General features: G+C 41.9%; 4 protein-coding genes, 4 non-coding genes and 2 pseudogenes across 10 annotated transcripts; 6 read left to right on the top strand and 4 right to left on the bottom strand.

The window, feature by feature from the left end:
• Positions 1–3,303: 3,303 nt before the first annotated feature.
• Positions 3,304–78,431, top strand: LOC126152634 (protein wingless-like). The gene is made up of 3 exons (XM_049916019.1): positions 3,304–3,333; positions 12,724–12,916; positions 78,199–78,431. The coding sequence occupies exons 1-3, from the start codon at positions 3,304–3,306 to the stop codon at positions 78,429–78,431; spliced, it is 456 nt and encodes a 151-aa protein (XP_049771976.1).
• Positions 78,432–142,597: 64,166 nt separating this feature from the next.
• Positions 142,598–791,651, bottom strand: LOC126161549 (serine/threonine-protein kinase 26). 3 transcript variants are annotated; one of them, XM_049917484.1, is made up of 11 exons: positions 512,238–512,321; positions 474,105–474,342; positions 217,288–217,512; positions 169,307–169,472; positions 168,683–168,840; positions 166,825–167,010; positions 164,624–164,769; positions 161,544–161,745; positions 160,153–160,473; positions 156,877–157,079; positions 142,598–146,660 (listed from the first exon to the last, which is right to left on the bottom strand). In XM_049917484.1, the coding sequence occupies exons 2-11, from the start codon at positions 474,213–474,215 to the stop codon at positions 146,648–146,650; spliced, it is 1,731 nt and encodes a 576-aa protein (XP_049773441.1). In that variant the 5' UTR covers positions 474,216–474,342; positions 512,238–512,321; the 3' UTR covers positions 142,598–146,647. The 3 variants fall into 3 exon arrangements, with proteins under 3 accessions (XP_049773441.1, XP_049773440.1, XP_049773439.1); XM_049917483.1 differs by lacking the exons at positions 474,105–474,342; positions 512,238–512,321 and adding an exon at positions 791,475–791,651; XM_049917482.1 differs by lacking the exons at positions 474,105–474,342; positions 512,238–512,321 and adding an exon at positions 336,223–336,905.
• Positions 257,108–257,181, top strand: Trnat-ugu (transfer RNA threonine (anticodon UGU)). The gene has a single exon. It is a non-coding gene; the product is annotated as a tRNA-Thr (tRNA).
• Positions 293,057–293,174, bottom strand: LOC126163483 (5S ribosomal RNA; annotated as a pseudogene).
• Trnaq-uug (transfer RNA glutamine (anticodon UUG)) lies at positions 312,455–312,538 on the bottom strand. Its single transcript has one exon. It is a non-coding gene; the product is annotated as a tRNA-Gln (tRNA).
• On the top strand, positions 370,609–370,683 carry Trnas-uga (transfer RNA serine (anticodon UGA)). Its single transcript has one exon. It is a non-coding gene; the product is annotated as a tRNA-Ser (tRNA).
• On the top strand, positions 560,186–560,260 carry Trnas-cga (transfer RNA serine (anticodon CGA)). Its single transcript has one exon. It is a non-coding gene; the product is annotated as a tRNA-Ser (tRNA).
• Positions 697,686–697,805, bottom strand: LOC126163752 (5S ribosomal RNA; annotated as a pseudogene).
• Positions 791,652–922,391: 130,740 nt separating the features above from the next.
• On the top strand, positions 922,392–925,696 carry LOC126144654 (uncharacterized). Its single transcript, XM_049915503.1, has 3 exons — positions 922,392–923,706; positions 923,782–923,945; positions 925,236–925,696. The coding sequence occupies exons 1-3, from the start codon at positions 922,413–922,415 to the stop codon at positions 925,287–925,289; spliced, it is 1,512 nt and encodes a 503-aa protein (XP_049771460.1). The 5' UTR covers positions 922,392–922,412; the 3' UTR covers positions 925,290–925,696.
• A 73,151-nt stretch (positions 925,697–998,847) lies between these two features.
• LOC126144670 (PITH domain-containing protein GA19395) lies at positions 998,848–1,059,247 on the top strand. Its single transcript, XM_049915504.1, has 5 exons — positions 998,848–999,131; positions 1,003,463–1,003,506; positions 1,013,405–1,013,482; positions 1,047,182–1,047,286; positions 1,058,914–1,059,247. The coding sequence occupies exons 1-5, from the start codon at positions 998,943–998,945 to the stop codon at positions 1,059,122–1,059,124; spliced, it is 627 nt and encodes a 208-aa protein (XP_049771461.1). The 5' UTR covers positions 998,848–998,942; the 3' UTR covers positions 1,059,125–1,059,247.
• The last annotated feature ends 94,186 nt before the right edge of the window (positions 1,059,248–1,153,433 follow it).

Below are 1,153,433 nucleotides of genomic sequence, written 5' to 3' on the forward strand. Positions count from 1 at the left end.
AATCTAACTTAAACGTGCTTAAGCTAAGGACAACACACACATCCAGGCCCGAGGGAGGAATCGAACCTCCGACGGGGGGAGCCGCGCGGACCGTGACAAGGCTCCTGAAACCGGTCGGCTACCCAGCGCAGCGGGGCCGGTCTCTTGCCAGTGTCAATGTCGCTTGTCGCCCTCTACAGTTCCATAACCGTTATTTCCTGAAGTCCGCCGACCTCTGTGGACGAGCGGTTCTAGGCGCTTCAGTCCGGAACCACGCGGCTGCTACGGTCGCAGGTTCGAATCCTGCCTCGGGCATGTATGTGTGATGTCCTTAGGTTAGTTAGGTTTAAGTAGTTCTAAGTTCTAGGGGACTGATGACCTCAGAAATTAAGTCCCATGGTGCTCAGAGCAATTTGAACCATTTGAACTTCTATTTCCAATATCTTGCACCATTTTACATTGTCGAACGCTTCCGATTACAGTAATGTGTTGTCAGCAGCATGCTACCCGTTCCTGCAACTCGTTCCAGTGGACGGCGTTTCGTTGTTTGTGGACAGAAACATTAACTAGTAAACATATGTCTGAGACTGCAAAAGACATGAGAAATATACTATGTTTGTCCTGCTATGGGCTACATCAATTTCTGGATCTTCCTGGAAAGGCATAAGGGTGGGAGCAACAAAAGCTGTCCATTGGAACATTAAGGATGTTTACAAAGCGTATCACATTTTCTGTAGGAGGTGATATTAGTCAAAAGTAGAAGAAAAATTCCTACAGTTATATGTCCGGAAACCAGTACCTTTTGAGAATTAGATCATTTTACTTCTATGTTTAGCGTGTAGTATTCGGTGGTCCAGGACGTCCTACTATTACAGTTCGTTGCGTATCTCTAATGATTGTAATTTGCAGAACACTGGTGGTGGCACTGATATCAGTCATAGCAGTGGAACGATCTGATTCTTCAATCAGTTTGGGTTGTGTTCCCTGTGCACTGTGTTAGCAGAGCAAGGTCAATGTTTCCGTGCAGTGTGAACAAACTGTACTATAAACAGCGCAATGGAGGCCTGCAATTCCACGAAGGAAATGGCAGACATGATATTCTGTTACGGATTACCTGATGGCAGCAACCGCCAGGCCCGCCAGCTGTATAGCGAAGGACTCCGACCACGCGCCACTTCATCTGCAAGAATGTTCAGCAGGCCATTCCAGCGACTTATAGGGACTGCATCATTCGCAGCAAGGACAACGGATCGCGGTAGTTCTCGCGCTCTTCGCACGCTGGAGATGCAGGAGCAGGTACTGCGACATGTAGACCATGATCATGAAACAAGTGTGCGAAGAACTGGAGCTGCTGCGTGTATCACCCATGCTCTTGCGTGTTCACTTCTGCACTAGCAGTTCTTTCATCCCTGTAATATGCAACCCGTGTAAGACCTAGCCCTGCAGATCACCATGCCCGATTATAGTTCTGTCAGTGAGTTCTACAACATATTGCAGAAGATCAGCAGTTCACAGAGTGCAACTTATTGATAGATAAGGCTGGATTCAGAGAGACGGCATAATAATTTGTCACAATGCGCACGTGTGTGCAGATGGGAGTCCTCGAGCAATCATGGAGGCGAGACATCAGTTCAAATGTTCAAATGGCTCTGAGCACTATGGGACTCAACATCTTAGGTCATAAGTCCCCTAGAACTTAGAACTACTTAAACCTAACTAACCTAAGGACATCACACACACCCATGCCCGAGGCAGGATTCGAACCTGCGACCGTAGCAGTCCCGCGGTTCCGGACTGCAGCGCCAGAACCGCTAGACCACCGCGGCCGGCGAGACATCAGTATCGTTTCAGTATCAACGTATAGGTAGGAATTATTAGTGAAAGATTCAAATGGCCATACAATTTACCAAACAAATGAACAGCTGCTGTGTATCACCGATTTCAGCGCGATGAATTACCAGCGCTATTGGAGAACGCTACTCATACAGAAAGACAACGACAAGGCACCACCTTATTTTCCGTTGGCGTGGTTTCCCCGTTCACCGAACCTAAATCCGTTGGATTTCTAGCTATTGAAACATTTAAAGGCTTGAATGTGTACCGAAACGATCGACAATATGCAGACACCACAGGAGCGTGTGGCCAATGCATGTGACGCAATCCGAATGGAGCCGGGTTTATGTGAAGGAGAGCGTGATTCACTGCGGAGAAAGGGGAGGGGGGGGAGTATGTGTCAGGATCAATAGTAACGACCCGCAACACTCCCTATAGTGTCTACTTTTACGTAACCGACAGACATATTGTCCCATATCTCAACTGCTGTTGGTTTCCGGTAGTATGCTTAGAGGAACTTTTCTAGTTTTGACCAATACTGCCTGCTGAAGGAATACATGATATATTTTTTTTAAAAAAACGTGCTGTATTACAGGAGCGGACGTACGCTGCTGACCGATACGTTACTGAAATGGGAAAAGTTAGCTATCTCAAGGTAGGCATGAGAGTTCAAAACCGATAATGGCATAAAACAAAGCTCTTTAAAAAATTTTGCGGCTAGCTCCGTTCATCACTAACAATTCTTAACAGCCACAGAGTTTCATAAGATCCAGTGTGAATAAAATTTCCAAAATGCTCCACCTGAGAAGAGTGCAGAGCATGTGGTACGTTGGACCGTCGCATGGATACGAAAATGGTGTACAAGAGATGCCGTACCCAAGTGTGGGTTATCCGGGTTGTCGATTATCCGTACAAAGTCCGGCGGTTTTTGAAGGAATATAAAACGAAGCCTGCTGAGGTCATCAGTCCCCTAGACTTAGAACTACTTAAACCTAACTAACCTAAGGAGATCACACACATCCATGCCCGAGGCAGGATTCGAATCTGCGACCGTAACAGCAGCGCGACTCCAGATCGAAGCGCCTAGAACCGCTCGGCCACAGCGGTCGGCGAAGCCTTAGGTAATGTGTTGTAATTAGAACGATTATTATCATTTACAATACAATTTATTGTTGGATTACGAAAGCATGCGCGAGTGCTTAAATAGCTTGAGCAGCTAAGTGACGCGGATGTAGCGAAAAGTGTTCGGTAGAGGACGAGGGCGAATGCAAGGCGATCGAGGATTGTTGGCTGGGGAAAAGATTGGCAGCTGACTCTCAGCATAAACAAACATAATGTAACGCACGTGACAAGGCGAAAGGAACTGGTTTTGTTTGACTAAGTGATGGGCGATGAGCCACAGGAATCAACCACAAGCTTCAAGTATCCGGAAGTATCTGTCCGGGGCGAAGTGATGTATGCTGGAATGGCCACATAAATCGAGACAAAGGCATGTCAGGAAAGGGGGAGGGAGGGGAAGGGGTGAGTGGGAAGTGAGGCCAGACACAGATGGAGTACGCGAATGCTAAACAAGCGTAATACATGCGCGAAATAGATCACTTAAGCAGAGCTCACACGGGACATGTTTCTCGCCGCGAAGCAAGGCTATCGGCCGTACCTAACGCAAGAACCACACACTATGTTTACAGAAATGACGACTTGTCAAATACCTTTGTTAGATCTCTCAGTGAGCGTCGAAGATGAACGGAGAAAATCGCTAATAAAACTTTGAGGACGTCGGTGAACGGAACAACGAATTGTTGTTGCTGTTGTTACGGTCTTGTTGGTTTAATGTAGCTCCTTGCTACTCTATCCAGTGCAAGCCTCTTCATATCCGAATAATTACTACAACCTACATCATTTCGAACCACCTTACTGTATTCATCTCTTGGTCTCACTCTATGACTTTTACCCCCCACACTTCCCTCCCATACTAAATCAGTGATCCCTTGATGTCTCAGAATGTGTCCTATCAACTGAGCACTTCTACTCAGATTGTGCCGCAAATTTCTTGTCTCCCTCCTCATTAGTTACGTGATCTACACATCTAATCTTCAACATTCTTCTGTAGCATCACATTTCAAAAGCTTCTATTCTCTTCTTGTCTGTTTATTGTCCACGCTTCACTTCCATACAAGACTACACTAGAGACAAAATACCTTCATAAAAGGCCTTCTAACGCTTAACTCTGTATTCGACGTTAAAAAATTGCCGTTCTTCAGAAACGCTTTTCTTGCCATTGCCAGTCAGTCTACATTTTATGTCCTCTCTACGTCGCCCATCATCAGTTATTTTGTTGCCCAAATAGAAAAATTTATGTTCTACATTTAGTTCCTCGTTTCCTAATCTGATTTCATCAACGTTGCCTTATTTGATTCGACTACATTTCATTACAGTTGTTTTGCTTTTGTTGACGTTCATCTTATATCCTCACTTCAAGAAACTGTCCGTACAGTTCAGTTGCTCCTCCATGTCTTTTGCTGTCCCTGACAGAATTACAGCGTCATGGGAAAACCTCAAAGCTTTTATTTATTCTGCTTGAACTTTAATTCCTTCTCCAAATTTTTCTTTGATTTCCATTACTGCTTGCTCAATTTACTTATTGAATAACATCGGGGACAGGCTACAACCCCGTCTCATTTCCTTCTCGACCACTGCTTTCCTTGCATGCCCATAGATTCTACTGTCTTGTTTCTGTACAAGCTGTAAATAGCCTTTCGTTTCCTCTGTTTCAAAACCACTATTTTCAGAATTTCGAAGGTTCCATTCAACTCAGCATTGTCAAAAGCTTTCTCTATGCCTTCAAATGCTATAAACGTAGGCTTCCCTTTCCGTAACCCATCGTCTAACAGAAGTCGTAGGGTCAATATTGCCTCACGGCTATCTACGTTTCTCCGAAATTGAAACTGATCTTCCCCCAACGATAGCTTCCACCAGTTTTTCCATTTCTCTGTAATTCGGCTTGTATTTTTCAGCCATGTCTTATTAAACAGATAGTTCGGTAATTTTCTCACCAGTCAGCTACTGCTTTCTTTGCAATTGGAATTACTGCGTCCTTTTTGGTTCAAATGGCTCTGAGCACTATGGGACTTAACTTCTGAGGTCATCAGTCCCCTAGAACTACTTACACCTAACTAACCTAAGGACATCACACACATCCATGCCCGAGGCAGGATTCGAGCCTGCGACGGTAGCGGTCGCGCGGTTCCAGACTGTAGCGCCTAGAACCGCACGGCTACAGTCCTTTTTGAAGTGTGAAGGTATGTCACCTCCTGTCTCATACATCGTGCACACCATGTGGCACAGTTTTGTCATGGCTGCCTCTCTCAAGGATATCAGCGGTTCTCAGAGGATGTCGTATACTCTAGCGGTCTTGTTTCGACTTATATTTTTAGCATTCTGTCAAATTCTTATCGCAGTATCATGTCTCCTGTTTCATCTGCAACTATGTCCTCTTCATCTATGATACTCCCTTCAAGTTCTTTCCATTGTATAGTCCCTCTATATACTCCTTCCACCATTCGTCTTTCTCTTTGCTTAGTAAGGGCGTGGACGTAAGATCCACCTACCCACCAAAGTGGTGCGAGTGGAGGTGAAAAAGCAATGTATCCCACGACGTACGAATACCCATATTTTAGTCATCCAGTATTTGAGAACAAGAGCTCTTAGAGACTTGCAACAAACGTTCCACCTAACTTCAAACTTTCAAGAAAATTTTTCTCTCTGATGACCCATAAAGTAATGATGAACGGAAAAAAAGTTCATAGCTTACTACAGTTTTTCTGTTCATACAGTAAATCTGCCGCGTGAAGCATGACGTTTTAGCTTATTACTTCTTTACTATTAACTGTTTTCGCCACACATTTTAGACGGTATTCACATAACTGCTGAATGTACCAGAAAAATTACATCATTGTACGACGCATAGTTCAGAAGATATGACGCAACAAACATTGAGATCAGTGAAAAGCTGCCACATGACGCATGACGTTTCAATTTATTACTTCGTTACTACTATTTCTATTCACAACACATTTCGCAGACAGGAGGCACTGGATGTATCTGCCCAATTATATCAACGTATAGCACGTAGTTCAGGAAATACGACGTCATAAACATTGAGTTACGTGAAAATGAAACTCCAGGGTGAAATTCGGAAGAGATACACATGAAATAGTGTACAAACACGTGTGAAATACGTTAAATATATGTGAAATATATCTGACATGTACGTGCGCGGATAAAGCCATGAGTAAAAAGCTCATCCGAAACCCCTGGAACGATTTCAACCAAATTTGGTACACATATTAATTACGACCTGGATAGAAATACTTTGTAACTGAGTAACAACAACCAGCCTCCTATTGGGGTGGGCCTGTTAACGTGGAGATAAAAGGGTGAGATGGTCAGACAGCGAGGAGTAAGCAGAAGATGGACACACAGATGGAGGAGCAGGTGATAGGCAGAGAGGGGGAGGGGAACGTGGAGAGAGAGGAGGAGATGTACAGAGAAAAGATAGAGGTAGATATGGACAGAGGTAGAGGGGGGGGGGGGGGGAGATGAACAGAGAGTGGCGCAGAAGAAGATGGCCAGAGAGTCGCGGGGGGCGGGAGGAAGTGGGGAGAAAGAGGGAGTGAGAAGAGTGACAGAGACGGGGTGAAGGAGGAGATGGACAGAGAGCAGGGGAACAGCATGATGGATTAATAGAAGATTGGAATAAAAACATATCTGGGTAACGCCTGGTACTCAGCAAGTCCTTCATAAAACATTAAGTACGCAAACAATGAACAGTTCAAAGTCCAGGCCTTAATCCACTACACCACAGCTGACATTTGTTTCTCAACTCTTCGTCTTTGATCCTACGCTGCTCTGAATGACACATTATTAATTGAGATTTAATTATATTTAACAGATCATACCATGACGACACCTTTTTACAAATTTCAATGCGCTGTTGCCTTGAAACGACATATGTTCATATCACGCAATTCATAATACGAAAAGCAATAAGTAGGATAAGGCTTTAACCATCAGTAAGTCGTTTCTCGTCTTTTTAAAGCAACAAATCGTGCCAAAACCACGTTTCTTCGAAAGATCCTCAAAGTGCCGGTGCTTTCAAATAGCTTAAATTCACAGCACGTAAACTGTAAGATACAAAACCTCCTTCCATTGCGTCAACTGCAAACCTGCATAACCATAAACTCGAAAACTGACGATTATGTAAAGTGTATTTTGCAAATCATGTGATCAGCCGTCTGATGATGAACTTGTCAGCTAGAAACCGGTTATGGCGCTATTTAATTAAATAAATAGCAGTATTAATAGTGGCTGTTTGCTGTCTTCTTCTCTGTAAGAATCAACCTACATTAACGTAGTTGTGTATGTCTGGTTCTGGGTTTGCACACACAATCGCTGACCAGAGAAGTTGTGGTAGATTTTGGAGCCAGGGTCGGCAGTAACTGTCAGCTGTATGCCTCCCGCGGGCAGAAACGGGAACAGTCAGGAATGAGGTGCTAGCAGACGGCCAACGTTGTCTGTCGACAGAGGGATGCGGCGGACACAAGGAAGACGCATTGTGTGAGGATCCTGTAGCAGCTGGTAACGTCTTCTGCGGGTGACTCAAAGTATTGTTTGGTTGCGGAATCAAGTGGGATTTCTACTTAAAGTAATTTAATGATTGGCCGGCCGGTGTGGCCGAGCGGTTCTAGGCGCTTCAGTCTGGAACCACGTGACTGCTACGGTCGCAGGTTCGAATCCTGCCTCGGGCATGGATGTGTGTGATGTCCTTACGTTAGTTAGGTTTAAGTAGTTCTAAGTTCTAGGGGACTGATGACCTCAGAAGTTAAGTCCCATAGTGCTCAGAACCATTTTTGAATTTAATGATTGAAGCAGAAGAAATGAACTAAAATTTGTACTGCGGCCGGGACTTGAACCCGGGTCTTCTTACTTGAGACCCAGGTTCGAGTCTCGGCCGCAGCACACATTTTAGTTCATTTCTTCTGCTTCGATCATTATCGTAGATAAAGAAGAGACTTAAATTTTTCAGGTAAAAAACAATTATAAAGTAATTTACAAAAGATCAATGTTCGAATCGTTTTGGTCGCTGATAGTGAAAGGGCCGTTCAGGCTATGTGATGGTTGAATATCTCGGCAATTACAACTTAAATCTTAGGAATGTGCACCTAACTTATACAATTTTCATGTTAATTCAGTGTTCTAGAAAGTTTGCCGTGAGTAGTTCAGATAATCCGGTAGATGATTTCGTTTCACTGACCACAGGATGCAGTCAGGGATTCTGACGTAAACTAATCGCTTACCGATGCAGTGAATGATACAGTAGTGTTCTACGTAATGTGTATATGTGTTCAGCAAATCTGTTTCTGGGAATACGTAGTAAACTGTGGCTATTTTCTTAGTGTATTGAGCCATGCGTCGTAGCTATACTTTGATGCACTCCACACCAAATACGAGTAAATGTTTTTACAGGGTCTTCTTTCCTTTGTATACGACATGTGAGGTGTTTTGTTTGGCATTCTCTTGTAAATTACTGGTGTAATTGATTGATTTCGTGTTTTTCTTTCGCGTGATGAACTTTGTTTTGGGAGACTCAGTTAGACGCACTCAACATGAAATGAGTGGTTTCACGATGCCCTGTCTTTCTCTATAGGCAACGTCTAATATATGCTGTTTGCTGTTACTATATAGATTGTGGGGTGTTCCTTTGTCGGAAAATCCACACAGTCTCTTATAAGAGTCCCAGTATGATTCTAGGTTCTATAGTAACTTATATTCGAATTTACAGATGGGCTACCTGCCATAATGTTGAACGAGCGAAGCTGCTGTGTTTGCAGTAACCTTGTCATTATCCATGTCCATGTACTACCACAGCGAGTCATTTCTCGGACTCTCACAGTATAATTGAAAACCTGCTCAGACTCTTGTACTTCAACTTTTCCTTCCACATCTGGATCATGTAGTCGTTGTATGATTTATTGCATATTGCTTAATTGTTAGAAGGTACAGCTCTGTAAATGAGTGTGTTTCGTTGATTGAGTCCATATCCTAGTTTTTGAATATAATAAAAGGTAGGGAATATTAGACAACCATTCAGTAAATGTTATTACAATTTCCAATGTTTCATTTGTTACCCATTTCCTTTCAACCCATACCAGTAGTGGATGCCAACCACTGTTGTGGTCAAAATCGAAAGTCTCACAGCAGCCAACATACGTGACTTGGTTGCTTATGACTGAGGAAGAATCAAAGCTGTGGAATCATATGCAGGGCGACCTAGGAGAATGTCAATATTCAGGAGTATTACAGGATCGCTCATTTGAAGCAAAAAAAATTCATATACACATGTGCCCTGTTACGAATGGTTTCTGAGATAGAATACATTTAATACACATAGTTATTTATGGAACTGGAGGATTCACACGCATCTGGTCTGAATCATATTATTGACAAACAGAACACAATAAGTTGTAATGAGGAAGTCAAACAGTATCCAAAAGGTCGAGAATTTTAGTGACTTGGGACAGATCACAAAGCGAGTCCCACGGGGTTCAATTTTGGGTCCATTTCTATTCGTATGACAGGAAGACGTCACGAGAAAAGAATCTGAATGGAACGAGGTATGTTTAGCTAGAATAAAACGTCAAAGAAGTAGGGTGGGTAAGACACATACATACACGCCACTAGCCAAAAATCAAATATACATTAAACGAGTTCTAGCTTAGTAACCATTCGGAACAGAGCATAAATATGTCCATATGAAGTTCTTTTGTTTCAAATGAGCATTCCTTTCACATCCCTGAGTACTGACCATTCCTTCTGGGACATTGTCTGTAGATATGTCGCTGTTATCCTGTAGTATTGGTGTTTATCCACCTAAGCAAATTACGTAATATCTCTCCTTGCCAAAATTTGGTTACACTAACTAAACAATAAACTTATAATGTATTCACTAACCCAGCATCGGAAATGATTAAAAGAAATACCTGAGCGAATATTAATGACAGAATTATACATTCTTCTTTTCGCGACGCCACAAGTCACGAAAGACAGGGGAAGGTGCTCTTCATATCTACCGAAGGGGCTGAGCTACGTAGATTTACCAGGTGCTTGTAATTAAAGTGCAGATACCCATAGAAGTCCAGTGTTGGCTACAATTACCTTATGGCAGCGAAACTTGTAGATATTCTAATGCGTTAATGTGGAACCGATTTATGCTGGTAAAAGTTAGTTCCAAATTTGGTCACCAAGTGCAGATCTGGCGCTGTGAATGCAAGAAAGAAGTATAGAAATGTTTCCATACGTAACGGATTATGAACAGGACGTGGGCAGAAAAGGTCAAACAAGTGAGGAAGGCACAATGTTGAGTTGATTATAAAACGCCACTTAAACAGTTCGTCCAGTATGGGCGTGGAGCCATTGACGAGATTCTGCATACATAGAATGAGATCAACAGTTGCTCGCACCAGTTCCGGTGGAATCTGGACAACGTGTTTGTGTACACTGGTCTTCAGATCGGTTAGAGACCTAACGTGTCTCGGGTAAACACGTTCTTTTAGATATCCTCACAGCCGAAAGTCACATGAATTCATACCGGGTGATCTTACAGGCCATACATCTGGAAAACCTATGGAGATAATATTTTCTTGGAAGGTTGCATTAAGTAGATCTTTATGTCTTTCACTGGGCGAGTGATGTGATATGTTTCCACACAGCTGCGCTCTTCCAAAGCAAGACTTACATTCTATAGAACGAGATCTCGATGGTGTGCAGACGTCACGATACACCTGACAGGCCCTGTGAGTGAATTCTCTTCAAAGACGAATGGTGCGAGAATAAGGGTGCTTGTGAGTTCTGAGCACATAGTTACGTATGACGAGTGCAATGGCTCTTCATGCACGACCCACGGTTTAACAGTATCCCAAATTTGGCAGTTCTGTGTATCCACTGCACCCTGTAGTGAAAAATATGTCTCATCACTCCATAGAATATTACTCGGCCACATGTCATCAACTTTTATCCATGTCAGGAATCTAAGAGCAAATTCAGAACATTGCTGCGGATCAGGAGGTTTCAATTCGTGCACTGTCTGGATCTTGTACGGGCACCAGTGTAAAATATAATGCAAAAGTTTCCTTACTGTTGACAATGGGATGGACAATTTTCGTGACACTGCATTAGCACTGGCACTACCTGGAGCACCTGCTGCATGGTCAGTTACAGCAACAGCAATATCGTCAATAAGTTCCACTGGGATAGGACGCCGTCCTCTTCCAGGTGCCACACCAAGTTCACCAGTTGTAACATCCACGAGATAAATTTTACCTACAGTGCGACGAGAGGAAATTGTGCCTCTAACAGTTATAAACATAATCTATCCGACATATGAAAAAACAGTGAAATAAAACGATGATAAATATTAATTATTTATATAATATTTTATGATGTAATTGGACATATCTATATGTATCATACAAAGACAATGATAATTGTACATTCCTTTTATGATCTGCGTTTGTCTTCCTTTGTTTTTACCTTTTGTTGGTTGGCTTTTGTAGGTTGCGGACGCAAGACGCATATCAAACTGAAGTCTGTTAAGAAATTGTAATTATTTGTTAATTATTACTTGAGAACAGAGTTCATTATTATTATAAATATGAGTGAATAATTATTTGCAACTTTAATTCCTCTCTCAATAAGCATTATATATGTTAATTATTTCTTTACGCTGCAAGGAGCGCAGCCATTGATGATAGCGATTTGTATCGCGTTTTTATCTGTGTTTCTTACAAAAGTATCAAAGGTTTGCTCGTCGAAAATTAGTCTAAGTAGTGCACAATATGAAAGTAAAGTTTAATAAGCATTTCAAATACTTATCCTGTTCAAAGGAAATTTGCTCTAACAATAGAAAGTCTCTATCAATTGTCTGCCGCCATCTTAACAATTATCTCAGCGGCAAATTCAAATTACGCAATTCTGCAGACATAAATGCCGAAGGTAATAAAAATGTGTAAAAATAAACGTGCACCGGTGGTCCCGAACTCATTTTAATGAAAATAATTCGAATCAGGTTGGTTCTTTAAAAACAGTGCTCATAGCACGATCCATGTAACTAACTTTTCTTGCTGATGTATGGAGCAGAAATTAATTACGCACGAGTTCCGAAGAATATTGTTTCAGGTAACATACGTCAGTGTTGTGCGCGGCTGATATTCGGTGGTTTTAATTATCATTTTGCCGAAGATAACTGTTTCCGTCATAATCAATAGTTGTATAGAATCTGTTGTAAGAACTGTGATTTAGTGACACACAACTTACAAAGAACACTTTAACACAACGTTAACTTGGAGTTCTTTAGCAACTTGACCAAATCTTTAGCCGGGAGAAAAAATTATTTAGTAATTACTCACTGTAATGAAATAAGATTATCATTTTCATTTACAAATTAGTTAAATACCAAACCACTGAATAACACAGCGAACGCCACGCCGTCTTTTCGAATTTCGTGATCTTCTTCATTAAACTCTTTAATGGCATCGGGGCTCTCCCCAGACTTTTCAGTCGGCTATGCTCTCTCACCTCATTGCAACACTATAATTGCTGCCATTCCCATAAAACAGTTTCAGTAACAGAACACAGTCTCTCTTCACCATAGCTGTTCACTCACGTTATGGCTTGTCAAATGCTAGTGCGGTTGTCGTACCGTCGTATAAAGAGAGAACAGCGCCAGATTTGCTCCTGGTGGCGAAAATTGGAACTATTTTTTTTCCCATTAGCGTGTATATCAAGTTTCGCTGTCATACAATAGAGCTCGTTGATAGCTGCACGAGTTGAGGCCAGGTGCGCGTTCTCCTGCAGGTGGTGGCGGAGCAGCTGGAGGAGACGTGCCGCTGCCACGGCGTGTCGGGGTCCTGCGCGGCCAAGACGTGCTGGCGGCGGCTGGCGCCCTTCCCGCGCACCGCGGACGCGCTCCGGCGCCGCTACCTGTCGGCCCGGCTGCTGCTCGTCCCCAACTCGCACCGCGACCTGCGACGCGCCCACAGGACACTCGGTGAGCCGCCTCGCCTCGCCACACCTACCCTACCGCCACGGAGGATGCTAAGTTCACCCAACCTGGATATGATGTGACGTCATTATGACGTATATACGCTTTAGTCGATTAACACACCTATCGACTTTTACGAACGTTCGAGATTCTAAACTCTCGTCAGCTAGTGGTTTGTTTTGACACGTACCGAGCGAGGTGGCGCAGTGGTTAGCACACTGGACTCGCATTTGGGAGGACGATGGTTCAATCCCGTCTCCGGCCATCCTGATTTAGGTTTTCCGTGATTTCCCTAAATCGTTTCAGGCAAATGCCGCGATGGTTCCTTTGAAAGGGCACGGCCGATTTCCTTCCACATCCTTCCGTAACCCGAGCTTGCGCTCCGTCTCTAATGACCTCGTTGTCGACGGGACGTTAAACACTAATCACCACCACCTTGTTTTGACACGTTCGATTCTGATAACAGCTCAGTGTGGCAGCGTATATGTATTTCGCCAAAATAAAAGAGCTGGATATTAATAGAAATATTCCTGTCCGTGGCCTTGAAAACACCAGGGACAACACGTTTCGTAAAAAAGTGAAGTTTTCTTATGTCCAGACCAGATTAGATTGTGTGATTGTTGTATTGAATGTTTACGCCGAAAATAATATTTATTTATTATCAATATTTTAGTATGGTTTCATCGAATTGGTCTTGTCAGTACATATTAGATTGTAGCAGCATACTCTTGCTGACTTTTTTTTCTTAATTTATATAGCTGAAAGAGAACTCGTGCAAGTTTGTTAGTTAAGTAATTTATATGTCCATCCCAAGATAGTCTTTTATCAACCATAATTCCAAGTAATTTTACACTCGGACCGCAGAGACAGGTACCTTAGTGTCCAGTAATGACTGGTGTGTAGAATGATTGAATTTCGAACTTATTGGCCTGCAAGGTAATTCCCGTTTTAATACCAATCCAGCAGGTCAACATTCCTTTTCTCAGGTAGAGTTTCCACGTCTCCTTATGCGCTTCTAAAAGAAAAATATGAGGCATTGTTGAAGAAAAATCGTCGACCGGAAATGAAATACGAGGGGAAGTGGATTTCTCAATGTAATCTTAACGAAAGGTTAGTGTCTTGACGCATCTAAAGATTTTGGCTGCTGAGTGCTTCTTCTCACCGAGTACGAATAACCGACGCACTTCAGCTGGGTCAGAAGTACATCAATTTCTGCTTGAGATTCACAATAACCACGCAATTGCCCTTCGTCATCGATGCTGAACTCTTTTCAGCTTTTCTCTCATTAGTCTCTCGAATGCTGAACACATTATTAGAGACGAGCAACGAAAAACAACGCACAGGACACACACAGAGTACAATACACGATTTAAACGCAAAACACATTTAAACGAATGGCGCAGAGCACAGCGCTACCCTGTCACAACCTCTCGAAAGTTCACAAAAGTCGAATAGTCGATATACGGTTTCTATCGTTTTCGATGTAGCGTGATACGTCATAATGACGTCACATCGTATCCAAGTCCGGTGAACTTAGCATCCTCCTACCGCCACTGGCACAGCCATACTTGCTGCATTCAGTGGACAACTCTTAACGGTTTGCAACACTGTTGCCACCTTTCAACTTGTAAGATCCTAAATAGGTTTTGAAAACGGTTTACCCATAAAGGTAACTCCAGATATGCTCTGAATTAAAAGGTATGCCTTAACGTACAGCACAGATTGGCCAAGATTTCGACTCACAGGCCATGTCCTGGCACGTGTACCCTAGTTTTCACAAGGGAATGGTCCAATAAGACATGTCGAAATCTGCGCTGAAATTTTTTACACAGGAAGAAGACAATGAAAGAAATGCACTGTCAAAATTTTACCTGCTAAGAGGTATTGAAAATATTTAAAAAAAAAAAGAAAAGGCTGAAAATTGCCAAATTCGTAGTGCGCCAGGCGGCGGTAAAAATGTACGCCCCTGCCGGTGCTGTAGCAACTGCGCATAGGCAACTAGGCACTGCTTTTTGCAGTAATGGTAAGTATTGACAATACAGATAAAGCTGAATTAATATTTATTGTGCTTTCGTAAGGCATGCCTGCTAATAGTACCTTTTCTTTCTTCCAGTTTCACAGTAATGTGGAATCCAATAACGTTCTCAACTTAGCAGAGATGAAATATGAATAACGTGGTTTCGAGCCGAAATCACCTACTTCTCCTGAGGACGTACATATGTGTAATTTGTCAGCTGATTTCCTTGACATTCATTCGAATGATATAGACTTTTCGTTTGAAATTGTGGATACGTTAGAAGAAATATGAAATAATTGTGACGATTCCATGAATTGTGGTTCGGACGACGTCAGTTGTGCCAGTAACAGTTCTGAAGAAGAATAGCTCCCAATCCTAATAAAAACACGTACGCAGCGTCTTTCAGCGACAAAGAAAAGGCAGTAAAATAGTGGCTAAAGGAAGGAGGGAAAAAACGTTTGAAGTTACGCAGTGTGCAAAGGCGTTTTCGTTTCTTAAAATGGGAGCGTGAACTGTACAAAAGGAAGATTAAATTAAAAGAAGTAAGGAATATAAGCCAAACGGAAACCCAAAACCATCTGAATAAAAATTTAGAACTGCTCGTGGGAGGCTACGCACCGTTACCGATGGAGATCTACTAGACTGAACCCTCCGAATTGCATCTGCCATGAACACTGCTAATTTCCAGGCTTCCTCGATATGGCTACGCAGGTTTAAGAAATCTTACCGAATAGGAATTCACAAAAATGGTTCAAATGGCTCTAAGCACTATGGGAGTTAACATCTGAGGTCATCAGTCCCCTAGACTTAGAACTACTTAAACTTAACTAACTTAAGGACATCACACACACCCATGTCCGAGGCAGAAATCGAACCTGAGACCGTAGCAGCAGCGTGGTTCCGGACTGAAGAGCCTAGAACCGCTCGGCCACAACGGCCGGCGGAAGTCACAAAATTACCAAGTTTATCACGTAAACATGTAGAGCAGCTGCCTGTGATAAACAATGCTATAGAGGAATTCATAGCTGACGTAAAGACAAAACTTGCTGTTATACCCGCAACCGCTGTTTATAACGCTGATCAGTCAGGTTTCGTGAAAGTATTGCGTGCACACCACACTTTATCATTTCGGGGTGAAAAAAAGACGGAGTCGGTTGCCCAATCAATGAATGCACTGAATCATTCACATACGATAACGCCAGTGATAACTATGAGTGGTTTACTATTTCCCCAGCTGTAGATCTGTCTTCAAGAACCGCAAGGCAAACTAGAAAAAAAATGGTCTGTTTGGTTGCAAAAATCTTGTAATAGACGTATCAAAATCTGGAAAAATGAGAAAGAATAATCTTTAACATTCGTTCGAAACGTATTCCTACCAGCTGCAGAAACTAATTCATTGCTTTTGTTCGATTCATGGTCTGGACATAACGACGCCTCTGTTCTTGTGGAGGACGACGAAAAATCTGTAGATGTAATGTGGATTCCGCCTGGAACTACTAGTGCGATTCAACCTCTCAGTAAAGAATTATTTCGATAGTGGAAAGCATTTTTCAGGAAATTATCAGACAACATAATTTCCGATACCTCTCTGTCATTGCAAGTTTATGAGGGGAACAGTATTCTTAAGCTCCAGTCATTTGTGCATTACAGTTTTCTTCGCCACGCTTTACGAATTTGATCATGCAGCGCAATATGCAGGACGACGGCCGGTACCATTTCTGTCTCCATCCCGGTTGTTTCTAAATAAAACCAGTGATTACTGCTAAGTGCCTGAGTGCACCAACTTTTCCATTGTCCAGTGCGCCTGATGCAAGAAAAATGTTTTTCTTTTTTTGTCATTCAATAGACACTTCCCATTTTTGTGACGACTACAGGGAATAAACAAAGAACTGTTTCACGGATAGTCAAATGTACTCGTACAACACTCAAACATTATTGTAAGAAACGGCCTACAGGAACTGTTATAAAATGTAGAACTGCAAGACACATTTCATTTCAACAAATTACAAGTCCTCATTGATGGAAGTCGTCTCTGACATCAAACATGCCCTGATTTTATCTTCTTTGCTAGTCACTTTTATCAGAACAACGTGTGCAAGAATTGAACTGCCGATATGAAATTATTCAAAAGAATGTTTGTATAGTTTAAGCAAGGTTTTCACCGGGGCAAACAAGCTAACAAAAAAAAAATGGTTCAAATGGCTCTGAGCACTATGCGACTTAACTTCTGAGGTCATCAGTCGCCTAGAACTGAGAACTAATTAAACCTAACTAACCTAGGGACATCACACACATCCATGCCCGAGGCAGGATTCGAACCTGCGACCGTAGCGGTCACGCGGTTCCAGACTGAAGCGCCTTTAACCGCACGGCCACACCGGCCGGGTAACAAGCTAACAAGCACGAGCAAAAGAGAATTCTGTCTGGTGTACCCGGTAGGCCTCTTGCAGGTCTTTCAACTGGACGCCACTGCAGCTACTACGTGTCCCTAGGCTTCGCCAGTTGCGTAATCGGAAAATGGAGCCCTGCAGTTTAGATTGGAATCCGAACGACATGTCTTTCGTGACCTTTCCAACATCTGTGAGAAGTGAATGCACGGTTAAAAATCATACTGAAAAAGTTGTGTTCTGAACGGGGTTCGATCCCGCGCTCTCTACCGCGGGACTGCTACGGTCGCAGGTTCGAATCCTGCCTCGGGCATGGGTGTGTGTGATGTCCTTAGTTAGGTTTAAGTAGTTCTAAGTTCTAGGGGACTTATGACCTAAGATGTTGAGTCCCATAGTGCTCAGAGCCATTTTTGAACCGCGCTCTCTGGATCACGAAGCGCGCGTTTTGTCACTAGACCATTTTTGGTTTAAAAAAAATTACCATTAGACTTCACACGCCTAGTGGAAATGCTAGCTGTGTCACCTCTTGAGATGATGCTCGACGTCGGTAATCAGTGTTCTGTTTATAAATTTCCCCTCAATAGTAATGAGAAGCTAGGGAAAAATAGCAGCCGACATACAAGGAAAATTTTGGACCAGCACTAAGGAGAGATGGGAGACGCAATTCCATATAAAGTGCACGGTCTCCACGCATATCAGGCTTCCATACAAATTGAGACACTTAAATGATTCCTTCCCTGCGCCATTTTGCATACTCCATCAAGAACAGTGCGCTCGCCATGCAAAATAATCCTCACTAAATAGCAAAGTTTCGCATTGTGGCTCTAACAAAATAGAGTTGTAGTCTGTATGCCGACTATTAGCTCCAAAAACTAAAAACTAATAACACAGCGTTCATAAACGATGTTCGCTATCTCGTGTTCTCTTCCGTTCCCTCTAGTATAAACGATTCTACCAATATACAACCAATGGTAGTGAATTTTCTGCAAATACCCATTCACACGTGTTCGCTTCCATTCGCTCCATTGTAAACCAGGCTTTAGGCACTTAAAATTGGTGTCTGTGAACACTGGAAAATTCCACTACGCGGCGCTGTGTGAGCGATTCGCCGAGTCTCGCGCGGAAAAAAATGTGTAACATTTTTAAACAAAATATTTGCAGTGCCTCTTAGCAGCTCAAATTTTGGCAGTGCATTTCTTTGTCTTCTTCTTGTGTAAAAAAATTTCAGGGTAGATTTCGATATGCCTTATTAGAACATTCCCGTGTCAGGCTCGCTGCACACTTCCCCTACCGCCACGCCACGCTGTCTGAGCACTTAGAGGGGGGAGAGTGGGAAACGGTGAGTGCGCAACATTTAAAACGCACTGCAATCGCTCTGCCTAGGAGGTGATCTTATATTTCACATTTCTCAACAACACAGCTCACAAACAAAACAAATTTTCATTATTATTTAATTATTTTTGGCATGCTGAAGACATTATTTTATCTGGTACGAACTGTCGGCATACGGACATACGCAGAGAATTTCATAGATTTTCGCACTCAAGTTCCCACGTAATGGTGACTTGTTTAGTTTCATAATCGGAAGAACGTCTTTCACACAAATATTTTGATCGATCTATTGTAGAACTTTTAGAAGCGCATAAGGAGACGTGGAAACTCTACCTGAGAAAAGGAATGTTGACCTGCTGGATTGGTATTGAAACGGGAATTACCTTGCAGGCCAATAAGTTGCATCTGCATGTGCACAGGAGCACTTTCAACTGAAACGGCAAACGATATCGAAAACAACATTTCTGTTTTCTGGCTTACAATGTCCTCAAAACGTTTAGAAAAGTATCCTTGTTTTAATTCTTTCTTGGCCACAATTCTTCAACCCTCGCCTTTTTTTAACACTTGTGAGCTTAAGGAACTGGACTGTTTCTCTCAGAATTTGTCTATTCTATAATGTGATTTTCTTTTTAAATGTATCCCCATCAAATCAAAATAAGTTGCTTCTCGCATTGCAGTGTTTTATTGTGAGCCGTGTGCAGTCAAGTCCACTTAAAATGCGAGGTCTGCAATCCATTCTGGAAGTTCGGATTTTCGTTTCTGCACTTCTTTATCCTTCATAAATTCGATAATAGCGAGTTTTAAATCAAAAAATCGTACAAGGCAAGCCCCTTGATTTAACCAAAATACTTTGCAGCAATATACAAGTCTCCATACTTTTCGTTCAGTTTTATAGAAAACTGTTGCAACTGACAGTGGAATAAAGCGTGCATTTCTTCAAGTGTTGCATCCCTGCAAATTTGGTTCGAAATAATTCTTGATGTTCTGAACACTGAACCGCGTCTATCGATCGTTGCGATGTTTTGCTCTTCCATTGTCAACTAAACCTCTAAATTCTTTGTCTGTGGTATTATAGTCCATGTGTAGTTGTAAAGGGATTCACCGAAAGTAAACGTGTTCAGTGCCATTCCAACACAAAGGTGTTAAGTCCCCTTGTTCTTCATCAAGCGAACGCTGGCAGATTCCGTCCACCTGAATATGTTGCAATTGCAGTTGTTGCGGCAACTGACTGCCGATTCCCCGACTTTCGTCTTTGAAAAGGCTGGGGCTGCCCTTCATTAGAGCACAATTGGCGGCACCTTTCTGTACACAGAACTGCCACATCGCTGGGTAGGGCGGGCTGGTCTGGGTGATGTTCCTCTGTTGCCATCTGCCCCCCCGCCCCCCGCCCCCCCGCCCCGCCCCGCCCCGCCCCCCCGCCCCCCCCCGCCCGCCGCCCCCCGCCCCCCCGCCCGCCGCCCGCCGCCCCCCGCCCCCCGCCCGCCGCCCCCCGCCCCCCGCCCGCCGCCCGCCGCCCGCCGCCCGCCGCCCCCCCGCTCCCCGCCCCGCCCCGCCCCCGCCCCCGCCCCCGCACCCCCCCCCCCGCCCCCGCCCCCGCACCCCCCGCCTCCCCAGATCGCCAGATCACACGCCAGATTTTATCCCGTGGGGTTATGTTAAGGACAAAACTTATATATCCCCAGTGCCAACAACACTGCGAGAACTGCAGGAACGCATTACTGCTGCTCCGACGGGCATTGACGAAAATGTGCAGGTGAACGAATGGACGAAACTGGATTAGAGTTTGAAGACGTGCTCGGTGACCAAGAACGCACACATTGAACATTTGTAGAATGTACCGGAAATGTGTGAGTGTTCTTATAAGCTACAAAACTACAATCGTCCAGTATAACTGTGGGTTCTCTGATTGCTTTGGGAGATGGTGGAGTGGAGCTACAACATGTGAAATATTAGTTCAGTTTATTACAATAGTGATAAAAAGATTTTCTTAATTTTATACAATCCACTTCCATAGGAATGTGCTGAATATTTGTAACAGTCTTTGAATATCAAAGCATCACTTGGTGCACAATTCTTCTGTTGAATAAAATGCCTTTTCTCGAAGGCATTTGCGCTTGGTTTTTCCGAAAGAACTAAATGACATAGCAAATACTTTGCAGCTATATAAATAATAAAACTGTAAAACCCTCGTGTCCGTCGGTCTGTCTGTTTAATTGAACACGCTAATCTCTAAAACTACTAAACAAATTTTCATGGGGCTTTCAAGCGTAACTTGAACGCAGCTAGGAGCAACGTATAGGCTTTATTTCATCAAAATCGAATCACTGAAAGAAGATATCGTAATTTAAAGATTTAGGAGTTTGTTCAGTTTAGAAGCTCGAATGTTGATCTTAGTGACGGCGAGTACACCAAAGAACCAATACCTGGCGCCGTTAGTTTATTGACCTCAGTGACAAAAGCATTCTCGGAAGTTTACGGCAATGACAGAATTAAGCGCAGGTATATTATCTTTATAAACACAAACTAACACTGAATTTACTTGGCTAGCATTAACGGATTTACTGATTTCACTTTATGTATTAAAAACTTCACGAATTTTCTTTGCGTCTTTCGATAGATTTAATATATATTTGATTTCCTGGCTAGGAAAAAAGAATTTATTGGCAAAGTGATCCTGTAAGTGTTCCTTTTTTACCGACTGATTTATGGAACCATAAAAAGCGACGGTAAACAAAGGCCCACTTGTTACTTCAGTTGTGGAGCACGGGCATGTAGGTAATGTTAAATAATTGTAAATCCTTGTGTTGGTGGTGGTTTGTGTGTGTGTGTGTGTGTGTGTGTGTGTGTGTGTGTGTGTGTGTGCGTGTGTTGATTTTTTTGTCTGGCAGTTCGTTAATCCATCTGCTCTCTATGATGTGTCCTGGTGATGAACAGACTGTAGCACGATACTTTTGTTTTCCTTTGTGTGCACCAAGTTAGATTAGAATGAAGAGGGACGTAACTGTTGGTACTTTTACTTTTAGAAAGACAGTTGTGACACCACAAATGTTTCTCATTGCCTTTTCTTTCATCGGATTTTTCCCATAACATAGCTCCATGTATTAATTTGTTGTTGGAAAAAGGCACTGAGCAATAGCTTAACTCTGCCATTGTAATCAATTTCATTTAATAAATATGTATCACACGCTTGCTTTGCAGACGGATATTCGGTATGTCTCATGATGTGGTCACTGCCGAGTAACATAGCTCGATGAAACTTGGACCGTACATATGAGGGGCGATCAAAATTTTCCGTTTGAGGGACCACACTTTGTCTCCCAGGCGTCCCTAAACGGGGCAGGGAGGGGAGAGAAAGTTGAAGTGTTGCCAATACCTGCGTTCTGCACTAGCGCAGAACATCCACTTCCTGCTTCAGCTGTGTCTCTGGTTCCTCAAAAAATGGTTCAAATGGCTCTGAGCACTATGGGACTCAACTTCTGAGGTCATTAGTCCCCTACAACTTAGAACTAATTAAACCTAAATAACCTAAGGACATCACACACATCCATGCCCGAGGCAGGATTCGAACCTGCGACTGTAGCGGTCTCGCGGTTCCAGACTGCAGCGCCTAGAACCGCACGGCCACTTCGGCCGGCTCTGGTTCCTCCCAACGAGTCTAAATATTATAGTTAAGTTGGTACTACACCCCATTAACGAAGGACACTCACTGTCTACAAAGGAGGGAGTTCCAAACATTTGTATCTTCCCTCTTACAGACATACATACAGGATGAACGTCAATAAAACCGACAAACTGCAGGGACGAATTCCTGAATGTAAATGGAGGAAAAAAGGTCTATGAACATGTGTCCAGAAATGCATGGTTGCCATGGTAGATGACTCTGAAAGTTCCCCTGACCATGTGCCGTGTGTTCCTTGTGTGTTACAGGCCACGTGACTGACAGGGTACTGTACACTGCAGAATGGTCCGGTATTAATGTTGGGAAGAGACTGAGATTGTGTTTGTGTTTGTCCAGGCGTATGTTCATAGGACGTTTTTTCTTCCATTTCCATTTCCTTTGTCAGTTTTGTTTTTGTTCACCCTGTGTACATTGGTGAGGAAAGGAAAGAAGATGAAGCGGCATCAAAGAAAATTAAGTAAATGTACACAGTCACATCCTTCATTAGATGAGGCTAGGCAAATAGCTTCCTCAAGAAAAAAAATTAAAAAGTATGGAAGTGGGAAATCATTGACAATAAGTAATAGAACTAACTGCCACAGTTACTATGAAGTGGGACATAATGTCAGTGATGGGGCAATGGCACAATCAGGTCACTTTGTTAGTGCAGGCTGCATACATTCAGGGGCAAGTATAGATTCAGGGGGAAACCTGTTGTTCTCTTTTGACTGAAAGGTCCTTAACCTATTGTTCTGCTCTGTTGATTTTGACACCTTTGGGATAATCCATCCTCCTTAATCTATTGTTTGGTTAAGTGGTTTTCCATGCCACCTGCCCCCTCCTCCCACATCCTGCTGCTCCTCCCCCTCCTCCTCCCCCTCCTCCTCTCCCACCCCTTTGGGAACTCCTCCCACCGACAAAAGCAGGCTTTCCATATCAATTTGATTGACTCATTAATTAAATCACTCAATTAATTAACCCTCCCCCTCTGCGAAGCCCCCCCCCCAGCCTTCCCCCTCCCTCCCGCACTTGCAAATCGACGAAAAGAAGAGTAGGTTGATTGGCCGTTTGGTAGGTAATCGATTGCAGTGTAGGGAATGTTATCTATTTAAACAGTGTTTTGGATACAGGGCAATGTTTGGAATATAGTATTCATTTATTTAAAAAAATGCCAGGAAATTGACTGCAGTGTATGGAATATTGTTTATTTAAACCATTTATGGAATACAAGGAAGTGTGTGGAAAATAATTTATTTAAAGAATTTGTCTGGAAATTGATCGCTGTGTATGGAATATTTAAACTATTGTAGCACTTTTTCGTTCAAATTGTGTAAGAAAACACGTAATTACACTGACACAGCTCGCTCAAACATATCTGAAAAACTGTCTCACATCTCACCAACCGCTCAGGTTGCCCCGAGTCGGGGCGCGCCGGATAGACTTAGAAACACTAGCAGGCTGGCTGCACTGCTGTCAGCTGTCGGCTGCTGCACATCTACGTGAAGTACTGCACTAATCCCAAAACAAAAGCCTCAGATGGCGGCAAGCCTTTGATATTGATACCTGAGAAATTCTTGTCAAAATACATAGATTGGCTGACTAATTAATTAAGTCAGTACCTTTTGTGTGTTTTTCCTTGCTTCTTATTGGTGGATAAGAGGATGGGAATATTTAGCAGAATTCGATCTTGCAACCACCCAGTTTCCAAACCCTACAGGATTTGTTTTCCCTTGCCCACCATAAGTGGATCGTGACACAGTTAAGTCATTTGGTAGGAAGTCCATTATGTTGGGGTAGCTGAAAATTTTAAATTTCGGCTCAGTTGCTGCTATGTCCTTAAACAATTTGTGGGTGGAACTGGACAGGTGCATGCTCACAATACAACTATTGGAAAGAATAAATTCATCAATCGGAAATTTGATGTCACAAATTGGTTCTCTCTGCTACATTTGGAAGGAGGAAGGGCCTACTGTATGATAGGATGGTAACAACAACAACAACAAATAGCACTGTGTGATATTGAGAAGCAATAAACATGAAACATGTAAACCACGATCCGGTCTGTAGCAGTAGTTGTCGTGCCTAGATGTTGGAGATCGCTGAAACCCTTGCATGTCCCACACGCTAATGTCCTGAGATCCACATGCAGTGCGTCAATCTCTTTATGGCCACAACCGTAATCATGGACACGCATGTATGCCGGAGTGTACCACCTTCAGCTGTGGAGGGCATCCGGAGATGATTAGGTTGGTAGGAATTCGGATGTTATCAATACATCCAGCGCAAACACCCATCGCATTGAATCTTCTCGCACACGTCTGCTTCTGTCACCAATCACCCAACACACTATTTCACCAGCCCTCACTGCCATGGGCAAAATCAGACAGGTCGGCATATTCCTTACACCTAACCGCCTGTCGCAGGCTGAGCTAATCCACAACTTCTGGTCGCCAAAGCCTCATGGCCACTTCTGCTGACAGCCAAGGCACACAGGAAAATAAACGCCGCCAGCCGCTGTGCACTGTGGAACAAACAGCTGCAGCCTGGATGTATAGAGTAGTTCTAACAAATTCCACCCTGACATAGAGCCCCCCCCCCTGCCCTCCCCCCTCCCCCCCCCCCCCCCAGTTTAAGACATCCACTTTACCCTATCTGAGACAGTGATGCTGTTGGCCAAACATCTCGAATTTCCCAAATGAAATATAGATTTTTCCCTTTTATACATGTTATTGATGAACACAGAAGAAATTGGGGCATACACGCATTTCACATCGCTAAGATATTGTTACTTGTTGTGAAACTCCTCTAACAGTATGGCAAAGGCCATGTTTCATCTAAGCATACTCACATCAGATAGAAATAAATCTGTTCTAATCAGCTTAACATCTGTTAAGTCCTGCATCACAGGACTAGAATATTTAATTCATTTTGGCTCATGACAGAGTGCTAAGATCTACCTCTGTCAGAGGATGCCTCCTCACTTGAGAACTTTCTTAAAGTAACCAAATGGTTCGACACATACATAGTCTCTTAAGGTAACAGCATAAATAAATTGTAAATATCAGGTTTATACTACATATCACTTTATAAATTCGGCAATACGTCTGATTTTATTACGATGGTCATCTCTCCCTGTGTAGGTGGAAGATTGAAATTTCGTTAAAAGATATCGCCGCAACGAAAAACTGCCTGATTACCACTCCCACTCCTGAACCATATCTATAGTACCCTAAACATTGCTTCCACCCGCCAGGCAGCATGTCATTGATGTCAAATTGATATGCTAATTAAATTGATCTAGAGAGTCATTTTGCACAGCGAGTAATTTTTTCCACCAGTCGGAGTACACTCACGGGATAGCTTAAATGGGAATCCTTATAGGGGAGAAATGCTGTCTGTGATACGGAATCAAGTCTATCCATTCAACCACACACTTGCGTTAGACCCTATGTAGATGACTTTTAATGATTACAGCCACTGGAGAATCATATTCGTGTCACTCTCATATGCCAAAACGAGTCACCTGTTTCAAACATATCTGCTAAGGACTCCATACAGCAAAACTGCAGCGTGGCTTTTTAGACAGTCGCCCTGCATCTTGTAACTGTTCCTCATTCTCTCCCCTGTGCTCCCTGCAGCTTTGTCCATGTGATCGTTCCAATTTAAGTCAGAACTGAAAGGATATCATAGAGCGCTACATCCAAGACCTTCTGCGTCCCCTGGAAAACAGGGTGAGCTAAATTAATGCGACAGGACCATGTTTTGACCACTCGGTGGGAATGGGAACATTTTGTTGTAGCTCTGCCAACAGTGTACAATGTGTAAGGCTATTGCCAAACGAAGCTTTCTCCTGCCACACAAGGCAGCAGAAAAGACAGTATGAGCAATTACGGAAACTGGAAGAAGGACAAGGGTTTTGCTACTGCATTGCGGTGCATCTCCAAACTAGGTACAGGTACTGCCATCCGAAGGAAATCTATGTTTCTCAGAGTGCATTCATGTTTTTCACCCAAACATTCTCTCTATCCTCGTTATTGCGTACCATCCAACAAAGAAAAACTACACATTATAAAAACTCCACTGATGTCACTCGTTAGCCGGCCGGAGTGGCCGAGCGGCTCTAGGCGCTACAGTCTAGAACCGCGCGACCGCTACGGTCGCAGGTTCGAATCCTGCCTCGGGCATGGATGTGTGTGATGTCCTTAGGTTAGTTAGGTTTAAGTAGTTCTAAGTTCTAGGGGACTGATGACCTCAGATGTTAAGTCCCATAGTGCTCAGAGCCATTTGAACCACTTTTTTGTCACCCGTTAGAGACTCGATAAGGTTTTACCATATCTCTCTCTTCTGGTATATCGAAAACAAATACTGTCTCCGTGTTGACATTGACCATATGAGGCGATCCCATAAAATACACATGTATTGGTCCATTGGAGCAGTGGCCAGTGATCTAAGTCGCTTTGACAGACCAATGTAATCACCCGTACTGTAGGAGATTCATATCCCACAGACTATCAGTCACAAGAGGGGGTCCCTGTGTTGTTGTTTGATACATCGTTTTTTCTGCTGTAACACATTCAAGCAGTGTTTGACTGCAGCTTTGTACACTGCCATACATTTTGTTTTTCCACCACGACTTCGAAGTCTGTGTCACGTGCCAAACTGTCATTAACATGTCTCGATCCATTAGCTCTCACAGAAAGCTAGACTTCACACAGTGTAAATTAGACTGCTGCTGCTCTCACAACACACAGTTTGATTGAAACAAAAGACAGGGGCTGCGTTTCTTATTGACACAAATGTGGAAGACATCGCGACATATGGAAACTGGAATAATTTTGTGGCATTGTGAAGCATCTCCCAACAGCTACCTGATAATTGATGACCCCTACATTTAAACTCACATTTCACAGTGATGTGGTAGCAGAGGTCACAGAGTTCTATTTCGATTGATTCCTCATATTGCAGTCATGTATGTAATCACTGTTTCACGCAGGCCATCCCCAGAAAGTTCTGCTTCCACAAAGACTCTCTCTCCATCTCAAACAAGTGTCATCAGTAAATCATTATGTGGTAATCAATAACGTACCTGTGGATGGATGGGCAGCAAATAAAACACCGTCGATATGGGACAATGTACTGCAATAAGCACCTCAGCTGGAAGTGCGATCAGTTTTAGCAATTTTACCATTTTTTCCGCAATTTCAACACCGACCAGAGACACGACAGCATGCTTCCGAATTTTTGTATCACCGCTAAACCACCCCTCCACTAATTTGCGAGTACCATATAGTTGATTGAGAATTTAGATAGTTGACTGCGCAGCCGGCCGGTGAGGCCGAGCGGTTCTAGGCGCTTCAGTCTGGAACCGCACCGCTGCTACGGTCGCAGGTTTGAATCCTGCCTCGGGCATGGATGTGTGTGATGTCCTTAGGTTAGTTAGGTTTAAGTAGTTCTAAGTTCTAGGGGACTGATGACCTCAGATGTTAAGTCCCATAGTGCTCAGAGCCATTTGAACCTGACTGTGCCGTACCTCCATTCATGGTTAATTATCGAACAAAGTATACCAGACAGCATCCTACATCGATCCACATATTTATAGCACCTTGATCATAGTGCGTAATTTGCGATTACGATTGCCCATCTTTCCCTGTGTGGATGGAAGTCATAGATCATTTTGGCATTCTTAGGATAAAGTTAGAGATTGAAAGATCTCCCTGCAACACTGTCACCGGTTTAACTTGCAGCTGACCAGATGTAGGAGTCTACACTCGACGTCTCGTGAAGGAATAGAGCGAGCCGAGTTCATAACTCACGTTCAGCGAAGACTTCTCTGCACCAGTCTTACTCATGGCGCCCATTCAAATGCACAAGATCTCTCCAGATGCGCACATGCCCAGGAGGTTTGCTACCCTTATCGGTGTAGAGGAGAGTGTTGTGATGATATAACAGACGCTTATGAAGAAGAAACGTGTGGTTTATACATGATGGAGCTCCAGACGGACGGAGGTTGAAGCATTCTACGTAAATCAACTGCGTTATCAGTTCGAAAGTATTGTTCTAGTGTCTGGGGTCAGTACCAAGAATGTATTGATAAGAGAGAAATGATTTGGAACATAGACACATGCATTCTAAGGCTACATGTTTCTGCACTTAAAGCACGCTATAATGTTAAAGCCAGGTGGTTTCCGACCTATTAGCTGTGTGGAATCCAACGCTGTCAGTATTCCAGCGTGAGAAATATATTTCCAGCACATGACATACATTCTCCCTGTAAGTTTCTCTACGATAAACTATGGTGACAAACTACTCTGCACATCAAAGAAAACATCGATTCTTTGTACCACAAACACTACATAGAGTTCCAGAGGTTTATGACACCTGCTGTTTACAAAGTTCAAGCCCAATTACGGAAATTATGATACGCTCACAACAGTCATGTAAAATGATCGTTGGCAGCCGAAAATGCATACGAAGAAACAGTGACATCTTGCGAGGAAATAAAAACCACAATCAGTAGCCAGAAGAAATAACAGTCTTATCTCAGCACATCACCGCCGTTGGTAGCTTCGTCTTGCACACAGAAGCCATGGTCCGATGTTAGGTTGTATTGCTCATGCGCAGGATAATACTTCCGGTTCATCTTGACGCCACGTCTCTAGAATGCCTCGTCTTTCCACTATTAAGGTGTGTATATGTAGCATCAGTCTACTCTCACTCTCCAGAACACGCAATTTTGTTAATTATAGTCAGTAATCATCTCATGATACTTTTGTCTAATTTTATTTATTCTGAGTCAGTTCCTTTAATTTTACTACGTTTTCGCGATTTTACATATTTCATCGCATTTCCTTCCATTTTTACGTAAGGCACACCAATTTTTCGTGCTTATACTCGTACTAATTTTTCCTCGAATTTGACCGATTTTACGACATATTTATATTTTTCCACACTTTTCCATATGTATACGGTCATATTGCTCACTTAGCCATATGCTGTTTGATTTTCTACGAGAATATTTCAGCATCTTATACACCAGCCTACTAAAAAGTCCTCAGACTTGGCCTCTCACCGATGATCCACATGAATGCATTTTGGATTGAACGAACATGAAAAGTATAGTAACAGTCGCTTTGTAGCTATATGAAATTGAATACTCGATTTATGCACAAGATGCAACAGGGGAATACAGCATGTTCAATAAATCTTCGTTCGTCTAGAGGAGGGTACTGAAACAGGTTTCCATAGATGGGCCTGCTTCATCACACATGAGTTGGAAGTCCTTTGATGACGGTGGTATGGAGAGGTTTGCTTTTAACGATCTCAGGTAGATAGTGCTCCAAGTTAAATACAGAAGACTCGATTGTATATGATTCGAACGGAGGTTATGCGACTCAACTGATACGCCCCGAGAGAACAACGGAAAAAATTGTTAAATGCACGATAGATTGCCTACAGCGACATCTCCATGTCTCTTGAATGCATCATCAGTCTACCATTAAATCATACCTCGTTACAACCCCATCTCAACCGATCACTCCATCCACTCTCTGTCTTCCTTTAACGCAGATGCAATTCAGTTTAGAGTGTCTTTTCCAGGAAAGCATCAAAAACAGCAGTCAACTTGCATACTTTTAACGATCTCAGGTAGATAGTGCTCCAAGTTGTATACAGAAGACTCGATTGTATATGATTCGAATGGAGGTTATGCGACTCAACTGGTACGCCCCGAGAGAACAACGGAAAAAATTGTTAAATGCGCGATAGATTGCCTACAGCGACATCTCCATGTCTCTTGAATGCATCATCAGTCTACCATTAAATCATACCTCGTTACAACCCCATCTCAACCGATCACTCCATCCACTCTCTGTCTTCCTTTAACGCAGATGCAATTCAGTTTAGAGTGTCTTTTCCAGGAAAGCATCAAAAACAGCAGTCAACTTGCATACTTTTAACGATCTCAGGTAGATAGTGCTCTAAGTTGTATACAGAAGACTCGATTGTATATGATTCGAATGGAGGTTATGCGACTCAACTGGTACGCCCCGAGAGAACAACGGAAAAAATTGTTAAATGCGCGATAGATTGCCTACAGCGACATCTCCATGTCTCTTGAATGCATCATCAGTCTACCATTAAATCATACCTCGTTACAACCCCATCTCAACCGATCACTCCATCCACTCTCTGTCTTCCTTTAACGCAGATGCAATTCAGTTTAGAGTGTCTTTTCCAGGAAAGCATCAAAAACAGCAGTCAACTTGCATACTTTTAACGATCTCAGGTAGATAGTGCTCCAAGTTGTATACAGAAGACTCGATTGTATATGATTCGAATGGAGGTTATGCGACTCAACTGGTACGCCCCGAGAGAACAACGGAAAAAATTGTTAAATGCGCGATAGATTGCCTACAGCGACATCTCCATGTCTCTTGAATGCATCATCAGTCTACCATTAAATCATACCTCGTTACAACCCCATCTCAACCGATCACTCCATCCACTCTCTGTCATCCTTTAACGCAGATGCAACTCAGTTTAGAGTGTCTTTTCCAGGAAAGCATCAAAAACAGCAGTCAACTTGCATATATCACTATCACTTCAGTAGACATACAATAGACTGTTGGTAAAAAGGCTGTACAGCAACTTTTTGTGATGTATTTGTTGGCTGGCACCGCAAGGTTGTGATTGGTGGAGAATACAGTGAAGCACGTTTTAAATACTGTTTTTTAGGCTTCAAAACACCTAAACAGTGTCAAACACGCGGTCGATTCTGTAGTTGTATATTGCACTCCAAGCTGGTATTACAACGCTAAGGACACTTTATAAAAATCTATAAGGTGGGTGCCGATAACTTGAGGCTCCACGTGGGCTTATGATCCGACATATATAAATTTATTACTCTACATTTGGCGATCATCCACGATAAGACATTCTATTCCAACAGTCTTATCTCTGTCGACGAAAGATGACTGTTTCCCTGGTTCCCAGTACTTCCATGTCAACTTTTTCTCGTATGGCTCTGAGCACTATGGGACTCAACTGCTGAGGTCATTAGTCCCCTAGAACTTAGAACTAGATAAACCTAACTAACCTAAGGACATCACAAACATCCATGCCCGAGGCAGGATTCGAACCTGCGACCGTAGCGGTCTTGAGGTTCCAGACTGCAGCGCCTTTAACCGCACGGCCACTTCGGCCGGCTTTCTCGTATGCTTCTTATGGCTACGTACTCGTTTCCAAGTCAGCCTTTGTGACCGAGCGGTTCTAGGCGCTTCAGTCTGGAACCGCGCGACCGCTATGGTCGCAGGTTCGAATCCTGCCTCGGGCATGGATGTGTGTGATGTCCTTAGGTTAGTTAGGGGACTGATGACCTCAGATGTTAAGTCCAATAGTGTTTAGAGCCATTTGAACCATTTTTGAACTCGTTTCCATGTACAAGAATTTTCCCGCGCCACGCAGAAGACAGGCAAGTACTTCCTCAATTTCTCCCGCATTTTGGTGTATGTTTCCACCAATTTATACGTATCTTCCGTCATCTTTCGTAATTTTATCGATTTTATGCGTTTTTATGCGATCTTAACATTACTTCTCGCCACTAATTCTAAAATTGCTTGTAAATGTAGTACAGTTGTCAACACCTAGCGCCAATGCACCATTTTTTTCGGTCGGATGGTATAGTATAGCACTGTACTCAAATGCATCCAGTCACCTCCAACCACATATCCTACAGTTGCAGTACGTTTACTCTGTTTTCTGTATGTATGTGTATGTGCACGTGTTGCCGATGGCTCCCAAGACCCAGAGTAGACTTGAGTTAGAGCAGAATGCAGGTACTGACAACGGCTCCTACTTCCTGTCCCCTCCCCTCTCCTCCCCATCCCGGTTTAGGGATGCCTGGAAGACAGAGAGTGGTTCCTCAAACGGAAACATTTTAATTGCCCCTCATATGTATGGTCCAAGTTTCAATGAGCTATGTTACTTGACAGTGACACATAGTGAGAACATCAGTGCTCTTTGGCATCCATCAATTACAGTCATCAAACTCCTGAGTCACCAAAGTCTGTCAGCACACCAGCAGTCATGTACACTCATCATCAGCCAAACCATATATCAAATACAAACAAATATAAGTAAAATATTTCCTGGAAATGCAGACCTATGGCTCCCAGTAGTCAGGCTGTCAAAACCATCTCTGGAACACCCTGTGTCCACTATGATCAGTTCTCAAATGTGGCTTACACAAGTGAAACAAAAACACACATATCAAATGCAAACATGTCATGATTAAACATATCTTATGTCATCCCATCTAATCCTCCCAAAATGTTACCAAATCAGTAACTCATACAGATATTTCCACCTCCCGTGCCAAGAAAATTAATTCTCAGATGTAGATTCCTATATTTAAGAATCCGTACAATTATATTTATTCAAGTACATAAAGTAAACCACAAATATTCCTAAAGATTTGTATACCATTCTGTACACAAAATTAATGCTCAGAAGTATCTTACAGCCTACTCCTTTCTGCCATTTCCATGAACAATTAATTCAATCATAAGTGGCAAATAAACCTATTAATATCATTAAACGTTCACATGCATCTACTTACCCATCAATGCTCCTTCCCTCAGTTATCTTGTTACCACCTCACAACAAGCAAGTTAATTCTTTCCTATATGCATCTACACATATATTTATAATAGAAGGAAACATTCCACGAAGGAAAAATATACCTAAAAACAAAGATGATGTGACTTACCAAATGAAAGTGGTGGCAGGTCGACAGACACACAAACGAACACAAACATACACACAAAATTCAAGCTTTCGCAACAAATTGTTGCCTCATCAGGAAAGAGGGAAGGAGAGGGAAAGACGAAAGGATGTGGGTTTTAAGGGAGAGGGTAAGGAGTCATTCCAGTCCCGGGAGCGGAAAGACTTACCTTAGGGGGAAAAAAGGACGGGTATACACTCGCACACACACACATATCCATCCACACATATACAGACACAAGCAGACATATTTAAAGACCATTTAAATATGTCTACACATATATTTATAGAGACAAGTCAACCTCAACTTCTTCAGATGTACCCAATATGCACATACCATTATGCATAGCAGTTCATTTGACTCACTTTTGACTTATTACATTGTACCAACAAAGCTTCCTATATACCTATACCAGCTGTGCAAATTTATCACACAACATGTTCACTTAAATCTAATATATATAATGAAGTTTACTGACCTCCAAAACAATTGCATCCAACATAGCCAGTAACATGAATAAGCCCCCAAAATTATTATAAATACACAAATACATTAACATGAGAAGTTTGAGGATTATTATAATTGCACATACTCAGTACATTTCAACCACCACCTCCGTGAGGACTAACTTCTTCCATTTGTTTTGCAGTGTACACTCCTGTCAGCAATATTTTTGTGTCATTCTTGTTATCTCCTGCAATCTTTGCATAAAGACACTATTAATGAAGTACTTATCATTCAATCCTGTGTCTCTAGTACTTCTGACTGTGGCATAGTATTGGGGTACCTACAGTGGTGAACCTGTTATTGTGCATTTCTGTGTCATGCTGACTCTACAGTGATCATCACTGTTTGTTGTGAACAGTGTTTCCCACAGTCAGTGCTTCCTCGAAGTATGATACGTCAGATGTCATGTGCCAATCTCCGTATTCGAGCGCATTACAGAGTGTTGCTCCAACTATGTCGAACACTGCTTTCCATTATGCACTCACAGCCCCTCACGCCAACTTCACATACCCAAGTTGGGTTCCACCACCGACAGCAACTATTTCAGATGCTTCAGGTCACAGTGCAATGAATGCTCAGACTGACGAAGTGGTGATTGAACAGGATCCTGGCATCAGTATGCAAGCATCTACCCCTCCAAACCTGTGTCATTTTTTCAGCCCTCGGGCAATGCTGTCCCATCCACTCAGTTTGAGCATTCCAGACTCTTTCAAGATATAACAATCACAGCCATTCCTCTTGTGCCAATCTTGTCTTCTGCAGCATCCACATTTGTGCCCATGTCTACTGCATCTGCTGTGATGTGTGACAGCCCAAAATGCCCCCTCCCCCTCATCCCCCCACCCATTATAGCCAAACATTGGGCATTATACTGTTGTCGCACACAGCCCTTGCTCACTCGAGCATACTGCCCTCACCTAGTACACAATTTTATGTTCCAGTGCTGGATCAGGCTACAACCCCCCCCCCTTCCCTCTCCCCCCAGCCACTTTCCTAAGCTGCTTCCCCTCAACAAGGATAGCCCCCTCATATGATTCAACCTGGGGCACTCTATTCTGAAAGTAGCAGCATCACCAGTGATGACAATTCACAATTTGTATGCCTCATTGGACACTTACACTTGGACACTTACGCTCTGACCTTTAACTTATCAGCAATATAATCCAGACTCCACCTCCTCCCCCCAGATACCTCAGTGTGAGGCAGATTGTTTTTGAGCATCTTTCTCATTCACTGGAGGAAGCACTTCATGGCAAAAAAGTCATTTAATGACAAAATAATACACAATCCAGAGAATAAACACAAAGCAGTCTGGGATGCTATAGAAAAGGAAATGGGGAGAGGCAAACAAACGCAGAATGGCTCTGAGCACTATGCGACTTAACTTCTGAGGTCATCAGTCACCTAGAACTTAGAACTAATTAAACCTAACTAACCTAAGGACATCACACACATCCATGCCCGAGGCAGGATTCAAACCTGCGACCGTAGTGGTCGCTCGGCTCCAGACTGTAGTGCCTAGAACCGCACGGCCACTCCGGTCGGAAAAATGCAGAATAACATACTGCTAAGGGAGAGGGATAAAGTAATAAATGATCCATAGCACTTAGCAAACTATGTAAACAAGCATTTTTCAGGTATTGCAGAGAAGTTACAGCAAAAATTCTCACAAACAAATATAACGCCTGTAAATAATGTTGCAGTAAATAAAATGATGTTACTTCGAACCACAGAGAATGAAGTCAGTAAAACAATTCAAAAACTAAAAAATAAAAAGTCAGTAGGCTTAGATGAAGTACCATTGTGTACTGAAACAATGCATAGGGATTATACAAGGCCCCTTAACAAATATAACAAATGAATCCTTCACATCAGGGACATTTCCAGAGCAGTTAAAACAGGCAATAGTTGTACCTTTGCTTAAGAAAGGTAATGCAGAAGACATAGAAAATTACCAGCCCATTACCCTGCTGTCATTGTTTTCAAAAATAATAGAAGCAATTATGAAAGACAGATTAATGAATTACCTGAATAAATACAATCTTTTAAGCAAATCACAGTTTGGTTTCCAAAGTGGCAAAAATATGGAGTCAAGCATAGTAGAATTCACAAAAGTTGTACTTGATGCTCTTGATAAAGATGAGTGTGTCACAGGCATATTTTTGGATCTTTCTAAGTTGTTTGATACAGTTGACCATAAGATTCTATTAAATAAAAGCATTAGGAATAAGAGGGGTAGCTAATGACTGGTTTCGATCATACCTAACAGATAGGGTACAAAGAGTAGAGATAACACATACTTCAAATAGATCTAAACATTTAGTAAAATACTTATCAGAACCAAAATACATTAATATACAGGTTCCGCAAGGTAGCGTATTAAGACCAATACTGTTCCTGATATACATCAATGACTTTCCCAGTAGTGTTACTCATAGTGAAAAAATCCTCTTTGCTGATGACAGCAATATTATAGTCACTGAGAAAACAAGAGAACTGCTTGCTGAGAAAGCAAATGACACTCTCAAGGAAGTTTATGATTTCTCAGTAAGTAATAAAGTGACATTGAACATAATGAAAACCAATGCCATGAATTTCAGTTTGAAGAGGAAAAATGACAATGTTAAATTAAATGTAGATGGCACCTCTATAGACTGTGCAACAAATGCAAAATTTCTAGGAATGAATATTGATTCTCAGTTGAAGTGGTGTGAACACACAAAGGTACTTGCAAACAGAATGTCATCAGCATGTTATGCCCTTAGAATCCTACTATCAGTGTGCAACATGCAGTGTCTTTTAGTTACATATTATTCATATGTACACTCAATTCTTAGTTACGGCATTCTTTTTTTGGAACAAATACCAGTCAAGCTCATTGTAAAGATCTGTTCAGAACACATGGGATTTTAACTGCTCCATGTGAATACATTTACCAGTCAGTTGTACACATCAAAAATAAAATTGGTAATTACTGCACAAACAGCTCTGTCCATGACCATGCAACTAGAGATAGCTCAACTTACATTTACCAAGAAAAAATAAACATAAAACTCAAAACAGCATTTTCTACCAAGGAATAAAACTGCACAATAGATTAACAAAAGAGATTAAATAAATTGCAAAAATACACTTATTTAAAAAGGTGGCTAAAAAGTACCTGTTATGCAATGCATTTTATACATTGAAGGATTACTTAGCTAAAACAGAGAAGGGGTTTGATTAAAAATGTCATACAAATAAATAATAATAACAATAATGATTATAAAATATCCAACATTCCACATAACTCATTCACTTTATGTTTTCTTCCTTATTTTTTTCCTTTCTAGAAATACTTACCCCCAAGCTATGCATGGCACAATACTGACACCTCTTCTTCTTTCTGAGCTCAACATCTCACGCATTATGGAGGCATGCTGACTCACTTTTTTAGGATAGCAAATGGGAAGTTGTGGTACAGGAAATGGCCCAGAGATCACCAGTGTGTGTGTGTGTGTGTGTGTGTGTGTGTGTGTGTGTGTGTGTGTGTGTGCGTGTGTGTGTGTGTGTGTGTGTGTGTGTGTGTAGTGAGTGAAGTGTTATGAAACAATGTGTGTATAGTGTGTGCAGTGACTGATAGTGAGATAGGAGTGAATAATGTGGTATTACATTATTTAATAAGTTATTTGTAAAAATTTATTGTATACCAGGAGTAAATCTAATCTCTGCCTAGAAGTCTGTAAATATATGTGTATACAAATTAGCTTATTTTAAATTGATCTAAATTTGTAAATATATCTAAAAAGAAAGATGATGAGACTTACCAAACAAAAGCGCTGGCAGGTCGATAGACACACAAACAAACACAAACCTACACACAAAATTCTAGCTTTCGCAACCAACGGACAGTGTTTGTTGGTAATGAGGATCACCCTGTGGCTAAACATGCCTTGGTGCACGGCCAGCACATCTTGGCACAGTGTTACACCGTCCGGGTTATCTGGATACTTCCCACTAACACCAACCTGTCAGAACTCCAGAGATGGGAACTTGCCCATCAGCATATCCTCTCTTCTCGCTATCCGCCAGGCCTCAATCTCTGCTAATTTCTAATTTCAATTTGCCGCCGCTCATACCTCACCTGTCTTTCAACAACATCTTTGCCTCTGTACTTCCGCCTTGACTGACATCTCTGCCCAAACTCTTTGCCTTTACAAATGTCTGCTTGTGTCTGTGTATATGCGGATGGATATGTGTGTGTGTGTGTGCGAGTGTATACCTGTCCTTTTTTCCCCCTAAGGTAAGTCTTTCCACTCCCGGGATTGGAATGACTCCTTACCCTCTCCCTTAAAACCCAAATCCTTTCGTCTTTCCCTCTCCTTCCCTCTTTCTGACGAGGCAACCGTTGGTTGCGAAAGCTAGAATTTTGTGTGTATGTTTGTGTTTGTTTGTGTGTCTATCGACCTGCCAGTGCTTTTGTTTGGTAAGTCTCATCATCTTTCTTTTTAGATATATTTTTCCCACGTGGAATGTTTCCCTCTATTATATTCATAAATTTGTAAATACTTTGACATGTCCTATATCCTTGTAAAATGAGATCTACAGATGAATAAAGCTACTACTACTACTACTACTACTACTATACTTCATGTGGAACAAATTGGTGACAGGACACCCTCACAACTCTGGCATCATCTATTTGTCATTGTCAATCTCAATACCCTGTCAGCCGGCTGGGGTGGCCGAGCAGTTCTAAGCACTACAGTCTGGAACCGCGCGATCACTACAGTTGCAGGTTCGAATCCTGCCTCGGGCATGGGTGTGCGTGATGTCCTTAGGTTAGTTAGGTTCAAGTAATTCTAAGTTCTAGGGGACTGATGACCTCAGAAGTTAAGTTCCACAGTGCTCAGAGCCATATGAACCAATACCCTGTCAAACACAGTCTGGTGGCCCATTGGGATCATCAGGATTCCATACGACATCCACCTGTAGTTCTTACCTTTGTCTGCAGAACCCCTGAAACATACACTTCGACATGTGGATAGTGTGCATCTAGTTTGTCATGACTATAAGAAGGGATTCTACTTCCTATGTTGGCAGTCATGCTTTGGAAATGCCTACCCCTCCTCCTCACCCACCCAGAGTAGGTCATGTGGGATCTCGCACTTCACATGATGGCGCAATGCAGCTACCTACATGCAGACCAGCTGCACATCTCACATTTCCTGTCCCCTACTTCTCACCTTCTAGTCACAATGGCTTCCAGTGCAGTGTGGTGGCAGATGTCAGGACTTTACATCCTGCTCTCAACTCTGCTTACCCGCAGTGTTGGTTGCACTTGAAATTCAGGGATGCCGCTCATAACTGAAACCCTCCGTGTGCAGCAGGTGCCACGTCCCACACTTGTTCTCCAGGGCACCGCATTCAAAATCAGTCTTCATACAATGATCACCTTGCATCTGGATGCCTCTAAGTGCTTGACAGTTTAACCAATACATGCTTCCTGATTGACACCAGAGTGGATGCAAGCATTATCCCAACAGCTCTCACTCCATTGGCCATCCTGCCTTCATCTAAGCATTCTGTGCATCTAATAATTCAGATATCAAAGTCCACTGTGGAGGTGTGCCACAATTTCAGCTCACCCCCAATCTGCAGTTCCTATGGACCTTACACATGGCAGACTTCAAGACTCCTGTCCTCAGAGCTGCCTAATTTAAGCTATTTGGCTTCTCATAGGACATCCAGTCTGTTGCACTGTTGCATCATACTCCTGGCACAAGCGTACCAGACTCCTTAGCTCCACATGTCTCACTGCGACATGCTTGTCCACCCATCGTCCAAGTCTATACTTCTGACACCTCAACTCGCCACCTCCCTCGTCGTGCCTTACTCCAAAATTGTGACACTAAGGTCCTTCATGCTGGCAACAACATACTCTTCAGCTGATCATGGATGCTTCCGACAACCTGACATGTGCACTTTATGTGGTTGGTGCTCTTTACATTCTGATACCACCTGCTGCAACTTCGTCCGATGACACAAAAGCTGCCATCCTGCAGACTCGACAGGTCAGTTGGTTGGTTGGTTTGGGGAAGGAGACCAGACAGCGTGGTCATCGGTCTCATCGGATTAGGGAAGGATGGGGAAGGAAGTCGGCCGTGCCCTTTCAGAGGAACCATCCCGGTATTGGCCTGGAGTGATTTAGGGAAATCACAGAAAACCTAAATCAGAATGGCTGGACGCGGGATTGAACCGTCGCCCTCCCGAATGCGAGTCCAGTGTCTAACCACTGCGCCACCTCGCACGGTGACAGGTCAGTGACTTTTATTGTATCAGTGTTGCATGTTATGTCCTCATCCCCTCTTCACACCTCAGGGCGATTTCAAACAGTACTTGTCATAGGTTAATGACCACTGAAGGCTCTCCTGTCAGTTCGAAGGCAAGGTGACTGACAGCTAACAAACTGTGCCAAGTTAAGGCCGCTGTGCGTAAACTGTTAGACATGGGTACAGTCCTCTTCTAGTACTCATCTTCACTTATCCGCCTGGTCCCTAAAACAGATGGTACTTACAGGTTGTGCAGAGACTACTGCAAACTGAAGGCATGCCCAGTACCATTCCACACATCCAAGGCTTTGCAAAACAGCTGCATAGTGCACTTGTGTTTAACGTCATACTCTGCCACAAGGCTATCAAATCCCTATGCAAGCTGATGAGATCCCGAAAACGACAGTCATTACATCATTCAGCCCAACCAAATATTGTTTCGTACCCTACAGATTGAAAAAGGCCATCCAACTTATCAGAGCTTTATTAATTCAATACTTTTCCCGCTGTTATTCTGCTATGCCTATCTGGTCCGACATCCTTATCTTTTCCTCTTCCAATGATGTACATGAGAAACACCTACTGCATGTTTTACAAGTCCTTGCGAAATTAATCATGATAAAACTCAACTTCTCTGCATAGCATCACCTTCATTGGTCATGAAGTTACCACCAAGGGCATTCACCCGACTTCCAATCGTGTCGCCTTCACCTCTGACCTGCTGCTACCTGGGACCTAACATGATCTTCGCAGGTGATCTTTGCAGGCCGCCTCACTTCAAACCTCTCCCATGGACGCTTTAGCAGGCAAGCACACTCCCAGAACACAAAGAGTGAACTGTTCTGACGCAATGTTACAAACTTTTGGAAATCTCAAGGTCGTACTCTCCAATGCTATCACAATCATGCACTCCAATGCCGATGTGTGCATCTCTATTACCATGGATGCTAGTGACTCCTCTATTGGCGCCATTCTTCAGGAACATATAGATGGCATCTCACAGCCTCTTCGCTTCTTCTCCAAGAAAGCGTCTTCCTCCCAAAGCAAATGGTCTGCTTTTGACAGAGAGTGATACACCATTTATGAGGCAGTGAAATGCTTCTGAGAAGACACTGAAGGTCGTGAAGTTACCATCTTTATGGACCACTGCCCCCTTGCGGAGTCACTAAATAACCCTGCTACCGACATTCTCCCTCGTCGTTTTCAACATATGGACTTCATTTCTCAGTACACTACAGATGTCCATTACATCAAACGTCCTGAATATGTCGTCGTGGACTACATGTTGAGAATTCACTCCGTTACTTGGCCCCTTCATCTGTTTGCGCTGGCTCACTCGCAGCAACAAGACCCTGATGTACGGAATTGGTTACATGACTCGTCTACACTACTGAGCCAAAACATTATGACCACCTGTTTAATAACTTGTCTGTCTGCCTTTGAAACGAAATACATCAATGACTCTGGGTGTCAGAGATCCGACAGTTTGTTGGTAGGTTTGTGTAGGTATGTGGCATTAGACACCCATGAATAGGTCACGTACTTTGCACAAATAATGGGCCTCTGATCTGCGTGTGCAGTGATGGCGCCCGATAGCGACCCAGATGGGTTCCATAGGATTTACGTCAGGCGAATTTGGTCGCCGAGACATCAACGTGAGTTAAGTATAATGCCCCTCAGACCATTGTAGCACGGTTCTGGCTTCGAGACATGGACAGTTATACTACTGAAGGTGACATCACCATCGGGGAAGGCATCAAGCATTAAGGGATGCAGCTGTCAGTGTTCCTTCGATTACTACCATAGGTCCCATGCAAGCGCAAGAGAGTGTCTCCTATAGTATAATACTGCTCCCACCAGACTCCGTCTGTGGCACTCTACACGTTTCGAGCCGCCGTTCACCTTGGTAACAGTGTTTGTGGAGACGACCATAGATCTAGTGTAGCAAAAATGTGATTCAGCCGAAGAGCCTACAGGTTTCCATTGGTCGACAGTCGAATCCTGATGTCCCATGCCCAGTGCAGTCATAATTGACAGTGTCGTTGGGTCAATATGTGAACACGTAGGGCTAGCCTGCTGTGAAGCTCCGTGTTCAACAGTGTATGATGAGCTGTGTGCTGCAAAACACTTGTGCATTCACCAGCACTGTGTTCTTTTGGCAGAGATGCCACAAATCACTGTCTATCCTACTTTACAGAACAGACAAGCTTCCGAACCCCAATCTCTGTGAAGAGTCATCGATAACCAACAATTTAGTGCCTAGTGGTCATTTCAGAGTTCTTCTACCTCTTTCCATAAATGCTCGCGACAGCAGCATGTTGAACATTCGACCAGCTTCGCTGATTTCGAGATACTCGTTCAAAGGCTCTGCGTAATAATAATCTGTCCTTTGTCAAAATCTCTTATCTCAATGGATTTCCCGATCTACAGCCCATATTTCACTAGGATGGTCCCCCATCCATGTGTGCTCCACTTACACACTTTTGTTACCACGTCCCGTCCTCCCAACACCACCGGGTGGCATCCAATGTCGGGATGGCAGTGGTCATAATGTTTTGGATGATCAGTGTATATATCTGCCTGAATCAGCTTACTCCAGTGTTGTTTGACACTTCTACCTGCACACTATGTCCTGTAGTTTCTTCTGCCCTACGACGCAGTCTTCAATACCATTCACGACCTGGCCCTCCCAACATTAACGCCACCACACGCCTGCTTACTGAATGCTTTTGTTTCGTCGAACATCAAACGTGATTGCCGTGCTTGGGCACATGGGTGCATTCGCTGCCAAAGTAGCAAAGTCAGTCAAGATACGCTACCTCTTCTTCAACGTTTCGACATCCCAAAAGGACGTTTTTGCAGCGTACATCTTGACATAATTGATCCTCCCTAAGAAGATTTCAAACACATTCTTTTTATGATTGACCAGACTAGTAGGTGGGTGAAGGCTATCCCCCTTGCTGACATATCAGCCAACTCAGTAGCCCATGCCTTTGTTCACACCTGGCTTGCTCATTTTGGCTGCCCATCTTCAATCACCACAGATCAGCATCGGCAATTCAAGTTGCTCCTTTTTGCTAAGCTCTGTAATCTATGTGTCGCACTAATGGTCGGTAGGAAGCGTTGCCATTGGTCCTCTTGGGCATATGTAGCACCTTTGAACAGGATCCTTAGTCATCTTTAGCTGAGATGCAGTATGGCAAACTTTTGATCCTTCTCAAAGAGTATGCCGAGGACTCCAATCTTCTTCTCCCCTCTGGTCTACCTGCAGTAGTCAAGTGCATCCACTCACATATCTCACTCATTTGTGTGCCCCATACCCACACAGCACCACATACCTTCTTTCACAGTGACCTCACCATTTGCAGCTAAGTCACGCTCTGTGATGACTCTGTTCACTCGGCTTTGCAGCTCCCTTATTTGGGCCCTCGCGAGATACTATCATGCTCTAACAACACCTTTGATACCCTCCTCAACAGTAAGCCATAAATTGTATCCATGCACAGGTTAAAACAATCCTAGGCAATTGAAGACACCGCCATGTATAACCCATCATCCAACGAACCTACTCCATTTGAGTGTTACAACCCATTGTTAGATCAAAGTGCACTGATTCTTGCATCTTCTTCTGACCTCCCCCCCTATCTTTCTGTGCTACAGTGATTCCCTTAGTGTTGTGTTCGGAACAAATGGTTCTTGTGTGCTCATTCTAATGACTCATCTTTCACCAGCACCACTGAGTGTCACAATGATCTCCATTGATGTCTCGCCATTCACTCCCAAAGATCTTTTGATCCAGATCCACAATGATGTCCTCTTCATTCTTTATACTCCTCCCCACTTCTCTGATGACCCCAACACTACCCACGTTACCCTTCTCAAACACTACCTCCTCCCACAGATGAGGCCAACATTACTGCCTCATAGACTCCTCCAGGTAGCTTACCATTGCCATCCTTCTTCTCTCCACATCCTCAACCCTCTCCCCCTCCCCTCACATCCTTCATCCCATGCTGTTAGTCCCCTCTGCCTCTCTTTTTGGCACCAAAATTACTTGCTTTCTTCACCTCCTTCTTTCTCACAGAGAAGCAGTCCAGCCTCACCTTCCCTCCCATGACAGCTACACCACAGCTGGTCACACCAGCTCTTATCATTGGGAGCTTGTCCACAATCTCTGCTGGGCTCCGTACTACCAGGAGGGACTCTACAGTGGCAGTCAACTACCACCTCTGTAAGGGCTAACTCCTTTGATTATTTTGGAGTGAGTGCCCTTGTCTGCCATGTTTTTGTGTTGTTGTTGTTGTTGTTGTTATCCACCATGATCTTTGTATAAAGATGGGCACTAATAAAGCGTTTACCATTCAATAGTGTGTTTCTAGTGTTTACAACTATGGCATAGTACTGAAACACCACATGTACATTGAAATGAACAGAAATATACTTCAACATAACCATTATCTTTCTTTCTTTACACTTTTCAGTCTACTCTGCTTTTTTCCATCTTTATTCAGCTGCTTTCTACAATATCATCCTCATGTTTGCTTCCCATATATAGATTCTCTATGTATATCCCCTAGCTGCATATGCTTTTATAGCCTTGCACTAGTCCTCCAGCCAATCCTGCTTAGCCAATTTGTTCTTCTTGCCAAGTCATTTTTCAGAGATCAGTATTCCTCCAGTCAATCCTGCTTAGCCAATTTTTTCTTCTTGCCAAGTCGTTTTTCAGATATCTGTATTCCCTTTTCTCTCTTCATTTTCAGCATTTTCATATTTTCTTCTACCATCAAAATTCTACCAGGCAGCTTTCTCTTCTTTTACTACCCTCTCCCCTACTCTCCCTCCTCTCCTCTCCCCCCAACCATGTTCTCCTACTATTTTTCCTTTTCTTCCTTTAACTATCTGAATAATTTCCTTCGTCACATCATTCATTCTTTCAGTCTCTCCATTTTCTGAAATTGAAACTACAATAATAAATTAACAAATTTTAACACTGATATTGAGAAAATATCTTAGTATAGCATGAATCACCTGTTTTTTATGGTTGAGCCTGCCAGTATGGGCACTTATTTGAGTACAGATTCAGAAATTCATATTCCAGTTATTAAAGAAACTTGCTGCAGACAATTACATAACTTCTTATGTCATTCAGTTCTAAGTTATTCAAACATTACTGTACATCAGTAATATATAATCTTCAGTGTTCATTTGAAGCCTCCATTTGTCCATGAAGTGAAATAGTACAGTAAGCTTACTATGTTTTTCTTCTACAGAAGAAAACTTCCAAACCAGGTTCTCGGAAATATAGTGCAAAGGCCCATTATTGGAATAAAACCCCATGAAAAACATTATATGAAATTAATGCTGGACAAATTGCTCAGAGTGAAGCTACAAAAAAATACTACATTGGAAGACAAACCATTACCAACAAATTGAAAAACAAGCAAGGCTGTAAAGTTGGAAGGCCCTCTGCGATTACCAAATAGAACACTGTATTACTATCATTGACTTGGGTCTTCCAAAATCAACTGTATCTTGACTTCAGTAAAAGGCAAGTAGATAGCTTTGCAGATAAAATGCCTGCATAAGATGGGAGAAAGGTAGTTTTAGAGAGACACAGTTCTGCCCTGTGTCTCTCTAGTATTTCTAGGAACTTGCTGCTGTAAGTGATGATTTAATGAACACTTTTGCTGAAAAATACAATGATGAAGTTGGAGGTGTAACTGCTGAAAATGTTATCAGTTTTTAAAAAAAGTGGGTTTCATGACATAACAGTAACATATTTCAATATGCTAAGATAATTGAAAACACCTACAAATCACAGTTTACTGTCATGTTCTGTGGTAATGAAGCAGGAGAATTCCTTCCTCCATATCTTAGTTTCAAATACAAGCAGAAACGGGCTGACTGGATTTATATTTCACCTTCTGGAACATGAATGAATTCATCTGGCAGTGGATAGATGGAACAGTGTGTATTCAATGATTGGTTTCAAGCTCCCTTCCTCCCCTTCATCTTAAAGAATGATGGATGGAGAGTTATTATTGGTGATAATCTCACATCTCAATGAAAAATTTGGCTCTGTTTGAGCAAAATAGTACTAAGTTCATTTGCCTGCCATCGAATGCTAATCATCTTCTGCAGCCTCTAGATGTGGCATATTTTCTTCTCTACTGGAGAGATATTCTTTCTCATTGGAGGAAGACTCCAGAAAGAAAGAAGAAACAGTGTCTTCCAAAGGGTATATTTAGTGGCCTACTGGCAAAGGCCCTCTAGTTAAGTGAACAAATAGCTCCTACAAATCTAGTAAAAATGTTCGAGAAATGAAACTTCCTGACAGATTAAAACTGTGTGCCAGACTGAGACTCAAATTTGGGACCTTTGCCTTTCATGGGCAAATGCTCCACTGACTGAGCTACCCAACCATGACTCATGACCCATTCTCACAGCTTAACTCCACCAGCACCTCGTCTCCTACCTTCCATACATCACAGAAGCTCTTCTGTGAACCTTGCAAGACTAACACTCCTAGAAGAAAGGATATTGTGGAGACATGCCTTAGCCACATGCTGGTGGATGTTTCCAGAATGCAGATGGAAAATTTCATCCTGAAAACATTCCCCAGGCTGTGGTTAAGCCATGTCTCAATAATATCCTTTCTTCCAGGAGTGATAGTCTTACAAGGTTCTCAGAAGAGCTTCCGTGAAGTTTGGAAGGTAGGAAATGAGGTACTGGTGGAAGTAAATCTGTGAGGACACATCATGAGTCATGCTTGGGTAGCTCACTTGGTAGAGCAATTGTCTGTGAAAGGCAAAGGTCTTGAGTTCAAGCCTCGCTTCAGCACACAGTTTAAATCTACCAGGAAGTTTCATATCAGTGCACACTCCACTGCAGAGTGAAAATTTCATTCTGTTTGAGAAATGTTGACTATATCTTGTGAACTGTGATAGTCTTACAATGACTCCCTGATTATGCTAGAAATGAGTCTTCTGTGATGAGGAGTGTTGAAACTGAATCCTAGAAATATTCTAAGACAGTACGACAGTCAGCTCTGAATACGAAAGTTGCCAAACAGTGTAAGTTGCTTATAGAACCAAGTATGAGTGTATCTGAAGAAGATGTCAGAGAATTTTATGAGAACAGGGAACTAAATAGTAATACTCAAAACTGGAGACAAACATAAAAGTGAGAGGAGAAGAGAGTGAATCACATACAAGTTTATCTGCAGAAGATGGTAGAGAATTTTATGAGAATGAAGAACTAAGTAGTGACATCCAAAAATGGAGACAAACACAAAAGGTGAAAGAAGAGAATGAACTGATGGTTCATTGAACTCGGTATAACACAATCACAATCAGGACTGAAAATGAAAGGAGGTGCTGCAACGTTTAGAACTTTGTTTAAATTTATTTTGCCTACAGATGCTCCAGCAAGTTTCAGTGATGTAGCTGAATTAGATGTAAACAGCAATATGCATGTTCAAATGAAACTTGTAAACCTGTCATTGGAAGAGGACAAGGTTCTAAAAGAGTTATTATTAACTAATATGTTCAGTAAACTATTTATATTTGAAGAGAACTTTCATGTAAATGATTGTCATTTTGGAATATGAGGGTAAATGTTGTTCTGGAAAAGTCAGTGCAGTATAGGTACAAGGCAGCTCGGTAATATTCTGAATAACTTGCATGATTAAGAAAGAAAAACATTGGGTGTGGCCAGAAATGGAGGCTGAAATTTATTACTGCGAGGATATTGTAAATAAAAAGGTGCACTCTTCATATTAGTGATGAACTCCTGTGCACGTCAATGAAGATTTTAAAGGAATCTCTGTCCTCTACAGTATTAGAGAAAGTGTGTTGTTATGTTTATAGGAAAATTTGCACATTTTTATTTTTAATATATATTATTATGAATTAACAGTAATAAATGTGTTTTTTCTGTATTTATACTCCATTAATATAATAGCTTTCAGTGCCAGGTTGATACAAATATCTTGATACTTTGAAGTAAATCTGCAATACTGAACTAACTCTGTTTGTTTTGACTTCTTATTAACATTGGATTTGTTTTTGGTAGGTACCCAGATTGTTAAATATAGAGAAAATAACACGCTTTTAAGACTGCTCTATAGTTAATCTGAATGATAGCACAACTTTGGACAAGCATTAAAACTGAAACTAATACACATTTTTACTTTACCAACCACTCAGTAACAATAACTTAAACTTTTTATGATACCTGTTATGATATGTATTATATTGTGTGACGAGTATTTTCAAAAATATGGAAAAAAGGGCTACCAGTTGTCCCAGTGGACAAGCAGGATGTGCTTGTCAAGTTGTCCAACTTATTGTAAGGTTATATTTAAAAAGAAAGATGATGAGACTTACCAAACAAAAGCGCTGGCAGGTCGATAGACACACAAACAAACACAAACATACACACAAAAATCTAGCTTTCGCAACCAACGGTTGCCTCGTCAGGAAAGAGGGAAGGAGAAGGAAAGACAAAAGGATATGGGTTTTAAGGGAGAGGGTAAGGAGTCATTCCAATCCCGGGAGTGGAAAGACTTACCTTAGGGGGAAAAAAGGACAGGTATACACTCGCACACACACACACACATATCCATCCGCATATACACAGACACAAGCAGACCTGCTTGTGTCTGTGTATATGCGGATGGATATGTGTGTGTGTGTGCGAGTGTATACCTGTCCTTTTTTCCCCCTAAGGTAAGTCTTTCCGCTCCCGGGATTGGAATGACTCCTTACCCTCTCCCTTAAAACCCATATCCTTTTGTCTTTCCTTCTCCTTCCCTCTTTCCTGACGAGGCAACCGTTGGTTGCGAAAGCTAGATTTTTGTGTGTATGTTTGTGTTTGTTTGTGTGTCTATCGACCTGCCAGCGCTTTTGTTTGGTAAGTCTCATCATCTTTCTTTTTAAATATATTTTGCCCACGTGGAATGTTTCCCTCTATTATATTCATATCATTAATTTGAACCCAACAATCACGTTTGTTATTGTAAGGTTATTTTTATTTGCTTCATCGAGTCCTCATGGCCTTTAACCAACTTATTTACTGGGATGCAGACACAAGCATCAACAATCCACTCCCTGGAATGTGCCAGGATTCTGACCTTCACTGCATAAATAATTTCCTTCACATGCTCCCACAGACAGAAATCTAGTGGTCTTAAACTGAAGGAATGTGGTGACAACTCCACCAGACCACTATGACCTAGCTATCTTCAGAGAAACAAGATATTTAGATTATCCAGACAGCTGGCTCATTATTATGTGGGACCCCATTGTGCTGAAAAAAAGTTCGCAGCCCATCTTCATCTAGCAGCTATAGATAATGGTCTGCTGTTAGTGTACCCTGAATGAAGAATGGTCCACTAATATAAGAACTCCATATTTCAGGTCATTGTACCAACTATCTTTGATGTATCCATCCACTGAAGATTGACATCTGAAGAGTGTCTGTGATTCTGTTTATTTACCCCACCCCTTCATACAGAAATTAGTTTCATCCAAAAAGAGTATGTCACAGTAGAAACAATCATTTTCATCCAGTGTCTGTGTAACCCATTCTGATACAGAAATTAGTTTCATCCAAAAAGAGTATGTCACAGGAGAAACAATCATTTTCATCCAGTGTCTGTGTAACCCATTCTGCAAACTGAATTGTCATCAGTGGGATGTCGTAACATTTGGTTTTTGTAAGTATGCCATTTGTGTGTGGAAAAAACGGTCATTATTGATATACAGTTGACCCAGTTTTATGCATTCAGTACTGCTCTCTGCAATCATATTGAATGATGCCAGAAAAGTGACCAATGTTGCTTCATCTATAGCCATTTTCAATCAGCCAGCTTTTGGTTTCGTCTGTGACAGAGCCAGTTTCAGTTTCTTATAATTTTGTGAGAAGTTTCACTAACATACTGGGCATAGTGGGTGGTATGTCTGGGTGGTGTTAGTTGAAATTCTCTCCCCGGATATCATGATGATCTGAATACATTCGACTTATGTTAACACTATCAAAGCATTTGGCTTGTGTTAATGGTATCAGCTTTCATCTCACACGTAACGGAGAAAAAAACACTCATAACTCAAAAATTAATAATGTTATGTGCAAATGAAAGGCATCATTGTTTTGCTATTGTAGTTCTCCATAATTCTTTACTTAAATATCAATATGAATTTAAAAATTTAAGTTGTTGTGACAGAATGATCTGTAGTGTACCACAAAGTCTAGGTTGATTGGAAGGTGACAATTTGGTTATGTTCGGCAAAGCCAACGAATGCAAATATTAAATCTAAGTTGTGGTGACAGATCAATATGTAGTGCAGTCCAAAGCCTAACATAGGATAGAAGATATCAATCTGGTTGTGAGTTGGTGAAGCCAACATATGAGAGAATTAAATATAAGTTTTGGTGACAGACTGGCCTATAGTGTAGCCCAAGTGTTAAATTACTTATTATGTGTTTGTGTGTACTTACCCCTGCAAAATTTTGTTCTCAAAAAATTCAGTTTGATTGCACTCTAGCATCTAGTAAGTTTAGGTCAGCATTACATTAAATACATAATGTATCTCCTGTGATTAAAATGAAAACATCATAATGTCATTCATTATACATATCACCTGTTCTGTCTTCTTAACTTCCCATGACCATTGTGACAGGCGTTCCCAATATAAACTTCAAGGCTAGAATATGGACAGTCTCTCATAAAGTTTGATTATGGAGTCTGCATTATTTTATCCCTTCAGCATGCCAGGACCTAGTTTCAAGGGATTTAAAAAGAGTGGTGCAAGTAGCTAAAGGGTACTCAGAATTGTTCTAACTCATTATCTGCTCCATCATTTGATGTCATAGTAATATATAACCTCTACAGAGTGAAGTGTTGAGTTATGGCACTATTGCTACACCTGAAAGTGCTCCAGAAAGGTGACTTGAGCATCTGAAGAACAATACAAAAAACTGAGCATTGGTACTAAAAAATATGAGATCATTAATGTATTTCTGTTATCAGATAGTTTGGAGAACTATGTATGCTGCAAACAGTACGGTAAACACAGTGTTTCATTGGAAACAAACAAATATGTAGGACTTGCTTGTGAGTTAGAGTTGATACATAAATATTGTAAATGGAGGTTAGTTTTCCCCCAATTCCTCACAGCTGGATGGTACAGCAGGTACAGGTAAACTATATGACATAATTATTGTGTAAATATTACATTGATTTATGGGTTATGGTGCATATGTAAGGGCAGGGCACAGGAGTAAAGTTGTGTGCCGTGATGAGCCCCCTAAGTCCATGCTCAAAATTTGATAAATATGCCCTTGAAATAGGCTTATCTGCTAAAGATAGGGTCTTCTGCTAAACATTTAGCACAAGAACATATTAAAGGCACTGTTAAGGAACCTGTTGTCGAAAGTAATGACAGGTACTTGTTCATAGCTTTTGATGGGAGCTGGCAGAAGGGAGGCCACATGTCACTAAATGGTGTTGTTACTGCTACAAATGTTAATATAGGCAAGGTAGGTGATCCATTACTTTTCAACCAACACAGATAAAATATTTTTTAAAAAATGAAGAAGATTGTACAGCAAACTGTTATGGTTTAGATGGCTGTACTGAAGCTGCTGGAGGAAGAAATATTGACCAGCCCTTGTTACAGAACATCCTCAAAACTGTAATTTGAGCCTCAGATACACATATAAATTATTGTCAAACATTCAAATATTGCAGTTTGATACTAATTACTATGTGAATTACACAGCAGTTAATAAGGAAGTTCTGGTTAGAAGCCAAATAGAAAGCTCGTAACTACATGAGATTCAAGTATACTTAAAATCCAGACTCTGTAATTGGCAGGAATATTTTTTGTTAACACTGAAGCCAGTTATTAGCTAAATTCTTTAATGACTATCAATGTTCACTAGAATTTATATTTGCCTCATATTCTGTTCATGTTGTATGCACTATTTCATCAAAGTTTACTGTATAATAGATCAGCAATGAAAATACTTGCAACATTGTTTGTAGTTAAAGAGAAATTATGCAGTCCTTTGTTATAAATGTAAACATAAACAGATTTGTAGCCCTAGAAATTATTTTGAACTATGTGGCTACTATTAAACGAAGGCATATTTAATTTGTAACTCCAGCTTATGTTAGGAAAACAACAAAATGTATATTTTGCTTATAAATTAATCAAGCATAACTTGCATTGTTAATTTCTGTATGTTGTCTTCTTTAACACTTCTAAATTGTTTACTTCACAAACTGCCTATACATACCCACCAGGAAATAATATACCTAAATTAAGCTGTCACAGTTTATCTCTGCATATTAATTTTCTATTGTAATTTTGCAAAATTTGTGTCTTAATACTGTTGATTGTTACTAAAAGTATAAGTAGACATGCAACAGCATTGTAATTACACAGATTGTAACCAGTTACCTGTTGAAATCTCACATGCAAGTCCCAATGGGCAGGAGGGTCACACACAGAGGATGCATGTGCACTGTGAGAAAAATTCATCATACTGACCTGTGTCTGTGGTGGAACAGGTGTTGCTTTCTGTCTCGGATTTACATGTGTGCCCATTGTTGATGCCATAATGGTTGATGTCTCATTTGTGTGTGTCATGTGAGAAGATGCTAGCAGGCCAGTGTTCTCTGAAGGTGACTGTGTATACAGTGGCAAACTATTGATGGTGTCAGGTACACAATCTCCACTATCAATCTGCATAAGGACTCCTCAAGTCAGATCTGGGGAGAGATGAAAGTGATGGAGGAAATAATGCCCAAGACAGGTTGTTGGATATTAGTGACCAAAAACTGTCATGGAAATTTGTCATGCAGGTCAAGGTCTCTGATGTGTATGACTGTTCCATAAAGTCTGATAAGAGAATAGTTTGCAGCACATAGTTGGACAGTCAGTACAGTAAGCTCTGTTGCTGAGTTCTCCCTTTTTGATTTGATGAGTGATCTAGCATATAAATTCGACCACTGTCACATAGGACTAGGACAAAATTAGTTTAGCTCATGTCTTTTAACTGTAGGTGGCATCATTGTGTAATGTTCTCCTCAGATTGTTAACACAAAACTTAAATTTTGTTTGCCTGGGATTCATTGATGATTGAAAACAAAAGTTTCAAGCTTCACAAAATTTATTGACAAACTACACACTCCACAAGTAAACAAAACACTCGCTGACTGACTTTCTTGCAGCATTGCTTTATATAAAATTTTAACAATAAATCTCAAAATGACCCATTATTATTAATTTTGTACAATTTTGATGTTACAATTAAAATTTACAAAAAAACTGATGTTACAGCCGAATAAGATTAAAAATACAATATTGAATGACATAATTTTTTGTAGCAATACCTGTGGTTTTCCACAAGAAAATCAAACTGAACTTTAATTACAATAATGTCTCTTGTATTATTTTAGTTACGTAACTAATTACAATTTGGATTTGGTTACTAACATTCACTGGCAGTACAGAACTCGCGCTTTATCCAATTACATACATAAAATGCACAAATAAGGCCTCAAATTCTGGAAATTGAAAATTTATGTGATGTAAACAATTGGAGGGTTAATTAGAAATGTAATTACAAAGAATATTAATTACTGAGGAGGATGTAAAAATGGATAACAAATGAAAGTACATCACTTGGTAATAACATTTAAGCTGTTTTCTGTGTTAACTCATTCATCAAGGCAAGTTGTGGTAATTAAAGGCATTAGTTATTTATGCCAACATTTCCACACATTTAAGCTGTTTTCTGTGTTAACTCATTCATCAAGGCAAGTTGTGGTAATTAAAGGCGTTAGTTATTTATGCCAACATTTCCACAGCCTCTTAACATTTGTTGCTATATATTTATTACTTCAGTTTCTCAGTTGATGTTTGATATAGCATTTGTACATAATTTTGTTAACAACAACAATCTATTGACAATTGAAGGCTGTATCATTATGCACTCCACCCCCTTGCAGCCACTCTTACAAGTATTACTTGTATGAATGGCTGCTAAATACCCACACACAATCAAAAAAACTTTTTTTTTTTCTTAGCTGTCACTCCAGTCTCTGTTTCACATTGCACATCTTAAGGTATTGGCAGCTCACAATCATCAGTCCTTTTGCGCTGTCCATCTTGTGTCTGCAACCCCTCTTTTTTGAGCAGTCTCTACACTGCAATAGCACAGTCCACTATTAGTTTTACAGTTTTTTAATTTTTTACGTCCAGGTCAGGTAAGGATGTTGGATACGGTTCTCTAGATAGGAACAAGGATGAACTCATTACTCAAAGTATTTGTGCAGGTTACGATTAAGATCACATCAGGTATAAATATGTCAAAATCATTCACATATTATCCTATTCTATTAGCATATTTATAAACAAAATCACACAAAGATAATCATATCTAAACTATAAAGATTTAGCTATATACAGAGCCAATGAACAAAAATAAATTATATATGGATCCTTTCTTTTTTATTAATATTCCGTATATTCCACTATACAGTATATTTGGTCCCCCAGATCTCATTTAACTCTTTATCAAATCAAACATAAACTATCACCCTGTTCCTCATTACACAATCTTGTAATGATAAACTTTTCATAAAATGTCTTTTGTCACAGTGCAACTTGTCCATTTAGTAGTACGTGTACATCTTAGCATAGTCCATATGTACATCTCATAAGATCATGATGATGTCTGTAATTCTCAAAGCAGCACCCACAAATCAAGTACATGTTCTACAGAGTACAACTACAAAAATTGGTCAATCACTGCTGTAGGAAAGTCAGATTTAGTATACAGTTCACATTTTCAAATTATTCCTCAAATAATGTCACTCAAAATTCATATTACATACAGAAAACTTATACTACAGAGATTGGATAGTATTTACAGTAAGAGATAACTTCATTACAGGTTTAAAGATGAGTAAAAGATGTAGCACCAGAAAACAAAAAGAAGAAAATAGAATGCTACATAGCTCGGAGACCTAGTGCTCACCACACACTTGATACAAAGACGTGGTGTCCTGCTGAGGACTTTTATTACATCATCTTATTTTTTCTTGGTGTTTGCCACTTGCTTGTAAGGTTTCAGTTCAGTTATGCTACGTAAACCAAATAACCCTCCAGGCTTTGGATACACTAACCTGTATGCATTTGGTGTGGCAGAGACCGAATTTTGAATGGACCAATATAGATGTCACAGAATGTCTTTAATTCATTGCTTATAGCCTTGGATTTTTCATGTGTTTTCACCAAGACCAGATCATAGATTTTAAAATTTGTAGGTTTCAACTTCTTATCATGTTTGTTTTTCCTCAGTTTCCCCTGTTGTTCCATTACTTTTATGACTATTTCTTCTCTTTCCTGCAGACACATAACTTTACACACTGGGAATTCAATTAATTCATTGATCAGATTTGATAGTTTCTTGTGATACATTATTTCATATGGGCAAAACCCAGTAGACGAATGCTGTAAGCTGTTCAGTATATCTTCAAAGCTGTCTACATACTCTATCCAACTTACATGACTTTTGTTTCAATAAGTTCTAAATAATCTCCTTATTTCTCTCATGTAATGTGCATCTGGATTGCTTGATGGGTGATAAGCAGATATCAGAATATGGTTTATGTTCTCATCCTCAACAAATGTTGTCCAAAGTTTAGAAGTAAATTGTGCTCCATTGTCAGAAAGTATGCTCTTTGGTTTTCCTATCTTTGTGAAATAGTCTCTTCTAATTTTCAAAATGATTGTCTTACTTGTTGCTTTCTTTAACGGATATAGTAATGAATTTTGAAAAAGATCCACCATGACAAATAAGTAACAAAATTCTCCTTTAGCCCTAGGCAATCATCCATAAAGATCAACTGCTACAAGTTGTAGTTCTTTTGGCAAGTTGTTTTGCATATATCCTTTGCAGGTTTGATTACTAACTTTTACCCTCTGACACCTGCCACATGTAGATAATTGCTTCCTCACTCTCCTGGCAATGTTGTAAAATTATACATTTTCTTGTATCTTTTGGATACATTTCTGTGTCCCACAATGTCTGAAACTCTCATGTACATTCTTTATCAATACTTCAATATACTGCTCTGGCCAACCCAATCTCCAAGCATCACTGTCTGCACTGTATCATCTTAAAAGTATACCCTTGTGGACTTTATAATACTGCTCTACTTTCTCGTATCCTCTCTTACCCAGGTAACTTTTAACTAACTTCTAGTTGGAATCATGGTTCTGATATTTATGGATGTCATTACAAAATTTCCTGATTTCATTCTCATCTTTCACCCCTTTTAAATACATAATCTGAAATTCTCTTTCACACTCATCACTATTTTTTTTCACCTTGTCTTGCCATTGGCAATCTTGATAGAGCATCAGCAATTAGATTTTCTTCACCTTTTATATACTTTACTGTATAGTTGAACTGCTGGAGGAATAGTGCCCATCTGGTTATCCTGCTGTGATGCAAAGTACACTCTTGTATATAGATTAAAGCCTTATGGTCTGTGTATACTACTACTTGATGTCCTAATAAGTAATTCTTGAATTTGGTGAAAGCCCAATAGACTGGTAACAATTCTTTTTCAGTGACAGTATATGGCTTCTATTGTTTTTGCAAAGTTCTACTGTCAAAAGCTATTGATCTGTGCTCTATCACACCATTTACAATCTTTTCTTGGAACAAATGATCTCCCAGTCCGTAGTCACTGCTGTTGGTCATAATGCAAAATGGCTATGTAAGATCAGATCTGTATAACATTTTACACTTGCACATCTGTTTCTTGATGTTGTCGAATGCCTCCTGACAATCCTTGTCCCATACCCAGATGGTGTTCTTCTTCAACAAGTTATTCAAACATGGTGCATTTAAAGCTTGATTGCTGACAAACTTACAGTAGTAGCCACAAATTCCATAGAATGATTTAAATTGTTTCTTAGTCTCAGGCACAGGAAATTTTGCATTAGCTTCAAGTTTTCCTTCATCAGGTGAGATTCCTTCTTCTGAGATGGTATTGCCTAAAAATTTGAGTTGTTTAACCCCAAATTTGCACCTCTCTAGTTTTAATGACATGCCACCCTGTCTCAATCTGTAACACACTTCACCCATCAAACATAAATGTTCTCCCCAACTCTTTCCTGTTACCAGTATGTCATCAACATAAAGGACTAGTTTGCTTAACAGTTCTTTTCCTAGAACAAAATCCAAATCTCGGATAAATCCTGCAACTGATACATTAAGGCCAAATTTTGCAACACAATAGCAATAACATCTTCCTCCATACAAAAATGCGGTTTATTTCCTGGACTGAATCTCCAATGGTACCTGATGGAAATCTGCTATTAAGTCTAAACTAGACATATACTTCATATGTTCAAACTTATGTAATAACTTGTCTATGTTTTCAGGGTGATCAGTTTCCCTCTCGAGGTATTTGTTTAAATGTCCTGAATTGAGCACATGTCTTACTTTACCATCACATTTGGAAACTACCACCAACCAGTTATTGTATTCACTATTGCACCTTTCCATTATTTCCCAGTCTTCCACCTTTTGTAGTTCTTTCTCCACAGCTTTTCTTTTTCAGATGGGTACTCCATACGGTTTAATGAAAAATGGTTATTGAGGTTTTAGATTAAGACTACATTCATAGTTTCTCACTTTTCCAGGTTTCTCACTAAACACATCTTTGTATTCCCACAACAAATTACCTAATTGATCTGTCTGTTCTTTATCTAGACTCTCAGCTTCCTTTAGTTTGGTGGCCACCAATTCAGCATACTTGTCCTCACTGCATTATTCTTCATTGTCTTCCTCATTAAAGTCAATCTTTTCATTTACTAAAATCTCTCTTATAATCTGACAATTGTTCTCTAGGCATTTTTGGATGATTAGTTCAATCACATGTGTTACATCTGTCTTTGGGTTGGTAAGCTTTAACTTTTTGTTATTCCAGTCAAAATCTGCATTTACTCCTTGTATCCAATTCATTCTGAACAAAATATTTTCATTGAGGTCAGGGACTACAAAACATCCTTGGTTATACTGTACATCATTAATGGTAAAAAATATTAAGGCTTGTCTGTTTACAACTCTGCTGTGCCTACCAGTTGCTCCCTTAATTTTGCTTCCAATAACAGGATATTCTTCAAAGTCAGCACTATGTTTTATCTGGTCTCTAAATTTATCAGAAATGGCACAAACAAGACTACCTGTGTCTAAGAGCAAACTCCCTCATAATTTGCAATTTTTATATGTATATACAGGCAACCTAAAGCTTTTTCCTTCCTGCTTTCTTCATCTTCATGCAACAAATCATCCTCAATGTCTCTAAAGTCCAAGCCGTTTACATGAGTTTTGTCTGCACAATTTCTCTTACTTGTCTGTATTTTACTCAGAGCTACATCAGATGATTGCTTGTCGTCATGTCCCTCTGTTACACACTGTCTATTTTTCCCAGAACTGATCTCACTGTAAGCCTGCTGATTAGCTATATATTCCCAGTTGGAATGCAGTTCTTCACAAATAATCTTGATGACCCTTTTTACTCTGTCATTGTCACTATAAGCCTTGTAAGTATTCCATAATGTTTCTATCATCACACCTAATCATAATGGCTGTCCACATGTTCCCTGTCTGATGATACCTTTCTAGTTTCCATTGGCACAATCTGGTTCTCATATTCTTCACAAATACTACTTACATCATTATCTTCACCATTAATTAAATCTTCTTTCACCTCCATATACACCATGCCATCTAATTCTTCATCTCATTCATAATTACTACTGACACTTTCACTATCAATATTACCACACGTGCTATCATTTCCAGTACTTGACACTTCTACAACATCTTCATAATGATCACCAGAATTGTTGATAAGTACACTAGTACAAGTACCATCCCTTAAGTGCTTAACAGGTATAGATTCATCCACCATTAATTTACTTAATCCAAACTCAACATCTTCTTTGCAAACTTCTTCACCACACTGATTATATAGAATTGAGATAGTTTCTTCCTCTAACAGAACCTCTTCAACATTCTTACAAATGCTATTACTTCTATCTTCAACACTTTCATTCATAGTTTTCCAGAATTTCCTGTCAAACTGTAATTTTCTAATGTGATGTGTTCTTCTTACATTAGTTCTGTCATTTCCACCCCAATATCTTCAATTACTCTGTCTTATGTAATTATTTTTGATGTCTCTAGGCTGGTGGTGTCCAGCCTGATTTAGGTATTATTTCTGACCCCATACTGACAATCTCCCAATGAGGTGTCTGTCAGTTTAAATTGCCTTGTCTTGATTGGTGATTATCTAATTGTCTGTTACTATTCTCTTCTAATTATCTGTTACTATTCTCTCAAGGTCTCTCCCTGTTGTCATATCCTCTGTTCCCATTCCCATTACTATGGTTGATCCATCTATTATCACTCCTATTATAACCACTATTATCATAATAATTCCAATCCCAAAGAAAGCAGGTGTTGACAGATGTGAAAATTACTGAACTATGAGTTTAATATATCACAGCTGCAAAATACTAACGCGAATTCTTTACAGACGAATGGAAAAACTGGTAGAAGTGGCCCTCGGGGAAGATCAGTTTGGATTCCGTAGAAATATTGGACACGTGAGGCAATACTGACCTTAAGACTTATCTTAGAAAATAGATTAAGGAAAGGCAAACCTACGTTTCTAGCATTTGTAGACTTAGAGAAAGCTTTTGACAATGTTGACGGGAATACTCTCTTCCAAATTCTAAAGGTGTCAGGGGTAAAATACAGGGAGCAAAAGCCTATTTACAATTTGTACAGAAACCAGATGGCAGTTATAAGAGTCAAGGGACATGAAAGGGAAGCAGTGGTTGGGAAGGGAGTGAGACAGGGTTGTAGCCTCTCCCCAATGTTATTCAATCTGTATATTGAGCAAGCAGTAAAGGAAACAAAAGAAAAATTCGGAGTAGCTATTAAAATCCATGTAGAAGAAATAAAAACTTTGAGGTTCACTGGTGACATTGTAATTCTGTCAGAGACAGCAAAGGGCTTGGAAGAGCAGTTGAATGGAATGGACATGGTCTTGAAAGGAGGATATAAGATGAACATCAACAAAAGCAAAATGAGGATAATGGAATGTAGTCGAATTAAGTTGGGTGATGCTGAGGGAATTAGATTAGGAAATGAGACACTTAAAGTAGTAAAGGAGTTTTGCTATTTGGGGAGCAAACTAACTGATGATGGTCGAAGTAGAGAAGATATCAAATGTAGACTGGCAATGGCAAGGAAAGCGTTTCTGAAGAAGAGAAATTTGTTAACATCGAGTATAGATTTAAGTGTCAGAAAGTCGTTTCTGAAAGTATTTGTATGGAGTGTAGCCATGTATGGAAGTGAAACATGGACGATAAATAGTTTGGACAGGAAGAGAATAGAAGCTTTCAAAATGTGGTGCTACAGAAGAATGCTGAAGATTACATGGGTAAATCACATAACTAATGAGGAGGTATTGAATAGAATTGGGGAGAAGAGGAGTTTGTGGCACAACTTGTGAGAAGAAGGGACCGGTTGGTAGGACATGTTCTGAGGCATCAAGGGATCACAAATTTAGCATTGGAGGACAGCGTGGAGGGTAAAAATCGTAGAGGGAGACCAAGAGATGAATACACAAAGCAGATTCAGAAGGATGTAGGTTGCAGTAGGTACTGGGAGATGAAGAAACTTGCACAGGATAGGGTAGCATGGAGAGCTGCATCAAACCAGTCTCAGGACTGAAGACCACAACAACAACAACATTATCATTCTGATTTTCTTATCACTCCTGCCTTGGTTCCTGCTTTGATTCCACCCCCCAGATGGTTGATTGCCAAATCAGCCATTATTTAACCTCTCGTTTCTCTCAAAGGCTCTATCCAACTTATCTATATATCTCAAGAACTTATCTACAGAGTCATCTGGCCCATAAATCAACTCCCACTGTACTCTTTTTGGTAATCTCCTTTTTAAGGCATCTATTTGTATTAGTTCATCAAAAGGTTTGTCTAAGCGTACTAATTTCGGCAATTGGTTTTCACAAAAACACTTCAAGCTACCATCACCTTCCCTATACATATAACCATTCAAAAATCAAACAATGGAAAATCCAGGATGGAATGTACAAATACGAGGGAAGGAAAGTTGATACTCACCATATCACTGTCCGCCACTCCCACCATACTATCCTGGTGATGCTGATCACAGTGTAGTTTCAGCTCTCTCAGACTGCAGATGTATGTGCAAGTTGCGCTTGCATGTGTGTGTTTGTGTGCATGTGTTTATGTGTGTCTACTGCTGACAAAGGCCTTAATGGCTGAAAGCTATGATTGTGTGAACTTTTTATTGTGCCTGTCGCAGCTCAGCATCTCTCCTATATGGTGAGAAGCAACTCTCCTTTGACCATTCAAAAACTTACTTTTAATCCTAGCTTGCTCGTATTCTGACCAAAACTTATTTAACAACTTTCTTTCAGATTCATCACATGACATGGTAGATTTTACATTCCAATTGGCCCATGAGATTGCTTCACCATCCAAAAATCACTTAACAAATTTAATCTTAACATTTTCTGTCATGTCATTACTAAAATTGTCTTGACACTGCTGTAAAAAATCAATGGGATGCAATTTCCCATTTCCTGGAAAGCATTTTAAAGATACACCACCCCATACACAATTAATATTGCTGGCAAAATTTCTTTGAGCTACACCCTCTTGTAATTCTACAAATTTCTTACTTAAATTTACTGCATTATTGTTACACAAATCTATTTTTTCATCACACTTCAGTTCTACATTATTTATTTGATTGTAAATGTCTGTAAGTTTTAGCTCAGAGTTCCTTTTGTAAGCTTCTACTTTTTTTCTTCTTCTAAGATTCTCCTATTCTGAACAACCTCTATGTTAAGTTTAGAATTTTCTACTTCTACATGTTTGTCTAGTTCTTCAAATCTCTCCTCATTTTTGGACAACTCTTGAGTGAAATTAGTTTCTAATACATCAACCCATTCCTCCACTGCCCCTACACGAGAATTGAGTTCACCCTGTCCTGTCTCAACAGTAATTTTTAGTGTTGCCAAACACTCCTGGATTTCCCTTATCTGATTGATATTTTCAGTAACAGTATTCTTTAATTCCGCCATTTGTTCACTTAATTCCTGTCTTAACTGTTGATTTTGCTAACTCAACTGTCGACCTTGCTGACCAATATCCTGCATAATCTGTCCCATCTGTCCTTTCGTTTCTTTCATATGCTGCATTAAGAACATTAACAAATTACCTAGGCCTACTTTTCCCCTATGTAATTGGAGTACTCATGGAAAAATTCTCACTGGAACCCTCTCCACCAAAATTTTGATCTACACTTGGATTATTGCTGGACAATAGTTCACTGATACTTGATCCTAGGTCAAAAGTGTTTTCTACAGATTCACAGCCTACAGGTTTTTCCTCACTCATTTTTATATTTTCATTGTCACCCATAGTAAATTGCAAAATTAAAAACTTCCCACATGAATGGTTGTCACTGTCACAGAACTATAAAAAAAAAAAAAAAACTGTTACTCATCTGATGGTTGACAATACTGTCTGAGAATTTGGTCTTTTTATCCACACCAACTATTCCCATGTAGTAGCATCCATTCATTCTGTGCGTCCCTAACAATTTTTTCAAAACATGTTTTGCTTGGCAGTCATCTTATATTCACCTGGAACAGTCACTTGTTAAACATAGTTCCACATTTCAAACGTCAATCCCAGCTCAACTCCACCAAAAGTAACATTCCCCTCAGATTGTTAACGTGTAACTTAAATTTTGTTTGCATGGGATTCATTAATGATTGAAAACAAAAATTTCAAGCTTCACAAAATTTATTGACAATCAAACTACACACTCCACACATAAACAAAACACTCACTGACTGACTTTCTTGCAGCATTGCTTTATATAAAATTTTAACAATCTATTTCAAAATGACCCATTATTATTGATTTTGTACAATTTTGATGTTACAATTAAAATTTACAAAATGTAAAGAAACTGATGTTACAGCCAAATAAGGTATAAAATACAATATCAGATGACATAATTTTTTGTAGTAATATCGGTGGTTTTCCACAAGAAAATTAATCTGAACTTTAATTACAATAATGTCACTTGTATTATTTTAGTTACATAACTTATTACAGTTTGGATTTGGTTGCTAACATTCAGTGGCAGTACAGAACTCATGCTTTATCCAATTACATACATAAAATGCACAAATAAGGCCTCAAATTCTGGAAATCGATAAGCTGTGTGATGTAAACAATTGGAGGGTTAATTAGAAATGTAATTACACAGAATATTAATTACTGAGGAGGGCATAAAAATAGGTTACAAATGAAAATGCATTGCTTGGTAATAACTTTTAAGCTGTTTCTCAAGATAATGAGGTTTTCTGTGTTAACTCATTCATCAAGTGCAGTTGTGGTAATTAGAGGCATTAGTTATTTATGCCAACATTTCCACAGCCTCTTAACATTTGTTGCTATACATTTATTACTTCAATTTCTCAATTAGATATTTTATTTAGCATTTGTACATAATCTTGTTAATGACAACAATCTGTTGACAATTACAACAATATGCGTCCTTCCAGAATATTCTATATCTTTTCACAAAAATATTTAGTGTTTTAGCAAATTGGATAGGTCAATACCTATAAAGATACACATACAAGACCTTAGGAAGCACAGTGTTGTCCGATAACTACCCAGGTGCATATAAAAAGGGGGTATCAGTCACTTCATTATAATCTTGGGGAAGGCTGTATCATTATAATTGCTTGCTGTGAACTGGATTGTGAATAGTGTTTGGGTGATGACATGGTGAGGAGCAGTTGCATGCCTGGTCACTAACGTGAGTGTGGAACCAACACAGCTGTGGTTGTGGCAGCTTCCCTGTGTGCAGAATGTTATTGTTTGTCAAGGGCATGGTAGGCTATCTGGCCAAAGGTGCCCAGCCCCATTGGTGTAGTTTAGTGGTGTCACTCTCATGAGTGTATGGAGCCACTTAGTTCATATTGGCTACTACCAGCTGCTGGCAGCATGGCAGGCTAGCAGTATACTAATAGTAGTCATTGTTGTCTAGTACATTTACGTACTGTTGTTGCTGCATGACAGAAAAAAGGCTGTCAGTTAGAGCAAATCAGCATTCCATCATCTCTTGTTTGTGTGAGATCATTGCCACCTGTATTTGTGGCAGCAGTTTGAGGAACTTATAGCATTCAAAGCAAAATGTCTCATTTGAGAGACAGGGTGACAGATGTATGGAGATGTCTGCAAAGCTGAGATGGTGTTCTGTTGCCCAGCGTGTCCTCATAAATGACCTGTTGCAACTGTTGCTCTGGTGTCTTTTTCAGCTGGTGGAGCAGTACCTTTTTGGCAGTGTCAAAGTTGCCATCAGCCAGAGGTGCTCGTGTAACATCACCGATGATGTGGGCACGCTCCCTTATTTCTCTCAATGGGGTGTTATACATGGAAGTGTCATCAAAGATTCTGGGGCTTTGTAGGATGAAGTCAATAGTTGTGAAACTCATTGACATGCATTTTGGTTAGAATGTTGATAGTTGAGGATGAAAACTTTGTTGTATACATGATCCATAAAATTTTTTGTTGTTGATGTGCAGGTTTGCATGATCTGAGAGGGGGGCAGGGGGAGGGAGACAGTTGCAGATGAAACCCATGGGACCATGCACAGCGCAGATGGAAACCTAAAAATCTTCTCATATGGCTCTGCTGGCTGAGCACTGCTTGACATTAAGAATGAATCTAGCTGTGTTGCAGTCAACTCAGAAGTACAGGTAAAATCATGTGAGTTGCTGTTATGGAGACCTGGAATAGTTGGTGGAATACTGACTTGTTGCTGTGAGAGAGCATTGAAGTCATCACAAAAATCAATGAGGAGGTTGGAAGCCATTGCACATGTGCATCATTGTTGTAGTCCATAGTATGGAACAACTGCATATCACTTGCATGTTTCACATGTACTGAAGGTTGATCTGGTTAATGAGAAACATTGCACAAAGGATCATGACAATCAGTTTCTTGTACCTGTTATTCATGAGAGTCACAGTTATGTGATGGCTCCATTGTTCAAGTGAAGGCAATGAGGAGAAGTGCATTGATTAAGTTGTACTAGCATACCTGCTATTCATGAGAGTCACAGTTATGTGATGGCTCCATTGTTTAAGTGAAGGCTGTGAGGAGAAGTGCACTGATTAAGTTGTACCAGGTGCTGTTTGCTGTAGGGTCACTACTGGAGGATTCCTGGTCAGAATCCTTGTAGTGAAATGCAGAGAGCAAATGGCTGGAATTCATACACACTTTATTGCTTAACATGGAGATACAACAAGATCCATGTTCATAATACACTCCTGGAAATGGAAAAAAGAACACATTGACACCGGTGTGTCAGACCCACCATACTTGCTCCGGACACTGCGAGAGGGCTGTACAAGCAATGATCACACGCACGGCACAGCGGACACACAAGGAACCGCGGTGTTGGCCGTCGAATGGCGCTAGCTGCGCAGCATTTGTGCACCGCCGCCGTCAGTGTCAGCCAGTTTGCCGTGGCATACGGAGCTCCATCGCAGTCTTTAACACTGGTAGCATGCCGCGACAGCGTGGACGTGAACCGTATGTGCAGTTGACGGACTTTGAGCGAGGGCATATAGTGGGCATGCGGGAGGCCGGGTGGACGTACCGCCAAATTGCTCAACACGTGGGGCGTGAGGTCTCCACAGTACATCAATGTTGTCGCCCGTGGTCGGCGGAAGGTGCACGTGCCCGTCGACCTGGGACCGGACCGCAGCGACGCACGGATGCACGCCAAGACCGTAGGATCCTACGCAGTGCCGTAGGGGACCACACCGCCACTTCCCAGCAAATTAGGGACACTGTTGCTCCTGGGGTATCGGCGAGGACCATTCGCAACCATCTCCATGAAGCTGGGCTACGGTCCCACACACCGTTAGGCCGTCTTCCGCTCACGCCCCAACATCGTGCAGCCCGCCTCCAGTGGTGTCGCGACAGGCGTGAATGGAGGGACGAATGGAGACGTGTCGTCTTCAGCGATGAGAGTCGCTTCTGCCTTGGTGCCAATGATGGTCGTATGCGTGTTTGGCGCCGTGCAGGTGAGCGCCACAATCAGGACTGCATATGACCGAGGCACACAGGGCCAACACCCGGCATCATGGTGTGGGGAGCGATCTCCTACACTGGCCGTACACCACTGGTGATCGTCGAGGGGACACTGAATAGTGCACGGTACATCCAAACCGTCATCGAACCCATCGTTCTACCATTCCTAGACCGGCAAGGGAACTTGCTGTTCCAACAGGACAATGCACGTCCGCATGTATCCCGTGCCACCCAACGTGCTCTAGAAGGTGTAAGTCAACTACCCTGGCCAGCAAGATCTCCGGATCTGTCCCCCATTGAGCATGTTTGGGACTGGTTGAAGCGTCGTCTCACGCGGTCTGCACGTCCAGCACGAACGCTGGTCCAACTGAGGCGCCAGGTGGAAATGGCATGGCAAGCCATTCCACAGGACTACATCCAGCATCTCTACGATCGTCTCCATGGGAGAATAGCAGCCTGCATTGCTGCGAAAGGTGGATATACACTGTAATAGTGCCGACATTGTGCATGCTCTGTTGCCTGTGTCTATGTGCCTGTGGTTCTGTCAGTGTGATCATGTGATGTATCTGACCCCAGGAATGTGTCAATAAAGTTTCCCCTTCCTGGGACAATGAATTGACGGTGTTCTTATTTCAATTTCCAGGAGTGTACAATGGCATATAGCAGACTGTAAGTATCAGATATGCTTTTCTCATGGAGCTCAACCACTGACCAAAGAGTCTTATTATCTCACACTTTTCACAGTTTTCATCAGAAATTCAAATGTCACAGCAGTTGGCAACATGGGAAAAACAAATAGTGTGTGAGGGGGGAGGGGGGGGGGGGGTAAAACAACTGGTCACACGGTCAAAATAAACAGTGTGGCTCAACAGGTGGTTGACATCAAGTATGCTGAGGGTATCAACAGGACAGAAATGGCATGAGCAGCACTGAAATGGATATACAAACCATGACAACATGTAATAATACTGAGTCAGGTAAGAACATACAGATGTATTTGGTATTGGATAGTAGTTACACAGATCATGTTGTTAATAATGAAAACCATTTTTCTGGGTGTATTAACTTAAAAGAGCCTGTGAATGCAAAAATTGCTGATGATAAAGTTTTGCAAACTACAAAAATTGGGAATATAATTAGTTATTTTCCAGTTTATTATGAAATGATTTCAATTGAAATGACATGTGTATATTACACAGACATGGAGAGAAACTTGACTGACTTTTTTAAAGTGATAAAAAAACAAAATTGTTAGCTACAGGCAACAGCTCAAAATTTTTTGGGTAAGACTGTAAATTACTTGCAACTGCTTTGAAAGAAGATGAGCTGAACAAAATGACGTGCAGATTTTATTGAAGAGAGATTAATGTAAATAGTATGAGCAGTAAGGATAGTATGTCATAAGAGAAATGGCATCATACTCTTGGACATTTAAATTTTAACAATTTGAATATGTTGTGTAAACATCAGTTAGCAGATGGACTGCCAATAAATTTAGAATGAGACTTTACGAAGTGTAAAGTTTGTATCGAAAATGAATTGCCCAATTTGCCTTCCAAAATCAACCTGGCTCAGCTCACGGTTCTTGTGCAGAAAGATACTACCTCACTTTTGTTGATGATTGTTTTGTGGAATATGTTAATGAAACTGAAAATTTAAATGGTAAAACTACTAAGAAATTCAGAAGTCATGAATGGAAGAAATATTTAAATTCAGATATTTATCAGCTTATAAGGCAGAAAGAATCATTTTACAATACTATGAAAAGGATAGTTGCTACTCACCATGTAGTGGAGATGCTGGGCCACAGATAAGCACAACAAAAAAACTGTCACAAGTAAGGCTTTCGGCCATGTGTGTGTGTGTGTGTGTGTGTGTGTGTGTGTGTGTGTGTGTATGTCTATTGTTGACGAAGGCCTTCATGGTCAAAAGCTTTATTTGTGACAGTCTTTTTGTTGTGCCTATCTGCGACTCAGTATCTCCGCTGTAGCAACTATCCTTTTTATAATACTGTTACATTGTATCCTGGATTTTCCATTGAAAGAATCATTTTAAACGGGTGTCCTCCTTATGTACATGGATTGTATGAAACATCTGAAAGATAAAACATGTTGATCATGGGTATATTGATCATGGATATGTCATGATGCCTGTTATCTGAAGTAATAGTAATAGGATAAGTAGTTTGTGCAGCTGCTTATCTTAAAAACAGAACTTTAATTAGCACTATTGAAAGGAAAACTCCATATCTGATACTGTTTGGGAAGAAACCTAATGTTAAACATTTAAAATTGTATGGAATTAGGTTTTTGTACATGCACCAGAACGACAGAGAAAGTAAAAGATGGATTGCAAAGCAGATATTGGAATTTTAACAGGATACAGTGAAGTTGGATACAGAGTACTGATGAGCAATAAAGTTATCATTACCACACTTGTTGATATTGTGGAAGCAAGCATCAAGCGTATTGAAGTTTTAGGACTCTAATTTGGTGAGTGAACATTTTAGTGATTCTGAGTGCAAAAGCTTCAGACACTTGTAAAGCAAGATTATTTGTAAGGGCTTTCAACAAAGAGAAATTGTGGATGATATTTATTCACCAGTTGCTATAACACAAACACTGAAATTTTTGTTGTCACATTGTTATCAAAAGTGCTTAATTGTAGCACAAATGTATGTACATATTGCATTTCTAAATGCTAAAATTTTCTCAGAAATTTATGTAAAGCAACCTCCAGGATACGAGAACAAAACAGGCACTGTTTGTAAGATATTTAAGGCATTACATGGTTTCAGAGAAAGTCTTAGAGCTTGGTATGATTGTTTTGATGAGCTTTTAAAAAGTCTAGGTTTTAAAAGATGTAAATATGAAAGGAGTGAAAGAGGAAGCCACCTGGCAGAATTTTGCACGGAACATAATTTAGTCACCAATAGCGCTTCACGAAAGAAGGTTGTACAAGTGGAAGAGACCTTTAGACAACGGAAGGTTTCAGATTGATTATATAATTATAAGGCAGAGATTTAGGAACTAGATTTTAAATTGTAAGACATTTCCAGGGGCAGATGTGAACTCTGGCCACAATTTGCTGGTTATGTACATTAGATTAAAAGTGAAGAAACTGGAAAAAGGTAGGAAATTAAGGAGTTGGGACCCGGATAAGCTGAAAGAACCAGAGGTTGTTGACAGTTTCAGAGGGAGCATTAGACAATGGTTGACTAGAACAGGGGAAAGGTATACAGTAGAAGATGAATGAATAGCTTTAAGAGATGAAATAGTGAAGGCAGCAGAGAATCAAATAGGTAGAAAGATAAGGTCTTGGAGAAATCATTGGATAACACAGGAGATGTTTAATTTAAATGATGAAAGGAGAAAATATAAAAATGCACCAAATGAAGCAGGTGAAAGGGGAGCCAAACATCTAAAAATTAGAGTGACAGGGAGTGCAAAATGGTTAAGCAGGAATGGCTAGAGGACAATTGTAAGATTTAGAAGCATGCATCATTAGGGGAGAAGTAACAATGGATGAAAATGTTTGTATGGACACAGGACAGCAAGGTCTTTAGTGCCCATGTGGAAACAGTTTGTGATGAGTGTCAGTAAAATACACAAAACAGGTAACAAAAGCTGGAAAACAATGGTTGTACCCACACACAAGCATGGAATGAAGTGCTGCATCAGCAGTAAAACATTAATGACACAGGAAGAGAGTGGTATAAGGAGTTAAAACAATATAGCAGATGGATGTGGCTGCCTACCTTCAAGAAGAAAAAGAGGAACCAGCCACTCTGCAACACATTAAAACCTGTAGCCTAAAACTTTAGGCCAGAGTCCAGACACATCAGCTAAAATAGAGGGCATCAGCTAAAATAGAGGGCATATCCCCACCAATATTTGTTTCTGCCCTTGCATCATGGTATAAAATGCACTCCATTAAAATATGGCAGATAAAGATGTGCATGCCACAAGCATCACAAAACAAAGGATCCTCTTGCCATAGTAAAAAGCTATGTGTGAGAGGGCAGTGCCCAATTCAAAGATGCGTGTGGGTCACTTCATCCTACCTGAGCAACTGGCATGAGGAACACTACAGCTGGATTGTTGGCTTCGCCAGCCATTCCTCATCCCACAACTGCATGCACTTCCTGTTTAGTGCAGAAATAACAGCCTGCAAGGGAATAGGACACTGTGCCACATTCTGTCCTCTGCAGGCCTCCTGGGCAGCCCAATTGGCCTACTCATTGCCCCATATCCCTACATGACCTAGCACCCAGCCTCTGCACAGAGATTTGGTATGGGCTTTGTTCTGAATGCCCCAGTGGCCAACTGAATCCCTTCATGGTGCACCATGTCCAACATCTATAAATAAGACCCATACACCGTGCACCCATAATTGAGCCGAGGTCGCACAAATACCCTGTAAAACCAAAGCAGACAAGTCCAGTCAGCTCCCCATGTACTGTGGCTAAGACATTTTAAAATACTGAGGGCCTTAAGCAACTGTTTCCTCAGGTCCTTAAGATGTGGCAACCATATAACTGCAGTCAAATATGAGGCTCAGAAACCTCATTGTGTCTTTAAAATTAACAACAGTGGCCCTCACCCTCAACTCAGAAAAGTTTAAAATGGAATGAGAATGGCTAAAAAGAACACACATAGACTTCTTGGTTGAAAACTAAAAACCACTTTTCTGTGCCCATCCATCCAAATGTCGAAGAGTTAGTTGCAACTGATGTGTTGTTGTTGCAAGGCTGGACGAAGAGCAAAACACTGAGAAGTCATCCACAAACAAAGAACACTGGACAGGACTTTGCACTACTGATGTAATGCTATTAATAGCTATAGCAAAGACGGTTACACTTAAAACACTACCTGAGGGACACCATTCTCCTGCTCAAAGTGATCAGACAGGACGTCACCGACTTGGTATCAAAAATACTGTGGTGAGAGAAAGGACCAAATAAAAATGGGAAGACAACCACAAAAATCCCATTTATGAAGCTGTTCAAGGATAAGATTCCTCTAAGTACTATCATAGGCCTCCTTGATGTCAAAAAATATACTTGAAAGATTATGCTAGTGTGCAAAGCCTGTTATATTGCTGCCTCCGGGAGGCCAGGTTATCAAAGGTGGAGCAATATCTCCTGAACCCATGCTGAAAGTGACTAAGGAGTTGCCTGGATTCTAAGACTCAGACAAGGTGGCGGTTGACCTTCTGCTCCAAGGTTTTTCCCATGCAGCTAGTGAGGTAAGCACTACAATAACTACTCGGGCATTTTCGGTTTTTCCCAGGTTTTAAAAGAGGAATCAAAATGGCTTCACGCCAGGAGTCGGGAAAGTGACCCGATGCCCAAATGACATTAAAAAGTGCAAGGACGATATCATTGTTTCGTCTTGTGAGGTGCCGCAGCATACTATAATGGGTTCTGTCATGACTGGGGGATGCGTCACTAGCTGCAGACAATGCGGAATCCAGCTCCCACATAGAAAATGGGCAACTGTAATCTTCATCAGAGGTGGACCGGAAGTCCAAATGGCCCTGCTCAGCAACCACTCTTTGCCTGCTGAAAACCTGGATCCTAATTGGTGGTTGCAGTAACTGTGGCAAAATAGGCTGCCATCGCCTGGACGATGTCTCACAGATTGGTTTGGAGAGTTCCGTTCCCCATTACAGCAGCCATGGGGCTCCCTCTTCCTTTCCCAGAAATTCTCCTGAGGACCTCCCATACAACAGAATGGGATGATTAATGGTGTTCAGGAACTGCTGCTATGATCACTTCTTCCTGACTTGAATAATCTGGTGACACTTTGCCCTCACCCCCCAAAAGGCTGCAAGATTTTCCACAGTTGGCCAACGCATGAACCTGCACACAGCCGTAGGTCTAGTCCTTATTGCAGATGGCATTCATCACTCCACCAAGGGACAGGTAGCCTCTTCTGTTGTCCTGTGGACTGTGGAAGGGATATTGGTAATATGATCCACCCATATCTCAACATTAGCACAATGTTCAAACTGGGCTAGCATCCAATCTGCCCTACAGAGCACCCTTCGTGGCAGTCTCCTTTTGGGTTCCACCCTATCTGGCAAGTGGATCCAGACTGGGAAGTGATCACTGCCATGCAAGTCAGCAACAACTTCCCGTTGAGCCATGTGAGCAAGGGCTGAAGAGAAATGCGAGAGATCAATGGGAGAGAGTGACCCAGTTACAGTGCAGAAGTGCCTGCTCTGTCCCGTATTTAGCAAATATGCACATGACGATGTGAGAAGCCCCTCAACTGCTCTATCCCTGGGACAGGTAGTTGCAGATCCCCAAAGCACATTGTGTGCATTAAAATCACCACAGTGCATCAAGGGGTGGGGGAGGTATGTAAGAAGATCATTTAGAGCCTCTTCATTGAGCACATCATATGGCATAAGGTAAAGGCAACATATTGTCAATGGATGACACAATGGCACTGATATAGCAACTGCTTGTAAAGTCATTGTAAGGGAGAGAGGTGAGGAGCCGTAGTCGGTACTGATGAAAATACCTACTCCTCCTCTAGCTCTCTCCCCATTCAGATCTTCCTTTTTGTGGAGAAGATAGCCGCAAAGCTCAATGGTATATGACATATGGAAATTACTCTCCTGGAGACACAGACACAGTGGTCTACCCTGAGATAGTAGACACAGTTCCTCCACATGCATCCTGAACCCCTGCAAATTTCACTGAAGTATGGGATTCACTGTTCTAAGCAAAGAAGGGAAAGCAGAAAGGTGGGAGAAGTATATAGAGGGTCTATACAAGGGTGATGTGCTTGAGGACAATATTATAGAAATGGTAGAGAATGTAGATAAAGATGAAATGGGAGATATGATACTGCATGAAAAGTTTGACAGAGCACTGAAAGACCTCAGTTGAAACAAGGCCCCAGGAGTAGACAACATTCCATTAGAACTACTGACAGCCTTGGGAGAGCCAGGCCTAACAAAACTCTACCATCTGGTGAGCAAGATGTAAGAGACAGGCGAAATATCCTCAGACTTCAAGAAGAATATAATAATTCCAATCCCAAAGAAAGCAGGTGTTGACAGATGTGAAAATTACCAAACTATCAGTTTAATAAGCCACTGCTGCAAAATACTAACACGAATTCTTTACAGATGAATGGAAAAACTGGTAGAAGCCGACCTCGGGGAAGATCAGTTTGGATTCCGTAGAAATGTTGGAACACGTGAGGCAATACTGACCCTACGACTTATCTTAGAAAATAGATTAAGGAAAGGCAAACCTACGTTTATATCATTTGTAGACTTAGAGAAAGCTTTTGACAATGTTGACTGGAATATACTCTTTCAAATTCTGAAGGTGGCAGGGGTAAAATAAAGGGTGTGAAAGGCTATTTACAATTTGTACAGAAACCAGATGGCAGTTATAAGAGTCGAGGGGCATGAAAGGGAAGCAGTGGTTGGGAAGGGAGTGAGACAGGGTTGTAACCTCTCCCCGATGTTATTCAGTCTGTATATTGAGCAAACAGTAAAGGAAACAAAAGAAAAATTTGGAGTAGGAATTAAAATCCATGGAGAAGAAACAAACAGAGCACCCTTCGTGGCAGTCTCCTTTTGGGTTCCACCCTATCTGGCAAGTGGATCCAGACTGGGAAGTGATCACTGCCATGCAAGTCAGCAACAACTTCCCGTTGAGCCATGTGAGCAAGGGCTGAAGAGAAATGCGAGAGATCAATGGGAGAGAGTGACCCAGTTACAGTGCAGAAGTGCCTGCTCTGTCCCGTATTTAGCAAATATGCACATGACGATGTGAGAAGCCCCTCAACTGCTCTATCCCTGGGACAGGTAGTTGCAGATCCCCAAAGCACATTGTGTGCATTAAAATCACCACAGTGCATCAAGGGGTGGGGGAGGTATGTAAGAAGATCATTTAGAGCCTCTTCATTGAGCACATCATATGGCATAAGGTAAAGGCAACATATTGTCAATGGATGACACAATGGCACTGATATAGCAACTGCTTGTAAAGTCATTGTAAGGGAGAGAGGTGAGGAGCCGTAGTCGGTACTGATGAAAATACCTACTCCTCCTCTAGCTCTCTCCCCATTCAGACCTTCCTTTTTGTGGAGAAGATAGCCGCAAAGCTCAATGGTATATGACATATGGAAATTACTCTCCTGGAGACACAGACACAGTGGTCTACCCTGAGATAGTAGACACAGTTCCTCCACATGCATCCTGAACCCCTGCAAATTTCACTGAAGTATGGGATTCACTGTTCTAAGCAAAGAAGGGAAAGCAGAAAGGTGGGAGAAGTATATAGAGGGTCTATACAAGGGTGATGTGCTTGAGGACAATATTATAGAAATGGTAGAGAATGTAGATAAAGATGAAATGGGAGATATGATACTGCATGAAGAGTTTGACAGAGCACTGAAAGACCTCAGTTGAAACAAGGCCCCAGGAGTAGACAACATTCCATTAGAACTACTGACAGCCTTGGGAGAGCCAGGCCTAACAAAACTCTACCATCTGGTGAGCAAGATGTATGAGACAGGCGAAATATCCTCAGACTTCAAGAAGAATATAATAATTCCAATCCCAAAGAAAGCAGGTGTTGACAGATGTGAAAATTACCAAACTATCAGTTTAATAAGCCACTGCTGCAAAATACTAACACGAATTCTTTACAGATGAATGGAAAAACTGGTAGAAGCCGACCTCGGGGAAGATCAGTTTGGATTCCGTAGAAATGTTGGAACACGTGAGGCAATACTGACCCTACGACTTATCTTAGAAAATAGATTAAGGAAAGGCAAACCTACGTTTATATCATTTGTAGACTTAGAGAAAGCTTTTGACAATGTTGACTGGAATATACTCTTTCAAATTCTGAAGGTGGCAGGGGTAAAATAAAGGGTGTGAAAGGCTATTTACAATTTGTACAGAAACCAGATGGCAGTTATAAGAGTCGAGGGGCATGAAAGGGAAGCAGTGGTTGGGAAGGGAGTGAGACAGGGTTGTAACCTCTCCCCGATGTTATTCAGTCTGTATATTGAGCAAACAGTAAAGGAAACAAAAGAAAAATTTGGAGTAGGAATTAAAATCCATGGAGAAGAAACAAAAACTTTAAGATTCGCCGATGACATTGTAATTCTGTCAGAGACAGCAAAGGACCTGGAAGAGCAGCTGAACAGAATGGACATGGTCTTGAAAGGAGGGTATAAGATGAACATCAACAAAAGCAAAACGAGAATAATGGAATATAGTCGGATTAAATCAGGTGATGCTGAGGGAATTAGATTAGGAAATGAGATGCTTAAAGTAGTAAATGAGTTTTGCTATTTGGGGAGCAAAATAACTGACAATGGTCGAAGTAGAGAGGATATAAAATGTAGACTGGCAATGGCAAGGAAAGCGTTTCTGAAGAAGAGAAATTTGTTAACATCGAGTATAGATTTAAGTGTCAGGAAGTCGTTTCTGAAAGTATTTGTATGGAGTGCAGCTACCATGTATGGAAGTGAAACATGGATGATAAATAGTTTAGACAAGAAGAGAATAGAACCTCCAAAATGTGGTGCTACAGAAGAATGCTGAAGATTAGATGGGTAGATCACATAACAAATGAGGAGCTACTGAATAGAATTGGAGAGAAGAGAAATTTGTGGCACAACTTGACTAGAAGAAGGGATCGGTTGGTAGGGCATATTCTGAGGCATCAAGGAATCACCAATTTAGTATTTGAGGGCAGCGTGGAGGGTAAAAATTGCAGAGGGAGACCAAGAGATGAATACACTAAATAGATTCAGAAGGATGTAGGTTGCAGTAGGTACTGGGAGATGAAGAAGCTTGCACAGGATAGAGTAGCATGGAGAGCTGCATCAAACCAGTCTCTGGACTGAAGACCGCAACAACAACATGGGATTCATCTATCACTGGCATAGCACCTTCATCCTGTCTCTCCGCTGGGGTAGGGAAACTGCAGTGGGTGGAGTTTCTGTCGTGAGGTGAGATGACTGCCCCACACATACCTCATGCTCCATCAGCTCTGAGGAAGAGTCATATGAAACACCATGTAGAGTCACATTGACATGGTCAGATTGTTTAACACTTGATTTTACCTGCTCTTGTTGCTTTACTGTAGCTTTTTGCAGTTTTGTGGTCTTTTCTGGGGCTGGAGTAGGAGTGGTAATGGCCGTGCTTGGCTTTTGAACAGCCTCAGGTGTTGGAGGTGCCTGGGGCTCCCCCAAGTTGGCCTCTGTACCTTCGTCTGCTGTTAATGGGGGGAGGGGGGGGGGCTACAGGTGTTGGAACACTTGCTGCCTTGCAAGTGCACTGACATGTGCAGACGACAGTGCCAACACTCGCCACCTCCATTTGCGTAAAGGCATCAGCTTTCGGACTAGGCTTCTGAAGCATGGATGCAAAAAAAGTAGCAAATGTGGGATGCTGCATGGACTTGTAGAAATCAGATGGCAGTTATAAGAATGAAGAGACATAAAGAGGAAGCAATGATTGAGATGGGAATGAGACAGGGTTGTAGCCTGTCCCCGATTTTATTCAATATGTACACTGAGCAAGCAGTAAAGGAAAACAAAGAAATATTTGGAGTAGAAATTGAAGTTTAGGGAGAATAAATAAAAATGTTGGGGTTTGCCAATGACATTGCAATTCTGTCAAGAGACAGCAAAGGACTTGGAAGAGCAGTTGAACATAATGGACAGCGTCTTGAAAGATGGACACGAGATGAAAGTCAACAAAAGCAAAACAGGGATAATGGTATTTAGTTGAATTATATGATGTGACGTTTAGGGAATTAGATAAGGAAATAAGACACTTAAAGTAGTAGATGAGTTTTGCTATTTGGGCAGTAAAATAATTTATGGTGGTCAAAGAAGAGAGGATGGCAAAAAACACATTTCTGAAGAAAAGTTTGTTAACATTGAATATAGATTTAAGTGTTAATTGCTACAATGATACTCACTTTAAGTTTGCTTTGTAAGTACTGAAATATTTATATCAAACAAAAGGTTGAAGTTAAAATATAGAAAGACAGAAAATAGTGATCTCTTAAATTGTTTTGTAGACGTGGATTAGGCAGGTGATTGAGTAGATTGTAAATCTAGATCAGGCTATGTAACTAGATCATTTAGAAATGTAATATTTTGCAAATCTAAGAAACTGTTACGTTTTACTGAGTATGTAGCATTGTCAGAAGCTGTCACTGAGATTAGGTTAATTCTGGATATTTTGAATCTTTTTGATGCAAAGTGTGATGAACCTGTTAGAAGTATATGAAGGCAGTACATGAAGTCAGTATTGCCTGATATGGTAACTTTACTAAAAATTCAAAGTATATTCAGGTACACAACCATTTTGTAAATGACTGTTATATGAGCGGAGTTATACCCATATGTAAAATAGATCCAGAAAACAATGTAGCAGATACTTTTACCAAATCTTGGAACAAGGTTAAGTCTGTAAAACTTCGATACTTGTCAAATGTAATTTTATTGCAATAAAAATGTATGGAGGTAGGTCTGTTGGAATGTAGTATATTTATACATGTCAGCAATGTGCAGAAGTTTCTCAACAACGAGTGTACATAAGCATACTGCAGTCAACCAGTTCTAGGCCATAAATGTGTTAACAGAGTAAAGATATAAGTAGATTGTATTTATATTGGTGGTAATAAATATTCTCAACAATGTCCTTTTAAGAAAATAATTAAATGATGTTAAAAATTATTAAGTGATGTTAAAAATACACTTCTTTTTGTATGCTTACTATTGATCATCTTTATTAACTTCTCCACTTACTGAATAATGAGTATAAATGAAAGAATATTTACACAGAAATAATCAGAACTTGAAAAGTATCAATGCAAAACTAAAAGGAATTATAGGAATTAAAAAGTAAATTATGAATATAAAACACACCAATGTATCATGTTCTATATTATTTGTGTATGTCATATTCTCCTGTAGTACACAACAATGTTAGTGTGTTACAAACTGTGCTCACAGGCTGGTCTGGCAGGCAGCTGCAGCTGTTGTACCTGGATGAGACACCGCCATTGTGCAGCTGGACGCATGGGCGCCGCTGCTCGGATGCCGACAACTGTGCCATGCTGTGCTGTGGCCGTGGCTTCCACACCGTACGCAGGCCCCTAGCACACAAGTGCCGATGCCATTGGCTGCACGAGCGGCTGTTGTGTGACTGGTGCCGCCACAGCCGCACCTACTACTTCTGCGAGTAATCATCTATCACAATGGTGCATCTCCAAAAGTGTTTTGCGTGTGTGTGTGTGCCAAAAGCACCTGTGTCAAAATTTCTGTTCCACTGACTGAACCTCATTGTAAAGCCATTGTATGTGAAATCAGTGCCTCTCAATACAAAGAGGATGATCAATTAATGATCCATATCAGCATACCTTCTTTCATACCGTGTAAAGAATGAACAGTGCTGAGGCTTCAGATATCTTCTGATGGCTACACATTTAAATATTTGTCTGTTTCTTCCAAGTTGTAACAAACAGATAGTGATGCTATGTGGTACTGATTAAAATAAAATTCCTATTTCATGTGTAGACATATATTGCTCAGCAAAAGAGACATAAAATTAGCTCATTAATAACAAGTTTTAACAATATGAGATACCACATCAGCAGCTAACCAGTCACATAATGTGTGATGCAAATGTCAGCTGTATATCTAGCACATTGCATACTGATCTGGCTGTACAATTTTTGCACAGCCGAGTAATTCTCAGTGCCAGGGAATGACTGGACCAGGCATTATCCTATCAATCACATCTGTGTTACTTTCTGTGACTCTGCTCACTTGCAGCAGTTTATATGACCAAAAACAAAATAAAGAAAAGAGAGAGAAATCTGTGTTTACCAAGAAGGTGATCTTCAGTAATTATTAATTTATGAAAGGTGTACTGAAGCTGTGATAACTATAGATATGAAGAAATGAATAGAGCTGTCTTCCACGTGTAATCCAAAGATGGTCACAGTTTTTCATGTAGTGTTTGTCATCACTGAACTATAATAGTACCTACTCATAAGAAATCTGCAAACAAAAGTGTACACATTGTCTTTATTGAGAAACAGAAACATGCAACTTTTTATACTTCTTGGCAATGCTATGACACACTGTCACAGCTTCTATTCTAGATGTCCAGATTTTTCAGCTGACTCACTCCAATTTAAAGAAAGAGGACATTTATACTTTATTTCCTTGGTTTGTCTAGACAAAAGTATGCCATTTTCTACATTAATAAGGCTTATAACAATATTATGAAAAGGAAAGTTGCTACTCACCATATAGCGGAGATGCTGAGTTGCAGATGGGCACAACAAAAAGACTGTCACAAATAAGCTTTTGACCAGCAAAGCCTTCAAGGCCTTCATCAAAAATAGATCTCTCTCTCTCTCTCTCTCTCACACACACACACACACACACACACACACACTCTCTCTCTCTCTCTCTCTCTCTCTCTCTCTCTCTCTCTCTCTCTCATGTATTTTTTGATGAAAGCCTTGCTGGCCAAAAGCTTATTTGTGACAGTCTTTTTGTTGTGCCTATGTGCAACTCAGCATCTCTGCTATTTGGTGAATAGCAACTTTCCTTTTCATAAAACTGTTATGTTCCATCCTGGATTTTCCATTGATGAATTTTCTGACATAAATTTCCACAAAGACTGTAAAGGAAGATGACAAAAACTGATGAAATCAAGACTGTAGTTCCTGATTTTATATTTTACATTATTTGTTTATGATGAATTTCTGAAATGAAAGTAATAAACGTTATCACTTTTGCAGTGACTTTTATTTCTGTATATGCTTAATTGGAATGTTATGCAACCTCAGACTTAAAACATAAGGTCATGGAGCATTCTTGCAGGTAAGCACAAAAAAAGCATTATTTCAAAAGCTCATCATGTTTTGGTTTCTTTGTCATGTAATGTTGTTTACTTGTAGTTTGCCTCACAGGTGGGTTGTTGTCTGTTATCCTCCATTTAACTTATTTTTAGTACTACATGTACCTTTTCATTTATCTGATTTTGTATTCTAGGTAAAACATTGTAACTGTTATACAAAAATGTACTTGTGCATTTCTTTAGTGAATGTTCATTTTATATGACTTAGGATTCTTGTTCCAGTGCCACTTTCTAACGTCTCATTACACGGTAGAATGCTACCAAGCAAATAACCTGTAAATTGTGTTCTTATATGCCAAAGAATGTAACTGACATGTTAAATATGTTCTCTCATAAGAAAACTATACAATTATCAGTACACCAGCCTAGATGTCAGAACTAATAGTTTCTTCTTCGAGAAGGAGAGCGATCCCATGAACCTTGTTGCTGTGAGGGGTGGGGGGAATTCTGTGTGAAAGTAATTGGACTTACATGGGAATTAATTAAAGCTTTACCTCTTGTCTCACTGAGGTAGGATTCTTCATAGCATGAAATATTTGGATGTTCAGTAGTGCTAAGACTAAAAGACTAGAAAAATTTGTTAAAGGAAATTATTCCCATTTTTCATTATAAATGTCACAAACTTTTCATATGTTATTATTCACGTCTTATAACTGACTACACAATTCATATTTTATTTCCAATACTTGACTAATCCATACATTTTTCAGCCTGTCTTTTAACTTACCAATTTTGTTATTATTTTCTCTTAGCACAATTAATTACTGTATGTCCCTCAGCAAATATTCCATTCCCCTTCAATTCAATCCAAAGTTATCCCTCCCCATTATTTTTTATCCTAGTTCAGAATTTGTTTTTATAATATGTGAATACATTAACAGACAGAAGTTTAAAAAATGCAACTTGCCTTCATTTTCACATGACACAGTATAAGACATAGAATAAAGTTCCAGCACTTATTTTTCTGATATCTCATGAGCCGTTAAACACTCCAGTCATTGCCCATGATGTTCCAGCAATACCATTTAGAAAGAGACCCTTCAGAGATATGGAACAAAACAAGTTATACATTAGAGCAGGCAGAAGTTACCCCTGTTGTTGTATATTATGCTACTCAAACTGATAATCAAGGCAATTGCTGCTAGTTTACTTTACACATGAATGTACGCAAAAAAACAACTGTTTTGAAAACAAGCATTGATCATCTTTCTATACTACTTAGCTGTTGTTACCCAACATTCAGACAAAGCAATTTCTTTTTACACAAACCACTATTAACTGTCTATATATTGGCAAACTCAGTTCTTTCTGATACAAACATTAGAGGCCCAAACACACAACACTTAGTCAAAACAATGTGACATCCATATTGTATGCTGTTATTTTCAGTATTTTGCACTCCAAAACACCTTTGTGGCAAGATAATGTATTAATTTATCTGAAAACCATTAAAAATTGTTTATGGAAGTCCCAGGGTGGAAAATAGTGTGTGTGTGTGTGTGTGGTGGGGGGGGGGGGGGGATTCGATTTAGAAAAAGTGCTTTTTTGTCTGAAAACTTAAATGTTTAGCTTTTTTTTTTTTAATTGTGCCCATCTGTCACTCAGTGCCTCCTCTATGTGGTGAGTAGAAATCTATCCTCTTCATAAAAATACCACATTAATATGCAAAAAGTGTATACAATCCCAGCTGAACTTCACCATTTCTAACACTCCTGCTCTCACTGTTTTCAACTAGTGAAATGACAAGGATTTGAGCTGTAATTGCAATTTACTCTGAAACACTAAGTTTTTTGGATTTTTTAACGTTTTTCAAGAGCAGGAAGGGAAACGTAGTTTTTTCTTACAACTCTCATCATAACTGTCGACATAATCAATTCAACGATATATAACTTACATACAAACCAAGTTATGGAGATGTTGAGTTGCACACAGGCACAACAAAAAGACTGCTAAACAAGTAAGCTTTTGGTCAAAAGTAGTTCTTCTGAATCAGACAACAGACACACATACATTCACACAAATACAACTCAAACACCCTCATACCACAGTCTCTGGTTGGTCACAGCAGCCAGATGTAGTGGTCATATATATATATATATATATATATATATATATATATATATATATATATATGTGTGTGTGTGTGTGTGTGTGTGTGTGTGTGTGTGTGTGTGTGTGTGTGTGTGTGTGTGTGTGTGTCATCTGATTAAGAAGAAGGCCTTTCAGCTGAAAGCTTACTTGCTTAGCAGACTTTTTGTTGTCTGTATGCGACTCTGCAGCTCCACTATATGTTGAGTACCAACCTGTCCTATCCATAATATTGTCGTTATTCTTTCCTGGACTATCCATTGTTTAACTTACATACAAAGACAGTCAGAAAGATTTTCATAATAATTTGAATTAATATAAACTGACTTTATAGAATTATTTAATTACTCAAAACATTTTAGTTTTTATTGTAATTAGGAAAATTGATAAAACTTCCTATAAGGAGCAATCAAATGAAAATTTGACAGGTGAAAAAAAGTAAGTAAACTTTTTAATATTTCAAAATTAATCATCATAACTGCTGATACATTGACACCACTATGAGATTAGATGGTCAGTGTCTTCATGGAAAAATGTTTGTGGTAGTCTGTGGAACCATGAGAGTACCCAGACATGCTCTTCTTCATCCAAAGCAAGTCAACAGCCATGGATGTCTTTCTTCAGGGCAGAAGAAATATGGAAATAACAGGGGAAGACATCAGGACAATATGAAGGATGTGTAAGGGTGGGTGACTGGTTTCACTACACTTCAGTAGTTTAGATGGGAAGCCTCCATACAATGCCATTCTCTTCCTAAGTGATTTCCATATTTTTGCAGCCCTGAGGAAAGATATTAGTGGTTGTTGATTTTCTTCGGATGAAGAGGCGCTTGTCGGGGTACAATCATGGCTCCGTAGGCATCTGCAAACATTTTTCCATGACGACATTGACTGCTTTGTCTCACTGTGGGATAAATGTATTAATGGTTACAGAGATTACTTCTGAAATAATAAACAGTCTACTTACTCTCATCCATCTGTTTCATTTACATTTGACTACCCCTTATAATAGCTGGTCTTACGATCACACACACAGTTGTCTTGTATACACACTCTGCTTCAACAATTAATTGATTGTGGCTTGTCTGGATTTTACATAAAAAAATGATAAATTGAACTTGTCAAGGTTGTACTGCAACATAAAATGAAGAGGTCAATGTCTGATTAAATGAACTTCCATACCTTACATACATTAAACTAAATATTTAACTTTGGTGCCCATGATGTCTTTTACATATGACCAGAATTTCTTTGGATTTTGTTAGAGATTTTTCATTAAGCCATTGAAGGCTTCACACATTACCCTTTTGACAGCCAACATTTCATTTGGCATCTCTCTACATGTAGCCCAATGCTTTATTTTCCAACTATTATGCAGTACACATGATTCCTTTAGAAGTTTCACTGCCATACCAGGGAAGGTTCCTTTCATCATGAACTGTTCTACCACATACGTATCTATCCAGTTCTTGATAAACTATTCTTTTAAGCATTAGGCACTTGATAATTGGTCTGATGACTACAGAAATTAGATTGTCACTACTGCTTACTGTTAAAATTAACAGATTGGAGATTTTTACCAGTTTTTGACTGTCACTTGTGCACACCACTGAATATTTGTATAGAGGTATACACTATTCAACAAGATACTTCTGAGACATGAACTGGCTGTCTTTAGTTATAGTACAGCAGCTACTTTCTTTTGCAGAATCCATTCCATGTGTAATAGCTACCAGGCTACTTCCAAACAGTGCTAACCTGCTGTCTGCTTCTTTCAATTCTGTGTAACTACCATTTATCTATAGGATGTACAATGTGATTCACTGTATCAAAAAGGGCATTTCTGTCTATTATTAGTTTATTGTGAGTTTACTGAGTCAAAATGCACTTCTCATTGCTTCAGAGACTGGTATTATTTGTGTACCTGGAGAGGATCAAGTACAAAGCACTTCAACAAGTAATAACTTAGTGAACTTCCCTTACGCAACAATACAATATGTTTCTAGCACATTTTGTGTTTTTTGTCATTTTTATTATGACATCACCTTGACAACTGCCAAGCTGTGTGGCTTTATGAAGGCAGAGGGAGAGGGGGCTGATAAATGAATATGTATTAGAAAGTAATGAAGCAATTTATTTTGGAATAGGTTAAAAGTAATTTTTAATCTTTAATCAGCTTAGTTCTCTTTAACCCAATACTAATCTTACCATGTATACTGAGAAAGGCTGTCTCTCTTCCCTAGATGTATATCTCCAAACAAGAACAGAATCGCCCAGACATGGTGTCCACATCAACCAATGCATACCTACAGATGCTGTTACTGATCACAATGTGACAGCATGTTCAGGACACTAATTCACATCTCACAATGAGAGCACAAGTAACAAGATATGCCATCTGAGTTTAGTGTTCCATAGGAAAGGGTGCATATCAAGAAATGCACATAATTTTGACAGAATCTTCATGAAAGCAACTAAGTAAAGTGGAGAAGCCAAATGACACTTCATGAGAGTACACCGGCAAAAACCAGCCATGTATTACAATAGTACATTACCAAACGTTTCCTAGGCAATCAAGTTTAGGCAACTGCCTTTTTCATTCATAACAAACATTTTAAACTTTTCTAGACCATTACGTATCATATCCCTTACTGTAATAATGTTCATATCAAACATACAATCTGAATTGTTAAAGGACAGTGTAACACAGCAGCACTACATATTTGTCTTAAATTATGTGACAGCACAATACATTTTTGATACATGTGATATTAACTGAAATGGCAAGAGTATCTCAGCCAGGATACATCTTTCTACACTACTGGCCATTAAAATTGCTACACCAAGAAGAAAGGCAGATGATAAACAGGTATTCATTGTTGGACAAATATATTATACTAGAACTGACATGTGATTACATTTTCACGCAATTTGGGTGCATAGATCCTGAGAAATCAGTACCCAGAACAACCACCTCTCATCGTAATAACGGCCTCAATACACCTGAGCATTGAATAAAACAGAGCTTGGATGGCGTGTACAGGTACAGCTGCCCATCCAGCTTCAACACGATACCACAGTTCATCAAGAGTAGTGATTGGCGTATTGTGACGAGCCAGTTGCTCGGCCACCATTGACCAGATGTTTTCAATTGGTCAGAGATCTGGAGAATGTGCTGGCAACAGTTGAACATTACCTGTATCCAGAAAGACCCGTACACGACCTTCAAATTGCGGTCGTGCATTATCCTGCTGAAATGTAGGGTTTCACAGGGATTGAATGAAGGATAGAGCCATGGGTTGTAACACATCTGAAATGTAATGTCCACTGTTCAAAGTGTCGTCAATGGGAACAAGAGGTGACCAAGATGTGTAACCAATGGCACCCCATACCATCACGCCGGGTGATATGCCAGTATGGCGATGATGAATACACGCTTCTAATGTGTGTTCACCGCAATGTCACCAAACATGGATTCGACCATCATGATGCTGTAAACAGAACCTGGATTCATCTGAAAAAAATGACGTTTTGCCATTCATTCACCCAGGTTCATTGTTGAGTACACCATTGCAGGCACTCCTGTTTGTGATGCAGCGTCAAGGGTAACCGCAGCCATAGTCTCCGAGCTGATAGTCCATGCTGCTGCAAACGTCGTCGAACTGTTCGTGCAGATGGTTGTTGTCTTGCAAATGTCCCCATCTGTTGACTCAGGGATCGAGACGTGGCTGCATAATCCATTACAGCCATGTGGATAAGATGCCTGTCATCTCAACTGCTAGTGATATGAGGCCATTGGGATCCAGCACAGCGTTCCGTATTACCCTCCTGAACCCACTGATTCCATATTCTGCTAATAGTCATTGGATCTTGACCAGTGTGAGCAGCAATGTCGCGATACGATAAACCACAATCGCAATAGGCTACAATCCAACCTTTATCAAAGTCGGAAACATGATGGTATGCATTTCTCCTCCTTACACGAGGCATCACAACAACGTTTCACCAGGCAACGCCGGTCAACTGCTGTTTTTGTATGAGAAATCGGTTGGAAACTTTCCTCATGTCAGCACGTTATAGGTGTTACCATCAGCGCCAACCTTGTGGGAATGCTCTGAAAAGCTAATCATTTGCATATCGCAGCAAATCTACTAATGGTGTTCACTTGGTAGTTGCTGATACAAATTCTGTTTTTCAGTTGGGATCTACTGGCACATGTCAGATAGGTCTTACTTTCTTGACACCTTTGGTTGGCAAAATTTATCATACAACTAGAGAAAACTGAAATTTTGGCTGGTGGCTGATCGATTTTCCAGTATATCTTGGCAGTTTTAACAAACTGTCGGTTGCACATTTTCTTCTTTTCGCCTTAGTGACATAGAGTCATCAGATGAAATTTGAGTACTGATCATACATCTCTCAAAAATGTGACATTTTAATATGGCTTGTTATGCTCAAGTGTCAGGAAATGTGACATCGATGTATAAACATAGTGCTGAAATTTGTAGAAAGACATACGTTGTTATTTTGAATGATCGTCAATGCAAATCTTGGTTTAGTGTGCAAAGATCCCTGAAATCCTCTAGTTCCATCTAGCAGATGAGGAATCCATTGTTCTTAGCAACCCATTGGGCTTTCTGTTCATGTTTTTTTAATTCCTTTGACGGAATCTACACTAACAATACACATAAAAAATTTGTCACATATAACCTTGGCACCATAATTTTAATTTAAAATCACTTCTGAAAATATGCCTATACTTTTTGTCACAGCTCAGTTACAGGAGTTTCAATGACAGGTACTGTTTCAACAAGATGGTGCACCACCACACTGGGTTATTTGTTGGTCAGTTCTTGGGAAAAACGTTTCCAGACAAATATATCAATTTGAGACATGACATTAGTGGCAGAATTATATCAGCTGGAGATGCCTGTAACATGTGAAGTAGCCGTGTCTTCATGACCTTTGCATATGTAGTCACCATTTCACACGTCAACTGCTGTGGTTGCACGTGTGACCTTTGCATATGTAGTCACCATTACACACATCAACTGCCGTGGTTGCATGTGTTAGCTCTGTCCTCACTATACAGATATACAGTTATGGCACGAGTTGAGTGACTGTGCAGTGACAAATGAATAGTGTCAACTGCTAAGTTTGTATCCATCACTTGGAGCACTGTGTTTACATTTATTACTTACTCCTTGAAGTTGTAACTCTTTTACTTTATGTTTATTCTGTTCTTTTTTCTTGCTATTTATTGACAAGTCACCTATAACAATTGATTCATTCCCTTCTGTAATTTCACATTAATAAAAATGCTCAAGCCTGTTCTCAGTGTATGATTGAGCACTTAAGTGTGGGTAGCACTACATGATCTAATATTATCATCAGCTGTGACCTTGACATGATCAGTTCTTAGAAGACTGGTCTCACAATAATATTGACTACAGAATGGAACTGCCTGCAATATCATGACTGGTCATTCACCTCTCACTGTTTTTGCTGCATTATACAGTTCTCTGGTTTGCCCAGGTTGAGGCCAGCTTTCGCTATGCAGGAATTACAGTGGATGCGACTAAATTTGCATTGATAATGAGTCAGCTCAATTAATGCTACATTTCTGAAGTTCAGGATGTAATCACAGCTCCACCAGCAGAGAACACCCACAAAAGATTAAAGACTAAGCTTTTTCACACAGTTGCAGTGTCACAGGAAAACAGTATCAGACAAGCACTGACTCAGGAACACATAGGTAACAGAAAACCAGCCCAGTACCTGTGTCATCTCCACAGCAAGTTGGGCATCAGAACATTGCCTGACGGTCACCTCTGCACTCTATGATGCAGCCATCTGCCACCACAGGTAAAGGCAGTCATCATGTCACAGGTGTCTCCGCATCCAAGAAGCCATTAGTCTGAAACAACAGACAGATTAGTGCTCTGACAATGTCTGGTAGTGGTGTGGCCATGAACTTTCCCATCTCATATACAAATTATGATGCTCTGTCCTCCAAAGTTCATGCACTGAGCGCACAGACTGGCACATCAATGTTGCAAGGGGTTCCTAGTCACTACAGAGGATGTAGCCACAAGCGATTTAGGAGCCGTTCCTCGACTCAGTCCAAATCAGACACTGGTCCATCAACTTTCTGGTACCACAGAAGATTTGGAGAGCATGCTAAGAAGCACACTAGCCCCTGCACCTGCCCAAATGCAAGTGATAGTTGGTCACAGGCACCACCGACTGACCAACTACTTGCTGTTAAGTTTTTATTACCAACATAGTATCACACCAAAATAGACACGAGTCTGACCTTACTATCCAGCCCAGAGTGTAACTGCACTGTTACAAACCATCCACTGCATTTAGCTTGCCCACCACAAATAATTCAGCAATTGTGACATACGGCATGCAGCGTGAAGAGTTGAATGTGGGACTCTGCTGTCAATTCACATAGAGTTCACTGCAGCCAATGTGGCTGAAGCAGTCGTGGGTGTTGATTTCCTAGCTCACTGTCAGCTAGTGCTGGACATAGCAAATGCTCACCTAGTGGACAATGTTACCATGCTCATGTCCACTGGGTACCATTGTGATGCCAGAACGTATGGCATCAGTGTCACACAGGCTTTGGACAAGGAGGCCACACATTGCTGCATGAGTTCTCAACCTTAACAAGACCTCCAGACATGCCACAGCAAGTTTTGCATGATACATCCCACCATATAAAAACCACATATGGGCCACCTGTGTCTTAAGGGCTGAGAAGACTGGCTCTAGGATGCCTCATCATTGCTAAAGTGGTAATTGATGCGATGTTGTGAGAAGGTGTCACTTGACCTTCCAGCAGCCCAGGTGAGGAGCTTGGACTCTGTGTGGTGATTAAAGAATGCTCAATTCATGAACTCTGCCTGATTGCTACCTGGTGCCACTATTAAGAGAATATAACCATACGCTACACAGAGCCACTATATTCAGTGTTATTGACTGTGGAAAGGTGTATACCCAGTCTCCTGTGATAAAAGAGGACATTCTGATGATTGTGGTTATTATGCCATTTGGGTTGTAATAGAGCAAGTTTATGACCTTCAGCCTAAGTAATGCTGGACAAACTTGGCAGCAATTCATTGACTCTGTCTTGTATAGGCTGACCTTTTGTTTTTCCTATTTGAATGACATGTTAGTGTATTCATCATCCAGGGATCAACATAACTGGCACCTAAGAGAAGTTTTTAAGCATTTTGAAAAGTATGACATGGTGTAAAACATGACAAAATATGTATTTGGGTAACCTGAAGTTGAATTACTAGGTCATCAAATGTCTTCAGCAGGCTCATTACCACTCACTGAGAAGGTTGAAGCCATATTGCAGCTACCTAAGCTGCCTACAATACAAGAAATACGTTAATACTTAGGAATGCTCAGTTTTTACTGCTGCCACTGACTGCAGTACTGGCTGGTCTCAAGGTTAAGAACTGTTCTCATGCGCAGTGGACAGAGGAGATGAAAGTGCATTCTGAAGCAATCAATAAGGGCCTAGTGCAAGCAGTACTGCTGGTGCACCCCAAGCTTGAAGCTCCATTGGTATTAGTGGTGGATGTCACTCAATTAGCCATTGGTGCAGCCCTCCAACAATGGGTGAACAACATGTGGCAGCTGCTGGCTTATTTTTTGTGCAGGCTATCACCTTCCTAGGAAACAGAACCACATTTGATTGGGAACTTTTAGCCATATATCGAGTAATCAAATACTTCTGATTGCAGTTTGAGGCAAGAGAATTTATGATATACACCAACTACAAGGCCTTAACATACATTTTCAAGAAAGACAGCAAGATCTGCTACCTGTGGCAGTACAGCCAATTGGAATTCATTAGCTAGTTGACATGCCCAGTGAGGGCATGAAATTGTATTGGGAGGTGTCACATGGCAGATCATGCCATTGCATTTTGTAGGACAGTGTTCAAGATCTTACATAATCTTTGTCATCCTGGATTCTGGTCAACATTCAAGCAGTGCTTGATGTGACCAGGGACCAGGGACAAGAAGACACTTCCACGAGTGGACAAGAACTTGCCAGCATTGCCAACTTTGCAAAATCACCCACCACGTTCATTCCCCAATCTGAGAGTTCCCGGATGTTTCTTCACGCTTTGCCAATTTTCATCTTGATGTAGTGGGACCACTTCCTCTGTCGGAGAGTCATTGTCATATATTCACAATGATTAATAGATGTACATGATGGCCTGAGGCAGTACTGACAGACAACAGCTCCGCAGAAACACTAGCCACCTGTGACGTTCACCCTCTTTATTTCTTCGTTGATTGTCCTTGGTGTCAATGTACTGGCTGAAAAAATAGGGGGTGGAAGTGCTGTACTGTCTACTGTAAATGATGTAGCCGACAGATGCACTGTTGCATTTCACAGGCCTTTACTTTCTCTATTCACAACCCCCCTGGCCACCAATATTACACAGTTGTATGGCCAGTGCACTATTGTTTAACTTTCAATAAGCCTCATTAATAGATTGCAGGCAAACATCTACATACTGCTACAATAGTTTACTGTTGAACATCTACAAGCAGTAAAAACCTAACCACACTATGCACAGTCTTTCAAATAAATTGAGATATGTATTGAAAAGACACTGTCATTGTATTAACACATGGCCTAATTGTTTTACACTCATTTCATGGATGCATTGTTGTTGATCTAACCAATAAAAGTTCTTGTCTGAAACTTGGCCATGGACTGACTGTCCCGGGCCCAAAAATCGGGCCCTTGTATATCCTCACAATAACAGGTACTGAAACTACACATTGTTCGAAATTTATTTTACAGATATTACCATTGAAACTTAACTCATTAAATTAACATAATACATTAAAAAATTGGTTCTTTTTAACAGTTTCTTTTACTACAAGATTAGGCCAAATTATTTGTTTAAATCATGAAATTAACAAATATTGTTACACAAACAAGGCTTTTGACAAACGTGTTATTACTTTGGAATTAATTAAGGGCTGGCTTTGCTAACATGTTTTTGAATAGAGCCAAATATATCCTTTAAAAATACTATTAGTTGTTCCTCCAAATGTTACAATTAGTACAGAATTTATATTTGTTTATAAGTCAACAAGATAATTTAAGTTACGAAACAATTCACCCTATAGCAAAAGATACTAACTATGAATAGTTGAAATAAATTATAAAATCAATTACATGCATAAAACTAAGCACAAAATTAGATCTGGTGGTATATTCTTCAAAAATGAAGGCCGACCTTTCTCTTTTATAAAAATGCAGATTATACCCACATATGTTAATGGTAATTAGTTAAAAGTGAAAAAATGAATTTTAAGAGGGCATAAGGCAAAACAAGAGGGGAAGTAAAAAATATCCCAGCTTGCTTCATCACACACCAATTTCACATCGACCTGGCTGGTGAGGTTCGGCTGTCCATTCCGTATCACTACTAACACAGGTCGACAGTTTGAGTCAGACTTGTTCATGCAGTTGGTGAAGTTCTGTGGCTATGTCCATCATGAGATAACCAGTTACCATCTGACCAGCAATGGAATGGTGAATGTTGGCATCAGACATTGAAGGTTGTACTAATGTGCCATGAGATGTCTTAGGCATCTTCACTGCCCATAGTCGTGCTGGGCATATGAACCACATACAGACCAGATATAGAGTCCTCAGCAGCAGAATTTGTTTATTCCAAGACTTTGCACCTGCCAGAGAAGTAATTTGATGCCAGCATACTGTCAGAAATGGATGATGAACCAGAGTTCCCTTGAAAGTTACAGGAACATGTAACCACATCAGACCTAGAAAGACCTCCATGCATAGTTGTCCAGTAACTTCTGTGCACAATGAGCTCAATGGCTGTTCACATGTCATATTACATACAGACTGCATCAAGCCACCACTACAACCACCCTACATTGGACCCCACCGCATCCTGCAGGGAGACACACACACAGTGGTCATCAGAGTAAATGGAAAACAGGCCACTGTGTATCTTAGCAGAGTAAAGCCCACAAAGCCCACATACATTTTCAAGGGGGCACCACCCACCTTGTGGCCAAGAGATGTACACCAAGCACACGCATCATCCCGACTTCCAGCCCCACCGCCGCAGCAAATCACTGTAGAATCTAAGCGCACCACCCGCTCCAGGTGACATGTCCACTTCCTAGCCTGGTTCAGACAAAACACTCCACACACTGCTTTCACCAACAGGGCTCCTGTAATGACCACTACACACATTGATTGCCGTGGTTATGTGTGTTAGCTCTGTTTGTGCCATCCAGAGATGTAGCTGTGGTGCAAGTTGAGTGGCTGTGTGGTGACAAATAAATTGCTACCACTTGGAGAACTGTTTTAATGTTTAATACTAAGCCTTTGGCATTGTAACTCATTTACTTTATGTTTAGTCTGCCCTTTTTTGTTATATATTGACAAGGTGCATATAACAACTGAGTCTTTCTCTTATGTAATTTCACATTAATAACACTGTTCAACCCATTTCTAAGTGTGTGATTGAGCTCTTATTAAGTATGGGTAGCACTACATGATCTAATATTCCCTTCACACATGCTAAGCGTAGCTTGTTTCACTTGCATCAATTTACAGCCAAGTGAGATGGCACAGTGGTTAGCACACTGGACCACATTCAGAAAGACAATGGTTCAAACCTGCGTCCGGCAATCCAGATTTAGGTTTGCCATGATTTCCCTAAATCACTCCAGGCAAATGCCAAGATTTAAGGGTTATATCAATAATGCATCATTTTGATAAATCTTCGATGTGTCATTGTAACAAAATGGCATACTGCAAGTTATAATACAAAACAGTTAAATATGATAAAATCGATATGGTCTCTGCCACATTGAGCAGCACATCATTTTGACATCACTTCTGAGTTAGTAGTAGTCACTTGCCTTAAATGGAAGTGGTCTAATAATGCTGTTAATATATACTTTGGTGGAGAGGATCCATTGTGACTGATACATTCACTGGACATAGCCCCTCTCAACCTTTCTTTGTGTTTTTAGATTAGGGATAAAGAGTTCAGTTCAGCAGTTCCTGATGCACAAAACAGAATGGATACAATGTGTTGTAGAAATGATGACAGAAGAGATGTAGACAAAGACATGGAAAGAAATTGAGTATTTCCTAGACATTCTACAAGCAACTAATGGAGCACATGCGGAAGAGTAGCCATAAAAAAACTTTACGAGTTAAGCTACCATTTGCAACAAAACACATAGCTGTGTCTAGCATAGTTCCTAAGAAAGAAATTTTTGTAAGCACAGAAGTACTTTTGCCCTCTGTGTAAGTGAACAATGGTGATGAAGCACACTCCTGTTGTGCATCTGTTCAAATCAGCCTTCTTAATGCACTGGAAAAGCAAACTGCTTGTCATAATCACATGCGTAAAATCTCCAACAGAGCTGCACCTTATACTTTGCTGACAAGTCTCCACATTAAAACTGATAGTGGCAAATTCTTTCCCAGAAAAAAAAGAAAAACAAAATTCTGTTCCTAATATTCTTAATACCTCTCACAAAAACTGTGTTATTTAGTCTTACATTCAAATGAAAATATTCCAGTTTTGGCTGAGTGTAACATTACTGTGCTATGACTAAGGAAATATTTAACATATACAATGTCTTTGCTACACAAATTACGAGCAATATTTTTTCATTATGAGTAGTGGTTACAGCATTGTTTCACTCACCCCATCAGCTGCAATTTTCCAGGTACAGGATCATTTCTCAATGATATATAGTAGCTTTTACTGTCCCTAAGTAATTTGCATTTATTGTCCTTCCACTCACAAAGATTAACTTTACATTTCTCTCCCTTATTCAAGGACATTTTTCCATCTGTTTGTTACCACACATTCAGTGTGTCTCCCATGATGCTTCCATTTACAAAGCTATTCACTGCAGCAAGGAATTTTGTGGTTTGACAAGGGTACTAAAAATAACATGCAGTAGAAACAATGCAACCAGCAGAAGCAGGGTTTCAGATACAACACAATTTCACCTCTAACTCATTTTCAACATAAATGCCGGTTGCAACATTGTTCAGGCAAACAATTCAGTTGATAAATAGAAAATATTCATCATTCTTGTGCATACATTCGGGAGTATGTGTGGTTATGGGCATGAATGTGTGTGCTTTTTCTAGAGAAAGGGCAAGAGCTTGAAAGCTTGTGTAAATACTGTTCTCTGTTATGTCTTTCTAAGCAGCACACACAATCAGCTATAAGTAAATAACTCAGTAAAGTAGCGTAGTCTTGCCATCTTCCCAGTGCTTTGATTTTATCTCCAACTAGTGAGTCCAGCAATGCTTTGCAACTGCTAAATTGTATTGTAATTGGATAAACATCCTAATCTCCTACTCCCACCTCTCTCTGTCCATCTCCTCCTTTCCCCTCTCTATGATCTTTTCCTCCCTCCCCTCTCTGTCCATCTTCTCCCCCCCCCCCCCTCCTCTCTCTCTCTCTCTCTGTCTGACCTTGTGCCCCATTTACTGCTATTGAAAACACAGCCTTGATTGAGAATTAAAGTCACTCAAAATGAGTGAGCAAATTGGTTGGGATAATTGGTATACAGGCGATGAGAGAGACCTCTCCATCTACTGGATCTATGAGGACAGTAAGTTCAAAGACAGTATTTTGAATAGTTTTAATCTGTGAACAGGTAGGATTATGATTCAGAATCTGCAGTAATATGCTAATCATCAGTTGACAAACAATAAATACAACTTTTCTGTTAAAACCAACTGTGAGAAAGAATGCAAAATAGCACATTGTTGTTTATAGAATTTTTGTTTAAAATATTATACATAAGGGCAAAGAATATATGAGCGAGAAACAATTTTGTAATGGTTTAAATGCCCCACTGTCATAGTCATAACTACTGTGAGAAACAAAATTAAACAGCACACTTTCACAGAAAAGCATTTTCTTTTTCACAGTCAGTTTTAATAGAAAACCTTACACCATTTTTTAAAAATATATAGCTGTTGATTTCCATAACTCACTTGCCACTGTAAGAGCCATCTAGTGGCAGTTTGAAAACTGGGCAGGTCAGACTGCCCAGTATAATCTGTTCCATTTTGGGAAACATTGTAACTGTTTGTGTGGAAGTAGACTTCCCAGGTACTTTGTGCAAGCAGGTAAGCTAGTCAGCTGTTGTAAGCGGCCAGCAGGTAATCCAGGGATCTGCAGTGAGCATACATATGTCTCGTCCAGCCAAGGGCCACAGCTTGCAGACACCTTGTGCACTTGTTAGATATGCTGAAAAGCACCTGTAAAGAAATACAGAATAAAATTTTTGTGTATCAAAAAGACTGTCTTCCATCTAATTACTGTGAGTGGAAACAAGGGGAGTAAAGTGAGTATTCTCACATTACATGCTCAAAACTTAAATGTACTAACACAGGACCAGAGGCCTGCAAGTGAATTGTGTACATTTTTTGGTCCTCTGGACCCGATACAGTCAGCATGCAGAGTTGCGTGTGTGTTTGTTGCAGTATTTGTGATTGCATACAATATCACAAGACGATAACCATGTATGAGTTGCAAACAACCCGGTTTTGTCAGTAAGTGCTATCGAGTGTTCTGAGGCCTGTTTGGAACTTCAATAACAGCAGCCTAAGCATCAGTGACCAGAGACATTTTTCACTGACATTTAACATATTTCGAGCTCTACACATGAGAAGTACAGGCTCGGATGGTGCCATTATCATCTGTGATGTCACCTCCTGCTCTTGCTGAAACTTCATACCATCAGAGTCTGCAGCCCCTGACATGCCAGCTGCCAGCACCCATGATGCCGCTGCTGTTTCAGTTCATACTGTTCTGTATTGCCACTACAACCAGGTAAGTGCAACTGTTGGCTTTCTGTCATCCTCTGCCCATTCCCAAAATGGATTCCTGTGAGAGAACAAAATTAGTCAAACAGAGAGGGGCTGCAAAGGCCACTCTAGCATGCATAGGACCTTTTTCCAGAATGTAGATAGTGCTAGCATTAAAATACTAGATGCAAAACTAAACAGACTGACATGGATTCAGACTGACTTTGAATCATCTCAAGGTTGGCTGGAAATTGAAGATGAATCACAGCAAGAATAGGGAAGAACTCAGGGATTCATGGGACATGATTGAAATGACTGTCAAGGGTTTAATCAAGAGGTACGCTAAGTTACAGCCTATGGAAATGAATCCAACGAGCAGTGCCAGTACTTTAAAACTACCTGCCATTAATTTGCCAAATTTTGAAGGGGACTATCTTAAGTGGTCATCCTACAGAGATGCCTTTTTAAGTCTCATTATGAGACCTGAACACATTTTTGTGAGGTGAAGCAAGGAACCTTTTGCAGCATATACCTGTAACATCAAGAAATCTATCAGTTGCTTGAGGACTTACCATGCAGAGGTGTGATAATGCAAAAATAATTGCAGCCAGACATTCAAAGTCTTTGTTAGCTCTGCCTACAGCCTCCCATGGCATGGCAACCAATTATAGGCAATTAATCATGTGTATAGCCATTTGAAGGCCTTAGAAGCTGTTAAGCCTGATGTCCCACTTCATGAAGTGATTCTTTCTGATGCAATTTTGGCTGTTTTGCAACCCACATACTGAGTGGAAGGTAAAAATGTCTGGGTCCACATCACCACATTGAATCAACTGACAGATTTTTTGGAAAAAAAGTCAGGCTCTTGAGTGATCAGATTCAGGGATCCACAAGGAAATTCCAGTAACTCTAAATCAAACGAAGCCTTTAAGGAAGGCTCATCTGGCTAATGCTGATGCTGAAGGGGCATGTCAATTTTGCAATGAACCTCATGCTATCAGAAAATGCAAGCAGTTTCAAGCACTAAATATCGAAGAGTGATGGGTATTTATAACATGAAATAAGCTTTGTTTTTTGTGCATGTGCCCTGGTCACTTCTTGAGTAAATTCAAGGTTTCTCCTTGTAATACCTGTAAGGGAAGGCACAATATACTGCTCCACAAATCAGCTGATTCAAGGAATAGATGGAATGGTGAATCTGGAGAACACTCCTTGGTCCATCAGGCTACAAATGGGAAATGTAACACAAATTGTAATTCTTTGTTGATAACTACTGTTGTCAACATTAAAGACAGCATGAGTAGGCAGTGGTCTTGTAAGGGGCTACTAGATAGTGTGAGACAGTGTCCTTTATATCTAGGAGTGTGGCAGATAAATTAAAACTGAAAATAAATAAACAGCATTTCCTGTGAATGACAAAAAGAATGCCTTTGCAGTCTCAGTGTCTTATACCTGTAATCTAGACTTGGTGACTTTCATAACAGAACCACTTGTGCAATTGTTGAAAATGTCACCACTGACCTACCAGCAAGCTATATAGAAATAACAAGTTGGAATGTCCCCCCCTTGAGCTACTACTTGCTGATCCTGAGTTCAGCAAGCTTGCCACAGTAGATTTAATTCTTGGTGCTGAAGTTTTCTTCAGTGTTGTTTGCAGGGAAAGGCTGGAGAAACCAAATCATCCATCACTGATCGAAACTAAATTCAGGTGGATTTTGTTGGGTAGGATTCCTTCAGCTTATGCAACATGCCTCATTCTACAGTGACCTCGTGCTTTGTTAGAGGTGAAAATTTAGATGCCAAACTTCAAGAGTTTTGGGAGATAGAGGAATTGTCTACCAAAATCATGAATAATATATTAAAAACAAAGATTCCATGACTTACCAAACGGGAAAGCACTGGTAGATAGACACCAGTTGATTCCCCCTAAGGTAAGTCTTTCCGCTCCCGGGATTGGAATGACTCCTTACCCTCTCTCTTAAAACCCACATGCTTTCATCTTACCCTCTCCTTCCCTCTTTCCTGACAAAGCAACCGTTGGTTGCAAAAGCTTGAAATTTTGTGTGTGTGTTTGTGTGTTTATTGCATCTATCTACCAGCACTTTCCCATTTGGTAAGTCATGGAATCTTTGTTTTTAATATATTTTTCCTGTGTGGAATGTTTCTTTCTATTTTATTTATATCATAAAATCATGAGTAAGCTGGATAAAATGTGTGAGACTCACTTTCAGCACCACACAGCTCGAGATGAAGATGGAGGATTTGTGGTTTGACTGCCAGTGAAACCTGACTGTAAACCCTTAGTTGAATCGTGAGAACAGGACCCTTGGAGGCTGGAGCATCTTGAGAGGAGATTTAAGAGGCCACTGAACTTGAGGGGGGAATATGCTGCATTCATGCATGAGTATACTGAACTAGGACACATGGAGGTCTCTAATTCTCAGGATATTGTTGGTCCAAGCCTTTACCTTCCACACCATGCTGTCTTCAAGGAATGCAGCTCCACTACTAAGTTGAGGGTAATGTTTGATGGCTCTGCTGCCACTTCCAATGGAGTGTCTCTCAATAGTATATTGATGGTTGGTCCCATCATCCAGCCAGATTTATTTTCCATTATTATAAAATTTTGATTCTTTAATGTGACTCTGTCAGCTGACATAACAAAAATGTATTGCCAAGTGTCTCTCTTTCCTTATGATAGGAACTTCCAGAGAATTATCTGGCAGATGTCACTGTCTGGACCAATGCAAGAATATATATTGCCTACAGTCACTTATGGAACTGCTCCTGCTGCTTTTCTTGTGACTAGGTGTCTCCAACAGTTGGTCATAGAAAATCAAAACAGGTTTCCAGTGGCATCACAAGCACTGTTGTCTAGCTTATATGTGGATGACTTCTTAGATGAGTCAGCTACAGAAGCTGAAGCTCAGGAACTACAAACCCAGCTGACTCAACTACTTGCTTCTGGTGGAGTTTCCATTGAGGAAATGGTGTTTCAATGGTCACAAGGTTATGGAAAAAATTCCACTGCAGAACAGAAAAACCCCTTTGCCTTGTAAGCTTACTGGTGAAGAAACCATAAAAATGTTAGGAATATTATGGCACCCTGGCTCTGGTGCATTCCAGTTCCACGTGCAGCTGAAGTGTCATCGGTGCTCAAAGATTACCAAGTGTAATGTTCTGTCTACAACAGCATCTATTTTAGACCCACTAGGGCTATTCTTGCAGTGCTTGTGGCAACTAATCCTTGGTTGGGATGAAGTTCTCCCATCCAACCTAAATGATGAATGGAATGTCCTCTACATGCAACTACCTTCCCTAAATGGTAGTTTGATTGGAGGGAAGATTGTTCCCTGTCCTCAATGAGTTAAACTTGAAATTCATGATTTTTGTGATGCTTCACCGTTGGCATATGATGCTTCTGTATACATCAAATGTGTTCTTTCCAAAAACAAGGTTTTAGTTTCATTGGCTGGAGCAAAATGTTATGTAGCTCCTGTCAAACTGTAATCTCTTCCATGACTGGAATTATGTGGTGCTCTGCTTCTTGCTCAACTCACTCATAAGGTGGCCAATGCCTTGGACTTTGTAAACAACAGTGATATCTGTCTGTGGGCAGATTCCACAATAGTTCTCTGCTGGCTGCAACACAGTCCTAGTTACTGGAAAAATTTTGTTGCCAACGGAGTCTCTGACATTCAGGACATGAGTGCAGTTCCCAACAGACGACATGTCAAATCAGAAGACAATCTTGCTGATCACTTACCATGTGGCATTAATCCAGCACATTTGAAGTCACTTGTGCAGTGGTAGTCTGGCACTTCATGGCTATCCAACTATGACCTGGGCTACAGCACTTCTTGTCCTTCACTTGTGGTAGAAGATGCATCTGAAAGAAGGTGTGTGCAAGTATCTGTGGCTTCCATTATTAAGCTTGATGATGAATTGCCGTGTAAATACTCCTCATTCAAGAAAACCTTCAGGGTTTTGGCTTATGCATTGAGGTTTGCTAACAACAATAGCGTGTGGCAAGCATACAGGATAACTGGTCCCCTTACCCCACAAGAATGACAAAACGCCATCTAAAAGGCCTTTGTCACGGTTCAGCATGGCAAGTATGCTCGTGAGATCACTTTGTTAATGGTCAATTCTTCTATACCACATAACAGCAAATTACAAGATTTGCATCCATTTGTTGATGCAGAAGGTATTCTGCGAGTAGAAGGGAGGTTAATGAATGTTGATATAACATACCATGAGCAACATCTGATTATCATACCTCCTAAACATCACCTGAGAAAAATTCTCATCATCTATGAACATGAAAATCTGATGCATGCTGGGTCACAGCTTTTGCTGGAACATGTTGTGTAGGAGGTTTTGGATTTCCATTGGGTGCAATACCATCAAAGAAGTTATTGAGAAATGTTTAAAGTGCTTTAGATTCAAGTCACAGACTGCAGTCAAGTACCAGCATCTAGAGTAAACCAGTCTAATCCTTTCCAGCACTGTGGAGTGGATAGTGCAGGCCCTGTTACTGTGAAGCATGGTGGAAGACGGTGTAAGGTTACTACTGAGGGCTACATTGCCTTATTCATTTGAATGGCAACCAAAGCCATCCATCTAGAGTTAGTTAGCGACTTAGTAACCAGTCATTTCTGGCTGACCTCTGGAGATTGATTTCGAGAAGAGGAAAACCTTTGTAGGTGCACACAATTAACTTAAATGTTTTTTGTGCGATGATGCCACAGTTGAAGGTGAGGTGAACTTTTTGACCTCAGAGGGTATCAATTGGAATTTTACTCCATCTCGTGCCCCTCACTTTGGTGGACTGTGGAAAGCAGAAGTCAAATGTATGAAGTCACATCTCAAATGTGTCATTGGCAATACAGTACTGACTTTCGAAGAACTAACTATGGTATTAACTCAGATATAAGCGTGCCTAAATTTGAGGCCTATGTGTGCTCTCTCTGATCACATAGATTCTCCATCTGTTCTCACTCCTGGGCATTTCCTCATTGGACAGTCACTTTGTGCCCATCCCAAACCCTCCATCCTTGAGATTCCTGCCAACAGGTTGCACAGGTGGCAACTTGTACAGCAGCTGCATCAGTCCTTTTGGAGGAGGTGGTCCACTGAGTACATCCATCAACTCCAGCAATGCAGTAAATCGAAATCAGGAGCATGAAACCCCAGATAGGCAGTTATGTCCTGGTCAAGGAGAACAACTTGCCTCACTTGGTGTGAATTGTGTACAATAGCCTTTATCAGCCTGAATTTTTATTAGAGTATCAAGTAAAAATTTTGAGTAAATCACTCAAGAATTTTTTGAGAATTTTGCTAACATTGTTTCAAGTTTCACCTCCATCTACATCTACATACTTCCTCCACAAGCTACCATGTGGTGTGTGGCAGAGGACACCTTATATCAACACCAGTCATGTCCCTTTCCATTCACAAGTAAAGGAAGGGAAAAACAACTATCTATATGCCTCTACAGTGTGATATTATTGGATTTCAGACATTTTGCATATGAGAAAAGGATAGCCACCGAGCTGTAGTTTGCAGTGATACTAAGCATGACAACACGAGAGTAAAAAAAAAAAAAAACGAAATCTGTTTATAACGTTCGCCTACACCAAGACGCGCGGCCAGCGTTTAAAAGGTACTTTTAAATACTATGACTCGCTGGGCGCAGATATTTAAAATCATTGCCGCAGCGCTTGATAGCAAGAAGCTGCGAAACAGAAGAAAGAACAATTTATCATTTGTTAGGAAAATTCTAGAGTCTTTATAGTTAGTTGTACTTCTGGTCGCCGATATGTTAACATGTACTTCATTACCTTTGATGTTTGGTTGCCGACTTGTTAAGACGTGTTGTGTAGCACCGCTACAAGTTATATTTCTTTTGGTGTGAAAAACCACGTTATCACCAAGAAAACAAAAACGCTTTTGGAAACTTTGTGACGATAAAAAATACTTACGCGCACGCCAGGACATTTAATTTTTACAAAATACCACACATACAGAAGCAGCGATTGTTGGACTGCTCCATGTACGAGAAAAACATAAAAATGTAAGTTTTGTATACATTGTAAATTTGTTAATGTTTATAGTTTAACGCCTTTGTTCTTTACGAATATATTGAAGCTTCACTATACAGAAAATCTATGCTTATTCTTTTCTTTAAATCAACCACAAATAATGTTTATGTTTAAATGAACTTTGTTACAGGTTCGCTCTTTATCGCGGTGTCTCGATTGTATTTGGGAGACCATTAACGTGTTCAATTTCCGATCTGACAACTTTTCTTACAAAATTTCACTGTTTTGCATTCATTTCCAATTTTTTTATTATTCAAATAGGTCCCTTAGGTAATTTCATTGAAGAGTCTGATTGCGTGAAAGCAATCCGGGTTAAGAGGTCATTTGAGAAACTATTTTCACGCAATCAATCCGTACGTCTCCTAAACACAACCGAGAACCGACGCATCGTCGATCATTCATTAAATTTTCTCTTTTTCCAAGTCGTACCAAGAAACGGCCAAGGAGAACTGCCGTGAGTACGCAATCTAGTGTTAAAAGGTTGCATTCTTTATCTTGTCGGCAAACATTGCCATGAATTATCAACATCAATGTTATATTTGGTTAAATATGAAAAGCCAAGACAACAAAAAAAAAACCTTTTAACGCTAGATGTGGCGCCCGAACAGGGACTCGACTAAAAAACTAATTTGTTCTTTTTATTTTCATGCTACCATCTGGAGAAAATTGGAAGCCTAAAACAGTGATAAAAAAGGACGTATATGCAGAAAATCGCAGTAAGAATCCACAACAGCAATAAATAGCAGCGCGCAAGACAACTAATGTGAGTACGATTTTTCATTCCGTTTGAAGCTTTGCGTACCGAGCATTCAGTCGGCTCGTGACATTCACTCTCTACGCTTTTTTCCTTTTCCTCAAGCAATTTAATTTCCAAATTTCTGTTTCCTTTTGCTATTATATCCGCCTCTATCACATCATTTCGCTCACAATAGTTAGAAATAGTTAGCAAGAATTTCCATTGTTGTGCATTTTAGTAAATCACAATGGCCGCCAGTTTCAGTGCTCTATAAGTGTTTTTCATTTATTTTATCTCTCTCGTTGCCATATTGGCATTTTCGTGTGTCAGAGTTTCAATTGTTTATAACGCGCAAGCAATATCTGTGAAATCAGGACGCGAAATCCTTGGCGCACCTGACAAGTGAAAATCATAATTTAAAAAAAAAATTATCTTTTCTAGCTCTTGCAGTGTAGCTACTTTAAATTTACGATGGCTGATGAGCAACCAAGGCAACTTAGACCGCGCGCGGGTGTAAACAAACCTGAATCTCGTAGTGAGGGAACAACAGACGACGAAGCGACACGTGAGTTGTCGGCGCCACAGACCGCGTCGCAGTCACATGAATGCTCGCTGTCAGATATACTAAAACTGTTTGCTGATATGAAAACCAGTTTTGAAGCAAACATGGCACAGTTAAGAAACCAAAGTGACAATATTGAAACGCAAATCAGTCAGTTAACAAACCAAAGTGACAATATTGAAACGCAAATCAGTCAGTTGACAAACCAAAGTGACAATATTGAAACGCAAATCAGTCAGTTAGCAAACCAAAGTGACAGCAGGTTCAACAGTTTAGAATCAAGGGTAGAGGACACTCAAGTGCGAATGAACAATATAAATTCTGTTATTACCGACATCCAAGCACAAATCAAAAAATCGAATGACACCATGGAGGAAAAAATTAAAGCCATTACCACTGCTTACGCAAGCGAGCTAAACGCAACCGTACACGCAAAAATTGATAGTGTTCTTTCGATGGTGGAATCCGCCGAGACCAATATTGGTAGCAAGTTCATAGATATGCAGGCCCAAATAGATGTGTGTAAATCAACTGCGAGTGACTCTTTGAAACATTACAGTGATGTTTCAAAGAGAGTAAGCCAATTGACAGAAAGTGTCAACCACGTTGGCGAGCGAGTCGAAGACCTTGCTCAGCAAATATCCGATGTCAATATTGACAAAAAGATCGCAGATGTCAACACCGGTATAAGCAATACACTTAATAGGGAATTTGAAGAGTGGATGCAATCCAAAGAACAGTACATTGTCAGCAAGGTACACGCTGAACTAAAGGGTACGGTTAAATCTGCTACAGCAGAAATCTTAACCGCTCCCGGTACTTCTGGTGACACTTTAACCAGTGAATTAGGTGAAATCAGACGAGCATTTAGCCACGATCTTCCGGAATGGAAACGTCAGCTAAGCAATGATATAGATCAACTAAAACGACAAGTTACGGAATTGCAAGGTGACAATCAAAGTGAGTATTCGCTACCGCCAGAACACGATAATCGTCAATATCGCGAGTGTCAGGTACAATTCTCACCAACAGTAAATAATACGCGTTGCGAAACTTCTACGTCACGTAGTCATGCCGATCAACTAACATTCGTTGAACTAATGCGAGACGAGAGTGTGCTAAAACACCGAGTTTTTCAGCCATTTATACCTGAAAAACGAAATATACATCCCATAGTATTTCTAAAATCATTCACAGGTGCTTTTCCAGAATCATGGAACGACAGGCAGCGGATACAGTTCATCTTAGGCTATGTACACGGTGAAGGATCAATTTGGGGTACAGAAATAATAAACAAATGTCACACCTATGCAGATTTTGAAAAGCATTTTTTGAATAAATTCTGGAGTTCAGGTATACAACAAAGACTCCGAAAAGAGGTTTACAACGTCGAACCTTTCAACACCAAAGGAGGAGGTTTGAGACGTTATTTTGAAAAATATCTACGTAAAATTCAGTATTGGGACACGCCCATTTCAACCAAAGATGTAATTATGATCTTAAAGTCAAAACTTCCTGTGTCAATAAGAGAAAAACTAGTTAATGTGAGTGAAGAAGACCTAGAAGCCTTTCTTTCTGTTCTTGACAATTTGGATATGATCTATGAGGATGTGCGTGCGAGCGCGCGGAATAATTATAATAATGGACCGCCCGCTCCGCAGCAGCACATAACAAATTGCGTCAATGGAATGTCATACCAACATAACACGGGACAACCAAACGCTCAGCCTTACGGCAATCATAACAGTTTTAACCGCCGTAATGGAAAACAATATAACAAATATCCGCACCAGAATAGATACAATCCGATTTATCAAAACACACAGCAACAATACGGTAATTCACCGATAAATCATAACGGTAATTACCAGTACCAGAACAACAAGACGAATAATGGAAATCGTCACAAGGGAAAGAAATGGAACAATTATAACAATCCACCACAGTACAGTCAGCCGAGTCACTTCACTCCCTCTCAGCAAATAAATTTTTCACAGCCGAAAAATGCGACATTTTCTCACCAACCCAACCAACAGTTCAGGAACAATAGTCAGGACAATTCGTCGGATGCTTTTCCTGACACCGCCGGTTATAATAACCAAAGAAATCCGACTATTTTTTACACACAGGCGAACCAAGCACCAGATGCGATGTCAAATAACACGCAATCAACAGATGCACAAGTCGTATGGGATACGAACGCAAATTTTCGACCTGGTAGGTCGCAAAATACTAGTCAAATAAAAATAACTGACATTTCAGCTCCACCCCAGTCGGAAAACCATTAGCAGCTCCTTTAGGCCTCCACGGGGAAGCTGCGGAACCAATAAGCTCTCTTATCTTTAACCACTCACGCCAACCTAAGAAAAATGGCGCATGACAAACACATTAGCAAAGTCTTATCGTATCGTATAAATGAACGAGTGCTATTAAAGACCCACTTCAAACCATCTTTGATTCATTATAAGAATCGCAAGTGGCAGCACTTGTATGAAGGACCATATATTATCTTAAGAAAGCCGCACATTGGTTGCTATCTATTAGCTGACCCTGTATCTGGACGAATAAAAGGATTGTTTCATCACGCAGACTTGAAGAAATACCGAGTCAACCATTGAAAATATCTGTTAAGTTAAGCTGCTAAAAGAAAATATACACACACACACTATAAGTTGTCATACTATGTGTGAAGTACCAACGTATGTAAGAGTAATGCACAGGACTAACACCCTGTCGACCTGCCACAACAAGATAAGTAATTTATATGAGCACCTTAAGTAAAACACATTTATTGTAGGAGAGCAAGATTTGCCTTAGATGTAAGTTAGTTTTAAGTTAATTGAGCCATGAACGGCCGCAGCCGAAAGAGCTGACATATATTATAGTAGGGACGTGCTAAGTGCCACCTGCTATCACTAGTTTTAAGTATAGCAAAGCTCTCTCCTCTTGAATGAAAGAAATTAAAATGATCATTCAGACCAGAATGATTGCTCGTAGGTTAAAAAAAAATTATTAATGTCGCTTACTCTAATGAGGTAAATGTTATGTTATGCATAAGGAGTGTGTGACAACAAATTTTTTGAGACCACCTATGAAAAGCAGCAGGCAAAAAGCAGCATCTTAGCACATAAGAATCAAGTAAGTCAATACCGATCCAGGTAGTAGGAAAGAAGTGCGCAACTCAATTATTTTATTATAATACGGAGAAAACCGTATACTCTCATAACAATTATACGGCACAGTGCAGCTGAAATACAAAGATCATTTACAAATAAATTAGTTTAGTACTAGAAATATCTATTTCAGGTCCTCGAGCTACGACGATTTAAAAAAAAAAAACAATTTTACGATACATGGAACAGAAGATAGTTAACAGACACAGTTCACTGCTAATGCATGGTTTAAGTAATTTTAGATATGCATAGAAAATTGTTTAGAGAGCTGGATCAGACGACACTGAAACTACTGTATCGATTTAATTATACTATTTGTCATGAAAAACTAAGGTGATAATAATTTATGTTAAGCTCATCATATCATACGTCATTAACACTGTGTCTTCAAATTTCTTCACTCCATAAAAGTCTTTTGTGTTTTCCTCTAACCAGTATCCTTACCATCCTACCTTATCCAGTAGAGAAGTGAATTTTACGGGCTGGTTGCATGATTGATACATACAGGCTATACGAATGGATAGTCGTGACACATTGGTTGTCGACGGGCTATGCTTATTCTTCGCAAATTGCGAGTTCAATTAAGATTTGTTATGTGCAATTGCACGACAGGGAACACCAAGCTTCCCAATTTCCCAATGGTAGTTTGAACACGAACTGTTCATCACGTAAACGAAGCCACATTGACTATGTCTTCAAACTAACGACGTAATAGAGAGAAAATAAAAGAGCTGAACTTGCGAAAAGAGTAACTATTGTAAAAAGAAAAGAATAACAAGATTTCGAACAAAGTGTAAACCTAAAGTGCCTTGGAAGCACAAATTACGAACAAGAGACACGCTTTTCGTCAGGCCTTGTAGTCACAGAGACTAAATATTTCTTTGTAAATAATTTTTAGACATGATATGTATACTAAATGTTAACTGTACTTTGTAGTAATAATGCAGTCAGTAATAAATGGACACGTATATGCTGCTGCGTGTGAACCGACTATAGACAAGTAATTAATGGACACGTATAAAAGTGGTGCGTGTGAACCTTAACATGACGACCAAATAAATGTGAACACGAATTAATAATAACGTGTGAACTGAAAAGGTGATAACTCCAAGGGCACGTGTGAAATACCGCGTGTGAAGTAATGTTATAAGTACTTGTACCACGAAACCACGATGTAGAAAGCCGAAGAGTGAAAGTGAATAAGTGTTGTACTTACCACAAACGGTACTGTACGCCCTTCCACGGACACATTCTTCGAAACAGCTGCGGGAGTCGCCGCATCTGGCTGCTTCCGTAATCCAGAGTCGATGAAAAACTGTGTAAAAACTCACACCACGGCTAGTAGACACCTAACGCTCTGCTTCTCGCAGAATACTGCTGCTAGCGTTGTGGAACTGTCAAGTTATTATCACGTGATTGTGACCAACGGACGTAACACTGTGTACGCTGAGCGCTCAACAATCAATTTTTCTTTGAACAACGAGCGCGGATGCCAAATGTGTTTGAAATGCATTCAAAATAAAATATGATAAAGCAATGAATTAAGCACTCATGTACCTTGTGAAATTATAAAGACACTAATCGGAAGAGTCTTAAGCTCGATTTTCACAATTGCTACCGAATTCACTGACCAGGCCGAGTAATGACGAAAACGTGTCGAACCAAATAAAACCAGGAAAATAGATAACTATGAGAACTAAGCATTCCTAAGAGAATGAGACCTTATGTACATAAACAATTGTTATCCTTACCTAACCCAATTTTCTTTTAGACTAAGTTATTAGTAAGTAAGCACATTCTAATACAGATTTTTTTTCTGTATTTTTCATGTACGAAAACATAAATGGAAGCACGGACAAGTGTCAAGTGAAATAGAGACCGCCACCATACGGCTCAACATGTTGCAGAACCAGTCTTCCAGTTCCTGACCCACGACGTATTTCCAACGCAACATCACACCCCGACAACTAGTCCAACTTCCACAGTGAAAGTGATGCCCTACTTTTCCTCCACTGTGAAAGTGTAATCAATTTCCCCACTCAAGTGCAGTGCTATCATTTATACCCGAAGTTCTACCACTCCCAGTGCAACTCATACCTACCCAAGTGTAGTGAAACATTTTTTTTTTTGCAGGTCATAAAAGCCACAAATAAGTAAAGTGCTACGTATTTACTGCAAGAAATCTTCGACGAAACAACGACAAAAATATTCCTGTAGTATGTCACTGTAAAACAAGAATGTCAATTTTTTGTAACATATTTTTTCCACGAGTGCACACAGCACCCAGACTTCCTGCGAAGTCAAGTAATTTATTTCTTTGTTTTTTTTTATATTTATTATGCCATGTATAATGTATCTATGTATGTGTATCTTTGTCCTAATTTCATTATCTTTTACCGGGAAATGTACATTTGTTATCCTTGTACAATACATTAGAAAGAGCACAGTTCAATTGTCATGCAGTTACCCTATGGACAAATTACTATCGATTTCAGTCGTACGAATATACTTACCTGATACTCTGTATGTTAACCACTTTGCCTGATGTAGTGTGTAAAATCTATTGTAAAGAATTTTTGCAAGTAATACTAACTTGTTTCACGAAAGCAATAATATCACGACTACGCGTGAGTCGCGATGATCCTGACGGAGTCATCGCTCCTCACGCGGGAAGCAATGTGATATTATTGGATTTCAGACATTTTGCATATGAGAAAAGGATAGCCACCGAGCTGTAGTTTGCAGTGATACTAAGCATGACAACACGAGAGTAAAAAAAAAAAAAAAACGAAATCTGTTTATAACGTTCGCCTACACCAAGACGCGCGGCCAGCGTTTAAAAGGTACTTTTAAATACTATGACTCGCTGGGCGCAGATATTTAAAATCATTGCCGCAGCGCTTGATAGCAAGAAGCTGCGAAACAGAAGAAAGAACAATTTATCATTTGTTAGGAAAATTCTAGAGTCTTTATAGTTAGTTGTACTTCTGGTCGCCGATATGTTAACATGTACTTCATTACCTTTGATGTTTGGTTGCCGACTTGTTAAGACGTGTTGTGTAGCACCGCTACAAGTTATATTTCTTTTGGTGTGAAAAACCACGTTATCACCAAGAAAACAAAAACGCTTTTGGAAACTTTGTGACGATAAAAAATACTTACGCGCACGCCAGGACATTTAATTTTTACAAAATACCACACATACAGAAGCAGCGATTGTTGGACTGCTCCATGTACGAGAAAAACATAAAAATGTAAGTTTTGTATACATTGTAAATTTGTTAATGTTTATAGTTTAACGCCTTTGTTCTTTACGAATATATTGAAGCTTCACTATACAGAAAATCTATGCTTATTCTTTTCTTTAAATCAACCACAAATAATGTTTATGTTTAAATGAACTTTGTTACAGGTTCGCTCTTTATCGCGGTGTCTCGATTGTATTTGGGAGACCATTAACGTGTTCAATTTCCGATCTGACAACTTTTCTTACAAAATTTCACTGTTTTGCATTCATTTCCAATTTTTTTATTATTCAAATAGGTCCCTTAGGTAATTTCATTGAAGAGTCTGATTGCGTGAAAGCAATCCGGGTTAAGAGGTCATTTGAGAAACTATTTTCACGCAATCAATCCGTACGTCTCCTAAACACAACCGAGAACCGACGCATCGTCGATCATTCATTAAATTTTCTCTTTTTCCAAGTCGTACCAAGAAACGGCCAAGGAGAACTGCCGTGAGTACGCAATCTAGTGTTAAAAGGTTGCATTCTTTATCTTGTCGGCAAACATTGCCATGAATTATCAACATCAATGTTATATTTGGTTAAATATGAAAAGCCAAGACAACAAAAAAAAAACCTTTTAACGCTAGAACAGGAGCCCTAATTTCTCTTATCTTCATGGTCCTTATGTGAAATATATGTAGGTGGGAGTAAAATCCTTCTGCAATCATCTTCAAATCCAAGTTCTCTAAATTTTCTCAATAGTGTTCCTTGAAACAATGTTGCCTTCCCTGCTGGTATTCCCATTTGAATCCCTGAAGCATCTCTGTAAAACTTGTATGTTGATCAAACCTACCAGTAACAAATCTAATAGCCCACCTCTGAATTGCTTCAGTGTCTTCCTTTACTCTTTAATCAACATGACTGTGTCAAGCAGCACACTAATAATCCTGTACTCAAACACTATGGATTTGTTCTTCCTACTGAAGTGCATTAACTTACATTTTTCTACATTTAGAGCAAGCTGCCAGTGATCAAAGCAACTAGAAATTTTGCGTAAGTCATCTTGCATATTCCCACAGTCACCCAACAACAATGCCTTCCCAAACACCACAGCATCATCAACAAACAGCCGCAGTTTGCTGGTCACCCTGTCTGTCAGATCATTGACATATACAGAGAATAATAGTGGGCCTACCACACTTCCCCTAGGGGCACAACACCCAGTCCACGAGCAGAGAAAGCCTCCAATGCGGCTGGGAATCTAACATGGGCCCACTGCATGGTAGACAAGCACATAACCACTCAGCTAAGCAGGTGGACATGCATCAGGGCAATGTGTAAAAATTTGAAGGAAATCAGTCAGTAACTTTTGAGATTTTTGCTGATGATATATATAGCCTATGTCTGTCCAAATGTTTATCAGAGTATCGTGTGCAAATCTGAAATACGTTGGTCAAGAACTTTTCGAGATTTTTGCTAACAACATTACCCTATAACACAGTGTGGTCAGAAACAGTCTGATAAGCTTGTGAAGCTGTTGCAGGGGGGACTGTGCTGAGAAATGATTGTTAAGAAAAAATTTGGTACTTTGCACCATTTCTGAGTGATTTAGCATTGAAGTTACCCAATCAGGTTATTGCACATTCAAATTCAAGTGCATGCATGCACTAAAAGGCAGTAATGCACAGACATCTGTGGGTCTATGAGGAACCCTTGCTGAAATGCTCATTTCCAGTTAAAATGTGCCCTTTTTGGTGTTAAATCTAAGCTAGGTGGTCAAAAGCTGTGTTTGTTCAGTTTCAGGAAACAAGAAGAAGAATACATTTGTTGAGACCGCCTCTGGCAGGCTGCTTGAATTTGCACTTGTGACAACTTGATTGGCTAACTTCATTGCTTCATTGCTAAATAACTTGGAAATAGTGCAACATAGCATTTTTTTCTTAAAAATTTATTAGAGTATTGTGTAGAAATCTTAACCAAATCGGTCAAGGTCTTTCCTAGATTTTTGATAACAATGTTTCCCCTTATTAGAGAGTAATTGAATAATTTGAAGTAAATTTGCAAAGAACTTTTACAAGATTTTTGCTAACAAGGCTTCCCCTTTTTACACTATATACAAGGGGTATTCAGAAAGTAAGCTCTGATCAGCTGCAAAATGGAAACCACTGTGAAAATTAAAAATGTTTTATTTGCAACAGTTAGCTACAACTCCAGCTACTTATCTGCTTAGTTACCGCTCTGACTTAGACATTTGTCATAGTGTTGAACCAATTTTCTAGTACACTCATCACAATCATCACTTTCCAGCAATTCTCTACGCTGGTCTACAGCTTGTTATCTGTGCCAAAATATTGTCTTCGTAGCCAATGTTTCATGTGAGCAGAGGTGAAACTCAGAGAGAGCCAATTATGGGCTGTATTGTGGGTGATCAAACATTTCCCTTCAAAAATGCAGCAACTGAGAATTGTCTTGAAGAAGGAATTGCTTGACAGTTATGTTATATGGGCTGCACAGCTTCAGGTGAAATTTCACACCAGGCCCTCATACTTGGCAGGAGACACTATTTTCTAGGGTGCTTTACGTGTTTACTGTGCACTCAGAACTGAAAAGAGCGACTTGATATGATCAACAGGCATACTAGAAACACTGCCCAACACATCTGGGCCAACCTTCATTGGATTTTCACATCTGTTCCATTTCACAACTGATCAGAACTTACTTTCCAGTTTGCCCCCGTATGTACTAGCAACATGCCTTGGCTTCACATGGGTAGCACAAAGTATCTACAGGTGAATTATTTGTCTGGCATAGTGCTAATTTTGTTTGAGGGGCACTGCATAGAATTATGATTAAGAATCAGAGACCCAGTGAAGTGGCGCAGTGGTTAGCAAACTGGACTCGCATTCGGGAGGACGACGGCTCAATCTCGCATCCAGCCAACCTGATTTAGGTCTTCCATGATTTCCCTAAATCATTCCAGGCAAATGCTGAGATGGCTCCTTTGAAAGGGCACAGCTGACTTCCTTCCCCGCCCTTTCCTAATCCGATGAGACCGATGACCTCACTGTCTGGTCTCCTCCCCCAAACAACCCAACCCCAACTTAAGAATCAGAGAACAATTTTAGATAACTAAATATCATGACTATACCTAAAAACAAAGATGATGTGACTTACCAAATGAAAGTGCTGGCAGGTCGACAGACACACAAACAAACACAAACATACACACAAAATTCAAGCTTTCGCAACAAAATGTTGCCTCATCAGGAAAGAGGGAAGGAGAGGGAAAGACGAAAGGATGTGGGTTTTAAGGGAGAGGGTAAGGAGTCATTCCAGTCCCGGGAGCGGAAAGACTTACCTTAGGGGGAAAAAAGGACGGGTATACACTCGCGCACACACACATATCCATCCACACATATACAGACACAAGCAGACATATTTAAAGACAAAGAGTTTGGGCAGAGATGTCAGTCGAGGCAGAAGTGCAGAGGCAAAGATGTTGATGAATGACAGGTGAGATATGAGTGGCGGAAATTTGAAATTAGCGGAGATTGAGGCCTGCTGGATAACGGGAAGAGAGGATATATTGAAGAACAAGTTCCCATCTCCAGAGTTCGGATAGGTTGGTGTTAGTCGGAAGTATCCAGATAACCCGGACGGTGTAACACTGCGCCAAGATGTGCTGGTCGTGCACCAAGGCATGTTTAGCCACAGGGTGATCCTCATTACCAACAAACACTGTCTGCCTGTGTCCATTCATGCGAATGGACAGTTTGTTGCTGGTCATTCCCACATAGAATGCATCACAGTGTAGGCAGGTCAGTTGGTAGATCACGTGGGTGCTTTCACACGTGGCTCTGCCTTTGATTGTGTACACCTTCCGGGTTACAGGACTGGAGTAGGTGGTGGTGGGAGGGTGCATGGGACAGGTTTTACACCGGTGGCGGTTACAAGGGTAGGAGCCAGAGGGTAGGGAAGGTGGTTTGGGGATTTCATAGGGATGAACTAAGAGGTTACGAAGGTTAGGTGGACGGCGGAAAGACACTCTTGGTGGAGTGGGGAGGATTTCATGAAGGATGGATCTCATTTCAGGGCAGGATTTGAGGAAGTATCCCTGCTGGAGAGCCACATTCAGAATCTGATCCAGTCCCAGAAAGTATCCTGTCACAAGTGGGGCACTTTTGTGGTTCTTCTGTGAGAGGTTCTGGGTTTGAGAGGATGAGGAAGTGGCTCTGGTTATTTGCTTCTGTACCAGGTCGGGAGGGTAGTTGCGGGATGCGAAAGCTGTTGTCAGGTTGTTGGTGTAATGCTTCAGGGATTCCGGACTGGAGCAGATTCGTTTGCCACGAAGACCTAGGCCGTAGGGAAGGGACCGTTTGATGTGGAATGGGTGGCAGCTGTCGTAATGGAGGTACTGTTGCTTATTGGTGGGTTTGATATGGACGGACGTGTGAAGCTGGCCATTGGACAGGTGAAGGTCAACATCAAGGAAAGTGGCATGGGATTTGGAGTAGGACCAGGTGAATCTGATGGAACCAAAGGAGTTGAGGTTGGAGAGGAAATTCTGGAGTTCTTCTTCACTGTGAGTCCAGATCATGAAGATGTCATCAATAAATCTGTACCAAACTTTGGGTTGGCAGGCCTGGGTAACCAAGAAGGTTTCCTCTAAGCGACCCATGAATAGATTGGCGTACGAGGGGGCCATCCTGGTACCCATGGCTGTTCCCTTTAATTGTTGGTATGTCTGGTTTTCAAAAGTGAAGAAGTTGTGGGTCAGGATGAAGCTGGCTAAGGTAATGAGGAAAGATGTTTTAGGTAGGGTGGCAGGTGATCGGCGTGAAAGGAAGTGCTCCATCGCAGTGAGGCCCTGGACGTGCAGGATATTTGTGTATAAGGAAGTGGCATCAATGGTTACAAGGATGGTTTCTGGGGGTAACGGATTGGGTAAGGATTCCAGGCGTTCAAGAAAGTGGTTGGTGTCTTTGATGAAGGATGGGAGACTGCATGTAATGGGTTGAAGGTGTTGATCTACGTAGGCAGAGATACGTTCTGTGGGGGCTTGGTAACCAGCTACAATGGGGCGGCCGGGATGATTGGGTTTGTGAATTTTAGGAAGAAGGTAGAAGGTAGGGGTGCGGGGTGTCGGTGGGGTCAGGAGGTTGATGGAGTCAGGTGAAAGGTTTTGTAGGGGGCCTAAGGTTCTGAGGATTCCTTGAAGCTCTGCCTGGACATCAGGAATGGGATTACCTTGGCAAACTTTGTATGTGGTGTTGTCTGAAAGCTGATGCAGTCCCTCAGCCACATACTCCCGACGATCAAGTACCACGGTCGTGGAACCCTTGTCCGCCGGAAGAATGATGATGGGCCGGTCAGCCTTCAGATCACGGATAGCCTGGGGTTCAGCAGTGGTGATGTTGGGAGTAGGATTAAGGTTTTTTAAGAAGGATTGAAAGGCAAGGCTGGAAGTCAGAAATTCCTGGAAGGTTTGGAGAGGGTGATTTTGAGGAAGAGGAGGTGGGTCCCGCTGTGACGGAGGACGGAACTGTTCCAGGCAGGGTTCAATTTGGATAGTGTCTTGGGGAGTTGGATCATTAGGGGTAGGATTAGGATCATTTTTCTTTGTGGCAAAGTGATACTTCCAGCAGAGAGTACGAGTGTAGGACAGTAAATCTTTGATGAGGGCTGTTTGGTTGAATCTGGGAGTGGGGCTGAAGGTGAGGCCTTTGGATAGGACAGAGGTTTCGGATTGGGAGAGAGGTTTGGAGGAAAGGTTAACTACTGAATTAGGGTGTTGTGGTGCTTTCTAGTTCACCTTTATCTCTCCCCATATATTTCTATCTTTCTTTTTCATTTCAACCTCATGTTAAACTTTCCAACTTCTAATACCATGTCACCCTCACAACACCCCCACAATGACCCCATTAAGTTTTATTTACATTCCCTCCGCAAACATGCCTTCACCCTAGCCAGATTACGCTCACATATTTTATTTTCTCAGGCTTGTCTGAAATTTGGCATAACCCCCAAAGGCCTCACACTTAAAGTTCCCATCTCTGGCTGCAACCCTTCTTTCCATCAGTCCCTATACCAGTTCCAAACTGAACAATCCATTGCCCTCACCCACCTAATCCTTCACCTACACATCAACTCAGCCAATGAACACACCCGTCAACTCCTATCCTTAATAAAAGTCCTCAATCTTTCCTCTCCCACATCCACACCGGCTATTCAGAGCATCCTCCTACAGGCCAACCGCCAATTAGAACAGCATGCCACCCTTCACCTCCAAAAACTATCCAATCTCCTGGTTTCCCACCTCCGGAAAGGCAACTCACTCACCCTTCACAACCTTTCCAGCAAACCTCAACCACCTCTCATTGCACACAAACCCAGTCTCTCCCATCTACTCAATCTCCCACTTCCAGCTCCACTCCCTCCAAAACCTCAAAATTCCGATCAACACAATCTGGCACCACAACACCCTAATTCAGTAGTTAACCTTTCCTCCAAACCTCTCTCCCAATCCGAAACCTCTGTCCTATCCAAAGGCCTCACCTTCAGCCCCACTCCCAGATTCAACCAAACAGCCCTCGTCAAAGATTTACTGTCCTACACTCGTACTCTCTGCTGGAAGTATCACTTTGCCACAAAGAAAAATGATCCTAATCCTACCCCTAATGATCCAACTCCCCAAGACACTATCCAAATTGAACCCTGCCTGGAACAGTTCCGTCCTCCATCACAGCGGGACCCACCTCCTCTTCCTCAAAATCACCCTCTCCAAACCTTCCAGGAATTTCTGACTTCCAGCCTTGCCTCTCAAACCTTCTTAAAAAACCTTAATCCTACTCCCAACATCACCACTGCTGAACCCCAGGCTATTCGTGATCTGAAGGCTGACCGGTCCATCGTCATTCTTCCGGCGGACAAGGGTTCCACGACCGTGGTACTTGATCGTCAGGAGTATGTGGCTGAGGGACTGCATCAGCTTTCAGACAACACCACATACAAAGTTTGCCAAGGTAATCCCATTCCTGATGTCCAGGCAGAGCTTCAAGGAATCCTCAGAACCTTAGGCCCCCTACAAAACCTTTCACCTGACTCCATCAACCTCCTGACCCTACTGACACCCCGCACCCCTACCTTCTACCTTCTTCCTAAAATTCACAAACCCAATCATCCCGGCCGCCCCATTGTAGCTGGTTACCAAGCCCCCACAGAACGTATCTCTGCCTACGTAGATCAACACCCTCAACCCATTACATGCAGTCTCCCATCCTTCATCAAAGACACCAACCACTTTCTTGAACGCCTGGAATCCTTACCCAATCCGTTACCCCCAGAAACCATCCTTGTAACCATTGATGCCACTTCCTTATACACAAATATCCCGCACGTCCAGGGCCTCGCTGCGATGGAGCACTTCCTTTCACGCCGATCACCTGCCACCCTACCTAAAACATCTTTCCTCATTACCTTAGCCAGCTTCATCCTGACCCACAACTTCTTCACTTTTGAAAACCAGACATACCAACAATTAAAGGGAACAGCCATGGGTACCAGGATGGCCCCCTCGTACGCCAATCTATTCATGGGTCGCTTAGAGGAAGCCTTCTTGGTTACCCAGGCCTGCCAACCCAAAGTTTGGTACAGATTTATTGATGACATCTTCATGATCTGGACTCACAGTGAAGAAGAACTCCAGAATTTCCTCTCCAACCTCAACTCCTTTGGTTCCATCAGATTCACCTGGTCCTACTCCAAATCCCATGCCACTTTCCTTGATGTTGACCTTCACCTGTCCAATGGCCAGCTTCACACGTCCGTCCATATCAAACCCACCAATAAGCAACAGTACCTCCATTACGACAGCTGCCACCCATTCCACATCAAACGGTCCCTTCCCTACAGCCTAGGTCTTCGTGGCAAACGAATCTGCTCCAGTCCGGAATCCCTGAAGCATTACACCAACAACCTGACAACAGCTTTCGCATCCCGCAACTACCCTCCCGACCTGGTACAGAAGCAAATAACCAGAGCCACTTCCTCATCCTCTCAAACCCAGTACCTCTCACAGAAGAACCACAAAAGTGCCCCACTTGTGACAGGATACTTTCTGGGACTGGATCAGATTCTGAATGTGGCTCTCCAGCAGGGATACGACTTCCTCAAATCCTGCCCTGAAATGAGATCCATCCTTCATGAAATCCTCCCCACTCCACCAAGAGTGTCTTTCCGCCGTCCACCTAACCTTCGTAACCTCTTAGTTCATCCCTATGAAATCCCCAAACCACCTTCCCTACCCTCTGGCTCCTACCCTTGTAACCGCCACCGGTGTAAAACCTGTCCCATGCACCCTCCCACCACCACCTACTCCAGTCCTGTAACCCGGAAGGTGTACACAATCAAAGGCAGAGCCACGTGTGAAAGCACCCACGTGATCTACCAACTGACCTGCCTACACTGTGATGCATTCTATGTGGGAATGACCAGCAACAAACTGTCCATTCGCATGAATGGACACAGGCAGACAGTGTTTGTTGGTAATGAGGATCACCCTGTGGCTAAACATGCCTTGGTGCACGACCAGCACATCTTGGCGCAGTGTTACACCGTCCGGGTTATCTGGATACTTCCGACTAACACCAACCTATCCGAACTCTGGAGATGGGAACTTGTTCTTCAATATATCCTCTCTTCCCGTTATCCAGCAGGCCTCAATCTCCGCTAATTTCAAATTTCCGCCACTCATATCTCACCTGTCATTCATCAACATCTTTGCCTCTGCACTTCTGCCTCGACTGACATCTCTGCCCAAACTCTTTGTCTTTAAATATGTCTGCTTGTGTCTGTATATGTGTGGATGGATATGTGTGTGTGCGCGAGTGTATACCCGTCCTTTTTTCCCCCTAAGGTAAGTCTTTCCGCTCCCGGGACTGGAATGACTCCTTACCCTCTCCCTTAAAACCCACATCCTGTCGTCTTTCCCTCTCCTTCCCTCTTTCCTGATGAGGCAACATTTTGTTGCGAAAGCTTGAATTTTGTGTGTATGTTTGTGTTTGTTTGTGTGTCTGTCGACCTGCCAGCACTTTCATTTGGTAAGTCACATCATCTTTGTTTTTAGGTATATTTTTCCTTCGTGGAATGTTTCCTTCTATTATAAATATCATGACTTTCATACAAATTAAATCATTTAAGCAACACACACCATTTGCTGGTGTACTGCAGTGCTTACAGGTGTAAGCAGACTGACCGATCATATGCCACTAACAATGTAAGCCTTATGTCAAAGGCTATGAGGCTAGTCATTTGACAACAGGGTATTCATGCCAGTGGGCTGTGAATATGAAAATCTGTACAGTAGTTCACAAGAGTAGCTTTCACATACAGACAGAAAAATGTGGTGAGGGACTGTAATTCATCATAGTTCAGCAAATTTGCACAAAATGTTCATAAATTACATACATGAACCTTCCTCATGAATCAATGTATCTATTAGTGAAAACCTTATCAAGATCCCTATGGTAGTTCCTGCAATTAGCTTCCATATGTAAACAGAAAAGGGTGGCAGGTGACTTTAACTTATAACTTGTAAAGAAGGAGACTGTATGCGTATATGTATAGAGTCTTTCATGTAGCTCAGTGTTCTGGCATGTTTCAGTTGGATGTCACTTTGGTGAATTGTTTCTCCCTAGCCAGTTATCCAGCTGGGAAAAGGCAAATCTCCATATCAATGAGACACAATTTCAGGTTAAAAAAGAAAGACAAAGAAATTCATGGCCCAACCAGGATTTGTTTCCATGATGTTTCATTGCAAAGCAAGCACTTTACCATGAGACCATTGAGCCTGTCTACAACGGTACTCTTGAAAATGACACCTACAGTTTACCACAGAATCTGAACCACCTTCAGCTTCTAACAAATGAAAGATACACCTATTCACACATTCTGCTTCTATCCATCATTGAGAGGCATATCCTAGGTTAAAAGATACTGAAAAATCTGTAGTCCAATGGGGATTCAATCCTGTGAGTTTTTGGTTAACAGGCACACATTTTATCGCTCTATCTCCAGGACCAACTCGGATTCTGCTCAAGCTTTGCTGTTGTATGGAGTTTCTGCAGCTCCTGTACCATTAGAGACAATGCCATTGTTTCCACAGTGGTGGTGGACTTTAATACATTATAGTTCAGCCAATCTCCACTAAATATTTATAAAAAATGACCTTCCTTGTGAGTCAATCTATCTATAAGTGCTTATTGGAACATCAAGTAAAACTATGAAGTAAATTAGTCAAGACCTTTTCACGATTTTTGGTAACAATGTTAAACAACTTATTGTTATACAGCATATAGATTAGGTTTCCATAATCATCCTTGCAGAAGATTGCTCTCACTTAGCATCTTCCCTTCAGGTCTCTAGATATTTCATAGAACTTTTGCGTCTCATTGTTGTCCCTCGTTTTGTCCAACTGCTCTCTCTTACTCTTTTCATACTGCCTCTTCTTCATCCTGCACAACTTATGCACTCGTTTCCTCTTCTGTCTATACTTTTCCAATGGGAGTCTCATTTTCTTTGCAACATTCTTTGGCTCACTTCATTTCTGTCTTGGATTACTAGTGAACACTCCTGGTCAAACCATTTAACTATTCTTTTGTGTTCTACTCTCCTTGAAGCTACACTGATTGCTGTGTTTGGTATCTCCCATTTAGTTTCCAAATCCCCTTCCTTCCCTGTGTCTTTTAGTGTCTTAGAAATTTCTTCTAATTTCTTCTTGTACTCTTCCTGCTTTTCTTTAATTTTGGGAGTTTCTGCAATAGACTTATATTCACCTAGCATCCAACAGTCTGGAACACCTGATGGTCCGGCACAATGCCAGGTTTGGAACCAGTCGGAAGTGTCCACTATGTATCTGCTACTGTTACATGCAATTGGCATTGTTCAGAATCAATTAGAAGTGTGCAGACTTTATTCAGCTGATCTTCACTGTCACCACACACAGATTCAGTTCTTTTTTTTTTTTTATTGTGAGCGGATTTGCCATTTTTTCTTATGAACTAAGATCCACATTACAGTGGAGAATGTAAACATCAAAGTGACTTGTGGAAGTTTTATTGAAATTTAAGAAGTGACAATTTTCTCAACATCAAAATCTTCTTCAAGTTCTAAATCAGGAGAGAAACCTAAGCACGTAACTCTGACCATCAACCAGAAACTGGAAATCATCAAATGCCTGGTGAAAGGTGAGAATAAAAATATTTTGATGAATGAATTTAATATTGACTCATCAACCATTGGTGACATAAAAAAAACAAAATGGTGAACTTCATAAAATTTGCTTCACAATCAGTAACAGCTGGAAAACTGGCTTCCAGACAAAAAAACTGGAACAAGTAGATAGCATCCAGAATGAGGCTTTCACTCTGCAGTGGAGTGTGCACTGATATGAAACTAACTGGCAGATTAAAACTGTGTGCCAGACCGAGACTCGAACTCGGGACCTTTGCCTTTCGCAGACAAGTGCTCTACCAACTGAGCTATCCAAGCACGACTCACGCCCCGTCCTCACAGCTTTACTTCTGCCAGTACCTCGTCTCCTACCTTCCAAACTTTACACAAGCTCTCCTGCGTACCTTGCAGAACTAGTATTCCTGAAAGAAAGGATATTGCGGAGACATGGCTTAACCACAGCCTGGGGGATGTTTCCAGAATGAGATTTTCACTCTGCGGCAGAGTGTGCGCTGATATGAAACTAACTGGCAGATTAAAACTGTGTGCCGGACCGAGACTCGAACTCTGGACCTTTGCCTTTCGCGGGCAAGTGCTCTACCAATTGAGCTGCCCAAGCACTTGCCCCTCACGTCTAGCACTGAGGGTGACTTTGATGAGGCTGTGCCTTGTGGGAGTGATAGGTTTGATGTATTTGTGTTCGTAACTATACATAAACTGTTGTCAATTCTTTCAGCGCATTGTCACTGATTCCACTTAATGTCCCACTGCAGCTGATAGTAGTCATCCCCCTTTAATTTACAATTATACATGAACTGGAACTCAATATCACACAACACTGAATCGAGAAGCCTAAATAAAATGACAGTTCCAGTTGACAACTGAAAAGGCACACTGTTAAACTCATGTAAGTTCCAATGCATGGTAAATGCTGTGGCCACCTCAGATTCCTCTGCAGGGGCATCTGGTAATAAGCTTGATTCAAGTCCAGTACAATAAAATGCTGAGCTCCAGCAAAACTAGTAAAACAATGGGTAAGTCAGGTGAGGGTATGGACTCCAAAACTACCTTACAATTCGAAGCCCTGCAATCAACTACAGGTCTGAACCCACCTCCATTATTTTTTGCAACCAAATATATAGGAGAGGCATAATGGGAAGTAGAAGGGCAGATGATGTCCTCACACAACATGTTCCCAATTATCTCCCTCAACACCTTCATTTTTGGGAGTGACAGCCTGTAAGGTGATTGTCTAACTCCCAGTTCATCCAACAAGTGGATGTGATATTCTATTTTATTGATGACACCCCCAAAAACTGTTTCAACAAGTAGAGTAACTCTTGAGCTTCTTCCCTGGACAAGAGGTCCACATTGAAGCCACTATGAACACCCAATACAGAAGACATGCCCAAAAAATTAGCATGCCAATGAAAATGGAACTTTATTGAAGGGCAAAACTTAAAATAGAAAACCTCATGTGAATAGTCCAGAATTAACCAGTCTTTTTCACAAAATCACAACATAACAAAACATCAGTACTCATCTCCTCACTATAACATCTACAGGGGTCAAGGAAACTCTCTAGTTCTACAAAGGGCATTCAACCACCCTCTCAAAACTAACTGTTGACCATTAGCAGCAATGCAAGTCCTTATGACAGTGTGTAATTCAGGAAATTTACAAACTGATCGGACCTAATGTACCATTTGTGATATAATAGTGAAATACTACTCCCCGAGTCTAGTAATGCGCAAACTGGTTCATGATTTTTGCCTGCAGTTCTCTTGCCATCAGCTGCTCGTTTTTTCTGCCAAACTTGATGATCAGGAGCAAGGTGGCCTGGCTATCCACAGTGATAACAACATTCCTTAAAGTGGTTGACACTGCAAAAGGGAACATTCTTGGGAGCAGAAGCATCACTCAGCCTAAGAGAGTTCTCTTCTCACCCTCACCTCATGTCAGCTTGCATTATTCTTTCTATACTGCTGACTAAATGAGACCAAATGATCTGAATCATTATAAGTGGATGGCTTCTCCACAAACACAACATGAGGGCAGAGCTCTGACTTCATACCAGTACATAATCTTAATGTTATAGCCTTTAAATAAAATCAAACAACTCTTAAAATCTTTCAGTAGTGTCTGAAAAAATTTACACAAACTCATTGTAACACCCAACTGAACCTTAACTGGGCACATCTAAATCAATTTAAAAAATGTTTTCAGAAAAGACAAATACAGCAACTGTAATAAGAAATTTGAAGGTGAAACTTTTACAATATATTTGGAGCAACCTTCCAGTATTATATGTGGTTCACAGTGGGCAGCAGAACCCATGACATTCCACAAGCACAAAGCCATGTACCCCAAATTAACTACTTTTAAAACATACACAAGGCTCTTATTACAAACATAATAAAATTAACAAACACACTATAGCATGTCAACAAACAGCTGAACCTCAGACTCTGGGAATTAAATTTAGGGATTAGCTGTACCCCTTCCTCCAGTACCACTCTGTTTTACACTGTAAGAAAGGAAAAGTAAAAAATGTTCATGGTACCAGGTGATGTAACAGAGAGCGACAATAAGTTAATACAATTCTGCTTCATTTACGAGAAGTATAAAATTTTTGGAGCAAGGCACACACAACTGGTCTTAAATAAGCAATCTCGTTAATGCTTAAGAGAGCCTAGACTGGGCCAACTCCACACTGATGGCCATAAGAATAAAGGTGCAGCATTAAAATTCACACCAAAACTATACACTGGTCACAATGGCAAAATTTACTGCATGTAAGATAATAAGCAATCTCGTTAATGCTTAAGAGAGCCTAGACTGGGCCAACTCCACACTGATGGCCATAAGAACACAGGTGCAGCATTAAAATTCACACCAAAACTATACACTGGTCACAATGGCAAAATTTACTGCATGTAAGATTGTATGTCCTTGTCCATTCGTCTCAACAGAGTATCCATCCAATGAACAGCAAGCATGTAATTAGAAGGAAGTTTCACCCTGGGAGGCTGAACATTCTCAAACAAATCAAATTATTTAAATAGCAAGTTGCTAATTAACAGGTATTGGTTTCTCTCAGAGGTCCGCCTAATTAAACGCTTTATCCAAGCTAGTGCAACTTGCGAGGCACTCATCTGGTATAACATGTTGTAACTGCAGTTAGAACATAACCACTGTGCTGCTAAATATAAGCAACCACTCCAAAGATCCTATATGGTTAAATGATGATGGCATCCTCTTGGGTAAAATATTCCACAGGTAAAATAGTCCCCCATTCAGATCTCTGGGTGGGTACTACTCAGAAGGACGACGTTATCAGGAGAAAGAAAACTGGGATTCTATGGGTTGAACAGAGAAACATTAGAGCCCTTAATCAGGCAGATAGGTTAGAAAATTTCAAAAGGGAAATGGATAGGTTGAAGTTTGATATAGTGGAATTAGTGAAGTTCGGTGACAGGAGGAACAGGACTTCTGGTCAAGTGAATACAGGGTTATAAATACAAAATCAAATAGGGGCAATGCAGGGGTGGGCTTAATGATGAATAAGAAAATAGGAATGAGGGTAAACTGCTATGAACAGCATAGTGAACACATTATCATAGCCAAGATAAATACCAAGCCCCCACCTACCGCAGTACTATAAATTCACGTGCCAACTAGCTCCACTGATGATCAAGAGATTTAAGAAACATATCACAAGATAAAAGAAACTATTCAGATAGTTAAAAAAGATGAAAATTTAATTGTGATGGGGGACTGGAACTCTGTAGTATGGAAGGGAAAGGAAGGAAAAATAGTAGGTGAATATGGATTGGGGAAACCAATGAGAGAGGAAGCCTTCTGGTAGAATTTTGTACAGAGCACAATTTAATCACCACTAACACGGTTTAAGAATCATGAAAGAAGGTTGTGCACATGGAAGAGACCTGGACACATCAGAAGATTTCAGACTGATTATATAATGGTAAGACAGAGATTTAGGAACTAGATTTTAAATTGTAAGACCTTCCAAGGGCAGACGTGGACTCTGAGCAGAATTTGTTGGTTATGTACTGTAGATTAAAAGTGGAAAATTTGGAAAAGTTAGGAAATTAAGGAGACGAGACCTGGATAAGCCAAAATAGCCAGAGGCTGTTGAGAGTTTTGGAGGAAGCATTAGACAACAGTTGAGTAGAACAGGGGAAAGGAATACAGTAGAAGACAAATGAGTAGCTTTAAGAGATAAAATAGTGAAGGCAGCTGAGGATTAAATAGGTAAACAGACAAGGCCTAGTAGAAATCACTGAAGAACACAAGAGATATCGAATTTAATTTATTAAAGGAGAAAACATAAAAATGCACCAAATGAAGCAGGCAAAAGGGAATACAAATGTTTAAAAATTGAGATTGACAGGAAGTGCGAAGCAGGAATGGCTAGAGGACAAATGAAAGAATTTAGAAGCATATTTCTTTAGGGGAAAGGTAGATACTGCCTACAAGAAAATTAAAGAGTCCTTTGCGAAAAGAGAAGCAGCTACATAAATATCAAGAGCTCAGATGGGAAACCAGTACTAACAAAAGAAGGGAAAGCTGAAAAGTGCAAGGAGTATATACAAGGTTATACAAGGGAGATAAACTAGAAGATAAGGTTATAGAATAGGAAGTAGATGTAGATGAAAATAAAATGGGAGATACGATACTTCAAGAAGAATTTGACAGAGCTCTGAAAGATCTAAGTTGAAACAAGGCTCCGGGAGGAGATGATATTTTCTCATAACTATTGATAGCCTTGGGAGAGCCAGCCACAAGAAAACTCTTCCATCTGATGTGCAAGGTGTACGAGACCCTCATACTTTATGAAGAATGTAATCATTTCAATTCCAAAGAAAGCAGAAGCTGACAGGTGTGAAAATTACTGAACTATCAGTGCAATAAAACATGGTTGCAAAATACTAACATGAATATTTATGGAAGAATGGAAAAACTAGTAGAAGCCGACCTTGGGGAAGACCAGTTTGGATTCTGATGAAATGTAGGAACATGCAAGGACATACTGATCCTATGCGTCATTTCAGAAGATAAGTTAAGGAAAGGCGATCCTACATTTATAGCATTTGTAGACTTTGAGAAAGCTTTTAACAGCACTGGCTGGACTACTCTCTTTGAAATTCTGAAAGTAGCAGGAGTAAAATAAAAGGAGTGAAGGGCTATTTACAATCTGTACAGAAACCAGATGGCAGTTATAAGAGTCAAGGGGCATGAGGATACAGGGTTGTAGCTTATCCCCAATGTTATTAAGTCTGTATATTGAACAAGCTGTTAAGGGAATCAAAGAAATATTTGGAGTAGGAAACTAGACATTTAAGATGGTTGATGAGTTTTGCTAGATGGGCAGTAAATTAACTGATGATGGGTGAAGAAGGGAGGATGTAAAATGTAGACCGAGAATGGCAAGAAAAGGATTTCTGAGGAAGAGAAATTTGTTCACATCCAATATAGATTTAAATATCAGGAAATCTTTTCTGGAAGTATTTGTCTGGAGTATAGCCATGTACAGAAGTGAAACATGAATGATAAACAGTTTAGACAAAAAGAAAATAGAAGCATTTGAAATGGGGTGCTATAAAGAATGTTGAAGATTAGATAGATAGAGTATGTAACTAATGAGTAGGTATTGAATAGAATTTGGAGACAAGAAATTCGTGGCACAACCTAACCAAAAGAAGGGACTGGTTGAAAGGTACACATTCTGAGACATCAAGGGATCACCAATTTAATATTGGAGGGAATTGTGGGGGTTGAAAATCATAGAGGGAATACAGTATCCAGATGCAGAAGCATGTAGGTTGCAGTAGTTATTTGGACATGAAGAGGCTTGCACAGGATACAGTAACTTGGTGCGCTGCATCAAACCACCCTTAGGACTGAACACCACCACCACAACAACAACACCCATATTGGCTACTTTGAAGATCTTATAGGACAGTCTGTGGGGATCTATTCTGCACAGGTGACTAGAAAAGGCTAGTTATCTTCTTCTGATGATATCTGTGAGGTTCTCTTTGGTTTGGTAGGGTTGTCAATTGGGTTTGTAACAGCATCTTCCATCTAGTAGTACACTTGGTGCCACTAACTTTCATAGGAATGCCCTTTCTTGTGATTTGAGGACTCTTATTTGGTCTCCTTGATTAGGCACTGTGATACATAGAAGAGTGAAAGTCAGACTACTGTGTTATAGTGTCTTAGCTATTCATTGACAGATGTTTTGAGGTATGCATTTTTTTTTAGAGGTGGAGCCCCTCCACACCCACACCAGCATGATGGCCAACTCAAAAGGTCTACTGGCACCTCTGCATAAGGATGAGTTTTCAATAAAATGACATGTTTCAGGATGTGGGTACTGCGATATTTGCATATATCTGGTTAAGATTAACCATTTATACATGCTCATCTAGAGGTAGATTGGGTCAAAAGTCAAACAAAGGGTAGCTGTTTGAAGGAAAGAGGGAAAAAAGTACTAAGGCAAGAGCCACAGGGAAAAAACCTCTGTGATAGTTAGGTCGGGTAGTAAGAGCAGTAGTGGATGTCTTGCTGATTGCGATAGGTCATGCAAGGATGGGTTGAGTTAGAAGTGGGTATCATGCAAACGGATACCATGTCATGCCACATGTTCATCATAAGAGATCAGTCCATGACAGTGATGCACACCAGTGTGCTGCAGTTGGGGCTGAGAGAGACCCCTGCTGCACCGTGTCAGTGGTGACTTGGTGCTGGGGAAGGCCCAGGTTGCCCATCGGTGTCTGGTGGGCGAGCGACGAAGCCAAGCGCTCGTAGATGTGTGGTCATGTAGCGGCAACATTCCTCATTCATTGGCTGCACTGACAGGCTCAGTGAGGGCTGCAGTTGAGTCTTCCCTGTATAGCAGACGATATAGCCCATGCCCTTGAGCGTCCTGATCACTCTGGTAGCCAACTCGTCGATGCAGAGCTGCTCAGAACCGATGGACTTTGGCATTGTTTTGGTGGCTTCTGTCTTCTTCTTTGGTGTGTCCTTCCACTGGCTGCTTCATAAGGGGAGTGGCGGCAGGCATCTTCTCTTCGCCTAAGGCATCCGCACAGATGTCGTGCCCCATCTGCGAATGCAATTGCCGCAGTTGGCTGCATGCCTCCTCCATATCTGCAGTCAGGATGGCCTTAAAAGCTGCCCTGTCTGCGTCCATGGTGGCTTTGAAGGCCACAATTACTTCCTCCACTGCGGCTGCCAGCATGGCGTGCACTAGCGGTGCCTACTGTGCTACCACCGGTGGCCGGTCCCCCATACCACTCTCACTGGTGCAATATTCTGGCCGCCCTTGGGCAATGGGAGCTGTCTTCTCTCCTTTCAGTTGTGTCTTTGTTCAGCAGCACTTACGGTGCCATCGTCATGTCTTCTTGGTTCGCGCCTTGTCTCCAGTGTGGCCATCACTGGCGAAAGCCGGGCAGCCATGCCAGTTTGCTACATTTGTCCCGCAGCAGGCACAAGAAGCACTGTGGCTTAGGGTCCATGCCTAGGGGGAGACCTTTGGTGGTCACAGGAAGCCTAAGAGTTTCCTTAACCCAATGATATAGCTGCCATCCATTGCAGTTCCCACTACGACGATGTAAAGCAGCAGCCTCTTCCTCCAGTTGTGCAGCTTGGTAGTTGCACTCCAGAATTCAGCATGTGACAGTCCCTCTTGGACTGTCTTCTTATCAAAGGCAGCCCCCTGATCAGGGCCTTGGATTGCTTCTCACGCTGTTTTCTTCTCCGCAGTAGGTGGATCAACAATGTGGACGGCCACAGCGCTCTTCAGTGCACAGAGGTCGGCCACACTTGCTGCCTGCAGCTGGACAATGGCATCTGAGTCCAGGGACTCTATGCCTACTTCTTCCTCGCAGCAGTTGGCTGCTCTGTCCACAACCCTTTACTGCACTGAATATACAGAGGGGGGACAGGTGTATGATGTTCTTTGCATTTCCCTTCCACATTCCTGCTGGGTTGAGCAGTCGAAGTCTTCTTCTCTGCATCTGCCTTCTTCTTCTGCCCATTTCTGCCCATTCTGTGACACGAGGACAAGACAACTTTGCTGTGTCATAATAATGATACATGACAATTTGCTTAGTGTCACACCACAGTCCAAGCACAGCTTCACAGCTCTTCTTCTGGTCAAGCACATGTAGCACGCTTCACCAGTGATGCCCGCGCCTCCGCTGCCCAAGCACAACTTTGATCGAAAGGCCTGTTTTCCTTTCTATTAAGTACAGTGCTTGGAGTTGCTTAGAAGCATGTAGTTTTAGGAATAGGACTGCTTTCACTTCTTGATTTTTGTACTGTAAGTTTTAGAGAGTATAGTGTTTATATGTATATTTTTAGGTGTTGTTAATATTAGTGTCACATGCTGAAGAGGAGATTTGTTTTAAATGGACTATGTATGATAGTCACAAGTTATCTGGCTACACTAGATAGCTGAGTAATCTTTCGGTAGACTGAATGGTGAAAAGGTGATTTGTATGGTGTTTGGGAAGCAGTAGTGGATTAATGAAATTTTGTGGGTGGGGGTGGTTGGTTGGAAGAGAGAGAAGATCCAGGGGTCCTCCTATTGAAAGTCAATGGGGGAAAAATTTCACAAATGTTATTTTAAATTGTTTTGATACTTTAAAATATCAAAGCAGGACAAAAATATGCTTTATTTTAGACAAACATGTTTTAAATTTCTTGTTATATGTAGCATTCCTTTTTTTTTGTATAACTTCATTTATATAACTATTAACACACAACCATGAGCTCTATGAGTCTTTTGTCAACACAGAGCTGCTACACAAATTAAAGCAAATAAATTGAAATTAGAATAAAATACTCATAAAATTGTTGTTTTTAATTTGTTGACAGTTACATTTATGCCAGTTCAGTTTATGAAAGCATGTACTTAAATCTTTGAAATAGTATTGTTAAGTCTTGAATATAACTGCAAATAATTTTTATTTTCAAAACAATTATGATGATACACATTTTGAAAGAAACACAATATGAAAAAATGCAGTACCCATATTAATTATATTAGTAAAACAATGTATTTGAGACTAATACTTCCAAAAAATTACAGTGTAAACAGAATGCTACTAACCTAACTCAAAGCTTAGTTGAACTAAGTGGTTAAAATTTGGCATAGGCCTTGTTATCAAAAAACTTATTGTGTTTATATTTTTAATGTTAGTTCTCTACCCATATAGTATATATCTTTTGTGCTTCAACTGTATCAGCACCCGATTTGGCTTTTTCCAGTTTCTGTATAAAATTGTAAAAGTTATAAAACTGTAGTTTAAGTGTGTGAATGCTAATTCCTCTATCTTTTTACATCACAGTGGAACAGTGGGCATTACACTGAGGTGACATACATCATGGGATATCTCCTAACATTGTTTCCTACATCCTTTTGCCAGGTGTAGTGCAGCAGCTCGATGTGACATGGTCTCAACAAGTTGTTGGAAGTCCCCTATGTGCATGAACTGACTTCTCGATTATGTCTCATAAATGTTCGATGGGATTGATGTCAGGTGATATGGGTGGCCAAATCATTAGCTTGAACTTTCCAGAATGTTCTTCAAATCAAGCATAACCAATTATGGTCTGGTGACATGGTGCACTGTCATCCATAACCGTTCCATAATTGTTTGCTGCAAATGATCTCCAAGTAGCTGGACATAACCATTTCCAGTCGATGATCAGTTCAATTTGATCAGAGAATACAGTCCATTCCATGTAAACATAGGCCACACCATTATGGTCCCACCACCAGCTTGCACAGTGCATTGTTGACAACCTGGGTCCATGGCTTCATAGGCCATGCACCATACACGAACCCAACCATCAGCTCTTACTAACTGAAATCAAGACTCATCTCACCAGGCCACAGTTTTCTGGTTGTCTAGGGTCCGACTGATAGGGTCGTGAGCCCAGGAGCACCGTTGCAGTTGATGTACTGTTAGTAAAGGCACTCACATTGGTTGTCTGCTGCCATAGCCCATTGATGCCAAATTATGCCACACTTGAATACATTCATAGTACATCCCACACTGATTTCTGCAGTTATTTTATGCAGTGTTGCTTGTCTGCTAGCAGTGACAACTTTACACAGACACCACTGCTCTTGGTCATTAAGTGAAAGCCATCAGCCTCTGCATTATCTGTGGTGAGGTAATGCCTGAAATTTGGTATTCCCAACACACTCTTCACACTCTGGATCTCAGAATATTTACTTCCCTAATAATTTGTGAAATAGAATGTCCCATGCATGTAGCTCCAACTACCATTCTGTGTTCAAACTCTATTAATTCCTATAGTGCAGCCATAACATTGGAAACCTTTTCACATGATTTATCTGAGTATAAATGACAGCTCCAGCAATGCACTGTCCTTTTATACATTGCGTATTCAATACTACAGCCATCTGTACATGTGCATATCACTATCCCATGACTTTTGTAACCTCAGTGTATATTTTCTGTACTTAAGAATAATTATCTTTTCTATTCTTCTCAGTGTACCAGTCTGTAATTTCTTCTTTGTAAACAGTGCTATCTCTATGAATATACAACGAAGCAAGTTCTTTTATGCTATTTTGTCCACAATGGTTTCTCAACAATGTCATAAGGAGTTTCAGTGTCAAGTTAGAGCTTTCTGCTGTTGTTGGCTCAGGAAGAGAAGAAAGGAACAGCATTAAAGATCTAATTGAAGACTGCAAACACCCCATTACATAACCTGGCAGAATTGTTTTGTTTGCATCTTCCATCTCCATTCTGCCACCCACAGATTGAGCTCTGCCTTCAGATTACAAATACAGTCAATTTCATCTTCCCAATTACTTTGTATCCAGAGTTTCTGCATCCCTAATCACTGACTGCATGAATCTTATTGTAGAGGATAGATTTTTGTTAGAAATGTGTTGCAATTGTAGAGACTCAGAATATCTTAAGAGACTCTGTTTTCTAGATTGGTCTTTATTGCATCAAGAATAAGGATAAGGACAGTCATCCTAAATCATGCTTCCCATAATGTCTCCCAGTTTTCTGACTTACTTGTACAGCAAGTTGAATTCTACGACAACATTTCTCACTTTATTTTCTAAATTGTGAAAGTACTGGTCAAGGCCTCAGTAGGTTTGCTAACATCAATAGTCTCCAGAATGAAATTTTCTCTCTGCAGTGGAGTGTGCACTGATATGAAACTTCCTGGCAGCATACTCCACTGAAATGTTTGTACAATATGCAATCTACTTGAAACTAACTGGCAGATTAAAACTGTGTGCCATACCGAGACTCGAACCCAGGACTTTTGCCTTTCACGGGCAAGTGCTCTACCAACTGAGCTACCCAAATACAACTCACAACCCATCCTCATAGCTTCAATCCAGATGGTACCTCGTCTCCTACCTTCCAAACTTCACAGAAGCTCTTCTGCGAACTTTGCAGAACTAGTAGTCCTGGAAGAAAGGATATTGTGGAGACATGGCTCAGCCAAAGCCTTGGGGATGTTTCCAGAATGAGATTTTTACTCTGCAGCAGATGTCCCAAGACTGAGTCTCAGTCCAGCACAGTTTTATCTGCCAGGAAGTTTCATCAATAGTCTCCATCTGGAAAAATCTTCTGAGAGGTAATGTTTGGCTGAGCATGTCAGCAAGGCACACAAGAACTACTCTAAATTCTCTATTACTGACAGGATGTAAAAAAAAGAGTCTTAGCTGTTATGCTAGAAATGTCACTTGAAAAATGTGACCAATGCGAGATTTCCTCAGGCCTGATACGATTTTTTCAGTGTTCTTTTAGAAAAGATGCTACAGACAGATGCCTTCCCACCCACCTTGTTTTACACATGGAGAGTAGTTGGTTTCCTACATGCTTTATGAGTATAGTATTTCTTTTTGGTAAAGTTGTCAAAAAAGAAGCAACTTCTGTAATGGTCCTAATTGAGTTTTGCACAAATTGCACATCAGAACATGTAGAAGTACACATGTTTAAAGACTTATTGGAACAAGGGGCTTGCTCAGCATTATTAAATTCTTTCTTAATTGTAATGGCTGCTCCCACAACCTTGAAACTCGTAAGTCATGACAGAACATCCATCTCACACACTGAGCTTGTTTAACATAGTCACCTAATTTTACTTGTCATTCAGGGACCTTTATTCCCTTTGTCTGCTTTATCTGTGCCCAAACATTGGCATCTTTGCCACCTTCAAAAGACTCCTGTTGATTACTGCCACTTCCAGAAATCTGCAGGTAATGAAGCTGAAGAGCAGCTGACCTGATCATCTTCGACCTGTGATGTGTCACTCATTGGAGGCTCTAAATCCTCAATATGTTCATCCAGTCTGGAACCTAAAGAGCATCTGTAGAACTAATATCACAAATGTTTTGCATTTAACCCTTTTGCCATGTATGTACATCGCAGTTAGGGTGACCAAGTAGCTGTCAGCACAAATGAACACTTAGCTGGTTGTTCTATTACACTCCTGGAAATTGAAATAAGAACACCGTGAATTCATTGTCCCAGGAAGGGGAAACTTTATTGACACATTCCTGGGGTCAGATACATCACATGATCACACTGACAGAACCACAGGCACATAGACACAGGCAACAGAGCATGCACAATGTCGGCACTAGTACAGTGTATATCCACCTTTCGACAGCAATGCAGGCTGCTATTCTCCCATGGAGACGATCGTAGAGATGCTGGATGTAGTCCTGTGGAACGGCTTGCCATGCCATTTCCACCTGGCTCCTCAGTTGGACCAGCGTTCGTGCTGGACGTGCAGACCGCGTGAGACGACGCTTCATCCAGTCCCAAACATGCTCAATGGGGGACAGATCCGGAGATCTTGCTGGCCAGGGTAGTTGACTTACACCTTCTAGAGCACGTTGGGTGGCACGGGATACATGCGGACGTGCATTGTCCTGTTGGAACAGCAAGTTCCCTTGCCGGTCTAGTAATGGTAGAACGATGGGTTCGATGACGGTTTGGATGTACCGTGCACTATTCAGTGTCCCCTCGACGATCAGCAGTGGTGTACGGCCAGTGTAGGAGATCGCTCCCCACACCATGATGCCGGGTGTTGGCCCTGTGTGCCTCGGTCGTATGCAGTCCTGATTGTGGCGCTCACCTGCACGGCGCCAAACACGCATACGACCATCATTGGCACCAAGGCAGAAGCGACTCTCATCGCTGAAGACGACACGTCTCCATTCGTCCCTCCATTCACGCCTGTCGCGACACCACTGGAGGCGGGCTGCACGATGTTGGGGCGTGAGCGGAAGACGGCCTAACGGTGTGCGGGACCGTAGCCCAGCTTCATGGAGACAGTTGCGAATGGTCCTCGCCGATACCCCAGGAGCAACAGTGTCCCTAATTTGCTGGGAAGTGGCGGTGCGGTCCCCTACGGCACTGCGTAGGATCCTACGGTCTTGGCGTGCATCCGTGCGTCGCTGCGGTCCGGTCCCAGGTCAACGGCCACGTGCACTTCCGCCGACCATTGGCGACAACATCGATGTACTGTGGAGACCTCACACCCCACGTGTTGAGCAATTCGGCGGTACGTCCACCCGGCCTCCCGCATGCCCACTATATGCCCTCGCTCAAAGTCCGTCAACTGCACATACGGTTCACGTCCACGCTGTCGCGGCATGCTACCAGTGTTAAAGACTGCGATGGAGCTCCGTATGCCATGGCAAACTGACTGACACTGACGGCGGCGGTGCACAAATGCTGCGCAGCTAGCGCCATTCGACGGCCAACACCGCGGTTCCTGGTGTGTCCGCTGTGCCATGCGTGTGATCATTGCTTGTACAGCCCTCTCGCAGTGTCCGGAGCAAGTATGGTGGGTCTGACACACCGGTGTCAATGTGTTCTTTTTTCCATTTCCAGGAGTGTAGATGGCTACTGACCTACATGAATGCCCAAAGTTCACTACTAATGGCCAAGGACAGACCTCGCACTTTTTGAGAATATTACGCTTTCTATACAAAAATAACTGACTACTGAAGTTTCCTGTTTAGGATACAAAGTATACCAGGATGTAATTGCATTTCAAACTTTTAATTATAATTAAAATTGTTGCTAATCTGTTTACTCCAGGCCAGCTGTAAAAATGGTAATTATGTATATCCGATGAAACATCAACAGAATTAATCAAAGTGATCTATACTACGAAGTGAGCACCCCAGAAGCCGAAACCTGTTGCAATTGCAGGCTGCCTACCTAATGACTACAAGGAGCAAAAAATTTTTGATACTTTCTGTAATTACAAGCATAATTTATAAATTTAAGATGCTGTCATAGTCTACTCTTAAAGAGATATAACCTTATGGTAAAACTTGAACACTTCAAGGCAAGTATTACAGTTAGAAACAGTGCAGGTGTTGTGGGGCAGCATATCTCATGGCACACAAATACCCGGACTTCATCCATCCATTATTTGAGACTGAGTGCACCTGATGACTTCCAACTAAATATATACATAATTTCAAGTCTTTGCAAAACATTTCCTTGCTGAGATTCCCCACAAGATGATTAAAGGAAAAAAAGTTTATCACTTACTACATTTTCACTGTTCATGCAGTAAATCTTCAGCATCAAGCATGATGTCTTGATTTATTACTTTTTTACTATCAACTCTATTCACAACACAGTTTGCAGTCAATATGCACATCTACAACTGTATGTCTCTGCAAAAATTACATCACTGTATGGCACATACAGTTCAGGAGTTATGACATCAGACATTTAGATATGCGAAAACTAGCTTCTGCTTAAAATGGGGTACAAATTACCCACACTATACTCATCCAGTCTTTGATAGTTGTTCCCTCTGCCCTGCCCTTTAACCCACCAGAAATTGTATGTAGCCATTCTTGAGTAGTACTAGAGTGTTCACAATTCCCACTTTATCAGATCACAGGAAGATGTTGAAGTTGTTTAGAAGTACACGGCTAAATTTATTACTGGTCTTTTTGGGTAGAGCAAGGGTGCTGTGGTAATACTCCATACATGTATATTAACTGAAGTAGCTCTTTTTGCTGAAAATGCAAGCATTATTCTCAGTGCTACAGAAGGTAAACAGCACTTTCTTGGATGTTATAAACTGGTCATCTGCAAGTGGACATTCACTAAACATGGGTAAAACACATCACATACACTTCTTTACTGCAGTAAAACCTTAGTTCCTCCTCAACAATAACTCGTGGAAAAATCAACAAACAAAATTTATTTTACAAAACTGTTTGGTAAACATAATGATTTGAACTTGTGTTATCAAACTGCTACATTTAACTACTTTCCCACTGTGGGCAACAACATACTTATGCCTTCATGTCAAAAACAAGAATAATTCTATATGGTATCTATTCCATGATCTGTTGGAGACAGCTCTTTAGGTTGCAGAGAGAAATGACTAACTCACACTGCATTAATTCTCTTATGAAGCTGTTGCCAACAATCAGTCACAACATGCAAGAAAACAATTTCCACGGATATTCTACTATCACAGAAGGGAATGAAGCATGCAGTCATAAAAACCTTTCATCTTTTTCCCCATAACTTGCAAGTGTTTAAGTTCAAAAACACTCATTTCTCCTCCCTTCCCAAACAGCTAATATTTTTTCCCTGTTCACAAATGTTATGACAATTTTTTTCAGTATCACTTACAAAAGCCTCAATGTTTGGAAGATGCTCATAACTGAACCAATGTTATACTTTCACACTGACACAACTACCATGATGATTTAGCTGTACATTAAAGGATTCAGTGTACCATGGTATCGTATAACATAGAGCTGAAGAGTTTTATGACTTCTGGCCTTTCTCCCTCCCTCCTGTAAACTCTGGTCTCATTCCTAAAACTACATTAGCTCGATTCCATTCAAAAACATATTTTCAGGCCTTTAAAAGGATTTGGAAATACTCACCATCTTAAAAAATATTTTCTGTATGTCCATGGCTTTCTCTTCCTTTACAGTTTTGTTTTTAACTTTTTAACGGAAATATCTCAATAAAAACCTCCAGTACTTGCTAAATTGGCTTGCTGTCTTTGCCAACTCCTGCATGACATTCAAGAACTTTACTTCATCTGTTAACTAACTTTTATTTCCACAATTTTTTTAAAGTTTCAACAATATTATGAACAAGAGAGATTGCTACTCACCATAAATGTGACACAGTGAGTTTCAGACAAACCCAATGAAAAGACTGTTACACATTTACCTTTCAGCCATAGCCTTCTTCAGAAAAAAAATATTCACACAAACAAGCATACCCACACACATGACTGATATCTCCGGCCAGAATGCAACAGTACTGTGTCAAGCAGAAGGAGCAATCCAAATTGGGTTGGGGAAGGGGGAGGGATAGCAGGGATATGGGTGAGGCAAGAGGAGTCAGCACTGTCTGGCGGAGTGTGCAAGGAATAGGTGGCAGGACAAGGTTGCCAGGGGCAGCTTCGAGAGGCTGTGGGGGAGTGTGAGGGAAATGGGGAGCAGGAAAAAAAGTGGAGAAGAGAAGGGGAAAAGACTGGTGCATGCATTGGCAGACAGCAGCGCACAATGAGGTTGAGACGATGTGAATTCAGAGGTGGTGATAGGGCACAGAGGTTGGAAACTGTTGGGCGGAGGGTGTAGGTACAGTAGGTTAACATAGGTTGAGGCCAGGATAATGTCAGTAGCAAATTTCAGAAAAACTGGTGGTGGAGGAGAGAATCCAGATGGCCTGGGTTGTGAAGCATCATTGAAATCAAGCACATTATGTTCAGTTGCATGTTTTTGCACAGAATGGTCCACTTTGCTGTTGTCCACAGTTTGGAAGTGGCTACTCATCTGGTGGACAGCTGGTTGGTAGTCATACCGATATAAAATGCTAAGCAATCATTGCAGCAGAGCTGGTATATGTCATGGTTGCTTTCACAGGCAGCCAAGCCCTTATGGGCTATGATAAGCCTCTGATGGGACTGGAATACGAAGTGCTGAGTGGGTGCTTTGGGCAAGTCTTGCACCCAAGTCTTCCATGGGAATATGATCCCTGTGGCAAGGGGTTTGGATTGGGAGTCGCATAGGAATAGCTATGATGTTTTGGAGTTTGTGTGGTGACAGAATACCACTTTAGGGGGTGTGAGAAGGATCTTGGGTACATGTCCCTCATTTCAGGATATTATCGCAGATAAGCAAAGCCCTGACAAAGGATGCAGTTCAGTTGTTCAAGTCCAGACTGGTATTGGGTGATGAATGGGGCACTCTTTGAAGCTGGTTCTTGAGAACGGTGGGAGGATTAGGGTGTGTAGGGATACAGCACAGGAAATCTGTTTGCAGATTAGGTCTGTGACATAGTGCTTGTCTGTGAAGGCCTTTGTGATACCTTCAGCATACTGAGCAAGGGAGTTTTGTAACTCCTCGTATGACATCCTCAGGTGGCCATGGTCACACTATGCAGGGGGATTTTTTGGTGTGGAAGGAATGGCAACTGTTGAAGTGCAGGTACTGTTGGTGGTTGGCAGGTTTAATGTGGACAGAAATGTGGATGGAGCCATCCAACAGGAGGAGGTCAATATCCAGAAAGGTGGCAAGAGTGGTTGAGGAGGACCAGGTGAAGCAGTTTTTGAGAGAAGGTGTTGAAGTTGTGAAGGAATCAGGATGTATCCTGACCCTGAGTCCAGATCATAAAAAGGTCACCAATGAACCTGAACCAGTCTAAGGGTTTGGCAGACTAGGAAGGTTTCCTCTAGATGGCCCATAAACAGGCTGGAATAGGAGGGTTCCATGCAGTTGCCCATGGCTGTGTCACAGATTTGTTTGTATACTTTTCCATCAAAGGAGAAGTATCTGTGTGTCAGGATAAAGTAAGTGATGTTTATTATGATTGAGGTGATGGTTTAGAGTGTGAAGGATGGCGAGAGAGGTAGTGTTCAATAGCAGCAAGAACATGGGCATGAGGGATGTTGGCGTATAGGGAAGTGGTGTCAACAGTGACGAGTAGGAATCCAAGATATAAAGGGGTGGGGTTAGTGGAGAGTCGCTGAAGGAAGTGGTTAGTTACCTATGGTGTGGGAGGCTAGATTATAGGCTACTGGTTGGAGGTATTGCTCAATGAGGGTCGAAATTCTTTCAGCCGGGGCACAATAACCAGTTACAGTGGGGTGTCCAGGATTGTTGGATTTGTGGATTTTGGGGAGCACATACAGGTTGTCTTGTGAAAGTTGCCCAGGAAGGTTCTGTGAGTATAGCTGCATGGCCTCCACCACATCCACATCCATTGGCAGCTGCCACACCCAACTCTCAGACAATAATCTGACAGTAGTCGGCTGCAAGCACACTTCCCTGTGTTAAGCATAAACAATATTGCCATCTGATCATCAAACTTAAGCTTACCTTTATTTACAGCAGTTACTCAAAATGATGTCCCTCTGTGGTAAGAGCAGCCCGACATCTCCTGAACACATCAGCAAACACTTGATGAATTTCGGCCGCCAAAGTCTGGGAAATGACTAGCCAAACCCTGTCTTTCAACTCTTCAAGCATGTGGATACTGGTTGCTTACACCTTGTCTTTTAATATTCACCAATGATAAGAATCACACGGATTTAGATCTGGAGAACAGGGAGGTAAGTCAACCATCCTATCATCAAAAACAGTTTGTATTGCTTAACTGCATAAAACCCTCCTGCATCCACATCATGCAGAGGTTGTTGATGTAATTCACGAGGATTTCCGGAGCTCCAGTATCCATTGCTCTAATAATTTATGTACCCTGATAAATGTAGCCATGCTTTGTCAGAAAAAAGTATCTCAGGATCATCTTCCCCATCATAAAGAGACTGAGACATCCAGTTACAATAATGACATCAAGCAACAGTATCCGAGTTCCTCAGATGACGCATTACCATTATTCTGTATGGTTTCAGTTTCAGTTTGTGCACAGCTCTGCGAGCAGATGCTCTTGGCACACCAATCTGAAGTGCCAAATGGTGTAGAGATTTTCTCGAACTTCTTTTCAAGGCATCCCCTCTCTCGTCTAATTTATATTCAGTTAAGACACTAGGTTTTCTGGGCCTTCATTTCTGTAACACAGACCCAGACCTTCTGAGATTTTTTCCCTAATCTGCATATTTTTGAATCATTGGGAACATGCAGATTGGGAAATTTTCATATGGATTCAAGCTGACATTCCACATGATTCTGTTTTTACGTAGTTCAACACAAGAAAAACTTCCATACCCAATGGAAACTCAACAGGAAACTCAAAAGCAAACACCCAAACACTCAGTCACACAGTATAGAATACACATGCATGGTGTTGTTGTCCAAGGATCAGGCCTAACGACATACAAGCAGGGAAAGCGGCTGACTCAGAGCAGTTGCAATAGTACGTCTACTGACGATCTCTGAAGTGGTGAAACTTGACAAAAAAACTCAAAACAACAGTACACTCAGTCACACACTGTAGGGGACACGCAAAAAGTATTGTGTCCCAAGAACTACACTTAGTAAAAACCAGCAGACGCAGCAGCAACATCTGGCAAATGTGCTGCATGACCCGCGGACCCCTCTCAAGTGTCTTCTGTCAGACACCCTGTAGGAGGTGAGTGTACAGGGTGTCAGAAAGGTGAGGTTAGAAATAGATTCACGGGAGAGGTTTTAGGAAGGAGCTAAGGCTTTAAGCAGGCATTGGAGATTATGTTGGTTTCCTGGGATGGGATCACTCTGCCAGAGTTTATACATGGAGTAGTCAGACAATTGGCAGAGGCTTCCACCATGTGGTTAATGTGATTCACGACAGTGGTGGAACCTTTGTCTGCAGATAGGACGATTAGGTCAAGATTTGTTTTGAGGTTGTGTATGGTTGTCCTTTTTTCTGCGATAAGGTTGGTGTTCTCAGGATGGGACCTGTGGAAGGATGGTCAGGCCAAGATGGAGTAAGGATTTCATGGAAGGTTATCAGGGGATTGCTAGGTGGGAGGAGGGAAAGCTCAAAGTTGGATAATGGTATGAACTGGGAGAAGCAGGGTTCAATTTTGGGATTATGTTGTCTTTGGCTGGAGAGATTGGTGGCAAAGAAGTGTTTCCATAGCAGGGATTGGGAGGAGGAGAGTACGTCTTTGAGAAGTTCAACATGGTTAGATCTGGCTGTAGGGCTGAAAGTGAGGCCTGACATAGGACAAACTTCTGTAGGGCTGAAGATTTTGGTGGAAAGGTTAGCAACAGAGTTCTGTGATTGTTTCAGCTCTGAATATAGTGGAGTATTGGCAGGGAGTTTTGGGAGATGTAGCAAGTTGAAAAGTCAGCTACGCAGGGTCTAGGTGCTATGTGGAATTGACAGGAAGGAACTCTGGGGAAATGGGTAGGTTAGTGGTTGCTCTTCCAGATGCTGGAGTGCAAGGGATTCCATTTCTGAGATGTGATGCATGTAGTAGGGATTGCACACTAGCAGTATCTGCAAAGGGATCAGAATTGGTTCTGGGGATGCCTGCATCATGAAGATGTGTGTTTGCAGTACCAGACTTGTGAGAGACAGGGACTGGTAGTATCTGGAAAGATTAAGGTTATTGTGAAAGGAGGAGTGGAATCCACAGAAAGGAATTTTTATGGTGAGGCCATTGGGGGAGGGGGAATTCGATGGTTTAGATATCATTTAACGAACAGGGTGTGGGACTGGGTTTTAGCCAGGGACAGGGATACTTTTCTGAACTGATACAGAAAGATGGAACAGGATGGAACAGCAGTTCACTGTAGCAGGGATGGCATAGGGGAAATTTTAAATGACAAAGAAAATGAGCAAATGAATGTGTTGGAGGTTGTGAGGGGAGCTGAATAACAGAAAAGGACATGTAAAACTATTTATAGATAAACAAAAATACACACAATTACATAAAAATATGCAAAAAAGGCCACAAATACATAAAAATTCCCACAAATGCCCTAAAAACATACATGGGAAAAATGGATGGAACGGATGATGCATAGGATTATGCTGTCCCTGTCAGTGTGATTGCTGAGTGATGGTTCTAATATTTTTTAAAATATTGTGTTTAGTAGTCTCATTTTTCTATAAGACAGTACTTTCACATTTCTCTCATCCTTTCATACCATTTTCTTTAAATGTATTCTGCACCTAATGTTGGCTTGAATACCACATCATTTTAGTAGGCGTGGTGCTGATGGACATGGCATGCCCTTGCCTTCTTCCAACCTCTGAACTTGCTTACCCACCCGATTAAAGGTGGTCTACATTTAAATTCTGATTCAAAATTATAGGGCAACTCAGTATTTTTAACATATACAATAAATGCCAGAGATGAAAGACACAATAACTGACAACATACCATGGGAAAGACTGAGGATGGAATCAAAAACCTTAGGACTTGTAGCCTGACACCTATGTAACCACTAGGCTGCACAAAGCATTACACAAAATGAATAAATGCTATACATGTTGGTCATACACATAATTTATTATTTTTATTTATGTTTCTGTACAACCAGATCTTGTTTTCAAGATTACTTTGTGTTACATATTCACCTTAGTGTACAGAAATCACCCAGTAATGAACTTTACAGATGTTAAAATCCACAATCATGACAAATGCTACAAGTTTCTATCCATGTCTGAACTTCTCCTATGGAGAGAAACATAAACAATTAATCTTCAACAATAATTAGTGTACAAGTTTAACATTTAATATTAAAGCATCTGCCTTGAAGAAAAATCATAATTTGTATTTTAAAACGACTGACTGAATATTTTTCAGTTAAGTGCAAACTTGACAACAATACAGCATATGTTTTAGTACAGTGTGTCAAGTTCAGCTTTAATGTATGTACATGTTAAAGGAAAATATTAAGATGTTACTCTCAGGGGGGCCACAGGACATTACATAAGTTTGTAAACTTGCACTTTTATCACAGAAATTGCATAATTCCTTCATGTACATAAAGAACAATCACCATTATTCACTGCATTATACTGTTTTTTTCACAAACTGCATACACAATAAAATAATCAACATTATAATTACGTATTTACAAAATTACATTTCAGTGTCAACAGCTGCATGATTCACATTGTACACACATGCATGGAATCACTCATTGGCACTTTCCAAGGGCAGAATGTGGCTTATAATCAACTATCACATGTTCCTTCTTCAATAATACTGGAAAGTGGTCCATATCAAGCAATGCAGAGTTGGTCTTTAGCATATGCACTGATAAAGAGAGCCACTACCTTTAATCTGCTGTTTAAGATTCACACAAGCATTCAGACAGAACTGTTCAAACTCTCTCTCTCTCTCTCTTACACACACACACACACACACACACACACACACACACACACTGGCTATGAAGAGTTGACTTGTGGAATAACTGTCAGTAACATGTTTGTACTCTCCAATTTATGCTATTTTAATCATTTACATGCTGTGTAAACACACAGACTTTTTTTACACATAAAACATAACAGTATTCTGTGTAATAGTACAGGAGAAACTACACTAACAGAACTCTAATGCATCACGTAAGTATGAATAGACATATAACAACAATCCTCTTTTCCGTAAAATGAAAACAAAATTATTATCTGATAGTAAATCACATTTCTCAAGAATCTTCCATTAGTCTGCTAATAACTAACTGAATATGTGTAGTGACACGAATCAGCAAGACTCTCTTAAGCAGAAATCTATATTATCAAAACACTGATCTAGTTCCCACATTTCCACATCAAGATGATCAGCATTCAGTCTGTGGTCATACTAAACAAACATCTGGTGATTTCTCTAGATTATATTTACATCACCTAAAAAAATACAGTTTTGTGATAAGAAAAAAAATATGGACAAGTCTCCCTAATAGTCTGAATCTACATTTACATATTTACATTAATACATGGAAGAAAGGTCTCTCTCTCTCTCTCTCTCTCTCTCTCTCTCTCTACTCTAAACACACACAGAAAACTGACTGTTACAAAAAAAGTAAAGAAACTGAGTGTGGCAAAAAATTAACTATATTTTCTGTAAAGAGTGGGCATGAGCTTATGAGGCACCCTCCGAAATTCAGTGACATTGTATGACTGGTTTCCCATATATAGTTAATCAAGTCTACAATACCTTCCTTAGTTCCAAGATTTTTTTCCACTACTGGTAAATAGAAAATACTTACAAATAGAATTTAGTACAGTTGGAACAAGAAAACATCGAAATACCAAATTCGAAACAAAACTTTCTGGAAATTTAAAGTAGTCTAATAAAAATATTTACTGTACATAATAATCAACACACACAAAATTGCGAGTAATTTTTACTTAAAATGATGTGAGCAATACCCGAGGAGGTACAAATGCGTTCTGCAATTGGTCTCTCTCGTAACTAACATACATAGTTTTAAAATGTGGACACAAGTTACCATAAAGTCTTTACAGAGACATAATACTGCACAATACATAGGTTTCTGAAATTACAGATGAAGTTCCGAACAAAGAACAATCAACATTGCTTAAATTATTAATTTTCTTCCGTTTCTTATGCAACAGATTTACAGAGACATGCTCACTTCTGCAGCCACTCTGCAATGGGGGAAAAAGCATTCACATTCACACTAAAGTTGCTCTCATTACTCAAAGAAGAACCATCCAGCTAACAAACCAACAAGTCCCTTAGTGTTTCCTATTTATCAATCAAAACTTCATCTATGAGTTGTGTATTAGTCTTTCCTCATCTACTTGAACAATCCAACCCTATGTTTCCCACACTCTCTTTTACCAAAAATTGTTTGTTTGTAAACAGAAAACAGGAAGACAACATTATTTAAGAAAACTACTAAAGATAAGAAACTGTATTTAGAAATCATTACTATCAGTTTCTAGCTGGATAAGCTGTGGTGCACAGAAATGGCAGTCTACGATTTTGAGGAGTTCTCTTCTTTCCCAGCTTCAAAAATCACCTGTCTACTCATTCTATTGTCTCACTATGATATGTTTTACCACTGCATTAAATAAAAAAATTGGGTACTGATGAACAGATCAGCCATTTCTTAGTATTTCACACTAAATTATCCTCAAATAAATGTAAATTGGACTTATCACTTATAATAATGTGTTGATGGCAGGAACACTAACTACTTACACTGCTTTTGAAATTGAGGCACCCTTTCTCAGAAGATGAAGAGAACAAAAGACACAAGATGACACAAAGAGTGATAAATCAAGCACACACGACAAAGTTAAGCAAGCCACCCTTGTTGTTCTTTTTGCTCTGTCACATTTTCTGATTTCTCTCCTGAGAAGAGCATCTCAGTTTTCAAATTCCTGAGAGTGGATTGTCAGTAGTTTTATGCCCACCTCAACCTGAATATTACTTCAACTAATGGTAGCTTGGCTCAATTATTGACCTTTATTCTTAAGTTTTTTTGGTTTTGACATTCTAGCAATAACATGAACACTTCAAATTCTTATTCTTTACTTTCATTAGTTCATAAAATACACTATACATATATAACATCATGTAATATGCATTACGACTTTCTATTATTCTGCATACTACCAAGTTACACATCCATTACACTCGTTTTAGATGTCCAAAGCTCTGAGAATCTCAAAATTATATAAACATGGCTGTATTCTCTTGTTCAACTCTCACTGTAAATATTCTGAATATAATGTATGAATATTAATGACATTCTGCTGCAGACTGAACATTTTTAAATGTCTGTGTTGGTTATATTACATGCTTGCACAAGAATGAATGTCAAATATGCAAAGAAGAAAAACCTGCCAATCACTCTGATTCGAATCTCTTATTTTTCAATATGTGAAAAATATACTTGTCTCATATGTATCTCACTACATACCAATATTTACAAAGTTTTGCATCCAAAAACATGTGAAGCACACAAAATGAACACAGTGTTAATGCATGTTGAGCCAGTATCAAAAATAAACGTCTTTGCTCTCAAACACTGAAAGAAGTCAGAGATATCTGCTTTTAACTCACTCCTGCATTTTTTTAAAGCAGCAAGAAAGTTAATCAAACATATGATATAAAAAATTATAGACAGAAGCACAAAACTGGAAATGACCACGACAACTCGGTGCTTCTATATTCTTAGCTTCTTAGTCACATTCAAACCTACTACTGAATAGAATGTTTTGCTTTGACAGGCAAACTTATTTGGGTGATCACCGAAATAAATGCAATTTCAGAATAATTTTTCAAATTATTACATAAATTCTAAATTTTGATATTTCGATGTTTGCATCTGGATCAAGCACAAATTAATAGGTTTAATTTTAATACAAAGTCAAAATATAAATATTTATTTGTCTGTCTATTCATCATAAATAAATTCCATATTTTGAAACATGTAACTGATATTAAGGAACGTTTCTTTATACAAGATTCAATGGTATTTGTAGTAAAAACCATTTTGAGGACCTGAGTTGGATGAACAGCTGCAATGTGCAGCTTATCAGGCAGCCAACACATTTATGTGGAGTCCCTGCAACAGGAAGAAAAGACCTCATGTTACATTACTGACAAAATAAAATATACTGAAAAGTGCAGGAGGGAGGTTGGACCTATAGGAAGGATATAAAATTCATTTAAAATAAACTTCACCCAAAGAGACATAATATGGCCAAAAGTGTCAAATATTTACTAGCAGTGTGTATTTTTGCTGGTGCACTACAACATTTTTTCAAAGTTAACAACAAAGCTGAAAAGATTAAGAAATGAGAAAATAAGGAAGAGAATGCCTCCCACCTCCTGCTACTTTTCCTCTTACTGTCAAATCATAAAACTAGAATTATCAGTTACTATGACCAATCTCCTTTATAAATTGCTGATAACTGCTTGTAAATTTCAATGAATGTGCTCCATTAGCAGTATAATACCACAACAATAAATTATACTAACAAATCATAATTTACATTACATTCAAAATATAATGAGTGTCTGGAACTGCCAAAGAAAATAAAATGAACACATAAAAACCAATGCAAATTCATATATAACACTATGAAAAAGATAACATCTTCCTCAGTGTTCATAGCTGTGCCCTTACATTCGACACCATGTGGCATTCATAACTGAAATTGGATATTTATGACGAATGACTTAGTGACTGAGAGCTACTATACCAACATTTCATATGTAACACCTCAATCTGTAGGAGAAATTATGTTTAAAATTTAAGGACTGTTATTACCCAAAAGAACATTCTTTGTGGGACATCATTCACCAGTTCAAATCTTTATGATGTAACTTCACCAACAGAGCACCTAAAAATTCATTAACAGTGTGGACTATATGAATATAGGCAGCCAACCAAGAAAGTTCCATTGATGGAGCTGTACAAGTGTACTGTGCCTGCAAGTAGAGTTGCAAGCTTTATACGTACTACAATCAAATGCCACATAATTTTGTAGGAATACTTGTTGTACAGTTCTCTTAAAAGATAAGGTTGTTAATGGTGGCATTGCTTCTGTTGGAGCATGTTCTGTCTTTCCTTGGTTTAAGGACAGGGACCAAAATTGTTTCCCTCCACAATTTGGGTACTGTACAAGCATATTCTCTCTTTGGTACTGTACAGGCATATTCTCTCTTTCAGACTGAAGACTAGATTATTTAATAATATAAACTGTTATACATGGGACTTCATGATGTCACGACCTTCCAGCAAGCAGAAATTCCAGAGTGTGTTACACAGACACTACATAAAAACCACCAAGGCATATGAGGGGAAGCAAAGAAAGGGCCAAAATCATATTGGCCCTAAGCTACCCATCACCAATAGTCATCAAACTGAAACCTGAGCTTTTTCTTGCAATACGTTTCTGTGATTTCAAATTGGATCTGAGCACAATTTGGTTTCTGAAGTTACTGCATTTTACAGTTGGTGATTACACTTTTCGTGGCCTCAATCCGTCATTAGTATAAGAGATACAGAAATTTAGAAGTGGCTTCAATCCGTCATTAGTATCAGAGATTCAGAAATTTAAAAAATTCCTGGAGGTTAAAGTCTGACTTGGAGCCCAATGACATATTCTAATAACCAGTGCTTTCTGCTTTGGGATACTGTAACAATGTTTGCCACGCATAGCAGCACAGGCACTTCACTATTAAGATTGGATCAGCTTTCACCTGTAAGACGATTCATTCAGGAGTCTTCACTCAAGAAATACATGTATCCAACACACACAACAGTGTCTAACTTAGTCTAATTGTTTGGATTTCTTTTGAGTGGGGTGTGCTTTATTTAATAAACAACAGTCAACCTCACAAACATTGATTCAACATAGCTGTATCAACTTGAGCTACATGAAGTGACTCATGCTCATGAATCATCCCTGACTGTACTAAATCAAGAAGAGGGAAAGATGTGTGATGTGGCTGTTCCCTGCTGCAGGAGGAAGTACTGCTGTAAGTCACATTTTAAAAAGGTAGAACACTACCAACAAGAATTTATCTCTGAATAAATGACTTCTTAATCTCTCAGGTAAAAGTTTAAAAAAAAATGACTGAAGATACATCTGCTTCGGTATCTGTTCCACCACAACAATGTGTTTCTGCACCACTGCACAATGGCTGTTTCTATGCGTGATAACATCAAGTCATCAATGTTTTCTCTCTCTCTCTCTCTCTCTCTCTCTCTCTCTCTCTCTGTCCTGTGTGTGTGTGTGTGTGTGTGTGTGTGTGTGTGTGTGAGTGAGTGAGTGAGAGAGACCTCTAACAAGTGGTTATGATGTCTTGTTTTGTCACATCAGAGGAGAGGGTGTAACATGAGATATCTATTCACTTGATGAACCATTGTAAACTCACTGGAGTCATCTACAAAACCAATAAATACAACAATATGATAGTTGCACTAGTCAGTGAGGCCCTTTTGGTCTAGCTCGATCATATGAAAGTATTCTTGGAGTTCTAAAATATGCCATTAGCTAAAATTTTAAGTTATCATCGTAAGACAGAATCAATGGAAAACAGACAGTAACACGGGTGTAAAAGTCCAAACTGTGTGGGAAATGTAAAATAGCACCGGTCACAAGCATCAACACTCGATCAAAAAAGCACAATTCATCTAGTATTTTAACGTAGAAGATACTTTGATTTATGTAATACTTTACTACAGGAACATGAACTTAACACAGGAAATACAGCTCTCTATGCCTGAAATTTAGTGATATAAATCTGTAGTTCTTATTTAACTATCTAAACGTGAAACTCTCATGTACCTGCTCCAAATGCTTTTAAAGTTTTCTATCCAATAAGAAAAATGCACCTATTAATAAAGATTGTCTGTGCCCAACACAAACAATTTAGAATTCTGATTTGTTCAGCTAACATGTAATGTATGATACGGCGTATGCTGAAAGATCCGTTAACTTTATAGCCACCAGCTGATCACCCAGAGATGAGTTTAGCAGTGACTTTCAGCCACTAGTGTTGGTGTCATTGAGTACAATACCACACTGTGTGATGCTTTTACAAAGCTGTGTTGGTTTATTTGTGTGCAAATAAATGGTCATATAGCAAGAAGTGCACTAATCAAACAGAATTTTTATATCTGTAGAACGCCTACTAAATGACCTGGCAACAAAATTTTTGATTATGCAGGCTGTATCATGTGTTTTAAGCAATCAAAGATTAAAATCAGCCCAGGAGTCTCGTAACAAAAAGTGAGACGTAAGGACCGCCTGACATGTGAGAACACAGAATCTAAAAAAAGTTTCTCTTTTCATCCTGAGACTAGTAAAAAAGGAATCAACTTCAAAAATAAGTGATTGGTAATATTATCCAAACATCTTACCCAAGAGAAAGATACATCCTACATTCATTTTACACAGTTTGACTCCTGAACATGAAAAAGTAAATGCTCCAATAATTAAAACAGTAACTGATTCTCCTCAAAAAATAAAATTTAATTTTGACAAACACTATTATATTGGTACTTTTTCTATTCTTTCTATTCACAGTGAAACCAGTCATGTGGTCCACAAGCTAAGCTGCAACCACTGTGCTGCATTCTACACTCCTGGAAATTGAAATAAGAACACCGTGAATTCATTGTCCCAGGAAGGGGAAACTTTATTGACACATTCCTGGGGTCAGATACATCACATGATCACACTGACAGAACCACAGGCACATAGACACAGGCAACAGAGCCTGCACAATGTCGGCACTAGTACAGTGTGTATCCACCTTTCGCAGCAATGCAGGCTGCTATTCTCCCATGGAGACGATCGTAGAGATGCTGGATGTAGCCCTGTGGAACGGCTTGCCATGCCATTTCCACCTGGCGCCTCAGTTGGACCAGCGTTCGTGCTGGACGTGCAGACCGCGTGAGACGACGCTTCATCCAGTCCCAAACATGCTCAATGGGGGACAGATCCGGAGATCTTGCTGGCCAGGGTAGTTGACTTACACCTTCTAGAGCACGTTGGGTGGCTCGGGATACATGCGGACGTGCATTGTCCTGTTGGAACAGCAAGTTCCCTTGCCGGTCTAGGAATGGTAGAACGATGGGTTTGATGACGGTTTGGATGTACCGTGCACTATTCAGTGTCCCCTCGACAATCAGCAGTGGTGTACGGCTAGTGTAGGAGATCGCTCCCCACACCATGATGCCGGGTGTTGGCCCTGTGTGCCTCGGTCGTATGCAGTCCTGATTGTGGCGCTCACCTGCACGGCGCCAAACACGCATACGACCATCATTGGCACCAAGGCAGAAGCGACTCTCATCGCTGAAGACGACACGTCTCCATTCGTCCCTCCATTCACGCCTGTCGCGACACCACTGGAGGCGGGCTGCACGATGTTGGGGCGTGAGCGGAAGACGGCCTAACGGTGTGCGGGACCGTAGCCCAGCTTCATGGAGACGGTTGCGAATGGTCCTCGCCGATACCCCAGGAGCAACAGTGTCCCTAATTTGCTGGGAAGTGGCGGTGCGGTCCCCTATGGCACTGCGTAGGATCCTACGGTCTTGGCGTGCATCCGTGCGTCGCTGCGGTCCGGTCCCAGGTCGACGGGCACGTGCACTTCCGCTGACCACTGGCGACAACATCGATGTACTGTGGAGACCTCACGCCCCACGTGTTGAGCAATTCGGCGGTACGTCCACCCGGCCTCCCGCATGCCCACTATACGCCCTCGCTCAAAGTCTGTCAACTGCACATACGGTTCACGTCCACGCTGTCGCGGCATGCTACCAGTGTTAAAGACTGCGATGGAGCTCCGTACGCCACGGCAAACTGGCTGACACTGACGGCGGCGGTGCACAAATGCTGCGCAGCTAGCGCCATTCGACGGCCAACACCGCGGTTCCTGGTGTGTCCGCTGTGCCGTGCGTGTGATCATTGCTTGTACAGCCCTCTCGCAGTGTCCGGAGCAAGTATGGTGGGTCTGACACACCGGTGTCAATGTGTTCTTTTTTCCATTTCCAGGAGTGTATGTAGGCATGACAACCAACAAGCTGTCTGTCCACATGAATGGCCACTAACAAACTGCAGCCAAGAAACAAGTAGACCACACTGTTGCTGAACACACTACCAAACATAATCTCCTTCATTTCAATGACTGCTTCACAACCTGTGCCATATGGATCCTTCCCACCAACACCAGCTTTTCTGAATCGCGCAGATGGGAACTTTCCCTGCAATACATCCTACATTCCCGTAACCCTCCTGACCTCAACCTTTGTTATTATTATTTATTTATTTCTCTCTATTTCTCTCCTTCTCTGCTACTTCCCCCACCTCTCCCCACCTCTCCCCTCCCCGCCGCCCAACCTGCAGCACTTCACTGTCTGCCATCCCCACCATACATCCCTCCCCCTCCCTGCCCCAGGCTCCTCCTTTCCCCCACCCAGTCGCCACTCCAATAATACACTGCTGCTGCTGCTCACAGTGTGGTTTCAGTTGCCCGAGACTCCAGTCGTGAGTGTGAGTTGCGTTTGTGTGAGTGTGTGTGTCCGTATGTGTGTCTATTGTTGACAAAGGCCATTAGCCGTAAGCTTTTAAGTGTGAAAATCTTTTTGTTGTACCTATCTGCGACTCAGCATCTCCACTATAGGGTGAGCAGCAACTTCCCTTCTCATAATATTGTTACATTCCATCCTGGATTTTCCATCGTTTGATATTAACTACTTTACATTTAGTGATATCACAGTTTTTTTAAACATATACACAACTGAAAACATTTGCCTTAAACTGGTTAACTGAATCAATTACAGAAAAAGTGGCTCTACAACCATGCACTGTTGAAAGTTTTCAAAAGAAAGCATTGTGATAACTTCAAAGTTCTCTTCTGGGACATTATATCACTAATCCATCAACACTTAACTCTAGTGTCAAAGCAGCCACTCACAATCTATAATTGAAGACTGGTGATTAACTGCCTTCTTTAAAACACGAGACATTTGAAAATATCCTCAATTGCAGCTGGCATGGAAAACTGATTTTCCATTAAATTGTGAAGATATATTTGTATCCTTTCAAAATATCTACATGGCTGACACTTGCCATTCTACGTTTGGTCTTTGTCATCAGTATTAATACAGTTTCATCATTCTAATCATGTGTTTGAAACAGGAACCTAGGACTGTGACCACTGTCTTGCAAAGACCTGTGACCATTATATTACTCAGCCTAGTTTCAAGGTGCACACAAGGGTGTTTCAGTACGCCCTTCCCCTGCGAGTGAAGTATTTTCCCTTCCGTATTTCCCAAAAACTTGCTGATTTCATCACCAAAAATTACTTGTCTCTGATTAATGATACAATCTCTCAAATTCTTCTAACTTGGAATAGAGGTAGTAGTTATACATGGTGATTAGAACTGTTATTGGAATAGACTTCATTGGAAGTAGTGTGTTTTCATTTGACATAACATCTAGAAGCACAGCTACATAAGCAGGAAATAAACTATCATTTTAAGTATCCTCAGAGACTTTCGCGACTGCATACATGAATAAAATGTTCTCGGTTTTCCAGCCACGTCAATTCGAATAAATTCCTCGAGCTTTTGATGGCCATCTCCGTCATTTTAAGATTATATGTAACCCTCATCTTTGTGAAAACAAATCAAAATCGAATTTCAACATTCAGTAATATTCAGTTAATAATGTGAGTAAATCGCTGTCCTCTAATTCATGACATTTTAACATGAGAATGAGGTAAATGCCAAATTTCATTACATTTTGTGAGAAATTACTGTTTTTGTGTTATGTTTCTAAAAAGTGCCTATTTCACATTATTTTTATATAAAATTTTCCTGTCCCTATTCTAAGCAGTTACCTGTGGCTTTCTTCTAGTCCATTTATGCATGTTATTTTAATAAAAGAACTGAGTTATGGATGTTGCAATGGCAATGAGTCTATAAACAATATTTTGTAATAATATTGTGTAGTGGATAGAATCCAGCAGGTACACTTGCTGTGTTTAGCTTCAAAAGTTTGTATAGGTGTGTTTTCTAATATATACACTTGCATATGCAGGCATTCATTTTGTTTTGGAGTTCATTTTTGAACAACACATATTAAATTTTAATTGGCATGAGTGAGTTCTTGCATAATACTCATAATTTTCAAAGAAGTACAAAGGCTACACTTAAAGCAAGGTTAATTTGCCAAAAACACATAAAATATCTAGTACGTTGTACATGATCTTTCATGGTACTTTATAATATTTACAGTATGTTCCTCTGCTTTCTGAGACAAAATCCATGTCTTTTAGCAGTTATCATATGTATCTTTGGATTTGTAATCCCTAACTAGAATACTGTCATCTGTGAGTGAAATCATTCCTTAGGAGCCAGTTGTTTATAATCCTTAATGAATGCAAAAGTGAATGAAGGAAAAATTTCAGTCAGTTGATTAACCCAAAATCTATATAAAAAAGAGGATGGTTAAACTTCAACTATCTAAAAGATTCAATGAGGGCTTGGATTTTGGCTGCAGTATGCGCCTTCAGCATCAAAAAGCATCAGAACTTCTGAAGACAAAATACTACACTACTGTATTTATTTCGGACAGAACACTGGAAAATCATCAATGTCACTGTTTTGCTACAAAAGTCTGACATTAAGTTAACTATTAAAACACCCCATAATGTATTGATACTGTCATGGTATTTTGATTTGTGTTTCCCAGAAAAACACCTTTGAAAACCTCTGTAAGTTTGACTTAGGTAAGTTCACATTTTAATAATTCATACATGCACAATTGACATCAAAATCAGTAAAAAATTCTATGACAGATCATCTGTATCTATTATCAATTGTTCTCATCAAATAACAGATAATCACAGACATATGCTGTGTGTAGTGCTCTTCCTGTCCTTAAAAGCTCTCTCACTCACTTCAGAAGGAATAAATATTAGGGTTCAACATTCCATCAATGATTTTATGTCATCGGAGGCAGACCACATGTCCAACTGCACAAGAAGTTGGAAGGGGAGCCTTTCCCGAGGAGCCATCCCAGCATTTGCTTTGAACAATTTGGAAAAATGAGCGAAAACCCAAATCTCTACAACTGGACAGTGATTTGAACCCTGCTCTTCCCAAATGCAAGATCACTGCCTCAACCACTACGCCATCAAGCTTAGCATCTCGCAACTGATGTTCTCCGGAATAACTCCTTGTGGGCCATACACTTCACTGTGAATTAATGTTCACTATTGACTATCAGTATATTAAACTACTAGCTTACACTCTCTCTCTCTCTCTCTCTCCCCCCCCCCCCCCCCCCATAATTCCCATAATTCATAAGCGGTGTGCTGTATTTTAAAACAAATGCAAAACAAACAGTCATTCTTTTATATGCACTCATATCTGTAAGATATTCAGTACATCACTTAAATGTTTTTTCCCCTCTTCTGGATATATTTGTTACTGAACTTGATCTGATGAGAGAAATGAAGTAAAATACTTGGTACATTGACTCTGTGATGTAATGGAGTGGAGTGGAGTGGAGTGGAGTGGAACAGGAAAATGGAGGAGGGAAAGGGGAATTAAGAAAGTGGTTAGAAAAGGGTGAATTAGGTTTTAAACCTGTACTATCTTCACAAATTGTGTGTCCATTTCTTCTTAGACTTTCTTATGTCTCACTTACCTGCCACTTGTAAATTAATGCTAATTTTGGAAGTTTGTGCATGTATTTATATCTGATCTTTTGGTACTAAATTACACCTTACATTAGACCTAGTTATGGCCATTCTCCCACAGATTTATTTGACATATGGTCTCCTTATGTGTAAGCTCCAGTTTGTCACAGAAATTTTATTTCTGCACATTGAGGCCATCTGCATAACAAAGTACTGGGAAAGCCATGATTGTACAATATTCTTTTCAAGCCAAACCTAACATTTCAAATAGCAGAAAGCTAATGTATGTTACAAATTCAAATTTTCCATCACAGTGTCTTGCTTTCATATCAGATCTCTGCTACATGAAACTGAACATTTCAGTCTTAGTTTTAAAGATTTCAACATCAAATTGTTTCTCGAGATCATGGTCAATCTAGTGGTGTGCATTCATAAGTCAATTTTTTCATACAGAATTAAGCATATATGAGCAAAGGGAAAATTTCTGTTAGAATTATGATGGTGCTGGGCAATTTTCTTTTTTCCCAATACGTTGGAATAGTGAATATATAAAGTATCAGCTTCATCTGCAAATAGTTTCACATACATGACTTTTTGTAACACATACATGGCTTTTTGTACATCTCTCATTCAAAAGTATAACAGGAACAGAAACTACTGGATGGAGCAATACGTGAAATAAGGGAAAGACAACCAGTCACCTATAGCGGGTTGATGTGTGGAGCACAGTAACACGTAACAGAAAATACAATCACACCAGCTTTTTGGCACCAGCTATTTTTCCAGCAATAATACACACATTATCACACACAAGCACACGGATACCAAAAAGCATATTCATGTGCCACGACAAGAACTACTTTTAAGAAAGGTCCTTGCCTTGTAGTAATTCAAACTTCAAATGCCTCAGATTTTCAAATACCACAGCATCTATGAGGGCTACTTCATCTGCTGATTTCCGATCAAAAGGAAATGGAAAAATTAGTTTCTCAATAAACATCTGGACCATCAAAAATATGCAACTGATTTTGTGCACCTATCTGTTGCTGCTTATGAAATGCTGGCTCACTCTTCACACCAGATATAAAGCAAGAGTTAAGTGGGTGAAATCACTGTGCCCAAAAAAGGCGAATTTCATTACATATGCCAGAAATATTACGCATGCTTTCTCGCTGTATATATAAGGGAGTCATTGTAATGTTTTCCTATTAAAGAATGAAATACTAACTGACAAATACAATGGAAGTATTTTGAGCCAGAATAAAAATATATGAGAGAAGAGCCCTGGAATGAGAAATGAAGAACAGATAAACAAATAGTATCCTGCACCTGCCTTCAACCCATATACAAAGAAATTTGTAGCTGGAAAAAATTTTAAGCTTAATCAACAGATTATGGCATTAACAGTTTGTAGGCTGCAGATCTACTTGAATACATCAGGGATGGAATCTACTCACTGGAAACTTGCTGGACAATGCAGCGTGAACTAAAATGTGACTACATTTGACTCACCCCTAAATTAGAAAATATTTCTTAAACATAAATGTACACTACAAATAACAAAACAATTTATTTTCATATAAAACTATCTGGTACTATTAAAGAGTGGCAAATACCTTGTGATCTTATCCATTACACTTTTTATCCTGGTTTCCGTAACTGTTGGGAGAAGTTTCTGGACCATTTCTCGAATGAAAAGATCACTTATTCCTGGACTAGCTCTTTCTGCCAGTTCAAAAGCATTTTTAAGTTCTTCTATTGCGTCTGCCTTGTGTGGTGACTCAGGCCCACGAGAATTATAATGATGTCGTCTTTGTAACTGAAACAATGGTAACAGCTTAATGACCTCTATCTATTCAACTTACAGACAGTTTTAACAGAAATATAATCAGCATTTAAACAAGTTCCAATAAACAGCAAATGTGTAGCACACTTTCACTACAGCTGTGAATTTGTTACTTCATTTTAAAAAGCGAAATTATTTCATATAATAAAAAGAAACACAAAGGCCAGTGATAAGTGGACAAGCAAAATTTGAAGCATGGAAAGAAAATTTGAAGCATGGAAAGAAAATTTGAAGCATGGAAAGAAAATTTGAAGCATGGAAAGAAAAATAAAAACAGTGAACTACAAGAAAACATCAGCTAAGTATTTATTAACATATTACATCAAAACAGTCATTTCACACAGATATCAATGGGGCACTTCAAATTCTCTGCAACATTAATAGTAGAAGAATGGTATAATCAAACAATGGAAATTCCATCTAGCAATATCAGCAACTTAGGAGAAGACAGACACAATTAAAAGACACTTACACATAAGCTTTCAGCCACAGCCTTCATCAGAATAAGAGAAGCACACAAACAAGCACAACTCACGCACAGAAGTGCCAACTCTGGCAGCTCGGACGAGAACGCAACTATCACATGGAATGGCAGCAGCCATTTGAAGGGAGTGGGGAAGGGGAAGGGATAGCAGTGTACAGATGGGAGCAGGAGAAGTGCTGTCTGGCGGAGTGTGCAGGCTCTAGAATGCCAATAGGCGCAGTGTCAGCAGGTTGTGGGCTGGGAGGTGGGGAATACAGAGCAAAACAGGAGAGGAGGAAGGAAACATGGGCAAGTGTATTGGCAGAGGGTGGCAAACAAAATGGGAATGGGGAGGAGGTGATGGTTAGAGAGTGTGGGGACAGGATGTTAATGTACGTAGAGGCTGAGACAGGCATGGGATCAGAAAAGGCACTGTAAGGATAAGTCCCATCTGCGTAGTTCAGAAAAGCTGGTGGTGGAGGGAAGGATCCAGATGGCTTGGGTTGTGAAGCAGCCACTGAAACCAAGCATGTTATTTTCAGCTGCATGTTGTGTCACAGGGTGATCCACCTTGCTCTTGGCCTCAGTTTGGGGGTTGCCGTTCATCTTGGTGGACAGCTGGTTAGTAGTCATACCAATATAAAAAGCTGTGTAATGATTGCAGCAGAGCTGGTAAATGACATGGTTGCTTTCACAGGTAGCCTGGCCCCTGATGGGGTATGATAAACCTGTGACACGAGTGGAATATGAAGTGGTGGGTGGGTGGATTGGGTGGGTCTTGCACTTAGGTCTTCCACAGGAGTATGATCGCTGAGGCAAGGGGTTGGCATTGGGAGTGGCAGAAGGATGGACTGGGATGTTGTGGAGGTTGGGAGAGTGACAGAACATGACTTTAGCAGAGGTGGGAATGATCTCGGGTAGGATGTCACTCATTTCAGGGATGATGATAGGTAATCAAAGCCTTGGCGAAGGATGTGGTTCAGTTGTTCCAGACCAGGGTAGTTTTGGGTGACGTAAGAGGCACTCCTTTTGGACTGGCTCTTGGGAATGGTGGGAGGATTGGGGGTGTGAGGGGGAAATAGCATGGGAGATCTGTTTGCAGACTAGGTCTGGGGATAGTGCCTGTCTGTGAAGGCCTTGGTGCGACCCTCCACATACAAGGCGAGGGAGTTCTTGTCATTGCAGATATACCGTCCCCAGGTAGCCAACCTGTATGGGAAGGATTTTTTGGTGTGAAACGGACGAGAGCTGTCAAAATGCTGGCAATGTTGATGGTTGGTGGGTTTAATGTGGACAGAGGTGTGGATGGAGCCATCAGAGAGGAGTAGGAGGTCCACCTCTAGGAAGGTGGCACACCATGTTGAGGACGACCAGCTGAAGCAGACTGAAGAGAAAGTATCTATGTTCATGAACCATTGCACAATGGTAGCAACTGGGTTAAAACAGAAAGTGAGGAGTTGTCAAATAGGTTAAATTCAGACTAAAGCCAAAAGAGCAAAAACAAATGTCTAGTTCATTTCACAAACATTTAAAGGTATATGATGGTCCATTAAATTTTGGCGTGTACCCACATAAATTTCACTTCTTTATATTTAAGCTGTATATTGTTCAGCCATCTTCAGAGTGCGCTGAAAGACAGACTACAGCACTCATTCCATCCTCTTAAAGTAATCAACCTCGTCAGTGCATGTGCTGCTACAGATACAAAGGTGCCAGAGACATTGAGTGGCAGCAAAGAAGTACAATGTTCATTAATTATATCAATGACTGCACAGCAGATCCGTGCTGGGATATTGATGTATCAGTGAGCTGCACTGCAGGTTCACCTGCTTCTTACAGTCAAGTACTGCATTTACATAAGCATAAGATGACCTTGAGAAAAATTTATTTTTAAGATGTTCTGACTAATCAAAATTACAAACAATTTTACTGACATAAGTATTTGCCTAAAGCATTAGAATTATACCTATTTTAAACTTAGGAAATTTATTGATTGCCTAAATTTTGATCATACAAGAAGAAATAAAATAAAATGAAATGGTTTACATTAATCTTTATCTTCACTCCCCCCCCTACTAAACCTGTTGGTTGCATAACATTAGTTTTAAACATCACAATTATCCTAATAGAACAGTTGTGAAAATTATATCTTCATTGACACACACATTTCTCAGTTTCTTCTGAAAACATTGCAATATCTCAGCATTGTGGTTACAGTGGAACCTGAGGACGCAACTGTTTTTGCTGAATACATATCAGATTTTGCTTTCATACTGATGTCAGAATGTTGCAATGTTTCTTGCTTCCAAACATACAGTCTGCCTGTCGCTGTCTCATTGGCTGCACAGAACCAGCAGCTGACACACCTCCTTTCATTCCCGTTAACCTCAGATTGAGCATTGTCAGTACTGTTACAGAAAACATGTAAGTTGGCCACTGGCATCATCTAGACTTTTACTATCTTTTGCAGAAATCTGTACTATTGTTGTGCATTTGTCAAATTTTAAAGTCAATTCATATGGACTGAGGCAAACTGTCATTTGCTCATTAAAAATAATATATGTGAACTCCAATAAGCTGTACCTCTGAAATGAGAGGGTAGATAACACCGGAGAGGCATGGAGATCGAGGGTGTGGGTGGCCCGCCTTGCTGCCACCACTACTGCTTGTGTTACTGTTACTGTTACTATTGGCATTAGTGTTGACATCCCGTGGTCGTGGTTCCACCTCCACCCTGCGGACAGCCTTCTTGTCAGGCGTACTGCTATCTGTGGCGTGGTCTCCCCGATGGTCGAGAGGACTAGCTTCCTTGGAGCTTCTCTTGTCTCGACTATGCAAATCTTTGCTGTCCCTGTCCTTCCGGTTGTCTACTGGTACAGCTGGAGCAGCGGAATGTGGCCGTGACTGCAACATATTTCAATATTTTACTATTGCTGTACTCATTTAAATAACGAATAACATAAAGCAAGGTTTAAGAACAAAAAAATAGCAAATATCATTAACTGAGGCAGAGAAATAGATGAACTCTAAATATAATACGGTAACAGTTTTCAACATCAACATACATCACCTAAAACTATCGAATAATAGTGAATAACTTTCACTTCAGGAATGAGACTAGAAGATGACATATACTTGTGATCTTTTATACTATTATTCATTCCATACTGTAGTTAAACATGTTCCACTTTCACCCCCCTACGCTGATGAAAGAAAAAGGGAGTTATATTAGCACACTGGCAAGGTGTGGTGAGGTATATAAGTCTCCACCTGCTGCGGAGACCCACTTATGCTCTGGCATCATGGCTTGGTGGTGCCATGGAGGTCAAGGAGTACAGGGGGGCTGGCAAGAAGGAACAAATAAGGTTTCATTACGAGAACTTTAGTTATGTGCTGTCCTATAATGTAAATCAGGGGTATGTGAATATATGCGCTGGCACGAATGCAAATGAAGGAACAAATAAAGTTACATCATGAGAACTTTCAGTTGGTTATATGCTGTCCTGCAATATAAATTATGGGTAGTACATGATTATACCTTGTAATCTGTTATGAGCTACGAGGTAAGAGAGATCTGTTCACCCATTGTTGTAATTTGAGACATGCACGAAAAGTGTTACTGGGGCAATAAAGAAGAGTTATTGAAAAACAGTTTATATAATTTAGTAGTTTGGACAGACTGAAGCTCTCTTCCAGCACCTGCCCCACTGCAGAAGAAGAAGAAGAAGAAGAAGAAGAAGTCATACTTCACCGTCTCATGCCTCTGCTTAGCAGAACCACATAACCATAAAAGTAATCAATCTCAAGAACAGCAACCATATGTTACACTCTAATATGCAAAGATAAACTCAAAAGTCTACAGGAGTACGCATTTAAAAAGTAAACAACAACTTAGGTCACAAACTAGGTGCACAAACAATCACTAGTTTATTAAGTTGTAATAACACATTGTTTAACAAATGCACAATACTTACTGGTGCAGCTTTATCAGTCCGATAATGATTGAGATTTGAATCCTTAGGAGGTGATTTCGTCAGTGGTGGTCCTGAACCATTCTGCACTTTCTGAGGAATCTTGTGATTTGCCGGTTCATCAGCAGGAGGTTTAATGGAATGTGGTCCTTTGACAGTCATGATCCATGGCTCATCGAGGTCACTGTCCTGTTTCGATTCCTCCCTATTTTGAAAATCAAACAAACTGGTAATGAACAAGAACACAATATAAAACAAACATTACCTTAAACAGAGTATCCAATGTAGTGAACATATATACACAGGACTGATACGTAGTCTGTGAAATACAGTCACATGAATAGAGCCTGAACAGATGCTGCTCAAGGTCATATCACTATAATTTTATGGTCTAAAATACCCAAACTGTGTATTATTAACAGTACTGCATAGTGAAAGAAGTTGTAACACAAAGATCAGTTTTTTTAGTTTGTCAGGGGTGGGGCACTTTCAGTGATGTATGAGGTTTGCAGTGTTTTTCCAACATACTACTACTGACTTACACCAAAGAAATTAGGATTCACCAGATATCAATGAAGGACTTTACTCAATAGGAGGGGGAGTTATGGGGGTGGGGGATGCATACTAGTGTGTTTGGCTTCAAACACACGTGGGCAGCTTGGTTGAAAAAACTGTTTTCAGCACAATAAAACACGCTACCACTGAACATTCTTTGTACATCTACATACATACATACTCTGCAAGTCACTGTTTGGTGTATGGCAGAGGGTATCTTGTATCACTACTAATCATTTTCTTTCCTGTTCCAATCACAAAAATAGCGACTAAAAATGACTGTCTATCTGCCTCCATGTGAGCCCTAATATCTCTTATCTTATCCTCATGGTCCTTACAAAGAATGTACATTGGCAGCAGTAGTTCCTTCAATAAGCTTCAAATGCCGGTTCCCTAAATTTTCTCAATAGTGTTTTGTGAAAAGATCAGCTACTTGCCAAACCCCCCCCCCCCCCTGGATTCCCATTTCAGTTCTCAAAGAATCTCTGTAATACTTATCTATTAATCAAACCTACTGGTAACAAATCTAGTGGCTCCTCTGAATTGCTTTATGTCTTCCTTTAATCCTACCTAGTGGGGATCCGAAACACTCAAACACTGCTCAAGAATGAGTCACACTAGTATCCTATACACAGTCTCCTTTAAAGATAAGCTTCACTTTCCTAAAAATCTCTCAATAAACTGAAGTCAACCATTCATTGTCCCTACTATTGCCCTTACATTCTTGTTCAATTTCAAATTGCTTTGTAGCGAACCTAGATCGATGTGACTGTGCCAAGTAGCACACTACCAACGCTGTTGTATTTGAACATTATGGGGCTGTTTTTCTTACTAATCTGCATTAACTTACATTTCTCTACATTTAGAGGAAGCTGCCATTTACAAACCAACTAGATATTTTGTTTAAGTAATCTTGTACCCTCCTACAGTCCTGAACTATGACAACTTCCTGTACACCACAGAGTCAGTGGCAAACAGTTGCAGACATGGTCACCTTGTCCATCAGATCACTTATTTATAAAGAGAATAAGAGTGTTTCTATCACACTTCCCTGGGGCACTCAGGCTTGTCTCTGATAAATACTCGCTATTGAGGACAACGTACTGGGTTCTATTACGTAAGAAGTCTTCAAGCCACTCAGATATCTGGGAATCTATTCTGAATGCTTGGATCTTCGTTAACAGCCTGCAGTGGGCCACTGTGTCAAACGTTCTCTGAAATATAGGAATGTGGAATCTGCCTCTTGCCTTTTATACATAGTTTGCAGCATATCTTGTGAGAAAAGAAAAAGCTAAGTTTCACATGAGCAACGTTTTCCAGAATTAAAACACTGTCATACTCCCATCTTCTAAAAACTGGGCACCTGCAGAAGTCTCAGGCACAGGTTTAACCATAAGGATCTTTTCTTCACCTATCCCTTTTCAGTGTAAGCATTTTTCCACCACCCACTCATCTGGCTGTAGCCATCCCAAGTACACTGAATCTTGTCTTTAACAGTTACATCCTTTTTCCAAACCCGATGCTAATACCATTCTACCCTATCAAACCATGGTAACAATTCAGAAGTTTCCTACCTCCAACCTGGCTTCACTTTCCTTCCCATAATCCATTACCGTTAAGTTCAACATCACAGCTATGGAAAGGGCAGCTATCCACAACCTGAAAACTAGACCCGACCCTATCACTCTTCCTGCTGACAAAATCTCCAATATAGTGGCCATGAATTTTGCACTGACCATGTGGCTGCAGATTTCCATCATTTTTCTGATATATCCACTTAGAAATATTACCACTATGACCCATTCACAAATGTCCAACATGACTTCAAACAGCTCCTCAATACATTAGTTTCGTCATAAAACTTGTCATCCTCTTTTCATGACAACCCTTCTCTTCGTGAAGTAACTACTTCTTGATGCCTCGGGATGTGTCTTATCAACTGATCGCTTATTTTAGTCAAGTTGTTCCATAATTTATTTTCTCCCCAATTTTATTCAGTAACTCTTCGTTAGCTACCCCATTTACTCATCTTATCTTCAGCACTCTTCTGCAGTGCCACATTTCAAAAGCTTCTATTCTCTTCCTGTCTGTACTGCTTGTTGTCCATGAATCACTTCCATACAAATATACTCTCCAGATATATACCTTCGTAAAAGTAATCCTAACACTTAAATTTACATTTGATATTTACAAATTTCTCTTATTCTGGAACACTTTTCTCTCTGTTGCTAGCCAGCATATTGCGTTCTCTTTATTCTTGCTGTTGTCAGTTATATTTTTACCCAAACAACAAAACTAATCTACTACAAGAAGTGTTTTATTTCAAAATCTAGCACCCTTAGCTTCATTTGATGTAGTTTGACTATATTCCATTACTCTCAACTTACTTTTAGTTATGTTCATCATATAATCTCTTGAACTAACACAAGTTGTAAGTATTCATACATTAAAACAGCTGCTCAAAACTGTGGAAGAAAGAAATCACACAACATGAAAGCAAAAGCACTGTACATGGCAATGTTACTTACGAATCTGAATTTTCTGACTCAGTCTCACTCTCTTCACTTCTCTGGGACTTCCATTTTTTGTAGCGATCAATTAGGTCAATAAGATAAGAGTTCTTTTTAGCTTTCCTTATAAATGGGAATTTGAGTAGCTCCTTTGCTGTTGGCCTCTATAAAAAAATTTAAAAAATGTTATTATTCATATAAGCTCAGACTTTCGTATGTATGTTACAATACTTAAAGAAAACTACAACAAATTAAAGGCTACATGGGAAAATGACCAGACTTGAGAGAAATGACATCACATTCATTATAATTTTTCAAAACCGTATTATTTCAGTACGACTCTCGAGATACATTGTATCTGTGAGTGAGTTTTATGATTTGAAGTAAGTATGATACAGTCAATTCACTGTTTCGAGCCTATGGGAGGAGATGGAAGGGGGAAAAGGATCAGAAAGCGAAGTAGAACAACATAAATAACACTAAAAATGCAGTGAATGATGTATGAGGTCTGCTCAAAAAATTCCAGAACTTGGTCCACAAAATTTTTCTACACTTACCTTTTACTTAATGTGCATCGTCTCCTTTGAAGTACTTTCATTGATACACTGTTCCCAACACCGCTTCCAATTCCAGAAGCATTCCTGGTATGCCTCTTGGTGGATCGTGCGAAGCGACATCTGTGAATTTTCTTTTATTTTGTCTATCATTGCAAACCTTTGTCCTTTCAATGGGGTTTTCAACTTTGAAAATAAAAAAAGACAATCTGTAGGGGCCAGGTCTGGATGGTACAGAGGATGAGGCAGCACAGTGATTTCGTTTTTTGTGTAGTAATCAGACAGTATTAGGGATAAATGGGTGGGTGCGCTATCGTGATGCAAGAGCCATGAATTATTTTGCCACATTTCAGGCCATTTCCTTCTCACATTTGCTCACAGGCATCGCAACACATCTTGATAGTATCATCGATTAACCGTCTGTCCCTGTGGCCCGAATTCATGATGAACTAATCCTTCAAAGACAAACAAAACTATTAGCATGTCTTTGACATCTGACCTGACGAGCTTATTTTGGTCTTTGAGATCCTTTCCCACCCACTGTGAAGACTGAACCTTGATGTGAACATCATAACAGCAGACCCACGTCTCACCACCAATTATGATTCTCTTGAGGAACATCTTGTTCTTATTTGTGTGATCCAAAAACTCTTTACAGATTCAGATTGTGAGGCGAAGATCTTTCTGGTCTTGACTCATGACCCTTGGGATGAACTTGGCAGCAACACAATCCATTCCAAGATGCTGTGTCAGGACTTTATGATGATCCATCTGAAATGTTACATTCTTCTGCAATCTCTCAAACAGTCACTCCTCAATTGGGACACACAATTTCATTGATGTTACTGACATGAGTGTCATCAATAGGCATCGAAGGGCATCCTGAACAATGGTCATCTTTAACTTCCATTTGGCCATTTTTAAACCATGTGAACCACTCATAAAATCGAGTGTAGCTTAAGCTTACTGCATCATTTGGTGTGTCTCTGTAAAGGTTTTCTTGAGTTTCATGCAAAAATTAATGCAGACGCATTGCTCCTCTAACTCTGCCATCTATAAATTCTCAAACTGCACGACACAGACATACAACAATGAAACTTCTGGCAGTTACACATTAAACACAGCTGTGTGCAAGGATCCCAACAGAATTTTGCTACAACATACCACTGGGGTTACGAATATTCTGGAATGTTTTGAACAGACCTCATATATTTAGATATGCATATTCACAATTTTGTTACATGACAGCATGAGAGAGGTGAAAACAGAGGGAACTAAAAGTGGACGAGACACCTTTTTTCAACAAGAGGCTTTATTGCTCTCCTTTTTCTTTTAAAGCAATGTGGCAGGGACCTCCCAACAAATGATGCTTTACCAAGGGATGTCTATCTTCAAAGATCATTTTCACAGAATTTCTTACACTGTTAATTACTTTAAATTCCTTACAACCAAGGCATTTCCAAACAGTATTTCAAAGATATCTCCCTATAATACAGTTTTAAGCCACATATCACAGAAATAGTAATTCATTATGTCAAGGTTTTTTTTACATTTTTCATTCATGCATAACTGAGTCAGTCAGTCAGTCAAACCAACTTTCAGAAATATGAGTCACAAAATCGTACTATGCTTTACAAATAAATAAGGATGTTAAGGAATACTTACATTTTCTGGATCTTTGTTAAGGCATGCCTCTACAAATTCCTTGAACTGCTTGGTGTAGTTCCCTGTGAGCTGTGGTGGGTTGTTTTTGGGTATCAGAAACAACACTCTCATTGGATGTAGTTCAGAGTTTGGTGGTTCCCCTTTAGCAAGCTCAATTGCAGTAATGCCCAATGACCAGATATCAGCCTACAAGCAATAGGTATCCATTAGTTGTCAAATGCTTTTCACACTCTTATTTACAGTACATTGTCCACAAATAATTACTGATGACTTGCTCAAATCACAGAAGGAACACCCAGTATTGCAATTCAGACACATCACATTTAATTGAGATTGTTGGAGAAAAATATAAGAATGAGTAAAGACAACCATTCATTGCATAGCAGAGGCACTGAGCAGTAGCTAGCCACATGCAGAAGATGCTGCTGCATGCTGAAGTTCTTGTTTATGTAACCATCCACTATATGCCTCCATTAGATGTTGAGAGGCTGTTTCCATTGTTTATTTAACATCTACGACTTGAGCAGTCACAACATGGACTTTAATGAACTGTTGTTTTGCCAAGATTTAATTTTGAACAAGTTCTATTTGGTTTATGCCAATGCTGCGAATGCACATTTGAGGTGCGGTTCTCAGCTTGCTTATGACACAAACAACATTAATTAATAATCCACAACTTGAAAACTACTCCCGACCCCATCACTCTTCTTGCCGACATTGTGTATTGGCTTTCGGCTTTCTAGGCTGTCATCAGACAACTTGAAACTGAACAGACACAAAATCAGTGAGAACTAATAGCTATACAAAGATTGTCATTTTGAAAGGTATGTAACTATTTTACAACTTCATATTTATACAAAAAACAAAAGCATACTGAAATACACGAAAAGGATGAAACAAGGAAACCTTATATTACACTGTACTCGAATATTAAAAATATAAGTATTTATAAGGCCAAATCAGTACACCAAGCGAGTACTGTCACAGGCTACTATGTCAGATGGGCAAATATGACTGGTGAATGTGATGAACAGGTAAAAAAAAAGACCGGGGGGGGGGGGGGGGGGGGGGCAGAAACGGGGAAGGAGTCAATGGAATATCGTGTGGGGAGTAGGGGATAGTTATACTATTAAAACACCAGTTATTTTTGTCCGTATAACATAGTAGTCTGTGTCAGTACTCATGTGGTGTACTGTTTTGACCTTCATACTTGTGTACTTTTAACCTTTGAGCATGATGTAAAGTCAGGTTTATTTGCTCCTATCTTCTTAGTGTACGTCAACATGCTTGTGTTATTTGTATAGTTACATAGTTGTAACATGGTCACATTTCTTTAGAAATAACAATCTCTGTACAGCTATAAGCTCTCACTGATGTGTGGACAATCTGTTCACTCTTAAGTTGTTTGATGATGGTCTAAAAAGTTGAAAGTCAGTTCACAACTAAATATAAAATATATATTATTGTGGGATATTAACAGTGTGTGTTTCAATTTTTGATATGCCTATGATCCTCAAAATACTAACAAAACACTCTATAGATGAATAGAATATTCCTAGGATAATTCTTAACTGACAGTAACGACGTCATAATTAGTCAAATCTGTATTGGTCACCATACACATGATTAACAATCAGTCATGAATGGATGTGCTCCAAGGAATGTTAGCTTAAATTCTTATTCTCAAATGTACCTAAGTTCAAATGGGTTTTTGTTTCCTTCCTTTCTTAAGAGCTCTGTTCTGTTCATCAATGATAGCCCCATTGTAATTGCATTTAACATATAATTGTGCTCTTGAAAAAAGAAACTATAAATAAACTAACCGTGTTTTATGAAGACCAAAAACACTAAAATTTACCTTTGAGTCATATGCAGACTGTTTTATAACTTCCGGTGCCATCCAAAATGGTGTTCCGACAAATGTGTTCCTCTTGCTTGTGGTATTAGTCAGCTGACCAGCAACACCAAAGTCTGCGAGTTTCACATCACCCATCTCACTCAGTAAAACATTTGCAGCTGCAAATAATGTGAACAATATAGTAACAACTTTCTGTCCAATTAGTTTTCTATTACTAAATCTGTGTCTCGTGTCATTTCTGTATACAAAGTCAGTTTATTCTTAATGTGTATTTGATAATGGTATTATATTATACCTAATTTTGACTTAGAGTGTTAGACAAAGTGAACAGCAAATGTTACAAATCACAATGCCCCATTCCCTCTTAAACACAGAGAGTGGTCCTTCTCCCCCCCCCCCCCCTTTTTTCTGCAAAATGTGTACAGCTTTCTGCATCTTAAATCAGTTTCATTCTTGCATTTATAAAGAAATTTGCAAGTGGTAGGGCCTACATGTAACAAATTTATAACAGTGGGTAGGAAGGAATGGTTGAACTTATTGTACAACTGTTAGTAGTAGTAGTAGTAGTATTTTTAATAACAGACTCTGTTGCTACCTTCATTATATTTAACTGAGAAAGCATACCTTTTATGTCCCTATGAAGCTTCCGCTCACTGTGGAGGTAGTCAAGACCCTTGAGCACTTCACGTAGGATAATAGCAATATGCATCTCTTCAAAACTGCCTGCCTTCATTAGGTCCAAGGCAGAGCCACCCCCAAGATACTCCATAATAATCCATAGTTTTGTTCCCTGCACAAACAACAACAATAGTATCTTAAGGCAATATTGCACTAATAGTAACTGTAAAGACTTAATTTAGAAATCAAAGGCTAAAAATGGTTACTATTAGTTATCATAATGTGTGACGGCATGGCAAACCACAAAATATATTTTTTATTATGTTGTTAAAAATATATGAGCTTGCAGCAGCTAAGATATTTACTTGTTGAGTGAATTGCAATGTTCACTTTTTTATCACCTCAAAGTTAACAAACCACTTATGACAGCAACACTAAACTATACTGAATATTAAATGTGATTAAAACAGTCATGCTAGCATTTTATAGGTACTTAAAGTGGGCATGTGCTTGATTTTGAACAAACATACACACTAGCTAATAACTGCAAAACTTGCACTTGCCAATTTCTTTTTTCTTTTTAGTTCTTATACTGTCAAAGTGATGACTAGTATGTAATGAGTGAAAAAAAAAGAAACTGTAAAGTGATACATAAGTATGAAAAAAAAAAAACATTAATTTCAGACTTCTTATTGGTAATTGGGTTTAAATAAGACGGTATCATGTATCTATATTTTTATAATTCACACCATGTGCATGTCAGGATAGCATTTCCAGCACTATCAAGTAAAACCATACATGTACTTTCATTAAAATATCCTGTGGTGACCTACCGGTACAATGATTTCATTGTCTGTTATCTCCTCTTAAACAACTAATGGAAGAGACAGAAATAAAATGAAAGTGTATCTCCTGTTCTAAGTAATTTGTAATCCGAAGAATTTCATATAATTACAAATGTGCCAGGAGTCATCTACATCAGCACATATGATGAGGACCACATTCCAAAACAGAACATTTCACATCTAAACTCAAAGCAGGCTGGCATTTTCTTTTAGCTCTGCTTGTCTCTGAATCTCTTTCCTATTGACTAATATTACAGTTACAATACCAGGCTGCTACAGGGTGTTAAAATGAGTGCTTTCAATAATGCTTACTTTGCTGATGTATGTCACTGTTATCTTTATCCTGGAAATGTTATAACAAACATCTCCAGTTGCAATATTGCTGCTAATGTAGTGGGTAACATCAGTCTAAATCTCAAACTAGGGTTACGCATCACAGCACTATTCACTGTTCCAAACACAGATGATTTCACATGCTACAATTACATATGCACTCCACAAGGCATCTTACAGAGAGGAGAAGAGGATACTTCGCACACCACATTCATTACCAGCCTTTCCTGCTTCATCCATGAACAACAGGCAGCAACAGCAACTTTGCTAAGCCTCCCTATAATCTTGAATTTCTCCAAATTTAGCATCACCTTCACCTCGCAAGATGAATGTGGGAGTAGGAGAGTATGTGAGAAGTAACATATTACTCAAACCTCTTTGGTATGTACACTCTTGGAACTTCAATGGTTAATCACTCCCTAACACGTCAATGCCTCTCGTGTAGCACTGCAGTTGGGTGAAAACTTCCATGAAACTCTGACCCTTTTTAAACAACTCTGTGGCGAAAAGTACTGCTCTTCTTTATATCTCGTCTACCTCATCTTTTAAATGTACCTGATAAAACTATCGGTCTCATAAACACTGCTCAAGCATAAACTGAATGTGGGTTTTGTATGCAACTTCCTTTGTTGGTAGTTAATTGCAAATCCTTAGGATTCGTACAATGAAACTCAGGCTCCTGCATTTCTGACAATTAGACCTACATTTATTTAGTCATTTCATTTTAAAACACTCCAAATGCATACTCCAAAATATGTAATTGTTTTGATTCTTCCCACAACAGTTCTTTCATGTAACCATCCCATATTAGGGAAACTAATGTTGAATGTTCACTGACAGTGGCATGTTTAAAATATAGGTCATGTCAAAGGTGGGAATTTAGTGCACTCTACTACAGAAACTGTCTGCTTTAACAGTGTATTCTTGGGCCATCATTAATCTGAAATAATTATGTATAAAACAGTGACAATTGCATTTAGTGTTTGCAAAAATGATCTGTTTCAGACAAGTGCAAAAGGCAGGAATGTAGAATGATCTGTGGACAATTTCCATAGCTCTTGAAACCTCTATTATGCAAGCTTGAAGGTGACTATCCGGTAAGTATGGGAAGAGGGCAACCAAACAGTTGATTTTATACACTAAATTAATTAAATGCCAAGAATGGGTAAAGAAAAAGTTCAATTATATCGTAAACGAGGCTTACAATCTATTTAGCCGTCAATATACCAATGAAATGAAGACCGTGAGGACGATAGTCTAGTGCATACTATAACATATATGCAGCCAGTTCACGACGTACAGCAGCTATGAGAGAAGGAAAAGAAAACACTTCGCAACGTACCTATCTGTGTGTGTCACCTAGTTCGTATGTAAACTGGCGAGAAAAAAATAGTAATAGGGTAGCGTATAAACTCTTGTTACCTAAAAACCAACAGCGTCTTTCAGTTGTAAGGCCGATTCGGACATCGGTACCGTAACATACCAACCCCCCCCCTACATCTCGCTCTCCTTACATAACGTGAGAAAAGTGATCAAGGCGCTAGGAACTTTCGCTTCCATTGACTTCCTTGTTGCGCCAAGACTTGTACAGTATGATTTCACGACGCAGAATAAAATGTTGTTTGTCATGTCTGTTATACCCTTAATTAATACTCACTTCTGCAGGTGTTTCTACTGCAATGGATGTGCAAATTACTCGATTAAGGACCGTGATGTGTGTAATCATCCTTTTTCGATCGTATTAACATATTCAAAATCTTTGCTGCTTAGCAGAAACGGGGTAATACGTTCGCCATAATTAAATAATACGTAATATGAATGGTTTTTCTGCCTGGAGCGAAGAGCCTGTAAGTTAATTTCAGTCGTAGCTATGTCCCAAGACCGTACAACGCTTGACGAATACAGTTTTACGGCCTAATGTCTGAAACCAGGCAATGCCTGTTCAGTTACTCAAGACTTCACACAGCCTAAGCGTGTGAAACGCTAAGCTCCAATACGGTGTCCTAGTAAGAGTGAATCGTAGAATTAAGCGCTTAACTGCAACTTTCAAGTTGTCTTTTTTTTAAAAAATAATAATAAAAATAAAATAAATAAATAAAAGTTTCATTCACAGCGTACAAAAATTTGTTGGTATCCCTTTAGATTATAGCCAAGCACTGAAGAAGGGGAAAGAGACTGCCTCTATGCGGTGGCAATATTAAGTACCTCTGTAGCAGTTGTTTACACCGACGACATACAGCAGATCATGTACAGAAACAAAAACTTGTTGCACTCATTACCCAAAAAGCTTTGCTAGCTATCTTCTCCAAGCTTTTTAGAATTCTCTAAAAACTACAGCCGTAACGTATCAGTATGGAAATTTCTTCACGTTCCTTTATACCACGTAGTGGTTTTAATGTTTACTCTCAACATAATGAATGGCGAAACAGCTTCAAAAAACGAAGGATGTTGAACACCGGTTTTCCACAGAACAAGTAAAGAAAAAAATCATAAAATTGTTAATTTGTAATTATATCACACAAGAAATATTTATTGTCATAATTAAAACATTCTAAAATTCTTGAAATTCCCGGGACCGATATCTTGCCAGTATCGGTATCGATAACAGGCAAAACTCGTGGAGATTCTCGATTCCGGAAATGGATGAAATGTCTATAAAGGAAACAGAGCGCGAGTCCCATTCGCACCTGACCAGCCTTTAATTTCCAGTAACTAGCCCGAAACGACGCCTACACCTGACGATTGCAGTTTGTTGCTGAAAGGCGTCATGTCAATCATTAGAAATGAGAAGAAAAGTTAGGCGAGTGGAAGCAGTCACTTATCACGTTTTAATATCAATAACGAAGCAACCCACTTTCAATAGTGATGATTAGCGTTCAGTTACAAGTGTCAGTACACTATAACACAGCAGAATACAGACAGCTGAACATGATCTCAAACATTTTTGTTGGTTTCTATACCCAATGTGGGGAGAATGGGTATTTTCCCCTCTAGCAACTGTAGGATCGTTGTTTTCCTGCTGTGTCACTTCGGTGTTGGATGATACTTGTATTTTATTCTGGAAACACCAGACACTTTGCATCTGCTGTTAAGGCGGATTCTCCCGCTAAAGTACAGTTTATTTAAAATGTTTATTATTTCAGTGGCAAAACAAATAAATGTGCCTGGCACACGGTTATGATACTGCGCTGGCATTGGGCAAGTTGTAAAATATAGAATCCTTTTTATTCTGTTTTCCCGCCGATACTCCCTGCCCCATAAGAAATCCTTCCTACTTCGACAAAGTGGCGCATTACCCATTTACAAGTGAAATATTTGCGTCGGAGGAGGAGATATTAGCCGGTAAAGTGTTCCATTTCCAATGCACATTTCTCTATCGTTCCATCTTCGATAAAACTGAAAAGCAATCGGGGCGAGTTCAAGGACATTCTTCCACAAAAGCGCTATGTCATTTGGCCCTCCCCCTTTCCTTTCCTCCCTCACTGATTAGTTACCCTTCTTTGCGTTCTTAGTAAGACCTTTAACAGTAAATCTAAATCTAGTGCGGAAATGGGTTGTTTTCGTTACCAATTACGATACACCCTGTGGACAAACTTCGCACTAGGAGTGCCTCTGGCGCCCCTCTCAGCTTCTTGCCACAAGCGAATGCTTCAGTCGTCTGTGTCTTAAACCGGTCCTGACAGCGATTCATAAAAATTACAGACTTATAAGAAGAACGGTACATATTTAGATAGTTACAGGGCTATGAGGGACTAATCTGCTATGTAGCAACATAAGGCGCTTTGAGGCTCTGGCAGAAGCGCTAACATGGAGATTGGCCGGCCGCTGTGGCCGAGCGGTTCTAGGCGCTTCAGTCTGGAACCGCGCGATCGCTAGGGTCGCAGGTTCGAATCCTGCTTCGGGCACGGATGTGTGTGATGTCCTTAGGTTAGCTAGGTTTAAGTAGTTCTAAGTCTAGGGGACTGATGACATCAGATGTAAGTCCCATAGTGCTCAGAGCCATTTGAACCATGGAGATTATTGGGGTCCCGCAAAATGGTTAGGGGTTGTTCATACCATTAACACCGCAGCTACGGCCGCTATAAGCAACCACAGTGACATTTAAAGAAAACACGGAAAACCTAAATCGATCTTGCAGAACCACATTGAACACCACCTACTCCAGAATAAAAAGGAGGGGGTCAAATCCCCGTGTGGACTTCATCATTTAGGTTTAAGGTAGGAACTTCCTTCGGCACGCTCAGTATTAGAAGTGTCAATGATGTATGTATGCAGACTGAAGGGACGAATGAAATTTTTTGTACCAAGGCCGGGGTTCGCCTTGATCTCCATTTTAGTGCTCCTCCCAGAGCCTCAGGGCGCTTATGTTGCTGCAGAACAGTCTGAAACCCGGCCTTGGTACAAATTTTCATCCGTCGCTTCGGTCTGCACATGCACATCACAGATGTTTGAGACTTGAAAAGGCCTCTGGAATCACAAGTTTCATCTGAATGTTAATAGTAACAACAGTTACTGGGGGTAGGGAGGGTGTGGGGGGTCCATCGTTGAAGCCAACAGGGTTCTATATTTCTTTTCCGCTAATTCTAATTAAGAGGGAAAAATTCAGTTTATTCTTTAAAACAGAAATGAGTGATTCTTCGTAGTAGACGTAGTGGCCAAAGCTCAGATTACCTTAAGAGCTGAAAATGATTTTTGTCTTCTGATGTTCGACACGTACCCGGCACAGTAATGTCAATGGTGATCGCAAAGTGAAACTTTCGGACGAAAGAGCAGAGATTTCAAAGAAAAACGAGCCTTTCCAAAACCAAGACAGCGTCTACGGTAGAATAAGCAAAATCCTCGATCCAGCTCTAAATAGGGTTCTCTAAATGTCAAAACCAACATAGCGGTAAAAATTGGAGAAAGAAGGTACCTACAAATCAATCAAGCATATCCAGTTTTATATAACGGCCGTTGTTAAGCAGAATGCTGGGCACAAACTTGATGAAACGAATAGAATTTAGCGGATACCGGTAGGTAATAAGTGACCTCAATGGTTAATAGCTCTAAGTATCGCCTTTCTCTACAGTTGTTATAACCGTTATTCAGCACTTGGGGAAGGTAACTGCATGCGCGTTAAACACAATTAGTATCGTTTCTGCAATGATTGAGACAACAGAAAAAGACTACTAATGCTACTGTTTCTCACAATTTCAGAAACATGTAAGCACTTGTGCAGCACAAGTCTTCTAGTTAATTCCACTTCTTTAAAGATGAATGCCACGCCACTTTAAGATGTGACGTTCTGGCCGGAGCTCGATCCCCAACCTGCCCTAGAATTTTTACCGTCATTTATTGCTTTCACCTCAGGCAGTGGTTTGTTGAAGTGGAAGATGGCAAGCTGCACCGCGGTTAGGTGTTCACGTAAAACTATAGGTGCCCCTGTAGTTGGCTAAGTCAGTAGGTCCAAAAAGCGAAGGACCAAACAGAGTTGAAGGGAGCTTTACTGACTTCTTTTCCTAACGATTTCGTTTGTTTTGTCACGCGTCGTGATCACATACCTTCGATCCGTTATCTATGACCAAACACACTTTTAAGAAAGAAAGATACCACCACACATTCGTTTTTACTGTGATGTAGATTTCCTAACAAAGCCCATTTCCCCAAGAAACTGGATCCCATACTGCATAGCGCTACCAGTTTTACTGCGACCGGGTACCCATCTACTCCAAGAAGCCAAAACTTCAATATTTATTAAATATGGCATTCGCTAACTAGAACATCACACGAGAGAAACATAGATTGATTTTAAAGCTGCCTGAACTTTCACACCTGGCGCAAGACGGCAAAGCTGCTATTAGTTGTTGAATTAACTACTGACGGCACCCTCACTTATGCAGTAGTGTGTCACACACACTGATGAATGTCCGTATCGGTAGTTTGCGCGGTGAGTGCGACGGATTGCTAATCGTAGGGGCCCAGGTTCGATTGCCGGCAGGGTAGCAGATTTTCTCCGCTCTGGGACAGGATGTTGCGTTGCTCTTACATTCTTATCGTCATAAATGACATTCCACTGCAAAGATGGCAATATAGGCACGTCCCGAAACCCAATAAAATTAAAAAAATTACACTGATGAACGAAAACACTATGACCAACTGCTTAATAGCGTATTCCTTCACCTTTGGAACGCAAGACCGTAGTGATTTGCGTGTCGTGGTTTCGATGAATCCTTGGTTGGTTTCTGGAGGTATGAGGCACCAGATGTCTACGCACAAGTCACGCAATTGCTGTAAATTATGGGCTGGTAGTTTTCGGACACGAAGCTGGCGCCCGATAACGTCCCAGATCGGGCGAATTTGGTGGTCAAGACATCGACGAGAGTTCAGTAACATGGTCTTCCAATCTCTGTAGCACGATTCTAGCCATCCAACACAGACAATTATTCTGCTGGAAGACGGCATAGCCATCGGGGTAGACATCGAGCTTGAATGGATGCAGGTAGTCTTCAATATAGTTCCCACTGCCCACAATTGTCATGGTGCCTTCGACTACCGTTACAACTGCCATGGAACTCCATGGCATAATACAATACTACCGCGACTGGCCTTCGTCCGTGGCACGGTGCATTAGGTGACCAGGTGACACGTTTCCAATGATTCAAGGTCCAATATCGATCACCTCGTGCCCACTCGTAACTGACGATGTCACTGGATCAACATGGGAACACGCAGGGATCGTCTGCAGCAGAGTCCCATGTTCAAAAAAATGGTTCAAATGGCTCTGAGCACTATGGAACTTAGATCTACTTAAACCTAACTAACCTAAGGACATCACAAACATCCATGCCCGAGGCAGGATTCGAACCTGCGACCGTAGCGCCGGCCGAAGTGGCCGTGCGGTTAAAGGCGCTGCAGTCTGGAACCGCAAGACCGCTACGGTCGCAGGTTCGAATCCTGCCTCGGGCATGGATGTTTGTGATGTCCTTAGGTTAGTTAGGTTTAACTAGTTCTAAGTTCTAGGGGACTAATGACCTCAGCAGTTGAGGCCCATAGTGCTCAGAGCCATTTGAACCTTTTTTTGCGACCGTAGCAGTCGCGCGGTTCCGGACTGAGAGCCTAGAACCGTTAGACCACCGCGGCCGGCAGTCCCATGTTCAACAACGTGCGCTGAACAGGGTGCTCCGAAACAGTTGAGCCTGCACCAGTGTCGTACACTGACGTCAGATCTACGGTACAGGGCGGGTAAGCCTCCGACCCTCATGTTCTGCGATGAGGTGTGGACGTCCAACATCTTGTTGCTTACACGTGGTTTCACGGTCCTTCCACCACTTTTCATAGATGACAAGGACAGTAACAGGCGAACAGCCAATCATCTTCGCTTTTTCCGTAATGCTCGTTCCCAGAAGACGAACGAAAACAATCTGCCCTTTGTCAGATTCGCTTAGAACACTGGATTTCGCCATATTCGGGCCGTATCATTGCTTGAGTGATAACCCATTCGTCTCTGCTCTGCTTATATTCTTTCCTTAGCACGTCACGTGCCTGCAATGTCAACAGGCACCAACGAATCTCGCGGTGGGTAGTGATCATATTGTTCTCGATTTTTCCCCAATTTTATTGACTTTTGGTTCGTCTCTTAGACAGCCACCTCAAAAGACGATATGACAGTGTGTTTGAGGCGACTTCCATGTTTGAGGCGACTTTCGTGTCAGTAATGACGATACAAATCTATGGACGAACATAGTACCCAGTCCCCGACCACAGAAAATCTCCGACCCGGCCGGAAATCAATCCCGGGCCCCTTCCGTTAGTAATTTGGCGCGCTGACCCCGCAGCTACCGAGGCGGACTACTGTTGTTCTGGTTTCATCAGTGTACAGAGACACAGGAGCGTAAAGTCACTTTAAACTTTTTTTCCCTTCTTCATGACAAATCGGAAGCAGAGTCTATTAAGGGGATAGCGAGAACTCACAGATCAGTAAGAGTAAACAGATACTTGAAGTCTGCTTCTAACGAGCGCGTGTCCAACGTGTTACCATTTAGCGTCGAAGCGTAGCGAAATGGCTCTCGACCGGCGAGCTGACAGCGGATCCACGGCGTGGCAACCCTCGCCCACCACCCGTTTCGCAACGCTCACTGTGGAGAGAGAACGGCGTGGCACAGCTGTGGCGACATGCACAGTGGTTGTGCGGCTAACTCATGTTGCCCAATACTACGCCCTCGCACCCAGCCGCCACAGAAGCAAGAACCAGTGGACACACATATACCGCCGCACTCAGTGCTGGCATGCACCACCCCGCCGTACAAAAAATTATTTAAAAATCTCGTGGAACAGAAGTAAATGAAAGAAATTAAACGGGGACGCTGCCTCTTTTGTTGTTTTTGTTGTTGTTGTTGTTGTTGTTGTTGCGGAGGAGGAGGAGGAGGGAGGATGGGGGACTCCCATCTTCTGACGCTTTTGTTAGTGCCTGCCACTATCTCATATCCTGAGTCAATCTCTTCATCTCGAAGTAGCGCTTACAACCAATATCCTCAATTATTTGTCGTATACATTCCAGTCGCTGTCTTCCTCTACAACTTTTGTCCTCTAAGGATCTCTCTAGTACCATGAAAATTATTCCATGATGTCTTACCACACGTTCTACCATCCTGTCCCTTCTCCTTTCCTCGCCGATCTGCAAATTCGTGTCTTATCGGGTCACATTTCAAATGCACCGATTACTTTCTCTTTCGATTTTATCACAACTGCTTGAGAGGAACAGTTCAGAAATTTCTTTCACAAGTTGAATCTGTGTTTGGCTAGGTAAGCCATCTTTGCGCTATACGCGTCTTGCACCCTCCTTGCCCATCCGGGTCACTTTGTTTTTACGGTAGACGAATTCGTTCAGTTCGCCTACGACACGGTCCCCAAATTGTTATGCTGAGTTTGTCGCTGATCTCATGTACGCTGCTACTTAACATTTCGGCTTTGCTTTGTTTTCTCTCAATCCATATTATAAGTTCAGTAGAAAAATCACCCCACTCAACAGGCCCTGCAATTCTTCCTCAATTTCACGCAGAACAGCAATGTCAACAGTGAATCTTCTTACTGCTATCCTTTCCTCCTAAATTTTAATCCCTCGTCTGAGCTTTGTTCTTGATCTTCCATTTTTCTTCTCCCCTGTTGGTTCTTTGTCATATTGATCTTTCTATATAGCGTATACACTTTTCTGAGGTTTTCGAACATGTTGCACAACTTAACATTTTCGAACGCAGGTCTACGCCGAAAAATGCTACTTAGTGCTCTATACGCGTCATGATCAAGTGGCCGAGCGACGGAATACCATTTTCAATATAAGAGAGAGAAAGCAGCGTGCCAGGAACCACTTCGCGATCTACAGCTGGCTCATTTAGTGGTTACCGCTAAGGGCGCCGGCGATTTGGTACAGAGGTGTTTAGCCAGGCATCACTATCCCCAAATGAAGCGAGGCTCATCGGCGAGTACAAAGTCTACATCTAAAGCGGGTTCCATAAAGAAATGAACTTTTATGTTCATAACAACATAAAAATTTATCGATGAAATTAAGAAATTTACATATTATTGCACTGGCTGGATGTGATTATGTATCAAATATGATATTACTCGAATGCCCTCCACGACTCTATGCACACACTTTGGTTCTCTCCATGACTTTTCGGCAATCTTACACCTCTAGTTCTGAAATACTCGCTCAATCTCGGCCTTGAGTTCTCGAAGTGATCGCGGTTTGTTGGGACCACACAAGATTTCAAATGCCCGCACAGAAAGAAATCACATGGTGTCGAATCACAAGATCTGGGTGGCCAATCCACGTCACCATTGCAAGAAATAACCCAGCCAGGGAACTTCTCTCGAACAAGTCTACTGTTACAATTTATGTGGGACATATAGCGCCATCTTGTCGAAACTAAATCTCTTCAGCATTCACATGATACAGCTCAGACTACAAAAACTTCCTTACCATATTGTGGCAGCCTTCGCCGTCCACTGTTAATGCCTGCTCGACGATATTTTCGAAGTGGTAGAGCCTAATCACACCCTCAGCCTAAAGGACACACCTTACAATCACCCGTTGTGGATGTAATGGCGTCTCAATAATTAATCGAGGATTTCTGTGTCCAGATTCTGCAAGTCTGCTTGTTCAGAAAGGCATTCAACACAATAATTGTTTTGCAAGCACATAATCGGCAAGTGCTCGGCGCTTTTCGTGCTCGTTTCCCTTCAGTTCTTGTATCAGTTGGATTCTACAGGCCTACAGGTGCACATCTTCTATTAGAATTCGTTGCATGCAGGTTCTGGGAATACCAGTAAACCCAACAGTCTGGAAAATCGAGTTCCCATGTATAAGACAGCTTCATACGTCTAATTACTTTACACATGAAATAATGTGTCACATATTTGACGTTAACCATGTACGCGAGAAAAAGTATAGACAAGGTTTGAAATTAAGTTTAAAATTCGTTGTTAGTCACTAAGTGCCCTCATTCTCAAACACTGGATGAATAAAGTCCGGGTATTGCGCGCCGTAAGTAACGCTGCTTCAAGACACACATACAGTTTCTAAATGTAATATCTGTCTTACAATGTTAACTTTTAACATACGTTGATACCACTTCAGCATTTTAAATTTGTAAAGTCTCTCAGTAATTGCATGACATATTGAAAATTAAATTTTTGCTGGCACTGGAAACCGTTAGATAGGCAATCTGCAACCGGGATCGTGAACCATGACCAGAGTTAGATGTTTAGTAATATACAACCTATTGCGAGAACGTCAGTGAACAGTTTTCACCAAGCGTACCGTAACATTAACACGTTGTCTGTCTTCCTCAGAACGACTAACATCAGGACGCCCCGTCGGTTTATGTGCACAACTGAAACGTTTTTATCAAATTTAGCAGTTTTATCACAGTCTATTTATTCTGGGGATGAGGTTAAGAAAACATTCCAAGGAATCTGCGAACAGTCTCTGCACAACATTCACCACATCTGTAATAAGTTTGACCCGCAGTTAGAGGCGTCATGTCACGAATTCCGCGGACCCTCCCGTCGGAGGTTCGAGTCCGCCCTCGGGCATAGTTTTAGTTTTGTGTGTGTGTGTGTGTGTGTGTGTGTGTGTGTGTGTGTGTGTGTGTTTTGTCCTTAACGTAAGTTAGTTTAAGTAGTGTCTGAGTCTAGGGACAGATGACGTCAGCAATTTGGTCCCTTGGGAATTCACAAACATTTGAACATTTGTAAAAAGTTTACACTACGACAACAACGCTGTTCTGTCGTTAAGCGCATCATTACTAACTACAAAGAAAATAGATGAAAATCGTGCAACGTTCAGCCCTTCCAACTTACTAGACTAGAAATGTCGGACCTTTTAAAGGTTGCGTTCTTTATGGAACAACATTTATGTTTCGCAAAGCACTGCAAGACGCATGGTACAGTGTATGTTTATTCTACAGTACGTCACGGTTTCTTGGTATAACATTTACGGATGGGGCGTGGGAAGAATGATGCTCGTACACTGTTATTTTTCAGATTTTATGCCTACATGGGGTGCCTGAAGTAACTTCGTGTTTTCTACCTTTGAAAGCGGTTCTGAAAGCTTCTGTGAGATGTAAGCAATCTTTCTTCGAGTGTCGGCCAATTAACAAATTAAAGTTATCTTTTGTGTTTAAGGCTAGAAAAGTATCATGAACTGTGTCATGGCGAATTCATGTACAAGAAAATGAACAGCTAGTTATCATCAACGTTATCCTCGACCGAAGATTCCACATCAAAGATAGAGGTTGTAATGGATGAAGTAAATTCAAATGCTTTATAAGCTTAACAGTTCCAATCCGCCTCAGCAGTTCTTACGGCAGTTCATAATTGGCAACATTGTTTCTTCCTTGTCATTCCTGCTCGAACTGACAAGAGAGAATTCACTACCTCGGGTTTCATTCTGCTTCTCATTTTAGTTTTAATAATTTTCATCTGGCTAAAAAGTCTCTTGATGTCCACATTCGACCATGGTACACTAGGCAACCATACAGCATAAGAATCGAATGGGGATGTCTCTTTTCAAAATTTGATGGACACCACTGATAACACCGCATTGTCTGTGCCTATACCCTGCAGCTTGTTTAGATCTAATTTGCTATTCTTGAAGCGCCTCTCTTATAGCTGTTACAACAGACGATGCATTACAATGCTCGATGTCGCCTAATTTAAGTAAGAAATGTTGAAATGATCGCATTGGTTGCAGCAATGTAATAATTACTGTTATTCCTAAAAAATTTCACACTGATGTCTGTCGATTCATCTGTTGGAACGCTGTACATGCTGTCCCGATAGCTTGCCGCAGGTTTTCCACAAAACAGGACCTTAGTACAAGTTTCGTAACTGTACTAAACTTAGTTCTATGTATTTGAAGTTTTCTGGCAACATCACTGTCTGTGAACTTTCTCACTTCAGGGATAATATGACATGACCCCACAATGGTTGGAAAAAATAACGCAAGGGAACCTTCAGCTTGATTCACTTCTAGAGATTCTTTCACGGTTTTGAAACGTATTTTTGCCTTACGCTAGTGAATAGTGCTGCAGCTTTTTTTTCTGTCACAGTGGCTTGATACAGGGTGCGGTAGTCAAACTTGCACTACTTAATAGTGCGCGGAAGCGTTGGAAGTAGTGGGGCGAGTAACCAAGGTCCCACTGCGTTCCCCAACACAAAGCATTTCAGTAGCCATGGAGCAGTGGACTAAGCAACAACGGTCGTTTGCAGTGAAAGCGTTCTACCAAAGCGGTAGCTATGTAGCCGCTCAGCGTCGTTTCTGGGCGCATTTTCAAATTAATAGTAATCGGCCGGAGCCTTCGGTTAACTCAATAAAAACTTGGGTCGAAAATTTTGAAAACGTCAGTGAAACAACAAGGAAAAGAGGTGGCAGAGCAAAGACAGTGCGTACTCCCGAGAATGTGGAACCTGTAAGAATTATGTGGGAAGAAGCCCCCGGAGATCAGCGCTTAGGCAGAGTGTTTGCGCTTGGAATTTCTGACAAGACTGTCCAAAGGATTTGGAGGTTAGACTTAACATCACCACCCATACCCATGATGTATGCTGGATCAGCAACCCAGAGTATGGTATATGAGCATGTCGAATGTTGTCCGTATATACGGGATTTTTTGAAAATGTTTGGGCATTTGTTTACTAAGCTTAAACGTCAGAACACTTCAGGGTAAGTTTTTGCTACGAATTTCGATAGGTGCTGTGTTTCAGTACGCAACATGTACAATGCATCTGTTTCCCCGTAGCTGACATTGCTAGAGAATTACGTACGTATTTACACTTACTTTTGTACCTTACTATGTTAAACCAAATTAAAAAACTGAAATTTAATGAGTACTTATATCTCTAACTACATTTAATTTCATTACAAGTATCAAACATGTTGAATAAAATATGCAGTTAATATTACTGACGTACAAATGACAACTAAAATTCTTTACATTTTCAGTAGTGTAGATAACAGGCAGTCGAGATATATCTGGCATGGAGGAAATGGAAATATTTACCTATGGACAGGGGCATGTAGAATAACTATAATTGCCGGCCGGAGTGGCCGAGCGGTTCTAGGCGCTACAGTCTGGACCCGAGCGACCGCTACGGTCGCAGGTTCGAATGCTGCCTCGGGCATGGATGTGTGTGATGTCCTTAGGTTAGTTAGGTTTAAGTAGTTGTAAGTTCTAGGGGACTGATGACCTCAGAAGTTAAGTCCAATAGTGCTCAGAGCCAATAACTATAATTCAAGTTCAAGCAAACAGTTGTCCATGGAGAGAACGCGTATTTATCTAGGAGAACAGGTCCTATATGAGAGAGTGCAACTTCACAGTCGACTTAATGCTGTATCGAAGAAACTTAGCTCATTTTTTCATGGGACGAAACTTAATAATTCTATTGGAATTTGCGCAGCTGAATAAGTATTAAGGAGAAAAAAAGGACATTTTACTAATAACTATATTTGTACATTCAAGAACAAATAAAAATTTACAGCGAACACAACAGAATAATTAGCGCACACAAAGAATGTTAGACAATGTCAAAGAGGTCTATTTTACACAGTGCACTTTGCGCCGTCACACACGAAATACATTGTTCACACAATTCCAACACCCCTCCTTGAACTTATATTTTGTGTGTTGCTTCCACAAGATAAACCAAATAGTCCCACAATCTTCTCAAACTTCTCCCTTTCCAAGGGTTTGGTCAGAAGGTCAGCTAACATGTCTTCTGTGCACAGATAGTCCACGGCAATGTTCTGTCGCTCTATGTGGTCCCGAATGAAATGGTGCCGTATATCAATATGCTTTGTCCTAGCACTAGTAACATTTTTAGCTAGGTTTATGGCTCCCTTATTGTCACAGAAGATGGTTGTAGGTTCCTCAATTAAATTGGGTTCTATTTCACTTATTAATGTTCGTAGCCATAATGCTTCCTGTGTGGTGTAAGATAGTGCCATGTACTCGGCCTCTACGGTGCTCAGTGCAACAGTTTTTTTTTTTTTTTTTTCTTTTGACAGGACCATGATGTGAGGCCCCCCATTAATTTAAAACAGCAGCCAGTGGTGGAGTATCTGTCTCCCAATTCACTCCCCCAGTCCGCATCGCTATATCCCTCTAGTTTTGCGTTACCATCTCTATGGTATTTTGACTCCTAGTTTGAGGTTCCTCTTAGGTATCGGAATATCCTCTTTACAGCTTTCCAGTGCTTTTCCTTTGGGTCTCTGCAATATCTGCTCACTGCATTGGTGGCAAAAGCAATGTCTGGTCGTGACGTCTGAGACTCCCTACTGCTTCTAAATAAGGAACATTCTTGTCACATTCCACATCAGTCTCATTTACACTTAACTTCACTCCTACTTACATTGGAGTACTTATGGGTTTGCAATCACTCATGCCAAATTTCTTTAATATTTTTTCCGTGTATGATGATTGACTTATGCTCAATTCTTGTCTTTCTTCACCCTTAGTAATCTGCATACCTAAATAACGTTTGACTTCTCCCAAATCATGCACCTTAAACTTGGATTGCAGCTGTTTCTTGAAAATTCTCATTTGGCCTTCACTTTCAGTCAGGATAAAGAAATCGTCCACCCATATCGCCATTATTATCATTTCTTCTTTTCTCCCTTTATAGTACGAGGGTCGGTCAAAAAGTAATGCCTCCCATTTTTTTTCTACTTAAAGAAATTAAGTTAAGTGAAAAATTTGAATTTGGCGCCATTCCTCAAACCTTCTTCTGCAATCCACTGCAGTAGTAACTTTCTGTGTCAACAGGTGGCAGCACAGCAGAAGTTTGTAAGATGGCCGACATCGATGTTCGTTTGAGACAGCGTTGTGTGATTGAATTCTTGAATGCAGAAGGTGAAACGCCCATACGCATTCATGAAAGACTGAAGAAGGTGTATGGTGTTGTGACAGTGGATGTCAGCACTGTTAGACGATGGGTTCGTCGTTGTAAGGAAGCTGAAGGGCAAACACCGTTGACTGACGAAAAGCGGAGCGGCAGGCCGGTGAGTGCAGTGACTCCACACAACATTCAGCAAGTTGATGACATCATTCGTGGTGACCGTCGGGTGACTGCAGATGAAGTGTGTCGCATTATTTCTCTTAGTAAAAGCAGTGTGATCACGATTATTAAACAATTGGGGTACTCAAAAGTTTGTGCACGGTGGGTTCCAAGAATGTTAACCGATCAGAATAAAGAGGCAAGGAAAACAATAGCCTCCCAACACTTGCAGCGCTTCCGTTTGGATGGAGATGAGTTTCTGAAAAAAATTGTGACCGGGGACGAAACATGGGTGCATTTTTTTGAACCCGAATCAAAGAGGCAGTCAATGGAGTGGCGTCACACAAGCTCGCCGAGGAAGAAAAAATTCAAAACTGTGCGATCGGCAGGGAAAGTTATGGCAACAGTTTTCTGGGATACAGAGGGTGTGATTCTGGTTGATTTTTTGGAGCAGGGATGCACAATAAAATCTGTTCAATACGTCACAACCCTCAACAAACTTAAAGAACGTCTTCAGCGAGTTCGCCCAACAAAATCAATGGCAGATGTTCTTCTTTTGCATGACAATGCAAGACCACACACCAGTCGTCACACCTCTGACGAGATTGTCAAAATTGGATGGGAAGTTTTGCCTCATCCCCCATACAGCCCTGACCTGGCACCATCAGACTTCCATCTGTTCGGACCACTAAAAGAAGCTCATCGTGGGATTCATTTTGAAGATGAGGAGGCCGTCAAAACATCCGTGCGTCAATGGCTTAGGAAGCAGAGCTGTGATTTTTACCGTGCTGGGATGCATGCCCTTGTTCAAAGATGGACCAAAACTGTAGAGATGGGCGGAGATTACATTGAAAAATGACAAAATGATCCTCAATGTTGTGGTTTTCAACCTATGTAATTGCATTTAAATTTCCTGACAATTAAACGTAGAAAAAAAAATAGGAGGCATTACTTTTTGACTGACCCTCGTAAATGCTCGGATCTGCCTTGCATTGCTTCATATTCATATTTATTAGAGTACATGTATACATCGATTCCAGCAACGTCCACTTTGTTTAAGTCCATAAATAATTTTTCTCAAACGCCAAATCTTTTTACTTTCTGATCTGGTTTTTATGGCTTCCCTTGGTGGAATGTCATATATCTCCTCCTCCAATTTCACATTTAAATGTGCCGTTTTAACATCCATATGATGAATTATTAAATTTCGTTTTACTGCCAAGGCTAAAAGATATCTCAATGATGCATACTTGACTACAGGTGAAAAAGTTTCTTCGTAATCTACCCCTTGTTTTTGTGAATATCCTTTTACCACAAGTCTTGCTTTGTATTTTGGTGATGAGCTTTCAGGGTTCTTCAAATTGAATACCCATCTTGCCTGCAGTGGTTTCTTATCTCCTGGCATATCTACCCATTCAAAGGTTTCGTTCTGATATAAAGATTCTAATTCTCTCTTCATCGCTTCTTTCCATTCTTGAGAGTTTGGGCCACTCATTGCTTCTTCTGCTGTTCTTGGCTCATCATTAAAAGACTGTGCTGTATACATCTCAAAATCCGGATATTCCTTCGGTTTTGATACACGAGAAGAACGCCTTACATTGTTTTCTTCACTTTTTTCATCCTCTAACTCATTGTCATCATAAATTGTATCCATTTGTCCTTGGCTGTCGTCTCCCTCTTCTTCACTTTCTATTTCTTCACACAAGGTTTCACCTTCTGAACTAGGTGCAGTTGACTTAGTGGTTTTGCTCTCTTTTGAGTCCTTTCTATATTCAAAGAATATTACATCTCTACTTGTGACAATCTTTTTAGTCAATGGATCCATTAATCGGTAGCCCTTCGAATTTTCACAATAGCCTACAAAAATATACTTTTTAGCTTTCGGATCCCATTTTCCTCTTAGCTGTTTTGGAATATGTGCCATTGCATCACACCCAAAAACCCTTATATTGCTTAGACCAGGTTTCTTTCCTATCCATATCTCATAAGGGGTTCTACTCTTTAATGCTTTCGTAGGTGATCTATTGTTCAAATATACAGCTGTTGACACTGCCTCTGCCCAAAAATCTTTGGATAATTCAGCGTCAGTCATCATGCTTCTTGCTTTCTCAACAATGGTCCTATTAGCCCTCTCAGCAACCCCATTTTGAGATGGGCTGTACCTTATGATAGTTTGATGCCTGATTTTCTTTTCTGCCAGAAGTTTCTTCAATTTCTGGTTAATATATTCTCTTCCATTATCAGACCTGATGATCTTGATCTTCTTTCCCGTCCACCTTTCAACCACATTGCAATATTCCTCAAAGATATCTCTCACTTGGTCTTTAGAACTAAGAAAATAAACATGAGTATATCGTGAGTAATCATCAATAAACGTAAGAAAATAATTACTCCCACCAATGGATTCACACTCCATCGGGCCACATACATCTGTGTGGATTAACTGTAAGACTTCTGTGGATTTACTCTTACTAGTCTTGAAGGGTAACCTTGCTTGTTTTCCCTTTATACATGTCTCACAAAGATCCTTGGACACACTAAAATTCTGTATTCCCTTTACCATACCCTTTATTATAGACATACTCTTTCTATTTAGATGTCCAAGCCTCCGGTGTCATAAAAAACCTTCTGCTGAATATACTGAATCACTAACATTTTTATGTTTACTGTTAATGGTATCCAACTTAAAAATGCCCCTTTCGTTACTTCTGTAGCTATAACTTCACCACTTTCACTGATTACTCTTGCACCCTGCATGTCAAAAATGACTGTATTTCCTTTCTTGACAATTTTCCCTACAGACAGCAGGTTAGTTGCCACATTTTTCACATAATGAACATTGTGTGCTGTAACCATATCTGATTCACCATTTCCACTTACATGTAGATCTAGTTTCCCAGCCAGGTGACACTGGAGCTTGTTGCCATCAACAGTAGATATTCCCATATGAGTCTTATCTTTGATGTCATAAAGAAGTGATTTATCTTTAACAATATGCACAGATGCACCTGAGTCTAAAATCCATTCCATATCACGATTACTCATCCCACCAAAAGAATAAAAACATGAGAGTGCCTTACCTTTGCTATTGGTCCTTCTCTCTGGGCTATCAGTAACATACTTCTTTTGTTGAGTGTCTGATCTTGGGCTTACTTTTTCTTTGCACTGAGACGCAATACGTCCCATCTTCTGACATTTATAGCACCTCACCGATTTCTTTTTGTTTTTTGAGTAGAGAGCAGACGCACCTTCCTTCTCCAATGTACAACAGCTTGGAGCACTCTTTACGTCCTGCAGGATTTTCACCTTAACACTGTCGCCTGTGATTGGTATACCCGAGCTTTCAAGTCCCATAATCATAGGTGCATACCTTTCGGGCAGTCCTGCCAACAGCAATGTTCCTATCCATTCGTCAGCGATCTCGAATCTGATATTTCTCAGTCGGTTCGACGTGGTTATTATTTTGTTAACGCATTCGCCTACACTCTTACATTTGTCCAGACGAGTGGTAATTAACTCGCGTAATAATCCTACTTTTCTCGTAAGGCCACCATCCTCGAATGCACTTCGTAAATTGTCCCAGACTTCTTTCGCTGTACCAGCTTTTTCAACGTGAACATAATTCACCGAATCAATCAGTAATATCAATTTTGATTTTGCTTTCCTATCCTTACTTGAATAGGTCAGGGATTTTCTCTGCCTCGTGATGGCTGGGTGTTGTGTGCTGTCCTTAGGTTAGTTAGGTTTAAGTAGTTCTAAGTTCTAGGGGACTGATGACCATCGATGTTAAGTCCCATAGTGCTCAGAGCCATTTGAAGCCATCTTACTTGAATAATTCTGATCTGTGGATTTCATTGTCCCATCTACCACGTCCCATAGGTCGTCTAAACGTAAATACGCTTCTACTGCGAACTTCCAGGTTGCGTAGTTTTCGCGACCTATAAGTCTTTCAATCTGTGGAATTTGTGCCGCACTCATTCTTAACGGTAACTTGCTTTTTATTGCCGTAAAGAACACCGAAAAATAATTCGGAAAAAAATTGCGATCGTCTTGTAAGGATAACTCGCACTTCACGTAAATTGGAACTTCTACAATACTTTCTCCCTACTATTTTATTGATATACTTATTCCAAATGCAGCCTGGGCCCATAACCTATTGGAATTTGCGCAGCTGAATAAGTATTAAGGAGAAAAAAGGACATTTTACTAATAACTATATTTGTACATTCAAGAACAAATAAAAATTTACAGCGAACACAACAGAATAATTAGCGCACACAAAAAGTGTTAGACAATGCCAAAGAGGTCTATTTTACACAGTGCACTTTGCGCCGTCACACACGAAATATACTGTTCACACAATTCCAACAAATTCAACTGTTGCAATTGCAGAGAGAGACTTAACAGTTCATATAATTTCGGTTGTCGCTATGTTGCAGAGGAACGTAGCAGCGCATTTTCAACTGTTGTTGCGCTCAGCACTTCATTATTAGAAGGAACGAAATGTGAGTGGATATTTTTTAAATATATACTGGACTGGTGTGAGAAATAGAATTTCTGTGCCATGTGTAAAGAATTTATTTATCGTCAGTTGTAACTATAAAGATTCACTTGTTCTCAATACTATGCTAACATCAAAGGCAAGAGAGAATTAAGAAGTTTTGTGGTTCACAGGAAGATTGATTGTAATACGCTTAGGTTTTTTCACTTGGAAATATGGTAGCACTAACTCGGAGGCAGCCAAGTGACTAAGAAATTTATCCTTCTCGGTGCTTCAGTTCTGATAAACGATGGTGTGAAATTCGCAGTTGTAAAGACGTGCAATGAGCACTGGAGCTTGCGGTTTTATTGGGCTCGGTAACGGGTCGGTTGGCGCAGCTAGGGTAACGGTGCAGACAATGGCAGCAGGAGGACAGCCGCGTCCCGGTTTCGTGGAGGCGGCCTTGGCGGCCAAGGACGGTCGCAGTTGTCTGCCGCGGGGCCACGGGCCGCTATTCCACGTGTAAGGAGCGCACCATGCCTTTCTCGTGTCAACTCTGCGAATGCGCACGACGCTTCAAACAGCGCACAGAACGTGTGTATTTCGCATCTTTCGCCGGCAATAAATGACACGCGTAGAAACTTCCCGCCGGCCGCAGTGGCCGTGCGGTTCTAGGCGCTGCAGTCTGGAACCGCGAGATCGCTACGGTCGCAGGTTCGAATCCTGCCTCGGGCATGGATGTGTGTGATGTCCTTAGGTTAGTTAGGTTTAAGTAGTTCTAAGTTCTAGGGGACTGATGACCTCAGAAGTTGAGTCCCATAGTGCTCAGAGCCATTTGAACCAATTTAGAAACTTCCCGTCCTGTGTAGGAACCCTGTGCGCCATCGTCAGCCAGCGCCATCGAAATGTCTGCGAAGTTGTGTTTGTTCATTTCTGCTCATATGTCTGACGCTATGAAAGGTACAAAAAAGGCTAGGTTTTACTTCATACGTGTTCCGTCGGAAATAAATCATGCGTAGGTTCCTGTTCTTGGTGGGAATTTTAGATCCCATTTGACAGCAATACTTCGCTTCATCAATATATTGACGCAGTGGTATATGTATTCCATAACCTATCGGTCGGTAAAAAAAAGTAAGTTCATAGAACGCATTTTTCTATACGTACTGTCCCGAAAATTGTCTTAACAAAAACATGGCAACAAACGGACTAACAAAAGTCAAACAAGAAAGTTGCGTAAACTGAATTTTTAAATACAATCTTTGACAAGCAAATGCTAGAGAGTCACAACGAACTTCATTTCAAGTTTGTTGTCCAGGCACTTGCCTACAGACGCATTTTTTTGAAAACACCTTCTGAACAATTCCCAGCCGGCCGAAGTGGCCGTGCGGTTCTAGGCGCTACAATCTGGAGCCGAGCGACCGCTACGGTCGCAGGTTCGAATCCTGCCTCGGGCATGGATGTGTGTGATGTCCTTAGGTTAGTTAGGTTTAATTAGTTCTAAGTTATAGGCGACTGATGACCTCAGAAGTTAATTCGCATAGTGCTCACAGTCATTTGAACCATTTTTTGAACAATTCCCAAAGCATATCCGCTAACAAGTAAGGTGCTATTGTTGCCTGCATCCGTACCAATTAAACTACATGACAATGATGTGACTGATAATTCACAAGTTGTGAGTTCCTTTAACAACACTTTCTAAATGCAGCATCAAAATTATTTAAATAAAAAATTATTATTTAATGCTTACGCCCTACATTTTTCGTTTTAAATCCTTCAATTATTTTCATAGCAACTAAGACTCCATAGTCACAAATTTTCAGGCATATGCATATCTTTATATGGCTACGAGAAATTATTTTTTACCCCTTAGTCTGATGTAAAAACCTGTTATACTAAAAACTGATTGTTAATTAAAGAATTATTAAATTCTTAGAACTGTGGGTGGATGGAACGCTTTCTTGGAAGTACCACGTTCAAGGTCTTGTCCAGAAACTGAATGCTGCTATTTTCATGATAACAACAATCGTCACTATCTCTGACACTAATAAGAAGACATGTTTACTTTTCTTTTATTCACTGTACTATCTCGTATACTGTTATATTTTGGGTAACTATGTGGCCTCACCAAGAACATTCTTGGCCCAGAAATGGGCGGTCAGACTGACACGCGGCGTCAGCTCGCGAATTTCGTTTATGACATTGTTCAGGTGTCTGGAATCTCTGAACATTTGTCCCAAGTGCGATTTGTTGTTGACAGGACTGACTCATTCTGAAGAAATTGCAACACTCATTCAGTGAATACGGATAAACGCCATGCACTTCGATAGCGGATATTCACTATTCGGCAGGTTTCATTTTCAATAGACTTCCAACAGAACCGAACAAGTTGACTGATAAACCCCAAATATTCAAATCCAGGATAAAAGGTTTCCTTGACGCACACTCCCTCTATCCTACACGGGAGATAGTCGCAGCTGACATCTTTTCTCTGTAAGGTATTATTTTCTGGTATACTCTTTCACAATCTTTTGGATCGTATTAATTCTTTAATTGTTTACTTTATATGTTTTCTAATCAACATTTGGTAAACTATGTACTGATTCGTTCCATGGCCAAATAGCTTTGGCCCACTTAGTCCTACGGTTTCCGATAGATAAATAAAATATAGCGACCGTGGAGTAGCTAAAGTTTTAGCTGGTGTCGGGGCGAAGTTAGATACAATGGATACATTTAATTACAAAACGCCGTTACGTAAATGGAAGATTATTAGCGAGAGTCCCTCTGTTATATACACTAACTTTGTTTTTTCCTAATCAATGAAGAGATGGGTGATGACCATATCTTTGGATTCTGTTATCGCTTGTTCCAAAGTGCCAAATGTTATCAAATATTCTGTATCTGTACTTAAGAGCTTAATATGCATTACCAGTATGAAGCTGTGTCATTGCAAATTCAATCTAAGACAAAAAACGATGCAAGACGAAGGAATTATCCAAATGGGACGGTAATCGGTAGATGTGAATTACATGTACAGACAAACAAAATTATTAAAATTTCAGAAGAGTCGGTTGATTTATTCAAGAGAAAGAACTTCACAAATTGGGCAAATCAGTAACACGTTGGTTCACCTCTGGCCATTATGCAAGCAGTTATTCGGCTTGGCATTGATTGATAGAGTTGTTGGTCCCGAGGGATGTCGCGCCAAATTCTGTCCAATTGGTGCGTTAGATCGCCAAAATCCCGAGCTGGTTGGAGGTCCCAGCCTACCATTTGGCAAGCACGATGACAAGCCAGTAGAAACTCTCACCGTGTGAGTGCGGGCGTTATCTTGCTCAAGTTTACGCCCAGGATAGCTTGCCACGAAGGGAACAAAACGGGGCGCAAAACATCGTCGACGCACCATTGCCCTGTGCTGTAAGGGTGCTGCTGACGACATGGCACCCCAGACCGGTCACTACCTGTTGTCGGGCCTATGGCAGCCGACAGTCAGGTTGGCGTCTCCAGACACGTCTTTGGCTCGGAATCTCATTGAGAGGAGTAGAATTGTCTTCAATGATGAGCCCCTCTTCGAAATGAGACCCAATGACCAGTGAAGAGTTTATTACTCCGTGAGGGTGGGCCCGCATAATCATCTAGTTGCTGAATAACACCGAAGATTATATAGAGAGGACAAAAACTGTGAAAGTAGACAGACAGAAAGATTCTACGCTAAGATTTCCACTAACGCACCATACGGTACACGACGACCGAATACTGGACTGAAAAAAATCGATAGCATGGGGCTAGTGTATCTGGAGAGCAAACTGAGCAGGAAATTTCCACGACTGCCTGTGTGTTCGCCAGTGTACACGTCACGCTTTGTTTACCACCTTGAAGTAACCGGTACGATAGCTCGAGCGTTCAAGCTTCGTGTGACGGAAAATATAAAAAGTATCAGAGAAGGCAGTTCTCGACAACTCTGAAGGCTGTTATTGAGCAGCAGGTCATCAAAGACGCAGAAAGCAAACGAAATGAGTTTCTCGGTAAAGTCACGATGAGAAAGTGAATTAAACCTCGAATTGCGAAGGAAACGATAGATGTAGCTGTTGGAAAGCTGTGCTTTCCAGCCTGGTGCCGTCAGTTTTCAACGATACAGCAAAAGATACAAGTACACGACTATTACTGTGATAAGTAACATCCGCTTACTGATTTACAATGAGACGGTACCAATTGTTAAAACAATTATTCCTTGACTTTTCCAGGCTACAAGAGGTCATTATATACGGATTTCTGTAACTTTACCGAATGAAGGAAAATGGAATTGGTGTTTCTGGAGCACTTGTAATATTTGAAGAACTGTGTGTCCGTTACATATAAACGGTTAACACAGTAACTTTTTGTCTACCAAGACATTGAAGCAACCATCATTTATTTAATCGAACCACGTACATGTTTCACATTTCGATAGTTCTTAAAGGGGGTGTGGAATATCCTTATATAATGTTTGTTAATAATTGGAGTTTAAGATTTCACTGGAGTACCACATTTTCAAGCTATTTTTGTACGAAAAGTTTCACTCCAAACATAAGCCCGCGTTATATCACGCTATTCATTTCTCCAAGAACTACCGAAATAACAAACAAGTACCTGAACCTACTTTTAAAGAAATACGGTAATTGCTTCCATTTTCTTCTTCCTCCATGCAGAGCTAAGACAAAATGTCTCTGTCCAAGGACATATGAAATTCCAATTACTGATCACCCTTACCCACTAGCTTCCTTAAGCCCCCTTACCGGCAAGTTTGTATATCAGGATTTGCATGGAGCATCTCTTATCCTCCAGTCTGTCGGTGTGGTGTTTCCAGTTCTCTCTGTAGGCCTAAAAACGATATCTTCTCATTCATGCAAAAGACGTTCAATTTTTGCCGAACGTCTTCGCTTCTGACACTGGACAATCAGGACATATCTAAAGTATTACTCGGAAATCTCATCCCACGAAAGGATCCTTAACTGATTCTTTGCTGAGAGTACAATTCACATTTCCGCAGAGTAGGAAAGGAATTGAAATTACCTCGTAAATCGTAATGTTTCATGAAGAAATAGCCGGACAACAACCGTTAGGAAGAAACACACAAAAAGTGTTACAATTATACTGAACTTTCAACTCTCTTAAAGAAAGGCCAAAAATGAACTCACACTTGGGGACATGTACAAAAGTGTGCCTTTAATACGTGATTAAGGCAGCTGACAGATGTGCATCTATTCTCCGCAAGCTACCTTACGGTGAATACTACTTTCACTTTCCCTCTCTCCCTTCTGTTCCAGGCGCAAATGTTGCACGGGAAGGACGACTGCTGTGAACTCCGTACGAGATAGACTGTCTCTAAATTTTTTTCACCGTCTTCTTTGCGAGACATATGTACGAAGTAGCAATATTTTGACTACTGACTCTTCTGGGAACCTGCGCTCTCGGAATATCAACACTAAACCACACCGCGATGTATAACTCCTCTCCTGCAATGTCTACCACTGGAATTCGCCGATAATCTTCGTGACGTTTTCGAGTTACTAAACGAACATATGACGAAACGCGTGCTCTTCTTTGAGTCCGCTCTATTTTCGTCTATCAATTCCGTCTGGTAAGATCGACACGCAAGTCGCCGAGGTGGCGTCAACTAAAAAAAAAGACCGGTCTACCCTACGCAAGGCCCTAGTCACACGGCATTTATTTCATTTTTATATGATAAGAGCCCTAATAGAGGAGCAATGCTCAAAAATGAGTTAAATGAGGGTTTTATAAGCTATATTTTTTGGTAATGGATTACACTTTCTGAGGATTCTCCTAATGAATCTCAGCCTGGCATCTGCCTTACCTGCGATTAGTATTATGTGGTCGTTCCATTTTAAATCGCTCCGTACTCGTACTCACAGATATTGTATGGAAGTGACTGTCTACAGTGACTGTTCGGAAATCGTACATTCAACAACGGGACTTTCCGCTTATTTATACGCAATACGTTGTATACAGGCTGTCCCATAATAATGTATACACTCTCTTAAGCTGAATACCTCTTTGATTTAAACAGATAGAAATGAAAAGTTTTTGGTGTTGTCTACATTACGGCCTAACTTACGGGGTCTGCTTAAAGTGGCCTCCTCCTAGCGCAACGCATCGTCGACAACGACTTGGAACACAGCGATATACCAACTGTATAGTTTCTAATTGACTAGCATCGTAGGCTTGCTCAATTTGCTCCATTTGACCATACAATGGCTGTAGTTTTGCGGCGTGCACTGTGTTGGTGACAGTATCCCAAAAATAAGTCAAAAGGGATCAAATGCTGTGATCGAGATCGATACTCCATAACACTTCCTCTTCGTCCTACTCATCTCGAAGAGAAAATGTGACTGACAACTTCCCTCATATTAAGTTGAAAGTGTGATTCTGCCCATCATGAGAAAGTGACGATCTTCACGCCAAAAATGTCGTGAGGCCTGGAGTTATCAAGAACAATATTTCTGGTAAGAATCACCTGTGACAGTCCCTTCGAAGAAGTAAGATATCATTAGCTCTCAAGACGACATAGTACAGCAGACAGGTACTTCTGGCAGATTAAAAAATGTTTCTTCGGTTACGTATGGATCTACAGTAGCCCAGTAAATACAATTAAGGCTGTTAATTGTTTCGTTAAGTTCAAAAGTCGCTTCATCCGGCCAAAGAATTAGATTTTGGAAACATTCTCATCTTCGCACATGTTGATCAACCAGTTACAAAAATCAGTTAGAATATCGGAATCATCTTCGTTCAGGGCAAGGAGAAGCAGATGAATTTAATGCTTCCATCTCTCATTCCGCGAAATCCTGTGGACCAGTGGTTTTCTGATCGCAATCTCATGACAGCATGCCCCACATACTTTTTCGGGGCGTGTGTGTACGCCTGAGCACTGCATCAATCCTTTTGTTGTCTGTTGAACGACTCTCTCTTCTGCTACGCCTCTTCTCCACATCATGCATCAGAGCATCGACTACAAAAACGGTTCGGAGTCTTTTAATTGTTAACTGTGAAGGTGGTGATGTTCTTAATTCGTCTCTTCAACGTCGTCGAATCTCATCGACATTCTCTGTTTTCCAGTAATACTTTAGAATTCGCTTCTGTTCTTCAAACGATAACACCATATTTATTTCCAGTTCTGCAACAAATGGAAGCATTTCCAAGTTCTTCAACGTCTTCTGAATTATTACCCACAAAAAGTTATTTCTATCTGCTCTAATTAAAGAGAAATTCAGTTTCGAACAGTGTATACAATATTTTGGGAGACCCTGTACACAGGGTGATTAGCTTAGCTGTTCACCTCACATATTTCCGGAGCCGTTTAAGGTACCTTAATTCTGTTTTCATTCAGATCAATTTTGAGAAAGTCGTGACTACACGAGTATAGTCTCTTTCCATAGTTATATTAGTTACAAAGCTGTTAGCATCAACTATAGTAATATGTGCGGCTAGTATCGTAGCTCTAAAACAGACGAATTCAACGGTATTTCATACTTCAATTTGATATTTAAAAACTCAGAAATTATCTGCAGTTAACATGAAACTGATTGCTGTGTTATGTGGACGTTGGAGATTTCAAATCCAATAAGTAAGTACATCAGATCGAATGAGCAGGGAACTGTTTAGTGCACCCCCGCGAAATCGGTACAAACAGGGGCACAGAGCACACGGGGCTTTCATTCTGCCTGCATCGTTCAGGAGTGTCGAGTTCTAGTTAGTTTGAAAAAGTAAATGGCTTTCACCAACCACGAGAAACAAGATATTCTACTTCCCTGCGAAGACTGCAAAAGGAACGCGAAGGGAACAGCTTAACTGTACGCACCAAGATATCGCGACATACGGTCTTTAGCAACAATGACAACGCAGCAAATATGCAAAAAATCGCTGCTGCAAGGACTCTGGAATTATACGTATAAGAAACGAGCATGGATGTTGCTCGATTCTGATACAACAAGACGATAAGATCTTTCTTAAAAGAGTTATCTATATCGATGAAGCTAGCTTTACAAATCATGGAACGATGAATGGAAGAAATATTACTGGGCCGGTGACGAACCCACACTGGCTGAGCATGAGAGGCAGTGCAGTGTGAACGATGATGCGGGTTACTGGAATCTAAGTGGCTGGTTATCTTAGAATATAGGTTAAGGGAAGGCAAACACACGTTTACACCATTTGTAGACTTAGAGAAAGCTTTTGACAATGTTGACTGGAATATTCCGTTTGAAATTCTGAAAGTCGCAGGAATAATAATAAAACAGGGAATGCTATTTACAACATGTACAAAAACCAGAAGGCAATTATAAGAGTCGAAGAGCATTAAATGGAAGCTGCAGTTGAGATGGGAGTGAGACAGAGTTACAGTCTATCCCCGATGTTATTCAGTCTGTATATTGAGCAATTAGCAAAGGAAACAAAAGAAAAAATTGGAATAGGAATTAAAATTCAGGAAGAAGAAATAAAAACCATGAGGTTTGCCAATGACACTGTAATTCTGTCAGAGACAGCAAAGGCCCTGAAAGAGCAGCTGAACGGAATGGACAGTGCCTTGAAAGGAGGATATAAGGTGAACACCAGCAAAAGACAAGCAAGGATAATGGAATGTAGTCGAATTAAATTAGGTGATGCTGATTAGACTAATCAAGAGGAACTGAACAGAACTAAGGAGGAAAAAAATTGTGGCACAGCCTGACTAGAAGAAGGGATCGGTTGGTAGGACAAATTCTGAGATATCAAGGGATCACCACTTTAGAACTGGAGGGAAGCGTGGGGAGGTGAAAATCGTACAGGGGAGGCGAAGAGATGAACACAGTAAGCAGGTTCAGAAGGATGTATGTTGCAGGAGTTACTAAAGATGAAGAGGCTTGCACAGGATAGAGTAGCATGGAAAGCTGAATCAACCAGTCTTCAAAAAATGGTTCAAATGGCTCTGAGCACAAGGGACTTAACATCTGAGGTCATCAGTCCCCTAGAACTTAGAACTACTTAAACCTAACTAACCAGACTGTAGCGCCTAGACCCGCTCGGCCACTCCGGCCGGCCAACCAGTCTTCAGATTGAAGACGACGACGACGACGACGACGACGACGACGACGACGACGACGACAACTTCACTGAAAAATCTTAAAGGGTAGAAGATACATACAATTTCTTAGCAAAAGTGCTACGAGCTTTCCTATAAGTGTAGACACATGGAGGGTAGCAGCACGATGGGTGTCCGGCTGAATACCCGCTCACCCAGCTCTTTCCTGGTCGCTTGAGAGGAAGTTGAGGCGTTAGCGGATGGCGTGCACGTCGCTCGATATGACGCCTCTGGACTTGTTTACCTGCCGTAAACACAAATATAAAGTCTATGCACAGTTTCTGACGATCGAAGATGATTTAAAATGTCGCTCTTTTGGAGCATATGCAATGATATCAAAGGAATTTCCTCAGTCTGTCCTGAATTCTTTGCACCATCGACTGCAAACGTGTGCTGCAGTAGACAGTAGGAACTGCACAACAGCTTGATGACATGAACGGAATTTGAAGCGTGTGTTTATTACAATATTCTTCTTTCACTCCCTTTTTATTGCAGTTGCTGATGTAATTTTGTATTTTAAACGTGCTCTTTACGAACTCATGACACAAAATTATTATTTAATTACCTTTATGTTTCCATTCCCTGTTTTACAAATCCGTTCATTTGTTGACATGCACCTTTCATTCAAGGCTCTGGCAGGAAGAAGAGCAGAACTGTTACCGTAGTTAACAGGAGAATCATCCTTATATGCCAAGTCCTCTGACCTCCTTACCGATGACCTCAGCAGTTTGGTCCCACAGAACCTCACCTCTGCCCTCCAGTAGTTGTGTCAGTTCAACAATATGCAGGCATGTTCTATTTGTATTTCTTTTACATCAAACTTATCTGGAGTATTCCGCTTTGTGTCAAGCTGGAGCGCCTCAGCAGCCTGACGCTGCAGTTCTGTACAACACGAGCTTCAGCTGCATTAGACAGTAAGTGGTTTCATGTTCAAAACATATAGGCCCTACGTTCTAAATATTGTAGTCACGCCGAAACTACTAATTATATTTTGCAAAGCGAAAAAATGAAACGCCACTGAATTTGTCTCTCTTAGAACTACGATACTAGCATCAGAAATTGCTGTACTTCCTCTTGAAAGAGGCAAGTTGCTGCCGACATCTCTGCTATTAATACAGCTGTGAAAAGAAACTACAGATCATTTAGTGAGGAATTTTTTACAATTCATTTTGATGATAACAGGGTTACGACATTTTACATGTTTCGGGAAATATCTTGGGACGAAAATCTTAGCCGAATCTCCTGCATTCGTTGAGGGTTGAATAGCCAATCCCTGCACCAAGAGTCGGACCTATACAATCCGCTAAAATTTTCTAGCGTTACGACTTCTCTATCTTCACGAACAGCCTTGTCGAGCCTCCGACGGTACGTGCCAAGTCATTGCAGACTGCGTACACTTCAGGCCGGCAGCGCGCATTCGGAACGGGTAGTGTTAATCTAGCCCCGCCAGTGTTAGCCAAGCTCACCTACGGTCCGATTAAAATTTTATTTATTTATCTATTTATTCGTGTCAGAAGCATTTACGATGCATAAAATAATGTACAATATTTACATGTCTTGCGTATATATATTTACAAGACAATTATTTACACTTTTGCCGTCCAGAAGTTAGCGACCTCTACTGCATTTGGCGTTGCATGTAGCAGGTCTTTTGTTGTGCATGTGGCTGGACACTGGGTACACTGGAGCAGGTGGAAGGTCGTCTGCGTTGCTCCACACTCACAGAGAGGAGGCTCCTCTAGGAAACCCCATTTAGCCAGATTGCTCTTACATTTCGTGACACCCGAGCGTAGTCTGTTGAGGGATCTCCATGTACTCCAATTCTCTGTGTGGCCGGGTGGTAGTCTTTCGCTTGGTGTAATCCATCCAACAGTACTGGTAAGCTTTGCACGCCATAGTTCGATTCGGCATTGCTGTGGTGCCCCAACTAGAGCCTCGGTATATCTGAGGCTTTCTGGATTTTAGTCGTGGGTTTGCTGGTTGATAGCCATATAGGGGGGTGAGCTTCAGAAGTTTCTGATTTTTTTCTTCTCACTTTTTGCTGCTACCTCTCGGCGGATGTCGGGGGGTGCAATTCCCGCGAGGCTGTACAGTTTATCCAGAGGAGTAGGCTTCAGGCGCCCGGTGATGATACGACAAGTATCATTAAGAGCGATATCTACTGTTTTGGCATGGCAAGAATTGAACCACACCGGGCTTAAGTACTCTCCGGCAGAGTAATACAATGCAAGGGAAGAGGTTCTCACAGAGTTGGCGTGTGCTCCCCACGTTGTGCCTGTAGCTTTCTGATGATATTGTTCCTGGCTGCCACTTTTTGCTTGGTATTTAGGCAGTGTGTCTTTTATGTGTTAACGCACGGTCGAGGGTGACCCCTAGGTATTTGGGATACGTACATTGTTCTAGTGATGTTTCTTCCGAGGTGATTTTGAGGGCTCTGGCTGCCTGGCGGTGATGGAAAGCGCAAGTCTGTGTTTTTCCAGGATTTGGTCTCAACTGGTTTTCCCTGTAGCAAAGCTGACAGTTCTCTTAATGCTTTGCACAGATTCTCTTCAACATTTTCAAAGTAGCGGGCCTGGACGGTGATAGCACAATCATCTGCATAGATGAAGCTCTGTGTTCCTTCAGGTAGTGGTTGATCATTTGTATATACATGTTAAACAAAGCTGGAGCAAGCACACTTCCCTGGGATAATCCGTTTTTCTGTGATCTCCATCTGCTTCTCTTACCCTGGAATTCAACAGAAAATCTATTTTCAAGGATATTCCTTATGAAACAGGTTAGCTGTTACTTCATAGGTGACACGTAACACACTGGAGCTGGTTACCTCCAATCAACGCTCAACGTCACGACCAAACCGTATGCGTTGCCAAACTATCAACAATTGGTCAGTTCACTTCTAATATCTTATCATACATTCTTTCTTGTGTTTGGATCCCGAATCATTTCGTATGTCAGAACACATGACAACTACACCAAAAACCACACACATAAACACACACACACACACACACACACACACACACACACACACCCACACACACACACACACACACAAATGAAATACACACGCTAAACACTACTGGATACTTACACACAAGGCGCGATTCAGCATCATACACACAGTTATCAGAATCACACAGATCTTACATTAGATAAGCTTCGCACGGCATTGCGTCATGCCAAATTTTTTAAGGTTGCAATTCATCCTTCAGACTGGGCCACAACAATCATAAATACATCACCGTAACATCCTTGCGAGTAGGCCAGAAAAATCATAAATATATCACGGCACCGGAAAGTGAAACATGGACGATAAATAGTTTAGACAAGAAGAGTATAGAAGCATTCGAAATGTGGCGTTACAGAAGAATGCTGAAGATTAGTTGGGTAGATCTTAACTAAAGAGGAGGTATTGAACAGAATTGGGGAGAACAGGAACTTGTGGCACAACTTGATTAGAATAAGAGACCGGTCGGTAGGACATGTTCTGAGGCATCAAGGGATCACCAATTTAGAATTGGAGGGCAGCGTGGAGAGTAAAAATCGTAGAGGGAGATCAAGAGATGAATTCACTAAGTAGATTCAGAAGGATGTAGGTTACAGTTGTTAACTTGGAGATGAAGAAGCTTGCACTGGATAGAGTAGCATGGAGAGCTGCGCCAAACCAATCTCTGGGCTGAAGACAGCAACAACAGGAACAGAACTTTGTAGTGTGTAAAAGGTTGTAGGTTAGAATCTCATCATGTGTAGTGCATTTTTTAATTTCTAAATTTTAATTAAAGAGTTTGATTTATTTCTTATTTTCAATTAATTGGTTTAGATGTATTTTTTCCAATATTTTCTAATTCTTTGCCGCATTTTCATCATCGTATGCACTTTTTATTTTCTCTTATTTTTCTTTCTGTCATTCTTTTTTCGCCTGGAATCAGCCTGTGTCGCCTATAACATGCAACCAAGTGCCACCGAGGACTGCTCATCGGATGGTAACGTGGCACCTCCTGTAGCCAAATTGAGGATATTTTCAGGTACCAATAATAGCGAGATATTACAGTTTGTTTTTGGCGCTGAAACTGATTTTTCCTGTCTTGAGTTTGCTCGCACAGGGTAGCTTTAATCTCCATGAACAATATGATCGTAATTTTTGTTCTCCCGCCGTTTTCTAGGCTACACTGCACATCACGAGGTTATGGTTGCTGACGACGTAAGTGTTTAGATTTAGCGCTACAAAACGCGTCTTTTGCCGTAGTTCAGACATTGGCCGCTTAAAATAAGTTTTTTACAGAGCATGTTTTATTTCCAACATACACTATGTGATCAAAACATACGTTTTAGATATTAGGTGCATTGTGCTGCCACCTACTGCCAGGTACTCCATATCAGCGACGTCAATAGTTATTAGACATGGTGAGAAAGCAGAATGGGGCGCTCCGCGGAACTCACGGACTTCGAATGTAGTCAGTCACTTGTGTCATACGACTGTACGCGAGATTTCCACACTCCTAAACATCCCTAGGTCCACTGTTTCTGATGTTACAGTAAAGTGGAAATGTGGTAAGACACGTACAGCACAAAAGCGTACAGGCCGACCTCGTCTGTTGACTGACAGAGATCGCCGAGAGTTGAAGAGTGTCGTACTGTGTAATAGGCACACATGTCTCCTGATCATCACATAGGAATTCCTGACTGCATCAGGTTCCACTGCAAGTACAATGACAGTTAGGCGGGAGGTGAGAAAATTTGGATTTCATGGTTGAGCGGCTGTTCATAAGCCACACATCACGCCGGTAAATGGCAAACGACGCCTCGCTTGGTGTAAGGAGCGTAAACATTGGACGATTGAACAGTAGAAAAACGTTGTATGAGTGACGAATCACGGTACACAATGTGGCAATGCGATGGCAGGGTGTGGGTACGGCGAATGCCCGGTGAACGACTTCTGCCAGCGTGTGTAGTGCCAACAGCAAAATTCGGAGGCGGTGGTATTATGGTGTGGTCGTGTTTTTCATGGAGGGGGCTTGCACCCCTTGTTCTTTTGCGTGGCACCATCACAGCACAGACCTACATTGATGTTTTAAGAACCTCCTTGTTTCCCACTGTTGAAGAGCAATTCGGGGTGGTGATTTCACCTTTCAACACGATCGAGCACCTGTTCATAATGCACGGACTGGCAGAGTGGTTAGACGACAATAACATCCCTGTAATGGACTGGCCTGCACAGTTTACTGACCTGAATCCTAAAGAACACGTTTGGAATGTTTTGGAACACCGATTCCATGACAGGCCTCACCGACCGAAATCGATACCTCTCCTCAGAGCAGCACTCCGTGAAGAATGGGCTGCCATTCCCCAAGAAACCTTCCAGCACCTGATGGAACTTATGGCTGTGAGAGTGGAAGCTGTCAGCAAGAGTAAGGGTGGGCCAACACCATATTGAATTCCAGCATTACCAATGGAGGGCGCCACGAACTTTTTAAGTCATTTTCAGCCATGTGTCCGGATACTTTTGATCACATAGTGTACCACGCGGCGGTCCGCGTTACACATTAACAGCATTTGTGAAGTGAACCGCCATCTTTGAGTGTCACCTATAACCAAGCGGTACCGGCAGCCGACGTGGCAACACTTAGCGGCAAGTGACAGACGTCAACTATCAAGTAATTTTAATCAGACTACAAGTATCAATGCCGTTTGATGTGGAAACACCAAGTGCCAATATTCTTCACCGACATCAAAGAGCACAGTATCACGTGCGGTTGGCTTAGAAAGCTTCGGATTTGTCATACAGTGGTTATTCGCTTATACCGGGGATAGAAAAGCAGCAGCAGTGCATGTGGGGAACCAGTGGAGGAGAAGGGCTGTATACAATGACAGTGCGACCATGACATGAAATGGTCGCCACGTTGTCCACATGGCTGTAGCGAGCTGTACAGTTTTGTCCACGGCGTTGACTGGTAGTTGGAGCACTGCAATGAGTGTGTTCCTGTCTACATCGACTGTGCTACAACATGTGCTGTCAGTTGGACTGGTGATGACACGCGTCGCATTGCATCGGTTCCGTCTCTTCAGAATCCAAAACTGAATCAGTTTACACCTCAAACGTGCATACGCGCTGACATGACGAGAGAGGAAGTTTAAGAGTTTTCGGCAAGTCTCACGCCAACCTATACAACAGTTATGGCAGCATGGATGTTATGTAATGATTTCAATTTGGCAGTACGCTTTGTTGATAAGATGGGACAAAGCTCCGCGGAAGTAGTGACTTTATCATTCTTTGCTCTTTGTGTTTATCGGCAAGGATTTTCAGCGCCCTCTTTCATACAGTTCGAGTTATATGAGCTTTTCTGTGATAATCGTATAAGTGTTGGTGCGTCAGACACGGAGAAATTCATCAACCAGACCATGAGTCTTCAATCGTCGATCAGAACACAGTGTTGTTGCATGGTATCATTGGTCTGAGTATTGGACCCGCCACTCAGCTCTTCATGGTATACATCTGCAGGGCTAGTTTTGAAGCCTCTACGCCGTTGTTTTCGGAATCCATGAAGAGTTTTATAGAAGATATTTTCGTTGTCCAAAAACGTCATAATACGTTAGCATAAAAAACTTTTCCACAATTCTGCAACAGATTGACGTCAGCGATATGGGCCTATAACTACATCCATTTGTCTTACGACCCGCTCGAAAATGGGAACGAATTGCGCCTTTATCCAGTTGCTAGGTACCTTTCGTTGTTCCAGTGAGCTATGCTAAATTATTACTACAAGGAAAGGAAGTTCCTTCTCAAAATCTGTGTAGAATCTCACACGTACCTCTCTTGCCATTCTACTTTCATCACCGATATCCCCGTCTGAACCGTGGCAGCAGGAAGGGCTATAACTATATACAGGTGAATCAAAACTCCACCGATAAGCTTTCAAAGGTTGTTGAGATACCTTCTGAGTATTTTGATATAATGGATCCATGGCTGGTTATAGGGCTACTGCATTTCTTTTGCTTTCTTGTACCTATCAGCTTTGTATCTGTGTTGCACCGAATATAGTGCAGAACAGACCAAATGTCGATACTATGCGTTGTGTGTCTTGTTACATTTGCTCACGGTACCTGCTGTTGAGAACAGAAGTACCCACGTTACTCTTCGCCTACAAGCTTGCATTCAGTACTACTCGGTTCTGTCTTGGGTTTGTTTTTCCGGTAGTGTTGCCCGTTAACAATGATACACAGCTGTATGGATCGGTTTACTGATGAAGAGTTGGCCAGTACGTATTCGCGTACGGAGGTTCAATGAATGGAATGGAAGACTGGCACAATGAACGCTTTGCTGAGTTGGTCCCGCAACGACGGCAACCACATTACAATACCGTATTTCTTCAGAGGTTTGTTGTATTACCCTGTGTTGTGAGTCGTACGTTTTAGTTATTGAATGTTCCAGGCTTCATCACAGCTGTGAAGGTTATTTCCCTAGTAACAAAGATAAGTGCGGTATCAAACCGAATAAATAATAATTACATTATTAGACCATTACACCACAATACTAAGAGGGTATCCCGGAAGAACCTCTCGAAAGTTTGTCGGTGAAGCTCTGGTTTACCCTGTAGATGCTGGCCAGCCAGCAGCGGCAGAGGCAGTACAGCGTGACCTTGCAGTGGGCGACGGCGGGCCGGCGCGGCCTTGGGCTGCAGCCGGTCGCAACCGCTCGGTCTTCCTGCTCCACCGCCCCGGTCTGATGCAGCGCTGCGTGCCGTGCCGGAAGCTCGCGCAGTTTCCGGTTAGCTACTGCGACAAACGAGCCCGCAAAAATACCGCCCAGCGACGATTCAGCCACAGTTGCAGTGTAAACACGTATCTTGTTTGCACAACCCTGAATTACCGTTCGTGTATTAGAACAGCCCGAAATAGACAACAGTAAAGGAAAGCAGTGCTATCTGGTTTTGGGTACAAGGCCAGTGCGCTGCCACACATGCAAACAAATCGTGTACACAAAGCATGTAATGGACTCGTTAGGATAGAAATCTTCACCTATAAATACACACCGCAAGCCACCATCCACTGCAAATAAATATTGGCGACTTTATGGTTTATTCGAGAATTCAGCTGTGGGAATCTGACTGCATCCCTCTTTGTTTCATACGGTCTCTAGGGGAGATATACAATGGTGGCAACAGAATTGTCGCACAGGCTTTCTTGAATATCGGTTGTCCTAATTTGGCCACCAGGTTTCTGCAAGATTAACGTCGCTTTTCTTCCAACAGTTCCCACTTACGTTCCCAATGCATCATTGTTTCACTTTCGTATGAACTGTACCGACATGTCACAGTTGTAGCAGCGAATGTTTCAGTGTCTGCTGTCCTGTTTACTTGATAAGGACCCCTAATGCTGGAACAATATCCTAGAATTGGTCGCACTAGCGTCCTGTACGTGATTTCTTTCACAGATGCACGCCGCTTTCTTGGAACGTTTCACTTGCTTTGTCATGGACTTGTAATTCGATATTATGAGTTTTTCCCCATTTATTAAACGCATTATCTCTCAACATGATTTCTCCGTCGCTTCTTCGTGGAAAAACTTCATAATAATAAATGAGAAGTACAAAACTGTGGCTGTTATTTCGTTAACCGGTTTCCTACCAACGCACTACATACAGCATGTACAGGAAGAAACAATATCGCCGTATGTGGTAGCCGTGCGGTCTAGGGCGGGCGCCTTGTCACGGTTCGCGCGGCTGGCCCCGTCGGAGGTTCGAGTCCTCCCTCGGGCATGGGTGTGTGTGTTGTCGTTAGTTTAAGTTAAATTTTGAGGTGAGTAAGCTTAGGGATCGATGACCTCAGCAGTTTGCTCCCATAGGACTTACCACAAATTTCCAACATCAGTCAGTTCGTTTATTTTAGAGCGGTAAGCAAGGTGACACATCTACAGACATATTCCGCAAGAATATGCTCAAGAATTCTGCACCAAAAACTAAGAATATTGATAAGTAATTCTGCAATTTCTTTCTTTTATCATTCTTACGCACGGGAATCACATGCACTTTTTTGCCATTCTTTTCGAACTTCACACGGCGGGGCGGGGGGCGGATTCACCGTAAATGCAAGGTAAACATGGTGCTAATGCCGAAAAGCCCTCTGTGTGAAATCGAAGTACCACCTTTCTCCCATTCTCTCCAACCTAACTTTGTGACCCATCTGGTATAGCACATAACATTGACATACACAAATACATTGACATCTTTTACCCATGTTACCACTGTAATGCCACATTCATTAAGGGTGGCAGAATTTATTAAATAATTTAGCTGTTATCCCCGGCTGCGCTCGCATACGAAGTTTTGTTACGATGAGTGATGGGGAGTAACTAAGCTACTTTACGTGAAAATAATGTCAGCTGCCTTCACGTGTCTGCCTGTTCTGGTACGCATAGTTAGTGATGTGCCTCACCCCTCATCACCACTCAATTATCCCATTGCATGATGTGACGTCAGAAAACATGGACATTATGCAACAAATTCAATAATTTTGTAACATAGATTATATTCCCTGATGCGAAAAATGCTCCATTCCCTGCTTCGTACACTTAGAGGTCTTTTTTCTATGTTTTAACTTCCTAACGTAGCCCATGTTCTGGGATCAAGCAATCCTCGTACCAAATTCCATCGAAATCGTTTCAGCAGTTTAGTCGTGAAAACGTAGCAGGTAAAAGTTACTTTCGCATTTAACAATGGAAGCATGGACTAAAGTCGTCGAGGACTGTATAAGCATTGTGTTCATTAAGATGAATCTTATTACGTAGAACCCATCAATCAATAAAAGCATCTTCACAAATATGATGCAGTTCAAAAGTAAAAAAGTAAACAGCTTTTTCAAAGAGTATTCCCTACGTTGCGTTAAATTCTTCATACGAGATAAAAACTTTAAATTACGATATCTTTCTTCTGTGATCCATTTTCATTACATGAAGCCTATACGTTGCCCCCAAGCTACGCTCAAGTTATCTGTGAAAACCCCCCTGAAAATTCAAGTAGTTTTGGAAATTAACATTTTCAGACAGCCAGACACGACGATTTTACATTTTTATTGCTAGTATACAGGAAAATAATTAGTGCAATTAAAGCATAGGAACTCTTTGAAGCGAGAAACAACTTAGAAAATTGAATTCTTAATGAGTGTTTAATTGTTGTTATTAATTTTACGTGTGATACGAGGGTATACTAAATAGGTAATAATGACACATAAATACAAAGGAAACTTTCCATCAGTTTTGCGGGTCGTTATTCCATTTCACTAAGATGTTCGTAATTCTGACTAACAAGTAAGATGGTGTTTGCTGTTAAAAGTGAGCACGATTTGGGAACTTGAGTGGTGCCTCGCGCAAGGATACATCGGAGAGGTGGCTTAAAACATTTAGAAGATGTCAGGCAACATAACGGGTCTGCATAGCCTTCTCATATTGTCTGTACAAAGTAGTCCTCCTCTGGACAGTCGTCTGATTTCTCTGAGCGCCGAGATTTTGAACAGGATCTTAGTTTGCTGGATGATCTAAATGCAACACGCATCTTCCGCAGTTAATAGTCACCGTCCAGGACATAGGAATCTAGAACTCAGGTGCCGTGTTGCAGTGGTTTATGGTTCAAATGGCTCTGAGCACTATGGGACTTAACTACTGAGGTCATTAGTCCCCTAGAACTTAGAACTACTTAAACCTAACTAACCTAAGGACATCACACACATCCATGCCCGAGGCAGGATTCGAACCTGCGACCGTAGCGGACACGCGGTTCCAAACTGACGCGCTTAGAACCGCACGGCCACACCGGCCGGCTGCAGTGGTTTACTTGGGAGCTTATAGTCTCTGGTGTTCTGGAGAAGCTGCTGATTTCGTTGGGTAAGACAGTTTACATTCTCGTTGCATGCAATTCACGACCATCAGAGAAGTACGACGGAAACTCACAATTACGACCGCCCCTGGGCCACCGACGCCTCTATGCCATCGCTCTTCTACTGCCGTTTACCACCGTTGGGCAGAATCTCTCTCGACTGCCCGGAATTTCTGATAATTACCATATTTGCAGCACTGTCCCAATAATTCGTTGTGCGTGTATTTTCCTTCTCTTACTGACCGACGGCTGTCTACTGGTCCCCAAACTGTCGATAACTAACAATAATAGCACTTTTGCCAGCCACTGCTTTCTAATTAATTAAATGTATGAATCTTCTTGGAAATGTGTTAAAGAGTACAATATGTTTGTTAAACTGAACCTGCAGACGACTCTGATTTAAGCAGAGCTGTTCTATCGCCTCTTCTCCCTTAATTTTACTCCCGCTTGACAATGTCATATAGCGCGATGCGAATGCAAACAAAGACTACAGTAGGAGGAGAGTTTTATGCTTTCAGCAGCCGTCAGTTGGGTAGTTGGGTGTCTCTTTTCTAAGTCACGACGGCCAGTCACGCAGGACGCTGATTTGTTCCTATTCGTCCTGTCCACGGGGCTTCCGTAGGATGCGTCCAAATCAACTCCCGACCGCAGCCAGTGTCCGCCCAATCTTACCGCCGTGCTACACGCGTGACAAAGACTAATTACGCGACGTACTACTCTATAGGCTTCCTCAGAAACATTTCTTGGCGAAACCCGATTATTCCTGTACACTGCTACATATAAAGGGTCAAACGGGTTTAACTGCAGATATTTCTGCTGGTAACTGAGGACGATGTACTAACAACATTACATCAGTATTTAAATCATTTGCCGACTACTAATTATAGACATTACAAGTCGTATGTTTTTAGGTAGCTTATTTTCCCCTGGGCGGCAGGTCAGATGTTGACGTGTGGACGCAAAATGGTCGATCTATACTCACACGCGTAGTCCACTTACCGGTCCAGTATGACCTTGCGAAAAACATCAGGTCGTAAAGTTTGTCGTGTGTTTGTAAGAAGACTGCTCGACGCAGAGAAACAACAATCAACACACCGATGCGTGTGCGTATTAAGGTACCACATATAAAAACCATTTGCACTTATACCCGTTACATCCTATACACTCTAACGCTAAATAAGGCTAGCCAGCATCGCTTTCACCTGCGTGTGACGGTTAAAATTGTCGCCACCTACATGTACGTCATCAATGCCCTATAACAATGTAACTGCTTTCAATAGACTCTCAGATTAGATCACTTGATTTGGAAGCGAGCAACGCAAGCAGTCACTACACAGTCTGCGACCGGATTGTACCACCACCTCCTCCGTAAACAAAACGGGATAACAGTTTAAAGTTAAGAGAGACGAAGACAAAGACGAAAACGCCACAAGTTTCCACTGGAACACACAGAATTTTTAGTCTCTTATAAGAACAGGGCAAATGCGCCTCGTTATTATCAATCACTAGCTCCAGCTAGCTGATGCCTCCATGTTTTAGTATGAGATCTATGTCCACCTAGCACAAGTTAGCTCATTAAGTCTCCCCTTTCTCTCAAAAACCGCAATAGATTTATACTAATGAAACTTCCTGGCAATTAAAAGTGTGTGTCGAATCGAGACTCGAGCACGGGACCTATGCCTTTCGCGTGAAGTGCTCGGCGGAGGTAAGGCTGTGAGGAACGGTCGTGAGTTGTGCCTGGGCAGCTAGGTAGAGCACTTGCATGCAAAAGACAAAGGTCTGGAGTTCGTCTCGGTCCGGCACACAGTTTTAATCTGCCAGCAAGTTTCGTATCAGTACAGACTCTGCTGCAGAGTGAAAAACTCATTCTGCTGCTATACTGAACACTGAAGATCACTCGCTCTCGGCTTCATACAACCAACTCTTTTAAAATCCATCTCCGGCTCACAGGGTCCACGACATCCTTCCTAACCTCGATGCCGAGTGATTTGTTGATTTCGTGTGGTTCACACCGATCCATGAAATTGAAAGGGTAGCTTGATATGACTGGTAAATTTCAGTTAAAGAGTGAAACACTTTCGTTGCGCCTTCATGGTTGATTAGCTTGATTATACCAAGGATAGTACACAGAATTTCAACAATCTAAAGCTTACTGTGCACTGCTGACAGCCGCCTGAATTGGTCAGTGTGTCGACTGCGACTGCAAATGGGGAAAACCTAGTTTCGTGCTGTTATTTAAAATTCTCATTTGAAGAGCTGGACTGCCGCACGAATCAAAACTGCATGGGATCCAGTTCACACGAACTCTGCACAATCACTGAAGACCATGATCATTTACTTTTGGTTAATGAATTTAAACGACAGAAGACGAAACACTCTCCAATCGTCGAACTGAAATCACCACAAAGGAAACTAATGACAAAATCCATCACATCGTAAAGCAAGAGCGCCGATTCTTGAGATTTCTGAGACTGTGGACATCTCAACTGAGCGAGTGCGCAATATCTTTCACCGAGAATTGGCTATGAAGAAACTGTGTGCGAGGTGGGTGTCGGGATTGCTAACAGTCGAGCAAAGGCGCATCCTGCACAACATAGCAACACAATGTCTGGCGATGTTTAATTGCAATCCGCAAGACTTCTGCGCCGATTCATGAGTGTTGATGAAATTTGGATCAATCACTACACACCAAAGACAAAACGACAGACAAAACAATGAACAAAGGCTGGTGAAGGTGCACCGAAAAAGGCAGAGACCATTTTGTCAGCTGGTATGATGATGGGCACTGTTTTTTGGGATTCCCAGGGAATAATCCTCATTGATTACTTCGAAAAGGCAGAACCATAAGTGGACCCTATTATGCTTCACTGCTGGATCACTTGAAACCTGTGTTGACTGGATAGTGCACCATCCCACAAATCAGCGATAATAATAGCGAAAGCGCATGAAGTCGGCTTTGAATTAGTTCCTCATCCACCCCACTCATCAGACTTAGCCGCAAGTGATTTCTTGCTCTTCCCTAACTTGGAACTCTGGATCGCTGGGAAGAAATTTTCATCAAATGAGAAACTAATAGTTGCAGTCAACGAATACGTTGCCAAGTTACGAGAGAGAATTTTTCCGGCAGGATGAAAAAGCTGGAGGATCGCTGGGCTAAGTGTATGTCCCTCAAAGGAAACACGGCGAGAAGTAAGGTGAGCTGTACACGAAACAAACATTTTTCTTGCTTTTCTTACTGACTTCACACATCATCCTTGTGTTTAGCATATAGATCTTTCAGCTAATCAGAATCTGCAGCAAAACAAAGGCAATGTCACTGGCCATTTCCTGCTCCCGCTAGTTAAGATTCTACAAGTTGCTGCTTTAGAACTTCTACCACAACGGGTGTCGGAAAACAGCGGCAAACCTTTCAGCCAGCCATTCAGACTGCGGCGACAACTCGTTTGGGAGGATTAGGGAACGACTGGTCCATCACTCCTAAGTTGGAGAACACCATCCTCCCGCAGACACTGGCTCTGGTGGGCACAATAGCCATTCGGCGAGCGACACAGGCGCAGACCGGAAATGATACGTCACACCATTTTCACGACATCTCTCGGCAGTCGCTAAAGCCGTCGGCACACGGACCGTGGTGTCGAACGTTAACGTTGGGCGTCCCAAGTTCAACGTGGTGCTGAACGCTCAGGAACGGTGCGACTTGTGCATACAATACGTGGGCCCCAACGTGGATACGCGATCGCATCACACTCCAGCGGCAGTTTGAGGGATGTTTCTAGTTCGTAAATCACACTGTTTACTCAACGGGCGCGCGTAAAATTCCCACGTTAGCTCTATTAAAAATCACATTTCCTCCATCGTCCACGAAAAGTAAAGCACCATGTCCAATCAATAAGGACACAGGCTTATAAAAGTTCCATTACAAACAACGCGGTACAAATTTGGAATACTTCTCCGCATAAAATAAACATTATTTCATGGTTCAAATGGCTCTGAGCACTATGGGACTTAACATCTATGGTCATCAGTCCCCTAGAACTTAGAACTACTTAAACCTAAGTAACTTAAGGACAGCACACAACACCCAGTCATCACATTATTTCATCATTCCCACATTTCAGTAAAACCCCAAGGTCGGTCTTACTTGATCACTGTTCCTACCCAGTAGCAGAATCTTTGCAACATGTGAATTGCGAAGCGTAAAATAAAAAGGAGCAAAATATCTTTATATAAGTAGTGCAAGCTGTCCTGTAATTAAGCCAATCGAACAAAGTCACCCTCAAAAAAAGGTGAAATTATATTTACATAACATCAAATATTATAGCATATACTTACATTAAACTAATAATAAAGTATCAGAACTAAATAAAAACGCGAATGTTAGGGAAAAAAAGTTGGGAGAGTTAAGACGCGAACCACCGCCCCAACAAAGACATAATTGGACAGAGACGCTACTCATTACGCTAAACCAACAACAGGCTCCTATGTCTTAAAAATATTGTTACCCCTTGCTAAAAATATGAATCGCAGATAATTATGTTATTAACTGAAATTTAATACTAACAAATTGTAGGAAGAACAATGTTTTTTGTGGATCTTCAGTGTGTCGCTGCCTTCAAATAGCCTACTCTTATAATACGCTCGTTACAATAATTCTTTTGCCACGAATGTGATGTTTCTCATTATTTTATTGGAACGAATCACACAACTAACAACGGGTTTTCCAGTGATTCTCAATTTGCTGGTGCTCAGAAACTGCATATATACATATAGGCTTGAAATGAATGCCAATATGGCGCCTTACAACTCTGTACTGAAGGGAGGCGGAGTGCGTGTGACGTAGGTGGCGTTGTGCCATCTCATTGGTCAACGCTCAGACGCACGCTCAGAATATCTGACATGCCACATATTGCTCTGCACGTTCGGAAAGACTCCCGAACGTGCTACTCCACGCTGTGACGTCAGAAACTGGGCACGCTCAACGTTCGGATGCACGGTCCGTGTGCCGACGGCTTTAGTGAGGACCATGTTATAAAGACTGCTCATTGAAATTTCTATGAACTCACCGTGATGAAATACAAGAACCATGTGTTCAACTGAGGACGAAAGTCCGGGACGACTGATACAGGCTTGGCTTTTGGCGTAAGGACGTGAAAGACAAGACGGCTACAACAGTAAGTTAAGTTAATTGGGAGGGCAGCTCCTCGCTGGGCCGCCGCCGCTGCCGCCACGTTAATTGCACACGGGCAGCAAATTAACGCGCGAGCAAATAACCGGCTGGCTTGGCACGGAGCCGGGGCGACGCGACTGCCCTCCCTCCCTCCAACCCTCTGAAGTCCCAGCCGGCCACTGGCCACCTGCTACCGGCAGCCGCCGTTCTTTTTCCCTCTAGCACCACCCCGCAGTGTACGGCTTAACGAGCCGCACTAAAGTACGGCAGTTCTCCTGGCCCGATCAAAAAAGGGATAAGGCTCGCAAATTTGTGCCGTTTCGTATTGAATCTATTTAACGGCTCTGCCCCTTCGAGTGTTACTGAGCGTCCACGCGAATATTCCTCAGTTTTAATGTTACTGCTATATCGGGAAGAATCCATATACTTATGGCCGACGAAACGGCACAGAGCTTTACTATTACTTATTGCCCGATTTAGCACCAGTTATTCAGAGATACCCATCAAGTGTGACTTGTGACATGTTTTATAGGCTGCTTCCATAACTGTACGTTTAAACTACAATGCACTTCGGAGGCTTTGCTCCATCTGCAGATGAGATTTTTGGATGTTTGCTGAGCAGCACTGTTCTCAGCAGAACAACGGTGTTGAGTTTGCTGCACTCCTGGGCATCTGCATTGCTTTCTTGGTAGCCAAGTTGAAAACCAAAACTGTAAAATGCTAATCTGTCGTCGGAAATACGCAACGCCTTTGCACAGGACTGCAGAAATTTCTCAAACCATTGGTTTCCTAGGAACAATGAATGGTGCCGAGATAAAAGCAAAAACTGTCACCTAGTTATGCAGCGAAGACTCCGAATCGCCCTGTAGGTGAAAAATAAAGTTTAGTCATTTGTTGTGTTTGTTTATTTATTTATAGTGTAACTAATTTAATGGTTGCAAGGTCATACGCCACTACGCAGAAAAAAACGTACTTAACGTAGCAATGTCCTACTGTGCTTTCGATGGCATCTTAAACCACTCTTAATTCTGAAACCAAAAGTACACCATTCTCTCTGTGGTATCGGGATGACGTCAATAGCTCATATTGCTTATAACACGCTTTTTAATGTTGTGGGACAATATGCAAATTTCTTGATACACGTAAATCAAAGAGCCAACATAAAAATCTGAGATTTTTATTCAGTACGCCAGAGTAAAACGACGCGCGATAGCTTCGAAAAGAAACATATTAATGTACAAGACAGACATTCCTGGAGTCAACTTACAAGACATCTATTTTATCCGTATAGCTGATGTACTGAGATTGGGAAGGGCGCATAACGTATATTGCTATAAAAGAGAAGCAGGAAACTATATCGACATAAGACTGACTACGAGTACTTTGCTGAACAAGTTAAAAGAGGCGGATCACTAATTGTTGGTGCGTATTATTGGTGTTAGTAGCACCGTCTTATTTCGAAAGTGGTTGTCACGGACTCATTTGGTCACGTCATTGTTCTGAAACTCATACCAAAATGCAGACAGCATTGACACAGTGTTCGATTCCACCTACGGTCGCCATCTACAAAACAGATTAGTTTTATACCACGCAGGTCAGAGAGACTAACTGTAGGAACTAAATGTTCTTCGGACTCACACCAGCTTACTTACCTTGAGGTAGGAGCCGAAATACTTGGTGACGAAGGGACTGTCGCACTGCGACAGCACCATGATCTCCTGCTGAATGTCCTCGATCTCATCTTCGGCCTCTTCGAGGTCGATGATCTTAATAGCGACAACTTGCTGGGATCGGTTGTCAATCCCCTTGAACACCTCGCCGAACGAACCCTTTCCGATACGTTCCTGTTTTGTGAATATCAGCTCAGGGTCCACCTTCTGCAACAGAAGAAAAAAACGCAATTGGAAAAGCTGTCATATCAAGAAAGGTATATCACTAGTAATAAAATACGGCCAGCTAGTTTGTAACAACTGGTCCTCCATGTAGAGGTAGGGTTAACAATCCCAACTTTAATAGTAGACAACATCGTCAACTAAGTGGTATGCCAGTTACTACGTTACAAGTCAGAAGATGTCTACAGATGCCAGTTATTACGTAAAATATCAGAAGATGTCTACAAGCCTCCCAGCTGAGTTCTCTTCTTGATTAAAATTTAGATGCAATGTGCCACTTTGTCAATGCACATTTGAAATTAAAGAGACCGTTACAAACAGAAATCATAAAGCAAGATAGCATACGATAGAGGTCCTCATTAAAATCTTTAATGGAACATATACCTATCACGATGCGTTTCCGATATTATGTTACGTACAAAGTCTGAAGAGTTGCTAGAGCGTTACCTTTTTCCCAACAAGTCGATAAACACAATCCCAAAATAACTGCAATTCAATAACATATGGCAACAATGAGGAGACGAGAATTTCATCCAATGTGTATTTTTAGTAATGGGTCAAGATATGTAAGTGGTGTATCAATGGTAACGCAGTGGATGCTGGTGATAGCCCGCTCAAAACCATAAATATACGGAGATATATGGCGATACGACCTGATACTTCCAGCAATTAGCTACAGCTAAGCTTAAAATTCCTTGACAGAAATAATAAGCAATGTACGACGATACAAGTTCCCTTTCTTTTTTACTCCAATAATAACACACCCTACTGAAAATATAAAGAGTGCGATGCGACGAAGTTGTGGCACACAATTTATTTTTAGATGTTCTGACAATGTCATTTCCAGATATGCATTTATTTTACTAAAGAAAAATATTTTCTGCATTCTGACAATTATCTTGCATACAAAGACCCCCGCTTTTTGGTTACTGAAATTACGATTCCTTATTTACTCTGTTGGTTAGCTAAATACGAAATTCGTACATCCTTAGCAGTTGTCCCATTAGGTAAACTGAATTATGGAAGCGCATGTATTTCTTACGATCGCCACATAGTGTAACGGTTTTGTGTTGTCGGCATGCGGAAATGCAAGATTTCACAGCAAGAACAACACTGCGAGGAATATTCCTGACAATTAGAGATAAATTTGACCGACTGACAAAGAAATACTGTACGTATTTGGATACGGATGGGGAAGGAAGTCACTGGTGACATAGTAAAGAGTTTTTGTCTAAATGAGTTCAATAAACCACAGAATCCTTAATCACCTGCCCAGACAGAGATTAGAACGCACTATCTTGGGGAAGGGAATGCAGTGTCTATAACCAAAGGCTCACTCTTTCTATATACTGAGTAATGTTCCCGTTAGTATGTTCGTTTCTTGGCATTGCAGTGCATAGACACGTAAACAGCACATGTCAACTCCACACCAGGCAGTCTGGCGAAGATTTTCCACAGCCGCCAAAGCCCAGTGCGCCGCCGATGTGCATGGGTAAGCGATTCCGCGAAGCAGTTGCGAATAACTTTAAACGGCTGTCAAGCAAAAAATGAGTGACTGCTGACCGGATCGAAGTCCCCGAGTTGGCACGCGAGCTTTACCCACATTCTCTGAAGATGGAGTAATGGATCCCCCTCCTCCTCTCCATCCCCCCTCCTAATTAGTTGATTCTTGATACTTGAACATGGATGAGGTTCGAATTCGAGTTACTTAATAATAGGAAGCGATACCTTATAATAAAGCTCTTCTACCATATAAAAATAAACAGCAGTCAGATATCGTAAAGAATCCAAGAATAAGTACTTGTCAGTTTGCAAACAAACGAGTTACCGTAATAGCACAACGTCCACTACACTGCCTGAATTGTCAGCAGACGAGAGGAATCTATAAATTTAAACTCACATGTACAGGGTGGGGCACATAAAAGTGGCCCGAACGAGTGGATGCGAATGTACGTGAATTTGTGGGGAGGAAAAGATCTACAGTTACTTCCAACAGGATGGAACAACTGTCCATACAGCTGGCCGAACCTTGGAGCACATTTCCACAATCTTCACGTCTGACAGAGTTATTAGCAGAGATCAGTCTGGTCGCGGCCCTAGTTGGCCACCCTGGTCACCTGATCTATCAGTGTGCGAATACTCTGTGTGGGGGGCCCTGAAATTTAGGTGTACTGCGACAACCCTCATAGTCTTCAAGAACTACAGCAGATCATTTCGGATGGAAATGCAGCAATTCCAGTTCAATAACAATATTTCATGGGATTAGAGACCCGTTAGTACCACATCGTTCATACTGAAAGGGAAGAGAAGAAGATGCGCGGGTATATAGGTGTATCAACAACAAAGTTTAAACGTCTTTTGCGGCCACATTTAAAACTGCCAAAGACAAACAGACAAAAATACACGAGAAATTGTGATGCTTAATCAATAGCTAATGGTTCAAAAATAATTTTTCTCTGATACGAAGCAAAGCGGGAGAAATTAAAAGACATTTAGATGTAAGAGCTACTGGTAATGAAAATCAGTTAAGGGCGAGAGAACACAGTTAATCTTTAGTGCAAAAAGCGCTCCCTGTTAGATTCAGCGCTTTCCCAAGTACTTTTTTCGTGCACCGTTGGAACAGCGCATGTCACTGAGCATTAAGGCAGAGAGCTGACCAGCACTTTTCGGTATAATATTAAAGACGCGGAAAATTTAGATCGAACAGTATCACAAATCAAACGGCAGCCGTACTGCATAATGAAAGAACATCAGGTCCTAATAAGAATGGACTGCTGTTACTTCCAAGAAGAGAGCTTCAAATGGTTCAAATGGCTCTGAGCACTATGGGACTTAACTGCTAAGGTCATCAGTCCCCTAGAACTTAGAACTACTTAAACCTAACTAACCTAAGGACATCACACACATCCATGCCCGATGCAGGATTCGAACCTGCGACCGTAGCGGCCACGCGGTTCCAGACTGTAGCGCCTTTAACCGCTTGGCCACCACGGCCGGCAAGAAGAGAGCGGGTGCCAGTGTTATTCCAATAGCAATAACATACTTAGCATACTATGGCTAGAGGATTTTACTACAGTTTTACAAATGTAGCTGTTACGTGCCAAGAAACACTCCCACATGAAAACTCACGCCAAATACAAATACCTAATGTGATTCAAAATTACGGGCATTGAATGGAAGGCGACTCTAAATATCGAAACGTACATGCAGATTAGCGTTCAATTCAGGGACGTTTTCCACATTGTTGAGAGGGAGGGAGGGAGAGGGGAGGGGAGAGAGAGAGAGAGAGAGAGAGAGAGAGAGAGAGAGAGAGAGAGAGAGAGAGGGAGGGAGGGAGGGAGAGGGGGGAGAGAGAGAGAGAGAGGGGGGGAGGGAGGGAGAGGGGGAGAGAGAGAGGGGGGGAGGGAGGGAGGGGGAGGGGGAGAGAGAGAGAGAGAGAGAGAGAGAGAGAGAGAGAGAGAGAGAGAGAGAGAGAAATGGTTCAAATGGCTCTGAGCACTATGGGACTTAACATCTGAGGTCATTAGTCCCTTAGAACTTAGAACTACTTAAACCTAACTAATCTAAGGACATCACACACACCCATGCCCGAGGCAGGACTCGAACCTGCGAGCGTAGCGCCGTACGTACTCTAGCTCTCTTCGGAATGATATATCTATCTGTTTGGAGAAGCAGGATGCCGGTTTGCCACACCTGCCCCTCGCTGGGAATGTCGTTGTGTGACATGAACAAGTGATGCAAGCAGATCGAAATGGAAAGGCCTGTCAACATTTATTCGGAGAGGTCTAAGAAACTGTACTCTTTTTCCCTTACAAGAGAAATAGTGAACTACATTCTTCTGGCCTGTGTCTCATATTGTTTGTGCATCTCAGTGGGAAAAAGAAAGGTGGCACAAGAAGTAGAAGATCACTATGGGTCGGAAAGGCAAAAGAGAGTGTTTCGTAGGTGATGTTCCACTTGAGACTCGTTCGTGCAGTAGCCATCAATGTGCTATACGTTTTTCTTGATGGGGCTTCTTACACTATCAGATATACCTGGTGCTTCCTGTTAAGTACTTACTCTCATAAAATGTTATAAATCGAAGATCAGGATCTCTTCGTGTGATATTTGGTTTGGAATTACATCATGGCGATTTCGTTTAGTAGTCAAGACACTAATTTTCCTTTCTTTTTCTGCCACTACATTTGAATTTGATATGTCCTTGCGGGGGGCCATTGTGGCCGATTTGCTACGGCCTACCTGCGACGGCAGCAAGAAGTACTGGTATTGGCACACACGGCTTCGTAAGGTACTCACGTAGCGTGTAAAAATGTCGTATACGGCTCTGTTACGACAATTTCTTTTGAACGAATTACCGGCAATGGAATGCATTTTAGGTAGGTGGATGTTTGTGAATTGTATGCACCTTGCTTTTCGAGATATAAGAATCGAGTGGTGGATTCAATCGCTGCGCGACTGCTACGGTCGCAGGTTCGAATCCTGCCTCGGGCATGGATGTGTGTGATGTCCTTAGGTTGGTTAGGTTTACGTAGTTCTAAGTTCTAGGGGACTGATGACCTCAGCTGTTAAGTCCCATAGTGTTCAGAGCCATTTTGAACCATTTGATTCAATCGCCGCTGTTTCTTTGGAAGATGAACATTATGAACAAGTGTCACATCAGCAACAACAGCTGGTAACGTCTGGACAGTGAGCAATATTGTGGTGCAGGATGCGTGATTAAATACGTGTGACACAATTTACGCTATAAGTATGTAAGAAGCAAACGCACAATGTATTTTACATGTACGTAGAATTTCCTACGAGAAGACTGTGCAGGACGGGTGGCGCACGTTTTGTTTGTTGACCAAATCAATTGCGAGAACCCCGATTTGTTCCTGTCGGCTCGTCACAGTAAGGCAGAAAACAAGCGGCCTTCAAAAGCTGGAGGCGGAAGGTGGTGTGTGTGTGTGTGTGTGTGTGTGTGTGTGTGTGTGTGTGTGTGTGTGTGTGCGCGCGCGCGCGAAAGTGAAAGTCAATTTCATCGGCGGTATAGGTTGTTGACACAGGTGTTCATTTATTTTTTTAAACAAAATAATTTCTTCATGCTGATTACCCTTCGAAGTGTAAAAAACAGACTCGCGGATGATACGCAAACTCTTCTTGATCAAGTGCATGGAAAAATAAGCGAGAGACCTACAAAGGCATTTTGGTAATGCGAAAACAGTAAGCTTGGTACCGACAAATTTGGACTATTTTTAAAGTGTAGACTGTGTCTTGAGGCACAAACTGAGTGAGAACAGACACTTGTGTCCGGAAACGACACAGCAATGCGTCAAGAGTTATAAGGGGCCATCTCCTGCCACTAAGCTACCCTTTCGGCAGCAAACGTGAGTTGTAACGCTGGCGCCCCTGCAGTCACGCTCTTAGCGGTCGCTACGGTGGTGGTGTGACATGCGTGCACGAATCAGACACCACCTAACGTTCAGAACACCGTCACGGACAGCGCGAGGTGTTCGGCCTGCGTTCCGCCAGCGCTGCAATTGAAGTTTATTGCCTTAGAGGTACCGTAGCAACAAGCTTTTCCCCCGTAACCGCAGCGTCATTTGGTGGCGTATCCGGACACAGGTTCTATTCTCAATTTGTTCTTCAAGATACCATCTACATTAGAACCTGCCCCAGTTTGTCGTTATATTTTTTCTTCCACTCTGCATAAGCCTGTCTTCAAGATCAGAAATAAGGCAACGAGGTGTGGCTCTCAATTCTGAAATTCGCCTCTGCACAGGGACCACGTTATTTTGCGCCAGCTCTTCACTAGTACATCTTCAGTCAAAAGCAGTCTTCTGTTCATCAAAAATGTAACTTTGGGCTGTTAATAAAAAAAAATTTCCGACACGCTTCAGCAGAAGTAAACAAAGAGGTAATTGGTTCAACAGTCGGTCAATGGGCGAGGGGGGGAGAGGGGGAGGGAGGGAGGGAGAGGGAGAGGGAGAGGGAGAGGGAGAGGGAGAGAGAGAGAGAGAGAGAGAGAGATAGGTGGGAGCATGAAACACTGTTCAGGAAGCAGCGGCTTAGTGTTAATAATACAACAATGGAGACCGCGCAGCTGAATGAGTTTGAAACGTACATTTCGGGAACGCGCTCAGTAGTTCTGTTAGTTCATCGGCTGATCGCGATCTCCTCGCGTACCCTATTCCTATTTCACGGTTAATGCCACAGACGAGTTCAAAAACTCATTTCGGAACTTTCATGTACTTGGCCGATTTTGGAGTGATTAAGCACTACATTTCGAATTCCTAGCAGTGGCCGAAAGAGTAAAGTCTACGGCGCAAGCCAGTGATCGGACTATCGGACTGGGTGCACCCATCTATCAAAAAATGGTTGAAATGGATCTGAGCACTATGGGACTTATCATCTATGGTCATCAGTCCCCTAGAACTTAGAACTACTTAAACCTAACTAACCTTAGGAAATCACACAACACCCAGTCATCACACCCTTCCACCCACCGCGGCACTAGGAGGGGGATGGGCGATGAGTCACTCGCCCCAGCCGACCTTCTTCCCCCTGGAAAGATCGCCGTTACTCAATCTGACAGCAGCCCAAGTGGACCTGGTCCGTCCTGGACGGCCTCAAGCGAGAAGAAATCTCCGTACCTGACTGGGATTGAACGCAGACTTCCGGGGTCGTAGACTACAGATCTACTCACTAGACCGTTACATTTTGCGTAAGACATACGGCAGACTGATCACGACACCCACAAAACTCGGGGAATATGGCAACACTACCCTTGAATAAAAATGTGGATGTTGACAAGCCTGCCGGTCGTGGGTGATAGACACAGTGTCCTGTACAACAGTAGATTACCCCCTAGGAGGCGAACCACGACGTTGGCGCTGGCAGCGCTGTGTCGAGGAGCTGCGGCAGGAGGGGACGCGGAAGCGACAGGCGCGCCGGCTAGGGTTTCCCCCTCTCACGCCGACAAGTCGTCTCGGCTGCACCGAAAATACACCGCCGCACCATAGCGGTACGCACGCCGCCGGCCCGCTAATTGTATTATACAAACAGCATTATGCCGACAGTGCCTTCCCCATAACAGGATTGCTGGTAACCGGATTACTCACCAAGAACACGTGCAGGGCGTAGGGCCGCGTGGCACCAGCTACGACTGTGCCGTGCCTCATGGCGATGCGTGCACAGCACCGATATAAGCCCGACTGAAGACGACCACTAGAATTCGGCTAAAATTACGTGATTGTTGAAGTCTGTAACTTGCTGTTACAGTGTTGCCGCATCGGCTGCCGGCTACCGCTCGGTTACAGATGACAAACAAACATGGCGGTTCACTTCACAATAAGCTGTTAATATGTAACGTGGAGCAATGCTTCATGGCTGCCGTGAGGTATGTCAGAAATGCGAGGTCGACTGCTGATTTTGAGTGGCCAATGACTGAACTGCGGCAGACGACACGTTTAGTAGCCCTGTATTTAAACTCTTGTCCTGAGCTAACCACAACCTCGTGATGTGCAATGTATCCAAGAAAACGGCGGTCGCGGTCATCAATCTGCAGCAGAAGTAAAACCGCGATCGCTTTCTTCACGGCGATTAAAGCTAACCTTTAAGAGCAAAATCAATACAGAAAAAATTCAGTTTCAGCGCTAAATGCCAACTGTAATATCTCGCTATTGCTGGGTACCTGAAACAATCCTTACACTACCTACACGAGCTGCTGCGTTACCGATCGATGAGCTGTCCTCGTTGGATCTTGGTTGCAGATTAATGAAGTAATTTTAATGGTGTATAGTAACTACGGAAGTCACGAGCACGAACAGTATGAATATTTTTTGTTGTCTGCTAGGTACCAACTGGGTACTGGCCACTGGGTAGCATGTTAATCAGTTACACGTATCGTTTAAAGCTAATGGCTTCCGCAGTATACGGAATACTAACTTCATTACACGGATGAATCAAAACATAATGACAACCGCGCACCGCGAGACTGAATGGCGCCAAGTGGCGTTGCTGACACGTGACGCAGTAAGGAACTATGTATGTGGAGCAGACACGTAAAGGGGGATTATTCTAGCGACGTCACGACCTACAAATAGCGGAAACCACTGACATGCTGACACAATGGCAGACTTGTAACGCAGCGCCTGTGAATGGAAATGTCGGAAGCTGGTCGGCTGGTCGCACGCTGCTGTCGTGAGCATCTCAGCGAAGTGGCTGAAGAATCGTGAGACCACAATTAGGCGACAGGGTGTTGAACGTCCACATTTCACCATACGTCGTGGTAGTCGGGCACTTGCCCTATCTATAAATCAGGGTGGACAGTGATCTGTAGCAGGCCTAACGATGATTTACAATACTCGTACAGGCACAAGTGTCTCGGAGAAAACCGTTCAGCGCACGCTATTGAACAGGAGGGTCGGCAAAAGACTAACATTACCAGTTCCTACTTTGGCATCCGTAATTATGAGCGCGAAGAGCAAGGGATCATCGAGATCGGATCGTGGGTCAATGGAAACGTGTCGTCTGGTCAGATCTTTCACGTTCCCTATTATACGAGGTTGGTGGTCGTGTCCGGATACCCCGTCATCCAGGCGAAGCGCTGTTCAAAGAGCAGGCAGCCTGTCCGTGTCACAAGGCCAGAATCATGCTACAGTGGTTTCAGCAGCATGACAGTGAACTAACTTGAATGTCTTGGCCACCAAGTTAGATTGATCTGAAACATACAGAACACATCTGGGACGCTGACAACAAACCAACAAACCAACAACCAATAATTTATGGGAACTGAGTGACCTAGTACAGACAGCTGGTACCCCGTAAACGTACCAAACAATTGTCGAATCGATGCCCCGCAGAATCGCTGTTCTTTTGCGTTCCACAGGTGGAGCAGTATGAATCTCATCGTCTGCAGAAATAAATATTTCTTCACTGGAATTTTCTTCGCCAATTTCCAATATGAATGCTGTGAAACGTACAATAATCTGAAACTTATCTAGCCTCCAGTCTAACACTAACTGTACCTCTCCCTCTCTTCGACGTTCTGTGTCTACAGCTATAGCTTGCGAATCACTGTGATGTGTGTGGCAGCGTACTTTTTCTTGTACCATATTCTGTTTACTTCTCTTCCCATCCAGAGATGGAGCGTGAGAAAGATGACAGCTTGTACGCCTCTCCGTGAGTCACTGCTTGCCTTTCTAAGTGATCTCTATGGGGTAGATATTAGGCAATCCGGTCGCAGGTTCGAATCCTGCCTCGGGCGTGGATGTGTGTGATGTCCTTAGGTTAGTTAGGTTTAATTAGTTCTAAGTTCTAGGGGACTGATGACCTCAGCAGTTAAGTCCCATAGTGCTCAGAGCCATTTGAACCATTTGAAGGTTGATCTCACCACCACGCATTCGCATAGTGCATTGGAAACGCTCTTTCGTTTTTATGACCTGTAAACTGACTTACTCGGCTAGTAACGGGGATTCCTAAAGTTTGTCGTGGTTTCCTGTGAAACTTGGCATTTTTTACATATACAAATCATTACCACGAGACGAAAGAAGCGATACGTAGTACTAAAAATGTTTTGATCCGACTGGGCAGCGAACCGCGGATCTTTAGATTTGTTGCTTGAGTTTTACACTTTCAGTCACTGTTCTGACCAGTTTTTAATTATGTAGCCAATAATTCTTCAAATAAAAAGTGGGGACTTTATTTGCCTGTTCTGAGCCACATGGAATGTGTTTTCACATCTAAACGGAGCTATACTAATTGTATGGCAGAACGTGTGATCGAGCTATCTGCAACGTGTGAGGTGGTTTTGCGACGCATTCGCAAAACTAGCAGTCCTTCACTAATATCGTAACCACCGGGAACAGCATACTTTTACTCAATGGCAGTTTTTTTTTCTTAGTAAAAAACGAAGATGTGAAATGATAGTCACCGGTATGGGGTGCCTCACTTGCAGCCGCCTGAAGCAACCACGTATCCCTTTAAATGCAGTCCATATTTTTACAGATGGTTATTCTCAAGTTTCTGGGACGACATTAGGTATTAGAAACAATGTTGGCCAAGCAGTAAAAATATTTGTCACTATTCACTCTCATGAGCATAATCAGTTCTCTAAAGGAATGAACAGTCAAAAGAGAAGGGAAATGAAGCTGACTTGCATGAATCTGAATTTCTACGTCTTCTTGATTTAACTTCACGAGAACTGATGGATACTACTTCACCATATATTTTCACTGTTAAAAAAAGAACACTCTCATGCTAACACTCTGTAGTAGATAAGGTTTGTTATTTGAGCAACAACAAAAAATTGATGACAGTTGAAATAGAGAGCATAAAATGCAGACCGGCAACAGCAAGAATAACATTTCGGAAAAGACAAATTTGTTAGTAACGAATATATGCTTAAGTTCAAAAATGTCTCTGAGCACTATGGGACTTAACTTCTGAGGTCATCAGTCCCCTAGAACTTAGAACTACTTAAACCTAACGACATCACACACATCCATGCCCGAGGCAGGATTCGAACCTGCGACCGCCGCGGTCGCTCGGTTCCAGACTGTAGCGCCTAGAACCGCTAGGCCACCCCGGCCGGCTATTCTTAAGTGTTAGGAAGTTTTTTCTGGAGGTATTTGTCTGGAGAATATCCTTGTACAGAAGTGAAACGCAGATGATACACCGAACAGGAGAGAAGAGAACAGCAACTTTTGTAATGTGGTGCTACAGAAGAATGCAGAATAGATGGGTAGATAGAGTAATTAATGAAGAGGTACTGAACTGAACTGAGAAAAAAAAGATTATGGCAAATCTTGACTAAAACATGGGCTTGGTTAATAGGACGCATCTGACGCACGAACGAACCTCAATTTGGTAATGGAGTGAAGTCTGGGTGTTGAAAGTGCAGAGGGAGACCAAGTCTCGTCTACTGTAATCGGGTTTATATGGATATAGGTTGCAGTAGTTTTGCAGGGGTTCGCGGCGATAGCTGTGAGTTCAGCGCGGTAGCGTAGTGACCGAAGGAGCCAGGGGTGGACTACCTACCGGGTCGCTGTTTCTCCGCTCGGGAACTGCTGCGTTGTCCTTACCCTCGTATGGTCGTAACTGACAAGAAAATCGTCTCCTATACGCTCTCTTATCGTCTTTCTATTGCTGAGATGGATGAATGGGCACGACCCGAAAGCCAATAACTCTAAACAAACAAAAAGTTTTGCGGGGATCAAGAGACTTTCACAGCAGAGAGAATCGTGGACAGCTGAAGCAAACCAGTTTTTTGGCTATATAGCACAACGAAACAACATACCCTTGCTTTCCTCCAACCTTTCAACTGATTTCCCACAGCGACTTACACAGGGAATAAAATAATTACGGATCTTTAAATTTGTGTCAGATTAACACTCGTTTCAGCCGTGTTCTTACTTTTTTCGTTACTATAAGTCATCATTGTTCTGTATTTGCAAATAGGGGACATTTATGTATAGCTGCATCATCTCATATTCCGAGAACGAACTATTAAATACATGAAGCTCTACTTATAAGACCACATAAAGGACGAATACATTAGGACACGTTGCTGTTTGCTCTATATATTACCTTGAATGAGATGGTTTACTGACACGTTACGCTAACCCTTGTAGCGTACAAATCTGAATTAGTTACCCTGACTGTACATCGGGGTCATACTGACCCTCAATTATTTGCTGGTCAAACTGCATGAATACAGACTACTTTTACTGAAATTGGACTCTCATCTCCCAAACGCGTTTTATTTCACCTCTGCCACGCACTTCTTCATTCAATACTAATATAGGGCATACAAAACTCGAGAATAATTAAAATCTGTCACGGAAGCTTTTCAATGAGGAAATTTGAAGATGATCCGGATCTTAAGACATTATTTACAGCTTAATCAGATGAAGGCGCTATTCACTCCGTGAGCTGAAAATATTACACAAATATGTTTTGGTGTTCTCAATTATTCATAAATCCATTCATTCATTATTTCCACACTGTTGGAATATGAACTGCAATGTATCGGCAACTGACTGGCCTCTTCCATTACGGACAACTGTGTTGCAGCAATTACCACTCTTATCGTGGACGACTGTATTTGCTTCATCGCTGTCTGAAGATTCGGCAGACTCACCAGAATGGCCCTTCAAAATCTACACTACTGGCCATTAAAATTGCTACACCACGAAGATGACGTGCTACAGACGCCAAATTTAACAGACAGGAAGGAGATGCTGTGATATGCAAATGATTAGCTTTTCAGAGCATTCACACAAGGTTGGCACCGGTGGCAACACCTACAACGTGCTGACATGAGGAAAGTTTCCAACCGATTTCTCATACACAAACAGCAGTTGACTGGCGTTGCCTGGTGAAACGTTGTTGTGATGCCTCGTGTAAGGAGGAGAAATGCGTACCATAACGTTTCCGACTTTGATAAAGGTCGGATTGGAGCCTATCGCGATTGCGGTTTATCGTATCGCGACACTGCTTCTCGCGTTGGTCGAGATCCAATGACTGTTAACAGAATATGGACTCGGTGGGTTCAGGAGGGTAACATGGAACGTCGTGCTGGATCCCAACGGCCTCGTATCACTAGCTGTCGAGATGACAGGACAGGCATCTTATACGCATGGCTGTAACGAATCGTGCAGCCACGTCTCGATCCCTGAGTCATCAGATGGGGACGTTTGCAAGACAACAACCATCTGCCCGAACAGTTCGACGACGTTTGCAGCAGCATGGACTATCAGATCGGAGACCATGGCTGCGGTTACCCTTGACGCTGCATCACAGACAGGAGCGCCTGCGATGGTGTACTCAACGACGAACCTGGGTGAACGAATGGCAAAACGTCATTTTTTCGGATGAATCCAGGTTCTGTTTACAGCATCATGATGGTCGCATCCGTGTTTGGCGACATCGCGGTGAACGCAAATTGGAAGCGTGTATTCGTCATCGCCATACTGGCGTATCACCTGGCGTGATGGTATGGGATGCCATTGGTTACACGTCTCGGTCACCTGTTGTTCGCACTGACGGCACTTTGAATAGTGGACGTTACATTTCAGATGTGTTACGACCCGTGGCCCTACTCTTCATTCGATCCCTGCGAAACCCTACATTTCAGCAGGATAATGCACGACGGCATGTTGCAGGTCCAGTACGGGCCTTTCTGGGTACAGAAAATGTTCGACTGCTGTCCTGGCCAGCACATTCTCCAGATCTCTCACCAACTGAAAACGTCTGGTCAATGGTGGCTCGTCACATTACGCTAGTCACTACTCTTGATGAACTGTGGTATCGTGTTGAAACTGCACGGGCAGCTGTACCTGTACACTCCATCCAAGCTCTGTTTGACTCAATGCCCAGGCGTATCAAGGCCGTTATTACGGCCAGAGATGGTTGTTCTGGGTACTGATTTCTCAGGATCTATGCACCCAAATTGCGTGAAAATGTAATCACATGTCAGTTCTAGTATAATATATTTGTCCAATGAATACCCGTTTATGATCGGCATTTCTTCTTGGTGTAGCAATTTTAATGGCCAGTAATGTATTTTTGTCAAATGAATTAAACAACGATGTCTTACGACTTCGAACGTCCGTCGTCTACAAAGTCTCACTCAACGCTGACTTTACACACGTGGCAGCAGGTTGTGAGTGTGCGGTAGCGCTTGCACAGCAACAAACAAAAACCTCCAGGGTCAGACCGACCCTGGTGTACACCTCTAGGGTTCATGTGAAGTTACTGTCGAATCACCCGCCTTCAGCAACTAAATTCAAAATATGTAATTGCGGTTTCACAGAGTGGCAACAGACTTGTTTCGCCAACAGCGCAGAGCGGAGAAACGTGTGGCACTTGCCGACCGCAGGAACCAGACAGAAGTGGGTGTGAAAGTCGCGCGCGGTCCGACATACCGCCGAGGGCCAGCATCTTCTCGGCAGCCTGAGTACCAACCAGCGCCTAGGCAGGCGAGGCGCTTCCGACCCCAGCGCGGCACGCTGCGCCGCGATTCGGCGCGCTACTTCTTGCGCGCGGGCCTCGTCACGATTTCAGTTAAAGTTGCGGCAAAAACCGCTGTTTCCGCGGCCCCGCCTCTTCTTGTAATTACCACCTCCTTTCGCGGGTGTCGGTCATTCGAGAGGCGCGAGCGGCGGGCCGCAAGTGCGCTCGTTTCAACAGGTGAGAGCTCGAACCGAGGCTCACTAAAGCCCTAGAGACGCTCTAACAATTGTACGTCCGGAACCAGCTTTTGAGCCTGAGTGCACAAAAACTCAGGTTTGTGCTTTTCATCTCCTCAAGAGGTATGCACCGAGACGGATGCCCGGTCACATGGAGACGAATGCCGCTGGAGCGCTGTACCTATCTCACCATAATCGGGTGTTATCCTGGGCAGTGTCGTGGCGTATGAGGAGCACTGTGCCAACACCAACATGAAAATCAATGGCAGAAATAATCTCCTCCAGAAAATAATCAGGTCAAATTTGTATACAGAAAAGAAGAGCAGTGGCAGTTTGGTACTCCGGCGCTGAATACGCCTCCCCCATCTGGTACGAGTCCGCCCAGGTTAAATAAGTTAATTTCGTATCCAAAGGAACGTGCAAACCGATCACTCACTCCTACAGACAAGCTACGTCACCTGGCTGGAAGCTCTGCGTCAACAAATCCACGTGAGGCAAATGCCTACACAGTGACGAGTCCTCCACGTCTTTACAACACCCGCTATACGGGAATCCAAAGGCTGAAATCAAGAAATAATTTCCTCACAGCAATGGGCTATTACTAGCCCTAAATTCAACGTAAAGTACATATGTAGTCTGGAAATCACTAGCCAGATTAACGACGGAAAGAACAATGTCCAAAGCAAACGTCACAAAATGTAGATCACAGTACCGTCTGACCTGTGCAGCAGCGGTGAGATCCCGGAAGCCAAACGTATTCCTGCCCTGTCTGTCCCGCACACAGCAGCCTAGAAGACCTCAAATCAGCAAATCCTACTGCAACCGACGCTGCCCGCTCCTCGACTAAATTATTCTTACTAATACGCTGTGTTTTGTAATACTCATTCGTGTTAAAAACCCGGTAAGTTCGCTATTCTTCTGTTCCGTAACTCCTACTTCCCTTTCGTTCCCTGAACTCGTAATATGAAGCTTCTGACAGCATTAACAAAATTAAAGACAAATCAGAAACACGTACAAAGATACTCGCTGATATCACTCAGTAACTGCACAAATTACGTAACCGCAACTGATACTGGCAACTTTCTAACAACAACCTGAAAGGGATGATGCGCTTTTTTTGTTAATTTTCACGGAATGCTGTTCTGCTGAGACCTGAATCCGTGCACATGTTATCTGTAAATGATACGCAGCCTAATGTGAAAATCTATGATTCTCTAGGTGCTCTACAGGCCCTTTAACAAACACCTCCAGCAACAACAAAAACCATGTACATAACGTACAGGATATTTTTCTTCTGCTTCAACAGCATGGGGAACACGCTGTATTCAGCTGCGTAGCGTAGCACCCGCGGGTGGAGCGAATCGTGAACGTGGCGTAGCCGTCAATGAGGCGTGTTGATGGGACAAGAGTTGAACAATGTGTCATACTCCTAAATGCTGGCAACTCTCTTTTTTTGAGCCGGGTCATGCATAAATGCGAGAAAGAGTGGCTGCAGCTGGGGAACAACAAGCTGTGGACCGTGAAACGAATTATCCGTCTGTGGCATTCATCTTTTCCGTCACAATTGCAGGACCAAGTCTCCCTCATCCGTCTCCGTATATAGCCCATTAATTCATAAAATTTTCCTCCGGAAGTAGAAAGTATCCGCTTGTAGAGCCTCTGGCGTACCCATTTAGGTACGACAAAACAGGATAGACAAAAATATGGAAACATCAAACACAACGCATTACCATGCCTGAGATAGGTTAGGAAACTCCTTGGAATAACAATAGAGCTTCCATTAGCCTCGGAATGGCTAAATACTGGATTTGTATGGTTTTAAAGGCAATTTTGTATCATTCGTCGTGTAACATTGTTGCAAGTACAGGTAACGATGAGGGAGACGGATACCGATCACGCAGTCTTCTCTCCAAAGCAGACCACGAAGGTTCAACGATATCGAGATCTGGTGATTTTGGTGCCCAGAGGCGACGCGACAGTTCATCCTCGTGCACAAAAAAACCACTCCTTGATGACGAGAGTAGTGTAAACAGGGGTCCTCTTGTTTCGGGCCACAGCATCACCATTGGCGAATAAAAACCATGCCATGGGATGGACCTTTACATTGTGGTGTAAACTCCGTTAAAAATCTTGCAACCGACTCTCCTTGAGAATGGCTGAGAGGTTGTCAGTTGAAATATATGTGCACGAGTTAATAATATCTCGGATGTGCAACGCGCCACAATCTGAGTGACATGCTATGAACGTTTGCGAAGCTTCCAATTTTGCTAACTGATGAAGAGTTTTGTACTAGCAAAAAGACGTTGGTATTCTCACACTTTTGTTTGTGAGATACTGGTCGTATGGCTATCAGTACATTAAAAATCAAACGTTCACAGCCCTTCTCATGTGAATATGATTTGAAAAGTCTCTTCTTCACAGGTTTTTTTTAATTATTATTTTTTCCTTTGTCTACTGAACGCACAACTTAACAGAAACATCAGCCGCGCGGAATTAGCCGAGCGGTCTGAGGCGCTGCAGTGATGGACTGTGCGGCTGGTCCCGGCGGACGTTCGAAACATCAGATTTTCCTCCTTCACTATACGGACTCATCGAGTGGTGAGATCCTGGACTTGCATTCGGGAGAATTTTGGTTCTGAACCCCATCCGGTCATTCAGATTTAGGAACGTCGTGATTTCCCTAAAATCGCTTGAGGTATACGTAGCGACCATTCCTTCCAAAACGACATGGTCAACTTCCACCGAAATCCTTCTCCAATCCGAGTTTGTATTCTACCTCTCACTACTCGTCGTCCATGGGAGGTTAAACGCTGATCTTCCTACTTTCCTCTGTAACGACGATCCTTGCATCGTTAGGGAGCATTTCAAAATTATGTGCCAACTCTTAAATGACGAGAAAAATCGCTGTGAAACAATTTCACGTTGTTCATTTCGGTAGCATATGCTAAAAGTAATATATCGTCCGGTATCTCTTCAAATATCACACAGGGTGTGCAGTTTTTGAACGAGGTGCTAACGCCAGCACAGGCTCGTGGGTAAGTGCGCAAGTTTTCTCGCATTTGATATCGTAAACTAAAAGCCACAATTCCCTTGCTTTTCAATGCTGAATGATCTTTCCTGCACACAGTAAACCAGTTTGTCTTTGTAGAAGGAAAAGAACATCTCTTCACTACTGCGTACTTTAAGCAATGCGTCACGAACTGGTTCGGTTGCGTCAGCACGAAGGATATATTCCACTTACAGAAATACTCTTCCTTGTTCTTGATTTTCCACACTTACGATCTTAAAGCAATGAATCAAAGGTATACAACGATACAGAAATTAAGATTAAATTTTATAGTGTGTCGACAACATCCAAGAAAATCTGCGATAATGGGGAAAACGAGAAACTTGCAAAGCACCCAGAGTGCGGGTAACAAACGAAAAAAGAACGCTATCATGAAATACGATAACCAACATTTTTATGCGTACTGCATGACGACAACGGTATCGGCACAGTAACGAGGGCAGTGTATGATCAAAGCCTTTCAATGTTTGACAAATGCATGACGTGCCGAGTCCGTTCGGCACAAGTCTATGTTTACCTTCTTCACAGAACGCTGCTGCCTGTGTTGTCAACCATATAGTAATTATTACCAGAGCTAGTCATCGTTGTTGAATTTATGATCACCAAGGAACGTATTCAGGTGTAGAAAAAGATGGAAGTCGCTACGGATGAGGTAAGAGCCGTGTGAAGAGTGATCAAACTGCCTCCAGCCAAAGCCCGATAAGAATTGGGTCTTGTTCACAGTGTGACGTCGGGCACTGTTACGAGTGGACTCATGATACCGTTTGTGAGCTTTCCGCGGCGTTTATTATGTATTCCGCAACGCACTTTCATATGCGTCTCACAGTCAACAACTGATCTGATTGTTTCACCAGGCGCTAAAAAAATGCACATGAAGAAAGTTGTTTCTATCGCTTTAGCCTTTACTGGTTATGCTGTGCGCCTCCATTCCATTGGCTGTCTTTTCTACAGGAGGGTTTGATAAAAGTAATGTATCAAAGCTCGAGTGCACTACCTAAACATACTGTAAGTTTTTGGCACCTAATGAACACACAGTTATCGAAAAACTGTTTTTGAGAAACAGTTTCATGAAGAAGAGATTCTGGAGTTTGAGGAAAGTTTTTAGCAATTTGGGATACTGCAAACTTACATTTTCCCCACGTTTCGCCTTTCCGGTTCTGCACAGACCAATTCTTCACTAACCAAACATTGACGCCCACTTCGTTCGTCATGATACATTTGGTCATTTCCTTCGCTGAACTGTCGGACCCATCTCTCTACGGCTGAATCACTCGTCGCATTTTCTCCGTAAACTTCTCAAGTCTGTACATGAATGTCGACTGGTTTAGTGTTCTTCGCATTCAAGAAACGAACACAGATCTAATCTCACAAGCGACGAAATTTTCAATCAACTTCGCCATTCTAGACAGACATTATACAGCATAAAGAGGACACGGGGAACTGAAAGTAGTGTCTTCTCCTTCTCCGTGACCCAAAACAATAGCTCGCAAGCGCAAAACTGCGACTGTAGCCCTTCCGCGGAAGGAAATACGATGAGAATTTACTTTCTGGGTGTACCTCGTTATCTATCGTAGTTTCTGTAGCGCTCTCGGCAGATTTTAAAATTAAGCACAGGCGATGTTTCGTGACGTCTTGCGTTTATTGTCATGAGACGCACAGACTTAACACAGCAGAAGTAGTCGTGCATTTTGGTACTGTGGTATATAAGGCAGTTCTAGCTGCACCCATACTTAGTGTACGAGCATAATTTTCATCCGCCCTACTCCGATCGCTGATGACACGCGGAAAGACTGTGCTGCTTGTTACACGAGATACATGTTTGGTGAAATAGTCTGTTTCTCGACTAGTCTGCAACGGGGCACTCGGAATTTTGTTGACATGGTACAATTCTTTCTGTAACGTCTCACACATTCCTGTGACATTCTCAGGCTGAAAAAATAAACCCAAGAGGAAAGTGCAGTTTTTTAATATTTTCTCTCTCCTGTTAATCCAAACTGCCGAGAGTCGCAGGCAGATGAATATTGTTCAAAAACTGCTCGGACGAAGGTTTTGTAACCATTTATTTCGTATTGAATTACACTTAAATTCTTCCAGTAAATCAGTCTCTCACAGCTGCTTTACCTCACCAAGATTTATGTGCTCGTTCTACTTTAAATCGCTCCAGATAGGCACTCCCAGTTATGCTACCTGATCATAAGTATCCGGACACCTTTTAATAGGGATTAATAGTGGATGTGTCCACCCATCGCCTCAGTGACGGCTTTAACTCTGCTGTGGACACTTTCAATCAGGTGTCCGAATGTCCGTGGACAACGGCAGTCCATTCTTCCTCAAGAGCCGAAAACAGAGATGATAGTGGTGTTGTATGCTGGAGATGTCGACCAAAAATTGCTCCACTCAGTTCTGGCCAGGAATCTCGGCAGACCAGTCCATTTCAGGAGTCTTTCTGTTCACAAATCATTCTCTCACAGATGCTGTTTTATGTCAGAGTGCAATGTCATGGTGATAAACGATCATCGTCTCCAAACTGTTCCTTTGCAGTAACCAGTACATACATAATCCTTTAAAATGTGTTCACTCCTTCCGCAATTTGCTCTTTCTTTATCCCAACAAGGTGACCACACCCTAACCACGAAGAACACTCCTATACCAGAATGCCACCTCGTATGTACTGCTGGCACTACACATGATGACAGGTATCGGTCTCTAGACATTCGTCAAACCCAAACATATCCACCGAACTTCCACCACTACAAATCACTCGTTCCCAGTCATCCTCTGCCTAGTGACGACGCTCTTCATACCACCTCAAGCGTCGCTTAGCACCGCCCACAGAAATGTGTGGCTTATTAGGAGTAGCTCGACCAGTGTACCACATTCTTTTTAACTCCCTGCGCTCAATCAGTGTGAGACTGTTGGCAGCACTTTGAAACTCGCAAGTGACTTCTTACGTTGATTTCGTCCGATTTTTTACAACCACTATCCGCATTGCTCGATAACCCATGTCAGTCACTACATGACGTCTGCTTGGTCCTGGTTTAGCTGTGCTTGGTAATTCGCGTTTCCATTTCACAACATCACCAACAGTCGACTTGTGCAGCTTTAGAAGGGCTGAAATGTCCGCGACAGATCTGTTACTCAGGTGACATCCATTGGCAAAGCCCACGTTCGAAGTCAATGAGCTCTCCTGGGCGATCCATTCGGTTGCTACTGCGTTCCCTACCAACACAATACTCCCTGCCTCCTTTCTTAGTGTCCGTTCGCAGGTCTTTCATCTAATGGTCAATTCCGCATTACACAATGGTGTCCGGATACTTTCGATCAAATAGTGTGTTTAACTTTTGTGGTTAGTTCCAGTGACCGTACAGTCAAACAATATCGGATCTCTATCACTTTACCATTACGAAAGACGACTGGTTGCAGTAATTTCTGGAAACCTACATTTATTATTATTTAGAGTCAGCTGTCAGTGCTTGCAACAGGCATGATTACCTGCGAGACTCACAACAGGTTTCTAGCTATGTCGCCTCGTTGTACACAGTTGTATTGCCTGCGAATATCCTCTCAGGGGCTACAGACGTTATCCGTCAGGTCTTCCACGTAGGCTACAACACACCGTGAACAGCATGCGACTCAGAAATCTGCCTGTGCTGCTTTCTCGGCTAAAATGCAGCTCCTTCATTGTATACGCAATGCACTGGTTCCGAGTATGTTGTGCTTTTATTTACTTTTGTCTCCTTTGTACTGTTCCGATTTAGTGAAAAGCTGGAGCAGGCTCGCTGCTAATATCCGGAAACGTCGACTCGTGACCGTGGCGTGCCTCCTCTTTATTTTCCTCTTCTGTTTGCCCACTAGTCGTTCCACGTTTCAATGTTGGCTGCTGCTTTGCAGTGAAAGAATAATTTAGGAGCCTCCCTTTCTCGGGACCGCGACTGCGGCCAGCGCCTGCGCGCTTTGTTCGGCACTGGCCATTGTGTTCCGCCAACATACGCCACTAGCGCCATTTCGGTGGTTGTTCTCCAACCGATCGAACAAGACACAGCTCTGATTAATTCCTCTTTTTTCAACAGATACAAACGTATATCTATCACGAAACACAATAGCGCATAAAACTCTTCAGATTGCCGAGATAAACAAAATTGAAAGAGCTCACTTCAGAGAGAGTGTGAGAGAGAGGGATACGACGAGCGGGATAAGGTGTTGTAATCTACGGAGGTCTCATGCGATTACGTCGATTGTTCCACTCGTCAATACAGCCGGAAAATTCAATCAGCAACTACTTTAAGTTCTCTTTTTCGCGATACAAGGAATGGAAAAGAAATGCGTTAATCCGCTACTTCGTCACAGGTTTCATCCTAGTAGACTGCTCCCATCCAGAAGCTGTGTACGACTTCTTTAGCATTTTTCAATATCCGAAACTTTTATAACGACAGTATCCGTGCGCGACGAGTTTCCTTCCACTCTTCCAGTAGTGTTAACCATTAAAAACTTCAATCTCTAGAGAAAAAAAAATTACACACAAGAAAAATCAGAATGCGTTATTGTTTGGCTCTTAAATTTTCATCTATGGAGAACAGGTGCAGCACAAGCACTAGCGGATCTCTCTTTCCGCCTCCAAATGGCAGAAGTGTACAGTAAGCAGAAGCAATTTCGTGTATCCACATGCACTGGAATTGGATATATTCTTCCTCTCTTCAGCGCTTTGTCTGCTCCGAGTGTTCGATGGTGTTGCTGTAGCTCTTAGCGTATGGAAGACATTTTGAGGCCTGTGGTATCCTGTTTTAAGTAAGTGATTAGTTTCGTTGCTATATTTCAGTTATCTGTATTATATAAGGAAGGTACGGTACGACTCGGTCCAACCGTATACCTGTATTGCAGTACCGGCCATCCGATTGTCTTTCAGTGTCGGCCAGAAGCAATTTCAATTTTTAAATGATACTCTTGTTCTTCTTCTTCTTCTTCTTCTTCCTCTTCTTCTTCTTCTTCTTCTTCTTCTTCTTTCTATTCAAACAGCAATCGCGAAAAACGAGAAAAAACTAAGAGGAAATTGGAATGAAGAGTGAATGAAAATGGCTGTGGGCAGTGTTACGTCTAACAAAATGAATCCGAGGGAGGCAGCTAAATAGTTTTCAACAAGTAGAAAAGAAAAAGATGGTCACCCAGGGGAGAGATTAAAAGCAGAAAAAAATGAAGTCTGAAAAGAGTTGAAGAAAGCTGAACTTAAGGGTGCTCCAAAATAAAAAAAAGACGCCACGAGTGGTCATGGAAAGCCAATTACAAAATGGCGAAGAAAACTGGAATTTACTGGAAATAACTGGTCAACAGAATAGACTGAAAAGTGCATTGCGTGTTTGCAGTCATATGAAGAAGACTGGGTGTTGTGTACCGAATACAGAGGATGTGTGGATAAGGAGAATTCTTTGTATTTTATTTGCAATCTCTATAAAACAGCGAGTTAAACATTGGTGAACTGACTTAAAATAGTAAATTCCCATTCTTGTGTGTTCTATTAATATTTAGTAAGTATAAGTCCAGTGTATCATTAAGAACCAATATCATCAAAGAAAAGACAATTGCCGATCCTGCAAGGCACTTTCTACAAGCTTTGTAAATGAACTCTCTTACTTCCGATGTAATTAAGTACTATAAATAAAAAGGATTACAGTTTTCTGTTCATTGAATATGTCTCGAGGTAAGGGAACAGTATATTAATATTCCCATTAACCACCCCACTTACACAGTAAAGTCAAAAAGACTTACGCAGGTCGATACCGCACGATTCTCTCCTAATGGCTGCTACCTGACGTCGCCACAATACAACTACCGCGTATGCTAATCCCTTTCATGGTCTGGCCTCTTGCACGCAAATTGCTGAGTTTTGTTCTTCGTTATTTTTACATTTTTAATTTATGTTCTGCTGTTATTAAAATGAGCATTTTTGTTGAATCCTAGACTGCGCCGATTTGAGCGGCGACACCATGGTGTAGCTTGAATCCGCGGACAGCTGTTTAAATGACAAAGGGGCTGAAGAAACATGGCACACGCTATTAGTTGACAATCTTAAGAGTGGAATATATATTTCAAGAGAAGAGACAGGTTCTTTTATGCTTCGAATATAGTTTTAAATTCACTTAGAATTTAATGCTCAATAACACGCAATTTTCCAAATGATCAAACCTGTTACACGTTTCAGTGCGGACCTTTGCCTTTGAAGGGTCTTGTTATTACGGACTGAGTTAACCTGCAGCGCCAAACTGACAAAAGTAAACGTAATTCCACATATAACCGTTATACCCAGATTTTGAGGAGTGCCTGTGCATCGTACCCGGGTTAACGACCACTAAAAGGAAGTGTTTGTGTTTGAGTACCGATTCGGCCACAGTTAGAAACTTTCATTAAAGCTGCTGAGTGAGCCGGCCGCAGTGGCCAGGTGTTTAGTCCCATAGAGCTCAGATCCATCTGAACCTTTTTTTTCCTGAGTGAAAGTGCCCCTTAGATGCAGTAACATCTCAAACTATTACTGTGTATGTTTCATTCAGATTTCTGTACCAACAGTGAATAAATAACTATATGATACGTATTCAATGGCGAACATACAAAAACGGATATTCCCACAAATTTACGAAGTCAAACAACTGTTCCCAGAACCAGAAACTGCACTTTTTCTACCCTCCGGTCTTTGGTAATGCTATAATCATTCGGTGTCTGCAACAATGAACACTTTTTTCGATAAAAAGTCAAAAGGTTAAAGATACTGGTTCAAATGGCTCTGAGCACTATGGGACTTAACATCTGTGGTCATCAGTCCCCTAGAACTTAGAACTACTTAAACCTAACTAACCTAAGGACATCACACACATCCATGCCCGAGGCAGGATTCGAACCTGCGACCGTAGCAGTCGCGCGGTTCCGGACTGAGCGCCTCAACCGCGAGACCACCGCGGCCGGCTTAAAGATACTGAAAAGCTTATTTGGCCATAAAGTAAATAAAGTATGCCGCCTGGCTGTAAGCTGTGGCCTAGAACTCAATATGTTCTACGTTTATGAAACAAGTTTTATGCATTCGTTTTATGACCTTTCTGGAGACCTAAAATATCTGAGTAGCAACTGAGATGTTTTCCGCAAACACTGAAGTTTCGGAACTCATTTCGTTCTGCGCGTCCATGAGATCCAAAGGTCAATAGTTCACGACTCCCAACTTGAGACCGCGCTCCTTGACTTCCGAAAAGCATTCGATACAGTTTCGTATTGGCACCTACTGAGCAAAATACGAGCTCACGGAATATCAAACCCGCTTTGTAACTGGATACAGGACTTCGTAGTAGATGTAACTCAAGATATCGTTCTTAATGGGGCAAAATTGTTGAATGTAAAAGTAATATCGTGACAACGCTAAGGGAGTGTTGTGAGGCCGTCACTGTTCACGACAAAATTACACGATGAATCAATAAATGTTACGCAATATGCTAAAACAAGCGGAAAAACTCGTCACTGTTCGATTACACTCTCAGCGATTAATCTCTGGAAACATCAACAGAAGAAAATTGTCTAGGAGTAGGCGTTCGGTACGATTTGAAGTAGTATGACCACATGAAATTCGTTTTAGGAAAAGCAGATGGAAGGTTGAGATTCACTAGAAGAATCCTAAGCGAGTGTAATTCACCCCCGAAGGTAGTACCTCCCAAAACCCTCGTTCGCCCGATTTCTGGTTTTTGCTCGTCGGTATGAGACCCTTACTACGTGGGACTAATTTTAAAAGTAGAGTACGTCCAAATAAGAGCGGAGCGATTCATGATGAGATTGGTCACTAAGCGCAAAAGCATTCCGGCGATGCTCGGCGAACTCCTGCGTCAGTCGCTACAGCACAGGTGTCGGTGTACAAAGCAGAATTTCACTGTTAACATTCCGAGACGTACGTTCCAAGAAGAGAGAGGTGACTTCCATCCAAACACACATCTCGCGAAATGATCACGACGGGAATGGCAAGGAAATTCGACTTCGCACGGAGGCTCAAGCCGTCGGTATACGCGACGTGCACGCAGAGGGGAATCCGACGTCAGGAGCCACAGCGCCGTCGGCATACGGGAAGATTTGGTTAACGTGATTTTGCGCTCTCACTGGTCTCCAGAGACAGTTGGCTTTATCTGGCTCGCAAACAATACAGTTTGTTCACAAAATCGTCGTGTACGAAATTCCTACGTTGGCTCTATTAAAAATGCACATTTCCTCTCTTGTCCATACGCTAGTTGCGTTGTTCTCTCTGCGGTATGCACAAATAAAAACTTCAATATCCGTCAAAATTTAATAAGGCATTAAGGAAACAAACAAGTCCAGATAGTAAAGACATAGCTTATAAAATTTCACCAAATCTAACAAACTCACTCCTTACAGAGAACGCACTTATATTTACATAACATGAAGTATTAGAGAAATTATTTCTATTAATTTCGGAAGAAACTCCCACAATCTGGGAAAAAAAAGGATTAGATACGACAAGAATGGAACGCTCTATTGATCGAGGCGTTCCATAACGCGGTGTCTCTACGAAACTACACAAGGCTGCAGCTTCGTGATGATAAGCTTTGTATTTTCTGTTATACTCTTCTACAGGCTTTAATCACCGGAGTGTTATGGACTTTCATTTAATTATAACAAATCCCCCGACAAGAACGACACGTTTTTCACGAATCTGTAATGTGACGCTGCCTTAAAACGGCTTGCTCTCATTGCACGGGAGTTAAAACGCGATAATAATTAAATACGAAAATTCTTTGTTTCCCCGTCGTTCTGTACAACGAATCCTACGAATCTCGTTCGTTCTGAAGACTTTCAATATGTTGGTGATATGAAACAGCATATATTCATGGGGTGAATCGTATAACATAAAACCCACTTCTACTGAACACAACAAATACACTCCTGGAAATTGAAATAAGAACACCGTGAATTCATTGTCCCAGGAAGGGGAAACTTTATTGACACATTCCTGGGGTCAGATACATCACATGATCACACTGACAGAACCACAGGCACATAGACACAGGCAACAGAGCATGCACAATGTCGGCACTAGTACAGTGTATATCCACCTTTCGCAGCAATGCAGGCTGCTATTCTCCCATGGAGACGATCGTAGAAATGCTGGATGTAGTCCTGTGGAACGGCTTGCCATGCCATTTCCACCTGGCGCCTCAGTTGGACCAGCGTTCGTGCTGGACGTGCAGACCGCGTGAGACGACGCTTCATCCAGTCCCAAACATGCTCAATGGGGGACAGATCCGGAGATCTTGCTGGCCAGGGTAGTTGACTTACACCTTCTAGAGCACGTTGGGTGGCTCGGGATACATGCGGACGTGCATTGTCCTGTTGGAACAGCAAGTTCCCTTGCCGGTCTAGGAATGGTAGAACGATGGGTTCGATGACAGTTTGGATGTACCGTGCACTATTCAGTGTCCCCTCGACGATCAGCAGTGGTGTACGGTCAGTGTAGGAGATCGCTCCCCACACCATGATGCCGGGTGTTGGCCCTGTGTGCCTCGGTCGTATGCAGTCCTGATTGTGGCGCTCACCTGCACGGCGCCAAACACGCATACGACCATCATTGGCACCAAGGCAGAAGCGACTCTCATCGCTGAAGACGACACGTCTCCATTCGTCCCTCCATTCACACCTGTCGCGACACCACTGGAGGCGGGCTGCACGATGTTGGGGCGTGAGCGGAAGACTGCCTAACGGTGTGCGGGACCGTAGCCCAGCTTCATGGAGACGGTTGCGAATGGTCCTCGCCGATACCCCAGGAGCAACAGTGTCCCTAATTTGCTGGAAAGTGGCGGTGCGGTCCCCTACGGCACTGCGTAGGATCCTAAGGTCTTGGCGTGCATCCGTGCGTCGCTGCGGTCCGGTCCCAGGTCGACGGGCACGTGCACCTTCCGCCGACCACTGGCGACAACATCGATGTACTGTGGAGACCTCACGCCCCACGTGTTGAGCAATTCGGCGGTACGTCCACCCGGCCTCCCGCATGCCCACTATACGCCCTCGCTCAAAGTCCGTCAACTGCACATACGGTTCACGTCCACGCTGTCGCGGCATGCTACCAGTGTTAAAGACTGCGATGGAGCTCCGTATGCCACGGCAAACTGGCTGACACTGACGGCGGCGGTGCACAAATGCTGCGCAGCTAGCGCCATTCGACGGCCAACACCGCGGTTCCTGGTGTGTCCGCTGTGCCGTGCGTGTGATCATTGCTTGTACAGCCCTCTCGCAGTGTCCGGAGCAAGTATGGTGGGTCTGACACACCGGTGTCAATGTGTTCTTTTTTCCATTTCCAGGAGTGTAAAATATGCCGTCTTGCTTTCTGCGGGCCACAAGCTTTCTGCTTGTGACGTGGGGGGCGTTCTTGCTTCCTACTAGTTGTACTTTACGTGACACGTGGCCGAAATATCGCAGCACTTATTTTGTGCTTCGCTTGACGAAATGACTCCTCATCGTAAAATAGCAGGAAGCGACGTCACAAAACTCATAGACCTCCACATCAACGTTAACCATCTCGTCCTGTGTGCCGATGGCTTTGCCGACAGTAATTCTTCCCCAGCACCATCTGCGAGTGCAACAGGAACTGGCGAATTTATACAGGGTGTTACAAAAAGGTACGGCCAAACCTTCAGGAAATATTCTTCACACACAAAGAAAGAAAATATGTTATGTGGACATGTGTCCGGAAACGCTTACTTTCCATGTTAGAGCTCATTTTATTACTTCTCTTCAAATCACATTAATCATGGAATGGAAAAACACAGCAACAGAACGTTCCAGCGTGACTTCAAACACTTTGTTACAGGAAATGTTTAAAATGTCCTCCGTTAGCGAGGATACATGCATCCACCCTCCGTCGCTTGGAATCCCTAATGCGCTGATGCAGCCCTGGAGAATGGCGTATTGTACCACAGCCGTCCACAATACGAGCACGAAGAGTCTCTACATTTGGTACCGGTGTTGCGTAGACAAGAGCTTTCAAATGCTGCCCCCATAAATGAAAGTCCAGAGGGTTGAGGTCAGGAGGGCGTCGAGGCCATGAAATTGGTCCGCCTCTACCAATCCATCGGTCACCGAATCTGTTGTTGAGAAGCGTACGAACACTTCGACTGAAATGTGCAGGAGCTCCATCGTGCATGAACCACATGTTGTGTCGTACTTGTAAAGGCACATGTTCTAGCAGCACAGGTAGAGTATCCCGTATGAAATCATGATAACGTGCTCCATTGAGCTTAGGTGGAAGAACATGGGGCCCAATCGAGACATCACCAACAATGCCTGCCCAAACGTTCACAGAAAATCCGTGTTGATGACGTGATTGCACAATTGCGTGCGGATTCTCGTCAGCCCACACATGTTGATTGTGAAAATTTACGTTGGAATGAAGCCTCATCCGTAAAGAGAACATTTGTACTGAAATGAGGATTGACACTTTTTTGGATGAACCATTCGCAGAAGTGTACCCGTGGAGGCCAATCAGCTGCTGATAGTGCCTGCACACGCTGTACATGGTACGGAAACAACTGGTTCTCCCGTAGCACTCTCCATACAGTGACGTGGTCAACGTTACCTTGTACAGCAGCAACTTCTCTGACGCTGACATTAAGGTTATCGTCAACTGCACGAAGAATTGCCTCGTCCATTGCAGGTGTGCTCGTCGTTCTAGGTCTTCCCCAGTCGCGAGTCATAGGCTGGAATGTTCCGTGCTCCCTAAGACGCCGATCAATTGCTTCGAACGTCTTCCTGTCGGGATACCTTCGTTCTGGAAATCTGTCTCGATACAAACGCACCGCTCCACGGCTATTGCCCCGTGCTAATCCATACATCAAATGGGTATCTGCCAACTCCGCATTTGTAAACATTGCACTGACTGCAAAACCACGTTCGTGATGAACACTAACCTGTTGATGCTACGTACTGACGTGCTTGATGCTAGTACTGTAGAGCAATGAGTCGCATGTCAACACAAGCACCGAAGTCAACATTGCCTTCCTTCAATTGGGCCACCTGTCGGTGAATCGAGAAAGTACAGTACATACTGACGAAACTAAAATGAGCTCTAACATGGAAATTAAGCGTTTCCGGACACATGTCCACATAACATCTTTTCTTTATTTGTGTGTGAGGAATGTTTCCTGAAAGTTTGGCCGTACTTTTTTGTAACACCCTGTATTTGCGGCATAAGTACCCTCCGCCACATGGCATAACATGGCTTGTGGAGTGTAGTAGAATTTCGGTTGGTGGCGAAATAGGTTACATGGGATTTGCCTGAGAGAAACTGCACAATTTCTCTGCCTCGTAGCGGCCCAGACAGTAGCGACACACTGCTCCGCTACTGCGGCAGTCCTCGCCCCTCTAGACCTGTCTCGCGCCTACACGACGCGCCGCGCCACGCCACGCCAGCGCTGCCGCGCAGAGGGCTACTATACGGCGTGCCTGCCCGCTGACAACTCGCCAAACCGGCAAATCTCGAGTCCGCGCGAAACCGGCTGCACCGGGCTGTGCGGCGATACTGGCGCAAAACACGGCGTCGCGCACAGACTGGCTAGCGGTGCTTCCGGCAAGCGGCACACCGGAACACACCGGAGGTGTGCTCCGCACTCAGCACACTTCAGCTATCGCAATACTCACCACAGACATCTCAATTTCTCACCCATTTGTCACGACGCGATTCAGAGGCATGCGCACATCCTCAAGCGATAATCTTTCTTTCTTTCGCTACTGCCGTTATCCCGCATTGTTCGCAGGGTTAAGTACGGACTTGGCGTGGTTAATTTTAAAGGGTGGCCGGATGCCCTTCCTGCCGCCACCTCATACCCCGCGGGACGGAATTAGTGTACCCCATCTGTCTGCGTCAGTGTAAATCGTGAAATAGTGTGAATGCGTTGCAAATGCCTGCGAGTCGTGTAACTGAGGCGGGACGTGGGGACCAGCCCGGTGTTCACCTAGTAGGATGTGGAAAACCGCCTAAAAACCACATCCAGGCTGGCCGGCACAGCGACCGTCGCCGTTAATCCGCCGGGCGGATTCGATGCGGGGCCGGCGTGTCTACCCGAGTCCAGGAAGCAGCGCTTTAGCGCTCTCGACTACCCTGGCGGGCTCCTCAAGCGATAATAACTCTTCGAAAATGCAACCTTGCTCCAATTCAGCAAATTCGCCACATCTGTCCTCTAAGTCTAGGCCGAAAAGGTCTCCATCTACATCAGTTATGCAGACCACTTCGTTTTCTCTTCCCTCTGGAGAGGAGAGGGCTGGGGCAAATTCTTTCCGATAATGCGCACTGAAATTCATGGCATGTCATTATTGTAAACGGCTAACTCACGAACCCGTCGCAGGTACATTGAGATGCACTTATACAGATGGCGGTAGTATCGTGTACACAAAGTATAGAAGAACAGTGCATTGTCGGAGCCGTCATTTGTATTCAGGTGAATCACTTGAAAAGGTTTCCGAGTGATTATGGCCGCACGACGAGAATTAACAGAGTTTGAACACGGAATGGTAGTTGGAGCTGGATGCATGGGACATCCCATTTCCGAAATAGTTAGAGAATTCAATATTCCGAGATTCACAAAGTCAAGAGAGTGCCGGCAATAGCAAATTTCACGTATTACAAATGGTTCAAATGGCTCTTAGCACTACGGGACTCAACATCTGAGGTCATCAGTCCCCTAGAACTTAGAACTACTTATACCTAACTAACCTAAGGACATCACACACATCCATGCCCGAGGCAAGATTCGAACCTGCGACCATAGAGGTCGCGCGGTTCCAGACTGAAGCGCGTAGAATCGCTCGGCCACACCGGCCGGCTAACGCATTACATCTCACCACGGACAACGCAGTGGTCGACGGCCTTCACATAACGGCCGAGAGCAGCTTGTCAGTGCTAACAGACAATCAATACTGCACGAAATAACCGAAGAAATCAATATGGGACGTGCGGCGAACGTATCCGTTAGGACAGTGCCGCGACATTTGGCGTTAATGAGCTACGGCAGCAGATGATCCACACGAGTGGCTTCGCAGACAGCACGACATCGTCCGTAGCGTCTCTCCTAGGCTCATGACCATATCGGTTGGACCCTAGACGACTGAAACACCGTGATGTGGTCAAATGAATCCTCACAAGGCCTGAGTGCATCCCGCTTGTCAACAGTCCTCGTCAGACCGGATGGTCACCCATCTACATCACTCAACTACGGTGATCAGACGAGAACCGGTGTTACATTTGCGGCAAGGCCGTTGCCAAATATTTAAAACATTGAGACAATCTTTTACTTTTCTTTGTATTTTACGTAAGTGATTTTTTACGTATATTGTAAAAACACTTCTGCAGGGAACTGATCATGTTGAGTGAATAACTCTCTTCTACTACAGGAAAGACAAATTAATGATGTCACGGATAAGGCGGGATTTCTATGCAACTTTTCTTTTTCAAAGCTGAGACACGATTACACCGCATAGGTGAGTGATCAGGGGTGGACACACCTGGCAGCGCGATATCGGGCGAGGGGGAAAGCAAAAGTGGACTGTGGGAGAAGAGAAGAAGAAGGAAGACCCAGGAGAGGCGATCTGCGGCCGCAATGCGCCGCCAGAGCGCAAAAACCGGACGCGCCGGGAACGGTTTGAAGCCGGTGAGTTGGCGCGGCAGCCAAGGGGGTGGCGGCGGCTTTTTGCAGCCTCCCCTGGCTTCCAGTAAGGAGGGGTGCGGCAGGGCGGGCCATTAATCGTGCACCCATTGAGGCCTGTGGGAACGGTCTCACTGCGAGAGCGCGGCGCTGGGAACCGGAACAGGAACAGGAACACCACGCCGTGGACACCTGCCACCGGCCGCCGCTTCCTACAGGAGCTGCTCCACTCTGCACCGGGCAACCACGGCCGTGCCCAGGGGGTGGCAAGATAGGCCCCCGCAAGGGTGCAAACAAAAAGGAAGAAAGGCGGTTTAAGAATTAACCGGCACAGTTGCGTGAGTTCTGCTAGCGCTCGTATCCTACAAGAAGCCATTTCCTCGACTCGTGATTCGTAACACTAAACTCAAGAGGTGGTCTCTCAGAATGCGAAAACTATCGAACTAGCTCTCGAAGACCAGTTCAGGCGAAATGCTTCAATACTCCTCCTTAAATCGCCTACCCGGCTGCATTATTGCTTTCGTTGTTTATACACTCCTGGAAATGGAAAAAAGAACACATTGACACCGGTGTGTCAGACCCATCATACTTGCTCCGGACACTGCGAGAGGGCTGTACAAGCAATGATCACACGCACGGCACAGCGGACACACCAGGAACCGCGGTGTTGGCCGTCGAATGGCGCTAGCTGCGCAGCATTTGTGCACCGCCGCCGTCAGTGTCAGCCAGTTTGCCGTGGCATACGGAGCTCCATCGCAGTCTTTAACACTGGTAGCATGCCGCGACAGCGTGGACGTGAACCGTATGTGCAGTTGACGGACTTTGAGCGAGGGCGAATAGTGGGCATGCGGGAGGCCGGGTGGACGTACCGCCGAATTGCTCAACACGTGGGGCGTGAGGTCTCCACAGTACATCGATGTTGTCGCCAGTGGTCGGCGGAAGGGTGCACGTGCCCGTCGACCTGGGACCGGACCGCAGCGACGCACGGATGCACGCCAAGACCGTAGGATCCTACGCAGTGCCGTAGGGGACCGCACCGCCACTTCCCAGCAAATTAGGGACACTGTTGCTCCTGGGGCATCGGCGAGGACCATTCGCAACCGTCTCCATGAAGCTGGGCTACGGTCCCGCACACCGTTAGGCAGTCTTCCGCTCACGCCCCAACATCGTGCAGCCCGCCTCCAGTGGTGTCGCGACAGGCGTGAATGGAGGGACGAATGGAGACGTGTCGTCTTCAGCGATGAGAGTCGCTTCTGCCTTGGTGCCAATGATGGTCGTATGCGTGTTTGGCGCTGTGCAGGTGAGCGCCACAATCAGGACTGCATACGACCGAGGCACACAGGGCCAACACCCGGCATCATGGTGTGGGGAGCGATCTCCTACACTGGCCGTACACCACTGGTGATCGTCGAGAGGACACTGAATAGTGCACGGTACATCCAAACCGTCATCGAACCCATCGTTCTACCATTCCTAGACCGGCAAGGGAACTTGCTGTTCCAACAGGACAATGCACGTCCGCATGTATCCCGTGCCACCCAACGTGCTCTAGAAGGTGTAAGTCAACTACCCTGGCCAGCAAGATCTCCGGATCTGTCCCCCATTGAGCATGTTTGGGACTGGTTGAAGCGTCGTCTCACGCGGTCTGCACGTCCAGCACGAACGCTGGTCCAACTGAGGCGCCAGGTGGAAATGGCATGGCAAGCCGTTCCACAGGACTACATCCAGCATTTCTACGATCGTCTCCATGGGAGAATAGCAGCCTGCATTGCTGCGAAAGGTGGATATACACTGTACTAGTGCCGACATTGTGCATGCTCTGTTGCCTGTGTCTATGTGCCTGTGGTTCTGTCAGTGTGATCATGTGATGTATCTGACCCCAGGAATGTGTCAATAAAGTTTCCCCTTCCTGGGACAATGAATTCACGGTGTTCTTATTTCAATTTCCAGGAGTGTAGTTGACACGTGTTACTGATACATGCTGGGTCTCCTAGACCTCGTGAAATACGTACCTGTTTTCTTCAGTATACTACAAAATATGTTCGCAGGAACCTGTCAGTTTTAACGATACTACGTTTTGTGAAATTCCAGATTCAGATTTTCACTCTACAGCGGAGTGTGCTCTGGTATGAAACTTCCTGGCAGATTAAAACTGTGTGCCAGACCGAGACTCGAACTCGGGACCTTTGGCTCTCGCGGGCAAGTGCTCTATCATCTGAGCTACCCAAGCACGACTCACGACCCGTCCTCACAGTTTCAATTCTGCCAGTACCTCGTCTCCTACCTTCCAAACTTCACTGCAGCTCTTCTGCGAACCTTGTAGAACCAGCACTCCTGGAAGAAAGGATATTGCGGAGACATGGCTTAGCCACAGCCTGGGGATGTTTCCAGAATGAGATGACTAGGTACTGGCAGGATTGGAGCTGTGAGGACGGGTCGTGAGTCGTGCTTGGGTAGCTCAGATGGTAGAGCACTTGCCCATGAAAGGCAAAGGTCCCGAGCTCGAGTCTCGGTCCGGCACACAGTTTTAATCTGCAAGTAAGTTTTATAAAATTGTTTGTCGGTGGATGGAGGAAGATCAAGAAATAGACGAAGAAGACGACTTTTACAATATCCAGTGATCTCATGTCTGCTAGCTAACAAGGTGATCATTCAGAAGAGGATCTTCACATGTGTGATGTGGAACTTTCTGTTTCTAAACTAAAATACTTAAAGTATTAGTAAAATCAAATGCGTTCTGAGTGGTGATAAAAAATGTAGATCCCATCGTTGCGTTTCAGTTTTGCAGATTTTCTTTTTGTATCTATGACGGCAATTTTTATGTGCAAGTTTAAACCCTGGCATTTTGTTTTATGTGAAAATTTACATGCTTCACAGATACTAAAATTCAACAGAAAGTAAAATTCAATACCGTTAACAATTCGTTTGTGTGTATTACTTAAAAAAACCACACGAAAGCATCTGATGTGTCATAAAAGGTTAAAGGCCTGCAGGCTTTGGTTAGTACAGTAAAATCAACAAGGATTAGTTGATCACTTAAATAACTGTCAAAATAAATGTCATAAAATTAAAGTTAAAACTTTGAAATGATTTAGGCCTTAAATATCGCTTTAAACACAGGGGTCCCAGCGACCTCGCATCGTAATATAGATTACAGAGTAACCTCCTGAGTTAAGGGTTAAACTCACGCTATCGTCACATTGTCATTTCGTCTAAGTTGCGTAATAAAAACCCGACTACTACCTCAACAGACGTCGATGGCTAACATAGCTCATGTGGCAACAGTGCGCTTGGTTTGTACAGCTGTCGTCTAACGGCCGTCCAGGCTCAACAATCGAATTCATGCGATTAGTTCTCTATGGTTAGATTCTATTTTATAGGCGGTGCTGTGCTTGGTCACCGCTCGAAAGTTCGTGCAGTTGACGCCACAGCTCTAGAATGCTCGGGCTTCGCTCTAGCTTTTGATCGCCGAACGATCTAGCGACTTATGTTACACTATCTCCATGACTTGTCATTGCGATATTAATAATAAAAATAACCTTGAAACATGTACCGCAATATCTCATAGAGTGCAGGTCAGATGTGAACACAGTCACTGATACTTAAATAAAGAATCACAACACGATTTAATCTAATTGTACCGTTTTTGCTCGTCTTCTGATCTAGTGACGTCCGTTGGTACTATCTCTGTAGAGACCTGGCCTTTATTCTCGCGATTGCAGTTACAGTCAATTTAATACGATTTATTTCGTTTATTACCCATTCAGTTCCAAATTAGTTTTCTATCTTGTTTCATGTGAATGTTAGTATCCTCTTTTGAAGCTGATTAACATTTTCACACATTATTATAATATGTGAAAAGGGATCGAAATGTTGAGTAGCTACTCGGTAAATTATTATGGTTTCCAATAACTAAATAAAACACAGATTGGGTTCAGAATCGAGTAACAGCTTCGAAAGATTATTTTGGCTTTGACTGTTTGCTTTACATAGAAAAATCAACATAAATGTTTATATATGGTATCCGTAATTATTATATGATTCCTTTTTATAGAAATCAGTTCAAATACACCAATAGTTTGTACGGCGGTAGGATTTATTACCATTACCATTTCCAGCGGTGTTTCACTAAACTAAACTGCCAAACTTCAAGCAGAGCTACAATTTTTTCTTGTGGCAGTCTTTTAGTTTTGCGCCATCGCTTGCTCTCACGACGCGATGAGTCAAATGTGGTGCGCTTGTTGTAGCAACACTCAATACTGTAATCGAGCTTTGGGGCTTATCGCGAAATCTCGAGCTCGTTCGAGCGGGAGTTCGAAGGCTACTGATGTAGAGTTCTGCAACTGCAGATTGGAACGAGACGTGAGGTGGAGGAAGGGAGGAAGAAAAGAAAATCTTTGACACTGATGTATGTAAATAAACAAACACTGTATTCAAATGATCTTTGGGGCCTTTTTACCCCCCCCCCCTCCACCTGAGTCCGCGAATGGTGCTCATGGCTTTGCTGAGGTCTAGCGCAGTAGCCTGCTTTCGCGACCAGCCGCCCACGCAGTGCGAGTGTGACCTGGCGGTCAGGTGAGTCAGAGCGGCCAACGTGGAAGGTTTGACCAAACGCGACATCGCCGCCAAGGTGTGTCCCGGGTGCCTCTCCGCTGAATCACCGGAGCAGAGCCAGCAGCTGCGCCGTGGGCTCGTCCCCCAATTCTACTTGCCCTGCCACTCAGGTTATCTCAAAACACACGCTGCGCAGCGGTAGATAACGTACAATGCCGAGCTCGAAGTTTATCTGCAAACAACCGAGTAGTCTCGTCACCGTAACCGCCTGTTTTCTAGTCCACAACAAGTTTCAAGCTACAACAATTTTCATATGAAATTCTGCTACAATTCATTTTAAAGCACGTTACTAATATGTTCCACACGGTAACGACATTTATCTCTAATGTTCTGGAGGAAAACGGTTCAAATACTGCTCAGCCATTCATTATTCGGTTATTGGTTCAAATGGCTCTGAGCACTATGGGACTTAACTTCTAAGGTCATCAGTCCCCTAGAACTTAGAACTACTTAAACCTAACTAACCTAAGGACATCACACACATCCATGCCCGAGGCAGGATTCGAACCTGCGACCGTGGCGGTCACGCGGTTCCAGACTGTAGCGCCTAGAACCGCTTGGCCACCCCGGCCAGATTTTCCGGTTATTCATAGGTCCTCTAGATCAGGATGTTTGAAAAGGCTGCGGCCGATTTTCTGCCCTATTCTTGCCAAAATCATGCTCCTCTTCTTCGTCTCCACTGACTGCGTAAGGGACGAGACGTTTAGCCGACTGTACAGCAGACCGGAGAAAATGTAAATTAGATTGTTCTACTGATGCAGGTATCCAGGTCGGAGCGTGTGTGCCAGTCGCCTCCGCAGATTTTAGGTCTGCCAGTTCATTCTTCTTCCTGTCTGCTCATCATAAATGTAGTTAGTAATGTCTTTTGTGTCTGAGACAGTGTGTTTCCCAAGAATGGAACTCCTAAATGAAACACCACCAATAAGCAAGTCACTGAACTTTGTTTATAGGAAATAAAAAGTAAGGAGTACCAAGATAGAACAAAGTGAAAAACCTATTTACACAAAACTGGTGACGAAAGAAAAAATAACACTGACTGCGACCAACACGTTTTGTTTAGTTGAAGCCATGTTCATAAATGCCTTTGAAAGTCTCTGAGATGCAGAGGCGGGCAGTTTGTGTGTGCGCAACGTGATGGGGCTCTAATCTTCCTGCCTTTGTCGCTGACTTCTAAACAATTTCCTAACTAGGAGGAATATGAAAAAGTAGTGTCATTCGTAACAATTGCTAGCGGAATTCACCTATTTTGCTCAATTATTGTTTTCACTTTCCCTGCGAATTGTTGGCTTATAATTCTATCAAATACGACTGGAAACATTCACTAAATCAAGTTTAAAGCATACTCTATCACAACGCGTGTTTTCATTTTACTTTTAAATGAAGGCTGTGACCAGCCGTACGTCCGGGATGGCGGAACAGACCGGTAAGCAGAACCGCGTTCAAAGTTTACCCATTCACAGCGCGCTACAAATTAGTTTCGCAAAGGCAATTAGCCGAAAAGGCATATGAAATTATGTTGTGAGCAAAGGAGCGTAATGCCTCAAGCAAACACATAGACGCCGACGGCCGATTACAGTACCCCCACTGACGTCACCGTGGAGACACACACACACACACACACACACACACACACACACACACACACACACACACACACACACACACACACACACACACACACAGTTATATAGCCATTATCTCATGGGCAACATTTCAATTAAACTAACTTACCAGCCTCTCATTAAACAGCCCGACAGGACTAACTTTCGAGTTTCCTAAAGCCGCTACTTTAAATCGTCTTTCACGCGTCCTCATTTCAGCGTAAAGCCAGCAACCCAGGTCTTTACGATGGGACGAAAGCTCTGTTACTACTTGATTCAGTCCACGACCTGCTGCGTCAGCAAGTGGTTTTATCGTAATTAATATGCGAAAAACAGGCAGAAACGTGGTCGGATAGAAATAATGTCGACCGAAATAAAATAGAAAGTGAGGAACTTGCATGTAATTACAATGAAATGAACACCCTTAACTGCTTACAGGCGTTGACATACGTCAACTGGGACAGATGAAAACGTGTGCCCCGACCGGGACTCGAACCCGGGATCTCCTACTTACATGGCAGACGCTCTAACCATCTTTATTTTTTTTTCGTGGTTGATCGTTGTGGACGTCGCAAGACATCCTGTTAAAGCTCGGTGGTTGATCCTTCCACTCAATTTTTTTATTACAGAGGCCAACCGGCTCTCTGACCGAACACGCTGAGCGACCGTGCCGGCAGCTGAGCCACCGAGGACCCAGAGGATAGCGCGACTGTAGGGATTTATCTCTGGCACGCCTCCCGCGAAACCCACATTCTCAAACATATTGTCCCACACTACATTCGTGCTTCCCGAGCACGGGGTCCCGGGTTCGATTCCCGGCGGGGTCAGGGATTTTCACCTGCCTCGAGATGACTGGGTGTTTGTGTTGTCCTCATCATTTCATCATCATCCAGGAAAGTGGCGAAATTGGACTGAGCAAAGGTTGAGAAATTGTACGGGCGCTGATAACCACGCAGTTGAGCGCCCCACAAACCAAACATCATCATCATCACACTACATTCGTAGTGGCTCCGCCCATTATACTCATTACTCGCAGCGCGTTGCCGATTCCCGTAAGAGTTCGGGCACTTGTTGTGCATCCGCACAGAAGAAGAAGATGGTCAAGTGGCCGGTGAGCCTTAACTATATATATACTAAGATGGTATCTGTTCTTTCATTGTAATTTCATTCTAACGAGCTGCTTGGTAACTGATGGTATCTGTTCTTTCGGACATGTACTTTCGAAAGAACAGATACCATCTTAGTATATATACAGTTAAGGCTCACCGGCCACTTGGCCATCTTCTTCTTCTGTGCGAATGCACAAACAGTGCCCGAACTCTTACGGGAGTTGGCAACGCCCCGCGAGTAATGAGTATAATGGCCCCCACTACGAATGTAGTGCGGGACAATACGTTGAGAATGTGGGTTTCGCGGGAGGCGTGCCAGAGATAAATCCCTGCAGTCGCGATATCCTCTGTGTCCTCGGTGGCTCAGATGGATAGAGCGTCTGCCATGTAAGCAGGAGATCCCGGGTTCGAATCCCGGTCGGGGCGCACATTTTCATCTGTCCCCGCTGACGTATGTCAACGCCTGTAAGCAGTTAAGCGTGTTCATGTCATTGTAATTTCATTCTAGCGAGCTGCATGGTCACCGATGGTATCTGTTCTTAGTATATATAAACTTACATATATTGGCTACTTGGCTACATACTTTAATTGTATGTAGTAACTAAATGGTAAATCCCATCTAAACGACGTTATTTACTGAAATAACGTCATAACTGAGAAAATGTTTTGTCCATTTGGCTTTATTTTTTATTCATTTGGCTTTATTTTTATACGAATCAGAAGTATGTTTACGATGAGATGCAACGGACACCACCTTACCTGCATAATATAAGAAAGAAACTTCCGATGAAATTGACAAGAACCACATTTCTGTGAAGGTCGAGATTTCTGTCGTAACGTAAAATAACGAACGTTGTAAGGAAACGATACTCATAGTGAGAAATTACGCCTTTATATTAAAATTCCGTCACTCGCACGCAGGACACCCGAGCATATCGCCCGGTTTTGCCGCCTCTTGCTGGAGTGTCGCGTATACAGACATCGCTCGCTGTCGATCGCCGACCGCTTCTGGCGCTTACTAGGAAGCGGCTTAACATTTCACTACGCGCAGCCGACGCTACTCGCCGCCTTATGCTCAAATCACGGGCTTCAACGCGGGTCCATGTTCTAACTCGATTAACGCGGTTTGCCACATCCGGCATTACACTTGCTACGGGGTGATGTGTTACAACAACAGTGTCACTGTTGGCAAAATGGACCAGAGACATCTGAATGCACTGTCAGCGTTGTAGCTGGCCTTGAAATGCGAAGTCAGGAAATCTTGACTGACGCTTCATCCAAACAGCCGTCAGAGACTGCGCGTTCGTATCGACTGTTGTTCGCATCACCATCTAATATTCTGGCGATATGCCTCCTCCCGTCTGCTGCGACGCACACGTATTCCACAGTGCGGCACATTGCTGACGTGGCGCCAACGATGCGTCTGTACCACTGGACTCTTCGGCACACAGTGGCGTGCCGTCTGGCAGGGAATCGGGTATCCAGTGGAGGTAGAGCACCAGTGAGACACTAGGGCGGTGAAATACAACCTCTAGACTGCAATATTGCGCGCCGCATCGGCCGAACGCGGAGTTCGATGCTCAAGGGTGTCACTGGTTATCATTTACCATACACCTGCTGGTCCGCGGATTTTACTTATAGAGGCAGAAACTCCAGGGAAAATGCACACGCCACAGAGGAACCATTTTTGCGACCGATTCGAGGAGCTGTACCTCAAACCTGGAGAGTGAATTCTTGGCAGAGGGAGTGGGAAAAATGCAAAAAGTCCCGAAGGTTATAAGCATTCTTTCCCACCATCAAAGAGCGATTACGAATGAAACATGTCAATCCTAGTCCGGGCAGGTTTCATTTCTTAACCTGTGAAGGATCATGCGTCATTCATTTGCTGCGTGTCAACCTCGGTCAGGGGGCAGATTGTGGTGTGGAGAGAGATTCACCGCAGAACACGTACTTCTACAGTATGACCACTGCATGCGGGAAATACGACCTATCGCACTCACATGGCGACATATCACAATCACTTAGAGGCCAGACCTTGTGGACCGATCTCAGCTACTGTGCGGCACAATATGTAGAGCATCCATGAAGAGTACTTGCACAAGTAAAGGTAGGAACATAGAATAACGGATAAATTTTAATGACATGAATTAGATTGTAAGAGAAATGTAGAAATAAAGGACAGCACACGCTGCCGTGTTGAGTAACCTAGCTTTGATGTAGGATCACGTCATCTGAGGGCGAGAGGCTCAAAATATTGCTGAGGTCTTCGTCCTCGGACGGTGGGCAGTACTAGATCGGGCGATGGCTGTCCAGGATTGAGACCCTCTCGGGTACCTCCTCTTGAACAACATAAACTCTTCACTATCTTCCTGCCAGCCGGTGTGGCGAGCGGTTCTAGATGCTTCAGTTTGGAACCGCGCGACCGCTACGGTCGCAGGTCCGAATCCTGCCTCGGGCATGGATGTTTGTGATGTCCATAGGTTAGTTAGGTTCAAGTAGTTCTAAGTTCTAGGGGACTGATGACCTCAGAAGTTAAGTCCCATAGTGCTCAGAGCCATTTGAACTATCTTTCTAGTTTGCTATCTTCTTAATATATATATTATTAATTATAAGCCTTTCCAACTCTTAATAAGTTTTTAAGTTTACCGCTATTTAAACCTGCCACACTGATAAACTTTGTTAAAATAATATTAAGCTTCATATTACGTATATGTACCATTTAACATCTTAAAAACACAATCTGTTTTAGTAACTACATGTCAGCAAAATATAATATTAAAAATTCCAATTAAATGCGAATTCTCTCTTTCAAGTTGTAAGGAACGTCGAGGATCGTTATGCAGTGCAACAGACTTCCCTTATATACCGCTGCCGACATATTCGCTTAACATGTAACGGGTTTCGTCGGTCAAGGTATCATATAGCGGTATACACGTGCATAAAAATGGGGAGAAGCTGACTGAAGCACAGATTTCCAGAAATTTAATGGCTGTTTAATCCAACGCCACGAATTGTACAAGCTTTGTCGCAGAAGCTGTTGGTCCCACGTGTCTTACGAAATGAATTCGTACATTTCCAAGAGTTTTTCTACTTTTCTTTACATGAATGGTCAAAATTCAACGTATAATTATGAAATGTGGCTATTGCTGAGCAGTACCGATAACAATATTTTTGCCTGTTTTTGTAACTTCTGTCATAGATCAGCCGCTGTATCGACCTTTAGGGCTACTTTCGTCTACAGAGCTGCAACCGAACGAGTGTCTAAATTAGGTAAGTTCTTGATAGCTGGACTCGCGTTTGGAAGAAGCGGTGTTTCTCGCCTGGTCATCCTGATTTACGTCGTCCTTAGTTTCCCTACATCACTTTGGGAAAGCGCTAGGATGGCTCATTGAGCAACACTACAGGTGATTTCCTTTCTCACCTGGAGCTTTTTCTATATCTCTAATGATCCCGATATCGGCGGGACGTCTTACTGAATCGAAATAATAAACCCAAACCACGAATATATCGTCCGCTTTTTATCGACGATTGTTTATGTAGCCTTGTCCCACGACATGCTTGTAGTGAGGCTGAAAATGAATTGAGAGGATGTGTGCCGTGTGGCGTTACGCGGTGCGTCCTCGTTTCAAGCGGCACGCACGATTCGATTGCACCGCAACCGCTAACCGGGCCCACTACAGCCTCTACTACAGTGCATCAGACCACAACAGAACACAGTGGTTGTTTTTCATCACAGTCTGTCCTGTGTCGATCCCGGAGTCCTAAGCAGCTAGGCGAATATACTGCTGCTCGGAGTCACTGTGAATAAGTAGAGACTCTGCCGTAACACGGAATCATTCTCCACGTACTACGATTATACACAGCGGTAGGCGGTGATGCGTCTTACTCTTACTGAAGAGGTGATGGATAACTGCAATGCGGCTAACCTACCTTAAAGAAGCAGTAACGAAAAATACTTTTGAGGAGAGGTGCTTTACTTCTGAACTGGAGAAAGTTCCCTTGTATATCTCCACGGACGACAGTAGATCAAAGCATTTTATCTTCTCTGGAAGTCTCAGAAGGTAGAGCTGGCAGAGGCTGCAAGTAAGATGGGGTTGGACGTTTTAGCTGTTAGTGACACTCGGGTAAGGGCTGAGAAAGAAGAAGTAGTGGGAGAATACAAAGTCTACCTGTCAGGAGTCAAAGCAGGAATAGCACAATGGTGTGTAGGGCTTTACATCAGGAAAGAAATGGAACCCAGCGTAGTTGCAATAAAGTATGTAAACGAACGACTGATGTGGATAGATTTGACAGTGTCTAGCAAGAAAATTAGGATTGTGTCAGTATATTCGCATTGTGAAGGGACAGATCAAGATAAGATGGATAGTTTTTATGAGGCACTCAGTGATGTAGTTGTTAGAGTAAAGGACAAGGACAGTGTTCTGCTCATGAGTGATTTTAATGCTAGGATTGGAAATCGAACAGAAGGGTATGAAAAGGTTATGGGTAAATTTGGAGAGGATATGGAGGCCAATAGGAACGGGAAACAACTCTTGGATTTCTGTGCCAGTATGGGCTTAGTAATCACAAACTCCTTTTTTAAACATAAGAACATTCACCGGTATACTTGGAAAGGCAGGGGAACCAGATCTGTCATTGACTATATAATAACAGATCAGGAATTCAGGAAGGCTATGAGGGACACACGTGTACTCAGGGGATTCTTTGATGACACTGATCACTATTTAATCTGCAGTGAAATTGGTAGTGTGAGGCCGAAAGTGCAGGAGGTCAGGTCCATATGTAGAAGGATAAGAGTGGAGAAGCTTCAGGATAAGGAAATCAGGCACAAGTACATAACAGTGATCTCAGAAAGGTACCAGTTAGTTGAATGTAGTCAATTACAGTCATTGGAAAAGGAATGGACAAGGTACAGGGACACAGTATTAGAAGTGGCTAAAGAATGTCTTGGAATAGTAGTGTGTAAAGGTAGGATGAAGCAAACAGCTTTGTGGAATGACACAGTCAAGGCAGCCTGTAAAAGGAAAAAGAAGGCGTATCAAAAATGGCTACATACTAGAACTCAGGTAGACAGAGAAAGTTATGTTGAAGAAAGAAACAAAGCCAAACAGATAATTGCGGCATCCAAGAAGAAATTTTGGGAAGACTTTGGAAACAGGTTGGAGACTTTGGGTCAAGCTGCTGGAAAACCATTCTGGAGTGTAATTAGCAGTCTTGGAAAGGGAGGTAAGAAGGAAATGACAAGTATTTTGGACAGGTCAGGAAAACTGCTGGTGAATCCTGTTGATGCCTTGGGCAGATGGAGGGAATATTTTGAAGAGTTGCTCAATGTAGGTGAAAATACGATCAATGTTTCAGATTTCGATGTACAATGGGATAGGAATGATGATGGAAATAGGATCACATTTGAGGAAGTGGAGAAAATGGTCAATAGATTGCAGTGCAATAAAGCGGCTGGGGTGGATGAAATTAAGTCGGAACTCATCAAATACAGTGGAATGTCAGGTCTTAAATGGCTACACAGGATAATTGAAATGGCCTGGGAGTCGGGACAGGTTCCATCAGACTGGACAAAAGCAGTAACCACACCAATCTTTAAACATGGAAACAGAAAAGATTGTAACAACTACAGAGGTATCTCTTTAATCAGCGTTGTGGGTAAACTCTTCTCAGGTATTGTTGAAAGGAAAGTGCGAGTATTAGTTGAAGACCAATTGGATGAAAATCAGTGTGGGTTTAGGCCTCTTAGAGGTTGTCAGGACCAGATCTTTAGCTTACGGCAAATAATGGAGAAGTGTTATGAGTGGAACAGGGAATTGTATCTATGCTTTATAGATCTAGAAAAGGCATATGACCGGGTTCCTAGGAGGAAGTTATTGTCTGTTCTACGAGATTATGGAATAGGAGGCAAACTTTTGCAAGCAATTAAAGGTCTTTACATGGATAGTCAGGCAGCAGTTAGGGTTGACGGTAAATTGAGTTCATGGTTCAGAGTAGTTTCAGGGGTAAGACAAGGTTGCAACCTGTCTCCACTGTTGTTCATATTATTTATGGATCATATGTTGAAAACAATAGACTGGCTGGGTGAGATTAAGATATGTGAACAAAAAATAAGCAGTCTCGCTTATGCGGGTGACTTAGTTGTGATGGCAGATTCGATTGAAAGTTTGCAAAGTAATATTTCAGAGCTAGATCAGAAATGTAAGGACTATGGTATGAAGATTAGCATCTCCAAAACGAAAGTAATGTCAGTAGGAAAGAAATATAAACGGATTGAGTGCCAAATAGGAGGAACAAAGTTAGAACAGGTGAACGGTTTCAAGTACTTAGGATGCATATTCTCACAGGTTGGCAACATAGTGAAAGAACTGGAAGTGAGGTGTAGCAAAGCTAATGCAGTGAGCGCTCAGCTACGATCTACTCTCTTCTGCAAGAAGGAAGTCAGTACCAAGACTAAGTTATCTGTGCACCGTTCAATCTTTCGACCAACTTTGTTGTATGGGAGCGAAAGCTGGATGGATTCAGGTCACCTTATCAATAAGGTTGAGGTTACGGATATGAAAGTAGCTAGGATGATTGCAGGTACTAGTAGATGGGAACAATGACAGGAGGGTGTCCACAATGAGGAAATCAAAGAAAAACTGGGAATGAACTCTATAGATGTAGCAGTCAGGGCGAACAGGCTTAGATGGTGGGGTCATGTTACACGCATGGGAGAAGCAAGGTTACCCAAGAGACCCATGGGTTCAGCAGTAGAGGGTAGCAGGAGTCGGGGTAGACCAAGGAGAAGGTACCTGGACTCTGTTAAGAATGATTTTGAAGTAATAGGCTTAACATCAGAAGAGGCACCAATGTTAGCACTGAATAGGGGATCATGGAGGAATTTTATACGGGGGACTATGCTCCAGACTGAACGCTGAAAGGCATAATCAGTCTTAAATGATGATGATGATGATGGAAGTCTCAGACGCGACGCGATACTTGTCAGTACCGATAGTGAGACATCTTCAGTGCCCAACGATATAATGGGTGTCTGGTTGCTGTGCTTCATCAGTAACACATTACAAATTTCTACCGAAAAAACAGGCCCAAAATTCATCAGAAAACATGGAAACTTATCCAGTTTTTTTGTGTGTTTCCAAATTGCTGAAAGTGTTATACGAGAAAGTCCGTTGTCTGTCAAGCAGTTCGACTGATGTATACAAAAATTACTTCACATAGGGTAAACAATAAAACAGATGAGGATACCTACTACGTTTCAAATTCAGTACATGGTGTCGTTCTTGATAACAGAAACGTATCTTTAACTGGAAAACGACAACGAACAGTCAAAGAAAACTCGCTTCTGATGCATTAATATTAACATGTGGTGTAGCCGCAACTGAAACATCTCTCTCTCTCTCTCACTCTCTCTCTCTCTCTACCTGCAGTGATTCAGCTATATCACAATACTCACTATCGTTTAACGTTTCGAAAAGCTACACAAGTTTTTTTTCCTTTTTTTGGCAAGTCACTACAACTGACTACGTAATTGTTTGTGGTTCAGTGGTTAAGTGTCAGATTGAAGAGTTCGATGCCCTGTCAGTCGTAGGACGTTCTTCTAGCCCTTGTCGCTTCTTTCATCTCTGGCAATGACTAGCGAGTGTGAAAAATATACTACCTGACAATATGGTATCGCCTGGAAGTGGTCGGAAACTGCAGCAGTGTGGCTACGAGTATACAGATGACTGAAGGTAGCGGCGAAACTGTGGACAAACAGGGAAGTTCGGATCTCGCTTTTAGCTACCAGCGAGCTCGTGACCGGCTCAGGTGGTTGCGGGAACAAACTGTATACTCGCTAAAGGCAATAACACGCGAATCAGAACGCAGTGCGAAGCACAATTTGTCGTCTGCCAAACGTAGAATAGTCAAAGAGTAACGTCTACAGCATGACACTGGCACGTAGCAAATATTGAATGGCACGTGACGTATACTCGTCGTTTCATCCAATACTGGAGAGTAGGTGTCGCGCTCTGGCACTTAACGCCGTTACCCAGAAAAGCCATATGAACGCCTGATCGTGTGCGAATGCCGCGCACGGAAGGATCGCATGCTGTCGACTCGGACACTTCTAGCATCTCTGACTGACAATCCTAGTCGATATCTCTGTCGCAAGTTAACTGTTTTGTCTCCCTATGAGTGACTGAATACGACCGCATCGACACCCAACAGAACCAGAACCTGTGGTGCTGAAACCAAACGCACGCGGTTTCCAGAAGTTGAGCGCAGGTCTTACTCGAGGTCGATCGCAGGCGATTCACCGAGCGGGGCGGGGCGATCGACTTGGAAGAGGTGAGGACGGCATGGAGGCAATTTCCAGCCTGTGCTGAAGAGGCGCGGAAAGCGCGATGGGTTTCCGATTTCCTCGCTGGCGCAGTTGGGTGCGGAGCGAGGCGCAGCGCAACCGCCAATTGCTTTACTTCGCCATCAGCGGGTCGTAGCCAGAGAGGCTTCGCGAGTGGCGATGAGCTAGAAGCCTTCTCACACCCTCCATCTACGGCCGATACCGGCCACGATCCGGCGGTAACGCGACAGTATCGCCCAGTTACCGTCACTTCTGACCTCTCGTACTGAAGTACCTCGCATTTTCATGTAAACCTCTCTCTGTAGCATCAACTACAAATGCGGCAAAGAAACAGCTGTCTCAATGCGAACCCGCTCGCACTGCTGTAGATGGTGATGCTTCCTACTGAAAGAAACAACAAAGGAGTGTATGTGCGCGTGCACACACACACACACACACACACACACACACACACACAAAACCTCTCTCTCTCTCTGTCTGGCTCGTACACACGATCGAGCTCGGTCTGCCTTTTCAGGTAACACATCCTACTGCAACTTCAAATACAATGCAATATTGTCAATTATGGGGATGACAGTACCAACTTTAAGTACAGTGCTAACATTCATCGCGCGCGGTTACCCTAACAATGGCAATGAAATTTGTGTTCTACATAACAAACGTTATTATGTCACACTTTGATAAGAAGACGGAGAATTGAACTGTCATCCCGCCATTTAATTCAAATTCTTCAGAGACGAGCAAGTGCAGATACTTGCTTACGGCGATGACGCAGACACTTCCGCGAACTCTGAAGGCAATGAACAAACCATTCATGGAACTTGAACAAGCCGGTAGAATATGAGGTTGAATATAAACTAGTAGAAACCAAAATATATGCTGGTGGGAAAGCAAGTTAAGAGAACATGCCCTCTGGGCATATATACTTCTGAGAGAGTTTATCAGCTTAAATATCTAGGATCTACAGTCACCCAGTCAAATGACAGCTCTAATCAAATTAAAAAGAGATTAATAGCAGTGAACAGATCCTTCTTCGAATTAAAGTAACTATTTTCCTCAAGGCTTGATTCGAATCACCAAATAAACGATTTATAAAACACACTGAGATCACAAAAGTCATGGGATAGCGACATACACATATACAGAGGGCGACAGTATCGCGTACACAAGGTATAAAAGAACAGTGCATTGGGGGCTCTAAAATGGTTCAAATGGCTCTGAGCACTGTGGGACTCAACTGCTGAGGTCATTAGTCCCCTAGAACTTAGAACTAGTTAAACCTAACTAACCTAAGGACATCACACACATCCATGCCCGAGGCAGGATTCGAACCTGCGACCGCAGCGGTCTCGCGGTTCCAGACAGCAGCGCCAGAACCGCGCGGCCACTTCGGCCGGCCATTGGGGGCGCTGTAATTTTTGCTCAGGTGATTCATGTAAAAAATATATCCGATGTGATTATGGCCACACGACGGGAATCAACAGACTTTGAACGCGGAATGGAAGTTGGAGCTAGGCGCATGGGACATCCCTTTTTGGATATAGTTAGGGAATCAATATCCGATCCGGCCGCTGTGGCCGAGCGGTTCTAGGCGCTTCAGTCCTAAAACGCGCGACTGCTACGGTCGCAGGTTCGAATCCTGCCTTGGGCATGGATGGTTAGTTAGGTTTAAGTAGGTCTAAGTTGTAGGGGACTGTTGACCTCAAGATGTTAAGTCCCTTACTGCTCAGAGGCATCTGAACCATCAATATCCGAGATCCACAGTGCCAAGAGCGTGCGAAAATACCAAATTTCAGGCATTACCCATCACCACAAACAACGCAGTGGCCGATGGACTAAGTGTAACGACCGAGAGCAGCGGCGTTTTAGTAGAGTTGCCAATCGAAATAGACAAGCAACACTGCGTGAAATAATCGTAGAAATCAATGTGCAGCCTACAAGGAACGCATCCGTTTGGACAGTGCGGCGAAATGTGGCGTTAATGGGCTATGGCAGCAGACGACCGACCTGGGTGTCTTTGCTAGTAGTACGACATTGCCTGTAGTGCCTCTCTTGGGCTCCTGACCATATCGGTTGGACCCTAGACGACTGGAAAACCTTGGCCTGTTCTGATGAGTTCCAATTTCAGTTGGTAAGAACTGACGGCATCTCAACGGAATCATGGACCGAAGTTATCAACAAGGCACTGTGCTAGCTGGTGGTGGATCCATATTGTTGTGAGCTTTGTTTAGGCTGCATGGAATGGGCTAGGGCCTCTAGTCCAATTGAATCGATCACTGGATGGGAATGGTTATGTTCGCCTACTTGGAGACCGCTTACAGCCATTCCTGGACTTCATGTTCCCAAACAACAATGTCATGTCATCAGGCCACAATTGTTCGCAATTGGGTTAAAGAACATTCTGGACAATTCGAGTCAATCATTCGGCCATCCAAATTGCTCGACATGAATCCCATCGAACATTTACGGGCATTATCGAGAGGTCAATTCGTGCACAAAATCCTGCAGCAGCAACACTTTAGCAATTATGGAACCTTGGCATCGATCAGTATTTCTGCGCGGGATTTGTTGAGTTCATGTCACGTCGAGTTGCTGCATTAAGCTGGGCTAAAGGGGGTCTGACACGTTATTAGGAGGTATCCCATGAGTTTTGTCATCTGAATCTATAAGACCAGTAATTATATATGGCTTGGAAACTTAGTCATTTACATCAAAAGAGGCTGGAATGCTTGATTCCTTCGAGAAAAAAGTACTTCGAAGAATCGTTGGGCCAACGTGTGAAAGAGGAAGATGGTAGAGGAGGTATAATCACTAGATGAAAACTATACGTAAAGATCCACTAGTTAAAAAAATAACAAAATCAGACTGATTGAGATGGACACGGCACAAGGCACGCACAAGTGATACTTAAGTAGATAAAAGGATATTACATGGAAATCCAGAGGATCGAAAAGGACGTGGTCGACCGAGAACCAGATGGATAGTTAGAGTAGGCTACCCACAGAAAACGAGATGTAGGGTATATGGAAAGTTCGAGCGTTGGATCGTGATGACAGGCGGAGAATTACTTAAGAAGCCAATGTTCACTATGAACTGTAGAGACAAACAGGAGGAAGAAGACGAAGAACCGTTTTGTTCACGGAACGACTTGATTAGATGGCGCTATGAAAAGTTAAAATGAAGTCGACTAGAGCTCCGCGTCTCCTCGGGGTTTTGGCTAGCTTGGACGCCAGGTGAGGTCCGTAGCCGTGCTGAGCAGACACGAGAGAACGGCGGCAGCTTGTGGTGGCTGGTTGGCGGCTGGCAGCGTGCCGCGGCGCACAGGGCTAACGGGACAGCCGGCAGTGGACGGCCTAGCTGTAGCGAGCGGCGAGGCGACCCACCAGCCGCGGCGCAGCAGTTGCTTCGAGCAGCGCCAACCTCGCAGCTGCTGCCTTTCAGCTGTCAAACACTCGTTTATATCGTGCCACAAATTCTACGATCCTCCTCCGTTTCCATCGACCTATCGCACGGCTACCTGTATAGCATTTATCTCGCCCAAATTACAACTCGCAAACCAATAATGTTTCCGTTTTTTCCTATCTACATCTACACGATTACTGAACAATGCACACTCAAGTGTTTGGCAGAAGGCGCAGAGATCCACTTTCAGACTTATTTCGCGACTGTTCCGCTCCCGAAAAATCAACATCTCAATCTTTCCCATCGTGCTCCGATTTCTCGTATTTTATCACGATGGTTCAAAAATGATTCAAATGGCTCTGTGCACTATGGGACTTAACATCTGTGGTCATCAGTCCCCTAGAACTTAGAACTACTTAAACCTAACTAACCTAAGGACATACACACATCCATGCCCGAGGCAGGATTCGAACCTGCGACCGTAGTAGTCCCGCGGTTCCGGATATCACGATGGTCACTTCTCCCTAAGTACATGTGAGTCACAGACCTGTTTTGGCATCCCGAGGAGAAAGTTGGTGATCGAAATTTCGAGAATACATAGACCTCGCTGCAGTGTAACACGCCTATGTTTCAATGCTTGTCACTCCAAGTCACTTATCATATTTGTGACACTCTCTCTCTTATTTCGCGATAATAAAAAACTAGCTGCCCTCCATTCAACTTTTTCGATGTTGTGCTGACAAAGTCTCGACTGAACAAATCTGTTATCCAGTGCTCACTGTCGCCCGTCTCCTCCTAGATAACAGCACTATTCTGACGGCCAGTAATGCTTTTTTCATGTTCTTTTCCACATATTCTATATATGTGACAACAGTCTGGTCTACTACGCATATCATGTCGTTTCATGCAACTCTTCATGCTAGTCTCTCCTGTGCAAGTCCCACTCCATTTGAATCTGATTACTGTATTACAAGTCTCGCTCTTCTTCTACGAATTTACCCCCCCCCCCCCCAACACACACCTCAGTCACTCAGTCAGGTTGTGCCAGGAATTTCTTTTTTCCCCAGTTCCTTTCAACAACTTCCCCATTAGTTATTTCATCCACACCTATAATGCTCAGCATTCTTCTGTAAAACCGCATCTCAAAAGCTCCTATTCTCTTCATAAAAATAAATAAACTTGTGAGCTTTGATACGAACTGAACTTAAAATATTCTACCAAAAACGTTTCACACATTATTATAGTTTCTACATTTAAGTACTAAGCACACCTCTGATACAACTTCAGTATCCGACTCCATATAAATTTATTGTTTCTTCATGACCGCAATTTTCTGCATAATATCTGTATGAATATTGCGCTGTAACCGCCTATAAACGTCAACATGACGATTATACCAAATTCCACGAAATAAAATACGAAATTCGTTGTTGCTTTTGCTATCATTATCATTAATTTACAGCATAGTTGCAGCGTTCAACAACGTCTACAATGGACAGGATCAATGTAAGAATCTATGTTTGGACTGTAGATTAAAATAAAGCAATAAGTAAGAAGAAGAAGTAAGGGAACGAACGTGGAAGAACGCGAAGGACTAGAAAAACGTCAAGATGCGACACCTTTTGAATATGTACATCCACGTAAATACTCCACAAGCCACTGTACAGTACAAGCCAGAGGGTACATCGTCCCATAATTATATTTTTATTTTTATTCCATTCATGTACTGAGCCAAGGAAAACCGACTGGCTACTCGTATACAACTCTTCACGCCCCCTAATCTCTCTTGCCTTTTTCTCACGATCCCTAGACGTAAAAGATGACAGCGTAAAGGACGCACAGTCTTCTTGAAATGGACGTTCTCTAAATTTATCCGACAGAGTCTAGCGAGAATTATCTGGTCTTTCTTCCAAGGACTTTTACTTGTGCTACTCGAGCACTTCTGTGACACCTTCATGTGGTCTATAACGCCTACCTGATAAGGATTCCAAGCGCTGGAACAACATTCTGGAATTGGTCGCAGTTGCGGTCTCACGGTGAGACGCTCGTCAATAGATGACAGCCACTTGCAGCGGCCGGTTATGAAACCGGGTATTACGCTGGCCCGCCGTAGACGCGACTTTCACTTCCGGGATTACAGCTGGGAGGCAAGACGTAACGAGCGGAGCCCGCTGTCGCCGCTTCCGGCCCCTCGCTGCTGCAGGAGCTATCTTACAATGTAACACCTGGCAGCACGTGGGGCAAGGTGGAGCGACGGGATACGCGGCGGGCTGCTAGCACTCACTTCAGCTACACATCACGTACTACCCTCATGCACTCAAAAATTTTGTTCGGCAAGCCGAATTAATGTCACCGACAGCACTCTCTCGCTGAATACCTATCAGGTGGACTTATTTAAAATTAACACATGAGGGCTATTCGGAAAATAAGGAACTATTGCTCGCAAAATGGGAACCACAGTGAATATCCGATGAAGTTTTGCACAGATGTGTTGGGCAGTGTCTTCGGTATGCCCGTAGATAGCGTCACGTCGCTCTTCTCTGTTCTGAGCGAACAAGGAGAGCATGAAGATGCCTAGAAAACAGAACCTCCCGCCAAGTATGGGTGCCTGGCGAGAGATCTCGCCTGGTTTCATGCAAACCCACATAACATAACTGTCATGCAGTTCCTTCTTCGTGACAGTTCTCGGCCGCAGACTGCAGGGGAAATGAGGCTCCTGCAGCGTTTTCGATGGGAAGTGTTTCATCACCCACCATACAGCACCGACCTGGCCCCCTCTGATGTTCACGTCTGCTCAAATGAACCCCTGGCTATGAAGACAACATTATGGCACAGACAACGAGCTACAGTCCAATGTAGAAAATTGTCGGAACGCACAGACGGCTGCCTTCTATGACGAGGATATTGGTAAGCTGGTACAACGTAATGACAGATATCAAAGTCGGAGCGGCGACTATGTAGAGAAGTATCTGGAAGGTGTAGCTAACTGTTTCAAATAAAACAGTTTTGATTTTCACTGTGATTTCCATTTGGAGACCGATCGTTAATTACTTTCCGAACAGTCTTCGTAAAATACATGGTTTGTATGTATGATTTTTTGCGCAACATACACGTTGACTTTCAATGATGAAACGATGCAATACCAGTTCCGATTTATATTTCGCACTTCACCTTTCATTCACTCACATAAACAGAGATTGTGTTCTGGGACAGCGATGAGTGCAGTGCCAACACGATTCGGAAAACCAACTTCTTACCACTAAAAGACGGTGGCACAGGCCGTCCTGAAAACATTATGTATAATTCATCAATGTTACGTCAGTTTTACACAAACCCACCTGGTGATGTAGCTGTAATCATCAGAAACGCGCAGTGGAAAGACAAAGTGTCTGATTACAGTTACTTCTGAATTCAAATGACACAGTTGTCTCGGTTAGATCTATCTCAAAGTGTTTAAATTCCAAACTAAGTATATTGTAAAAATGACCGGCTGTGATTTGTTTCGTCTCGTTATTATTTGATAGCCACAGTGTTTACCACGCCCACTCAGAGAAAAGTATTTATTCCTTTCACTCGCTTAGTGAGTGAAAAAATGAATCTTAAAGACTAGCAAAGCGCCACCGATAAGAGTACTTCATCCACCGGAGTTGGTGAATAACTAATCTAAAAATCACGAGATATGTTACACTCTTTTACAAGTGTAACAGGTATCTCAAATCCTTACAAGTTACACAAACGCCTGTATTCGCTCGAAATGACGAGAACGTCAAGCAGTCAGAAGCATTAAATATTTAAAAGAAAACCACGGATGCGTCTAAATATCTCAAGTTAGTCATGTAACGCTGTCATTTTTTACCTTTACTCGTTTATTAATTTGCTGAAGATAATAAGACGACCACTTGGGATTACATATACAGTATCTGATCAAAAGTAGCAGGACACCCTATCTAATGCGGACATGACCATTAGATTTCATGTGAGACGGACACGCCAACAATAATACGCGGCTGCGAGTATATAGTGATACAGTGCAGAATCATTATCATCGGATTGAGTCGTTCCGGCAAGCTCAGTGACTTCGAACACGGTCAAATCATTTGATGTCACTTGAGTAACAAACCAATCACGGACATGCAAGCCGGCTAGGGTGGCCGAGCGGTTCTAGGCGCTACAGTCTGGAACCGCGCGACCGCTACGGTCGCAGGTTCGAATCCTGCCTCGGGCATGGATGTGTGTGATGTCCTTAGGTTAGTTAGGTTTAAGTAGTTCTAAGTTCTAGGGGACTGATGACCACAGCAGTTAAATCCCGTAGTGCTCAGAGCCATTTGAACCATTTTGAACGGACACGCAAATTTTTTAAAGCTGCCCAAGTCGACTAGAGGCGATGCAAAAATCGCGTGATATCAGCGGAAGGAATCGCTCATGAGTTCCAAAGTGCTTCCAGCAGACCAGTTACCAAAATGACTGCGTGAAGAGTTACAAAGAATAGGATACAATGGTCTCGAGCAGCTCCTCATAAGCCAAACATTACTGTAGTAGGTACCACACTGAGGCGACAAAAATCGTGGGATAGCTATGTGCACATACGAGTACACAAATGGCGGTAGTATCGCGTACACAAGGTATGAAAGGGCAGTGCATTGGCGGAGCTGTCATTTGCACTCAGGTGATTTATGTGAAAAGGTTTCCGACGTGATTATGGCCGCACAACTGAACGTGGAATGCTAGTTGGAACTACACACATGGAAAATACCATTTCGGAAATCGTTAGCGAACTGAATATTGCGAGATTCACAGTATCAAGTGTGCTGAGAATTCCAAATTTCAGGCACTGCCTCTCACCAAGGACAACGCAGTGGCCCACGGCCTTCACTTAACGACCGAGAACAGCGGGGTTTGCGTAGTTGTCAGTGCTGACAGACAAGTAACACTGCGTGAAATAACGGCAGACCACAATGTGGGACGTACGACGAACGTATCCGTTTGGACAGTGCGCCGAAATTTGGCGTTAATGGGCTATGGCAGCAGACGGCCAACACAAGCGCACCTGCAGCGCCTCTCCTGGGCTCGTGACTACATTCGTTGGAGCCTAGCCGACTGGAAAATCGTGACCTGGTCAAATGAGTGCCGATTTCAGTTGCTAAGAGTTCAGTATGGCGCAGACTCCACGAAGCCATGACTCAAGTCCTCAGCACGGCACTGTGCAAGTTGGTGTTGGTTCCACAATGGTGTGGACTTTGTTTACGTTACATGGAATGGACTGAGTCCTCTGGCCCAGCTGTATCGATCACTGACTGGAAATTGTTATGTTCGGCTACTTGGAGACCATTTGCAGCCATTCCTGGACTTCATATTCCGGAACAACAATATCATGTTACTGGCCCACAATTGTTCGCAATTGGTTAGCAGAACATTCTGGGCAATTCAAGCGAATTATTTGGCCACTCAGATTGCTGGACATGAATCCTGTCGTATATTTATGGGACATAACTGAGAGGTCAATTTGTGCGCAACATCCTGCACCGGGAACAGTTTCGCAATTTTGGACGGATGTAGAGATAGCATGGCTCAATAATTCTGCAAGGGACTTCCAACGACTTGTCGAGCGCACACCACGAAGAGTTGCTGCACTACTCCGGACAAAAGGAGGTCCGATACGATATTAATAGGTATCCCGTGACTTTAGTAACCTTAGTGTAAGTGACACTTGAGGTGGCGTAAAGAGTGATGCCACTGAACAGTGGTTGAATGGAAACGAGTGATCTGAGGTGATGAATCTCGCTACAGCTTGTGGTAATCCGATAGGAGCATCTGGTTTGACGAATGCCCTCAGAACTTTAATTGCCATCATGTGTAGTGTCCACAGTGCAATAGGAAGGAGGTGGTGTTATGGTATGCATGGTGGTGGTGGTGGTGGGGGAGGGGAGGGGGGAGATGTACTGACTAAATCCTTTAGTGTATCAAGCTGTTGAATTCGTCTAGAACAAAATAGTGGAATGCAATTAATAAACTACTCTGTGTGTCCCACGAGCCCGCAACTGTTTGACAGAAAGTAACGCAAAGGAAGTAATGATCAACGTCAGCGTGTCGTAAATTAGGTGCATCTAACGCGACAGGAACGGAATGAACTCGACCATCAAAAATGGCTCTGAGCACTATGGGACTTAACATCTATGGTCATCAGTCCCCTAGAACTTAGAACTACTTACACCTAACTAACCTAAGGACATCACACAACACCCAGTCATCACGAGGCAGAGAAAATCCCTGACCCCACCGGTAATCGAACCCGGGAACCCGGGCGTGGGAAGCGAGAACGCTATCGCACGACCACGAGCTGCGGACAACTCGACCATCGTGACGTCTGTTCTGCGTGAGGAAAACGGCCTCGGCGGGGCAGCGTCAGCGCTGCCGAAGATCTGCTGCGGGCTGACGTCAGCATGCCGAGAGGAGCAGCCTACAGCCTCTGGAAAAGGCGACGCCGTCAGCAAACACGCCACTCCAGCATCAGGCGGATGCTGCGCCAGCCACTCCCCCTCCCGCTCCACGGTTCAGCACGGTCGTGTTTGCAGGGGGTTGCGGGATAGGATGAGGCAACTGTTGCTCAACTCCACGGCGCCTGTGTAAAGATCAGCGTACAACACCTAATTCACGAGTCCGTTCACGTCTCCTCCCAGGCACAACACACCGCTGCTGTGCTCCCGTACACACGTGCCCTTCGTGATAACTGATTTACTCGATTCGAAAACTTAGCTAATGACCTGTACTATTACCGAGATGCACCACCACCAACCAGTTAGCTGATATTATTCTCAGAGGTACGCAAAGGCCTACTTTAGCAGTCATCGAATGATGGGTGTCGCCATCTATCAAAATATCGTTTTAGCTTACTGGTCTTTCGCGTTAAATGGATGCGTCTCAACATTAAAAATATCACGTAGTTGTCAGAAGACGAAAATCAAGAAAGAAAACTTACGACATTCAAGTGTACACCAGAACATCATTTTCTCCAACTCTGGGACTATACCCAGTTGCTGTCTGTGAGACAGCTATAGACCACAGTATGATAACCACGCTGCCACTTATTATTTTAAAACGTATCACACCTATGAATATTGATTGTGCCGTCTATCTCTACACTACACTAGTATGGAACGACACCGTACTACGAAAGAAAAATGGGAAAAAGTGCGCAAAATGAAAATGGATATTTCAGGAAATTTTCTGAATTGTCCCTTCACCGTGGTGCAGCCGTATACTATCCCACTATTTCTGCTCTTGAACTAGTGCTCCATGTCTTACACACTTGATACACATGCAACTACTTGCTTCTGGTTCCGTTACCGGTACATTGTGGGTAATAACTAAAGAGAGAACGAGAGAGAATAATTTTATTTGTTTCTGTCACAAAAATAATTAAATTCCCTACTCACCTTAGTTAGATGGTATTCTTAATGGCCTTTCTTCTAACATTTTCTCCCAGAAGTGAAATACGTAGTTGTAGTTGTCGACGTTATTTATGAAGCATGCAAAATCTTCTCGAAAGTTAATCATAACGCTTCAGTGTTATGATCTTAGAAACACACGTTATTAATAGGCAATGTGTATTATTTACGTGAATCAGTATGTTTGTAAATGGACGAACGACTTCTCTTCAACAAATAATGCTAAACGTAGCTTGTCACTCACTCATTCTGTAACAGTCGGGAGTATGTATAAAAAAATACCATATTACTGTGTCTAAGGTCGAGCATTTTCGTTGTAAATAACAATTTATTTTCGTTGTTTTTGCTCTAGGCTTCAGTTTGGAAATGCTGTGAATGTAGATAAACTGCGCGGTTTGACGGTTGAGTGATTAATATCTTCCACAAGAAGGAAAGTCATCTAAGGCAATACGTTATCCCCTTGTCGGACTCGCAAGGCACTAGACTACGGAATGTCACAGAATTCCACGTCCTCGCCCGTCCAGATTCACAGCCGTGGCGATCACATCTACCTGTGTCGAAGCATATACACTGATTTTTGACGAGAGTACAACAGCAAGACAGATACATACGACTGAAAAGAACACATCAGCTGCAAGAAATGATTTACATTAAAGAATTATACGTGGTCTATACGGGACTGTAGTATAGACTGAACCGCTGTGTAACTCAACCACGACGTAAAAATGTCGTAAAATGGAATCAAAGTGAGCTTGCTCATTCTCCCTAAAATACGGCATGTGGAGTTCACGGAAGTTGAGGTAGACACTCGGACTCTTTAAAACAGCATTCCTTGTGTTCAGGCTGCCCCCAATACATACGTAGCTGTAGTGATCGCAAGGCGGTCACCATTGTAGTATATACGACATGCGGTTACGCTGAAGCAAGTGTCAGCACATCAGGGACGGAGATAATGTGCCCAAGGGAGCCTGAGCAGTTTGCAGATATTGCTCGGCCCCCGTCTCTTCATCGCAGATTAACCCTTTTCTACCTTCTGGACCCTACTATATTAGCAACATTGTCTGTACCAGTAGAAATGTCACAGTATGGAAACAACTTCCCGACGAGCTGTCATTCTGCCCGTTTCTCACTCGTACACTGATGTCTCGACCATTGACTTGTGCGGACCCACTTTGTTTGACGCCTCTTCAGTACGAGTTTGGCGCTCCACTATTCCGAGCACAAAAGAGGAGGCTGTCTCAGACCATCGCGAACGCCACGCCTTTGCAGTACTGACTTATTACTGGTACACTCTAGTACACATTCCCCAAACGGGGGAGTTCATCCGCGTCCTTTCTTCTGATTGTTGCAACTTTCGTAAAATGGTATTTTATACTGTGGTGCCTGTCTTGCTGACAGAGTTCTGCTTTTAGCAAGGCAATCATAAATACATCCCCAAAAATTCCTGGACAAGGCAGCAATAAAGTCGTAGTCTGCCAATGCTCCTTTTTCCATTCCTGCCGAATCCCTTGACCTTCTGGGGCCGGGTACAATTGAAAACATCCGCAGCATTCCTCGTTCCACTGCAATTGCTGTCTGAGTAAAGAGATTTCACGACACGGGTGCGGTTTTTCATCTTAGGCCATATAATTGTTCATTTAATTCTTTTCATTGTTTCGATGGTGTGGGGCGCAATCAAATAAATCACCCCGCTGTTTCGTCAGCTACATAGCCCCTACAATACTGTCAAGCCCGAAACCACGTCATGGGCAGCCCGTGTTCGGTGTGAGGAGATTATTACGCCTGGAAACGGGTAGCAACCGCCTGCAGTGGTTTTTCGACAACCTGTTGAAATTTAAGAAACTGCGGGGAACGGAAGTGAATCGATAATAAACTGGGAAGAAGAGAGAATTTTGAACGATCATAAGTTTCCGCCACCGACAGAATAACGTATTATTTCTGACCAACAGCACAAAAATGGAAAGAAGCTTGTGTCCCGTAAGGTATATTAGAGAGAACACTAAACAGTCAACAAAGGACTGCGCAAATAAGAAGTCAGACATCTGTCCTGAAGTAACTCATCGTTGGTCTTCGAAATCTTTTGTCGCGTGCTAGACGCCAGGTCAGAACTGATCTTCGCCTACTGACAGTCCTCGACGGCGCAGAGCGACGTCAACTGGCCAGCAGCCAAGTACCAATAGCTAATGCATTTACAACCTCGGCGAGGCACACAATGGTAGCTGACGATACAATGAGGGGAGAGCATTCGCTTTCTACCAGGGCCAGCGGCTGCAACCTAGAGGAACATCTGTAGCGTGTACAGCATACCACCACATGCGACTTCATTCAGCGGCGCGCATGGAATACTAAACATACAATCTTCTGCCGAGAGCAAGCTGCTCTCCGAGATGTAGAAGGAAAATATTTAACCTCTCTTTTTCACAGAAAATACGGATTCCCAACGAATTTGTTTGTTTTAATGTAAGTTATTTCCTATTAACAACATTTATTTCATCTAAACATATCGACCGCTATATAAATCTGATCGTTACCAGTGACCAGCCGGGTAGCCGAGTTCACTGAAGAGCCGCTTTCGAAATACGGTGAGGCCTAACCCAGATCGACACCGTCGCGCGTACTGACGACGAGAGCTTGTGAGCCGATGAGCCTGTTTAGGTGGTTTCGCACATCCATTTAGGTAAATACGGAGCTGGTACCCACGTCCCGCCTCAGATATACGCTACGCAAACATTCAGAAACAGTTCTCACACTTGAATACAGATTTATTCGCAATGCAGACGGATGGGGAACACAGATTCCGCCTCGGTGGAAGTGGGGCAGCCAGGGGGGGCATCTCACCACCTACTGCCACAAACACCAGTCCTAGAATGGAGGCTTTCACGGCCGGTATTTGCCACACTGCTGACACTTGGACCATGACCTAAAGTCCATAATACAAATATCAGCAACATTGTCACTAACACTGCCTCAACCTATATGAGAATGTCGACCCCATAGAAGAAACGGGAGGAGGAGGTGGTGGAGGAGGAGGAGGAGTAGGAGGAGGAGGAGGAGGAAGAAGAAGGAGGAGGAGGAGATTGGTTTACCTTCAGGCTTCCTTTGTTTAGGAAATAATTACAATAATCACGACTGGAACGTGTCAATTTACAGAAATACCAGGGTGTAGAAATTTGTGGGGGTATGAAATCTAATTACGATATAGGCTCAGTCATACGTAACGCTGCTGATGGAGTTCGGTTCACTGGGAGGATCCAGAGAAAATACAATCATTCTACAAAGGAAATTACTTACGAAACACTCGTGGAATCCATGCCAGAATACTTCTGTAGTGTGTGGGGGCCACAGCAAGTAGCTCCATAGGGTGTTACTGAATTTATATAGAGATCGGCAATACAAATTGTAACAGACTTCATTGATCCACAAGAAACGTCGAGGAGATGATGAAAATCAGAAGTGATAGAAGACTGAAGACAAACCCAAATTATTTCGTAAAGCCCTACTTTGAACGTTTAAGAAATAACAAAGGCACTGCTTTTTCTTATTTATTCGGCAATACCAAACCCTCGACTCTCAATAAATACACTGAGGTGACAAAAGTCATGAAATACCTCCTAAAATCGCGTCAGACCTCCTTTTGCCCGGCGTAGTGCAGTAAGTAGATACGGCAAGGACTCAACACGACGTTGGAAGTCCCCCGTAGAAATACTGAGCCATGCTGCCCTCTATAGCCGTCCGTAACTGCGAAAGTGTTGCCGGTGCAGGATTGGATGGGATTCATGTTGGGCGATCTGGGCGGCGAAATCAGTCGCGAACAACTGTGGTCCAGTGGCTTGGCGCATTTTTATCCATAAAAATTCCATCGTTGTTTAGAAACGTGATGTCCTTTAATGGTTGAATATAGTCTCCAATTAGCCGAAAATAACCATTTCCAGTTAATGATGGGTTCAGTTCCACAGTTCCATGCTAACACAGCCCACTTCATTGTGGAGCCATCACATGCTTGCACAGTGCCTTATTGACAACTTAGGTTCATGGCTTCGTGCGGTCTGCGCCACACTCGAAACAAACTGAAATCGTGACTTATCTGACCAGACCACGGTTCTTCAGTCGTCTAGGGTCCAATCGAGATGGTCATGAGCCCAGGAGAAGCGCTGCAGATGATGTCGTGCTGTTAGCAAAGGCACTCGCGTCAGTCGTCTGCTGCCAAAGCCCATTAACGCCACATTTTACCGCACTGTCCTAACGGATATGTTCGTTATACGTCCCACATTGATTACTGTGGTTTTTTCACGCAGCGTTGCTTCTGTTTCAGCACTGACAACTCAACGCAAACGCCGCTGCTCTCGGTCGTTAAGAGAAGGCCGTCCGTGTTGAGAGATAATGCTTGAAATGCCGTCGGCCAATGCGTTGTCCATGGTGAGAGGTAACGCCTGAAATTTGATATTCCACACTCTGGAATCTCGGAATATTCCCTAACAATTTCGGAAATGGAAAGACCCATCCGTCTTGCTCCAACTATCAATCCGCGTTCAAAGTCTATTAATTCCCATCGTGCGGCCACAATCATGTCGGATACCTTTTCATATGAACCACCTGAGTACAAATGACAGCTCTTCCAATTCACTGTCCTTTTACACCTTGTATATGCGATACTACCGCCAACTGTACATGTGCATATCGGTATCTCACGACTTTTGTCACCTCTGAGTAAATGTTCCCAGACGGGTGAAGCTTGTGAACCGTGGACCACGAGATATGAAGTTTGGTCTGACCGTGATTCGCGCACGGATAGCCGAAGGTGAGTGCTCGCGTAAAACGGGACATCCGGATTCGAATCCCGGTGCGACACAAATTATCACTGTCGTCTACAGTCGATGGTCATTCACATTCGCAACTGTGAATACGTTTCTGTAAGTTAGACTACCGCGCGCACAGAGCTATTTAAGCAATCGCTCTTATTGCCCTTCACATGCAAATGGAAAGGGAAGAAGGCCTAATACGCAATTCACTGTAGTATCTAGTTTACGTGCGTAATGTGGATGTAGAGCGACACTACATAATTGGCGCTCAAAGCAGAGCGCAGCAAAGCGCAATGCAACAGGCGGCCGTGAAAAGTACCCACTACAACACGTTACGAAATATCTCGATGTACACGGGCACCCAGTGCGAGAAGTAGAGGAGAAAAGCGTGCAGAGCGGGGCTGCCCCTGCCCGGCGTCCTTGGCGGTGCCCGCGCAGCGCTGGGCGTGTCCGCGCCGCATCGCATCGCATAGTGAAAAGGCAAGGTGAGGCGAGCCAAGCCGTGGCCGGCGGTCGGCGGGCTTCCTCCCGGCACTGATTCACCGCCGCAAAAAGGCAGCCTGTTCACCGCACCTCTAACATAGGTCCGGGAGCCTCGCCTCCACCGCCTCCACATCATCTCATCGCTCCCATCCCATCAGCGATAGCAAGGAAGGACAATGTCGTTTCTACCGCACCATAAAATCGCTTCTTACGTGTACTCCGACTCGGCTGTGTTTCGTAGCACATACAGCTACTCCATTCGTTTAGTATTTCTATCAGCACCCCTAAGAGACTATTACTGGCACACCTGACTTGTTACCGAAGGAGAGTATCAGCTCTTGAGTCCATCGACGCCGTATCTTTAAATGAGACTGAAGTGTAGCGCTCCACTCAATACACACCTATGTTGCAATTTCGTAAGCAAACATAAAATTTCATAAATTAATTTTAGACCGAAAAATTTGTTGAATTTCGGCTTCCAACTCACCCATAACTTGAAAAGTATCGCATGTATCGTCTCAAACAGATGGAAGCTTAAAAAGAAAAAGATTTTCGCTCTGCAGCGGAGTGTGCACTGATATGAAACTTCCTGACAGATTAAAACTGTGTGCCAGACCGACACTCGAACTCGGGACCTTGCCTTTCGCGGGCAAGTGTTTTACCGTCTGAGCTACCCAAGCACGACTCACGCCACGGCTTTACTTCTGCCAGTACCTCGCCTCTTACCTTCCAAACTTCACAGAAGCTCTCGTCCCGTTCGGACCTCCCTACCTTAATAAAACCCGAAGTAGGTAATGTCAATCGAATCCCGGTCCTTTCACACCGAAGGCAGAAATACTACCCATTCGTCTACGGAGGCTGTCTGTTTATTTCAATAAAACACTATTCATTCATTTCCGATCGTTAGTTCTTCATTTCAAGACAGTTTAGCATCATTTAACATCTGTATTACTTTGACACTAATCGATTTGACCGTCCATAATCGGTCATTACGCAGGAATGTTTTCTTTCCACTTTCAAAAATGGGTCAAATGGCTCTGAGCGCTATGGGACTTAACATCTGAGGTCATCAGTCCCCTAGAATTTAGAACCACTTAAACCTAACTAACCTAAGGACATCACACACATCCATGCCCGGGGCAGAATTCGAAACTGCGACCGTAGACGTCTCACGGTTAGAGACTGAAGCGCCTAGAACCTCTCGGCCACATCTACCGGCGACAAAGTAAACCAACACGGCATAGTTTCACAATCACAAAATACAAAACATTGATTGTATCGCAAATTCATATAGGAAACCGGATAAACTTTTGTGGCATTCAACATTTTTTCTCGCCTTTCCACTTTCCTTGATTAACAGGGCTGTACACTGATTAACAGGTATATCTTATAAGTTTGAAAAGTCCAACTCACTTCAACACACTTATTGGGGTGTCAAATGTTGCACTCTTGTCGTAGAAGTTTAGCCAAAATATCGTAACTTGGACGTCAAATGAACACGGAATCCCGACGGCGGTAATGGTTGAGAGTAGACAGGGCGGAATGTAGAAAAGATACAGTAGAGCAGCGAGCGAGGCGGCTACGGCAATAGTCAGACACTCGACTCGATTTTCTGTAAGACGGTGGTTCAAGTCCCTGCCTTCCCATCCTGATACAGGTTTCCCGTTATTTCCCTTTATTGATAAAATCAAAAGCAGGATGGTTGCGGAAGGGCACGGGCTATTTCCTTAGCTATCCTTCCCCAATACGAGTTTGTGCTCCGTCTCTAATGACATCGTAGCCTTTATTCCTGTGTAAGGACGTACCAGGGGTTGGCGAAATAGGTCGCTACCACGGGATAAGGCACAGAAGGGGTAAAAAATAAGTTTAATATTAGCCACGAGAGGAACATGAGTTCTCCTATCCATTCCTATTTTCTGCCTGCGACAAGAAGGCAAGCTTCTGGCATAGTGTCATTTCGCGCAAGTAGCATCATAGAGTAACGACTCCTACAGAGTGGACGTCTATCGCTTACGTGGCAGAGTGAGGTGGGGTCACACAGCTGCCGCCTACACACCTCGAACATCTCCAACAATGGAGTTCTTGCCAGCTGTTAGGTTGGTCCATAAGTTCGTAGCGTTTTTCTTTAAGTTTGACAGATACACACAACAGAGACTTTAATCATCAATAATATATTCCCCATCACTATTTATAACAGCCTTACAACGCTGGAGTAACCTTCAGATTCTGCGACTGTAGAAATCATGTGGTTTTGAGGCGAAGAACTCGTCAAGCCTTGTTCGGAGCGCACTTTCATCTGGAAAGGAAGTGCCTTTGTTCGATATATACTGCGGAAAAACGTGAAAATCTGAGGGCGCAAGATCGGGTGAATAAGGAGAGTGCGGAATGACCTCCCAACCAAACTCCTGTATAGTGTTTCCTGACAGTCTGGCAGAATGCTACAATCGTGGAGTAGCAACATTTCAGGCAGTCTTCCTGGTCATCACTCTTAAATTGCGTCTGCAAGACGTTTCAATAATTGACAACAAATGTCAGCAGTGATCGTTACACATCTCGGGGAAGCAATTCGTAGTACGCCACACAGTCGCTGTTCCACCAGATGCATAACATTATCTTTTGTGGATGCGCTCAGGTCTTTGTAAGGGGAGTCGCTGGTTTGTTTGAGCTCAACCATTCCTTTCTTTTCCTTATGTTAGCACAAACACATCATTTCTCGTCACCAGTAATGATTCAGGATAGGAATGGTCGGTGCTGTTAACGAGTCAACTGATGACGAGCAAGCAGAGATGCACATATGGTCACCCGCAGATTATTATTATTTTTTTTTATATCTGCCAGTTTTCGAGTACACTGACACAGACCGATTGGCTGAATGAGTTTTAATGATCTTAATCAAGCCCCGAAGGTCATCCTTCATGTGGAGAGTCACTGGTGTCAAAGCGATCCTCTTTAAAACTAGAAATCAATTTTCTTGCCGCGCTGTAGCCAATGGCATTACCCCTATTCACGGAGTAAATGTTTCTAGCTCCCTCCGATGCTGTTCACGTACTGAACTCAAACAGAAGAATACGTCGGAAACGTTACTATTTCTCCACTTGGCACTCCCTTTTCTAGCGTCCGCCGGCCGTGGTGGCCGAGCGGTTGTAGACGCTTCAGTCTGGAACCAATCCTGCCTCGGGGATGGATGTGTGTGATGTCCTTAGGTTAGTTAGGTTTAAGTAGTTCTAAGTTCTAGGGACTGATGACCTCAGATGTTAAGTCCCATGGTGCTCAGAGCCATTTGAGCCATTTTTAAAGCGTCCACACCTCCACTCAAAGGACAATATGTAAACTCAAACTGCAAAAGTGAACCTCAAGTAAAGAATGACAAGCAATAAATAAATCCTTAGCAATCGGAATACCAACATAGAAATAAAAAACGCTACGAAGTTATACATAAACGTAATACTTCGGTATGGTGTTATTTTAGGATCTTAAAGGTCAGCAAGAGGGCGCTGATGCAAAGCCATCTGACCAAAGATTTTTGTCGATTTCTGACGAGTGAATACTAGAGCGAGACGCGCTTGTGGTGGAAGCCAGCACCGAAGTTGGACGGGATATGAAATTTTGCTGTCACCAAAATTTCAGCTGGTACGATTTGCTGGTTAAATTAAAAGTTAATAAGCTTCCTGTGGTTGTTTAGTAAAATTACGGAAGCAATAATGATTCACTTTTTATTAAGCTAACTTACAAAATCATTGAGTTTGTAAATGTGTGTAAAAAAAAATCTGAAAATATCGTTTTAAGGGAGGAGCCGCAGGTATGGGCCGCTTCACTGGTGCACAAAAGAACACGTGTACGTGGAAGCGCGGAATGGCCTGGTCCCTTCCTCCAGAGGCGGAGCATCGATACGGGAGATGCACGAGCGGCGGCGCCGATGCGACAGCGGGCCGGCGCAGCCAGACGAGAGCACCGGCCGCGGGCGGTGACAATGTCAGAGCCGGCCGTCGCATCCGACTCCCCGCATTGTCCCACGGCAGCGGGCCGTGAAATTGGACGGAACGCTCGTCCTGACACACAGCGCGAGCTAATCGGCCGAGCTCGCGCCACTGCCACTGCCGCTGCCGCTGCCTGCGGGTCGAGAGAAGCTAAACAGCAGCCGTGGCGCGCGCACATAATGGCGGCAGGCTTCCGCGTGCCAGTGGTGTGTCGCGGGACAATGACGTGCAATGATAACGCCGCCAGCGACGGCTTTTCGAACAATAGCTGCAAACTAATCAGAAGCCAGTACGACTGCACGGGAAATACGCAATTCAGAGTCTATGTACTGATTATTCTTTGTACAGTGCGCGTACAGTGAGATGTGGTCTCGTTTTTGACACCAGTGACGATACTGTGTCTAACGAATTATCCTGTAACAATATATACGCGTGAACTAAAAGCAGATAATAAAGTGGATTTTTTCATAGTGACGTTACTGAACACTTGGGTTAAGAATCATGATGAAAGAATATATTTTGGAAATGTTCCTAGAACGAATTTACATTCTGGAAACACTCCCCAGACTCTCCAGTTTCCTTCGTTCCAGTCAAGACTGCCCCGCACTGAGGTGACTAAACTCATGTGATACCTCCTAATTTGTGTCCTATTCCCTTTTGCCCGGCGTAGTGCATCAACTCGACGTAGCATCGACTCAATAAGTTGTTGGAAGTTCCCTGCAGAAATACTGAGCCATGCTTCCTCTATAGCCGTCCATAATTGTGGAAATGTTGTCGGCGCAGGATTCTGAGCACGAACTCACCTCTCGACTATTTCCAATAATTTTCGACGCGATTCATCGCGGGCGATCTGGGAGGGCAAATCATTCGCTCGAATTGTCCTGAATGATCTTCAAACCAAAGTCGAACAATTGTGGCCCGCTGACATAGCGCATTGCCATCCATACAAATTCCACCAATGTTTGAGAATAAATGGTCTCCAAGTATCCGAACATAACCATTTCCAGTCAATGGTCGGTTCAGTTGGACGAGAGGACCCAGACCATCCATTTTAAACACAGCCTACACCATTATGGAGCCACCACCAGCTTCCACAGTGCCTTGCTGACAACTTGGGTCTATGGTTTCGTGGGGTCTGCACCACACTCGAACCCTACCATCAGCTCTTACCAACGGAAATCTGGTCTCATCTGACAGGGTCGCGGTTTTCCAGTCATCTAGGGTCCAACCAATATAGCCATGAGCTCAGGAGAGGCATTGCACTTGGTGTTAGTAAAGGCACTCGTATCGGTCCTCTGCTGCCGTACCCCATTAACGCCATATTCGCCGCACTGTCCTAATGGATACGTTCCTTGTACATCCCACATTGATTTCTGCGGTTCTTTCATGCAGTGTTACTTGTGTATTAGCACTGACAATTCCATGTAAACGTTGCTCCTCTCGGTCGTTAAGTGAAGGCCGTCGGCCACGGTGTTGTCCGTGTTGAGAGGTAATGCCTAAAATGTGGTATTCTCTCACACTCTTGACACTATGGATTCCTGAATACTGAAATTAAATGTCCTATGCCACTATCTTCAGCTACTATTCCGCGCTAAAAGTCTGTTAACCACTTTTTGCTGTCTTAATCACGCCGTAAACCTTTTCACATAAATCACCTGAGTACAAATGACAGCTTCACCCATGAATTGCTCTTTTTTTATCTTGTGTACGCGATACTACCGCCATCTGTGCATATGCATATGGCTATTCTCTGACTTTCATCACTTCAGTGTAAAGCTGTCATCAGGTTCTATAATGGAGCCTATTACAATCTGATGACAGTTAAGTGCGACTGTGGAGAAATATAAAACATGGAACATCTTCTAACATGCTGAAATTATCCTGCTCATTGCTTGCTAGACGACCTCTGGCGAGACAAACCGGAGGCTTTAGACTTAGCCCAGTATTCGACAGAAAAATTGCCAGCTCTGGACATGAAGAACTAAAGTAAAAAGTACGAGTAAAGCTGTGGAAGCCGGTCGAGTGCCACATGTGGATAGCTCAGTCAGCACAGTACTCGCCCCGAGAGGCTAAGGTCCCAGGTTCGACTCCCGGTCCGCCAGTGCAAGTATTGCACATATTATTTTACGTAGCCTTTTGTAACGTTCAAATAAAAGACACTTTAGCATAAGGCTTGCTGTCGTTGAGATACTGAAAGACGTACAGTTTTTCAGGCAACAGTAATTTAGTTTTTTGGTTCTATGTTTCACTGTTTACCCTGAAAGAAAGTCAACATAACACACAGGATATCAACCCCCACTCCTTTTAAATTAAGAGAACAAAAATATATTAAACAAGCGAGCAAGTTTACGTTCTCCAGACAAAACCTCTATGTACGCGGTTATCCTCTCTATAACACCTTATGAAATAATGAAGATAGGAAGAGTCGAGGGACATGAAAGGGAAGCAGTGGTTGGGAAGGGAGTGAGACAGGGTTGTAGCCTCTCCCCGATGTTATTCAATCTGTATATTGAGCAAGCAGTAAACGAAACAAAAGAAAAATTCGGAGTAGGTATTAAAATCCATGGAGAAGAAATAAAAACCTTGAGGTTTGCCGATGACATTGTAATTCTGTCAGAGACAGCAAAGGACCTGGAAGAGCAGTTGAACGGAATGGACAGTGTCTTGAAAGGAGGATATAAGATGAACATCAACAAAAGCAAAACGAGGATAATGGAATGTAGTCGAATTAAGTCGGGTGATGCTGAGGGAATTAGATTAGGAAATGAGACACTTAAAGTAGTAAAGGAGTTTTGCTATTTGGGGAGCAAAATAACTGATGATGGTCGAAGTAGAGAGGATATAAAATGTAGACTGGCAATGGCAAGGAAAGCGTTTCTGAAGAAGAGAAATTTGTTAACATCGGGTATAGATTTAAGTGTCAGGAAGTCGTTTCTGAAAGTATTTGTATGGAGTGTAGCCATGTATGGAAGTGAAACATGGACGGTAAATAGTTTGGACAAGAAGAGAATAGAAGCTTTCGAAATGTGGTGCTACAGAAGAATGCTGAAGATTAGATGGGTAGATCACATAACTAATGAGGAAGTATTGAATAGGATTGGGGAGAAGAGAAGTTTGTGGCACAACTTGACCAGAAGAAGGGATCGGTTGGTAGGACATGTTCTGAGGCATCAAGGGATCACCAATTTAATATTGGAGGGCAGCGTGGAGGGTAAAAATCGTAGGGGGAGACCAAGAGATGAATACACTAAGCAGATTCAGAAGGATGTAGGTTGCAGTAGGTACTGGGAGATGAAGAAGCTTGCACAGGATAGAGTAGCATGGAGAGCTGCATCAAACCAGTCTCAGGACTGAAGACCACAACACCAACAACAGGAAGATTGGATGTAGTATCAGCTCGGATTGTGGCAAAATCAGTCGTGCCCTCTTGCAATAGAAACAACCCGGTATTCACCTTAAGTGATACAAGGAAGACCTCTGTTGCGCCAACTCGCTCGGTGATACTCTACAAGCGTCAAGATGTGCATGATCCCAATGCAGAAGAACTGTGTACAGAGCATAATCACTGACATTCCCAACCCATCCAGTCACTGGCAGGTCCTGGCCTTCAGAACTGAGTGAAGAGCTCTATCTGGTAAGCGCTCTGAGTAAACGAGTATACTGGATGTTGCAGGCCTAAAACCTCTTTTAACTGTTTCACATAACTTCCATACTTCATTGGTTTTTATCTTTCGCTGTTGAATAGAATAATACTGAAAAACAATTATCTCTGACGAAACTATCAGCGCTATCCGAGAAATCTTTCCAAAGTTTTAGACTTGAAGATGCAACAATCTACGGAAAAATGAAGTATGCACCACAATGACCTGCACAACACTATAACCAGAAAGAAAGGCTTCGACTGCTGAGTGTTCTGCGCTCATAGAACTCATGCAAACGTTGTGTTGTGCGTAGTGACGCCATCAACAAAGATGTGAAATAGGAGGAGAGTTATTTTAACAATCCTTTTACTTCACTCTTTTAAAGAAATATCAGCAGTTTTCGCTTGCAGTATCGTGTCTACGCGGAATGATTTACTGTGACGTAATTGCTATGGACCGAGGACGCATTGAGAATTCAATTAAAGTACAACTATCAGGTCGGTTCACATTTCGCAGAAACCGTAACTGAGACTTACAAGTGCTTTTGGGGCTTCCTCTTTCCTATCCTAACAATGTCCACTTGATTTGTCAAACTAAAGTGAATAACCACAATTCTATGCGAATAGAACAATGGAAGCCCATCAGCCATTGTAGAATACACCGTTACCGCTAGAGGAAACGACGTAAGCTATCACCTACAGCCACAGCAAATACACTCCTGGAAATTGAAATAAGAACATCGTGAATTCATTGTCACACGAAGGGGTAACTTTATTGACACATTCCTGGGGTCAGATACATCACATGATCACACTGACAGAACCACAGGCACATAGACACAGGCAACAGAGCATGCACAATGTCGGCACTAGTACAGTGTATATCCACCTTTCGCAGCAATGCAGGCTGCTATTCTCCCATGGAGACGATGGTAGAGATGCTGGATGTAGTCCTGTGGAACGGCTTGCCATGCCATTTCCACCTGGCGCCTCAGTTGGACCAGCGTTCGTGCTGGACGTGCAGACCGCGTGAGACGACGCTTCATCCAGTCCCAAACATGCTCAATGGGGGACAGATCCGGAGATCTTGCTGGCCAGGGTAGTTGACTTACACCTTCTAGAGCACGTTGGGTGGCTCGGGATACATGCGGACGTGCATTGTCCTGTTGGAACAGCAAGTTCCCTTGCCGGTCTAGGAATGGTAGAACGATGGGTTCGATGACGGTTTGGATGTACCGTGCACTATTCAGTGTCCCCTCGACGATCACCAGTGGTGTACGGCCAGTGTAGGAGATCGCTCCCCACACCATGATGCCGGGTGTTGGCCCTGTGTGCCTCGGTCGTATGCAGTCCTGATTGTGGCGCTCACCTGCACGGCGCCAAACACGCATACGACCATCATTGGCACCAAGGCAGAAGCGACTCTCATCGCTCAAGACGACACGTCTCCATTCGTCCCTCCATTCACGCCTGTCGCGACACCACTGGAGGCGGGCTGCACGATGTTGGGGCGTGAGCGGAAGACGGCCTAACGGTGTGCGGGACCGTAGCCCAGCTTCATGGAGACGGTTGCGAATGGTCCTCGCCGATACCCCAGGAGCAACAGTGTCCCTAATTTGCTGGGAAGTGGCGGTGCGGTCCCCTACGGCACTGCGTAGGATCCTACGGTCTTGGCGTGCATCCGTGCGTCGCTGCGGTCCGGTCCCAGGTCGACGGGCACGTGCACCTTCCGCCGACCACTGGCGACAACATCGATGTACTGTGGAGACCTCACGCCCCACGTGTTGAGCAATTCGGCGGTACGTCCACCCGGCCTCCCGCATGCCCACTATATGCCCTCGCTCAAAGTCCGTCAACTGCACATACGGTTCACGTCCACGCTGTCGCGGCATGCTACCAGTGTTAAAGACTGCGATGGAGCTCCGTATGCCACGGAAAGCTGGCTGACACTGACGGCGGCGGTGCACAAATGCTGCGCAGCTAGCGCCATTCGACGGCCAACACCGCGGTTCCTGGTGTGTCCGCTGTGCCGTGCGTGTGATCATTGCTTGTACAGCCCTCTCGCAGTGTCCGGAGCAAGTATGGTGGGTCTGACACACCGGTGTCAATGTGTTCTTTTTTCCATTTCCAGGAGTGTACTTGCTGCCTCCATTCAGTATTATCCATTACGCACACAGCAACCAAGTCCCAACGCTTCTTTGTGTTTAGAAGTCTGCTCACTCTTTAGCCGAAAGGCAAACTGTCCCTCGAGTACAGCATGGTATAAAATGCTCAAATATCTTTCTACAGGTCAGAGATCATGACGCGCAGAGGAATCAGGCAGACTTTAGGCTGAGTTAACTCGAAGTCAATCCACCACAGTAAAGATTCTAGGATGCGTTATTAGTTTGTCAAAAACGATCATATTCAATCTGTATCCAATAAGACGGGCAGCACATGTCTTTGTTATCGCACAAGTGTAAAAAATGTATACAAAAAGATGATCTGTATCGAGAAGCGGTCTGTTCGACAGCGACAATATTTAGACTTAACACTGCAGATGCTACATAATAACTCTATGAAGGGAACTCTTGTTCTAGCCAACTACATCGTCGTCCTCTAGTTCACTACAGCGAAAACGCGATCAGAGAAAGAGGTTTTCAGCTCCAGAAACGCTGACAGTATTGGCGCATAAACACGAAGAGGTTACAACAGGAGCTGTTGACAGCAAATGGCACATACTCTTCGAAACGTCATTTGGGAAAGACTCTCTCTTAATCTTCTTTTTCTTGTGCCTTTGTCAATAATCAGTGCAGGGTCGGCGTGGTTATTTACGGTTTCAGTTTAAGGGCTGGCCGGATACCATTCCTGTCGCCACCTGTTATCCCTCGTGATCGAATATGTGTACCTAAACTGTCTGCGTGCAGTGTGATTTACGTGGAAGTGATTACAAGTTTTCTAAATGTTTGCAAACCATCTGAGACGAGACATGGATACCAACCCTTTGTTCACCTAGTGGTATGTGAGGAAAACGCCTAAAAACCACATCCAGGCTGGCCAACACACCGGCCATCGTCGTTAATCCGTCGGACGGATTCTGTCTGGGTTCGGCGCATGTACCCGTCCCGGAAGCGGCGCTTTGGGCTCACGGCTATGCGAGAGGATAAGAGACTAACCCTTAATGCTGTAAGGAAATTGGAAGCTTACTATTTTATTATGTGTCAAAACGTTTTGAGTTGTCCACTGAACAGTAAATGGACCCTTTGAGTTTTCAACAAGTGGCGCGCATTGCAGACTCAGTTTCTGCAAAGGTTTGACCCTGAAAGCTACTGAGCTCGCTGCAGGTTGGTGTACCACGTCACACATTCTAAGAGCCTCATGTCACCTGCAAGGCAACGGGTGGCCAGTGATGTTTCAATCTGTGCCCCTTCCTCTTGTGTGTTCAACCAGTAAGTTAGTTTGCGGCACTACGCCGTTCCGCTCATCTGACCACATTTCCCCATATGTAGCACATCACACATCACTCACAATCTGCAGCCTGTATGACATACTTGGTCATCCCTTGCGATTCCTTTCCTCATCAGCTCATCTTTTTACGGTACTAATGACGTTTCATGACTTTAAATGTTTCTTACGACTTTGTTTGTTCTTCTTTGAACAGGTTTCTAAACAGATTTGGTTTACCAATCACGTTGCTGTGAAGTAAGTGACATACCCCACACCAGTACTAAAATTTTGGACCCACCATTTTTATTATTCGTAAATATTTTTACAATTATTTGCTAATACAACATTCAACTTGACAAAGATGATGTTTGTAACTTAATTATTTACAACGCGTTCGTCCGCATTTCCAATCGAAATAGAAGTGTGTCAGTGTCATTACATTTCTCATTGCATGAGTTTGGCAGGAGGAATTGCGAGTCAAATGAGCTTCCAATCGATTCGATAAAAAATAGAAAATAAAAAAAAAAGATAACAAATGTGACATTCTTAGGCGGAATGATTAGCTCGAAAACGTATCGCTTCCATATCAAACTAAAGCAACCCCCGTCCGAACTGGCCGCCGTTTCATCCTCAGCCCACAGGCGTTACTGGATGCGGATATGAAGGAGCATGTGGTCAGCACACCGCTCTCCCGACCGTATGTCAGTTTACGAGAGCGGAGCCGCTATTTCTCAATCAAGTAGCTCCTTCGTTTGCCTCACAAGGGCTGAGTAGTGCACCCCGCTTGCCAACAGCGCTCGGCAGACCGGACGGTCACCCGTCCAAGTGCTAGCCCAGCCCAACAGCGCTTAACTTTGGTGATCTGGCGGGAACCGGTGTTACCACTGCGGCAAGGCCGTTGGCCGCTCCCATATCAGGCAAAGACAAAACCTTTTCTATCATTTAAATTTGTATTGGATGTTGACATATTCATCTTTTTCAGTAAAGCTTTTCTTGTTCTTGGCTGTGTGCAGTTTATGTATCTGCCGTCGACATTTCTTTTGTTGTTCCAACAGCAATACTCTTGTGCTACTTTTAGATGAACAGTTATGGATGTTGAAATCCGACTGTGTATGAGAAATTAGAGAGATGAACTTTGGTACACAGCAGGCTTTTTAGATCATCACTTCGTGAAATTATTCATTTAATCATCGACTTTAACGAACCACCTAGTACAACTTTGTAACAGTCATGGCAAACGATGCCGAAAGCTGTTATTTGGTACAAACACTTGAGCAGATTAAATCAAATATCCCTTTCGACGATCTAACCCTTTTTTCATTACTCTAACTTTCAATTCAGAGAAGGGGGAGAAACACGAGATACGGCAATAAATGAATACCTTAAATTATTGCAGTGTTGCAGTGAACTGTAATGGTACGACGTTGTAAAACTTATAAACGTGAAGTATTCTGTAATGAAAACGACTCACTTGATTCCTAAAGTACAGAATGTACACAAAGAAGCGTATAATGATGTTTCTCTTTTGCCAAGTTGTTCGACTGTCAATTAGTTGCAGAGTTATATTAACAATTCTTTTACTTCATACTTCTGAAGAAATATCCGCAGTTTCCGCTTGCAGTTTCGATCTACGCGGTAACCGGCTGGCATATCGCCTGTATTTCTATAAGCCTTTGCGAGAGAATCTGACCGTATAAACTTGATGCTATCACGCTTTCCACAGTTGCTGGCGCACCTACAGGCGACTAATTATTTGCTCGTAACTTCAAAGGAAACGACACGATCTCATTCACAAAAAAATGCAAATACCTGATTGAGATTCCTTTGACAGACACATAAAACACAAACAGTACACGCCCAAACAATGTAATTGCACCTAGCAACAGGATATTGGCTGTCACTCACAACGGAGAGAGAAATTTTACATTTTGACTAATTATGTCAGCGCAGCGAAATTTCAAAAGGAAGAACGGACTGTGGGGGTGAAATAGTTCCTTGTATACTGAAGCTTCAATTTTATGAAACAGCAGAGGTTGGATGCTACTCGGTCGGTATTCGTTCACCGGGCTTCACCTTCCTTCGATTATGCTAGACTTTTGTTATGGTCACTTCTGTATTGCCTTCAACTCAGTACGGTTTCTCATTGTGAATTTTATTCCACAAACGAATTTTGGATGCACATGCGCACATAGATAGTTGGGAAAGTGCCAATTTATTCTTATGCTTGAGAGCACTGTAATGAAATATTCGAGATAGGCAGATCCCTTTGCATTTTTAGAGTGGAGTAATAACACGCTCTCCTTATCTTACATTTCTGCTCGTCAAAAGCGTCCTCTGCATTTATTCGAATAATACAGTCAGAATACGTGAGATCTAAGAAAGCTCTTGACGTATCTGACCTTTTCGGCCCCACTACAGAGGGAACTGTTGAGATGGCGTGTACACCATATTTTTGTAGTCTTAACCGTTCATTTATCTACTGGTCACATGGAACCTCTATATAAAAATACAGTTTGTGTGCTCTGGAGCGTGGAAGTATGAAAACGGATGGCATCAATGTTTCGTCAGATAGTGTATTGGCAGCGCTTGACTTGTGACGGTACAGGACGGTAAGTCGTAACGGTACCTCTGACGAAAAAAAGCGTTAAACAGACGCTTTAAGACGCCTAAATAAATAAAACAAACCTCCTGGAAGGCCACAGTACCGGAAGCTCCTTTTTTACACGTCAGGCATTACGTGTTGGTATAACAATTAGTTACGAAAACCATTAGTCATCAATTTGAGGTGGATGCATGGTCTTTGTCACCCCGCAGCTCACAAATCTTGAATTTACTGACAGCGTTCCGCCCAGAAAAACCATCACTTTGCCGTCCTGCTCAGCATACTGAACTATCCGTAAACGGAGTCCGTGCGACCCCTTTACACTGATACCTAATGGGCTGCATAGCTAACATGGATACCAAACACAATACGAAGAATCTTTGATGCCAGTGTTCTCAAATTCTGATACCCCTAAATGTATTTGTTGTATTACGTTTTCTGACATGTTCCATAACTACGAGTATGCCCTCATTTTTTTAATTCGGCAAAGAAAAGTGAATTTAATCTAATTCTCTAATTCAAACAAAAAAATTATTTTTTCATCGTATATAATACACAAATGAAACCACAATAAAATTTAACAAATTTGCACACGAATGTCAGGTGTGCCCTGACAGAAGCTGTAGAACTCTGCCAACTTTTATCTTACTATGCAAATTTAAAATAGTCTTTGAAATTATAATCAACAGCGATTTCAATCATAAGCTCTGACTTAATCAGTCTCTTTCTCTGAATAGTCCACTTGTTGTTCATAACAGCAAGAACTCTTTCGAAGCGTTGCCCAATGTTCTCGTGTTATGCGAGTCAACTGAAAAATAAATAACATAACGAGAGTACGTAAATATGAACGTGTCTATAATCCTCTTACCCTGCTCCTTGTACTTTGTTGTACCACAGTTGCTGATCGGTACGAGGCGAGCACCTCTATGAGTTGCTAGTATTGTACGAGAAACAAGGAAAGATTTCCCTGTCCACACAGGACCCCTCTAGGCATGCCAGTCTTTCTCCTCTCCAGGTATTCGTTTTAGACAAATCGTCTTTTCCGTAGAAGCACGAACTGAAAAAAAGCCACGTCGAGTATAGTATCGACTACTATACGAAAACGTTTCGAGATCTGCCAGTCAAGGAGCTTGAACTATCGACAGTACTTCACGGGATTAATATTTAAAACAGTGATCACTGACAAAACATAAGGGAGAAGCAAGAGGTCAAGAAGGGAGCAGGGAGGATTAAGAAAATGTTGTTATAAGACGGGAGATTCCGGGAAGTCGGGAGCGTCGGTCACCCTAGTACTGGCGGCAGGCAGCGACCACAGGAGAGAAGGCTGGCCGGCGGCCGGCGTTACTTGCGCGGTGCTGTAACTGCGGCCGAGCAGCGAGCGGTCGTGCGAGAAAGCGAAAGCCAGCCGGCCTGTGTGCCTGTGCTGTGCTGTGGCGCTGACCTTTCTGCGTCCTGAATGCCGGCTCTTGCCGCCGCCGCCGCCCACGCCTGTACCGCTGCCACACACTACACTACAACGCGAGAGCTTTCCGAGCCGCCACGGCCCAATTCAGCCCCACAGCTGGGCAACACTTCGCGTCCTTTAAAAAATGACTCGTCACACGGACTTCTGCGCTCGCGTTTTCTGAGCTGAACTCTTCCCCACTGCTCTGCGGCCACTGACACATTCGGTACCAGGACGCTGCACTCACCGCGCGTACAGCTGCTTGCAATTGACAGTGAAAACTGACCACCTTGTCTGCTTTTTAACGACATGCCGTTTCGACATACACGCTCTTCCAGTCGCTTTTATAACGGTTTGTTTCCGGGAGCGTTTCGCAGAGCTACACGTTGATCTTCAGTGGCAATTTTCTAGAACAACAGAGACTAAAACTGCCACTGAGGATGACGCTCTGCGAAACACGCCTGAAAACGATGAATGGTAACTATAAAAGCGACTGGTTTGGCGTTTACGCTGAAACAGTGCGTCGTTAAAAGCAGAAAAGATGGTCTGTAGATCGTTTCGTATGATGGATACGACTACGTTATCTCCACATTGGAACTGAGAATGCTGTTGTCTGTAGCAAAGAACTGTAAGGAAAGGCAAAAAGAGTTGGACGAAATTTCCATGTCTCGTAAGGGATGTTTTAAATGTGGTTATCTAAGATACGAATGGCAAGGAAACCGACAGTAACCCATTACAACATTCGTCGTGAACGTCTTGAGTATGTCACATCACTCCATTTAAGTACGCATGGGTAATATCTAGAAAACATAGTACATAGGAGGAAAGTGTAAAATGAGTGGTAGGGAAGCGAATGGAACGGTTGTGGCAAGTGCAATGCTCCTATGAAGGATACCGCACAAAACACTTTACTGTGATCAAATCTGAAATAATCCTCCAACGTTTGGAGTCTTTCATTTAAACACGACACCCGCATCGAACGAAATCAGAGAGCGCCGTTAGAATCGTCACAGGTCGGTATAGCCAACACTTAAGTGTGACAGACTCTTGTGGAACTTAAACGGGAATAGAAGAAATAGGAAATAAAGCCAGTTGTTCGTGTTAGTGTAGTTTCAGCTGCCTGGTCATTCGACACTCAAGTAATACAAATAAAGATTACAAATTCAGCCAGTTTCGGAATCAAACTTAACACCTGAAACTGCAAAAGGAGAAATCAGGATTTACAGTCCGGCCAACGTGGACATCGTTAGAAACGGAGCACACGTTCGGATGGTTTCAAGGATGAGGAAGGAACCATCCTAGCATTTGTCTGGAGCGATTTAGGGAAATCACAGAAAACCCACATCATGATGCTGGGACGCGGTTTTGAACAGTTGTCCTCTGGAATCCGAGTTCAGTGTGGGAACATTGCACCACCTCGCTGTAACTGAAACTGCAGTAAAACAAATAAAGGTTATTTCAGACAGATGTTGATCAAACGAAACTATGAATGGTAAATTTTTAAAAAAGCTATTCGATGAAGACTGACCGATAAAAGTACTGTCATCATTGTGTATCACGCGTAGCGAACATATGAGGAAGAAAAAACAACTAAGGGCGCGTACAGAGAAAGGTTTCAGCCAACTCCCTTCCTTCACTCAGTGAGTGAACGGAAGATGACTTGAATTCGCTAATGTTAGTACGTAATTCCCTCTTCCATCAGCTGTATAGTGGCTTGCAGAATACATATCTACATGTTTAATACAACGGAAATCTAGAAGTAATGCCAAATGATGTGCATAAAGTCATACGACGTATGAAAAAAGGACAGCAGTCAGGCGATGATTTTGTTTCAACAGCAATGATTTCACGTGGTGGAAAAAGATGCCAATCGAACTTCGAAAACTGTTTAGAGAATGACAGCGGAAGAACATAAACCACACGAGAACAATGCAGTGATGTGTCTACTTCACATGAAAGGGAACAGACACGACACAGAAAATAGTATCCGCCATTCAGCTTTCCGTAATGTACTATATATGTACCTATCAAAATTATTAGGCTGTGTGCCTGTGTGTGTTTGGGTATCAATACATCTACTAAACGCAAGATTAGTGATAGATCTATAGTTTTTTACTACAGCTGTAAAAGAAATGCAAATAGAATATTTCTTCAAAAAAAACTGTGTTACTATCACATATTCGATCACAGAAATGAATCCTTTTCGGTCCTGGTAAAAACATCAACAGTTTTATAGCGCTTTTGTGTCCCTTAATAATATCTTTACTTGTCTACAGAAACCTCATCCGTAGAAGCAGCTGTTGTACTTAGAGACAGGATTAGCGATCCCTCAATTAACGTTATAGTTGAAACTTCCTGGCAGATTAAAACTGTGTTGCGGACCGAGACTCGAATTCGGGACCTTCGCCTTTCGCGGGCAAGTGCTCTACCAACTGAGCTACCCAAGCACGACTCACGCCCCGTCGTCACAGCTTTACTTCTGCCAGTGCCTCGTCTCCTACCTTCCAAACTTTACAGAAGCCCTCCTGCGAATCTGGCAGAACTAGCACCCCTGAAAGAAAGGATATTGCGGAGACATGGCTTAGCCACAGCCTGGGGGACGTTTCCAGAATGAGATTTTCACTCTGCAGCGGAGTGTGCGCTGATATGAAACTTCCTGGCAGATTAAAACTGTGTGCCGGACCGAGACTCGAACTCGGGACCTTTGTCTTTCGCGGGCAAGTGCTCTACTAACTGAGCCACCCAAGCACGACTCACGCCCCGTCCTCACAGCTTTACTTCTGCCAGTAACTCGTCTCGTAGAACACTTGCCCGCGAAAGGCAAAGGTCCCGAGATCGAGTCTCGGTCCGGCACCCAGTTTTAATCTGCCAGGAAGTTTCATATCAGCGCACACTCCGCTGCAGAGTGAAAATCTGATTCTGGAAACGTTGTAGTTGTATTAACTGAGTTCTCCTCCGCGGCTGACTGATCATTAGTGAGTCACATTAAAGGGCCTAAGGTGCGCTTAACTCTAGACCGTGAGTTGTCCTAGCGGAACTACGCCATCTACGAGCACCTCTGAGTGTCTAAACGGAGGAGACACGTAGAATCACAGACATTTTAACACGGTATCATCATCAACAACAAAAACATTCTGAAGAGTAAATCGGAATATAACTGCACCTGAAGAAAAACGAGGATTCAAGTTTATTCAGGAAAAACAGCCACTATGAATTGGCACAACTACAAAACTTGCTATCGCGCGAAATTTGCCGATAAATTTCAGTACATTTTTACTTGAGGGACTATGAGACGTTAGTGCACTCGTATGTAAGTACTCCTCCGCTGGTAACGCTTCCCGCACAAATAGGATGCATGAGCCATAAGGTTGGAGTGACTTGCAATTTTTGTAGGCAGTGTCATTTCCAAAAATAACGCACAAGTAGGCGGGTGAAAGACTCTCCGCGTCGACATCTGTCATCATTCACAGAGTGCTCTTTAACACGCAACTGAAAAAGTGTGTTCTACAAAATATACATTCAGTTTTTTGTCAAAATGAAACGTGCTGTAGGTAATGAGGCATTTAAATATTTACTGGACACGAAATCTCCAGTGTCTTTGTTGAAAACATTTCTGACTGCGTACTTTATTTAACACTAGGCATACTCTTCTGAACGACGACCAGATTTATATCTGAACTTGGATCTTCGCAAATTTATTATGATTACCTAAAGTCACTTCTTGGACATAAGCACAAAAAATGAAAATCCCTTACCGAGCAATGAAGGCAGGGGATCGGATATAAAAGAGAGCCTACAACAGAACACGTAAGCAGTCTCGTCTCACCGCTGGAGCACACATTGGGCAGATCAGCCATCACACAAAATGAAACACGTTCACTTTAAACTAAGTGACGCTGCACAGGTTAAGTCACCAGGCCGACGTGACGTTACGCATCAGAAGTAATTTCGCAGTTCGGTACCGCGAGCAAATCAATGTTAATTCACTTTCTCCCACTTGCACACTCGTTGACCATGAAAGACCCGAGCCAAGACCCGTTGAGTCTTCAAAGCAGTGTGCGCGAAATAATACTTGAGGATCCGGTCGACTATCGTAACGTGACGTGACACAAGGGTTGTCACCGCGCCACGCGTCGACACCCTGACAAAGCAGTACCAACGGCTGCCTTCATGAGGCTGCGTCGTCAGCCGTTCCTTATGTTGGAAACACGTTAGAGGAGTGCGATTAACACGGCTGGCGATAGCTCGTCCCCGTAAGGTGCGCATTGCCTTCAACAAGCGGCGGCAAGGTTTAGTTTTTCCGTGTGCTGCGGCGGGCAGCTGGCCAAGCCAATAACCGGCGGGACACGCCCTGCCAGAAGGTCGCCTTCGCACACAAAAGGGCTCCCTCCCCACGTTCATCTGCAGAACACAACCGTTAGATGGCTACAGCCACTGCACGATGCATATTGTCTACATCACGGTATCTAATTCGTGCGAAATGAGACCCGTTTCTCGTAGGAACTGTGTGTTATATTTTCTTGACTTTATTAATAAAATCTGCTGACATTTTGGCACTTAAACATCACACGTTCATATTCAATAAAACAGTTTAAGTATTGGAAACTTTTAGAACTTGTTTGTGTACGATATGTTCTTGTACACTCCTGGAAATTGAAATAAGAACACCGTGAATTCATTGTCCCAGGAAGGGGAAACTTTATTGACACATTCCTGGGGTCAGATACATCACATGATCACACTGACAGAACCACAGGCACATAGACACAGGCAACAGAGCATGCACAATGTCGGCACTAGTACAGTGTATATCCACCTTTCGCAGCAATGCAGGCTGCTATTCTCCCATGGAGACGATCGTAGAGATGCTGGATGTAGTCCTGTGGAACGGCTTGCCATGCCATTTCCACCTGGCGCCTCAGTTGGACCAGCGTTCGTGCTGGACGTGCAGACCGCGTGAGACGACGCTTCATCCAGTCCCAAACATGCTCAATGGGGGACAGATCCGGAGATCTTGCTGGCCAGGGTAGTTGACTTACACCTTCTAGAGCACGTTGGGTGGCACGGGATACATGCGGACGTGCATTGTCCTGTTGGAACAGCAAGTTCCCTTGCCGGTCTAGGAATGGTAGAACGATGGGTTCGATGACGGTTTGGATGTACCGTGCACTATTCAGTGTCCCCTCGACGATCACCAGTGGTGTACGGCCAGTGTAGGAGATCGCTCCCCACACCATGATGCCGGGTGTTGGCCCTGTGTGCCTCGGTCGTATGCAGTCCTGATTGTGGCGCTCACCTGCACGGCGCCAAACACGCATACGACCATCATTGGCACCAAGGCAGAAGCGACTCTCATCGCTGAAGACGACACGTCTCCATTCGTCCCTCCATTCACGCCTGTCGCGACACCACTGGAGGCGGGCTGCACGATGTTGGGGCGTGAGCGGAAGACGGCCTAACGGTGTGCGGGACCGTAGCCCAGCTTCATGGAGACGGTTGCGAATGGTCCTCGCCGATACCCCAGGAGCAACAGTGTCCCTAATTTGCTGGGAAGTGGCGGTGCGGTCCCCTACGGCACTGCGTAGGATCCTACGGTCTTGGCGTGCATCCGTGCGTCGCTGCGGTCCGGTCCCAGGTCGACGGGCACGTGCACCTTCCGCCGACCACTGGCGACAACATCGATGTACTGTGGAGACCTCACGCCCCACGTGTTGAGCAATTCGGCGGTACGTCCACCCGGCCTCCCGCATGTCCACTATACGCCCTCGCTCAAAGTCCGTCAACTGCACATACGGTTCACGTCCACGCTGTCGCGGCATGCTACCAGTGTTAAAGACTGCGATGGAGCTCCGTATGCCACGGCAAACTGGCTGACACTGACGGCGGCGGTGCACAAATGCGGTTCCTGGTGTGTCCGCTGTGCCGTGCGTGTGATCATTGCTTGTACAGCCCTCTCGCAGTGTCCGGAGCAAGTATGGTGGGTCTGACACACCGGTGTCAATGTGTTCCTTTTTCCATTTCCAGGAGTGTAAATAGCAAAAGTAATCTTTTCATTGCACATAAGTTTAACTACATGACGATTCCATCACACTGATGGTCAATCTCAATAAAATACAGTTTTAGTTTTAATCTTTCCCCATCTATTAAATATGTCTTTCACAATTTGAAAATATTTCCAATTATTGATATAAAAGTAAATTGTATGTCAGTGTGAAAGTGATCGGCATCCGAAGACCAACCTCTTTGTGCACCACGCTTACTATTCATTGGTTCGAATGTGCTGACGCCGCATCTGTAAAGTGCTGTAATCAAAACTACAAGCGTTTGCATCAATATATGCCTCGCCAGAAAGAACTTAACGGGTCTGACTACAACCATGCAACGACAGTCCGTAAGTGAAGTTATAAAACGCAAAACGAAAATCACAGCCAAGAGGTATGAATTTTACAAATGTAATTTTTTATTAGGCAGTAGCATTGTTCACAGCCTTCATTCATTAGGCGAGAAATATTCCGGAAGATATCAGCAACATTCCACAAAAATGGTGCATCCTTAACGTCACGCAGTTTAGATTAAGCTTAGCAAGATAATGATCAACTGATGATGAGATGAGGCGCGAAACGCGTAGCCACATTTTTTATTTAGAAATAAAATGCACATAGCACGTAACAACAATGGTTTTGCGACTTGATAACGAGGTTTACACTTCGACATACTGTTTGCTTTATAGAATAACTTACTGTGTAGCCCAAAATATTTAACTTTTTAATAACGCATTTAGCTACAGCCATTCTGCTTAAATGAAATGACAGTGACTTCGTAGTAGACGATATTGATCAAACATCGCATCACTTAAAGAAGGCTTGTCCTACGCCTTATTCCATTTGCCATTTCGTGCAGTCCACTTAATCCGAGAACGAACTGTTTCTAAATGCAATGTTTATTTTTGACTGATATCTGAATAAAATCGTCTTCAAGACAACTGCCCTTAGCACTACATCATAGTCTGCCACATGACACATGTAGGTAGAAAAATATGAATATAGAAACTGGAATCCAGATGAAAATTTATTCACATAAATTTCAATACAGTAATTCATCTAGTAATTTTTTCGTGCATCCAATCAAGCCAAAAATAACTTAATGATGCCAATATCTGCAATGATCATTAGGCGGACTGCCCAAGAATTGAACTGAACACTCGTTTCTTGAAAAGTGTGCCGTTTCGAGCAGTTCCTTTTTCGCAAACATATTTACTTGCATGTGGCGTAACTACGACACTCAGCCTAATAATAGCAGAATGATGGACGGGTCACGGTTAGCTTTTCGTGAGTAATTACTCCTATTCTGATGCTGTGGTGGGAATTTGGCAACGTAGTATGGAACGAAACACTATCGTAGAGTGAACATTGCTGTTATACCCAATTGCTGCAAGAGCTATAGAGATTATGGCTTATAAACTGTAACATGCCACAATTCAAGTTCAAAAATTCAAAATAAATGTGTCTGACAGGCGGTTTCATTACAGCTAATTTCCTGAGACATTAACTGATTAATATGTAATTCGCCAATCTACTCTAAATAAGACGTAAATATTATTCTAGTATCTCACATTCTAGCTTATCGAGTAGATTAAATATCTAAGCGTAGTGATGTAAAGCGAGATGAAATGGAAAGAGAACATAAGGCAGGTTGTAGGAAGCTGAATGGTCGACTTCGGCTTACTGGAAGCATTCTAAGAAAGCGCAGGTCATCAATGAAGAAGACCGCGTAGAGAACACTTGTGCGATCCATTCATGAGTACTGCTCGACTGTTTGAGACTGCCACGAGGCCGGATTAAAGGAAGACAGCGAAGTAATTCAGAAACGTGCTCCAACATTTCTTACCGATAGGTTCGATGGATAGAAGCGTGTATCACAAGGGCAAAAATGGATACCGCCTATACGAAAATTGAAGAGGCTTTTGGAGAAAATAGAAGCAGCTGTATGAATATTAAGAGCTCAGATGCAAAACCAGTACTAGGCGAAGAAGGGGAAGTTGAAACGTGGAACGAATATACTGAGGAGCTATAGAAGGGAAACGAACTTTAAGGCAATGTTATAGAAAGGGAAGAGAAAGTAGATGAAGTGACGTGAGAAGGATACTGTGCGAAAGAATTTGACATAGCACTGAAAGGCTCCCGGAGTGGACGACATTCAGAATTACTGATATCCTTGGGAGATCCAGCCATGACAAAATTATTCTGTCTTGTGTGCACTATGCATGAGACCCATGGAATACCCCAGACTTCCAGATTAACGCAACAATTTCAATTCTAAAGAGAGCAGGTGCTGACAGATATGAATGTAACCGAATTATCAGTTTAACAAGCCATAATCGAAAAATACTGACACAAATTGCTTTCAGACGAATGGAGAAACTGATAAAAACAGGTAGGAAAGGCCATTTTTGGTTCCGAAAAACCTGAGGCAATACTGATCCGACAACTTATCTTAGAAGAGAGGTTAAAGAAAGGCAAACCTACGAACATAGCATTTGTAGACTTAGAAGTTTTGACAATGATGGTTGGAACACACACTTCAAAATTCTGAAGGTTGAAGGAGTAAAATACAGATAGCGAAAGGTTAGTTACATCTTGCACAGAAACCAGAAGGCAGTTGTACTCGTAAGAGTCGAAGAGCATGAAAGGGAGGCAGCAGTTGAGGTGGGAGTGAAACTGGGTTGAAGTCTACCTTCGATGTTATTCATTCTGTACAATGAGCAAGCAGTAAAGGAAGTATAAGAAACGTCTGGAGAAATAATTAATGTTCAGGGAGGCTAAAACAACGTTGAGGTTTGCCAACGACGTTGTAATTCTATCACTGACAGCAAAGTTCTTGGAAGTGCAGCCGCACAGAATGAATAGTGTCTTGAAAGGATGACGTAAGAAGAACATCAACAAAAGCAAAACAAAGATAATGGAATGCAATCGAATTAAATCAGCTGATTGAGATGGAATTAGGTTAGGAAATGCGGCACTGAAAGTAGTAGATTAGTTCTGTTAATTGGGCAGTAAAATTACTAATGATGGCCGAAGAGAGACGATCTAAATCGCAGGCTCGCAATGGTAAGAAAAACGTTTCGCAGCAAGATAAATTTGTTAAAATCGAATATAGATTTAAGTTTTAGCAAGTCTTCCCTGAAATTATTCGTATGGAGTGTAGCCTGAAGTTCAGACAAGAAGAGAACATAGGCCTTTGAGACGTTGTGCTACAGAAGAATGCTGAAGATTAGATGAGAGGAAGACTAAGAGATGAATACAGCAATAATGTTCAACTTATTGTACGCAGTCTTCGGAAAGTGTGCAACAAGTTCAATCAACACGCTATATTACGGAAATGCTTCGTCAACACAAATGAGAATCACTGGCAGGAAGACGTTCTTTCCGCGAAACACCACGCTTTACTGCTACAGAAAGCCTGTAAACCGTATGCTAACCCCCGCGAGAAACAAAACGACAGAAACGGCTGCACTGCAACAGAAAGAGGAGGGAGAATGTCACTCCCCCACCACTCCAGCGGAACTGCGGTGTGGCGCTTCCCCTTCCCCACCCCCCGGCAGCCATCACGTTTTCATTGGACTTCCACCTGTAACGCGGAAGGACACTCCGCCATGCTGTTGTGTGCTTTCCTGGAGGATATCCGCGTTAAAACTCAAATGGCGCACTAAAAAAAAAGTAGTCAGCCGTTCACACGGTACCCCCGGAGAAACGTTGCCATTTCGGCTCTGTAGAGTGGACAATATAGGCTTTCACACCGATCTTCAGCACGCACACGTATTTCAAAGTGTTTCTGATTTGTCGCTCTTACGCAACTTTGGCTATAAGTGGAATACGAGCGAGTTATCACTTAAGACAAACCTGCGAACTACGCTTAAAGGTATACTCTACAACTACTGTTCGTTCCTCCTGCAAGTACGTTAGTGTTACCAGGAAACAAAACATGTCCAACGCATAGATACTGACGACAATTCTAGTAACATATCAGCGACGCGTGTTTTTTGAAATATATTATTTTCATTTCCTAGACTCCTACCACGCAACACATCCACTCACTGCTGTACATTAGAAGAAGAACTAAGTTTTTCTTTGGCGCCTTATGCTTTGAATACATTATGTCATAGGAAATGTAATGGCGTTCTATCTTTTCTAATGTTTCGTGAGATAAAAGACATTGCAGTTATAAAATGGAAATCGAACAATTACAGCGTTGCGTGTAACTCACAACACTCAATCACTGTGGATTCGTTACACACGAGGAATTCATGGGTAAATAATATCACAGCCAGCCACTACGGAACCTGCAGACTACACGCACCAAAAATTTTTATTTTCCTGGATGTCTGCCTTCCAAGACTTCACAGTGCTATAATATCGAAACATGAAAATGGTACGATGTGCCTAGTTTTATTTTATTTATTATGTATTTATTTTCTTCACGGCACAGAGTTCAGGCAGTGTTACCGTTCGCAAAAGTTTACACGCATTAATATCTCATTTACAAGCTCTGAGCAACTGTATAACAACATTGACGGTTTATGGCTTCCCTGCCTTGTTTATACGATACAGCAACAAAACTATCTCTGGCATATTTGTACTAAAATGAAATGTGATCCACGTACAGGCTGTATAGAAATATACGTTAATACATTTTTAGTATTGAGTCAAAAAACAACTCTGTAAAAAGTCATGTGAACAGAAAAACATTGCCTTCACTCCTAAATATAATATTTGGGCGAAAAAAAATATTATTAACGGACAAGGGGAGCATTCTTTATGCGTTGATTTTACCCATAAGGATAGGAGGTTGTTAAAATATATGTTAAAGATCAAGCGCAACCGTGCCTCAAGATGCAAAAGCACTTAAATTGACGCATTTCGAAGGAATAAGCCTTTATCATAAGAATCATTGTACAAGAACCTTACAAATGAGACAAATAACATTTTTATCTTTACCGCTTTTCTAAGATTCTTGTACAATAATTCCGATCATCAAACGCGTATACTTTAGTACTTTTCCATTGTGAAAGGTGGAAGAACCTCCATCTCAATACTTATTTTTATGCTTTATAGGTGTGGCAACAAGATAGAAACGAAGGAAGGTATGACGGTTAGGGTTAATGTCCTGCCTACGACGAGATCATTACAGGACGGAGCACAACACTGGATTGGGGTGGAACTGGTGTTAAGTTTTTCAAAAATTTCACAGTTGATTGGTGCTTATACCTTCGAAAACTGTCTCTTATCACTCCACGGACGAGGGAATTTCGAAGTTGTAACTTCATTGCTTGAAGTGATGAAGCGAGTTACATGCATACGCTGCACGAGAATAGCACGCTAAGAGTACAGCCATTGGGGATCACAAAACAGGAATCATTTATACGGTTATGTAGGTAAAGATCCCAGTTATCACACACTGCAGCCTTTCACCTTGCTGGGCCATGGTTCGCGAGTAATTGATGAAAAAGTTTTGGAATTTCGCGTAATGCTCAATAGCATTAAAAAAACTTGCGATACGCACTATGTGATAAAGAGCGTCCGGACACCCCCAACAACATACGTTTATCATATTACGTGCACCTACTGCCAGGTACTCTGTATCAGCGACCTCAGTAGTCATTAGACATCGTGAGAGAGCAGAATGGGGCGCTCCGCCGAACTCTCGGACTTCGAACGTGGTCAGGTGATTGGGTGCCACTTGTGTTATACGTCTCTACGCGAGATTCCCACACTCCTAGACATCCCTAGGTCCACTGTTTCCCATGTGGTAGTGAAGTGGAAACGTGAAGGGACACGTACAGCACAAAAGAGTACAGGTCGACCTCGTCTGTTGACTGACAGACCTCCGACAGTTGAAGAGGGTCATAATGTGTAATAGGCAGACATCTATCCAGACCATCACACCGGAATTTCAAACTGCTTCAGGATCCACTGCAAGTACGACAGTTAGGCGGGAGATGAGAAAACTTGGATTTCATGGTCGAGTGGCTGCTCATAAGCCACATATCACGCCGGTAAATGACAAACGACGCCTCGCTTGGTGTAAGGAGCATAAACATTGGACGACTGAACAGTGGAATAACGTTGTGTGGAGTGACGAATCACGGTACACAATGTGGCGATCCGATGGCAGGATGTGGATATGGCGAATGCCCGGTGAACGTCATCTGCCAACGTGTGTAGCGCCAACAGCAAAATTCAGGGGTGGTGGTGTTATGGTGTGGTCGTGTTTTTCATGGAGGGGGGTTGCACCCCTTGTTCTTTTGCGAGGCATCATCACACCACAGACCTATATTGATGTTTTAAGCACCTTCTTGCTTCCCACTGTTGAAGAGCAATTCGGGGATGGCGATTGCATCTTTCAACACGATCGAGCACCTGTTCATAATGCAAGGACTTGGGCGGAGTGATTACACGATAATAATATCCCTGTAATGGACTGGCCTCCACAGAGTCCTGACCTGAATCCTATACAACACGTTTGGAACGTTTTGGAAAACCGATTCCGTGCCAGGCCTCCCCGATCGACATCGATACCTCTCCTCAATGCAGCACTCCGTGAAGAATAGGCTGCCATTCCCCAAGAAACCTTCCAGCACCTTATTGAACATATGCCTCCGAGAGTGGAACCTGTCATCAAGGCTAAGGGTGGGCCAACACCATATTGAATTCCAACATTACCGATGGCAGGCGCCACGAACTTTTAAGTCATTTTCAGCCAGGTGTCCGGATTCTTCTGATCACACAGTGTATAGCGTTTTTGCGTGGTTTAATGGATAAGATAACAGCTTCAATATAGGAAGTTGTGGGTTCGAATTATTTACCTTTAAATCATTATCGAAATGACTGCTCACCATTTTTATTCAATTAATTGATTTAAATGTAATTTTTTATTTCTATTCCTTCGTAACTTCAATCACATATCAACTTCTTCATTTGTTCTTATTTTTCCTCCTATCACTCTTTTTCCACTTTTTCGTTGTATTTTTGATTAATTTTGTGTCTTAATTTCGATTTAATTTCTTTTATCATCCTGTTTTTTCGTCCACATTATTGCGTTCATTATACCTATTTCTCATTTTGCTTTAATTTCGTTTTACTTATAAAACTTGTTTCTTTTAAATCTTCATCTGCGTTATTTTGTCCACAGCACAACTGGTATATGGATTGTGTTTTAAAATAATGTTTGTATGACAATTATCGTGCAAAATATTGCACATCTGGACCGAAACATACATTTTTCACACCACTGTACAGTCAATTCAAATATATTATTTCGTCTTGTGTTTTTTAAATCGTAGATCGGATTTTGCAAATAATTGATTATTGTAACAGATAAATAAAATTAAATTCATATTCACAAAAATTCCGATTGGAAAAAGAATGACATAAAGAGGAAATGAAACAAATGGAAAGTACATAGGGTGAGTAAAATGATGTGACAACAAAATAGAAATCAAAAATTAAATTTAAACCAATTAATTGAATAAAAATAATTATCAAAGTCATTTCAGTAAAGATTTAAAACTAAAAAAACTTTACTGCACCTGACGATATTCGAACCCATAACCACCTGCGTGTGACGCTATTATCCTATCTACTACACCACGCAAACAGTCTACGTATTACGGCTTTTTTAACGTTATTACGCTTCACGCAAAATTTCGAAATTCTTTTTCGTCAATTACTTGCAAACGAGGAATCAGCAGGGTGAACGGATGCGGGGTGTGATACTTGGACTCTTTACCTACATCACCGTATATTTGGTTTCAATCGTCGATCCTACCGCTGGGGACATCTCCCTTCTAAGATCGGCTGGACCGCTCAGTGTGGCAGTATGAGAGGTACGAGGGAAATGATAGGATGAATATGTTAACTCCTATCAGTATTCAACAGTATTTTCTGCTCTAAGTTAACTAGTCCTCTCTCTTAAACTGGGACAGAACACGGGGTGTCCGAATGTCATGGGACACCAAAGGGACACCAGTCAGTCGTCAACTGCTGAAGTCTCCGCGGTGCGTTAATCTCCGAACAGCCTGGTAGAAACGGCTTCCGGACCCCCCCACTTTCAAATTGGCGGCCATCTGACTTGCAGTAGACCGTATGGCCCTGTGAGATGACGTCACGTCTGTACGTCAAACATTTGTGATGTGGAGGTTTAAGTGTGTGGAAATCTTGTGTCTCGGATGCCGAAGATCCGTCCTTGTCACTGTTGACCTCGAAAACTGAAAGTCTTTTGCGTCTTCGGATATACTATGACCCAAGCGCCTTAAACTGATTATTAATCCACGTTCACAGTCGATTAACTCGTGAGGTGCTGCCATGTTCATTAAACATATATCTGTAACAGACTATTCAAATATAGTGTCTATTTAGCGCCATGCACCGAATCATTTAGTCACATCTGTGCGTCATATACAGCACTTCAAATAGCATAACCTTTCCCGTGGCTTTCGGATACTAAGTTTAACAATACAGACACCCTGTCCATGCTCTTTTAATTCAATATGTTCTGTATGATACGAAGGTACAGCTCCTATGAACGTCAATTCAGGGCTGAGTGAAATCGAGAAGCGTTTGGACGCTCGAAAGTCTGCGGCCATTTAGTTTCATTCCTTCGAGACGAACAACTTTACATTTAATAACTTTCTATATCAGTGTTTGAACTGTCTCACTGTGAATATTTGTACGCAGAGGAAACGTATTTTAGCAACAGTTAAACCGTGAATCAAGTGATTTTTGCTGGTGGTACCGACTCTGAAAATGGTTACCAGGCAGAAGACACTGACTATTTATAAAGTTTCCAATCTGATGACGAATCTTCAGGCATCCCACATAAGCACTGTGTGCCGTCCAAAGAGTTGGAAGAGTTCGTCCTATTGCTGACAACATTGTGGTTCATATTGCATCGGTGAAAGGCGCAAACACTGCTGGTCGGTCTTTGTTGCTGGATCCGTCTAGGCTTGAGAACGATGGTGCCTTCAGAGATCAGCTTACTGAAGGTTTGAGTCAATATGCAGCGAGAAATATTGACCTCAACAATACGACTACTTTCTGAGCCACTGCCAGCTTTGATCTCGTAATGGATAACATAGGTCATTTTTCTTCTAGTTTTATAGGTATAAATATCGCTATTCTCCTGAAATTACGATGGATTATTTACGACGAACTTTATTAGTGAATATAGTGAAGGTGTAGTTAAAATGCGTAACTTCTTGAAAAGATATCTAAAATGTAACTGAAGCTAAATCGTTTGAGCATTTCATTAATATGCTTCTTCCAGTTCATGCCATCATCAATATGCACACCCAAAATCCTGGAACGTAATTTGGCTTACTTGCCCAGAACAACAAAGAGACACTGTGGCATTGGTGATGACGTCTGAGTGGCTAGTTTCAGCGCAGTGCTGTACTAGGGTTACTTTGTAAATTATGATCACGATAATCTCCGACATTAAAACTTGGCCCCAGATCTCGGGATCTGCTTTCTTATGTGACCTGATTCTTTGTGTCTTGCTGTCATAAGACTTTCATCTTGATTCTACTTGTCCAGGCGATAGCTCCCTCAATATGACCGGACGAAAGACCGCAAAGAGTTGGATTGCGGTTTTGCCAATGGTTCTTCTTAAGGCCGGTATTACGCTATCAAATTTCTTTGTCAAAGTTGATACGTCAAATATTTTTGTCAAAGAAGTCTGATGGTGTAATAGGGCAATTTGTCAAATCTCGTCTGTCGTCAAATAAATTTCATCAAATCTAGGACCTCGCCGTACATTTAATCATAAAAGTCGTTTGTGTTCTGTTCACTGCAATGTGACATGTTACCACGAGGAGCGCTAGCATCTCTGCAGCTTTCTGTGATCTGTAGTGTTTTTATAAGCATTGCCGGCAAATACAACTGGTGTGCATCGACAAAATTAACAGAGATGCATGAAGCTGATGAGGCGCTTTACAACGTGAGGCACCCTGAATACAAAAATAGATTAAGAAGATTGGAGGCTTGGCTCTGAGCACTATGGGACTTAACTTCTGAGGTCATCAGTCCCCTACAACTTAGAACTAATTAAACCTAACTAACCTAAGGACATCACACACATCCATGCCCGAGGCAGGATTCGAACCTGCGACCGTAGCGGTCGCTCGGTTCAAGACTGTAGCGCCTAGAACCGCTCGGCCACCCGGGCCGGCAGATATAGCAGTTCTTAAGTGAGTATTGTCCTTTGTGATATGAGGATACACTTCACTTCACTGTGCACATACTTAAATGTATGCTCATCCATTCTTAAGTAATTTATGGGCGACTTGACGTCCTCCAGTACAAGCTCACGTAAGTTTTGTTGAATGCTTTTACCGTCTCGTCGTAAAACCCACGGCTTCGCCCAGGTACGTTTCCTTTTTCTCCCCAGCTTCTCTTCCACATGTGCACACAGTGCAATTGTGGCGCCCGCATCTCGTGGTCGTGCGGTAGCGTTCTCGCTTCCCACGCCCGGGTTCGATTCCCGGCGGGGTCAGGGATTTTCTCTGCCTCGTGATGGCTGGGTGTTGGGTGCTGTTCTTAGGTTAGTTAGGTTTAAGTAGTTCTAAGTTCTAGGGGACTGATGACCATAGATGTTAAGTCCCATAGTGCTCAGAGCCATTTGAACCATTTTGCAATTGTGGCACATGCAACTGCTGCGGTTAATAACAAGTTGTTGTTGTCAGCCATCTTGAACTTTGACGAAAAATATGATGACAGTGCAATACCCCTTTTTAGCGCCACGTCAAAAATCTTTGTCAAGTAAATTTGACGAATATTTCATCAAATCTTTGACAAAGAAATTTGATAGTGTAATACCGACCTAACGTGGTGTCGTTAATGTTGACGTTCAGCTGGGAGCCCACTTATTGAATAAGGCGGGCAGTTTCCCTGCTCTGGACAGCTGGTGTGAGGCGACAGCTGCTTTCTCCCGAGTCCCCGTCAACCGCAGCCGGTGACAGGCAGGGAGCGTGCGCGGCACAGACTGCACGTGAGGGCGCGACACGGCGACAGCTGGCGGTCGGCCATGGAATTCCGCGCTGCCCTTGGCCGGCGGCTGGCGCTGACTGCTGCTGCTTCAACAGCGCGTAGCACGCCAACGGCAAGCCATACACTGTTCATGCCAGGTTTAACTTGCAAGGAAGAACTGCGCTATGTATTCTCCCACGTTTGTTGTTACCTCATCGAAGTTGCCTTTCCGCACAACGTAAATCACACCCTGATGATTACAGTCTTGGACTTACGATTGACCTATTAGGGCTACAGTGCGTCTGTGATACAACCTCGTAGCTCGCACACATCCTTACCGGTTGATGTACATGTGATTCTAAAAACGATTTAACTTCAAATTACATTTCGCATAATCTGTAAGAACAATGAAATAACTTACCATTAAGCTCTGTATTTCTGAGGTAGCGATGGGTTTTTAGAAAAAACAAACTTTTCGAAGTCATTAATCACAGTCTGTTTGTCGCAGCTTTTTAACGGTTTTTCGCCACTATGTTTCATTGATGAGAGAGAGAGAGAGACAACATGCAAGTAAGCTTGTGTGAAGTTTGGAAACTAGGAGCGAGGTACTGGCAGAAGGGAAGCTGTGAACGCGGGTCGCGAGTTGTTCCTGTATATTAACTAAAACATAGGTTTGGTAACTTTCCTCTAACGGAAATCCGCTAAAATTGAGAGTTACTTGCATTTCTAGCCCTACAGACACTGATGATAAACTATTTTTACAATCAAATTACTGTACATGGGGGAGACTGCCAACTGTGTTAAAGAAATATTCGTCTATGACGCGGTGACGCTAGAGTTCTTAGACATCCACGCATGCGCTAAAACCATGAAGAACTTAACGGCATAATGCCAAGGTAAGTAGGAACTCAAGTAAAAAATTCTTCCAACCGAGGAAGTCATATAAGGCGATAGTCTTACTATAAAATCACGGTTGTAATTTCTTGCAAATTCGATGGCGCTGATGACAATGAAAGCTCCGGGAGAGTAACGGCTCCCCTGGTTGAAGCACCTCTCCTTGCCATTCACGCGGTTCTTCGATTCTTGCCTGTTACTGACACGATTCGCACTAAGCGCTACTGACATATTGAATCCCGCGTACCAGTTAACATGAGAAGCTGTTTTTGACAAGGCAATTACGGCGCAGCAGGTGCCCCTGTTGTCAAAGCCTTACCTAGTTTAAACAGGATGAAAGGATGGCGCTGAACGCTGCGAAAACTTTACAACACCTGTCTCCTACACTACATTCCGCTACCAGATTTGTAGGAAACTGAACCGACAGCCGCGCGTGGAGATACATCACAGATATACGGAACACTCGTTCCGTGATTATGTAATCACTAAGCAGTTTTAACTCGGGTTGGCTGAAGTACTTGCCACGTGATTACAGGGTCAGCACACGTAGCAGTCCATAGAGATCTCTACCGACGCTACACGATTTCGTCAGACGATCTTTATTGGAAACGGGATGGTCGACACTCGGCGTGCGCCGTGGCGCATAAGTAGTTGTTGTTAAGTCGGAAGTTACGGTTTAACATCAGTCGCCGACGAGGTAGTTAGGGACGGAAACAGAACACAAGCTCGGATTCGGTGATGCGTGTGCTAGCTACGACGCAATGTGCAGGTTTTTGTCGTCTTCTATGTAAGATGACCATAGGCGGGTGTTCTTCATTGAAGCTGAGTTAAAAGCTCAGTCACGTCGAGAAAGCCTGCGCGCGAACACAATTTTTTCCTTGCCGGCAATTTCGCCGTCGGGCGGTGGCGAAACACAAAGACTAGCAGGCAGCCTGTGTGGCAATAAAAACCGCCGGCGTAGCGCAGCCCAGCAAGGCACAGTACCGCACACCACCACGGACGGCTACTGCCGCTATACCCCGGCCAGGACACAAGCACGATACAAACGCTCACATTCTCTGTCCAGCAACACTTCCTGCTGACCAAGAAAATATTACTCGCCGCTGTAACACTTAACACTACCTCAGCCTCGACGACAGCGCGGCATTCTGGTCCGTTGTGAGTCGACGAGACGGCAAGCGGGCGTTTCACTGAAACAAACGCCACTCAAATTTTTACCTTAATGTGTAAGAGGTGAATCATGTGTATCAACCACTGTTCCAAGAAGTCGTATTCATAAACAGTATAAAAGCGCTAAAGCGCTCATTTTTCTAAGAAGTGAAAGCAAGGTTTGTGGGATTCGCAACAGACATCCCTGGTTTTACGTCGGTACAAAAGAAACGAGACCATTCGCATTATTAAGTAACTAAGGAATTGGACAGACATGTGGAAACACCGCGAGAAATGGATCCTTGAACACAAATGCAGATTCCCCCCAAGCCAACAGGTTGCGCTGTTGTATTTGACCGCGATCGATCAGCACTTGCGCCACGTCCTCAGCACGCTGCAAGTGTCAGTAATGAAATACAGTGTACAGTGTTGTGCTAAGAAATGTCGTATGACTGTGACATCAGTATCACAGAACGTCGAAAAAGTAGTGTCAGAGATTATTATAAACCTTCTCTTTTATGTGTTAACTTTTATGTCCATTCTGATTCGCCTGTTGCGATCCATATATATATATATATATAAACGAACCTATACGATAAATTAATGGATTAATGACCCATTTGAAAGCATAAAGTAATATTTTCAGCAGAAGGTCAGCATATGGCTCTGAGCACTATGGGATTCAACATATGAGGTCATCAGTCCCCTAAAACTTAGAACTACTTAAACCTAACTAACCTAAGGACAACACACACATCCATTCCCGAGGCAGGATTCGAACCTGCGACCGTAGCAGTCACGCGGTACCGGACTGAAGTGCCTAGAGCCGCACGGCCACCGCGGCCGGCGGTCAGCACATGTTCCCTATAAATTTCTTAGTTACGTAGGTGTGGCGTACTGGTGGCTTTTCCCGTAGAGCGAAAGTTTATGCCGGCGAAGCCTAGGGGTTATGACGTGCTACGATTAACAGCAAGTAGTGTCGCACACATTAACAACTTCAGAATATTTTCTATGCCTCCGCAACGAATCATTATTATTCTTGACTGTTGCTAACTCCCCATTGCTATGAATACTTTCACGTGTAATCGACGCAACTAATATCATCACGCCGAAAAGTGGCTGCGTGCGTGTAATGGAATAACCTCGCAGAATCGGCTATTAGTCGCCGTCAACAAGGAGAAGCGGGAAGCGGCCAGTACAGTAGCCGAAGTGTTTGTTGTTTCGAGAGGCATCATATCGAAGATTTATACTGCATGACAGGGAAAGCGGAAAATCATATCCGCTAAGTCACAACGCCAAGGAAATCGTGTCTTGAGTGATCGCGACAGACGGTCATTGAACAGGATTGTGACGAAAAACAGGGGACGACAGCTGCAAAAGTCACTGCAGAAGTGAATGTCGCACACACGAACCATATAAGGGAGCATCAGAAGCAGGGAATTGCGGGGTGAGCTGCAATTCCAAAACCACGCATCGCTGATGTAAATGTTCTTAACAGGAAGACGAGATGCCGAAACCATAAAACCTGGACTATCCAGCAGTGGAATAAAGTCACTTAGATGAGTCTGTTGCACACTGTTTCCAACTTCTGCCGAAGTTTATGTCCCCAGACTGGAATATGGCGGGGGTTAGATGATGATTTGGGCAGCCGCACCGTGGTAGTCTATGGGCCTCATGGCTTTTCTGCAACGTTGCATTACTGCCAAGGTTTACGTGACCATTTTGGCTGATCAGGTCCATCTCACGGTACATGGTTTGTTCTCCAATGGTAATGCTGTGTTGTAAGACGACAGAGCTTCTGTTCACACAGCTCGCATCGTCCACGAGTGGTTTTCCGAGCACGATGGTGAACTGTCGCACCTCCCCTAATCACTACAGTCACCAGATCTGAACATTATTGAGCCTGTGTGGTCTAATTTGGAGAGAAGATTGCGTTATCGCTATCCACCTCCATCATAGTTACCTGGACTTGCCACTATTTTGTAGGAATAATGGTATACGACCCCTTCAAAACTATACAGGACCTGTATTTATCCATCCCGAGACGATTGGAACTAGTTTTGAAAACTAAAGGATTTTCTACATCGTGTTAGGCGTAGTAATGACTTTTTGGTGTTCCCACATTTTTTTCCACCGTTCTGTACTTGTAGTGACGTAATTTGTGTGACATTATTGCCGACCCTCCGACTGTGTACCTCACCGTCACATGTTTCAACGAGATCGACCAACTAATCTGCTCCACTGGTCTATATGTTATTGCCTGTCGCAGAAGGCATAACCGGCGGAGCTCCTGCGGACTCTCACGAAAAATGCCATGCTAAAATCAGTGGAGCAGTGGAAGGAACGAATGTCGATGTGTGTTGATTGGCAATGACTCAAATGTGCCTTTCTTTGAGGGTATTTGAACATATTTCGTATGTTCAGTGTAAGCCTCATTACCTACATAGTGATAGGATACTGTCTAAGGAGACACAGTGACCGCCTAGTAAACAAAATTTTATTCTATTTTTGGAGCGTCAGATCATATGCATGTTATCACTGGTTTCGACTTCTTAGAAAGTCGCCATCATCAGGTGAGCTCCTTAAAAATAAACCAGGTGACGATAAATAATTGAAATCTACCTAGTACAGCAAACACGCATTTGAATACGATACATAGTAACTCGTCAAATGGACACGGAGAGCACTTCAGTGTAAGTACAACTGCATAGCCCAACAGAGCAGCTCAGATGTAAACGCATATGCTGCAGAATGATTGGCTTGTATCCCGCACACGTGCTCCTTCAATGGTCCAGACTCCTCTACGGCTAGCAACAATCTTCTGTTCAGTGCTGTCAGACGGCAGAAACAACTCGCATCAGAATACCGCAAAGTAGCAGCTACGAAAGCTTCCATGACGTCACTGGAAAAACCTATGAATATTTGATGTAGTGAAAATTTCGCCAAGGCTCACTCTAAGCTCGGATTTGGGGAACGAAATCCTTTCCCCTAATGAAGCCAATAAAGTGACTATTTCAGAACCCATTTAATTTTAAACTCTTCCGAAAATCCCAATGGATACTTTGTATGATCGACTGTGGCCATCTCGCAACTCCCAGAAAATAATTGCTCCTGTAACTACCCATTCATATTGGCATGGGTAACATACGTCACAACTCTGAAACAATTTAACGTAACGCCTAATCACCAAATGTTCCGATCTCTAAGGTAGAACTGGCGGCATTGACCTAAGAACATTGTTAGTTACGGCTGCAGTGGGGACAGGATCATCGAGTTCGGACCGTGTATCAATGGAAACGACTTGCATGGTCGGACGAATCTCGTTTCTTGTTACACCAGGTCGGTTGCTGTTTCTTGATGCATCGTCATCCAGGTGAACGGCTGCCTGAAACATGCACTGTCCTAAGAACCAGTCCAGTGGGGGCAGTATTACGCTATGACGTACATACACCTGCGCTTCCATGGACCAGTGGTAATAATCGAAGGCATCATGATAGCTACGGACTATCTGAACATAATTGCGGACGATTTGCAACTCTTCAGGCTTGATTTCTTCCCTGACAGTGGTGGCATCTTCCAGCAAGAGCACCATCCGTGTTACAAAGCCACAGTCATGCTACAGTGGTTTGGCAACCAAATTCGCCTGGTATCAAACTCAGGTAACACATGTGGGACGGTTTTTCCGCCAGGTGGCCCGTAATTTACTGGCATTGCTTGCCTTGTGAGTAGACATCCTCTCGAAAACTAGCAAGGATTTATCGAATCCATTCCACGCAAAATCGCTGCTGTGTTGCGTACCAAAGTAGGACCAATGCGATACTAAGGAAGTGGTCACAATACTTTGTCGTATCAGTGTACTAGCCTTATCCTCCCCACTTCACCCACATACGTGTATGTCACATATAATGCTCACATATCTTCATCACCCTCTGCCCCTCTCCTCCTCCTTGATCATACTCTTCATCGCTCTTTCTCCATACATCTCCTACTTGCCCCCTGTCAGCCCATCTCCTTCCCTCATCCTATCCACCTACTCCCATCCCAATCTTCCTATCCACTTCCTCCTGCCCCCTCTCCCTATCCACTTCCTCCTCCCCACCACTCCCTATTCATCTCCTATGACCCTCTCTAAATCAATTTTCTCCTCCACAATCTCTCCCTGTTCTTCTCACCTCAACCGTTTCTGTATCAATCTTCTTCTTCTTCTCCTCCTCCTCCTCCCTCCACTGATATAACTCCCGCATAACATACCTGTTGTGAGGAGCATCCTACACATTGGTGGAGAGGGGGGGGGGGGGGGTGCGCGCATCAAAATACTTTCTTTGCCCTGACATGCAGGCTGTCTGGCAAAGCAGGTCGATAAGGCAGGACAACTACTACAACACACACCATAATGCCAGGCAGCCTATACGTCAGGGGCTGAGAGGACACGCGTTCACCATATTTCCGCTCATATTAGAGCTAGGGACCCCACAGTACTGATACTCGTGAAGTATAGCGTTTATGCACCTAATTTGGCTGAAATCGATCCAGGAGTTTGGAGGAGAATCTGGACACACACACATACTTGCATGCTCCTTTATATGTGGCGTGGAGTGTCAACAACCTTCTGCAGTTGGCAGTCAACTTCATGGAGGAAATGGAAACAAAGGTGTTTTGGAGACGAGGTGCGTGAGGCGGCCAGGCCCAGCACAGCATAGCTCAGCAGCTGGCGGCGCAAACAGGTCGAGGACGGTGGCGGGCGGTGAGGAAAGCCGCTTCCTCCTGGCGGAGTGCATTCCACGGCTGCGACGCGACAAGTAACGGCGCCTCGCCGCGCCGCCAGCGGCCCCATTTAAATACGCTATACGCAGCCCGCCGCGCCTCTCGACGCTCACTGACTGCAGAACGTCCTCTACTCTAGCTGGCACCGCCCCGAGCATCTCCTCTACGGCTAGCCAAGAGTGAACTGCTATTTTCCGGCAAGCACGCAACAGCTACAATGACTGGACACAGTAATACATTGGTTACATGTGGTGGACAGTCAATTTTGGCGCAAAAAAGCACAGTTCCAATTCTACCACATACTGATGCTTGTTACGTACTGGAGGAGGATCTTGACATGTACAGAGTGCGTCCTCTAGGTGCCAGATGAAGGGTCCAACCGGACAGTGAAGTGGCAAGAATATAACGAAGAACCCGTGAACCAAGAGATCCAGGGAGTAGGAGTGGGGCCTTCTCCACTGTCTTGACTCGATCTCTGTTTACATTTACTTTGAGGCGGTTCCCTTATTTAGTATTTCCTATAAGTCCCTCTGCACCATCTCTAGTTCTCTTCGATCCCAACGTAATTAGAGAACTCGAGGATATAGTGTGTCTTCCAATCTTCCTTTCTTCGACTTCTTTTAAGTAGGTAGTTGAGACAACGCAGCTGAAAGCAACTCGCCTAGACAAGGAAACTGGAACAAAACGGGCAAGGCAAGAGGCTTCACGGCGACACACACAACGTTAAGTCTTACTCCTGTGTACAAGGGACTTTAATATTATTCATAAGCTTTCCAGGGAGAGAAATGCGAACACATCTAACGCAAATAGACCAAGCAAGAAAAGAAACAATTTGTAAAAAATAGAGAGAAACTCGTGATACCAACACAAGAGCGGCCTGTAAGGGGGATGAGACGGCGGAAGATAACGAAAATTTTAAATAGCTGTCTAGATGGAGCGGGAACAGGCTTTTTGTCTACAATGTAAAGTAAAATGAGTTTGCTACGCAAACTATAAATGTTCGGGAATGTTCAAACCACACTATTGCGGAGGTCACATGGGACCTTCTGCGGACACTGCCAGAACCATTAAATGCTCACAATCACCAAAAATGAATTCATTTAAATTAATAGTCATGTTACTTTCAATGCGAACATATGCGTCATCGAAAATTGTGGTGTAACCAACCACACCTTACACAGCCTAAACCATAATTCGCATTTGGGAGAAGTCTGTCTCCCTTGTACGATTTGAGTGGGTGTTGTGCTCAACAGAATCACTATTTTATTGCAGAAGCGGTTCATTCGCGGTAGTGGCTATTTCGCAACTGAAAATGCCAGGTAATTCTGGGTTCTACAAACTCCAATATCGGTGTACCATCAATTCAGACTGCTTTTTTTCCTCACATTACCAGTCAATGCCGAAGACTACCAAAAATGTAAATATAAGGAAGATACCATCCATCTGAATATTACTTGCCGGCCGCGGTGGTCTAGCGGTTCAACGCGCTCAGTCCGGAACCGCGCGACTGCTACGGTCGCAGGTTTGAATCCTGCCTCGGGCATGGATGTGTGTGATGTCCTTAGGTTAGTTAGGTTTAAGTAGTTATAAGTTCTAGGGGACTGATGACCACAGATGTGAAGTCCCATAGTGCTCAGAGCCATTTGAACCATTTTTTTTTAATATTACCTGCCTGACAACAAAACTGTAAGAATAAATGTCAAATTGTACTCTCTCAGAAGGCACCTGTTATAAAGTGGTAGAGTTACTATGTTTGGTGGTTAATGAAAACATTTTTTCGATACTTACGAGTTTTATTTCGTACGAAATTGTTTCTATTCCTCCACCCCATTCCTTCTATATGAGGCGTTCCCGTCAGTTCAGATCCCGAATACACTCTGCTACCATCACACTAAGTACAGTAAGTTGATCTGGAAACTTCAATTACATTCGACCTTGTCACGGATACACCACCTACGAGAAAACAAAACAAAACGTTACTTTCCCCTAGAGTTGCCACAAAAAATTACCGGAATTCCCATAAATGAAGCGGCTTGTTTTGATGGTAGCAGAGTGCCTGTTCTTGACAAAACCGAGACAGTAAAATAACTGGAATAAAAAAAATACGTCTAATGCCTTTTCGGTATTATTTTTACCATTTCAAATGAAATGTGACTGGTAATCAAGCCACAAAATGGGGTGTGTAATACATTTCGCCATGCCACAAGCGCTGCCAGGGAGCAGCAGCAGGCGTTCATAAAGTTCTAGCGTGTAGTTCGATTCAAAGTTGTATGGCATTCTCTTGATGCTAACTAGATCAATCCTACTCAAGTCTTCGACGTTGTACTCACGTCTCGATACACTAAATAAAATGCGTAATACACAACGAAAACAAGAAGAATATTACACTTGTATGGCTGCAGATTCTTCCAAACGATACGACTATGCGGCCAGGATAGCATGAGTACTTTAATTTTAATTAATTTTGTAAATAATTTTCAATAAATAATTTTCAAAAACAGTCGGTTTGAAGGCTTTACGCGCTGACTATGAGCCTAAGGCGAGGAAAGTAAATACGGCAGCTTATTGGCTCCACTGAATAGCCAGCACTTGCATCGCGACGTGGAGCCAAGAACGGAACTTTCGCTATCGCGCCAATGGGATCCGTGACACACACTAGAAGAAATTCCCACGACAGCAGTAATCGTCATCAAGTATTTAATCAGTACTCCTGTGAATGCCATCTCTTTCTAACTCAAGCGACCGCGTATCTCGTAATTTTCTGTCTACAGCGGTAGATCAACGCCTGTTGAGAAACCTTTTTCTATAATTTCGTTCGGCTCTACGGACTCTGCATGCTGCTGCACACCACATTAGTATGAAAGACTCTCTTATGAATAATATTCCACCATCTACCTTTTTTGCTTTTGTTCCTAAGATCCATTACGAAGTAGTAAAATGTTGGTTCATGGCCTTTGCACAAACTTTTCTTTGTATTTCGTTCGGCTCTCCGTCAGTACCTGCTACTGCACAATACATTAGTCTGCATCTTCCTCTAACAAGTAATGTTACAGCTTCGATAACCAACCATTAAGTATAACTACTGACAAATTCTAGCTTCAGTTTTATTTCGCTGACTTCTGGCGGCAAATAGTTTTAGTGTGTGCTAACGCGACTGTGCTGCACAACTGAGGCGTTAATAAGACGGTAAATGGTATCCTACAATTTGTTTCACAAGCTGCTTCTGTGGAACAACTCAATATCTTTACTAAGTCATAAATGCAATGAGCGCTATATACAGCACGTAGTATTCCCTCGGAACGTCTGCATTAACATTGACTTTTCAGTAGCATCGACTTATTTTCATTAAATCGTTCTCTGGTCTCAACTGCATGTGATAGCAAACAGAAGACTGCTTCCACTTGCCACCTGCCTCGCCCTAACGAAATATCCGACGCGTTGGGTCGAAAGCAATTTACAATCGGCGCGGCTATTCCGTTCTATTTCCGGCAGCATTCAACCAGTGTGTCGGCACAGCGAGCATAGACAGAGTACAGCATAGCACAGCAGATTCCCCATAACATTCGGGCGAGACGATCCACTCCATCAAACGCAGTGAAAAAGAGTCAGTGAAATAATTGAAGTACTTAGTTATACCCTTCGTAGCAACGTGGAATGAACACTCACCGAGCTACAGCTGTGAAAGAGGCAGATGCTAGGCAGACATTCGATGGGAAACATGGAAAGTGATGCTCTTGTACGAAATATACACGAGGCAGAGCTGTCATCCGTTACACTCTTGTTCAGTGCTCCGCTACATAGCTTTAAACAGGAGACGGAGAAGATTCAAAAGGGAGAGGCGTTTTCCAGCCGGAGCGACAGCCCACGGTTTCCTCAACGCTACCGGAAAATGCTTAACCAAATGCGTTGAAGACCCCTGAGAAGATTACTCTACTTCTGAAAAACTCAATTTCTCAATGGACTGAAGTAACAGCACTTAACGCATGTAAATCATACAATGACGACTACTATAAATTTTAGAGGAATTGAGGGTGATTCACACGAGTAATTATCCTCACGAACCGTCAACGAATGCAACAGGAAAGATGGCAACTGATACCGGAGTAAAGTGCACTCGCCACCAAATTCTGGATACTGTCTTGTGAAAGACAAATAATGATTTCCAGTGGGGTAGAAATGACACTCAGATCATGAAGATCGAACTATGCTACAGCCAATTTAATAATAGACGGCGGTAAAGAAAAAGTGCCTAGTTAAATAAACACGTATATGTTACCGTGTTTCGTGGTGGACTGGGATGGCACAATGACTTACATTATTGCACTGATTGCACCCTGCAGTTACACGCAGCCTCTCATTTGGGAACTCCAAGTGTGTTAAAAAGGCAGAAATTCATTCTCTAAAAAGGAAAGGAATTCACATCTGACGCGAAGAGAAATCAGCGGTGTTATGGTTTCATCGACGATGTTGTTCTATGGGCGTACTCTGGAGATTTGTATGGAATGTACAAATACTCAGTTGCTGGATACAAGGAAGCGCATTAACGTTAGTGCCACGTAGAGTTGCGCACTACCAAACCCTCAATTCGATAGTTTTGGTAGCATTGGTAGGGGAGAAAACATGAAGGTATAAGAGAGGAACTGGAACCAATTACTTATCTTTGTTTTTTTCTTTGCTTACATTTTTGACATAATTAAAGCCGCATATCGTTCAGTGTTAGTCCACTGCTTATTTTACATCCTTACAAAATACTAATTTCATTTTATAAATAAATAAATTAGTTGATCAAGAAACTTCTGCGTTTTTATGTAACCAAAACAATTACTTTTGATGCAAGTATAGTTTACATGCACAAACACAAAAAATTCTGTATAATTATTATTTTTATTTTGTACACAATACAACGTTCTTCATCATGAACAAAGGCAAGAGTTTCTTGTTATAACTGATACGTGCGAAAGTTGTTTAGGAATAACAGAAATATGTTTTGTATATGCTCAACTAAAAATTAAAGCGATGTTCGACATGTTTTTGTTTTCCTTTTCTGTACCTCTCTGTTTCACGTTGCAAACCAATAATTTTCGAAAGGAACCGACTGAACATTAACAATTTCAATTTTGCTATAAATACTGTTTATTTTAGGTAAGAGACAGGAGGATAACTACGTAGAAAGGAAATGTTACGTAGCACTCAGTTTCTAGACGATTCACCACTTCCGGTTTCTTAGGGGACCTAGCAAAACAAAGATCGCACACGCAAACAAAGCGATCGAAATGAGGTAGCGCCTAACAGGTATGCGACATACCTAACATATAGGCAACACGGTTAGAACAGACAAAAACTACCAGGAAAACTATCGTGTAGTCTACGCGTACTTACGATAGCTTACGGTAGTTTTTGCTACTCTAGTCCTAAGTATGCTATGTCGCACGGAAAGACGCCTTTGTGTGAGGTGAGCTAACCAGAGAATTAATAGAAATTTACATACTAGTCGCAGTACGTTATTCCGATCTACCGGCAGATTCTTTATAAATATTCTTTGTACTTATGATCAGAAGCCCTCGAGTTTCCACATAGGTGGTATTATTAAGATACCGCGATGTTTAGAAGAGTGTCATACACCATCAGCATCTCGCGCTGTACTTATGATGGTAAGCTCTCGAGTTCCCATGTAGGTGGTATAGTTGAGATACCACGATGTTTCGACGAGTGTCATAGTACCATCAAGATGTCGCGAAGTGAAGACACATTGTGGATGTCCCTGTATACCTCAGCACTTCGTCAGAAGATGATAATGTGGTACTCTTCGGAATGTCGCGGTTATCTCAACGCTGCCACCAGGCTGGAAGCCCGACAGCTTTTCGTAAGCGCCGGGGAAGTCTACATTCACACACTGTCTCTACTTTATTAGATTTTACACTTTTTGTTAACGGGTACTTGTAATGTTTCCGATCATGAGGATCTACCGTCGCTCACTGGGACAGTTCGGCGAATAATCCTAGACCAGAATGAGGCAAGAGATCTTCCATGAAGGCGGTCACATCCTGGCGCCTAGGTATGATGATATAAGGAAATCGAGATGGCTGCATGAAGGTCTGAATGAAATTCCACACTACCGTAAATTTGGTGACTTCTTTCATTGAGCCAACTTCAGCGTGCTTTGCTGTAACTCGTGGGACTACGTCTGCCTGTGTATTCACTGGCTTGATCCTTCAGGGACGGATGAGGAACACTGTCCACGACAGGCAAGCGTTCACATGCAGTTCGCAGTCACACACTAAGAGCTTTCATTTTTATACTTTCCACTTGCTGTGAATTTTTGTTTGTTAGAAACACCAGTCGCGAAACACTACAGTATATTTCCATAGAAAACGTTTAGCCACAGAAAAATTTCCTTTGCCTTTGGAAAAAAAAAACAACCACCATACACACACACTGAACTCAAAGACATTGAAAATAAAAGCAAGATAAAGAGATAAACATCACTGAAGGTTACGTATCTTCCTTAGTTCGTTTATATGACACAGAACACTACACTGCAAGGCAAACACGTTGCGTGCGTAAGCCTATTCGGCATCTCTCGTCCGTTTCATCACGAGGTCGCGGCATCATCTGGAAAGCAGCGCAGAATTATAAAGCCTCTGGTAGCCAGGTTGTCGTCAGATGGCAAGTCGGAGCGACGTTGGGACGTTGGCCCGTCTCACGCCACACGGGGCCGCCGGCCGAGACACCAGAGCCCAGGGCCTCGCAACGGTCGCCTAAGGAAATGCGTGCCACATCGTGCTGGCATGCGCCCACGGCCAACGAGGGCGCCGTGCGGCAAGGCTGGTCGGCCGCAGAGCACACACAAACTCCGTCTGTCCCACACTCGTCACCGTCTCCGCTCGGGTCCGTTCTGTGTATAAACGCCGTTGTGCATACTGGCGTCTGCATCAGACCAACTGTTTCTGTCACTAACCTGCCACTTTAACTACGATGACTTTTACAGTTGTAAAATAAAAATCCTAATATCATACCTTTCACTTTAAATTACGCCTTGAATTACACGTTACTTTTAGGGCAGTTATCAGAGCTGCTCTCTTCTTAGGGAACCAGCACTGCCCTGAAATTTATACTGCTAATTTTCTATTAGAAACGAAAAAAATTAACTGCAGATATAGTGCAACAAAAAAACTTCATTTCTATGAAGTCGAGAAAACACTTTTGAAATTATGAAACAGTCGTAGAAAAAATATGCATAAACGTAGAAACGCAATGCCTGTTTAATTCAGAACCTGATTATAAACAGTATTTCCAGTTACATGTCCAACTAGCCGGGCGTAGCTGCTTCGCGTGTCTACAGCGCGATTTTGTGAACGTCTCTAAAGCGACGCCTCTTCGATCTCTGTAGACGACTACTGTTTTCGGCTACAGCTGGTTCCGCTTCGCAGCTTAAAACTGCTAAAACGCCGCCAGGAGTCAGGGATATCCTCAAGTTGCCTCGACTGTAGGAGTGTCTTAGTAGTAAATAACAAATGTATTAGAACTTCATGTATAACGCGTCATTTTTTCACGGATCTCAATGTTTATGACGTCATATCTCTTGAAATGGATCTTATCCCCACAGCAACAGTAAGGGATATATGTACCAAGATTGGTTGAAATCGATCCAGGAGTTCAGGAGGACATATGGTACACACACTTTTTTATAATGTGCATGGGTTCTTTTTCTTTTTATGAGGACAGGACTGTCAGGCTGGCTGTTGCCTAACTTCGTTCTTTTCGCCCAAACGTCATCAGTCTGGGAGTGGGGCAAAGGCGTTCCCAACTGGAAATATCTGAAACGTGATTCCAGTTACGGCATAAATGTGACAAGGAAGAGAAACTTCCCGAAAAATCTCGGTCGAAACCTGTTGTCTGAACACGTATAATTTTTGAAACCTTGTTCAAAATATTGCTCTGTGACTTACTAATACGGAAATGTAAGTCGTCATCGAGCCGGACACTGGTTTCATCGCCACACTGCTGAACTAAGCATGGTCTTATTGCAAGTGGTATGCTCTCGCCGGCTTCCGACCTGAACTGATTTACTCAAACGATTATTAGGGGAGCTACAGTTTAACGTCAACTCCGAACCATGATGCAACTCGCTGCTATTTCTTATTAACAAGCTATTAGGATCAATCGAGGATTGAAATCCAGATCTCTGGATTTGTAAATTAAGCAATACTCCGGACTTAAGCAATTGGTGCGACAGAGTGATAACCATAAAAGTCGAATTCGCGTAATTCGGGGTCAAATTTTGCAACAATTGGTTCAAAGGGCTCTGAGCACTATGGGACTCAACTGCTGTGGTCATAAGTCCCCTAGAACTTAGAACTACTTAAACCTAACTAACCTAAGGACAGCACACAACACCCAGCCATCACGAGGCAGAGAAAATCCCCGACCCCGCCGGGAATCGAACCCGGGAACCCGGGCGTGGGAAGCGAGAACGCAACCGCACGACCACGAGATGCGGGCTCAAATTTTGCATATAGATACATAAAGATTATGTTCAACTGGGACCAGAGACAACAGAAAATAATATAATTTTGAAGAAAAATGTTCTTTTCCAGTTGCACCACGCACTTTCTTTGTCCACATCGTTGTGTGTGTGTGTGTGTGTGTGTGTGTGTGTGTGTGTGTGTGTCTCAAGCAACCTCGGAACATTAAGAGTGTTATTTGAAAGTACCAAATTGAACCCTTACTTTCTGTATTAATCAGTCGTTTCCCGCGTGCTTAATGCACACATACTCGAGACCAAGGTAATTATAAAGCGAAAGACACGAATTTGATTGCAGGAAATGCAGATACGTAAGGTGAAGTGTGTGCATATTTGGCGTCTCTTCAGCGCTGTGTGATGTGATGCATGGAAAGTGTGCGTAGTATGAACCAATATTGTATTTTTAATGGACCCTTGCCGTTTCATGTTGTTACGTAAACATTGTGACTTCACTAACTGAAAAGTGTCGCTGGATCCAACAACGCTGACTCACCTCATACTCATTTTCAGTCTTATGTTTGTCTCATTATCGTTGCTGATTCTGTGATCTATGGAAACTCTTGTGCTTTTATTTCCTGTGGTATAGATGCAATACATTCAATCCCTATTAGATTCTATGCCCAATTCGCAGCTAAGTTAGCCCCTCTGTTAACAATTAGCTAATACCTGGGTGTAACACTTAATAGCGACTTTAGGTGGAACCGTCACACTCGCTCAGCCGTGGGTAAAGCAGGCAGCAGACTTCTGCTTGTTGTTGTTGTGGTGGTCTTCAGTCCTGAGACTGGTTTGATGCAGCTCTCCATGCTACTCTATCCTGTGCAAGCTTCTTCATCTCCCCGTACCTACTGCAACCTACATCCTTCTGAATCTGCTTAGTGTATTCATCTCTTGGTCTCCCCCTACGATTTTTACCCTCCACGCTGCCCTCCAATACTAAATTGGTGATCCCTTGATGCCTCAGGACATGTCCTACCAACCGATCCCTTCTTCTGGTCAAGTTGTGCCACAAACTTCTCTTCTCCCCAATCCTATTCAATACTTCCTCATTAGTTATGTGGTCTACCCATCTAATCTTCAGCATTCTTCTGTAGCACCACATTTCGAAAGCTTCTATTCTCTTCTTGTCCAAACTATTTACCGTCCATGTTTCACTTCCATACATGGCTACACTCCATACAAATACTTTCAGAAATGACTTCCTGACACTTAAATCTATACTCGATGTTAACAAATTTCTCTTCTTTAGAAACGCTATCCTTGCCATTGCCAGTCTACATTTTATATCCTCTCCACTTCGCCCATCATCAGTTATTTTGCTCCCCAAATAGCAAAACTCCTTTACTACTTTAAGTGTCTCATTTCCTAATCTAATTCCCTCAGCATCACCCGACTTAATTCGACTACATTCCATTATCCTCGTCTTGCTTTTGTTGATGTTCATCTTATATCCTCCTTTCATGGTACAATACTAGCGAAATGCAATCAGTCTATAAAGGAGATTGCTTATAAATCTTTCGGGAAACCCATCCTGGAAGACTAATGGTCACAGGTTTGTCTGACACTGGCAGAGACTTGGAAGATAAACGCAAATTACCCGTAGAAAGTCTGCTAACGTAATTTCAAGAACTGGCTTTAAATGATGACTCCAGGAATATATGATAATCCCTATATGGGAACAAATAAGGACATTGTTCAGAAGATTAAATTGGAAGAGACTGGGTTGCAGTAAGAGATTATCTCGTTCATTCTACAGGTTAAGGCTTATTTTTCTGTTGATCTCGTACGCTCTTCAGACGCACACGGCATCCAACAAGTGAGATGATTGCACTTAAAAACAGGCCTGGATGTACTGCTGCTGTGATGTGCCTCGCGCTCAAGTTGCCTTGAGTGGGTGTGATCCCTCCTCTGTAGCCAGTATCTCTTATTATATCTTTAACTTTGCGTTTACTGCTGTTCAGGTTTAGAGGCTAGAAAACGAAAATCAACTCATCAATAAATCAACAATGACTGAGGTAACTATCAAATGCTTTTATTACATCATCTTTCTTCAGCACGGAATGGCGCAGCGTGTTACCCCAGACAGTAGATCACCGTCCATTTGACTCATTTTCCGCGTGCTAACTGTGTTGTGGAATATTCCTGGCCGCAGACAGTAGCTACAGCCCGCAACACCACCTACGACCTTGAGTTTCGTCGGTGAAAAATAAAACTACCCCTAACTGCCATCAGCAGATTCTTGAATTGACAGTAAGGCACGGCCGAGTGGCATGATATATTTTGACGTTTTTTGGAAGAAATGGGCAGCTCCCGATACTCATATGGCTCCCTGCAGGGTGGTAATACAGTGTAATGTCCTACAGGGCAAATGATAAGGTACAGGGAGATCTTCAGCAACAATAATTACAAAACAAGGTCCAGAAAACTATGAAACGCGACAGGTGTAGGGCTTACAAAAATTCTGGAGATGTTTAGGTGGCCACGATATTTAGCTCATTTTCGGGAGGAGAAGAGTTCGAATACTCATCTTGTCATACCGATTTACACTTCCAGTAATTTCTGAAAATTACTCCGGGGCTCAGCTACGAGACACTCTTCGAACAGGGCACAGACGATAGTTGCACCTATCCCTGTCCTGGTATATCCTCCTAATGATATCTAAGAAAATTTGACGCTCATCCCACCGAAGGCAATGAAAACCAAAATGTTTGGGCGACTTGTAATTAATATGGTGACTGAAACATAATATTGCAAGATCAGAACCAATCAAGCAAAGTTTAACCAAATTAGACAAGAGTACAAAAACTCGACTAACAGATAATATCATTAACTCAAACATTCTTTCTTATCCTCTTGAGTTTAATGGTTTTTAGACCATACAGTTTAAATCGTTACCAGAGAGTCCACACGAACACTGCAAAACGTACACGCAACTGACTGACCAAATACGTCCGAGGTCAATCCATCTTGTTGCACGAAGGACTAACCGCATTCCTGCAGAGTCAAACAGCTTACGGCCCTCCTAAAGACATATATGCTGTTCTCTCCAGTTATTTTCTTTACGGAAATGTGAACGAAATTACATACAGGCGAACCAGTCAGCTGAAAATTCTGAATATTTCTGGATAAAAATATGAAGACCTGCAGAAGCTGAGCGGGCTTTACGGTTCGAAGACGGAAAAGAGTATACTGTTGATTTCAGAATGCAACTGTTTAAGAATCCGTTAACGCTTACACCATCAGACACACAATACCGAGCAACAATAGGGTATTGTCGGTTATGTGGAAGAATCCCTTATCATAGGTCGGTAAACTGGTAACACACATCTTTCTTCATTATTTAAGACCAACTGGTGTTGAACAGTAGTGAAGCTTACAGCTGGGACGATGGTGAGGAGATGGCAGAAACAAGCAGTACGAATATTTTCCAGTGTTGATGGATGCACTTAGCTAACTCTGCTAGCTTCTGTGTGGCATGTGCTGGAACTGCCTTCCTTCACACCTTACCGTGCACTACATAATGGGCTCTTACTGGCCCTTCACGTCCGTGCATACTTATCTATGCCATACCTCCACTGACCAGGAAGGTAAAAGGTGCCAGACGTGGAGTCTTCTTCAGGATGACAACAGAAGCGTTGAAACTACGCTCCCTCTAACGAGTGAAACATACAAAGTACCCAATCACATTTGCCGTTTTCAGTAAATTTCCAGACAATCTCAAAAGCAATTAAACACTCTTGGCGTTATCGAGTTCTCTTAAGTATCGGAAAATACTCGCGTGATAAGATTAAATTCCATTTTCAGAAGTATGTACAAAGAAGTGCTATAAGAATATTGTTTGCCAGCCGAACAGTCCAATGAGAGGTATACAGGTATATTCCACTGGATTCGACAAGCCTTAAAAGAACAAGACTCCTAGCACTTCTTCAGATGGCAGGGTGACATTTTTCTCCACGTCTTCCGTGACTGAATAACCAGCAAAAAGATTGTGTCTTAGCAAAAGTGTCACATTATAACTAACGCAGTAGTATCCACTTTTAACAACCAGCGCACTAAACCAAAGAAAGCAGTTTCACTGAGAAGCATTAAAAGCAACATAAGCTCACTGTAATTAAATGAGGAAATTCATGGGGTCTTTCGAGGGCACATAGACGCACATGAAGTCCGATGAATAGACAGTAAGAAAGACTTAGTTTCCAACTACGTCGTATCGAAGATCCATACAAAGTGGCAGGAACACAAATGTGGGGCATTCCAGGACGGTTGTGGTGGCTGACAATCCTCAGAAGAGTGTTTTCACTACACGGGCAGTCTTCGTCTCGTTGTGCAACTGGTTGCGATGGTCGTTAGCTTTCACATATCCAGGTACAAGATAAACGGATTCAAATATAGGTATGCACTACACGAGGCACAATCACTTGTATCGGCGTGTAACATGTAGTTCATCTTTCGATAGAACATCAAGTTGCTTTCAGACTGGTAGAGGTATAGACTGTCAAGAATGACAACTAGCAGACGAAAAGAAGAGGGCAAGTGTACATTGTCGTTGCCTGTCAATGGAAGAGCTGCATTTCTCTTAAAAACTGCATATTCATTTTAAGCCAAAATATGTATCTTTTCGTCACTTGAACAAAATTCCAGGTTATGAAAAAAAAGAGCATCATGAAGGCTGCACATCTGGGATGAAACATGTTTGATATACAAAAACGAAGACACAAATAGCCAATTTGCAATGGTGGAGGTTATCAGCACTTGGTGTTAAGATAACCAGCTGACTGTAAACATAAAGACTTGCAATGTGAAGAGCGTAATTGGACGAAAAGGCCAGTTGTCGTTGGGCGCGATCGGCGATCACCGGAGCTAGTCATAATCTTCAAGTATCTACGAGATTCTGATCGGAACGGTTTAAGACTAAATGATTTCATAAATCTAAGCCTGAGGAAGGAAGGCAAATGCCACACTCGGATTTATTGGAACAATTCTGAAGATGTGTAATTCAGGCACGAAAGGGGTCGCTTATAAATCGAGTTCGTGAGAATAATCTCGGTCCGGAGAAAGAAGTAATGCTGAACGATTTGTCCCATGTTTGTTTAGTGAGCGTGACTGTGACGTACGACGGAAATGTTTAACTAACTGCAGTGGGCGACGTTATAAGAGGGATGGTATGCACTGCGGAAAGCTTGTAGTGGCAAACTTACGATGGCTGTAGTTCCGAAACGATTCAAGGGCCGTATTAATTCAACGAACGTGTATCTCGCGTTAAGGTCAAGACGCTACAATTGGATAAATTTGGACCCATATTTGTGGTTCCGTAGCTCAGTGTGAAAATACCGGACTAGAAATCTACAGATCCGACGTTCGATACCTGACGGTCCTATATTTGTCGTCATTTCTTTCACTTCTGGGGACGACAAGAACCACCGCGGTTCAGGGTCCACTTTCTGCTATTGGTCCATTGTAAATGGCTGGTGAAATCCGTTGAAAGCTCACATTATGTATATAAATGAACTACTAGATGTCAGAAGTCCCACGAGGCTTTTCGCGGATATTACTGTTGTATAGAAGTCACAACACTAGAAAATTGCAGCGAAATGCAGGAAGACCTGCAGTGGATCGACAGTTGGTGTAGGGATTGGCAGCTTACCCTCGACATACGCAAATGTAACGTACTGCGTAACAGATAGAAAACTGGTGACTGTATGATTACACAACACTGCAGAGCAATCACTGGGAACAGTTACTTTCATAAAATATTTAGGAGTATGCGTAGGGAACGATTTAAAGTGGAACCATCCCATAAAACTGAGCGCTGGCAAGGCAGAAGCAAGATAGATTCAATGGAAGAATCTTCAGAAAATGTATTCCTTCCACAAAGGAGCTAGCTTAAAAACCTTTTTTCGACCAAAACTTTAATACTGCTAGTCCGACTGGCATCGATGCAACATAAGATTGAAGGAGGAAATAGAGAATATTAGAAGAAGAGCAGCGCGTTTCGTTACAGGTTCATTTAGTAAAGGCGAAAGCGCGTCGCGGAGATGCTCAGTCAACTCCAGTGGCAGGCGCTGCAAGAGAGGCGTTCTGTATGACGGTGTGAAGGACAGATGGAAGATTAAAATTCTGTCGCCAGTGACGTCATTAGAGATGGTACACAAGCCCGGATCTTTTGTAGGATGGGGGTGCGGTCTACCGACCGCGTACTGAGAACGTTCGTTCCTAGAGTCAGTCAATATACAGGGTGTTCGTAAATTCCGGATTACAAACTAGAGGGTTTGTGGAGGGGATGGAGTACATAATACTTTGAACAGGGTACCATGGCGAGAAATGTAAACTAACGAAGTTATAGGCGCCGGCGATTTGAGTTATTCCGTGGTGACGTTACCAACTATCTAGGATGATGGAGAAAGATAAATGTATCAATCTGAAGTTAGGATACATGTACCGGAAACTAACGAGTCGAAATTTAGAAGAAAAAACCGTTCTGATACCTCTGACAGTGGAATACATGTACTGATACTGATGGTGGCAAGATTGGGTAAGGAATTTTCAGAGGTGATAGTATGGACCGAAATAAGGAAAAAATGTGCAGTAACCATGGGTTCTAAGATGCATACGTGAGGCGCTACGAACACTTATTCCTCTTCGCTACTGTGAAACACATCTCGTTCATTGAAAAAATGCGCATAGCTCTTTAAGTATGAATTTTAGAGCCCATGTATACTAGACTTTTCTCTTATTTTGGTCCATACTAACAGCTCTGAAAACTGCCTACCGTACAATCTTAGCAACATTACCGGTACATTTATTCCACTATCAAAGATATCAGAACAGCTTTCGATGATAAATGTTGAAGCGTTCGTTTCCGGTACAGGGACCCTTATCTCAAATTGAAAGTCAGCTTTCTCCATCATCCTAGATAGTTTGTAACATCATCAGGGAATTATCTTGTATATACATACATTTACAGGTTACGGGGCCTAAAAGTTTGACACTCTCCAGCGTCGTTGGATGACGTTTCTGGACATGGGTTCCTATTCAAAATAGCCTATTATGTATTCACTCTACAAGTATGTAACGGAAATTTCCGAACACTGTGTATATTGCTTCCTTCTTTGTGTGCATTGCGGAGTGTCCGTGAAGCTGAAGCGCTTCGAGTTCATACTTAGGCTCATCAACAGTCACTTCCTGAGAACCAGTCGCGACTGGAAAAGGAAAAGGGGGAACTGACATACACAAAGCACCCTCCGCCATAGGTCGAAAGGTGGCATGCGGAGTATAGCTGTGGATGTAGACCAAGTCTTGTGCATCACTGCGGTTTGGAACCAATCTTGGGGCTGATGACAGCCTCACTTACTTGCGCAGATGTACCGAGTCTTTCTTCCCGCGTAATATCCGTGTATGGAATCAGTTGGGGAGAGAGGTGGCAGGGGGTGGGTGGGAGGGGGATTATGACCCTCGCACAATATACACCCTCCGTCAGACATCGTACAATGGCTTGCGGAGCACAGAACTAGATGCAAGGCGCCCTAACCAGAGCACGCTGTGTGGGTGTCGCTCACCAAAGGTCCGCCTCCGGCGCCGGCGCCGTTCCTGTTGGGGGGCGGCAGCGGCGGGGCATGCGCGTGCTGCGACTGCCAGAAGCGCAGGTTGCCGCCTCCGCCGCCGCCGGACGGGCTCCACTGCTGCTGCCGACTAGACACTCCGTTGCTGCTGCCGTTAGACTCCGACGTGCCCCTCATTGTTGTGACGCGACCATCACTCTCGTCCACACCACACACTACCACGCCTGGCCTCCACTCCGAGTGGTCAGCTCCAAAGGGCCTACAGTCTTCCTATTTCTGTTTACAAGTATTTTCCTTTGCTAATCCTGCAGTATAAACGTTGACGGAACGGATAATAGGTTCCTTGTACACAGCTGCGTAATCGGCACCAGTAATGACCTCGCAAACCTTAGCACACTGGATCTATTGACCACATTCCGGCGATACTGTTAGTGTTGGACTGCCTCTGTAGCTGAATACTTTGTGGTGAAGTACATATGGAGGGCACTTCTACAGCAGAATCACCGTCATTTCACGCAGTTGTTAGTTTCGGTGTGGAGACCTACGAAAGAAACTGCCAGGTCCGCCTGGAGAATTACATTCTCGAAACACTGCGTCAGATTCACAGAAGAACAAACACGTACACACTGAGGGCACGCGCAAGCCCACAGCCGCGACCGCGAACCACGCTATCTGCAGACACGGCGCGCCGCTGACTGGCTGGCTGCTGGCGGCCCAGCTGTGGGTCAGCACCAGCCGTGACGTGCCGGCGCCGCCACTGCCCTCTGGCGGCCACGGCGCTACCTGCCGCGCTACCTGCCTGCCGTGCCCGCGAGCTGCCAACAGCTGCTCACAGCGCGATAAGCGTCGTCTCGCGCCGACCGCCTACGTCGTCGACGTGACTGCACTTCTCCATGTCCCACCTGATCAAATTCCACGCACATACGACGCCGATTCGAATCGGTTACTGGGAAAATGATAACTCATTCTACGAAACTGCTGATATCAGGGATAATATACCATCAGCTAAAAGTTATCTACAAGTTATAGGCACCAGACTGCACCGATAAGAGTCCAAGGACAAGAAAGGAAAGAAAAATACGTCTATTTAAAAAAAGATATAGAAATTTGCTTGACGCCTTCCTAAGAGACAGTCCTCTCTCCTTCCATCTGACTGTGCAAGCGTAGACCAAACGTGACTATAATTCAAAGAAACCGTCTCGACGGGAATTGAGACACATATGCCAAATAAATTAATAAGAGGTGGTACTCATCCCCGATGGTACACAAAACATGTCAGAATACTGCTGCAGAAGCAACGAAATTGCCAAATTTAAAAGAATGCAAAATCCCAAAAACTGACATAGTTTTACGTAAGTTCGTAATTTAGCCCATACTTCAGTGCGAGAGGCTTTTAATATTTTCCGACATTCTCGAAATCTGGCAGAAAACCCAAAGAGATTCTGGTCGTATGTATAGTACGCCAGGGGCACGACGTAATTAATACCTTCACCGCGCAATAACAATGGTGATATTACTGATGACACTCCCACTAAACCAAAGTTACTAAACACGGTTTTCCGAAATTCCTTCACAAAAGAAGATAAAGAAAATATTCCAGAATTCAAATCACGAACAACTGCCAACATGAGTAACTTAGACGTAGATATCCTCAGTGTAGCGAAACAGTTTAAAGCAATTAAAAGAACCAAGCCGCTGGTGCTGACTGTATACCAGTCAGGTTCCTTTCAGAGTATCCTGATACGATAGCTCTACAGTTAGCAGTCATATACAAGCGCTTACTCGTACAAAAATCCGTACCCAAAGACTGGAAAGTTGCATAAGTCACACCAATACCTAAGAAAGGAAACAGAGAAATCCGCTGAGTTACACACCTGTATCACAAACATCGATTTGCGATAGGCTTTTTGTACATATACTGTGTTCGAACATTATGTATTATCTCGAAGAAAATGATTTATTGACAAATAGCCAACGCGATTCAGAAAAATATCATTCTTGTGAAATGTGCGTAATTAGCTGTTTATTCTCACGAAGTAATATGTGAGCTTCTGAGAGGGGTTGTAAAATTGATTCCAAGTTTTTCCAAACGGCTTTTTACACCGTTCCTCACACACGACTTCTAGTCTAATTTCGTGCTTATGGAGTATCGTCTGAATGTAAGATTGAGTTCGTGATTTCCTGTCAAAGGTTACAATGTGCAATAACTGGCGGAAAGTCAACGAGTAAAAAGTAAGTAATATCAGGAGTTCCCCAAAGTAGTGTTATAGGTCCTCTGCTGTCCCTGATCTACATAACCGGTTCAAGAGATAATTTGAGCAGTCCCATAAGATTGTTTGCAGATGATGCTGACATTTATCGTCTTGTGAAGTCATCAGGTGACAAAAATGAACTGCAAAATGATTTAGACAAAATATCTGTATTGCGCGAAAAGGGAAAACTGACTCTAAATAATGAAATGTGTAAACTCATTCACATGATAAATAAAAGAAATTCGCTAAACTTCGGTTACATGATAAAGCACACAAATCTGAAGGCAGTAAATTCAACCGAATAGTAAGGGATTACAATTATGAATAACTTAAATTGGAGGGACTACAAAGATAATGTTTTGGACAAAGCAAACCAAACCCTAAGATGTATTGGGAGAACACGTAGAAAATGCAACAGATCCACTTAGGAGATTGTCTACACCACGCTTGTCCGTCCTCTTCTGGAGTACTACAATGCGGCGTGGGATCCGTAACAGATAGGCTTGACGGCAGACATCGAAAAAGTTCAACGAAGGGCATCTCGTTTTGTATTCCCGCGAAATAGGGGAGAGAGTGTCACGGATACGATATACGAATTGGGGGTGGCAATCGTTAAAACAAAGGCGTTTTTCGTTGTGGCAGGACCTTCTAGAAAAATTTCAACTTTCTCCTCAGAGTGTTAAAATATTTTGTTGGTGTCTAGGTACATAGGGAGAAATGATAATATCATACTGAAATACGAGAAATCAGAGCTCGCACGGAAAGGTTTAAATGCTCGTTTTTCCCGCGCGTTGCTCCCAGAGTGAAACGGTAGAGAAGTCGCTTGAAGGTGGTTGAATGAATCCTTTGCCAGGCACTTAATCGTGAACTGAAGAGTTATCATGTAGACATAGCTATCCCAAATAATTCAACATGCACGTTGATCAAGCTGTGGACGAAACCACGAACAAATTTGGATTGGGAACTGCAGTTCAGGAACAAGAAATAAAAACTTCGACGTTTCCTGATTTCACTGTAATTACGAGAGACAGAAAAGGACACAAAGCGCCTCGTCATTCGTCTTGGACTGTGCTTAGTAGCTTTTTTTAAACTTTTTTTTTTTACACTTCTGTACTCATTCTTGCACCTCGTTCCACAAACTGAACTTGCAGTACGCGTTTGACGCATCATAAGACACTGACCGCAGCTTTCTTTGTTGAACTTTCTCTGTCACTACCAGTATTTTTAGGAAATGTATTCGCAACTGCGAGTATGAACCACTATTGGCTGTATATTGGAATAACGACAGAGAAAATTTGTGCTGGACGGGAACGCCAACCCGGATTTCCCGCTTTACACGAACGGTCGCCTTAACCGCTTCGACTATCCGTGCACGAATCACAGCCAGACCCAATTTCCACATGTCGTCGTCCTTGTGTCACAACTGCACACGTACGTTATATATTCCCGTCCAGAAACACAATATTTATCGAGAATCTAGGACCTGGTATTGGGGAAGTAACACGAAATATTTTGTATTTCGACATAACTGTCATGAAGGAGTGACTGAATGACATTTAAAATCTTTATTCGACACCACAAACGGCCCTCAAGTCACAGTCACTATAACATGCAATGTTCCTGCGCATCGTACTTCTGAATAACACAGGCCCTGCTACTTCGTAACTGTATTTAGCTTGGTGCTTCCAATTTTTTATGTTTGGTAAATTTACAGGGATTACTACGTTCAAAGCTCAGGAATCAGCAGAAGGGAAACGCAACGTAGATAGCTATATTTCAGGGCATTTTTGAACACGTTTTTAACTATGGAAATCGCATTCCATGTTTTAAAGGAACAAATTAGTTACCGCTCAGTTCTCCGATAACTGATGTATATTTTTTACCATCTCGCCGTCTTTTTCTGTGTCGGTTATTAATATATTTTAGAATACCTGCTTGCCAACCAACCGTCTTCTAACAGTTCCCATGCAGTTCCCCATGCAGGAGGATCTGCAGCGAATTGACGCATGGTGCAGGGAATGGCAACTGAATCTCAATGTAGACAAGTGTAATGTGCTGCGAATACACAGAAAGATAGATCCTTTATCATTTAGCTACAAAATAGCAGGTCAGCAACTGGAAGCAGTTAATACCATAAATTATCTGGGAGTACGCATTAGGAGTGATTTAAAATGGAATGATCATATAATGTTGATTGTCGGTAAAGCAGATGCCAGACTGAGATTCATTGGAAGAATCCTAAGGAAATGCAATCCGAAAACAAAGGAAGCAGGTTACAGTACGCTTGTTCGCCCACTGCTTGAATACTGCTCAGCAGTGTGGGATCCGTACCAGATAGGGTTGATACAAGACATAGAGAAGATCCAACGGAGAGCAGCGCGCTTCGTTACAGGATCATTTAGTAATCGCGAAAGCGTTACGGAGATGATAGATAAACTCCAGTGGAAGACTCTGCAGGAGAGACGCTCAGTAGCTCGGTACGGGCTTTTGTCAAAGTTTCGAGAACATACCTTCACCGAAGAGTCAAGCAGTATATTGCTCCCTCCTACGTATATCTCGCGAAGAGACCATGAGGATAAAATCAGAGAGATTAGAGCCCACACAGAGGCATACCGACAATCCTTCTTTCCACGAACAATACGAGACTGGAATAAAAGGGAGAACCGATAGAGGTACTGAAGGTACCCTCCGCCACACACCGTCAGGTGGCTTGCGGAGTATGGATGTAGATGTAGATGTAGATGTTCTGCTGGATAGAGTTTCCCTTCGCATTTCCCCACGGTCTTTCTGATACATCAACATGACCTTCATATCCTCTATTAGAACACACACTAAATGGATTTTTCAATGGTAAAGGAATTATTTTCAATACCGTTAACTGCGTCTTCAAAAATCGGGACAGAGATAACGACAAACATCAAGCACCCCGTACTTAATCACTGCACAGTATGTGCCTGTGATCATCGGTTAAACCAGCTGTCAGCTGACATTTACGTGAACACTATGGTTATAATGTTTTCGATTAATCACAATAATCGGAAATAAATACATTTTAAATAAGACAAAAATACTGTCTTATGTGTTACAATTTTAACATAGACTAGGCGATTAACTAATTATCTCTGTCGATATTAACTGACTGGGTAATCGTGTAGAGACACAGAAAATCAAGTTTTTCATGATAACACGAACGCACAAAAGCCACGCGGATTTCTTATGACACAGCAAAGCGCTTTCCACAGCAGTCTGGTCTGACAATTACGAATTACGCAGCCGGGCGCAACGGCGGAGAACTTGCCGAGCCATGGCAGCGAGTTACGGCTTTGCAGCGAGAAACGTGTTACGTAACGATGAAATACTTTGAACTTACCTAACGCTGGAACGCCGAAATGCTGTGCAAGAGAAATCACGGCGTAGTTTCCCCCGGCGCGCTTCCTATAAAATGCCGAGGGGCTGTTCAAAGCAAAAGTCTTATCAAGTACGATTCGAACCTCTCTCTCGTAACATAGTACTGAGCTTTCAAATATTTTATTATCGCCTAGAAAATACAGTATTTACTATAAAAAAATTACGGAGCAGTAATTTTGGTCAAGTATCGTGCCAAAAGAAAGATTTTTGCTCATTAGAAAGGATAGTATGTATTACAATACTTCCTGACATTACGGTACCGGTAAGTCTAGACTTGCGACGCACGGAAGCACCTCACGTCTTGAGTTCAAAGCCCACAGGGAACTGAAGTTTACTAACAGATTAAAATTGCATACTTGAGCAAGATGCGAACCAAGGCCTTGTCCATTGGGGTGAAACGATCTTAGCGGCTGAGCTATCGAGGCGTGGTTCACGTCCCACGCTCACACGTTTCCTCTCCCAACATCTCTTTCCTACATTCTATTCCCCGTTCACGCACTTAAACCGACAAAACATAACATCTCCTTGCTTACGATTGCGTTTCTCAACAATTCTTTTAACTGTGTATTTTTTTCCTTAAAAATATCTGATAAATCTGTACAGTGACACTTAAAAGGCCAAGAGCAGAAGTAGTGCAGGTCTACCTGAGTCGGGAGATGATATTACGAAATGATTCCCAGTTACCTCTCTGTTGAAAACTGTCTGCATTTCCGTTACTTCTTGGTCTATTTTAAGGACCTTAAAGAACTTGGTGCACTTAACTGCTGAGTTCTTGTGCCTTGTGAATTGGTTATGGCCCCCAAATCCCGTCGACATAGTACCGAAATATTATGTCAGATTCGGGAGATGTTAGCTCTGGGTCCGAAATTAATGAGCATCTAATCCTCGTAATAGATTACTCTATTAACTGGATCACACTTCCATTTATAGTTTATTACGGACCTTGGGCAGCAACGGTCCCCTTACCCGCCCCAATTATGCTCCACCACAACACACCCGTCCCTCCACCCCCCCCCCCCCTCACCTCCACCCTTCCAGATAACTCACTGAAGGAAAAAAACTGAAGCTGGTTTTTCCTTGTAATATAATGCATATGACGATGTAGAAAAGTTGAAGTCCGTGTTTCTAGTAAGCATGCGTTATCTCTCCTTAATGAATATAGGACAAACAACTCTATTTCCCTGAGGACACTCGAGGAATAATATTAGGCGCAGTGTAAATTCGGCCGGCCGGTGTGGCCGAGCGGTTCTAGGCGCTTCAGTCTGGAACCGCGCGATCGCTCCGGTCGCAGGTTCGAATCCTGCCTCGGGCATGGATGTGTGTGATGTCTTTAGGTTAGTTAGGTTTAAGTAGTTCTAAGTTCTAGGGGACTGATGACGTCAGATGTTAAGTCCCATAGTGCTCAGAGCCATTTGCATTTTGTAAATTGGGCCGCACACAAAGCTACAACTTGGAAGAAGATTCAGCACTACAAAAATATAAAATGTTCACCACTTGGAATGAAAAAGAAACTTGCACTAACGCTTGCATTTCCAATTGTTGACTACAGAAGTCCTATACGCCAAGGACATTAAGGGTACTTCTGGTCCCATTATCCCCTCCCGGTTTCCCTGTTCTACTTGCGAATGGAGCTTGGAAAGAAAGACCATCGACAAACAAGAGCTGTAATTCGTGTTCTTTTCTCGTCGTGGCTACTTCGTGAGAAATAATATGTTTCCCTAGTCTTCATGGGATGGTATCGTAATTTCAGCAATAATTCTTTCGATGTTGCACAACGCCTGTCTTGTAGCATCTGCCAATGAAGTTTGTTGAACATCTGCATAACACTTCTCACGCTTACTAAACGATCCCATGGTCAGTCGTGTAGTTCTTAATTGGATGTTTCTCTCCCCCCCCCTCTCTCTCTTCCTGTCGCTTCCCGCCCCCTCCCCTCCCCTCCCCCTGTTAATACAACCTTCTAAAGGCCTCAGACTGATGAATACACTCAAGAATCGGTCGAATAAGTATTTTGCAAGGCACGCATCTCGTGGATGAATTACATTTGCTTACGATTCTTCCAATTAATCTCAGATTGGATCTGCTTTTTCTAAAATTAGTTTTCAGTGTTCACTGCATTCGTAATCTAACAGTAATGGATCTTATCGCCTGTTTATGCTCAATACGTCACATTTATTTACGTTCAAGATCAACTGCGAGTCCCTGGGTCAGTCAACGGTCCTCCGCAGTCTTTCTTGCATTTCATTATCGTCTTCTAGCGTTGCAATCTTTTTATAGACAATAGCTTTGTCTGTGATCCGTCTCTTGGAGTTTCCGACTTACCCACTAGATAACTCATACAGGGCGTACATAAAGTCCGGGAACACATTCAATCGTTTATTGCACAAGAACCAAACACTGTACAGATATCATATATGTCATTTTGAAGAGAAACCCTGAAAGTTTTTTTTTTCTTTCATGTATACCGCCACAGCGTAGTTTGTGAATTTGCCGATAGTCAGAACTAGTCGCACACATGGCGCGGAGCTTTCTGTGTGTTGGATTTCGACCAAAACAAGTGTGCTACAGCTGTTCAACGGATGTCTAGAACGAAGTGCGGTAAGAAGCCACCAACAAGGAAGGCCATTTACCACTGGCATAAAAAATTCGTTACGGCGGAGTACTTGTGCCCGGCAAAGAGAAGCGGACGTCCCAATGTGGGTGAAGAGAATGTGGAACGCGTACGAGGGACATTCATTAGGATACTCCTACTTGGACGTGTTGCAGCAATGGCTGATGCCTCAAATGCAATCGGACTCTCCGTTCATCTTTCAGCAGGATGGGACTCCACCCCATTTTCATCGTGAAGTTCGTGGGTACCTGAACATGGAGCTGCCGCATCGATGGATCGGCCGCCCTACAGAAGGGGACAGCTGGCCATGAAATGGCCTCCCCGATCACAATATCTCACTCAGTGTGACTTTTTTCTGTGGGGACACATTAAAGATCTGGTGTATGTACCGCCTCTACCACGTGATGTAGCAGAGCTCCGGGAGAGAATACGGGAAGCGATTGCCACAGTCGACGATGCCATGCTGAGACAGGTATGGCAAGAATTCGATTACCGTATTGACGTCTGCCGGGAACTCATGGTTCGCGTATCGAATGTTTGTAAAAGAAAACTTTCAGAGCTTCTCTTCAAAATGCGATATGTATGACATGTGTACAATGTTTAGTTCTTGTGCAATAAGTAATATTTATGTACACCCTGTACATTTTTAATAAATATTTATATGCGGTAAACAGTAGCGTTATTATAGCGCATCTTGGAGTATTCCTGGAATCACCTTCACATTCACCAATTTCGTCCCGTTAAGAATGACGCGTTGAGTTTCACCTGGCAGTAATTCGTAAATCCAGTCAGAAATCTAGTCCGATAATCGGGAAGTTCGCGTTTCGTTCATTACAAGACAATGAGGAAGTACGTCTAAAGGCTTTCGGAAGTCGAGGAACACGGTATCAAAGTGGGCGTCGTTGTCTATCGCGCTCTGCATTTCACTGAACAGAGCGAGCTCTTTTTCACAATATATCTTTTTACAGAATCCGTACTGATTTTTACAGAAGAAATTCTCGTTCTCCAAAAACGTCGTAATGTGTCGGTATAAGAGATGGAGCATACTTCTACCACAGATTGCCCTCACCGATACAGGCCTACAGTTATGTCTAACGACCCATCTTGAAAACGGAAATGACCAGACCCTTTTTCCAATCGTTTAGTACTCTACGTTACTCCAGCAACCTAGATAAATTGCTAGAAAGGGAGCAAGTCCTTTCGCATTATCTCTGTAGAGTCTCATGGTTACGTCATTCGGTCTATGTATCTTTCCAATGCTGACCGATTTTAGTAGGTTTTCTATTTCGCGGTCACTTACCTCACAACACTGTTTTACAATCTTATCGATGTGTACGGTCTTTCCCATATCCTTTACAGCTTAGATCTAAACTCTTACACAGGATGTAAAAAAACTACGTACACGAATTTGTAGTTATTTGAGAAGACTGTATCCAGAATTGTTTCGAGGCGAAAGGTTACCAAATGATGTCACCTTTCAAACGTTTAATGGCCTCCTCGTGAAACAGGATCTGACGGGAGACTGATACAGCTAGCAGTGTGCGAGCACTCCAGTTTGAGGAAGCTGTGTTACAGCACGAACACACGAACCATAGCCAAAGAACTAACTACATCCAACACCAATGTGTGGAACGTCCTGCATCACACGGGCATGCGTATATTAAAATATCAGATGTTACAAGACCTATCAGCTGATAATTTTAGCCAACGTGTGGAATTCTGCCAATGATATCTATACCAAATTGTAAACAAACCTGACTTCCAAATATGTATTTTGTTTACGTTGCCTTTACAAGGGAAGGCATATTCAACAGCCACGGAAGCCATGTCTGTGAGTCCTAAAATCTTTAGGGAACTCGTGTGTTTTACTATCAACAGGAATTTACCATAAATATGTGCGCAAGTGTTGTTCACGACCATCCGACTGGGCAGTATTCCCTGCCTAACACGTTCGGTGGAGGAAATTACCGTATCTTTCTATGTGAAGTAGGCCCGATATATTGGAGAAAGTCCCGCTAGCAGTCAAGAAACCGTTATGGTTCGTGCATGACGGCGTCCTACCACATTTTTCCATTGATGCCAGACAACATTTAGACAATGTTTTCCCCAGTTGTTGGATTGGGAAGGATGGGTCGCTTACCGGGCCCACCACGTTTTCCCGATCTCACTCCTGCAGAGTTCTTTTTGCGCGGGGGTGGGGACGAGAAGCGTTAGGGGTGTGGGCCACCGATAGCCACTCCGCCGAATTAGCGGTTGCCGTTTGACTGAAGCTGCAGCCATTATTCGTAAAACACATGGTTGTTCTGAGAGTGTTACATAATTATTAGCACGCAGATGCGATTGCGGATTATTGTAAATGTACGTCACTTTCAACAACATTTGTAAAACAATATTCTTCACACGACAGTTTGAACACCGTCTCCGGAGATCAACAGCGTCCAAAGCTGTAAGTAACCCGATTGGAGAAACGGTGCACATGTGATATTTATATCATCTGAAAAAATTGTTTCTTTTTTCCTCCTCTAAACAGTCCAACACCTTGTGTAGGTAGTTTTTTTACACCCCTTTATGAACAGCACGACAAACGATGGGTTTCGGGAGGCCAAAAATCTTTTCGTTCCACTGCATTACACTGCCACCTTCCGCGTATTCTTTTCAGTAGCAGTAACACGACTTTGATATCATCTTCCTTGCAATGACGGAGAGCTGTATGATATCGCTACCTTCAAAAAACAACGATTTCTACTCTTGTTTTTGCAATAAACTTACGAAATAAAAATTTAGTTCACAGAGTGGCAATGCATTATTTCTGAGGAAGTTGCACAGAAATTCTGTCTATCTAAAAAGGGAGATGTGTTCTCACGCCGCTGGTCGTCAAGAGGCAGCTGAAAAAAAAAATTCTTTTCTCTGTAGAAGAACGACAGCCGAGACTGTTTTACTATTCGCGACAGAACCATTCGAGAACTTTTTACGGCTACGTGCTGCTATCAGCCCCCGTTGGAGTTCAGCAGCAATATGGCCACAGGAAACGGGTGAAAGCCGTTCCAGGAAACGCCTACCTGATAATGGGCAGAGTTGAGTTGAGCTGAGTTCAGGGAAGGAAAGGTGACAGCAAAACGGCCGAGACAGCGGCTGCTGGCGATAGGCGCCTGCCTGCCCAGCTTATCAATCTAGCCCACGCCGTGCGGCGCCGCCGACTGCTGACACTTCCAAGTCGTAACCAATGGGTCTTACCGACCGCCGCGCTGGCACTGTGTGTGTGTGTGTGTGTGTGTGTGTGTGTGTGTGTGTGTGTGTGTGTGTGTGTGCGGTGTGTGCGTGTGTGTGGCACACAGCCTATTGTACTGTAAGCACTGGGGGTCGGAGACCTTTGAACATATGCGGGCAGGTCTCATTTCCATTCTAAAGATATAGCGCCCCACCATAAACGTAAAATGGCTGTGGGCCGGCGTTTCCCGGTGCCTCGCCAGTCACCAGTGACGAAATCACCACGGCAGTGGGCAAAAGTACACGTCGTACTGCGATATTAGCACCCCGAGAACACGCTTAACGATAACACGCAATTTCAACAGCGACTGCGTGTTATTCCTCACAGATAGGAAACGGAAAAGTATCTTCACTTCTGGGTAACCAGTATTTCGATCCCGATACCGATATTTCTTTACTTGATACCTCTCAACAGATTCTTTTACTCATACAGCAGGTATCGTATCGAATTTCTTCGAAACTATTAATTTAATTTTCATTATTTACCCAAAGGTTTGGCTGTATGACTCAGTTCCAGCATTTTCAACAAGCGAACGCGCGAGCACCAAAAGGTCAACAGCGGAACGACCGAGAGACTGTGCGAGGACACATGCGACGCTACACTAATCTTGGAAGTGTTTCGTTCCCAGTTCTTTCACTTGGAACCCCATTGTTCCCGTAATTCGAATTACTTGTTTCTCTTCGTAATGTTGTTTAAAGCGGTTCAACTGCAAGAATTACTAAATGAACAGACAGAATGACACTACTGAAACTGAAACTTCCCTTATTTCGATAAACTAGATAGTAATGAAATGAGTGTAAAAGCTGTTTAAAAGATTCGAAGTCTTCGGGGAATACTTCAAACTTGTGTGACATGACCGATGCATATAGCTTCACGGTTATGTATCAGTTCAGATATTTATTTCACAAATAAAAGCGGGCACTACAAACTTTTGCATGGAGGGTGAAAGTTCTGATATATGGGAGTGATTCACCGGTATAATTTTAGTTTACTGTTCAGTGTCGGCAGAAAGCTTTAAAAAAATGGTTCAAATGGCTCTAAACACTATGGGACTTAAAATCTGAGGTCATCAGTCCCCTAGACTTAGAACTACTTAAACCTAACTAACCTAAGGACATCACACACATCTATGCCCGAGGCAGGATTCGAATATGCGACCGTAGCGGCAGCTCGGTTCTGGACTGAAGCGCCTAGAACCGCTCGGCCACAAAGCTGGCAGAAAGCTTTCACACAGCCTCAAGACTTGGATAGCAGACACTAGGCGGGATCCCAGGGACGCGTGGGTTACTCCACCTGCCGAATTCTCTACTGGGGATTTCCTGGCAGAAATGTCTACGCGCGGCTGCAGGATCGCCTATGATCCGATGTGCCTACTTAAGTTGTGACAAGTGCCTTGTCTTCCTCGATGTCAACAGCAATAACGCCTTCAGCTTTCCTCACAATATGAAAAAATTCTCACTATCAACATAATAATTTGACCGACCAATCCAGTGTATTGTCCCAGCTACTGCTGATAGATAAAAAAAATAGTTTTTAGACAATCGAATTTTAAAAATTACGGCAATTTAAAAGCTCTCGTCGGAAATCATATCTTAGCAAGGTGGTCTACTATGATAAGCTGGATTTTGGGGAGATTTCACTTTAAATACTTTTACAGATTGCAAAGTCATGGTTTTTTTCAGTTCGTGTTACGCCCTTCTATTGTAAACGGGCACATTTTATACTGCTTTCCAAATAACGAGCCAGTGGTGGAAAAATGTCTGTATGTACCTAATCTTTCTATCAAAGACAAGTATCGATACCTCGAAGCATCGATTTATGAAGCCTATACTTTTTTACGATAGAGCCGGTCGGATAGCTAAGAGCGTTAATTTTGGGAAGTGTACCTTCCCCGGATCGAATCCGTCTCGCCCATTAACGACGAGGGCTGGTGAACCAGCCTGCCTGGATGTGGTTTTTGGGCTGTTTATCCCCCATCCAACTAGGTGAATATCACGCTAGTACCCACGTCCCGCTTCAGAGAGACGCTACATAAACGTTTAGAAAGCGCTCTCACTGTTCAACTCAAATTTATTCTCAATGTAGACGAATGTGGTACAAGAATATAGTCCCGTGAGGAGTGGTGGCATTACGAAGGAAGGGCATCGGGCCACCAATTCCGACGAACACTGCCAAAATCCATATAACAATGCCGACCCCGTAGCAGAAACGGTAAACGTAAAGTGCCCTCCGCCAAACACCGTTGGGTGACTTGCGGAGTATAAATGTAGATGTAGATGCAGAGGAAGAAGAAGATTCTTTTCTTTCGATACTATTGTAAGGATGACACGGCGTCCGTGGTTACAGGTATGATACGACTGGCCGGTGGCAAAAAGTCAGTCTCCACATAGAAAGGTATGCTATTGAATCTGCAGTCGACCCTAAGGATTACTTCTGTCATTTATCGCTTCTTTTACCTGTAGTATTTTGTTTATTAATATGGAAAATGTAATTCTGCATCGTGTTTAGGGGTAACGTTACACCGTAGTTCCTCCTATAACTGGCTGAGTAAGTCAGTCAGGTTGGAAAGGAAGGAAAGGAGATTGCGGTATAACAACCATTCAACGACGAGGTCGCTAGAGATGGAGCACAAGCTGGAATACAGCAAAGGGTGGAAGACCAAATCGGTCGTGCCCTTTCAAAGGAACTGCTAGGGCATTAGCCTTAAGCGATTTAAGGAAACCACGCGAAAGCATGTAATATCAATGGCCGAATGTTTCTTTTAGCCGTCGGCCTAAACAATACGAGTTCAGAGTCTTAACTACTGCGCTCCCTCGCTCGGTTACACAGGGGAAAAGTTTAGAATTTAGTTTACGGTATTGCATGTGGATCATAGCATTGCACGGAAGCGAATTATGGACTGTGGGAAAACCGGAAAAGAAGAGAATCGAAGCGTTTGAGATGTTGTGTTGTAGAAGACTGTAGAACATCAGGTGGACTGGTAAGATAAGAAATGCAGTAGCTCACCGCAGAATCGGCAAAGACAGAACCTGTGAAAAACAAGAAGGGACAGAATGATAGGACATGTATTAAGCCATCATGGAATAATGTCCATGGTACTTGAGGAAGCAGTAGAAGGAAAAACTATAGATGGAGACAGATATTTGAATGTAACCAACAAACAATTTAGGACGATGGGTGAAAGTGCTACTCTGAGAAGAAGAAACTGGCACGGGAGAATTCATACCGAGCCTGATGACCCAAAATAAATTGCTGTAATATCAGACAATCGGTAACGATGCGTCTTCCCTTCCTTCCCTTTCCAATCGAAAGCTTTTGGTGAACCTGTTCTTCCTCCTACAAGTTTCAAAATGGCTACCTCGGAAAAGAGCGCCGAGCGCTAGTGTGGTGCTGCATAGTCGGCTATATAGTCACAATATCGCGAACTGAAACCTTAGACGATATGTTTTTACTTAATGCCTATTTTTTTCTGTATCTCTCATTGGTCCGCTTCTCCCTCAGCCGATTCGTTTTTGTCGTAAGATTCCTTTTTCTTCTGCCATCTGCTTAAGCAAATTAGTTAGAGTTACATAATACTATTTCAAGCGTGTGTAGCCATTACCTGCTATGTAGAAACATGCATTTGCATCTAATAAAGTATCAGTATGTGTTCTGATGAGACTAAGGGCCCGACGATCTTATTAGGCAGGGTAAACACCTGACAAAGTAAACGAACAAGGCTTAGTTTCACAATCACAAAATACGAAACATTGATTGTATCGCAAATCCATGTAGGAGACGGGATAAACTTTTGTGGCATTCAACATTTTTATCGCCAGCCAGAAAGAGGACGACTTTTGGCATTAAATTTGCTAGAGTCCTTCAACCTTTCTCTTTTCCGATGAAATACTCTGAAGCACAGTAGGTAGCAAAAGAAACTATTCGTGCAGATTGATGATGGTAATGATAATGATTACGATGATAACTGAGGATTTGATCGCTGAACCAAGAAAATGACTTGTCAGATACTCTGTAACGTATTACAGTCTGCAGCCTAAAACCTTAGGCTGGTTTCCAGACAAACAGAGTTTCATAAGTTTTACCACACTCATCTCGTTGTAAGGTACAACGGAGGGTAGGCCCCCTCTTACATTTGCTTCAGTCCTCTCATCAAAAAATAAATTGCACTACGAACAAACGTGGCATACAATGATTTGTATGTCACAGGAAAAACGGGCTGGGGGAGTTACCTCGCTAGGTGTCACTTATTGTGTTAATGGACAATGGAGTGTTTGGAGTCAGGTCAGGGTGATTTCATCCACGTGCGCCACGGTCGGATAGTTGCCTTCATCAATTGCAGCTCGCTGTTTCCCATTCCCAGCCACTCCTCCTCTCACAGTAGCTTACCTCTGTGTGTCAATAACTAGATGGGCAATGGCACGTTTTCTTACGTGTCCTATATAAGCCTTCATGGCTGCTTGGTCTGTTTGCTGATTTCTCCAGATTCCCACATGCCCCGGTATACAGCAAAATGAGAATTAGAGCAGATGAAAAACATTTTGCTTGGTGACACATGTGCTCCAGTGGTTTCAAAATCGTACGCAGTTCTGCGCTAAATACAGTAAACGAGCTAGAGCGGCCAAATGTGAAGTCGTGGTCGGGGAAACCGAGTGAAGAACCATGGGAGTCCGCTTGTTACTATCCGTCAACGTTGTTTTTTTTTTTCTTATTAGCGACCATGGAGGAGAAAGGTCTATTGACACACAGTCAACACTGATTTAGAAAACATCGTTCTGATGAAACACAACTAGCTCTTTACTCACAGGAAATGTTGAGTAACAAGGTATTTCAAATAGATTCCGTATTTCTGGATTTCTGGAAGCCTTTTGACACTGTGCCACACAAGCGGCTTGTAGTGAAATTGCGTGCTTATTTGAGATTTGTGATATCCTGTCAGGGAGGTCACAGTTCGTAGTAATTGACGGAAAGTCACCGAGTAAAACAGAAGTGATTTCTGGCGTTCCCCAAGGTAATGCTATAGGCCCTCTGCTGTTCCTGATCTGTATAAATGATTTAGGAGACAATCCGAGCAGCCGTTTTAGGTTGTTTGCAGATGATTCTGTCGTTTATCGTCTAGGATACTGGTCAGAAGATGAAAACAAATTGCAAAACGATTTAGAAAAAGTATACAAATGGTGCGAAAATTTGCAATTGATCATAAATAATGAAAATTGTGAGGTGATCCACATGAATGCTAAAAGGAATCCCTTAAACTTCGGTTACACGAATCTATCAGTCAAATCTAAAGGCCGTAAATTCAACTAAATACCTAGGATGATGATGATGATGATTGATTTGTGGGGGCGCTTAACTGCGCGGTCATCAGCGCCCGTACGAAGTCCCACTTTTGACACAGTCTATTTTTTTACACAATCCCATCTACCCATTGTCACGAATGATGATGATGATGATGATGATGAGGACAACACAAACATCCAGTCCCCGGGCAGAAAAAATCCCCAAGCCGGCCGGTAATCGAACCAGGGACCCCGTGAGCCAGAGGCAGCAAAGCTATAAATACCTAGGAATTACAATTACGAACAACTTAAATTGGAAAGAACACACAGAAAATGTTGTGGGGAATGCAAACCAGAAACTGCGTTTTAGTGGCAGAACACTTAGAAAATGCAACAACTCTACTAAAGAGACTGCCTACACTATGCTTGTCCATCCTCTTTTAGAATATGCTGCGCGGTCTGGGATCCTTACCAGATATGATTAACGGGGTACAGAGAGAAAGTTCAGAGAAGAGCAACACACTTTGTATTATCGTGAAACAGGGGAGAGAAAGTCACTGAGATACAGGGTTTGGAGTGGACATCATTAAAACAAAGGCGATTTTCGTTGCGCCAGAATCTTGTCACGAACTTTCAATCACCAACTTTCTCCTCAGGGTGAGAAAATATTTTGTTGACGCCGGCGAACAAAGGAAGAAACGATCATCGAACCCTCTGCCAGGTACTTAAGTGTGATTTGCAGAGTATCCATATCGATGCAGATGTAGACGGACGATACGGACGGGGACTGCGGATACGTGGCGCTAGGTAGGAGTGTGGGTCAGCCGGGGAGCGTGCCGAGATGGTCCACGCAATTCGATAAGCACTGTGTTCCGGTGGCAACAGGAGACCCTGGGTTCGAGGTCCGATCCAGCACACATTTTTACTCGTCGCCGCTGATTCCGCCTAGGTCCCGATGCAGCTGACATCATTAACTCCTTCTCTTTCCTTTCATTTCTCCCTGTCCATCTTCAATTTAAAAAACAATAAGTAGTTGTTATTGTTGTAGTCTTCATTTCGAAGACTGGTTTGATGCAGCTCTCCTCACCAGTCTATTTGTGCAAGCCTCCTGCTCTTCAAATACCTGCGGCAACATATGTGCATCAATTCGAACCTGCCACACAAAATTAAAATTGTGGTGACAGCATAAAATGCTAAAAAAAAATCACAAAAAACTAAATCTGGAGTATATTCCTCCTGAAAATATGTTAAATGTAAAATTATTCTGGGTCTCACAGGAAGCCAAAGCAGAGATGAACAACTTTCAACTTTGGCTTAGAATTCTGAAATAAGGGAAACCCACATATGAGGCAGTCCCTCGCATGGATTCCATATGGCCTCGTTTCTCGCAGTCGACTGATGAAAAGTTGCTAAACTGCTGTGGCGATCAACGGTATGGTGCATACAGAGGAGTGCAGCGACTGTTTCACTGTTAACCAGCCCTGGATCTATGATATTTCCGAACCGGGGCAAAAGCCTGATAGCCAGCCCCCCCCCCCCCCCCCCCCAGCTCCTCGAGCGTTTGAGATAGGACGTCAAAAATTAAAAACAAGAATCGATTTTTCGAAAACGTGTTCATTTTGTAGCGCACATCTTTCTGTAGAGTTTGATATATAAAACATATATGTCCGCAGAAATGTAAGACATGTTATTTGGTCTTAGGTGTGTCAAAGTGCAGTGCCACGCCTCTCACACAGCATTCTTCTACCGCACGTCACTGTATTTTCCTCTGTGAAATTCTAACGTGTACATTTTGTAATGGAAGCCATCAAACCTATACTCACGACAGTGCAAATCAAAATGTCCTGCGGTGCCTCTCCTCCTCCCAGTCGGTCGGTTTGACATCCTACACCCCTTAAAAAAATCTCACACATAATGCTGGATGGGATTATTTCTGACAGGAAGAATAGGAACTCTTCAGAAAATTTGCACTCTTTAACGCCTATTGGCTAACAACTTTCTCTTTTTTGTGACATTAAATTAAATATAGGAAACATAAAACCAGTAAAGACAAGAGACAAGCAAGACAGTACACATTTCTTCAATCTTAGGTCCCCGCATTTTTTTTCTCTCTAATCTTGCTACAGCTTTACACGTCGTGCTTTCCTTTCTGCGAAAGAATCTATTACCTCATCGAAGTTCGTCAAACGTTTTGCTACATGAAAAATCAAAATGTCCTTGTCTAATACCGAAGAAGCTGTTAGTACGAATAGTATCAAAAACTGGCTTGGTTTCTCGATTTGATTGCGTCGATTTTGTCACAGTCTCTTAGATAAAACGAAATAGGTCTTCCTAATGTTGAACCAATTGTAACACGCGCCAAATAAGCGAGATTGTTTCGGCACAAATGGCCATTTTAATGTACCTCATTTACATAAATAACACGATAGTATATAATTCACAAAGTACGAATATCAAATGCCTACTAGACCTACTGTAAGCAAAAATTTTTATGTTGGGAAATAGTTTCACATTTCATACGTTCCGGTTTCTCAAGCATGAGATATAAAAGTAGTAACAAGAATTTTTTATATAAATTTGGAATCGTAATATGCTTCCATATAATCTGAGTGATGTCCCCGTTCCTTCTCCATCCTCGTTCTACCAAACAATCTTGTCATCACTAATTCTGTAACTATTCCTGCCATTGTCAAAACCCGAGCGAGGTGTCACAGTGGTTGGCGCACTGGACTCGCATTCTTGGAGGACGACGATTCAATCCCACGTCCGGCCATTCTGATTAGGTTTTCCGTGATTTCCCTAAATCGCTCCAGGCAAATGCCAGGATGGTTCTTTTAAAAAGGGCACGGCCGACTTCCTTCCCCGTCCTTCAATAATCCGACGAGACCGATGACCTCGCTGTTTGGTCTCTTCCCCCCAAACAATCTATCCATTCACTGTCAAAACTTATTCTCCGGTTAACATCACTAACCCATCCAGAATCACTGGTTCAGTTATCCCGCGTTTATTCTCCTGTTATGCGTCATTACGTATTAGTACACCGCGTTTTCCGCGCCATTCCGAGAAAGAATTAAGCGGCTGCTTACCTTTTATTCCCGTTAGTCGTTTATTTACACTCTGGTAGTATGAATCTTTGGATTTCGCTAATAATAACAACGCTTATCGTTCGCACACCCAATCAACCACATAAACAAATAGCGATTGGTATTCATCCGTTCGGGTTTATTCGGCTCAGCTCGTATAGCCCCGTCCCCTTTTGTCTGCAGGAAAGAATTTTATTTCTAGATGCGACGGAGATTCCCCTGGCAGAGATATCACGTACACTATGAACGCATTCAAAAATTAACTTATGATTCGTTCAGAAATCAACTTAGAATGTGTTTAAAAATGTTCGAATATATACTGGATTGCGTTTCAAAATCACACGAATAATCGATTGACCAACATGAGATGGATGCTAGCCGCTTTGTGAAAGAAGGTTTTTTTCTTCAAGAACATAAATTTGGCGCCCCCTGAAATTGTCGCTAGGAGCAGATACCCCTGTCTGCCCCTCCCCCCTAGATCCGGGACTGCTGTTAACAATGCTGCGAGGTATACAATCATGTTACACGGAATACTAGACGGCACTATGAGGCGCTCGCCAGCGAATCCATGAATAATGTCAATTGTTCGTGCGGAACAGTAGCGGAAACAGTGGGGCTAGTGAGGAAGGAGGGGAGTGCAGGAGGTGTGAGGGAGTGAGCAGGCGAGGTGAGGTGGTGAGCCAGCTGGTCGCGGTTACGCAACGCTGTTTCGCCCGCGGCAACAGGTGGCCGCCAGACGAGGCCTGCGGCTGCATGTGGCCGCTGCAACGAAGCGCCTGACGCTACACCCTCCCGCAATACACACATCCAACCTCTCTGACAACATATAGCAGAAGCTCAAACAATAATGGCGAAAATTACTACTGAGTCGGCGACGAATCTATGCTATTAAACCGGTTACCCGTCCCAGCCGCAACATGCCTATCTAACGGCTTCCAAGGGCAAGAAAAGTTTGCTTTTCAGTATTTCATGTAATATTAACCGAATTTAAATATTTAAAATGTTGTTGTAACCCACTAATTTAGACGTATAAGCTTACGTGAAACGTTCAACTGAATAAGTCAAGTATTAAAACTGTGTATGTGTCTTGAGGCAGCGTAAATCACAGCCCGCGAATTACCCAGTCTATATTAGTACAGTATTGAGAATGAGAGCACTAAGCGATTTCCAACAAACTTTAAACGTAATTTCACAAACGTTTTCCAAATTTTTTCCTGTTTTGATTTTGTCTCATTAGACTACGGGTGAATAATTCCAAAGTAATTAAATCGATATAAATAGTTTTGCGTATTTAACCATAAGGATTTTACATGTCAACGTCAAATATTTAACACAGCAGCTTATTTGTAAACTAATCAGACTTTTGAATCTGGTTTAAACATGGGAGCTCGAGTATTTAAAGAATAAGGAATTAAGGGGGTTACTGGTTACTGCTAAAACGGCTCCATTTTACACAAGGCACCGTATCAGCAAAGATCCAAGAACAAGTGTTACCTTGACAGGTTTTGCATTAACAGGAAATTTCCCTCTATATCGGTTGTACAGTAAGACCTCCTGCAGAGAAGCTCTGCAGCTTTTCCACAGTCCGCGCTGATTCGAAATCCCGTACTTAAGTACCACAGCAGAGCTAAACCTCGTACACATACCCCTACCGTCCATAAATAAATAAATGGAGAAGAACCTTGCAGAAAATTTATCCGAATAATTTCCCACAAGATCGATCTATAGTTACGGTTCGGAGAACTCTGCTGGGATAAGTAGCGCATTATGTCGATAGTGTGACACAACGACGAGGCAGATTTGAACTTCCAGCAATAGCATTCATCCCCACAACTGAAGTCTCAGCGCTACTGGAGGGATTCACTTATGAAAAAGGAATCTCGGAGAGCTCGGTTATAATACTATCAGACTGGCGGTCGATGCCGAAACTATTAATTATTACAGTAACAACAGAAGCAATTATCTTGCGTACCGCATCTTAGAAGCAATATAGTAACTTCAAGCCAGAATCGGGAGACTTCCTAAATTATTAATAAGGGCGCGTCTGTCCTGAAAGTATGGGATGAGATTATGCATCTGTGGTCCCTAATCCACCAAAACATCCCTGGAGTGAAAAAAAAATCAACTGTAGCAGAAACAGAGATGTGTCACAATGTGATTTAATCATGGTAGGTTCTGTCAGCATATCGACTCAGTACAGTCCCATTTCCCCACAATACCTGCGACTCTGAAGAAGACCTCAGCCATGTTTTTTTTCGGCTGCCCCCGCATGCAGCTAAAGACCATGAAATCACGTGTTAGTGATATACGACAACGGGACCTACACAACTCCTCCGTACAGAGTTATACTAAGATGAACAAGTGCCAAAATAATCATAATCAAATTCGATGATTGCGCAATACTTTTTTTACATTTGATTTTGTCGTGTTAAGTAGCTCTGTATTCTAGTGATAGTTGCAGATACCTCAATACGTCGGTTAAAATGCGTGTCGCCTGGCTGTAAGCTTTACGTCCACAGGAAAGTCAATTTTAAAACTAGTTCCGTGGCGAACACTGTGACGTTCCCAAATGAAAACGTATGGCGAGTCATCGCAAAGTACGCAACGAAACAGCCACCTATATCGTACACCATAAGAACTTAGTGATACTATTATTATGAAACCTATTTCCGTTACAAGCAATATTTCCGAAGATGTGGATGGCAATTGTGGGTCACGGATTTAGAGGAATTTTCGCACAGATTTTTTTCATTGGGAACAAAACTGACACCCATTACCGATTTTGCCTCAACATTCCGTAGTTTTTGATATCCCGTTGAAGGAAGGGAGATTAGGCTTTAATGTCCCGTCGAAGACGATATCATTACTAGCTGAGCATGTGCTAGGATTGTGAAAGTATACATGAGGAAATCGGTCTTGTCCTTTGCAACCATCGCGACATTTACCTTGAACCTAAATCCGAGTGTTCGGATTACCCACATGCGAGTCCAGTGTCTCACCACTTCGCCATCTCCCTTGGTGTCACATAGCAGATTCTTCCCATGTGAGCACTTTTTTCCACAAAATTATTAGCATTTTAATATTATAAAACAGTTTTCTTACATCCAGGAACATTCATAGCACATTAGAATTTTAACAAAATCTGCAAATAGCTATCATAATTTTGAATATGTTCTAACACAACTTCGCGAATTTCAATGAAAAACGCGCTACAATCTCCCAAAGGTACACGTTTCTGTCGCGTTGATATCATAAAGAAGATTCTTTGGTAGCTGAATACGGGCAGAAGTTGTGCTTCGAAATGTATAACTGTTAATAAAATATACCACCAAGACAGGAGACAGCCAATAATTTTTTCCGTTGGAAGATCTGCTCCACTCCAACTAAAAAAAAAAAAAAAAAAAGTCGTGTGACTAGGGCCTCCCGTCGTCTAGACCGTTCGCCGGGTGCAAGTCTTTCGATTTGACGCCACTTCGTCGACTTGCGCGTCGATGGGGATGAAATGATGATGATTAGGACAACAGAACACCCAGTCCCTGAGTGGAGAAAATCTCCGACCCAGTCGGGAATCGAACCCGGGCCCTTAGGATTGACATTCTGTCGCGCTGACCACTTAGCTACCGGGGGCGGACAACGTACTCATAATGAAGCATATTTCCAGGTATGCACCTCTAATCAAAATTTTAGATTTCTTTTCCATGTCGTTCAGTGCCAATACATGTCTTCTTCGAGCGCTGTACATTGTGATAGACTTTAATGTTGTACATCCGTAACTACATTCACTGGGTCCAAAATCTAATGTCGCTGGCAAGGCGCACCCTCGTCTCCACTCCCTATCGGTTAGCATCTTTTGACGACCACTATACTCATACCGTATTACACGGGTGTGAATGGCGTAACATTCCTTTCAAACAAGTTCGACGGATCGCGTTGCTACGCCAACGAAGGGGACAACTTCACTAACGGTGCGGTCGAGGGTGCGTCACGTCACGCAATGTCTACATGTCGACCCAACTCTCTGAACTGATTCCACACATCCAGCTGGCACTTACACTACTTCACACCCATAACTTACGTCAGTAGTGGACTGTCACACGACCGGCTGGTAGCATTTCAACACCATCTATATCGCTGCAAAGCGGTGAGCTTTCAAAGGAACGATTTGTATTAATCACTTGTCTATAACAAAGTATACTGCCTAGGTGCTTAGACCTGTACAGTCTCAAGGAGATCTCGTTTGCAGCTTCTGAATGCTCTGTGGAGTTCGTCACTATATGAAACAATCCATCCCAGACCTTCATTTTCATACCGTTCGATGCTACCCAAGTAACGCTATTCGCATTACAGACGTTTAAAACCACCCATAAGAGAAAGCATAAAGTTCCGGTATGTGTTCCACAATGTTTTGACGATTTCAGATTTGAATAACGCGCGCTAAAAAAACAAGACACAGCGACGGGACGCCCTCTATTAGTAGTGCGCAGTGTCAAGTTTCATCCGATATACAGATCAGTAAGCAACATCGTGCGTTTGTTGTGGAGTGCTATTTTCGTTACGGCGAATCTGGCCTGCACGTGCAACGTGCCTTTCGTAAACATTTCAAGATTCAGGTGCCATGTCCAATTCCTGCTCGTGGAAAAATATGTAATTGGGTAAGAAACGTTCGTGCAACTGCCAGTGCATCGAATCGTATGTGACCATGCCCTGGGAAAACCGACCGAACATCGAATGTGTACCCTTCAGTGTTCCAAAGTCCTAGAAAGCTAAGTCAGGGCTACAGGATGGATATGGTAGCACTGTTCGTGGTTAATGTGTTCACATGTGCCTCCTAACTGAAATTACTGCCTCTTGGATCACATCGACAGGATCGTACACTCACAGTTCCAAAACACAAGCATTACGATCTTACCGGAGAAAGCAGTTGCTCTGAATTATTTTCTTCTGTGGTGTGAATGACGCCACTCTATCGACTGTCTTTTTCTTTCGGCGTCAAAATGGTGAGATTTATGTTCCACCGTAGGACGGTGCGGAGTGCATCTTATACACGTTTTTGACAATCCAAGAGCGCGAATAACTGCATTCATACTTCCTTTGAATAACTGCATCCACACTTCCTTTGCCCACTGACAGCAGCATCGCCAACTGACGAGCTGTAAAGAGGCGATCCTCGCGAATGTGTACACCAGCACGACGCAACACGTCAGGGGTGACAGCCGCGGACGGTCTCCCAGCTCCCTGTAGATCACGGAGCTCCACTGCACCGTCTTCTGATGGCTTCACCCTCTGTGCCCAGCGACCAACTGTACATTTGTCGAAGTAAATGAGTATTTTTTATTTATCCGTAACCATTTTCCACGCAAAAACGAGAACAGGGATTTTATTGAATTACAGCGCCAACAACCAAGAATCAAAACAAATGTTTAAGACAAAATGTGCGTAGTTTTTTATGTACAATCTGATTCCGCAATAAAAAAGGGGGTCCCCATCTGAAATTTTAAAATTGCCTCCTGCCCCACCTCCAGGGAGTGGCGGGCTAATTTTAGCACCAGCAGATGTAGCCCTCGAATATAATAAACTTTGAATTCTACACATGTTTTCGTGTGAAGCTTATTTTCCGAGTTATTCTGGTTTGTCAACTTAAAATTTACACCCTGTACAACGTTCCGTATTCCCAACACTGTTGTCGGCTGACGGAGGTTGGGGGGAGGGGGATGGGGGGGCATTGGGGTATTACTTTCTGGTCGACTCTGGTATGAGTTGGTGTACGTGATGAATTAGTTATTAGATAGCACAAATATTAATTCACAGTTCCTCGTGTTCGAATTTTCCCAATTAGGCCACAACACGTTCGACTTCGTTACTTGAGTTTCGGTCGTTTCTGGACCCGTGTCCCCTATCTTAAATTGGTACATTTGCCGTCTTCCATGACCCCTGGGTACTTTTATAGTTATCACACAGAAAGGCAGTGAATTTTTGGGTTTACGACAGCAACGATACTGTGGGATGCGGCGCAGAGTGGAACTGGCTGGCGCGGCCGCAGTCGTGGGGTCCCCTGCATTGCGGCTGTGTCACGCGTCGCACGGGAAATTTCATTTGGGCCACGCCACGGCAACAGCCGCCCCGTCACGCCCCGCTCCACTCCTCCGCACTTCCTCGTTGCTGGGGAGCTGGGGTGCGCGAGCCGCCTGACTGTCCGCAAACGCTCGCTCCAAACGCTCCCAACTGCGGCCTTAACACACCGTGGGGTCACATGAGTGTTCGTAGCACTAGTTCGCCGTTTTGCAATTTAATAGGGCCGGCGATTTTACTTTCATTTTACCCTCAGCCGATAGGCTGACGCGCCTGCTGTTAGTATTGGGACAACGATGGTTCTGGAACACACTGCATTTTTGGCAGATGCATCCAATTAAATGAAACAAGTTCACTGTTACCAGTCACCGTTTTATTTATTTCCACGACGCGTTTCGAAGGATTAAACCTCCATCATTGGGTGGATTTACAAGTTCCTCCAAAAATCGTAACATAACACACACACAAATGTAATACTTACTAAAGTAAATCCACCCGATGATGGAGGTTCAAACCTTCGAAACGCGTCGTGGAAATAAATAAAACGGTGACTGGTAACAGTGAACTTGTTGTTTCATTTAATGTCAGTAACAGTAACGGTAAAGCCTAACCTAAAAATGTTCGCATTTAAAGATGTATCCAAGATGGCGGCGATGACGTCATCCAAGATGGCGGCGTGTAGACTTGGCAACAGCGCATAACGCCATCCAAGAAGGCGGATTCAGGTGGGAAGATAGGTCAATTGCGCGACCTCCACTACCCTAACCCCCTCCCCTTCCACAGGAATGGTGGGAAGTTCGAATTCCATAAGGATAATGCATCACACCACGGTTATCTCTACTAACCTAAGAAAATCACAGGAAGATAGGTCACTTGGACTACCTCCACTAACCTAAGTCACCCAAACACCACCTCATCCGAGGAACTGCTGGGAAGTTTGTTTTTTGATGGTAAAGAAAGGTCACTTGGGCTACCTCTACCAATCTAAGAAAATGGCAGGAAAGAAAGGGCACTTACACCACCTCCACTAACCTAAGTCACCCAACCGCCACCTCATCCTAGGAAATCGCGGGGAGAGGACTCAACCTGTGCTAGACATAAGTCTTTATTATTTTGCATGCACTATTTATTTAAACAATTTGATGCAGTACAGCCATCCAGTGTGTTGACCATGAGGTCTGGACTCCAACTGACCTAGTCCACAGTACCACCACCAGAGGGCACTCTCATCCACGACGTAATCCAAGATGGCGGCCATGACGTCAGCCGATGACGCAAGTACCGTTAACCATGATGGAGGGAAACAGTGTGTTCGCCAGGGGGTCTGGGCCTAGTACACAGTATCACCACCGGGGAGCAGTGTCATCCGATCTGTGAAGTAATCCAAGATGTTGGGGGGAAAATGGCGGGAACCAATAGGAATCCTTAATCCAGTCACATGTTAGATTTCAGCCAGTAGGATGGCAGTATCTGGTGACGTTATTGGCGGGGATATAGAGCCAGCTGGGCAGCTCTGGGACCCTAGTCTTTCTCAGTCAGTCAGCAGCAGCAGAAAAAGAAGAACCATGAAGCATCAACAGCAGTCGCAATCCAACATGGTCACGCATAACATGAGGAAGCAGAAAAGTAAGTAACCCATATTATGACACTTTCTATTACAACAGTGTATGATGACTGTGCATTATATGTGAAATCGGGTGACAACTGTGTTTATCTAAGGCATGCTTCAGTTATGAAGTAATGCGATCTGGATACTGCGCTACGTCTTGCATTGGAGAGACTGAACTGTTGGTTCATTACATAACAAACACAACTGGCTACCATGACACAGCACCCCATTTGATACACTGCCAGTTTCGGTGAAACGATTGTGCCAATTAATAATAGTTTGACTCTGAAGTGGTGGCTTGCGATATTTAGTTACGAGTTATCTCTGAACCGTAGAAGCGGATTTGGATTCATGAAACCATAAACAACATTACGCGCGCTCTGCACCCTTATGCGTTTCCGTAATGACTGTTGGAATAACTCATTCGCGCATGCCACCTAGCAGAAACGTCAGGAACTGTGTTAGGCGGGAGTAAAAGTTTAAAATATACTGCATTCAGCGCCGTATCAAACATATCTGTTAGTTTACTTACCCTTTTCATAATTAACGATACGGCCAGGAAGTATGGCGTCCATCTTATCACAGTTGTAAGATGTACATACGACGAGCTGTGTGACGTAGAGGTGAAACAGGCGATGGACCTTATCGTGATCATGTAGGCATTTTTAAGTACAGCATTCTTATTAGATTTTAAATATTCGCGGGATTCTATGTTTCGAGATGAATATAATTTTTAACCATCATAATCATTTTACGCTCGACAGGCATTTCATTTGCTGTAGATGCGAACAGTATGCATGCAATATTATGTTTTTACACAAGTGCATACAAATTGATAATGTGCTGTCGATATCGATATTCAAACACTTGTTTGTTTATCCTCTGTATAAGATGTCACAGATGATGGGCTATATGTTTGAATACTAATCCGGCACATAAATGAATTTCAAGTGCAGCTCAAGGTGTACAATAATATGTGCCTTATCAAATGTGTACATAGAAACAGTGGAGCACTCCATATACAGGATATTCTTTCAATAACACTTAGAAGGGAACATTCCCAGGTGTAAATAAACGATCTTGATGAAACTTGGCGGGTATGTAAAGAGGTCAAAATAACCCAATATACGTTTTTTCTTCTTTGACCAATTTCACTTTTACGAGGTAAAACAACACGAAAGGCAATTTGGCATATTAGGATTAGATGGAATTTCTTCGAAATCACGATATTTAAAAAATGTGTTTCATATAAAAGCTGAAATGTAATTAACGTTTTGGAACACTGTGTAATCAAATTTTGTAATAAATTGAAATCTTAAAAAATACTCCAACACTATCGATAAATTTTGAAAAATGAAAACTTTTGTTATAACATAAATTAAAGCAGCTTTGTCGCCACATCCATCCATGTGTAGTAAAGCTGGTTTCAGAAATACCATTTTGGGAAAATACGCTGTACGCAACGTGCTACCTGATTATTTTCAAGATACCTAATTGCAATATCTAAACGTTCATTATTATTCTAATTATTTGCTTTATTATTTTTGTTATATGTTAAAACTGCTATTTTACAGTTTACATTTTTATTTATTTATTTTTGAAGTTTGCCATTTCACATACGTGTATTTTGTTAATCGAAAATAACAAATAACTCATTATTATGACACAAAATCATTACAATAATGATCATCTGTAAAGAAGTGCTTAAAACTGTTTTTACACTGAGCACATAAAATGAACGAAATTCCTTCACATAATATACATAACGGGCAACACTATTTAAAACAAAATTCAGCAGGAATCACAAATTGTGGTAGGAGATCCTCTACATGCTGATTTGTATCAGGCATATTTCAGTAAACTGGAAAACCACAACGAAGAGAACTGATACTGCACTACTGACTGCAGCTTGATAATATTGTTTCTAAAGTGTAAATCGAAGTCATAACCGTTCAGCAGAAACGCATCTGAACATCACACAAAGTTCTTCCGACATCGAAAGCCATATGCGTCGAACGGCTGTATCTGTCCTGTTGAGCCTTTTGGGATCACCAATGAACAAGTTCTTTGACTTCAGGTACGACGCTCTGTACGGTTGTTTCGCATTGGCCACCCTACGAATCTAACAACAATTTAGATTTTCCTTAAGCACTGAGAAAGAAAAGTTCTGTCGAATGTATTCTGACCTGATGAGACTTTAGTTTACCAGATTTTGATGCCGTCGCAAGAACATTTGGGGCTTCAAAAAGAGATTCTCGAATTCTCGGTCGAAAATCTCTAAGTTTTCTTTAGAACTATAAAAATATATCTGTTTAATAAGATGGTTTCGAAGGTTTTCCCTCTAAAGCTAATATGCCAAATTATCTTTCGAGGTGTGTTTCACCCCTTAAATGTGAAATTGGACAAAAAAGGAAAAGTACATACTGCATTATTTTGATTCCACGTAACCGCCAAGTTTCATCAACATCGTTTATTTGCACTTGAGAATGTTCCCTTGTTAGTGGGAAATAGTAATGTGGGAAGTCCTCCCAAGCGGCAACACTTAACGGAGAATTGTTGTTGTCGGTAGAAGTGGGATCGACAATGAGAATGACCGCGCTGCAGTCGAAAGTCAATCGCACTGTACTCATGGCTAATGCTGAAGCCCCAACGTTTAAATGTTTGGGAGTTGCTTGGAGCTCGCAAAGTCTGGTAGTTGGGCTGGTAGTACTTCCCGGTTAAAGAGACGAGTCTTGGACCTTCTGGATGCAGATTCTTTGTGAAATGGAACGTTAGAGATCCACAAAGTTATTCTTCAATTACGGAAAGCTTATAAGAATTGTTAAGTCCATTCCTGTGCGCAAGAGTCGTGTTCTGATCTGTTTTTCTATTTTTTCTGATTATTGTAGAGGAGTATTGCGGTCCAGTGCACGCGCACACGTATGACTGTTGACCGGAGATCTTACATTTGATCGTAAGGTTACCGTTTAGGTCGTAACGGTGTTCACGGAATATAGGGGCTCGACTAGTTTTAAACAAAGCGAATAATTCGCATTTCGTTCAGTGGAAACAAAACGTGTTTGGATTTTGGTATGACTCTTGCCCTACTTAGCTCTGAAGCGTTCCTCTGTTTTGTCTTTATGGAGATTCCTTCCGAAGTTGCAAGGAATCAATCGCAGATGCGAGTTTTCCAGTTCATAGGTCAAATTATGGAATCTAATACACAGAGTAACTATAAAGACCATGAAACATTTCAAAATGTAACAAATGATACAATGTGTTAAAAAGATACTCTCAAAGTTTAGTTTTTTTTTCCTTTTTCTCACAACGTTTATAAATGTTCTGTGTCCAACCTTCGTCAAATGGGACATATCTAATAGGTCACCCATTTCTATCAGTTGACCTTTCACGAAAGTTGAGAAGTGGGTTCGTCACTGTAGTTCTTTTTTTCCGTCTTCTACAGACGTCGCAATTTGTCGTCATGACTTATGACTCGTAGAAGATGCAATTTTTGCTGCTTCACTCTCACTCGCTTACGAAAGATTTCCCACAATGATGGTGCTGTAGCTCTACAGGTAGACTTTGTGAGACTTCGGCAAAACCACATTCCTTACACGGTCCACTATCTGTTCTGACATGCCCGATCTTCCGGAACGTTTTGCATCGCAACCGTCCGCCTCGAATTTCTTGTATTACTCAAATACCATCTGGTAAACAGGTGGTGTATAGTAAAACTTGACATATAAAACTCTTTCCACACACACTACTGACTGGCAACGGGCAAATTCTAGCACACAAAATGCCTTCACTGTTTGATTCGCCGTCATTTTCAGCAACTACGGTCGGTGGCTCCCCTGCCAAGGCTAGCTCGCTGGAGCAACACTTAAATTTTTTTGAGAGTTTGTCTTTCACGTACTGTATCATTTGTTATGTTATCTTTCGTCATTTACTTATGATGATTTTTAAGATGTTTCATGGATTTCATAATTACCCTGTATTTGTGTACGGCAGGGGTTATATAACATTATTTTAACGTTGCCTCTAGAGTCAAAGCTAGGCTGGGATCATCGCCAAGTGTTTTAAAAGTATTAATTAGTAGTGGAAATAATTGAGCTGGATTCCTTGTAAATGTTCTCTTAAATCGTCAACGGTGCAACATACAGCATTATTTAGCTCACTAGGAGAGCCTGGCTTTCAGCCTTTGGACTCGCGACACTGCGCCGACTCCACAACAACGCAAAGAACAAGGGTACAAACGTTTCGTACCGGAGCAGCACTTTGGAGAAAAACGCAGTTCCAAAACCAGGCGAACAGTTAAATCTGTCTTCAAGACAAATTAAAACTGTTTGCCGAAGCGGCATTCGAAACCAGAACCTTGTCAATTGTTGATTATGCCCTTAACGACTAAGCCATCCGGTCACGTCTCACTGCCCGCCCCCACAGCTGTTTCAAAGCAACACACTCCGCTGCAGCGTGGAGTTGAACTGTTAGCAAGTGCTAACACACCCTTGGTTCGTCGACACATTCGAAGGGCTGCAACGGCTCAAGAATGCAAAGCAACATGTGACGCCTGAAATACACTGTCTGACAAAAAAATTTAAGCAGCTAGAAGGGGGGGGGGGGGTGAGGAAACGAAACAGAACTTCTCAGGTTGAGAGGTTTTGTGATCTTATTTCCGTGACTATAAAATCGATTCAAATTTTAAACAAATCGCTAGCATGAGCCCAGTTATTAGAGGAAAGTTGTACCTTCTCTGGCCTGCATGAATGCACTGGTTGGGTTGGGATGAGTGTCACAAGGCCAATGTATCCTCTTCTGAGGCAACCTGGTTCTCAACAGCTGTCATGTTCCTTCACATCCTGGAGACTGGCACTGGGGCAGGGTTGACGTCTGAGCTGCGAGCTGGTCACACAGCTGTTCTATCGGGCACATAACACCGCTGTATCTCTCTATAATATTGGAAGAATGGGACCTCTCTCTCCAGGCTGTCGCTATATTCCCCGACGACGGTCATCTGGGGCACTGCAAAATCCTGATTCATCACTGAACACAATGCGACGCAATTCCAAAGTGCGGCTGCTGCTAGTTCCGACGAACGGTGGGGCATAACACAGTATGTTTCAACGAGTCCATTACTTGTGCTCTGATACCGCAGATGTGCACAATATGGGGATGAACTGGAGTCTTGACAACGAGTATGCCAACCTTCAAGTTCCTATGCAGTCCAAAATTGGGCCACTGCTACATCTGAATGCCCCACAAACTCGGATATGGCACGATTCGATCAGCAGGCCAAGTGGAGACCCACAATTAAGTCCTTTTCAAACTCTGCCAGGTGCTGATAATGTTGTCTCAGACGTGTAGGAGGCACCTCTCTGTCCTTCGTAGTGATCACTCAACATCTTATGCTGTTCACGCCCATTATATCGTACCAGGCCTGGTAACAACACTAAACACGACCAGAACTAATGCACCCTGGTGACCGTTTTACTTACCACACACAACTGCAACTCTAATTATTTGCAACAAGATTGGAGAGCTCTCAGAAACGATTGCATGTGATGTGCTCTTTAACGGGATATGCTATTGCAGCGCTCTCTCGCAACAGTTGCCTCGGCGTCGGTTTTGGTTACCGTCATTTTGTCATAGACGTATACTTTAACGGCATACGAACAGTTTACTGTTTTGGTCGTTTCGGAAATGCTTACACCCTTGGCGATAAAGCCAACCATCTTGCCCTTATGGACATCAGATAAATCGCTCAGATTTACGTATTACGAAGACGACTGCTTAGTTTTCGACGAGCCCCGGAAATGCTTTATATACCCTCCGCAGATAGTGCTGCCGCCTCCCCTTGTGAGTGGTTATTGCATACTGACGTCGAATATAGGCCGTGGTCACATTAATGTAAGAAGATCGTGTATCAGCAGCAAATATATTACAGTTCATTGGTCCGATCCCGGACTCTTTCTGCTTGTGGTTTTATTATCATAGTATTTTTGACTTTCGAGCAGTGAGAAGGCTAACCTTGTCCCGCTTGTCAAAGTGCGGCTGGATATGCTTATTTATACTTATTTTGTATAAAAACAGCGGTGAGGATTCATCCGCGTCCTGCAATAAACGTTTACGATTAAATCTGTGGTGGCAGCATGTTGTGTCATTTGTCTCGCATCCCGTACATCGCCTAACGTGCGTGTATTCTGACCGCGACCGCAAGTATATCACGCGACGCCACAGAAGTTCCGATGCATGGACGAAAGGAACTTTCAGTAACGTTCCTAAAACGCTACGTTTCTAATAGCTCCTGGCAGCTCACATACAAAAAGCAGCATAGTTGTATTCCAGTACCACATCTCCTCACGTGCTCCTCTTGCACCGAATTGGTCCATGTTTGGGAACACGTTGAGAATATCCGATATTCTTTATTCTGGTGATCACGCTCTGAAGTGATCCGCAACCGGTAGTTCCAAGCCATGCCCCGTTGCAGGTGCTCCTGAAAGCTCGAATACAAAAACCAGCAAAATTGTGTTCGACTACATCTCCTTGCCTTGCTTCTTTCGGACAGAATTGGTCCACGTATGGGAGTTCGAGTCTCGGTCCGGCACACAGTTTTAATCTGCCACGAAGTTTCATATCAGCGCACACTCCGCTGCAGAGTGAAAATCTCATTCTGGAAACATCCCCCAGGCTGTGGCTAAGCCATGTCTCCGCAACATACTTTCTTTCAGGAGTGCTAGTTCTGCATGGTTCGCAGGCGAGCTTCTGTAAAGTCTGGAAGGTAGGAGACGAGGTACTGGCAGAAGTAAAGCTGTGAGGACGGGGCGTGAGTCGTGCTTGGGTAGCTCAGTTGGTAGAGCACTTGCCCGTGAAAGGCAAAGGTCCCGAGTTCGAGTCTCGGTCCGGCACACAGTTTTAAACTGCCAGGAAGTTTCATATCTGCGCACACTCCGCTGCAGAGTGAAAATCTCATTCTGGAAATATCCGATATTCTTTATGCAGGTGATCATGCTCTGAAGTGATCCGCGACCTGAAGTACCTAGCTACGCCCCCACTGCACGTGTCTGTCTCGTGTAGACCCCTTAGAGCAGACCCTTGTGCATCACCTGAACAGGCATAGCTTGCAAACGGCGTGCGGCCATGTGTAGCGACTTGCTGAGCTTCACGGCTGGCGAGGCGCCCCGCCCGGCCCGGCAGCAGCAAACAAGGTGTCTATAAATCAGGGCGGCTCCCGTCCCACCCCATCGCGTCACGTCATGTCACGTCACGTCACGGGCCAGATGGCGCAGCGTGACCCCGCGGTCACCCGCCCGAGGTCAACCCGCGCTCGCCTGGAACCGGCTCTGCGGCGTCCCCCCTGCCCCTTCCCGGAAGCACGCGCGCGCACACACAAAGCCGCAGCCACTGTGCTGCTGACACACTGTTCCGCATCTGAAAGCATCGCATTCCGGGAACAGGTTATGTCGCCTACAACTCTCCTGCCTCCTATCGTTACTGCACTGTGTATCAGCCGATAAAAACGAAGTATACATACGTAACGCCATTTCAGTCAACGGCGACACTATAATACAACATTAAAACACCCAATAACCCTGTAATGTATGTAAAACCTTGTTTTTGAAACTTCCTTCCACAAGAGTTGAACGGAATAAAGCAACTTTCATATTTCTCCTTCTTCCTGTTAGCTTGTACCATGTGCTTTAAGATATCTTTAGGCAGTTACTACAAATGATCTAATTTAATTCCGTTGTGCAGTTATGTTTGGTTCGGTGCAAAACTAGGAAATTATTGTTTCACATTGTCATTCATATTAAGCTTATGTTAAGCCTCTTTGACTAAAACGAATGACTATAAAACTCCTGAGAGATTATGAACGAGAGTTGTAGGCATTGGTAAGGAACTCTTTAGCATGGTGTATTATACTCTGATCTAAGTCAGAAGGCATTCGACAGATAGCGTGCTGGACTGCTCCCGCCAGAAACTCAAGAATGGAAGTCTGCTATGGTCGGCTACCATCGTGTTGCAAGCATTGAGCCCACATCTTCTCAAACAGAAAATTTCCCGGGAGAAAAAATTGTTTATTAAAAAAAAGTAACTCCAATCCTCATTAAAATTAATAACACGGATTTGACATGCATGAAAACGTTGTATAGATCTATATCATACGAGAACATTAGCATAATTTTTGAAGGAGGATTTCATACTTGTTACATGTTAAATAATAACAAAGTAGGAAAAAATACCATTTTCCCTAGTGTGATGTTTATGCTACATTACGGACCATGATTTATTATCTCGTATCAACTGCTTCCGCTGCTGTAGCTGTGCGAACCAGTACGAACGAGAGGTTACCCACTCCATACGTGCCGTGGCATATGAACAGGAAGCGTGGAAAAACTATGCGAGTGCTTCGTGCTTCCTTGTCCTAGAGCGTCGACAGACAGCAGGATATCCGTTACTGCATTTGACGCCAAGATTAAAAACATCTAGTATTGACACTTAATGTTTAAATGATTACGAAGCTATTATGACAATGCTGAAGATTTTGTCCACAATGATATCTATACAAGAACAACTTAATTTAGTCAAAATTCGACCTGCAAATATTAATAAAATAATTAATTTAATGTTACGGTTGATTGGCGGGCTTGACTGACGAATCACGAAAGCGCCCTGCGCGGATAGGGGTGAACAGTTACGGCAGCCTCCTACTGAGTCTAGCACTAGCTTTCATACACGCAAGGGTCTAGGGGAGAATCAAGTGAAATTTGCTAGAATTTACCTTGGCAGTTCATTATGACTTCGTAATGTTGAGAGTGTACGTCGACCTGAAAATTCCGCATGTAAAATAAAATAAATATATATAGATTCGGGGTAATAAAAGTTGGGAACAAATTTCGATGTGTCTGGAGGCACTTCAGAGACCTACGCCATACGTGAATTTCAGATTCTGTAGCACGGAGACATGAAAGCTGTTTTTCTACCACTGCAGAGTGTGAAGCACTCTGGCAGCTGACCGGAGACAGCACGTCGCGTGACAACGTCGAAACTTTCGACCTTGAAGGTCACATATCAACTATTCAAATCAGATTGCAGTGTGCGAACTTTTCTAACTTTGAACTGTGTCCTTAAGCTGTGATGAGTCTCTTGTATCTCGATAAACTCAGTGGCAGTGATTCGTGCAACGCTGCTGTGTTGGCGTCTGGCACTAGGAGTGAAGCGAGACTGAATCCGCAATGCGCAAAAACGTCAGGCTTTCCGCCATCCAAAACTGCGGAAAGGAAGGCTCGCAAGCGCAACGCGGAATGTGGCGTTTCCAACTGGCTAGCACCGCGTCTACAGGGCGTGATCGGAAAACGGCAGGCCGGCACACATCGTCTCGGATGGCGGAGTGCGCCTGCGCGCTCCGTTCGCTTTCTGGAAGAATGCAATCTGTTCCGGCAGATACCGCTGGCCAGCAGCTCCGTGCTCCCGCTAGCCCACGCTGCGCTCTCCACGTGCCTCACACGTGGCGCCACGAGCACACCAAGCAATGACTACAGTCTGGTCAAAAGTACTTTACCACTGACACCTATGACGGAAGTAATTGGGAAAAGGGGGGGAGAGGGGGCACAACACTTCCCGCCCCACATTGTGCTGAATTCTAAAGCAGCTTGCTGTCCTTCGTGTTCGTCTCACGTTGTGATTTTGTTTGTTGTTTTCAGTACTGCAGGAGTTTTAATTTTATTTGTCGTTAAAGTTATTTGTAGTGTGGTATTGAAAAATGTAAATAGAAAGTTCGTAGAAAGTTATGGGTGAAAATGTTCTGCGTCGTTCTCCTCGTCGGGAGATTGCCGTAAGAGATCAGTCGAGAGAAATGTTTTGCGCGTTAAGGGCCTACTTAGAGAACGAAAAATTTAATGCTCGCCCGACGCTCTCCTTTAACAATGTAATAGTTAGAAATACTACAACTCTGAAACGATTGTGAAAATTGGCAGGGAAATGTTCGAGAAATCAAAGGAAATTTCAAAAACGTCGAAGCTTGAAATTCTTTAGGAAAAAAAACCTTCTATGGATAAGCGAATTATCACTACAGAATCACTTGCTAAGGATGCGGTTCGTCGTCATATTTATGATCATTATCACAGAAAGGAAAATCCAACACTGTTATTGGTCGCCCTCAAGGACTCAGATCTTTTTCAAGGCAGTCAAACACAGTTTTTTTCTTTTTTTTCGTTACGTAACAACAGCGACAGGTAAAGTGACGTTTCAAACACGTCAGAGCGACGAAAGCGATGCCAATGGAGTTTTCTCATGGTCACCACAGAAATGAAGAATAGGCGAATTCATCCGTGTGTTTGAAGTGTGCAATCTACAACGGTAAGTACATACATAACAAAAGTATATTTTCCTAAGTGCTGAGCTTTTAATAAGAAGGCCTTACCAGCAACCAACTCCTAATGACGACTGTCTCAGGGATTCAGTCTATATCACACTAAATAAGCATTACTGTTTGCAACATAACTGCTGCAATAATGAAGTAATGTTTTTCGTTTGAGTAGGCAGATCATAAAAATTAATAAAAGGTTATTTATAAACTATCAATCCGTTTCTTGTAACAAAACCATATGGATGTCCGCTTTGAACTTGACGCGCAAACCGACACCAACGCGTCATATTTAACTGAAATCATCTCGTGTTAAAAAAAAACGCTGACAAAGTTTCCGTTTGGAATAGAACATTTTATGTACTCCTAAGACTTCATTCGCTTAATGTGTCCACCTATCTTCAATAACAAAAATGTTCCCGGCGTATCGAAACCTCGGTAACGTCGTCAGAAAATGCGTTTTCGCAAACTGTCCGTATAATGTCCTAATAATGTGTTTCCGTAAATGAAGCTTAGGTGAAACATATTGGAGGTCTTCTTGGCCACACTGATCCAAGTTCCATATTTATGAAGAGAATAGTTTGCCTGTTTGAGCGAGTTCGATGAAATGTAAGGGCAACTATGCTCCGCGCCTTCATGTGCTACTGCCGAAATGTCAGTCCTAAAATAATCTGAACAGACTATAAACCACATACTACAGATGGTAAGTGACTGCTGTTAACTGACAGTATGTCTGACGCGCTTCTTCCGGTTTTACTACAGGTCCTACTGTAGCAGGCAACGAGCACACCGCATGTCAGCCGGAATGGACGAAAGGGACGGGCAGCTGGCCTAAGCAGAACTGGTGAGCGGATGCACGGTTACCGAACTAGTGCAGCTGGTAACGCGATAAATCCGCATCTACACTCCGCAAGCCACATCACGGCTGTATCGAAGGGTACTTCTGGCTCCGACCACCCTCCCTCCCCTGTTCTCACTCATTGCCTGTCTAATTCGTGAATCACTTGTGGGAAAAATAATTGTCGGTATGACAATAATTTTCTCGTCGCGATCACTTCGCGAGGCGTAAGTGGAAAGTATTCACATGATGCCTCGTGAGCTCTCGTAATTTCCATAGAAATCTTTTCGTGATGCACAACGCTCTTAGTTGGGCATCCACAAAAAGTTCTCCTGCAGACTAAATGATCCTGTAACGAACTACAACGCTGTTTGTTGAATCTGTTAATCCTACTTTAATCCAGTCAATGAAGAAAAACCAGGGGAAAATTCGTATAGTCGCAAAATTTTTTGCTGTGGTAGGGGAGAGAGTAATAAATAACTTACTAAAAATCCTGACCAGTGAGGTGTGAACATGGGGGTTAACCCGCGGCTTCTATCGAAAATATTTCCCAGCACAAAATCAAACTACACTGAATTTCCTACAAAGAAACGTCCTACACCTTATTTTCTGAGACTAGTTCCCACGTTGCAGTACGAGGAAGAACAACAAATTATTAAAAATCATGTCAGTTGTAATTGTGGAATGTATTGGGTTAAGAACAAATATTAAATGTTTGTACAACATCAAACTTCAGTAGAACCGTATTAAAGGATAAACTGTATTGTGTGGGTGTAACACAGTGGAAAGGCAGAATGGAGGTTAGAAGTGTGTGGAAAGGTAGATGGCCGGATTGTGGCCATAAACTAACCTCCTTCATAGGCCTGCAAAATGAGGAAAGAGCACGTAATTCCCTATTTTACCTACCGCACTAGGTCGTAAAAAGAAACTGCAGAGTATTTTTAGCATGGTGCAGAAGAGTCAGCAACTCTAAAATGTAATTATGTTAACTTTCAGCCTACAGTTGCATAAGCAAAGAAACTTCACCTATGTTTCGGCTATAATAATGTAGCCTTCTTCAGAAATGTCACAATATAAAATTAAAACATGCTAGATATTGGCCTTGTCGAACTTAAGATTCTTGTTTTAAGAGCTCTATGTTTTTAAGTGTGTTGAGGCATGGGTCATTTGGTATGGTACATCCTTACGTATTACTTACTAACCCGTTAAATCTAATACTGTATACTGCTTATTACCCACGCCAATACCTGGCTACGACATACTGCCTTTTTGTTCTTATTAGCAGCTTCAGGTATTTCCCGATTATACACTGCATATTTAAAACACTAACCTATGTTCAATGCTGTTTCACAATTTGTTATACACCAAATGACGTATTTATATTTAAGAGCTTCATCAAATTTGCATATAACTCCACTGGCTATAATATCTTCATAATGATTTGTGGCGCTGCACGCACCTACGATCAATCCGTTACTTTATATGATCTTCTACTTATGTTAGTAGCTGGCTATGACATAAAGCCTACTGGTTTTCTTATGTATTAATTGCTCATCACATATTGTATATCTAACTGCTAACTTGTATGTGACAATTGTCCTTATTATCATTCACAGGTGCTAATTCTTAGCTAAGTTCCACATTTTCAGGCACTGTTGGACCTTAACTTAGTATCTTTTCTTATTAAAAGGTTCCTATACGCTGTATAATGTAATTTGCCTCTAACAGAATCGTTGGACGCCTAAGGTGACGGGGGGGGGGGGGGGTCGGCGAGCCCACAGGTATTAAATAAGTTTACTGACGAAAAATTACAACTTTCAAAATGGTTTATGTATTTTAACTAAGGCATCGGTTTATAAATGTTGTTAATTGTTATAAATATTGGATTGAGTGAATAAAAAATTGACATATTGCAATACAAAATACAGATGTGTTCATATACAATAGACTACTGTGAGTCCTCAACTTCAAGGCAAGACACACACTTCACATTTTTTTCTGAATGTGTGTACACACATGTTTATGACATTGTCCACAATACTGTTTTGGTTTACTTAGATTGTTGTACTTCTGCTTCTTTGTTTTGGCTTTTCTTACACAAATATGGCACCGACCTTTCCCTGCAGGAGACTGACGCGTTTCTGTTGTCACTTCTTTGATTTTCTTTTGTAGTCTCCATTGATTGAACAATTTGGTTAGATAACGCTCTTGCATTGACACTTCTTTCTTCTACCTGCAATTTCACTAGTTCCATCCCAACTTGCAGAAGATAAAGTTTCCGTTTGTTGTGTTTCTTTTCATTCCATCTTGGATGTTGCTGGATGTATATGGTGGTTGCATTGATAGCACAAATGTCGATGAGAGAGTAAAACACAGATAGAGGCCATCTCTTTGTTCCCCTCTTGCAGGTGTACATACGCGCCATTTGATCAATGGTATCAATCCACCTTTATTGGAATTATAATATGCATTTATCTCGGTTTTATTCTTCTCTCCTCCAACAGTGCCTTTATCTTGGTACACTGTTGCCAAATATCAGTAAGTTTTTACTTGGTTTCGTTTTTGCTGTGTAGGACACCAAAGTTACTGGAGGCCTACGTGTTGAGAACTGCACTAACTCACTGCAAGTTTACAAGATAAATAACAGCTGACTGACATCAACAATCACTTTCTCTGAAAGTAAATCGATTGTTGTGAATATCAAGAATACCAACCAACAAGAAACTAACTTGCATTGTTGTAGAGATGAGAAATACGAAATCCTACTAAGGGAAATTTTCTATAGCATGGAAGCCTAAGGGAAAGGGGGGGGGGTTGTTGGACCCATAATAAGTTAATTTATTTTTTCTTTCAAAGCAGGAATTTTCTATAAAATATATTAACACTAACGTTTCATAAAATAGCCAAGAAACAATAACTCAAAGGGAATATGTAGTATAAAAGTTACTTGAGCAAAAGCAGGGGACATAAAAAAATTGTGGGTTCAACGAACCCCCCCCCCCCCTCCTTAGGCGTCCTAGGGTTATTTTTACTTATGTATAGTACACTTGTTAAATGTCTTTTACCTTTTAAGGAATGGTAATTTCAGTGGCTTAGGGTTTTAATGCCATTAATAGTCGGAACTATTGTAATAAACTATTTTCCATATTAATCTCAGTTAACATTTTGTGGTTTTAAGTCAGTACTACTCCGCACGCGCATACTCGCGACCACCAGCTGAGCTCGCTGCGTCGCTGCCCGCGGCACCCAATTACGACTCAGCGGCCCACCTGTCTGGGCTGTTTGTGTGGCCTATCGGCAAAACATCAGTAGAAGTGACGCAGCATTATGACTATGTATTGTAGTACTAACATTTTAAGTTTGACAAGGCCAATATCTGGCATGTTTTAATTTTATATTGTGACATTTCTGAAGAAGGCTACATTATTATAGCCAAAACCTAGGTAAAGTTTCTTTGCTTATGCAACTGTAGGCTGAAAGTTAACATAACAACTACAGTGTCTCACAAAGTTATATTGACCCTTCCGTAGTTTGCCTTTATCAATCACTGGCGGCGAAGTGTGCACACAGGCCCAGAGGCGTTTTTTCTTCCCCGAAATGCGTTAACACTACATGGAATACAGATATGAATTACTAATACTCGTAATACAAGGCAAGAAACGCATATGGGCATGTTAGATGACCTTTGACTGTGGAGAGTGAAACGAGACATGAGCACGACATAGTGTTGTTTATTAACTTCTATGTTATTGCCCACGGCCGCACTACATCAGGAACAGTTTGGTGGAGGCGTCCAGTTGCCTCTCATGCGAGTCAATAGACGTCCGGCATTGCTGACAGCGAGAAGAGCAGGACCGAACGTGTCGTCACTGGAATGCCACTGTCAGCGATGTCTCCGGCTGCGACTGCGATGGCAAAGCAGTTGACAATTCTGCGGGGGCGGCCGTGACCTCCCTCCAGCGAGTGGGCGGCGCTCTGCTCTGGCAGCAGCTACTTTCGATACACTACTGCCAGAATCTACCAAAATCTTTCCACAGTGTTCTACAACACTAGAGGGAAATTGAATGTTATCCTGTACAGTAGCTGTAGCGTTCTTCCGTGGAAGACAACTTCCACTACCACAAGTGCTGCTTGCTTTTCAGTTTACAGACAAGCTTATACTTCCCAGTATATCCTGTCCATTTCTCATGAGAGTAGATGGTTCAAATGGATCTGAGCACTACGGGACTTAACATCTGAGGTCCTCAGTCCCCTAGAACTCAGAACTACTTAAACCTAACTAACCTAAGGACATCACACACATCCATGCCCGAGGCAGGATTCGAATCTGCGGCCGTACAGCCTAGAACCGCTCGGCCACCCCGACCGGCTTCATGTGAATAGACAAAATAACTTCAATCAGCTCGTGTTTACGTAGTGGCGTTATTTTCATTTTATCACATCAGTATTTATTTTTAGTGCTGCTTGTTTTTCAGTTAGAGACAAGACTATACTTCTCAGTACATCCTGTCCGTTTCTCATTTGGGTAGACAAAATAACTTCAATGAGCTCATGTTCATGTAGTGGCGTTATTTTCATTTTATCATGCCAGTATTTATTTGAACTTGTTAAATGAGCAATTATTTTCATGGTCTGAACATCTGGAGCTGTCAACTGTATACCACAATCAAAGGTCTGACTCGAGTGTAACATGCTGTCAATATGTATCTGACTGTTTACGGTATTTACTGTTTCCACTGATCTGTCACGAACAGTGTAACAAATTGCAGTGGCTCTGTTCACTTTTTTATACGAAATACGTTTGTTTACGTTCAAGGCCAACTGCCAGTCCCTGCACCGATCGTCGATCCCTTACAAGTCCTCCTGCATGTCGCTACAACAGTCTTCAGGTGTTGCCAGCTTCCTACAGGCAACAGTATCGCCCGCGAATATCATCACGCAGCCTCAAATGTTATCCATACATAATTAATGTAAACTGTAAAACGTAGCGACCGAATAACCTGTCGATTTTGTTCCGTTAAGGATATGCCGGGTTCTATCTGCAAGAAAGTCCTGTATCCATTCCGACACTAGTTAAGCTCGTATTTTGTTCATTACGTGACAGTGCGCAATACTATTGAATGCCTTCCGGAAATCAAGGAACACAGCATCAACCTGAGCGCCTTTGTCTACGGCGCTCCGTGCATCACGGACGAAGAGAGCGAGTTGAGCCTCGAATCATCTGTATTTGGCGAATCCATGTTGCTTTTTAAAAAGGGGATTTTCGTTCTCCGAGAACGTCACTATGAGTGAACGTAAAACATGTTACATAAATTTACAACAGAACGACGTCAGCGATACAGGCCTCTAATCGTCCACATCTGTTTGATGGCCTTCCTTGAAAACGGGAAAACTCAGCACTGAAAAAGGAAACAAAAAAAAACCGTCATTTGATAAAATACAGAATGACCTTTGTGTTGTAATATCCTTTACGTGTCACACAGAGCAACTATACTTAGAATTATAATATTGTCTTTAAAATCCGGATGCGGCTGGTCCCGGCGGAGGTTCGAGTCCTCCCTCGGGCATGGGTGTTTGTGTTTGTCCTTAGGATAATTTAGGTTATGTAGTGTGTAAGCTTAGAGACTGATGACCTTAGCAGTTAAGTCCCATAAGATTTCACACACATTTGAACTTTTTTTTTTTTAATCCGGAAAGGCTGAGATGGATGACAATAAAAAAAAATCTACGCCAACAAGAGGCCTACGAGCACAATTTGTATAATTATCCAGATTTCAGCGAAGGCCTGTTGTGGTCTAGGCTCATCGACACACGACCTAATGTGTCAGTTGTTTACAGGTGATTAACGGCGGTGCTCTTTGTCCTGATGCCAAATAGCAGCTTTCTACAGAGCAGTATCACAAACTAGGAATAACGTTGCATCCTAAGTGTCAGCTTACAGCGCCATCAACAGTCGCTGGCTGGAAGCGGGCCTACGCGTGAGGTACCGTTCGTTCGTAATGCCTCCCGTCTAACACCCTATCGTAGTGAAAGACTGCCCCTTATGCTGCAGTGAAAGGCTCAAGCGTAGATTGATGGCGAACAGTTGAACGTGAGAGTTCAATGTGATGTTGAACGCTCATAAACGATGCGACGTGTACTTAAACGTAGTATACGCGATCACAGCGCGCTCCAGCGGCAGTTGTCGGCTGTATCTGGGTCGCATATCATAATGTTTACGAATTCCTACATTACTTTTTTTAAAATGCACATATCCTCCCGTGCACAAAAGCTAGTCATGTTGTCCTGTCTGTAGTGTGCATAAATAAAAACTTCATGAACATGTTGTAAGGCAAAAAGGGAAGTACCAAGTCTAGTCAATACGGACAACGGCTTACAAAAGTTCCATAGTGCGACACACTTTTAAAATAGTTCAACATATAAGATAAAAATTAATTCATTATTCTCTTTTCAGTAAACCCCTAAGGTCAGTCTTACTTGATCACTTCTCATATTCAGTAGCAGAATCTTTACAATGTATAAAATAAAATTTGCTGGTGTTTAGAAATGGCTTGTACATATACAGCCTTCAACTGAAAGCCAAAAGGGTGTCTCGTGGCTCGGTACTGAAGACAGCTGGCGTCATGTGATGTACGTAGCGTTCTTCCATCTCATTGGTCTATGTTTAAGCGCACGTTCGGAATATGTAACATGCCAGATATTGTTCTGCACTATCGGAAAGCCTCCCCAACGTGCTTTTTCCACGCTATGAGGTCAGAAATCGACACTCTCGAAGCTCAGCGTTCGAATGCACGGTCCGTGTGAAGCCGAGTCAGAGGAGCAGCCGTTAGCAGGTTGACAACACAGAGCGGGGAGATAAGGCGTACAATGATGTGTCGGTTGAGTGAACAGTGAATAGGGAATAGCGCACAAGCGATCCTTATCAGAAGGGGGATTATGATTTAAGGTGAAAGAATTATATTGTAACATAGCTATCTTCTGCGAAAGTAAAAAATTACGAGAGCCGTTGAATGGAATGAACGATCTACTGAGCATTGAAAATGGATTGAGAATAATAAGTTTACTAGTATCACATACAAATGAAGCACAGCATGGAATTTAATCGTGAACTGTGGGAAAACCGGAAAGAAGAACATCTACGTGTTTGAGATGCGGTATTACAGAAGGATCCTGTAAACTTTCTTACCAAGGTAAGAAAAGTGAAGTTTTTCTGCATAATCGACGAGAAAAGAAATACGTGGAAAAACTAATTAGCTGAAAGGCGATGATAACAGCACATATGTAAAGAGATCAGGGAATAATTTACGCGGTAACAGAGTGAGCCGGAGAGATGAAAAAATGTAGGAATAGACAGAGACTGGAATAAGCACACTCAATAATTAGGGACATTGGGTGCAAGAGGTACTTTGACATGAAGAGATACAGACAGAGATCAGGTGAAAAGAAGTTTTCAGACGCATGAAGTGCTATTATAGCATTTTCATTTTGCATTTGATTGACTCTCGTACGAGGGCATAACAGACGGACCATAAACTTGGATTGGGAAAGGATTAGGAAGAAAATCGGATGTGCTTTTTGAAAGAAACCATCCCGACATTTGCCTTAATCGATTTCATGAAATCAATATAAAACCAAAGTGTGCCTGGCTGCACGGGGATTTGACCCGCTGTCCCGAATGCGAGTCTAGTGTCTCAGCTCAAGAGCTTTAAGTGTCCGTGCGACTGTCGCCTTAATAGTGTCATCTCTGGTTAATGGGAGAACGACTTCAAACATTCTGTGCAACGCACACGGTGTGGAAACGTATTAGTGTTTATTACCGCAGTCAGAAGGTCAAATCAGTGGAAATTTCCACAAATGTTTTCCAAATGAGATTTCGGAGGCCCGTCACGTAAGTAAACTTCCGCTCCGATCAGGGAGCCATTAATTGTTGAGCAAAAAGAAGATAACTGGACATGATTAGTTCATTCTAGAACAGCAACATGATTAGTTCATTCTAGAACAGCAATGCGTCTTATCGCTCACGAACAGCACAAAAGTATATTTCTCAGCTACGTCGTGAATCCTTCCCTGGTCTGGTGAGAAAGACACAGTTTTCACATGTATTCCTGTAGATTTCGTGGTCTCAACGAAGATAGTCCTTTTTATCTATTCTTTGTTTTTTCTCCTCGCTGAACGATTTTCAAGCCTTTGGTAACTGTGGGAGAGCTGTGAAGACTCAAGAGATCGTACACTGTAGCGACGCTAAGTAACTACGCTTGAGCGTTTGAAATTAGGTGACAATATACGAACGATTTTCGACGCGGATCAAATAAGACACAAACTCGCTAACATTGGTACGAAGAAACCTATACCACTCACTGTACAGTGGGTGAAGACGTTTCGGGCTTCGACTGAGCGTCAGGTTTCCGAGCTTCTATTGCGTGTCAGATTTCGGCCTTAATGTGAGTTTGTGCGGAACTGCAATGAGCGTGAATGCGGTGAGCTTTGGAAACGTTACATGGCGATTGCAAACGCTCCGATTTGTTCGAGTGAACAAAGGAACAAAGATGTGTGCGTAGTACACGGATTCAACCCCGGTACGCGAGTTTCACGGGCAGTGCGCTACCAGTTACGCCATCGAAGCACGCTTCACGGAAAAACTAAAAAAAAATCCTTGCTCGAATGCTGGCGCCGTTCACAGTTTCAGGTTCTCACGTAACATAATTGGACAAAATAGTCTACCTAGAATTAACTGCAAACACATTGCTGACTTCTTAAAGTCTAGACACACATTTGCGGCAAAGAAATACTTTATAAGACGCGTAACAAACAAGACGAACTGGAGCTCTCAATACTTTTATCCTGCAGTCACTCACGGCACTTTATTTATCAAGCATTTAAGTCAGTCGGACAATCACAAATAAACATATAGTTCAAAAATGGTTCAAATGGCTCTGAGTACTATGGGACTCAACATCTTAGGTCATAAGTCCCCTAGAACTTAGAACTACTTAAACCTAACTAACCTAAGGACATCACACACACCCATGCCCGAGGCAGGATTCGAACCTGCGACCGTAGCAGTCCCGCGGTTCCGGACTGTAGCGCCAGAACCGCTAGACCACCGCGGCCGGCATATAGTTCTGGTAAACAACTTCAAAGAAATATATAAGGGTAAACAACATGTGGTAGAGTGCGGACGTATAACAAGGTAATCAGTGGCGATCGTAAACTAACAAGAATTTCCACTTTCCGAGAGGCGAGGAGCAGATTGGGAAAAGCCCCACCTCCTCGCAGTCAAACAGCCTATGTCCGTGCTCTGTGCTCCTGGAAACTCAGAACTCATAATGGTCATATGGATCTCCGATCCCTTCTGGTGTTGTTAGGGTTGTACTCGAACCATGTTGTGGAGCATGATTAGTCTCTCCAATCCTTTGAAAATAAGACAAGAATACAACGAACTACGCACAATACAAAGCAAAGCGAAGTACAAACAGCATTCGGTAACTGCTAAAGCGTTGTTGCTAAAGTTGGCATTGCCGTAAAAGCGGCTGTTCTTCATGCCCGACTCTCAGCGGTATCCTACGCCACGATTATCCAAAACATGACCCGCCTAAAACTGCCACTTTGAAGTGTATGCACAACAGATTTATCACTGCCATGTCGCATGTGATATAGATCAGCAAGATTCACAGGTATGTGATATCCCTTTCTGGTTTGTTGATTTCACAATGAAGGCCTTACCAGTTGGAGTTCTGAAGATGGTATGCATCGGCTGTAAATTATCAAATAAAATACTCTGTTAAAGGACAACAGATCAGCTTTATCATTAAGTTTCCCATTCACTTCGATCTCTCGCTATTTGCTTCCACGGAAAAAAATGTTGCACTGCGTCTGTACGAACTAAAACTTAACGGGTATTTTTCAAGGTTTCATTCAATTCACTACTGATCGGTGACACTCGTTTTCATTCGAGAGTGGTTTACATGATTTCACACACTCAATCCGAAGCACCAGAGGGCTGCAATTGGCATTGTTTGACTGTAGGTGGTACAGTACACCTATCCGTCCTCCGACCAATGAGCTAAACTTATGCGGTGAGTTATACGGAAATCTGATACTTAACGTGGACTCTTAACCTTGATCCAACGTGGCACTTCTTACATACGCTATACAAATCACTGCCAGAGCTAAATGACATGGTTAGTGACAGGTCAAATCGCTGGTCCGAGTGGCTACTGAAGCCTGAACCTCTGAGTTTGTGGTCTGCGTCTCACACCGCGAAGCCACCAAGTCACGCACACTGTGCATACATCGGCCAGAACATTATGATCTCCGAGCTACTATCGATATAAAACCGTCCAGGCGACAGCAGCGTCACCTGCCGCGGAATGACTGCTAGTCATACATAAGCACGGTGCATGTAGTATCAGTGAGCGTGCTGTCCGTGTGTAGAATGGGGAAGACGCGCGGTCTATGTTAGTTCCACCGATGACAGATTGTTATCGCCCAGAAGCTCGGCAGGGGCATTTCGGACACTGCACGACTTGTCGGATGTTCGAGGAGTGCTGCGGTGTCTTCAACAGGCAGCGAAACCAAGGTAAAACCACATCAAGACGTCGTGGCGTTGGCAGGTCACCCCTCATTTCAAGATGTCGGATGTCGTAGGATGGGGTCACTGGTAAAACAGAACATGCGGAGGACAGTTGCGGTATTAATATCAGACTTAAATGCCGAGCAGAATACAAGTGTGAACACACATGCACCGAACACTCCTGACGATAGGCCTCCGCAGCCGACGACCATGCATGTGCCAATGTTAACATCACGACATCGGCAACTGCGACTGAAATGGACACGTGACGCTCGGCACTGGACGCTGGCGCAGTGGCAGAGCGTTGCATGGTCTGATGAAATCCGGTACCCTTTTCATGATGCCGATGGAAGGGCGCGAATCCGTTGTCTTCCAGGGAAACAGCTCCTTGACAACCGTGCTGTAGGTCGGAGACAAGGCGGCGGCGGCTCCATTATGCTCGAAAGAACTTTAACGTGGGCATCCATGGGTCCAGTGGAGCTCGTGCAAGGCACCACGACGGCCAAGAAATATCGCACAATGGTTGCAGACCACGTACACCCCTTCATGAAGATAATGTTTCCCTACGACAGGGGCATTTTTCAACACGATAATGCGCAATTTCAAAAGGCCAGGAGTGTGATGGAAAGGTTCGAGGAAAATAGTGGCGAGTTCCACTTGATGTCCTAGCGCCCCAACTCGCCGGATCTGAACCCGATCGATCACATCTGGGGTGGATTGAATGTGACGTCAGAACTCATCGCCCACTTCTCCGGAATTTATGGGAATTATGTGACGTGTGTGTGTGTGTGTGTGTGTGTGTGTGTGTGTGTGTGTGTGTGCAGATGTGGTGCCAAGTCCCTCAAGCGACCTACCGAGGCCTCATTGCTTCCACGCACGACGCGTCGCCGTTGTTATCCGTGCCAAATATGAACATATCGGCTATTAGGTAGGCGGTCATAATGTACTCGCTGGTGAGTGTATAAATGAATACACCAAAATTACGTTAGCGCCTTTAACAACGTAGGGCTCCCACCTCACGACATCTCCCTGGGTAGATATTTTTCAGGAAGGGCCATATTTTTTCGTTTAAAAGATGGAAACTGAAATTAAAGCCAGAGAAACGGCAGAGCAATAAAAAGTGCCTTGTCGGCAGCGACACGCCGAGCTGACATGGAGCATGATGTATCTCCGATGCCACTAAATGCTCACAAGAGGCGCGAAGACGGACAGAAGAGTTTGGGTGGCGGCCCGGTGGCCTGGTTCCAAGAACGGAGGGAGCGGACAGGAGCCCATATCGGCACAACTTACGACGCGGCCTAGAGTACATTAGGCCCAGGTTCCAGGCTGGAAGTGGGGCGGCCCGAGATAAATTATGAGCGCTCCTACCGCACTCGGCGCTGCCAACCTGAGGCGTTTAACCCCCCTCGTCTTTCAACATTTACGTCGAAAGACTTTGAACACTAGGGGACGAGCGACACGAACTTACCAACCTGCTGTCCTGAGCTACGTGCCATCAGCTGAACTCAGGTATATAGAAACACACAAAACACATTTGTAACTGAGAGTGAGGCAATGGGAGAAGTGGATTGGAACGGCAAAGGTTTCGAAATGACGAGCACGGACGGAAAGTTCGACGAAACGGAAACAGCCTCGCTGCGAACTTGCCTGAATGCCACGATAACCAGTTTAGTGGAAAGCCAAATAGTCTACAGGAATTTTAAACCATCAACTATTTGACAGTCACTACCGAATAAAAGTCTCCTCTAGACTTCCACAAACTGCAGTGTTCACCGATACCACTGCAGTACAGCTACAGAGTCTTGGAAAATGAGTTACAGTGATGTAGAGCCAGTTTACGATGGCGCTGAAAAAAATCCAAGAAATAAGCCGAAATTGAGGGGAAAGGCGACCAGAAGCAGCAACTGCGGTAAAAAAAACTGCCAAGAGAGGCTCTCACGCCACACACTGTCACTGTGTCAAAAAGAAGATTGGTGTTATCTGTTCTGCAATGCCATTTCCAGTCGCCCTGTTTTCTCATTTTTACGTTAAAACGGGTCGTTAAATCAGGTATCGCACTAGACTAATTTGGCACAGATCTATCGTATATGCATATGGAATTTCGCTTTAAAAAATCTTGTTTGTAACGAGAAACGAACCGACGTTTTCTGTTGACGACGGGCGTCGCACGGAACAAGTTGATACATTTGTTTGAGCTGAGTCCTCATACACATTGCAAAAACTAAATTGCAAGGGTATACCCAAACAGCAGAGGAAATTACGTGAGACGTCTCTTAGGATAGAGATTCTGTATAGAATGACAAGGAGACACTGAACGAAGCAACACAACTGACAAGCAAACGATCAACAAGTTATCTTGTAGATCATGAAATACTTTCAAAAGTCTAAAAGCAATATTTTAAATGACTAACGCGAAAACAGTCATCTTTTTTATGCAGGAATGAAACAGTTATCGTTTTTAAGCAGTTACAGTAAAATACACTCGTACCTAAAACAGCTGTTTTTGCTATTGCTCATATCACTATAAAATGCACCTGTTCTTCCAGATACAACAACGCTAACATTCTGGCAAAAAATTTACACTAGGTCACCTGAAAAATCTTTATTTCAACTGCATAAGTTCGTGAAGAATTGGACAGAAGATGCAGAACAGCGGAAGGGTTCATTCACGATTTCCATGAAACGAAGTACACAGCATCTTAGAATTTTGAGCAAAATAATTTCGAACATATTTGTGAGACTGTAGAAGCAAAGCGACTTATACAACGCCATCAAAGAAGAGTATATGGTTTCTTAAACGTCATGGAAAATGTGCAATTGTACAATACGCTGACAACTCATTTCATTCGACTTACGATTGATGAAGACCACCTCCGCTTGAACTATCATGGCTGTGTTCTTGAGACCGGTCTCGAAATTTTTCAAAGAACTATTGTTTTGTAACCAGAAGCAGATTGAAATTTCATTTTCGCAATTAAGACTTCACTGATCATCCGGTATCAACATAACAAGAAATACTCTTGAGAACTGAAAATCCCTGATCCCGATAAATGCACTTGCTTTACACACTTTGAGGTATCGAGTCCTAATGTCAGTCCGTTACCAGCTGTAATAATAGCCTCAGAGCCGTTTCCTGAGATTTAGGACGCCTAGTCAGCCCGCTGGGTTTCTTAACTACATGAATTCCCGTTATTCATAACTGAAAGATGAATTGCGAAAACATTACGCAGTAACAGAACGAACAAGTCACGTTATTATGGGGCAGAATTCGAAAGATGAGAATACCAATAATCAGGAGGAAGTTCGTATCACGCTTCTGCAGATGCTAAAAATGGAGTCATCTACTGGAAAGTAGCACGTATATGTGTTGACTAACAGCATTTTGTTTTCTTGGGAAAGGTATCTTCGAATCTGTAGTCAAGCAGAGGTGGGAGGCACTAGTGTAAGCAGAGGTGAGAGGCACTATTGTATCATTAACGGACTCTACGGGGCGGCTACAGAAACTGGGCCTCCATGCGGAATGCTAGTTGTCCTCTCATAAAACAACATGCATCTTGACCTAGAAGACGCTAAGGCTGAAACTGGCGACATCTTTTTCTGGAGAAGCTGTAATCTAGTATCCAGCTAATGTGCTGAGTCTATAGGTAATAGGAAGGAAATCAGACACCGCCTTAAACGCATACACGCCATAAAACACAGGTTACCAACATAGGCAGGTATCACCATTCATAGATCCCTCATCTTAGAGACTTAAAAACTTGAAGCAGAACGTCTACACGAGAAACTACACACTTCGTAAACCTGTCAGTTCCTCTTGGAGAGCAAGTCTTACAACCATGCGAACTCAAGCTCTTGCACTGTTCAAAAATGGTTCAAATGGCTCTGAGCACTATAGGACTTAACTGCTGAGGTCATCAGTCCCCTAGAACTTAGAACTACTTAAACCTAACTAACCTAAGGACATCATACACATCCATGCCCGAGGCGGGAATTGAACCTAAGACCGTAGCGGTCGCGCGGTTCCAGACTGTAGCGCCTAGAACCGCTCGGACACTCCGGCCGGCTCTTGCACTGTTACACTCTGTAATTTTCCTAGTCTGAGCTCTGTTCATCCTTTCCAAGAATGCTGTCATTTTACCCAACAACACTTGTGGTATTATCACGGGCTGTCTGAAACCTACCAAATTTGAAAAAAAAACTTTATCTCGCGGCGGGAATTGCTTCACCGAATATCTGAAGAGAAAATAGTCTGTACTAATACTGAATTTATTAAGTGCTTGATTAAGGAAGAGCTTTATGCACAATGAACAAGAGACTGCACAGTCATCACAGGAAGGCTGTTAAGGACGAATGGAAAGCAGCTAAGGGTAACACGAGCACGTGCTTTAAATCCACTAAAGAAATCGCTCCAGGACAAGAGTATGGTTGGAGAACCTTTAACAGACTGTGGACTGAAGTGGGCAGATCCAAAGACAATTATGTTAAATGGGGTATACTAGAAGATGCAGATGCTCTGTGTGTGCGGAAAAAAATGCAATGTACCATATTTTAATCTGGGTTAGAAATAGTGTGCCACGCGACAAGACGGACCTACTGCTAGCACGGACAATGCAGAAACGCCGACAGAATACTATCATAAGAAATTCAGCTCTTTTTTAACAAAAAAAAAATCTTGATGTTTCTGAGTGTGGAAATTGATCATCTGTACAATGATTTAATTTTGATCATATTTTATAAGGCGGAACGGTTCAGACACGTAATGAATAAACAAGCAAAAAGGATAGATTTTGAGACGGTCACGCCCACACTTTACTATGAAGTGCTCCTTGGGTTGAGAGTGGCTGAACTGTTGAGCCACCACCAAAGTGAGGAGCCGTATCCTGAGATCCACGGTTTCGTATAAGCCAGGATATCATTCGAAAAGGCACCTTACACGTCGTTCTCTATTATCCCCCAAAGCCGGAAAAACACTATGCACGCCGTACAATTTTACCAGCAAAGCCTATGTAATTGGTCAAAAGCTCTGAAAGGAAAGTAAGGGCGTTCCAATCCCGATTGGACCGTGTCCAGCAAGACTTCTGCACCGAATACAATATACGGAAAAGGAGCACACGGAGTTACATGCAACGTTACACTGTAACGAGAGGAAGGAGACCAAACAGAGACCCCGTCTATTCTGGAGCCCAGATGGGCCTCGACTTAAGCAGCAGAGTGACGACTGCCGACTGGGTAGTAGGCGAGACGAACACCAAGCAGCGAGCGCCCTTACAGAGCGCTACAGTTAGGCGGGCCATCACGCGCTGCCCACCGTTACGCAGCGCGCGCCGACTGCCTAAGCAGAAGCAGAGCCGGCAGCTGCTCGCCAGAGCCGCCCAACCGCCCCAAAGGATTTTCCAACTGCTTTCTGCCTCCCTCCCTCTCCCTCCCCCCCCCTCTCTCTCTCTCTCACGCACACACACACACACACACACACACACACACACACTACATTTAAGGGGGGTAGGACGTGAAACGGGCCGACTTGGAGCAGGAGAGGCACCACAGGACATTTTAATTTGCACTGTCTATACTTTTACAAATAAATTCATAAAACTTTGTCAGCATGACCAGGAAGGATTCAGGATTCACACTCATAGCAGAGGAAGTTCAAAAAATAACAAAACAATTTTTTTTACATGTGAAATTTCATCATTTTTTCACTTGATATTGGCTGAATTTGTTGTTGTAGGTACACTTTTCTTCATAAGTAAGAGAGATTCTTCGATGAATTTTGCACAGCATACAAACTCCAGAATTTCCCAAATCTGTAAAAATCTGTGGTAAAAATTGAGATAATTAACTATAAAATTCGAGTTTTCTCTAAACACGAAGTTAAAACGTAACAGCCCATTCATTTTTCCGTAGATTAAATAAATTCTAGAGTTTCATACACCTGCAAGTATGGTTTGTAAGCTGTGCAAAATTCATCGAATAATCTCTCTCACTTATGAAGAAAAGTGTACCTATAGCAACAAATGCAGCCAACAGTAAGTGAAAAAATCATGAATTTCACATTTAAAAAATATCATTTTTTCGTGGTTTTGAACTTCCACTGCTGAGAATGTGAATCCTGAATCCTTCCTGGTCATGCTGACAAAGTTTTATGAATTTATTTGTAAAAGTATAGACAGTGCAAATTAAAATGTCCTGTGGTGCCTCTCCTTCTCGAAGTCGGCCCGTTTGACGTCCTACCCCCCTTAAGTGGGATCCCACACAAGGTTTCACGTAAACTAAATTCCCAATACCGCTTCTGGTTCTTGTGGCCTAATGGATATTAAGAACCCATCGATACTTGCGTAAATCGAATATAATATGTAAACGATATACATTTGGAACTACTGCATTCAATGAGAAAATAAAAATTTTGAATCTAATTAACAAGAAATCTAAATAATTAAATTTTATAAAGTTATTTACAACATAGAATTTCATTAAATTTGTTATATTTACGAACAGAATGTGTAACTTCAGTAAGAACAGTTTCGTTGCCAGCATTGTAAATGGTTAGATTCAGTGCCTACTATTGTAACCTCTGTGACCCCTCTCGCTTAGAGGGAAGAGACGAAAAGAGTCAAGACATGTTTGTGCAGTCGTAGCACCAAGATGGAATTTTATAGCTGCTGTGACTAGATGGAAATTATATTACTGTGAAAGTTATGATTACTGTGAACCAACTGTTTGAGTGTTAAAGAAATGTAGAAAGTAATATTAATGACCTTTAATTATTTAATACAAAATTCACCCATTGAGATATTACGCTTTTGCAAGGTCCCAGATTCTTTGTACAGGAACAACTGGAAAAAACAGTTACAGCCCGAAAGAGACAAAGAAGCCAGCATACAACCAGATAAGTACCAGACCGGTAAGTTATCAATGTGGACAGAACTACAATTTTTACGGAAAATAACGAATATCTGTAAAATTGATACGTCAATGAAAATATAACTGCTTTTGAAAGCGCGTGTTACAATCGTCACATAAACAATATCGATTTTGGAAAAAACGGGTGTTACTCTTGGACTTCAGAATCCACAATCGCTTTTCACTCTATGTAAACTAAATGTGGATATTACGCAAAATGACAAGAAGAAGCTGGACGAAAAAAAAAAACAAAAAAAAAAAACAAAAAAAACACAACCTGGATGTCTTAAGGAAAATGGGAAAGAGAACAATAAAATTTATTTAACATAATCTTAACACTCTTGAAGGAAACAGCTCGCAAAGAAATGAAAAAGACGACCTAGGAAGAAGTACTTGGAAGACATCGAGGAAAGGAGAGGATGTGACAAAGAAATGGAACTGAAACGAACAACCAACGACTGAAGATACTGGTTGCATCGCAAGGCATTAGCCTTTAGAACATGTATGTATCCAAACAATCTACGGCCTTGTATTCGCTTTTTGAAATGTATACTTATGTTCAGGGGGAAAAAAATACAGAACACCTTGACTAGAGATAGGACGTTCATATTCACATGACATGTACATTAGGAAGTCCGGCAGAAATGATTAGCATTTGAACTATGATGGACCTCGGGTTCAAGGTCAACATCGATATCGCAGCCCAGCACCATCTACCGCTAAAATGTGCCTGCGGCTCTCGGTGTCGCTATAAACCGAAGGTAATGGATCACTGTGACTCGAGCAGAAGCGCAGAATGCACTGCAAACGTATGCGCGAATCGTACCGGCAAATCAGTGAGTTTGAAAGAGGGCGCATTATGGGCCTGAGACAATGTGATGCATCCATCCGGGAAATTGCTGCTCGTGTGGGACTAAGTGTTCCGGCAGTGCAACGGGTGTGTGCAAACAAGATGAGATGGGCCAGGTCGCAGCACTAATCCCCCCTCCCCCCCCCCCCTCACCCACGAGAAGACTGACACCTCATTCGAATGCCACTGCAGGATAGATCTGCGTCCTTCTCGGCTCTGACGCAACAGTGGAATACATCATACACTATCAAGGGTGACAGTCCGTCGCCGTTTATTACGGCATGGGTTACGTGCGCGTCGTCCAATTTTCCATCTACCTTTGACGAAGCTGCAGAAGCATGACAGACCACAATGGTGTATGGAACGTCACTTGGGACTGGCATCAGATAGTGTTTTCGGACGAATCCAGGTTGCTTTTGTTTGAAAATGACGGCCGCATTTTGGTTCACCACAGACAGGGCGAGCGGCATCACAGCGTCTACATTCGCACTAGACATACAGCGCCAACTCAAGGCCTTATGGTGTGGACCGCTATTGGGTACAACCAAAAATCATAGCTGGTGCGTGTTCAGGGCACTGTGACCAGTGTGACCTAAGTGAATGTCATCCTGCGACCCGCAGCCATACCCTTTTCTGCACAACACACCAGATGCCATTTTTCAGCAAGACAATGCACGACCACATGTTGCACGAACACGTGCCTTAATGGTTTAACAGGATGTCAGCCTTATGCCTTAGCGCGCCAGATTACCAGACTAGTCGCCAACAGAGAATGTGTGAGATATGGTGAAACAACGGGTGCAGCGCCGTGACCCGGTGCCAACCACAACAAATAAACTTTAGAACCAGGCGAATGCAGCACGGATGGCTATACCACAAGTCGTCATTCGCGCCTTACAGGCGTCGACGCCACCATGCGTGGAACAAGTCATTAGGGCCCACGGCGGTCCCCGTGCTTACTAGGCAACAGGACACATGCTGTACCGAGGTGACTGAAATGCTAATCATTTCCGCAGACCATATCCTGTGAATATGAACGTCCTATATCTAGTCGTTCAAGGTGTTCTGTTTTTTTTTTCTTGAACATGAGTTTAGTTATTGTAGATGAAGCAAATTCGTGTACAGTGAAGACAAAAAAGAAGTACTGTCCGGGATATTTCCTTTATTTAAGAGACGAAAAGTTTAGTTTTATGAGGTAGGAGTGGATACATAGTTGCTGATCTATTTGCTGAGTTAGCAAAATCAAACTGCTTCACAACTACTATATATCCTTCGCAGCTGGCTAACTTATAATTCGACCTACCCACTCTCACTTTTGGCGGCAAACGCTTTCAGTCAATGATTGGTAACAAAATTTCGCTAATACTAATAACACTGGAATAGAAATGCGTCTTTACTCATTTGGAAGTTGTCTAGCCATTCCAAGTCTTCTAAAATGTTGCAGCACCACAATATTCCACCAGGAATCACTTCCCACTAGTTGCCACTACGCTGGTTGACTAGTGTGTGAAATAAAACAGTTTCCCACGCATTAATTGGGATAGGTAACCTTTTAAGATAAATGTGCGTAAACAATCTCCACTTCCTCTTTTAGAGATCACTAACATCGACATTTAAAACGCACACTCCTTTTAATTAAAATCTCAATACTTATAATCTCACTACATCGTACGGACGAAATCGGGACAGCTGATTTACAGTCGCTACTCGCGGAAAAAAACGGCACTTGAACGGGATAGAAAACTGATTCATGTCTAACATGTAAACACGACTTCGCCTTCTGCAATTTGTGTCATGTGTAAACGTGGTGACTGTAACTTTTCATTCCAGAAAGTATACAAACTAATACAGCGATGCTTTATTGGAGCATTTCTACTGGGAAACAACTAAATATCACTCTTATTCAATCACACTTTAGGATACTGCCAAGCGGTGATTATCAGCAAAAACATGGAATCACAGCATTCAAAACGTAACAGCGCTAGCAAAGCTGATAGGGCTGTCGTAAAGTGATGCAATGCATAAGACGCTGGACTTCCATTCCGAAGGAGTGGCAATAAATGGTTTATTGCATAAGCAGACGACTGTTTTGCCCTCCTCCCCCCCCCCCCCCCCGGTTCAATGCAAAATTGTCATCCGTCTCGACGTTAAGCAGTCGATCCCCATGTCGTCCCATTCGCAAATGAAGTCGAAGCACGAAAATGGCTGGCTGGCTGGCTGGCTGGCTGGCTGCCTGCCTGCCTGCCTGTCTACCTACCTACCTTCCTTCCTTCCTTCCTTCAAAACCGACTATATCCTAACCTTTACAGTGCTAACGTTAAATATACATTGGGAATAATAAAATTTCTACACATTTTATTTGAAATACTTCTCCCTAAATTTACTGAACGGCAATCTTGTCAATTTTAGTTCCTGGGCAACAGGACGTGGCCCAAGGCAGATTTATGTGATTGACGTTTCGTCTCCTAATGCAGGAAACATTAACAGAGTCTTTACGGATTTAGATAGCAGTTTCACACATAAACACGGAAAGCCGAACTGTTTATACGTATCGTCGCAGCGATCTGGCAGTGACGTCATTAGATCCCTCTTGATATAGCGGAGTCGCGCCGGCGTGTGTTGTATGGCTTCTAGTAGAGGAGAAGAGGCGCTGCTTGCTTTATTTAGCACTAAGTCCTACAACTTGTCTAATTTGAATCGTTATTCTTTTCTGTATAAGTGGTTCTTGTGTTTCGGTATTTTTCTGGTGTCTCTGTACATCCTAGCAAAGTAACGACTGGTTCTTGATAAAATCATATAGTCCAGTGAATCTATGTAAATTATTGAACTACAATTCTGTGCATGCGACAAATCGACGAGGTTGGATGAGCGCGAGATGGCGCGTCAGACCTAGCCCTTCACGTATCCGTATGAAGTATTCGCTACTAGATGTCCCCTCAGACCTCGCTGTTCACATATCCACATTAATTGCTCGCTATGCGACGGCGCATACTGGATCAGCGCAGACGTTATGCTACAGACATCACCGCTCATTGTGGCACATTTCTGGTCACTGCTGCATCCGGAGTAGTGAAGCTTGAGCAGAACGCGGAACAAAAGAAAAAAAAAATTATTTGCTCGAACGGCGTTAGCTTTCATAAGCAGCAGGTGTGCCAACTCGTGAGTGGACTCGCTGTACGCGTTGTGCTACCTCAACAGGACGTGGGAGAGGAGGCAGCTGGTGAGTCGTATTGTATTCAGCAGAATAATACCGATTCCGGAGGAGACAATAATGTACGCAGAACGAATCGCGAAACGACGTTCGAGGAGCGATATCGGCGAAGCTGCGCGCCTACTGCGGGAAGGAGCAGCGGTGTAGTAGTCGAGGCAGGGCGAGCGCCCCCCTCCCCCTCCCAGCGACCGTCATTTCATTCCTCATTTGCGCCGACAGTATGAAGGGTTGGTGGAGAGCGGCGCTACGGTTAGTGGTAGGGGGCTGATGGGAACGGTGGCAGCAAGGGATGGAGGGTCGATATTTCGGCGGAATTACTTTTCGCGTCGACAGAATTCGTCCTGTCGGCTGGCCTGCCAGCGTTATGCGCAGAGATAATCACGGAGCGCCAACCCCACCCTCCGCTTTTAGCTTGGCCGCGGAATTTTCGCCCCACACTCTCTGCTATTCTTCATTATCTTCCTTCTCTGTCGTCTTCGTCGTTGCAGCGGCACAGTGGAGGAAAAATGTAAACGTCAATGGACGGACGGATGGACGGGAGCGAATAAATAGAGTCTTCCCAACTCCCTGCGGTCTCCGACGGCAGAATAAAGTTCTGCCAGTCGCCTCTTTCACTTTTCTTGCGGCCCACCCACTGCACAGGGAGGAAGAAAAAAAAATGGGCGGCAGGAGCGATCGACGCCCCCAACTGTTGACTAACCCTCGGAAGCTCGTAAAATAATTAAGCGGAGCCCTTCTATTCTCTTGACAGGAGAGGAAGAGTGCCCGACTTGTTTGGCAGATGGCCTAATGTGAGTTGTTGAGATCTCGTTTAGGCAACCTCCCCGATAATGGAGGCTGGCGCCTGGATCTTCTTGTGAAATCAGAGCAAGTTACCTCTATCAATCCTTGTCTGGGGAAGTGAATTCAGCGACGAGAGGGTGTCACAACGTACAGGGGGATTTGCAAAACGTAAATTGGCAAATATGAAGGAGAAATTTGGAAAAGGAATTGGAGTTCTGGGAGAAGAAATAAAAACTCTTGAAGTTTGCCGAAGTGTTTCTACATGAGAGAAGTTTGTTAATGTCGAATATAAATTTAAGTGTTCGTAAGTCTTATCGCAAGATATTTATCTGGAATGTAGACTTTTATAAATGTGTAAACAGACAAGAGGAAATAAAATCTTTTGAAATGTGGTGCTACAGAAGAATGCTGAAGATCAAATGGGGTAAATAGGACAACCAATGGACAGGTACAGAATCGAATTGAGCAGAAGAGAGATTTATGGAATAATTTAAGTAGAGGAAGATACATGTTGACAACACACATTCTGAGTCATCAAGAAATGGTTACTTTAGTAATAGTAGAAATAAGCGTGCGGGGCAAAAATTGGTAGAGTGAGACCCAGAATGGACTACAGTAAGTAGCTACAAACTGATGTAGGTTGCCGTCGTTATGGGGAGGTGGAGAGACTTGAACATGGTAGATAAACGTGTACTGCTGTATCAAGACAATCCCCAGACAGAAGACCAAAGAACAACAACCGGAAGATGGCGAGTCCGCTGCGTGAGTGCGGAAATCTGACAGCTCTTACCTCCACATCGTTATTTTAATGTCACTGGACAGAGGAAATTAGCGCAGTCCCTCGGCAAGGTTTCCCCGTAATTCAATCTCCAGAAAAACAATTTCCAATTATAGATCACAACGTAATTCAAGTAGTCAATGACGTACGTATCAGCACACGCTTGCTGGCCGTAATCTCTGACACGCCAATACTGCTAAATCTGCGGCACCTACTGGTTATCATACTTTCTTGAATGACACAAAGTTACAAGCTAATGCAGACCTATGTTACTGACTGAAGTTGTATGAAGAACGTACAACCTTCATATCCATCAACAGATAACGAAAACAAGCTTTTAGTGTAGAACAGCAACAGTGGAAAAAAAACTCAAAGGAAACCTGAATTCATAACAGGACATACGACTGATTACAAGAAGGAATACGTAACTCTATGTTACTGAGTACAAAGAACTATAATTAACGCGTGATTGTAACGAAACAATTTATTCGTGTTACAAACAAACCAAGACATTTAGGAAACGTGAGATCATCGTGAAAGATTACAGGATAGAAAGTAACTTCTACAACTGACCACAAAGCTAAAATACGCTACTGGCCATTAAAATTGCTAAACCAAGGAAAAATGCAGATGATAAACGGGTATTCATTGGACAAATATATTATACTAGAACTGACATGTGATTACATTTTCACGCAATTTGGGTGCATAGATCCTGAGAAATCAGTACCCAGAACAACGATCTCTGGCCGTAATAACGGCCTTCATACGCCTGGGCATTGAGTCAAACAGAGCTTGGATGGCGTGTACAGGTACAGCTGCCCATGCAGCTTCAACACGATACCACAGTTCATCAAGAGTAGTGACTGGCGTATTGTCACGAGCCACCATTGACCAGACGTTTTCAATTGGTGACAGATCTGGAGAATGTGCTGGCCAGGGCAGCAATCGAACATTTTCTGTATACAGAAAGGCCCGTACAGGACCTGCAACATGCGGTCGTGCATTGTCCTGCTGAAATGTAGGGTTTCGCAGGGATCGAATGAAGGGTAGAGCCACGCGTCGTAACACATCTGAAATGAAACGTCCACTGTTCAAAGTCCCGTCAATGCGAACAAGAGGTGACCGAGACGTGTAACCAATGCCACCCCAAACCATCACGCCGGGTGATACGCCAGTATGGCGAAGACGAATACACGCTTCCAATGTGCTTTCACCGCGATGTCGCTAAACACGGATGTGACCATCAAAAACATGATGCTGTAAACAGAACCTGGATTCATCCGAAAAAATGACGTTTTGCCATTCGTGCACCCAGGTTCGTCGTTCAGCACACCATCGCAGGCGCTCCTGTCTATGATGCAGCGTCCATGCGGCTGCAAACGTCGTCGAACTGTTGGTGCATATGGTTGTTGTTTTGCAAACGTCCCCATCTGTTGACTCATGGATCGAGACGTGGCTGCACGATTCTTTACAGCCATACGGATAAGATGCCTGCTAGTGATACGAGGCCGTTGAGATCCAGCACGGCGTTCCGTATTACCCTCCTGAACCCACCGATTCCATATTCTGCTAACAGTCATTGGATCTCGACCAACACGAGCAGCAATGTCACGATACGATAAACGGCAATCGCGATAGGCTGCAATCCGACCTTTATAAAAGTCGGAAACGTGATGGTACGCATTTCTCCTCCTTACACGAGGCATCACAACAACGTTTCACCAGACAACGCCGGTCAACTGCTGTTTGTGTATGAGAAATCGGTTGGAAACTTTCCTCATGTCAGCACGTTGTAGGTGTCGCCACCGGCGCCAACCTTGTGTGAATGTTCTGAAAAGCTAATCATTTGCATATCACAGCATCTTCTACCTGTCGGTTAAATTTCGCGTTTGTAGCACGTCATCTTCGGGGTGTAGCAGTTTTAGTGGCCAGTAGTGTACTACATATGACGATAGGACAACGTAATGGCAGTTAAATATTATAAGATACACGCGGAAGTCGCTAAATCAAATGAGAGAAATTTACAAGCTTTATTTTCATGTTCGAACAGTCACTAATTTACCCAAACACATAGGATGTCATAAACGACTTCAGAAGTATTTATACATAACAAAGAAATATAACAAAAATCGTGTTATTAGTTTTCGCGGGAGTATATAATCGTCTGCCATCTGAGGCGTTATTTCCAGATTACTTCGATATTACTCTACAGATTGAGAACCTGGGTACACCAGTGAAAAGAAGTAGAACAACCGAGGGCTACGATAATATCCTCTTTCCAGTGATATTAGAAAGACGTTGAGTTGGTACGACCTATTAGTTTCATAACTCTGTCACTAAGAAACCTACAATGTGAAGGAAAAAATAAGCATACTTAAGAAAACTGTTGTAGTTTTCATTCCGAAGATTGGTATGTAGCATCTGTCCTGTGCAATGTCTAAATAACCACTGCGACCTACATCTACAACACCTTACTGTAGTCCATTCTTATTGTAACTACAATTTTCAACACGCACACTTCTATCACAATTTAACTATTTCTTAATGTCTCTGGATGTGACCTGTCAAAAAAGAGAGTTCAAATGGCTCTGAGCGCTATGGGACTTAACTTCTGAGGTCATCAGTCCCCTAGAACTTAAAGCAACTTAAACCTAACTAACCTAAGGACATCACACACATCCAGGCCCGAGGCAGGATTCGAACCTGCGACCGTAGCGGTCACGCGGTTCCAGACTGTAGCGCCTAGAACCGCACGGCCACCCCGGCCGGCACCTGTCAACATATCCCTTCTTGTACTCAAGTTACGCCACAAATATCTTTACTCGCCATTCTATGCAGTAAATGTTCATTCGCTACCGGATTATAATACGCACCGCCCTACTACGGAAACAACCGATATTCCGTATTAGTCCAGTCTGTTGTGTGTCCCATACACTTGAGGAATATTCATGTATTTCCGCACCAGTAGTTTATAAAAATTCTCTTTGGTACGTAACCTGCAATCTTCTAGTATCTCATCAGTGAATCGTAGCCTGGCTTCATCGGTAACTGATTGTGAGTCTATGAGGTTGCTCCACTTCGATGTTACTAGCAAATATTTGTATGAAGTGAATAGCTCTGGTTATGTCACTGATCTGGTTCTCGACGGCGTCACGCTTTTACGTTTCGTGAAGTGCAGAACTTTGCACTTGTTAGTACCCGGTGTTTGGACCAGCCCGATATTTTGTCGAGATCTAACTGGATATTACTACAATTTTAATAGAAAATAATTTTTTCGTAGATATTTCAGTCGTTCGTGAAAAGTTTCAGATTGTAAAATCTGTTAAGCCATTACTTTGTGACATGAACAACAACGGCCTTATTGCACTCTCCTACAGCACATCATATATTAATCAGTGTCTGTAAATTATGCGATCTAATCGCAAACCTGGTTACATATCGCACAGAAAAATATTTTGCTTTAGTACGCGTCAACAGAACACTGAATCAAAAGCTTTTTGAAATTCTTGTCAAGACAGTGTTAGTCGAGTCTCACATGGTCGATGTTTTCGGAATCCGTGCTGATTTCCAAGGACAGTTTCTTTCGTTCCAGGTATGTCATAATGTTCGATATAAAAATACGCACTTCTGCAGAGAAATGAATCCGTAAACGGCTATGCACAACGTTGATGGCCAAACTGATACGTCGATCTTTGCACGAAGTCATTACGCATCGTTCTGATTCCGCCAAATTTTCTTTTGGGAGGGCTCATTTCATGAATGATGTTAAAAGAAAGCGCTATCGGTGTATTTACCTGCATCCGACCACACCATGTATTTCCAGACTGTAACCAATACATCGGCGTCTACGCCGCGAACAAACAGATCTCATTCACTGGAAGCTATTGAGTCTGTTTACTATTTGCCTTAGCTCCACACTCACGCTAGTCACAAGTCTCAAACACTGTGTTACGTAACTGTGGTGACTGTCGTTTGTAATCCAAAACAACAGCATTGCTCGAGACAAGGCCGTGTCGCGCTTCTCTGCAAATGCATAACAGGTATGACAACATTTTTATTTTTTAACACGGACTTGTTCAATTGCACTTTGTATTCTGGAGGGAATCGTAAATATGTGAGAAACAGAATCCTGTGAACATTAAATGCAGCGTCCTGCTACTATGAAAAACAACACTAGAGCGGTCAGTAGACAATCACACTTGTTTTTTAATTTCAGACAAATACTACAAATACACGACATACGAAAGGTATACCATTTACGCACTAGACATACCCACAAGCGAAATTTTCCATAAATAATTTCATTTAATAACCCTTATTCTTCTTCTGAAAATCTGACTTAACAAAAATGTTCTATCTGCCTAGTATCAAGCATAGACCATGCGCGCAGGGCCACTCTAATAAAAGATGAGTTGTTAGCATGGGAAGTTGCCGTCGAACTGCAGTAAATCAAAGCGACGTCATTCGATCATTCCACATGCTATCGTGAAACACAAAAAACACAGGTGGTCTGTGTCGTCGTGAGCATCCGCGGTCAACATCACCCTCTTATGAACTGGTACTGTGGTGTTTTTAATAATAAAAAAAATGCTAATAATTTACATGTCACTGCACGACCGATAAAAATTGAATAAATATTTGAAATAAAAGCTTGAGGTCTGAATTTTTCTGATGACTTCATTCTTTTGCTATGAACGCAAGTTGCAGACTATGCGAGGATGAAGATACAACTTCCTTAAAACACAAAATTCCTCTCTCTCAGCGGCAGTGTTCGTACGATAAGAGAGACGTCATAAGCATTTAAATACAGAACAAGTGGTCTTGATCAAGCTGCTAAATGAGAACAGGATTAATCTTTTAATTTTCATTTATTATCACAAATTGACGTTGCAGTTTAAATATGTTTGAAGGCTCAAGTATTGAGCCAACGATCAAGTTACTGATGTTATTCTATGAAACAAAATTGCAGAATTCGCACCTCTCTCTCTCTCTCTCTCTCTCTCTTTCTCTCTCTCTCTCTCTCTCTCTCTCTCTCTCTCTCTCTCTCTCTCTCTCTCTCCCTCAACCGAATAATGAATTGCAAAGAAGTGCCGGGACATAGTCTGGCAGATTTTTGGCGTCATGATTCGCACTGTTAAGTAAATAGATATAATTTCATACCAAAAAAATTAGTAATAAAATTTCACTATACTGCATAAAATTATGCACATCGAAATGGATACCAGGGTACACCGAGAAGAACACTGATGAATCTCGCGCTTACAAGCAACTGGGAGAGCAGTGCCGACCCAGAGAGTATACAACGGTCTCCAGGTGACTAATCTGGCCTCCAGGCATGTATTATGAACAACAGTTCAAACCCCTGGTACCTGGAATGGAACCAACCTCACTGGCGTTGAGTTCTACTCAGCGGCGAGAGTTCAGTTTTCCCTGACGTCCGATGACAGTCGTAAGGGAGCGTGGCGGCGGCCAGATACCAATGAACATGAAGAGCGTGCACGCACACCCACGGGTTAAACAGGGAAGTGGCGGAGTCAAGTGAAAGGAAGAAGATTTTCCAATCTATCGTTCGATCGTTACTACACATTTCCACCATGGTTTCATCTTTCAAGAAGACAACAGATGACGACTCCGCGCCCTCTCCTCCAGGAGGAACGCTTTCCATAGATTGGATGACTTCAGGAGGTTCGCCGTCGAAGAGCAGCAGAGGTTAGAGAAGTGACGCCTTGACCACGTAGTGGGCAGCGAGCCAGGGAAGATACAAGCAAGTTACAGAGAACGGACTGCAGCAATAAGACGATATGTCACTCAGCAGCAGGTTGTGATTGCACAATTGAGCAGAAACATGAACTTCTGAACGGACTGCCTTTATTTTGGTTATTGTTTTTCTTTCATTTCAAAAGAGATTTCATATAGCTTCCTAAGACTTATTCTCTGATTTTTACCACCGCCTAGATCTAAGCCCACATTCGTTTGCAATTGGTACAAATCATCTTTGAGCATTTCGGTAAAAATGTATACACCACTATAAGCCATCCCAGCGATGCTCTGCAACGTCGGCTACTTCCTCCCAACATGTCTATTTTTGTCTCTAAGAATCAAGTGAATTTTGTGAATAAATCTGTCTAGATCGCTCAATATATCTCTTTATTTATTACGTCATTTGAATTACTGACATCATCAGATCAGAACTTGTAAAACAAAGTTCAGCCTATTGAATAAATAAAACCTAAGCCTACTGATACGGACACCGAATTCCTTTTGACAAATTCTAAGTTTTGACCTGATGATGTTAATAGCCGAAACCACGTTTTCAGTAAAGACATATGGCAAGCGACTCGCTCAGGAAATTTATTTCCTTCATTAATAAGAAATAAATGTCCTTCCACCATTTACATTCAACGTCTATACCAATGATCAACCATTTCTGGCGAGCACAAGTTGGCTGCTAATTTTTTTTGTTATTTTTTTAAAATTTTTTCTTCCCACTTTGAGTCACAGCTCCATTCAAAAATTTTTAACGCATCTGTGACAAACTGAAAAAAAGAATTGTAAGTCAAGCTGATGGTCTCCGGTCCTATGTTATGTTGGAAATTCATAAGCAAGTAGTTTCCTTTATGCCGATGGTCTGGCGTTATTGGGTCACGAGAAGTCTTTTGAACGTTTTGAAACCCACTAGACAGACGCAATGATATAAGTGCCTATTACTCTCACAATCAGCTTCTGTTAAACCCAGCTGTGTTCGTTACACCTTAAGTACAACCAGGAATGTCGCAAACTTAATATCGAATGGCAAGCGACGTAATGGGCAAATACGGCACATCAATAATAAAAAAAATGGTGCAAATGGCTCTGAGCACTATGGGACTCAACTGCTGTGGTCATAAGTCCCCTAGAACTTAGAACTACTTAAACCTAACTAACCTAAGGACAGCACACAACACCCAGCCATCACGAGGCAGAGAAAATCCCTGACCCCGCCGGGAATCGAACCCGGGAACCCGGGCGTGGGAAGCGAGAACGCTACCGCACGACCACGAGATGCGGGCCATCAATAATATCTGAGGGGTTAGTGTGGATCGCACTCTGGCTTATGCTGCGGCTCTTCCATTAGTTTTTCAAGGTCCCCCCCCCCCCCCCGCCCCCCTCCGATAGAGGCAGAGAGTATAATATCACAAAACAAAGGTGACTCCGATACGTTCCATTAAAGGGTATGGCTTTCTCATTTGCGCAGTCTAGGAATCTAAAAAGTTCTTCTGTGATTCTGGCAATTGTTTTGGTTATACAGAAACTACTCGCACGATCTATTTTTACAGTCCCCTACTTCTGATTACACTGACGAGATCTAACGAAGGCTGTAACGTAATCTACATAGTCTTCATTCCACCAATACAATTGTTTCTAAATGATTGTGCAGTGATTAGTAATTTTGGAGTGCCATACGGAGCCCTTTAGGGTACACATGACACATCGTCCACTCTATCCTCCCATCGCGCCTCTTGTGCTTAGCTCGTATCTCCGTGGCTGGTACAGAAGGGTAATAGAAAGAAAGAAAGACGAGAGAAAGAGAGAGAATTTCGAAACAGTCATATTTTTTGTACTACCGAGGTCTTTTTTCTATATGTATAATAAATAATAAACGTGTTTCACTGTTTCACAACTGAATACTCTTTTCTCTTTGCCACTTGTAGAGCGGCTAAACGAATAGCGCCGGCAGACTGGGAACCCGCGATAACCTTGACGGTGGCCCCGCCCGGCGCAGTCGGCGCTGCACGAGGGGACGGGAACAAACAAGGCGGCTGCTATCGCCCGCAACAGGTCGCCAGCCCAGCGCACTGCACCACGCTACGCTCTGGGTGCCTGCGCTGCTGGGGACAGGAGGCTACGCCGACATTCGACCTAGTGGTGTTCTACACTTGACTAGACCATTTAAAAAAGGCATACATGTGTCTGACGAATAAGTGCTGAATCACGCACTTCGCTAAAAAAAAAAAAATACGCATTCAATAGCCTCTTATCCGGTGGTTCTCATCCTTTCTGACACAATTACCCCATGAACGACGATAGATGCCACTTAATTTCCCCAGAGAAGTACAGCCCATAACCACACTTCCATTAAAATAAGTCTGTGATTGAGGGATACCCATTTCATTGGCCGGGTGCGGAATTACTGGCTCGTACACAACATGTCACATGCTCATGCGATCGGTAGCTAAGTGTGCACCAACAAAAAGAGGTATCTACAGACAGTTGTCACCGTCCTCATAGCTACTGGGTAGGATAGTGCTGGGGCTGCAGCTGCTGTAGGTGATTTCATTCACACAAATGCCGCAAAGTAACCAATTATTTCGCGAAGAAATAAAAAAAAAATGCTCTAAGTGTGACGCTGAGATCTGCCACCAGAGCACATTTTCTGGCCACATAAAGTACACTACTGGCCATTAAAATTGCTACACTAAGAAGAAATGCAGATAATAAACGGGTATTCATTGGACAAATATATTATACTAGAACTGACATGTGATTACATTTTCACGCAATTTGGGTGCATAGATCCAGAGAAATCAGTACCCAGAACAACCATCTCTGGCCGTAATAACGGCCTTCATACGCCTGGGCATTGAGTCAAACAGAGCTTGGATGGCGTGTACAGGTACAGCTGCCCATGCAGCTTCAACACGATACCACAGTTCATCAAGAGTAGTGACTGGCGTATTGTCACGAGCCACCATTGACCAGACGTTTTCAATTGGTGACAGATCTGGAGAATGTGCTGGCCAGGCCAGCAATCGAACATTTTCTGTATACAGAAAGGCCCGTACAGGACCTGCAACATGCGGTCGTGCATTATCCTGCTGAAATGTAGGGTTTCGCAGGGATCGAATGAAGGGTAGAGCCACCCGTCGTAACACATCTGAAATGAAACGTCCACTGTTCAAAGTCCCGTCAATGCGAACAAGAGGTGACCGAGACGTGTAACCAATGCCACCCCAAACCATCACGCCGGGTGATACGCCAGTATGGCGAAGACGAATACACGCTTCCAATGTGCTTTCACCGCGATGTCGCTAAACACGGATGTGACCATCAAAAACATGATGCTGTAAACAGAACCTGGATTCATCCGAAAAAATGACGTTTTGCCATTCGTGCACCCAGGTTCGTCGTTCAGCACACCATCGCAGGCGCTCCTGTCTATGATGCAGCGTCAAGGGTAACCGCAGCCATGGTCTCCGAGCTGATAGTCCATGCGGCTGCAAACGTCGTCGAACTGTTCGTGCAAAAGGTTGTTGTTTTGCCAACGTCCCCATCTGTTGACTCAGGGATCGAGCCGTGGCTGCACGATCCGTTACACCCATGCGAATAAGATGCCTGTCATCTAGACTGCTAGTGATACGAGGCCGTTGGGATCCAGCACGGCGTTCCGTATTACCCTACTGAACCCACCGATTCCATATTCTGCTAACAGTCATTGGATCTCGACCAACGCGAGCAGCAATGTCGCGATATGATAAACCGCAATCGCGATAGGCTGCAATCCGACCTTTATCAAAGTCGGAAACGTGATGGTACGCATTTCTCCTCCTTACACGAGGCATCACAACAACGTTTCACCAGACAACGCCGGTCAACTGCTGTTTGTGTATGAGAAATCGGTTGGAAACTTTCCCCATGTCAGCACGTTGTAGGTGTCGCCACCGGCGCCAACCTTGTGTGAATGCTCTGAAAAGCTAATCATTTGCATATCACATCATCATCTTCCTGTCGGTTAAATTTCGCGTCTGTACGCACGTCATCTTCGTGGTGTAGCAACTTTAATGGGCAGAGGTATTACTTTGCCTCACTCCATCACTGAAATTTGCTTACAGAGAGAAGAAGTCCTACAATTCTAGCCCAGCTCACTTGAGGACGGCATAAACCTTGAGAAAAATCAGGTGATTAGGGAGAGCGTCTAGAAATGCAAATTAATGAAAGGTGAGGAAGATAATACTTTACACATTGCGCGATTATGTTTTCGTTACCTCTACTCAACACTCCTAAGTGAATTTGTGACAGTGTATTGACGTTTCACGTGAAGTAAGCGCCGTGTACACACGACAGAATGCAGCGATAACGAATGAAAATAGTTAAGAACATAAGACACAAATGAACAAAAACAGTGTCATAAACGGTACAAAATCATGCTTAGATATCGCTTTCATCATTTTCATATTTCTCTAAGAGTACCACGACAGGCTCATAACCATTATTGGTGATTCTGCGTCACTTACATTTCTGTCTGCGAGAGTCTAAAATTTCTGCTCAGTGGTCAAAAGTCGAAGCTACAAACGCTAACCCGAGATTGTAACGATGTATATTCAGTAGCGCGATGCATCACGTCGTGTTGAACTTGAATTTATGAACTATCAATTTATATTCACGATAAAGATTTTACATCAATTTCTGCTCCAGATGGACTACTATGATTCTCACATTCCCGTCTCATGTCTGAAAGAAAATCTGAAATCCATTCTGTATGACGATAAGTAACAAACATTGGTAACACCTGAATTTTTCCAGCTGAGATCGAGCACATATTTACCACCCGATCTCAGAGAATTGGCGAGCACTGCAACAGAACAATGCGAATGCTGAACAAGACGGTGATCTTGTTACAGCTCAGCGAACTTGAAATACGATGCTATGCAGGCGACTTCTCATCGACAGCCACTGCGCAGAACAGGTAACTGTGCCGCTAGAGCGAAAATCTGATGAGTGATCAACTGTGCGGAACATAGCTGTGTTCTGTCCAATCGGCTGCATCACGACACTAACGAAACGATCCGCCGATAGACGGATGGGATGCAGCTGGCTAGCGCTCCGCTGCCACCGGCGTGAAAGGGGACACCGGTAGAACGTGTTTAATTCACCATCATGTCGATGAAGTTTCTTTAACCGTAGTCCCGAAGTTCCTAGAATCATACGTTCAACAGCATTTGCTAAAGTTCCTACCGCCCATCAATCGGTCAATAGGGATTAATAACGCGATACCGCGCCGATAGACAAATGATGTTCTCAACATGGCGAAGATACGAGCCTCAAAACCGAACAATGGTTGACATCATTACCAGCATGAAACAATTACTATAAAGAAAAATCAGCAGATTACTATCATCTCCTCCACGGGAATAGCGGGTTCTGGCCGCGGATATTCATGTTATTAACTCTTTCAATCAGATTACAAAGCTGAATAATAAAGACAACAGTGGGAAAGGAGAGATTAACATAGAGAACGTAGATGATGTAACTATGGAACTGTTGTGTGTGTGTGTGTGTGTGTGTGTGAGAGAGAGAGAGAGAGAGAGAGAGAGAGAGAATTCTAATAACACATTCGTTAGCTTCACATACTCTTAAACTACGACGTTTCTACCAAGAAATTTAAGAAATACGTGTACGGGCAATTCACTTACGAGCTACAATTGCAAAGAATTCTCCCCACTTTAATAACATCATACTTTACACAACATGAAACCGAAGTGTGCAGTCACAATTATCACTATTGTACTATAAACTACTACTGCCAACACTGGCCTCCAAACCATGGCTACATGAGCGTGTAAAAGTGGGATATGCTGTTTTCTTTTTACGATCGGAAAATCAGTTTTTATTTTTTTAAATGATGAAGGGTCTTCTCTCTTCTGTCTTATCTTAGTCAACTTCCTACGGTTTGCCAGTTCTATCTGTGGTTTAAGAACCATGTTGGAATTTTTGTTGACAGCAGATAGGCCAGGCTGTGTACATGCAACTTTCCTGGCTGGAGTGTTGCCGGCCTAATCGCAGGCCCGTCCACGTCAGCACGCTCTCACGCAAGCAGCTGAAAAGTACTCTGGTACACATAGCTTGTAATTTCTACAATTTCTTGCAATTTTCGAACCACTTAGGTTCCACGTGACTATTATCCTAAATTCAGCTGTGAAAATTTAAAATACACATTATCTGATCAAAAGTATACGGACACTTACTGCCCACCCTCAGCCTTCATGACGACTCGAACTCTTCTGGGAACCTTTTCAATGAAATATCTGAATGTCTGTGGTGCAATGGCAGCCCATTCCTCCTCAAGAGGCGAAACCAGAGGAGGTAATGATGTAGGCTGCTGGAGTCTGGAGTGAAGTCGCCGCTCTACCTCGTTCCATGTCGGAACTCGGGGCACGCCAGCTCGTTTCAGATATGTTACTGTCCATGGAAAAACTTGTAGATGCCAATCTCGGGGAATATCATTTCGGATTCCGGAGAAATGTGGGGACACGTGAAGCGATACTCACCCTGCGACTTATATTGGATGACACTGATAAAAGGCAAATTTAGGTTTGTAGCGTTTATAAATTTAGAACGATTTTTGACAATACTGACTGGACACACACTTTAAAATTCTGAAGGTAGAAGGGGCAAAATATATGGAGCGAAAGGATATTTACAACTTGTACAGAAGCCATACGGTACATTCAGCAAGCAGTAAACGAAATCAAAGAAAGCTTTGGAGAACGAATTGAAGTTCATAAAAAGTTTTCTGTTTGCCGATGACTTGGAAGAGCAGTTAAACGGAATGGACAGTGTCTTGAAAGGTGGGTACAAGATGAACATTACCAAAACGAAAATAAGGATAATGCAATGTAGTCGAATTAAATCAGGCGATGCTGAGACAATTAGGTTAGGAAACGACACACTAAAAGTAGTAGGACAAAACAACATCCAGTCCCTCCCCGAGCGGAGAAAATCTCCGACCCGTCCGGGAATCGAACCCGGGCCCGCCAACCTCCCAGCTATGATGGGCAGATATTTTGGCAGTAAAACAACATGATGGCCGAAACTGGCTGGACATAAAACGTAGACTGGAAATGACAAGTTAAGCGTTTCTGAAGAACAGAAATTTCTTAACATCAACTATAGATTTAAGTGTTACGAAGTCTTTTCTGGAGTTATTTGTCTGGAGTACAGCGCTGCATAGAAGTGTAAAGTGGACGATAAACAGATCAGTAACAAATAGAACAGAAGCCTTTCAAATACGATGTTACAGAAGAACGCTGTAGATTACATGGGTAGATCATATAAATAATGATACTGAGTACAATCGGGGAGAAAAGGAGTCTGTAGCGTAAGTTGGCTAAAAGAAGGGATCGGTTGATTTGTGGGAGGGCGTCAAACAGCTAGGTCATCGGTCACATCGGATTAGGGAAGGAAGTCGGCCGTGCCCTTTCAAAGGAACCATCCTGGCATTTGCCTAAAGCGCTTTAGCGAACGCACGGAAGAGTTAAAACACGATGGCCGGACGCGGATTTGAACCGTCGTTCTCCCGAATGCGAGTGCAGAGTGATAACCACTGCACCACCTCGCTCGGTGGATCTGTTGATAGGACACATTCTGAGACATACAGGATAAGAGTAAATTAGCATTGGATTGAAATGTAGTGGGAGGGGAAGTAAAAGATGTAGACGAAGACCACCACGAGATGGATATAGTAAGCAGGTTCAATAGTTATTTGGAGATGAAGATGCTGGCACAGGATAGAGTAGCGTGGAGAGCTGCATCGAACCAGTCTACGGACTGAAGACAAAGACGACGACGACGACGACGAGAACGACACATTGTCCACAGACCATTGCCTCACTAATGCTGCTTTATGACAGGGTGCGTGATACAATTATGGTTTCCGAGTTGTTCCCCTACTGCACGCAGCACACAATGCTGTAAATTTTACAGTGTAAAATGTGTTCACATCTGACCGCGTGTAAAGTTTTCTTAAGCACAATGAGGGGACGACACTCTAACCACGAAAGACCCACCGATACGGTAACACCGCCTCCTCCGTACTGCACTGTTGGCACAACACATGAATGCAGGTGAGGTTCTCCACGCATTCGCCAAATACAAACCCGTCTATCAGATTACCACAGGGTACAGCATGATTCATCACTACGAATCACTCGTTTTCCGTCAACCACTGTCCAATGGAGATGCTCTATGCACCACCTCGAGCGTCGCGTAGCACTGATGTTTGGCTTATGAGGAGCTGCTCGACCACTGTACCCCCCCCCCTTTTTTTTTAACTCCCTACGCACAGCCACTGTGACAGCTGGTAGCTGTTTGAACTCGGAAATAATTCCTTCCACTGTGTTCCTGTAATTTTTACAACCACCCTCGGCAAAGCTCGACGGACCGCATCCATCAGTATTTGAGGTTTACATGGCCGCGGTTTAGCTGTGGTTGTTCCTTCACGTTTCGACTTCACAGTCGCATCACCAACAGTCGACCTAGGCCGCTTTACAGAGATTCAAATGTCCTCGATGGATCTGTTACAGGGGTGACATCCATTGACAGTTCCACGTTCAAGGCCACCGAGGTCCCCTGACCGACCCATTCTGCTTCTCTATAACCACAACACTCTCAGCCTCCTTTTATATGGCGCGTACGCCTCTCGTGACATCTAGTGGTCAAATAAGGGTTTCAGGTACTTCTCATAGGGCATTGTAAGTAAACATTCTACTGTCTTTCTATCGACCCTATGAACTCTCCCGAATTCATGTACGACAATGATTTACCACTGCTCTACATCGATAGATGGCTGAGCGAAAGATTTTCGATGAAATAAATGAAAGGTATTCGCATCTGCGAATACGAACAACTGTCAGCTGTATAAGGGAATGAAGACAATGAAAATTTGTGCCCGACCGGGACTCGAACCCAGATTTCCCCCTTTACGCGCGCATCACGTTAACCACTTCGGCTATCCATATGCAACTCCAGGCCACATCCAAACTTCTATATACCGTCGTTCCTGCGTCACAACATGTACTCGCGCGCGCACACACACACACACACACACACACACACACACACACACACACACACACACTATGTAATTCACGTACAGGGCAGGACATTTTAATTGAAAGTCGCTGCCTGGTTTCAGCGGATAAATACGATATTGCAGTGTCTGTGCTGTTAAGAAGAATGCTGCAATGTTCTTTCGGAAATGCATGCCTGTATTTCAGAACGTCTGTGGTCTCTGCAGTGTCCTTTCCTGCGACATGCATACGTGACTCGCTGATACCAAGCAGCGACTTTCAATTAAAATTTTCAGTTAATATGTCCGTCCCTGTACGGGAATTACATAATGTTTGTACAAGTTGTGACGCAGGAATGACGACACATCGAAGTTTGGGACTGGCCGTGAGTCGTGCACGGATAGATTTCGTGTATTTCAAAATGGCTATAGTCGGTGCAGTGACTGTTCCTTCAGACATGCATGCGTGTCCGAAGGAACCTTGCATCATTCTTCTTAACAACACCGGCACTGCAATATCATATGATTCTCAATGAACCTGGGTCAGGAAATAGGTTAATTCTGTGAAGTAAAACCTAATAGGAATTTCGTTTCGGACTGGTACTTCGACATATCTAAATATAGTCAACTGCGTTTAACATCGCGAGTGTTTATAAACGCAACCGTTATTCGATAGGGTGGCATTGCGGAAAGTCCAGAATGGGTTGGCCGGCGCGCAGAGTTGGTAAGCGGGCCACCATTGAGGCGGTCCTTTGCTCGCGCGCAGGCAGAAGCTGCCAAAATATTTGTGGTAACGCGCGGGACGGAGCATGTCATTCTCAATGGAGAGAAGTCTTCCGAAGTAAGAGTGGTTTCAGGTGTGCCGCAGGGGAGTGTCGTAGGATCGTTGCTATTCACATACACATAAATGACCTTGTGGATAACATTGGAAGTTCACTGAGGCTTTTTGCGGATGATGCTGTGGTATATCTAGAGGTTGTAACAATGGAAAATTGTACTGAAATACAGGAGGATCTGCAGTGAATTGACGCATGGTGCACGAAATGGCAATTGAATCTCAATGAAGACACGTGTAATGTGCTGCGAATACACAGAAAGAAAGATCCTTTATCATTTAGCTATAATATAGCAGGTCAGCAACTGGAAGCAGTTAATTCCAGAAGTTATCTGGGAGTAGGCATTAGGAGTGATTTAAAATGGAATGATCATATAAAGTTGATCGTCGGTAAAGTAGAAGCCAGACTGAGATTCATTGGAAGAATCCGAAGGAAATGCAATCCGCAAACAAATGAAGTAGGTTACAGTACACTTGTTCGCCCACTGCTTGAATACTGCGCACCAGTACCAGATAGGGTTGATAGAAGTGATAGAGAGGATCCAACGGAGAGCAGCGCGCTTCGTTACAGGATCACTTAGTAATCGCGAAAGCGTTATGGAGATGATAGATAAACTCCAGTGGAAGACTCTGCAAGAGAGACGCTCAGTAGCTCGGCACGGGCTTTTGTTGAAGTTTCGAGAACCTACCTTCACCGAAGAGTCAAGCAGTATATTGCTCCCTCCCACGTGTATCTCACGAAGAGGCCATGATGATAAAATAAGAGGGATTACAGCCCACACAGAGGCATACCGACAATCTTTCTTTCCACGAACAATACGAGACTGGAATAGAAGTGAGAACCGAAAGAGGTACTCAAAGTACCCTCCACCACACACCGTCGGTTGGCTTGCGCAGTATGGATGTAGATGTAGACAGCAGCGAGGTCTTGGGCGCCCTGCCACGGTTCGCGTGGCTTCCCCCAACGGAGATTCGACTCCTTCCTCGGGCGTGTGTGTGTGTGTGTGTGTGTTTTATCCCTTGAGTAAGTTTACTAATGTGTAAGCCTAGGGACCGATGATCTCAGTTTGGTCCTATAGGAACTTACTACAAATTTCCAAATGGTTCGAATGGCTCTAAGCACTATAGGACTTAACGTCTGAGGTCATCAGACCCCTAGACTTAGAACTACTTAAACCTAACTAACCTAAGGACATCGCACACATCCATGCCCGAGGCAGGATTCGAACCTGCGACTGCAGCAGCGGCGCGGTTCCGGACTGAAGCGCCTAGAACCGCTCGGTCACAGCGGCCGGCTACAAATTTCCAATTTGTGGCGCTCGCCAAATGTGGTGGACGCGGCGCGTGCTGACAGGCTTGGTGGCGTGGCAGTGTCGCTGGAAGCAGCGGCAGCGGGCGCGATGGTCCGTGACGGCTGTGGCACTACACTGCGGCGCGCCCGTCGTTACGGCGCGCCAGATTTTATCCGCCTCCGCCGCGCCACGCCGTTTCGTTCCGGCGGAAGACCAGACCAGATCAACACACGGCGCTCCTAACAAGCCCGACCTTGGAGCTGAGTTCCGTCTACCTGGAGGCAAAGTGCGCCGCGCCTTGTAATTACGATAATGTTAAGCGGGCGCACGCATGTCGGCGCAGGCTTCTGAAGGCACGGCGTAATAACTTGGCACGATTCTCCGGAATCGAATCGAAAACACAATCGAAGAGCGTGCGCTCTCTCTCTCTCTCTCTCTCTCTCTCTCTCTCTCTCACACACACACACACACACACACACACACACACACACAGAGAGAGAGAGAGAGAGAGAGAGAGAGAGAGAGTGATCAAAGTGGTGCACGTGTGCTTTACTCAAAAACCCGCAGCGAAAGAAGTCAATTGAGATAGAAACTGACAAGAGAGTGTACCTTTTATAAATGTATCTCACGAACGTTATTAACCATCAAAAAGCTGCTGCAAGGAAATTATTTTTAGTGTCGAGACGGTTTTCGATCAAAAGATCATTTTTAGTCGACCTACACGCATACAGTCAAACATATAACTAAACAGAGTCTGAAGATAACGACTAGCCACAACCGAAAAATTTGTGCTCAACTGCCACTCCAACCTGGATTTTCTGCTTTTCGCAAACAGACGACCTTACGATTCGGCTATCTGAGAATGCGACCAGTCGCGACTTGAACTTTCGTTGTCACAGCTCCCGATAATACGGAAATCTGGGTTCGAAATTCGTGTAGCACAAATTTTCAATAGTCTCGACATATTCATTATATTGCAGGCCAAAACATCTTAAATGATAAGCGTACTGGAAACTAGGCAAGACGAAGGCTAAAAATGTTTCTTTCACGTTTATTGTTCCGTGTAGAGATTACACTCTATTTAAGTGGAAAAATGAACAGCCACAAAGTAAGAATCTGGGGAGGTGGGGCTACAGAGGCACTGGCAAAAAAAAATTGTCCTGAGCACTATGGGACTTAACTGCTATGGTCATCAGTCCCCTAGAACTTAGAATTGCTTAAACCTAACTAACCTAAGGACATCACACACATCATGCCCGAGGCAGGATTCGAACCTGCGACCGTAGCGGTAGCGCCTAGAACCGCACGGCCACTCCGGCCGGCAGACACTGGCAAGTGTGTGTGTGTGTGTGTGTGTGTGTGTGTGTGTGTGTGTGTCATCACAAAATTAGTGACCGACTCAGCTACAATGGATCTGAATTAAACTTCACGTGCGTCAGAGCAGGAGCTAAGCACTGAGAATGGCCACATGTAGTGGAAAGCATAGATCGAGGTTACATCAAGCGAGCATTGATCAAAAGCCTTAGCGTTTTTCAAAGTACGACCTTTCGGCGAATGTCACACTTATCGAGTATAACACTGCCTCTCGGCTGAAATCCCTTGAATTTTTCATCAACAGTATACGCATTTCCCCCTTTGCTTACTGGATGCAACAATTGGTGGTGAACGCCACATCAAAAGGACGACGACCTGTTGGATGTACACAGACACCTGCAGATTACTGCCTGTGCTGCTATGTGAAGAATTTGGTGTATTGCAAAATTGTGACGACAGTGGAAGACCCCGCGACTTGCATTTTAATCGAGTTTCGAAATTGTTCAGAATTGTCGAAATTTTTGATCAACACCGACGGTCTTCTTTGAAGGTTGACAGTTTCCTTTTAAAAAATTAAGTTACAGATGTCCAGTCGTCACGATATTGACAAGGTAAATGCAATACGAGACACTCACCGAATAACGGCTAGAGTGGCCGTCACGAAATTACACACATCAAGGTCACATCCGCTCTCTGCAGTCCGCTGGTGCTAAGCGTAGTGATTCGCCCGCCTCACTGTTAACAGTGCATTGGGTCAGCGTCAGGTGAATGTTCTGTGCTTCCGTGCAATGTTGTGTGTTCACGTGTGGTTTCAGTCTTCCACGGGACGTGTGTTTGGTAGTGAGCAAAACGCAGGAACTAGAGCCCATATGTAGGGCTAGTTGGTGTGCGTAAAGGGCGAAAAGACATATGAAAGCAATCTCAAATGGTCTTATCGAACTTACTGAAGATCTTTTTACTGATCTGACCAACACTGAAGAAGCCAAGGATAATAATAAGTTTTGCTCAATTTTATAAACGACACCAAATCTTACAGGATTCGCTGATCGATTGTATTCCATATCAGATTGACATACGTAAAAAAAAATCTTCTGACTCGGAGACATCTGTTCTTTGCCTACTCCGCTCACTCTGTTTTTGAATCAGAAAGTATAATGATGGGCAAAATTTTTTAATGGCATGTCGTGGCATTGCAATAGCAAGAACGAAGTTTTGTGTAAAATGCACTTCTTGCGTGCTGAAGACAACAGTCTTGTTTACTTCGACAAAACTTGTGTTTCACGAAACCACACACTCCAAAACAAATTCTGCTCCATTTCAACGGAAATATTGGCCTGAAAGAAGCTACAGTTACCTTTGTATAGCGTATGACGACGATGTGGGTGATGGTTGCAGTGATGAAGAATCAGGAACTAAAATGCAGGCGGTGTCGCGGAGTAGCCGCGAGGTCTAGCCGCCTTGTCACGGTTCGCGCGGCTCCCTCCGTCGGAGGCCGAGTCCTCCCTCGGGCATGGGTGTGTGTGTTGTCCTTAGCCTAAGTTAGTTTAAGTTACATTAAGTAGAGTGTGCGCCTACGGACCGATAACCTCAGCAGTTCAGTCCCATAGGAACTTACCACAAATTTTCAAAATTTCCTGGCGTTGGCACATAAATACTCGCGCGCTGTCCCACGCGGTGTCTTTCGTAAAAAAAATAGTGTCCATACGTGGCACGACAGCATAATGGTGTCTCAGATGTTATCAAAATTAATGTCATTGTTTTCCTAACAACGTTCTTGAAAGTTTTTGGTTCAAATGGCTCTGAGCACTATGGGACTTAACATCTGAGGTCATCAGTCCCCTAGAACTTAGAACTACTTAAACCAAACTAACCTAAGGACACCACACACATCCATGCCCGAGGCAGGATTGGAACCTGCGACCGTAGCAGTCGCGCGGTTCCGGTCTGAAGCGCCTAGAACCGCTCGGCCACTCCGGCCGGCCTTGAAAGTTTTTAACAGAATGTAAATTCATCAGCGACGACATTCTCGTTACCTTGGCGGGACAGATGCACAACTGTTATGGTATTTCATTTTTTATGTCTAAATGTTTTTATGCCTTCACGATAAAATATGTATCACGTGCGTCTACAAACTTTCAGAATGTTCATATAATATTTTCAGGTCAAATATGTCAGTGGTTTTGTTTTCTTCTACGGGTTGAAGGAGAAAAAAATTTTTCAAGTTTTTTGTAACGTTAGTTTTTGTTTGTTTGTTTATTATTTATTTTCGTAGAATCTGGCAAGAATTTTCGTTTGGAAAGTACTCAATCATATTCCTGACAACAAATAAAGATGTATAATATTTCTTTCGGAATTTTTACTAACATCTAAAATTAACACTAAATGCTGTATGACGGTGAGATGACCTTGAGGTGCCTATTTTCGTGACGACCGCTATAGCGATATTATTTCACTTTCTTTACAACCTTGATGTTTAGGAGCGGCTATGTGCCGATCCTGCTTAGTTATATAAAAAGATCTGTTTCATGAATTTTAACAAAGTAGCCGTGCTGGTCCAGCGGGTAGAGAACTGGATGCCGGCCATCCAGGTGCCCGGTTTAATCCTGAATAGGGGTAGGGAATTTTTATCGTTCCAGTCCCTCCAGGCCCATTCAGCCTGGTATCAAGTTATTACCGATGATCTTTGCCGGCGGTAAAAGGCGGCCGGGAGCCATCTTCTCCATTCCTCGTGCCACAGCGAAGAAAGTCCGTACCCTACCTACAGTCGGGTCACGGGCTTGCGCCAAGGAGTTTTCTGTACCTTTTCTCTATTTTATCAAAACTTTATCGCCTTGAGCCTGCATGTAATGTGCCACAGACGCATATGGCTTTCATAACAGTAATAAAATCTTTTAATACTGTCATGATAATTTTCTTACATCAATGCTTAATGCAGTGCTTTTCCTTTATTTTCGGAGGAGGGGTCATGACACCATGTCGCTCCCCCCCCCCCCCCCCCCTCCAACAAAAAATCATAAATCCGCGCCTGAGTAGTACAGGGAGTTGTGACACTCAACTAAAGAGGCAGACTTCATACCCCGAGAACTTGGTAAAGGAATTGTCAAACCTATCTTTCTCTCTAGCTAAGGTGGAAACAATGGAAGCCCGGCAGTAATACCGATCGCTAGAAATCTTCCGGTAAGTCGGTGACGATCACGACGACTGTTCCTTTGAGGAAAATTGTTGACCCTTCCCGGAAGCGGACAGCCAGCTCACTGCCTCTAGGAAAACTGGAGCGCCAGTGATAAAGCGACCAACAGGTAGGCAGCCGCTGCGAAAAACGGCAGGCCGCGGCGGCGGCGGGTCTGGGCAGGTGTTTTTGAGCGGCGGTCATTCGCCCCGAGGGAGGCGGCGGACAGCGGAAAAACGGAAGGCGGCGGCGAGCTTTCACCTCAGCAGATAGCCGGCGCCCAGCTCGCCACCTCACCTCCACCCACCCACCTACCTGCGCTGTGTCCGGCGGCGCTGTGGGGCGGGGCCAAGCTCGTATCGGCGGCGGTACTCACCTGCAACACGACACAGAAAGCTCGTTAGCTGGCAGCCGGTACAGGCGCGGCGCGGCGCTATCGCGCAATACTCGCACTTCCGCAACCCAAACGTCCTCGTCCCACGACTCCGTACCTAGCTGTGTCTACATCAACATCAAACGTGCAAACAATAATTAATGATTCAGAACAAAATAATTAAAGCATGTATTCAGACACTGTACAGGCCAAATACTGAAAATTAATTACTCACAACCAAAAATTCAGTAGCAAGCAGATCAAAGTCAGCACACCCAAAACATACAAACATAAATCCATTCCGTTACCAGAGTCTAATGGAATAGAAATTATTGCGTCATCCCGATCGTTGACACAGCAACAACAATTTTAACTATCTCCGGTACAGGCAGTGCTGTAACGAAATAATAGAGTACTGTATATTTCAATCACAATGCTGAAGATTAAATCACAGCATGTTTCAGCAAGATAACATGCGATTCCAAAAGACTATTTATTCTACTTGAATGAAAATAGACGCTTGCCGTGAATTAATTTCCGCATTCAAACTAGAAGTTTACTTGGCCCGTTCATGTGGTTGCTGGAAGTGATCCCCTTGGTGCCGTTCGTTCTTTACCAACTGAGAGTCGAGCCGAGATGGTGATTCAACCGGTACTATACGAGGGTCGTTCCGAAAGTAATGCCACCTATTTCTATTCATATACATTGCAGGAGTTACACAAATCACAACAGCACAGCTAAATAGTGTTTCAGCTACACACTGTCATTTTTCCATATAGTCGCCGCCATTCATTGTGCACTTTTGCCACCGATGAAACAGAGCCTGCATGCCGCGCTTGTAAAAATCGGAATCAGCTGAGACAAACCACTTCCTTACAACTTCGACAATAGCATTCGAGTCTTGAAAATTTTCGCCACGTAGTCCATCTTTCAGAGGCCCAATGAGATGGAAGTCTGATGGCGTTAAATAGGGATTGTATGGTGGATGTGGTAAGACAGTCCAACCGAATTTTGCAATGAGTTTCGTGATCGCAAAACTGGTGTGGGGCCTGGCGTTATCATGTTGCAGGTGAAAGTTGGTCTTCTTCTCTGGCCTTACCGGGGAAATTCGGGCTTTCAGCTTAGACAGTGTCGTCTTATAAGTGTGCTGAATTTACAGTTTCTGCAGGCTCCAGGATATACAAAAGAACCACACCTTGGCTATGCCAGATGACTGTGAACATCACTTTGCCTGCAGACGTCTGTGTCTTGAATTTCTTCCTTGACGGGGGAATTCGCATGTCACAATTTCATTGACTGTCTTTTTGGATTTCGGTTCATCGTGGTGACACAACGTCTCATCTCCGGTGACGATGCTATTCAGAAAATCGTCACTTTTAGCTTCGTATTGGTACAGCAGCTGCACACAAATTTCCATTCAACGAGCTTTTTGTTCTTCAGTGTGCAATTCGCACGCCGATTATGGCGTACGTCATCACCAGCCAATGGCAAACTCTTCACAAGAGCTGTATGCAATTTGGACAGTAAGTACATAAGGTGCTGAAACATTATGAACCATAAAGCAAGTAGTCATTTACGCTAAAATAATATCAGCAAACTTACCAAAGAACAGAAGAAGCAGTGTAGTCTATTGACACTGGTGTGAAAGACAAAACATATCGTTCTTACAATGTTCTGTCGATAAAACGAATAAAGAGATTGGTAATTACATGCATATAGATGTTATATAAATAATGAGAGGTAAAAATATATTAAAAGATACAACCATTAACACATACACACGCTGTGTATATTTATTTAATAGTCAGTGTCCTCTGGTAGGAATTTCGAAACGACGCCGTTGCCTAGACAACGTGAAGGTTGAGATGGCCGCCATGATATCATAGAATTGTGTACTCAAAAAAGGACGACGTTGTCATGGTAACGTAACGGCCGAAGTGGCAGTCGAGAAACTCAAGAAGTACGCCTGGGAGGAGGAGGAGATTAGTGTTTAACGTCCCGTCGACAACGAGGTCATTAGAGACGGAGCGCAAGCTCGGGTGAGGAAAGGATGGGGAAGGAAATCGGTCGTGCCCTTTCACAGGAACCATCCCGGCATTTGCCTGAAGCGATTTAGGGAAATCACGGAAAACCTAAATCAGGATGGCTGGAGACGGGATTGAACCGTCGTCCTCCCGAATGCGAGTCCAGTGTGCTAACCACTGCGCCACCTCGCTCGGTGTACGCCTGGGGACGCCGACTACGATCAAGGTGTCGCATCAGGGCGATATCATCAAAGACGTTTGTACCGACGACTCATAAATACACGCTGTAGAAAGGTTACTTAGTATTTTCCAGCGTCATTATTGAGACCAAATACCGTGGTAAACAACCACGATAGCAGCTATTGTTGTCGAGGTGCCATAGTGACAGTGGCAGCTCTGCGTGGACGTTTTCATGGCTGGGCTTCTAAAAACTTGAATACATATAAGACATCATGTCGTTAGTAACATGATGATAAAAGGCTAAATAGGTCTTAACACCATTAGAATACATTACTGTTATTGTATTAATTTACAGGAATGGAAATACAAAACATTAAACAGATAGATATTTGCGAGTACATTTTAATTAGATGGATCCAAAGTACATTATAAAATGAATACTATGTGAAATACGTTCACGTTGTCGTGGCAGCGGCGTCGTTTTAAATTCCTACCAGAGGGCACTGCCTATTAAATAAACACTGCGTGTATATATGTCAATGGTTGTTTCTTTTAATATATTTTACCTCTAATTATCTATTTATGTAATACGCATCTGCATGTAATTACCAGTCTCTTCTTTATTCGTTTCATCGACAAAACATTGTAAGAACGATGTATGTATTTCATACCAGTGTCAATAGATTGCACTGTTGCATTCTGTTCTTTTGTATGTTTGTTCATTTTATTTTAACATAAATGCTTGATAATGTTTTAATATCTTATGTACTCGTATGTGGGCTACGCGAACTTACTGTGCAAATTGCTTACAGCTCTTGTGAAGTGTTTGCCATTGGCTGGTGATGGCGTACGCCATAATCGGCGCGCGAACTGCACACTAACGCGTGGCTCCAGAGCCATCAGTCAGTGTACGATTGAGATTATCAGGAAAAATCTGAGGAGCCGCCAGCACCAGCGATAGGGGTAAACGCTATAGCCTTTCCCTATTTTTTAACGCCGTATACAATAGTACTGTCTGTAATTTTTACAACAGCTTTTCAGAATCTTATTTAAGGCCATATGCAATAGTACAGTTTGTAACTTTGCTGTTCCTACCCTTGCAGGGCAAAAAGCTCTGAAGATGGCTTGTAGATAACCCAAAACCGACAGTTCATGTTTAAATATACACTCCTGGAAATGGAAAAAATTACACATTGACACCGGTGTGTCAGACCCACCATACTTGCTCCGGACACTGTGAGAGGGCTGTACAAGCAATGATCACACGCACGGCACAGCGGACACACCAGGAACCGCGGTGTTGGCCGTCGAATGGCGCTAGCTGCGCAGCATTTGTGCACCGCCGCCGTCAGTGTCAGCCAGTTTGCCGTGGCATACGGAGCTCCATCGCAGTCTTTAACACTGGTAGCATGCCGCGACAGCGTGGACGTGAACCGTATGTGCAGTTGACGGACTTTGAGCGAGGGCGTATAGTGGGCATGCGGGAGGCCGGGTGGACGTACCGCCGAATTGCTCAACACGTGGGGCGTGAGGTCTCCACCGTACATCGATGTTGTCGCCAGTGGTCGGCGGAAGGTGCACGTGCCCGTCGACGTGGGACCGGACCGCAGCGACGCACGGATGCACGCCAAGACCGTAGGATCCTACGCAGTGCCGTAGGGGACCGCACCGCCACTTCCCAGCAAATTAGGGACACTGTTGCTCCTGGGGTATCGGCGAGGACCATTCGCAACCGTCTCCATGAAGCTGGGCTACGGTCCCGGACACCGTTAGGCCGTCTTCCGCTCACGCCCCAACATCGTGCAGCCCGCCTCCAGTGGTGTCGCGACAGGCGTGAATGGAGGGACGAATGGAGACGTGTCGTCTTCAGCGATGAGAGTCGCTTCTGCCTTGGTGCCAATGATGATCGTATGCGTGTTTGGCGCCGTGCAGGTGAGCGCCACAATCAGGACTGCATACGACCGAGGCACACAGGGCCAACACCCGGCATCATGGTGTGGGGAGCGATCTCCTACACTGGCCGTACACCACTGGTGATCGTCGAGGGGACACTGAATAGTGCACGGTACATCCAAACCGTCATCGAACCCATCGTTCTACCATTCCTAGACCGGCAAGGGAACTTGCTGTTCCAACAGGACAATGCACGTCCGCATGTATCCCGTGCCACCCAACGTGCTCTAGAAGGTGTAAGTCAACTACCCTGGCCAGCAAGATCTCCGGATCTGTCCCCCATTGAGCATGTTTGGGACTGGATGAAGCGTCGTCTCACGCGGTCTGCACGTCCAGCACGAACGCTGGTCCAACTGAGGCGCCAGGTGGAAATGGCATGGCAAGCCGTTCCACAGGACTACATCCAGCATCTCTACGATCGTCTCCATGGGAGAATAGCAGCCTGCATTGCTGCGAAAGGTGGATATACACTGTACTAGTGCCGACATTGTGCATGCTCTGTTGCCTGTGTCTATGTGCCTGTGGTTCTGTCAGTGTGATCATGTGATGTATCTGACCCCAGGAATGTGTCAATAAAGTTTCCCCTTCCTGGGACAATGAATTGACGGTGTTCTTATTTCAATTTCCAGGAGTGTAGACTAAGGTCTCTGCTCTCCATGGGCTATGTTACTAGTCGCTAGATGTTTATCGGGTGTCTCGTGGAGGTCAATAAAACTTTGAAGCTAAAACTAAATTTTAGAAATACCCCAAAATCGTATATGCGTCTATACAAATGATATAACCATGTAAAATGGGATGGTTCTTAAGAAAATACAAACCTTTGATCCTATGCGTATCTTAAAATTCACCTCAAGATTCTGTCTTCATTCATGTAGAAGGGTTAATATTATTAAATCGAATGAATGGTTTTCAAACACTATGTATTATGAGGAAAAGACAGATACTTATTTGCGGAAATTACCACAACGGTACGTACATTCATTGTTTCTTAAAACGCGAGGTCTTTGTGTTTCATCTTTCAAAGGATTTAAAGCAAAAGCGCCGATTAACGACGGAAAAACTGATAACGTAGGAAAACTTTAAAATATTCCATAGTTCATGCCGGAGTCGTGTTTATAGATTACAAATGAAGTTTAGTGTTAAGAAATTCGCATTCAGCCATATCTACATTCACTAGGGAGAATCAAATTCATTTCATGATTAACTGCAGGTGGTGGCCGTCTGTGTTTTTGGCCACAAAAGAAAATTACATTATTTACAACTCTTCACAGTAAAGCAGTACATCTGACACTAAATTCATGATTAACATTTTTCATAATTGGTGGGGTAAAGGGGGTTCTAGGACAGTTTCAATTTATTCAAGATGGTGGACCCTCCACCAATTCTCTCCCTGGTGTAGATGTAACATCGTACTGACAACATCACCATGTGACATCATAGGTTTTCCCCATCCTGTCCCCTCATCTCCCCCCCCCCACTTCCTTTCTCCTCCCTCAATTGGAATTTGGCAGGCAAAATCGCTCAGAGTGATCTGAGCTGTTGGCGTGAAGGGCACAGAGTAGTTTATTTTCTTTATTTTGGGCATTATACAGTTGGAAAATTTTCCTTATTTCACCATTTTTGGGGTTAAAATTGGAAGTAAATTCAAAGTTTTGGCTGTGAACAGAACTGGCAATTACCCTACGGCCTAAGTGTGTGACATAGTTCGCAATACCACTTGAAATTCAAATTTTTGGCGGAAATAGTCGTCTGTACCCTAATTGCAGATCATCAACCAAATAATACAATACACAGCACCACAACTGGTGCTATCCCGACGGAAAATGTTACAAAATTTTTTGGAAGATGTCCTGCTTTAACTACACAGTGAAACTGATGGTACACCTCACATATCGCGAAAAAATGGGTAGTTAAAAACATCATCACAGGTAGAAATATTCACAGGAAACTGAACTGGCGTCAACCACAAACATAGAAACTGACGGTAACGCTGCATCCCATCAGGTGATCGTGACGTCAGGAATGTGAGGTGAGTGTAGTAGCTCCCCGGAACCAGTCAGTGAAAGGATCATGGTGCGTCGACAGCAGCAGCAGCAGCCGAGATCATTCAGCCCCCCCCCCCCCCACCAAAAAAAGGGAAGCAGAAGAGTTAAGTACTAATTACAACTCTTTGCTATTGCTATTGCTATTGCTTGTTCTATATCTAGCTCCATTTCTTGGTCCCACATGTAACGGTTCTTCTTCTTCTTTGTTCAGTGGTCTCCAGCATATCTGGACCTGCAGAGGTGACCTCCAGTTTGTCTGGACTGTAAGCGGCCTCCAGTGTGTCAAGACCTGTACAAGTGACCTCTAGCTTGTCGGGACCAGGAGCGGCCTCCAGCGTGCCCAGATCTGCAGCAACTGCCAACATGTTGAATAGTGCAGTGTACCTTGTCAGCAACTTGGAGCAGGGCAATGATCTGCTATTGCTTGTTCCGCTCATCGATGAAGACACCCAGCCTGTCCCTGACTCGCGGAAGTGTACTGGGGGTCTCATGCGGCATGGTGCAGATCAGTATTGGGCTCCGACATACTCATCAACCCAGAACATTCTGGAGGAACTGCAAGGACAGAGTGTAGATGTGGTGGATAGGAAGATACCGACTGCTCCCTGTGCACTATCGCTTTTCAGTTTCATGTATAATTTAAAGTTAGTGGATCAAAGTGTCTGAATATAGGTATAGAAGCAGCAGATAGTGACTGGTGTGTTATGACAAAGATCGAAAATGTAAGGAAGAGTGGTAAAGTGTGGTTTACCGAGCTTGAATGGGAGGATTACCCTACATCAATGCTCAGATGACGAGAGAGTATAACCCATCTCTGTCTCCCTTACTGTGCTGGTCGGTTGCTATCTACCACATCAATGTACAATGCCGCAGTGCTCAGGGTGAAATCTCGAGACTGATCCATTTATTTCCAACACCCTACTGTAGCGAACTTATTTAGATTAAGGATTTTGATATCTCTTATGTCAGAGAGAGTGGCGATGGCTAACGTATGTTCGAGCTGTGTACAATGACGTTATGCACTATCTCTCTATGTGTAGTGTACGTGAAGATGGTTTAGAACAGTGCTTTAGCTGATGTATCAACGCAGTGCCAAAGTCGACTCCTACAGTTATGGAGTCCATACACGCTAAATTTATAGATGAACTACCCAAGTTTTGTGACGCTCCCTTCCCACGACGCGGAGACGGCCCTGACAACTAGAACAGCTCTTCCATCCCAACGTAGCGGTCACAGCCCCTCGACGCACCACATTCTGGCGCCCAATGGCATACATGAGACCATCCTGACACTCGAAGAACGACTCTTTCGCCAATCTGTAGCGGTCTTCGCATCTTCGGCCTGTACATTTTGGCACGATATGCGACCGTACATCTTGCTGCACCGCTTCATTTTACTGACAGCAGTGGGACTGGCACAGTTGCTACGATTATTGGCAGTGGAATAAGTAGCAGCACCTGCTTACTGAAACTGCTAATGAGGTCCTTGTTTCTGTCTTTCCTGGTTTTGTGTCCACACTTTTTCCCTTTCTGTCTAGAATATGCTGGGAACTAAGGCGAGCTGGGAAGCTATAGACAAGTGTGAGCAGGTTGTGTAAATGTCGCACAAGTGCAGACGTGATTTTTTTGTTGTCGTGAGTCCAAGGGTCTATAAGGGTAGACATGTGGTTTGATGTCCACAGAGTAACGAGATGTGTGCGGTGCTTTTTCCATATAGATAGTTGTAAACTGTGGGAGAGAGGTCAATGGTCAGCGAAGTGAAGGGTCGTAATAAATCGGCTGGCTGCTCTGGAGGACGGCGTAGGCGACGTGCTTCTGGATCGGCGGCTGGACTGCATCTCGGTTCAGCTACAGAATCTAACTCTGGGGCGGGGACCGAACTACTGTTGCTGCCGCTGGTTCTATGGCGAAGACCGAACTGAATGACTGCGGCAGTGCGTCGACATACTGCAGCGGCGATGGAACATGGCATGGCCTACTCCTGGGCGCTTGACCAGGTGAAAGCATGTCGTGCCTCCTACTGGCAACGAAAACACACCTATAGGTGACGCGGGCTCCGTTCGCCGCAGCGGCGGCTGCCATTGTTTCCTGTGACGACAACTGACTGCTGCTGTTGTCCTGGACTGTTGTGTTTGATTCTCAAATGAAGCGACGCCCGGAAGCCTCACTTTGTTGCAGTTGCCATGTGGACAATTGTGTTCGTTTCTAGATGACACAGCGCCGAAACGCCCGCAATTCGCCAGTCCATGAAAACTGTGTCGCTGGCGGGCTATGTGCCCGTATACAGCACTACGAGGGGCATTTGAAAAGTCCGTGCAAAAATAAAAACTACTTACGTGTTTGGGGTAAACCTTTTTTTATTTTTCGATACAGTCTGCTTTTAGACTTACACACTTCGTCCAACGCTGCTCTAATTTGTTGATCCTTACGAATAATAGGAATTGCCCAAGTCTGCAAAATACCTATTAGTTGCTGCAATCACCTCCTCGTTTGAATAAAATCTTTGTCCGAGGGAGCCAAGTCTGGAGAATAGGGGGGATGTGAAACGAGTTGGAATCCTATTTCAGTTAATTTTGCGACCATAACCGCTAAGGTGTGTGCTGGTACATTGTCGTGATGGAAAAAGACTCTTTTGCAGTCCAATCGCCGGAGTTTTTTTTTTTTTTCAGCTCGGTTTTCAAACGGTCCTATAACGATGAATAATGTACACCTGTAATAGTTTTACCCTTTTCCAGATTGTCGACGAGGATTATCCCTTACGAATCCCAAAAGACAGTCGCCATAACCTTTCCGGCCGAAGGAATGGTCTTCGCCTTTTTGGTGCAGATTCTCCCTTGGTAACCCATTGTTTAGATTGTTGTTCGGTCTCAGGATTATAGTAATGTATCCATGTTTCATCCACGGTGACGAAATGACGCTTAAAGTCCTGCGGATTCTTCCTGAACAGCTGCAAACCATCCTTGCAACACTTCACACGATTCCGTTTTTGGTCAAGCGTGAGTAATCGCGGAACCCATATTGCGGATAGCTTTCTCATGTCCAAATGTTTATGCAAAATATTATGCACCAGCTCATTCGAGAGGCCCACAGCACTAGCAATCTCACGCACCGTAACTCTTCTGTCATCCATCACCATATCATGGATTTTATCGATGATTTCTGGAATCGTAACCTCCACAGGGCGTCCAAAACGTTCAGCATCACTTGTGCCCATATGGCCACTCCGAAAATTTTGAAACCACTTATAAACTGTTCTAATCTAAGGTGCAGAGTCACCGTAATGTTTATTAAGCTTCTCTTTAGTCTCCTGAGGCGTTTTGCCTTTCATAAGGTAATGTTTAATCAACACACGAAATTCTTTCTCGTCCATTTTTTGACAATCACTCGACTTCCTTGATTCACATGAATGCCAAAGAAATAGACCAATACGGCTGAAACTTGGTGCGCGTTCTTTCCAAAGATGCTACTATCTAAACATGACCTCGATACGCGCCGATGGTGCCTTCTGTCGGACTCTGCACGGACTTTTCAAACGCCCTTCGTATATTCTTCATACACTGAACAAACATATTTAATATCCAATGCATAAATTATCTCTCTTTCCCTAAAACTCCACTGAACGCTAAGAGCACGGCAGGGTTTCAATTTCGCCACAACAAATGAACTGTTTACTATCATGATGAGAAACACCAATTTTCAGCTGGGCTACAGTATGAAGCCCGTATCCTCCTGACTGAAAATTAACTTGGCGCATCACATGTAAAACATATCTGCAATGCCATAAAGACACGTCAGATAATCATCAACAATGAGAGTCCTTTCGCCCGCACACTGCACGCCTCAGGATAGCATCTTTGTCATCAGCTAGGGATGGGAACCATGTCGCGGAACTTGTTGGTCTGGATACAATAACAAATAGCTGCGTTCGTCAAGCAAATTATTTTGATACGCCAAGCATAACTATAAGACATATCCGACACCAGAATAATCTGATGCAGTTGAAAAATCCATTCCGTCGATACCAGCGCGAGTAAGCCACCGAAATTCTATAATAAGCTGAAACTGTTGCATGGCGAACCCGAATACACTGTTGACATCGAAGTCCGGGATGTAGCTTGAATATATGGTGTTGAACAATTCAGTCCTTTTCTACTGGTCGAAAGCGCTAATAACATCAACATTAAATAAACGCGAATGAGGCTGTTTTTATAGTAAAGACGTAGCAACCACTGCAGTTTCATAGAAAGTATTAAACATTCGTCTATTGGATGAGATTATGCCTAAGAGTTCTTCATGTTGTTATACTATTTTATTTGGCGCATGAAGACAAGGGAACTAACAGCGTCATACCACCTGAACTGCAGTCCCAAGTAAGGACTACCGATATGTCCTACATGGACGCATGGTTGAAGAAGACTGACAACGGGAATGGGAGGAAACAACACGACACAAAGGCACAGAGAACACAACAGTTCACCTGTCGGTCTCTTATTCCACGAAATCTCATGCAATGCTGATGCTTATGCACCGCGCCTGTGCAACAGACACAGTTGTTTCCGTAAATACCTTCACAGGCTGCACATCGTAGAGACATCTTTCTGCTCTTGCGGAGAAGAGGACGCAGAGCACTTTTTCTTTGGTTTTCCCAGTCTCGATGAAAGTACTATAATCATTTTACAAGAGCTTGTGAAGCTTGGCCATCCGTTGGCAACCTGTGTGGCGGCTTTGTTAGCAACACCGGACCAAACACTTTTCCACGCAATATACAGATTCACTGTTGACGCAGATATTCACACCGAAGACTAACACACCACTGACAATGGACTGTACGGAAGTGTTCTATAACGTATGAGTTTACCACGATTATGCGACATTGGTTTATCTGAAACTATGTAAATTTTGTCTACCAACAAATATTATAAGACAAATTTTCTGTCAATACCTGTATATTTTATGTAAGTATGAAGTGAATATAGCCAAAGGCCTTTCCGCAGTGGTCACATCGTTTCCGGTCAGATCACCGAAGTTAAGCGACGTAGGGCGTGTCTAGCACTTTGATGAGAGACCGTCCGGTCTGTCGAGAGCTGCTGGCAGTTGGGGTGCAGTCAGCCCTTGTGAGACCAATTAAGGAGCTATCTGATTGAGAAGTAGCGGTTCCGATTGCCAAAACTGACAACGGCCGGGAAAGGGGTGTGCATCCAGTGACACCTATCAGCTGAGGAGACACGGTGGACGGTCGATAGCGTTGGACCTTCCAAGATCTTTTCGGACGGATTTTAGTTTATGTGGTGAACACATGGTAAAAGCTAAAAGACAATAATTTCATTTAAAAAAACTGTGTAAACCTGATTGGTGGCGGCTGGCTGGCAAGAGGAGCCGTGTGTACCAGACGGCGATCCACCGCTTCCTTCCTTCCACAGGCGGCCGCCAGGGCCTGGCGGAACAAAGCGGCCACTCGGTCACTGCGCGCTCCTGATTTGCGGTCCCCGCCTCTCGGTGCTCACGCCCCGCCATTCTCTGCATCAACACAACCCATTCTGCCGCTATTACCATAAAGCACGTAGCTGTAACTTGCCAAAACACCTCCACAAGACGCTAGTATACCGAGAATTAAAACACACTCCAAGCAGGAGCCTAGTTAGCAGTCACTTGAAAGAAGGGCGTAAATTCCATTGTCGGATACTTTTGACAACGAGGCCGTTACATAGGACAAGAATTAGAGGACTATTGCCGTTTCTCAACTCTACACCATCTCTCTACATTATGTATACGTGGCGAGAAACACCCCATGTGAGTTCCACGTATGCCATTTCGCGGCGCATCGATGGTGATTTTCAGTAATTCCTTCTCATATGTTGCTGTTCTGACGTTGCGTTGGTCGTCGATGTCATACCTGTTTGCCGCAAATGTTCCAGTTCCGTACAAACGTCGGTGTTTTAGAGTTGAACATCCGATGACCTCAATTGTGTGTCTGGATTTGTAACTCCACACGGACAGCGTATTGTCCTTGCGGTGCTGTCCGCGGGGCAAGACACGAGACTATTTGCCATTTAGGCGTAAGTGTACTTCTCTAACTGGGAAATGCCACTCCGTCAAGCACGCATCTTCTTCTCGTGTGGATCTACAGTCCATTGTAGACCTTTGCTTCGTCAACGATTTTCCGCCGGATGTCCCCGATTTCGCGGTACTGCATTCCAATTCCCTTATCCTATCTTTTGCAGGTCTCCTTCGACACTGTCCGTCCACCAGGTTCTCGGTTGGCCGCAGCGTCTTTACCTTTCTGGACAGTATCTCTTTTGGTACCTCTCTATCAACCAACCGTGTCATATTTCCAGCCCACCCCAGTCTTGCTCACTTCACTATTTTTCTGATAGGTCGCTCTTTATATATGATATAAAGTCATTGTCATACCATCTCCACCATCCTCATTGGCAGCAGTCGATTATTATACGGAGTACTTGCCTCTCAAAACCCATCCAGGACGCTGGTATCGCTTACTATTAATGACTCAAGTTTCTAGGGCATATGTGAGCACTAGTCTTTTAAAGGTTTTATAGATGATTAATTTAGGATTGTCGGATATGAATCTAGAAGAAAGTTCTGTTGGCGTAAAACAAGCTCTACTGGCTACCACTGCCCATTGTTTAATCTCGCACTAGGTATCAACGTTGTAAATCACCAGGTATTTAAACTACTCAACCTTCTAAAATTAACAACGAGATACAGTTACTGACTATAAAATCACAGATACGGCCGCAACGGTCTGCTCTGCGCGTAACCACACTGTCGTTCCGACGTAGCTAAGCTTAGTTGGCATTGTTAACTTGTTGCTGACTGCACGCCAGTAGTCTGTGTGAGAGTGCGTCCGCGTACTAATTTCTATACATTTTGGTCCGCGGTTACAACTACGTCGTGCGGTTGGAGGGCCGCACCATACAAACAACGTACAGTTGTTAGTAAGTGCAGTGTATTACTGTGACATGGAAACAGTACCATAAAAACGCGTTACTCAGTTTAGAAAAGAGCATTCTAATAAATAAGATGAATAAAAAGTGACGGATTGTTGTTGTTCTTGTCATCTTCAGTCGGAAGATTGTATTACCATACTGCAGAATATATGTTAGAAATTATTGTTATTTCTATTACGACATAATTATTATTAGACATTAATGTCATCCAGACATATTTATATAGGAGGACTAATTTAGCCCATAGCTCCTGAGGCAGCTGAAAACCCATCAAGCGCGAAAATTATGATTTAGGCATACATGGAGAGCGAACAAAATCATGTTTTGGTAACCACCAGATGTTGGGGCGCGGGGGAGGTGGGAGTTACCCGTGCTAAGTGCCAGCATGGCACAATGCCTGCCTGTCACTATCGCCTTGCACCTACAAAGAACACGGCAAAGGCTACTGGTGGGCTACGCCTGTTAACCCGACACCAATAATCCCACAGGCCTTTGAGATGCCTAGTAAGACGCTACTGCATCCAGTTATGGCGCATGCGGTAGCAGTCCGGGGTAACGCAAACGAGAGCATATCGAATATCTAGTCTGGGTACAAACTAAAGCTCTCAAATACGCCGTTCACTCCCTTATAAGATTTCCCATGGGTGGAACTCTATTAGGTAGTCGGATATCTTCCTCAGGGTAAGGTTCGGGCATCTGCCAGAAATGTCGGAGAAGCGACACGTCGCCAACCGGGCCACTTGGGTGCAACGAAACAAAATTGGCTACGCCTGACGCGAGATGAACACGTTGACACAGAAACTACTTTTCTCCGTTGCACACCCACAAAGAGGGGAAGTTATTAGAGAGGAAGAGAAAGTAAAGGCAAACCTTTGCAAATAGAGGAGGTTGAGAATTTCTGTAAAGATACCTTCTGTAGATGCTTCGAAGATGTGGACGTCTAAGCGAGCCGACCGAACTAGGACATCTAATTTCTTTCTTTTTGTATCTCAGCTTTTAGTTTTCGAGCACCGCGTAGCATTCAGTAGGTTTTATTGTTACTTTTTTTTTAATTCCATACTCGATATATTTACGAATCATTAGCCACTATCTACCTACAATCTGCAAAACACGAACTACGAAAATGTAAAGTGACATCACATCAAAGGAATAGTACAAGATGGCCGACAGCCTTCGACGATATTACTGCGATGGAGATATTAACGTTATTATTATTCAAAACTCTATTTACGATATCAGATTATTACAGGAGCCTAAAGTTACTTAAGTCAGTTACCGAGCATAATATACCTACGAGGAATCGCGCCCCATTCTGAAAGAGCGCAAGACCTTGACATATGTAATTAAATTCCCGCACTCCACGATCGACTTTTAAATTTCTGGGGTCCTTCCCCGAATCGTGAAGAAGTTCCTCATTGTTAACAGTTTGCATTTGTAAAGCAGTAGAGTTCCGACGACGACGATACACAACTTTAAGCCATTCTCTACAGCAATTCTTTTAGCGAATACTCTCCTTGTAAAGAAAGAGAGGTCAGAACTACAAGGGTAACGTATGATTTTGCCTTTATGTTGTTGGGAAATAACGTCTAGGAGTCCTCAAGGACAGGGCCAGCCAAAGGCCTTAACAAGTCAGAAATGTAACACATGTTGTCCTAATTACTGGATTTGCCTACTACTGGATGTCCTCTGCTATCCCCATCTAAATTGGATACACCACCACGTTTAAATTCGTTGAACCAATATCTCACTGTTGTCACTGTCGCTGAAAGATTACAATAAACAGCGTCCTATTTTCCCTTTAATCTCGCTGCATGTTAACCCGGCCAAAAGCAAACGGCCAATCACTGAACGATACTTCAGTTTGCTTTATCTCCGCGAAAACTAAGAAGTACAACTAACTAAAACGGCTGTCAACTCGGAAGCGACAAATGAACCAGTGTCCTGCTACTTTTATTATAGGCTAACAGATGGCGCCAAACGATTGTAACGCCAACTTGTGTAAGCAATGACATCTGACACACACACGGGCGCTTACTGATTCGCATTCACGTACACTTACCGCATTCGGAAAATGTGACAGGTACCGCACTATTAGATCTTGATCAGGTAATGGCCTCTTTTTCACTGGTTCAACGTGAAGGTTGGGGGGGGGGGGGGGGCCACAAGGAGCAAAACCAATAGGAGATTCGCAAAGCACGGGGAGCAAACCCAAAAGAAGCACGAGGAGCAAATGATAGGAGCAGCGGAACGCTGGCAAGAGTTGGTCGTGCAGTGGTCAGAAGCCGCCTCGAAGATCAAGGCGAGGGCGGGCAGGCAAGCTGGCCGCTCGGCACGGCAAGTTTGCCGTCTGCCGCCGCGGCAGCGGCCTCGCCCCACAGCAGGAATTTCATTAGAGTGGCCGCTATTATCCGCTGCGGGAGTCGTGGAAATTGAATTCCCACAGAAGCAGCTGCAGGTGCCGCGCCCTGCTATCTCTCCCCCCGCCCCCAACACACACACACACACACACACACACACACACACACACACACACACACACACACACACACCACAGAAAGAGAGAGAAGAGGGAGAGAGGGAGGGAGGGAGAGTTCCGCACGCTGAATTGATGGAAACGACGATGGTAGACCTCAAGGTCTGTTCCGGCTGTGGGAGCTCAGATAAACAGGGAATCTGCATGTAAAGAGGCGGCGTCAAGACTCGTTTCCTTGCAGAACAGATTTCAAAAAGTTATCCGAGGACCCAGAGAAGATAATCTGTAACGAACCCTTTAAGGGAGGAAAATACACTACCAAGTGACTAAAAGTTGCCGAGCTGCGAAAGGCCACGCGCGAGAGGAGGGGACGGAGAAGGAAGAGTTTGGCGTCGCCTCCCCTGACGTAACGGCGGACTTCCTGCTGATAACAAGGGCCCAGCGCTAGACGAAGAGAGAACGGAAGAGCAAAGTCGGTTTCTGCCTTCCAGAAATTGCTGCGTTCGCACGCTCCCTGCTGCACCAATTCTCGCTGAGTGAGGACTCCATTCGTGTCTTGTTCAGTTCTCTGAAACCTGACAGCAATAACCTTCCTATCTTCTCGCGAAATTTCTGGGCCTGTTTTTAACACATGAAGCGTGACGTCATCAATGTGGAGCATAGGAGCGATCCAATAATCGTCGAGATGTCCTTTGTTCCTCTTGAGAGGCCCTCTGTTCCTATCTTTGACGCGGAATACAATAACGTAGTCCGCTGCAGTTAATGTCTACTATCTTCAGGCATCTGTGCTTAACAGTGGCAGCGCTGACAAATTTTTAATGTGCAGTTAAATTACGTTGGCATATTGGAGAACCAAGACGTGAAGATGCTTAACACCTACTGAAACCAGACACCACCTACTTACACTATTACGGGTTGCAAGGCTGGAATAAAAATGTTTTCAAGAAATTGTAACACATTCGTCCAACGAAAATAATTTTTCGGCAACATCAACATGCAACGCAGAATGCTTCCACAGGCAACCGTATAAAGAGGCACTGGACATCTTTATGTCCAACCGGAGTACAGCACATCTTATACAGTGGCATCCCCTGTGTGCTTAATATCAATAGGATCATGTGACAGGACTTCTTTTCCAGATGATTCGAACATCCAGTAGCTATGTTGCTACGGTCTTCCTGATCCCTAAACTCATTTTTGGCGAATGAATGCATATCTGATCTTAGGTTCTTTTTTCTATCACGTGCAGTTGTCACAATGTGACCTCGTTGTAAATTTGGAAGAGACATATTATGAAGTGATCAAAAGTACTCTCCGTTATACTGGTGTCTCAGCGGCCCTGATAGCGTTTCTCCATTACTCTGTTGTCTTCACGAAAGCGCTCTTCTTCTTCCTCATACATATCACCCAAGCCGGCCAGTGTGGCCGAGCGGTTCTGGGCGCTACAGTCTGGAACCGCGCGACCCCTACGGTCGCAGGTTCGAATCCTGCCTCGGGTATGGGCGTGTGTGATGTCCTTAGGTTAGTTAGGTTTAAGTAGTTCTAAGTTCTAGGGGACTGATGACCTCAGATGTTAAGTCCCATAGTGCTCAGAGCCATATCACCCAAATTTGGAGGGAAAAACTCAAGGAGACTGTTCAAAAAGTGAAACTTCATTCTCATCAAACATTTTCTGAACATTTCCAGCTTATTGGCGACAACATAAATATAATACGGACTCTTTTTGTTGCCTGAAAAGTCAATAAGAACTTCCGCGAATCGCACCCAAGACTTCCCGTTACCGACGGTCATTTTCCAAATGTCAGGTCCAACAAACACGTTTTCTTTCAATTTCGCTTCGGATGGGTAAGAAAACCTGTCGCAGAGATAAATGAAACATTCTCTACAACATCAGAACACACAATTTATAGGTGCGCTTTTCTTTTTGACCATTTTCTGGTATGTTCAACAGACACACATTATGCAACTTATTCTGTACTCAAGACTTATCACGAAGTTCATTTTCACAGTATGGGAAGATTAGTTTATTTGTGCAATCTGTAAAGTTTCTCTGACGTTTTTCATCAAAAACTCACCATGAACGTAACAAAAAATAAATAATATCACTAAATAATGAATCTTTAAACGTCATATGCGTAAAACAAGCAGGGTGGTGACGTGTTTTTTGCTATATTAGGATTCAGCACACTAAAAACGAGAAAAATAAAACACTACTATATTTCAAAAAATTTCTTCATTGGACTGCGCAAGATTGACAGTGACTCCTGTCGTCAATACACTGCTGTCCACGGCAGGCGATTCACGTTGTGACAATTTTCCCCGAATCCAGGTACGAGGAGCTACTAGACTGAGAAGTAGCGGCTCCGGTCTCGTAAACTGACATACAACCGGGAGAACTGTGCGCTGACCACATGCCTGTTCATATCCGCATCCATTGACGCCTGTGGGCTGAGGATAATACGGCGACCGGGCAGTACCGTTGGACCTCCATGGCCTGTTCGGACGGAATTTAGTTTAGTCTTTTTTTTTTTTTTAAGTACTGAACAAGCAGCCATTACACTGTGGCACGAAGAGAGTCCGGTGATAAGAGCGTGGCGTGCGTCGAGCACCCACCACTTAGCCGCGAATCAACACGACTCTTCTCCACCCTGTGTGCTCCACTGTGCCGCCGAACCATTCTCTCTCTCTCATATATCCCAATCGCAGTAGCCGTCTCTAGTTCAGTTAGATCAGCAAGTATTAGTTACATTGCTCGGGAATAAAAGAAAATACAGAAACACTTACACAGCACATAAACAGTAGCGTCAACCGGAACGTAGGATGCATGAAATAAATCATCATCCTCATTCTTAAGGCCTAGAGGTCTATTGTTCTCCTCTCCCATAGAGTTTCTTATTTGGTATGAAATATCTGGAGTTTATAGTCATAAAATCCATGAAATTCATTGGAAATTATAAAAGAGATAGTGATATCGGTAATAATGGTTATCGAAAGATACAATTTGGATATGTTAAACAGCAAGCGAATGTCAATCTGATAAACGTTAGAACAGAGCACCTGAGAAACTTGAAATTAATCACTTGAAAAAACACTCCTGGAAATTGAAATAAGAACACCGTCAATTCATTGTCCCAGGAAGGGGAAACTTTATTGACACATTCCTGGGGTCAGATACATCACATGATCACACTGACAGAACCACAGGCACATAGACACAGGCAACAGAGCATGCACAATGTCGGCACTAGTACAGTGTATATCCACCTTTCGCAGCAATGCAGGCTGCTATTCTCCCATGGAGACGATCGTAGAGATGCTGGATGTAGTCCTGTGGAACGGCTTGCCATGCCATTTCCACCTGGCGCCTCAGTTGGACCAGCGTTCGTGCTGGACGTGCAGACCGCGTGAGACGACGCTTCATCCAGTCCCAAACATGCTCAATGGGGGACAGATCCGGAGATCCTGCTGGCCAGGGTAGTTGACTTACACCTTCTAGAGCACGTTGGGTGGCACGGGATACATGCGGACGTGCATTGTCCTGTTGGAACAGCAAGTTCCCTTGCCGGTCTAGGAATGGTAGAACGATGGGTTCGATGACGGTTTGGATGTATCGTGCACTATTCAGTGTCCCCTCGACGATCACCAGTGGTGTACGGCCAGTGTAGGAGATCGCTCCCCACACCATGATGCCGGGTGTTGGCCCTGTGTGCCTCGGTCGTATGCAGTCCTGATTGTGGCGCTCACCTGCACGGCGCCAAACACGCATACGACCATCATTGGCACCAAGGCAGAAGCGACTCTCATCGCTGAAGACGACACGTCTCCATTCGTCCCTCCATTCACGCCTGTCGCGACACCACTGGAGGCGGGCTGCACGATGTTGGGGCGTGAGCGGAAGACGGCCTAACGGTGTGCGGGACCGTAGCCCAGCTTCATGGAGACGGTTGCGAATGGTCCTCGCCGATACCCCAGGAGCAACAGTGTCCCTAATTTGCTGGGAAGTGGCGGTGCGGTCCCCTACGGCACTGCGTAGGATCCTACGGTCTTGGCGTGCATCCGTGCGTCGCTGCGGTCCGGTCCCACGTCGACGGGCACGTGCACCTTCCGCCGACCACTGGCGACAACATCGATGTACTGTGGAGACCTCACGCCCCACGTGTTGAGCAATTCGGCGGTACGTCCACCCGGCCTCCCGCATGACCACTATACGCCCTCACTCAAAGTCCGTCAACTGCACATACGGTTCACGTCCACGCTGTCGCGGCATGCTACCAGTGTTAAAGACTGCGATGGAGCTCCGTATGCCACGGCAAACTGGCTGACACTGACGGCGGCGGTGCACAAATGCTGCGCAGCTAGCGCCATTCGACGGCCAACACCGCGGTTCCTGGTGTGTCCGCTGTGCCGTGCGTGTGATCATTGCTTGTACAGCCCTCTCACAGTGTCCGGAGCAAGTATGGTGGGTCTGACACACCGGTGTCAATGTGTTCTTTTTTCCATTTCCAGGAGTGTAATTTTAAAACCATACACATTTTTATTAGTATTTACTGAACTGAACTACTAGCCGGCCGGAGTGGCCGGGCGGTTCTAGGCGCTACAGTCGGGAATCGCGCGACCTCTACGGTCGCAGGTTCGAATCCTGTCTCGGGCATGGATGTGTGTGATGTCCTTAGGTTAGTTAGGTTTAAGTAGTTCTAAGTTCTAGGGGACTGATGATCTCCGAAGTTGAGTCCCATAGTGCTCAGAGCCATTTGAACTACTAACATAGGCGTAGAGCGAGAGATTTTTTTAAACAATAATTTTGTTTAAACATTGCCAAACAACAATGGCCGTTGAGTGTTCAGAGCGACGGCAACTAGAAAGACATATCGCCTAACAGTACCAGCTGCTGAAAGATCTACGTCAATATCTTAGCTCCACGAGCGGACTGTATGTACGCTAGCAGTATCACCCCCCCCCCCCTCCGCCTGTTATTCTCTTCATGGGTGATACGAGGAGAGGTAGGTGGTCGGTACGCTTCAGATTCTTTTATCACTGCGCGAGATGTATGGTGGAGGAAGTACTTTTTGTGACTCATTCCGGAACCGGGGTTCGCGCTAGTTGGGCTCTCTGTGATGCACACCGTCTCTCTTGTAAAGTTGCGAGCACAGGGAGGGACGAGGAAAGCCCAGTTCACGCACTACCTCTGTGACGGAGGTACCTTGCGTCGAGTACCTTGTTACTTCCGTGACACAAGCCGACTAAACAATTCCGTGACGAATCGTGCAGCTCTCTCTCTCTCTCTCTCTCTCTCTCTCTCTCTCTCTTCCGTTAACCTAAATTCATAAGTTTCGAAACTGACGAACTGCACTCAAGTTTTGACTGGGCGAGGATTTTGTAAGCGACCTATTTCATGCGTGGTACTATCAGCATTGCGAAGCACGCCAACTACTGTAAATATATATCCCCATTCAGAACTATGTACCTAGCTCTGTCTGCTAGGAAGCTTTCCATAAAGTCCAGTATCTATTCAGCTATTCTGGATGCTCATATTCTGTTAACTATGTAATGGTGCGGTCCATGCACGTAACTAAGGCGTGGGAACCACGCAGGCGTTACTCACTAATCGTTCAGATAAGTGTGGACATCGAGAACGTTGCAAACATGGTACGGACGCTCATGTATTCATTCTACTACGATAGAAATGCGAAATAATGGCGTACTTCAAAGCCTGACGTGCCGCGCGGTAATAACGACACGTGTTTTTACGAAACGTTACTTATACTGAGGTGACAAAAGTCATGGGATACATTCTAATACCATGTCGGACCTCCTTTTGGCCTGCGTAGTGCAGGCCAAAAGGAGGATTCCCTGCAGAAATACTGAGCCATGCTGCCTATAAAGCCGTCCATAATTGCGGAAGTGTTGCCGGTGCAAGATTTTGTGCACGAACTGAGCCCTCGATTATGTCCCATAAATGGTCGATGGAATTCATGTCATACAATCTGGGTGGCCAATCATTCCCTCGAATTGTCCAGAATGTCCTTCAAACAAACTGCGAAAAATTGTGGCCCGGTGACATGTTGTTTGGGAGTGTCCAGGAATGGCTGAAAATGGTCTCTAAGTAGCCGAACATAACCATTTACAGTCAATGATCGGTTCAGCTGAACAGGAGGATGCAGTCCATTCCCCGTAAATAAACAGCATTACGGAGCCACGACAAGCTTGCACAGTGCCTTGTTGACAACTTCGGCTCATGGCTTCGTGGGGTCCGCTCCACACACGAACCCTACCATCAGTTCGTACCAACTGAAATCAGGACTCTTCTGGCCAGGCCACGGTTTTCCAGTCGCTTAGGTTTAAACCGATATGGTCACGAGCCCCCAAAAGACGCTGCAAGCGATGTCGTGCTCATAGAAAAGGCTCTCGCGTCAGTCGTCTGCTGCCAGAGCCCATTAACACCAAGTTCCGCCGCACTGTCCTACCGGATGCGTTCGTTGTACGCCCCACATTAATTTCTGCGGTTATTTCAGGCAGTGTTGCTTGTCTGTTAGCACTGACAACTCTACGGGAACGCCGCTCCTCTCGGTCGTTAAGAGAAGGCCACCCGTCACTCCGTTGTCCGTGATGAGTGGTAATGCCCGAAATTTGGTTTTCTCGGTGTACTCTTGACACTGTGGATCTCGGAATATTGAATTCGATTACAATTTCCGAAGTGGAATGTGCTACGCCTTTAGCTCCAACTACCATTCCGCATTCGGAGTCTGTTGATTCCCATAGTGCGATCATAACCATGTCTGCAATCTTTGCACATGAATCAGATGAGTACAAATTGCAGCTCTGCCAATGCACTGCTCTTTTATATCTTGTGTACATATCGTACCATGATGTTGGCACCTCTGTGTAATAGCAAAGGGCTGTTGTGTTGGTGCAGATAACGCGACGATTTTTTTATATTTTTTTTTACGTTTTCAATACTTTGTCTACGAAAACATGGTAACACATTGATGTAAACTGATTGCATTATTTCTTGATTGTGTGATATCAATGAATTAATTCCATATTCTTACAGTTCATTTTTTCTATTTTTCCATAATATTTTTTTGTTTCCTATTTTTCATCTTAGTTTGTTTAGACTTTCTAGGTTCGAATATTGAGACACATGATTTAACTGATGAGGTCGTAAATATGAAGAGAGACATGAGTATTGAAATACATAGTACTTGCACTTGAAAGTCGGATATACTGTTTCTTGAGATACTGTCATTTTGTTATTGCAAGTGGTTGCAGTTAATTCATTATAGGTACAAACGAAAGGGGGCAATGAAACAAGCGAGTAAAGCCACTAAATTTAAGTCCGGAATTGAATGGTTTCTCCGATACGAAAATTACGACAGAGTACATAAACACCTTATAACAGAGCCTCGAGGATCTAAACTGTAGATATGCACTTGAGGACAAATACAGTACAACAAGTGTTCCACATGGCCACTGTTCACGTGACGGAGTGCTGCAGCATATCTTGTCTTCAATGCCTGTACATTTTCAAAATACCAACGCGTGTTCAGAATGCAATGACAACGAGGCCGTCCCCAGAGTTCATCAAAAAAATTGTTCAAATGGCTCTGAGCACTATGGGACTCAACATCTGTGGTCATCAGTCCCCTAGAACTTAGAACTACTTAAACCTAACTAACCTAAGGACATCACACACATCCATGCCCGAGGCAGGATTCGAACCTGCGACCGTAGCGGTCACGCGGTTCCAGACTGTCGCGCCTAGAACCGCACGGCCACATCGGCCGGCCCAGAGTTTATCGACGCTATATGAAGTATACCAATTCTTTTAAGTATCCCCACAGATAAACATACAACATATTCAACGGACCTACGACCGACACGTTTGTTGTCGAAGATCAGTGCTGCGTATTCCCCAACATGAAAGTGTGCCGGTGCACTATCATGCATGTACCACATACGCATCCTTTCACCACAGGGAACATCCTCCGAACGTACATTAACAGTGTCGTAACACTGGCATGACTGTTTAGTGCGTACGTCGTATCTGGATCTATGTTATTAGCATTATTTGCTTGTTTCATTGTCCTCTACTTGCCCCTCCCGTTTGTGCCTACAATAATGTGTACTTAGAGAATTTTTCATCACGCTGTATGAAAAACAATGTTGAGTTAATATGACATAAAATAATAAATGGATTTATGTAACTATTTCTGTTAAATAAACGAGGGTTAATTGTCTTAACGTAAGTGAACACCAACAGAGAGAATTTGCGTAAGAGGAAATATAATCGAAAAGTGAGGTGACGGCTGAATTGCGGTCAAGGTTCGCGACTTTTAAGCACCTATCGTGGCATAAAAACCACCTATTTATCTATCTGGAAGTACAGGCACGCGCATGCGGCCGCTGGTGGAAGCTGACGGCTCGCAGTGGCAGTGCCATCGCTAGGGGTGCGATCGATCACCGGGCTCTGGGCTGTGCCTCTGCCTCTGGCGAGACCCACCGCGGTGGGCCACCTCACCTCTCCTTGCCCGCCGGCTATATTTGGCCCTCTGCTGGCGGACGGACGCCCGATAAAACAGCGCCCACACGCGAACGTTCGCGACCCCTGACATACGGCCGGCGAACGCCGCTCGGCAGAAATGCACCGCTGCAGCGGTGGTCGACGCTAAATCCTGCCAACCACAGTGCTCGCACTACATGGCACTCGTATATATAGGGCCTTCAGAAACAGTCTGAAAACCTTGTCAGGGTGTTGCAGGGGAGTTTGTGATGAGAAATAACTGTTAAGAAAAAAAATCGATTCGTTGGGCCGTTTCCGAGTTATTTAGCACTATAGCTAGTCACTCAGGTCGTTCCGCGCGCAAATTCAAGCAGTTGCACGTGCTAAAATGTGTAAAATGTGGTGACGCTCACACATCTGTGGGTGCACGAGTTACGACTTGTTCAAATGTTGATTACAAGCTAAAATTTTCCTGTTTCGGAAGTGATAATTGTTAAGCTAGGTGAGCAAAAGCTACATCTGTTCGGTTTGAGGAAACCAAACGAAGAACAAGCTAGACGACACTGGTCCTGGTACGGTGCTTGAATTTGTGCACGCAACAACCTGAGTGGCTAACACCAATGCTAGATAAATCGAAGCAACCTACCAGTTTTTTTCACGACAGTCTGTTTTAAGCACAATAAATATATTAATAGCGCCTTGCATAAGGTGGAATTCCTTACACAATTTTTCAAAATTTCTTTCCAAGTCTGGAAATCTAAAAGGGCTACAGTACCGAGAAGACCGTCTATTCCCAACGTTGCTGCAATTAGGCGCGGCAAGCTACAAGATGGTAGTATATTCACAAGCTTAACAGTATGTAATCAGATAGGGCATTTTCGACATCGATATTGAGATAAATAATAAATAAAAAGCATTAATACCGTACAGAATAAGAAAAAAAGAAAAAAAACCGCTTAACGACTATGACAGATTACGGGGACACGATTAAGTGAATGAAAATGATATGCAGTTTACTGTTTTCCCTCACGAATACATTTTATGTGGGTTCCTGGCCATGTCGGTATCCCTGCGAACGAAGCTGCAGATGCCGCGGCCAAGGCTGCGGTCTTCCAGCCTCGGACAGCTTCTTGTTGTGTGCCTTCATCTGATTTTAGCAGGGTCATTTGTCAGAGCATTTTATCACTGTAGCATGCCGATTGGTCTACACTTACTGAAAACAAGCTTCGGGCCTTGAAACCTCTCACCACGGCTTGGACGAACTCTTCACGCCCCTCTCGGCGGGAGGAGGTCGTTTTGGCCCGGTTACGGATAGGACACTGCCAGTTCAGTTACTTCAGGCGAGTGGAGTTCTTTTTGAAGAGAAAGTTTTCATCAGAAATATTAATTGTGAAACTCTACACGTCATAATTTCATGCAGATTTCTTTACTACTTTTCGGAACGTTACTTACTATGTTTAAACAAATTTCGGGCTTGCGGGTGGTCGTTGTTTGATTCACCCCACGATATTTCGTCTGGGCATCTGCCAGTCATCTTCCGGTAAGCCATCGAAGACTGACGAAGACTTTCTCCGTTTCTCAGTTTACAGCGCGCTGCGAGTATTCCGCGCATACGTCAAAATCAAGTTGACAGACGTACCACACTTCCCGGTGGCAGCGCCCTCGCTTGTGGCACCGCGGAACTTGGCGCACTCTTATCGTCTTCGATTAGAACAAATCAAGAAGAAGAAGAAGAAGAAGAAGATGATGATGTTGGGTTCCACGTACTGTCCAACCGGTCGCCATTATCGCGGTTCATCAGATTTTCCGTCAGGCGTATTTCCATGGATTCTTTAATAATAGAGACCCAAAAAGATGTTGCTGTTGTCAGAATAACAGTTCTATCACACTCCACTGAACGTCCAGTGGAACCACAGTGTGCTGCAACAGCGGATTTGCTTGGTTGCAAAAGGTGAGTGCTACGTCGATGTTCAGTGCCGCACTCTTGCACAGTGCGTGTGGTCTGTCCTATGTAAGCCACACCACACTGACAAGGTACTTCTTAAATTCCTTGACATCATCCGAGCTTGTACTCAATCTCTAATGACCTCGATGTTAACCCAAGAATGACGTCTTCATTTCCACTGGCAACTATGGCGATGAAGATAGTTATCCGAAACGCTTCTGGAAAAAACTAAGGATAAAAGTAACGGTTAGACGTGTAATTTCATAACAGTATTCGCCTTAAACGATTCTTACAAGGGGACCTCCCCATCGCAACCCCCTCAGATTTAGTTATATGTTGGCACAGTGGATAGGCCTTGAAAAACTGAACACAGATCAATAGAGAAAATAGGAAGAAGTTGTGTGGAACTATGAAAAAAATAAGCAAAATATACAAACTGAGTAGTCCGTGCGCAAGATATGCAACATCAAGAATTGTGTGACCTCAGGAGCGCCGTGGTCCCGTGGTTAGCGTGAGCAGCTGCGGAACGAGAGGTACTTGGTTCAAATCTTCCCTCGAGTGAAAAGTTTACTTTTTTATTTTCGCAAAGTTATGATCTGTCCTTTCGTTCATTGACGTCTCTGTTCACTGTAATAACTTTAGTGTCTGTGTTTTACGACCGCACCGAAAACATTTGATCGCAAGGTCATAGGTCAACCGATTCCTCCACAGGTAAACACGTCTGATATATTCTATACGACACTGGTGACGGCATGTGCGTCACATGACAGGAAAATGTTGTCGACCCACCTAACTTGTACACTTGGCGAATGGGTAAAAAGATTCTTCTACTTTGCCCGATTTAGGTTTTCTTCTGGATGTGATAATCACTCCCAAAAAAGTGATGAAAACATAAGAGTTGGTCAGATAATAATAGTCTGAAAATAAAAAATTAAACTTTTCACTCGAGGGAATATTTGAACCAAGGACCTCTCGTTACGCAAGCTGCTCACGCTAACCACGGGACCACGGCGTTCCTGAGCTCACACTATTCTTGATGTGCTTATCTTGCCATGGACTATTCAGTTTGTATATTTTGCTTATTTTTTCATAGTTCCACACAACTTCTTCCTGTTTTCTCGATTGATCTGTGTTCAGTTTTTCAAGGCCTGTCCACTGTGCCAACTTATAACTAAATCTGAGGGGGGTGCGATGGGGAGGTTCCCTTGTTAGATACACGGAGAACGTAAATCGGATTGTCCAGACGGAGGTTTGTGTGGTATCGATAGCTACGATGCCACGGCGTAGGTGCAAGTTGTTAGATTGGCACTAGGACACAGACACCGACGACAGCGCCCTCTAGCCGGTGCTGTGCAGCTCTACGAGCGCCGCTCCAGATTCAGTCAATTTTGATTCCGAGTAGATGACCACAGATTCAGCCCGTTTTGATTCCGAGTAGACGACCACAGATTCAGCCCATTTTGATTCCGAGTAGACGACCACAGATTCAGCCCATTTTGATTCCGAGTAGACGACCACAGATTCAGCCCATTTTGATTCCGAGTAGACGACCAAGCAACATTGTTTCTATTTCATAGTGGGCGAGCCACTACAGATTTTGCCTTTGTACCTTCTAGCCGATGTCTGATTGATGTACGGCTTCGCACCTACGTGCTCATCTCAGCCAAAGTTACGTAAGCCTAGTGTAATCCTAATTCCTCCTATAGTAAAGGTGATTTAAAATTTAAACGCAGTACCGAAGCATTTCACATTTTCCTGCTCCTACTCTCTTCCTACATTCGGCCTACCCTTCAGTTTTCAGGAGCAGACCCACTCGCCGCCTTTCAGGCGGGATTCCAAAGTTTGAACTCCAGAAGTCTGCAGCGAACTAAGATCCTTTGCTGGTTGCTCTCCGAAGACGCGTGAAAATCCAAGCGATTCGACGCTGGACATGGGTCTGGAATTGTTTCAGGGTAGATATTACCTCTGTCAGTGTAACATGCTCTATGTATGAAATAGCTTCACCATCTCGAGGATGCCATTGTTTTAATGGGTTCTTTAATTTCTCAGTTCCACAACTGGTAGTATATGCGACGGACTGCATTGACTATTACAAGAATTCTAAATCTACATTTCGTCATCTCTGAGCCAGACGCAGTCAACTTGGCACTAAAAACTGTGCAATGTGTAATACTTCACCATCAAGACATAATAAATAAATAAATAAATATTAAAAATACAGCAACGGAAACATTCCATGTATCGACACTTCTTATTTGAATGATATTTTCGACATTTGACTGTAGAACTTCTTTATTTTATATTTCTATCATGTTTTCAGCCTTAAGGCTTAATTTACATGTTCACTACTGTATCGATGTTCATTCTGTGGCTCAATTGTTTTTATGTTTTTTTTGTTTTTTTTTTTTTTAATACTGATTTTGTACTTATCTACACGCGAGACGCCCAGTTCAACGGATCTTGAAGATGACTTCGCTTAACGAAGACTAATTACACCCAACATTATTGTACTTGATAATGGCTTAAGGCTGAAATCATGATATTAACACAGAATAAAGAAGTTGTATAGTTGAATGTCGGAAATGCCATTTAAACATTATTGCATGACTGGGCAAAAAATATGAAAATATTATCACTTCAGCTCTTTTTTTCGTGTGACAAATGTGTGTCAAAATTTTTTGTTCCTCCCTCCTCATCCTTCAGTCGGTCACAGGCTGTCTTGTCCACGGTAGTTCTTTAGGCTGCATATAATGCGGTATTTTTGATTGTCGCACTATAACGTAGGAATCTTACGTTCCTCAAAAATATTTATAGCTTTCCATGGATAGTCCTTGTAACATATCGAAGGTTCTGCGACTTTTGCAAAAAAATAGTTCAAATGGCTCTGAGCACTATGGGACTCAACTGCTGAGCTCTGAGCACTATGGGACTCAACTGCTGAGGTAATAAGTCCCCTAGAACTTAGAACTACTTAAACCTAACTAAACTAAGGACAGCACACACGTCCATGCCCAAGGCAGGATTCGAACCTGCGACCATAGTGATCGCGCGGTTCCAGACTGTAGCGCCTAGAACCGCTAGGCCACTTCAGCCGGCCCGAATTTTGCAAAAATGGTTCAAATGGCTCTAAGCACTATGGGACTCAACTGCTGTGGTCATAAGTCCCCTAGAACTTAGAACTACTTAAACCTAACTAACCTAAGGACATCACACACATCCATGCCCGAGGCAGGATTCGAATCTGCGACCGTAGCGGTCGTGCGGTTCCAGACTGTAGCGCCTTTAACCGCTCGGCCACTCCGGCCGGCCCGACTTTTGCAACCCGTCTATTATGCCCATGTCTGTCTGTAGCTTCTCTTCTTTCTGCACCGAATACCGGAAGCTTTGAACATTCTTCATCATGTGACCTTCGACATTTATCAGGAATAAATTGCGGAAAACCACGAAACACCTTAGTAAATTTAGCCCGACAACTAAAAGACATTCTCCACGGAGAAATCCCCGCATCAGAAGTCGTTCGATAATGATTTATAATATCGAAATTAAACTGCAAGCAGTCTTAGATACAAAGGAATGTTACTATCGAGAAAAGAAGATTCAGTGCCAACATAGAGGCCAAAAGCGGGCACACCAGTGGAATCGGTACCATTATTTCCATTTCACGTTCATGCAGAAATGATAGCGGAGAGAGAAAACTGGCTCAGACGCGTCTGCGGGCTCTGTTGTCAAAGCGCAACAGATGGCAGCAGTCGCTAATAATAGACGTGCGGCAGCGGGGCGGGGCGGGAATGAGGATGGCACAGGACAGTAGGGTAAAGACAATGGCAGCGCGCCGGCCGCGCCCACAGACAGGGAAAGCGTGCCGGCGCAGGCTGAAGCATGCGACAGCCGCGAAAGCCTTTGCCGGCCAACAAACACGGGCGCGCAGTCGCGGGTGCTGACTACGCGGCGTGCGACTCTGAATACGCCTGCGTCAACGCCGGCTGGGTATGTCAGCGCGGACACTTCAACAGCACACAGTATTCATGCTACGCAGCGCAAAGTATTCCACGGAAAACAGCGGCCGAGTTCCTTTATCTATAGCAGCGCGGTCTAAGGCTTCCCGCGTCGGTGGTTGGAGTCCTCCCTCGTGCATGGGTATGTATTGTTCTTAGTTTAAGTTAGATTCAGTAGTGTGTAAGCTTAGGGACCGATGACCTCAGCAGTTTGGTCCCATAAGAACTTACCACAAATTTCCAAATTTTCCTTTACTCATAACGTGTGACGAACGACAGAGGCATCCTTCCAGCCTACAGTTTACCATTTGTCTGCAAATCAGTGCCTTTGTGCTTTTCGCGCCATATACGTTGTCACAAAACACGTTTTTCGTTTGGTTTCCTACGACCAAACAAGAGAGCAATACAAAAGCTGGACATGGGACTGTGGTAAGGATCGAAACCGAGCCAAAGGCTGAGCAGTCTCGAGCACTATCATCTACACTAAGAACAACTGATACAGTGTATCTGGCGGGCAACTTGAACCTGCGCGCGAAATGGGCTGATTGGCTAGCTTCAATGCTAATTAACTCGGAAACAGCGCAACCATCAAATTTTGTTGTTAACAAATATTTCTCAGCACAACCTACCCTGCAAAATCTTTGTAAGATTTATGACTGTTTCTGACCACCCTATAAAAATGGCTCTGACCACTATGCGACTTAACTTCTGAGGTCATCAGTCGCCTAGAACTTAGAACTAATTAAACCTAACTAACCTAAGGACATCACACACATCCATGCCCGAGGCAGTATTCGAACCTGCGACCGTAGCGGTCGCTCGGTTCCAGACTGAAGCGCCTAGAGCAGCACGGCCACTCCGGCCGGCACCACCCTATAAATATACTGTACACTGAAATGACAAAAGTCATGTTATAGCGATATGCATATATACACATGGCGGTAGTATCACGCACACAAGGTATAAACGGGCAGTGCAATGGCGGAGCTATCATTTGCACACAGGCGATTCGCGTGAAAAGGTTCCCAATATGATTAGGGCCGCACATGGGAATTCTTAAATTTTTAAAGCCGAATGGTAGTTGGAACTAGACGCATGGAACATTCCATTTAAGCAATCGTAGGGAACTCATATTCCGAGATCCCCAGTGTCAAAAGCGTGCAGAGGGCACCAAATTTCTGGCAGTACCTCTCACCACAGACAACGCAGTGGCCGACGGCCTTCACTAAAAACCGAGAACAGCGACATTGTAAGTGTTAACAGACAAGCAACACCGCGCGAAACAACCGAAGAATTCAATATGGGACGTACGACGAACGTATCCGTTAGGACAATGTGGCGAAATTTGACGTTAATGGGCTATGGCAGCAGACGACCGACGCGAGTGCCTTTGATAATAGCACTCGATCGCCTGCAGCGTCTCTCCTGGGCTATTGACCCTATCTGTTGGACACTAGACGACTGGAAAACCATGGCCTGGTCGGATGAGTCCCGATTTCAGTTGGTAAGAGCTAATAGTAGACACCACGATGTCATGGCCCCAATCCGTAAACAAGGCACAGTGCAAACTGGTGGTGGATCCATAATGGTCTGAGCTGTGTTTAAATAACATAGCCGCGTGGTCTCGGGCGCCTTGCCACGGTTCGCGCGGCTCCCCCCGTTGAAGGTTCGAGTCCCCCCTCGGGCATGGGTGTGTGTGTTGTCCTCAGCGTAAGTTAGTCTACTTACATTAAGTAGTGTGTAAGCCTAGGGACCGATGACCTCAGCAGTTTGGTCCCATAAGAACTCACCACAAATTTCCAATAAACGTAAATTATATCTAACTAACATTTAAAGAGTGAATAAACTATCCTGATGAAGGCCACGTATAAAGTGTCCGCGACGTTGGTCTTCAGAACACATGACCACGGGCTGAAATATCTGAATGAAATTGTACTTAAGATAACATTGGCCACCGAGGCCTACCACGCAAATCATCAGTTTGTAGATAATCAACGTTACACGTATTCAGGCCTTTTTTCGCATCGTCTGTGTAATAATGTGGACGAAAATATAAAATTACGAAAAGGAAGAAATTAAATCGAAATAAATACATAACAAAATATACAAGGGCAAAAACTGCAAATGAAAACAAAATAAAAGGAAATATAAAGTAGAGCAAATAAAACGTGAATACAGTGATCAAAATGATACAGCAAAGGATAAGAAAAGAAAAAAAATATCTAAACCAATTAATTAAATACAGATAACAAGCTCAAGGTTTAAATAATGACAGGTTTCGAACACTGAACGTGGAGCGTATTAGTTAACTAGCTTTACCACTGGGCTACAGTGCCAGTTCCGAATGAGCGCTATTTTAGACTCAAATGTGACCCTTAAAGGATTTCTGAAATTCTGTTTTGTCGATTACGCGCAAACGAAGGTGCACCACGGCCAATGGCTGCAGGATATGACACCTGCCACTCAAACCCACACCACACCCTACCCAGAGGGACCACTAAGTTCGTGTCAACTACAACGTGGTCTACGGTTCTCTTTGTAGAGTAATAGCCGTATTATGCCAACTGAAGGTGGGTGAAAACCGGAAAAGCATTCTGTCGTATTTTTTATATAAAAAGTGACTTTTATTTGTTGAAGCAATTCCGGTATAGAAGGCGGCAGACTCCCAGAGGTTCACAGACACTGTTTTCCTGTGTGCGTGCGGTGAGAGGTGCATTGTGACCGCGGCCTGCAGGTGTGTTGTGTGCCCGGGGCCCGCGTATCGGTCGCCATAACGCCGTTTATCAGCGCTGCGCAGCGATAACGGCCTAAGCGTTTCCGGCGCCGCCAATGCAGCCGCGGCAGTGCCGCCAACCGCGCTGCTTACAGCTCGTTCGTCCGGAAACGCTTCCCCGCGTCAGCACCCTGCCATTTTTCTGCAGGCGCGGCATCCAAAGTATACTGACGCTTCTGTGATGTCCTATTCTGTAGAAGCCTTGCACTTTACGCAAGTAGTCCGCAGAATACCGCGCTTCTTGACGACGTATATTGGAAAGACATTGCGGAGGTCCCCCCTGCTGTCTTGGCCCGCCTGGTGGCAGGGTACGCTGATTGGTTGGATTCACTGTCTCCATTTTGTTCAATCGTGGGCCGTGTCTGGACGAAGGTTTACTACCTTCAGGTCGTTGTGCGGATTATCAGCCCAACGCTGTCTTGGTCGTCCCTTGGATCTCTTTCCCATGACCTCCACTGTGTATACTACCTTTGAAATGGCATCGCTTTTCGCGCGCAGCCCATATCCAAACCATTGCAGGTGGCTGCCCCGCATTTTCTTCTGAACTGGTGCGACCCCGCAACGTTTCCTGATAGTGATAGTCACCTTCGAAATGTGGTCCGGTAGAGTGCTGTCACTTGTCCATCTAAATATCTTAGTCTCCATGACTCCCCCTCCCCCATCGTCGTTCTACATCTCCTGCAGCTAGCCAAGACTCTTTGCCGTAAAGAGCTACAGAACAGATGACAGTCCGATAGATATTTGACATCAGATGGTCCTTAATCCGACAATCGCAGGTGACGCCTTCGTCCAGGCTGCCTGCGTCCTTGCGTTGACCTCGTCTGTAACCTGGTCATCGCTAGATATTGTAGAACCGAGATACTTAAATTTTGATAGTCTCAGTAGATCTTCTCTGTCAACGTTGATCGTCCCAACTTCTCTCACCCCCACAGCTGTAACGTGCAAAAATCCCATTCCTTGAAAAATATGGTGAGAGTCTTATCTGAGGTTAGCGGTGTACGCAGGACGATTGGTCCGGCGACCCGCTCGTCGGAAGGGTATAACGTATTTTATTTTTAGTCATTTTACTAGATTTCAGTATTTCTGACTGCTGATCGAGTCCTGAGATGTTTGCGCGAGTAATTCAAACATTACTGTTGTCATTTTCGTTCTACACGCTGACTATTAGAAGTTATAAAAGCTGCCATTTATGATAGTGACTTCTGTGGCAGGTATTGCTCAGACACTACTTCAGCATTAGCATTTAGTGAATCGATCAGATTATACATACAGGGTGGTCAGAAACAGTCTGAAAAATTTGCAAGGGTGATGAAGTGCAGGCTGGGGTGAGAAATAACCGTTAAGAAAAAAATTCGATACGTTGTGCCGTTTCCGAGAAAATTCAAGAAGACTGCGAGATACAATCAATATCAGCTGTTTTCATAGAGTAGATGACAGCGCACGAGAGTGCTCAGCCTTTGGCTCAGGTTCGATCCTCACCACCGTTCCACATAAAATTTTTGTCTCTCTTTTGTTCGCTTTTTGGAAACAAAACGAAGAATACCTCTAGTGACGCCGTCTTTAGCGGGCCGCTTGAATTTGTGCGCGCAACGACCTGACTGGCTAACTGCAGTGCTGAATAAATCGGAAACGGCGCAACGTATCGGATTTTTTTTCCCTTAACAATTACTTCTCATTTATATGACTGTTCTCTCGGACATGTCCGAGAGACCCTGCAGTTCGTTAGAATGAAATTGCAATTAAATCAGTACAATGAAATGAATACCCTTAGCTGCATACAGGCGTTGATAAACGTCAACGGGGACAGTTGAAAATGAGTGCCCCGACCGGGACTCGAATCCGGGATCTCCTGCTCACACGGCAGACGCTCTAACCATTTGAGCCACCGAGGACGCAGAGGATAGTGCGACTGCAGGGACTTACCTCTGGCACGCCTCCCGTGAGATCCACATTCCCAACTTATTGTAATGTTGTGGAGTTTCTTCTCGTAATGGTTTCCACAACTCACAATCAAATTATCACCTTCCTACCCAATCCAGGACTGGATCTACGCTTTAAAGCATCCAATCATCACAACATTCATTCCAAGAAGTACTAAAATAGACTTTTATCTACAAAAATTTAATAAATAGATTTTGGCGCGCGAAATATATCGCCTGTTCTCTGGTCATCTAAAACTACCCTCCCACTGGCTAGGAGTGTAAGTGATGTATTTCTGCATCAATACGCAAATAGGCGCCTAGGCCACGTGCCCCAGCCGCCATACTCTACTTACGCAAATGGCCTTGGACCCGCGAATTCCAGGGCTCCACTTTAAAGCACTCTGGACAGCACGGTCCGAGATACTTAACACTGGTGGGCGATTCCACTCACTGACTGGGTGTTCATCCTCTGGCTGGGGACAAAGTAAGACCATCATCGATACAACGATGAATCACTCTCCAGTTTCACGATGAGGGAGTCTTAAAAGCAGACATACTTTTCAACACTGGGTGCAACTTCTGTTGGTAGTTTTTGACGAAATCAATCAAAATCAGCATTGTACACATTGCTTGTTGTCCTTTTATTAAGACAATAAAGTTATGCGGCGCCTTGTGTGCTTCATGCACACGCTGGTGTGAGCTCTTAAGAATATAGCGACTGCGCGGTGGCGTCTGCACAAGCCGGGCCCCTACCCCTGCGCCGCCGTATATCATCGGCGCGTCCGTTAATGCGGCGGCCCTGTATGTATATAACGAGCCACTGTCCTGCCATTCGGCCCGCTGCAAGCGAGGGGTGTGGATGTGCGGGGAGGGGAGGAAGCATTGTTCTCGACCCTCCACCCCATTCATCCACTAACCTGGTGCTCGCGCCGCGACAACAAAAGGTTGCCAGGCCCTAGATGAACAGGTGCCTTTAATAGGCTTCTACTGATGGTGTTTCCGCGCTGGAAAATCTCGTCAGCTACGCTTGGCATATAATACAAAACGGTGTAAATTTACTTATGGAGGAATGCTGACGTCAGAGAAGAACTGGGAGTGACAAGCTTAAATGAACAGATTAAAGAATATAGGAACAACTGGAAGGACCATGTCACTAGAAAGGAAGACGACAGAATACCAAAATAATATTAATGATGTTTTATTACCCAGTCAGCAGAAGATCTTTAGGAAGACTTAAGAAAAGGTGGAGAGACCAATAATTTCAACTAAAAGAGCGTAACAGGGAAATCCCTAGGACATGCATAAAAGGAGGAGGAGCAGGAGGAGGAGAAGGAAAGAACACGGTGGAAAAATCAAAATTGCCCAAAATTTATTTTAAACCATTATTAAACTCACTCCTTTGTAGGAACGTTTTATATTTCACAAGAAAACAAATGACAGCGGTTGATCTACCACAATATACGAAATCTACTTTACGCTTCGTAAATCTAAAATATCCATAATTATGTTTTTTATTCAACGTGAGAATAGCGGCAGTACTGAAGAAATACAAACAACAAAAAGATAACCTATAATCAGCACGTCTCCTCATTGGTATACGTTAAATCCTTGCATGATTTCTGAAAGTGTCACACCCAGCGTAACCTACTGTACGAGCCAACTGCACCAAGTAATACAGAGTACAAATTCGTTGTATGATTACAGCGTTTGATTTCGGCCTCTGCACTCTTTCTGCTCCGATGTTTACTAAAACACACTCACCGCTGCCTATAACTCGTCTGGCATTACTTTGCCGGTAGTTAGGGAGGGCCCTGGTGTTTGTTAAACACGGTTATCACGCCAATTTCGAAATATCGCACGAATGTAAGTCGGAATAATAAACATATTACTTATCAATACTGCTTCTTACCGAGCACTGAAGGCAATCTCTTATTCTGTAGTGTTTCTTAAGTTCTTAAATTGTGGTTTCGTCCACGGTATGTGTATGTTTTGTTGCCATATTAGTAGAACTTACTCCCTATCAGCTAGATGGGACAGCATCTGTGTCCTATTCATTTCCTCTGTCATTACTTTCCAGTTCAACCTGTCTGACAAGTCTCATATTAAAACATAATGACGCCAACCTCCGTTCAAATTATTATTATTTTTTTTTTTTTACTACAGGTATGTTACCCAGTGGAAACGGTTGGAAGGTAATAGTGGAGAAGAAAACCTCATTTCTTTTAAAATCCGTCCATCAAGTACACAAGCTAAACTTAATCTGCGTTAACAATTTCTAAATGTTTTCACTTGGTCATGTCTTACTCAAGATACTGGTTTTATCAACCACGACAGTGTACTTTCATTTCTTGAACTTAATGATACGCAGAAATGTATGAGCCATTTCCCAGCTCTGTGGACAACAACAGAAAATTGCTCACATTGCGATTAAAACTGCGAGGTAATGAAAAGACTAATGGTCTCCAGACGACTTTCACAATGCTAAAAAACGTGCTGGAAAGTAGAACCGAATCCACAGTAGCACACTTTACAAAATCAGACAAGATGACCAAGAAACTGCCATACAGATCACACCTACAAAAAAAATGACATAGCAAAATGTATTTTTATTCTTTCGGTTAAGGACAGTTAACGGCAAAGTTTAAGTCGCTAAGTTCGATTTACGTTATTCATTTGCTCTACTGCCTTCTTCAAGCTCTTCTGTTTAGGAAATCATTCTGTTTCTTACCTTTGTTTCTATATCTTGTTCAGTCTTCGATTTATTGCTTCTTTATGTCTATCTCTTGTAGGTCTTCTGCATTTTTCCAAGCCACTTAGATTCCTTTAATTTTTCAAAATGTTGAATAAGTTTTCTTGTCGGTCGGCTAGGAAACAAACTATCGACGTGTTCATGAAACCTTGGTCTTATTTTTCCATGTCATCTAATTTTTCTAACTCTGTTTACCTATTAACTTAAATATTTTTACAATTGTTTCTTGATATCTTCAGCGCAATCTTTCTTTGCTTTTTCCTGATTTCCTTATTTTCTGTCATGATCGCGAAATGAGTTTTCCTGTACGCATGGGAATTCCGGCTGACATGCAGTATTAGATGTATCTTCATGAAGCATTATGAAACTGGAAGAGAAGCATCCTCACAAAACATCACAAATGAAATCAACATTTTACAAAACGAAGTCTTCGAAAAACGCATTGCTTTGTAGTTTGCAGAGTACAGGAAACAGAAATGTCTTTAGAATGAACTTGACGACAATGTGTCATGAAGACCATTTTCCTTTACATATTGAAAGGTAACAACACTAACAATAAATAGTATACATGTATCACCACGTGCAATATAATGGGGAAAATAATGCTAGTGCAGTGTGAGTGGAACAACACTGATGATAAATAGTGTACATGTATCACCACGCGTAATGTAATCGGCAAAAAAAATGTTAGCGCAGTGATAGTGTTATTTACGAAAGCGATATTCAACCGTCGTTAAGAGAGCAACACAACGAGTTTAAATGCAAATGTGACTAAGTTATGGTTTAGGTAATTTCATCGGCTTTGTTGAAGCACAATCCGCCCCAGCTCGTGTACCATCTTACTGATCTTCTTCAAACACAGAGTTTATTTTATACTCTTTTTTCCTCTCTTTTTATTGCGTTACAGCCACATAGTTCCATCTCTATTAATAGCGTGTCTCCATTTTGCCCTGCCGCGTAGAATTATTCTTCAACCTCCAGTTCACATTTTTGTAAAAATATTCTCGTCTTTATCATCTTTTTGTTATTCCCTGTCTGTTTTCTTCCAGTTGTTCTACTATAACACAATTCTGACATTCCTCCGTTATCCATTCTACACTGTACATATAATATACTGTGTAAGCCCTAACTGCATAGAATAGGGTACAGCGTACTAATATTAGCGGTTGTCAGTCTGACCTATTTCTTTCCGTGTATGGAGTGAGGAAGAGTTGTTGTCTATACGCCTCTGTATGCACACTAATCTCTCCATTCGTAGTATCAAGATCCCGACACGAGACGTGTACGGTGTTCGCATAGTCTTGTTCGAATACAGGTTCTCTAAATATACGCAGCAGGGTCAACTACGCCGTCTTTCTTCCAAAGGATTACGATTTCACAACTTTCTCCATGCACTTGCGTTACACTTTCGTGTGGACTATATCGATTTTTTTATGATCGTATCTGGGAGTAAGGATTCTTTAGACGTCTCCTGTCATGCCCACTTCATGAAGAGTCCAAACACTGGAACTGTACTCTAGAAATGGTCGTACTAGCGCCTCGTATGCAATGTCCTTTACAGATGCATTGCGTTTTCCCAGAAACCTCCCAACAAAAAATCTATGTCCACCATTCACCTTCCATAATACTGATACTAACGCTTGTTGGTGAGACACCTAGGTATACGTGCTCCAAACGCTCGGCATTAATCGAATGCAATTGAGTTCCTTCTCTCTGCTGCAGGCATTGTCTCGCATTTACCAACATTTAAAGGAAGTTCTTAACCATTACAACAAATAGAAATTTTGCCTTTTCTTTCTGTATTTCCTTATGGCCGGCCGATGACGGTACTTTACTATAGACAATAGCACCGTCAGCGAACCGTCTGATAGTGCTGTTGATCCAATCTTTTTATGTATTTTGAACCCTCATTAGCAGGACCTATTATGTTTCCCCCACACAAAAATTAGAACTATTGACCTTTCAACAAAGCATTTGCATATTTGCATGCAAAAGCGTTGTTAAGACATCTGGAACCATTGAAGTACGAGGAGATGTACACACTACGCGAGACGCTGCGTCTTTTGTTTTGCTTCCTTGCTGATAAAATGTTTTCTACATGGCATTTCCAAGACGTTACGATTACTCTTACACAAGGCAGAATAATAGTCACTATGGAAGCTTGTAGTTAGTGCTTCATTTGCTGCGTGCGCTGGGAATGAAAATGGCTCCCTATGTCACATTTTGAACCAATCACGACAGAGTGCTGTTCTCACTGCCAAACAAACATCTCGCCTGATGATGTACACTGCTCAACAACTTGGGGAAAGCATCCTATAATACAAATTCGAAAAGAAACTGTACCGTATTTATATATCTGCAACCCCGCTGAATCCAATCCTCCACTAAATTGTCGTGCAGGGCAAATTACGTAAGACCTACATGAGCGTAGATGCACACCGTTGGTCACTATTTGTCACTGTTATTTTGTTCGGTTCTTTCGGGAGTTACTTCTACATTCCCGCTGTAGCTGCTGTACAACTTCGATAAACGGGTCCACAAATATGCAAATGTCCTACAAGAAAATACAAACCCCGGAGACTTTAAACGTGCAGCATGATTAGCAGCAGACGTCCAACATAATCGTTTGCGCTTGCAATTTTCAGGACGTATACTGAAGCGGAACAAGATGTTAAAGTGGGATGATGAGGTATGACAGGCGAGGGTGCACAGTGAGAACTAAAACACGGAAGTTGAGGCGGACTGCACTGGTGATGAATAAACGGCTGGGCGGCGGCTTGGCGAAGCCACCACAATCGCTTTCAACAGTCGTACTCGTTTTTATGGACTATCAAAGGTTAGGCCAGTAAAACGGGAAGCTATTATTATTCCTCGAGGAATGGGAAGAGCAGGAAGTGCCCTGACCCAGAAAGGAAGCGCTATAAAACGAACACGGACGGTGTATAAAAAGGTAACGTACTTCCGATCGCTTCTGTTGGCGGCTCTCTTTTCTTGATGTTATCCAGAACACCAGATGGCGTCTGATGAAACAGCTACTTCCGGGCGAACTCTTCTTCATAAATCATACGGTAAACCACACATCAAACAGCGCACAAGGGATAAAGGAAGCATTCCCTTGCCTAATGTGGAAGGGAGAGTCCGCCATTTCTTGAAACCATGAGACGACTCACAAACTTGGTTCTGTCTCAGTTCTCACGACGCATACTGGAAACCTGACAGTAAGACGGGCCTCTTAAGTTGTTACAGAGTGACACTTTGATGTTGCTGCAGTAAGACGACAAGAAGTCTTGCACATTCGAGGGAGGAAAACTGAATTTCCAATACGTATCCAGCAATGTTAACATTCTTGAGTTTTCTGCCTCTTAGGGAAGAACAATCACTAACGAGCTTGTCTATAGTAGCAACGAGTAGTATTTGAAACTTTCTGTCTATTAGTATATAAACAGGAACAAATTCTGTTTTGCATTTTTCTCCTATTGTGGTTAAGGTATTTGCTTGTGTGTAGTCGAAAGAGTTATTATCACATCACTCGTCTCTGACAGAGCACGATAGAGCTCAGGATCCACAAGTTACAGGAAAGGCATAACTTATAAAGTGGTAGGATGCACTCATTGATTTGCAAAGATACACAGCCACTGAAAGATATCTCTCATAATAATGTTAAACAATTGGGCAAATAAATTATTTAAAACTGAATTCTGAAGTCTGTGCACGTTTATTCACTTCTTACGATTCACAACTTATCCTGTAAGTTCCAAAAGCTCCTATTCTAAGCGTCCTAGGAGACTTTCTCCTTATCACTCTGTTACAGGTAACTTTGTAGACCTCACCCGACGACAAGAATATTGTCGTCAACGTCCTGACTACACTACGCAGGCCACGTCTTCATGCAACCCGGGGAACAGACCTGTGCTGGGTCGCGACATACAGGTGTATCATTTGCTCAAGGTATTTTTACGTCCTGTTTACATATTCAACGAACCACTAATTTTTTCATTCGTTGTTAGCGGAGGTTATGTAAAAAGAAACTTGGCTGCACATACACAAAGCGACAAATTGTCAAAAATGAATGTGCACTCAAGTTTGTTTCGACCTCAACGTCCGCTAAAAACGACCAAAAATTCAGTGGTTTGTAGAATATGTCCAGAAGCGGTAAAACACAGGAGTAAATTGTATACTAGTTTTATAAGGAAATACAGTGATGTATAAGTACCATAAATGCACCCATATTTCCAGATTGACTACAGAGGATCCTTTATAAACAAAAGTGAACGCGTCAGAATATTCTTTAATTTCAGTAAGCTTGGTACAGAAAAACCAATAGCAATTCATTACAACAGTTTCTGCGGGATGGACTTGCAAACAAATATATTAGGTTAAAAAGATTTCAAGCTTTACTAATATAGTTGCTTCTTCAAAATCTACAATGAGATTATAAAAGTGATGGGACACTTACTAGTAAGATGACAGCCTTCTTCCCGGTGTATTGCAGCAACTGGACGTGGCACGGACTCTACAATTCGTTGGAAGAATCTGCAGAAATATTGTGCCATGCTGCCTCTACAGCCATCCATAACTGTCGGAGCATGATTGTGTACACATACTGATCACACGACTATATTCCATAAATGTTCGGGCGGTCAGGGTGACCCAGTCACACGGCGCATTCTCATCCATAAAAGTTCTATCCAGGTTTGGAAACATGAAATCCTTGAAAGGCTGAAAATGGTCTCCAAGTAGCTAAACATAGCCATTTACAGTCAATGATCGGTTCAGTTGGACCAGAGGGCTCAATCCATTCACACGTTATGGAACCACCAACAGCTTTCACAGTACCTTACTGCCGACTTGGGTCCATGGCTTTGTAAAAGTTCGCGTCACATTTGAACCCAATCATCAGTCCTTACGAAGTGAAAGCGGGATTCGTCTACCAGGCCACGGTTTTCCGGTCATCTAGGGTCAAACAGATACGGTCACGATGCCACGAGAAGCGCTGCAGGCGATGTCCTGCTGTTAGCAAAGGCACTCGTGTCGGTCATCTGTTGCCATTGACGCCACATTTCGCCGCACTGTCCTAACTGATACGTTCGTGGTACGTCCCACATTGATTTCTACGGTTTATTCCACGCAGAGCTGCTAGTCTTTTAGCAATGGCAACTCTACGCAAACGCTGCTGCTCTCGGTCATTAAGTGAAGGCCGTAAGCCACTGCGTTGTCCGTGTAAGTGAAGGCCGTAAGCCACTGCGTTGTCCGTGTTGAGAGTTAATGGCTGGAATGTGGTATTCTCGTCACAATCTTCACACTGTGGATCGTGCAATACTGAATTCCCTAACCAGGTCGAAAATGGAATGCCCCATGCGTCTAGCTCCAACTACCATCCGCGTTCAAAGTCTGTTAATTTCCGTCCTGCGTCCATAATCTTGTCGGAAAACTTTTCACATGAATCATCAGCTCCGCCAGTGCACTGTCCTTTTATACCTTCCGTGCGTGACACTACCACGGTCTGTATATGTGCATACCGCTATACCATGATTTGTCACCTCAGTGTATGAGTCCGCTACTGCATTCGAAGGTACCCCCCCCCCCCCCCTCCCGCCGCCGCGTGCTTGGTCGACGTCTTCCTCCACACAAAAGGATATCGGGGAGACCAGGAATGCTAGGATAGCGAACCACAAGAATTCTGAACAGGGTCGTAAATACCGTCGATGGAGAACGGCCAATTCGGTGCACCGGTCCGCGACGAATGGAAGCGCGGGCCACATGTGTGTGGCGCGGCCGCCCCATAACGCGCAATTACTCGCCGCCTAATGAGAACCGGTGGCTAATGAAGCCAGGCCTCCCGCCGACTTGGGCAGACGCTGGCCGCAGCAAGACACTCCCAATAATGAGAGCCGCGGCAGAGCCAGAGCCAGGGGCTCCGGCTGAGGCTGCTAATTGTAATCAGCCCTGTCCCGCCACCGCAATGTCTCCGGGGGTCGGCCCGTTGTTAGATCGGAGCACAACTGCTGGCCGGGCACGTGACGGCCTGCGCCGGCACAGGTACCCTTTCAAAGTCACAGCCAGTCTAGAGCGGAGGTGTACGCATTCCCCTTTTAACTTGCCCATGCTTCCATGTTCTCAGACAGGCAGGCTGCTTTACTCCCCTCCAAGCAAGCTATGCCTAACCCAAGTAGGCTACACAAGTCTTGCTTACCTTCCCGTCTTTCTGCTGTGCTACGCTATTTAGCAGTTTATCCTGTACACTTTCGTTGTAGTGTTACGATTAAGTTTCTGATACTGATGAAAATACCCGAGTATCACAAGACGAGCCTCAATGAAACATATAGGTTGTTGAAAAAAAAAGTATCGAATACTTTGAGAGGCGTAGTACTCGCTGAAACAAGAAAAGTAAGTCCCATTAACATGGGTCCGGAAACGCATACTTTCTATAATAAACATGTGTTTACAGATAGTGTTCAACGTTGCGTCCATTCATGACGATGCACCCCTCTGCCCTACGGCCTAAGGAATAACGCACTCTATGAAGTATACCCGGCTGATGGTGTACTGCTGGCACGAACAGAAGACCTGTAGTGTCCGCACATCGTTGACTGGCATGACGTATACAAATTCCGTCAAGTGGCCTCATAACCAAAACTCTATGGGATTGAGGTCTCGGGACCAATCCAGTGGTCCTAAACTCTGTGTCAGGTGTTCATGTACATCGTGAAGAACGTGTGCTGGTGCGCCATCATGCACGAACCACATTTGAATTCGTCGCTGCAATGCCACAGCCTTGAGCGAGGCAGGCAATACATCAATGAGAAAGCCCAGATAATGCGCCCCTAGTTAACCTTGAATGGCCCTATTACTCTATTGCCAAGTACGCCTGCCCATATGTTGAGTGAGAATCGTTGTTGATGCCCCCTTTCCTGAATTGCTAGGGGATTCACATCTGCCCATCATACATGTTGGTTATGGAAATTCACATCATCTCCTCTTGTGAACCCTGCCTCATCGGTAAATAAAATCTTGGATGTTAGCAGTGGATCTGCAAAACAGTTCTGCAACAGCCATTGACAGAACCACCGTCTGTCATCATGGTCCTGTGGTCTTAGGGCCTGAACGCGCTGTACATGATACGGGTACAACAATTGTTCACGAAGGACCCGCCCCATATAAGAGTGTGAGAGACACGCCTCCTGCTGCTGCTAGTCGTCGCACGCTGGTCCCAGGGGTTTCTTCCACTGAACGTAGCACACGCTCCTCTAAGTCAGGCATGCGGATTGTGCGGGGCCTTCCCCCGAGGTCCAAGGGTACCTGTGTCCCTCAGACGCTGGACTTGTCAGGGGGCACTCTGCTCTGTGGATATTTTTCAGCGTACGGGGCAAGGCTCGCAGGCTACGTCCATTTGCTAAACCGTGGTAGAATATGACATTCGCCATTTCACTTGTGGAGTAATATCACATTTGCGATTTCACTTGTCAAGTAGTAGGCTTCCATTGCTAACAAGTGGGGGAAGAGACAAAATGTAGATGTACCACATCATTTGTACGTCAAAAACAGCGTAGTAACAGTAAACGCCGGCCGCGGTGGCCGAGCGGTTCTAGGCGCTTCAGTCCGGAACCGCGCGAACGTACCCAGGGTGGACAGTACTTTTACAGTTGTGTAGCACATGCTGGATGCTGGCAAAGTTCCGCTATAACAGAGCAAATGTATACAGATTGTGTAACAGTGTGTGATATGATGTACCAACTGGCTATCAAAATGGAAGCAGACAGATGGACACTAACAGAAAAAAGCCGCCCATACTGTCGCAAGCCAGCATCCAGAATTATGCTAGAAATAGTGATGTAACTTCCAGAAAACCACCTGAAGATGAACCTGAAAAGGTTCGAAAACCGATTCATGGAATAATACATAACTATTCGAAAAAGTGACAGGTTTCAGTTTTATGTATTTACAGGACTAACAAAAGCAAGGTATTTTGTTGGCACACAATATATTTTCTGTTTTTATATCAAACGTAAAGGACACTAGCTACAATGAACGAAAGAAGAAAACTTTGAAGCAAAAAGAGTCCACCCGTTCCTCCAGGGCCGTCAAAGACTGTAAAGAAGGTGAAAAACCTGGAGATCATTTACCGCGTGACGACGCAGAAATCAAAGTGAATTATGAGGCGCCAGATCCCGAGTGGGGAAGAAGATGCCTTGGTCTTTGTTCTCGGAGCAGGAGAGAGCGGCACAAAGGGCGCGACAGACGCCGGCTGGGCGCCAGGCGCTGCGGCCGCACTGTATGAGGCGCGCCCCCTGCCGTCAGGTAGCCGCGGTGACGGCTGTCCGATACCGTCTGCGGGGAGCGCGGACAAAGGCGCCGACAGTGGCAAAGCGCTGCAGTCCGCAGGCTAAAGTAGCTGTCGGCGGGCCACGGCGCGTGTGCGAGGCGAGATATCGAACGAGGCGGCCCTCCCGTTTCCACTCTCTTTTCTCCAGCGACCGAATCATCGCAAGCTGAGGTGGCTGACGAGAACACGAGAGTGCTGCAGCAATCATTCACTGCCAGCATCCTCTGCCCGCAAATGAGCTCACAAGCCTCTTCTTCTCTTTCACATAAGACCCAGAGATGGATTTGCCAAACTGCACGACTGTCCCATATCCTTGGCATCTCGTTCAGATAGACTAGTTCCTGTTTCCGTTCTGAAATGATGAAATAATGTAACCTGAACATATGTCAGAGCTTGTTAAGACGAGGTTTCGGAGGAGCAGTCATTTGTTTCAAATTTTGATTAGGACAGGCTTCTCTTCCCTTTTTTGGTCTGACCACATAGATAGTCGAGTTTTGGAAACACGATTTTTGCTTCCGGTGAGACAAGAAAAGGCGTGTTTCCGGTTTCTGATGTTGCAATGATGATCGACACGTCCGGATATATTTAAACAACTGCTAAGTGTGTTTTCGATGTGCGCGGGTGGAATTCTGATCAGTGTCAGTCATACCCCAATTTTCGTGAGGTAGTGTTCAGGCTAATTGTGAGCTCGTTGAATCTTTAGCTAACTCCAGACGGACGTGACAAATTTTAACTTTCGCAAATAAACATTTATTTCTGCGGAAATTTGGAAGTGTTTTGATTATGATCTAACTTTCGATCTACATAGCTTCTAACTTTTTTTCCCCGTGTTCCTCAGTGTAGTTTTCTGTGGGCGTTGCAAGGATCAGTTTTGCACGACGTATTTACGGTTGCCGTTGGCAATCTCTCGGAATCTTTCTAAATGCAATTACACTGACACAGGTAGGTTATCGTTAGTATTGGAGCAGTTACAATCCTAACCCTGTCTGAGTTTTAATGAGTGAGAATTCTTGAAACCATCTTCCCTATTGTTTTGTCTCCTACTGTTTGAAGTCTACACTTCAATTTTGAAACGTATAGAATTTTCTAAGCACAGCTAAAAATGAACTGCCTAGTGAATCAGGTGATGCTGACAGAATTAGATTATGAAATGAGACGATAAAAGTAGTAAATGAGGTCTGCTATTTGGGCAGCAAAATAACTGATGACAGGAGCAGGAACGATGTAAAGTGCTGATTGACAACAATAATAAAACCATTTGTGAAAAACGGAAATTTGTTGATGTTACAGACAGGAGGTTTGTCCATCAAATGAAAGGGTCCTCTCCGCAAAGCAAAGCATTTGATGGGTAGGGCCGTTTAAAATATTTAATGGTCACGTTCGAGAAAAAACGCCACAGAACAGTTTAACAGTGATACCCACATCATTTCGCTGTAGTACAAAACTTTTCAAACACCTGAAACCACGCGGTTCTCTTTTTCATCCATATCAACGTACTGTTTGCGAGATGTGTTCCATATTTCAGAGTATCCTGTTCGATAAAAAATTATACATGTAAACTGTCTGCATCCGTGACTGACGTTAACTGCTGTGAACACGTAGTACGCACTGCCCGATTCCCTCACAAAGACTGATGCTTAGCGGAGATCGGCGAGATCGCTGCCAAGCACAAATGACAGGCGAGCACAGTTCTCTCGCCGCGTTCTCGCGGCGTGGTTACAGCTTCACTCCCGTAGTGTGTAAGGCTTCATTGTTATACATGTATCAGATGTGATCAAAAAGTAATGGGAATTTTTGTTTTGTTAAAGAATCTTTATTTATTCATCATTATCATCAACTTTGTCCCCTTCAAAGTAATCCCCCTCAGATATAATACACTTTTGCGAGCAATTTTTCCAATTCTGGAACCATTTCTGGAACTCACTTTTCGCTAGGGTCTTCAGTTCCTTCGGCTATTGTTTTAATCTCATCAATGGTGGCAAAACTACGTCACTTCATGATTCTCTTCAGGCCCGGGAATAGGGTGAAGTAGCAGGGGACTATGTTCGGCGATGTTAGTGGCTGAGACAACATAACGATTTTGCTTTTAGCAAAAAAACAACAAAGAAGCACTGAGAATTGAGCGGGAGCATCATCGTGATGCAGTTACCACGAGTGGTTTTGCCACAATCAAGGTCGTTTCCTTCACGCAAACGGCGCGTAACTTCCAGGTAGTATTCCTTATGACTATACGACCTTAAGATGTACTATCCCATTGTAATCGAAGAAAACAGTGAGAAGAGCCTTCACATGTGATCGAACTTGTCGACTTTTTTTTCGGTCTTGGCTCATCAGACAGTTTCCATTGGAAATAATGCGCCTGTATTTCGACATCATACCTGTACACCCACATTTTGTCACCTATTATAACTTTCTTCAGAAGTTCTGGATCTTTGTCGACTTCATTCAGCATTTCCTGAGCGATGTCCACGTGATGTCCGTTTTGGTTGAAATTCATCAATGTTTGAACAAACCTTGCTGCTACAGGTTTCATGTCCAAAACATCCGAAAACATCGTTTGGCGTGAGCCAAACGACATGCCGACATAATCAGCAACCACTCTGATGGTTATCCGGCGATTTTCCAGAACCATTTGCTTTATATCTTCCACACTGCTGTCAGTAAATGACTGCCAGGGCATCTAAAGCGGTTATCGTCTTCAACGTCTTCTTGACCCTCTTTGAAACATTTATACTACACGTAAACTCTTGTCTTACTTAAAGTGAAATTTCTTTTATACTAAAACAATCTCCACCACATAAAGATGTTTATTTACTTACTGGTGACTAGTTTCGACCACTGTTCTGCTAATCATCAGAGAGCTTACTCCATGGGTGTGCTGAAGCTGGCGAGGAACACGCGCCACTCTAGGAAGCATATAACCACTGCGCAAAACTGCTGATGATGACCGGAACTGAAACCAGTCGCCAGTAAATATAAATCCTTGTGTGTTTGGGACTACTTTTAATAATAAAAATTTCAACATATCTTATAACCGCTGATATCCCAATAGAAACAAGGTAAACTGTTTCAAAAAAACAGTCAACAATAAAATAGATATTCAAGACAGCTGAAAATGCAAACGTATATCAGTAACATGAGTACCAATAAAATAAAATTGTGAGCCATGTTGGGCTCATGTTAATGCGTTGGTTTAAACCTTGGTTCCTATTCTGTGTTTGGTTTCCCGTGGTTACTGCAATTATCCTGTTGTTCGCTCTCTCTGTGAGAGGCAGCAGCGGTGTGTATCGATATTCGCACCTTGTACTATCTTTGGTCTGGAGCATATAGTTTCCGGCTGTTTTGTTTGCGAGGAGTCGGTCGGCTGGCGTGGAGCAGCGAGGAAATCTCCGCGGGGCGTGGTTTGGCCGGGCCCGCTGGCGGTCTCTGCGCAGTGTCGGAGTGTGTGGGGCTGTTCCCATCGCTACGAGGCCCGTGGCTCACCGATCCTGGATACGAAAGTTGAGATCGGATTTAATTTATCAGCAAGTCAAGACTGTTCACATTGTGCCGTCTGGTTCTCGTTGCTGGGACATTCCTACGAGCAACAAGGAGTGTGTTCGAGTTGGCGAAGGTTTAGCCAGTGTCCGGTGGAGTCTAACTGTATTTGGTTATTTGCAATTGAAGTGCACCAGCGGAATTTTCTGCCTTGTGGCCGTTAACGTTCCGGTTACCTGCTCTGGCCGTTGACGTAAATTCAGTCAGTGTCCTTTCCTCATTATGTTGTCGCTGTCCAGCAAGGTGTGTAGTTTGACAGCTTAATGTATGCTTGGTTTGGGCGTCCATGAATTTTACGTTTTGCATTGAACTTCCGGCTGTGAGCTGGTCGAGTGGAGCACACGTTACCTTGTCGATGTGTCCGTTCACTTTCTGTTGGCTGTGTTGTCGTCGGATCGAGAATGATTGGGCCAACTGCCTGTCTCACCTACGTATGTGAAGTGCTGGCCGGCCCCCTGAAACTTTTGAGCGCATGCACTACCTTTTCTTATTTTCTGTTGTGTGTATTGGTATGGCTCATAGCCGATGGTTTTGAATTAAATTTGAATTGCTTTTAGTGGTGTTTTAAGTCATGGGCCTTCAGCCGTTTTACAAATTAAAGTTCCTTGCTTGTTAAGTATTAAATTGTTTGGGGCCTTCGGCCTAATTGAAGATAAGGCCTTCTGCCTTGTGTTTTTTTATTTAATTTTACCTTGAGTCTTAAGGTCGTCGGCCTTCAGCCGTCTTTAAATTAAGGTTGTTGCTTTTCAAGTGTTAGATTTTTGGGCCTTCAGCCAAATTATAGAACTTACTTAACGTGAGGCCTTCTGCCTTCTAAATATTCTTTTTGGCGTCTGAATTTAGACTTAATGGCTTTTAGTCTTTTAAAAAAAAAATTAAAGTGGTTGTGCCCGTAAGGCACAAGATAATGTGGCGTATTTAACCCATAACTAAGTTCAAGAATTTATACTGTAATGTTTGGTCAAATAAATAAAGTTATATGTGTTCGAGTGTAACTGACAGCCGCTCATTTTGGCCCCTTTCCACAATTCCAACTACCTGTCCTGTCCTGCGGGTTTAGCAGGGCGTTTCAAATTGTAAGTCAGATGTATAAAGCCCAAGAAATTAAAAAAAAAAAACTTTACTTTTTGATCACACCCAGTATTGCTAAAATGCGCGAGTAAATGACGTTGCGCGCTTGCGATAATAAATTGCTCTTATGCATTGAGCCCTTCCACTACACCTCGCACTACGTTGTGATGTAGTTAACAGCGATGTAGCCGTGGGATTGTGCCAAAGTGCCTGTTCCTCAGCATGAACTGGAGTGAGGGAACTGTCTGCCGAGTGAACAGCGAATAAAGGGAACGAGAGCCAAGCACACGCCTTCGCCATGCCGATACAGTACTGTCGTTGGGTTCATCAGGCATGTCTTCTAAGGTCTTGTTCCACCGATGGCCTGACAGTGTCGTGGGGCTGTGCAAACGACATTCGCGTTCGAACGGGTTCCCGACACCCCACAGCGTTCGGTACAGTATCGAGTTTGTTCGATCAATCATGTGACATATGACTCGTGAAGCGCGAATGCAAGAGATATGCAAGAAATACCGAGCGGGCTAGCGCAGTGTCTAGCACAATGGACTCGCATTAGGGAGGACAACGGTTCAAATCCGCGTCCGGCCATCCCGATTTAGGTTTCCCACGATTTCCAAAAACCGCTTAGGGCGAATGCCGGGATGTTTCCTTTTAAACGGAACGGCCGATTTTCTTCTCCATCTTTTCCTAAACCGAGCTTGTGCTCCGTCTCTAACGACCTCGTTGTCGACTGGACGTTAAACACCAATCTCCTCCCTTACGCAAGAAACTATGAACTAGGCCTACACTACGTTATGGCTCTGCTTAAAATTTTACACGTTGGTGAAACACTGCACGAAATAGCGTTCACCCTACAACTGCAGCCGGCCAGGTTGGCGGAGCGGTTCTAGGCGCTTCAGTCTGGAACCGCACGACCGCTACGGCCGCAGGTTCGAATCCTGCCTCGGGCATGGTTGTGTGTGATGTTCTTAGGTTAGTTAGGTTTAAGTAGTTCTAAGTTCTATGGGACTGATGACCTCAAAAGTTAAGTCCCATAGTGCTCAGAGCCATTTGAACCTACAACTGCACGAACTCTTACAGTGACTGAACAAACTTACGAGTTCTTGTACGTTATGGGTACGTGTGGATACGAAAAAAAGTGCTGATTTTTAAGTAAAGGTAAAAAACGAACGATAATGTTGTCTTACAAAAAATATAATTTGACTGAACCCAGGACAATATTTTTTTTTGTTTATGAGAGGCCGTAATGATGTACCAATAAGGTCACAAATGACAGCTCTATCCCTGTTCACGTATTAAAATAATATGTACAACAGTTAACAAAATGTTGATTTTTGACACAAGACGGCAACATTCAGATGAAACAATTCAGAAAATTCATCAATAATCAAGTGCCGAACGAACGAAGTACCGTGTGATCAAAAAGTCAGTATAAATTTGAAAACTTAATAAACCACGGAATAATGTAGATAGAGAGGTAAAAATTGACACACACACTTGGAATGACATGGGGTTTTATTAGAACAAAAAAAAAAAAAAAATAAAGTTCACAAAATGTCCAACAGATGGCACTGGACAGCAAAACTGCTACCGTGACGGGTGAGAGGTACGCCGATACGTTACAGAATCGAATCATCCCCAGCCTGGCTGATACACATGCTGGAACGTATGATGTTTATGCAGGATCGCGCTCCACCCCATATTGCTAGACGCATGAAAAATCTCTTGCGCGCGTCGTTTGGTGATGATCGTGTGCTCAGCCGCCACTTTCGTCATGCTTGGCCTCCCTGGTCCCCAGACCCCTGTCCGTGCGATTATTGGCTTTGGGGTTACCTGAATCGTTATCGTTGTGGTCTTCAGTCCTGAGACTGGTTTGATGCAGCTCTCCATGCTACTCTATCCTGTGCAAGCTGCTTCATTTCCCAGTACCTACTGCAACCGACATCCTTCTGAATCTGCTTAGTGTATTCATCTCTTGGTCTCCCCCTACGATTTTTACCCTCCACGCTGCCCTCCAATACTAAATTGGTGATTCCTTGATGCCTCAGAACATGTCCTACCAACCGATCCCTTCTTCTGGTCAAGTTGTGCCACAAACTTCTCTTCTCCCCAATCCTACTCAATACTTCCTCATTAGTTATGTGATCTACCCGTCTAATCTTCAGCATTCTTCTGTAGCACCACATTTCGAAAGCTTCTATTCTCTTCTTGTCCAAACTATTTACCGTCCATGTTTCACTTCCATACATGGCTACACTCCATACAAATACTTTCAGAAACGACTTCCTGACACTTAAATCTATACCCGATGTTAACAAATTTCTCTTCTTCAGAAACGCTTTCCTTGCCATTGCCAGTCTACCTTTTATATCCTCTCTACTTCGACCATCATCAGTTATTTTGCTCCCCAAATAGCAAAACTCCTTTACTACTTTAAGTGTCTCATTTCCTAATCTAATTCCCTCAACATCACTCGACTTAATTCGACTACATTCCATTATCCTCGTTTTGCTTTTGTTGATGTTCATCTTATATCCTCCTTTCAAGACACCATCCATTCCGTTCAACTGCTCTTCCAAGTCCTTTGCTGTCTCTGACAGAATTACAATGTCATCGGCGAACCTCAACGTTTTTATTTCTTCTCCATGGATTTTAATACCTACTCCGAATTTTTCTTTTGTTTCCTTTACTGCTTGCTCAATACACAGATTGAATGACATCGGGGAGAGGCTACAACCCTGTCTTACTCCCTTCCCAACCACTGCTTCCCTTTCATGTCCCTCGACTCTTATAACTGCCATCTGGTTTCTGTACAAATTGTAAATAGCCTTTCGCTCCCTGTATTTTACCCCTGCCACCTTTAGAATTTGAAAGAGAGTATTCCAGTCAACATTGTCAAAAGCTTTCTCTAAGTCTACAAATGCTACAAACGTAGGTTTGCCTTTCCTTAATCTTTCTTCTAAGATAAGTCGTAAGGTCAGTATTGCCTCACGTGTTCCAGTATTTCTACGGAATCCAAACTGATCTTCCCCGAGGTCGGCTTCTACTAATTTTCCCATTCGTCTGTAAAGAATTCGTGTTAGTATTTTGCAGCTGTGGCTTATTAAACTGATTGTTCGGTAATTTTCATATCTGTCAACACCTGCTTTCTTTGGGATTGGAATTATTATATTCTTCTTGAAGTCTGAGGGTATTTCGCCTGTTTCATACATCTTGCTCACCAGATGGTAGAGTTTTGTCATGACTGCCTCTCCCAAGGCCGTCAGTAGTTCAAATGGAATGTTGTCTACTCCCGGAGCCTTGTTTCGACTCAGGTCTTTCAGTGCTCTGTCAAACTCTTCACGCAGTATCTTATCTCCCATTTCGTCTTCATCTACATCCTCTTCCATTTCCATAATATTGTCCTCAAGTACATCGCCCTTGTATAAATCCTCTATATACTCCTTCCATCTTTCTGCTTTCCCTTCTTTACTTAGAACTGGGTTTCCATCTGAGCTCTTGATGTTCATACAAGTGGTTCTCTTATCGCCAAAGGTCTCTTTAATTTTCCTGTAGGCAGTATCTATCTTACCCCTACTGAGATATTATTAAAATCCATAGTGCATTAACAACGCTAAAAGAAAGGTCGCTGTGATAGTACCAAACACAGTCACTAGATTGCACGCCGATCAAAAGATCGAACAGAACCAGAGATTGTCCGGACTGCAACGATAACTGTTCGAACAGTTTGAGTCGCAGTCTGGCAGTGCTGAAGCGGTACTCACCAGAGCGGAGGCGGTTACGGCCGCGGCCGGGTTGTTGTTGTTGGCGTTGGCGCCGGCAGTGGCGGTGGCGCCGAGGCCGCGCTGCTGCGGCTTGTCCGTGTGCAGGACCATGTTCCTGAGGGCGAGCAGCAGCGCCGCCAGACGCCGCCTGCACGACCGCGCGCGCCCCCTGCCCCCGCGGCCTCGCCGGCTGCCCACCGCGGACCGACCACCTGCTGCCTTCCCGACTGCCGTCGCCCTACCCAACAGCCCGCGCTCACTGCAAATCTCCACCTGCTCCGCTACAGCTCTAGCGCTACGATCCACTTCCTACACTCAGACCGTACTACCAGAATTAGAAAAGGTGACACGCTTTCAAATAAGACAGAGAGGATCGCATGGGAACAACACAAACGTCTCCGTAGCAGCGGCAACTAACATGAAATGACTAGTCAGCGGTGAAGCACAAGTAATGCTAGTGACGAAACGGAGCACTGTCAACGATGAGGCGCCAACTGTGCCGTTTAGAGCACTAGGAGAATTCGGTCTCTGCGCATGTACGAGGATAACAATATGACCTCTATCCAAAGTAAACTTCAGCGAACACACCATAACGGCAACACATCGATTCGTGTGATTATGGCATTGGTATATAAAATATGTGTCGTACATCTGAAGCGCAACACCTGAATACGATCGAACAGCAACGAAGCCAGAGAACACATGTGTTCTGACAGTCCCTATCAAGCAAAGCCCAATTCACCTACATGTTTACTATGGAATACAAGATACTTGCAGGGCAACCGAAGCAGATAACCAAATGGTTCAAATGGCTCTGAGCACTATGCGACTTAATTTCTCAGGTCATCAGTCCCCTAGAACTTGAAACTACTTAAACCTAACTAACCTAAGGACATCACACACATCCATGCCCGAGGCAGGGTTCGAACCTGCGACCGTAGCGGTCGCGCGGTTCCACATTGTAGCGCCTAGAACCGCTCGGCCACCCCGACCTCTAGCGGTTCTAGGAGCTCAGTCCGGAACCGCGCGACTGCTAAGGTCGCAGGTTCGAATCCTGCCTCGGGCATGGATGTGTGTGATGTCCTTAGGTTAGTTAGGTTTAAGTAGTTCTAAGTTCTAGGGGACTCATGACTACAGATGTTAAGTCCCATAGTGCTCAGAGCCATTTGAACCACCCCGGCCGGCGGAGATAACCAAGAAGCCTTCACGGTCGAAGAGCATTTACAGGTCACAAGTATCGGAAAAACAAATGAATTTAGGTAATTATGGACGTGTTCATCAGTGCGACTTCCAGCAACTTCCCTTTCAAAGAACCGGAGCTACTATATATTGAGTGATATAGCCACAATGTAACGCATCCACCACCTATCTTCATTATTATTATTATTATTATTATTATTATTATTGTTATTATTATTATTATTATTATTATTATTATTATTATTATCATTAGCGAATTCTCCTGATAAATGGAAGACGTTAAGCAAATAACTCAGCCAACGTTTTTTAGGTTCCTCTTGTTCCAATACGCTTTCATTCTTTCCGAAAGGGCTTATTTACGTTGTTTTGACCACTTTGGTCTGTATAGTTTCTGTTTTGATTGCTCTGATGTACTACACAATCACGATATTGTTGCACTTGGTCTCCCGCGGCCACTATCGGAAACAGTTACGGTGGTGAAATAGAAAACGCATCGTACTGTCAGTGCTTTCAGGTCAGCTGTGCATATACTGTCAAGTGCTTCAGCGTGTCGTTGAGAAATATCACGATAAAAACGGAGGGAAAGCTGTCCGAAGCGGTCTCACTGCCAGGTGCAATAATGTTGTGGTAGACTTAACAGCTGCCCATTTATCTACTTGCGTCTGAAGATGTCTCTTTCTAAAATGTCGGTTGGTCTTAAGTCTGAGTTTTTGAGTTCCCTTCCGGATTTCGTTCAACTAAGATGGTCAGATCTTAAATGATGTTACATAATCCACTATCCCTTTTTTTTCAGCTGCAAATCTTCCAATGTGTGTGAATTCCTAAGGGACCAAACTGCTTAGGTCATCGGGCCCTAGACTTACAAACTACTTAAACTTCATTCGTCTTTTCTTAATGTCAGTTTCGACGTTTCAAATCATTTCTATTGTTTTGTTTGATTCTAGCTTGTAACCGTCATGGCTTGCTCGAACAAATTTCCTAAAGATCTTTCGCTCTTCTTTTTTGATTTCTTCAACTGTCACTGTTTCTCTTGCATTGACGACTTCTTACTTTATGACTGTGTTTAGTGGCGAATTATGGTCTGTCTTGACATTTATTTTTTTGTTGCAGAAGTTTTGGACTAATCTCAATTATTTTTTTACTTTTTAGAGACGATTTAGCTGTGAGATCTTTGTCACGGCCTGTCTTTGCACATAAGAATTCAGCTTTCTCAAATTATCATTAAATTAATAATAATTACTATTGTTAATCCATGACGACGATACAACCACATTAACTTGCGATCAGCCGCGCGGCTCCCGCCGTCGGAGGTTCGAGTCCTCTCTCGAGCGTGTGTGTGTGTGTGTGTGTGTGTGTGTGAGATGTGCGGGGAAAAAATTACGGAGTAAAAATACATAGGACGCGCCGGGCTTGTTTGATGTTGTTGAGGTCGTTTCATTGGTGCATCATACGGGACTTTCCATCGCTCTCCACGATATTTCGCTCCACGGATGGAACGGCGCATTTCCTTCACTCTGGGAATTAAAATACGTATGTAAATCTTGAATCATTGCAGCAAAATGTACAAAGAAAGAGATACGATAATGTAAATGCCGTACGGCATTATTAACTATGATATTCCACAGTGCGGGTTTAGCCGCCTCTCGGAAAGGGTGTTCTTCCTCCGCGCACACTGTGCATTTGCCCTGCGGAAACGTGAGAGTTGCACCGTATGTTTATTTGTAGGTGAGTGAAGAGGAGGCGTGTATAGCGTAATGTTAGGTTTGTGTTGTATGATGAGGGTGAGAGAAGGCTGAGGGTGAAACCCGGTGCCGGCACATAAACCATTCCTCTCAAATAGCACCAAAGTGGAGGCCGACATCCAACGAACGGATTACCTTCTCACTTCGAGAGAGACTGCGGCGAGGTTTGGTATTTAATCCAGGACATTGGTGCAAAGATTAGCGATCAGGAAATTTGCGCTGCCAACTCCCTCCTCCTCTTGTCGGCAAAATACTGCGAATGAACATGTCAATAACCACCAGGAATCGAAAAGGCTTACCTCAGAGTCGAGCACACCCGCACAGCAACCTCGGTTACGGAGTCGGGTGACAAGCAACCTCGGTTACGGAGTCGGGTGACAAGATAATATTGGGACCGTAGGTATACATAAATCAGCATTCGTTTCAAGTTTCCACACTTGCCCACAGTCGAAGGGACAAATACTCAGAAAACAATGCTTTGACCGAGCGCAGAGCGAATAAAATTTTCATAAGTCTAGCGTCCTTCACCGTGAACGTAGTTTCGACCCACAGAACCTGCGTCAGTACTGGGGCCTTCGCTTCGAACTAATGCGGCGACGGGGTCAAGCAGACGTAACGACAATATTGTGAAATCAGAGGCCATAGCGGATACTGGCATTCGGAACAGATGCGCAAGTGGTAGTATATGCGACAAACTATGAGAAACTGGACAAAGCGGTTAGTTCTGTGCTTTCGAGTTCATCTTTGGTGCATAATCGGGACGTTATTGTACCAGACTCACTGGCCCCATCTCTTTCTTCATCTTACGTGCCTTACGTGAAAGTAGTATTTTTTTCTTTTTCGTCAATATGCTTACTACTTGGTTTGTTGAGAATGCTTTAAAAAGTTCCCGTAATGTACAAATAGCTCATAACACAACGTTACGCTATGTGCTATTGAAACGTACGAAAATATACAGACTTTATTTCAAGATATTTTACGAAAACGGTTGCCAATTCAGATGACAGTTAAATGCACTCGATTATGGAACGTAGAGCACTGTATGTTTCGTCATTTTCCAACGCCCCTCTCGCCCTCTTCCATGTTTCTTCTTCTTTTTGTTTTTTTTCTCTAGACGCCAAAGACAACCTTGCACAACTTCAAGACGCAGACAACAATCAATATGCCGGCTAATCGCAGAAACTTGTAAGTCGCTCTGTCAACTCCTAGTGCAATATCCTAATCTGTGTAGCGAAAGAAATTTCCCTCTGACAGCTCTCACGAACCTTTGACTTCATTAACACTACCATCGGCTTAGCAAAAATACTGATTATGCCACTACCTCTCTCCTATGTCGTCATATCTTTTCTTTATGGAGTGTGCACCCAACCATATATGGCAGACCTGGAGGAGTAGCGAAAACAGGAGTGAGGTACTGGCAGACTGGGAGCTTTAAGGCCAGGTTCTGAGTCTTGGATAGTTCAGTGGTGAGAGCACTGGCCTCTATAAGGCCTAGTTCTGAGTTCGAGTCCGTAACCGCGATACCACTGAAAAAGCTAGGAAAGTTCACAAACGTTCAGTTTGCGTCATCGTGGCGTGGCATAGTGGTTGTGAAATAAATATGAATCACCACAGCATGCTCCATTTATCAGATAATGTTTCTTTAGCCGATTAACGGTATTACAGACCGCTCAGGCCTCTTGAAACAGGGTAATCCGCTCCTGTTCGCATTGTTTCTTTTATGACGATACAATTTACTGTAACATTTGAAACTTCCTGGCAGATTAAAACTGTGTGTCGGACCGGCACATGGTTTTAATCCGCCAGGAAGTTTCATATCAGCGCACACTCCGTCGCAGAGTGAAAATTTCATTCTGATAACATAACCCAGGCTGGAGTTAAGCCAAGCCTCCGCAATATCCTTTCTTCCAGGAGTACTAGTCTTGCAAGATTCGCAGGACAGCTTCTCTGAAGTCGGAAAGGTAGGAGACGAGGTACTGACGGAAGTAAGGCTGTGAGGACGGGTCGTGAGTCGTCTTTGAGTAGCTCTGTCGACCAGAACATTTGCCCGCGAAAGGCGAAGCTCCTGAGTTCCGGCACACATTCTTAATCTCTAGAAGTTTCATATCAGTGCACATTCCGCTGCAGACCGAAAATTTCATTCTACTGCACTTTTTGATCTTTAATTGCTTTAAGCTTCTCTACCTAAAACGTACGAACAATGAAAGCTGTAAAACTTGTTGCAAAACTCTATAATATTTTAACAGAGCACATAAAAAACCACTTTTGGTCTGCTGTTTCCAGCTGCGCCTTACTAAGAAACTAAATCTGCCATTACTCCCGGACGGAATATGTGTACCTCGTCTGTCCGCGTTTAGTGTTATCCCGTGTGTGGAAGAGTAGGAATGTTTTCGGAATGTTTGCGAAAAGTGTAACTGAGGCGGCACGTGGGTGTCATGCTGACAATCCCATGTCTTAATCCGCCGAACGGATTCGATCCGGGACCGGTGCGCTCCCCGAATCCCGGAAGCGGAGTGCTAACGCGCGCGGCCATCCGGGCTGGTGTCTGAGAAACTGTGTACTGGCACAACCAGCACAGATTTGGGAAACACCGTTCTTGCGATACACAACTGCCTCTTTATTCACAATAAGTAATGTGTGCTATCGACTGGGGCTCTCAAGCCGTGTCCGTACTTCTATACTTTCAGAAGGATTTTGATACCGTGCCTCATAAGCGGCTTCTAATCAGATAGTGTATCGTCTCAACAGTGCGATTGGATTGGGAATTTCGTGTCAGAAAGATCACAGTTCGTAGTAATCGAAGGGAAGTCATCAAATGAAACTGGTGTTATATCTGCGGTTCCCCAAGATAGCGGAAGAGGTCTTCTGCTCCACTCATCAGCGTAAACTATTTAGGATTCAGTTTGAGTACCCATGTTAGAATGTTTGCATGATACCGTCGCTTACCACCTACTATAGTCATCTGACGATTGAAACGAATTACAAAACAATTAGGGAAGATATCTGCATGGCTGGAAAAGTAGTAACTGAACCTCAGCAACAAAAATCGTGATGTTATCCACATGTCAACTAAAATAACTGCGTTAAATCATATTAATTTGAACCAAATACTGCGTTTTGCTGGCGAATGCTTACACGATGGGCGACTTACCTGGTAATAAATTGCTAATTTAAATCACAGACGTAATTCAACATCCACAAGGGATATACTGAAACTTAGCAGATGCAACAAATTTTCTAAAAAGACTGCCTATACTATATTTTTTCCTCCCCTTTTGAGTATTGGTGCGCGGCATGGGATCCTTACCCGATAGTATTAACTGAGAACATAGAAAAACTTCAAGTATTACCCCAAAATAGCGGAAAGATTGTCACGGATACGATATGCGGGTTCGGGAAGCAATCACTAAAACAAAAGGGTTTTGGTTGTGGCGAAATATTTCCACGTAATTTCGATCAACTTTCCCCTCCATATACCAGAATATTTTGTTGACTCTAAATTATACACAGAGAAATAACCTTTGTAATAAATCAAGAGAAATCACAGCTCGCACATAAAGATTTCGAAGTTCATTTTTCCCTAGTGCTACTGGAGAGTAAAACAGTAGAGAAATAGTTTGAAAGTCGTTGTACGAGTATGAACCGTCTGCCGAATACATACGCGCGAACTGCTGAGTAGTCACGCAGATATAGAAGGACATGGCTGATCCCTTCCTCCTCAAATGCCCAAACCGGTTTTATATCCTGCCACTGATCAATCAATCGTCGCGCAAGGAAAAGACTTCTCCTTATTTCCTACAGCAGTAATGACGTAGACAGGCGACTCAAGACACCTGCAACAGAGAATTATGTTCTGTGTTGTTTACATGTCAAGCAACATGGATTCAAGAACTGGAGCACTGGTACCAATAGTGTTGCTCTCGTAATTAATCTCAGATGAGTAATACACGACTAGTCCAAATTAAAGCGACGGCATTACAGAAAAACGGAACTGCCGAAGTTCCGCACGCGATCTGTTCTCCGGCAGCTGGTTCACTCGGGCACGAAGTTGGGCTAATGGAGGAAAGTTAGTGGTGTACATTTGTGCATAATTTAAAGCTCTACTCACGCGTCGAGTGGAATTTATAACGAGCTTGCAGTTCACAAGCGAAAAAAGTTTCAGAACAGAAGGAAAAAGGATTTTAAATACGGAAAGTTTTATAACGCGATCACTTTTATCGCGACATTTACGATAACCGAATGAAAAACACAGCTCAAAACCCGAGCTTTTTCAACTCGGTCAATCAAAATTAAATTTGTAGTTACGACATGCTTTGTTACAGCGCAATACACTTCGTGTAACTTTGTGTCCGGCACTGGCATAACTCTCACACGATTATGAGGTAGTTAACTGTATTTACTTGTTTCGATGGCTGAAAATTTCAACCAGTATACGGCGTATCATATTTTTCTTTACTTCACACACAAGTAATTCGGATAACAAGATGCACGCAGTCTTTTACTGGTATTCCAGGGAGGCGGCGAAAACTTGAAACAGAGGCAGGTAGCCTAACAGTATCGGTGAAAACTTAGATTTAACGCTTTAGTTCTGTAGACACTACCGAGCGAGATGGCACAGTGGTTAGCACACTGGACTCGCATTTGAGAAGATGACGGTTCAAACCCGCGTCCGGCCATCCTGATTTAGGTTTTCCGTGATTTCCCTAAATCAGTTCAGGCAAATGACGTGATGGTTACTTTGAAAGAGCATAGCCGATTTCCTTCGCCAGCCTTCCCTAATCCGAGCTTGTGCTCCGTCTCTCATGACCTCGTTGTCGACGCGACGTTAAACACTGATCTCCTCCTTATCTGTAGATACTTGTGTGATTGCCCAAGAAGTACACTAAATGGAGATGCGAAGGGAACGAGGAAGAGGAAGACCAACGGATAGATGGCTGAATGGTGTGGAAGAGTGCGCAGAGAAAAAAAAGAGAAAAAAAGATGAGGTGAGTAGTGGACCAGAGTGAACATAGAAAAGATGGCCGGAAAAGAGGACTAGATGGCGAGACTTATGTTCCAAACAGACTCAGCCTGGCGCTGAAAACCGTTCAATATGATGATGATGATGATGATGCAATATGCTGTTATACTGAGATGCATTATATGGAGTGCTGTTTCTTATGTGTTGGATATGAGCAAATGTCACACGATACTTATTTCAAATGTAAACACTTTGTTGGCCGTAAGTCATATGCGTGTTTATTTATTTAAACTCACAATAGGAGAGAATAAAAAACAGAAAGAGCTCACTGATTCCCACTATCGTAATTCACGGTAATGCGTTTCGGAGTGTCTGGTCAGTCCTCGAGCGACGCATTAATAAACGAACTCAAAAAAAACAAGATACACACGACTTTTACGCAACTTGTGTATGGAGCTAAGGACCCGAATCACATTGTGGCGAATTTAAAATGTGATAAATAATGGCTATTTATGGTTTCTCCTTCTCCTTTATCATCAAGTAAAGTAACACTTGTGACTCATTCTTGCTATAGAATCACTTTTTACATCTACAGTTACACTCCGCAAGCGACCTTACGATATACGGCTGTGGGTATTGTGCGTACCACTACACTTCCCCTCTTCCTGTTCCCGTCGCGAATGGTTCGCAGGAAAGACTACTGTTGGTATGCCTCCGTTTGAGCTCTAATCTTTCTAATTTTACCTTCATGGTCTTCCCGCGAGATATACGTAGTAGGAGGCAGTACACGAATTTATTCTTCTACGAATGTAAGCTCTCCGAACTTTAACAGTAAACCACACCACGATGCAAAGCGCCTATCTTGCAGCGCCTATCGCTGGATTTGGCTGAGCGTCTCAGTGCCGCTTTCGATGCTTTCCTTTGGATAATTTCCTCTATTAACACTACTTCGTATGGATCCCATACTGACTAGCCGTATTCAAGTATTGGTCCAAGGAGAGATTTGTAAGCTACCTCCTTTGTGGGTGGAGATTTTCTGAGGATTCTTTCAATGAAATTCAGTCTGACATAAGCCTTACCTGGGACTTTCCACTAGAAAACATCCCGTACGCATACTCCTAGTTTTTTTGTGGGAGTGACTGTTCCTAGTGAATGTACTGAGATCGTGTAATCATACAATAATGGATCTTTCTGGCGATTTAAGCGCAATACGTTACATTTTTCTTATGTTGAGAGCCAATTGCCAATCCCTGAACCAAGCGTCGATTACCTGTAGGTCTTCCTGCAATTCGTTGCAATAATTTCCTTGCGTAGCGACTTCTGTGGATACACAGCATCATTCCCAAAAGGTTTTATGGAATTTCCGACGTTATTCATTACATCATTTAGCATATCTTGTGAAAAATAATGGTCCTATAACAGTCGCTTGCGGTACGCCCAAAATTACTTTTACGTCTGGGGATTTTTCTCCGTTGAGAATGACATGTTGGTTTTGTTTGATAGAAGCATTTCATCCCAAACACACACGTATGCTCGTATTTTTTCATCAGGCATCAATGCCTCGAAGCTGTTACGTTTTGATAAGTTTTAACCACGTTTCCACTTATGATTTCCGATCACTATTCCTAGAGGTTTTCCCCACAGGGTATGTGGGTATAACATTGCTGCGAGAACGGAGTCGACAGAACATCTCGGATTAGCCTGCTACAACGCTTACATTGGAAAGGAATTAAATTCACTAATTCACGAAATGGATGGATCTATGGGTTCTATGAAAATGCAATGACATGAAAAGATATCAGAGCAAACCATTCAGATAAGCTGAACCTGCAAGTAATGATAATGTCGCTTGGAAATTAAAAATGGAAACGGTGCGTTGAATCATTGCCTTCATCTTTCGTTAGTGCCCCATGTAGTCCTGTCCACGCAAAATTTCAGTCTGGCGTAGACTAGCACCTGCCGTAGAATGTCGCGCGAAAAGTAAAAGCGTGGATGCCTTGGACGACAGGTCTAATGAGTCACAACTAGAGCCAGTCGCAGGGTTTTTAGTCAGATTTATTGACGAAATTTTACTTTCAAATTTATTTAACGCTTGTCTTATTCCTCTCTTTATGCTCATTTTCGCTTTGTTCACTTCTGTTTAACAGGTACTTTTCTTGAATCTGACATGAAGCTGCCTTTGTTTACGTAAGTTTCCTAACACGCCTATTAAACCACGGCAGGTCTTAAAAAAGGTTCTTGCGTAATGCTCGAGTGCCTTTCACATTCATTCTACAGCTATTAACAGGCTATCCAACATAGGATGTGCCATGTTCGCATGATATGAGGTATACAGGGTGAACATTAATAAAACCGAAAAACTGCAGGGACTGATTCCTGATTGGGAAGGGAGGAAAAAAGGTCATAGGAATACATGCCCGGAAATGCATCGCTGCCACTGTAGATAGCGCTGACGAATGAAAGTTCCTCTTGACGACGTGCCTTGTCTGTAGCCCACAGATGACGATTACGCAGACTGATGATGTCAGTTCTGGTAAAACTTGCTTTGTCGGTAAAGAAGACTGATGACATATATCCCATAATTACAATAGTCTGGTGCAAAAACCATCGACAAAATCCTTCCCGTGGAGGGAAATCCGCTGCTGTTAACCCTTGCACTCGTTGCAGGTGATAGGGATAACAGCGTTTGTCATGCATGATACACATAACCGTACTTTCTCTTGCACCATGTTCGCGGGCTACTTGCCTGGAGCTTGTACTCTGGTTCTTCTTAATATACTGTAGAACACGGTCCTCCAAATCTCGTGTACAAACAGTCCGCCACATCCCTGCAGGTTCGTCTGCCTGAAAGGTCCCATGATCATGCAAACGCCCTAAAAGGACTTGAAATGTTGTGTGATATCAGGGCACTTGTTATATATAGCCGTGCTGCCTCGCGACCGTTTCCATTTGCTTGACCGTACACAAGCACCATCTAGGCCTTTTTCACTACATGAATACCGGACAATTATACTGCTTAGAGTACGGTGCGTCAATCACACAGCCTACAACACACAAGGAAGCCATGGTCAGAGGAACTTTGATTCGTTAACGCCATCTACCGTGGCAACGATGCACTTCCGGACACATGTCCATAGGATATTTTTTCCTCCATTTTCAGTTAGGAATCCGTCCCTGCAATTTATCATTTTTATTAATGTTCACCCTGTATATATGGTTTTGGAAGCCCTACATTATCTTCCACACTGCATACCAGACTTATTTATTTCGTTAGAGCTGTTCTAGGCGCTTCAGTTCGGAACCGCGTGACCGCTACGGTCGCAAATTCGAATCCTGCCTCGGGCATGGATGTGTGTGATGTCCTTAGGTTAGTTAGGTTTAAGTAGTTCTAAGTTCTAGGGGACTGATGACCTCAGAGCCATTTTTTTCGTTGGAGCAAACGAAGTACATTGCAAACCATATTTAAGTGGCAGTCTCTCGATCTTCCCGGAAATGGCGCCAGCGTATGGAGGGTACGCGATTCTAGGTTATTCTCCCTTGGTGTTGCCTCCAAATCTCTCTCGCTAAGCCTTCAAAGAGCTGCTTATCGATAACCACCACTTTACGCCACAATTCCTTACCGAAGGACTGTTTCTATGGAAATAAAAATCGCACAATGAGACAAAAACGCACGCACGCTTCTCCACGCTGCAGGTGTCGGGAGCTTTTACCGCGCAGGCAAAATGCCGGTCGTTAATTCTGCTGTCCGGGCCATTACGGCTGCCCCCAGAGACGACACATTCTTTCGTGGAGCTTATCCGTGCGGGAGGGCGGCCATTAAAATGTTTTCCCAAGTTCAGCGCCGCCCTTCCCAGCGCAGTTTAACGAGCCCCCGCTCCCCTCCGTTGTCTCTGTCATCACGAGTCCCCGGGCTTTATTTACTGCAGTTCCAGCTTGCCGCCACCTGTTAACGCGCTGAAAGAACTGACGTCTCGTACTGTCGTACAACAAGCCAGACAGTGCGAAAAGATGAGATGATACACGAATGTATTTTTGTACCACTCTTCGGGGAAAAGAAGAAAATGGCCACAGAGAAATTACACACACCGCGGACCTGATGTTTACATAAGACGAACTCCTTTCAACACACCAAACGAGCGAGAGGAGAATTAAATGGGCTGCTAATGGAGAGCATCGGCTGTCATTTAAATAGTAAATACAGCACTCCACAGGCGACGCCGAGCTTACATTAACCCATGTGTGAGAAGATGAGCACGGCTAACAAATAATCGAATGGTTAACACTTTTGTTAGTGTCAGTGTTAATTGTCTGATGACAAGGCAGAGCACTGCTGCGGTTTCAAAAGCTTCCATGAAGCTAATATCTCCATTTACAAAAAAATGATTTTTACATGAAGACAGCTACCTAAGAGCTGGTAGAAGACGTGGATAGTAATTCAACTTCAGATGAACCTAACTGATATGTTTATCCTTGTTTTACTAAGTCAACGTGAAGGAAAGCGACACTCTTCCACTCTCGTGGATGCACTGACTTCTTGGTCCCCCTTTTTTGACCATTTATGACGGGGCGTGTGACATTATAATGTAGCAAAAAATATTCTCGAAGGTAGGTCTGAACACCACACCCTTTTTTAAAGCATAGTCGTACTTTATGTGCTCTCTCCCTTCCTCCTGACTATGAATTGACTAACCCCATCACTTGTAGAGGGCGGAGCTCTACAAATTAATGTGGGCTCAGAACCACTATGTACAAGTCAGCGCCAGAAAGAACGATCATGGGGTAAATCTTGTAGCGGCGTTTAAATGACTTCAAATTTATGAATGTGTATGAGGAAGTCCCCGTTTGCACAAAAGCCACGACGTATAGCGAGGCATATCAGTGCACTATGATTTGTTGGACTACTTACCGATCAAAGAAGCCATGAAATTCTCTAAGGCGAGTAAGATGGTTGTTATCGGATTTCACTTACACATCTCTACGATTTATAGCATCATGCATTTTCTCAAAACAAGAAAAGAAAGGGGAGGGGAAAGTACGAACGCGCAACTCTAAGGCATACATGTATCATCTTTTTCCCGATAAAGCAGTAAAATCGGTAAGACTGCACTTCATCCGTTAAGAAGAAAAATAAAGTTCAACCAGGATCAAAGGCAAGGTCTCGGGACACGATAAAAACACAGCTGTTACGAATCCACAACTTGGCTGAAAACCATAGTGCTTTAATAGGTCTAGTCCTACTGGAATGAATGTGAAACAAGAAGCATTAAGTATCACTCCAGTTTTCAGAAATAAAAAGAACTATCAGGCAAAAGTCTACATGCCAGAAAAATAATACGTTTCATTCTATGCGAGAAGCTGGAGTATCAGCTACTGGATACGATTACTCAAGATATGATACTTTCCAGTTTACGATCTGGGTTTCAGTTCTAGAAAAGGAAGGAAAGAAAATTTTAATGTTCCGTTGACGACGAAGGCATCACTGACGAAGCACAATTTCAGACTTTAGAAGAATGGGAAAGGAAATCCGTCGTGCCCTTTCGAAGAAACCATTTGTCCTAAGTGATCTTGGGAAAACAAAGGAAAACCTAAATCTGGAAGTATGTAAGGGATTTCAGACGCCGTCCTCGTGATTGCAAGTCACAGTGTATTACCACTGCGTCACCTATGTCGCTGTATCCGTTCGAGATTAATTCTGTCGCAGGTTCGAATCTTGCCTGGGGCATGGACGTGTGTGATGTCGTTAGGTTAGTTAGGTTTAAGTAGTTCTAAGTTCTAGGGGACTGATGACCACAGATGTTAAGTCCCATAATGGTCAGAGCCATTTGAACCAAGACGAATTCTTCCAGCGTCCTCCAGTAGGCTTTCTCTGTAATCGTCAGTCAGAAACTGCCGCCGACAGCGGCGCTTTCTAGAATAACGGCGATGACTCTGAAGACGCCAAGAACTGACACAGTTCACCTGCTGAACAATCTGTCTGAAAAATTCACTACTAACCGAAAATGGGTTCGTCTATATGAAGAAGCAGCACTCTAAAGCAGTTAGCTTCACAGATAGGCTATACTTAAAAACAATTTGGGAGTAAATGACTGACTGACATTTTCCTTTTATTCTCTAAGTATTAAAGCTTTTTTGTAATTCTTGCACATTTCGAATACTACTGCCACACACAGGAAAAGGCGTTACTCGGCGGTGCCTAAGACTTGGTTAATCTTTCCCGTATCTTTAACAGCTGTTTCTTGGCTTAGTCTCTTCGGTGAGAACGAGATTTTCTGTGCTCGAGACCACCCTCCCACTGCAGCTGACATTTGCCATGAAAACTGTGAACATGAACGACTAACCTAAAATAAACAATGACAACAATTTTAAATTCAGGGAAAATACTTACTGTTTAGGTATCTAAAAATACTCTGCCACGGAAGAAAAAAATACACAGTTACTCTAATTGTGAATCAGTACCTAGGATCGGTACCGGGACAGCAATAGAATCGTTCCACAGTCAGCCAGTTCTCTAATTTTTCTCAGTTGTGTGTCGCGAAAACAAGTCGTCTTCCCTTAAGGAAATTCCATTTAAGTTCACGAAGCTTCTCCGTAATAGTTGCGTGTTGATCGCTAACAAACCTAGGAACACGCCTCTCAACTGCTTGGAAGACTTTCTCCAATACTACCTGATGGAGATCGCAAACACCCGAGCAGTATTTGACAATGGCTCGCGCTAATGTTCTATACGCTGTCTCCTTTATATATGAGCAGTGCCGCCTGAAAGTCTGCTACTAATCACATCAAATATGAAAGCAACTATTACACGGTCTATGCCTTCAACTGAATGAGTCTCTACAAAGTGCATTTTGTGACAGGTGGCACATAGCAGTAATGTCACACTGCAATGTTCAAAAATACTGTTTTATTGAACGCCACAGGTTGAATTTCTGACGCGGCCACTACAGTAAGATTTCTCTGGAGCAACGAATGCGTTGCGTACGCCTGTATTCCGCAACCGACGACTTGCAGAAGTTCATCGGTGTATGCATTTTGAATACGGATCGGGTGCATCAAAACCAAACACCAACGCACTTCGATGCAATGGTACCGTAGTGCATATGCCGCGTCGAAAGCGACTAAAATCCGTCAGAACGGTCGAAAATCAGTCTGTTGCAGCAGGCGTTACAATCTTCACGCCGCAGATCCCCGTCAAGACGCTGTCTGTCCGCAGCAGTGACAGTATCCAGAGGTTCATAACATCGAATCCGGGAAGACAGGAAATTGAAATCAATTCTTCCGAGACTCAGCTCGTTGAAAGACGGTGATAGTGATCACCGTCCACAGATTTATCAAGAGGGATCTGCCAAGTTGGAAGACGACCCTTAGTTTGTACTGTGCGTTGGGTGGACTTATGAGACCACATCCTGTTTCGTCGCATACACAAACATAATTGAGATCACTGGCGTGATTTGAATCCGAAGGCGGTAGCTGAATATGATGATGAAAAGACTCTGTCTCATAGTCCGAGATGTTTATGTACCAAGGAGTCATTCTTTGATGATAGCGTCAATGGTGAAAACTGCCCGAAGCTCACTGGGGACACCTACCACTAGAGAGAGGCCGATTTAATACCAGCACCTCCCACTCATTGTTCTCGGTCGTGTGGAGAATGACACAGTCGCTGGCTTTCTGAAACCATCGATTACTATGAATGAAGTCGTGTTTGGTCTCCCTGAACCCGGTATATCCAGTACGGCGCCAGGCCCATAGAAGTGTTCACTTAAAAGAGCACAGTCTTCCGCTTTTGTTCATATGTGGCGTTTACGCCACACCACTGCTCACATTATTAAACTTTGTTGCTGTGTTTTAATGCAATGTATAGGAAGATTTTGCTATGGGAGGCTAGCGAGTAGGTAGGATCAAAAGGCAGACACGCCAGATGGTCACATAGGCTGAGAACGGGCGGCGAACAAGAGCCGTATCTTACTGGAGCAGAGAGACAATGGGGATTCACCTACAACGCTGGCGCCAAGTAGAGAATCTTTTATTATTTATGTTTACTGTTTAAATTTTAATATACAGCTTCAACCGTGCTGATGACGTTACGTGCACTGACAACTTGTTAATAATAATTTCAATATTACTCTGTTCATCAGGAAATGATAATTACAAATCTTACTGATGGAAAGAATGGACCAATTACAAGTCGCCCTGAGGAGCACCGAACAGCTTAGATAGTTTACAACCGGGTATTTCTGAGGAGGTAAAATGTGATCTCATGTAAAGACGGAACAGTTTGTTGAGGAATTGCCTCGGATGACGTACTTGTGCGATGTTGTGTCAATTCAAGTCAGTCTACGATTGTTTTCAAGGTAGAAACACGTGAACTAGTGTGTTACGTGCAACTCCACACAAAGACGGAAGTAATTGTTATAGTACCTTGGAAAAGATATTTATGCGCTCTCATCTTGATGCTAACACCATGTGAAGCATTTTTGTGACTTTTGCGGTGTTCGGGAACTAACGATTAATGGCCAGGAAATTTGTTTTAAGTATTAAAGATAGACTGGCTCTAGAAACCGTTTTACTAATTTTGCGATTAATAAAACAAAATTTCTTGGCACGATTCCAATTATGCTTAGCGTCTAAACCTACTCACTTGTCACATTGTTACGCATTATTTATGGCACAAGCGTTAGAGCTCGCGACCTGCAGAGAAGAAACCAAGGGGGACAACAGCTACGGGACATCTTTAGAAGACGCGAGGTAAGCAAGTTGCCTCCAGTTGTGCTAGGGAAAGCGATCGCAGACATTTCTTGCTAACATCCATCGTTTTTGTTATTTCCGGCACATCTTTAAGATCGGAAGTTTCCTTTACTTTAACCCACCGAGTAGCTTACGGGGTGTGAAATCCGTGTTTACTGCGAGACTACATTTTACGACCGACTCAAATATTTGTTAAGCATATTCGAGACGGACACTGAGATGAATTGGTCGTTAAACTTCCGATTTCTGAGTACAGGTGTGCGTACGGCATTCGCTGCTCCAGAGGAATTCTATTAATCGCCGTTTCTGAAATTCAACTTGCAGCTTTTAAGAAGGCAGTACTTTAGAACAGTACAGTACGACACTTCCGCTACATCTGATGTGAGAAAACGCGCTCCTGCTAGACTTTTAGGCGACCCAACCTGTGGCATATTGCTTGTGCTCTTAAGCCCTGTCCTTTCATCTTTCAGCACTGCAGTTGTTTCGTCTCCCAGCAGCCACGCAGCACGCTGCGAGGCAATCGCGCCGCGGCCGGCCGGCCTGCCTTCCTGCCTTTACGCCGGCCCTACAGCGGTAGTTGGGTCCCCCTGAAGGGCCTCGCTCCTTAGGACGGGTCATTTGCATGCACGGCCGCTCCCCACGCCGCGCTACGCCGCGCGAGAGAGCAGGGGGCCGCGTAAATAAGGCGCCGGCACGAGAGCCCTGCGGCCCTTTGTGTTGCGCCCTTTGACGGAGCCGTTACCCCCAGCAAACCAGATCTTGCTGCCGTCGCATTTACCGCTACTCGGAGGACTAACTCGGAGAGTGACAAAGACTTTGCCACGACACATGAAAATTGTCCGTTAAAACCTTTCACAACAAAACCTTGCACAACATTTGTGTGCAAGCGCACGAATACGTAATTATTAGAGACTTTGTGTACTTCTTTCGAAAACAGAGTTTTAGCTTGGGAAGGTAAAGGCACCTGAGTGAAGGTATTGACGTCGTGCATCATAATGGAAGCAAATATTTTTACAACAGTAACTTTCAAAAGTATAGTTTAAAAAATGTTCAAATGTGTGTGAAATCTTATGGGACTTAACTGCTAAGGTCATCAGTCCCTAAGCCTACACACTATTTAATCTAAATTATCCTAAGGACAAACACACACACACACCCATGCCCGAGGGAGGACTCGAACCTCCGCCGGGACCAGCCGCACAGTCCATGACTGCAGCGCCTTAGACCGCTCGGCTAAACCCGCGCGGCTATAGTTAAAAACAAGATAGAAAGATATCAACGATAACATTCCTATTTTCTGTGAAAGTGAAGAAGAATTACAGCACCTATTGAATAGAACGAACAGTCTACTGGGCACAGAATATGGAGTGAGAATAAACTAAAGAAGGGCGAAAGCAGTAAGGAACAGCAGAAATGAGATTTATGTCAAAGGAACTGCACAACTGGAACCTCGTAGTGGACCAAGTGAAGTGTTTCTGCTGCCTTGGAAGCAAAATAACTCATTATAGATGAAGTAAAGAGGACATAAGAAGCTGAATATCACAAAAGAAGAAGGCATTCATCGTCAAAGTAATTATACTGGTATTAAACATAGCTGCTGACAAGAGAAAGAAATGTCTGTGAGGTTCATCTGGAGGACAGATGTGATAAAATCGAAGAAAGAGAATCAAGCGTTTGAGACATGGACGATAAGATAAAAAATGAGAAAGTTCTCAACAGAATCGGAGAGTGAAGATACCTGCATAAAGCAATCCACCTAATCGGGAGGAGTAGCTAAATATAGTCCAACACGCTCCCGAGTGATATTCTACATTGCTGCTGTTCAAGAAACACTTTGAGTCATGTCTTTAAAGTCCGTGAATTATGAATCCTAGGACTATAACCACTAGTATGTCCAATCTGATGGGTTATATTATACAATCATTTGAAATCGGCTTCATCGCCAAACTACGCAGTAATGAAATAAGTGGTATTTTAATGCATTCAATAGCAGGCAGTCCAACAATATGCTATCATTCTGCAACAACAGTGGGTGAAATCAGTGAGGGAAAAAAGTGAGACGCATTATACGCCTAGCGTTTGCTGAGCAGCAATAAGATTCTTCTTTCTGATTACATTGCACTGAATAGTTCGTATATATTAGGCAAGTCTTCCTGAAGAACCAGATGAAAAAATAAGGGTAAGAGCCCATCATTTCAAAACAGAAAAAGAATATCAATGTTCACAAAACCGCTTTACTTATGGAAAGAATGAGGGAGTTAGTGGGCGAATTGTAGGAATATCCATTCTGTTCACCAAGTTTTGTAGCAATTATTCTTCTCCACACTTCTCCGTTCCCTCTAAGTTTCTTCACTTCCTCATATTAGCTTGAGGCTACAGCGTCTCTGATCTGACTGGAATATTGCACTCTACGTCTTCCTCTTCCTCTCTTGTCTTGAATTACCCCTTCCACTGCATTAACCAGAGAACTATCTTGCAGGTAGAGCTGGTGAATTAACTGATGTCTTTTTTTCTGTACTGTTGGCAGCAGAGGCCTTTTTTTTACCCTTTCTTCTTACAATTCCTTCATTTGTGAACTGTAAGCTTTTCTGTCTATGAGATTATTTCGATGCTCCTCCTGCACCACATCTGAAAAGTCTCCAGATGTCTCTTGTCGCATGGAGTACTAGTCCACGCTCCCGACACAACTCTTAATAATTTTTTTTCTCTTCATTTAGATTCCCTGACGTAAGCAGCATTTTTTTCCGGTAATAGGGTGGCTTCGTTTGTGCTTTGTGTCGCCCGGACATTTGCCATCTGAGGTGAAAGGTACTGGTTCGACCGAGTTGCACATCATCAACTCTAATGGTCTATTGTGATATTTTGGCGTTTGCATGTCGTAACTACGTCTTACTTTGCAAGAATGTTCATGTTACTCTTCGGGGATGCACATAGAAAGTGGCTTGGCTTCCAATGATTCAGATGCGAGGAAGAACTTCAAGACGCTGTGAAGGAGTGGCTGCACTCTAAGGCAGCATAAATTTATGCAGCGGTAGTTTCTCAACTCGTGAACAAATCCGGTAAATGGTTACATCTCAATGGTGATTACGTTGAAGGAAGTTCAAAGGTGTAGTTTAGCGATTTTTAAAATGCACCGTTTTTTCTTACTATTCCAGTATTTTACATCTAGCGTAACGCATGTTACTTTCCAGATAAGAGCTCGTAACACTGGTGTAGTAAGCTAATATAACCACCTGAGCTGGGGATGCCCGACAGAGGTTTCTAAAAACAGGGATTTCTCCCTTATTTGCGGTACCCATTTGCAGTCACCATCCGTGAGGGGTCGTAAACGGAACTAGAGCCGTCGCCAGGGCGGGATGAGAGTCCGTGTCACACTGGCCAGCCCTGGCCTGCCCTGTCCCATGCTGCAGTGGTGGTTGCGGCTGCCCGTGGCAGGCACGGCTTGCCGCAATCAGCCCGAGCGGCAATTACAAGCGCCTGCCTGCACGCGACGCGATGAGACGGACGACTGCAGGGGAACGAACGACCAGGCGAGGCCGGGGCAAACACTATACTCTGCTGTGAAACGTCACACACACCATCTCATTAGAACAAGGAACCAGCAAAAGACCAGAATACGACACATAAAGAAATGACTGGTGGGGTGCCAAAAACATCCTGTACTGCACTGCGACGTAACTGGTCACTATTCTAGCATCTTTCCCCTAAGGCGCTGCATCAAGGGAGCGTTCCATGTGCCTGGAAAAAGGGGCAGGTTGTTCCAATCAATAACAAAGACTGCAAAACAGGTGTGCAGTAATATAGCCTTAAATGACTACTGACGGTTTCTTGGTGAACTATGGAAGATATATTACGCCCGTGTATGGCAACTTTTACGGAGACGGACCTTGTTCCCTGCAGAGATCAACACGGTTTTTTCAGATATCATTCCTGTGAAACCAGTCTGTTCTATTCATTCGTGAAATCCACAAGGGAGTACATTGCGTGGTCAGGTTGATGCCGCGATCCTCGACTGAAGAAAGCCTGCGATACATTCCCACATCGTTGCCTACAAAACAACACAATCACACGGAAGATCCGAGAGGATTACCAAATGGTTCAAACGGCTCTAACCACTATTGGACTTAACATCTGACATCATCAGTCCCCTAGACTTAGAATTACTTAAACCTAAGGACATCACACACGTCCATCCCCGATGCAGGATTCGAACCTGCGACCGTAACAGCAGCGCGGTTCCAGACTGAAGCGCCTAGAACCCCTCGGCCACAGCGGTCGGCAGAGGACTATCGATTGCACAAGACATTTAATACTGAGCAAAACTTAGTTGGTGTTTCTGGAACTGGAGGCACAGACAGAGCAAAGATAGCGACTGGCGTGAAAGGATCGCTGCTGTTCACGGTGCATGCACATGACTTGGCGGAAATCTAGCCCTCTTAGGATACTCGCAGACGACTAAATTCTGTATGTACAGGAGGCAGCTCTAGAACCTTGTTACGAAATGCAAAAAGACCTACGTACCGTCGGTGTGTGATACATATATTGGCACCTCAGCCTACACTTACACAAATTCAATACGCTGATGAGGACAGATTTGATGCAGATCTCCACGCCAAATCAGCCGGCCGATGTGGCCTGCGGTTCTAAGCGCTTCAGTTTGGAACCGCGTGACCGCTACGGTCGCAGGTTCGAATCCTCCCTCGGGCATGGATGTGTGTGAAGTCCTTAGGTTAGTTAGGTTTAAGTAGTTCTAAGTTCTAGGGGACTGATGACCTCAGTAGTTAAGTCCCATAGTGCTCAGAACCATTTGAACCATTTTTCCACGCCAATCTAACCTGTGCGAGGGTTTTCATATCTGCATTACTACTGCAACGGCTACAGTGCAACCTAAATACATTTGCTCTTGCTTTCTGAATTCAACCCTTTATCTTCTGACGACCTTAACGTCTCAGAATGTATCCTATCAACCGCTCTCTTCCTTTAGTCAAATGGTACCATTAGTTTCCTTCTCGCAATTCTACGCAGTTCCTCCTCATTAGTTACATCACCTACCCATCTAATCTTCAGCATTCATCTTGTAGCACCACATTTCAAAGCCTTCTATTCTCTCCTTTTCTGAGCTGGTTATCGTCCACGTTTCATTTCCGTACAAGACTACGCTCTATACAAATATCTCCAGAAGAAGAGTTCCCTAATACTTAAATTTAGCTCCCGAAATAGAAGTTTTATTGCTCAGGTCGCATTTGATACATATCCCGATTACCAGTTTCAGAAAAGTTATGTTGCCTCTTCAGATCATCAGAAAAGTGAATTACAAAGCATCTACGTCTGGCACATTGCCATCTGGCCACTGAAAATGTAAAGGCTTTATAATTCACGTATCTGATGATCTGAAGATGGCAATATAACTTTGATAAATACGGACAATAAAACTTTTATTTTGGACGCTTTTTTACTTGGATATAGAGGTCGCTCTCCTTCTAACGACGTCAGGTAATTTCAAATCTATCTTCCTCAGAAATGCTTTTCCTGCTATTTCCAGTCTGCACTTGACATCCCATCTACTTCTGCCATCCTACGTTATTTTACTGCACACGTAACAGAACTCATCGAGTACTTTCAGTTCTCAGTTCCTAATCTAATTCTATAACAGTTCTACTCAATTACCCTTGTTTTTCTTTCGTCAATAATCACCTTAAAATCTCTTTTCAAGTAACTATCCATTCTGTTCAACTGCTCCTCTAAGTCACATCGACAAATCGCTAAGTTTTTATTTCTTCTCCCTGAAGCTTTAACTACATTTCCAAATTTCTTCATTGGTTTGCTTTAAGGCGTCCTCAATGTACAGATTGAATAACACTGGGAGTCCGCAGCTCGTGGTCGTGCGGTAGCGTTCTCGCTTCCTGCGCCCGGGTTCGATTCCCGGCGGGGTCAGGGATTTTCTCTGCCTCGTGATGAATGGGTGTTGTGTGATGTCCTTAGGTTAGTTAGGTTTAAGTAGTTCTACGTTCTAGGGGACTGATGACCATAGATGTTAAGTCCCATAGTGCTCAGAGCCATTTGAACCATTAACACTGGGACAGGCTACGATGGCGGGGTCAGCGCTGCCGCATGTGTTCCTGCATTTCTTGGGAACCCAACCTGATCCGCCCTCAAGTCGGATTCTGTAAGTTTTTCCATTCTTTTGTAAACAATTCGAGCTAATATTTTCCAACCATGAGTAATTAAACTGATGGACCGGTAATACCTACCTGTCTACGGAAAATAAAATTTTATATTTTTCTTGAAGTCACATGGTATTTCACCTGGCGAAGGCATGTATCAGTCTCACATTTATTGGAAGAATACTAAGAAAATATAATTCACAAGCGAAAGAAGTCGCTTACAAAAGCCTTATTCGATCAACTATTCAGTGCCGTTCCCCAGTGTGAGAGAGGGAGGGGGGAGGGGGGAGAGGGGAGGGGAGAGGGGAGGGGAGAGAGAGAGAGAGAGAGAGAGAGAGAGAGAGAGAGAGAGAGAGAGATTAATGAAGAGCTGCACGATTCGCCCCGGATTTGCTTATGCTTATAGCCAGCTTGAGAGTGCCACGACAGAGACGCTCAATAAAGTTCAGTGTGAGAGACAAAAAGAAACGTGTACGGCATTAGTTCAAAATCCCCAGAGTCCATCTTCCAAGCCTGGTCCCGGAAAACACTACTTCCTCCATCATATATGAACGCGACCCTAAAACGAGAGAGTTTCGGACTAATACAGAAGGGTACTGAAGTCTTTGTTCCCGTGTAGTATAAATGAATGATGTGGGGGGGGGGGGGGAGGCAGGGGGAGGGGGACTGTGTATGATACTGGTACACTGAGTACACTTCGCTACACAGAATGGATATAGACGTAGTAGGAGAGTACACTCTAATACTTACGGCAAAATTAAACCATGTGGCGTCGTCCACTTTCATACACGCAAACATTTGTGAAAACAGACAAACCCAGCAAAAAATACGCGAATTAATTCGATATCGGAAGATGTACATAGTACCAAACCATAAAAAATAAGTAAATAAAAAATAAAATTGTAGAAATGGTGTACTCGTAATCTCGAAATTGTCAAATTAGGTAGAAAAAAGAAGCAGGTGCTAGTTTGCTTCATCGACAACACTGGGTGCAATATCGGAATCTTTATTGGAAGGGAACAAAATGATCGCTCTCCAGGAAATTGTTTGCCCCACCGTAACATTACGGTTAGTGTAAGACATGCTGCTACGATAGTGACAGAGGAAGACAGTGAACTGAGGAGGACTGAATTCAGCGACGAGTGGACACGACCACGCGATGTAACCGCAGTACGGACGACCGCTATATTGTACGCGTGACTACAACGCACATTAGGAGCTTTGTCCACCCTGTTTGCTTGACCCTGACGTACTGAAAGAGCGTAGACATGTACTCTCTGACTGTTTGAAACCGTCTACTGTGTGGCATACTGGAGGCTTCCATTGTGAGAGAACCACAAAATTACGAGGCTGCCACCAAGGGTTCCTGTCGGTGTCAGCAGGTACCCAGAAACCTCATCCTTGGACTATGTCACTTGCTGACGATGTGTTTCTCACCGACAGAACCCGCCTGAATGTCAAAAATGGGACACTGAGCTGGAAGAATCACATACGCAACAGCAACTCGAAGCTCTTATATTGCACAGCATGGCGAGACGTCCCCACTTGCTCCAGCACGAGTTAATGATGGGTGACTGAAATGGCGCCTAGTCCTCGATAAATAAAACATCCAATCATCTACGGAAATAATTTACATACATATCAACCGCCCAATACTTTTATACAACTCCGAATGTTAGGCAGTAGCACATGAACAGAAATATATGCTTCATAGAATGGAAGTGGAAATGTTGCACTGGTCCATGTGTGCCACTGTCTGGAGCTTAAGAAAAACGAGCATTTAAGGAAAGGGGCGCGAGTGATATCACTCATCAACAAATGAAGATAAGCATCCCTTAGGTGGACACGTTGCCCGAAGCGTCGACAACTCCATGGCAAAAAGGGTCCTCCATTACAAACCACGCGGAGTCAGACCGCGTGGCCGTCTTATGAAGCGTTCGTTAAAGAACATCAAGGAGGGCACGCAAGTGACAGGCCTCAAACATACCGAATGACTCGACAGATAGTTGTGTCGGAAAGAAATCAAGCAGGCAGTCCTTGCATCAACGCAGGTCACTAGCTAGGTAATCCGAATAATGTGTCACTGTTTCCTACAGTGATGCCTCAGTGAGAACGGTCTAGTCTACTAGAATGTTGAGAGGCACACCGGACAAAAGGATAAATTTGATTGTATGGGGTGCTATTTGATACAACATGTGTTCTCTGATCAGATGTATTGAGGACAATCTGCACAGCAGCCGCTAATCATCGATGTTTTAGCGACCTACGTATTGCCCCTCTTTCAGGGAGCACCGCATGTCGTATCTCCACAGGACAATGCCAAGCCACAAGTGACGAGGGAAATGCAAGTGTTCTTTGAAGGACGACGAATATCACTGGAAATATAAACATCAAAAACGCCTGCTGATCAGCAATTTGTTCGCCACACACCTTTTTGGACTCTGATCCAAACTACGTGCACGAAGACCCCCCAAGAGCACATGGAGGCCCTAATTTACATCACGTAACGACACGAAGCACACAATTCTCGAAGCCGGAATTTGAACAACATCTTTGGCATGAAGGTCATTTCAGTCATACGCTTCATTCCTGCTGCCGCAATTACACCGCAGCCCACAAAGCACAAAACCAACTAGCTTCTTGACAATAGCAGCACCCTGCATGGCGACGTGGAGACGCCGTAAGATATTGATGGGCCACGAGGCTGGTCCACTGGCGCGCGTTTGGATGACCCCTGGTGGCCTGGCGGGCCTCCAGAGAATATGAGACACGCCAAAATGTCGCGGCTTGCGAAAGGCCGGCAGCAGGCGAACAAAGCCACGGCGGGAAGAATGCCTGTCGTCCTTGGCCGGTGTGCGTCACAGCCGCAGTAGTAGAAATACAGACTGACGCGCGCTTATCGGAACAATATATACCTGTACTACTTACCAAGGGTTGAGGTTTATTTTACCGTGCTTTAAAAATTGCTCTATACACCTTACAGTAATACAGCATCAGTGTGTACGTGCAAACACTGACATTTTCCCTTTGATGTCCGAAGTTACACCCGCTACAGGGCTCTTGGTAGTAGACAATGGTTTGAAACCTAAACGACGCCACACTTAAAGTGGAAATTCCAAGTACAACGGGGAAAAAAGGAGGAGGAGGAGGAGGAGGAGAAGAGAGGCGAGAGAGAGAGAGGGGGGGGGGGGGGGAGAGAGAGAGATAACTACAGGTAATATTCACCTCGTCGATACTAGATAATTTGATAATTTCGAACTACATAGTCGAATTAACTGAGTTCCTAAAAACCTGCTACAACGCGTGATTCATTCGTAGCCATCAGCCCCAAAAACAAAAATGCAAATGTTTAATGCTGCGGAAGTCGGATGGAGAGAGATGCGACAAGTATTAAATGCCAGCAGAGAATCTTAGACTATCCAAGCTGTCTTTTCGCACCTATTCGTATGGTCAGAACCCAACGACGCTCCGTATCTGATGACTAACGAGGCGTAACTCGCAGTCTGTGACGCATTTCACTCAACAAGAACACTCTTCGCGGTACTCGTTGCTTCGTTCATATTAGCATGTATGGAATGTCGCTTCGATACGTGTTTCATAAGGACCTTCCCCGTGTCCACAGTGCCATCGATCATTGCAGATCTATATTGTAAAAAAGAGAATGAACTATTAAACTCTGGGAGAGCAGCCTAACGCACATTCAACGGCAGTGCGTTGCTATGGGGAACCCACTCGACAATTTTCCACATACTTCCAAGTCAATGAAGGTGACAAGGAACTAGAAACCAACGTACGTACAGGCACTGTTATGTTCTTCACAATCCAACAGGGCTTTAACCCAACCCGAGCTCACAATTTGTCGCTGTTCGGTGGATGTTCGTGTTTGCTCATGCTATTCACTTTCGAAGGAAACGTCGACTGTTTAACAAGTACTTTACGACTCGCTCATATGCTCTGTTTATAAGCCAGACCGATACTGCTGTGTTGATATCTACATACAACGGTTAAATTTTTCTGGATAAATTTCATCAATATCATTTTCGATTAACATATACAAGATAATGTACTAAAACTATTGATACCTAGCATGTAAGCCACTTTCAGAACCACTGGTCCGTTCGAAAATATTCAACTTACGTCATATTAAATGCCAGTGTTTCATATGCAACGCATCTCCACGCTTTCGATGACTGGTTACTATCATAAATATCCTGTTATTTCAAAATGTCGCAAACTCGCGTTAACACTGGATCACGCCAAAACCGAAAACCACTTGAGTGCATTTGTTTAAAACTATAGTACAATAAATAAAAGTACCGTTATAAAATAATTTCCATACTGATAACACTTTATATACAGTGGCAAATATAGAAAAGTGCTTAAAAACGTTTGGTGAAGCACATTGTTTCCGTTTGCCACGAATGTATCGCCAAATCATGGAGCAAGGTGGTACAGAGGTCAAGGCGCTGGTTTCGTGTTTGGAATTTGCGGGGAACACAAAAGCCTGTTTGACCATCCTGATCCAGATGTAAGCTGCTCAAGATTTCCCTAAATCGAATACGAGGAATGGCGGAGTAGGTGCTTTGAAAGGACAGGGCAAGTTTTCATTCCTATCCTTATGCTATCAGGGCTAGAACTTGGTCTGTCATTACCTCGTCGTCAACAGGGCGTTAAATCCTAATTACTTCTCCCTCTTTTTCCAAAAAGAGTAGTTTTTTATCTGCTTGGTGTTCATCACCAGGAAATGTTGGAAATAGGTGTTATTTTGATGGAAAGTTTACTTAAAGAAGGAATATATTAGTTTTCACTGCGCACGGAACACAAACAATAAAAAACGTTAATGAAACAAACTGTTGAGAAGCAAATCGATACACGCAAGTAAAAACAGAAGTACAATGATTTAATACAGGTCAGTAAACAGAAGAATACACTGACTGGAAAAAAATTCCAGCACCAAGAAGGATTTGTGCGAGATGAACTACAGTTGGTAGCTGTGTTTCTACATCTGAAAGATGCCGTCTATTCAAACACCAGTCGCACAACAATGGCGCTTGTAGTGCCACTATTAGGATACAAATCAGGTTTGTTTCAAAGACACGCTCTAACGGTTGTGAGCGTTATTTAGCTTTCAACTGCACGTGATGAGTCAAGAATGCCTTTAAGGCGACAAAGACGCCATTATCCACATCTCGCTCAGTATGATCGAAGTTATGTAATAGATTACGAGATGCTGGATGTTCCTTCCGCGATATTACAGACTTGGCAGGAAAATCGCCATTGTTCATGATTGCTAGCAGTGGTGATCACAGGAAAGTACAGTCACAAGAGAACCGGGCTCCGGACGGACACGTGGCACTACCGAGAGGGAAGCCCTTCGTGTTCGACGTATGGCTATGGCGCATCCTACTGCGTCTGCAGAAACAATTCTAACATCAGTTGATACCACAATGACACAATCAACTGTTACAAATCGGTTACTTCAAGGACAACTCTGAGCCAGACGCCCGGTAGCGTGCTTTGCCTTGTCACCAAACCACCGCCGTTTGCAGCTTCAGTGATGTCAAGCGAGAGCTCATTGAGGGCACTGTGGAGATCGGTTGTGTTTTCTGATGCAAGCTAGTTCTGCCTCTGTGCCGGTGATGACCGTGTGTTGGTTAGAAGGACGCCAGTTGAGCCTGTAATCAATTTGTCTGCGTGCTACACACACTGACCTACACCTGCAGTTATGGTCTGGGGGTGCGATTTCGCATGAGAGACGCAGTCTAGTGATTATCCTATGCACCTTGACTGCAAATTTGTAAGTAAGTCTGGTGATTCGACCTGTTGTGCTGCCATTTGAGAACAGTATTCCCGGGGGTGTTTTCCAACAGGATAACTCTCGTCCGCATACTGATGTTGGAACCCAACATGCTCTACAGAGTGTCGACATGTTGCCTCGGCCTTCTCGATCATCGAATCTGTTCCCAATCGAGCACGTATGGGACATCATCGGTCAACTCCAAGTGACGATATCCATCAACGTTTTTCTTTCATTCTTGCGAGTTGCTATTCCACTGAATAAACAGATGAAAGAGCGGAAGAGCACTATTGCCTCAAGAACGAATTATTTTGCTTTCAGAAAAATCGACTACATCGAAATTCAGGAAACGTTTAAAACTGTCGGTTAGCACAGATACACGGAAAGAAGCCTAGATCGATGGGATGATCAGGAGTATCCGTCTGTTGGAAAAAAAGGAAGAACTGCTTTACTGGAGCACGCCTTACGTCCTTTTGGAGAGAATCGGCAGAAAACCTGAATCTACCATCTACAAAAGGGTTGGAGTTTCGTTCTCCCGTATGCGAATCCAGTGGCTAAATCATCGAACACCTCACGTGGTACTTAGTCACTTACTTACTGATTTTAACATAAGAATGGGAAAAGTTACTATTTAACAATCCTTCGACGACGCTGCCGCTAGAGAAAGCAGAAGGACGAATCAGGGGAAGGTCAGGGAGGGAAATACGACATGTTCTTCCCAAAGGAATCATTCCGAAATTTGTCTTAATCAGTTTAGAGTGCCACGGAAGACCTAAATCTGGATGGAATGTCGGGGATTCGAATCGTCGTCCTCCCGAAGGCGAGTCCAGTGATTTGACCACTGCACCATCCTCGTTCTGTGTAAGATTATCAGAAATTTACCTCATAATGTGTAAATCACACTACACTGACAATGGCCTTTGTTAACTACAAGCAGAGGGTACTGCGAACAAATTTAGAATTTCTACTGATGGCACAAAAGCGAACAACCGAAAAACTATCACAAAAGCGAACAACCGAAGAACTATCATTTTCTTTTATCTAACAATATATGTCGCATGTATGATGCAGTTTTCATCGCGCTTTTTCCGTTTACTAAGGTGATCATCCACAAAAGAACAAAGCACAATTCGCGCTGAGCGGCAAAACGTAACGATCGTAATATCTTGTACGCGCGAGAGGTGAAGGTAAAACCAATGCTAGTTAATGTGGCACACAACAACGACAATGGCGAAAAGTCGGTCTCGAAACGCATACTGGTCCGAAATTAATGACTCGGAATTACAGAAACAACACTATGAGATTACCAAAACGTTTTTGCTGTAAAAACACAAGTCACTAAAACTAACGCCATCATAAAAACGAATCACTACAACTATAGCTTGCCATTAAGGTGCTACCGAATACTATTATCTACACACACTAGTTGGGAGCTCACCCGCTGTAACTGTTAATGGATATTACGAATCTGTAACAGGTTCACAACAACATCCCCGAAGCGTGCGGCGAATGAGAAGGTCGAGGCTGCGATCAGAACTGCCAATGAATTAAAAAATTCAGGCCACAAACCGTAATATGCAGTCGCCGATCGCTCATGACAGTAAACAAACAAACACCAACTATACGCACATCGTCACATTAAATGTTGACGGATCACGTAACTACAGACAAAATTTAATGGATACTTGCTGGAAACCCACAGCCAGAGAAAAGTAGAACAGACTGTGCAGAAATACGGCAAGCTTTCGAGTCTCTTCACGTATTCAGAGCTCTCCGTCCTACACGAAACTCATAGGACATGCACATAACCTTTTACTCCTTTTCTGTCCTGCTAGCTGCGCGGTGTAGCCGCGCGGTCTACGCGCCTTACCACGGTTCACGCGGCTCCCCTCGTCGGTGGTTCGAGTCCTCCCTCGGGCATGGTTGTGTGTGTGCGTGTGTGTGTGTGTGTGTGTGTGTGTGTGTGTGTGTGTTGTCCTTAGCGTAAGTAAGTTTAAGTTAGATTAAGCTGTGTGTAAGCCCAGGGACCGATGACCACAGCTGTTTGGTCCCATACGAACTTACCACAAATTTCCAAATTTCTGTCCTGCGAGTCCGTTATGGCTGACGTAGTGCCACTTCAGCTGATACAATAAGGATATTATAGCTGTTTACGCACCATTCCCTTTCCAAATGTTCCTTGGTCTCCTCCACAGTTTTATCAAGGTACATACTGTATAGCACTTTGTATAGATTACAGCCCTGTCTCACTGCCTTCTCAACTATTACTTCCCTTTAAAGCCCTTGGACTCTTTGTAATTGCACTCTGGTTTCTGTATAAGTTTTAAGTAACTTTTCGTTCCCAATATTTTACTCCTACTGCCTTCAAAATTTCAAAGAGTGGATTCCAGTCAACACTGTCAAAAGTTTTCTCCAAATCTACAAATGCAATAAATGTAAGTTTGCTTTTCTTCGACCACTTTCAAGATGAGTTCTAGGGTCTGTATTGCCTCGCGTGTTCCAATATTTCTCCGGAACAGAAACTGATCTCCAAGGAGAGCTTCTATCAGTTGTTCCACTCTTCTGTAAATAATTCGTGCCAGTATCTTACGACTTCGTTGAACATATTTGTAGTGACATGCAGGTCCTAAAATGTGGTGGGTCGACTGTATTGCGTCTGTTACAATAGTTATGTAGATAGCATTTTCACAATATTACACTGACGTAGTTAAACTGGAGAACTGGCAACTAACATATGTGGTGCTATCAGAAAAAGTGATAAAATGCGTTCTTCAGCGATTTTAAAACAATGATTTGGGGGGAAACAAACGAGGAAAATTATACTTGTGCATGACTTCGGCTTGGTTTTCACTGGCTTGCGGACAACAGATAGCCTGTAGTTTGCTTAAGGAAACAAACAGAAACGAGCTGTGGATGGAGGCAGAGGTGGCCAGTGAAGTGCTCGCATGTGTGATCCAGAGCGCGACCTATGGAGTGGGCGTGGCCGAAGTGGCAGGCAGTATCGGTCAATAAGAAACTTTCCCTCACGAACCAAATGTGTACAATTCACTGTTCGCCTACACCCGGACGTCACGATACAAGAGTAACGTGCACGGTTTCTAATATGAAGCTAGCAAATAGTATGACGCAATCAGTTTCATATTTCAACAAGACTGTGGTGCGTCAACTAAATGAAGTCATGTTGGCGAAGAGATGTCAATACTTACAAATGACCATACATAAGTGTCCTTAACATAAGCATAAAGTGAGATCATTGTGGTGAGGAAATTCTGTAGAAGAAACAGAAATATAAGATCTAAAACGTTTAGGTTTCACTAGATATCTGTACTGTTAAAATTTTGTAACAAAACCCGCATGTATTTTATTTAATAAGCTGTATTGACGGCAATAAACTAGTTGATCAGATAATTTTTCTGCAACAAGAGGCACTGGAGATGTGAAAAGACGCAACAAATCAAGTGAATTTAGCAATATCAAGTTAAATCTAAAGCTGTAAATCTCTCCAAGTATAAATGGTAGCAGAGTAGAATAATAGTTACAATCCTCCGTGATAAAATTTATAACTGCATTTTATGTGGGAAAACAGAGGAAAGTGCGACAGTGCAGACATTTCAAATCGATAGCAAAGGGTACTGTTGAACAGAAGAATTCAATACTTGTGGCAATACATTATGTCAAATATCGACAAAGTACTTCGGAAACACTTTTATGTCTCCTCTCCTCACATTTTCAATATTCAGCTATAGCATGAAAATTCTGAAGTTTCGATCTTCATCTTCTCTTAACTATTTATGCTCACTTTATAGGTTTATAAACCTGCAAATTGGTCTATGGCGTTAATAAGCGAACAAGCCAAATGGCCTGCCTTCCTACATCCTTCTGAAACTGAGCAACTGATTCGTTCGTCTCTATTGATCCATTTCACACTTCCTTCTCCCACTCGCTCTCCCTCCCTCCAACACACTTTCTCCACACAATGTCTTCTCCGAACGATGCACCACAATGGTAAGATACTACACTCGCATTCGGAAGGGTGCCGGTTGAAATCCCCGTCCGGAGAACCTGATTTAGGATTTCCGAAGTTCCGCTAAATCACTCCAGCAAATGCCGGGACGTTGTTCTGAAAAAGGCACAGCCGATACAGTGGTCCGTACTTCAGAAGTATCTAATAACCTCTCATCGCCGACGCGACAGGGCGTTAAACCCTAACTTGCCTTCCTTCTCACTGTCTTCAAATTGTACAGTGCAGTGTAATCCACACGAAAGCGACCGCCTTGTTGCTGAATAACGCAAGATTCTTTCGTAAGATCCAGCAGTATCTAAAGAGACCCCATACGAAACACCTTCTCTCGAGTCGTGACGCACGCCCCGTCCCTAAACATCTTGCACAATGTTTATTCGTTGCGGTGCGGCACCAACGTTAATCAAGAACTTATTAATTAACTAATTAGGTCAAACAATTAAGTGGCATAATGAAGCAGTTAACGATCAGCAAAGCTACCGTGACATTAAAGGGCCGGTCGTTAATGTCGTTTACGCTGAGTTACTGTGGAAGTTTAGCAGCTTTGGCGGAGGAACGTCGCACAGCTTCTGGGAAATATTCATTTACGCTAGGCTATTTATCTTGCTGGTCCTTCAGAATCTGCATAAACCCGTGGCTCTGAAGTTTACCATTCCATCGCCTGCAATGCCGTCGAGTGTTTCGTCCCAGAGAATAATTACAGATAAAATATATAACTACCTTGGGTACTATATCGGCTAATTTAAGGACGGCTTGTTACTGAATGTTATTACTGTAAAACAGTATCGAAATAATACTAGTGATGAGCGAATGGTGCCAAGGGCAGAACATATTTGTAAGACAAAAGATCACTTGCTCTTCAAAATCAGAAAGTACTAACACTACGGAAACAATATCTGCGAACAAAATCGTCCACTGTCCTAGCGTCTTCGCAAAGCTATCAACAGTATAAACACCTACGTTTCGCAAACGTATTATAAGTAATATGGTGACGTAATGTTAGCCAGAAGTACACTCCGCAAGTTCTTTTTCAAATTCCTGAAATCTGCTTGTGTGAAAGAGAAACGTAACCACATAGGTTAGAAAAGATACTTTATTCTGAAGTTTTTTATTATCGGGACCCATTCTGTTCATGTTAAAGTTACTGAACAGAATCTGCATGAATTGCACTATCCAGAAAGAATGATCTTGCCAGGGTAAAGAAAAGTTTTCAATAGGGACGACAGATATCACTTTACCTCATTTTTCCTAACATCTCAAACTTCCATTATCCCTATTTTCATCTACAATTTCTGAATACAAGTGATCTCCCGCGTAGTACATGGGAACAGCATCACTGGGGGGAACGGGGCCGATGTTCCGAAACCGAAGCCGTAACATCAGTGACACACAAAGTTTGAGTCATGCCTGGAGGCTGGTCTCGATGACAAGGAAATCCAGTTTCGAGTCTCGGTATGGCACAATTTTTCAGTTGCCATTATATAGGATGTCCCAGAAAGAATGGTCAATATTCAGGGATATAACAAGAACGAGCATCAGAAGCAAAAAAGACAAGTAAACGTGGGCTCTAAATTGCATATCTTAAGAGCTATGAGATCTTGTTCAGCAGAAAAGATGTGATTCACAGTAGCGAAGATGAACAAGTTTTCATACCTTAGTATGCTCGTTAAAGCAAATGTTTACTGGCCTTTTTTCTTCTTTTGTGCCATATTACCAAATCTCAAAATATTGAAAGCAGAGGGCTTGCAGTAGAAGCGATTTATTTACAGTATCGAAGAGGAAGAAGTGTTCACAGCTCTTAACATTGCATTTTAGAGCCCACGTTTACTAAACTTTTTTGCTTCGAATGATGGTCCCTTTTATATCCCTAAATATTTACTACTACTCCTACAACACCAAGTATATTAATTATCATGAACGTTCAGCCTATCTGAACGGTTTGCACTGATACCATTACATGTCATAACATCTTCACTGATTTCATTGCATCGATCCAGTCATTTCTTTTTAGACAACTTAATTAATTCCTAGTTTCCTGAAGAGGTTTTACACTTGAAGTTACAGTCCCCGGTGAAAGTTTTGTCGATAAAACGGAGAGAATCAAAGGGAAGGTAACGCCGACAAAAAGGACTACCCAAGGCATTTCCAATCTCCGAATAGCAAGCACAGTGCATTTCGGATCAACGGACTGTACGCAAGCAAATCCAATCGTCCCGTCATCATTAACGAAAAGACATACATTCATTTCTTTTTAGACAACTTAATTAATTCCTAGCTTCCTGAAGAGGTTTTACACTTGCAGTTACAGTGCCCGGTGAAAGATTTGTCGATAAAATGGAGAGAGTGAAAGGGAAGGTAACGCCGACAAAAAGGACTACCCAAGGCATTTCCAATCTTCGAACAGCAAGCACAGTGAATTTTGGATCAACGCACTATACACAAGCAAAGCCAGTCGTCCCGCCCTCATTAACGAACAGACATACGATGACAGCCAGAGTATCTCAATTTTGCAACGTCATATGGCATACGAAGCATCGTGTATCGAACATACATGATTTTCAAATATCACTGCAAAGTAAAGAGGCAAGAGACAAGAAACTTGCTAGTCCAGCGAATTTGTCCACGTCCAAAAACTAAATTTGGTTGTAAGTTAGTCGGCTGAAAGGTTTCAGTTTCAGTGATAATTTCAGTTTGTCGGGAAGACAGAAATTTTTCAAACCGTAGACTTTTTTAACTTCTTATAATTCTGTGAAAATTTATACGACGTGTTCAATGAATATGGATGTTACCGACGTTTTTGTCGTCTATAAAACGTAAAGCAGTTTTTTAAACATTTTGGTGTTTTGTTAATGTCGTATACGTTTCAAATTTTCAAAAATAAATTAAAATCCAAAGCTTTCACGCGAGACCAAATTTATCGATGGTGAGGACATCACTACCTTCATTAACTTCGACAGAAAACTATTTGATAAGTGACAGTAATGAATACGCTTTCCTCGGTACGCCTCAATCTACGCAACACTGTTATCATCCTATGGAAGGACTACAGAAATAGGTAGAAGACAGTTACATCGTTCTCAGTATGCACTGAGGAAATTTTCACGCTTCCTTTTTCGGACAGTAGTGCCACACGTTAATGGATTTGATTGGGATTAAAACGATGGAGGCACTCGTCATGGACGGACGCCTTATTACACTCAGGCCTACATTGCGGAGCCCCGGCGCCAAAAGATCGCGCAGTTTATAGTACCGGCTGCTTGGTCGATAACAGTTGGCCCGACCTCCGACGTTGACGGCGGAATCCTTGAACTTGAGGGCGGTTCGATCGAAGCAGCACTTACTTTGCGTTTCATTCACCGAGACTTCACATTGCATGGAACTGCACCATCGTAAGAAAGATCCACACGCCACCTAGTAGACGATTGAAGGGGGATATCGACAAGTTTTGAATAATATGTTGCAACAAAATGCAGCCAGCTGAATAGGTTACTTAAACAAGATAACCCTGCAAAACGAATGGCCGACCGTGTATGATGGACACCATGGCGAACTGTGGGAAACTGTTACAGATTTATAACGAACGTTGAAAAAAATAGAGATTAAAATTAGAAATAAGGTCAATTCGCGACACGTTATTGCTTAGTTTGCCGAAAGTGAAGAAACAAATCGGGGTTTCTAATAGATTCCTGGATGCGAGACAATGTTAGATTTCAGCGCAGTTCAATTTCTTGTGTAACAGATTCCGTCTCTTTCAGAACGAGACGAGCCGTATACTTCAACGATGACCAGCGAGCTTAAGTCATTATTACGGATTAAACAAAATAAAAGTCGCGGCTGTTTTCAAACACCGTATTTGTGACAACGACTTGTGAAAGCATATTTACAGATAACGCTAACAAAAAATATGGGAGTTAACCATAATTATATTTAGACAGTTCTGAACTGAGTAATATCTGAGAGATGTGATATGACAACTTTTGATCGAAGAGATTTTCGTTGGGCAGCACGAAGAGGATGAGTCACGCAAAACGAAATACCCGCAATGTTGCAGTTGGCTGCATTCTCAGTTTCTGGTCAAACAATGACATTGGAATCGACTCAGCAATCAGTGAATCACAAATCATTTTCTGAATTGAAGCAGTATCAATCCCAGATTTATTGGAAGAATACTAAGAAAATATAATTCACAAGCGAAAGAAGTCGCTTACAAAGCCTTATTCGATCAACTTTTCAGTACTGTTCCCCAGTGTGAGACTCCTAGCAAGATGTATTCACGAGAGAGAGCGATATTAATGAAGAGTTGCACGATTCGCCCCGGATTTGCTTATAGTCAGCTTGAGAGTGCCACGACAGAGACGCTCAAAAAATTTGAGTGTGAGAGACAAGAAGAAACGTGTACGGCATTAGTTCAAAATCCCCAGAGTCCATCTTCCAAGCCTGGTCCCGGAAAACACTACTTCCTCCATCATATATGAACGCGACCCTAAAACGAGAGAGTTTCGGAATAATACAGAAGGGTACTGAAGTCTTTGTTCCCGTGTAGTATAAATACATGGTGCGAGGGGGGGGGGCAGGGGGAGGGAGACTGTGTATGATACTGGTACACTGAGTACACTTCGCTACACAGAATGGATATAGACGTAGTAGGAGACTACACTCTAATACTTACGGCAAAATTAAACCATGTGGCGTCGTCCACTTTCATACACGCATCCATTTGTGAAAACAGACAAACCCAGCAAAAAATACGCGAATTAATCCGATATCGGAAGATGTACATAGTACCAAACCATAAAAAGTAAGTAAATAAAACATAAAATTGCAGAGATGGTGTACTCGTAAGCACGAAGTTGCCAAATTGGGTAGAAACGAAGAAGCAGGTGCTAGTTTGCTTCATCGACAACACTGGGTGAAATATCGAAGAGGGTGAGTCACGAGAAACGAAATACCCGCAACGTTCCAGTTGGCTGCATTCTCATTTTCTGTTCAAACAATGACATTGGAATCGACTCAGCAATCAGTGAACCACAAATCATTTTCTGAATTGAAGCAGTCGTAGTCGTAGTCACGGACAGCGAAATCTGGGCAGTCTGGACTGAATCTTATTCTGAGGCAAACGGCAGATGACATTTAAATTAAGCCGCCAAGATTCGCATCGCAATCGAGTGAGATCAAGCACCACCTGAACCATCTCGTTTAACATATGGAAAATTTGAAACAAACCCCAGGGAGTGGGATCCATCCTCTCGCAGTTAAGCATCGGAATAAACGACACTGCCGTTCTCGTCAGATGGGGAAAAACAGCGATATACGATCGAGGGAAGTGAATGGCGAGCAGAGCGACCAGCAGAGAGCCTGCTTATTGACGAGGAAAGTAAAAGGGCGCTGGTCGCGACGCCAGCCAAAGGGGGTGGCGCCGATCTATTCTGGCGAAGGTCAGCAGAAGCGCATGCGAGTGTCATCAGGAGGCGAGGCGAGAAGTGAGCGAGGCTAGGCGGCGGTACCTGGGCCCGCTGGCAGCGCGGCGGACCTGCCCCAAGAGGCGCTCTGTTGGCGGACACGTGCCCGTGCGGCTCTCGCGACCGCCCGCGCTAACTTGCCGGCTCTGCCGCTGGCGGACGTCGACTAGGCGCGCCCCCGACCGGCTAGCAACAAGCGAGACGGCGGAGCAGCGCGGCGCGGCGGACGCCTCTCGCGCCCCCGTATTGATTGGGGTGGCGGGCGCCGGCGCCGGCGCCTGCGCGCTGGACCAGCACGTGGCAGACACGTCCTCCCCCGACACGCCCACGACCCTGAAAACTGGACGCCGGCGCCGCCGTGATGCTGGCTGGACGCGACGGCGCCGCGCCGCTCGCCCTTACGCAAACACGCACCCACACATACATACACACGCACACAATGCCGACGGAGGTCAATGCCTCGCTCCTCGGGCGACGGCCGCTGTCTGCCGCGTAAGATGAACACAAAGCCTCTGTTAAATAAAGCACTCAAAAAATCTGCGAGCTCTACATCTATACTTCGCAAGTCACTTAAGAGTGCGTGGCAGAGGATACATCGTGCTTATATTAGCGACTCCCTGTCCTATTCCATGCCCGTATTAAGCGAGGGAGAATAACTTTCGATATGCCTCTGTAGTTGCCTCAATGTGTCTAATTCCATTATCACGATCACTATGCGATAAATTCGAACAAGGCAGCATAGCAGTCGCACAGCCTTTGTTCGAAACTGTTGAATGGTGCGTGGCGGTGGGTACCCTGTACCATTACTATTCCATTTCCTTTCCTGTCCCACTTGCAAATAGAGGGAGGGAAAAAAACACTATCTATACATCTCCGTATGAGGCCTAATTTTTCCTATCTTAGTTTCGTCATCCCTACGCGAAATCTACTTTGGCGGCAGTATGATCGTTCAGCTTCAAATGCCAGTTCTCTAAATTTTCTCAATAGCGTTCCTCGAAAAGAATGTCGCCTTTTCCTCCAAGGACTCCCATTCGAGTTCCCGAACGATCCCTGTAACTCTTGCGTGTTGTTCGAACCTACCAGTAGCCCGTTCCGAACTGCTTCGATGTATCCCTTCAACCCGACCTGGTGCACATCGGAAACATTCGAACGGTGCTTAACAACGGGTCGCACTAGCGTCCTACATTCTGTTTCATTTACAGTTCAACGACATTTTTCTAAAATTTTCCCAATAAACCGAAGTCGACCATTGGCCTTCCCTGCCACAATCCTCACACGCTCGTTCCTTTTCATATTTCTTTCCAGCGTTATGCCCAAACACGGACAGACATGACAGTACATTTATAGACGTCGCAGTGTCAAGCACGAAACTACTATTAAATGTTCTGTCCGAACATAACGGGTCTGTTTGTCCCACTCATCCGCATTAACTTACAATTTTCTACCATTAGAGCCAACTACCATTCATAACAACAACTAAAAATTTTCTCTCGTCATCCCCTATCAACGCAGAGCCAAGCATGTTCAACACCTTCCCGCGCACCACAGCATCAGCAGCAAATAGCCGCACATTGCGACTCACCCTCTCTGCCAGATCATTTACGTATATAGAAAATAATAGCGGTCCTATCACTCCCCCCCGGGGGCACTCCTGACGATACCCTCGTCTCTAATGAATACTCGCCGTCGAGGATAACATACTGGGTTCAATAACTTAAGAAGTCTTCGAGCCACTCACATATCTGAGAACCTATTCCGTGTGCTCGTACCTACGTGACAGTCTGTAGTGACATACCGTGTCTAATGCTTTTCGGAAATCTAAAAATATGGGATCTGCCTGTTTCCTTTCATCCATAGTGGGAAAAGGGCAAGCTGAGTTTCACACGAGCGATGCTTTCTAAAACCGTGCGGATTTGTAGACATAAGCTTTTTGGTATGTAGGAAATTTATTGTAGTCGAACTGCGAATATGTTGTAGAATTCCGCAGCAAGCTGTATTGGTCTGTAAACGTTTGTACAATGAAGCTCTCAGGACTCACTGCCCATCCCTTGTTTCCACTCAAAGGACAATACAGAAAACAAGGTATTTGACACTTAAAATCATCTTCATTTTAAAAAAATGCAAGATGTACAACGTATTTGCTTATCCGGAGCTTTCCAGGCAGACACACACGCCCTCTGACTGCGGTACCTTGGAACTGTCTGCCCTGAACAAAAGGACAGATAGGCGCACACAGATACATTTGGAAATTTCCAAAGAGGTGGAAGATTGTACTGAAAACATTGACTCACACAACTGCAAAGCCTGCGCTTGAAGTCACTACAAATGGTAAAAGTGAATGAGAGAACTCCGGTGTCTTCCTGAAAAATATGTTCTCTAAATTTACCCAACATGATTTCGCGAGAACTACGTCGTCTTTTTTCCAGGGATCCCCATTCAATTTCCTCCAGAATTTTTGTTGCCTTTCGTATGGGCTACACCACCCTGTTGCAATATTAACAGCGCGTCCTCGAATATGTTCCATTTCTTTTGTCGTGTCTTCTTAACAACGACTCCAAGCTCTGGAACTATGCTCTAGAATTAGTCACAATAAAGTCTTTCGTGCGATTTCCACTGCAGATGACCCATACAATATTTTCCCAGAACCATACCAACAAATCTAAGCCGTGCATTAGCCATCCCTAATACTGATTTTACGTGAACCTTTCACTATATATCGCTTCTTAGCGTCATTCCTACATACTTTAACTTACATCCTGTGACGTGTCCCACATGTTCATGAAGTGTCCCACTAATATTGAAATCAGATACTATCAGCACTTTTCTCTGTTTTACAGGCATTTTATTGCATATGTCCACATTTAAAGTTTCCATTCATTATACAAAAAGTAAACATTTTACACATCAATCAGCATTTCTTTATGATGCGATATGATAAAAACCCTGCGAGCGTTCGCTCACGTTATATAGAGGTTCAAGTAATATTCAGGGTAGCCAAAAAGAGTTCTTCAGACCACAGCTGAACGATCCGCTGGTGCCTAACTACATCCGATGGCTCTTCTGTGTCCGACCATTACTTTGAACTTCAATGAGTGTGTCAGGGATATTAAGCTATTTGTGTTGTCTGCCTTCCTTCACAAAACATTGGGAGGGAGACTTCAGCATGTTGCAGAGTGGTTGAGTCATCCATTATTATTATTATTATTATTATTATTATTATTATTATTATTATTATTATTAACAGATCACGTAACCATAGTAATCTTCTTAAATGTTTTATCCTGCAATTCGATACGAATTTTATCAGCAGATATAGTGCATTGTTTTTTTCTGTGTTCGGTGCCATTTTTATAACATTCCTTAGGTAAGTGTTTATTTTAAATTTTGTTTATTGTGTTCGTTTGTTGTTCCCATTTGGTTTTATGTCCTGTTGTTTCAATCGATTTCGCCCTACATCCGATTCTATTAATTCTTCCCCCCCCCCCCCCCCCCCCCCGCTGCCACCACCACTACTGTCACAATCTCCTCATCTACCACAATACTTCCGTCCTGAAGAGATTTAGCTGCAGATAGTAATTACGCCCCGATCAGTGAAGTAAAGATTTACTACGAGCACCTCAACAACTTTCTACAGCAGTCAAATTGTTTAGGGTCACTAGCTCCGTTCTCACCAGCGAGACAAAATTTGTTTCCCTAAAGTACAGTATTAACGACTTATGTCCTGTGCTTACTGTACCCAGATTATCTAAAATATCCGAACTCTAAGACAGATATCATTCACTGCGATCACTCTCCTCACGGATTCAAAACTACTTCCTTGCAATATTTATGGAGTCTCAGAATGGAAAGGCTCGGAATAATAGTCCAGGGACTCACAAAAAAGTAAAACTATTTACTGAATGAAGGTTGGTTTGAAAAAAATACAGTGCATCGTCCTATTCACAGTGGTTCGCCTTTCCCTTCCTTCAGCAGAAAGGACTTATACAACTTGTTTGAAGGCGACCTACAGTTTAACTTGGCATTCAAATCACAACAGGAAGACAAAATCAAACATTTCAATTTCCATGGCGATAATATAATTTATTTCCACTTTATCAAACCTGATCCTAGCGGTTCTGGCGCTGCAGTCCGGAACCGCGGGACTGCTACGGTCGCAGGTTCGAATCCTGCCTCGGGCATGGGTGTGTGTGATGTCCTTAGGTTAGTTAGGTTTAAGTAGTTCTAAAGTTCTAGGGGACTTATGACCTAAGATGTTGAGTCCCATAGTGCTCAGAGCCCAAGAAGACCCATCAATTTTGGGAGTCCAAATAACACATTAAGATCTTCATGTGATTACATAATAATTGGCCTTTACGTCAGTAGTAGCCATTCTCATTGGTCCTGCCCTTCATCATAATAGGTCATATTTCGGCCGACTTCTGCCATAACAGACCACACTTCGGCCAACTTATGTCAAAAATACATATACTTGTGGCGTGTTTAAGGACACGAGGATAAAAACATGAAAATGCTGCTCACATGACAATGTTTCAGGTGGTACTGTTACAATTAAACATTACAATTAGTGCTAAGCTTTAGCAGGACTATAGTTCAATAGATAAGCAACATAACACACTTGTCGGTTCCTTGGTCTAAGACACTGTTGCGCGGAGCCGACAAAACGGTCTCGATCCAAAAAGGGCGGTTTCCGACGTAATTAACATGGAACACGTAATCACACTATTCAGTAAGAATATAAACTCAATCTGGTTCATCATGCCGAAAGTAACGTGCTCCAACAGCAATGAAGTTGCGAAGTTTTGTTGGTAATTTTGAAGAGAAGTTCTTCATCAATGACGGGGAAATATTATTTTGTAAACTATGTGAAGTGAAAGTTAGTGCAGAAAAGCGCTTCAATGAGTAACAACGGTGTAACACCACCAAATATAGTAGCTGTGTGAAAAGAAGTGCTGAAAATGACAGCAGAGAAACGGTGTTAATTGAGCAGTAAGGTCCATCTTCAATAGTGCAATCATTCTTCATAGACGTGTATAGATGATAGTGTCTTGCAACATCCAATTGTAGAGCTGAAGAATCCATGCTGCAGACAGTTCTTTGAGAAGTATACAGCACATCCAGTTTCAGATGAATCTACACTGGGAAAGAACTATTTAGCACCGTGGTACGAGGAGCAGATCAACAAAATAGGAATTACATATATTTGACAATGCGGCAGTTGGGGGGGGATCTGAAAGTTGAAAAATCACGTTACACAAGTTAGATAGTATTTCTTTTTATTACTATTTCGACATTGTGGTGTCAAACGATCGGTGTATGCTGGGACATCAGCACAACATGTTGTATGTTTTAATTGTGTGTTATTTTATTTGTGACATGCAGATGTTACCACCCACGTTATGTTTTATGCAACTTCAATTGCAACAAGCATGTACAATTAATAATGTTACAAGATCGGATAATGACAGCGAAGACCTGTCGAAACTGGTCATAGTAATAAAAAGAATTGCTAGTGATGTTGGCTAACTCGATTTTTTTAAGAATAGAGTACGAAATAGTATTGGTGAAAAAAAGGTCCGGGTGTATATACACAAAACGATCGATGTGGGTGGGCGTTATGGAGGAGGAGGAGGAGGTTAGTGTTTAACGTCCCGTCGACAACGAGGTCATTAGAGACGGAGCGCAAGCTCGGGCTAGGGAAGGATGGGGAAGGAAATCGGCCGTGCCCTTTCAAAGGAACCATCCCGGCATTTGCCTGAAACGATTTAGGGAAATCACGGAAAACCTAAATCAGGATGGCTGGAGACGGGACTGAACCGTCGTCCTCCCGAATGCGAGTCCACTGTGCTAACCACTGCGCGCACCTCGCTCGGTGTGGGCGTTATGTTGCAAATGTTGTTGTTGGAGTTGTAACAGTTGACGAGTCGGGAGAAATGTTCCTCCTGACATGTGAAGCTCTCGAGAGAGGAAACAACTCTGACAACTGCCATTTTGTTTGACAACTCTATGAACCTATGTGGCAGGACGGTGTGAACAGAGACAACATTTTGCTTTTAGTAACACATCGTGCGACATACATGGCTAAAGCAGCCAAAGGGCTTCAGATTCTCTACACAGTATGGCTTACGTCACTAGAGTTCCAGAGAGATGCGATTAAATTACCCTGATGTGGACAAATTAATTTCTTGTCGCAATAAAATCTATATGAAAGCTCCACTACGGATGCAGAAATTCAAATAACAAGCACTTCCATTGCCCCTTCCCCCTCAGTCTGTTCTGAGACAATGGGGTTCTTCACTTAATGCTGGTGAATATTACTGCACCAACTACAAGAAATAAAGACGGTATATTGTGAGCTTGATACTACCTTGTCTGGAAATCGGCGTACCTGAAAGCCAACTTTTCAGTGGTATCAAAAGCCATCACACGACTGGAAGCTACTGGTATCTAGCTGTGTGACGCTCTTGATACTGTACAATAAGTGCATAATGAGTTGTGTAGAGCTTTCACTCATGGTTCAAATGGCTCTGAGCACTATGCGACTTAACTTCTGAGGCCAGTCGCCTAGAACTTAGAACTAATTAAACCCAACTCACCTAAGGACATCACATTCATGTCCGAGGCAGTTCGAACCTGCGACCGTAGCGGTCACGCGGTTCCAGACTGTAGCGCCCAGAACCGCACGGCCACTCCGGCCGGCTTTTACTCATGTGGCTGACAAAGTAAACAACAAATTGCGAGAGTGTTCACCAGCGGTATCCTGGATATTCTTCAATGTGCAAAACTAACGACAGTGTTTCTGGGAACGCCAAAACTGAACCACACACCAACCGCGACAATGGAGCTCGTTATGCGCCGTTTTAGCGCAGGCACATTTACCAGCAAGTTACTCTTAGTAAGCTAGCCCGGCCGGCCGCACGGTCTAACACGCTGCTTCCCGAGCGGAAAGGCGTGCCGGTCCCCAGCACGAATTCGCCCGACGGATTAATGTCGAGGTCCGGTGTGCCGGCCACCCAGTGGTTGGTTTTTAAAGCGGTTTCCCATTTACCTCGACGAATGCGGGCTGGTTCCCCTTATTCCGCCTCAGTTACACTATGTAGGCGATTGCTGCGCAAACACTGTCTCCACGTACGCATACACCAAGTGAAATTTTCTAACCGCCCACCAGTTCCACAGCAGCAGTAAAAAGGTAGGGAAGAAACTTTACTTCATAACAAAGCAGAATTACAGCAAGTTAAAAAATTTTAAATACCTGGGGGAAATTTTGGAACCCACTGGACTACAAAAAAAAAATCTCAAGAAACTCGAGCACAGAAACTAAAGAGAACCTACGGCCGAACACACCAACTTTACAACAAAAAGTGCATGTCCATGCGTGCAAAAATCAGGCACTACAGCACTGTCATTAAACCCGCGGTGCAATACGCAGCAGAAACCTCGTCACTCCATAACAAGATGCTTCTACCAAAAGAAGAACGAAAGATCATTAGGAAAATCCTTGGACCACAGAAAACTGAAGCTGGGTATAGACTGCAAACCAACAAAACTACAGAGCAAATTTCAAATATTGCCGCTGACATCAGAAAAAGATGCCTTAAATTCTATGGACACGTACACAGGCTCCCTGAGTATACACTCATAACCACTGAAAATCTTACAGGTAAGACATGGGCCGAACAAGTACGAACAGACCTCACTGCTCAACTCACCATTCAGGACACTGCAGACCGTAACATCTACAGAAGCAAAATAGATAAGTGGGAAGTTCAGCCAGAGACAAGAGCCAAAAAGACCGGTACAAAGTGCATGGATGAAAGGAAGAAAGCCATGAGCGAGGAAATGAAGGTCTCATGGAAAAACCGCAGGAAGAACTGTAGAAGCTTCACGTGATCCACAAAGGTTCTACTACGTGTACAATAATAATAATAATAATAATAATAATAATAATAATAATAATAATAATAATAATACAACTCAACCAATTACTAAAGATAACAGAAGTATTCAGCAATGATATAAATATGGCTTTTGGAACAGACAAATGTAAGAAAAATAGCATAGTCAAGGGCAAACACACTAAACAAGAAGATTACATATTGGATAACCACAGCGACTGCATAGAAGCGATGGAAAAAACAGATGCCTATAAATACCTAGGATACAGACAAAAAATAGGAATAGATAATACAAATATTAAAGAAGAACTAAAAGAAAAATATAGACAGAGACTAACAAAAATACTGAAAACAGAATTGACAGCAAGAAACAAGACAAAAGCTATAAATACTTACGCTATACCAGTATTGACCTACTCATTTGGAGTAGTGAAATGGAGTGACACAGACCTAGAAGCACTCAATACACTTACACGATCACAATGCCACAAATATAGAATACATCACATACATTCAGCAACAGAAAGATTCACATTAAGCAGAAAGGAAGGTGGAAGGGGATTTATAGATATAAAAAACCTACATTATGGACAGGTAGACAATTTAAGAAAATTCTTTCTAGAACGAGCAGAAACTAGCAAAATACACAAAGCAATCACTCATATAAATACATCAGCTACACCATTGCAATTTCATAACCACTTCTACAACCCTTTAGATCACATAATATCAACAGATACAAAGAAAGTAAATTGGAAAAAGAAAACACTACACGGCAAGCACCCGTATCATCTGACACAGCCACACATCGATCAAGACGCATCGAACACATGGCTAAGGAAAGGCAATATATACAGTGAGACGGAAGGATTCATGATCGCAATACAGGATCAAACAATAAACACCAGATATTACAGCAAGCATATTATTAAAGATCCCAACACCACAACAGATAAATGCAGACTTTGCAAACAACAAATAGAAACAGTAGATCACATCACAAGCGGATGTACAATACTAGCAAATACAGAATACCCCAGAAGACATGACAATGTAGCAAAAATAATACATCAACAGCTTGCCTTACAACATAAACTTATAAAACAACACGTTCCCACATACAAGTACACACCACAAAATGTACTGGAGAATGATGAATACAAATTATACTGGAACAGAACGATTATAACAGATAAAACAACACCACATAACAAACCTGACATCATACTCACCAATAAAAAGAAGAAATTAACACAACTAATTGAAATATCCATACCCAACACAACAAATATACAGAAGAAAACAGGGGAAAAAATTGAAAAATACATCCAACTGGCTGAGGAAGTCAAGGACATGTGGCATCAGGATAAAGTCGACATTATCCCAATTATACTATCAACTACAGGAGTCATACCTCACAATATTCACCAGTACATCAATGCAATACAGCTACATCCAAACATATATATACAATTACAAAAATCTGTAATTATTGATACTTGTTCAATTACCCGAAAGTTCCTAAATGCAATATAACATATACCATACAGTTACAAGGAAGTCACGCTTGACCGAGGTCCGCGTCACGTTCCATTTTTAACCAGACTTAAATCCGAGGAAAAAAAGTCAATAATAATACAACTTTTAATTTGTCAACATTTTATGAAAAAACAATGAAAATGTTTTCAAAACACATACCGCCTACCGCCCACAATGAAATGGACGCCCACAAGTGGGCAGCAGGACCAGGGTGACTATCGCTGCTTTAGATTTACTGTATTTATACGAGGGTTTGAACTTTAACAGTGGCAACTATTTATTTACAGCTCGTACAAAATAGAAACGAACTTCAAAGTTTTACTGATCTTCAAAGTAGTCACCAGCATTGTGTATAACCCGCTGCCAGTGATGTGGAAGTCGCAAGATACTCTTAGCAGTGCCAGTTGTGTTGACAGATCGAGCGGCGCGGTCTATTGCCTGACGAATTTGTAGCGGTTCTGAAGCGAATGCCGTGCAGTGTTTCCATTAGTTTAGAAATCGAGTTGAACTCATGAGGGCTTAAGTCAGGGGAGTGCAGTAGGTGGTACAGCACTTAGCAGCCCCATCAGTCAAACAAATCAGTAACAGCTTGCACTGTACGTGCTTGAGCATTGTCCTGCTAAATGATGGTCAGGTCCCGCAGAAAGTGTCATCACTTCTGTCTCTATGCTGTTCATTTTTGGAACACAACCTACGACCAGCATAGAGACAGACGTGATGACACTTTCTGCAAGGCCTGACCATCATTTTGCAGGACAATGCTCAAGGACATACAGTGCAAGCTGTTACTGATTTGTTTGACTGATGGGGCTGCTAAGTGCTATACCACCTACTGCACTCCCCTAACTTAAGCCCTTGAGTTCAACTCGAATATACATTTACGAGCAGTTATCGCAAATTATAACAACAGCTCTCTACACTGGCTATTGATGACGTTATGCAGGAGGTAGTGGGCGAATATTTCGCTATAATACCACGAACGACTGAGCTCCATCCACAAGAAGAGGTACCTAGCAGTGGGAGCGACTTTTGAAACCAAATATACGGTGCTGTAGGGTACGGCCCCAGGTATCACACCCTTCAGCCATTCACCCTGGTGGGCCCTCGGTTGCGAGTCACTGACAAAAAATTTTGCGGAATTTTGCGTGGTGCTCAACAGCGTTGAAAAATAGTATTACTAACCGGTACTATGGTTGTGTGGCGCAGTGGATAGGGTAACGGCTTCATACGCAGGAGGTTTCAGTTTCAAAGCTCTTCAGGAAAAGTATATTTTTTTATTTTTAAATTTTTGTCCAGTTGACAATGATCATTCGTTTAATTCAGTTAATTGTTTTAAATGTAATTTTTTATTTCTATTGCTTTGCCACGTCATTTTAATCACCATTTGTTTCACTTTTTCTTTATATCATTCTTTTTCGAATCGGAATTTTTCTGAATGTGAATTTAATTATATTTACCTATTATAACATTCAAGTTTTTGAACATTTTGATCTATGATTTAAAAAATAAAACACGAAGTAATCTATTTACATTGACTGTGCAATGATGTGAAAGATGTATTTTTCGTTGCCAAGTGTGCAATTTTTTTTCGTATGTAGGCGTCAAACAAACATTTAAAACATAGCCTAAATTCCTATTGTACTATGGACAAAATAACGTAGATGAAAATTTAAATGAAAGACGTGTTTAAAAGTAAAACGAAATTCGAGGAAAATGAGAAATAACGCAGTAACCTGGACGAAAAAACACGATGACGAAACAAAATAAATTAAATCGAAATTAACACACAAAACTAATTAAAAACACATCAACAAAGATCTCATGTGGAAATAAATGCGAGGAAGAAGAACGAGAGCAAATGAAGTTGATATTAAGATTAAAATGATATAAGAAAGGAATGGAAATAAAGAATTACATTCAAATCGATTAATCAAATAAAAATGTTCGATAAGGATTTAAAACTTTAAAAACTTATTGTACATAACGAAATTCAGAGCCATCTCCCCTATATGTGAAACTACTATCCGATCCATTACACCACGCAACCAGACTACGTCATAACTTTGTTAACGCTCTTGAGTGTCACACAAAATTCCTAATTATTTTTTCGTCAGTTACTCGTAAATGAAGGCCCACCAGGGTGGATGGCTGCAGTGTATGATACCTGTGGTTATGAATCAAGCTGTACCCTGTGGCAATCCGATGGAAGGGACTGGGTTTGACGAATGGCCGGAGAACGTTACCTGCCGTCACATGTAGTGCCAATAGTGAAGTACACAGGAGGTGGTTTTAAGTTATGAGGTTATTTTTCGTAGTCAGGGTGTAGTCCCCTTGCTGCGCTTAAGAAAACGCAAAATACAGAAGAATATGAACACACTTTACAGAACTGTATACTGTGTACAGCAGAGGAACAGTTCGGAGACGATGACCGATTGTATCAGCAAGACAGTGCACCCCGTCATAAACCATCCTCTTCGAGACAATAGGCGGTGGACAGCTACCTTCCTGAAATAGATTGGCCGACCTAGTGTCTTGACCTGAAGTCAATGGAACATCTCTGAGATGAGTTTGAACGTCGACTTCGCTCCAGATCCCAGGTTTCAACATAACTAACTTCTCTGCTTTCGGCTTTTGATAAAGAGTGGACTGACAGGAATATAGACACCTCATTAAAAGTGACCCCAGCGGAGTTCAAGCCGTCATAAAATTGAAGGGAGAGCGAGAGCACAATCCATATTATTATACACTACTACGTGTCCGGATACTTTTGATCAGACGGTGTACCTCCATGCACATGGCACAATGACAATTATCTGACTAGCTGCTATATTTTATATTGGTTTAAGTTTTTGTCTTCCATCGTATTATATTACAACCATTATTAAAACCAAATTAAGAAGTTTGGTTATGATTGCAGTGAATGTAGGTATCTTAGGTAACCCTTGTTACATAACTACGATACTATAAAATGGTGTAGCTTCATCCTTTATATTGCTACGCACATTTCACTTCTATTTTTGTCTTTGTGACAGATGTACCTGAACCACATACGCACATGAATTACAAAGATGATAACTACAAATACCTGACAGACCTTCACATACACTATGTGATAAAAAGTGGCGACCTCCAACGGTAATGCGGGAAATCAATATGGTGTTGGCCCACCCTTAGCCTTGATGACAGTTTCCACTCTCGCAGGCATACGTTCAACCAGGCGCTGGAAAGTTTCTTGAGGAATGGCAGCATTCTTCACGGAGTGCTGCACTGAGGAGAGGTATCGGTGTCGGTCGGGGAGGCCTGGCACGAAGTCGGCGTTCCAAAACATCCCAAAGGTGTTCTATAGGATGCAGATCAGGACTCTGTGCAGGCCAATCCATTAGAGGGATGTTATTGTCGAGTAACCACCCCGCCACAGGCCGTGCATTATGAACAGGTGCTCGATCGTGTTGAAAGATGCAATCGCCATCCCCGAATTGCTCTTCAACAGTGGGAAGCAAGAAGGTGCTTAAAACATCAATGTAGGCCTTTTTGTGCAGTGATAGTGCCACGCAAAACAACAAAGGGTGCAAGCCCCCTCAATGCAAAACACTACCACATCATAACAACACCGCCTCCGAATTTTACTGTTGGCTCTACAGGCACTGGCAGATGACGTTCACCGGGTATTCGCCATACCCGCACCCTACCATCGGATCGCCACATTGTGCACCGTGATTCATCACTCCACACAACGTTTTTCCACAGTTCAGTAGTCCAATATTTACACACCTTACACCAAGCGAGGCGTCGTTTGGCATTTACCGGGGTCATGTGTGGCTTATGAGCAGCCGCTCGACCATAAAACCCAAGTTTTCTCACCTCCCGCCTGTCATAATACTTGCAGTGGATCGTGATGCAGTTTGGAATTCCTGTGTGATGGTCTGGATAGATGTCTGCCTATTATACATTACGACCCTCTTCAAGTGTCAGCGGTCTCTGTCAGTCAACAGACGAGGTCGGCCTGTACGCTTTTGTGCTGTACGTGTCCATTCATGTTTCCACTTCACTATCACATCGGAAAAAGTGGACTTAGGGTTGTTTAGGAGTGCGGAAATGTCGCGTAAAGACGTATGACCCAAGTGACACCCTGTCACCTGACCACGTTCGCTCTCTCACGATGTCTAATGTCTACTGAGGTCGCTGATATGACGTACCTGGCAGCACAATGCATCTAATATGAAAAACATGTTTTTGGGGATATCCGGATACTGTTGATCACAGTGTAACCGCGGTGCTTTTAATGATTTCTCAGCTAACGGTGTGGGAGGGGGGTAAGGGTTGCACGTCCGATGTTTTAGTTAATCTGGTTAATTTACTTACATATTTCTCTCATGTATGATGTTGTCGAATGCTCCCCCCCCCCCCCCCCCCCCCCCCGGTGACGAAATTGGTGTACCCAATCTGTGTGTGTCTAGTGTTACTCCATGTGAAAGGGAGAGAATATTTTCGAACCAAGCACTGAGGCAGAGCGTGGTTCCAGCCCAGTATTCTCCTAGTGCGATGTGGAAAACCGCCGGTACACTGGTCCTCGTCGTTGATGCGCCGAGCCGGTTCGATCCGAGACAGGTATATTTCGCCGTCCCGGAAGCAACGTTCTAACGAAACCGGCAAATAAAATTAAAAAAGAAGTGATCTAGAATAGGTTTTGTTCGTAGAATTATAAAATAAAGTCACTGTTATCTCCTGCGATGTAATAGCGGCTATCTGTAAAAGTGTGAGTGCGGTGTAGGGGCTCCAACCGCAGGCTGAGAACGGCGAAGATCCTCTCGACGATGTTACATATCCACGTGCGGCCCCACGCGCACCTGGCTTAACAGATAACAGCGACGACGTGGCGCACCCCTTAGAGCGATCATACGTCAACGTCCGGGACGCTGCTAATGGAGAATGATACGAGCGCCCCCGCGACCAACCCCTCTACAGCCCGGAGGTGCACCTCACTCCTGACACACGACAAATGATTCGCGATTCCTCTCAGGTTCGCATCCGATTTCAATCACGACAGTACTCAGCCATCATGCGGCGTCGGCGCATACAGGATGAGGGAAATAAAAGTGGCCCGGAGGAGCGGGTACGATTGAACGCGAGTGTATGCGTATAATCACACTTCGTAACTTGCACACCACGTGTACGCTCGCCACGTGATGCACACCGGTTCGGAGCGTACTGCAGGCTGTGCCAGTCCGAGTGGAGCAGTGCAAAGAGGACGATGGTACTCACAATGGAGCAGCGAGTGTTCGTTGTGAAAAGTTGTGTCACAAGGAAATCATGGGAAAGGTGTGGTCGTTGTTTGCCGAGAAGTTTAACGATGTCTAAGTCCTCATAGTCTTCAAGAACTGAAGCAGAACATTTCGGATGAGATTGCAGCAGTTTCAGCAATCCAGCTTCGATCCGCCTTCAGCAACTTTCTGACCAGAGCCCAAAAGTGCCAAGAGCTGACTGGCGGTCACTTTCAACATCTGCTATAGTCAGGTCAGTATGGTATTTCCTTTCCTCTACTATGTTTATTTGTACCCGGAACTCTGCCCTCTTTCATTTGCACCACCCTGTATTATTCTTTAGTATCGCGATCCATCTTCCTGGTTTCTCTGACGGCCGTTGCGACAAGCTTTGGCGTGCAGTTACGCCCGGCGCCTCTGCAATTACCCACAAGAGCTGACGTCAACAGCAAGCTGCCGACTAACGAGTAGAATCGGGCGTTTTCGTAACTGCGATAGTTTCCCCAGAATGTCGGTTTAACGATGAGCCAATACTGGGTGCCTCAAAACAAAGTTTATATTTGATGTGCCAAAATAAAACAGAGGTTGAAGTCTATCGATAAAATCTTTATTTATTATTGAAATACATAGTTTAGGAATTTATTTCTTAAAAACAACGTTATTTAAATGCAATTCAGCACGACTACGTCATTCATTTAAATGATGAACAAAATTCTGCATGACGCCTCGCCATGTAGACACAGGGATGGCTGCCACTTCGCTATGGATATTTTCTTTCAAGGCGGATTATTGACATACGCTTTAGATTTGACATATCATTATAAGAAAAAAATCTGGACTGCGTGGCGGCCAATTTATGTCATCCCACTTGGAGATCAACTCGCCAGGGAAAACTTCACGAACTCGAATTATAGACACATTGGACGTGTGTGTTGTGGCTCCGTCTTGCTGAAACCGTGTTCTTTCGTTATAACCGGGATAGTTTTGTAATTCAACTACCAGAATATAATTTAACACCGTCACACAATATTCCGAATTCATCGTAACTGCACAACCGCTCCCGTCCTCGGAAAAGTACGGGCCAATTACTCGTCGAGCCGACATCGCAGCCCATACAGTAACTTTAGGCGAGTGAAGAGTTTCTCACGCTTCCGTTTAGTATTCGCTGCAATTCAGTAGCGGCAATTTTGCTTACTGACGGGACCATCCAGGTGATAATGAGCCTCGTCACAAAACAAGATGCTGTTAAGCGAAGGGCATTCAGTCACATCACTGACGAACTGCAGCCTATGTCTGCATCCTGAGGCTTTAATTCTTGCACTAATTGAATTTTGTTAGGATGCAGTTTAAGGTCTTTTTTCAGAATTCGGTGCAGTGACGATCTACTCACATTTAAACAGCTTGCACTCTCACGAATGGAGAGGTTATGGTCGGAACGAACAAGTCGATTTACACTCTCCACGGAGTCGCTCGTTCTTGATTACTTCGTCGCACGGATTTCGGTTTGGCCAGTGCTGAAAGGATCTCCTCAAATATTCTGACCCATTTCCAGATAAGGGGAATACTTCGAGCATCATTTACACGATCACTGCAAAATTTCCTCCGTGCTACAGTCCCCTAATCACCGTTTTTGTAAAATTCTCGCACACAGAACACGCAGTCCGCTTCCGAGAAGCCTCCACATCGACTGAATCCCTAAAGGCCAAGCAAGCGATGGACGTTAACTCCCACTCTCCTCTGGTTTGTTGCGCATGTGCAGAGAGCTCTTCAAATATAAACTTTCTTTTGAGACACCCTGTATATCTTAAAAATTATTTCAGAAGAAAACAAAAACGAATAATCGATTAGTTAAAGAATTAAGTTATTTTTTTTTACATGTAAGTGGATATCACATAAGGCGCATAAGATTATTTACTGACTGACTTGCTCATAAAATGTTACATGTCGTTTGCTCTGCGCATGCAATAATTTCGGATAGCATTTGCACACTTTATTTTCGGGTTCACACACTTTTTCCTTCTATAGATCCGTAAAATGAGTCTCCTAAGCGAATACGACCAATTTATTTATTTAACAATCTTCAGCTATAGTTTGCTACTGCAATTTGGTAGGTACTCTATCTGCAACACAAATGTGTAAATTCGAAGCGAAACTTTCACTCATGACACGACAGCGCTTCTAAGTGTTCAGCATGTTTTTAAGAATATATTGTGTCATCGGATAAAGTTACTTTGAGTACAACTACTGGTTGCGCTCAGTTAAAACTTACAATGTAAGAATCGCGTATGAACCTCTAGCTACATAGTTATGTTATTTTCCTACACGTTTATCAGACTGAACGAATGTTAGGACGCGAAGATTTCGGATGAGTTATACCCTGGTTCGCTTTCACAAGATACACCTGCAAAATCAGGCTAACTACGTGGGAGAAAATTTCTCTAATCGTGCTAAATAACACATTCTAAAATTAACAATTCCGTAAATATTGAACTAAAGGTCAATATTTAAAATGCCTGTGGATTCTCACTCTCGGTTCCTTCACTTGAGCTCGGATTCCTTCACTTGATCGCGATGACGAATAATGAGGAGAGTCCTTATCACCTCCCGCACCAGTAAGGATGTACGAGTATCTGTGTCTGTTGGTTCTTAGTAGAATATCTCCCTCTAGCTCTCGCCATGTCTACTAACGAAGCGTAATGGCGCTTATAAATAGCTACTGGTATTTAGAGGGAGAGTAATTCTTTCGCATTACAAAGTTACGTCGCAGCCTTACTCAAAAAAAGAAACGAGGGAGGTGCTATTTGTCATTCTCGTCCGTCGATGAAGATTAAGAAGCACAACGTAAGGTTTCGAACATTATTTTCTGTGTTGTTTCACGATGCGAATAAGGCACACTCTTGTCACCTAGGGCTCCAGCAGTCACACACAAGCTCGTTAACAGCACAAGTTTCGTAGGCGCGCTGTAGCATGTCGGTGTCGCTGAGGGATGAGCGTTACCGAACTGTCGTATGGATCTTCCTCTTGCCAGTATTTGTGTATATTAACGCGAAAACTCCGATAACTTCCTCGTTGAGAACGAGCTGCTAACACGTACAATGTAAGCCGTCAGCTCTACAGCTTTTGGTGGGAAAGCGATATAACGTATATTTCCCTCACGTCGGAGACGGGAGCCGTCGCTAACTGTGTTTAACTTGTTGCGTCTGCCGGTGCCAAATATTGCCGCTTTACACGAGAAGTTAACGTGATAATTATTTGTTCCCATAAAACAGATTATCAGTATTCACTACTGCAGCACTCAGTGAAGCTAGCCGAAAGCGAATATTAACCGCGCGCAATAGCTTCCCACTTTGAACGGTGTGTGCTGCCCCTACCCCCCCCCCCCCGTCCCCCTCCCCAACCCCTACCCACGTAGACCAGGCTCGCAGGGCAGGCAGAAAATGAAAGAAACATACAAGTGCCTGTGTTCTGTACCTGTATGAAATCAGAAGCGGGCCACGGGGGTAACGACCGCTTAAGTGATTGTATAATGGAAACTGCCCGGCCATTTAGCTGAGTGATCACAGCGTCTGACTCCCATGCAGGGGGCCACGGTTCAATTCCTGGTGGGGTCGGAGGATTTCCCTGCTCGGTGACGGGGTATTGTATTGTTGTCGTCATCGTCGTCATCATCATCATCATCATCATCATCATCATCATCATCATCCCATCATCATCGACACACAAGTCGCCAATGCGGCAACTCGGTGGCCGAAATTCCCAAGGTCGGGACTCCCGCCCATCAATGCCACACCACCATTTCAGTTCACTCCGTAATGGAAACTGAATCCTTGTTGCTTTTAATTGTAAATTAATACCGTGTAAAGTTACCAGAAGAGTACTGCCAGTTAACTATGGCTAGAACTGATCGAAAACAAGTCCTTATCTCACCTCCAGCGATCCTTGCAAGTCTACCAACCTCATCAAGAAGTAAGAAGTTATTGTGCGCGCTTAATATTGCTCCCAATATCGTCTACGTCACGAATAGTTTGACGTGTCTTGCGCAGGACAAAAGAAGTATAGAAACAGCAGCAACATCATAGAAATAACACATCATTTATATGACATGTGACATCGTCAGTTACGCACTAGGCAGCGTAACGAAGCTTCTGTAAATATTTAGTATTTGCTGAACGATAATCTCGAAGTACAATTTGGCACTACAGTGAAAGCAAATACACCGACCCGTACGGATGGCTATGTACGTTAGCAGGCCGCTTCCGGGATTCGGGCAGGCAGACGGGTCCTTGATCGAATCCGTCCAGTGGATTAAGAAACATGCATATGGTTTTTAGGTGATTTCTCAAATCCGATTAGGTGAATACCGGGCTGGCAGTCACGTCTCGCCTCAGTTACACGATTCAAAGACACTTAGAAAACGTTCACAAGGGACAATACGACACGCAGATTGTTGGGATAGAGGAATTCCGTCGGGAGGAGAGCGGCGGCGGCGGCGGCGGCGGCGGCGGCGGCGGCGGCGACAGGGAGGACATACCACCACCCTTTACCACTAACACTGCCAAATCCAGATTACCAGATTAACATGCCGATACTTTGAAGACCCGAGATAGGACCAGAAAAAAGAAAGGCTGAAAGTAAACACTCAAAATAAGCCGTTTCTTTAAGGTACATTCCCGCTTCCTCCGAAAAGTACAGGGTTATTACAAATGATCGAAGCGATTTCACAGCTCTACAATAACTTTATTATTTGAGATATTTTCACAATGCTTTGCACACACACACACACACACACACACACACACACACACACACACACAAAAACTCAAAACGTTTTTTTAGGCATTCACAAATGTTCGATATGTACCCCTTTAGTGATTCGGCAGACATCAAGCCGATAATCAAGTTCCTCCCACCCTCGGTGCAGCATGTGCCCATCAATGAGTTGATGCGAGCTCGCAGTTCTGGCACGTTTCTTGGTAGAGGAGGTTTAAACACTGAATCTTTCACATAACCCCACAGAAAGAAATCGCATGGGGTTAAGTCGGGAGAGCGTGGAGGCCATGACATGAATTGCTGATCATGATCTCCACCACGACCGATCCATCGGTTTTCCAATCTCCTGTTTAAGAAATGCCAAACATCAAGTGCGGTGGAGCACCATCCTGTTGAAAGATGAAGTCGGCGCTGTCGGTCTCCACTTGTTGCATGAGCCAATTTTCCAGCATGTCCAGATACAGTGTCCTGTAACGTTTTTTTTTTTTTTTTCGCAGAAGAAAAAGGGGCCGTAAACTTTAAACCGTGAGATTGCACAAAACACGTTAACTTTTGGTGAATTGCGAATTTGCTGCACGAATGCGTGAGGATTCTCTACCGCCCAGATTCACACATTGTGTCTGTTCACTTCACCATTAAGAAAAAATGTTGCTTCATCACTGAAAACAAGTTTCGCACTGAACGCATCCTCTTCCATGAGCTGTTGCAACCGCGCCGAAAATTCAAAGCGTTTGACTTTGTCATCAGGTGTCAGGGCTTGTAGCAATTGTAAACGGTAAGGCTTCTGCTTTAGCCTTTCCCGTAAGATTTTCCAAACCGTCGGCTGTGGTACGTTTAGCTCCCTGCTTGCTTTATTCGTCGACTTCCGCGGGCTACGCGTGAAACTTGCCCGCACGCGTTCAACCGTTTCTTCGCTCACTGCAGGCCGACCCGTTGATTTCTCCTTACAGAGGCATCCAGAAGCTTTAAACTGCGCATACCATCGCCGAATGGAGTTAGCAGTTGGTGGATCTTTGTTGAACTTCGTCCTGAAGTGTCGTTGCACTGTTATGACTGACTGATGTGAGTGCATTTCAAGCACGACATACGCTTTCTCGGCTCCTGTCGCCATTTTGTCTCACTGCGCTCTCGAACGCTCTGGCGGCAGAAACCTGAAGGGCGGCTTGAGCCGAACAAAACTTTATGAGTTTTTCTACGTATTGTAGTGTGTCGTGACCATATGTCAATGAATGGAGCTACAGTGAATTTATGAAATCGCTTCAATCATTTGTAATAGCCCTGTACAAAGTCGAGTCCTTACCTACTCTTGTCTAATCCAAATTTTTGGCGCTAATGACCTCATTGTCTATGGGACGTTAAATTAATATATTCCTTTTAAGTAGAATTTTATGATGATTCCGGGTGGATGTGAACCCTTATGTCGTCGTTCTAAGCCAATAACGTCCCGACCGTAAAACAAAAGCCATTATAAAATTCAACTGATGTTACAGCGGACTGACAAACTACTCTTGTCCTTTTTTTCGTGATAACATAAGGAGAAAATATTTACTTGAGGACGATTAACACTGAACAGCTACTAGGTGCGATGGTAACTTTCCGCTGTTCGTATATTTTCGAATTGTGGCATCCTGATGTATTGTTCATAGCTGTTTTAGAACAGGAAAGTACCTGCGTTGTTATTCTATAATACAATTACAAGGAACTGAAACACATTCTCCTATATATAAATGCGGAACTGTGCGTTCAGCACTGTTGTGCTTCTCACGCGCAAACATGTGAACCAAACGTGAAACCGAAATAATTAGAACACTGGGGTGACAAAAGTCATGGAGTGCCTCCCTTTATCATGTCGGACATTTTGCCCGGCGCAGCGCAGCAATTCGATGTGGCATGGACTCAACAAGTCTTTGAAGTCGTCCGCAGAAATATTGAGCCATGCTGCCTCTATAGCCGTCCAGAAATGCGAAAATGTCGCGAGAACAGGATTTTGTGCAGGAACTGACTTCTCGATTACTTTTCATTAATGTTCGATGCAACTCTTACAGCGCGATCTGGGTGGTCAAATCATTCGCTCGAATCGTCCAGAATGTTCTTCAAACTAATTGCGAACAACCGTGGCCCTGTGACACGGCGCATTGTCATCCATAAAAGTTCTGTCTCTGTATGGGAGCATAAAGCCCATTAATGGCTGCAAATGCTCTCCAAGTAGCCGGACATAACCATTTCAAGATAACGTTCGGTTCAGTTGGACCAGGCAACCCAGTCCATTCATGTAAGCACAGCACACAAACACAAGTGTGGAGCCACCACCAGCTACCACACTGCCTATCGATAACTTGGGTCCACTGTTTCGTGGGATCTGCGCCACACACAAACCCCATCATCAGCTATTAATGACTAAAATCGGGACTCATCTGACCAGGCCATGGTTTTCCAGTCGTCTAGGATCCATCAGATATGGTCACGAGCCCAGGAGAGGTGCTGCAGGCGATGAAGTGCTGTTAGCAAAGCCACTCGCGTCGACTGCATGCTGCCACAGCTCATTCGCTACACTGTCCTAACTGATTCGTTAGTCGTACATCCCACATTGATTTCTACGGTTTATTTCACGCAGCGCTCCTTGTCTGCTACCACTGACAACTCTACGCAAACGCCGCTGCTCTTGGTCAATAAGTGAAGGCCGGTGTCCGTCTCGACAGTTTATGACTGTAATGTGCTATTCTCGGCACACTTTTGACACTGTGGATCGTGGAAACTGAATTTCCCAACTATTTCGGAAATGTAATGTCCCATGCGTCTAGCTCCAACTATCACCCGCTTCAAAGTTTGTTGAATCCCGACGTGCAGCCATAATCACGTCGGAAATCTTTTCACCTGTATCACCTGAGTACAAATGAGAGCTCAGCCAGTACACTGACCTTTTATGTCCAGAGTACGCGATACTACCATTACCTTTTTATGTGCTTATCGCTACCCCATGACTTTTGTTACCTCAGTGGGCCGGCCGGTGTGGCCGTGCGGTTCTAGGCGCTTCAGTCTGGAACCGCGTGACCGCTACGGTCGCAGGTTCGAATCCTGCCTCGGGCATGGATGTGTGTGATGTCCTTAGTTTAGTTAGGTTTAAGTACTTCTAAGTTCTAGGGGACTGATGACCACAGATGTTAAGTCCCATAGTGCTCAGAGCCATTTGAACCATTTGTTACCTCAGTGTATTTGTCGCTACGCCCGCCTCCAACATTGTAAGTATGATTGATTGGGATCTCCATGTAATGAGGGAAAGAAGGAAGCGATATTAGTGTTTCCAGTAGACGATATGTTCATTAGAAACGGAGCACAACCTCGTGTTGTGGGCAAAGATGCAGACATGTCTTTGCGAAGGAACCGTCGTGGCATTTTCCTTAAATGATTTGCGGAAACCACGAAAAATCTGCATTTGAATGGCCGCTCGGTGGACTAATCCCACGGTTCTTCTTAATGCGAGTTCAGCTGTGGCTTTTCTATCAGAAACGACACGTCTCTTTCCGAGGATTTTATTAATAGCTATTGGACTGACTCAGCTCGCCTTCTGCGCAAGCAAGCGAGTCATTTAAAAGTCGCGCGCAGCACGAGCTACCGCTGCCAGTGCCTGGGGTAACAGATGACCCGTGTGGGAATGTACGTTGAAAGACGCATGTGCTGATCGTAAATGACGCAGCATTTAAGAAACGTTAACAATTTAGAAACCCAAAACTCATTGCAAATCTCTGTTATCATAAAAACTCGCCATAGTGTTATATATATGCAATTTAGTAATAGGTGGACACTGTATTGTGCCGATCACCCACAATTGTTTATGAAGATGCACAAAGTTCGAAGTTAAAACAACTTCCGTCTTACTGCAGTGGAGAGCTATTGAACGTAGGATACAAAGTAGTCGTATTGTGGCCGACACAAGAAACGAAAGTGTTAATTACATGTTCAGTTTTAGACAGTTCAGTTTGTAGTATACATATGCGTAAATTTAAGCGAAGAAATACGTAGGTTAGTTTGCTGATATTATGATGCCGATTTCATATATTTTGTGATTGTTCACCGACACTGAACTGCCTTCAGTACTAAAAACTAGACTGCATAAAAGTGTGGTACCTAAAAAAGTGCCGTATATTATGTATGGCAGCATAACATCTATATAATAGAAGTTTAAAAGTCGCAAGAGGTTACGGAACAACGAGACAGACACCGCACGGTAGGTGATCAGAAACAGAACAATGCTGCAGCTTCAGTGAAAAATGTCGACAAGTACGCGAAATAACACGAGCTGACTTACTGTTCCCTGAGTTATGTCGGTGGACAATAGGTAAAACACTGACACTGACGGTCAGAATATCAAGGAACGGTAGAAGAAGTGTGTAATCTTAATAGGTACCAGAACATTTAAATATGGTATCCAACAAACAGGCACAGGATAGTACCGGTGGAGTTCAGTGTTTGAGAAACTTCGACAGCACGGTTGGTGCTATGTGCTGAGGTTTTAAACCCGTCTTGCATGTTGCGTGATGTAGAAAAGTTAAACAAAACTGAAATTTGCTTCCGTCCAGAGTCGTTTATACAAAACAATATTAAGTTTTATAAAACAAAAACCCTGCACCATTGTTCGATCTACTGGTACTACGGCATCAAAGTGACCGTACACACCGAAATGTACAATAGTAACTTCAACTCGGACATCAGCTACAATCTCCGTTCAGCATGGATGCGCAGTCTCGATGCTGGAAGATTACGAAGAAATTCACCTGTCTGCTTTCGTTCCAACGGGCGACAAAAGCATCTGGCACGGCAGACATCGACACGATCTCTAGCAGCATGGCGACCGTCAGTTGTTCGTGACGAAAACGATGGAACTTCGCTTCTAATCCGACGTAGCACACATACCGAGAATGTTCTACAAATACAATAATGTGGTGTTTAAGATTTGGCTTTCTAAAGATGAAATAAAACGTTGAATGATTCACGCTAGTTGCACAAGATTTAGAGACCATTTTGAACTAGACAACGGGCCACTTACACTCCGATTCTTTGATTCTGTCTTCGCTACGGTGAAGATGAAACGTTCAATAAATTATGTCTAAAACATCAGGCAATAAAAAAAATGCGTATTACGCCGATAAACAGCTTTTGTGGTACGATTGCATAATGCTCAAACACTAAATGGTGACACATGAAACGAACACAAATATTTCTCAGAATTCTGCACAATCACACACAACGTGGCACGCAGTAGCAGAAATCAGCTTGAAATCGTTGGTAAAGGTATTTCCTTGTACGAATACCTTTCGCAAACTCCGCGCTGGGCAATGTAGTTTTTGGAATCAGTAAAGAGCGGAATGTTAGATAAAAAACACGTGACATTTTATCTTAGAGAACCAAACCAACACTAAACTGTCTCAACTACCGGCACGTGCTCAGTCATTGCAGCATTAAGTATGAAGACTACACAACTAAGCTTCCTAAGCTCGTACACAATTCGTTAATTGCTTCGGTTAGCAGCATAAAAACAAGTGATATCTTTGTTTACTGACTAACTTCCGATTATGTTCAAAGCTTGCCAGTATTCAAAAAAGTGCACCACAAAACGAGTTTTTTCTTTTTCCACGAAAAATGACATGCTATTATGGTGATTGGTATATTGGAAACGTTGACACAATTAGTGCGCCTGCTCATGTAATGATACACTTACCACATACATCCATTGCCTACTAAAATATGGGGAAAATCGGGATGCCTCTGATGATAACAAATGCTGAAATTATTACTCGAATAAAATTTGGAGCCTGCAGCGACTGTGGGCACAACCAAATTATGAAGCTGTCTTCCGTAACAGCGCTCGCGAAAGCGCGTATTGCGCCTACCACATAGCCTACGCGGCAAGCAGTTGGCTGCTAACGGGAGGCCGATACGCACAGGCGACGCGTCTTCTAACCAAAATGATAGCCAAGAAAGAAGTGTTAAGAGGATCTGGAGACGAGTCGACTAAGGGAGTGACACTTCGTGCCGATACATCATCAGACATATGCAAAAGGGAACGCTCTGTTATGAGAATGGATTGTGGACAGACGGCGCTGCACCTCCCTAAACAATGGTAGCGTTGGTGACACGCTTGCTAGGTTAAAGTTCGACCCCTCTTATAATTTGTAATATTATCGCCACGGAAGTCCGTGAGAGGTGACACAGCAGATAGAGCACTTGACTTGCATTCGGCAAAACGGTGGTTCAAATCCCCACCGGGCCTTACAGATAAAGTATTCCGTGTTTTTCTTAAATCGCTTAAGGTACGGTTAATTTGAGAGGACAAGGCTGATTCTCCTCCCTCAATCCGAGATAGTGCTACGTCTCTAACGAAATCATCGTCAACTTTGTGTTAAACCCTAACTTCTTTGATTCTGTCTTCGCTATGATGAAGATCAAACGCTCAATACATTGTGTCAATGGCAATAAAAAAATTGCGCAATACAGCGATAAACAGTTATTGTGGTAATTTGTAAAATCATTGAAAAGCAAAGGAAGCAAAGTCGTGAAATGTCTTCGATCGGTTCAGAGGAGCAGACTTCATGCTGACGAACAACGCATTCTTAGCCGGAGCGAAAGGTTCAACTATGTTTCAGTCATCTACATGAGAACAGCGGTGGCCGAATAGCAAGTGAGGAGGAGGAGGAGGAGGAGGAGGAGGAGGAGGAGGAGGAAGGAGGGAAGCGGAGAAACACTGCCAAGCAAGACATGTGTGGAACCACTGTGCCAACGAAAACACTAACGAGACGAAATTTAGTTCAAAATAAAGCAGTTTTCTTGTAGAAATCGTTTTTCCCAAGTTCTCAAGTTTTTCATTCATTTACGTACGCCACATCTACAACCACCCAATTGTTGTGACTGGTTCTCAGCTGTCGATAGCAAGTTATTCGGTCGAAAAGTGAACTGCTACGCTAAGCTTTCTTTAAAAGAGAAAGATCGTAAAATCTCATCTTTGGAATTAACCCAAATACTCTAAAAAGATTGTCTGAGATAGGAAAACGACTACTATGAATTTCTTAAGAGAAGTGACTTTTCCTTTAAATAAACACTTTTGTTACGTTATTAGCAATAGCTAAATTCACCAATTTGGGCATACTCAACCAGCTTCTTTGGTACTTGAGCACCTTACCCAACACAGCGCAAGGTACTGGTCCATGATAGACGTATTTTCGCCTTTTATTCACGTGTGTCCTCCTCTTCGGTTCCTTTACATTACACTCTCCATACACCTACTGATTACAATTATTTCTGCGATTTTTCCCTATATTTATGGAAAACATCGTGTTCACATTTACGTCCACGGCATAGTTTAACATTACTGCGCAAAAGACGTGGCACGGTCGTTGGCTCGGTTGGGCAAGTTGCCGTGCGATATCACAGTCATAAATATCACATGTAACAAAATCTGTGATTTCAGACGATAATGAGAAAGATAAGAACGCATCAGGGGAAAGTGCTGTCCAATACGTCCTTCATTTCGAGATAAAATGGACGAAGTGCTTGTCGGCGATAGCCAACGAAAGCAATCCGTCGAAAGAAAGGCGCTGTAGACCAGCTAAAGGACTGAAACGCTGACACACAAGACTCCGCCGTTCATACTCTAAGATACTCCCCACGAGTATTAAAGCGAAAATTGGAGAGGGCCGAGAGCAGCCTAGTTCTATGCGACGCAACCAGTTCTGTCCAGTAGTGCGTTAACGGTATACTTGAATCAATTCGCCAGATTACACGTCTTCAAAAAACTGTTACGCAATAAGAGTGAGCGACTTTCTCTATTCTAGTGCCGTAACCATCTTAACGCTTCTTTATTAAATTCAAACATTTTCTTTAAAAAGTACCAATCTTTTTTTTACGAGGAGCGTATTGTATCACATTTCCTGAAAAGCAGATTGTCCAGAACCGTTCCATAGAATTTTAGCGAAAATCGCAAGTGACAAATGTAGCCTGAGGCGTTATCTTAGCTTTTGGCCAAAACAAAACAAAATACGGATTTCTTGATTTGTTCTCAGTTTAATATATGTTAAATTTAATACAATCTGAGACTACTAAAGTAACATTTTTTTCTTTGCCTGCCTGAATAGATGTGCGCTACGAAAGCACCAAAAGTACTCTCACAACTGTTCCCAGAATTCGTCTTCCATTCATTCACAACGGTTAAACAAAACACCTAAGATCCTACTAGTATTCATCCACCGGTGACCAGATAATAAAAGGAAAGTTATAGTTCACAACTGTTTCTTTTAAATATCGCATCCCCTGTGTCATACTCTCTTAGGAAATCTTGATAGCTTTCAATTTTCTGTGGAGGTGCGGGACAGGGGGGAGGGAGGGGAGAGAGACAGACGCATCTGGCCGTAAAACAAAGAGAGACAATGCGCGCGCATGTATGTTAAACTGGAGGATTATCGCTTTGTCTTGTGACGCGTGGGCTGCCGGCATTGGCCCTTTATCTGTTGCTGCGGGATGTCCTTAATCTCCAGCAGTCGGTTTAATTAAATTGTGAATGATATTGGTCTCTTACAGGATCCGACGGAACAAATTACGTTTATTAATTTCCCCGCGGCACTGGCCTCCTCGCAGAGGCCTCGCGGCTGCGACACCGCCTGCGGTTTTTATTATACACGCAGCGCGCCGCGGCACGGCAACGTGTTTTCTGGTTTCGCTCGATACAGCGCACGCAACTTTCCGCCGCATCAATCCGATGCCGCACGGCAGACAGCTGCTACGAGGTAGTTCTCATTCGAGCGTCGCGAATATTTGTATGCAAATGTAAAATACTAGGCTAAAATAATGATTCTGCTTCCACGACAGTCGTATACTTGGGCCTCGCTCGAAATTTCACAGGTATGGCACAATGATGTACTGTACACGTTGATAAAAATAAAATTTCCACGGTATGTTGTCAGATTAAATGGTTCGTGTCTTAAAGATTGTAGTTTTACTGTATTCACTGGCGACACTGCTTCTGATGTCTGCCTTATAAGCGCTGGTGAACCACAAGGTCCCCTTTTGGGTTCAAATGGCTTTGAGCACTATGGGACTTAACTTCTGAGGTCATCAGTCCCCTAGAACTTAGAACTACTTAAACCTAACTAACCTACGGACAGCACACACATCCATGGCCGAGGCAGGATTCGAACCTGCGACCGTAGCGGTCACGCGGTTCCAGACTATAGCGCCTAGAACCACTCGGCCACCCCGGCCGGCTCCCATTTTGGGACCTACACTGTTTAACATGTACTTGTCTAACATTACAGACTACACTCAGTAAACATAGCTTCCTGTATCGCACCGACAACAATGTACTGAACATTCAGGACAAACCCCAATGAGCTCTGCTACTGCTTTAAAATTAGTTTACGGAACAGCAACTCAAAATATATGTAGGAAAAAGACAAGCTAAGTTCTATGCAAGAAAAAGACAGGATTTACATACGCCACTGCTGTTATTCGATGAAAGCATTCCTTGGACTCACTTTGCCAAATATCTTGGAGTTCTCTGGATCAACGTCTTACCCATAAGAAACACATAACCGACGTAGCAAACAATTCAAGCAGTGTATTAGCTGCCTTACGTCCTTTACTAGACAGAAAGTCGTCCCTAAATAGGGAAAACAGTTTTCTCCTTTACAAGTCTATAACGCAAGCAGTCATGTTGTGTTCCTACCCCATATGGCATCATGCAGCGTCTACATATCTAAACATGCTTCAAGTTGTAAAATGTTTCAGACGAGATCCGTTCCATACCTGAAAGCTGTTACACCAAAATTCCTTACTCAACCGACACATTCATTCATATAGTATTCACGTCTGATAACAATGACCAGCACAAACAAATGCATCCTACACTGGCGCTGTTACCATGCCAGTAATATACCAACTGAAGCTGACACAACGTACAATGTCAAAACCATCGTTCTCACAAATCCAGGCACGTTACAGGTCAACATCATTGTCAATACTGTTTGTAACACCTTTAATTGTAATTACAATATTCTAAACAGTAAATAATATTCGCTCTTTTTATACTAACTACGTATGTACTCCAATACCAATGCACAAGGATGAGTGTAAACCCGCCACTACTTACAATTTAATTATGACATAGCCCTTGTAACACACAACCTGAATCCGTGGTTACATACTCTATTGCACGTTGTCACGTTGTAGGATTTTTACTGCCTCCATGGTAAATGCTTTGCCCTATTATTGTGATGTTTGGCTAGTGACATGAAATGTTTATGTAGATGGGTATAAGGACTCTTGGGTCCCAATCCTATAAATAATAATTGATATTACGCTAATAATTCTGTACACCGATGGCGAAGAGGGCTACGTACCCAAAATGCTGTCATGTCGGCACCAAAACAAATGTTTTACCTCGAATGTCGTGGAACTAATATCAGCTATTCGCAATCAAAAATGCTTACGATTTTCTCATCGAGTTGTTTTGCGCAGAGATATTCCATAAAATTGCATGGAACTACAAATCTCACCTATTCGGTTCTTTCGACAGAAAATATCCGATCCGAAATGTTTGCGGCCTAAGCAGCAAACTCGACTTCAGCACATTGTTTCAATTCAAGCACCCAGTTCATTATCAGTGTCCTATTGTGAAGAAGTGAGTAAAAACTAAAGTTTTGTAGCATGAATGGCTGGGAGACTCCGAAGTATAGTAGACTGTAGTGTGTGTGTGTGTGTGTGTGTGTGTGTGTGTGTGTGTGTGTGTGTGTGTGTGTGTTGGAGATAATGAGAGAAGGGAGAGGTTGAAACCCGGTACAGGCACATAGCCTCCTCCTCTCGAAGAGCACCAAAGGGGGCGCCAAATTTTACGTCCTCATCCGACAGACTGATCACCCCATCAACAGTGTCGCATGTCCTAACTTCACTTCACGAGAACTGCGGAGAGGTATGGAATCTAATATAGGGCATTGGCGCAAAGACTGGTGGTCAGGGGCTTTACACTATCATCCCTCCTCTTCCCTCTGCCGTAAAGACAAAGGGAATATCGTTAACAACACACAGCATACCCAGATGGTCACTCACCCAAGTACTGGACACGTCCGCCACGGTATTCGATCGCGCCTATGTGGATAATCAACAGGCACCCGTCGATTTGTTCGTGAAGTTCACACTTTGATTATAGTTGTTGTATGGAGGGCACTGTTGGAACAAAAACTGCACCGCTGTCATAAACAAGTGTGCAAACAAATGATTTTTAATCCGAGGTCAGTTCTGTCAGTGAATAATCCAAAACAGAATTGCAGTGCCGAACTAGTCACTGTATTGTTCCCAAGTGAGGTCTATTTCAGCTGTGACGGTGTCTTCAGCTCCTACAAAGCACGTGATCGACTAACAGAACATCATTGGTTTGTCTACTTCAGTTGCAAGTAATATTATATTAACCGTTTGTGGGTTAAGTCTGTGTGCAAGTGAATAAATGCAAATTTCATTTCGCCAGACGGTTTCGCGTTAATTTATTGATATGTCTTCGGTGCCAGAAATACATACACATTCTCACTTAAGTGCAGCTGAGAAGTATATAGCTCAATATTTGATTTAGAAGTGCTGCATTTAAGTGAGGATGTGTATGTATTTCTGGTCACTGAGGTTGATTCAGTAAATTAAAGTGAAATGCATCTGACAAGACGAAATGGTCATTTACTCAGTTGCACTTACATAGACTTGAAGTAAAAATTTTTTAATATGATAAGAAGTCCTTATTTGCTGGCGCCCCGACTGAATGCTAAAGGTTACGTAGCGTTTGTTATAGCTGCGCTGTTGTTGGAGAATCTACATCTGGTTGTCCAACAGAGGATGTAGTTCTAACATGACGTGACTTAATATCCGTTCATCCGTAGATTTTATATGTACTTGAATCAACGAACTCTGTAACTTAGATGGCCTTGTTTGCATATATCGTAGTAAGTTTAATTTTGATATCATAATCTCGTTCAGCGCCGAGTACTTCACAGGTTGTTCTCAGACTGAAATGTTCTCTCTTATTAAACTAAAAACTGCGAAGAAAAGAACGCGGTTTAAATGTTGTTAGAAGCTTTTATACATAAGGCATCCAGTAAAATGAATGTCGTCTTTTGCTCGTAATTTCGTCAACGGCCGTGCCAATGTCGACACATTAGTTCCTGTTAAATCATCGAAGTTAAACCAATCTTCTGTACGAACAATTCACTGTCGAGATCCTTGACCAGCTATCTGTGGCTTATCGATCCAGTTTCTAATAAGTTACTGGCTACAGCGAAAGAATTCCTTTCAATTAAGATGACGCCTGTTGCGAAACATTTTTTCTTTTCATTTGTTCGGGGGGGGGGGGGGGGTTCGAATCCTGCCTCGGGCATGGATGTGTGTGATGTCCTTAGGTTAGTTAGGGTTAAGTAGTTCTAAGTTCTAGGGGACTGATGACCTCAGATGTTAAGTCCCATAGTGCTCAGAGCCATTTGAACCATTTTTCATTTGTTCGGTTTTACGGGCACCAGTATCTGCTGCACCATACATTGGAGGCATGACTAAGTTCCTACAATAAGTAGATAATTTTCCATTTTCGACCACCAGTCATTAACTATTAACTATAAACAATGGTTAGCTCCAACGTGCACACGTCACACGTCACGTGCCACCTACTTGGTTCCGGCTGACAGTTCTTCGTTGCGGAAGTCTGGCCGTTTACAAACATGTGCCTCATATGCACGACTCACTCAAGACCTCATACCACCTGAAATATTCATTTTTCCAACGACTGAATCCTTATCTCAGAATACTCAGCTAAGAGTCTTTTATTGTCTGCACAATTTTGACCCATTGTGTGTACAAACAGACTGATAATGTTTCAGCTCTTATCAAAAGACAACGTCCTTTCAAGTTGGAAAGTTTGTATTCAGTTTGAATACAAACTCAATCTGGTTCAACATGCCGAAAATAAAATGCTCCAACAGGAATGAAGTTGAAAAGTTTAGTTCGTGAGCTTGGAGAGAGAGTTTTCAGCACTGACAGAAACATTATTTTACGAGGGTTGACTGAAAAGTAATGCCTCCACCTTCGTAACTCTTCAAAGTTGGCAGCACTGGATTCCGGCAGGTACTGGCTTGTTCCGTAGCCTCTTCTCTACAGCTCCAGTTGGCGGGAAGCCATAGCATTGAGCGGTTGTGTTGTTACAGTGTAAAGTATGGAAGTCTGCGCAGACGCTCGGTCAATGCTATTTAAACAACGTGCAGTCATTGAGTTCTTGACTACAGAAGGTGTCACCCCAAAGGAGATTCAGCAGAGAATGAAAGCAGTTGATGGTGATTGTGTTGATGTGAGTACTGTGCGTCGTTGGGCGAGTAAGTTTAAAGATGTTGAGGCGGGAACATCTGACCTGCGTGAAAACAAAGAGTTGGACGTCCTGTGACAGCAACCACCGAGTTTCACCAGCAAAATGTTGACATGTTGATTCAGGACGATCGTCGTATCACTCAGAGAGAAACTGCAACCACCATCGGCATTTCACAAGAACGTGTGGGTCACGTTATTGCTTTGTTTGGCTATCGGAAGATGTACGATGGGTACCCCGATGCTGACTTCTGAAATTAAAGCGCACAGACTTGAAACTTGCCAGGAACTCCTCTCGCGTTACGAGAATGAAGGTGACGCCTTTCTCCACTCAATTGTGACAGGATACGAAACGTGGTGCTTCTGATGAAGACGTCGAAAGAACTGTGAGACTGTAGTTGCGGAAACAGTGTCGACTTCTTCCGTGACGGCTTCAGAAAACTTGTTCGTCGTTGGCAGAAATGTATCCAATTGGCTGGTGATTATGTGGAAAAGTGAATACTGGTAATTCCAGATCACATTCTAAGGATTATTTCTGCGTTTGATTTATTAAAATATCCCCATCTAAACCCAATTAACGAAGGTGGAGGCATTACTTTTCATTCAACCCTGGTATTAACTATTTGGCGTCACAGTTCGTGCAGAAAAGCGCTTTAACTTGCAACAACACTGTAATACTGTCAAACACGGCAGTTTTCTGAAGATAAATACTGAAAATGATTGCAGACAGACGCGTTATTGGAGCAGACAGGTCCATCTTCAACCATGCAATCACTCTCCAAGGACTTTTGCGTTATGTTGGTGTCTTGCAGTGTCCCGTCCGAGAAAATGTAGATTCACGCTTCAGACAGTTCCGAATAAATCTACGTTGAAAAAGAACTACGAGATGATGCTCAAAAACATACGAATTAATTTTGCTGATCAAAAGGTCCGTGTGTCCATAGATGAAACCACCGTTGTGAGCGGGCGTTATGTTGCAAATGTATTTGTCGGTGTTCTAAAAAATGTTCTTCCTAACATGCGAAACTGTAGAGAGAGTAAACAAATCGACAACTGCTATTTTGTTTGACAATTCTACGTATCTACTGTGGCAGGATGGCGTGAACACAGACAACATTTTCCTGCTTGTAACAGATAGTGCTTCAAATATGGCTAAAACTGCCACGAGGCTTCAGATTCTGTTCCCCAGTATGGTGTGTGACTTACCTTCCACATACGCGAGACAGAGTTGGAGAAGAGGTGCTATTAAATTATCCTGATGTGGACAAATTAATTTCCTGTCACAAGAAAATCTATGTGAATCTCCACTACGGGTGCAGAAATTCTGGGAACAAACACTTCCACTGCCCCTCCCCCCTCAGCCTTTTCTGACACAATGGGTTTCTTGGCTTAATGCTGATGGGTATTACTGCACCAACTTCACAAACGTAAAGACATAAAATTGTGAGCCTGATAGCGACAAACCAAGTGCTGTCAAAACTGTGATAGGGGTCTTTCTAGGTACCTTGTCTGGAAACTTGATGTACATGAAAGTCAACTTTTCAGTGGTATCAAAAGTCATCAGACGACTGGAAGCTGCTGGTATTTAACTGTGTGAAGCCCTTGATATTGTGCAATATGTGTATAACGAGTTGGGTCGAACACGTTGTCATCTGGCTGACAAAGTGAACAAAAAATTGCAAAGTATTCTCCAGCGGGAGCCTTCATATTCCACAATGTGCAAAACCAATGACCAAAGCTTGCCTGCAGTGATCTTGCCACCTTCAAATGTGCTTCTGTAACGTCCTGTTATGAGGACAGGAGCTTCCACAGGAACAGAACTATTCTCGCGGATAACAGTACATCTCTGAAAAAGAAAGACTGAAAATGCACCTTCTGATCCAGTGCAACTTTACAGAAACTGAAGATTTTTAGGACGTGTTAATTAATTTGAAATACTTAACATGTGGTGTGTAGTAGTAAAAACATGGTTTTATTGTTTGGATAGGTGTTATTGTTTACAATGTACTGCATGTTTTTTTCAGACACAGGAAACTTTTAAAATATAAGTGCTAGCCAGTTTCAAATGCTGCGAAAAGTAAGTACTATACTAAATTTTTTTCAGAACTGAATTATGTATTATATACGGTACATAAAAAATCAACACGAATATTTTAAAATAAAGTCTAATTTTACTTTTAAAGCTATATTTATATAAGTTTTAGATAATAAATGGTTACACATTTCGCTCTTTTTAAGGGGTTTATAATCGATGAGCATTTTTAGATGTACCTGTATAGTTTGGCATTGTCTAAGGGATTTTTAAATTTTACAACAAAGACTTTTACGTCAAAACTTGGCAGATACGCGTTTCTGGAGTGCTGATATCACAATGAAAATCCTTCGCTAACCAACTGATGCCCGGACGATGATTTGCTTCGATTTGTACATTGTCGGATTAAATACATTATTGAAAAGACTGTAGGCGAAGATTACAATAAAGTTTTTTATTCATTTCAGTGTCTTAGCTTTTCCAAGAATAATTAACTAATGGCTATCACGAAAATATATTTATTAAGACACACATACACACACACACACACACACACACACACACACACACACACACACAAACAAATTACGAGGGCGTGCTGGAAAGCAACGCCTCCGATTTTAGTGTGAACACCCTTAAATATTGCTAAATAGAACTATCTTCATTGACAGTCAACGTCTCCTTTTTTCATGTCATATTCATTTCTCAATACTGTCACCATGGCAACGAACACATTTCTGCCAACGAAAGACCAGTTTATTGAAACCGTCAGTGGAGACTCTTTGATCTTGACGAAGCAACCACCTCACCTCCGCCTCCACTGCTTCATCACCATCAAAGTGAAGTCCTCGTAGGTCTTCTTTAAATTTTTGAAACATGAAAATCGGATGGGGGCCAAGTCGGTACTCTTTGAAGAACAACCCATGAGAGTGACCCCAGGGCGTCGGATTGTTGCAGATGTCGCAGCGCTCGTGTGTCGTTTGGCATTGCCATGATGAAACAGAGGGTGCTCGACTGCTAGTGATACGAGGCCGTTGGGATCCAGCACGGAGTTCCGTATTACCCTCCTGAACCCACCGATTCCATATTCTGCTAACAGTCATTGGATCTCGACCAACGCGAGCAGCAATGTCACGATACGATAAACCGCAATCGCGATAGGCTACAATCCGACCTTTATCAAAGTCGGAAACGTGATGGTACGCATTTCTCCTCCTTACACGATGCATCACAACACCGTTTCACCAGGCAACGCCGGTCAGCTGCTATTTGTGTATGAGTAACCGGTTGGAAACTTTCCTCATGTCAGCACGTTGTAGGTGTCGCCAGCGGCGCCAACCTTGTGTGAATGCTCTGAAAAGCTACTCATTTGCATATCACAGCATCTTCTTCCTGTCGGTTAAATTTCGCGTCTGTAGCACGTCATCTTCGTGGTGTAGCAATTTTAATGGCCAGTAGTGTACTTAAAAACTGTGGCGCACAAACTGCACGAAAAGTATAAGATAAGATTCGGTTATCGGCGATTATTAACAGTTTCATACCGACAAATACAACCAAGAGAAAAAGCAACTGCTGATTATTGGATGAAGTGTGAACAACTAAACCGGTAAAATGAACGGAGCAAGCGAATAGAAAGGTACATTAAATGGACAACACGGAACAGGCAGCAAATCTCCAAGGACGAGACAAAGAACACTTAGCAACGGCAATGCCTGGCGCTCGTCAAGTCGTGACTCACGAGGCCGTTGCTGCAGACGAGCAGGAAGGAACGCCTTCAGAGGATTATTACTGACTGACGCATCGTCCCGTTCGCGTTACGGGATTGGCTGCGTGTTTCCTAACTCTTACGCACCGCACATTAATCCTGACGCCGTTTAAACAGCTCCGCAGCTACTACTTCAGAATTCTCACCATGCGAGGCTTTGTTACCATCTTCCGCCGGTAACTATGGCGTTACCGATTACTATACCATCACTACAACACACTGTTAGTCGTTCTGTTCGACATCAACATCGTAAATCAGTGCATTATAGGCGAACTTGAAAATCTTACATGTACTACGTAACAGGATGCTGTTGTATAGCAACAACATAAACTTGCGGGCGTATTTCATTTCGATAGCTGAGCCTAAGTGCTTGAATGTAAAGCCATGAAAAGCTTTGAAAACTGCTGCAAATAAAGCAAATAAAGCAGGTGCGTGAAAAATTAGTATGAAAATTGCATGTGCGCTCCAAATAAAGATACTATGTCAACGTTATATGGTGGTAAACACGCAACGTTCTCACAACATAAGGGAAAGAAATTGACTCCACTGGCTCACAGTGGGGCATTTAGTTTGTGCTCTTTCTTCAAATATTCTTCTACGTGTTTATATTCCGCAAACTACATATAGCGTGTACATTACGTATGCGACGGAGAGTTAGGCCTACATCACACACAATTCTCCGCCATTTCCTCCAAACCATTACCAAATGACGAGCGGAAAGAACCTTACTTGATTAGCCTTCTCGTAAGCTCCACTTCTCATTTCACCCTCAAGGTTATTTCGTATGATACACGAACGGAACAGTAACGTTACACTCTTGCCTGACCCTTCTTTGAGGTTGTCCTTTCAGAATCTTAACAATAAGCCTTGCGGCGCCTTCACTTGTGTCGTGAAGAATTCGCGCAGTCTAATGAACCCACGATGAAATGCGCAGCTGTTCTTTGGATCTCCTCTGTCTTCTTTATTGATCATACGTCGTAAGGGTCACTTCCAGACAAAAAACACTCTGGAATTTATGTCGAATGAACGTTCTGTAACACAGTTCCTTAGGATACTTCCAGGAATCTCAGAGTGACTGTTTCCTGTAATTATCTTCGTGTAGACGTTACCTTTGAACTGCCCCAGACGCATATTCCTTCATTTTTTACAGTTGTAACTGTTTGCAGTTATTCGTCGTCAATGGTTCAATCTAATAAAAATTCACCATTGCGACTGATTTCACGCAATACGTTAGATTCCTTATGTTTAAGGTCAGTTGCCAATTTCTGCATGAAGTGTTGATTCTCCGCAGCTCCACTTGCAATTGTCCAACACTTTCTCGTGTTGCGACTTGCCTATATTATACAGGATAGAGAAAAAGTGTGTCACGAAATTTTAATCCTGGACAGCTGATGCCAGTAGGAACCAAAATTACTCATGCTGTGCAGGTCGACAACGCACAATTTTTAAACTACGGAAACTTGGCGCCACGCGCTCCCATTGGGTGTGGGATTGCCCTGTTGCCAGATGCTCTGGACAAGCATGACCGCGAATGCTTTGCCTGCTGGAGATCGCGATGTATCCAATGCGGCCCGCACGGTCGGTGGTAGCGCGCCAGCCTTCCACTCTGGGTGCGAATCCGCCGGGGTCCCGACACATTCATTGTAGTTCCATGATAAAGCGTACCGGGAACTAACCCGTCAACAGCTGTTCATTCGCGTACAAAAAGTCTTTTACAAACTGTGTCGGCCTTGAAAATGGCTAACGAGCCTGTTTCGCCAAGTCGCCGGTGAACTGCTGTAAACTTTTGCGGGTGTGGGTGGCGTCTTGCTGGGACCGATCATCATACAGCCGTCGAGGTTCATGCACATTACCGCTGCCTAGACCATAAATAAAACCCATATCTCGTTGTTCTTCAAACAAATACTGTGCCGCCATGCTTACTGTATGACTAAATCGGACGTGACGCGTGTGCGCCCCGCAGCGAATCTTACGTGTGACTGCCTCTGACGTGAAGTGGAGACAAACAGCAACGCAAATTCGACACGTGTGCGTATCACGTTGGGAGGGGGGGGGGGGGTGAGGGACTTTCGTATGTGTCCATCAACCGACGAACGGCAATGGGGCAATCCCACGGCCAATCGGAGCCCGTGGCGCCAAATTTCCGTAGTTTAAAAATGGTGCGTTGTCGACCTACACAACATTAGTTATTTTGGTTCCTACTGACATCAGCTATCCAGGATCAAAATCTCGTGACACAATTTTTCTCACCTTGTATACGAGGGGATTTGAAAAAGTAAGTTACACATTGTTATGGTTGTCACGGAGCCGTTCGCGAACCGCTGTGCGAACGACCTCATCGTCGAATAATCTGAGATGGCTGCGAATCAGTTCCTCGATTGCCTGGACTTTGTCGTCTGTGGTCTGTGGTCGATGTAGACGGCCTTCGTACCCGACCAGCGTCACCCACATCTGTGCGGCCTTGGTGAAATTTTTGGCACCATTTCACTACGGCTGGACGCGACACTGCATTTGGTCCATACACCGCCAGAATTTCACGGTGAATCTGTCCGATTTAGGCGTTTTGTCTATAAGAATCGCAGTGTCTCATACATTTCAACTTTGGAGTACGTTTCCAGCTGCGACGCTACTTCACACGAGACTGTTAGGCACCGCAGCAGAAACCAACAAGCGCCACTCTTGTTGTGCAGTTGTCTTGGTGTGGGACGACAGATGTAACTTACCGCTCAGACAATTGTAAAGCCTCGTTTCGACATTACCCACCAGACTATTTACATATGTAGTGAGTAATTCGTCCTCCAGTACCCTCCTGAGCCACACTCGATGGTACTTCCCTATTAGATTTCTCCCCATTGAGAAAGACGTAACGCGTTTTTTTGGCTAGGATCTCTTCAATTCCTTCATGAAGCTTGTCCAATACAAGAGTGAACTCACGAAGAATAAACGGGTATCAACTTGGTTACCATTGTCTGCTGCCTCCTGGATATCACGAACGCACCAAGCGAGCCGCCGAGGTTCACTTCATCTATACCTGGACAAAAAAACATCTTTATCTCTGCGTACGAGATTTTCGATCTCTAAACAGGTCATAATGCACGGACGTAAAACGCTCTCCCTAATTCTAGGAACTACTTAATATTCTAGATTTGCATTTTCCGACATTGACCACAACGTGGCATTTACAGTGCAGTGCATGAGGAAGCAGGCGCCAGAGGGAGACCCGGGAAGCGGCGGCTGCAGGCAGATTCCACGGCTCCGGCGGCTGCTGTCTGTCTGGCTGGTCCTGTCGCTTTCTAACTGCGCCGGAAGGGAAGCGGAGAAGTGGTACCGCGCCGTCCACGATGAATGAAACTTTCCATTTCCTGCGGCGCAAAAACATCTTTCTTCCTGTCCCTGGTAGGTCGAGTCGTTCTTGCGCGCCGCATACTATCCACAGATCTCGGCAAGGCGGTGTGGAGGCCCAGGAATGCCATCAAGCTCAAGATTTAACTGCTGCCAGCTTTCATCGAGCGCGCAAGCTTCTGTGACCCGAGACTCACCTCAGGTGCAATGACGTTTGTCGTAACGAATGAAGCAGCGCGCCTACTCTGACATGGACTAATTCGGGATGAACATCATAAAACCCCCATCCTGTCACTCTAGTTTGGGGTTTCCATTGGTTCCCTAAACCAGCTTCACGTGAAAACTGGAATGGTTCATTCAGTATGGCCATGGCCAGTTTATTCCTCACTCTCACACAAATAGGATACTGTTTTTATATCCCCACGCCTTCTGGCCTCACCAACTTTCATTTTCACTTATGTATACACCTACCATTTCCGGAAGCTACAACCAGAGCAGAGGTTCTCGCTCGACGTACGTCAGAATGGGGACAGAGTTTAGGTTTTGGTGGAGAACAGTAGCTTACGCTGCCACAATAAAGTAAATTACATTCAATGGATTGATTAAGTGGGGAGCAAATCACGAATTGCAAGTTCAGAATTTCTGAACGATTTTCAACGATATCTTTTCGTCTCATTCAGTCTCCATCATCTTCGCACACTCAGTTTCTTCAGCGAATTTAACTGTACAGAGCTTCGAATAAACTAGGACGATATCACGGTAAACAACCGACAAGGCGAACTGAATATCCGACCGGAGTGGCAGCATCGTTGTGTATACATCCTGAGGGGGAGGGACGGAGGGAGGAAGGGGGGGAGGGAGAAGGGGAGGGGGGACGGGGGGAGGGGGAGGGGAGAGACAGAGACAGAAAGAGAAAGAGAGAGAGAGAGAGAGAATGGCGGCGGGGAGGGGTTCCGCGTTCCGTCGCAAAGATCGTCAGGGGCGGAACCCGTGCACAGCTCTATTGTGCCCACGGTGATCCCAGCGACCGGCAGGCCCACCGTCACTCAACCTTATCCCCCAGTTTGGTTCTCGCGACCATTGTGCTTGAAGCCTATGGCCCTGTCACCTCCTCGAACAGAAATAAACTGTTAATGGTTTCCATTCTCACAGGCAGTGCTTTGTCGTGAACAGCGGCAAAAATTATCATCCACAACTTTCTCCTCCACACTTCTAAACTACACAAGTTGCAGCGCTCTAATAGTATGCTGAAACTCAACAGCATATTACGTTGGAAATTTAATATATTTACTCCTTACCATAAATATAAAAATTAAAACATTACAGCCTTTAAACTTAAATCCATGTTCTTCAGCGGAAGCTGTTTAGCGCAGAGGAAGATAAGGAGCCGGCTCTGAATACAAATTCAAATCCTATTACGACCTGTTTGCTTAACGACATCGTCACGTATGGACAGACTGTGTACGTGACGGTCACTGCGTCTACTTAGGACCTAGCAAACCAACGGCAATTCCGAACAGCGACAAAGAGGTAAATTTGACACAGTAAGGGCCATTCTCAAGATGATAGGTGAACCACCGTGGGGTGGGAGTTCCCATAATCACAACGCTTTCTATAAAGGCGAGTACCTGAAGGTTGGTTAATCAAGACCAAGACTGACCAATGTTCCGAATCAAGTAAAATATCAGTAAGCGCATCGTCCGCTTTCCCTTCGATTGCTTCAATGGACTGAAATCTTGGCCCTTTTAACACAGATTTGACCTTGGGGAATAGATAAAAGTCACATGGCGTTAGATCAGGCGAATAAGGGTGAGTGGTCTAACACTGCGATGCTGTACTTAACTACAAACCTCTTTACAAATAATGAGGTATGAGCCTGTACGTTGTCTTGATGGTTAACACAATTTGGATAGGTTTTTTTCCCCTCATTTTCTCATAGGGTCGAGCAAGAACCTCAACGTAGTAATGCTGATCAATAGTTTCAACTGCAGGAGCCCAGTGATGTTACACAATTGCATTAATCGAATGATAACTGCTTGTACGTAATTTATTTATGTAATGACCTGTTTCCTAGCCTATAAGGCATATTATCAGGTTAGATCATCTTCAGTAATAACCGATCGGCTGCTGTCGGCAGAGCAGCCAAAAGGTTATTATTCAAGATGTTTACATATGGCTGCGGTTGTCCCACATACATGATAGTGTCTAATTCATGAATGTCGGATAAAACAGTCATCATCGCTTTGAATCTTGATTTGCTCATTCGAGATCTTTTCGCTCACGATGAAGTTGGGCCCTTCAAATGCATGGACTGGTGATTAGTTTCTGTATCATAAGTCCAAAATCATGATTCGTTACATGTTATCACTCTTTCCAAGAAATTACGATCATTTTTAGTGGTTTTCAAAGTGTCAGTACAAACATTTTCACTAGCTTCTTTTTGTTAGATCGTGAGAATTTTCGGCACCAGTTTCGTACACAATTTTCTGGTTATGTGAAATTTACCTTACGCATTCTTTGTCAGTTCCCATAGTTTCATCAATTGATCGAAAACTCAATCGACGGTCAGATCGAATAACATTAGCTACTTTTTCAACATTTTGATCCGTTTTTGATGTTGAACAGCGTCCCGGGCGTGAGTCATTTTCAACGTCTTCTCAGCCATCTTGGAAACGTCTTAACCACTCAAAAACGCGTGTACGTGATATATAGTTTCGCCACACATTTCATTTAGTAAAAGATATGTTCCAGAAGCAGTTTTTCCAAGCTTCATGTGAAACTTCATGACAATTCTTTCCTCTATTAGGCCTATTAATTTCATCATTTTTCCGGCAAAACAAAATAACAGCTCTTACACAAACGAAGATCACGGCCACGATGGTTTGTCTACAGATACCAGCGATGCCGCATTCGACTGAGAAAGCTCCACAGGTCTTGGTCATTCATCCTTGGCGCATGCGTACTTACTTGTGGCAGCATCAGTCCCGTTATTTTATAAACATCCCTCGTATTGTGGCCAACGTCGAAGTATGTTCAGTAAGCAAATAACCACCTCCTTTTTATCACCTACAACTCCTATACAAGGTAAAACACACATTCCGCTTATTTCCAAGTACCTGATATTTGCAACAATATCTAGTGATTAGATGAAAATCGTAGATAAAACGGCAGGCTGTGCTTGAACTGTGAGCCAAGCAGCCCATGTTATGGACTGCCAGTATCTAATCGCAAGGCTCAAGTGTCCTAAATGCGCTGCACGGGAAACTGGTTATTTCTCTCTTCCGTTTAAACTTACGCATTCCGAAAGCAAGCAAACATGAGACACAAATATCAGACATTTACTGGTCTTCGATTACATGAAATTTGTTGATAGCTAATACGCGTAAGTTGTGGCCACATTTCGCATACAGTAAATTCAAAAGTGGAAGTATCTCTGTATACGATCTGCAGGGTACATAACTAAGTTCCATGCTCGATCTACTGCATCTCAATATCTTGTAAAACGAGTCAAGTCCAATACTTGTCAAACCATATAAGGTTCCCATTACACTACTGCAAAGACGAGTGAAAGCAAATACTGCGAGAGGGTTCATTATACAGGGTGTCCCAGCTATCTTGTCCACCCAAAATATCTCTGGAACAATAACAGCTATTGGAAAACGACTTTCACCGGTATCAATGTAGGGCTGGGGCCCATGAATGTACATATTTGGAAACATTCTAAAACGAAAGCATATGTGTTTTTTAACACAAACTTATGTTTTCTATATTTTTTCTTCAGCAATCCATAGCATGACAAACCACATACACAATGGCGTTGATTGCGTCGCAATATTCCCATTGCATCCCGAGATATTAAGACGCGGAAGTTGACGCTTGAAACACCCGACATGCGCTGCTAGCGCACGTCCTGAGGCTCAGGCATGAACCCCATGCTGCCCGTAATCGCGATGTGATTGACATGCGTAATCACACTTCCATACTTATCAAGAGGTCCGAAACGAATAATACGGTCTGCTGCCATCCTGCTGCGATTACGGGCAGCAATGGGGTTCACGCCTGAGCCTCAGGACGTGCGCTAGCAGCGCATGTCGGGTGTTTCAAGCGTCAACTTCGCGTCTCAATATCTCGGGATGTAACGGGAATATTGCGATGCAATCAACGCCATTGTGTACGTGCTTTGTCATGCTATGGATTGCTGAAGAAAAAATATAGGAGGTTCATTTAAAAAACATAAGTTTGTGTTAAAAAACACATATGCTTTCGTTTTAGAATGTTTCCAAATATGTACATTCATGGTATTGTTCCAGAGATATTTTAGGTGGACAAGATAGCTGGGACACCCTGTATAAAGCTGTAGTTCACACAAGCTCGCTGACCTTTCCGTACTGGTGCCTATAGGCGGCTCAACGCCTCGGCCTTCCTATGTATAAAGACTCCACCCTCACGCAACAATAAATGCAGTTGGAGAACCTGGAACTATTCTATAAGTGAAACTGACACTCAGCCCTTAATGATGCTGTTAGATAAACAGATCCAAATGTCAAGTTGCTTGTTGGTTATCGTACGAAAATGAGTATGTATAATGAAGGCCACAGCGTCTAAAGTGCCTAGTTCGTAGAGAGAGAGAGAGACATGGCGAAGGCTATGCCGCTACATACTGCGTTGTAGAGTTTATTTAGAAGGACACACACCAGTTGAAAGATAGCACATTGAGAATCACGTAAAAACAGTTCCAATTCCTTCCTGCATTTTCCGATTAGACTTGCATAGTCCGCATGGCGTCTGGTAAATACGTATTCGAAAACACATGGGCCATGACGTCCACAAAGATCACTGTCTTACAACATGTAACGTCAAATATGCATCAAAGTATGTGTGTTTGAAATGTTAAATATGAATAGAATCACGGTGAAAGTGTGTGATCGTCATCAGTAAACAGTCTAATTTGAAAAGTTAGTTTTCAGGATGAATGTACGGGACGGATGTACACGTTCCGCACAATCGCCAAGTGAACGAAATACAGCCTTGTGTAATGAAGGACCAGCTACGCGACTGGATTCAGGACTTTCTTTTGCCTGAAATTCAATGCCTGATTTTAAGCGGGGAGCGCCTATTATTTTCCACATCTGAAAACGGTCTGGTAGACAGCATTCGAAGCTCGTTGAGGCTGTTAGCAGAAGATGCTGCTGTCTATAGAAAGACTGCAAACCCAGAAGACTACAGAGAAACGCAGGATGACTTATACAGACTCGAAGACTGATGTAAGGACTCACCGTTGACTCTCAACTTTTAGGAACGTAATGCAACGATTGTAAACGTCCAAAAGAATATTGCTGTACGTTTACTTTTGGTAATGGGACTGGAAACGGTGCTTACGTTAAAAGTTCTACTAGGTTCGAGGAGTATGCGTCTCGGTATAGAGTACTGCATGTCAGTCTGGGAACTTTTTCGGGTCTGATAAAAAGGAAAAAGAATGGTGCATACAAGAACGGTCCGCTTCGTCACGGTTTTTTTTTTCTTGTTTTGGAGAATATCATATGACCAAAATTCTTGCCAAATTCGAACGGCGTAAACTACAAGCGAGATAATTTGCATTATGGAGAGGTTTACTATTACACTTACGAGGTGTACGTTCCACGGAACGTCGTGCAACACGTACTTCCTTTCACTTACATCTCGGGAAAAGGAAAAAATCAGTGACGTTCGAGCTCGTCCGGACTCTCGACGAGGCGTTCTTCCCGCGAGCAACTGGCGAATGGGACTGGTAAGTCATGAATACTAAGAAACAGCGCATCCGCTGAATCCTTCGTCAGACACAATGAGGTGACTTGCGGAGTACTGTTGTAGACATCGATTTTTACAAATAGAGTTGCGTATTGGGAACTGATCTGGGTTCGCCAATCTGATGTTACCCGCGCCAACGATGGAATATCTGCACAGCGTAGTGAAATCACGGGCGCAGCCCATCTCCTGGACCACGACGACGGCGGCAGGGAAACTTCCCCTCGAGAACAAGCGAAAGAAGGGTAGGATGAGGGGCATCTCGTGGCACCGCCATTACTTCTCTGACGGAGGCTTTCTGGGTAGGGCTGCCTATTATTACAGGCGGGTGAAACCTCAGTAGGTCAGAGGTAGAGGAGAGGAAAAATGCCGTGCTGCCAGTAACGTAGCGGCCAGCACAAAGAGCAGGCAGCTGTGCCGCGCCGGCGGCAGGGCGCTTAAATGGAAGCGGAAGGGCGACCCAGTTGGGCCGATCGGCAGGTGTGGCCCGTGGCGAGACAATGCTCCCGTAATGACACCGGAAGGGCTCCCACGTCACCCGCGTCACCGCGCAGGCACGCGAGCCGCGCTTCCACCTGCCGCTCCACTACTGAGGAAACGTCACTACGCTTGTGCGCAACAACGGACGACGCAACACCAGCAAGCCATCCGAAACACATTCTGTCATGCAGTTAGCGATAACGCCATCATCGACGGGGCACGATCTCTTCAGACCATACTTACAGGTGTATGAAACTCTAGAATTTTCCAAATCTATTAAAAACTGTGGTAAAAATTGAGATAATTAACTACAAAATTTGATTTTGTAAGTTTAAAACGTAACAGCTCATTCATTTTTTCATAAATTAAATAGATTCTAGAGTTTCAGACACCTGTAAGTATGGTTTGTAAGCTGTGCAAAATTCATCGAACTGTCTCTCTTACTTATGAAGAAAAGTGTACCTATAGCAACAAATGCAGCCAATAGTAAGTGAAAAAATGATGAAATTTCACACGTAAAAAAAATTATTTTGTTATGTTTTTGAACTTCCGCTGCTACGAATGTGAATCCTGAATCATTCCTGGTCATGCTGACAAAGTTTTATGAATTTACTTGTAAAGGTATAGACAGTGAAAATTAAAATGTCCTCTGGTGCCTCTCCTGCTCCAAGTCAGCCCGTTTAGTGATTTACCGAAAACCAAATTCTGGATGACCGGGTATGTATTTGAACCGCAATCCAGTCTGCTTAGCACTATTCACCTCGCTCGCCCTCCCGGAAAGAAAGGGCGAACTGTTGAATGCAATGTCGGTAGATTATACTATTCGTTGTTCTCTGTGAGAAAACACCTCAGATCAATTTGAAACGCACTGCAGAAAAAACATACGCTCTGGAACAGCAACACGTAGACACTGATGTCAAAATGCGAAAAACGGGAGGCACTTTTACGAAATATCCCTTATAATAGGTGCACGTCACACTGCGCTCAATCTGCAAGTTATACGTCAGTCATGAACCCAAAGAAATACATAATAACATTATTATAGCCACCTTGGGTCGCCAGTACAGATCGCTCCAAGCTTTAAAATATACCCCGCGGATTAGCTGCATAGAGAGATATACACTAATGAGCCAAGAAGTGACTTCGTTAGCAGCGTGTTGATGTATCTTTAGAACGCAATACAGCAGCTATTCTGCGTGGAATGGATTCGAAAGTCGTTGCTAGATTTCCGGAAGTACGTAGCACCAATTGTCTTGCACACGTCAGACGACTGCCTTGAATTACGGACAGGAAGTTTGTAGGCGCGGAGTTGGCGCCCAACAAGGTCCCAGGTGTTTTCCAACGGGTGAATTTGTTGGCCAAAACATCAACGTGCGTTCACCACAATGACCCTCGAAACACTACAGTACGATTCTAGTATAGTGGAAAGGGTAGCTTTCCCTCTGGAAGACGCCATCGCCGCTGCGGAGAACATCAGGCTTGGCAATTGACTCTAAATAATGAAAAGAGTGAAGTCATCCACATGAGCGCTAAAAGGAATTCGTTGAACGAAGTTTCATATCAGCGCACACTCCGCTGCAGAGTGAAAACCTCATTCTGGAAACAACCCCTAGGCTGTGGCTAAGCCATGTCTCCGCAATATCGTTTCTTTCAGGAGTGCTAGTTCTGCACAGTTCGCAGGAGAGCTTCTGTAAAATTTGGAAGGTAGGAGACGAGGTACTGGCAGAAGTAAAGCTGTGAGGAGTGGGCGTGAGTCGTGCTTGGGTAGCTCAGATGGTAGAGCATTTGCCCTCGAAAGGCAAAGGTCCCGAGTTCGAGTCTCGGTCCGGCACACAGTTTTAATCTGCCAGGAAGTTTCGAATCCGTTGAACTTCGGTTACACGACAAATCGGTCAAATCTAACGGTTGTCAATTCCACTAAATACCTAGGAATTACAATTACGAACGACTTAAATTGGAAAGAACACAGAGAAAATGTTGAGGGGAAGGTGAACCAAAGACTGCGATTTACTGGCAGAGCACTTACAAGATACAACACATCTACTAAAGAGACCGCCTACACTACGCTTGTCCGTCCTCTTTTGGAGTACTGATGCGTGGTGTGGGGTCCTTACCAGATAGGATTAACAGAGTACATCGAGAAAGTTCAAAGAAGAGCAGCACGTTTTGTACTATCGAAAAATAGGGAAGAGAGTGTCACGGGCATGATACAAGTTTTGGGGTGGACGCCATTAAAACAAAGGCGTTTCTCGTTGCGGCGGGATCTTATCACGAAATTTCAATCACCAATTTTCTCGCTCGGAATGCGAAAATATTTTGTTGACGCCGACGTACATCGGGAGAAACATTCTCATAATAAAATAAGGGAAATCAGAGCTCGCATGATAAAATATAGCTGTTCGTTTTTCCCGCACGGTTTTACGGAGTGGAATAATAGGGAATTACTGATAATCCTATGATTCCGAGCTCACTTGCAGTCATAGTTGACGACGTCATTGCGTCAACGTGGGAACACATAGGGGTTATATGTACAATATGTACAACAATGTGAGCTGAATCCTGTCCTCTGAAACACTAATGGCTGCACCAGCATCGTAATCTGTCATTAGATCTGCGACACCTCTGAAACACTAATGGCTGCACCAGCATTTTAATCTGTCATTAGGCCTGTGACACCTCGCCGTCTATCCTTCTCCACAAAGGGGGCAAGCCTCCGACCTCCACGCTGAGGAAAGGTTTGCAAGTGGTAGAGAAATAGGAGCAGTAGGCCACGATTAATGATGATAAGGCAAAAGAAAGCGGCTGTCTCACAAAAAAAGGAGAGGAGAAAGAAGGTAAATGGGAGAAGATCAGAGCATTGGCTTACATACTTTCCTTACCCCCTGATGTGACCTCAGCGCCACCAGGTTACATTCGATCTTGAGGCTGCATTCGATGTGGCAGTGCACAGTAGTCATAATGTTTTGGTTTATCACTGTATTTCGATCTGCTCGTAAAAGATTAAAGCAGAGAGCGCTAGTATACGAGACAGTGCGGCGAGCCAATGTCGAATTATGTGGAGTAAAGTGATCGAGAGAACCAACTAATAAGTGACTGATCGTGCATGGTGGAGTCGACGGGGTAGTGTCATATTACCATACACGTTCTGTCTCTGTATACCTCAAATGTGCAGAATAAAATATAAATATTTTAAAAAATCTCAACGCCTGCTTAACCACCATAGTGCTTCTGCAGCTATTATTGTTATTTTTAGGCAGTATAGTACACCAAACAACGGCAGACGCCACAGGAACACAACATACGAATAGTTAAAATACTAAAACGCGAGGTCCACAGATAACTTTCCTAAAGGGGCGATAAGGAGAAATGAATATAATCTGACTACAAAAATAAAGCAATGCCGCAGTCGATGTGTATTGAAGACACATGGAGCGTTAAGAACTGGAGACAGTGCAGAAAAAAATTGACACACACACACACACACACAGAGAGAGAGAGAGAGAGAGAGAGAGAGAGAGAGAGAGAAATTAAATCACGAGACGCATTTTCTTACAAGAACAAGCACACTACAAAACAGACATTTTTATCTACATCTACATTTATACTCCGCAAGCCACCCAACGGTGTGTGGCGGAGGGCACTTTACGTCAACGGTGTGTGGCGCAGGGCACTTTACGTGCCACTGCCATTAGCTCTCTTTTCTGTTCCAGTCGCGTATGGTTCGCGGGAAGAACGACTGCCGGAAAGCCTCCGTGCGCGCACGAATCTCTCTAATTTTACATTCGTGATCTCCTCGGGAGGTATAAGTAGGGGGAAGCAATATATTCGATTCCTCATCCAGAAAAGCACCCTCTCGAAACCTGGACAGCAAGCTACACCGCGATGCAGAGCGCCTCACTTGCAGAGTCTGCCACTTGAGTTAGCTAAACATCTCCGTAACGCTATCACGCTTACCAAATAACCCTGTGACGAAACGCTCCGCTCTTCGTTGGATCTTCTCTATCTCCTCCGTCAACCCCATCTTGTACGGATCCCACACTGATGAGAAATACTCAAGTAGAGGTCGAACGAGTGTTTTTTAAGCCAAAAAAATGGCTCTGAGCACCACGGGACCCAACCGCTGCGGTCACAAGTCCCCCAGAACCTAGAACCACCCAAACCCAACCGACCCAAGGACAGCACACAACACCCAGCCATCACGAGGCAGAGAAAATCCCTGACCCCGCCGGGAATCGAACCCGGCAACCCGGGCGGACTTTGTAAGCCACATGGACTACATTGGCTCAAATGGCTCCGAGCACCATGCGACCCAACCTCCGAGGCCATCAGTCGCCCAGAGCCTAGAACCAACCAAACCCAACCAACCCAAGGACACCACACACATCCACGCCCGACGCAGGACCCGAACCCGCGACCGCAGCGGTCGCCCGGCTCCAGACCGCAGCGCCCAGAACCGCACGGCCACTCCGGCCGGCTGGACTACATTTTCTAAGGACTCTCCCAATGAATCTCAATCTGGTACCCGCCTTACCAACAATTAATTTTATATGATCATTCCCCTTCAAATCGTTCCGCACGCATACTCCCAGATATTTTACAGAAGTAACTGCTACCTGTGTTTTTTCCGCTATCATATAATCATACAATCTACATCTACATCTACATCTACATTTATACTCCGCAAGCCACCCAACGGTGTGTGGCGGAGGGCACTTTACGTGCCACTGTCATTATCTCCCTTTCCTGTTCCAGTCGCGTATGGTTCGCGGGAAGAACGACTGTCTGAAAGGCTCTGTGCGCGCTCTAATCTCTCTAATTTTACATTCGTGATCTCCTCGGGAGGTATAAGTAGGGGGAAGCAATATATTCGATACCTCATCCAGAAACGCACCCTCTCGAAACCTGGCGAGCAAGCTACACCGCGATGCAGAGCGCCTCTCTTGCAGGGTCTGCCACTTGAGTTTGTTAAACATCTCCGTAACGCTATCACGGTTACCAAATAATCCTGTGACGAAACGCGCCGCTCTTCTTTGGATCTTCTCTATCTCCACCGTCAACCCGATCTGGTACGGATCCCACACTGATGAGCAATACTCAAGTATAGGTCGAACGAGTGTTTTGTAAGCCACCTCCTTTGTTGATGGACTACATTTTCTAAGGACTCTCCCAATGAATCTCAACCTGGTACCCGCCTTACCAACAATTAATTTTATATGATCATTCCACTTCAAATCGTTCCGCACGCATACTCCCAGATATTTTACAGAAGTAACTGCTACCAGTGTTTGTTCCGCTATCATATAATCATACAATAAAGGATCCTTCTTTCTATGTATTCGCAATACATTACATTTGTCTATGTTAAGGGTCAGTTGCCACTCCCTGCACCAAGTGCCTATCCGCTGCAGATCTTCCTGCATTTCGCTACAATTTTCTAATGCTGCAACTTCTCTGTATACTACAGCATCATCCGCGAAAAGCCGCATGGAACTTCCGACACTATCTACTAGGTCATTTATATATATTGTGAAAAGCAATGGTCCCATAACACTCCCCTGTGGCACGCCAGAGGTTACTTTAACGTCTGTAGATGTCTCTCCATTGAGAACAACATGCTGTGTTCTGTTTGCTAAAAACTCTTCAATCCAGCCACACAGCTGGTCTGATATTCCGTAGGCTCTTACTTTGTTTATCAGGCGACAGTGCGGAACTGTATCGAACGCCTTCCGGAAGTCAAGGAAAATGGCATCTACCTGGGAGCCTGTATCTAATATTTTCTGGGTCTCATGAACAAATAAAGCGAGTTGGGTTTCACACGATCGCTGTTTCCGGAATCCATGTTGATTCCTACATAGTAGATTCTGAGTTTCCAAAAACGACATGATACTCGAGCAAAAGACATGTTCTAAAATTCTACAACAGATCGACGTCAGAGAGATAGGTCTATAGTTTTGCGCATCTGCTCGACGACCCTTCTTGAAGACTGGGACTACCTGTGCTCTTTTCCAATCATTTGGAACCTTCTGTTCCTCTAGAGACTTGCGTTACACGGCTGTTAGAAGGGGGGGCAAGTTCTTTCGCGTACTCTGTGTAGAATCGAATTGGTATCCCGTCAGGTCCAGTGGACTTTCCTCTGTTGAGTGATTCCAGTTGCTTTTCTATTCCTTGGACACTTATTTCAATGTCAGCCATTTTTTCGTTGGTGCGAGGATTTAGAGAAGGAACTGCAGTGCGGTCTTCCTCTGTGAAACAGCTTTGGAAAAAGGTGTTTAGTATTTCAGTTTTACGCTTGTCATCCTCTGTTTCAATGCCATCATCATCCCGGAGTGTCTGGACATGATGTTTCGAGCCACTTACTGATTTAACGTAAGACCAGAACTTCCTAGGATTTTCTGTCAAGTCGGTACCTAGTATTTTACTTTCGAATTCACTGAACGCTTCACGCATAGCCCTCCTTACGCTAACTTTGACATCGTTTAGCTTCTGTTTGTCTGAGAGGTTTTGGCTGCGTTTAAACTTGGAGTGAAGCTCTCTTTGCTTTCGCAGTAGTTTCCTAACTTTGTTGTTGTACCACGGTGGGTTTTTCCCGTCCCTCACAGTTTTGCTCGGCACGTACCTGTCTAAAACGCATTTTACGATTGCCTTGAACTTTTTCCATAAACACTCAACATTGTCAGTGTCGGAACAGAAATTTTCGTTTTGATCTGTTAGGTAGTCTGAAATCTGCCTTCTATTACTCTTGCTAAACAGATAAACCTTCCTCCCTTTTTTTTATATTCCTATTAACTTCCATATTCAGGGATGCTGCAACGGCCTTATGATCACTGATTCCCTGTTCTGCACTTACAGAGTCGAAAAGTTCGGGTCTGTTTGTTATCAGTAGGTCCAAGATGTTATCTCCACGAGTCGTTTCTCTGTTTAATTGCTCGAGGTAATTTTCGGATAGTGCACTCAGTATAATGTCACTCGATGCTCTGTCCCTACCACCCGTCCTAAACATCTGAGTGTCCCAGTCTATATCTGGTAAATTGAAATCTCCACCTAAGACCATAACATGCTGAGAAAATTTATGTGAAATGTATTCCAAATTTTCTCTCAGTTGTTCTGCCACTAATGCTGCTGAGTCGGGGGGTCGGTAAAAGGAGCCAATTATTAACCTAGCTCGGTTGTTGAGTGTAACCTCCACCCATAATAATTCACAGGAACTATCCACTTCTACTTCACTACAGGATAAACTACTACTAACAGCGACGAACACACCACCACCGGTTGCATGCAATCTATCCTTTCTAAACACCGTCTGTGCCTTTGTAAAAATTTCGGCAGAATTTATCTCTGGCTTCAGCCAGCTTTCTGTACCTATAACGATTTCAGCTTCGGTGCTTTCTATCAGCGCTTGAAGTTCCGGTACTTTACCAACGCAGCTTCGACAGTTTACAATTACAATACCGATTGCTGCTTGGTCCCCGCATGTCCTGACTTTGCCCCGCACCCGTTGAGGCTGTTGCCCTTTCTGCACTTGCCCGAGGCCATCTAACCTAAAAAACCGCCCAGCCCACGCCACACAACCCCTGCTACCCGTGTAGCCGCTTGTTGCGTGTAGTGGACTCCTGACCTATCCAGCGGAACCCGAAACCCCACCACCCTATGGCGCAAGTCGAGGAATCTGCAGCCCACATGGTCGCAGAACCGTCTCAACCTCTGATTCAGACCCTCCACTCGGCTCTGTACCAAAGGTCCGCAGTCAGTCCTGTCGACGATGCTGCAGATGGTGAGCTCTGCTTTCATCCCGCTAGCGAGACTGGCAGTCTTCACCAAATCAGATAGCCGCCGGAAGCCAGAGAGGATTTCCTCCGATCCATAGCGACACACATCATTGGTGCCGACATGAGCGACCACCTGCAGATGGGTGCACCCTGTACCCTTCATGGCATCCGGAAGGACCCTTTCCACATCTGGAATGACTCCCCCCGGTATGCACACGGAGTGCACTTTGGTTTTCTTCCCCTCCCTTGCTGCCATATCCCTAAGGGGCCCCATTACGCGCCTGACGTTGGAGCTCCCAACTACCAGTAAGCCCACCCTCTGCGACTGCCCGGATCTTGCAGACTGAGGGGCAACCTCTGGAACAGGACAAGCAGCCATGTCAGGCTGAAGATCAGTATCAGCCTGAGACAGAGCCCGAAACCGGTTCGTCAGACAAACTGGAGAGGCCTTCCGTTCAGCCCTCCGGAATGTCTTTCGCCCCCTGCCACACCTTGGGACGACCTCCCACTCTACCACAGGTGAGGGAGCAGCCTCAATGCGGGCAGTATCCCGGGCAACCACAGTCGTAGTCCGATCGGGGGATGCGTGAGACGAGCTGGCCGTCCCCGACAAACCCCCATCCGGACCCCCACAGTGATGCCCATTGGCAACAGCCTCAAGCTGTGTGACCGAAGCCAACACTGCCTGAAGCTGGGAGCGAAGGGATGCCAACTCAGCCTGCATCCGAACACAGCAGTTGCAGTCCCTATCCATGCTAAAAACTTGTGCAAAGAACGTCTGAACTAATCTACAGAGAGCGCAAACAAAACGACACAAAATTGAAGCGGTTATTAAAATACAAGATTGCCTAGTAAATGCAGTAATGCTGCCACTTGTGCACTGCTGACACACTGCTCGGCGGCGGAAGGAGACTACGCGATTTAACACTATTCGAGTACTAAAACGTGATGCTACAACTCTCAAATACTATAATACGCCCGAAATTTATGAATTAAACAATGCAAGTACCAAAAACACGCAAAGAAATTAAGAATTAAACTATGTAACAAATGAGTGAGCTAGGAGTATACGACTTGCTGCTGCAGCTGCTTATCCAACGGCGGCAGGGAGCACACTGACTGTGACCAACCGACACTGGCCGTTCAAAACAAAAACAGATGACAGACGACTACGCGAATTTACACTATTCAGGTACTAAAACGCGATGCTACAACTCTCAAATACTATAATACGCCCGAAATTTATGAATTAAACAATGCAAGTACCAAAAACACGCAAAGAAATTAAGAATTAAACTATGTAACAAATGAGTGAGCTAGGAGTATACGACTTGCTGCTGCAGCTGCTTATCCAACGGCGGCAGGGAGCACACTGACTGTGACCAACCGACACTGGCCGTTCAAAACAAAAACAGATGACAGACGACTACGCGAATTTACACTATTCAGGTACTAAAACGCGATGCTACAACTCTCAAATACTATAATACGCCCGAAATTTATGAATTAAACAATGCAAGTACCAAAAACACGCAAAGAAATTAAGAATTAAACTATGTAACAAATGAGTGGGCTAGGAGTATACGACTTGCTGCTGCAGCTGCTTATCCAACGGCGGCAGGGAGCACACTATAATTCGATCACTTCACGTCGCAGCTGCCTTTCAACTCTGTATCTCCCATAACCAGAATAAAAATTACTTACAACTCCTGTTTACCATATTGTTGAGATTTAAAGGCGTGTAGCTTACATTAGTACTCTAAAAACATTCCACGACTATCACCGAAAATACGATATACTGAATTATAATTTCTGAATCTCATTGGAAAAAAAAAGTTCAAATGGCTCTGAGCACTATGGGACTCAACTTCTGAGGTCATTAGTCCCCTAGAACTTAGAACTAGTTAAACCTAACTAACCTAAGGACATCACACACATCCATGCCCGAGGTAGGATTCGAACCTGCGACCGTAGCGGTCACGCGGTTCCAGACCGCAGCGCCTAGAACCGCACGGCCACTTCGGCCGGCCTGTCAATCCTTGAGCTTCCTCTGTAACAGCTGTTACAACAAATATTATATGATCAATAAATTAGTTACTCTTTGAACTTCCTCTTTAACAGCTGTTACAATGGGAGAGTGGTCAAAAGGGAACCTTAGGAGGTGCTTCCGAACATTAGTTTTTCTGTAAAGGAAAAGAATCTTTGCTCCAACGGCATGTGATTTACGTGGATAAGAAGTAGAATCATTCATTATTTGGTTAGCTGCCGCTGGCACAGCGCGAGCGTTAAGTAATATTTGTCACCTTCGACTGAATCGGTTGACAACAGTTCCAAACTCACAAACGACGAAGATCGTTATGTAACCATAGAAATTATTTGTACATATGCTGCCATCAAAATGTCGACATCAGCAGAGAAAAAAAAGTGAGAGTCTTGTTTGAATTCTTGGAATAACTTAACAGTTACTTCGGTTGATCGTTCACTTAAGTACTGATATTCCACTTGTAACTAAACTACTTTTAAAGTAGCCACGACTTCACGCAGCTGGTGACGACAATAACCTTGGCTGCGTGCTGCATACTGCATAAATAACATTGAGAAGGCTAAGTTGACCCACTCAGAACAAAAAAGGAGGCGTGCTGTCCTTTATTGTTGTGGCACGACAATGGCCGACCGCAAGACAACGCATCAGCAAGCCAACTCTTCGATGTTACGAACTTATATAGAATAACCTTGGTTTCGAAGAGGAGGCGATGCGTCGGCTACTCTACTGTCCAGCTTAGGCTGATAACGTTTCACGTCCCTTGAAGGAATTGCAGGGCACAATAATGACATGGTTCGAACGTTGTTTGCAGAGAGAAATGGAAAACTGGTGCACGTTTAGAGCAAATGTCTTAATGGCCAAGATGATTTTGTTGAAAACAGTCAAAACAGGTATGCAATACGCCCTTAACTGATATTTATACTTCATTTAAGTTCCTGACCTATCGGAAATAAGACTGTAGCCATCATAACAAATCTAGTTTCCACAGGATTATTGCAGTTCACAGTATCAAAGAAAGAACTGTCTCATCGACAGAAAGCATAACTACTTTCTTGTTCCAATCTGGAGTAGATACCCTAATCTTATTTCGCCTCGCCACTGCCTTGTATCCTTTTCTCCCGTCGACCTATAATAATTAAATAGCTGCAAAAGACGTTCTCTCACCCTTACCACTTATTACTCTCTCTTCTGCTACTGTCGTCGTGACTTTACCTTGTCATGTGACCAAGCTCAGTTCTCGCAACGGTCGGCAAACGCATCTGACAACGTCGTGGGAATACCGATTGGTACGTCCGAGTGCTGTGCGCAGTTCGATGCCAACTGAGCTATCGCCGTGGCTTAGCCACTGGACTGTCATTCGGCAGTATGACGTTTCAAATTCCTGTCCGGCAAACCAGATTTACGGTCCCTTGCATCACTTAAGACGAATGCCGGATTGGTTCCTTTTGTGTGTGTGTGTGTGTGTGTGTGTGTGTGTGTGTGTGTGTAGTTTTCTGAACTTCGTTTACGTTTTTACTCGCAGTTCTCATTTTAGAGACTGTACTATCTTCCTCAACACAAGTCTCATTACATTTTCGTACAGACGCTAAAGACCTTGCTGTCGTGCGCCCACAAAACCTTATCATCATCATCATCATCATCATCATCGTTCTTATAGATGTTTTCCTTTAGCGACCTCGGTCACGAGGCGCCTGGTGTGCTCTATAAACCGCTTGACGTTCGCCACAGTTTGGTCGATTAAATGCGGAACTTATCTATCGGCTGCTTAAGGAATTTGAGGTTATGCGTCACACCACATCACATGATTCGCGCGAATTTCGATTCAATGCCCTGTACAGAGCGATAAGTGATATATCACTTGTCAGATATAATGGAACGCTATCGTATTACCTGAATGCGAATCAACAGCTGTTACTCTTTATTATTTGGATGAAATTACGGTGAAAAAGACTAAAAACTTAAACAGGCGATCTTACAATGGTTGGTCTCGCCAGTAACAGCGCACACAAAGGAAAAGGGTTTCCCACTGGGGTAATTATTTAATATAAATAACCGAAAACGGAGTTTTCTTCTTACATGGACCATGGCGCAATACCCACTAAAAAAAAGAACTGGGTAGGTGCGAGTAGGACTCACGAACTAAAGGATTTGTACAAAATAATTAAGTGTACAAATAGTTCATCCATTACGGGAATCGAGAATCTCTTAAGATTTCTGGCAGTTATCGATGTTGATAACGACAAAAATCGGTCCTAGGGATTCCAAGACGTTCGAGAATGTTTAATTTCACGTTTGACGTCGGATAACAAACAACAAAAGAAATATATTTTTTCGTGCGGTGTAATTGCAAATTTTCTTTACTTGTACCGTGAAACCTTGATTCTTGCCAAATTCCTGAATTCTATGTCAAAGGAAAGTATGCAAGAGGCTTTAATGACAATAATGAGCGAGTTCGGGAACGTCAAAATACGACATACATGGCTGTAACTTTTGATTGCACTGACTTAGAAGTTCCCTTTTCTACACCACCAAGGGACTTTAAGATCTTAGAATGTGACATAATTTTCAACTTGATACGTCTACCCATTTCTGAGAAAACAAAGCGACGTATTAGGATTCCGTTTTAACCGATTGAGGTCCGGAACTCCAAAAATCACCAAGAACACCAATGTCAGGCGCGAAAGTCTGCACCGTATGATATCGAAATTCTGATACAACCTTATCCACATTCTTACAAGAAAACCTCTTGGAAATTTCACAGAAGATTTTATAAAACGCAATAATCACACGCGACAAATAAGAAACACGTGTGAAGAGTATCATTAACGTATAACTGAATAACAGATAGACACAACATGATTTTTCCTTGAAAGCTGTGTAAAGGAGTGCATGTAATGAGTCACAGTGGAAAAATATTATTTACGTAGTGTAAAAATACCAGAATAATTTACCATGTCGGTCTAAAGAGAAAGTATCTATAAAAATTCAACTAGAGGTCACTTTCTAAAAATAAGGAACGCTATTTTACTGAACGAATGAGTTTTGGATTTCTTTATGTGCCTGGAAAGTACCAAGCCGGACCGTGGTTCGGGATTCATGTTTAACCTTAGAACCGCCATAACTGGTGGCGGGATAAACAGACTCTGCCCCTAAGAAAGACAAGAGCTTGCCACCTCAAATGGAACCAAGTAACTGTCTAGATGGAAACAAGTCTTCAAGTTCTTTTACTCCATGATTACAACAGAACCGTTGCCGTTATTTCTGAACGGTGATGTACGGGTAATGCGATCCGTTGCTAAATATTGTGGAAGCCAACGATGAAAAACTTACAAGAATAATTTCCTTATTGGCTTACACTGAGCTTAGTTACTCAGTATTAGATTCAGAGTTTCAATAGCGAAGTTTACAAGCACGTTCAGTTCGATTCGTCGTACCAATTACTTACTCGATCTCCGTAGTCATTTCGGTCTGTGGCAGGGCAGTTGAAAGAGGTGGCGGGTCTAGGACGGAAAACATCCCTCACCTCTTAAATTCACTCGAGCACATCGTACCAGTCCTAATGAGGTAGGGGGGAGATAAAGCACCAGTGACCACGGAAAGGTCAGGGGGCGAACAAAACGGTGTTCGCGGCTCTAGCAATGTGGAAACACACACGCCCCCCCCCCCCCCACACACACACAGAGAGAAAGAGAGAGAGAGAGAGAGAGAGAGAGAGAGAGGAAAACATAAGACAAAGAGCGCTGCTTCATGTGCAAGTAGGTGAACACTGCTGTTGATCTGTCCGCAAAGGTAGTCTGTCAAAGCCAGTGTCCTTATTTCGCACTAAATGTCCATTAAAAATGAAAGACTGCAACCTAGGAAGAACAGAAGGCATTATTTAACTACATACAAATGCTGTAAGTAAACAAGCAATTGAACTTTACTTGGAACTGGTGACGACCACACTAAAAACACTACAGATCTCGGAATTGTAAAGACGTAACTAAATTTTACGTTAGTTGTACATGTTACTTTCCGAGGAGAAGTTACTGTATGTAAATTACGAACACCCTTTACGAGACGAGCACCACTCGCACTTTCTAAAATGCAAGGAATACACAGAAAGTAGTTCAACAATCAAGCAAACGCATTGCCGTTAGTTTTAATACTCTAAGATCCAAACGACGATGGAAAATCAAGTTGTGGCACATGCAAAATACACTACTGTCCAAAATTAAAGCAACATGCGGAAATTTTGGAAGATTGCGTTTATTTTGACACAAAACAGGTGATAGTAAAATAAAAACAATATAAAGAAAACAAACTGTAAACAACCGCAACATGCAAAACGGTAGACAAAAAAGTTCTTAATTTTTTCCACCTTAACAGATTTGTACACACATTCCGACAACTGTTTAATGTGCTCAGCATGGAGTGTGACCATCTCTGGGAGCAATACAGGTATGACAACGGCAGGGCATGCTGTGAATGATGTCATCAGTCTCAGGCAGAGGCAATGTCGCCCATTCTTCCCCGCAACTCTTAAGAGAATGGTCGGTGGAGTCGACGTGATGCAATCCGTCTCCCTAGTGAATCGCAGACATCCTCTATGGGACTGAAATCGGGAGAGCGAGCACGCCACGCCATGCGTGCAACATCTTTCGTTTTCAAGAGAACATCAATCACCTGTGCTCTATGACGTCGAGCATTATCTTCCATCAATACGAAGTCTGGGCCCACAGCACCTCGCAACAGGCGCACATGAGGTCCCAAGATCTCATCACGTTGCCCGCCAGAAGTTAAACCTTTATGAGTCACCCGAACGATTTCATGACGAGCCCACACAGTTAGGGACCCTCCCACAATGTGTGGGTCCAGAAATCGTGTTCCATGTTCCCTTCAGATGTGAATCCGTCGAGAATCACTCTCCATACGAAATCGGGACTCATCTGTGAAAAGAACATTGGCCCACTGTTCGACCGTTCAGTGGGATGTTGACGGCTTCACTCTAGAGTCTAGACGTTCCCTCCTGTGAAGAATCGTAAGAAGTACAACATACAGTACGCCCCCGACAACAAAGGCCACTCTGCTGCAGCCTTCTGCATACCGCTTGCCTCGACACAACACGTCCAGTGGAAGCTGAGAGATCAGATGCCAGTTCCCGTGCAGTACTAAGGCAGTACCGTTGTGCCCTTACAGCCACAGAACGGTCCCCTCTTTCTGATGTTACACGTGGTTGGCCCTGCCCTGGTCTTCACGATACAGTTTCGCTTCTATAAAACGTCGCCACATCCGAGAAACAACAGAACGATTCACATTAAGCTATCGGAACACATCATTTCGCTACTGTCCTGCTTCCATTCTTCCTATGGCCTCCAACGACGAGAGTCTGGTAGGGGTCTAATCTGTGCCATACTGTACCGTGTGTGATTGTGATGATGTTTGGTTTGTGGGGCGCTCAACTGCGTGGTTATCAGCGCCCGTACAATTACCCAATCTTCGCTCAGTCCAATTTCGGCACTTTCCTGGATGATGATGAAATGATGAGGACAACACAAACACCCAGTCATCTCGAGGCAGGTGAAAATCCCTGACCCCGCCGGGAATCGAACCCGGGACCCCGTGCTCGGGAAGCGAGAACGCTACCGCGAGCGGCGGACAGTGTGTGTGTGATTGTGTACACATTGACTGTGCATGTGTGACTACCCGGCAAAAACAACCCTGTTTGATAGGTGCCCTGACGTCATCGTTGGTGTTGTTGTCAGTTGACTGGAATGTCATCTACCGTGCAGAACACGATCGTATCGACATCTGTTGACAGTGTATATGATTATATCGTGAATTAGATACAGGACGGGGAAATAGCGGTTTGTTGCTTTGATTTTGGACACCAGTGTAGTACTGAGTCCTTCCACGTGTGTCCTGTCTCCACTTATTGCCGTCGATTATACTCTTGCAGTATCTGCGGCACACTTTGCCTAATGCACTCCATCGATATGTGATTGTTTTACTGGTACATGGGAAACAGAGAGTGGAACTCTGCGTGATCTATCGAGATAAGCTGTGAATTTCACGGAGACACACAACAGAAAATTATTGCTGTAAATAAGAAATAATACTTCTGTCTTAAAAAAAGCAAACAACAACTATTTCATCTAAGAAAGATACATAGAACTCTTACTACATTTCCACGAATTAACAAACATATCTAGGACCTGAGATGACCCATCTCATCAGCTTTGAAATCGCGCTAACTTCAACACGTGTCATACGCCATACGGGTGGTCTGACGAAAAATGTCACTCACACCTATTTTGTGGGAAATTCTATCCTCTTTACTTTCATAAATAAACAAATTCGCCAAAATCTGCGTCGTTCGCTTCGCGTAAGCGAAAAACCCAAAGAAAGTCCCATTTTCGTGTTTTTTATCATTGTTAAGCATTTCCGGGACGAAATTTTGGTGGAACTTGGAAAATTCGGATGCAGCACCTTCGAAACGTTCCAGAAAACTTGTCAAAACAACTTTTACAAAACTTTCTGCGATTTGGCCTTTCTTAGCACTATTTGACTGCTGTTTCGCCCGAGGTGTTGCGTTCATCATCTCGTGATGTGAACAAAACACTTGAATTGGAAAAAAATCACCGCTACCGGCTTCTTCAACTGGGACTTTCACTCGGTTATCAAGACAAAAATTCAGTTGCCTTGTCAATCCTGCTATCAGTATGAAACTACTGGATGGTTTTCCAGTTTTACTATTGTATTCAACATTACCTTTAAGCTAAGTTATACGCATCGTTTCATCATCGAATAATAAAGCCGTTAGGTATAATCACTAGGCGGTGATACTTCTTTTTTGAAAGTCGGGTCCTGATTCCTGATCTCGCCCATCATGATGGACTAACATACTCTACTCTCAACAGTATTAAGTTCGAAGAAGTGATTATCTAGTTCTATTCAAGATGGCGTATAAAAACAAGGAAAATTGGAGTTTAACGTCCCGTCGACAGACTGAGCACAATCTCTGGCTGGGGAAGCAAATCGGCCGTACCCTTTTCAAAGGAATCATTCCGGCATTTTAGGGAAATTACGGAAAACCTAAATCTGGATGGGTGGACGAGATTTTGAATCGTCGTCCTTTCGAATGCGAGTCCAATGTGCTAATCAGTGTGCCACCACGTTCAATAAACATACATTAGAGAAAAAAAGTGTCTCGAATTTTGATTGTGGTGCGTAAGTGTTAAAGACAGTTGAATTGAATTCTATCAGGATGAAAACAAAGACTTGAGAATGATATCAGTCAAAACAGTTCACAATCGCATACCCCGTATTGAAATGAGTATGTCGTTAATTTCATTTCGTGTCATTTCATCTTTACTGATTTCGGGGCCATTGAGTTGAGTCATTTCATTTTAGAGAATCTAATTCACTTGGTAGGCCTATGTATATATTGATATAATTATATATTCGTTGTGGCTGCGACATGGTCCGCCTCCGACTTCGTTCCCAAAGTGCTGCTATTCCCTCATATTCCGTACGGGGAGCCAGTGGTAGTAGTGTTGGGAAATCAGTAGCAACAAAAGTTTGAATCATGTCTGGGAACGTGCTCAGAGTGCTAGTAGTGTTGGGAAATCAGTAGCAACAAAAGTTTGAATCATGTGTGTGAACGTGCTCAGATGGCCCGAAGGTTTGGGAGACCACTCGCGAACAAGTAGCGGCCTGGTAAAAATTTTCATTTGTCACGACATATTCATTACATTTGTTTAACACAGAATAATGATAAAAACGTGAAGGCCGTGTACTTGTAAGTGGGGACGATTATTTATGTGGGTTTGGCGAGGTTCAAATCCTCGTAGGCAGTTCTTATATAGGTTTCCGCCATACGGGGTGCACATTAAAACTATAGGTTTCCCTGTAGCAGTCTGGCTAAGTCAGTAAGTCCTATAAATGTAAGAGAGCTTGCATCTCAGAACCGCCATAACTGTGGGACCGTTGACTTTTTATTTCACAAGCAAGGAAACGGGCACCGATCAGCCAATCAATTTCTGTGTAAAGCGAATTGGTATTTCTCACAATTAATTTTACAGGAATATTTCGAAAAAATATTCTTTTGTGAAGATACTCTGTTCAACCTAAGTACGTAGTTCTGTGTTCTGCTTAGTTTATTCGTGAAGCGAACGAGTGTTTCATAAAACACGCAAAAGTGCTACGCGCAATTGTCAGGGTTTAAACCTCCGTCCATATCAAAGCAACTAAAAATAGGACCTTAGTTTAAGTTGGACAAAAATGGTGAAAGGAATCTGTCCTGTTCAAGGAAGCGTTGCAGCATTTGATATACTCATTTTGGGAAATTGTCGAATAATGCTAATATAACTGTACGGGATTTGATCGTGTTCCTTCGATTACATAAGCTTGTTTTGACTACCAAACTGCAAAGGCAAAACAAAACAAGTAGGAAAATTTACATGCTCAGTAAACAAGAGAAAGAGACAGTAGTGTTATATTTCTAGGAGAAACTCGGAACATTTATCTCTGGGCATGAGTACGTAAAAGAGCTGTGGCCCACGTCTGAAGATACGCATGTTACCTAGCTGAACAGATCATGACGGGACAGACTTACATGTTATACAGTCTTTGTAAAGAAGCTTTTAAAGGAACGACGATTCCTGCGCTGAAGGTCTAAAATAAAGCACACAGCTATGAACAGAGAAATGCGAAGCACAACGCTGTACATAGAGAAATGTCAAATAAAATGCGTTTGGCTGTCAAAAGATTAATGCGTGTAACGTTCAACGACTGTTGTAGTAGATACTTATCCAAAGACCTCTAATAGAATCCGAAAAAATTCTAGTAACATCTAAAGGCTATCTGTGGCAACGAAGTTAGTGTACAGACACACGTGCATGAAAAAGGACCTGAAACTGAGAGTAGCAAAGCAAAAGCATATATACTCTACTGAGAATTCAAATTTTCCTTATAAAGCACGTTTACAGAGTACTTCCCTAGTTTAAATTCTGCGCCACTGCAAAGACGAATGATAGATATTAGTGCCAGTGGCGTTGAGAAAATTGCCGTAATCGAACACATCATCGGGGTCAGATGGAATCCCTATCAGAGTCCAAAATCTGCGGCTGAGTCATCTCCCGTTTAACCATAATAAACCGAAGATCTCACTAACAAGAAACTTTACGCTTACGAGAAGCGTAGCACAAGTGATCCATTCAGCTACCTCCATTATCCTTGACAAACAACTGTTTTTGAGTTTTAGAACATATTATGAGCTCAAATATGATAAGAATCTCAAACAGAATGACCTCCAATATGCCAACCGCACTGATTCCGATAATGTCTAGCATCAGAAGACCAACTCGCACTTTATCATTTGAAACTGCGCAGTATTCTCGATTTCCGAAAAGCATCTGACTCAATATCACATCTATCCTTATTATCAAAAGTACAATCGTACGGGGTATCAAGCTAAATTTGTGAATGGACTGAGAACTTTTTGGTAGGGAGTACGCAGCATGTTATCTTGCATGGAGAGTCATCGACAGATGTAGCCGTAACTTCGGGTGTGCCCCAGGGGACTGTGTTGGGAGCCTTGCTGTTTATGATGTATATTAATGACCTTGCCAACGATATTTGCAAATGATGTAGTTACTTATAATGAAGTACTGTCTGAAAAACATTGAACAGATATTTAGTAGTATTTTTAGTAATATTTCAAAGTGGTGACGAGATTGGCAGCTCGTTGTAAATTTTCAGAAATTGTGCAAGTCACAAAACGCAAAAACGCAGTATACTATGACAACAGCAACAATGGAATCAGATCAACACACCAGCACAATTCTAAGGATATTAAATGGAATTATCACATAAGCTCAGTCGTAGGTTAGCAGGTGGCAAACTTCGGTTCATGGGCAGGGTACTGGGAAAATTTAATGCGTCCACAACGCAGATTGTTTCAAAAACAGTCGTGCGACCGATCCTATGATTCTAATGGAGTGTGTGGGACCCGTATCAAGTACAACTAAGAGATGGAATTCAAAGATTTCAGAGAAGGGTAGTACGAATGGTAATACGTTTATTTGGCTCACGGTGAAGCATCACGGAAATGCTGAAAAACTCGAATTGACAGACGCTTGACGATATACGCCTACTATTCTGCGGAAGCTTGCTTTCAAATTTCCAAGAACAACAATAAACTGAGGAAGCTAGGAATATACCGCTCCCTTACAGACTACAAAAACAAGATTAGACTGACTATAGTACGCACTGAAGCAGTCATTCTTCCCAAGCACCATACGCGAATGAAACGGTAAAAGAAAATTCTAACAGGTGTCATGCATTTTAAAAAATGGTTTTCAGAGTATGGATGTGGATGTAAATGTAAAATTATCGCGCAACAGCAGAAAGCAGACTGCCACAAAAAAATACCGCGTTTGGAACAGCAAATGACCGTTTTCCATATATCATATATATACATCCAAGATTACTTGCAGATCAAGTTCCGACAGTGTAATCTGCGAGACACGACACAAACAGACGGTGCAGCTGTAGACAGAGAGAACTTCTCGAGAGAACTACTGCAACTGACAGCTGAACCGGATGACGTAACATCAATTACATGCTTGACCTGAGAACGAACTACAAGACATCCTTGAGAGAGGAGACCGTGTGGGTGGGCTGCCCTGCCGCCTGAGGACGAATCGATGGCGGCGGCCACAGCATCGCGAGCGCCTCTGCAATTCCGTCTCATCCGCCATTCTCACCGCAGGCAACTTCTGTCAATATCGTCACCGCACAGTTCCATTCACTTGCGTTGCATCGGTCACCTTTCCTTCCATCGTACGCCGTACGTGAGGGCGTGATCTCAGGGCAATGCAACAGGTGCTACGCTCTTACTGTCGGCGGGGCTTTTCATGTACAAGGTGGCGCAGTGAACTTGTCCACCTCCCCTTTTAAAGTGAATGCAATATTTCGACTTCTGAAATATTAGCATTCTTCTGTCATCTTTTTGGTTCATTTCATCAGTGAAGTTAGACGTTTCTTTTTGCGGTCTGCAGAACGACTTTCTCAATAGGAGAAAGAATTGGAATTGTGGCAGCATACGTGAAAACAGGTTCGATTAAGGAAACTCGCGAAAGTTTCGGGGTCACGTATCTGAATAGAGAACTACCAGCAAAGAGAGCAATACAGAGTATGTACAAAAACTGACGCGCCTATGGATCTATGCAAAATGTAGAACTACGAAGAGTTCCTTCAGTTCGTACACCAGAAGTTATTGCAGACAATAGCCGAAGAATTATTCAGAGCTCAAAGACGTTTACCGCGTAAACTGGCCCAACAGGCACATATAAGTAGGAGGAGTTACCAGCGGATATTGGATAGTGTTAATCTGAAGCCGTATCGTGTGACGGTTGTGCAGCAATTACTGGAGGACGACAGTCAAAAATGTGTAGATTACTGCACGTGGCTTCTGAAGAACACAACGATAGTTTGTTAGAGCCCTTCTATTACTTAATGAGTCATGAAGCATGGTTTCATCTTTCCGATCATGTGAATTCTCAGAACACGAGGTACTGGACAACAGAAAACCATAACATTGTGAGTCAGCAACAACTCCATGATGAAAAAGTCGGTGTTTGGTGTGATGTAACAGGAACTCGCTTCATTGGACCGATATTTTTTGACACGACCCTCAACACGGTTGCATAAAAGGAAATTTTTGATACATTTTGTGTTCAACTCACTGAACGTGAAAGACGATAATGCTTCTTCCAGCAAGCTGGGGCAACATGCCACACGCCTAAGGTATCCCTGGAACGATTCCATTATGTCTTCACTGAGGAACGAACTGTCAGCAAACATATATGGCCACTATGTTCGCCGGATTTAACATCTGATTGTCTTCCTGTAGGGACTCTTGAAGTGGAAGGTCTGCGAAAGAAATCCACACACGACACAGTAATGAAAGACATCAGCCGTGAATTGCCGCCATCCATATCCGAACTTTATCCCGAGTGTATCTGAATATGCTAAGACGTGCACAGCTATGAATAGATGTTTCAGGCGGTCACTTTCAACATGTTCTATAAATGTACTGTTTACTGTATTTTTCATTGTAAATACATGTAAGTCTATTTTAGCACTTCGTTTCTGTAATTTCACTGTATTTCCCTTACACGGGTTACTTTTATCTGCGCCCCCTGTTCACGGAGAACGTTTACACTGAAACTGAATGCAAACGTAAACAGACACGAAAAGGCACGAGGGCCGTGGTGCTTCGATAACATAGCCAGTTTCGCTGTTGTGGTAAGCAATGAAAAACAAACCTTCCGTCGCAGTACGAAACCTTGCTCATATCTGTCCGGAATGACGACTCTGAGACGAAGAGTGAGTCGGAGCCCTATCCAAAAACTCGCTGAGGTTGATCAAGATGGTTTGATTCGTATTTTATACGTTTATGTTAATTCATTGTACTCGCTGCTGACAATACAGTTTCATGTCCTCTTCGGCCCTGGGCTCGAAATTACTACACAAAGAATAATACAACTAAATTTGTTTTTGGAGAAGATCCACCTTGAGCAAAACACAACTTTTTTTTCTTTTCTGCTATTAGCCAGAGATATGTTGTTGAAGTTTCAGCCTCATCAGTGCGCTTTTATTTCTTTTCTATTAAACGGTTGAAATGCCCTTTTCTACTTGTAGATACATAATTTCGATTTTTTAAAAAAGTGTTTACAAATCTGTAAAGTTTGTATATATTAACATGCTGTGGTGATATGAAGTCAGCGTTCTCTTAGAAAAGAAAACATGAAAATATGTGATCAATCAACGGCTGCATTCCATTTTTTCTGCGGCGCTACAATCAGCAAAATAGGCAGAGTCCTGGGAAGACGACGTATAAGATATATTATCCGACTTCCTAAGAAGATAAAACAGCACTATCTAACTTTCACTGTCACTATTTAAAAACCGAGCTGGTGAAAGAATGGAGTGCCGTACCGCTGGAAGTCCTTACAAACCTTGTGGCCAGCATGCGTGCACGTTGCAGAGCACGCACTGCTGTCCGCGGTGGTCATACATCCTATTACGAACTATTTCCCGCTTTTTGTCTTTGAATAAAAGTGTCATTTCTGTTCGCCTCATGACGCATTTCTTTCACTTCTATCTGTATTATGCTGTAACAGTTCTTCCTATGTATGATCCAAGTTTCATCGAGCTATGTTACTTGGCATGAGAAAGCTACCTTCGTCCGCAAGTTTTTACCACAAGTGTACATCCTCACTGCGTGACAAGGGAGGCACTCATAAAGTGAGAAAGAAGCGAAATGAAACTTCATGCGATGGAGGGTATGTGGTGCCATTTCTGTGATTGCAATATCGAGTGCAATTTAAAAGGAATTTGGCAGTATGAGCACACTTGTCAGCAAGACGTTACATCCCCTCTGGCCTGGATGCACGCACTGATGCGGTTGCGACGGGCGTCATAAAGCCGCTGTTTTCCCTCATGAGGCAAGCTGGCCCACAAATGCTGTAAATGGTCCTCGATATCGAGGACAGGCCAGAGCCAACATCCAAGCTGGTCTCACACATGTTCTGTTAGGGACAGATATGGTGATCTTGCTAGCTACATCACGCAGACAGTTCATAGAGGCACGTTCCAAGGCAGGAAGAGGATTACCCTATCGAAAAACGGCGCCGCGATACTGTCGCATGAGAGGTAGCGTTTGAGGACGGAGGATGCCCGTGACGTAACTTTATGCTGTCAGCCTTCTCTCAATCACTGACAGCTGTCAGCTGAAGCTGTTCCCGATGTCTCCCTACACAATGACACCAGGAGAAACACCGTAGTGCCTCTTCAAAACACTGGAAGAATGGGAGCTCTTTTCTGGCCGCAGGCATAATCGCCAATGATAATCTGAGGTACTGCAAAACCGGGATTCATCGCTGAACACCGGATTCATTGCTGAACACAATGCGACGCCATTCATCACGACATTACTCTGGATTCAGCCGTTTGTGTTTTGGTGCTAACAGCAGCCTACGCATGGGACGGCAATTCCCCAACCCGGCTGCTGCTAGCTACGATCAATGATGCAGGATGACACAGAATGTTGCAGAGTCTGTTATTAGTCCTCGGATGGCAAGCGCTGATGTGAAGGGGTTACGATGTGCTTGGTGCACAATACCCGATCCTGCCTTGAGGTGGTCGGACGTTTTCGACCGGAACCATGAAGAGGAGTTCCCGACCTCACGTTCATATGCAGTCCAACAGCGGGTCACTGGATATTCCACGATTTGACCAGCTGGCCATGTGGAGTCCTACAATAAGACCCCTTCCAAACTCCGACATGGGCTGATAATTTTGTACCACGCGTGTACCTGGAGCCACTGTCCTTCACAGGATCACTCAACATCTGACATTGTCGACGGCCCTAGCAGGCCTTGTAACAACATTAATGCCCTCTTGTGGCCGATATATCTGTCACAAAGAATTGTAACTCTGTAATCATTTATATACCCGCCGGTACGGTGTAAGTGGCTGAAGTTACGCTGACATCCGACCATGTCTTCTGAGTCCTTTACTTTTTCTTTCTGGCACATATATACAGGGTGTTACAAAGAGGTACGGCCAAATTTTCAGGAAATATTCCTCACACACAAATAAAGAAAAGATGTTATGTCCGGAAACGCTTAATTTCCATGTTAGAGCTCATTTTAGTTTCGTCGTCCACCAACGCTCAATGGAGCACGTTATCATGATTTCATACGGGATACTCTACCTGTGCTGTTAGAAAATGTGCCTTTACAAGTACGACACAACATGTGGTTCATGCGCGATGGAGCTCCTGCATATCATTTCAGTCGAAGTGTTCGTACGCTTCTCAACAACAGATTCGGTGACCGATGGATTGGTAGAGGCGGACCAATTCCATGGCCTCCACGCTCTCCTGACCTCAACTCTCTTGACCTTCATTTATGGTGGCATTTGAAAGCTCTCGTCTACGCAACCCCGGTACCAAATGTAGAGACTATTCGTGCTCGTATTGTGGACGGCTGTGATACAATACGCCATTCGCCAGGGCTGCATCAGCGCATCAGGGATTCCATGCGACGGAGGGTGGATGCATGTATCCTCGCTAACGAAGGACATTTTGAACATTTCCTGTAACAAAGTGGTTGAAGTCACGCTGGTACGTTCTGTTGCTGTGTGTTTCCATTTCATGATTAATGTGATTTGAAGAGAAGTAATAAAATGGGCTCTAACATGGAAAGTAAGCGTTTCCGGACACATGTCCACATAACATATTTTCTTTCTTTGTGTGTGAGGAATGTTTCCTGAAAGTTCGGCCGTACCTTTTTGTAACACCCTGTATATATATATGACGTAGCCCTATGAGGATGCTCGTATACGACGGCACTACTGTGAACAATGGAGTGCATAATGAGATAATTTCTAATGAAACTCAGACAGACTTGCAAAAGATCAATATCAGCTGCAAAGATTGGAAGTTGTGTCTATACACAAATGAATATAATGTAATGCATGTAGGTAGGCGAAAAGATCCCCATCGTTTGCCTAAATGACCGGCGATAGTTACAAGAATCTGTCACAATCTCAAAGTACCCAGGAGTCTGAGTCTGCTACATGGAAAGACCATGAAAACGAGGCTTGGAGACAACAGATACAAGTTTCGGATTTAGTGGGAGAATCTTAAGTGTAAAATCAGGCAGGAAAGATGCTGCGTACAAAAAAACTTCGTTCGATCATTTCCTGAGTACTGTTCATTGATTAGGAATCCTCGTGAAGTTAACGCTAACGCGAGAGATAGAAAAGCTGCACGATTCGTGAGAGTATCGCACAGACAAACAACACATTGCAGTTGTAGACGTCGCAACAAAGAATTCGTAAATCGCCGAGAGCCTGAAACACACAATATAAGTATGGATTATGTCCAGAAAGATACTGCTTCCTCTAACGTACATCTCGCATAATGACTACAACGCTAAAATAGAGAAATTGGCGCTTATATAGAGGGAGACCGACCAATCTTTCAGTCCGCGTACCATTCGTGAAGGTGGCAGAAAATTGATGCTGGTATACTGTGTGCCTCCCTCCCCATGAACCATGGACCTTGCCGTTGGTGGGGAGGCTTGCGTGCCTCAGCGATACAGATAGCCGTACCGTAGGTACAACCACAACGGAGGGATATCTGTTGAGAGGCCAGACAAACGTGTGGTTCCTGAAGAGGGGCAGAAGCCTTTTCAGTAGTTGCAAGGGCAACAGTCTGGATGGTTGACTGATCTGGCCTTGTAACAATAACCAAAACGGCCTTGCTGTGCTGGTACTGCGAACGGCTGAAAGCAAGGGGAAACTACGGCCGTAATTTTTCCCGAGGGTATGCAGCTTTACTGTATGATTAAATGATGATGGCGTCCTCTTGGGTAAAATATTCCGGAGGTAAAATAGTCCCCCATTCGGATCTCCGAGCGGGGACTACTCAAGAGGATGTCGTTATCAGTAGAAAGAAAACTGGCGTTCTACGGATCGGAGCGTGGAATGTCAGATCCCTTAATCGGGCAGGTAGGTTAGAAAATTTAAAAAGGGAAATGGACAGGTTAAAGTTAGATATAGTGGGAATTAGTGAAGTTCGGTGGCAGGAGGAACAAGACTTCTGGTCAGGTGACTACAGGGTTATAAACACAAAATCAAAGAGGGGTAATGCAGGAGTAGGTTTAATAATGAATAGGAATGCGGGTAAGCTACTACAAACAGCATAGTGAACGCATTATTGTGGCCAAGATAGATACGAAGCCCACACCTACTACAGTAGTACAAGTTTATATGCCAACTAGCTCTGCAAATGACGAAGAAATTGAAGAAATGTATGATGAAATAAAAGAAATTATTCAGATAGTGAAGGGAGACGAAAATTTAATAGTCATGGGTGACTGGAATTCGAGTGTAGGAAAAGGGAGAGAAGGAAACGTAGTAGGTGAATATGGATTGGGGCTAAGAAATGAAAGAGGAAGCCGCCTGATAGAATTTTGCACAGAGCACAACTTAATCATAGCTAACACTTGGTTTAAGAATCATGATAGAAGGTTGTATACATGGAAGAATCCTAGAGATACTAAAAGGAATCAGATAGATTATACACACCTGGAAATTGAAATAAGAACACCGTGAATTCATTGTCCCAGGAAGGGGAAACTTTATTGACACATTCCTGGGGTCAGATACATCACATGATCACACTGACAGAACCACAGGCACATAGACACAGGCAACAGAGCATGCACAATGTCGCCACTAGTACAGTGTATATCCACCTTTCGCAGCAATGCAGGCTGCTATTCTCCCATGGAGACGATCGTAGAGATGCTGGATGTAGTCCTGTGGAACGGCTTGCCATGCCATTTCCACCTGGCGCCTCAGTTGGACCAGCGTTCGTGCTGGACGTGTAGGCCGCGTGAGACGACGCTTCATCCAGTCCCAAACATGCTCAATGGGGGACAGATCCGGAGATCTTGCTGGCCAGGGTAGTTGACTTACACCTTCTAGAGCACGTTGGGTGGCACGGGATACATGCGGACGTGCATTGTCCTGTTGGAACTGCAAGTTCCCTTGCCGGTCTAGGAATGGTAGAACGATGGGTTCGATGACGGTTTGGATGTACCGTGCACTATTCAGTGTCCCCTCGACGATCACCAGTGGTGTACGGCCAGTGTAGGAGATCGCTCCCCACACCATGATGCCGGGTGTTGGCCCTGTGTGCCTCGGTCGTATGCAGTCCTGATTGTGGCGCTCACCTGCACGGCGCCAAACACGCATACGACCATCATTGGCACCAAGGCAGAAGCGACTCTCATCGCTGAAGACGACACGTCTCCATTCGCCCCTCCATTCACGCCTGTCGCGACACCACTGGAGGCGGGCTGCACGATGTTGGGGCGTGAGCGGAAGACGGCCTAACGGTGTGCGGGACCGTAGGCCAGCTTCATGGAGACGGTTGCGAATGGTCCTCGCCGATACCCCAGGAGCAACAGTGTCCCTAATGTGCTGGGAAGTGGCGGTGCGGTCCCCTACGGCACTGCGTAGGATCCTACGGTCTTGGCGTGCATCCGTGCGTCGCTGCGGTCCGGTCCCAGGTCAACGGGCACGTGCACCTTCCGCCGACCACTGGCGACAACATCGATGTACTGTGGAGACCTCACGCCCCACGTGTTGAGCAATTCGGCGGTACGTCCACCCGGCCTCCCGCATGCCCACTATACGCCCTCGCTCAAAGTCCGTCAACTGCACATACGGTTCACGTCCACGCTGTCGCGGCATGCTACCAGTGTTAAAGACTGCGATGGAGCTCCGTATGCCACGGCAAACTGGCTGACACTGACGGCGGCGGTGCACAAATGCTGCGCAGCTAGCGCCATTCGACGGCCAACACCGCGGTTCCTGGTGTGTCCGCTGTGCCGTGCGTGTGATCATTGCTTGTACAGCCCTCTCGCAGTGTCCGGAGCAAGTATGGTGGGTCTGACACACCGGTGTCAATGTGTTCTTTTTTCCATTTCCAGGAGTGTATAATGGTAAGACAGAGATTTAGGAACCAGGTTTTAAATTGTAAGACATTTCCAGGGGCAGATGTGGACTCTGACCACAATCTATTGGTTATGAGCTGTAGATTACAACTGAAGAAACTGCAAAAAGGTGGGAATTTAAGGAGATGGGACCTGGATAAACTGAAAGAACCAGAGGTTGTACAGAGTTTCAGGGAGAGCATAAGGGAACAATTGACAGAAATACAGTAGAAGAAGAATGGGTAGCTTTAAGGGATGAAGTAGTGAAGGCAGCAGAGGATCAAGTAGGTAAAAAGACGAGAGCTAGTAGAAATCCTTGGGTAACAAAAGAAATATTGAATTTAATTGATGAAAGGAGAAAATATAAAAATGCAGTAAATGAAGCAGGCAAAAACGAATACAAACGTCTCAAAAATGAGATCGACAGGAAGTGCAAAATGGCTAAGCAGGGATGGCTAGAGGACAAATGTAAGGATGTAGAGGCTTATCTCACTAGGGGTAAGATAGATACTGCCTACAGTAAAATTAAAAAGACCTTCGGAGATAAGAGAACCACTTGTATGAACATCAAGAGCTCAGATGGAAACCCAGTTCTAAGCAAAGAAGGGAAAGCAGGAAGGTGGAAGGAGTATATAGAGAGTCTATACAAGGGCGATGCACTTGAGGACAATATTATGGAAATGGAAGAGGATGTACGTGAAGATGAAATGGGAGATACGATACTGCGTGAAGAGTTTGACAGAGCACTGAAAGACCTGAGTCGAAACAAGGCCCCTGGAGTAGACAACATTCCATTGGAACTACTGACGGCCTTGGGAGAGCCAGTCCCGACAAAACTCTACCATCTGGTGAGCAAGATGTATGAAACAGGCGAAATACCCTCAGACTTCAAGAAGAATATAATAATTCCAATCCCAAAGTAAGTAGGTATTGACAGATGTGAAAATTACCGAACAATCAGTTTAATAAGCCACAGCTGCAAAGTACTAACACGAATTCTTTACAGGCGAATGGAAAAACTAGTAGAAGCCGACTTCGGGGAAGATCAGTTTGGATTCCGTAGAAATACTGGAACACGTGAAGCAATACTGACCTTACGACTTATCTTAGAAGAAAGATTAAGGAAAGGCAAACCTAAGTTTCTAGCATTTGTAGACTTAGAGAAAGCTTTTGACAATGTTGACTGGAATACTCTCTTTCAAATTCTAAAGGTGGCAGGAGTAAAATACAGGGAGCGAAAGGCTATTTACAATTTGTACAGAAACCAGATGGCAGTTATAAGAGTCGAGGGACATGAAAGGGAAGCAGTGGTTGGGAAGGGAGTAAGACAGGGTTGTAGCCTCTCCCCGATGTTATTCAATCTGTATATTGAGCAAGCAGTAAAGGAAACAAAAGAAAAATTTGGAGTAGGTATTAAAATCCATGGAGAAGAAATAAAAACTTTGAGGTTCGCCGATGACATTGTAATTCTGTCAGAGACAGCAAAGGACTGGGAAGAGCAGTTGAACGGAATAGATGGTGTCTTGAAGGGAGGGTATAAGATTAACATCAACAAAAGCAAAACGAGGATAATGGAATGTAGTCGAATTAAGTCGGGTGATGCTGAGGGAATTAGATTAGGAAATGAGACACTTAAAGTAGTAAAGGAGTTTTGCTATTTGGGGAGCAAAATAACTGATGATGGTCGAAGTAGAGAGGATATAAAATGTAGACTGGCAATGGCAAAAAAAGCGTTTCTGAAGAAGAGAAATTTGTTAACATCGAGTATAGATTTAAGTGTCAGTAAGTCATTTCTGAAAGTATTTGTATGGAGTGTAGCCATGTATGGAAGTGAAACATGGACGGTAAATAGTTTGGACAAGAAGAGAATATAAGCTTTTGAAATGTGGTGCTACAGAAGAATGCTGAAGATTAGATGGGTAGATCACATAACTAATGCGGAAGTATTGAATAGGATTGGGGAGAAGAGAAGTTTGTGGCACAACTTGACTAGAAGAAGGGATCGGTTGGTAGGACATGTTCTGAGGCATCAAGGGATCACCAATTTAGTATTGGGGGGGGGGGCAGCGTGGAGGGTAAAAATCGTAGAGGGAGAGCAAGAGATGAATACACTAAGCAGATTCAGAAGGATGTAGGTTGTAATAGGTACTGGGAGATGAAGAAGCTTGCACAGGATAGAGTAGCATGCATCAAACCAGTCTCAGGACTGAAGACCACAACAACAACAACTGTGTGCCTCTGCCATGCGCCGTATGGCGTATGACGTACAGATGTACAAGTTGATTTAGATGAAAGTGTCATTAATGAACAGTACAACGACGCACCATGGGCTGTCTTAAAAACTCTAGTACCATGAGATTGGCGGACAACTTCGACGGCTGCCACCGTCTTAGCAACGAGGCTCACTTACAAGTGAGGAGTCTCGTAAACGGCGCTCTATGGACCGACGAGTCGCTCTCCTCTCTCTCTCTCCTCTCCTCTCCTCTCCTCTCCTCTCCTCTCCTCTCCTCTCCTCTCCTCTCCTCTCCTCTCCTCTCCTCTCCTCTCCTCTCCTCTCCTCTCCTCTCCTCTCCTCTCCTCTCCCCTCCTCCCCCCACCCAATCACAAGGGCAGAACGTTTGTATATGACTCGGCGCAGCCTTCAGGAAGGTAACGTATTTATTACTTCAGACAGATATTAATTTCCTTGGCTATTTCAGAACCTATTTAAAATATATGAAATTCTTCGTAGCCCATCTCACTACTTTTATAAAGAACTTACCTCAGTTTATTACGTTTAGTCAAACAATTGTTCATACATATTGTTTTGGTCACAAAATAACATACGAATGTCACCCACACTAACCACCGTTTAATTCTAAGCCACTCAACATCAGGAACCACAATGTCCTCCTTTCAGCATTTGTAATCAACTTTCTTCCTCACTGTATCGGCTGAACATGGTGTGAGCAACAAAGATACTGGTGTACGCATGTTTCTCTCATCGATAGAAAAATGTAGGGTAATACAAAAAAGAAAGATTATCATTACACGCACAACAATAATATTAAGCAGTACTTACTACACAATCACAAAATCGGTATCAATAACGATCTATACATTCAAAGTGATACGGTGTTGGCAAGATTCACAACCAGTAACTACGGTAACTGAAGTACCAAGTCGGATGAATTACTTCATAACAAGCTGGTGGACTGAAGGGTTGATAATTCCAAGACACTTAGCAAACAATATGGATCAACTTTCGAAACTTACTGAAGAACATATTCCAAAAAGTTTTGGGTTGGCGCGATTTCAATGTTCGATGCAAATATGGGGTCTTCACTGTCTACGTAAATGAAATCAACACCGACTGATCTCTGTGGGTAGTCACCCTTGGCGTTTACACGTTTCTGCACTTACATTCCGTAAAGTTTCTTGTTTAATGCAAAGCTTTCAGCTGGACATTTCTTTAGCAATTTCTTTATCTTGCGATTCATATGTTCATTATTATTGTTTCTGATAACAATATAAAAATGACTCATTGCTACTTAACAAACAGAGAAGGGTCTACGAGACATTGAGCAGACGTTTCAGATTACTGAGATTAAATCCAGCGCACTGTGGCGAGATCCGGTGTTCACGATTCATACGTCAAAAACTCTCCTCCCCTAGACGGACAATTTCTTATACAACTAGCGCCATCAGGATTCGAATTCACAACATACGGATCTGGTTCCAAACCACAGGCGCGCGCTGGCAACCTCTGCGGCTAAATATACGGGATGCAATCGCCCTGGAACAACGACGATATTTTGACTAGTATGAAGTAGTTCAGTCGACATGCACTTCCCAGTTACATAGAAGGCACGAAATAGTACGAGTCAAAGTCTCACACGGATAAACGTTGAAACGGACAAGCGTTGAAAAACTTCGAAAACCCACAGTAACACTACCAGAATATCTATGACTAGCGGCTACAGCTGATCTAAGAAACGTACATTAAATTAATTTGACGAACTCGGCGGTTTCAGCTAATGCAGTTGGCACTGGTGGTCCCAGAGAAGAGGTAATTTTAATTCTGCCATTGCACAGCACGCAGTCGATTTGATAATGGAACCGAAACACTAATGATCAACCAATAGCTGTTGCTCATGAATACTAACTCGCAATGCCTGCTACCTTCCACACGGGAATATGCGGCAAGACGACCCAAATGATGAAATTTTCCTGCAATGAAATCATCATATCTGCGAACAGGCTCCTGTTGAGTTTTAGCCAACAGCGCTGCATTTTGGATGGAAACACGCATAAAAATGTAATCTTGAGACTTTCTACTCTGCTTCTTTTCATCAACTTATATTTCCTACGTTTTAGCCCGTCCGAGGTATATTAAGCGTTTCAAACACGAATTTGGACGGAGAGGTCCAAGTCTGAAGGTGATATTATAAAGACAGTATCTTTTTATCTTCTGCCTTTGGGATTAATTCGGACCTACTAATGCTTCTGACTTCGGAACGTGATAAAGCCAAGTGTGTTTTTGGCCTTTTTTATTTTATTTTCCTACAACTTCATCTGTTCGCATTAAGTCACGGTACAGCACACTTTGTAACGTATATAGTGTACCAGTACTATTTTCCACCTCCCTATTCCATTCGTCGCTGAAGCGACTGTTGGCAGACGGTAGCATACGTCCTAATTCCTACAATATCTTACTGCACGGTCGCCACGCGAGATGTAAATTGAGGAAAGAAATATGGTCCCTGACTCGTCTTACAACTGTAACAGGAATTTTAGGAGCAAACCTTAGCATGAGGCCCATTCCCAATCTCATGGCGTTCCACACTGAAACTTTTTGAGTATATCTCCAAGAGACGATCATGTACATGAAGAGACTAACATCGCAAAATTCTGGGCATTCTGAAGAAATTCTCGCACACCACGCCGTAAAAATCGATTATTAATTTCCTCAAACTACCTGATCGTGTTAGACACAATGGCCGGCTTCACGGGTAAAACGCATGAATGTTCTACAGCGAAGAATGAAATAGTAATTTACGCCAAAAGCAATGTTCAACATTAGAAAAGTAAAACTAAAAATGAGCACTGTTTAATTTTTGGAAGAAGTAATTACTGTTATTTTTCAAATATATTTTTCAACTTTCGGATATGCAATAACACTCACTGAACATGGCATAGAAGAACAAAAACTTGATTAGATGAATGAATATGGAAAAATTTAATTCTGGAAAATAAGGAGCATTTATTTCCTGTCAATACATGGTGAATATAACGTTATGATCTCAGTTCTAAAAGTTTCGTGGAATTTGTCAGCCTACTATATCAAAGGTCGCAGGTTAAATCCTTGACCAGGGATTAGTTTAAAGTTTTCATCTGTCACTTATCGCTTTTTTCGTCAGCGGTTATAATTTGGTGAAGTAATAATAATAAAAATAATTCAGTGTGGCTCACAGGTCTGCAAGACGTCAAGCTGCACAGCGGTTCGGAATTCACTTTAATCTGTACGTCTACAAATAACCCGAAAGCTTACAAAGTTCAAAGATCAGAGGAAGACGAGGGCATGTTACCTCCAATAGGAACCATACATCCTAACGGACTGGGGTGCTGAAACAAAACTTAGACTTCAGGCTGATGTACTCTTTATCTTTACTCAAAAACGTCAAACATCTACTACACAGTGCAATATACAGGATACACGCTTCCCCTTGCCGCCTCTGAATAAAGATACTTGGCTCATGGAAGCAATCGTGGCAATCCTGGAATCTTTGACCTTGTGACTTGCAATCCAAATGCAGTAAAATATTCATTTCACAACAGACGTAGTCCATTTACAAAAGTTTGCCAAGTATAGCTCAGGCAATACGTTAGGAATTTTTTCTGAAGGCACTTCTCTGGAATACAGCCTTGTACAGAAGTGAAACGTGGGCAACAAGCAGTTTAGAGAAGAAGAGTAACTAATCTCTCGAAATGGGAGTTTCAGTGAAATGGCGAAGATTAGATAGGTAGATCTAATTACTAATAAGAAGGCACTAAATCTAAGTAGAGAAAAAAGAAATTGATGATAACCTGATTAAAGGAAGAGATCGGTTGATAAGGACACATGCTGAGGCATCAAGGACTAGTCAATCTTGTAATGGAAGGAAGTGTGGGGGCGGTAAAAAAGGGCATCCGCAATAATTTATCCAAGGAGGCGCAAGATTCCTATAAAGCCATTTTAACTGATTAGTTGGGTTTGAGAACGTGTTGTGCACAAGAAATAAATTCGACAGGAAGTACACAAAGCTTAAGTGTATCTTAAACGTTTGACAGTTATCCAGCGTCCCGCCGGAAGTTCGAGTCCTCCCTCGGGCATGGGTGCGTGTGTTGTTCTTAGCATAAGTTAGTTTAAGTAGTGTGTAAGTCTAGGGACTGATGACCTAAGCAGTTTAGCCCCTTAGGAATTTACATACATTTGAACTTTTTTTGAACAGTTACCCTGTCAATATGTTTTTGAAGGTATTGTTGTTACACCTTAACGTAAGCACATTTCTTTACCAAACCCGAAGTACACTTTTTTATATTATTAATACACATATGGATGAAGAAACGATTCGAAAACAACCATCAAACTGGTCGGTAGAATGAACTCTAGACAACCTAGGATTGAATCGAAATGTGTCTCGTCTCCCTGATACGATACGTTATAGTGTACCCGTGGCACCTAGACTGCAGAACTCACAAGCCTATGACTCGATGTTGCACTGGGTTGCAGCCTATTAGGTGTAAGACAATATACGTTGTTGCAAAAAGTCCACACACCTTTTTCACCATTTTTCCTCTCTTCCAGTGTAGAAATTTGTATTTCTTCTGCATTTGGACCCCCTTCTACAGTATAGCTTGAGTGTATTTCTTCTCACTCTACTGCAATCCATCTACCGTGCAAATCTGATTCTGGTCTAGACAAGGCTTGCTTGGCTGGACAAACGCAGGCGTAATGTCAGGATTAAGATCTGCAGGAGGCGAAAGGGCTGTTGCTGTTATAACTGTGGACGGGTGTCGGGGAAGTATGCTTCAGCAATGTTTCTACTGCTCTGGGTGTTGAAGCTGCTCCTTTCTATAGTTCATTAAGGAAGCAATACAGAAAGACCAAGTACTCCTTTTCGGAAATGTTATGTACAGGTTCACATGCTCGAATATTGCAGAACAACGACGAACTGCCGCCACGACAGGAACAACTGTATAATTTCCCGTGAACAACCTGACAACCGAACACTGCACTGTTTACTACAGCCACAGTGTTTACCCTGCCGTTCGGTAATACTAAATATGCGATTAAGCATGATCAGAAACAATCATTTCTAGACATACGTGAGAGTTCTGAAATTAATGAAAGATCTACCACTGATCCCATGGGACGGGCGCCTATGAAGGGGACAATGGCTCGAAAGCAGTAACCACGTTCAAAGGGATGCAGATTGCAGTAGTTATGCAGAGATGAAGATGCTTGCACAGGATAATTTAGTGTGGACAGCTGCATCAAACATACCTATTTTACAAAAGCGCACTCGAAATGAGCACAACACAAACGTTGAGCGGCCGCAGTATCAAGCTGAGGCCAGCAGTAAGATAAAGTGCGTCTCCCGGTGGGAGGGAAACCACATGCGGGCGCTCCGTTGCCCGGAGCAGCGGTCACGGGCGAGACTCTGCAAAGGCCAGAATCACACAAAGAAGAAAAGAAGAGGCGTGAAGAGCAGAGTACTGCGGAAGACGACACCGCGCTCCGCGCACCAGGCGGAACGCCTCACGCGTCCAGCCACAGACACCCCTCTGCCAAACATCCACACATTCCAAGTCGAATTTCTGTAACTTCGTGACCCGACCATGAAGGCAGGCAGCCGTGCCATACTCTGAAAACGGAGTCATTTCGATGTGATATGGAGACGTCCGCGGTCAGCACACCGTTCTCCCCGCTCCCTGATCCTTAGCAGAAGCGACTCCTCTTGCAAGTAACATCTCAGTTAACATATCGAGTCAGCCCCCCCCCCCCCCCCGCTCCCACCGAAGAAAAACGTCCCCTGTAGTGCCGGGATCTACATCCAGGCCCTACACATAACACGTCTACATGCCGGCCGTTCAGTCGCACGCATATCATCTGTACATGAAATTAATTCTAGCGTACGTCACCGCACTTTGAACGACGTAATGCACAGTCATAAGCAATCGAATTAGAGATAGTTATCGTACTGTAGAGAGAAAGTTCCTGCCACAATGACTAATGGAAAAAGTTCGGCGTGTCACGTGACTCTCTCAGCGAAATCGGTGTTTACAATCTGTGGGGTTTGCAGCCTACTCGTCATTTTATCTTTACACGATATTTGAACAATCTTTATGTTACCGTCATCTGTCGGACGCAGATTTTGTTACTCACTGTTGTAGTTCTCACACCTAGCCGAAATCAGTATTACAAGATAGCGATGAGCGAATACTTGTTCAGAAATCCTTCGAACAGCCAGAAACAGATATCCACCCAGCTCTCGCGTGCGACTAGAGATACAAACACGGCTCGCTGGCTGGGTGCCGCTGTAATGCGAAGCCTTTCTTACCGCAATCCCGGCCCTGGCAACCGGCCACTGCAATATGCGCATTCTGCGCCTAAGGCACGGACCGGTCCACGGAGGCACAAATAAAATTAGGGTCATCCCTCCCCCCGCTCCCCCACCCCAAAACCCAATATCGCGGATGCGCCGCTGTCTCGGCTTAAGCCGTCAACGCCAAAACCCATACCCGGAGAACCGCAATAAGCGCCTGATTTACGAGCCGATACGCGCGCAGTAAACCTGCTATCCGATGGTTTTCGCTCGCACGCCGTTCCTGCTCCACTCGGCGTGACTGTCACTGCAACGTGATGGCCCCAAGTAAACTCTCACCCCTCGATCGTCAGAGTGTTTAGGAAAATAACGCTACCAAAATGACCACAAACAATCATGGACCGTTTCTGCGAGAAACAACGTGTCTTGAATATCTTACCATTTGGTCGTCGAACGGCGCTTTTAGTACATGACAATCACCTGATAACTGCGCAACTTCACTCACAAGAAGTTCACTCAAAGCACTTATTGCCCACGCTACTTTTCCTGTACAAGAAGAAAAACATTAAAGTTTTACGTCCCGTCGACGACTAGGGAACGATATACCACGTACAAGTTTCAAATTGACCAGACCTGGGAAGGAAGTCGGCCGTGGACTTCTCGAAAGCACCACTCTTGTGTCCCCCTGAAACGATTTACGGAAATTCAGTCAAGCCCAAAGCTGGCAGGGGATTTGAACCACAGTCCTTAGAATGCGAGTCCAGTAGCTCAATCAATACGCCATTCGGTATTTGGAAGGACACTTTTTATGATAACCGTTTGGATGTTTTATTAATAAAGTCGTCTAAAGCGTTTAGTATATTTCTTCATTTATTACGTAGTTGGGCTACTATCACCATCAGATCAAAACTCAGAAACTGTAAAACAGCGTTCAATGTTACTATCTATAAAACTTGTGCCTCACCCATAGACAGAGTTTTTATTACTACTGAAACGGAAAGTTGTTTAACAATTGCTTAGTTTTGATCAGCTGATGAAGTGTGTTGTTCTGGTGTTTAGTCCGAAGGCTGGTTTGATGCAGATCTCCATTCTTCCCTATCTTGTGGAAGCCTCTTCATCTCTTTATACCTTCTTTCCCCCAACACAGTTCCTTCCAACAACAAGCTGACCAACCCTTGATAGCTCAGCGTATGTTCTGCCAACCGATCCTTTCTTTTAGTCAAGTTGTGCCATACATTTACTTCTCCCCTATTCGATTCAGCACCACTTCATTAGTTACGTGATCTACCCATCCAATCTTCAGCATTCTTCTGTAATATCACATTTCAAAAGCTTCTATTCTCTTCTTGTCTAAACAGTTTATCGTCATGTTTCACTTCCAACCGTAGCTACACTCCAGAAAAATACCTTCAGAAAATACTTTCTAACATTTAAATTTACACTCGATGTTACGAAATTTCTCTTATTCAGAAATGCTTTTGTTGCTGTTTTAGTCTGTATTTTATATCCTCTCTGCTGCGGCCATCACCAGTTATTTTGTTGCCCAAATCGCAAAACTCCTCTGTTACGTTTAGCGTCTCACATCCTAATTTTATTAGCACTGCCTGATTTAATGCGTCTAAACTACATTGTTTTTGTTTTGCTTTTCTTGATGTTCATCTTTTACCTCTTCTCAAAACACTTTCAACACCATTCAACTTCGCTTTCTAGGCCTTTGCAGTCTGACAGAATTACAATGACATTAGAAAAACTTCAATTTTTTATTTACTTTCCTCGTATGTTAATTCCCTTGCCAAATATCTGGATTCCTTCACAGGTTGCTCAAGGTAGAAATTAAATAGCACTGGGTATAGACTACAGTCCTGTCTCAGTCCCTTCTCAAAAACGGCTTCCCTTTCATGTCCTTCGACTCTTCATAACAGCACTTTGGTTTAAGTACAGACTGTCTCCCAGTCAACACTGTCAAAAGCATTTTCTAGATCTACAAAAGCTATAAAAGTGGTTTGCCTTTCTTCGACCTGTTTTTCACGATAAGTGGTGGGGTCAGTACTGCCTCGCGTGTTCCTACATTTCTCGAGAACCCAAACTGATTTTCCCCGAGGTGAATTTCAAGTAGATTTTCCATTCATCAGTATATAATTGGTGCCCGTACTGATAGTGTGGTAATATTGACACCTGTAAACACCTGTCTGCTTTGTAATTGGATCTGTTATATTTTTCCTTGCTGCCTGACAGTACTACTCCTGTCTCATAAATCTTACATACTAGGGCGACAGCTTTCTCATGACTCGCTGTTCCAAGAATCTCAATAATCCTGAGGGAATATCGTCTACTTCATGGGCCTTGTTTCCACTTGGTCTTTCAGTGCTCGTCAAATTGTTCTCGCTGTATCATCTCTCCCATTTCATCTTTACCTACTTCCTCTTCCTATAATATCGTCCTCAAGTTTGTTTCCCTTTCATGAACGTTGCAAATACGAAAATATACTGATCGATTATCACCTCCCGAGCCGTCCTGTTGATATGAAGGTAAAAAATCAGACGTATTCAGAAGGATGCTTGCTTGCGATCCCGTCTGCGGTCCGGACATAGTGCTGCTGATCTCTGAAAACTGGCGCTGAAATTTACCGAAAAAGTTAATCCTTTGGGTCTGAACGTAAAGCGAAAACGACATAAACGACCGTTAAAAAGATAGAGCAACTTATGTTTTATTTTTAATAAAGCTACAGAAGCGCCCCACAAGCCACCAAGCCTACACAGTCACTTGTCGAATTTCTTAATAAGCAAGCATGTGAACTCTTTACTCATCAGCAAGCGGACGTAGGCGGCTTGGAGGGACAAATATTACCAAATACACTATATTATTAACTTGTATGACAAACAGCGTACCAAATATCATATTCAGAATATGGCACAGGCAAAAAGGGAGATATTACACGATATAGACGGCTTTATTCATATTTATATCACAATGATCGCAGACTCTTTCAGGAAATTTGTTTCCTGGGACGCGTAAGCTTCAGAGGCAAAGAGGTATCCATAAGTAGTTACATATTACGCATCGTTTCAAATATGAACCCAGTGTGGAAAAGTGGGATAGATTTACTACAGCATAAGTGACACAGTCAAAAGCGCGGGCAAAGCTGTTATCGTCTGCACCGAATGTTTAACATAGACAAAATGTTATGTAGCTGCTGAGAAGGTTGAGGAAAAGTGATCTAAACGTTTCGTGATTAGAAAGAAATCTTTAAGAAAAATACTAGTATTAATTATATAGGCCTACAGATTACATTCTTTGCAGTTTCATATATCATTTGTCGCTAATGTCTAGTGTGAGAATATCAGGGTGCAAAACTGATAAGTGATTTCCCTGGCCGAAGTTTTTCCTGTAGCTGCAGTAGCTTCGAGACAGTGCACGGTTATACGGTGACGCTGTATGAAGACACGAAACATGAATGAGGAGCCAAACACGTCTAGGCTTCTCCATGTTCAACAAACTATGGGCGCTGCAGCTGCTAGAGTTCATTTTGTAAGCAGCGTACCGGAGATTCTTTTTCTCCGCTTCAGTTTTCCTCAGTTTAGTGGCGACACAGGTGGGCGTATATTATTTACGGTAAAATAAGATTTCCGTGTTGTGTGACCAGTGTTTCAATCCATCTGTCGACAGCGATTCAACTTTACACTTACCCTTTCAACCGCAGCATGGCCTAACAGCTCCCGCAAACGAACAAATGTCAATGTTGTCCTTTCTCACGGGCCAACGGTGATTTAGTGTTGCTGCAGTCTCTTACCTGAAACAGAAAACAAAAATACAAAAATTTCACCCAAATGCTATTTCCGATTACACATATTATGAGAAACGGGAAACTACAAGTGTCCTTCGATCGCCTCCAGAAATCCAGCTTCTCGTACCTGCTGCCGACAACTATTAGCACTTTCGTTCTTATGGACTTTTTTTTCTTGTATGAAGCAGTATATGGTCTTCTGCCACGTCACAGGAAAAAATGCAACTTTTCTTCACGTTACGAACACTTCTCTTTTTGATAAAGTAAAAATCATATGCTGTGCCTTCAGAATAAACAAGACACGACTCAATTATGTTTCCAGTCAACACCTGGACGGCTTTTTTTTTCCTTTTTTTTTTCTTTTTTTTTTGCGGCATAAACTTGAGCGCCACCATTACATTTCTACGGTTTTATCAACAAACGCATAAATATTTACTGGCATAAAATTCTCAGGACTTTCATCACGGCATCGCAGTGCGCGAAAAATAACACGAAATGTTCACCCGTGCTGAAACATTGATTGAATTATATCCGTGAGGCGTTATACAATCCTGTTTGTCTTTTTTTTTTTGCGTTTCCGTGTCTTGAAATAACGCGATTATACAGCACACAACAGAATAACAACTACGATCGCTCCATATTTTCAAAATGTACGTAATATTTATTTAATTATTTGAAATTTAGCAAACGCTCTGACGGGTTCCGCGATAAAGGACCGTCGGTGGAAATTGTCGTTTATGTATAACTTTCCAGTGTATCGAGCTAAATAATATTTATTTGATTCATTTGTGCTTTTTCACTCTATACCAAGGTGTTATTTGAAATTCGTTTCATCTTGTTAAAATATTCATCTCTATTTTCAACTGATATTAAATATTGCGACCAGTCTGCCACAGAGACTTGTAGTAATACTGTTAAACAACAATAATCCTTCAAAAAATTCATTCTGAGCCCTTAAGTACTACTTCCTCTGTTTGTATTTCATTACTTAATTTTTTTAAATACCACTCGATGGCAGAACTGATGGTTAAATAGGTTCGACAAAAATTTCATTGTTGTTTATGTCTCACTATACACTCTACACCGCCCGTTTCAAGACATATGGAATTAAATAATATCTACAAACGGGACCACATTCAACACAACAATGTAAATGATACCACGTTAAAACTGAAACAGCCCTTACCTGAGATGGCCTTATGTTTAGAAACTCCAATCCAACATGCACATACTGGAATTGAAACCTAAGATGCCTGACAGATTCATTCTCGTTTCGAGAAATTCTCGTGCTATAATCCGACAGCCGGTAAACCAGCTGTCAACTTCTTATTCTCTTATTTCCAATGTAACAACAGCGATCCAAGTGCCAAATGTCCATTGTTTCATGTAACGTCGGATAGCTGGACTTGAAGTACACCGATTATGGGGCTAGCTTTCAATATAGCTCCAATGAAAAAGCACCGAATGTTAAACTGAATTAGTCACCGAGAAAAAAGCTTTCCTGAAAAAGAAGTGTAATGAAGACTCGTTATCGAATGCTAAACAGAATCAGGAAACGTGACACAAAGCAAACGTAAATTAACCTACACAAAGGATGTTTCGGCTTCCTCAGAATCTTTCATGGATGTGACTCTTTTCTACAAGAAAGAAATGCGTACTGCAAAGAAAATCCAGAATTCCTTTGACAAAATTTCTTATTTATTTTTCTAAATGCCAGTCAAAAAAAAAGTTCAAATGTGTGTGAAATCTTATGGGACTTAACTGCTAAGGTCATCAGTCCCTAAGCTTACATACTACTTAACCTAAATTATCCTAAGGACAAACACACACACCCATGCCCGAGGGAGGACTCGAACCTCCGCCGGGACCAGCCACACAGTCCAAGACTGCAGCGCCAAGCCCGCTCGGTTAATCGCCCGCGGCTAAATGCCAGTCAGTCTTGAAGGGGATAAAGACATGAGAATACGAAAAAAAAGCGGCAGTAAATGATTAGAATGATGGCGACAGACTTTGAGACTCTTCATGGCGGCCAAACATTTTGCCACAAAGGGGCACAAAGTGGAATAAGACTTCGATTTGTTGGGGCAATTGTGGGGAAATGGCGCGTCTTTGCAAAGAAAACTGCATTCTACAATATTCTGCGGTACTTACTATCATCATCATTATCGTCATAATCAATGTGTCTCTTAACTATGGATGTGGAACGGATTTAGCCGCCTAACACAGAATTAACGGAGCATCTGTGTGCATGGCATTATAAAACCACCGAAAATTCCGGATAAGATACATGTCAATTCACAATGGGGTGAAATAGAATTTACGTAGCTAGTTGGGGGATCATCAATAAAGATTAATAAATGCAAATGTTTGAATGAGTTGACTTAGCGCTCTGTACGTTCAAACCCATTCCCGGGAAAAGTCGGTAATCGTATGTTATATGGCAAGCAGACAACTATGTGTACTGAGCAATAAATCCCAATCGATTTGCAATAGGAGTCTGAAGCATACACTGTGTTCAAACATTATGAATTACCTCGTAGAAAACAATCAATTGACACATGGTCAACGCTGATTCAGAAAATATTTTTAAAAAATGAGTTGATCGTGTGGCATTGTGGGCCGGGAGGCCCCGTCCGGGGTAGTTCGGCCGTCGATTGGAAGTCTTTATTTCACACGACGCCACATTGGGCGACTTGCTTGCCCGACCGCGATTCGAACCTCTGGCCAGCTGCATGCTAGGCAAGAACGCTACCACTCAGCTAAGCAGGCGGACTCAAAAAATATAGTTATTGTGATACACAGCTCGATCCTTCTTCACACGAAGTAATGAGTGCTATCGACGTGGACCCCCTATTTGACTCCATATTTCCAGAAGGATTTTGACGTTGATCCTTACTAGAGGATTCTAATCAAACAGCGTGCCTACAGAGTGTCGTAGCAGTTGTGAGACTGGATTCGCACTTGCCCGTCAGGGAAGTCATACCTGTTTGTACCAGTAAACGGAAAGACATCCAGTAAAACGGAAAGTCAACGAGTACAACGGAAGTGATGTCTGGGCTTCCCCAAGAAAGTGCAATATCCCCTTCTGTTCCTAATTTATATAAATGATTTATGAGACAAAGCGAACAAAGCTATTAGATTGTTTGCAGATGATGTCGTGTACCGTCTAACGAAATCATCAGAAAAACAAAACCATCTACGAAAGTTTTACACAAGATATCTGTTCCGTTGAAAAGCGGCATTTGACTCAAAAATAAAAAAAAGAGTGCTATCATCCACACGAGTACTAAAAGGAATTCACTGATTTCGGTTACACGATAAATCACACATATTTAAAGGATTTTGATCCAACTAAATACCTTGGGATTAAAATTACGAATAACTTAAATTGGTACGATCACATAGAAAATGTGGGGAAGGCGAGCCAGACGTGTGTTACTGGCACAATGCTTAGAAGATGCAATTAGTCTACTAAAGAGACGGACTGCATTACCCTTGTCCTTCCTCTTATCGAGTACTGCTGCGCATTTTCGGATCCTAACTAGATAGGATTGTCAGGGGACATCGAAAAAATTCAAAGTAGTATTACGAAAATAATAATGAGAGTTTCTCATCTCTGAGACAGGAAGAACAGACACCAGACTGCGTTAGTGTTGTTTGTGTTTTTACCAGGCCTGGTAAAGTACAGGGTGGTTATAATTAAACTTTCGCTACTCGAGAGGACCGCCATGAAAAACGAGTAGAGCTGTATAAGTAAGTGTAGATGACGGTAGTTGTCAGTTAAGATCTTAGCAGCGTTACGTGTGCATTAGGTGTGTTGCATACTTATTGGGTGTTACCTCATTTCGATCGCTTTTTTGAGCATGCTGAAAGTGTCTTACTAGACCCCTCAGGAAAGGGAAGCGCTGAACTGTCTAGAAACTGAGCGAGGATATATAAGAAATTGCGTAACCAACGGAACATTTTTGATTTACATAGTTGTCCTCCTGCACGTTACTTAAAAATAAACAGCATTTGTAGCAAAATTGAAATTGTTAGTGTTTAATTCAGTTTTTATTCGAAACTGTTGATTTGTAACGACAAAAAAGGGACGTTGTAGTAAAATAAAAACACAATACAAATGTATCACATAGCCCTAAAAAGCGCCATTTCACCAAAAAACCGTTATAATTAAATAAACGCAAAGTGAAAACATATCTCCTCACCTTATCCAGACCCATGTTGACTATCTGCAGCTGTAATGCACACTGATGCCTGTGTTTCAGCCCTGCGTAGCCGAAGCATTACTGACGCCTAACGGTAGTCATCAAACGAATACTACAAAAACGGAAATCCTGCAGCACACAGTCTCATTGGTTGATTTGAAGGAGGGGACCAAACAGTGAGGTTATCGGTCCCATCGGATTAGGGAAGGATGGGGAAGGAAGTTGGCCGTGCCCTTTCATCCCGGCATTGGCCTGAAGCGATTTAGGGAAATCATGGAAAACCTATCAGGATGGCCGGACGCGGGTTTGAACCGTTGTCCGCCCCAATTGCGAGTCCAGCGTGTTAACCACTGCGCCACCTCGCTCTATGATATTGGGTACCCCGACGGTAAAAAAGTTTCCCGTCTTCACTAGCTCAGGTAGCGAAAGTTTAATTATTACATCCTGTATATAACGGGCGCAAATAGCGTCAGGTGTTCACTGAACACTGTGAACGACACGGAGGTGCTGCCTACTCGAGCAGGAGAGCGTTATCAGCACCTGACAAAGTTTGAAAGAGGCTCACTGTTGGTCTCCGTTTTCACTGGCAGGTCGAATCGTGCAATGTCCAGATTTGTAGGGCTTTGCATTCGGTCGTGACAGTGGCCCTTTGTTGGACTGCATGGGAACGTGAGCTCAGGCATATTTCTCGTCAAGGTTCCGGTGGACCACATCCTACCGCCACAAGAGAGAATTCCCTTACTGGGCACCAAGTACATCGTAATTCCTTCATATCTGCATTTACCATCCGAGATTAACTAATAACACCTGCAACATCCTAAGACATCTCGCACCACTGGTTGGAAGTTTGCAGCCGTCTCTAAACATAACACAAATGGCTGCGATTGGAGTGTACCCTGACTGGGAAGCATGGACTGCTGACGGAAGGCATCGCACTGTATTCAGCTAAGAATTGCGGTTCAACACTACCCCCGATGAACATAGTCGGCGAGTACGACGGCGACCTGGGGAGATGTCATGTTCTTCCACGGTTCTGGAGGCACAATGGTGTTATTTCTGGCGTCATGGTGTGGGGAGCCATCTGGTATGACATCAGACCATGGCACTGAACACAATGGTACGTCACGACATCCTGCGTCCTCGTTTGTTACCTCTCATAGGACAGAATTGTGGCTTCATTTTCAACAGCACATATCTCTATGAACTGTCTGCCTGATACTGAGGTACTCCAGTTGCCAGCAAGCTATCCAGATATGGAACCAACTCCAACGTCAATTTTGAACCAGTGCCAGTATCAATGACCAGTTACAGCAGTTGTGGTCCAGTTTGCCACAGGAGAGGATGCAACGAATTTGTGTCACCCTTCCCAACCGAATCGTTGCATTAATCCAGGTCACGGGAGTGCAGCATTATCCTGTTAAGCCGGCTCGTGTTGCCAAGTTCTTTGTAAATTTGACTCCATTTTGTAATCAACGAAATAACATCACCTACCCTCATACCTTTTCCCCCTCTTTTTTTCTTTATTGATGTTCTCGACTGTGCATTACAAAACTATCGCCAGCATAGGTACATGCGTCTTTATAAGCCAAAGGCACAAACAGATAGTGAATACCTAAAAATAGTGACGATCGTTATTCATTAGCGTCTCTGTTTTATTCTCGACACTGAAAGAGATTGCAAATGCTACGACTGTCGTGCACAGCGACTCGTGAAAGAGTACTCGACCACCAGGAGCTCTTCTGAGAAGCTGCAAGCTCAGACGCCAGGCAAGACACGGTCAGACAGGGAATGTGGCCAGTCGGTTTCGCGTCACCGCAACCCGGACCTCTGGCCTCGCGCCATTACCTGCGACGCCGTTCGCCCACCGCTCACAAAGGGTTATATTTGTCACTGCCGCTCCCGACCAGCACGTATAAAAACATCATTAACGGACGGGCCCTCCCCTCAGACACCTTGGGCGTGCTTCAAAAGCAGGAATTCCCGTACATCGCATTATAACGGTGTCTGCACCGTTTTACGAGGCTAGGCCCTGGCTCTGCGGACATCGAGGTAGACGAGCTTCTGCATATTATTAGGGCAGCCGTTTGCAATTAAATCATGACGAAACGTTTAGGTCAACACACACAGTTTTACAACCTATTAGTTTCTGAGCAATTGAAGAATTAGTGATTTTGACTGTTTGCAAATGCACTTAAAAAGGAAAGATCCGGAGGAAGTGGAAGAGGAGATTAGTGTTTAACGTCTCGTCGACATCGAGGTCATTAGGGATGGAGCACAAGCTTGTATTACGGAAGGATGGAGAAGGAAAACGGCCGTGCCCTTTCAAAGGACCATCTCGGCATTTGCCTTATGCAATTTAGGGAAATCACGGAAAACCTAAATCAGGACAGCCGGATGCGGGTTTGAACCGTCGTCCACCCCAATGCGAGTCCAGTGTACTAACCACTGCGAGGAAAGACCTTGCTAACTGGCACAATGTTTAAGTGGTATACGGTCTGCATTAGATAACAGTTAACTTCCGTGTGCGTGTTAAGTTTGAAATTCTTTTCTGGCAATATTTTACTCTTTGGCAAGAGAATGAATGCAGTTACGAAAATTATACATTGCTATTTTAAATAAAATAAATTTTAAATGAACATCGTCGACGGTTTCTCGAAGACTGACTCATTTCCTTTTGTTGTGGTAAGCCTTGAAAGTGCATTGGCTGTTTTCATGATAGAAGCAGGTACAGTAGTCAGATGCTTTGTATCTAGCTCCCTGAATGAATGTCAGTTTACTGCACGCATTTTATATTAGATACTCAGGTACGAGTATGAACACACTTTTCTTGGAAGTTGTTTTGCACGTACACTATTCCTATGATAACACTGTGTGAAATATTGGGCTGGTAACTGCTTATGCAGAAGTCCACAAAATTTTATGGCACTACAGCGATGACACACATGTTGAGGTGTTTCAGGAAGTGTGTGACTATTCTAAAACTTCATACTTATGTTTTAAAGTTGTCGAAAGAAAGAAACATCACATCGATACAAGTCACGCAAGCTGAACATTTTTCCTACGTTTTGCCTAAAATAACAATGTATAAATTTCGCAAGAGCTTTCGTTCTCTTGCCAAAGAGTAAAAACTATTGACAGAAGTGCGATTTGAAACGCACGGAAGCTGACTACAATCTGATAATACGCTATATACCACTTGGCCAATGCGCCAGTTAACAAGGGCTTATTTCCTCAAGGGCAGGCGCAAAGGATCAAAATAAGTAATTATTCTTTCATTTCTCGGTAATAACGAGTTTGTGGGTACAATATGCATGAAAAATTTTTCACTGCTGTAATGAATTCAACCTGAGGCGTTTCCTGCGTCATGAAATTAGAACACTTTCACGTCTGTAACGAATTCAACCTGATCAGAAACGTTTCTTGCGTCATGAAATTAGAATACTTTTTTTTCGAAAATGCAAATGTAGTGGCCTTAAATCCTTCTATAGAAATTACTTTCAAGTTACCCCCAACTAGAATTCAGCTTGCAGGATCTGGTCTCTCGTTATTAATTATTTATTTCGTTGTACGATCAACTATACAGACTGTGTTCCAACTGGACTCCCGTAATTGCACGATGTTGACAACATTCGTGCACATTAAAACCAATGACGCACACACACACTGGAACAATCTATTCCATGTCAAACTACTCCATCCATTCTAAACTGTTAACCGGAACTCCTGTCGTCCACTAGCCTCTAGCTTACCTTAAGGGCTCAAATGACCATACTCCGCAAGCGAAATGTACTCCCGGGGTGCCGAACCCATCTCGTATTATGGTCTGATTTCAATCTACATACACCCAACTCGAGTACGCAAAGCCCTGGAATCATTATTTAAAAGTGGCGATCGACTCTTGTTACATTACCTGCAGAAGTTGTATCTTGTTATCAGGAATATTAGTTATTTACGAATCGTTTATTTAATTCAGTTGCGTCAAGCCAGCGTCGTGTATGAGTATATATACCCTGTTGGGAAAAACCCTTGTCCTGCACTCGTAGCCTTGTTTTCACTGCATGAATTTCACTCTCTTCAACGTGTCCACATAGAGAATACTAAAGTTGCTCAAACAGATGAAAGACGAAGGGTGCAAGTCTTGGGCTATCGGATGGATGGGGCAATGATGATCATCACAGTTTGGCGATGTGTTACCGGATTCTGAGACTTGGGTGTGGACATGCACTGTCGTTTTGGAGCAATATTTCTTTTCCATTCATGTCAGATCGACACGCGTCCGATACGGTTCTTGAGTTTTTTCATAGTCTTTACATATGGCTCTGAATTAATGGCTGATCCTTTTGGCAACACATCCACGAAAACGAGAGTATCAGTTTCTCAAAAGACTCTCATCACGACTTTTGGCAGAAGAGGCAGCTCCCTCTAATTTCTTCATTTTTGTGATTGCTGATGGTGTCACTCTAGTGACTACTTTTTTCCGGCTCAAGTGATACACCGAGGTTTCGTCAGCTGTTACGATCCGTGACTGAAAGGCATCTCCATTGGCCTGAAACTGCTGCAACAGTTCACATGAAATGACTGCTCTGAATCTAGTGGTCTCTTGTGAACATTCGTAGAACCCATCTTAAGCATACTTTTGAATACCAGAGAGTCTCGAAATCATTGCACTTCCAAAGCTCGCCGATAGCTGTAGGGCAAGTGTCGAGTTGTGATGCGCCGGTACGCACGGATACTGGCATCCGCGCGGGTCACTGAAGACCTGGCCAGAAAGAACGCGGTCTGCGGTCACGGCCTGCGACCTTGAGCCGCAGCGGCCAGGCTGCGTCGATGAAATACTCATTAGTAAATCGTGTCGGTCATATAACGAGAAGCTTTAACGCGGCGGCCACCAGCCCTCTGCGACGGCCGGCGCCAGGCCGTTTTAAAATACAGATTTGCCGCCGCGGTCGGCGGCTGAGCTCCTAAAGGCGCATTTTTTGCTCTGTTCTCACACTGACGGCTGCTTCAGCATCGGCGGGAACCACATCTGTCGTATCGGTGAGCGCTGAGCCCACACTGTGGAAATTGCGCAAACAGAAAAAATTATCGGAGAGGTGACGAAGCACGATACAGGCAGTGGAGATTATAACATTTTGAAGAAGGGTGAAGCATGGTGGGATATAGCTGCTAAACTGTCCCAATATAGTGAATATTTTCGCAAAAATTGTAATGCAACAATATGTTTCATAAAATTTAGTGAAGGAATAGTATTGTATTAAGTATTGGAAATCAGTTAACGCACATTACAACCTAAAGTATCTGGAAGATATACTTTAAATATGCAATAAGACCAAAACAGAAAGCAGCGTGTACTAGAAAATCGAAAGAGACAGAACCGCCACCTTTGTAGAAATCGGAATTCATGTAGCCCAGTTATGCGGTTCATTTAAATGGAAGTTTATGTGGCTCATTTAAATGAAAATTAACTGTCTAGCCCTACGTGATATTACTAATGACGAAAAGAATGCTTGCTTCTAACATTAACAACCGAAGATGTTACTCCACACCGTTGTTTTGTAATACAGTTTAAAGCAATACCTTCGATTCTACGAGAAGTATATTTGGCACACTTTTGCCGACGCATCAAAAATTATTGTTTGCTTAAAATTTTCAGTCAGTAAACAGTTAACCTACTGAGTTATCAGTAGGTAACACAAGAATAAAAATTAAATCTTCGATATAGTTTCGCAGGGGTGTTGCGAGGTTCTCTTTCTCTTAAAGTTATTCAAATGTAACTCGTCAGTAGACTACGAATCTGCCTATTACCGAAAATGCGACATAGCTTGGCCCGCAGTTAAATTCATTATAAGATACTGGAGAGTATGTCTCCGTGGCTACGGCAGACTCAGTTTGTTAAGTGTTGACACATATCAGATCATTTCTTCTGAAGTTATGAAAATCATTCCAAGTTTTAGTACACACACTTGCATTACTGTTGAAAACTGCAGAATGTTTTACCTGAGGTGAAAATGCGACTGTCCGCTGTTGTTTGTTGTCATGTGTACGGTTCAAATGGCTGTAAGGGCTATAGGACTTAACACAAGAGATCATCAGTCCCCTAGAACTTACAACTACTTAAACCTAACTAACCTAAGGACATCACACACATTCATGCCCGAGGCAGGATTCGAACCTGCGACCGTAGCAGCAGCGCGGTTCCGGGCTGAACCACCTAGAACCGCTCGGCGACAACGGCCGGCCACGTTTACGGGGAAAACACTATTTGATAATAAGAAAAATAATAACTGGCATGCGTACAATGGAACTCAGTTTCTGCGCATCCTGACGCGTTAACTCTCTTTACCTATTGCCCAGTAGTACTCCTGTCAACTGAAACTTTGCGACACGTACAGAAGAAATATCAAATCTGAGCTACGTAAGAGGACGCCTACCCTATTTTAGTGGTTACTGTGTTCAGAGTTTGATGAGCGGGCACTGCCAAGAGCGTAAACTGTGGGCGCCGAAAGCGGTAGGTGTACCGTTTCGTAACAGTTTCCCGACACGAGAAAGCCGACTGACAGCCCAGGCCGGCCTGGACGGAAACACATTCCGAGTGGAATGTAACGCTGTCGACACCAGCCGGCCGGACAGCGCTGATGGGCTCCGAGCTCGTCCCGCCAGTGCACTCTGCGCGCTGGCACACCTCACTGCTATATCGCCAGCCTCTACACCGTCCAGCCTCTGTTGGGCCACTTCATAATGCCGAATGACGTATTTGTCCAAAGGACAAAAACTGTGACCAAATTTGTGATAGAATGATGGATCAGTTTCAAATGGCACAATGCAATCATTGAAACCACCTACAGTTTCATTACATGACAGTTTCGCCACCAATAATTAGAAGAGAAATGGCATGTATATAATTTCAGTAATACCTTACAACAGAAGTTTGTCCTTGAAAACTGAAAGGCGGAGCAGAGGTGACAAATATCTAGAAGAAAGATCTCGGGCATAATTGACGGAGCTATCAGCAACTGGTTACAAAACTGCAGAACAATTTAGAAGTTCAACAGACCCTAATAATAACTTAGCTAGAACAAACAGGACCTTCTCTAGTATAACCGTAATAGATTACGGAAACAGCGATCATGAGAAACCCGTCTTAGACTCTCCACCACTGTAGGAATAAATCTGGCTGAAGGTAAGCAGGCGGATTCTATCTACATGTTCTTCCTGTTTTCGAGTGAGTATTGGATCGACGCTTTCTTCTTCTTCTTCTTTACTTTCAAGGAATTTTGGATCATATGTCTCTTTCTACATCTTCCGATACCACTTCGAGTCATTGGCTTGTATTACTAAGTTTGATGTTCTGCCCTTTATCATCCCACATGAATGCTCTTTCCTGTTTGTCTAGCCATATTTTGTTTTATCGCAGACGTTAAAAATTTAAACTCTTCTCTGACTACATTGTTTCGTACCTCATACAGAAATGTGTATCGTTCGATTGATCCAAGGAGTTCCATCCCTATTTCCTCCATATGACATTCGTCCTCTTTGGTTATTATTCGTATTTCGTTTCCATAAAGAAATTCGTGAACAGTCACAACCTTGCAGAATTTTAGTTGTGCTTCCATTCTTGTTTCCCCTTGTTGACTCCGTGTAATTGCTCTGCACACAGCGTCTCTTTGGGCTTCCTCAGCTGAGGAGTTGCTATGTTATGTATTCAAATCATCCGATGACGACTTGGTAATAAGTCTAAATCGGTAACGATACCACTTTAGTGGCCTGAGGCTGAAATACATAATAAAAATATTCACTTTTTTATGTTTATCATGGTCATAGCAATAACCAACATCGTTGTCTATTTAGGCTAAAATGAGGAACTTAATCCGCGGGATTATTGTCAATAGATATATGTGATAGACATGGGGAATACGAGGGTCACTCCAAAAGAAATGAACATTATTTATTTTTAAATCCATCTTTTATTCTACATGTTTGAAAGTTTTACAGTGTGTAGGCACATCCTTTAGGAACAATATTTTCATGTCTCCACATAATGTCCATCCTTCCCAAATGTCTTACGCCATCCTGGAACCAGCGTCTGTAAACCCGCACGGTAAAATTCTGGACCAACTTGTTGGAGCCACTGTTTGGCAGCGTGCACAAGGGAGTCACCATCTTCAAACCTTGTTCCACGAAGAGTGTCTTTCAGTTTCCCAAAGAGATGATAGTCACATGGGGCCAGGTCAGGACTGTAAGGCAGGTGTTTCAGTGTTGTCCATCCGAGTTTTGTGATCGTTACCATGGTTTTTTTGACTGACATGTGGCCGTGCATTGTCGTGCAACAGCAAAACATCCTGCTTTTGCCGATGCGTCGAACACGACTCAGTCGAGCTTTAAGTTTCTTCAGTGTCGTCACATATGCATCAGAATTCATGGTGGTTCCACTTGGTATGATGTCCACAAGCAAGAGTCCTTCGGAATCTAAAAACACCGTAGCCATAACTTTTCCAGCATATGGTATGGTTTTGAATTTTTTTTCTTTTCTTGGGTGAATTTGCATGATGCCACACCACTGATTGCCTCTTCGTCTCTGGTGAAAATGATGGAGCCATGTTTCATCACCTGTCACAATTCTTCCAAGAAATTCATCTCCACCATTCTCGCACTGTTCCAAAAGTGCGCTGCATACGGTTTTTCTTGTTTCTTTGTGAGCCACTGTCAACATCCTGTGAACCCACCTGGCACAAACCCTTTTTAACGCCAACTCTTTCAATATTCTGCAAACACTTCCTTCCCCTATCCCAACGTAGCGTGACAATTCGTTCACTGTGATGCGTCTGTCAGCAGTCACCAATTCGTTAACTCTCTGCACATTGTCTGGAGTGTGTGCAGTACGAGGCCTGCCGCTGCGAGGACAATCCTCAGTATTGCCGTGCCCGCTTTCATCATGTAACCTGCTTGCCCATCGACTAACTGTATTGCGATCGACAGCAGATCTCCATACACCTTTTTCAACCTCTTGTGGATCTTTCTCACTGTCTCGTTTCCACGACACAGGAATTCTATGACAGCACGTTGCTTCTGACGAACGTCAAGTGTTGCAGCCATCTTGAAGACATGCTGTGACGGCGCCACTCACGGGAACAGGTTGAACTAAGTTTGAAAACAAGCGGGAAGTATAAATCTACACACTGTAAAACTTTCACACATAGAGAATGAAAACTGTATTTTTACAAAAATAGTGTGCATTTCTTTTGGAGTGACCCTCATAGTTCCTTTAGCTTTGTTTTTCCGAGATTAGTATATTGTGTCAGAATAGATGTGATTCACTTTATGAGTAGCAAACTGCTGCCTGTATCCAACGTAGTCTACAATTAAAAGATCGTTTACAAAAATAAGCACCTATAATACCCTGTTTCGTCTATGCTTACACCCGTGTGTTTAAATCACTTTTCCTCCTAAGGCTTCGTCTAACTATGAGACGACCACGTCAGATCGGTATTACTGAAGGTGAATGAAAGACTTCGATTTGCTGAACTGGTTCTCCGTAAAATGCAATACATCTGAAATGGAAATCGCATACAAAATGCTAGTGCAAACTCTGTTGGGTAAAATATGTGAACCTGTATTCGAGAAAGACAGTACGACCAAATGCTTCCATGCTCGTATTGCCTCGCTCAGGACTCATGAGAATAAAATACACACATTCGGGCGTACAGAGCCATATAGATAGGCATTTTTCTATCGCTCAATGCTCAATGGAGTCGTGCAGGAAATCACTATTACTAGTACGAGCTGTATTTCACAATGCACTGAAAGTAGCTTGTTGAGTGTATACGTACATATAGGTATGTTAAAAACGATAGGTGAAAGGCTACATGCCTATTTGACACTTCAGGCGTAATTAATTGTTCACCACTTGATTTTGGGACGTAAATCACTATTCCGGTATTATATAATTTCCTAATATTGTTTGTAATGTGTTTCGGATATTCTCGTTCCTCCTACAACAATTCTGTTCTTCAACAAGTTCCGTTTTGTTCTATATCTCTATAATGCTTTATATTTGTTAGTATAATGTGCACCTATTGTTCAGTACACCTCTGTAATTGGCTATATGGCATCTTTGTAAAGATAGTATTACTTCTTCTATTTCTCATGTTTCTGGTTGTCGTCCTTGATAGCAACAAATATTACAGAAATCGGCAAGTCTTTTTAGTGCTATAATCCGTCATATAATTCAATTGTGACATTGTCTGTGGACCTAGCCCCACACGTTCTATAAAAAATTCTTACTCTACTTCTGTTTATTCATTATAACCTAGCTTTACGTAATGTCTTTCAAAATTCTCTCTTCAATAACACCCATTTGGACCTGTTTTTACTAAGTACTTCATAATTTTGGGTTGGGTTGTTTTTGAGGGAGGAGACCAGACAGTGAGGTCATCGGTCTCATCGGATTAGGGAAGGACAGGGAAGGAAGTCGGCCGTGCCCCTTCAGAGGAACCATCCCGGCATTTGCCTGGAGCGATTTAGGGAAATCATGGAAAACCTAAATCAGGATGGCCGGACGCGGGACTGAAACGCCGTCCTCCCAAATGCGGGTCCAGTGTGCTAACCACTGCGCACTTCATAATTTTATACGCCGTCGAAACACATCGTTACCTATATTTTTAATGAATCTGTCTCAGCTCTCTCTCTCTTCAAACGACAGTGTTACGCTACATTCTTGCTATTCTTCAAATCACATTTCAGATCTTTCTGTTTGGACTTTTAAAGAAAGTAAATAAGCTGATTTCAAATGCTTCAAATGGCTCTGAGCACTATGGGACTTAACATCTGAGGTCATCAGTCCCCTAGAACTTAGAACTACTTAAACCTAACTAACCTAAGGACATCACACACATCCGAGCCCGAGGCAGGATTCGAACCTGCGACCGTAACAGTCGCGCGGTTCCGGACTGAAGCGCCTAGAACCGCTCGGCCACCACGGCCGGAAAGCTGATTTCTTTTTGTGTAATCAATGCTATGTTTTCTAGTCTTAAATCTGTCTTCCTTTTGTTGTTCCAAGAAGTTCTGAAGCTGCTTTTTTACGTATACACTGCTTAATGTTATTCCACTCTGTTTCAATCTCTGACTCTCAGTTTATTGTGTAAGCCAGCTCTGATACAATAGCCGTATACGCTCCTCTTATGTTAATTAAATTAATGTTGTCCATTTCCTTTTACACACCACCAGCGGTACACCAATTTTATTCGAAACTTCTTTCAACAAATCTTTCCTTTTGTATCTGCACGACTCGTGAGTTGCTATTGTCGAAAGAAATACAGCAGACGACACGGCAAATGCGCATGCGCAAGTCACACAACTCTTTCGTGTTTCTGCTCACTGAACATAACTACAACCTCAAGACAAACTTACCTCAACTAGTTGTTCAGATTCGCGACTTCAAGCAGCTGTTGACAACAGTTGAAAACTAAGTCAAACTTCGAGTTGAAAACAGTTGTCAACCGAATTTGTTGGAGTTGGTTTTCAGTGTGAAGGTATCTTTAGACGAAAGACCCGTGCCCAAAATATCTCTCAGCAATTGTGGATGCTACCGTTGAATAAACAATTACATCCAAGTCACCTACAAAATGACGCCATTCTTCTTATATTCACGCACAGCAATGATTATCTCTGAATGCTGATGATACACGAAACGACGCCTTTAGCACTGATAAGCCGATTAGAATTATTTTCTATTGTCTTACATGGTATTTTGAACCCTATTTTTATACTACGACTACTAACATTTTAGACTGTAGACTTTCCGTGTCAAAGTTGGGGTTGTCATGCTAAACTGGTCGTCAATAACTTGTGATATGTACACTTCATACGACAAGATAAATAATAATTGCATCAGGGCATATCACTGACCATTCTACCATATTCCATGCACAGGTGAAACCCTAGCACCCTAAATGTATTCGGCGAAATTAAATGTAGCCTTTGCCAAGAGCTTTACAATCATTTGTACAGGATACGTGGATTCAGTAATGTGGACATTCGATATCATTTCTCTAGTTAGTTATTTCTCTTGTGCTTGGTCTTCAAGCCGAAGACTGGTTGTATGCAGCTCTCCATAACGGTCTATCCCATGCAAATCTCTTCATCTCTGAATAACTACTCCACACTACATCCATTTGAACCTGCTTACTGTATTCAAGCCATGGTCTCCCTCTACAACTACATCCCTCCAAGAACAAATAAACGATTACTTGATGGCTTAGAATGTGCTCTATTAATCGATCTCTTCTTTTAGTTTTTCTCCCCCATTCGACTGAGTACCATCTCATTAGTTACTCGATCTACCTTCTGATCTTCGATCATTCATCTGTAGGCCCACTTTTGAAAAGCTCATCTTATTATTGCGTAAACTGTTTACATACAAATACCTTCAAAAAATATTTCCTAATACTTAAAATTCTTATAACCCCTTCTAGATAATTTCCAATCCGTCACAACTGCTCTTCCAAGTCCTCTTCCGTCCTCACAAAAATTGAATGTCTTCAACAAATCAGAAAGGTTTTATTTATTACTACTTTAACTTGATTGCCGGCCGGAGTGGCCAAGCGGTTCTAGGCGCTACAGTCCGGAACCGGGCGACCTTTACGGTCGCAGGTTCGAATACTGCCTCGGGCATGGATGTGTGTGTTGTCCTTAGGTTAGTTAGGTTTAAGTAGTTCTAAGTTCTAGGGGGCTGATGACCACAGATGTTAAGTCCCATAATGCTCAGAGCCATTTGAACCCTTTTTAACTTGATTCCTCATACTTTCCGTAATTCATGAAAACCAACACAAACGTTTCATACGCACAGACAGTAGCTCCCTCCAACCCACCAATGCATAAAGATGTGTTTCCCTCGAACCGCTGCTCCGTGCAAGAACACTACTATGAACATTAACGTTAACCAGAGTAGGACAGAACTGAGGATACAATTTCGCATACAGTAAGTCTCATGAACACAAAAGCATCGATGAAATAACGATTGTAGCACAAGTCACGACGGTACTGACCTGCACTGAGTAAGCTATATGTGACAGGCAGTAAGGCGTTTCTTTAGTTAAGAACGAAGTCGATGATAGGCAACCAAGAGTTTTATTATTCAGCTTCCGCCAGCGGTAGGAGATAGAGGCTGCCCACATCCGGCACTGTCAGTCTGCGAGTTGTTTGTATGCTTTCCCACAAAGGACAAACAGCAGCAGTCGACGCGAATGGCGAAAACAGCGTGGCTATTCCTGTCTTTATTCTGGTAGGCTGCGATACACTAGCACGGGCAGCAGTGGTAGCGATACGTGTCTGCAGCCGCTTGTGACAGTTGTAGGTGAGAGGAGGGGGAAGGGAAAGGCGAGAACGGTGTCTGAACGTAACGTCTACCGAGGCCACAGGCGTCACTTGCACCACGTTTAACGCGGCCCAACTTGCAGAAGACGAAAATCGAATTTTGGGAAGAAGTTTCCGTTGTCATGTTTGTACAGGCTGCTTATAAATTCGTTACACAAACGTAACATTTAATAGTGAAATAGCTAAATAACATACACAAATGTTTCATACAGCACTGAGTGCAGCGAATCTGCAAGTTTTATTTACAAATGTCCGTTATGCCTTTCTTTTGTAACAATACAAAAGCGAATTCTTGACAGACGAATGGAAAAACTAGTAGAATCCGACCTCGGGGAAGATAAGTTTGGATTCCGTAGAAATATCGGAACACGTGAAGCAATACTGACCCTACGACTTATTTTAGAAGCTAGATTAAGGAAAGGCAAACCTACGTTTCTAGCATTTGTAGACTTAGAGAAAGCTTTTGACAATGTTGACTGGAATAGTCTCTTTCAAATTCTGAAGGTGGCAGGGGTAAAGTACAGGGAGGGAAAGGCTATTTACAATTTGTACAGAAACCAGATGGCAGTTATAAGAGTCAAGGGGCATGAACGGGAAGCAGTGGTTGGGAAGGGAGTGAGACAGGGTTGTAGCCTCTCCCCGATGTTATTCAATCTGTATATTAAGCATGCAGTAAACGAAACAAAAGAAAAATTCGGAGTAGGTATTAAAATCCATGGAGAAGAAATAAAAACTTTGAGGTTCGCCGATGACATTGTAATTCTATCAGAGACAGCAAAGGACTTGGAAGAGCAGCTGAACGGAATGGACAGTGTCTTGAAAGGAGGATATAAGATGAACATCAACAAAAGCAAAACGAGGATAGTGGAATGTAGTCGAATTAAGTCGGGTGACGCTGAGGGAAATAGATTAGGAAATGAGACACTTAAAGTAGTAAAGGAGTTTTGCTATTTGGGGAGCAAAATAACTGATGATGGTCGAAGTAGAGAGGATATAAAATGTAGACTGGCAATGGCAAGGAAAGCGTTCCTGAAGAAGAGAAATTTGTTAACATCGAGTATTGATTTAGGTGTCAGGAAGTCATTTCTGAAAGTATTTGTATGGAGTGTCGCCATGTATGGAAGTGAAGGAAACAAAAGAAATAAAAACTAGTTTGGACAAGAAGAGAATAGAAGCTTTCGAAATGTGATGCTACAGAAGAATGCTGAAGATTATATGGGTAGATCACATAACTAATGAGGAGGCATTGAATAGGATCGGGGAGAAGTTTGTGGCACAACTTGACTAGAGGAAGGGATCGGTTGGTAGGACATGTTCTGAGGCATCAAGGGATCACCAATTTAGAATTGGAGGGCAGCGTGGAGGGTAAAAATCGTAGAGGGAGACCAAAAGATGAATACACTAAGCAGATTCAGAAGGATGTAGGTTGCAGTAGGTACTGGGAGATGAAGAAGCTTGCACAGGATAGAGTAGCATGGAGAGCTGCATCAAACCAGTCTCAGGACTGAAGACAACAACAACAACAACAACAACAACAACAACAACAAAAGCCCAAACTGTTATTCCCAGTGAAGCAAGTTTCGTGTAGGGTGGTAACTGCTCGCTTATCCGTTGACGCAGCTCGTCGATGTTTGCCAGAAGCGGAGGAACAAACACACTATCTTTAATGCAACCCCACACACAGAAGTCAGTATGGGCGCAATCAAGTGATCGTGGTGGTCAAGATATTGTTCCAACGAGTCCAATGCAAGACGGTACATTCCTACGGAGATGATAATGCGGTGGTATGCCATTTGCTGGAAAATAAATTCTGTGCCAGTATTCTTGTTTGCCGCGCGGGATAGCAGCGCGGTCTTGGGCGCCTTGTCACGGTCCGTGCCCCCCCCCCCCCCCCCCAACCCCTCGTCGGAGGTTCGAGTCTTCCCTCGGGCGTGTGTGTGTGTGTGTGTGTGTGTGTGTGTGTGTGTGTGTGTTGTCCATAGCGTAAGTTAGTATAAGTAAGATTAAGTAGTGTGTAGGCTTAGGGACAGATGACCTCAGCAGTTTGGTCCCGCAAGACCTTACCACAAATTTCCAAATTTTCGTATCCTGTTATAATTGAGGCATTAGATTACCGCAGATGTGGAAGGTGACTTCGTCTCTGAACACAATTTTATTTTAAAAAAATCATCTTCACTCTGCATTGTGTTAAACATTTATTCATAAACCTGAGCTGCTTTTCTTTGTCACTTGCTCTTAAAACTTGCGACAGTTCTAATCCGCAGAGTTTGAACAACAGGAGTTTCCGTAATACTTTCCACACTGTAACACAACACATATTCAATTCCAAACTGGCACGTTTCGTTGATTTACCCGGACAACGAATGTAAGACTGCCGAACTTGTTAAACTGTGCGTCAGACTGCTGGCCGACTCCAAACCGGCGTCCTATGTTATGCACAGCAAGTTTCCGTGAAACGATTGTTCCAGTTAATAACAGTTTGTCTTTGAGGTGATGGCTTGCAATATTTAGTCCTGAATTATCTCTGAACTGCAGTAGCGGAATTGCAAACGCTGTGCATCGTTATACTACTTCATGACGACTGTTCATGTAACTCATTAGCACGTGCCACCTAGCGGGAACGTTGGAGGGAACACTGTTGGGCGGGAATAAAACTTGAAAATATACTACATTCATTGCTGAATCAAACTTTTCTGTGAGTTATTTACCAGTTCCAAAACTAAAAGTTACTTTTGTACAGCTAATTTATTAACATCCTATATGTTGGGCTTGAATCTATTCTCCTAGCCCGATAAAATGTCGGGTTTCTGACCGTTAGTTGTTTTACACTGTGAGGTAATTAGTACATTCGTAATGTTTTTAATAAATAGTAAGTACGATTTCCTTAAGGATGTCAGCATCCTCGTAGGTGGTAGTGACGGTGCTCGCGTGGGAGTTGGTGTAGTAGTAGTAGTAGTAGGAGGAGGAGGAGGATGATATTATACAAAAGGAGATGATTAAAAAATCTTATCCATGCACATTAATGTACTACAAATTGTATTATTAACTTATCTAAATTAAGCACGCAGTGGAAAAAAAGATGCGAAGTGATCATTTGTGGAAGGTTATCGTAATCCATGTACTGTAGGCTTGCAATGAGGAAAGAATCATCCATACTCCTGCGCACAGCATTAGTAAATATTTTGTTACTAGTCACTGATAATTTAAATGAGCGATGTGGCGCAGTGGTTAGGATACTGTATTCGCATTCAAGACAGTGGCGGTTCAAATTCCCGCCCGGCCATCCAGATTTAGGTTTTCCCTTAATCGCTCCAGGCAAGTGTCGGGATGGTTTCTTTGTAAAGGGCAAGGCTGATTTCTTTTCCCGTCCTTCGCTAATCTGAATCTTCCTTAGTTTTTTAGTCACAGACCATGTACGAAAGCCTTTATCGCCAAAAGTGTATGACAACTTAAATAATCGGAAGTCCAGATTGGAATATCAAGAACATTAGGGACGGATAGATTGCTGCTCACCGTAAAGAATCCGGTCGGAGCTGCCGGTGGTAGTGGTCATGTGTGCGTGAGATGTGCTAGCTTGTGTGTGTGTGTGTGTGTGTGTGTGTGTGTGAGTGTGTGTGTGTGTGTGTGTGTGTTTTCTTTGCTGAAAAAATTTTTGGCCGAAAGCTATAATATATAACAGTCTTTATTTTTGTGCCTGCCTGCAGCTCAACAATTTACAGATTAGTCAGCTACATGAATACTGGGTTGTTGGTAATTAGTTCGATTTTTCTTATATAGCAAATATATCTTCACTTATGACCCACTTTTCATCTAACACAGATAAAATGTGTTTTTCCTCAATTAAATAAAAGAAGTCAATAACTTCCTGCTCGGCCGAGAACTCCTTTTTCTTCACTAGACATAAAACTGCTTCGTTCGTATTAGCCAACACCTAAAAAAAGAACAAAAAAAGTAGGAACCAGAAAATTAAGGAACCGGTTAAGCGGGGACTGTATGTCAACACAGCAGAAGAATCGACACTGAAGTGTTCACATGCCCATCCAGAAGCAGTGTTGGGAAAAAGGTTTATGAAAACTGGATTTAGGAGCCCCTAATAAACGTAGTAACTGATACCTTAAGCAGATGCTTCATGTAAATATAGCACTCTTCTCTAGAGCACAATATAAGGTGATTGTGGCCGTGTTTCTGGTGGAAGCAGCTAGTAGCTGGATAAATATTCATATACGTCGACTTCACAACTCAAACGGACAACAATCCAGACTGTACGAGCTCTGCTACTGGGAAATACTGTTGCTATTTCGCTCGTTCAACACTGAAACATGTGAAGGATAAATGCAGATATTACAAAAATTAACGCATTAAATACACTGTTGAGTCAAGTATTACGACTGTATGCTTAACTGAGTGGCGGTCCACTTTGGGAACGCGATACAGCAGCGGTTCTGTGTTGCATGGGTTTGACAAGTCTTTGTAGGTTTCCGGAAGTTTGCTGCACCAGATGTGTTCGCACAGGTTACGCATCTAAATTTTCGCAAGTGGTTTACGGGCGCGGAGCTGGCACCCGAGAGCATCTCAGGTAGAGCACGATTCTGGCCTTTTGACAGCAACAGATCATGCTGGCAGACACCATCGCCCTCAGGGAAGACACACAGGATGAAAGGATGCAGGTGGTTCCCAATAATTTTCTCGAAGTCCACAGCTTTCATGGCGCCTTCGATTACTATTACAGGTTCCATGGAAGTACAGGTCTGCCCACAGCATAAAATACTGCCCTGACTGCGTCAGTGGCCTGGTGCGTGCCCTATCCAGACACGACGATCGATCTGGTCTAACAAGAAACGTTAGTCATCCAACAACGTGAGACGTTTTCATTGATCAACGGTTCAATCTCGATGACGAGTGTGCTCACTACGATCGTAACTAAGGATGACGTCGGATCGATTTGGGAACACACAGGGACCTCGTACTAACGAGCCCCACATTCCACAATGTGGACCGAAAAGTTTACTCCGAACAACCATTGCCTGCACCAGCACTGTTTATGGATGACGAGAAGCAAAATCTAAGTGGACAACATATTTCCTGGAAAAGAGTAATTTGTGAAAAATTGAAAAGAGTAATTTGTGAAAAATTTTGACTGACACACGGTCGTTACGTCAATGTTTCCATTTTCTCATTTAGGCAGTCTGGTGGTATTTTACTTGGCGACAGTGAAACTGAACAGATTACTGGATACGTATTAAAGAACATAGCTGTACCATAACTGCAGCTCAAAATTGTAGCTGAAACGGCTTGGACTGAATAATGAGTCACTCTGGGAGGAAGACTACGGCTAAACGTCTCTTCGACATCCAGGTTATTAGAGTCGGGGTACACGCTCGGTTTGAATACGAATGAATAATGAAATCAACGCTGTGCTTCTGAAAGGAACTATATACACTATGTGATCAAAAGTATCCGGACACCTGACTGAAAATGATTTACAAGTTCGTGGCGCCCTCCATCGGTAATGCTGGAAATCAATATGGTGTTGGCCCACCTTAGCCTTGATGGCAGCTTCCACTCTCGCAGGCATACGTTCAATCAGGTGCAGGAAGGTTTCTTGGGGAACAGCAGTCCATTCCTCACGAAGTGCTGCGTGAGGAGAGGTATCGATGTCGGTCGGTGAGGCCTGGCACGAAGTCGGCGTTCCAAAACATCCCAAAGGTGTTCTATAGGACTCAGATCAGGACTCTGTGCAGGCCAGTCCATTAGAGGGATGTTACTGTCGTGTAACCTCTCCGCCACATGCCGTGCGTTATGAACAGGTGCTCGATCGTGTTGAAACATGCGATCGCCATCCCCGAATTGCTCTTCAACATTGGGAAGCAAGAAGGAGCTTAAAATATCAATGTAGGCCTGTGCTGTAATAATGCCACGCAAAACAACAAGAGGTGCAAGTCCCCTCAATGAAAAACACGACCACACCATAACACCACTGCCACCGAATTTTACTGTTGGCGCCGGCCGGAGTAGTCGAGCGGTTCTAGGCGCTACAGTATGGAACCGTGCGACCGCTACGGGCGCAGGTTCGAATCCTGCCTCGGGCATGGGTGTGTGTGATGCCCTTAGGTTAGTTAGGTTTCAGTAGTTCTAAGTTCTAGGGAACTGATGACCTGAGAACTTAAGTCCCATAGTGCTCAGAGCCATTTGAATCATTTTTTTTAACTGTTGGTACTAAACACGCTGGCGATGACATTCATCGGACATTCGCCATACCCATACTCTGCCATCGGATCGCCACATTGTGTACAGTGATTCGTCACACCACACAACGTTTTTCCACAGTTCAGTCATCCAATGTTTACGCTCCTTCACAAAACGAGGCGTCGTTTGTCATTTACCGGCGTGACGTGTGGCTTATGAGCAGCCAAGTTCTGTCACCTCCCGCCTAACTGTCATAGTACTTGCAGTGGATCCTGATGCAATTTGGAATTCCTGTGTGATGATCTGGATAGATGTCTGCCTATTATACATTACGACCCTCTTCAATTGTCAGCGGTCTCTGTCAGTCAACAGACGAGGTCGGCCGGTACGCTTCTGTGCTGTACGTGTCCCTTCACGTTTCCACTTCACTATCACATCGGAATGGACCTAGGGATGTTTAGGAGTCTGGAAATCTCGCGTACAGACGTATGACCCAAATGACACCCAGTCACCTGGCCACGTTCGAAGTCCGTGAGTTTCGCGGAGCACCCCACTCTGCTTTCTCACGATGTCTATTGACTACTGAGGTCGTTGATATGGAGTACCTGGCAGTAGGTGGCAGCATAATGCACCTAATACGAAAAACGTATATGTTTGGGAATGTCCGGATACTTTTGATCACATAGTGTTAATATAAGACCTCATCAACGTAGGGAAGTTACAGTAAACCTAAATTTAGATGTGAACTCTGCTCCTCTCGAATCCGAGTGCAGTGCCTTAAACACTACACTAACTCTATCGGTCTGTCACTACGGCAAAGTTGAGCTGTCAGAAGGTGTTTCCTGCCACCTGTACTTTCGTGGATATCAGTCTTGTCACTATAAATGTTGCTGGTTTGCATGGCAATCACTGTTTTAGTATTGCAATATTACATAATGATAACCGGTTTTGTTCGACTATATTTCTCCTGCCTGGCTGTTTTCATGAAGTTTCTCTTGAATGTGTTTATGGTTTGTTTACAAAATTTGGAGATACATACTGGCACACTGAAGCTCTGTGTTGGTGACTGAGGCGAGACGGATGGCTCAAGTGACAGATTTTGCGTTAAAATCCAATGTTCCGATTTCTAATATACTTCCGCCCCATAGTTTTAATTTATCACAGAGATTCATCGTCACGTCCTGCTTGATATACGAACACATGTGGAAGTAAGGCAACATAATTTACAACTCAAAACTGCTCTTCGAAGTAAAAAAAAAAAAAAAAAAAAATGCGGGTATACACGCGAGAACTATGCGCCGAAAGATCGTAGCACCTAGTTACAACGCAGTTTCTTGAAACACTCTACACGCCAGAGAAGTTTTAAATCTCGCCTCACGCTCCACGTTTACTAATTGTGTTGTAATTACGATTTTATGGTCTGACGTGTGTACAACGTTGTATGACACGCCACACGGTATGATGCCATGATTGTTGTTTGGAAGATAAGAACATATTTATGGACAAATTCACTCGATAATGGCCACGTAGCCAATCCGGAAATTAGTGATTTAAATAAATACTGTTGCAGGGAGACGTACATTCTTGGCGAAAAGAAAGGTGTCTTTCAGGAAACAGTAAATCTACGTTTATAATGTTAGAAGGCTGGCTAGTTTCACGCCCCATTAGATATTTATCACTAGCGAACCTAAATGACACTGCACAAGGTTGGAAGAAGGAAATGGGGTGTAGTCTATTTGAAGGAGTCCTTTACATATTCGATGGGAAACCTAAATCGCGATAGACGGAGGAGGATTTGTAGCCCCATCCTATCAGTCTATTGCAAAAAGCGCCGCTTTATTGGCAATATATCTCTGCAAAGCGATCGCTATTCTGCAGAGCTATGTTTGTTCCTGTTGACAGGTGCGTATGCATATCGGTAGCATTCCGCAACCTCCATTAGACTGAGCGATGCCTATATTATTCCGCAGCATCAATCACTGGCGATAATGGAAAACTCGACCGCAGCGCCTCCGAACAGATAGAATGGAAACCGCACAGAATAACGATCCGAGAGTAGCAATCGTTAACACGCTAGAGCAGGGCTTCACAACATCGTGCTCGCGGAGCAAGCTGTGAACAGCAAGGCGCGAGCACGGAGCAGCGCGAGCACGCTACCCCCACTACCGGACCGGAGCGGAGAGTGGGGAGAGTCACGTGGGGCACACAACAGCTGCCGCCAGTCAATGTAAATCCACGGCCACCTGCAGGGATATCACTCACGAATTATTACTGTGACAAATGAAACAAATAAAGGAGAATGTAAACGCGCCACATAATTTTATTAGCTTAGTGTATGTCTCTACATTCGTATTAATTTGTGAACTGTTACACAATAAAAGATGTCACTGAAGTGTGGGATTCTCTGTTATCTTGTACTTTCTGCCCTTTACAATTGCGTCTATGTTCGGAGTAATTGTTCTTGTGCATCGTAGGCGCAGCGTGCAGTTTAAATTTCGATCAGACAATGCGTTTCTCAGGCGCGTCTTGTTACATTTCATTGCAGAGAACAGTTATTCACAAACATACATGGAACCGAACATTCATATTATTGTAGCCGCCAGTTTGTGCAAATGAGGAAATCTATCCTGAGGGAAGTGTCTGTAAAATTCCAAAATGTTTTTCTTGTTCTGAAATTTGTCTCCGTATTCTCTGTCGCACTGCAGGTCAAAAATTTCTAGCTGCAGCTCAGGACGAATCTCTTCAATATTCGCTGAATATGGAGAGGAGAACAGATCAGAATCACTGTCTAGTGCTGTCAGATCTTGAAAGCGTTGATCAAATTCTTTCTTAAGGGCAACTAAACTATTGTCAGATCTTGAAAGCGTTGATCAAATTCTTCCTTAAGGGCAACTAAACTATGTGAATAACGTTCACAGTCTTTGTGAACATCTTGCATGGGTGATAATTTAGGAAAATGAGCTAGATTTCCTGTTTCCAGCTGACTCACCCAAAGTGTCAATTTCATTTTAAAAGCTCGTATTCGATCTATGAAATGAGTAATTAGCAGATCTTTACCTTGTAGTGAAATGTTCAAAGCATTCAAGATGGCTAGTTAAATCTGCTAAGAACGCGAGATCACATTTCCATGAAGGCTCTTTCAATTCAGGAACACACATGAACATATTTATCTCATCTAATAGGCAAAAATTCGATTTAATAATTCGCCACGACTAAGCCAGCGGACCTCGCTGTAATAAGGCAGGCTACCATACTGGCTTTCTACATCCTCAAGAAAGCTTTTAAATTGTCTGTGTTGTAGCCCACGCTTCCTTAATTAATTGGTTGTACAAACAACAACACTCATCACATTTTTTAGAGTGATACTCTTTGCACATAAGTTTTCCTGGTGGATCACACAGTGAACGCCTCTTATTTCATTCGGCACGGTCAGTTTTTGCATTTTCTCCTTCAACAGCTCAACGAACCCTAATTTTTTCCCTGTCATCGCTGGTGCACCGTCTGTAGACACTGAAACTAAAGAATTCCACGACAATCCTATATTTTCAACACTTTCTTCAACACTACTTAAAGTATCACCTCCGGTTTAGTGTTCTTCATGGCTACCACATCGAGGAGCTCCTTCCTCACCCGAAGATCTCTATTAACACCTCTAATAAATATGGAAAGCTGCGCTGTTCCAGTGATATCAACACTTTCGTCCAGAGGTAGGGAATACGCCATAAAATCTTTATAGATATTTGCAAGCTGGCTCTGGACGTCGTCTGCCATGTCCTGTATGCGACGCATAATGGTCATGTCAGATAATGGCACAATCCGAAACTGTTCAACTTGAGACGGACACAAATGTTCCGCTGCAACTACCAAACATCTTTTATTAAATCGCCATCAGTGAAGGGGCGCAGGGATTTTGCTAAAAACAAAGCAATTTTGTAGCTCACTCTGAGAGCTGCCTCAGTTGATTTTTCTTCGTCATCCAGATCTTCTTCGGATAGCTTCCTTTTAAGTTTAATAACTTTCTGTGCACGATCTGGTCCATCACATTTTCCACTACCGTAGTCTTTCGCGTGGTACGACATATAATGTCACTGCAAATTACATTTCCTAAAAGAATTCAGCGTTTTGTGACATACTAAACATTTTGCAACACCATCTTTTTCTGTAAACAGATACAATTCCTCCCAATGGGGGTTGAACTGCGAAAGCATGGTTGGGGTTACACAACGGCGACTTGACACGATTCTTAACCAGCGAAGTGATTGTTAGAGCTGATCATAGTACTTTTAACGTTACACTGTCAGCGCGAATTCAATAGGCACGCTGCGGTCCGATTCATACGTGCGCGCGCATTTCCCTTCCCTCCCTGCCCCGCTACCTTGCACCTGCTCGCGAGCACGTGCCTGAGCAGACGCGAGTACTCGCGCTCAAAACCGGCCAGTTGTTAAGCCCTGCGCTAGAGGTTGTTTGCGAAGCAAGTCGCGTATTTTATTATACAATGTAAGAAAAACGATGTTGTTATAGTATAAACAAGATCTGATGCACGATCTACGATTGCTGCATAGGGTTAATATCATTTGATGCACGACCCACGATTGCTGCATAGTGTTAACTCTTACCCACATACACATTTATTCGGAAATAGTAAAATTACCAATCGCGAAGGCTCTGTCATGCATGTGCAGTACTTTTCTTATTAGCTACAGGTTTTTCTTAAGTACTGCTTTTTTCAACAACAATTTGATATGGATACGACAGGGCAGTATGTTACGTCATATCAGTTTTTAAAGAAAGACGAAATGGTTTACTCGATCATTTCGGTAGCGATACACAAGGGGGAAAAGTTCTCTTGGGTAGCTTGCTATTTCCAGCTTTAGTCATGTTTTGTTGAAGCTATTGCCCAGCAGTTATTTATTTTCTATGTTTGGAATGTGACACGGGTTAAAACAAATACCATCTTGGTACACACTTTACTCACGTCCAGTGCTTATGCTGCGTACTGTATGTCACCTCTTATATTCGATATCAGCACTGCAACGCTGGAGAGAAAAAAATGGCTCTCTTGCTACAAGAAACATTTTAGTGTGCGTTAGACATCATCTGGCCGGCCAATAGCTACGTTGAACGCTTTTCGTGTCTTTGACAGGAAGGAAGACACCTTTTAAAAAAAGAAAGAGAACAATAGTTTTATACACTAATCTTTCCTCTTTGTCCAAATGCCAAGGAGACCATCAGCATGTAAGTGTAGTTAATTATATACGTACATCTAATGCGATAGACTATCGGTACGTGTCAGACGAAGGGCACACACTCCAGTACACAGCAAAATGCTGCGAAGGAAAGAGAAATGAAATCCTAGTTGAACTACATTTCTTAACCAGTTTGGATTTATAGCCAGAAAGATCACCGAAAATTCCTTACTCTAATATACGTGGGCGTTCAACAAGTAATGCGACACATTTTTTTTCTCGGCCATTTTCGGCTGAAAAAGAAGGCGGAATTGATTGAAGGACATTGGAAAATACTATCGCTTGATCTTCTATAATTTCATGAAGTTCCGATAGGTGGCGGCGCTATACGTAGCCTTCAAACTAGCGTCTGTGACAGAGGTGCGTTCCAAGCAGAGAGCTGTCACTGAGTTTCTTTCAGCGGAAAACCAGAGGATCGCAGATATTCATAGGCGCTTGCAGAACGACTACAGAGACTTTGCAATGAGCAAAAGCATGTTGAGTCGTTGGCGAGGCGTCTGCCATCATCGCAACGAGGTCGCACAAACCTGTCCGACCTCCCGCGTGCCGGATCTCTCATCTTCTGAGTACCATCTGTCTCGCCCAATGAAGGATGCACTCCGCAGGAAGTGGTACGTGGGTGATGGAAGCTGCAACAAGACGTTGGCTCCGACGTCGACCAGTAGAGTGGTACCATGCGGGTATACAGGCCCTTCCAGGAAGGTGATTTAAGACTGTCGCACTGAAAGGCGATTATCTTGAAAAACAGGGTTTTGTAGCCAAAAGAGTGGGGAATATCACGGTGTACTGGAATCCTGAATAGAACCAAACTGCTTTCAGAAATAAAATATGTTGCATTACTTACTGAATGCCCCTCGTAATTATGATGATGATGATAACTAATCTATAGTTACTTTGTTGATGAAACAATTAACGATCCTGTATTTTGGATTCATTATCACTCGTTCTCAGTCACTCACTCCCCCCTCCCCTCTCTCTAACACACACACACACACACACACACACACACACACACACACACACACACAACAATACAATCCTGCATGCTACATGTTCAAAGAACAAGACTATCCAAATGAGGTATAGCTTTTGAAACCCATACGCTTTAACGAGAATTAAACAAAAACCGAACGCTCGAATGATACCAACAAAATCAGAAACAATACGCTGTATGTATGTCAAATTTAGTAACAATTTATGCGCTGTGCGACGTAGCAAGACTGACCATCACTTTACCCAACATATATGACCTTTAGACTTGTTGTAATACATTTGGTAAATAACTTTTTCCACCATATCAACACTCAGTAACTGAAGAACCTATTTTTAAGCATTTTGGATATGCTGCACATCTCTAGCTTTTAACTGAATACCAGTGTTCTCGCTGAGCGACAGGACTGGACCTGTAACTTTTTGAGAGTGAGGCCAAAGTAGTAAAGTTAAGACTCGTAGTAATTGTGCCAATAACTGTTTATAAATGTTCACACGTCAGAGATTTATACATTTTTGATCACTTTGGCTATGACAGGGCACGATTATTTTTTCAAACAACACGTCTCGTACTTTTGTTATCACAGTGCCAATGAGCTGCAGCATGCTACAAGGACAACATACGCCCTGATTTTTTAGACAGCTCAAGATAAGAAACAAAGAGAAGTAGTGTGAGATCAGTGTGGTTGTGCTCCGTCACGAAGCAAGTTGTGTTCCATTGGTTTAGTCACATCATCAGCTTGCACGCATGTATTTCCATTCAAGTAAATCAATTCGAGCCACCCCACAACCACCCCTCTCACAGAGCACTATTACCTAAAAGCGTAGTGAGTCAGATAACTGGCGGCTAAACATGATACTCACTTAAAATGCAAGCATCTATCTCACCGCCACGACAAAATCGTATGTAGAAGCCGAAGCGTCTACTTGTGTATGCGTCTGTATCCCTCTTAGAACGCAGTATTTTATGCCATGGTTACGATGAAGGCATGGTATCAATAACATTCAATGAATCTTGAACTTGTTCGTACATCACATGGGACAATTTATACGAAATATGAGTTGTAATGCGTACTACCTGCATAAAACTTGGTTTTCCATTCACCAATATATATCAATGTATAACCAAAAAGCTTGGACGAAATGCTACTCTCTTGCCTAACCAGCCTAGTTGTAAAGCGGGCATCAATCCGAAGATTGGTCCTGTTGGAGGTCGTATGCCGCTAACTTGGAACGCTGGGTCGAGGAATAATTTTATAATCAAACAGGTTCTTCTAAACACAGCACAAATCGCCAATTTTGCCTTATATTCTAAATGAGTGCTTTGGTCTAAAAATAAGGCTCACTGTTCTTGAAGAGTATCTCATAACAGCGTACTATAATAATGGAACGTAAGGTCAGCATAAAATCTATATCAAGCCCCGTATCTCGTTTGTAGTTGGAATGACTGTCATGTACGGCTTACGCCAGCAGTTGACTGTATGCTACAAACATAAGATGAAACATATACGCTTGACAACTCCTTCTACTCAATAGAAGCGTAAAAAAAGTAGTTTTACACTGTCACTGATAATATGTGCTATAATTGTAAAAATGATTAGTTTTACATCATTGAGGGAGGTCGCAATTACGACCCAAGAATAAAAACAAAGCTGCAAATATAATTAGTATTTTCAGCTTCGACCTGCCGCAGTGCGGATGGTGATACCAGCGTGTGAAGCATCGAAGGTGAGCAAATGATATAAACTGTGCGTCATGTTATGATAAGGCATTACCGAGCTTATAACCAACTCACAGATCTTTCAATTCGTAATGTGTCATACATGGGTACAGGGAACACCACTGAAAGTTCCTACATAACAGAATCTGCATGTATTACTTCTGCGTCAATCTATACCGTGATGGCAGTATTCATGTTACGCGCTACAATAATGACTGCAATCAAGCACTCTGGCCTGCCCTCTTGGGTGATATTTAGAACGCCGCTGGGAACAGTGTACTATCTCGATCACTAAATACTGAGAGCAATCAGTTTTTGAGCATAATGTAGCTCCCAATCTTTATGTGACTATGGATTCCAAATTTCAGCAAAACCAGTCTCAGACATGCGTGAAGAAGGGTGGCCACACCGTTTTCGAAGGAAATGGGGCACCCTATACTCCAGGCCTGGGGATTCATCTGACATACTGACCATCTAAAACAAAAACAGGTATATGGTGGGACGGTATTCCTCCATAATCCTGCAGCAATCACAGCTGATGCGTTTTGGGCTGTCACGCGAATCGCGTGGAGGGAATTCCTCAGGAATAGATCTAGGTGTTCCCTGATTCCATGTTGCGACGTTACACTGATGTCCGTGGGGGAAGGGAAGAGGGCTTCAAGACGATACTCAATTCTCATCGGGTATCACGTACAGTTCTGTTTCAAAATTGCACATAATCCGTCGTATGGCGGTTGTTTTAATCGAAAGTATCTTTCTTGGTGTCGCAGGCGTCTCGTCACAGGCACTGGTGGAGCAAACCGTGCAATAAAATCTGCGAAGTAGTAAATAAACTATTTGATTCCATGGAATACGTAATTACATTTGACGTAAACCATGTTTATCAGTTAGTATCTGCGTACCAAATTTGTGCTCACAGAAAACGCATCGTGTTACCACGTCACTACGTATAATACAATGGTGCCAAAATCCGTACTTCTCTGTGAAACCTTTATTTCTGCAGTGAGGTACGTAAGATCTGATGAGATCCTACTGACGGAGTCTTTTTAACATGACGACAAAAAACAAGTAATACATCGGTAGCAAAGACCCTCGTGCACATATTTATATCATGCTGGTTAACAAACATAAAGCATTCTTATACACGCGACAGTAAAACCAGTCGGATAAACTGAACTCTTCGTATGTGGCCGGCCAGGGTGGCCGAGTGGTTGTAGGCGCTACAGTCTGGAACCGCGCGACCGCTACGGTCGCAGGTTCGAATCCTGCCTCGGGCATGGGTGTGTGTGATGTCCTTAGGTTAGTTAGGTTTAAGTAGTTCTAAGTTCTAGGGGACTGATGACCTCAGATGTTAAGTCCCATAGTGCTCAGAACCATTTGAACCATTTTTTTTCTTCATATGTGGAGCAGTCACTTAAACAAACTTGTCTTCCTGGAAACTAAGTGGTTTATAAGATTTAACGGCGATTAGGAAGTAAAAGAATGAATACCACGGAAATTTTCCAACACTGGCACTTACAAATATTCTATATGAAATAAAAAAAACTTGTTTTGCTGTAGTACAGAAAGAAACTACGCAACCTGTGAATGCGATTCGTAATCCAGAAAACATACTAACCGAGCGGGGTGGCGCAGTGGTTAGACACTGGACTCGCATTCGGGAGGACGACGGTTCAATCCCGCGTCCGGCCATCCTGATTTAGGTTTTCCGTGATTTCCCTAAATCACTCCAGCCAAATGCCGGGATGGTTCCTCTGAAAGGGCACGGCCGACTTCCTTCCCAATCCTTCCCTAATCCGATGAGACCGATGACCACGCTGTCTGGTCTCCTTCCCCAAACCAACCAACCAACCAAAACATAACGAATAAAAAAGGGGAGTAGTTGTCAAAAACAACATGAACAAATACATTTGAAAGAGTAGCGTAGAAAACAAAACAGGGTAAACACGTGACCAAGAAGAAAGGAAGATTTAGAGTTTGACGTCCCGCCAACAGAGAGGTCAGTCATCACAGGCCGAGCACAAGCTCAGATTACGAAAGGATGGGGAAGGAAATCGGCCGTGTTTTTTTTCAAAGAAACCATCCCAGCCTGGAGAGATTTAGGGATATCACGGAAAACCTACATCAGGATGGTCGGACGTGGTTTGGAACCATCGTCCTTTCGAATGCGAGTTCATTGCGGTAGTAACTGCGCCACCTCACTCGGAACTGACGACGAGTAACAGTAGACACGCTAACCTCAGAAAGCACTGCCGACTTTTAGAACAAACACGAAATTTTCCGGTTTTGCAGTTGTATGAAGGAACGACATACGAAACACCCCCCCCCCCCCCAAAAAAAGACGAATAATAACTCACAATATTTCTGCTAAAACAATTTGAATACAATCCCTCATACAAAACGAAAGTTACAGGCTTTTTACTGGTATCAGAAATAACTGAGGAGAGCTGTGCAGTATAATTCAGCATTGATCGCAAGCTTCACCAGCGCTGCACGACAGTTCCTGGAAATATCCACGCGTGTTTACGAAAGCTACTTGAACCTAGTTTTCCGTTGAGTAGAAGAATAGCTCGCGTACAGTTCTCACAAACATGAAACACGAACCAAAACTTATTGCTTCGCCAGGAGTGAGTTTACGACTTTATTTTTCAAAAATCGCAACAGTGAGCGTAATTTATTTGTCAGCGGGAACGCGGAAACAAAAATACGGTAGTCATAAAGGCTTATGCAATGTCAAATGTGCAGACATCCAGAGAGCACAAGTTTTCTTTTTCCATTTAAGTCGAATACTACGCTCACACTTTACTTACCTCAAATTACATCAAAAGTTTACCAAATAATCCTAAAACGGGCAATACAAACAAGTCTCCTGCAAACGTCTACTGATCAAATTTCGTCATCTAGCTCGTAAAAACGTTTAGTAGATGTGACTGACACTCTGTCTTGAAGGGTCACAAACAAAACTTCGTACATATGCCCCATTAATTTCACATTTCCCTACCATCAGAGCTTCCACACAACACATTTCGAAAAGAAAAATATGGCGCAACCACAACTTTGTAGCATTTACGATGAGTTTTATGAATGTTTATTGGCACTATATAAGAGGAAAACTGAATTCGAGAAATAATATGCAGAATCAGTACAAATGTGCGCTACAAAGTTCTCAGTTGGTAATATCTGAAAGTAATGCAAGAAATGAGCAGTTTTCTGCTGTAGACGAATAATTGATTTTGTACGAAATGCGAGACGTTTTATCCGCAGGATGAGGCTGCTTCAAAACAATGAAGCAGATATTACAATGTCATTTGCATTCTGACATTGCGGCCTTTATAAGCGTCCTTACGTCTAAAAAGGTGATCTCAATTTTATCGTTCTACGCAACAAACAGATTACTGCACTGTCATTATTATTATTATTATTATTATTATTATTATTATTATTATTATTATAGGGAAACAAACACAACGCTTACAATATACACTGAAGAGCCAAAGAAACTGCTACACCTGCCTAATTTCGTGTAGGGTGCCCGAGAGCACGCAGTAGTGCCGCAACACGACGTGGCAGGGGCTCGACTAATGTCTGTAGTAGTACTTGGGGGTGGGGGGGGGGGGGGGGGGGGGTGACACTATGAATCCTGCAGGGCAATACATAAATCCGTTAAAGTACGAGGGATGGAGATCTCATCTGAACAACACGTTTCAAGGCATCCCAGGTATACTGAATAATGTTCATGTCCGGGAAGTTGATTTGAGGGCAAGCGGAAGTGATTAACTCAGAAGAGTGTTCCTAGAGCCACTCTGTAGCAATTCTGGACGTGTGGTGTGTCGCTGCATTGTCCTGCTGGAATTGCCTAAGTCCGTGGGAATGAACAGTGGACATGGATGGATGCGGGTGATCAGACGGGATGCTTACGTACGCGTCACCTGCCAGAGTCGTGTCTAGACATATCAGGGGTTCCATATCACTCCCAACTGCACACGCCTTCACCAGCTTGAACAGTACCCTGCTGACACGTAGGGTCCATGGATTCATGAGGTTATCTCCACACCCGTACACGTCCATCCGCTCGATACAATTTGAAACAAGACTCGTCCGACCAAGCAACATATTTCCAGTCATCAACAGTTCAATGTCGGTGGTGACGGGCCCAGGCGAGGCGTAAACCTTTATGTCGTACAGTCATCAAAGGTAACGAATGGGCCTTCGGCTCCGAAAGCACATATCTATTATGTTTCGTTGAATAGTTTGCACGCTAACAGTTGCTTATGGCCCAGCATTGAAATCTGCAGCAATTTGCGAAAGGGTTGCACTTCTGTCACGTTGAACGATTCTCGTCAATCGTCGTTGGTTCCGTCCATACGGGATCTTTTTCCGGCGGCAGTGATGTCGGAGATTTGATGTTTTAGCTGATTCCTGATCAGAACTCGTGAAATGGTCGTACGGGAAAAACCCACTTCATCTCTACCTCGGAGATGCTGTGTCCCATCGTTCGTGCGCCGACTATAAGACCACGTTTAAACCCACTTAAATCCTGATAACTTGTCCTTGGAGCAGCAGTAACCGAACTAACAACTGCGCCAGACATATGTAGTCTTAAGTACGCGCTGCTGATCGTAGCACCGTATTCTGCCAGTCAACATATCTCTGTATTTGAATACGCATGCCTTTATCAGTTTCTTTGTCGCTTCAGTGCATTTATAAGTGAAATTATACTTTTTTTAAAATTTTTATTTCACTTGAACTCTATGTAGATGGTAGAGGAATACAGGGTGTATCAAGAAGAATCACCCGATTTTAAAAAATCAGAGATGATATGTTATTTGAGAAATGTGTCTGAACAACGTACCGTTGGAAAGAGCAAGCTCTCGAGTTTTACATGGTTCCTGCTAGGTAGCAGCAGTGAGCGGCCACTTCAGTTCTAATAAAAATGGTGTCGGGACAACAGAAAGCGTTTTGTTTCCTACGTTTTGCGCAGTGGGGGTCAGTAAAAACTGTTCAGCGTGACTTTCGTACTAGGTATGGTGTGGATCCTCCTACAGCAGAGCATTAGACGATGGCATGAACAATTCCGAGAAACAGGTTGTTCGTGTAAAGGCAAATCGCCGGGCTGTCTCTGAGTGTCTGACAGACGTCGAACGCATCCGCCATAATTTCACAAGGAGTCGGCAGAAATCAGTTCGCCGTGCAGCTCGACATCTCAATATGCCCCCGATGTTCGTCTGGCGCGTGTTGCTTCGACGTTTACACATGTAACCATACAAAATTCAGCTGCTGCAAGCTGTTCGTGATGGTGACAAACAACAACGTGTGGAGTTCTGTAATTTCGTTCTTGGCAAGACGGAAGATGACAGTTTTCTTCTACGTTTAGTGTTTAGTGACGAGGCAACATTCCATTTAAATGGAAAGGTGAACCCTTATAATGTGATAATATAGGGGAACGGAACAACCACATGAAGTTGTACAACATGAGAGGGCCTCTTCAAAATTTAATGAGTTTTGTGCAGTTTCACGGGAAAAGGTATATGGTCCATTTCTCTATGCCGAGCACTATTACTGGAAGCAATATCGCGATATGCTTGAGAATTTTCATTTTCCACAGTTGGAGGCTAATTCGAACGACTTCATTTACCAACAGAATGGCGCACCGCCACACTGGCATCTGGAAGTGCGGGAATTTTTAAATCGAAGGATTACTGAACGACTGATCGGTCGCTCTGGACCAAATTATTCAGCCTTACATTACTGACCTCAAAGGCCACCGGGGCTGACTATATGTTATTATTTCTTGTGGAGGTTTATCAAACACTCTGTTTATGTGCCTCCGTTACCAACAACAATGAATGAACTGAGACATCGCACAACAGCAGCTGTGGAAGCTGTAACTCACGACATGCTCGCTGCAGTGCGGGAACAATTTGAATACTGCATTGACATATGCCGTGCATCTCACGGGAGGCATATTGAACACCTATGAAAACGAATTAAAAAACTTATTGAATTTACTGTTCATCAAAAAACAAAATTTAACAGTTTCAGAAATACAGAGTGCCAAATCGGATGATTCTTTTTGATACATCGTGTATACAACTGCAGAAGTTAACATAATGTAACCAGATGATTTTTTAAAGAAAAAATATCAAAAAATATCAAAACCTTACAATATAAAATGTCAAAATCACAATAACAGTGACAATATTAGTAACAATTGTAATTTATTCATTTTGCGAAACACCAAAGATCAATAATGGGGAAGGTAATGACAATGACCTACTGAAAGGACCCATACCAATTGCCTGGAATTACTTCGAAAACGATGGTAAATCCAAATCAGGATGGCTCGAGTAAACAAACACGAATCTTGGTCAGAGTTTTATTCTACTTTTCGACTGATATCAATGAGATAAAATTACCGTACACACGGACTTAAACGTATTTATGTCCCGAATAGCAACAGGTTTCGGTATGGGATTACAAATCTGTACTTTACTACAAAAAGCGTCATTTTTTGTGAAACCTTACTTAAACGTATTTATGTCCCGAATAGCAACAGGTTTCGGTATGGGATTACAAATCTGTACTTTACTACAAAAAGCGTCATTTTTTGTGAAACCTTACTGAAAGTTTTTGTTAGAGTGTGTTGTACTCATTTTTAAGTAATATTCAAATATGCAAAAGGCGACGGGGGCGACGTATATCTTTTGAAACTGTATTTTCTCCAATTAATTAATAATTATAGAAGACCAATAGTGACAGTGGTAAGTAAGAGAATCCGATATCGAGGCCTTAGGTCAGGCCTACAGACTGGAAACTGATGGCACTACGTCGCTAACAAGAACTCGAATATTGTCGGCTTCTGTTCAGGAGAGGAAGACACCAGGTAAGTTGCACTTCAAGATATGACGACGCAGACACCGCTAAACGTGTAAATACTGCAAAGACGAAGTAGAAGAGGCAGAAAAAGTGGGAAAAGGGAAGTCAGTTGAACGGCAGATATGCAAAAGTTGAACTGTGACAGAATGGGAAACAAAAATCCATAAAGAGCTAGGACGGCCTGAAAAAGGGCAGGAGGGAAAACTATGAAGATGGGGTAGTGATATTGGTATGCTGTCGGAGAAGAAGAGGATTTCTCACAAGAGATACCGAGAGGAGTGCTATCAATAACTCTTTGTTCCTGAATGAGATGATATTTTAGACTGTACAATGCCAGAGTTGTTTTGTCGAAGTAGAGGAAGAGATGGGGTACATCTGCGTTCTTCGTAAGCACGGCTAGGACGCTGGGTCTAACAGTTTTGCTAGGATCATATGCGCCTGACGCGTGGTCCGGCGAATGCAACAAGAGACCTTTAAACTAACATCACAGCTCAAATTCCGACGTGGTGCATGCCGTACAGGACCCAGTGGCGGACGCCTGTCCTCGTCAATCATGGAGCGAAATGCCCAAAACACGAGCAGTGGAGCGATGCGAGTGTGAGCAGGTTAACAGGCAACACAACGGGCCACGGCTTCTTGCAACACTGTAGCGGCGTTCAAATTCTTGCAAAACTGAGCGCTAATGCAGTGCGTCATGCTTTACACGCGAATAAAACATTTGTCTTGTTCCCTTATTGCCCAAGCTCGATAAAAATATTTTTGCTTTCCCACAGCTCTAACGACTCCGGAACGTCCGAAAATGCAGTTTATCCAACATAAAACGAACAAGATTATTAACGCGAGATAATACTTATATCTGGCTTGCTGTTTATAGTTTGACAGGCAGTGATTAATAGCTAGGTGTCATGTTCTCAACAGCCATTTGCAAGAGTTCTTGGATACAACGAACGCTGGTGACGGAGACTAGCACCGATTCGGTAAAGCCACGAAGAAATTAACATGGATACCGTGGTGGAGATTTTGGGAGTACTACCAGTGTGTCTCATGTAGAGGCAAAAGACAAACACAATATAAGTTAGCATATTTGATAGAGTAACACAGAAAACAAAAAAGGGCACTCGTGACCAAGAAGGAAGGAAGAAACAACAATTTATTTCTTGAACAAAAATAACTTCAAAAGTTCACCACGGGCTCCACGTATTATTCACAGACCCTGCAGTTCTAAACGTGCAGACAGACCGAACCTTGATGTACCCTAATGCAACTGAGAACTAAGAAAACACAAGGAAAGATCACCTTCAGCTTCAGTTATGTAATTTCTGGAGCTTGTTTTCCGCTTCTTTGTAGCTCTTTCATATCTTTTCTTTCGGCTGATCTTTTAAACAAAATAATGGAAGAAAAGCTAAATACACTGATAGTTGCAGGTGAGAGGTGTTAAAGAAGAATGCCGCCGTAAGAAATTAATTCCCATAAACATAACTGCTGAGTTTCACATGTACATAAAGAACGCACTGCCAAACAAATGATTGCAATGAGACAGGAATATACAAACATTCGTGACAGAGGTGCTGTTGTTAAACCTTTTATAAGCCAGGCAAGCGCTAACAAGGGAGTATAGTAGTGCAAGCAGTGACTATTACGAATTCCCGCAACTGAAAACGAGTGAGATGATCACCGAGCCACCATTTACATTTGCCCGTACCGCATAGCGTGCTCTGGAAACACCGGACATTATTTGTGTAGAAGCTACGACAAGTCGCTTTGTGATGTTTTTAAAACTTTTCCTTCTGCCATCTGCTGGTTTCGAGCCACTATGGGCAGGCTAATCCTCAGCAGACCGCGGTTATTTACAGGCAATTTATGTTTTGAGTAGTATGCTGTTACTTGCTGGAACTGTGGCGCTGATCAAAATAGTATGATTTACGTGAATTCTACCGAATCATACACATAAACGGAAGATAGCGATATTATTTGTTTTGGAACTAGTCATATAATGTAACAAGTTCTAAGTATGGCACTTTAAAAGGATCAGATGTACAGCAGTATTGAAAATGTAGCACGTATTTGCTTTTGGTTAAAAATATAGCGTATTTTAAGGTGCAGAACCAAATCAAACAATCGTGGCCAACGCCCTGAAAACACAGTGAACCATGATTTAATTAGTATCAACCAGTTTCGACATCGTAGTGCTTTACTATGCATGGACCTATTGGAAGAGATAGGCTGCCGAAAGATAACCGAGGCTGCATAACAAATCCAATATTATGGATTCTCCTTCTCTGTCAGTATCTGCTTTCAGTATTAACCCAATGGCGTCGGTCTATCAATAACAGCTGGACCCGATAACTCCACTGCTCTGAAAAGGGCGCTGGGCAGATCTGTGGAGTTACTTTGTGATCTTAATATGGGCTATTGATTTTGCGCATCGGAATTCTAACTCTGCCATCTCTGTACCTATACAACCTCAGGGGGTTTGTTGTTGACCATACTGACTCACTTTCAATGCGAACATTTTAGGTTAAGTACTTACGAAGTGCATGTGGTGATGAACGTGGCGTAACACGACAGAAGAAACAGCGACCACTGGTGACATTGCCAAAGGTTACCCCAACGTCGTAAACACAGCATATACGACTACGTGTCGTGTTAATTCACATAAATACACCTGATGCTGGAGGCTTAAATCTGGGAACCGTGTGAAATACAATAAAGTGTGAGTACAAACAGTAAACTCCCTTTTACAATTCATGTTAATATTGACTCCTTCAGGAGATATTGAACCACTCATTCAGCAAACTCTAGTAGGAAGAACGATACACCCTTGTTCAGAAAGCACTAGTAACAATGATGCAATTTATTCGGCAAGTTTTATTTTCAAAGAACCGAAGAGACAAACTTTTAAGTCCTCAAATCTTAGGCTGAATGGTTTAATTGAGTGATACTGCTTCTTTCTGTACAGGAATTCCTCGCAATAGTTGATGGTTTTTGTACATATCGTTTTATTTATTCGTATATTCTCTCAGTATGTTTCGTGTTTTATTAATTATCTAGGTTCTTTTGTTAGTTAACTTTCATTTTAGCATTCTGTAAACTATATACTGAATCGCTGCACGAACAAGAAACTTTGGTTCGCATGATCCAACAGAACGTGATGAATAAATAAATAAAATACAAAGTGGAGATGAAGTTTGTTTTTTAGAGATGGATCACGTGATGCACCGCTTGCCGGGCTGTGGTATCGGTTTATGATAGAGTCTACAAGTAGCAGAGTTGCCGTAGTGACAACGGCAGCGATGTTTTCTTTTCCAGGAAGGCAGTCAGCCAGTCGCACACACGATACACCGCGAGAAGCGTGACACGTGGAGCGCCGACTTCCAGGAGTGCGAGGGAGGGAGGGAGAGCCAGCCTTGGATGGATCCGCGAGCGCGCATTCCTCAGCCTCGGTCCTCAGCCCGGCCACTGACGCAGACACCTCCCTCCGCGTTGCGCAACGCCCTGCGACCTTCCGCCACGCATCTGCGGCCCGCCGGCGGTTCGCGCTTTCGCAGTTCCTCCGGTGCGGTGAGCGCGCCGCGGCGAAATCCGCTGACAGCCTGGAGAGCAGTTCTTCGTCTAGCCGCGCCAAACCGAGAGAAACCACACGTAACCCCAACACGGGCAGCGGGAGAGCGATACAACAGCAGATGTCACGCAACGATGGACACTGAGCGGCCTCCAACAGCAGAAAATGGCTCTGAGCAGTGTGGGACTTAACATCTGAGGTCATCAGTCCCCTAGAACTTAGAACTACTTAAACCTAACTAACCTAAGGACATCACACACATCCATGCCCGAGGCAGGATTGGAACCTGCGACCGTAGCGGTCGCCCGGTTCCAGACTGTAGCGCCTAGAACCGCTCGGTCACTCCGGCCGGCTCCAACAGCAGAGCTAGATGGATTACTGCAATTTCTCTTTCCATTACATACATAATTTTGTAACATGTGGCAGAAATTAATGTTCTAATTACAGCAGCTTAATCTTGCTGATTTATCGCTACCAAGTTTGTTGTTGTACATCAATACGAAGACAAGTTTTATGCACCTCTATTCTGCCTTGCACAACTCTTTTGATCCTCTCATAACTACTATACACTTATCCATTTAATCTCAGTACTGTCTTCACGCTTTGGTCTCCCGGCTTTGGTCTCCAGGAAGGACACTAAAATGCAAATCCAATTCAGAGTACAGCAAAGCTACTGCCAACCTGATATTTCGTTTGGAAATCTTTACGTTGGCTTGGCTCTCAGGCATTCCTCTGGCTAGCTCCGACGGCAGAATAAGTCAATCAACCAAATATGGAGAGAAGATAAGAGTTTAACAGCCTGTCTACGGTGGAATCAGTAGAGGGAGGAGTAAAGGTTCGGATCGAACAAGAGTAAGGTAAGATATCTGGCGTGTCCTTTTCAAAGGAACCATACCGTCATTCACCTTATATCGGGATAGTCGAAAAGCGATTCGAACCCCGCTCCTTGAGAGCACTGCCTTTACCACTGCGCCACTCGCTCGACAGCCAAATATGTGGTAGAAAGCGAGAGAAGAGTATGTAGTTGAAAGCAGTGGACGAATAACGGCGAAGCTTGTCATTTTCTACGTGGTTCCCTCTATCAAATGTATGGTCGGTGGCGGACAGTCCCGAACGATTTTGCAGCTCTTGCCAAAATAACAAAAAAAGCAACGTAGCGCTAGAAAGGTCATGCGAGATAATAAATCAGCAACAGCTCCGAATGAACAGCTCCACGGTTACGAGTCTACACTGTAATGACGATGTCATACACAAGACATTGGTCGAATTTATATCTATGCAATGAATTCAGAACGCGACACTCAGTCCAAAACCAATACCGCTGAAGTGTGAACCCAATCAGTCAATATCCACATGAGTATTAAGTCCATTATTCTGCCAGTGTATCCCACCTGTAGTGTAATGCACATTCTGTAATAACAAATACACCATCGTTTTGAAGATGCACTAGGCCTAACCGACTGGCTTCAGATCCAAACATTGGCGTATCTTGTGTTTGTCGTAACTTCGATTTAGTTCGACCTAAGGCGTGGTGCTAGTATTTTGAGATCACTTCTGATTTGGTCACAATCCCAAAACATAAAAATATGCCTAAATGTCTTTTAGAATTAAGTAAATTGTCTGCGAACACGAATGACGGACAATAACACAATGGATTTCGGCAATTATCGTCAATTTAAAAGTAAAACTGATAAAAAAGATACTTAATAATACACCATATCTGGGAGTTACGTCTGCAGTCTCCAAAAGTATTTTAAATTGAATAACGGAGGTAAAACACATTAATAACAGACTAATGACAATTCCTCTTAAATGCGCAAATAAAGCATAAACTACCGGGAGATCAAAATATCAGTATAAATTTGAAAATTTAATAAACCACGGAATAATGTAGATAGAGAGGTAAAAATTGACATACATGCTTGGAATGACATGGGGTTTTATTAGAACAAAAAAAGACACCCCATATTGCTAGACGCGTGAAAGATCTCTTGCGCGCGTCGTTTGGTGATGATCGTGTCCTCGGCCGCCACTTTCGTCATGCTTGGCCTCCCAGGTCCCCAGACCTCAGTCTGTGCGATTATTGGCTTTGGGGTTACCTGAAGTCACAAGTGTATCGTGATCGACCGACATCTCTAGGGATGCTGAAAAACAACATCCGACGCCAATGGCTCACCATAACTCCGGAAATGCTTTACAGTGCTGTTCACAACATTATTCCTCGATTACAGCTATTGTTGAGGAATGATGGTGGACATATTGAGCATTTCCTGTAAAGAACATCATCTTTGCTTTGTCTCACTTTGTTATGCTAATTATTGCTATTCTGATCAGATGAAGCGCCATCTGGCGGACATTTTTTGAACGTTTGTATTTTTTTTTGGTTCTAATAAAACCCCATGTCATTCCAAGCATGTGTGTCAATTTGTACCTCTCTATCAACATTATTCCGTGATTTATTCAGTTTTCAAATTTATACTGACTTTTTGATCACCCGGTATAATTAATGCGCATATGTCAATCAACGAGGGTAACCGTAAAAAACCTGAAGAAGTTGATGAAGCTTGGGAAACGTTAGAGAGCATCATCTCGAAAATTCCCTCAAACCATGTTAAAATTTTAATAGGTGATTTTAATGCTCAATTAGGTAAAGAGAAAAAATATACGAAAATGGTGGGTGGATTTCCTGCGCATAAATGGACAAACCAAAAAAGCCAAAGACTTGTTGAAACGTGCAAAAATTTTAACCTTAAAATCATGTCAACACATTTTAAAAAGAACCCCTCTAAACAAAAAACATGACGGAAACCCAATACATTTATTGGCGAATTTCAAATCGATCATGTACCAATTTCATACGCTAACTACAAAGAAATTTTAAATGTCCAAATTAGGAAAGGGGCTAATATTGATTCTCAGCATTATTTAAGGCAAATAAAGGTAAAACTTCCACCTCAAAAACTCGTCAAAACAAAAAATGTTATCCCAAAATTTGACACCGCCAAAATAATCCCAACTCTAACAAGCGAGCCTGACAAAAAACAATCCAACAATTGCCAAGGCCTAAAAGAAAAGTTCATCAAAACAGCACAAAATTTAATTCCGCTTCGAAAGAAACAAAAACACCCTTAGTGGAACGCGGATTGTGAAACGGCAGTTGAGTCTAGACAAGTGGCATTCAAAAATTGGAATAGTAACAAAACCGAAAATACGTACAACACCTTTCTAAATGTAACAAAAGAAAAATTAATCCGACAGACTAATAGAAACTACGAAAGTGCCCACCTTTTAGAAATCGAAAAAGACTTCCAAAAGAACGATGCAAGAAACTTTTACAAAACATTCCAAACAAAGCTTACCGGTTACCAACCTCAAAGTCTTTGCTTCAAATATGAAAGTGGCACTTTGACTCTTAACAACCAGGAAAATTGTAACGTCCTTCCTAATTATTTTGAAAAACTATTTAACTGTCCAGAACCAGCAAATAAATTCCAATCATAGCAAACTAATAACACCAAACCTAACTCTAAAAGAACCTGACGAAATCGAAATAACTAAACAAATTAAAAGACTTAAAACCATAAAGCATCCGGAGAAGACTGTATAACTGCAGAACTACTAAAATCAGCTGGCCCTAACACTATAAAAGAGATCACTCAACTAATAGGACATATCTGACAAATTGAGAAAATACCTGAGGATTGGCAAACTGCACTACTTCATTCATTGCATAAAAGAGAGGATAGAATCGATGGTAATAATTACCGAGAAATGTCTCTTTCCGGTCACATACAAAATTCTCTCGAATGTCTACTTGACCGAGCCCAAGAACAGTTAGAACCTAAAATTCGTGAATACCAAGCAGGCTCTACACCAAACAGGTGCTGTCCGGAACAAATTCTTAATTTAAAATTAATCCTTAGGCACCAAAGGATTGCTAGTAACATTACTGGATGTACATTTGTGGATTTTAAAAAGGGCTACGACTCAGTTGGTCGTGAATCTTTTCCAAATTGTAAAGAAACAAGGGCTAGATAATAGAACTATAACACTGATTAAGGGAGCGTTAAACGACTCTAGTTCTAAAGTTGAATTCATGGGATAAATTTCTGAACCATTTGATATAAAGACTGTTGTTAGACACGGAGATGGACTCTCCCCATTACTGTTCACTTGTGTTTTGAAAGCAATTACAGAACGGCTAGAGCAAAAGTCGAGTCAAAATATAGATCAATCAATCAAATTACGTAGAAGTAATATTAGATTGCCTCGCCTTTGCAGATGAACTGGAAATTTTAACTAGGGATTTTACCACAGCTCAAAAACTAATTTAAATTCTTAAAGAAGTTGTGGAAAAATTAGGACATCACGTGTCGTTCACGGAAGATACGACACGCAACAATCAAGCACGAAAAGGGTTTCTCAATTTAAGTACTGGGGGAAATTATATAAGAAAACGCTCTGAAAAAAGCTGCAAACGAAGTTCGCTGTCAAAAAATGGCAACTGCATTCTGATTAACACAAAATATTTATAATAAAAAAAATCACTTTCTAAATTCAGTAAACTTAGGCATTACAGCACTGCATTCAAACCTGAATGTCACTATGGAGCAGAAACTTTAATTTTACATACAAAGAGGGATACTGAGGAAATTAAAAAGAACGAATGATAAGGAAAATATTAGGCCCCAAAATTACTGATGGAGAAACTTATAGGCTGAGAAATAATAATGAAATAAAAGAATACACAGACATACATGATGAATTGAGAAAACGAAGCCTTTTAAGTTTTATGGGCACATTAAAAGAATGGCAACCATTAGGTTGACAAAACAAATAGTAGAATTCTACGATAACGAAATAAGGCCAAAACTGAGCCAATTAAATGGGTCGCTGCGATTAAGGAAGATCTTAAAGCTGCCGATATAACTCAGGCAGACGTTACAGACAAAAAAACATTCAGACAAAAGATATTTGATTAGAAAGTTGGTCGGAGGGAAATTAGAAAACGGACTGGAACATAGTGTTCTGATGAAAGAAAGAGACTTCATTCTGAAAGGATGACACAAATTTGCACACAATGGAAGGCAAAACATCAAAAGCGACACTGATTGATTGTAGCTCGCGTGGTCCTATTGGGCCCATACGTGAATAATAATAATAATAATAATAATAATAATAATAAATAGAGAAATGTTAAAATGCAGGCTTATGCTTCAGGTGTTTCCCCATTTGAGTACAACGCGCACAAAATTCTTCATACGAAACTATCAGGAAGGTCCATCTTTGCGATGTTAGGCAGGCACGCCACATTGGTTTGAATGTGGAGGAGGAGGAGGTTTGTGTTTAACGTTCCGTCGACAACGAGGACATTAGAGACAGAGCACAAGCTCAGATTAGGGAAGGATGCCGAAGGAAATCGGCCATGCCCTTTCTAAGGGACCATCCCCGCGCCGGACGTGGATTTGAACTGTCGTCCTCCCGAATGCGAGTCCAGTGTGCTAACCACTGCTCCACCTCGCTCGATAGGCTTGAATGTGTGTTATGTCGTCGATGTGAATTTATGCACTTTGTAGTTCTGTGGTAGGTTCGTACTGATAACACTATCTGGCCGCCCGTGATGATTTTTCCCAGGAAAGAATGGTCTGCGTTTTGAATTTCAATGAAGTCCCGGCAGGCGTCTAAGCGCTGTTGTTCTCGTTGAGGAGTGCAGCTGTGTGGAACAAAATTTGCACACTCTTTTCGCTCTTTCAAAACATTTTGTAGAATGTCGTGAATACTTGATTTAGAAATGTTGCTCCACTGTCATCTGTGACACAACGTTGACACACTATGGTTGCACGTAGACTTCTGAACACTAGCTGCTCACAACTGACTGAGCGAATTCACATCTCTTGCTTACAGCATTTAATTGAAGCTGCCACCGCAGTTATTGCCCTAGCGTTGCTTATACGCCAGGAAAAAATCAGTTTCGGAGCTTTCTGGACGACAGTGTATATACCAATAACTCTGCAGGGCAGCTAGGCGCACAAGCGTTAGCATTGTGACGGAAGCGTTAATGAATGCGTTTAGCCCATTAAGCACCCTCTTTCAACATGTGCGCATGTCTTTTCAGCGCTGACGAAATCGAGCTGACCTGCTTTCACCTAAGTAAAAGACTGATGTCAAATGTCGGTACGATACTATCATCAAGACAGTTTCATTCTCCATAGTTTTCATCAAAATTATCTCATCTCGGTGTGAAGGTGGTGAAACATTTAATGTGTCCGCAAGACACTCACTGTGACCCTGTCTCATTTTAATTTATTGTAAACAGTAATTGGAAAGTAAAGATCACTGCACCTCATATCTACCTGTTCTTACGCTTCACCATAAAAAAAGCTTTTCAAATAGTGTGTGATTTTATCACATCACAGTTATCTCTAGCAACAGACATAAAACCGGTTTTGGTTGGTCAGGAACTAAACTACTCTACGTCACAAATAAACATGAAAAGCACTTACGAATTGTAGGCTAGCCAGCTCACAACATCTACTGCGTTATACATTGGTAACTGCAAAATATGCTCCCAATAACACCAAAAGAAGGAGAATAGGCTGCATCCTGACCCTAAATAGTACCACTTGTTCGTGCGCACATGCTCTATGCTTAAGGTGTAATAACAAAGCTGCAAGCCTTACATATGGTTACAACTGTCAGTAAGATAGACTGAAGTATATTAACGCAATTTAAATTCAGTATAATATTAAATAAACGCAAAACAGTACCTGTTGCACGGAATGTGTTTATTCATGACCGATTAGATCGACTACGGTGATCGCCAAGTGATAAAAAAGACCCACAAGATAAACACAGTAAATGTCTTATTACAAGTACAAACATCACATTATTGCTATTACATACACTGAAGCGTCAAAGAAACTAGTGTAGCCATGGGTATTCAGATACAGAAATATGTAAAGGGGCAGCATACGGCGCTGCGGTCGGCAAGGCCTACATAAGTCAATAAGTGTCTGGCGCAGTTGTTAGATCGGTTACTGCTGCCACAATGGCAGGTTATCAGGATTTAAGTGAGTTTGAACGTGGTGTTATAGTCGGCGCACGGGCGATAGGACACAGCATCTCCGAGGTAGAGATAAAGTGGGTTTTTTCCGTATGATCATTTCACGAGTTTATAGTAAATATCAGGAACCCGCTAAAACATCAAATCTCCGACATCGCTGCTGCCGGAAAAAGATCCTGCAAGGACGGAACCAACGACGACTGACGAGAATCGTTCAACGTGACAGAAGTGAAACCCTTTCGCAAATTGCTGCAGATTTCAATCCTGGGCCATCAACAACTGTCAGCGTGCGAACCATTCAACGAAACATCACTGATATGAGCTTTCGGAGCCGAAGGCCCACTAGTGTACCCTTGAATGCACGACACGAAGCTTTACGCCTCTCCTGGACGCGTCAAAACCGACATTGAACTGTTGATGACTGGAAACATGTTGCCTGGTCGGACGAGTCTCATTTCAGATTGTATCGCGTGGAAGGACGTGTACGGGTATGGAGATAACCGCATGAATCAACGGACCCTACGTGTCAGCAGGGGGCTGTTCAAGCTGGTGGAGGCTCTGTAATAGTGTGGGGCGTGTGCAGTTGGAGTGACATGGGACCCCTGATATGTCTGGACACGACTCTGGCCAACACCGACTCAAAGGAAGGCCTCGGCGCTTGTTCGTGACGTCACGTCAGCTAGGCACAGCGAACGCCAGGTCTGTTGCAGGCATACTCATAATGGTGGTGTCTCCCTCTCTGACACAGGAAAATGTGAAACTATTGGCGGTAATTGACCAACACACATTGTTCTGGGAGATTTCTGCAATCAATTAATTGTGCAATTCATTACACTTCTTAACAAATAGTGTACTCCTGAACTTACATTTCCACCTATTTTAAGGATTGACATACAACAACAACGTCATGGTCCAGCAGCAAATGAATTCGTGCTTCTTTACCTTATTTGTAAATCTGAGGAAGTTGCGTTTGTACTGGGTTGCTTTTACAAAAAACTGTGAACATATTGGTGCTCTTCTTTAGGTATCTTGGTTGACTATGGGGCGAGGAGCACTGAATGTTGATGAAATATCTTGCGATTGTACACGTTTGGGGATGGGGTGGGGAACAGAGGAAGAGGCAAAAGAGAGATACTTGTTTTATGAAATAAAATTTTTTATCTTATAAAGTTTCTCTTTTCAGTTGCAAAAGGGGAATATTTATCTTCTCTAATGTGCATGTTTAAAAAAGTTTAAGCTCAGCAGTATTTTCGATATATGAAGCTATTTTGCTTCCTGTTTAGAATTCATTTCGTTGAAAACGACTGTAATCTAATGACTGGCAACAGTTGGACATTTACACATGGAAGTTGGTTCGCATTTCCAGTGACGATGTCAAACGAAAATAAATAAATAAATAAAAGAAACGAGTTCATTGTAACGGGGTTGGGGTAAGTTTCGATAACAAAATGGATCAAGTAAATATAGTTACTTGAATGTAAAATTTCCGAAGCTTGCAATGGGGCAAAGCATCTTCTCATATTGATCTACGTTTGTTTCGACAGGATTCAGTAATACAGAATTATGATCTTCATTTGTAGCTTTAGGATAGTAAGAAAATCTTTCATCTAAATAAAACTGCAGAATCCAAAACAATACCAAACATTTTGTCCAAAAATAAGAGATTTATAGTGATAAGCACGCCCAGGTGTTTCTGCCTGCAACAGACCTGGCGTTCGCCGTGCCTAGCTGACGTGACGTCACCAACAAGCGCCGAGGCCTTCCTTTGAGTCGGTGTTGCTCTGGCAGGTGACGCGTACGCAAGCACCCCGCCTGATCACCCGCATCCATTCATGTCCACTGTTCATTCCCACGGACTTGGGCGATTCCAGCAAGACACTGCGACACACCACACGTTCAGAATTGCTACAGAGTGGCTCTTCTGAGTTTAAACACTTCCACTGGCCACCAAACTCCTGAGACATGAACATTATTGTGCGTACGTGGGATGCCTTGAAACGTGTCCTCGTACTCTTCGCGATTCATGGTGTAAATTCCCTCCGCACTACTTCAAACATTAGTCGAGTCCACGCACTTCTGCGTGCTCGCGGGGGCCCCAGGCAGGTATACCAGTTTCTTTGGCTCCTCAGTGTGTATCAGCTTAAAGACACTGACGAGTCACTTCTCAGCGTGACGTAGATCTTGTCGTCATTTTATATTTTTGACGATGGCCGTAGTGTGTCGATACTGTCAGTCAATAACTGTCGTAAATAAATTACTTGCATGCAACTGTTAATACAAATTTCGATGTCATGATAGAATAATAAATAATCTATAATCTATAACAGTTACTTGGAAGTTTCGTTTAGAGCGCCATGCATTGCAGATTAAACCTGCAAGTGTTCCTCAGAGGTCAATACACATACAATGGTGTATGAAAAAAATGGAGTCTTGCAGACGTTTTGGATCCATGCGTTTCAACGCATATCTGACGAAATAATGGAATTAATGGATTCGCCTTGATGAAAAAACTTTCTCATCCTTAACCTAGTTTCAGCGATAGCTCGGCATCACAGGAGGTTTTTTATTCTTTTACTTTCCTTATTCCACGTATGTCATTACTTTGATAATCTGTTGTGCTTTCCTCATGCACTATGTCAGGTGTTGGCTTCGATTTACTAGGTGACTGCTATGATCTTTCTGCTTGAAAGAGCGGTTAACCAAGCCTGTCTGCTGGTCGACTTTTATGTTGCTGTGAATGTCACTGATAAATACTGTTTTACTGAAGGCCACAGTAAACAAAGCCAGCACATGACATGCTCTGCGAGGAAAGTACAACAATCCATCGAAGTAGTGACATGCAGGTATAAAAAAAGTAGAAGAATTAAAAAAACCAACACTGACGAAGCGAATTATCGCCGAGACTTGTTTGTGAATAATAAACGATGTGTTCGCATCAAGTCAGACAGAAAAATCACCTATTGTTTCTCTGCAGAAGAGGAACAGTCAGGAGCCGATGTCACGTGTACAATGATTTATGTGATATGGGATTAATTAAATATACTGAAATAAAATGATAAATAGCGATGAAACCAATGAAGACGCAATGACATGAAATGAAAACAATGTAAAACGTTCAGATGTTCTGAATCTGTAATGTAATGAATATGTGTAGCGACAGCGAAATTCAGGCAAGTCCCCTGTGGTCAGGTAAGCCACGGCCCCCCACAGACTCCGTTCCCCAGCGCTGCTATTCTCACATACTGCGTCGGAGAACCTCTAGTAGTAGTGTTCTGAAGTCGTAGGTAGAAACATCAGTGACAATGACAGTTTGAGTCGCTCGCATAGCCTAATGGTTTAGGCCGCAGCTTGTCATAAGCGGCAAATCCATTCGAGTCTCGGTCTGGCACAAATTTGCAATATGTAACTATATATTCATTTATGTCGTATGCTGTACATTAAAGGTATTTGTCAAAAAATAGGTCAAAATTTTGGGAAAGACCATAACAAAAGGGTAACCCAAAGCACAAGGAAGAAGCCATAACATCATTTTATAAACAGACAAGCATTGTGACTCAATACCAGCAGGATTTATTCAAAGAAAAAAAGTAAAGGAGTATAACAAGAGTGGGCATTATTTTTAATACACATATGAAGCACATAAAAGGATTGTTTAAAGCAATGGCTACGTAACAACTATTACTGTAAACACCATTCTCTCTGCTATTATTGCCGACAGACGAAGATAAATTGCAGATACCCATATTAACGTATTAAGTACGAACTGAAGATTCCTCCACATAAAACTAAGGTCATACGAATTGCACTGTTTATGGTAGAACAGTATCACAAGCCTGCTTGATCAGCTCCCTCCAGTGGTTGTCGTTTTTGGACGTCCGCTGTCTTAATTAAAATTGACCCGCTTGTATCGCTAAACGTGCAGCGCGATAGTATGCGAGACAGGGAAGATGAGCTAGGACCATACCGAATCCGAAGCGGTTTTCCACGCTCTTTTAGGCAACTGCCGCGCTGCTCCTGAATCTTCGCCTTATAAAATATGATACACAAACAGTCAGGTTAACTGACGAATGTGGCAGGACATCCAGCCACAAAATTAAAATAAATCTGTCAAATCATGAAAACTTAGAAAGACAAAATTCTTTGCGTGCTAAATCCGCTGACCGAGCCGAGTACTTCGTATCATTTTCCCCTCGTCCTATCCATATTCGCAGGGAACGTGCGACAGGGAAATGATCTCATATAGACTCGAAAATGAAGTGACGCCGCATCATATTGGCAGGAACAATCTTCACTGTTAAAAAAAGCCTTATATTCCAGAAGAGATAATTTACAATGTTTCAAGGTAAGAGTCACATCATCTGTGACAGTTCAAAGAAGTATGGCCTGATAAATAATCTCGCAAAATTTATACCACTTGTAGACTAACATACTTCTCTCTAGCAGTGCATGGGCTTTCATTAGCTCAGCACATGTAGTCACAGCGGTTTTCTGTTGCGTTCAACGGTGGTTTTATCCGACCAAAGAATATGATCTTTCAAACCTTCACTTTATTTTCAACTGCTGTTGAATTCATTTGCTGAGATCGCTCTCGTTCCACTGTGTTTGCTTTACCATTTATGAGCAGTCGAACAGTTTTTACTGGCAATCACTGAAACAGGTGTCGGGTGCTCTTGAAACTTCTGCACTTGACAATGAATCGGACGGAACGAGGGAGAACCCCTACAGTGGCAGACATCACGTCCCTCAATTTCTTGTTCTTGGGGCACATCATTAAAGACTGTAACATTCAGGGTCATGATTGTTGATGGGATCAGCACTGTCAACTCCTGAGCTGTAGCAGTTGATGTGGGTAGAAACTGAATACACAGACTGGACTGTGCAATCATATGCATCCAGCTCGAAGTGCAACGGTTGTTGGAAAACCACATTTAAACGCCTATGAGTTTATCACGTGAGTTGAAAATTTATATCTTTATTACATTGGATTATGACAATTAAATAAACTAAGACATTCACAGTCGTAAACGCCATATTGTATTCAACAGGCAGGGTTCCATTGCTTACCCCTTTACATGTTGCCACATTCCAGAAAAAACCGATGTTGTGCAATCATATACGTCCAGCTTGAAGTGCAACGGTTGTTGGAAAACCACCTTTAAACGCCTGTGAGTTGTACACGAGAGTTGAAAATTTATATCTTTATTACACTGGGTTCTGAAAATTAAATAAATTAAGACATTCACAGCCGGGCACGGCATTTTGACTTCAACATGCAGTGTTCCAGTGCTTAACCCCTTTTCACGTTTCCATATTCCAGAAAAAAACCGAAGTGTATTGGTGAATGAAGGAGGAGGACCTTTCTGGAAATTCAAGCACAGTAGCTTCACCTATGCCACAGCCTGTGAAGCCGTAGTAGATGCACAAATAACTACGTGTTAGGCCATGACTCTAAGGTAGGACAAATGGAAGCAATTATATCACTTTTTCGCAAATCAATCATTTAATGAGTAATACATGACAGGATTAAAACAACTACGACTGTTTTGGTTTCCAAAAATACCACAATGAGTTCGGAAGAAGCAAGCACTTGTGCAGTAGGACGAAGCTATAGGTACCGGCGGCAGTGTTGTCCAAGAAGCCAGATGCTGATTCCAGCACGAAAGTGGGCCCATTGTGCGCCAGGGTGGGAAACATGTTCCACAATGCTGGCAACAGGACATTTCGTCATTTTAATGGCTGCAACTCGGAACGGATGTACTGTCATCCAGTAGCGAAAACGACCGGTAGCACGGACCACGCTATGCACAGTTTTATACACAATCTTACAAGCTGAATGCTTTGTAGAAAAACGAGAAGTGTTCGCAATGGCACGTATGGGTGTACGTTAATGTTCGACGAACTAGACTCACAAACAACTTCAGTGTGGAAGGCTTGTCGATGAAACACTCAAAATCTGCCAGAGGTCTGCGTTATACTGGCGAGTGTATTACAAACCATTAAATAACACGATATGGTCGAAATGGGTGACTGAATCAGAGATGAGAATTTACTCGAACATTGCAGGGTTATTTTTTAATCCAAACCATTCTATTTATTCCTTGCCATGACGGAAAAGCGTAATGAGAGGAAAGCATTTCCAAGAGGGTGAAGAAGTTAAAAGTCAGCTTACAGCCTTACACTGAAGCTAGTAGTCACGCAGTTTTACATCAATGGAGGTACTGTCGATAATGGACTGTCAGATAAAATACTGCAGGTTCACAAAGTCTCTCCGCAGCGGTGACTCTCGTGTGTTTCGCCTTTCGGGGCGCTTTAAGATTGACAGCACTTTCAATGTTGCCAATACGTGTTCCGTGGACCTGAAGTGGTAGGGTGAGGGTAGCAATGTTGCCCATGTGTTGAAACTGTTAGCTGTGTTATCGTTTAGTTCTTATGAAAGCCGAGTGTAGTGAGAATGTTTACTATTGCAGAGAGCGTCCGACAAAATCAGTGAGGAGATTATCGAAAGAGGCTACAGTTTATCGTACGACAACACGTAAGGCCATAACGAAAGAACTGGTATACAATTACAGCTGTGCAACAATTACATTGCATGCACCATGCGAAACGAATAGCGTACTGTGAATGCTTTCATCGATTTGTTAACCGACATGGAGCTGGTATTTTAAATCGAACATTTTCAACTGATAAGTTCTGATTTCACCAATCTGACTACATTTATTACCAAAATTCACGAATTTAGTCATCCGAAAATCCACATGTTTTAAGAGAAAGGCAATTGTGCGTAGAGAAAATAGGAGTGTGGGTTGCCATAACGTGAACGCGAATTATAGGTCAGATCTTCATCCACACTATCGTCGCTTCCGAAGAGTATTGTTCCAGATAATTTATCCATTATTGCCCTGCTGAATGAAAATGATACCAATCGTGCATTTTTCCAACAAGACAACGCTACTGCTCATTCAGCACACCAGTCCCTGCGACCTTTAGATGAAATCTTTGGAGATAGAGTAATGCGGAAGGTCTCTGGCCCCCGACCTCACCGGATTTGTCTCCACTCTACTATTTCCTTTGGGATGCAGCTAAAACATTTGTGTATCCAAATAAACCGAAGACAATAGCTGAACTGACGACACCGATAATTGATCATTTTTATTCGATTACACGTGAAACACTGGTAACGGCAAAAAAAATGTAAACGTGTTGAACTATGCCTTCAAAGAAGAGGGAAACATTTCCAGCACCTACTGTGATATTGGTGAGTACAGTGTATAAAATTGTAATAAATATAAGTAATTTCACTGTTTTAACTGTAATAACGTCAAATCCCATCTCCCAACATAACTGCAGACACTTGCACTGAAATCCGGCCCCTAGATTACACAACGTCATGAACGTGCTGCCCACCGTGCGCGCATCGCACGGCGAGACATGCGGAGCTCGCCGCTACGGAGAGACTTTGCGGACGCACTGTATGGTAACTGAAGATCATTTGCATGAAATGTCAATACTCTCGTTAGCATCTGGCGAAGCAGCTAAGAATTCCTATTAAAAAGGAACCAGATCGTTGGGATGTGAACCATTGCGAGTCCTGTTCTTTTACACTAGCCATGACGAAGCGAGGGGAGAGCTTACGCTGCACGCTCCCTAAGCTGCCAAAGCCAGCCGCGGTGGTCGTGCGGTTCTGGCGCTGCAGTCCGGAACCGCGAGGCTGCTACGGTCGCAGGTTCGAATCCTGCCTCGGGCATGGGTGTGTGTGATGTCCTTAGGTTAGTTAGGTTTAAGTAGTTCTAAGTTCTAGGGGACTTATGACCTAAGATGTTGAGTCCCATAGTGCTCCGAGCCATTTGAACCTAAGCTGTCAAAACACCTTTGGTATGATAAATGTAATTGGAGAATTAATTTCAACACAAACTGAATTCATATCTGCTTGACAAAGCCTTCTGTTTCATAGAATAATTTATGAACGTATAGTAGCATATACAGCGTGTCCAGGAGGAATTGTCAGTCTTCAAGGATACGCCAGCAACGATTATTCAAAGCAAGGAAGTCTAATAAAAATGAGCTCCCTATGAAGTTTACAGCCCATGTTTACTACACTTTTTTGCTTCGAACTAGTACTCCTGCTGGGAATCGAAGCGCGCGCGCAGCAACATGTTGCGGTGTTTTCTGCTGAGAACATGTACTATAATTGGAAAGCTGACTCGTTCTACATACTAGCAAGAGGTCCACTATGATCCACGGAACATGAAATAACGAACTAACTTCCAAATAACAAGTCAACCATGAGAGCTACCACCAACACCTGTATCGAGTTAAGATGGTTTTATGCAACTCCGAAGAAGACCTCGACCATATTCCTTCGGATACCTCGCAGACCGTTGAAGACCACGGAATTACTGCAGAAGGTGGTGTTGCTGCGAAACGAAATATCAACTTACGCCAACTCTTACCAGCGAGAAACATTATAACACTAAACAGAGACTTATGTAACTTATTACAATAGTGTGTTAAACGTAGATATACAAAAAATTTCAGCTACATAAATCAGCAAGTGATGAACATGTGACAAAATAGTCATAGCAAACTATGATGTTTTCTATAATTGTTTTGCGTGTAATTTTTCAGGTCAAGATGTTCCGCACGTTACGACAATCCCATTTCGTGCCTCCAAAGGCACGTTACTTGTATGCCTGCATAAAACACACAATGGCTGGCTGTATGCAAGAAAAAATATGGCTCAACGTGTAAGCATCAATATTTTTTCGACAGGCAGTCCTTTCCTGAAACAAGATCTAGGCGATCCTTTCCTGAAACAAGATCTAGGCGACAGGAAAATTCGTAGAATAATGACAGAACTTCTTGTCAGCTCAACGGATGCCAAGACGAACGCATACTCAGCGAACTAGAAATACAGGGGTGCATGAAGTCCAGGAACACTTTCAATTATTTACTGCACAAGAACTAAACATTGTACAGATGTCATGCATATTGCATTTTGAAGAGAAACTCTGAAAGGTTTTTTTTTTACCAACATTCGATATGCGAACCGTGAGTGACCCAGCAGACGTCAATACGATAATTGAATTCTTGCCATACCCATCCCAGCATGGCTTCGTCGACTGTGGCAGTCGCTTCCCGTATTCTCTCCCGGAGTTCTGCTACATCACGCGGTAGAGGCGGCACATACACCAAGTCTTTAATGTGTCCCCACAGATGTGTATGAATATCTAAGGGACCAAACTGCTGAGGTCATCGGGCCCTAGACTTAGACACTACTTACACTAACTTATGCTAAGAACAACACACACACACACCCATGCCCGAGGGAGGACTCTAACCTCCGACGTGAGTGGCCGTGCAGTCAGTGACAAGGCGCCTCTACACGCGCGGCCACTCCGCGCGGCTGTCCCCACAAAAAAAGGTCACAAGGAGTGAGATCTGGTGATAGGGGAGGCCATTTCATGAAACAGCTGTCCCCTTCCGTAGCACGGCCGCTTGTCTTGTCGTCGTCGTCGTCGTCGTCGTCGTCATTGAGCTTCTGCATTAGCTCCAATATGAATGGTTTCATAGACAGCTTCTGTCGCAGGACTTCCCACACTATCATTGGAACCATTTCGAGTTCTCGGGATGCACGACGCACCGACTTCTTTGGACTCCTTATAAATGTCTCTCGTACGGGCTCCACATTTCACTTCACTCGCAATGGGATATCCGCTTCTCTTTGCCGGGCACAAGCACCCTGTCGTAACGAATTTGTTGTGCCAGTGGTAAATGGTAAATGGCCTTCCTTGTTGGTGTCTTCTTACCGTGCTTGGTTCTAAATATCCGCTGAACAGCTTTAGCACACTTGCTTCTGTCGAACTCCAACACACAGACAGTTCGCTCCGCACCTGAACTCGCCATGTTTGCGACTAGCGCCGACTATCGGCCAATTACCAAACTACGCTGTGGCGGTATACATGAAAAAAACTTTCAGGGTTTCTCTTCAAAATGACATGTGTATGATATCTGTTCAAAGTTTGGTTCTTGTGCAATAAAGATTTGAAAAGTGTTCCCGGACTTTATGTACATCCTGTATATTAATGTAATAGCCCCGGCAGCCTCGTATGATGCTGACAAAGTAGGAAGTTGTCAGGAAGGATCCTACGGAACAAAATGCGCTGAAGATCAGGCAAATTAATTAACTGGCTTTTCTGCTGTTGTGCGCTTCTGATCTTAACCGGCTGCTGAGCCTAGAACCTGACATTTGCGACTGAATCCTTAATATATGGCCCGCTTATGTCGTCAACACGGCCGCTGTATCAGCTACATTAGCAGAGCGTGAAAAACAAAAAATCCTAATCTAGTTTCGTACAGTGCCGTTGACAAGCCAGACAGTAGTCGACTATGGAAAACTAATGTCTATTCTTTCGCTAACAAATTATGGTGTACTAGACACGATACTGCGCCACAAGCGCCTCGAGATCCGAATCTTTTTCTTTCAAAGGCTGCACTATTACTAATTTATCCACTCCGGCACGATTCACCATGCAATCTGCTAATACCTTCATCACATTAGAATGTGACTGCTTGCTACTTCAGTCGATGCTTGACGCAGCTGAACAACTTTTTTACTTTTCCTCGCAGACAATTCTTAAGTTATCCAATAAACCACGCTATTAATTACAATCCTGGGGCGGTGTGGAACCCGAAAAAGAGCTCTTCGGTTTTCTGGTACAAAATTTTACCAATTGCGCCACCTTTCTCTTTCAGTTTGTAATTACACGAAGACTTCTACGGTTAAGACAGAACTAGCATCTCTGAGAGATAAGACGCGGTGAAGAACAGCCTTTATGAAGCCTGTTGCTAGACTCAGGATCGAAATTTCCACTCCCCAGTGCGTCAATAATTGATGTGTACACCGGATAGAGTAAACCTACATCCGGGCCGGGATTCGACTTCTGATCTGTAACTAACGAGATTGAGCGGCAGTGACAACTATGCTGCGACGCGTTAAGTTTCAGGTCATCAATCCTAAAACCACAGTGACGACACTCTGGACGGTCTTCAGTAATATAAGGGGCGTCCAAAAGAAACGAGCCGGAGGCATAATTACAGAAACCAGTACCTGTATGTTAGAAGTATTGACCCTGGCTATTGAGACACTAGTCCCACTGTGACACAAGGCGGTGAATGGCTGTCTCATAAAATTCCCGGGGCTGCGATGTTACCCAGTTCCGCACGTACAGCTGGACGTCGTCCAAGGTGAATCGTTTGCCCCTCAGAGCCTTTTTAAGGGGGTCCAAAAATGGCATAATCACAAAGAGAGAGGTCCGGACTGTATGGAGGGTGGCCGAGAACCTTCCATTTGAATTTCTGCAGGAGTGATGCGACTGTGTTGGCCGTATGAGGCTTTGCATTGTCGTGGAGCAGAATGATCCCACGGGTGAGATTGTCTGGTCGTTTTGATTTGATCGCTTGTGCGAAGGGCGGTCAAGGTTTGCGAGTAACGCTGTGCAGTCACTGTTGTCCCGTGCTGCACGAAGTGAATGAGAAGGGGGCCATTTTTGGTTCTCTTAAAAAGGCTCTGAGGGGCAAACGATTCACCTTGGACGACGACGTCCAGCTGTACGTGCGGAAATGATTAACATGGCAGGCCCGGGAATTTTATAAGACAGCCATTCACCGCCTAGGGTCACAGTGGGACAACTGTCTCAACAGTCAGGGTCAATACTTCTAACACACAGGTACTGGTGTCTGTAATTATGCCTCCGGCTCGTTTCTTTTTGAACGCCTCTTATACTAAGACACTCTATTAACACATGACTAATGTTTTTTTTTTCGATATTGCTTCAATTTATTTGGTCAATGCTGAAACGTTCGACTAATTTCGAAAGTCATCACTATGTCAGCATTAAAATAAGTAACCGAAAACAGTCTCAAACAGACATCCAATACAATATGAATGGAAGTATTCCTGAATGTACAATATAAAACCGTGAAGTGGATTTTTTTGCGCCCAGCGGCGAGGAATAACACTGGACTACGACGCCGCTACGGTCGCGGCAGTTTAGTGCTGCCGTAGTGTTTTGTGGGCTTTTACGGCGTGTGCGACTCTCACCAAGCACCCTGCTGGAAAGAGCTTTCCGCTATTTTATGTCTGCCTTTGCTAATGACATCGAGTCATCAAAACGTCAAACGTTAAAGTCAGTTATAAGACGTCTTCACATTTTTTATGTAGATGCGCACGGCGTGCGTTAACTGCGGGAGAGATATAATCTCATTAGGCATAGACTGATATTTAAATATTCCGTTGCCGCATCGCAATGGCAGGTATACGTGCACTTGAATCTCAAAACCGAGCTTGGAAGCTGGAAGTAGTGTCTTTCCAAGAACATGTGCGTCCACATATATGTAGCAACAGAATACGTACTATCAATACAATACAGTCAGCAGGAGAACTTCTAAATTTAACGAAGTTGTTTATAGAACAACTATGAAGTTCCGCTGAAATTCGAAAAAACCAACAACTGGAGTAACCACTTACACCTGGTACAAAAGTGAAACCTTTTGAAGTTACAAAGAGTGCAAACTCGTCGGATGAACAGGTATGTGATGCCGAAACACAGGAGATTGTTCGTATGTATCGTTTGCCATAATGTATAGTTGATATAATTCCTGTTGAAAAATTCTTCAGAGCGCAAAACAGCACACTCTCACATTAGGAGGGAGCTCTTCACATGAGATACTGAGACAGTTTGAGACTCCTCATGTGGCGTACGTCAGCCGGTGGCCGGATAAAATGACCGACAGACTCAAGCTGAGGATCAACTTATAGGGCGTTATAAACTCCTTAACTAGGATTCTTCACTATTTTCCCTTCAAACACTTTCGACTGGATGTGCAATACCAGCTGCTGGAGTCAGTCTCAAATACGCTTTTACAATCTTCACCGACTCGCCCAATAGTTATCTCAGCTGGCATTTTGTCAAGATAATGCACAACTCGATACAAGCGGCACCTGCTACTCCCAATATTCACATGACATTTAATTAAATTTAGTTACTTATAGATCATACAGACGAGAAACGTTGTGAGTACATGAGGCTATTGGGTGCGTTTGATGTCAAAGGAACTTTTCAGGTGGACATAGGATGTGCTACTTCAGCTTATTGCCATCTTTCAGACTTTCAGAATAGTGGCATCATTGGCATGAGATATATGGGAGCTTCATACCGACGAAAATAGACCATTGGTTGTAGTGCAATGACTATACAACGAGTGGTGACGTGGTGTACTAAAGAGACTAGGACGTGATCTACCGTAGGTCAGAAGAAGCAATGAGTCTCGCGATTCAAACCTCTTGAACTTCAGGGATAGTGTTTGTAGAGTCACGTCTCATACTGACGATAGTGACCATGATGGGCATCAGTCCCGAGTGGAATGGATGTTTAATGATTTAAGACTCATCATGTGACGAACACCACAAACTCTGATAAACATAGGAATGGTGCCTCAAGTGTAACACTTTCCATTTTCGTCAATGTACAGGGTGCAGTGTACCCTCAGCCACGCACCGTACGGTGGCTTGCGGAGTATGCATATAGATGTATCTGTACAATGCACGTTAAACTTAATAACGAGATTGGTAAAAGTGGTTCTTTTGGAATTCTCCTGCAGTTAAAATTTGTAAGGTTCCTATAGTTTTTCCAAACTTATTTAAAGTGAATAAGACTGATATATAAGTGAGGAATGTGTTCGTTTCCTTCAGCATCTTGCATGGAAGCACCAGATCAACATCAACGTCAGGTCTCGCAGCTCTCCAAAACAGGTCGCTCTGATGCGTGATTTCTAGCTTTACAGAATAATTTAACAAGGACTTCAAATAAAACACAATAGCTGTTGCTATGCTCTTAAGCAAGAATTTTTCACCATTCGCAATTGCAACTAGGCTATCTTAATAGCTAAATTCTTACAAATTAGTTGAAACTTTTCTGCTGCCTAATTACAATGGGCAAAACAACCCCCCGCTCCAGTGACCGCTACCTGACAGCAGAACCCCTCTTTCGTTATTCTGGTTTTATCTTGCCTTATCTTTGGGATTTCTAGCTGCCTCCTGCAGTGCCCCATGTTCCAGTTCATCCGTGTGAACCTCTTCCTCCTATTCTTCAGGCCACAAATCATATATCGATAAGGTAAATTCAGCTCATGATAACAAAATTGTCGCCTATCCTCCACTTTCTTATGAACATCCCCCTCCTCTTCCACCTTTAACTTTTCACACTTGCTAACTATGCCTGAAGGGCATATGTCTCTCCTCCTGTTCCGCCTTTTTTTCGGCTTTTTCGTCTTCCACTACCGTATCAGAGACTCGTTTAGCACCCTTTCTTTTGCCCACGGCAACCTCTAGCCACAATCTTCGCAAAACGTTCCCAGTCTGGCTGACATGACACACAGCCGCATCCTCACGTGTCGCGCCCCGCTCTCTGAGCCGGCAGTTCCAGTGACCCGCCAACATCGCCCACATGAGCCCGCCTCGGTGCTTAGTATATCCCGGAGGGAGTGGCCTGCAGTTTCATTTGCGCGCTCTCGCGCATCGTTTCATTTGTTGCCCCCCCTCCCCCCCCCCCCCCCGTTGGCACCAGTTACACAAGCCAGCTCCCGCCACGGTATTAAAATTTATAATTCGCGCAACTGCCGCCAGAGGCGCGTGCGCCGCAGCCCGCAGGCAGGGCAATCATTTCTGCAGCGGATTCTCGGTTTCTCCCGCGTGTACTCTGCTCCTATGCACAGGAGTTTGTTGGTTTTAAATCCTACATTACTGAAATTGGTTTGATGCAGCTCTCCACGATAGTCTACCCTTCACAGTCTATTCGCCTGTGTATAACTATTGCAAAATAAATTCTTTTGAACCTCCAGTCTGTATTCGAACCTCGGACTTCCTCTACAATTTCTCCTCCTTCCATTCCTTTCCTTTCACCACTAGTTAACCACTCCTTTATGACTCCGAGTGCGTCCTATCAACCAATCCCTTTTTCCTACAGTGTCCCCACGACAATGCTGACAATGAAACTCGCTACTTAAAAAGCTAGTAACGTTAGTAGCACGACGAGGCAACAATGACAATTTTCGATCGTCGCTGGAAAACATCGCACAGAAGACAAAAATAAAAAGGGGATTGGTGAAATCAGACCCAAATAATCTTAAGTGTAGAATTTTAGAAACAACATTGTTCTTAATCTATGTCAATGACATTTCATACAATGACAGGTATTGAGGAAAAAATCTGCCTGTTAGGTACTGACGACGTTATCACTTATGAAACGGCCAATCTGCTGACACAGAAAGCAAATTAAGCCCTATAAGATGTTTACGACTGGTCAACTTGGATTACTCTAATACTGAAGATAAAGCAAGAAATAGTATGCGTAACAAAATCTGCATCTCTGCTCCAAAAGAGAAAATAATTCTTTAACATTAAATGTAGACGGTAACTTCATAAATTTTATAGCAAACACAAAATGTTTAGGGATGAATGCTGACAGCAATCTAATGAGCAATGAACACAAAAATATACTAATAAAGAGAGTGACATCAGCATGCTATGCCCTCAGAAGAATCCTAACACACTGCTTTTTAAGTAAACGCAACTCCCGTATGCACTCAAACCTTAGCCCTGCAATCATATTTTAGGATCCAATGTACAGAAAAAGAATACGATTTTCGAATACACTAAATGGCTATTAGAATGATAATCTATAATTGCGGCTATTTATGCTTTATAGCAGTCCGCCTCCGCAGTTGAGTAATCAGCGCGTCTGACTGCCATGCAGAGGACCCGGGCTCGATTCCCGGTACTGCCAAGGGATTTTTCCTTAGTGGAACAATTTGAACTGGGTCCGCTCAGCCTTCAGATGCCAATTAAGGAGCTACTTGGATCAGAAGTAGCGGTTCCAAAGGTGTGGTAAGCCGACAACGGTCAGGAAAGCGATGTGCTAATACCATGTCCCTACTACAGAGGCGGCCGTTGGGCTGTAGATTAAAAGGGACGGCACGTCTGTCCATCAACCGCATACAACATTTTGTCTCTTCAGAACATTTCTTGAACAGGGAAAATATAGTATTTAGTGTATTAGCAAGTGACGTAATTTAAACCTTCATTTAAGGTGATGCTAAAGTATGAAAAATATGCACAAATATATAGTTTTTAATATTTTCTGCATATAAGAAATTAACTTAAGAAATAAAATTAAAACGACGTTCTTTACCTTAATTTATAGACTTATAGACGAACTCCATTCTCCTCTCCATCCTCTCAGCAAAGTGATGAATTACAAGCTCATTAAAATTATTCACATTCAAAAGTGTTCTTAAATAGAGCATATAATTAACGCACTCACTCTCTCTTCTTTCACTGTTTTTCTAGGGAAAGTATTCTTTTCAGTGCGGAAAAACACCGCTGGGTTTCCGCTGTTGACACTGGTATTGTACAAATAATTTGTAGGCGTTACATTGATTCCGGTAAAACAATTTCTGAATTATTCTCGTAGATACAATTCAGAACTGTTAAACCTACGTTTACAGTTTGGAAATCATTTTTACTGTATATGACAGTAATTCCGACAGCAGTTTACCTTCGTTTAAGTCAAATAATTTACCTGTGGTCTGAAACTCTTTGTCAGGGATTAATGGCGTGTGTGTTGGAAACCAACTGAGGTGGAATAATACAGTTGCTAAATACTAAACGCTCGGCACTGTTAGCTGTAACAAGGTCACAGACTTCCTTTGCAAACAGTTTTGCAGGAGTCTGTTTGGGCAGGCGCTTTCTTCATTTCTATTCCCGTTATACCAATGATGATCGAGATCACGAGTATTTCTCGTCATTTGTATCGCTGACCTGAAATTAGAGATATTCTTGAGAGCTTTCACACTGTCAACATCTCTACGTTCAGCTTATTAAACAAAATGTCTACGTTCAGCTTATTAAACAAAATGTCGCAGGGTAGCCTCACTGAAAAAATTCCAGCTAAACGAGGAACTCTTAGCCTTTGTTGAGAAGATTATGAAATGTCGTTTCATCAACTTCAACCGCAACGTAACCTTTCCGCGATCTTTCTTTAGAAATCAGCTGATGACAAAAGCTTAGAGTCCAGCAGCTCGTTCTGAATTGTTTTGAGTTCCAAATATACACGATTACTGGTTTTTTCAATACGCTCCTTCAACGAAGAACCCAGTTTTGCCACCAGATTGACAAAACCCAGAGAAATACCAGTTTTATCTGAAGTATCTGTTCCGCCATGTGCCCTTAGTGCATGTTCAAACTTCCTTTGTGCCCTTAGTGCAAGTTCAAACTTCCTGCAGAACTTGATACAGTCTATCAACTTGCTAAGTATCTAACGATTCTCAGAAACATCTTCATTAAAGTTCTTCATCCTCATTCCGTAAACTGTATCCAGTTGACGTCTTGTATCGACTTTGCCGAGCATAGCAAACTCGATGCTACAGTTTGTGTGTAGTTCACTCAATTTATGGTTGGTTGGTTTGGGGAAGGAGACCAGACAGCGTGGTCATCGGTCTCATCGGATTAGGGAAGGATTGGGAAGGAAGTCGGCCGTGCCCTTTCAGAGGAACCATCCCGGCATTTGCCTGGAGTGATTTAGGGAAATCACGGAAAACCTAAATCAGGATGGCTGGACGCGGGATTGAACCGCCGTCCTCCCGAATGCGAGTCCAGTGTCTAACCACTGCGCCACCCCGCTCGGTACTCAATTTATGGTTTTTAACTTTATCACCTACGTGGTGCAAGGACGCAACGTTCATTACCGGACACGTGTAACAGAAGAAAACTTTTCTTATTTGACATCCACGCAGCCAGTCCGTGCGTTTATTAAAAGCAGGAACCAATTTTCGACTAAAATTATTTTTGCTTTTGCACGTTTTCTGAGTCTGAATAATCATGACTTGGTGGTCCTACCGCATTCAGTTCCAACTTTTTCTCAATGTAAGATTTTCACTAAGAACAGTTTAATATTATTTAGTCTATTTACACCATTCATTCCATACAGGAAACCAAAACATCAGTCAGTCACTCGGTCGCACTTTCAAACAATCTGTTTCATAACAAAACAACTGTACTACAGTCCGTTTACAGTTACTTAACAGCTGACGTCTGTCACTTGCCGCTACAGTGTTGCTACAGAGTATGCTGGCGTCTGGCGTGTCCTCTGGAAGTGCTCCAAGAGAGACGCCTCATACAACGCGCGGTTTGTTCTCAAAATTGTTGTTTTTCCAGACACTACGGAGACGTTAGCAATTTAATCCGAGGTTGTGTTGCAATACCTAGTGATGGGGAACTTCATATATTCCCCCCCTCCCCCATCCCCTTTCCCCCACCACCCCTCCTCTGTATGTCGTTGAAATACTGGCGATGAAAATTTCCTCTACCAACACGATTCCAAGCGGATAATTAAAATGAAGGTTACTGATCTCCCTCTACTCGGCTGACTGAAATCTGACTTGCTGACTCTAGCGATAAGGAAGGTAACATACGGGCTAACAAACCTCGAGTGTAAAAACAAAAGCGGTCTCAAACCTAAATTATTTTTAATGCATGATTATGAACGTCACTATTTAGCAGGACTTTAATACTATTGCATAAGTTGACAATAATTACATTTTTTCCCCAAACAGCAGCAGTAACGGGTGACAATGTGGTGGAGGTTATAGCTTGATAAAGTATGATCATCATCTGTTCACAGTACACATACTTCGCACTCTGTACCATGTATCTTCTAGTAAAACTGAGCATACATCATATGTGCTTAAATATCTCATTAAAATCGTACGGCATTCCCGCGGTAGACTAGAAACTGCTTCATTAATCACTTCGCAACAAGAAACGAATTAAATGACAGGACAGCACAACACAACAGTAACTACATAGTGGCCACTGCACTGCAGTAGGGCATACACATTATTATTATTATTATTATTATTATTATTATTATTATTAGTGCTAGTGGTCAGGCACAAAACATTGACAACCCGAAGTCTTCCAATTTCTGCCAGTTCAGAAGTAAGGAGTCCCGCAATCAAGTGACTCATTAACAGTAGGCGTAAGTACAGTGTACACATTGTAATTGGCTAATCGTAAACGGGGATTCAGGATGTGGGTGAGGCAACTGCCGCCAGGGAGAGGAGTGGTGCATACGAAGCATGTTTTGTAATAAGTGTCCACCTTCTAAGTGCATCATCAGCTTTCTTTTCACAGGAGTAGTAGTAGGTAGCACTCGTTATGCACTGAAAATTGCTTCATTATTTTATTAAAAAAAAGTACTTTAGAAATAAGCAGTATCGATTATCTCACTGACTCATTAGTTCGGGATTTAATACAAAATCTACAACCACTAAATTGTTATCTTTCGTCATTTTAAAAATGCAAATATTCAAAGACAACTCTTTTTCGTTATGTAGTTACGTGCTAATGTGGATGATGGTGAGGGGAGGGAATAGATAATATCTAATTGCAAAGAAGGGTAATGGTCTTGGAAACCACTGGATGTATCGTTTTATGTCGGCCGGTAAGTAAATCTTAAAGCTGCAAAATAAGTTGTAGGTTTCGCTGCATCGGAGAGAGTGTTCTTAGTCAAGACCCTTACCGTCCGTAAACAGATATTTCACTATACTCTCCTACATACAGTCAAGTGAAAATGTCATCAACGATAACGAGCGTGATTACTGACAGTATACGCAGCAGAGGTTCCGTTTGCTTCGTCAGGACGATAAACTTCGTGTGATGAATCTTCTAGAGAGAGATTTGTATGTTACATATTGCCCCACATAGCTACATGGCGGTATGTAAACTTCGCACTTTTAACTCTGCGCTGGTGGACACTGAAATCTCTACAACCATAAGGAGTCCCTTGCCGCTGTCATGTAAAGATAAACACATCACATTAATAAGAATACGTACGAGGCGTGTTTTTTAAGTAAGGTCCGTTTGAGCATAAGTACACAACGAAAGGTTGTTTCAAAAAAGTAAATTTATGTTCAGAAAGTACATACTTCACTATTTTTCGACGTAGTTGCCAAGCTTGTTCAAACACGTATTATATCTCTCAACCAATTTTAAAATACCCTCTTCATAACAACTTGCCGCCTGTTCCGATAACCAAGAGTTCACTGCCGTTTTCACGTCGTCGTCGTCATCACTGTAACGGTTGCCACTGAGATGTTGCTTGAGGTGGAGGAACATATGGCAATCTCTCGGCGCAAGATCAGGACTGTAGGGTAGGTGGTCTAAAACTTCCCGGCCAAAACTGTCCAATAAATCGCGTGTCTGGCCTGCAGTGTGAGGTCTTGCATTGTCATGGAGAAGGACAATTCCCTTTGTCATCAGCCCCGTCTTTTGTTGTGAATAGCTCTGTGTAGCTTTCTCTGGGTTTCAGATGGTTCAGATGACTCTCAGCACTATGGGACTTCACTTCTGAGGTCATTAGTCCCCTAGAACTTAGAACTACTTAAACCTAACTAACCTAAGGACATCACACACATCCATGCCCGAGGCAGGATTCGAACCTGCGACAGTAGCGGTCACGCGGTTCCAGACTGTCGCGCCTAGAACCGCTCGGCCACAACGGCCGGCTCTCTGGGTTTGGCAGTATGCTTCTGGAATGATAGTGGTTCCTCTTTGCATAAAGCCGAACAACAAAACACCATGCCTATCCCAAAACATCGACGCCATGGTTTTGCGCTGGGATAGAGTCTGTTTGGCCTTCACCTTTACAGGCGAGTATGTGTCTCCATGCTATGTTGCTTCAAGTCGGGCGTGATATGCGAAACCCATGTTTCGTCTCCAGTTACGGTCTGACTCAAGAAGCCGTCACCTTCTTCGTGATAACGAGTCAAGAACTTCATTGCACACTCAAATCTTTGGTTTTTGTCGTCCTCTGTTAGGAGTTTCGGGACCCAACGGGAGCACAGTTTCCTAAACTTTAGGTATTCAGAAACAATGTTGTAAAGCACTGATCTCGACACGTCAGGAAATTCATTTGAGAGACCTGTTATTGTGAAACGCCTGTTCTCACGAATCCTCGCTTCAACTGAAGCCACCAAATCGTCTGTAATCAAAGAAGGGCGACCGGAGGGGTCCTCATCATGGACGTTGTCACGGTCATCTTTGAATTCTCGAACCCACTTACGCACTTTGCTTTCACTCATAACAATACCACCGTACACTACGCAAATATGTCTATGAATTTCTGCAGCACACATGTTTCTTGCTGACAAAAACCGTATCACTGAGCGAACCTCACACGCGGCGGGGAAATTGAGCACATTTGTTCCCGAGGCATGCCGGTATACACGACGCACGTTGCGCTATGCGCGCGAACTACTACTGTCTTCAACAAAACGGACCTTACTTAAAAAACACGCATCGTAAATGTTCAACAGCAAACAGCAATAACAAAGCACGACATAGTAAACCACGGTGCAGAAATGACAGTACAAGCTCGAAAGCTATTGCACGATTAACAGCTAATACGTGGTAGTTTCGTACTACAGCAGATTAGCAGTCACGGAATTCATTATACTGAACGTCCAACATATGCGAACATTCTGCATTGATATTTCATGTCGCCGCATCTTCATTGATTTCTTTTCATCGATTCAGTGCATTTTATTCATTTAGTACGTACTCTGTATCTGTAACCACAGTTAAAAGACAAAAATCAATTTCGTACGTCAAAATCAATAGAAGCCTCTTGTGAAATAAGTAACTCACGAAAATAAGGGCGGGAAGATTATGAAAATTTGTGGTACGTACTACGGGACCAAACTGCTGAGGTCATCGGTCCCTTGGCTTACACACTAATTAATGGAACTTAAACTAACTTACGCTAAGGACAACACACACACCCCACACCCATGCTCGAGGGAGGACTCGAACCTCCGACGGGGGGGGGAGCGGCGCGAGCCGCGACAAGGCGTAGCGTCCCAGACCGCACGGCTACCCCGCGCGGCACGGGAAGATTAGGGTTTCGCGACGAAGTCTTCACAAACGTGAAACACGCTCGGGCTGGGGAAGGAAATCGACCGTTTCCTTTTTCAAAGGAACCATCCTGGTACTTGCATTACGGGATTTACAGAAACCAGGGAAAACGAGGACTTGAACCGCGCCGGCCGGAGTGGTCAAGCGGTTAAAGGCGCTACAGTCTGGTACCGCGCGACTGCTACGGTCGCAGGTTCGAATCGTGCCTCGGGCATGGATGTGTGTGATGTCCTTAGGTTAGTTAGGTTTAAAGTAGTTCTAAGTTCTAGGGTACTGACGACCTTAGAAGTTAAGTCCCATAGTGCTCAGATCCATTTGAACCATTTGAACTTGAACCGCCTTCCTCAGGAATGCGAATCCAGTGTCTTACCATTGGGTCGCATCACTTCGCTCGGTGCCCATAGCTCCAACAAATGGCGCTCGACTAAGAACTGAAAACTGGTTGAACTGCGCCATCCACTCAACTCACTGAGATATCAGTCACAGTTGTTTTAATACTAATATAGTCAAAATAAGCAGAAATTGTCGTACCCATGGTGCCTGCAACGTATTAGTTTACGAATCCTGCAACAGATTGCAGCGTTACGAGCGCAACGGCGAGCGAAGCTGAGAGGCGAGGAGGAAAGGAAAAAAGGCTGCAGCCGAACGCCCCTACAGCGAGGGAGTCGGCTGATCACAGTTCGCTAACAATACTAATTACTTATACGTGTAGTGTGTGTTCATTCGAACATGTTCGAAAGAACAGACACCATTTGCTTCTGATCCCACAATCGTATATATGTTGTTGTTGTTGTGGTCTTCAGTTCCGGGACTGGTTTGATGCAGCTCTCCATGCTACTCTGTCCTGTGCAAGCTTCTTCATCTCCCAGTACCTACTGCAACCTACATCCTTCTGAATCTGCTTAGTGTATTCATCTCTTGGTCTCCCTCTACAATTTTTACCCTCCACGCTGCCCTCCAATACTGAATTGGTGATCCCTTGATGCCTCGGAACACGTCCTACCAGCCGATCCCTTCTTCTAATCAAGTTGTGCCACAAATTTCTCTTCTCCCCAATCCTATTCAATACTTCCTCATCAGTTATGTGGTCCACCCATCTAATCTTCAGCATTCTTCTGTAGCACCACATTTCGAAAGCTTCTATTCTCTTCTTGTCCAAACTATTTACCGTCCATGTTTCACTTCCATACATGGCTACACTCCACACAAATACTTTCAGAAATGACTTCCTGACACTTAAATCTATACTCGATGTTAACAAATTTCTCTTCTTCAGAAACGCTATCCTTGCCATTGCCAGTCTACATTTTATATCCTCTCTACTTCGACCATCATCAGTTATTTTGCTCCCCAAATAGCAAAACTCCTTTATTACTTTAAGTGTCTCATTTCCTAATCTAATACCCTCCACATCACGAGACTTAATTCGACTACATTCCATTATCCTCGTTTTGCTTTTGTTGATGTTCATCTTATATCCTCCCTTCAAGACACCATCCATTCCGTTCAACTGCTCTTCCAAGTCCTTTGCTGGCTCTGACAGAATTACAATGTCATCGGCGAACCTCAATGTTTTTATTTCTTCTCCATGGATTTTAATCCCTACTCCGAATTTTTCTTTTGTTTCGTTTACTGCTTGCTCAATATACAGATTGAATAACATCGGGGAGAGGCTACAACCCTGTCTTACTCCTTCCCAACCACTGTTTCCCTTTCATGTCCCTCGAATCTTATAACTGCCATCTGGTTTCTGTACAAATTGTAAATAGCCTTTCGCTCCCTGTATTTTACCCCTGCCACCATTAGAATTTGAAAGAGAGTATTCCAGTCAACATTGTCAAAAGCTTTCTCTAAGTCTACAAATGCTAGGAATGTAGGTTTGCCTTTCCTTAATCTTTCTTCTAAGATAAGTCGTAAGGTCAGTATTGCCTCACGTGTTCCAGTATTTCTACGGAATCCAAACTGATCTTCCCCGAGGTCGGCTTCTATCAGTTTTTCCATTCGTCTGTAAAGAATTCGCGTTAGTATTTTGCAGCTGTGGCTTATTGAACTGCTAGTTCGGTAATTTTCACATCTGTCATCACCTGCTTTCTTTGGGATTGGAATTATTATATTCTTCTTGACGTCTGAAGGTATTTCGCCTGTTTTATACATCTTGCTCACAAGATGGTAGAGGTTTGCCAGGATTGGCTCTCCCAAGGCCGTCAGTAGTTCCAATGGAATGTTGTCTACTCCGGGGGCCTTGTTTCGACTCAGGTCTTTCAGTGCTCTGTCAAACTCTTCACGCAGTATCGTATCTCCCATTTCATCTTCATCTACATCCTCTTTCATTTCCATAATATTGTCCTCAAGTGCATCGCCCTTGTATAGACCCTCTATATACTCCTTCCACCTTTCTGCTTTCCCTTCTTTGCTTAGAACTAGGTTTCCATCTGAGCTCTTGATGTTCATACAAGTGTTTCTCTTATCTCCAAAGGTCTCTTTAATTTTCCTGTAGGCAGTATCTGTCTTACCCCTAGTGAGATAAGCCTCTACATCCTTACATTTGTCCTCTAGCCATCCTTGCTTAGCCATTTTGCACTTCCTGTCGATCTCATTTTTGAGACGTTTGTATTCGTTTTTGCCTGCTTCATTTACTGCATTTTTATATTTTCTCCTTTCATCAATTAAATTCAATATTTCTTCTGTTACCCAAGGATTTCTACTAGCCCTCGTCTTTTTACCTACTTGATCCTCTGCTGCCTTAACTACTTCATCCCTCAAAGCTACCCATTCTTCTTCTACTCTATTTCTTTCCCCCATTCCTGTCAATTGTTCTCTTATGCTCTCCCTGAAACTCTGTACAACCTCTGGTTCTTTCAGTTTATCCAGGTCCCATCTCCTTAAATTCCCACCTTTTTGCAGTTTCTTCAGTTTTAATCTACAGGTCATAACCAATAGATTGTGGTCAGAGTCCACATCTGCCCCTGGAAATGTCTTACAATTTAAAACCTGGTTCGTAAATCTCTATCTTACCATTATATAATCCATCTGATACCTTTTAGTATCTCCAGGGTTCTTCCATGTATACAACCTTCTATCATGATTCTTAAACCAAGTGTTAGCTATGATTAAGTTGTGCTCTGTGCAAAATTCTACCAGGCGGCTTCCTCTTTCATTTCTTAGCCCCAATCCAAATTCACCTACTACATTTCCGTCTCTCCCTTTTCCTACACTCGAATTCCAGTCACCCATGACTATTAAATTTTCGTCTCCCTTCACTATCTTAATAATTTCTTTTATTTCATCATACATTTCTTCAATTTCTTCGTCATCTGCAGAGCTAGTTGGCATATAAACTTGTACTACTGTTGTAGGTGTGGGCTTCGTATCTATCTTGGCCACAATAATGCGTTCACTATGCTGTTTGTAGTAGCTTACCCGCATTCCTATTTTCCTAGTCATTATTAAACCTACTCCTGCATTACCCCTATTTGACTTAGTGTTTATAACCCTGTAGTCACCTGACCAGAAGTCTTGTTCCTCCTGCCACCGAACTTCACTAATTCCCACTATAACTAACTTTAACCTGTCCATTTCCCTTTTTAAATTTTGTTACCTACCTGCCCGATTAAGGGATCTGACATTCCACGCTCCGATCCGTAGAACGCCAGTTTTCTTTCTCCTGATAGCGACATCCTCTTGGGTAGTCCCCGCCCGGAGATCCGAATGGGGGACTATTTTACCTACGGAATATATTACCCAAGAGGACGCCATCATCATTTAATCATACAGTAAAGCTGCATGCCCTCGGGAAAAATTACGGCCGTAGTTTCCCCTTGCTTTCAGCCGTTCGCAGTACCAGCTCAGCAAGGCCGGTTTGGTTATTGTTACAAGGCCATATCAGCGAATCATCCAGACTGTTGCCCTTGCATCTACTGAAAAGGCTGCTGCCCCTCTTCAGGAACCACACGTTTGTCTGGCCTCTCAACAGATACCCCTCCGTTGTGGTTGTACCTACGGTACGGCTATCTGTATCGCTGAGGCACGCAAGCCTCCCCACCAACGGCAAGGTCCAGGGTTCATGTGGGGGGGGGGGGGGGGGGGGGGGGGAGATCGTATATATACACGACGAAATTGAAATACCGACATCAGCCACAATCGGAAAGTGAAATTAATTCAATGGCGAAAAGTAAAAATTTGTACCGGACCGGGACTCGTACCTGGATTTTCCTTTTTACACGAGCGGTCATCTTACCGGCTTCGGCTATCAGAGCACGTTTCACGTCCAATCCAAATTCCCAGCTTGTCCGAAAGAAACACACATATGAACATATGCACCTAGACGACAATTGAAAATCATTCAGTGCAGATTCACTCTTCGTCCGACCTCCTGTAGGAATGAGCGTGAGGCTGCGAGCAATGAGGGTAATGAACAGGGGACCTATGTATGTAGTATGCGACGTTTTGTATCCTGCCTGGAAGGCGGCGCGTGGGTCTGCTCCTGTAAACTGTAGGCGAATGTAGGAAGTGAGTAGGAGCAGGAAAAGATGAAATACTTCGGTATGCAATTAAAAGTGGTTTTACTTAACTTTGGCTGAGATGAGCACGTAGGTGCGAAGCTGTACATCGAGTTACAAAGTTGCAAGTAGTGGCTCCCCACTATGAAATAGGAACAAGGAACAATGTTGCTTGGTCGTCTGCTCGGCATCAAATGGGCTGAATCTGGAGCGGAACTCGTAGAGCTGCACAGCGCCGGCTAGAGGGCGCTGTCGTCGGTGTCGTAGTGCCAACCTACGAACTTGCACCTACGCCGTGGCATCGTTGCTATCGATACCACACGCCGAGTTGGGAATATGAGTTGGATGTGATGCGTACACGGGTAGCCGAAATACAGCGGGAAATCCGTGTTCGAGTCCCGGTCTGGCACAAATTTTCACTTGTCGCCATTGATTTACTTCAATGCTTGATTGCGGCTAATGTTGGAATTTCAGTTTCGTCAAATACCAACTGTGTTAGATTTACGTACAGTATTAGGAATCCTGTGGTGTTGGAATTGCTTTCCTTTTCGTACAGTTTGAAGGCCGTGCAAAGTGCTTAATACGCCAACGCACTATTAAGAGCTGTAAAAACATTCACTGGAACATCATTACAACACCAGCCACAAAGATGATATGATGCACTTATCTTCCGGTGAACGAGAGTGAATGCTGGCAGAACCTAAGGTGGCCATTAGGGAAAAGAGGAGAATCATTTGGTTACATCATGCCGGAAAAGACCGATGCCATCAAACAAAATTAATCCTATGGAAAAAACAGCTTTAGATTCATGACATGGAACATTTCCCAGAACCCACGGCAGCCATTTGTGGACCACACATGATTGACAAAGTTTCAAAAATCTAAACATTTCATCATACCATCTCAAAGAGAAACGAAGAGTTTTCGCGCTGAAGACCGACTTCGATTTATTTGTCAGACGGTCCTCGCTTTTGGCTGCTTATGTCCTCATTACCTCCCACTTGAGTTGATAGAGGTACAGAGTAGCAATGACCGGATTGTCCAATCCAGGAATTTACAAGGCTCTTATACACTATTACTCCAAGAGCAATATCCTCGATTGCGCAGACAGTTCTTTTTTTGTTTTATGAAGCTGAGAAAGCCGCGCCAACGTTTGGGTTTAACAGAGTTTAATCTGTGTAACACAATGTGTTTGTGTTACCAACCATAGTTACACATATATTCCATATCCCAAATTCGAAATGTGTGCAACTTCATGAACATCACAACTCTACGTTAAATAAATGCATGTAAAGCTTTTTACAGTTCTGCTCAGTGTATTATCACTGTGTAATGTACTTATTGAATTAAGTGTTACTGCTTTGGTAGAAAAATAAAAAAGTTGAAAGTAAACACTAGTGATAAAATCATCCTTACGCCCGCCACCTAGAAGTAGTCGCAATGTGTTGCAAACACGCCTTCTTAAGTTTGAAGCGTATTCAGTCTTCGGCATATAGCCGTCTCGCTCACCCCTGTTCGGAATAGCGCAATAGTGTGGGAAGCAGGAGCGCTGAGCAGTCTACATCTACATGGATGCTCTACAAATCACATTTAAGTGCCTGGCAGAGGGTTCATCGAACCACCTTCACAATTCTCTATTATTCCAATCTCGTACAGCGCGCGGAAAGAATGAACACCTATATCTTTCCATACGAGCTCTGATTTCCCTTATTTTATCGTGGTGATCGTTCCGCCCTATGTAGGTCGGTGTCAACAAAATATTTTCGCATTCGGAGGAGAAAGATGGTGATTGGAATTTCGTGAGAAGATTCCGTCGCAACGAAAAACGCCTTTCTTTTAATGATTTCCAGCCCAAATCCTGTATCATTTCTGTGTCCTGCCTTTCTTTGAAATTTTCGAGGTGCCCCTTCAGTCCTACCTGGTAAGGATCCCGCACCGCGCAGCAGTATTCTAAAAGAGGACGGACAAGCGTAGTGTAGGCAGTCTCCTTAGTAGGCTGTTACATTTTCTAAGTGTCCTGCCAATAAAACGCAGCCTTTGGTTAGCCTTCCCCACAACATTTTCTGTGGGTTCCTTCCAATTTAAGTTGTTCGTAATTGTAATACCTCGGTATTTAGTTGAATTTACGGCTTTTAGATTAGACTGATTTATCGTGTAACCGAAGTTTAACGAGTTCCTTTTCGCACTCATGTGGATGACCTCTCACTTTTCGTTATTTAAGGTCAACTGCCACTTTTCGCACCATTCAGATATTTTTTCTAAATCGTTTTTCAGTTTGTTTTGATCTTCTGATGACTTTATTACTCGATAAACGACAGCGTCATCTGCAAACAACCGAAGACGACTGCTCAGATTGTCTCCCAAATCGTTTATATAGATAATGAACAGCAAAGGGCCTATAACACTATCTTGGGGAACGCCTGAAATCACTTCTGTTTTACTCGATGGCTTTCCGTCAATTACTACGAACTGTGACCCCTCTGACAGGAAATCGCAAATCCAGTCACATAACTGAGACGATATTCCATATGCACGCAATTTCAATACGAGCCGATTGTGTGGTACAGTGTCAAAAGCCTTCCGGAAATCCAGGAATACGGAATCGATCTGAAATCCCTTGTCAATAGCACTCAGCACTTCCTGTGAAGAAAGAGCTGGCTGTGTTTCACAGGAACGATGTTTTCTAAACCCATGTTGACTGTGTGTCAATAGACCGTTTCCTTCGAGGTAATTCATAATGTTCGAACATAATATATGTTCTAAAATCCTGCTGCATATCGATGTTAACGATATGGGCCTGTAATTTAGTGGATTACTCCTACTACCTTTCTTGAATTTTGGTGTGACCTGAGCAACTTTCCAGTCTTTGGGTACGGATCTTTCCTCGATCGAACGGTTGTATATGATTGTTAAGTATGGAGCTAATGCATCACCATACTCCGAAAGGAACCTAATTGGTATACAGTCTGGACCAGAAGACTTAGGACGACGGTTCAATCCCGCGTCCGGCCATCCTGATTTAGGTTTTCCGTGATTTCCCTAAATCGCTCCAGGAATGCCGGGATGGTTCCTTTGAAAGGGCACGGCCGACTTCCTTCCCCGTCCTTCGCTAATCCAATGAGACAGATGACCCAGCTGTTTGGTCTCTTCCCCCCAACGAACCCAACCCCAACAAACCAGAAGACTTGCTTTTATTAAGTAATTTGAGTTGCTTCACTACTCCGAGGATATTTACTTCTACGTTACTCATGTTGGCAGCTGTTCTCAATTCGAATTCTGGAATATTTACTTCGTCTCAGGAGCGCGAGCACTCTTCATGAGCACAAATCTTTGCCTGACCTGTTCTAGATTACTAGACAATCTTTGCAACTTCGTCAACACATAATTTTATGTAGATTGTATAATATTTTTGTAGATTGTACACGTCCACCGCGGCGCTTGGGGCCACAGCACCAAGTTACGACACCTGAAGATGGGCGTATATGAGCCCGAAACCGGTAGTGTGTTAAATAAAAGAACCTTACAACTGTAGCGGTATTTTCAATCTCTGGCATAATGCACAGTTGCGGATGTTCCTCCGACAGGATTGTTTGTAGACAGAAAGAATTACATGCCACTATTGTTATCATTTTGTATTCCTAAATGTGTTCTAAAACACTTTTATTTCCAGAAAATGTGCAAGGAAACACTCTTGGCAGCAGAGATGGTGCCTGTACGGATTTAAGCTCTTCGAAGTATTATACGGAACAGAACGGGAAATCAACCCAAATGATACTTTGCACGTAAAAATCACAAAGATAAATTCCAATGACCCCAGTAGATGCGTAGAAGTGTAGGCAAATGTCCCCTCTTCATTAGCCACGCATAATAGATACAGAACTAAATAAGAAGGCAAAAAGCAGTTCGGTGCCTGCTACGAAAGGATTCCATTAGTAAAACGAAAGTGCTTAAGCGGGCGGGGCGGGGCGGCGCGTCAAGTCGTTCTGAGACTGCTGGGAGGAGGTGAACTAAGTGGGTGAGTAAAGAGCAGCAGTCAGTTGGTAAACCTGTTTAACGCCGCAATTAGGCTGCGGCCACTTGGCACAGCACTTAGCAAGTGGCCGGTGGCTGGCAAGGACGCACCTGCACCCCAGCGCTGCCAACTGAGGACCACCCCTATCTGCCCCGACGTGTCTTATTTACAGTTCCATCAGTCTATTCCTGTTTTGCTTGTCATCACCTGTTGGAAGACAAGCGCTACTACCGCTCCATCTCAAGATGTCCACAGTTTTCCAGAACAGATCGTTGCCTCGAAGAAACTTGAGTTCCGTTTTCACACGAGAGCAACTTGTACGAGCAACAGGTATCAAGGCGACTGAACTTTGGCTGAGATGTGTCGACCTGTCCACATGGGATAGCGCCGCGTGGGATTAGCAGAGCGGTCTAAGGCGCTGCAGTCATGGACTGTGCGGCTGGTGCCGGCGGAGGTTCGAGTCCTCCCTCGGGCACGGATGTGTGTGTTTGACCTTAGGGTAATTTAGGTTAAGTAGTGTGTAAGCTTAGGGACTGATGACCTTAGCAGTTAAGTCCCATAAGATTTAAAAAACATGGGATGGCAGTCAAGCAACTGATCGAAGCAATACACCAGGAGGCAACGATCATCCGAAACAAATTATCTGTTACGACACAGATGAAAACAATTTATGTACCTGAAGCAAGATTACTTCCACAGCTAGAGTTAGGACTGAAGAAAATACTTCAGTTTTGTTATAAAAAATTAAAAACAGCAGTTTTGCATTAGGCACGAGTCTGTCGTTTTGTAACGTTTCACACTAGTTAAAAAAAAAAAAAAAAAAGGTCGACGACAGGTTCAATAAATCTATAAACATCTGATGTGTAGAATCACACCAAAATTGACTAATCGCAAAGAATTCTAACATTTTGCGTTTGATGCTCTTTAGGCCGTACATTGCGCATATGAATGCAACTAATACTTGCAAATATCTCCCAAACTTATAAGAAATGCAATATCTCCCTTCGTTCACAAGTAAATTGGTTTACTAAATGGGAGCACGGCGCGCTGGACGAAATTTATGTTTACTACACTGATCAGCCAGAAAATTATGACCACCGACCTATTACAGACATTAACCCGTCCAGGCGATAGTAGTGTCACCTGGCGAGAAATGACTGCTGTCCAGACACACGCACGGTGCTTCTAGCATCAGTGCGCGCGTGCGCGTGCTGTCCGCGTGTACAATGGAGATGGCGCGCGATCTATCTGAGCTTGACCGCGGGCAGATTTTGATGGCGCGGAGGCTCGGCACTAGCGTTTCCGAATCTGCACGACTTACCGGGTGTTCATGGAGTTCTGTGGTGAGTGTACTGAACACATGGCGAAACCAAGGTGAAACCACTTCCAAACGTCTTGTGGTTGGGCGGCCCCCCTCATTACAAATGTCGGACGTCGTAAGCTGGACAGACTGGTAAAACTGGATAGGCGGCGAACTGTGTTTTAATGACTGCCACCCCAATTCACGTATCATATCCGTGGCGCTCTCCCTCTTATTTCGCGATAGTACCAAAAGAGCTGCCCTTCTTTGAACTTTTTCGATGTCCTCCGTCGACCCTACCTGATGCGGATCCCATACTGCACAGCAATATTGCAGAAGAGAATGTACAAGCGTACTGTACGAAATCTATTTAGTAGACTTGTGCATTTTCTCAGGGTTTTGCCAATAAATCGTAATCTTTGGTTTGCTTTATCCAATACATTATCTATGTGTTCGTATTCGTAATTGCAAACCCTAAGTATTTAGTTGAATTTACAGCCTTTAGATTTGTGTGAATATCGTGTAACCGAAATTCAGCGGATTTCTTTTGATAATCTTGTGGATTACTTCACTCTTTTCACTATTTAGAATCAACTGCTACTTTTCGCACCACAGACTTATCTTACCTAAACCGTTTTACAATTTGTTTTAATCATATGATGACTGTATATGACGGTAAATGACATCATCATCCGCAAATAACGTAAGAATGCTAGTTACACTGTCTACTCAATCGGTTGTGACTTTATGCAGATCAGGAACAGCAGAGGATCTACAACAATTCCTTGCGGAACACCAGATATTGTTTCTGTTTTCTCGATGACTTTCCGTCAATTACTACGAACACTGTCACCTTTCCGACAGGAAGTCACGAGTCCAGTCGCACCACAGAGTCGATAGTCACGCAATTTGATTACAGGTCGCTTGTGAGGAAGGTTTTCCAAAGCCTTCTGGAAAACTAAAAATATGGAATGATCCCCTACCTAATAGCCAATATGTCCATCTTTGGCACGGAAAACAGCGACGTCACGTCGTCGCATGGCAGTCGTAATTGCCGATGTCGTGGTGTTAACGTTGGCACATGCATAGGTCGTCGGCTGCGGAAGCCCATCGTTAAGAGTGTTCGGTGCACTGTGCGTTCGCACACACTTGTACCTCCGCCCAGTATTACAGTCTTATGTTAGGTCCGCCACAATTCACCGCCTGTCCAGTTTTACCAGTCTGTCCAGCCTACGACGTCCGAGGGGGTGGCCGCTCAACCCCACGACGTCTGGACGTGGTTTCATCTCAATTTTCCCGTATGTTGAAGACACTCACCACAGAACTCCTAGAATACCCGACAAGTCGTGCAGTTTCCGAAACCCTAGTGCCGAGCCTCCGCGCCATCAAAATCTGCCCGCGGTCAAACTTAGGTAGAGCGAGCACCTTCCCCATTCCACAAACGGACAGCATACTCACTGATACTACATCCACCGTGAGTGTGTCTTCCCTCGCCATGTGGCGCTGCTAATAGTCAAGACAAGTTTATATCGATAGTAGGTCGGTGGTCATGTGTTCTGGCTGATCAGTGTATGTTCGAGGACATTCCCTGATGCTTGTGCTGTACAGTCAGATACGTTCTAACCCAAAACAAGAAGCTGGGAACAGTCGGGTAATGCGCCAACAACGGAAGGTCGATTTAAAAAATACAGACCTGTATGAACTACATAAATGTAAAAATTTAGATACTCGTTAAGTGAAATGCAAGGATCGTTCAACGGGAAAATAACTATAAATAATATTTTCCCTGTGGTAAGTAAACCGTCGTGTAATAACGCTCGCGATTCACATGTTTTCGAGTGCAGTTGCGAAATCCCGACATATTCGACAGAGCGTGCAATTGCGAAATCCTCACATATTCGACAGATTCAAAGGTTAGATGTTCGATCACCAACTCCAATTTCTATCGAAACGAAACCATAAATTGGCAGTTATTACACTTGGCAGATTCCGCAAGTGAGATTTCGTTCTCGTCGGGATTCCGCTACAGCGAAGTGGCGTGAAAGTCTTTATCAAAAAGTCCACATTTTGTCATCCTTCACCTCTCTCTATCACTTCTTGCTCGTACTAAAGAATCACATTGGTAAATTATCGTACTCCTGGGAACCCGGCATTTCCTGAATATGTATGGGAATTGGATATACGCCCTATTCATCTCCCGTCCCCCTCTTTGTCCATCTCCTCCTCCTCCTCACCTTCTCTTTGTCCATCTCCTCCCTCCGCCTCTGTATGTCCATTTCCTTCATCCCTCTTTGAGCCTGAGACTTTTTTATTGTTGTTGCAAACGAAACCTTCAATGGGTACTGAAACCGCTTAAAACGAATGGCTGAATCAGTTGGGATAACTGATTTACAAGAGAGAGACCTCACCAGCTGCTGGATCTGTGGGAACAGTAGTTTCAGTGACACTAGTTCGCATAATTTTATTCTGAGAACGGGTAGGATTACAAAAGTTTCGGACGATTCAGACCCCGCAGTACTATTTTAATCATAAGTCAATAAGCAGTAAATGCAACTGTCATGAATTCTATTAAAACAGACAGCGCAGTCAATTTAACAGAAAACTTGTACATGGTTGTTTAATATATATGGCCTAAGTCGGACAGACTGTCTGTCAGAGCATCGTTTAAAAATCTGAAGTAAACCTCTCAAGAACATTTCGAGATTTATGGTAACAACGTTAAACAACGTCTTGTCTTTATAATATAGTTCTATCGATTATATGCATGTACCATCCACGAGGGAAAACAATATGATTTTCACTTGTGCAGTAATTGAATCAATCACTCAATCCATAAATGGCCTATACTTCCTAATGGAAGATTCAAGTAGACGCACGAAAGCACTTTGATTCAGAGTCTGATGCGCGAGCCCACTTGGCGTCCACAGGTATAGCAAGTGTATATTACCATGAAAGAGAGGTACGTCTTAGGCGCTTGTCTACAAGCTAAGTTGCTAAGCCAGGCGCCGTCTTGTAACTTGCTGTCGTCCTTGACGAGTTTTCTCTATCTGCTCCGGTCTTCAGCGAGCTCCTCCCATTTGTCACAGTCTATATTAAACGCTTCATACTCTTTAAAGCTCAATGCAGGTCTTCCAAGCAGTCTCTTAGCAAGTGCCTCGGGGAAGGCAGGAGCGGTCCATAAGATGTAAATGTCCTAGACACCAGAGGTGCAGTTCTGTAAGAGTGGTGGTGATACTCGGTAGCCTCGCAGTATTCAGGATCAGCTCTTTTGTTACATGGTCCCTCCATGTTATGCCAAGAATATTTCGGAAGGACCGCAGATGCAAGGTGTTCTTGTACAGCATATGATGTCCAAATCTCGGCGCCTTACAAGAGGCTGTTCAACACACATTCTTGACAGCGAACCGAGGTAGCAGAATTCAACAAAGAGCAATGCAATCTTATGGTGTGTACATCCGTTCATCCTGAGAAGAGTCGCTTCTTTTTCTTAGGCCTTTGTCGCTCATCAGCGCAGGGTCTGCACGATCATTAACGCATTTGGCGTGGTTAATGTAAGGAATGGACGGATGTCCATTCTGTCGCCACCCCGTTATGTCCCGGGACGGATCAGGTTTACCCAAAGTTTCTGCGGGTAATGTTACGCACGTGAAAGAGAGCGAAAGTTTTCTAAATGTTTATGAGTCGTGTAACTGAGGCGGGACGGGAGTACCGGCCCGGTATTCACCTAGCGGGATGTGAGAAACCGCCTAAAGTACATCCAGGCTGGCCAGCGCACCAACCTTCGTCGATAACCCGCCACATGGATTCGATCCAGGTCCTGCGCCCCTCCCCGTTCCGGAAGCGGCACTTTAATTTGCAGGGCTATCCACGCAGGTAGAGAAGAGCTTGCACGCAATAGCAGTTTTGTCCTTAATCGTGAAGGTGGCCTGTGTATGTGCTACGAATGCTGCATTGCCAGCAAATAAAAATTAAGTCCTCAAGATAGCGCCGTGATTTGAGTACGGTATCGAGATGGTGTAAGGTTTCCGTCAACCCTGACATGTAGACGGATTGCCAGGTTTGTTTCGCCGATAGCAACGTTGAGAAGTGCGATAAGAATATGCCGAAGAAGGATGTGCTGTCAATATAGCTCGGGCTGCTTCGCAAGGAACTGCACTGGACGATTCGCAGAGATCCATCATCTTAGGAGGAGCCGGCGCTCCCGGGCTACTGTTTATAAAGCTATTGGCAATATTACTTTCAGTACTGGAGCACCTAGTACTTCGAAGAATGAAGTAAAGACCAAAGGAGTTGGTGTATAGGCCGTTGTTGGCTGTCCTTGTGTGTTTGTTGGTGGGACCAGTATACTGCCTTCACGAGCTCCTCTTTGCGCAGCAAACCGATCAGGTGTGTAAAGAGGAGTTCGTGACGGCTGTGTTCTGGCCGCTACCTTGTTTGGTACAGTCTTTTCGCCACTTCTCAAAGTTACTGGACATGTGGGAGACTATGGTAACAGTCACGTGCTCTTCTATAGCACCTCCAACATTCACAAATTCTAGGACATCAATAACACCCTAATTATTACTTACTACTGCACGAAGCTTTCGTTGTATGTCAGTCAACCGATAAATGCTGATTAACAAGTGAAAAAAAAAGTTAAAAAAATATGCACCCTCATGAAAACTGAGTGAACTTTACTGGGGCATAAAGCCCGTAACAGAAATTTTGGGACTGATAATCGATCTTAACGAGACTGAATCAACAACGTACATTCTTCACGATGGTCTTAGGTTGCCGCAGCAACAAAGGTTGTGTGCAGCATAAAAGAGGATACAGTCAAGACATGCGAGATCTCTTTTCGTTTCTGAAGCTGTGATGCAACTTGATGAAATTTGCGACGAATTGTTAGGTAGACGTGAGTCATAAATAAACATGCTTCAAGCAAGGATAGTCTGTTTATAAACTAACAGAAAACAGCCGTGGCTTGACGGCCTTAGCCGCTATCTACCCTGAGTATTAATTTTCATGACACTCTTATCTTGCTTATCCTATCTCGGAAGCCAAAACATTATCTGCGCCGAAGCATTCGTGTGTCTTAATGTTCACAGCCGCTATCTTAATGGTCTGACGGATTCCTTTCCTGTATTCATCAGCTCTACGTGGCGCAATACGTCAACTTCTTAAGTAGCCAAGTTAGATCTCAAATCACTTGATATTCGATAACCTGCACACGAGCAGACAACGATGTACCCATTTTTCGACCTGTGAATGCAAAGAAAGTCTTCCAAGAAGAGAAATTCCATAGACTACTGTTGCAAATTTCGTAGCCTTCCTTTCGCTAAAAGCTCTTATATAGCAGTTATCAATTACTCCATCAAAGAGTTCACATAAAGATATGGAACACTGTTTATCCTCTATCTAAAAAGTATCGAGGAAGAAAAAGTCTCAGTGTAAACGGCTAACCACGAAAATTGGAAAGCTCGAAAGCGATAGTGAAAATGGAAGGCAAATTTCAAGGCTTTTGACATAAAAACTGGACTCGGGCAAGGAGATGCAATATTGCAAATCGTGTTCAAGGTAATAGTGCAGGAAGCAATAGATGCAACAAAGGAAGCACATGAGAAAATCAGCACAGAAACAAAAATGAGTGTACCTGCCTTTGCAGATGATGTAGCATTAATCGCTGATAATATAGATGACCTGAAAAAACTGGCAAGCAAGCTATTTAAAAATGTCAGGGAAATTTGATTAGAAGTAAATGCCGAGAAAAAGAAATTCATTAGGGCAAAAAGGAATTGAAAGACAAAAAGACAGGAAACCCTGCAGATTGATAACCATATGATTCAAGAAGTAGATGAGTTTAAGTACTGAGGGTGGCAGTAAACAACAGAAATGATGAGAAACAAGAAATAGAAGGGAGGCATCCACTGCGTCACATTCACTCAACAAATTCTGTCATCAAAATTTTTTCCGCGAGGAATTAAAATAAGGACATATAAACTCTTATTAGACCAATATTAATATGTGTGGCATATTCACTCAACAAATTCTGTCATCAAAATTTTTTCCGCGAGGAATTAAAATAAGGACATATAAACTCTTATTAGACCAATATTAATGTGTGTGGCAGAAATAGGGAGAACAGGTAAGTATACAGAGAGAAAGATAGTAAAATAGTAGGAAGATATTTGGAGCAATTTGTGCGGGAGGAGAACAGCAAAGAAGAAAGAAAAAGGATCTCAGGAGGTCTATAATGAACCACATGTTGTTGGGAAGGCTGAGAAAAGGAGATAGAGATGGTCCAGCCACGTCTGTAGAAGAGAGGTATGATCAAGACTGAGACAAGTGTCAAAGACGGAACCCGAGACGAAGTATTTTAGGGAGACCGACATACGGCGGAGAGTCCAGGTGGGTAAGAAACATATTTTTGGAGCAAGGGAAGAAGAAGCAAAGGGCTGAAAGCTCTGGAGGAAGCAACTTGACGAGGCAGAAAAAACCGACTGCGGTTTTTGAGGGCCAGGAAAATAAGTAAGTTCGCAACTAAAGTAATCCGAGTCGATGGACGATGTGACGAATACTCCCACAAAGTTTGATATATATCGGACTGGTGCTTTAAGGTGTAACAGTGTCCATTTCCGTCTGAGTGTCAAGAAAATGAAGCGTCATTCCAGCTGAAAGAAGCTATCCCTCTTTTGGAACATATATAATCACTCTGGAATTAAGAATCACCATCTATCAAAGAGGCGGGGCTGAAAAAGTAGTGTGGCCAACGACCCATACTTAAGTCATCCAGTATTTGAGAATGAGAACACGCAGAGACTTGCAACACACTTTGCACATATTTCTAATCTTTCCGAAACTTTTTCTCGCTGATAACCCTGCAAAATGATGAAAGGTATAAAGTTTATACCTTTACGCTATTTATAGATTCACGTTATTCATGCAGTAAAACTGCAGTATGAAGCATGACGTTTTAATTTATTACTTTTTTACTACTAACTCTGTTCGCAACACATTTCGCAGACAGTTTTCAAATAAGTCGCTGAATGTATCTAAAAAAATGTATTCTTGTACAACACACAGTTGCGGAGTTATGACGTCAAATACTGAGATGTGTGAGAAACTGCGGCATCATGTATGATGTTTTAATTTATTATTTGATTACAACTAACTCTATTCGCAACACCTTTCGCAGACGTATGCCGCTGCATGTACCGAGAAAAATAAATCATTTACGACAAATGGTTCAGTAGATATGATGTCACAAGCAATGAAATGAGTGAAAAATCAGCCGTATCATGGACGACATTTAAATTTATTACATCTTTTTTACTAACTCTATTCGCCACACCTTTCGCATGGAATATCCAAATATATCACTGAATGTATCTGCAAAATTATATTACTGTACATCACATAATTTAGGACATACGACGTCATAAAAAATTGAGCTGTGAGACAACGAAACTGTAGGACGAAATTCGCTAGAGACGCAGCTGAAATATGCACCTGTTAAATATGTGTGAAATACGTCATATTATGATGAAATATATATTTGACATATGCACATGTGGGCAATGCCATTGGTAAAAATCTCATTCTAAACCCCTGGTACGATTTCAACCAAATTTGGTACACATATTAGTTAACATCTGGAAAGAAATGCTGTGGGTGTAGGAACCACCAGCTTTCTATTGCGGTTAGCGTGATAACATGGAGAGAGATGGGTAAGGAGGAGATGAGTAAAAATAGAGGGGCGAGCAGGTGGACAGAGAGAGGGGGAGGGGTAAATAGTAAGAGAAGGGGGAGAGGAGATGATGGAATAACAGGGGTAGGAGACGGGCAGACGGAAGAGGAGCAGACTGACAGAGAGGGGGGGAAGGAGCAGATTGACAGAGACAGGGTACGAGGAGATGGACAGAGAGCGAGGGTGGAGTGGAGCAGATGGACAGGAGGGAGTGTGGGGTGAAGGTGATGGACAAAGATTGCGGAGGTGGTGGACAGCGAGAGGAGGTGGAGGATATGGACAGAGAGGGGATGAAGGAGGAGATGGACTAACAGAAGACCGGAGTAAACACATGTCCGAGCAACGCCGAGTACTCAGCTAGCTCTTTAGAAACTTCAATAAGCTATTTTATTAATTAATTTTTTCGCCTTTAATTTCAAATCATTGGTTTTACATTAAGTTTGATATTTCAATAAGTAATTGGTGATTTCTATTTTGCTACAAAAGATTATAAACTGGAATGGGTTTCAATTTCTTCTGGTGAATATTTCTAATTTGTTTTCTAGTTCCCAAAAAAAAAAAAAAAAAAAAAAAAATTAAAAAAAAATTAAAAAAAAAATCGAAAGTTTTGATGTCTACGCAAGCAACAGAAATATATTTTTTGTATTATATTCACTGATGCATTTGGTAAATTTTCGGAAGTCCAAAAACTATTACACTACATGGGCGTCAGTCACACAATGAATTACACTAAACAGTACGAAAGAGGTATACGTAGTGTTCAGATACAACTTAATGCCTCGTACAATAAAAATGATTTTTTAAGAACGAAATTCGAAATATGGGATAGCAGTTGACAGGGAGTGATGTTGGCTGATTATATACAATGGGGAAATCAACCAGAGAATTGCTTTCGATGGTCACCGTGTATGAAAAATGTGATGTGGCTATAAAATAACAGAACTATTGCTGTAAAATATTTCATTTGGAAAACACACACATCTAGCTTGCGTCACCCTCAATACACTTCCCTCCTCTATCTCTACAACACTCCATGCAAATTTTCCATTCATGGAAACAGCATTGAAAGTCTTCCTCTGTGAGCTCCTTGATGACGCGTGCCGCTTTTTGTATTACTGCTTCAACGGACTCAAATCTTGTTTCTTTTAATGCAGATTTGACATTGGGGAATAGTTGAAAAGTCACACGGTTCTAGGTCAGGCAAGTGAAGTGGATGGTCTAATGAGATGCTGACTTCGCTAGAAATCTCTTAACAGACAATACGGTATGAGCATGTGCGTTGTTATGATACAGAATCCATTACTTGTTCTTCCACAATTCGTGTCGTTTTTTCTTATTGAGTTCGGCGAGAATGACAAGGTAATAATGCTGATTAATAGTTTGATCCTCATGAACCATTCAAGATACCAACTCCATGAATATCGAAAAACACACCTTCGTCACTTTGAATGTTTATTTGCACATTTGAGCATTTTTTGCTCACGGTGGAGCTGGTCCCTTCCAGTGCATGGATTCGCCGTTAGTTTCTGGATCATAAGTGAAAATCGAAGATTCATCACATGTTATCAGCCTTTCCAAGGAATTAGAATAATTTTCAGTGTATTCAAAGTGTCAGTACAGACTTTTGCACAGCCTCCTTTTTGTTCGATTGTTGAGGATTTTCGGCACCAGTTTCGCACACACTTTTCTCACTTTAAATTCGTTACGTCAAATTTGCCTTTTGCATTCTTTGTCTGTTCCTACAGTTTCAGCAGTCGATCGAATACTCAACCGACGGTCATCAAATTACATTAGCTACTTTTTCGATATTTGCATCCGCATTTGATGTTGAAGGGCATCCCGGGCGCGAGTCGCCATCAACTTCTTCTCGGCCATCTTGGAAAACCTTGAACCGCTCCAAAACTCGTGTACATGATAAATATTCTTTGCTAAACACTTCTTTTACTAGACGATGCGTTTCAGTAGCTGTTTTTCTAAGCATCATGTTAGACTTCACAATTAGTTGCTCTGTTATTAATCTCAAAATAACGGCAAAACAAAATAACAGCTCTTACACAAACGAAGGCCACACTGATTTGTCTATACGTACCAGAGATGCCGCATCGACTGAGAAAACTTCACGCTTCACAGCTACTGGTCTTTCATCTTCGGCGCATGCGTAATTACGCTCTAACAGGATCAGTCCCGGTATTTTACAGCCACTCCTCGTACGTGGCAACATAATGATATACAGGATGTAACAAAACGATACTGATGAACTTCGAGGGGTTGCAGAGGCGTCGAGAGGTACAAATTGCGGATATTATCCGATGTCCGGAATCTTATCCAACGACGGTGCTGAGCATCGAAGTTATAGGCATCGCTTGCCCCTTCGGAAGCAAACCTGATTTTGTACGGAGGCCGAACTTCTAACAAAAGTTGTTTGTTTTTCAGTGATTGCGACTGACTGCCACGAACGCCCGTGGGGAAGATGGAGCTTCCTGCTACTGACACAGGTCTTGCCTCCTATGAATGCGACACACTGTTGCCTCGGTGGATGCCAGCTTCGGACATAGGTTTCCAACTGCAGTTTACTGTTCTCCTGGAACCTTCTAAATTTTCCCGATTTTTTTCGGTATACAGGAGAAAAATAAACTGTGGGTGGAAACCCATGTTTAAAATCGTCATCCACCGAGGCCACAGAGCTTCGCATTCATAGGAGACAAGGCCTGTCTACGCAGCAGCTAGATCAATTTTCTCCACTGGCGATAGTGGCAATCAACTGCAATCACTGAAGAACAAACAACATTGCGAGACGTTCTGTCTACGGTCCGTCAGTGCACGAAGTCACGTTTGCTGCAGTAATTGTTACCTAATTCAAAAAATGGTTCAAGTGGCTCTGAGCACTATGGGGATTAACTTCTGAGGTCATCAGTCCCCTAGAACTTAGAACTACTTAAACCTAACTAACCTAAGGACATCACACACATCCATGCGCGAGGCAGGATTCGAGCCTGCGACCGTAGCGGTCGCGCGGTTCCAGACTGTAGCGCCTAGAACCGCTCGGCCACCCCGGCCGGCGTTGCCTAACTCTATAGCGTCGTTGGATGACGTTCCCAAACAAGAGAGCTTATCCTCAATTTGTTCCCTATGATACCCCCTAAAACCCCTTTCATGTCGGTATCGTTTTGTTTACATAGAACGTAATGGGCAGGTAAATTTTATCCGTTCTGTCAGGTCAGATCAGGTCTGAACCTAACCAACACCTCGGAAACCGGAACGTATTCTGCAACAACGGCCGAGGTGTCTGACAATAACCATTGTATACATCGTTGTTTACTCATAAATCGGTATATATTCCGAAAAAAGTAGGTCGTAGACAGCTCGATAAAGTCTCCCTGCAAATCAGAGTTATTGCATTTTTAAGATGGAATTTCCCAACAAAATCCCCTGTAGTTCCTACATTTCCAACAAGATGAATCACATCAGCGAAGATTCGAGCGCACGTCGTACGTTATGTTTGTAGATATTATCCAGCAGTGGTGCAAGCACAGCTCTTACTTATATCATTCCCAAGTTTCCTTTCGTTCGGACTAAAGTTTAAGTCAACAAAACACTCCGATCTATAAATCAACGTGAACACAACTTAATGGTAACAACCAGTACAGTTATTGTTAGGTTGGCAAAAATAAGAAAACAACAAATAGTTCCAGCAAGTAATGACTTCTACGGATTCAGGACTAGGGGTTCTGGGGCTCAAGAAAGTTAACCGCGTAACGTCTGTAAACACTACGTGAAGGCCAACGCCATTCCAGCATTATTTTGTGCCAAACAGTTCGCCTCATGAACGTACAGAGGGTGGACAAAAATATGTAAACATCACAAACACAACACATTGCCATACCTAATAAACATACTCCGTCCGAACAGGTGTTGTAGGCCCAACGGTACCGATAGGCCGCCGTGTCATCCTTTGCCCTTATGCATCACCGGATGCGGATACGGATGGGCATGTGTCGGCACGTCGCCCTCCCGGCCGCTGTCGCTCCTCAAATGGCCTCATAAATGCTGAATGCACCCCTCTTGCGAACAGAACTCGGCAGACCCGGAAGGTAACCCATCCAAGTGTTAGCCAAGGCCTACAGCGCTTAAATCGGTGATTTGACGAGAACGGGTGTTACAACTGCGGCAAGGGTGTTGGCACAATGCCTAATACGTTGTACGAAAACAGTTGGCATTCAAAACAACTTCCAGTGGTCTCGAAATGCCTAAATACACGTCCTGCATGGTTTACAAGGCAATCTTATACCACTCTTCCTGTAAAATAGCGCCGACCAGAGTGGCCGAGAGGTTCTAGGCGCTTCAATCTGGAACCGCGCGACCGCTACGGTCGCAGGTTCGAATTCTGCCTCGGGCATGGATGTGTGTGATGTCCTTAGGTTAGTTAGGTTTAAGTAGTTCTAAGCTCTAGGGGACTGATAACCTCAGATGTTAAGTCCCACAGTGCTCAAAGCCATTTGAACCATTTTTTTGTAATATAGCAGTGGCAAGTTTAGGTAACGATGATGGAGGTGGATAGCGGTCACGTATACTTCTCCAAAGTAGACCACAAAGGCTCAGTAATATTGAGATCTGGTGACTGTGGTGGCCAAGAGAGAAGCGACAATTCATCGTGCTCACAAAACCAATCCGGACTATGCGACCTGTGCGAACAGGGGTCCCTGCCGACTTGGAACACAGCATTACCATTGTGGAACAAACATTATACCCTGGGATGGGCCGGATCAGCCAAAATGGTCACATAATTTTCGGCAGTAATGTAACTTTGCAAAGTACACATGGCGCTCATGGAATATCGCGATACGGCTGTCCAAATCATCACCAAATCCCCGCCATGTTTCACTGATGGGAAGTCCGCATCTCGTGGTCTACTGGCTAGTGCTGCTGTCTCTGGATCACGGTGTCCCAGGTTCGATTCCCGGCTGTGTGAAAAATTGGGACTTTGTATGGGCGCTGATGACCGCGCAGTTCAGCACCCAACAAAACCAAACATCATCATCATCATCATCATCATCATCATCATCATCATCATCATCACTGTTGGGAAGTTAACTCGGCGAGAAGTTGAAAACAGTGTGAAACAAAACTCATACGACAAAACTAATTTCTTCCATTGCTCCCCCATAGTCCAGTTTTTTACGGCTAGGGCTCCACGTTTTCCTGTTACAGGCATTTACATCAGTGGTGAGTGGTTTTAGAATTCCAGCTCGCCCTGCAGTCCCCAGTTTATGGAGGTTTTTGTTGCTGACAGGGTTCGCGAGTGCGACATTCATTTCTGCAGTGACGTCTTCTTATTTTTCCGTCACAATCCTCTTCAATGACCGTCCGTCACTACACTAAACACACACTGTCGTCCGCGTTGTGGCTTAGCGTATGATGTTTTTTCGCTTTTCCTGTATGAATCTTTGATACGGTGTCTGTTGCAACACCAAACACTTCCCTTGATAAAGGAGGCAACTACCATAGGGCACCAAGAATTTCCCCATTCGTGGAGGTATGTTCGGTCTATGCAACTAATTGAGGGCAGTTTGTTTATTGCCATACGCGTTTCGCTTTTTTTATTTGTGAATTCAGTGGCCTGCAACATGTTTCTTTTTATACGTATAATAAATGTGTTATGTGGTAGTTACAATATGTTGCTGTGTTACATTTTGCCGTGTTTTTCTCTTGTTTTTTAGGTTACAATCAACTTTCTTAGCACAAATTTCGTGATGTGAAATTATCATTCGGTGTTACGATTTACAGCGCTGTTCGCTCATGCGTGTGGCCCTGGAGATGTATTCGTTAGTTTCCAGGCTCCAGTTGGCCGATTTCCAGCGTTCTTTTACCCACATTTGATACAGCACATCGCTCATATCACCTGCACTTTCCATTTTGTGATCAACATATGTGTGTTTAGCTCTGTCGAGTTGCCAACTGTCGTTGTGTATTTATCTGTCGTCTTTTGTTTGTGTTGTGTGTGTGGTTTGATACTTTTCATTTGGTGTGTGTGTGTGTGTGTGTGTGTGTGTGTGTGTGTGTGTGTGAATGAGAGAGAGAGAGAGAGAGAGAGAGAGAGAGAGACTGAAAGGGGAGGAGGAAGGTTCATTAATTATTTATTCTGGTTACATTTAGGATCTCTTTTTTGTTATTGTTTCGGTGGCTAGCATGATCAGAGGGTTATTGCTTATAAGGAATTGGTCACTGAGTACGTTCTTTTCCATAGCAATGACTCTTTGTATGTGAAAGTATTCTTGCAATGTCGGGAGCTTTTTTGTGATTATTCCCTCTGGTAACTGTCTTCTCACGTTCCATGTTGGATGGTTAGGTGTTAGGCGAAAGTAGAATGGCTATTTCCAGCTTTTTATGAGTTCTTTACGTCTGGTTTCGAAGTTCCTGCTTGTCATCCCCAGATATACTGATTTACATTTATGGCACCCTAGCCGTTATATACGTGCTTCTTTGTATTTATATGGATTGTCTGTTGTTTGTAAATGTAATTGTAATGTGTTTCTTGTTCTGGAAGCTATGTGTAATCCCTGTTTCTTTAATATATTTGCTACATTGTGTGTTGCTTTGAGTTTGTATGTAAGAGTGGACCATTGTTTTCTATTAGTCATGTCATGAGTGTTACTGTTTCATGTTTCCGTTTGTGCTGTATTATGTGTGGGGTTCTTTGGTGTTTGTGTTCTCTGCTTGTTTTCATTTTTCTTTAGTTGTGTTTTAATTTTTTGGTTGAGGTTTTGTACTATATGGGTGTTGCAACCATTGTTTGTGGCTATGAATTGTATCGTTTGTAATTCTTTTTCATAGTTTTCCCTGCTGAGTGGGATGTTATTTAGTCTGTGTAACATGTGTTGTAGGGCCGCTAATTTTTGATTTTGCGGGTGGTTGGATGAAGCGTGTATAATTGTATCTGTGGCTGTTGGCTTTCTGAAGATGTCAGACGTGTGTTTACTGTTGTACCTCTTTATTGTTATATCCAATAAATGTATTTGATTTTGTGTTTCTTTTTCCATGGTGAATTGAATATTTTTGTGTATGTTGTTTATGTCTGTATGAAGCCATCAATTTTCTCCGTCGGTTCATCAACCATACAGATTACGTCACCCACATATCTGTACCAGTAAACAATTTTATATCCTTTCTTTGTGATAACTGTATCAAAGATTTTGTTTTCTATGTGGTTGATGAATATGTTTGCCAGTGTTCCTGATATTAAGGATCCCATTGGAAGCCCATCTTCTTGTAAGTAAAATTCCTTTCCAAGTTGAAACTAAATTTTGGGAGGTGATTGAGTGTTTTAGTTGTTTCATTAATATTGTCTGCAGGTAGTTTGTTTAAGTCAGCAAGTTTCTTTCAATTAGTTTTATTGTGTCACCATGTTCGAATACACTTAGCTCCGACATAATGCACTCACAGCTACAAAGAACACTGCTCTGACCACGACTTACACTTGCAACGTATGGAGGACATTGCGAAGATGCCCTTCGTGGTCAAATACAACAGCTTAACTAAGATTATGAACGTAGAAAATTTCAAAGGGCCGATAAAAATACTGTAAACAGTGGTAAAATGTTAAATCTGGGAACATAAGAGCATGGCTATACTGTATAATAGACTATCCGATCAAAAGTATCCAGACACCCCGATGTAACGCGGAGAGTATTAAATTGTCAGAAGATAAGCAGAATAGGCCAGTCAAGAGAGTTCAGTGCACTAGTCATTGGAGGTCACCTACGTGAGAAATCCACTCTTCTAAGGCCGCCCAAGTCGACTGTTGGTGATGTGATTGTTACGTGTTAATACGAAGGAACAACCACAGCCAAACCAAGCCCAGGTAGATCTCATGTACTGACGGACAGGGATCGTCGTGCACCGCGAAGGGTGGCTGTAAAATATAGCATGAAATCAGAGGAAGCAATCAGTTGTGAGTTCCGGAGTGCTACCAGCAGCCCACCTAGCAGAATGACTGTGTGTAGGGAGTTAAAAAGAATGGGATATAATGGTCGAGGAGGTCCTCATAAGCCACACATGTCCGTAGTTAAAGCTAAGCGACGCTTGAGGTGGTGTACAGTGTGACCCCCACTGGAAAGTGAATGACTAGAAACGGGTGATTTGAAAAGATCAATCAGGCTATACCCTGTAACTTTCCGATCGAAGGATTTGGGTTCGGTGAATGCCTGGAGAAGGTTTCCTGCCGCAGTATGTATTGCCAACAGTGAAGTGCTGAGGAGGTGGTGTTACGGTATGGGAATATTTTTCGTTGTTATGGTGTGATTACGTTAATGCTCTTAAGAAAACGCCAAATGCTGGTGAATATGTAGTATACATCCGACAGCATTGTGTACTACAAACAGTAGAGGAGTTGTTCGGAGACGATAATTGTTTGTAACAGCATGACCATGCACCCTGTTATTAAGCAGTACGTGTGAGGCAGTCCGCGGCTCGTGGTCTTGCGGTAGCGTTCTCGCTTCCCGCGCAAGGGGTCCCGGGTTCGATTCCCAGCGGGGTCAGGGATTTTCTCTGCCTCGAGATGACTGGGTGTTGTGTGTCTTTCATCATCATTTCATTCTCATTCACTCGCAAGTTGCCGTAATGGCGTTAAAGAACTTGTGGAGCGGCGGCCGCACCGCCCCGCGAGGGGTCTCGCGGCCACCAATGCTCATTCTACGTGTGGACAATAACATTCCCAAAAAGGACCTGCCAATTCAGAGTCTTTACGTGAACCCAACTGTACACCCCTAGGACGAGTTACAGCATCGATTTCGCTCCAGACGCCAACGTGCAACATCACTATCTTCTACGGTTTTGACTCTTAAGGAAGAATGGGCTGCCATTCCTTCGCAAATATTCAGACATCTCATAGAAAGTGACGCAGCAGAGTTCAAGCCGTCATAAGGCAAGGGGAGTGGACAGAGCCCATATTAATCTTCACTGACAGGTGTCTGAACATTTTTGATCAGGCAGTATATATGATACGCGGACAACGAATGTCTCGTTTACATTTGTCTTTTCCTAGATGGTTTCCAAAACCAGAAGGAAAACGCTAACTGACGATACAATATTAATCGGCGATGGTCACTGAAATAATGAAGCAGAATACAACAGTTTGATTTCCACGCAGTGCTACGTGATCTTAAGATGCGAAGGTACTGAGTGAGACAGTCGTGAGGCCTAAGTTGTCACCATGCTGATCGCAAAACGAGCTGGCAAATCTTCCGTCACGTGACCGCTTCTGCCGTACACCGTAGTGCCGGCCGCTACTCAAGTCTCGTTACGAGGCAAGCAGCCCGCTGTCTGGCAAGCAGGGGTGCAGGAAATCTTTAGGGGGCAGCTCGTCAGTGGGTGGGCGCCGCCGTAGGCTGGTGCAGTGCGCCAGGTATCGATCTCGGGACCGCGGCCTCGTCCGCCACGCAGCGGCCTACGCAGGCGGCGCACGCGCGGCGTGCTGCGAGCTGCGTGCGGAGGCGGCCGTGCGCGCGCAGGCACGCGTCTGCCGGGCCTCCCTGTCGTAGCACCGCGCCGCGTCGAGCAGGCTGCAAACAGCCGTGGAGGAAGGTGGCTCTTGCCCATCCTGCACTTCGTGTAAAGAGGTGCAAATCGTCTTACCATTCTTCGTTTACTGTTTCTCTCGAACATGGCAAAAAGAGAGAAGAAAATGCCGTGCGGCATTACGGCCTGGTGCAACTCTTTTAACTGACGCCACTTCGGCGACTTGCATGTCCCTAAAACGAACGGCACATTCTTTTCCCCGAAAGGTCACCCACCCAAGTACTAAACGCACTCAACGATGCTTAACTTCGGTGATCGTACGGAAACCGGTGTTACTAATGTGATAAGGCCGTTACTAGCGAAAGAGATGTTTATTAGAGACTTATGTTAAATAATTTGTGCGACATACTAACTAGTCATAAAATATAGGGTGTACACAAAGTATCTTTACAACTTCAGACTTCAAAACTATACTAGATACAAATGGTTTTCAACATCTGATAATACAATTTTTTTTAATTTTTTACCTTCCGGGTGACACAATTTTGAAGCGATATTGAACTTGAAAACCCGATAAAAAGTGGACGCCACAGGAGAAAGCTCAGTGTCCGGTCTGGCTCATACAGACGACGTCCGATGTCCAAGTGTAACGAAACTATTGAACACGGTATGGAAGGCAACCACCGTCCAGACAAATTATTCGGGCTTGGCATACGTCATTTACGAAAACGGGTAGTGTTCCCCTTCAAAAGAGGGCATCTCCACCATCTGTTTCATACGCCAACGTGGAGAAGGTACGGCAGGCGTTAGCAGGGAGTCCGACAAAATAGGAGCGGACTGGGCCAAAGAGTTGCAAATGAGACGATTAACAGTACACAACGTATTGCATAAAAGGATACTGCTATATACCTACAAGGTGCAGCTTCTTTAGGCATTAATGCCTATGGACGAACCTCGCAGGTACAGTTTGCAGTGGATATGCTAGGCAATATGGGCGCCATGATCCCCTGCCCTCACACAACCACACTTCTTCCAGTGTGGTTCTGTTGAGCACCTTGTGTACCGAACCGAGGCTAGAGACCTACACGACTTGACGGCACAAAATCGCGATGCATCTGATCATGTCACCGTGGAGATCTTCAATCGAGCCACTAACGGCGCGCACACACTGATGTGTACGAATGAGGAAACGAAACTTTAAGAGTTATCGTACGACATATTGAAAACCATCAGTTAATATCTAGTATAGTTTTAAAGATATTAAAGTCTTAAGATATAAAGATATTTTGTAGACACCCTGTGTCTTTGCGTGTTCACCAAACTGTATCGTGAGGTTCCACAATCAACGACATGCAGCCCAGTATCACATCGTCGTCATTTACTATTAGCACTACAACCAACATTATTCGACGTCACTTTCTCGCCCTGTGTCAATATTACACTAGACATAATTCACAGGTTATCCAGTTTTTAATGTTAGAATATTTCGGTATATTTTGTTTTCAGATACAAACAACAACAAAAAACAACTATGAATAAAATATATATATATATATAATTAAAAAACAGTCTTGATCGCAAATTTTTTTTACCGGAGTGACCGGTTTCAATCCTTAAGGATCATCTTCAGACTCCAGAACGGCAGGTGGACTTCCATGGAGCAAGCTGCGCCGACCGAAGACGCTGAACTGAGCAGTCAGTTCAGAGTCGTGGGTCGGCGCAGGTTGCTCCATGGAAGTCCACCTGCCGTTCTGTAGTCTGAAGATGATCCTCAAGGATTGAAACCGGTCACTCCGGTAAAAGAAATTTGCGATCAAGACTGTTTTTTGATTATATATATTTAATTATAAAGCTAGCTGATAATGTTTTCAAAAATTTTATATGAGTAAAACATTCTTGAAACGTACAGCAATACATTAATTAAAAAAATTATGTGGCACTATGGCCACTGTTAATTCTCAACGTACGTTTATGGAGCCTGCCGAACGATATACTAGTGTTGTACAGAATAGTAAAGCAGAGCAGGTTAAAGACTCACTGACAGCAAGGTCATTAGGGACGAAAAAGGATGAGGGAGGTAGGTAGTGTCGCCACATCAAGGAACAATTTGGACACTGGCCTGAGCTGTTTTACGGAAACCACGGAAAAACTACTCTGGAGACGCCGGACGGGTATTTTGAACTGCGCTCGTCGTGAGTCCCTTAATAGTCTAGAGCTAGACCATTTCCGTCAGGCTCTAGTACTGTGTCGGCAGAGGCGTAATGCTACAAGACTTGGTAGCCGAGTTCGTAAGCCTTAGTGTGCCTTGTCACTGAAAATTTCGCCCCACTACCAACATGTTAACAACACTAACGTCCACGTTCATTAGTGCTTGCGAGTTGTTAAGGAGATACTGAAATCAAATGGATGACTGCACTAATATCCCTCCGTAATTCGTGTGGCACGGACAGTATTAAAAAATGGAGAAGTCACATCACCTCAACCACCCACAGGGCTTCCTAATCAATAAGATCATGCACGCCCTTCTTGCCCCCAGTCTTAAATTCAGAAATTCAGTATGGTAAGGTGTGGGAGATAGTTTCAACGTCAACGAAGAACGTTGCCAGATACGCAATTCGCCCCCAATTAACCATAAGGTGTTGTTCCATCATATAAAATAGAGGGAGTCAATGTGAAGGCGACTGTGCCATGCCACGTTCAATGGCCTGACGTAAAGGGTATTACAAAGCTTCAGGAGACATAGAGTACATCTAGATGATGGAAAATCACATAGCAATGCATGGTCGGAAGCGTTTTCAATGCGCAGTGATGACGACACAAAGGATGAAAAAGGAAGGGCATGAACAGGAGGAGAAAACGTCTTTATTATGCTTAGTGCAGCAGAAACCAAGAAATACGAATAAAAACAGACAACGACCGTTATCAAAGTAGGTGTTCGAAATTACGAACCCGGACCGAGATGCAGTTCTCTCATCTCCGGTGCACGGAAGATCTGATGTTCTGGAAAATACCGGAAAGCAAAATAAACCCTTGTAAGTTGAACAAGCGGAGCTTTATCTGACCACAGCTCTTGCTGCCTGCAAGTGCAATGTTTTACTGCCCCGTCGCATCATCCGACGTGCAGTTTACTGCCCCGTCAACGTCGAAATCCTTAGGCGCGCGGTAAAGTTCATACTGGGCAAGGAAGGAGAATGAAACTGGTTGTATCCTTTAAAAGGGACAGTCCATGCATCCTGAAATTGTTTCAAAATAATAGCCTCACTGACGCATAAATGCATCTGAAAAAAGAAGTAGTAGTTCTCGGAGATCGAAATGTGTTGTGGATAAAATTCCGTGTCAATCTTTAGCACCACAGTTACAGAGTGTGAAAATGCTTTTACAGATGAAAAAAAAAAATGTCCATCGATAACATTAATATTCATTTCAGGGTATCCGTGCAAGGATTCTTTGTGCCTCGGTCTGAAACGATAGCTCAAATCGTATTGTGTTATGCAATAAAACGGATGTCAATCATTTCGATCGCCCAAATTTATACCACGGCGTTATCCAACCAACGATGCATCTTACATTTTTCAGCGGTTTCCAGCAGATAAGGCTGTCCGACATGCAGACAGGAGGTAACGCGATGACTGAAGAGTCTTCCCCGTGGGCGATACAATGAAAGTTCGGTAAAGGTCCTCACTGAATGCACCAACGAATACATTGTCTGACAAAAAATGATAAGCATACAGAAGGGGAGGGACAAACGAAATGAAACTTCACAGGTTGAAAGGAAATGTGATGTTACTACACAGATTACAAAACGGAGACAAATTTACAAAGAACTTGGCAGTATGAGCTCATTTATTAGTATAACCTTGCACCCTCTCTGGCGTGGATGCATGCACCGTTTCGGTTGGGAAAAGGTGTCATAAAGCCATTGCATATTGTCCTGAGGCAAGATGGCCCACAAGTGTTGCAACTGGTCCTTGGAACTGCCACTGAGACGAAATTGACGACAGAGCTGGTCCTATCAGGGCAGATCTGGGACTCTTGCTGGCCACAGGGGTACCTCAGCATCACGCAGGCAGTTCACAGAGACAGGTCCTGTGTGTGGGCGAGCGTTGATCTGTTGAAAAATGGCACCACAATACTGACGCACGAGAGATAACACATGAGGACGCAGGATGTCATGACGTACCGCTGTGCCGTCATAATTCCCTCAATCACTGTAAGCTGCACTTACACCATAACGCCAGAAGTAAAACCACTGTGCTTCTCCAAAATTTTGAAATAAAATGACATTTTCCGATACTCGCCGTCGATGGTCATGGGGACAGCATAAAACCGCGATTCATCGCTGAATCCAAAGTAATGCCATCCATGAGCAGTCCATGCTTCCCAGTCACGACATCACTCCAAAAGCAGCCTTTTGTGTTGTGTTAACAGCAGCCTGCGCATGGGCCAGAAATTTCCTGCTCTTGCTGCTGCTGCTAGTGGTAGGGACTGGTACAGGATGTTGCATTATTAGTTCTCGGGTGCAGGAGCAGATGTGACGGGCTGTGGTTGGGGCACAATACGGCCCTCTTCTCTTATGGTGGTCAGATGTTGTCGACCGGAACCCTGACGATGATAATTCTTGCCCGCACGTTCAAATGTTGTCCAACATCGGGCCACCGTCACAACCGAATGTCTCACAAGTCTGGATATGGCACAATTCGACAAAGCAACCAAATGGCTACCCACAAGAAGGCCTCTTTCAAGCTCAGTCATTTGCTGATTTTCGTGTCCCTCCAGCGATTATACAAGATCTTATGCTGTTCATATCCCTTATACGCCCTAAAAGGCCTGATAACAACATTAAACATGAGCAACACGAATGCAATCTGGTATTCGTCCTACCAGTCACAAAGAAACACAACCCTAATAATTTACATACCCGCCGAGGGCGTGTACGTGTAGGAAGGTTACATTGACATTCGACACTGTCTCCTGTGTCTTTCACTTCTCTTGTTAGGTACCACATGTACTAGGAACATCAAATGTAACGCAAAAGGCAAATGTGGTTTTAAAAGCTTACGAAAGGCACTTTTTCTTTTAGCCGCCTCTATTAGCAGATTTCGTTAACGTACGGTCGAGACATGGCGCTCGACTCTGAGAAGAGCAGTTCGAATCAAGGTGCTCAAAAGAAATTTTCTTCACTATAGTCCGATTAAAATTATTCGATTGTTGACTTCTTTCACTTGCCATTATAATGTTGCCACACCCGCTGCCTCTTACCGCTCGGTTATAGGCAACACAAAACCACTTCGGGCCACTTCACAAATGCTGTTAATGTAACGAGGAGAAATGTTGAAAGCGGCTGCCGCAATGTATGACGGAAATGGTAGGTGCTCTGTTGATAGCTGACTAAACTGCGTCGACGACGCGTTTTCTAGCCCTGGATTTAAATTCATATCATAAGCTAATCACAACCTCTTTTTTTTATGTGCAGTGTACCCGAGAAAACGGCGATCAACAATCCGCGACAGAACTAAAAGCACGATCGCTTTGCTCACGGCGTTTAAGGCTAAGTTCTACGAGCAAACTTAAGACAGAAACAATTCATAATATGTTTGTTTGCATAGCCATCCTCCACAGAAAAAATTATGTTTTACCGCTTAAAGCAAACTGTAATCTCTCGCTGTCACTGACTACCTGAAACTATTCTCACTCTACCAACATGGGACGCCGCGTTACCAACCGATGAGCAGTTCTGGTTGGCACTTGATTGCAGATTATATGCGACACAAGCAGATTCCAAACGAAAGAGTGATAGGAAAAAGTAAGAGCAAATAAAAAAGTTAATATGATGATAAAAAAGAAGTGGCAAAGTGTTATTATCATTAGTAAATTATACAGAAAAAATTTTAGAAATAGAAATATTACATTTAAACCAGTTAACTGTGTAAAAATGATAAGCAAAGTCTTTTGATTAGATGTAACAAATAAAAAATTTCGCTGTATTTGACGAGATTCGAACTTTCGACATTCAACACGTCAGGTTTATACGCTAACCTCTACGCCATGCCATTACACTGCCAAACGCTGCTGTAATCATGACTCTGGTGTCCCAGTTGCAACGATTAACTGACAACATTTTAAAAATTCGGCTTCACGCAATGTTGTACGAAGCTTATCTAATGTAAGCCGATTTCTGTGACTATAATAACTGTGTAAATGACGCTGACTCGCATCTTGCGCGGAAAGATACAATGGTCTTTGGTTAATACTGCGTATGAAGCGTGTGTATTTTAAAAGCATCGATGTAGGCGCGCGCTCGCGCGTTTGTGTGTGTGTGTGTGTGTGTGTGTGTGTGTTTTTTTTTGCTGTTGTTGTTGTTTGGTGTGGTTCTCATGCGTGATGAAATACGAAATAAAAGGGCCAGACACAGGACTCGGGATCCAAGTACATCAAGACAGAAAAGGAACTGGAAGTGAACTAATACTTGTGGCAGTCTGACCTCGGCGAACGGTCCAGGCGTGACGCTGAGCTCTCTGACTGAAGGAAACCGGCTACAACGCGTGAAGTGTCAACCATTACGTAATTTTAATCGGACTACAGTTTTTGGTTCAAAAATGGTTCAAATGGCTCTGAGCACTATGTGACTTAACATCTTAGGTCATCAGTCCCCTAGAACTTAGAACTACTTAAACCTAACTAACCTAAGGACATCACATACATCCATGCCCGAGGCAGGATTCGAATCTGCGACCGTAGCAGTCCCGCGGTTCCGGACTGCAGCGCCTAGAACCGCACGGCCACCGCGGCCGGCACTACAGTTTTTGGTCTTAAAGATAGGACACGCGATGACAGTTTATTCCCGACCACTAGATCGCGCGCCAATATCGTCCGTAAAATCCCGCATGTCTCTGTAGTCTTATGAGAGCATGTCAACCTTTTTAAGGAGGGTCCGTCCGCTGGATGGATCACTGAGCTTGTTGTCTCACGTGTGCTAACGACAGATGTACGCCAAGTGTCACTATCGGGATTTAACCTCTCCTTTCCCCTCTTCTCCTGTTCCGCGCATCACCACCAACACCACCATCATCATCTTCATCATCATTGTTAAAAAGAACACAAACCCTACACTACAGTTGACGCCATCACTTATCAGCAACCGACACTTACCAGATACAACTCTGACTAGTTGGACACGCAATTCTCGGAACCAGTGCACAACAAAAGGCCCGCTGCTAACGAGACAAAGTACGTACTACCCCTGTTGAATCCATACAACTGCCGCTCGAGCTCCATATCAAAGATCAATACAATGTGGCAGTGATGTTGACTAAGAAAGCTTCGACAAAAATGCCATTGTACACCGCGTTGTGATATAGAAGAGTTGTAGGTTGACAAGTTGAATGAACCACTGACTATTAATCGAATGCCCTATTCAAAGAAATTATACCGGCATTCGCCTTAAAAGATCTGGAGACGCTATGGAAAATCTAAATCTGCATGTCTGCATGGGGGATTGAATCGCAGTCTTCTCGAATGCGACTGAAGTGTCTTACCACCTGTGCCGCCTCACTCGGTAGCGTATCTTCTCAGCGTGGCTGACTGATGAGTACATAAAAAGGAAGACAAGCGGTAAAAAAATGGTGCCGGCAAATATTATACTCCTACAGTACCAAACCTCCGGGCTTAAGTCGCCAGCCCACAAACGGATCACCATCAGCTGCGTCACCCTCACTCCATGAGACACTGATGAGAGATTTGGAATTTAACATAGGACATTGTCGTAACTGAGAGGCGATAACTCACAAGGAACCCCTTGATTGCGAGGTCACAAAAGGCCAATAACATTTACGGCACTCGTCGTCCAACATATTGTCTACCATGAAACCACAATATTGGCTGCTAATTGCAACAGGAGGCACGACTGGAAGTATCCAATGGCGAGCACAGCTTGAAGCTAAGAAGCGTAGTTGAACTGCTTAGTCGACGAGTAACGCACAATAATGCGACAGTGCTTGTGGTGTTGACACAAAACTTAGTAGTTACAACAATAAACAAGGCATACATTCCATAATATCTACAAAAGTTGCTGAAGTTGAAATTTCGTCACAAAGGAACCCAAGGAATTTCGCAGAGTGAGAAAGAAGTTGTAGATGAAATATTAGCGTTTCTGCAATATCAGTCAGCTGAACGTGTGGTGTCGTTTATGCTCGACTGTGAGGACAATGTACATGACGAGTACAATGATGACGAAGCGTGCTTAACAAGTGGCTCTGAGAACTATGGGACTTAACATCTGACGTCATCAGTCGCTTAACAAGTGAAAGTGATACTGAAACAAGTGTCGACCCATGTAGATCATCATCCTTGTCGGACAGTGAGCCGCAAATCCCGCGTCCACTCAAACTTAGTAAAGGACAATCGTTCTCCAATGATCGGGTACTAATCATAATTACGTACATGGAAGATCATCCGCAGCATGGTATTAAAAACCAATTATGAACAGATTTCGAATAAGTCCGCAGCAATATGAATGTGTAGTGAATAAGAAAAACTAGGGTTTTCATGGGAGGACCAGGCACTCTTGTTACAAAAACAGGTATTTGCATGTTTCAAGGATGCTCGATACAATTTACATGATGTGCATGATAGTGAACTACTACGTTATGCACATCACATTGCGCGCGACATAGATAACAGTGATTTGAAGGGAAGCAGTGAACGGATGCGTAACTTCGAACACTGCTACAGAATTTGAAGACGCATGATAAAGAAATTTCAAACAAAGTGTCGCCTTGATGATGAGCAGCAAACTACGGAATCTGTCCGAAAATTTGTAGATGAGATAAGCAAACATATCCCATCGGTCAGTAAGGAATTCATTTACATTTATGGTATGAGCACTGCTTTTGGCCAACAGTTGATCAAAATACCTTGCTTTTCCTTGATTTCTGATCTCCATATAAAAATCATACTCTTTTTAGAACAAACAGTATCTCCTGCAAAGTATTTGACATTGCAATTCATACTACCTGGAACCACTGAACAAATTCATCCTCTGGATGTTCCTTTTTTACGTGCTTGTAAAACACATTATCGCACTATCTGCAACTAGCCAGTTCCACGACAAGCTCCACGACAGACTGTTTCGCATTCGGTTGCATGCCATCACATATCGTCAGTTCTCATCACTCCGTTATACCAATATGATTCTACACTCCTGGAAATGGAAAACAGAACACATTGACACCGGTGTGTCAGACCCACCATACTTGCTCCGGACACTGCGAGAGGGCTGTACAAGCAATGATCACACGCACGGCACAGCGGACACACCAGGAACCGCGGTGTTGGCCGTCGAATGGCGCTAGCTGCGCAGCATTTGTGCACCGCCGCCGTCAGTGTCAGCCAGTTTGCCGTGGCATACGGAGCTCCATCGCAGTCTTTAACACTGGTAGCACGCCGCGACAGCGTGGACGTGAACCGTATGTGCAGTTGACGGACTTTGAGCGAGGGCGTATAGTGGGCATGCGGGAGGCCGGGTGGACGTACCGCCGAATTGCTCAACACGTGGGGCGTGAGGTCTCCACAGTACATCGATGTTGTCGCCAGTGGTCGGCGGAAGGTGCACGTGCCCGTCGACCTGGGACCGGACCGCAGCGGCGCACGGATGCACGCCAAGACCGTAGGATCCTACGCAGTGCCGTAGGGGACCGCACCGCCACTTCCCAGCAAATTAGGGACACTGTTGCTCCTGGGGTATCGGCGAGGACCATTCGCAACCGTCTCCATGAAGCTGGGCTACGGTCCCGCACACCGTTAGGCCGTCTTCCGCTCACGCCCCAACATCGTGCAGCCCGCCTCCAGTGGTGTCGCGACAGGCGTGAATGGAGGGACGAATGGAGACGTGTCGTCTTCAGCGATGAGAGTCGCTTCTGCCTTGGTGCCAATGATGGTCGTATGCGTGTTTGGCGCCGTGCAGGTGAGCGCCACAATCAGGACTGCATACGACCGAGGCACACAGGGCCAACACCCGGCGTCATGGTGTGGGGAGCGATCTCCTACACTGGCCGTACACCACTGGTGATCGTCGAGGGGACACTGAATAGTGCACGGTACATCCAAACCGTCATCGAACCCATCGTTCTACCATTCCTAGACCGGCAAGGGAACTTGCTGTTCCAACAGGACAATGCACGTCCGCATGTATCCCGTGCCACCCAACGTGCTCTAGAAGGTGTAAGTCAACTACCCTGGCCAGCAAGATCTCCGGATCTGTCCCCCATTGAGCATGTTTGGGACTGGATGAAGCGTCGTCTCACGCGGTCTGCACGTCCAGCACGAACGCTGGTCCAACTGAGGCGCCAGGTGGAAATGGCATGGCAAGCCGTTCCACAGGACTACATCCAGCATCTCTACGATCGTCTCCATGGGAGAATAGCAGCCTGCATTGCTGCGAAAGGTGGATATACACTGTACTAGTGGCGACATTGTGCATGCTCTGTTGCCTGTGTCTATGTGCCTGTGGTTCTGTCAGTGTGATCATGTGATGTATCTGACCCCAGGAATGTGTCAATAAAGTTTCCCCTTCCTGGGACAATGAATTCACGGTGTTCTTATTTCAATTTCCAGGAGTGTATATGCATTCTTCATAAATGGATACCTAGTCGAACGTTCTACACGGTTGGTAATTCCTATGGAGTTCGCCTTCGATCTACATAGTACGAACCTTTATAATCACTCTGGTGCGCCATTTTTCATTCAGTGTTCATGGTGCAAGTCAGTCGTGTGTTTGAATTTCGACAACGTTCATTTTGTGAAGTGTAATGCCTACAACCCACAGAAGGTTGACAGCTGCACCTCCTGGACACTCATTTTCTGTGGCTCTCCCGGTGACATGGTGAGTCATTAGCAGTTAATTTTTTCTTTCGTAATTGTTAAAACTTTCAAATGAGAGCTACTGTAGATTCTTGCGACCTCACACTCAAAGGATTCCTTGTCAGTCACCTCTCCCCCCATGCTCGGACAAATAATGGCGGTGAAAATTCACTGTTTCGATGGTACTCACTTTCGTGGAACTGGAGAACAGATGACAGGTTTAGTGCTGTGATGTGATTTTTACGAAAGAGGGACTGAAACCTGAAGTTGGGTGGCTTGTATGACTCACGTGGTTAAGTGTTCCACGTAAGATGGCGAAGATCTGGTGCAACATCTATGGTCTGGTTCAGTGTACAAAAGATTCATTCTGGTACAAATAATAAATATGCTAAGATCAAGTATATTATAACGCTGTTAAGATCAAGTAGGATTTCCTACGAGGTGTTAACATCGAACCTACAATACATTAGCCACCCAAATCCAGCCCACGCGCTTGGTTAAGATACATCCGCTCTCCAGTTATGTTTATTTTTACTAACACTAGTTGCTTAAAATAATATGATTGACAAATGAAAGTGCAACATAATTAACATGTGACAATACTGCAACTGTAAAAGAATGCTCATCATAAACAACGTGCACCAAACAATAACATCGAATGTTCCTTCATTAATATCGACGAGCCTTTGTAACGGAAAATTATTATTTTAAACTCACCCACCAGCATGTAACTGGGTGCCTGCTTACCTACAACAAATAAAGAAACAAAAATCAGAAATGGTTCTCTTTATTTTAAAATGAATACAGATTGCACTGTCAACCACAGTAGCAAAGTGCAGATGCGTACTGCTGAGAACGAAGGTAAAGCAATCGCGAATCTGACAGCCGTGCAAAAAAGTCTACAGTAATCGAGTAACGTCGAAGTCCCATGAACCTGACATTTCATTTTCTAGGTCGAGGAGAAAAGAAGCAGGTACATGCAGCGGCGCGTTGCCTGGTAGCAAATCATAAACAAGCCATTAACGAGTCTCCCGAACAGGAAAAAGAATAAAAAGAAAGAAAGAAAGAAAGAAAGAGAGAGAGAAACCGTCTATCTGACGAGCATCGGATTACAGTTATATGACAGGAACATCGTTAACTGCGGCACAGCAATTAAAACTGGTTTTATATGATGAATTGTTAGAATATGCCCATTATTTAGAAATGAAGAGATTCCAGTCTTGCTCGACATAACGTAATGACGTTGATACACGAAATGTCAAACAATTTACACGACTTTCATTTGCAACATATGACTGTAAGATGTTTACTTAATAATCGATAAAATATCAGTTAGAAATATATGAACTTGCAAACTCCATAAACATGGTTAAGGATTCAAACTACAGGTGGTTAGGTGGCTCGAGGCCAGGCTAAAAACAGAGGAATGTTGTTCAGCCCCAGGTCGTCTTAGGATATTTTCTGTCACTTCTTTCACCTCTGGCAATAATCTGTTGCAGCGAAAACCACTAAGTTGTCAGTTATAGGTCCTCCTATCACTTAATATGTGAGTCAGTTCAAAGGTTAGAGCCTGACAAGAGCAGCATCTCCAACAGCGTCATGCCAATAAAGCACTGCGGTGACTAGCCCAACCTTTTGGTTGAGGTCAGCTTTGCCTTTGCCGTAACAAATCCTATACTTTATTTTTCTGAGTTCGTTATCGTTCAACAACGAAATATCGCCGTTTAAATCATTATATCTATTTACAGCGTCACTGACGTATGACGATCATTCCGTCTCCCATGACTTGAGAACTGCAGTGTCAATGACACCCGTTTCCCATTCATATTTCATGGTCGTTTTTTCCGACAGGGCATCCACCTTAGCTATAAACGTAAACGTCAGTCTCATACTAACAGGATACTGTCGCTCCCATTTTAAGATGGTCTGACACGCTTCATCAGCAAATCCAGTTACTTGCTACACCTGCTTGAAATAAATTGGTAGTAGTGGGTTGTGATGCCATTCAATTTTAAACACGATGAAGAGCGGCGCGGGATTAGCCGAGCGCTCTTACGCGCTGCAGTCATGCATGGACTGTGCGGCTGGTCCCGGCGGAGGTTCGAGTCCTCCCTCGGGCATGGGTGTGTGTGTTTGTCCTTAGGATAATTTAGGTTAAGTAGTGTGTAAGCTTAGGGACTGGTGACCTTAGCAGTTAAGTCCCATAAGATTTCACACACATTGAACACGATGAAGAAAGGAAAAAGCAATGACACTTTACAAAGAATCGTCCAGGTATGCATCTGGTGCGGTTCAGGAAAACATGAATAACCCAAGCAGAATTTGAATGCCTTTTCGTCCACATAGGCAGAGTTTGCAGTTCGCGGTCTCGCACGGGCTCTCCAAAGCGACAATTCCGCTAACACTATGCATCTAAAATTTATAATGTTATCTGGTGGTCTCCACACAGCAATGGTCAAAGTCATCACTGCGCAGAAACAGACAAACAAAAAACTTACTTTACAAAATGGTCATCAGTCACATAACTGCAGCGAATATCTTACATCATGGTCCTCGACGGTACGCTAATTCGGAAAAATCTGAGATGGTGAATGGCATGGTTTTGGAGTGGAAATTTGAGAGTGGCAGCTGCTGCTTTAAAACCAATATCGAGATGCGAACACCGAAGACGAACACGGCTGACTCTGCCTTAGTATCTGGCATTAAATTTCGGAGATGAGCAAGTTATCTTGCACTTTCGTGTGATTTTCCGCCCAGGTACCGCGGTAGATAGTGGTTCGTAACTAAACTGGAAGAGGCCGGCTCGACCCACGAACGGAATCGCTATCGTATTAGTTCACGCACAGACGACTGCAGCATTTGCTAAATAAAGAGTCCGAAGTAGGCCGCCAGGATACACCTGACGTAACGTCTACGCGTCTTACCAGACTTGGTTCAATTGATCTTCCTGTGATGCACCGTGTTTTCTTCCATACGTCGGCAGGTGGTACTCTCGCGTACTGGGCAACAAAAAATAGTAAACATTTCCATGAACGGATTCTCCACAGAGACATGTTACTGACTGGCCAACCTTAGAGCGTTCTCTCATTTTAAGAACGACATGTGCACGGTGCAAACAGCCTCTGTTTAGAGGTGCTGCGCGACTTCCTGCCAGCGAGGATCAACAAGACTCTCGCGCTTGCACCTTTGTGGTTGCAGCCAAAAGCGATAAGCGCGCGCACATGACGAGGAAACTGGCAGGGTTCCGATACACATTTTTTATACAGAAATTTAACACTGACAACCCTTCAATGGCTCTGCATTGGGCTCCTGGCTGTATTCCTCGTTCTCAAAACAAAAAATGTCATACATTCCTAAAATAAGACAGCTACAATAGATCAATTGCACATCGTGAAAGCCCTGAAGTAGTGCTACGAACGATGTCTTTCCTAATTTACCAAAACGTCACATTGCCTGCGCCAAGTGACAAGAAATAAGTCACCTCTGCGGTATAATCCAGACAAATGGAACGAGTTGGGTGTGTGATTTGTCGCGGATAGGGAGCAACACAGAATTCAAAACTATGAAAACATTGTTGTTGTGATCTTCAGTCTAAAGATTGGTTTGATACAGCTCTCCACAACAGCCAATCCCGTGCATGCCTTTTCACTTCCACGTAACTGCTGCAACCTATATCCATTGGAACCTACTTTCTGTAGTCAAGATTTGGTTTTCCTCTGTGATTTCCATCTCCCATGCTTTGCTCCGTTACCGAACTGACAATTCTTCCATGTCTCAGTATGCGTCTTATAAGCGACCCCTTCTTTCGGTCCGGCTGTGCCCGTCATAAATTTATTTTCTCCCCAGTTCGAAACAGTACTACTCCATTAGTGTATCGGATCAACCTATCTAATTTTCTGCATTCTTGTTTAGCACCACATTTCACAAGCTTCTATTCCCTTCCTATTTAACGACTCCCACTCCTACACCCACAGCTGAGAAAAATGTAAAACTAAGTGCTTTATCGATAATTGCATATAATGGCGCACACACACACACACACACACACACACACACACACACACACACAACTGATTCGTAAGTTCACTTTCTCACTCACTGTGTCAGATGAGTATTTACTGTCATTTCAATAGAAATGACATCGAACAACAAAAGCATGGCGCGAGATACGACAGAAATATTACAATATTCATTGAAAATATCACGTTCAAATGTATAATTTTCTATGTTCATTTCACGCAGAATATTTTCAGTTTGTTTCCATCATACTTTCCACCTGAGAAATTGCTTTGATTGTATAACATAAAAAGGTTTCTACGAAACTGTCTTCCAAGCATAGTAAGTTTTACTTGAAATGCGGGAAATGCTGCTGACAGCTCAGTGGAGCAAATCTGAGTGGCCAATGCAAATCTGAGTGGCCAATATAAATCTCTTCTACGCTCTCGATGAATGTATCTATGAACGCAAGTACACAGTACTCATAGTGTGAACCAGAAAATTAGAACAACGTACCTTTGGCAAGCAAATCAGCTGTTATTCGTGGTGGTACGGATTCTACAAGTCCTTTGTTGGTGTCAAAAGGTAGTGGCCACCATGCGTCCATGCATAGGTTAAGCAATGGCTCTAGAAGAATCGACGTTAGTTTGGGAGCGCTAAACTGGTGCTCGATAACATCCCAGATGAGTCTGATGTGCTTGAACTTCTCTTTTGCGGCGGAGGGAGGGAGGGAGGGTGTGGGTGGAAGGAAGAAAGAGAAAGAGAAAGAGAAAGAGAGAGAGAGAGAGAGAGAGACGGGGGGGGCAACTAAAACGTACCGATAATTATGCTCCAACCACTGTAGCTGAGGTAATTACACGAGGGGAAGGTATCAAACTTTAAGCGATGTTAAGTGGTCTGTGTTGCATTAACTGAGTTTACAGCGTCGTGTTAGCGTCTGCAACATCCACAGATCATAGAGAGCACAACCAAATATTCCACTCTCCACCGTAGTCATCTACAACATGCGGCAGTGCAAGGGTGAAACTCATGTTCTCCTAAAGGAATTATCTACCCTACGATGTCACCGGAAGCATGCTCTGTCTAACCAGAAAACTCGCATCCACTGCACCATGACGCGAGCAACTATGTTCCCGTCCGCAATGCAATCGTAACTGACGTTACCGTAGTGACAAATGTAGCGTCGCAACTACAAGAGCGTGCAGTGAAAGAGGGGGTCCGAAAAACTTGTGCAAACCCCCGGCAACGCATACATACAGTATATCTGCCGGATCCACCACTTGGCGCTGTTAAGTTCGTTTCAAATCCGCTCACTCTTGTGTGAAGCGTGGATGTTCGTCCAGTGCCGTCTCTGCTCTTGATATGCAGCACCTTATAAACATCCAGTCAGCTTCGTCGCTTTGTAACACCACAGCGGGTTACTAATACTAGTGATCCCAACCTACAATGCTATCTACCCCTTTGACACGATTTAATGTTTGATGTTTGATCAGCCGGCCGGAGTGGCCGTGCGGTTCTAGGCGCTTCAGTCTGGAACTGAGCGACCGCTACGGTCGCAGGTTCGAGTCCTGCCTCGGGCATGGATGTGTGTGATGTCCTTAGGTTAGTTAGGTTTAATTAGTTCTAAGTTATAGGCGACTGATGACCTGAGGAGTTAAGTCGCATAGTGTGATGATGATGTTTGGTTTGTGGGGCGCTCAACAGCGTGGTTATCAGCGCCCGTACAATTACCCAATCTTTGCTCAGCCCAATTGCGCCACTTTCCTGGATGATGATGAAATGATGAGGACAACACAAACACCCAGTCATCTCGAGGCAGGTGAAAATCCCTGACCCCGCCGGGAATCGAACCCGGGACCCCGTGCTCGGGAAGCGAGAACGCTACCGCGAGACCACGAGCGGCGGACTAAGTCGCATAGTGCTCAGAGCCATTTGAACCATTTTGATGTTTGATCGTGATCGTGTATGACAATGGAAACTAATCGGACTATGTTCTGTCTCCTGAAGGGTTATTTATTGAAAGGATGCAATGTTACTCCCGGAGGAATAGGACCTAAGGCATATAGTTGCAAAAATCGCAAATTTAAAGACGGTCGCCAGCCTAATTAGGCAAAAGTGATTTCAAGCGAACGTGAAGCAAAAAAATATAAATTAGCTGCTGAATTATCTTTACTTCAACAAGGGCTCTATTCGGTAATTGCATGCGATAAACATTAGATTGCACTGGGAAAGTAACCAGTCACGAACTAATCGGCTTTCTATTTAAATATAATGGCAACAAACTACTTTACACTACCGTACAGTACTTGGATTAATGTTTAAAGAATAACTCTGATTACAATATGCCACTTAACTGGAGAAAAGTACTGACAGTTAGGATATCAGGTAGCAGTAAAGCTTCGGTAGCCTTAAACTTCACTACTGAAAAACAGAAAATTTAACATAGTTCCCAAGCTATCATTTTAACTAATACAGACACCAGTTACATTGTCTGGTTGTAAGCCTTAACACTGCGCACTTCATGAGTTGTGTGTGTGTGTGTGTGGGGGGGGGGGGGGGGGGGCTGAATCTGTTACAGCTTAGGAAAGTTACTGCACTTCATAATTTCAAGAGCACAAAAATTTCAAGAATTGTCAACTCTGCTTTACACAAACTTTCACTGCATAATTATTGATGCACTTGACAACGTACAGGAGGATCCTACAACTGTTTTGTCTACTAGCTGACTTTATGTCTAACGCTTTCAACACTAAACTGTAACAACATATTCACATGAACACACAAAAGCGCCATTTACAGACCTGTTACAGAAGTTGAAATGTTGTATTCCTTTAAGCTTTTATGGCCCAGTATTGATTTACTTATAACTGTATTCTAGGTGATTTTATATTCTTTCCTATAGAAAGTTTAATATACAGGGTGTCCCACTCGAACTACAATGATTTCAAGGACCCTGGAGAGAAAAAGAACAGTAGATACGACAATGAACAATGCACCACATTGTAGAGCATCTCAAAGAATTTATATTCCCGCGTCAGAAGTGCCAAGTATCGTCGCCAGAGTGCAGCATGGTCGCATGAAGTGAAAATGGCGACTCCATAGCAGCGCGCGCAAGCAGTAGTGTGGTTTGCAGAAACAAAATCGCCGAATACTGTGCGAAGAAATTTTCCTCGTGTGTATGAATGTGATCCACCTGATGTGAAAACAATTAAGGATTGGTATAGGAAGCTTCTGGCAACAGGAAGTGTTCTGGAACATTCTGGCGTTGTACGTTATGTAGTTTTAGAAGAGACAGTGGGGGACATCAGACAAACGTTTCTCAGAAGCCCACGCAAGACAATTCGTCAAGCATCTAGGCAACTTGATGTACCTCGATCAACATTGCATCGTTTAGTTCACCAGCGTCTTCGTCTGTGTGCTTACAAAGTGCAAATTCTGCAACATCTGGCGCCGAACGACAAACCACGCCGACAACAATTTGCTGCGGATATGCTGCAGCGTATTGATATGGATGCCAGCTTCCTAAAAGGATGTTTATTCTCAGATGAGGCAACCTTTCATCTATCAGGAAGGGTTAATAGGCATAATGTTCGGATTTGGGGTTCACAGAATCCGCACGTTGTCATTGTACATGTTAGTGATAACCCTAAACTATCTGGTGCAGGCTAACGCACGGCAGGATTGGTGGACCGTTCTTCTTTGCGGAAAAACAGAGAATGGGTCAATGTTATATGAACATGTTGGAGCAGTTTGTGTACCCTTAGATACAAGACTTGCAACCCAACATCATTTTTCAACAAGACGGAACTCCGCCGCATTGGTCAACGGCTGTTCGCAAGTTCCTGGATAGGAAATTTCCCAATCGTTGGATCGGATGCTGAGGACCCATTGCCTGGCCACCACGTTCACCCGACATGAAGTCACTTGATTTCTTATGTGGGGATTCGTGAAAGGCCGCGTGTATGAGACTAAAGTGGACGATATTCCTACGTTGCGACATCGTATCACTAATGCGATTGCAACAATAACAGAGGAAATGTTACAAAGAACTTGCCAAGAAATTGAATATATACCCGATATTCTTCGTGCTACAAATGGTTCACAAGTAGAGGTGTATTGATGATAAATAAATTCTTTGAGATGCTCTACAATGTGGTGCATTTTTCACTGACGTATCTACTGTGGTCTTTTTTTCCCTGGGTCTTTGAAATCAGGGAGGTTTGAGTGGGACACCCTGTATTAAAGGCAATGCCCTGACAGGCTGATTCATCATGGCCCAGCCCAAACCGCTACAGACAGAAGCTTGAAATTTGTAGAGTGTGGAACTTATGGGCACCGTTTAAGAACGGATTGTCCCAAATATCACTCCTAAGGGGCTGAAATAGGGGTGAAAAGGTTTTTGATAATATGTCTTTATTAAGGCAATTTTGAAGCTAGAACTACAAAAATTGGTATTTGGTTTCTGAGTCAGAAATTAAAGAAAATACGTGTTTCAGAATTTTTGGAAATTCAGCTACTAAGGGAGCAAAACGGTGGGTGAAGTTTCTTAAAAATAAAAGTTATTAAAGCTGCATTTATGAAAACTGGTATTTGGCTTCTCGGTTAGAAACGAAAAAAAAAAAAAAAAAAAAAAAACGAGTTTCACTGTTTTTGAAAAGTCAAACCTCCTTGGGTTGACACAGGGGATGAACGTTTCTAAGAAGATATTTCGCTATATTAAAAAAAATTCAAAGGTAAATCTATGAAAACTAGCGTTTCACATCTCGGTTAAATATAAAGAAATATGTGTTAGGCCACGAAAGTTTCTATGGAAATATCATCCACATCAACGCAAAAGGTGTGGCCCACCAACCTTGGACTCTAGCTACCAAAATCGCTTTTTGGTCAGAGGCACATTCGGAATAGACCATCCTTCTAAGGCCTCAATTAACATGTAAAGTTTAGAAGGTGTTGCAATTTGAGAAAAACATAAAAAAAAATTGATTGAAGAAAAACAAAACGGTCTGTGCAGACCATACAATCCACGAGGGCGAAGCAGCGGGCGTTAATCTAGTATACAATTACTATAATGTAAACCCTTCAATAAATTCTGGCCCATGGAAGTATACACAAAACGAAACTTTGCCTGAAAGTGGGTGGTGTACTGTCCATCACCTCTGGCTATAGAATAATGTCGTATGATGCAATCATGGCTCCCAATGTACTTTGCTCTGAACATTTCGTCTTGGCGTCGGAATTTCAGGTATCAGAACTCTCTAACAAATGTCATGGTACTACAACTAAAACAATTCACATCCGAGACTTATTTAATCCACTGTCCCAGAAACTCTTGCCTCACTGAGCACTAGGGATTCTGACTCTTCGAAGGCTAGCCACAGTCTGTATACGCCACACAGACTTCTCGCGCCACATCTTTTACATTCACTCCTAAAGCGTTCCGTAGCGAAGGCACTTCCTTCCAGCTTCTCTATTTTATACAATATCACATTTCCTACACATGACCCAGTTATATTCGTTACAATTTAGTACATACATAAGACATAATTACATAGCTTCAGAAAAGACACTTACAAAATTATTACTGATTTAAAAAGTTACAAAACGAAAGAAAATATTTATGAGCATCTTAAGTCCGAGAAGTTAAAAATTACAGATGGTACATAAATGTCAGAGCTGAAATGCTCTGAGTCAACCACACTTTCCCCTTCCTGGCGTATCATGAGGACCTTTCACGTGTATGACTGCATGAAGAATATAAACTAGATTGCTTCCACACTATGAAGCAAATCAGACATTTACCGAGGTTTTTAGCAGATTTTACCTGAGAATTAAGCAGATGCCAGGGTTGTGGTATTCTTGATGCAACAGATAAAAATAATAAAACGAAGGAAAGAACTCAACCCAAGAGATCCACACACAAGGAGTTACCCATCAGTTCTCGGCAGACATGAGCCCTTAGTATCATTTATTGCACATCCGCTAGGAAGCATACTTCTACATCAATTAGCGGTATACCAACTTCAATAGTGCTTCTACAATCAGTTTTCTGCGTAATAGGAAGTAGCTGATGATACCTTCAACATTTCAAACAATCCACGCGAAAAGTTACGTATAGGATTAGGTAAAGTACGGGTTGCGAGTTTGATTCCTGGTGAATGATTCAAGTCATTCCTAGTAAAAACATTACTGGAGAAATATGTAACTACTGGGAAGGCAATGGACAGCATAAAAAAAGAATCATGAAAGTAAGATGGCGTTAAGAGTGTTAGAGGTGTCTTAGGGAAAAATTGGGACCACGAGCTGCAACACTGTGCGTATGGGTCGATGAACTCTACATGCAGATGAAGAACATTCCTAAACCTTGCGTCACTCCGTTATCGAAAAACGATATGGCATGGCAACACCGCACGAATCAATAATGAATCGTTCTGAAACCATCTGGAAAGAGCTCGCCAAATACGCTGATAAAGATATCGCACCGTAACAAAAGTAAGAATGTTTTTGCTGAGAAGAATATCGCTGTCACCCGAAACATAAGAGCTTAATTCTTAGTAAATAGTATGGCGAGCCAGATTACGCATGCTGAATCTGAATGCACTGTACATGTTAGAAACCTAGTTCTGTGGGCACTAATTAATCTGAGCAGTTTTTCTCCGTCATTACAATAGTACCGATTCGGTCAGCACAGTTTATCAAATGTTGCATGAAGTGGGAAGTTTTAGTTAATCTATAACTGAATGACCTATTCTGGTAAATATTTATGGATCACGTGAGTTAAAGGACCCATCGTAGATATTACTAAAATGGTTCAAATGGCTCTGAGCACTATGGGACTTAACATCTGAGGTCATCAGTCTCCTAGAACTTAGAACTACTTAAACCTAACTAACCCAAGGACATCACACACATCCATGGCCGAGGCAGGATTCGAACCTGCGACCGTAGCGGTCGCACTGTTCCAGACTGAAGCGCCCAGAACCGCTTGGCCAATCCGGCCGGCAGATATTACTACATTTTGACCATTGGTAGATAAGTAAATGTGGACAGGCATTCACGCAAGTCATTAATATCTAAAAATGTTAAGATTTGTTACCACAAATATCTATTAACTACTGCCAAAACGTACATGATTTCAGAAAATCGACAGCTCTTCTGAACATGGTACACTTTATAGACAGAAATATACGATTTTGATCTTTTAATGTGTGTCACTGAGGCACTTTGGGCAAGCTATTTTTGCACATTAAAGACACAACGGAGCACCACAGCTGACGCACTAACGTTACGATTTTCTTGTTCATTTTTCTGAGCAAGAGGAATAATGCTTCCTTATTGTGGCCTCTTGCGAATTGTTTGCAGAGGCGTTTAAAAATAAATAAATAAATAAATAAAGCTATCGACGGGAGGATGGTGGCAGCATCATTCTGGCCACTGTAGAGGTCCACCAAGACTGCCCATACTATTGTTCGAAAACCTAATAAACATCATCTTCACTCATTTTGTCGCAGCGCGCCTTTTATATCAGTGGTGACACAGTTCTCAATAACAGATAAGCAACAGTGCTAGAAATAACCGCAGAAATCAATGTGGGGCGTACAACGAACGTATCCGTTCGGACAGTGCGGTGAAATTTGGCGTTAATGGTCTATAACAGCAGACGATCAACGCGAGTGCCTGCTAATAGCAGCGCCTCTCCTGGGCTCGTGACCACGACTGGAAAATCGTGGCCTGGTCAGATCAGTCCCAATTTTAGTTGGTAAGAGCTGATGGATGGATTCGTGTGTGGCGCACAAACCATGAAACCATGGACGCAAGTTGTCAACAACGCACTGGGCAAACTGGTGGTGACTGCATAATGGTGTGGGCTACATTTACATGGAATGGTCCAGCTGAACCGATCATTGACTGCAAATGGTTATGTTCCGTTACCTGGAGACCACCGCAGCCATTCGTGGACTTAAATTTTATGGATACCAATGGGCCACATCACCCGGCCGCAACTGTTCGCTATTTGTTTAAAGAACATTCTGGACAGTTCGGGCGAATGATTTGGCCACTCAGATCACTTGACATGAATCCCATCGAACATCTATGGGTCATAATCTAGAGGTCAGTTGGTGCATAAAATCGCGTTCCGGCTACACTTTCGCAATTATGGACAGCTACACAGACAGCAAGGCTAAATATTTCTGCAGGGGACTTTGAACGACTTGCTGAGTCCACGCCACGTTGAGTTGCTGCACTATGCAGGACCAAATGAGGTACGACACGATATTAGGAGGTATCCCAAGACTTTTGTCACCTCAGTGTATAACTACTACAATAAACGCACATCAACAGAATCTCCGTAAATCATCACAATTCGCTCTCCACTGACAGCCAGAGAACCTTTCTGTGCGACGGCTAAGGGGTTCTTCCTCTAAAGACCTCTCCCAACACCACAAGCACTGCTCGCTCTTTAATTTCTGTACAATGATGACCACCTACTTACATTAAGATTTGGGACAATCGTGAAAATAGCAACGATACATGTAACCTTACACCATGGATTAGGTACAGCACAATGCACAATTGACTACTACTGCAGAATCATATTTGATCCCCGACTTTAACAATGCATTAGGATGTGAAGACTCCAGTTACTGCCAACAGAGCCCCTAATCATCGTGTTTACTTACGTACATTATTGTTACTACTAGAGACATTATTCGAATTTTCAAACGTTGAAATATACTAAACTGGTCGCTGAAGCTTTGAAGTACTCGCGACTTATTTGTCACACGTAGCTGAAAGAAGTTGTCTCCACCATGATATTTGGCTAGAGAGGGGGGGATTAAGGGAACCAACCAGCGATAGACCTCGAAGTTCAATCTAGGCGTTCAAACCATTGAGCCGTTAGTACCCATACGGTAACCATCTTCCTAGATGGCATTACGCAGGCGCTAGTGCCACGATAGAGTTATTGCCACGTCTGTATTCCGGCCGAGGTAAATGAAAGTTGGGTTTATCGAACTGATGGAACTCAGTGGTTTCAAACCATGGGGCACGCTCAGTTAGTTCCACGCTCGCACCTTGCTTGCTGCAAGAAGTTTGAATAGACAAAAACTTCAGATCCCCTAGTACCTGAAAATAAGTTAGTCGAAATGGAAGAGGAGTTAATTACAATCAGGCATATGTTTAGGTAAATAATTTTCATTAGAGGAAATAAAATGATCGAGATAAAGATTTTGTTTGTGTCACTTAAGTTACCCTTTGGGAAAACACTCCAGTCCTATGTCTCTCTCCATTTCAACGTTGTTATTGCTCCAAGTGCAGTTCGCATTCTTTCGCGAGTTCTTAATACAAAGTTCCTAAAAACACCTCTCTGATAGTTTGTTTTGGTGAGATTCGGTATAATAAACGTTGCGAAACAGAAGGTCGGTGGTTTAAAATGTTACCATACTTAGGTATAAATGTATAAGGTGGGAATGCATACAGCTCCAGATGTTTAACAGAACCATTGTCTGAGTGCATCTCCGCTGATTATGTGAGAATGAAAACTCCGTTTGACATGAAATTGGGAACTATGGAGACAAACAAGGTAAAACTAATCTCTTTGATAACGTCTATATCATGTGAACACACAGTGCAATTGATAACTTACTACTTGCTCAATGAGGGATCTAAGGGATCTCTGTTCAGTTCCTGGTCGGAAAAAAAATTAACTACTCACCAATGTTCGAAACTTAGTTTACTTGTTGAAATGTGATAACAACAGTATTTCATCTGGGAATAAAGCGAATATTATGAAAGATCACTTTTCAACCTGATAAGTCCTTCGAACGAATTGATACCTCCTCAATGTTTTCCTTCATTATCTCCACTATCTTAGAGAATATCTGATGAAGTTCTTCATCTACATCTACACTCGGAAGTTATCTTTGAGTGTATGGTGGAGGATACTTCTCGTACCACTATCTTATACCCGCCCGCCGACAACATGATTTTTTTGACGAATGCATCGTTTTCCACTGGATTTTGGCTATCTCTTATACAGGGTGTTACAAAAAGGTACGGCCAAACTTCCAGCAAACATTCCTCACACACAAATAAAGAAAAGATGTTATGTGGACATGTGTCCGGAAACGCTTAATTTCCATGTTAGAGCTCATTTTAGTTTCGTCAGTAAGTACTGTATTCCTTGCTCTACAGTACTAGCATCAAGCACATCAGTACGTAGCATCAACAGGTTAGTGTTCATCACGAACGTGGTTTTGCAGTCAGTGCAATGTTTACAAATGCGGAGTTGGCAGATGCCCATTTGATGTATGGATTAGCACGGGGCAATAGCCGTGGACCGGTACGTTTGTATCGAGACAGATTTCCAGAACGAAGGTGTCCCCACAGGAAGACGTTCGAAGCAATTGATCGACGTCTTAGGGAGCACGGAACATTCCAGCGTATGACTCGCGACTGGGAAGACCTAGAACGACGAGGACACCTGCAATGGACGAGGCAATTCTTCGTGCAGTTGACGATAACCCTAATGTCAGCGTCAGAGAAGTTGCTGCTGTACAAGGTAACGTTGACCACGTCGATGTATGGAGAGTGCTACGAGAGAACCAGTTGTTTACGTACCATGTACAGCGTGTGCAGGCACTATCAGCAGCTGATTGGCCTCCAGGGGTACACTTCTGCGAATGGTTCAATGTGTCAATCCTCATTTCAGTGCAAATGTTCTCTTCACGGATGAGGCTTCATTCCAACGTGATCAAATTGTAAATTTTCACAATCAACATGTGTAGGCTGACGAGAATCCGCACGCAATTGTGCAATCACGTCATCAACACAGATTTTCTGTGAACGTTTGGGCAGGCATTGTTGGTGATGTCTTGATTGGACCCCACGTTCTTCCACCTACGCTCAATGGAGCACGTTATAATGATTTCATACGGGATAGTCTACCTGTGCTGCTAGAACATGTGCCTTTACAAGTACGACACAACATGTGGTTCATGCACGATGGAGTTCCTGCGCATTTCAGTCGAAGTGTTCGTACGCTTCTCAACAACAGATTCGATGACCGATGGATTGGTAGAGGCGGGCCAATTTCATGGCCTCGGCGCTCTCCTGACCTCAAACCTCTTGACTTTCATTTATGGGGGGCATTTGAAAGCTCTTGTCTACGCAACCCCGGTACCAAATGTAGAGACTCTTCGTGCTCGTATTGTGGACGGCTGTGATACAATACGCCATTCGCCAGGGCTGCATCAGCGCATCAGGGATTCCATGCACCAATCATCAATCCCCAGCATCTCTTCCTGGAGTTCGCTATAGTCTCTTCGCACTGCTATCTTCTAATGTACAACCCCGTCATCTGCACACAGCCTCATGGAATTTCCTTCGTTATCCACTACATAATTTAAGAACATTGCCCACAAAAAAAAGTGAATACCCTGAAAACATCACTGGATGTCAATGTAACTTCGCATACATACATACCATCGGCGGGTACGTAAATGGTTAGAGCTGCAATTCTCTGTAACACACAGAGAAGTCACCAGAGTGCATTAGTGTTTTCCGTGTTTACGATTGTAACCAGGCCTGGTAGGATACATGAAGCGGACTCAAGAGCTTCAGATGTCGAGTGATCACTGTGAAGGACACAGAGATGCCGTGTAATCGTGAGACAGCATTATCAGCAAATGACTGACGTGAGTTTGCAAGATAGTTTGAAAGACGCCTCATTGTGGGTCTCCATTTGGCAAACTGGTCTAATAGTGTAATATACAGATTCGTGGGGCATTCGGACAGACATACTCGTCTTCACGGTTCCGTCGACCACCTCTGACCACCACAAGGGAGGGTCGCCGTTTTGTGCACGAAGACCATTGTAGCCCCTTGAATTTCTGGTCCTGCCAGCCGAGAACCATTAATGGACTCGGCAACATTCTGTGTCGTCCCGCGCCATTAGTAGGACATCTGTAGCAGCCGGAAAAGGTAATTATCGTCTTATGCGTAAGCTGCATATAACAATCCAATACAAGTGGCTCCGTTAGGAGTGATGCCGTGATCGGGACACATGGTCCGCTGATTAAGGCGTTGCATTGGGTACAGATATGAACTGCGGTTCTGCGCTTCCCCAGACGACCATCGTCGACGAGCATGGCGGCGACCTGCGGAGAGGTCCCAGTCTTAATATGGCTGGTAGTGACTGAGGGAAGTATGACGGCACGCCGGTGGGTCACGAGCACCTTGCGTTCTCATGTGTTACCTCTCAGGCGCTAATATCATGATGCCATTTTTCAACAGGACAATGCTCGTTCACCTATGACACTTGTCTCAATGAGCCGCCTGCGTCATACTGAAGCACTCCCGTCGTCGGCACGATCCTCAGAAGATCTGTGTCAGACAGAAATGCATGGGACCAGTTTCCAGGATATCAAGGACCAGTTACAAAAGTTGTGAGGTTGCTTGCTTCAGGAGAGGATACAACGGCTTTATGAGAGCTTTCTCCATTGAATCACTGCATGCATCCAAGCCAGTGGAGGTGCAACGTCACACTGATATGTGGGCTCATGCTACCAAAGTCATTTGTAAATTTCACTCAATTTTGTAAATACTGTAATAACCTTACAAATCCTCTCGACTCGTGAAGTTTCATTTCATCTTCTCCTTGCATTCTCTTTTTTTTTTTGCGTATTGTAAATAGTAACGGTCCAATCACAGACCCTCGGGGTACTCCTCTACATCCGTCGCTTTTGTTCCGGTAAGGGGCGACGTCTTCGAGTTCTACCTGTTAGGAAGTCCTGAATCCAGTTACACATCTGGTCGAAAACTCGGTTAGCTCGTATTTTAACGCAGTTATTTAGTGCGTGTCCACTTTCGTTTGGGAAACCTACATATTTGTTTTGCTAGATCTGCATGATAACAACCGCTGGAGAGAGCTGCGGTCGGGAATCATGTTGGCGCTAGGTTCCATGTGACTGTTTCTGAGTGCTAAACAACCATGCTCTAGAAACCACGTCTTCATTCGTGCCCAGTGTCTGCCGCGTGGTACCCGCAATAATACACGTGCCTAATGTCACGCAGCGCATTCCGCGGGCAAGTCATGGCGGGTGTCTGCCATGGAGCGGCGCGGGCAGTTGCGGTGGCCCCGTGACGCTGCCGCCCGCGTGAGTCGGTAGTAACGAAGGCAGTTTGCCTCGCCTCGTCCGGCGGCGCGGATCTCCCTTTTCGCTCTCCCACGGTGTCCGCCAGCACGCATCCACGCTCCGCAAGCAGTTTGCAAATGGTCCCGGCCTTCTAGTGATTTCCTGCTACCCTCAGACTGCAGTGGAGATTTTCTCCCGTAAAAACTTCCGTTGAAAGTATCTTCCGCATGCAGGCACTATGTCCTCAGATTTCTTAACCGTCAGCACACGAATCGGGACTACCTACTTTCTTCCGATAGGACAGCATGCCAACAACGCATACACTGATCATTGGAGCTGCAATGTCTGTTATGTTTGAAGAAAAACAGAAAATCCATGTGATCTACTAATAACACACTGCGCTTTTTTTAGTCCTGGTATCTTAGTACTGATTTGACATGTCTAGTTATACACAAAAATGCATACTGAGGTGACAAAAGTCATGGGATAGTGGTATGGACACATACACATGGCAGTAGTATCGGGCACACAAGGTATAAAAGGACAGTACATTGGCGGAGCTGCTATTTGTACTCAGGTTATTCGTGTGAAAAGGTATCCGGCTTGATTACGTCCTCACGACGGGAATTAGCAGACTTTGAAGCGAATGGTAGTTGGAGCTATATGCATGGGAATTTCATTTCGGAAATAATTAGGGAATTCAGTATTCCGAGATCCACAGTGTCAAGAGTGTGCCGAGAATGCCAAATTTCTCACATTACGGACAACGCACGGGCCAACGGTCCTCACTTAACGACCGAGCGCAGCTAGGTTTGCGTAGAGTTGTCAATTTTAACAGACACGCAACGCTGCATGAATAACCGGAGAAATCAATGTAGGAGATACAACGAACGTATCCGTTAGGACAGTGCGGCGAAATTTGGCGTCAATGGGCTATGGCAGCAGATTCCCTACGCAAGTGCCTTTGGTAACACCACGACATCGCCTGCAGCGCCTCTCCTGGGGTCGTGACCTTATCGGTTGGACCCTGGACGACTGGAAAACCGTGGTCTGGTCAGATCAGTCCCAATTTCAGATGGCAAGAACTGATGGCAGGATTCGAGTATGGGGCAGATGCTACGAAGCCATGGATCAAGTTTTCAAGAAGGCGCTGTGCAAGTTGGTCGTGGTTCCGTAATGAAGTGGGCTGTGTTTACAAGGAATGACCTGAATCCTCTGGTCCAACTGAACCGATCACTGAAATGGTTATGTCCGGCTACTTGGAGACCCCTTGCAGCCATTCATGGATTTAGTACAGTTTCAGACAAGGCTGTCTCTCAGCAAACGAATATGATTTTGAAACATGAGAATCACACAGCGAATCGGTTGACAGTGTGATTCCTATGTTTGAAAATTCATGGATTTCATGTTTATGGATAACAATGCGCCACTACACCATGCCACAACTGTTTGCGATTGGTTTGAAAAACACTCTGGACATTTCGGGCGAATGATTTGGCTACCCAAATCATCCGACTTGAATCCCATCGAACATTTATGGCATGTACTCGACATATCAGTTCATACACAAAATCCTGTACCGGCGACGTTTCCGTAATTATGGACGGGTATAAAGACTTCATAGCTCAATATTTTTGCAGAAGACTTCCAGCGACTTGTTACGTACATGCCGCGTCCACGCCGGGCAAAAGTAGGTCCGACACGATATTAGGAGGTATCCTATGATTTTTGTCACCTCAATGTATAAACAGAGACGGGTCGTCGTATTCTTGCCTCCCGAGACTATTAATTTCCTTACGAAACGCTGTCTCGTTGCAATTGTGCCTTCAAAGTAACTGAATGTTAAACCTGTAGAAATATTGGCCTCGTCGAAGACGTCACCCGTTGCAATACCTAGTTGTCTGAAACAGTTACAAGGTGGTTATAATTAAGTTTTCGTTACTTGATCCAGTGTGTGTATAGGAATGGTGTTCAGACTGTCCGCTGTCGGGTTAGAATTTTGAGTAATATTAGTGCCATGACGAGCCATTAAGCGACCCTACTGATGCGGCGACATGGGGTCGAAATTCAAGCATCAATGTGCTTTACAGTTGCAGTCAACAAGCGTCTTGACAAGGTGAGCATGACTTTACTCATAAAGATGTTGTATCAAAACAAACAACAATAGTGCCTCTGCTCTTCGCGAGTAACGACGCATTAAAGGGATACGGAGAGGTCCTCTTCCCTCACCGGGGTTGAAGATCATAATTCGGAAGTTCGCACTAACTGGCGGTTTGGTAATTGGTGCTGAGAGAGGCCGACGGCCAACTGCGCCACGAGTTGTTAAAGAAGTTACTGTTGCCATGGCTGGGAATTCTCGACGCAGTGTGCGACCTTCAGCAGTGCACGAGCTGTGTTACTACAGCTGAACATTCCATGGTCTACCGTTGTTTCGGGCAGCAGCAGAGCAATTTCTAGTGCTGTTACAGGCTGTCGTGGATGCAGATGGTCGCAGCATTGAGCAACGTTTGTAACCTGGAACGTAAACGTGGAATGAAATTAACAAATGCTACCCTTTCATGTGGAAGTTAAAATGTGTTTCTTTCTATTGTTTACTCGTTATTTCTCTTCCACAAGGCCTTACTAACGTTTACACAAAATTTCACTGTTCTACGATCACCCATTTTTCATGTGGGCCCTCTCAAGTAGAGGAACTGTAGTTATAAGCACCCCGTACGCTACCAAAGTATGCACGGACTGATAGTTAAGTGGAATATTGTTAAGTATTTTTAGGACACTATCAGTTTTTGTTGCAATGTTTTGCTTTAGTGCTCTGAATCTGATTCTAATGTACAAGCCGATTACACTAGTCTGCATTTTTTGAACTTTTCTCAGATGATTTGCCACTATTAGGTGTTTTTGAATCATTTGTTAATGCTGATTCCAGAAATGACTTCCGTTTTGTTCATCACGCCAGGTTTTTAAACGAAATAAGAAGTTAAATTTCCAAGAATTGAACTAATTTTTTCAAACGAACATGTTACAAAATGGCCAATTTTTCCCGCGTAACATTATTGAGGCTTTCAAAAGGCACAATATTTATAAATTTGTTTTTGGGCTAACAGAGTGCAAAGAGAAGATGTCCATTAATTTTCAAATTGTCTCTTTTTTGACTTCCTTGCATACCCGCCGTCTTCTCCGCCTTTACCGTCTCTCTTTTTAACATCCAGCAGTAGTCATTTTCATTCCATATTCCCTGGTATCTTTCCTCCGTCTCCTTAATGTCCTGGTGGAAATGTTCACCTTGCTCTTCACTGTAATGTCTCAGATTTTCTGGAAAATAATCGATACGGGAGTGCAGAAAGTGAAGCTTAACACTCCTATTGCAGCCCGACTTCCGGAAGTTTTCTAATATGGTTTCAACAATATCCCTGTAATTTGGATCTTTCATATTTCCTAAAAAATTTTCAGTGAAATATCTGAAGTAAGTCCAGGCATTATTTTCTCTCTCATTCACTGTCTTCTCAAATTCCTCAGCTCTCATTAATTTACGAAATTGAGGACCAACAAAAATTCCGACGGTTACCTTTTCTCGTGTGATGAGGAGGAATTTCATTAAAATATACTTGAAGCAGGGCCCATCTTGTGGTAGAGCCTTTACAAACTGCTTCATCAAACCTAATTTGATATGTAGTGGTGAAAGAAAAACTTTCTTGGGATCCACAAGCGGTCTGTGTAGGATTTTATTTAGTTCCAGGAGTGAAATGCCTCTGCTCTGGCCAATCTCTCTCACTGCAATGCCTCTGTTCCGCTCGGCTGTCCCACTCACATAAAAAGCAAGGCATTTTTGTATATCCTGCCTGTTGTCCTAATAGCAGTCCTATAACTTTGAAATCACCAGAGATAAATCACTCAAGTTCCTCATATTTAATATTTCTTAAAACTACCTCAAGGTTATCAAATGTCTCTTCATCAGAACTGAATGAGCCACAGGAAGGGATCGATAAATATTCCCATTGCGAAGTGACACACTCTTGAGGCTCCTCTTCGATGAGTCTATAAAAAGTCCCCAATGATTAGAGTCATGTTCAATTCCACAGAACTGCATTAACTTGTTAAAATTGCAGTACACTAAAGAATTTTTATATGAGATTGAAGGAACTATACTCTGTTCATCATAAGAATAAACCTGATGTAAACATCATGCCATGTATTCTTCCGCGTTTTCTTGGATCTCATTGGATTTCGTTTTACGTGGAGCGGAAGCCAAACTGTGACCAGTACAGTCAAGTACGATCATAAGGATACGTTTTATGCTGTGTTACACGCACACAGACTGAGCGATAATGCGGGACAACAGTTTCACCGGCGTATTAAACTTGGACAGCACGGGGCAGCCAGCGGTCCAACTAACTTGCAAAGATGTGATCAGTTGCAGTTCAAAAGTAAAAAGTTACGAACAAAGAAACAATATAGCTTCGAATGTCATTTACTTTTGAAAGAGAATGAAATAATATTCGGCAAAACTCCCCAGCACTACCACGCACTTCTTAGATGACCAGGCGGAATGCATAAAATGCTATCGTTCTCACCTGAATAGCATTCTAATTACAAACAAGAGTGATGAAAATTCCTAACTTAAACACAGGGTAATTTTTCTGAGCGAGCTATGTTTGATGCAAAAGCATACAGCAGGAATTTCACCGTACTGTTGGATACTGAAATCACTGAAGGTATTAATTGCAGTCAGTTGTCTGGTAATCTCTTAGCTCCTTCCTTATCCGAATCCGAGAAATATATTCCACTTCTGGAACCGTCATCTGCTACGTTGATAACGAGTCGATCAACAACAGAATCCACGAAGCCTATCAGGCGCCACATTTTCTCCTCTTCTTTTATGATGTACCGTTCTATATCCCGCCAGTGTTCGGCAGTGACATGGGTTAAAGCTGCGCGCGTTAGTTCCAGTACACATGGCAACTTAACAGTCTTGTTACTTCTCAGGCCAAATCCCTTAACCCGGTTCTAGATCAGTTCTGTTGGGTTCGTACTGAAATAGTACAGCGGCAAATATAAAAATGTAGCATTTGTGTGGTATGCTCGCCGTTGTGGCCGAGTGGTTCTAGGCGCTACAGTCTGGAACCGCGCGACCGCTACGGTCGCAGGTTCCAACCCTGCCTCGGGCATGGATGTGTGTGATGTCCTTAGGTTAGTTAGGTTTAAGTAGTTCTTAGTTCTAGGGGATTGATGACCGCAGCAGTTAAGTCCCATAGTGCTGAGAGCCATTTTTTTTCTTTTGTGGTATGCTCGATGCTGTGAAAATGATTGTTTTTCATGTTTCTACGACACTTATGTACATCCGTGGTATAAAACAATGGACATAGTCAAAATATAGAGTATTTGGTTTCCAATTTTTACCTTAAAATTAGACTGTTATGTTTCCTTAATTTAAGCAAGCTTTATTAACAATCTTTCATAAAATATCGATAGTTAAGAATTTATATTTGAAATGAAAATATGAATATGCGTGCGATATGATATTAGAAACAAGAAGAAGTGCATTATTCGTAAAAAATGATGGTGAATTTTATAATTAGGATAGGTAGGTATTTCAAATTGAAAGAGAAAAAAAGTGACTCTGGCGAGATTTGAACCAGCTACTTTTTATTAATCTACTACATTACCGATTCTGCTATGCATTTAATGTGCACGCATGTGTCAACTTTATGTACCATAGCCCTCGAAAAACTTCAAAGTCGATTATTTCTGTAAATTTATGAAAAACACTGAGAACCGCCTGTTTCTCGGCACTTTTTAACCGTGTTCGACACGCCTGTTTCACTACGAAACAGGAAGCAGACTCAGCCATTTTCATACTGCGCATTAACAGTGCGACAATCAGAGCGTAACAGTTCCAGGCACTGTGACTGTACACGATTTTTGAAACAAAAACTTCATAGCTAAAGCGTGATTAAGAAAAACTTTGATGGCTGTCAGTACATTTGAATTCTTAAAGTTTCATTTAACGTAACTTGGTGATGATATAGCTAATACTTAAGTAAGACTTACTACCAAGTGCGTAACAACACCAGCGTATGTGTGCTATGGCTTCTGACCAATCATTGCGTTTGTGTTTGTTTACATCAGGTTTATTCTTATGATGAACGGAATATAGTTGTTTTTCTCTCTGTCTGTACCATGAAAACTGTTTCTGGTCCCTGAAGATTCTAACTTTTTGGCCGAGACCCTAGTAATTCGACAGATTCCTTAGGTAAAATCAGACCTCCCACTAGATCATTAAGTTCACTCTGGGAGAACTGTCGTGGTGTTAAACGTCGTGTGGAGGTTTGTAGTCATCATCATTACTACCAACACCACCTTCGGCAGCATCACTTTCAGAACCCTCTGGTCCCCTGTTCTCAAAACCAACTGGTGGGAGAGGGGCAGGCAGGTCCTCTCCATGTGGAAAGGGCCTAATGGCAGAAGGAATATTTGGATACACGACGTGTTTCTTATTTTTCGCACTGCACCCGTGAACGTTTACTAAACAGAAGTAACAGTCATTAAGGTGCTCTTTCGGCTCCATCCAAACCAAAGGAATTACAAATGGCATGCATTACTTCTTTCCCCTAATCCATAAGCTCAAATTCTCAACACAATAACAGCAAACTTTCTTTAAAATAAGCGTAATAATCTTTCTTCACAAAGTCTGTTGTGTCCGTTCGTTGCTTAAGCACTGTTAAATTTCCATAAATGTGACAGAAAATATCGGACTGTTCATACACTTGCGAGTCGAGATTATCACACATAGAAGAGGTATTTTACAGAAGTAAAATAAAGTACACCTCTAGAAGAAAAGTAATATATAGAACTGCCTTCCCACGAGAAAACACACCAATCACTGCCGTGCAAGAAATACTACTGCATTCATTTGACTAGCAAAAAGTAAAGAAACAAACAGCTGGTCCAGTTGCGCCAACACAACGGCTTGCAAATCTGTAGAGTGAAATTTCCCTAGCCAAGTCCGTAAAATGCACCCGCTTTCACAGCGAAAAACCTGTACGTGTTATATAAAAACTAAGAACCGTTCTGGAATCACGATAAGAAATGGAGTTAAAAACACACATTAAATTTCAGTTATCTGATACCATGCGGACTAGCGTTATCAGTTTACTAAATGCTGCAGATTTGTGTGAACTGAGAATCATTCAACGATGAGAAACGGTTTGCAATGGAAAGTCTTCGATCTCAGTATAATGCGGTGGAGATCAGAGGTAACATTTTTTTAATTAAAACCAATTTCTAGTTAAAAATTATTCATCTATAGTCAGGCAAACTGAATGAACGTATTTGCCAGTCCAACGTACTTGCACTATGCCGACATTTTAAATAAAAGCCGAAGGTTGTTCAAGAAAATGCCAGCAAAAATTATGCCGCGGAAAAAGAGCAGCGTCCTGCGGAATATTGTCGGTTAGCGTGCCAGGTCCCTCCTGGCGGAGGCTGAAATTCTGCGCGGGCAGCTATTGTGCAGCATGGCGGCAGAAAAGCGCCACGCGATTGGTTCCGCCTCGACAATGCGGTCGCTGAATACGGCCTCCCGCATAATGCACCACAGCGCGGGAAAGAGCCGTTTCTCTCGCAGAAACCAGACAAAAGGCTTCACAAGCAATCTCTAGTTTTCCTCAAACTTACAATGTGCTTAACTGCACACAAGAGAGAAAGATTACTTTCTTTGTTGCAACACACAAAGTACGAAACACGACTTGTTTCCGACTAGTTCTAATAGTAGTGTACCTGCATGCGCAGGAAACATTGCAATAGTTTCAGCATCCAGTCATCTCCCGTTCGTGGTACGTCCTTCAAAAATTAGTTTCCGTTGATGGAGGTTAGTAATAATGAGCTTCGGTTATTATTTCCACACGCTTTCCGTAAACCGTCATCGAATAAGAATTGACACTATTGGTATTAACTAAAAATATGCAGGACTTTCTTTTGCTACTACTAGACCCTTTAATTCTCACGAGGGCTGTCCTCAAAGCTGTTATCCGTTGAGGCAGAATTCATTGGAAATGAATGGCGGAAAAGTTGTCGGGTTTTGGGACACATTTTATCCAAAGATAATGGACGTAATTCAGGTGAGAGTTTTGAGCTTGTCAGTCTAGGGAATTCATCAGATTCTCTTCAAACACGATGCAATGGTATTTGTCTCACGAAGAGGAGCTATGTTGACTGAGAGAATACCCGATTGCAAACAGCTACCGCAGTTTGGGAAGAATGCCATAGTCTTAAAAGTTTAAGGAACGTCTTCGTCAATGTTTCCAATGACAATACTAAAGGTCAAAGGCAAAAAGAATAAGAAACGGCTTCGGACAACCACGCCTCCACGTCGAATTCCACTACCGACAAAACATCCTCAAGTAATTACTGTTCGCCAGGCAGACAATGTTAAAAAATGGCTCTGAGCACTATGGGACCTAACAGCTATGGTCATCAGTACCCTAGAACTTAGAACTACTTAAACCTAACTAACCTAAGGACATCACACAACACCCAGCCATCACGAGGCAGAGAAAATCCCTGACCCCGTCGGGAATCGAACCCGGGAATCCGGGCGTGGGAAGCGAGAACGCTACCGCACGACCACGAGATGCGGGCACAATGTTAGAACCACTTTAAGCGATGTCGGGCATGCGAACCTGTGCTCAGTGGCTTCTGGGCAGACGTACAGAAATTAAAAAGAGCCCAGTCAGTGACGTCTGCACTTCGGCTGCAACACAACTGCTCTGCAGTTATTATGAAAGATATGGGTTGAACACTCCATCAATAATGAAGTCATTAGATAAGGAAAACACAGCTCGAGCAAGGATGGGGAACGAAATGGCAGGGTCCGTTTCACAGCAACCATCCCGACATTTGCCTCGGACATTTAGGGAAACTACGCAGAACTCTTGCCTGTAAGACCGCACAGAAATTTAAGCACCACTCCTTCCCAGTGTTAGTCCAGAGTATTGAACACTGCGCCACTTAGTTCGCTAGTTAACTTTGAACTCTACTATCCGAGATCTAGGTAGTGTGGTTTAAAAACAGGTGAACTCGCATAAGGGGTGTTTTGTTGTGTAATTAAATGAATCGCGATGAGTGCAGCGTAATTACTATCTTTGAATAAAAGTGCCATTTCTGTTCGTCTCAATGTGTATTTTTTTCGGTTATCTTCTGTATTATGCTGTAGCAGTTCTTCTTGTGTATTGTCGGGCAGCGATGCATCATGCCAAAGTTATTTTCGTTATTAAGTTTTGGAGAACAGTGTAGTTTGGTCTAACGAAAACAAATGACTGAATACTTTCCTTCCATGGTCTCAGCACTGTTTTGTGTACGTCGACCTTCTTAAGAAACGATCAGCGTTTGGTGCTGCATTCTGTGCGAGTTCTGATTATAACTGACGGTTCTGGATTAAAGTTCAATCCGGGAAAATGTGACACTTGGTCATTATCACTCCTACGAGGACCATAATCCACGCGGAGCTGAATCTCTTAGTCTGATGCTTGTTTATTAGAACGCTTAGGACTTCACACTGTTCACTATGGCGCAGAGTGTGGTAGAGTTTTTTGCCACTGAAGTTCTTTTTCATATCAGCAATTATATCAATCGTTGCAAGGAAACGCACGTTCTCTGGTGTCGCGACATCACTACCTGTGTACTTGCGAGTAAATTTGTTTATTTAGCGTAAGTACAGTGGATATGAATAATGACCAAAGGTAAAGTGTACCATACCCCTGAATGATTGTGAACGTTTCTTCTAGTTACTGCTCACGGTATAGACGTAGTACACCACGAGAAATCTTGTTCACATCGGCTACTGTGGCGATGATAACCATAATTTTGGTTCCTTTCACACATTCGACGTGGTTGTGAGCTTTTAATTATAGTCTGTACCCTAAGTAATGCCTAGATATCTAGTTACCACTGCATATTTTAAAACTGCCTTTGTGTAGATTGGATGCTGGGTTTCTTTTCAACGAAATGTCGCATTTTAGCGCCATGCCTCGTACTGGCAACTATACGTTGAGGGATTGTAAGGCATTTGTTTTTTTTCAAGTCTCTTGAGCATCCCGGAGCAACCCATCCTACGACTCTGTAACTGTAGTGATGCTTCAGGTTACTGCATAGCCAACTTGGAATTCTCATTTCTCGCAATTTGGCAAAGAGCAGCAGATACCACTGGTTGTTAAACGCAGTTGAATATCAATCATAACGACCAGTGAATATTTTCTTGTTACGAGGATTAGCGTTTATTAATTCCATTTCCCACGACTTTTCGTTGCGTAGCTCACACTATTATGTATTAAACCCACACAGTTCCTTACGACCCAGGCGTTTAATTTTTAGGTGCTTTGAGGGTTCCGTATTATTATTATCGCTTTCTGACAACAAAATCCACGGTTTTACATATCAAAGGTACTCGTGCATGTTAAAACGGATCATTACAGAGCACTGGCAGTAACTGTACAATTCCTATTGCAGCCTCCTTAAATAATACGCACATGTACAATCAGGTTTAGTTTTTCATTGATGTGATTGCTACACCGACCTCCTGTTGCATGCGGGAAATTATAAGACAATTTGTAACATACGCTTTTGACTTGTGTCCTATTTTGACTGGTGTCGTCGACTTCGTCGTCAGGAGGAGTAATATACTGAGACCTCCCAGCATGTTGTTATGCTCCCATCAGGTTGTTTCGGGGTGGGAATCACGGCTCGAATTTTTAATATCTCAATTGGAAATTCATACAGCGTTCTCAAGACGTTTATTCAAGCTTGGTTTCGACAAATTTTTCTCATTGCTCTCTTCTGCACAACTGCAGCCTTTTGTTTCGTTCTACGGTACCTAGATACATTTGATACGCTTTTGTTGTTGCGTGGACTGTGTTTAATATCTGTCAAAGCTAACGCTCCATAGGATGGGCGTAGATGACTACTTGTACTTTTTGGAGTTGTTTCGGAAGTAGCCACGGGGTTCTGGTAACGTTAAATTATGTTACCGCAACTTTTTGGCGACGGAATCATCTCGTTGGAACGCCCAATTCGCATTTTTAATGTTATATCCTAGTTGCTCTGAGCAGTTCCGTCTTTCAATCACAAGTCCAACCGAACTTAAAAAGTAACAATGAAATGGCCATTAACTGTAGCATTTTCCGTCATGTGAGACGAACGAGTCTTCCGGCTGCTTCCATACATTATTGCAAGCGCAACGTCTACATTAATACCCGTCTTTATCCTTCGTGTGTTATAGGACATTTATTAATTATGTGGAAGTTGATTTCTGCTAACCTTTTGTAACACATCGTGTTAGGAACCCTCCCGAGAACGCCACTGCCGTGACGAGTACGAGGGCGGCCGCGCAATGCCGAAAACAGAGTATGAGTCGATAAGTAATTAATGAGTATTAAATTAGGTAACAGTTTCGGGATCTTTTAATGAGGAACAAACTGCTGCTGTATACATTATTTGGGCATCAATTTTATTTTGATCTAAAAATTCAGTCGCGAATTAAAGCATGAAAGTAATTACAAAAAGGAACGAAACCTTATAATAATAATTCCCTCCATACAGAGGAACCGAAATAAGTAAAGTGATTTTGACTACGAGAGGAATTAATAAACTGTTCAACATGGCGACGGCCGTTAAGATGATTCAAGTTTAAACGGGCGTCTTGTTGGTATTGAAACGCGCACTAACACGGAAAATCCCACCGTTCCAACGGATGAGGCTGTCCCAAGTTAGGAAACTTCTGGGGCAAAAAGGAAGCGGCCAGTTCGATGGCATAGCCGGCGAGAGCTAGCCGCTTGACCACCCATCATGTTGGCACTACTACTTTTTTTCAGCCATAGGCATACTAGTGTGAAGCACGGGCCATCTAACAAAGCCCCTGACCGCCGCTGCTACAGGTCATTCTGCAACATCATCTTGGAAGGACCAGCAACTGCCGCCTCATCTGCAAAAACGTCTTTGCTACAGGCACTCACCTGCAATGCTGCAGTACATTTTAATTGTTTGTTACTTCGGGCAAAGTTTAGTAATGACGCTCGATTTCGGTCGCCGTTTCGGTCATTTGGCGATCGATAGTGTTTCGCGATACAACTGGAGAACATCAGCGCCAGCCTTGCACTAAGATTCTTGTAGGCCTGCCACCTCCTAACCCTCCCACACCCAGCCATTTTGTTGCCTAAATATAGTTCTCACGGCTCAGTATTTTCTTTCCGATGTGTTCTCCGATTAGATTGTGTAATTCTAATTCAATGATTATTCTATCTGTCGTTTTGTGAATGTGTTTATGGCAGTGGAGGCTGGCCTCGGTTAAGAGTACCATGTTTTGTTTTCAGAATACATCTCTGTTGTTATATTTTATAGATCTTACATTTATTTGTGTTGCGATTTCTACATTTCTCCAGTGTCCACACAAATTAGTGGCTCCTTTCATGTAGGGACGTCGTAAAAGCCTTCCCGCGGTGTGGTACTGGTCAGGGTATTAACCTGAGATACCGACATTTATGTCGCCCGCTAGCTGTGGCAAGTTCTTTCCATTTACGCTGCCTGAAATGTGAACACTGCGTCAGTCAGTTTAGGTATGGTGGAGCTCCCTCGAGCACCAATCCTTGCTCTGCTTTTCCGCCGTGTCAGACAATGGTGTTGTGTTTGCATCAGAAGAAGTTGCGAGGTTAGACGACTATCCCAAGATGTTTGTCATATTTTTAATGTCGTTAGACCAGATCAGGCCCAGTGGATCACGCGATGCCGACTGGCCATCGTGTCATCCTCTTCCAATGGCGTCATTCGGATGTGGTATGGAGGGTATGGGGTCACCACACAGCTGGAGAGACGGACGTCGCGACACCAAGCTGTGACAATTATACAGGGTATTCGGAAATTTCAGTTACAAACTTTTAGGACTTGTAGAGCGGAGTGAGTTCATAATATTTTGAATGGAGACCCACGTCCGGAAACGTGCCGTTTCCGTGCTACAGCCATTTGACAACATGTTTGCTGGGTAGGTAAGCGGCAGGGTAGTCATCTTGGGGTGTGATTATGTCGAAGCGGCTGCTGTCATTTGACGTCATCCTAACACTCTGACTAGGTTCGAGCCTCATTCACGTGCCTATGAGTGTTGGAGCAACATGGTTCAGTACACGGTTGCAGAATACAACGGCATGATTCTTCTGAATGAGGAAGATCACGGTAATGGAACAGCTGCTCGTCGCCTTTATCAAGATCGTACTACTGAACATCCGACTCCATCGCATTCCCCTTTCGCAACAATTATGCAACGGTTTCCAGAAAAGGGACCTTGACCGTCAGTAAGTGTGACTGTGGTGCTCCATGGAGACGCTGCACACCCGAATTGGAAGAAGCCGTATTGCGTTACATTGAAGAGAACCCAACAACGAGTACACGAGTAATTTCTTGGCTATTAATGAGTGGAATTGTAAAAACGTTTCCGAACATAGTTTCCAATATTATCTTTTTTTTTTGTGGTTTTAGGGCGCAAAACTTCTATGGTCATTAGCGCCCAGCCCGTGACTTAAGACAGTAAAAAACCGAAATTGAAAACCAGCAGCAATGGGAACAAACTCATAAAATTGGAGAAACTAAAAGTAGAAAGAATGCTTAAAAATCCACTACAGACAGGGGGTGGTTGTCCCCAAAAAAAAAAAAAACTTCAAATGACTGACGTCATTTCACTGTCACTAATAAACTGGAGAACGCGGTCGGCTGAGCGCGTGTCATCCGCTAAAATCGACGATAGATCAGGCGATAGCTGTAGACGGGAGCGTAACGGATTAAAATAGGGGCATTCAATTAAAAGGTGTCTGACCGTCCACGGCTGAGAGCAGTGGGGACAGAGTGGAGGAGGATCACCGCTTAAAAGATGTCTATGGCTAAAAAGACAGTGCCCTATCCGGAGTCGAGCTAAAATTACCTCCTCCCGACGACGCGTTCGGGAGGAAGAGGTCCAAGCGCAAGGAAGGGCTTTCACTTCCCGCAATTTATTACGGGGAAGTGTTGACCAATGCGCATGCCATAAATGAGCAACTTGGCGACATAAACCGCTCCGTAGATCGGTGAAGGGAAGCGACTGAATAGCTGGCCGAGGAAGAGAGACTGCAGCCTTGGCCGCCATATCGGCCGCCTCATTCCCACAGATACCAGCGTGTCCCGGGAGCCAGAGGAACGCCACCGAGACGCCCCCCAGGTGGAGCAAGCGCAGACAGTCCTGAATCCGGTGGACCAGAGGGTGCACAGGGTAAAGAGCTTGGAGACTGAGGAGAGAGCTGAGAGAATCGGAGCAGATAACGTACTGTATCCGCTGATGGCGGCGGATGTAGTGGACAGCCTGGAGAACAGCGTAAAGCTCCGCAGTATAAACCGAACACTGGTCGGGAAGTCGAAAGCGATTTGGGGTGTCGCCAACAATATAGGCACTCCCTACACCTAATGATGTTTTCGAGCCGTCGGTGTAAATAAACGTGGCGTCCGTCATTTGTGCACATAGAGCAGCAAATGCCCGACGATAAACAAGTGTAGGGGTACCATCCTTGGGAAATTGACAAAGGTCACGGAGCAGGCAGATCCGGGGACGGAGCCAAGGCGGTGCTGTACCCCAAGTTGTCAAGAAGGTTTTCGGAAAGCGGCAGGAAAGAGAATGGAGCAATTGACGGAAGCGGACTCCCGGGGGTAGTAGGGAGGAGGAGCGGCCTGCATACCCTACATCAAAGGAGGCGTCGAAAAAAAGGTCATGGGCTGGATTAGCAGGCATGGAAGACAGATGGCTAGCATAACGACTCAGGAGGACTGCTCGCCGATTGGACAGCGGAGGTTCAGCAGTCTCAGCATAAAGGCTTTCCACAGGGCTAGTGTAAAAAGCTCCAGACACTAAACGTAATCCACGGTGGTGGATAGAGTCGAGACGCCGAAGAACAGACGGCCGAGCAGAGGAGTAGACTATGCTTCCGTAATCCAATTTTGAGCGCACTAAGGCGCGATAGGGGCGGAGAAGGACCACTCGGTCCGCTCCCCAGGAGGTACCATTCAGGACACGGAGGGTGTTAAGCGATCGCAGACAGCGAGCCGAAAGATAGGAAACGTGGGAGGACCAGCACAGTTTTCTGTCAAACATAAGACCCAGGAATTTAGCGACGTCTGAAAACGGAAGGTTGACAGGACCTAGATGTAAGGAGGGCGGAAGAAACTCCTTACGTCGCCAAAAATTGACACAAACGGTCTTACTGGGTGAGAAACGGAAGCCGGTTTCGATGCTCCACGAGTGGAGGCGATCGAGACATCCTTGAAGACGTCGTTCAAGAAGGCTGGTCCATTGAGAGCTGTAGTAGATCGCAAAATCGTCCACAAAGAGGGAGCCCGAGACATCAGGAAGGAGACAATCCATAATTGGATTTATGGCGATGGCAAACAGTGCAACACTCAGCACGGATCCCTGGGGTACCCCGTTTTCTTGGGAGAAAGTACGGGAGAGAGTAGTGTTCACCCGCACCCTAAAAGTGCGCTCTGCCATAAATTCGCGAAGAAAAAGGGGCAGCCGGCCTCGAAAGCCCCAAGAGAACAGTGTGCGGAGGATGCCTGTCCTCCAACAGGTATCGTATGCTCTCTCCAGATCGAAAAATATTGCTACCGTTTGGCGTTTCCGGAGAAAATTGTTCATGATATAAGTGGAGAGAGCAACAAGATGGTCAACTGCAGAACGATGCTTCCGAAATCCGCATTGGGCTGGTGTTAAAAGACTGCGGGATTCCAGCCACCAAGCTAAACGGTAATTCACCATACGCTCCAAAACCTTACAGACACTACTCGTGAGAGAAATGGGGCGATAGCTAGAGGGGAGATGTTTGTCCTTTCCAGGTTTCGGAACAGGAACGACAATAGCTTCCCGCCACCGTTTGGGAAAGGTACTGTCGGTCCAAATTCGATTATAAAGGCGAAGGAGGTAACGCAGACTAGGGGTTGATAAATGCAGCAACATTTGGACATGGATACCATCCGGTCCTGGGGCGGTGGAGCGAGAAGATGAGAGGGCATGTTTGAGTTCCCGCATGGAGAAAACAGTATTGTAGCTTTCGTGATTTTGAGAGGAGAAAGCAAGAGGTCGCACTTCCGCTGCACGTTTCTTCGGGAGAAACGCTGGCGGGTAATTTGAAGAGCTCGAAATCTCAGCAAAGTGCTGACCCAACGAGTTATAAATTGCGACGGGGTCCACTAAGGTATCATGCGCGACAGTGAGCCCAGAGACCGGGGAGAAACTAGGCGCGCCTGAGAACCGTCGAAGCCGACTCCAAACTTCCGAGGAGGGAGTGAAGGTGTTAAATGAGCTAATAAAGAATTTCCAGCTTGCCTTCTTGCTATCGCGGATGACGCGACGGCATCGCGCACGGAGCTGCTTATAGCGGATACAGTTGGCCAAAGTAGGATGGTGGCGGAAAATGCGAAGAGCACGTCGCCGCTCACGTATTGCATCACGGCATGCCTCGTTCCACCAAGGAACTGGGGGGCGCCGGGGCAATTCGGAGGTACGTGGTATTGAACGTTCCGCAGCTGTAAGGATAACGTCGGTAATATGTGTGACCTCATCGTCGACGCTGGGAAAGCGACGGTCATCGAATGTCGCGAGAGACGAAAAAAGTGTCCAATCGGCTTGGGCAAACTTCCAGCGTCGCGGGCGCATATATGGCAGTTGAGGCTGCAGTCTAAGGACACATGGAAAGTGGTCACTCGAGTGTGTATCATCAACGGCGAACCATTCGAAGCGCCGAGCTAGCGGAACAGTACCGACCGCAAGGTCCAAATGAGATAAGGTTGTCGTGGAAGCAGACAAAAATGTGGGGACCCCAGTGTTGAGGCAAACTAGATCCGCTTGGTGGAAGACGTCTAGCAATATGGAGCCAGGTGGACAAGGATGTGGAGATCCCCAAAGCGGGTGGTGGGCATTGAAGTCCCCAACCAGCAAATAGGGGGGTGGAAGCAGACCTAGAAGATGAAGGAGATCAGCTCGTGCCATTGGTGTGGACGATGGAATGTATACAGTACAAAGAGAGAACGTGTATCCGGAAAGGGAAAGACGGACGGCGACAGCTTGGAAGGAAGTGTTTAAGGGGATTAGGTGATAATGGAGAGTATCATGGAGAAGAATCATGAGTCCTCCATGGGCTGGAGAGCCTTCAACAGAGGGGAGATCATATCGGACGGACTGAAAATGAGGGAGAACAAAGCGGTCATGGGGACGCAGCTTTGTTTCCTGAAGACAGAAGATGACCGGCGAGTAGGATCTTAAGAGGATCGACAATTCATCCCTATTGGCTCGAATGCCGCGGATATTCCAGTGGATAATGGACATGGGGTGAACAGAAAATGGAGGACTGTGAACAAAGTTGCTGTCAAGTCAAAGACTGCTCGGAGCTAGCGACCGACAGCATGGAATGGCAGTCAGCCGAAGGCAGAAGATCCTGATCCATAGGTTGGTCAGGAGCAGCTCCTGCCACCAGCGATCGGCCGGTTGACCGGCCACCAGCAGTGCGCCTCGGCGACACAGAAGACGGCCGAGGGCGATTTCCGCCAGGTGGTGCTGTAGATGGGACACGCCTTGGCGGAGAAGGAGAGGAACTGGGTTTCTTTGTAGCCTTCTTGGAAGAATGATGTTTAGATGAAGGAGGAACCGATGGTTGGGAAGTTGCGGTACGTAAAAACTCTTCACGAGTATGCCCTTTTTTCGAAGACTTGGCGTCCGACTTTTGGGCTCGAGATTTAGCAGAACCCGACGAAGGGTGAGCCATAGAGTGGGCAGGCGAAAGTGGTGAGGTTGAACGAGCGATCTTTGCGCTGGCCAATCTGACGACCGTGGCACTAAAGGTGAGGTCGCAAGTCTGCGTGGCCGCCTCCTTTGTTGGCCGAGGAGAAGCAAGGACAGTGCTGTATTTTCCTGTCTGAGGCACGGTGGGCTTGCGACTGGCGAATAATTTTCGAGCAGCAAAGGTCGACACCTTTACCTTCACTCTTATTTCCTGGATGAGCTTTTCGTCCTTAAAAACGGGGCAATCTCGAGAGGAAGCAGGGTGGTCACCCATACAGTTGATGCAGCGAGGGGATGGAGGTGGACAAGCACCCTCATGGGCCTCCTTGCCACACGTAACACATTTGGCCGGATTGGAACAGGACTGGCTGGTGTGATTGAACCGCTGACATCGATAGCAACGTGTAGGGTTTGGGACGTAAGGGCGAACGGAAATTATCTCATAGCCTGCTTTGATTTTCGATGGGAGTTGAACTTTATCAAATGTCAAGAAGACAGTGCGGGTTGGAATGATGTTCGTGTCAACCCGTTTCATAACTCTATGAACTGCCGTGACGCCCTGGTCAGACAGATAGTGCTGAATTTCTTCGTCAGACAATCCATCGAGGGAGCGTGTATAAACGACTCCACGCGAGGAATTTAAGGTACGGTGCGGTTCCACCCGGACAGGGAAGGTGTGGAGCAGAGAAGTACGCAGCAATTTTTGTGCCTGGAGGGCACTGTGTGTTTCTAACAACAGGGTGCCATTCCGTAATCTGGAACAAGACTTTACAGGACCTGCAATTGCGTCGACACCTTTCTGAATAATGAAAGGGTTGACCGTGGAGAAGTCGTGACCTTCATCAGACCGAGAAACAACAAGGAACTGTGGCAACGATGGAAGAATCGTCTGTGGCTGAGACTCAGTATACTTACGTTTGTGAGCAGACATAGTGGAAGGTGAGGAAACCATTGCGGAAGAATCCCCCATGATTACCGGCGTCTCCGATGGCGCGCTCCTCCCTTGTGGGGGCCCTCTCTGAGGGCACTCCCGCCTTAGGTGATTGTTCACACCTCAGGTCACACCTCCCGACAAACGGACGGAGGGACCAATCGGCACTTTCGGAAGGTATCAGCTCGGGTAATCACCCCTCCCTGGGCCTGGCCGTTACCAGGGGGTACGTACGTGTCCTACCTGTCTACCCAGGGCGGGGAATTACGCGTTACCCCGTCACCGGCTACGCACAAAAGGCGTGGGTCGGCCTTCAGACACGCACAGGGAGGAAGAAAGATCAAGGGAAAGGAAAGAAGAGTGGTCTCAAACGCCGCAGCGGAGATAAGGGAAAGAGAAGAGGTAAGGAAAAAGGAAGGAAGAAGACATAAAAGCAAGGAAGGCGAAGAATGCAGTACATTTACGAGCGTCCGTCTCCGGACGTGGGCACAAACCATACTCCCAGATGGGGAGAAAGGGAAGGAAAGAGCCAGAGGTGAGGGGAGGAGGGGCGAAGATAGGGATGGGGAAGGATGCGGAAAGGGAAGGTATGCAGCCCGGAAAGGAAGGAAGGCCACATTAGCTCGGGGTCCCGTGCTCGCTACGCACGTATCCACAAAAGAGTTGTGGACCCCCTGGGGGGTGAAATATTATCTACTCGCTCCCCTCTGCAAGTACCAAAAGTTTGTAATACCCTGTATATTTTTTGTCTCAGACAGGGGTACAACAGGCCAAGCTTATCCATTTACCAACAGCTTGACAAATAGATCACATCACCATCAAACCACAATTATTACACAGCACTAAAAAAAATTATTGCAAAGATATTCGAACACATTTATTATATTTCAGATGCTCTCAATCCAAACATGGCTTTACTTTTCCCGAATTAACTCTAGTTTTAAGGGTAGTTATGTTTTGGATTTTAGGTAAATGTTCCCATAGATGCTGCTTTTCCATCAGTATCATTGATCTTTATTTGCCTCTAACTTTTTACACTGTTTAATGTTTCACAATTAAATATTCTATTAAATTCTTTAAAATTTATTTTATACTTTTATGTTTCAGGAAAATATTAGTTCTTCACGAAGAGGATGCATAAATAACCCCAATGTGTTCTGTTATATTTGCGATGATACTGCCTACAGAAACAAAGACGGAACATCACAGACTTTGTAAAGAGGGTATATCTTGCATAGATCATGGGATCACTACAATGTCTGTAAAAATTGTGTACAGCATCATCGACAGTGTCAAGTGGACAAAGAGAATGTTTAAATTTCAGTGTGACAATGGTCTGGCGAGAGCCAAAAAACCACCACGATGACTGTTACTTTCGAGTTGTAGATGTCAAAGGTTTCAATGGATTCAAAAAACGTAAATGGGAGTATCTAAATTTAGAATCAGCTAGGAGAATTGTGGCACACGGTGAAGTTCCTAGTGTTTACTGAACTAAGTGAACTTGTAATGTGTCATAACATGAAGTAGTATGGGATTTGGAATGCAAAAATAGCATCAGCAGCGGAAGTGGATATGGAGGAGAAATTTCTACACCTAAATTGTTCATTCAAGAGGAAGTAACTGATCTGATACGAGATCTCTATTTGTCAAAGAATGGAGCAGGACTTCTGGCATCCAGGCCTAAGGCCAGGCCTTAGTCCAGAAGCGAAAATTTCAGGTTACTGTACGAGGGAAGCTGATCTTCTGCAATACTTCAACCAAGACGAAGAACATGTACATTACAGTAACATTCCCGGTCTACTTATTCAGATGGGGGTTACAGGAATATCGACCAAAAGACTGGCTGCTTTTTATAGACAACTCCACCAGAAGTCTGAAACGTGTCTTGTTCCACAACGGCAACATCTTTTCAACCATTCCCACTTGCCACTCAACAAAACTGAAAGAGGAATATGAAACTATCAAAATCATATTGCAAAAATTACGCTATCATGAACATCAATGGTCTATTTGTTGTGATCTGAAGATGGCAAACATCTTGCTTGAGCAGCAGTATGGATACACAAAGTACCCTTGTTTTATATGCTTATGGAACGGCAGAGTTAAACGAGATCACTGAAGCAAAGTAAAGTGACATGGTCTTTAAGGGGAAGTCTTCCTGCAGGTGCAGCCAACATCATTCGAAAGCCGTTGGTTAAGACAGAAAATAATTTTTCCTCCATTGCACATAAAGCTAGGACTGGTGAAGCAAGGCCATAGATAAGGAAGGCAATTGCTTCAAATACTTTTGTAGATTTTTTTCTGCACTAAGCACTGAAACATTGAAAGCAGATTTACAAACATCAAAAAAAGTTTTACATTATCTTGGTTCCAAGAGTTCTGGAACCTATACAGAAAATTGGAATAGAAATCAACATGAACATCATTTCCACCCTTCTTATTGCTCATGAAAACCGCACATTACACGTTGTACCACCATAGAGCGAGACCTTCAGAGGTGATGGTCCGGATTGTTGTACACACTGGTCCCTCTAAAACCCAGTGGCACGTCCTCTTGCATTCATACATGCCTTTATTCGTCGTGGCATACTATCCACAAGTTCATTAAGGCACTGTTGGTCCAGATTGTCCCACTCCTCAACGGCGATTCGGCGTAGATCCCTTAGAATGGTTGGTGGGTCACGTCGTCCATAAACAGCGCTTTTCCATCTATCCTTGGCTTGTTCGATAGGGTCCATGTCTGGAGAACATGCTGGCCACTCTAGTCGAGTTATGTCGTTGTCCTGAAGGAAGTCATTCACAAGATGTGCACGATGGGGGTGCGAATTGTCGTCCATGAAGACGAATGCCTCGCCAATATTCTGCCGATATGGGAGCACTATCGGTCGGAGGATGGCACTCACGTATCGTAAAGCCGTTACAGCGCCTTCCATGACCACCAGCGGCGTACGTCGGACCCACATAATGCCACCCCAAAACAGCAGGGAACCTCTACCTTGCTGCACTCGCTGTACAGTGTGTCTAAGGCGTTCAGCCTGACCAGGTTGCCTCCAAACACTTCTCCGATTGTCTGATTGAAGGCATATGCGACACTCATCGGTGAGGAGAACGTGATGCCAATCCTAAGTGGTCCATTGGGCATGTTGTTGGGCCTATCTGTACCGCGCTGCACGGTGCCGTGGTTGCAAAGATGGACCTCGCCACGGACGTTGGGAGTGAAGTTGCGCATCATGGAACCTATTGCGCACAGTTTGAGTCATAACACGACGTCCTGTGGCTGCACTAAAAGGATTATGCAACATGCGTTGCTGTCAGGATTCCTCCGAGCCATAACCCGTAGATAGCGGTCATCCTGGGAAGGCAGAAATTATTCATTTTTCTCGTCACTGCAGCTTCAAACATCTCGCGACTGTTGAGAAACTTGGATGTATGGACTCTATGCTTACATAATAATCTGATTAGGTGCTGTGTTCGAATCGCCATCCAACAATTGCATCACGTCATTTCATGGGCGTTACTCGGGAATGAAACCATATTCAACAGCTTACGTGATTAGTTAACAGGAACCAAAGTTCATGGATAGTTGCGCTGGTCCAATACAGAAATTTTCCTCGTGTACCTAATTTAAAGTTCAGATTTGGTCACTGATAGTGGCTGGCTGATGTGTTACATCACGTCTCTTTATGGTTAGTCAGCAATGATGATTAGTATTGTCGTCGAGTCTCACGTCATATATGAATAACTGTCATTTTTAATGTCGCTTTGTACGAGGGTTGCCCAGATAGTAGTGAACCGCATTATTTTTCTTCAGCAGTTCTTTACTGAACATAATAACAATAGCACACACGAAAAAATGGTGTTTTATCTACACACCCTATTTTTCCACGTAATCTCCATCCCGTTCTGTGGCCTTCCTCCAGCGCGAAACAAGGCTTTTATGCCCTGTCGGTACCAATCCTTGTCCTCGTGGCAGAGCCAGTGCTTCACTGTGTGTATCACATCCTCATCGCCCTCAAAATGTCTTCCACGAATTGCATCTTTTAACGGCCCAAACAAGTGGAAGTCCGATGGGACTAGGTCAGGGCTGTAGGGTGGATGGGGTAACACTATCCAAACCCTGTTTTGCGATGTGTTCAGCAGTCCTCAGACTTGTGTGGGGCTAAGCGCTATCGTGTTGCAGCAAAACATCTCCTGGGTTGCTGTAGCGCCGAAGGCGCAGGAAGCGCGTCTTGAGTTTTGCTAACGTGTTGACATATTTTTCTGAATTAATGGTATCGCTTCAATGAGAATCTCACCTTCACATTCCCAGAACACGGAAGTAGCTGCTTTGATTTTTTTCTTCTATGGGAAATCGGAATGGCACTGTTCTGTCGACTGTCAAAGTTTCGGGCTGAAAATGGTGAACCCAGATTTCATCACCTGTTACAATCCGGGATGAGAAGGCCTCCCCCTCAGCTTCAAAACGTTGCAACAAATCAAGACAAACGTTTTTTCTGTGCGATTTGTGATCCATCGTTAGACACCCCGGGACCCATCTTGCACACACTTTTGAATATCCGAGAGTGCGGATAATTGCATTCACGCTTCCCTGGCTGGTTGACAGATGCAGCGCCAACTGCCGAGTCGTAATACGTCTGTCCTCCCGCTCGCTGCAACATGTCAGGTGTGACAGCCGTGGATAGTCTCCCCGACTGCTGCAAAATCGTGGAACTCTGCCGAACCGCTTTCTGATGACCTCACATCCTCCGTGCCCAGCGACACTGTACTTCTGTCGACAGCAAATGCTCCACAGATTTTACACAAGCGTTTGTGAATATTCCCACAGTTTCTTTCTCTGCAGTGAGAAATTCAATGACGGCACGTTGCTGATAACGCATATCACCTTCAGACGCCATTCTGAAACTGTGCTGCAGCTACGTTACTTGTCGGAAGTAACGGAAACTTAGCGCGCTCACTCAGGAGACTTCCAGTTCCGCATTCGCAACATTGTTTTCGGCTCAGAAATAGAATGCGGTGCATTACTTTCTGGGCAACCCTCATAGTTAAAATAAATCTTGTATTGCTGAGGGAATTATGACATGAGTTACTTAAAGCAACAGCGAGGTGTTGAGTAGCCATATAAGTAAGGGTGGAGGTCCGCCAATTGCGAGAAAACTTTTCTGAAAAACATAAATATGTTAACATTGGAAAAAATTAAATGTTACTAATTCTTTACTGAAAGTATTCGTATTGTCTGGAGTTTAGACTTGTATAAAAGTGGTACATAGGCAGCAACGGTACAAACAAGAAGAGAACATAAGCTCTGAAATTTGGTGTTACGGAAGAATGTTTAAGATAAGATGGGATGGATGAAGACATAACTCATCGAATCCAGATGAAAAGAGCTTTATGGCATTACTAGCCTTGTGAAAGGAATAGGCTGGCAAGACAAAATCTGAGATACGGGGGAAGAGTTAATTTGGTAATAGGGGTAGGAGAGGGGGGGTTAACACTGTAAAGGGAGGCCAAGACTTGTCTGCAACAAGCTGGTTCAAACAGATGTAGGCTGCATTAGGGGATTACGCACAGACAGACACAAAATAGACTAGGGTGGATACCGTCATTAAATCAGTTTCCGCAAGGAAGATCATTACCTTCCCTGCAAACTCTCTGCGGCTGCCACTGATGTCAGTTTGCAGCTGCTGCGTCCGTCTTTAGACGCAATTCAGCAGTACAGAGAAAGGTCTTACCCAGGACCGGGATTTAGCCACTCCACGAGAATTCCCCGAGCCTTGCTTCACAAAAGATGGGAGCCGGTCTCCTGCGCTATCCTTGTGCGACCGCAGCTCTTGGGCCGTCGTCGATGGGCCTTTCTTTTTAGCATTGTGCTTCTTTCATGGTGGGTTAACATCAATTTCTGTTCTGCTACAGCTCATAACAACAAAAAATATTCTGTAAATTTTACGCAGTATTTTCCTTCATCTTTCTGTGAAAAAATGGGCGTCTAATAAAAGCAAACGCATTTAACATGTAATTTTTGTAACAATAAATGTTAACAGACAGAAAACAAAATCAGTTTCGATTGGAACGATTGTGAATATATTACAAAGCGTTCGTCTATTTGTTAACGCCGCGTAGAAATGGAATCCCAAAAGTGAATAGGGTGGAATTATTGTTATTTCTGTGCCATACCCTTCCCGCTGAGTGAGAGAGGGGGAAAGGTAAATTGGGACGTTGTCAAACTTCAGTAGACAATACCGCGGGCTTCTATGCAAGCAATATTCTCTAAAGCCAGCAAACGTCCTTGTGGTGACGATACCAGTATGCAAAATTAACATCTGTTGAAAATACCAAAAACTGTAAAACACCGAGTATCGCCGAAATAGCAAGGGGAATGGCGACGTATATTGCACGCAGACGTGAATTTTAATTCCAACCGAAATTGGAAAAACAAGAAAAAACATCCTCTCTCACAGTGACACGAAATTACGCGGTTTTGAACTTTGACGAAGAACAGTAATGTCGAAATGTGGCAGTAATTAACAAGTCATACGATACAACCTATGCTTTTAATTTTCCTTTTGACGTGGTAGAGTTAATTTAGGGCAGCAAGAGAAATGTATGTGCAGCCATGACTACATATGAACAAGTTACACCGCATCATTAACATTTGCGAAACACAAAGATTTCGGTTTGTATTCCAACGCAGCAAAAAGTCTTAAAATAAGAACTTGTCAAAACAAAGATATTCCTTTATTGGCGAAACACATTTCAGTGTTAACGGAATACGAGAACCACGCTGAGTTATATGCTTCTACCTTACTGAACACCCCGTTTCCGTGTTATTTAAGTATACACCACCACGCACTTTCAACAGTGAAAACTTCGGAGGAAATTTGCCGTATTTACAAGTTCAGTTTGCTACACCTGGAGTATGCTCAAATTAGAATGACACACACTACGTATTGTCTACCATGCAACCACAATATTGGCTGCTAATGGCAACAGGGAGCGGGAAGCAGAGCAATGGCAACGATAAACTAAGCAAACATTGCATTATATTCACAACAACAGTTGCCGAAGTTGACATTTCTTCAGAAAAGAACCCAAGGAATTACGCAGAGTGAGAAAGAAGTGGCAAATGAAATATTAACGTTTCAGTGGAATGTGTGTGTCAGTGGAATGTGTGGTGTCGTATCCGCTTAACTGTGTTGACAATGAACTTGAGGAATACAATGACGACGGTACGTACTTAACAAGTGAAAGTGATACTGAACCAGGTGTCGAGCCATGCAGTTCATCATCCTTGTCGGACAGGGAGCCACAAGTCCCACCCACAGTGAAAGGTAGTAAAGAACAATTGATGTCCAAGGAGCGGGTACTAAACATAATTACGTACATAGATCATCAACAGTATAGTTAAAAAACAATTATTAACAGATTTCGAATAAGTTCGCAGCAATATGGATAAGAAAAACTACGGATATCCAAGGGAAGTCAAAGCGCACTTGTTACAGAAACTGGTGTTCGCGCGTTACAAGGATACTCGATACAATTTACAGGATGTGCATGGTAGTGACCTACCATGTTATGCACATAAAATTGCGCGCGACATAGATTACAGTGATTTCAAGGCTATCAGCCCATGGTTGCATAACTTCGAACATTGCTATACAGAATTGGAGGACGTAAGATGACAAAATTTCAAACAAAGCACAGCAAACTGTGGAATCTGCCCGAAAATTTGTAGATGAGATAAACGAACTTATCCCATTGTTCAGTAACGGATTTGTTTTCAACTCCGATCAATCGGGATTTGATAACAAAATGCATACGAAAGGAGCCTTGAAAATTAGAGGTACCAAGGGATTTGTATGTAAGATAAACTAACACCAAGGTCTTAAGGCATTCGTATACAACTACGCCGCCTAACATCAATGTCTTAAAGCATTTGTATAATTGTGCCGATATTAACCTGGATCGTTTGGCTAGAAAGTTATTTATTGTGCTGCGGGAAGTTGGAGGTGCTCTGCCCCCTATGATTTACGATTCTTTCTAGTTAGCGCGATCTTGCAACGGCATTTGGTAATATTCACGTCACGGCAATCATGGGCGTAAGAGAACAACAACTGTAGTATGATCGCTACTTTTGGCCATTAGCAGGTCAAAATACCTTACTTTTGCTTGATTTCTGATCTGCGTGTAAAAATGACACTCTTTTAGAGCAAACTATCTCTCCTGAAAAGTATGTGCGTTGCAATTCATACTACCTGGAACCAATGAACAAATACAGACTCTGGATGTTTCTTTTTTCGTGCTTACAAAACATATTATCGCACTATCTGTAACTACGCCTTAAAGAATAGCCAGTTTCACGATAAGCTTCACGAAAGTCTGTTTAAGATTTGGTTGTAAGTTAACACATTCCATCAGTTTTCGTCACCCCGTAACATCAATATGATTCCATATACATTGTTTAGGAATTGATACCTAGATGAACGTTCTGCGTGATTTGCAACTCCCAAGGAGTTCACCCTACGATCTAGATGATGTGAACCTTTGTGATCAGTATGGCGCGCCATTTTTTATTCAGTGTTCATGACGCAAGTTAGTTGTTTATAAGCTTCACGAAAGTCTGTTTAAGATTTGGTTGTAAGTTAACACATTCCATCAGTTTTCGTCACCCCGTAACATCAATATGATTCCATATACATTGTTTAGGAATTGATACCTAGATGAACGTTCTGCGTGATTTGCAACTCCCAAGGAGTTCACCCTACGATCTAGATGATGTGAACCTTTATGATCAGTATTGCGCGCCATTTTTTATTCTGTGTTCATGACGCAAGTTAGTTGTTTATTTCAATGCCGACGACGTACATTTACTGAAGTGTAATACCTACATCCCATCGAAGATTGATGTCTGCACGTCCTGGTCACTCATCTTTTGTCATTAGCAGCTAATATTTTTCCTGTCATATTTGTTAACACAACGCTTTCAAATGAGCCTTACTGAAGATTGAACTTGCGATCTTGCGCTTAAGGGGTTGCTTGTGAGTGAGTACTGCGTTCTGTAGCAAGAGCGGAAGCTATGTTGTTTATCGTGTAGATCTCTGCCTTTCCTAGATTTTATTCCGTCGTACGGGGTCTATTTGATGTTTTCACAGCTTGTCAAATTTATCTAACTTCGTCACCGGATGACATTCCTGCTTCCACAGTCGCCAGTTAATGTAATCAAGTGATGAAATGTGCATTGTCTGTCTGTATTTGGTGTAAATTTTGCTTTCTGTATCGTATTTCCTGAGGCGCAGTTGGGGGGGGGGGGGGGAGGGGGATGACAGTCACAGCAATCGGTTAAATTAGCGAGGAAAAACACCTAAAAGCCACTATAAGGTGGCCTGAGAACCAGATCTGCGGTCGTTAATCCACCGTGCAAATTTCATCTGCGCCTGGCTCACCTCCCTGTCTCGGGAAGTCACGTCCAGTGTGGACGGCAAACCGCGCCGTTCTGCGCAACTACGAACAGCTTTCGCGCAGCGTCGGTACATCAATAGCATCTGCTCGTTCGTGCTCGCTCTGTTTGGAAGAGACTTCTCGCTACCGAACCAAAACTAGAAGGTAGTGTCCCGAAAAGAAGTATGTAACTTACGTTTTTCGTCGACATTAAGTCGTGGGCTATCCTTGAGTGTAACTTCTAGGTTAGAGATATATTAATTAATAATATTCCGTCTTCAATGATAATATTGTTATTTTCTAATTACTGTCGAACGCGTTTCGGAGCTACAACTCTATTTATGAGGAAATTTTTGAGCACATAATATTCGTCTTCTGTTCTGATGAAAAACTTGCACATTTGAACTTACATTTTGAACAGTTTAGCATGTTTATGACAGTACTATATGATGAGACATGTCTTTCATAATGTAAATGCAACAATCGTTCTTCCATCATTATTTTCATAATTAGTGTCTTGTTTCTTTATTAGTGTTCGAAGTCTTCTGTCAATTTATGATAAACATGTACAAACTTTGCATCAGTTTTTTGGGAATCAACAGACTTCTGGCTATTTTGACGCGACCCGCCATGAATTTCTCTCCTCTTTACAATTCTGTATCACCCCAGACCACCATTTGCACCCAACTTCCTCAATTATTTGTTGGATTTATTCCAATATCTGTCTTCAACTACGTTACCCTCTATAGCTCCCTCTAGTAACACGGAGGTTAATCCGTTGTGTTCTAACACATGTCAGGACATGTGTCGTATCATCCTGTCCTTTCTTCTTCTACATGTTTTCCGCGTCTTTCTCTCCTCGTCGATTCTGCGCACAACTTCCTCATTCCTTATCTTATCAACTCACCTAATTTCAACATCTTTCTGTAGCACCACGTCACAAACGCTTTGATTCTCTATTTTATGATTTTCTTACAGTCTATGATTCACTTCCCATACAATAATGAGACGCAAAAGTACACTATGTGCTCAAAAGAGTTCGGACACCCCAAAAACATACATTTTTCATATTAGGTGCATTGTGCTGCCACCTACTGCCAGGTACTCCATATCAGAGACCTCGGTAGTCACTAGATATCATGAGAGAGCAGAATGGGGCGCTCCGCGGAACTCACGGACTTCGAACGTTGTGAGGTGATTGGGTGTCACTTACGTCATACGTCTGTACGCGAGATTTCCACACTGCTAAACATCCCTAGGTCTACTGTTCCTGAAGTGATAGTGAAGTGGAAACGTGGAAGCAAACGTACCGCACGAAAGCGTACAGGCCAACCTCGTCTGTTGATTGACAAAAGACCGTTGACAGTTGAAGAGGGTCTTAATGTATAATAGGCAAACATCTCTCCAGACCATCAAACAGGAATTCCAAATTGCATCAGGATCCACTGCAAGCACTATGACAGTTAGGCAGCATGTGAGAAAACTTGGATTTCATGGTCAAGCGGCTACTCATAAGCCATCCATCACGCCGGTAAATGTCAAACGACGCCTCGCTTGGTGTGAGGAGCATAAACATTGGACGATTGAACAGTGGAAAAACGTTGTGTGGAGTGACGAATCACGGTACACAATTTGGCGATCCGATGGCAGGGTGTGGGTATGGCGCATGCCCGGTGAACGACATTTGCCGGCGTGTGTAGTGCCAACAGTAGAATTCGGAGGCGGTGGTGTCATGGAGTGGTCGTGTTTTTCATGGAGGGGGCTTGCACCCATTGTTGTTTTGCATGGCACTATCACATCACAGGCCTACATTGACGTTTTAAGCACGTTCTTGCTTCCCACTGTTGAAGAGCAATGGCGATTGCATCTTTCAACACGATCGAGCACCTATTCATAATGCACTGCCTATGGCAGAGTGCTTACGCGACAATAACATCCCTGTAATGGACTGGCCTGCACAGAGTTCTGATCTGCATCCTATAGAACACCTTGCGATGTTTTGGAACGCCGACTTCGTGCCAGGTCACACCGACTGGCTTAGATACCTCTCCTCAGTGCAGCACTCCGTGAAGAATAGGCTACCACTCCCCAAGAAACCTTCCAGCAACTGATTGAACGTAAGCCTGCGAGAGTGGAAGCTGTCATGAAGGCTAAGCGTGGACCAACACCGTATTGAATTCCAGCATTACCGATGGAGGGCGCCAAGAACTTTTAAGTCATTGTCAGCCAGGTGTCCAGATACTTTTGATCACACTGTATACATCCTTAGAAATTTCTTCACGAAATTAAGGTTGAATTTTGATACTGGCAGTATTCCTTTAGCCAGGAATGCCTTCTTTGCCTGTGATAGTCCGCGTTCTATGTCTTCCTTGCTTCGTCTATCATTTGTTATTTTGCTTCCATGATAGCAGAATTTCTTCATTTCGCCTACTTCGTGGTCCACAACCTTGATGGTAAGTTTTCACTAATCTAATCTGTGCTCAGTAGCCTGTAAGACTTCCCCACTTTCGCTGTAGATAACTATGTCGTTAGCGAAGCTTATAACTGATATCCTACTGATCACTACCGATACATACATTACTTAAAGGATATAATCCCCCAAATATCTTTCGAATTTCCAGTCCTGGTGTCACCCACTGACGATGTTTTCTACGTTCGTCCATCTTCAGATTACAATAAACACAATAAAAGCAACTCATGCAGTTTTCAGTTTCATCTTCCAGTTTTCAGTTCCTTCTTTCAGTTTCGTCTGTTCAAATTTGATCTGTAAGTATGTAAATGGGTGTATGTACAAATTATGTTACTTTTACTGTTCTTAAATTTTAATTCTAAGACATGCCCAATATCCTTGGAAAAGTGAGCCACTGATGAATGAAATTACCATTATTACAACAACAACAACAACAACAACTACTACTACTACTACTACTACTACTCTGGAACATTGCTGCGCACCTACGAACGCACTGCTCCGTTCTGCGCTGAGGGTCTGTGCGCGGCGCGTCCGGTGTGGACGCGGCGTCAACTTGTGCGTTGCGCAATAAGCTGCACGACCAGGACTATTTGTCTTACAGAAAAGAATAGTTGTAACTGATTTTATACAAATGAAATGTATTTCACTTCTTAGACAAACATGCTTCTCTACTCATATTTCACAGACGTTCGCAATAGGGGACAACAGAGTGGAAGCTTGTAGAGCATGAAGTTTCAGGATTTAGAGTGCAGAAGTTACTTAGACGTATTACACAAGACAGGAAGAACAAAAACACACATGTCTGTGCTTAAACAAGATTTTAGACTTACATTCTAATGTGCAATACGAACCATTACGCAACTTCACATTTATACCGCACATTCATTAATTTTAAGACCCAGCAAAAAAACCTTAATATTGACCGCTGTGTGGAAACCGAACTTAAGTACTGCCAAAAATCCAAGAACGTTCATTCCACGCAGCCATGCAACATATTACTACCTTCTAGGCATATCCGACGAAATTACGCTCAATCAGATATATTCCCATACAGAGACTTACCGGCAAGTGCTTTCCTCACCATTCACGAATGGAACATGAAAAGAGGTGAAACGGAAGTGATGCATTATCTTCCGCAACACACAACAACGCTGTCTGCAGAAGTGAGATGTAGTTGCACTCCGTGCCGTATAAGATACAAAAGTACACCTAAAAGAACACGAATAAATAAAACTCACACACAACAGCGCCGATAAAATTGGACAAAAGCCACTATCTTTCTCAGTAACAACAATGGGCTGAAATGTGATAACCAGATCACCGCTGTCTAACGAATGAAAATTTTTCAGCTACGTGAGAAAAGTGATCATCAGGATTCAAGCATACAAAGTATTGAACTTCTGAAACGAATGTTTTCTATTAACAGGATGCGACATTGGTGCACCTACGGTGTGATAGAACAAGTCCTTTGAACACATCTCTAAAGAGAACGTGGTGACTAACTGCAATTTCCTGCACTCTAACGAGACACAAAAAGAATGACGTCACTAACACGCATTTTATGAGTATCGGCCACGACATTGTTAAACAAAGTACCTTGCTCAAACACATTTAGATAGTCTCGGAATATGACACAGTTTTCCTGAAAAATTAAAGAATAAATGTGAATGAAAGTATACGATTCAAAAACAAACATGGGTTATTTACACTTTTGTGAGCACCAAACACACTAAGCGGTGACTGAACCAATGAAACTTCTTGTTTCAGATAAAGTAAAAACTGAACACAGCCAGCCTGTTACAAAGATTTTGAACCATTGCTATTGCTGTCTGTCTTCAAATTTCCCAAGAGTAATCTGTAACTCACATAGCGAGGCAAGCCCGACTGTCTGCACTTGTCTTGTAAGATTATAGTCACCGAATTCGCTGACTACTCAATCCTTCGGATATTGCTCTTCTCTGAGTGATGCTCGGGTAAGGGTGCTCAGCGTCGATAGGCACTGAAGCAACTTCCCATTCTCATTGTGAATCGTTGAACATGGCATGTCCATACATCTATCAAATGTCATGCTCCCACATGATTGTACATGCAGTCTGCGTATCCTGTGATATGTAAGCTTCTGCGTTCTAAGCTATTTCCAGATAGGTGTGCATCGAGAATACGTATCTACGAAAAAAAACTAGTTAGCTCTTCACATTAGCAAATCGTTTCAAGTTCTGAGTTTTTACTTTTTTTTTGTTTCTGTTCCTTAACAAAGGAAATATAGCGTTTAATGTCCGATCGATGATTAGGTCATTAGAGAGATCACAGCCGGGCTGAAGGAAAGAGACGAAAATCTCCTGTCTCCTTTCCAAAGGACACGTCGCTATGTTCACCTTAAGTGTTTTCGGGTAACCACGGAAAACCAGTCTCTGGAAGGCCGGTGACCCTGCGTCCTGCCTAATGCGATTCCAGTGTCATATTATCGCGCCACGTCGACCAGTGTGTTGATTTCAAAATAATCTTGAACAAGACCACGGTTGCGTTCGCATTAACCGATTTCGAGAAACCGCAGAATGCGAGTTCATAATACTGGCACATGTCAGCTGGTTCACCTAAGTCATCGCAGACGCCACCCACAGGAATAAGCTGGCGCAACAAGCTGGCGCCCGTACCAGTAACGCTATTGCGTTACAGGGCAAACTCAACTGAAGCGGAAGGAATGCGTTTCACTCAGAGCTGCTGAGTAACGTTTCGTCCGTGCAAGACTAGAACCGAGGCGCCACGGAACAATGCAAGAAAGCTGTCAATCTGAGATCTCACCTCTACAGACCGTAAGAAGCTTCACCTAAGTCGAGAACTAACGAGCGGCCACAGGCAGTTCCTCTCAGGCATTTCTCGCGTCTCTCAGTGACTCTCGCATATAGTGGAAGATTAAAATAGTAATATACACTGCTCTGCAAAACTTGAGAACGAGCTAGATAAAGTAAATTAATATATTAACTATTCGGTGGACATGAATGAAAGTACGGGAGCATGTTGCCAGAGGTCTCACAGTCGTGTACAGAAAGCTGGACGTCACATGGCGTGAGGTCAGCGTAACTACAGCGCCACATGGGGCAAGAATTGCAAAACAAGGCAGTTGAAGGAACAGGAAAAGACAATGTGCGTCAATTAGCGGGCAATTACGGTGCACTGGGGTGGTGTTCATTACAACATGGTCAACATACAACATATGAATGACTTCACACAGGAAAGAAGCATCGGAAAGCTGGAGTAAATATGAAGTGCGACGAGCGTAGAACAGGAGTTTGGTATTGCTCACAGCAGGTGGCACAGTGGTTAGCACACTGGACTCGCATTCGGGAGGACGACGGTTCAATCACGCGTCCGGCCATCCTCATTTGGGTTTTCCGTGATTTCCCTAAATCGCTTCAGGCAAATGTTAGGATGGTTCCTTTAAAAGGGCACGGCCGTCTTCCTTCCCCATCCGTCCCTAATCCGATGATACCGATGACCTCGCAGTTTGGTCTCATCCCCAAATCAACCCAACCCAACTCAGATGCAAGGGGAACGTTCCGAACCAGACACATCGCCGCCTGAAGGAGAGGAGGTTGTCGACTATAGTCAACTTCACCAGTTGATGGCCGCTACATCGTGTAACAGTGCAAAAGAGCAAATGCAACCGCATTTAAAAAGATAGCAAGGTACGCAGTCTCACGCTCCACAGTGGCGAGGCGACTTCATGGGGGTGGTCTCTTTGCTCGACGGCCAGTGCGTTGTGTTCTATAGACACGCACATCGACAGCACCGTTTGCGATGGTGCTAAGAGCATAGAGACTGGATCAACAAGGGGTGGGATCGTGTGCTCTTCTCGGATGAGCGCAGATTCAATCTGAGTAGTGATTCTGGACGTGACCTCTCATGGTGAGAGATGGGAATACGTAATGCACCCAACAACATTGTCGGACATGATTGTTTTGGTGGTCTAGGTGTTATGGTGTGGGGAGGCATAATGTTGCATGGATGTACTGACCTCCAACACGGTTCACCCGTTAACTGTAACACATATGCGTCTTTTAAGAGGTGCATTTGGCTCTGACTTCATTTTTAGGGATGCCCATGTGCGACCGCACCGAACAGCGCAGGCAGTGCAGCTTTTAGAACGAGAGGACATTCTGCGAATAGACTGCCTTGCTCCTGCCCCCGACTTCAGTCCCATCGAGCGACGTTTGGGATGCTTTGGGGTGACGCACCGTAGCACGTGCAAATGTTCCAACGACCATCGAGCCGTTGCCAACCACGCTGGTGAAGAAAGGGAACGTCCTATCATAAAAACTTCTTAAAACCTTACAGTGAGAATGGGAGCACGTTGCAGAGCATGTTTTACTGTCCGTGGTGTTCACACAATCTATTAAGAACCATGTCCCGCCTTCTGTAATGTCTTGGGGATCATCATAGCATTTGAGAACTCTTTCACGTAGGAGGATCGTACAAACATACCGCCGTTTGAGTCTCGTACAGATTCCCGTATGGACGACATAGTGATAGACATCCCTGGGGTTGTGAAGCAGCTGAATGGGTTGAAAATAAATAAATCGCCAGGTCCTGATGGGATTCCAATTCGGTTTTACAGAGAGTACTCTACTGCATTGGCTCCTTACTTAGCTTGCATTTATCGCGAATCTCTTGCCCAACGTAAAGTCCCGAGCGACTGGAAAAAAAGCGCAGGTGACGCCTGTATATAAGAAGGGTAGAAGGACGGATCCTCAAAATTACTGACCAATATCCGTAGCATCGGTTTGTTGCACGATTCTCGAACATATTCTCAGTTCGAATATAATGAATTTCCTTGAGACAGACAAGTTGCTGTCCATGCATCAGCACGGCTTTAGAAAGCATCGCTGGAACGCAATTCGCCCTTTTTGCACATTATATCTTGCGAACCATGGATGATGGGTATCAGACGGATGCCATATTCCTAGACTTCCGGAAAGCGTTTGACTCGGTACCCCACTGCAGACTATTAAGGTACGAGCATATGGGATTGGTTCCCAAATATGTGAGTGGCTCGAAGACTTCTTAAGTAATAGAACCCAGTATGTTGTCCTCGACGGTGAGTGTTCATCGGAGGTGAGGGTATCATCTGGAGTGCCCCAGGGAAGTGTGGCAGGTCCGCTGTTGTTTTCTATCGACATAAATGATCTTTTGGATAGGGTGGGTAGCAATGTGCGGCTGTTTGCTGATGATGCTGTGATGTACGGGAAGGTGTCGTCGTTGAGTGACTGTAGGAGGATACAAAATGACTTGGACAGGATTTGTAATTGGTGTTAAGAATGGCAGCTAACTCTAAATATAGAGAAATGTAAATTAATGCAGATGAATAGGAAAAAGAATCCCGTAATGTTTGAATACTCCATTAGTAGTGTAGCGCTTGACACAGTCACGTCGATTAAATATTTGGGCATAACATTGCAGACCGATATGAAGTGGTACAAGCATGTAATGGCAGTTGTGGGGAAGGCGGATGGTCGTCTTCGGTTCATTGGTAGAATTTTGGGAAGATGTGGTTCATCTGTAAAGGAGACAGCTTATAAAACACAATACGACCTATTCTTCAGTACTGCTCGAGCGTTTGGGATCCTATCAGGTCGGATTGAGGGAGGACATAGAAGCAATTCAGAGGCGGGCTGCTAGATTTGTTACTGGTAGGTTTGATCATCACGCGAGTGTTACGGAAATGCTTCACGAACTCTGGTGGGAGTCTCTAGAGGAAAGGAGGCGTTCTTTTCGTAAATCGCTACTGAGGAAATTTAGAGAACCAGCATTTGAGGCTGACTGCAGTACAATTTTACTGCCGCCAACTTACATTTCGCGGAAAGACCACAAAGATAAGATAAGAGAGATTAGGGCTTATACAGAGGCACATAGGCAGTCATTTTTCCCTCGTTCTGTTTGGGAGTGGAACAGGGAGAGAAGATGCTAGTTCTGGTACGAGGTACCCTCCGCCACGCACCGTATGGTAGATTGGGGAGTATGTATGTAGATGTAGATGTCATAAATCGCGGTGACTTCAGCGTAATTACTGTCTTTGGGTCGTCTCTGTTCGTCTCAATTCGGTCCCCCCCCCCCCCCCCCCCCAGTCACTTTCTGTATTACACTGTAGCATTTCTTTCTATGTATGGTCCAAGTTTCGTCGAGCTATGTTATTAGGCAGTGAGACATCATGCGAAAGTTACTTTCCCCCTTAAGTTTTGCACACCAGTGTATAACTGTAGCACCTGGCATAGCACTAAAACAATCAGAGACATCAGCGAATTGATTGATTTTCTTCCAATCTGCAGTTCTTTAGAATGCAGCTGTCTGTCTCCCGCCATCCACTTCAACCTGTTGATTTTTTTATGCGTAGGGGATTCGGCAAGGAAGTAACACATGTCGTTATATGCTAAGACTATTAGGCAAGAAGAGTGGCGCAATGTGCGTATGTTCCGTGTTTTCTGCACACGCAGTTCTACTGCTGTACGGATAACAGGTACATCACAGCGTACAACTGAAATGGCATGGCAACTGGAAACGTCCTCCAAAGTGGAAGTACGCGGGACAGCCCGATTCTTGTGGATAAAACGTCCCAACTCCACACATATTTACGGTGAAATTCTAACGGTATACGCACCAAATGCAATGTCGCATCGAGCCAGAGTGAAATGGTGGCACCCATTTCACCAAGGCCGCATACATATGTGTGATGGTGATAGTGAAGTTTAGGTCTTGCACCATGTCCTTTCCACTTTTTGGCAAGCCGAAAAGAACTCTGGGGGAAACGGATTCCCCAGCAACGATTACGTTCACACAGTGGTTCTCTAATGGCTCCGTGATGAACGAACGGATTTCTATCGTCGAGGAACTGAAAGACTGGTAGAACGTTTCAACCGTTACTTACATAGACATGGTGACCAAACAGTGTCTTGTGTTTGTGTCATTTTGATGAGTAATGCAACATTCAAGAGTTACATGGCCTGCCACAATAATGTGCACATTACTTTCTGAAGCCCTGTCGTATCTTGACTTCGTTTATTTTGCTTCTGTGACAGTTACACAGACGATTTTTTGAATCATTAACTGATGAGAGGTCATACACCAGAAACCACAAGACTTCGTCAGTACAGTATTACTCTCGCATAGTAATTGTTGCAACCCTGCCGGCTTCGCGTGAAAATTGGACGCTACGCCCTACCGCACGACACGAAATTCCTGAGGGCCATGGATAGCTAGCAGCTCATTACTTGGAATCGGAGGAGGATAAAATACAAACATCAAAATTATTTTCCTGACAGTAGCAATATGATTGGCTAGAAGAAGAGACAAAGACGACCCGTATATGAGTGTTCAACTTTCTACAAAGGCATTCAAAAAGAAATATTAATGACGGGATCCCGAAGAAAGCCAAATTTGACACTGAAGAAGACGAAGAATAACAGCGGTGCGTTATGTCGCCCCCATCCTACTGCTCATGCCACGAAATGTATGGTCACTGAGAAGCGAGATCAAGAGCTATGTAACTACTGACGGGATCCTTGTCTAGCATTGTCAAAAATCTCTCGTACGATCGTAAAACTGACCAATATGACGATGTGTTCCGAACGTGGAAGAAAATTCTAAAAATTTTCAGGGTAAAACGAAAAGAAAAATGATTGTTTTCTTGGAAAGAAATGGTTTTAACTCTGTCGAAAGTGACGTCGGTAAGACGGGGGATTGGGAAGTAGGAAAGAACGTCACATTCGCTTGGAGCGGAACACGAGAGATGGGTAACATACATCACGATCGGGGTGTACCTTCGCAATCTCCACGTTCCGTTAGAATGTTAGTTAAAAACCTGCAGCGGCTTCGCAACTTAATTACTTAATGCTTACAGGATAATTCGGGCGCGAATTAACTGACACATCGCGGACAAGTTTCCATGGTTTTCATGATTCATTTGGAGGCTCAAAAGTGTGTTATAGTGTTATAGCTCAATATAATCACAATGAAGTTAAGGAGCGGAGGAAATTCCGGAGAATTCCGCAAGAACAAAGCTGTCGGTAAGGGGATGGCTGTTAATCCCTGATCCTCTCTCCGTACGCTCAACACGTTTTTCTCGTGTTTTTTTTTTTTTTTTTAAGTTACAAGGAAAAAGATTCGATCGCGAAAGACAAATTGTTTATATTGCCAGCCAGCAATAACGTGACACACAACCAGAGGAATATTAATTATATTACGAGGGTCACTCCAAAAGAAATGCACACTATTTTTGTAAATATACAGTTTTCATTCTGCATGTGTGAAAGTTTTACAGTGTGTAGATACATCCTTCCCACTTGTTTTCAAATTTAGTTCAACCTGTTCCCGTGACTGGCGCCGTTACAGCATGTCTTCAAGATGACTGCTACACTTGACGTTCGTCAGAAGCAATGTGCTCTCACAGAATTCCTGTACTGTGAAAACGAGACAGTGAGAAACATCCTCAAGAGGTTGAAAAAGGTGTATGGAGATACTGCTGTCGATCGCAGTACAGTTAGTCGATGGGCAAGCAGGTTACGTGATGAAAGCGGGCACGGCAATATCGGATTGTCCTCGCAGCGGCAGGCCGCGTACTGCACACACTCCAGGCAATGTGCTGAGAGTTAACGAATTGGTGACTGCTGACAGACACATCACAGTGAACGAATTGTCACGCTACGTTGGGATAGGGGAAGGAAGTGTTTGCAGAATCCTGAAAGTGTTGGCGTTAAAAAACATTTGTGCCAGGTAGGTTCCCAGGATGTTGACAGTGGCTCACAAAGAAACAAGAAAAACGGTATGCAGCGAACTTTTGGAACAGTACAAGAATGGTGGAGATGAATTTCTCGGAAGAAATGAGACAGGTGATGAAACATGGCTACATCATTTTACACCAGAGACGAAGAGGCAATCAATGGAGTGGCATCATGCAAATTCACCCAAGAAAAAATTCAAAACCACACCTTATGCTGGAAATGTTATGGCTACGGTGTTTTCCGATTCCGAAGGACTATTTCTTGTGGACATCATGCCAAGTGGAACCACCATAAATTCTGATGCATATGTGACGACACTGAAGAAACTTCACACCTTATGCTGGAAATGTTATGGCTACGGTGTTTTCCGATTCCGAAGGACTATTTCTTGTGGACATCATGCCAAGTGGAACCACCATAAATTCTGATGCATATGTGACGACACTGAAGAAACTTCAAGCTCGACTGAGGCTTGTTCGACCACATCGGCAAAATCAGGATGTTTTGCTGTTGCACGACAATGCACGGCCACATGTCAGTGAAAAAACCATGTGACTATCATCTCTTTGGGCAACTGAAAGACACTCTTCGTGGAACAAGGTTTGAAGATGATGACTCCCATGTGCACGCTGCCAAACAGTGGCTCCAACAGGTTGGCCCAGAATTTTACCGTGCGGGTATACAGGCGCTCGTTCCAAGATGGCGTTAAGGCAGTTTAGAGGGATGGAAATTATGTGTAGAAATGAAAATATTGTTCCTAAAGGATGTATCTACACACTGTAAAACTTTCAAACATGTAGAATAAAACATGGTTTTTTAAAAAAATAGTGTGCATTTCTTTTGGAGTGACCCTCGTAATAGAATGAGAGAAATAGTGGCAGAAATCAAACAGTGTGTGTCTTGCCCAGACAGAGCATCGGTTAGAGAATTCCTAAAGTTTGAACGAAAGAGATCGAATGGTCTATACAGGAAAGAAAAAAATGTAACTATGCTGAGCTCTAATACAGTACCATATGAGACTGATACTAAAGGATCGGAAACGACATGCACTGCGTCTGACTATGTGTCACGGGTTATGGAAACATTCCTAAAGCAGAAGGTCAGGGTGCGTGCCCCACCCCCAACATGGAGTGAGGTGCCGTTCACGAAGCGACTGCCACCACACACGCGGCCTGCTCCTAGGCCTGCTCTGCGGAAGGCACAATAATGCGTGCTGGATCGCTTATCAAACGATTTCACAGCTCGAGTAGCAGCAGAGAGCCAGTGGCCTGTCACATCGGTGGAGATTTGCTGTGTGTGTGTGTATGTGTGTGTGTGTGTGTGAGAGAGAGAGAGAGAGAGAGAGAGAGAGAGAGAGAGAGCTGGCTTTGAAGCACCTGTGCCAAGAGTGAAGGGGCGTATCGGTTTTCAATCAACGACCGGTGCGAGTCTCTGTCTAATTATTTTCATGAAAACAGACGATATTTATAGCCACGTAAAGTAGTTCACACATGCACACACACTGTTATCCGAGGCAGCTGCTCCCGACCTTAAAGAAGAGCTACTTATACAGGAGAAGTGGCAAAATTACAGAAAGACATTACAAATCTCCCACTACCAGAACTAAACCGTAAGTGTGAATGATTATCAAGTGGAAAAGTGTTGTGTGTCATTTATAAAACCTTACCATATCGGTGATGAAATGTGATATCGATCGTGTCAATAAAATCCTTCTAGGTATGTTAGCGCGTCATACGCAATAAAATAACCAACGTATTGGCTGTTATTCCGGGCGGACTTAATAAGGGTTATATCGATCCTCGAGATGAATGCCACTGTACCACAAGCCACCACTGACGATAACTAGGGCGTACTAAACATCACTGTTAAGTGCATCTAGTATCACAGACATTATGTTTAACACATCACTCGGTAACGCATTATTGGAGACAGTAATTGGTTCATATCAAACTTGTCAGTCGACATCTCTGACCAATCACTGAAGTTTATCTCGGCAAAATTTTGCAGAACATTAGGAAGGCGTTCCCTATTTAATGTTGTTTTCATGTTCTGTCAAGCACCGACGGAAGATTTACTAGAATTATGTTTATTTCAGCGATGTATCGCGAATGATATGCTACGATTAATGAACGACGTTTATTCTTGTGGGAACGTGAAACACGGAGAACCCTCATTTGTGTATGAAATGTTCCCATGGCACTGCGCCCACCTGGTGTGGCGGACTAGAATCCAGACAGGCACAATTACGGACTTCCATATTTTAAGGTCACGCGTGAGGCCGTTCGACCGTTTGCTCGCGAGTGTCAAAGTGTAGATAGCGATTCCTCACCTTACCGGGCGGCAATTCTCGCCATCAGAGAACTGTTTTAGGGGGCGATGTGATCCTACTTGTGGATAGCACGATATGACCATTGTGTCGATATCACACTGCCTACACACATACTCCGCAAGTCACTGTACAATGCGTGATGGAGGGTGCTTCGTACCACGCCTCTGTATGTGCCCTATCTCTCTTACTTTACTCTCATGGTTCCTGCGCGAGATGTAAGACGCTGGAAGCAGGATTGTCACACAGTCTTACTCGAATACAGGTCATCTAAATTTACCCAAAAATGTTTCGCAAGAACAATGTTCTCTTTCTTCCACAGATTCTCTTTCACTTCGCTAAATGTCTCTGTTCACTTTAATAAGGACTGTGCCGACCAGTTACGATACTAGCAGTGTCTTCGAATTCGTTCGTTGGCTGATGGTACGCCTACTTCATAAGGGCCCCCAACGCTGAGCAGCATTCTAGAATTGGTTGCATTGGTGTTTTGCACTATATTTCCTCTACAGATTAGCGTCAGCCCAGGTGATCGCGACGGACCGCGCTTTGAGCCTATGATCTAACTGCGACGTTTGTCCATTCACGTTGGCAAACTTCGGTTCACCATTTTGAACCAGAATCCAAAAGGCAAAGCATGAAACAAAGATCTATGGGAAAGTGACTCAAATAACAAAACAAAGATTGCTTTGCATCAGGTACATAAAGAAATAGTTCTTTGTTGGGAGAAGTATTAATATTGGAGGGGATTATGTTGAGAAGCAGTAAAAGTCTCGCTTTTGTACAAATGCATAGCTTTTTCTGCATAAATGTGTCTATTTTATTATCGAATGTCTGTTGTATTGAAAGATCTAGAGTTAGACTGTTTTCATTACAAACTGTAAGATCGTTTCACGTCACTTCGATCTTAATTCACCATCAACGTTAAGACTGAAATGATGTGGGATGGCACTCTGTATCAAGTCCTTTTATATGAAGTTCTGTTGGCAGACTGTGCCTGAAACGCATAAACAAATTTTTAACGTATAAACAAATTTTTGTCGTTGTTAGCAACCGCATAAAGTGATGAGAAGCTAATTTTCAGTATACATATCCTGATTGTACGGCTCCTGCGCGACTTTATGTTGCAACCGACACTTATGCTTGTTCATCACTGCAGTACGCTGTATGCTTACACCTTTCTGTAGACGATTTGATATCATCCACAGCTAACTGTCATTTCGTTGTGGAGGTGATACGAGCAACAGGGTATCGCATTACTGTGCACCCCCACTACTCCCCTTCGGAATTCGACTGTGCATTTCCCATAAATTATTACTCTGAACGCAAATTAATGTTCAGATATGTGAATACATTTCACCGTTTTAGCTTTGATGCAGAGATGTAAAAAACGCTTGTTACTTCTATATGGACAAACTGCTTGAGCTGAACCCCTGAAATGTTAGACAAGTCCAAAAGTAGTAAAAAAAAGTCTACAAATACTGTTGATCAGCTAATTTTTACCTGAAAATTGGGGTCGCACAAATAGCGCAAAGTCGGAACGATAAACAGACATGCCAACTACTGTCCTTACAGCTCCTTGGTCCTTCTGGAGACACTTTGCAAGCTTGAGGTCGCGGTCGCGAGCGTTGACGAAGTCGTGGTATGTTTATGGTCGAACTGATGCAATGACAGACTATCCAGGTGCTCCCCGTCATTGTTGCCCAACTTCTCAAATTTTTTTAACAGTAGTGCATACTGCACTTCAGTTTGAATTAACTACGAATTACTTAAAATCGTAATATTCAAACAGCCTGCCAAGACACAAGCTTTACCCCAAGAGCATGGTTTTTCATTAAATAATGGATTATTTACGCCTTTTATGCTATGAATAATAATTTTTCTGAATAATTGACACAAATAAATATTTCTCATACTGGAAATAAGTCTTTTATCGCTGTTTGCAAAATACCACATAAGGCAAATTTCAAAGGACGTCTCTTGAAGACAGTATCAAACTGAATAATCTCACTTAGCGAACGTAAATCTCAATTGTTGTGCTGTAAATGCGATTAAAATTACAGCAGAATTCATGTTTGTGGCAAGTATGTTAAATCGAGTGTTGTTGTCTTCTTTATGATAGCTTTTTATTTGTCAAGATCGCACGAAAGGATGCATCGATTTTTAGTTTCAACCAGTAACATGGCCATCTTCAGATCACATAACAAAAAGCCGTGCCCACACCGACTACTGAAACACGACGCTTTGTCACAATCATATTTACAATTCCAAACTCGAAAATTCAAAACTATAATTTTTGACTTTGAAACTGTAAACACGTTTGTGCTTCAGTAGTCGATGTACCCTTCCTGGCGGTCTTGGCAAATAACAATATCTCGTAAAGAAGACTACAATACTATATGTTGAATCTGCAGATATTTGCAGACTAAATCGTATCGTCTGCTGTCAACTGAAATAAGTCAGTGTTCAGGCTCTGTGTGTTACGATAAGTTTTGTGATCAGTTTACTGCAATATCTTTTCAGCTATTCCGAATTTTATTCACCAGTAGCTATTTTATATGAGCAGCCAATTCATTACAATATTTTTTTCAACTTCTGAATTTTAATGACCAGTAGTTTCAATAAACAGGTGTTTGATTCATTTTCGTTTTTAGCCGCGCGGGATTAGCCGTGCGGTCTGAGGCAGTGCAGTCATGGACTGTGCATGCTTGTCCTTAGGAGAATTTAGGTTAAGTAGTGTGTAAGCTTAGGGACTGATGACCTTAGCAGTTAAGTCCCATAAGATTTTACAGACATTTGAATATTTTTTTTCGTTTCTACGTGAGGTTGCGCTGTCACAAAACAATGACTGAAGACACGATGGCGTTAATGTCCTATCATACAGACGTCAAAACTAGTGTTCAAAAATCACTTATATTATCTTAAGGAACATATAAATTAAGCCACTGTGGATTACAGCTCTATCTGCCTTTAACAAAATTAGGCAGCTTACATCTGATGATAATATTGTCGTAAAAAGCGAAAAATCGTGACATTTGACGGATTACAAGTCTATCCGCTTATGCTGAAATGAGGAACTTTTGTCCACTGCAGTAAGATGACAGCGGATGTGTGTCCCCAGTAATTCTTGAGTACCAACGTGTCTATAGTAATTCACATTTTGGTGTTTACGTTTCACTATTAGTTCATACTTTATGAACTTTTACAATGGTACAAGGCAATTTTTAGATTTCTTTCTGTCTGCGGCCCACTTGCAAAGCACTAGCTCTACCTTACGTGAACTGTTTCTTAGAAGAACTGGCAAAAGCCGAGATGCTGGAGATATAGACGTTTTATAGCCCTAGATATGTGGCTAAACTATCCTTACCATAAGAAAGGCTCATTCCAAAAATTTTACGTAAGAGTTTTCAACTTTGTAATTATCAGGACGTAATTATATCTTCATTACACAACTACACATATAAACATACAACAACACTGTTACATAACTCACAGGGTACTTTACCTAGTTTTACAATTCTAATTATGAAGCAGAATCGACGTGAAGGCAGTAATGTATTCGGTATAAACACAGAATGAAGCTTGCCCACAATATGATGTCTGGTAGCATACACCTAGACAGATTTGGATAGCAGCACTAGAGTGATATTTCTCCTGTTGGAAAAGCCCACACTTCGAAATATCACAAGATTTTTTTGGCGTCTCCGTGATCGTCTACTAACTTTCGGAACCAGACTTTAACTATCCTTCCAAATTCATTGCCTATTTTCTTGTAATTTTGAAGAAACATTCTGAACATAAAGGTGACAACATTCTGAACGTAGTAAGTGACAATGAGAAAATTTAATTTTGTGACTGCAAGAAAGTCATTTTACTTATAAATTGCTACAATTCCTCTTATCTTTCGCCCTGCCAACAATATGCTATTCTTTCCGCGTTAACTGTTACTATAGCACTGAGAGAATGTTCTACGCATCGGCGCTTCACTAGCTCTGTGACATCGTGTTTGTTTTCTAGCGCGAATTCAACTTTTACAGCAAGCTGGAGCATCGCTGAAAAAGTGGATTGTGTAAAATAAGTTGTATCGTCCCTTCTCCTACACAGCTCGAAAGAACCACAATGAAATTCAGTAATGCCGTCTCAAAGAAAATCTCATTTCGTATTGCAGTTTTTGTGTAGACTGAATGTTGGAATATGGCAAACTTAATTAATCATTACTATAATATTATTACTGCTGTTGTTATTTGTTCGTGCTTAGAAAGTCTTACTCGCTTAGTTTCGATTTTTTTATGTCGAACTGGAAAGGTGGATGTGTTTAATGTTCATCTCACGCAACATTCTCTTTTACCTTAGCTGTTCACTTAATTTTCAGAGTAAAAGGAGAACTCCCAGCGGCAAAAGCTGATAACAAGGAACCCGCACTCTAGGCATAAATCTGCAACCATTTATGATGATTTACTACTGTAACGACAAAGCAATTCACGTCGGAGCATGTTACCCCACCATGTAACGAGTAAATTCGCTGAAACCACCAGAAAGCCTCGAATGCGCGGCACTGATTAGCTTAGAATGACTTTCTATCGTTGGCGTTATCGGATTAACTGAAATTGGCAGAAAAGAATTCGTGCCACGGGGATTCTGATGAATTTGTAACGAAGTAGGAAACGGTTCTTCTGGCTTTTGGGTCAAAATCCGAGAGTTACTGGCTAATAATTACACGTATGATGTATTATACAGAAAACAAATCATAGGTCCCCTGACAGCCACGATTCAGAATGTTGGGCGAGTAGCAAGTTGACTGCTTTGATAATGCCGAATTACTTTGTAAAATTTCATCTAGAGGCTTATAAGAACAAATGGGTGGAGAAAAATTCTTCCCGAGTTGTTTATTCTTCGTAGTTAAAATGTGATTTCACTTAACAACGGGACGACCTGCGAGAGCTTCAGTAAATTAAACGAGTTAGGAGCTCAGGGTACGCAAGATGGATGTATTCATTTGCATACTGCCATTAATAATAAGTTGGTACATCTGTCGTCTGTTCTCTACTTAATGTGAGGGTTTTCCGGAAATATTATAATATTTGCGATGGGAGAGTTGCAGTGCTTTCAGTGACAAAAGTCCAGGGTGATAAAAAAAGCCGACAGTACTGTACCTACAGATCTGATAGGTGAAAATGAGTAGATCATACACTAGTTCAGAGGCCGTCTTGAACGACACGACAGAAATATGACATCAGTACGGAACTGTAAAATTTATTTCGAATGCGGAGAGAAGATAAAACTTTGCTGTGTCCCTGTGTGTGGGATCATAATTTATAAGAAATCCACTGTTGAGGTAGGCGGTGGGCAGGGTATTGGGGATGCAAGAGGTGCATGATATTGTGAGAGATTGTAACTCTTACTTATCAGCTCCAATACGAAGAAATTAAATCGTCTACAGAAAAGTTTAAGTATAGGGCGTGTATTGCTGTGATTACACAGTATGTGAGAGGTCTACAGTAGATTTCAGCACCATCTGCCCATTTCTGCAGTCGCATCGTATCCCCAGATGATGCTGTGGGTCGCTGTGTGTAAACAAACTGTACATTAATTAACTAACTTCTTTTTATTTAAGGACTTGCTATCACTGAGTACTTTATTAAAAAGACCACTAAATTAGTTTCCTATATAAGCTTGATTTACCAGTCGTTTCGAACAATTACTCCTCGATGATTGTCATACGAATATTCTGTTAATCTGCAGACTGAAACAGAAATAAAATAATGACAGCTATGAAGAGTAAGGCCATTCATTTCATTTCCCCTGCTCTTAATGTGTACTGTTTCTGTTGAATTTCACACATTTGCTTACACCTTTCATATTTCGGGTATCTGCCAATTTGCGAGATGCTTCCGCTAAGCCTTTGAAGCGCAAGCTTTACTCCTGAACTGCTAGCCTACTCAGGAAACTCTTCGGCTGTGCAAATGTTTTCCTTCCTGCTGCGAGAATGATTGGGACTTGGCAACATTGTAGATTACGTCTGGCTGTCCTGTGACAGTCGAGATACTTCGTGGAGTGACACACAATTAGCCTGCTAAATTCATTCGATATTGTCTTCGTATTTCAATTAAATATTGCGAATTGTTTTCATTTATGGTGTGTCATCTATCAAATACATATTTTTTGTCCAGATAGGTCGTTCCACGCAGAAACTACAACAAATTTCGTCTTCACTGCGAATTATCTCTCCTAGATATCACTAGGACTCTAAGGGAACGGTGAGCGTTGCAGTAGTTCGCTAGGTCAGCGGAAACGATGTCGCACTGCGAATGTATCTATGCTGCGAGACTGCACGACCACGGGCCTCCTCTGTTGATTTGTTAAACACTTTCTGACATTTCGTTGCTAATCTGGAGATGATGGAAAACATCCAATTTGTATCAAAACTAAATTCGAAAGTTCATGCGGAACTAAGAAGTAGAAAGTCGGCAAACAATGAAACTTCGGTCAGAAATTACGTCAGATTTATTTTCTTATGACTTTGGAAGGAGGAATTCAGATTCAACTGACTAGTTTGTGATTTACATTCGGCGATGATACAAGTATTTTTCCCCTCTAGCCGTCCAATTTTTAAGGGACAGGAAGTCTTTACTGATGAAATCGCTTCGGTATCCTGATACAAGGACGATAAATAATCCGAAACAGAGAGGAAAGCAAAGCAAAGCCAGAAACCTTTAACTCCTTTTTCAAATATTCCTTTACAGAGGAGGATCAAGCAGTATTGTCCCAGTCGCAAATATGAGTTACATAGAAATTAATTTCGTTATAGATGGGAAACACAATGCGACGCCATTCTAACGCTGAAGGTGCTCAACAAGAGCACGTACTAGTCGGCGCTGCATGGCTATACCCTAGAAGAAATGTTGCAAAACCTCTTCACCTCTAATCTCAGTAGAGTTACTCCCAGCAAATTCGAGGATGCACAGACAGATCTTCTGAGTGCCATCTGATCGTCGACGACAGTGACAAATGAATCATTAATACTACAGCCGCTCAGTATGCACATACTCTACTCTGGTGCCACTGAGTACAATCCCTTAGGGCGTTGCATTTTTTTTTCCAGCAGTGTATTATTTTTTTCCAGCAGTGTATTATGAATGTTTTAGTAAAGAACATGTGGTAATTAACAATGGATAATCTATGGTGCACTACAAATAAGTAACGACGAATTATTAATTATATTGGAGCTATTCAATACCATTCACCGTCGTTTAACATGTGTACGTCTAGATGCTTACGATTACTGCAGCAACAAAAATTTGCGTACAGCTCTCTGGCCACATACAGACACGAATGCGACCAAAGGAAAGAATAAAATCAAATCATATAAAACAAGCGCGGGAGATACATTCGCACCAGCGATTTAGCATCACCTTTGACTAGTATTATAGTAATTGTAACAAAGATAAATTAATCAAGTACAAACTACATAAATCTACCTCGAAATACAATATCAATGAAATCTTGTAGAACCTTAGAACATGCTTTGAGGTATGTAGGTAGGTAATGAAGTATCTCGAACACTGAGCCAACCAGTATGCATCCCAGAAACATTGGTTCCATGAAACTCAACTCAAGCTTCTCTCACATAGCTCAAGGCAGTCAGACGGACGCAGTATTTCTTGATTTCCAAGAAGTATTTGAAATAGTACACACCAACGTTATTAAGGGGTTTATGATCATATAGGGTACTAAATGAAATTTGTGACTGGGACGAGGATTTCTTGGTACGGAGGATTCAGTACGTTATCTGGGATAGTGAACCATCGACACATGTAGTTGGGGTTGCTGGTTTAGTGGTAAGGCACGTGCCCGAAAACTGAGAGGTCACGGGGTCGAATCCCAGTCGGACAGCGGAATATTTCAATGTGCTTTTAACCTGGGTTTCACCTCTCAACGATGTGAACATTCGCTAGCAACGACACATAGTTCAGAATCAATTTAAACTGCAGGTATCCTTTCCCCGGTAGGATTACTGGTGTAGGTCAGGGACACACAAGTCGCAGAAGTGCCGTCCGATTGAAGGACCTTTACCTGGCCGTCGAGTAGCATGGAATTATTATTATTATTATTATTATTATTATCAATGACATATAGGTAAGTAAATTTTGAAGTGCCCCCAGAATGTGTGTTGGTAGCCTCGCTTTTCAAATTGTATATTAATGACCGCCCGCAATATTAGTAGTGACCTCAGACTTACAGAGGATGATGCGTAACGAAGTACAATCCGGAGAAAGCTGCACGAATATTCAGTCAGTTCTTGATTACAGAAGTAGTACAAAGATTAGCAACTTTATATATATATATATATACACACAAATGTGAAATGTGTACTTCATAGGGGAGAAAAATAACATACTATTACTACAACATCAATAAGTCAGAAGTGGAATCAAATATCCGGGTATAACAATTTCTTTGGAAATGAAAGGGAATGACCAAAGAGGCACACTATTCAGTACAGCTGGTGGAAGACTTCGGTTTATTTGTAGGAGAGTCAAAAAATGCAACGAGTCTACAAATGAGACTGCTTACAAAGCGCCCACCTAGTTTATTCCTACAGTGTATGAAACTCATTAGAAACAGGACTAACAGGAAATAGTGAACGTGTACAAAGAAGAGAAGCACGACTGATCACATGTTTGACTCACGGGACAACGTAAAGGAAATGTTACTATGTTCCGAGAACCACAATTAAATGAGGAATCTAGGAATATTTACAGCCCCTTAGGTAACACTAATTACAGAGAGTACAGTGCCATTCAGGGAATAATTTTTCCCGCACTCTATACGTCAATGGTACAGTCAAGAAACCCTGATACGTTTACTTATGAGGAGCACACTCTGCCGGCCATCTCTTAGTGATTTGCAGCTTATGGGTGTAGATGCAGAAGATGAACCAACACATCCTACTATTACTCGACGATGATATTGTGCTGCAAAGAGGGCAAGACCTGTAAACAACCAACAGAAGCGTTGCTCACAGTGTTTTAGAGATTTTTGATATATTACATATGATAACAACAGCGATCCACCCACACTTCCATGTTACTCTTCAGTCGAGTGAGTGCACAGTGGCTAAGGCATTGGACTTACATTTTGAAGAAGCGGCTTTTAACATTTCATTTCATGAGATTTCCTACATAACGTAAGATGAATTCCCAGGTAACATCTTTCAAAAAACCACGGGTTTTTTTCTTCCTACCCCATCCACTTTCCAGTACGAGTTTGTGCTCCGTCTCCAGTGACGACGACATTGAAAGAACATTAAAACCCAGTCTTCTTTCCATTTTGTTTGGCACTCCAGAATGTTCCTTTAGTTTATTGATGAATACACGTCGTTCTGTGAGAACCCTATCTGTCAAATATTTTTTTCCCAGAGAATCGTGCATTTGCGAAGATATCGTATCTTATTTATCTCTGGATACTTTGATACGGTGTCGAATACCTTTCAGAAATAAAGATCTATAGAATCTGACTGTTGGCCTGCGTTCGCTCTTTTCCAACATATCGCGAGTGGTAAGTTCAGAAAGCACTCAGTTCATAAAAGATGTTTTCTTAATGCCTCGGTCTAATTTAGTAACAAAGACAGCAAGGCACATTCACATACATAGGTACCATCAAAATGCAATAACGGTTTTTTGAAACAAGAAACGAAAACCTGATCTTACTAAATTTGTCGATTTTCGTCTCTGTATTAATCTCCTATGGTGGTGAAATGAGAGGTCTTTAGTCACTTTTTTGTGAGCATAAGTGTCCGAGAAAGTATTTTTATAAGATTGTAAATGTTGGACTTGCAGTTCAACGACGTACTGTAAAGACGATAGAGGTTTTCCTGCTTTAGGGATTTTATCTGTCAATCATCGTCACAAGGAAGCGAAAGGTTTTGTGCTGCAAGTAGCCAACTACTTATCACCGATGTCGCACTTAATCATGATTAATCGTCTCGATTATTCATCTTGACTTACGACGAGGAGACAGTCTTCCATTAATACCACGCAGACATGTAGAGACTCGCCTCCCAATTATGTATTTGTTATATAATTTATCTCAGTTTGTATGCGCTGCACTGCGTATGAGCAATGGCGTCGTTTAATATGTGCGACTTTCGATTTATTCAATAGGATAAAATAAAAGGCTAAAGCTTGGAAAATTCGCAACTGCCACTTCAACTGGAGAAAAATCTTACAAAAAGCAAAAAGTTTGACACTTGTACCTAATGTAAAAGCCTAAGAATCGACTAACAATGCTTTGTTGGACGACAGAAACTTTCCTCTTTCACAACCTTCTAATATGTTTGCATCACTGTACGCTAGATTCACAATTAGAAGTAATTTTCAAGTGACATTCATACTCTCAGAGTGTACGCGGGTCAGGTACAATCCAGAATGCAGTCTATGTCAAACTGAAAGCAGGTAAGGGTCGACTGGCGAAATGACACTAAGCAGCTGTCAGATAAACTACAATGATTAAAGTAGTAAATTATTTAAGTTTCTGTGACCGGTGTTCGCGCGAGAATAGGAAATAGTGGGGCGAGAGAGATGTGGCAGGTAAAGGAGATGTGTCCGCTGGGGCAGGAGACGGAATTTACTGTCAGACAGACGGCTGAGTGACTGGCAAAACGCAGATTCCGTAGTTCACCAATGGCCTCTTAACGACTCCCCCCCCCCCCCCCACCCCCCGCGCAAAGCCGATTTAAATTCCATGCGTCAGTCAGTCGGCGACTTGTCAGCGGTGCTGACACAGCCTCCCCCCCCCCCCCCCCAAATTGCTTCAGCTTGTGCTCTGGCGATTCCTTCACCGCACTACATTTCCTATACCGAGTGCATCATATTGCTTCTCTCTTCTGGCAGATACCATCGTTATCTCTAACAGGAGTTTAGTGGACACTGAAATTAAGAAAAAATCACGAGCAGAATTCATTGCAAAACCCAGTAAAGTACTGGAAATGAAAGCGTACTTACTACAGGATGAGACAAAAAGGACTTCACAACTTTGGAATGATACAGAAATTTATTGACATAACTGACAGAATAGGTAGATGTGTCATTTTGTAGCAAACTACCTCAAGTTTGATTCAGGTAGTGCACCAGTACCCCATTTCGCCACGAGGAGCGCCAGCGTAGTGTACAGTTAAATTGGCAACTTTCACATATACGGAGCGTGCTCGCTTTGTCGTTTTGGTTTCAAGAACTTTCTAATTCCACAGATCGACGAAGATGACCGAGGTGGGATGGTTTACGACCTGCAAGACAACGCACCATCTCATTTCCTCACGGAAGTTCGAGGTTTCCTCGATAATCGCTTCCCAGTTCGATAGATGTCCGTGTGGGGCCAATCGCATGGTCACCTCGCTCGCCAGACTTGACACCACTGGATTTCTTTCTCTGGGGTTTCATTAAAGACCGTGCGTTCCTCCCCTACAAAACAATTTAGCCGACCTTAAAACTCCAAATTACGCTGCTGTTGCACAAGTTACACCCTATCTGCTGCAATGACTTTGGGAAGAAACTGATTACCGTTGGGTTGTTCATCACAAATGGTAGTCACATCGAAACAAAAAGACATCTGGCTGTCTTTTACAAAATGACACACATCTACCGATTCTGTAAGTTATTTCGATACATTTCTATATCATTCCAAAGTTGTAAAGTCCTTTTTGACTTACCCTGTATATAGTTCATTGCTTTATTAGGTATGTCGGATTTCAGATTTACAAATACTTCGCCATGTGGTGCAGAACACAGGCTACGTGATGGTATATATGCAAAATGATGTATGTTGTAGGAGCAATTAGAAACACCATGCGAGCATTAGCATGTAACGCAATAAATTAAGTGGCTACTTGATATTAAACTTTGGAAAAAATTACATGAACAATGTAACAAAGGACGAGGAACTGTGCATTAACACTTAACGACCTTGTTGAACTGTTACAGACGTAGCAATGACAGTATAATCGCATTATTCGAAGTTTCTCCGCATTTGTATGGACTCTGGAAAGTTTAGAATATGGATGAATACGTTGCTCACGACCAGAAAGAGGGAATCGCCTTTAAACTGGTCTTTGTCCATTCTCTCGGGAGAGAAATTCTGTTTTCGTACGGGGTTGCAAGACGTGTCTCGACAAATGGCTACTATAAAACGACAGCTTCCTCTCCGCCCGTTGACTCGATGCTCTGTACCTGTAGTTGAGTCGGCGTATGTTGAGCCCTGACATTTGTAGTGGGCAGGGCGCGGCTGCTTCGCGGGCCTGCTTCAACCAATAATGTAACGCGATTTTATAAACCTCTCTATGGCAACACCTCGGTGTTGTCACAGCTCTGTAAACGATTAGTTTTTAGCCTGCAGCCGTCACCGTCACAGTTGAATCCTGGCGACAGTGCTGCGAACTGTCATAGAGCTACTTATGCTGTCTCCACTACGGCGCTTAAACCGTGGTTATCCTTTGCCAAATTGTGTGATAGCTCTGACAGCAACACATGATCACAGATATTGTAACGCGCTCTTCAGATATACTGTCGGTGGTATGAAGTACAGTACTTTCCACGCACTGTATAGTGCCTTGCGGCATACATATGTTGATATGTAAGTGTACATCCACATCAAACACACATAGTTGCTTGTATGTTTAAACAAAGTAAGTATATAAGTATTGTTACATAAGTAACGTGTGATGAATCAATAAATATATGCTATCTGTACGAGTAAGCTGGCTGTATGGCGCAAACTAAAGATCAATACATAAAACAGGGTGTAGAATAATAACAGCTACCAGTCACAACAGAAGGTGGCTTCATTTAAAAGTGTGACAGGTTTAAGGCTTGTGCCATCTTCAGGTAGTTTTTTGCACCCTTCAGGTGGCTTTTTAGGTTCAATTACATGTTTCAGTGCTCAACGTTGGAAATCGCTGTTTAAATAAAATACAAATAAAATGATGACTAAACAAATGCTAAGTGACATGTACCACGATGAATTTTAGTATTTACATACAGCTGTGGTACTCTTGCCATTTCCACATTACATCAATCACAGTTTTTACAAAAATATCTCGATTTTTACACATTAACTGTGTATTATACACCACTTTAAATATTGGTACTTCCATGTTATGTTGGTACTTCCATGTTATGTCTTTTTTGCAGTATATGTTAATAACTTCCGAAGAACTAACTCTGACAACAACCAACGTGTTTACATAGGAAAACAGAAGTTATGATCAACGACTTTACATTTAAGAAGTTCAAAGATCTTACACACCAACGGAAGAATGCTCCTACCGGAGCACAAAAAATGTAAGTATGATCCTGTTTATTTAAAAGACAGACTGAAAAGTGGAGTAGCAGTTGCCTCATTTTACCTTCCTCAGCATCTTTCACGAACATTTTGGCACGCGAACATATTTATGCTTTTTTTTTTATTTTAACATGCAACTAACCTCAATCTCCCACAAGCTCCCCAAACTGTAACTTACACACACCCACTAATCCGTTGCTATAAATCTTCACACCCATCCCCTCCCAGTTGCCCATTCTCACTCACTCTTTCAGCCCAACTCATTGTCATTCCTTTCTTACTACTGCCGCTGTTTTTTCTCACTGTCACTATCATCTACTTTGTCTTTCATTATCACTACCTTTCACGTACTTCCACTTTCTTTCTCTTTATTCCCCCCCCCCCCTTCTCTCCCCTCACCTCGGACAGGATTTTACATGCAAAAAAAAATTTGCATGTGCTTCCTTATTACAACATGAGGTTCTCAGATAACAAGAGTAGACGGTTTACAGCATATTTCTACGTGATATGTCACGATATAAACTACATTTTCGCCTCACACCGGATTTTAAGCGAGTATTTTACTTGTACAAGTTAAGTAAATTTGATCTTCTATACCCCGGAAACGGATTAAGATATGAAGAAAATTTTCAAGGTTGTTCGAGATCAGGATCTTAGGAATACGCCGTGAAAATTGAAGCCATTTTCTGCGCATAACGCTCTCGGAATCCGCGGCTGGGTTTTGGTACCCAAATACCAAATTCTTAGGAGTTCCTCGATAACAGTTAAAGATTTTTGAAAAGGGGGAGTGGTTCTTCTAGATAAATACCTAGACAAAAAACGTTAAAATCTGAGCAATCTGCTAAGGTTACCTATTACCCAGATTTCGCCTCATAGCGGATTTTGATTATACACGTACGGTAACTTTAAACCTGTATCTTGGAAACGGATGATGATACCACAAAAATTTTCAAGGTTGTTTCATATCGGGATCTAGGGATATATTACAAGAATTTCAGCCATTTGCTGTGCATAGCAGTCTTGGAATTTAGATGTTTTGGGCACAAGAATAGTACTATACCACGTACTTCAAGTACGGAGTACGTATCTAGTAACCGCGCCATTTCACTCCCACACTATGATGCATCTGTTATCCGTATCGCAGCAGAACTGTCTCTGTGCGATGCCCGGAACATGGGTTGTACACTCTTCTGCCCATGCGCCAATCTTGTTGCGCGACACTATTGGAGTGAAACGAAATGTGTCACCTACTTTCTGAAGTCCCTATGTACCCGAACTGCAGCATACTGAGACAAATAATTCATTTGCAATTCCCTCACAGTCGACACGGTAACAGTTACTAAAGAAAAATATAGGAGAGGGAACAATAATGACGTGACACATTTTTCACTTGCAACACAACTTTTTTTAACAGACATTACTTAAGTTCGAGCCATTACGTTGTCATATCAATAGCAGTCTTATCTCTGAAAAAGAGCCTTCCATTTGTGTTACTGATAACCCCACTGAAAAAGTGGTTATGATTTTGCTTTATAGATACAAGATGCAACCTTATGTGCCGTTATGGATCCTCAAGTCGTGGAGTGTTTATGAGATATGTAGGTAATTTCGTTTTCCACACTAGTTAGAGAAAAGAATCGTAACAAGTATTTTCTTTATGCAAGGTTCCACAGTCCCGATGAAATGTTCACGTGAAAGTACTTAAATTTCTTATTTATTTATATGCCACTGTCCAGTTTTGACCTTCCGGTCATTCTCAATTAAAGCTTAGGGTGAAGTACTCTATAAGCGTACGGGGAAGTCACTTGAGGTAACTTGTCAATGGAATAAATTCTAAAACTTCACAGAAGAGAAACTGCAACATCAGGTGAACATATTCGTCAAGTTGTTACATCTGTTCATCTGGTGTTGAAGCCTCTCGTCTAAATTCTTAGTTTTTCATCAATTAGCACAGTTTGATGGCTTCTCGTTACATCTGCAGCCGGCTGTGCTTCTATAGATGGTTTCGCTTGAGAATGGCCTACTGTCCGAAGTGGACGATCGCACAAACAAATAAAGAAATTTACAGCCCACAGCGGATAATGTCTTCGTTCAAACATTGGTAACGATAATAATTTCCTTATTGAGCAAAGTTCGCGGCATAGTATATTTTTTTTATTTTTTATTTTTATTTTTTTTGTCCTGAGACTGGTTTGATGCAGCTCTCCATGCTACTCTATCCTGTGCAAGCTTCTTCATCTCCCAGTACTTACTGCAACCTACATCCTTCTGAATCTGCTTGGTCTCCCTCTACGATTTTTACCCTCCACGCTGCCCTCCAATGCTAAATTTGTGGTCCCTTGATGCCTCAGAACATGTCCTACCAACCGATCCCTTCTTCTTGTCAAGTTGTGCCACAAACTCCTCTTCCCCGAATTATATTCAATACCTCCTCATTAGTTATGTGATCTACCCATCTAATCTTCAGGAATCTTCTGTAGCACCGCATTTCGAAAGATTATATGTTGTTCTTGTCCAAACTATTTATCGTCCATGTTTCACTTCCATACATGGCTACACTCCATACAAATACTTTCAGAAACGACTTCCTCACACTTAAATCTATACTCGATGTTAACAAATTCCTCTTCTTCAGAAACGCTTTCCTTGCCATTGCCAGTCTGCATTTTATATCCTCTCTACTTCGACCATCATCAGTTATTTTGCTCCCCAAATAGCAAAACTCCTTTACTACTTTTAAGTGTCTCATTTCCTAATCTATTTCCCTCAGCATCACCCGACTTAATTCGACTACATTCCATTATCCTCGTTTTACTTTTGTTGATGTTCATCTTATATCCTCCTTTCAAGACACTGTCCATTCCGTTCAATTGCTCTTCCAAGTCCTTTGCTGTCTCTGACAGAATTACAATGTCATCGGCGAACCTCAAAGTTTTTATTTCTTCTCCATGGATTTTAATACCTACTCCGAATTTTTATTTTGTTTCCTTTACTGCTTGCTCAATATACAGATTGAATAACATCTGGGACAGGCTACAACCCTGTCTCACTCCCTTCCCAACCGCTGCTTCCCTTTCATGTCCCTCGACTTTTATAACTGCCATTTGGTTTCTGTACAAATTGTAAATAGCCTTTCGATCCCTGTATTTTACCCCTGCCACCTTTAGAATTTGAAAGAGAGCATTCCAGTCAACATTGTCAAAAGCTTTCTCTAAGTCTACAAATGCTAGAAATGTAGGTTTGCCTTTCCTTAATCTATTTTCTAACATAAGTTGTAGGGTCAGTATTGCCTCACGTGTTCCAACATTTCTGCGGAATCCAAACTGATCTTCCCCGAGGTCGGCTTCTATCAGTTTTTCCATTCGTCTGTAAAGAATTCGCGTTAGTATTTTGCAGCTGTGACTTATTAAACTGCTAGTTCGGTAATTTTCACATCTGTCAACACCTGCTTTCTTTGGGATTGGAATTATTATATTCTTCTTGAAGTCTGAGGGTATTTCGCCTGTCTCATACATCTTGCTCATCAGATGGTAGAGTTTGGTCAGGACTGGCTCTCCCAAGGCCGTCAGTAGTTCCAATGGAATGCTGTCTACTCCCGGGGCCTTCTTTCGACTCAGGTCTTTCAGCGCTCTGTCAAACTCTTCACGCAGTATCGTATCTCCCATTTCATCTTCATCTACATCCTCTTCCATTTCCATAATATTGTCCTCAAGTACATCGCCCTTGTATAGACCCTCTATATACTCCTTCCACCTTTCTGCTTTCCCTTCTTTGCTTAGAACTGGGTTTCCACCTGAACTCTTGATATTCATACAGGTGGCTCTCTTTTCTCCAAAGGTCTCTCTAATTTTCCTGTAGGCAGTATCTATCTACATCCTTACATTTGTCCTCTAGCCATGCCTGCTTAGCCAATTTGCACTTCCTGTCGATCTCATTTTTGAGACGTTTATATTCCTTTTTACCTGCTTCATTTACTGCATTTTTGTATTTTCTCCTTTCATCAATTAAATTCAATATTTCTTCTGTTACCCAAGGATTTCTACTAGCCCTCGTCTTTTTACCTACTTGATCCTCTGCTGCCTTCACTACTTCATCCCTCAGAGCTACCCATTCGTCTTCTACTGTATTTCTTTCCCCCATTCCTGTCAATTGTTCCCTTATGCTCTCCCTGAAACTCTGTACAACCTCTGGTTCTTTCAGTTTATCCAGGTCCCATCTCCTTAAATTCCCACCTTTTTGCAGTTTCTTCAGTTTTAATCTACAGGTCATAACCAATAGATTGTGGTCAGAGTCTACATCTGCCCCTGGAAATTTCTTACAATTTAAAACCTAGTTCCTAAATCTCTGTCTTACCATTATATAATCTATCTGAAACCTTTTAGTATCTCCAGGATTCTTACATGTATACAACTAACCACATAATTTCTGAGACAGCAAAAACTAGTCCCCATAAATAAATTTCATCTAAGAAGGCTTTTTAAACGTATTTCTTTGTTAAAAAATACAGGGTTTTGATGTTAAGAAATCTCTTCCAGAGATAACAATTGTATAATATGTTTGTTTGCATGGTCATCTTCCGCAGCAGTTGTTATAATCAATTACTATTGGTTTTTTCCTCCTTAGTTTACTGAAACCAATTAAAGAGCATTTTTACACCACATGCAATCCCTTTTATGTACAAAGAATCTTCTGTGTTCATTCTGAAAATATGGATACTTAATATGTTTGAAAATTTTGAATTTATAGATTACAAGCAGCAGTCATTTATAAAGCTGGCAGGCAATTCACTCAAGGTGTTTCTCGCTGTTGGTTACATATTCTACAAACCACTGCCTTTTCCTTCGTAGTTGGTGGCGATCGAGATCGAATTAAACTTGTGGCACATTCACTCTTGACGATTTTTCGCCATTTAAAGAACCTCTTTTTCTTACGCTGCATTGGTGTTATTTCCAATTCAGCTCTATTTCTAAAACTTTTCACCCCTCCTACACTCTCTGCTGAAAGATATCTTCACTTGTTACAACACTCGCTCACACCGATACTTATATCCACGCACCCACCAACGCACGTTTTCTTCTCGCTGCCCCCCCCCCCCCCCAACCTAGAAAAAAACACACACACACTACATATATAAAAGCTAAACGCCTTTTGCGTAGAATACTCTTCTTTTAATTACAGTGAACTCAAGACGGAAAACCAAACAATAATTGATGGTATTTGTATCCAGTTTCTTAAAATTAACGAAGTCTAATGGTGGAAAGAATCATAGCTACGAACTGTTTTTGGTTCGAAACGTTGAGGACAAAAACTGCTGCTTGGCACAGGTAAGGGTTGGGTTGATTTGGGGGAAGAGGGTAGCCAGACGCGGGATTGAACCGTCGTCCTCCCGAATGCGAGTCCAGTGTGCTAACCACTGCGCCACCTCGCTCGGCAACAGGTAAGAGAGGATGACTATATCGTTGTGCTTGTGACAACAACGCTTCAAATTGATTAGATTTGTAGTAACTAACCCCCTTTTTAATTTGATGTTACTTAGGACGATAGCTGTGAACTCTGTAATGATTTACTTTTGGATGAGAGTCAGCGTGTTCCCTTTATTTCGAACAACTAGGTGCTGAAGAATTTTCATATTGGCAGATATTTCTGCAATTCAGTCAACAATGTGAGTCCCTACCCCCATGCATATATTTTCTTTATTTATATTTTGTGTTCTATATAACATGATGCACGCCTTTCTTCTTAACGGAGGTACTTGGATAGTGCCCGTCGGGTTCCTCTGGCGATAACGAAATAAAGTCTGACTTCTTTACATGTAACAAATCCGGAGCCTAAATTATTCGCTGCAGATTAATATCACACTAACAGCATTGGAATCCTAGATGTAATAAATGGATTCTTTTTTAGTTGATACTGTATCTTTTCATACATCGCTAGCGCATTTTTAAATTTTTTTTTCATTTTGCAATCTAACTTCACCTACCTCAGTCACGAAACCTATTGTCATTAATACAATGGTTCCCTCAACTCTCTGCATTTCATTTCACTGTTGTTAATGAATCAACATTTAATAGTAAACGTAATAGGTTACGGGTTGTCATTTTATTTCCTCGAAACTACACACAAGTTGTGGACAATAATATGGAAACACCTCAAACACAAGACATTACCATGCCTAATATGGTATGGTGTACGAATCCGCACCGTTGGCGCATTAAACAATTTACCGTCGTCTTGAAATACGTAAATACATATCCTGTATGGTTTTCACGGGAATCTTCTTATACAACTCTCCCAGCAAAATTGTGACAAGTTCAGGTAACAATGATGGAGGTCGGTAGCGATCATGCGCCCTTCTTTCCAAAGCATACCACAATGGCTCATTAATATTGAGATCTGGTGACTGTGGTGCCAGCGGAGATACGAACATTCATCTTTCTGCCCACAAAACCAATCCTGCACTACATGAGCTGTTCGAACAGGGTCCGTGTCGTCTTGGAACACGTCATCACTGTGGAACAAACACTGTACCACGGGACGGGCTGGATCAGCCAAAAGGATCATATAATCTTTGGCGACTTCCCAGAGTGATCATGGGGCCCATGGAATAACCGTGATATGGCTGCTCAAATCATCACCAAACCTCCGCTATGTTTCACTGTTCGGACGTAAACTTGGCCAAAAGTCGGAAACAGTGTGAAGCAAGACTCATCCACCGAGCGAGGTGGCGCAGTGGTTAGACATTGGACTCGCATTCGGGAGGACGACGGTTCAATCCCGCGTCCGGCCATTCTGATTTAGGTTTTCCGTGATTTCCCTAAATCACTCCAGGCAAATGCCGGGATGGTTCCTCTGAAAGGGCACGGCCGACTTCCTTCCCCATCCTTCCCTAATCCGATGAGACCGATGACCTCGCTGTCTGGTCTCCTTCCCCAAAAACAACCCAACCCCAAGACTCATCCGACCAAGTGATTTTCTTCCATAGTCCAGGTTTGTATGTCTTCGGTACTACGTGTTCCTGTTATGCACATTCGCATCACTGGTTAGCTGTTCAGGAATTCCAGCTTGCCCTGCAATTACCTGCTTTTGGAGCTGCCGTCGTGTAGTTTTGGTGCTGATAGGGTTCGTGAGTGCGACATTTAGATCTGCACTGACTTTTGCTGCTAGCGTCCTCTTATTTTTCGTCACAATCCTATTCAATGATCGTCCGTCACTGTCAGTGAACAGTTAATCTCGGCCGGCCGTTGTGGGCGAGCGGTTCTAGGCGCAGGTTCGAATCCTGCCTCGGGCATGGACGTGTGTGATGTTCTTATGTTAGTTAGGTTTAAGTAGAGGAGGATACAAGATGAACATCAATAAAAGCAAAACGAGGATAATGGAATGTAGTCGCATTAAATTGGGTGATGCTGCGGGAATTACACAAGGAAATGAGACGCTTAAAGTAGAAAATGAGTTTTGCTATTTGGGAGCAAAATGACTGATGATGGTCGAAGCAGAGAGGATATAAAATGTAGACTGACAATGGCAAGGAAAGCGTTTCTGAAGAAGAGGAATTTGTTAACATCGAGTATTGATTTAAGTGTCAGGAAGTCGTTTCTGAAAGTATTTGTATGGAGTGTAGCCATATATGGAAGTGAAACGTGGACGATAAATAGTTTAGACAAGAAGAGAATAGAAGCTTTCGAAATGTGGTGCTACAGAAGAATCCTGAAGATTAGATGGGTAGATCACATAACTAATGAGGAGGTACTGTATAGAACTGGGGAGAAAAGGAGTTTGTGGCACAACTTGACTAGAAGAAGGGATCGGTTGGTAGGGCGTGTTCTGAGGCATCAAGGGATCATCAATTTAGTATTGGAGGTCAGCGTGGAGGGTAAAAATCGTAGAGGGGGACCAAGAGATGAATACATTAAACAGATTCAGAAGGATGTAGATTACAGTAGGTACTGGGAGATGAAGAAGCTTGCACAGGATAGAGTAGCATGGAGAGCTGCATCAAACCAGTCTCTGGACTGAAGACCACAAGAAAAACAACAACAACAACAATATGTCTAGGGGACTGATGACCTAAGATGTTAAGTCCCACAATGCTTAGAGCCATTTGAATCATTTTTGAACTTAATTTCGTCCGCGTTGTGACTTAGCGGATGATGTTTTTTCCGCTTTTCCTGTATGCGGTATAAATCTTCGATACGGTGTCTCTTAAAACATCGAACACTTTGGTTACCTTGGTTACAGAAGCACTCACCATAGGAGAACCAACTGCCCAAGTTCTAATTTACTTAGCTGCGACATAACGCACTCGCAACACAGGACACTGTTCTCACCACGACTGAGACTTGCAACGTATTGAGGACATTGCACGGATGCCGTTCGCGGTCATCAAATACAACAGCGGCTTGCATCTGCTTTTATATTGAAGTATGCACTTTTCGCGGTGTTTTTGTACTTCTGTTCAACTCCTTGAAGTGGATACATAAGCACAGACAAACGTGTGAAACAAACTGTTACTAGTACGTGATTAAATCGAAATGTGTGCCTTGCGTTTTGTGTTTCAAATGCTAGCAGCGTACTGCACCTTCGAAATTCGCGATCCATGTCACTGGCAGGTGAACGCCTGCCTTGTGCTGTCAAATGTACCACACGGCGAGCTTAAATGTACGTCTTCTGTTTCAAAAAAGTCGCCACCGTTAACTTAGCTGTAAATGAACCACCGAAAGCGATCATGGACATAATTAACAGACATGTACTAGGCAAGATGGCGCTTTTAATTAAACACAACAGCACAGTCCTATTTGTAACACATCATCTGCCATGTGCGTTTTTTGGAGGACAGTATACAGAACTTGTAGTGTATTTTCTGAGCGTGTCATAGTCAAATTTTGATCTCCTGGAAACATACTTTTATGTGCGCAAGAGCTTTTCCTTCATTTTTATTGTTAGCAGCACTTGGACTATATCACCACTACACTATGTAACTGGAACATGCAGAAAAAAAAAAAAATCACGAAGGGTTAGCTCAAGCGTCTCTTACACTTTCCACGATAACGCCAATTTATACTGCAACGTGCTTGATTTAGCTTTGTCAATGACTATTTGTATTTCCGGCTGCGTTCACCTTTTTTCTGTTGTCTACCATTTGTTTTTCTTTTCACTCAACAATCTTCCATCTTCGTATCTCATATGTTAATCATGTAAAACGACAGCTATTTCACTATCAAGATGAATATCTGTTTTCATGGCATTTCCGGTTCTCTTGTTTACTGTTTACGTTTTGAATGGGCGGACGAAATCGTCGCCTTCTCACGCAAGGCCTTCGCACAACTGATATTGTTGTTACCCTTTATTTCACTTATGTAAACACGTGGTTTCTCTGCACAACGGTACACTGCATCCATGAGTTCTACAAGTGGAGTTACGAGTTTTTCAATTTTTCACGATTCTATGTACGGCAAGATTTCCTAGAATGTGCCCGCATTGGCGGCTGAACTAAAGCACACGCTGACAACGAAATAACGCTGTTCTATTTGGAGTTAGTTACAATGCTGACAAAAAGATATAAAGGAAAAACAGTTTACCGTTTGTTGATAATTTTTGCTTTTGGATCGTCTAATTACCACTGAACGAAACACAATTTTTGTACAATACGCGTTTCGCCTTTCTTCTTTGCAAGGCATCTTCAGTGGTCTGCAATATGTCCATATTTTTGATTATATTATTTACTTTGCATTTGGGACGAAGTATATATAGTAATACACAATTCTGGCAGTTTGTTTTTCTTTGATGTAGTAATAATACAATACAAAAGCAAACTGCCAGAAGTCTGTAACCTATATACACACCGCCCCAAATGTAAACTAAATAGTACAAACAAAAATACGTACGTATTCCAGGCGACTGAAGATGCTTTGCAAAGAATAGAGGCGCAACGCGTACGGCACAAAAATTGTTTCACTCAGTTGTAATTAGACGATCCAAAAGAAAAAATTATCAACATACAGTAATATTATACGTCAGTGGGGACGACAGGACAACAAGAGCTGAAGATAGAAAAAGAGTTTGTTCACAGACTGTATTACAATGAAAGTGATACATGACTGTTTTACATACTACTGTCAAGTCTTCTCAAACGTAGTAATAGTAATTTCATAAGTGGAGTGTTTCCACCGCACGTGAAATTCGGAAAAACGAAAGTTGTGAATGTTAAGCGCGTGCAAACGTTATCGGTTTAAGGCGAACTGAAATCATGTATCCCATCTGTGGAACGTAAGTCTTGAGTGTAAATAAGTGCACCGAAAACTAATTAAACTTTATGGAGCATATCTGTGTAACACAGATGGAACAAATATTGTTTGTGGCAGTCAGCTGTTGGCTTATTATGATAATCTACGTTGCAACCCAACTCGCAACGTAATAAATGAAACAGCACTTTTATAGAAGCATTCTTTTAGGTTGCAACTACCACCGTTCTGACTCATTTCATCGCTCTTAACTGCTATTTTTTTCCATTTATTTGCTATCTCAGATTTCTTCGGCATGACTCACGACGTGTTGGTGATACGACGTGTAATCACAAATATGTTCCCTAGATAACACGCAACTGTAAATAACAATATTCTGCTCGGCGTCATTTCGAGTTTTGACCTTTTTTTTTTCACTTCAACCTAGAAGGCGTGATGATCACCCGTTGGGCACTCTTGCAAAACGGCAAACTTTTCCTACAGATAAGCTAACGATTGTGAAATCTATCGATCACGTGCGCAGACAGTCAACATCTGGCTCTACAATGTGCTCCACTGTGTGCTTGACAAACCAAGTTCTACGACTTTTAAGTAAAGGTGTTGATGGCTACTGGTAGCACTGCTTATCACACCCACACCCACCCACCCACCCACACACACACACACACACACACACACACACACACACACACACACACACACACCTTGTGGCCGTGGCCGCTTGGCGGCGCCGTCATATACTTCAGAGCTCGAGGGTCTGCCTTCCTGGAAGACAGAGTGGGAGCAGAGCTGGCGGGCGCGGAGAACGAAGTGGCGGACCGCACAGCTTCATCGACGCCCATGGCTTCTGGTCGCGTTGCGCGGCACGGCTGCTGGTTCGCTGAACGAGGGCTAGGCCCGACTGGGTGACGCACTCTCCTCCCGCTGCGGCGCTCTGCTTATCTTATCTGTCGCTCCCATCCGCAAATCGAGAAGCCACAGCTTTGAACGGCACGCTCCATATCGCTCTGCGCAATACTCTCTATATTTCCTTTGTACAGAGCGTTCTCCTGATTGAAAAACAGCTCACAAAAAGGCGAAACTATGACAATAAATGAATTAATAGTTAATTGAAGAGGGACTGTACGTACGAAGTGCACGTCATGATGCACGTAATGTAACACGGCAAAAAGAGAGCCCAGACCACTGGAGACAGTTGCACAGGTTACCCCGCTGTCAACACTACATGTCGCAGTAATCAACATACATCCACCTGATGATGGAGTTTTAAACTTAAGCCGCCTAAGCAGGCAAAGATTTAAGTCAACCAGAAAATCACCGGTCCATCAGCCTTTTACCTACCGTGGCCAAAGTCTTCGAAGGGGTGTTACTGCAGCGTCTGCAATTCCTTCTCACCACTCATGATGTCATATGGCCATACCAGTTTGTCTTCCATCTGTCCCTCTCTTCCGAGCTTCAACTGGTGCTGTTCTCAGAAAACATCGCCTACAACCTCAACCGTGCCAACAATACAGCATCGGTGTATAGTACATGTGGTATCGATAGCTACGATGCCAGAGTGTAGGTAAAAGTTCTTAGGTTGGCACTACGACACCGACGACAGCGCCCTCTAGCCGGTGCTGTGCAGCTCTACGAGCGCCGCTCCAGATTCAGCCCATTTGTTCGCGAGCTGACGACCAACCAACATTGTTTCCTCTTCGTAGGGGGGGGGGGCGAGCCACTACAGATTTGGCATGTGCTAGCTTTGATACATCCGGCTTCGCTCCTACGTGCTCATCTTTAACAAACGTTACGTATATGTCATTGACTAATATTCATTATTAGATGTATCTTTACGTTAAAATCAGTACCGAGATTGTTCAAACAAATTTCGGGCTTGCAGCCGGTCGTCGTTCAATACTTCGCACGATATTTCAACTGGGCATCTGCCGGTCGTCTTCAGGTGAGCCGTCGCAGTCTGCGACGGCTCACCTGAAGATGACTGGCAGATGCCCAGTTGAAATATCGTGCGAAGTATTGAACGACGACCGGCTGCAAGCCCGAAATTTGTTTGAACAGTCAATTCGCCGGGAAAATTTTAAAATTCACAGTACCGAGATTGTTACTTCACCTGCTCCTACTCGCGTCCTACTTTCGGCCTACCCTTCAGTTTTCAGGAGCAGACCCACGCGCCGCCTTCCAGGCGGGATACAAAAGTGTATATATATCTCCACGTTTTCCCGGACTACCTAGTCAAAGTTATCTCCGGCTTCCTAATGGACCGTCGCTTTTTTGCCAAGACTGAGGGGCAGCGATTTACCATCAAGGCTTTGCAGCAACGAATTCCGTAAGGCTCAGCGCTGTCCTCCACAGTCTTTACAATTTATGTCAACGATGTACCGGTCTCTCCAAGCAGGTGCTTGCGCAATTCGCTCACGATACAGCCCTGCTCACAAGTAATCGACGAGTTACCACCGTCAACAGAATGCAGCACCATCTCAACCTCCTGGCAAACTGGACGGCCGACCACTTCATTCAACTCTATGTCGAACAAGCGTGGACCATAATGTTTACACGTCGCAGACCTCACCTTAGGGACAGTCTAGTGTTGAGCGGAACAGAAACCACCTGGACGAACCGCGTCAAGTATCTCGGTGTGCATTTCGACAGCAAGTTCCTCTTCAAACTCCACCTGACTGAGAGGAGAAAGAAAATCCTTAGACTGATCCACCAAATCTTTCCACTCTTGGCCAGCAAGCATATGAAAGTCTGTACAAAGCTCCGCCTCTACAAAGGCATGTTCTTCCGACCATGTTGGATGGGTGCTCCGCCTGGGGGACGGCGTGTGTATCCAACATCAAACTAGTTCAGGTTTTACAAAAATCGATACCGTCGGCTCATCGTTTGGGTACCCAGGTGGGGCAGGGTCCGTGACTAATAACAGGGACCCGACGTGCCGACTGTCCAATAACTTATCATCTCTCACACACGCAAACTTTTGGTCGAAGTGGATGCACTGAGGCCTTCGACAAGACATTTGGGCTACAAAGGGGCAGTCTCCCCTTCACAATTACACCGTATCTGGGTATCTCGAGTCATCGCCTAGGCGCCACGATAAAAAAACTGAAGAAAGTCAAATGAAATCAATCCACACCTCACACTGCTTCGACTCCACCCCAGAAGGGCTCACGAACCCCTACGAGCCCACAGCCCTTATTATGCTTAAATAAAGAGTGATTGCCAATTTACCTGTCAGTCACCATCAAGGCCATAGCACTTCAGCACACAACACGCCCCCCCCCCCCCCAAAAAAAAACAGTTTAAATCTCTAAAATGTGTAGTGAACATAAAATAAATTGTGACCAGGTACAGTAAACTCGTTGTTTCACTCTATATCAATAACGGTCAAGGAAAAGCCTAACCTGAAACATTAGCCTTTAAATTTTACAAGACAAAAAACACAATTAAAATGTACGTTTTGTTCAAGTGCCGCCAATGCGCTGAAATTCGTGATGTTTTGGAATGCGTTAGCCTGAAAGGAAACCGATGAAATAAATGGAAATACTAGTCTGAATAAGGGAGGTAAGTTTGTAGCGTGCGACATACCTATTCTATTTCTTAAAAATGTGCTTCCAAATGATGCATGTGGCACGAACTTGCAAAGCCCGAAGGTCTGAGTAGTCAGAGAACGTGTAAGGTAAACTCGGAGACAGCACAGCTCCAACGTATAAAGAGTGAACAAAGATACAGCATTATGAAGGCAAAATAATGTGAAACACTGTTGTAAAAACACGGGCTTTTTCTCTACGTACTAATAATATTTCTGTCGCTGTCACGGCACTACAAAGCCGTCTCTCTTCAACCAAAGCGATATTCTGAACGCAGATCGCCGAGAGAACGACCATCAAAAGTGACTGACGATACGATTGACGATACGATACGATACGATTGACGATACGATCAGAAAAACACACTCAATATTATAACGATTTCTATATTTAGCTTCCAGAAATTTCATAGTAATACAACTAAAGTAATTGCAATTACATGTGGCATATTTCTGCGTCGTAGACGTACAGAAACTCATCTCACACTACCATTTTCATCAATAGTAAGATTAGGGCTAAAGGCGCGTCAAGTACGAAGCCACGGCGGTTCACAAAGCGCAGAACGAACGAGAACAGAGAGATAATCAGACGTGTCCTTTTTCAAAAGGACCGCTCCAGCATTCGTCTTACCGTATTTTTCGGACTATAATACACTACGGACTATAGGACACAATTAGTAAGCATTTTTTTTAAATTACATTTTTACCATTTTTATTATTAGACTGCAAAGCAAGACTAAGAAAAAACTCTTCGTTTATGAAACTGGACTGACCATTAAAATCTCTAGAAATCGTCGTCTGAAGTTTTTTCTTCCTCCTCCTTTCTTCCACTTTCTCTTCCTCACCATCGTTGTCCTCTTGATGCATAAGATGGTCTTCACTGCCATCGAGAGCGTTACTCATGTCTCATTTCTTGAAAGATTTAACAATAGTGTCTTCACTCACTCTAGACCACGACTGTTTTATCCACTGACCCACTAGTTTGATTGGAAGCCGTTTTAAGGCTCCTTTCGGCGTGAAGTAATGTTGGGTTTCATCCACCATCCATTCTTCCATACCTCTCTCCTACACACTTTAAACGGTCTATTTATCGAGACATCGAGAGGTTGCAATTGTGAAGTAAGTCCTCCCGAAATAACAGCAACCTCTGTATTTTCCTGTCTCAATTTATCTTTCGCAGAATTTTTCAAATCACTTCTAAACTGATCTAGCACAAGAAGAGAACTCTTCCTCAATAAAACACCTTTCCTTCTCTCCCACAAACTGGTAATTCATAATTTCATACCAGCCTCGTCCATTCCATCCTCGTCATGTACGCGAACACCACCACCTGGCGGTGTTTCAGAAGGTTTTGGCATTGTTCTGTGCTTGAAAATGATCATTGGATTTAGTATCTTCAGCACAACACGAAAGTACAACAGTGTTGTGCATTTTTTCAGGTCCATTTGTTTTTACAGTTACAGTTCTAGCACCTTTCATGGCAGCAATTCTGTTACTCGACACATCAAATGTCAGAGCATTTTCGTCTTTATTCGCTATTTGGGTTAGTTCCACACTGGTTTTCTTTCGATGTTGAATAATAAAGCGATGAAAAGATAATATTTTCTCTTCTTACTCGTGCGGCTTTTTCTGAGATATTTTCGTTTTGGTTCGCATGCTAAGTCCATGACGCTTCATAAATCTGTAGCACCAACCAACTCCAACTTAAGTCTGTTAAGTTCCACTGGAGCACTAGCTTGCAATGTCCTTGAATCTATTTCAATGTCGTCTTCTAGTATTGGCCACTTTACATTCAGTATTCAATTTGCACATTGGTTTACCTCAGATTTTTTTGAAGTCCTTCTTTACCAGCCCGCCAATCGCGAATTTTTTTTTCTGCTGGTGGAGGGCCGAAATGCCGCCCAACTGCTCTGTTTCCATGATATTACTTCAATTTATAACCCGCATCATATGAATACCTTTTATTTTTTGCATTACAAATATAGCTAATAACAAACATATTGTACTGTTACCGATAACACAAATCACTTTCAGTTCAAGCTAACTGGCAGCGTAGACTGCAATGGCGCTTCATAGGCTAGACAGTGTTCTCGGTTTGCGATGGCGGGGCGGGAGCGAGATCTCGGTTTGCGATGGCGGGGCGGGAGCGAGACAGTGTCAGCAAGCTTTTGGATCCCCGCAACTCATGTTCGTCGCCTCGGTGCACTGCTGCTGCCAGCTGAATCCCATGTTGCCAGATAGAGATAGGTTTCCCGCGGCGTCGAATTTATGGCCATTTTTAGGACTGGTGGGAATTTTAAATCGAACACAGGACGTTTTCATATTAATTTCGAGTATAAGGCGCACCTGAATTTTGGAGGCTATTATTCGAAGAAAAAAGTGTGTCTTATGGTCCGTAAAATACGACTATCAATTGATGCAAACCCATGGAAAACCCAGATCTTGATGTCCGGGACGGTACTGGAGACCAGGTCGTCCAGAATGTATGTTCTGTGCCATGACCAGTGTGTCACCTCGCTTGGTTAACAATACACGCAGAAATGTGTTTTACGCCGCGCTGGAAATTATTTTCTCAATAACATAGCATATACTGGCAACTGGTTGGCCGATTGTCCTCTTTGTGACACAGCGGCAGATTTCTCACATGCATCAGCGCTTAGTACCGTTAAAATTATGTTGGTCTAACTGTGAATTAAACAACACCACACAGGGTTTATACATCAACAACGATAAGGGGAGAGGGGGAGAATAATATACAACCTCAATGCGGTGCTTGTTTGCGCACCGTGTAATCATGTAATGTATCGGGTCTAGCCAGCTGCCTGAATGCTTCTGAGAGTATTCCGATTCGCAGATGTACATTCATAGTAGTAACATTTACTAATTCTACATGTACATCTACTTCTATACTCCGCAAGCGGTCTTTTGGTGTGTGGCGGAGGGTAGTTTGTGTACCAGTGTCACTTCCTCATTTTCCCGTTCGAGTACCGTATGATTCGTGGGTAGAACGGTTGCTGATAAGCCTCTGTGTGGGTTCGAATCTCTCTAATTTTATCTTCGAGGCCATTTTGTGAGATATACATAGGAGGAAGCAATATATTCGTTGACTCTACTAGGAACGTACGCTCTGCAGCGTCTGTCACTAGAGTTGGCTGAGCATCTGCATCACGCTATCGCGCTTACTAAATGAACCTATGACGAAACGTGCTACTCTTCTTTGGATCTTATTTATTTCCTCTATCAATCCTATCCGGTACGCAGCCAAGTCTGACAAGCAATGCTCAAGTAGCGGTCGAACGAGAGTTTTATAAGGTACTTACTTTGTTGATGGACTGCATTTTCTGAGGATTCTTCCTATGAATCTCAGTCTTACCAATGATTAACAGAAACACTGATAAATTTGAGGACCTAAAGCACACCGTCGTTGATTTTGAGAGTGTAACAAGTATGCACGCACCTGACATCCTCGATTCGTAAGGTGATTCAGTTTCATCTATGCTGCAGGACCACACTGCACACATGAACAGTCACGAAAAGCTGTCTCACCAATTTCTCCGATATTCACCTCTACTTGGGCCCAAAGGACAAAGCATACGTCTATTGCTCTGCATTGCTCAATTGTTATCTAGGGTTGCCCACATAATTTCGTAACTACATGATGTAAGCAGTAGCAGCACTTCGTAACCGGATGTGTATTGGCAGTTTTATCTGGTCATCAAGCCACAGAATGTGCCTAATGAAAATAACGAAAAAGGCGAAGTATTGTAACAGATCATAATTATGTGTGCGGTACATTTACCATCTTTTCTTTACTTTGTGATTCTAGTTAACAAACTTTGTAACTTTCAAAAAACACTTCTGTCGCTAACCTATATATGAAAATTTTGTGAAAAACATAAATAATTAATATGATCCTTAACATTAATTAAAATTTCATAACATAAAGTAGGTACATAAATTTTCCGCGGGAAATACATGATGTTGATAAGTGGTAAAAAAACAAGTCAGCCCTAAGAGACTGGCGATTTGTCAACAAATTTGATTTCCAAGGACACTTTTCTCAAAACTTTACGCCTGTGATTTGGGCCCTTATGGTTCTCAATGCCTCAATTTTACTTGGTCGTTCCACTTCAAATCGCTCCGTACCATACTTCCAGATATTTTATTAAAGTAACGGCAACCAGTGATGGTTCTACAATCTTGTCATCATGCATTAAAGAGTCTTTCTGTATATTTATTCGTAATATGTTTTATTTATAACTAATATAATGGCTAACATTTTCAGGTTAGGAGAAAGCGATCTTACGTAATTTGTTAAAATACAAAAATATCTTCTTCATAGTTATGCTGGAGCTTCGAATGAATATTGGTCAAGATAATCCGACTGGAGACACAAACATTTTATTTTGCTGTCGACAAGTTACGTGATGTAACGACGGCCTTTTTATATTTTACGTTTGACTACGATTTTATCATCAATCGTGTAGAACCAGTCTCACTTTCATTGTGGTGTTACAACTAATTTTTTTTTCACTTAACTCGCCTCTTATACAAGTGAAAGGTGCTGCATGGTATGGTTATTAATGGTACAGACTGTTTCTGTTCAACCTATATCTATTACAAGCATGATATGACCAACTAGTCAAGTCATCATATTTTAATTTTTATTGATGGAGGTGATCTAGGCAATTAAAACATTTTTGGAGAAAGATTTTTTCCATTTTTAGAAATTCAAGAACTAATAAATGATGTAAACGTCCTTAGCACACGTCAGATAATTTGAAGTAACAAATTTTACAAGTAAAATTAGTATTACTTAATGTTCGTCGAAACTGTTGTGAGTTTTGACTAAGAAAATCTCTCTTTTCCGCGCGAAACGTTCTGGACTGCTTGTTAATGCACTTTTGTTGGAACAACAGATAGTACAGCTGCGAATGGGAGTGAGTTCATATTTGGAAATACGGCGAGGCGATTCTATTCTAGATCTTGAGTTCTGAAATTTAGTAATGTTTTCATGTTAAAATACTCTGAATTGTAATTGGACTCAAAATTATGTAAATGCAATAATGGTGATATTTGTGAAGGTTCAGTGAAATGTTGAAAGAGAAACAAGATATGTATTTAAAAGTGGGAACCCCAAACAGCGTTGTGAGGTTCCCCGTACAGTTAGAACGTTAACTTCATTATTGAAAATCAATTATAAAGATAAATCTGCACGATATAGGTTGGTTTATTGGTTGCAATAATAAGTATACTGAGTGCAGGACGTGGACTAAAACCCGGAGCCATTCCATCAGCGGGCAATGCTCTAACCGACTGATGAGTTACGCCAGCACGAGTCACGACCCGCTCTCGCAGTTTCAGCTCCGGCAAACCTCCCTATTCCACTTTCTACACTTCAAGGAAGATCAGTTGCATACTATTTTGAACTAGCACCCTTGGAAGAAGTGATACTGCGCAGAAATGGCTTAGCCACAACGTAAGAAGGAACGAATATTAGGCCACAACGTCCCGTCGACGATGATGTCATTGGAGACTGAGCACAAACGCGGACTGAGGAAGAAAATCGGTCATTGCGTTTCAGGGGAACCATACCCGGCATTCGTTTTAATTGATTTCGGGAAATCACGGAAAATCTAAATCTGAATCTGAATGACCGAACGAGCATTTGAACCGCTCTTCTAGCGAATGCGAGTCCAGTGTCTTACCACTGCGCCACCTCGCTCGGTCACTGCCTTTCCAGAACGAATCCTTCAATATACAGCGGAATGTGTGCAGTTTTGAAACTTCGCGACACATTAAAACTGAGTGCCGGACCGGAAATAGGACCCGGAACCCTGCCACTTGTAACGTATGAGGAACGCACTGTCATAACTCAAGCTGTGAGACTGGTTGCGAATCTTGCTGCGTAGTTTACTCAGTACGTGAACTGGCAGAGAAACGGTTAAGTTCCGTGGCTGAGTCCCGGTCCGAAGTTTCGAAATTCCGCTGCAAAGTGAAACATTCATTTTGATAACTAATACGGTGTTAATTGGTGACATTATATTCAAACAGGTTTCATTTCGCTCCAAACCAATTTCTTCCCATATAACGGTGTGCATTTAGCTATGTAGTAGCTTTCACCTAGCTTTGGACTGACTGACCCAGGCAGTTATAAGGGGACCTACCCTCACACGTTGGCCGCGAGCCAGGGTTAGGAAGGCATTTTTCACTTTAGCAAATCACCGCCAGAGATGAAAGAAGCGAAAAGCCACAAAAAATTATCCAACGACCGACTGGAGATTGAACCCGTATCTTTGGACTTGAACAGGGTAGCTCATAAGTCTCCAAATGAATTATGGAGGCGGTTCGTTTTCAGGAAGGTGAACCAATTGAAATCTCACTGACGAAGGAGGAACGGACTGACATTCTGTTGGATACGAGTTGCACCATTCGCTACGTAGCGCGCAGTTTCAGTGAACGCACATAACGCAGAAAACTCCATTTCAATAGGGATTATATTCCCAACGATGTATAAAGTTTATAGGCATTTGTCATTTAGCGTAAAACTGAAAACAGCCATACTCACAGTTATGAATTACAAACCCACGAACTTAGCAGGTTTTATGTTGGTTTCCTTGTCTCCTTCGGGGTACAAGCTTTGTCAGTTCGAAGAAATTGCCAACAAAGTTTAATTTGGATTATCGCGGTAGTCCTTGCTCAAAAACAACAAACTGAAGTGAGGGCATATGCCACTGTTGATGGTGATGCGTCCGTCGGATGGGGGCGTTAAGCTCGAGAGGAGTGAGCTGTGCGCCAGCACCAGGTTTCACCGTCTCTCTTGTCTCATCAGCATTATCACTGTCATCATCGTCATACAACACAAACTACACATGCATCCATTACACTAAACTACTCTCTAAAAATACACATAGCACACAAATCTCACATATCTGAAGGGAAAGGGCCAATGTGCCCGGAGGAAACACGCCAACAGGCAGCTAAACCTATCCCATGGGATACCCTAGCCAACAATACCATAGGAAATTTACATTTACCTTAACTTTCTCGTAAATAGAGGAAGAAACATTGTGAAGCGTTCACTACAGTACGCTAGAACAACTGGCATTGTCTACCGACATGGAAGGGAGGCGTGGAATATACAGGGTAATTCACCTGCACCTATCTATGGGTTTTACGCAACCTGCAAAGCCTTCAAAATCCATGCGCAAGATTTTCATATTCCCTCGCTCACTACCTGCAAACTATTAAACCTACAAAAAAATGAGATGGACTTTTTTGCAGGAATTTAATGAAGTTAAATCTTGAGTGGATTACGTTTTCGCTGGAGGCCACGGTTTTCGAGTTATTCGACAAAAACAAGTTCGAAGGCCATTTTTGTACGTTTTTCTTGAATAATTAGTAAACCATGGCCTCCAGCGAAAATTTATCCCAGTGCAAAATTTAACTACATTAAATTTCCTACAAATAGGCCCTGTTCATTTTTTCTGAAGAATAATAGTTTGCATGTGGCGAGCGAGAGAAAATGGGAAGTCTCATCCATAGCTTTGAAGTCGTTGCGGATTGCATACAACACATAGGTAGAGGCAGCAGAATCCCCCAGTACATTTCAACTGTAGCATCATATGTAACCACATGTACGAATAAAATACACATTAGCCACCACTTTCGCCATTTCTAGGGACATTTATGACCCTCCTTGTGGTTCTTCACTTACCCAGTAGCCACCGAGCCGCAATGGGTTTTGGCCAACCGATGAACTACTGCGTAAAGGCTTCATTTTCGTGCCTCAGGTAAGTTCACTACACAGTGTAGGGATCTCGACATAGCAAGTGGAGCTCTCTCGAGCAGAAATCAGGGCGTATCTAAACAGAAGCAAACAGTGACGCACAGGTCCCCTCGTATGTTCACTCCATCTCTCGCGGTGTTCTGGTCAAGGACACGCGAGTGCAAGCGTGCGCACCCGAAGCCGGCGAGCTCCACGTATTTGCTCACGCAGTATTAATAACGCTGAGGCGGCACCTAAGTCGTTGCTCATAATGAAGCCCAGAGGAAATGAGCTCCGAGGCTGACTACAGCCGCGGGATCATTTCCTGCCGCTTGTTCTGCCAGCCGGCGAATACCGCGGCTCCCGGCCGTGATGCAAGCGAGGCGCGGCCAGGGCCCTTTTTAGCCGGAGATTGCAGGCCGTGTCGCAACGGCAAGCGTGCCGCGTGCTGTCGCCGTATCCGTCGCGTGGTCACACGCGCGCGCAGTTTTGAACAGTGATATGTGAGAACGTACTTTTCGTGGCCCAGTAAAACCCTTGGCCTCTGTGTTCCTGAAATTCTTAAAATTCCTAGCGAATGCGACAGCAATACTATTTCAGAACATTACACACAGCACCGACGGCACATTAAATACTGCAAGTTCTACAAATTTCCTCACCAACACATGTTTGATGAAACCAAAATCTTAAAACATGCATGTACCTGCTACTATTATGTCATCAAAGCAGCCGCCGAAGCCAGAATGTACAACTAATTTAACGGGGATATACGCTATGCCCTAAGTGAAACATGCGAACGGCACCTCAATGCCGAAAGGCTAATAAGAAATAAGCTCAGTTATCTACCACGTATGAGAATCAGTGTCACTACAACTAATGTTCCTCCATCACAGACATCGATATCATCTATGGTGACGTATGGAACTCCTGCGTCTTCCTGGGACAAATTTCGACCAACTGCATACATTGGCCACCAAGGTCCCCGGATCTACACCCAATCGAGAACAAATGGTTCAAATGGCTCTGAGCACTGTGGGACTTAACATCTGATGTCATCAGTCCCCTAGAACTTAGAACTACTTAAACCTAACTAACCTAAGGACATCACACACATCCATGCCCGAGGCAGGATTCGAACCTGCGACCGTAGCAGTCGCGCAGTTCCGGGCTGAAGCGCCTAGAACCGCTCGGTCACCACGGCCGGCCCAACCGAGAATGTTTGGAGCATTATGGGCAAGGCCCTCCAACCAGCTCGTGATTTTGACGATCTACAGCGCCAATTGGACAGAATTTGGCACGATATCCGTCAGGAATAGATCCAACAAGTCTATCAATCAATGCCAAGCCAAATAACTTCTTCCATAAGTGCCAGGAGTCGACCAACGCGTTATTGACTAGCTCAAGTTGTGAAGCTCTTTCACTTGAATAAATCATCCAATTATTCTAAAATTGTAATCATTTGTTTGTCTGCATATGTACATCACATCTACCGATTGCTGACCCATTCGGGTAATTCCTTCGTGGTGCGTCCTTCTTTCCTTAGAATGTATTTCTTCGTAATGTGATGTAACAGTTCGTGGGTACAATATGCTTAAATTAAATGAATGAAATGAAGAACTCTCTCAGCACTATACATAATTTTTTCTTGCACTCCACAAAAAATCACTTCGTCCACGTTACCCAACATCTTAAAAAACAACTTGACAAAAATATGTTCAAATGTGTGTGAAATCTTGTGGGATTTAGCTGCTAAGGTCATCAGTCCCTAAGCTTACACACTACTGAACCTAAATTATCCTAAGGAAACACACACACACACACACACACACACACACACACACACACACACACACCCATGCCCAAGGGAGGACTCGAACCTCCGCCGGGACCAGCCGCACAGTCCATGACTGTAGCGCCTGAGACCGCTCGGCTAATCCCGCGCGGCACAACTTGACACCGCTTCATCCCTACAATGCAGTAGAGCGTTTATATGGAGGGAATATTGATCGCAGGAGCTGAAATCTGGCAGGCAACCTACGTTTTCAAAATCTCTACTGCAGCCTTTATATAGCCAAGCAGAAGCTGTACTGGTTTATGGGAAACCGGATATGAGAGAGCATGTAAACATATTACAAGAGAGGTTTTGTGACATCTATTAATTCTGCAATAATCGGATACAGTGGTCATATTGTTAGATTGCACTACTGGCGACAACTCACTGAAAATAGCAACAACCTTAAAATACCTAGGAGTAACCAACCATCTGAAACGATCTAAAGTGGAATAACAAGATAAAACAAAATTGTATGCAAAGTAGATGCAAGCTGATATCCATTTGGAAGGATCTTATGGAAAGGTAATTTATCGACGAAAGTCGTCACTTACAAAATACTGCTTCGACCAATTCTTCAGTATTTTTCATTACTCTGGAACTCTTACGAAGTTGGATTAATAGCTGAGATAGCGTAGAGCCAACGTAGAGCGGCGCCTTTCGTCGCGAGATCGATTTGTCGGCGCCAGAGAGCTAAGGAGAACGCTCAACAAAATACAGTGGCCAGTATTACAAGTGAGGCGTTGTGCATTACGAGGAGGTTTGCTGTTCAACTTCAGAGAGCGTATGTTTTAAGAATAGTAGAACAATGTATTACTTCCTCTCACATCTGTCACATGAAGTGAGCACGACAAGAAAATCAGAGGAATTACAGCCCAAATGAAGATTTATCTACAGCCATTTTTCCCGAGTACTATCCGTAACTGTAACAGGCAGGAGTGGGAAATATAGTGGAACCAGATGTACACTTCGGACACACGCCGTCAGGTGGGTTGCGTGGTACTCATGTAGATGCAGAATTTCAACGTGTATCTTTTTTTAAGAAAAACCTAAATGAAAGAATGAGCCAAAGGATGTCTTGCGAGTTTTAGCGGGAAGGCTACAAAGTCCTCTATTTTAGAGTCGCCGAGAACATGACATTACGATCTTGAACCCTTCGATTAGAACTTCAAGATCCCGATTTCCAAGCTAGACTGAAACCATGGTCTGCGTAGGAAACGTGTAACGAATGTTTTCTTTCGATGAAAAACTGTTTAGTTTTGAGAGAACTTTTCGGCGGTAGTAATGTTTTCCCATTTACTCAGGTATAATTCTAGAGATCGTTTTCTCAGTTTTAAAGCAGCTTCCAGGCATAATAAGGTTCGTCATTCTGATCACGATACTGGTTTGCCTTAATGGCGTTTCACCCCTCAATCATCGGATGCGCCGTTTCCGAGAAATAGCGCCCGTATGTCACGTCCCGGTGATACCTGTTCTTCGCGCGCATGCCACGAAATTCGTACAGAATAGGAACTGGCACGTTGAGAGATCATAACAGATGCAAAACGTTACATGTCAGATGAGTAGGGGGATCGACTAGCATTCATCAGTTTTCTAAAACCGCTTTAGAACTATGGTGGCTTCGCGAAATGCACAACTTTTCTGACGAAAATATGATATCCGGTGTGAAAGACATCATCTGCAGCTTTCGTGGCGGCGGGCGGGGAGGTGCGCCGAATGTATGAATTCTCCGCCCTGCGAACTTTCCGTCCCACTAGAAATCTGCGAACTCTCCGCCTCGTACCTGCGTCCATTGTTTCGCGTCCTACCTGCAGCTGGACCGACCTCGTCACCTTGCTCTACCTGTTCCCTGTACCCGGCCGAACTCCGCCCGCACAGTCCCGTCTACCTGTTAGTATAGCTCTAGTTTTCGTAGACTTCACATCGTGCCACTTGGATACTGCCATCTCAGTGGTTGTGATATGGAAGTTTCAACGACAATTGGTGGTAAGCCTACTGGCCACTACGAAGGTTATTCTTACACATTGAAGAAAACGAAGGAAGATGAGACTGTGATTTTTGCGCTGTTCAGAACAGAAAGAGAAGCATTACAGAGGAAAGCTTAAAACCAAGGATTCTACAGCGCTCTTTTCGCACGAGCATCAATGTGGAGCTCCGAATGACGCAAGGTTGGAAGTAAAGATGATTCTGAACCAGGCAAAGAAGAGGGTACGAGAGGAAAAAACGTCTATTTCCAAAATCTATTCAGAGGAGCTAGGTAGCTTGCATAATCGAGGGTACGACTTTGTGACAGAAATGCCAGAGCAACGAACAACGAAGAGGACGTTATAGAAGCAAAGGGCAAAGTCGCAGGGAAGTGAGAGGGACCCAGAGACAAGAGAAGAGATTGAATTTAAAGGAGAGCTATTAACAATGAATGATGGCAGCAGTTTCCTGTTAAGCGACGATAAATCAGGAGACAGGATAATAGTTTTCTGTGGAAGAGCAGGGAGAGAGGCTCTAAGAAGTAAATGAGACGTTTTTACGGATGGTACGTTCAAGTGCTGTAGCAAATAGTTTTCACAGACGTATACAATTCATGCAGATTTTGGAAGTAATAAAAATGAGACTAATATCTACCCAGTTGCATTAGCATTATTACCAAATAAAAGGAAAGAGACATACATCCGACTTTTCAGAAATGTGCTGGAAAATTTTCCAGAATGGAACCGTGCAAGTGTGGCTGTAGATTTTGAGTCAGCAGCGATTTCTGCAATTATACATGTGTTACCAACTTCCTCATGAGAAAGTCTCTCTGGAAGAAAGTACAGAATCTTGGACTCACTCCCGAATATAAAGAAAATGAAGAAGTGAGATAACAAATTCGCATGTGTGCTGCGCTGGCGTTTCTACGACCTGAACATGTATGTGATGGCTGGCTGGAGATACATTCACAGGCACCGGATGTTCGTAGGCTTTCTGACTTTTTCAACTATTTTTTAGAGAGATGGTTGGAAAATGAAGAAAACCCTATCAGCCATTGGAGCTGCTACAAACGGCTCCATCGAACAACTAACTCCGTAGAGGGCTGGCATAACAAAATTAATAATATGATTTCCAAACCAAATCCTAAGATTAGTGATGTAATCACTTGCATGAAAACAGAAGCAGAAAATTCAGCGTGCACATTAATGAGAACAGAACTGAGCATGGAAGGTAAAAGAAAGAAAACAGTGTACATGAAACGGGATGAAAGGCTGGAGGAAATACTGAAAAATTACGAGGAGGATGGTGACATAACGACTTGCTTGAAGGCTATCTCCTACCTTCAAAAACTAGACTAAGTAATGTATCAGAATATGTATATAAATAAAAAATATATGAAATGTAAATAGCAATCTTAAAAATACAAAAAAATAAAAAAATTGACGAAGCTTATAAGGTGATTTTAAACACGCCTAAATGACAATAAAATTACTTTTGCCATTTAGCCAGTCCAAAGCCGGGATAAAGTGCGATGGGAATCAGATTATTTTTAAAAGTTTAGGCATGTGATTTCTAACGCACCTAACCCCAAAGCGCCACTAGTCACATACCTCAGTAGTGTTTATAAATTAACAGTTAAAATTTAGCTACACTATACATTTGTGAACATAATGCCACTTAATATTTCCGTGTATTTGATAAGTGCACCTTTATGAAAATATGTCTATTGACAATCACTGCTGTCTGGTGCTGGAAAAGAACCGAATCTTCTTTATGTACTGGAATTTTCTAAAGTCTCTGTGAAGTCTTATTTTGTTCTATCCACTGTCTATTTGTTGTTTATCGTACGAAGCGGGTTAGCGCAGTGGCTAACCAGGGCTCAATCATTTGACCGTCCATAGTCTACTGTATTTGGTTTTCCTTGTTTAAGAAATTGCTGTGAAGGTTTCTTAAAGAGGTCCTAGTAGCTTCCTCCCCCTCCCCCCACCATCACCCCCACCTCTCCCGTAATCAACAATCCGAGCGAAATCTAAATCTCTAATGATCACAAACTGAGCTAAAATTAAGCATATCTTTGGAATGTAAACTTGCTTTTTGTGAGTTCCCTTTCACTTTAGAAAGACGCGCACTAATGATGCAAAGATGAAACTCTTGAGGTATTTAAATATTAAGTTATTGAATGACTTGGCGATATTTGGCGTGATCAATTTCGAGCTCACACAGAATTGTATCAATTTCCTATTTTGTTACCTACACGTCGAATATTTTTTTCTGCTGCACAGGACGGAAAATTTAGAAGGGGGAGAATACACGGGGGATTAGTGACCCTTCCTCCACCTTTTCTGGGCGGAAATTTCACAGGGCGGAGAACACACGGGGGATTAGTGGACCCTTCCTCGACCTTTTCTGGGAGGAAATTTCACACGGCGGAATATTCACAGGGCGGAGAATACACGACACCAGGTGCGCCGGACCCGAATCGAATCCGTTCGTCGGATTACCGACGAGGGTCGGTGTGCCGGCAAGCCTGAATGTCGTTTTTAGGCGGTTTCCCGCACTCCACTACGTGATTAACGTGCTGGTACCCAAGACGTGTCTCAGTTACACCCGGGAGGTAATGGGGTGGCATTCTAAGTGCATCCCACTTACCCCTAAATTAACCATGCCAAATCAGTTAATAATCATGCCAACCCAGCACCGATATTGACAAAGATTCAGAAGGGAGAAGATACCCGAGCCCACAGTGAAGCCGTTTTCCTTGTCTTCCAGAAGATGTTCGATACAGATTCGTAAACGAACAAAATATGAGCGTACGTAATATCAGGACCGCTATGTGACTGAGTTGTTGGACTGAAAGTTCCTACCGAAACAGAATACGGTGGACAGAAATTTTTACTCGTGGAAGTTACTCCAGAACGAGTTTACAGGACCATTTCTTTTCCCACCAATGGAACGTAAGAAGCTCTATGAGGTTTTCGTGGTTGGTGCTGATGTCTATAGAAGTCGCAACGCTAGAAAACTGTAGCTAAACATAGAAAGACATGCAGACGATCGATGCTTAACGCAGGGGCTGGCAGTTGACACTCAACATAAACCAGTGTAACGCATTGCGCACAAATAGGAGGAAACACGCAGAACGTACAGTGAAAATGAAATGAAACTCCACAAATTGAGAGGGTGAGTTACGTTATTTCAATGATTACAATATCAAGTCAGATCTACAAAGAACTTGCCATTATGAGTTGGATGAAATACCACCTTTGGCCTGGATGCATGCTATGATTCTTAAAGCCGCCGTATCCTCTCCAAGGCCAAGCTCTTTTACAACCGTTGTAATTCGTCCTTGATATCCTGGACACTCGCACTGGAACGGACTTGACGACCTAGCTGGCCCCCCATTTTTTATCACGGATCTCGCTGTCCACAGGAGAACCTCAACATCACGTAGACAGTTCATAAAAACACGAGCCAAGTGTGGACAAGCATTGTCCTGTTAAAATGGCACCACGATACTGTCGCATGAGAGGTAACTCACGAGGACGCGGTATGTCCGTGACGTATTGCTGTGCCGTCAGTATTCCCTCAACTACTCAACTACTCCCAGCCGTCCAGCCATGTCCTGAAGTCAAATCCAAAACATTCGCCGACGATGGTTAAGCGAATAGTGCAGAACCGCAATTCATTGCTGAACACAACGCGATGCCAGTCACACCATTCTATGCTTCACTGTCACGAAACCACTCCAAATACGGCCTTTGTGTTATGATAATAAAGGCAATGTAAGGATGGGGTAGTAATTCCATGGTCTGGCTGGTGCTTGTCTCGGGCCAGCGGGACGGGGTAACACGGAATATTGCTGGGAGTCTGTTACTTGTGAAGGGGTTATGATGTGCTTGGTACAAAATACGGCCATCCTCCGTTATGCTGGTCAGACGTGGTCGTCGGCAACTTAACGACGAGTATGCCTCTCTCACGTTCCAGTGCAATCCAACATCGGGTCATTGTGACCCACAAATTTGGATTTTATACGATTTGACAAGCCGGCTAAACGGAAACACACAAGGAGGCCCCTTTCAAACTGTGAGGTGCTGATAACGCTGTCTCACAAGAATATGCAGGATATCTGTGTCCTTCACAGGGATCACTCAACTTCTGACGCTGTTCACTGCCCCTTATATACTTTAAAAGAGGCTGGTTACAACACTAATCAGGAACTCCATTAATGAACTGTGGTGGCCGCTCCATCTGGCACAGAGAATTGCAAACCTAAACATTTATGTACCCGCGGATGGTGTATACGTGTATGACGTTACAATGACATCTGTGCATGTCTTCTGTGTGCTTCACTTTTCTGTCAGGCAGCGTATGATTACACGGTTGAAGAGTAATCACTGGAAGCAGTCACACCCATAAAATATCTAGGACTATGAGTACGGATCCATTTGAATGACCACATAAAACCTATCGCACGTAAGGCGGATGCCAGGATGATTCACTGGAGGAATCCACCCACAAAAGAGATAGCTTACAAAACCATCATTCGACCAAGACTGCTGGTTAGTCTTGGATCCGTACCAGACACGACTGATACAGGAAACAGAGATTTCCAAAGAGGAGTAGCGCGTTTCGTTATGGAGTTGTTCATCCAACTCCAGTGGCCGACGCTAGAAGAGAAGCTTCGTGCATCACGGTGTACTGTTACAATTCGGAGAGCGCAGTTGCACGTTCCTCGGAAACTCAAACCATATACTGCTTCTTCCAACGTATATCTTCAAAGATCGTGAAGGTAAAATTACGCAGATTCGAGCTCACATGGAGGCTTACCAACTACAGTTCTTCCCGTGCACCATTCGTGACTGGAATAGGAAAGGGGGGGGGGGGGAATTGGCAATGTTACAAAAACTAACCTCCGCAATGCATCATTAAACGGCTTGCGGAGTATTGATACACACGTAGATCATCTTATGGTAAAAAACTACAGAAAATTGAAATAAGAGAAGAGTTGTAAGAGCAGATCGACAGGATATAGCATCACCCACAGCTTTCTGTTTTACCTCTTGCTGTCTTCTAAAATTCAAATAATGAAAAAAAATCTCTCAATGGAGATGATTATTTCACTGTTTCAGCTATTACTATTATTGTTCAGTGAGGAGTTACTCTGTAAAGTATTTAAGTGGGTATAGTTGTGTAGAGAAGACAGTTTGATCAGTAAATTAGTTCCCTAGTATTTTCATATAGGTCTTTTTCTTTCTTTTTAAGCAGATCATCTAATTATGATGATGATAATGACTTACTAAGAAGCCGAAACCGGTAATGATACTATTTTGTGTGATTTGAGTGATAGAAATGCAATGAAAACAGACACAAAAGCACAATACTCGCTACGGTAACATGGGTAGGCGAGGCGAGAAAAGATTAACGTTAACGGTATGACATATCTGCTTTGGGCTTTGAAATAATTCAACAGCTGCACTTGGGAATTTGTGCCGGAGCAGAACTCGAACCTGGATGCTCGCTTCTCTAGAATGGTAGCCGCTCACACTTCACATCCGACCCAAATTCCCCAGTGCCGCTCACCACTGACGTTTACCCATTGCTTGCAGCCAAACAGCATTCCTGTAACGAGACGAACGATGGTATGCATTCGCATTGGAATAGTCGTATTCCCGTGGAACCGCATCTATAAAATTACATAAGTGGTGCCCGTTCTTTCGGGCATGTCTAAATTCTGCGTATAGCATCTCGATGGACTTATCCGTAGCATCAAATGTGTAAAGACTCCGAGGGGAACAAACGCTACCAGATTGAATTAATCATGATAAGGATCAATCCCCCCCCCATGAACCATGGACCTTGCCGTTGGTGGGGAGGCTTGCGTGCCTCAACGATACAGATAGCCGTACCGTAGGTACAACCACAACAAAGGGGTATCTGTTGAGAGGCCAGACAAATGTGTGGTTCCTGAAGAGGGGCAGCAGCCTTTTCAGTAGTTGCAGGGGCAACAGTCTGGATGATTGATTGATCTGGCCTTGTAACACTAACTAACGCGGCCTTGCTGTTGTGGTACTGCGAACGGCTGAAAGCAAGGGGAAACTACAGCCGTAATTTTTCCCGAGGGCATGCAGCTTTACTGTATGGTTAAATGACGATGGCGTCCTCTTAAAATATTCCGGAGGTAAAATAGTCCCCCATTCGGATCTCCGGGCGGGGGCTACTCAAGAGGACGTCGTTATCAGGAGAAAGAAAACTGGCATTCTACGGATCGGAGCGTGGAATGTCAGATCCCTTAATCGGGCAGGTAGGTTAGAAAATTTAAAAAGGGAAATGGATAGGTTGAAGTTAGATATAGTGGAATTAGTGGAATTAGTGAAGTTCGGTGGCAGGAGGAACAAGACTTCTGGTCAGGTGAATACAGGGTTATAAATACAAAATCAAATAGGGTAATGCAGGAGTAGGCTTAATAATGAATAAAGAAATAGGAGTGCTGGGAAGCTACTACAAACAGCATAGTGAACGAATTATAGTGGCAAAGATAGACACGAAGCCAATGCCTACTACAGTAGTACAAATTTATATGCCAACTAGCTCTGCAGATGACGAAGAAATTGAAGAAATGTATGATGAGATAAAAGAAATTATTCAGGTAGTGAAGGGAGGCGAAAATTTAATAGTCATGAGTGACTGGAATTCGACAGTAGGAGAAAGGAGAGAAGGAAACATAGTAGGTGAATATGGATTGGGGCTAAGAAATGAAAGAGGAAGCCGTCTGGTAGAATTCTGCACAGAGCATAACTTAATCATAGCTAACACTTGGTTCAAGAATCATAAAAGAAGGTTGTATACATGGAAGAATCCTGGAGATACTAAAAGGTATCAGATAGATTATATAATGGTAAGACAGAGATTTAGGAACCAGGTTTTAAATTGTAGGACATTTCCATGGGCAGATGTGGACTCTTACAACAATCTATTGGTTATGAAGAGTAGATTAAAACTGAAGAAATTGCAAAAAGGTGGGAATTTAAGGAGATGGGACGTGGATAAACTGACTAAACCAGAGGTTGTACAGAGTTTCAGGGACAGCATAAGGGAACAATTGGCAGGAATGGGGGAAAGTAATACAGTAGAAGACGAATGGGTAGCTCTGAGGGATGAAGTAGTGAAGGCAGCGGAGGATCAAGTAGGTAAAAAGACGAGGGCTAGTAGGAATCCTTGGGTAACAGAAGAAATATTGAATTTAATTGATGAAAGGAGAAAATATAAAAATGCAGTAAATGAAGCAGGCAAAAAGGAATATAAATGTCTCAAAAATGAGATCGACAGGAAGTGCAAAATGGCTAAGCAGGCATGGCTAGAGGACAAATGTAAGGATGTAGAGGCTTATCTCACTAGGGGCAAGATAGATACAGCCTACAGAAAAATTAAAGAGACCTTTGGAGAAAAGAGAGCCACTTGTATGAATATCAAGAGCTCAGATGGAAACCCAGTTCTAAGCAAAGAAGGGAAAGCAGAAAGGTGGAAGGAGTATATAGAGGATCTATACAAGGGCGATGTACTTGAGGACAATATTATGGAAATGGAAGAGGATGTAGATGAAGATGAAATGGGAGATACGATACTGCGTGAAGAGTTTGACAGAGCACTGAAAGACCTGAGTCGAAACAAGGCCCCGGGAGTAGACAACATTCCATTAGAACTACTGACGGCCTTAGGAGAGCCAGTCCTGACCAAACTCTACCATCTGGTGAGCAAGATGTACGAGACAGGCGAAATACTCACAGACTTCAAGAAGAATATAATAATTCCAATCCCAAAGAAAGCAGGTGTTGACAGATGTGAAAATTACCGAACAATCAGTTTAATAAGCCACAGCTGCAAAATACTAACACAAATTCTTTACGGACGAATGGAAAAACTAGTAGAAGCCGACCTTGGGGGAAGATCAGTTTGGATTCCGTAGAAATACTGGAACACGTGAGGCAATACTGACCTTACGACTTATCTTAGAAGAAAGATTAAGGAAAGGCAAACCTACGTTTGTAGCATTTGTAGACTTAGAGAAAGCTTTTGACAATGCTGACTGGAATACTCTCTTTCAAATTCTAAAGGTGGCAGGGGTAAAATACAGGGATCGAAAGGCTATTTACAATTTGTACAGAAACCAGATGGCAGTTATAAGAGTCGAGGGGCATGAAAGGGAAGCAGTGGTTGGGAAGGGAGTGAGACAGGGTTGTAGCCTCTCCCCGATGTTATTCAATCTGTATATTGTGCAAGCAGTAAAGGAAACAAAAGAAAAATTTGGAGTAGGTATTAAAATCCATAGAGAAGAAATAAAAACTTTGAGGTTCGCCGATGACATTGTAATTCTGTCAGAGACAGCAAAGGACTTGGATGAGCAGTTGAACGGAATGGACAGTGTCTTGAAAGGAAGATGTAAGATGAACATCAACAAAAGTAAAACGAGGATAATGGAATGTAGACGAATTAAGTCGGGTGATGCTGAGGGAATTAGATTAGGAAATGAGACACTTAAAGTAGTAAAGGAGTTTTGCTATTTGGGGAGCAAAATAACTGATGATGGTCGAAGTAGAGAGGATATAAAATGCGGACTAGCAATGGCAAGGAAAGCGTTTCTGTAGAAGAGAAATTTGTTGACATCGAATATAGATTTAAGTGTCAGGAAGTCGTTTCTGAAAGTGTTTGTATGGAGTGTAGCCATGTATGGAAGTGAAACATGGACAATAAATAGTTTGGACATGAAGAGAATAGAAGCTTTCGAAATGCGGTGCTACAGAAGAATCCTGAAGATTAGATGGGTAGATCACGTAACTAATGAGGAGGTATTGAATAGGATTGGGGAGAAGAGAAATTTGTGGCAAAACTTGATTAGAAGAAGGGATCGGCTGGTAGGACATGTCCTGAGGCATCAAGGGATCACAAATTTAGCATTGGAGGGCAGCGTGGAGGGTAAAAATCGTAGAGGGAGACCAAGAGATGATTACACTAAGCAGATTCAAAAGGATGTAGGTTGCAGTAGGTACTGGGACATGAAGGAGCTTGCATAGGATTGATTAGCATGAAGAGCTGCATCAAACCAGTCTCAGGGCTGAAGACCACAACAACAACAGCAACAAGGATATATCATCTGGCTTGATTGTATTTGGGGTGCCACTGGGCACATACCACGATCACCTCTAGTTCGAATAGACGGTAATTTGGACAGCAGCCGTTACATCTCTGTCGTGTTCAGGTCGGCACTTATCCTGAGGTCTCTGTGATGTTATCTTTCAACAAGATAACGCAAGACTGCAAGTTGCCTACGGTGTCCTTACCTACCACGATGCCGAGAGTGATTGGCCAGCATGTTCACCCATCTCCCACGCACTGAAAACATCTCGCCACGGGTTGGCGAGAGAGTGGCTCAATGAACTCTGATACAGAGATGTGGCAGCATGGAAAGACGTACTCGTATTTGTCGTCCGCTCTCAGTTCGAATCGGTGCCCAGCCGTATGAGAGTCGTCGTTGCTGCCAAAGATGGCAGCTCTTCGTAGTAAATTTCGCACCCTGTGTATCCGACAATCACTTACATATTTAATCACACACACTTCTTGCTCGGCTGTATAAGTACTGTTTTTTAATATATTATATCGAGCATAACGCAGGCCCACGGTGTTTGCTGTTCTAAATCGCCCTGACTACAGTAAAACTATTAGCAGCTGCTCTGAATGGGTAGCTCAAGTGCTACCCTTTCCTGTGAATACTGTCTCTTTGCAGGAAATACATAACCCATCGGAGTCCGCAGCTCGTGGTCGTGCAGTAGTGTTCTCGCTTCCCGCGCCCGGGTTCGATTTCCGGCGGGGTCAGGGATTTCCTCTGCCTCGTGATGACTGGGTGTTGTGTGCTGTCCTTAGGTTAGTTAGGTTTAAGTAGTTGTAAGTTCTAGGGGACTGATGACCATTGATGTTAAGTCCCATAGTGCTCAGAGCCATTTGAACCATAACCAATCATTATTTGTCCACTCGAGTGTGAGTGGCATGTCTATGGTAGGTCTAGACGTCCTGTATATGGGACACAGGGATCAGAGAGAACTTAGTATGTTACATCCATCAAACAAACAGGTTCGAGGAGCTGTCTTATGCTGAAACCGAGACTGAGCCAGTGTGGTTAATGTCCCCTGTTGAGAAACCTGCTGTGTCCTATGTCAAGGGGAAACAGACGCAAATGCATAGGGGTATGTTAATTATCGGCAGTTCAAACGCACAACGACTAATGGTATCCTTCAGGGAAATGGCAGCAAGAGGTGGAAGGAACACCAGGAGTACTTAATGTACTGGGAACCTATTTAGCATGCTGAATTAGGCTATTCCGGCAGCCACTGAGCGAACAGACTGTAACCAACTGCAGATAGCGGCACACACACTGGAATTAACGATCCCTGCCCTCTGTGCTCCGAGGTCATACTTGAACCACTCCAGTGACTAGTGGATAAGGTTGAGAATCCAGCCTTGTTCACTGAGTTTCAACAAACCTCACGATCTGCAGCACTGTCCCCAGAACAGACTGTGGCGCTCTGGTTCTGGGCCAAGAGGAACGCTTGAACTAAAGACAACAAAGATTCTGTTACAAGCTAGGCTGTGATTTCCTAGATTTGCACCATAGGGCTAAGAACAGTAGGGTATCCCTAAATAGGTCAGTTGTGTACTACACATCAGAGGCTGCTATCCAGGTAGCTGACAATGTGTGGGGTGCACAAGGTGTCTTTTTTACACATAAGGAGAGCCTCGCCGAATCCAGATAACGATAGTTGTATACAAACCAGAAGTATCAGCGTAAGATCCAAAGAAAAGCCCCGTCACGCGAGGCTATTAAAATCCTAGAGGTTAACTGACGAAGCATTCACAACGATGTACCAGAGGAGAAAATTTAAGTATATACCGAAAGAATAGGTTGGAAAATGAAGGTGGTGAATTTGTCGCAGAAGACGAGAAACTGAAATCCACCGAGACAGAAATCGAAGCTGCTTGTGAACTTGTGCAAGACTCAGCATCAAGAATGGTCATAAAATTATAACCGCATCCTTCTATCAACTATCAGACTCACCTCCTGATATAAATGAAAACTTTAGAGAAAACATCAGTTCCCTTGCACGCAAGTTCCCCAAACACACTGTAATCATTTGGAGACTTTAATCATGGGATAATTACGGTTTCGCTAGTAGTGGGCGGGACAAAACATCCTGTGGAACATTACCAAACGCCTTCTCCCAAAACTATCTAGAAGAGAGTGTTCAGAACCCCTCTGATGATGGAGCTGTATTAGATCTAATGGCAACAAATAGATCTGAGCATCTTGACTATTTCGGCATCGAAATTGGTATCAGTGATCATGAGGCTGTTATAGTAACAATGAATACCAATGTACAAAGGGCAACTAAAACAAGTAGAAAGCTTTATTATGTTCATCAAACTAGACAAAGAAGCAGTAGTGTTGTATCTCACCAAGGAACCGGAAACTTTTAGCTAAGGACAGGAACATGTAGAAGAACTAGAGCTCAATTTGAAAAGAGTAGTTGGCATGCACTGGATAGGTATGTACCCAGTAGAACAGTTCATGATGGCAGGGACCCTCCATGGTATACAGTCACTGTAAAGAAACTTCTAAACAAACATAAACTACTGTATAATAGGTCTAACAGCAACCACAGGGCTATAGATAGAGAGATGCTGAATAAAACGCCTCTGGCTGTCAAGAGAGCAATGCGTTAAGTCTTCAATGACCCTACAGTAGCACAATGTTGTCAAAAGATCTTTCACAAAACGCAGAGAAATTATGGTTGTACGTAAAGGCTGTTAGTGGCACCAAAGTTAGTGACCAGTCACTCGCGAATGAGACAGAAACTGAAATTGACGGTAGTAAAGAGAAAGCTGAAATGCAGTTTTCAAATACTCCTTTACAAATGAAAACCTAGGACAACTGCCCCAATTTAATTTTCGTACCTTTGAAAATATGACTGAAATAGGTATCAGTATCGGTGGCGTTGAGAAAGAACTGAACTCGTTAAAACTGAACAAAGCCCAGGGCCCTCTAAACACCTTTTCGACTTGAGGCTGAACTAGTCCCTCCTTTAATCCTTTAGAGAACAAAATGTTTTTTTCAGCATAACAATAAAATACTAGTCAGTGTCTATTCTTTGGGAATGGGAACAATAATGAATAACCCAGCCCAATTTATTTCGAGTTTCTATGTCTAGCTTGAGATATGGGTTGATAACTATTCACACAAACGAATTAGGAGGAAAACAAATTATACCTGGTAACCACACCGTTTCTATATCTATCGTAGCTTAAAAAACAAAAAAACAAAAAAGTGTGTGAAATCTTATGGGACTTAACTGCTAAAGTCATCAGTCTCTAAGCTTACACACTACTTAACCCAAGTTATCCTAAGGACAAACACACACACCCATGCCCGAGGAAGGACGCGAACCTCCGCCGGGATCAGCCGCACAGTCCATGACTGCAGCGCCTGAGACCGCTCGGCTAATCCCGCGCGGCTATCGTAGCTCCCTTGAACAAAGAGTACTGCCCGGTAGTTGGAATAAAGCAAAGGTGTTCCATCTACAAGAAGGGCAGCAGAAGTTGTCCACAAAACTACCGTGCAAATATCCTTGGCATCCATTCATTGTAGAATCTCAGAACATATTCTAAGCTGAAACATAATGAGGTATATCGAATAGAATGACATCCTCCGTGTCATCCAGCATCGATTTCGACGTTTTCGAAATCCAAGTCGAAGTTTTTTCACATATCATACTGAAAGACATGGATCAAGGCAGTCAGGTAGATGTATAACTTCTTTATTTCCGAACATTTTTTACCTCAGTACCACCCATACGCTTATTGCCAAAAGGACAATCGTATGGGGGTATCAAGCGAAATTTGTGACTGGATCGAGAATGTTTTGGTAGGAAGGGCGTAGCAAGTTGCCTTCGATGGAGAGGCATCGACAGATGTAGAAGTAACTTCGGGTGTACCATTCACATTGTATATTAATGACCTTGCAGATAATACTAATAATCTCAGACTTTTCCCTGATGATGCAGTTATCTACAATGAAGCACAGTCTGAAAGAAGCTGCATAAATATTCAGTCACACCTTGATAATAGTGGTGCAAAGATTAGCAGCTTGTTTTAAATGTCCAGAAAAGTAAAACTGTGCAGTTTACAAAGTCAAAAAATTTAGCAACCTATCAGTGAGTCACAGCTGGTATCGGTAAACTCGTACAAATACTTGGGTGTAATGTTTTGTAAGGACATGAGATGGAACAATGACATAGGCTCAGTCGTAAATAAAGCATGTAGTAGACTTCAGTTTATTGGTAGGATACTGGGGAAATGAAATCAGTATACAAAGGAGATAGCTTACAAATCACTCGTGCGAACCCTCGTATAACACTGCTCAAGTTGTGGGGCCTCTACCAAAAAGGACTAACAGAAGATATTGAACTTATACGGAGAAGGGCAGCACGATTTGCCACAGCTTTATTTTGACCCGTGGGAGATTTTCACAGAGATGCTGGGAGATTTTCACAGAGATGCTGAAAGATCTGAACTGGCACACACTTGAATATAGATATAAAGTATCCCGAAAAAGCTTAGATACAATACGAAGTTTCAAGAATCGGCTTTAAAGGATCACTCTATGAATACACTTTCATCCCCTACTATTGATCTCGCATAGATCATGAGGACAAGATTAGAGTAATTATAGCACGCACATAGACATTTAAATGTTCATTCTTCCCGTGCTCTATATATGAATGGACGTGGAAAAAGCCTTATAACTGATGCAAAGGGACGATCTTTGAGAGTGGTTTACAGGTATATATGTATATAGGTACAGGGAAAGGCGGCAGAAAGAGCAGATGAGCAGTGAGCCGCATGAGACGAGAGACAGCAGCATCAGCAGCGGCGGCAGCAGAGGAGGCAGTGCGCTAGAGATGCAGCCTGGCGCGCTCAGGGGGCTGCCTGGCAAACAACCGAGGCTGTGTGGGCGGGGCAGGGCGGAGTCTGCACGGCTCATTAAGCGGATGTGGGCGGCGGGAGAGGTGAAGGGAGTAGGGGGTGCGCCACGCAACCCGAGGCACTCTCTCCGAGGGGTTGCTGCACACAACGCCCCATCCTGCAGTTAGGGGCGACATCCACATCCAGTCACTTCCCCTCGGGATCGAAGTCAAATAAACGGTCAAGTGTCAAGCCAGGAACATGCGGTGTAGACTAATCCGACAACTGTGGTACAGCTGTCTCACAAGTTAATACACTAGAGCGCTTGTCCGCAGCTCGTGGTCGTGCGGCAGCGTTCTCGCTTCCCGCGCCCGAGTTCCGGGTTCGAGTCCCGGCGGGGTCAGGGATTTTCTCTGCCTCGTGATGACTGGGTGTTGTATGATGTCCTTAGGTTAGTTAGGTTTAAGTAGTTCTAAGTTCTAGGGGACTGATGACCATAGATGTTAAGTCCCATAGTGCTCAGAGCCATTTGAACCATTTGAACTAGAGCGCTTCACAGTTGTTAAGTAGTCCCTACTGTAAACATTTCTTTCACAAATAAATCGTAAAATTACGTGACACTGCTGCGTAGTGTACCCGCCATCTATCGGAAAAGTTTTACCTAATTCCGCACGATGTAACAATGCAGTGTTTTGCACCACACTGGTGCAAGTGAGGTGAAACACCCGCTTTTTCTCTATGAGACAAAAGATAAAAATGATATAAAGCTGCCCCTGCCGATAGTTTTTAAGCAACCTGCAACCTTACTGGTTTGGCGGGCAGATACACGGAGGGTGGGGACTGAGTCATTGCCTTGTCCTTGAATACCCTCTGACAGAAAACTGCGTTTCCTTTATTCAGTTCGTTGTGGCAGCTGGTTGAGTGCGGGTCTGTTAGGGATTGTTGCCGGATTCTGTATGCGTGAAAATGGACGTAAAAACGGAGCAACGAGTTTGTGTGAAATTTTGTTTTAAAACCGGGAAATCAGCTTCTGAGACTTAGGAACTATTAAAAACAGCATTTGGAGATAATTGTATGAGCCAGTCAAATGTTTTTGTCTGGTTCAACACATTTAGAAATGGCCGCGAATCATTTGAAGGTGAACCACGGTCCGGCCGTCCTTCCACCTCAAAAACTAATGAAAATGTTGTGAAGTTCGCGACTTAGTGCGCTCTGATCGTAGACTTACAATTCGGGAGATGGCTGATGAATTTAATTTAAGTTTCTATGTAGTTCAGTCAGTTATAACTGAAGATCTGAACATGCGTCGAGTGTCCGCAAATTTCATTCAAAGTAATGTCAAGTGACCAGAGACAACGATGACTTGAAGTGTGACAAGAACTGATTAATAGGACTAAAAATGACCCAGATTTGTTAAATAGGACAATTGCAGGTGACGAATCTTAGGTATATGGATATGATCCTGAAGTCAACGTGCAGTCCTCACAGTGGAAGACTCCAGGTTCACCACGAACGAAAAAAGCACGGCAAAGTCGGTCGAAGATGAAGACAATGTTGGTGATTTTTTTCGATTTTACCGGTATTGTGCATCATGAATTTACCCCTGGAGGACAGACAATTAACCAGGAATACTAAAAATGCGTCCTTGAGCGTTTGCGCGAAAAGGTGCGGAAGAAAACGCCTGCACTGTGGAAAGACAGGAGTTGGGTGCTACACCATGACAATGCTCCGGCTCATCGTGCCTTCTCCATCGTTGAATTTTTGACTAAATTCAAAATTCCTGTGCTTCCACAACGGCCATATACCCCTGATTTGGCCCCTGCGCACTTCCACTTATAGGCTATCCTAAACTGAAATTTTCACTGAAAGGGAAGCGATCTGACTCGATTGAAGACATCCAGGCAAATACGGAGAGCGTCATTAACACACTTCAAGAAAAAAATTCCAAGAATGTTTCCAAAAGTGGAAACACCGTTGGAGTCGTCGTGTTCAGTCAGAAGGGGCCTACTTTGAAGAAAGGAGATGCATCACAGTAACATGTAAGTAACACTACTGTACAATTACAAGCCCATTCTTAAAACTTTCCAATCACACCTCGTATTAGTCCTACAGAAAAAAAAAATGAACGGGACTTTTTTGTAAGAAATTTAAGTTTGTACTAGAATACCTTTTCACTGGAGCCACAGTTATCGAGTTATTCAAGAAAACGTGTTCGAATGTCACTTTCGTACATCTTGAATAGTTCGAAAACTGTTGTTCTTCACATATGGATCCACTGTCAATGAGAAAATAAAACTACGGATACCAGTCACTGAATGCTGGACCCTATTTTGACTGGACCAGAGGTGGGACTTTTCCTGCACGTCCGTCAGGGATCCTGAAGATGGCGTAATGTAGCGCTGAAACTGGCTGCCAAAACAAAATAATTGGAAATTTAGAGGGCTGTAGATGCTCTGATTCGACATTTTTCCATACACTAACAAATAAGCTATTTTTTACGATTAAATCGATCCTAGAGTTTTCTCTGTAAACGTCACCAATCCGGCGATGTATTACAACTGTATTCACGTCCTCTCAGAAAACTAACCAAGGCGCTATTTTCACTCGGCTGGACTTTCAATTAACTGGGGCATTCTAAAAATATATACTTACAAACGTAAATAAGTAAGAATGTTTCCGTTATGGCGTCCGTGGATAGCCAACAGCTGCGAATGTTAACGTGCAATGGCAGGCTGCTGGCCGTAGCGCAGCAGCGGCTACATTTAAAAAAGGTACTTCTTAAAAACGCTCCTCGCATATTCCACACTGAGATACATCTACATTCGTTTTCAATTAACGGGTCACATTGGTGGTAAACTAATGAGAATTTTATGAAAAGACAACGATAATGAAATATGACAGCTATTCACAAACAAAAAAATCCAAAGGAAAAATTTCAAAAAATGTTTAATTCTTGCCGTAGACAGGATAGGGGAAGGTCGGGCAGTTTCGTACGAGTAAGCATTATCGAAACTACGATTGTCTGAAGGTTTTATTGGAACATTCTTCACACTAAACAGTACTATAATACGTTCCTTATGCGAATTATGAAAGGTCATAAGAATATATGTCCGCTGACTGTTAAATATTTTTTTCACCCTAAGCATCTTGGGCGTTTAAATTTTTGCAGTGTCGTATCGAACATTAAGTTGTAAAGAGTAAAAAGTTGTAATTGGATTTTAAACGGTTATCAACTAGAACTTGTGCGTCAGCTCACCCACTTTGTCAAAGAATCTGTCAACTTATTCCTTGGCTGAAACCTACTGCTCGCTGCAAAGTTATGGATTCAGCTGTCCTCACACTTTGTCTTCATGTCTGTTCATAAAATTACACTAAAAGTCTTTACTAGCTTTCATTTTTGTCTCGTTGAACCGATGTTTGACTTTCAGATGGTCTGCATATTTGTACACGACATTTAAGAAGACATCGTTACTCAAAGGCACAAGCTAGCTATCTACATTTTTAATACTGGTTCCTTCTAATCACTGCAAGTTCTGGGAAAAAAGCTTATTATTTCCTACAAGAGGTTTCATGGTTACTTCTTCGGTATACCGTGAAGCTGTAGGTTTATTTCTTGAAACTGAATATTTCTCACTCGCTTCCCGAGCTGTCATTTCAAAAAGTCTGGCTCTTTATACGGCTTCTTTTGCTTTATTTTCATCTAATTTATGTCCTGAAATAAGCATCTGAGCCCGTTTTTAAAAAAAATCGAAAAAATAAAGTTGTATGCTGCTTTGTCCGGTACAACCCAAAATTGCTTTTTCCCCGATACAACCTGTACGCACCGCAGTAATAGTTTAGCACCCATATTGCTATTACTTGAGTTAGACATTTGCAGAGCCAACAATATAGAGAATAATATCAATTGTATCTTGAAAACAATAAAATGTGATACACTTGCGAACAAAACACAATACTCCAATATTAAGTTCACGCACATAAAAAGCTCACTACTACAGGGTGTTTAAAAAATGACCGGTATATTTGAAACGGCAATAAAAACTAAATGAGCAGCGATAGAAATACACCGTTTGTTGCAATATGCTTGGGACAACAGTACATTTTCAGGCGGACAAACTTTCGAAATTACAGTAGTTACAATTTTCAACAACAGATGGCGCTGCAAGTGATCTGAACGATATAGAAGACAACGCAGTCTGTGGGGGCGCCATTCTGTATGTCGTCTTTCTGCTGTAAGCGTGTGCTGTTCACAACGTGCAAGTGTGCTGTAGACAATTTGGTTTATTCCTTAGAACAGAGGATTTTTCTGGTGTTGGAATTCCACCGCCTAGAACACAGTGTTGTTGCAACAAGACGAAGTTTTCAACGGAGGTTTAATGTAACCAAAGGACCGAAAAGCGATACAATAAAGGATCTGTTTGAAAAATTTCAACGGACTGGGAACGTGACGGATGAACGTGCTGGAAAGGTAGGGCGACCACGTACGGCAACCACAGAGGGCAACGCGCAGCTAGTGCAGCAGGTGATTCAACAGCGGCCTCGGGTTTCCGTTCGCCGTGTTGCAGCTGCGGTCCAAATGACGCCAACGTCCACGTATCGTCTCATGCGCCAGAGTTTACACCTCTATCCATACAAAATTCAAACGCGGCAACCCCTCAGCGCCGCTACCATTGCTGCACGAGAGACATTCGCTAACGATATAGTGCACAGGATTGATGACGGCGATATGCATGTGGGCAGCATTTGGTTTACTGACGAAGCTTATTTTTACCTGGACGGCTTCGTCAATAAACAGAACTGGCGCATATGGGGAACCGAAAAGCCCCATGTTGCAGTCCCATCGTCCCTGCATCCTCAAAAAGTACTGGTCTGGGCCGCCATTTCTTCCAAAGGAATCATTGGCCCATTTTTCAGATCCGAAACGATTACTGCATCACGCTATCTGGACATTCTTCGTGAATTTGTGGCGGTACAAACTGCCTTAGAGCCCGCATCTCGTGGTCGTGCGGTAGCGTTCTCGCTTCCCACGCCCGGGTTCCCGGGTTCGATTCCCGGCGGGGTCAGGGATTTTCTCTGCCTCGTGATGGCTGGGTGTTGTGTGCTGTCCTTAGGTTAGGTAGGTTTAAGTAGTTCTAAGTTCTAGGGGACTTATGACCACAGCAGTTGAGTCCCATAGTGCTCAGAGCCATTTTTTGAAACTGCCTTAGACGACACTGCGAACACCTCGTGGTTTATGCAAGATGGTGCCCGGCCACATCGCACGGCCGACGTCTTTAATTTCCTGAATGAATATTTCGATGATCGTGTGATTGCTTTGGGCTATCCGAAACATACAGGAGGCGGCGTGGATTGGCCTCCCTATTCGCCAGACATGAACCCCTGTGACTTCCTTCTGTGAGGACACTTGAAAGACCAGGTGTACCGCCAGAATCCAGAAACAATTGAACAGCTGAAGCAGTACATCTCATCTGCATGTGAAGCCATTCCGCCCGACACGTTGTCAAAGTTTTCGGGTAATTTCATTCAGAGACTACGCCATATTATTGCTACGTATGGTAGATATGTGGAAAATATCGTACTATAGAGTTTCCCAGACCGCAGCGCCATCTGTTGTTGAAAATTGTAACTACTGTAATTTCGAAAGTTTGTCTGCCTGAAAATGTACTGTTGTCCCAAGCATATTGCAACAAACGGTGTATTTCTATCGCTGCTCGTTTAGTTTTTATTGCCGTTTCAAATATACGGGTCATTTTTGAAACACCCTGTAGGAACAGCTGATTTGTTACCTCTTCGCAATACACCTATTGTTTGGATTCAAAGTCGCGTGAGTGCTCTTGTTCTCTATGTCTTTTTTCGTTATTTATTTAGTCTCCTCAAGGGTTGTTTTTGGGGAAGGAGACCAGACAGCGAGGTCATCGGTCTCATTGGATTAGGGAAGGACGGGGATGGAAATCGGCTGTGCCCTTTCAAAGGAATCATCCCGGCATTTGCCTGGAGCGATTTAGGGAAATCACGGAAAACCTAAATCAGGATGGCCGGACGCGGGATTGAACCGTCGTCCTCCCGAGTCTCCTCAAGGACTACCAACTTAACGTTGGTGGGGAAGTTTGTGTGTATCAGTGATCCACTGAGCTATGCTGGCGGGAGCTGTGCTCCTGGTAAGGTCACACATGCCAGACAGGTCAGTTGGTGAGATTCCAGACAAAGATTAGTCCACCCAGAGGGCTCCTGTCTTGGGAGTATGTGGGTGGCAACCATATGGGCCCTTAGCTAAGTCTGACATTACTTCCACTTACTTGTGTCAGGCTTCTTCCGTTTTCTTTCCTATCGGCCTCCCTTGACCAACTCCTACTCTTTCGACCCAAATGGTATTAGGTTTCGAGGCCTGAGGGTGTCTTTAATTTCTCTTTTCTATTCTCCAACAATCAAAGGTTGGCAAAGGAACCCGGAGTCTGCTCAGGCTGCCGATACTTGTTTGCAGGAACAAAACTCTGGGAAATGTCCACTGAAATTTGAAAAATCAATCAGACCTAAGGATTTCAATGCAACTCTGACAACAAACCCTACTCCCACATTCTAGAAGGCATGAGTCATGAGACCCCTAGACAATGTGTGACACACAGTGGATACAGGCTACAAAGCCAATGGGAGAGGCTGAAAGGCGAACTTTAAATAACCGGAACATATCGGCTAAGGGAGATAACCCTGAAAGAAAATCCTGGTCCTCCTAGAAGAGGGTTGAGCAGATGGCTGGTAACCAACTCTCAGAAAACACAGACTACTCCCCGTACCCAAATGAGCCTCGGAAACAGGATGGTCTCAAACGTAAATGACAAGGTTACGAAAAAGGACAAACGAAAATGGATAAATGGATAGACCAAAGTAGTAACCTGGAATGTGAGAGGAAATTTTCCAAAAGGAGGTAGAATTAGTAAATATACTAAGCGACATGAATAAGGATGCTGTAGCACTCACAGAAACTAAAAAGAAATTAAGAGGAAATAAATATGTAGGGAATTACATTATATTATATAGTGGGGTTGAACAACATAAAAGAGCAAGTAAAGGTGCAGCACTACTCCTGCATAAAAAATGGGAAAAAGACATTCAAGATTGTACATACGTAAGTGAAAGAATACTTACAGTCAGGCTGAAACTGATAAGGGGTAACGCCACTTTTTGTAAGTGTATATGCACCTGAAGAAGGAAATAAAGATGAGCCTGAAAGCTTCTATGAAGAACTACAGAAGACTGAGTAAATACAGTGCTACTGATCAGATTATTATGATGGGTGATTTCAATGCCAGAATAGGAAATATCCCAGTAACAAACGTTATAGGTCCGTTTGGAGAACCAATAGGTAAGTAAAATGGAAAATTACTAAGAGATTTTGCCACTTACAACAATTTAAAAATCACAAATTCACTTTTTAAGAAAAAGGATATACACGGGTACACTTGGGCCAGCAAAGGCCTTAGATCAATAATTGACTACATCTTAGTAAATGATAAGCTAGTGGGGCAAGTAAGGGAAACAAGAGTTTGTAGGGGACAAGATATAGGATCAAATTATTTCTTACTAATCTCCAGAATTGATGTTTTTACTAAATGGAAGATAATAACTAAACAAGTAACAACCAACAAGATCAAAGCGTTTATAAAGTATACTTGCTTGAAGAGGACAGTGTCAGTCACCTGTACCAAAGAAGATTAAATGAAGAACTAGCAAACTTACAAAATAAAGAGAATATAGAAGAAGAATGGCAAACTCTGAAGAATACTGTATGCAGAGTAGCAGGAGAAGTTCTTAGTAAAAAAGAAAATAATATGGAAAAGAAAAGGCCTAAAATTTGGAATGAGGATATAATGAAAGCTCTCAAAGAAAAGAGGCATATATAAAACACTTAAGCTACCCCACTATTAAGATCAAATAATACTATAAGGAGAAAAGAAATAATGCTAAATGCGTAGTAAGGAAAGCACACCAAGAACACTGGGATAGCTTTATTTCTAACATCGAACATGATATCCACGGGAGACAACAAATGACACATAACGTTTTAAAAACCTTAAACACAACAGAAAGAGAGAAGATACAAACAAATAGTATTGAAGAAGAACAGTGGATAAGTCATTACAGCGAATTGTGGTATGATCATACAGCACAAGAAACTGAAATCGAACAACTAGATGAGAAAGGATTAGATGAAATACAGTCAGGTGAATTAACTTCTGCAGTAACATCACCTAAGAACAGAAAAGCAACACGAAAAGATGGCATTAATGCTGAATTATTAAAATATGGAGGAATGATGCTACATCAACGAGTGCTACATCTCTTTAATGAATGTTGGAAGAAGAAGAGTATTCCCAAAGAGCGGAAAACAGCTAGAGTGTAATCAATTATTAAAAAAGGAGATAAAAGCCTATGCAGTAATTACAGAGGAATAAGTTTACTGGACTCAGCATACAATGTGTATGCTAAGATTTTAGATACAGGACTTAAAAACATAGCAGAAGCAGTACTGCACGAGGAACAAATGTGTTTTAGGAAAGGACGCTCCACAATAGATGCAGTTTTTATTCTACAGCAAAAAATAGAAAAACGGAGAGAGTATAATAAAGAAACACACATTGCTTTTATTGACTTTAAAAAGCTTTTGACAATGTCAATAGACAGAAACATTGGGAAACAATGACGAATCACAGATATGCAAAGCATGTAGTAAATGCGATAAAAAGTGTATATTAAGACACAAATATCACTCTAGATCTCAATGGTAAAACAACTGATGAGGTACCAACTAACAAAGGGGTACGACAAGGCTGCTGCATCTCTCCAACTTTGTTCAGCAGCTACATTAATGAAATAATACATATATGGAAATCAGAATTTCAGTAAGGCATCTATCTAGATAGGAACATTCTTTTAAATAATTTATTACATGCTGATGATGCAGTGATCCTAGCAGATAAGAAAGATGACCTTCACAAAGGAATCTACTTGCTAAAACAAAGAAGTGCAAAATGTAACATGGAAATTTCAAAAGAAAGAAACTGATACAATGGCCTCCATGGGGAAAGAACCAAAACAGTGATAGATCAGAAGATTTTAGAGCAAGTAAACCATTTCAGTTACCTCGGATGTGAAATCTAATATGGCTACAGCAGAGATATTGAAATTAAGCTTAGTACATTCAGTCGGGTATGTGGAACAATAAACAGGAACCTAAAAAACAAAACCAGGAAAGACACTCGAATTTTACAAAACTGTTGCAGTTCCCACACTGTTCTATGGTTCAAATGGCTCTGGGCAGTTTAACATCTGAGGTCATCAGTCCCCTAGAACTTAGAACTACTTAAACTTAACTAACCTAAGGACATCACAACATCCATGCCCGAGGCAGGATTCGAACCTGCGACCGTAGCGGTCACGCGGTTCCAAACTGAAGCGCCTAGAACCGCTCGACCACACCGGCCGGCCACTGCTTTATGGAAGTGAGACATGGGTGATTACCAAGAAGCAAGAAAGCCGGATTCAGGCACAAGAAATGAAATTCCTTAGAGGTGTTAAAGGTTGCACAAGAGAAGGCTAAGAAATCAAGATATTAGAGAAGAACTGCAAATCTGTAGCCTCAATGATAAAATTCGAGATTACAGAAGAAAATGGAATGAACATCTACAAAGAATGGAGAGTGAGAGACTTCCCTTGAAGGCAAGAAATTACGAGTGTCATGGGAGAAGAGAGAGAGGAAGACTGCGACAGAGATGGGTACCGTAACAGGCAATTCCTGCCTAATACCTGAAGAGAAGATGAAGACTATTTATTGGCTTTTAGGTCTATGCCCATACAGCCATCTAATATTTAGTACTTCATTCTCGGAATTATTTAAAATGTTTTTAGCTGGCTTAAGTAGGTCGGATACAACATTTTTGCCTATGGAGGCATAACTAGTTACAGGAAGATTCAGAACTGGGCATTATGTGGTATCGCTTCCTCCATGGTTCACACTGCAGGGAGGCAACACGTGCTGTCACTAGCGTTCAAGCTTAGAAAACAGCTCTTGTCCAATACAATCCACTGTCTGATGGTACGTGACCTTCCCCTGCTGGTGGAATAAAGAAATCCGTTGATGAATTACGGAATGAAATACTACAATATCTAACGTTGTGGACAGCGAAAAATCCGTTAATGACTGCCTGCAACACAATAGCGGCTGGGAACTTAAGCACGCACAATGACACCACATTTTAAAACTCAGCCACTCGCTCTGCAATGCGCTTGCTCCAGGGGTCAAGAGCGCCTCAGCGGGCGACAGCGACTCGTCCCGACACGGTGCAGTGCGGTTCTGTTCTCCTCCCTGCTGATGGGCTACTGTCTTGATTCAATTACGACGTCGTAACCATATGCAGAGTTTAGTGCGGAAAAGAAAAATGTTATTAGTACCGCATGTGCCACAGCTGCATCCGTAGCCGCAAATACTTTATCCGAATCTGTGGATATTAAAATACTGTAAACGGTACGCAGGAGATATGACGTAGGCCTGCACCTGACCTGAATTTTCGTAAGCTAATGTAGAATGTCGTAGATCAAATTTTATAGACTATCACTGTAGACGCCGGTCACCGCAACATTTCAATACAGCACTGTCTGTCATATTCTTGATAGGTTCTTCAAGTTACAACTTCTGTCGTAACTACTGAAATGGATTTTGTCAAATTTTCTGAACACTGGGACGTCAAATGAAGTCATGTTACAAGTTGTATCTTACATTCTGTTAAATGTTAGCCATACAGTTCGTTTATCGCCTGTACTTTAATTAACTGCAATGTAAAATCTTGTTAACGTGGTGCTCTTCTCAATGTAATAAGAGTTGCATTATGCACTTGTAATATTTTAAGAGAAATATAGATAACATCACTGAGTTTCTGCTGAACAATATTTATGTCGTATGTGCAACACGTTCTTAGGAACATGAAGCGAAGATTCCATTGGTTGGATGTCTACAATGGCCTTCCATTTGCTCTGTGGCAGCTTTCGGTAATTACGTAAGTGGCGTCTGTTAATGTAAACGAAACAGGAATGAATCAGAGGCATCAGCTGGTACGGAGGAAGCTGGATGTACGTGTAATTGTGCCAAAAATAAAAAAGATCGCAACGTCGCTTTTTTCAGATCCTGCAGATTTCAACAATGCATCTACAGTTTCCTGAATAGTGCAGATTCAATCCAATACAGAGGCTTTCCGTCCAGAATGGATAACAACAACGACTTACACAATAATAATGGTTATTATCGTTCACTTGTAACGCATATGGACACAGTCGTTCAACTTAAACCCACAATGTAATCGTTATTGTGGATACACTCACGGACATCAACATCGCTGCAGACCTTTGTCCGTGAAGTCAACATTCTGCGAACACCGGTATCCACGCTGACTTCTTACAAAATAGGCCAACGGTGTACGACACAGCCGCTCCCGCAGTATGCGCACCAAATTTCATCTTTAACAAAAAAAAAATGGTTCAAATGGCTCTGAGCACTATGGGACTTAACTGCTGTGGTCATCAGTCCCCTAGAACTTAGAACTACTTAAACCTAACTAACCTAAGGACATCACACACATCCATGCCCGAGGCAGGATTCGAACCTGCGACCGTAGCGGTCACGCGGCTCCAGACTGTAGCGCCCAGAACCGCACGGCCACTCCGGCCGGCATTCATCTTTCAAGATCCGTGAAGATCCACCTCTCACCCAAGTTTGTAGGACACGTTACACCGAAATACAATGCTTATTACACTCAACATGGTGTTAAAAGTTCGTGATGGTCAAATAGAATCTCCGAGGGTGCTCATCAACATCAACACCATTACGCACCAGAATTCTCGCCAGAAGCACAAATTACTGTTCTCAAGAACTATGTATTCATGTAAATAGCAGAACTTTCGAGTTGCAAGTCTACTCGTTTAACTGCCACTCTCAGATGTCTTTCAAAACTGCATGGACTTCAGTTAACTGGAAAACGACTTGCCTGGCTTTCATCTGGTAGCTGCATGTATGTTACCACAGGACAATGCTGTTTCTGCGAAAATGCTGCACGCCACAATACAACGATTTGATTTATACACTCATACCTAGTCCTGATCGGGATTCAGACGGGGTAGTGTTGCGTACAACATGACTTTAGACAGGATAAAGATACACAGCCTCTCTTGCTCTATCACGTGTCTCACCTCAAAGCTGGCGAACCCTGAGAGCCTGTGCACCCCGTGGAACATTTGAGTACCCAACCCCAGAGGGAAACGTCGTCAGGGCTAACGACAACTGGAGAAATGGCCATCGGAACAATAGCGGGTTGAGCGCATTGCCAACACCTCCGCCTTGGAAAAAAATTATTATTGCGAGTAACTTGAAAACAGAAAGCCGAAGAGTCCTCACGAAGACGAAATAAGCTCAGGAACAAGGATACGAGCAGTACTCTTAAATTTGGAGCGTGGGATATACACAACCCCATTGCAACCGGAAGCAGTGCGGGTTGGACTGGTTGCCTTCCAAGAGATAGGACGGAATAGTAAAAGAGATTCAGAGGAAAAGTTTTACATTATATGACTCTGGGAAAGATGAGATCACGGTGTTGTGCTCATTGTAGGGAGGAAAAAAAAAAAGAGCTGAGCAAATCTATCCTTGCCTTTACGCCATACAATGATACAATGAACACATCCAGAATAAAACGAAGATTCCATAATACGACGACTTTTGTAAACATATATACTCCAAGAGGAGGATCCGACGGTGATCTGGGGGATAGTTCGACTATCAACTACACCAGTCTGCGTAAGGAACCTGCACATGTTTCAGAAATAGTCCCGGGATATTATAACGCAAAGCGTAGGAAAGAAGACCCTTTGGACGCCCTTTCTGCTAAGGAAAGCTTTCATGAGGAAACAAATACGCCTACTCGTGGACTGACAGTTGTCTAGTTCGCGACTGCCAATGATCTTGAAGCAGATAGCGCGTTTCCCAAGAAAAATATTTAAAAAAGGGATCTGGAAAATTCCTGGAACGAAAGATACAAATCAAACAGACCATATACTGGGGAAGTGACACTGGAAATGTATGGGGAAGTGACACTGGAAATGTATGCACGTTCCAGTGAGCAAGATCAGACTCGGAGCAATTCCTTGTAGCTGAAAAAAAAAAAAATGAGGCAACGGACTGTCATGGCGTAAAAACTATAAAGCGAAAACTATGACAATGCTGAAATGGAATGATGAAAAATTAAATAGAAATTACAGGTACTGGCGCACAATAATGACACAGATAAGGAATGGGACTTTATTAAGAACAGTATAACAACTGAGCAAACGATGTAATAGAGTAATCTACAAGACCAAGAAATGGGGAGTGGCATAATGATGAATTTAGGCAGATGGTGCAACAGAAGAAAGGGGCAAGCTTAAGATGTCTCCCACGAAATAAGAGAATTAACCATGCTACGTATAACTAAAAGAGGATACAAGCGGCAAAGACAGGCTGAAGATAGAAAACAAAAGCCTTAAAAAGTATGATAGATGATATGAAAGAGCATTACAATAGGAATAAAAATAGGTATTTTTATAAGTTAAATGAAGGGACACAAGGGTATAGACCTAAAATAATAGGTCTATACCCTAAAAGGGGAAAGCGATGACAGATAGCGGTAACAGTTTAAAGATATGTTGGAGGGTGATCGCACTGACTGGGAGCAACGGATATATTCCACAGCAGAACCAAAAATGAAGATCCTACTCTTGCATAAGTACAGAAAGTGTTGAATTCTCAAAAATCTCCTAGAAACCATGAAATAATTGCCGAGATGATAAAGAGGGGAGACATTATTTTACACAAACGGATAAAAAAGCTTATCTGTTTAGTCTAGAATTAAGAGAGAATTCCAGGAGAATGGATTGAACATGTAAATCAGCCCATAAAAAAAGAATGGCGGCAAGGCATGTTGCTCTATACTTTGTTTATTATAAGAACAAACCTGATGTAAACAAACACAAACGCTATGATTGGTCAGCAGCAGCAGCAACACACGTACACTGGTGTGTTCCTGGAAGTATGCTCTACTTACGTATTAGATATTTTATTACTACGTTAAAGTAAGTGAAACTGTACGATATTCTAATGTATTAACGGCCATCAATGTTTTTCGTAATCATATTTTAACAATGTAGTTTTTAGTTAAAAATCGTATAAAGTCGCAGAATCTGTACTGTTGTGCTCCGTTTGGCACGCTGTTAATACGTAGTGCTAAAATGGCTAACGTTGCTTCCTGCTTCCTAGTGAAAAGCGCACAGAAAGCCGTTACGAAGGTGGCGACAAAAAGAGTGTTCTTAATGTTTTTCACAAGTTTACAGAACTTTTCCGAGGAACTGTATTTACTAAAGTTATTAAATGTTTAACACGGGATGCACAGCTGAAATGGTAGCGTCGTACAATGGTAATCCAGCACTAATCCATGGATCGTGGGTTTAATCTCGCTTCGGTTTTTTTTCTTTCGTTGAATTTGGTGTTCCACACGCTTTAAATTGAAATTCACCAAATACATGCTAATTAACACATATCTAATCATTTTAATGAAAAATGCACGTCTCCTTATTTCTAACTGCACGCAAAATTCCAGTTTTCATTGCAAATATAAATTCTTAATTATCGATATTTTATAAAAGATGGTTAATAAAAGTTGTTTTAAAAAAGGAAACATAACAAATTAGAATTTTAGAATAAAAATAAGAAATCAAAGTCTCTTCATTTGTTCTATGTCCATAGTTTAATACCACAGATGTGCTCTCACACGAGGCAGGATAACAAGCGTCGTGAAGGCATGGACAACAATAATTATTACATCATTCAAAGCTGCATTTTTTTGCCACCGAACCACTGCCGTAAGAACACAACAGAACTAATATGGAGCCCAGTGAAGATATCTGTCGCAAGAAATAACTAGACATCTAGCTATCAGAAGCACTGGAATTAACGCACGAAGCTTTGTCACACGTGAGTCGAACGCTGGCGGGATACAGAACAGCACGTCATAAGAGAAGAAAAAGTAGCGCTTGGATGGCTTTGAGGATCCTGCTGTTCACAGATTCGTTGTCAATGCAGCATACGAGGTGCATTCAAGTTCTAAGGCCTCCGATTTTTTTTCTAATTAACTACTCACCCGAAATCGATGAAACTGGCGTTACTTCTCGACGTAATCGCCATGCAGACGTACACATTTTTCACAACGCTGACGCCATGATTCAATGGCAGCGGGGAAGGCTGCTTTAGGAGTCTGTTTTGACCACTGGAAAATCGCTGAGGCAATAGCGGCACGGCTGGTGAATGTGCGGCCACGGAGAGTGTCTTTCATTGTTGGAAAAAGCCAAAAGTCACTAGGAGCCAGGTCAGGTGAGTAGGGAGCATGAGGAATCACTTCAAAGTTGTTATCACGAAGAAACTGTTGCGTAACGTTAGCTCGATGTGCGGGTGCGTTGTCTTGGTGAAACAGCACACGCGCAGCCCTTCCCGGACGTTTTTGTTGCAGTGCAGGAAGGAATTTGTTCTTCAAAACATTTTCGTAGGATGCACCTGTTACCGTAGTGCCCTTTGGAACGCAATGGGTAAGGATTACGCCCTCGCTGTCCCAGAACATGGACACCATCATTTTCTCAGCACTGGCGGTTACCCGAAATTTTTTTGGTGGTGGTGAATCTGTGTGCTTCCATTGAGCTGACTGGCGCTTTGGTTCTGGATTGAAAAATGACATCCACATCTCATCCATTGTCACAACCGACAAAAAGAAAGTCCCATTCATGCTGTCGTTGCGCGTCAAAATTACTTGGCAACATGCCACACGGGCAGCCATGTGGCCGTCCGTCAGCATTCGTGGCACCCACCTGGATGACACTTTTCGCATTTTCAGGTCGTCATGCAGGATTGTGTGCATAGAACCCACAGAAATGCCAACTCTGGAGGCGATCTGTTCAACAGTCATTCGGCGATCCCCCAAAACGATTCTCTCCACTTTCTCAATCGTGTCATCAGACCGGCTTGTGCGAGCCCGAGGTTGTTTCGGTTTGTTGTCACCATTAAACTGTGGCACCCACGAACGCACTTTCGACACATCCATAACTCCATCACCACATGTCTCCTTCAACTGTCGATGAATTTCAATTGGTTTCACACCACGCAAATTCAGACAACGAATGATTGCACACTGCTCAAGTAAGGAAAACGTCACCATTTTAAGCATTTAAAACAGTTCTCATTCTCGCCGCTGGCGGTAAAATTCCATCTGCCGTACGGTGCTACCATCTCTGGGACGTATTGACAATGAACGCGACCTCATTTTAAAACAATGCGCATGTTTCTATCTCTTTCCAGTCCGGAGAAAAAAAATCGGAGGCCTTAGAACTTGATTGCACCGCGGATAACAGTTCCAGTGCTGAAATGAATTTCTCGGATTCGTATATGGAACGAATTGACAGATACGCAGGCGACTGATTGTAATACCTTCAAGTGGTTTCAATACTTAACGATACGGTGAAAACCCTCCAATATGCTTTTGCGTCACACATACTTCACGCAGAGAAATTATCCTGTGTTTTAGTTAGGAATTTTCGTCACTCTTGTTTTTAATTATAATACTATGTTAGCTATGAACGAGAGAATGTTATGCTTTCCGCATGGTCCCCTAAGAAGTGTGCGGTACTGGTAGAGTTTTGCCGAATATTATTTTATTCTCTTTAAAAATTAAATGGCATTGAAGCTATATAATTTCCTAGCTCATCTCCTTAACTGCTCACGTCACTGTAGGTTACTTGGGTCATCTGGCTAGCCAGCGCTATCCACGTTACATACGCCATTTGTCCTGTATTATGACACTCTCGTTGTGCGTGTTAACACACAGCACAAAACGTATCCGTATTATGGTACTTGACTGTACTCGAGGCAGCTTGGCTTGAGCTCCATGCGAAATGAAATCCAATGAGATTCCAGCAAACGTGGACGAATACATGGCGTAACGTTACATCAGGTTTCTTCTTATAATGAACAATGTACAACTACAGAGGCATCACGCTGTTGAATGTGGCGTAAAAGGTTTTATCCGGAATCCTGTACAACAGACGAGTCCCATATGTGGAAGATGTATTGGATGGTTATCAGTGTGGCTTTAGGCTTAACTGATATTCGTACTGAAACAACATAATATAGAACTAAACAATATCTACGTGGACTTCAATAGTCTGATTAGGGAAGAGATGTTAGAAGATTTAAAACAGCTTGGCATACCATCCTAACATATTTCTGTTATCAAGGTAGCCTTGGCAGATTCCAAGGCGATAGCGGGAGCGAATGGGGAATTAGCCGACTGTTTGAATATTAATAAAGATCAGATCATAAGATCATAATGAGGCTTCCCGAACACAGATTAACGAAAAGAAGAGTAAAATACGTAGATTCCTCAGCTAATGGAGTAGAATTGATCCAAAATGTTAAAAAAGACTTGGAATTAACCAAAATCACCAAAGAAGAAATAGACGTAAGGAACAATTTTAGAATAAAATTAGAAAAATTGGAGTTTAAAACAGAGACAAAAGCCTGAAGATCTGGAACAAAATGGAGCGAAGAAAGGAGAGCTAAATTCTCGCAAACAATGAAAAACTGGTGGGCAAATAAAAAGAACCAGAAGAACAGAAAATGAACAATCTGTAATTAGCGTCTTCCACTCTGGGAGCTTTGCGACTAATAACAATAATAATAATAAGACAAGGTGATGACCTTTCCACAATACTCTTCAATGATCTTAGAAGCAATTGTACGGAAACTGTAAATTTCGGGGAAAAAAAGGTTCAAATGGCTCTGAGCACTATGGGACTTAACATCTGAGGTCATCAGTCCCCTAGAACTACTTAAACCTAACTAACCTAAGGACATCACACACATCCATGCCCGCATCAGGATTCGAACCTGCGACCGTAGCAGTCACGCGGTTCCGGACTGGAGCGCCTAGAACCGCTCGGCCACCAAGGCCGGCACTTCGATCATTTCAGGCACTTCTTTGCACTGGCTCGCTGCAGGTCGTAATCACCTGTTACTCAAAAGTTTACTGTTAACGAAATAAAAATTTAATGTCAAATAATTGGTAAGTTAAAACGGGATAAACCCAGTTTTCCGAGAGCGAGAGTAACTGCTGCAAAAAGTGCATCGTTCTCTTCATATCTCCTTCTATTGGCTGTGGATAAGATCCTCCACTTTTTCTGACTTTCATCTACATCTACATGGATACTCTGCAAATCACATTTAAGTGCCTGGCAGAGGGTTCATCGAACCACCTCCACAATTCTCTACTATTCCAATCTCGTATAGCGCGCGGAAAGAATGAACAGCTATATCTTCCCGTACGTGCTCTGATTTCCCTTATTTTAACTAGGTGATCGTTCTTCCCTATGTAGATCGGTGTCAACAAAATATTTGCGCATTCGGAGGAGAAAGATGGTGATTGGAATTTCGTGAGAAGATTCCGTCGCAACGAAAAACGCCTTTCTTTTAATGATATCCAGCCCAAATCCTGTATCATTTCTGTGACACTCTCTCCCATATTTCGCGATAATACAAAACGTGCTGCCTTTCTTTGGACTTTTTCGATGTACTTCGTCAGTCCTATTTGGTAAAGATCCCACACCGCGCAGCAGTATTCTAAAAGAGGACGGACAAGCGTAGTGTAGGCAGGCTTCTTAGTAGACCTATTACATTTTCTAAGTGTCCTGCCAATAAAACGCAGACTTTGGATAGCCTTCCCCACAACATTTTCTGTGTGTTCCTTCCAATTTAAGTTGCCCGCCATTGTAATACTTTTGTTTAAGTGTCGTACAGACACGAAGGCCGAAACATGTACAAGAACTAATAACGCCTTTATAGATGACAAATGTTATGTTGGCCCGAAATGAGCTTTTCGAATAACCGCCGTACAGCCTAAATGAGGACCGTAGGGAATACCTTTATTGCGGTGAACGGGTAACGCGCTGTCACGGGAATGGTTGCGGCGGAATAGCGATACACCGAAGCCGCTATGCATACTCAGATCAAATAAATAAAATTTACATCAACAAATGGTCCCGCCTCGACGTCAGTACGATATTGTTACCTACAACACGGCGAGACGATCTTACTAATTATGTACGCACGATGTGACCATTTACAAACACGAAGAGTACAGTATTATACATCAAATGGGCTAATTAATGTCATCTGAAGCCTGTCTAGGGCAGTAAACATTTACAAAACTGATGAACTAACTGCTGAAGTTACACGAACATGTCTCAGTTACGCATCATGTGGCCAAAGGTCATAGGCTGAAATGATCACGATGAACTGCAGTTTTTAGTCCAGCGCTGAACAACTGACATCTGCCGTTCTCGTTCACCAGATAATGCATGCAACATTCTAAATGCGCAATGCGCAGGTGAACTGGGGCACTACTAATATTTCACATAAAAGAGCAGGTGAACTGGGGCACTACTAATATTTCACAAAAATTCGCAGGATGTCGAAGTAATGTTTTCACAGAGAGAATATGCACAGAAGCAGCTATGTGGCGGCACCGTCACACTTTTCCGTATGTACCGAAGCAATATTTAAAAAACGACATAAAATGTACTTTTTGAATAGCACACGAAAGGATTATCGTGAAACGAAGCTAGCTTTTTAAGTCACACTTCTCGCAGGAGGTAGTCATAACGTGCTAAATACGAATACCAACCTTTTGCACAGTGAAACTTGCCACGTTAGCACCGAATTAACAAAGCCGAAACAGCGCTTTGTCAACTACCTCTGGTACCGTATTTGCAGAGTATGTTGCGTAAGATCTAATTAAGAAAGTGCACAAAGATCATATCACTACAAACATTTGTTCAGTGTGTTCGAATGTCTTTAAAGGGCTGATGAAAAAACTTCCGGCATTAACAATACAAAAACATACACATCCACATCATCCACATAATTTCGCGGCAACTACAGTTCTCTGTCCTGAAAGACGTATATAGTTTCAGGCGCAGCAACATGATATGGGTCATCATGCGTTATTGTGCATGTTTTTTAGTAGTAGTAAGCCACGAACAACCAACATTTAATACATTTATATGATTAATAGACCAAAGTGTAACTATGTAAAGGGTTAATAATCAACCACAGAAAGTATCTGCAATAAATATTTCATGTGTTGACTAATAACATACAGGCACATGGTACTGTGCAATGAAATGTAAATATGATTAAAGGAACGAGCTCCAAACTGAATTATAATACACGTACTATAGATTACTTGGAGGCACAATAGCAACTGTATTAGGTGGTGCGTAAGTTGGTAGCGTTTTTGTTTTGCATGTTCGTATCCCGCTTGCTATGGGTTTATTTATAGATAGTCATTTCTATTCGAACCATAATTCACTGTTGCTATTTGAGTTTACATACTGTCATTTAGAGATAGTGAATGGAGCTGTGGGCGCTAGAAGATGGAGTACCAAGTGGAGAAAATGTTCAAATGTGTGTGAAATCTTATGGGACTTAACTGCTAAGGTCATCAGTCCCTAAGCGTACACACTACTTAACCTAAATTATCCTAAGGACAAACACACACACCCATGCCCGAGGGAGGACTCGTACCAAGTGGAGAAATCGGAACATTTCCGACATATTCTTCTGTTCAATAGAGGGATGACAGCAGCGGAGGCCGCCAGAAACATTCGCGCCGTGTATATGGATAATGTCATTTGGCAGAGCATGTCAAGAAAATGGTTTTCTCGTTTTAAGGGGAATCGTTTTGACATCAGTGACTCTCCACGATCAGGAAACCTTCAGGGTTTGATGAACATCGTTTAAACGCGTTAATCCACAATGACCCACGTCAGTGTACTTGAAAAATGGCAAATGTGATGAACTGTGATAATTGCGCCATCGTCCGACATTTGCATGCAATGGGAAAGGTTCAAAAATCGGGTGTATAGGTACCACATGCTCAAAAAATCAGCAGCAGGTGTGGCGAGAAATGGTGTCTATGCTAACGATATAATAAAATGCTTACAATCAATCAGCGTGACTTTTTATCACTCGGGGTATCTTTGTTCCACTTACTATTTTTGTGTCAAAGGTTGTTGTTCCACCCACTGGCATTACTTTGTTCTAGACGTCACTGAAGTAACAAAACAATTACTTTTAGAACAAAATAATGCCAGTAGGTGGAACATCAGCCATGTGTTAGTGGTACAAAGATACCCTGACTGGTAAAAAATCACCCATATTGACCGTATATGATTTGAATCTGAAACTTCAAGGAAAAGATTAGATCATCACGAACATGTGTCATCACGTTAAAACATTCACACATAAAAGAAACAGGTGATAAATGAAGAGTTAACGCACTTTCCGTCTTGCAACATGAACAAATCTAGTTAGTGATGTTGGCGTACCTAAATTTTATAAATATCTACCTGTCAGGTTTAAAAATTCTTAAAAATTTGTATAAGAAATTATTCCCATGTTTGGAATAGCTATTTTCAATAATGAAAGGAAATAAATCTCCTGTCAGATCAAAACTGTCAGACATTCCCTTTGAGTCAGTTTCGAAAGTAATTACTGCGAATAAGTTTTCGCCCGAAATTGGGTAAATAGTAGCAGAAAAGAGACGTCCAGTGTAAGGAAGAAAACGAATATTATCACTGTTCTTGTGGTTTGTTCTATATTTTTCTAAATGAATTCACATTTCTACGAAAACTGAACTTGAAGTCCTTTTTCTTTGCAGCCTGCCTAAACTTGAACCTTGTTTATACGGTCAGTGTCAGCCTTTGAGTTTGACATCCTTTTCCTATAAGGTAAGGGGCGTACAGATATCGCACTGTACCACTCGTCTCCAAGACCTCATGATCCTATAGTATTGTTTTTGTTGGGGACGGGACGGAAATAGTAAAACACATCATTTGCTTCTTCTTCCAGCAACTTTGGCTGAAATGAGACGCCGCGTAGCAACAGCAGCTAATGCAGTTAAGTCCACACATGTTCACAAAAGTATGGGACAGGTTTAATTACTGGCTGGATGTTGGACCTGCTTCTAGTGAAGGGCACATTGGACATTCGTGAAAGTAAATGAAAACCTTCGTCTTCACGTATTAAATAGGACCTTAAAGTTGAATATATATGAAGGCAAAAATTAACCGAGGAAAATCGGCTGCTTCTTCCGAAAACAAACGAAACTTAAAATTTATCCGAAGTTTCTGAGTTTATTCATGTATAAGAAATCGGATGAACCTCTTTCAAACTCCCTATATTTCATTGAAATGTGTACTGTGATTGGCCTACTCCCCAATGAGGTACGCGCTAGACGAGTGAAACAAGTCACCTCGAGGAAAGCGGACCACCAAATACAAACAACTTCTAAAATTGTGAAATTTTATTTTCCTTCACTTTCTTGGCATATGAGGCTACACCAGCCGGCAACTTCAACCGACTGTCTACGTTGTGTTGTGTTCCTCTTTAAAAAAAAAATAATAATTATTGGAAATTATGAACTGTTTTTGACCGCCCTGTGCTTTGATATTTTGAAATTGTTAGTGTTGCATTCGTTATATGTAAAAAATAAATTCTTTAAATTAGTTTCAAACGTAACCGCTTTTTATTTCAGGATTAAAGACAACTGGTTACGGGTCCAGTCCACCCAAATTCGCCAGTAGTACGCCAATGCATAACGATCGGCATTACAGATGATTAAGAAAATAAAAATTCCAAGACTGAACTTTTACGTCGATGGAGAAAGGAATTGAGTCTTCTAGCTTCACAGTGAGACGGGTATCCAAGTATTTTGCCATGTCCTTAAAATTGTACTGAGGTGGTATTTCTTTAATTCTACTCTGCGACCTGAAATATAGTTAATATTGGAAAATAATTAAACTTTTTTTCATCTTGTCAGTCACGTGTATGACGAATGCTAGGTTCGTGATTTTACAATCTAGTGCATGAAACTATTTTGCTGTATCAGTCACTATTTTTATTTTTCCTTGACAGACACTACGATCTTCAAGGGGAACACGCTCTTTTCATTGAATTATATTGACACAATGGCTGTATCTGCACTACTTTGATTATGGGAAGTCCTTCTGTAGACAGAACTCTTCAGGGAAAGCCCGGGTTCGATTCCCGGCGGGGTCAGGGATTTTCTCTGCCTCGTGATGACTGGGTGTTGTGTGCTGTCCTTAGGTTAGTTAGGTTTAAGTAGTTCTAAGTTCTAGGGGACTGATGACCATAGATGTTAAGTCCCATAGTGGTCAGAGCCATTTGAACCATTTTTTTTCTTCAGGGAAAGAAATTAAATGATAACTATTGCAGTCATATGACACAAGTGCATAACTACCACGTTTAAAGAGTGAACAGGGCGCTTTCACGAACATTTATTTCCGTCACTAAACTTCTGAGAATGCAGTATTTCCCGCTCAGTTTCTTTTTCTGGACAGATTCGCCTTCGAAACGACTGCCAGATTAAAAGCAGCGAAAGGTTACAGAAGGAGCACCATGTAAATGTAATACAATGTAAATGCATCTGATGAAGAATGCGTGATCTGACATAGTAAAGAATCTTACGCAATGAAACAATATGAACGCGGTCTAACACATACGACTACAGTCGCAACACCGTGCGAGGTAGCGCAGAGGCGAGAGGCACTGAGCTCGCATTCGGGAGGACGACGGCACAAATCAGCGTTCGGCCGTCCTGAATTAGGTTTCCCGTGATTTCCCTAAATCGCTTTAGACAAATACCGGGATGGTTCCTCCGAAAGGGCACGGTCGCTTTCCTTCTCCATCCTTACCCTAATTCGTCCTTGTGCTCTGCCTCCAATGACCTAGTTGACAGGACGTTAAACACTAATCTCTCTCCCCTCCACAGTCGCAACACTCACTGCTGTGAAAATTGTTATCGTGGACAGTTGGGACGACAGTAGCGCCCCTAGCGGCGAGAATGCCAGCCGTAAGATTATTTTTTAATTATTATTAAGTGTTATATTTTTGCGATCCACGCGTTAATAAATTAAGATACATGAACGATTGTGAAATAAATATAAAAACAGCCAAATCTTCCTGATTCATTGACATAAGCTATTACTTATTCATAAAGAAACACTTTCGAATATGTGTATAATTACAGCTCACTCCGCTGAAAGACAGAGAATATAAACATATACTTCACACACGGAGGCATATATTTCTGTTGTTTGTTCTTGTTATGATAGGTTTGACATGCGACAATATTGCAAGGGTCTAATGATTCACACATTCTAACACTCCATTCGACTTTCTAATACACGAATATTTTTCAAAATGTAATTACTTTTGTTTTACAAGTGGATGTGTTTAAAATTCTTGCCGTTTGTGCTTCAGACGTAGCAACAATTGTGTAATTGGTTTCTTCTGTGTTCCGAAAATGTTTATTGCTTTTGACGTTTTATTACCAAGTCAGTACGATTTTCTCCTCAGCTACAGTTGTAGTGGCTTATTTGGTACGCCGAATAATGAAGGTATTCCATTCTATACAAGTTTCCTACGTTCCTCATTCATTCACAGATTTGACTGGAAGTGTAATGACGAAAACACGTAAAGTGAGTACATATACGTCGTCTTTCTGCAAAAAGGTCAGGTCTCCTGCTTCTTGCTAGGCTTTTTTCTTTTTTTGTTCTTAGAAGAAAACGACATTCCTCAGTAAACATCTGTACATTACAACAGAACTGTAAATAAGGTGTCCTGTGATGCACAGTTTCGTGTCTCCCACGGTCCTTACGAAACTAAAGACAAACAAATGTGTTATCATTTGTTAGTTAGCGTCGATTTTTTTTTGCTACTACAGACGCTCCCTATTGTAAAAATTATGTTACAAATCACTATAAGGGATACTATTCGCACTCATTCGATATCGTATTCGCAAGGGTAGCTTTCTGCTGTCGCACTGTAAAACAAAAATGAGCGTGACTGGGTGTTAGGCTTTGGTATGACCGAAACAAGCAGACTTTCTCTCGCTGCTAGTCTCGCTTGTTTTTTGCGTGAATGGAATATATGGCAATACTGTGCTCTCTATAACTTTAGACTGTGCCATACTTTTTGTAAAATCAGTTAGCTTTTACGATTATTTCCAAAATGAAGAAAAGGTGGAATGGAAAACCAAAACTACCAAAATTTGGACGGAACGTAAAAACCAAAACAACTCTAGTTTTGGTTTTCTGTTCCATCCTTTTCATTTCGGAAGTAATCGTGAAAGCTAACTGACTTTACAGAAATTATGCGACACACTGAAGTTGCAGGAACACAGTATTGACGTATATTACGTTCACGCAAAAAAAAAAGTTTCGGCCACTAGACAACAACGAAGCCACAAAGTCGCACCTGATGTGCGATTATAGGAGGAATTTCTCACAGTGATAAATATTATCATTTTCTCTGATTCTACACGAGAAGCAACTTACATTTCCGAGTAGAAAAAAAGTAACATTTTTGTCTAGAAAAATAGTCTGTCAGAGAATTTACTCTAACATCCCACCACCATCTAATTTAGAGCCTCCTCATGCAAACTGCCGACTACGATTCATCTGCATTGGAAGGTATTACAGAAGCAATAAATTTCGTCTGAATCTCTGCATGCGCGGTAGCACCGGTAAGATCTGTGCTTACAACTAACGCACATATTACAGCAGGCTCGGAACTACGCATAAGATTTATGGCGCCGGCTTAAGGAACGGGGAAAATGGTTTGGAGATTGTGTAAAATGAAGATGTACTGACGCTCGTGTACACCAGAAATCATTTACGTGCGTAAATAACGTACACAACGGAAAGTGAGTTAATTAGAAAATATTTCTCAATTTTAGTGAAGTGTCTCTTTGCTATCACTAGTGACGGAGCACTTGCTCTTTTGGTCAAGTATGGAGGCGAATAACGGCCGCACGCTTTCCTAAAGAACTGTTGGGCAATACTTAAAAGTTCTTTTCAGGAAAACTAAATCAGGTCGCAGAATGGGGATTCGAAACCCACTCCTCCCGATTACGAGCAATGTGTGTTAACAAAAGCAAGTCGCTAAAGTGCTCAGAAAAGGCTTATTGACTTTCTTGGCAAACTGACTATTTTTATTTATCTGAGGTTTGTTAAAAACAAAGAGGAAATAAACAGGCCATAGTAACTTGGTTTAACAACTTTTTCTTGGCAACGAAGAACGCTCATCTTCAGGATTTTAAAAAAAATACTTGTTAGCTAGCAGAATGACTAAAACACAAATACAAAAGACGTCCATTTTCCCTGATGGCTGCCTGAAGGTGTGGGTCTTCTTTATCCTATCGGTATTTGTCGGGCTATTAAAGAAAATGATTGAATATTCTTTCTGAATGGACCATAGAAATTCCGTCTGTTTCAGTTTATAAAAGTACAATTATTATAATCCACAACAGAAGCAATTTTCTCTCTTTATTTCACTACTATAAGGGTTTTGAAGTTTAGGCTCTAAGGAACATAAACCAAGCTCTCATGTCACTTGAAACAATGGCCCTCAAAAACTGGCAAATGTAATATTTTAGTCTTTAGCGTTTTTGCTAGCGGCCAGCAGTCAGTGAGGAATGTGCAATGCCCAACAAGATATAGGTTTACGGATATATATTGGCTACAATGTATTTTTTTATGTTTAGGTGACTATAAACAGGAATACAGTTACTTACCACGTTAATATAAAGTTTATCAACTAAGAAAATATAACTGTTCAAACGGGCTTACCAAAGCCGAGAAGCATGACCAGTGGATGTGTATTGCAAATTCCACTCTAATTTCTTTGCCGACAACGGAATGGAAAACCAGCAATCACAACGCGTCAAACGCACGCAATAAACATTCTTACGCCTTTTTAAAGTTCTAGTAATCGCAAGATTAAACATGTTATATGTTCTCATAATGCTTATAGTATCAGCAACGATGACGCGTTGCTAACAAAAGAGAATGCTTCTAATGAAGTAGTTCCTCTAGTTGAAGAACATTTAAAAACTGTTATACATTTCGGAAGCGGCGCAGCACGCTCCGCATTTGTTCTGCATACTGTTCATGAGTATACTCAATGTCTATTCAGACATTTTCATTTCTTTTTCATCATAGCTAAATATTTAATTTAATTTTACAGAGTGATAATAAACTTCGACATTTACAAAATTTATTGACTTATGTCGACAGTACCATTTTTTCCTCTTTTAGTTACTGAGTGTCCGCCTGCAACGAAACCAGTTCGACGAAGCAAGGGCATGTGCGCACCCGCTACACTGTTGGATAAACGCTAACTGCGATTGGGCGCTTTTTCTGAAACACTGCGGCTGTCATTGACGTTCATTAGAACGATAATGACAAGTAACAACAAATCTGAACACATTCGACTGCAAAAGCATTAAACAACGTATCATGAAGTCTACTGTGTTGGATGACGAATCTGTGAACAATACCCGACAAAAAAGGGAAATATCGAGGAAGAGAGAAGAAACGAAATTTCACAGGTTGAGAGATTTTGGGATATCATTTCACTGATTACAAAATACAAAGGACCTGGCAGTATGAGCCCATCTATCATTACGACGCTGCGCCCTCTCTGGCCTCTACATACGCACTGAATCGGTTGGGAAAGGTGTCAGAAGGCCGTTGTATCCTCTTCTGAGACAATCTGGTCTAAAACTGTTGCAACTAGTCCTAGATATCCCGTATAATGGCTCTGGGACGGAGTTCACGTCTGGGCCGGTCCCACACACGTTCTTTCGGGGTCAGATCTCGCGGTCTTGCTGAACACAAGGAGTGCCTCAACATCACGCAGGCCGTTCACAGAGACATGTGTCATGTATGGACAAGAATTTTGCTGTTACAAATTGGCACCATGATGTTATCGCATGAGAAGTAACGTATGAGGACGCAGGATGTCCGTGACGTACCGTTGTGCAGTCGGAGTTTCCGTAATCAGTACCAGCCGTGGCGCGAAGTCATGCGTCGGCTCCCCACACAATGATATCAGGAATAACACTGTTGTGCCTTTCCCAAAAGTCGTAATAATGGGGCCTTTTCCCAGGTCGCCGCCTTATTCCCCTACGACGGACATGCGGGGAAGTGCAGAACCGCGATTCATCAGTGAACGCAATTCAACACCATTAGTCAGCATACCATGCTTCCCCCGCCACGACACCACTCCAAACGAAGCTGTTTCTGGTATGTTAACGGCAGCCTTCGCAGGAGACGGAAATTACCTAGCCCGGTCGCTGCTAGTCTCCGACCAACGGTACGGGATGACAAGAATGTTGCTTGGAATTCATTACTTGTTCTCCGATGCCAGGTGCAGATGTGAAGGGATTGCGATGGGCTTGGTGCACAGTGCGGCGAGCTTTTACTGTGTTCGTCGAATATGGTCGACCAGAACCTCAACGACGAGCATGTCCACCCTCACGTTCCCATGCAGTCCAACATCGGGCCACTGTCACATCCAAATGCCCCACAAATCTGGATATTGCACGGCTCGTCCTGTCGGTCAGATGGAGATCCACAATGAGTCCCCTTTGACAATCTGCCAAGTGCCGATAATGCTATCTCATATAAGTACGCAATATCTCCACGTCCTTCTCAGTAATCATTCAACATATGACACTGCACGCCTGTTATACAGGTTCTTTCCATAAGAGCGTGCAAAAATGTAACAGGGCACAGAGACTGCTCCAATGAACAATTTGAGGTAGGGAACCTGGGGTCAGAGAAGACAGCCTGAGAAGATACGGAAGTAAATTGGCTATCGCTTTGTCTAGCATTACTGTTTTCCAGCTTATTTACAAATACACTGAAGAGGCAAAGAAACTGGTACACCTGGCTAATATCGTGTGGGGACCAGGGAGCACGCAGAAGTGCCGCAACACGACATGGTATGGACTCGACTAATGTCTGACGTAGTGCTGGAGGGAATTGACACCATGAATCCCGCACGGCTGTCCATAAATCCATTAGAGTACGAGGGGGTGGAGATCTCTTCCGAACAGCACGTTGCAAGGCATCCCAGATACGCTCAATAATGTTCATGTCTGGGGTGTTTGGTGGTCAAATTCAAATGTGTGTGAAATCTTATGGGACTTAACTGCTAAGGTCATCAGTCCCTAAGCTTACACACTACTGAACCTAAATTATCCTAAGGACACACACCCATGCCCGAGAGAGGACTCGAAACTCCGCCGGGACCATCCGCACAGGCCATGACTGTAGCGCCCCAGACCGCTCGGCATCCCGCGCGGCGTTTGGTGGTCAGCAGAAGTATTTAAACTTAGAAGTGTGTTCCTGGAGCCACTCTGCAGCAATTCTGGACGTGTGGCTTGTCGCATTGTCCTCCTGGAATTGCCCGAGCCCGTCGGAATGTACAATGGACATTAATGGATGCAGGTTTATTTATTTAGCGCATGGCTCATAACATCACAGTAAAAATATGGATGGGGTGTAAAGTTAGTTGGCCTCCACGTGGTGCACCCTTGGTAACGCTAAATGAACTAACACAACTGGCGGCAGACCGAACGAAGGATTCCTGCCCCACATCACAGTGAAGGGATGCAGGTGATCAGACAGGATGTTTACGTATGTGTCACTTGTCAGAGTCGTATCTAGACGTATATGGGGTCTCATATCACTCCCACTGCACACGCCTCACACCATTACAGAGCCTCCACCAACTTGAACAGTCCCCTGCTGACATGCAGGGTCCATGGATTCATGAGGTTGTCTCCATAGCCGTACACGTCCATCCACTAGATACAATTTGAAACGAGACTAGTCAGAACAGGCAACATGAAAGCTTTGAGTCGTGCAGTCATCAAGGGTACACGAGTGGGCCTTCGGCTCCGAAAGCCCATGTCGATGATGCTTCGTTGAATGGTTCGCACGCTGACACTTGTTGATGGTCCAGCATTGAAACCTGAAGCAATTTGCGGAAGGGTTGCAATTATGTCACTCTGAACTATTCTCTTCAGTCGTCGTTGGTAACGTTCTTGCAGAATCTTTTTCTGGCAGCAGCGATGTCGCAGATGTGATGTTTTACCGGATTCCTGATATTCACGGTACACACGTGAAATGGTCGTACGGGAAAATCCCATTTCATCCCTACCTCGGAAATGCTGTGTCCCATCGCTCGTGCGCCGACTGTAACACCACATTCAAACTCATTTAAATCTTGATAACCTGCCATTGTAGCAGCAGTAACCGATCTAACAACTGCACCAGACACTTGTCTTGTATAGGCGTTTCCGACCGCAGCGCCGTATTCTGCCCGTTTACATATCTCTTTATTTGAATACGCACGCCTATACCACTTTCTCTGGCGCTTCAGTGTAACATGCATACAAGTTAACATGTACTGTGTGCTATTTCTTTACGTGTGCATTCTTTCCCTCCTGCAATGAAACAAGGACGACGATCCTGATTACTAGGAAGTCATGACGCAGGTCTTGTTTACTTTACTTGTCCATAAGGTGGCTTTATTGTATCTTATTTACATTGTCCCATGACAGACCGTGCTATGAATCAACGACAGGCCCATTCATTACTCAGTCCTATACATACACGTACAGCACAATTCGATGGAGCAGTACCGGAACGGTTTCGCATAACTCACTGAATGCACCTTGTGTATGGGGAAGTACGTTGAAATTCTCTCGCTGCTGAAAGGCTGTACAGGGAACGATTTCCTAACAGGCACCATCCGGGACGAAGGGTGTTTATTGCTCTCGATCGACGAGGGAGGGAGGACCACTCACAAACCCGATTTTGAAGAGGAAGTGCTGGAACGTGTCGCAGCGGATCCCACTACAAGTACTCTCCATATTGTAGCTACGTGAAATGGACGATGCACATGTTAGCGCGTGGCGAGTACTCCACGAACAACAACTATACCCATATCATCCACAACGAGTCCATGTAATGCTCGTGATTGACTTTTCACCAAGGGTCTCTATGTGCCAGTGGTTGCTCCAACAATGGAGTGATCGACCAGATTTCCTACAAATCGTGTTGTTTGCTGACGAGGTCTCATTTGTTCGTGATGGCATTTCGAATAGCAGGCATAGCCTTGCCTTGGATGAGGAAAATCCTCACGCTATAGTCGAGTCACACCATCAAATACGTTTTGCTGTGAGTATCTGGGCCGGCATTGCAGGCGAAAATCTCACTGGGCCAATCTTCTACCTGGCCGTCTGAATGGTCATTTGTACTTTAGGTTGGTACAAAGAGTTCTGCCTTAGTTGCTGGAGAACGTACCCTTAGATCTGCCTTAGTTGCTGGAGAACGTACCCTTCCCTGTTCGTATGAGGATGTGGATACAACAGGACGGTGCACGCACCATCTCAATGCTGTATTTCCTGGTCGCCGGATTGGAAGGGGTGGCCCCATTCCACGGCTTGCGAGGTCACCTGACGTGAATCCCTTTGATTATTTCCTATAGGGATATCGAAAGTCACTTGTGTATGAGACCCAAGTGGATATGGAGATTGAATTAGTTGCCAGATTTGTAGCTGCCTGTGATGTGATTCGAAACACTCCCGGATACCTGTCAGGGTGAGTCAGAAACTTGTTCGCCGATGTCATGCTTGTGTTGAGCTTGATGGCCATCAGTTTCAGCACATTTTGTAAGATTCAGTACAAATGGTACGTTCATTGCGTCAGTGATGGTATTTACTGTTAACTGTAACTAATGTAAATAAAAAGTACATACCAATGTGATTTTATTCCTATTATCTTCTTAAGATGGCTTCTCCGACCCCAGGTTCTCTACCTCAAATTGTTCAGTGGAGCACCATGTATGTCCTGTTAAATTTTTGCACGCTGGTACGGAAACACCCTGTATACCTTACCAGACCTGGTAACAATGCTATAAACGAACACCAGTAATGTACTCTGATGGCCATTCTACCTGTCACAGAGAATTGCGACTCTTAATCATTTACATACCGGCCGATGACACATACTTGTAGTAATTTACACTGACAACCGATCATGTCTTTTGGGTGTTTCGTTTTGTCAGGCAGTGACACTGAAGTATTGCTCGGCGATGCAATACCCATGTCAAGGGGATTAACATGTATCAAGTGTGTACAAGGCAGAAGGGGATTAACAGGTCTCAAGCGTGTACAAGGGCAGAACATCTGAGCACGAGAGGTCTTAACATGCTTGGGTAGCTTATTAGGCAAGACCGCTAATAACCTAGACGATCCCACAACTAAACAACAAAAATCATTCGCCAAGAGCAGCAACAGCAGCAGAATAGAGTCGTAGCAGCAGCAGTAGTAGTAGTAGTAGTATAGTTGTTGTTGTTGTTGTTGTTGTTGTTAAGTTCAAAAAATGTTCTGATGCAGCTTTCCACGCTAGTCTATCTTGTGCAAATGTTCTCATATCTGCAGGTATACCGCACCCAACATCGATTTGAACCTGCTTGCTGAATTCAAGCCATGGTCTTCGCCTACAAAATTTTTTGCCCTCACACATACTTCCACTAATTAAATAACTATTCTTTGATTTCCCAATGCATGGTCTGCACAGATTGTTTTGGTTTTCTTTAACCTATTTTTATGTTGTTCACAAACTGCAACACCTAAGGTTTTCACGCTAATTAAGGTCATATAAGCAGGTATTTTCCGAGTGTACTTCTTACCAAAAAGCGGTTCTGGTAGGTGGAGTGCAAAGTTCTTGTGAATCGTGCCATTTGTGTTCTTGTGGAGGTATTTCCATAGCAATTTTCATGTAACAAATATTTCTTTACATCTAACCGCGAAGTGAAATACCAACATTCATAAAATTAATTTTAAAATTTTTTTAGTGTAACGAAATATTTTCATAAAAATTTTCTTCCCCTTTTGCACTCCCTTAGGGGTTGGATTTCCAGAAATACTGAAACCCTTTTTTTTTGTTTGTTTCTAGCAGATAAGTCAAATAACAATTGTCATAGACGTATCCTTAAAAAGTCATTAGCAGTTAGTGATTATTTATTTGTAAAAATATTTTCATCCATTATTTTGCCCCCTTAGTGGTTGACTTTCCAAGAGGGCTAAATCACAGATTTTTTATTTTCTGACTGAGAAACCAAATACTAGTTTTCGTAGTTCTAGCTTCAATATTACCTTCATACCGACATACTTTGGAAACGCCTTCACCCCCAATTTCACCCTCTTAGGAGTGGAATTTCAGACAATGCCTACAGTATACGATCCCCACCCTCTCCAAACTTCAAGTTCCTATCCTTAGCGGTTTGGTCTGGGTGAGGATGAGCCAGTGGCTCAATCTGACCCTATTTCACCTCCTTAGAGGTTGAATTTCCAAAAACAGTGAAACACATATTTTTCCGTCTCTAACTGACAAGCCAAGAACAATGGTCTCGTGCTGAAATATTTTCATAAAACGTTTCACTCCCTTCGGGGTTGAATTTGCATAAACAGTGACGTGCGTATGTTCTATTTCTAACAAAGAAGCCAAGCACAAATATTCATAGATTTAGCTACAAAAACGTTTGCACGATGAAATATTTCCATAACATTTTGTATAGGTGGGGACCCACAGCCTCCAGATACTTAATAAACGTAAACATGGTCCGGAGTAGGCTGTAATGCGATGTTTATTTAATCGTGCGATAAGCTAATTTCTACTAAGCGTCATTGTCAAATACATTTGTAACATATGTATTTCATGTCATTATTTCCATAAAAACTTTCATCCCCCGTTTCGCCACCACAGGGACAGAATTTCGAAAAACTGTGAAACACGTATTTTTTTAAATTTCTGACTGAGAAGCCCAAAATTAAACTTTAATAGATTTAGCTTTAAAGGTGCTTTCATAATGAAATATTTTCATAAAAAGTCTCATCCTCTATTTCACCACCTTAGGGGTTCAGTTTCCAAAAAACACTGAAAGACGTATTTTTTATTTGTAACCCAGAAGTCATATTCTAATGTTCATAGTTGTGACTTCAAAAATACGTTAGTATTTCTTTAATAACGATATATTTTAAAACAAAGCTTTCACGCACTATTTCTCCCTCATATGGTTACATTTCCAAAACTGCTGAAATACATGTTTTTTCTGGCCGAGAAACCAAATACCAATTTAGTAGGTGTAGTTTCAAAACTGCCTTAACCCTGTGGCGCATAGTGTCCACTACAGTGGACAGCTGTTAATGTTCATTTCTTTGGCATTTTCAATCAGTCCTGAGGCTGCAAATGCACACAGTTCACTGCAGTGGGCACTCAGTACTGGTGTTGTTTCCTGCATGCATTTTCAGCCTCATGACTGACTGAAAACACCAGAGAATTGACCATTAAAGGTTGTCCACTGCAGTGAAATTCATGCACCACAGGGTTAACAGCAACATTAAAAATATTCCTTTCATCGCCTATTTCACTCTTTTGGGTTGGAATTTCGTAAAATCCCTTCTTAAACGATGGCTACAGTATAAGATCCATACCTTCTCCAAAATTCAAGTTTCTATCCTTAGCGGTTTGGGCCGGGCGATGACAAGTATGTCAGACAGTCTGTGAATCAATCAGGACATGGCGTTTTATATACAGAGATTTAATTTTCACCATCCTTCTGTAGCACCACATTATCTCTTTGTCTGTACTGTTTAAGGTCCACATTTAATTTCCATACAAGGTCACACTTCAGACAAATACCTTTAGAAAAGATTCCCTAACACTAAGTTTGTAATCGATGGAACGAATTTCTATTTTTTCGGAAACGCTTTTCTTGCTACTGCCAGTCTGCATTTTATATATTCTCTGCTTTATCCATAGTCAGTTATTTTGCTGGTCACATAGCAAACCCCCCCCCCCCCCCCCCATGAACCATGGACCTTGCCGTTGGTGGGGAGCGTGGGGTGCCTCAGCGATTCAGATAGCCGTACCGTAGGTGCAACCACAACGAAGGGGTATCTGTTGAGAGGCCAGACAAATGTGTGGTTCCTGAAGAGGGGCAGCAGCTTTTTCAGTAGTTGCAAGGGCAACACTCAGAATGATTGACTGATCTGACCTTGTAACAATAACCAAAACGGCCTTGCTGTGCTGGTACTGCGAACGGCTGAAAGCAAGGGGAAACTACGGCCGTAATTTTTCCCGAGGGCATGCAGCTTTACTGTATGATTAAATGATGGCGTCCTCTTGGGTAAAATATTCCGGGGGTAAAATAGTCCCCCATTCGGATCTCCGGGCGGGGACTACTCAAGAGCATGTCGTTATCAGGAGAAAGAAAATTGGCGTTCTACGGATCGGAGCGTGGAATGTCAGATCCCTTAATCGGGCAGGTAGGTTAGAAAATTTAAAAAGGGAAATGGATAGGTTGAAGTTAGATATAGTGGGAATTAGTGAAGTTCGGTGGCAGGAGGAACAAGACTTCTGGTCAGGCGAATACAGGGTTATAAATACAAAGTCAAATAGTGGTAATGCAGGAGTAGGTTTAATAATGAATAGGAAAATAGGAATGCGGGTAAGCTACTACAAACAGCATAGTGAACGCATTATTGTGGCCAAGATAGATTCGAAGCCCACACCTACTACAGTAGTACAAGTTTATATGCCAACTAGCTCTGCAGATGACGAAGAAATTGAAGAAATGTATGATGAAATAAAAGAAATTGCTCAGATAGTGAAGGGAGACGAAAATTTAATAGTCATGGGTGACTGGAATTCGAGTGTAGGAAAAGGGAGAGAAGGAAACGTAGTAGGTGAATATGGATTGGGGCTAAGAAATGAAAGAGGAAGCCGTCTGGTAGAATTTTGCACAGAGCACAACTTAATCATAGCTAACACTTGGTTTAAGAATCATGATAGAAGGTTGTATACATGGAAGAACCCTGAGATACTAAAAGGTATCAGATAGACTATATAATGGTAAGACAGAGATTTAGGAACCAGGTTTTAAATTGTAAGACATTTCCAGGGGCAGATGTGGACTCTGACCACAATCTATTGGTTATGACCTGTAGATTAAAACTGAAGAAACTGCAAAAAGGTGGGAATTTAAGGAGATGGGACCGGGATAAACTGAAAGAACCAGAGGTTGTACAGAGTTTCAGGGACAGCATAAGGGAACAATTGACAGGAATGGGGGAAAGAAATACAGTAGAAGAAGAATGGGTAGCTTTGAGGGATGAAGTAGTGAAGGCAGCAGAGGATCAAGTAGGTAAAAAGACGAGGGCTAGTCGAAATCCTTGGGTAACAGAAGAAATATTGAATTTAATTGATGAAAGGAGAAAATATAAAAATGCAGTAAATGAAGCAGGCAAAAAGGAATACAAACGCCTCAAAAATGAGATTGACAGGAAGTGCAAAATGGCTAAGCAGGGATGGCTAGAGGACAAATGTAAGGATGTAGAGGCTTATCTCACTAGAGGTAAGATAGATACTGCCTACAGGAAAATTAAAGAGACCTTTGGAGATAAGAGAACGACTTGTATGAACATCAAGAGCTCAGATGGAAACCCAGTTCTAAGCAAAGAAGGGAAAGCAGAAAGGTGGAAGGAGTATATAGAGGGTCTATACAAGGGCGATGTACTTGAGGACAATATTATGGAAATGGAAGAGGATGTAGATGAAGATGAAATGGGAGATACAATACTGCGTGAAGAGTTTGACAGAGCACTGAAAGACCTGAGTCGAAACAAGGCCCCCGGAGTAGACAACATTCCATTAGAACTACTGACGGCCTTGGGACAGCCAGTCCTGACAAAACTCTACCATCTGGTGAGCAAGATGTATGAAACAGGCGAAATACCCTCAGACTTCAAGAAGAATATAATAATTCCAATCCCAAAGAAAGCAGGTGTTGACAGATGTGAAAATTACCGAACAATCAGTTTAATAAGCCACAGCTGCAAAATACTAACACAAATTCTTTACAGACGAATGGAAAAACTAGAAGAAACCGACTTCGGGGAAGATCAATTTGGATTCCGTAGAAATACTGGAACACGTGAGGCAATACTGACCTTACGACTTATCTTAGAAGAAAGATTAAGGAAAGGCAAACCTACATTTCTAGCATTTGTAGACTTAGAGAAAGCTTTTGACAATGTTGACTGGAATACTCTCTTTCAAATTCTAAAGGTGGCAGGGGTAAAATACAGGGAGCGAAAGGCTATTTACAATTTGTACAGAAACCAGATGGCAGTTATACTGACCTTACGACTTATCTTAGAAGAAAGATTAAGGAAAGGCAAACCTACATTTCTAGCATTTGTAGACTTAGAGAAAGCTTTTGACAATGTTGACTGGAATACTCTCTTTCAAATTCTAAAGGTGGCAGGGGTAAAATACAGGGAGCGAAAGGCTATTTACAATTTGTACAGAAACCAGATGGCAGTTATAAGAGTCGAGGGACATGAAAGGGAAGCAGTGGTTGGGAAGGGAGTAAGACAGGGTTGTAGCCTCTCCCCGATGTTATTCAACCTGTATATTGAGCAAGCAGTAAAGGAAACGAAACAAAAATTCGGAATAGGTATTAAAATCCAGGGAGAAGAAATAAAAACGTTGAGGTTCGCCGATGACATTGTAATTCTGTCAGAGACAGCAAAGGACTTGGAAGAGCAGTTGAACGGAATGGATGGTGTCTTGAAGGGAGGATATAAGATGAACATCAACAAAAGCAAAACGAGGATAATGGAATGCAGTCGAATTAAGTCGGGTGATGTTGAGGGTATTAGATTAGGAAATGAGACTCTTAAAGTAGTAAAGGAGTTTTGCTATTTGGGGAGCAAAATAACTGATGATGGTCGAAGTAGAGAGGATATAAAATGTAGACTGGCAATGCCAAGGAAAGCGTTTCTGAAGAAGAGAAATTTGTTAACATCGAGTATAGATTTAAGTGTCAGGAAGTCATTTCTGAAAGTATTTGTATGGAGTGTAGCCATGTATGGAAGTGAAACATGGACGGTAAATAGTTTGGACAAGAAGAGAATAGAAGCTTTCGAAATGTGGTGCTACAGGAGAATGCTGAAGATTAGATGAGTAGATCACATAACTAATGAGGAAGAATTGAATAGGATTGGGGAGAAGAGAAGTTTGTGGCCCAACTTGACCAGAAGAAGGGATCGGTTGGTAGGACATGTTCTGAGGCATCAAGGGATCACAAATTTAGCATTGGAGGGCAGCATGGAGGGTAAAAATCGTAGAGGGAGTCCAAGAGATGATTACACTAAGCAGATTCAAAAGGATGTAGGTTGCAGTAGGTACTGGGAGATGAAGGAGCTTGCACAGGATAGATTAGCATGAAGAGCTGCATCAAACCAGTCTCAGGACTGAAGACCACAACAACTGGCTCTAAGTATTTTTAATTTATTTTGAAATAATTGACTGTGCAAGTAATTTCTACAGGTTCCATGAGTACTTGTTCAGTTGCAACAAGACACCTCGGGAACTGTTTGCTCAAGGAGGTAGTGATTTGTCTTCATTTATAGTACATATTGGCTACACTGGTTGCTTTAATATCACTTCCTCTTTGTGCTATAATGTGTCGTATCCTCCACAGGCACTTTACACCGTTCATTGTGTGTATTCGGACTTGTTGCATATTTAGTTATGTTTCTCTCTTTAATATGATCACAACAATGGGAATATTTAAGAAGAGAAGAAATAAGGGTAACAGATTCTACAGAACAGTACTCTCAGAAGTTTACATTCAGAGAATGATGTTAGGATAAGCAACACTGAACAAAGTTTTCACCACCAAATGATTCCATGAAGAAGTTTGTGAACAGTAATGAAGTGTACAGGGTTATTACAAATGATTGAAGCGATTTCACAGCTCTACAACAACTTTATTATTTGAGATATTTTCACAATGCTTTGCACGCACATACAAAAACTCAAAAAGGTTTTTTAGGCATTCACAAATGTTCGATATGTGCCCCTTTAGTCATTCGGCAGACATCAAGCCGATAATCAAGTTCCTCCCACACTTGGCGCAGCATGTCCCCATCAATGAGTTCGAAAGCATCGTTGATGCGAGCTCGCAGTTCTGGCACGTTTCTTGGTAGAGGAGGTTTAAACACTGAATCTTTCACATAACCCCACACAAAAAAATCGCATGGGGTTAAGTCGGTAGAGCGTGGAGGCCATGACATGAATTGCTGATCATGATCTCCACCACGACCGATCCATCGGTTTTCCAATCTCCTGTTTAAGAAATGCCGAACATCATGATGGAAGTGCAGTGGAGCACCATCCTGTTGAAAGATGAAGTCGGCGCTGTCGGTCTCCAGTTCTGGCACGAGCCAATTTTCCGCGGGCTACGCGTGAAACTTGCCCGCACACGTTCAACCATTTCTTCGCTCACTGCAGGCCGACCCGTTTATTTCCCCTTACAGAGACATCCAGAAGCTTTAAACTGCGCATACCATCGCCGAATGGAGTTAGCAGTTGGTAGATCTTTGTTGAACTTCGTCCTGAAGTGTCGTTGCAATGTTATGACTGACTGATGTGAGTGCATTTCAAGCACAACATACGCTTTCTCGGCTCCTGTCGCCATTTTGTCTCACTGCGCTCTCGAGCGCTCTGACGGCAGAAATCTGAAGTGCGGCTTCAGCCGAACAAAACTTTTTGAATTTTTCTACGTATCTGTAGTGTGCCGTGACCATATGCCAATGAATGGAGCTACGGTGAATTTATGAAATCGCTTCAATCATTTGTAATAGCCCTGCATAGTGAAATCAATGCCAGTTCAAAAGAATCCTGGAAAGAAGTCAAAACCAAAAAATGCCTCTGAAAAAGATTGAGCTGAAAAGAAAAGATTTGTAATTGCCCCATGGTCTGAAAAGCAATAGAAGGAAACGATCATTATGAGGGTGATCAATGATGAGTACAGAGCTCCATTTCTGTTTCAGTCAGACTGGAAATAAAAGGCATCAATCAGTCACAGTTTGAAAAATACAAATGCTTATTCTGAACTGCTGATTATATGGTGTAATATAATTTTCAAACACGTCTGTTGTTATGATAACAAAAGAGACACCTCTCACATAAGATGTGTTCATGCTCAAGTATAAATTATGATGGTTTACACAAACTCTTGAGATGGTAAATAAGTGACCTTTTATATGCACTAGAGATGGGCAAAACTGTTCTTTTCAGAGATTGGATCAGAACTGTTCACTCCCTGAAATGAATTAGCTCTTTTTCATGACTCACCACTCATTTACAATAGAAAATAAATGGAAGGCACATTGCCCTTTAAACTTGGTTTATTCCAGTACTATACCTGTATTTTGATCTTATTTGATCCTATTTTGAAGTAACACAGATAATGAGTAAGAATTTTGTATTGTTTATTGAAATTTCCACGATATGACAAAGTTTTTGATTATTGATTTATTTTGCACTAGCGTGGTTTTTTGGGTGATCGGAAAATGTTGTAACTTGAGATTTACATTAACAATATATTTGGCTATAATGTATTAAAATTTCATTAACCTCATACAAATACATCGCAAGCCATATATTTTTAAAGTGAATGTTTCCTTTCGAAGATGCCTATAATCGCAAAATCCGTACCAGAATAAGAAAAAAAAAATATAAATTTGACTGTAAAACGAAAGTGCTGCATATAGCCTTATGCAGAATAAAACAAGGAAAATATTGGTGTATCACATTTTGCGATACGTTTATCGGTTCGCTCGTAATTAAAGCGTAAATTCGAGTGTCCATAATAAAAATCCTATAGTAAGAGGAGTCATCAGGAACCTAATCTAATCAGTTTAAACAAATAAAAATAAAATAAAAACAATTGACGTATACATAACATAATAATGTAATATACATAGCAGTATTACTACGAAGAACAATATCCAGTGGGGACGAACTCCGATGCAGAGGCGCTGAGTCGAGCAGGTCGAGCCGCGAGCTGTATTACTGCGTGAGCTGAGACCGCAGAGACCAGAGTGACACCTGAGTCGCTTTGCTCAACGCTCTGGCTCGAGTCGAGACGGTGGGGTGAGCGTTGAGCGGGCGAGTTCCGAGGGTGGGGGGGAGCGGTGAACTCACCCGCTCCGAGACAAATCGTCCGTTCCCTTGCGAGCAGGTTTTTGCAAGTAGTTCCTATGTTATTCGCTAGGTGGCTCTCTGTCCTGTTGCTCGCATCAACTGCCCAGAGGGCAGGACATGCGACTGAAACGATCGCCGACAGAGTGCGATGCGAAGTTAAGCTGCGCCAGACACTGCACAGTGCACACGGCAGACGACGCACAGAGACGGCACGGCATATGTGAAACACAAAATCCAATGGGGCACTGCACAATGCAGGCAGCCAAGGTAGAAGCAGGGCAGAGGCCAGCGCTGGCTATGTTGTGTGGCGTGCACTGTGCTCTGACCAGCAGAGGCGCTGCTGATATGCTCCGTCTCTCTCTCTCTCTCTCTCTCTCTCTCTCTCTCTCTCTCTCTCTGCCGTAGGAAACGTTTGGAGCTACCGTTCTTTTTTTCTGAATCACTGATTGTTCACTCCTTTGAAAGATTGAACTCTATGAATTAGTTCAAGAGCGGATCCCCCATCTCTAATATGCACTGTAATGCATTTTACTTTAGAGTCAAAACATTTTATCCAAGTGAGAGATATGTTAATTTCAAACATTAAAACATGACATACAAATTGATCATGATAAAATAAAGAATTATTGTGATAAAATCTTGACTGTTTGTTACAAAGTCATTCTGCAGTTTTCTTTATCTCACTCTAAGACCATATATCAAGACTGTGAACAGCACAGCTCCCAGGTTAACGGCTGCCTGTATTACAAATCATGTAAGTAAGGCACATTTTTGAAATGTAATACTTAAGGATAACTCTAAAAATGAGCTTAGTATGTTAACAATCTCATATTAATGAAAAAGGGAGAAAACTAGAGTCTGCAGGTCATGAAGATTAATGTGTGTCATGCGAATTATATGATCAGAAGAGTCATCACTGCATACCGTGAGTATGCCTGAAGCAAATGGCTTCCATGGAGTGTGTATCCATCCTGTAAAAACTTTTATCATGACGACTCAAGTGCATGCACTGAAGATGTGGATGCACATGGAGATTAAAGTAATTGTTTATTATGAAAAGAAATGTGGCAGAAGTGGTATTTATGTGTATGTATTCGCAAAAAACAAAATGGCATTCTCAGTTGTTGGCCTCAGTTTGAAGGCCAGTTTAATGCAGCTCTTGGCACTTGTCCATCCTGTACAGTTATTTTTCTGCCCAAGTAGCATAACTCGTCTACTATTTTAGTGTATTAGTTTCCAATCAAATTCCCTCAATGTCACCTGATTTGCTTCAGATATACTCCATTATCCTTGTTTATTTTTGTTAATTTTCATCTAATAAACTCTTTCAAAGACACTATCCATTCCATTCAGCTGGTCTTCAAATGCCTTTGCATCACAAAGTCATGGGGACCATCAAAGTTTTTATTTCTCCTCAATGATCTTTAATTCCCTTTCCAAATCACTCCTTAATTTCTTTTGCTGCTTTGTCAATGTACAGATCAAGGGGACAATGGTTCAAATCTCCATCCAGACATCCAGATTTAGGTTTTCCATGACTTCCTTAAATCGCTCCAGGTAAATGCTGGGATGGTTCCTTAGATGAGGACACAGCTGAATTCCTTCTCCATTTCTTTGTAATCCGAGCCAATCAGCACACTGATGTGTGTTCATATTAAAATACCACAAGGAAAAATATCTGCATTTATACCTCTTACACCCTCAACTGTGTTTCTGTATATTCCCAACCACCTTTCAATCTCCTTTCCTTGCTTGGTACTGGCTAGACACCTCAGCTTTTGATAACCATACACTTGTATATGTTTTCTCCAAAGTTTATTTAATTTCTACCTTCTCCATAATAACACATGCTCCTAGAGCTTTGCTTTTCTCTAGTCATTCTGGCATTGCGATTTTGCATTATCTTTCAACTCATCTTTTAGATTTCTGTATTCCATTTTGCCTACTTCATTTGTTGCATTTCTGTATTTCCTCCTTTTATCAATTACATTTATCATTTCAGCATCTCCACTATATGGAGAACAGCAACCTTCCTTTTCATAATATTGTTACATTCCATCCTGGTTGGTTGGTTGGGTGAAAGATCAAAGGGACCAAACTACAAAGGTCATCGGTCCCTTGTTTCAGAAAAACACAGAGCACAGGGGAACTATCCACCAGTCAAGCGAAGCACTAAAAGAAAAACTCCAGGGGAAGAAAAGCCCCATGGGCCATTGTAAGACAACATGGAAAACAGAGCACAGCAACAAAAACAACATAGAGAACAAAGGCAGATGGAATTAAAACTGCACAGCAGAGAACTGTGGCTGGCTGATCACGAAAATAATAGGATGAGCCAGCCACTCTGCAACACGTTAAAACCTCCGGCCTAAAAGTTTAGGGCGGAGTCGAATCACAACACAAAACTAAGTAAAAGAGAGAGCTCATAAAAAAAAAAAAAAAAAAAAAAAAAAAAAAAAAAAAAAAAAATATATATATATTTAAATGGACCTATAAAAGCCGCTTGCGCGAATAAAACTTAAAACCCGATCTGCCATAGAGACATTGTCACCTAAGAGAGATGATAAAGCACCCTGGAGATTAAAAGTTCGCCTGAGGGCGGTTAAAAGAGGACAGTCCAACAATATATGGGCCACCGTCATAAGCGCACCACAGCGACAATGAGGGGGGTCCTCTCGACGCAGCAGATGACCATGCGTCAGCCAAGAGTGTCCAATGCGGAGCCTACAGAGAACCACAGAGTCCCTCCGAGAGGCCCGCATGGAGGAACCCCACACAGTCGTGGCCTCCTTTACACGCCGCAGCTTGTTGGGTACAGACAGGGTGCGCCATTCGTCGGCCCACATCCCAAAGACCCGACGGCGTAACACCGATCGGAGATCAGTTGCCGGGAGGCCGATCTCCAACGGCAGTTTGCGGGTGGCTTCTTTAGCTAACTTGTCGGCGTGTTCGTTGCCCGCTATCCCAACGTGTCCCGGGGTCCATATGAACACCACTGAACGGCCACGTTGTGCAAGAGCATGAACGGACTCCTGGATGGCAACAACAATGGGATGGCGTGGGTAGCACTGGTCAAGAGCCTGGAGACTACTGAGAGAGTCACTGCAAATGACAAAAGACTCGCCAGTGCTGGTACGAACACGCTCAAGGGCACGAAAAATAGCTGTTAGCTCTGCAGTGTAAACACTGCAGCCGTCCGGCAAGGAGCGCTGGTCGACATAGTCCGCATGAGCATAAGCGTACCCCACACGGCCATCAACCATCGAGCCATCGGTATAGATAACCTCCGAGTCACGGGATTCGTCGAGGAGAGCAAGAAATTGGCGGCGCAAGACTGCAGGAGGAACTGAATCCTTTTGCCATTGGGAGAGGTCCAGCTGAAGCTGCGGCCGACGGATACACCAAGGTGGTGTATGTGGGCGGACCTGAAAAGCAGATGGAAGAGGCAAAGACTCGAGTTCACTAAGCAGGGACTGAACACGGACCCCAATTGCATGGCCTGATCGCGGCCGCCGGCGTGGAAGATGGACTGCCGCATCGGTGAAAAGGAGACGGTAGTTAGGGTGACGGGGAGAACAACGGACGTGGGCAGCATAGTTGGCTAAGAGTTGTTGACGCCGAATGTAGAGCGGAGGAACCCCAGCCTCAGCAAGTAGGCTATTAACAGGACTGGTGCGGAATGCTCCTGTCGCCTGTCGAACCCCACAGTGGTGAATGGGGTCCAACAGTTGCAATGCTGAGTGCGACGCTGAGCCATACGCCACACTCCCATAATCCAGTCGGGACAGCACAAGGGCTTTGTAGAGCTGCAGCAGCGTGTTACGGTCTGCACCCCAAGTTGTGTTGCTGAGGCAGCGGAGGGCATTCAGATGCTGCCAGCACTGACGCTTGAGCTCACGAATATGTGGAAGCCAAGTAAGCCGGGCATCGAACAGCAGTCCCAGAAAACGGTAAGTGTCAACAACCCTGAGCTTAGCATCCTGAAGATAAAGCTCAGGGTGGGGATGGACAGTGCGACGCCGACAAAAGTGCATAACACAAGTCTTCGCAGGAGAAAACTGAAACCCATGGGCTAGGGCCCACGCCTGCGCCTTGCGTATGGCTCCCTGCAACCGACGTTCTGCAACGCCAATGGTGGAGGAGCTGAAAAAGATGCAGAAATCGTCAGCATATAACGTGGGCGAGACAGACGACCCTACTGCTGCTGCAAGGCCATTAATGGCCACAAGGAAAAGGGGCACGCTCAATACAGAGCCCTGCGGAACGCCGTTCTCCTGGATATGAAGTGAACTATGGGAGGTGCCAATTAAAACGCGGAATGTCCGAACAGATAAAAAATTCTGAATAAAAATGGGGAGAGAGCCCCGGAGACCCCACCCGTGCAACGTTGCGAGAATATGGTACCGCCACGTCGTGTCATATGCTCTGGAGAGGTCGAAAAAGACGGAGACGAGGTGTTGGCGCCTGGAAAAAGCAGTGCGGATTGCAGACTCAAGGAGGACCAAAGTATCGGCGGTGGAACGGCCCTGACGGAAGCCGCTCTGGCATGGAGCCAGGAGACCCCGAGACTCGAGCAGCCAACACAGCCGCCGACTCACCATGCGTTCCAGCAGCTTGCACAGAGTATTGGTTAAGCTAATGGGCCGATAACTATCCACAGTAAGCGGGTCCTTACCAGGCTTCAGCACCGGAATGATGGTACTTTCTCGCCACTGCGACGGAAAGACACCACCACCCCATAGGCGGTTGAAGATGGCAAGAACACATCGCTGACAGTCCGGGGACAGGTGTTTTAGCATCTGATTGTGGACGCCATCTGGCCCAGAGGCTGTATCGGGGCACTGTGCCAGGGCGCTCTGGAGTTCCCACAAACTAAATGGGGCGTTATACGCCTCAGGGTGGCGAGAAGCGAAAGAAAGCCGTTTGCCTTCCTCCCGGCGTTTGAGCGCGCGAAACGCAGGCGGGTAATTCCCCGACGCAGAGGCCCGAACATAGTGCTGAGCGAAATGCTCGGCGATTGCATCGGCATCGGTGGATACTGCCCCGTTGATGGTAAGCCCTGGGACACCTGTAGAGTACTGCAATCCAAAGATGCGCCGAATCTTCAGCCACACCTGAGAGGGGGAAGTACGGGAACCAATCTTGGAAACGTACCTCTCCCAACACTCCTGTTTCCGCCGTTTGATAAGCCTCCGTACCTGAGCACGGAGACGTTTGAATAAAATGAGGTTCTCCAAGGACGGGTGCCGCTTATGTCGCTGAAGAGCCCGCCGACGTTCTTTAATGGCGGCAGCGACCTCTGGAGACCACCAAGGCACCGACTTTCGCCGGGGGCACCCGAACGAACGAGGAATGGTACGTTCCGCAGCGGAAACAATCGCTGCAGTCAGTGTCTCAACCGCCACATCGATGGTACCATGGGGGAGAGAGTCAACAGTGGCAGCAGAGCAGAACGTGTCCCAGTTTGCCTTGCTAAATGCCCATCTAGGCGAGCGCGCAAAGGAGTGACGCTGTGGTAGTGAAAGGAAGATCGGAAAATGGTCACTACCACACAAGTCCTCGTGGACTCTCCAGTGGACCGATGGTACAAGCCCTGGGCTGCACAACGACAGATCTATGGCCGAGAACGTGCCATGCGCCACACTGAAATGTGTGGCGGCGCCAGAGTTTAAGAGGCAGAGGTCGAGTTGGGAGATGAGATTCTCGACCCCCCTGCCTCGGCCAGTAACCTTCGTTCCACCCCACAGGGGATTGTGGGCATTAAAATCCCCCAGGAGAAGAAAAGGCGTGGGGAGTTGGGCGACAAGTGCAGCCAAGTCGGTCAGGGAGACCGTACCACCTGGAGGGAGATAGACACTGCAGACGGTTATGTCCTGGGTAGTCCTTACACGGACAGCCACAGCTTCCAACGATGTTTGAAGGGGCACAGGAGCACTATATACAGAGGTAAGGACATACACGCAGGCTCCACCTGACACACAATTGTAAGTGCTGCGGTTGCAGTAATAGCCCCTGTATCCACGAAGAACAGGGGTCCGCATTGCCGGGAACCAGGTTTCCTGTAGGGCAATGCAGAAAGCAGGTGTCAGGCTTAGGAGCTGTCGTAGCTCAGGGAGATGGCTAAAATAACCGCCACAATTCCACTGGAGGATTGTACAAAGCGTGTCCGGTAGGGGCATGCAGGCACTGAAAAGGCAAATTACTTGGCAGGGTCACATGCTGCCACCGACTGAGCGACGGAAGTCACTACGGCCATCGCTTCGGAGGAGACGGCGAGATCCAGGTCATCAGGGGACGCAAAGAGCTCGACCTCGTCCTCAGAGGCTGAGCTGACAGGGAGCGTTGGTGCGGGAACCACTGGGTCCTTACCCTTCTTGGAGAGCTTCCTTTTCTCTCTCTTGTCTTTGGGAGGAGGGTTGTCATGCTGGGAGGGCTTTCCTGACGCATCATCAGGAACAGAGGAAGAGCGTGAAGCCCTTCGACCAGCAGCTGGTGGCTTCTTCAGCCACTGGCTAGAGACACTGGGGAAGTCCTTGGAAGGGACGCCCCCAAGGGATCCCTTCCGAACAAGTGAGGCCGGAGGAGGCTGTTGCGTCCCCGGCTGAGCAGCCGGAGGGAGCTGTCGCTTCCCCGGCTGAGGAGCCGGAGAGGGCTGACGCCGCTCCGGCTGAGAGGTGGGGACCAACGTCCCCGGTTGCTTGGGGCACACTGCTCCCAAACTCGGTGTTTTGGGAGCAGTGGAAGAGAGAGCGGCCTGTCCCAGCGGTGGGGCAGACGTTACCTGATTTCTCTGTGGGCCAACAGAGAAGGGAGTCTGTGCAGGAGCTGGTGGCGGCAGTGTGGCAGTAGCATAACTCCTCAACATAGGTGTGGGGTTGAGTCGTTCTAATTTCTTCTTCGCCTCTTGGTAACTTAAACGGTCCAAGGTCTTAATTTCTTGTATCTTCCGCTCTCGTTGATAGACTGCACAGTCTGGTGAGCAGGGAGAATGATGCTCCCCACAGTTAACGCAGGTGGGAGGCGGAGCACATGGAGCATTAGGATGTGGAGGTCGTCCACAATCACGACACGTGGGGCTGGAAGTGCACCTGGAGGACATGTGTCCGAATTTCCAGCACTGGAAGCATCGCATAGGGGGCGGGACATAGGGCTTGACATCGCACCGGTATATCATGACCTTGACTTTCTCAGGCAAGCAGTCGCCCTCAAAGGCCAGGATGAAAGCACCGGTAGCGACCCTATTATCCTTCGGCCCCCGAAAGACACGACGGACAAAGTGTACACCTCGTCGTGCCAGGTTCTCACGTAGCTCGTCATCAGACTGTAGCAGAAGATCTTTATGAAAAATAATCCCCTGGACCAAATTTAAGGACTTATGGGGAGTGACAGTGACGGGGATGTCACCGAGCTTCTCACAGGCGAGTAATGCCTGGGACTGCGCAGATGAAGCTGCTTGTATCAAAATGGCCCCGCTCCTCATTTTGGAAAGAGATGCCACTTCCCCAAACTTATCTTCGAGATTGTGCACGAAGAAAAGAGGCTTAGTCCCCAAAAACGAATCCCCATCAGTTCTGCTGCATACAAGGTATCGTGGCGAATACGGCTCCTGTCTGTCTGCAGCCCTACGTTCCTCCCATGGTGTGGCTAGGGAAGGGAACGACTTCGGGTTATATGTCACAGCGTTAAATTCCACCTTACCACGCTTAGAGACATTGGCGGTCGGACGACCACCAGATTGAGATTTCACCCGCTTCATTGCGGGGCATCCGCCCCGATGCCACCCACTCCGACCAGGGGCTCTCCCCACGGGCGCCACCCAGCCACAGCAAAGGCCACCTGGCAGGATGGCCGTTGCCGGGAGTCCCGATGCCCCAGAGAGACGAGCATCGACTCCTTGGCTTACGTGGGGAGGTGTCAGCTCAGGCATCGGCAGTACGATCCCTGTGTTGTCAGGGGGCTACAACCTAGAGGGTACATGACGACCCCACCACAACGGGCTGGCTACCGTGCTGGATTTTGGGTGCCATGGGTAGTCCATAGTGATCGTAGGTGCTGGTGGTGACGCACTAAGGGCGGTACTTACACAATACATCAGGTGTCTATGCCCAAAATGAGGGATGGAGGGTGCAGGTACGACGCAAAGACGATCAAAAGTGCCAAGATCGTAGGGCACAGAGGACAGATGGTGCACCACGTAAGGTGTCCTTCCCCAAAAGGCTCGTACTTCAGTGGAATTTGGAAAAATGGAGGTCAAACCCTAATGGGGACCATCACATTAAGGCCAAAACGTTTGAGACTCCTTTTAGTCGCCTCTTACGACAGGCAGGAATACCGCGGGCCTATTCTTACCCCCGAACCCGCAGGGGGATTCCATCCTGGATTTTCCATTGTTTGACATTTAACATCTCATATATTAACCAATGATTCTTACTGCACCTGGTTATTCTTCTGCTGAGTTCACTAGTTCATCTCTAAAAGCTAACTGTTCTACACGAACATCTACATGATTATATTGCAATTCATACTTAAGTATTTGGCGGAGGGCTCACAGAACCATTTTCCGACCATTCTCGTCTCGAATGGAATGTAGCAAAAATAAACTTCAAAAATCTTCCAGTGCAAGCTCTTAGTTCTCTTATTCTATTAGATGGTCATTTCCCCCTATAGTATATGTTTTAATGATTGCCACCACAACTCACTCATCATATCTGTGACACACTCTCCCGACTATGTGAGAATACGAAATGATCTGCCCTTATCTGAACTTTTTCAGTTTCCTCTGTCAATCCTACCTAGTAGGGATCACATACCATGCAACAACAGTCCACAACATGACGGATAAGCATGGTGTACAGAATATCTTAACTACATTTGTTGCATCTTCTCAGTATTCTGCCAATTAAACACACTCTTTGGTTCACTTTCCACACAACAGTTTCTGTATGAGTGTTACAATTTAAGTTGTTTGTAACTGCAGTCCTCATCTATTTAGATGAATGGACAAATATTAAATTTGTGTTATTTATCATATAACTTACATTAACTGAATATTTTTAATACTCATGTGAAGAACTCACACTTTCTGCTGTTCAGGTTCAATTGCCACTTTATATACCTTGCAAACATCTTCTTCAAGACATTTTGCAATTAATTTCAATCTTCTCACGATTTTATTAGACAGTGAATGATGACACCTTCTGCAAACTATTTAAGGTAGCTGATGACATTGTTTCCTAATTGTTCATATAGATCAAGAACAGGAGAGGGCCTATAATGCTTTGTTAGGTAACACCACATGTAACTTAGGTTTCATCAGATGACTTCCTGTCAATTATTACAAACTGTGGCCTTTCTGGCAGGAAATATGAATCCATTCACACAGCTAACATGATACTCTGTAAGCATGCAATCTGATGAGAAACCAATTATGAGGAATGGAGTACAAGCTTTCTGGAAACATGGAATCAACTTGAGATATTCTGTTGATAGCACACATTACTTTTTGGAAATAAAAAGCCAGTTCTGTTTCACAAAAATTATGTTTTCTGGATCCATACAGGTTATGTGTCATTAGATCATTCCCTTCTAAGTATTTCATAATGGTAGAACACAGTATATCTTCCAAAAGTCTACCACAAGACAACATCAATAATATGAGACTATAACTCAGTGGCTTACTTCTCTTTCCTTACTTGTGTATTGGTGTGACCTGGGCAAGTTTCTAATCTTTAAGTACAGGTCTTTTGTTGAGCTAGTGACTGTATGTGATTCAAGGCCAGTTCGAGGACATTTTTCCAAGCAAGTGACCTATCATTTGTTGCCCCCTCTGCTCCTTTTCCCTTGTACACTTTCACCCATGTCAGTTTTCACTAGTAATTGAATTACACACTGTATACAAATCTTGCAATTCGGCTTGGTGCCCCATGTGGCTGCTACTAATTATGATATGTCTTGTATAGAAATCTTACAGTTGTGGCATCTCTGGTGCCCCTCACAGCTTGGCACCACATGCAGCAGTTTGTGTCACTTGGGCCTTTAACCAGCCTCCATGTGATTACTAAAAATGGAACTATTTCATCTGCATTCTCCAACAGAAATTTATCAGTAAACAATCTGAAATGGAAGACTTGCCTTTATTAGTGACTTTTGTTGCTTTGCTTCCAAGTTACTCATGTTTATGGCAGCTGTTGCTGATCCAAATTCAGGAACTTTTACTGCATCTTCTTTGGTTAAAGATTTCAGGAAAAACGCATTCAGTAACTCCGCTTTAGTGGCACTGTTATCAGTAACATTGTAACTGCTGTCACACAACACAGATAATGATTGCATCTTGTTATTTACATAGTTTACAGATGACACAAACCTCTCCGGATTTTTTGCCACTATTTGGGATAGAGGTTTTTTGAGGTCCATATAAAGTTTTGAGCATCTGTTAATGCGTTGCCAACCTTGGAAATTTAGCAGCTTCCAAAACTGGCATGCTTTTATCATTGCTTCTTCATTTATTTTCTTCCATGTTTCTTTGCTTATTTCAGTGTGCCATAACCTTATACTCCATTTGAAACTCTGGAATACATCAGGTTTATCAAGGCCCACCTCCATAATTTTCTACATTTCTGCAATTCCTTCAACTTAAATTTTCTTTTCATGAGCAATATATTATGGTCAGAATCCACATCTGCTCCTGGAATTGTTTTGCAGTTTAAAATCTGGTTTCTAAATTTGTGTTTTACTAATATACTCGTACAATCCATTTGAAACCTCCAAGAGTCTTATAGTCTCTTCTACATATACAACCATCTTTTATGATAGTCAAAACAATTCTTTGCAATGATTAAATTATGGTCTTTGCCGAATTTAGCCTACCGGCTTCCACTTTCATACCTTTCCCTCAGTCTACGTTTTCCTATTATTTTTCCTTTTCTTTTGTTTTCTACTACTGAATTCCAGTTCTTACCGGAATTAAATTTTTGTTACTGAATAATATACAAAATATATATTACTGAATAATGTACATTAGCTCATCAAGCACTTTTTCAATCTTGTTATATCTGCAGAGCTAGTACGATATATGCTGGCACTATAATGGTGCAACATGGCTTTATATCCATCTTCGCCGTGATAATCTGTTCATTATGCTGATTATACTAGTTTACCTGCAGTCTTACATTTATGTTTATTATTATACTACTCCTGAGTTAGCCCTAATTGGGTTTGTCTTAGTAAGTCTGAGTTCACTTGACCAGAAGTCTTGTTCTTTCAGGTGTCACATTTCACTGATCCCCACTAAACCTACCCATCTTCCTTTCAATGTCTGTAACCTACTTACATGATTAAAGGATCTGACATTCCACAATCGGATCTACAGAATGACAGATTTGTTTTTTAAGTGACTGTATCATCCTGAGTACTTCAAATAGAAAGATCCACATGGAGAACGATTTTACTTTTGGAATCATTTATGAAGGGGAATGACATCACCATTAAACCATACAGGAGAGTTGCAATTCCTAGGAAAAGAGTTGTTATATTCTCTGAGGACATGAAACTCTATTGCATGGTTTAATGATGATCTCATTCACCTAGGTATAAGATTTGTATACAAACACAGCATGGTCATATTGACAGATTTTGAAAGATCAGATCAGTGAGTCATGCAGACTGTTGCTCTTTTTATCTACCGAAAAAGCAGCATATGGTAGTCTAGTCTCTCTCTTATCATTTTACACCTATGGTAAGGCTGTTAGTATAACTGACATACACAAGCCACCTTACCACTACAAGGTCCGTGGTACCCCGGGGAGGAGTCTGGAAAATATATTTATTAAATGATCTGTAGCTACGGTCTGATTAGCACTACAACACCAAAGATGTTGATGATAAAAATCAAAGGTGCCTGAATGAAAGGTTTTATAGAGTAAAGTTATACTACACTGAGAATTCTCCACATTCTGTATGGTTAAAAGATTACTTTCATTCACTGTAATGTGCTGCCTGCTATTTTTCATTGCCTACTTTGCATTTTCATAGTCTCTTCAAATGTCCACATACAAACACTTTTCATATAAACTGAACTATTCAAAAGAAGTTTTGCGCCAGCTTTATACTTGTGAACATGTGTGCGATTAGATTTAAAAGAAGCCAGTATTGAAAAAAACAAGCCAAATAAAATAATAAAACAAAATTTAAAAACTTTAGTGTGAAATGAAAACATAACAATAAGCAAAATAAGGAGAGTCTGTTCCAAAGGGTATATCTACGAAATCAAAGTCTGCTGCTGGGTATCATTCAATACAGTGTTGCTCCACCCTGTGCAGTGTGAAAGGCTTGGACCCTCCTTAGCATTTTGTCCACGATGTGATCAATATATTGCCGGTCAAGCATATCCCACTCTTTGATGGCAGCCCTCCAGCGTGCGTAGGGAATAACTGTGACAACACACTGCAAGTTTCAAGTGAGTCCAAGCATCCTCAGGTTCATGTCAGCAGACTCTCACCTCCTGGAGGTAGGTGTTCCTGAGGTGGGCATGGTAAGCTCGCATTGAAAGGCAAACACATCACCAAAATGTTCATTCGACATAAAAGTTTTCTGGGTATGGTATCGCGTCATAATGTATAAAACTACTGCTGCTGAAGGAAAAAAGCCAATGTTTCTGCCACGGTTGCAGCAGCCTTCTTCTGGATCTACCAGTAGACTCAGAAGAAGGCCGCTGCAATCGCGGCCGAATAATTTTATACATTATGACACGGTACCATAACCAGAAAACTTTTATGTCGACTGACTCTGGCCGTGGAAGCCTACGCAAATATATAAAACGTTCACTGTAGGAAAGAGCAATAGACTGGGGGATCCTTACCAATACCGCACAGTCGTCAAACTATCTTTGATAGTGACAATGGGTGAACGATCACACATGATACCTGCCCAAAACTTGACAGTCCCATCTTCAGGCTGAACCTGCACAACTACATGCCTGGTACCTGGCTGCCTCTACATTTGTCTAGAATGATCATCAGCTGCCAGACAAATTCTGTACATGGTGAATGGAACACTATGCCATTTGTCTGTTTCATGTGTTTCCTTGCCCACCATAATCATGCATCACAGGTTTGGGGTTTGTACTGTTGTTTGCATTGGATGCCCAGAGACCAGACTGACAGTATGGAGAATGTTGTCTACTGTCAAGGTTGACATATCCCACACAGTTGCCTGGAAAAAATGCACTGCACAGTTCTGTTGCATTCTGCTCGTTATAACTCAGTTATATAGGTGATGATGATGATGTTTGGTTTGTGGGGCGCTCAACTGCGTGGTTATCAGCGCCCGTACAATTACCCAATCTTTGCTCAGTCCAATTTCGTCACTTTCCTGGATGATGATGAAATGATGAGGACAACACAAACACCCAGTCATCTCGAGGCAGGTGAAAATCCCTGACCCCGCCGGGAATCGAACCCGGGACCCCGTGCTCGGGAAGCGAGAACGCTACCGCGAGACCACGAGCGGCGGACAGTTTTTATATAGGTGACTGTATGTAGTGAAACTAATGAATAGTTATTGATAAAGTGAAAAAAAAAACTCTTTTGATAAAAAAAAAACACACAAAATACAGAATACTGTTTGCAACAGACACACAAAAATTTGCATAGTTTAATAACAAATATTAATTTTTTTGCCAAGTGGCAATTAAATCTGGATAAGAATAACACATAGACACACAGCTAATTACTTACAAGTCAGCTACTACAGTACTTTTAAGTGTCAGAAGCCATATTACTGGCAACTAACTGCACTGTAAAAAATGAATTTAATATTTAAAATGCTTACTTCTTTGTTTTAGTAGGAATCTATTACACATTACAATATTTACTATACTTCTCTATCATGAATTTGGGTTGTTCAGTTGGAAGACAAATGTTATTTAAGTTTATCTTCTGTTTATATTGATCTCATATTTTTATTATCACTGCTTCGGTAAGATGGAAGTGGTGCGGGCACTGTTTATACACCTTTCTTTCCTAAATCAATGGCTGTGTCTATGCAGCAATGGACATATCCCACCTTATATGTAGAGACCACAGAACCAAGATTAGACTAATTTACAACATGCACTGAACTATTTAAGCGGTCACTCCTCTCGCACTGTACATGAATGGAGCAGGGAGGAGGCCAAATGTAGTACAAAGCAAACTACCCTCTGCGATGCACTTCAGAGTGGTTTGAAGAGTAAGCATGTAGATACAGATGTAGCTACAACGTACAAGCAATACACTGGCATCATGGTATGTCTTGAACGATAACACGATTTAAATTGAAAATCCCCGGCTATTCAAAGGCAAAATAATAGAGTACCTTATTAGCTATTCGTTTTATAATTTATAAGAACATTTGAATTCAGGGCTGTAAATTATGCAAATTCTAATGTTTGTATTAAACAGTTAAACAGCTTTTAACTCTGTCAGTACTGGTATGATAATGTGCTGCTTGAAGTATTACATAAAACCAGCAGCTAAATAGTGTTACAGGAGTAGTATTTTTGTTTTTTTTTGTTTTTTGTTTTTTTGAAGCAGTTTTTTTCAAATATAATAGTCTAGTAGTGTTCAAAATGTTAACTAGTGACAGAAAATCCAATGTAATGTCCAAAATCTATGATTTTACAACATAAATTACCTGCACTTCAGGTCTGTGTTGCTAATAGAAGTGAACTACCATGTATTAAATAATGACAAAAATATAGGTCAAGCAACTGAAGATAAGCCTTCACGACTCAAAACACTTCACTCATTCAGTTACTCATTCATTCATTCACACATTGTGTTCTGTCAGTCTCATAATGAAGAAGAGCCTTCAGGGATGTAGAATGAGTCAATTCATACATTAACAGGCCAAAGCAGCCACTGCTGGCTACTTCTGTAAAGTGTACTGGCAACAAATTATGACTAGCACCAATCTACTCAAACTTATAACACATATAACAATAAAAATCTGACTCCACTGTAAAAAAATGAATTTGATATTTAAAATGCCTCATTAGCTCTTATTTCTGACATACAGTACATAACTCTCTTTTTATAATACTTAAACATGAGGAACTACACTATGTCAAAATACCAATGTATACCTTATTTAGTTCATTACATATACCTTTCTTGACTTAATTATTTGTTTTCAGATTGCTTGTACTGAAACAAAAAAATGTCCTTTTAAAATTTTGAACATGGCTGGAGCAGCAACTGTAGAATGAAATCTTCTTGTAGAAATAGTAAACAGCCCATCAGCTGCAAATTGGGAGGTTTATTAAAACCCATTTACCATGGTTTTAAAAGCATCTTCTTCAGAAGAAATACAGACAACTGGATTACACTACAGTAATTAGCAAGTCAAGTACTGATTTAGAAATGTATGCTAATTTTATTTTCACTGACATTAATAAATGGTTTAAGGCTAATTCTCTGTCATTAAACTTTGAAAATATCCATCACATGCAGTTCAGAACCTGTAAGAGGTTTCCTGTGTATAACATATGAAAACACACAGGTAGAGGAGGTTGATAGTGTTAAATTGCTGGAACTTGAATGTAAATTCAGTTGGGAAGAGCACATCACAGAATTGCTGAAGCGCTTAAACAAGTAGGTATTTGCAAGGCGAATGATGTCAGATGTAGGAGATATAAACATAAAAGAAATTGCATACTTTGCTTACTTTCATGCTAGTATGTCATATAGGATTGTATTCTGGGGTAACTCGTCAACCGAGCAAAAGATTTTCGAGTGTAAAAGTGCATAATAAGTCTCATTTGTGATATAAATTGAAAAACATCAAGTAGAAACTTTTTCAAGGAACTGGGTATTCTCACTACAACTTCTCAGCATATTTATTCCTTAATGAAATTTGTTGCAAATAATATGTCTATTTCCAACCAAAAGCTCAAAACATAGTATTGATACTAAGAATAAGAAAACATACAAAAAGATCCAAAATCACTTAACTTGGTCCAAAACGGGGTCCAGCATTCAGGAACAAACATTTTCAATAAATTGCCAGCAACCATTAAAAACTTGGTGTCAGACAAAGCAGAGTTAGACGACTTTTTGGCGGCAACTCCTTCTACTCTATAGATGAATATCTTAACAGGGAATGTTAGACCAGCTTAAGTAAAAATATCTGTTAGATTTCAGATTTGACAGTACTTGGCCACAACAGTCAAGATCAGGTATTTTGTGTATGGTCAGTTTATTAAAAGTGCATAACTATGTTTCATTCTGACATGGTATTAATTTTGCAAATATTAGTATTTCCAGTTTGCTGTAACATGTTTATTATATCTTGACACTCGCCTGACAAATGATCAAGGAAGTGAGTACCACATTCAAATGTTCGGTTCTTTATGTTATACTTCCTGACATGTTCCACACCCCCAAGAATCATCTCATTTTTGGGCATTGTGGAACAAAAACTGAATATAATCTAATCCAATCAGTGGCAGAGTTACTATGTGTACATTGGGGATGGGGAAATACCAAATGACAACAACCATGTTGTACACGTTTTAATTTATTATGGATGTGAAATTTTATACCTGATTGACGCCTTTCGCCTGCCTCTGCCACAAACCATAATAAAATTATTTACATTTCCTTGTGAAGAAGACTTTTTATAAACACTGCAAACATGGTGAAGGGGTTTTAATAAACCTTCCAATTTCAACTGACTGGCTGTTTACTATTTTTACAAGAAGAAATGTTCTTTTGTTATTTTGGTTTGAATTTGTAAGCAGACTCAACTAAAACACTATATCATGAAAATGTGCAAACCATTCTGACTAATTTGGTTATGTTTGAGGATATGGGTCATTTTATTTCTTCACTCCTGAAGGCAGCTTATCACCACTATTTTGGTGTGAAATTAGGTGGTCACGACCAACGGCGCGCACCTCACTTTTGCTGCAATTCCTTTCTTTGCAAATATACATGGATGCATGAATAAAACTGGACAGTCAATACCCTTCGGCACCCCTGTGATATAGAGGGAGCTGATCAATCTTGTAGATAACTACAATTTTTCCATGGTACCTGTTATTCACACAATGTTATATCAAGAAAGAAGAGGCTGAACATTGTATATCCCAACATCCCATTAGCTATCCATCCAGTTTCATGTGGGGATCATCTGCCTGTACTGAATCGGCCGGGGGATTACAGTCTGAGGGCAAATATCAATGAAATAAAATGCAGGAAATACCCCTTCCAAAACCCTTTGCTTCAAAATTAGAGGATCCTGGTTTTGCAGCTAAATCAGAAAGTGACCCACATAGATTAACTCAAGGTAATCTAAATGATTTAATATACGATATGGACCTACCAAAAAACAAATCTGGGCTCCTAGGTTCTAGGCTGAAGCAGTGAAATCTTCTAAAACCACACAATAATATGTCAACATACAGGAGACAGGAAAAATATTTCATTCAATATTTTAAAAAGGATAATAATCTAAATGTCTGCTACACCTTGAATGTTTGAAGACAGCTTTGAATGTACAAAGATAAGAAGAATGGAGGTTATTTATCAATGCATCACGTGAAGTAGCACTGGCACCTACTATCGACACCACTAAGGTGCTACTTGCTATCGGAGTACGGCAGGACACATCAGCGAGATGGGAGTAGTTAGACACACCTACAGAAGTTCTCCGCACCATCGTCTGTGGCCTGTCTTGGAACAGACCAATGCATGGACACAAGGTCAGTTCTCCACTAGGCTAAATACCACAGCAAGCAGCGAGAATAGTATCCGTGAGAAGAGTTAGAAACAACCAGTTACACTCTTCAAGTTAACCTGAATGTTCTTGTATATGTTAGTAAACTTTATCTATGAACAGTGCTACAAGAAAGAGTTTCTACTGAACAATGCCTCGAGTTGTATTACCAATGACAGTCTATTTCGTCACAAGTGTTAGATTGGTTCTATCAATGAACAGAAATGTATGTGCACTATAATACACAGTCATCTCAAAGAAAATGTTGTACAACAAAAGATAAGAGTTCATTTTGACTGTAAATATGTTTCAATTCTTACATTTTACCCATGCAATAATCTGTCATTTATCATCTGTTTGGAACTCAATTCATTTGTTATCACCTGCCACAATACATCAAAGCTTAGTTTAAAAGCTATATGGTCACATATGCCTAATGGAAATTGTATGCCTTCGATTCCTGTAGGCAATGCTCTCCATTTGAAGGAAAAACGTGCAGATATGAAATTACTTCTGAAACCCATTATGTACAACGACCACAACTGGCAAATCTGTTGAGATTTCAAGCTGATTACAATATTGCTGGCCATGCAGTTGGAATACACAAAATACTGTTGTTTCTATGTGAATGGTGCAGTCTGGGCAGATCTGCACATTACAGCAGAAGAAACTGGTTTCCAAGGGAAACACTGTGACTTGGTTATGAGACCATCTGGCACAGTCCGCTGGTTGACAGATCTAACTGTGCTACCTTTACACATCAAATTTAGCCTCATGTAGAACTTTTTAAGGGTATGAACAAGGATGGAGATGATTTCAAGTACCTGAGAGAGAAATTTCCACAGCTGAGCAAGATGAAATTGAAGGAAAGAATGTTCACCGGCCTTGAAATTAGTCATCCACAGCAAAGAGAAACATGCTTGGGAAATACTTAAAAGTGCTGTGCACGGTGTCTTGGGCAACAGAAGATCTGCAATTTGTGCTGAGCTGGTGAAGAACCTGCTGGGCAAGTATCATCACTTTGGCTGCAACATATTACTGACAATGAACTTTTTCCACTCACTTTTAGATTTATCTTCCCGAAGATTGGTGCATTTAATGATGACTTTTGTGAATGGTTCCATCAAGACAAGTCAACAATGGAATGAAGATATCAGGAACCGCTGAACTGTTCTATGCTTGAAGATTACTGTTGGACATCGCTTCAAGATGCCCCAGAACAAGATCACAGTAGACAAGCAGAGAGAAAGCACCACATCTTCAGGAGCCCATGTTTGTGTTTGATATATTCATTTGTTCTCATATGCACATATTGTATTAAGTTAAATGTAGTTTGCTTAAAATCACATTTTCATTTAAAATAATAATATTCAGACATGAAACTTCCTAGCAGATTAAAACTGTGTGTCGATCCGGCACACAGTTTTAATCTGCCAGGAAGTTTCATATCAGCGCACACTCCGCTGCAGAGTGAAAATCTCATTCTGGAAATATTCAGACAGTTTGTAATAGCTTCACACAACATTTTTAAATATTGCATTCTGGTGATATTATATTATTGTGAGCCCCAAAACAACAGCTAATAAAAAACTATAACAATTTTTTTTTTATATGAGTCCAAATTAGTAGGGTTCCACATCATTCATTCAGCTAACAAAAAAGATTTTTTTTTCACCTGGTGTAATTATTTCTAGATTACTTTGTATATGTCTTTTTGGAGAAAAATAGCTATTTTGTGAGGAAAAAAATCAACACTGATCCTCCTCTTCTACTAATCAGCTGCTGTTTTTCTCTAATACTAAAAAAAAAAAAAACCATTTTACACAGACCACTATTACCCACCTATTTACTAGCACAATCAGAACTATCCAACACAAATATTAGGTTAGGGAAAATTTACACTTCTGAATCCAAATATTCTGGTGTTATTTATAGTTTATTAGTCCAGTAAACCATATTAACATTTAAAATGCATTACAACTTGGGTCACTGTGGAATAATTATGTGTTATAGGATCACAACATTAGTTTTGTCTCAGATCTGTACTGTAATAGGTATATACATAAAATTAGGCTAGATGCAGAAGGAGTGAATATACATTTTTACACTCACTAATAACTGAATTTAGGGAGATGGGACGTGGATAAACTGAAAGAACCAGAGGTTTCTAAGAGTTTCAGAGATAGCATTAGGGAACAATTGACAAGAATGGGGGAAGAAATACAGTATAAGAAGAATGGGTGGCTTCAAGAGATGAAATATGGAGGCAACAGATGATCAAGTGGGTAAAAAGACAAGGGCTAGCAGAAATCCTTGGGTATTATAAGAGCTATTGAATTTAATTGATGAAAGGAGAAAATATAAAAATTCAATAAATGAAGCAGGCAAAAAGGAATACAAACGCCTCAAAAATGAGATCGATAGGAAGTGCAAAAATGGCTAAGCAGGGATGGCTATAGAACAAATGTAAGGATGTATAGGCATTTATCACTAGGGGTAAGATAGATACTGCCTATAGGAAAATTAAACATACCTCTGGAGAAAAGAGAAGCACGTGCATTAATATCAAGAGCTCAGTAGGAAAACCAGCTCCAAGCAAAGAAGGGAAAGCAGGAAGGTGGAAGGAGTATATAGACGGTCTATACAAGGGCGATGTACCTAAGGGCAATATTATGGAAATGGAAGAGGACGTAGATGAAGATGAAATGGGAGATATGATAACTGCGTAAAGAAATTGACAGAGCACTGAAAGACCGCAGTTGAAACAAGGTCCTGGGAGTACACTACATTCCATTACAACTACTGATAGCCTTGGGAGGGCAAGACATATGAGACAGGCGAAATACCCTCAGACTTCAAGAAGAATATAATAATTCCAATCCCAAAGAAAGCAAGTGTTGATAAATGTGAAAATTACCAAACTATCAGTTTCATAAGTCACGGCTGCAAAATACTAACGCAAATTCTTTACAGATGAATGGAAAAACTGGTAGAAGCTGAGCTCGGGGAAGATCAGTTTGGATTCCATAGAAATTTTGGAAGACATGAGACAATACTGACCCTACGACTTATCTTAGAAGATAGATTATGGAAAGGTAAACCTACATTTCTAGCATTTGTAGACTTGAGAAAGCTTTTGACAATGTTGACTGGAATATTCTCTTTCAAATGCTAAAGGTGGCAGGGATAAAATACAGGGAGCGAAAGGCTATTTACAATTTGTACAAAAACCAGATGGCAGTTATAAGAGTCGAGGGGCATGAATGTGAAGCAGTTGTTGGATAGGGAGTGAGACAGGGTTGTAGCCTATTCCCCATGTTATTCAATCTGTATATTGAGCAAGCAGTACAGGAAACAAAAGAAAAATCTGGAGTAGGGACTAAAATCCATGGACAAGAAACAAAAACTTTGAGGTTTGCTGATGACACTGTAACTCTATCAGAGTCAGCAAAGGACCTGGAAGAGCAGTTGAATGCAATGGGCAGTGACTTGAAAGGAAGATGAAAGATGAACATCAACAAAAGCAAAACGAGGATAATCAAATGTAGTCGAATCAAATCAGGTGATGCTGAGGGAATAAGATTAGGAAATGAGACGCTTAAAGTAGTAGATGAGTTTTGCTATTTGGGGAGCAAAATAACTGATGATGGTGAAGTAGAGAGGATACAAAATGTAGACTGGCTATGGCAAGAAAAGTGTTTCTGAAAAAGAGAAATTTGTTAAGCTGAGTATAGATTTAAGTGTCAGGAAGTCTTTTCTGAAAGTATTAGCGTGAAGTGTAGCCATGTATGGAAGTGAAACATGAACATTACATCGTTTAGACACGCACAGAATAGAAGCTTTCAGAATGTGGTGCTACAGAAGAATGCTGAAGGTTAGGTGGGTAGATCATGTAACGAATGATGAAGTACTAAATAGAATTGGGGAGAAGAGGAATTTGTGCCACTACTGGACTAGAAGAAGGGATTGGTTGGTAGGACATGTTCTGAGGCATCAAGGGATCACCAATTGAGTATTGGAGGGCAGCATGGAGGGTAAAGTCGTACAGGGAGATCAAGAGATGAATACACTAAGCAGATTCAGAAGGATGTAGGTTACAGTAGTTGCTTGGAGATGAAGAAGCTTGCACAGGATGGAGTAGCATGGAGAGCTGCATCAAACCAGTCTCTGGACTTAAGACAACAACAACAACAACAACAACAATTACACATGTATTTGCTTTTTTGACTATATTATCATAAGAATAAATAAGGACTATATGTTGTAAGACACAACAACAGCATTACAGTAATGTAAAATGGCGTCAAGTAGTCATACAGGGAGTAGAAACATTGTTGGTGAAGTAAATTTGTGACAATTTTCCTACAGGAGAGCTTTTACTTGTTACAGAAGTTGGATATTTATTATAAAGCAAGCTCCTAATATATCTCAAACTATTGTGAAGTTTGGTTAGCCTATGGATTTTTAGGTGGGTGTTACTGTGGGTTTGAGTGAGATGGCAACGAATGTCACTGTTCAATTGGAAGCTTTGCAGATTCTTTTTTACAAAATAGATTATCTAGAGAATACAGATATACAGAACAGGTAAAATATTTAAAGCCTTGAGTACTGGTCTTGTAGTAGTGTGAAGTTGTGTATTTTTCATTATCTTTAAGATTCTTTTCTGAATCATAAAAATTGACATATGTGATCGTCCCAGAAGGGTAGAATGTGAGTTATAACAGAATGCAGTAGAGCAAAATAAAGTGATCTACAGGTAATTAAGTCACTGCTTTGATGGAGTACTCCTAAGACATGGCAAAAGCTGCACATTCTTTTAAGTAGCTTATCTTTGTGCACATGCTACTGCAGAGAGTTGTCTACCCATAGCCCAAGAAACGTTTTTCATTTACATGCTCTGCTACTTCATTATGAAGAGATGAGGGCTCAGTGTGGATCCCGTAAGGGGCCCAAGACCATGAGTATTGTTTTGATACTATTTAGCAGTAGTTTATTCTTATACAGCCAGAACAGGAGTCTTCCACTGCCGTCAGTTATGTCAGTTATCATAACCTCCAGTGAGATGTTCTGGAAGAGCAGGCTGGTGTCACCAGCAAACTAAGACAGGAACTGTGGATATTAAATTTTTGAGCAAGTCATCGCTGTACAGCAGGAAGAGGAGAGATCATAGGGTGGAGAACTGTGGTATACCACAGTTTACTAATGCTTCCTCTGAATGAACATTCATTTCTTGTTGACTTGTGTGTTCAACCAATTGCTTCCTGTTGGAGACAGATGAGCAGAACCACTCATCACTGAAGCCTCTAGTTTCATATGCTTATGGAGAGTTATTTATAATATCAAAAACTTAATTTGTGAGATATGTAAAGAGCCAAGAAGAAGAGTGTTTCTCATTAAGCACACTTATAATGCAGTCTAAAATCATTTGGGGAAATAGCAACGTAACAACTATTCAGGTTGGTGTTTACAATCTATGAGACTGTCGGCGTACTACCAATGTTTCAGAAAAATATCATCCACACATTCGCAAAGACAGCATGGACACATATATGTGAAAACTGCCACACAATCGGCTTAACATCTCATACGTCCGAGCTGCTGTCAATAACGATCTACAGGAGAAGAGAAAAGAAAACTGAATATCTGTTATACAGCAATCAGTTTGCTTTAGGAAAGGTAATGACACCAGAGAGGCAGTTATAACTTTCCAATGGATAATGGAAGCAAGACAAAGAAAAATTAAGATGCTCCTTGGATTTGTCAATATGGATAACATACAATATGTACAAGAACTAAGAATGCACTGTAAGATTAGAAGAGCAAGAACGAAGTGTTCAGATTAAAAAGTACGTAGGACAGGGATGCAGTCTTTTGCCCCTAGTGTTCAATCTACAAATCAAAGAAGCAGTGATGGAAATAAAAGAACAGTTCAAGAGTGTAATTAAAATTCAGGGTGAAAGGATATCAATGATAAGATTCACTGGTGACATTGCTATCCTCAGGAAAAGTGAAGAATTGCAGGATCGGTTGAATTGAATGAGCACTCTAATGAATACATAATATGATTTGAAAATGAACTGGAAAAAGACAAAAGTAATGAGAAGTAGTAGAAACGAGAACAGTGAGAAACTTAATAGCAAAACTAGAGTCATGAAGTAGACAAATTTAAGGTATTCTGGTACCTAGGAAGCAAAATAACCTGTGACAGACAAAGCAAAGAAGAAATAAAAAGCAGACGAGAACAGGCAGGGAGGACATTTCTGGCCAAGAGAAGTCTACTGGTGTCAAACAAAGACCTTAATTGGAGGAAGAAATTTCTGAGAATGTACATTTGGAGCAAAGCATTGTATGGTAATGAATCATGGAGAATGGGAAAACTGGAACAAACAAGAATCAAGGCGCTTGAGATGTGGTGCTGCAGAAGAATCAGGTAAACTGATAAGATAAGGAATGAGGAAGTTATCCGCAGATTCAGTGAGGAAAGGAATGTACAGAAAACACTGAGAAAAAGAAGGAACACGATGACAGGATATGTGTTTAGGCATCAAAGAATAACATCCATGGTAATAAAAGGAACTGCAGAGGAGAAAAACTGCAGATGAGGACAGGGACTGAAATACAGCCAGCAAATTATTGAGGACATACAGTGCAACTGATATTCAGAAATAAAGAGGTTGACATAGGAGAGAAATTAGTGGTGACTACATGAAACCAGTCAGAAAAAAAGAAAGAAAGAAATGGAAATAGCTTCACTTATGGATCTGCTTTCCCGAAATCCAGATCACACTCGCATGTTCAGGGAAGCTATAGAAATACACTAACATGACAACAGCTTCAACAAGAAGGAAGAAAGCCTCTATGTGAATGGATCATGGATTCCCGTACTACAGCAAATGACCATTGCAGGTAGCATGGGGAGAACCGCTGCAGTAACGACTACGGAAAAGCTTTTGGATGTTTGCGCGCCAGATGCACATAATCTGCGGCTGTGAGTTGGCTCCAGTTCACCACCAATAATGTATGGTTAAGCTTTGACAATGCCAGCCACTTGTGCTGGTGAAATGTCAGAAAAAGCATCAAACAAATATCAGCCGAAGAACCAAAGACAGATGCCAACAGGCAAATTTTCACTCTTACAGTTATCATTTGTAACAATAATTCATCTTCAAACTCACAATGGTATGCCCTGTCATGCACAACCAGTCTCTTCTCCACGAAAAGCAACTGTCTTTACAATTTCGTATCATGAGGGTCCATAATTCTCTATATATGCAATACTCAAGGTTGTTTTCTTCACTGTCATTTTCCTTCCAAGTATTTGCCTTCAAATACATACTGGGTAATTAGTTGTGTCAATTTTCAGCATTTATTTCACTGTTTCATATATAATCTTTAGCACTTCATCATTTGGTTTCTTTTCTACACAACTCATTTCTCAGCACCTTCTTGAACATACAAACTAACATGTTTCGCCATAATACTTTCTGTATTCATTACCATGTAGAAGCACATTCCACAAAAGTGTTTTGGCAGACTTTTTTTCCAATTTAAGTGATGTTGCATGCCTACTGAGATTATTTATGACTGAAGGAAAAACATAATTTTCTGTTGCCAATTCTGATTTTCTCAGAAACAAAAGAGAAACTATTAAGACATGAAAGAAACATGGAACAAACATTATACTGTTCAAAGAGGAATGGTACACACAACTTTCCTTCATTAGAATACTTGAGAACTGAGATGACGGTAAGGGAATCTAGCCACAGAATTAAAATCAGTGTCCAGTTATAAATGGAAGATTAAATCAGTGTCCAGTTATAAATGGAAGATTGCCCATTATTAATGGACTCTGCAATGATGAAGAAAAATGAATATCTTGTTTACTAACATCTCTGTTTTTTATCTCTATTGTGTCTCCATTTTTATATCACAAGAACAAATTATTTACTGTGTTGTCCATATCTGTTGGTACAATAATGTCATTGTAAATCTTATGGTGTGTATCATTTTTCTATACGTATTTTAAAAAGTGGAAGATGGAATATATGATATGAAGCATCAAAGAACATTGCAAACATTCCAATGGTATGGACATATAAGATGAAGTGGGGAACCAAGAACAATAAACATGACACTGGGGTAGGATAATGAGGGAAGAAGAAGAAGAAGAAGAAGAAAGAAGAAGACTGATGACAATCTGGCTTCAAAGGAGAGATATCTTGAGGAGAGAATTTTTAGTACTTGTGTAGTATTTCCCCTATACTCGCCTAATCCCATCTTACTTTGTACATGTTAGCACATGTTTTAAATATGTATTACTGGTACTGTATGGACTCTTGACATGTCTAACACGGCTGTAATGGGTGGTCTAAGAACAAATGAATAAATAAAAAAAAACAAACTAAAATACTCATTGTAATAAGCCCCAAGTGTATTGTTATGCGAGAGAGAACACTCTGTACTGGAGAATGTCTAACTAAATAAATTAATTTAAAAAATTAGAACTTATTTGTGTTTACGTTTCTCTTATTTGAGTGAATGTGATTACACAATACAAATATCATAACAATGAGCATATTTGTCTAAACCCCACTGTAATACTAGTTTTTTTTTTCACTGTAATTTGTATTGGTCATGGTGTTCTGTGATTTATAGTATGATACAACCACCTATCCACTTTTCGATCTCACCTTTATTGTTTCCTCAGAGGTTTAAAGAGGCATCTCTGGTAAATATTTACATAATATTTATTAATGTGTCAAAGGACTCTCTTGTTCCTTACTTTTACCTAAATCCAAGTAACCCAGGTACAGCAAATTTATCAAGTTTATCTTTATTTTTATTTTTTTGATATTCAATGTAAATTTTAATGTGTTGTAAAAGCAAATCAACTGTTTTGTAATTAGAAAGCATAGTTCCAGATTAGGGATTACTAGAGCTTTACGCAAAATCTTTTAACAAAGCATAGTTTTGTTTCTGAAGAGGGAGAAGTACAATATCAGTCATTAGAGTCCATAAAAATGGTACTTGAGGCTCTTGATAGGGATGAGTGTTAGACTTGTCCAAGGCTCTTGACACTGTTGACTACAAAATACTACTAAGCTAGAAGTGCTGGTTGTAAGAGGAATAGTGACTGAGTGGTAAGAAAGGATGCTAAAGGTGGAGATAGCTCACACATATGCTGATCCTAAATTTTTAGTGAAACAGTTGTCAGACAAGAAACACATAGACACAGGTGTTCCTTGGGACAGTGTATATGGTCCAACTATGTTCTTAACATAGCTTGCCTGTGTGAATGAATTCACACACACAAGCTTACCTCATACACACAAGACCACCATCTCTGGAAACTCGGGATGGAATGCACTTTCCAAACAGTGTAGGACATGCAGAAGAAGTTTGTTTTGCTGATGACAGCAACATAATAGCCATGACAAAACTCCACAACTCCTATTACACAAAGCAAACGAAGCCCTCAGAATGTTTACAAGTGGGCAGAATGTAATAAATTAAGGCTGAACATAAAGAACACAATTAGCATGCACTTCAGAATATAGTAGGGAGATTCTATCACATTTAGCATAGATCACAAACCTATAGACTATATAAAAAACACAAAGTATAAAAGACTGTGTAAAAAACACAACATTTTTAGGGATGAACACTGATTGTCAGCTATCATGAAATAAACACACAAGCATTCTAGAGAAAAGAATGTGATCAGAATGTTATGCTCTTAGGGTGTTAGCATTAGTCATAACAGCCAACGTCTTGTGGTGACATAATATGCATACATACACACGGTTCTTAAACATGGGATTATTTTTTGGGGATTTTTTTTTAAAAAGGGGCAATGTTTTTAAACTGTTGAAAAGAGCTGTGGGAAAAATTACTGGAAGTAGTAGTAGGGTTTACTGTAAAAAGTTTTTAATAAATGATCTTCCCTGATGCACCAAGTGATTAAATCTACCAATCTGTAGTGCATATCATGAAAAACATTAATAAATAGATCCATAAATACTCATAGAACATGGGCCAATATGGAATTATATTAAAAATAAAATTAAAAAAAAAAGTATTTTATATCAGTGGATAAAATGCCACGGAAATGAAAAACATTACTAAAATACATCTGTTTGAAATGGTAACTAAAACGTTCTTCATGAGTAATGCATACCATACAATTAAGGTTACGACAGGAGTTATAGAGTTGTGGGTACTAAGGGGATAACTAGAACACCTTGTTGCATTTCCATACATGACCATGGTTTACTGCTTTCACAACAAAATCATGTCTCAAGATGCAAAATGCACGTTAGCAATCTTTGCAGCCTCAGTTTTTCAGATACACTAAGGGGCACAGTTGAACATGGTGGGAGTAGAGTCTGGAGTTGGTGGAGGGGGCACAGCAGCATCTTCACAATCCAGGAGACTTACGAGGGTGTCATCAGTGTGTGTATTGCTACATAGCAGTGAGGAGCGAAACTGTTGTTGTTTTGGTCTTCAGTCCTGAGACTTGTTTGATGCAGCTCTCCATGCTACTCTATCCTGTGCAAGCTTCTTCATCTCCCAGTACCTGCTGCAAACCTACATCCTTCTGAATCTGCTTAGTGTATTCATCTCTTGGTCTCCCCCTACGATTTTTACCCTCCACGCTGCTCTCCAACACTAAATTGGTGATCCCTTGATGCCTCTGAACATGTCCTACCAACCGATCCCTTCTTCTGGTCAAGTTGTGCCACAAACATCTCTTCTCCACAATCCTATTCAATTCTTCCTCATTAGTTATGTGATCTACCAATCTAATCTTCAGCATTCTTCTGTAGCACCACATTTCGAAAGCTTCTATTCTCTTCTTGTCCAACCTATTTACCATCCATGTTTCACTTCCCTACATGGCTAAACTCCATACAAATACTTTCAGAAATGACTTCCTGACACGCTCCCCAAATAGCAAAACTCCTTTACTACTTTAAGTGTCTCATTTCCCAACCTAATACCCTCAACATCACCCGACTTAATTCGACTACATTCCATTATCCTCGTTTTGCTTTTGTTGATGTTCATCTTATATCATCCCTTCAAGACACCATCCATTCCGTTCAACTGCTCTTCCAAGTCCTTTGCTGTCTCTGACAGAATTACAATGTCATCGGCGAACCTCAACGTTTATATTTCTTCTCCATGGATTTTAATACCTACTCCGAATTTTTCTTTTGTTTCCTTTACTGCTTGCTCAATATACAAATTGAATAACATCGGGGAGAGGCTACAACCCTGTCTTACTCCCTTCCCAACCACTGCTTCCCTTTCATGTCCCTCGACTCTTATAACTGCCATCTGGTTTCTGTACAAATTGTAAATAGCCTTTCGATCCCTGTATTTTACCCCTGCCACCTTTAGAATTTGAAAGAGAGTATTCCAGTCAACATTGTCAAAAGCTTTCTCTAAGTCTACAAATGCTAGAAACGTAGGTTTGCCTTCCCTTAATCTTTCTTCTAAGATAAGTTGTAAGGTCAGTATTGCCTCACGTGTTCCAGTATTTCTACGGAATCCAAACTGATCTTCCCCGAGGGCCGCTTCTACTAGTTTTTCCATTCGTCTGTAAAGAATTTTTGTTAGTATTTTGCAGCTGTGGCTTATTAAACTGATTGTTCAGTAATTTACACATCTGTCAACACCTGCTTTCTTTGGGATTGGAATTATTATATTCTTCTTGAAGTCTGAGGGTATTTCGCCTGTTTCATACATCTTGCTCACCAGATGGTAGAGTTTTGTCAGGACTGGCTCTCCCAAGGCCGTCAGTAGTTCCAATGGAATGTTGTCTACTCCGGGGGCCTTGTTTCGACTCAGGTCTTTCAGTGCTCTGTCAAACTCTTCACGCAGTATCGTATCTCCCATTTCATCTTCATCTATATCCTCTTCCATTTCCATAATATTGTCCTCAAGTGCATCGCCCTTGTATAGACTCTCTATATACTCCTTCCACCTTTCTGCTTTCCCTTCTTTGCTTAGAACTGGGTTTCCATCTGAGCTCTTGATGTTCATACAAGTGGTTCTCTTATCTCCAAAGGTCTCTCTAATTTTCCTGTAGGCAGTATCTATCTTACCCCTAGTGAGATAAGCCTCTACACCCTTACATTTGTCCTCTAGCCATCCCTGCTTAGCCATTTTGCACTTCCTGTCAATCTCATTTTTGAGGCGTTTGTATTCCTTTTTGCCTGCTTCATTTACTGCATTTTTATATTTTCTCCTTTCATTAATTAAATTCAATATTTCTTCTGTTACCCAAGGATTTCGACTAGCCCTCGTCTTTTTACCTACTTGATCCTCTGCTGCCTTCACTACTTCATCCCTCAAAGCTACCCATTCTTCTTCTACTGTATTTCTTTCCCCCATTCCTGTCAATTGTTGCCTTATGCTCTCCCTGAAACTCTGTACAACCTCTGGTTCATTCAGTTTATCCAGGCCCAACTCCTTAAATTCCCACCTTTTTGCAGTTTCTTCAGTTTTAATCTACAGGTCATAACCAATAGATTGTGGTCAGCGTCCACATCTGCCCCTGGAAATGTCTTACAATTTAAAACCTGGTTCCTAAATCTCTGCCTTACCATTATATAATCTATCTGCTACCTTTTAGTATCTCCAGGGTTCTTCCATGTATACAACCTTCTATCATGATTCTTAAACCAAGTGTTAGCTACAGGGTGTTTCAAAAATGACCGGTATATTTGAAACGGCAATAAAAACTCAACGAGCAGCGATAGAAATACACCGTTTGTTGCAATATGCTTGGGACAACAGTACATTTCAGGTGGACAAACTTTCGTAATTACAGTAGTTACAATTTTCAACAACAGATGGCGCTGCAAGTGATCTGAACGATATAGAAGACAACGCAGTCTATGGGTGCGCCATTCTGTACGTCGTCTTTCTGCTGTAAGCGTGTGCTGTTCACAGCGTGCAAGTGTGCTGTAGACAACATGGTTTATTCCTTAGAACAGAGGATTTTTCTGCTGTTGGAATTCCACCGCCTAGAACACAGTGTTGTTGCAACAAGACGAAGTTTTCAACGGAGGTTTAATGTAACCAAAGGACCGAAAAGCGATACAATAAAGGATCTGTTTGAAAAATTTCAACGGACTGGGAACGTGACGGATGAACGTGCTGGAAAGGTAGGGCGACCGCGTAGGCAACCACAGAGGGCAACGCGCAGCTAGTGCAGCAGGTGATCCAACAGCGGCCTCGGGTTCCCGTTCGCCGTGTTGGAGCTGCGGTCCAAATGACGCCAACGTCCACATATCGTCTCATGCGCCAGAGTTTACACCTATATCCATACAAAATTCAAACGCGGCAACCCCTCAGCGCCGCTACCATTGCTGCACGAGAGACATTCGCTAACGATATAGTGCACAGGATTGATGACGGCGATATGCATGTGGGCAGCATTTGGTTTACTGACGAAGCTTAATTTTACCTGGACGGCTTTGTCAATAAACAGAACTGGCGCATATGGGGAACCGAAAAGCCCCATGTTGCAGTCCCATCGTCCCTGCATCCTCAAAAAGTACTGGTCTGGACCGCCATTTCTTCCAAAGGAGTCATTGGACCATTTTTCAGATCCGAAACTATTACTGCATCACGCTATCTGGACATTCTTCGTGAATTTTTGGCGGTACAAACTGCCTTAGACGACACTGCGAACACCTCATGGTTTATGCAAGATGGTGCCCGGCCACATCGCACGGCCGACGTCTTTAATTTCCTGAATGAATATTTCGATGATCGTGTGATTGCTTTGGGCTATCCGAAACATACAGGAGGCGGCGTGGATTGGCCTCCCTATTCGCCAGACATGAACCCCTTGTGACTTCTTTGTGTGGGGACACTTGAAAGACCAGGTGTACCGCCAGGATCCAGAAACAATTGAACAGCTGAAGCAGTACATCTCATCTGCTTGTGAAGCCATTCCGCCAGACACGTTGTCAAAGGTTTCGGGTAATTTCATTCAGAGACTACGCCATATTATTGCTACGCATGGTGGATATGTGGAAAATATCGTACTATAGAGTTTCCCAGACCGCAGCGCCATCTGATGTTGAAAATTGTAACTACTGTAATTTCGAAAGTTTGTCTGCCTGAAAATGTACTGTTGTCCCAAGCATATTGCAACAAACGGTGTATTTCTATCGCTGCTCGTTTCGTTTTTATTGCCGTTTCAAATATACCGGTCATTTTTGAAACACCCTGTATGATTAAGTTGTGCTCTGTGCAAAATTCTACGAGGCGGCTTCCTCTATCATTTCTTAGCCCCAATCCATATTCACCTACTACGTTTCCTTCTCTCCCTTTTCCTACACTACAAAACTATGTTTTATAATACAAGTTACTTGAAACGAACTGTTTGTAAATCAAGGAATATTATGCAATAGGGATTTATTGAATGAAGCAGTGCAGATGTTTTGAGCCTAACCTCATTTTCGGGAGGATTGAGTTGCTCAGTCCAACCATCCTGATTTAGGTTTACCATGGTTTTTCCTAGATCGCCAAAGAAAACGTCAGGATGGTGCCTCAATCAAGGGCATGGCTGACCACTATACTCATATAGAGCATGTTATGTATGCTGTATGTTGAACATTTTGACCAACTGATTTTCGTTGTATTACCTCGACAAATACTATGTCAGTGTGAGATGATACTTGGACAAATCAAGACAAACAAAAGTAAATAAAGAAATGAAACAATTATAATTTTTGTTACAGGGTATCTATTTAAGATAAACTAGAACAACTGCAGCATTCTCTTACTTTTCTTCCCATCTACTTCAATACCTCTACAGATTTTGCTTTAGAATGGGGCATTTATACTTTTTTTTGATCAATGTTTCCATTTTTATCTGTTAAACAGTGACATTATATGCATGCTATTGTTCTTTCAATGTTACTTCCATCTCACTCTTATTATGTGATATAATTATTTTGTATTAGGTCTTGGCTATCTGCAACTTCCAGTTGTAGTCACCAGCTAAAAAATTTTGAATCTTAGCTGTTGTAGCCTAATGTTACAATCAATACTGTCCCCATACCCTGTAACTGTCTCTTGTCAAGGCAACTCCAACCCTCTAACAATTGTATAGGAACAGCTGCAAAGTTTCACATGACAAAAACTGTACCAACTAGTAAATTAACATCATTACATTATTGTAGGAATTTGTGTGAGAAACTGATAACCTGATGGACATTGGATAGCCTAATATGCATCAAATGCTTCTAGAATAAATTATTCAGCTTAAATAGTCATGGTACAAGAATAATTTAAATAACAGGCACACAGAAACTGCTCGCTGAAGCTGGTGCTGTTTAGAGAGAAATATTGTTCCTGGATGATTGTAACAATACGCAGAAAGGCAGCAAATAGCAGAGTTAGTATAATTTTCAAAAATGCAAGGTAATGCCCATAAAGAATAGGAGATGGTAAAATTAGAATCCTATTTAAAAATCCAGTAGTGCTATGCGGCACAAGAGGATTCTGGGAAACTGTGGTAATGTGTTAAGGAAAACTCAAATAAGACATCAGTGTGATCTATTTTAGAGTAGATTAATGCTCCAAGCTTTCAGGAATTGTTGTCACTTACATTTGACAGCAGATGCTACACGAAATAAGAGGCACTGCTAGGATAGTAACAGGTCAGTACTGCCCATACAAAAGTGGAAAGTAGATGTTCATGAAAGTTACATGGGAATGTTTTGAAGAAAGGAAAAATTGTTTTCGTTAAACTCTGATGGGTAAATTTAGAGAATGAATTTTTTGGGTAGACAATGTGTTGTATTTTATTTAGCACTGTGGCCAACAAAATAGGCTACTGACACAGGAATTGCATAAAAAATTTACAAATGATACAAAAATATGTAACAATTTTTCTACTTTCATTGCACAGGCCTATATTATTTGGGGATCATGATAACGAGATATACGATACTCGAGTATCTACAATGGGACATTATCTATAATTTTACTTTCGCTACATAAATTAATGTAAAAGACAGGTTGGACAAACACTGGGACAATGTAGTTTTTTTCACGTTCCACGTCATTATGAAATGCCGTATTCATGGTCTATGGAACAAGGATTAATGGATGTATGTATGTACATCTTTCATTCTCACTGCTGAAGGGGGAGAGTGAGCTGATGAGAGAGCTTATGCTCTTTTCAGCCATTGGTTTAGTTGTCCTGTTTTCTTTCCATTTATGTTTAGATGGGGACAAGGGAGAACTTTGAATTTACTGTCTTAAAATTTTATTTATCTGATTTGGCTCTGGTTTTAGTTTCGTTTGAGAGTGTAAATCATAATTGGAGCATTTGTGTTACAACCTCACCTGGGATTAATATCTTCAATGCACAAAACAGTACCTACTTACATAGGTACAGGCAATCCTGGTAATGGACAATCAATATACTATTCTTTTGTACTTCCTTATTATAAAGTAGACCTAAGTAACGATTGCACAGCAAACAGTTCAAGGTCACCCTGTACTGAAACATAGGCCCTAGAAGAAAACAGCCTGTACTTGACAAACCATTTCCGCAAAACGAATGGTGTAACTGTGTCAACATAAACAAGTAGTATAGACTAGTTGGTTATATATAACAGGCCAATATTGTCGACAGATGCTTCTGAAGAAAAACAAATGTTATGTAGTGGAACTCCTCGTCATTTTTCGTTGTTCATGTACCTAATACATATTTTCTGAATGTATCTTGCAGTATTTGTTTTGATGAGGAAAAGTGCGTAAAATACGGCTAAGCGCGTTTAAATATAGTGCTAACGTAAACAGTTGGCTACGCTACAGGTAAATCTATTACTGCAGCCTTTTTTGTCATTCATATCCGTCGTCTTCACAAAATGACAACCAAATTACATTTCAACCTAACCTAAACATCGATCGACCCTAATCTTTCAGGGAGGGGTGGGGGCGGTACGAGTTTCCAATATCACACTCTAACCACCAATCCCACGTTATCTGTGGGAATGGAAATGGCTTTTCCACTTATATTCACCGACTAAGAGAATAGTTTATTATGTGACACAAAATGCTGGTAGAAGTCAGTTCTGGCCCTCTGAAGCGCACCTAAGTAAAGTTTGTGTATTACAACAGTAATAACAAAATGTCATATCTAATGACAGCCACACAGTGTTTCCCAATAGCTGCAAGGAAGTATAATACACGATCAACTGTGGATAATTTTCTCTCATAGGGAGTAGGAAACTGCAGGGGGTGATGCACAAACTTTCATCTGAAAAATATTTACATTGCTTTTAACGATAAAACACACTGTGAAGCATATACTATCCTTACCTCATTGAAGGCCATAATTATGGTTTACTCCTTCTTCCCAATGAAGAACCGACTTCGCGTTAAACACCTGGGTTCTTGGTCACTATCGTTGTTTACATGCGGCAAGCGACGGACAGACACGGCTCACTTATTCTCCACAACTCGTCACATTCAAATTAACATCATGCTGACAAGTTTTCTTTAATATCTGTTGTCAACTTAACTTCGCAAAGATCCATTCCTCAGGTGGGTGCAACAATCCATTAGGTTTATATATTAACAAAAACCTGACACTGCAAAATCAGTTTTTCAGCACTAAACATAATCAGACGGAATCACTATTCTAAAACAAGTAATCGTTTTGTACATCTGATAAATGCGTGTTTGTTTATTTCTTTATCTGCCACTCTCCAAACATACTGTCACAAACAAAAACGCCATTTTGGTTTGATGTAAGAACAGTTTAGCATGACAGATTTGCGGAAGTATCAACAGTACTAACAAATCTACACAACAACAAAGACAACGTGTCCCTCTGCCGCGATATTCGCGTATTAACCCTAACCTCTATCATGTGCATTAATTAAGTGTTTTCGTCAAAACAAAGTAATTGGCACTGTCATAAATTGCGCGTCTCTCGATTCACGTAACTTCTCTGACGAAGTAAAATTTTTAAATGCCAAAATTTGCTGAAATATTTATGTTCTCTGTATTGGAACACATCTTTGGATGTCCTTAGCGCTCAGTGTGGCAACTAACAAGAACTATGATATGATTGCAAATGATGGAAAAATTGTATTGCTGCGTAGTGCGCGTTTTTTGGAGAAGCTTACTGGTTAAAAGAAATCATCTATGTATTGTTTTAACGATATGATCTGTTGCAACTAACGCGCCCTTAGAACAGAGCAAGAAAGCCATTCTTTGATTGGAGGACGCAAGAGAATCCCTAGATGGTATTAATGTTGTGTGCAATTAACGATAAGCACTTCTACAAATTTTTTGATGTTGTAGAAAACGCAAGCTCATTTGAAAGACCTTCAACTTTACTCATAGGCTGAAAAAAAAGCCAGCCGTTCCTATATGTTGGTGAAACTAAAGACTATGCGAACTAGATATTTTGTAATTCTTCCTTGCGTAAAGTAACTGCTGCAAACCGCCCTCCTCGTCTATCCTGTGTGGATAGACTCATTAGCTGTGATTTAGAGCCAACTTTATCCTAAATAAAAGAAAAAATGTGTATAATAGAGTAATCTCATCTTTTATAATTAGCTCCCCACTAGCCGCATAGCATAGACTTTCGAAAATTAAATCTTTTTCATTTACTCATAACATTGTGTATGCCTTTAATAATAATAATAGGGCTAACCCCCCTTTTAGTGTGATTACTTGGTTCAGGATAGAACTAAAGAAGCCTCGGACAAGCGACGTCATGGTCGGGGACGACGTTTGAACCCTATGCCCGCCCACAATGGTAATGACACTGCTAGCCAACTGGAAAATAATTTAAATCCAAATTGAGGTGTTTTGCAGGATATGCTTCCTGCAACCACCCTAGAAGGAAAACAAAGACAGAGGATGAGATGGTCAGATGAAGTTAATCGACACCTCATGTTCTGTTATTACCAAGCAACAAACCTAGGAACCAACACAACTGGATACAGATCACAAGTATACACAATATTTATTACCAGATACCCGGAATTAAAATTTTTAACAGAACAACGACTGGCTGATCAGATCCGTGTTATAATAAAAAAAATAACAGGATACCCCAGTCAGAATTAGAAAACATCAAACAAGAAGTACAACAAATACTGGAACAAAATAATGTGCAATTAGAAGAGGAAGAAAATACAGTAATGGACTCAAACATCCCAGAGCAAACAAGGAAAGACCAACACGCATCAATTAAACAATCAGAGGAAAACGAAATCTTAAGACAGCCACCAGAACAAGCACAAATAGAACACGAAGTGACACACATGTTAGATATAGAAGAGAAATTTCAGCTGACATATATAGAATACAATGGCACAAATACAGACATTAGACCATTCTTGCATAGACCGCCAAATAACCCACAAGTCGAAACAACAATAAAAAATATCAACACAATCATACACAACAAAATAAATGAAAACACAACTATGGAAGAGTTACAACTACTGGTTTATATAGGAGCACTCACTACACTAAATATACACACTAGGCAGAGATCAGAACCAACCAACACACAGAAGAAACCCACAAAACCAGCATGGCAACACAGGTTACAGATCAGAATAGAAAAACTGAGAAAAGACATCGGACAGCTAACACAGTTTATAAGAAATGAAATATCAGACAAAAAACAAAAAAGGTTAGGTAAAATCTCACAACAAGAAGCAATAGAGCAATTAGATGAAAAGAAACAGAAATTACAAGCATTGGCCAAACGACTTAGAAGATACAAAAAAAGTGAAAATTGAAGGAAACAAAACCAAACATTCAACACATACCAAAAGAGATTTTACCAAACAATAGATAACACACACATTAAAATAGACAATCCACCAAACATAACAGACATGGAACACTTCTGGAGCAACATATGGTCAAACCCGGTACAACATAACAGGCATGCACGGTGGATACAAGCAGAAACAGACTCATACAAGATGATACCACAAATGCCTGAAGTGATAATTTTGCAACATGAAGTCACCGGAGCAATTAATTCTATGCACAATTGGAAAGCCCCTGGAAATGATAAAATAGCAAATTTCAGGCTAAAGAAGTTCACCTCAACACATTCACATCTAACTAAATTATTTAACAGTTACATTGCAGACCCATACACATTCCCTGATACACTTACACATGGAATAACCTATCTGAAACCTAAAGATCAAGCAGACACAGCAAACCCAGCTAAATATCGCCCCATAACATGCCTACCAACAATCTACAAAATATTAACTTCAGTCATTACACAGAAATTAATGACACATACAACACAGAACAAAATTATAAATGAAGGACAAAAAGGCTGCTGCAAAGGAGCACAAGGATGTAAAGAGCAACTGATAATAGATACAGAGGTGACATATCAAGCTCAAACTAAACAAAGGTCGCTACACTACGCATACATTGATTACCAAAAAGCTTTTGATAGTGTACCACACTCATGGTTACTACAGATATTGGAAATATACAAAGTAGATCCTAAATTGATACAGTTCCTAAACATAGTAATGAAAAACTGGAAAACCACACTTAATATCCAAACAAATTCAGATAATATCACATCACAGCCAATACAGATTAAGCGTGGAATATACCAAGGAGACTCATTAAGTCCTTTCTGGTCCTGTCTTGCTCTGAACCCACTATCCAATATGCTAAATAATGCAAATTATGGATATAATATTACTGGAACATACCCACACAAAATCACACATTTGCTATACATGGATGATCTAAAACTACTGGCAGCAACCAATCAACAACTCAACCAATTACTAAAGATAACAGAACTATTCAGCAATGATATAAATATAGCTTTTGGAACAGACAAATGTAAGAAAAATAGCTTAGTCAAGGGAAAACACACTAAACAAGAAGATTACATATCGAATAACCACAGTGACTCCACAGAAGCGATGGAAAAAACAGATGCCTATAAATACAGGGTGTTTCAAAAATAACCGGTATATTTGAAATGGCAATAAAAACTAAACGAGCAGCGATAGAAATACACCGTTTGTTGCAATATGCTTGGGACAACAGTACATTTTCAGGCAGACAAACTTTCGAAATTACAGTAGTTACAATTTTCAACAACAGATGGCGCTGCGGTCTGGGAAACTCTATAGTACGATATTTTCCACATATCCGCCATACGTAGCAATAATATGGCGTAGTCTCTGAATGAAATTACCCGAAACCTTTGACAACGTGTCTGGCGGAATGGCTTCACATGCAGATTGAGATGTACTACTTCAGATGTTCAATTGCTTCTGGATTCTGGCAGTACACCTGGTCTTTCAAGTGTCCCCACAGAAAGAAGTCACAGGGGTTCATGTCTGGCGAATAGGGAGGCCAATCCACGCCGCCTCCTGTATGTTTCGGATAGCCCAAAGCAATCACACGATCATCGAAATATTCATTCAGGAAATTAAAGACGTCGGCCGTGCGATGTGGCCGGGCACCATCTTGCATAAACCACGAGGTGTTCGCAGTGTCGTCTAAGGCAGTTTGTACCGCCACAAATTCACGAAGAATGTCCAGATAGCGTGATGCAGTAATTGTTTCGGATCTGAAAAATGGTCCAATGATTCCTTTGGAAGAAATGGCGGCCCAGACCAGTACTTTTTGAGGATGCAGGGACGATGGGACTGCAACATGGGGCTTTTCGGTTCCCCATATGCGCCAGTTCTGTTTATTGACGAAGCCGTCCAGGTAAAAATAAGCTTCGTCAGTAAACCAAATGCTGCCCACATGCATATCGCCGTCATCAATCCTGTGCACTATATCGTTAGCGAATGTCTCTCGTGCAGCAATGGTAGCGGCGCTGTGGGGTTGCCACGTTTGAATTTTGTATGGATAGAGGTGTAAACTCTGGTGCATGAGACGATACGTGGACGTTGGCGTCATTTGGACCGCAGCTGCAACACAGCGAACGGAAACTCGAGGCCGCTGTTGGATCACCTGCTGCACTAGCTGCGCGTTGCCCTCTGTGGTTGCCGTACGCGGTCGCCCTACCTTTCCTGCACATTCATCCATCAAGTTCCCAGTCCGTTGAAATTTTTTAAACAAATCCTTTTTTGTATCGCTTTTCGGTCCTTTGGTTACATTAAACCTCCATTGAAAACTTCGTCTTGTTGCAACAACACTGTGTTCTAGGCGGTGGAATTCCAACACCAGAAAAATCCTCTGTTCTAAGTAATAAACCATGTTGTCTACAGCACACTTGCATGTTGTGAACAGCACACGCTTACAGCAGAAAGACGACGTACAGAATGGCGCACCCACAGACTGCGTTGTCTTCTATATCTTTCACATCACTTGCAGCGCCATCTGTTGTTGAAAATTGTAACTACTGTAATTTCGAAAGTTTGTCCGCCTGAAAATGTACTGTTGTCCCAAGCATATTGCAACAAACGGTGTATTTCTATCGCTGCTCGTTTAGTTTTTATTGCCGTTTCAAATATACCGGTCATTTTTGAAACACCCTGTATCTAGGATACAGACAAAAAATAGGAATAGATAATACAAATATTAAAGAAGAACTAAAAGAAAAATATAGACAAAGACTAACAAAAATACTGAAAACGTAATTGACAGCAAGAAACAAGACAAAAGCTATAAATACTTATGCTATACCAATATTGACCTACTCATTTGGAGTAGTGAAATGGAGTAACACAGACCTAGAAGCACTCAATACACTTACACGTTCACAATGCCACAAATATAGAATACATCACATACATTCAGCAACAGAAAGATTCACATTAAGCAGAAAGGAAGGAGGAAGGGGATTCATCGACATAAAAAACCTACATTATGCACAGGTAGACAATTTAAGAAAATTCTTTCTAGAACGAGCAGAAACTGGCAAAATACACAAAGCAATCACACATATAAATACATCGGTTACACCACTGCAATTTCATAACCACTTCTACAACCCTTTAGATCACATAACATCAACAGATACAAAGAAAGTAAATTGGAAAAAGAAAACACTACATGGCAAGCACCTGTATCATCTAACACAGCCACACATCGATCAAGACGCATCCAACACATGGCTAAGAAAAGGCAATATATACAGTGAGACGGAAGGATTCATGATTGCAATACAGGGTCAAACAATAAACACCAGATATTACAGCAAGCATATTATTAAAGATCCCAATGCCACAACAGATAAATGCAGACTTTGCAAACAACAAATAGAAACAGTAGATCACATCACAAGTGGATGTACAATACTAGCAAATACAGAATACCCCAGAAGACATGACAATGTAGCAAAAATAATACACCAACAACTTGCCATAAAACATAAACTAATAAAACAACACGTTCCCACATACAAGTATGCACCACAAAATGTACTGGAGAATGATGAATACAAATTATACTGGAACAGAACCATTATAACAGATAAAACAACACCACATAACAAACCTGACATCATACTCACCAATAAAAAGAAGAAATTAACACAACTAATCGAAATATCTATACCCAATACAACAAATATACAGAAGAAAACAGGAGAAAAAATTGAAAAATACATCCAACTGGCTGAGGAAGTCAAGGACATGTGGCATCAGGATAAAGTTGACATTATGGCGATTATACTATCAACTACAGGAGTCATACCACACAATATCCACCAGTACATCAATGCAATGCAGCTACATCCAAACGTATATATACAACTACAGAAATCCGTAATTATTGATACATGTTCAATAACCCGAAAGTTCCTAAATACAATGTAACATATACCATACAGTTAAAAGGAAGTCACGCTTGATCAAGGTCCGCGTCACGTTCCATTTTTAACCAGACCTAAGGTCTGAGAAAGGAAAGAAGATAATAATAATAATAATAAACACTATTTCTATACTTGATATTGATGTTAGAAAGGCATCTAATCTAGCCAATCACACTCAACTTCTGTACAAACTGGATCCTTATCATAAAAGATGAGCCTGTAATGAGTGATTTCAGTTATAGCCTATCTATCAAATAGGGAACAGATGATCGAAAAAATAACACATGATGGAAGAACAACTCATAGAGGTATAATATGAGTCAACTAAGGAGTCCCACAGATCTCAACCATTGCCCCAGCCTCCTCCTCTTTTACTAATGACCTCCTGGAAAATCTACCCTCAATGAGAACAGTTTTATTCACTGATGATGCAAACCTCCTCTATGATTATCATGTAACTGGATGGATAAAAAAAATCTACTCACCAAGTAAATGCAGAAGGAAACATTTATAAAGATTAAGTAAATGTGCAAACTTTTGGAACCAGTGGCTACTTATCCTGGCAGAAAGGTTGACGGAGAAGGAAGAGAGACACTCCTCCTCATCCCTTCCGTTAAGTCTCCCCTGACTCGGGGTTCTGGGCAACTTTTCTGAACTCTCCCTATTTCTATAAGCTTGCCCACCCTTTCCTTCATCCCTTTTCCTTCCTTTTCAACGTTTCTGCCAGATTATGGAGCTGCTGACTCCGAAAGCCTGCACATTTACAAAACCTTCATATATGTTTTCTCCTGCCCCCACTTGGTGAGTAGATTTTTCATCTGTCCAGTTACATTATATTTTCAAAAATTGATTATTTTCATTGATGTAGTAAATGTCTTCTCTTGGAGTATTTCTGCACAGTTGATGAGAGTGGACTTAATTGACAGCAATGAATGGCTTCTGTACTGGCTTACAATATTAAACTCCACAGTGGTATTCTGTTGCCCACCAAAAGTATGCAGTAACCCTGTCTATACCTACTTTGCCCCTGCTCATAACACCTTACCTAAGTAAAAGTAAAGCTGTATAGCATGAATGCCTGGGTGATCCCAAAGGGCAGATTCAACTGCTTAATTGGAAAGGTTTTCCTCCATCCTTCATGCCTGTAGGCACCTTTCCTTCATGAAGTATGAGAGCTATGTATGTAAGTGTACATGTTAAATGTAGATGACAGTGATGAGTGTGCGTGTGTAGTGTACTGTCGTGTTCATGTTGAAGATGATGATGAGAAGGGAGAGGGTGAAACATGGTACCTACATAGCCTACTCCTCTCAAAACGCACCAAGGGGGCCACTGAACTTAACGTCCCGATCCGACTGATGGATCATCATCTATGCTGTCACATGCCCTCACTTCATGAGACATTGTGGAGAAGTTTGTATTGAACTCCTGTCACCTCTGCCGGCCAGTGTGGCCGTGCGGTTCTAAGTGCGTCAGTTTGGAACCGCGTGACCGCTACCGCTACTGCTACCGCTACTGCTGCGTAAAATAAGTATCCCCTGCAATGCCTTTAGCATTCTCATTCAGAGGTGTGACAGGACTGCCATTAGAGCTGTTTACTTTGTGCTGGTTAACTCAGTCATTTCAAATGGCATTCCTTTCAGGCAGTCAATACACAAGTAAACATTTGTTATGCAAAAAGGAATTTTCATGACCATTGTACAACAGTCACCACATGCACTTACCAAGCCAATCTTCAAAGAACTGGAAATAGACAGGAGTATGGGAATAGCTGTTATGGATGATATGACAATAGCAAAATAGCCACAGGTATTTTTGTGACCACTCTTTATAATGATGTGTTTTGAAAGTATCATCATCAGATTCAATGAAGGGAAGAGACATGGTACAATGTACTGAGTCAACTTACATGTGCTATATTGAGTAGGTGTGAATGCCTATTCAGTAAGGTACACTTAAGTTGACTGGGTACATTGTATGGTGTCTGTTCCCTTCATTGAATCTGATGATGAGATTTTCGATACATGTCATCTATTTTATTATTACCATAGCATCGATAATAGCTATTCCCATACTCCTGCCTAGTATCAACACGGGCCTACACCTCATTCGTTATTTTATATTGTGAATAGAACTAGGAATTTTATCTGTTCCATGCATATACATCATAGTGGATGTTTCATTTGTAAATAATAATCTCCATGTCTTTGAAACAAATGACCTGCATAATCACCACATCCATGCTTGTGGTAACATTCATGTGACAAGTAACTGAGTAAATTCCATGACAGTATGATGCACATAGGCAGAATACTCTGTTATAAATTATCCTGTTTAGTTAATAATAACAAGAACTCCTTCAAGAAGAATGTTACCAGTATAATGTTCTGGCTATTTTTTATTTTCTGTTGGTGAATTTATGGAGACCAGTTTATGTCTCGTGTAATATGAATGTCAGGATGTTGAATGGATACAAAAAAGGGAAGCATTAATGGTTGCAGGTTTATTTGACCCACAGGAGAGTGTCACGAAGATGCTGAAAGAGGTGAACTGGCGGACACATGAAGATAGACACAAACTATCCCCTGAAAACCTACTTAGAAAGTTTCTAGAACCAACTTTAAGATTCAAGAACCAGTTTTAAATGATATTGTAGAAATGTACTACAATCCCCCAAATATCATTCACATAGGGATCTTGAGGACAAGATAAGAATAATTACTCCGTACATGAATGGGATGGGGAAAGGCCCTAATAAATGGTCCAGCAGGATGCACCCACTGCCATGCACCTCACAGTGGCTTGCAGAGTATAGATGTAGATGAATCTAAGAATATATTCCAACCTGTATGTATTGCATTCATAGGGATTATAAAGACAAGATTAGACTAATTACAGCATGCACACAGGCATTTGAGCAATCATTCTTCAAACAATCCATATGTGAACGGAATGGGAGAAAGCCCTAATAACTGTCACAATGTGCCGTGCTCTCTGCCATGCACTTCACAGCAGTTTAATTGTGCTGACAATGTAATAATATTGAATATTATGGTAGTTTACTTACAATCAGTTCTTATGCTGATACGTATTTTTTCCTCTGCAATATATGTATAATTAAAAGTAGTGACCTCTGTTTGGAAACTATTTCAGAAAAAACTAGAAAAATTATTAGTGAAGATTAAAATTAAAGATGATGTAATATGTGGAGACTATAACATAGATATGGGTGAAGAATCAAAAACAAAACAAAAATTGAAAGAGACATTGTTAGAGTGTAACATGAAAACAATAACAGATGTACCTGCAAGAGTGACTAATCATAGTCAGACCATCATTAATAACATAATCACAAATATTGAAAATAGTAAATGTGAAGCAAAAGTTCTATATACCCGAATCTCTGATCATCTCAGGTTAATAATTCACATTTACATAAATAGGAGCTCAAGAACAAAAGAAATGCAAGATAAGAAAGAAGCCAGGATTATCGATGCACAGAATATGAACATTTTCAAAACAACACTGAGGAAAGAAGAATGGGCTGAAACAATGCAAGCACAAGGGACAAATGGGAAGTATGACGCATTTCTTAGCACACTGATGCATCACTTTCACGCAGTCTACCCCAAAGTAGTCTATCGGAAAAAGCAGGGTCACAGGAAGAAATGGATTACGAAAGAAATAATTGAACTCAGGACTAGATTGAAGGAACTCAGAGAAGCAGGGGTATGGAGACACATAAAAAGTATCGGAAGAAGTACAGGCTATTAATAAGAGAAGCAAAAGCAATTTCAATAAAAAAGAGCCATAGCAAATTCAAATAAAAAAGTAAAACAACATGGGATATAATTGACAGTGAAAGATATAGTGAAAAAAGTGTAAAAAAATGCAATTTTATGAAGTCAATGAAAATTGATGACAACATAGTTACAGATGGAACAAAAATTGATAATGTACTAAACAACAACTTTATAGATGCCATACAAAAATTAGAGGGGGAAGCAAATCATCAGTGGCTTAAGCATGCTACAACACTTGGCCAACCATCCCATTCAATGTTCCTGGAACCAGTGACAAAAACAGAGCTCATATAAATAATCCAGAAATTGAAAACCCAGAAAGTCTGTACGAGTAGATGAAGTATAAAATTATTTGATAAAACATGTGAATGAAGAAATAATCAAACCTCTTTTTTGGATATTGCAATATATTTAGAGGAGGACTATTCCCAGTTAAATTAAAAGTAAGCAAAGTAATACCAATATTTTAGAAAGGTGAAAAAAGTGATTCAGATAACTAGAGACCAATGTCTTTAGTCTCTGGTTCCTCAAAAATACTAGAGATGCTCGTGCATAGTAGGTTGACCACATTCCTGGAGAAACACATTATTCAGATTCCAGGACAACATGGTTTCCATAAAGGGAAATCTACAGAACCCGCCATCTCAAGTGTTACAGAATCCGTTATAAATGCATTAGGGGGGGAAAAAAATCTGTATGTGCTATGTTTCTGGATATGTCTAAAGCATTTGACACAATCACTCATACTAAATTTATTGAAAAACTTGAAATTTAAATTTAAAAAAGGCAATGTTCATCGTGTTCACATATAGAGAAAAGGAGGAACACACAGATGTATTTGTAGCTGAAACAAGACTAGAAGTAGTTACCTCTATTAAATGTTTGGCTATTACAGTTGATAGTAAGCTCCAGTGGAGTCGAACATATAGATAACGTTTGCTGTAAATTAAGCACCGCAATATCTGTTATGAAACAGCTTGCACATTGTGCCAACAAGGAGCTTCTATGTACAATGTACCATGCTCTATTTAAGCCATACCTACAATACTGAATTACTGTTTGGGGAAACTCCAGCAGCAAAAATACAAAAAGAATATTTACATTAGTATAAAAGCTGTTAGGACCATCTTGAACAAGAAACAAAGAGACTCATGCAGAACTGTTTGTTTTTCATAGTCTAAAAATGCTGACATTTCCATCTCTATACATTTCCAAAACAATAATATCATTAATAAAAGGAAATTGAGTACTAGAAAGAAATGCAGACGTTCATACATACGAAACAAGAAATTAAGGCCAACTGAGAACTATTCAACACCTACTGAGAGTTGCTGAAAAAGGTCCTCAGTACTCAGGTGTCAAATTCATAATGTACCTTCCAAAGAGTTTACAATACAATGTGAGCAAAAAGACATTCCAAAAACTTTTAAAGGATTATTTACTAGAAAAAAGAATTTTGTAGTGTAGAGGAGTATATGTATCAATGGATGAAAAATGCTACTATTACCGTTATAGAGGTACTGTAACTAATTGAACATATTGTGATATGTAAATAACTTGAGAACATGAATACTGAGAGAAATATGTAAATGTGAGTATAATGTAGTATGGAAATAATTTTCCGGACCTAAAAAAATGGGTGAAAAATGCATGCAACATTATTATAAGTATTCCCACTTTGATGTATTAAATTGTAATAAATAGGTTAAATATTGCAAGAAAATAGGTTTAAGTAGACTTGTGCTATATTACAAGCACACACTTTGTACAAAATGTAATCAAATGAGACCAAATAAAAATCAATCAATCAATATTGTACTGAAAATATATTTATATTCTGTACTTTACAGTGCTTGAAAATTTAAAAAAATCATTACAACAAAAAACTATAGACTTCTTCAACAATTCCTGTAACTTGTATCCTGTACCAAGATTTTGTGAACAACTTAATAAAATGTAATCATGCGTCTACTGTACTTTAAACTGTAAAATGTAACCATTGTAATGGATCATGTAAAACTAGACTCAGCTTTTAAGTTTTTATGTTGAAGATGTGGGAGTATCTGTTTGCTGCAGTCTGCTCCACACATATATTAGATCCTGGACTTGCCATAATTTTCAGGCTGCGTTTGTCATAGTTAATCATCTTCTATAGAAATGATGTAGCCAAAGTGAAATATTTTCTTGAAAAATTGGTTATTGTCATGACAAATGACATCACTCTGATCTTGTAAACATAAACCAATGACTGACCTCTTTTGTGGCTATTGCAGCATCTCCTTTTATAGATTATAATAATACAATCATAATCTAGTGATTTACATTTTTTTAAATGCTAATTTTTATAATTTCTACTGAAAGTTACATTTTTTGAGAATAAATTACAGAATTTGAATTAAAAAACAGGATAAACATTCCAGAATAACAAGTAGTTCAAAATAAATCATTTAACATAGCCAAAACACAGAAATTATGGTTGCACAATAACATATAATGTGTTAAGTACGGGTCAGATTTTGTTGCTTAAATATTTCCTAGGTGTTTTCATTAAACTAAATGGAAAGAACAAATAGTCTTGTACTGCAAGAATTTTAAAAATGGGTGTTTAAGTATTTGTTTATGCTCATTGAATGTCATTTTGTATAAAAACTATTTTTCGTTACATTTCAATTACAGATGATCATTATTTCATTGGAAGAATGTAAACAATGTTGAATCAGCCACTTAGCATGGTTACAGCACGCTCTCATTTCATTTACCTGCTTTGTGTAAATATCGTGACTTAGTATCAGGTTCTCCGGAACATACAGGTATCAGTCTCTGCAATATGTGGCATCCCATTCTTTCGTATTTTAACTGCAAATTCCAGAGTTTCTGATGATCCTCTTGTTAAATTAAAGACCAAACCAGCCAATAAAATACTGAGTGCGACTTATGGTTTCCCAGAAAAATAAAAATATTTAAAAGGTAACTGAAGGAAGAAACCTGTAAAATTGTACCATATTCCATGTTTAGTGAAACTTTCCTGCTACATTGAGGTAGATTGACAATGACAGAGACAAGAGCAAAAGTAAAGGTCCTTAGCAGAACAAGTGAAAGCTTTGACTTTAATAAAGGTGTGAAGCAAGGGGATAGTCTCTCCACTGTCCTATTCAACATTGCCCTGCATAGTGCAGTAAATAAAATCAACAAAAGAGGCACCATATTTATGAAAACTAGCCAGATATGTACATACACTGATGACATTGCTATAGTAGGAAGAAATACCAATACACTCCTAGAAACATACCGGGCAATGGAAACAGAAGCCTTAAAAATTGGCCTCATAGTAAACGTAAACAAAACAAAATATATGGTAATGTCACAATCTGAGGCCAGAAGAACCCCTAAAAACCTAAACATCAATGGGAAATGCTTCAATGGAGTGTCCTCTTTTAACTACTTGGGAGCCCTAATAACAAATGATAACAGTATTGGAAAGGCTATAAGGGAAAGAATACAAACAGGAAACAGAGCTTACTTTGCAAATATGCAGCTTTTCAAAAGTAGCCTTGTTACAAGAAAAACTAAATTGCTAATATATAATTCCTAGTCCGCCCAGTTATCACATACGGACGTTGACAGAACATGATAAAAATGCTCTAAGAAGCATTGAGTGGAAAATACTACGCAAAATCTATGGGCCAATAAGGGAGGAAGAAGGCTGGAGAATACGCTACAATGCCGAATTACACGAGTTAATACAAGGCAGGGACATAGTAAAATTTGTTAAATCACAACGAATACGATGGCTAGGACACTTGGAGAGAATGGCAGAGGATAGAATTCCAAAGAAAATGATGAAAGGTATGATCCATTCAGTTAGGCGAAAAGGGAGACCTAGAAGAAGATGGATCGATGAGGTAATAATGGATATCAGCAATATGGGAGTCCAGGGGTGGAAAAGAGCAGCAAATAACCGAGAAGTGTGGAGGAAGATTGTTGAAGAAGCCAAGGCTCACCAAGGGCTGTAGAGCTACTGAAGAAGAAGAAGATTATTTCATTGGAAGAATGTAAACAATGTTGAATCAGCCACTTAGCATGGTTACAGCACGCTCTCGTTTCATTTACCTGCTTTGCGTAAATATCGTGACTTAGTATCAGGTTCTCCGGAACATACAGGTATCAGTCTCTGCAATATGTGGCATCCCATTCTTTCGTATTTCAACTGCAAATTCGAGAGTTTCTGATGATCCTCTTGTTAAATTAAAGACCAAACCAGCCAATAAAATACTGAGTGTGACTTATGGTTTCCCAGAAAAATAAAAATATTTAAAAGGTAGCTGAAGGAAGAAACCTGTAAAATTGTACCATATTCTATGTTTAGTGAAACTTTCCTGCTACATTGAGGTAGATTGTCTGTATAATAGGTTTTCCCATAAGATATCTCGAAGCCTGCCACTGTCACTACCTTGTATAGTTTTTCTGTGCCACATATAGTTTCTTCATTAGTATTAGTGACAGCTGCTAAATCACCAGCAAATGCAAAACATTTAACATTGATTTGGCATCCAGAATTTCCTATACTTAATACCTGTGGCATCCTTTTGCCATTTTCTTGTAACTTTGCCCAGAACTAAGTCAAATGACAGGGATGTAAGGGTGGAAAGTCTCAATGTTGAACACCTGTGTGTATCTCAAAAGCCTCAAGAGATTCCACAAACAAATTTTACTTGTGTATTTGTAAGAATCTGGAAAATTAATTCTCTTATATTCCTATTCACTCTGAGCCTTTCTACCATGTCAAAAACAGTCTGCATATTGACAGTCATAGGCCTTCTTAAATTCCACAAAGGCAACAACTATGCTGGTACATTGGTGAATACTTAATATTGTCTTTGACCTTCATATCTGTTCTGAACATGAGCAAACCTTTTTTAATCCTATTTGCTAGCTGCCAGTCGTATGGTAAGTCAGCTGTTTCCAACAGTTTAGGAGAGATTTGAAACAGATCAATTAGATTGAAAGTAAATCTAATCTTTCATAAGTGATCAGCAAAAGTAGTTGGTCTGTCTGCCTTATCGGCATTTTGTGCAGTTAATGGGCGAATGCAAACTTTCAGTTCTGTGGTATCATTCCAGTTTCTCTTATCTCTATTAAACACTTGTATCCTCTGTAATAATTCATTCCTCCTAACTTCCACATCTCATTACTAATCCAGTCTTCTTAAGGGGTTTTGGTGTTTTCAAGTGATGTGACAATATCTGCTATTTCTTGAGATTCTGATTCATGATTTGGTACGGTTTTCTCTAATGGCAAAGTTTCTTTTGTTGGAACACAGTTGAGAAAGTCATGGAAATAGTAAGCCAGTTTCATCCAAATCTCTCTACTGTTCATATCTAATGTTCCATTAGCTCAATATTAACAGACTGTTGGAGGCTGGTAATGAGATAGGTTCCCCTTCTATTTATATCAACCTTTTTGTCATAAGTTAATTTTTCCTTGCAGATTATTTTGAAGTTCATTTTCTGTCTGTTTAGAAAAGTCTCATATCTTCCACAGTTTTCACTTTTATTTGGTCCTCTATCTCTGTATTACAGGTTGTCTTACACGATCTGCCTTTATTCTTTCATGGAAACTGTCTCGATTTCTGAGCTGATGTTTATAGTGTGTTGGAAGGCATGGTCTGTATCTCAGATATTGCTTATGTATGTCCTGTAAGATAATGTTGATGTCCAGTTTGAGACACTAAGTGTGTAAACTTGGAAAGCTTTGCATTTATTTCTACATATGTTGGCCTGATAACCCACTTTGATTTGTATTGAGTAATGATCCAAGTCAAAAAAACTCCCTTTTGGTCTCTGACATTTTGGATTTCAGGCATTATTTTCTTTGAGACTGCAAAATGGCCAATTTGAAATTAACTTTGTAAAGTATTTGATGATTTCCAAGTTTTCTTTTTATTTGCGTGTCATGCAAAGTGCACAAACAAGAGATTCAAATTAAAGGTTTCACAAAAAGCTGTAAGATGCTCTTTGTTTTGATTTGTTCTGCATTGTGCTGTGGGAAGGCATGTTATTCTGTCCACTTGGCCCTTACAATCAGCCAATAAGATTTTGCCATGATGTTTTGAGATTTTCCTGGTGGTCTCCTATAAGAACAGACAGAAGTCTTTGTCTTTATCTGCGTTTTTCTTATAACTTTTTATGGGGTGTGAATGCTGGTCAGTCCAACTTTTTGTGCTTGATTTTACAGTAAGTGCTGAGATTCTTTCCTATTTGAAGTTAAATTCAAATACTGCCATTATAATTGTCCTTTTAGTGCCAGAAAGGTGGTCTCAGGTACGGTTAGATTTTCTTTGGCCTGTAAGGCAGTTTTACCTTCATAAACACCATATTTTAGTGAATCAACATGGTTTTCATGCTGGAAACATTTTCCTTAGAGCTACGATTTGGATTTGACATTTGTCCAAGGTGTCTGCCAACTGTTTAAGCTTCCAAGTTTTCAAATGCACCAAGAGAGGTGGCGCAGTGGTTAGCACACTGGACTCGCATTCGGGAGGACGATGGTTCAACCCCGTGTCCAGCCACCCTGATTTAGATTTTCCGTGATTTCCCTAAATCGCTCCAGGCAAATGCCGGGGATGGTTCCTCTGAAAGTGTACGACTGACTTCCTTCCCCGTCCTTCCCTAATCCAATGAGAACAATGACCTCGCTGTTTGATCTCTTCCCCCAAACAACCCAACCCCAACCCTTTTCAAATGCAGGTTGACATTATTTACACCTGAGTAGTTCCTTTTTGTAGGAGGAAGCAGCATCCCCTTATGATGGTCCTAATTCCCTCAGCATCTGAGATTCAGGAGATACCAGACAATGTAAGTCAGTTACGTGGGGTGGTTGGTGTGATAATGTGTGTTATATCATGTTGCTATGGCAAATTGATAATACATGCAAAGAGTGGTCATTTGGTATGATCAAAAAATTAAAAGTTGGTTGTTGTGGCAACTACTCACATATAGTGGACTGATGTGTGGAGCATAGAAACATGCAACAGAACGTAGTATTCATTCGTACTGTTTTCTGTTAATATTTCTATGCTTCACACATCAGTCCACTATGGCACTATAGATGAGTGATCGTGATTTTTATTGGTCCTATAAATTACCTGCTCTACAACTTTGTAGTTGTAACATAGGAAACATCATTATTCTCACAATCTAGACAATATGCACATATAATAGCTTACACAGTAAATACTTGTAACAGCTTGCACAGCACATAAATAATGTCATAATGTTACATAATGTACAATGATTTTCATTACATAATGATTTACAGTACCAGTGTTTAAAAACTACAGTTTTGTGACATGATATTATCTTTGTTTGTAGCCTACATGAGTTGTCGAATTCTACCTTACACTCTAACACTAATTTCTAATGATAATTAATCGTACACAGAGTGGACTTTTGCTCACTGTCTGCTCATGTCATTGGCCACACTGTAGAGTTATTCTTCTATCAGAAATTTCATTAGGGCTCAGGGAACATCGTCTGTTTTGTAGTTGTCATGGCAGTGCTTGCATTAACTTAATCCTCTGCCATGTACTTCACAGTGGTTTGTGGAGAATACATGAAGATGTATGTTTGTTTTCTGTTCCTTGTGTTTGAAGATGAACTGTCTCATTGGTCTCCAGTTTTTTGGGACCTCATAATGCAGTCACAATGGTCTTGAATATACTTACGGGGTGAGAATAGTTAAAAATATTAAGATCTTTGAAACAATTTTATAAGATTCTTTGTGCTTCTTTTTCAATATAATTATAATGGCTTTCTTCTGTAGCGAGAATATTATTTTTATTCTTGTGACGGTAGAGTTTCCCCAATCCTGTGATTCTGTATTGCATGTTGGTTCCAAAAGTCCATAGTAGTGCTCCCCTTTCCCTTATTTTATATGTTGTTCCATCCAGTCATTTCCATGATATGATAAATCGATTGTTGAGATTGAAAGGTGACTTCTGGTATCCTCTGTGGCCTATGCAGACACAGCATGTTGTTTTTATATATTTGTATGATTCTTGAAATATGCAGCTGCACTGTATGCAATAAGCTCGAGTTCAAATGTAGGAAAGGGAAACCTATTAATGGATCCCTGTATTAATGAAATCTATTGGACAACCAGTGAAAAAATAATTGGCAAAGTGTGAGTAGGGCTTGTGCTATAAGGGATCTGTAGGAACTTGATTATGTATTTAGATAGTTCATCCATCCTGTGAATTGAGACTCTCAGTTATTTCTGCTTCCTGTTGATATTGATACTGGCAAGAAATCAGTCAGATTGAGGTGCATGGTGGCTCAGAACACACAATGTACTGTGGATGCAGGCTGGTGGTAGAAGTATTATACTATGGGAGGCATTCTCCTGTGCTTGAATGGGACCTGTGGTAGTAAGTGAAGGCTCATTGACAGCTGCAAACTACCTGCATCCCTTCATGCTTGATGTCTTCCCTGATGGTGATGTCACATTTCAGCAGTATAACTGTCCCTACTTTAGAGTCAGAACCACGCTACAGTGGTTTGAGAAGCATATAGTAATTTCACACTGGTATCCCAGGGATCAAATTCGCCTGTTGTAAAATCCATGGAACCTACTGGGTTGTTATTGTGTGCCACCACTGCATACGCCAATCAGTGGCCCATTACTTATGTGAATTACATGACCTATGCATAGACATCTAATGCCACATACCTCCACAAACCTAGAGTCTGCGCAGGACATGGTGGCTGATGCGCAGTGACCAGTTTTTGTAAAAAGTACTGCTCAAGTTCATTTGTATGATCTCACGGGGAGGCCGACAGTGTCTGCCACCTTCCGGCTGGTTGGTGATGATGGAATCAAGGCACACTCCGTGCTATCTTTCCCAAACAATTTTACAGAAACCATTCGGTAAAAAGATTACATTTTTGCTTTGCTTGTAGCTTTGTATGCCAAGTACATGATAATATGACCATTTCGTTAAATCGTCACTATTTGCCACTATGATTTTGTGTTTGGTTCATATTACATAACATGTTGCTACATATGAAATTTGGGTGACGTATTCAATTTTTCCTTAGACTTGGGTGGAGATCTCTACCCCTCACTGATCTCAAGAAAATTCATCTGATGTAGCACACTCATTTGTGATCACACCACACCAGCAATAAAGCCACAGTGAAACATCTAAAACATTCATCGTATTTCATAAATGGTTTGAGATATCGAAATGAGATTTTGATGAAAGAGGAAAGTATTTTTCCATATGGGTGTTACGCAAACCAAAGTATTTTTCCATATGGGTGTTACGCAAACCTTCATTATCTAACTTGTTATTCCACTAACTACAGACTTTTTTGGTGAAAGAATAAAAATTTTAAGGGCCATCGATAGCTGGTGAAACTAGAAATGCTATGAGTTTTGGAACATCATAAGCGAAGACATTATACATTTATTTTGTACTGAGGATGTGCTTTTTCAATAGGTACTGACCTTACTTTTCCTCTTCGTCGCTTAGTAAAGTTAATAAACCACTGTTCCAGAACTGTCTTGCAACTGCGTGTGCACTACATATTAGTGAGGTGAGACTGTGTAAACTTAGCTGCGTTTTGGTAAAACAAGCAATTTTTAATGAGGCAACTTGAGAAATGTGTAGGTTTTACTCAATATTCGCCACTCATGGTGCTTCTCTGAAAGTTAGAAATAGTCAGGCGAAAATAACGTTGCATTTTCAGCAGAAATCTTTTTAGATACAAACCAAAACAAAGGTAACAGATCTTTTTGAATGATCACACAAGTGTGGGTGTGGAGGGGTCCCACTTGCTATTTACAAAAAATGTGACTGTAGGCTTCAGTTTAGAACGGCACTTTCCCTACAGCGCCTTCCCGAAACCCCCACCACTACTGCTCTCCCCACACATCACTGCCGTCTGTGTGCATCTACTGTCCATGATATTCTGTGCAGACTCTACCAGCAAAATGTTGGATCCCTGATATGAAGAATCAGTCATATATTTCATTCCAAAGAAGGAGATCCAAACTGTTAAGCAGCTGATAATAATGTTTAGGCTCATCAGTCTCTTTGGTCACATACGCCATTACGTTATCAGTTGCCCCCGGGTGCTGAGATGGCAGTGGCAATGGACGACTCTTACATGCCACGATTACAGCACTTTGCCATCACCATCTAATGTGAAACCGGCCATGCTCTTCTTCACTCCACTAAAGGACCGTCACCGCTCGATTTTTTGCCGTACGGTCAAAACCATAAAGTGATAAAAGAACCTTAGACTTGTTTCACACTCGTCCGGCTGCCACAGAGTGGTGTTTGGTGCACAGCTGCCTTGTAGACACTTTTCACATCTGCATCGATGTCATGTAAGCAGCGTGCCAGTACGTGCCGGCAGGTCCTCCAGGCCACAGCGACAATTAAATGTTGTCAGACATTCATACTTGTACAGACATTCCGAAAGTTTGAAGCAAATGGTTTGCAACAAATCACTGGCATTGGTGGACTTTAGGAGAAGCCAGAAGAAATAGGATGCAGTGGGTTCATCCAATCAACATGAGAAGAGATGAAGTTTGGGCATTCTTTCTGTTTTCTTAGGACTTGAGAAATTATGGTGTTAATTTTGTAACCATTTTAGGATCAGTATGCAAACTTTCGACAATCTGCACCTAAGAACAAAGCATTCAGTACAATGCTCCAACATATCCTTCTGAGAATTTATCCAACCTAGTGAAAAGAAACGAAATATTTTTAATTTTACTGTAATTTTTATTCCAGTTTCAACAGACTTAAATAATACAATGTATTTGAAAGATATTTAAGAACCAAAGAGTTACATATTAAAATACTATATTGTAATAGGCAAAAATCTCAAATGCAAAATGATGGTTAAGAAAAAAATTTAATTTATAAATACAGTGAATCAAGTGATGGGGTTTTGAAATGACATGAGAGATGTGCAAAATCTCATTAGCAGGATTGTTGGGCTGTTTCCCAAACTGTGCTCCACAAAACACTGGTGTTCGACTGGAAGTGAATAAGTGCCCCACAAAACTATTAATAATATTGTGTTTTATTTTTTCGAAGTTTTGAAGATACTAATTTTTCAAAATTATTATAATTTCACTGTTATTGGTAATATGTAAAATTCGGGTACTGATCGAATAAAACACGTTTTTCTCATTTTTCAGAATTTTATTATCCTTCCACATAATCAAGGTGTACCATCAAAGTACCAGGAGTCTCAGAACGTTGCATCAGAGGAATAGTTTGGGAAACCCAGACGTAGGGTACTGTGCTGGCTACTCTGGGTGATTTGCATCCATGGAATGTGTTGGCATAAACGGCCACACTTGCACTTACTGTTTTTTTGAGCATTTTAATTTCAGAAACTATTTGTCGCACTTTCAGCTAGAATTCCAATGATTCATCGTAGCCGAAACCGTCTAAGGACGAAATTGCCCCACTGAAAAACGACTTCTGCCTATAAGGCTTTCGTTTCGAACCACTAATTACTTCAACAGGTACCGGTTTCCTTTTTTCGTTTTTTAAATGTTTCAGTCTCCTCCTCGAGTGTTTCGCTTGTAGTGGGTTGATGTATTACTTAACTGTCATTTTCAAAATGTTCAGTAGGCGTTAGAACGTCGTATGTAAAGCTGTGGTCAATGGATCGGCAGTCCATAGTTTTTTCAAACATTCTAGTTGTTTGCCCCAAAATTAAAGTTCTGGGTGGCTTCGTTTTGGTTCCAGAAGACTGTTTTGCAGACTTTCGCTTCTTCTCACTCTTTTGAAATTAGTAAGGGACATTCGTCCACTTTTTCATGACAGCATGCCCTGAGAAGAGACTTACTCATTATTACTTGTGATATTTAGGATCATACTTTGTTTTGTTTTATTTCAATAATGCAATGATACTATTTTACAATGATTGTATGATGCCTGTTGGGCAAAGTTTGATAAATTTCACTTCGTATTGATTGGAACGTTGTTTTAGATATATGGCTCACGGTTGTACGTACGATCACAGATCTTCACTACAGTTACAACCTCGATATGTCCAGTATCGGCAAAATTGTTAGAAGTGTATTTTATTGTTTCCAGTCTCTATGGCACGAATTATCCCTGTACCCACTGGAAGGAAATTGCTGAAAAATTTGAACAACAAACTAGTTTACCTCACTGTGCTCGAGCTGTCCACAGTAAACATATTCACATTCTCCGTCCGCGTAGTTCATTGTATTACAACTCCAAGGGACTTGCATCTGTAGTGTTAATGGCTGTTGCTGACTCACAACTTCCATTTATCGACATTGCTTCGGCAGTTACGGTAAATTAGTAACTCGACAATATCTCAAGTAAGTTACTGTGTAAGTCACTGCTGAATAATAGTGAATGTCTTCCTGGCACAAAAATTCCCAAGATACCATACTTTTTTGTTTTTAATTAAGTATTCTGGGTGCACATACACCTTCTCTGACCAAGTGCTGGATAACAGTTTATGACTGCAAAAAGAATCTGTAGCCATCGCCACTTGAGGGCTCGAACGTATGTAGACTGTACATTGGGTCCCGAATTTGCCATTGTTATTGTTAAGGCGTGTGATATTCTATACAACTTTGTTAAAGAAAGAGGCTCTTAAGAGCACTAGAACAGTAACTGGGCTTCACAGTATAAATACACTGAACCACCAAAGAAACTGGTATAGGAATGCGCATTCAAATGCATGCATAATACAGTGCTGTCGTTGGTGACGCCCACATAAGACAACAAGGCGAGTACTGACTTGACCCGGGGTCTAGCCATCTCCCCTCCACACTGTCTGAGCGCTGTAGCTAGCGACCAATAAGGAGCCACCAGACAACTACCAATGAAAAAGTGCTGTGCATCAGGCGCGCGCGCGCGAAATTTTGTGTTAGCCACAACTCACTACTCACTATTGTGTTTGTATGTGTATGCGTTTCCTGCGTCAACGTGTCCTCCGTACTGTATTTTCGAAATGATTTCGTTCGAAGATAGTGTTGCGGACGAGCGAAAGGTTGAAGTATTTGTAAGTACCATATTTAGTATGAATTTTCTGCACTTAATGTTTTTTTTTAAGCGTTGAAATTCATTGCTTTCAATGATAATGCTGTCGGCGAACGAAAGGCAGAGTGAAATAGTTAGTACTATTTCTCAAGTGGGTGTATTCTCTGCTTGCTTTTTGAAGCTATTAATCCAGACTGCTCACTTGACAGTTATTGGCAACTTAGTAATGTTGGCTACTTATATTATAGAATTACGGGGATCAAATAAAACATGAACATGAAAGATAGGGTATTGTTAGGGTAAAAATAAAATAAGCACGATCGGGTAAAAATAGCTATTATTAGAGTAAATTATGGAAGGAAATAAGGTGAAGGTACAGCCAACTTGTTTACCTGATCAGAAATCATCATTTAAAAATCTTGTTGTGGACTCCAGTAATTTAAATGGTGTGATATTAAGCAGGAGATTTAATAACTGTATGAAACAGCGCGCGCAAATCGTAATATAAAACAGCGGTATACCTATTTTGACAGATTTTCATTTCTCGGTACTGGAAAAGTACCATTTAATACATGTTTCTGTACGAATTTGGTTTTTATGTTTCTTGTTACCCACAAAGACTTTTAATGATCCTTTAAAAGAAGGCTTTTTTCGTAGGCCATTTTTTCTTTATGTTTCACATATATGTGAAACATGTATATGTGTAAGAAGTTTCAGAATCAGCTAAAACTTATTAACATTGTGTACTGGAATTATAAAACACATTTGTATACTAAACTGTGAGTTGTTTTTTCCATTGATTGGAAAGGTGGAGGAAAAGTGGAGTGAACAGAAGGCAATCATATCTTGAGCAGCTGACTGCGTCCTAAGTTCAGATTAATTACAAATAGTGTTTGCTTTTTTTAAAAAAATTAGTAACTTTTACTCTCTGTATTTCAATTTGGAAATCATTAGACTGTCAGTAGTGTTGAATGCCTAGAAATTACATTAAACTGCAACCTTTAAGAGAAAGACACAGAGTATGCTGTGGTAGTTTAAAATTAATGCCAGGTGTAAATAAAAGCTGTTACTCAACTGTAGTTTAAACATACCACTGGTATCTGAGAGTAATACTAAAAAGTTCTGAATACACAAAGATCTGTTCTCAGTAAAGATGAATATACTTGCTTGGCTGAGTTTGTTCAGGTACTACAGAAAGCATATTTACCAGTGAAAAGTTTTGCCAGTAGGGATTGGTTTCTAGATTTTACCAAACACCCAGCTCTAATCACCCAGAAACTTCAGAAATTTTAAATTATCTATAGGAGCACACCAATATGTCCATTTGTCTTTCCCTTGAAAACATTTCCCTTAAGATTTGGAATTGGAACTATCAGACTGAAATGTCTAGAAAAATTTGTTTAGGCCAAAACTATTAGTTTAAATACTGTCTGTAACATTAATGGACATAGCTAATATTTCCTCTGTATAAAAATCTACCCTTTTCCTCATACTGTTTATAACATTAATGGACATAGTTAATATTTCCTCTATATAAAAATCTACCCTTTTCCTCAAAACTTATACTACATTAATTTGTTTGACATAGATATGTCTAACATACCATTATATGAATTCTTTTTATCTTGCCTCATACTTTTATTGTCCTGTCACCTGTGTAGGTACTTTCTTCAATTTAGTCTCTAGGTCTTTTTTTGTGCCCCTCTCAAGTATTTTTTCTTTTTTCAGTGAAATGTTTGTGTGAATATGAAACATTTTTAACCATATTCTGATGAGTACAAAAGCTTTTCACCCAAATTTTCGAAAGTTTAAATATTATTTTGTTTTTACCCCTCCCTACCCAAGGTAAAATGTGTACTTATTGGTTGTTTTTATGAAATTGTGGTCTGGTCTACCATGTGTCTACATACCTGCTGCACTTCTTATATCAAATGTATGTTACTGTAGGGAGGAAAATTCTGAAATAATTTAAATGAAGCCAAGTACAGAAGTGATAGTAATACATGCTCTTCTCTCTTAACAGGAAATTCTCCCACAGTGGAAAACACGTGTGTTGGAGCTGCACAGAAATGATTGTAATGTGCAAGAAATTAAATCTTTAAACATCCTTGTTGATGTTAAAACAAGGGAGGAGTTTGGACAGTGGTTGGCACAGTTTGAAAACTTAACAAAAACAACTTATACAATAAGGTGCACTGAACCTGCATCAGGAAAATATGTTGTTTTCAAACAAAGGCTGGTCTGTCACCACAATACTCGCAGTATAAAAGTTCATGGTTCAGTGCAAAGGGCAACAAAAAACACTAACTGTCCATCAAAAATGACAGTGACAATTCACACTGTGCATGATAGATACAGAGGTAAGTCTGTAGAGAAAGCAGTGCTCTACAAGGAAATGCCGTGTGAGGTTAACTTGGTGTTGGGTCATAACCACAGTGTTGAGAGTGCTGCTGCTTTAAGATTTAGGCAACCATCAAGTGAGGTCAAAGAAAAATTAATATCCCTGTTTGAAAGAGGTCATTCACCAGCCACTGCTCTTGAGTCAATAAAGGTTGAAATTCAGCTGAATTGTCCAGATTACCCTTTAGTCCTTGCAGACAGAAGCAGGTGTCCTGATTACAACTTTTGCCACTATTTGTTCAACAAAGTTTTTAAGAAAAAGTATGGGCCAACAGACTTCAAACAAAGAAGGAAAGCAGCTGTTACAACAGAGGTTAGAGGAATACAACAGCGAAGTTGGAGCTGTGTGTGCCAAGATGATTCAGAAAGATGATGATTATATAGTATGGTAAGAGTATATTTACAAATTTGTAGTCTGATGAAAACTTTATGCATATACATTTAGCTACTATTAATATTTGTATAATTGTTTTTCAGCATTTGCTCGCCACTGATGCAAAAAGTCCATACTCACGTAAAAGCTGCTTCCAAACTTGTATTTATGGATTCCACTGGTTCTCTGGATCATGATAGCAGCAGAGTGTTCGTTTTACTTACTCACAGTGAGTGTGGAGGTTTACCACTAGGAGTTCTGATTATGTCTTCAGAAAGCTGCGGAGTTATAGAAATGGGACTAGAGTTGCTGAAAGAGATAGTGGGGGAAAATATTTTTGGGGGAAACATCAATGGCCCAAGTGTATTTCTGACTGACGACAGCCAGTCAGAACAAAATGCAATTAGAAGGTGCTTCCCAAACACAAAAACTTTGTTGTGTATATTCCATGTCCTGCAGGCAGTGTGGCGCTGGCTTCTCAAAACAAAAAATGCTATACCACAGCAAAAACAGTGCGAGTTCTTCCAGAATTTCAAAAAAATAATGTTTGCGCAAACAAAAAATGAAGCAGTGGTAAACTATAATGTAACAAGAGCGAACATCGGTGAAAATCATCAAAATTTATTGAAATACTTGGAAGGGTATTGGGATAGGAGAGAACTGTGGACCCTTTCACATCGGCGAGGTATGCTTATAGAAGGGCACAACACAAATAATATAAGTGAGGCCTTTATGAGAATTTTAAAGGACAGGATTTTTGAGAGGGTGCGTGCCTTCAATGTGATTCAGATGGTGGACTTTTTTCTCACAAAGGTGAATTTGTATTTTCAGAGGAGACTTCTTGATGCTGCTAATGGAGCAAGTCCTAAGTCTTTCTGTAGGCCTATAAAGGCTCCTTCACAGGAGATTCTAGCAAAAATCAGACAAGTCAATGAGGATGTTCTGCTCGTTCCCAGTGAAGAAAGGCAGAATCATTATTACATTGTTAATATGGCTGTTCTTGTTTGCACTTGTTGCCAAGGCAATACAGGGAAGATCTGCAAACATATAGACTGGGGCAGTACTGTTTTACCATCAGGAAACTACAGGGAGGTGACTGATAGTGACAGTATACGCAGACTGTATTATTTTATTGCTACAAATGAGGAGCCTCCTGAAGGGTGGCTAGAGCCTCTGTATTGCTCTCAGAATGCAGGGGCTTCAAGTTCTTCGGAACGTTTGGAGCAAATGGACACAGGTTTGCTCTGTGAAAGCCAAGAAGAGATGCCAGAGACACTTCGCATGGAGACAGTTCCAGACAAAAGAAATAATGATTTAATCGACGAGATAAAAGCTCGTCTCATAGATTTTTCAAATAAATCCCCTGAGGAAATGAGGAAAGGCCTTGAAGTCATGTGCGAAAAATTGAGAAAGCTTAAAACGCCATCTGCATGTGCATCTTATTTGGCAAATTTTGGTGAAGGTAAGTAAAACATACTTTTATATAAATGTTATGGCAAGTAATTCAATATTGTATGAATTCTAATTTTTGTTACAGGAAAATCTAGAAAAAATCGTGGTAACTATATTCCCGTTCAGCCCACTGCAATAAGCAGAAGAAAAAACAAGTTGGCAGGTCGCAGATGTCATCCGGGGGGAAGACAAAGACCACACTCTAAGCAAAGCAAGGAATTTGTAAAGACAGTAGAAATTTCTGAAATGGTAAGTATTACATTTCTAAAGTCATGTATGGCATTTTGAAATTTATCTAGCAACTTTCCTTTCCCCAAAGGGCATAGTAAGGAATAAAGTAATTATTATTTATTTAACATTTTTAAGTTTGAGGGAGCACTGCTGGACATACAGTGCTATTGGCTAACTTGCATAAATTTAATACTGTGTGCTAATGGTGGTGTAAAGACTGAAACAATCCACAAAAGAAATAAGAAATTGCAACTGAAAACTGCCTCCAGACTGACCTCACATCCAGTATTGATAAAGGTTATGGCATGCAAGTTTCTGGCACCATTTTTAAAATAATTCTTATTTTATCTGAAGGCAGCTCTGTTAGTATAATTAAAGAAAAAGAAAATACTTAATTATGATTTGATGTGACTGTCACGTGGAATAATTTGTATTTTTCATTGCTATTGAAAAAACTGAAGTCACTCCACACCTTGAACTTGGTGTGGATAATTCCATTACACAGCAAGCCAGCTGAATGATACACTGCAAATCAGTCATAAAGTGTTTACACATTCTGTTTCATTCGAAAAAAAAAATGATGTGTGTACAGGATGTTCCCTTCTGTGCAAGCAGCATTGCATATTCCCATTGGCTTGTGACTTTCTCATGCAAATGTGAATGTTCAAACATAGTTCACAACACGTCTTGTTCCAAAGCAGTGGCATTAGTACATTATGGAATAATTGCTGATGGGTAAAAGTGCTCATATCTTGTGTTAACACAACTTCCCGATTGGCAGTTGCCTCAAGTTCCCCATTAGCTTAAAATCTCAGTCCTGACTATAACACCATCTAGGCAGAAAAACTATCTGGTATTATCACCCATATTAATATACTCACGTTCAAACTGTTTGCTAATCTTGTTTAGATGTTAGGTTATTAACATCATGGCATTTCGTTTCTTTGGTCCAGTATGTCTTGCATGTACAGTAAAATTCTCATTACATGACATCTAAATTGTAACAATTAACTAGGCCTATATTTTTTATTATTAGTTATCTAAGTGTTTTTTTAAGGTGTGGCATATACATGTTATGACTTTAAGTAGCTAATTACAATATAAAGATGTAAACACACACAAATGTGGAGCCGCTTTGAGTTTCATTCCGTCATTGAATATTTCGACACAGAAATGGATAAGAAAAGCCATGTTACATAAACATTTTTCCCCAACATTAACCCAGTATTAGTGCAACAAACTTAGTAATCCATAATTTAGAAATAAAGGTTTTCAGTAATGTTAATGTGGATTTTAATTTCTTTTCAGGCTACCTTTCCATCACCAGCTACGCAATCATCCCAGTCAGCTTCAGACTTTTGAAGAAGGTGCGCGACTATTTACTGCAGCATAGTGTGTAGGATTTTCTTAATCTGAGATCCAATGTAATGGAACTATTAAGGGAATGATTGTAGTAATTAAGTTTTTTCTTAAAGCTCAGGCCTAGCCTGACTGCTGAAATATATTAAGTTTTTTTGTTGTAGCTCGGGTCTGACCCGATTATTCCCGGCGGGGTCAGAGATTTTCTCTGCCTCGTGATGACTGGGTGTTATGCGATGTCCTTAGGTTAGTTAGGTTTAATTAGTTCTAAGTTCTAGGGGACTGATGACCATAGATGTTAAGTCCCATAGTGCTCAGAGTCATCTTCTAATCCGATTATTGAAATAAGTTTTTTCTTAAAGCTCAGATCAAACTTACTATTGAAATATAGAAGTTCTTCTTTAAATTGGGATATCCCAACAATGTGGATACTTATTGTGTATGTTGCACAAGTTTCTGGGAAATGTGAATTATCTTTTCTTAAAATGTAAACTACATTTTATATTCTGCATATGACTTTTTTTTATTTACATCTGTTCCTTCAGGTTACATGTAGCTTGTTTAATTTGTCATATTATGTCTGCTTTCTGAAGTTGTTCTGTCAGCTGATAGTGAAAAATGTTTCCTGCATTTTAATATATATTGGCAATAATAAACTGTAATATTGGCAGGAACGAACTGTTATTTTATTAATTGGTATTAAAACTTTATTTTAGAAGATTAAGTGAAGATATTTTGCAATGTTAATATAAGCATCACATTTAAATAGGAATTATGAACAGATTGCCCCCATTTACACCAAGGTTGGCATATAGGAATTGCTTATGATGATAGCTTCCTCTGGCATGTAGAGTCTAAACAAAAATTTTCCGTCTCAAATAAACTAAAAGGGAAGTAAATTATTTTTTTGCTGGTAGAACACACTTTCAGGCAACCATCCTAAACTAAACAAAAAATGCATTAATGTTGTAAAAAACTTAATTTTTTCATTAAATGCCAAGCCAACTAGTCAGACTGCATGTCTTCATATCACAGTTTGTGACTTTAACATTCTGAAAATGAAAGGACATTGAATCTCTTTAAACTTTTATTTGAATAGCAGATAGAAAGCTGAACAAGGTAAGTGTACTCTCCATGAATGTTTATGTCCTGCTTTTGGTGACGCAATGTTCTGCTTCTTGTAAGTGAAGACAAAGGGGAAAAGCAAATGAATGTGGAAAAATTGTGAAATATGTGAGAAAGTAATAAGACAGAATCAGGGACCAAAGAGACCTATGCTTGTGTGGTAAACAACCTGCAGATGAGGGTTGGCATGAGTAGGTGGATGAAAGCCAGATTCTTGTAATTTAACTGTGTGTTTCAAATCACTGCCTAGTCTACAGAGAGCTATTAACTGGACAGGAGAGAGTAAAGATTTGTTTAATTTTGTATATGTATTAATGTCCAACTCCATGCATCGATGACAAAGAATAAGAATATAAATATAGCACTGGCACACATTTACTAAATTCAGGAAACCAATTTAAGAAAGGTATTGACTATAATGATTACAATTTGTACACAACTGCCACAAAACAACACTGACAGTAAAACACAATTTGGGGTTATTCACATTACAGCATTTAAAAAAATGATACTGTATTGCTATACAGACTGTTGTGTTATTTAAACTAATTGGGATTTCATGTAATGTACTGTAGTGTTTCTGCCCTAACCCATACCAAGCTCACTTAGACCAAGATGTCTGGTGCTCTTAAAACCCCACTCAGTACTGCCTTCAAATTGCCAGCAAGCTTATACATACATCTCTCACTGCCATTTGACTAGTGAAGTTATGTTCAACTTTAGTGATATTACCATCAACAAAAATGCAAAATTAAAAATGTTGAGAATGCAATCATATGTCCAAATTAATTTGTGATGTGTTGCACATCACTACAATCTATAATGCAAAGTAATCCCTGGAACATATTACTAACGAACTGGCAGGCTATTTAGTTCACAAGATAGTCCTTTAGGACTTCAGCATAGTAAAATTTTGTTGTAATTGCTCTTTTCATGCCTATTAAGGACTAAAAACTGAACCATGTAATGTCTAAGTAACTTTGATTTTCTAATTTTGCAATTACACACACACACACACACACACACACACACACACACACAAACACACACAAGAGAGAGAGAGATGCACACCACACATTTACGGATTGCATGCTGTTTGTGTGATCCATATCTGAAGGGGGGGTCATGCTTATCCACCACTGCCAGATATCAGCTTTCAGGTAAGTGACGCACTGTATTTCCTTTATGTATATACATATACAATCTTCAGTCATTATCTTGTGACATTAAGGTGTGCAGGAAACAACAGTATGTATCAGGAAAGAAACTGGAATGAGTTACAACAGGACAGGTATACCAGCTTGTCCAGGAAAATGCATTAAACATAACTAATATTATATCAGCTTCACTTTTAAGACTTATGCCTTACAACATTAAGTCTCGGTCATTGTCTTCCTAATGAAACTCCTCCATCACACTTGTCAAACAGGGTGCTTCAAGTTGTTGAGATCTCACTTCAAAAAAACTTAGTAAAACATTTATCATAACCTAAATAGGTGTGTGTCACTCAGGGGACCATATTATACAAAGTCTTTTTCTTCATGAATGTTTCCCACAAACTATCATGCATGGAGGATAAATTCCATTCACTAACGATGGTACTAAGTAATCCCAAATAAAAATCCAAGCCAGCTGACAGAGAAATCAAATAAATGTCTCAAAGATGGTTAAAATTCATCACATAAAGACAAAGTGGCCCTAAACATAAAGAAAACTAACTGTATGAACTTCCATTCAAATAAAAACCATAGTGAGGTTTGACTAATAGTTAACAAAGATCGATTAAAACATGAGAATACATTTGTGGGCATTAATGTGTTGCCAGCTGGAACAAGGAGAACATGTTAACATTTTAGCAGAGCACATGTTACACTACTCTGAGGGTTCTGGAAGTGATCTACTTTGCAAATAAACATTCAAGCATCAGTTATGTGATATTTTAGGATACCAGTGCTTGGAGTGTGTAGATTGTCTTCAAGGCATACACAAACAGAAAAAAGCATTATTGCCCACAGAAAAATCTTTAACTGTATGGAGTAATACTAGACAAATTTTTCCAGATAAATGTAATTTTTAAATCTGAGACAATATGTGGAACAAGCAACTGAAAGTATATTTCCACATTTTCTGTTGTTCTTAAAATTATATGTAGTATAATACAGTTAAAACAAATATTAGGGCCCATTTTTAGATTCAAAGTTGAGGTAAAAGTAGAAAGTGGAAGACAAAAGATGGACAGATGTAAAACCTCCATATCATTTAACAGCAATGGGGGTATAAAAAAGCTGACACCCAACACCTCAATCTGTACTGCACACTCAGTCTGGCATATTTATTTTTAAATCTGAAAGTTGTTACCATTTGAAAAGTCTTACCCTATTTTGTTTTGCTATGATCCAAGGTAACTGGTGTTATCATAACACGTTTCTTTACACTTAAACTAATTTAGTAAAATTCTTTAATTAGTATAAAAATAACACAAGTAAGACTTTTGGGCCTGTATGAATGTAGTTTTATGAGCTTAGCCTGAACTATTACATGAGCACATGTTATTTTCTGATTCGACTAAAAAAAATGTATTGAAGGTAAGTACATTCTATGCTTCTTTATAATGATTCCATCACAACACGCCTATAGTAAGCTTATTTTACTGTGCCTTAAAAGCCTTTGAGGTCTGGTACTGGCAATTTACCTAACGTATCATGGCTGACTGTGCTACATTCAACTTCTATTGGGGCAAACAGATATATTAACAAACTGGAAGATTAATACATTTGTTAACGTGTCCATGTTTCATCCTACGTGCATGAAAATGATGTACAGTCCTAGAAACAATTAAAGAGGAAAGAGTCAGTTAAACAGTAACATTTAATACTGTAAAAAGGTCATGAAACAACAATACACTAATTAGATTGGTTTGGCTTTCTTTATCTACAGAAACTTAAGGCTGCTGCCATGGAATCATTTTTTAGCAAAATTGGGATAAAATGTATTGTATTATATTCTACTCGTTTTTATCCAGGATAATGCCCCAAAAATCCCCATGGGTACTGTTGCATACTTACATATGTTGACCTCTTATACATATGTTGTGTGTGCTTTGGAAAAATTTTTTTTTGTGTAATTGAGTTCCTACTCAAGTTTGAGAAAAAAAAATCAAGTTCATAAATGTACGAGTAATTCACCAAAATACTGGTCAGCAGCTGTGAAACTCAATGTATGGTTTTATTGAGCCTTGGTCAGTCTTTTCTAAAGAGATTACTTTTGCACAGTAAAAAGTTGAGTCATAAGATCAAAACATCTGCAATACAAACGCAACTTCGAAAAATACTTTTTTAAATAGGCACCTAAAAAAAAGAAAGTAAATTTCAGAAAACTTTGACCATATTTCATAAATGTCTGACAATAGAAAGATGTTCTTATAGATCCAGATGTCTTGGTTTTCTCATAATAAACCAGCTCATAACTCTGTGCCATAATGACGTGTCACACCACAACACCCTTATGTTGCGAGTCACGACGCACAGGTGGGATCGGACGCTTCCATTGACCTCTAGTTTCTTACAGTTTTCGATTTTCTGTAATTAGGCTGACATTCCTGATTATGGCACATGTTGTTACATAGTACTGATGAATATGTGGTTGTCCACAGGTATTTCAAATACTCATTTACAGTGCAGTAGCCCAAATATTAGTAAATAAATTTGTTGTATATCTTCGACCAAATGTGTGGGAATCATTTACACCAATAATGTTCTGTGACATCCTTTGCACTCTTATAGACTCGAAACTAGTAATCTATGTGTAATTTAAAAAATAAACACGTACCATTTAATTAATATTTCTCTGCGGACACATAAATTTTAAAAATTAATAAAAATACCGCAATAATTTGATTTCATGCGCTAGACATGGCTTGTGAAAGCCAGCAACGACTGTGGAAACAATGGCTTTGTTTATAAATAACTGCTACCACACGATTTTTACTTTTATTTATATTTTTCGCGACGCGTTTAAATAATTCTCATTTTGAAGTGCATTGTTCTGTATACTATGCCATTTTTTCGTGGTGTTTGTGTGGGGTTCTGGTTCTTCTGTTGTCCTTAAATTCTTCTGTGGTCCAATTTTCTGAGCACAATACAGGCATACGTAAAAAAATAAGAGACGCACATGTATGGTTACAAGTGAAAACACCACGAAAAAATGGCACAGGATGGTGAAGAATGCAATTGAAAATGGTTATTATTTAGCACAACGCTTCGTGCAAAATATAAAGAACAGAAAAAATTGCGACTGCTAGCTCAGTTATTTATAAACAAACTCTTAGCGCAACAAAATTTGTGATTTGTCACGTTTTCTTAAGTTGACAGTTTTATTGTTCTATAGTAGAATGATTATTATATTTCACTGTGTTAATACAAAATCATCAGTAAATTACATTCAAGGTTTATAGTAACAACCACACCAAAAGCTTTACGTTCTACGCGATAAATCGACAGTTCTCCGATTTTACGGCGGATAATCATCACTAAGGCACAACATATTCGTACTTGTTGTAATCTTAGCACACTATTCATAAAGAAGCACGTACAGTTTCCGCGAAGAAATATAACTTTCACAGACAAAAAACAAGTTTTCACAACTAAATATAAATATCCACGCCTTTGTATGTACTTTCCTACTAGGCTACAACAAACATCAGCTGTTCCCAGCCCGGCAATACAGCTTTTATAAGGCGCTATCTGATTGGATACTCGGTTTCGCCCACTTCTGAACACTCATTGGTCGCTAGCTTGGAGCTCTTACGGAATGGAGGGGGTATGGCTAGACCCCGGGTCAAGTCAGGAGTTGCAGACAACAAGCGTCTGGCACAGTTGTTAGATCGGTTACTGCTGCTACTATGGCAGGTTGTCAAGTTTTAAGTGAGTTTGAACATCGTGTTATTGTCGGCGCATGAACGATGGGTCACGGCATCTCCAAGGTAGAGAGAAGTGGGGATTTTCCTGAATGACCATTTCAAGAGTGTACTGTGAATATCAGGAAGCTGGTAAAACAAAATCTCTTACATCCCTGAGATAAGAAAAAGATCCTGCAAGAACGGGACCAACGATGACTGAAGAGAATCGTTCAGTGTGACAGAAGGGCAACCCTTCCACAAATTGCTGCAGATTTCAATGCTGGTCCGTCAACAAATGTCAGCATGCGAATCATTCAATGAAACATCATTGATAAGGGCTTTCGGAGCTGAACACCTACTCTTATACTCTTGATGACTGCATGACATAAAGCTTTACGCCTCGCCTGCAGCCATGAACACTGACATTGGGCTGTTGATGACTGTATTCATATTGCCTGGTCAGACTAGTTTCGTTCCAAATTTTATAGAGTGGATGGACATGTATGGGGAATGGAGACGCCCATACGAATCCGACCCTGCATGACAGAGCGGAATGTTCGAGCTGGTGAGGCTCTGTAATGGTGTTGGGCATGTGTGGTTGGAGTGATATGGGACCCCTGATATGTCTAGATATGACTCTGACAGGTGACACGTACATAAACATCCTGTCTAGTCACATGCATTCATTCATGTCCATTGTGCATTCCGACGGACCTGGACAACTCCAGCAGGATAATGCGACACCCCACTCATCCATAATTGCTACAGAGAGGCTCCAGGAACACTCTTCTGAGTTTAAACACTTCTGCTGACCACCAAACTCCCCAGATATGAACATTATTGAGCAGATCTGTGATGCCTTGCAACGTGCTGCTCGTAAGAGATCTCCACCACCTCGTACCCTTACAGAATTATGGACAGCCCTGCAGGACTCACGGTGCCAGTGTTTTCTCCAGCACTACTTCAGACGTTAATTGAGTCCATGTCATGTCGTGTTGGGCACTTATGCGTGTTTGTGGGGGGTATACTCATGTTAGGCAGGTGTACCAGTTTCTTTGGCTCCTCAGTGTAGGAGTGAATGTGTGTGTGGAGGAATTTCGACAAATAACGTCTGAAAAATATTGATGAATCAATTTTAACAACAACAGGTTCAGTTAAATGGCAGTATTTTATTATTTAATGTGACAACAAAGCATGAAAATATAGAAATTTTAATACACTGTATTTTACAGAATCAATACAGGACTATACTTACCATAATCGTTTCTTTCGTTTTCACCCATGTCTTCAAAGCCATTGTTTAATTCAATAAATACCTCTGTCCAAGTATTTCTTGTAATTATTCAGTCCTTATTACATTCTTGAGTTTGTACCATAATGTGGGTCAATCACGTATTAATGTAATTAGTTCTACCAAGTCCACTTACACCAGAAGAAAACAGATAACAGGAAGTGTAATTTCTCACGAAAGTACGCAGAATGAGTGCTACGGCAACAAAAATGGTTCAAATGGCTCTGAGCACTAGGGGACTTAACTTCTGAGGTCATCAGTCCCCTAGAACTTAGAACTACTTAAACCTAACTAACCTAAGGACAGCACACACATGCAAGCCCGAAGCAGGATTTGAACCTGTGACCGTAGCGGTCGCGCGAGTCCAGACTGTAGTGACTAGAACCGCTCGGCCACCTCGGCCGGCGCTACGACAACAAACGTCAAATATTGCCACCAGATGTGAACGCCAACAACGCCCTGCACCCACTCCTCCCTTGGTCGGCTTGGTTTTCCGTGTCCAGCAGCACGGAATAGTGTGTAGATACACTCTATGCAGTGCCAGTAGCCGACTGGTGTAGTGAGAACTGCCGGCTTACTCACCAGCAGCACATACGTGGTTTGCCATTTAGCCGGCTCAAGTGAGATGTGTCTCATTCAATGTGCCTCCTGACAGCCATGTACTGGAGCTGTTTACACTTCTCCGGTTTCGTTTCATAGATACGATTTTATTGTAAATCCGTTATCGAATCGAAAGAATAAAAGCGTTTTAAATGACATAAAATGCAATTGATTTAAAAAGGCTACTTATTTATTCAATAAAGTATTGTTTAGGTGTTATTTTGCTATATTTATATTGCATGAAATGTCTAGTGTCTTGTACTGCTTAATTGTCAATCTTATCGGATGTTATGTATATCTTTCAGACATAAACAGCGGCATGTAGCCGTTTTATGTGGAATGAAATGAGTGCTAGGAATCAATATGCCTACATAGAAGCGTTTCTCAATCGTTGCATTCGTGGACTTGCAGTTTCTCATGTTAGTGTGGCTCACTTAGAATCCACGCCATCCATAAATTCGTAGTCGTCTGCTTGGGATATTTTCCTTCAGTCATCAGTGATTAGTTGGGTCATATATTATAGCATGTAATATAGATTTATACTACGAGCTTAACTTCAATTTCCCTAGAGTCTGTGAACGATTATGTACACTATGAGGTTTGTAGAAGCATTACTTAGGTATATACGAGTTTATTGCTGACAATAAACATTTAATTATTTTCTTTCGCTTCCTGAAAAGGAAATGGAGAGCAAGATTTTGTACTTGTGCTGATATCGAACGGCAGTAAACCGCTACTCATGCCTGTAGACTCGAATTGCCAACAGATGTCAGGTGTAACATGTTATGCAATCACGTTGCTATGATCCTTCGTTACATACTACTGTACTACATACTAATTTATGTGCATACTACTGATCATCATTGTAAACAGGTTTTTTTGCTTTAAATTTCATAAAGTTCACTGTGGAACTGAAGAGATTTCCTGCTGAAAAAATGTTCGTAATTAATCCTAAGGTAAGACATTTAATTTTCAGTAAATAATCTTGTAGCCTATAAATGAAACGTATTCTTCTATTGTGGTTTCCGTTTGTTTATTTAAAGAACTTCGATATGTCAGCAGTAGATTTATTTAATAAAGAATTTTATGTTTTTTCAGAATACTCAACACAACACAACAAATTGACGTTGACGTTGAAATACTCCTGTAAATTCCTCAGCTGTTCATCTGGATATTACATGGGTTCAACAGAAAAAGTTAGCAACAAGCATTTCCACAGGTTTGCAAACTACCTCAAGAATTGCTTCTGAAGTAGAAAAGTGTTTGTAAACTGCCACCTGGTGTGAACTGTGCTACTTATTTTGTCTGTGAAGATCATTTTTTCGAAGAAGATTTTATAAATAAAACTAGGCACAAGTTAAACAGGGGTGTGCTTCCAAAACATGTGACAGGCGTTCCTTGTGAAATTGCTAATATCATTAGTGAATCTGCTGAAACCGTTGTTAATAGTGAAATTTTTACTGTGTGCTTGAAAAATAAAAAATAAGTTTTGTTTTCATGTCACTGTTTTTATCCACCTTTCCTATTTTTGGTGCTCAATACTGATGTCCTCTTTTTTGTGTTGAAGCATGTGCAGTCGTAAGATGTAGGAACGTTTTTTTAAGAAATTAATGGTCAGTAGTGCAAATTTCCTGGGCAATTGCACAGAAATTACAGTCCTGAAACATAGTTGTAACAAATTTTAGTATTCTTCATTAATTAACACTGTGATAAAGATTTCTTAATTGAACCTCTTTAACTGCCGATTATTCTCTTAATAATAGGTTTTTTTTGTAAGATGTCAAATATACCTGTTCAGGTATATTTGTAGTCCAATTTAGCTGCTACGATTTTTATTTAGCTTGTATAGTTATATGGAATACAAGCTTGTTCTGACTTACTGTCAGTTTCAAGTGTTGTGTCTAGCTATTATAACGCACAAAACGTCCTGGAGTTTCTATATGTTGACAGAAATCAATATAAGTGTGTCAGTTTTCAAGTCTATTCTTGGCGTTTGCACTTGACAGTTGGTGCTGAAGAAAACATCACAGGAGCAGTGACTGTCAGACGCAAACATCAAAAATAGACTTGTTAAATGACACACTTATATTGATTTCTATCAACATATAAAAGCTCCAGGATGTTTTGTGCGTCATAGGAACTAAATGCAACACTTGAAACTGACAGCAAGTCGAAATAAGCTTGTAGTTTAAATAACTGAGGCTAAATAAAATTGTTGCAGCTAAACTGGACTACAAGTATTCCTGAATGATGGGTATGTCACTGCTGTATAGCAGTGTTTAAATTCTTTTACTGTGATTAAAATTTAAAAAAAAACCTACAATGTGCATTAGCTATGAGGTATGCAACCTGCAATGTTTGGCCTTTTTTAGTTCATCTCCATACCACTATCATTCTGTGTTTCCCTTTTTAGGTCAGTTTGATTAGTGCTCCCTCCCCATTTTTCTTTTTTCTAATTCTAACAACATGCAATGATTGAAGCTCTTGCACTGACTGGTCTGATCCCATGTCATGTATTACTGAATGCAATAAGTAAGTCGCCCTGTTTCAGCAGTCTACTCTTTTGATTTTTACATGTATGTTGCATTATATTTCATCACTCCTCTCCTTTGTATGTTATACTTTCATACACCTGAAGATGGGATTTTAAAATCCCAAAACCGGTCTTGGTTTGATTAAATATTAGTAAACTGAAACAGATCTCTCTAAATTACACTACTGGCCATTAAAATTGCTACACAACGAAGATGACGTGCTACAGACGCAAAATTTTACCGACAGGAAGAAGATGCTGTGATATGCAAATGATTAGCTTTTCAGAGCTTTCACACAAGGCTGTCGCCGGTGGCGGAACCTACAACGTGCTGACATGAGGAAAGTTTCCAACCGATTTCTCATACACAGACAGCAGTTGACCTTCGTTGCCTGGTGAAACATTGTTGTGATGCCTCGTGTAAGGAGGAGAAATGCGTACCATCACGTGTCCGACTTTGATAAAGGTCGGATTGTGGCCTATCGCGATTGCGGTTTCGTGATATTCCTGCTCGCGTTGGTCGAGATCCAATGACCGTTGCAGAATATGTAATCGGTGGGTTCAGGAGGGTAATACGGAACGTCTTGCTGGATCACAACAGCCTCGTACCACTAGCAGTCGAGATGACAGGCATCTTATCTGCATGACTATAATGGATTGTGCAGCCACATCTCGATCCCTGAGTCAACAGATGGGGACGTTTGCAAGACAACAACCATCTGCACGAACAGTTCGACGACGTTTGCAGCTGCATGGACTATCAGCTCGGAGGCCATGGCTGCGGTTGCCCTTGACGTTGCATCACAGATGGGAGCGCCTGCGATGGTGTGCTCAATGATGAACCTGGGTGCATGAATGGCAAAAGGTTTTTTTTTTTTGTGATGAATCCAGGTTCTGTTTACAGCATCATGAAGGTCACATCCGTGTTTGGCGACATTGAGGTGAACGCACATTGGACGCATGTATTCATCATCACCATACTGGCGTATCACCGGGTGTGATGGTATTGGGTGCCATTGGTTACACGTCTCGGTCACCTCTTGTTCGCACTCACGGCACTTTGAACAGTGGACGTTACATTTCAGATGTGTTACGACCCGTGGCTCTAACCTTCATTCGACCCCAGCAAAACCCTACATTTCAGCTGGATAATGCACGACCGCATGTTGCAGGTCCTGTATGGGCCTTTCTGGATACAGAAAATGTTCGAGTGCTGCCCTGACCAGCACATTCCCCAGATCTCTCACCAATTGAAAATGTCTTTCCAATGGTGGTGAGCAACTAGCTCATCACAATACGCTAGTCACTACTCTTGATGAACTGTGGTATTGTGTTGAAGCTGCATGGGCAGCTGTACCCGTACACGCCATCCAAGCTTTGTTTGACACAGTGCGCAGGCGTATCAATGCCGATATTACGGCCAGAGGTGGTTGTTCTTGGTAGGGATTTCTCAGGATCTATGAACCCAAATTGCGTGAAAATGTAATTACATGTCAGTTCTAGTATAATATATTTGTCCAATGAATACCCGTTTATCATCTGCATTTCTTCTTGGTGTAGCAATTTTAATGGCCAGTAGTGTAATTATCTTGTTGTTTTCCTTGCACCAGTCTTAGAATAAGCCCAAACTTGCACAGCTGTTAATTTTCGTTTGCTGGTCTTGTCTGATGTCCTATATTCGCCATGTTATCATCTGCAGGTTTGCCAGCATCTTCTGCCAGTGGCTCATCGTCTGTTTGCCGCGAAATTGGTAGAAGTCTGTCCATTGCATTTGACGACAAAAAAATGTTGGTCAGTAAATATGTTCGAATTGACTGGTTCAATACCACTGACACTAAATCGTTTCAAGATGTTGGAGATAGTAAAAGCCAAAGGATATGTCATCCCTACAATGCTGCATTATGTTATATGATAATTCTTGGAAAACTGGCAGGTGTTGCTGTGAAGTTCCTCATTATGTTCCACGTATTTAGCTAACATTCAGCAACTATACAGTTTCAAACAGTACTTCCAAACTAAGACAATAACTTTCTGGCATGAAAAAATAATTTTCCCTCCAGAACTATTAATTAATGTAATGGTCCAATTAACCTATGAGTTCAGGTTATCCCAACCTCTCCTATGGCTTCTGCACAGTGAGTATGATAACAGTCTATTGCAGTAAAAATGTAGTTGAAAAACTTTCACTTGAACTAGGGGACCTATCAAATCAGTATCAATATGCATGAAATGTTGTGTAAGTTTGTTGAAGGTACTTGCAGGCTTGTGCACATGGTGTGCCTTTTGACACACTAAGCAAGCTCATACCTGCAAGTGGCAGTCATGGCTGTACATACCTATCTGTTGCCATATTTAGCTTCAGAATGTGCAGGTCTGTGAAGAGAATCGAAATTCGTCTCCTAAAATATGGAATGTAAAGAGACTGGTCAATGACTCTAGTTTCACCAAAAATGGGAACATGTGTTACATACAGTACAAACTGTTGTAGTTCTCAATACATACAAATATTTAGAGCACCTTATACATGCATATATTCAGAATACTCAGTACACTCGGTTAACCAGATTTTCTGATACACAAAAATGCATCAGAAACCACATAAATTTTGGATTCAGTAAATTATAGACAATTATTTAATTTATGTGCTGGTATGCTTTGAAATATTTCAAATTTGTTGTTGTTACTATTTAAATAAATATTGGATTATAATTTGAAGCAAGTATGCCATGTAAACATTATAAAGCATTACTGGCTAATAAATTTAACTTTCGATTTACCAGTTATTGCAATGTGTGAGTGACAACGCAACATGAGCATCACTGATCACTTTGCATGTGGGTTCTGTTTGAATGCTTTAAAAGTAGTAGTTCGGCGTCTGTGCTGTACTGCAGTAATATAGTGGTCTGGATGTGCAATGTTGTTGTGGGAAGTTTTATTACGTTGGGAAACTGAATGTGCCATTTCAGTACGAAAATTAAATATTTAGTGATGTGTATAATATTTCAGTCCAGAGCACAGATCTCAAAATGAAAACACAGCCTCCTGTAAGTCGATGAATACTACCAGATCCTGAGCAACAACAAAAACACATTGAATCAAGAAATCAAATTAAGTAATGTAATAATTAATAACTAATTCTCATTACAAAAATAATACATGAGAAATTCTACCTTTTTCTCTTTCTGCTAAAATACGTCACACAAACAAATGCAAAGATCAAAATTGTGAGAACTGAATAAAAAAAAGTGCCACCTTCAATGAGAAGAAATGAGATAAGCAGGTTTTTGTCTGGAGCGTCAGCAGGGTTCAAATGGTTCAAATTGATTTGAGCACTATGGGACCATCTGAGGTCATCAGTCCCCTAGACTTAGAACTACTTAAACCTAACTAACCTAAGGACAGCACACACATCCATGCCCGAGGCAGGATTCGAATGTGCGACCTTAGCAGCAGAGCAGTTCCGGACTGAAGTGCGTAGAAACACTCAGCTACAATGGCCGGTTATCAGCAGGGATATAAATGTATAAATGTACTGAAATGCTGTATGTATTACTAGAATAACTGATAAAAGATATTATTGTTGAGCTGCCTGACTGGAAATATAAGACATATACTGAAGAATAAAAAGACTGCCATTGTCAACAGCAACACATGGACAAGTTAATGACAAAATGATATTTTCTTATAGTTTCTTTATTGTATTTTACATGTAACGAAAAATTTTCCTCGAAATGACCATTACAGAGCTGACGTTAGAACCCATAGCAGAAGGGAATGAAAAATAGTAGACATGTGGGAGTTGGATGAAACAGGTGAAGGAGATGTGGTGTTTGAATCAGCAGAATGGAGGGATTCAGACATAAAAAGAATGGTGCAAATGATGGAACAATCGTCTCAAACTGCAGCTGTCAAGTCTGTAAACCAGTCTTTAAAAGTTATGAAAGAAAGGAATGATGAATTCTCAAAAACAGTAAATCAACCACTTTCAAAAATGAGGAAGGTTAAAAACAATAGAACAACTGTTTGAACAGACCATGTTAAAAAACAAAGATTCTACAATAATTTTAAATCTGAGACAATACGTAGAAACATTACACAATGAAGTTTGCAAATTTGGGGAGCAAATTGCGAGTGAAGAAACAGAAGTTTTGAATGTACAAACAAATATGGGAGAAATAAAAATCTAGTCTGGGTAGTGAAATAAAACAAGTGAAAGAGGAAATAGGTACCAATAGGCATAAAAACAAAATTGCTATTGAAAATGACTACATAGGAATTAAAAATGTTGATGAGAATGTACAAACCTGCATTTATAAGGTTGAAACAAGTATTGAAACAAGTTTAGCAGTAGACAGTAATCTTGATGAAAAAGTAAAAGTAGCTAGTGAAACAGCAAAAAAGATGATGTATTGAAAGTTTAAATCTTTTCAACAAAACTGGTTCTATGTGACATAATATTCTAGTGAAAAACTTTACAGATGAGAATAGTTTACATGCTGTCGAAATTTTACAAAACTGTAAAGAAAATAATGTCCCTAATATGAGTGACAGAATGAAAATTAAGTTTGTCAAAAATATTTGGAAGATGAGGCATTGTCATAAGTTAATTAAAATTTTTCTGTGGACGTGTCTTACTCATAATTTGAAAAAGGGTTCTTATATTAGTTCCAGTCATAAACTATGCTGTCTGCGACAAAAAGTGAATTTCTGAATTGATCATATTACAGGGAGAAATGTGATAACATAAAACAGATTTCCAAAAATCAAAAATAGAAGTTAGCACACTTAAACCATCTATTAACACAAAGAGATTCTTTGAAAAGACAGTTGCCATCCAAAATACAGTGACAATTAGTGTGTGTGCTAGACAGCCCAGAATTATGGAGAAAATGGACAAACAACGTTACAGCCACTACAGTTGTCCACAGAGGTGAGGAAACCAAACTTTGGGAAATGCTAATCATGTCAAGAGAGAACACAATAATTATAATGGTAGTAACTTTTATCCAATGGGACATCAGTGAAATAATTGGGATAGGAAAAGGAACAGAGGTTTTGATAATAGGAACAAAAGTGGCAGGGAGGCAATGAGGTGGAAAGAAGATAACACTCATCATATCAAACAGTAACAAACAATGTCCACTCTATTAATAGTCTACAAGTTGACTGAACGTAGTAATAAGTGAAACAACGATAGTAATGTAGAACGTAAAGTTTCCAGGGACATAGTCAGTAATTATTTAAGAAGCGTATACTACACTATCCATCTAATGTCTGTTGAAAAGCAAATGCATCAAGCAATCAAACTAAATGATGCAGGTAAAGAGAATGAACACACATCTATTAGAGAGAAACATGAGGAAGTGATTACCTTAGGAGCATTTCATGAATGGGCAGAAACGTATCAATTGTCAGAAAATAGTAACTGATTTGCACAACAATTTAGAAACTGAAGAGCTGATGAAAGAACAACGTAAGCAAGATGTGAACACCGTGTTAATTGAAGAATACTTAAATGTAACTGGATGTACAAACAATGTTGAAAGAGTAAGGAAAGAAGTTACTGATCATGTTCGTGATATTAGGGGAAATGATCACTATAATGACTTGGTGGTAGATGATGACAAGGTGAAATATTTTATTTGTTTAAAGAGGAACTGGAGGCCTTGTAAATTGATGAGCATATTAGTAATTCTAAAAATGTTGTGGAAATACACAAGGATACTATTAAAGATTTAAGTAATATTAATGAAATTGTGACAGCCAGTGAATGCTATAATTTAATTTCTTATCAGAGGACCTGTGAGAATCCTGATATTTTAGTTACCAGGCATTATAGTGAGGGTAGATTGCCTGTTAAAATGGGAAAAGGTCAACTGTTTCTTTTTATGGCAGAATATTAGTAAAGATAAGAACTTCAGTAAAATGATTACCAATGTGTATAGAATGTTGTATTCTAATTATTGACTTAGAATTAAGTACACTTTTATAAAACAACTGAAAGGTATATGTCATAGTGGTGAACAGTATCAAACAGATGAAAATAGTTGAATTAACGAAAATTTTTAGTGAGTTTGATAATTATGGTGATACTTGTGTTAATGTAACGAAAGAGTGTCATATAGATGACGATATTAAAAATAATAGTAAATCTGGAGGTCATAATTTCAAAGAAATGGAGGATGATTTGTTACATGAAGGTGGCAGTTCTAAAAAAGTGATGAAATTTGTAGTGTATTTATTAAAATATAGATTGTTTCTTGGAAAGATGCTTGTAATTAGATTTGAGGTGTGTCAGATGCATTATAGTAGTAAGTGGGAACATTGAGCACAGTTGGCGTATTTTTATTGAGACCATTTTTTGACAAATTAATTAAATTAATTTTGCTCTAGTATGAATTAATTACATTAATTTTCTTTTAATTTTCACAAATGAAATAAGTTAAAAATTAATTAAATTAATTTATATGGAAATAAAATTTATTTAATTAATTTTGCAAAACAGAATGTCCAATAAAATTCCATCTGTGCTCAGTGTACCCATTTACTATTTGTATATCTAAATCCACATCGATTTTGAGCACATTAGAATTGATTTTAAAACAAATTGCAAGATACGAATTTCAGTATCATTATTTTTAAAGTTCTTTTTCATTTCTAGTACTATCTTCTTCAAAATAGTTGAAATTGTTAGAAGGAATATTAACATAACGAATAAAAAATTTTAGCTGAAAATTTACTACTCAAATCACACTTTTATTCAGCAAAACCTCCTGTCTCATATAAAGAAATCGTGAGCATCTCTACCCAGGATTTTTAAAAAATACCCACTATTCGATCAGGGTTCAAACCATGATAGACCACTAGGAAACTCGGAATGATTTGAATCCAATCATCTTGGCACTGGGCTATCTGCAAAAGGCGAAAATAATTTTAATTTCATTCATATCTCAAGCAGCACACATTGAAAACGATAGTAAGCGACTTAAATAGCATAAGTTCTTAGTTTAAATTGTGAACCTTGACTAAAAAAGACGTGAAAAAATTGTTTACGAACGTTGTGCCACTCGAAATATATATGGTATGTGTTAATTTATCAAAATGAACTTTAACCATTTAGAAAATGATAGCACAAAACTTAAACAGTGATCGTTAAAATTGTAAACCATTAATATCACTTATGAAATAGGTAAAATATGCTTAAAAACCTTGTATTAAACTTCACTATGCAGATAACATCTGGTAATCATAATTTAAAACAACTCATTGTGTGCCAACGCTGTGAATGTAACTGTGTGACAAGCAACAGCTATTGTGTAAAGAATGGTGATAAGGAGGTGGAGCAAAGCAGAAGGTGTGGCTGGAGATCCTTGTCAGCCATGTCCAGCTCACACAGATGAGAGATCTGCTAGAGATTAGAGTTTAGGCAACAGCTGCCACATGGACAGTTAAATAGATCGGTTTTTGTTTATTTCTCAGCTAATAATTGGTGATTTTAAAAACTGAAAATGCTAACATGATCAATATAAAAAAAGCTATTCAGAAAAATAATGATGAATAATATTGGATATCATTAGATAGTTAATTTTTCAGATCAAAAATTCTCGGTTAATATTCTGTGTTGTGCATCAAATGTGATATTTTTCCTTCCATATGTAATTATGTAAGCGATTGTGTCCTCCAGTATTTTATAGTTGAATGTTCCATGTAATTTCATAGTAGTTTTCTGACTGGTAACAATATTCTTTCTGTGAGTTATGTTAATCACATAGATATAATAATTCCTTATATAATTAAATGGAGTTATATCTACTTAGTCCCTCAATCATGTAACTCGGTTAAATTCAATAAATGCATCATATGCCTTCAGATAATTATTTTGTAGATCCAAATTCCACATTTGTTGACGAAATATTTCAGTTCTTCCATTTTTAATATAAATATAGTTAAGTTTAACATGGTCATATATCGAAGAATTGGTCAAATATTATTTTTTCGGTTAGTTTGAAACAAAACAAAAATGAAATAAGGCCTATCAGAGTCTACTGAATTGTAGTAATTCACAATATCTAGCTCAAAATCTTTCTTTCCATTTAATCCGGTTACCTCAATAATAGTGAGTACACTGGATGCACTTGGCACGTTTTTATTGCATAAGCTTTTTACAAATTAATTAAATTAATTGAATTACATTATAAAACATGCCAATTGCACTCAGTGTGCCCTCTTATTACTATGTATAAAAATCCAGGACAATTTTGAGCCCACAAGAATGAAATATAATTTAAGTTGAAAAAAATGAACATTTTGAGTACACTAGAGCTAATTTAAAATAATTGAGATTCCAACTCATTACGTATTCCTGAAGAGGGGCAGCAGCCTTTTCAGTAGTTGCAGGGGCAACAGTCCGGATGATTGACTGATCTGGCCTTGTAACACTAACCAAAACAGCCTTGCTGTGGTGGTACTGTGAACGGTTGAAAGCAAGGGGAAACTACAGCTGTAATTTTTCCCAAAGGCATGCAGCTTTACTGTATGGTTAAATGATGATGGCGTCCTCTTGGGTAAAGTATTCTGGAGCTAAAATAGTCCCCATTCGGATCTCTGGGTGGGGACTACTCACGAGGACATAGTTATCAGGAAAAAGAAAACTGGCGTTCTACGGATCGGAGCATGGAATGTCAGATCCCTTAATCGGGCAGGTAGGTTAGAAAATTTAAAAAGGGAAATGGACAGGTTAAAGTTAGATATAGTGGGAATTAGTGAAGTTTGGTGGCAGGAGGAACAAGACTTCTGGTCAGGTGGCTACAGGGTTATAAAAACAAAATCAAATAGGGGTAATGCAGGAGTAGGTTTAATAATGAATAGGAAAATAGGAATGCAGGTAAGCTACTACAAGCAGCATAGTGAACACATTATTGTGGCAAAGATAGATACGAAGCCCACAGCTACTACAGTAGTACAAGTTTATATGCCAACTGGCTCTGCAGATGACGAAGAAATTGAAGAAATGTATGATGAAATCAAAGAAATTATTCAGGTAGTGAAGGGAGACGAAAATTTAATAGTGATGGGTGACTGGAATTCGGTAGTAGAAAAAGAGAGAGAAGGAAACGTAGTAGGTGAATATGGATTGGGGCTAAGAAATGAGAGAGGAAGCTGCCTGGTAGAATTTTACACAGAGCACAACTTAATCATAGCTGACACTTGGTTCTAGAATCATGAAAGATGGTTGTATACATGGAAGAAGCCTGGAGATACTGACAGGTTTCAGATAGATTATGTAATGGTAAGACAGAGATTTAGGAACCAGATTTTAAATTGTAAGACATTTCCAGGGGCTGATTTAGACTCTGACCACAACCTATTGGTTATGAACTGTAGATTAAAACTGAAGAAACTGCAAAAAGGTGGGAATTTAAGGAGATGGATCCTGGATAAACTGAATGAACCAGAGGTTGTACAGAGTTTCAGGGAGAGCATAAGGCAACAATTGACAGGAATGGGGGAAAGAAATACAGTAGAAGAAGAATGGGTAGATCTGAGGGATGAAATAGTGAAGGCAGCGGAGGATCAAGTAAGTAAAAAAGACAAGGGCTAATAGAACTCCTTGGGTAACAGAAGAAATATTGAATTTAATTGATGAAAGGAGAAAACATAAAAATGCAGTAAATGAAACAGGAAAAAAGTAATACAAACATCTCAAAAATGAGATCGACAGGAAGTGCAAAATGGCTAAGCAGGTATGGCTAGAGGACAAATGTAAGGATATAGAGGCTTATCTCACTAGGGATAAGATTGATACTGCTTAGAGGAAAATTAAAGAGACCTTTCGTTGGTTCATAGAGGATCGGTTGATGAATTCTGTGGCGCAACTAAATTTGTTAAGGAATTACGTACATTGGCATTGGACTGAGGAATGTCACAACAAGCATTCAAAGCAATCTAGCAAGCTTTGTAGAATGCATAGATTCTCTATCATCCTGATATATCCTTGGAATTTGGACAGATGCTTCATGTGTCTGTTTGGGCATTTATTTGTTCCAAATTCGAAAAATAGGTGGCAAGCCCACCTTTTGCCCAATAGCTTTCGCTAGTAGGACACTGTCAAGTTGCGAGAGATCGTGTACTACCATGGAACAAATGGCTCTTGCAGTAGTGCAGGCATTCAAAAAGATAAATTAAAATTTATATGGAGCAAGAACCACTGTGTATTGTGACCATCAAGCTGTTAGCTTTTTACAACCTTGTAAGCTATTACATGCAAGATTAGGAAGATGGACGGTCCTTCTTCAAGAGTACCAATTTCGTAGTGTGTACATACAAGGGAAGGAGAATATAATAGCAGATGCATTATCCCAGAAGAATTAGAAGAGGGCGTCGACTTGCTTGAAAATGAAGATGAATTTCCAATATTATCGATGAGAGATCAAGAAAAACGGAGATACTATTTAGAGATACGTGGTGATAAAATAAACCAGTACTATAAACTATTGAATGATGTACTGTTCCATCGTCAGCGTAATATGAGTCAGAATTGGTGTGTATGTATATCTGTGGAATATGAGGAGAAGTTACTACTAACATATACTCACATCACTTTGGTGCTGCAAAATGTGTGAACAAACTGAGAATCTACTGTTACTTCCCAAATTTACGTAGAAAAGTATGGAAAGTACTGAGAAAATGTGTAATATGTCAGAAAACAAAACCAAATAACAGAGGCAGTAAAGGCCTGTTACATTCCATTATTCCGGAAAAGCTGCTTGCTATTTTATCAGTGGATGTATTTGTACCATTACTAAGGGCTAGAGGAGGCTGTAAATACATTATAGCTCTCTTGGACATATTTACAAAATATGTCAAATTCTATCCAATGAAAACTGCTACAGCAGTGCCAATTCTGAACCGATTATTCAATTACTACATTCTGCGTGTTGGAAAGACGAACACAGTGTTATCTGACAATGCTACCAATTTCACTGGATATAGGTGGAGGCATGCATTAGCTCGAGCCAACATCACACAAATATTAACATTCAGGTATAACCCGGGCGCGAGCCTGATCGAGAGAATTTTTCACGAATTGAATAGATTTATGGGAACGTATTGCCTTTTGAAGCAGACAAGACGGATAAAATATCTCGATACATTTGAGGAAATCATGAACAATTTGCCTCATATAACCACAAACTTTACACTTGCTGAACTAAGGTTCGAGAGAAGAGGAAGAAATGTATGGATAGAGAAGATTCCAAAGACATCAGAAGGAGAAATCCAATGGCAAGATAAGTTAAGAACAGTTTTAATAAATCTGACCGAAAGTGCTACAAAGAGGAAGGTAGATTTTGACAGAATATTACGCAGACAATCCTCTGGCGTTGGCGAAAGATTATTGTTGTTACGTACACATACTCGTATGTCGCTGCTAAAGAAGACAAATAAAAAATGGCAATTGATATACGAAGGGCCATTTGAAGTGATTAGGACACCAAATCCAGAAACATATGTATTAGAACATCCTGAGATCAGAAATATAAAGGGATTATACGAACATCACGATTCAAAAAAGTTTCTTTCCTGATGGAATGAAGAAATACAAGAAAATGAAGACAATTTTTCTAATAGTAATATAAGTAATTTTTTCATAATTTCAGATAAGATTATGATGGGTAGACAGGGATCCATAAGAGATGAATTATAATGATAATGTAAATGTATATATTTCCTTAGAGCAATGTGATTTTGTATGCTCTTAAGGAAAAGTAATTATGATGTTTTTTAATTTCAGTAAAAATTATGGTTACATTGGATATCTGTTTCAGTTTTCATGTAGTTGTTAGTAATAGGTACATGGGAATATTCATGTTAAAGGCATAGGAATGTTTATATATATATATATATATATATATATATATTCAAAGCAATGACACAGCAATATAGCTGATTAATTATTTTAAAGAATAAAGTCAGTTCACTGGGTGGAGTTTCAGGAAATTTTATTGAGATAAATTACCAACGAAAGTATTTGGAAGGACAATGCTGGACCAGATTGAGAGGCATATGTGTGATTGTTGTGGGGTGTTTGGTAATTATTCGTAATTATATTCTTAAAGGTTAAAGCTAATTTCGCAGACTAATAGAAGTGCAGAGTAGTGATGGATTCCATGAACAGCAACACACTTCACGTGGAGTGTTGCGTGTTGCCAGGTACAAAATAAATTATGGACACATGCTGGTGCAGCATCATAAAAATAAACTAGTGATGAGACGCAAGAGTGGTTATCTGTGTGCTAATAAGCAAGGATATACTCACGTGCGACATATTCGAATACGATTTTGTGCTTCATTGAGGAAAAAGGTGAAGTCACATATGAGAATTATCACTAGAGCTTACCAAGGACAACGAGTGTGGACATGGTACTCTGATATTGATAAACAAATGTATAAAGGAGAAAAGAATCGGTAATTGTGGCTAAAGGTTACCTCAATATTGAGTAATAAAATTTACGTTATTTCTTCCGAATCACTAAATTCAGACCAGTAGCATGAGAATGAAGAGTATATGTACCAACCCGTTCTCTCATAGAACTTTCCCATCGGTAATGGTTAGCATTGATACTTATTCTGGGGTATGTTAATGTTCACACATCACTGCCCTATGAGAGGCCCTGTGAGGTCCAGCCATTCTCCTATCTGAGGATCAACTATGTTCCTGACCATCCCTACCATCCCACATACACTAGCAACAGGGTCATTCTGGATCTCTACACACACCTGTCCTGCAACTCCATCAGACGTCATGCTAACATTGCTACCAAGACATCTTCACATTTAGCCGACTCCATAAATGCAAGAACACCCTATATAAATACAATGTCAGATCTGTTATTTAAATTTTTAATTAATATTTGTATATTACTGGGTGGAACATAAGGTTAAATTAGCATTGTTGCAGGTTTTCCATGGTTTCCCTTAGGAACTCTTGCTTGTTTGGGAACGCTATTCTGATCAAAAGTCCATGGCCACATGAGACATTTACAGAGTTACTTAAATGGCTAATGTCAAAATATTTAACCTTATGAGAAGTAGCGAGTGATTATGAAAGGTACAGAAGAAGTTTGTGATGTAGCTTATAAATGGGAAGAATGTAAAAGGATTTGTCAGAGATCTAAAGAACGCATGTGAAAAATGTACAAACTGTAATCTACAGGTAGAAATTGAAAGTTATGAATGTTACATACAAAACAAAATCCAAAAAGGTGGTGTGTGTGATAGATAATTTGGTGAAGAGTACACAAAGATAGTAAAATATGTAGTAAAAATGGTTGTTATTTTTAATTGACAATCAAAAATTTCTTATAGTTCTGAATGTTTGAAGCCTCATAATGTAGGTAGAGGGAAACAGTTTAAGTGTTGTAGAAAAGGATTCCGAAAGAGAATTCCTTGTACCTATGCTGAAATATACATGTGGTTTGATTATGAAGCTCAACAAGAAAAAGGAATACATATTCCAAATCTCATAATACATTACAATTTTATTGGAGATACTCTTGATGAATTTTTAAAAAATGATGAAATCTGTAGCTGGATGATATCTAATAAACATAATAATTATACCTATATAGCTATTAGCTATATGCTAATGATTATGATTCAATTTTCATTCTCAAGTACTGTGTCGAAAATCCAATAAAATCATATTCTATCACAGGAACTAAATGAATGGTATCGGAGATAAAACCATTAGACATAAAAGTTACAGATAGCGGGAATTTAATACAAGAAAACGAAGTAAATTTCCAGAAACATATAATCTGAATGAACTAAATAAAATTTGCTTCATCTATTTATTGAATACACAGGAAAAAATTATGTTTTACCAATCCTTGATATCAAATATTATTGTGCTGAAGCTATGAAATCGAAATATTAGCAACTATTTCTCAAAGGCCAAAGTCAAAAAAATTATAGAAAATTATATGTTCAATATGAAGAAAGAAATTAATGAATACTGTAAATCTGACGTAGATATATTATGAAGAAGTTGTCCAGAAGTAAGAAAACAGTCTGTTATTTAACAATTGCTGAAGTTTGTGTGGCTATATAATGATCTCCAGATTCACGTAATACAGGAATTGCTGTGTTGGATAAAGAACAATATGAAAATTACAGTAAAAAATTTATAACTTGGTTAAAAATTTTAAACAATAATAGGGTGCTGAAATAAATATAGCTGGAGGTAAAGTAGATTGCTTTGTTAAAGAACCCAATACTGTTTATCAATTCCATGGCTGTTTTTGCCATGGTATTCACTAGATCAAATGTAAGACTGAGATTGTCTAATAAATGGATAATCTATGAAAAGCTGTTAGGTATTTTGATACAGACAGTATAGTATACATTGATAATGGTGAAAATACTGTAGAAACTGATTGTATACTAGGGGAAAAGACTGATGAATTAGGAATTAACTTTGTTACAGATTGGGCTCCAACTGGATCTAAACGTTATTATTGTAAGAAAAGTGATAAAAATACAGAGGTGAAAATAAAGGGATTCAGTTTAAAATATGAGAATATTCAAAACTGAACAGTAAATCTACATTAACTACAATTGGGAATGAAGTATAAAAAAAGTACAATTACAGAACAACCAATTAACTGGAGATATAAATAAAAAAAATTTAATAAACAAAACAATTAAGAAAGAATTCTCTTTTCAGTATAATAAAAGAATACTTCTAAAAAATTATGGTACAGTATCATAGAGATTTTAAATTTTATTAATAAATTTTTATTCTCTTTAAATGGAAGATATACTGAATAAGTTCAACCATGTTAACAATATTAATTTGTTAAAAATATTAGTGAGTTACACGTAAATTTCTTATATAAACACCAGTTGTGAATATTTGAATACTACACATGGAGATAAAATATGCTTGGAACTGCATAATGACTTTAAAATGATTTTATGATACAGATATTTGAAATTAGTAGTGGCAGGTTGTTTTCAAATTTTTCAAGGAGGGAATATTAAATTGAGGTGCAAGAAATGAAGAAATTTAAGATAAAGATAGTGATCTAAAGCTGTAGAATTTTTGCTTTATATTTTCTCAGATGTATACATATTTTTTTCACTTTTTGGGATATGAAAAAAATAACCTCCAAATCCACTGAATCGGTCCACATAATTGTTTAAATTAGAGAAGAAAAAAATTCATAAAATTCAATTGTAGTTGAGAGATTAATTTGGTGTGGCTGAATGGTTCTAGGTGCTTCAGTCTGGAACCATGCGAGCGCTATGGTCGTAGGTTCGAATCCTGCCTCGAGCATGGATGTGTGCAATGTCCTTAGATTAGTTAGCTTTCAGTAGTTCTAAGTTCTAGGGGACTGATGACCTCAGATGTCCAAGTCCCATAGTGCTCAGAGCCATTTGAACCATTTTGTCTGTCTTTCATGGTAGGTAGCACAGGCCGCTGGTTTATGGAGATGATGATGCTGCAAGTTGTGAAATCATACCATGAGGAGTCTGTTTAGGAATGGGCAATTCAATGCTAAATAACGACACAAATCACACGTTTGTAGCTGGGTGTTAATCCAGGTGTATACAGATGTTGCACCAGTCGCCACAATCCAACACATAAATTAAGCAATGCATTAAGATTTGACTAGCATCAATACACACTCGCGATCGATTCTCCCAACATTATCATGATTAGATTGCAATTTACCATGCTGTCCTTCAATATTTAACTGTTCTTTAAGAGGTTGTGATGATTTTGTTTGGCATGCATCCATCAGTATCAGACGTCCCTGATCGTCTCACTGTGGCCACGCAATCGACCTCTTTGCCTGTTAGAAAAAGAAATCCTCGCAACCAATCAGGGTATGGGATTCACTTTGGTTCCGTATGTGATACGGGTCCTCTCAGTCAATGAGACATGAGCACAGTTTCACATCACCTGGCTGTTATGTGTACAATTCCACATCACTGAGAATTACGACAGCCCCTTCCGTAGTAATGCAACTTGGGCAATACTACACAGCATTTCGAAATCTTAGGCTTAGAATGTTGTATACTGCATATGCCATATGGCATATGGGACTACAATGTATCCCTGAGTTGTGCTTGTGTAAATGTGTCTTTGTTTTCTAATTTAGAAGAAGGACATTTTTCAACTCTGTCATATTTGATACAGAACTTTGCAGATTATGCTAATGTTGAAAATGTTGTTCTTGTGGTCTTCAGTCCTCAGACTGGTTTGATGCAGCTCTCCATGCTAATCTATCCTGTGCAAGCTTCTTCATCTCCCAGTACCTACTGCAGCCTACATCCTTCTGAATCTGCTTAGTGTATTCATCTGTTGGTCTCCCTCTACGATTTTTGAAAATATACTGTAAAAATTCGTGAGTAGTGATTAGTTTTCTTGTAAAAGATACAAACTTCCTTACTGTTTCCTTCAATCTTTTTGTATCTGGAAGGGACATCTATTTTGAAAGTTCAGACTGAAATAGTAAAACTGAATTTTACAAAATATTAAATTAATATGTCAGTTTATTTTATGTAATTCTATTAATTATATATCCTAGTAGCCACAACATCTACACACTTTATTTTCTGAAAATGAATTATTTCTAGATTTATCTGAAATGAACAATTGGCAGTTGCATCATTATGGCGTCAGAACTTTGTTCACATGTTTAAAAAATTATTTGCTGGTTATTGTAATGGAACAGATCATTGACTCTGTTGTCATCACAAACTGGAAAGTGTAATACACACAGACAAGTGGAGTACGCAGTATATACAAATATTTGGGGTACCTGATCCACTGAGACAAGCAAATTACGATATAAACAGAAATACTTTAAAAATCTAAATTTTGGTTTTCTTCATTATGACTAAATAAATAATAGAAAATTATTTCGTTTAGATACAAGTACATGTTACTTTAGACCCAGTGAATGTTATGAGGGTTCCTCCATGTATATAAGTAATGATTTTGACCTGAAATGTACTGTTCTGGGCGTTAATGTCCCATGTATTAAAAATGTTTTTGAAGCAAATGTTATGCTTCTACCAACAGTAAGGGTTGTAACAGTTTTTATATCACTCCCCCAAAAGTGATGCAGAGAAATTTACTGAATGTGTAGAAAAGCTTATTGTTTGTGTACAGAAATATGCCAAATACAACATACTAATTTTTGGAGGCTTAATCACTGATGTTAGGAAAAACACATCTAAAAATATTAACTTAGCAAATATGTTAAGATCACATAAACTTTTCTTCACAAACGAAAGTTTAAAAGGCTTCAATCCTGCCTTGATAACTCCATAACAGTATTGTTTAGTGTTGATCATCTACCATTCATTACTGAGAAACTGAATGTAGACCAAGAACAAATTCAGTACCAGGTTGTTAAATTATTGACTGATAAGAATGTTAACACGCATAGGGAGGAACTAAAACCAGTAGACTGGAATACTCTTTTCCTTTCTTCCAACAACATTGAGAAAACCTTGACCAGATTCATGTACATTTTCTCTAAAAGTTTTAATATCTGTTGTCCAAAGACCGACGAACAATGTAGTAATACACTAGAAGACCCAGGCACTGAAAACAAAATGAATGTTTTATGTCTGACTTACGGAAACTAAGGATCTTGATAATTATTTGCTATGAAAAAGTAAAAAGCAATTTTGTGGATAAAGCCACTTATAACAACCTCAAAGGTCATGATAGATGAAAAATCAGAATAGCCAAATGTAGAGCTAATGAACATTACATTGAAAGTCAAATAATAGATGCAAGGAAGCTTGAAGGATTATAAAAGCAGAGTTGGGTACATATATAAATTGTGAAGAAACCACAAGTTGTGTCAATATCAAAGCAGATGAATTTAATCAATTTTTGTCAGTGTATCGAACCCCACTACCACCTACCTGCTGGTGAGCATATTTCCAATCCAACATATATTCCTAAGCTACACCTCATTCATGGCAATCAGTTTCTTCAAAATTGTGCTGGCACTATTTTAGCTTTTAGGTGGACACAAATACAAAGATGTAACATGGTTAAATCAATAGCAAAACGAGGAAATTCAAAATCTGAGGACATTTATGCCTTATGAAATTATGTGATTAAAAAAATAGGGGAACTCATATAACAATACTTATTTGTAGACTAATAAACTGGATGTATGCTAGTGGCCATTTTCCAGAATGTCTAAAAAGAACAGATGTCTTCCCTACTTATAAAAAGGGTAAAAGTTATGCATAATTAATTATCGTCTAATTTCTCTGGTAGTTATTCTATCCAAAATAATAGTGTAAGTAGACTGTTTATGTTTTCTTTATGTAAGTAGGCTGTTTATGTTTTCTTATTGGCAACGTTACATAGCGCTCTGTATGAAAATCACTAGCTGTGCTGTGTGCAGTCTGTGGCTAGTTTGCATTGTTGTCTGCCATTGTAGTGTTGGGCAGCGGCAACTGGATGTGAACAGCGCGTAGCGTTGCACAGTTGGAGGTGAGCCGCCAGCAGTGGTGGATGTGAGAAGAGAGATGGCGGAGTTTTGTAATTTGTCATGAACTGCTATATATATTATGACTATTAAGGTAAATACATTGTTTGCTCTCTATTAATATCTTTCATTTGCTAACTATCCCTATCAGTAGTTAGTGCCTTCTGTAGTTTGAATCTTTTATTTAGCTGGCAATAGTGGCGCTCGCTGTATTGCAGTAGTTCGGGTAACGAAGATTTTTGTGAGGTAAGTGATTTCTGAAACGTATAGTTTAATGTTACTCAGGGCCATTCTTTTGCAGGGATCTTTGAGAGTCAGATTGCGTTGCGCTAAAAATATTGTGTGTCACTTTAGTGAATGTTTGAGTACGTTCAGTTTTGCTCAGCTGTTTGAAAAGCAAATAGTGTAAGAGGTTTATCAGCACAGTCGTGTATAAATTTTTCTAAGGGGACGTTTCATATGTCGACCCTTAGCCTAGGATACCTCACTGGAATCTTCTGATTTTTTCTTGTAGTTTGTGTATTTAGTGTAGCTTTTGTTTATTGCTAGCGCGTAATGATAGAGAGAATTTCCTTGGTAGTTGTGGTTTTTTATTGTTGGACAGTAAAACAGTTGTGGCATGCATGTAGATGTGCACCAAGTGTTTCGCAGCTGCGCTTGCAATTAACTAGTTATTATTTTCAGTTCTATGTTAATGTGTTCTCTTATTTTTGCTCTTCAAATTGTGCTTTTCTGTGTTATCGTGTGAAATATTGTGACAATAATGGCGTGTGAAAAACGTAACACTAGGCTCCAAGGTAAACTGAGAAATGACAGTGAAGACGAAAGCAGTGTGTTAGCGCCACCGAGTAATGAATTAACTAATGTTCAAAGTAGTAATTTGGTAATTGTACATAGGGAAATGGAGTGGGCTGCAAACAATGGTGTAGACAGTGAAACAATTAGTGAACAGTGAAGCATTATCGATCGATCGGTCGGCAACAGCTCGCCTCAGGAATCCGAAATGACAGGACACAATCTTGCAAATACTGTAGATTCAGGTTTTGCGTCCTCATCCTTTTCTCAAATAAGTCAAGACACATTTTCTGCTATTCAAACTGCGAATATTGCCGGTTCAAATGCGTTGCCAAATAGCACTGAGGAACATGTTTCAGACACCAGTGCACTGTTATTACAGTTAATGCAACAAATGGGACAAAGGCTACAAAAGTTAGACACAACGCTTGAACAAAATCAGAAACAAATGGAACAAAATCAGAGACAAACACAGCAGAAGCTTCAAAAGTTAGACACAATGGAACAAAATCTTCAAAAGTTAGACACAATGGAACAAAATCTTCAAAAGTTAGACACCACACTTGAACAAACACATGAAGATTTAACTACTGAGTTACATAACATCGAATCGAAATGTCAAAAAGTCTGTAATGACGTAAAAACACAAATTTGTGAGCATTTCCAACCTATTTTTTCGCGTCATGAAAATGCATTACAGAATCACGAAGCAGCCATAAAAGAACTGCAAACTATTGTTCATGAAAATCATGAGACCTTGCAAGCTAAAATTGACTCAGTTGCATCTACCGATTCGGTTACGCAACTTGCAAAAACTCAGGAAAACTTAAAGGACACAGTAGATACCCTGAAAATTGGTTCAGAAAGACACATGGAGGAAATAAGTACACTATCGGAGAAAGTAGCCGAACTTTCGGATCAGGTCACTAACTTATCTACAAAGGTAGATGATGATCTGAATGACACAAGACCCGTAGCCTTCACTGACACAGAAGAGTATGAACAAATAAGAAAATTCAAACAAAATCAAAATCAAATCAATACACAGTACAAAAGAGAAATCCGGGAAGTACAAGATCAGTTGACGCAGGTGATACAAGAATTACATATTTCAGAGGACACTCGCGCTCCAACACGGGAAGAGGAACTTAGAAATACGGAAAAGCCACAAAATAATAACACAGGGCATTTCGGTAATTATGAAAGGAATTGGCAAGGTGGACCGAATTTTGAGATGGAACCGCCGACACGACGTAACAATGACCGATATGCTACTCGCCGACACGATGACTTTGACTATAAGCTGTTCATTACTACACGTAAATTCAAAACATTTAAGAATTCTGCCAACGACATTCATCCACAAGCGTGGCTCCATCAATTCTCTCATTGTTTTCCTCCCAACTGGTCATTAGAACACAGATTAGAATTTAAGTGTGACTACTTGGAGAATGAACCAGCTGTAAGAATGCGATCGGTCATTCACGATTGTCACAGTGAAGGAGAATTTTACCATGCGTTCCTCTCAGCATATTGGTCACAAGCTACACAAGACCGAGTAAAACATAGCATCATGATGATGAAACACTTTGAACAATCTGAATTTTCCAGTCTTGTCAAATATCTTGAAGACATGTTGCACAAGAATCAGTACCTGTCAATCCCATACAGCCCCTCAGAACTCATCCGCATTTGTTTAATCAAATTACCTGAACATTTACGGCATATTATTTTGGCAGGACGTTGCAAAGACGACATTGAAGCTTTTCAGGGACTCTTACAAGAATTAGAAATTGACACAGACAGTCGCGGGATGCGAAAACAGGAAAACAATCACTACAGATCACATCTGTCACAATTCCGCGATGACAGAAATAATACACGACAAGGCTCTTCTTATAACGTAAATCGTGACCAAAACAGACACCACCCGTATGACAACCGTTGGCAGAGTAGGAATAATTACAGGGAAAGATCACCTCTCCGCGGTAATGACTATCACAGAGACAATCAGAGAAACAGACAATATGGGAACCAAAATAATTATTATCAAGGGAGACGGAATAACTTTAGACGCAATGGTCCAGCGCGCAGTTACGACTCAGGGAGAAATTCTCCACCACGTAACCGACAAGAAAGAAACTATGGAATCTACCGACATGACGACAGACGATATGATCGTAACGACAGACCTGAATTGTATCAGAACTGGCGGGGTTTAAACAGGGCTGGGCCCTCTGGGCAACGTGAATTTGTAGAACTTAGGTCTCCAAATCCCAATAACGACGCGCGCCAACAAAGAGACAATAGGCAATGACTCACACCGCTGGCAGCCACAAAACGTACTTATGAAACTGACAATGAAGCTGCCGTAGCTAGTAATTACGTAAAAATGGAAGACATTAGCGACATCTTACTCCAGGAACACGACGTAACACGTAACAACATTGCATATCCTGTGATTCACATTACAGTAAATGACGTAAAATTTATGGCAGTACTTGACTCTGGCAGTCCCATTTCAGTAATTAGTGAAACAGCTTTTAGCAAATGCAACAAATCGAACGATTGCCCCACACTTCCGTTACGTAAGATGAAATTACAAGGTGCAATCTTTGGAAAAAGTGTAGATGTATGCCAACAAACCAATTTAGAATTCTTTTGCCAAAGCCACAGCTTCTCTATGAACTTTCTTATTGTTTCATTATTGTCGACGGAAATTATACTGGGAGTAGACTTTTTGAATGAATACAAAGCAATCTTAAGCTTTCACGATGCTGAAATAAGTTTAGAGAAAGAAGGTAAGTCAATAGCTTTGAAATTTGAAGACTGGCTCTCAAACCATGATGAGGAAATTAATCGGCTTTACGTTCTGTTAGACAACAGTTCGGAATTTTCTACGGAACTAGACACTAACAATCACTCTGCAAGTACTGACAGGGATGACATCGACGGCATATTTGAAATTAATGAGTTAATTCAGAATAAAATTCAAACAATTGAGAATTGTAATGACACTGATAGGCAGGACCTTTTTGAGATTTTACAAGCCCATTCTACAGTTTTTACTCACAAAACAGGAACAATCAAGGGATTTCAATACCAATTTCGTGTTCGTGAGCATACTAAATTTTGTGTTAGACCATACGTAATTCCAGCACATTATAGGGACCGTGTTAGAACAGAAATACAATCTATGCTTAATGAGGGCATTATTGAGCCTGCAGTAAGCTCATACAACAACCCATTAAATGTTGTTGAGAAGAAGAATGGATCGATCAGGCTTGTTTTAGATTCGAGACAAATCAATACTATCATCATTCCTGAAACAGACAGGCTGCAGACGATGGAAGAACTTCTTCAAAATTTTAATGGTGTAAAAGTGTTGTCTTCCATTGATTTCAGATCCAGCTTTTATCAGATCGAACTTCATCCAGAATGTAGAAAATACACAGCTTTCCTTTGTTTCGGCGTTTGTTATCAGTACCGAAAACTTCCTTTTGGTTTGAACATTTCTTCGGCAGCATTCATTCGTGGGCTAAATTCCATATTACCTGAGTTCTTAAAACGTCACATCACCTTATATGTGGACGATATTCTGATAGCAGAAGCCTCATGGGAACAACACAATCGCATCCTCAACAGCGTGTTACGTATTTTTGCAGAATCTGGAATTACAGTTAACTTGGAAAAGTCTGAATTCGGTAGGTCAAAGGTGAAGTTTTTGGGACATATTATTTCTTCTGAAGGCATTCAGCCGGATCCTGAAAAGTTAGAAGCAATCAGAGCTTTTCCAGTTCCATCCACAAAAAAACAAGTCCGCAGTTTTCTAGGTCTCGTAAATTTTTACTTTCGTTTTCTGAATATGCAAATTCTTGTTACACCAAAACTTTGTCCTCTCACTGGAAAAAATACTATTTGGAACTGGGACGAACAAGCACAGTTGGAATTCAATTCTTTGAAAGAAGCGTTACTTCACGCGCCAATACTAGCTCATCCAGATCTGTCACAAGATTTCTGCCTTAGCACAGATTCTTCTAAAGTCGGTGTTGGTGCCCACTTATTTCAAGAAGCCATGGAAAATGACACTACTGTTCAGAAAACCATAGCTTTTGCTAGCCGAGTGCTAACAAAATCTGAAAAAAATTATTCCGATACTGAATTAGAAGCTTTAGCTGTCGTTTGGGCATTTAACAAATTCCGTTTCTTTCTTTCTGGTAAGCACGTAAAAGTATACAGTGATCATCGTGCATTACAATTTCTTATGTCTTCAAAATTAAATCATGACAGGTTAAAACGTTGGGCATTGTTTCTGCAAGAATTCCGCTTCACAATAGTCTACATTCCCGGCAAGGAGAACATTGTTGCGGATGCGCTGTCACGCGCACCGGCTGGGCTTGAGAAAAGTAACACAGAAGGCAACCTCGAGAAAAATTTCAGTATTCTTTAAATTCAGAAAGTCGCCTTTGAAAACTTCATCACCACATCTTTAAAGGAAATTGCTCATGAACAAGATAAAGATCCGATTTGTAAAGACATCAAGAGCAAATGGCATGAAAAGACACACACTCAGATTCGGCATTATTACCTGGTTAGAAACAACATACTCTTCAAACGGTGCACTGTTGATGACAAGCTATGGGTACTTTGCATTCCAGACGATTTTGTTAATAAGCTCATTTGGTACATTCATTTCACCTACGCACATTTTGGCCCACGAAAATGTTATCATATTCTTCGAACGACTTGTTATTTTAACAATATGGAAAAGCGAATTCGAAGAGTCTTGTCTATTTGTAAACTTTGTCAAAAGGCGAAACCGTCTACTATCTCACATCGTGCTCCGTTGTTTCCAATTATTCCTTCTAAATTAAAAGAATTTGCTGCTGTTGATCTCTTGGGACCCCTTGTCAGAACATCGAACGGATTTTCGTACGTTCTAGTCGCTGTTGAACTTACTTCAAAATTTGTTTCTTTCACTCCGTTATGTGAAGCCACTGGACGGTCTGTCTCAAACGCCTTTGTTAAAAATTTCTTACGTGAAGTTGGACACGTTAGTAAAGTCATTTCAGATAACGGACCGCAATTCAGATCTGCTGTTTGGTCACGCATGCTTCGGAATCATAAAATCAAACCTGTTTTTATTTCATTGTATTCACCACATTGTAACCCGTCTGAAAGAATTATGAAAGAAATCAATAAGCTTTGCAGACTTTATTGTCACAGAAAGCATCAGAATTGGGACAGATATTTACACTTATTTCAAAATGTGCTGAATGAAATGCCTCATGATTCCACTGCTTTACCACCTACTCTTGTACTAAAGAATGAAGAACCACCGAACAGAATTAGAGAGCTTGTACCTTTCCCGAATACACGTAAACTTCGACACAAAGACATAATTGATTTGGCTCTTAAAAATATAAAATCTGCAGCAGACAAAAGGAGAAAACTACACGGTAAAGCAAATGCAAAGAAATTATATATTGGTCAGAAAGTTCTCATTAAAGCTCATTCATTGTCACATAAGAAGAAACACTTGAGTCACAAATTCTTTCTAGTTTACAATGGACCTTACAGAATCCGACGTATACCACATGATAATTGCGTTGAAGTTGAAACTCTGCGTACTAGGAAGAGTAAAGGTTTCACATGTAAAACCGTTTATTGAAAGATAATCTGCTTTTTAACTTTGTCTTTGCCATAAAATTTTTCACTTCACGTTACTAGTACTCTTTGTCACAAACTGTTAACATGCAACTATGTTTTAAAGCTAACTAACTATCCAGTCAAGAACATAGGTAACTTAGACAAGTAATTGCGAATGTATTGTTATTGCGAACAGACGACACAGTGTTGTTATTTATACATTCCTCCTTGTTAGTTGCACGATTACGTAACGAATATACGGCTTACATACTTAGAACATATACCAGCACTGCTAATGAGATTTTCATGCAACATTTTGGTTTGCTTGAGAGTGGATTCTGGATTTGAGGTGCTTTCTGTGAAATGCCAGATGACACAGTGGTTAGTTTATGTGACAGCTACACGATTTTATCACGACGCTGCTAATGCGTGACAATTTACAATGTTGCTTTTGCGGTGTATCTGTTTTATATCTGCACAGTTTTTTCTGAATTCTTCTATAAAGTGAGACATGTTTTAGTGGTGACTTTTGTGGTATGGCTACAAGGAGACAGCCTTTTCCGTAGGACAACAATACGTTACAGCACAGTACTTTCCTCATCACGGCAATAAGCGTAATAACTAAGTTATCTATACGCAAAGCATTTCACTTTTGTGTATCATGAGGTAAGTACATTGACTTCTGCAGAACTTAGCTTTCGGAGGACAGATTTTTGAATTACAAAGAAAGTTTTCCGTGATACATTTCATTCCATTGCTGTAATCTGTAACACCTGAGGGTATAATTACAATAATCCTCAGGGGGGTACACGCCTACTTTGTGTACCATGTGTTTGGCAAGCACAAGGAGCCCTAGCTAATATGGTATTTGCTTATACAACTTTACACATCGGTACCATATTCCTCTAACACATAAATTACACAGCTATCTGATCATTTAACTGAGAGAGACAAACTTTTTTACTACGGCAGTGACAGATATTTACGCAATTACAGAGTTGGATTACTTCACACTTACGAAATTGTATTTTGTCTGTACTGTGTGAACTGTTCATATTTTTTCGGACCCATTGTGATACTATGAGAGCTTTGAATGATGTATTTGGTATGAGATCATGATTTTTAAAGTACGTTTGAGGTAGATGACACTATTTAAATGAGCAGAGAATTCTTTTTAGGTTTTGAAATTATTGGAGGAACTACGACGATTTTGAGATTTGACTGAGGTGTTATGGTGTTATTTTTACGACGACGATGTGTATTATGCTGTTGCGGTATGTTTATGATCAATAAGCTGATGCTATATGAGTTATTTGATTAAGCTATGTATCTGTTACGATGAAATATTGAAGAAGTGTCGACGAATAAGGTAAGGAATAATGAGTTGTGTTTAGGGACTCTGGTTTGTGAAAAAGTTTGTTGGAAACCAAGAATCGTACTTTAAGAGTTATGAAATGTGTGTAAATGCGTGAATGTATCACAATGCTGGCGAAAATTTTTTTGGACACTGTTATATTCATAGGATTTTGTTTCTACACATTTGCAACGTAAATTCTCGACCTGTGAAATTTTTATATGAGACTGTCGCTGTAGCGGAAACTGCTGTCGTAAATATTTCCGTAAGAAAGTTAAGTGACCACCTGCACGTGCGTCGTCGGCACACAGCTGTGTCAGACACCTGGAGAACAAGCCATTAGGGTGTGGCTTTCCGGAAGCACAGGTAGAAAAAAAAAAGGGAGGCCATTATCCTCGCTATTGACATTTCCTTGTTGAAAGCATACTGTGGAGCTCGCAATTTATGATATTTACTGAAATGCCTAATGAAATGACGAGAAATATTTTTACATCTGCACACCTGATTACGACAAGCGTCTTTCTACGAGAGTTGAGAGAATTTCTACTAACTTATGAAATGTCACATGACTACTGAATGATGTTCTTATGCTTTACTTCGTACATAGTTGCTTATTTCATTTGATATCTGGTTTCCAACTGTGTTGCAGCATTGCTTTTATAAAATAAAATGCATTTGCTAATGTGAACACTTTCTGTCAACAGATCTATTAAATAATAATTTTGTAATCCACATTCTTTAAAAAAAAGGAGCACTTGGAAAGGAAAGAACAATAAGAAGGGACTAGTAACAGTAACTGGACACATAATATTCTTTTCAAGTACATGGTAATATTTTTTTACAATACGTTGTCGTGGTGACCATTGTAATTACATAGACATTAAGATGTGAATATGCATTTCCCTTGTCTGCATTGTTGTCTTTAGTGTAATGTTTTTTTTTGCTTGAGCTATGTCATGCTTAGATATAAGTTGCTGCTGCTGTTTGCCAGGCATAGTGTTATTGAATTTGACTTTGTATTATTCTGTTAAGCCAGTTTTACTAATAATTTATTTTTATTGTTTGCTGCTCATTGCCTTATATTAGTTGTAATTTATGCTGCTTGCTTTGCCATTTCTATTTTTTGTCATTGATGTTTGTGTTAATTGTTTTATGTGATGCTGCATTGCCTCGTCCCTTGGTATATATATCTGAGCTCAGTAGATTTAAGTTAGCTTTAGAGGGGTAGACTATATAAGAAACTAACTATGATGACTTGGAAGAAATGTATTGAGAAGCTATATGAAAATGGTTTGGGCAAAAAAAAAGGATACTGTACAGTGGAGAAAAACTATTTTTGACAGAGGATGTGAACAGAATACAGAAAGCAGGCTTAGATAGGACTTTTTGGGAAAAATGATGAACGAAGGGAGATCTCCATGCAAAATACTGCAGTAAAACAAACCCTGTCCTTTCCTTTTGTGTCATCCCTCTATATGTTTGTGTACCCTTGTGTATTTGTGTTTTTCCTGTCTTTATGTGTTTAGCTGATGAGAGCTATATTGTAGAATTTTTCTATGTTATTTACTTTGTAAAAATGTTGAGACATTATTTATTCTGTTTTGTTTTAATGCTCATGTGTGAAGTTGATATTTAGCAAGTTATTCTGATCTTTTATGTATTTAATTATGTCATAATTCCTGTAACACTGATGTATATGTCTATTTCTATTCTTTTGTAAAGCCTGTATTACTACAAATGTTATCTGTATTGTTATGTTTTTAATTATGTATTTTGTACCTTTGTAATTGTATTCTCATGTTATAATATTGTAATTGACACCAGTTAATCAAATTAAGTAACTTGTAAGTTCCATTTCACTGCACACTTTTCTGTTGGTCATAGTATATGGACAATATGTGAGAAGTAGGGACTGTTAGTGTTTGCACGTGTGTTGATAATTCAGCAAGGGACTGGATATCAGCATTGCTGGTTCTAAGGACAATTCCAGAAACTTTGTGAGTGCACAAGTGGTGGTTTATGGACTTGCTATATTCTCTGCAAGACTCTTCGATGGTGAATGTGCACCTGCACAGTCGCAACAGATGGCTGCTGGCCGTCTCTACAAGGACTACAGCGGGGCCACACCTTTGCTGACTCACCAGTAACATTATTTCTACAAGGACTGCAGTGGGTCTGCACCTCTGGTGGCCCACCAATACCATACTCTCTACAAGGACTACAGTGGGTCTACACCTTTGCTGACTCACCAATACCATTATTTCTACAAGGACTGCAGTGGGTCTGCGCCTCTGGTGGCCCACCAATACCATATTCTCTACCAGGACTACAGTGGGTCTGCTCTGTGATGACCTACCTACCAATCTTCTTCAAAACGTCGACTGACTCTGCTGTGGGTTTGCTCTGTTGTGGCCCATTACCTGTCAGCATGTCAAGAGTCAGCACTGTCTTTCTGTTGGAAGGACAACACTACTTCTTCAAGACTGCATGGACATCCACTACTTCCGTGTGCATTGTCTTTTACTGCTCAGACTTTGATAAAAGAAACGGCAGTTATACTGTGATGAATGATCAGGAGTGTCTTTATGGACTGTGAGAAAATTTCAGCTTTTGACCAACATTGTATAAATAAGTGTGTGCATTTGATATCTTTGTTATTGTAATTATGAAAAATTTTATCAAATCATTATTGGCCACTGCCCAAAAATATTTTGTAAATTTTTTTGTGGGGAGCATGGGGGCTATGTAAGTAGGCTGTTTATGTTTTCTTTATGTAAGTAGGCTGTTTATGTTTTCTTATTGGCAACGTTACGTAGCGCTCTGTATGAAAACCACTGGCTGTGCTGTGTGCAGTCTGTGGCTAGTTTGCATTGTTGTCTGCCATTGTAGTGTTGGGCAGCGGCAGCTGGATGTGAACAGCGCGTAGCGTTGCGCAGTTGGAGGTGAGCCGCCAGCAGTGGTGGATGTGGGAAGAGAGATGGCGGAGTTTTGTAATTTGTCATGAACTGCTATATATATTATGACTATTAAGGTAAATACATTGTTTGTTCTCTATTAATATCTTTCATTTGCTAACTATCCCTATCAGTAGTTAGTGCCTTCTGTAGTTTGAATCTTTTATTTAGCTGGCAATAGTGGCGCTCGCTGTATTGCAGTAGTTCGAGTAACGAAGATTTTTGTGAGGTAAGTGATTTGTGAAAGGTATAGGTTAAAGTTGGTCAGGGCCATTGTTTTGTAGGGATCTTTGATAGTCAGATTGCGTTGCGCTAAAAAATATTGTGTCAGTTTAACCACAGTCGTGTACAATTGTTCTAAGGGGACGTTTCAATAGAATACCGCAAACAACAGGATATTTGCAGACATTTATCTGGAAACAGTCGTCTGACTCTATCTCAATACTGTTTTAGGTCCAAATTACGAACAGTGAAAGAGATGAAAACATCATTTGTTTTATACACACCTCATTTGAATCAGAACTGAAGCCATTCTAGTCGATCTAAGCTAGGCATTTGACTTGATGTACCATACTGTACTACTGGAGAAACTTCGGTGTTATGGTGTCAGAGACACAGGACTAAGCTCCTGGCTTAGTGACAGGACACAAATTGTGGTTTACAATAACCAAAAGTCCCACTACATAGATGCAACTCGAGGTGTTCCTCAGGGTTCTGTGCTTGGCCCTTTACTATTTACAATATTTTTGAATGATCTTCTCAGTAACATGCCCTGTCAGCCTGTACTTTATGTTGATGACACAACATTCATTAGTTCTGGGAAAGACACAAAGAAACCAAAACTGGAAAACAAAGAGTACCTCAAGCTGGATAATACATGGTTCAAAGCCAATGACCTATCTATCAACTTTGCAAAGATAGTGAACTTCATTTTCGGTTTATCAAGCAGTGAAACTGAGTGCTCAAATCTTAAGCTACTTGATATATACCTTGATTTCAAATTAACTCAGTACAAACACACAGAGCACATGTGCAGAAAACTCTCATGTGTTGCCATTTTATTGACTGAACTGCAAACGTGTGTAACAACACTTCTGTTACTTACCTCCTACAATGCCTTCTTTCACTGCCATCTGCAATATGATATCCTTTTATAGGGTAATTCTGCAGGGGCCAAAAAAATTTCATTTGGCAAGAAAAGTTTATCAGTTCTATTTCTATAGTTAAAAATTCTCAGTCCTCCTGCAAACAACATTTAAAGACTTAAAGGTATTGACATTCCCATCACTTGTTATATACCGTTGAATACTAAAGATTAAATGAAACTTAAACAACTACATCTTAAGGGAAGCTGTACACCAATATGAAACTAGACAAATGAAACATATAGAATGTTCACAGCTAGATTGAAGAAAACTCAGTCTAGTTATGAATATCAGCTCATAAAATTATTTCATACTTTGCCTTTGCAGGTGCATCATGTCTCACTTAATAACTTTAATACAAAAACTGAGAAATGGTTGAAAGAAAAGGCTTTTTGCAATATTTTAGAATTTCATAACTGTGATCTCAGGATGTCCAGAGGTACTAAACTATTTCTAACTGTGAACTATTTTTTATTTACTTTAGTACTTCAATGGCTTATTCGATAATTCTGTATATTATTTTCTATATATTGTGAAGTTAAGCCATTGTTCTCTATTGTTTATTTTACATGCTTTGTATTAATATTAGTATGTGTACTGTATGTGTACAGTACATGTACACTCCCCATGATGACATCGATTGCATAAAAATACTCAAAGATGGAACAAAATAAATTAGTGTACTAAACTGTATAATCAGAAAACATTACAACATGCGAAAAGTTGTGTTCACTTTAATTTTGAAAAAACTTATGAAATAATTCGAATTAACTATTGTTACTATTTAAATAAATAGTAGAGTGTAATTTGAAGTACTTCTGCAATGTAAATTTCACAAAATATTACAGTTCACAAATTTTAAGTTTTGACATAAACAATCGATATGTACTAGTAATTGTAACATCTGTGAGTGACAATGCGATAAGAGTATCACTGATCAGTTTTCATCTAAGTTCTTTTTGTTTTTTGCTGAAATAAGAAGTCTGTTGCTGGTGTTCTAGTGTGGTAATATGGTGGATCGCAAGTGCAGTGCAGTACTGTGAAGTTTTGTTACATTGGCAAATTGAAACCATGCCATGTCAAAATGTGAATTAAATATTTAATGGTATCTACAACAACGTTTTTCGAAGTACACATTTAAAAACCGATCCCAACCGCCTGAAAGCATGTGAATGCTACTAGACCCTGAACAACAACAACAAAGACATGAAATCAAGAAAGTAAAATAAGTAACATAATAATTACTAAATAATTACTAACCAATATAACCAATAACACATGAACAATCATGCCTGTTCTCTTATTGTCAATATACATTACACAAACTAACGCAAAGAACTAAACTGTGAGGTTTGCACTCAAACACTACTAACTTATTTAGAGGTAATTAGAGAAGCAAGTTTGAGGAGGTAGAACAGTTTTTACAAACATCACTCCACAACAACGTTTGGGATTCAATCACTTTATAGAAGCCACTTTCGTTACAGCCCAGTGTATTGGTTCTTGAAAGTTGCCAAAACTGGACATCCCTGGCCTATGCTGCAACCAGTAGCTTGTGGTTAATGTCTGTGGAGACAGCACTAATGCGATAAAAATAATCTGCTACACATTGTCTCCCTCCCCCCCCCCCTCAGATGATGAATTTCTGTCATAAATTGACTGATAAATTCCAGCAGCCAGAATTTTCTTGTTGAAAGCGATTCACGCGGTATTTTTAACGGAAAAGAAATAAAGTTATGATCAGTAAATGGGAGGAAGTGTTGTGCTTCCATATATGGCCTATAAGTGTTGATAGTTTCATACACTGCTAACAGTTTCCCTGTCATAAACACTCCAATTTAATAAGATAGCGCGAGTGTTATTGGAAGAAAAAACTGAGTGAGTTATATGTAGTTGGTGGTGAAGTGCCTCCCCTATCACAACATGCCTAGCGTCCAATATAGTGTCAAGAAGTGCAGAATGGATAGGATGCACCAGGAGGACAGCGCCACTTAAACTAGTTTTTATCTCATCAAGCGCCTGTAACATTTCTTTAGTCCACATAATGGAGTTTAATCCACTGGAATACAGTCCTGATAATGAGGCAGCGAGAGGCTTTTGTGTGACTGCTGCATGAGGTAGATGGTGTCTAGAAAAGTTAACCATTCCTAGGAATTAGTTTAACTGTTGGTAATCTTCTGCATATGTCACTGGCTAAATTAAGTCAACCTTATCCTGTGGGGCTGTAATGTGCCATAAGTGCACCACATATTCTGGATATATCATATCCACATCAACATGAGAATACAGTACCCATATTGCGCACTGTAAACATTACTAGTTGACAACTATCTGTGTCTGTGTCGGGGACCCGGGGTCGATTCCTGGCTGGGTTTCAGATTTTTCTACACTCGGGGGCTGTGTGTTGGGTTGTCCTCATCATCATTTCATCCTCATGACTGGTGCACAAGTCACCCAATGTCACGTCGAATGAAATAAGACTTGCACTTGGCGGCTGAACTCCCCTGAATAGGGGCCTCCCAACCAACAATGCCATATGCCCATTTAATTTTTTATTTCTATAGTAAAGAGCAATTTTTCTGTGAAATGCATTTGGTATGAATATTACAAATTATTGTTAGTGTTCTTTTATGCATTGTAAATTGGTAGCATTTTTAAAATTAACATGAAACTGACTAATTAAATCTAATACAATTTTATGTAAAGTTTTATATCATCAAAGAGATTGTTAGTGCAAAATGTTGGATTTGTGCTCTTGATTCTGATGAACTCATAAATTATTGATTGTGTTTTCATATAAGTTATGGTTCCAATAATGAAATGTTATGAATTGGATTGTTAAAATGGTATTTAAAGCATGTGGATGGAGTGATGTCAGGTCTTGTATCAGGTTTTGAAGGTCATTCTTGTGCATGTCGTTCCTCTGTACATATTTTATGTGAATATAAGGAGCATTTGTACTAAATTACTGTATCAAGTGCCTGAATGTAATGAGAATATTGAGACCTTGTCTTGAAATTGCTGTTAATCCACAACAAAAGATCAACAGAGTACCAGTTAACTGGGTTGTGTTTATGCCAAGCACATTTGAATTTGCTGGAAGAAATGGGATCGAGCTGGAGACATCGAGGCTGGTGTTCTGCCCTTTTCTCAGCTTCAGGCCTAAGCCTGGAACAAATACCTAAAAAAAAGGAAGGCTGTGGATGTCGAGACTCGTGTTATTGGCCAAGCATATGAAAGGATAGTACGAGGAACGAATGAAAGTGAATAATTGAAAATACACTCCTGGAAATTGAAATAAGAACACCGTGAATTCATTGTCCCAGGAAGGGGAAACTTTATTGACACATTCCTGGGATCAGATACATCACATGATCACACTGACAGAACCACAGGCACATAGACACAGGCAACAGAGCATGCACAATGTCGGCACTAGTACAGTGTATATCCACCTTTCGCAGCAATGCAGGCTGCTATTCTCCCATGGAGACGATCGTAGAGATGCTGGATGTAGTCCTGTGGAACGGCTTGCCATGCCATTTCCACCTGGCGCCTCAGTTGGACCAGCCCGTGCTGGACGTACAGACCGCATGAGACGACGCTTCATCCAGTCCCTAACATGCTCAATGGGGGACAGATCCGGAGATCTTGCTGGCCAGGGTAGTTGACTTACACCTTCTAGAGCACATTGGGTGGCACGGGATACATGCGGACGTGCATTGTCCTGTTGGAACAGCAAGTTCCCTTGCCGGTCTAGGAATGGTAGAACGATGGGTTCGATGACGGTTTGGATGTACCGTGCACTATTCAGTGTCCCCTCGACGATCACCAGTGGTGTACGGCCAGTGTAGGAGATCGCTCCCCACACCATGATGCCGGGTGTTGGCCCTGTGTGCCTCGGTCGTATGCAGTCCTGATTGTGGCGCCCACCTGCACGGCGCCAAACACGCATACGACCATCATTGGCACCAAGGCAGAAGCGACTCTCATCGCTGAAGACGACACGTCTCCATTCGTCCCTCCATTCACGCCTGTCACGACACCACTCGAGGCGGGCTGCACGATGTTGGGGCGTGAGCGGAAGACGGCCTAATGGTGTGCGGGACCATAGCCCAGCTTCATGGAGACGGTTGCGAATGGTCCTCGCCGATACCCCAGGAGCAACAGTGTCCCTAATTTGCTGGGAAGTGGCGGTGCGGTCCCCTACGGCACTGCGTAGGATCCTACGGTCTTGGCGTGCATCCGTGCGTCGCTGCGGTCCGGTCCCAGGTCGACGGGCACGTGCACCTTCCGCCGACCACTGGCGACAACATCGATGTACTGTGGAGACCTCACGCCCCACGTGTTGAGCAATTCGGCGGTACGTCCACCCGGCCTCCCGCATGCCCACTATACGCCCTTGCTCAAAGTCCGTCAACTGCACATACGGTTCACGTCCATGCTGTCGTGGCATGCTACCAGTGTTAAAGACTGCGATGGAGCTCCGTATGCCACGGCAAACTGGCTGACACTGACGGCGGCGGTGCACAAATGCTGCGCAGCTAGCGCCATTTGACGGCCAACACCGCGGTTCCTGGTGTGTCCGCTGTGCCGTGCATGTGATCATTGCTTGTACAGCCCTCTCGCAGTGTCCGGAGCAAGTATGGTGGGTCTGACACACCGGTGTCAATGTGTTCTTTTTTTCATTTCCAGGAGTGTATTAGTGCATATATCATAGAACTTGCCAAGATGGCGGAGTGTGAAGGTAGCGTGGTGGAATTGATTTGAATTAAGTTATGAAGTTAGAGTGGAATATGATATCTGTGTGCAAGGTCAGTCCTTGGGGACACTGTTTTATGATGGATTATTATTGTATCTGCTTTGAAGAAAGTGTGTAATAAATCGACAAATGTTCACTATATCTAACAGTGTTTATTCAGTGGTATTACATGGGATACATAAAGTGGTGACCCCAATGCTGAGCGAGTTTGATGTGTCTTCAGAGTGGTATAATGGATACCATCACAATCGCAGCTGTGAATTTGGAGCCATGAGCAACAGCCATATATAGCAAAACTTTTTCGCCAATTCCTAGAGACTCCAGTAGGAAGTTTAATATCAAGTTGCCTGCTTTTCGGCCTATAAGGGCACAATTATGGATTACCGAGATTGAAGTTCTTTTTTGGTTGCAGGGCCTCATATATGACTCAGATTGATTTACCTTCTTCATTTCACAGTTGTATTTAAGTGTAATTGTACTGATCGATAATATTCTGCACCTGCAGTTTTTCCATATGTTTAGAGATATATTACATTATATTAAAGTAATACTTGTTCTATAGATCATGAATATGACATTTGTTAATTATGTGCAACGTGTCAGTTTAACATAAGGTCACTTTACATGGTATAACTTTTTTTTTACAGTTACTACTTCATATCTAAAAATTCATCTATTGAGAAGAATGAGTTGTCTGTCAGAAACTATTTTAATTTGTTTTTAAATGCTGGTTGGCTATCTCTCAGACATTTAATGCTATTTGGTAAATGATTGAAGACCTTTGTTGTGGCATAATGCACTCCTTTCTGTGCCAAAGTCAGATTTAACTGAGAACAGTGAAAATCATAATTTCTTCTAGTGTTGTAGCTATGCACTTTGCTATTATCTTTGAAATGGGATGTGTTATTAATAACAAATTTCATAAGTGACTATATGAATTGTGAAGGTACTGTGAATATCTTTAGTTCCTTTAATTAATGTGTGCAAGGTGATCATGGGTAGGATCCAGAACCTGGTTATATATATTTTTGCACTGAATACTTTTTTCTCTAATGATGAATTACCCCATAATATGAGGCAATATGAAAGCAGTGAATGAAAATAGGCGCAGTAGGATAATTTACTGATATGTTGATCACCAAAATTTGCAATAGCCCTAATAGCATTAGTAGATGAAGCTAAGCTTTTCAAAAGATCATCAATGTGCTTCTTCCAACTCATTTTCTCATCAACACACACATCCAGAATTTTAGAAAATGCTGCCTTAGCAACAGACTTATATTCAAAGTATATTTTTATCAATTTTGGTATGTCATTTACTGTACAGAACTGAATATACTATATTTTCTCAAAATTGAGCGAGAGTCCATTTGCAGAGAACCACTTAATAATTTTCTGTAAGACATTATCTACAATTTCCTCAGATAATTTTTATTTTGTTGAGTGTAATTGCCGCAGTTTTATCATCAGCAAAAAGAACTAGCTTTGCATCTTAATGAGTTTAGAATGACAAGACATTAATATAGACTGAGAACAATAAGGGACTCAAGATTGAACCCTTTGTATACCATTCCTGATTCGTCCCCAGTTAGAGGACTTTGCTGATTTCTGCAGACTATCTGTACTGTTAATTTCAACCTTCTGAATTCTGTCAGTTAAATATTCATCAAACCATCTGTGCACTGCACCACTCATACCACAATGCTTAAGCTTATCTAGAACAATTTTGCGATTCACACAGTCAAAAGTCTTTGAGAGATTATAAAAATCCCAATGGTGATGTTCACTTATTCAAAGCATTTAATACTTGACCAGTGAAAGCATATATAGCATTTTCTGTTGGAAAATCTTCCTTGAAACAAAACTGACATTGTGTTAGTACTCCATTTTTGCAAATATGTGAAGCGACTTTATCAAGAATTTTCGATAAACCTGTCAGAATTGAGCTTGGGTGGTAGTTATTAGCATGAGGCCTATCGCCTTTTTTATGCAATGGCTTAAAAACAGCATATTGTAGTCTATCAAGAAAAAATGCCATGTTTCAGTGAGCTACTACATATGTGTCTGAGAATCCTACTTACCTGTTGGTAACAAACTTTATTGCTCTGTTGGAAACGCCATCAATTTCATTCAAGCTTTTGCTTTTGAGTGGTTTTATTATTTTCCTAATTTCGGTAGGAGAGAAGAATTTCATCTTTATCCAACTGCATAGTTATTGCCTCTTCTGTATATAGCCTTGCATTTTCTAAGGAACAGCTGGGTCCTATTTCCTCTACAACACCTAAAAATTCTTATTAAATATATTTTCTACTTCTGACTTTTTGTTAACAAACTTTTCATTGATTCTGATAGAAATACAATCTTCCTAAGCTCCTGGTTCCGCTGTTTCTCTTTTAACAATATTTCAAATTGTTTTAAATATGTTATCTGAGATGCTAATCTCAGATAAAACGCACATACATTTACACTTTTTAATAACTTTTCTTCATACAGTCCAATAGTTCTTATAATGTCTGACAGTTTCTGGATCATTACTCCTCCTAGCTGTAAGATACATTTACCTTTTCTGTTTACAACATATTTTTATCCCCTGTAGTAAGCCACAGGTTTTTATGTGGTTTCTTACAATTATGTTTCACTGTTTTCTTAGGGAAACTGTTTTTCAATATACACATAAAGGTATCATGAAATACGTTAAATTTTAAATTAGCAGCAGGTACCCTTCATACCTCATCTAACTGATGCAAACTTTCCTTAAAATTGAATGCACTATTTTGGAGGACTGTTTTGCGTTAATCTATGGAGGTACGTCATATACTGCAACTATCTGTGGGCCATGATCAGAAAGACAATTTTTAACGGGAAAAATTTTCTATTTGATTAAATTTATCTTGGTCTATAAAAACATTATCTATCAGTGCGCAGCTTTCCTGTGCTACACGATTAGGAAAATCAATAACTGATGTCAAGTTGAAAGAACCAAGTAATATTTGAAGGTCATTCTTTCTATCAGTTCTAAGGAACCGAACCATTTTATTTTTGACGATGCACTTGTGCATATTATGTATCTCATTGGTTGTCTGAAGGATAATGTTACTAGTTCTCATGTCAAGAAACTGGAAAGACTAGGTGTGAGGTTTGGCTCTGTTTTAGAAGCAGCTCCTAAATGTGATTTTAGTTTCTACCATACGTTTGAGAAACTAGCATCATTCTTAATCGTGAAGAAATATGCTTCTTAAATAAAGGGCTAATCCCACAATATTGACTCCCCATTTAATTAAAATGCGGCCTGTTTGTTGGTGTCCCATACTATAGTTATCCTGGAGCAGTCTAAATCTGATAACTTCACAAAAAATTTCATCTCTCAAAAGCTGAATAAAGCCATTGCAGTAGAACTTGATACAGTAAATCATCAAACTCAGTAACAGTGGAATCCCCATAGTAGGCATGTCCACATGTGTGACCAATCCATTTTGTACAACATTAATAGGAAGCTTCAGGAAAATCAAGCTAGGTGGGCAGGCAGGTGGGCAAGGGCTGCACATCAATAGTTTTACATGAGGCTGAATACAAACAAAAGGCACAGTACTTCCTTCCCGCCCTATTTTCAGAATATACTCATTTAACCCCACAACTAAGTTCGTTAAGAAATTTATTATGGCACTTAAAGAAACAGATGCATTATTTACCCTATTTCTTAAAAAAATCTTTGATGCCAATGAACCCACGAACATCCACTTTAAGGGGTGTGGTGAAGCTCCATAAGCCAAAGACTCTTCTAAGGCCAACTATTAACACTATTAATGCCCCATATAACTTATTCGCTTAGGAATTACAAAGTTTCCTCAGTAGGCACTATTTTTTCCATGATGATCATGCCATTGCGAACAGAGAGGAGTTAATTACACACCTCAAACAAGTGACTGTAACAGTACTACAAATCTAACCAGTCTGGACATCTTAACTATGTATACGAAAAACCCCATTAAAGAGGTGATTTCCTGTTATTGAATCCAACTTATGACTGTACTCTTGTCTAGATTCACAAAAAATTCGTTTGTTTGAATTGTTCTGGACCGTAATTACTTTGCCTTCAAAGACACCAGATGAGGACGAACTGACAGGTTAGCCATGGGATTCCCCATTGTCAGTATAATAGCTAATATTTATATCAGTTATATTGGACATCGATTTCTTTTCAGCCCACCCACAACATCTTCAAAGAGTCATATGTTACCAAAGACACATCAATGACATCATACTTTTCTATAACAGGACCAAAGGCCAACTGCAGCTGTTTCAACACAACTTCAACAAAATGCACCTGAAGATTCAGTGTATGATAGACTACCACTCTGGCTTTACACTCCCATTTTTAGATTCGGAAATTTTGTTACAAGTCAGTAAAGTTACTTTAATATATTTAGGAAACCAACCACAACTAGTTCAATTATTCATTGCTCTTCAGTTCATCAAAGGAGCAAAACATGACTGCTCTTCATGCAGTACTTTACTGTGTGGATAGAATTCCTCTCTTAAATCAAAATTACCAGTCTGAGCTGGATATTATTAAATTTATAGCACATGCTAATGATTACCAGCCAGATGTTGTTGATGTCCTTCACTAGAAAATACAATCGAAAGCCACTTCTAATCATCAGTGCTGGATTACCCTATCATCTACTAGTAATGATAACTCTAAAAAAATTGTAGCAGGATCCCATACGTAGGTGTTATATCCGATAGTATCGGCAAATGGCTTAGAACAATTGGGGTTATACCTGCCTTCTACATCCTCCCCCCCCCCCCTCGCCCTCCCATATAGTTGGCCACCTGTTGGGCACCATGAAACCAGAGAAGACAATCACTACGCACAATTGAATGTCTATCGCATCGAGTGTAGGGGGTGTCGTTTCGCTTATGTAGGCTAAACTGGCTGCTCCTTTAGCATACTGTTCAGAGAGCATCAGGACCTTGGTAATTCTAAATCCATCCTCATTAACCACCTGAAGGATCATAATCATTTCATTTGAAATACAAACACGAATTGCGGCATTCTCCATGTTCAATATAAGAGCAATTTTTAAAACATTATAGAAGAAATAGAAATTATCTACAGAATTAATCGTGATCCATCAGTTATTTTGAATGAGCAAACTGTGGTTAAGCATGCAGTCCTGCTGAATAACTTTTGTTTTCTGAAGCAGCATCCAGCCTCATTTCCTTCGATTTCTGGTTTCTGATTATTGTACATTACACATGTATACTTCTTAAATGGGTTAGTGCTTTTCCCCATTGCTTTGGTGGTCCTTAATTAGGCTTAGCGACCATACAGCATATGCCGTCTCCTATAGTGAGTTGTGGTAGGTCCATCCAGTTTAGTTTACATAGCTCTAAAACGTTCTCTTTTAATAGAAGTTTGTATATTTTCAATTCTTTATCTTATGACTTACTTAAAATTTACCTGTCTTTCGTGATGTAAAATTTGTCTCAGGTCTTATCTTATGTAAGCCTCGTTTAGTTGTCAGCTTTTAGCTAGCAGGTGTTAAATTGATCCTGCTTTTAATTTGTCTCTTTAGTGTTATTGCTGTTAGCTATCAATTGGTATAGTAGTTTTTGATAGTGTGGACTTAAGGTTTTTCTACCTTCCACTTTCTTCAGTAGAGAGATGCTATTTAACACGAATGGCACATGTGTATGTTCTTTTAACTCATGACTGTGGCGCTTGTCCCACATAGCCATGTAAATCACCAATAAATTGAACACTTGCATGCCACTTGTCGAAAGGGAAAAATTTTATTTGCGTTTCACGATTTATACATAAATTGTATGTCACCAGCTTACAGTTAGTTTTACTGCAATTCTGTACTGCCCCTGCTCAGTATATTTCTTTACTACTCACAATCCGCACTTCACGTTTCTCATTTAACTTTCAATGTAATTTTTTTTTTTAAATTTTGAATGTAAATCACTAATTCAAATTGTGAACAGCTGGTGTAATTGGCCCCGCGTTGTTCTTCTCAGCAACTCGTCAACACATGGCAGTACTTTTGCCACTCTGGTTTACCACTTTGCTCCCCCCTTTGTGTACACTACTCAGTGCTCTACACTCGCTGCTGATAAACCGCGTCCTGTACTCGTCCACAGCAGCGCTCGGGATCACAACACCAAGTGTAGGCGTCCTGGTCTTCGTTGCTAATTCTTTTACACAGGCAGTCGTCTGTAGGATTATCTGGTGTCACTTTGTCATTGCCTTAGGTTTTACCGCACCTAGCCCAACCGCTGATTTCCAAAATGTTATATGGAACTTCTATGTTGCATTTTTATGTAAAAACTATTATTAGCTCTGGTTTCTTGTTTATTTTCAGCACAACACCTGATGATGACAGAGCCTTACAACTGAAGCGGTATTTTCCACCTCAACTATAATGCTCAGTTGCGGATGTTCCTCTGACAGGATTGTTTTTAGCTTCAGGAAATGATTTATATAACCATATTCGACTGCAAATTTCCAACAGCTTTCCTTTTGCAGATTCAGATAAATTCTGCAGTGTTGTATGATAAATGTTGTCCACTCTTGGTGCTGTATTCTATGAATGAGTTAAGGCGATCGATAATTCTTCCCTTGTAAATAGTGAATGTAGAAAATGATGTGACAGTTCGTCTGGGGCAATCAAATGTTGTCGCGGTACTGATGGTGATACTACTTTGTCTAGGAATGTGTCTCTGAGTGATTCACCCATCCTTTTCACGTTGATAATTTCTTTGTCTCTATATTGATACATATCCACTCTTGAATCTATTTTCTTATATTGTAAGTACTTATCTAGTGACTGACTTGCCTGATATTCCCTCAAAACGTTTTTTCTTGCTGCAGCTGCTCTTGAACATTTTCCATGCCATAAAAGGTTGAATTTTTCAGTGGTTTCATCGATATTTTCTCCAATGGGATTGTTTCAGCAGCTGATTTGTAATCATCCTCTATGCTGTGATGTATACTTCTCTCAGAAATTAGGTACTGAGTCCATGTCTTGTATTCTTCCCATTGTGCTTCTTTCATTCTGCAGTTATCCCTACTTTATTGTCTATCACAGGGGTTATTCCTAGTTTAATTTATATTTATTTGAACTGAGTGTATCACTCTCAACTGACCACTGAGCTACAGTAGCTAATTCTGGTGGATATATGGTTAGGTCTACTGCTGTCTGTAGTCTATCCAGGTTAGATACTATGGCAGGTGTCAATCATTAAGTAGTACTAACACATAATCTACAATTATCTCTTCCAGATGTCTCCCTTATCCATCTATATCTCCGCTCCTAGGCAACATTATATGCATTAAAGTCACCATCTTCAATTATCTCTTCCAGATGTCTCCCTTATCCATCTATATCTCCGCTCCCATGCAACATTATATGCAGTAAAGCCACCACACACCAGCTATTGTGGTTACACCTGAGTAAAGATATTTCTCCATGTTCTATCCTGTGTTCTAGTTCTGATCGGGCAGTAACCGGAGATTAACGAGAAACTGCATATTTGAATGAGGTCTGACTGTTACAACTTGAAGTTATTCGTTCAGTGGTAATTGTATATGTTAAATTGTGTAATAAATATTCTTCTGGGCAAGAATTGCTACACCTCCCCATCCATCCATCCTTCTGTCTTATGACATTGTGTGCTGGGAACCCTGTATGTGAAGTAGACTTACATCACGTTTCCAAGAGTGCTGCGACGTTTTCTTCATTTCAGTGTAATTCTTGTAGCAAATTTTCTTTATTGGGTACTACTAATCGTGCATTCCGCTGTAAAATTTCAAACATAATCTTATTTTATTTGGTTGTATTGATCGCTGAGAAGGTATGTTACCTGAACAATGTGCACTGCAGTTGCTGGTGTTACCTCTTTGCGGAGAGTGTTGTACATCGGCGGTCTCAAGTCGTCAACAAGCCCCAGAAAATAGTTAATTATGGATAGCAAGCGATTTTCCCAAACATTTAACTGTCAGTCAACAATAAAACGCTGCAGAAGGATGTTGTACAAATGTACTTAGAAAACAATCCAACAAAATTAAAACAAATGCATGCAGTGACTTAATATGTACAAATCACTCCTCAAATAAACAAAAACTCGCCTCTAAAGTGACATACACTCCAGATGTAAACAGCAAGCAATCGAATGAAACTAAAACAAATCATTGTTATGATCTAAATAAATCCAAACAATCTTGCAGATGGCAGTAACGAAATGAAGCAAAATCTATCTTGAGTATGCAGGGAAAAACAATATGTTGAGACTGTGGCTGAAGAATCGAGCGTACATATGAAAGTGCACTATTAAGCACCAAACAGAATGTAGACTCACTAACCAAGATTCCTGTTGCATCTGGAAATGCCTGATCTAAAAGCAGGATCAAAATAATAGTTGGTACAGGAGATGAACAAGTAATGCTGCGTGATGAAACAAGGGCATGGCTACATCTGAACACAGTCAACAGTGGCTGTAAATGTCATTAGCTTGCTGCAAAATACATTTCCTAATCATAACAACTTAAATGGCTCAAGAATTGAAACGAAGTGGCTAAATATAATTTGCAAAGTGCTCGAGCTTAGAGATGAAGTAATAGATAACTTTATATGGCTCAAAAATATTGTGATACAGCACCGCTGTTGCTGTTGACGCAGGAAACACTACTAATCCTGTGGCTGATACCTCCTCTTTGCAGAATATGTTCCCTCTTCTTTTGCAGATGATGTTATCTTTGATGGTAAGATCAAAATTTTTAGCACTTGAGGTAATTTGAGGTGAATCTTTGTTTCCAGTTCTTGGTCAGTTTGTGAAACATTTTTCTCTTTAAGAATATCAGTGTAAGGAAGTGTTTCTAAAATATTTTGGCAAGCTGGATAGGGCACTAGAGAGACATAAAAGACACACTTTAAGTCAGACTGATTGTCGTATTTATCATTATTGGGGCTGGATCCAAAATTATAATGGGGCAAACCATGGGAGGGGAAATAGGAAATTTTAGAAATGTTTATCAGGGTGGAGGTAAGGGACGACATTTTCAGTGGAATGACAGAAATAGGAGTGTGTATAGAGAGCATGATAACAGGAATAGATGAAGGGAAGGGAATAATAGACCATTTGATAACAGAAGACAAGAGTGTGGGAAATGTTCTTGGTGATTGGAGGTTGTCCCATAGGGGGACTGTAAGTTTGGGGTAAGTATAAATAACCAACACAGGTAAAAAGTTACAAGAACGAATAGCGGAAGAGAAGAATTCGAGATTCCACTGACAGAAATATAGAAGAGAATACCACACGAATATGATATAAATTGCTAGGAAAATATGATATATTTTGCTAGGAAAAAATTTATGTGTGTGGGAAGAAAGAAATTAAAGTTATTCCCAATGATGAAGTGCAACTGGATGCAGAAATGCTAACAAATTTTTACAGTGAATCAGATAATGAAGCTTTGGTGGGAGAAGAAGTAACTGACATTAAATTTAATGAATATGGCATACATATGTTAACGAATAACAAAGTGTGGTAAGTGGTGAGTGAACCTGTCACTTCTAATGATGAAACTGGGGAGTTGTAATAATAAGAATGAAGAGGTCATTTTAAATGATTCTAGTGAGACTGGTGAAGTAGTTGTGTCAGTGGTGAAGATTTTGAAAATAGGGCAGGAAATGAGACATGTTTGTGAGGAATTAGTTAGTATGATTTATGTGGAAGTTAAAGCAGAAGCATTAGAGGAATTTAATTATGGAAACTAATGAAACTATCAGGGTAGGCCAGAACAATGATAGGAATGTACTTGAGTATCAAATTTTACTGGTTGACGTCAGTAAAGCGGTGAACACTTTCAAGAATGAAAAGGGATTATAAAATCCATGAATGATGAAATATTGAGATTATCCTGGAACTGTTATAGCAATGACAACTGAAACAGCAAAATTAATTAAATTGCAAAAAGTATGTGAAGTTACATATCAAGACTGGTGGGGAGCATAAAAAGTGATTCAGATCAACTAGGGGAATTTATATGCCTATGACTGGCATGCAGCCAAGATAAGAAGCTCTTAAAAACAAATATGAGGTAAAGAATTTAGAGCTCCAGATAATACAGGAAGTGTTTCTTTATGAAAGTGAAATCAAAAGTGATTGTGAAAGCCAAGAGAGTCCATACATATCCATTCAAACTGATAACTGGGAGGGTAACTGTTTAATTGACACTGGCAGTCTCCATCTGTGAGATCTTTGAAAAACTGAGGGACAGAGTTAAACACAGCTCAAATTTTGTTACCTGTTATAGGGGTAAAAATAAGAGAAACTACTGAGAGATATAGCAAAGCAATAAGAAAAAAAAACAAGTATTACTGTAATTTAAAATTAACAATGGTTGTTTAAGGCTGTCCTCTGATTCCAGAGTTGAGTGACAATATTATTTTAGGCACGGAATGGAATGTAAAAGTAAAAATAGGATTTTTTTGGACAAACCAAAGAAAGTTTTTACTGAGGCAAAAAGTGGGATTTCATCTCAATACTATCTGCATAGGCATGCCAATGCTGTTACACTCCAATGTCGACATAGGTACTCCATGGCCTGATGGTGTCCTGGTAATAACCAGAGAACAGGACCCTTTGAGAGGAAATGAAAATGTGCCATGCAATTCAGTCTACAGGAAATAAGATAAGATCAAGGTGATAAACTCCTCCCACAGGTAGCAAGGACAGCTGACATCTGAGCACTCAGCAGGACTCAGCATGAAATGCAAGGTGAGGTCCACAGTAGTTGATAAAAGCATAACCACTGTCCTGCCTGGCTTACTGGCACCCACAGGTAAACGCCTTCTGCTAGCAAGTCTGTTCATACTAAGTGTCACAGGCACCATCCCATGGCAGGTTTTTGCTCTTATTCTGCTGTGCTACACATGCCAGCTCATCTGCCTCCTTTGTGATGTCTACTTGTGAAGTTCTAAATTACTACCACTGAAAATGACAGAAGGGTCGAAACTGGCCAGGTTTGGGCCCAAAATACCAGACGGAGAATACGGCAGTGGACTGATTACTGAATGAGGTAATGCTGATGCTGCTGGCTCCACCAGAAGTGTGGAAGGGCACGGAGACTGAGGCAAAAGGGGGTCCACTGGCAGCAGTGGATGTGAGGCCACTGCCACTGGTGAAAGTGAGGAGAAGGCAGAGGTGGAGAAGAGTGGATCAAAATCTTTGATTTCTACAACAACAGGTGCAGGCATGAGCCTCATTGGAGCCCAAGGCTACAGGTGACGGGAGGACAACATAAGCTTAGAGGGGACTGGAATGGCGAGGCATACTGCTGCATGATGTGGGAGCCCCTCCCACCTCCCCCCCTCCCCTGGAACATCGATGAGACCAATCCTGCCTCCCAGCTGACCAGGAGACCATAATGCTGATGTGCCAGCAGGGTACAGGTGCATCAGATTTGCTTGATGGCTTAGTTGCTCCTTACCAACTTCCACCACTAACAACTACCAAACATTGCTGCCTATCATGACACCTGGCAGCCACCCATGATTCCAGCTGTATGACTGTGCCCAAACAGTGTATCCTTGTGGGAAGAGACAAGCATGGACTTCTTAATCTGGGTCTTGAACATATGCATGAAGCACTCCACCTCTAAGTATGAAGCCTGGTGAAACAGGATGATAATCAAATGTCGCATACCACTGCAAGTGCAAAAATCTTCAAACTCGACGCAAACTGCCTACTGTTATTGGATACGAGTTCCTGAGAGAGGCAAAAATAATTGAAAATGCATGGACAGTGGCAGTCGATGACACAGAGGGCGGCTTGGCATGTATGGGAAACTGAAAAAAGCATCGACCCCCAACAACCACATGCTGCCAAAACACTGACCCACACCGACCCACAACCTGTTTCAAGCGTGTCCCAGAACTAGCCAAGGAGAACACTGTTGTGGGATGCAGTCTGGTCCTGTGCACAGGGCCCACAAACCAGCATTATATGTTCTATTTCACGATTGGGGACTAAGACAGTAGACATGACGTTGCACCAGTGTCTTCAGACAAATAATACTGCAGTGTGACACACGCAGTAACTGGAGTATGTGAGGACACCAAGGCTGGGCTGGCGACCACTCAAAATTATAGTTCCTCTGTGGCAAGCATGAGGACCTCATAGACAACACTGAATCTATCATACAGGAGAAAAAAAAAGTATTCCAAACCAGATCCACACCCGAAGTTATGCTCTCTGGAGAACCCACTTGTCGCACCAAAACGATTTTCCAGAAATGCAGGTGACTGGCTGTGGTGATCGCGACCTCTTGTGCTGTCAGTGGAAAATCCGTCAGGGTTTTCTGCAAGGAATCATCCAATGCAAACAAAAAAGCTTCCTGCTGATCGAACACCAGATTGGGCCCCACTCGTAGCTGCAATAGTGCATCACCATTGGCATGCTGGGTGGTGGAGTAGAAATTAATGTCATAGCAATAGCTACTGAGAAAGAGAACCACCTCTGCAGTTGCTGGGCAGTCCTACTGGGCAGATTGGGATGAGGGCCAATTAAAGCAACCAGTGAGTAATGGTCAGTGACGAGGAGGAACCTGGCTCAATACAACTAAACGTGAGAATTTTTAACCCTGAAAATAATAGGTAGCGCATACTTTTCCATCTGTGAATAATTCTGGCTGCTCATCTGGCGGGACTGCAGTAATACCATAATGGGAAACATCAAAGGCCGGATTTGAAGGTTTACATGGCGTAAAAGAAGTGTGACAATGAGTGGAGCACAAATACTACTTGAGAAACTGAAAAGATCATTGACAATCTGCAGAACAGACCAACTTAAATCTCTTTTGGCGACACTGTTAAAGAGGATGACATATATGTGCAGCCCATTGACTGAACTAAGCATAATGTGAAATCTTACTAAAAATTACTGGATCTCCTTCTGGTTCTTGGGCGCTGGCAGATTGACAATGGCTTTGATGTGTGGAGTGTCTGTAGGGACCAGCCCATCTTTCCTAAGCACATGACCCAAAAATGCACTGCTGGGGAGAAAAAGTTGCACTTTTCCTGCCTGAAACGAAGACCATTCTCCAGGAGCCATTGGAAAAGCAAATGAAGGTTTCGTAAATGCCCCTTTCTTGTAGGGCTTGTTACCTAGATATCAGCAAGGTAACTGACGCAACAGGGACTCTCCTTAATCAACTACTTCAGGTACAATTGAGGAATTCCCAGCGCAGACAAGATTCCAAAAAGCAAGCGATTAAACTGGAAATACCCAAATGAGGTGTTGAAGACCAAGAAGGTCTGAGAAACTGTGTCCAAAGGCAACTGCACGCAAGCATTACAAAAAACTGATTCATGAAAAATGCTGGTCCTCCAACAACTTCGTCGGTCGCGGAATTGAATACAAATCCACAATACATTGCTCACTGACAGTCTGTTTAAAAATTCTGAGAAAGTGCACGGTGCTGTCAGGCTTCTGAATCACTACAAAAGTGGTGGCGCACTGACTCAGTGCAGAGGCAACAAAATTTAGTTACCACTGATGGCTTAGTAGAAACGTGTTCTTCTCAACTTTCTGCCCCGTCCAAGGTATTCTTAAACAGTAGGCTCTATAACAGCAAGAAAGGGTCCAAATTCCGAAAAGGCACAGATTGAAGCATTTTAAATACACTTCTTCAACTATCTGGAGCCTAAAAACAGAAAAAGCGTCTAGCCCAAAAATATTCTTCACCAACAGTAAACTGATCATTAACAAACTAAGTTGCCATTCCACTTTCTTATAATACTCGGAGACAGTGAATTGCCCCTACAGAGTAATGTGCTGTTTATTATAAGAAACAACCTGACATAGTATATATTGCCATTCCAGGCACACCAAGAGTGGGCTCTATAACAGCAAGAAAGGGTCCAAATTCCGAAAAGGCCCATCTTTTCTAAGCACATGACCCAAAAATGCACTGTTGGGGAGAAAAAGCTGCACTTTTCCTGCCTGCAACGAAGACCATTCTCCAGGAGCCATTGAAAAGCAAATGAAGGTTTCGTAAATGCTCCTTTCTTGTAGGGCTTGTTACCTAGATATCAGCAAGGTAACTGACGCAACAGGGAATGTATTACGAATACATAGAAAGAAGGATCCTTTATTGTATGATTATATGATAGCGGAACAAACACTGGTAGCAGTTACTTCTGTAAAATATCTGGGAGTATGCGTGCAGAACGATTTCAAGTGGAATGATCATATAAAATTAATTGTTGGTAAGGCAGGTACCAGGTTGAGATTCATTGGGAGAGTCCTTAGAAAATGTAGTCCATCAACAAAGGAGGTGGCTTACAAAACACTTGTTCGACCTATACTAGAGTATTGCTCATCAGTGTGGGATCCGCACCAGATCGGGTTGACGGAGGAGATAGAGAAGATCCAAAGAAGAGCGGCGCGTTTCGTCACAGGGTTATTTGGTAAGGGTGATAGCGTTACGGAGATGTTTAGCAAACTCAAGTGGCAGACTCTGCAAGAGAAAGGCTCTGCATCGCGGTGTAGCTTGCTCACCAGGTTTCGAGAGGGTGTGTTTCTGGATGAGGTATCGAATATATTGATTCCCACTACTTATGCCTCCCGATGAGATCACGAATGTAAAATTAGAGAGATTCGAGCGCGCACGGAGGCTTTCAGACAGTCGTTCTTCCCGCGAACCATACGCGACTGGAATAGAAAAAAGGGAGGTAATGACAGTGGCACGTAAAGTGCCCTCCGCCACACACCGTTGGGTGGCTTGCGGAGTATAAATGTAGATGTACATAGATGTAGATGAAGAGCCTGTGCATATCCAAATTCGTGATAGTCACACTGGTGTCTACTTGAAATTCGACTGGGTGCCATCCACAAACAACAACAGCAACATATGCCAGTGCAACTAGCACAGAGCGTCCAGAACATCCCTAGAGTCCAGTGAAAACACAGGTGCACCTGACAACTGGCTTGTGGCAAGCCGACTGTCACATATAGTTGTCAAATGGCCCACCTGGTTGCATATTCCACACAGGGCTTCCATGTGCGGGCAGTCTAGTCGAACATGCGGCAAATGATAATTGGGACCGACTGCAGGTACACCCAACAAGCAGAAGGAGAATGACACCAAGGACCCAAAAACTACCATGGGAGGGAATTATGACGCTGTGACCAAATTAAATTCCTTCGAATTCGGAGTGGGAAATTTTGGTTTAGGTGTTATATCTCCATTCTTCTTCGTTGGTGCGAGTATAGTTCTAAATTGACAGTTTTGGCGGAAGTATAGTGGTAAACTGACAATCTTGGAGAAAGTGTAGCTGTTAGTGAATAGTCTTGGTGAGAAGTTGTTGCAAATAAAGCTGGTGTGCATTTGTAGAACTGCTGAAGACAGATTTATATTATGTTTTTAGTTCAGAGTGTGAAATATTGTTGAATCTAATTATATGAAAGTTCAGAAAATTTATTTTATTTAATAATCTTTGGAAGTCACTTGAGTATCAAAACCCTTTCATCAGTTAATGTTTCTTCATATGGGAACAGGATCTGTGACCAGCATAATGCCCTAAAGAAGACAATGAGACCCACAACGAGATAATCAGAATAACTTAGAATTTTATATGTGGATGCAGGATTCGATGCAGTGTACTTCGAAATAATGATCACTGTCTGGTTTGAAGACAGGTAATTGAATATTAAGCACTGAAGAGGCATGTTACAACCTGTCACTAATTCGCAGTGACGACAGTCATGGACATTGAATCTGCGTCAGCCATATAACCTTCTGCGTCCCTAGCAGAGTCAATGCTGCACCCATCTGTGCCATCAGATGGACGTCCTACTTCTGGCCTTTGACATAAGTTCTCGGTGGTTCACAAGATGAATGTCAGAATGCAGGTTGATTGGCACTATCTGACATTGTACTGCAACCAACTGTATCAACAGCAGTGTAACACAGACTTCCCACCAGAACAGGCATATCACTCTACTGGCTGCACATCAGTTTACGATAAGAGAGCCACTACTTGTCAGTTGTTTGCCTCATAAGGGCTGAGTGCAACCCATTTGCCAACAGCACTTGGCAGACTGGGCAGTCACCCATCCAAGTTCTAGCCAAGTCCGACAGGACGAACCTTGCTCAGCTGATGGGAACTGGTATTACCAGTGCAGGAAGTCTGCTGGCCGTTGAGACTACAGTGTTCTATTTTGGAGTCTGGAATTCTGTGTCAATGTCAGCTTTATCGATTGCACCTGGCTTGATGCTCACAGCTACACAGGAGATAGCACTTTTAAACAGCATACCACTGGAGAGCTTGATCTTCCATCGCTTGCTGTCTCTGATGAGGATGTGCCACCAGAGGATGAGAAATTTGCATACGCTCACTACCTATGACACTGACTGCCTGGTGCATCTTTGTAAGCAGCCCAACTCACAGCTTCTCCCCAGAGTCAGTGAATCTGCAGAAACTTACCAACCTTATTACAGAAGACTGCTGCGAAGAAATTACATTGATGTAGAAAGATGTTATCGAGCATTACTCTGTCTTATCTTATTGTATCAACAGTCAATACTCTTTGTTTCTATCAAGAACATTATTCTCAATGTATATAACTTAGCGTCACAGAAAAACTTACAGCACTTCCAAGTTACATATATCTCAGTTATTTAATCTACATATTGTAATCAAACTTATTAATATGTTACCTTTTTGTAAACGTCTGATTGTATTTAGTGGCCACCTCAGCTACCAACACAGCACATGGAATGTTTTGACATGATGACATGATGTAACGTGATGGCAAGTGTGAATTGGCCTGCACTGAAACAGTGCATCTTTCACATGGCCAACTTCTTTTTAAATAAGTAATGACTTTTTCATTGCTTCCAATGGTGCGTAAAAATTTTGAAAATATACCTGCAACTATTTGTCCTCAAGGGTATACTGTAGAATGGTCCTAAGGCAATGGTTATTGCACTGAAAGCAACAATAGCTCTTATACAGTACTTTTATTACATTGTGAGAAATTGTTGATTGGAGAGGAAGCACTTCTCTTGTACCTGCAGTGGGGTACTGTTCTCCTGTATTTTAGCAGTGTCTGTGCAAGAGCTTGAAAGCCTTCTCCTGCAGCTGTGCTGAATATCTTCAGATCTCATGCACACATTCTTTGAAAATTTCTCAGGACAATGGATTTTGTTGATACTGGAAGGTTGTTACTACAGTTGATCTGACTATTAGGAGAAGCTTTACAAGGTATTGAAGTGTCACAGCAGGGTACTAGTACTGGAATCATTTATTTCAAAGGCCCAGTGAAATTTTTATGTTTTCTCCCAGAACAACTTACACTGTGCCTTTGTGACAGAAGCTGCCTGTCTTCCAGAACCGAGGCGTTCTGTCCAGTTAAAGCTGCTGACAAGAGACGCCTTTAGCCCTCTGTTGAAACTGCTAGCGAATTCACACCATCGGTTTTAGCTAATAGCGTGCTTGAGGTACAGGTCACGTGTGTGAACGCTGGAGGATCCTGCAGTGCAGAACATAATTGCCTCGCCTCGCTCTCTTGTGGTCCAGACCTCGAGCAGAACAGACATCTTTTTGGGAGACAGAAAAAAATGGTTCAAATGGGTTTAAGCACTATGGGACTGTTCGAAATATGGCGCGTACATCAATATGAGATGCTTTTAATAATATCCACAACGAAATTCTGTCTCAAAATCTGGCAGAGAACCCAAAGAGATTCTGATTATACATAAAGCGCACCAGTGGCAAGACGCAATCAATACCTTCACTGCGCGATAACGACGGTGAAGTCACTGATGACAATGCCACTAAAGCATAGTTATTAAACATTGTTTTCCGAAACTCCTCCACCAAAGAAGACTAAGTAAATATTCTTGAATTCCAATTAAGAACAACTGTCAAGATGAGAAATATAGAGGTAGATATTCTCGGTGTAACGAAGCAGCTTAAATCACTTAATAAAGGCAAGGCCTCAGGTCCAGATTGTATACCAATCAGGTTCCTCTCAGAATATGCTGATAAAATAGCTCCATATTTAGCAGTTATATACAACCACTCGCTCACAGAAAGAGTCGTACCTGAAGACTGGAAAATTGCTCAAGTCACACCAATACCCAAAAAGGAAGGTAGAAGTAATCCTCTGCATTACAGGCCTATATCACTAACGTTGGTTTGCAGTAGGGTTTTGGAACATATACTGTATTCGAACATTATGAAGTACCTCAAAGAAAATGATTTATTGACACATAGTCAGCACAGATTCAGAAAATATCGTTCTTGCGAAACACAACTAGCTCTTTATACTCATGAAGTAATGAATGCTATCAACAGGGAATGTCAAATTGATTCCATATTTTTAGATTTCCAGAAGGCTTTCGACAACGTTCCTCAAAAGCGTCTTCTAACCAAACTGCGTGCCTACGGCGTATCGCCTCAGTTGTGCGACTGGATTCGTTATTTCCTGTCAGAAAGGTCACAGTTTGTAGTAATAGACGGAAAGTCATCGTGTAAAACAGAAGTAATCTCCGGCGTTCCCCAAGGAATTGTTATAGGCACTCTATTTTTCCTGATCTATATTAACGACATAGGAGACAATCTGAGTAGCCGTCTTAGCTCGTTTGCAGATGATGCTGTCATTCACCGTCTCGTAAAGTCATCAGATGATCAAAAAGACTTGCAAAATCATTTAGATAAGATGTCTGTATGGTGTGAAATTAACATCTGAGGTCATCAGTATCCTAGACTTAGAACTACTGAAACCTAAGGACATCACAGACATCTATGCCAGAAGCAGTATTCGAACCTGCGACTGCAGGAGCAGCATCGTTGTTCTGGACTGAAGTCCCTAGAACCGCTCGGTCACACGGCCGGCTTGGGAGACAAAGCCTCTGGCTCTGCAATCCATGACTGGCTACCGACATCAATTAACGTGAACCGCCTCCCATTCTATTACCCATTTCAATTAGTTGTTCGACCTCCTAGACTGCCTTAAATCTGGTAACTTCCTCCCTAGGCGCGCCTTTTAGCCCTGGATGCCCACTTACAAGTCCTGACCCCTCGACCTCCTGTACATTGTCGTTGTTGTAAGCAGTATCCAACAACATTTTCTCCCCTTCCCTGCCCACGTACAGGACCTTTGCTGTTGGATATGTATGTATATGTGACAATAATAATGATAACAATATTGACAGTAATAATAATAGTAATCTACATCTTCATGCATACTTCGCACTTCACCTTACAGTGTGTGGTGAAAAGTACTTTGTCCATTGTTGCTATGCCACAAGGAGGAACACCGCCACTGACATGACTTGTCACACGTCTACCAGGCACTCTAGACCTATCAAAAATCATTTTCTCACTTCTACTGATATCCTTCTAGTAAGACGATACCTGACCACATCCCCATCTGAGCACTGATTTACAACAGTCTTCCTAACACGTATTTTCTGGCAACAATCGTCATTCATTGTCTTGAACACAAATTTAAGACAGTCTCTGCAACGTTTATTATATTTACTTAGGCAACATATAACTACTATAATCACTACCTCAGGGCCCACATAAATCGAAAAAGAGAAATGACTTAACGAGAAGTTGGTGTAGGAACTTCTCTTCTGATATTCAGACTCTCTTTGTAGTTCATCCAGCGTATGTCCAGCAATTGTAAAGTCATCCAGCTGTCTAACTGCAGGATGTATTGACAAATCCAGCTTAAGTTAACTTGTATTTTTCCTCTCGTTATTTAATATGCAGCAGCCTATTTCCATAATATGACCACTGGAGACATTTGTCATATTACATGTTCAGGCTGTATCTACATCTGTACTGCACAAGCCACCTTATGGTGTGTCACACAGGGTATTTTGTCTACAAGTGTCACTTCCTCCTTTTTCTGTTCCAGTTACGTATTACTCATGGAAGGAACGAATGCTGGTACATCTCTATGTGGACTCGAAACTCTCTACTTTTATTTTGATGGTCCTCCCTTGCGATATACTCAAGAGGAAGCAGTATATTGGTCGACTCCTCTGGGAATGTATGCTCTAGGAACTTTAACAGTAGGCCATACTACGATGCAGATTGCTTCTCTTGCAGTGTCTGCGACTTCTGCGCTTACTAAATGACCCTGTAATGGAATATACCATTCTTCTTTGAATCGTCTGTATTTTCTTTATCAATCCTACGTGTTACAGATGCCAGGCTGACGAGAAATTTTCAAGTATCAAGTGTTCTCTTCTGTTCCCTCTATTATAACCGCTTGTTCACAGAGACGGTACGGAACATTGTCGAGTTATCTGAGAATTACACTCTTTGAACTTTAGCAGTACACCATACTGTGATACAAAATGTCTCTCATGCAGCGCCTATCACTGGATTTGGCTGAGCTTCTCCGTGACACTTTTGCACTTACTAAATGAACCTATAACGAAACATGCTTCTTTTTTCCTGTGTCTGTTCTACCCGGTACAGGTCCAATTCTGACAAGCAATATTCAAGTATTGGTCGAATAAAGTATGTCTGTAACCTGTTTCCTTTGTTGTGGACTATATTTCCTGAAGATTCTTCCAACGAAACTCAGTTTGGTATCTGCCTTACTCGTGATTAATTTTAGGTGGTCTTTCCACTTGAAATCGCCCTGTGCACATACCCCTAGAGATTTTGTGGACGTAATTACTTCCAGTGATTGTTCTGAAATTGTGTAATCATATAATAGCCTTCCTGTCAATGTATATGAAATACCTTACAACTGCTTACTTTGAGGGTCAACAGTCACTCCCAGCTCTAAGCATCGATCCTCAGAAGGTATTCCTGTATTTCGCTACAATTTTGTAGCATCGCAACTTCTCTGTGTGCAACAGCATCAGCCGCAAAAAGCCTCACTGAACTTCAAACGTTATCTACTGCAGACTTAAATATGTTGTGAAAAGCTATGGCCTATAACACTCTCATGGGGCACACGCAAAGTTAGTTTTATGACTGAAGACTTCTCTCCATTCAGGATGACATGCTGTGTTCTGTTGGCTAGAAACACCTCAGTCCAATCACACAGCTTGTCAGATATTCCATATCCTCATATATTGTTCATTAGGTGGCGGTTTGTAACTGTATCGAAAGCCTTCCAGAAGTAAAGAAACATGGCATCTATTTGGGTGCCTGTACATACTGCTTTCTGGATCTCATAGATGAACAGGGCGAGCTGGGTTTCGCACAACCCCTTGTTGGCTTCTTCAGGGGAGATTTTCAGTCTCCAGAAATGTCGTAATACGCCAGCACAAAACATTTTCCGAAATTCTACAACAGACCGACATCAGACATTTTTTTGTGTCTGTTCGACGACCCTTAGCTGAAAACACGTTTGACCTGTGCTTTATTCCCATCACTAGGAACGTTTCGCTCCTAGAGAGACCTACAGTGCACTGCTGCTAGTTGTTCTTTCGCCTACTCTGTCCAGTGACCTTCCCTCTGTTGAGTGATTGCAGTTGCTTTTCTATCCCTTGGCCACTTATTTCGATATCTGTCATTTCGTTATTTGTGCAACGATTTAAAGGAGCACCTACAGCACGATCTTCCTGTCTCAAACTATTTTGGAAGAAGACGTTTAGTATTTCAGCCTTTCCTGTGTCGTTAGATTGGATTAGATTAGATTAGATTCAGTTTTCGTTCCATAGACAAAAAAAAAGATGATTCTCGTGGGTGTGGAACATGACAGAAAGTATAACATAAAAAGACAGAACATTTGAATATAGTACTTACTATCCTGTTCATCTGTCAGGAGATTGTCGAAATAGGAGAATACAATGCAGTAAACTGGGACAGCTAATATTTTCAGAATTAGCACACTGTCAGAATGGAATATTGTTATGCACTATTAATAAATTTATCATATACAAGTACCTAATCTTGACTGTTGTGACACAAGTGCTGTCAAAAGTAAAATTTAACTGACATTTTTAGTTAAGATAGCTTTACAGTTTCTGTTAAAATATTTATCTATGGAGTAGGTTGAGTTGTCTATCAAAAGGTCTTTCAAACTGTGTTCAAACCGTGCTTTGTCTGAAACCAAGTTTTTAATGGTTGCTGGAAATTTATTGAAAATGTGTATTCCTCAATACTGGACCCCTTTTTGGACCGAGGTCTCTATATAGACTGTTCTTACTCCTAGTACTGATACTATGTATTGAGCTATTGGTTGGAAATAGAGATATATTACTTGCAAAAAAGTTCATTAAGGAACGAATGTACTGAGTAGCAGTGGTTAGAACACAAAGTTCCTTGAACAGGTTTCTACATGACGTTTTTGAATTTACACCACAAATGATTTTATCACTGGCTTTTACACCATAAAAACTTTTGCTCAGTTCGATGCGTTACCCCAAAATATGATCCCGTATGACATAGCATGAAAGTAAGCAAAGTATGCAAGTTTTTTTTATATTTATATCTCCTACATCTGACATAATTCTCACTGCAAATACAGACTTGTTTAGGCGGTTAAGCAATTCTGTGGTATGCCCTTGGCTCAAATGGTTCAAATGGCTCTGAGCACTATGGGACTCAACATCTTAGGTCATAAGTCCCCTAGAACTTAGAACTACTTAAACCTAACTAACCTAAGGACATCACACACACCCATGCCCGAGGCAGGATTCGAACCTGCGACCGTAGCAGTCCCGCGGTTCCGGACTGCAACGCCAGAACCGCTAGACCACGGTACGCCCTTCCCAACTGAATTTATTATCGAGTCATAATCCCAGATATTTAACACTGACAACCTCTTCGATCTACATATCTTCATATGTTATACACATGCTGGAAGGAAATCTCTTACAGGTTATGAACTGCATATAGAGGGTCTTTTCAAAGCTTAATGACAGTGAATTAGCTTTATATCATTTATTAATGACAGTGAAAATTCGATTAGCAGCTATTTCTAAATTTGTACTTGACTTGCCACTTATTACAATGTTTGTATCATCTGCAAAAAAATCAAATGTAGCATCTGGGATTGCAACAGCAAGAGGTCATTAATGCCCACAAGAAAAAGCAATGGACCTAAGATGGAACCTTGAGGAACACCACATGTAATTAATTCTCAATCAGATGAAGACTGACTGCTTACTGCACAGGTATTTTGCAATGACACCCTTTGTTTCCTGTTAGATAGATAAGATTCAAACTACTTCGCAGCATTGTCAGTGACACCATAATATTCTAACTAACTTAAAAGAATGCTGTGGTTCACACAGTCAAAGGCTTTTGACAGGTCATAAAAATGGCAGTAGCCTCTAATTTATTATCTAATAAATTAAGTACATTCTCACTCTAACTGTAAATAGCTTTCTCTATATCACAACCATTAAGAAATTCAAACTGTGACTTGGACAGTATATTATTTGCAGTCAGATGCTTAAGGAGGCGCTTGAACACAACCTTTTCAAATATTGTTGAGAAGGATGGCAAAAATGTGATTGGTCGATAGTTTGATGGTATCTCTTTGTCCCCCTTCCTGTAAAGAGGCTTAACTTCAGCATATTTTAGCCAGTCTGGGAATGTTCCACTGATAAGAGACAGCATACACAAATAAGGTAAGACAGAACTCAACCTGCTTGAGCACCCTTTGATTAACGTCATTGGTATGTTACCATACCCACTGGAATAATTAGATTTTAAGGATTTTGTGATTAATGCTACTTCTTTGGGAGATGTGAGTGTCATTTCCATTTTACTGAATTTATTTTTGAAGACTGGTCTCAGATACTCCACTGCACTGATCACTGAACCTGATAACCCCAAGCTGTAAGTAACAGAATTGAAGTATTTGTTTAAGTGGTTTGCAACACTACATGCCCTTGTTACCAAAGTCTCATTTATTTTTAGAGCTATCTGTTCTTCCTTTTTGGCCATACCTGTCTCTGTCTTCGCTATACCCCATACAGCTTTTATTTTGTTGCCTGATATAATTATCTTTTTCTTATAATAAAACTACCTCGATTTCTGGATTACTTGCTTAAATATTTTGCAGTATTATTTGTAATGCATTACAGTGCTAACTTCAGAGCTATTCTCAGATAGTAGACACAGTCTCCTTTCTGTCCCACATGATATATTTATTCCTTGTGTGATCCGAAATTTATTTTTTAACTTCTGTGTGATTTGAGTTACTTTTAGGGGAAAACAATTTTCAAAAGTGGAGGTAACTTTTTTAATGAATACTTTGTATTTTCAATTTGAGTCAGAAGTATTGTAAACATCTATCCAGTTCATGTCTTTGAACAATTTCCTGAATTTCTCAGTTTTTGACTTATTCATTACCCTCCTGTACTCAGATTTAATAGGTTTTTATCCTGACAAGTTTCAACATTTAACACAAGATGCTGCTTGTCATGATCAGGTAGCCCATTTACTATTGGTTTTGTGACATGACTTTTTTCCCTAGATTTCTCTACAAAGATATTATCAATATGAGTCTCAGATCATTTACATATCCTAGTTCTTACATATTCTAGTTCTTTCTTTGTGTGTCGTTATGGTCACAGAGTGGGCAGATGGCTTCGATACATTTAATTGTTTAACATAAGATCAGAGCTTCTTAGGATTTTGTGTTAAATTGATAGATAGAGCTTTACTTTTCTATTTGTTGAACACCTCATGCATAGCTCTCCTCATGCTATCTGTGAGGATTTGGTTACATTAAAATTAGCAGTAAAATTCTCTTTGCTTTCGTAGCAGCTTGCTAACACGATTTTCAAATCACAGTTCTCAGTCTCATCCCTCACAATTTTTCCTTGAACATACTCTTGTGTAAAGCATATTGTACGAAGCTCTAGAACCTTGTCCATTGACACCCAACGTTGTCAGTCTTGAGATGAAATTTTCGTGATGACCTGTTAGATAATCTGATATCTGTCTCTTGCTCTCTTGCTGAACAGAAATATCTTCCTGCCTTTCTTCGTAGTCCTGTTAACAGTCATATCATTTGATTCTGTAATTCAAGATTCCCTGTTCTACGTTGAGTCGAAAAGTTCGGGTCTGTTTGTCGCAAGCAGGTCTAAGATGTTATCTTCATGAGATGGTTCTGTGATGAACTATTCAATGCAAATTTCCGATAAGGCACTATTAACAATTTCATTTGATTATCTGTCCCTACTGTCCCTCCTAACAACTTGAGTCCCTCAATCTATAGCTTGTATGTACATTAAAATCTCTACTCGAACTAGATCATATCCAGGAAATTTTACACAAAATTTTCTCCAAGTTTCCCTTCAACTGTTCCGCTACTCTTGCTACTGAGACAGGGAGTCCACAAAAGGAACCAATGAGCAAGTTTGACACACCTTTAACACTTATGTCCACACAAATTACTGTACTAATTATTAATATAAACGTGCCTCCACCAGCTGAGTTCAATCTATCTTTGTGATAAACGTTCCAGTCTGAGCTTAGAATCTCATTGCTTTTAATCTCTGTTTTCAGCCAGTTTCTGTCCCTAGTACTATGTGAGCATTGTTATCGTTTATGAGTGAGATTAATTCTGGGACCTTGCCATAGACGCTCCTGCATTTAACTAATGTTATATCAACATTTTCTTTATTCGATATCCAAGGACGAGTGCTACTCTGGCTATTAGACCATGTCTGACCTCACAATAGCCGAAAGCATTGACTAGAAAACCAAAATAATTAGGAGTTGCTTACACTTGGTCTCTTCAGTGTATTGCGCTGAACTGTCTGTGTAGGGCTACATTACATGGCCACACACAAGCGGATTTTAGCGAAGGGCACAGATATTTCCAATGGATTCTGGAATACCTGAAGTCTATGCCTGTCTGTTAATGGAGACACGACTTTGAGGTCGTCAGCTGCACCTTTTAGAACGGGTTATCTGGAGGATTTCTGTGAGAACCACTTGCAGAAAGTTTTTCTGTTGATTTCATGTGACAGCAACACATGGAGGAGTCAACCAATGCCTACATCGAAGAACTTATAAACTTGCACAGTGAAGGGCCTTGTTTGTGGAAAATGACCCATGAACATTATACAAACAAGAATATAGTAAACAGGGGCTACAAATTGATGATTGAAACATTTCTAGACGATATTACAACTGTGGGTGAAGAACTGTAAAAAGGGAAGCAAGAATTGTATAAACAAACAAAAGTTTTTTTCTACTATGTTCATTGTTGTATTATGCATTACTGTGTTACATCATAATTTTAAAAGCATTACGAGTTATTTTCTTTACAAAGGATCAAGAACGCCCTCTTCCTAGCATATTAAAGCTTCATGATTCTCAGAGCCGTGCTGACACATCAGAAAGCAAATCCATACTTGTGTTGTCATTTATTCTCACCTTTCCAATGCTATCTCCCTGTTACACAAGCTCTGTTGGTTCTTGCGCTCAAAGACTCCTCGAAGGCGCATCGTGGCTTGCGCACTCCATTCCTACACTGTGGGACAACAGAATGGAGCAGTCAGCCACAGGCAGGCTCAGACGGGTAAATCTGGTGGGATGCACGGCTCTGATCACATTTGCTGTCACATCACATAAAAATATTCCACTATGAATTTCATGCAGGCCGTCAATTTCACACATCACGTCACATCAAGGTTTGTGTCGTTCGTGGAGGAACTGGGTTGTCATCTGCTAACCTATTTTCCCTGCATTCACTGCTGCTACAGTAGTCTATCAGTAAACTCCGATTCTTTAAAGAATCGAACTTCCATGTGTATAATATCTTTAAACGCCTGATTACTTTACAAACGAGTTGCTGTGTTAGAAATTTTTTGAAATTTACTTAATGTTCGTCGGAAATCGTTAAGTGCTCTCTTTGTGAAACACAGGATGAATATAGCCTGGGTAATTGGCGCTCCATTTTAATCAAAAGCAACTTTTTCACGTATCTCAATGTTTATGAGGTCAACCCTCCTAAACTATGTATCATACTGTGATATAATTTTGCAGGTACATTCAGCAATATGTGTAAATATTATCTGCAAAATATGTTGGGAGTAGAGTTAGTAGTAAAGATGCAAAATATGTTGTGAACAGAGTTAGTAGTAAAGTAGTAATATATTAAAACGTCATGCCTAATGTTGAAGATTTACTGCACTTCATTTTAAGCACAAGTTAGTTTTTTGCGCATCAAAAGTCTATCCGCTATGAAGTTTGCTTCGGTTTGTTATGAGTTAGCTGGAGAAGCTACTACCAGTACGTATCGGAAATAGACGGCGATAGGATCATGCCCTATATTCCAAAACTCAAAAATTCGAAACAGATTTGCGTTTAGAAGAATCCTGTTATATGTGGTTTAATGATTAGTGGTTCTAGAATTTCTAAGAATTTATAGGCTTATTTATCAGCTGTGTATTGAGGTAACATGTTTCACACAGTGGTGTGTTTTTTTTAACTTGGTTTATCTCAAATGCTTAAAACAGTAGGAATGAGTGACCCTTTTATTTTATTATTATTACAATTATTGTTTGTGTAGAGATATGAGTTAATAAAATATATATCAATCTCGTTTTCGCAGTTATATACTTAATAATTTTATTGACGTTGAGGACTCATGCGAGCTGCGCGCGGTGGCCGCGCTGTTAGAGGCGCCATGTCACTAATCGTGCGGCCCCTACCGCGGAGTTTTGAGTCCTCCCTCGATTATGGGTTTGTGTGTTGTCCTTAGCGTAAGTTAGTTTAAGTAGTGTGTAAGTCTAGGGACCAATGACCTCAGCATTTTGATCCCTTAGGAATTCACACGCATTTGAACATTTTAACTCTCAGCGAAGTGTCGGTCACAGAGGATCAGAGAGCATTGGTCACATACATCACAGACGTGTCTGTGTACATAATGACATCCTTGGCGATAATCGAGATGTATGGGTTGTTTGACTCTTCGAGAGCGCTTTGTCATAGTGTATATTGGTTGAGAAGGGCTGCGGCTGTTGTGAGTGTCAGGGTGTCTGGCGTGGTCCGACTAAAACACAATGTCTCGGCATTCGCATAGTTGCAGTGGCGATCATGATCATGAAATTGACGATAGTCCGGAAATGGGAGTGCAGTATAGTCTTTACACTAAAATAGACACAGAAAATCTGGAATGCTTGAATGAAAAGGTTGAAGGGTCGGGCAAAACTGTGTTTAAAGCTTGGGAAGACAGACTAGATTACGAAAAGGTATAAAATTTGCATCAGTTGTCGTTCTCCGCGAAATATAATTAAAATTTAGGAAGCTGTGTTTATATTTATGTTGTTAAATTCAACTAAAAGTGCACTTTGGCTGCCTTAAATGTTCCCGTGCTAATTGACTCGTAAGCGTACAAGAAGTGCGGACACTAAATATATTTATTTTTAAGCGCTCTCACATCAGAATTAAATTGTATGTTGTGCCTAGATTTCTCAATAAAAAGTTTCCTATATGTATATGTCCATGTGTGAACAGTGTGGTCGTTGTAACCTTCCAGTGAGACTTTATCCTTATCCATCTATCAATAATCTTGCTAGACAGGTATCTTTCATCAGCTGGCTGTGTGGAACGTTAAGATGACGTGAAAGATAAAAATTAATAGAATGCTTGAGTTTTCGGTACTCATAGTCTGTATTTTGATTTGATGTCGTGTAACAGTTTTGTTAAAGGAAGACATATGTCAGTTTAACACATTAGTCCACACCACTTTGGAACCTATTCCTGTTGATCCCTATTTCTATTTTATGTTAAATCTAACTTGCGGCTGGTTTTCGATTGAGTTTAGAAGTTGAGATTGGCAATGCGCCACAACCGAAATAAGCATTTTTAAATAATGTTGAGCAATATTTAATAAATTTAGTGCTGAAGTACACTGGTTAAACCTATTGCCTTCCTTCTGTGTTGTACTTAGTATGAACTGAGTATGCTGCAGAAATAACATTGTCAAAAGGTAATTTTGCAGTAAGATAATTAGTGAATAGTACAGATAAATTATTCAGAACTCTTGGGTAAGAATAACCTATAAATGCAGTTGTATTATAAATCTATTGGCGCACTTAAAGTAAAATTTTGTATTTGTTTGTAAAAAAATCTTCATATATTTGGAATCTTATGTTATATACAGCCTGAGTGAAACACACATCAGACTTGCTTTTCCCATGGGGCGAGTCATGGAAAGAAAAACTTAAGTTCTTTGTTGGATACACCTAGTGGATGCACAGTATTATACCAGTATGATGAAAAGGCTTACACTTCACATTACCTGAGGGCTGTGGCACCGACACCCGTAGCTCTTGGGGGAAGGAAAAACGTAGTGTAGTGTGAAAATGATTTCAGATTTGGTACTGTGCAGTTTTTTTACAGTCTCGGAACTGGATTTTTTGATAGCTGCTTACAGGTCTTCAAAAATGTTAAAAATACTCTGTACACCAGTATCTCTCTCTCCCCACCCTCCCATACAAACATACATCTTGGCATCTACACTGTACGGATATTGAATTACAGCTAAACCTACTGATGGAACTTTATGAACCTATTGTGACAACTCTGCTGAGTTACAAATTCTCAAGCTGTTCATTTTTCTGTGGCCTGTTATACTGAACGTGATAGATAATTATTTTCCAATTGAAAAGCACAGAAGCAAACCATACATAGAGTTTAAAAATATGATGACTAGTATGTGATTCATTATCAGCATCAAATAAATCTCTCAAAATCTCAATATCAGTTGTATATTTATTTCATAGTTAGTGTAAATGATCTGATGATGTATCAGGATTGTTTCTACTTTCCATTCTGTGGAATGTGGCCTGCTGAGAATAAAGTGGAACTAACTTGGAGAGGCTGCTTTGAATAATTGACAGTCAGCTATTGTCAATTATACTGTGACTTCTTTGGAATACAAGAAGTTTTGTCTTGTTATCTGCTCTGTGCGCACATCTCTTCTGGAGAGTGAATTGAGGAACAGCATGTTCATCATTTTAATGAGTGATAGAGCTTTGCAACATCTATACATGAAAGAAAACTGCTGTATAAGGCTTCCCCATCACCTGTAGTATCATGTAACGAAACTATTTACTGTCTCTCATTCTACTGAAGAGTCATGAATTACTACCTCCAATTCTGCTTATGTTGTTCAGTATTACATTGACCTGTAATATTCTTTTAGATACCTAGGAAAGAGTTTTAAGTCAGCAATTACGTTGCAGGGGGGAAAAACAGCTAATGGCTAACTTATGTAATATTGCCAAAAGGAAACGAGAAAATTTTATTTAATAGTTGCACCACTTTTTCAAGAAAGTTGTATCAATAGCAAGCAGAAAGGTTGCCCCAGTTCTGAGGCATCCAATTGACTTATTAGGATAGAAGGAAGATGAGGAAAAGAGGTAAGATTCTTTGAAAGAAAAGGTTAATGGTACAAAAGGTAACATGTACAAGCAATTGTAAATTGTGTAGAGGAGGAGGGAGGACAGTGCAGCATACGTCTCTGATTAGGTGTGCATTGTGGGATATGAGGATGAGGGGGATGGTGTTGGCTGAAGTAGTTTGGAGGCAAGTAGGAAGCTGAAGTTATGTTGTTGGTAGGGATGATCTATCTTGCATTCTGACAGTACAATACTGAATCATATTAAGAGGGCTATTCGGAAAGTAAGGAACAATAGGTTGTGAAATGGAAACCGCCCTGAAAATCAAAACACAATAGGTAGGTTTTGGAAGGGATGGCAGGATAACAAAATAAACAGTAATCATTGATCACAAACATTGCTTGGCTATAGTTAGAATTTAAGTATTAACTGATTTAGAAACGTGAGGTGTGCTCTTAAGATGAATGATAGCATTACTGCAATATATTAGTCAAATTTAGCACTGAGAAACTACAGGGAAACCAACAGATATTAGTCTGTAATACTGAACAGTTGTTAAAGACAAACAAGTTTTGTATATTTGCTTAACCTGGTACAAGTTCCGTTGAGTTTGTTAATTGGGAGTGTTACAAGGTTGCAGGTGTGTTAGAGGGCTAGCAGGGATATTGACTCAATTTTACTGCAGGAAAAAGATGTGATTCACCTATTTTATACACACTGTGCTTGCAACTGGGAATGTATACTTTGGTAATACTAATTTTGAGGCACTTGGACTGTAACATATGAAGAGAGAGAGAGAGAGAGAGAGAGAGAGAGAGTGTCATTATCACAAAACTGCAATGATGTGATTAGATGTTGATATAAGAAATGTCTGTGAACAGAACGAAGTACTGTCTACTGTTACATTGGTGGTAACGAAGTTATATCAGTGATTTAGTTCCAACAATGGAAAATCCAGGATGGACTGTAACAATATTAGATAAGTGAAGTTGCTACTGACCATATAGCGGAGATGCTGATTGCAGGGGTTTGCATGTATCGTTGACAAAGACCTTAATGACCGAAAGCTACAATTGTGAGAATCTTTTTGTTGTGTGTATCTGCGACTCAGTGTCTCCGTTATATGGTGATTAGCAACTGTCCTCCTCTAATATAGTGATATAGTTCCTACGTACACGCAAAATATAGCCTGCTCCCACGTGCCATGCTTAATTCTCATTGATTAAAGATTGTTGTTGTACAGAGTATTCAGGAAACTAATACAAAATGTGGTTTGCTTTGGTATTTCACATAATAGTGCAGGCAAAATAAATATGTAGAGAAGGCTACTGCTGAGTTGTTTCAGGTTGTTATAGTGTGGGTGAAATCTTCATTTGCAATTTTTATATTACAATATGCATTTTTAATAAAAACAGGCACATATTTATGAAAGTGTGCCTATTCTCTGTACAATTTTTAGTGATGTAGCTGCTGGCCGCCCCTGTTTGTTTTACCTTGGCTGCTTTCTATGGGCAACTGTTTGAACCTAAACAGTTATTATTTTGATATATGAATGCTCTATTTTTAAATATCTTTAAGTTGTCAATGTTATGTTATATTTTCTATTACTGTGTTAACAACTTAGTACAAATGTTGAGGCACAGTTAACTGAGCTTCATGTAGTCTTTATGAAACTTTCGTTTATGTCTTGTATCATGGGAAACACAATATTTACATTTCGTGATGTGATCACAGTTAGTCTACATATCAATGTATATGTAAATAGTAAAAGTTTCAGATTGCTTACTGTGCACATCATTCTCACAGCTACACTATAAGAGTATATGTGACGAAAGATTGGCATCTAATACCTTCTTCGGAAACATTATTAACTACAGTGTAGTCACTCATTTAAAAGTACTGTTGAATCTGTTTCAGAATTAATAAACTTTTTTGTCAGAATAATGAGGAATGAAAAACAGATATTTCAAGCAGTTTTTAAATTTGCGTATGTCAGTCTTGCTGTTTTGCACTTCATAAGTAGATGCCTTTTTTGTCACAAATATAGCTAATATTTAATTTTTTTCACACACACACACACACACACACACACACACACACACACACACACAAAAAAAAAGTAAAATCCGCATCCCTAATTTTTCTACACTAATAATATTTCTCTTTTTTCCCCTCAGTATGTTGAAAGTGATGTTGACGAAGAATTGCTGTTCAAAATTCCGTAAGTACACAAAATTCAGTCTTCAAAGTTTAATTAATGTAGGCTGTGCCCTCCATGGAGTTTATTTTATATTGATTAATAACAAGTAAATATTTTTCACTTAGAGTGCAGCATTTGTGTCATGAATACAGTTGAAATTTAATTTGTTTTTAATTTTTGTCATCACATATAACAGAGTCAGGCTGGAGTTACCCCTAAAAATGCAGGATAAAGAGCAGTATTCAGTACTAGTTGTTGGCTTTGACCAGTGATGTAGGAAACATGCAACAGATGTAAACAACATGGCGACTATAACATGATATCAGTGGCTATTTTTTCAGAGGGGCTAAGTTATAGATCAGTCTATCACCACAGTGATGTTTGTTGCTTTCACATTCATTGGCTTCACCAACAAACAATCAAGCTGTGAAAATATGTGACAAAAGATGATGTCACAGCATCAATTAACATTATGTTAGTGGTCAAAGCGAATGATTAGTATTGAATATTCCTCCTGACCCAGGATGCTATCTGTTAATTAATCTATTATATGAAGCAAGCAAATGCACACCTGAAAATAATGAACTGTTGATAGCAAAGTGCAAAACCATGTTTTCCAGAAAAATAAAATTTTTCCTGGTGTTAGGGTATTTCTGTTAAGTTATGCTTGAGGTGCTTCACCTGAAGTATATTCAGTATAACTTCCTCAAGTCTGAAGAAGATACATTGTGTAAGAAAGTGAATCATATAGAATTATGCAGTGCAGGAAATTTTTTATCAATCACATAATGATAGGCACTCAAAATTTGAAGCAGTCAGACATGGTGTACTGCAATGATAGGTTTTGGATCCTTCATTGTTTGTGATGTACATAAATGATCTTCCACTTACAGTTTCAGAATATGCAAATTTTGCAATTTTTGAGATGACACAAGTCTAGGAATAGAAAATAGTACCAGCACTCTTACTGAAAAGACAGCTAATGAAATATTTGAAAACATCAACCGATGGTTCAAGACAATTGGATTATCATTGAATTTTGACAAGATTCCATGTAAACAGTTCAGTACTTCTCACAGGACTGCAAAAACTATAAAAATAAGTTTGTCAGATAATTAAAATCAAAAAGTAGAAAGTGTTAAGGGGGTGTATGTGCAGTTGCAATACAATCCAAAGTTTTCAAGGCAGTGCAACTAGATTTGGCACAGTTGTTAAGGAATGTTAAGTAGATACACACATACATTTTCATGCTTGTTGAAGGTATAAGTTTTTAATTATGAACAATTGAAAGTTTTTCAACCAGTTGAATAGAAATGTTTCTTTTTTGAAAAATCTGTCTGAACAAAATTAATGTATTTTTCTACAGAGATTGATATATCATTATTACAAACATTTGTGGAACAGAATATTGGTATCTTCTTTTGTTAGATTTTTGTAGCTCTTCAAATTTGTGTGAAAAAAAAATCTTATGGCTTTTCTCATACCTAAATGCCTTACTATTGTTATAAATCAAAATTACACTCACAAAATGTTTCACTATAGTGTAGACTAATTTTATGCCAAACTTAAGTTCTATAATATCAGTGGTTTGTGAGAAAGAGAACATAAAGTTGCCAAAATGAAAGTTATGGGAAATCTGAATCAAAGATTTGACAGTGTTTGTATTGGGTCTTACATTATTTGGGTGAACTAGTGCAAACCATATGCAGTCTCCTCTGCCCTCTTAGGTTAACCTGATTTTCAAATTGAGTAATAATAATGTCAGCTGCATCAGTTCTCCTGTTATTGCTTTCCTCCAAAACCGACAGTGTGAAAGCTCATGTATCAAATTTTGGCCTCTGCAGAGTCCTTAGTCTGCCAAGATTAGCACAATTATATACTAAACAAGCGTCATATGCTGAAACTTCATCAGCAGTTGCGAAAACGGATATTGCCTTGGGGCATAGTTTTCCTATCAGAGAGTTGTAACTTTCATTTTGAGTTTTTCCATGGATGTTGTGGATCTGCGAACTGCTGAAATATTGCCCACATTATTACTGCATAAAACTGGAAGAAAATGCCTCAGGAATAAATAATATAAAGAAATACAGAAAAGCATAGGGGTGTGTCCCCAGGTAGGCTTCTTTAATTACTATTTTAGCATACTTAGGATTGGAATTGGAACGTAATATTCAGAAACTGAAATTTCAGTACCATGTAGCAAATGAAGATTCAAACATTTTTCACAATTTTGGTTACATTCGCGTATGTCCCTGCCTAGAATAAATAAAGCATCTTGGTTCAGCTGTGTTTACAGTATGCATAATTTGTGCTATAGAGAATTAAAAGTGAAGAAACTAGTTTAATCTACATACTTCCATTCACCAATGAGTTAAGGAATCATTTTCTGGGGAAATTCAAGTTATTGGGACACAATTTTCAGAACATAGCAGTGTATTAGAAGAATTAAATCAAGTGTGAATTCAAAAACATAATACATAGACATCTTTAAAAGAACTGGACATTTTGACATCTGCTTCACAGTACAAGTATTCATTAATGTCCTTTATCATTACTAATAACCCTCTTCTCACAAATATAGTGGAAAGCATTAATGTAACATTAGGACAAAAACAAGCCTCTGTGAAGACCTCAGGGCATTACCATTAGTACAGAAAGTAGTCAGATGCATGAGTACACATCTATTCAATGATCTGCCAGAACATGATTATTGAACATTGCATAGGTAATGTAGTGAAGTTTAAGACTGGATTAGGGAATTTTCTTTGGAAATCTCCTATGCCTATTTTAACTGAAACACTTAAATTTAATGTTTTAAGTTAATGTATATTTAGGATTAACACTGCAATATAGTAATGTAGTGTTACTGCACTTAAATTAAATGAAGTGTACATCGTTGATTTCTTAACACATCCCAGAGACAACTCCACTTGGGATTGGAGGAGGACAGCTAATGTAATGTGGAAAGGGGCAATTGTAGTTATGAATCACCTGCTAGGGAAAGCAGCCAACAAACAATAATAATTTCCATTGGGTTATCTATTGTGCCAAAAAATTATATTAGGAAAATAATTCAAGTCTGTAATTTGTCAAACAATGTTATGCTTAGGCTCATATTTTACTGCATGTCTGTTAATCTTACACGATCTGTTTTATCAGTCTGATCTATGTGCTCATTGTGTAAAAGATATACAACATTAAAGCAAGGTTGCAACAAACAAAGAATAAACTACTGAAGAGCTTTTGTTTGCTTCTGTTCTGAGCAATATTGTATTATCCAGTTTTTGATGGCTATTGATTTTTGTTTGTGTACTTTGCAACAGATTCCTCAACAAAATCTCAGAAATGGTATTAGAAACAGTTTTATTCTTTGTCTCTTTTACTTCCGCTGTAGTTTTTTAAGGCCAGTTTCATTTTTAGGTTTTATGGAAACGTTATGCTGAAAAAGTAATTGGCCTGAATTTTCAGATCAAGCATTTCACCTGAGTTACTGAGCAGCATCGACCTAGAGGAATGCCACATTATATTGGAAAAGAAAACAGCAAATATGAAATCAGCACAATCTACACAAATCTATGTAATCTGTCTGTTCTAGTGATAGATCATCCATCTTACCTTACTAACATTATTGCATGTCAGATTTCTTACATTGGCGATTTTTGTTGTTAGTTTTTGAGCATAGTGAGAATGATAGATGCCATTACTTTTTTTATGTGTCTCTTCTATGTGATTAACTACACACCTTTTAATGAGAACTCTTCATTTCATATTAGCTACAAAAATTGATAGGCTTTCAGTCTTGTGTGTTAATGTTTGTTTAATTGGAAAAAAATGTCCTCTTCGTTTCATTCATTCATTCATTCACACATCTTGTTCCATAAATCCTGTCAGGAAGGACAGCCTTCAGAGATGAGTAGTAGTCAAGTTCATGACGCAGAAGGAAAAGGTCATGCGGCAGCACGATTTAGTCCAAGTCTTCTAATTGGATGCCACTTCAGCAACTTGCATGTTATTAAAACCAACAGGATCCAGTTTCCCTCAGATGGTCACCCATTGAAGTACCTGCGTAATGTCATTGATAGGACAGGAATCAGTGTTACCAACATGGGAAGTCCCTTGGCTAACATGCGGAAGCAGCCACTATTGACTACTTGTGAATTATATAGCAACAAACTATGACTAGTGTAATCTGCTCACATTGACAAATTATCAGATTTACTTCTGGATGACTTTATATATTTATATCATGGAAAAAACAGCTGCTTTGGAAAAAGCCACTGCTCCTTTTCTTATGTTACTCTGTGACTGTTTTTATCCAGTACTTCCAACAAAACGTATACTTTACACAGACCATTATCAGTTGATGCAGTCTAGATACTGTTCGATACAGGCATGAGAGTTTTGCAGATTCTACATCCCTGAGTCCAAGTAATCTAATGATCTATCTAAAAAGAAAGATGATGCAACTTACCAAACGAAAGTGCTGGCATGTTGATAGACACACAAACAAACACAAACATACACACAAAATTCAAGCTTTCTAAACCAATGGTTGCTTCATCAGGAAAGAGGGAAGGAGAGGGAAAGACAAAAGGATGTGGGTTTTAAGGGAGAGAGTAAGGAGTCATTCCAATCCCGGATATCTATCTCTCTCTCTCTCTCTCTCTCTCTCTCTCTCTCTCTCTCTCTCTGTGTATGTGTGTGTGTGTGTGTGTGTGTGTGTGTGTGTGTGTGTGTGTGACATCCTTTTGCCTTTCCCTCTCCTGCCCTCAACCATTGGTTGCAAAAGTTTGAATTTTGTGTGTATGTTTGTGTGTCTATCAACATGCCAGCCCTTTCATTTGGTAAGTTGCATCATCTTTCTTTTTAGATATATTTTTCCCACGTGGAATGTTTCCCTCTATTATATTCATATCATTAATTTGAACCCAACAATTAATCTAATGATCTGTCACATAATAATATCACAGATCTAAGGGCTGTCAATTCAACTAAATACCTAGGTATAACAATTATAAACAACTTAAATTGGAATGATCACGTAGATAATGTTGTGATGTAGTTGAACCAAAGACTGCATTTTATTGGCAGAACACTTATAAGCTGCAACAAATCTACTAAAGAGACATCCTACACTAAGCTTGTGTGTCCTCTGCTGTAGTGTTGTTATGTGGTGTGGGTTCCTTCCCAGATAGGGCTGATGGGGCACATTGAAACAATTTAGAAAACAACTCATTTTGTACTGTTGTGAAATATAGGGGAGAGTGTCACAAATATGATATGCAAGTTGGGGTGACTGTCATTAAAACGAAGGCATTTTTCAGTGCGGTGACATTTTCACAGTATTTCAATCTCCAGCTTTTTTCCTCCTAAAGTGAATACATTTTGTTGGTGCCCACCTAAGAGAAATTAAAGGTCACATGGAGAGATATAAATCTACATTTTCCCCGAATTCTGCCCAAGAGTGGAACAGTAGACAATTAAAGCGAAAGTGGTTTGATGAACCTTCTATCAGGCACTTCAGAGTGAATTGCAGAGTGGTCTCGTTGATGTAGATAAACTGTATGAGCAGTAGAAACTCGGGTATTCTTTTACGTTGTTTTTTGTTTCTTTGGAAATTTTCAATTTCCCAACTGAGTATAAAACCATTTTGAATCCTAGGCTGTGATGCAAGGTCTGTAAGAAAATTACTTTTACCTGTCATATTGTGATTGTGAATTGCAGAGTTCATCCTAAATTCACTTTTCTTATTAATCACAGATATTTTTAGGGAGTCATTACATATGACAGGTAAGTCTAAGAATTCATAGATACATGAAGAGGCTTCTGCAAGATGTTTGGTTATTGATTGTATACAATATTCCTGTTGCACACTTCTATAAAATAAATATATACTTTTTATCTTGGCTGTATTACCCCAGATTATGCCATAGGACAGTACTGACTGCAAGTCTGCTAGCAATCCTGTCTTAACTGTCGACACAGTGATATAGGTTTCTAAGTGCAAAGAGGACAGAACCGAGCTTTTTGGTTAGTTTATGCAAGTACTGATCCCATGGCAGTTCATTATCCATCAGGGCACCCAGAATTTCACATGCTGCAGCTCATCCAGTGTATGACCCTCAATCTTCACTACTGGTCCCTGTAAGTAATTTTGATTTTCTTTGAATTGCATAATATGAGGTTTGGCACATGAAAAATTAAGCTCTCTGGTTTGAATCTGCCTTAACTTGGTTCCACTATTCTCCTTAGTCTGGCACGGATCTGTTTGGACCTCTTATCAATAAACTTGTTATAATAAATAAACAAACAAATCTGGATGACTTCTTTTATTACCGACTGCTGATTTCAACCTGTGCTGCAAATAATCTTCAGGTCTAGAAGAAAAGAAATTAAAAATAAATAAATAAATAAAATAAAAAAAATTGCAAAATTGTAGTATTAGCAACCATTACCACAAGAGATTGCACAATAAACAACAAAATATTATAAGAACCCACACATACCACCATAAATAATAGTGTCTTTTAATTCTTAATTTCATTATCTATTTTATTTTGTGACGGAGAAATCCTTTTGAAGCTGTTTTAATGTATGAGCCTGTGACATATGTGCATGTCACATGACTATCAAAACTTTTTGCCCCACCCACATCCTTTGTATTTTACATTAGTTGACAAACTGCACTTGGCGGCATCAGGTACATGTGAGTTCTTATAATATTTTCTTGTTAATTGTTAAGTTTCTGATGGATGTGATTATATCATCAAACTTTCACATTTTTTATTATTGTTGCCTCTCTCTTACTATTCCAACTAGACCTGACAATGTTCTGTAGCCCAGATTGAAACCAGTGTTTGGTAATAAAAGAAGTCATCCAGACGGTGTTTGTTTATGTATTATAACAAAACCGATCCTAATTTCTACAACATGTCATCAGTTATGCAATATACTCGTGACATCAGCAAACTTTCAGTTTTTGAGACTCCTCCAGGATCTTGAATACATCATTTATATGAGATCAGAAACACTAGTGAGGAAAACCCTGGACATTAATATGTGCCCACTGCGAGTTTAGTTTTGTCTTATTCCTGTCACGTCAGATGCTAATGTGACACTTTATTTTCTGTTGTTAAGATAAGCCTTCATCCTTGCAAATGGAATGGCTTTATCGCTATACAGTCTAGTTTCCGTAGTGGAATTTTATGATCTAGACAAAGGCCATGGCACAATTGCAGAAAATGACAACAGGGTAATTGTTCTTGTTTATTTTTAAGAGAAACGTTTGTAGGATATATATCTTTGTGGAATTAGTGTTTCCACAGCTATATTTTGTTTTTTATTATTTATTGGTTTTATTTATTTTTTTGATACTAGTTTCAAGGTTGCAGCTACATTCTCTTGCAGTCATTATCCTTCTCAAGTCAGCCAAGTTGTTATGCTACTACCTGACATTATCACTACCCATAGCTACACTAAGACTGGAGTACTGTTTTCTCCTTAAAGAAGCCTTTATGGAGGCCAACTGAGATGTTTAAAAATTATTCTAGGAAAGATGGGTCAATATTCTGTTGTAGTCTATGTTCCCAGAAAGTTTGAGAATGTGGAAAGGAAGGATATGAGACTATATTTAGAGATTGAAACTAGTCAAACGTAACTCAACTGTTGTGGTATCAGGTTTTCACAAGATTTTAGTACCTTTGTTGAAATACTATGATAGCCGAAAGAGTTACTTCTTTTTAGTGTTGTTACAATTTCTGAGATCTCCTGTGCTAGAGATTTGGCTAAACCGATGCGTGGTGGTGGTGTAGACAAAAACTGGATCTGTGTTTACAGTAATGTTTAGGAAGAATTTTTGGAATGAATTTAATATCATCTGTCTCGCTGTTACTGTCATCTTGGAGTTGAATATAATTTGCCGTGTTGAGTATTTGTTTCCTGTTTAAAAATTCTACGAATCATTAATGTCTTGTTATTGGAATTTTGAATTTTTTGTGCATAGCATGTGGTTTTTGCCTTTTGGTACCACAAGGAACAATTTTGCAGTACTGCTTGTTGAACATTTTCAAGTTTTAATTGGTACTGGTTCTCTTTATTAAAATTGCAGCGGGACATTAAGCAGAATCAGCGACAATGAGCAAAAATGTGTACTGGACTGGGATTCGAACCAGGGATCTCCTGCTTACTAGGCAGTTGTGGTAACCACTGCACCATCAAAGAGGCAGGGTTATCGCAACTGCATGGACTATCTCAGTATGCCTCATGGCCAATCCACACTCCCATCAAGTGCCACCTAACTGAAGTCCCTGATAGCAGTGTTCCCTGTTCAGTTTACATGTAGTTACACAGCTGCTGGATCTGCATGGTGTCTCTTCTTTCGAATGAACAGGCACTGTGCATCCAAATAGTTGATAAGCTTAGCTGGGCAGTGAATCCACTTTCTTCAGTGCGAATGCACAAATCGGTCTGACCTCCTGTGGGAATCTCTAAGTAGCAAACAGGAGCATAATGGACTGGGACAACGGATAGGTGGCGCTCGATGAGAGTGTGGATTGGCCATGAGGCATACCGAGATAGTCTGTGCAGTTGAAATAATGCTGTCTCTCTGATGGCACAATGGTTACCACACCTGCCTAGTAAGCAGAAGGTCCCAGGTTTGAACCCTTGTCCAGTATACATTTCCACTCATCGCCGCTGATTCCGCTTAATGATCCGCTGCAGCTGATTGCTGTGATCCACTATTTACATATAGTGACTCACAGCTGCTGGATCTGCGTGGTGTCTGTTCCTTCAAATAATTTAAATGTCACTGGGAATCTTGAGTTACATGTGACTGTTACTATGCCTATTGCTTCTGTGTTTGTGATACATTTTGATGGCTTTGTATGTGAATGATGGTACCTGCTGTGTCAGGAGTCCTGTGACTTATATGCAAATGAAACACAATCAGTACCTAATGGTATTGTTAACATGGAAACGTCAGATTGAAATGGTTGCGTTGAGTCAAATGTACATAAACTGCACATTCTTTTGCAATCCGCAGTTGAAATTATGCTGTTGACATAAATGGTGTTGAGTCCAGTTTCAGGTATGTAAAAGATTTTAGCTGAAAAACATGTAGTACTAGTACTGCTACTGCTACTACTACTACTACTACTACTACTACTACTACTACTAAAAATTCATAAATTCTTGTGTGGAGTTGAAGGAGGTGTCAAGCAGAAATGATTCCAGTTTGCCTTTGAAGTTAATTGTAGTCTGTATTAAATTCCTTACACCACTGGGTAATTGGTTGAAGGTTTTTATGGCTGAATGCCTAATGCCTTTCTGTTTGACCCTAAGGCTGAGTAATGGATAGTAAAAATCATGTTTTCATGTTATGTTTGTGAACATTACTCTTGTTTTCAAATTGTAATTGATTGTCGACAACAAAATGCGGAATTGTTAAAGATCTGTCTACAAGGGGCTGTAGAGTGGACACCATGTAGTTTGCATTACACTTCTGTGAAACAAACACTTTCTCCCTCAGTGATGACTTGCACCAGAATGTATTGCCATAAGACTTTAGTGAATGAAAATGAGAAAACTGAGTAATTATATTGACATTTTTGTCTCCACAATCTGATATTATCTGAAACACAAAAATTGCTGAGCTTAGACTTTTCTGAAGAACTGTTACAATGACTTTCATTTAAGGGTCTTATCAGTATATACACCTGAGAATTAGAATATTCTTCTTCATATGTTGATTTGCCCACATGCATTATTTCTGCTGGTGTGGTAAACTCTATGCAATACTGAATTGTGCTTGTATTGTGTTTTATAATTAATTTCCAACAAATATGTTTTGCAGTTGTTGATACGCGTGAGATCTGCATAGTTAATAACATATGGTTTTTTTTTTTTTTTTTTTTTGCAGGTTTACAGGAAATGTAAAACTGAAGGGAGTGATTGTTATTGGAGGAGAACAAGACATGCATCCTTCACGACTGAGAATGTAAGATATTTGTGATTTTTTAATACAACAAACTATTTGTTATTAATGTTATATTTATGATAGTTTTAGGCTGAAAGAAGAGACTACACTTGTCTGTATCTTATGTTTTATTTCAGATTTGTAAATCACATGTTGAAACACTAAGACACAAAAAGACACAGACACATAGTAAAGTCTATGTTGCTCAGTTAACCAGCAGTAGTGCTGACAACCTCACTTTGACAATTAAGTACAATCAAAGATAACTGCAACAGTTAAAAAATGGTATTGAATACTATGTGTGAATTAACACATCACCCCAACTGAAGCAAAAAGTCTGATCAATGAAATTGTATAACTGTGCTTTGATATGAGCATATCGTATGAACGCAAGTGTTGATAAGAAACTTTGTGGCAGATTAAAACTGTATGCCAAATTGAGACTCTTAACTCAGGACTGGTGGATGTAAAGCTGTGAGGACAGGTCGGGGGCTGTGCTTGGGTAGCTCAGTCGGTAGAGCACTTGCCCATGAAAGGCAATGGTTCTGACTTTGAGTCTTGGTCTGGCACAAAGTTTCAGTCTTCCACAAAGTTTAATATCAGCGCACACTCCACTGCAGAGTGAGAATTTCATTCTGGAACCAGTGTTGATTGTTTGGTTTTGCTGTCTTCTTAGTCCACAGTATGCAGTGGTCTTGTAGTATCGTCTGACAGGTAGTGCATGGAACTAGAGGCCACTCTCTCTCACTGATTTGCAAGTGATTTTTTTTATCATTTATTTTTCTTGCAGTAACTTGACTATTCAGCCACTTACAATGTTACATTGAGCAAAAACCCAGTTTTGTTCAAAATGAGAAAAAAGATTTGTAAACAAATACAAACAGCACATAGATTTCTGATGTGTACAACTTTTAGTTTAACAGTATTTTAAAAAATATAAAAAAAATGAAAGACTCTTTTACAGCTATAAAAGATTGGTGATAATCAAGGGAGATGAATTCATTTTTGGCATTTAAATAACAATCTCTTCGAAAAAGGACAGAAGAAAAATTAACTTTTTGTCAGATCTGTAGTAGGAATAATAAAATAGTCATCTAGACCTTTGATCTGGATTGTTCTGGAACTCACTTTACACCTATGGGGAACAATATATACAATTTTTATAGGTTATTTTCTCTGTACACAGTCTGTTATTAATGCAAAAGAGTAATCTGTTATGAATGAGAAAACACACTACACTGGTGTAACATTCTACAATATTTAACAAACTGTATTATTTTACAAATCACTTATCAGCCGTCATGTCATCATCAGGTAAAAAGAGATTCAATAACGAACTACATGACACATTACAACAAATGTTCTGAGGAGAAAAATAAGGGGAACAGTACAGGCATGTACTTCAGTGGCATATTCAAGGAGTTAACTGAACAAGGTAATATCGTCCTTAGCAGGTCTGTATTACAAACAGGTAAAATGCTACAAGAGAGACTAAGCAGCTTAGTGAAACAACTGTAATTGTAGAAAACAAAATTTCTTAACAGGGCATCTGAAACTGCAGTAATTGAAATAAAGGAAAAATGTGGCATATGAGTAGGATGGTTTAAGTTACAAAATGGTTTGGCTGAAATTATTAGCAGTATCTGCAGTTGTAATTGATGAGTAGGGAAACTGTGTGTAACCATTCAGTACTAAGCTTGGGCAAGTGGACATATGTTTATTAATTTCTATTATTTCAAGATAGTTCATCTTCCTGCATTCATGAATGTAAGACTTCATAATGCACCTTGTAATTGTGGCCTTCCTTAATCAGGTGTTTTGCAAAAATAGAGTCTCTTTTTCTACGTCTCCAGCTATTATGGCAATCCTTCAAATAGGTGGGTATTGCCCTACCAGACTGGCCCATATAGAATTTGCCACTATTACAATTCTTCTACATCTACATTTATACTCTGCAAACCACCATGACGTGCATGGCAGAGGGTATGTCCCACTGTACCAGTTATTAGGGTTTCTTCCTATTCCATTCATGTATGGACTGTGGGAAGAATGACTGTTTGAATGCCTCTGTGGATGTTGTAATCATTCTAATCTTATCCTCATGATCCCTGTTTGATCGATGAATAGGGGGTTGTTGTATATTCCTGGAGTGATCACTTCAAGCCAGTTGTTGAAACCTGAGTACCAGAATTTCTCGGAATAGTTTACATCTGTCTTCAAGAGTCTGCCAGTTCAGTTCCTTCATTGACTCTGTGACACTCTCCCACAGGTTGAAGTGATTTCTAAGCAATCTATTTTTTAGACTGATTGCTCTTCTCCAGTATTCTACCAATAAACCAAAGTCTACCACCTGCTTTGCCCATGATGAACCTTTGTGAGTAATCAATCCATTTCATTTCCCTATGAAGAGTTACACTCAGGTGTGTGTGTGAGTTGGCCAATTCCAGCAGTGACTCATTGATATTATAGTCATAGGATACTATGTTTTCTCACTTTGTGAAGGGCAAAATTTTACAAGTTGCCAATCTGTGCACCATGTTGAAACCTTATCAAGATCTGACTGAATATTTATGCAGCTTCTCTCGGACAGTACTTCGTTATAGATAACTGCTTCATCTGCAAAAAGCCTGATTTTATTATTAATACTGTCTGCAAGATCATTAACATACAAAATGAACAGCAAGTGTCCCAACACTCTTCCCTGGGGCACACCCAAAGTTGCTTCTATATCTGAAAATCACTCTCCATCCAAGATAAAATGCTGTGGCCTCCCTACCAACAAGCCCCCAATCCAGTCACAGATTTCTCTTGATACCCCATATGATTGTACTTTGGCAATAAATGTAGGTGTGGTACTGAGTTTTTCCAAGAACTGGGCATGGTTCTTTGTTCAAGGGATCTACAATAGATTAAAGTTAGATGAGGGGCTAACTCAGCCACAAATTCAGTATAGAATCTGACAGGGATGCCATCAGTGCATGGAACTCTGTTCAATGCTAATGATTTTAGCTGTTTCTCAACACCACTGCCACTAATACTTAACTTCATTCATCCTTTCAGTGATATGAGGATTGGATTGGGGCAATTCTCCTGGGTTTCCCTTTGTAAAGAAACATTTGAAAATGGAGTTAAGCATTTTAGCTTTTGCTTTGCTATCCTCAATTTTAATTCCTCTCTTATTCACTAGCACTGGACACTAACTTTGGTGCCACTAACAGCTTTTACATATGACTAGAATTTCTTTGGATTTTGTGAAATTTCATTCTGTGGTAGTCATTGAAGGCATCGTAACACATTGCTTTCTTGACAGCCAAATGCATTTCATTCAGTATCTCTCCATCTATAGGCCTAAACTTTCTTTTACACCTATTATGCAGTAATTTCTGTTTCTTTAGAAGCCTTTTTACAGTAACTGTAAACCATGGAGGTTCCCTTACATTATGAACTATTCTACTGGGTACATATCTGTTAAGTTCGTGGTCAACTATTCTTTTAAACTTGAGCAATTGTTTCTTTATATGCTCCTGCCCTGTGCTGAAAGTTTAAAGTTCATCATTGAGATATAACTACTGATGTTTATCATGTTTCCTGGACACATTTATCTTTCTGCTTGTTTTAGTTGTCCTTTGTACTCTGGCAATCACTGCTGCCACAACTGTGTCATGGTCACTGATACCAGTTTCAATGTGAATAACCTCAAAGAGGTCAGGTCTACTTGATGCCATTAGATTCAGTGTATTTCCATTATGTGTGGGGTTCCTAACTATTTGTTCTAGGTAGTTTTCAGACAAAGCATTTAGTAAAATTCCACAGAATGTCTTATCATGCCCACCACTAACAAAACTGTAATTTTCCCAATTAATTGTTGGATGATTAAAGTCTCCACCAATGATTACAGTATGACTGGGAAACTTATGTAGAAGTGTATGGAGGTTTTCTTCTGTTTTCCAAAGCAAAAGAGTTGTCTTTACTATTGGGTAAGAAGTTTCCGGTAGTGTTACGTGTATAAAATATGTTTCAAAGTTACAAGATGCAACACAAAATCTTACATAATATCCAAAATTGGAGGAAAATGAACTAGCTGAAAATAATGGAAGTTAATAAACATATCTACATCTACATACTTACTCTGCAAGCCACTATATGACTATGGCGGAGGGTACCATTTAGCACTACTAGTCATTCCATTTCCTATTCCACCATCTAATAGAGTGATGGAAAACAACTGTCTATATGGCTCTATTGAAACTCTAATTCATCTTATTTTGTCTTTATGATCCTTAAGTGGAATGTACATTGGTAGCAATTGAATTTTCATGCAGCGATCTGCAAATGTCTGTTCTCTAAACTTTCGCAATTATGTTTTGTAAAAAGAAAGTTGCCCATTTGAGTTCATGAAGTATCTCTGCAACCCGCAACACTTATGTGTTGTTGACTCTGCTGGTAACAGATTTAGCAGCATGCTTCGGAGTTGTTTCGATGTCTTCCTTCAATCCAACCTGGTGAGGGTTCCAAACATTTGAGCAGTACTCAAGAATGGGTTGCTCAAGTGCTTTGTATTTGGCCTCTTTTGTAGATGAGTATACTTTCCTAAAATTTTTGTAATAAACCAAAGTTGACTATTTACATTCCCTACCACTGTCCTGTTGTGCTCATTCTCATTCAAGTTATGCATACATATTTCATTGATGTGACTGTTGTGCAGAACACCGCTAATATTGTATCAAGACATTATAGGATTGTTTTTCCTACTCATTTGCATTAACTTAGATTTTTATACATTTACAGCAAGCTGCAATTTGTAAGTCCAAATAGAAATTTTCTCTGTCCTGTATACATCTTCCTTCTACAGTCACACAAGGATGATGCTGTCCAGCATACTACCGCACAGTATATGTGTCCACTTGCTCAAGCTTTGAACTGAATGATTAAGCAGTGTTCTGATAACTGCAGATACTGCTAATAATTCCATTCAGAACACTATGTATGTATTGTGCTTCTCACATGACCTCTTTTTCTTCAGTTGTTGTTGTTCCTCTTGCCTATTACAAAATTTTACTTTGTATAATTACAGCTGTTTCAATTATCTGTTCAGTCTCACATGTAATATTTTACCTGTTTCTAATATTGGACATTTTAAGAACAAGATTATTTTAACATGTCACCAGAATTTACTATATGTAATTTATCATGCAATTAATTATTTAATGTGTCACATATTTTATCTAAGCCAAATAGTTTTACATTACATTTTCGCTATAGTAATTCCCTCTCATTTTAGTCCTAAATCAGACATTAACAATGTTATCTTTGGCAACCAACTTAGATGTTATCTAGGTGAATTATTTTAAAAATCTTTAAACGCACAAAAATTTCATAGTCACACATATTTATGTTTGTACCTGAGAGTGAAGTAACAGCTGAAAACCAGTTTGTAAAATAATGAATACTGTAGAATATTACACCTGTGGTATGTGTTTTTTCCTTTGTTATGTATAAAACATTCCACTAAGGACTAATGAAACAGTCGATTCATGCAGGAAATTTGATTTAAATCTCCAAATGACTATTTTTGCTGTCACAGAAACTGGTGTCATTTATTTTCAGTGAATTAAGGTGAAATGGGAAAGCGCCATGATTGACTTGCATACTGATTATTGATGTTATAATCTTACTGCTGTTTATGTATTTATTGATCCAGGGATCATCTCACAATGATACAGGATTTGTCATCATCATTCAATGAAAATAAATAGCTCAAAATATACATCCACACTGGATATATCGGTGTGCTTTTATGATAAGACAGGAGGCTGGCAGTGACCTGGATGAAGAAACCATCTTGACATTTGCCTGAAATGATTTAGGAAAACTTTGTAAAACCTAAAGCATGACCAGACAGAGCAAATTCTGCCCTCCCAAATATGAGGTCAGTCAGTCTCTTTAACAACTGCACTGTCTCATTCGGTTGGCTCTTATTATACAGTGTTCTTTTGATTTACAAACAATTTGCTACAGAAACTTGTAGTAAGAAAAATAGTTTTGCATTTCATTATTCCTCATGTGAAGAACACTTGCTGGTGACTTCTGGACCATGAACATGCTGCTAAGTCCCTTGCACTGACTTCAGTTTGCTCAGAAAACTGAAAAACTGAATGTTAACATGCAACTGTGACCCATCCAGGACTTCATGTACTCTTCTGTGTCCGCATGAAAAACTGAGTCAGCGTCCCTGTATAATGAGTGAGATGTTGAGCTCAGGAGAATGACAAGACATAACTGTCTTGCATGATTGATCTTGGCACATGATTTTCTTGCAAAAGAATTACATTGTTAACATGTATTGTAATGTGACTGGCTGTTGTAGTTATGCTCTTTTGTTATTAATCACTATTCTGAGTGCTTCAGGTAATCTTTAAATATGTGATATGCATTACTTATGAAGAATATTACCCTTTTCAAACTGATTTTTTTAGTGATCTTTTTCATCTGCTTGGGCAATTTATTATTTTTGAGTTTTGCTGTTTTGAGTTTTTTATTTGTTTTTCCTGGGTAACTGTAAGTCCAAAATGGCTCTTGTCCCATAATTATATATAGAACTATTAGTGAAATACTTAGTAATGGATAAGCACAATAGATTGATAGATGTACTCACTTGGTGCAGTAAGGATACCCAGTTTTTTAGATAATTCTCTACAGTGACTCTGACTACTGCTTCTAATTTTTATTCTTACAACCATTTTATACAGTTTAAATGTGTCTGTGTTTTGTGCCCACAATCCCCAGAACATTGTGGAACCATGGGATACTTGTAACATTAGGTTGAATGTGTCCATACAACTCTTTAGTTGTTATTGTTCATTTATCTTTCCATTTTGTTATGGCTTTTTTTCTATTATTGTCATGTTATCAGGTGTGAAATGTGAGTAATAATACCAATAATGGCAGCTTGTTTAATAATGTTATCAACTCTGTATTGTAGTGAGCTTTTGCACACAGGAAGTCTACACTTTACCTCTCCTCCAACATTCTCTCCCTTGTGGGCAATATTTATTGTGTGTCTGTAGAAATGTTTCAATTATGAATGTGAAATGTTTTAGTAGGCTTTGTCTGGCAATGAAATAATAATCTCTGACACATAGCTAACTTTTGTACACTGCAATGCTTTGTGACTAGAGCTTTGGTAGTACATATTGTAGCTTAGTGGAGATGTTTATACTGTTCTTTATGATGGGTTTTAGGTCATAGTATAGCATACTCCACTATTTTTTCTCTTACAATTTTAGAACCCTTAATCTGCATAGTAAATTCAGTGGTTGGTTAGATTCTTCAGTTTCTTTGGCATATTTTTTGATTGAATAGCTCACGGGTGTACTGCCAGTTCATAGTGTCCAACAGGCAAATATATTGATGATCGGTCATGTTGCCATTGCCAGGCATGCTGGCAAACTGAGTTACTGAGAGTGTGTGGCTGACTAATATCTGCTGGCAGGACTAAGTTTGATTAAGAAGACTCTCAGCAAACAAAATGATCTGGCGAATAGGGCGGACAGAGAACTTACATTTATGCCTTCACAGATGCTGATGCTAGTGTCTCCGCATCTGCTGATGTGTGAGCACAGACCTTGGACAGAGTGGCTGATGGGGACAGGGGATATTAGTCGGCTATGTGCCCTCAGGAGCTCAGTTCATCAGCACGCTTGATGATGGTGACATGTCTCATTGCTGAAATATTGTGCCCGTTGGACATTATGAACTGGCAGAACACCTGTGGACTGATTGATCAGTGGTTGGTTAGTTTGCAATTAGTTAGTTCAATGGTTAGTTAGCCCTTGCGTAAGCATTCTCCACAACAACATATGCCCACATGTTGCCTGTTAAACTGTCGATCTCCATCAAAACATTGGTTGGAACGTTGTCACTCCCTCGCCATAGTCTCCTGACTTGACACTGAGAAACTACCAGCTGTTCCCTGAGTTGAAGGAAGATTTAAATGGATTCTGGCTCTGCTCCGATGATGAGATGAAAGGTGAGATTCCACTGTTCCTGAAGGACTTGGTTGTGAGCTGGTATGATGTGGGAATTGAAAAACTGCACAATATCTACAAAAATGCATCGACCAAGATGGTGCCTATGTGGAAATAAGAAGCATTTTCAACCCTTAAAATAGGTAACTATTATACGGAAGGCTATCTTTTGAGAGGCCAGACAAACGTGTGGTTCCTGAAGAGGGGCAGCAGCCTTTTCAGTAGTTGCAAGGGCAACAGTCTGGATGATGACAGATCTAGCCTTGTAACATTAACCAAAACGGCCTTGCTGTGCTGGTACTGCGAACACTGAAAACAAGGGGAAACTACAGCTGTAATTTTCCCCAAGGGCATGCAGCTTTACTGTGTGGTTAAACAATGATGGCGTCCTCTTGGGTAAAATATTCCAGAGGTACAATAGTCCCCTATTCGGATCTCTGGACAGGGACTATTCAGAAGGACATCGTTATCAGGAAAAGAAAACTGGCATTCTACTGACTGGAGCATGGAATGTCAGATCCCTTAATCAGGCAGGTAGGTTAGAAAATTTAAAAAGGGAAATGGATAGGTTAAAGTTAGATATGGTGGGAATTAGTGAAGTTCAGAGGCAGGAGCAACAAGACTTTTGGTCAGGTGAATACAGGGCTATAAATACAAAATCAAATAGGGGTAATGCAGGAGTAGATTTAATAATGAATAAAAAGAAGTAGGAACATGAATAAGCTACTACAAACAGCATAATGAATACACTATTGTAGCCAAGATAGACACGAAGCTCACACCTACCACAGCAGTACAAGTTTATATGCTACTAGCTCTGTGAATGATGAAGAAATTGAAGTGTGTGATGTGATCAAAGAAATTATTCAGATATTTAAGGGAGATGAAAATTTAATAGTTATGGGGGATTGGAATCCGATTATAGGAAAAGAAAGAGAAGGAAAAGTAGTAGGTGAAAATGGACTGGGGGGGGGGGGGGGGGGTAAGGAATGAAAGAGGAAGCCGCCTGGTAGAATTTTGCACAGAGCATAACTTAATCATAGCTAACATCTGGTTTAATAATCATGAAAGAAGGTTGTAAACATGGAAGAGGCCTGGAGACACTGGATTGTTTCAGATAGGTTATATAATGGTAAGACAGGGATTTAGGAACCAGGTTTTAAATTGTGAGACATTTCCAGGGGCACATGTGGACTCTGATCACAATATATTGGTTATGAACTGTATCCTTAAACTGAAGAAACTGCAAAAAGGTAGGAATTTAAGGAGTTGGGACCTGGATAAACTAAAAGAACCAAAGGTTGCAGAGAGTTACTGAGAGAGCATTATGGAACTATTGACAAGAACGGTGGAAAGGAATACAGGAGAAGAAGAGTGGGTAGCTTTGAGAGATAAAATAGTGAAGGCAGCAGAGCATCAACTAGGTAAAAAGGAGAGGGTAGTAGAAATCCTCGGGTAACAGAAGAAATATTGAATTTAATTGATGAAAGGAGAAAATATAAAAATGCAGCAAATGAAGCAGGCAAAAAGGAATACAAACGTCTCAAAAATGAGATTGACAGGAAGTGCAAAATGGTGAAGCAGGGATGACTATAGAACAAATGTAAGGATGTAAAGGCATATATCACTAGGGGTAAGGTAGATAGATAATGCCTACATGAAAATTAAAGAGACCTCTGGAAAAAAGAGAACCACCTGTATGAATGTCAAGAGCTCAGATGGAAAGCAGTCCTAAGCAAAGAATGGAAAGGAGAATGGTGGAATGTGTATATACAGGGTCTATACAATGGCAATGTACTTGAGGGCAATTTTATGGAAATGGTAGAGGACGTAGATGAAGATGGAATGGGAGATATGATGCTGTGTGAAAGTTGAAACGAGGCCCTGGGAGTAGACAACATTCCATTAGAACTACTGATAGCCTTGGGAGAGCAACCCATGAGCTGGTAAGCCCAATCCCAAAGAAAGCAGGTGTAAACCGGTGTGAAAATTACCAAATTGTCAGCTTAATAAGTCATGGTTGCAAAATACTAATACGAATTCTTTACAAACAAATGGAAAAACTGGTAGAAGCTGATCTCGAGGAAGATCAGTTTGGATTCTGTAGAAGTGTTGGAACATGCGAGGTAATACTGACTCTACGACTTATCTTAGAAGATATGTTAAGGAAACACAAACCTACATTTTTAGTGTTTGTAGTCTTAGAAAAAGCTTTTGACAATGTTGACTGGAATACAGGGAATGAAAGGCAGTTTACAATTTGTACAGAAATCAGATGGCAGTTATAGGAGTCGAAGGGCATGAAAGGGAAGCAGTGGTTGAGAACGGAGTGAGACAGGGTTGTAGTCTATCCCTGATGTTATTCAATCTGTATATTAAGCAAGCAGTGTAGGAAGCAAAAGAAAAATTTGGAGTAGGAATTAAAATCCGTGGAGAAGGTGGTTTGCCGACGACATTGTAATTGGATAATGGAATGTAGTAAAATTAAATCAAGTGATGGTGAGGGTATTAGATTAGGAAATAAGACACTTAAGGTAGTTAATGAATTTTGTTATTTGGGGAGCAAAATAACTGATGATGGTCAAAGTACAGAGGATATGAAATGAAAACTGGTTGTGGCAAGGAAATTGTTTCTGAAGAAAAGAAGTTTGTTAACATCTAGTATAGATTTAAGTATCAGGAAGTCTTTTCTGAAAGTATCTGTATGGATGATAAACAGTGTAGACAAGAAAAGAATAGGAGCTTTGGAACATGGTGCTACAGAAGAATGCTGAAGATTAGATGCATAGATCATGTAACTAATGAGGAGGTATTGAGTGGAATTGGGGAGAACAGAAATTTGTGGCACCACTTGAATAGAAGAAGGAATCAGTTGGTAGGATATGTTCTGAGACATCAAGGGATCACCACCGAGCGAGCTGGCACAGTGGTTAGCACACTGGACTCGCATTCGGGAGGACGACGGTTCAATCCCGCGTCCGGCCATCCTGATTTAGGTTTTCCGTGATTTCCCTGGATCACTTCAGGCAAATGTTGGGATGGTTCCTTTGATAGGGCACGGCCGACTTCCTTCCCCATCCTTCCCTAATCCTAGCTTGTGCTCCGTCTCTAATGACCTCGTTGTCGACGGGACGTTAAACACTAACGTCCTCCTCCTCCTCCTCCTCCTCAAGGGATCACCAATTTAGTACTGGAGGGAAGTGAGGACAGTAAAAACAGAGTGAGACCAAGAGATGAATACAATAAGCAAATTTAGAAAGATATAGATTGCAATAGTTAATCGGAGATAAAGAGGCTTGCACAGGATAGAGTAGCATGGAGAGCTGCATCAAACCAGTCTCTGGACTGAAGACCACAACTACAACAATCATGTAAAAATATCTAGAGCTTTACATTGCATTCATTATCCATCAAAAGCATAATATACAAATATTACTGCATGCAAACATAAAAGCAAGTCTTAGTCATGTCAGTAAGTAAATAAATATTTTATTAAACCTACGCTCTCTGCATGCATAAACTGAAGCCCCCCTGCTTGCTTCTTTTTGTATGTCTGAGTTAGTCTCAGGAACTACTGTAGAAATTTTGGGACAGTCGTGGACTTCCCGGGACCTGTATCTTGCCAGTATCAACACTGATAACACGCAAAAAGGGCCAAGAGTATGGATTCCTGGGATGGATGAACTATCTATATACATAATTAAGTTTGTACAGAAGCGACAGTGTGCAAGTCTTATTTGCACATGCCCAATTTCTTTGTAATTTTTTCTGAAAATGACAACTACCTCTTTATATCCAGTTTGGATCTACGTGAATATACATCTAATTTATAACCACTTACTGTAAGATTTTCTGTCCAAGTCGTTATATAGTGACCAGGCAGACATGCCAAATTTCTCACTAACTATTGCTATTGAAAGCTTCAAAACTCTTCCACTTTTTTTTTATTTTCCTGATATTTTTATGCATAATGATAACAACAACAAACTATATTAGCACACGCACCATGGTGTGACAATGATAGATTTTTTACAATAGCTTTGCTGCCTACCGCTACTACTGTTTTGATGGCACATGCCCAGTTTTAGGTACAAAAGTTAAACATGCAAAAAATATAAACAAAACTATTTGGATTAATAATAGTGTCATTGAAGTGAGGGGGACATTAGTTACTCTGTAGTGCAATTGTTGTACAAAATCACGAGTTTAAGGAAGCCTTCAAACTTTTCAGGAGTGCTATAAAAATTTGTTAGTACAGACCAAGAGCAATTATGTTGCAAACAAATGTCAAGCTTCACACAGTGTTGCTGCTGGTGTCCGGGAAGTGACGGTTTTAGAACGTGCAGAGACAAATCTTTTAATATTAACCACAATGAGATGTACATTAAAGACCAACTTGAAATTGCAAGCATCTGCAGTGAATACTTTCCTTTGGTAGGGAAAGCTGTCAGTGACAAAAAAAAAAAAAACCTGCAGTATAATTTTAAAGGCAATATATCTTTGCATAGCGTATATCTAGCCCTCCACAAACTGCAAAGGTATAATGAATATCTTTGGCTCTGTAAAAGCCTGCAGTTCTGCAGGGCATGATGGCCTCAATTTTAGTGTATTAAAAGTGTATACACATAGTGTCTCTGTGCCTCTGTCTTCAGTAATAAATAATACAACAGAATCAGGTACCTTCCCAGACAGACTAAAAGTAGCCCATGTAAGAACAATCTTTAGAAAAGATGATGAATCCAAAATAGAAAACTACAGACCAGTCTCAATATATCCTGTTTCTTCCGAAATAGTAGAAAAAGTCATAAATAATAGAATTATAAATTTTCTCTACAAACTCAATCTAATGTTTGAAAATCAAAAGGGATTTAAAAAATGTAAATCAACTATCATAGCAGCAACTCAGTTAACTGAAGAAATATTAGTGGCATCAAGAACAAAATTCATGTTACATTTATATACCTAAAACTTGGGAAACCTTTTGACTACATGAACATTACTATCCTATTGGATAAACTATGGAATACTGGTATAAGAGGCACAGCTTATGGCCTAATTAATTCAGTAACCAAAAACACTTTGTACTGCTTAAAACTGAAAGTAGTGTTCACAACTCTAAAAACATTGATATTAAATATGGGGCACCTCAGGGCTCAGTATTGGATGATTTTCTGTTTTTGATTTATGTGAATGACATTAAATATTGCTCTTTAAGTTACAGAGTAGTTCTGTAAGCAGACTAAACATCAATCAAGTGTAAAAAGGAATCATTTAATGAACTAAACGCTCACAGTAATAATGTGACCAATGAAATTGTGCAGTACTTCAATGAAAGGCACCTAAAAGTAAGCACTAAACAGTGGAAAGTCCAGGATGAATATGACAGTATAGACTGCTGAAAAATGAAATGTCGTGTGACGAGGGCCTCCCGTCGGGTAGACCGTTCGCCTGGTGCAAGTCTTTCGATTTGACGCCACTTCGGCGACTTGCTGCTCACCACATAGAGCACACATTGAGTTGCAGACAGGCACAACAAAAAGGCTGCTAAACATTTAAGTTTTCAGGAAAAAAAGAGTCTTTCTTCTGAACTAGAGCACACACACACACACACACACACACACACACACACACACACACACACACACACGTACGTACGCGCTCAAGCAATCACATCTTACACACACATTGCTACTGTCTGCAGCCATGGGGGCCTGACTGCAGACTGTGTATGTGTCGGACGTGCGCAGCAATGTGGAGTGGTTGGGGGAGGGTAGGGAGGTAGCATGGGGTGGGAATTGGAAGGGATTGCAGGGTAGGGCTGAGGGGAAGGTGTAGTTCTGCATGTGGGAATGAGCAGGGACATGGTGAGGACAGGTTAGGCTGCTAGTTGCAGATCAGGGAGGCAGCAATTTGGGAGGAGGGGGGAGAGGCAAATAGGAGAGGGGAGAGGAGAGGCATAGAGAAGGGGAAAGGACTGGATATATGCTGGTGGCATGTATAGTGCTGGAGTGGAAGCAAGGAAGGGGATGGATATGTAAGGGAAACCCAGGGACTAGGGAAGGTTGAGCCCAAGGGAACTAAGAGAACTAAGAATATGTTGTAGAGAGAGTTCCTATCTGTGAAAATCAGAAAAGCTGATGGTGGTAAGGAAGGATCCAGATGGCACAGGCTGTGAAGCAGTCACTGCAGTGAAGCACGTCATCAACATGTTCAGCAACTGGGTGGTCCAGCTGTCTCTTGGCCACAGTTTGGGGTGGCAGAATACCACTGTGGGAGGGGTGGAGAGGATAATGGATATGATATACCTCATTTCAGGGCACAGTGTTAGCTAGTCAAGACCCTGGTAGACAATGTGATTCACTTGCCCCAGTTCTGAGTGGAATTGAGTCATGAGCGAAATGCTCCTTTGTTGTCGGATGTTGGGACTTTGGGAGGTGGTGGGTGACTGCAAAGGAAAGGCACGAGAAATCCTTTTCTGTACAAGGTTGGGAGTGTAATTCAACCTGTGAAGACCTCAGTGAGACTCTTTTCATGCTTGGACAGGAACTTCTCCTCACTACTGGTGTGATGACCACAGGTGGCTAGGTTGTAAGCAAGGGACTTCGTGGTGTGGAATGGGTATTAGCTGTCAAAGTGAAGGTATTATTGTGTCTATAGTCTTCTCTCCTTCTCTCTGTTCCTTCTCTCTTCCTTCCCTTTCCTCCTTCCCCAACTGACTCCAAACCTACAACTGCGTTCCAGGTCACCATCCACAATTACTTCTCCTTTGAATCCACCACCTACAAAAATGTCTGTGGTGCAGCAGTGTGCACCTGCCTGGCACCATCCTTTGCCAACCTTTCATGGACCATCAAGAGGAGTCCTTTCTAACCACCAGAATCCTAAACCCCTCACCTAGTTCAGATTCATCTTTGTGATATGGACTGAAGGTCCATTCCTCCAGAATCTCAATAGCTTCTTCTTAAGTCGCTTTACCTTATTCTCCTCATCCCAACAAGCCTCAGAGATGGCTAAATCAGTATCTTGATCCACATACTAAATCAGTATCTCCATCCTCATCAAACCTACCAACCATCAGCAGTACCTCCAATTTGACAGCTACTACCAGCCCCATACCAAGAAGTTCCTTCCATAGATCCTAGTCAACTGTGGTCATTGCATCTATAGTGAAGAGCAGTCCCCTTCCAAATAAGCCAAGGTTCTCACCAAGGCCTGCACATACTGAAATTATACTTCAGAGACCTTGTTCAGAAACAGATTCCCTGTGATTTGTCTCTCCAGGCACCTACCACAGGGCTGCCTGCAAAAGCAGTTGTGTGATCTACAAACTAAATGGCAACCACTGTACTGCTTTCTACGTGGACATGACAACTAACAAGTTGTCTGTTTGCATGAATGATCACTGTCAAACTGTGGCCAAGAGACAGCTGGACCACCCAGTTGCTGAACATGCTGACGATGTGCTTCACTTGAGTGGTTACTGAGTGAGTTGGTGCAGTGGTTAGCACACTTTGCACTCGCGTTTGTGAGGACGTCGGGTAAAACCCATATCTGGCCATCCTGATTTAGGCTGTCCGTGATTTCCCTAAATCGTTTCAGCCCAGCGCCGGGATGGTTCCTTTGAAAGGGTACGGCCGACTTCCTTCCCCATACTTCCCTAATCCGATGGGACTGATGACCTCACTGTTTAGTCCCCTCTCCCAAAATCACCGAACTAAGAACTTCAGTGATTGCTTTACAGCCTGCGCCATCTGGATCCTTCCTATCACCACCACCTTTTCTGAATTACACAGGTGGGAACTCTACCTACAACAAAATTTTTGTTCCCATAATCCCCTTGGCCTCAAACTTCACTAGTCCCTGTCTTTCCCCTACATATATATCACGTTACCTGCTTCCACTCTATCACTACACATTCCCCCAACACGTTTACAGTCTTTTCCCTTTCTTTCCATCTTTCCTCTCCCTCCCCCCACCCTTCTCCACCCCTCCCCACCCCCTCTTTGACTCATAGCCTCCCAACTCTGCACCTAGCAGTCCATCGTGTCCCCGCTATGTTTTTGCACCTTCGCACAAGCAGAACATGTGGTGATTCTTCTGCAAAAACCTGGAAATACCTAGGAAAACTTGAGGAATTTTAAGAATTTCAGGAATTTCTTAAAATCTCAAGGAATTATATGTTCTTAACCTAGCATTGATATTTAATTTTATTGAGTTTTATAAATCACACATTTTAAAATACTTTATAAAAAAAGTGTGTTAGTTATATGAACATTGTTCCACATAAATTATTAATGTTTAAATACTGTTGGTAAATACTGTTTGCAGCTAGTCTATCCTAGCTGAGAGGAAAGAGAAGTCATAATTGAGGTATGCTCCTTCGTCCGCCCCCCCCCCCCCCCCCACTCACCATTAACTTATCAGGAGCTTTTTATGACGCCAGCTTCCTCCCCGTACCAGGAATTCTCAGGGCGACACCCCCCCCCCCTTTTTTTTCCACCCTCCAAGTTTGACTAGCAACCCTGATGAACATCTTCCCTCACCCCTGAAGTGCTGTCCCTCCCACTGATGACCCCCATGCCTCCCCCTTACCATGGACCAACCACCCAGATTGCTGCACAAGTCTGACACAGTCTGCTGTGGTTGGAGAGTTGTGCTCACATGAATGTGTGTGTGTGTGTGTGTGTGTGTGTGTGTGTGTGCGTGTGTGTGTGTGTGTGTGTGTGTGTGTGTTTTCTATTTCGGAAGAAGGATGTTTTGTCTTAAAGCTTAAATGTTTAGTAGGCTTTTCATTGTGCCTGTCTGCATTGCAATGCCTCCTCTGTGTGGTGAGTAGCAATCTACTCTTTTCCTATTTTTATAAACATTACCACCAGTAAGACATATCTTATGGACTTCAACAACACTTAGATTCAGTGATGAAATTAAACCACATATAGGCGATGAAAGGATATGAAAAGAATTTAATGTAAAATTCCTTGGTTTAACCATTGAAAGCAATCTGAAATGTGGCCCATATGTTGACTCTCTTCAATGTAGTTTATCTAAGAATATATTTGCAATCAATATGATTAGCTAGTTTTGCAAAGACACAGTTGTCTTGATGACTGCACACCATGCTTTATTATCCTCACACTTGAATTACGGATTAGCAATTTGGGTGCAGCAAACAAAGCAGATCTAATTAGCCACAGAAAAAGGTCTATAAGGCCCACATGCAGAGCTAAATACATATTCGCCCAAAAATAAGTCATCACCTTGTATAAGCTGCATCCCTAAATTTTTAGGAGGAAATAAAAAAGAGGTTTTGCATGAAAATAAGCTGCACACTGATTGAGAGGAGGAAAGTCACCAAAAATTTGTTCATACTTATATGTAAGACGTAGGTATATTCCATAAACGTTTGTTCAGAGATTTGATGCAATATGTTGGCAATGTGTTTTGTCTTATTTGCTCTCATTACTATCAGTATCAATATTCAGTTCATCATTCTCACTCTCACTCCTGTCATTTTCTTCATTCTCTTACCACAGTATATCATCCTCACTGACAGCCAGCGCATGCAGTATGCAGTATTCTTGAACCCCCTGATGATGGAGTCTGATGATATTGAGGACCATCTTGCATGAAAGTGTGGCTGGTAGCTTCTTAATGTTGTCAGACTGTGTGAGGGCATGGTCATTTTCCAGGTGTCCATCTGAGTACAACTGTGGAAGGTTGTCCTTGAAGGGTTTGTTTATGGCCACATGTAGTACCTCTAGTTTTGAAGCCATTCCTCCAGTACAAGATCTGTCCTTTGTGCAGCAGTCTTTTACTTCAGCAGTTAGATGTCCCTTCAAAGCATCCAAAATTAGCATGGCTCTCTTAGCAAGTAGTGCCTCAGGTCTCTGATTCCAAACAGTAGACAACCAGTCCACCATCAGTTCCATTCTCATCCAGCCCTTCTCTTGTCAGCGAATCACTAAGCCCATAGGAAAGTTCTTGTTGGGCATGGTTTTTCTCTTTTGGGCATGATTTTTGTCTTCAGAATGATATAAGGGGGTAACTTTCGCCATCAGCTGTAACCACAAACATCACAATTATTCTGTTTTTTTTTTTTTTTTTTTTTTTCCCCCGTTCCTCTTAATGTGATACTTTTTGTCCCTTTCATGTCTACGATCATATTGCTTGGCATGTCAGAAAATACTGGCATTTCATCAGCATTCCCAATCTGTTGAAAAGGGTATGAGTGACACTTTTGCAACTGGATGACACTCGACGTTGACCAGCTTCTCCTTGAAATCTGCTATAGTATTCTCTGTGCTGATGAAGTACTTCATCAGAGAGCAAGGCCATTTCTATACATAAACCAATGACACCAACCAGTACTGTCACGATAATTTCATTGGGACATGTTTAAGACTCTTGTGATTTCCAAGGTCTTGAGTTGGATAATTTCTCGCAAGATAGGCATCCTATTTTTCTGCTTATCTTAAATGCATGAAAGAACCTTAGCTTCAAGTTCCTGACACTTGCCACATTACAGTCACCTGAATGATTTTCTCATTGAAACTGCTTTCTTTCATTTTTCTTCTGAAGCATCCCAACATTGTAAATAGATTCATCCAGTCCATACTTTCTTCTGGCCTCTCTGTTGGTTGTAGTTTTGGCATAACGCACAACTGTCAGTTTGAAGCCTGCATTGTAACTACACTGAATTCTATGGCTTGATAATGCTTTTCATTCTAATTGATCACTCATAATGTCATAAATCAGGCTTTCTTACCAGTATTCAACTAAAACTGAATTATAAGCTAACAAAACAATACTGATAGGCCTACAAAATGGTAATGCCAATAAAACACTGGTAAAAGTTCTCACTGTTATGCAATTAAGTGCTTCTTCACTAGTTTTGGCTGCAGACACTATTTGCACTGTTGCAAATGAGCTTAATTTTTATACAGCAATTCTTTGTAACAAGACAAAGCAGTGGATATAAGCCACACCCTAACTTTTCAAGTATGAAATTTGGATTGAAAAGTATAGCTTATTTTTGGGTAAATGTGGTATAAGAAATCGTGCAATACCTAGTTTCCAAAAATTTGTGTCTGACCATGCTAAACATATACATTGTAAAAGCCATATTGCTTGTTAAGAGACTGCACTCCAACATATATTCTGATTAGCACCGGTATAATACCAGAAATAAAATTTAAAAAACAATTGTCAGCAGCCATAGAACAGCACTCTCTGTAAAGAGTCCACAATATGCCGATTTAAAAATTAGCCACCGCACTGACTCTTCCTATAGTGTAATTAAGTTTACAAGACACTTTATTCATGTTATAAGAATATTATACTTAACCTGCCTGGCTCATTTCACTCCGTCACCCAATTGTAGTCCATCCCCACTGCCCCCCAAATCACCCCTTGTTAATTTTCTGGAATTTCTTGACTTCAAACCTTACCTCTCCATCATTCCCCAAATCCTTCAGCATGCAAGCTAACCTTACATCTACAGAAAAAACTGCAGTTCACCACCTAAAAACTGATCCTGACTTATAATCCTATCTGCAGGCAAAGGCTCTACCACTGTGGTTTTGAAACACAAGGATTACTTGGTGGAAGGACTCCACCAGCTGTTAGATTTGTCCACCTACAAACCCTGCCTCAGTGACCCCATTCCAGATATTCGACAGGATCTCCAGTCTCTCCTAAAATCCTTAAGCCCACTCTGAATCTCTTCACTGAGTCTCCCTCCCTCCCTCCCTCCCTCCCTCCCTCCCTCCCCTTGCACCTACCAGTCCCCACACTCCTGCCTTATACATGCTTCCCCATTGTGACTGGTTACTGTGGACCCACTGAGAGAATATCTGTTCTCATAGACCAACACCTTTAGCCTCTTAACTTCAGTCTACCCTGCTATATAAAAGACATCAGCCAGTTTACTCCACCAACTCTCAACATTTCCACTTCCTTTAACACATGTGCCCTGCTCATCACTATTGATGCTACCTCCCTTTATACAAACATCTCTAATGCCTTTGGCCTTGCCAGGATTGAATACTACCTCCCCAATGCCCGATGGTACAACCTCGTTCTTGATCACTGTGACCAACTGTACATTCACCCACAATTACTTCACATTAGAAGTCAGTGTATACAAACAGATCCATTGTATAACAGCAGGCACCCATATGGCACCATCCTGTGCCAATCTGTTCATTGGCCATCTAGAGGATTCCTTCCTAACAACCCAGATCCCAAAACCTTCACAGATTCATTTAGGACACCTTCGTGTTCTGGATCGATATTGAGCGAATTGGGGAGAAGACAGAGGTTCTGGAGAAATGTGGGTTCCTCTGGAACCTCAACAGCTTCTCCCCAATTCACTTCACTTGTTTTCTTTTTCTTTTTTCTTTTCTTCTTCCTCCCTTCCAGCCCAACAAACCATCTTCCTCAATGTTGATATCCACCTCAAAGATGGCTACATCAGTACCTCTGTCCATAGCAAACCTACCAACCTCGATCAATACCTCCACTTCGACAGCTTCCACCCATTCCATGCCAAGAAGTCTCTTCCATACAACCTAGCGACCCATGGCCATTGCATGTGGTGAGCAGTCCCTCTTGAAATATACGAAGTGTCTCACTGAGGCCTTCAAAGACTGAAACTATCCTCCCAACTTTGTACAGAAACAGACCTCATGTGCCTTATCTCTCCAGTCACCCACCACCTCCCTAAGTTCCACCATCTGACCACAAAGGAACATTGCTTTCGTGACTGAGTACCACCCAGAACTGGAGCAACTGAATCACATTCTCTGCCAGGGTTTTGACTACTTCTCGTTGTGCCCTGAAGTAAGGAATTTTCTACCAACTATCCTTCCCATCCCTCCCACTGTGGTATTCGCCACTTACCAAATCTTCACAATATCCTTGGCCAATCCTACACTACTGGCCATTAAAATTGCTATACCAAGAAGAAATGCAGATGATAAACAGGTATTCATTGGACAGATATATTATACTAGAGCTGACATGTGATTACATTTTCACGCAATTTGGGTGCATAGATCCTGATAAATCAGTACCCCGAACAACCACCTCTGGCCATAATAATGGCCTTGGTACGCCTGGGCATTGAGTCAAACAGAGCTTGGATGGCATGTACAGGTACAGCTACCCATGCAGCTTCAACACAATACCACAGTTCATCAAGAGTAGTGACTGGCGTATTGTGACGAGCCAGTTGCTCGGCCACCATTGACCAGATGTTTTCAATTGGAGAGAGATCTGGAGAATGTGCTGGCCAGGGCAGCAGTCGAACATTTTCTGTATCCAGAAAGGCCCGTACAGGACCTGCAACATGTGGTCGTGCATTATCTTGCTGTAGGTACGGTTTCGCAGGGATCGAATGAAGGGTAGAGCCACGGGTTGTAACACATCTGAAATGACGTCCACTGTTCAAAGTGCCATCAGTGCGAACAAGAGGTGACCGAGACGTGTAACCAATGGCACCCCATACCATCACGCCGGGTGATACGCCAGTATGGCAGTGACGAATACACGCTTACAATGTGCGTTCACCGTGATGTCACCAAACACAGATGCTACCATCATGATGCTGTAAACAGAACCTGGATTCATCCTAAAAAATGACGTTTTGTCAGTCGTGCACCCAGGTTTGTCGTTGAGTACACCATCGCAGGCGCTCCTCTCTGTGATGCAGTGTCGAGGGTAACTGCAGCCATGGTCTCCGAGCTGAGGCCATGCTGCTGCAAATGTTGTTGAACTGTTCGTGCAGATGGTTGTTGTCTTGCAAACGTCCCTATCTGTTGACTCTGGGATCGAGACGTGGCTGCACGATCCGTTACAGCCAGGCGGATAAGATGCCTGTCATCTCGACTGCTAGTGACACGAGGCCATTGGGATCCAGCACGGAGTTCCGTATTACCCTCCTGAACCCACCGATTCCATATTCTGCTAACAGTCATTGGATCTCGACCAACGCGAGCAGCAATGTCGTGATACGATAAACCACAATCGCGATGGGCTACAATCCGACCTTTATCAAAGTCGGAAACATGATGGCATGCTTTTCTCCTCCGTACACGAGGCATCACAACAACGTTTCACCAGGCAACGCCGGTCAACTGCTGTTTGTATATGAGAAATCGGTTGGAAACTTCCCTCATGTCAGCACGTTGTAGATGTCGCCATCGATGCCAACCTTGTGTGAATGCTCTGTAAAGCTAATCATTTGCATATCACAGCATCTTCTTCTTGTCGGTTAAATTTCACGTCTGTAGCACGTCATATTCATGGTGTAGCAATTTTAATGGCCAATAGTGTACATAACCCCTGCTCCCAACCCCATGTCTCATGGTTCATATCCCTGTAATGTACCTAGATGCAAGACCTGATCCATACAACCTCCAAGCACCACCCACTCCAGTCTGGTCACAAGAAGCACCTATCCCTATCACCTGTGAATGCAGTCATGTGATTACAAGGTAAGCTGCAACCACTGTGCTGCGTTCAATGTGGGCATGACAGCCAATGAACTGCCTGTCTGCACAAATGGCCAACTACAAACTGTGGCCAAGAAACAGCTCGACCACTCAGTTGCCAAGCACACTGTGCGGCACAACATTCTTCCCTTCAGTGACTGTTTCACAGCCTGCACCATCTGGATCCTTCCTAACAACACCAGCTTTTCTGAGTTGTGCAGGTGGGAACTCTCCCTGCAGTATATCTTATGTTACCATAACCCCTTGGCCTCAACCTACGCTCGTCCCTGTCCATCACCCAGCTATCCTGTTCCCTGCTCCCAGTGCTTCACTACACAGCCTTCTATTCCACCAATGCACCCACAGTATAATTTGACTGCCCCACCCCCTGCCTTCTGTCTGCACCTAGCTATCCTACTCTCTCCCCACCATATTACTCTATGCTCCCACAAGCAGCATTTCACTGTCCCCTACCCCTACCCTGGTCTCTCCCCCCCTGTTGGGGAGAGAGGACAGGGAAATAGTGTGAAACAGGACTCACCTATCCAAATGACATTTTTCCATTGTCCCACATAGCTCAGATTTTATGATTTTAGCACCACATTTTCCTGTTATGAGCATTTGCATCACTGATATGCGGTTTTGGAATTCCAGCTCACCCTTCAATTCCCTGCTTATAGAGTTCCCTTTGTGTTGATTTGATTTGGTGCTGGCAGGTTTTGTGCATGCAGTGTTCAGTTCTGTAGTGACTTCGGCAACTGTTGTCTTCTTATTTTCTGCCACAATCCTCTTCCATTACTGTCTGTCATGATAAGTCAACAGATACTTTTCTCCGTGTTGTGACTTGGGAGAAAATGTTTGTCCACTTTCTCTGTATCCGATATGTCTTTGATATGGTGCTTCTTGGAGCTTTGTTATAGAAGCATCCACCATACGAGCACTAACAGTTTACCCTTATTCGACTTCACATAGCTCCGACATAATGCATTTGCAACTACACAGAACACTATTCTGACCATGACTGATGCTTGCAACATATTGAGGACATCGCTGTTCATGGTTAAATACAACAGTGCAACCTGGAAACTTGGCTCCCGTATGTGATGATAGCAGAACTAACATCTCTATGCCTCCTACATAAATTTAATAGACTTAGTGTGGCACCTTTGGGCAGTCCCATGTTCCTAATCTCAATCCTGATTATCATTGCTTGCATTTAACAAACAGTTTACAGTTTATGAGGTACAAATTTATTCTACAAATGAAATATCTCTGGAAGACCTAATAATCTGAATTTTTGTCACAAGATTGGAACCTGTACATGATCGTAGGCCCCATTGGTATCGGAGAACAATAGAGTCTGTTTGTTTTCTTTTGTCATCTCTGCCATTTTGTCTGAGGAGGATAATGTTAAACTGTCTGAAACAATTTTCCCTCTTTAAAATGAAAATTGTGTTCTGGGGAATAATCTGTTTAATTCTGTCCACCAATTTGATCATTCTCTCCAGAGTATTGCCAGTACATGGTGAGAAAGCAGTGGGTCTCTGTTTGGAGGTATTACTTGGATCCTTTCCAGTTTTCAGGATTGGCAGTGTTATTTGTGGTTTCCAATATATGATTCTCTCTTCGTTTTCCACTGTTTGTTAAAAACTTTAAGAGGTATGTCAGGTGCTATGTGGGGCAAATGTCTTATCAACGAGTTGTGTATTTCATTATGAACGAGTAGTAGATTTCATCAAAACCAGGTGCTACTGTTGTGCATAGCATTTGTGGCTTCTCTAACTTCTTTCACGCACCTAGGAAGTGGATCCAATGTTCTTGTCATGTCAAATGTGTAATGGGACCTCTTTCTAGAGGAGGAGAAACTATTCCATCTAATATTTCGTCTAAACATCGTCTCTCTCTCAATCAGGATTATCTTCTTGCCAGCACTTTTGTAACACTTTTAATTTTTCCACACTTTCAAAATGTTACTTTTGCTGCAAGTAACCCACAAATCTTGTTTATGCTTTCTAATAGCTGACAGCCTTCATTTTTCTCTTTGTATAGTGGATAATTTTCTAAGATTTGTTGGTTTTTATAGGACCTTAATGTAAGTCTTTGTGATGCTACTATCTTTGAGCTGTAGGGCCCCTCAGAGTATTCCATGTTTTCTGTCTGTGATTACTATTATCTGTCTTGGTAGAGTTGTGTACAGCATTGTTAGTTGCAGTGAGTAGTTCTTTATAGCATTCCTGACTAGAAACTGTCAGATAAACAGCTTTTTCTCTTTCTAACATAACATGTGGCACATTGGCTCAGTGATAATTTACAGATTAAAAATCCAAAGGTCTTGGGTTCGATCCTCAGTTAACCCTAGGATTTTTATCCTTCACTTAGCACTTCTTTCACCTCTGGCAATGTTTGTTGATGTGAAAAATGGCAATTTGCGCACTGGCTCAGAGTCCATGTCAAATTGTAGGCTATCCTATAAGTAGCTGGTTAAGTCGGTTCAAAGTTAGAAGCAAAGGTAAGGACATAAAATCTCAAACAGGGCCATGCCTAGTAAAGTACTGTAGTGTTTAAAACAATCAATTAATTTAACTTAGCATAATGTAAATGTACTCCCAAACACTTTCCAACTGCTGTTACTATAATATGAGGTGTGTTTTTTAAGTAAGTACTGTTTCAAAATTAAAAAAAGACATGGTAAGATATCTCAATAATTTTATTTTTACATGAAAGCCTGTACCTTAATCTACTTTTCCACATACTTTCCGTCAATATTGAGGCACTTGTCATAACGTTGTACCAGTTTTTGAATACCCTTCTCATAGAAGTCTGCCGCCTGACTTGTTAACCACTGCATCACCGCTGTTTTGACTTCGTCATCGTCTTGAAGACACTGACCGTCCAGGTGTTTCTTCAAGTGCAGGAACAGATTGTAGTCACTGGGCGCAAGATCGGGGCTGTACAGAGGATGATATAGAGTTTCTCATCGAAAATATGTAATGAGATCTTTGGTCTGATTTGCCACATGCGGATGGGCATGGTCTTGCAGCAAAATGATGCCATTGCTCAACTTGCCACATCTTTTGTTCTGAATTGAACAGTGCAGATTGTGCAATGTCTTACAGTAAGCTGCTGCATTGATTGTCTCATTACGAGGCAGAAATTCCACAAGCTATACTCCTTTTCTGTCCCAAAAAACTGTGCACATGATCTTCTAGGCAGAAATTGTTTGCTTAAACTTCACTTTTCTGGGTGAATCTGAATGCCACCATTCCATGGACTGTTGCTTTGATTCTGGTGTGACGTAGACCACCCATGTTTCATCGCCCGTAACAATTTGGCTTAAGAAATCATCACTGTCGTTGTGGTACCACTGAAGGAAAGTCAATGCAATGTCTGAACGTGTGGTTTTGTGCACATCAGTCAACATTTTCGGTACCCAACATGCGCATAATTTTCGGTAATTCAAGTGCTTGGTCAAAATGCCATACAAAACACTACGAGAAACATTAGGAAAGTCATCCCGCAAGGAGGAAATCATAAAGTGTCTGTTTTCTCTCACCTTATTGTCCACTTTCTGCACCAAACTTTCATTAACAACCAAAGGATTCCCACTCCGTTGTTCATCATGCACAGTTATGCGGCCATCTTTAAATGCTCTCACCCACTTTCTTACTATTCCATCAGTCATAATGTTTTCACCGTAAACTGCACACATCTCACGATGAATATTGATTGCTTTTAGGCCTTTAGCACTAAGAAATCTTATAACAGCCCGTATTTCATAGTCGGTGGGCCTCACGATTATCGGAGGCATCTTAAACACAACGTAAACAAGGAAGAATCAGACTGTAATGGCGTTAGTGTGTAGACAACAGATGTAGGTACCCAGTGCGCATGCGCAGAACACCAACCATAGTGCAGCAGCCGCGTTGTGGCAAAATGGTACTTACTTAAAAAATACGCCTCGTATTTCCAGTTTTCCAACTGCTGTTGCTATAATATTTATGGAATAATGTTGCCTCACTTGTAACTTCAATGTTTGAGTATAGTGATCTGATTTTGAGAAGTAGAACTTTACTTTTCATTTTGCCACATTTTTAATATCTTGTGACATGAATATGAGATTGAATTCTGTTGGTCTTCTGCCTGCAGGAGGGATCACCGTTGGTTAGCCATTATTAATTATAACCATATTATAATCCTCCTCCTTTCATTTTAGCTGTCTGAGGACCTTATTAATTCTTGTTAGCTTTATTTCGTCTGGTCTTTATCCTTGTCCAGTATTCCTTCATTCTCATATTTTGCAACATTCTGTGCTCTTCTGTACATGATGATGTTGCCCTGGGTCTAATTCTGTTCTGGAAAATTGTGAAAGCCTAAATTTTTATATGAAAATCGCCATGTTGTAAATATTTGTTACCTGTTTTCGCTTTTCTTCCAGATGCCTTTTAATCTCACAGATCCAACATACTTTGGTTCTCCTGTTTACAAGAAACTGTATTATTTGATGTGTCAGCCTTCCCTGATCAGTCCTTAGAATGTGTCTAAACAACATGCTGCTTCTTTTTATGATGATATCCAAGATTCTCTCTATCTAGGTATACAGTTCTTGGTTCACTTGCATTCTATATTGAGCATCTCCTGTTCTTGGAAGTATCTATGTTGTCCTGGGTATCCTTCATTCCATGGTTCTAGCCTCTTAAATACGCATGTTCTTACCAGATCCAGACTTTATGTCATGTATGAGGCTTCAGGACGGATCACTGTCTGGCAAGTCTCAATTTGCATTGACTCAAATGTTATTTGTATTGTAGATGTTCTTAGTTAGTTTGTGTGCTAAAATCATTTTATTTATTCACACTCTCATTGCTTGTTTTTATGCTAGACCACCTTTTACCCATTCTTCCAAGTATTTAAATCTCTTCACCTTTTGAATTTTCCCTCCTCCTATTGTTATCCATCTAGGAGCTGCCTTTATGTTTGTCATATACAATGTTTTCTCAATAGATATTGATAGGTGTGCTTCAGCTGCTTGTCTCACTGTTGATGGCACGTAGAGTTCTAATCTTTTTTCCTTCCTTGCATCGAATGATTCAGACAGTGTAACAGTATTGTCTGCGAATGCCAGACAATCAACCTTATTCCTTTTTTTCCTTTCACCTGATTCTTGTTCCATAAATCCTTGGATTTCTTCTCACCATTGACCATTCCCTGTTCGCCTTATCAAATATACAGTTAAATAGCAAAAGCTAGAGTATGTCTCCCCGCCTGACTCCAGTTTTGATCTTCAAGGTCTATGGTTTCTGAAGGCTTTCCTCTTTACTTTGGATGTTGTATTGCTTAAAGTTTGTTTAATTAGTTCACTGGATTTTCTCTCCTCCAAACTTTGGACTAGTGTTATCTATCTACTAAATCACAGACTTTCTTGAATTCTACAAATGTGAGTACGAAATTCTTGTGCTCCTCTGTTTTTGATACACAGTTACCAGTTTCAGATTAAAGATTTGTTCGACACATGATCTGTGCATTCTGAAGTCTCGTTGTTACTAATCACTTTGTCCTATATAACAGTTATGAATTAGTTCCAGTAGCATCTCTGTATGGAAATTCCCATAGAATATGGTGGGCCTTAAAGGTGTGGCATATAATGTAAGTCATCCACACAGAATTGAGTAGATATTCCCAGTGTTTCTTGTATGCTCATTTAATTTTGGTAGTTAATATACACCTAAAATGGTGAAGAATTCGTTGGTTTGCTTCTGTACACCCCTGCAGCTTACAGTTCTATTATGGTACTGAAATGCAAGTTTTGATGGGTATCAGTATTTCTTAGAAAGTTTGCTGCACATCCTCCTTTATGATCTATTTTCATCATCTCTAATAACATTGAAATTTTTAATAAAAATCCTGGTTGATCCATGATTTTTTTAACTGCTGCTATTCTGTTTCATTAATTATTTGTTCATTTGAATGTTTTGTGGAAGTAAGATTGTACATTGCATAATATCCTTTGGTTTTGCACACTCTGGGGGGGAGGGGGGGGGGGGCTGTTTCTATTTGTAGAACCCTTTCCATTATTCTCCTTTTTCTGTTAATAGGAGTAGAGTGGTCCGTGAATCTCTATGTGAGGCCTTTGCATTAATTGTGGGGAAATGGTTTTGGTGGCTATTTTTAGAGTGTTTCAGAGAAATTTCTACCTGCTGTTTCTACATGATTACTAACTACAATGGGAGGAACTCTTTGCAGTGCTGAGAGGACAATGCCTCTAACTCGTGTCAGGTCACCCCAGATTTAGGTTTTCTGTGTTTCCTCTAAATCGCTCCATGCAAATGCTCAGATGGTTCCTTTAAAAGTGCATGGCCAATTTCCTTCTCCATCATTGAAACATTCTGAGCTTATGCTGTCTCTGATGACCTCAAAGTCGACAGGATGTTAAACCCTAATATACTCCTTTCCTTTGCAACATCCTGCATAAAAAGCAATTGAATGAGATGCCAATTGGGGACTTACAATAGGAATAAGAATAAATTTGTCTGGATTCTGCATATGGTCAGAATCTAAAGACAGAGCCAGTCTCTGTAAAAGACAAGTTGATACATGCAGCATGTTCACGTAAATTGTGGCTTGTGTAAGGTTTTGTGCTAATGCACCTGATAATAAGCTTTGAAAAACTTGTGCGTTAAGGTTTCTATTTTAATGCATGATTAGTTTCATTTCAGCAACACAGAACAGCAATAGAAAGACAAGTTCCACACAGAAAAAGGCTTTATTTGAGGGGGAATGAGGAGGTAAATAATGCCTTTAAAGAAATTATTCTACACAAGAAAAATTGGGAAGAGTAATTTTAGTGAGATAGCATGTTTGACATGAAGATATGGGTTGAAGGATCTAAAATAGATATATGAAAAAAATTAATTGTGTGCCTAATTTTTTTGTCCAACTGAAGTGTGATTACAAAAGAAGTACAAAGATACTGTAGTCATCTTTAAAAAAGGTAGATGACAAGAACGAGTTATGTATGGAGGCATCACATAGTAATATGTACAGTGCTGTAACACCAGTGTGAAACAGGTTAGTAGTTGTTACTCTCTACGTAGAGGCCTAATGGAATCCCTATCAGATTCTATAACAAATTTGCAGCTGAGTTAGCCCATCTTTTAACCATAATATACTGAAGATCCTGTGAACAAAAAATGTTCCCAGAGGTTGAAGGAAAGCAAACAGTTACACCCATCTACAAGAAAGGCAGCACAACTAAGCCACAAAACAACTGTCCAGTATACCTGACATCCATTTGCTGTAGAATCGCAGCATGTATTCTGAGCTCAAATGTAGTGAATTATCTCAGCAGAATGACTTCTTCCATGCCAACCAGCATCCATTCTGAAAAAAAAACAGATCATGCTGAAACCCACTCATTCTTTCTCCCCCGACTTTCTGAAAACCATGGGGGAAGAGAGTCAGGTACATGCAGTGTTTGTTGAGTTCCTAAAGGCATTTCACACACCATGCCGAAGCTTGTTGTCGAAAATATGATCATATGAGATACCAAGCAAAATTTGTGTCTGGATTGAGGATTTCTTGGTGGAATAATAGAATGTCATTTTGGATAGTGTGTCATCGATAATTGCAGGAGAAACTTCGGGTGTGCCCGAAAGAAATGTGATGAGATGCTTGCTGTTCTTGTTTTATATTAATGACCTTGCATACAATATTGATAGTAACCATAGGCTTTGCATAGTTGATAAAGTTATATGTCATGAAGTACTGTTTGGGGAGAGGGGGGGGGGGAAGCTACACAAATGTTCAGTCTGATCTTGTCAAGACTTCAAAGTGGTTCAAAGGCTGCCAGCTAACTTTGAATGTCAGAAAGTTAAATATTGCACTGCATGAGCTGAAGAAAACATACTATCCTATGATTTCAATGCTTGATTATCTCGTACAAATACTGGTTATAACAATTTGCAGGGATATGAAATGGAATAGTCACATAGCTTCAGTTGTAGATACAGCAGGTGACATACTTCAGGTTATTGGTAAAATATCACAGTGCAATCAGTTAACAAAGGAGAGTGCTTACAAATCACTTGTGTGACCACTCCTAGAATATTGCTCAGGTGTGCATGACCCGTACCAAATAGGACTAACAGACAGTATTGAATGTATACAAAGTAGGTAGCACAAATGGTCACAGATTTGTTTGACCTATGGGATAGTGTCACAGAGATGTTGGAAGAACTGAACTGGTATATTCTTGAAGACAGATGTAAAATATACCTTGAAAGCTGTCTTAGAATGTTCCTCGAATCAACTTTAACTGAAGAGTCTAGAAATATAGTACAACCCTCCTATTGGGATCATGATGACAAGATTAGACTAATTACAATGCACACATAGGGGTATTATCAATCATTCTTCCCACAATTCATATATGCATGGAGTGGGAAAAAGCTGTGATAACTGATACAATGGGAAGAACCTATAGGCGAGCACTTCACTGTGGTTTGCAGATTATAGGTGTAGATGTAGATAGAAAAGGTATTGAACAGGAAATTGGCACATTTAAAAGTAGAATGAGCTATCACACAGTAAAGATGCAATGAAAAAACCCTGTTGCCATTCCCTGACAACAGAAAAAGGGAAAATAAGTTCCTTTGAAACAAAAGCAGTTCATTCTTACAAAGGTACTTTCATGTAAAATTTTTAATTATTTCTAACAGCCCGAGGTCACACAAATTCAATCATTGCAGGCAGAAAAAGGAACACCAAAAATCATGTAACAGGGAGAAGGGACATGTTGAGGAATAAGACTGCTGATGTTGCTGCGAAGGCTGTAACTCTACTACCCAGGCATTTTAGCTATTCTGTTTTGTTGAATGTTCTCTGTGTTGTTATCCATAGCAATGTTCTATCATACTGGCACAAACGATGGGCATCTTCCCTCAGGGAGATTAAATTTCTCTATATGGCTAGGGTAACTTCCTCTCATCCATCTTGTCATGAGGAGACGGTATGGGCATGCTGGCATATAAAGTATGCCATATGAAAACTAAGTTCAATTTTTGTGAGCTTACATCCTTTGTCGGGTCTGGACAAACAGCTATTCCTTCATTAGTGCTTCGGCTGTTGTGCTGTGCATTCTCAAACACCTGTAGTGCATCTGTGAGAAGTTTAAAAGTGAGTGTGTCTCATTTCACGTAAAAAATCTGGTTGCTTAAGTGGAATTTTTCTACTTTCACTAATATAGCTACTGTCTTGCATCTGGTTTTATTTCACATAGTCTGTAAAGTACAAAATATGTTTTTCTTGTTCGAATCGCATAAAAACATGACAACTGACAAACTTTATGAACTATACAATACAAATTCCAATGCTGAAGCAGAGCATTCAGAAGGGAATGAAAACAGTTCTGATGAAGAAGAAGAAACCATTGTCTATAGTGGCCATGATTCACAAATAGACAGAGTAAATGGAAGAAAATCTTCAATGTCACAAGAAAAAAACATTATAAAAACATTTTTGTTTATTATAAAAAAGTTAGATATTGTGATCTTAACTAAAGAAACCATCTAATTATAAATATAAAACCAAAATACTTTATCTCATACAGTTGGCAGACTTATGTATTAAGGATCCCATTATGTAATTCTGTTACAAGCATGCCATATGTAGCAAAGATTGTTGATTAAGCAACTTGAAATAATATCATCATACTAATAAATGAGGTCTTTGTAAGGACACCTGTATTGAAGTGATGGATAAGTGACAAATTGATATGGAGTACAAAGTACACCACACCTGTTAATGTAGGAACACACTAGATTGTGTGTTGGGCAGTCTTTTCAACCATAGTCATCTGTTAAACAATCCCACATTGCTTTTTATCTAATCACTGATGGTGCACTGCTTTCTAACACAATGTCAATTTTTTTTAACCCCTTGGACTTAAATGTACATTTGTCATCTAGCTATTAAAGTTTTTAGCAGATCCCATACAGATTAATTACCTTACCATTTGTTAATTACTGTACAACTACATTTACAGTAATTGATCTGTCAGGCTGGAAGATTTTATTTTATAGATGTTTTTAATCTTACACATTTTATACTGGCTTTTATACAATTGTATGTTTTACCTTGACAGGCAAGGAGCTTCACATTATTAGTATTTGCACTTTTTAGGTGGATTTTAAGCATGAATCCAATTTCTTGTATAGTATGTCAGTACATCTTTTATTGTCAGACACTCATTTTGCCGTGTGAAGTAATTTTAATTAATGACTAAGCATATTGCATTTTAACCATTACATTTGCGATACTGGTTAATCATGTACCCTAACTATAGTGCCCTCTGCTGGCCTCAGTTTCCTTGTATAAATACTAGACACATTCTGAGCATCACCAGCACTTACTATGTACCTACATGTTTAGTTTGACATTTATACATCAGAATATTTTATGGTATGTATGTCTGGTATAGATGGCTGTTAATCATGTAAATGCTTTTTATCTTTCTTATGTAGCACCAGGACTTTTATAGATGTAGCATCAGCAAACTGAACTTAGTTGGTTACACACTGTTTTTTTTTTGTAACAGATCTGAAGATGGCAGTAGCCCAAGCCGGTAATAGTAAAGTGTAAAAGTTCGTGTGATCAAGATGGACCTGTAAAATAAAGTATCAAAAATGTGATTATGGACTCATTTTCAGACTTTATCTCTTCAATTGATAACTGTACAACTTGTAGAATGCTTTACTTGCTGTAGCAACGTGGTGAAAGAGATTTAATTTTCGAGCACGGATGCCGGTTATCCTTGAAATTCATACTGAATGCCCTCATAAGAAAGGATGAACTTTGTAACTTTAATTTTACCTTTCTACTTTGTTAGCCTTTAACAAGCATTTTAAGTTCACTGTCATAATTCATTATGCCACTTATGTCTTTATGTGGTTGATTAACTTCAAGAACAACGTAGCGCTTTTCCTGAAAAACAATCCAGTTCAAACCAAGATATAGGCACTTAATGATCTCATCTCTTTTGTGCATCCCCCCCCCCCCCCTTTAAAAAAGAATGCTGTATGTTGTGACCACAGTTTAGGTTTTATAAATATTTTCTGTTTATTTTGCCATTATTTGTATACTTTTTGTACGCTTCATATGACAATTTAGCAATACATGGTACAGTGCATGTTTTTGTTATTTTGCAGATACAAGAATCGTCCAAATATGTCATTTGATGATGTTAGTGCAGAGCCTGATCAAGAATTTGAACTTCATCCAGACCAGAACGGAACGTTAGAATACTCAATTAAGTAAGAAAATATGTTTAATGCATTTTTAGCTCTTACTTGGGAAAGTAAATTAATTTAGTGGACAGTAGATTTCGTTTTTGCTCTAAACATCATTATATATTAATTTGTAGTGCATTTGTTGGTTGAATTATTAATTTTCTTCATACAAAATACAAAAATATTCATCCTCTTTGCAACAGCTGAATATCTTTTTATTTGCTTATAAAATTACATGCGGAGGAATGATCATCATCTTGAATTGTTTCCAGCCCCAGGCTAGGTCTGTTAGAAACATAAGCTTCGCTGTCTAGTCCTGTTATTGCACCGTATTTATCCCTTGGTCTTCCTCATGGTCATTTCCTTCACATCTCCATTTCACGTATCTTCTTGGGAGTCCTCTTGTTTTCGATTCTCTTTAAGTGCATATACCATCTTAGTAGTGATGTTTGTGTCCCGCTCTGTAAGGGTTCCTCTTTCACCATTCCCCTTACTCTTTCATACCTTAATTTCTCTCTCTTTCTCATTCGTATCTTAATTATGCCTGTAATTCTGCTTACATCTCTTTCTTTTTCATTGCCCATGTTTTGGATGCATAGGGCAGTGTTGGGATGTAGTTTTAGATGCAGAGGTCTGTATTGGGATTTAAAAACTTCCATATATTACTTCTTTGGCTTTTTGTGGGACATCTTTGTTCCAAACCAGGCTCCTGACACTTAATAGGAATGCTTATGCCCACCTGCTACATTCACTTATCTCTTTCTCATTTCTTCCCATTTCCTCTGTCGTGTTTCCCAAGTACTTGGTGCTTTCTACCTTTCTCAATTTTTCACCTCCAGTCCTTACTGCACTAGTTGGTCTATCTTTCTTTCTAATTGTAACCACAACCACACATTTGTTTACATTAAATTTCATTCCATTTTGTCTCATAGTTTTGGCCGAGCGGTTCTAGGCACTACAGTCTGGAACCGCGCGACCGCTGTGGTCGCAGGTTTGAATCCTGCCTTGGGCATGGATGTGTGTGATGTCCTTAGGTTAGTTAGGTTTAAGTAGTTCTAAGTTCTAGGGGACTGATGACCTCAGAAGTTAAGTCCCATAGTGCTCAGAGCCATTTGAACCATTTGTCTCATACTTTCTTCCTCATAATCCAGCTGTTCCTGAATCTCCTCCTCCCTGTCTCCCCTGATTATGAAGTCATCCATGAACACCATTGCTTTCATCTTGTCTTCTTCAGGTTTTTCTGCCATCAGAGTCATTATCTCATCCAATTTATTACTTATTATTTATCACATGGTAATACATATACAAATATTACAAAACTACTCCATATCAACATTTAAACACAACTCTCCAGCATAAAATAGCACAAATAACAACAGCTGTATATGGATATCAAGGTCTTCTATGTATTTTATCACACTACTCATTGCTGGCAGGAAATCCTCAAAAGGACCCTTGTAGGCATGGATGGGACATGTTGGTACGACATGAGCAGTTGTCTGTTATTCCACACCGCAGTGAAATGATGGTAATAAAGATTTCCCCCACTTTTAGAGTGTGTCTGCACATATTCCATGGCCTGTTCAGATGCAGTTCAGGGTAATCCAAAGTTGTCCAAGGCTGGTCAAAACCAGGGGTTTCTTCCAGATGCATGGCAGTTTCAGGCAGTGTAGAGGACAGTTATGTTGCCAGCAGAATTTTTATTCATTATGGTATTGAATTCAGTTTCCGTGAGCATCGTGGCTATGATAAGAGTGGGATGTCTTGACCGTAGTCTTTTTCACTATGCGGGAACACATTGTTCAGTGTATGGAGGTCAGTGTTATTAGCAGTCTTTTGGTATTCACGCAGTAGCATACTCTTCCATTTGACATCAGGAGATGGAATGTGTCTTAAGATCGGTAACCATTATGTTGGAGCAGATTGTACTGGCCTACCAACAATACTCATGGACTAGTTGATTTGCACACCTACCTTTTTTACGTATGGGCTATTAAGCCAGACCAGTGCAAACTACTCTACTGTTGATTATACGAGGGTTGGAACTTAAATGGTGACAACTATTTATTCGCAACTGATACAAAAGAGTTACATGTTTGCACCTGTTACTGTCCTTCAAAGTAGTCACCAGTGTTGTGTAGAACCCGTTGCCGGCGATGTGGAAGGCGTAGTTTACCGTTAGCAGAGCCTGTTCTGTTGATGGTGCGAATGGAGCAGTCTACTGCCTGTCGAATCGCTGGAACAGTTCTGAAGTGAATGCCATGAAGTGGTTCCTTCATCATCGGAATCAAATCTAAGTCACAAGGACTTAACTCTGGGGAGTATGGTGGATGGTACAGTACTTCCCAGTCCCATCAACCAAACAGAGCAGCCATAGCTTGCGCTGTGTGCACCTGCGCATTGTCGTGCAGAATGATGGGTAGGTTGCACAGAAAATGTCACCGCTTCTTTCGCAAAGCTGGTTGCAGGTGATGCTCCAAAAAAGATCAGTAATACTATGCATTTGATTCTGAAGATGAAGGAACCACTTTGTGGCATTCACTTTAGAACTGTTCCAGTGATTCGACAGGCAGTAGACCGCTCCATTCACACCGTCAGCAGAACAGGCTCCGCTAATGGTATACTATGTCTTCCACATTGCTGGCAACAGGTTCTACACAATGCTGGTGACTACTTTGAAGGACAGTAACAGGTTCAAACATGTGACTCTTTTGTATCGATTATGAATAAATAGTTGTCACTATTTAAGTTCCAACCCTCATACCAATTTGAGTGCCGATACTTGAAGAGTGTTTGCTGACGATCAACAACTAATGCCACAGAGTTTATGGAGAGTGTTTTTCTGCTTCTGAGGTTAGCAGATGTTCCTTAAAAGAAAGTGTCCCAACTAATGTGGTCCCAAAATATTTTGGGAGCATGTCGTGATGAAGTTTCTTCCCCTGAAAATAGAAATCAAGAGCTCTGTGTGCCAAACTGTTGGACAGATGAAAACAGGCAACTTCTGTTTTATTTGAGTTTGGTTGTAACCTCAATTTATGGAAATATTGGCCTAAAGTGTCTAGATCAGGAGTTAGGATTTCTTCAGTTGTTTCAAAGGCCTGTGTTGTATGGCTAAGGCTAAGTCATCCATATAGCCAAACTGTCTGGACAATTGTGGAGGAATATTGATACATATAAATTTAACAACAGAGGAGCCAGGACTGGTCTCTGTGGTAAGCCATTATTCAATACTTTTGGACAGCTAGTGTGTCTTCCTGTAGTTCATGTAAATGTCCTTCCAGTTAACATGTTATCAATTAGTTTTGTTGTCCGTCTGTATTGGACAAGTTGTGATAATTTATAAAGCAATCCATGCCTCCAAACTGTCTCATATGCTGCACTTAGATCAACGAAAGCAACTAATGTTGAGTTAAATGATCCTTATAAGAAAGTGTCCTATCTAATGTGATCCCAAAATGCTTCATTTGGTATCCTGCTTCAATAAATGTTGTTAAAGATAAGATTTGATCAGTGCAGCTCCATCCTGGTCGGAATCCAACTTGCTCAGTAGGAAGTTTTTGAAAGACTAAACCGATTGTATTTTAAGGAACTTACAAATAGTTCTCCGTAGTGCAATTGAGCAATAGTTCTTAGGCTAGTCAGAGCCTTGCTGGGCTCCATAGTGCAATTGAGCAATAGTTCTTAGGCCAGTCAGAGCCTTTTCTGGGCTTGAGTATTGCTATGATTTTTGATTGATTCATTGTTTGTGGTATTGAACTACATATCATAATGTCAGATAATATTGCCATGTAGAAGAAGGTGTAATTAGACAAATGACGAACACTAACTTCACTTAACGAAGGTTTATTCAGCACTTGCACATACAAGAGTGCGGAGCAAACTGCCTCTGGCCAGAACACGCACAGTATATATACAGCTACAGAACATTCCAATACAATGATTTTTGACATTTGTGGATACTTCTAGAATGTACTGGAAATTAAAATTGTGCAGTCCAGGTGAGTTTTGAACTCATGACCCTCCATGCAACAGTTCAGTATAATAACCACTACACCACGATGATACTCAGCTTCTTCTGTGACTTTTTCCCTCCTTAAGAGAACAATGGCTCGGTGTTACATCGTCCTAGTTCAGGAACGAGTCATTGGTCCTGCATACTCTGACTCCTGATGACTGATTCTCACCCTAGCGGTGATCTTTTTAGAACTTCTTTTGCCGCTACGCTCTTGGTCACCTTTCCACTTGTTGTCTGTCGCTGGAGCTTCGAATTTACCCTGAATTGCAGGATCCTTATAGGGCTTCATTCGAAGGACGTGGACCATATCTCTGATCTCTCGTCATCTTGTGTTGGGGTCTAAATCTTCAACTTCATAAGTAATATCAGACAACAATGTCTTACAACCTTATAAGGTCCAAAGTAGCGCCTGAGGAGCTTCTCAGAGAGACCAACCTTCTGAACAAGAGTCAAGATCCAGATGAGGTCACCAGGCTGGTAGACAACAGGGCAGTGGCTCGCATCACACCTTCAGTGATCGTTTTCTTGAGCCTGCAGCGTGCGGAGTCAAGCTAACTGCTAAGCTTCCTCAGCTCTGGTTAACACCTGGCTGATTTAGTCCAAATCATCAGGATGTAACAGAAACACAGTGTCCATTGTCGTAGTCGCCTCACAACCATGCACCAGGAAAAATGGCGTAAATCCTGTGGTGTCTTGTTTGGTGATGTTGTAGGCAAACATCTACATCTACATTTATACTCCGCAAGCCACCCAACGGTGTGTGGCGGAGGGCACTTTACGTGTCACTGTCATTACCTCCCTTTCCTGTTCCAGTCGCGTATGGTTCGCGGGAAGAACGACTGTCTGAAAGCCTCCGTGCACGCTCTAATCTCTCTGATTTTACATTCGTGATCTCCTCGGGAGGTATAAGTAGGGGGAAGCAATATATTCGATACCTCATCCAGAAACGCACCCTCTCGAAACCTGGCGAGCAAGCTACACCGCGATGCAGAGTGCCTCTCTTGCAGAGTCTGCCACTTGAGTTTGTTAAACATCTCCGTAACACTATCACGGTTACCAAATAACCCTGTGACAAAATGCGCCGCTCTTCTTTGGATCTTCTCTACCTCCTCCGTCAACCCGATCTGGTACGGATCCCACACTGATGCGCAATACTCAAGTATAGATCGAACGAGTGTTTTGTAAGCCACCTCCTTTGTTGATGGACTACATTTTCTAAGGACTCTCCCAATGAATCTCAACCTGGTACCCGTCTTACCAACAATTAATTTTATATGATCATTCCACTTCAAATCGTTCCGCACGCATACTCCCAGATATTTTACAGAAGTAACTGCTACCAGTGTTTGTTCTGCTATCATATAATCATACAATAAAGGATCCTTCTTTCTATGTATTCACAATACATTACATTTGTCTATGTTAAGGGTCAGTTGCCACTCCCTGCACCAAGTGCCTATCTGCTGCAGATCATCCTGCATTTCGCTACAATTTTCTAATGCTGCAACTTCTCTGTATATTACAGCATCATCCGCGAAAAGCCGCATGGAACTTCCGACACTATCTACTAGGTCATTTATATATATTGTGAAAAGCAATGGTCCCATAACACTCCCCTGTGGCACGCCAGAGGTTACTTTAACGTCTGTAGACGCCTCTCCATTGATAACAACATGCTGTGTTCTGTTTGCTAAAAACTCTTCAATCCAGCCACACAGCTGGTCTGATATTCTGTAGGCTCTTACTTTGTTTATCAGGCGACAGTGCGGAACTGTATCGAACGCCTTCCGGAAGTAAAGGAAAATAGCATCTACCTGGGAGCCTGTATCTAATATTTCCTGGGTCTCATGAAGAAATAAAGCGAGTTGGGTCCCACACGATCGCTGTTTCCGGAATCCATGTTGATTCCTACATAGTAGATTCTGTGTTTCCAAAAACGACATGATACTCGAGCAAAAAACATGTTCTAAATTCTACAACAGATTGACATCAGAGATTTAGGTCTATAGTTTTGCGCATCTGCTCGACGACCCTTCTTGAAGACTGGGACTACCTGTGCTCTTTTCCAATCATTTGGAACCTTCCGTTCCTCTAGAGACTTGCGGTACACGGCTGTTAGAAGGGGGGCAAGTTCTTTCGCGTAATCTGTGTAGAATCGAATTGGTATCCCATCAGGTCCAGTGGACTTTCCTCTGTTGAGTGATTCCAGTTGCTTTTCTATTCCTTGGACACTTATTTCGATGTCAGCCATTTTTTCGTTTGTGCGAGGATTTACAGAAGGAACTGCAGTGCGGTCTTCCTCTGTCTGAGTTTGTTAAACTTTGGAAAAAGGTGTTCAGTATTTCAGCTTTACGCTTGTCATCCTCTGTTTCAGTGCCGTCATCATCCCGGAGTGTCTGGACATGCTGTTTCGAGCCACTTACTGATTTAACGTAAGACCAGAACTTCCTAGGATTTTCTGTCAAGTCGGTACATAGAATTTTCTTTCGAATTCACTGAACGCTTCACGCATAGCCCTCCTTACGCTAACTTTGACATCGTTTAGCTTCTGTTTGTCTGAGAGGTTTTGGCTGCATTTAAACTTGGAGTGAAGCTCTCTTTGCTTTCGCAGTAGTTTCCTAACTTTGTTGTTGTACCACGGTGGGTTTTTCCCGTCCCTCACAGTTTTACTCGGCACGTACCTGTCTAAAACGCATTTTACGATTGCCTTGAACTTTTTCCATAAATACTCAACATTGTCAGTGTCGGAACAGAAATTTTCGTTTTGATCTGTTACATAGTATGAAATCTGCCTTCTATTACTCTTGCTAAACAGATAAACCTTCCTCCCTTTTTTTATATTCCTATTTACTTCCATATTCAGGGATGCTGCAACGGCCTTATGAGCACTGATTCCCTGTTCTGCGTTTACAGAGTCGAAAAGTTCGGGTCTGTTTGTTATCAGTAGGTCCAAGATGTTATCTCCACGAGTCAGTTCTCTGTTTAATTGCTCGAGGTAATTTTCGGATAGTGCACTCAGTATAATGTCACTCGATGCTCTGTCCCTACCACCCGTCCTAAACATCTGAGTGTCCCAGTCTATATCTGGTAAATTGAAATCTCCACCTAAGACTGTAACATGCTGAGAAAATGTATGTGAAATGTATTCCAAATTTTCTCTCATTTGTTCTGCCACTAATGCTGCTGAGTCGGGAGGTCGGTAAAAGGAGCCAATTATTAACCTAGTTCGGTTGTTGAGTGTAACCTCCACCCATAATAATTCACAGGAACTATCCACTTCTACTTCACTACAGGATAAACTACTACTAACAGCGACGAACACTCCACCACCGGTTGCATGCAATCTATCCTTTCTAAACACCGTCTGTACCTTTGTAAAAATGTCAGCAGAATTTATCTCTGGCTTCAGCCAGCTTTCTGTACCTAAAGAAAGATAGCACCTCATCCCAGCTGCTCTGCTCAACATTGATGAACATTGATAGCATGTCGGGCAAGGTCTTATTAAGGCATTCAGTAAGCCCGTTAATTTGCAGATGGTAGGCAGTCATCATGTGATGGGTAATGTTGCATCGACAGTTTATCTTTGTCACAAGATTCGATTGAAAAATGTTCCCTCAATCCATAATTAATAACCTTGGGGCACAGTGTTTTAATACAATGTCTTCCACGATGAATTTGGCCACCTCGGATGCTTCAGCTGTTTTCAAGGTTTTTATAATGGCATAGCATGTCAGATGATCAGTGCAAACAATAATCCATCTGTTACCACTAGCAGATGTTGTAACTCGTCTGAGGAGGTCAATCCCAACACGCTGGAAAGGCGTTTCGGCTGGTGGAATTGGTATGAGTCAGCCAGGTGGTTTCTGAGGAACTGCCTTTCTCCCCTGGCACTCTAGACAGTGCGACACATAGTGATGGACACTCCTAAATAAACCTGGCCAGAAAAACCTCTTGCAAATTCTATCGTATGTCTTAATAAATCCTAAATGTCCAGCCTCAGGTGTGTCATGGAATTTCTGTAGAACATCTAAGCGCATGTGTTTAGGAATCACTGGTAGCCACTTCTTTCCAAATGAATCAAAGTTCTTGTCGCAGAGTAATCCATTAACTACTTTAAATTGTCCTTTCACATCCTCTGACCAATTTAAGGCAAGCATAATTTGAGATATCTTGGCGTCCTTCTGCTCAGCAGAGAGATCCTGGAGTTCAAAGAGATAGTCACTATTTTCATCAAAGTCTTGATGGTCTTGCACAGGGTTTCTTGAGAGACAGTTGGCATCTTGGTGTTTTCTTCCACTTTTGTACACTATGATAATGTCATGCTCTTGAAGATGTATTGCCTACCTGGCGAGTCGTCCTGTTGGATCCTTAAGACCTGTCAACCAACAAAGTGAATGATTGTCTGTAACAACTGTGCATGGCCTTCCATCGAGATACTGTCGAAATTTGCACATGGCCCAGATCACATTAAGACATTCTCTTTCTGTAGTTGAGTAGTTTCTCTTGGCTTTTGTAAGTGTCCTAGAAGCATAGGCTATAACCTTCTCTTCTCCATCCGCTGGCATCTGTGTGTAGTTCTGTAGTCGATCTCTCATCATACAGACCAAGTGCAGGGTCAGTCATCAGAGCTCCCAACCTTCTCTTCTCCATCCAAAATTTGCACCAGAACAGCACTGATCCCATATCCATTGGCATCTGTGTGTAGTTCTGTAGGTGATCTCTCATCATACAGACTAAGTACAGGGTCAGTCGTCAGAGCTCTTCGGAGCACATCGAAAGAATTTTGTTGAGCACCAGCCCAGATAAATTTAGCATAAGCTTTTAACAGCTCTTGGAGTGGCCTGGCTTTGATGCAAAAGTATTTGATTAAACAATGGTAGTAAGAACATAATCGGAGGAAGCTTCTCACTGGGTCTGGCCTCACACCTTTGTTTGACACAAGGTGTCCAAGTATTTTGATTTCTTTTGCTTCAAAGACACACTTTTTTGGATTAAGTTTCAGACTACCTTGTTGGAGACACTTAAGAACAGCTCTCAGTCTTTGAATATAGGCTTTCCTGGTGTATACTGCTGATGATATCAGATTTCATTAGCCCTCAGTTTTCTATATGTTCATCAAACATCTCTGAGAACACTATGTCATCTAAATAACAAAGATACATTGTACTCTTCAGGTGCCTTAGAAGATTATTCATCATCCATTCAAAAGTTACTGGTGCATTACACAAACCAAACGGCATTATCTTAAACTCATACAGGCCCCCAGGGGTGATGAATGCGGTTTTCTTATGATCAGCCTCATCTACTTTGATTTGCCAGTACCCCGAGTACATGTCCATGGTTGAGAAAAACTTAGCCCCCTTCAGACAATCTAGAGTATCATCAATTTGTGAAAGAGGGTAAGCGTCCCTTTTAGTTATCTTATTAAGTTTCCTGTAATCAACACAAAAGTGCCAACTGCCATCCTTTTTCCTGATGACGAGGACCACTGGTGATGACCATGGGCTCTTGCGAAGGCTGAATGATGTCATTCTTCATCATTTTCTCTACCTCATCGCGAGTTATTCGATGTTCCATTGCTGACACATGGTATGCTCTCTGGCTTATTGGTTGATGGTCTCTAGTGCTAATCTGGTGCTTCACTGTCGATTTGTCTAATTTGCTCTTCACCTGTGGATTGAAGCATTCGGAGAACTCTTGAAGAATGGTAGGTAGCTTCTTCTGTTGTTCCTTAGTGAGATCTGGTGATAGTCAAACTAGAAGATCTTGTTTCGCAGTGGTAGCTCTAATTTCGCCCACAGACTTGGCATGGGAGGTTTCTATGACACTCTGCTGTTCTGCAATTAACAGCTCAGCTTTTGCTACGAACATGCGTCTTGGAAGGATCTGCAGTTCTTGGCGACAGTTAACAATCCACAATTCACCGAATCTGTTCTTAAACAAGACGCCAGAGGCTGGGATGATCAAGTTATTCTTCAGTGGTATGCTTCTCGTACATTCCACTACATGACAGTTACCTTTCTAGCACTGACTGCAGAAATGATCACTTCATCCAGCACACAGTCTCCATGCACTTGGATGCGCATCTTCCTGTCCACAGTATCTCATCTTGTCTAGCATAATCTTCAAGCGACCACAGTCTAGAATTGCTTGAGAAGCTTTCAAAAAGTCCCATCCGAGAATGACATCATGACTAGACTCTTGTAAGGCAATGAATTGTAAGGGCTGTGTATGGCCATTTGTACCCACACAAATGGTACATCTTCCTGCAGGTTTTACATATTTCCCATTAGCCACCTTCAGCAAAGATGTTTTGTTGTCGACAAATACAGTGGCTCAAGAAACAGTTAAGAACAGAGTGGCTTGGAGACCATAAGCCATCTCAGTTGCTTTGATGTCTGCGAACATTTGGAATGCATGTGCTGTACATGATCATTTCTCAGTTTCTGACTTTCAGTTGTGCCATTTTACATATTAATAGATGCAAAGATTGTTTAGTTGCTTTCTGAGAAGACTCTTACTGCATCCAGTGTTGTAATGTTTTTAATTATATTTAAATTTTTAATGAAAATGTCTATTTTTGTACCTGTTTCTACTCTTTTTTTTTGTGCAGTCTTTGTGGTTTTAGCTCATATTAGGTGCCATTTGTGAATTTCATCCTGTTCTTGTTTTTGTAGCGCTTTCTGCTGTTTTGATATTTTTTACTTTATTTGTGGTTTGTGGTATGGGGCATTGTATGCCTCAGACTTACACATAGCCTGCCATTGTGAACACACTACATGCGTATCTAACTTTAGAAGTCTGTTCGCAGACAGTCTTTCTTTTAGAATGTTTTTCACTCTAGTGCTGCCCACCCAGTGATATGAAACCTGTGTATAGTAACATACTTTTGTTATTTACGTGAGTTTGCTGTTGCGAGTTGAATTTGCACATAATTTCTTTAGTACTAGGTTAATACAAAGTGAACAAGTTTCTGTCTCATAATTTTTATGCCTTTTGTTGGGAACCATGTGTCTTTTGCTATAACAAATAGACACCATCTACATCACAGCTTTGTATTACCAACTACTGTGTTCAATTTTTGCTCTAAATCGTCTTCAGGTCTGGTGCCGCAAAGCGCAGTTTGTCAACAGTGATGTAAAAGTGTAATATCTGCTAGACCGCATTTTGAAATCAGAGTACAGAGTTTAAATAGTAACTAACATTTTAACTTCATCACAGAAAGAAAATTTCTTTCAATATCAGCATGTAATTTAGTCATCCATATTTGTTTCTGTTCTTTTTTTATTTATTTTTTATTTTAACTTACCTTGCTTCAACAGCAGATAAGCTGGAACTTTGTGGAAGCGTTTCATACAGTAAATGAAATGACTAATTTGTCAGAGATCTTGTATTTTTAAAACTAGTGAATAATGCAAATGCAACTATCAAGATTGTAAAACTGGATTATTATGTGAGCAAGTTACTTGTTAAGTGAAATTTATTATTTGTAGCAACTTGATGAGTTGTGCTATGCTCTTAAGGCAAGCATAAAGTAAAAGAAAGTGATTGAAATCCATTTTCAGGTCTGACAATACTCTAATAATCATAAGAGCTTTTATTAGTTTTAATCTGTTTTTTTTTTTGTGACTTTCAGAGTCGTGAAGTTCTCTTCTGTTCATCATTTAACTCTACATTTCCCAAAGAATTTTGGAAGCGAAACCACAAAAATATACTATATTGGACTAAGAGGAGAGTATTCAGAAGCACACAGGCATGGAGTAACAATATGTACATATGAAGCAAGGCCAAATCCTGCTGACTGCAAGGCTGAGTTACCTGAGACTATGTCTCATGAAGTGCACTGAAGAGATTTTTATTGACTGTGAAGTAATTGTTTTGTTTCATAATAATAAGTATTTATACTTCAATTTATACTTCAGTAAATAAAGTATGCTATGCCTGTTGAAAATAAATGGTTTGTTAACATCTTTCATGTTTAAAATTGGAATTATTCCTTTACATAAACATTAATATGCTTATGTTGTGGAAATTAATGTATTTCAAAACAGAAATAAGTGGACCTGTCACAATTTAGTTTCCATAAAATGGCTTCAGTGTGAATGTAGTATGTTCAGAAAGCAAGTGAACAGGAATATATCACACACACACACACACACACACACACACACACACACACAGGCAGACAGACAGACAGAGAGAGAGAGAGAGAGAGAGAGAGAGAGAGATATATATGACTGAATATATGGTTAGAAGAACAAAGCAAAGAAAAGTTTTGCTACCTGGATGTTATTTACATTCTAGTTATTTGTCCTTCCAATGGTGAAAAGTTTGTGTAAATACGAGGTTCCCTGCCACCTTATACCAATCTCTAAGATTGTAAGTAGTTAATCAAGTGCAGACATCAGGAAGGCTCTACATACCAATACAAAATAAATTTATTCACTACACTCAAGTTTAATATGTTTCAGTTTAAATAACGATAGTGGTAGAGACATATGTTGTAATGATGTCCCAGTTTTCCTTTCCCATCAGCAAAACAGTGTGCCTTCTGTTTGTCAAGCCATGTTCTCATGTTGCAGAAGCATTCTTATCCCAAAAGATATCCACAAGAATGTTCTTGCTGAATGTTTGAAATAATTTTTCTGACTTGCTTTGTATATGAATACAGTTACTCTTTTGATGTTGTGTTGCAGCATTGAGAAAGATCTGTGTTTTGTAACATGAACATACCACCCCCCCCCCCCCCCCTCCCCGCAACTCTCCCTTTTCCTCCATCCAAGAAGTCTTCGTTTCACCCTTTGTGATGTGGTAGAAATGTTTATGTGAACCCCATTTTCTTACATTTCTTTGTCAAAAATAGGACCAGTTGAAGAGGTGTCTGCATGGGAGATTTGTAAAATGAAGAACTTTGAATGGGGCATGCGATTGATGTCTTGAAAATGAATTTACTGAAGTGTGATATTCCAGCTTGTATGGTGTATGCTATTACAAGTAATACACATTTGGAAACAGTGGATTGAAGAAAGTATGCAGTGACAAATGATTGCTGGACTACATATAATTGGGTACTGGACCATCCAATGTGTGGCAGCATGGGATAACCGTTATCTTGTTCACAGGGATGTTATAAAGCATATTGCTTTGTCCACAGTGGTTGGATACTGAGAGAGCATGAAATCAAGCCAGTGTTGCTGATTCCACCCACCATTCAAACAGCAACAACGTACTGTGGCAGCTAAGCTCTGTGGGTTTAGCATGATAGATAAATGTGAACTTATTGCAAAAAATTGGTACCATTTCGGCATTTTTCGTGGTTAATGTACTTGTATTACAATTTACAGGATTACAATTATCAATAAGTTTCTTCAGCCTCAACGGGTGACTGTGTGGTGTGCAATTTCCAGTCACGGAATAATTGGTGTGATATCCCTTGATGACACAGTGACTACCGAACGGTACGTGAAGGTTTTGGAAGATGATTTCATCCCCATTGTCCAAAGTGACCCTGATTTCAATGAGATGTGGTTCATGCCAGACGGAGTTCACCCCCTTGGAACCAGGGGAGTGTTTGGTGTTCTGGAGGAGCACTCTGGGGACCGCCTTCTGGGTCTGAGCTACCCAGAGTCCACTGGCATGGGCCTTGATTGGCCGCCATATTCTCCGGATCTAAACACATGCTACTGCTTTTTGTGGGGCTGTATTAAAGACAAGGTGTACAGCAATAACCCCAAAACCATCGCTGAGCTGAAAAGAGCCATTCAGGAGCCATTCAGGTCATCGACAGCTTTGATGTTCCAACACTTCAACGGGTCATGCAGAATTTCACTATTCATCTCTGCCACATCATCACCAATGATGGCAGGCATATCGAATATGTCATAACCTAAATCCGAATATCTGTGGTGACCTATAAATTTTGAATAAAGTGTGTGCACGCCGTAGTTTGTAACTAATTTATGTTTTTTTTACATATATAGTTCAATAATTGTCACCCTGTACTTGTGAAACAGATATTTTCTGTGTGAGTGCAATGAGAATATTAATCAGGCTGGAAACAGTATTACCACTTGCACTACTGCTATGTTTCAGGATGTTAAATCATTAATTCTTAAATGCTCTATGTAAACAGCCAAGTGCTTGAATATAAAGTGTATTATTACATAAAGAAAAAAATAAAACTTTGTAATTGTGAAATTATTTTTGCTGCTAGAACACTTTAATTGAAGAGATTTCTTAACAAGCTGTTGGGAACACTTAAGTGGAATTGCATTAATCAAGTTACCAACTAAACATTTAATTATTATAATATAGTAGAAAAGAAGTGAAGAATTTTGGGCCAGACACATAGGATAATATCAGCAGCAGCAGAAAATGGTATAATGGGAATAGGATTAATTTCAGAACCAGAATTGTGACAAAATTAGAAATAAAATTCATTAAGTAATTTTTTGCATTTATTCATCATGCTCTGTAGAAGGATTATCATAAGGAGCATGTAACCAGTCAAGGTATTTATTAACAAAAAATCAGTTGTCACAAATTAGTTTTGTGCACTGCTTTAAAAATAGCAAAGTACTAACCTGCTATGTACTATTTGTATTTACACATTTAAAATGAAGATCATAATATCCTATTTGCATATTACTACTCTGTCCTGTTTGTGTTCATACAAGGTAAACTTAACAAAGGAAAATTGCAGAAAAGCCACTATCTTAAAAAAGGTTGTTTCTTCATCCATTACATTAGATACTGCAAGCTTCATATTTACAAACCATTTTGGTATCTGTTAAACAAAATTTATTTATAAGCTATAATAATAGATACTGTTGCACAATGATTATTGGTCTGCCATACACTTCACAGTGATCTGCAGAGTATATAGTATATTGATATCAAGATTTTAAGCAACCACTGTGCTGGACAGCACTTTGAGATCTGTGGCATTGAGTTAACAGCAGGTAGTGAAACAGTTATTGTGCTGTCAATTTGCTGGGCACGTGCTGGAAATCTGTATGTTCTCTAAGACACAATGAATCACTCTTATCGCATCTGTGTAGAAAAATGAATTCATTCATTGTAACGGGTGACTTAAATGTGAACTTCTTAACAGATAATATAAATTGAACAGATCCTGACCATCTGATATTCTCTTAAGACTTAATACAAGTGGAAGAGGCTCCAACTAGGGTAACAATCAGATGAGTACTATAATTCGTACCATAATTATAGACAAGATTAGATATAATAATTTAACTGACAAAAATATTCCATGTAGTCTTTCTTAATGTAATGGACTATTCTCACCGTAAATCAAGTAAATATAGAGATAAAGGTAAATTTCCTTCGGAAGAACTAGAGGATTCAAACCAGACAAACTATGGAAAACTTCAATCATCAATTACAGCTTGTTATTGTACAATAATGTTTTTAACAAGACCATACAGTCATCGAAGAACATATTCTTGAAGACAGAAATACAATCAATAAAAAACTATATCGAATTTCATGAAGGAAACAGTAAAAAGTGCAGTTTGTAGAGAAACAATAAAAAGTGCAGTTTGTAGAGAAACTATCTTAATAAAAAGTGAGTATAATGTTGTTAGTTATCCAAAAACAGTTTCTGATATATTCAGTGAAAACAGTAACAGAACAATAAGATCATGAGGCTCCATAGATGAAGCCATGAATTTTCAACACTCTAGAGTACTTTGCAAAGTACAATAGTCACTCTGCAGTTACATCTTATCTAGTAAGTTTTTAAAACTCTGCCACTGCTATGTAAGGATAATCATTTCCACCAATTTTGATGCATCATTTAAAAACTAACAGTTCTGGAAAGGCTCAAATAAGCAATTGTAAAAGCACTGTTTGCAAGTTTTCCAAGGTTTTAGAGAAACTAGTGCATGCCAGGATTGTTAAGCACCCTAGTGACCGCATTGTCCATCAACAAATGTCAGTTTGGATTGTAGAAAGGGTTGGCAGCAGAAGATGCAATATTTGCATTTGCTGCCAATGTTTTGGAGTCCATTAAAAAGTGTTTGACTGCATCAGTCACCAAATATTTTTACACAAAGGGAAGTATCTAGATATAAGTGCTGCAGGATAAAAGTGACCTTGTTTTTTACATTTACAAAAGAAAGCAGGATGTTGTACTGGCTAGAGGAGAAGGTATGTCAGCAGCATCGGGCTGGGGTATCATCACATGTGGCAGGCCTTAGAGCTCAGTTCTTTTCATTAATTTTTATTAATGCTATACTGTTTGTACAGAATATTGTAAATTCACCATCTTTGCTGATGACACTACTTGCTGATAATTTATTAGATGAACATGAGGTGTCAGTATATAAAGTTTTTATGGTAATTGCAGTATATTGAGGGAATCAGCCGCTGGCTTAAAATGATGTCCTGTGCCTTGTTCATATAGTTGCCTATCATCTCCCAAATTCCCATCATCTGGCTACAAGGGTGCACGATCGTTGTGACTCACCATCTCCCAGGACTGGAACAGATAAATCACATTCTATGCCAAGGTTTCAACTACCTCTCTTCATGTCCTAAAATTAGGAATATCTTACCAACTATTCTCCCCACCCCTCCCACAGTGGAATTCTGCCACCCACAGAACCTACGCAGCATCCTTGTCCATCCTTAGTCCTCCCCTGCTCCCAAAGCCTTGCATCATGGCTCATATCCCTGCAACAGATCCAGATGCAAGACCTGTTCCATACATCCTTCCATCACCATCTACTCCAGTTCAGCCACAGACATTACCTATCCAATCAAACACAGGGCTACCTGTGAAAGCAATCATGTGCTCTACAAATTGAGCTGCAACCACTGTGCTGCTTTGTATGTGGACATGACAACAAACAGGCTGTCTGTCCACATGAGTGGTCACCAACAAACTGTGGCTACCCAGTTGCTGAATATGTTGACCAACAAAATGTGCTTCATTTCAATGATGGCTTCATAACCTGCGCCACCTGGATCCTTCCCACTAATACCAGCTTTTCTCAACTGTACAGATGGAAACTCCCCATTCAATATATGCCATGTTCCTGAATCCCCTGGCCTCTACCTATGCTAGTGTCTGTCCTTCACGCCCTTCAGTGCTTCCATTCCAGCACTACACAGCTTTCTATTCCACCAGAGCATCCACTAGTCTTTTTGCCCCCCTCTCCCTTTCCACTCCCCCTCCCCCCCCCTCCCCTCCACTTATTTCCCCCATCAAACCTACCAGCTGCATCTTGCAGCCCTACTTTGTCCCCAGCATGTCCTTGCTTGCTCCCACAAACAGCACTATACCTTCCCCCACCCCTACTGTGCTAACCCTCCCCCTTCCCACCCAAGCCACCTTGTTACTGCACTGCCCACGGAGTACTTCTCCCATGAGAGGCAGTTGTTTCAGTGCGGCCTCAGTGCCCAGAGATAGTGGACAATGTGTGCGAGTTGTGCTTGCGTGAATGTGTGTGTTTTCTACTTAGAAGAAGGCCTTTTAGTTGAAAGCTTAAATGTATAGCAGTCTTTTTGTTGTGCCTGTCTGCAGCTCTTCGATGATGATCAGCAAGCATCACACAGATACTACATTCTTGGGTGAAGAGATTGTGATGCAATTGATCTAGGTTCCATTGGAGGTGTTCCATTGGTGCAGCAAAGGGAAGATTTGTAGTGATGTTTGTGATGCTGTCTAATGGCCTGATGGATCATGTGGGGATAAGAAATTTCCTAGCAGATTAAAACTGTGTGCTGGACCGAGACTCGGAACACGGGACCATTGCCTTTCGTGGGCAGGTGGTCTACCATCTGAGCTACCCAAACACGACTCACGCCGGGTTCTCACAGCTTTACTTCCACCAGTACCTCATCTCCTACTTTCCAAACTTAACAGGAGCTCTCCTGCGAACCTTGCAGAACCAGCACTCTTGGAAGAAAGGGTATTGTGGAGACATGGCTTAGCCACAGCCTGGGGGATGTTTACCGAATGTTATTCTGGAACCATGTGAGGATAGTTGAGTTCCATCTTGGTTGACACAGCCTAGCCAGCTGTCTCCAAAAAGGCAGTGCAGGTCCTGGTGAATTCTCCTTAGGGCACTGACAAGCTATAATTTGCAGGTGATGATCATCAGCTAGTGTTGTTGACTGCAGCCAGCTATCATGATGCAAATATTCATTTCTCGTTGTAGTTGTTGAATGTTTGAATAATGTCATGGTGGTGTACATCAGTTTGATGGGTAGCTTAATGTGCTTACAATCCATAAATTTACAATACACATGTTGTCTGAGCTTGAAATGAGCCTTAAATGCTTGTTTTATGACTGTACACTATACTTAAGCTGCACTGTCCTGCTCACCATTGGAAACATTGCAGACTGTACTGCACTGTTATTGCAGATAAGCTTTTACCTCCATTACACACGTTCCTGTTTTTAGTCTTCCTGTGGTCAAAAGGTTATTGAGGAAGAAGTATCTGATAAAAAAAAATTTCGCAGTTTATAAGGATAATGTTTTTTTTTTTGTGCACTCTGTAAATAGTTAATTTCAAAGCATTAAAAGAAGCACACACTTCACTTTGCTGCAAGTGTAAGATTTGATTTCTGATGGTGCATTGCAACACTACAAAAACCAGATTACTCCTCCAACGAGCTCATGCTCATTTCTCATGGGTGGGTGTATAGCAAGCATGGAACTCTCCAGCATGGGACCCTAGAGCCATTGTGGAATTCCTTCTTTCACTGTGCCACAATCCCCCTGTGACAGCCACCCCTCCTCCTACCTCCCCCCTCCCCACCACTTCCCCATAGGGGCTAAAATCTGTTGTGAGCATGTACTTTGAGGACATGGGCCATGAGACATTGAAGTACTGTTTTTGTTTCAGTACTGCAAATCTAATCTCTGACTGTTCTGTATACTTTCCTCAGGGACACAATCAGTCAAGATTGGGTATGGACAGAGTGAACGTAAGTTTCTGAGCAGGGCACTGCTAAGTGCCACAAGGTAATGTGGCACCTTAAACTTTGGGTATGTTTCAGGAACCACTGTGGAGTGGTATGCTGGGAGTTAACAATATTTTGAAAATCATTACATGTAGAAGACTCCAGTGTTTGTACTTAATTTTAATGAAGTTCAGCCTTACATTCCCAATCCCCTGCACTATCCTAAATCCCAAAGGTTTTGGCATACCACTATGAGATGTACAGGCCATGTTATGTGTGACTGGTATAGTTCACCTGCACATAAACCAGGTACTCAAAGTACAGCTTGCTTAAATGTGTCAATTGATCCTATAGCTACACTGTGTGGAGCCATGAATGCCTAGTATTTATTGATAACAGTATTATGAAAAGAATAAACTGCTACTAACTGTATAGAAAATATGTTGAGTCATAGATATTCATGACATGGATCACTGGAACAGAAACTAATAAGAATATTTATATATACCGCTAATACAAATTTTCATATGCTGGATTTAGATAATCAGATAAATTTGTAGAAACAGCAGAAAATCAGGTAAGTTGGTACAAATGCCTAATTTCTTAATTTTTGTCTTAAAGTATTTGCTATTGAAAGTTTGAAGTAGAAAACAGAACATGAATTCCAGGTGAAAGTACAAAATCTATATGGAAATTATTTTTATTGTTTGAATCAAATTTTGTAAATCACAGTTCACCTTAAACTGCTTTTATTGTAAACCTCAGTACTATTCTGTCTTACTGATCATCTTTCTTTAGTAAGCAGTTTATATGTGCTGGCTGCATTTGTTTCTAGGGCAGTTTGTCTGTATGTTGACCCATATGTAAATGGACTGGAACTAAACTGCTGTGAAAATGTCATAAAATCTTCTGGCATGGAAGTACAGAGGATGTGAGAAATGATTTGGTACAATTAGCAACAACATCAATGCTGGACAATATGTTAACAAATGAATTAGCAAGCTAACCAGAAAATTAATAAAAACACCCTGATCATCATTCGGGTTTAAGTCATGCACATCCTTTGATACTTCTGATACCAAACCTTCTGCAGATGACTTTTCTGACATCATGCAGTTATTGAATATTTGGTATTGACTGTGATACAGGTAACTAAGCAAAAGCGTCAATACTTACTCATACCAGTAATATGAAAATGTGACTAAGCAGTGGAGATGGAGTTCTTAATAACCATCATATTCTTCTCCTCAGCAGTGGAGATGTAGTTCTTAGGAACTATCTTCTTCTTCTTCTTCTTCTTCTTCTTATTCCTCTTCCTCTTCCTGAATGCTGCTGATGTCAACTGTTTTGACTGCCACCTTTTTGTCTGCTCTTGTGCCTGATCAGGGTGCAGGCCTGAGATCTTCATGTAGGTTGTCAAACTATCGCTGCTTAGGTCATCCTGCTGGCTGTTTACCACTTATTCTCAGACAGAAACCAGTATTTGTCACTATTGTTTTGTATGCTCAAAGAACATAGCTGTAATGCCATAGACAGCTTTCTTTCGTCTTACCTACTATTGGTAGTACTCTGTATAACTTATGAACTTCCATCATTTGTGATGTGATCATGCAGTGTTAACCTAGATGTCCACCTGATCATCTTCATTTAGATGACAGTAGCTTGTTGTTCCAGTTCTTTTGTTGAAGCATTCAGCACCATACAGTGCAGCTGAAGGTATTAAAGATTGGTATACTTTCAACTTGAGCTACTTTTTTTTCATTTGAAATGTATGTATTCATGGGAATAAAGCTGTAATTATTTTCTGTATATCAGTTGTACACCTGTTCAACCCACATCTGGCCTATATCTTGTGCAGTTGAATTTTGGGACATTGTTAAGAGCTGTGATTTGTAAAATGAGGAGGGACAAATAATAATAATAATAATAATAGTCTACCAATTACAGCTTCTTGTACAAGTGAAACAATCCCTTAATAATATCTGTACAGGGGCCAGGCTGACATGTTGTGGTAGCTTCAAAAGAACAGGCCCACAAAAAAAGAGCTAAAATATGATTTGGGAAAGAACTTGGAGGCAAGAGAAGAAGAGATGGTCCAATGAAGAGAAAGATCAACCAGATTTAGGAATGATCTAACCGGGAAAGTTCTGGGTTTGCAGCAGATTACGAACAAAGACACCTATTTATGCAGAAATAAGCACAGATTGCTCATTCACCACACATTTGAAAAATGGAGCTGGTTCAAGATTATTACGTGTTTGAGACAAAAATGATGAAATCCAACAAATAATCTGCAGGGGAATAATAGGTGGTGAATAGGTACACATAAAGATGAAGACACTAAATTTTGCTCTTCATCTAACTTTTGTACTAACACCCTTTATGTTCATCAAGTGAGCTTTTGGGTGTGTGACTTTCGGACCCTGTTTTAGCTTTTTATCTGTCTGAATATTGAAGGAGTCTACAAACAGCATTTCATGTGGCATAAGGGGACTGATGACCTCAGATGTTTAGTCCCATAGTGCTCAGAGCCATTTGAATCATTTTTCTGCATCCCATTACAATAATTTTCAGGAAATCCAAGTCATACAGGATAAAGATATGCCATAAGCAAAATAAGACAGGTACTAATGTGATGCAGCTAAATAATTGAATTGGGGGGGGGGGGGGGACTTGTATGTTTCTATGAATGGGTAGTGCGTAAAGGTATGAGAACAGATGAAAATCCTTATCACGTGCTATAATGAATTTGTGTTGTGTTAAACCCTCTTTTAACTATGCAATACTTACATTTATTTACATATAAAAGCCAAATTTGGAATTTTGCTTTGTGTGAGACCACGTGTACAAGATTTGTGTGCCAATTTAATGTTCGAGATTTGCATATTTTACTGTTCATGTTACTTCTGTGTAATCTTTCAGTGATTGTATCAGTACCTATTTGTACTGTGGTATGTTGCAAAACGTCAAAAATTTGTGAATGCTGCAATAAACTTGTTCTGTGATCATATGGGAGAGTGTCACAGAGACACTGAAGGAACTGAACTGGAAGACTCATGAAGGTAGATGTAAACTATCATGAGAAAGTCCATTAACAAAGTTCCAAGAACTGGCTTTAAATGATGACTCCAGGAATATGCTACTGCCACCTATGTATCACTCACATAGGGATCATGAGGATAAGATTCAAATAATTACTGCTTGCACAAAGGCATTTGATCAACCATTCTTCCTGCGCTTCATACGTGAAGAGAATGGGAAGAAACCCTAATAACTGGTTCACCGGGAGATACCCTCTGCCATACACTTCATAGTTGTTTGCAGAGTATAGCTGTAGATGTAGATGCAGATGTAGATAATCTGTTGTAGATCCATCAAACAAAAAATCATGCTAAGTAGTTGAAAGAAAACGCAGGTCACACCTATCTACAAAATTGGTATGAGATGCAACCCCCAAAGCTACCATCCAGTGCCGGCCGGAGTGGCCGTGCGGTTCTGGGCGCTACAGTCTGGAGCCGAGCGACCGCTACGGTCGCAGGTTCGAATCCTGCCTCGGGCATGGATGTGTGTGATGTCCTTAGGTTAGTTAGGTTTAATTAGTTCTAAGTTCTAGGTGACTGATGACCTCAGACGTTAAGTCGCATAGTGCTCAGAGCCATTTGAGCCTACCATCCAGTATCCATGACACCGATTGGTTGAACAATCTTAGTACATATTCCCAGCTCAAAGATAATGAGGTATCCCTGACAGAATAACCTCTATGATGCCAGCCAATGTGGATACCAGAAACATTGCTCAAGTGAACCTCAACTTGAACTTTTCACACTTGAGAAACTGAACACTTTGGATCAAAGCAGTAAATAGAACAAGTATTTAGGCTTTTCTGAAAAGTATTTGACTCAGTACCGCATCTACACTTATTATCAAAAGTATGATAGTACATGGTTTCAAGTGAAATTTGTGACAGGACAGAAGATTTTTTGGTAAGGAAGAAGCAGCATGTTATCTTGGATCATGAGTTATTGAGAGATGTAGAAGTAACTTCAAGTGTGCTTCAGGGAAGTGTGTGGGGGCCCTTGCTGTTAATCTTCTTTTGCTTGTGCCTTTGTCCCGCACTTTTGCAGGGTTGGTATGCTTAGGGTCGGATTTGGCAAGGTTAATTTAAGGAATGGCCGGATGGCCTTCCTGTCCCCACCCTGTACCCCCTGGGATGGAATTAGTGTACCCCAGCTGTCTGTACCTAGTGTAATCCGTGGAATAGTGCGAACGTGTTCAGATGTCTGCAAGTTGTGTAACTGAGGTGGGACGTAGGGACCAACCCAGTATTCACCTAGTGGGACGTGGAAAACTGCCTAAAAACCACATCCAGGCTGGCTGGCACACTGGCCTTCATCGGTAATCTGCCAGGCGGATTCAATCTGGGGCTGGCGCGGGAAAGCAGCGCATTAGCGCTCGTGGCTTACCTGGTGGGTTGGTACCCTTGCTGTTAATGTTGTATATTAATGACCTTGCAGACAATATTAATAGTAACCTTAGGCTTTTTGCAGCTGATGCATTTATCTATAATGAAGCCCTGTCTGAAGGAAGCTGCATAAAGATTTAGTCAGATCTCGATAAGATTTCAACATGGTGTAGAGATTGGCAACTTGCCCTAAATGTTCAGAAATGTAAAACTGTGCACTTCACAAGGGGAAGAAACATAGTATCCTATTACTATAATATCAATAGTCACTGTTGGAATTGTCCAACTCATACAAATACCTTGATGTAACACTTTGTAGGGATATGAAATGGATGCTCACACAGGCTCAGTTGTGGGTGTAGCAGGTAGCAGACTTCTGTTTCTTGGTAAAATACTGGAGAAATGCAATCAGTCTGCAAAGAAGATTCCTTACAAATGACTTGTGTGATGCGTTCTAGAATATTGCAAAAGTGTGTGAGACCCATACCAGGAAGGACTAACAGGGAATATTGAAAGTGTACAGAGAAGTGAAGCACAAGTAGGGTTAGGTTGGGTTGTTTGAGGGAAGAGACCAAACTGTGAGGTCATCGGTCTCATCGGATTAGGGAAGGACAGGGAAGGAAGTTGACCGTGCCTTTCAAAGGAACCATCCCAGCATTTGCCGGGAGTGATTTAGGGAAATCACGGAAAACCTAAATCAGGATGGCGGGACGTGGGATTGAACCGTTGTCCTCCCGAATGTGAGTCCAGTGTGCTAACCATGACGCACAAATAGTGACAGATTTGTTGACCCATGGGAGAGTAGGATAATGAAGAAACTGAACTGGCAGACTCTTCAAGACAGACACAAACTATCCCAAAAAAGCCTACTGACAAAGTTTCAGGAACTGGCTGTAAATAATGATGCTAGGAATATACAACAACCTCCTACATATCACTCCTGTAGGGACCGTGAGGACAAAATTAGCGTAATTAGCATGAAGGCATTTAAATAATCATTCTTGCCATGCTCCATAAAATTGGGGGAAACTTGTTTTTGTTATAAACAATTTATTCATGAACCTATTTACAAAATTCCTTCAGTCACCTTTAAAGCGCTCTCCCATAGGTGCAATACCCTTGTCAAGTCTTTTTTCCCCTCTGTTTGAAGCATTTCTGGAACACTTCAACTTTGATCTTTGATATTGTCCAGTGCCCTTTATGAAGCTACTTTTACTGTCTCCTCAGGATATAATACTTCCTTTTTAGCATTTTTTTTTCCATTGGCGGCAACAGGAAACAGTCAAATGGGGCTAAATCTGGCAAAATATGGCAGGTGAGGAACGACAGACCATCAAACAGCAATTGGATGCAACTCGGTCCACACTATTTGTCCATCAGGACCAGAAGTTAGTAAATAACTTCCCCCAAGTTGATGCCATGTTATTTGAATTCTGGAAGGAATTTGTCAAGCTGACAGCTATGTATTATTAGATAGTGTACAAAATTCAAGTTTGTGGAATATCATACCAGCTAAGTGACAGGCCTGAAGACTACTCTTCAACCGGAACTCAGGAGGTTGCTATCTGTGAAAGCAGCTTTGGATGTACTCCAACACAAAATTATAGGATGAGTACTGTTGATGAAATGTTGTTGTTGTTGTGGTCTTCAGTCCTGAGACTGGTTTGATGCAGCTCTCCATGCTTCTCTATCCTGTGCAAGTTTCTTCATCTCCCAGTACCTACTGCAACCTACATCCTTCTGAATCTGCTTAGTGTATTCATCTCTTGGTCTCCCCCTACGATTTTTACCCTCCACGCTGCCCTCCAATACTAAATTGGTGATCCCTTGATGCCTCAGAACATGTCCTACCAACCGATCTCTTCTTCTGGTCAAGTTGTGCCACAAACTTCTCTTCTCCCCAATCCTATTCAATACTTCCTCATTAGTTATGTGATCTACCCATCTAATCTTCAGCATTCTTCTGTAGCACCACATTTCGAAAGCTTCTATTCTCTTCTTGTCCAAACTATTTACCGTCCATGTTTCACTTCCATACATGGCTACACTCCATACAAATACTTTCAGAAATGACTTCCTGACACTTAAATCTATACTCGATGTTAACAAATTATTTCTCTTCTCTTGATGAAATAAACCTATAGAAATGAATAAGCAGATAATTTCAGCAGCTTCAAAAAACTTAATGGACAACACTGACCAATACAGAATTTTTTAAAGCAAAATACAGGAAGAAATTTCTTGCCTAAATTCCATGAGAAATCTTCCAGCAGGCATTTTAAAGTACATGAGAGGCACTAATTAAAGTGATGGAAAGAAGAGAAGTTTCAAAATGACTTGAAAATAAGAGTATTTCACCCATCACACAAAAAATGTGACAAATATGTTAATGGAAAATCTGTGGTGAAACATAAATAATCAATGAGCAAAAGTAACAACTTGCCATATTGTTGAGGTGTTGGACTATCAACAGGCCATGAAGAAGACTGAGAATGTTGATAACTTTTAGCTGAATCTTTCTTCATGGCTAATAGGCTACACATACATATACACACACATACATGCATGTATGCACGCACCTGCTTAGATAAACTGTCCTCGCCGATGGCATTGTACCAGCACTGCGGCTCTTATGGGATGACAGGTTGTTTCAAACAATAGTGAGTGAGGGAAGAAAGAAGGCTGAGTGGGAGGGACATTTGGAAAAAGACAGGTAGCAGGCACACAGGATAGGAGCGTTGAACCAGTGAGCTTGTAATGGCCATAGGTAGGGGAGTTGTGTGTAGTCCAAAAGGAAAGGGCAAAGTAGCTTAGGAGAGGGAGATAGAAAAGAGGAAGTGGAGAATATGAAAAGGATGATGTAAGTACGGGATGTGTGAAATGAAGGCCATGAGGTCTTGGATGGGTGTCAGATCGGAGCTAGCAAAGATTGAGGCCAGGAGGATTATAGGATTCAATGATGTGTTGCAAGAATAATTTTCATCCGTGTAAACTGGAGAAGTTGGTGTTGGGCTAAGAGATCCAGGTAACACAAGTTGTCACTGAAATGAAATGTGACATCAAATTTTTAGGTTGGCATGTTTCACTTCCAGACTTTGAGACAATGAAAGGGGTTCATGACATTTAGTAGTAAGTAAGTGTCAAGACATCCCACTGTGGGAGATATTGTTATGATATATGCAAATGGGAGAACATCTTGAACCTGTCATGTCAACAACGGGAGATTATCAGCAAGCTTCTCCATTTCCTGAGTGTGGCTGCTTGTTCCTTGGTGCCTTAGTTTGAAGGTATTAGGAAGGAAGGAGAAAAAGAGAGCAAAGCAATGTATACAGTGTATGCTGTGACAAATTACTTTCTAATTGGCTTCTTGTCATTGGCTTCTTGTCATTGGCTTCTTGTCATTGGCTTCTTGTCATTAGCTTCTTGTCTTGCTTTTGCAAGATGATCTGCCAATCCACTTTGTATCTGAGATTGTTTTTGTAAGAGAGACTATGAATACAACAGGTTTAAAGCTCAGTCATTGATATCATTCAAGTAGCATGGAAGACAGTTAATGCTCTCCTTCAGCTCCCATCAACACACAAGGAGATGAAGTCAAGCAGGGGCACTGACTTATAAAACTTATAAAAAATAATGGGGGGGGGGGGGGGGAGGGAGGGGGGCATACTGGGGGTCTTGCCCTGAGAAATTTTCTAAATTGTAGATGAAAAATTGTGAATTTTAAATTTTCTTTAAGCATTTTAGAGTCATATGATCAACATTAGAACCCTGAAAACTTGACTGTCCATAATTCGATACCATGGGAAACTCGACAAGACTGACACATTTATTGGCTTTGAAAAAAGAAACAAAACATAAACACAAACGGTATTTTCGTAAAAAGCTAACTTAATTTACAGTAATAATCATGCTTATAGACTATTACAGAGCAGAGAATATATAGCTCTGAAACGACTGAAATTATATTTAAATAAATCCTAAACTATCATTAAAAGAATAAAACATAAAATATTGCTGTCGCACAAAAATAGCACTTTGATTAATAAGTGAAATAGCTAATTTAAGCTTACTTTGAATAAGGCTCAGGATTCATTAAATAAAACAATATCTCAAAGGTAATGTTTTTATACAAATAATAAAGTTAATACAGTATGCCTAAAACTTTCAGTCAAAAAGTATGTGCATAATGGGTTTTACTGGGTTTTACACCCTAAACATATTTAAGTATTTGAAAATAACTAATACAGTATTATATTAATAAAGTAATACAGTACTTAACTAGTACTAATTTTTTGAAACTGAAAATTTAACATTAAATCAAACAATGGAAAATCCAGGATGGAATGTAACAATACCAGAGGAGAAAAGTTGCTACTCACCATATAGCGGAGATGCTGAGTCACGATAGGCACAACAAAACACACACACACACACACACACACACACACACACACACACACACAACTTGCACACATGCCTGCAGTCTCAGAGAAGTGAAACCACACAGCGAGCAGCAGCACTTGTGCATCTACATCCATACTCCGCAAGCCACTTGACGGTGTGTGGCGGAGGGTACCTTGAATACCTCTATCGGTTCTCCCTTCTATTCTAGTCTCATATTGTTCGTGGAAAGAAAGATTGTCGGTATGCCTCTGTGTGGGCTCTAATTTCTCTGATTTTAGCCTCATGGTCTCTTCGCGAGATATACGTAGGAGGGAGCAATATACTGCTTGACTCCTCGGTGAAGGTATGTTCTTGAAACTTCAACAAAGGCCTGTACCGAGGGACTGGGCGTCTCTCTTGCATAGTCTTCCACTGGAGTTTATCTATCATCTCCGTAATGCTTTCGTGATTACTAAATGATCCTGTAACGAAGCGTGCTTTCCATTGGATCTTCTCTATCTCTTCTATCAACCCTATCTGGTATGGATCTCACACTGGTGAGCAGTATTCAAGCAGTGGGTGAACAAGTGTACTGTAACCTACTTCCTTTGTTTTCTGACTGCATTTTCTTAGGATTCTTCCAATGAATCTCAGTCATGGCATCTGCTTTACCGCCGATTAATTTTATAAGGTTATTCCATTTTAAATCACTCCTAATGCCTACTCCCAGATAATTTATGGAATTAACTGCTTCAAGTTGCTGACCTGCTATATTGTAGCTAAATGATAAAGGATCTTTCTTTCTATGTAATCATAGCACATTACACTTGTGTACATTGAGGTTCAATTGCCATTCCCTGCACCATGTGTCAATTCGTTGCATATCCTCCTGCCTTCCAGTACAATTTTCCATTGTTACAATCTCTCGATATACTACAGCATCATCCGCAAAAAGCCTCAGTGAACTTCCAATATTATCCACTAGGTCATTTATATATATTGTGAATAGTCATGGTCTTACAACACTCCCCTGCGGCACACCTGAAATCACTCTCCATTGAGAATGACATGCTGTGTTCTGTTATCTAGGAACTCTTCAATCACACATTTGGTCTGATAGTCCATGTGCTCTTACTTTGTTCATTAAACGACTGTGGGGAACTGTATAAAACACCTTGCGGAAGTCAAGAAACATGGCATCTACCTGGGAACCCGTGTCTATGGCCCTCGGAGTCTTGTGGATGAATAGCGCGAGCTGTATTTCACACAATCGTGTTTTTCTAAACACATGCTGATTCCTACAGAGTAGATTTCTAGTCTCCAGAAAAGTCATTATACTCAACATAATACGTGTTCCAAAATTCTACAACTGATCGATAACTCTATAGTTCTGCACATCTGTTCGATGTCCCTTCTTGAGAATGGGGATGACCTGCACCCTTTTCCAATCTTTTGGAACGCTACGCTCTTCTAGAGACCTATGGTATACCGTTGCAAGTAGAGGGGCAAGTTCGTTCATGTACTCTGTGTAAAATTGAACTGGTATCCCATCAGGTCCAGCGGCCTTTCCTCTTTTGAGCGATTTTAATTGTTTTTTTTTATCCCTCTGTCATCTCTTTCGATATCTACCATTTTGTCATCTGTGCGACAATCTAGAGAAGGAACTACAGTGCAGTCTTCCTCTGTGAAACAGCTTTGGAAAAAGACATTTAGTATGTCGGCCTTTAGTCTGTCATCCTCTGTTTCAGTACCATTTTGGTCACAGAGTGTCTGGACATTTTGTTATGATCCACCTACCGCTTGGACAGAAAGCCAGAATTTACTTTTGAATTTGTTGAACGCCTCTTGCATAGCCCTCCTCACACTACATTTCGCTTCATGTAATTTTTGTTTGTCTGCAAGACTTTGGCTATGTTTATGTTTGCTGTGAAGTTCCCTTTGCTTCCGTAACAGTTTTCTAACTCGGTTGTTGTACCACGATGGCTCTTTTCCATCTCTTATGATCCTGACTGGCACATACTCATCTAATGCAAATTGTACGATCGTTTTGAACTTTGTCCACTGATCCTCAACCCTATCTGTACTTGAGATAAAACTTTTGTGTTGAGCTGTCAAATACTCTGAAATATGCTTTTTGTCACTTTTGCTAAACAGAAAAATCTTCCTACCTTTTTAATATTTCTATTTATGGCTGAAATCACCAATGCTGTAGCCGCTTTATGATCGCTGATTCCCTGTTCTGCGTTAACTGTTTCAAATAGTTCGGATCTGTCACCAGAAGGTCTAATATGTTATCACCACGAGTCGGTTCTCTGTTTAACTGCTGAAGGTACTTTTCAGATAATGCACATAAAAAATTTCACTGGTTTCCTTGTCCCTGCCACCCATTCTAAATGTTTGATTCTCCCAGTCTATATCTGTTAAATTAAAATCTCCTCCCAAAACTATAACATGGTCGGGAAATCTACTCGAAATATTTTCCAAATTTTCATTCAGTTGTTCTGCCACAACAGCTGCTGAGCCAGGGGGCCTATAGAGACATCTAATTACCACGTTTGAGCCTGCTTTAACCGTGACCTTCACACAAATTATTTCACATTTCAGATCTCCGTCTATTTCCTTTGATACTACTGCACTTTTTATCGCTATAAACATGCCTCCCCCTTCACTGTCCAGCCTGTCTCTGTGGTATACATTCCAATCTGAGTTTAGAATTTCATTACTGTTTATATCTGGTATCAGCCAACTTTCTGTCCCTAGTACTATGTGGGCATTGTGACTGTTTATTAATGAGAGCAGTTCTGGGACCTTTCTATAGATGTTCCTGCAGTTTACTATTACCACATTAATATTGTCATTCCCTGTTGTGTTTTGCCTGCTGCTACCACCTTGTTGTGTCTCAGGAGGCGTCTTGTCGCACCTTGGGAGGGAATTCTCTAACCCTAAAAAACCTAAATGTGCACTCCACACGTACTCCGCTAACCTTGTAGCCACTTTCTGCTTGTAGCGCATGCCTGACCTATTCAGGGGGATCCTACATTTCTCCACCCGATAGCAGAGGTCGAGAAATTTGCACCCCATATCTCTGAAGAATCATCTGAGCCTCTGGTTTAAGCCTTCCACTCGGCTCCAAACCAGAGGACTGTGATTGGTTCTGGGAATGCTGGATGATGGGAATGGCGACTGGGTAGGGGTAAGGAGGATGCCGGGGTGGTAAGGGGGAGGGATAGTATGGTGGGAGTGGTGGGCAGTGAAGTGTTGCAGTTTAGACAGAGGGCAGGAGAGAAGGTGCAGAGGGGGAAGGGTGTAAGTAGCGGAAAGAAGAGAAACCTTCGTGAGTCACTGTCCTCACCCATCCAGCCCCCTCCTTGTTCCCATTCCAGCACTACACAGCCATCATTTCACCACCACACCCAGTCTTTTAATTTCTTTTTATTTCTCTCCTTTCCACTACTGCACTTCTTTCTTGCCCTCCGTCTAAACTACAACACTTCACTATCCACCGCTCCCACCATACTATCCCTCCCCATCCCCACCCCAGCCTCCTCCTTACCCCCACCCAGTCACCATTCCCATCATGCACTGGAGGTGTAGCTCGCAGTGTGGTTTCAGTTCTGTGAGACTGCAGATGTGTGTGCAAGTTGCGTTTGCGCGAGTGTGTGTGTGTCGACTTCTGACAAAGGCCTTAATGGCCAAAAGCTGTAATTGTGTGAATCTTTTTGTTGTGCCTATCGTGACTCAGCATCTCTGCTGTATGGTGAGTAGCAACTTTCCTTCTCTAACATTTAACATTATGTTTGTATTTAATTCTCTATTTTATAAAGATTTTTAATATTGCTCTAAATGCTATTATTAGGGCTAGAGTGTCTTTAGAAAGGTGCACATGTTGACCGTCTGACTGGATTACTGAATACGAAGTCGTTGATGACTGGTCGCATATGAAATGCATCCAATACATCTCGGTGGGCATGAAGAACAGCCAAGTTGTTCAATCGCTTCTGTTCCATTGTTGATTGGAGATATGACTTCAGACATCTTAGGATGTTAAGTGACCATTCTGCTGTTGCTGTTGTGATTGGAACTACTTGGAGAAGCTTAATGCACTTCGCTACTTCACATAACATTTCTCCAAGTACAGGCTCTTGTGTAATGTACTTTCTTACATCACACATGTTCTATAAGACCAGTTGTTTTTTATTAGCAATATTGGCTAACATATTGAAGTGTAAATGCAGTCTCTCAATGTATAGGTCATTTTTGAAAAACTCTGTTGATTTTTCCAAATTTGTTTTACCACTGTTTACGAAAAACAAAGCCCTCTTGTTCATCTGCAATGACCTGTGTGGGTCCAGTTGAAGCAAACTGGTGAGTAATGCAAGATTGCACTATTTCACAAACTTCAATGTATATAGCTTTGAAGTATTCCTTTAGGGTTTTGAAAGTGTGCGGTGAGCTGGCTTCATTGTTTCATACTTCTTTGGTATACTTCGATTCCAAAGAAATGAAGCATCATCAAGTTGTGAAGGTTTTCATTTTAAACACAATTCCCAAAAGTGTTCAAAACTATCATGCCTTCCATTCAATACACAAATCAAGCCCTCATAAATTTTTTTCCAGATCAGCCATACTTAGATGAGGGCATTGGATTTTTTCATTGACATCTGCTACTGAGTTCACTGCATGGCAGTAAAGACGTAAAAAGAAATAAGTCTTGAACTGTAACATTGACACAAGGTAGCCTGCATATTTATAACCTGCCTCTGTTTTGTCCTCTACAGAAATTGTTCAAAAAACTCTAGAAGTTCTTCAAAGCTTTTCAATTTCTCAAGATATTAGAAGCTTGCAATGTCCTTTGAGTCAGACAAAGGGGTTGTAGACCAACTTGGTTGTTGGTGCTCTCATGGTGTATGCTTGTGAAAAGTCCTATCCTTCTGTTGGATTCCCTTACGGTGTTTGTAAGTCCTTGGCTAAAGCCATAATATCCCTCATAGACGTAAGATGGCGGAGACTGTCTACAACTGCCAAGTCGAAACTGTGAGTAGTGCAGTGCACATAATGTGCTTTTGGCTGTATATCCAAAACTAACATTTTTAGTCCTTTGAACTTACCTCTCATATTCGAAGCACCATCATAGCACTGTCCTTTTAAGTTATCCATAGACAAATCGAGACAAGCAAAAACATCTTTTAAAATACTAAGCAGAGTTTGTGATTCAGTGTTGGGGGTCTTGTATAAGCCAATAAAGTCTTCAAGGAATCACCGACAGTACGAATACAAAATGACACTTGTTCGTGAATTGAAGAATCACTTTTTTCATCAACCATAACAGAAAAATGTTCAGTCTTCTTGACTGAAGCTAATACCTTTCTCAACACAGACTTTTCTAGTAGATCAATGATCTCATTTTGAATATTGTGGGATGTCCACTTATACCCCCAATGCCCCAACCAATCTTAAAACTCAGGTGTGTCATTCTTTCAGAATTCCAACAATTGAAAAAGTTTGAGTTTACATCTCCGTGCCCTCTAATTGCGAGTCCTCGTTGGCATAGAAATTGCACAGTAGTAAAAAATTGTCTCAAGAGGTAAACGGTCTTTCTTCATATCAATATCTAACTGTTCATTCAATTGGGAGGCCACACTTTGGTTAGTGATAGAATGTAGTTGCAGAACACCTTCTTTATGCATTAATGTATTTTCATTTAGACAGAATTTTTCCAAAGCCATTTTCCAGGTAGAGAACCCTACGGAAATAAATGCATCTTCTTTTTTTGAGGAAAATTGTAATATATTTTTAGCATGTGCCTCTTTGCAGGTTTTGTAAAAAATTTTTTTGGTAGATGCTTCATACTCGAGACATGTATATTTGATCAACCAAGACTTCTGAAATGATCGTCCCTTACTGGATTGTCCACATTTCGGCTGTGAACAGTTCTCGCCTGAAGATGGCGAAGCAATTGATGACACAATAATAGTTGACTTACAGTATCATAAACTTTCAAGTGCTCAATTTTGGTAACAAATTTATCCATTGCAAACTTAATTCACAGTACACTAAGAGACTAAAGTTAACAAATAAAATATAGTCATATAAAATAGTCCACTAGACACTAAAGTTGGAATACTAAACATGTCTGCATCATGCACTGAATGAAACTATCCTCACTGAATAACTGCGACGGCAAGGTGGGCTTTATATAGATGTGGCATCACAATGTCTCGAAGCATCAATGCAATGTAAGGTGGAGACTTCCAGGTACTGCTGCTCCAGTCCTTTCGATGTCACTGTGGCCGCAATGTTTGCCTGCCGGTGCCAGACTTTACCTGAAGATTCGCACACCGAGACAAATTGTAAGTGGGCCTTTAGCACTATCATGAGTCACACCACTTGTTTTCAGTTAACCTACTTACTACCGTGGTACTTATTTGCTTTAACTCATTACTGAATGTATTTCAAAAGGTAACTATCGTCAAACAAGGAAAATAAAAAATGCCAACATAATTTTGTGATTTTACAAAGTATAATATAACTAATAATTTTCTTAGATTATTGGTGGGGTGTAGACTCCTTCAGGCCCCATAGAGTCTGCACTTGTTAAGTCCAGGGAAGACTGCTGTAACACGATTGAGTGGAAATGAATAGCAGGGCCATCTCAGCAAACATTAAGTAAGGCAACCAGGAGATATTTTTATTAAATAATCTACTGATATGAAACATCAGATGGTTACAGATTGCACACATAAGAAATGTAACATTGATAATGTACCAAAAACAGGTTATGTTGCATTTCATTATGGCGATCTAGATGAAGGAAGCAGGTTAACAGTGCTAAAGAAAGAGAGAATAAGATTTTATGCAAATGTTGTCAGAATAATTAGGGAGAAACTGTTGTTGCCAAGGACAACTGATATCATCAACAAACAATAAAGGAGTATAAATGTCTGTAATGTAACATAAGAAACTGAACTTTAAGGAAAAAAGAAACTTCAGATACTATATAAAAGAAGAATTTAAGAAAACTGAACAAACAAGGAAACTTCGGAATTATACTTCGTTGTCCATAGCAGCTCATACAGTAAAGGTACATACTACTGTTTTTAAGTCAAATTAGACATAGAAATACAAGATGATTTCGTTGTTTGAGTAAGAAGATTTCGTGTCTCGGGTCTGAGGGCTATAACCGACACAGCGGCCCATGACACTGCTACAGCAGCCAATGATCAACACAATGGTGGCTTGCCTCAAAACACCAGCTGCAGTGCAGCTCATTGATACACTGCATTGGTTAAGCATGTGCTGATTCCAGCACCACATTGCAGTGACCTGTTTTTGTCATCCATTGAGCTGCCCTCAGCCCAGAACTGAAATTTAGTGTGCTTTGTTATGTTTAAACTCCCAAAAAGTTAAATTGGGTAGAGAGGTTAATACAAATTGATAGTATTGAAATACCTGTAGTTCTAAATATTTATTTTGGTGAATGTCCTGAGCTTGTGGCCAAGCAAAAAATGGAAGGGAACTAATGGCCTTACTTGCAGAGTCGGAGGAATTGTCTGACAGATTAAAACCACTGAAACAGAATTAATTTCCAGCATTAATATACAAGATGCAAATATTTCTGGTTTAGAAACAATGAAAAAAGAATTAACAAAATAAATTCTAACGTTAATACACAAGATGCTAAAATTTCTTGTTTAGAAACGAGAGAGAGAGAGAGAGAGAGAGAGAGAGAGAGAGAGTGGAATCTGCCACTGTTACATGGACCTGGAAAATTACAGACCAATATCCTTAACATCAGTTTGTTGCAGAATTCTTGAACATATTCTGTGTTTGAATATAATAAATTTCATTGAGACTGAGAAGCTTCTATCCACAAATCAGTGTATTTTTAGAAAGCAGCACTTATCTAAATCTCAGCTTGCCTTTTTCTCACATGATATACTGTGAACTATAGATGAAGAGCAACAGGCATATTCCATATTTCTAAATTTCCAAAAAGCATTTGGTGCAGTGCTCCACTTCAGATTGTTAATGAAACTATGAGCATATGGAGTAGGTTCCCAGAAACAAGACTAGCTCAAAGACTTCTTAAGTAATAGAACCCTGTATGTTGTCCTCGATACCGAGTGTTCATCAGAGCAAGGCTATCATCAGAAGTGCCCCAAGGAAGTATAACAGGACCGTTCTCATTCTCTCTATATACTTAAACGATCTGACAGATGGAGAGGGCAGGAATCTGCAGTTGTTTGCTGATGATGTGATGGTGTATGGGAAGGTGTCATCATTGAGTGGCTGTAGGAGGTTACAAGATGACTAGACACAACTTTTATTTGGTGTGATGAATATCATCTAGCTTAAAATGTAAGTTAATGCAGATGAGTAGGAAAAGCAAACCTTTAATGTTTGAATAAAGCATGTCATTTAAATGGCTGGGTGTAACATTGAAAAGTGATTTGAAGTGGAATGAGCATTTGAGGACTGAGGTAGAAAAGGTGAATGATTGATTTTGGTTTATTGGGAGAATGTTGGGTAAAAGTGGTTCATCTGTAAATAAGACCACATATATGACAGTAGTGTGACACATTCTTGAGTACTGCTTCCGTGTTTGGGATTCACACCAGATTAGATTAAAGGAAGATGTCAAAGTAATTCAGAGGCAGGTTACTAGGATTGTTATCTCTAGGTTCGAACAACCCAAATATTATGGAGATGTTTTGGGAATTCAATTAGGAATCCCTGGACGAAAGTGTAATACCACAATCCTTTTGGGATCCTGTATCCTTTTCCAGTCTCATACCCACTCTCCCAAAGAGGGCACATGTGTAATATCAGTGATTTACACCGATTTAAACTGCTGCTTTGATTTTGTCTTTTCTGGTTATCAGGATTCGAATACATCAAAGATTTTTTTGCAGCAAATTATTAATTTGCACTAATTTAAGCTATTGTTTTGAAAATGTTTATGTTGAGCCTCACCAGTATGCAGAATGTAGGAAAAATGTTGGATTAAAAGTTAATGTACTATCACAATTTGTAGATAATACAAACTTCACGCACATGGTAAGAATAATTTTGCTATTGTAATTATGGAATAATTAATGATTAAAGTTCCGATATTCCTAGTCATCAAGAGACTGCTACTTTTGTGTTTCCAAGCTAAAAAGTTATTTGAATCCCCAATATAAATATTACATGATGATTTTTCAGTCAGAATTAAGCAGGCTCATATTTTAATTGGTGTTGGTTAATGGAATTGTTATTACGACTATGTACGAATGTAAAGTTTTACTTGTACAAAATTGAATTAGTTGAATCTAGGCCTTTCATTCTATAAAACTAATTGCTCTGTTCACCTGTAAATGATAGGGTGATCATTCTTTGAGTAAGTAAAATGATATATGCAAATTAATGAAATATGTAGTTGCAATGATAAAACATGTAATTTATAATGTCAATACAAACATATTCTTTCCTGTCTTTGTACAAAATTGTTCACTTTTAATTCATGTAAATTTCTATGTTATTTGGGAAGATGCATGTAAAAATTTTAATTTAATAAATCTAAAAATTTGATATGTAACAATGACAGTAATTGTTTAAAATCATATAAATAGAGGTGATTTGTATGCCATGAGAGGCCAGTTAGAGGTCAGTCTGAAGTTAGTCTTACGTGAGTCATGAGACAGTGTTAAGTCAATTTTATGCATGCAGTTTGCTGCTGAACATCTAGTGTCCAAATAAAACTCATTGTGAACACGAATTGTTGGAATTATTTCTACCATTGCATGACTCTCATGTGGCGATGCAGTAACATCAAGATGAACCTACAGCAGCATTAAGAAGCAGCACTCCAGATCACACAAGTTACGTATCATTTATTTGGTGCAGGGTATCCATAATATGACATGACATATTGTTTTTCTTGTGTTATGCAATGATACACATCTTAAGCTTCACCACACAAAAACATTTTCACCCCGTTATATTACAAAAGACAGCATTGTTTTCGAAGAACATTATTGAGGAAAATTAGAGAACTGGCAATTGAGGCTGACTGCATACTGACACCAATATACACTTTGTGTAAGAACCACGAAGATAAGACATGAGAAATTAGGGCTCATGTGGAGGCATGTACAGAGGGTCGTTTTACCCTCCCTCTATTTGTGAATGGAACAGGAAAGGAAATGGCTAGTAGTGGTACAGAGAATCCTTCATGGAGTATGTGTGTAGATGTAGCTGTAGATGTAGATGTGAATGTACACCTAATTCTATGGGTGACATAGAAATAAAACCGAACATAATTTCAAAAGTTTTGGGAAGAATTAGAATGGAATTCCAAATACCAGAAAAACTTTATTACATTATGTCAGTTCAATGAAGCCTTTAAGAGAGAATTTAGGTATCACAGTGAGCTTATTAGAGTGTAATAATAAACACTTAACTTGTAATGAATATGCAGATGAATATATGAGACTGAAATTCACTGATTGGTGTGTTGGTAAACAGAGTTGTTGGCTTTGTGCAACAGACCATATGTTTAAAGTAAAACAAAAGTGAAACTGCCAGAGAGAGAGAGAGAGAGAGAGAGAGAGAGAGAGAGAGAGAGAGAGAGAGAAAGAGAGAGAGTGTCTATTATTGATTAAAAATAGTGGTAGCGATATCAGTTGAATGGGGGGAAGAGGAAGGGGGAGAGAGAGAGAGAGAGAGAGAGAGAGAGAGAGAGAGAGAGAGAGAGAGTGTCTATTATTGATTAAAAATAGTGGTAGCGATATCAGTTGAGTGGGGGGAAGAGGAAGGAAAACCATTTCCTAAAGGAGATTGTGATGTGCTAACATGTAATTATCACACAATTATCAATTTTTTGCCACCAAAATGATCAAAATAAAACAAGATATGAATGTGAAAGGAAGAGAGATTAAGAGAAGCAACAACTTCATACTTGTATGCTACTTAAGGTTGTTAAAAATAGGTAATATGTTCATGCTGGCAAAATTTAAAACATCTAAAATGTGCACAACAATATTTTAAGGTGGCACGTAGGAGGACATTACCTCATGATACTAAAATGATTAGTGATCTGAAATATGGTAACATAACTAATAAACTATTTAATACCAATACTTGGATACAAAATGAAAAGAGTATAAATTTGGAAGCGTGGGAATGCAAGAGCGTAGTGATAAGGAAGAGTCAAAAGTTTAAGGAACAATGTCTTCATTCAAACAAATAAGGAAAAAGGATAGAATGCTTCGCGTATTGGTGAGTGTTTGTGATGCATTGTACCTGATATAATGACTGTGCTGGAGAGTAAAGGGTTGGCTCATGGAAGGGATGGCCTATGCCCAGGGTTGGTGAATCTACAAAAAGAATGACCTGAATCATATTGTTAGGGAAGGTGGATATGCAAAGGGACTCTGGCATCTTAAATTGAAAGGTAACTAAGAAGTATGTTCCTGTAAAAGGTGGTGTAGAGGCAAGAAATTGCTGTTCCCATTCACAAAGGTTTTTTCCAAACTAGTACAGTGTAAAGAGGACTTACCCAGTGAGTGTCAAAGTAAGACAGAGGTGAGCACTTATATAAATATATTGAAATTTGCATGTTTATGGAACCAGTGGATCCTCCTCCTGGCAGAACAGTTGAAATGGCAGGAAGAGGGGTGAAGGAAAATGACTGTTGAGGTATAGGAAATTGGGAGAGTTCAGAAAAGTCACCCAGAATCCCAGTTCAGGGAAGACTTACTGGACAGGATGAGAAAGAAAAACTGATTGTTGGGGACTGCACACCAGATAAGATTTGAAAACTTGATCCCTTAAAGGTGGAAAATAGCATAATAGCTTGTTTGCCCTGGTACCTTCTATGTATGAGAGTTGATGTGGAATGTTTCATGTCCATGAAACCTCAGTTTTTTGTGGAGCACTTGGAGGACAAGTTTGGGGAGGTGGAGAGCTTGTCCAAAATGCGCTCTGGGGCAGTCTTGATAGAAACAGCATCCTCTGCCCAGTCACAGGCATTACTCGCTTGTGACAAGTTGGGGGATGTTTCTGTTACCATCACACCCCATAATAGCTTAAATATGGTCCAGGGTATTATATTCTACAGGGACCTTCTTTTGCAGTCTGATGACTAGTTGCGCACCAATTTACCATCACACCCCATAAGAGCTTAAATATGGTCCAGGGTATTATATTCTACAGGGACCTTCTTTTGCAGTCTGATGACTAGCTGCACACCAATTTAGAGCAGTGAGGTGTTTATTACGTCCGGTGCATTCATCGGGGTCCGAGGGATTATCAGGTTGCCACCGCTGCCTTCATCTTGGCCCTTGGGGGTGATGCATTGCCTGAGAATGTCCAGGTGATGATCTACCTCTGTGACGTGAAGCCATATATCCCTTCCCCGATGCAGTGCTTTAAGTGCTGGAAGTTCAGCCATATGTCTTCCCGCTGTACTTTCAGTGTCACATGTCAAGATTGTGGATGTCCATCACATCCCAATATTCCACGTGCACCGCCTCCCATCTGTGTCAACTGCAGAAAGCATCATTCACTTTGGTCACCAGAATGCAGGATTTAACAGAAAGAGAGGAAAATCATGGAATATAAGACCCTGACCGACTGACCTACACTGAGGCTAAGAGGAAATTTGAGCGCCTACATCCTGTGGCTATGACCTCCTCTTATGCCACCGCTACAAGAACAGTTGTTGCCCCATCATTTCCTCGCATTCCTTTCACCTCTCAGAACCTGAAGACTACACCTACCTACCCCCTTGATGGTGGGGGCACTTCCTTCCCTGTTGCTCCTGCACCGCTTAATTTGGGATCAAAACCGCCCCCCCCCCCCCTCTCTCCCCAGCCATTGGGGATATCAGTCTCCACTTCTGAGCCGGAGAAGCGTAAGTCTTCTTCGGCTCCTCTCACTAGGAAGGGGTCCCTTGGGTCACTCCCTTCCCAGATTTCTGCTAGTGGGAAAGATGACACTCACCAGTGGCTGAAGAGCCCAAAAGCAGCTGGTCATAGGGCTTCACACTCATCCTCACTCAGTAGCGCAGTGGTAGCACACTGGCCTCGCATTCGGGAGGATGACGTTCAATCCCTCGTCCGGCCATCCTGATTTAGGTTTTCCGTGATTTCCCTAAATCGCTCCAGGCAAATGCTGGGATGGCTCCTTTGAAAGGGCACGGCTGACTTCCTTCCCCATCCGTCCCTAATCCGATGAGACCGATGACCTCGCTGTTTGGTCTCTTCCCCCAAACAACCCAACCAACCCCTTATCCTCACTCCTGGAGACTGTATCAGTGAAGTCCTCCCAGCCAGTGAAACCCAAGGAGCAGCAAGAGAAAAGCAAGGAGAAAGTCCCCAAGACCAAGGGAATTGTGGTGGCACCCACACCACCGCTACCTACAAGCTCTGCATCTGTGGATGAGGTGGAGATTCTGGCATCTGCTGGGGACCTATATCTCGCTGGACCTTCAGACACAATGGATGTAGACTGCTCAGGCAAAACGTCGGTGGCAGCAGGTGACCCTGAGGCATAAACTGCCTCATTGAATGTTACATGCCTTCCCAGTCTCATGAGATGTCATCCTCCAGTGGAATTGTGGCAGTTTTTTCCACTGCCTGGCTGATCTACGGCAACTGTTAAGCTTTACCCTGCTTTCTGCATTACCCTCCAGGAAACCTGGTTCCTGGCAATGCAGACCAATGCCCTCCATGGCTATAAGGGATACTACAGGAACTGTATTGACTATAATTGAGTGTCAGGTGGAGTTTGTGTTTATGTTCTAAACTCATCCGTAGTGAACCTGTGCACCATCCAACCCCCCCTGAAGCTGTGGCTGTCAGAATAAGGATGCCACAGGAAATAACTGTCTGCCATGTACACAGGCACCGACTCCATGGGGCCTGAAAGGGCCTGAGCCCCCTCAAAATAAGTTTGAGGGGGGGGGGGGGGCAGAGCTGCCTCCCTCAATAACTTAAGAAAATTATTAGTTATATTATGCTTTGTAAAATCACAAAACTATACTGGAATTTTTATTTTCCTTGCTTGATGATAGTTACCTTTTAAAATACATTCAGTAAAGAGTTAAAACAAATAATTGTTGTTGTTGTGGTCTTCAGTCCTGAGACTGGTTTGATGCAGCTCTCCATGCTACTCTATCCTGTGCAAGCTTCTTCATCTCCCAGTACCTACTGCAACCTACATCCTTCTGAATCTGCTTAGTGTATTCATCTCTTAGTCTCCCTCTGTGATTTTTACCCTCCACATTGCCCTCCAATACTAAATTGGTGATCCATTGATGCCTCAGATGATGTCCTACCAACCGATCCCTTCTTCTAGTCAAGTTGTGCCACAAACTTCTCTTCTCCCCAATTCTATTCAATACATCCTCATTAGTTATGTGATATACCCATCCAATCTTCAGCATTCTTCTGTAGCACCACATTGCAAAAGCTTCTATTCTCTTCTTGTCCAAACTATTTATCATCCATGTTTCACTTCCATACATGGCTACACTCCATACAAATACTTTCAGAAACGACTTCCTGACACTTATATCTATACTTGATGATAACAAATCTCTCTTCTTCAGAAATGCTTTCCTTGCCATTGCCAGTCTACATTTTATATCCTCTCTACTTCGACCATCATCAGTTATTTTGCTTCCAAAATAGCAAAACTCCTTTACTACTTTAAGTGTCTCATTTCCTAATCTAATTCCCTCAGCATCACCCGACTTAATTCAACTACATTCCATTATCCTCGTTTTGCTTTTGTTGATGTTCATCTTATATCCTCCTTTCAAGACACTATCCATTCTGTTCAACTGGTCTTCCAAGTCCTTTGCTGTCTCTGACAGAATTACAATGTCATCGGCGAACCTCAAAGTTTTTATTTCTTCTCCAAGGATTTTAATACCTACTCCGAATTTTTGTTTTGTTTCCTTCACTGCTTGCTCAATATACAGATTGAATAACAATTATAATAATTATAATGGTAGTAAGTAGGTTAACTGAAAATGAGTGGTGTGAATCATGATAGTGTTACGGTGCTATGGGCACACTTAGAATTTGTCCCGGTGCACGAACCTTCGGGTAAAGTCTGGCACCGGAGGGTCAGTGCTGAGGCCGCAGCGGCATCAAAAGGAATGGAGCAGAAGTGATTGGAACCCTCTGCCTTGCGTCACCTTGATGCTTCAAGACAATATGATGCTGCGGCTATATAAAGCTCACCCTACTGTCACAGTCATTCAGTGTGGATAGTTTTATTCAGCTCATGATGCAGACGTGTTTAGTATTCTAACTTTAGTGTCTAGTGGACTATTTTATATGACTATATTTTATTCGTTTACTTTAGTCTCTTAGAGTATTTTGCATTAAGTTTGCAATAGATAAATTTGTTACCAAAAATGCGCACTTGAAAGCTGATGATACTGCAAGTCAACCTCCAACTATTATTGTGTTGTCAATTGCTTTGTCGTCTTCAGACGAGAACAGTTCACACCTGAAACATAGACAATCTGGTAAGGGAAGATCATTTCAGAAGTCTTGGTTGATCAAATATACATGGCTAGAATATCAAGCATCTACCGAAAAAGTTTTTTGCAGAACCTGCAAAGAGGCACATGCTAAAAATATATTATAATTTTCCTCAAAAAAATAAAATACATTTAGTTCAATAGGGTTTTCTAACTGGAAAAAGGCTTTGGAAAAGTTCTGTCTAAATGAAAATACATTAATGCATAGAGAAGATGTGGCCTCCCAATTGAATGAACAGTTAGATAGTGATATGAAGAAAGGCCATTTACCTCTCGAGACAATTTTTCCTACCATGCAATTTCTATGCCAAACAGGACTCACAATTAGAGGGCATGAAGATGTAAACTCAAACTTTTTCAGTTGTTGGAACTCCTAAAGAATGACATACCTGAGTTTTAAGATTAGTTAGGGCATTGGGGGCATAAGTGAACGTCCCACAATACTCAAAACGAGGTCATTGATCTACTAAAAAAGTCTGTGTTGAGAAAGGTATTGGCTTCAATCAAGGAGACTGAACATTTTTCTGTTATCGTTGATGAAACAAGTGATTCTTCGATTCATGAACAATTATCATTTTGTATTCGTACTGTCGATGATTCCTTGAAGACTTTATTGGCTTATACTAGACCCCCAACATTGAATCACAAACTCTGTTTAGCATTTTAAAAGACGTTTTTGCTTGTCTTGATTTGCCAATGGATAACTTAAGAAGATAGTGATATGATGGTGCCTTGAATATGAGAGGTAAGTTCAAAGGACTAAAAAAGTTAGTTTTGAATATACAGCCAAAAGCACATTATGTGCACTGCACTACTCACAGTTTGTGGCAGTTGTAGACAGTCTCCACCATCTTAAGTCTATGAGGGATGTTATGGCTTTAGCCAAGGACTTAATAAACACCATAAGGAAATCAAACAAAAGGAAATGACTTTTCAGAAGCATACGCTGTGAGAGCACCAATGACCAAGTTGGTCTACGACCCCTTTGTCTGACTCGAAGGACATTGCAAGCTTCTAATATCTTGAGAATATTGAAAAGCTTTGAAGAACTTCTAGAGTTTTTTGAACAATTTCTGTAGAGGACAAAACAGAGGCAGGTTACAAATATGCAGGGTACCTAGTGTCAATGTTACAGTTCAAGACTTTTGGGAATTGTGTTTAAAATGAAAACCTTCACAACTTGATGATCCTTCATTTTTTCGGAAGTGAAGTGTACCAAAGAAGTATGAAACAATGAATCCAGCTCACCACACACTTTCAAAACCCCAAAGTAAAACTACAAAGCTATTTACATTGAAGTTTGTGAAATGGTGCAATCTTGCATTGCTGACCAGTTTGCTCTAACTGGACCCACACAGGTCACTGCAGTAGAACAAGAGGGCTTGTGTTTAGTAAACAGTGGTAAAACAAATATGGAAAAATTAACTGAGTTATTCAAAAATGACCTATACATTGAGAGACTGCATTTACACTTGAATATGTTAGCCGATATCACTAATAAAAAGCAACTTGTCTTATAAAACATGTGTGATGTAAGAAAGTACATTGCACAAGAGCCTGCAGTTGGAGAAATGTTATGTGAAGTAGTGAAGTACATTAAGCTTCTCCAAGTAGTTCCAATCACAACAGCAACAGCAGAACAGTCATTTAGCACCCTTAGATTTCCTCCGATCAACAATGGAACAGAAGCGATTGATCATATTGGCTCTTCTTCATGCCCACCGAGAAGTTTTGGATGAATCTGATATCTGACCAGTCATCAATGGCTTCATATTCAGTAATCCAGTCAGATGGTGAACATTTGCATCTTTCTAAAGACACTCTAGCTTTAATAATAGCATTTAAAGCAATATTAAAAATCTTTACAAAATAGAGAATTAAATACAAACATAATGTTAAATTTTCAGTTTCCAAAAATTTGTACATGTTTATTACTGTATGAATATATTACTATAGTACTGTATTATTTATTTTCAAATAATTAAATATTTTTAGGGTGTAAAACCCAATGAAACCCTGTTATATACATACTTTTTGACTGAAAGTATTGGGCATACTGTATTAACTTTATTAACTGTATTAAAACATTACCTTTGAGATACTGTTTTGTTTAATGAATCCAGAGCCTTATTCAAAGTAAGCTTAAATTAGCTATTTCACTTATTAATCAAAGTTCTGTTATTTTGTGAAAGCAATATTTTATGTTTTATTCTTTTAATGATACTTCAGGATTTATTTAAATATAACTTCAGTAATTTCAGAACTATATATTCACTGCTCTGTAATAGTCTATAAGCATGATTATTACTGTAAACTAAATGACTTTTTTTAATGAAAATACCATGTGTGTTTATGTTTTGTTTCTCTCTTCAAAGCCAAGAAATATGTCCGGCTTGTTCAATTTCTTGAAGTGTCCAGTATCAAGAGTCCAGTTTTCAGGGTTCTAATGTTGATCATATGACTCTAAAATTCTTAAAAAAACTTTAAAACTCACTATTTTTCATCTAAACTTTAGTAAATTTCCTAGGGCAAGACCCCCAGTTTGCCCCCCCCCCCCCTAGAAATATTTAATATTTTTTATAAGTCGTCGCCCCTGGCAATGTATATCTTCCTCCAGATGGTGCAATATCCCTGACTGTATTATTAACTGCACTCATTGACAAACCCCCTAAAACTTTCCTACTTTTAGCAGATTTTAATGCCCATAACCCCTTGTGGGGTGGCACTGTGCTTACTGGCCGAGGTGGAGATGTCAAAACTTTACTGTCTCAGATCGACCTCTACCTCTTAAATACTTTGGTTGCTACACATTTCAGTGTGGCTCATGGTAGTTACTGTCATTGATTTATCAATTTGCAGCCCAGTACTTCTCCCATCTATCCATTGGAGAGCACATGATGACCTGTGTGGTAGTGACCACTACGCCGTCATCAGGACCAGGGATGCCTGCCCAGATGAGCTTTAAACAAGACGGACTGGGAAACTTTCACCTCTGCTGTCACCATTGAATCTCCCCCACATGGTAATATCGATGTGATGGTTCAGCAGTTGACTACAATTGTTTCTGCAACAGAAAACGCAATCCCTCGCTCTTTAGGGTGCCCCTGGCGAAAGGCAGTCCCTTGGTGGTCACCAGAACTCAGTGAAGCAATTAAGGAACATCGGTAAGCTCTACAGCAGCGTAATCGGCACCCTTCCCTGGAGCACCTCATAGCCTTTAAGTGGCTCCATGCCCGCATTCGCCAACTTGTCAAACGACAGAAGCAGGAGTGCTGGGAGGGATATGTTTCGGCCATTGGGTGCCATACGTCACCTTCCCAAGTCTGGACAAAGATCAAACTTGTTTTCGGGTACCATACCCCAACAGGTGTTTCCTGTGTTAACATAAATTGCGTGTTATCTACTGATGCAAATGTGATTGCCAAGCACTTTGCTGAGCACTATGCTCGAGCCTCTGTGTTGGAGAACTACAACCCCCCCCCCCCCCCACCCGCCCCCTCCAGCCTTTCGCACTCTCAGATGGCATGGCAGCTGGAAGGGAAAGTCTCTCATTCACTACACGGCACAGTGAATTCTATAACGCCCCATTTACAGAGTGGGAGGTCCTCAGTGCCCTGGCACATTGCCCTGACACAGTTCCTGGGCCAGATCAGATCCATAGTCATCTCTCATCTCTCTACAAGTGACACCTTCTCATCATTTTCAACTAGATCTGGTGCGATGGCATCTTTCCATTGCAATGCTGGGAGAGCACCATCATTCCGGTGCTCCAACCTGGTAAAAACTCACTTGATGTTGATAGCTATCAGCCCATCAGGCTCACCAACATTCTTTGTAAGCTGCTGGAATGTATGGTGTGTTGGCAGTTGGATTGGGTTGGGTCCTGCAGTTACATGACCTACTGGCTTCATGTCAGGGCAGCTTCTGCCAGGGTTGCTCTACCACTGGTAATCTTGTGTCCCTCGTGTCTGCTATCTGAACAGCCTTTTCCAGGTGCCAACACCTGGTTGCCATCTTTTTTGATTTACGAAAAGCATATGACACAACCTGGCAACATCATATACTTGCCACATTATACAAGTTGGGTCTCCGAGGCCCGCTCCTGATTTTTATCCAAAATTTCCTGTCGCTTCATACTTTCTGTGTCCAAGTTGGTGCCTCCCATAGTTCCCCCCATATCCAGGAGAATGGGGTCCTGCAGGGCTCTGTATTGAGTGTCTCTCTATTTTTAATTTCCATTAATGGTCTAGCAGCAGCTGTAGAGCTGTCCGTGTCACCTTCTCTGTATGCAGACGACTTCTGCATTTCGTACTGCTCCTTCAGTACTGGTGTTGCTGAGTGGTGACTACAGGGAGCTATCTGACCCAGTGCACCACTTTGATGCTCACCTAGTGACAGGAGCTTTTAGGATGCATCTGGTGACCAGCATCTTTGTGGAGGCTAGAGTTCCTCCATTGCAAGTTAGGCATGCACAACTGCTGGTCAGTTACATTGCACTCGTTCGTAGTTCTCCTGTGCATCCGAATCACCGTCTCCATTTCCCACCCGTGGGGGTTCATCTCCCATATCGGCAGCCCAGGTCAGGGCTTTCAGTTGCAGTTCATGTCTGATCCCTTCTTTCCGAACCATAGTCCTCACCCTTACCACCTATACTTGAGGGCCATTCATGTACACCTTGTCCGTGGCTTCGCCTGGACATTTCACATGGCCCTAAGGAATCACTTAACCCTGCAGCTCTCTGCTGCCACTTCCTCTTGATTCTTGACATGTATCAAGGCCATGAAATGGTTTACATCGATGGTTCGATGGCTGATGGTCACATTGGCTTCATGTATGTCCATGGTGGACATATTGAACAGCGTTCCTTGCCCGATGGCTGCAGTGTATTCACTGCCGAGCTGGCGGCTGTATCTCGTGCTCTTGAGCACATCCATTCATGGCGTGGGGAGTTGTTTCTTCTGTGTACTGACTCCTTGAACATCCTACAAGCTATCAACCGGTGCTACCCACGTCATCCTTTGGTAGCGACCATCCAGGCGTCCATCTATGCCCTGGAATGGTCCAGTCATTCAGTGGTGTTTGTCTGGCCCCTTGGTCAAGTCGGAATCCCAGCAAAAAAATTGCCGACAGGCTGGCCTGACAGGCTACGTGGAAACCGCTTATGAAGATCAGTTTCTCCTGAACTGACCTGCATTCAGTACTACACCACAAGGTTTTGTGGCTTTGGGAGTCAAATTGCATAACCTCAGCACACACAACAAACTGTGTGCCATGAAGGAGACTAGGAATGTGTGGCAGTCATCTATGTGAGCCTCTTGCAGGGACTCTGTGATTCTTTGCAGGGTTCACATTGGCCACGCTTGGGTGACACACGGCTACCTCCTGTGCCGTGGTGACCCACATCAGTGTTGGTGTGGCGCCCGGCTGACAGTGGCCCATATCTTGGTGAGCTGTCCTTCTTTGGCTGCCCTGCAATGGACTCTTCAGTTTCCAGACTCGTTGCCATTAATTTTAGCTGACAACGCCTCATTGGCTAATTTAGTTTTATGTTTTATACATGACAGTGTGTTTTATCGTTTGATCTAAGTTTTAGCATGTGTCATTTGTCCTTCTGTGTTCTCCACTCTAATGCTTTTAGGGTGGATGTTTTAAGGTGTTGCAGAGTGGCTGGCTTTTCCTTTTTATTTTCATGGTCGGCCAGTCACAGTCATCTGCTCTCTTGTTTTTACCCCTTCTACCTGTTTCTTGCTTTCCTCTGTGGTTTTCTTTTCCTGTTTTGTCCATAGTAATGTAGGTTGTCCCATCTAATTATATGATAAACTATGAGATATTTACTTAAGCTACACTACTCTATAAATTATATCTATATCTGTACAATATTTACAAATTTAAGTATTGAAAGTGCATGCACTTCTTATATTAAATGGACGAGAAAAGTCTTGCTGCAGGTAAACAAGTGAATACAGTGTAAGTGGCAAACATGCTTTTAACATCTTTCAGATTTATAAGGTAAGTAGAGACACACACATGACATTAAATAACTTCTGTGATAGCACGTTGCACACTGAACTGAATGAATACATGGTTGAATATACAAAAAAGTATTACTAGCCATCGAGCCACTATACACTCATCTATGAAAGTTTAGTTTTAAGTTAGTATTAAGTTTTTTCTTTGAGGGGATGATGCATCAATATGTGCTAAAGCGAAGAAAGATAAATGCATGTAGAGTGTTAGGTACTATACAAATATAAGAAAGGACCGCATCACAAGTAAATGTAGTTGTAAGTTTATTATATGTATGAATGTGATAGTGTGAAAGTATGTGAAGAAGAAAACAGTTGCAGTACGTCACATATCATGATGCTGAAATACGGTTGAGTACTACCAAATAATCAAGGCATTGAGACCTAACTGCTGTGAATGTCAACTACCCGTGAAAGCATTAAACACCCGAATTACTGTGAAATTTTTATCCCCTTTTTTACTTATGTAAACATTGTTTTATGATCATTATACGTAATGTTTCATATTGATGATACAACTCTGTAAATCTCAGCATATGAAAATGCTCCAACAAGAAGTCATTGTAAATAGAAATGAAAAGTATATTAAATCATACCATAAATGAAAACAGAATTTATTATTGTATGAATGTTATATGAAGAATGTATAACCAAATGAGAGTAAAATGTGTACTCATATAATTAGAATCGAATAGTGTAACGAAAATGAAAACAATTGACAAGCATTGACACTATGTATAAAAAGGGGAGAGAATGTTTTACAGACTATAATGTATATAAGCATGATAATGACATGCCAGCAAATGAATAGGATAAGTGTATTTTGTAATTGTATTTGTATTCGTATTTTATTATGTTATGTGTACAATACGCAGAAGGGATGCTAAAGAAGCTTTATGTAATGCAGCTGTATGAAAGATGCTCAGAAACAAAGTGCAAAAACATCTGAAACCTGGCTGCAAAGTGTTAAGGTAACATGTGATAAAACAAATACATGGGCGTGTGTGTGTGATAAACTAAAAATGGCAATACTTCATGTAGCATGAATTTTCTGTGCTTGACAACGTCATAAAAGCAGCAAGGAACTTACCTTGTACATGGAGTTTGGATGTACGGCTGGTCTCTCCACTGAATAAGTGAGTGACAAGGTGAAATAAACTCCTCGGGCGACTGATACGGAAACCAGTTGTCACTGCATCAAAGATTTCACAAAGGATCGCATCACTGAACACAAGCTTCATTAATTTGTGCAGTGAAAGCTACTGTAAATACATGACATGGACACACTGGCCCTGTATTGAACACGTGAGTGCAAACTGGGATGATAACGGACAGTGCACTGCATGATCATGCTTTGCAAGCTAAACACTGTGCAGATGGTGACTGACAACAATGAGACTATGTGGTAACAGCAAACACTTTGTTTGGAGAGAAAACTTAAATATGTATGTGTTAAAAGAAGCTGGCATACCCATATAAATTGATAACCATTCAGGATAACTCCAATGACTGAAAATAAAGGCTATGACCATACTGGCCAGAATTATCAACAATCAAAAAGGGAAATAAGCTCAGACACTGTGCATCTCCATATGATGTCAGTGCATAGTGGGCGGGGAGCAATTGTGTTGAATCATATTATTTTTTTGTTCTTTTCTTTTCTTATATGTAAGCTATATGTAAACTGAATGGGTTGCTGACAATGACAAAGATAAATTAATGAGTTATTTGTGGCAAGAATAATGTTTTGATACATCTGTATGAAACAAAATAAGAAATATGCTCTTCAGTTTCTTAATTCCAGTATCTTCACCCTTTTATTTTGAGAAGTGATAGCATACATACATATGCTTGGAGCCATGGTACAAGCATTGTTAAAAATGTGTATTTCAACCTTTCATTAAAAGTGTTATAAAAAGTTATTGGAAAAGCAATATTTATTTGCATGGTTAAGAGATCAGCTCCTGTCTTTTTCTTATTTCATTCACTGCCAAGGTCCTGCGTCAAGAGGTTCGGTGCAGACAAGAAGAATTTACACGGTGTCTGGAGGAGCATTACTGCATTGAGATTGTCACAATCAAGACAAAACACAATGGAATTAATGTGAAGCAGCACATAATACATATTATGTTTATTGGCCTTGAATGTATTGATATTAAAGGTCTGTTGATATTGGTATCAGTCAAAGTTCGCCCAGGATTGTGCAGCAGTTTCATAAATTACCTTAAAATTTCTTTCAACTATTCTTTCCAATCAATTTTTCCAATTCTTCAAGCAATTATTAACCAATTTCCATCACCCCACATATACCTATTTAATGTAAACCATCTTGTTAGCATGACAACATTATGTAAAATGAAGAGATTCTCTAAATTGAACTGGAAGTAACCCACAAACCTTGTATGGGTGAGTTAATGATATGGGAATACATTTAGTTAGTGATTATAATGCCTACAAGGGAACTGAGCAGATCATTGGCTAAACAAATGGAAACATAAAATTGCAGACATGTTAAGATTGTGACTATTTAATAAGAAACATAGACAATTAGCATAGTGAAATAATATTCAGATAAAAGGACCTAAAGTAAAGTAGGAGCTAATTTTAAGGTAGTTAGTTAGTTACATGTTCCCCTGTTCCATGGATCATTTTGCATGATAGATCGTAATCATGTGGAATGAATCATTTTACTTTCACATTGCAAATTAATTTGTTCATCCGATTACATTGTGAACATTTCTTTTTTTTCCTTTTCTTTCTACAAAAAGAAAAAAAAAAGATTTACAGATGTGAGCTAGTAATTCCTGCTCACCACCTTTTACACATTACAATAATAGAAATTCTTCTACAGAATAGGAAGAGTTGTCAAGGAGAAACTTTACTACTTTCTCAGTTTGTTATAAAATTTTACATTGCTGTCTGCCAGACATTTTATATCACTGGGCAAGTGATCAAAAATTTTTGGTGCAACATTGTGCACTCCTTTTGTGCTAAGGACAATGGATATTACTTTTCCTTCTGATATTGAAATTATGTGTATCATTGTTCCTTTCCAACTGTAGTGGATTATTAACAATGGATTTCATGAGAGAATTGTAGTAGTAGTAGTCATCGGAATTCCTAATTCTCAAACAGATATCTACAAGATGATCATGGATGAGAATCTAATAATATTCTTACAGCATGTTTCTGCACAATTAAGACTTTCTTTCTTAAAGATGAGTTACTCCAGAACATTATTCCATATGACATTATTGAACAAAAATATGCTAAATACACTCCTGGAAATGGAAAAAAGAACACATTGACACCGGTGTGTCAGACCCACCATACTTGCGCTGTCGAATGGCGCTAGCTGCGCAGCATTTGTGCACCGCCGCCGTCAGTGTCAGCCAGTTTGCCGTGGCATACGGAGCTCCATCGCAGTCTTTAACACTGGTAGCATGCCGCGACAGCGTGGACGTGAACCGTATGTGCAGTTGACGGACTTTGAGCGAGGGCATATAGTGGGCATGCGGGAGGCCGGGTGGACGTACCGCCAAATTGCTGAACACGTGGGGCGTGAGGTCTCCACAGTACATCGATGTTGTTGCCAGTGGTCGGCGGAAGGTGCACGTGCCCGTCGACCTGGGACCGGACCGCAGTGACGCACGGATGCACGCCAAGACCGTAGGATCCTACGCAGTGCCGTAGGGGACTGCACCGCCACTTCCCAGCAAATTAGGGACACTGTTGCTCCTGGGGTATCGGCGAGGACCATTCGCAACTGTCTCCATGAAGCTGGGCTACGGTCCCGCACACCGTTAGGCCGTCTTCCGCTCACGCCCCAACATCGTGCAGCCCGCCTCCAGTGGTGTCGCGACAGGCGTGAATGGAGGGACGAATGGAGACGTGTCGTCTTCAGCGATGAGAGTCGCTTCTGCCTTGGTGCCAATGATGGTCGTATGCGTGTTTGGCGCCGTGCAGGTGAGCGCCACAATCAGGACTGCATACGACCGAGGCACACAGGGCCAACACCCGGCATCATGGTGTGGGGAGCGATCTCCTACATTGGCCGTACACCACTGGTGATCGTTGAGGGGACACTGAATAGTGCACGGTACATCCAAACCGTCATCGATCCCATCGTTCTACCATTCCTAGACCGGCAAGGGAACTTGCTGTTCCAACAGGACAATGCACGTCCGCATGTATCCCGTGCCACCCAACGTGCTCTAGAAGGTGTAAGTCAACTACCCTGGCCAGCAAGATCTCCGGATCTGTCCCCCATTGAGCATGTTTGGGACTGGATGAAGCGTCGTCTCACGCGGTCTGCATGTCCAGCATGAACGCTGGTCCAACTGAGGCGCCAGGTGGAAATGGCATGGCAAGCCGTTCCACAGGACTACATCCAGTATCTCTACGATCGTCTCCATGGGAGAATAGCAGCCTACATTGCTGCGAAAGGTGGATATTACACTGTACTAGTGCCGACATTGTGCATGCTCTGTTGCCTGTGTCTATGTGCCTGTGGTTCTGTCAGTGTGATCATGTGATGTATCTGACCCCAGGAATGTGTCAATAAAGTTTCCCCTTCCTGGGACAATGAATTCACGGTGTTCTTATTTCAATTTCCAGGAGTGTATATCAACTTACCTGATTTGCCTCTCCTGAGATTTTCAGTGATTGAAGTGCCAACGTGGCTGAACTAAGTTGTTTTGGGAGTTCTCCAATTTAAATTACCATCAATATGGACCCCTAAGACTTTTGAAGTTTCCACCCTATTTATCATTTCTTCACCATGTGTTACTCTTACCATTGGTGTAGTACCTCTGGATGTGCAGAACTGAATATGTTGGGTCTTTTTAAAATTGAGAGTGAGACCATCTACAGAAAACAAGTCAATGATACTTTTAAGAACTTTGTTTACCATTTCTTCTGTTTCTGTATGCATGCTTGGATTGATTACAGTACTAGTACCATCTGCAGAAAGAACTGATTCTGCTTGTTGTATATTAGATGGAAGATCGTTTAGATATAGGAGGAACAGTAGTGGACCTAAGATTGAACCTTGGGGAACTCCATACATGAAGCAAATGGTCTTCTCTTTCACCATCTTGAAGATCCTCTTTAATGGAGTTGTCACATGATACATTTAGCCCAGCTGACCTCCATATCACTGGTGCACACAACTAACCATTTTGCTGCACTGGACTCTACAGGCCAACAGCAGAAGAATGCCAATGTTCCTGTAGACCTCATGAAATAGGATTCTCCTGCCTCTGTGTCCTGTATCAGTGGGTCTTTGAAGGCTGGCACTTGGCAGCTGCTGTGATGACACCCCTTCATTTTTTCCTCATCATGACTCTTCTCCAATGGAACATTCATTGCCTTTGCTTTAACAAAGAGGATTTACAGCTGCTCTTAGAATCACAGTGTCCACTTGTTCCTGCCTTCAGGAAATGAAATTATATTCTCACAACTGCCTTGAGCTCTCATTTTTCTTCCAAGTCCATTTTGACCTTCCCCCCAAGTTTGGCATTCCATCTCATGGCGGAGTCGTGCTGCTCATTTGGGATGACATTCATTGTCAGCCCATCTTCCTGACTACCCGCCTTCAAGCTATTGCAGTTCACCCTTTCCTTCCTCACTTGACCTTTTCCATTTGTGCTGTTTACATCCCTCAGTCATTTAGTGTCAGCAGGGCAGACTGTCTGCAGCTTATTGGGCAGCTACCTCACCCCTTTCTGCTGCTCAGTGACTTTAATGCGCACCATCCCCTTTGGGGTTTCCCCAGAACCTGTCTGAGAGGTGCCCTCATGGCTGACTATCTTAATTGACTTACCTCTTCTGCCTTAACACAGGAGCACCACATTGCTTTTGGACTCCACTCACACCTATTCCCATTTGGATCTCTCCTTCTGCACTGCGGAACTTGCCCATCATCTTGAGTGGTCCATTCTCTCTAACACATACTCAAGTACCCATTGCCTGTGTGCTATCCATTTGCTGACTCCCATTCCACCATTGTGCACACCCAAATGGCAGCTTACTCAGGCTGACTGGAGGCTTTACACTTGGTGAACTTCGACGAACAACATTTCCACAGTTGAGATGACCAGGTGGAATATCTTACAAATGTTATCTTTACTGCTGAGAATGTTCCATTCCTCGCACTTCCTCTTTACCATGCCGTGTCCCAGTCCTTTGGTGGACTGAGGCATGCTGCAATGTAATTCACATGCAGAGACATGCTCTCCACATTTTTAACCATCATCCTATGATAGCAAACTGCATTCATTATAAACAGATATGTGCACAGTGTCATCATGTTCTTTGGGATAGCAAGAAAGCTACCTGGATTTCATTCACTAGTTCTTTTAACAGTTCCACTCCATCTTCCATCATGTGGACCAACCTCTGACAGCTCTCTGGCACCGAGATCCATTTCCCAATTTCCGGCCTGACAATAGCAGACAATGTCATTGCCCACCCTATTGCTATCTCCAACACCTTGGGCCACCATTTTGAGGAGATTTCAAGCTTCTCTAACTATCACCCTGCCTTCAACCATCGGAAAGGAGTGGAGGAGGCTTGGGCAATATTCTTCTCTTCTCAGAATCGTGAGTGCTACAATGCTGCCTTTACTATGAGGGAGCTAGATCATGCTCTCACTTCATCCTGATTCTTCGCTCCCGGGCCAGATGCTGTTCACATTCAGATTTTGCAGGATCTTCCCTTAGTGGGCAAGCACTTTCTGTTAATACATTCTACCACATTTGGGCTTAGGGCAAATGTCCCAGATACTGGTGTGAAGCCACTGTCGTACCCATACATAAGCCCAGTAAGGACAAATACCTTCCATCTAGCTACCACCCCATTTCTCTCCCCAGCTGTGTTTGCAAGGTGATGGGATGTAAATGGTGTGTCTCAGGACTCTGTTCTGACATCCTCTTTGCTATTGCTATAATGACCTGTCTCCCACCGGGCATCTCCAGCTCCCTTTTCATTGACAATTTTGCATCTATAGTAATTCTCCATGGACTTGTATCATTGAGTGGCATCTTCAGCAATGTCTCAATTGTCTTTACTCATGGAGCATCGACAATGGCTTCAATTTTTCCATTGACAAAACCATTTGTATGAATTTGTGGCAGTGCTATTGGTTTCTTCCACCATCTTTACATCTTGGGCCTGTTGACGCCCATTCATTCAAATTACGAAATTCCTGGGGCTCATTCTTGATGGGAAACTTTCTTGGTCCTCCCGTGTGTCTTATCTGGCAGCCCACTGTATGAGGTGCCTCAATGTCCTCTGTGTCCTCAATGGTGCTTCCTGGGGAGCATATCAAATGATCATCCTCCATTTGAAACAGTCCCTTGTCCATTCAAAACTAGACTATGAATGTTTCATTTATGTATCTGAAAGTCAGTCCCTCTTAAGCCATCTCAGTACTGTCCACCATCATGGCATCTGTTTGGCCACTGGCACCTTTTACACTAGCCTGGCTGAGAGTCTTTATACTGAAGCTGCCGAACTGCCGCTGTCCTACTTCATGACCTTCTCTTCAGCAGATATGCATGCCATTTGTCTGCCGTGTGTGGCCACTCATCATGTGCCTCCTTCTTCGATGACTCCTTTGCTTGCCATCTTCCCTGTTGCCTCCTGGGGTTTGATTTTGGATCTTGATGTGGCAGCTTAACTTCACGCTACCTGCAACTTTCCCAGTGAGTGTAAATCCTTCACAACCTTGGCTTCATTTGGCGGCCCGCGTTCACCTTGGCCTTCATTCACTTTATAAGGACACTACTCCAACCTCACTCTATTGCCTTCAGTTTCATGACCTCTGCATGGAACTTCGCAATAGTACCTTTGTGTACACTGATGGCTCTCAGTCTGACCATGGTGTTGGGTGTACCTTTGTCGTTGGCACTGACATTTTTTGGTATCAGCTTCTGGAACACTGCTCAGTATTTACAGCAGAGCTCCTCACCCTTTATTAGGCCACGCAGTGCATCCGGCAACACAGACTTTTCAATTATGTCATCTGTTCAGACTCTCTCAGTGCCCTTCAAAGCCTCTATGTGCTGTACACTGTCCATCCCTTAGTGCAAGCTATCACTTGCTCACTTTTGATGGAGACAATGTGATGTTTATGTGGATTCCTGATCATGACGATCTGACAGGAAACGAGGTCACTTGTGCTGCTGCCAAGGCTGCAGTCCTCATACCTCAGCCTGCTAGTTCTTACATTCCCTTTGATGATCTCTGTGTTGCTGTCTGTCAGCAGGTTGTTTCAATTTGGCTTCACCAGTAGCCCTCCCTTCATGGGAACAAGCTCCGGGTTATTAAGCCTCTCCCAGCAGCTTGGACTACCTCCTCTCAGCCCTCTCGCCATGAAGAGATCATTTTAAGTCAGCTGTGTACTGTCTTTTTAGCCTTTGTCATTTGTTGAGTAGTGTTCCCCACCACTTTGTGAAATTGTGCTCAACTTTTGACTGTCCACCATTTCCTAACGTAATGCCCTTGTATTAATTGCTTACATTCCCATTTTTGTTTGCCGTCTGAGTTATCTGCTGTTTTAGTGAACAACCCAAGGGCTATTGACAGCATTTTACTTTTTATCTGTCAAAGCAATATGGTGGAAGCTATTTAATTTTTAGCTCTGGACCTCTGTTTCTCTATGGCATATTTTATAGACCTTCATCCACATTCCTGTTTTTAGCTGTCTTCTCTTCCATTGATTGAGATTGGTGTGTAGTCACTTTTAACTCCTCTCTTTGTTTTTGTGTTCTACAGTTTTGACATGGGTGCATATGACCCTTGTTTTTGTGCCCAAAATAAACAAACAGACTGAAGAGTATCCACACTGTAAAGCAGTATTTTATTTATCCTAACTAATTGTCATCATGATCTGAGTGAGCATTTGTTACTGGGTAAACAGTTATGTTCTTTCTTTGAGCTTCATCAAAGAAAACATTATCAGTTAGGGTCCTACTGTCTTTATCCACCCATGTTAGAAGGTTGATAGATGAGATGAAAATGTAGGTTCTAAACAGGGTTTCCATGTAATTCTTCCCTTCAGAATCCTTTAGAAAAATCTATGTTGAAGTGCTTGCTGCTGTCTGCCAGACAGGACAATAAGGAATCCAGATTCCTCATAAATAGTTGAAAATTTCCCGGTGGGGATCTGTGTACAGCTACAATTAAAAGTGAACTATTTTTCAGCATTAATTCACAAGCACACACTTATATGTGCTGATCACTACAAAATCTACTTGCCTCAATGTTTCTGAATATGTGTTCTGTCTAACAACTCCTCCTTTTCCTATGTTATTTCTGTGTGAGTGAGCTGCAAAAATCTAATGTTCTACATGTAGAAGAACTGAAGTGGAGAGTTTTTTACATGTAGAAGAATTGAAGCAGAGAGTGAAGATCTCATTGATTCTTGAAAAGAAACTTGAAGTATATTGATATTATTACAATTATGTATAAGGGAAGTGTTAATTGGTATTTTAGATGTCACGATTTATATGAAATAATGCTATCAAAGACAATTCTACATTATGTTACACACACACACACACACACACACACACACACACACACACACACACATTTTTTGTCTGTCCCAACATGAGTTCTATTCTCTCAATACAATGCTTTCTGTCATTAACAATTCCATGTTACAACATCTGCTGCATTTTCAGTTTTCTTTGACATTATAAAGGCCTTTTCCATTGGTTTTAACACAGATTTCTGCAAAAAGTGCATTATATCCCAGATTGTCAACCTTGGAACAAAGCAGAAAATGCAGACTATACACAAAATAATTTAATTGGATAGATAAAAAATCTGCTCACCAAGCAACAATAGAACACACACATAAAAGGAAGTTGTCATTGTACGTACAATTCATTCAGCTTTTCACTCTTATCAACTCATGCATGATGTTCAAGCAGTAATCTCTGTCTTGCATATTACACTGTCTTCCACCTTTAAGGTCTCAGGTTTTCAGATATAATCTGATGCAGTCCCCAACAACCAGTCTTTCCTTCTCATCACATGTGGTAAGTCTCCCCTGAATGGCAGTTTGGGTGACTTTTCTGAAATCCACCCATTTCTTAGACATTTCCAGTCTTTCTTCTTCACCCCTCTTCCTTCCCCTTCAACTCTTCTAGAAGCCTGAAGAAGGAGCCACCTGCTCCAAAAGCTTGCCTACTTACAACCGTCTTTTATGTGTGTGTTTTGTTGCCACTTTGTGAGTAGATTTTTGATCTATCCAATTAAATGATTTTGTCAAAAATTGATTGGTTTCATTGTTATATTAGACTATACACAAAGGTATTGCTCATGTAACATAGTGTTAGTGTGGTAAGCAAGAATTTGATTATTGGCTTGCTGGATCACAGCCACCTGTGCTATACGCTCGCAGTGCTTGGAAGGTTGGGAAAGTATCAAGGAGGTGTATTCTAACCTCCTTGGAAAGTATGCTGAGTCACTGTCTTGATGATCACAATCTGACAACAGTGACTAATAGCAACCTTCTTTCTGCTCGTTGTGTTGTGCTACAATAGCTTTAATTTAATTTCACAGTCATTTATACATGTAAACATCACATTTGGAGGTAGCTGTCTGTTTAATGTGCTTTCACAAATCATTGTTACTTCTGCATGACATACAGTAATCAGTACTTGGCACCAGTATTAGGTTGGTACAAACTGATGTCAGAAGTATACATTGCACCTCAAGATACTCCGTAACATAACAATAATTTCTGCTGTCTTTTTCTCTCTGGACATGCTTGAACTGAGTGACCTTGTTGGCAACAAGCTGTAAGTTTTGTGCCTATTGCTCTCTGTTTACAAAGACTTAGAACTTCAATGTTTTAACCAATATTGTGTACTTACCATAATTTTATGATGATTATTGTTGGTAAGTCCCACATTAGAACATGAATATCTTTTAATGTGGAGCTAATTGCTATTACAAAGAAACAAAAACAATTAATTATTTCAGATTAAAAAAAATTGGCAATTGTTTTCATTTCATGTTTTGAACAATATAAAGAGAATGACAGTATGAGTAATTTATTTATTTTCACTTGTTATGTTTCCTATGCTTTCCTGTATTTTATACTTTCCAGCATTATTTCACACTTTCTGGGTCAGACCACTGAAAAGTGTAAAAAGGGGTAACCAGAATCACCATGTTCCAAGCTATTGTAACAAGTTGATTAAGTTGGTTTACATGACATCTTTTGTCTCAGGCATGGGGTATGAAGTGTGACATGACATTTTTAGAATGTCATGTCACACTTCATACCCACTGAAAGTGGGACATTTTTAGAATGTCACATCACACTTCATACCCCCTGAGAGTGGGACATTTTTAGAATGTCATGTCCCACTTCCAGGCTTCCATAATGACAAAAGATGTTCATGTAATTTAGTAGTAAATATCAGGACAGCCCACTGTGTGAGACATTGTTACAATATGTGCCAATGGGAGAACATCTTGAACCCATCACTTCACAAGGTGAGATGATGAGTGAGATTCTCCACCTTCTGAATGGAGTCAATCTTGGTATCTTGGTTTGAAGGTGCTTACAAGACAAGGAGGAAAAGAGAGAAAGGTCATGGGTATAGTCTACATCATGACAAATGACTGTTGAATTGGCTTATGTTAAGAGAGATACTTTTTGTGTTGCTTTTGCACAAACTAGATATGTCTAAGATGATGTGTCTGTGTATGAGATTGTTTCTGTAAGAGAAAGTGTGAATGTGGAGGGTTTAAAGTTCAGTTGTTTATGTCATTCAAGTAGCTTCAAAGACAATTCTCTCTTTTAGCATACAACCACAAAAAAGGAGATGAAGTCCAGTGAAGACTGCTGTAACATGATTGGGTGAAAGTGACTGGCAGGGTCACCTCAGCAAACACAAAGAGAGGCAACCAAGAGACATTTTTAAAAATAAATCTAATGATTTGAAACCTCAGATGGTTACAGCAGAAAATCCAGGATGGAAGGTAACAATATTATGAAATGGATAGTTGCTACTCACTAAATAGCAGAGATACTGGGTCACAGATAGGCACAACAAAAAGACTGTCAGAAAGTGATCTTCAGCCAAAATGGACTTCATCAAAAATCACAGATGCAAACACAATTCTCACACAGTTTACCACAGTCTCTGGCTGCTGAGGCCAGCATCTCTGCTATATGGTAATATACCAAAAACAACCTGAGTTGCATTTCATTGTACTCAGCAATGGGTTCCACCACTGGGTGGTCCACACTGTTCTTGGCCAGTTTGTCAGAGGTTGTTCATTCAGGTGGACAGCTGTGGTCATACTCATGTAAAATGCCATGCCAAATGTACAGCAGAACTGATGTATAACTATTTTCACAGGTGACCCTGTCTGTGATGAGATAGTACAAGCCTGTGTTGAGACAAATGCAGGATGTGCATCAGACAGGTCTTGAACCTTGCTCTTCCACAGGGACATAAACTGTGTGGCAAGGTGTAGTGAATAAGTATGGCGTACAAAGGGATTAGGATATTTCATAGATTGAGTGGGTGGTGGAATACCACTTGTGGGGGTGGGAAAGTGTAGGAAATAAGTAGGACATTCGAAGCGACTAGGATATTTTGTAGATTGAGTGGGTGGTGGAATACCACTTCGGAAGGTGGGAAAAATTGTACGTAGTATGTTCTTCATTTCTGAGTATGGTGATAAGCAGGTGATATGTGACTGAAGCAATGTCAAAGGATATGATTAAGTAGTTCCAGTCTAGGGTGGTGATGGAATGCTCCATTGCAGCTGGTTATTAGGGTTTGATAAAAGTGTTAGGAGCATGTGTGGATACAATGTGGGAAATTGTTTGAAGACTAGGTTTTGGAGAGTAAAGCTTTACCATGAAAGTTTTAATAAGACTTGTGCACCATCCACAGGTGGCCATCCTACTTGTTGAGATGATGATGATGTTTGGTTTGTGGGGCGCTCAACTGCGTGGTTATCAGCGCCCGAACTACTTGTTGAGAGATGTTTTAGTTGGAAGAGATGACAACTTTTTAACTGCAGGTATTGTTGGTGGTTAGGGGGCTTGAACAGATAGAGGTTTGTGTGGAGCCATAAGAGAGATGGAAGTCAGTATCTAGGAAAGTGGCTCACTGGGCAGAAGAGGACCAAATGAAGCAAATGGGAGACCAAGTGTTGACTTCATGAGGGAATGGCGATAATGTGTCATGGATCTGTGTCCAGATCATGAAGATATCATCTATGAGCCTGAACTAGGTAAGGGGGTTGGAATTTTTGGTGGCTAGGATGGTTTACTATAAAGTCTAGATGGCCCATAAATAGGTGGGTATAGGAGAGTGCAATGTAGATGCCCAAGGCCATGCAACAGATTTATTTGTGTATCTTCCAGTCAAAGAAGAAGTAGTTGTCTATAAGAATGTGGTTTTATCATGTGTATAAGAAAGGAGTTGTTGATTTTGGAGTTAGGATGTTGAGAGAGGTAGTGTGCGACAAGGGCAAGGCAATGGGGGCGGAGGACATTAGTTATAGGGAGGTGACATAAGCAGTGATGAATAGGGATCCAGTTGGTAATGGAATGGGTACAATTGATAGACAGTGAAGGAAATAGTTTGATGCTTTGATATGTAAAGCTATGCTGCATTCGTTAAGTTGGTTGGTGGTACTGGTCAACAAGGGGTGAGATTCTTTCTGTGGGAATGTAGCATCCAGCAACAATGAGGCATTCATTGCCTGACAGTAAGGCTTATGGATAGCACTGAAACTTCTGTAAGATTGAGGTTTTTGGTAGATAGGCTCACAATAGTGTTTTGTGTTTGTTTGAGATCTAGAATTTGAGGAGTGCTAGGAAGAAGTTTTGGGGGGATGTGGCAGATGGAAGCAGACAGCAAAGCAGAGTTTGATTGGTATGGGGGGTTGACAAGGATGTGCACTGGATTGGATAGGTGTTGATGGGCAATGAACTCCTAGGCAAGAGCTGGATGTCAGTACATTGAAGAATTTTTTGAGGTGGTTTGTGGAGCACTCTTCCAACTTGGTCCCTGTCAAGTCCACTAATCATCACTAGTAGTTGGATTTTGATAGCCTCCATTCCATCTACACTTACAAGTCTCACCTACATATCTGCAGTGACAGTGCACCTGCAGTGATGAGCAATCCCATGACCAGTATGAAAACAAGGAACATATTACCCGCAATCCTTCCCATCACTCCTAAAGTAGTGTTCTTCTGTCAACATGCTGTACAAGAAAGGTAACAGAAGTGATCTACAATACTAACATCCAGTTTTGTTGCCATCCATCTGTTGTAGAATCCTAGAACATATTCTGAACTCAGATATAAGGAGACGTCTTAAACAAAATGACCTTGTCCACGCCAGCCAGCATGGATCCTGAAAACATCGATCATCCAAAATATAAATTGTTCTTTTCTCACATGGCAGGCAGAAAGCCATGGACCAAAGAAACTTTTCACTTGAAAAAAGTTCTTGATCAATATCACACAAACTTTTATTTAAAAAAGCATGATTAAATGGTATTTTTGCTGTGGTCTTCAGTCCAAAGACTGGTCTATTCATATCTGCGTAAATACTGCACCCTACATCTATTTGAAACCACTTACTATTGTAGGAATTTGGGTGCAGGAAGCTTGCAGAATGAAGTTGGATAATTGTGTGTGAGCTTAACACAAATTTATTGCTAGAAACTTAACAGATATCTCAATCGCATGCATACAGTACAATTGCTCACAGTGAACTGAGGAATGCTTGAATCACAAGGAGAGCTAACTAATACTGCAGTCAAAGAATTTTATTTGTGTAATATTTTGTGTCATCTATGGTGAGGTCCTCATAGACACCTCTCCCCCTCCCACCCCCACACCATACCCCACCCCGCAGTGTGCTGGCGGGAGGAGGCCAATGAATGTACTTGTGTGTTGTGCCTATAGTTGTGCATGACGAAGGCTGCCATGGCTGGCTGCAAGGCAGGCCACAACTGGATTGTGTGTCAATGAAGAATTGAAGTCATCAGTGATCCCCCCCCCCCCCCCCTTTCCTCTCTAGTTTAGGTGACACTCACTAAATGTTAGTAACTCTGTAGTGGCTGGTGGATGTACTGGAGGGGTGAAATCTGCCACTAGGTTGAGTGGCACATCATCATCCCTCTCTTCTTGTGTATTGTCTTCAGTCCAAGTGGTGCGTACATTGTCTGTGCCTGGATGTACCTTGCAAACTCCAGGTGGGTTTGAAGCAATGCACAGAGATTATTGCCGACTTCACATGTATTAGTATGTTGGATGTACTGTCTCACAACTTCAGTGCCCAGAACAGTCCAGAATACAGCTGCTGCAGTGCTGATCTGATTTTACCTCCTCTTAACATAAGGTACTCACAATCTGTTAGACCTTGTGCATAAAACGTTTTGGTGAGTCACGGGGATGAGATGGTATGCAATATGTTGTTTCACCCTCTGAACTAATGCTAGTAACTCTGTAGTGGCCAAAGGATGTACTGGAGATATGAAATCTGCTGCCAGGTTGAGTGGCTTGCTGTATAAAGCCTGTTCTAATGAAGCATGGATGCCTTCTCTGAATACAGAATGAATACTCAATAGGATCCAGGGTAAACACTCTGTTCACTGGCCCCCATGGCACATAAGTGCTTCCTTGAGTATCTGATGTCAGTATTCCACGAGTTTGTTTCTCTGCAGGTGGTAGGCTGAGGTATAGTAGCACTGGATGTAGCTCAGCAAACAATATGGACTTGTACTGGTGGCCCTGATTGGTAGTGACTGTAACGGAACACATTAAAGGCTTTACTGTACCGAAGTATGCGATACCCTCCAAATTCAACCAGTTTAACGAGTATTTATGATTATAGAAAAGTTATTGTGTATGTTGACAATGATTGCGTAACATGTCTCCATAAACAGTCAACCCATTAAATTATACTGAATAACTAACCCACACAAAAGTTAATATCACTTGATCACTGATACAGCAAATGTCATCATATAAAAACACTGAGTTAATCTTAAATAATTAATATGAAGTACGAAAAATAGTGTACAACTTAGGTATTTTGGATCTCCTTAAATAAAAATCACCCAGTGAAACCTATTTGTTCACTAGGAGCGGTTTCACTTAGTATTCACGAAATCAATCCTGTTTTAGACGAAAACCAATGTATTTCTTAATAATTCATGTTAATTACTTATTTATGCAAATTAGAGAAGTCAATTGACAAACTTCTAAAAAACGGACTTTTTGTAACAAAGAATTATTCTGTCAAGTCAACAAATCTGTCTGTCATTTTAATAACATGTTAAATTATGTCACTCGATGCAAATTAATAACTTTTCTGCACAAATTATGATAAAAGATGTACATGTGACTTGTAAACTATATCTCTTTTTAGTAGTTCTTTGACAATGTTATAAATATGAGCAGCAAGAAGGGTCGAGAGGCAGTCGAAATGTCACTTTGGTACAGTGTGTTAGTGTGTTATTGTTTGAGGTGGATAAACAATGCAAAGAACATGTAAAGGAAGTTGTGTTGTGTCATAGTCTTTGGTGGACAGTGGAATTAAGATGGCCACCAGAGAAATAAATATTTGAAGTTTACATATTTGTTGGTTTCGTTCATCCTTTATCATCAAAAGCACATAAAACAAATCACGGGACCTCATGTTTTTAACCCTAGACAACCAGATTTAGAGCCAGCATCAACATCGAGAGACAGCAGCGATCCAGCAAGCAGCAGTGATTACTACAATGCATTGTAATGGCGCCAACCTAACATCAAGTGCTAACAAGCTCCGTAAATGGGAGTGAAATAGTGCGATTATAGCAATTAGCAATATCTACGACCAGGCGACCATTACATGACGGACACTGTGCAGCCAAAACATGAGACTCTCAACAGTAGAAATACCTTCACCATCATTTCTGCCACTGTGTGTGGCAAGGATGTTTCCTTGACCCAACAAGTGACACAGTCAATTGTCCAAAGAATATAGGTAACCTCCTGACACCAGTAGCGGGCCAACCAGATCAAGAGACAGGTTGCAACCGGCCTTTCAGTATTTCGTGTTGCCTGTACCTTGGATGTGTGTGTCAACTGACCTTGTAGTGCAGACAAGCCATGCTGGTTTGAGTCCACCATTTACACTCCTGTTTCACATCAGGCTAGAAAAATTGGTCCACTAAAAGCTTAGTGGTAGAGTGTGACAATAAGTGTAAGCTATTGAAGACAGGCTTCCTCAAACGTAATGGAATTGGTTGGTGGACCCAGTGTTGTAATATGTCACACCAGACTTGTGTGGAGGAACTGGGAATGGTTTGCTACTCCTGTTTCATTACAGTTATAGTATAATGTAGAAGTTTGCACATTTGTGGACCATGTTATTGAGCTGTAGTGACATATTTGTACTTGATGTCAACTGGCAGTGCACTGATCTGAGATAGGTAATCCACTAAGACACTATCTGCACTTTTGAGGTCTGAATGTCAGTGGTAAATGTACCATTATAATTTAGGTGGCAGGACCAATTGTGGAGAACACTCTTTTCCATGATTGAGTATTGAATCTGTTAGTGGTCAGTGTCACTTGTTAGCAGCCTACTCTTGACATCTTCATTCAAGTGCTGCACAGCCTCATACACAGCTAGCAGCTCCTGGTCATAAGTTAATCACTTATACTGAGACTTGGTTAGCTTCTGTGAAAATAAATGTAATGGTTTTTATTTGCCCACAATTGTTTGCTGAAGTGTTGCAACAACTGCAGTTCCACTTGCATCTGAGGTAATCAACAAGAGAGCTGCTGTTACAGGATGGGTTAACATTGTGGCTTGAAGCAAGCTGGGCGTAATTTTATCAAAGGCCTGCTGCATTATGGGAGCCCAGGTTTCAGCCTGTTTGTGGCACATGTTTTTCCCATCCAAATGTCCATCAATGATGCCCATATGGCTGCCACCTGTGTCATGTGGTGTCTGTAGAATTTGATCATGCTGACAAAGCACCATAACTTTTGATAATTCATTGGCCATGGGAGTTGACAGATAAACTCAGTACAGTAGGTAGTGGGTGAAATCCATCTTGATAGATGGAGTGCCCTAGAAAATTACTTCTGTTTGTTGAAGCTGGCATTTGTCTTTATTCATCACCACTCTGAAATGTTCAAGGGTTGCCAAAATAACTGAAAGATGTTCTCCATGATCTTGCAGAACACCAAAAATACTACAATATCATCCAAATGTGAGAAACAGAGCAGAAATGTGAGTAGAATTTTCTCGATAAAGTGTTGCCGTGTTTGGGCCACAGTTTTTAAACTGTAAGACATGAAAGATATGCTTTTGTTTATAGTCTAGGGTGTTGAACACAGAAGCATGTGTGAAAGTGTGAAAAAAGTCTTGGATATTCAGTATTGGGTAATGATCAGGTACTGTTTGGGCATCCAGGGTTTCATAACCACCATGCAGTCTGTATGTTCCATTTTTCCTAGGAACTAAATGTATGAGTGAAACCCACAGACTGTTCAGTGTCCTGAAAATGCCTGCCTGTAGAAATTTGATAGTGGTTTTAGCAACTCATAGTCTGTCTGGTTCAGCCTGCGTGCTTTATGGTATACTGGATGGCCTGACATTGTGTTAATTTTATGCACCGGGTCATGTCTGATGCCTCTCTGTTTATACATCACACACACTGCATGATGGACACAGCAGGCACACTTAGTGGGAGCATGCACACTGTTAGAAAAGTTCATCGTACAGACCTGTATTTTTATTGAGTTATGCAGTACACATGCACCAACTGCCCATAAGTACAGTCCATCACTATCTTGGTGAGTACTGTGTTGTTCACACCAGGAATTTGCAGATAGTGGTGCTGTTCCTGCTTTAACTGTCATAGATAATGTATGTAGCATCCAGTTCCCTACCTAGTGACATGCCAGAACTTCCAACTTGAAATTCTCATGTAGTCTGAGTCTCTTATTTTTCTTCTGCATAACTCTGCACCACCACTTGTAGTTCAGACTCCAAAGCACAACATTCATCAAGTAGTTGTAGTCAGATGTGGTATGGATGGTTTTTAGGAGGTTGTATTGGAATAGTCCCCTCTAAAAACGGCATGTGGATGTGCTGGCAGACTGGCAGTGATACCAGGTACTGACTCTTCACTGCTGAGGATCCCTAGTATTAGGTCAGGGGAGAGATGAAATTGATGGAGAAAGACTCTGCCCATGATCGGTTTGAAAACGTCTGCGACCAAAAAGTGCTATACAAATTTCTTGTGCAAGCCCTGGTCCACAGTGCATGTGACAGTTACGAAGAACATGATTTGAGTGTTGTTTATGGCATGCAGTTATGTGACAGGTGTCATATGTTCTGTTTGTGGTGGTTCCAGGCAATGGTACTCAGAATCAGTGTCTATAGGGAATTATTGATTTGTTACATTGTCTAACACACACAGCCTATCACTGTCACTTGCAGTTAGGGTGAAACTAATTTGGCCCACTTGCTTGAATTATAGGCGGCTTTGTTGTGCATTACCATCTGGTGTGCCCCTTGCAGACTGTGTCTTGCGACTGTGTAACTGCAAGGCATAGAGAAGTTGAGTACCTGGTCACTGAAACATGAGTGAAACCAACACACTCATGGCAGTGCTCTCCCTCACTGCTGTGAGGTATGTTATTATCAGTCAAGGGTGTGACAGTCACAGCTGACCAAAAGCCACCACTCCCCAGATGGACACTGGTGACATCATTCATGTGAATGTATGAGGGCGGTTCAGAAAGTAACCTCCGATCGGTCACAGTGCGGGTGGTGGGGGGAGTAGCAACGCCATCTGTGCATTCACGCACTCAACAGGTCAGTCGGCATCAAGCCGTGGTCGAGTGAATGTCATACCTGCGCTAGTTTAGTTTTTGTGGCAGTTTGAAATGTGTGCTGCAATAGAAAACCCCGCCAAATGTGAAGTGCGTGCTGTCATAAGGTTTTTTACAGCCAAAGGATATTCTGCAGCAGCTATTCATCGTGAGCTTTGTGCCATGTACGGACCAAGAGTTATGAGTGAAGGAGTTGTCTGTGAATGGGTACGTTTATTTAAAAGTGGACGAGAAAACGTTCATGATGAAGAGAGGAGTGGTAGACCATCATTGGTGACTGACGAACTCGTTCAGACAGTTGATGCAAAAGTTCGTGAAAATCGACGTTTCTCAATGTCGGAGTTGTCTACTGGTTTTCCACAGATTTCTAAGACTCTCTTGTACGAGATAGTGACAGCAAGATTGGGTTACCGTAAGTTCTGTGCACGATGGGTGCCCAAAATTCTTACCGACACCACAAAACTCAAAGAATGGCCTCTGCATTAGACTTTCTGTCACGTTATGAGGACGAAGGAGAACCATTGTTAAACAGAATCGTGACCGGTGACGAAACCTGGATTAAGTACCTGAACCCTGAGACAAAAGAACAATCAAAGATGTGGGCACATTCAAATTCGCCTACCAAACCAAGAAAAGCCTCGCAAGATTTTTCTGCCAGAAAACTGATGGCAACGGTGTTTTGGGATGCCAAAGGGGTGTTGTTGGTTGAATTCATGGAACGTGGTACGACCATTAATCAAGACGTGTACTGTGAAACAATAAAAAAGTTACGACGGGCTATACAGAGTGGTATGCTGACTTCCGGTATCGTTTTTTTGCACGATAACGCCCGTCCTCACTCTGCTCGCAGAACAACGGCCCTTCTTGAGTCCTTCAAGTGGGACGTTATCAACCATCCACCTTACAGCCCAGACCTGGCGCCAAGTGATTATCACCTCTTCATGCATTTGAAGAAATGGCTCGGATCACAGCGGTTTGATGACGACGAAGAGCTCAAAGATGCGGTCACAGGCTGGCTCCAGGCACAAGCGGGTGATTTTTATGCAGAAGGAATTTCAAAGCTTGTGAAGAGATACGATAAGTGCCTCAATCGCTATGGAGACTATGTAGAAAAATAGTGAAAAGATGTAGTTGTAAGATGTATATATTAAAATATTTTTATTTAGCTTGGTGTATTTTTTTAAATCAACCGGAGGTTACTTTCTGAACGGCCCTCGTACTTAATCACTTAGGTCTCGGTGTCTCCCCATGGCTGCCAGCAATTTGTTGGCAATGTTCATTGTTGTTTGTCATATCCAAGTATTGACATTGCTGTGGGATTGTGAAATTCTGTCAGCCAGAAATAATTTGTTTTCCCTTGTATTGTATTCATGTGAAATTATTGCCTCTGGCAAGACAGTTGCACTGATCAATGCCCTGAGGTTTCTCCACATCTTGTTGCCCAATCTTTCCTCATAAATTACTTGTAGCTGTTGCTCTGGTGTTTTGGCAAGTTGGGGCAGCAACACTGCCTTTGCAGTGTCAATTTTTCCTTCAGCTGGAGGTGCTTGTATGACATCACTAATAAGGTGGGCATAATTCCCTATGTCGCTTAACATGTCCACAAATTTGGCAGTATCAGTGATAATTCCATAGCTGTATAGTATGCATGTGATGACCATGAACCAAGTTGCCAGATGTTCCATTCAGAAAATGGGTATTTTAAGTTGAGATTCCAATCATATATGTTCTCCACAAAAGTCCTGTTGGGGACATGTTGAATGTTTGGTTTTATGTCAACAGCAGAAGAGATTCCATTGATTGTTCATGGTGTGGACAGAAAACTGAGAGTCTTCTTGCATAGCCCAGCCTGTTTGGTCTCAGATTATATTAAAAACAGGTTCATCTGGATCATCCCCGACTTTGATACACCAGTCATATCAAGTGAGCTGTTGTCAGACAGACATGAATTAGTTGCCAAAATACTGTATTGTTAAGGCAATATAATATCTACCTCATCACCAAAATGCATTGAACATTGTTTGTGCACATGTTCATCATTATTGCTATCAATGGTAAGACACAGTAGAATGTCAGTTTCAAGTTTCACACTAATTGTAGTCTGATAAGGGTGAAAGAGAACATTATGTGGTGACTCTTAAAGCCATTTCTGTACAAATTATCTGAAAAGATGATGATCATGGAATAACTCCATTGCTGAAACTAACATCATATCACAAAGTACACTTGTGTTGAAATACGTGCTGTTACTCGTTGTAGGGTCACCACTGTAGGAGTTCCAGTGCAGAAAGGTAGTGGAATGAAGGAGGATACTAGTGAGTGAGGTTAACATGAACTTGTTATTAACAGTGGAATGTACAGAAAGACTTACAATACAGTCATTCACAATGAAATGTGGAGGGATCGAGTCACAAATATATTCCTCCGTGTAGAAGGGCTATTCTATATCGCTGTCAGAGTTTCATTTGTGAATACAGTGCTGACACTGTATTCTACCCTTCTCACTCCCCCCCCCCCCCCCCCCAATTATAAAATTTATGATTACTTGATGCTTTAGGATACATGCTATGAACTGACCCTTACATTTGGTAAATTTGTGCCATAAATTTCTCTTTTGTCCCAATCCCATTCAGTACCTCTTGGTTAGGTGAGCGTTCTCCAGACAAGTACCTTCAGAAAAGACTTCACCATATTTTGATGTTGAGAAATCAAATCTCTCTTTTTCAGAAATGCTTTTCTCGCTATTGTCAGTCTGTGTTTTATATCCTACCTACTTCTCCCATCATGAGTTATTTTGCTTGTATTTCATTGCCCAGCATTTTTGATATCTTCAACATGAAGACACAGGACATCCCCAACTCTAGAAAATGATTTTAATAGAATTTTCACATCAGGTGCACTTTTATTTTATAAACTAAAATAAAGTGCACCTGGTGCTGAAATTTCATTGCCATATTAGCAAAACTCATCTACTTAACTAATTTTAGGGTCTGATTTTCTCATATAATTCCATCAGCATCACCTGATTTAATTTGATTATATTCCATTGTCCTTGTTTTACTTTTGTTGATGTTCATCTTATAACCTGTTTTCATGATACTATTCATTCCATTCAAATAATGCTCCAAGTCCTGTGCTGTCTCTGATTACAGAGTCGGCAAACTTCAGATTTTTGTTTCTTTTCCCTTTTCAGATTTGTTGTTGGTTACCTTTACTGCTTGTTGTATAGATTCAGAAACAACAAGAATAGCCAACAACACTGTCTCATGCCTTCCTCAATTACTGCTTTTCTTTCATGTCCTTCAGTTCTTCTAACTTAAGTCTAAATTCTGTATGAGTTCTAGATAAACTTTTGTTCCCTGAATTTTATTGCTGCTACCTTCAGAATTTCAAAGAATGTGTTCCAGTCAACATTGTCAAAAGCTTCCTCTAAATATACAAATATTATAATTGTAGATTTGCCTTTCTTCAACCCGTATTGTAAGATATGTCTTAGGGTCAGTACTGTCTCCCCTATTCTTATATTTCTGTGGAGCTCAAATGGACCTTCCCTGAGTGTGGCTTATAGCAGTTTCTGTATTCTTCTGTAAATAATTTGTGACAGTATTTTACAACAATTATGTATGAAACTGATAGGTCAGTGATATTTACATGTACCTGATTTGTAATTCAGGTTATTACATTGTTCTTGAAGTATGTTTTGCTAGTGTCATATATGTTGCACAGAAAGTGGAATAGTTTTGTTGTGGCTGGCTCTCTAAAGGATCTTGGTAATTCTGAGGGAATATTGCCTACTCCAGGGACCTTGTTTCCACTTAGGTCTTTCGGTATATGTCAGATTCTTTTCATAATATCATATCTCTCATCTCATGCCATCTACTTCTGCTTCCCTATCTATAATTATTGATTTTCTTCAAGTTCATTTCCCTTGCATACATATTCCTTCCAATTTCTCCTTCTTTGCTTACTTCTGGATTACCATTTGAGCTCTTAATATCCACAAAGCTGTTTCTCTTTTCTCCAACATTCTCTTTAATGTTCCTATGAGTGCATCTATTCCTGTAGTCATCTGTGCTTCCATATCTTTGCATTTGTTTCCTGACCATTTCTCCTTAGACATTTTGCTCATTCTGAAAATTTCCATTTTTAAACATCTGTATTACATTCTACCTGCATCATTTTCTGCATTTTTACATTTCCTTGATTGTCAATTAAATTAAGTATCTCCAGTGACGTCCAAGTGTTTCTACTAGTTCTAGTCCTTACTATATTGTCTCTCAGAGTTGCACTTTGATCTTCTATTATTTTCCTTTCCCCTGTTTTGGTCAATGTTGCATAATGTTTCAGTCTGAAATTCATAACCAATCAATTATAGTCAGAGTCTGCATCATCCCCTGGAAATGTTATACAGCTTTAAAATCTGTCTTATCATTATTCAGCCTATCTTAAGCTTCCTGGTGTCTCCATTTATCATCCACATATGAAACAAAATTTGTGACTGGATTGGGGTTTATTAGTAGGGATGACGCACCAAGTTATTTTTGACGGGAGTCGTCAATAGAAGTAGAAGCAACTTCAGAAGTGGCAGACAGTATTAACAGCAACATCAGGCTTTTCACAGGTGATGTGTTTATCTATAATAAATTGTTGCAAAGATTGACAACTTATTTTAAATATACAGAAATGTAAAATTCAACAACAGAAACTCCAGCAGAAACTTATTGTTGAAATGTAAAATTATGTGATTCACAAAACAAAATAACATAGTGTCAAATGAAGACAATACCAACAGTTCACAATTGTTGGAATCAGTCAACTCATACCTGAGTGAAACACAACGTAGAGACATGAAATAAAATGATCACATAATCTTAGTCGTAGGCAAGGTGACTGGCAGACTTTGGTTTACTGGCAAAATAATGGGAAAATGGTTTCAGTTTACAAAGGAGACTGCATGCAAATCAGCTGTGCATTGAATCTCAGAACATTGCTCAACTGTATAGGACCCATACCAGATAGGACTAAACAGATAGTACAAAGAAAGACTTGTAAATTTGTAGAATGGGACCACACATTCTGAGTACATTGATACTGCTTTTTTTGGGTCAGCATGAGATAGTGATTGTCTCCATTCATTACAGACAAATTACAGTCTTACATAACAGTGTATTCATTATTGTAATGATGATTACATTGGTAATAACTACAATGTGCAAGAAAATTAAAAAATCACATTTTGGAAACCCCATAGTTGTTTCTCATTTGGGACCATAAGTTTGAAATTTGGTTCTAAGGAGCCAACATTATTCCTCTGTAGTAGTGCAAAACTGTGGTACACTGTGATGTCACCCTTGAGTTTTTCAGTGCTTCAAACAGAAAGGTGTCAGCATATTAAAAAAAGGCCTCAACTCAGAAGTTCATGTGAGCTTTAAAATGGGTTAATGATGTCACATTGGCACCAGATTTCAAAACAATTCAATCCAACTCCATATGTATGTGTCAAACAATGGTGAGGTTGTCACATCTTCTCTTATTAATATTTCACCCCTTATTTTGATGCCTTTGTGATGGAGGTCAGAACCATGACACTCAGTGTTGAAATCACATTTTCTTGTCAGTGTCAGTGTCAGAACAATATTTCAGACACACTGCTGCTCACTGGGTGGCATAAAGGGCCTTAATGAAACCACCCCTTCCCTTTAGGTATTGATTTACACATATTTCACAGTCAAGAATGACTGCTCGCAGTGCAATGAGCAACAGGATGATGTTCTTAACAACGTTCAACACTGCTGCAATCCCAGGGTGGTTCACTCCTACCCTAAGGGAATTGTAGGTGTCCAACCCCACTCAACATGATCTGACTTCTTTGGAGTGTAGTGATGACTGCAATTTTTGCCCTGCAGTACAGCTTGGGATCACTAGGAACTGTTAAAAACCATTCAACAAACTATGAACATGATCAAAAGCAGCAAAGGGTTCATATGCTTTTCATCCCTCCTCTTTCATGCCATCCTATGGTGTGATTGTGGCAGGGTGTAACATTAAGATGTGCACAAATAAAATGGCACAGGGTCCCTCTAAGACCCCCAGTTTGGCAGCACCCTCAGTACCACCCTTCACACATTAGTTGAGCATTTTTCAAATTTATGTCTCAGAAACTTCGACACACATTCTGCCTTGCAGGTACTCTAGTGCCCGAAGACAGCAATGGCTCCTGAGGGATATCAAGCGGTTTGCCTCACCATCAGCTGCTAGAGCAGCCATGAGGCTGAATGTGTGTCCACATTTCTGGTAGGTACATTTGTAATGTGCTGAACTAAGTTGTATGGGTGGCACTGAGGATGTTATCAAACTAAGGGGTCTTAGAGGGCCCTTTGCCATTTTATTCATCCACATCTTTATGAAACATCATGCGAAGGGTGTGAAAAAGGAGGGATAAAAAAGCACATGAACCATTTGCTGCTTCACATCATATTGATATTTTGTCAAATGGTTTTTAACAGTTCCTAGTGACTCAAAGCTGTAAAGAAGGGCAAAAATTGCATTTGCAGTACACTCCAGATGAGTCAGATCAGGTTTAATGGAGCTGCAGCCCCACAATGTCTTTAGAGTAGGATTGAACTGCTCAGGGGGTGACAGCAGTGTCAAATGTTGTCAAGAACATCATCCCATTGCTCATTGCATTGCGAACTGTCATTCTTGACTGTGAAATATTTGGAAACCAATGCCACAAGGGAAGGGGTGCTTTCATTGACACCATTTATGCCACCACCTGAGGCCTTTTCAAGTCAGCGCTGGACGGTGGTATGACCGAAATGTTTTCCTCACCACCCGAAAGAAAACCACATGATCTCAATGCTAGGTGTCACAGTTCTGACCTCCATCACAGAGGCGTCAAAAGAAGGGGTGAAATATGAAGAAGAGGTTGTGTGATGACCTTCTCATCATATGAGATGTGCATAGTGACATTGAGCAGAATTGTGATGAAATTTGGTGCCACTCTGACATTATTAACTCTCATTACAGCTCATATGAACTTTTGAGCTATGGCCTTTTCCTTGCATGTGTTGACACCTTGCTGTTTCAAATGTCACTGAGTCCAAAGGTGCCATGCTTTTGCACCATTACAGAGAACAGATGTAGCCACTTTGAGCCAAATTTTAACCTTATGTGTCAGAATGGAAGACCGTTAGGAGGTTTCAAAAAAGTGATCCTTTAATTTTGGTGTGCTGTAGACAGTCAAAAGATGAGAGTGATTAAGTTAGTTAAAGGTAGGATTTTTGCAGAAATAAAGTTATTTAAAATTTGAAGGAATATTAGGAGCTGGAAGTCGTATGTGTGTTACATTTGATTGCACAGTTCAGTGCTTTGATACCATGGCATAATTGGGCCAGTAGAGCACTGAGTTCAGCAACACAAAGGAGAATGCTGTATCAATGGCCAGCTTGCCGCATGCCAGGATGTCAACACTGAGGTTGGTAATTCATTCAGTTACACCAGCTGAGCAATGCCAGAATATTCCACCGACCTACAGGGGTAGAAGAACAGCAGACATCAGTAGTAGAAAGTGGTATTTAAGGACTGGCAGCCAGCTTGTCAACATTGTCCATCATGAAATGTTGAAATGACACAGAGGCTGTGTCACTTAGCACTGTCACCAGTGCGGAGTCACCACTGTCATCACAATCATAATAATCACTGCTGTAATGCAAGTCATTGCCTAGGAATTATCAGAGTGATGCCACTGTCATAACTATCGCCAGACACCATAACTATCATCAGACACCATCAACAACCAGCTGCCTGTCATGGGAGTCATTGCTTGGGGTGCTTTGTGGTAACACACATTCGCCACCATCCTGGGATGCTGCTTCCACAAGTGCCATGACCTGGGCAGGAGCCAGGGACCCTGACTTGCCGCTGACAGCTGCTGCAAGGGATGTGTGCTGAGATAGGGCACTAACCTGTACCGCTGCCATGCCCCCCCCCCCCCCCCCCCCCCCCAGCTGCCATCACAACAGAGGTCCATGGTTTGTGGTTACAGCTGCTGCAGTATGTCCCTGCAAGGTTAGAGCACTGCTGTTGAGGCAGCAGATTTGAGTAACACCATCGCAGCAGCAGCAGGCACACGTGTGAATGTCTGCCAGTCACCTCTGTTACCACCAAGAATATTACGAGTGGAAACAAACCTCGCTCAGACGGCCCACAACCAATGTATTGCAGTTGATCAATAAATGTTGTTGTTTTGTTGTCAAAAGCCACCCATGGACACACCCTCACCATCCTCTTCCTCACACCCAGTAGAGAACTCACTTTCAAATCTGACAACAGGTAGTGGAGTCCTGTGCCTGTTAACACAGCCTGTTTACACTGGTGCTGGATGTGGCCATTTACACTGGTATCAGGAAGACTGCTGAGCATCGTGGAGGATGGATCTCATGGAGTTAAGAGTTAACAGTCTGGAGCAGGTACAGCAATGGTGGGACAAGCAACAAAGGAAGTAAGTGCCAATTTAAGGTATTTTGGTTTTAAGCCTGTTGGGTTATCCCTTTTCCTGTCTCTTGCCTGAATCTTTCTTTTTTAATTCTTTGGGTATCTTTTATCTTTTCTCTTGATTAAATTATAGTCACAGCAAAGGAACTTCAAAATGTTCAAATGTGTGTGAAATCTTATGGGACTTAACTGCTAAGGTCATCAGTCCCTAAGCTTCCACACTACTTAAGGGGGGGTTAGGACATCAAATGGGACGACTTGGAGCAGGAGAGGCAGCACAGGATATTTTAATTTCCACTGTCTATACTTTTACAAATAAATTCATAAAACTTTGTCAGCATCACCAGGAAGGATTCAGGATTCACACTCATTGCAGTGGAAGATTGAAAGCATAACAAAATAATTTTTTTTTACGTGTGAAATTATGTCATTCTTTCACTTACTAACGGCTGCATTTGTTGCTATAGGTTTACTTTTCTTCATAAGTTAGAGAGATTCTTCAATGAATTTTGCACAGCATACAAACCATACTTGCAGGTGTATGAAACTCTAGAATTTATTTAATTTATGAAAAAACAAATGAGCTGTTATATTTTAAACTTCATGTTTAGAAAAAAAAAATTCTAGTCAGGTAGGTAAGTTACAGGTAGGGGTAAATGAGCTCAGAGCAACAGAGAGGGAGCAATCACATCCCAACCCACCCACCCTTGATGGCACTTGTGTGGCATTGGTTATCCTGTTTTCTGGGAAACAGAAGGAAGATGTTTTTATCATTTTTGATGGTTTGGCTACACCTGCTGAGTAAGGAGCATTTATTATGTGTTACTAGATTGAAGGTAATGGGAGATTCTAGAGCACACATTACGTGCAATCAGAATCTGAGGATTTTCAGGAAGGGATAATAGAGAGAGTTCGGAAGAAGGACACCGCAACATATTCAAGGGAACAACTTACTAGGGTTTTCTGTAAGTAGAGTGAATCAATTGAAAGTTTCACTGACTGTATTTGTAAAATCTATGTAGGTACCTATGAGCACATGCATGATGATAGGGTTAACTTGGTAATTTTGCTGGAAGCAGATGACACATTTTTGAGAGTGTTATAACCAAAAAAGTCAAAAAAGGTTCATTTGGAATTTCCTAAGTGATTGAGAGAAGCACTGTTTTTAGAGGAAATTGGGTCATTGGCTAGGTCACAGGAATGTTGGACAGTGTTTAGTATGGACATACACTGTTTTCAGTGGGAACGAAATGGTCATATACAAAGAGATTGCAGACAGCTACATTGTAGGTATTGTAGGAAATTTGGTCACTCCAATTGGCAATATCATAAAAGGAATTGGTAACAACAAAAGTTTCGGTTGTAGGGTAGATCTTATGGGCAGCAATTAAACAGCACAGGAGCAGAGTGTCCACTGTGCCACACTCCCAGTATGAGTTAGCACATGTAAGAAAGTAGTGGCAGACTTTTTTCTGACCGGCTGTGTGGAGGATAAATTATGTAAAATGTTGAAGGATACTGGTTCTCACGTATCAGTTGCAAGTAAGCGAGTATTCAGGGCAAACGTAGAAATTCCAAGTGGGGGAGTTTAACTTCCTAGGGGATGCAGAAGTTCTTCTCATGGTTAGCAGTAGGTATGATGTGATTTTTGGACCTGATTTCCTGGTTGCACATCACACCATAATTGACCTGGAATGGCATACAGTAGAACTGGATGGAACTTTATTTCAGCTAGGCTCTGCAGCCAGAATACCTTCACTGTTGCAATGTCCATCCCATGGTCTGGGGAAACCAATTAAACTGCATACTAGGTACCTTAAAGTCAATTAGCAGGATCACATACTGCAAGGTATAGGAAACATAGGCTAGACTGATGTTGGTGCTGACATGCCACTGAACTCATTGTGTGTCATTGAACCTTTGGTGGATAATGAAGTATTAGATGTAGTTAGGTGTTTTATATGACATAACATATCCTACACTCAGGAGGTAGACAGCATGAGGATAGTGGCTGTCAGTATTGATAATTTTGACCCTGGGTAAGTAAAGTTGTCGCAGGGGACTCTAGTTACGAATTTAAAAGTGTTAAATGAGGATGTTCTAGACCATGATTTTATAGCAAACTGCAAAATTCTGGGAGAGTCTGTTGACTGGTCAACATTAAGGAGTAAGGGAGCACATGTGGAAGCACAGGATACAGCATTAAAGGAAAGACTGTGGAGTGAGTACGTGGAATTATTTAATCCATCAAGCCCATTACCTGCAACACCGCTTGATCAGCTCCAAATTCCTACTGGTAGTGAAATACCCATCTACAAATGACTGTACTGAGTTCCAAGGCATCCACAGCTGATTATGGTAGAGTTTATAGATCAACAGCTTAGAGATGGCATCATAGAACCTAGTTACAGTCCGTGGTCTGCTCTCATTGTAATTGTACACAGAAAGTCACCTGATGGTGGCAAAGCATGTCATTACTGTTGTGACTACAATTTCCTCAACCAGAAAACAATATCGGATGTATATCCTATGCCTAATATAACAGAGATATTGTACAACTTGAGTCAGTGTCAGTACTTCACAACACTGGATTTGCATAGTGGTTACCACCAGTTGTAAGTAACAATGGAGGACCAACCATAAACTGCGTTCTCAATACCAATTGGGTGCCTTCAATTTTTCCGCATGCCTTTTGGACTTAAAAACACTCTGACAACCTTTCAGCATTTGTTAGACAGTGTGTTATACAGATTAAAATCAAAACAGTGCATGGTATACCTACATGACATAATTGTGTATTCGAAGAATATTCCTGAACATTTGAAGCAACTGCGCGAAGTGTTTGATTGTCTACGTGCAGCACATTAATGTTGAGTTTAGAGAAATGTCATTTTGTATTCCAAGAACTTTGGTATTTGGATCATTTTATAGGGCAGGATGGAAATTGTGCTCATTCAAAGCTAGTTGAGGCTGTTAAAAATTTTCCAACATCTGACAAGGTAAAGGAATTGCCATTTTATTTGGGGCTCACAAATTTTTGTTGTACGTATGTTCTGAAATTTGCAGAAATTGCACAACCTCTCATGCAATTGCTATGGAAAGGAGTGAAGTTTCATTGGACAGCTGAGTGTGAGGCAGCGTTCCAGAAGTTAGAAGATCTGTTGACATCTAGTCTCATCTTGGCATATCAACATTTTGAAAAACAATTTTTTCTTTCTTGTGATTTGAGTGAGTTTGCGCTAGGAGTTATTTTGAGTCAGGAAGTAGATGACAGGAGCATCCTACTATGTATGCTTCACAGCAGCTCAGTAATGCTGAATGAAATTATTCCACTATGGAGAAGGAAATGCTCACATTGATGAAACTTCCTGGCAGATTAAAACTGTGTGCCAGACTGAGACTCGAAATCGGGACCTTTGCCTTTCGCGGGCAAGTGCTCTACCAAGTGCGCTACCCAAGCGCGGCTCATGCCCCATCCTTACAGCATTAATTCTGCCAGTACCTCAGCCTGGGGCGTGAGTTGTGCTTGGGCAGCACACTTGGTAGAGCACTTGCCCATGAAAGGCAAAGGTCCCGAGTTTGAGTCTCAGTCCGGCACACAGTTTTAATCTGCCAGGAAGTTTCATATCAGCATACACTCTGCTACAGAGTGAAAATCTCATTCTGGCTCACATTGATATTTGGAATTGGCTTTTAGGACTTGAAGATCCAATGAGTAGATTGTCAATATGGGTCTTGCAACTAAGTGAGTTTGATTACAAGGTAGTACATTGACCAGGAAGGCTGCACTCTAATGTGGATGGAGTCAGCCATAAGGTAAGTGCTATGGAATGCACATGTGGTGCTATGGAATGCACATGTAAGTGCCTGGAGGGCAGCACAAAGTGCTGACCTGGACTGTCAGCAATTTGCTAAACAGCAGCAGTTCTGCAGCTTGTATCACAAAGTGTTGTGGCAAGTGCATTAGTCAATTTTAGTGGGACATTCAGGTCAAAGAGCAATGGAGAGAAGGGTGGCTTAGGCTTATTGGTGAATGACACTAGGCAGGACATGGACTGTTACTAGAAAATTTGTGTTCTGTGTGCTCAAAGAGCAGAGCTTAACCACCAGAAGATAAAACTGAAGCTGATAAGCCCTTGCAAATGGTAGGACTGGACATCACAGGACCCCTACCACAAACATCAGCAGGGAGTCATTACATATCAACCATTATTTCTCAGTAGGTTTCTGTGACACCTTTATTGGACCAGCAAGCCATGACAATGGCTCAAGCACTAGTCAGCCAGTGGATAGTTCAGTCTGTGACACCTGAAACCATAAACGTGGTTCACAGAGCAAATTTTATGTCAGACTTAATGCCTATGCATTCTGCTGCACACTAAAAAATTACAGACAAGCACTCTACGTCATCAAGCTAATGGTTGCATACAACAAGTACACAGGACAATTTCAAAAATGTTGAGTTTTTCACATAAAATCCCAGCATAACAATTGGGTCATCCTATTGGCTTATGTTGTCACTGCATATAACTCGAAAGTTCACCGGAGCGCAGGGTTACCTCATATGAAGTAATTTTTGGGCACAAGATGCCATTGTCCTTTGAGTTTTGCAAAGCCCTGCCACAAGGAGACATATCATCAGTGAAGGATTTTGCCAGGAGAGAGAAACTTATCTGGAGACAAGTACAAAAAATGAATACGAAAGCTTTAGAGAAATACGAAAGTGCGCATGATGTGATAGCAGTGTTGCCTAAGTACCACATGGGTCAGTGGGTTATGTTAACAAATCCTTATGTACCAAAGGGGAAAATGAAGAAGTTTGTGTCAGGGTATAATGGGCCGTATAAGGTAACAGAGATGATGTAACCGGTTAACATTAAACTGTAGCTCCCAACCTGCACTTTGATAGTCCATGTACACTGAATTTGGCCATTTAAGGGATATACAGACAGTTTGCCTCATGTGACCCCAGGTTTTATAGAAGGGGGGAAGGAACGGCAGATGAGGAGGAGAAAAAAGGTAAAACCAAAGCAAAGGAAACAGGGTGATATGGCAAATGATCAGTATATGCTAATACCTAGAGCAGGAATTTGGGACTGACGTTAGGATTTTCTTTTCGTCTACCAGCTATGATAAATGGAACCGTAGCTATCAGTATGGTCCATCCCTTAATTCATGTACCTGACCACCTTCCTGAGTTTTGCACCCCAAGCACCTTTTGTTTCTTAATGACACCACTGACGACAACATGCTCACTTCTCTGGATCAGATGATTGCAACCAAACAAGGTCGTGTTACTATGGAATGTCTCTTAGAGCACATGAAAAGGTACAGAAGTAAGCAGCAGCATTGCTTCCTCTCCATCAACTGCTTGTGTATTTCTTGTGGTGATTGGAGTTAAGTATTTCTTGGTCAAGAGAAGAGTTGCTCAAATTGCACCCCTCCCAACCTTCAGCTTCCAGGTTCGAACCAGTCAGAATGGCATGCCCCCTGACAAGGCAGTGTAATGGCTGAACAGTCAGGAAGACAACAACTAAGTGTACTCAAAGGACCATAAGGAACAATTGCGTATAAGATGGAGAACTGTATTGTAATTAGAAGGGACAAACCACAATACATATTTTCAAAGGAAAGAATTGTATAAATATGGTAGAAGTCCAGTATTGGTAGAAGGTTCAAAACAATGTAATAGAGTTGGGTGTAAACAGATGTAGAGGCAGAATACTGGGAGGCATTCTTTCCGTAGAGGGTAGAAAAATGAATAATGATGATGTAATAAAGTTAGCTAAAATGTGAAGGACTATTGGGAGCCAGAAGTTGTATGTGTGTTATATTCAGTTGCACAGTTCAGTGCTATGATATTGTGCTGTAACTGGGTCAATGGAGTGCCAAGTTCAGCAACACAAAGAAGAATGCTGTGTCAATGGCCAGTTCACCGCACTCCATGGTGTCAACATTGAGGGCGGTAATCAGCTGAGCAACACCAGAATATTCCACCAAACTACTGGGGAAGAAGAACAGCAGACATCAGTGACAGAAATCTGTACTTAAGGACCAGCAGCCAGCTCATCAACATCATCCATTGTGAGGTGTTGGAGTGTCACAGAGCCTGTGTCACTTAGTGCTGTCATCTGTTTGGAGTTATCAGTGCCATTGAAATCATTGTAATAGTAATCGTCACAATGCAGGTCATTGCCTAGGAGGCACCAGAGTGACGCCGCAGCTGTAACTATCGTTGGGTGCCGTAACTATCATCATACACCATAACTATCATCAGACACCATCAACAGGCAGTTGTCTGTCGTGGGAGTCATTGCTTGTGGTGTTTTGTGGCAACCCACTGTCACCATCATCCTGGGACTCTACCGCCACAAACGCTGTGACTGGAGCAGGAGCCAGGGCCCTGGTCCACCAACACCAGACAGTCACTGTTGGGAATGTCCACTGAGACAGATCTGAGTGACCTGCTGTTTGGTTCCAGCTGCTGCAGTGTGTCGCTGCAAGGTCGGAGCACTGCTGTTTAGGTAGGAGATTCGAGTTGAGTGGAAGCAAACTTCCCCTGGAGGGCCCACAATCAATGTACTGCAGTTGATCAATAAATGCTGTTATCCTGTGACCAGGAGCTATCTGTGGACACACCCTCACCATCGCCTTCCTCACACCTAGCAGAGAACCCACGTTTGAATCTGGCGACATGCAGTTGAGCCCCGTGTTTCCTAACATAGCCCGTTTACACTGGTATCAGATGTGGCCATTTACAGTGCAGTGTATTTTTTTATTGATTTCAATTGTAATATTAATTTATTAGTGCAGTTATTCAGTTTCAAAACTTGTGAGAATGTCAATAAACTACAGCATTTAGATTTCATCATCTACCAAAGTAAAAACCTTTAACCCTGTGTAAAGTATTTTACCTGGTAGTGATGAAAACAAATTAGCATCTTTTAAATCTATGTAATGTTATAGCAAAACAATGTTTAATACAGAACACAGTTAATGTAATTACTCTGATGTATTTATGTGCCACAGTGTTAATGGATTTGTAAAGTTATTACCATGTGTAGAGCTTAGGAATATGTAAATGTTTCTTTGATCACTGATGCAGCAAATTAACAAAACTTTGATTATAATTTCATAAAAAACATGTATGTAACAATACTGTGTAAACGTTAATTGTTGGTGAATAATAATATTTACACTGCAGCTACAGCACTCACAGGGGCATTATGAATTCATAGTCAGTTTCTACATCTACATCTATGTAGATACTCCATGAGCCACATTATGGTGCATGGAAGAGAGTAAGTTGTACTACTACTAGTCATTTCCTTTCAGGTTTCATACACAAATACAGCAAGGGAAAAAATGACTATCTATAGTCCTCCATATGAGCCCTAATTTCTTGTACCTTATCTTTGTGTTCCTTACATGCAATGTATGTTGCTGACAGTAGAATCATTTGGAAGTCAGCTTCAAGCACTTGTTCTCTAAATTTTCTCAAAAGTGTTTTTCAAAAGGAACATCACCTTCCTTCCAACAATTCCCACTTGAGTTCCTGAAGCATCTCCATAACACTTCTGTGTTGTTCAAACCTACCAGTAACAGGTCCAGCAGTTCGCCTCTGAATTGCTTCAATGTTTTCCTCCATGCAGATATGGTACACATCCCAAACACTCAAACAGTATTTAAGAATAGGTTGCAGCAGAGTCCTGTATGCTGTCTCATTTACAGATGAACTACACTTTCCTAAAATTCTCCCAAGAAACTGAAGTAAATCATTTGCCTGCCTCACCACAGTCCTCACATGCTCATTTGATTTCATATCACTTTGCAGCGTTATGCCCAGGTATTTAAACGATAAGACTGTGTCGAGCAGAACACTACTAAAGCTGTACCCAAACATCAGAGGTTTGTTTTTACTACTTATCTACATTAACTCACATTTTTCCACATTTAGAGCTAGCTGCAAGTCATCACACCAACTAGAAATATTGTGTAAATCATCTTGTATCTCCCTACAGTCACTCAGCTTCAACACCATAATGTACACCACAGCTTCATCAGCAAACAACTGCAGATTGTTGCACACCCTGTACACCAAGTCATATATGTATACAGAGAATAACAGCAGTCCTATCACATTTCCCTGGGGCACTCCTGACAACACCCATGCCTGTGATGAACACTTGTCATCGAGGATGACATATTGGGGTCCATTACTTAAGAGGTCTTCAAGCTGCTCACATATCTGTGAACTTATTCCATATGCTCATACCTTTGTTAAGGGGCTGCAATGGCGTACTGTGTGAAATGCTTTCTGGAAATCTAGGAATATGGAATCTGCTTGTTGCTCTTCAGCTATAGTTTGCAGTATATCGTGTAAGGAAAGGGCAAGCTGAGTTTCACATGAGCTATGCTTTCTAAAACCATGCTGATTTATGAACATAAGCTTCTCAGTCACAAGAAAATTTATTATATTTGATGTGAGAATATTTCCAAGGATTCTGCAACAAACCAAAGTTAGTGATATTGATTTGTAATTTTGCAGGTCTGTTTTTTTACCCTTCATATATACAGGAGTCACCTGCACTTTTTTCCATTCACTTGGGACTTTGTGCTAGTTGGGAGATTCACAAGAAATGCAAGCTAGGTAATGGGACAGTGGCATAGATTATTCTTTGTAAAACTGAACTGGAATTCCATATAGACCTGATGACTTACTTGCTATCAAATTTTTCAGTTGTTTCTCTACACCAGGAATGCTTATTACTATGTTGTTGATACAGGAGTCTGTCCAATGGCCAAATGACAGTATGTTTGTATGAACAATTTCTTGAACATGAAATTTAAAACTTCAGATTTCATTTTGCTATCTTCAACTGCCATGCCAAACTAGTCAACAAGAGACTGAATGGAAGCCTTAGAACTGCTTAGATTTTTCATAGGACCAGAATTTTCACAGGTTCTCTGCCAGATGTTTTTCTAAGGTATGATGGTAGTAGTTGTTGAACTTACATGCTTCATGCATAAATCTTTTCACAGACACCTGAATCTCTACTAAACTTTGCTTGTCATCATTTGTGTGTTCTCTTTTGAATCGACAGTGCAACATCCTCTGCTTCCTCAGCATCTTCCAAATCACATAATTAAACCATGGTGAGTCTTTTCCATCCTTTATCCACATTCTAGACAAATAACTCTTCAGACTACAAATTTTCAATCAGCTTGAACTTTGCCCATAATCCCTCTACATCCATCTTACTGGAACTAAGTGATGTCAGCTCACTGTCTAAGTGAGACACTAACAACTGCTTATCTGCTCTATCTAGCAGAAACACTCTCTTAGCCTTCTTGATTGATTTATTAACTTTCATAACTATAGTTGCTATAATGACTTCATGATTGCTAATCCCCTTTTCTATACTGACATTGTCGATAAGATGCAGCCTGTTTGTAGTTACAAGGTCTAAGATATTTCCACTGCATTTGGGCTGCCAATCTAGTTGCTCAAGACAGTTTTCAGAAAAACATGTTCAACAGTATTTCACATGACCGTCTGTTTGTCCCCTTCGTAATGAATCCATAGACATCCCAGTCTATATTTAGTGGGTTAAAGTCACCTACAACTAGTATTGCATGATCTAGGTATTTACAAGCTACTGACCATAGGTTATCTTTGAATGATTCTAGAACTGTCATAGCAGAATCAAGTGCCTGGTAAAAACATCCAACCATTAACTTGGCTTCACATACACCTGTTATATGCAATGAGATATCTTTTCTGTCACACTCAACTTCAACGTTAATGGAGACAATATCTTTGTCAAGTGCAGTGAATGCTTTCCCTGCTATGGCCTCTAATCAGTATTTCCGATATATGTTCTGTGACTTGCTAAATATCTCAGAGCTTTCTACTTTGAGTTTCAGCCAACTCTTGGTCCCAAGAATAACTTTCCTTGAGAGCAGTAAATTTGGGGACTTTGTTATGAACACTTCAACAGTTTGCTGCTAAAATTTTGACAGTTGAAGTGCCTTTACTCTGAATGCAATCTAACTTCCCTTGCTGTACATTGACTGGTGTTCATCATAGCACCTCAAACTGCCACCTACCCTAAAAAAGCCTCATGTGCACTCCACAAGTTCTCTGATATCAAGTAGCTGCTTCCTTCGTGCAGTTCACCTCTGACCTATCAAGGGAAATCCTATAAATCCCCACCAGATAACATCCCCACCAGATAACGCAGGTCTAGAAATCTGCTGCTATGACAGTCACAGAGTCACCGAGTCCTTTAATTGAGACCCTCCACTCGGCTCCAAACCAAAGAACTCCAATCAGCTCTGGGAACAATGCTGCAAATTGCAAGCTCTGCTTGCACCCTGTGTGCATGGCCAGAACCCTTCACCACCTCAACGAGCTGCCGATATGAATTGACGATGCACTCAGAAATCATGCAACAGACATTGTTGGTGGTGACAGGAGCCACAGCCTGTAGACTACTGCACCCTGCATGCTTGATAGCCACAGGCAGAGCCACCACTACATCTTGGATGAGGCCCCATGGCAGATATACTGATTGCACATCGGCTTTCTTTTCAACCCTGAATGCTCTCTGGTGCAGTTTTGAAGTCACACACTGTATTAATCTTGGACATGAATATAGTAATTAATTTAAAATTGAATGTATTGAGTACTTTATTTTGAATAACTGTGCCATGTTTTGACACATGGGAGGAATTCTAGGCAAAATGACATTGAAGAATATAAAACTACCCGTGTACTATGTTGCACCCATCATGGAAGGATCAGTAAAATACAAGTTAAATAAAATGTGTTTATCCCAGGCACATTTTGGATTGGGCTGGAGTTGAGTTGGAATCTGCTGAAAACATCAAAACTGAAATTCTAACTACTTTTCAGTTTCAGATCTACTCTCATCACAAAAATTTGGAATGAAAATCTTAATAATTGTGGGAGATTATAGACATCAAGAATTGCATCATTGGCTAAGAGATTGAACACATGGAAGAATGAGAAACCAAATAAAGTGTAACTGAAAAAATTGGTGCAGGACCTCATCATCATGGACAACATGTACTCTATATTTTTTTTAAAAAATTTTCTGTGAAGACAGTGCTTAAGTCCTATGAAATACTTTTTGTTAGCATTGTTCAGACTGGGAAACGAAGACGAGACAGGTAATCAAGAACTAGTTTTAGACAATAATGTAGAACTTGACCAAGTTTCGGTGAGGCAGCTCTAGGCAAGCATGCAAGCAATAATTGTAGCCCGTTCCTACGATTCAACAATGGACCATCCCCAGGCTTAAACGACAGTTTACTTGAAGAGTTTGTGAGATACATGGACAAAAAATTCAGCAACTTGAGTAAAGGTTTAAAGGATTTAAATAATGGCTTGACAGGTAGTACTGAAGCATCAGAAGATGAATGAAATAATAGTTTTGGTGTTGGAATTGAAGTGTCAAAAAGTAAACTAAATAAAAGTTTAGAAAAATCAAAAAGGGAACTGAATAGAGAATTAAGATTTGGGCAGTAGATCTGATGTGACAAACAATGAATTAAAAGAGCTAATGAATGAGATTTTACATAATAGCAATCAAATTTTAGGTATGAAAGGAGATCTTACCAAATTTAAACTGGTTGTCGAGTCACAGCACAAGCAAATTGATACTTGGGTTAATTCAATGGTTACTGAAGTTACTGAGATTGAATCAAATTTCGCGGACATAGTTTAGAAAAATCACAAAAAACTTTGAAATGCTGTACAATGTAATAAAACAAGAGTGTCACATTTTAAGGTCTGAATGACATCAGAATAGACAAAATTTTGAAAAGATATTTAAAAATTTGGAATCGAAAACAGAAAAATAGTTCTCTCTAATTAGTTTCTGAAGATCATAGATGTGGAAAAACTTGTAACTAGCAATGTGAAATAGTAACATAGGAAATATAGTAGAAAAGTTTCCAAATCAGAAAAGGATTCTGTTACAAAAAATTTGCTAGTAATTGTAGTGGTACCTGTATGTGGGCCAATGTGCCCATAAAATGCTTTCTGGAGGTAATAAACACCATCATGATGATTTAGTATAATATTGTCATCATCATTTTCTTGCTGGTATGACTGATATGTTTAGATTAAAATTTGTATAAATAAATATAATAGGGAGGCACTTTCATGGGCAAGCTAACACATTCACAGGCAATGACTTGCAGTGATTTTGAAAAAGGTTTTCTGAATAAATTCTGGTCAGAGTCTCAAAAAGCTAGGCTTAATTGTGAGTTTTTAAATTGCCACAATATAGGGAAGGAAATAGACATAAGAAAGGATTTTGTGAAAAGCAGTTAAGAAGTTTAATCCATTTAGATAGACCTTTTGATGAACTTACACAAGTAGATGTGTTAATGAGATTACTAAGTAAAGTACAGTGGGCTTTTGTTTTTAGGAATGACGATTCCACTGAACAGTTTCTAAAATATGTAGACAAACTAGGTAGCATACTAGAGAGGAATGACACAAACAATTGTACTCAGAGTGGATAGAGTGGTGGTCAGCATTGACACTGGAATGAAAATTATGCTGGCAGAAATCATGGGAGGAAAGATTAGGTAATTTTAGAAATGTTTATCAGGAAGGAGGTAATGGGAAAGAATTTCTGTGGAATGACAGAAATACGAGTGGGAACAGAGAACTTGATAATAGGAATAGATCATAGGGAGGGTATAATAGATCACCTGATAACAGAAAACAAGATAATAGGGGAAATGTTCAGGAGAACTAAGGATCATCCTGTTGCAAGCGTATCAGTTTGGGATGTGTAGATATAACAAAAATTAGACTAATAATTACAGAAAGAATATCGGGAGAGGAGAAATTCAAAATCCTATAGTTTATAAAATAGAAGAGCATATCAGATGAATGGGATATATTTTAATATGGAATTTAGCAAACAATGAATACTGATGTGTGTGGGGACAGAGAAATTAAAATTACTCACAATGATGAAGTAGAACTGGGTGCACAAACTCTAACAATTTTTTACTGTGAATCAGGTTATGGAGTTTACATAGGAGAAAAGATAGCAAATAATAATGTTGATGCATAGCCTGATAAATAATGAGGTGGGTGAAGTAAAAAGTGAACCTGTCGTTTCTGATGTTGAGGCTGGTGAGACTGACAATCATATGCTTAGGGGGGAAGAAATAATTTCAGCTAGTTGTAATGGGGAGATTGAAGAGGTTAGTTTAGATTGTTATAGTGAGATTAGTGAGGAAGTTGTGTCAGACAGCAGTGGAAAATGTAGTGACAATGTTGTTAAAGATTTTTCATAAAGAATAGGAAGTAAAACTGATTTTTGTGAGGAATTGGGTGGTATGATTTATTTGAGGTTAAAACAGAAGCATTAGAGGAAGGTAATTTTGAGAACAGAAATGAATATAACAGGGGGGTCAGGACATTGATAGGGAAACACATGAAAACCAGAGATTGCTGGTTGCTATCAGTAAAGCAGTGGATACTTGAAAGGGTGAAAAGGAATATTTACAATGCATAAATGATGAAATATTGACATAACTTGATGTCATTACACTATGGCAACAGTAACAATAAAATTAAGGTTAAGTTACACAAGAAGTATGCAGCCACAGTGACAGAGGGAGATGGCAGAGAGAGATAAAAAGTGATTTAGATAATTTAAGGGAATCTGGTATACCATGCAACCAAAATTGGGAGCACTCATAAGCAGAGATGAGGTAAAGATTATGAGATTCAAGGAAACTGAGTAAGATCTTTTATATGTAACTGAAATAGTAGTGATTGTGAAATGCATGGGATCTATTCAAACTGATAACTGGGGGTGGGGGGTGTACCTGTTTCACTGACTGGTGACCCAGTCTGTGGAATCTCTGAAAAAGTGAGGGACAGAATTAAACACAGTTCAAACTTTGTTGAATTACCTATTATAGGGAGCTACTAGGAGATATAGAAAGGTTGAAAAGAAATAAATATTCCTTTCTTTTAAAATTAGCTATATAACATTTGTTCAGGAATGTATTATTATTCCAGAGTGAGAATATTTTTTTAAGCACATATTGGATTGTAAAAGCAAGTAGGATTTGTTTCTACTGTAGTTTGATGGAAGTCAAACTAGATAAACCATGGAAATTAAACCAGAATAAAAAACAGAATTTAAGGGAATTGTTGTGGGAGTATTGGGATGCCTTTGGTGAGAAGCCCAGCTGAGTTAAGAATTACCAGTAGGAACTAAAGCTAAAATCACATGAACCTTTATTTTAAAATTTAAAAAAATCCGTTTTTTCCTTAAATATTGTCTGTAGGTACCAAAAAAAAAAAGAAAAAAAAAAAAAAAAAAAAAAAAAAAAAAGAAAAAAAATTGTAACTCCAGACCTTAAACACATTTTTCTTGAATCTGTATGTTTAAAATTGGTGGGAAATGTAACTTGAGAATGCCACGTACAATTTTGATCTGAAGGCAGAATTCTACAATGAATTTTCTATTAGTGTGCATAGGCATTTTGTGGTATCTTTGAAAGTCTATTTTTGGTGCATGCTTTTATCTCAATTTTTGTGGGTGAAGAAAATGATACTTATTTAAACACATCACCATTTTCATAGAACTTAATACTTTTCAATTATCCTATGTATGCTGACAGAATATACACTGAAAATGATTATACAAAATTATTTTGTTACAAGTCCAATAGGAGGTTTTCGGGAATTCCCAATGAGAGTCACTGTTCTGGCTATAGGTAATCCTGTCACCTTGAGCAGTAGTTACAGTGAGCAGCAGATGTGAACACAAAAATGTCTTTTTAAAGATAAAAGTGTAAGGAATTAAATTGTAGCATTACATGTAGGTTTACTTTTTATTTTACTGGATAAAATTAATCACAGAAATAACTTATTTTTCATGTGTTCAAAAAGGACTACCCCGTTAAGACCCATGGTGTACCTGTTTCACAGAGAGATGTTATAGAGAGAGAACTGCGAAAGATGGAGAGCTGGGGAAACATTGAGAGTGGTAGTGAGTACAGTAATCCACTTGCTGCAGTGTCCAAAACAGTTAGAGTAGTAAGAATTGTGCTAGATTTGAAACATTTGAATAAATTTATTGAAACAGACCATCCTGAAAATACAGATGAATTACTACACAAATTTGAACATATTACCATCATGTCCAGTCTCGATCTTATTCCAGGTTTCATCAGATACCACTTGAACCTGAATCCAGAACATACATTGCTTTCCTGTATGGTGGCAGGTATTATCAATACTGTGGTGTACATTTCGATTCAAATGTGTCTGTTGCAGAATTTATACATGCCTTAGATTTTGTGCTGTCGAAGCAATTGTTAGCAAAGCTGACCATTTATGTTGATGATATTCTGACTACATGGAAAAGTTGGTAAGACTGTTTGGAGTTTTTACAGGAAGTAGGTAAAAAATTAAGGAGGGGGTATGTCATTAAAATTGGAAAAATGCAAGTTTGCTGTGTGAGAATTAAAATTTCTTGGACACAGCATTACTGAGGAGGGAATTTTGTCTGACAGAGACATATCTTTGGTGTTGCATAGTTCCTTGTCAACTTTTCTTCACATTTTTGCAGCTTAAAACTAGGTCCAAGAAGATGTGCAACCAAATTGCAAACTTCCATACCAAAAATCTTCAGTATGTTTGCTGCATCAGCACTGACTAATGCTAATCATTCCTTGTTTTCTGTTTTGTTTTATTCTCATGCCAAGACACCATCTGAGTTCACCAATATCCATCATCTCAAACTGATTCATTAGTTCTTCAATTAGTACTTCTATTTGAGGAGATGATCAAGTTGTCTACACAGATGGCTAGAAGGAGTATATTTTGCTTCTCAATTTAGCAGTAAGAGCAAGGACCAAATCTAACTTTTTTATAGCAAACACATGATACCTGTTTTAGACCATAAATTGTCTCCTTTAGCTTGCAAATCTTCTCCTCCTCCTCCTCCATATGGTCTTCAGGTTGACAAATGTACGTGTATCCATTGAGATCACTATACATGAACATGCTTCAGACATCCATGTTTTCTATGTCAAGATAAAATTGAGCTGTTAAAGCTAACATTGTATGAACTGAAGAATAATGAACAACAAATGAGAACATTTCATCACAGTCCACTCCTGAAATCATGATTTTGCAATAAAATGAGTCTTACAAAATTAAATTTCACTATCTGACATTTCTTTGACTTTGAACACCCATTTTGCATTGACTGCCTTTCTGCCTGATGGTAAATTGGTCAAAGTCCAAGTCTCATTTTCAAGTAATCATTCTAGGCTTCTTTCCAGTTTTCACAATCATTATGACTCATTGCATCTTTATATGAATTTGGTTCAGAAATACTAGTAAAACAAGCAAAATCACTATTACAATATTTTGAGAATCAGCTTTCTTTCACATGATGAGTTTCTAATTGCTCATCATCTGAATCTGATAAATCAGTGTCCCTGTGTACATGGCCATTCACTGTCTGCTCAGTGTCACTTTGTGTCAATTCAAGATAAATTACCTTTCTATGAACATCAGCGGATAGAGTAGAATCCATTGCTTCTCCAATGATGTTATGTGCTGCCACTGGCCGAATGTTGTCTGTGCCATTATCATCAATCAGATTCCTGTTTGTGGTATTATTTCCACAGCTGAACTTTGAATTTTCAATGGACTGGGCATCACAAGCCTGCTCAGTTGTTTTTGGTGAATTTGGACCAATGAGACAGTACACTTTAGAATTTTCACAATATCCAAAAAGACAAGTTCTTTGGATTTTTCTTCTAACTTTGTCCATTTTTCTTGTGGTATGCTTACAAATGCTTGGCATCCAAAGATTCATAAGTGACTCAGATTTATTTGAAGACCACCCCATAATTCTTCATAAGTAACACTTTGAACAGAGACCAATTCTTCAGGTAAATTGCTGTATTAAAAGCTTCAGCTTTTTCAATAATCATCCGATTCCGGCATTCCACAACTCCATTTTGTTTTGGTATGCAAGGAATTGTTGTTTCATTTTCAATTCCCTTCCCCTGTAAGACCGACTTTATACACTGACTGACAAACTATTTTTTAATTATCTGCTCAAAGTATTTCAGTTGCTTAACAGTTACATTTTCTACTCATGCTTTGAACTCAATGAAATTATCACAAATTTCTTTTGTTGATTTTAGTAAATGACCGCATTATTTTCTCAACATATTGTTCCTAAAAGTGAGAAAATAGCATGCTCTTCACCACGAAGACCTTCTATTGGCCCCCAAACAATGTCAAGTAGATCTTTAGCTCTTCTTCTTGATGTTATAGGTAAAGGTTAAAATTGTAAATTTCGCCATGCTTCTAAAGCAGTTGTTGCTACACAAAGTTGTGGATGTACAAGTGAATTTACAGTATTTTGGACATTGGTAATGCTTTCTGTATGTTCTTTTTCTGTATGTTCTTCAGACCTTTGTCAGTGCCAGCAATTGTTTACCATAATCACTCATATTTTAGATATGTTTCCATCATAAATTTCCAGTCATAGCTACCCTTGCAAGTCTATTTCTTAAAATCAAACAGTGACTGTCCACTCAGAGCCATTTTAAACACGTTCAGTTATTGCAACAAAAAAATCTCGAAAATTTGTTAAGAAAAATGTGATAGCACAATGTTGAATACTCATGCAATACAGTAACTTCATGAATAAAAATAACAACAGTCCTACTGACTGATGCCATGCTTGGAATCTTGATTTATCAGTTTTGACTTTGATTAATGTAATTCATGTATATCATACCATCACAAATAGACAATATCAGACACTGTCTATTCAATGATAAGTTTACAAAACCTTGGAAAGAAACTTTCAGTGTTGTGGAAAATTGCTCAGAAGCAACTATTAACCAAAAAAGTGCCAGATAATACTCATTACTGCCATGTACCATTAAATATAAAAATTCTGTTAGTGCAACATGTGAAAATATTGAACAGAAGACAGAAAAGCAGCAAACAGCAAAGAAAAAAGAAAAAATATACATGTTATCAACAAGTTATGGTAGGGGACTAGCTATAATCATGTCTGATGTCCAGTCAGAATATGAAGTCACTGGAATTTTGAAGCCTGTGAAACCACAGTAAAATTGATGTGAACTGTGTCATAATTGGAGGGGAAAATGATGTGTACAAAAACCAGAGTAGCCATGCAGTAAAAGCACTGAAAGAAACACTAGGAAAAATTTCACATGCCAAGGTATTTGTCATAAACATTCCACACAGACATGACTTAACTGAAAACTCTTGTGTAAATAAAGAAATTGTCACAACAAACAGAAAATTCAGGAAGATTTGTAGCAGTTTTGTGCACACAACTTTCATTGCAGCAACCAGTTGTGTCAGAGAGTGTTTTACCAGACATGGACTGCACAGAAATCAGTGAAACCACAGTAAAATTGATGTGAACTGTGTCATAATTGGAGGAGGAAATGATGTGTACAAAAACCAGACTAGCCTTTCAGTAAAAGCACTGAAAGAAATGCTAGGAAAACGTTCACAAGCCTAGGTATCTGTCATAAAGCATTCCACACAGACATGACCTAACTGAAAACTCCTGTGTAAATAAAGAAACCACCACAACAAACTGAAAATTCAAGAATATTTGTAGCAGTTTCATGCACACAACTTTCATTGCAGCAACCAGTTGTGTCAGAGAGTGTCTTACCAGACATGGACTGCACAGAAATCAGCTAGGCAAGGAGGTGCTGGCCAAAGAAATTCTCCAGATCATAGAAACTGTAGGAGTGGACACCAATGAAAAAATTGCACTTCTTGCAATAGGTTCACTGCCAATGGCAAATGAAAAGAAGAATGGACTAACACCAGCATGTGAAGCATTACTGTCACCAATGGCATTACCAGTAGCAGTATTAGAAAATAAAGAAGCTATAGCAGAACCACCAAAAACCATAAAAAAATTTTCACCAGCAATAGTAACTGCAGTACTATCAGGAGGAGGGAAGAGAGCTGCAGTTGAAGAAGCAGTGTAAAGTGTTACAGGTAAGCAGAAAACAGTGCCTCTTCTCCATCTAAATGATTTTTTAGTGGAATGCAGCAGGATAAAGAAGGCCATAAGATAAGTAGTGCAAAAGATACTATAGCTTCTCACCAAGAGGCTCAGTCTGATGGGAATAACAATTTTGAGATTAGAATTTGGTACCAGAACATTCAAGGAATAAAAGCTAAAGAATTTTTTGTGAATGCTTTTGGCCTAGATAATAAATTTGAATTTTTTTGTTTGAGTGAACATTGGGCTACTGAGGATGAAACTTGATAACTATAAAACTTGATAACTATAATATAGCAAATAGTAGTGTGTCTACTGCCGACAAAGGCCTTAATGGCCAAAAGCTATGATTGTGTGAATCTTTTTATTGTGCCTATCGCATCTCCGCTATATGGTGAGTAGCAATTTTCCTTCTCTCGTATTGTTACAAACCAAGTAATGCTGTTGCACAATGTATATAAAAGTCTGAAGACTGGCCATGCCACATCAGTCTATCTTAAATTTACAAATGAGTATCAAAAAGTCATTGTGGAAGTCAAAAAAGCATACAATTTCAGCAGTACTGAGAACTCCATCAAGTACAAAGCTGCATGAAAACTAATAAATAGTATTGCTAAAAATGAAAGAAACAAGAAAATTAATATATGTCCCCAAAAATTCAATGACTATTCTATTAAATCAGTTGAGGAAGTAGGAAATTATGTTATCAAACCTTATATTAGTTCATAAGATATACTTGCAAAAAATTTTTTTAAACCACTGACTAATACACACGTCTGCCTTCTCTGAGGTCTTTCCTAGTCTCATCCTAAGAATAGTAAAACAGCTAAAACAATCTGACAGTGTAGATGTATATGGCATATCTTGTAATGTACTAAAGAAAGTAATAAATTGTATTAGGTATCTCTTAACATATTGTATAAACAAATGCATAGGTGAGGGATATTTTCCTGATGAGCTAAAAGTGTCTAGGTAGTTCCAATACATAAAAAAGAAGATACTGGTACAACCTTCAAGTTAAAGGCTAATTTCTGTAGTCCCAGCTTTTTTAAAGTATAGGAATGTGTAACTTATGAACAATTAAATGTTTACTTTGAAAATCTAGGAATAATTAGTGAATCACAGTATGGTTTTAGGAAAAATTTATCAACTGTTGATGCTACAGACTCTGTAGTCAGATACATACTTCAAGTGCTTGAGGATAAAGGCTTTTCTCAAGCCACTTTTTGTGATCTGAGTAAAGCTTTTGACTGTGTGGAGCACACACCACTTCTGAAAAAAAACTGAATGTATGGTAATGAAGGTAACAGCCTTAAACTATTAAAATTGCATCTACAGAACCATAGGCTACTTGTTTGTGTTGGCAAGGAAATGTCAAGAATAGGACAGTTAAGGATACAGGGTACTTTACCAGCTCAATATTACATAAATTTTAAAACACCTATTTCTTTCAGGCATTGTTTATAATGTATATGTTTTACAGATATTTTGTTGATATCAGGTAATGCAGCACACTTTCTAAACAAATTAGAAGTATTTTGAATATTTTTGAACCTGCTTAGGGTTATTAAAAAATTACAAAGAAATTGATGCAATTTTTTGCCAAAATGCTTCCTCAAATTGAGGTACCATTTAATCCAATGTTATACATTTGAAAGAGACTAAATTTTTAACAGATAAGCATGACATGATGGCTGAGGTACTAGACCTATTTAATTCCACCTATTATGTATATTACAAGGATAAAAAATATCACATCTTACATTTTAATTTTTATAATTTTATTCCTAATAAAAATGTTATTTTTCTATAATTTGGTTGATTCTGCAATAAAGCTTAGGTCTACTACATAAGTATGGACTATAGGAAATATTTGTACCTGAATTCTGAAAAATACAACTTGTGGGAAATTGTGAATAAGTCCACTTAAACTGTGCCTCAGAACATTCCTGGGTAATTTCCAAGAATGATTGCCTATCGTAGTTGCAGGGTCCAAACAATACATATTGAACTTACAATTGTAAATCGATCAGGCGACTGGTGGTGGGCATTATGATCAATTATTTGTGATGGTCATTTTTATCTGTTTTCCATCATTCCCTTAGTTACATACCTCCATGAATTATTTGTGAGTCACTAGGGGAATCCAGACGATTTATGTTGGTAGTGAGTGGGATGTCTGGTGTTCTTGACATTTCTGCAGTGGATTCTCTCACATGGAAAAATCTAATTCCATGTTTATCCAGCATAGAAATTTGTTTCACATTTTGTCGCAAAAAGGGAGTACTACTGAATGAGGGAAGGAGGGACCACGTCGACTGTGGTGGTGGGAAGTGTGTAAAACTTTGTACGAAGAGTTTTGATGCTGAAATACCGTTACAATTTCATTGAGAACAGTGTGGAAAACAAATGAGTATCAGGAAGTATACATGGTTTGACTCTTCCAAATTATCCATCCAGACCAGCGTAATTCTTCTATCTTGCTGGATTCAAGACTGCACCTTGCAAGTAACAGCATCAGAAACTGACTTATCTGCTACTACCGTGTGTGACTATTTCGGGTTTTGCAGGAAGTGTCTTATGTGGTAGTGACGAATGACAGTGTACCAATTGGTGGACTGAGTAAAGTTGTTGAAGTGGACAAATCTCGCACAGCAAGAAGGAAGAAGCAGAGAGGACGACCTTCAGAGAGTGAAACTGATCATATTTGGGTATTCGGTGAAATAGAACAAGAGTCCCGATAGTATTTTGTTGTCACAGTGTTGTCCACAGACAAGGTCACTTTAGTGCATCTGATAAGCACTTCATACTGTCTGGTAGTAAAGTCATTACAGTCCTGCAAGACACTCAAAGCAGAAGGATTTGACCATGAGTTTGTCAACCACTCTATAGAGTTCGTGTCTTCGGATAACCCCAGTGTGCACATGCAGAACATCAAGTGGCTATGTAAATCTGTGGTCTTCCATTAAAAGAGAAGGGTGTCCATGACAAAGAGACAAACTATACTTGTTTCAGTACCTCTATTTCCATAAGTTACATTTGCAGGGAAAAGTTAATGCAAGTGACACTCTACCCATAATTTTGCGTGATAAGGGCAGAGTTTACCCAGGCTATGGCAAAAAGGGAATTGTTCCTGTAGTGTACACATCACATGAACTTTCACATGATGACAACACCGACAATGAGTAAGGTAAGTTGTCTCCTTTGTAATTACAAGTATTTCTGTAATGCTCTTCTTTTGTCATTGCTGCAGTGACCACCGTAAACATACAGATAATGCCCGCCACCAGAGTCGCATGATCGATTTACAATTGCACGTTCGATATGTATTGTTTGCACCCCACAACTTCAATAGGCAATCATTCTTGGAAATTACTCATTCCTGAAGCATAGTCTTCATCCTGTAGCATCTCTTCATCTTCAAGCTTCCTCTTGGCATTCCTTTTAGCATTTCTTGCTTCTTTGGTAACTTGAAGAGCGAATCTTTCAGCAACAAGCACGCACTGTCTGTCACACGCAAGCAGTTAATCTTCCATATTAGAGACACATTTTATGCCTAAATTTCTCAGGACTTCCAACCCTCCTATCATTCCATCATTGAAACATATCACTGCATCTAGTACACCAACTTTTAATGTATTTAGTTCTACAAAAACATTATTGGGTAACCTTTCCCATATGCAATGGTTGAAACTTTTATTTGTATTCTGAGTGCCCCTATGAGACATTTACTAAGCAAAACAGGGTCACTCAGGTCTCTAAAAATTGGTTTTATTTCATTCATAACAGAATCTGCTCCTTTAGGGCAAAGTCCGTGAACAGGGTGGTCATCTGTGGACAACTTATGAAATTAGGTGGCCCATACAGCTTTTCTCATTGCTGTAATATCATTCAGAGGTGCAGTTCATCTAATGCCCAGTCCATAATAACTCTGAAGAAGATCTATTTCAGTTTCTGTCAATCTGCCTCAGCCAGACAGAGATTTCCCATCAGATAGCAACTTTCCTTTCATTTCTCTTTGTAGCTTCCTCAATCTAGCACCCACCCTCTTTTGCACATGTCCACAACACTCCAGTTTTGTTACCGAGGTATCACCATAAACATTGAACTAATTAATTTTATTGAAAGCTTTAGAATCCCCATCACCTACGTACTTCATATATCTAACGTTATAAATGGGCCCCGACATCTGAAATATTTTTAGAGCTCCATCACACTCCATACCTACACTGATACCATCATAATTCTTAGAACACTGATGTTAAATATGTCCTTCAGTGTTACCATGGGAGGTGTGGCAGTACTTACATAAGCATTCAACATCAAAAACTTTCCCATTATCCAGAAAAGTAGCACTTACAACACCATTCAAGAAATGATGTCCTTGGCATTGCCATGTACCGTCAAGTGCAACAAAAATGTCCCTGGTTCCACTAATATTTACAGTTTCTTCTACTGCACATTTCATAGATGCTTTATACACAGCCATCAAGGCCCCTAAAAGTATTTTTATGTACTTGCTGAACCTACTGGGAGGAGGAGGATGGTCCATCAAACCACAAAATGTTTGAGCAGCCTTTTTTTCTTTTCCTACTGCATGCATTGCATACACTAACTTCAAATTCACATCATATGAATTGTGCACAATGTTCAAAGTCATTTTTGAGGTAGATTTAATGCAGGATCTACACAGAAGAAGTAATTTTGATGCTAAACCCTTCCTGCTAATTTGTTGCTCTGTTATTTCCAGACAGCCTACACGATCACATTGGTTACATTTTGCCACTTCCTTTATCAAAGAAGATAAGATGCCTACATCAATAACAACAAATCCATTACAAACAGCGTCATTGTTAACACAAAAATTTTAATCACCAGGAGGTGTGCCATGTGGGAGTTTCTTCCCTGAAGAACTGATGCATAGGTTACTTTCAACAGTGTGGCTTGCTTTGTTTGTGAACTGGTTGCCATGGAATTCCCTTTTATTGAATTTCTTGATGCATGGCAGAGTTTGTATTTATTGCACAGTAAAGGACATGTATGTCCACAAATGTATGTAGCACTTGGGTGAAAAAAATTCAGTAACATGTAAACAAACTGCTTCAGCGAAGCAAAAGTAAATACTAGCAAAGATAATCATTTACAGACACTAGAAACCTGCACTATTACCAACATATACAATGTATCATATGTATAATTGCTGGAAACATAAAGTTCACAGTTCTTTTCGAAATAATACTGGTTTCTGTTACAGAAATAAAGGGTGTGTGGTGACATACATTACCATTACTTTAAAATTTGGTATATATAGGTCATTTTTCATTTGAAACCCTATAATGTATATATCAATGTACCAGGAAAGACTATAGAATTAAATAAAGTCATAAAAAATTTCTATTTTTCCACCATTTATAAGTGCCCTGTATCCTTAAGGTAGGTGTTCCCCAAGGATCCGTATTGGGTCCTTTTTTTGTTCCTAATAATGGTCAATGATCTGCCATCATTTATAAAGTCTAGTACAGTTCCATAAGCAGAAGTCTTATAATGATCTCAGCAGCCTTAAAAGCTGTGTTGCAAAGACAATGGACCAAACTTTCAACTGGTTTAAAGCAAATGGCTTCTTATTGAATGACAACAAAATGCAGCACATCGTTTTTAGTCTGAAAGACAAACTTCTGTGACATGATCGTGTTAAGTTCTTGGGGGTATAGTTAGATGATACATTATTTTGGGATCAACATGTACAATAAATTAGTGGTAAGCTGTCAAGAGTAATTTATCTGTTAAGGTGACATATGGATTGTGTACCCAAAAAGTATGTTATAGCATCCTATTTTTCTTTCTTCCAAAGCTTACTAACATATGGTATTATTTAATTGGGAAACTCTAGTTGTGTGCATGACCTCTTTAACACTGCAGAAAAAAGCTATTAGGGTAATTACTGGTTCCTCTTATAAGGCACACTGTAAACCATTGTTCCGTGAATAAAAGAAAATGACTGTAATAAAATTGCACATAAACTATGTTTTAATTTACACAAAAAAGAAGTTATCAGAAGAATATGCATAAAAAATGTACATTGTTACAGTACAAGAGGGAACAGATGCATTTATACCCCATACCACAGACTGTCAAAATCACTGAACAGTTATGAACTCATGGGGCACAAATTATTTAATAAGATTCCGCGATCTGTAAAAGAATTACCTGTACAAGCATTCAGACAAATACTGTATGACTGGCTAGTTACCCACCCATTCTATGACATAAATAAATATTTCCACTGTAATATAATATTGTAACACTAATAACAATACTGTTGTTTCTTTTAAATTATCAATTGTATTGTATAATATGTCTAATGTTGTCAATTGATGTAATGGCTGAATGACAATAAGATTATTATTATTATTATTATTATTAAAGATGAAAAAAAACAAGAAGCTACTATAAAAGGCATCATAAAAGGGGGAAAAAATAATTGTTCCCAACACTTGGCTATTCACTGAGTTTTTACTAAATTCAAAAATTAATTACTGGCTTCCAAAATTATTGTAATTATGATATAAAGCATTATTTAAGTTACCAACAGGAATGCAAACTGCATCATAGCAGAATCACAAGATGGGCACTGTTGTTACAGCAGCTTGACTATACAGTTAAATACATCAAAGGGAACGAAAACTTCATTTCGGATGCTTTATCTAGACTACAAGTGGGGGGTGAATATGAAGATGGAAGTGGATATTGTGAAAGTGATTTAAAAATTATGTATATGAAGAGAATTAAGAATGAAAAAGAAATCAGGAATACATCTAATGAAATAGTGAGGAACCAAAGTCATGATCAAAATTAGAGACTTGTAAAAAGTTATTTGGGTAAGAAAGGAAAGGAAGAAATTGAGCAATTTTACAAAGTTTACAAAGGAACATTATTTAGGAGAAACAGTCCAGACAGTGACAATTCCAAATTATGTTGCCCAGAACAGTTTATTGACATTTCCATAAGGTACCAGGTGTACATGAAAATTTTGGACATTGTGGAGTCCTAAAGTGTATTAAAAAATCAGGAGCATATATTTTTTACCACTTTACCAGGAGAGTCAGGAAGAACAAGACACACAGGGAATATATGCAAAACATAATTCTGGGAAAAAAGGGCGAAAAAAGGAGAGAGATATGAATCTGGTGGGAGTTGACTCGTTCGGACAATTTCCAATGACAAATGAAAGTTTCAGTTATATTTTAGTTGTGGTGGATCTATTTTTCAAAGTCATAAAATTATATCCATTAAACAAGGCTACCAGTAACAACACAATATTGAAAATCAAAAGAGACTATTTTCAGAATGTTGGTATCCCAAAGACTGTGCTTTCTGAGAATGAAGTTCAGTTCATTTCCCAAACTTGGAAAAATTTCATAGAGGAAGAAAATATAAATCCAGTATAACACCTTTATAGCAACTCATCAAAGATATATTATGGAGATAGGGAGACTCTGTAGGAGTTATTGCAATAGAGCTCACTCTAATTACATTGGATGTGTGAGTTACTTTGAGGACATTTTTAACACTTTGCAGCATCCATCAACTGGTTTTTCATCTTATGAAATCTTGTATGATAAGATATTTGCCAGTATTATTAACAAGTTAATAGAACATCCAGCATGCAAGAGTCTTATTGCTATGGAAAGGGAAGAAATAGTCAGGAAAACTAAGGAATAGCCAGCAATATAACACCAGAAAACAGAGACATAATAAGAGGTTGAAAGTAACAGTTTAAAGTAGATGATCTTGTTCTTGTAAAAACTAAAGAAAAATGTAGGGCTATGTATGGTGAAATTAAGAAATTCTTTGAAATTTACAAGGGACCATTTAAAATATTAGAAACTCTTGATTCAAATGCTTACAGACTAATGTATCAAAACTCAAGGAAGTTGTTTGAAGTTCGACATGCAATGCAATTAAAACCATATAAGCAGGCAGCAAATGTAGTCAACTAAGCTCAACTATGTAAAGTGTAATAATGATAAATTAACCAAATGTATCTATTTTTTCTATTCCATTTTACCAAAATTTGCAACCTTCATGTGGACAATAATTCTTTGTATGTTATGAGTGGGGCAAACACATGGTACCTAGCTATGTAGCATTTTATTTCCAGTTCTGTCTTCAAATGCTTTACACACACACATACACACACACACACACACACAAGCAAGCACAACTCCCACACACACAACTGCCAACTCCAGCATCTCCGACCGGAATGCTGGAGTTAGCAGCCATGTGTGTGTGGTGTGCTTGATATTGTGTGTGTGTGTGTGTGTGTGTGTGTGTGTGTGTGTGTTTTACTGATGAACGCTGTGGCCAAAAGCTATATGTGAGTGTCTTTTAATTGTGCCTGTCTGCAACTTGACGTGTCTTCTTTACGGCAAGTAGTAATCTGTCTTTTCCTACACTGTTAATATTCTTACCAGGAGTTTCCATTGTTTGAAATCTCAAGTAAAGTTATTACCAGTCAAAAAGTTTAACATTGCTATGTATCATGAAGTAAGCTTACAAAACACTGATCTACCTACCTCACTGCATCTATTGTGATGTCATTTCTGTTGTCTTATAGGAGACATGAATTCATTTGCTGCTTGAGTAGATAAATTATTCTTGATTTATGACTATTCTGCAGTTTACACACTCTGTTGCTGTTTGGTTGGACAAACAGGGACTGAGGATAAATATGGAAACACTGTGAGAAATGCATGCACGAACAAAAGTACAGATGTCAGCTAAGCCTGCAGTTTGTACTGTTGTATTTGACCATGACTGGCAATGCCCAAAATATGTAGCACGTGTCACCCATGATCAGAATAGTATTCTGTGTAGTTGTGAGTATGTTATGTCAGAGCTAAGTGAAGCTAAATGTGGGCAAATTGTTGGTGCTCTTATGGTGGCTAGCTGAAGTGTTTGGTGTTTCAAGAGGCACAATACTGAAAGTCTATATCACATACAGGGAAAGATGACCTGTGAAGTCACAACACCAACAAAAATGTGTGTTGAGTGACTGTGACAGAGAGTTGTTGAAGAGGACTGTAGCAAATAATGATAATACAACAGCTGCAAAAGGCACTGCAGAACTGGGCACTGTCAGCACCAAATCAACACGCAGAGAGCTCCATAAGCAGGGAATTGCAGGATGAGCTGCTGGACTTTTAGCAATGGAAGAATGTCATTTGGTCAGGTCACTCTTGTTTCACACTGTTTCCAGCTCTGGCTGAGTATACATCTCAACAGTTAAACATGGCGGGGGTTTTGTGATGAT

The sequence above is a fragment of the Schistocerca cancellata genome, chromosome 2, assembly GCF_023864275.1.
Source record: "Schistocerca cancellata isolate TAMUIC-IGC-003103 chromosome 2, iqSchCanc2.1, whole genome shotgun sequence".
In the NCBI taxonomy this organism is placed as follows: domain Eukaryota; kingdom Metazoa; phylum Arthropoda; class Insecta; order Orthoptera; family Acrididae; genus Schistocerca; species Schistocerca cancellata.

Excerpts from the sequence above, each read along its gene's own strand:
- LOC126144654 (XM_049915503.1), top strand. The coding sequence starts at position 922,413 with ATGGATTCCACTGGTTCTCTGGATCATGATAGCAGCAGAGTGTTCGTT. Across the intron at positions 923,707-923,781 it reads TTTGGCAAATTTTGGTGAAG|GAAAATCTAGAAAAAATCGT; the intron begins GTAAGTAAAACA and ends TTTTTGTTACAG. Across the intron at positions 923,946-925,235 it reads CAGTAGAAATTTCTGAAATG|GCTACCTTTCCATCACCAGC; the intron begins GTAAGTATTACA and ends ATTTCTTTTCAG.
- LOC126144670 (XM_049915504.1), top strand. The coding sequence starts at position 998,943 with ATGTCTCGGCATTCGCATAGTTGCAGTGGCGATCATGATCATGAAATT. Across the intron at positions 1,003,507-1,013,404 it reads GAATTGCTGTTCAAAATTCC|GTTTACAGGAAATGTAAAAC; the intron begins GTAAGTACACAA and ends TTTTTTTTGCAG. Across the intron at positions 1,013,483-1,047,181 it reads CATCCTTCACGACTGAGAAT|ATACAAGAATCGTCCAAATA; the intron begins GTAAGATATTTG and ends GTTATTTTGCAG.
- LOC126152634 (XM_049916019.1), top strand. The coding sequence starts at position 3,304 with ATGTCAGGAAAGGGGGAGGGAGGGGAAGGG. Across the intron at positions 3,334-12,723 it reads AGGGGGAGGGAGGGGAAGGG|GTGGTGGCGGAGCAGCTGGA; the intron begins GTGAGTGGGAAG and ends GTTCTCCTGCAG. Across the intron at positions 12,917-78,198 it reads ACGCGCCCACAGGACACTCG|GCTGGTCTGGCAGGCAGCTG; the intron begins GTGAGCCGCCTC and ends CTGTGCTCACAG.
- LOC126161549 (XM_049917482.1), bottom strand. The coding sequence starts at position 336,402 with ATGAGGGGCACGTCGGAGTCTAACGGCAGCAGCAACGGAGTGTCTAGT. Across the intron at positions 217,513-336,222 it reads GCGCCGGAGGCGGACCTTTG|AAGGTGGACCCTGAGCTGAT; the intron begins GTGAGCGACACC and ends CTTCTGTTGCAG. Across the intron at positions 161,746-164,623 it reads GAGTCAGAAAATTCAGATTC|GGAGGAATCGAAACAGGACA; the intron begins GTAAGTAACATT and ends TTTTCAAAATAG.